This window comes from Cyanistes caeruleus, chromosome 14 (assembly GCF_971803275.1).
Source record: "Cyanistes caeruleus chromosome 14, bCyaCae1.hap1.1, whole genome shotgun sequence".
Lineage (NCBI taxonomy): Eukaryota > Metazoa > Chordata > Aves > Passeriformes > Paridae > Cyanistes > Cyanistes caeruleus.
This window is the reverse complement of record NC_141714.1, coordinates 9,109,308-10,110,522: the sequence shown is the minus strand read 5'-3', so window position 1 is coordinate 10,110,522 and position 1,001,215 is coordinate 9,109,308. Positions and strand designations below refer to the sequence as shown.

At 38.4% G+C, this 1,001,215-nt stretch overlaps 5 protein-coding genes and 7 long non-coding RNA genes across 62 annotated transcripts; 7 read left to right on the top strand and 5 right to left on the bottom strand.

Moving 5' to 3' along the window:
• The first annotated feature begins 144,204 nt into the window (after positions 1 to 144,204).
• Positions 144,205 to 918,489, top strand: GAB3 (GRB2 associated binding protein 3). Of its 9 annotated transcripts, none has more exons than XM_086850701.1 (11): positions 849,991 to 850,070; positions 864,475 to 864,554; positions 900,604 to 900,907; positions 906,975 to 907,188; positions 907,605 to 908,083; positions 910,543 to 910,595; positions 911,704 to 911,959; positions 913,081 to 913,162; positions 914,765 to 914,867; positions 916,122 to 916,235; positions 917,242 to 918,489. In XM_086850701.1, the coding sequence occupies exons 2-11, from the start codon at positions 864,495 to 864,497 to the stop codon at positions 917,356 to 917,358; spliced, it is 1,782 nt and encodes a 593-aa protein (XP_086706827.1). In that variant the 5' UTR covers positions 849,991 to 850,070; positions 864,475 to 864,494; the 3' UTR covers positions 917,359 to 918,489. The 9 variants fall into 9 exon arrangements, with proteins under 9 accessions (XP_086706830.1, XP_086706828.1, XP_086706827.1 ...); XM_086850700.1 differs by lacking the exon at positions 849,991 to 850,070 and adding an exon at positions 852,810 to 853,436; XM_086850704.1 differs by lacking the exons at positions 849,991 to 850,070; positions 864,475 to 864,554 and adding an exon at positions 144,205 to 144,762.
• On the top strand, positions 350,822 to 353,182 carry LOC111928775 (uncharacterized). The gene is made up of 3 exons (XR_015276329.1): positions 350,822 to 350,953; positions 352,674 to 352,741; positions 352,864 to 353,182. It is a non-coding gene; the product is annotated as an uncharacterized LOC111928775 (long non-coding RNA).
• LOC147650549 (uncharacterized) lies at positions 398,545 to 402,783 on the bottom strand. The gene is made up of 2 exons (XR_015276340.1): positions 400,941 to 402,783; positions 398,545 to 400,705 (listed from the first exon to the last, which is right to left on the bottom strand). It is a non-coding gene; the product is annotated as an uncharacterized LOC147650549 (long non-coding RNA).
• Positions 614,466 to 697,875, bottom strand: LOC111928716 (uncharacterized). Of its 5 annotated transcripts, XR_015276469.1 has the most exons (7): positions 697,748 to 697,870; positions 697,419 to 697,500; positions 676,185 to 676,271; positions 648,486 to 648,535; positions 647,152 to 647,205; positions 645,448 to 645,574; positions 614,466 to 614,666 (listed from the first exon to the last, which is right to left on the bottom strand). It is a non-coding gene; the product is annotated as an uncharacterized LOC111928716 (long non-coding RNA). The 5 variants fall into 5 exon arrangements; XR_015276468.1 differs by lacking the exon at positions 614,466 to 614,666 and having other exon boundaries at positions 642,494 to 645,574; XR_002864272.2 differs by lacking the exons at positions 614,466 to 614,666; positions 645,448 to 645,574 and having other exon boundaries at positions 647,139 to 647,205; positions 676,185 to 676,257; positions 697,419 to 697,482; positions 697,748 to 697,875.
• LOC111928717 (uncharacterized) lies at positions 629,873 to 650,582 on the top strand. Of its 2 annotated transcripts, none has more exons than XR_015276472.1 (7): positions 629,873 to 630,559; positions 643,215 to 643,806; positions 644,369 to 644,460; positions 647,276 to 647,385; positions 648,959 to 649,062; positions 650,064 to 650,163; positions 650,417 to 650,582. It is a non-coding gene; the product is annotated as an uncharacterized LOC111928717 (long non-coding RNA). The 2 variants fall into 2 exon arrangements; XR_015276473.1 differs by lacking the exon at positions 629,873 to 630,559 and adding an exon at positions 645,518 to 645,668 and having other exon boundaries at positions 643,728 to 643,806.
• On the bottom strand, positions 766,252 to 779,462 carry LOC111928715 (uncharacterized). 3 transcript variants are annotated; one of them, XR_002864267.2, is made up of 5 exons: positions 779,434 to 779,462; positions 778,838 to 778,988; positions 774,492 to 774,557; positions 767,892 to 767,979; positions 766,252 to 767,595 (listed from the first exon to the last, which is right to left on the bottom strand). It is a non-coding gene; the product is annotated as an uncharacterized LOC111928715 (long non-coding RNA). The 3 variants fall into 3 exon arrangements; XR_002864268.2 differs by lacking the exon at positions 778,838 to 778,988 and having other exon boundaries at positions 779,427 to 779,462; XR_015276471.1 differs by lacking the exon at positions 778,838 to 778,988.
• Positions 804,789 to 843,528, bottom strand: SMARCA1 (SNF2 related chromatin remodeling ATPase 1). 22 transcript variants are annotated; one of them, XM_086850684.1, is made up of 26 exons: positions 840,039 to 840,222; positions 837,616 to 837,706; positions 836,845 to 836,924; positions 836,126 to 836,212; positions 833,310 to 833,476; positions 832,291 to 832,391; positions 832,069 to 832,169; positions 831,605 to 831,784; positions 830,144 to 830,299; positions 829,767 to 829,898; positions 828,237 to 828,305; positions 827,384 to 827,493; positions 826,494 to 826,720; positions 825,841 to 825,962; positions 825,309 to 825,461; positions 823,805 to 823,937; positions 822,723 to 822,871; positions 822,015 to 822,134; positions 819,739 to 819,849; positions 819,439 to 819,552; positions 817,439 to 817,561; positions 815,772 to 815,904; positions 814,867 to 814,985; positions 814,449 to 814,661; positions 809,625 to 809,735; positions 808,506 to 808,981 (listed from the first exon to the last, which is right to left on the bottom strand). In XM_086850684.1, the coding sequence occupies exons 4-26, from the start codon at positions 836,126 to 836,128 to the stop codon at positions 808,910 to 808,912; spliced, it is 2,919 nt and encodes a 972-aa protein (XP_086706810.1). In that variant the 5' UTR covers positions 836,129 to 836,212; positions 836,845 to 836,924; positions 837,616 to 837,706; positions 840,039 to 840,222; the 3' UTR covers positions 808,506 to 808,909. The 22 variants fall into 22 exon arrangements, 21 of the variants coding, with proteins under 21 accessions (XP_086706802.1, XP_086706810.1, XP_086706813.1 ...); XM_086850687.1 differs by having other exon boundaries at positions 837,437 to 837,706; positions 840,039 to 840,201; XM_086850685.1 differs by lacking the exon at positions 840,039 to 840,222 and adding an exon at positions 839,288 to 839,977.
• On the top strand, positions 892,667 to 898,153 carry LOC147650548 (uncharacterized). The gene is made up of 2 exons (XR_015276474.1): positions 892,667 to 895,443; positions 895,488 to 898,153. It is a non-coding gene; the product is annotated as an uncharacterized LOC147650548 (long non-coding RNA).
• Positions 918,490 to 936,339: 17,850 nt separating the features above from the next.
• Positions 936,340 to 937,105, top strand: LOC147650547 (uncharacterized). The gene is made up of 2 exons (XR_015276466.1): positions 936,340 to 936,527; positions 936,605 to 937,105. It is a non-coding gene; the product is annotated as an uncharacterized LOC147650547 (long non-coding RNA).
• A 5,476-nt stretch (positions 937,106 to 942,581) lies between these two features.
• On the top strand, positions 942,582 to 972,461 carry LOC111928683 (phosphatidylinositol-binding clathrin assembly protein-like). Of its 10 annotated transcripts, none has more exons than XM_023926085.2 (22): positions 942,603 to 943,019; positions 951,228 to 951,370; positions 952,559 to 952,634; positions 953,466 to 953,568; positions 953,760 to 953,853; positions 953,958 to 954,069; positions 955,097 to 955,203; positions 955,836 to 955,877; positions 959,384 to 959,469; positions 960,502 to 960,625; positions 961,274 to 961,410; positions 961,704 to 961,807; positions 962,637 to 962,783; positions 963,142 to 963,201; positions 963,301 to 963,411; positions 964,084 to 964,200; positions 964,322 to 964,352; positions 964,840 to 964,960; positions 966,878 to 966,901; positions 967,030 to 967,086; positions 967,414 to 967,521; positions 968,093 to 972,461. In XM_023926085.2, exons 1-22 carry the CDS (start codon positions 942,887 to 942,889, stop codon positions 968,105 to 968,107), a joined length of 2,052 nt encoding a protein of 683 aa, XP_023781853.1. In that variant the 5' UTR covers positions 942,603 to 942,886; the 3' UTR covers positions 968,108 to 972,461. The 10 variants fall into 10 exon arrangements, with proteins under 10 accessions (XP_023781860.1, XP_086706790.1, XP_023781853.1 ...); XM_023926089.2 differs by lacking the exon at positions 942,603 to 943,019 and adding an exon at positions 944,787 to 949,643; XM_023926088.2 differs by lacking the exon at positions 962,637 to 962,783.
• An 871-nt stretch (positions 972,462 to 973,332) lies between these two features.
• On the top strand, positions 973,333 to 982,860 carry VBP1 (VHL binding protein 1). Of its 5 annotated transcripts, none has more exons than XM_023926096.2 (6): positions 973,333 to 973,531; positions 977,517 to 977,641; positions 978,231 to 978,297; positions 978,760 to 978,858; positions 980,581 to 980,719; positions 981,678 to 982,860. In XM_023926096.2, the coding sequence occupies exons 1-6, from the start codon at positions 973,448 to 973,450 to the stop codon at positions 981,746 to 981,748; spliced, it is 585 nt and encodes a 194-aa protein (XP_023781864.2). In that variant the 5' UTR covers positions 973,333 to 973,447; the 3' UTR covers positions 981,749 to 982,860. The 5 variants fall into 5 exon arrangements, with proteins under 5 accessions (XP_023781864.2, XP_086706787.1, XP_086706789.1 ...); XM_086850661.1 differs by having other exon boundaries at positions 973,381 to 973,463; XM_086850663.1 differs by having other exon boundaries at positions 973,391 to 973,531; positions 980,581 to 980,772; positions 980,884 to 982,860.
• Positions 982,861 to 984,034: 1,174 nt separating this feature from the next.
• Positions 984,035 to 991,947, bottom strand: RAB39B (RAB39B, member RAS oncogene family). 2 transcript variants are annotated; one of them, XM_023926097.2, is made up of 2 exons: positions 991,681 to 991,947; positions 984,035 to 987,605 (listed from the first exon to the last, which is right to left on the bottom strand). In XM_023926097.2, the coding sequence occupies exons 1-2, from the start codon at positions 991,893 to 991,895 to the stop codon at positions 987,179 to 987,181; spliced, it is 642 nt and encodes a 213-aa protein (XP_023781865.2). In that variant the 5' UTR covers positions 991,896 to 991,947; the 3' UTR covers positions 984,035 to 987,178. The 2 variants fall into 2 exon arrangements, with proteins under 2 accessions (XP_023781865.2, XP_086706786.1); XM_086850660.1 differs by lacking the exon at positions 991,681 to 991,947 and adding an exon at positions 990,992 to 991,186.
• Positions 991,948 to 1,001,215: the final 9,268 nt, after the last annotated feature.

Here is a 1,001,215-nt window from a genome sequence, read left to right as displayed (position 1 = left end):
TTTTTCCTGAACCTTCCTTGTCCATCACCTTTAGCCTGCCCCTGGTCCCTGTCATTCAATGTAAACCCAACCCTTCGTTCCAGCAGGTTCCCTGCCTTTCATCCCCTACTCAAAGCCCCATTGGCTTTGCGACTGCCGCCCCTCCCAAATGTTACCCCTATTGGCTCCTATTATTGTGAACCCTCCTCCTGACTCCTCCCATACTGTATTCCCATTGGTCCTTGGTTTGTACCTCCCCTCTTTAAATTGGAGCGCACAGAAGTGCTCAGAGTCCTTGGGTCCCTGTGTGCCTTTCTAGCCCTCGTCCTGTCACTGCTCCTTTCCCTCAATAAATCCTGTTCCTGGAAAGCTGCTTGGACTCTGGGTCTCCTCCATCTCCTCACTGAAGCCCACAACGCCAAGATCCGCAGAGCCTTGAGTGGCGGAGAGGCTCTGAAGGTTCGATCTGGGGAAAACAGCTCCCAGACCGTTCCCCACTCCTGGCGCTGCCAGCGGCCAGTGAGCAGAGCTAGCCCAAGTGTGAAGGCGGGCAGCGTCAGTGTTCAAAGTGTAAATTTGAGTAAAAAGTAGAGTAATTACGGTATAGTGAAGTGCTGGGAGATTTGAAGCCTTGAGAGGCAATGAGAAAACTGTTTTCTAGTGAAGCTCACAGAAACAGATGAAGAAGACTTTTTTGCCTTTGAATAACTTATCCTTAAAAATGCTATCTCTAGACTCATGGCCCATACACACTTGACAGTGATGTGAAAATGGGAGGAGTGGGCTCTAATAATAGTAGCTCTGGGCAGCTAACATTAGGGCAATGGAAAACTATAACAAAAATAGTTTTCTTGTGAGAAACTCCATAAATTAACAGGAAGAAACTTCTGTTTCTCTACAAAGACTGGTGAAAAGACTGTAGCAAGAATTGGGACTGTTTTAACCATCAAAGTTCCAAAGTTTTTGTCTCAGTTGTCATGTGAACAAGGGAATAGTGGGAAGATAGGAGATGAAAAGGTTTTTCTGGAAGTTTATTCTGGTGTTCTTATTGTTGTAGTTTGTCAATAAACTTCCTTTTTTTCCCTTTTAAGTTTTATGCCTGTTTTGCTCTTGTTCTAATCCATATCACACAGCAAGAAATAAGTAATTTTCTTAGTTACTGGTTTAAAACCACGACAAGTGGTTTATAAAACAAGATCAATTTTGTATTAAAAGTCCATTTGGACACATTAGCCTATGTTTTTGCTTCACAATGAAGTAAGCAGTTAACACTGAACCTGTCAATAGCATGCATTGAACATTTTTTCCTGACAATTACCTAATTCAGTATCAAGTTCAACTGCGCTTAGCTTGTGTAATGCACCGACCCAGGAGCATCACTTAACACTTAAATATACTGCATTTCATTTTCTACCCCCCGTCTCTCCATTCAATTTATCAGAAATTGTCCTGTAAAGCAACAGCAACCATCTGCCATTTAAGCCATCTTTTTTACTTTAGTACCACCTGAAATATTTATTACCTTATATTTTAAAATTAATCAATAATTAAATTATTGAAGAGAAATGATCCCAACAAAGAAATTAAAAGAATTCTACTCTTCAACAATCCACCAGTATGCACTTCCCATTCCCTGCTACTCCAGTTACTTACCAGTAGTAAAAATCTTAAGCATACAATTCCTATTCAGACATCCAATACAAAAATCTGTTGCATAAAATCTTGGTAAAAAGAAAAAACTATTTTTGACATGGAGGAATAGTAAATGTTGCATTTCCTCTTCTGCCATTTACTTAAAAATATGTTTGACATGACTCACCTTTCAGAAATCCTCACTCATGTCATTTAAGTTACAATTTTCCTTGGTCCTTTTGGCAACCAAAAATTAGAATTCTCTACCAACAGACTGAAAATAATTTGCTTAACAGGACTCTAATTTTCAGCCTTTCATGTATGCTGTCATTTTAAAAACAGTAACTAAATTCACAGCTTTCAGTCTCCTGAAGACTTTTGTATTAAATATGCATTAAAATAACAATGGTATCAACAATTTATTTTCACTGTCCCATACTAAGATATCCATAGTACCTTTTTGTACTTCAAGTAATTTTCACCTAACAAGTGATTTTGCCCTAACACTTGCTTACTAGCACTTCTTCAAATATTTGATGTAATACTTTCTATATTAGCAAGGCTTTAAAAAACATTAAAATCACCCCAAAACCCTCCCTGCAACTTTCCCCATGACATAAGAAAGCAAGGTAAAGACAACATTTATTTAGACAAGTATCATGATTAAAATTTGTGTCAGTCTCTGTAACATGACGTGTTCCTTGCACAGGCTGCACCAGGTTAGAGGAACCCTGGCCATGCCTTCTTCCTGGAAATAAGGGGAAGAACTGAGCATACCCAGAGCAATATTTTTTCAGTATCTGAGTACTCTTCCAGCATCTAAAAAATGCTGCTGAAGGACTTCTGACACATCCAGTTTGCATTTATTTGTGACAGGTTTTAAGCACTTTATCAAATGCTGGCAATAACCTCCTCTCCCTTCCTTGTGTTTAACCCTTGGTTTTATTTACAAAGCTGAATCATGTGCTTCTGTCTTCATTTTACCAGGCTAAATAAGTAGGTCCTATTATATAACACACTTTAATTTCTTCTCATATGATAGATTCACTGTTCGCTTAATCATCATAATTGTACCTCTTTCCATCTGTTCTCATTTAAGTTCATTTTTCTTGAACAAGGATGACCAGATTGTACCTACCTCTCAAAATAAGATTAATGCCTTCAGTGATTCTCATTCTTCATTATTTCGTCAGATCTTAATGCATATTACTTTTTTTAAAGTGTATTGCATGGATTACAGAATAACCTGAGTAATTCACCATAAATAACTGAAGAATTCCCAATATTTTAATATCAAGATATAATCCTAAAAATTGTTACTCGGATTTTGAATGTAAAACAAGATGTCTTTGATAAAATCACAAATCACTGTTATACTTGGCATCAGGTAACACCTGAATTTCAAATCTTACGTGTTACACAATGTTCAGCAAAACTTATTTCAGATTGTTTCATCATCACCATCAAATATTCTCAGCTGGAAGGGACACACAAGCCTCATTGAGTCTACTTTTAAAACCATGAAGTTTGAAACCTATCATAAAAGACAAGGAAAAAATGGCCTTCATATAGCTGAATTTGGGATCATTCTCCCTCTGTCCCCTCCATTCTCATTAATTTTCTCCACTTTTGCTTTGATATCCTGAAGCAATACTCTCAGAAAACTAAAATCAAAGCAATAAGCCTCTGTTATTGCTCCTGCACTCAGAGAAATTTCATTGTCAGACACCAAGTTAAAGGTAGTTAATTATGTTTTTTTCTCTCCCTTATTATGATTTTTTTCAAACTAATTAGTAACAATACCCATACCATCAATGTGGTAGTGAGGAGTCTCATTAGAAAATTGTTGATATTTAAAACATGATATATACATACGAGAAAGAAAAATACTTGTTAAAATCTTTATTTCCTTTGTTAAATGAGCAACTTATTTATTACAGATTTTCAGGAGAAAGTTACTGAATAGCCAAACCCAAATATAAGGCCTTAAAATAGTGAAAGTATAAAAAGAAAATCATAATTATGATAACCAGTTCTATTTTAGAGTGGGGGTAAAAGATCTGTTCTAAGCATCACTAAACACATTATGTTTTTAAAGTAATCAGAAATGAATACACACCATAAAAAATAATTAAATTCTTTATAAGATATTACACCCATAGCTTAAAATCCCAACATTTTTAATTATTTGCCATTTACATTTGTAGTAAGCCAGTATTGGAAGATCACAAACTCATATCAGGCCCTATTTTGTGTGGAAGTGTAGCTCATTATGGTCCCCTCCCTCTGAAGAATTTCCTATTTAGCCTAATATATAGCAAGAAAAAATTAAAATGGTAGGGTTGTTAAAAAACACAAGTATACTGGTCTGTCATACCAGTAAGGTACTCAGCTTGCCCATTTCTGGAATGGAATAATATGAGCAATTAGTACTATTTTTTTATCCCTATTTTTACTGCAATAAAGAACATACTGAGCACACATTACTAAACCTGTAATATTGTTTCATGTTATGAGGAAAATTTATTACAAAATATTAAAGAGCGATTAATCAAAAAATTTCCCTCAGAAAACACTCATAGCATCTGCTCAGCAAAGCCTGGCTCCTGCTTTGGGGCTGCAGGATCTCCTGGCTCTTCTGTAATTTACATAAACACAAAACATAAAACTCTTCCAACTACTTCTCCAAGAAAAATGCTTGAACAGTGGACATGAGTAATCATATAGTAGAAAGGGCTAAAGAAAAAGCCAGTGATACATTCAATCAGGAAGAGAATTTTCGTTCGTTTGTATATAATTTTCACACTTACTGTCATACAACAGAGAAAAATAAAAAGTGATTTTATGCTATCAAAAGGTGACGCCTGACAAAGAACTCAAATGAAATAATTTTCTATAACATTTCATTAATAAATGCAATCCTTGAATTTGAATATGCAACATTGCCCCCTGTCTCTTGATTTTCACATTTGCTAATTTTGACAGTTTTCCATATCCACACAGGTAAACAAGTAGTTCAGAATCTCTAGGTTCCCCATGAGACATTAAAATTCAGCTAAAGAATGCAATAAAAAGTAATCTTACACCTTACAGTAACCTCGTAAAGATTTTATTGCCTTTCCTACCTCTACCCTGCTCCAAATTTCATATTACAGCTCTTTAAGTATAATGTGAATAATTCAACGTAGAATTTCCTAGTATAAAGTGGAAGTCTAGCTATTAGTGAAGAAAACCTGCAGACACACTAGAAGTACCTATTTCTGAAGGTAGAAACAACAACTTTGTGAGGCTTCTCAAGATAAAATTCATTTCACTCACAGGGAATCAGGACCACATTCTCCTCCTTCTGCTGCTACATGGAGCAAACAAGAGAGTTCTGGTATGCAGAACATGGAGCTGCTTCTCCTACAATGAATACAGATAAACATAAATGAACCCAAACTGACTTTGCTCAGGCACTTCTCCTCACTTAATGAAGATGATGTGCAGTCATTCAGCACAGCTGATCTCTCCAGGAAGTCTGGAAGCTCTGCCACAGAATACTTCCCCAAGCACAAAATAATATTGGTGAGCTTGGGATTGACTTCTATCATGTCGTATTTTTTTTTTCCTATGAGTTTGTTAGGTGCATAAACTACAATGGATTTAGATTATTAGGGTAGATGCAGAATAGTAAGAGGCAGGATCTCTCATTTCCAACAAAATTTCCTCTATTTGACTAGACAAAAAAAATTCACTGCAAAAAATCCTAGTGAACGGAACCATTTTAGTTTAATAAACCTATCATACATCAATAGAATTAGCATACACACATCATTCTGTATAAAAATCACTATCAAGTGATGTAATGTGTGACACATTACAGACATCTAAACAGATTTTTTGAGATGAACATCAGTGTGGTTAAGTGACAGTTTAGAGTTTTAGATGTATCTGTACACGCATGAACTACAAGTATAGAACTCCGCACACCACACCCCCTCCTTATTGCAACGCATCTGCAGTGCATATAAACTACCTGTGGGGATTAATGTTATCTCAGACTTTTTCTTGGCTGATGAGTAGAATATGAGAGGGAAGAACTGAAGAGTCTCTGACCTAGACTATGCCACTGGCAGCCAACAGCTCCAAGAGGAGGCTTTTGGCTAGAAGGTAAAATATACACCCCACATAATCCAATCCAAGGTTGGCCAAAACCCCAAGGAATAAATGCTTGCCTCGTATTTCCCTCTATATTCCCCATAACATGATGTAGTGGCTTGACCCTGGCTGGGTGCCAGGTGCCCACTCAATCACTCTATCACTCCCTTAGCAATCACTCTATCACTCCCTTGGAAGTTGAGAGAATAAGATGGAGAATGACCAGAAGGGTGAGATAAGGCAGTTTTATTACAGCAAAAAGGAAGAAACAAGCGGAGAGTTGCACATCTACATGCTAAAGAGGAAGAGGTCAGTCTCTACGTCCCATCAGCGGAAATGTTTGGACGTCTCTTGGGAAGCAGAGCTTCAGCACACAAAACAGTTCCTCCGTATCTTAGGTTGCAATGCAAGATGTAACCAAAGGTATGTGCTCTATTACCATCTGCTAAAATCCAGGTGTGGCAGTGTTCTTTACCTCTTCCACCCATCCTCCCTCCAGAGAGATACCTTCTGTTAATGGCCATTGAGTCTCACTGCACAACTGATAAAATGACATCATCCCATTGGGAGATGCTCCACCCAGGGGGAGGAGCCAAGCATTCCTACCTGGATATAATCTGAGCCTTGGAACACCACAGGCAGCCTTTCTCCACTGGATTCCCAGAGGGAACGGGACCCATCTACATCACCACTGGACCTTCAGAGGAAAACTGCACCCTTCTACAGGATCATTCCTTCAACAGAACCACATCTGTCACTCCAGGAGGACTGCAGCCACCATTTAATCAGAATGCTACCGACACCCTGCCCAACAGTGTGTCAGTTGTATTTTGACTGTCAGTGGGTTGTTTTGGGTTTTTTTACTGCATTTTTGTTTGAATTTTCCTAGTAAAGAAAATTCCTGTTGTTCCTATTCCCTTATCTTTGCCTGAGAGCCTCTTGATTTAAAGATTATAATAATTTGGAGGGGGGAGGGTAAATTTTTCCATTTCAAGAGATGTTTCTGCCTTCCTTACCTTATTTTTCAAACCAAGACACTCCGGAAGACAAACATTGAAAACTCACAAATACCTGCCCTTCCTCCTCTCTCCCTTAGTTTATATATCTGAGCTGGTGTTGTATGGTAAGGAATATCCCTCTGGCTAATTTAGGTCTCCCTTCTCCTTTGTCGGGGGAAGGAATATCAGAAGGACAGCACTGCTCAGCAGTAGCCAAAACTGTTATCAACAGTTTTGATAGGTCTGAACAACAGTTTTGAATAAGTCTTTTATCAACTCCCATCCTGCTACCAATGCAAAGCACACCACTGTAAGTGCTGTGAACTTTACCTCAGTCAGGTCCAATACACATGACCTAAGTAGAAATCTGTCAATATCACAGTATCAGAATCCCAGGTTGAAAGGGACCACAAGGATCATCTGCTCTATCCTTTCTTGGCAAAAGCATGGCCTAGGCATGATGGCCCAGCACCCCATTCAGCTAAATCACAAAAGTGTCCAATAGCAGGGAAAGGCAAGAAAAGAAACGTAATGAAAAGTAAACTATCAGATAACAGAGAGGACTTGTTCCTTAGGTTTATTATTGGACTTTGAGGGGGTTGGGGTGTGGTGTGTTATTAACTCTGATTTCTAGGCTTTGATGTTGCAAAGATGGCTGTTTTCTCAGGATACATAATTATAATAGCACTAAAAAAATAATAAAGAGTGTACTCTATCCTGCCTTAAACATCAGGAGAAAGTCTAGTTTTACAGTGCAGGAGCCTGTAAAGAAATTAGTGTTAAGCTTATTTTTAGTAGCAATATTAGCAGTCTCTGGAAAGTTTTTCTCTGATTTAACAGTTAACCAAACTTCGTAAGTATTCTAAAAATCGAAACCAAAGTTTATTCAATAAACTCTACACAGAAAGAAATTTCCATGAGCTATTGCTAGCATGAATTTAGATTGGCAGCAGAATAAATGCAGTATTTCAGATGCTGACAGGCAGTTCTTTGTACACATGAGGGCAAGAAGTACACTAAACCATATTTCAGGTTTAACTACTAGATTTGAGTGAAAGCCAAGTAGCTGAGGGAATGAATCTGTTACACGTGATTGGGCCCACTGCAGTTCAGGAGAAGTCAATGACGTGCCCCCCTCAGTCTCTCGAGCCTCAACTGTGATGAGCACTGGTAACAGGAAGGTTTGTTTTCTACAGGAAACAGAAATAACATATTGCCCTGACCTTTCATACAAGGTGAGAGAAGCTCACAATAGGTTATTGGTTTAAAGGAATAAAAAAAAAAAAAAAATTGGTTTGTTTTTATGAACTTTTGGATCACTTTAGAAAATGACATGAGAGCATGGCAAGTCAGAGGCTTAAAATGAGACCCTGGAATGTGGACTATGAACTCTCACTAACTCAAAGTACATGGTATGTTTTTTTAAGATCTCATAATTAGGTCTGTGAACTTACATGTGAGCTCCTTCCACTGAGTTATGCCTCCCCAGCCCTGGGCTCTGACATTTCACAATGTGAAATGATGCTTGACAATGTTGCTGTCTTGGCTTGACAGGTGTAATAGCAGAGCTGAGTAAACCATAAACCCATACTGCAGAAGCCTTTCCTGTGCTGTTGCAGTTGGGGGTGCATTATCTACTCCACTAAAGCACAGAATATTTGTACCAACATCAGTGATAATTCACCAGCAACTTTGTTCTTTCCTTCCATGTCAGCAGACACTTCTTGAAAAGTCAGAGTGGCAATCTCAGCTCACTGGTACAATCAGTGTTGTTCCTTGCCATCATATATTTTGTGTTCTTTTCATAGTAGAACTAGAATTTGCACTTAAACAAGTTGATTGTAAAAATTATGTCAGTTTTATTGCAGAATGTCTTTCACATGATTATGAAAGGGTTGAGTCTTCTTTTTTATCCAAAGACCTAACAACTTTGTGAAAATATAAATATATCTAAGGTATTTAATCTCATATTGGTTCACCAAGTAACAAGAAATTAACACTAGTGCATGGACATTAAGCCAAACAAACACTTGTTAGGGTCCAGGTACCCACAGAAAACCATCAGCATGGTCTTGACCTGAACTCAGTCCTGCCAAGTCCCAGCCTAATGCACTGACCACAGTTTCACCTTCTGGACAACAGAATAATGAAAAGGCAGTATAAAAAAAACAACATAAAATGTTATGCAAAATTCTTCCAGGAAAAGCACATTGCATTTTGAAGCAGGAGGTGGTTCACTTCTTTTCTTATAAACTTTGAAATTTTTTTCAGTTATGGATATTATTTTTAAAAATGCACTATTATCATTTAAAGAGCATGTCAGTTTTGCTCACACTTGAATTTGCCACAGAAAAATCACTAGAAAGTGCTAAGAAAGCTTCAAGATTACATTATTTAATTTTCCTGGCTAAAAGGACTTTAGTGCCTCTTGTCCACAGCCTAATGACTTAACCTATGAAGGAGCTGGGGAAGCATCTCCCCTCCCTGCCACACTGTGCAATGTGTTCCCTCGGTGCACTGTTCTCTTGGCACCACGGAATCCTGGCTCTGAGATAGGAATTACCAAACCAACATCACCAAACACACATAGGAGCTTCCTTGCTCAGACTTTCTGAGCAGCTCTCAGGAAAGCACAACCATTTCATCACCGTGTTGCACTAGGGAGCAGCAGCTCAGAGACAAGGAACAGCCAATGACCAACGGAGCTGACTGGCTAGGGCAGCAGAAGTTGCCTGTGACAACATAAAGAAAAGCTTCTGAGCTACATGTTTCATTTTCACCTTTAGCAAATCTCTTCAAAGCATGTGCTGAAGCTTTTCAAGGACTTACTATTTCACCAGGTATGGATGGATTTTCACAGAAATGCAAAAACAAGTATTTCTGACACAAAGAATTCCTTCCTCTTGCCTAATTTGAAGCCTCTACTTTGTAAAATGCAAATCAAAGTGGAATCAGACCTTCCATTTCAAAATCTATTTGAATTTGGCTTGACAGTTTTCTACTCTTTAACAAAATAAAAATGAGCCATTTGAGAGCTCCTGACCTACACGGCAAGTTTGTTTTGGTTATTGCTTTTCTTAAGATAACTGGTTTTTGGTTGTCTTTTTTTCATGCAGCTGTCTGTCAAAATGAAGACATCATTTTACCAGTTTTATTAATGCAAATATTTCTTGGAGGAGAACATGTAGACACAACAAAAAAGAAACCTTTCCACAGCATTTGTTGCAGGGTGCTTTCACAATACATTTTCAAGCAAATTTAGAGCAAAACCTTTAAGAAAAAACATTTCATTTATGGAAAGGCATATTTATGAAAGCACAGATACTCTAAGAAGATTATATCATGTTGCAGTGTGTTTCTTGTTAATGGTATGTTCTGTTATTACCTAAGTTGATGGTTTGGTCCAAATGAGACCCTCCCACCCCACGTTGTCAATCTACCCTGAGTCTCCTGTCAATCTGTCTTAGGCTCACCGCATGCTCGGAATTCCACTTCAGAAATCCCCTAAACTTCCACGCTTGATTAGTCCATGTGACCCAACTTTCCCCCCCTACCTCCCTCATTGGATGATGATTTTGTGAACCCTGCCTTTTAGCCTCCCCAGGATGTCTCTGATTAGCTGATGCTTTGTACCCTCCCTTTGAACTGCCTCCCTATTTCAGCTGTTGCACGCTCACATTTTCTGTCTTTTGCCCCCAGGATTCCCCAGAGCAATAAATCCTCTGTTATCCCATGCAAAAGATCTCCCTCTTGTCCTTATCTCCTCAGAGTGCAGACTGACAGCCAAAAAGCCGTAGAGGGAGTGCTCTAGTCACACCTCGGGTCATCCTGCTCCTGGGGTGTGACCCACTCCTGGAGCAGGCCAAAGTGACAGAGCCAGATAAGTCCTGGCCCATGTGTTAGTATCAAGTGTACATTCATTAAGGATAAAGAAAATCTGCCTATAAATACATCGAGAAATTAATTAAGAAGGCAAGAGAAGGGGGCAGGATTCAATATCTGCTTGCCTTTGAAATCAAATATTTGCCAGAAGTGTGACTGAAATGGAAAAGAGATGTAGGGAAAAAGTATTCCAGAAAAATTAACCAGTATATAGAGAGTAGGTAATAGAATAGATATAGATACTGGAACATCTCCTGGGATGGGACAAAATTTTAACCCAAAAGACACATTTTTTTTATTTGGGATAGAAAATAATAAAATAGTTCTCAGTGGATTTGTTTTGTATCAGTACTAACTCATATGATTTAAAAACACAGCTAAAAAGGAACTGTTATTTGAACAGAACAACGCTGTTTGTTTCCACTTCATACTACAGCATGCTTGCTTTGTAGGGAAAATACTGAAGAGTCCAATTTTCTTCAAGGTTTGGGAATATGATCAAATGATAAGCAAGTATTCTTCCAGCATCCTAGAAGCTTTCAAACTTTACTAGAAGCTTTTCAAACCATTGGACAGCATTTATATTTAATGTACAAAATGGTAAAATGTTGGGGATCAGAGACAAGGAGAGGTTATGTTGTTTGCTAAAGACCCCACAGTATTTTGAAAGTAGCCTAAGGTGAAAATTTTTATTTTCTTGAGCCATGGGTTTGGTGGAGGTTTGTGTGTGTGTGTTTTGTTTAATTATTTTTAAATTATTATTTGTATATTTTAAATTCATTTCATATTTTTATTCTTGGGGTGAGTCCACCAATCTTATCTTGGCCTTTAATGCAAGTTTGGTATAGTAAAAAATGTCTACTAGCCATCAACCTGAGACTGTGGAATCTTACTCCCCTTGTCCTGTATCAACCTCCAGTATAAATCTCATGTATCACCCTTCAGCATAAACCTCATCCTTCTAATTCTTCTCCTGTCTTTTCTTCCAGGATTGATTGAAAATACTGTGTATTCCTTTCCCCATTCTTTCCATAACAAAATATTTATACCTATCTGCACTCTGTTTTCTTCCATCATCATCATCATCATCATCATCATCATCATCATCATCATCATCATCATCATCATCACTGCATCGTTTTATTCTGCTACAGTTAAGTAGTTTTGAGGCTAATCTAGATCTAATCTATTACAGTTGATGGATGTCTTTCCATTAACTTTGATGGAGGGAAAATCAGTCTCCAACCTCTACTCTCTTTAGTTCTTTCGAGAAGGAATTCAATTCTTAACTCTCTATTCCTTATTTTTATAGCTATTACAAATATATGGTGTATTCCCCCCATTTTCTATCCAAATGCTCTCCTAGTTTCTTTCTCCACATTATACATTTTTTCTAATTTATTTTTTAATATTTCCAAATGTGTATTGAAAACACCTAAACATGTGTTCAGCTAAACAATGTTCATGCCACAGCTGTTCATTTCGCTGTAGGCATACATGGACAGAGAAACTTCTCTGCTAGTGCAAGACAACTCTCTTTACTTCTAGGGGATTGCACAGGTACAACCAAGGGCAAAATTTTAGGCTTTAATGAAGCTGGAAGACACAGTAGAGTAGTTTACAGTAAATACAGCATAATAAGATACAACATTGCAGTAGAGCTTCCCTATTTCTCATAGTCTGTTTCCCTAGCAATTAATATCACAGCTGTCAGAAAGAATTGACCTGGGTAAATAATTTCCCCCAATCAATAATCACAGTAGCACGTTTGTGCTGCTTCTCTCTGTCAGTGTATCTTACAGACACAAACTTCTTTTACCAGGTCCTTTAGGGAAAGCCTTAGGAATGTGTCAAAGGCATCAGGGCTCATCTTTCTGATATGCAGCAGTGACTACAGTGCTCTGAATTCTCATCAGTAAAATCACTGCAGTGCCTGTTTAGATCTGGCACTGAAGGTGTTTTCAACACACTAGCAGAGTAAATGAAACTAAAAGCATTAAAACAAAAGAGGATTTTACAATAGAGTCTGACAAAAATTAGAATATATTTTTCAGTTGTAGAGGAGAAATGCTGGCCACTGAGTAAAACTGGATGCAATAAAGTAATACTAAGAATATCCAAAAAAGCACCAAAGTAGGATGGAATGTTTTAGTGTTGTTTTCTTACTGCACTCCTGGCATTTCAGAGAATTTACAAAATAGTTATTCACTATAGTGAACATATCATACATGTCTGTAATGTAATGTAATGTCTGTATGGAGACTGGCATTAAATAGCTAATAGTTCACCCAGAGAGCTGCTGGGTGAGCTGGTGAACAAAATGAAGTGAAGGAGAAAGAAGATAGCCAAGCCTTGCTTCCTTGATCAGCCAGTACTTTTGCAAATACACAACTGAAGAGCCAAGACACAGAAACTTGAGCATCATAAACAATTCCAACTAAGCCACTAGGGAAGGTAGCTAGACCTCTGTAATAGTGCTTAAAGTGATCTGCAGATGGCCCTCTGCAGCTGGGAGTTGCTTTCAGTCTTCAACTAAATATCGTTTCCTTGGAAAATTAGAAGCTATGGAATCATCCGTCTCTTTCTGTTGAACAGGTCTATTTATAATTACAAATTCATGGCCTTTTCTGGATGAAATATTCATGTAAACTCAACTGCCAAACTGCACTTATGGCATAGTAAACTGCAAAACATTATCATATTAAAAGCAATTCAGCAATGTGCTTCATGCCAACATAATAAAAATGTCATTTTAAATATTGTTTAGGAGCACTAGTTTATTTTTCAATGTGTAATCCCAAAATACATTCAGGACACAGTATATCTCGAGAAAATGAAATCAAAGTAGGAGACAAAGTGTTGAACACAAACAGTTTCCAGGTACTGGCAAATTGCTTTATTTAGTGAAGAGTGTCTGTTATTCCCAATGCTTTTCTAAGACATGCTATATATGTTCTACACTTTTGGATATTAAGCAAACTTATAGCTAGTCATTAAAGATATGAAATAAATTAAGATAACTGAAGAATATTTAGATGGCACTTGAAACAAAATGTTTATGGTAATATTTACAAATGCATATGTATGCATACTGACTTCAAAGATTTGTGAAGACCATAGAAATCTTAGATCTGGTGATTAACCAAACTGAGAAATCACTGAGCATTTTTGATTGAAGTAGTAATATGTAAAATTAAAGAAGTCTGTATGTAAAAGAAAAGATAACTCTGTATCTTTGTAAAAAGTCCTTCTGTAGCCCTTTTAGGTACTAGAAGGTGCTCTAAGGTCTCACTGGAGCCTTCTCCTCTCCAGGCTGAACAATTCAAATTCTCTTGGCTTTTTTTCATAGGAAAGGTGACTCAGATGACAAAGCTCAGAAGGAACATCTTATGTATTTTCCTATTCTCGGCTGGACTACTAATAGTTAATGACAATAACTTGAAATCAGCAATTCTGAAAATGAGGATCAAACTGTCAGGGCTCTAACTCATAGGTAAGAAAGAGTTATCCTGTTGTTATGAAAATAGGGGAGTTTTGAACCAAATCAGAATGATTTTTCCTCCCACTAAAATAAATAAAAAACTGAAAAAAAATCCAGATGAAACAAAATATTTCTGACTCTATTAAACAAAAGTAAAACCAATTCAAATAAATGTAAATCACAATTTACAATATGAAAATAAAACTTACTTTACTTACTTTACTTAGTAGCTACTGGATGTGGTCCCAGTCTCTGCTTTATTAAATATTTAAACATTGTGTGCAACATAGAATAGTGGAAACAGTGGAGAATGAAAGCAACTTGATGTGAATCACTGTGTATTCTCAAGAAATAGTCTATATTCAGATGCTCCTATGAGGTTGCTGCTGAGAACTTGAATATTCTTTGGCAAAAAAAGGGAATGGAATCAGCCTTTCACCTCCAGGCTAAGCAAATCCTGAGCTGTGCTGCAAAACATGCTGCTTCTGTCAATACTCCCTGTGTTCACACCACAGAGCCCACCTAAGTAACCCTTTCAGCCACATACACTGTGCTATTTACTTTTCCTTTCTTTGTCGTCCTAATTTTATGTTTCATGTGTCCCAATAAAACCAAATTATTCATTTTTTTGTCACTGAAGCATGAGTGACATCCTTGGAGCTTGCACAGATTCATGCAGATATTAACAGAACTGAAGATAATCTTTGTCTATCTTTATGAATTGTTCTCTTCAACAGAAAGAAAAATCTACTGGATAGTTGAAGAAGGAGGAAAAGAAGAAAAATATCCTCTTTTCTCAGTTACTCTTTTTTTTTTTTTTTCTGATAGAAATGTGAAGTGGTATCTAGAGGGAAATAAACCCAAGAAAGTAGAGGAAACAAAAAAATTATTGACTATGTCCAAGAAGCTTATTACAGGAAGGTGTTCTGCTCATAGATTCCAGCAGTCCTGTACCTATTTTTAAAAATAATTGTCTTTCAAAGCTGGCAAGAGCTCTACTTCCTGCTTTTTTGGTAGTAGGGAAAATCTTTGTTCCCAGGGAAGTCTTTGCTGCCTGGGTGGTGTGAATTGCCTGCAATATGTGCTGCAATGTGTGAGATTTGCAGTGTTCTTATGCTGTTTTTTTATAATTGCTTTTTTCCAAAAGGTTTTATCTGTATGAATTTTGGTTTTAAATGTTTAACTTATTCATCTCTAGTAGATAATTTCTGTATGGGAAGAACTTAAGATGAATGACAGAAAATCTTCATTTTTAATAGTTAGCACACCTTCCTAATTTATGACAAACTAATGACTCCATCTTCTCCTTTCTTCTTAAGAAAAAGATATTAATTGCTGGAGTAAGACTTTGCTACTGAAATTTTACTGAATAAAAAAGTAGTATTTTCTACACTAATATTTTGTAAAGAAACCACTTTATAGTTTCATTACTTTAAATTATTGACTGGCCTTGTAGCATTCAGTACCACACAACTTTCTCTGCAGCAATCACTGTAACTGCTGTAGAGAGGTTCCTTGACAGCAGAAAGGGCTTATCACAGTTCTGAAATAACTCCAAGGGTTATTCACATATTGTGGAGTGCTGCAGAATTTCTTTGAGACAAATGCAATGCCAGATGTAGACACTTCTGTGGGTACTGACTGAATGCCTTTCCAGGTACTCCAACAACATTATGTGCTTAATCAATAGAGAGTTTATATTGGCCATAAAACCACAGAGCATGTTCTAAGTAGAGCCACATGATATGTTTACTACCAAGCCTGAAAACTATATTTATTCTCCGTACTCCATATTATGGAGAGGAGGAATGACTCACAATTACTATTAGACATCTGAACCATTTAATTTTAACTGTGGAATACAGGAACACTAGGTAGCAGTGTCAGTGTATAAAGGAAAGAGGGGGTATAGTCAGGCTGGGTTAATGCATGCTGCAAAGTATATATGTGTGTGTGTATGGGCTTGTCAATATTACTATTCAAAATTTGTTTAAAATTATGAATCCATGGAGATTAAAAATTTTCAGAACATTTTTCGCTCTAAACATAACAGCATTTTGCCTATAAAAATCTCAGACCAGACAAGAGTGATTAAACTATGAGTCAGATGACAAGCAAAGTAACAAAAGTTTGAGATCTCATTGAAATTTATCAATTTTTTTTTTTTCATGTTGTCTAACATATTCACTATCTCTGAACACAGGAACATAGCATTTTCACACCAAGGTCATGGTGTCCAAACCTGATCCCAGAGGCAGATTGCTGCCCACCCTCATGGTGATGGATGTGATGTGTGCTGCTGTCGTGGCTACACCATCACCTTTGCATCCCTTCCTCTGGATGCTCGGCAGCGGAGCTGCTTCTGCTGACAACCACTGATTACAGTACAAATGGTCAGCATCAGACGGTGTTGCCTCCAAGCTGCTCTGATTCAATCCAAACTTTTATATGAAAATTACATGATTCTCGAAGTAAGCAAAAAACTTAGATCCTCATTAACTTGTTAAGGAGAAAAATATGCATTGGCTTTTCTTAGGCCATAATGTGTGAAGCTTTTCACACTTTGAGTTCTGGAAAGGGAACTTTGGAGATGATGGAATTTTACTTGGAAGGGTTTAGAAGAACTCAAGAGGAAATAATGGATGTTATTTTGTGTTTCATATAATTTTGAAGAGTACTCAAGGACCAAAGCCCAAAGAAGTCAACATAGAAATAGTTGTTCACTTCATCAGGTTTTCATCAGGCCTCAATAACTTTCCAATTAATCCAACCCAATAAAACTCCATTATTAAAAGTACAGCCTCTCAAATAAACTGACAAAATTATTTCCTTTTTCCTAATCAGTACTGGTCATTTTGGAAAAGGTGGTAATATTTTCTTTGAGTTTATTAACATTTATATGAATCCAAGGAGCCTAATACACTTTAGAACACTCACTACAGGTTCTTGGCTATTGTGTTAGTAAGAAATGTTAGCCAAGAAACTTGGAAACAAACATACGTGCTTGCTGCAGACATGACCAAAATGAAAAACCTACAACTGTTGAAACTTCTGGATGGCAAATATATAATTTCTATTCTTTTTTCTGAACAAATCCATGTTATTGTGAAAAACAACCACATCTGTCACTAAATTTGGCTTAAAAAGGCAGAAATGCACACAAATCCCCACAGGGTGCCATGCTGCAGTGCCAATGAAGGTAAAGCCAGTGACTATCTCCTTCCAGGGACTTTAACCTAAATGCTATTTCTTTTCCTGATTTCTTGGATCTTCAGTTGAAGATTAGTTTTCTGACTTTACAAAAATAAATAGTGCAGCTCTAGATGCCTATTCTCCAGAGTATTTTGGCAAATAAGCCTTTGAAACTCATCAGGCTCCTGACTTCCCCCCAGAGAGCTCCCATTTACCTGGGGCCTGGCTGCATGATACAGGCTAAGTCTAACATAATGATAAGAATAAATCTAAATAGCACCTTCCAAACAACCAGACCTTTGGGAAATTCACACTTACACTTGTGTGAAAAAGCCAACAGACTCATTTGATAAAATGCTTTACTTATAATATCAGTAAGTTGTTGAGTTCTCTTTCCAGACATGACTCACAAGAGAAAGTCACTTTTCTATGTACAGATTGAATATCACACTCTCCTCTGTTGTTACTGCTTCACTGTAATAGAGTCATAACAGCAAATAACTTGTATCTTTCTGCTCCAAGTTCATGTGTTTCTAATTTTAGGGTTTTGGTTTGGGATTTTTTCTTTTTATTTTTTTTTTCTTTTTCCATAACTGAGAAGAAAATCTGATCCTGGTGATGATGTTGAAGTTGCTATAGTTAGGCCTTATAGGACTTGCATGTCCTCATTATCATCCAGTAAATTTGCTCTCTAAAGTCTTAAAATTTTGCTTCTATACAAGATGATATGAAGAGCTGAAGTAATAAGAACCATAGATACTAAGAGCATATGAAATGATTATGTGTCCCACAAAGACACAACCTGCACAAATCACTAAAATGTCAGAAATAGGCACCCAAAATAAGGAAACATCATGATTCAGATAGGCTACCTTCACAGACCCACTTCAGATCATAGCCTTAATGTAATAAAACCCCACATTATTTCTGAAAAAAAACTATCATTAATCAGTGCACGAGATGAAAATAAATCGCTTGCTGACATTTATTTGATATTATCCGTTTCATCCCCACTGTTTATTGCATGGTAGTATGCCTTGTTTATTGTACACTATTTAAACCCCTGACTGGACAAAATTAATTTCTCCAGAGCCTTTCTTTGAGATTCATCAGTGCAGTATTTAGTTCCTTCACTACACATTCATAACAACTATCTGAGATGAGTGTATATTAATATTTCTGTTCCAGAGATAGCAGATGCAATGCCAAAAATCCAAAATCTAATTTAGTGCTACATATAGCACTAAATGTACTTTATATAACCAAGGCAGAAGAATTTACTCCATTTGCAGCTGTGAAGTCTCAGCATTGGTGTATATTGCATTCCCAAGTCACACGTCCAGGATATTCACTCAGGTAAACCCTTGTCAGGTGTGGCTTTAGAAACCAGCATAGAATTACTGTGTGTCAGGAACATGCAGAAAAACAATTCTCCAGGTCACTAAGCACAAGGACATCTTTTTTCTTCCTGAAACACCCTGCCCCATTCACTCAATCCTATCCAGAAATAAATGAGACAGGATTGAAACATTTTTCTCCCTACAGATGTCGTAAGGCCACTGACTGCTGAAGCACTGGAAAGTTTTGAATGACCATCCTGACGTTCTCCTGTCCTGCTCCTCCCTAAGCATCCCCTGTAGGTAGATACATGTCACAGAGTACTGGGACAGAGCAGCCCTTTCTGCTTTAACCCAGAATGTATTTTCTTTTTTTTACCTTCCAAAAAATTCCTTCTAAATTCTTCTATTACATACCATCCTCTTTAATGCCATATGCTTCCTTACAAGTGTTACATGGGTGTGAGGGCTGTGAACTTCTTTGTGGACCTGTTCTAAAAAAGGATCCAGAACTTCCACAGTAGTTTTCAGATATTTACTGACAACTGAAGAATAGGAGAATTCAGTTATTTCCTCTACTCTGCTTGGGGGCTGTGGAGAATACAGGAGGGAGAGTTTCCCTGCTCATGTGCTCTAACTCTCTGCTGACAAAACCTACACAATCAAAAGTTTCAGATGCAGGAAAAGTCTTGTTTAGCTCCAGGGCTGGATCATACCCACTGTGAATAAAACTTCTACAAAGTTCACTGCACAAATGAAATCTGAGAAAACCAAGCTTGGCAGACAGTTTAAAAGTGGATTTAATTTTCAGAATTTCATATTAAATATTCAAAAATAATACTCTGGACATAACAGCTACTCTTCCTTCTACCTACTTCTAGGAATTTCTGTGGATTGTATTATGAGGTGTCAGATCATCTTTTAGTTGGGCAAACCAATATATTTTCTTCTTGTTTCACTCATCATGTTACAAAAAATATACTAAAGTGGATATTTGAAATCATATTTATCAATATCTAAATGGCTTAATGGAGACTTGAACTAAAAATAATATTTAAGTCCAATTGGAAAACTCAGTTTAAGAAAAAAATTGAAATATCAAAAAAATTGAAAAAGTGACAAAATCTGACCTAGCAAAGGATTGAATATTTCACTGTTCTGATATCCTCCACACAATATTGATGTGAACAATATCATAACATCACAGGAAGATGGATATACATACAAAAGCATGTGAACCTGACTTCCAAAACAGCTGGTAAAAAAACAGAGAGGAAAGAGGAAAGGATAAATTTCAGGTTAATTTGTTATTAAAAAAAACCCAATCTTTTCTTGTCCCCTAAATAAAATTTACATATATATGTAAATATATACTATATAAAAATTTACATATATATGTAAATATATACTATATACTAATATACACACACACACAATATATAATATATATATGCACACAATATATAAAATATATATATACATATATATGTATATATATATACACACATATATATATATGTATAATTGAGTTAATGGAAATGTTTTTTCCTTTTTTTCTTTTAAACAGAGTTTAGAGTTCAGCAAATATTATTCAGGGACAATTTTGGTTTACTTGATGTCAGGCTAAAGGAATGAACTGGCAGATCTCTTGAGACTGCTGCCAGGTCTAATCTCCTGAGATGAGTAGCTAGGGACAGCTGTAACTTGATGCATCTTATCAATCATAAAATAAAATTCTGTGCAGACTGCAGAGCGAGCACTGTTTCTTGGCACAGTCATTCTGGTACTGGTAAGGCATTTAATTGCAATGTGATCCTCATCATTAAAGATGCATGAACTTTTAAAATGAAAGTGCAGGGAAGTCTGGGAATCTCTTACTCCTCAAACCCATTGCTTATAATATTGCTGGTATTCCCACTGCAAGTATCATTATCATGATACAAAGCACTAAGTGTTTGAAAAACTGAGGTTTCAATCAGTCTCCATATGCCCAAATAAAACATAGATGAAAAGCATAAGAAAATATATTCTAAGTCTTGAAACAAGCAGTAAACAACAGATTTTATATAAAGACTGCTGTGCTGGAGAGGAAACTCATCCATTCTTTTTTATAATTCCATGCATTTCCTCACACATTTCACATTTCTTGTTGACACAAAGCATAGTATTGTTTTATCTCCTTGTCTACCCATTCTGTTATGATAGAAAGCCTTCCCTACCTCAGTAATATCAGCTCAATCTATCACTCCAGCCTAATGTTCTCATCAAACCCAGGCAGCCTCGCTGCATTTCTCGTCTACAGTGTGCCACTGATCCACACATAACCCTCCTGCAGGGCTGGGGGTGCTGCAGAGGGGAGCACTGCAGCCCTGCAGTCTGTTCACACAGGAGGGATGCACGCTGTGCAGGTGCCACTCAGGGGACCACTCATCTCACGCTGACCTAAGCTTCTTACTTCCCTCTCACATTCCTTCACTGACTTCCTATAATTGTCTCTACATGTAATCTATTTTTTACTCTGCTTCCATAACCCAATTCATTAAGGAAAGCTCAACTTTAAGTACATATATATCCAGAACCAACAAAAACTATGTGCAAAGTCTGAAAATATACAAGTATATGTTTCAATTTATTTCAATTTATAGCTGTGGTTTACCCCATAAATTCACAATGATAGCAAATACTTACTCATCTATTTCCACTTCTGGGAAACTGAAATGATTTTGCAGGCACACATAGATTACAGAGAAAGAAAATGTGTGTCTAATTAACATCAATGAATAGCTAATTATGAATAATAAACTTTGGGTGAAGAGAATCGGTCTGCAAAAGAGGAGTGGAGGTGCCAATTTGATCACATAAACCCTTGATCAAATATTTCAGGTCAGCTAACACTAACAGGCACAAATTAACTGCAAGGTTTTCTCAGGTCTGTAGATAATTTCTTTCTGACTGGAACATCTCACCCCAGCCCTGCATCTCACAATGGAACCAGACACAGGGGGAAAAAAAAAAAGGTTTGTCATTTAGGAGGAAAGGTTCTGTTTGAATCAAAATATCTATATGACACCCCTCCCCCAAAAACTGGAAAAAACTGAACACACCTGAAGTTTAAAACCTACTATTGTTACAGGTCTTACTATGTTGTGATGAGGTCTCTCCAAATATTGCCTTACATCCAAACTAAAACCTTCTGAAAATATTTGGGGTTTTTTGTTTGTTTGTATTTGGTTTTGCTATTGGTTGTTGTTTGGTTTCTTTTTCATTTCAGTTTCTCTGTATTTCCAGAATACTCCAGGGGTATTCTCCAGATTACCTTTCTTTCATGGTATCTGAAAACTGTTTCTTTCTCTTTAAGGCAGTTGTGAAACAGTGCATTTTAAACCTTATCCAAATTTTTTGCAACATTGAGCAGATGACAAACCAAGTTTCATTTTCAATTTCTCTTTGCCCATTAAGGGATTACTAAGGAAGTAAGCAGCATGTAGCCAAATTTCAGGGGGTGTTTCTAATTAAATTCAATTTTTTACCTGTTTTTATTACTTGTTGGAAATGTCCTGTCTAACATATAGGACTTAAGAATCTCAGACTAGCAGATGAAGAAATTGGTTTACTCAATAACTACACAATCCTTGAGCCAAAATGCTCTTGAATACAATATTTTCTAATAATGTTTACGTGTTACTCCACAATTCCTATACTTTTACTGTCAGATAAATACTTCATGTCTGCAGGTATGTCATCTAGTACACTTACTCGAAACATTAAAATACTATGATTACTTGAAAGATAGAACCCCATTTTTTCATGTGCTAGTATGTGATAAAATTAGATAATGAAATACTGATTATTTATAATGCATCTGGAACATAGACATTTATGGTGTGCAAATGCTGGTGTTAGTTAGAGATATATAACCTCAGGGGTGATGCCTGCAGCAATTCAGGTATTTATATAAAAAATAAACACCAACTTGGCTCTTTCACAAACCCCCACTGGGTGCAACTGAATGGGGGACAGCAGTTTGAAATTGTGATTTCTGTGGCCCACAGATTCCTCTATTCTCCTCATAATTATGTCACATACTGTACAGATAGCTCATATTTTAAATGTTTTATAATGTGTTTATAAATTATTAATACAATTCTTATCTTCTTTGCTGTCCTGTGCTTCTGTATGCACACCTCCACAGAAGAAGAAAAAGAACAATTTAAAATTAAGAGCATCTGTGTTTCTTCTTGAATAATTTTTCCATCTCATTGAGGGTTTCTGTTCTTTAATATCATGTTTTTTTCCAAATCAATATGTATATTTTACCAGGATCAAAATCTGTTGCAATGCTGACTTTTATTGCTAGAATAGATATATTTATTATTCTCAACTGAACAGCAGTATCTGAGGCACCTTCCACCATCAGGAATTACCAGTGGCAAGACAGAGTACAGCATGAGATAAATGTGAACTTCTTATGAACTTACACAATTAAAAAAGGGGGAAAAAATCCAGTCAAAAATTCCAGTTACAAAGTGTAAGAAACTCTCATCTCTATCCTGGCTTTTCTAACACAAATGTTTCTTAGCTCACATGATCCCATTGCCTGAAAGGATTATTTTTCTTTTTTATGAGGATTTGAAAATTTTGTGGCACATATATCTTAATTGTACATAGCAATTTTTAAACCTGCAGCACCTATTAAAAGGTGAATACAGTTGCTTAGAGTTGCTCAGGAGGAGATGAATTGTTCGGTGGCTTGAATTTAAGACTCTTTCAGCTACACAGTGAGAGGAGTTTATCAAGTGGATGTCAATACTTGTGAAGAGAGAAAAATTTTGAAAGTGTAAAATCTATTTTATATACACTGTCAGCTTTTGGTGGTACCCTGTTCCTAGGCCCTCCATACATCCTGCTGCATTTGAGCAATAAATGGAGAGTTAACTACAAAGAGAAACCAGATGGAATTTACAAGCCTAATGTAACCATTTAGAATTTGGCTAAAATACTGAAAGATAACTATGAAGAAAATAAAGCCATCCAATATTAGGAATATTTTTCTCTTTAATTTTTGTCTTTGTATGACTACTTAAGTATTTGGGTAAATACACAAAAGGTGCACAAAAAGTTCATCTATTAATATCAGACCTCTCATGCATTAATCATAGGTATATGTTCAATCCCTTCTAGTTAAATAAGCAACATGACAAGAAGCACCAGAAAAATTCAGTGTCCCAGATGTGCTAGACTGTCTGGTGGCAGTGTATTGCAGAAGCTGCTGTATATACCTCACAGAAATGAAAAATAATAGTTGCAGTGCTCTAAGGCAAGCAGCAATTTCAGAGATCTGTACAAACTTTGCCCTTGTGCTATTGATAGATCCTGTCCATTTTGCTAATTCTTAAACTGTTCTCAAAAGGTTGCAGAAAAGATTTGGCACATGGTCTGGAAGGTGTGTGGACAAAAGGTTACTAAGCAAACATGGCACAGGAGCCAAAATTTGGACATCAAAATCATAAACTATTTCTTGAAAAATATCTATTAATTTAATCCAATTGAATACATCCTTAAGGGCCAGTTTAAACAAAGACTATTTTAGCTGAGAATGTAAAAACGTTGCTGTTCTCCCATGTTCATGTTTTTGTTTAACCTAAAGTAAGGCTTACAGTGCTGCCACTAGAGCATTACTGCTTTTTACATGCAGTATTCAGTGGAAAAGTAAAAAAAATCACCTTTGGCAGCAGCCACTAGCAATCTGTGCTATGTATCATTAAATTGCATAGCCCTCTGACTAGTTTTAAATGGAGACAGACTTAAATAAACTTGCTGCTTGTCCTAGAAATTATTTCACAGCAATTCTTGAGCAAGCACAGAGAACTCAAGCTACAGCCACACAATACATTGAGCAGAGCTTTTGCCTCCCTGAGCAGCAAATGGATATGCAGCCTGTGTCTCTCCAAGGAATTCTCATCTGCAATTTAATACTCTAAGTACCCAGGGAACCTCTATGTTATTAGACAGTAGTTACTACAATGTTTAAATTAATTCATATAGCAGTACAAGTTCCTGTGAGTGTAATTACATGCACGTGGATGGTGTTTGGATGAATGACTCCCATACCTGTCCACACCACTGCTGCAAATATCGAAAAGATTATTAAAAGGCAAACATCTTACCTGCTCCCAACAACACACCACAACAGCATTTTCCCTTCCCTCTCCTCCACTCCAGCTGATGCTCTCAAAGACACATCCTGGTTGTTGCCAGCCACAAACAAGCTCTGAAGGCTCTGCTGGGGTCTTAACAACAAGCCCTAATCCTGCCTGGTATCCTGTGATAAATAAGTTGTTAGAAGCTGCTGGAAGTTGGATCAATGCAAAGAAACATCACCCCAACGAAATATGCACAGAAATTTTGCAAAGCAGGATGATGCTGAGAGAGAAATGGCATTGTTAGAGAGTTAACAGCATCCAAGCAGCTGTGCCTGGTCCTTGGCAATGTCAATAGAGTTACTCCAAACGTTTCAAAGTCTCTTAGCACTGCAAAAATAACTATGAATACTACCATCTAAAAATACTGCAGTAATTCATCCTCATTCCCCCTCCCAACACCCACTCTGGGCTGTTGCACTTACACTCTGTTTGCATTTTACCATTTAGGACACCAGCTGAACATTTGCAATGAGATGTTAATAAGTCTGTGTTCACAGGGTACTCATCTGTCTTGGCATCATCAATTGTATAGCTCAATTACTTAAAAGAATGAAAATTTGCAGCTCCTATTTGGATTATACAGCACACTACAAGTAGGAATCCTACAGATTTGTCTTCCACTGTGCAATCCCTGAATCATATCACAAAGCACAAGTGACACATAGTTATCTTGCAGAATTTCTACTGGATGGCAGTGGACCAAAAAAAAAAAAAAAAAAAAAGTAAAGATTAAGCTAAATATTCAGCTAGAACAACTGTGAAATGCAGGGCTCTGAGTCCATTTGAAATGAGAAAAAGTCATGGTCAAGAGATTGCATAAATCAACTAAAGATAAAATGGTATGGAAAATCACGAAGTCTTTTTTTTTTTTTTCTTTTTTTTTTTTCACTCCTGGCTTCCAAGTTTGGCTAAGAAATAAAATAGCTGAAGAAAAGAAAAAAGTTAAAATGTGAGATAAAACGTTTTTTCATCAAAATATGATTTTTTTTTTTAAGATCTCATGAAGTTTTTTATTAACATGGATTTCGAAATCTATCCACTTTCTGGTCTTTGCTTGATAACTGGAACATTTTAAAGAACTCTGATTTATACTAAAAATATTCTGCACAGCTCTAACCAGAATACTCATGAGTTCTCTTCTGTGACAGCTACTCCCTCTACAGCTTTTGGCAAGTGACTAAGGATGAAACTTCGTCTAGTAAAGTCAGAGGGTATTTCAGTGACGCTTTAAATGAGGCCAACATTTCATAATCCAATCATTCCCATCTACAGTAAGGCAATCAGGCATATCTGAAGAGTAAGAACTTGAAACATCATTTATAATTGACATATAAAATCATACCCTAAAATGCAACATTTTCAGTTCTAAACTGTATTTGCTCTAGTAAATAGATACTTCATGACCATCAGAGATCACCAGTATTGTCTTTCTTAATTACATTTGCAAGCAATTAATGCCATTGCTGCCTTCATGGATTTGAAGTATTCCCTAAATGTTCCTGTACTGAGCAAAAGGGGAATACAGTGATAACGTAATCTAATTGCAAAGTCAAATTGTAAAGATTTTTAATAGAAACAACTCTATAGCACTTTTAATTTTCTGTCTGCTTCATGAGCATTAAATAATTATTTCTCACATTACCCATGTGAGTGGGTTGCAGCTCTCCTGTCTGTAGGCTTGGTAGTGTCTGTTCTCCCTGTACTGTAATGCTGAACATTTTGTGCTTGAGAAGGGTGTTTCAGACACAGCCTGACCACCAGTGCTTCAAAAGAGTTCTGTAGTTGTTGTATGGCATCTTTCTAGCAGCATCCATTGAAATTTGGTACACGGTCTGGCTGCAGTACTGAATCAGATTTCTGTATGCAGAGAAGCTCTGAATGAAGAGCTTTTCAAATCAGCAGATGAAACCCTAGGAAATCATGGGATGCCATCTGCTTTACTGTACATTTTAGCACCTCATATTCTAAATACCTGCTTTCAAATGCATATTTTTGAATATTATCTCTAGGAGCCAAATAATGGTCAAAGTGGAGGCCAGAAGAAGAAAGAAATGTAAGGACATAGGTGAAACAGTTGTAACTATCTAAAGAAGGACAAACCTTCCTGCACCTTATTTCTAGGAATATACAATGTTATTTTGCAGACCAAGTGGGAAAGATAAATCTTTAACCTTTCACAAGCCAGTAACAAGTTTATTAGCAAAAGGAGGTCTGTGAGACTACCCACTTTCACTTGGAGAAAAAAACTTCAACCATATACTGCCATGAGGACTGCAGAATAATTTGCTCTGATGAGGGCAGATGCACAGACTATCACTGCTGCTATGAATCCTAACAGAAATATAGCTCCAGCAATTCTGCTTGTGTTAGAAGGTGAGAGATTCACAGAAAGGATTATCCCCAGGATGTTAGAAATTTTTTTCCACACAACTCAAATTTTCCTGAGAAGATAGGTTTAGAAACTATTTCATTAATTGCTTATAACTTATATTGGTAAAATCCAAATCAAGAGTGGGGAGATGGTTAATGGAATAGGAGAAAGTTTTTAATTCAAGTTAATGGTTTTTTCTTTGAGCTCTAACAATATTTATGTCAAATCTATTTTAAGGTATTAAAATTTTGCTTTTAAAAAATGTTACATATAGTCTAACATTTACTTCAGAGTATTTTGTTTCTGTTCATGAAAGGAAATTTTGTTTATATCACCTGGACAGAAGCCTACTGAGCCTAGGCAGGTGGAACTTTAATTTTTTTTCTGTCTTTTAGATAACCACCACAGTCATCTTTCAATGGAATCTTCCCTATTAGGTTCAGACAAAAATTAATTAATCATGTTTTGAGGGTAAGTAAAAAAATCTCAAAATGAAATAAGATTTACTATGTGTTCTAGTGCTATCAGAGAGAGAGGCTTGGAAAAGGAGTTTGAGAAACATTATTATTAAGAGGTTAATGTGTCTGTCACTCTTAAATCCAATTGCCAGTAGACTCAATGAAATGACAAATTGAACTATAAAGAAACACACAAGAAATCATTCTTTAAGCTAAGTATTGAAGAACCAGTTTTCATTGCTTCCTTCAGTATTTTTGTAGATTTGAATGATTCCAATGCAAACTCTGTATCACCTACAAGAGCTGAACAAAATATGGAATTTCCTTCTCAACTTTTTAATGCTTGTCTGAGACATCTGTCAGAGCCCTGACACTCACCAGCCGTTTTAACTCTGCGCCATATTTTTATTTCTAACTAATCACCATTAAGTATGTAGAAGATTCTTTCTTAATTAAATTATATCAGACTAGGAGGAATGAGAGAGGAAGGAGCATTTAAAATTCCAGAATAAATAATTCTTGGTTTAAAAAAAGTACAAAAATAATTTCTCATTTATGTGAGATAGATGGGGTCTACCTGAATGAAACTTTATACAATGGGAATCTTTTAAGCATATTATATTTTTAGATCTGCTTCCTCTTCCATTTTTCTGATATTATTTTAGAATGTACAGAATATTCAAAAAGGCCAACAGAGCAAAATTAGGCAAAGTAACCTTATTGTTGGAAACTGTTTGACAAAGAGTAATAAAAAACTATTCACACACTTTAATGTATTTGAAATCTTACGAGCTCATTCAGGCCACCTGTATAACACAATCTCTTCCCTCATTTTTGTCCAATTAAAAAAAATAAAAATCTCTTATAAAACAAATTCTTTCTAATCTATCATTCAACTTCTATCACAATTATACTGACCACTGCCCTTCACTTCTCCTTCCACTCTGGGACCTCTCATGTGCTTGAATTCTGTCCATCTCCTGTGCTGTTATTTTCCCTGCTCCCAGTTCTGTTCCTTTTTTTTCTGTGTTTTTCTCCTTACTATTGTTGAGTCCTCTCTGATTCCACAAGGTTTTTCTAATTAACAGGCACGGAATTCCTGTGAGGCTGAATGACAATGCCTGATAGACAGGTAAAATTAAAGAGAGAAAGCCTAATTAGTTTGATTGGGCCTCTGCAGGATTCAAAATGAGAGGTGCTGTTAGGGCATAAGTATCCCTTAGCAGTGCTCCTCATTCCAAAAGTAGGGCAGGCAGGTCAGGTTGTGTCAGCTGTGGCTCAGGGACTGGCAATGTTGGTGCCAGTTTGGCAAACATCCCCTCCAAAGCTACCAGAGCTCTGTGCTGTTCTCAGGCCTCCACAAAGCTGTAGTCTGGGTAATTTATGATTTCCACAAAAAAACCCAAAAAAACAACAATATGAAAACATTCTTGTATTTATTATTATATTGCATGATCACATTCCATATTTATGAATTTTCAATAGGACTGGTACAGTAAACCTGGATTTTCCATGCCAAACCCAAAGTACTAGAAATCACAGTAGAGATGTTAAGAGAGACACAGACATTCATTGTGTGAAGGGCAGTTTCTTGGAATAAACTTAACAAGAACTTCTGCTTGCATGGAAATCTCCTAAATTTGATATAGAAGAGCAATGGAGAGGTCAAGCATGGCTCATTCCTGAAGGAAAGGGAAGACCCAGAGCATATCTAGTGTTACACTCCAAATGAGTTCACCCATGTAAACACTCCTGCTGCTTGCCCTTGCCCCTGACTGCAGGGAGGCCTGATATTAAACTGGACAGCACTGACCTCAGCCAGCCCAGAAGATCCTGGGATGCAGTGAAACACTCCTTACAGCATGTTAAAGGTTAAATTTAATGATTGCAGAGCATATATTGAAGAAAAAAAATCAAACCATTTTTTACCTGCAGCATAATGTTGATCAAGTTGTGATCCTTAATAGTTATTTCCCTCATATTTAGGGGACACAGAGAAACAAGACACACTAAATCCATCATAATCTCAAGAGTCTGAGAAACAAGATGACCATTCCTTGCACCTTCATTTCAAATGCCCCATTAAATGGCTGATCTGGGAGTAAAACTCATAATTTCATAAGGGTAATCAGATATACTTTCTTCTGTTGCAAGCAAATTACCCCCTGGCACAAGAATTTTAAAATCTTTGGCAGCAGATCTCCTGAAAACCATCTGTGTTGGAAATTACTTTTTTGCTTTTGGGTATACTATATTTACATATTTTGTTTTATTTCTCACTGTTTAATCTAGAGAGAAAAAAGACTCTTAGGACTAACTTTGAGACTTCTGAACTGTTTTTAAAAAAAATGCAGGTGTCCAGAAGAAATTGGCCGCATTTATATAGCAACAAGTCAAATTGGAACCAAATTGACTTCTCTTAGTCAAATTTTAAGCACACCTATTTTTTAACATCTTTCTTATACCAAGAGTAAGAATTTGCTACAAATGCAAATTGATGACTACCTTATCAAATGCTTGTAACCTCCCTAAACTTTCCTTCGGTGAAATCTGCCATGCTGGGTCTCCAGCAGTATGGAATTCTCGTTGTTGTCACATATTCTGTTATTTAATACAAATAATTTATGGAATATTTTGACAACCAAAGCTCTGGACTGTTGAGCACAGAATTATCCTTCCCAATGTAAAACTGTGGTGCTCCAAGCCCCTCCTTAGCAACAGCAAGAGATGAGGGTAAATCCTAAGGTACACCTGTTTTAAACTCAGCTGGGTTGAATTAACTTTCTTGGTTTGCTCCTGGTAATATTCCTCTTGCAAAGGTAGAGTTGCAATGAAATAGGAAAAGCCAAGTGATAATTTCACCCACTGAAAAAGTGACTTTTAAGACTATATTTAGTTACGTAGATTTTGGAAAAAAAAAATAAAAATAAGTGCAAATTCTTTGAAGGTAAAAGGGTAGTTTTCTAAATAAATAGCATAAATGCCTAAAGGATTTTCAACTATGAAATGTCTTAGGCCTTCCATACTTCTCAACCAGAAACATGTCAGCATAAAGAAAAACTTCCTCATATTGAGTGGTATGGGCGCAGAAGAGAAATTCTCAGTGTAACACCTTGCCCTCTCTTGTACGAAACAATCACTGCTAAGACCACACCCACTCTGAGAGCTAAAAAAATATTCAAGGTTGTCAAGGCCACAATTAATGAAAAACATGATCTGTTAAAAAACCCCTGGAGCTCAAATGAGCAAAGATGATTTACAGAGGTACAAAACTCTAAAACTGTAAATGGGAAAAGCAAATGCAACATTTCAAAGGACATGTGTTGCAAAAATGACAAACTTCAGGGCATAAACTTGTTTCCAGATGAGGTTTGTAACAAATTATTTTCTGGTGCAAGGTCTGTCCATCTGCTGCCAAAAAAAGGCACTCAGGTAGCTGAATTACCATTCTGCTTGCAAATTTCTCTATTCTGCATTATTTAGGAGGTTATTCCTACATACCCTGCGTGAAGTATCCATCATCAAGGACAGAAGTAAACATTCTTAAAGGACAGATGTTAGAAATTACTCATTATTACAGACATAAAAGGATAGAAGAATACAAACTGTTACAAATAAAAAAATGCCAGAAAAAGAAATTCCAGCTGCAAAATACATAAGCACTGTGAAGTTTGCTATTCCTGTGTGCACTGACTGGCCATGATTCTGCTGCCTAAATGCTACTTATCAGCCAAAAATTTCATGAGCCTCCCCAGGCAGACAGACAGATGTACCTGTTAGGACTCACATGGACAGGAGAGAACATTAATAGTTTTGAAGTACATTTTCCACACAGTGACATTACTCGAGTATGATAAAATTCCATGCTGAAACTTTGATGAAAACACGTGCAAGGCACTGAACCAATTGACCCCGAGGAAGGCAGAGGGCAGTGTCTGCAGATGATAAACAGTCCTGACAAGCTTGACAGCAGGGACACGAGGGTTTGTACCAATACCTCCCTGTGATGGCCAGACTGTAAGATAATACAAATGGCTCTTTTTCTTATCTTTAAACCGTTTTTTGCTCTCATTATTTCCCAGTGGGTAATTAAAGCACTTGGTTTCAGCTCAGGCATTTTCTTCCACAGTCGACTGGGTGGGAGGTAAAGGGGGTGCTGTCACTTGGTGGTGTCAGAGCCAAGAGGAATGTTGGGTGCTGCATGCCAGGACAGACAGATCTGGGCTCTGAACCTCTGCCAGCCACTAACCTGTGCCCTCAGCAGTGTGTCACAGGGCAGAGGTCCATGCTGTGAATATCATCAGATGGTAGAATGAGTTTTTCCTAACAGTTTATCTTGCTATTTTCATTTGTACTGGGTATATTTTAATTTCCCTAATTTTCCAGATTCTGGATGGGGTGCCAGTATTTCAGTCTATTCAGTCTACTTCAGACATATTTCATATGTCAAGTCTCTGGCAGTCCTACTCCAAATTTTAACTCCTGTTATGCCAGCAGTGAGTAGTGGATCAACTAAATGCACATGAGAAAGTGATACTGAACAGCCATTTCCAATCTTCTCCCACAAAACACTGAGCAGGCACGGGGATGAGATAAGTTGCCATTACAAGTCACATTTGTGAAATGTATGGGTGTATCTACAGCACTTTGTCAGAGTCACACTGCAAGGAGTTACTTTAGCCATTCAAGGTGGAACAACCTCCAGAACCATGGAATAAGAAAACTCCAGAGCTATTTGGGCTGGATACCTCAGTAGCACCTAAGGACACAACATAAGCACGCCCAGAGGGGGTCCCCTTGTCAAAGCATAGTACTGGTAGACCAGAAAAGGAAAAACAGGTTTTGTCTGCCTCTGGAAAAAAGCTGGAACCTGATTCAGAGCAGGAAATACTGTTAATCTCTATAATGCAATCAAATTATCTGCTACAAAATAGGACATCAACTTCACTGAGAGCACATGTGCTCAGATTTGGAGAGAGAAGAACAGTTCTCATTAAGGATGGCCAGGCAATGCATTCAGAAGTTTTTCTGGCCAAAGGGATCATTATGATCATCAGCTGGTTTTGAAGAAAACACGCCATAGGATTTTGTTGAGTATTTTCCACATTAGCCCCTGGGACATGAAAGCCAAACATAAAAGAAATAATAGTGATTTAAAAATATCTTTCTACCTATAAAACTGAAAAAAAATCTAAAACAACACATTCAGAACAAATTAATAGGCTTAAAAAAGACTTGATTACATAACCAAAAGCTATAATTCACACAAAGTTGACAAATACAAGTAGTAAATTATACTTGGGGAATCAAACCATATTTTATGACATATAATATAGCATTACTGCATCGTATTGGTATTTTTTAACAAAGTAAGTAGGTTTGACTTCCTGCTTCTTATGGTAAGGGAAGAAGAAAGGAGTATAAAAGCAAAAGTATCTCCATTTGGAGCCAAAATAATGAAATATTCTTTGTAATCTGTTGCCATGCAGGTGTTATGTTATGAATATTAGAAAAGTACAGGCAAATTCCTATTTTCCAAGAGGAATTTCAAAAGATTCAGAACTGGAGACACTTGTTTTATGAATGTGATGTCCAAAATCTAAAGGTTGTTTTATGTAAATCTTAAACAAATATATGTACAAGACAACAAACCAGATGGGTGATGCGAAAGGAAAGCAAATTTCCCTCTAAAAGAATAGCTGGATGTTATGCATATTTTAAATAATCTAGCAATTCATTTGCATTTTCATAGCATTTCTACTCACAGCATAAGCCCCAAAAATAATATGTAAGGAAATTACTCTACCTGCAGTTTTTTATAACATTTGCTTATGGAAAAGATTAGGCTTTTACTAATTCTACAGGAATTTAACAGCCCCACTATCCTACTTCTTTCAAACAGAAGAAATCCATTTGTTTGGTTTTACTGTATTGAGTATTTTTAAAAAGGGACAGTGTACAGTCTGTCAATAATAAAATTAGATAATATTATTGAATTTTAAATTTATGAAAAAGAAACATTGAGGTTTTGGCTAATCTTCAGTGAGAAAGAGATAGGACAGCTTTTGTGAAATAAACCGCTTAATCAGATTAGCTTTAGAGACCTGATTACTGTACTTCACATTCAAACAAATGCCAAAGAATGATTTATTTGATGTAGTAGTTAAGATAAAAATGCAGAATCGTCAGAATATTGAAGTTCTTTGATCTTTTGTAGGTGTTCAATGTACTCCCAATGCTGCTTGATGAGCGACAACAATTCATAATGTTTTAAAAATAAACCTCTATGCACAGGGGGCTTTTTTAGCTTTCAGATTCTGCTTTTATTGTATAACTGGTACTTTGAAGATTTTTTTTCTTCTTATTAAACAACATATTTTATTCTTATCTTTGAATGCAGAATTAGGAGCTAAAATAGGATTGTGAAAGGGGGACAAAGTTGACTCATATCCTTTTTTCAAGAAGATCTTAAGAATATAGTCAGCAAAGTAAGAGAATTTCTCATTTACTTTCCTTTTCAAAGCTCATAAAGAGTGGCAAGAGTCAATTTGGGTTCATTCTTGTAGTATCTAGGTACATTTTTCTGAATGTTGTGTTCAAACAGGCCTGCCTTCAAGTTTCTCTCCTATTTCCTCTCCATTCTGTCAGCATAGACAAAAACTGTGTGAAATAGGAAAGGATATTACAAATTGGGAATAAACCTCCCTGCCATTTGCCACAACTACCCCTGCTTCCTCTAGACATCATCTAAAAACCAGCCAAAATTTTCTATGAAATACAGGTAGTCCAGAATAAAGACTGATAGGAGAATTTACTCTCAGAAAATTTTAACAAAGCAGCAACTTCTTTTTTTTCAACTGGAAGAATTTTTAACTTTCAGCCAGGCTTTTCCTATTGCTTTCTGCTGGTACTGGATTAAGCTGCTCAAGGTTTTTTCTTCAAAATGCAAAACCATGATTCATCCCATTGGCAACTTCTGGTCTGCAGTTGACAAAAGGGTTGGTTATTTCAGGTTTCCCTCACAGCATTTCAGAGACTGGAAACAGGAAACTCCAGTCAGTACAAAACTGGGCTTGGCTAACCAAAGTCTGCATGAGGACAATTCGTATAGAGCAACAAGGCTGGCAAGATAATGGGGGCAAAGCATTCATCCAAGCTAAAATTCCACTTGAAAGCAGCTATTGAGCTTGGTAAGATAATGGAGAGAGATTGTATGTCACAACCTGTTCTTTATTTATTCATGCTTTGAATTTTCCCCCTTAGGAATTTTTGATATGAAACAATTCTGTTGGTGCTGCACTGCTGCAATATAGTCATCAATTGAAATAGAACAGAATGGACTGGGCCATGCACTTTCAACAAAACTAAAGTGAAACAGATTTTAGAATCAAGAAAAGCCTTGAATATCTTTCAGGGAAAGGGAGAGGAATTCCTATTTTCAGAAGACATGATTTTTTGCATTTATTTAATAATGCTGTTCCACCCCACCCCCCAAAAAATCCAACAACTATTATAAAATCTGATCTTTTAGTTATTTCTAGAGAAAAAAACAGTGAAAAAAACCCAAACACCTACACTGTATGATTCCAAATGTTATTCACATGCATGTAATTATAATTCTTTCAACATTTAAGATCACAATACAACCTTGGTATGTAAAAATAACTTGGTGCATCATTATTGTTTTTTGAAATTTCTGGGATGCTAGAACTTAAAATTTTAACATAGTTTCATTACAGGTCTCTAATTGGAATATTTAATCAATAATGACAGTTGCTTTAACTAGTCAATTTCTGCTTGGTAAAGTAAATACTTAGGCAGCAAGAGATCAGGATTGCAGCACACCAGATTGCTAATAGGGGGCAGGGAAGGAAGTGATTCCAAGACTTTTACTGCTTTTAAGTTTTCATGAGTTTATTCTCTTTTTCCACATCCAAGGGAAAAGGTAAGAGATAACTAGGATGGGATTTGCTCAAAAAAGACACCTTGAACAGCAAATAATTCTGCAACCAGTTGTACTAATTAACCTCCCATCTCTCTGCCTAGCACACGCCTCTCAGCTGAGCAGATGTTCTCTTAGCTCCTCTTCTTTCATTTGCCCCTACTGCATTATCCCCCAGGCATTTCTGCCTCTTCCCTGCTCTCCTCCATCAGTCACCACCTTCCCTCTCCACTGTCCCTTCCAGCCAGAGGGAAATCTCATAGTGGTACCTTCATTCAACCCCTCAAATCTGTTCTTCCCAGCTGTAATTTCCTCTCAGAATGAGAACTAACACAGGTGTGAGCACGTCAGAGGACTCTCCTAGTAAACCCAGTCAATATTTTTCTCTGCTCATCTCTTTAGGGTGTGAAGATCTCAGGAGTGTTTCTCTCAAAAATCACAATCCAAATAATCAGAGTCTTTCAATTTATGTTGAAACACCATTTTCATAGACTCCCTCAACCACTCGATGAAAGGATGAATTATTTAATGTTCCTAATGCAGTGTCATGCCATTTTAAGTCAGCATGACTGTTTGCTGCTCAAATAACTTTCATATGTTTCAAAATTTTGGGGGGTTTTGGCCTTCTTAGTATTTATGCCAGAGCACCAAAATAACTCTTGGTTTCAAGCTCATGCTAGGACAAAACCTCAGTCTTTGATAAACTGAAAAAGGGGCATTGGTGGCTATAAAGAATTAGTTGCGTGTTTCTGCTGAAATGTTAGCAACAGAAACTATCTCTCTCCATGATTAAGTGCTCTCACATGACCTTGTAAGCTGATCTTATGAGGGATTTGTGAAAAACTGTGATCTTGAGCATGCCACATGACTGAATTGCTCACAGATCACGTATGATTTACATAACTGAGTGTCTCAGCTCTCACACAGTCAGCACTAGACCTACTTACTAACACATGAAAAATGCATTCTCAGACTTGGCACATGGCTCCTGCAGCTGCCAAATACACCCCCTGTGAGACAGGAGCAGGCTGGAGAGGAGGAGATCATTTCCAACACTGCTAGCGACAGGAAGAAGAATGAGAATACTGTTTATCTTGTTAGAGATTTTCTGATCATATTAGTGATTTCATTATGCTGTTCCTAGAGACCAAACCTTTAAAAATGGCACAGAGCTCAAAAATGCCCTGTGAAAATTGCTGCTATAAATCAGACACACCATATTAACAGCACAGGAATTATACAAAATGGAAATACAAACACTCCTTGCAGTTGTTGTCTGAATGTCCTTTTGCTGATATTCACACAGGTGAATTTGTTTCCATCCCATAATTTATCCCTGGTATAGCCAGATTTCGCCACAGGTTATGGACACATTGGCTTTTGTGCTTTCAGGCAAGGCCTGAAAAGCAAGATGAAAAGCAAAAAGAGTTACTGAAGGGAAGAACTTCAGAGCAGTAAGTGTAGCTCCGTCATAATCAGAAACAGCCCAAATTCTTTTAAATGCACGAAGGGTTTCTAGCTGGATAAAAGAATTAAAAAAGTAAATTTCAAAACTTCGGTGGAATACAAAAATCTATACTGGATGTTATTTTACTCTTTAGACCAAAAAAAATAACTCCTAACCACCAATCCTCACCAGGTGTCATGGTTTGACACTGGCCAAATGGCAAGCATCCATGAAAGTCACTCAGTCACTAGCCCCTGTCACAGATGGGCAGAAGAGAGAAAAAGAGTTAACAAAGGGTTCATGAGTTAAGGAACAGGAGAAAACTCTCCAAAGAGAGTTGGTCAGTTCATCACCCAAGATTTTCTTCCGCTGCTCTGGAGTCCTTCCCCTGTGAGACCTTGGGGTCCCTTTCACTGGAGACAGTTCTCCTTGAACTTCTCCAGTCTGGCTCCAGATCTCATGAGCAGCAGCCCTACTGCACCTGCTGCAACCTGAGTCCCTCCTCGGGCCCACAGCCCTCCCAAAACTACTGCAGCATGGTCCCTCTTTCCACAGGGTGCTGTCCTCCAAGGACAGGCTGCTCCAGCCTGGAAGCAGGGCCCTCTCTCCACTGGGTCTGCCACTGGATCACAGCCTGTCCAGGCATCCACCTGCTCCAGCATGGGCTCCTCTCCCCCGGGCTGGGGGTGGATCTCTGCATTCCCTGGGGATCCCCACGGGCTGGGGGTGGATCTCTGCATTCCCTGGGGATCCCCACGGGCTGGGGGTGGATCTCTGCATTCCCTGGGGATCCCCACGGGCTGGGGGTGGATCTGCATTCCCTGTGGATCCTCACGGGCTGGGGGTGGATCTCTGCATTCCCTGTGGATCCTCACGGGCTGGGGGTGGATCTCTGCGTTCCCTGTGGATCCTCACGGGCTGCAGGGGCACAGCTGCCTCACCAGGGCCTGCAGAGGAATCTCAGCTCTGGGGCCTGCAGCACCTCCTGCCCCTCCTTCTCCACTGACCTTGGTGTCTCCATGTTGTTTCCCTCACATGTTCTCACCTCCTCCTCTGACTAGGAGCAAAACCTCTGACTTTATTTTGATTTTCTTCTTACATCTGTTACCACAGAGGTGTTATCATCTTCTCTAATTGGGCCAGCCTTGGCCAGCAGCATGTCCATCTTCAGAGCCATCAGAGGCTTCCAGCAGTTTCTCACAGAAGCCACCTTTGTGGCCCTCTGCTACCAAAAACCAGGCCTAGCAAAACCAACTCACCAGGTTAAGGTACCTGCAACAAGGTTAGGAGGATGTCAATGATCTGCATGTAGTTCTAAGACTTGCTATTTTTATTTTGCATGTGTCCATAATTAGTTTCTTTATTCAGATTAATTTAACTTCTCCTCTTTCCCCCCTCTTTAAAATAATAAAAAGTCCTTCTCTATCTGTACATAATCTCTCTGCATAGATTCATGTTCCAGATGATCTCATCTCCTTTTTATGAAACACAACAGAAATAAAAAAATAACAAAAAATATCACTTTTTGGAGCCCTCTCAAAACACTTCACATTAAAAGAGTTTCTCTCACAACACTCTCTCACACTAGAACTATTGTGACTTACCCTAATCATTTGTGCAATCATAAATCCAAACTATGTAACATAAATGACTGCAGAAAAATGTACCATTAGTAAACCTACACATATTTTAAGAGATGACCATACATCTAGGAAAGGATATGCTTAAATTCTTTCAAAAAGACTATCACTATCTGTTGTGGAGTAATCCACTATGTGGGGTAGCACTATGAAAAATAAAAGTTGTATGATACAAATGTATTCATATCACTTATGTGTCGTTCATACATAGAAATCTTAAATTTTACATGAAAGGCAAAATAATAAAAAAGTAGTAAGATTTAGAACACAAGTATACAAGATATATATTTAGTATCTACATTGCATACAAATATACAAGAATAAAAGACTTTGGAGGAAGTGTCAGTTTAACTGTTTTCCTTTTGTTTTTAAAGGAAAATTCAAGGGAAATTTTGTCTCAAGACAAAAATTCAGGGACTTAAGTCTACCTTAAGGGACTGTGAACAGAAATTGGATCAGACCCTATGTGAAGTGAAACAGAAACTCTTTGTTGATGTCTTTTAGACTTCAGTGGTTTGGCCCAGTCATATTTTTCAAAGGGAAGAAAAACTGAGCTTATAACATACAGAGTTAAGATATGCTTTTTTCTCAAAAATTTGTGAAGAGGTTCAAAAATATCTTGGACTCAGTATGAGAAAAGGAAATCTCATTCATCAATTCTAACTTACAAACTTTAGGAAGATCCCATTCTGGACTTTGTATTAGCTATCCAAGGAGCATCTAAGCTTCATAAAGGGAGAATAAAGTAATGTATTTTTAGTGATACTGAAAATTCATTTGCAGCACAAAAGGACTAAAGACAGAAATAGACACTTGGCTTAATTTCTCCTGTATTTTGAAAATCTACAAAAAAAAAAAAAGTGGCAGACATGAGTCAGAGTACAAAATCCTCTCATCCTGGACAGTACAGAATTACCACTCTACTGAGATCTTCTGACAGATACTGGGATGCTAATAAAAGGGAATATCTACATCAAGAGGGTAGGGATTAACAACAGCACTGAACATAGGAAAGGAAAATCAAGACTCTCTGATGGTAAGGAACAGCAGTGCACGGAAAACACTAGACGTGTTTTGATAAACAGCACCTGCTCTGTAGTATTCTCTCTTTTAATAAATGGCAGCATTAGTGGGACAGCATTACTCAATTGCAAATCAGTCCCCAGCCTCTTTAGTAAAAATTATGTCAGGTCCCCCAGACTAAAGATTTTGGCATTGCACATTAATAAGATGCATTTAAAGGTGTCTCAGTTAGCATGCCCAGACGTATCAAGGCAAATTTACCACAAAATACATAAAAGTATTTAAAATATTAAAGTAATTTTATAGATCGATCTGTCTTGTTTTGAAAAGAAAGGTGTCAGCAAAGAAAGGCAGGAACTTCCCTTGAAACAGAAAAATGTAACACCCCCATGCCTCTGAATTATTATAATCTTGAAATTAAGGGGCTCTCAGGCAAAGATACGGGAATAGAAACAACAGTTCTTCACTATGAAAATTCAAACAAAAATGCAGTAGTACAAAACAACCCATTGACAGAGTCAAAATACAACTGACACCCTGTTGGTCTGGGAGTTGGTAGCTGTCTGATTAAATGGTGACAGATGTGGTTCTGTTGAAGGAATGATCCTGTAGAAGGGTGCAGTTTTCCTCTGAAGGTCCAGTGGTGGTGTAGATGGGTCCTGTTCCCTCTGGGAATCCAGTGGAGAAAGGCTGCCTGTGGTGTTCCAAGGCTCAGATTATATCCAGGTAGGAATGCTTGGCTCCTCCCCCTGGGTGGAGCATCTCCCAATGGGATGATGTCATTTTATCAGTTGTGCAGTGAGACTCAATGGCCATTAACAGAAGATATCTCTCTGGAGGGAGGATGGGTGGAAGAGGTAAAGAACACGGCCACACCTGGTTTTTAGCAGATGGTAATAGAGCACATACCTTTGGTTACATCCTGCATTGCAACCTAAGACAGAGCTGGCCCAGAATTTCCCATCTCAGTAGTCTTACTGAGTCAGTGTTCCTATTAAAACTTATCTGTACATTTTGTCTTCACTTTTTGCAAACTCTTAAGTGTTGGAAAAGTCAGTTGGCTGAGGACTGTAAGTGTACTGTAACTGTACTTCAAAATACTTTAGAAGCATCTGAGCCAACAACTCTTCTGTTATACTTTATTTCACCCACAGTATCTCCAATAAGGATGAATCCCAGGCTCATTTTCCACTATCTTATTTTGCTTCATCAGTGTCACACTTTCTGCTGCTTTTCTGATGTCTCTCTCTATGATAAGCACTGGTGTAATTTTTCATGTTGTGGCCTCATTTTATTTTTCTGTTGTTCTTTAAAATTATGAATATTAGGGATCCTACCAGGATATTGGTGCTTTGGTCTTAGTTATTGTCTCACAAGCCTGGCATTCTGTCTCTGCTGTGCTGTGCCTTAAACTTCCTGACAGCAACACACCTTTCATGACAATGTTATATCACAACCAGCAAATCCCTGATTCTGTTATGATACACATCACACTTTTCTGCACTTGCAACACAAAAGGTGCCTTAAGAGCTTCCCTTGTCTGAGTAATTAATGTCCCATGATACTACCAAATTATCCAGAAACTCTACTTTGCATCTGAAGCTGCAAATAGAAAAAGCAGATTGTCTGATGTGCTCTTGGTTCAAAAAATTCTAAGATAAATGAAACACCATAGCAACAGAGGTGAAAGAAAAACGAAGAAGTGATGTCACAGATGTTCTGATGTAATGAATGATTGTGATATTTTGGAAATATTATTCATCCTAATATATACCACAAAATAAGTGGTGGCTAAAATAACTGAATGATGATGATGGGCATGCTTATCTGTTACATGGTTTATCTTTTCCCCTCCTGAGGGATTCTACAACTCTGCAAATATACAAGCTCTATGTGAAAATATACAGAGGACTATGTAATCCAATTATTTAATAGACAAAACCCCTCTTACTGAAGTGAACTTTATGAAAACAAAAGAAAAACCTATTGATAGAGGTTTCTGATAGGCTAAGCTATTGAAGACATTCAATAAACATCTCAAAAATAACAGCTATATGATCGCCAGCTTGTGAGAATAATATGTATCCCAGGAGAGCTGTACCACTGGTGATGTAATCCCTTAAAATAAAGATATTTAATTGTACAGAACAGGTAAATAACTATTTTTTAAACAATTAATGTAGGACAAGATCTTGGCAATTTATATCATATAATTTACAGAACAGATTTTTTCCCATCGTACATTTCAGCCCTCAATTGCTCAACATGAAAGTTGTTACCTTCCAGCCCATAAAAATTCAACAGGATTTTTCAGAAAAAAATCCATCCTTGGCACTCTTCAAAAGGATGCTTTTTTTTACAGGCAGAATTACATATTCCCCTTTTTTCAGTTACTAAAGGAGATATCACTATGACTTGTTCTTTTTCATACAGGTGACTTTAGTTGTCAGATGGATCACTGCCCTTATGTTTATAATTTAACTGTGTATATACCCCATTTTGTAGAGAGGATACACAAGAGCCAAATACCTATTTATAAGTATGCAAATATACTTTATAGTGGTGTTATACCAATTTGAAAGATACATATGATCATGAAAGTAACAACAATTACTTGACATACAAGATGAAGTTAAAATAAGGACACCATATGCCAGTGTGATATTCAATACATCAGGCAGTACTGAAACTACCTAAATATCAGAATACAATAATATCTGAGAGTGCAAAATGAGAAACAGAAATGACAACTGCTGAGCTAGAGAATGGGTTTGAAAATCTGGGTTTGTAAATGTATTTGGCCATCAGGTCCCCTTTCACACAAAGCGCACTGGATCTCTCAGCATCACAAATTGCATACTTCCACACAGTGCAAACCTGATTGCCACTCTTTTGGCTATTTAGAGTTCAGAAACCTGTGGGAAATCTTCATTACCACCTTTCAATGACACCTTAGCAATCGGAAGCAGTGGAGAGAGAGCTGAATACTTCAGCTTGAGAAGTAAAGCAGATTTATGTCATGCTATGTTTTTGCACCTTGGCAAAAACAAAAATAGAGTTATGTAGCCAATTGTTAAAAACTCCTTAATTTTATTACAGAGACCTTGCTAATGCAATGATGATGTTACAGGATCCTATGCTGTCTACTTTTTCTCCTTTAGACACTTTGAAAAATAATTTCATTGTGACTATTTCTCTATTTTTCCTTTATTACATGCACAGGAAGCACATAAAATAATCTTGGGAAAAAAAAAGGCTGGTATATTCATTCTTTATATAGTTTTAGGAGGAAAATAGTTAACATTTTATCCTCATGACTTGCAAATGAAAGAAAATAATAATGCCTAGCAAAAGACATTAGAAGAACACATTTACCATGAATCATACTGCCCTTGAAGGTGCAGCTTAAAAAAGCAGAGAAATAGATTTGACACCACTTGGACTTGCAGCTCGGACATGCTGCATTAAACTGTTCAAAATTAATTTAATCTGAGCATGGAGAATAATAGCCTCTCAGTTCAAGGCTTCTGATAGCAGTAATTTGCACTCGAAAGTACTTCCAAAGGGAAAGAATAAATGAAGGGCGACTCTCCAAAACTGAGTGAGCAAATGTATTCACTAAACGAAAGCCTCTTGATCACACTGTGAAAGAGCATTCAGGAGAACGAAACATTCTATATCATTTTGTGGGTTAGGAATTTTTCCTTCAACTGCTCTCTGCTACAATGAGAGCTGCTGTTCTTCCTGGACTGATGATGGGGTAAGGAGCTATTTACTTAGAACTCTTGCATTTTAGATTAAAAGCTGTGAGATCCACTTGCCTTAGAACCAAAGAAGTTAGACCTGTGCAGTGAAAAATCCTCTAGTCACACTTGCAAAGGCAATTGTAGACTAATTGCATACAGAGTATTGGTAACTCCCCTTGCTTTATCAGTGCAGGACTCAGATCTAACTGTAATAAAGTGTTAACACTGCAGCCATTAAAAAGTACCTTACCAACTCAAACCACTTTTATATTTCATGAAAGTCATACACTCTTCACTTACACATTCATAACTTTCAATTTCATTTGCCATACCTGCAGCAAAAATCTTTTGACAGCAGGTTCCTTTCTTGCTGAGCTCCTAGGAGGCCATGTGATCTCACTGAGAGGGTTCTGCGACACAGGGCAGCACATACTGATTTTCTGCTATAGCTTAAAAGATGTAGTTGGTGTTTTACAGCAGCATCAACTCAAAAAACCCACTCAGGTTGCAACACACTGGACACCTAAATGGGGACACCTCACTGCCTTCAAAAATCCCATGTGAGCAGAGAGCCAACACAGAGACTGCTCCATTGCTAGAGTCTGGCCTTCCTTGTGACTTCTGCAGCCCAAAATGAGTGTACTGAAGTATTCTTCAAGAATGAGGCAAAGCCTGACCTGTTTGACCTGTTTGAAGTCTAGGGAAGACTGTTGGGAGAATCACAGGGGTCAAGAGTTATCATCAACTTTGTGAAGGTTAATGCTGCATCCAGAATGGGGTGAAAGAAGAGCAAAGGGACCGGTATTCCTGAAAAGTCTGGATTTGGTAGAAGTAAATAATTTAGAACTCTGGAAGACTTGTTTTAGTTTTAAATGGAAAGGTAAGAGGGTCAGGTTAAAATTGGAAAATAATCTTCACCTTTTCATTCAATATTCTGATTCTTTCTGAATGATGTTTTTACCTTTTCATAATAATAAAAATATTAATATTAATATTAATATTAATGAACAAGAGTACACATGATCTCCTTTATTTGTAAAGTAGACAAGCCAAATATCCCAACCACAGTCAATTAGGAAGTTCTAGTAAAGAAGCTGTGACAGATCTGTGAGCACTTAGGCAGGCCTGGGAACAGGTTGCAGTGAGATAACTCAAAGACCCAAGGCACATACTAAGGTCTGGGGCTGTCTCTTTTAGGGTCTTGGGCAGTCTCTTAAGTTTTACTTTTTTAGTACACTTTTAAAGGAAAAAGCCAAAAATATGTTTGGGGACGTGTACAATTTCCTAATGTGTGTGCACATGCCCCAACACAGACACATCTTTCTTTTAGAAAATCCAGCATTATTAGGAGCTGAATTCTGTGTCAGCACATGGCACACTGTCTGTTTAAATAAATAGTAATTATTAATATACCTTCTAGGCAGAGAAGTATGGAGAATGATTTACACTACAATGCAGTAGTGTACAGAATACAGAATGAAAGCACAATATAGTCAATGAAAAATAAAATTGTAAATCAAAATCAGTTCTTGACTTTACACCTTTTTGATTTAAATCTTTTATCTCATTTTTCCTTCTCTTTTTTGTTTTTTAAAAATTAAAAAAAAATCCACTTTTTTGAATGAACTTATTGGCTGTGAGAAAATCTTAGGAAGAGATACAAAGAAAAAGCTTCATCAGACAGCAGAAGAGTAAATAATGTATTACTATTCAAATTTCATTTCTAATCCTACAGTTGCATTACTCTTGCAAATTTACAACAAAGAAAGCCAAAAGGTCTTTTTGAATTCTCTGGTACTACTTAATTTCTTCTGAATAATTTACCTGCCACTAACAGTTTGTTCTATAATAATTCAAAGAAAACTGGTTATGCCAAAATTTTGAAATAAAAATAGAAAAGTACTTTTAGAATGAATAAAAAAGTTAAAACAAGCTTAAAGCCTTCAGGATATTGTAATACATATACACCTGATATAAACAGCATTGCCAAATACTGGCACTTGAAAGACCAGAACTACTGTAGACATGACACTTCTGGTACCTGTCACCAGATCAAAACTGGAGGATAAACTGTGAATTTACATTGTCTCTATGCAGATTAATCTTTGAAGAAAATGTAGGTTGCAAGTGTTTGAGGTTCATCCTTTTATATCCAACAGCTTTCTTAAAAAACACTTAAAACACTTGATTTTCTTATGTTCTTGACTAAAAAAAAGGGAAGGATATCTCAGCTTGCTCTTTCCAGCACACTGCCATTTAGTTGCTAAGTTAATTTAGCTAATTTCATTTGAAGTACACTGGTATTTAACCCTTGACCTGGCAGATGAATTAGCACAGCAATATTGAGTGACTTAAGGGAAAACGACCCTGCAAGTTAGAAAATAATTGATGTTGGAAAACATAATAAAGTATATTAACCCACATTTTAGTTCCTTAAGCATATTAGCAACAGAGAGTTACAAGATGAGAAAATAATGACTGGTCAACATTTCAGCTCATTTCTGTCTTTCAAAACCCCAGTACAACATCCACTGTTTTTCAAAAGAGTGCTGGTTTTAGCTTCACAGCAGCTGTTATGGGGCTCTGGTTTGGATTTTTCATGAAAACTGTGTTGACAATTCAGAGGTGCTCTGTAACTGCTGAGCAGGGCTCACCCAGATCACCCCACCAGTGAGGAGGCTGGGGGTGAACAAGGAGCTTGAAGGGGACACAGCCAGGACAGCTGACCCCAGCAGACCCAAAGAATATCCCAGACCATATGGCCTCATGCTCAGCAATAAAGCTAGAGGAGAAGGAGGAAGTGGGGGGCATTTGGAATGGTGGTGCTTGTCTTCCCAAGTCACTGTTATGTGGGGTGGAGCCCTGCTGCCCTGAGGATGCAGAACACCTGCCTGCCCTGGGGAAGTGAGGAATGAATTTCTTGGTTTGCTTTGCTTGTGTGACTTTTGCTTTACTTGTTAAACTGTCTTTATATCAACAAATGAGTTTCCTCAGTTTTGCCTTCCAATCCTCTCACTCATCCCACCAGTGGGAAGTGGGAGTGAGGGCTGAGTGGCCAGCTGGGGTTAAACCGTGACAGCCAGGGAGGAGCACCTTGGCTTCAAATCACTTTACAAGACTAAAACCAGATGCCTATCATAAGAATTACTTCATAACAGAACTCAGTTTAGGTCAGGAATATACCTTTCAAGCAAAGAACAATGCAATAATAGCAACCTGTTGTGACGTGCCTTGGGGGAGGCAAAGAGTTACTTTTCAGATAAGCATTGTCCCACCCCAAACCCTTGTGAAGGGCTGCCCAGGAGTTCTGGTTGGGTTTGAGTCCCTGGGGTTTCTCCCTTGCTGTGTTTCTACTGGTCCCTGACCCTGAACTCCACCCTCAAGGGTGGAGACCCTTGGGAGTTCTGTCCCTCAAAAACCCCTGCTCTGACTTTGTTTGGGGCTCTCTGTTCTGGATCTGAGTTTGTTCCCATGCTGAATAAATGGTTTCATAAACAGGAGCCCGTCTCGTTGGTGTTCCATGCTGGTCCCCAGAACCCTGCAGATTCCCTGGACGAGATCCTGAGGTTGCAGACTGCAACAGAAACCTTGGATCTTTAACCAAATTTAGCAACATATCAGGAATAACAAGTGAAAAAATACTATTTTGAAATGAGGAATGAAGTTTTAGAGTTTGGAGTATCTCTAGATGTAAGAAAAAATCAAAGCTCTTGGTTTTATAATATTTTATAATTTACATAGATTTCAAATGTTTACAGTTCTCAGAGATAAAAATAAACAAGACAATTACTAAATGTGACACTTTAATTTTGTTAGGCCATAAAGTTTCATGACCCAAATACATTTGAAAACTAAAAGCTCTATCACCTTTGTCAAGAATTAAATGGTATAAAAGTGTTTTGCCTAACCATTATATCTTTGCTTTAAAAGATAAGTACAGGCAATTAACCTGTTCAATGACTTCTGGCTGCACATCCAAGTAAGGAGCCTCCTCATGGCTCAATATCACTGCATCACCTTTTTAAAAGTAAATTGGACCCACAGTTCAAGCAAAGTTTATGCAATCAGGAGATTAATCATGTTTGTTACTGTAAAATATTAAAGTCTTTCCCTGGGAAAGTGAGATTACATCTAAAACTTTTGTATATTAGTTTTGGAGTCCTCAGCTTTGTTCTAAACCATGGTGCAAGGGCTGTGTAGCTTATCTGAGCCACAGCAGAAGGAGGTGAGCTGAGCTGTAGCCCTTCCTCCCTCTATGCCCCTCTGAAGGCAGAGGCACTTTCCAAGGGCATTGGAGAATGAATTCCTGGCCCTGGGCTCCTGAAAGGCTTCTTGCATGACAGGAAGGGGACAAGTATTTTCATAAAATAAAATTTGAAGCTTCAGTTTTGTAAATCCTTAACAAAATAATTTTCCTAAAATTAAGAAATATTGATTGAATTTCACTATCAGATAGGGAGCTATCAGCCTTGCAGAAAAATTAAGAAAGGCCTAGTTATCATCCCTAGAAGTGTTTGTGTTCTTTTAGTTTCCTTCTTTGTAGAGGGGAAAAGTATTCCTATGGCTGAAAATGTTTATAGACATTTACATTTTAAGGATAACATGGAGAAAATGAAGATACCCACAATAATGATAATTCAGAATAGGAAACCATCTTTGTGAACTACCACTGGTATGGCATCTAAAGCTTTCTGTGTTCACAAGCTCACTAAAAAGTGAATTCATAGAAATTTAGAGTTTATGATTTGTTACAAGGAAGCATCTGTGCAAAATGAATGCATACTGCAGGAACTTTCATAGGAAACTTCCAGTAATATCCCTCTGTTGGGAGAAAATGTTAGATCACAAAGTAACTACTCAACCAAGACCAGGAAGAGCTACTTTAATTTCTGGTGATTCCATCTGATCCACCAAGCACTGAGTATTTCTGTGTAGAGCAGGGATAAGCAGTTTCACTGATGTGCTATCCAAGCCAAGAGATGAGTGTGTAAGAGAGAACAGAGAAACTGAGGTGAGAATGAAAAATTACTTTTGGTATAGCATTATACAGAAATGTGTACAACCTCAAACCACTGAACCCAGTCAGGCTTGTAGTCATGGACACATGTACATATCTAACTATGCCACAATTTTCATTGCTGAAAAAGGATAGATTCATTGGGGTTTTTCCAGCACCTGGAAGTATTTATCCTCTTTGAAACATCAGTTATCACAAATTACAAATATAGAAATAACTGAAAATAGTACAAAGTACTGTTAATAGGCAACAAGCTATTATTCTTCAGCTCACCAAAATGAGTGGTTGGACCAACTATTACAGCATCAGTGCTGTGGACTACTTAAGAAACCAAAATGACAGGTAGGGAAAAAATAACTCATAATATCACAGCAAAAGAATAATGTAACTTTTGCAGAATGTCTCAGTTTAAAGGATAACTGAACAGAACCAAAAACATGAACTATGAAAAATATTCAACAAGCAGATGGTGTGAGAATAATTTGAGAAGCTGATATCCTGTTAAAAACACTGCCTAATGACTGACAGCATTAGGGATTGATGGCATTTGTTATGTAAGTAGCTACACTGTGTGTAGTGCTGAAGACCAGCTGTAATGTGGAATTATAGAAGAGAAGCAAAATGAAAAGAAGCAGAAGCAATTATTGCAAAGACGAATTAGAGCAGAAAAGTGGAAACATGGAACTGAAATGAAAATATGGCAATCAAGCAAAAGTAGTAGGGAAAGTGAAATGAAAATATTTTGTTTCCAAACAATTAATTAGAAAACTAATTTAGGATCTTTATCAACCATATCTGAAGTCTACTGGATATGGATCACAAACTCGTATTGCTATTATTATTGTGTTAGTCACCATCCTTCTATTAACTCAATTACTTTCTATCACACTTTGTTCACACACTTATCTATAATTAAGCACCTCTCTTATGCTTCGTCTTTTTAACAGTCCAAATCACCTTGAAAATGCTGCAGGGTGGAATACTGACATGCCTCTCAGCACAAATATCAGAAACAAGTTAAGAACATCAAATTAACTGTGACTGATTTTAAGAAGACTCCTTCAAGAGCACATCTGCACTTGACATCATTCCAAGCCTGGAATGATGTCAAGTTCTGACGGGGTATTTGTTCCTTTCAGCATATCTGGCAAAACTTGTTCATCTTTCTAGGGGCATGTATGTCACCAGATTGGTGTTAAAACATGAACTGCATTTTAAGAAGCCAAATGTTATCTCTCTAGAGGCCTCTTAGCACTTTTGAAAATACTGATGAACAATCTAGCCATTTCAAGATGCCCTGTCTTGCCCTCTCAAAGTGATTAGCTCCTAGAAAGCTCAGAGTTTCTGAATCTCACAAAATATCTATTCAGAAACTCTCCTGACTGACCAAATATCCATGGATCTTTTGTCAGAATATTCAGAAAGGCTTCTGGACAAAAATCTTTTGCTTTCCAATTTTTTCACCAAGGAAATACACTATAAAATATTGACACAGTAATGATCAGTAATTACTTGCATAAAACAACAGGTTTCACTGGAGCTATCCTGCACCTTTTTGGGTTTATTTTCATCTTGATTTAGCAAACATTTACATAGTAAATATCTCTCATGGACATTCAGATTTATTATTGTTATAACATTTTTCCTTGCAACTATAATAAAGATTGATTTAATCTCTACAGCGTTAGCCTCTTGCCAGCTGAATACTGTCTCGCTCTCATAAATCAGAAACAAAATTCTTTATGGTGATGTTGTTTACCATTCGACTTTCTAAAATACTGAGTTTCATAAAACACAATTTATTCATTTATAGATAATGATCTCTTACACTAAAGAATCAAAGATGATGGAGGAAAGATGATGGGGGAAAGACCACAAAGATTTTCATCGCTCCTTAGCAAGTTAAGATCATCTTTGTCAACTCTTAGGGGTTGAATTTTTTATCTTCTCAGTTGCAGGCGAATGATACATCATTTTTCTCACTTGGGTGAGGTAGTATCAATTTCACCAACACTTGAGCATGCACTCAACATGTGGTGCTAATGACTGCAATCCTTCCACCCTCTCAAAAGCAGGAGAAGCAGCTCCACACCTTGCATGTGGCTGTCACATAGCACAGCTGCCCGGGTGAACTGCAGGCTCCTGTTCTGTCCTCTTTTTCTTTCCTGTCCATCTAAGAGACACACATTGGTCTGCAAAGGTATTTAAGGAGAGAGTAAATTTTTCTGCTTCAAATGTGTTTCTCCCTGCAGGGATCATTAAATGCTTGAATTCATTGCTAAAATGGAAGGATATCAAATTTCCCTTCTGGACTTAGCTCATCATTAAAACACTTTTTAACTGTTTTAATTACTCTTTCCCAGCTGAACTTTAACCACATGATAAAAGCCCTGTCTACTTCAGTCTATTCTACTTTTTCAAGGCTTGGAGAGTAAAGGCCAATCAGTGTATTCTTATTTGACAGAACAGGCTGAACACAGCACATCCTAAGATAAAGCATTAGACATAGTAATGCAGCTGTTTGGCTATAATCCAAATGTTCCCGAACTACCTTTAGAACTTCACTGAAATTCACTGCTAAGAATTAAGTAATTCTACAAAGCTGGCATATGATTTATGGCATATGAATGATATGGCATATGCAAAATACTATCATATGCAGGAATCCACATATGGCAGTATTTTGAGATCACTAGCTGAAAAAAAGATTGGAAGGCACAGGAAAAGAAAAAAAAATGCAAGCAGATTGGCTATTACTGCAGCATATTAATTAGACTATGATGACTTTTCAAACCATTATATGAAAAGCTGATTATGTTGTCATACTGTGTCTTTAATGAAAGACCTAATTGTAAAATTGCCTGTTATTTATTTTTGTTTTTATATAGTTGACATTTTAAAAACACAATGTATAATTATATATCGAGCAAAGGTTTATACCTTAGCAAAAATATAAAGTGAGTGTTGTACTGCTGTCACATTATTTATGGCAGATCTATTCAGTTAAAATAGTTAAATAAAAAATTAAGTAAAATAAGTTAAGAAATTATTTAACAATTTTACAGAGGAATGCATCAGAATATTACAGAGTATTACAAAAAGGCTTTTCCCAGTCTGGAATTCTCCATAGAGGCCCCTCTTTAGTCAGCTGCCTTTTGCTACACACATTGTTTCTATGCTGTTCTTCAAAGACACAATATATTGCATTAAATATTGGCATAATCTATACTGGCATCTATTAATACAACTATCCAACAAAAAGGTTTCCTTCTCAAAGAGTAGAGAGGACAAATCCCTCGTGGGAAATAGTTTCCATGCTTTCTAGAATTGACAGGTCATAAAATTGGCCAAAGTCTTTAAAAATTGACTAAAAATAAAAATTAATTTGGTCCAAGATTAAATCTTGTCAATTTTCCTGATATCCCAATTACCTTAGATTTCAAGTTGGAAGACTTTCTTGTATCCCTATATGATTTTGAAAGATAGAAATTAAAATATTTCTCATCTTGATTTCTTGTATTTCTGAAGCATTTCTAAATCTGTCCTTTCAACAGATCAACAGAAATACCTGTAAAAATATTCCAGATTCAAATATATCCTACCTATGACACAGGGTGTCTACCTGAGGAAGATCAAAAGCTACACAGAGAAAGTGAATCATGAAAGTTTAAAGAATAATTTTTCATTTGCTAGTTTGAGATTATTTTAAGTTTTGGTATGATTCCAATACTTTCAGGATACTTGTCAACAGCACAGATAGACATATGCAAGTTAGATTAGATAACAGGAGATGTGAAGATGCAGCACAAGCAGCCCTGAACACAACAGGAGCCTCAAGTACGAGCTGAAACAGCTTGGGGATGATGTTCATACTGTCACGTTTTCATTGTGACCAAAACAAGATAGATCACAACTTAGTTCTGTAAACTTAGGCATGCAGCAAGCAGAACTTTGAATAGGTATGGGAGCTTAACCATGGTGTTCCAGAATTTTTAGAGTATTTTTCCTATTATATATATTTTGTTATTCCACTAGCAAGTTGGAAGTGTTGCAGTTGGCTAAATCTGACTCATGTGTGGAGTGAGCTTCATGTGATAATGTGGCATTCAAGCCTTTGCTGGCACAGGAGTAGTCTCTGGGTGGGGTGAGGTGAGACACAACTCACAGCTGGATTCTGTGACCAGGGGACCCCCTGCATTAACCCTGTGTGGCACAAGGTGTTCTGTGTGCCCCATGACAAGGCAGTGACAGCTCTGCTGTGCACATCACTGCACTGGTTACACACGGCTGAACTCTAATCCACACCAGAAGAATTTTGCTATTGCAGTGCCTGTGTTTGGCAGGAAGGCTGTGAAGCACTGTAACACTGGTAGGTACACAATGGATACCTTTATTGGTAAACTGAAAGTATTCATCACAAGAAATATATTTTTAATTCTTCTGTTGCAACTGTGACCTGCATACATACACTAATCCAGCTTTAAATAGCTGGATACAGAACAGCAGTGTGGGGATGCCAACATACTGGAGCTGTGGATTTTGCTGCCACATGACATAATTACAAGGGGAAACAATACCTGTTATTATTAATGATGCGTGTAGATGCAGAATTATATTCAGAAATAAACTTAGCTTCTATTCACTACACTCAGCATATTTTACCAGTATAGATCCTGATATTTATGATTAAATGCTGATGTTTAGTATGAAATTTGATGCTTATGCCCAATGAGTAGTACATTTGTTTACAGCCCAAAACCTGGAACAAAACACTTAGATATTTATAATTGTATATTGAAATGATGCCAGCGGTGGGGGATGACCTTGGCTGGATGCCTGGTGCCCACCAAAGCCACTCTGTTGCTCTCCTCCTCAGCTGGAAATTTTAAACATATTACTTATCTTCTCAAAGGAGGCATTTCTCTGATCGGATTCTCTGATCGGTTCTAAATCACTTGTCTGATTGGAAGTTATACCACACCTTTAGTAATTTTTGAAGGCTATCTCAAACTTAATATAAATTGTAATTTTCTTTCAAATCTTTTTTGTACTTTGCACTATTGAGTAAAGAACAACATTGGTAGTTAGATCAAAACTTTGGAAATAGAATAGTTTCAAAAATCAAAATAACCTAATGCAGTTACCAGCTATTGTCTCATCTAAACATTCAGCTGGGTCGACACTGGAGTCAATGACTTTTGGCATTTGAGTAAAGCATGGAACAAAGTGTTATACCATAAGGTGAAGGTATGCCCCTTGGAATGTTATTGTAGTGCTATTCAAATTCTGCCAGTCAGCCACGTTCATTTGTCTCCAGCTGACTTTCCCTCATTCAAACTAGAATTAATGTTTAATTGCCCTGTCATTTTTTCAACAATTTTTTAACCTCAACATTTTATACATGTGCTTTTTGAACTCTAAACAGTTATTTACATAATGTATTTTTTTTTATCATGGTGTATTTATGCCTCTGTTAAATCCGTGGAACTGTACACTGCCTGATCTGGAAAATTCTATGCAAGCACAAGACCTTGCACTGTTCCAGGCAGTAAACAGAATTCATATAGCATAAATATCAGATTACTTCCCATCTAATCATGTTCAGAAATCCCCAAATTCAAAACAATAGCCCACTGATTTTTTTTTTCCTGTCTCTTTGTTGTTTAAAACAAATGGTTAAATTATTTGGTTAAATTATTTTGATGAAGAACTAATTTTTGAACATACACTAATATTATATGGGCTGTTAAAAACATGCCTGCCCAAGGACAGCAGTTTCAGGGACAAAAAAACTGCTTATCCTTCACTCATCTTCTCTGTCAAGGGAAGCTAAAAGTTACACCAGCATTCAGTGTGTCAGCCCTGGGTCTGACCTGCTGTTTTTGTGTGTGGCTATTTCCTTCACAGTTTGGAAATCTGAAAGAATTTGAAAATTGTCAAATACACAGTTTCAGAGGCAGACAGAGGAGGAGGAATAAAATCAGTACATGCTTCAGCTTTACTATAGGAAGCTACTAATGTAATTGCAGTAATTAATCTCCAGAAAAACCTGTCAAATAAATTGATAACAAAATGGTGGAGCAGAAGACCATTGGTTGTGGAATTAATAAAATTATTTACTGTATTCTCTTCTGATAGAAACTAAGCCTTTTTCAAGACTTTATAAAAGAGGAACATTGCACATTAATTTGGACTGCTTAGAGACCGTTTTTGAAAAGATTGGGTTGTTGTTTTTTTTTTAACTATATTCCCTGACACAGTGGAACAACCAGCTGTAAATCTATGCTATCTAGTGTTTTTTCTATGCTTTATATCCCAAAGACCTATACAAAGTTCTTTGGGAAAACAAAGCATGCCCAGACAACATCTCTAAATTCTACCTACTGGCATGCAAGAGTATTTTTAGACACAAAATGAAACACGTTTTTATTCCCAGAAGCATTAGCACCTTCTTGACCATTCTCATTAATTGGGCCCAAACTCTGCAACACAATTTCAGGTATGCACTTTGACTTTTGAACAGGTACATGCTGGTTCCAGCTAAATTGACATAATTATCCCTCAAATTAGTCAATCATTTAGCATTCAGCCTGCCATACTCTATGAAGTTCTGACTATTTATTAAAAAATAAATGTGCATGTGAATATGAAGTATATTAAAAAATTATATATAAATGTAAATCTTGCAAGAATAGCTCCAGGAAAACATAAATCATGAAGACTGATAGAAGACAAAGCAATAGATCACATCTGCAGCAAATGTCACTTGACTTTTTTCCAGCTGGCATTCAACCCATAGGACTCTACTGAAGCAGCTGAGGAGCTGCTCTTTATTTTGTTGATAAGATAATATGTATAATTCTAATACCTTTTTATCTTAATGAAACACTGTCAGACATAAACTTCACAATAGATACATATTTTACAATGAGCACATTAAAAATTTAGATACAATTTATAAGTACTGCAGATTTTAAGGAGAAAGCTCTTTGGCTGTTGAAGTACATTGAGTAAAATAGGATTTTTAATGCAAAACCAAGGATTAGTTAAGAACTCAATGTGCAAAAACCACCTGTTTTCATGTAAGGAAATCTAGAATGTCCCTACTGACTCATTCCTTTTTTGGACAAGATGTATGTCCTCAATGGAAAAGAGGAAAAATGTGTATGGGGTGTTGAAAATTTCAGGACATCCCCCTGTAAGTAAAAACGTTCACATTTAGGGGGAATCATTTAGATACAGCTCATGGTGAAGTACATCCAAAAAGAGATTCACTGAAGAGAGTCTTTACTGTAATTTTGGTCTCCTGTGGCTCTGACTCATGAGGGCAGGTTGTGTTTTAATGGATTGTTGATCCAGGAAACTTCAAACAATTTCTGGCATTTGTATTTCAAGAGGGCTCTCTCAATGCCTGCTTGTGTGGATGGACATTTTCCTTTGCACTCCTGTTGTCTGTCATTTGATGTAGAAATAGACAGAAATATAGGATCTGTAGGAAGTCTGTGAAGCAATGAAAGGACTTAAAATAACCAGTGAAAAAAAAGTTGTAGATACAGCCTCACCTTATTTATTGTTGAACTTCTGCCCACATAATTCTTGCAAGGAGCTGTTTTATTGTAATTCTCTCAGAATCCCTAATTTCTACTTTCACATTTTAACCAATAGTCTAAAATATATCCACTTGGCAAATACTGTGACATGCAGTTCAAGAGACACTTGACTTTTAATCAGATCAGGGATATGTTATTTTGTTTTTAAGTGCCTACCCAATCTGCTACTGAATTTCGTATCCTTTTTATTCATGGTATTTATAAATATTTGTTGAACCCAGATAAACTTATGCCTTCTCTCATCCTCATAAAACACTCCAAGAAAATCCTAGGTTTTAATGATTTCTTGAGAAGAGTAACAAATAGCCTGTGACTAGGCTTCTGTATACAGAAGTTCTTTTTCAAACTGTGCTGACATGAAGTGAATATAAACTAGAAATAACCAATTTTAAGACCTCCACTGAGGTTTGTTCTTTGACAGTTGACAGAAAGACTGAAAAATTAGCATTTTGGTAAAATCTTTATTTGTTTAAGATGCCTCTTAGCCAAAGAGACTGTCTGTACAAAAGGATTAACCTATTGACAATGACTTTTTAAATCTAAACTCATTGAATAACAAGTACTGAATGTGTTTACCTTCCTAATGCACTCACAATTCACAATGAAGCAGGCTTTCTTGAAAAGGTCAAAATGTATGAAGACCTGAATTTCAATAGGAAAATATAAAAAAAATCAGAGCTGAATAGAAACAAATTTATTTTATATAAGAATTGGTCAGATTACGTGTGTTTTGGCTGTTGAAATGAATAAAAATCTAAAAAAGGATTTAAAAATACTGCCTTTGCAGACCTTCTAGGTTTACTTGCTGCACATTCAATTGCCTGTGTCTTAAAGACAGCATCCAATCATTTCTCAATTAATCTACTCTACATGAACTTCTCAAGTTCAACTGATCCTAAATCACTCATATGTTCACCACAGCTGTGTGTCCCCTCTGGACAGACAAGTTTAAAAATGTGAAATGAACAATTAGAACTTATTTCAATTTTCTTCTGAGGAACAGTCTCACTGTGTGAGGCAACTACACTTGAAGGGTCATTTTCTGAGCTGTTTCTGAGCCAAGTTCTCTACAAAACTGTTTTATATATTTTACAGTGTAAATTGAAACAAGTTGATTATTCACCATAAGGCATACTGAAGAGATAATTATTAAGATATATCACTTGTCATACACTGAAACTTTTTTTTTAAGATAAGACTGCAAATGAAGCCCTTTAGATTAGGCAAATGTCAGTATTTTGCAGACATCACAATGTGAGTACTATATATATGAAAGGGAACATTTTTATAGAAAACATAAAAAAATGTGATAGAATCAAAACACAACCTTGTGTCTGTAAGACTAAAATCTCCACCACATTAAAAAAATTCAAGCGTCCATTAAGCATTTTTGGCCACATTTACTATGGTCCTTAAATTATACACTGAGGTCAAAAATTGTGTTTAAAATGTTGGCACGGGACCCACATTCAGGTGCATATATTGGGAAATCATGTTTTAAAGCAATTCTTGAGCACTTAAGTCAATTTGAGGCTCGTGAAAACCTTTCCTCAAATCCTTTAGGCAGCATTTTCTTTTCTCAAAACTGCCAGCCTTTCAATACATACAGAATACATGCATCAGGATATTCAGATCTCGACCTGCACCATCACAGCTGGATTATAAATTCTGAACTCCAAATTAACCCATTCACCATTTTATGGTGGTAACAAATGATGACAATTAGGGATACCGTAAGCATCCAAAAGTGGGAGAGACAGGAGTCCCTAAATTAAGTGGGTTTGAGGGTGAGTCAATCCTGGAAGAACTTAATGATTTGTACTGTTGAAAGAGGCCCCTAGCTGCAGACTAGTTTGTTAATTTGGATGCCCTGATCACAGAATATTGCCAGCATTCCCATTGCATGTGAATATGGGCGGCAATTTTGCTCTCTTGCCTTGGCCAGAAGATTCTACTTACCATAAATGAAGACATGACCTTGGTCACATAATCTTTCTTATTTGTGTGTCAAAGTATAGCAAAAAAAATGTTAAGAGTTTTCAATGGGAATCCCCAAACAGTACAGTCTTGTTTAAGACAGACTAATGCAAGCACAAAGTTTTCACTGTACCTTGGGGATTATTTTTTATCTTGTCTGGTTTTGTTGTGTTTGTTTGTTTGACTGTTGGGGAGGGAGCCTGGAGAGGGAAGTTGTTTATTTGGTTTTATTTTAAAGATTTTATAATTTACTTCTTCCCTGAAGATCTTAAATTAAAGGAATTGAAAAAGCAAACTGCACGCTTCATCCTGCTGGCAATTATTTTGGAGTGTTTTTTGCAGAGTAGGACTTTCTACAGCACAAATAAATCTGGCTTCTGTTTCACACAGAGCTTTCTCCAAGGCACCCGAAACAGACAATGCTCATGACACCAGTCGTCACAGCATCAGTGGAGTTTCACCAACACCCATTACAAGTGGAAGGTAAAATTCAGTGATGCTTTGTCCCACATTCTTATGCATGAGTGACCACAGATGGTCACTGCATGTGCCTGCATTTCTGGTGTAATAGAGTAAACATGATAGAAACACTAATTATTGTGTTACTGAAGGTTCTTAAATTTGACAAAGATAAGTGTTTGAAAAGAAGATGGACACAAAATCATCATTATTGTCTTACTAAATATGTACCATAGTCCCCAAAGATACAAGAATGCTAAAGATAAAAAAGCAGGAATAAAAAGTGGTGAAGATTATCCCACTTATAGGAATACAGTAATGAAATATGATATTGCAGATGACTTCATTAAACTTGAAGCAGTGTTCTGTTGAAATAATAGTTCAATATTTTTAGAGAAGTTAAAATGAAGCATATGTGTCTCTGCATGTAACTACACTTAGAGAAAATACACTAACCTGCTGTAAGTACATAGCTAATCACAAGCTTGTCCTTCAGGATATGAAACATCAAGTAAGTTGGGAAGAAGAGCTCAAATTATAACATTATGTAGAACTGAGTTTTTTTGTTTTGTAGGATACAAATATGGATCTTTATATGCAAAGTGAGTCCTGTGCAGAACAAGCTCTGAAATGTAAACTGCTTGAATAATCAGACTGAAGCAGCCTGATCTTCAGAAATGTGATTTGGAAGACAAAAGCTAGAGATTTAGGAGATGACTATTGCAGTGCTAATATATGTAAGCAGCAGTATATCATTGAGAATATTTCAACCAAAGCATGACTTTCCATTAATAGCAGCTGAGACCAAGAGAAATTTAATATACAGTAATGTCAATAGAAGAAACAGATGTAAAAACCATTCCTAGCCATGAAGCACAGATGACAATGTAATAAAACCATGCAATACATGTTTGAAAGCACTGCATCAATTTCATTTATTATTTGGAGACCCACATCCAATAGAGAAATTCTTAAGACCCATTCAAAGTTCTGTAGGAGGACTATTGTTGTGGAAAACAGTGATGTGCTACCATGCACAGAATCACTTTTTTTTTAAAATCTTCAAAATTTTCCATAATTGTCAGGTATAATATTGATTATATTAGAACTATCAGACGAAATGGAAATATCTATAGTTCTTAAAACTACATACTGACTGACTTCCACCTGATAGTGTAAAGCAGGAAAAAAATCCACAGATTAATTTATTTAGGGACAACACTGCATTTGCACATAATCTTACTGACATCAACAAAGGCCTGTTTATGCTTGAAAGTCTAATTCACTAGAAACTGTGCCTAAAATTCACAACTAAGTTAAAAGTGAAATCTGTCTAAGTTATTGTGTTCTTCTTATATGAAAAATTTCTTTAAAAATAGTCAATGAACAACAGATTTTAAAAAAAATAAAGGTGCAATAATGCAGCTTTGGGGGAAAAAAAAATCTCTTTTTTTTTAAACTGGTATTTAAAAAACACATAATTGAGTCTTCCCATTGCATAAATTCACCATAATGCTGAAACTCCATGACATTTAAAGTCAGTAAACAAACTATGAAAACTAAGCATCTGGATTATAATTTAAATGCTAGAAGTAAGCGAATTTCATTTAGGATAAAACCTTTTGAAATTAAAAAGTATGTTCATGTACATATTTAATTGCCCTCTTGTTATTACAGTGATTGCATATTCAAGATAGCTTAGCATTAATTTGGATACCAGTATTGTTTCTATATTTTGTTGCTACATCAAAATAATACGAAAATATATTTTTTCCTTTAAAACCAGTGTATCAGTTGGGATCAATTAGGAAATCAATATCTTCTCTGCTTGTCAGAGGATACATTTTTCAGTAGTTTTGGGGACAGAGAGTAGGATCAGAATAACATAATGTAATGAAATAAAAAAAGCATTCTGTCTTTAACAAATCTTCCTCTGTTAGGTTTTTGTTTATTGATAATAAACAAGGAGAAATGTGAAGTGAATATGCAGTTTCTGACCATTGGGAGCTGTAAGTGCATGTGCAATAGAGCTGCTGTGAACAGCAGGTCAGTTGTGAAACAGCTGAAAGTGCTCGTTTTCCTTGGCTCTCCTGATATGGTGCAATATAATTTTCCCATGATTTTGCTGTTATGTTGTGGAAAGATCAGTTAAAGTGTTGAAATGGAGCATCAGTACTGAAGTTCATACTAAATATTAACAGTCACATTACAATCAGCTATTCAACAGGTAAGGACATATTGTCTTCTGTCACATGTAACCCTCTGTACTCCTACCTTCATGAAATCTTAGGTGTGATGAGAAAAGAGCAAACAAAAGCATTACAGAATACTTCAGCTGCAAAGATTACAGTTAACTCCTAAAGTCACATGTTTAATCTCTATGCTGAAAACATTCCAACCCCCCTCGCAATAAATTGTGCTGCTTTTTTTTTGTACAAGGAGGGCTTAAGAAGTTAATGTTCTTTGTGTGTGTGTTTCTATAGAAATGCAGTAAATCAAAATAAGAGAGAAGTGTGATTAGGAATACCAGGTTTTAAATTAGGGCATTGGCACAATAGGCACGTCAGAAACTCAGTGTAAGGAAAATAATGAGCTGAAAACACTGGTGTCAACAAACATTATATAGAAATAAGATAGTAAATCGCTGCTGGAGAAGTGCCCTGTGTTAAAGAAGGCTTAGCAAATAAGTTACCTGCATCAAGGATTCAAATTCCGAACTTAGATGGAAAGAAGATTAGTGTTAGACCTATAATAGTGACAACTTGGCCAGGTGCAAAAGACTGTGAAATGCTGAGGCAGATGAAGCTGCATGGACAGAAATCAGAGGAGGACTGGGAGACTTCAGTTATTTTTAGTCAGATGAGGCAAATGTCAAAATGTTCTAACATCAAATTTGTTTTTATAAAGGGCACAGTTTTAGCAGAGAAAAGTATCAGGATTTTCTATGCAAAAGAGTGCACGTGATCTTTGTGGTCCTGTGCCTCTCAGTGTCCCTTTTCCTTTGGCTCTTGACAACTGAGCCTTTCCAGCTCCTGCAACTGAATCCTGCTGCAGAGGAAAGGTGCACTGCACAGACAAAAAATACAATTACAGATGAAAAACTGCTGTAATTGCACCATGACATAGGAAAAGGAGAATGATATCCAAGGAAAGTTTGTCTTGAAAACATGGATATAGCAGCAGTTCTTTGGGTGGGATTTGGAAAGAGTGAGTCACTGAAATTTGGTTTCATGCTGAAATGGAAGCCCTGTGCTGGCTATGTTGGATATTATTGTCACCTCTAGCTCTGAGTTAACATATGGACAGGAGCAAAACAGCATTAAAATTGGCTAGTGAGAAAATACAATCTAAAACTAGTTGATCTTAGTTCCTGAGGATGCTAGGGGTATATATTACTGTAGATGAGGTGCACCTTTAGGCACTCCTTTGAAAATTAGATATACTGTTTTACATTGATGATTTCACTTTAAGTACAAAGAATTTGTTACAAACATGGTATAAATCATAAGCTGGCTTGGTTTATTTTATCCAATTCTTTACACGTATATTAATCACATTGTAAAACTGAGTTGTTTCCTTTCTCAAACCCTAACTAAATCTTATTATGTAAATAAACATCTGCTCCTTAAAACACAGCTAGAAAACATTTACTACAGGATAACAGGATTAAAAAGTATTGCAATATTATTTTGCTTTTGCTTTATGTGCTTCAGAACCGTCAAGGTCTGAAAGGACTGAATTTCACTGTGACTGATGTTGCAACTAATATATTATTTCAGATTGTAGGAACCAGAGAAAGAACCAATGTACAACACATCACAGCTATTTATATGTAGCATGTTTAAGGTAGCTACTCCCTTTAAAAGAATAACCTCCAGAGTGATCTGATTACATAGATTTAAAATATCAAAAACACAAGGACACAAGAAAAAGCACAGCTGAACAAGAGCACTTGACTACAATCCAGCTACCCAAATCAGGTACAGAGAAACACACTGAAGTGCACATCTGCAGGTGAATGTGCTTTGTGCTCACGCCTGTTTATCTTACTGAAGTTGTTTGCCAGTGGAATGAAATGATTCCATTTTATGGTTTTATTTTCTGCTAGGAGTTTGCTAAGATGTGGAGCTGGCATTCATCACTTCAGTAATGTCAAGAAAAGAAAGAGAAAAACAGAGGAAAAATGGAAAATGTCCAAGTATTTCAGACAGGGTTTCTGAAAGATTAATGAAACTCCATGTAAAAAAAAACTTCAAAACTGTAGAAGTGGCCCAAATTAAGTAGGAATACAGTAGCTATAAATATGAAATATTTGACTAATAACTATTTCTTAAATTATATGAATATGGTAAAATGACAGTGGTGTTTGCATCCAGTATAGGGCACAGAAATTTGTACAAGATTCCATTATGGGAAATGGTACTCCAAAGCCAAACCTCTAAACAAGAGTCACAGATAAACTGGAGGAGTTGCATGAGACCTGATAAGAGAAGCAGTCTTTTAGAGATTATGATGACAGATGGAAATATAAAAATTTTAAGAGAGAAAAAAACACAAATTCAGGCAGATTTGGAAGTCCTTAACCATGAGAAAAGTACAAAGTCTTTTAAGTGATACTTCTGTTTGAATGAAGGTGAGTGTAATTCATTGTAAAAAATCTAAAGATATATCTAACAGTTTCATTTCAAAATGTTACAGAAATGGTTTCAAGGCTTCCAAACTCAAGATCAAGAAAGATATTATTACAGTTTGAAGGTTACATGCAACAAGAGAAAACAGTGCTGCCTGTTCTGTTACAACACATTTTCTGATATATTTGGGATAGGAGGGCACATAAAAGAAAAACAGAAACTGCTCACAATTCTTCACATTATCATGCATATGCAGCAAACTAGCTCTTTGGTCTATTCTTTATTTCCCTTTTCCCTGGACAGAATGCAGACCATGCAGCTTTCCAGACACAGCAATCCTGCATGATAGACAGAAAAAACCAGAAGAGATGGGACTTTAATCTAATATGCAAGGGGCTGATTCAACTGAATATGAGGTTTTCTTTATTATATCCAGAAAATGTACATGCTTATTTTGAGGACAGGTCGAAATTGTTTGAATTCCCTCAAGGGAATTTTTTTAATTCTATGTCCAGAAATGAAAATGAAGGTAGACCTTGAAATAATTTTTTCCCTCTGCATTTCAGATGGTAAGAGTAAGCAGTACTAAGGCTGAGTATAGACTTTTATAAAGGGTTGGTCAATGTGGAGCATACCTTTGACAGAGTGGTTATTTCTAATAGGAAACAAAATAACTGAAAAATTCCTATCTTATTTATATATAAAAAGGGCAGATAAATAATCAACTTTTAAAATAATATGTAAAGTTGTTTATCTCTCTAAAACTTAATTTCATTTAAAACCTCTAAACACCTACTGAAAAAGGTAGGGTATTTGTTTATCCAATAGCTGGATTTATAAACTCTGAAAATAGCTCTATTTTTCTTTTTTATCTCTTATGCTATTGACAGTAAGAAACAGAAAGCACTTCATACAGTTTTTCTTACACCAGTTAAGGATATAATTTCTACTTACAGACTCAAGTCTTGCTGTGATAATTTTGCACTTCTTTGTATACCAAAATATTTGAAATTGTCATCACTAAGAATATAGTGTTTTGTAGCAGAAATTCATGGTCTCTTTTGATGTTATTTCATAGCTATTGTCCTTTAATACAGCCTTTACTTCTAAGCTATATAACAAAAACCTAGACCACAACATATTAAATTAACACTATCTACAAGTTGTCTCTAACAGGGACAGAATGGAAAGACATTTATTTTTCTGTGAACATGGAAGCATTGTGGTATTTCATTCCAGGTTCAAGTGACATGAAATGCTATGTTTCACAATTATTACAAGCATTTCTTTGGTGAGAAGTAGATGTACAATGTAGTTGTACATCAATATCATGGTCTAGGATCTTGGTTTTTTCTTACATCTTATTTACTCTCAGCAGGATTTCAGAGAGCAGAGTATAACTGTTTCATGAAAACAGTTTTGGTCTTAGTGGTGTTTTAAAACATAAAATCTACAAAACAAACCCCTCATCACCCCATCTGAGAAGATCCCTCCAAAAAAAACCACATTAGAAGGCAAAAATGGAGGTTTATACCACATTTCTCATTGGCAGCATACAGCTGGCACCACTGAAGGATTTGCAAGTGCAGTCCCAAACACAAAACTGAAAAATCCTCATTTCACACTGTGGAGTTATTATCACTAGCCAGCTATTCCAATGATAGTCACCATACTAAAAGTGAACCATTAAAAGACATTATGCGTTGATACAAATCACAAAACAGAAATTAATTTGAAGAGGATGCTGACAGGAGTTTTTTACGGCTGCATGACACTCAGAACATCATGGCTACTCCATCAAATGAAAGAGCAAACAAGATGCTGTAAGCCATCATTCAATTGCCACTGGAAGCAGTGTCCTGCAGCATGTCCAGTGACATCGGCAGGCTGAGGTGAAGGTCATGGTGTAAACTGGCAATTGTGCCTTGGATACTCTGAACACATGGAACCTACAGATTAAATAGTTTTAGTTCTACTATAGGAAACTGTCTTTTTTGACAAGCTCTTTTTCTTGATTTTTGGTAAAATGTGTCTAAATTGGGATGACTTTTTTCTTTCCAAGTTGTTCTTACACACAGCAGAGCACAGCACACCTCCTGTGCTTGCTTTACACATTGTATAAGCCATTCAAGCATAACCTGAAGGGATTTGCAGCTACTTCACATCCTTTATCTCCATCCACAAACCACTAAGACAACTGTCCAGTCTGAGGGAGAACAGACCACATGAAATGAGGGCAGAATATGTCTCAAGTGATTAGAGAAGAATAAAAAATTCTTGAAGCTTATACAACATAACAACAATGCTCCCTTCTCTCTATTTCCTGTCTTCCGTGCCAGAGCATCAAAATTCCAAACTGAACAAAGATGGTTTTATTTTAAAACTCATGAAAAATTTCTGCTAGCAGCCATGCACTCAAAACCTAAATATTCAAGGGAATAGTTGTTTTCTACCTAATCCTGATCAATATATCCACATGAGCTTGAAATAGTGATTAATGGACAGAGCCTTATTTATTTTATGAAAATAGCAGATTCTTAAGGGACTGTGTAGATCTCCCAAATCTATTACCAGAGCCAATGTTTCAAAGGTCAGAAACCAGCTTGATGGCAGCCACAAAGCCACTCCAGCTTAACAACACTACTGCTCATCCTTGTTCAAAATGCTGGAACCCCAAATGATTTCCTGTGCAGAAATTTAAAGGAAAATATTTTTATGTAGAAAATACAGGAGACAGATGAGTCACAGAGGAACAGATAGAAATGGAAGCTGTGGTAGGATAAAATAATGGCTCCATTAAAAATCGTTTTTGAGGTAGTTTTAATCATGAGAAACCTAAAACAGGTATTAGACTTTTAAGTTAGAAGCAATCAAAATCATGTGAAAGTGCTGTAAATACAAACACAACAGATCAGGTCCAGAATTTCAGAGTAGGATTATACATGCTTCAGTACAAGGACTTTCAGCATTGGGATAGTCTTTTGATTATTTCATATTTCATATTTTGCAATGAAGAGTTCTGCACTAGGTAACATAGATATTAAATTGTTTTCTTCATGTCATTTACTACATTTGCCTTGTTTTCTGTATTTACTGTATTTCAGCAGCTTATAGAAAGGCAGAGCAGTGGAAAATACAACCTAAGATTTTTCAGTCCTTTCCACATTGCTTCCAAATACAATTTAAGCCGAGGATTTCAATCCCTAAGGTGTTAAACATCTGCACTCCTTGGACCTTGGAGACCACATGTTCCCTCATATTTACACAATTCCTTTCACATATCAGACCTTATGCTTAAAGCTGAGATTGCCTAAAGCAGTATATTTTCAGGAAGGGGTTTTTAACTTTGTTATTTACTTTTCTTTCTCCAAAGGTTTGTCAGAAAGTGTCTCTACTTTTTTCACAAACTGCAGATCTGGAGGTACACATGAAAATTAGCAATACATAGCGAGATATTGCTTAAGATGCTACAAAGGTTTGATGCTGTTTGGACCCAACCCATCTATTATACAGGTGTTTTGTGCTAAACTTTGTAAATAGGATACATTTCAAAGCAATGGATTAGTCTAACTTACGTTTTAGGTGAAAAATTTGAAGCCTAAAATGCATTTTTGTTATTTCACGCTTGACATGGAGGATTAACAGGTGAGAGACACTAATTTCTAATTCACTCATTTGCAATACCATAGCAAGGATTCCAGCTACTGAGTTATGTAAGTATCAAGAAACTGAGGTCCTGGCCTCCAGGCAGGAAACCTGTGGACACTTCCCAGTTCACCAAAACCTGGTGTTTTTAAAGAATTATCCTTATGAAGACAAAGCCCTTACTGGTAAGTCCCTTTTACCAATTAAATCAATAGACTCAAAAATACACAAAAGAGATTTTTATAAGAGGTAAATGTGATTTATATTTCACAGCATGAGCAGTTAATCTGAGAAACAATAAAGTGGAACTGGTAGGAATAGGTCATTCATTCACAGCCACAATGTACCAGGCTCAAGAAACTGCAGTAAAATACATTTTCTATGGTTTAAATACAAACAGAGTGAAACAGGCACTTGCAGCCTTTACTTTTTGGTATGGGCTTTTTGTGAACACAGCAGTTATTGTACTGTGCAATACAGTTTGCATCCATATCATCATTAGTTTCCAGGTTTCAAAAGCTTTCATTTAAGCTGTTGAAATAAATATTATCTTAAAGGGCAGGACACCAACACCTTAATTTATAAGACAGAGGATGAAAGGATTATTTGATTTTATGACATGATTTACAGCTAAGTGAGATTCTCCTTACACCAGTGAGAGTACCAAAAATTGAAATAAATGGAACTCTAATTTAAAAGAAAGTTGTGATTTCAAAATTGCCAAATAATTAACATAGTCAGAAAAATGAAATATATATTCATTCTGATTACAGTCTTTTACTTATTATGAAGTACCTAGAAAGATTAAATATAGTAACTTTGAGAAAATATAAACCTGTTTTGACATTCATCTCAACATAAAAGCCTTTATCATGGTGGCAGACAAAACACTCTTTCATTGGACAAGAAATTCCATTACACAGATTTTTTTTATACATGTACTAATTTCTTTAGCACGCAAATATGATGACCTATATGCTTTGGCAGACTATTGTATTATTTATTATTAAATTTGCAAAGGGTATTATTAAAAAAGGAGTTTAAATTCACAGCTTCAGGTAAACAAAATAAACTCAAGATGAAAATTCAGTGAGCCTGTGAATTATGTACAGAGGCTTTCAATGCATTTCTCAGTAATTGTAAAATCTGTGGAAGTGACCATAAATAAGTAACTCCACAGTTCTTCTAATACCTTTTCTACAGTGCACAAATAACTACCTCCCTCCTATCTGTTGAAAGAATTTAGGAATCAGAACAATCTGTAGGAGCAGTAGTGGTAAAACCATAGTTTTAAAGGCTTCCTCATTTCAGGTATCCATTTTTACCTGTTGCAGGACTAATTCATCTGTAGTATACTGATAAAATCTGGGATTCATTCAAACCTTAGTCAAAGGAAAGAAAAAATTAGCAACATTTTCCAGAGTTATCATCATCATATCTTTATATAGGATGGTTTAAACTTCTAAAACTTCTAGCTTTTAGCCCTGTGATACACACTGGTTATATTAAAATTTTGTGATGCTTTCATCCAAAAGTTTTGCACAGGATGAAAACCATCATGCCCAAATTACTCTCTAAAACCTGAAAATTCGCTACACAAGTTATTCTTGTACAAATGCTTCGAATTTCTATCTTCATGAGATTTCACTCAGACCCTGAAAAATTTGTACCATTCACAGATTTCAGCATGTTTTAGACATGATGGCATGGCAGTCTAAGGGTCGGACATTATCTGCTTGCATGGTTTGTCCTGTCCAATCTTCCTTTCCTGCAATATTTACCCTAGGATGACGTTTATCTGTGAAAGTTTTCTGGTCTTTAATGCAAGAATTGCATTAAAAGGGGCAGTGGCTGAGTCATGTTTTGTGATGCCTGCTAATTCATGCTTTACTCTTATTTTTGCTGCTAAATGAGGGACACAGTGAATAGGTGGTGAGTGAGCACAAACAAGTGCTGATCTAAGGGAAGCAATTCTCAATGCCTGCGGCACTGAAGAATTTTCAGGATGCATTGTCCATAGCACAATAACAGAATACTTCATTTTGAAACCATGTGGTAGATGCAATTCCTCAAGAAAAAGATATGGGAGTTAACAGAATAGCTGGAAAGTGACAACACAGTAATGTAAAATCATGGTTATTATATAAACCTACAGATTTTAAGTAATTTTGGCTTGAAATTAAAATAATAGTACTGAGTACTCAAAACCTCAGTAGGGATTGTCTCTCATGTCCATGTTAAAAATAGGAAAGCCAGATTTTTATTCAGCTAAAAGTCAATTTTCACAGTGGCTGCTCATTTAAAACATTCACAATTAAGGAGTATTATCCAACTTTTCTCTTGTTCTTTAAGAAGATTAGATGAATGAAATCTATTTTGTCTGGTCTCTTGTAAAGCTACCACATTTATTCAGAACACACAAGAAGTGAGATTTGCAAACACAGTTCCGTGAAAATACATTGTAAAGTTTTAAGTGCCTTGTTGGAATGCAATTTGTACTCTGAGGAGTCTGGAAACTTCAGCTTTAAGAAAGGAAGAAATATTTCCTGATTTATTTGAGACTTGGAAGTTACTTTCAGAAAAAATCCTAGAACTATTCTTACTGTTGCTTTGCTAGAAAAAAATATTTAAGATAGGACCAGGAGAGCATGAAGCTCTGACTAATCAAGCCAAACAGAGCAAGCTAGAAGCAGAGCCCAGGTCAAAAGCCTAAGAGGAATGGAAGCCATGGCTGAAATGAAGAATGTCCATCAGAAGACTTAGCACTGCTTTTAAGTCCCATGATGGAAAAAGAGAACTCTTATATGGGGTCATGTGGGAGACACTTTAAGGAAAGACTGCATTAAGTCTGGATGTGAACAAATCTGTTTCTCTTTAATGCATCAGGTACAGTAATGGTAGAAATGTTTGCAACCTAAAGTACTTTTAGTCCCTTTCAGAATCTACAATGTGCAATACAGTGGAAAACCAAGTGTGTCTCAGAGTAATCTTGTGTGCCATGCTTTCAGGGTGAGCTTTTAAAAGGGGTATACGTGACTTTTTAAAAATGCATGTACAAAATTGGAAGCAAACCATAGATCAAAGGAATGGAACATATATTGCACCTTTCTTTAGAAACCTTGAAAGGTTTGCAGCCTGGTTTTTCCACAGGTTGTTTATGAGACTAGCAAAGCTGGGGGTTGTTATTGCTAGACTGACAATTCCAGGTCTGGGATCAGAGTTGGCTTTGCTCTGAAATGGCATTTAAACTGAATCTGCAGTGGTTTCTAGCCCATGCAAACACAAACTGAGAATCCCTAAATCTCACAAAATATTACACAGTTTACTTGCATTCTCCACATCCCTGAACAGACTCAAATGTAGTGCCCTTTTCTTATTACTTTAATAACTTGAAGGATGACAAAATATATTTTATTATTTTTCTGTCTTTCTGTGGAAAGACATAATTAAAACCCAGTATTTTAACCTCTGAAAAGTAATTAAACTGATATGCAAAGAATTCTTCAAATTTATCCTAAATTTTAAGCAATATAATGATTATATGATGATTTACTGCTAACATTGATTAGGGACATTTCCAGGTGGTTTAAAAATTGCTTACTCTTTATATATAACAAGGATGTGAGGAAGAAAAGCACCATATCTTGATTTATGTTCATTCTCTAGAAAAGGGCAAAATATGGAGTCCATTAATCTTGTCTTTAAGGTAATTTTAGCAATGATTAACAAGTATAACACTCTATATTTTTATGCCAATAACCTCAATACAGTTAAACTAGTGAAATGACAAATATATGACAAAAGAAAATGACATTTTGAGTAAAAAAATTTATAAAAGTCATGTTTCTTTAAACTGAGATATCTAGGTTTAATTTATGGTACTGAAAGATATGGCACAACAGGTCTAATTAGTCTAGCATGTGTTTCTATTTTCTCTTTCAAACATGAGTGAATGGGAAAATGACTAAAGGTAGAAGTTTTCACCACAAAACTGGATTAAAATTCTGCATTAAAAATATTTTATTCTAGTTTCTATATTTTGCTATACTTTTAAAAAGTCACATCATAAATAATCTTTGGTTTATGCTCATGAGAAGAATATAAATACATTTACCGATCCTTATCTACTAATTTTGTGAAAACTTAATAGAAAAAGAATTGTACACTGCTCTTACACACAATCCAACCAGTGTTGCCATCCCTTCTAAACACGGAGCAAATTCAAAAACCCCTTCTAGAAAATATTGTGTCTAAAAATATATTGCAGTGCTCTTGCCACTAAAACATGTGACAGTCCCTATTAGTGGCAGCATTAGGACAAACATGTTGTTTGCTGACCTGGATAGAATATTTTTGCACAGCTAAAGATTTTGCTGTGGCCACCACTCCTTTCTTGTTAAATTTCTACCCGTGCTTCAGCCAGTATGCATTGCTCTCAATGCATCAATGAACAATATTTGCTGGGAGGAAACCCCTCAATTTGAACACAAAATTCACATTCTAAGACTTTGTAATTAATTTATAAGAATAGAACCCTAATATATGCAAAAAACCTTTCTCACAACTGACATTAAAACTATGAACCTTAGTTGACAGTTCTCAAAAAAGGATTTGCTTCAGTAATTGGCAAAGAAATTCACAGAAATTCACAGAAAATGCAGCTGAAAATAAGGAATTCACTTTTAGAAAATTCTAAATTTATTACAGAACATTCGCAAGCAAGTTACTTGATAAATTATTTACTGTTTTACTGCCAAACATTGAATAAGACTGTATCTATATGTACTGAATAATAAGCTACACGACACTTCTGCCATTATTTAATTGATAAAATGAGCACTCAGGAAATGATCAGTCTTTTTATGTCAAAGTGCTCAGAGTAAGTGATGGCGATGATGACAAAGATGACAGATATTTTTCTCCCTTTTTAGTATTAGTTTGACAATAACAGCATCCCCTAGATTTATGAAATGTGACATCATTAAAATACCAATATTTCATCATAAATACTTCCATTTAGAAGAGATTCAAAAATTGTTTATGTCTTTCCACTGAGGGCCTCAGATATAAATGACACTGAAATTAAATTTATAAATTATATAAATTTCCTAGCAGAGGCAGGTATTCTAACATAAATGGAGCAATGCCCTAAGCATTAAGCTCAAATGCTGCTTAAAAAAAAAATTACTCAACTGCTCAGGGTCCCTGGTATCCTGTATCCATGTTCATGGGCTCAGATCAGCTGTGCTTAGGAATAGTGGAGCTCACAGTCAGAAGATCAAATTTTAGAGCAGTTCATCATTAGATGAACCCTGTTTAGAGCACATGATCACCTTTTAATTAACATTATTTTGCAGCTTGCAAGGGTTTTCTGAGAGAACACTCAAAGATGTAAGACTCTGCTTGGTGTGGATATTTCACCTGCAGCTCTGGAACATTTTCTACTGTGCTAAAAAAATAATAATAATTTTTAAAAACCCCCAAAACAACAACAAAAATCAATCAATCAAACAAACAAACCAGCAAAAAATACCCCGAAACAAAAACAAAAACTATAAAAAAATCACATTTCCCCTGAGGTAGAAAAAACATGACTTTGTCCTCTAGGTGGGCACTCGAGACATGGAAACCAGTCTGTAGTATCCATGGTCCAAGAAATTAATCCTCTATTTTTAAATTGGCTAATCTAGGTTTAAGAACCTCACCACAAACCTTCAGTATTTCCTCTGTGAGTGACCTGAAAGTCCCCATCTTGTTCTGAGCTGGGAAATGAGAGAGGGCCCAGGGTCACAGCTTGCTGTGATATCCACTGCGCACTCCTCTGCCCTAAGCTCTGTGCCACGAGTTACGTGGCCTGATCTGGCCATAAGATGGGCCAAATAATACTTGTTCCTAAGTCAATTATTTGAAAATAGAACTAGTAATGTGAGAGTTTCTGTGATACTGTTGACTTCGTAGAGAATTGAAGTGTTTGTAGCATCTGTAAAACTGATGGATTGTTTCTCATAGAGCCAGCAGTTCTATAGCAAATACAGCTTTTATGGGCAGGAAAGCAGCAAGGTCAAACAGCTGTGAAGGGTACACTGGAAACACAACTGACTTCCTGGGGAATAATCCATGCCATGGAAACTACTGTTTTTTTCTTTGAAATGAGACTATAAGTGAAAATATAAAAAAAAAATCATCTACTCTTTTTTAAGAAACCTAAGACGTACCTAAGTTGAACAGAAAGGCTCACAAAAATATTGCAAGGTTTTTGGTTTGCTTTTAAAGAGGATTCAGCAGAGATAAATTCTTTTCTAATAGGATACCACAATCTAAAATACATGCTCAGGACTTCCCAAATGTACAAAGAATACTCAGAGTATCTGTGTTACCACTGCTAAAGTTCAGAAATTACAAAAACCAAAGAGGAAACTGTGTTTATTTATCTACTCGAGCATGAAATAATTACAATGTAAGAAAAAAGCAACAGTCATTTGAATGTTACTTTTTATTCTCATCTCTCTCTGTTCTCAGTTCATATTTTTGTCATTGAATTGTCAAGGAAAAAGGAAAATAAACTCCCTCAGAGGATATGCTTCTCCATAGTATAGAAAGTATCTAAAGTTATTTAAAGTGAAAGTCTGTTTAAAAATTCACTGGCAAAAAATGCCTGATAAAATATAACTTTTAATTTTGAAACTACATCAAATAACATTCTAGCAGAGCTAAGATGTGAAAAATCACACGAGTTTATGATACAGTCTAGTTTAAGACAATCTTTGGTTCTGATTACAGCTTGTCATCATAGAGGAAACATTGGCTGTAACAGTAAAACGCAGGTCTCTTGTCAAGCTAGGAAAGGTGGCTTGACTTTGGCTTTTGCCCAACCAAACAGTAATAATTGAAGTGCTAGAAAATTGTGTTAAGTAAATATAAAACTAGATAATTATTACAGACCTCTGTTTAACTCCTGGTTTTGTTTGTCTTCCTGTGTGACCTTCAATGAGGCAATTAATCTCTTTCTGTATAAAACTGTAAATAGTTATCTGAGAAGGTCTATGGGATACCAGAAGGCGTATAAACAGCTAGCAGCAAAAAGTGACATAAATTATGCATCTGTTTTGTGAAAAGCTTGCCTCCATTTGAGTAAATAGAGCTTTTTGGTCTGAATTATAGTGTGTGCGCAGTATTTTCTTTATAATGAATTCATTTTATTCACTAAATGCATTACATTACTCAAACACCAGGAAAATGGTGTCAACCATACCTTCCATCATTTATGATGAAATCACAGTCACTCTAATTAAAATCAGAGCTTTAATACTATTCCTAACATCTTTTTAATATGTCTCTTTAAGGTAAAGTGTTACCAGACCTCATACTTTGACCAAAAAATGTGCTAAAATGGAGAGAGTTCTAAGTCTACTTAAACCAAATTTCACATTTATCCTTTTACTTGGATAACCCCACTTCAGGTAGTCTGTACTGGCCTTTTCTCAGTACCACGGTAGGTGTGAGCTCCTCCCACAGCTTCTGCTCCATGAGCACCCAGGACTGCTTGGTGTGGAAGGCAGTAATTAAAAATCTGATTATAAACAAACCATGTAGCAGAAGAGTGGTGCAATGACAGTAAAGTATTTCCTCCTCATTAAAATGGATATAGTTATTTTCAAAATCATTCATGTCTAATAGGTTGCCTTGCTATTTAAAGAATCTTAACTCTGCCATGATGTCATTAAAATAAATTCATAGAACTTCTTTCCTATCTCATTTAGCAACAAGATGCAAATGTAACTAATGTTTCCTTGAAAACTGAGAAAAATATAAGTACAGTACCTAATCAACATCAGTAATGTTATGCTGATAATCACTCACTATTAGTCTGAAATTACTTCAGCAAAATAAACAAGCACCTTTTTCAGTTTGCAATGCAGTTTAAGATAACTTTCAAACTGAGAAACATTTTAGCTAAGAGGTGATGAAAACCAGATTCAGATTTCACCTTCTTCCCACACATACTCCCAGGCCAGATTCTTGCATAAGCTCAGTACAAGAAATTAGTGAAAGCAGCTGCAGTGTGTTAAGTGCCTAAATAAAAAAGTTACGATTAAACACCCCTATATAATCATGGTTTTATATGTATATATATATGATTGATAGTTTCTGAATAAAAAATAGTTGTAGAAAGTTAAGTAAGAGCAGCAGTATTTACAGGAAAAGTTCTATTTTGCTGCAGAATAGGATATCAGCTACTTCAATGAACATCTTACATGCAACAAAAGTCTCCTAGATCAGAGAGAAAAGTTTCCATTGCCTACATTTCTGTTACAGATAACCTAAATGAAACAATTCTTTATCTGTTAAGAAATTCCCTGTTCCAAGTTGAAAGTAATACTACATAGCAATAATCATTAGCATATAAAAATGAGGAAAATAAGAAGTCAGATATATAAAATATTATTTATCTCACTACAAATCTGATACCAAAAGTTAGCAGAACATCCTAATTATCCTTTGACTTTCTCTGAAGCTTTTTTAAATAGAATAAATATTCATACTGATAGTTCTTGATTACGTTTGGCAACAGCCCGGTATGCCCCAAAAATCCCAAAACACCAAAACAACAAATAGAAAGCATGGGAGCATTTTCAGGATGTTCTAATATGGAAGTAAATTATTTACAGAGCCCTGTGCAGACTCACCTTGAATACTTCCAGGGATGGGGCATCCACTACCTCTCTGGGCAACCTGTGCCAGTGTTAATCATTCTTTTATTGTATTTCTTGATGATATGGCAAATATTTAACAACCAGTTTCACTCTAAATCCAATGTAACATAGGGAGGCTGGGTGTCTGTGCTTCCAGACTCCTGTTGCACAGGAGGGCAGGAAAAACTCACAAGGGCCATTTCTGGGTAACTGACTGGGAGCTGCTGTAAGGTTTTTACCAGATTGGGCAGTACAGTTGTTCTTAAGAGAACTAAGATTATATTTCTGGACCAGGAACCTGAAAGGCTTGTCCAACCAACATGATTCATTTCCATTCAGGCAGTTTCACTGGATGAACATCAATATGTTCAACTACCATATATTAACATCAGTCATCAACAGTTTAAAATAATTCAGAAGTTTGGCTCCCTGTTTCTATCAGATACAAGTCTGTCTATAATTACATTTTTCTACAAAGCATAAAACAGCATGCAAAAATAACTCATGGCACTCAAACTCAAACAGTTTTGAGGTAACCCACAAGACCTTTTTTATATGAGATCCTGAAATTAGGTGAGAATTTAGAACTTCCTGCCACTATCAGTCATTTCTGGAAAATCTGGATCGCTAAATCACTTGGTTCAAAAAGAACTTTCTGATGGATATAAAACTCAATGCATTTAAGATTTATTTTTCAATTAAAAAAAAAAAAGCTGTGGTGCATAAACAGAATAATTTAGTACTACTACTACAGTACAACAATTTTTTCTATTAAGATATTATTGAAAATGCATTGCTTGCAATGAAACCCAAACTACTGAGAAACAAATGCTTGAAAGACACAGACAGATAAATGTTTGAGTGTTGTTACTGTTATATCCCCCATGACACTTGAACAGGAAGCTGTTGAAAACTTCACAGCTGCACTTCTTAACTGCCCATAAGCATTCATACTCTTGTTTTGCTACAATTTTCATGCCTCTGATTTCACTCAAGTTCATCCTTCTTTGCACTTGAGTCTTGCAACTGCTGTGCTCCAGATTCAAGTCTCAGTCAAACCATGAATGATCCTAGGGTTTGGTAAGGATTTTAAACTTCAGTGTGCTATAGGAGACATATAATTCAAAAATAATGCACTAGAAGCCGGTTGATTTTATTAAACCATTTTCACTAGACTTGCAAGTTTCCTGACTTTTCAGCTCTAGCCTAGCCAATAAACTTCCTTGTCTGATTTTTACTACTCTGATTAATTCCTCAAAAACAATGAGACTTGTAAATGTGCAAAGGCAATGAATTCTGGTACCCTCATGTTTCTTTGCGACCCATACTTGCTTAGATTACTGAATGTATGTGAAGTAATAAATCTCAAAAAATTGTTTATCAGGAGGTGTAGAGATCAACCTGGATGTTAAGCAAGCATAAATTATCTTGAAATAGAGAATTGCCACTAAACTCCTAGTAATGGATGATCTGCATTTTTTGCTCTGGTATCTTAGAGATTTTACCAATGTTAATGAAATCTAGTTCCTACTCTAAAATTAATCCCTTTTTACCCTATACCTAATGTGAAAAAGCTTTTTATTAATTTGACAATCAATAGGGATTAGGGCTTTTTAGTATCAATTTTGCTATCTTGGTGTACGTCAAATCCAATATAAGTTTATACCAAATCTAACTGAAAATCATTATCCAGTTAAATATCCTTTATTTGTTGCTTTTCCCATGCCCACCAGGAATGCATAGCTGATATCTTCACAATAGATAAGGAACCGAGCTTGGCTTAGGAATGGTACAAATCCAGCTGTTGGACAAAAGAAAAGAGAGAGCAAGAACAGAAGAAAGCAAGGCTGAGGTGAGTGGGAGGAGAAGAGGCAGAGAAAAGGAGAGATATAAAAGGTGGCTAAGGAGGTAGGTCTTCTCACTCATTACAAGCAGGAATATGTCAATACCTGGTGGCTCTCCAGATCTGACACAAATTCCAAAACTGAAAAGCTATTTAGGTTTCCTATTGCCCAGCTCAATGCAATCATGCTGTTATTTTAGGTCGACTGAATTGCACCAGTTCAGTCTGCCTAGAAATCACCATGCTTCTGCAACAGGCAATGTAATGGCTCTTTCAGGAAAGAATTTAGACTGTTTCATCTGTCCAATGCTCCTAAGATGAACACCTTTGAGATAGCATTAAGAATAGTTAGCACAAACATGAAACTCCAGTAAGCGCACAAATGTCTTCACAATTAATACAACACTGCAGTGGTGCACCACAACTCAAAATCACCACATTGCTGCTTCCTCACTTCCAAGGGGTGCCATATTAATTTCTATGGCAAAAGGAATTAATTTACTAAGCAGATGAGAAGAAGTCTGTGCATGTTGTCTACCTGGTCTTTACTAAAGAGTTTTTCTTGTTTCCCAAAGCATTCTCTTGGAGAATGCCTTGGATTGGAATATTCTTCACCACTGGATGGCTGACTAACAACACTCAAAGGAGGCTGGAGCCTGCTGGCTGTTGGTCTTCTCTTTCAGATGATAAATGACAGGATGAAACGGCCTCAAGTTGTGCCAGGAAGGTTTAGATTGGATATCAGTAAAATTGCATTACTGAGAGGGTTGCCAGTGTACTGATACCACAGGCAGAGGCTGCCCAGGCAGTTGTGGAGCCACCATTCCTGGAGGGATTTAAAAGATGTGTGGATTTAGCACTTGGGGCCATGATGGACTTGGTTGTGATGGTTAATGGCTGAACATGATGATTTTAGAGGTTTTTTCATACTAAATGATCTATGACTCTAAGTCTCCAGCTCAGCTGAGTTCTTTGTTGAAAGTTAAGTCTTATCAAACTACTGACAATCTAATGTCAAGTAACTTGATTGTTGCCTATTTTTAACTCTCAGGTCTAGGTTTATCCAGATAAATAAATTCTTCAAACACTGAGAGTTTTTGAAGTCTAGAAAGTAGCCTGTTAGAATCAGTGCTAAGATTTCTATTTTCTTCAGAGTACTTCAGACCAGACCTTTGGTTAACCTGAAACACACCAATACAGAGATGTCAAATTGTATGAAGTCTAGGATTTAAGTGACCCTTGTGAAATCTCTGTTATTTGGCAATCAGATATAATGGGAATATCTATCAATTGCTGAGAATTTCAGTTTGAATCAGGTAGTCTCTGCTCTGTGTTATCATTTAATCTGAATTCCCTTTATCTATTAAATGTCTGCTAGTCTGAAGACTAAAGATTTAGAGTTTTCATTTTATGGAACTGCTATTTTCTAGTCAGGCAAAAAAGTAAATAATTAAGAGATTACATTTATGGGTAACTCAAGCCTTCAAAATGTTTAATTGAGGGGAATAGTGAGAACTTTCTAAGGTATACTGGATGGGAAAAACTCATACTGCCAAACTCATGCTACATCCATCAAAGTAAGAAAGAAGTTAAACAGTTTTGGTGTTTGTCATCACAAGTTATGTAGGTAATACAGATCCAATGTGTTGTATCTTTCGATGGGATGAGGCAAAAAGAAAAAAAGGCTATATATATAAGTATATATATAATGTGCACATACCTGTGTTTTATATATATTATTTTGGGAATAAAGAAATTTGAAAGGAATTTTTCTGAAGTGGTTGGTGTGAAAGCAGCTATAGGATAAATAGGTGAGTACCTATATCATGCATCATTGCCATTTTTATTTCCACTAATGCTAACCATATGGATTTTGTTAGAATGGGAAATTCTAACAAACTAAATATAGAGGCAAACACCCTCATCTAGAGAATGGCCAAGGTGACTTTCTGCATTTAATGATATTTGAATTATGTGACATTTTGGATGCCAGAAAACATATAAATCACAAACCATATATTGTTTTGAAACAAGATAGAGATAGGTAGGAAGTTCATAAACAGAGCACTTTCCCTGTGGCTTTCTGCCATTTCTGTAGTGCTGTTAAGAAGCCTAGGAACACCAAGAAATCATGAAACAACCAGTGTTTAAGGATTTGTCTCTGCTAGCAAAGGTTTTTGAGTACAGCTTCTCAAACAGCTTTAAACACATATCACAACTTAAAAAATCAAAAGCACCAATTCTGGTGGAAGCTTTTTCTCAAGTAATCAATTTAAGAATCTTGAGATAGTCTGAAGAGCTTTCAATACTGACAAAGAACTGTGTAGTGACTGACAAATCCTGCACTGAAAAAATACACCAAAAAATGCAAAGTAGACTCAGTACCTCCATGTACAGGGTCAGGAAGCCTCCCTGCCTTCATTGAGAGGTCTCTGCTGGCAGCTGAGGAAGGCACAAAGAATTATGTACTCACCATATCAGATTTACTTAATTATGGATATACATTAACAGACTACCCATACTTTGGCTAAAAAGTGAAGACTGAATTCACTGGGTGGAGGAGAGGCAGAAAAATCTAATCCAAGTGCCTTTACTTATCAGTTTAATAGAACTGTAACTTTTGAAATAAAAAAACCCCACATTTGCCATAAAAGTAGCTGCTGTGTTATCTTTGTGACAGACCATTTCAGACATACAATGTAATATCTGTGTCCTTATTCCCTGAATTAGGATCATCAATTCCTTAGCTATTGCCTAGAGTTCTTTTGAAAGTAGAAAGCTTTATTTTCCCATTACAATTTTATACCAGTTTTTAGAGGCAGAAAGTACATGTTTTAAATCTGAGGTGTTTTCTGAGATTCCATTTCAGAACTTTGTTTCAAAATGCTGACCAAGTGTCCCATGATAAAGATCACACCTTAAGGTAAATTGGACAGGGGACTCCGAGAAGAGGTTAGTGTTGTGAGGAATGAGTGAATATATCTTCTACTATTAAAAGAAAATTAAATTAAATAGATTAAGTGATGATCATATAGAAGTTTCAGACTTCTTTGACAAAAGATATCTAGCATCCAGTACAGGGTATTAAGAGGGTGCAAATGCTCAGCCAACTTCAAAAGGGTAAACACCACAATGATAAAGAATTTACTTACCATATTCAGGTTTTGACTCAGGAATGTGTATGGCAGAAGCTCATTGCAGTGTGTTTCTTGTTAATGGTATGTTCTGTTATTGCCCAAGTTCATGTTTTGGTCCAAACTATCGCCCTGCCAGACCCTCCCACAGCACGCTGTCAATCTAGCCTGAGTCCCCTGTCAATCCTACCTTATCCCCACCACATGCTTGGAATTCCACTTCGGAAATCCCCCAAATTTTGATGTTCGATTAGTCCATGTGACCCAATTTCCACCTCCCTCACTGGACAATGATTTTGTGAATCCTGCCTTTTACCCTCCCCAGGATGTCTCTGATCAGCTGATGCTTTGTACCCTCCCTTTGAACCGCCTCCCTATTTCAGCTGTTGCACGCTCACATTTTCTGTCTTTTGCCCCCAAGATTCCCCAGAGCAATAAATCCTCTGTTATCCCATGCAAAAGATCTCCCTCTTGTCCTTGTCTCCTCAGAGTACAGACTGACAGCCAAAAAGCCACAGAGCAAGTGCTCTAGTCACACCTCGGGTCATCCTGCTCTGGGGTGTGACCCACTCCTGGAGCAGGCCGAAGTGACAGAGCCAGATAAGCTCCAGCCCATGTGTTAGAAGTGAAGATCAACCAAAGTTTCCAACCAATCTCTTAACCTTCCTTACATATTTGGCTATATTTTAGTGTTTTTTTCTCCTCAGATTCTGCCTTATTTTCTAACTATTTTCACTTTAAGTTTTTTCAGGATGTCCCTGCAGGATGGAGCTGTACCAACCAGAGCTCCCCCACGGACATGCTCAAGGTCTCGTGTTCTGAGGATTGTTTTTACTGTTGCTGTATTTTTGTTTTGTTTCAGTAGCATACTTCTTACCCATCAGATTCTAAAGAATTATCTTTTATGCAGTTAAGATGGCTGTGTCATGTAAACAACCTCAGCCCTAAGTTCATGACAAAGATAAGATTTTTAAAACAAAATACATGGAAAAGTCATAGTGCATTCAGGATCAGATACCAAATTTTCCCCATCTAATCAGTAGCTGCCATAAGATGATATCAAAATATGTGAAGCTGAGGAAAAAATAGAGAGATTTCTAAGAAATCACCGATATTGTTGAAATATTTTCAAATATAGGAGTGGGAAAAAAAACCCCCAACTTCTAGAATTAAAAATGCTTTGCTTTATTTAAAGAAAGAGCTAGAAAATGAAAGAACTTGAGGTTGCATCAAGGTAGTGTGTTCTCTGTAGTTAGAGCAATAAAAAGGAAATGTTCATAATTTTAGTCTGCATAATCATTATAGCTGACCATTCAAGCATAAAAGTGGATTTTCTGCTGGAGCAACAATTTTAGTTTCTGTTTTTCATCATAAAACTAATTAAAAGTAGAGACAGGTTGAATTGTTAAGAAAAAAATTTGGGTGTATTTGAATCCTGGCTTAGCCACTAAGGCAGTATATCACCAAATACTATTCACTTTCCTTGAGTTTAAGTTATGCCTCAGAAAAAGCTCCAAAATTTAGCTGGAATAATTTCAGTATCCCCCAAATTATCCCAAAATATGTTTTTCCCCCATTATGACTTTCTAAAAAATTTCCTTTTTTTCTCTTACAGTTGATGAAAGGCAACATTCCAATGTTGATTTTCCGGGTTGATTCAATTACTGCAAAAACCGTAGAAAGTGTTCAAGACAATTTTATGAAATGCGTACAAACCTCCTCTTAAAAGCTTGCTCTGAAATTCAGCTGTGTCACAGCCCCATTTCAGCACACATAAAACTAATGGGAAAATTGCCTGATATAGAAACACAAGCCTTAACTCTGGGTAGCCAAAATGTTTTAAGATGTAATCCACCAAGCTTTCTACTTATTTACTCAGGCATGTGGGTGTAACTTGAAGTATTTTCAGGAGGAAAAAATAAATGGAAGAGACAGCTGGTACAGCAGATAAGCTATATCAAAATTTAAGAGAAATTTTAACATGAAGTTAATGGATGGCAATTGAGAACAGTTACCAAAGACTTGATAGAATATAGATCTGGAGACCAGGAGATGGGCTAATGGACCATAATTTTGCATTTCACATTTCTAGAACTTCATATCCAAAATGCACAATACACAATAAACATGAAAACACACACATTTAGAATCCTTCATAATTTAGTGACTAGCTGAATGTCCCCAGACAGACAAGCATGAGTGTAAATTTGTCTGTTTAGTACCTGGTGTGCTGGTGTTACCTCCTGACACCTGACCCACACATCAGCCTTGCCTATGTGTTCTGACAGTCCTATCAGCCACAAGTCACAACTACTTGAAAAGATCTTTTGAAGTGGGTTGAAACAGTATTTACCTGAAAACTTGTGCCATTATTTTCAGATTTTATACTGGGATTATGCAAACACCTAATATTCACCTTATGGGAAGCATATTATTTTAATAAACCTTCTTCCTCCTAAATCTTAAAGTTGTCCCTTGGCAAGCCAGGAATTCATACTCCTGTCCAATTTCTAATTTAAAGATGTGTCTCTAAAGTTAACATTCTATTCTGCCTAAAAATATTTGGGTTATTTTTTTTTTGGCTTTTTGAATTTTTTTTTTTTAATTCCAGAGTTGAAAACCATAGGCAATTATTTAGTCATAGTATTCTATGCAAATGTTCCAGAAGCTGGATGTTAATTTGACATTTGTAATATAATATTTCTGGTGCTCAAGTCACACAGTCATTTTATAAAAATCAGACAAATACTGTGTTATCTACTATAGAATTAAAAGTTCAAATACATTTCTCCTAATATACTCCTTCTCCTAATCCTAGGTTGCATCCTAGTAAAGTAATTTAAATTCTGAAGAAATAAGTATCAGAATATAAATCTAAATCTTTATAACTAATTCCATGACTAAAATTGCTCAAAAAGCAGGATTTAATTTTTAATAAACCTGTCTATAGATATATTTCGTTATATATTCAAAACTTCCTGGCATTTTTATAGCTTTATTTGTCATTGCTACAGATTGTTGCTATAGACAATACAAAGAGATGCTTTTTTTCATAGATCATCAAAAGAAGTTATTTAGATTAAGACAACATAGCAACTACAATTGTAGAATCAAACAATATTTTTTTTTCCACAAAGTGTATTGTTTAAGTTATGCCCAGGATCATCTACAAACTTAGAGATGTACATTTTAATAAACAGTTATTGTATGCCAATGAGATTAAGGGAAGGATAAAGCACTAATAAAGCACTAAAAAAACCTGAGAAATAAAAACAAATGTAGAAATAAAACACTACAATTTTGCAGCTTGGAAGAAGAAAAAAAAGATTCAAGAAGTATGGCAAACTGTACATGACTGAGGAGAATCAAATTGATTGCCCTAATTACTTTTATGCAAAATTATCTTTTCAGTACAGAGTATGCCCATTAATTTTTACTAATGAAATTAAGCTTTCTCAATCATCTGTATTTATACATCTGTTATGCTTGGTGCTGATCAATAATGGCCACACAGCAGTGAACATTATTAAAGTCCTTGAATATCTGGCCAGAGCTTTCCTGTAAATCTCCAGTACATTCCCACCAGAAAGACTGTAAATGGAAATATAAACTGAAAGGGAAGAAAAGAAAACGTTATTATTTTGTAACATAACACTAACTCAGGTTTGTTGCACGACATTATCTGCAGTGTTTTTGGAAGGCTAAATAGACAGATAACACTTATAGCTATGCAGTGTCAAATAACTGAACAGAAGCTCAGGCTTTAAACCTCCAGAAGGAACACTCCTGGCTCAGGATGGGATCCTGCAGCATGATTATTCTTTCACCTTGATTAGCACAATAGCATATTTGAGCAGGAGGTGACAGATAGATAAATCCATGGTCTGATTCACTACAGCTAAATTCTCTGCTCTTTCTTAAAGCCAGAGCATCCAGAACATGAAAACTTTTGTGGGAATGGAAATTTAGAGTTTACTCTGAAATTTTGAAGTTCAACTATACAGACCAAAATATGCTAGGAAAATTGTATCTATGGTTTTATTTGTTCAATATCCATATTTTTCATACTCATGTCAGTCATTCCTTTAGGTACATGCACAACAAAGGTCTGTCCTATATCTTGTTAAATAAACAGACATTTGTACCCAGTAATATTTTACATGGCAGGTGAAATTGGAGGCATGTTTAGAACCTCCAGTCATATAGTTTGCCAGTTCAATAAAAAAATAACTTTGTTAACTCAAGTAAGAAAACTAACATATTATTATATTCCTTCTAGCAAAAAGTGAATCCATAGTCATAGAGGAGTGAAAGCTTAGGCCTTGTGTGGACCAGTAAAGACCAGTGCTCACAGACATTACTGGGATTAACCATATTCCATCACTAAAGTAGTGCTGCATGTCAGCTTGTAAGACAAGCACCTCTACTGTGTTTAATTATTAAATTCAAGAGACATTTAAATAATTCCTATATTTAGCTTTTCCATACCATTTTTAGCATTCAGTTGCCAAAAGTTCCTGATCTGTGTTGCTCAATTTTGGCTTCTGCCTAAATATCCCACTGCTCTCCTGGCTGTCAGTAAAGGAGTTTGCTATACTTTCCAGCCTGAACAAATAACAGCCATTGTGTTCAGCAGCTTCACTGAGCTTTCATGACTCAACTCATACTAGTATCTATATATCTATATCTATATCTATATATCTATATCTATCTATCTATCTATCTATCTATCTATCTATCTATCTATCTATCTATCTATCTTTATATCTATATATCTATATCTATATCTATATATCTATGTCTATCTATATCTATATATCTATATCTATATATCTATTAGACATGCATTTATACATATATAGGCACACAGATGCATGAATATACATACACATATGTGTCATCTCTTTTACAGAAAAGGTATAAAATTTCCTATTGGTGGCCAAATCTTCACTGTGCTCAGGTTTTTGAGTACCTAACAATCAACTGCTGTGAAGTTGTTTCTGAGAAAATACTGAGTCTGCCTGGTTCCTCTGTGGCTTCCCAGCTTCAGTAGTGCCAGCCAGCCAGTGCGAAGAGACAGAATGTCTCCAGACAGCCTGTAAATGCCATCTCCATAAAAAGAACTTTGCCAAGTTAAAAAGAGATGAGAGAATCCCATTAGGTTACTAACGACCATTTATTTCCCCTGCTGAGATGCAGGAGCTTCCTCTCAACCTCTTTGCCCAGCATAAGCTTGGACTGAAGTGCTTTGAGCACAGCTGTCTTCACCTCACAGGTACTGGAGAAATTAGTGTACTTGTAACAATCAGGTATGGTTTGCATCTTTTATGTATCAAGTGGTAGTGAAAGATTTGAGACTGAAAGTTATAAAAGTTAAATCAAGCAAGATTATTTCCTATCCATTCTTACCCTGGCAAAAGTTGGAAATCAATTTTCACAGCTTCTAGATTTTTTTTTTTTTCTAAATACTCCTGAGCAGGTATTTTACTAGCTATTGAAAGCAGGATCTGCTGCTTTCCTCTTTTTTTCGGTTTGAGGTTGTTCAGATACCTGTGTTTATCTGGACTGGACCTTCTGCACAGGCCAAGCAGAGCCTTGTCATTAGTTAGGGTAGTCAATAGCTTCATAGGCTATTTCTAATGAAATACTGCAGAGTGGAGCCACAATTCCAAAAGCACTTACCATCAGTTACTGAGATGAAATATGAATGTGTTTCTTTATGATGACATTTAATGACTGTCAAACTTGTGATCTGACAATTGCTGTCTGTTTCCCTTCCTGTCCCTGTTCTGTAAAAAGAAATAGCTGTATAAAAAAAAGGTCATAAATGTGTGGATGACCAATAGATAGTAGGTGATAAGAGAGAAATAAGTATTATTTCACAGTAAAATATGCATTATGCTAGATACAGTGCTCTCCAAGAAGCTGTTAGTGCTCTAATTGAATGCTGAAAATGAAAAATAGACCCTCTATGTCAAATAAGAAGACCTTTCCTTCAGCTCATTGCAAATACCTCTCTCTACAAAGTAAAGCAGGTCCCTCATGAGACAGATGCCCATTAGTATTGCAGGCAAGGCTAACTTATTTCAAAATGTATAAAATACACAGCAGTTGATAAAATACTCTGTCTTCAAGGAGCAAAGTTAAAAGCTTTTGTGCTATAGCAAAGCATTCAGATTTTCAGAAAACAAATGAGTTACAAATGCACCTCTTTGGAAGTTGGAAGTTCAATCCCTCTCATTACAGTTCTTTATTCTTAAAAATAAACCAGAAAACCTTATATACAGCCTGGGAGTGGCAGGGGGAATGCTGCTTTTTGTTAAGTCATGGGAAGTTCCATATATCTACAGTGAGAACTGAATCAGTCCACACAGAAATTATTTGATAATTAAAGTCAAAAAACTGCAGTCACATTGGAGCTACCTCCTTAGCACCTTCTTCTTTATGGAATAAAGTGAGTGGTTCATTCAGCTTTGTTTTCTCACTCCTTCCTCTCTTCCATATAAATAGGGACTGTCCTCCATTCCTTCTCAAGGTCTCGTCTGAGCTGTGTTTAAGTCAACAAGAACATCCACAGTCCTCAGATCACCTTGGATGACCCTGCAAAACTCTGTACAATCATGTCAAACAGAGCAAAGCCCAAAATCATCTGTGTAAAACTGGGGAGCTCAGGAAGAGCCAATCCAGTAAAAGGGGCTTTTGGATTCCAGCACCACAACTCCTTTTACTGAAAATATTTCGGAAGTTAAATTAAAGCTGACAAGCTCCGTGAAAAACAAGCAGCTAAAACTGGCCAATCTACTAAGCTTAAAGTGAAATAGGTGCACTTCTGCTCTTACTGTTCCTCCAGAGATTAAGAAATCTTCTTGAACTATTTATTGTTCGGTATTATAATTTACAATATGAGCTTCACCAACATTCCAAAAGAAGATAAAAAAAAATAAAATAATAATAATAAAAAAATCCCTTCAGTGCCTTTTTAATGAAATAAAACCTTTTCAGAAACACTAAAAACCATAGAAATTAAGTTGCATTGAACTCTCTATCTGCAATGCCTACTGGACAGGAGAAAAATACCCATCTATACAGCCCTCAGTCACAATAAAATTTAACTTTATTTTTTACATCCTCTGCTTCCTCATTCGAAAATATTTTCATACCATTTTGTCAGTGCAATCTCTGCTGTGTTACAGAACCATTATCTGCCACTATCAATGAGACAAACCACTGCTTCTGAGTTGCAAAGTCCAAAAATATTTTACATATAAAATAGAAATACAGCTGAAAAAAACAGGGCTGCATTTAAATATATGTAGCAGGTACAACATCCCAGCTGGAAACTGGATTTGATGGTGAGTACCAGAGATGTTCTATTTCCTGTGGGTATCACAGTGTAATAGAGCAGCAGTTGAAACAACACTTTCAGTAACACATTATGCGAACTTCATTTGTCTATCCAATGAAGAGGAAATCTACTTAAGCCACAGTGCCAAGACATGCTATTTCTTTTGCTTGAAATGCATTTTTCATACTACTAATGGAAAATGTGTTGTAAACAACAGACAATGTATTTGATCTCACAGCACACTTAATTCAGGTAGTAAAGGTTTTAACTGAAGTTTCTGTTGGTTTAGGTATGGAGAAGGTTTTCTCTTCTTCCTCTTCAAACTTCATGGCCACTTCAAAAATGATGTATTCAAGAGATGTTAAAATAACTTACACACATCATAGTTGTCTGTCAGCAGCACTGTCCTGGTTTGGACTAGGCTAGTCCAATTTAATTATTTTATTTAATTATTTAATTAATTTCCCTCCTAGTAGCTGTTTTGTTTGCAGTGTTTCAGATTCAGTATGAGTAAAATGTTGGCACATTGATGTTTTAGCTGTTGCTCTGTAGTGTGCACTCTCAGTCAAGGACTTTTCAGTCTCATGCTCTCAGGGAGTAGATGCACAGGAGACAGGAGAGAACATATCCAGGACAGCTGACCCAAACTGCCCAAAGATACTCCACACCATAGAAGGCCTGCCCAGTTTCTACACTGGGGCAGTTGGACAGGAGGGGCTGATCCCTGCTTGAGGATGGGACAGGCATTGGTCAATGGGTTGTGAGCAACTGTACTGGACATCACTTTTCTTTCTTGGGTTTTATTTCTCTCTCTCTCTTTCCCTTTAAAAAAAATATTACTATAATTTTTATAATTATATTTTATTTCAAGTATTGAACTTGACATATCCTAACACAGGTTTTACTTTTTTCTGATTCTCCTCCCTGCCCCACAGCAGGAGGTTGTGTGAGCAAGCAGCTGAGCAGTGTTTAGTTGCTGGCTGAGGCTAAATGATGAAGAGGCACATAAAGTCAGGTAATTGCATTCCATGTAGCACCACCTGTCAGCAGCACTGGTGGCCAGTAGTAGCAGAGGACTACTTTGTGCATCTCTTCATTTGCACCCTCAAATTTCAGAAGAGGGTGAGAATGTAATTTTCTGAATTCAGCTGGAAAGAAAACTGTTTCCAATTTGTTGTGACCATAACTGTGCTGAAGCAAGCCCTCAGCATTTCTGTGTGCAGTTATGCAGCAGCTGACTGCTGAGTAACAGGGTTCTGGGAAAGATCCAAATCACAGCTGTCCACTGTCAGACTGCACCAGAAGGAAGAGCACAACAGGTGTCCTCACCTTACTGGGACCTCAAAGTTTTTGCTAAATATTATCATGTATAACAGTATTTCTCAAGTTAACAAGAAATGAGATGGTATTTAAAATTCTATCATGAAAGCTCTTGAGTTTTGGTGTCAATATTGCTCCACCCATAAATAACAGAATTGAACTAGACTCTGACCACCTACAACTGCAGGCATGTCCTCTCAAGTGACATAAAATACAGGATGCAAAAAACTGTCTAATTTTGTCCTATATAAATAATTATCAAATTGCATTAATGTAACAGAATATTGAGCAGAATGAGCCATCATTTCCTAATTTGTATTCACTGAATCATGTCAGGTCAGATGCATGTTGTTTGATGCTATATGTCATCAGCAGCTATACTGCTTGATTTTCATGAAAACACAAAGACAGATGAATAATATTTTCATTTTCTGAATTTAGCAATCTATTTCCTATACATTCAAAATCAAAGTAAAAAGCTTATGTAAGACATGTCTTGTATGATATGAAAGAACCAATGACAAATTGAGAGCTGATGGATATTTATAGAGGGTAAAGCATTCTGCAATCTCCTGTGAGGAAAAGGTGTACTATAGTACTATATTTATTTCTCATATTTACTACCTACTCAACAGACTCTTAAAAGACACACAGCTATAAAAGGCCACTCTTCTGCTATGACAGCACTCTCTAGTTTACACTCACTGATGATTTTCCCAGAACAAGAAAACTTTCCTGGTACTATTATAGTAAGAAAATGATGGAAAATAGCATCATATTTTGGTTTTTAGTTTCCTGTTGTTATCAAGCAATATTCACAAATCTTTGTGGCCTTCAAAGTTTACTTATACTTCACATTTCCCTTCTAATCAACAGGTTCAGGTGATCCAAGTGTCAGACATACATTTTCTAAGTGTGAACATTTCAGACATGCTGCCCAGTTCACAGTAAAGTGCTTTCTTTTCAGCACTGCACGGCTGTAGTTTTTGATTGCAAGAAGTGCTATGAAATCAGTTTTTGTGATTTGTGAAGGGCACAGACAATCATACACAACTTTTACGTCATTACCCTGCATAAAAGCATATGTTCACTATAATATTCCAGAGCTGTAGGAAAGGCCAACAAAAAGAAAAGCAATGTTTGATTGTTCACTCACCCCATTTATCCCACATTTATGTGGAATAGATAAAGGAGCTATAAAGAAGCTCCAGCAGCACAACACATTTAACTCTTGCTGCTGAAAGTCTAAAGCACAATAGCAAATATTGGAACAGTCAGAAAAATGTGTTTGTTGCTCCTTTTCCAGTACAGCCTGTATCCCAAAACAATACAAAACACAGAGTGGAAAATATTTAGGCATATTTATTAAGTCTATATGCAGTCTATAATTTTGATGTGTATTCTATTACAGTTAAAAGTCTGGCTTCACTTGGGCAGACAACCACTTCCCTGTGAATCTTTTGACAAGTAACTCCAATATGTTCTTAATAGTTTTGGTCTATTGCAATGGGAAGTGGGATTATTATCATCTGTGCTAATAACTGACTGGAATTCTGCAGACTCCCTAGTTAATTGTATTCTTAACTGTAATTAAATAACATATAAATTGCATTTGGCTTAAGGCAACAGAGAAAAATGAACAGTTACTACATAGGTACGGTATATATTTTCACATCTGTCATACAGATGATCTTCTACTCCATTATGTCATGGTTACCATGGGCAGTGGATATGATTTTTAACAAGTGCATCTTGACATGGGATACACAGATTTTTAACAGGCTAAGAATATATACAGCCATTTTCTAATTGAATACAGTACTTTATCTTTTAGCCAAAACTATTTATTAGCTTTGGCAAGGGGCTTCTTTAAATTATGTCCTCAGTCTATTATTCACTATTTGATACACAAGAGAGGATATGTGTTTTTTTCTTAAACAAAGGAAAACTAGCTAAGAACTAGCTTCTTTGTACCAAATATAGGTGTTAGAAAAATATGTTTATTAAATTAAAAAGCTTGACATTTTTTATTAAAAAGATAATTTGTTAAAAATCCTGCAATCAGTAGATGAATGTAAGTGTCAAGAATTAAAGCTTGGAAAGACAACCAAGAAGCTAAGTCAGATGGATGCAGCTTAAAAAGGTAAATTAAAAATTGCCATGAAATATGCTGACCATATCATGCTCCTACAGTGATAGAAGTTCAGCCAACCAACAGTCTGTGTGTCTTGAGAATGTGGTTTGGATGTCTGAAGATAACATAACCACGTTGCTAAGGTAACAGATGTTGGGTTGTTTGGGTTTTTTCTTGGAAGAATAAACAGGCGTGTAAAACCAGTATAAAATAGACAAGTAATATCTTGATGCCTGAGGGCTTTCCTGCTATATATATGGCACTTTGCAGAGATGCTTGATATTCATTTTCACAGCTGATTACTCATTTCCTCATTTAGAGACTCCACTAGAAAATGTTTGTGTAAAATGGAGAAATAACTAAAGATTCAGAAGAAAGAGCAAACTGGCCTGTGCAGGCAGTGCTGCAGCCCTGCTCGAGTCAACTGCTGAGCTCTTTAGTCCAAGGCATAGCAGAGAGAATGTCAGTGCAAAGCACTTCATACATCAGGGAAATATAAATAATTGCATAAATAAAATAAGTTAGCACTGTGAATACCACAAATAAAACCAACCAACCAAAAAAAACAAAACGATGAACACCAAAAAACCCAAAAGATCCGATTCCATTTAAAAAGTGAATTACACTTTTCCCTTTTGTATTTATTTTCTATTAAGGATATTTTATTTGCATGAATCTTCCTGAAAACTATATTAGAAATTGCATTATAATGGGAAATCTTAGAGCATAGAGAAAAGTTAGTTACTCTCAGCACACAAATTACTAGCCTAATATTTTGTCAATTAAATGAACTAGAGAAGAGATTCAACTATGAACACTTTGCTTTATGTGCTTAAGACAGCTCGGGTCTGGGATCAGATGACATTACACTGCATCAGTGCTGGTGTCCATTGTGAGGTTCTATTCAAAGGCAGAGGCTGAAATATTAGAGGTTTCCATTTTACCTAGAAGCAGGCACTTTTCCACTACAATCTTTTTCCCTTTGCTTCCTATCTCCTATCCAGTGCCTTCCTCTTCCCAAAGAAAGAAGCATTAAATAAGGATTCATGGAAACTTGAAAAACTTACATATTTGAATCAGACATTTATAGGAACATATTCAGCTTTGGTACTGAGGATTTTATTCCCTATAAATCCACTGTTTGCACTTCTGGTAAATTGTCATCTTTCCATCTACTTTAAGGCAATTCAAAGCTGTATTTTTAGGAAGTGAGGTCAAAGACAGAAACACAATTCCAACCTGTCCACATGCATCATTACTGCAAAAAGAAGAGCTGCTTATAGTTTAATGAATAGTGTTCAGTGCTTTTGCAAACTAATGAGCACCACTAAGTCATATTTTAGTACATGATTTGCTGTGGAGCAGTCTCTTTTGGCCATGAGAGTCATTAGTAACATGGTAACAGGAGGTGACAGCGTAAAATGGGGGTGAAGGAGTGAGATACAATGGAAGTGGCAGCATCTCATTGTGCTGGAGTAGAAGCAGAACAGAAGTTGTGTGAAGGGCTGACATGGACATGAAGAACAGATCACTGCATTGATGAGAGGAACTGGGGAATTGGATTGGGAGCTGTAAAGAGGAATGGAGATTAAGAGGAAAGGACAGGTGGAAATAGATGGGCAGAACAAGGATGGAAGATTAGTGAACCGGGAGTTTAATTCCAGGAGAGGGAACAAGCAGTTGACAGCAAAGGGGTGTGAAAGTCCTACGTGCACAAAAGAGAGAGGCTGCTCTCTGAGATGCAAGAAGGGCTGGGATAAGAGATCTTGGGACTTTATTGTGGTAACTCTAAAGCCATTCTAACTGTGACCTGGTTTGGCAGTGGACATTGTGTACAAACCTCCAGGCTTCTCTCATCATCCTCTCACTCAAGTCAAAGGCATTCTTTTTTGCTGACATGCTTTTCAACTGCAATGCACTGGGGCAGAACAGAATGACAGGGAATCACTGTGAAGGAAATTGAAGTTGCAGCCTCATCCAAGCCACTTGTACAATTGCATCATACTAGTTTATGAGCTTTCCATACTCCAAGCCATAAAAAATCATCTGAAATCAAACCCAACCATCTGACATATTAAAATAATGAAGTACATACCTCTGAATACATAAGATGTTTAAAAAGAATCATTTGAGAATGTCATCATACAGCACACGTTAGTCTACAAATTTTGTACCAGGAGCATGGTAGCTTACTCAATCACATGAAAAACCAGACTTAAATTATACATAATTAACCCTCAAAATGTTTGCATGTTCTAAAGATTAGTTTGAGCACTGAAATTTTAAGTTTTGCATTCTGAATAGAATATATTTATTTTCAGTATAACTTCACCTCTTTGTTCAACATCAGCTACTTGAGATCTGTCAGATATACTTGAAGAGTACATGAAATTTTAAAATACAGCATTTGAAGCAGTTGCAGACATTTTGAACAAATACTGTAAAAACAGGTGAAAAAGAGGAAAGCAAAAATCTAATAATATGCCAAGCAACTGATCACCATATGCTACTCACATAAAGAAGTACAGTTATTCTATCACAATTCTGACAATCACTGTTATTATTTTTCATATTCAGTGATCATGTATTCAATAGTTGTACTCAAGAAAACAAACATGGAACAAAATATTACAGTTTATTATAAATAGAAGGTGTGTTGCACATCACTGACTTTGCTCAACAAGCTCTCAAATGCAGTGCCCAGTGTTCAAAGTACAATGTTGCACAATGCTCTTGTGCTCAGATATTAAGAAGTTATTTCATTTAGGTATTTTGAATGCATTTTTACTTGAAAATCATCTGTTTTTCATTTCATATCTCCCAAATAATCCTTCAACCAAAGAGTTCATTTAGCTCATTGACATTTTTGATGCTATCTGAATAGCCTACTGTTTTTGAAAGGGAAAAATATTTTCAGAAGAATGAGCCTAATTAATTATATTGATAGTGACAAATATTTGGTTTAACATCCAAACAACTTGAGCTTTCTGGTTTGCCTGGTGAGAGGATTTTGTTTTTAGAACCTATAATTAAAACCAAACCTTCATGGCCAAGTAGAAGCACCAGTGGAAGATCTTGTCCCTGTACAGTCATACACCAGCTTATTCATAAGCTGAAAATTAACTTCAGGCTTTTTGAGCTAACAGAACTGGTAACTAGCAAGACCAAAACAAAGTTCTGTATATTCACTGTCCTGGTATTTTGGGGATTTTTTGGTTACTACCTCAAACATTTTCATTGCAATTGCCCTTGGTACTGACTTACCAACCAATTTATTTTTTATGATATCAAAATATAATATTTTAATTTAAGGCTAGTGAAGTGCTATAGAAAGAAATATATGCTCATGGAACAAAGATCCTTTCGTTAAAACCATTTCAATGCTCTTTAACAGCTACTGAAAATAAAAACCACTGCAATTAGAACATTGTGGATTCTTTAAGAAGCTTTGGAAGAAAAAAAAGAAAACCCTTCTTTTAGGCTGAGTAGGGTAGTATGCTGCATACCATTCTTAAAATGCTACACAGCAGAGAAATACTTGTCCATGCATTATTTCTAGTGTCATAAATTGACTTGAAAATTATAACTGAACATATCACTAGCTGTTTCTAAGTAATTACTACATTTTCTCCCTCAGGGATAAACTGTAAAATGTAAATTATGTGTATACTTGCATGTTAAAAACTGTACCCAAGCTTCCAAGATGTTACTCATGAATCTTCTTTGTGCTGGCCTGCTCCTCAAAGTCCTTGAAGGACCCATCTGTAAACCAGGATAGGCTAAAACTTGTTGACTTACTTAAATTTAATTTTTAAAAATCTTGTGACTCCAAGATAAATGTCTATCCTGGAGAATTTTCAGTGGGATTTCAAACCAGGTCTCCTGTGTGGGTGAACAGCTGCCAGCTGAGTGACTGGTCAGCCAGGCTTCCGTCTGTCTTAGCCTTTGCATTTGGGCTTTGGCTAAAGATGCTGAGGAAAAGAGATGAGTCTTCTCTTACAAAATGAAGCAGGAAGCAGGCCACCTTGGAACAGTCCCAGTTTTCCAGAAATGCTTGGCTTTAGTTATATGCATCTGATCACAGGAAGTTAAAAACAGTGAAATGACATTTATTTCAGTATTGAAGTTTATGGAAGGGCAGAGGGAGGATGGGGTTGGGGATGGGAAATAAAAGTTTTAAATGTCCCATCGATCAAAATAGCAGGAAGATTCTAAATTTTGAATAACCTTGATACAGATGGAAAGCAACAAAACAGCTCTAGCTGAAGTTTGAGAAGAAGCTTCACATTACCATCACAGAGCTGCCAAGAAGTGACAAACATTTGCTTCATCCTATAAGCTTGTTTAAAAACCAGAAGGAGACAAAATGTAATGTGTCTATCAAGACATGCTGTTCAGAATTCAAGTGGTAACTCATAATCTCAAATATGAAATTTTAAAATGAAAAAACCTGGATATCCATTTCTATTAAACTAGGACAAGATGCAAACTCAATGTGATAGCCCTGTCATCCAGTCTTATACCCAGATCCCAAAACTTGCACAGAGAATGTTGCAATCAGCTTCTGGATGACACAAAATCTCTCAGGCCCTCTCAGGCATAATCCTTTGGTAAAATAGGCTTATTTACCTGTTATAGTATCACCTGTCAACAGAAGTGATGTGATGCCACATCAAGGACAACTCGATTCAGATATATATAACTTGATTCAGATACAGAATTTTAGAGAAAAAAATATATATTTTGTATAAGTAATCTGAATTAGAGATTTCTGACAAGTGCTGTAATTATTTGAAGTACTTATGACAAAATGACATAATTTGTCAATATAGTAAAGATATCTTCAAAGTGAGTAGTCAAAATAATTGTGATTAAACTACTTCTTTGTTACTGTTTTGATGATGATACAGTAAGAATGACAACACAATGCAGTTAGTGACATTTAGAACTCTTGGAAATATTTCAAATGTCTCTGTAGTCATGTATATGGAGAAATAATTTCTGGTTTGATTTTGACACTACAAAGGTGTTTAGTAGTGTTTTCTCCCCTGTCACTGTCCTGTCACTGAGAGTCTCAAGTCTTGCACAAGATGTCCCATTAGTCTAATATTAGTCTAAGTCCTGTGTATTTTCTAGAAGAAATATATAGCTCTTGACATTGTTTTATATCCATCTGGATCCTTTCATAGTGTCTTAAGATGATTAAAAAATAATATTGTCTAATGTGTTTTACATCATCTTTCAACATGATTTCTGACAGTTCACTACATTTACCCATTTATTACATACATGCATGGATTTCAAAGTAGAGAGAAGACCCCTCTATGATCATCCAGTTCATCCTCCTGCAAAACACAGAACCCTATAGTAATTCAGGCTTCCAGATTAAAAAATGTGCTACAAGCACAGCCTATCTTAAAAAAAACCCAAAAACTCCCAACAAAATCTGTTTTCTAATTAATGATTTCAAGAGTCAGCAACTCCATTATATTGCCACATAAAGATCATAGAATGATAGAATAGTTTGGGTTGGAAGTGACCTTAAAATTCATCCAGTTCCAACTTATTTTTGAAAATACTATGTCTGTTAATGGTCTCAGTTAATGACATATCTAATATCATACATATGTGATGAAGAATCCATTTGACCTAATCACTTCCCACTTAAAGGCAAACTTCAGAACTATCATAGTTAACTTTTCACACAGGGATAAATTACATTTGGTTTCACTATGTTGACACTCAAGTTATTTTCAAAATTGTATTTTTCATGAGTACATTATCACCTCTCCCCCCCTTCATTTAAGTATGGCAAAGCTTTTTATTCCTCGAGGCATGACTTTTCATTTTAATAAAGAAAAGAGCTGAATGTTCTATGTGACCAACTTTCAAAATGATATAAATTCTCTACTGAATTAAGACCTTCTTTAGGACATACTGTGTTTTTCATTCAGCCTTTTAGAAGACTTTGTCCTCTGACCAAGCCATAAACACCCTGCTTTTTATTAAAGTAATTTTTCCAGTTCCTCCAGACTCTACTATAAAACAAAAATGACATTTCCACAAGGCTGTAATTTGTTCTCTATTTTGAACACAATCTTTGGTCCATAGTCTTCGTAATGCTTTTAAATAGATATTAATCAAGTTCTAATACATACATTAACTGTCTGCTTGTGGGAAGTGCAAAAGATCGTGGCTGGAACCCCACTGTTGGTTCTGTATCAATCAGTATATCAGTTAAAATAAAAGCTTTAAAAATGAATATATGGACTCACATATTCATGTTCTACATGAACAGTTTCTATCAGACACACTGATCCAAGCACAGCATTGTTTAACAGACCTTTAACATATTCATTTCATCGATCAAGGATCCTTATTGAATCCTCATGGTGCTGACAGAGTCACGAGCCTGTAAAAGAAGTATGACCACCAGAATGCACCCTTGAACTTGGGAGAATAGGACACAGTAGATCATTTTAACAGCTATTTGAGAGTCAGTGTCTTCTGGTATTTTAATAAGGCTGGTTAGTATTATGGTAAAAATAATGTGCTTGAACTTTGGAAAATGCCGTTAAACTTGTATTGCACCTTCAGAATTTTGACCTCCCTACCTAAAATCTATTATATGAGAAGACTGATTCATCTATTGATTAGATTTTATACAGCTATGACAATTCTTTGCAGAGAAGGATGAAAAATATTCATCCCTGGTTTCATGATCTAGCTAAAAAAAAAACAACAAAAAAAAGGCATTCTAGTATCTCTTTACTTTCAAAATACTCAGAGGCTTAAAGACCTGATATTTTTTAATCAGAACACAGGCACTCTTTCAAGCTTTCCAAAAAATCCCTGCTCTCTCTTTCAAATTAATTTTCAAAAAAAAACCCAACAGTTAAACATTTTCAAAGCACTACACAAACAGAACAGACATTACACAGCCAGAACAGATATCAGGGAACAAATTGTGAGCTCTTGCGCTTGTATTCTTAGTTCTCTGACAATGGATCCCACCACCTGTCTTGTGATACCATGCTTAGAAGCTCATGCTGTAGCTACTCTCTAGCTATTCAAGTATGACTGGGTGGCTAGACAGAATCGTGATGAAAATTACTGAATTCTGGTTGACTGAACTGGGATTTTTTTCTTACAAAAAGAGCTGTTGACTTTCACAAGATTTGTAAGAATTTGTACGTCTTTATTTCAATTGAAATTGGACAATGTGTGAGGAAAATAGCACAATTGCACTGTGAAAATGTCACACCAAGTATTAAAAATCTCAGAGAATGAACCACTTCTGTGGTTGAGCTGAGAATCTTTCCCCTAAGATTTTCTGTTTAGAAGGGAGAATAAGAGGCAATGATCAATGTGATCAACATAGGTAACTCAGGGAAGGGTGAGTATGAAAGGTTACCTTAAGACTTCAGAATTGATCAGTACTCAAAAGCAACCAAAACATTGAAACACATTATCATGAAGTGAAAAATCATTTGCATTCTACCAGAGCTCAAATTTCCAAGACATCACAATTTGGAGGCTTCAAGACAGCTGATGCTGCAGGTGACCACAGCTCAGCTGGCATTAATAAGGAAAGGTACCTCTTTTACACACATTGGCTTTTGAAATATAGAACAGTGTTCCAAAAATACACAAAGGCTCTAGAAGTCTTTTTAAAGCACAAAATAATTCCAATAACATAAACCCAGTGTCATCTAATGTGACCCTCTGCAGTTGATTCATGTTATCAATCAGAGCTGCCTCCATGCTGAGGCATGTCTGAGGAAATGCCTAAGCAATAGTACAAAGGAACAGCAAACCAAAAACATACCAGAATGGGAGAGAGGATTAATATTAGATAAGTTTTGGCTAGATACAATAATAAACTTTTTTTCAGAAAGGACAGAAAGAGAAAAAGCGGAAAATATTGAACAATTCAGAAATATGTATGATATCTCAAAGTTCAAGAGTGAGACTCATGTATTTCAAATGCGTTTGCATAAAGATAAAAAGAAAAAACCATTAGCAATGTTGCAGTAGGAACTTCTTATAATCTGCCCAGAAGAAAATAAAAAACACTTTTTTTGGGAAAAAGCCAAACAACAAAAAAAGCACTCAGAAGATGTGTGCAAAGGCTGTGTGCTCCTAAAAGTAAATATCTTTGCTGTGGTGTCTCTTGGAACAGCACATCAGCAGCACACAGAACCATCCACTTCGGTGTCAAACCCAAAGGTTAGAGGTACATGGAGGAAATAATTCTCAGAAAGGCTACAGCACATTTGATTAAAGAGGAGGAACTAATTTCAGGATTTTAACAGACAGTGTGGCTGCTTCAGCATCTTTTTGTGATCTAAAAATCAAAAAAGCATCCTTAGACTGGAATCCCAAATGTCTATTATGATAACTTGCTTAATTGGTTTTATGCCAATATAAACAACAGATACAGAAATAATTCAAAAATTTTTATTTATTTAAGTTGGCAGATCAAACTTTTTAGAATACCCTACTCCTGGAACCTCAGTATCTGAAAACCTACTGAAAAAAGTAAAGGGCTAGAAGAATAGTAAATGGAGTAACCAAAGAATTGATGGACTGCCTTCTTAACTTTGGAATCTATAAAGACTAAAGAATTACATAACGACTGTATGAAATTATTAACCAATATTTTTGAAGGTGTGCATAAACAGGCAATAATCACTTGACAAGAAAAACTGAATTCAATAGCTACCATTTTTATTTCTTGATATTATTAATAACTTTCAATTTCAAACAAGCATTTCTTATAGGAAAAATTATAAATCTGATTAAAAGCAAAGAATATATATTGGTAAGTTTTTCCAATAGCTAACTTACTACCAGTATTTAATGTTATTTTATCTCTGCCCTAAATTTGCTGAACTTGAGCTTTCATTTCTAAGATATTTTCAATATATTTAATCATTTTTTGGTAGATTGAAGGCTCATCTATTAGTAACTTTCTATTACACTGACATTTAGAGAAAAATCTGATCACCATATTGTATTTGACAAATACTTCAAAACTTACATTCTTTAATATTTTCTCCATGAATTACATTTTCTGGTGAATCTTTCTCTAATCATTCATCATTCAATTCACTGAGCTTCTCTATATTTTTTAACATACATCCTCCATTGCAGATATTGGAAACGAACACCGTACATGGGATCAGTATTGACACAGAGTTCAACCAAGAATAAAAACTTATTGGAAGCCAGAACAATATTTTCTTCCATAAAAACCTCACCAGTAACTCCTGATGAAAGGCTAGAATACTAAACTGGGTGAATGGACATAATACAGTCTTTCTCCTACTTGCTGTTAATTCATTACCATCATTTCAAGAACATTGGTTAAGATTACAGCTTATTAATGTCTTTTTAGCTGAGTTTAAATCACAGAGGAAGCAGTTCAGATGAACACCTCAAAGAATATTATTAGGAATGTGTCCAAGAATGGGCCAACATAAGAAGAAAATAACATGAAAAACAGTAATTTGCAAATTTCTTTGAGGAGGGGTTTTAATTATTCTTTTTTAGCTGGGGGGATGAGGAAGATGAGATTTTGAACTTTCAAGTATCCAGTAAATTTTCAGCTTCCTTACAAGCATTTTTGTTTTGTTATTAAAAAATACTTTTACTTAACTTTTTTTTTCTAATTACTATAGGTACTCCACTAATTTTGTCCTTCTGTACACTTTTTAAAACAAAGTGTAGATCTGTTGAAATTCCACATTAAGTTTGCATCAATAAGAATACTAGTGGATAAGCTGAAAGAATTTTTTTTGTTTGAAATGAAATAAATTGGCAGGCTATGTTTTCTGGTTCACTATCCTGGTCAAATAAATAATGTGCATTTGCTGCACCCCCTTTTTTATGCACAGAACTAACCTAGCATGAAGAGCTTTGAAGTCAGTCACTTACAGTACCTGAAAAGGAATGCACTTAAACTTTACTTATTTATTTATTAAACAGATAGGTGCTGGTGTGCAAGCAAAAGAAATTCAAGAATCAGTGAATTAAACTAGCTGGCAAGTACATTTAGAAGATCAAATGCTCACTTTTTGTCCATAGAAAGCACATACACAAACATAGGAGGAATGGAAATATCTCACTGGCCTGTACTGAATTGTCACCATTTTATTGTCATCTTTCAATCTTCCTTAAACTCTTTGGGAATCTGCAAACAACAGCAAACTATATTTTGTTCATGACATTTTAGAAGAAGATTGATGTGTACTCTTCTCCTGTTCTAAATGCAGTGCTGGGATGCCACAACCCTTTGTGGGGCCATGATTTTCAAAAGTAGCATAGAAATTGTGCTGCAATCATTCAAAATTACACTGAGCTTTATAGTCCTCTATTACAGTAATTTTTCAATACTTTCTATCCCTTCTTTTACAGCACAGTTGCACTCAGAAGATCATAACAGGCCTTGGATAATAGAAATAATACCAGTTATTGTAATCCCTCTGACACAAGCTTGCCTAGCCCTAGCCAGAATAGCCTTCCATTAACTTTCCATTATGCTTAGTGTCATTTTGCTATTGCTGTAATATTACTCTCAACACGTCTCACTGCAAAAACAGCCTCTCTACTTTACAGTGAGGTATTAGCTAAACATCAGTGAACATCCTTGTAAACAGACAGGGGACTGTGCAGGGGGCAAACTCAAACACTAATGAACAAGAAAACTCGCAAGTCATGAAACAAAGAATCTCCTGTATAATCCAGCTGACCCCCTGGAATTCTATCACAGTGATGAAGTATCTGGTGAAATTTAAATATTTCCTCACATGCAGACACTGATTGAGATTTGTTTTTATATTAGTTTCCTGGTAACTTATCAAGTAAATTTTATGTGTTTTCAACTATGACAGGTTATAATCTCTAATATTGACTTAGTTGAATGGCCTCATCAATAGAGTGAATTAGTTCATCACTCCATCTGTCACCTCTACCTGCTATGACATAATAAGGCCTTTTTTCCTGGTGATGATTTAATGAGAGAAGCTCAGAAGTGCAGCATATACTTTTGTATCCCAAAATATTTTGGGTTGTAACCCAAAAATTCTCTTGTAACACGAAATATTTTTTTTAAATAAGTGCTGGTTGATTAGTGAGTATGTTTTCTAAATAATGTTTATATGCTCTGTGTTACAACACAATGACAATTAGAAATTAAGGCTAAATCCAGTTTTGAGAAAAATGCTTCTTTAAACAATCTGTAAGGTACTTTGAATGGTTTGTGAGATTATGCTGGTTTTAAAAATAATTTAAAAAAAAAGGATACTGAATAGGAATTAAATAATTTAGCTCCTTAGGTATTTTCATTATTATAAACTGGCAGTTTTCATTAAAATCCAGGTGGATTGGAAAGTAATAGATACAGCTTCTTCTTTTATTAACATTGGATATTATTTTAATATAACTTATTGATATGAAATGGTTGCATTTTTGATGGAAATGTTAATAAACGGTAGACTATGAATGCAAATTTATTTTGTAGCCTGAGAGATCTGTTCAAAAACATTTGTCTAGGACTCATTCAGCTTCATTTTTATACAATTTCCCTCCATGGTCACTGCAAGCTACTAGCACATTATTCAAGCAGATGCCAACATGAGGCAAACATTCATGGGTTCAGTGGCTTAGGGAACAATCACAATTCACACCAGCTGACAAGCAGAAATGGGCCTATATTCATATTAAACCAAAATGTGTATAAATAATTTTTTACAATTAAGGAGAATACAAGTCAAAAATGTTCACTTGATGAAGGAATATCCTATGTATTTATTCAGTCCACCTCACACTCATGAAAGACTAAGTTATCTAATTTAAATGGTACACTTAATACTCAGATTTATGATGGACATGGTACTGTGGATACCACATACTTTGTTCTCATGAGACAGGAGTTTGGGTCAAACCTATGTGCTTCTTATACAACAAGACTGAATATAATAGTCACCACTAGAAATATATAAGAATGAATAATGCATTTTCCTTGGAAGAGACTTCGGGTACAATGAGTTGAGAAATGCTATATATAAAAAAATGTGTTATACTAAATGCATAAATGCAAAGGTACTTCAATCAAATTCTTCCCCCAAGCTTGACTCAGCCAGAGGAAACAGGTATGAGAAAAACAAATACAGATACTATGTATGTTTCAGGTTTAATTTTATTTTTTGTTGCTGTATAGATAAACAACAAATTTAAATTGGAAACTTCTTTTGATAACATAAAAACAACTATTATGATAAATAACCATTCTCTAAATCTTAAGAAAAAAATTTAGCTTGAAACACTTCTGCAGACTTGTAGAATTAGACTTTGAATTTAGATTTTGTCCAGTTGTATTCTTCATGAATGCAAGTTTATATATTTGTATGCAAATCACATAGGTAAACAGCCATTGACTTTTTATACTAATACTACTTATTTGTGCCTACTTGTTGCCCAGAGAGGCTGTAAAATCTCTCTCCTTGGAGACATTTTAAGATCCAGGTGTACATGGTCTGTGTAATCTTCCCTGGTGGCCCTGCCTGAGTAAGGACTTGAGCTTGAGGTCCCTTCCAATCTCATCCAGCCTCTATTAGGTATATGGCAAGATGGCTTCATCTACAAAAATTATAGTTAAGATACCTACTTACATAGACATATGATTTAGATAAATGTGGGCCTTAACAATAAAGCCAGTTGTTTGGTGATCTTCTAATAAAAAATTAAGATGTCCAAACCCCTGAAATACATTGAAAACTTTGCATGCTATTCGAACATTGGTTCCATAAGGATGGATAAAATGTTTCCTGAAGGAAAGATCTCCCAGTTAGGATGACATAGAACTTCCTTACATTACCCACCTACACCACAGGAATTAATTTCACATTTACATGTTCTATTTGTCAAACATTGAAATATATTCTCACCCCACCAAGTTTATTTTAGTCATTACATGATAGCATATAGTCATTTTGGTATGCAGATATGAAAACTAGGAAGTTAAGCTGGAAATAAAATGTTAAAAACCTGGTTCATATCTAAATTTCATCATTTAGTGTGATAATTTACTTCAGTCCATTCACTTGCGTGTGCCTCCCATTCCTCTCCCACTGTAATTATCTTCTCTGTTTGTTGCACACAAGCCATTTCTATTATTAATCCACACTACTTCCGCATGAGATACAGGAAATACAACACCTGTTACTGATCTATATTTCAGTAAATTATTTAATGTTATGCCTCAAGTGAAAATATTAGCAAAATGATACAAGGTAGATCAGGAAATTATTACAAGAACAGAAAAAGCAAGCCACAAAAGAAAAATCCTGAGCTTAGAAAAGGTTAAAAACATTTAGTTCTTTGAGGTTCAGTTTAGACTATTTACGCATGACATATAGAAAACACAACACATGTTATTGACCTATATTTCAGTAAATTATTTAATGTTATGCTGTTTCATGAATGCAGAAAAGCTCAGGATACCTTATCAAGGAACTGCATATCCTGGAAGACTCATGTAACACAAACAGAATGAAGTTCAGTAGTGCAGGAAAGGCAAAGCTAGAAAACTGGAAAATTTAATTAAAATTATCAAAAGCATGTTCCTAGAGTTGAAAGATCAAAAAATGGAAAATATGAAAGAATCAAATGTTTGGCATTGTGGGATTCAGAGTCAGATGACTAAGTGCAGTGCTGGGACACATCAGTCAGTGAGATGACTTAAAGGAGCACCACAGACATACAGAAGTATTAGTGCTACTCAAGCTGTACTCTGTATAATTCATCATATGTATTCAAAGAATAGTACTGCACACTGGAACTAGATTCAGAGATGGGTTTTCTGAATGATCAAGAAAATGTATTCTTAGCAGAGAAAAGATGACCAGCCTCTCACTTTTACCCCAGCAAAACCAAGGTCAAGCATAAAAGGTGGATTCACTTTGAAGACCATCTGAAATCCCAACTAGAAACTCAAAGCACAACTGGGTTTCAGATAAGAAGAGTTCAGGAGACACCTTTTTACAGTTTGATCCTTGTAACAGAAATGTTCTGTCTCCATTTATGGGAGTGAAAAGTAATTGCCTTTGAGGTACACACTTGCAGCATGGAGTATATAACTGTAGAGAGCTTTGTTAGCAGTTTACATCAGCTATGAAATGAAACAATTTCTATAGTGTATCTGTAAACCAGGAACTTAGGAGATTGTATTTTTCTTTACACTTCTTTCTATGTTGTTTTTATGGCACATCAAAGAGCTCTCATTAGAATTACATCGACAAAGAAGCCCATCACCAACTCAGCTTATTACACCCAATTAGAGAACCTGAGCTGCTTTGTTAAGGTATTCATTAACCTTTTCAGAACTTACAATAAGAAATCTAATCAAACAGAGGTGGTAGGGTGCACTCTGAAATGAGAAAAGTTGTCATGTACAGTAAATTTTAATTCACCGACTTTTGCTAAATTAGCTAGTTTTATTAAATTGAATTAGGTGAATTTATTTTAATCAGCACCAGCTGTATGAAATAGGAATTATTCTGCACTGTAAAAATAGTATATGTTGTCTGGAATGATTTTTACAGACTATTTTGACTTGTATTCAAATTAAAAGGGTAGCACTTATTAAATTTATTCTTTTCAATTTTGTGCCAGGTGCATTTGCATTCCTAAAGGAACTGCATAAGCAATTATAAGTAGACCTAATTAAGTTCTTTAGTATTTATTATTCTAGAAGTACATAACATGCTTAAAAATAAGTAGAGTGAAATAGCAGACATTTTATAGAGCAATTTTACCAAAATAATCAGTAGCTATCTCACAGTATTGTCTTAGGAAATAGCCCTGTGAGAGTTCATTGGATATGTGCTGAAGCCAACTGCTGGGGGAGTCTGGAGCACTGTCTGAAGCCTATAAACCAAAAAAAAAAAATCCTCCTGTGAAGGTCAGTCTGCTTAAAAAAATTGACTAAACAGCTCTTGGAAAGGGATAGTTGAATACAAGAGCTAATTCAATCAGTTTCCTGAAAGAAGCAACATCTGGGATCTAGTCCCTTTTCCAATGGAAATGTAAATATTCTGTAGGAAATGAAACAGTTTCAACAGAAAAACTAAGAGGTCTCAATACACTTTATAGACTGATATTTTTGAAATATACTTGGGATAGGATAAATTATTTTGAGCCTTTGTTCTGACAGGTCAAGATCGTTCCTTTGATTTTTTCTCCCTGACATTTGTCCATCTATTATGTTGCACACATGAAATTTTCCTTCCTAAACACACTTCAACTGAAACTGTCTTCAATGATTTATTTTTTAGACATTGTTACAATTTCAGTTATCTCTTTTAGCTCCTCCTTCCAAACCTCAAACATATCTACAGTACATCATTCCTGTACATACAGTACAGCTGAGTCCTCCTGAGTGGGAGGACTCAGCTGGAGGTAGTTTCAGAACAATGTACTTTGGGCTTAATCAGAAAGGAAAGATGCATTATTTCACCCACAATATGATTGTCATTTTCACAGAGATTTTTCTATTCTCTTTCACTTTGTCCTGTTCCTTTTGTAGCTATAGCATTTTTTTGGACAGGTTATTGATTCCAAAAATACAGAATTTAGTTGATGTTTATGCTGAGAATAGTTTCTCAGTGTTGTTGAACCTTGCAAGGTGATACTTAGGAACTTTGTGCGGCTGTGTTCTGTTGTACAGTTTGGAAAATACTGTACAACATTCTGTTGTACAGTACACCATTCACACTGTTTGTACAGCAATACAAAATTCTCTTGTACAAACTATTTGGAAAAAATGGTAGCTGTGCATGAAATACTTAACCAGGTTAAACTTTAAAGCACTGTTAACACTCATCATCTAATCTTGTGCACTGACAAATGACTGTCAAATTTTTGAAGAACTCTGAAATACTGTCATCAAGACTCACCTTAAACATGTAATTTTTTAGATTGCAATATCAATTGGTAAAAATCAGAATTATTGATGTATTTGGCCTATTGTCTAGATATAAGACAGTAAATTGAGGGCTTTATGGAGTATATAACATTAACTTGCCATAAGTTTGGCAAGTTGGTTCCCACCTCTTATATCAATTCCTTATAACCTGTCTCAATGATAATAACCAGTTAATCACCACCAATTATTCAAGGGATTATTTCACATACATAATTACAATTTTTGGTTCACCAATTCCCTGTAAAATATTGACCTATAAAAACTCCTGTTAACCTGACCTTGCTGTAAAATACGTTATTAAATGACCAAAGCTATTAGTGAAGAGAACTAAAGGCCAGAGTTTGAAGGACAGAGACAACTACCTCCACATTTAAGTGCCTCTGGTACTATATGAAAGTGTGTGTGAAGCCAAGGCAAATTAACTGACTGCATCCTGATTCTCAGTTGCTGATGTTGAACTCACAAAGTTCAGCAAAATAGAATGTGTCTTGGATGGAAGAACGCCACACAAGGAGTAGAGCTGTGGGACCATGCAGAGAGAAAGTGACATTGCAGAAAAAACCTGCGTGTGCTGGTGGACAGCTTGAACCAGAGCCAGCAGTGTGCCCTTGAAACAAAATATGGCCATCTGCATCCTGGGAAGAATTAGCAGGAATGCAGCCAGAAGCCTGCCTGAGAGAAATGATCCTTCTCCTCTGTTCAGCACTTGTGAGGCCACATTCCCAGTGCTGTGTCTAATTTTGTGTCTCTGAGTACAAGCTGGGCATAGGTGCATTGGAATGAGGTTCTGCAAAGGGCTGGAAAGGTGGGGGTTGGATGGAGCACAGGGAACTTGAGAAGAGGGTAAGAGCTGTCATGGTTCAGTCTGGAGAAGAGAGACACAGGGGAGACCTTATTGCTGTCTTCACCCACATAGTGGGAGGATGTGGAGATGGAGCCAGATGCTTCCTGGAGAAGATACAGGAGGGACAACAGATAACAAACACATGCTGGAGTGTGTTGCAATCCAGAGCTGCAGAATCATGTCCAGAGAAGCTACAGTTACCAGGAACCAGCATGGGACACCAACAGACGGGCTTCTGCTCAGGCAACCATTTATTCAGCATGGGAACAAACTCAGATCCAGAGACAGAGAGCCCTGAACAGAGGCAGGGTGATGGGTTTTGAGGGACAGAACCAGGGTGGAGTTCAGGGTCAGGCACCACTAGGAACACAGCAAAGGAGAAACCCCAGGGGCTCAAACCCAATCAGAATCCTGGGCTGACACCCCATGAGGGGTCTGGGGTGAGCAATTCTTCTTGGGTTCACAGGGCACATCCCCTAAGGCAGAGTAATGGAATTCACACTTCCCGGGCTTTAAAGCCATGCCTCTCCCTTTAACAATGCATATCTGAAATGAAATCTTTGCCTCCCTGGGCAGGGGGCACCTCACAGGAGTGTAGGGAATTTTGACCAAATATAAGAAAGAAATCTTTTTACAATGAAGGTAGCCAAATATGAACAACAGTCCAGAGTACCTGATGAACCTCTTTCCTTGCAGTTATCCAAAATGTCTGTACAAGATTCTGAGCAAACACAGAGCAACCAACTGTACCCTGTCCTGAGTACCAGTTAGAATCAGAGATAAGAAGGGGCTCTCACAACTAAGTGATTAAAAGTGTCTGTGAATCTTCTGGGGACTCATATAAACTTCAGCACTATTTTATTAATCTGCTGTAAATGTGTAGATCTTCATGCCTTACAGTCTCTTCTTCTGGTAATTCACTAGCATGTAATTCTTGCATTAATAAAATTTTTGCTCACAATAAATTCCAGGAGTGCTACTAAGCTGGTGACATGCATTAATGGTTCTCAAAACTTGGCTCCTAAAATTTAGCAACATTTGGTAATAATAACCTCCAAAACTTAGAGCAGATGCTCACTTCATTTATTTTCAATAATTCAGTTATTATTCCTCTGCTATGAAGAGGATATAAAAAGAGCTATCCTGGCTCAGTGCAGGGCAAGACATAACCTGGGAAAGCCCTCCATGACACATCTACCAGCAAACCCTCCCAATGCATTTCACTACATGCAGTTCTGGTTTTGGTGTTAATTTCTTGTTTATTGGACTTTGCTACAGATTTCAGCATTGTTGGAGATTAGAAAAAGAAATTGAAAGAAAGAGAAATAAGAAGAGAACAAAAAAGAAAATAGCATCTGAAATGCAACCCTAATGCATAACCCCAAAATGAATCAAACCATCATAAAAGACAGTATAATCCCAGGAAACAGTGAGGAAAGAATTGTTTACATTGGTGTGGTTTGTAGTCATTTTGATTTTGCATGTAATTCTGTTACTTCAAATACAGAGCCTCTGGGCATAGAAGAAGCATTCCTCAAAGCACCCTTTTTTCCCCTTGTTCTCCCAACAAACACTTTGGTCTGCACCAACAAAATCTTTTGGCTACATCCTCCACTGAACAAATGTTCTGCAGTGTTCAACACCATCAAAGAGAAAATGAAAGACAAAGGTGCAATCCTTGCCTTTGAATACCTTTGAGCTGCAGCTTTGCTTAGGGAAGTTGTCAAATTTCCTCCATCTCCCAGTGCACTCTGCCAGCTGCTGGCCTATCACCCCCCCACATCCAAAAGCTGCGTTCCCAGTCCCGGGTGTTTTACACTCTCCTCACCATCTCACTCTCTTTATGAAATAAGGAAAGACAGAAAATTTATAGAGAGCTCATGTGTAGAAGGGAGACAGTTCGATGATGCCTTGATTCTTTAAGAGAAGTATTGCAATTTTTTCACTCTAGCAGATGAAAATTTGAAAGAAGAAATATTTCTACACAGATAAAATTGTTTCTTAAATGTTTCATCTTTATTAAAAAATGTGAAATACTGAGAAACCAGACAGATGACATCTCAAGGGATAAGAAATAGTTAGAAAACAACAAGGATTTGGGTTAGGACTTCTTTGTTTGTGGTGGGGGATTTTTTGGGGTTGGTTTTTTTTTTTTGCTTGTTTTTTTAAATTGAATTAGAAAAGCATTATACATTTGGAGAGACTTAAAGATGATTTTTACAACTGAAATGTGACAAGAAGATTATAGTTTACTATTATTCATATAGTTTAGTGGACAAAAACTGGGACATGGACAATTCAAAAGAATGCCCTAGAATATATTATTGAAATTAATATCTGCAACTGTGTTGACTGAATTTGAAGAATGTTAAGAAAATTAGTCCTGCACTCCTGAGGTAATTCAGAATTTAAAACACTGTCAAAGACCATATAATGAGTTAGTTCCATATATCAAATCAATAATAATCTGTTCAGCTCATTTGTACAAGTGTCCTCAGTGTCACAAATGATCTCCCACCAGCAATGTCATGTCCTGTACAGAAAACGTGCTCCTGAAGAACAAGTAGCTTATAAAACAAATGTCCTCTCCCCTCCCACTAAATAAAAAGCTAAATTCTTTGCAGCAAATTATTTGGTTCTGCTTTCATAGTCATACATCTCTGAATACATGTCATAAAATTTAGTTGAGCCAGTATTTTCTCTAGAGGCAGGCTCTGATCAGAGCCAGAACTGCACAGTGAGGGTTTTTCCATTTGTGGCAAGTGACAAAAGTTAAGCTGAAGAGGTACAGAGAGAACACAGGAGGATCATAAATGAGTACAGTACAAGCTTTTAATTTTTTTACCATATTAACTTAAAGCATCTTCAGCTTCAGTGGAAAGCTGGAATTGTGTGTTGTCATGGATGACAGCATGCGTCAAAGATGCTATTTTAGAAGGCTAAGGAAGCCAAGAAGAGCTGAGGAGAGAGATACTCCAGTGCTTAGAAATAAAGCAGAAAGGCCAAGGGTGTAGAACAATTGTATCATTTGCTTGGCATGTTCAGCAGAGGATGGTTTATCAGCAGCAGCAGCAACTGTCTGGTTGGAGAGAGGCTGGGGCTCTCTCCTGGCAAGTGACAGGGCACTGCAGCTGGATGCATGGCTGCAGGAAAAACTTGACTTTCTGGCAATAGACAGCAGGCACCTGCTTAAGGCAATGTGCTTGAGGAGGGGGTTTTAAGCCCCCACTTCCTGACTTCTAGTAAAGACTCCAAACATCTTTCAGGCCCTGCTGGGACTGGAGGATTCATCCTACATGATGGATTATTGCAGCTTGGGGGCTGGGGGTGGAAGAAAAATCCTCAAAGGAACCCTAGAGTATATCACTCCTCACTTAATTTCACTAGTGAATTACTATTTTATGAAGAGGAGAATATAAGCTTATCATAATTTCCTCCTTTCAATTTAACCATCATCTTTTTTACTTGAAAATAAGCTTTTAAGCAGACATTCATGAAGAAAAAAATCCACTAACTAGCTTGATCTACCTGCTTTTCTGAAAGTTGGAAGACTAAGAGCAGAAAAAGAATCCAATAAAATGTAATGATTTACACAACTCTGCTCAGTCTGTGGTTATCAGTCACTCTGAATGCACCTTTTAAGAATGTTCTCAAGCAGAATTTCACAGAACTATAGATATTGTAGTAGATGTAGAGGAGAATAATCATAGTTGTGCTCTGTTCCTATTCTTCCATTTGGAAAATATAGGAAATCTATTATCTAAGGAAATCATTTGTCCAGAGGAATGGACATGGCAGTTACTTTATGCAGCAATACAAATACGAGAAGCTCCTTTAATTCAAAATCCCTGAATAAAAGAAGCACATGTGAGTGAGAAGCACGTGTGAGTGCTGTCACATTACATGCTGTTCTTTGGAAATCAAATAAATTATTTCATCATCATCTGAACTTGTTTCTCATAGTCATGTTCTAGGGAAGGTGAGAAGTCATGTTCTAGGGAAGGTGAGAATTTAGTTATCTGTTAATGGGCTGAATATATTTTGAAAAAAGGAATATTACAGTGATGCTGAATCCGAATGCTGAAATATAGGTAGATAGCAGATGGGGTAGAGTGTTCATAAGTAAATTAAGCTTTATTGCTTTTCCTTTGTCTTTGCTTATAGCATATTTGTGAATTCATAAAAATAATCCTTTGTCTAAATGAACTTTTTAATTAGCTGACATTTAGTGACACAGAGAAATGTGATATCTGTGACAAGACTGGTATCCAATTGTTCATTTAAATCAGCATCTGCATTGTTGCTAGGGAATGTATTCACTTCTTATCTGTTTTTTAACATGTTAAACCATTCCTAATGTTAATATTAAGGGTACCATGTATTTCAGATGACAACAGTTTTATTTACAGCTGAAGTCTTTGTAGATAAACCTTGCAGAAGTCTGTGGTATCTACCCTTAACACTATGATAAGTTATAAAAGGGTGGTCTGAATTTTGGAGTGCCCTGTAGAAATTACTCTCTCTTATTAAATAGTTAATCCAATATAAGTATCTCATAAGAAATGGTCAGATTGCACAGTGAAAGCATTCAAGAATGGCTTAACTACTGCTGCAAGACAGAATTTGGAGAGATTTTTTTTTGTTTCCTTCAGCAAAATGGCTGTTTGCTCTGTGCTGATAACCAGCCTCAGCAGCTTCAGAGCAGAGACTTCACGCATGCTCACATCTTACTAGACTCAGAAAAAGCTGCAGTTGTGCAGTGATTAATTTTTTTTTTTTTTAAATCCAATCATGTATCTAGAGAAAGATATGTGATGTGAACTCCACAAAACACTGAGCATTCGGAACTCCTTTGAAAATGCATAGCAACACTAGAATTTTTAGTCTGGGAAGAAAATTGCCATTCAGGGAAGTTTCCTTTAAAGGCAAAGGCCTAAATGTGATAACGTAAAATAATTTTATTTTTCCTTACTGGGTTTCTTTTCATTATTGTTTTGTTCTCATTTTGTTGTTTTTTTTTTTTTTCAGGATCCATGCAGATTGCTAGCAAAATTCTTCTGTATATGAGTAATAGAAACCAAAACCTGCAGAATAATTTAAAATTGAAGAATCCTCTGTGGAAATAAGTAGTTATCTCAAGAGAATTATTTCATGCAAAGGTAATAAATCTATTCAGTAAGCAAACAGATGAAAAACAATAAATGAGCCATAAGCACAGAAAGCAATAAAAATTTAGCAGAACTGCCATCCAAGGAAGCAAAACAACTAATCACAGTGCATAAGAGAAAAACACTGTCTATTAGGAGAGTTTCAGCTGCTAATGGGTGTGAAGAATGCTTAGGTTTGCTATATATATATGACATTGACATATATATATGTAATTTTCCTGGCAATGCACAGCAAAATAGAACTCTAAAGATTGTATGAAGTTTTCAAATGCTGTTTGAGAGTTCACAGACTGTTCTGTGTGTAATAAATGTATCAAGAATTGAATATTCAACTTCTACATAAAATTGGCATGAGTGGCATGATAATAACAGATGCTGCAACAAGTTAAGGAAATCACATTTGGAGAAGGAAAGAAATGATCAGCAACATGTTCTAGCAGTATCAACAGAAAGGAACAAGTCATAAGTACTAGTGCCATCCATGGTAAAGTAGCAACAAGTAGTAAGTTTGTGCCTTTGATAATGAAACAGCTGCAATTTCACTTTTGCTCCATAAAGATATTTTCATTTTACAATGCAGGCATTATGCAAATACCTGCTGAAATAATTCAGACTGATACGATAGGGCTAAAGATAAGCATTAATCTTGACTGAATTACATGTTGATCATTAATGTAAATCAAGCTGTAATTCTTATTCTTAAAATAGACCTTTAAAGTGCCATCATACATAAAGGTGATTGAGTCTAATGCACTGAGATGATCTAGATTCCTCACCTGCTTTCTGAAAGAGCTGTGAGTTACCTACTAGATGCTTGCAATCTGAATGATGCACTGAAAATCAAGTTAATAATGGCTGTAATAGAAATATTTCTTCAAGCAAATTGCATTAGTGTGAGAATGATAGCTTTTTATTCTTCTGTACAGAAAACTATTACATGGACTGAGATATTTCCTAGGCAAATAAGAAGCACTGTATATTTTTGACAAGAGACCAAAATTTACTTACTGAAAGTAAAACAGTAACATGATGACTTCATGACATGGGTAGCTTTCCTGCTAAAACCTGAACAGCAAGATTTCCTATTTTCTACCAAAAAGCCATAACATATCTCCTCATTTTGCAACATGAAATAGGGCAAGATAGGCACCAAATCACTGAATCTGCTCCTGGCATTCATGTTTAAGAAAACAAATGAATACTTTGATCACATTAGGAAAATACCAAACCATGAACATTTATGAAGGATTAAGAGCTCACCAAGGCATTTAGTTTCCATCTTAAAAAACCCAATAAAACTGAAGGAAACAAGTGTAAGTCTATCAGCAAAACACAATCTAGAAAGAAAATCAGGATGAAAAATTTTGACCTGGAAATAAGGCACATATTTTAAAGTTGATTAATCTTTGGAGTAAAACAACCAAATGATACCATCACCACCCTCCCAACACCACTACATTTTTTTCCTTATTGGTATCTTCAAATCAGAATCAAATGGAGATTGAAGTACATAATATCAGTGTTAACAAAATAAAATACAAGGGTACACATGTAAAATGAAAGGGCCAGTGATATACAGGAGGCTAAATCAGGTTATTTCATGATGCTATTGTGCCTTAAACTGCAAAAGCTTAAAGAAAAACTTAGAGTTTAAAGAAAAATCTTTTTCTGGTCTCACACAATATTATTAACATGTTGCACTATTTCACTTAACAGAATTCAGTTGAGTGATGCTTTCCCTATGACACATACACAGCTTTACAGTCAATGTCTATCATAAGGACAAAGGACAAATACCACATTAAAGACAGAGTTGTTCTGATTCCAGATCTCCCACTGAGCCAGAATCAGAAAGTAAATACACAGGATTGATAGATTTGTGCCTGAAATTAGTATGATGCCAGCTAAAAATCAAGTAAATGCTTAATATTGACTGTCTGTATTCTGCTGTATGTTATGTAAGAATATTTCACGCCTAAATTAAGTAACTGCCAAATCTTTAAATGCTTCTATTTAATTTCAAATTTGGTTTGTGTTTCAAGGCAGCTCTTTTGCTTTATTTGTTTTGGTCTGTGGGTTGGGATTTTTCAGCAGTTATAGTCCAATTTTTTCTCACAAAATCAGAGTCACAGACTGGTTTGGATTTGAAGGGACCTTAAAGATCATCTTTTTCCCACCCCCTGCTATGGACAGGGACACCTTCCACCAGACCAGGTTCCCCCAAGCCCTATGAAGCCTGGCCTTGGACACTTCCAGGGATGGGACAGCCACAGCTTTTCTGGGCACCCTGTGTCTCAGCATCCTCACAGAGATTTTCTTCCTAAAATCTAGTCTAAATGTACTCTCTTTCAGTTTAAAGCCATTACTCCATTGCTGCCATTGATGAAGCATCCTCTCTATTTCATTAAAAATTAAATAAAGACCCAAGGGGTTGAATGAAAATGGATTTTTCATTTTTCTCCCTTTTGCTCTTGAGAATGATTTACGAAGTACAAGTGCATTCATAAAATAGATACTATAGCCTGGAGAAAATAAACTAGATATTATTCAATTGTTAGTGATTCATAATATAAATGGCCACCACCAATTTCACATTGTTAGAATCATTTTTGTCACATAACTCTCTCTCAAACTATGAGCATTTGACCAGCTTTGGGTCAGCTGTCCTGGCCATGCTCCCTCCCATCATCTTGTGCACTTGTTCACAAACAGAGCATGAGACACTGAAAAATCCTTGACTTAGGGGAGCACTACTTATCAACAGCCACAATGTCAGTGTATTACTAACATTATTCCTATATTAAATCCAAAACACAGCACTGTACCAGCTACTAAAAAGAAAAGTAACTGTATCCTTGACATAATTAAAGCAATTTAAAGATATATTGAATGGGGTTTTTGTTGTTGCTGATGTCAAACGTGCAGTAAAATTAACAGTAGTGGGGTTTTTAATGGACTAATAAAACCAGGTGAAAATACAGATTTACTGATTTTAGAAAAATGGTTTGAAACTTAATGAAAGCCTTTGTTTTTGTTTAGGTCTTGACTTGTTCTGTCTTGCCATTTCAGATACAGCTACTGACAGCTGCTACACATGTATTTAAAGTTCAATAAATAGCCACTGGCAGCAGTATTACAAGGAGCTGTATGTAAACATCACCTCTACAACACTGCTTTTTCATTCATCCCTGGCTGCAGAACTAGAGCTACTGCAGCAAAGCTTTCAAAGAGTTCACATTTACTGTAGCTGTGTCAGAAACACAATCACCCTACACCAGCTCTACACGAGCATCTCCAGTGTTTAATTAATGATGAGACAAAGAGTGCATTAGTAATTCCATTTTTAGGAGACAAAGTGATCCAAGCCCCATTATGTAAATATCACCAAGCTCCATGAGCATGTACAAGTAGCATAGAATGGGAAAATTATGACATCCAACACTGTTGCCCTGAGAATCAGGCCTTTTGATGTTGTTTTTTCACAAATTCCAGCCATATAGTTACTTTCCCAGGAAAGTAACTATAAACATAGGTGTTTATACATTCCATTAAAGGATAGGCCTTTTGATGGACGTCTCTCACGGCCAGTGTGGTTGGGAAGGTGTTAACCTGACTATCCAATCCCTGGTCGTGGTCAAAAACCTACAAATACTGAAAGAGCAAATAAACAAGAATTCTTCTTTCACCACACCTCAAACTGCATCCGTGTGAATCATTTTGTGTCAACAGTGACACAACACGACTGCCAAACCTTGCTGAGGTTGGAGTTACTCCAGCTTCATAAGCTTGATGGTTCACTGAGGTAACTCCTCTTAGTACCTCCTGTTCTTGTTTGGTAAGCTCTGGAAACTGGCACATGTGAAGAGCAGGCACTTATTGAAGGTAAGGGTGTGAGGATCCCTGCTTTGTCATTCCAGGTGAGCTGATCAAATGCAGCACAACTAGCTGTCTAGAGAAGTTATGTTCCAGGAGGGAGCAGCAATACCAGCAAGAACCTCTTTCCTCCTATAAACAAGTCCACTGAGAACCAATCAATCCTGCCACCACAGAACCAGTGTGAGCATTGTTCTGCACTAATAGACTGAGAGAAAGTAAATAATGACTTTTTAGTATTCTGAAAGATCTCTCTAAATCACAGAAGGCTCTAATAGTATAGTTACACATTTAAAAGTAATATTCACGTTTCAGTAACATGGAATGCTGGGAATGATTCATAGAGTACGTTTCAAAGCCTTCCCTTTCTCCACCACATCAATAAATAGCAAGGAGCTGTTACAGAAAATGTTTTTTTTCTCTGCAAACATGATAGCTTTTCTTTAGTGCCTCACCAGTTGGCCTTTAAACAATTACTGAAATAGCATTTTTAATCTGAGCACTAAATTCAGCTAAGTATTTTAAGAAAAGCAATGAATTTAGGAAGGATGCAAATCACACATCAGTGTGGTTATATTTCTTCCTCATTAGAAGCCTACAACAACCCCAGGAAAAAGCCAAGTGGCTGCTTGCACATGGATAGAGCAAGGATGCCTCTTCAATATCTGTCTTGTCTAGACCTCTGGAGAGCATCAAAACTGAGCACTAGTTCAGCACAGCTCAACCTGCCGAACTTCTGGGGTGTGCCAGCTGTACAAAAAAGGACACATTTTACAAGAAAGGCAAAACAGATTTAAGTAACAGGAATGTGTTTAAAGTGTTGTGCATATAACAATATAAAACAATTTAATTTTTCTTATAGCCACAAATTTGATAGCATTCCAAGAATTAAAACTGGGCCCAAGAATAAATCTCCAGCAGCACAGGAGGTTGTTTTGAACATGGCATATGACAAAAGGACAAAGCAATACTTGGAAGCTGTCTGAAAACAATTACAACCAAATGTTGTGGATTTGTAAAGCAACAGAGGAGTCCAGTCATTGTCTGCACATGCACACTAAGGTACAAAGCCGGCCAGTTTCAACAGTAGATTCATAGTATTTGCAATGAGCATGACTTGTAATTATTTGGAACAACTGCATCACATATGCCTACTGTCCATGAACATTTTAATTGTATGTAGTTTAATAATGATACCACATGTAAGTGGTATCTAATCAAAATTTTTTTCTCCAAGAGTGATCACATTGTTTTCACATAGTATCAGAAATCATGTCTACAGGTGATTTTCTAAAATAAGCGAAATTCACCATCTCACATGAAACAATGAAGTTTATCAAGACTGGTATATTTAAATTAACAGTGCTAAAATGCATTCCTTTGGGAAAGACTGGGCCATTCCAAGCAGAGATGGTCCTTTTCTTTCATATGCTTGACTTGCCCCTGCAGATTAACTTCCCCAACAGCTCTTCACTCAGAAAATTTGTTCTTTTGGGGGGGCAGCATCTTTGACAAGTATTGCTGAAATGGCACATGAGTGACCTTCTGATATAATACTGTAGTTAAAGTTTTCCAGCTGACAACTAAAACAGGATCCTATACAATAAAACTCCTGCTCTGCAATTCTAGAAAGGTTTAATCGTGGATGAAGAAACAAACTCCTCAGGAAAGAGCTACTTGTTTCAATGAGCAACCACTGCAGTGAAAAACCTAACAGGTTCTGCACCTTAAATCATCTAATTTTAAACCTAGAGCTGTTGGTTACATCTACTTCTTTACAAATCTTATCCAATCCAATTCATCTATTCTTACTTTTATTTAAAACATGCTATTGACAGAGCCTTTATTTAAAGTGTAAGAATAACTGAGTGGAAAAAAAAAGTCACAATGAGAAGGCAATGATCTGGAAGAGACGGTTTTCCTCAGATTTCACAGTTAAAGCATCATGTTCCAACAGGTAGATAAAGAACACAGTAATTTGTAGCCACATCCCAATGCTCCTTTCCTGCTTCCTCTTCTCCTCCCACCAGATTCATATACTACATTACTTTGGTATTAGACCAGGACTCCTTAAAAGCTGTTTTTCAGCCTGGATTATATTGGCAATTAAAGCAATATGCAAGCCAAAGTAGATATAAATGAAAACAAAACACAAGAAAACAAATAAATACCATTAGTTGTATAACTCAAAATATAACTGCAAAATGGCTGCTAATATGATCCACACCTCTTCTATAAGAGAATGCCTCTAATATATCACTGCCTGTTTCACATATGCAAGAAGCCAAAAAAAGCTGTGAGGGATGTGGTGGGATCACTCAATAACTTCATTAACTGTAGAAAGAACACAGAGATAAATTATACAGTGCAGAATATCATGTACCTCGAACAAGCTTCTATTTTTCTTGGAATGTTAATAAAAGCTTTAAGACATATTGAAAAAAATAATAAAGATATTTATCTTGGGATAAGTAGCAATTTTATGCCTAGGCCTTGTGTGTCACCCAGCTGAATATGCAGTGTAGATAACAAACACAGTCAAGAGCAGAGGGCTGCATTTGCTGACATCAAATCTCTAAAGGAAGAAAAATTGATTTTTATTAATAATGTCTTCATTGAAAAACTGAGTCAGGAACTCCTGCAGAGTTTGCAGCCATTCAGACAGACAGTGTGGCATCATCCTGTCCCACATTGGTGTCCTTGTAATAGTCAACAGCTTTGAAACTTGTCTGCAAAGCTTTTTTCCTAGGTTCCCCCAGAATCGAAGTGGGGCTGCCACCACTCTGCTCATCCAGGCTATCACACCACTACCAAGGCATCTCTTGTGGATGGGGCAGGTTTCAGTCCTGTTTTCCAAGCTCCAACCACAGGTGAGGTGCCCCATAGGAAGCAAGGAGGTCCCAGGAGGGACAGAATGCTTTCAGAAGCCTTCCATGGCAAAGGCCCATCAGTTTCTGTATAATAGCCATTTCCTAAATGGCAGTTACACATAATGATCCATGCTGCCCCAAAATGAAATGTATACTCAAACACTTAATTTGATTTTCTTCTTTTCTTTAGATAATGTAAAAACATAGATGTGGGATCCAATGAGCCAGTAGGCCCAAAGATAGGTGCTTCAGAATATTAAGAAACAACACTGTAACACTATCAAGAATGATCATGGCACTAAATCATCAAATTCAAAATATTGTGAACATCATTGTTTGTTACCTTCCAAGCAATAATTCAGAGTGTGTGTGTATGAATCAGGGAATGCTCAGCGTTTATGTGGGGGGGAGAGAAGCACTGAGCAGCAGTGCAATGTGTCCTTCTGCCTCCAGGAGCCCCAGCTGCTCTTTTCACACCTCAGCCACAATATGCAGCAATGAGGTGGGAGAAGGGCAGTGCCAGCAGGGCACAGAGAGCCTGCTGTCCTTGGCAAAAGGGCTGATACCTTGGAACTTGTGGGCTCCTCTGGAAATTAGCTGTCACACTCACAGAAAACTAAGGAAAGATATAATTGCTCATATGATGCTCACCAAAATGCTCCTTGTTAGAATGTGGCTGAGACATATGAATCAAATACAAGGAGAAATATTCCCATTCTGAGTTAGGATGGGTCTAAGAGCTGGACCAGACCCCAGATTTCTGTATTAGGAGATGTAGTATAAAATATTAGAACAAATTTTCTATTATAAAGACAGACATTCATGTCTAGGATAAATAAAATAATCGGAATAATTTGAGAAATTATATTTTTAACACTACTGTTAGGTTTGTAATAATAATTTTAAATTATTTGTAAGTTCCAGTGTTAAGGCATTGGACACAAAATTTGGTGACCAAGGAGGCCCATAATATGTTTTTAAGTACTACAGAAAACATATATGAGACTGAAAATAGTACACTTGATCTCTTTCACAAATAACTTATAATCCAGCAAGTTAGAATAGAGATTTAATAATGGAACACATGAATGTATAGGGTGGATTAGAGATGGCTCTGAGGAATGTTTCAAAGAGTAGGAGGAAAAAATGGTAAAAAGTCAATACAGAAGAATGGAATGGAATGAAAAAAGAGACAAAGCTGAAAGGTGAAAACCTAATTTGGGGAAAATATGCAAAGGGAAAACAGGATAGATTAAATCAGCTAAGAGAAAAAGACCAAGTATATCAGAGTTTGGAAGATGCTTTGGCTGCTGGAATGAAATGCAGTAAAACTGAGCAATGGGGTAAAATCACTTCAAGCAGAAAAAGCTAATAATAAAAGCTAAATATTTGGAGTAGTGGGAATGGAAGATTTCTAATCAGATCTCTACAAAACAATCACCAAGGAAGGAAAAAGACAGAAATTTACTGTATTATAGGATAAAAACCGTAAGGCTCAGGCAAAAAATGGAGAGGATATAAACAAAAAATCCACCAGGTAATATGTGAGATCTCGAAAGGAAAAGTGTAGTCATGAGGAGAAATCAAGAAAAAGGTAATTGAAAAATTCAGAGAAAACATGATGAGAAGCCCAATTTTAAAAACAGAGCTGTGTAGCATATTTAATATTTATTTATTTGGTATTGATTTTAAAGTAACTTGGTTTTAAAACCTGTCAGAACCATTTCCAACTGTTGGAAAACAATCATCATTTGCATGAAAAAACTGATAAATTTTTTTAATATTTCTCACAGATTTTTTTTGCATTAAGAAAGGCATTTCTCACAAATGCCTTTTGCATTAAAATATATCATAAGTACCTACTCAGTGAGGTATTACAGCTCCATTGTCTTTCTATTTGTTCCACACAGAAACTGGACCATTTTTGCACAGAAAACAATACCATGTCAAAAAAGGTTTTAGGTACACACACCCTCCCTCCTCCATTTCATTTGCAACAGTGAGAATTTTTGTGCTATATTCTGCAAATACATGAACTATTGTACAAAATTGATACTTTAGCCTTTTCAGTATTCTCTTCAGGATAGGCAAGTCCAGGGCCTCTGCAGATACATTATTAAATGATTGATTCTGCAAGAGTATTCCTTGGTACTTTTCAACATTTTAATGATACAAAAATAAATTGAGTTTGGAAATTTCCATCATTCTTCTCTCTTTTCTCTCTAAGGGGAACATGTTCCACTTTTTTTTTCTCTCAAAGGAAAAAAAAAAAGCAATCACACTTCAACCATTAATGTTCTCACTGAAATTGCAAAGCATCATACTGAATGTACCAGCATCCCTCTGACAGACATATAAGAGTGCCTATTCACCAGTGTAATGGAAAAAGTTAGTGATTACATATACTGAAGTGATTGAGCCAACAACGACTCTAATGAAAGGAAAAAACCTTGATTAATAAAGTGCCACTAAAAGAACAGATTGTTTTATAAGGAATGAATCACACAGAAGGTAGTAATACAGTGTGTCCTTGCCCATTGGCTGGGAATTGGTAAAAGAAAGAATACAGAGACAAATGCCTGAAGATCAGTAACAGTTTTGCTAGAAGGATTTAAGAATTAATTTCTCCCTTCTCCCAGTGTGCAGATGTATGAGAGTAGGTATTTCAGCACGATATGTTTCTGAGATCTCTTTCATGTTAATTGTGCTGCTGTTTTAATGGTTTGTTCTTTGTCTTAAAGTGGGGACGATGCAGGTAGTCCTACTACAAAGCACTGCTTTGTTTTTTAAGTCAGCACATCATTTCTATAAATCAAATATTCTGCCTTTGCATACTTCTAATCCCTGAAATGTGCACACACATCCCTATTTAAATAATGTTAATTCAGTAACACACAAGGCAGGAAAACCTTTTCATCATTAGATAAGGGGAAGCTCCAAGGGATACAGCTCGTGTTTTAGGGTAACGACTAACATTACAAGCACACAATGCTCAAAAACAAAGAAAACTAACCAGAGTCTAAATAAATCAATTACTATGATTCCATAAACCCTTTGTACATTTATTGAGGTATTTGTTTTTCTAAAAGTGAAAATATATCGATTTAAAGAACAATCATATAACACTGTCATACTTCAGCTGTACTGATTATCTCATGATACCATTGAAAGATTTGTACCAGGTAAAGCCTGAGAACTGCCCAAACAGGAAAATCCCATGCAACTGGTAAAATTCTATACAGCCATCAATAGAAGACTGCTAGGGATCTTTCTGTAAATCAGCTGCCTGATTTACTGACAAAGAGACAAAGAGAACTTGAGAAAGGTTTTCAGTGAAAGAAAAGGAAACAATTTTAAAAGAAAACCCTGAACCCTGAATATTTTTTCCCTCTGCTTTCTGAATAAGAAAAAAATATTTGAGGTAATGTCTGAATAAAAAGTGGTAGTTTTGGAGAAAATAGTAATGAATACTTAATGAAGTGCATAGATCATCTTTGTAAAAAACCATTTTAGATGTCACCAGATCTCACTCCAAAATAATTTTGCTATTTTACCATAAAATTGTGGATCACTACTGATGATACTCCCTATCCAGATTTAACAACTACCCACGTGAGACTGACAGCACACAAACATAAGACACCAGTTTTCTGTGAAAGCAAGAGATAAATACACCTCCTCCCTCACATAACTTCAGAGAGAGCCAGGAACTGCAGCCACTACCAACCGTGGTTCCACCATTCCCAACAGTTTCAAACTGGTAGTGCTAAACATCAAACATAAACCTCATCTATACATTCTTGTGCCAGTCCTTTTCCACCTACCCACTATGGCAGCAGCATAAACCAAAGCAAATGCTGCTGAGATTTAGTTCTTGGACTATATGGGAATTTGTGCTTGAACACTATTTTGTGTAATCAATGCACTGCATCCTTAATCTAAAAATATAATCACAATAGGAGTTTCACAATTCCTTTCTCCTAAAATTTACAAAGCAGATGGCCTGTACACACATACACATGTGTAGTGGTGATAGCCACCAGTAAGTCTGGCTTCACCAGAAGCAGAGTGTAATGGAAAATCACCTATGCTGTTACAGTGTGCAGTTCTAGATATGGACTTAGCCCATTCCATTGCTTCCAATTTTTATCAATTTTTCAATTGTTACAATGCTTATATGAAATCATCACAGCTGGAATGTCATATTTGGTGCATATTTGTTTATAATCTCAGTGAAACAAACAGATCTACCTTCTTAAGAACTATAATCTTAATCTCTTTAGCAATATCACTAATGAGATTTTTTTTTTCCCTGAAAATATAATGATTTATTGTTCTGTTGCAAATTGTTTCAGACACAATGTCACAGTATTGCAGCTTGAGAAACCTGCTTCGTGAAAACAAAACAAAAATCTGAACACAGATAAAAAATAAATATGTTCTTCCTACTGATTGCCACTGCTATAAAACCACCATTTTCAAACCAATATCTACACTCTTCTTGTGGGGACAATACTGATTTATATAGTAAGAGTATATGAAACAGCTGAAATTAGTAATGGAATATTAAAGAATTTGGGAAACACAGCAAACTGTACTTTTGAAATGTGACAGGCTTTGCCTTTGCAGCATGCTTGTATATTCTGGCTCTGAATCAGGAGAACACTTAAGTAAATGTCTCAATAGGATAATTATACCAATAAGTATAAAAGTCATTCCATTGATTTTAGTGGCATGACTCAAACCTAAGTGCCTACATATTTCAATATTTTTCTGCATAGTGACCTTTAGCAATCATCTAAACAGAAAGGTATGCTTCCTTCTGTGTTTGTAGCTATTCCTGACCTCAATCAGAAGCTTTGTATTCCACAGATATCTCCATATTTTATTTTGAAAACAAGATAATAGGCTTCCTTTCACTGTTTAAAACTGAGCTTCTTGCTGCTGCCATAAAATAGATCAGTAGGTTCAATAGAATAGAAAAAGGAATTGGGCATAATCCATAGTGATGACACTGTATTATTAATAAATTACCTACTATGAACTTTCCATTAATTATTAAAGCAAATAAATCCTATTTTAAAGTGTTACAGCTACTTGATAATTTATAAATATGGGATCATTGAATTATATTCAATCTTTCCCCCAGTCTCTGTACTTCTATTTCCAAATGACTTTGGTAATACCCATCCAGTACTATTTGGTATGATTTTCTGTTCATGAACTTGAACTCCACCTGCAGAGCCAAGCCTGCACTGTATCTGACAGCCTGCAGGGACCATGAAAGGACAGTGGCTTATCCAGAATCTGCTCTTTGCCTGAAGTGATTCTTTGCAGCACACTCTCTAAGAGCACATACTCACCACTTCCATACCAACACTTGGAGCAACTCCTGTCCCTTGCTCCAATGGTGAACATGTAATAGTATTTTAAAGAGACTGAGAATGAAAAACAGAAGCAAAGTATGAAGGAGTATGTCAAGTGCTCAAACAGCTTATACTGGCAAGAAACCAGTCTTCTAGAAGTTCATTTTGCTCTCTAGCAGCTGATGACTCCCAGCAGTTCTGCCATCATACTTCTGGAAGAGAATCTCAAAGTGCTCTGAGTATGGAATGCCTGCAAACATGCCCTGCCTAAGGCAAATTTGGGGGTGGCAGAGCAATGAGCAAAGGCATGGCTAAGTGCCCAGCATGCTGATGTCAGAGTGCTGCTGCCTGAACTCTGGTGAGATGCACTGAGACAGGTTTGAAATTTCCATTCCTACTTACACAGCCCGCCCACACATGGCAGAGATCCACTGGACAAGTGTTTTGCTGAAACTGCAAATTTTACACATCCCACTGGTGAAAGGTAAGAGCTGGGTGACTGTAGCATGTCTGTACCTACCCAGTTGAAATAGACTTCCTGACACTGAGGATGTGAGAGAACAATTTCTTCCAAGCAGATTTGTGAAGGAGTCAGGGGGAGTAATGCCCTGAAAAATCTAGATTTTCCCAAGTTGATGTCCCTAAACTTGACAGTATAAGGAGCAAGCCATGCTGATAAAACAGTTTGGATATATTCAGTATTACTATCTCATTATGTTTTTTATGATGAAAATTACATGTAAAATCTTCTTAAATGAAGGAAAATACAGAGACAAGTTGATTACATTGAAATTATCTATTTTTCTAGAAAATACAATACTGATGGCTGTGTTTCAGACAGAAATCAAAATAAATCTGCAGTAATTAAATTAGGAGCTTACACATGCTGTCTTGGTTTGGTTTTGTACAGTTTATTCACACACTTGACACCTTTTTTAAATTTTGGGGTTTTTTTTTCAGCTGGAATTAACACGTAAAACAAAGAACAGTGCCACCAAGATAGTGTTATGTTACCTCTGTTCTGGCCTCCTGCACCTATTCTTTTTTAATCCAAATATTAAGCTACTTGGGTTAAACAAAAAAAATAAATTACTTTGACATAACTACACTTGTAGTTTTAAGATTTGGAAGAATGCCTACCAGGGATTAAGATGAGATCAATCTGCTTACACAAAGTTTTACTTAAGTATCTAGAGATAGAGCTTTAGTATACTAAGCTACTTTAAAGCTATGTAACATTTAAAACCCAAGAAAATATCAAGATAATTTTTCTGGGAATAGAGAAAAAAGGAATTGCAGTAGAGGTTGCTGCTTATAATATTATTTCTGATATTATTAATATTTGTTAGCTGTTAAAAATTATTATTACAATTATTACTATTTTTACTATGTCATTATGTGTAGGCTTAAGTGAAGTTGAACTTGGACAGCAGTATTTAAAAAATCATGCACTACTGAGGAGCAAGAGTGAATGCTGTGCTCGCTCTCACGGCCCCAACTCGAGAGCACAGTGCGTTCATACATGGGCACAAACACCCTTGGAAGTTTGAGAAAAAGATCTGGAAGCTACCATCTTACTGCAAGACTTGGTAGAATTTTACTGGTATAAAAGACCCTTCAGAGCTTTTGTGACTAGCATGATTTGAATTCCTCTCATGCCTTGATATTTGAAGCCTCACTGTTCACTGACAGGCTAAGGAGGGGAATTCAGTGCAGATTTTCTTCTAAACCAAGCACCAAAGTGTTCATCTTCAGCAGCATTCACATACCCTGGGAGCTGCTGTTTGGTGTTCCAGGCCTCCCTTCTGCTGGAAAGCATTAATAGCCACAAGACAAAAAGAACAGGATATGATTACTTTTGTGGAAGTATAAGTGAAATGTGTCAGGCAGAAGATATATATTTAATCACTTACTGCCTTTTTGATGCTAGAAAAATGTACCACAGAAGCTACTGACAATCCTTCTAATGTTAGCAAAAGCACATACTACTATTATTTATAGTATGTAGTGATCAGCTTTATTTACTTAAAAAAATGTTTTATCTATAAAATTATGGCCTACAGGCAGAAAACCAAAAATCTAATAATACTGTAACTAACTCTGGTCTTTGGTCAGCATCAGTCTTTTGAATTATTCATTTTATCTTTCCTTTTTCCGATTCACTGGTTTACAGATGTTGGAAGAATCACAAAACATCTCTGCCACATGTGCTTTTGGAAGAATAGATGCAGACAGATGATTAAGCCAACTTAATACATCAGTGATTTGTAAAATAATACTTTAAAGATTGTAAAATAATTTGAACTGCATAAAAATACATTTATCTTAAAGGACAGAACTCTGGAATATTGCAAGAAACTGTTTCCATGGTGCATTACTGAAAAATTGCATTGCTGGAATTCCACAGCAACTCCATTATTTAAAATTTTATATATTTAATTAAAGGAATAATGAAATTTCACTGCTAGATAATTCAAGTTTTCTCCAATAAGTGCTTCTATTTTGTCCTTAAAAACTGTTTTGATGTTATAATTAGAAACAAGGAGAGTTCATGAGAGTTCACAATTCAAATGGTAGTGTACGTTTACATGTGATTTATAGTACTGGACAGGGTGAAAAATATCACCTTTACATCAGAGATTTCCATTAATATCAAAATGAGGTTTTGTTACCCAAAAGACTAAGGAATAAGGTGTACTATTGTCTGCTTTGGTATCTCTGTAAGTTACACTGACTCTGTAGTCATGTCTTGGAATTACTATGAAGTAAATTGCTAATGGATTGTGAAGGGAAAGCTGGAATGAGGTTCCATTCCGATGAGACAAGTTGATGAGACATGAGCATAATAATTTGGCAAGCACATTCTGACATTGGATAATTCAGTAGTTACTACCCTACATTAAGCCATCATGGTTAGGTGTAGAAAATTAGAATCAAAAGGTTTATATTAACATACAGAATACACTGTAACACTTAAACATGATATTTATGGAATAATGAGGGGCAGAGGAACAAAGAAAAAAATTATAAAATATCTGTCAAAGTCAGAGAAGACTTTACTATTTGATATTTGCATTGATGAATTTCTCCTTAATGCTAATTTGCAGCTGGGTCTAAACTTTCAACTGTGTAAAACTGACTGAACATCAAACACAGTCATTCTAAGAGAGTTTCTATACATTGACAAGGTGAATACTGCTATTAGGAAATGTTTTTAGTGTTTTTGTTTCCTTCTCAATCTTAAGATTCTTTCAGAATTTAGGTCAAGCTATTAAAAAGCTCAAGATAGATGAGAGCTCTGATGGAATAATCAAAAATTATCTTCAAAAAGTGGAGTGCAGAGATTGGAAATTGTGAGCCATGAGTATTTTTTGAAATTAAACTCCATGAATGTCCAAGAGGGTCCACAAAAAAGGGAGGCCAGCAAAGTAATAGCTAGTTTCCACTGTCATAGCATAGCTGTTACCTATTTTTACCTTAGGTTAAATTTTCTAGAACTGAATGCTCACAGAGATTCAGGAGGTTACTGTAATGTGTTATTAATGTTTGTAAATTGCTCTCACAACCTTTAATAAAAGTGAAAAGGACAGTGTTGTTACCAAGTACTTTTCATTGATTGCCTGGAGATTCCCAGCAGTCACTCTCCAATTTCACTATGGCAATATTAATAGAGAATCTCTGATATGAGAACCAGTAGAAATGAATGCTTAAGATCCTCAGAGCAAACCATCCACTGTATGGATGTAATCTTAACCATTTTAAATGCTGCTATATCTAGAACAGAAACTGCAAAGCATGCTTTATCTTTTATGGCATATAAATCCAGATATGTCTTGAAAGTATGAATACCCCAAAGATCCATTACACAAATTGTCCAGGAAACCACATTTCATCTTGAAAGCCTGTAACCCTATCAAGACTTTGCAGTGGCGAGGAGCCACATGTTGACAGATATTTAATGTTCTTAAGAACTTCCCCAATTGGACTAGCTAACAGGAATTTATAAAATCACAGCATAACACATCATTTATGAGGGTGATGTCTAATCACATACCTAGTACACTTAAGAACACAAATAAATCACATTCTTTCATCCACAGCATAAGGTTTGTTACTGTTCAATAAGCACAATAAGCTGATTCACAAACAAAACAGATATTTTTCTGTGTTTACAGTTGAAACTGCAAATATAATAAACCATAAACATGATCCCAGCCAACCACATGTGTGATAATGGGGTTTGATTTTAAACACAGAAATTATAACCTGAAAGAAAATGTTCCTCTTGCTCCACGACTGGTTTTCCCATCAAATACCAGCATCTTCCAGGCAGACAGGATATATGTACCACAAGGAAGTGGGAGATATTCAGATCACACAAGGAGGAAGCCAGCCTGATTCCCTGAGCAGAGTCTGGGAAATTCCCTGCATTCACAATTTTCTCTGTGGACCCTCCCATGTCAGAAAGGTGCAGAGTCTGACTAAAATGCCTCTCCCAAACTTGGCACAATAATTTGTTCTCTTTCTGTTGCAGAATCTTTCAGAGAAGCTCACAAAATGGCCTCCCCTTAGTCAGGGCATTTTCAATATCCTTTTTTTGACTGAAAAACCATGTATTTTCATTAGAATGTTAGGAAATATTTTGTCTCAAAATTCCATCTTCATGTTAATACCAGTCATTGGGCTAAAAAATCCCTTATATCAGTGAATGAATTCAAAATTACTGGGGGATACAGACACTCAGACATCTGAAATATAACACTGTAATCATTTAAGTCTTGATTTCATTTCAAACCACAACAAAACCAACTGTTTTCAGTATCAGTAGGGGTCCCAATTAAACTGCATACATAGTTAGCACATAACTCATTTTAGGCACCATTTCAGTGTAAGATTTTTTTAATGTCATCTGCACTAATCATAAGATAATTATGTTTATAAGAAGCTAATAATTACTAAGATTATCTGTTTTAAGTTGTTAATGTGCCTCACCAACAGGGTTTTGAAGAAGCGGGAAGGTTTGGAAGGTAAAAAAGTTAATTTTTTTAGGCAAGAAAATAAAGAGAATCTTTTAAAAAATAAATGTGAGATGTTTATCTATTGAAAGAAGAGCTTTGAAATGCAATTATGAGGAACTGAAAGAAAGTTCAAGAGCTACAAACAAATCAAGTGTGCTTTTTATTCAAATCCTATTAAGAGTAGTTAAATTAACTTTTTTGAAGATGGACCCTGTTGGTAACTGATTCTATACAAGCACCCCATCTTGCTTCCATAAGAAATGGTAGGGAGTATTTTTATTAAATTATACAAATGTTTGTTGTTTAATCATCTTTTCCAGTCTCAGAGACCAACCAACACAATGATAAATTTATCACACATGAGGCTGTAGATGGGCAACCTAGAAGACAACTGTGCTGTAAGACACAGCAAGACAGTATTCAGAAACCTGAAAGTTATTTGGCAAACCTAAAGGATTTACATTGCAAAGCAAACAATCTACACATGTAAAAGTAATTTCTGATAGAAATCCTAGGAAATACTTCAGGAATGCTTCTTTCAGTGAGCTATTTCCATCATCAGCTCTGGATGTCGAGGTACAACTCTCCTCAGCAATAAATGTGCTTTAAAAATACAGAAACTGAACCCAGTTTTACTTATTGCTGACAAATACCACTGGCAATTTTCTGCCTGGCCTATGCTTTTCCACGGTCTGATGATTAAACATTTTTTCCCAGCTATTTAATAACACCCTGTACACAGATTGAAAAGCAAAACTATAAATAGCATCCTTGAGAGAGACCCAAGAGGACATGTGTGGTTAACATTCCCAAACAAAATACATGATATTTTATGTTGAAAAGGTGAGAGGCCAACAAAGTTTCTAGCCTGCTGGTTTTCATACAAGGACCCTGAGGTGAAAGCATATTTAGGAGCCGCTGAGCCTGTTCTGCACCAGCTAATATTAGTTTGAACTTGACCCTGGGAAGAGATCTGAGAATGTGGAAAAAATGAGTTGACAAAAAAAGAATAAAAGAACTGAGATCCCAATATTGTCTCTTGTGCACGTCAGAAGTGGCTGCAGGGGTGGCCACTGCAGGCTATACTTTTGCAACTCAGGAAAGTCTTATATATTTTGAACCATATCTGCCTTACATCCTTAGCCTGTCAAGGCTAAATCACTTTACTACTCTTCTCTGTCACCTCTAGTTATGCCTGCCTTGCTCTATGTTATTGCAATCCTAAGTGACATAGCAAAAGTCAGTTCCAGGTATTTTTGACAGATCTATTATCAAAGCAAAGGATAGTACAGCTCTAAGTGTTGAAACAGTTTAAGTCTTTTAATACAGTACCCAGTATTGCATTACGCACATTTGAAGAACATAAAATAAGACTGACCTAAAAGTGGATTTTAAATAACTTCAGAAATGTTAATTATATTCAACAGTTCAGTATTAAGATGTCAAACAATCTTACAGAGGACTCATTAGTACAGAGAGGTCACACTTAGCAACTATTCCTTTCAGTCATTTGTATCCTGTGGCTTCATCAACAGTAAATCTCTTAAACACAAACAACAAAACCCATAGGACATACATTATACCCTATGTATGCAAGGACATAGTGGTAATTACAGATTCTTTACAATTAACATGCCTTACATGAACACATTTAGTGCTCAAAAAATAATTTTTTAATGTCATTGATACTTGCTTTTTTTAAAGCGGTTTTCCATTCCTTTGACAGATGTGCTATGCTGCACTTCATTACTTTTTCTCCTTACCTCGTTCTTCTTTTAGATAAGTGATGAGGCTTTCGAGAAAGATTAACTACTGGCAGGCAATGCAATGGCCGAAACAGGGATTTAATTGGAACCTCAAATGCTGTGAAAAGAAGAAAAAAAAAAGAAATTAAACCATTAATAATTTAATTTTACTACCAGAGTGAGTTCATGTATCCTGCTTTTACTACACTTTGATTTCAACAGGTATACAACCTGTTAGTCAAACCATACTGGAAATAAAATCATTAATAAAATCATAAATCAGAAGATTTCAGGGGGAAATGCACAGCTGTTAACAAGTGCTGATGGGTTAATGGTTAATTCTCATCTGGAGAAGTAGTCCACTGATGATTGGTAATGTCAGAATTTACTTAATTTAAGCTTTAAGTTCTTCTGTAATACCTAAGAATCTACTGCATTGTATAGCATTCAAAATACCATTTTCTTATGCTGCTCTTTGCCCCATGAGTGTGTGACAGGGTACAACCATTATGCAGTGATATGACTCAAATGCAACCAAGTCATAATGCTAAACAATTCATGCTTCAAGACAAAAAATACTATAAGAAATTTCATTTCTTTCAAGATTGGAAAGGGCTCTAAACATAAAAACCTCCACAAAAGTAAACCATAAAAACAATTTTTTAGAGAGTCAGAGGTTGTAAGTTGTAGTGTTGGGCAAGCGACAACCAAATAACCAACAAAATAAAGCAACTGAGAGTATGAGAAACTTGCTCATTTCTGCAAATAAGATATTTCTGCGTTAGGGGTTGGGTTTCTTTCTTTTTTGCTTATAGAATTTTTTTCCCATAAGCTGCTAGGAAACAAACTACGGGGTACATATGGGTACTTAAGAAAAACAAAAAAAGTGGCCGAAGTGCATAGAGGAGTGTAACATCTGGTTCCATTTTTTCTCTGGGAGTTTCTCTGGGAGTATCTCTCCCAAGGGGGGAGATACGGCGAGTTTTGGGGACAGCTAAAGGACAAGGTTGAGGGCAGCTGCTCTCTCACTCTAGACATCAGGAGAAGGACGGTCAAGCTGTTGCTTACTGCGGGGAGAATTCAGTCACTGCCAGAGGCCAGTCCTGTACCTCCTGTACTTTCTTCCTTTCTGCGTGTGAGCCTTAGCTCGAAAGGGCAGCTGTTAGGCTGAGACCTTATTAATACCTGCCTCACTAAAAAAGAACCCCATCATCCGCTCGTGTGCCCGGGATCCTGAGCTCGCCTCTCCCCGCTCTGCGCCGCTCCCCTGCCTGCTGGGACATCCTGCAGTTCAGCCATTGCCACAGAGCTTCTGATACATCTCGTCCACCAGCCCAGGTGGTGCTCATTCCTGCTCATTCCTTTTGCTCATTTCTGCTGTTCCAGCTTGGTGCTCCTCAGAGTCCTGTAGGGCATTGGGATCCACTTCCCCAGGGTTTTGTGGAAGCAAATCCTCTCCTCCACCCCTTCCCGTCTCAGCCGAGAAAGCTGTCACGCGGTCCCTGGTTCTGTTTGTTGTTAATGCAGTAATTGTTGTTTGTTTGCTTTATTATACATACCAGTAAAGAACTGTTATTCCTATCCTCATATCTTTGCCTGAGAGGCCCTTAATTTCAAAATTATAATAATTTGGAAGGACAAAAAAATCTCAGGTGCATCACAGAACATCTCTAAAATTTTTGTCAGAGAATTATGCCTTGTATTTCAAAACACCACAAGACCAGACTCTTACACAGTTCATGGCATTAATACAATTATTTCAATGGACCAGGTATAACTTCCCTCATAACCCATCTGAGCAACAGAGATACAATTTTCCAAGCCTTCAAAGCTACACTGGGGAGGAGGCTGTGTTTCATTTTCCTACTTTGCTGTTATTGCCCAACAAGTATATCTAAGCTTAATTTGGGAGTACAATCAGATTTATGTACCATGATCTCAGTCACACTAGGCCACTAGAATTCAGTAAACATTCTGTAGCAGGCAAGGAGTTATCATTAAAAATGTTCAATTACACACATAGTTATTTAATATGGCAAATATATCTTAAGCCTGTACAGAAGCTGGCATTTCAAACTGCTGTAAGACCATATATTTACAAAAGCATGATGATATGAGTATTAAATTTATTTTTTATTGTTTGTTAACTGAGGACTGCAGGATGCTATGTGGGTTTTAAAGACTAAACATGTCTGTGACTATGCCAGCAATATTTTTCATTGAAGTTTCTTTTCTGGGGGAAAAAATTACTGAAATGTCTCTCCAAGCATCACATCAGAAGTATTTTTTAGAATGAAGAGGTAATCTGTAGTCAAGATGCTGATAATATAAATGGTCCATGCTCAGATTATCTTGTACATCATTTTCCTTCCAGAACTGATTAGCTAAAGGCACAACAATGCATATGTGACAGACTGCTTGCAAAGCTGCTGCAGAGGGAAAGCAGAGGCAGATTCTTTGCATGACACAGAGACTGTGTCAACAAAACCTGCAATGACAAGATGAGATCTCTGTGCCTGGTACCCATCTGCCCCATTAGGCTCTCCCAGAAGCTTGGGGTTTGCAGCACAGACGTGCAGAGAGGCTGTGCCAGAACCAGAGCAGAACAGCTGATTAGGTATGGCTTGTACCCACCTCATTCAGGCAAATCTGAGCTCAAGTCATTCAGCTCGGTGTCTGCACCCTGCTCCCCACTGTTTCAAGTGGCTCCTGTGTTAGAAGACCTTTTCTACTGCCCAGGTATGTTCACCTTGCCTCAGCCTGAAAGGTAGCACAGAAAAGACAGATGACATCCCTTTATTAAGTGCAAAGGCTCCTAAATAAAGGCTGGCATGAGCACTGGGAATTTTAACTTACATTGAGCTGGAACCCAAAGTAGAAGCAGGCTATCCTGTCAGCTACAAAGCTGAAGTCCTAACATTCAGCTAAGGACATATGTGTGAATTTCTAATGTACCACAGACAGAAGGCAACAATGCTCAGCACTGGCAATTCAACCTCAGATATTTTTACAGGTTTATGACTGTCTTTTCTCCTGAAATTCAAAAATGAGCTTGAGGGGAAAACAGGCTATTTCTACCTAAAAACAATTCTTCGTTCAAATATCACTCTTTTACTTCTCCATCAATAAATAATTTTAAATACAACTACTGTGCTTCCTTGGTGTTCATTTCAAAAATGTCTTGCAAACTGCAAGCAAGTTTCTCTAAGCAGCACTCCTTCCTTTCAGCACAAAGAAACATTTGAGTCAGTCATTTAATACATAGCCATTCGAAGATATTACTGAAGTTTCACAGGAGGCAATTTTAGAGCCTGGTGTTTTAAATGACACTCAGTCCCCACCTAATATTTATTTACCTGTGAAGCTATAAAATAAAAAATATAAAAATAACAACAATCACAATAGACATCATTACACTTTTGTAGCAAAATGTGCCAGAAACAGGAAAATATCTTATCCCGTGCAGTAGAAGCAGGACAGACCAGCTTTTAGGTCCCCTCTGAAAATATGATAACCCTTGCAACATTCAGATGCTGTGCTGTATATGAAACAAAGGAACATGCCAGTTAGGATCCATGATGTGGGAGTCAGACCGGCTGGGATGGACGGTGACTTGGCCTCGACTGAGTACACAGGTGGCATCAATCTGAGACCATGGGAAACAGGGTACTAAGGAGGGTAACGTCTAGCTAGGTTATGGAGAGGTGCATGGAATCATAGGAAATGTTATGCTAATATGTTCATACCAAATAAGGTGGTGTCTTGGGATTTTGTTAGTGATTGGTTAGTTATGTTTCCATATAAAGTAATGTTTGTAGTTCTTGTTGTTCATTGGTTCCCTGCCCTCAGTTAGCGCTGTATATATTGTCATGTTTTCCCCATTTCAATATCTTTGAAGTTACCCTATAGTGTATGCATTTTATCCCTTTATTTGAACATTATTAAAGTTCTGCTTTCCAGGTTTACTTCATCATTACCACTTCTTCACTGCTGACGTTAGCTGACATTCCTGCAGGTGGCCTATGTCATGAGTCCTTGTTGTCCTGCCATCAAGGATCCATTGCTGCTCCCGGGGATGGACCGGGCAGTGACACCATGAGACTAATAATTGAAAAAAACCCAAGAAAATTGTTCAATAACTTAACTATAAATATACTTATTGATGCTTCAGGCATAGAAAATTCAATAAAGTTGTGAACAAATCTCACAATGCCTTCAAATTAATTTACATTCACAGAAATGTCACAAAGATAATTTTGAGGGCAACTAACTCCATCTAATTAACAAACTGAGTATTTATTTAGAGAGTGACTGCACTGATTGATTTACTGCAAACACATGCTGTACTGCTTTAGCTGTTATATTACAACCACCAAAAATGTGAACCTTTGAATGCATGCCACACCTCACCAAATTGCAATTTACTATTTACTCTGATCTTAGATTTCTTGTAAGTTTACCCTACCATGATGAATATGTGTTTGGAGTGGAACAAGAGAAGAAATGACAGCATCTCCTCCACTGCCTGTGTTTGTGAAAGAAAAAGCATGCAAGAGCTTGACATGTCCTTGGGGTATGATTAAAAGCTCATGAAATGAAATAATTCAAAGATGACAGCTCTGACTTTAGCCACCACTGGGGACAAGAGATCTTTCACTTAATACATGCCAGTCATTCACAAGTATAACTGAAATCATACAGAAGATGCCATTTAATACCCAGTGATTTAGATACAAACCCCAAACCAGAGAGACCCTGTGACATAAAAATGTGACAAAGATTAACTAGAGTTTCATTTTTTGTAATAATATTAGGCCAAAGCTTAAAAATGTACCCATTTCAAATTGATAGCATTGGCTGATAAAGAAAACTGAGATATAAAATAATATAAAAATCAATATAAAACTGCACATAGAATATGATTCTCTATTAAAGAAGAAATCTTCTCCACCCAGGCTGTTTCCTATCCAATGCCTCATCTGGGCCATACTAACTTGGCTCTCTAGCAATGGTCTGAGCTTATTCAAAGCTACTGAGATTCATAACCTGGACTATTTTAGTTTTAATGTAGCACTGCCTTTTAAGTGGATGTATTTCATTAAATATATTCTTTCCTAAGATTCAGTCTGTTCCACTTCTGCAAATTCCCTTTATTTCCTTTTTGACAGTTCTACAGTTAACTGTCTACAGAGATATAAAGCCAGCTGCAGCTCACATTATAATATGTGTGTGTGTGTGTATGTATACACACAGAATTTACATGAGCTTCCATCCAAAATTATCTTCAACAAATTCTTTTTAAAATGTAATGAGATTGACCCAGCATGAAACCGCAGCATTTGAAACATGAAATATCTTGAACAGAAAACTGATGAAGTGATGAAGACCTCAATTTTTAATTCTCAAGTATTTCACGACAAAACTTTCCAAGTGTGAACACTGATCTCATTTCTTTCCTGGTGCAATAGATGGTGTTTAGGAAAGATCACACACACTACAGCCTCATTGGAAACAAATATAAGACTGCTGATAAAGGCTCCCCACCCAACCCTTGAAGGTTGGTAACTAAACAGCTTTGAGGATTGTCACACTCTGGGAACTCACTGCCTTTGTCAGCTCTCTCTCTTCACGAAATGTGTTTCAAAATAGTTTCAAATTTACCAAGGAAAAAAACCAGATAGATGTGAGGCATAAACCTCTATTCCTTAGCAAAAAAGACCAAAAATATGTTGCATCTTACATATTTTCTTACTAAAATTAACAAACTAAAAGACCAGTCAAATCAGAAATCTGCATTTAAACTGTGTATTAGAATCTGTTTACTGGTGTGATGTCCTAATCCACTTGAAGTTAACTAAATTCAGATGTTGACTTCAGCACAGTTAAATATTCAGAGTATAGAATCGCACAGCTTTTACACACAGAGTACCAGTGGGATTCTAAATCATTCCAACACTTGAAAAAATTCCACCTTTTAGAGATACATCCCTGCTCTCAATTGCTGAGAGCCAGAAGGAGACACTCATTTGGAGGAGAGGTGTGATGTTCAGATTATTTCAGTGCTCACTGTTCTTGCAAATGCAGCTCAGTTATCAATTGAGATACCATGAATAGATCACCCTTGCTGCTCTGCAATATTAATTATGTGATAAGGCTTAAATTTGAATCAAAAGTCCAAGATGCTTTACCTTAATATTTTAAAAGCAATCTCTTCACATAGTAAGTTCTATAATTGATATTGTTTATTCTCAGAGTAATATTTACTGTTTTTTTAAGCAAACTTCTGGCTTTCATTTAGCAGCTGCTGGATATTTTTTTTGTTACTATTGTTTATAAAAATACAAAAGAGAACAGATTTTTTCATGCTTCCTTTTATATGTTTGTATCTTTTGAAATTAGTTATAACAGTGCTTTTATAGTAATAATAAGCTCAATTTGTAACAAACTAAACTGATTAATAGATAGTGGTTTTGTCTTTATCAAGCATGCATGTCAGATGAGGCTGCACAGAGTAGTTCAATTTGCATTTTCTAGTGTGGAGAGTGTCATGATTTTGACAAATTTAAATCTGCGTGGCTTCCTAACAGAAGAGAAGGCTTCAAACATGGGCTTTTCTTCAGCTGAAAAAAAGTGTTTAGAGACAAGAAATTTAACACTGATAAAGCAGTTAAACCTCTGAAAGCATTTTCGAACCCAAAAATTCTTGATTTCTTACACTTTCTTCTTACCCTCTCTCTTGAAAGATCTGCCTTAATCTGTTCTGAAATCTGCACAATACTTTAACTCATGTGTCTTCAGACTGTTTAAAGCACATTTTCATTGTTCTTAAGTATCTTTCCTCTTGCAGTGCCACACTTAAGATTTTATATTAATCTTGTGAGTGACACCTAAACCAGGCCCTTGGAACAGATTCAAAATTCAGGATGCTGAACAAACACAGGTTGTGGTTTTTAAACACCAGTCCCTTTTCTACCACTATATTAAAGGCTGACTGAAAGAAAAAAAAGAGCAGCACTTTCTATTTGTGCTCTCTTCCCTCAAAAAGCTTACATCCTTCCACCTTAGAAACATTTTCAATCTTATTACCATCAATAAATAATTTAGTTCAATAATAACCATTTAATTCAAATTTTTCTTAGGCTGCTTCAGAAAAATAAATTTTTAACAAATAAACAAATTTTAATACTATTCCCATTCTCTCTGTTATTTGCTTTTATGACAATCTAAACACATATTTATGCTAGTCCCTATCCCAAAGGTCTCAGCAATACCATGTAATTACTTAAGCTTCTAATTCATTTGTTGTTAATTTTGTTCCTTTGAAATTCCCTCATTAAGTTATTGCAGGGAGCTGTGTTTGCACACCAAAAGAGAAAAAGACAAACTCTTTTTTTGCATTCTTTTATTATCTCTTTTATCTTTAGATAATTAGCATATTAATTACCTAGATATAGTAGTCACAATCTTACAATTAATTGTGGGTACAACAATCTACTGATTTAGTAGATTTGTACTTACATCACAATAACATCTTCACTTGCTCTGATATACTCTGTCAAGTATTTCCAAATTAAAACAACTGGTATTGGTAGATAATGTATTAAATGTATTAATGATAAGTATCCAAGTGAATGTTTGTGGACTTTATCAAAAGCTTTCAGTCCTAACAAATAAATACACAAAGCTTATTAATTACACAAGAGGTGAAATTGCATTCACATAGTATATTAAAATCTTATTCCTTCTCTATTTTTACAATCAAAACTTCTATTTGTTTGATTTAGACCTAACTACTCTTCTTGCCAAAATTTCAGTGGAGATAATCTTCCTTTATATACCAGTAACAGCTCTGAAGGAGAAAAACACCCTGTGAAATGAATGAATGAAACCCCATTCCCTGGTTGGATTCAAAGCGCTGCTGAGGGACACTTTGAGTATTACCAGAAGCTCACAGAATACTTGTGATCACTGCCCACGTCTGGCTTCTCTCCTGCTCATGTTTTTCATGTAACACGTGGTATGGGGGTAATTACACCAAGAAATCTGCCATTCTAAACCCCACCACCCCTTACTCTTATCCCCACCCCAAACTGTGCCTCCCAGAATGGGCTGAGCTGGGAACAGACACTCCCAGTAAGGGTACTTCAGAACAAACTAGGTCAGTAATCAAGTCATAAAGGAACAAATTCTGGTTCACAGTGAAATAAAAATTACTTTGCTCCTGCAGCTTTAGTAGACTACAGTTTGGTCCAGAATAGTCAAAACATGTCAGTCAACAAATTTCTGATGGCAATTTCAGCATAAGTGCCTACACCACCAAGTATGATTCATCTACTGGAGTGATAATATTACATTTTCTGTAGCTGAACATTTTACAATACAAAGAATTAATTTCAATGCAACATTCCAGTAATGCCTCCATAAAACTATGGTAGCTGAGAGCTATGTTTTCACATGAATTGAAAGGGACACAAATATTTATAGCACAAGTCTGAGAGTGTGTATGTATCTGAATAGTCATGCCCTGACTCCAAGAAGTTTATTCTAAGACTGAAGGCTCTATGGGTGACTACACTGGCAAGTTCTCCACTGCAGTTGCTCCTGACAGCTCCAGTGCACAAAAAGCCCTGTCCCTATACAGTGTGGTAAGTGCCAGCCCACTCTGCAGTCCTCCTTTCCTTTCCCTATCCTATAGCTCTCCTCAAGTCCTCAGGTTTAGGGCAAAAATTCAAGGCAATTTAAAAAAAAGAATATTAATTTCAGGCTGACCACTTATCATATTTCTATCGTTGCAACAGCCTATTGATGTTAACAAACATTTATGAAGTCACATATATGAGGCAACAGTATTTCAAGCTTGCTGTGGAATTGTGGGAATGTACAGAATGTACATTATTTTTTTATTTCATAAATCTAGCAGACCTGGACATTTTATATTCAGTTTCATATAGACATTGATGTATCAGATGATTCAGAGTATATATGCTTTGCATTTGTTTGAAATATCTCTGACAAGTAGATATTTTTGAATTAGTGATCTAAAGGGGTTTTTTTTTATGATATAATTATGAGCTGGAGGCTGAATTTTTAGAAGTGAATTTGGTGGTAGATTTGCAATTCAAAGAAGTTACTTAAATTAACAAAAATGCCCTAAAAGAACAGCTGTCTACCTGACCGATCCAAGAAAATGAAAACTGAAAATAAACAGCTGCCCCATGGAAGACTATGTGATAAAACTAATCACCCTTTGCATAATGTATTTATTTTCCCCCGTGCTTATTACAGACCTGGTGAACCTTCAAAGCTATAAATATTTAAATGTTACAGATATCCCAGACATGTGAGTTCAAATGAAAGCAAGATTTCAGTAGCCTGACTGGAGCAAAACCAGATCTCTTAAAGAACACAGTTCTGATTGTTAGATAACACGACAAAACATGTCTTAATTTATTTTTTTTTCAAATGCTTTGTTCTGTTATACCAACAAATTATTTTCGAAAGAACCTTTTTTTCTGAAATCTCAATGTTCTCTATACAATACAAGACTCAGTGTCTGGGCAAAGGATTCATTTCTGTTAATGTCATCACAGCAACATATTAGAGAGAGCAAAAAACTTAGTACATGTCTAAAGTTACTAGGATAAATATCCCTCAGTGCTATATTTTATCATAGATCCTCCAAAATCAAGTCACAGTTATGACATTATTTAGTAGTTGAGATGTTTCAGCCTCATATTTTTCACTTTCAAAAAGCTACATGAAAGTAAAGATCGAAGCAGGCATGCATCAAAATAATTTCAGGGTTCAAAGCAAGGGATTTAGATGCAGGTGTTTTCACAGCACTGAAGACTCAGCGGCCATGGCCCAGAGTAAGACAGTGGAAGGAGTCCTGGTGGTGAAAAACTGGTGTGTGACAAATGAAACAAAATGTTTCAAACATTTCAAATTTTTCAAATCAAATTGATTTCCCTCTTTTCATGTCCATGTACTGAGGGAAGGTGGGATATTCTTTCCTGTTTTGCACTCTAGTCATTCTCAGTGGCTTCTACCATTTACATACTCCTCAGAATACACTGTCTTCTCCCCCATTCCAAACCACAGATCCTACTGGGATAGTCCAAAACTAATGCCAACAAATTTAGTTACAGCAAAGGACATAAAAGATAACATTCAAAGCAAAACCATCTATCCATCATTTGTCATGCCTTGTGGGTATTAATTTACCTTGTGGGTCTGATTTATGGGAAAATCCATAGTATTCTGAAAGCCTCTTTAGGGAAGCATAATTTAGGATACTGCCACCAGCCATGAAGCAGCCAGAAAGCTGTGATGGCTGCAGATTTGATCTCTGCACTGATGTGCCCTCATTGAACCCTTTTAAGTTTTAACTATCACAACAGTCCTAACTATATGCATGGCTTTTTTCTAAAAGCCTTCCAGCTTGCAACCTCCTAGATTCCATCAGCCCTCCTGCCATGCTGCACAATCTGCCAAATGACCACAGTGTTTTGTTCTCAAGAATGGAACAAGTCCCTCTGTCTCCAGGGGCTCAGTCTCAGAATCAGGCCTGATACTGAGACATATGCCCCTAAGTGCAATGCTCAGCCCCTACAGTCAGCCAACATGTGCGTGATTTGTTAGACTGAGCATTTTAATTATATCCAGGAACAGATCTTAATCAGAACTGCCCACAAACAGCTGCAGGATCCATTGGGTAGAAAGGCTGTGATAAGTAAATAGAGAATATTTACTGTACTTCAGTCGCTAAACCAGAAAACTTCTATTTATGCTCATTTATTAGAATGAAGACCTGCCTATTATCAAATCAGCTCACTGCCTCTTTGTGGTGGTTTCAGTTCAAAACTGGGAGGAAATACCAATTTTGTGTTGTGGTTTAGGTTCATCAATTTGAATTTCCTGGCCGATGCACCAAATAATGTGGTAAGTTTAGCACTGGCTAAAATTGCCAGTGCACCTACTAAAAGCATATACTCATTGCCTGCTGTGAGATATGAATTAGGAGGAAGGCAAAGCAGGTTAAAAAAATTATTAAGTTTTAATAATGAAAACTTTATTAACAGAACTAAAAGAATAATAAGAATCAGAATAAAACCTTCAGAACACTTCTCCCCCCCCCCCCCCCCCCCCGCCTTTTCTTTCCCAACTGACAACATCGAGACAAAACCTGGGATTTTCAATCAGCTACCACCTCTACAATAGTCTTTCATCAGTTCTTGTAGGGAGAGGAGTTTCTCTTGCCATGCCATGGAGATTTCTCCATAAGAAACAGTTCTCCTGTGGTTTAATGTCACAGTGAATCAGCCACCTGAGAAAGGAAAATCTGTTTGCAGTGTCAAAGTCCCTCCCATGCCTTGCAGCTTTCCCACAGCTGCTTCCATGGGCCATGTCAACTTATGGGGTACTATTTTAAGGATGAGCTGTTCTAGCATAAAAAACCCAGAAGTTCTTTTATCTCTGGGAACAGAGGCTTTTCTTCTTCTATCCTTGGGGCAAAGTTTCTCATCTCTCTCTGGTCAAGTTTCTCATCAGATTACAGCTTTTCAGCATCCACATGCTCCAGCATGAGTGTTCTTTTCTCATGGGCTGTGGGTGAATGCCCCATGCACTTCATGAATTACAAGGAAAAAGCAGGAAAAAATGAAGTCTGATATATCAAAAATATATTTTCACCGGCGTCTTACAAAGAGAATTTCAGCCCAAGACCAAGGCATCTCCTCAATCCCCTCCTAACTAGAATTAGACTCCTTTACTGACCGCAGTGTCCCATGTTGTTTTGCTTATGTGTCATCACACTTTCCTTTTTCCTGATTTGGGAGAGAACTGGTGTTCATATGTTCATTTGTTCTCAAGCTTTATCAACTGAAACAGTTTTTATAGAGTTTTGCAGCACTGAAAAGCTGATCTCATCCAGGCTGTGCATTGGGGAGATCGCTCTCCATGCCTCACTGCTGCTCACGGGGTCTCTGCCGACACCGTCGTGCCAGCTCGCTCAGCGCTTTTCTTCATGCCGAGCTCCGGAAACAAGAAAAGCTGCTGCTGCCATTTTTGTCCTTCTGTGCGCACCATGGCTGGCTAAAAGCGGCCAAACAAACGAAGTTCATTGCGAGCCACGCTGAGGCAGCAATGGCTGCGCAGCGTTGGTCACGCTGATTTTTCAGCCCCGCAGTCCCGGCCCCGTGGCCACTCCTGGACTGGGCTGGTGGCAGCCACTGCCAGCCCCCGGCCGCTCCTGGCCTCGGGGCCGCTCCCAGCGCCGATGCAGCCCCCGGCTGGCACGGCCCGGCAGTGCTGCAGGAAAAAGGACCGGCGGGCTCTGCCGAGAAGGGGCCCGGCCCCGCAGCGAAGGGGCCCCAGCCGCCCGTCAGGACGGGGCCCGGTGCACTCCCCGCTGAGGGGCTCGGCAGCCCGCCCACAGCCCCTCAGGGAGCAGAAAATCTCGGCCGGGCCCGTGGGGCCGGCCCAGCCCGGCCGCGCAGGGCCGGCCCGACCGGCACCCAGTTACCTCTTCCGAAGGCAAGAGAGATTTCCCGGGCTTGCCTGTCTTTAAAATGTGAATCTCACAGAGGTGGACCCAGCTTCTAAATGGTTCAGTAGGTTGTCAATTTTCAGAGCTGGACAGCTATTTGTTTTTGCTAGGCACAGAGGAAGCTCCTTAGCACCTTCTCTCAGAAAAATCATTCCCATGGGTGGCTTCTTCCCTCCTCAACAAATGTCAATTAATGCAAAACCAGCACACTCTTTCAAATCCAGCCATTAAAAAGCAATTATAGTTGTCACCTGCCCAGGTACACAGATTGAGGAACATGCGAGGAACTGTTTCCCTTCTGATGCTGCCGTGAGGGCTGTACTTTTAGACTAAACCCTACAAAAAGCCAGGAAATTGGGTAGAGATGTTTCAGTCAGTCAGCAAGTCGCAGCATGGAAAGGAGAGCACAAAATATATCGTACAACAGCCTTGCCCTTGAAGGCCCTAACAGACATTTGTGGTTTTTCAAGGCATGTCTTTTCTTCCCTTTACACCTCAAAAACCATGCTGAGAAGATTCGCTCTCAGCAAAGTCAATAGAAGATTTGCACTGATTTTAATGAGACCTGGAGCATGTGGTCTCTCACTGAGGACAGTATCTCTTTCTTTTCTTTTTTAATTTAAAAATTTCCTCACACAGGCTGCCTGAAAGGATGTAAAAAAGATTAACAATAATATTCTGATCTAGTTTAACCTAAAAAAATAAATATTTATCCTAAAATGTCACAGCACACACTCAGATGTTATGAATATTCAGTACAGCCCCCCTCAGCAGACATTCTTTGCAAAACTATTTTTTACTAAAAGATATTTTGATATGACATATAGAAAAGACTTTTAATACAAAGGAGGATTCACTGGAAATACTTTCTAATGAAATTTTTATGCTATGTAAGCTAGCTGCCTGTGATTATCTTTTGTGGTCTGCTACAATACGTTCCATGGTACAGCATGTTAAAAGCAGGACCAATCTGGTCAGTTCTTGAGTCTCTATATATGAATATACTATTACAGAGAATGACCCAAGAATATCTCAAGAGTAAAACACTTGAATACACATGCTCACTGTGCTATCAAATATGTTACACATTCCTTAAAATTAATAATAAAAATGGATCTTAAAAGACCAATTATAAACAAGCACAAGAGAAAAGCATTTTAAATAGCTCATGCTAATTGTGTTTATCTCAGTGTGAAGCCATGTCAAAGAGCCTGAAGCAAATGTATTTTGTTCAAAGTACCACTTGCACAGCAGGCATTAAACATTAGGAAGCAAGATTGTCATTAGTGGGCTACAGCTGAAAAGGCTACTAAAAACTCAGCTAAATTATTAATATTGTATCTTAAAGATATCAGATGGAGAATTAAACTGCTTTTACACAGTACATGATTTTAATGCTAGTTTTCTTCATGTCCCAGTTTATATAATCTTGGGGAGGACCAGAGGGCAGCCACATGCCAAAGCTGGTTTGCATTCCTCAGTCTGGGGAAGCTCTACTGCTCTCCTACGTCTGGGGCTCATATATTTTACTTTCCAAATGGAGCTGACTTTTTTTTTTTGGTATTTTAATTTTCTCAGGTTATTTATAAGATTAATGAATTATATAAAAGATAAGATTTTTTAAAATTTACATCCACTGTGGTGTTTGAGACTCTTAGTATTTCTACAGGTGCAGTTCCAGGCTGCTTCTAAGCCAGTTTAACACTGAGCTGAAAATGAAGGGGACAATTCTGCTCTTTCTTACCAATACACGTCTTCTGGAGAGATGAGTCAGGTGGCTTCTGAGATGAAACTTTATCTTTTTCAGAGTTATTTTTCCATTGGATCAGTCCTACTACCATTATGGAAAAAAGAGAACTATGAAAGACATCAAGGTGTAAGGCAGAAAACATTACTTTAGATGGTGATATGCCACTGAATTACCTTTCTTTAACATGAAATCACAAAGTCTGGTTTAAGGAGAAGGGCTGAAATCTGGAAAATACCACAGACTCCTAAGAAGTGAGTGAAGGGGATATCTCAAGAGAGGAATTGAGCTACATATTATATAGTCTATTCAAAGGTTTTTTTTGCTTTTGCAATTCATTCCTAACTCTCCATGAACAAGCAATACAATGCAACATTTTTTCCTGTTGGTCTTTGAAATCTGACAGAGAATAAGAAGTACAAGATATCCCTTAGCAACACAGCTATGATGAGAAATCGTGTTTCCTTAAAACATGAACAGACTTTCACCTCAGCAGGTTACACTCTCAAGCACCAGCTGCATGGGTCAGCGCACACATTCATCTACCATGCTGAGAAAAGAACTTCTAAAGGTTTGAAGCTGATTTTGTTTACTTCATTTTTTTTCCTTACAGAACTTTACTCTCATTTTACACATTACTTTTAATCACAGAGGCATTCTGATGTCATGATGCAAGCCCAAACACACAATCCTACTCAATTCCTATAGTTGAAAAGAAGATACCAAAGGTTATGTATTCTTAGATCATCAAGGTTCACAAAGCAAAAGCTTTACAAAATAAGTATTTTATTCATAAATATTATATCTGTAAGGCATTTGGTATAAGCTCCTAGTAATTTTTTTGTAAAGCAGTTTGTTTCTAACTTCAGAGAGGATGAGATGAAAAGAAATAGAATGAGGAAACTCATACTGTGCCAGCAGAGCAGAAAAATGCTTTGGTGTCAAACACAACTCATTTGCTTCCAGATTATTTGGAAAACAATAAGAGAGGGAGAGAGCAGCTAGTATGGATGTGTGCCCTCACAGCTGCCAGAGATCAAATGTGCTGCTCAGTGTGCCTTGGGTGAAGGTGCTGTGACAGACCAACATGGTTTTCTGCTAGTGGTCCTGAAGACTAAACCTGACACCAGTGAGATACTCTGGGAGTCCAGCCATCATTTCTCCTCAAGGTGAAGTTCATTGACTTAGTAAAGCCATCTCGGGGAGCAAAAGAATGCATTCATTCCTGAACTTTAGTGTCTTACAGACTGAAATATTGCTCAGGCTGTTGTTTAAACATCAGTAGAAAGGTGCAGTAGGTCAGTAATTCAAGATCTGATTAAATATAGCACACCTCTAAATGTATGCTAAAATTATATTCTAAATTTGCAGCCTATGTTAAAAAATACTTAAAAATACCATACTCTTCCACTCCCTATTCCAGGCAGCTCTTGACCTTGGCCCATGATGGAAACTCAAACAAAGATAACATATGTGCACAACCACAAGCCAGGTAACAGTCTCCTTGCAGCCCTTTCTCTGCTAAATGATGCTTAATGTCTTTCATTTTACTTGCACAATCTTTATGTCCAGGTTCCTGCCTATTCGAGGAATCACATTCTCCATAAAATAAGGTATTAAGAAAAGTATTCAAGCCTAAAAGCCCTTTCCATTTAAGAGACTAATGTCAACTTATTATCCATCATAAAAATCCAGATCACAATATGTTTCTTCTCTCTACTTTGGTGAAAAAATACAAGTTTCTGGTCCTATAAGCAATGCTGATTTCCTCAGAAAATGAGGAACAATGACATTTAGTTAAAAGCGTGGACAGGAGTTAGAGGAGTCAATTGAAAGAATAGAATTGAGCTGTAGGGAATTTTCTTATTTGGTATTTTAGTCCAAAATTGAACTTAAATAAATAACTGAACAGCTTCCCAACTAAGGCAACTTCCAGGAAGTTCTCTGGGAAAGAACTGTCCTGAAAACTGACAGAGCCAAAATTTACACTTGGTTGACTACTCTCTGTAGCAGTGACATGGGGATTGCTCTGGAGAAGGCTCACCAGGCAGATTGCTCCATGGCCAAGGAACCATGTGTCCAGGCTCTCCTACAAATCTACATGGTCAAACCAAAATATTTTGAATTTTAAAAACAGCATTTCCTATCTCTCTCTAGCCAGCAAGTCCTGTTGCTTTGCTTGCTTAGATGGAATTTCATATTTTCAGTCATTGAACAAGATTTTAGATTGTTTGGCTTTTTGTTGGCTTTTTTCAGTTCTTTAGAAAGGTGTGATTGGATTATTTCTGTTTTAAAAATACACATCCAAAGAAATGTATTAATTAAAACATGGGAGAGACAGCAGACTGCGCAAAATGACAGAATTGGGGAATAAAGGAGATAGAGGTGAGTTTTCTTTGCTTAGCTCTTTTTCATAGCTTAACCAGCTCCTAATGTTACTATTAAAATTCTGTCTTCAGACCCAACTCAGACACAGCTACCACATCCTAGTAGTTTTATCCCCATTTCATTAAAAATAAATATTAAATATGTTTTTCATATCCATTTATCTCTCTGCAGTCCTCCTGTTTTATGTATGACTATTAGTATTTTTGACTACAATAAATTCTATGTACTTTAGTTTTTCAGCCTTGAGCAGTTTCTTCAACTGATGACTTTTATAGGGAAGATCCCAAGTGTTGGTATAAAAGCTATACAGTTGACAGATTAAGCCAAAAATAAATAAAACCAGACCATTATTGCAGCAAGGATGCAGCCAGTGTTGTGTGAAATGAGGTGGTCCCTCTGTTCCGAGCTGCTTAGGAAACTGAACACAGTCTTCGCTCTGAGCACAGTCAAGGCCCACTTAGCAACAGTATTTAGAAATACATAAATAAATTCCAAGAAGACCAAGGAGACAGGTTAATTGCCCATTTATTAAGTATTTGGGGTCTATTTTACCTCTAGAATGATGTATGAAAGTACTTGGATTAAAATGGAATGATACTTTCATCAACATTATCTCAAGCAAGTACATATATAGTGCGGTTGAAGATATTTATGATATTTCTTCTCCACTTTTGAGTTCTTTGATACTTAAATTTGACCTTTGTGACCACAGACGATTCAACATGAACAGCAACCTCACCTGCTGAGATAGCTGAGGTCGCCTAGAGTACAATGGCACCAGAGGACAACTGGAAGTTCTTTGGAAGCTGACAAATGACTACATCCCATGGACAACACGTGAGTAAGAGACGAGATTTCATGACAGAGATTCAGCAGTTAGACAATTTATTCTCACTTCATGGAGTACAATTTTCTTTCTTATTGTGCTAAATCAATGGCTCATGTTACAAAGCTTTATGCCATTTGCAGTGTCAGCTGGACTCCCCGCTTGTGTGGGAATCGGTTGCAACGGGATAAAGTTTAAGTCTCTCCTTCAATTAACGGTTAAGCACAAAGAAGAAAATCACTACAGGTATTAGCTCTTTAAATTCTTCTGCTTAGACATTCTCCTACACTAATAAGCCTCTTTCTCGTTTTATTCATGGCTAATATGGAGGTAGGGACTTTGTATGTCACATCTGTCAAACAGTGAGGTTCTGACCTACTTTGCTGCTATAATGAGGACAATATTCCATCTACAGAGTGCTTCAATAAAAGCATTGGTTTAACCAGAGTTTTTTTGAGGCGTTAGTACTGTGTTAAGTGAAAGGAAATATTTTTTTTTTCATACAGAAATTGATGAACATTTTAAAAAAGAAGTTTAAGAAAATATTCTAAAGAGCTGTTGGGAAAGGTAGAATAAATCAGAATCTTTAATAACTTTCCAAAATATTTATTTGCCTAAAACAGGTAGAAAACCCAAAAACCAGACAGACATCCTGGCACTTTTTTTGACAGATTGATAACCTTACAGTTTCCAAAACTTCTGTGTTCAATAACATTTCATTAGTATACTACAGTGTACTTAGTACTATTCATTATTAATACAGATATGTGCCTAGGAGATGTACAGTTTGTAATTATTTTTATTTTCAAAGCATAATAGCTTCACACTGGACTTGTTGCAGCTACAATATTTCATCTCTGAATGTTCCTTCAAACATTCTGAGACTGTGACAGAAATTTGTATTTGAACAGAAAAGCTGTCAAGAATGTGCTGCGGTGCCATCCATCACAGTTTTAATCCTGACCATACTTAGATGTTAGTGGAGCTATCTGTCCAGCACACTAAACAAAAGCTGAAATTATGCCTTCTGTTCTTCCACATCAAAGCTACAAAGTTAGACTGAATTCAATAGGCCTGTATTAAACTCCTATTAGTTCTCAGCTATGCGAAATCCAGCCACAGTGTCAGTGTGGTTTAGACATGCAACCTTGATTTCAGCATCAAAAAATGGAGCCTGTCACTTGTTATAATTTTACAGAAGATTCTATAAATGTAAATCCTTTTTCATCCTGTCATCCTTTTATGTCCTTAATGAGTTTGCTCACTAACAGTGCAGAATCTTAATTTCACATTCAGAAATATTAACAGTTACTATTACTTTAAGCTCCTGAAGTAGCTGCTCAATTAAAATGTAATTTATACATTTACACTTAGTTTTACACAAAGCAATGACATTTAGAGTTTTGATTTTCCTTCTTTTACCTTTTCTTCCATTTGCATTTTATATTCCCCATGAAAAAAAAAGTTGCAGTTAAAAACTGAGCTAAAGATTCTAAAACAAAATCTTTAATCAGGAGCACATTATGTAGTAGAACATGATTCCTTAGCAGTTAAAATCTAACATTTGTAAAAACAAATGGCACACACTTGACAGGCAAATTACACATGGATTACCATTTGTTAAAATTTCATCACAGAAAATAGTTTAACTGTTGTGGATATGAGCCAAGATCATCCTGACAAGTACTTTACATGAAAGATTAGCATATTCTCTTCCAGAGGTTTATGCTTAATTTAGATGCATTGACTTTTTGCCACCATTGCTGACCTTTATGTCTAATCAAAGTCCCTTTGAATCCAAATCCCCGACCTTTTATCTCTCCTGACAACTTTTAATTTGAAGGCTTGTAATAAAGTCTATTAAAATTCAAAATGTATCAGTGTTTAAAGCGTGGTTCACTTGCTGGATTTTCAGATATGGAACTTCAAATGGGCTGATTATAGAGACTCCAAACTTACCATTTTAAGCTTTACACAAGGCTAAAACAGCCTTTTGGAGGGGGATATCAATCTAGATTTTTGGTTATAATGCACAAAGGTGATGTATGTCACAAAACCATAAGTGAGTATCTAAAAGGAGCATTTTTCATAGATATTGGGTAAGTTAGGACTGTTTCTGTGAGAGTCGTGTATCTCTGATTCATTTTATGATGCCAATTCACCCAGGGCAGAGTTTCCATATAAGACAGTATGAATTCAGTGCAATGGCCTCTGCTCAGCTTGCAGCCTGCCAGGCTACATGATGCCAAAGCCAAGCAAGCAGCAGCTCCATAGTTAAATCTCCCTGGAAGGAAAACAAGGTCAATTTTCTGTAACTGTCAGAAGAGTAAGGCAATCATCTTTTCCATCTTAATTAAGGCAATTACTTTAAAAATAGTAAGGTAATGGGAAGCAAAATGTTCCAGAATCACCAAAATACTTGATTAAAGGGCCTTTATCTTTTTTTGAAATAAACCAATAAACAAACAAAACCCTCCACTTGTTCCAGTATGCTGTTCCTTCAGTTGGAATTTTTCTGTTCTCTCATAGTAGCCTATAAGTGTAAATACAAACATTATGTATCCAATTTTTCACAGATACTCTTGTTCCATCAGGCAGGAACTGCCCTATTGAGGAGAAGCTGTAGACTTGAGAAGAAGATTAAAAAGTAGCCTGAAATAAGTTGGTGCTATAAATTTTTTTAAAGAAAGACATATCTGAATCCTACACAGAAATGTGAATATAGGTGAGGTTTATATTTGCAGAAGTACCAATTACAGAACTATGTAAAAAATTCCTTTACACTGCTGAACCCACAAAGAGCACAGGTCAGACCACAAGGGCTCAGAGATTCCCTCCATACACATCTCATGGCAAGATGCAAATTGATTTATTTGTAGTTCCAAAAAAAAAGAATAAACAGAGCTTTTGGGGTGAGTTATGTTAACATGCAGCTGGTTGTAGCCATGTGGGGGTTGGCCTCATCTCCCAAGTAGCAAGTGGTAGAAAAAGAGGAAACAGCCTCAAATTGTGTCAGAGGAGGTTTAGATTGGATATTAGGAAAAAAAAAATCTTTGCTGAAGGTGTTGTCAAGCACTGGCACAGGCTGCCCAGAACAGTGGTGGACTCACCATCCCTGCCTGGAGGGATTTAAAAGATGTGTAGGTGTGTCACCTAAGGACATTTAGCCTTGGCTCTGTCAGAGTTAACAGTAGGCCTTGATCTTAAAGATCTTTTCCAGCCTAAACAATTCTATGGTTCTATTCTTCTTAATGTACACATGATGTAAAACTTTTGAATTTATTACAGCACTGTAGTTCTAAATATAATACTTCTTAACCACAGAACAAAATTGTATTTAAACTGTGGCTTTTTTCCCCCCAATGATACTGTAATTTAATCTTCTACAGCTGTTTTTAGTCTGTTACAAAAAGGCAAAACTTCTCACATCTAATTAACTTACTCTCTATTTCCAGCTCAGCAAATGATGCATCACCCTCATCTTAGCTAAGTTATATGCCAGATGACACAAGGAAATGCTGAAATATAGTGTCTAGGACACCAGTTCCAAGGATGCATTGAAGAACCCAGAAAGGTTATTTTCAAAATTAGCCCAGATATTATACAGGAGAGAAAGGTCTGTATTAATTTGTTATTACTGAAATCACTAGGACATGGCAGGTGCAAGCGTAGCCAGGCTGCAGCAATAGACTTTTATCTTTCTTTTTTCTCCTGTTGTACATTTCACACATTCCTCTTTATAACCTCCTCATTTCCAAAGGCTGGTAATTAAAATAAGTTGAATATCTTCTGCAACTTCAGCTGCTTCCAAAGTTCTATCAGAAATATTCTGGACAGACAGATGTTCCTCATGTCCCAGTGCCATTTTCTGGCACTCCAGTGAAACATGTTCCAAACGTCCTCAATGCCACACCACGTTCAGAAGCAGATGAGCTGTTCCTTCCTGAAACTGCACTGTATCACCCAATGAATTTAAGTACAAATATGTTTATATAAGTCATATACTTGATTTTTGGAAGCAGCTTTGTTTTGGCCTCACTGAGAACTTGCTTATACCCACGATGACACAGTGATTGCCATTAACCAAGAACAAATGCACTTTACCCCACATACTTGACCACCAACATGAAACTGACAATTTCTCTCATCTTGAACCAAGATTTAGATTTTTCTTTTTCCTGCATAAATAAGAAAATAAATAAAGGTGAAATTTAAATTTCAAAGAATTGTTCTTTAACAAAATTGTCAACAAATAGGATTAACCTATACAAAGAACTAAAAAATAAAGAATGCCCTTATAGACTTAGAATCTGTGGTGTCAGAAAATCTCTTAAATCTAACAGTAGTTTATATTATAGGTTTACATTCTGCAGTGACAGAATGTCTCCCAAATCTAACAGTATTTTATATATCTACAGAGATGTAGAATTCCTCAGATGTTATAAAAAGAGAAAAAAGCTCAAACAACAACCAACCCACACAAAAACGTCCACAAACAAACAAAACCACAAAACCAAAAACACCCCAAAAGAAAACCCCCAAAATAATTCTCCAGCTCTGAAGTCTTTTAAAGAGTTTAAGGAGATGTTCAACACAACACCAACTAACATAAGCTAAACATATATGGCTATCAAACACTCATTGTGTTTTACAAATTACTAGGTCCACCTATTTGATCTGAATTTCCCATGATTTTGGAAGCATTTATGCACAACTCTCACTGCATTCTGTAAACAGAAAGAAGAAAAATGGGGCAAGAAGATGAGACAAGTTGGACAACATTATCATTTTAGGAATCCATCATTCCTCTGACACATTTCTCTGCTGTTTTATCACTGGGTTTTTTTGGTCAATATTTGTGCATTAGCATCACTAAGAAAGCCCTACTGCTGATTCTCACTGTGATTTTTAAACAGCCTGCATAATATCTGTTCACAGAGATACATGTGCAGAACATTTCTGCCTGATTTGCCAAATGTTTTTTTATTGGCAAACTTACTGTGTAGAGGAAAAGGAGCACTTCCAACCTGGGCTGCATGAGACAGAAGGGAAAAAATAGCTTTCCTCTCTGTTTTTTTTTTTCGTTTCCATGTATTCTTACATATTTGTCACTTAAGAGACAGTTTATTTTCCAAAGTTAGAAGGCACATGATTGATCATTAAATCTACATACACACAATCAAGTTCTAAGGTTCATCTCTATGAGGAGAATGAAATGTAACCAGTATTGTCTGCTGATTGGCTACACTGTGTGCAAAAAAGGAAAAAAAAAGAATTTTGATCAAGTTGATTTCAAGAATAAACTTTAGACCTTTGAGGGCAGAGGGGTGAAGTGTTAGAAAACAATGAATTTTAAGAGCAACATTTAAAATACAAAGTCTGCAGAACTCAGCTCCAGTTGTTACCACTGAATTTGTTCCCAGAGATCCCTGTTCTTTACACAGTTAAAGTTAGAAAGCAACAAAATTAAACACAGACCATGACTATCTGGGAAACTGTTCTTTCCCTTGTATGCCTTGAGAGCTTTGTGGAAGAGTCTGGGTCATAACCAGTTCTGCTGCAGAACATTCAGCTCCCTTTCATGAGGTTTTCTTTTCCTTACAATCAGCTGCATCATTCCCTTAACACTGTCCATATTCTGTAACCAGAAATCTGGGAATAATAGAGAGGAGATACATCTGCCTGTGGTTCCCATCAGGATACCCAAATTCTACCTCCAAAAGGAAGAGGAGAGATCTCATGCTAGATTATTGTGATTGTTTGATGTGGAAGGTAGTTCAGTTCTCTAAAGGATGCCAGAAATAATTAGTTCATAAATGTACATCAGCTAAATCCTATGATTCTGACAGTATCACCACAAATGTCAACATGCTTCAGAATAAAAAAATTATCTGCAACATGCCGCTATTTGAAGCAAAAATGACATTAATACAATTCCCCATACTTTAAGGAGGTATTGTAATTTCAGCTAATCACATCAAAATGTCAAGGAAAACAAAGGAAATTTAACATTTTAATGCAGGTTTTCTGGAATATCGGGATGATTTCAAAAGCTCAAATGCAGTATCCCTTGGTATATTCAGTATGGTTAAGAACAGAACCATTTTTAGTCAAGTTAGTCTGTTAATTTTCAATTAAAATATCTGATTTATGTATAAGTATTATCATAACATTAACTTTCTTGTAACTTATACCTACATAAATTTAACTACAAAGCCATAAAATATGTTTAATAGTTCAGCAGCAATAAAGTATTTAATGAACCAAATGACACTTTCTAATACCAGTACTCCTGATTTGCATTATATGGGAAAAGCAAACCAACCCAAACCAACCCACCACAACTTGGACACCATTCTCAGTTGAAGTGTTGTTTCTATGCCAGAAGAAGCTGTAGAATTGTTTATATAGTCTACTAGAAAGAAGTTTACTCTTTGGGATGAGGACAGAGACACAACTGCTCCCTTGACTTTCTGGGGGGAGATAGTGAGTACAGACTACAGCTGGGACAAACATTAGAATACTATTCTTTGGGTCTCATCTCTCTAAAACTTTGATCTGAGGCTGAGGTTAATAATTATAAACCAGAGGAGAGAAATATAAGCTACATGATTTCCAAAATTCATGTCTCACTAACAGTGGCCAGTCTACCATGGAGAATACTCATAACTGGGAAGATTTCCCAGGTGCACTGCACCTGAAATAATGTTTCCTAGTTGTGAGCACTCAGATAACATGAAAGTACTACCAGAATAAGAAGTGAAATTCTTCTATTTTTGGCTTAGTTTTCCATTAAAAAAAAACAAAACAAACAAACAAACAAAAAAAAAACCATCAAAGGCACCTAAAGCCAGTCTCTATCTGTCATTTTCACAGGAAAAAACACATAGAAAAGCCCTTGCAATATTGCAATGTACATGGAGGAGGCAAAATGTATTGTATCTGAGATGTTACTGAAATGAAAAAGACAAAACCTGATGAGATTTTCTATATATTGTAAGAAATGTTTATCAGTTTTGGAGATTATTTTAAAGAGAAGAGCTTTTCAGCTTTTCAACTGGTTCGAGGGTTTGCCAACTCAAGAGTCTACACCATCTCATTTTTGAAATAGAACTCAGAAGGACCACTGTGAGTAATGACTGCTAAAAGAGTTAATTGTCCAATTAATCTATAGAGGCCTTTCAGGGGACTAAAAAATAATAATAGCATTCCAAATGGAAACATCTCATTTGATTATCTCTAGTCCATAGGTTTATAAAGGGGAAAATGTCCTAAGTAAATAAGGACCCGGAGCAATGACCTAAAATTCTGAAAATTTTGAAGTTTGTGCTCCCAGAATAATCAAATTTCAGTGGAAACTGAAACTGAAAGATTGGTTTGGCTTCCTTCAGCAAAGTGTTTCTATCAGTCTTTATAGTAAAAACAGCTTTTACTTTTGCCCGACTAAAAAATCCCAACACCTGATTACCTGATTACCTGAGATTTCCTCGTGTTCCTGGTTATGGCAGCTCCATGCAATGGGGCAGGGATGGATTAGTTCAGCATGAGCTAATTCCAGAGTCATAATGGCCAAGAGGCACACTACAGAGATACTCACGGGAATTTACTCGTTCAAGTTGGTCTAAGCTAACAGGTTATTGGCTTTTATTTCATTATAACAGGTTGTTATGCCAGAGGATACCTTTATGGAGAATTCATGTTGATGGTGTTCCCAAGCTGATCATGAGAATCAAATTATTCTCCTTCAGCCTTTACGCTAAATTTGTCACCATCCATTTTTGGCTCACAAACAAATATGAGGCTATTCTGTAGTGCAACATCCAGGAGTAAGAAGAGCTCTCTGCAACTTTTACATGACTCTGGAAATAAGAAAGGAAGTTTTCTCAGAGGATGTAGGTCATAACTATGTCCCCTACCATCTGGTCCTTGAAACCCAGTAAAGGAGGCTGAATATATTGCATTCCAGCACTCTCAATTGACAGACAGTCCCTCAAGGACTGTGACTAACTGGTGAAGTTTCAAACAACCTCCAAACTTTTCTAAAAACCACTAGAGCTACAGAAGTCTTATATTGGCTGGCTCAGTAGGAAACTATAAACTCAGTAAGAAACTGCATGAACTTCCTTCATCTGCTTCCCTTTTAACTGCAGGTAATCTGCCTTTATTTGCGGTCAAAAAGCATTCATACCTGAAAGTTTACTATTTCTTCATGTAATCCTCTTAATCAGTGACAGAGCATTTATATATTTAATTTTAGACTACATTTGATGGTGGTTAATATTTTAATTAGCTATTTACACATGGCAAAAATTACAGAAGCAATTAGGAATATCCAGATTAATTAAAACTATTAGGCAGTATTAAATCTGAGAGAACAGATTTTAATTAAATCTTTCAAGTATTCTTTTATAATCTCCTCTGAGATTTCTCCTTGAGAAATAAGCAATAGGAACACAATCGTATCTGAATCAGATAGCTTTGCACTACCATTACCATAATGTTTTAAAAGTATCAAAAAAAGAAGTTAATGTACTTATTCTTCACTGTTTATTAAAAGTACTATCCATGCAAACTTTTTTTTTCTCTCCATCTATTTGCTTTATCAGTACCAATACAGTGACTGGTAGCAACTGAATTGATTGAAATGCTGTCTTAATCTCATTGTAGCTTATTTATACTCAAAATTATTTGAGAGAAGTACCCTTCAGCCAGTCTGAAAAATTCTGTTTAGGAAGGATCTTTTTATCTAAAACTCAGTGCAATCCAAAAGACAGTAGATACCCTTTGGAGTATCCATATTGCAGTTCAGGGACTCTTGAGGCAAATCATGAATGGGTTACTGTGTGTATGGATTCCCAGCTTCTGCCTGTGGCTGTGACAGTACTGAGACACATGATGAAGTCCCTGTGAGCTTGTGCCTTGCTTCACAGCCCTGTGAAGGCCACAGCCTTCCCCTACACAGAACCATCATTTGGGGGCTGGAAGAAACATGTGAAGCACATGGAAATACTGAGGTGAAATATCAATTTTATGACTAAATACTACATACAGACTGTGTCTCAAAGCATAAAACATGCTTAGTAAATGGACTGTAATATTCAAAATACCAAAGAAATAAAAACCAAATAAACCAAAAAAATCCCAGAACAAGAAAGCAAGACTTGCAGATACCAGAAAACCTGACATCATGGTTGTGAATGGCACCCTCACCAACATAATTCCTCTGTGATTTCCTTGATTAAATTACCAGAAACAAGACAATATTATAAAACAAGTACCACAAGGTCATTTAGGTTAAGAAGTTTAGAATGTTGGAGCATACAGAGATGCAAATGGCACAATTATTTACATTCAGGCTATTGGAAAGATGTGTGCTACTAAATCCAGACTGGAAGAGAGTAGGTTTAGGTTGGATATCAGAAAGAAATTCTTCCCTGTGAGGGTGGTGAGGCACTGGAACAAGTTTTCCAGAGAAGCTGTGGATGCCCCATCCCTGGCAGTGTTCAACACTCTTCCACCCCAAACCATTTTGTGATTACATGATGTATCTTTTTCAAAATATCATGAAGAAAGCTAAAAGGCTCTTAAATTCAGTGTTCTTGCTGTATATATGTAAGCCAGAGTAAGATATTTAAGTTCTTTTACTCACAAATGAATCACCCATGTAGTGTCAGTGCTGTTTGTTCCATTCCCATATGTTCCAATATACTATTTTGTCCTACTTTTGCATGTATACAAAATTAGAATTGCAAGTTGCATCAATTTTCATCTTTAAAACGGTTTTATTTACAACCTCTAAAGTTCCTTGATTATTTCTAGTAACATTTGCATCAATGTTTGCTTAAATTATTCATGACATTTCAGTTATATCATTGGGTGGTTCAAAGTAAAACTCAAAGTAACTTTTCTTTCCTGAGAACAAAGATATACTTTCCTTGCTCTCAAGCAGAAATTCATAAGAAGATGAAAGAAATGCCAAGAATTGTTAATAAACAAACTTGTGGTGTAAATTATAAACAGAAAAATGAAAATATTCCCAGTGGAAATAGAAAACACTGTCTAAAAATGCCTCCAAACACCAATTAAGTATATCCAATTATGATATTATTTGATTTATCTAGGTCAGGACTCAAGAAATTATTGTTGCCTAAGTAGTATCTGAATTACACAACTTCCCTGTGTGGGACAAATGACTGGGGAAAGTTGCTCTGACATCAGGCAGACTCAGGGGAGGACAGAGCCGCCTGGAGACCCTCTGTGTGCTGCAGTCACTGCTGGGGCCACATGAGCCTGTCCCCAACACGAGATCGCCTTGTCCACCTCTGCTCCAGCCTTGGGGGTCAACAAAGCAGGAGATGCAGCAAGTGCAGGAGCTCCTCTCTGTAGAACCTCTATGCATTTTTGCTTTAATTCTTCACCCTTAAACCTTCAGCCTTTAGAAAACATAAAGTGTGTTTAAGAACCCTGTAGATTTCATTCACCCCAATCTTATTTTCATGTCCTAACACTGAAACAAACATTGTATTTATATATCCCAATAGAAGAGTAGGACATTATAAAGCTTCCAACTTAAGGCTTTCAATTTGTGCTCCAAATGTTTCTCTTCTTTCAGCAAATACATATAATGACCTTTTTTAAGATAAGGAGTTATATTTATGAATGAAGTGCAACTTTACAGTAAACAAATTAACTATTTAATTAAATATTATAGAAATGTGATAACATTATTTCATAGTACTGAAATGAATTATTCCTAAAAAAACCAACCCAGCACAGCCAAACCAGTACAAGATAACTAGAGACTTATATTTGATAGTAAATGAGCTTACTCAGAAGGCTTCCTTAAGGGCATGATTAGACATATTTATGTTTTCACAACACATTTATGATTTCACACCAAGTAATGCAAAATTTGAAGTTTGCTATGGCTTTAAATCACAACCAAGTAGAAGTGTCTAAAAGGCTGCCAACATTTACCCCATGACAACACTAGCAGTTGATACTGATATTCCAGTGAATAACAGGTCACAAACACTTATTGAAATCGATGGGCTCTAATATCACCAGGAGAAAAATAGCAAAATGTGGCTAATATGTTTGGTTTGAGCACCCTTCCTTAGTGAATTATTTCACTGATGGGAAATTATTTCACTGGGGAAAAAGGTGGGGAAAATAAAGTTTGGACTTTGAAACACAGAGAGTGAGAGAAGTTTAAAAGTAATATATTGATATTTCTTCCTTAAGATGCTGTTCAAGGATACTGTTCCAATCTTAAGGACCAGTAAATTAAAATTTACTTGAATAAGCAAGCTCTTGTAGACATGTTAAAGACTTACTCACAAGGTGACACATAGCTTCAGAGATGAAAACTGCCAACCCAGTTAAATTTTATTAAGGCAGTCACATCTTTAGATATGATCACAATGCAAGCATTGCCTATCAAAATTAGATAATTTGACCTTCATCAGGGAAAACCCCCTTCATATAGCTAAAAGAAAAAAAAATATTAAGATATCTATACACAGAAGGAAGATATTTCTACTTCATAGTTCAAATCGCATTATTCTTTGTGGTCGTCAAGACCTTGAACCAAATTGTAAAAGGTCAGGAAGGTTTGCTAAAGCAAACAGTGTGAAGGGCAGCACTACCTTGTGATGATTTTCCCATCAGCTGCAAACAATTCAGAACTAAAGTTCAATTTTCACCTCCAAAAAAGTAAAATTCACCCACAATTGCATTTGAGATAACACATTTATTTGATAATTTTAGTTTTTTGTTTGCAAATAGCACTCTATGGCAACCACTGGAGCAGTGCCCAAGAAAGGAACATTTGATTTCTAATCTTTTGTTCCTGAATTCTGGCTTGCTTGAAAAGGACAAAAAGCCTGCAAGAGAAAAGTCTGCAAACAGTTGTCATAATTTCAAAGATTAAACAATATCTTACAGCAAATTCTCATGACAAAGAGCTCCATTAGGTGGAATATTATTCTGGGAACACACAGGGCTGTGAGCTCTGATTCTTGGCGCATGGGTAGACTGAAGGCCTCACAGTCACTCAGGCTGGAGAAGCTTTAGTCACGTATAGTGAACAACTGGTTCTTTCCTTCTCTAATATCTTTGTATTTATCTTCTTTCTGCAGCTCTGAAACGACTATTATAAAGCTGAGGAACCATTTCTTTTGTTGTCAAGATAACTACGGACCAAATCAGCAAAATAAAAGCCTTGTGTTTTCAGACATACCATTTTGACACTGGTTGCACTGTATGCACATATGTATTAGGGTACATCCTTTCATATAGCCAGAAAATAACTCGCTAGGCATTTGATGCAATGTGTACTAATAACATCAATATTTCAGCTATTTTTAAAGATGCTTCCTAGAGAAAAGTAAAGTACTGAGAAGCAGCAGCAGCAGCAGCAAATGACCCTTGCTATGCATGTGCACGCATTTATGTATTGCTAGCTGTCAAGACAAGAAAGCTGATCTCACATCAAAAGGATTCCCAGAGAGTGCTGGGGAGGGGGGAAAAAATCCCAAAAAGAAACCTCTTACTCCTTCACTGCTCCCTTTCTTTACTTACAAACCAATAAACAAAACACCGCAGTGAGTCAGTTAATGGCCACTTATCTGAAACCATGAATAAGAAATTTAAAAAAATCCTTTTGCTTCCCTCTTACCCTCATGATCCATATTCTTGGCTCTGCAAGCTTGGCTCTGCTTCTGATGACAAATGACACAGTTGTAAATAGCAGTCCTTGTTATCAGGACAGATCCATATCACCTCTATTTAATAAAGCAAGAGTTGTAGTTACTGTCTCTCTGATTTGTACATTTCTTCCTCCACAGAGAGCTCTTTGGGGTAATGCTTTCTTTACCTGGAGTCACTCCCGAACAGTCGCCTACCATTTGTTCAGTGCCTGGTTTTGAGCTGCCCCAAGGTGCAGCTAAGAAGTAGGTAGGACTAAGAAGTACCACCAAGCTCCAATAACTCCACTAATTAATTAGGGACTTTGAGGCACAAAAGAGATGCTTTACTTTTAACATTTTTATTGAAACATCTGCCCTCTCAGATACTTGTCTTAGAGGAAAACCTGGGCTAACTGTACCTTTTCAGCTGCCAGAAGTGACATTTCAGCTTCTCTTCTAGTGTATGAGGTGGATTTCTCATTAGGGACTGTTAAGGGTCTGTTCATGTGGCAGGGCTTTGAGAAAATTTTTACTGCCCTTTCTGTGATAAAACACTTGACAGTGCTAGCACACACTGAAATTATAATTCGAATAAGGATGTTTATTGGAATTTCTAAAATCCTTAAAAAATCTTTTGAAATGGCTATGAATATGGTGAAAAAGTGAGATATATGAAGAAAATCAGCTCCCTAGGTTGAGGTAGCCTATGCTATGCACCTTTTTTCTTCAGGTAAATAAATGGCTTTATTGATTTATTGTCATGAAGGCATTGTCTTTAACCACATGAGAGAATACAAAGGGGAAAATTCTACTTTTTCCAGAAAAAAAAATAAAAGGCTAATCCTAAAGTTTCTGAAATAGGCAGAAGACGATTCCAGAAGTCCAAAAGTCCAGAAGACTAAAAGTCCTCTGGAAACCCTTAAATACTCTTTCTCATGCCCTTAACTGCCTCGCACACACTAAAGGAAATGAAGCATATTGCACTAGAGCTAACAGGTGGTGTGTTTTAAATCCTCTGTGCAGACTAAAATGAGAAAGAGAAGTGAAACCTGCACAGTTGTTGCTGCCCTGGTAGTGGAAGTGCAACCACAAAATGCTCTCTGCAGCCCCTCACACATACCCCAAATCCTGATGGACACTGCCTTCACCACCATTGCTGTGGCCCTGCTCCTCAGCCATTAACTCAAAGACTCTTTTTATTTAAAGAACTCCTCTCTTGACCTGGAAAAAGGTTTCTTCCAGACTCGACTCTATCTAGTAGGATACAGCTTAAATGCCAGCAGGGTTTTCCTGCACCTGGAAGGTTCTACCCCAGTGACTTCCTGGCTTCCACCTCTTTCAAGAAGCTTTCCCAAACAGATGACAAGGCACTGATGAATTTGCCCTCTTCTAAATATTCATAATATAAGGAAAATTCTTGGGTACAAATAACTTCTCAAAAATCCATGTCAAAATCTGCACTATAAAACACTGCCTGTAGAAGGGAGCAATCACTCTCCAAAGATTACATTTTCAGAAGTGTTGTTGCCTCTTAACTAAGAAGCATCCATGGCATTTAAATTACTATGTTAAAAGAGTTTGGGCCATACTGAGAGTGTTACTGTACTTCTGTATCTTTGGAAGCAATTAGTAACTTTTCTCATTAATTAATTAATTTTTTAAAATTAATCATAACCATTCTCACATGACAAACACCCTTGGTCCAAAGGTACCTTCCACAATCCACCTTCCTGTCACAAATTTCTGATGTGGAAACTCTGCTTACAAAACAAACATGTTATTTTATTAGAAAAGGAAGAAAGTATGTTAGACTCAGACTGTCTAACAAGTAATGAAAGACATATAGCATTAGTAACTTGGTCCATATTTTGCCACAGTCCTTTTCTTACTAGAATACAATCCAGCAAATGAAAATCTAATAAAAAAAAATCTTTATAAATACTCCTTACAAATAGAGCTTAGACAGCATCCCTATTAACAGCTTGTCTGTTTAATCCCATGAATTTTCTATGCTCACCATTTGATAAAATTTCAAAATATACAATTCAGCTGCAGAAGTGCCTACAAGTGCAGGCTGTAACATCACACTGTCTTCCTTGGGGCTAATCATTTTATAAAGAGTTTAATGAAAAGCACCTATGCAATACGTTGTAGCTGACAGCAGCCCAAAGGAATCTCTAGGTGCAAAAAAATAGCTGCTGAGGGATGTTGAATCTCATCTTTTTCAGGATAGAAAAAGGGTTTATTTCAAAAATACACATATTTTCAAGTAGACATAAACAGCAAAAATTTGTATTGCTATAGGCTTTATTCTGTTTTTATTCTTACAGTCTTGTGAAGTAGCATATACTTTAAAAAGAGTAAGATTATTCATCTTGCAACAGATGCAATTATATTAATTTGTGACACTGTAGCACTCAGAATTCAAAAAAGGCTACTTTGAGTCAATTTGTCTTTGTGAGTGCAGAGCTGAAGACTCCCTTTTTTGGGGGCAGAATCTCAGAGCACATAATTCCTCCCAACCAGATTCACGGAGTGGAACTATACCTTTTTTTTTTTCTTTTTCCCCCACCAGTAAAAGCTATATTGCTCTGTACCATCAGTACATTGGTTTGTCAACCTGAGCAATTCGTTGCTATCATTATATAGCATGTTACAAAAATTTAAGTTATCACAGCAGAAATCCGTGGTTTAATAGTGCAGAGCAAAAAAACTAGCAAGAAGTTCAGCCCTTTCAGAATCCAGGGATATTGACCACAAGAAAAACAAAATTCTGAAACAATCCACTGGTAATACATACATACGTAGAATTTCTGAATAACAAAACCACTAATTCTTAAATGAAAATATAGCTTTTGCTGATGCAATCGCTACAACTATGGGCCATGTGTCTATCTTTGCCAGCATCTTTTCAGGGTGATTTGATAAATATTTAAAATGGTCCATAGGGAAATGTACAGAGTTTATAATTCCTGTCCTAGAAATTTGACCAGCACATTTTCAGGATACTAAATAAATCACTTTACAGACTAACTCAACATTCTATAATGCAAAATGCCTTAGGAAAGTTATTCTTTTCCTGTAGAACTTTTAGGTGAACTAATGTATGTAACCTATCCTGGCCTCCAAGGAAAAAATACATTCATCAGCTGCCTTAATTACCACTACCTAATGTATTATCTGTATGCATAACACCTGTAAACCACAGCTTCTTAATAAAAAACAGAGTTATATTTCAATTTACCCAACCCTCCCAGAAATATATATAAAATTAATAGAATCAGATGGCTAGCTACTTGGGTATTAGCTGAAAGGTATGGGAAATATAACATAAATCTAGAAAACAGTATAAAGTATATAGTATAATTATCTAAAACAGTAAAAATTATAAAGTATATGGTATAATTATCTAAAATAATCATTCTAAGGTCTTTATAACCTGGTTAAAAATGATTCTGTTTTGACATACTGTAATTATACCTGACACAACTAGAGATAACTGTGATCCTAATTTGCATATCTACCTATATTCATAGAATATACACCTGCTTATTATATTTTACTCCAGGCTACACTTTTATCTGCACACTTATGAAATATAAACCCTCAATTATTAGGAAAAAAAAATTCTATAGCATAGTAGCATGTTTAAACAGTAAGGAAAAGTTGTTCCATTCTGCACAAAGAAAATTATCTAAAATTTTGAGAATGCAGCATCTCAACCTGAATTTTAACACTTATGAATGAATGACTTGGAATTAATTTTTGCTGTTTTGTGTCATCAAACCCAATTAAGATACATTAAAAATATTTAATAGTTTACTCCATTAATTTTTCACTTTATAATTCTTTCTGGTCTGAAGATGAGTTTTCAGAGGCACAGGAAATCTTTAAAGAATTCTGACAGACTCAGAGCATTCAAGATAAGCTCCAAATACGAAATATTGTCTCCTTATCTGAATTGGAATCCGCACCCAAACCATTTCAATGAGTCATTATATCTAGTGGCCCTTAGGTTGCTGTGGCTATCAGCAACACAGACTTCATTTGGAGATGGGATAAAGTTCATAATTCAATTACAAGGATGATTGCCTAGTCCACTGAATAAAATGGACAAAAAGGGTAAAATAAACAAAAATCCCAGCATAGTTTAATGAGATTTGTTGACACAAAAAGAAGTAATTTTATTCAATTTTTCCACAAATACCTGCTGAAAATGTAGATATTTATCACTGAAGTCCAAATTTAATTGTAGCACAAATTCAATTTAAACAGAGTGCACTGAGTTACAACTATATTGTATTAACTGAAGACATGATTCATCCATGCTTAATAGTTAACAATAGTATGGGAAGAAGAATCACATTTGAATAATGACCACTATTTGAAGTCCTGAGCATGCTAGGTAGAATTCTGCCATCAAATAGAGCAATATAAAAATTACAAAACGCTTCCTACATTGTTACAAATTAAGGCAATAATTGTTGGTCTATTTTCCGGGAACTATTGATTGCTAGAATTGATGTTGCAATTAATATCTACCAAGATGCACTGAAGTTAATTAATTTAGTTTAAATTAAATCTTCAGAAAGATTATAGCTATTAATTTAACATTAGAACATCAAAGGGTGGGAAATAAACAATAGTAAAACAAGTTTAATTTAGTAATGTAGAAAAAAATTCTAATGACTATGTGAAAACTACTGTGATCTCATGGCAGATATAAACAAAACAGCTTAATTTCCATTAAGCATTTTTCAGATTAAATTCAATTTGTTTGGTAACTGTTTTATGAGATAACCAAACTTCAGTCTGAAGAAGGCAAGTATATATGTCCACAGCAAACAGAATTCTTTGATATTCTGTGTGTTGTGAGTCTAATAACGCACCATGGGCTGTGGCTTACTCCAACATCGTGATAAACAGCTCCAAAGCACATTCAGCACGGTCTTTGCAGAAAAACTTGGCAAAGACAAGGTTAGGCCCAAACCTTCCTGTCAAAGTTTTCTCATCTCATTAGAGTTTTGACAAGTGCATTTGTTTAAATTGCAGTCGATCAGAGAATTTATGTTTTAATAAAACTAAGAGTAGTGAGGAAGTAAGAGATCCTCCCAACAACTTGAGTCTTTTTGCTCCCCTCCGAAAGCTCCTCTGGGTACTCCATGCTGGGTGCTCCTCTTCCCTCTTTCCCACACCGACTTTTCTTGGTGCTGTGCAAGTTTTGGGTGCCTTAGAGATGTAACACCTATTTGCAGCAGGCTGAAGGACCCCAGTTTACTCTGTTTCTTTTATCCTTCTCACAGATCTATCAGAAAACTACTTTTGTAAAACAGAGGCTCTTCAGAGTATACATGTGGTCCTTGACCTGGCAGATACAGATCTCTCTGGCAAAAGGAAAACCCAAACCCTACTGCTTTGGAGGAAAAATTGTTCTCCATGGGTATTAACTCTCAGTCCTAGCTACATCATTGCATGAGGTGAGAGGAGGTACCAGATAGACAAAATTACTTTTGCTTATTAAAAGCATCATCATAAATTATTTACACTCACACAGAACAAAGAGCTACATCACCCTCTGTATTTCAGTTTCTTACACAGCCCCCAATACTACCATTTATTTTACTCTGTTTATACTTAAACTGAAATGGGTCTAAACAAAAGCAATTGCTTTGTTGCAGTCTTGGAAATAAGCCAGATACCTGAACATTCAAAAGGTTTCAGAAAAGCAGTTCCTTCAGGAGATACGTATGAAATTCCTGAAAGTACATACGATTTTTAAAAAGAAAATGCTCTATTATCTCTGTAGTCACAAGGAAACTTACCTTGGAATGGGAAAAGAAAAATAACCAACAAAACCACAGCCAGTTTGACTTTCTGCTTTGATGAAATGTCTTCCAACAATTAAGAATCTTTTTCTACACAAGCTAAAATTTTGGAGTTATATATTCCATCTAAACCAAATCACACAATTACATAAGTACAGAACCATTTAGGTTGAAAAAGACCTCTAAGATGAGTCTAACCAGTAGCCCAGTACTGTCAAGTGCCAAGAATTCCTGCAATCATGACTTCCTTTGACATGGGTTATGGATGCTAACTGTGAAGCAGGGAGCACAGTGTCTGTGGAAAAGCAGGCCACATAGTTTTCTCAGTCTTGCCTGAGAAAGTGACCTGGGAATTCATAAGGAGGAATTAAAACAATCCTCAGAGACAGAAGACAGTCTTGCAGGTGCTGTTTGTCTGTTCCTTGTTTTCTGGCAAGAGAAGGTCGAGGGGTGGTGTACCCCACTGACCAATGATGGTGATGTGTTAGTTTACTAACCAATACGAGGTTTTCCTTTCTGTCCTTTCACGTTTTGGTCTATAAAATAAGATCTGAGGTAATAAACCTTGGAAGAACTCTCCTGTTCAACTCACAAGAGAGTCTGTGTCGTTCTTCTCACCATTCCCAATAGAGTGATAATGAGTAAGCAACTTTTTGGTTTCTTGACTACCAGGGTTGCAAAGTATGCTTTCAGCCTGCTGCAAAACCACTACATGATTCTCTTTTTACTATCACCATGTAAATGAAGATTTGCTTTACTGCAGTTATTTGTACTTTATTATCAAGTGAATGCAGTCTTCAACAAATGTTTACTTTTCCCCAGTCACCAAAAAATGCCCTTTGAGGACAATAGGTAAAACAAACTTGCCAAATAAAAATCAAGAAATGGTTATAGTAGAAAAAAACTGCAATCTCTCCATTGCTGTTTGCAACTGAAAGAGACTGAACACAAGACTTCTTTCTATGACACAGAATAGGTAGATTTATTTGCTAGTAAGTACAAAGCCCCATAAAAGGCTAAATCTTCAAAGAGCATTTTCCTGGTGTCTGCTGCTAAGTAAACATTATGTGTAAATCCCTCCAAGCTTAAATGGCAGGAAGAAAACCTACTGTTATAATTACAAGCCAAAGATATTAAAACAACTACCCACTTCATAAATAAATACAGAGGGAAAACCTCACACTTGTAGTTGGTAGTGGTACAGCTGCTCCCAGGGGTGAGATAATAACTAGGAAGAAACAGAGACTTGCACTCTCAGCAAAACCAGAGAAGTTTATGTATCAAAAATCAGTTCCATAGTCACACATCTTCTTACTAGCAAGCCATGACCAAACAGGTCAACATATTTTGGCATCTTACCATGTCCCTCAGGACCCAGTGACAAGGCATCAGTGGCAACATGACCCCCTCTTTTGTAATGGGGCACTAACTTTGGCACACAGCTAAAATACTGCAAGCATTCCTATGCTAATAGGTGAAGGGAAGATCTAATTTTTATTTGAGGTCATTTCTGCATTGCACCAAGTTCCCTTTAAAAGAAGCTAATTTGAGAATGCTCCTGGAGTACAGGGACTTTGGAAGGTAAAGTGCCAATATAGCCAAGCTCTGTGCTGCAAGGCTTGAAAGGACTGCAAGATGAAAGTGTACTCAAGTAGATATTCGAATGACACAAGTTCTTGGGACCCCTGCTTGCAGTAAAAAGTCAGATGCTAGCTGTCATTCAATTTAGTGTTTTTATGAAGTTCATTTATGAGATATCTACATACAACTACTTAATTCCTATTTGACTTCCAAGTGTCAGAATGCCCTCGGTTGGTATGAGAATGGGAGATGGTCTGTAAATATTTTCACCTATTATTTATAGGTTATAATGACTTTTAATAAATAAAATATCTATCCTTAAAGCAATTTAGTTCACAGGCACTGCTGGACATGTGAGTTCTGATGTGTCCACCTCAAGTAAGTCCAAATCTGACAGCATGTCACGCAATTGTTACACACAATTCTCATAGGACAGACATTGTTACACACAATTTCTCATAAGACAAACAAATCATTTGGAATTCACTTTCAAAGCAAAACTGAAGGAGAAAAATTTCATGAGCTCAAGTCCTGTTACTGTAGCACTGAAACTGAAATTTAATTAATTTTCCAATAACTTGCCAAAAGAGACTTTAACCTCAAAATGTAAAATCCTCATTGAGATGATGTTGCCAATGCCTGAACTGACATGACTTGCCCAGTTTAACTTTCCTGTTATGCTGAAAACATTAAAACACTTTTAATGTGTTTTCCTGTTATTAAAATACTTATTTTAACCAAAGAAAAGACACATTTTTGTCATTGAATTAAGAAGACTTTTTTAAAATCTAAAATGATTACATCATACTGCTTTGTTGATTTATAAAAAAAGCCCTCTCCACTATCTTTCATAATTGCTATTCATCAATACTAAACATACTTATTTGTTCATCTCATTCAAAAATTAATAATAAGTTAGCTTTTGTGCACTTTCTTCATTGCTCCAAGCCCTGTGTTAAATAGTTGTTCAAAACAAATAAAATGATTACCCTTTTCTCTGTCTGCCTCTATTTTCAGCCACAAAAACTCCCCAAACTCCCACTTGTTAATAAACCAAAGTACTCAAACATAAAAAAAGGCAGTCCTCCTTTGCCCTCCAACTCCAACAGACATAGAGGTTTCATTTCACCTTCCTCAGTCACAAAAATACTCCACTACAACCTTTACACCAATCTTTCCTAGCACTGCTTTTTCCATGAGTCCCAACTGCTCCTTTCCATCACCTTCTCCAAACTTGACAGCAATTAGAAACCCAGCTTTATTTAATATTACTGAACAAAGTGTGAATATGCACTACAATTTTGCAAGAGGGGATTTTAAATAAATATTTAACAATATTTAATGTTACTGCAGTCACTTCAGTTGAATTTATGTATTCAAGCTCCTGTGAACCCCTCCTGACAGTCCTACACATTGAGTACTTATTTACTTGTTACCATCTATTCCATGCTCCTTGCAAACGCAGAATCAAAACACCAAGATTCATTATTTCAACATAAACAACAAATGGTTTCATGCTGCTTCCAAAATAAACAAACAATTGAACATACTGAAAAACTGTTTCAGAGATGTTTTAAAAGAGCATCAACACTTGATTTCTCTACTTCAAAGAATGTTGAAAAATTATTTGAATTTAGGTCAACCCCTAGTTTAAAGTATTTAATATAAGAAAAGATGTATTTGTTTAGCACTGTTTGAAACAGAAGTGTTTACAGCTGAGATTGATAAAATCAGAAGATAAAGGTATCTCAAAATGGGAATCATAAAAATCCAGCCGTCTACAAACATATTTGTGCTGACACATCTTTAGCTCCACATGTCCCTACAAAAGAGGACTGAAAAGTAACTTTATGAAACATGCTAATGAATGCTGAAAAACGCAAGTAAGGTTTTAGAATTTGAAACCGAATTTACCTAGACAGCTACAATGAAATATTATTATTTTTTGAAGAGATAACAAACAAAGAAGAACTATGGGACTCCATTTAACACCACTTTAATTTAATATAAAATACTGGTACACTTCATTATTGTTTTCCTGTGATTACAATTCTATTACAATATTTCCAAAGAACAACTGAAGATTAATCATGCTGTTTTGTTATCAGTTAGAACTGGTTTAAGATGATTCCACTAACCACTAAAGGCTCCTTATTTTATTATGAATTCTTTTGAAAACAACATCCCCATAACCATAAAATCTGTTAAGGTATCAGTAAATGTATCTGCTCTGAGAAACAGTGTGCTTTTAAGAGTGTTTATTTCCATTAGTCCATAACAAGTCCATAACAAGTTCACGTAGCTCAGAAGGGCAGCTGGAATCGGCTCTAACTTTGACCTGTAGTGACAATGACAGAACTTGCTGTTTCCACAAACAGGAAATTTCTATTGACCTTAAACAGGGTTTTAGAAGGCTATCCCTTCACCCTTTAAATTGATTAGCACTTCTTTGTAAAACAAATCAATATAACATCCATCTAATCTTAATCCAGCCCTTGCATGTAAAAAAAGTCATGAAGGATTTTTTTTTAATTCTCTATATCTATTCAATTTATGAAATAATGGCCTCTCAAATGACACAATAAACAATGTCCATTTATAGCAATGAAAAGTGTAAACAAATTTTGAAGAATTCACTTAAATTCTAAATAGATACTGAATATTAAAAAGCATTTAACTGGAGCTCAAAGAACTGGATGAATTTTATACTGTTGATCTCAAATTTTTAAATTCAAATTAGTTAATGGAGGTTTGTGAAATTATATAGCTTTCAGATAGATGCCTAATTAAATATCCTAGATCACTAGATTATTCCTGCAAAAAAGAGGATAAAGACTTCAATACAACTTCATGTAGTGGGAGACCATCCTCACTACCATACAATCCTCTGAGGTTTTTTTAGTGGGAAAGAATCATGTAGCAGATTGCTGAATTAATAAGATTTGCTTTATTATGTGCTTGGTAGAAAAAATATATGGGTTAGTTAAGCTTTGCCTAAGATTTTTGTCCCTCTGGCCTCAAATCAAAGCTTTGATTTTATATAACTTTGTGGAAGTTAAATCAATTTTCAATTACAAAAAAAAATAAAAAATAAAAATCAGTTCTGTTCAGAGGATCAGCCCAGGATCCAAGAAACTTTCACATCCTTGTTTTAAATGATACAATTCAGGTGGTATCCTCTACCCATAACTACTGTAATTCAAAATCAGTTTCTCATGTACTGTATGTCCAGGACAGATGGAAAATCTGGTCACAATCTGAAAATACAATTTGAGACACTTGAATGTATTACCCATTTTAAACCAGATTTCTGCACTAACTTTGATTCTTCCTATTAAAAAGAGCTTAATTAGATTAAAAGCCAAACACAGGGAGAGAATGCACTGGAATTTCATCTCAAAGTCACTTACATGAACGTGTGATACTTTTCTTCATATTAAGACAGTACTTTGTATTTATGCTCCTTCAAATGCTCGGCAAGAAAATACTACCCCAAAGCAGGCTGTTGCAACAAATGCCTCCCACACTATCAACAGGAAAGCAGGTTTCAAACACAAGTGCCCTTAAAGATTTTATCCAGCAACACCACTCTGTGACTCCTTTTGTTCAGTACTGTGAATAACAGAAGTTTCAGTGTAACTGCAAATTAGGAATACAACATTTCCAAGCATAGGCAGTATGTGCCTATTTGACTACAATGACCTAACAAATGGAGGCAACCCACTTATTTAACTACTGCCACTGTCTTTTATATTTATTTCAATGAGATAACACTCTAGAGATGTCATGTTTATTCCTGTCAGACACATTTCAAAAGAAAAGATGATCTCAAAAGTGTTGCTTCTTTTGAGATGATATTTTCCCTCATCCAGACAATAAAAATGTAAGTTTAAGGATAGTATTGCATTAAAGGCTTCCTACAGAAGTTAGAAAAGAAAGGGCCCTTTTTCCGAGCCTTTACTGATGCCCACTTTAAAAACATGCAGTGCAAACAAAACAACAAAGCAGAGGATCATTTTATGTTTAGCAGGACTCAAAATGCAATAAAATATTAATTGTGTTTTTATTTTAAAAATTCAAAGGGACACAATGGATGGATATCCTTTGGGCTGCAACAATGTCACAGGAGTCCACAATCTGAGGAAAGAACCAGAATTTCCAGTATAATTTTGGACCTCTTCCATGTCAGCACACAGTGATTAAGTAATAATCTCACTTTCCACTCCTCTATGAGAAAAGTGATTGTTCTTGAAACATCTCTTTGGTCTTAGGAAAACTGGCATAGTAACAATGTAACCCCCCAACTACATAACAAATTTATTAGTTTGGTCAAAAATTCTTGATTGAAAATCCAAATCCCAGTATTTGTCTCTTAAGAAATTCAGTGGAAAGAACTTGTGTTTCCATGATGAAGTTCTACCATTCTTGTTGAAAATATAAAGACAGGCAAACAGATTCAACAACTAAATTAAACATCTACATCAGGTTCTGCAACAATCTCAAAACATGGGTGTTCAGGTCATGAGTTATAATTATATTACATCTTTTTATTATTATATACAGATGCTCCCTCCTCAAAACAAAACAAAACAAAACAAAACAAAACAAAACAAACAAACCAAACCAAACCAAAACAAAACAAAACAACCCCACAGGAGCTTTTATTAATTGCATGGTTTTTCCTCCTATAGCTTTTCCTTGTTCTCCACACCTGATGAAGGCTGAGAGGCCTTTCACCAGCTCAGATAAGCTTCTGATTTGGTACAGACACAAAAAGCAAAATATTCATGATTTTTTCCTCTCTTCTTTTATGCACGCATCAAATAGCTGCAGAGCAAATGGTTTGGCCAAGTAAAAGCCTCATACGCCCCCTTGCTCCCTTAAGAGTTTTCTTCCATATTTACTCTTGACTGACTGGAAATTTCACAAAGTCTTTCTAGAGCTTTGCTACATAATGATTTCTTTTAACACAGTTAAACAAAACTGCTGAAATCTTTATCAAAGTAATTTCTTTCACAAATAAAGAATCATGCATGAGACACATAAATTAGTTAAAAATAGGACATACCTGATCCAGAAAAAACATGCCATGGTCACATAAATACTTATAAGCTCAAGGGGACAGAGACCTACCACTTTCTGTCCTCAGCCAGCAGCATTCATTTAAGCAGCCAATCAAACCCACATCCAGGACCCACTGACCAGATGGAAGCCCCACCATAATATTCCTGTAAACATATTTGATAAGTAGGAATCTTAGAATCCTTTTGTTTTTAGAGTTATGTTAAATGGATTTTGAGCATTATCATAATTGCTTCATGGGTTAGACTGGAAAAGAACAGTATAGCCTGTATATTATATGGCCTTTTGTTCTTAAAAATATCCTTTTTATTCCATACTTAGGTATCAGGGAATGTGCCTAATTAGAGCTAATACTTTCTGGGAAAAAGCAAGGTTATAGATCTCTTAAAATGACCTCAGGATCTCCTTGCAGAGACTTGCATAACAGTAGCCCCAATATAAAAACCTCTAAAGCACTTTGAAATAGAGTCTTTTTAAGAACAAATATATTCAGATATAATTGAAAACTGTAATTGTCTTGGTTCCCCAGTTAAATATTGTATATTCCAGCATCAGTGTTTATATGGCAAATCCTATGTTAAAAATAGAAACTGGTGTAAAGATATGTCTGAAGATGAGCTCCCTTTTCAGGAGAGTCCTGCAAATACACAAAGCATGTTATATGCAAAAGCAGTTTTAGTGGATTCTGGGAAATTATTGATGCCAGTACAAATAATTTACACATTAAATATTTACAGAAAATGAACTTGTAATTGCAAATAAATGCATTTTATATTTTCTATAAGAACGCTTTCTCCACAAATCAGCATAGGTGCCTGAGACTTATCTCTTCAGGAAGTAAAATCCTTTAATAATTTGGTTTTAATTTTCTGAAATTAAAGGAAAAAAATGGCATTTAATACTCCTTATGGTGTTCAAATATGGTAAAACTAGTTCCTGATGAAGAGAAAGCCTTATTGAAAAGTTAGACTTCAGGTAGGTGCCTAAAAGGATACTGCAGTCAGTAGATGAAATCTCCTGCGGGTTTTGCATGTGCATAAATGGGTCACATAATCATCCTGATATTTGAATATTTCCTCCTTTTTAAAAAAAAATCTCATTTCTCATCTGTTTACTGTGATCACAAAGCACAGCAGAAAGCGTGATAATAAGCTATGACTATTGTTACTTATCTATTGTAATTCACAAAACAAGAAATTAGGTAATTATGTTAATGAGATAATATTCAGAGACCAGAATTTAAAGAATTATTATGCAAATCACATCATGAATAGGGAAAGGAAGCACAAGAAAAGTTTTCATACCACAGTCAAACAATTATCCCAGAATTCACACACTCTACTGAACTTTAATTGGGATGAATGGAATTAAATAATGTATTTTCATACTTTTCTAAACACGAAATACAGCATGCTTGATTCTTCCCAGTCTGGGTAAGTCACCATGTAAGCTGGCATGCACAGAGGACATGTAGGCCACCAAGAAATTCATTTCAAGTGAAAAGAAAATAATGGAGTGGCTAAACTATACTCCTTTATGTAAAATCCACCATTTTCTTCAGGTAAAGATTATACAGTGTTGATACTTCACCAGATGATCCCTTCTGGTACCACAATATTCCCTCCCCCCAAATTCTGCAAATCCAAATAAAGTAAAAAGGCTTCCAGGTAATGAACACAATGTCCAAATAATAAAAGGTCAAAGCCAACAGTAGAGGCAAGTATGTTCCAATGATCCTGTGATGGGGGAAGTTTTTAACCCCACTGAGAGAAGATTGGATGCCCACAGCTGAGCCCAGGGCTGAGACAGAGGAATGCCAGGTTTTGTTGCAGTCACTTTGCTGTTTCTCTTTCAGTAAGGTGAGGAGTGTTTAGGTTTGATTTTTATTTTTTCTTTCTTAATTTTTTTTTTCTTATGATCCTTCCCACCCCACACCAGAAAGCTCCCTGTGTAATAGTGTTCTTCTCAGGAAATGAGAGATGAATTGTGAAAATCTCAGATTGAAGTAATATTCAAATACAAATATTTAAATCATTTAAATCTGTGGGATTCTAACACACTGACTTTTGCACAGCTTAAAAACTTCATAATATAGTCTCCAGTAAATTACACCAGTCAGCTAATTACTCCAAAAGATGCTTGAGTTCTAAAAGGAGAATACTGCAGCTAATTGAGAGATTCCTGTAACTTTGTAGGGGACCTGTTGAAAAATACATTTACCTGAAGGGGTTATTCCACAATGAGACCAATGAAGCCATAAGCAGAACTATCCTGTGATCCCCTTAAAAAGGTAAGGTCAACACATTCATTTCTCAGTTCGTTAAATCAGAATCTCAGTAGCATTTTTTAAAAGCTGTGTTGATGAGCTCAGGTTAATTTAAATGACAACGGGAGAAGAGCCAAAGAGAACCAAGGAACAGCCTGACCTTGAATAACTGCTTGGGTCTGTCAGTAATGGGCTGGACTAGCAAAGGAGCAAAAACTACGGGAAACACATAACATCCCCAGTTGTATGTGAGATGGACAATACAAAAACAACTCTTATTGATTATCTCATTACTTTAGCACTTGTCCTCATCCAGCAAAAAGAAAGGTTACCCCTGGGACAGCTCAGTCTTTCATGAAAGGGAAATCAAATAGGATTTACCATTTCTTTAATGTAAGATTGACTCACGTAATGAGGAGGAGGGGACTATGATCCTAGGAAAGCTTTTCTCATTAAACTGTCGATTATATGTTTCTAAAAAAATTGATTAATTGAGGTACATGTTGATGATCCTGTGAATTTTAACAACTTTAAGTCAATTATACCAGCGTTCAGGCACAGAGTTTCAGTATTGATGCTGGGATGTTATCTTTTATATCTCACTGAAATAAAGTCTGGAAAGCTAAAGCCAGAAGGAACAGCTTAAAATGTGAGAATGCAAAGGGCAGAACTCTCCACGTCGCTGTCATGAACCACATTATTGTTTAGAGAATTTTTTGATTATATACTAGAAGTGGAAATCATGAATAAGCATTACTTCTCAAAGCCTAAAATTTACTGTGGCAGAGAAAGCATTTACTCCTGCTTTACCTGTGAATCAGGCTACATAACAGGAAGATAAAATGGACACTGGCAGCAGAGATACTTGAGCTATTTTTATCTTTTCAAACAGGAAATTATGCAGACTACTACTAGGATAAGGAGTCACACATGTCTCCTTAAGTCCCTGTTTGAGAGGAGTACAGCATTCACATGCCCTAGCAAAACCAAAATTGTGGGATACAGGGTAAAAAAAAAAATAGCAAATCAAGAAAGAAAGAAACAGAAAACAAAAACTAAAAGCAAATACCAAACCAAAGAACAACAACAAAAAAAGGACCAAAAACCCTTGAGCATCCTAAATTAGTTTAAAATATCAGAAAGAGTTCAAAAAGTTAGACTGAAATGTTTTATCTGTGAGCCCTTGACTTGTAGTCAGTCATTTTTACATTCTGTGAAAAAAGTGAATTTATTTTGATTATCTTCCTCTACTTGCAGCTTCTACCCTTTGAAACTGGGAAGCTGCAATAACAAAAAGCCAGTGCCCTGTTTGTGCATATGGTGCTCCCAGGGCTGTAGGTAGAGTGAGAGCACTGCTGTATTCCTCATTAGTTTGGGAACCATACAGAAGTTATGATGACTGAGAAAGACATTTATTTTAATGGAGCATATCCTTTTATGCAGCAATTGTATCAAATAATAATGTGAGAAAAGCTTTTGTTGGCTGGTTTTAGTTATTTCTGACCAGGTTAATGCTTAGGATAGATATAATTCTTAGGGAGTGAGCATATAAATTTCCATCTCATTTGAATACTCTACATAAACATGAAAAAGTGATGCTGTGCCCAACTATTTAGGGAAGAAGAGCAATGTGCTGAATAACATATGGAGTTTTTAAAGAGACTGACAATTCTCTGCATTCATTCACTAAGTTTCAGTGAACATTTTCTGCTCCTCCTAAATCTGTCCCAACATTATTTCTTACATCCATACTTACAACAGTACAGTTGATATTTCAGAGGGAAGATTATAATTTATGTCAGAGACAAACCAAGATTTTTTTGCTCTACATGATTTTGTTACATGTGCTTTTTCAATACTGACTCTATTTTACTTTTAGTACTGAGGCATTCAATATTTTCAACCTATAATTAATAGCTCAAATCAAAAGGGGACTAATATTTTACACTGCATTCTGTACAGAAGTATTCGTCCTGTGTTATAGTCCTGGGGTGACTTTATGATGCTTGTATCCCCAGTCACCTGGCTTATGTTACATATTAAGTTCTGCACTTTTAAGACTGGCTCTGAGAGTGAAGCAGGGGAAGAAGAAGCCACAGTTTGTGTTGAGAAAGAGCACTCACTGCCCCGCATCCTGCTCCTGGACTGTGCTGTCTGCAGCACCGACAGACAGTGGGACAGACCTCTCCTTTGCTTTTAGTTAGTTTTTAGCTGGCTGAGGCAGAGAAGTTCCCCAGACTGCTTTTTCCCCTTTTCCTTGGAACTGTTCAAACCTGCTCTGGACTGAAAACACCCAGCCAAACCCCGGGAGCTCAGGCCTGTGGCACACCGGGGCCTGGGCCTCGGCACTTTCCGGCACCAGAGGGACTGATAAGAACCTGAGCGAGCCGAGCTACACCCCATGAAAAGGGCTTTCTGGATTTGCCATTTCATTGAACAGCTAGAGGTTTTATTGTTTAATATTATTCATTTTTTATGCTTGTGAATACTTAGCTTGTTAAAAACCATTTTTTTCCACTTTTCTCCAAGGCAAACCAGTTGCATTTCCCAAACCAGTTAGGGGAGAGACTGCTTGAATTTGCTTTCTGGAGGTACCCTATTCAGAGGGTTTCTCCCAGATTTGCTCTAAACCAGGACAGTTATAATTTTGTAAGGATTGAAGAAAATTGCATCTGTGAATGTGACATGAATGAAATTAATTTATCACCTTCAGATTCAAGATTCACAAGCCCTAGTTTTGTAGAAAAATAAGGGTTTGTTTTGTTTTTTTAATGTTAAGTGATTTGACTCAAAAAAGTGATTTACTTTCCAGTTCATCTGTCTTTAAGATATATTTCAATATTACTCTAGTTCAACAGCAGCCATCAGTCCAGGAGCTGGACTTACCCATAAACTGGTGCATGTGTCCCATCCAAGACCAGCTTCACAAGGTCAGGAGAGACATTAATGACAACCATAATAATAGAAAGAAGTACTCTGTGTTAGCTTGGTGCAGCTCTGCCTCCCTGCTACAACTAAGCCCAGGAAGCACCAGCATTTCTTGACAAGTTTTTTTAAGGCTGTGTTTAATCTTAAGCGATGCCTCTGCAGAGTCATGCTCATCAACTGACACTGAACCCGTTTCCAAGTGCTGGCTTAGTTAAGACCCAAGTTTTATATTTATCTACTCTCAGAATTCTGCAGGGATTCTGTATATTATTAGTGTTTCTTAAATAAACAGGTTTTTGAGAGATACCGCAATGGAAGAAAAAAGTATTATTTTTAGTATTAATTGCATTCCACTATATATTAAAATTATTATTTTAGACACCAATCTCTTTATAATCATTTAATTAAAGACCAATAAAGGATCTATCATATGAACAAATGTCAAGCAGCATTCGCCTTGGTAGTATGGTTGGAGTATTTTGAAGTTTATGACTTAAAATAGTTTCTTTTGAAGTTATTTTTGATGTAGTGTAGGGCCTCAAGTTAGTAATAAGTTAGTAAGCTGAATGAATCATACAGGATCACTAAGAAAATGGTATCAATATTTCCTAGCAAGGTTTTCTATGTATCAGAGTATCAGAACTTAGACATTTTATGAATGTATGACATTATACTAAAAATATCTTAAGCATTTAACACTACAGCTTTTTTGTGAGCGGTTACCATGCTGTTTCATTATCTACAACCCTCCATGTCTCAGTGGAAGGAATATTTCTAATTTATTATAACACAAAAGATAAACTAGCAAATACAATATATTAATCATGGCTAACCCTAAGTCAGTCTTATGACAGTTAAATTGATATTCTTAAGTTATTGCTTATTTTTATGCTCACATTTTTTCCTTTCTCCCCCCAGTGAAATAGTAAATTTTCATTATTTTCTTTTCGATTTAGAGTCATAGAATCATTTACATTGGAAAAGACATGAAAGATCAAGTCCCAGAACTGACCTAACGCTGCCAAGTGCATCCTTAAACCATGTCCCCAAGTGCCCCATCTGTACAACTTTTAAATCCCTCCAGGGTCTGGGGTTCTGCCTCTGCCCTGGGCAGCCTGTGACAGAGTGTGACAAACTTTTGGATGCAGACATTTTTCCTAATATCCAATCTAAACCTCCTCTGGCTCAACTCGAGGTCATTTCCCTTGTCTTATTGCTTGGTTTGGGAGTGAAGCCCGAGCCTTGCCTGTCTACAACCTCCTCTCAGGCATTGTTACATTCTGTGAAAAAATGAATTTATTTTGTCTATCTTCCTCTACTTTGCAGCTTCCACCCTTTGAAATTGGGAAGCTGCAATAACAAAAAGCCAGTGCCCTATTTGTGCATATGGTGTTTCCAGGGCTGTAGGTACAGAGTGATGAGGTCCCCCTTGAGTCTCCTTTTCTCCAGACTAAAAACCCCAGCTGCCTCAGCTGCTCCTCACCAGCCTTGTGCTCCAGACCCTTCCACAGCTCTGTTCCCTTCTCTGGACATACTCCAGCCCCTCAATGTCCTTCCCATCATGAGGGACCCAGAGCTGGACACGAGATTCGAGATGTGGCCTCAGCAGTGCTCAGCACAGGGGGATGGTCACTGCCCTGGTCCTGCTGCCACACCATGGTTGGAACAGGCCAGGTGCCATTGGCCTCTTAGCCACCTGGGCACACCTGGCTCATCTTCAGCCACTGCCTGCCAGCACCCCCAGGTCCTTTCCAGCCCCTCTGCCCCAGCCTGGAGCACTGCAGGGGCTGTTGTGACCCAAGGACAGGACCTAGCACTTGCCCTTGTCAAACCTCATCCACCTCAGGCCACTGATCCAGCCTGTCCAGGTCCCCTTGAAGAACCTTCCTGCCCTCCAGCACATCAACAGGCACACACAACTTGGTGTTGGTTGCTATTAGTTTTTGCTATTGCTATTTACTAATCAAGATCTTTAGATTTGGATCTCTTACAACTGTACAAAACCCCACTCACCAAATCAATTAACACATTCTATTTTTAATAAGTTAGGCCAGTGAGACAAATTCTATCAAGATCTAAATTTTTAAGCCCCTTTTATTAGATTGTTCCACTGTTGACCTTAGGGACTTTAAAACATCAGATTAGAGCTTGTGAATTCCAGACTTCTCTTGATAAAATTGGATTCCTCACAGTTTGACCTGTAGCAATTGTTTTGCTTTGCTTTCTTCCCCAGTGGCAGCAGTTTTCAGAAAAAATGAAATACACAACAGCCAGTGGATGACTGAATGCACCAAACATTGTCACAACAACACTCACGTGGTAGGAAATGGATAAAATGACAGTTAAAAAGGACAAAAAATGATCTAATGTTATTCATTTTCTTCTCCCTTGCCCAATGGATTGTCTGTTGGTTCAACACCTGATGTGAGGCACGTTTTGCTGATAAATCAAAGTGACTTATATTAATCTCCAAAATGAGAGTCGTTCAAATCTTTTTATACACAATAAGGGTGATTTTTTTCCTACAGTGAAGTCTTGGGGACATGTGAAATACATTTCTGAATGTAGGCTGCACAGCAGAGAGCAATTCAGTAAGCGTTAGATTTAGTTCAGCTGTGCAGCCTAGCAAATCTATTGGGGACATAAAACTTGGATACCATGGCATCTCCATTTCCTCTCTGCCCAGGAAACGTGGCTTCTTGCTGCATGCTGAGGCTGCCCCTTTCAGTGATGGCACAGGGAAGTTGTGCATTTTGTCCTATAAAAAAATGCTGTCCTCCCAGCGTTCAGTACCACTAAGAAATTACATTTTAGCTTTTTGTCATAGGCTTAGACTAGAAGAGAATGAGAAAGGTGGTTTAAACTCCCTAAATTTCCCCACTGTTTCACATTTATAATTGCTCACCATAGGTTCTTTTAAATTTTTAAAAATTATTCCCCCAAAAAGGTGCACATTTTTCTCACAGAAATCTTTCTCTCCATATAAATTTAGTTGTTTTCTTTTTTTCTGAATAGCTTTATTAAATCACAGCTGCATTTCCAATATCTGATACCCAGTAGCTTAAAGCTGAACTGATTTAGGATACAAATAAACCACACAATTTTAACATGTGAATAATCAAACCTTAAAACCATTTGCTTACAGGTATGCTGAATCCTCCATCACTTCAAGTCGTCGAATCAGCATTCATTTTCTTCTAAAAATATAAGCTCTAAATCAACCAGGAACCACATTATACCTCAAGAGATAGTTACTGCAGCAGATTCCAGGTATGTTACACAGCAGAACAGACAAAATGACAATTATAAGTCTATTTAACCTTAAAACATTTTAATAAACCCATATAACTATTGGGTAGAAAACCAGAAGTAAATGTAAAACAGTAAAACTTCTGTAAGTGATAGCAGAATAGGGAGGCAGTTTGGACAAAGCTGGTCTCAGACCAACAACTCAGAATTTCCCAAAATTTCTTGAAAATACACTATTTTATACTGGCAAAAGTAAAAGCCTAAAATAGAAAACATCTACACTGGTCTTGAGAGACTGGGGTTGGCATGAGGATTTTCAGCAAAGGCAAACCCCTACCTCACAAATCTGTCCATGTGTATCAGCCAGGTTCATTAGCATCCCATGGAAAGTCACCTAAACCAGGCAATAGCACTGATAAAAATTCTGCACTTTCTTTCTGTGTCTTCAAGTAACATCTTCCCCTCAAAGTGTCTTTTCAAAACAAGGAAAACTAATGACTGAGAAAATGAGCTTTGTTCTTCCATTCTCATACTCAATATGTGCATTTATTTGTTCTTTAATCCACTAACAAACCAGCTCTCCGGCATCCCAGCATCATTTTTTTTCCTCAAGTGATGTTTGTCTGATAAACAAAAAAGTGATTAATAGAGGAAAAAAGCTGAACTGTGTGGAGGCCCAGGGGCCTGTTGCCAGGGTGCCTCGACCCTGGAGGGCAGGACACAAGAGAGGAGAGACACCCCTCTAGATTAGGGTGGGGAACACCTTGTTACCACGGGCTTTTGCAGCCACATGTTCTTGCCTTTTGGGTTCTGGTGTTCTAGTGATTTGTGGGGATTGATATCACCCTTGTTCAGTCCCTGTTTATCATTTATGTACCTTTCCTAGAATGTTCTTCCTTCCCTTAACCCCGATTGGCTCTGTTTTGCCACATTGTTCCACCCCTGTTATCCCCTTGGTTCTCTCAGTCTTTGGTCACTCCCCTGCACCTCTTTCCCTTGTCCCTGTTGGACCTTGATCCTCAGATCTGCCCCTTTTACCCCGTATTTAACCCTCTGCCCTTAGCCTGATTCTGTTCTTGCCCCTGAATTCATTCAAGGCTGTTATCCTTTGACTAAACAATCATCAGATACTCAAAGGAGGACCTGTTCCTTTGCCTTTATCGTCAGTAATTTCTAGTGGTGCTCTCTGGGCCCCAAGAATGCTGGTCACTCTCACAGGTTCGTTGTGGCACACACCATAACAGAACTGCTGAGTCCAGTGTTCTGGAGCATTGTGGTAAAAACACATTGGTAAAACATGTCAGGATAAATACAACTCTGAAAAAAATAATGGACACAAGCAGAAGTCTGGAACCTGAGTACATTCCTCTGATCTTTGCTCTTTCCTTTTAATATATTCTTTTAAAAGAGCTTTTACGAGTCAGTGAAGCCACTGCAAGACACTGATTCTGCTACAGAAACATCAACAGCCAGACCTTGCAGCAGTGGCAGCAGATTAAATAAATTACTGACTACTCTGGAGAACCACAGATATGTTTTCCTATATCTGAAATGAAAACCAAATAAAATGGAACCCAATGCAGGGACAAAACTTAGACTAGGAAACTTAAATTCAGAGTGGATGTCATATTTGTGAAGTTTTCATATTATAACCATCACTCTGGTACCACAGTTCAAGTGAGTGAGCAATATATAGGAACACTTCCATACCATGTCAGAGGGGAAGGTGGGGTTATATTAGGTTGAATATCTCTGAATGTATTATCGCAAGAGTCAAAGATAATGAAAAGCTGTAAGAATATAATTGTTTGCAAGCAGAAGAAATTACATGACACTTAAGAGTGTATCTGGCATCACAGACTGTTCAACATTTTACTTTTAATAAATCAAGGCCACCCCTGATTACCCTGGGCACACACAGATTGGATTTAATACCAAGTTGTGTCTGAGGCCATTCACCGCTTTTAAAACTCTGACTTAGGAAGCCAGAAGGAAACAGTGGAGGGATTTATGAGACACCCTATACTTCAAAATTTCTCATAGAAGAAAAGCTTAGTGCAATAAAAGCATCAAAATAGTTCACAGGAGAGTGAGAAAGTTCTTTAATTAAGATGTGGTACCCTGAAGCTCTCCTGAGTATTTAACACAGAAATTGCTGAGAAAATTGGTTTTATTATTTTTATTAATAAAAATTACATGTAAATCTCTAGCCAAATTCTCAAAGCAGGAAATGTGTCCTGTATTATCAGCACTGCTTTCTGAAGACATCCTAGTGCTAAGAACAGACAGTAAGATAGTGCCAGTTTGGACCCTAACTGAAGTTAAGCTTCTATTGCAAGTGAATGCCAAGGTACAGAACATTTAATCACAACTATTTCTCATAGATCAGTCAATCTAAGTGATTTTCCTCTTGCCTTGCCCTTGCCTGAGCTCAGGCAAGACTATCCTCTTTTCTTACTTGGTGGTGGAAAATTTGGCAACTCTGTTTCTGCCTTTCAGACAACAGGGAACAAGAATAAGTGTGCTGATTTTCACACTTTTGGAATACACAAAGTTTGAAAAATAGGCATGCAAATGACGTGTTGTTTTTTTTTTTGCAGATCAGCTAGATAGCAAACAGAGGCTGTATCTTCTAAAATTAATGCATTTTTTTCCTCTATTGAAATAAAACAACCTTCATTTTCTATTTTTTCAGAACTAGTGTATTCTGCAAGTAGTGTTCAATCCAACAAATCACTTGAACATATGCTTACAGCTAAATTGACTTTCACAAGGCTGCATTTTCTATTAGACCTGTACTGAATACTGATATTGTCACTATATTACTTCACTGGCCCATCTGCACCAGCCAGGCATGTCACAATCATGGTTTATACTTATTTCAACATGTATTAGTAATGCAGCGCATGATACATAGGTTCAGTAAAGAGTGTTATAAAATATCATGCCAGAACACTTGTTTTATTGGAAAAATTTCTGCAGACAGCCATATTAGGACCAACGCAATATCCATTAATTCTTAAGAAATCAAAGGCATACACTTATACTAAGCTATAGAAAAATTCAGGTGACTGAGGACTCCCAGGTGTCAAGTTTCCCATGCAGAAAACTTCATTCTCTAAAGCCTTTGAAGACCTTAAAGGCAAAGTAATTTCTATCAAAAGAGATTAAAAAAAAAGTGACTTGCAAACTGTAAAGAAATGTTTTAAATTTCTCATTGCTAACTCCAAAAATATATTTACTCCTTGCAATAAGGAATAGCTGTGAATAGTGCAAGATCAGGTAAATAGACATTTGACCTGAACAGGAAATTAGCACTGAATTTGATTTTTGCATTGACAAAGTTGAAACTGGTAAAGCTGGGGTTAAAGAAGGAATGCAAACAAAAATGAATTATGTTGCACATAAAAGGTAGTTTCAAAGGGGAAATAAAATATGAGGTATAATTTAATTGGAGTCACTAGACTATTCTTCACATTATGCATAGTGTGCATACAATCACTTGTGCAAGTAGGTAAAATTCAATAAAAATGAATAGAGTTTCCCAACAAATGTAATGCATTTATCTCTTTTACTATGAATCATATACAGAAGTTGCACAGGTCTTCCAAGGACCCCATTTCCAATTACTTTATTCCCAGATAAAGGAATGCATTAAACATTGGTTAGTTCATCCATTCGTTTACAGTGGTCATTCATTATGAAAAAAGGCATAGCAATTGGATTGAGCCAAATCCCATTTCCATTCTTTTCTGCAGAAAAAAACCCTAGTTACTGGTTGTTTCTGTAGTATTTAATTTGCAATAAAGTCAGAGAAAAATCTGGGGGGAAGGGAATATGTGCCTCAACTTCAGCCAGAGATCTTCCACATCTTTATTAACGAAGATAGTCACGCAAGAAAAAAAACAGTAATTTCTTCTTCCATGGATATAATTAATGGTTTAGGATAGGAAAAAATAATCAAAGTACATATATAAGAAACAGATAAACTAAACATATCACCCCTGAATTTCCACTAGCTTTCCTTCTACCCAGCCTCAGCCAAGTCAGTTTTCCAAGGCCTCTAATTCCACATGACTACAGAGAGCTACTGGCAATGGACAATAAACGTTTGCAAGGGGTCATCAAGAAAAGAATAATATGTTAATATATGCCTAAGTAATTTCCCCAAGTGAGCTGGTCACAAGTTATACCTACCTCTAGCCATAGGGAACATACAAATCAGAGACTATCAGACACTGGGGGGAAAAAAAGCCTAATTTAGCAATTGTCAGCCTATACCTCAAATTCTGCATCACTAACAAATGATGAATGCCAATGACACAGGGACTGACTACTATGCAAAGCATTTTTTATAATTTTATTTGGAAGATGAAAGCATTTCCTTTGAGACACTACAGCAGAGGACATGGCAATATATGATGCATGAATCATGCTGTAATTTTAAGGGAAATATCTATGTGCCCTTATACCATAATTTTGTTAGAGAGATTTGTTTTAGAATGTAGGGCTGGAGTGGTCAAAGAAAAACATTACTGGACAATGCTGCCAGCAGACTACAAGTGTGAAGTGTAAATTACATCAGCCCAATTATAAAGCAAACCACTGGATATATTCTGTCACTGATGTGGCACAGATAGAATAGAGAGTTTTCTGGCACTTTGAGGAATATGTTCTGCAGCTTCTCCGCTGTGCACAGAGCACATCAGGGTTGCATCTAATAGGGTCCTGTAGAAAAACCCTCATAATTATTTTCAGATGGAAACCACTTCTTATTTTATGTATAAAATGAAGATCATTTTTCAACTTCTCATTTACAGGACTGATTCAAACCCCCTGTTTCCCAAGCCACAGCATCTACTCTGGTTCAAGGAGAAGTGAATGAAAGGTGGATTAAAACAAACATGGGGCTTCTGATTCAGGAATTGCTATTTTTCAGTGGAGACTAACTACATCTGCATGAATTAGAGTACTAATGAGGTAAACAGCACTGAGACAAACTGAAAAAAGTGTGGTGGTATGATTTCATAATATTATCTAGATGCACTGTAAAGTAAATCAAAGGATCTCATTTATTAATATTTTATTGTTACTTATAAATAGTAAAGAAAACTAGCAAGTTCAGTGGTCAGAGTGGGTGTAATAAAGCAGATTACATAAACCATGTATTACCTCAGAAAAAAAAAAAAGAACAGAATGGAATCCTTAAGTAGTAAAAGACCTACTTTAAAACTGAGCTCGTTTTGAAGGGGAGGGAGGGAGGGAGGGAGGGAGGGAGGGAGGGAGGGAGGGAGGGAGGGAGGGAGGAAGGGAGGAAGGGAGGAAGGGAGGAAGGGAGGAAGGGAGGAAGGAAAGAGGGAAGGAAGGCAATGGGATGCTCCCCGACCAAATTAGGTCCCTACCCACAGCATGACCCTCTGCAACCCATGCTGCCTGAAGAGGCTTGCCTGGTACCTGAGAACAGCATCGTCACACACTTGTGCTTCAGTGTATCTTGCACAAGAAGTTTCAGATTTATTTTTAGCTCCTTTTATTTTTCAGAGAGGAGTTTAACTGTTATTTAATCCATTGTAAAACTACTAACAATCTCTATAAACACAAAAATTTAATATGAGAGTCATCAGGCTTATCTTCTAGCCACTCTTCAGCCACAGCCCAGTTCCCCAACCTTTGGTTTTTGAAGATGGTGACAAATCTTGATATGTCCAACTGTCCTTGAAGTTAGTGAGGCAAGCAAGTGGCCTCATTTTTCAAACCGTCAAATTGCCTTTTTCACCTTTCAGAATCCTCCTGCTATTACCACAGAGCAGATACTGACAGACTCTTTGCTGATGCACAGGAGGCAGCATTTTAGCAAAGCTTTCATATTCCACGTATAGGTTTGTCAGAATCAGAGTGCCAGGAGAGAAAGAATATCTCACAGCAGGAGACGGGGAGGCATTTTGAACCACCACAAAAGACTGCATCAAAGCTTGTCCTTTTCCTAGGCACAAAATTAATGCCATGAAAAGAAGAGGGAAGAAAGAGACCCTCCTTCTCTGAGAGAATCCATTCTAATAGTTATCTCCAGAACTAATAGTTATCTCTAGAAACAATTCACAATATGGTTGCATGCAAACCTTCGGGGAGATAACATTGATCACGGATCTAACAAGATGCTGCTGCAGGAATGTTCATGAGGCATGATGGGAGATGGAAAAGGTGCAGGAATTCTACCCCAAGAAATCACTCACTATTTTGCTGCTGAATTGATGTACTGGGAAGGCCTGAGATTTAGTGTCACTTTTCCATTGCTGCTGGAATGTCCCATCCCTCCTCCTCATCCCAGTTATAATTGAACATAACTTGCCAAACAACAGAGTATGCCAGAACCTGAAACTCTGCCAAGCCTCCAGTGTCTCAGTATGTTGTCAAACAAGCTTTAAAAGTACACCTGACCACTTCTGGATGTTAAAATGATAGTAAAGATGCTTAATTAAGAAGGTATTTCCTGGTAAAAAAGTTTATCATTTATCTTGCATTACTCTAAAATGAAAAAAAAAAAAAAACAAACCCAACCACAAAGAAAAATGGCCCAGAAACCTTACAGTGATTTTGAGATGGAAGTTGATTTCAGAGTCAGGTCTGCTTCTAAGTAATTTCTATGTAAAATTCAATGGCTTTAAGCATTGGGGTTTTTTTCTGGGACATTTGTCTGAGTGTTTTCTTTCACAACAGCTCCTACTCTCTTGCCCTCTTACTTCCAGCTTTAAGTGACATAGTTGAATGCCTTGGCTGTACACTGGAACAATATGAGTCTGACATACTGGAAGAGCTGTCACCATAATACACAGTATTAAACCCCCAAACAAGAAACATTTGTACAGGAGCTTTTAAGCTTTACTTGCACCTGAGTTTAGTGTAAAAGCAGAATACTGACATTAATGAATGACTGTGAAGGCAGAACGTTCCCACAGACTCAACACATGTGGGTCACCACTGAGTTACTATGCCACACGTTTGAAACATCCATTTCATCAGGTAGTATGAAAGCTAAATATCACATAACAAATATTTAAACATCTAGTGGGGGTGAAATGCAGTTTTATATAGTGTTACTGTTAATTAGCAAAATAACTTTCAATCAGGTAGGGATTTCTTGGAATTTTTTTAATAAAACAGAGTATTTCTATTTAAGCATTTATTTTGCAAATATATTGGTTTAAAGGTAAAAAATTTGTTTTAATTTTGAAATATACTTTTGGTATGAATTCCATATAATTAGTCGGAAGTTCTCTTTTTACTTAGAAGTTAACTTTTAACTTTTTTCTTTGTTGAGACATACATCTAGAATAAGAGACTTCCCATGGACAAACACTGGCAGACACCCAGCTGCACTGCAAGTTCCTAATATATATGATCATGCTTTTACCAGGAAATCTGTTACAGTTCTGAGGGTAAGATAAATTTTTGCCTGCATTCAGTACATATTACTTATAATACGATACTTATAGGATCCATTTATGGTTCTAGGCATAGATAAGATTATTTACAAGTTAAGAATAGATCACAAGATAATCTTTCATGCCTAATACAGAAAATGCATAAGACCAAACTAATCCAATATAAATCTGTCAGGGCTTAACCCCAGCTGGCAACTCAGTAGCATGCAGCAGCTCCTCATGTGAATGAGAAGAGTCAGGGAGGAAAATAAAGCGAACACTAAACCTTGGGGGTTGAGATAAGAACAGCTTAATAATTGAAACTAATTACATATAATAATAACAATTATTAGAATGCTACTAATAATCACTACAATAAGAAAAAGTGGAGGAAAGAGAGAAAACCCAAGAAACACAAGTGAAGCACAATACAGTTGCTCACCACCTGCTGACTCATGCCCAGCAGCAATCAGTGGCCTCTGAGCAGCTTCCCCAGTTTATAAACTGGGCAGGCTGTCTGTGGTGTGGAGTATCTTTGATCAGTTCAGGTCAGCTGTGCTGGCCATGCTCCCTCCTGGCCCCTTGTGCACCTACTCCTGGCAGAGCATGAGACTCTTGCAGAAGCAGGGTAGATGCAAGGCTCAGGCACATGTCCACTCTCACAGCAATCCTCTAGGATGGACTAGAAATATATCCCTTTCTTTCTTATTACGTCTTGTAGCCATATAATGCTACTTTTGCTCTAGTGGGCTCTGGAAATAAATGCTGAACAAAGCAGTAACAAATTCATGTCCCAAGATACAAGAAATTCTTTTGTATTTACTGTGTAAAAGACCCCAAACATCCAAACAGTAAGAAATGCCTAGGCAGCAATAATAGTTTTAAAATCAATGAGATAATTCTTTTAGAGAAACAGATGAGTCCTAATTTTAGCTACTCCATTTAATTTTAGCTACATGCTCCCAACTGATAATTTTCTACTGGATAAGCTTTTAGTGACACAGCTTTTGTGAAAAATACAGCTATAACAAAATCCACACCAAAGGCTTCTGACCAAAAGGTTTTTTCCAACACTTTTGTTAAGGTATCTGAAAAATTCTGCCTTAGTTTCTGCATCTATAAAAGTCTCCAATATCCACTCAGTAATACTTTTGATATCCAGGTAGTGGGTTATTGTATTGGCTTCCACTCTAGCATGGCCATGGATTTCAGTTTAAAACTGTGAGAACATAAGCCACCTATTCTCAGGCTTGGCCTGATGTTCAAGGGTCAAAACAGAGCATATAAGCCACAACAAGATCTATTTGCTGCATCTTTTCCAACCAGAAGAAAGCGAGGGAGGACAATGAGAAAAATCCACTATTATTTTAACATTGGCTGGGTTTTTATCCCATACAGGACACAGCAGTAGAGCAAACTCTTTCCCTGAAAAATACAGTTAATTCTGAACGCCAGTTCATATGATCAAGTGTCACATGTCATGCAACTGAAGAAATAATAGATTTAGAAAATAATTTTGTTTTTCTACCGAGAGTAAATGATGAGTCAGCAGGGAGAAAAAAAACCCAAGACCTGACTGTCTCTGACTATTGAGTTCTTGGAGTCCAGTGTCAATTACAAACTTGCCATTCGTGCTTCTATCCAAAGTCTTTCATTTTGTTTTCTTATTAGAAATAATAGCTAAAGAAAGAAGTAGAGCAGGGTATATTTGAGTTGACAACAGATATATTTACAAGAAATGTTAGTAGAGAAAGAATGAGACAAAACAGAATTTGGATTTCACAATCTTGACAGCATGACTTTGAGTTTTCTGCTACAAAGGCATGCAAGATCACACATACACGCTGTTAGAACGAACTCAAGCTTTGCTTATTCAGACATTGTGGAACACAACCTTCTAAGCTACTGTTTAACTTTCAGCTCTGTCCCTACAAGTAAAGATTCAGCCCCTATTACAGGTTAATAAATGTTTTTGTATAAATCATTTTGACATATGGATTGTGAAATATCCTCTTATTATGCCAAAACTAATATCTGTAGTACAATAATAATAACCATAGTCTACCTAAAACTCCTCCATTTAAAGAAGCCAATGCCTTGAAATTAGAATTGCAAAAAGCACTTTTTAAGTAATGGACTGGGCTAACCCACTATAATTTTAGAAGTGTAATCTTCTATAATCTCGTTGCAACACTAATATACAAACTAAATAAATAGTATTAGTCCAGTATGCGTGTCTAAGTTATATACAAATAATTTTCTACGAATCCCCAAAAGTATACACATAGTTCAGGCAAATCAAAAACACTCCTCAAATAAAAGAAAGTGAAATAGGGCTATAGATCAGACCTCCAGGAGTGTTAGACTGATAACAGCTAATTTCTGAAGATACTTTAGAATATTGCAGGAAGAATACTTCTGGAAAATTAATGTCTTCATAAAAATGTGTAGAAGCAATAAACACCTGAGATTAGCAATAGAGCATCTGTTAAGTAACTTATTTTTTATGTTAGTATAAGTCTGACAAAGGGGTTGTGCAGAGCTAGTATGTATGTCACAAGTTACAATACATTTATTTCTCTGTGAAGTACAAAATATTTACTGTACTGTATTTGAAGTACAGTACAGTACTGTACTTCATACAGTACAATACTGAATATTTTGTATTGAAGTACAAAATATTTACTGTACTATAGTATGCTGTTGATATTAAATAATTCTATCAAAGCCAAGACACATGTAAGGTTTTGATGATTTCCTGAGAAAATATCAGCATAAATCTTAGGCTTCTGTATAATTATCTCAAACATCCAATAGACCTCATATGGTTTCTTCAAGCTTTGTTTTTCAGGGAAAAAAAGTGAAATGGTGTTTATTCAGGGAGGAATTACTCAAATATACAGACATTTACACTCGAACTCTTAGCCCCATGAAACCTCATTAACTCTACTTCTACACTAAACAAGAACTGAATATTTTCAAAATTACCTCAACCAAAGCTGATTTTAAGGTACTGATGGCAATGTAAATAGAGGAAAATAGCCTCTTTGCACTAAGTGAGCATGTACATCTGACTTTCTAACTTTACCAGTCAGAGCATAAATCTACTCTTTCATATAAGGATGTGGCAGGACCTATGGATCAACCATCACCTGGACAGAGTTATCTAAAGATACTACAGGAAGAGAGTATTCATGCTCTAATCCCTCAGAATTTTAATAATAATTAAATTGATGCGCTTCCATCTACTTTTCAACAAGTTTACACTACCTTGAATATTTTTCTTTCCTAAGCATAACCAAAATATTATTTTGTGCAGATCTCCGTCCTCCTGTTTGTCTTTGAACACCAACAATGGGTAGTTTGCCTCTCCTACACTGTCAATGCAGCAACTGTTTACTACTACTTAGTGATTAGAACCAAGAAAGTAACATAGTCAGGACTCAAGAAATTTAAAATTGTTTCAGCTGCAGTGTTCTTAAAACAGTCACTTTCTTCTTTAGTGTCATTTTAAAACTGAATATAATAATTTACTTCACAAAATCATCAGTTTAACTTTCATTGTGAAAGCTTAACAGTGAGGAATGTTGAAATTTCTTAGAGTTATAGTCGCTGTGTAATGAAAAGCCCACTACTCCATTTAATTCTTTGCAAATGGTACTCCCATGAAGGTTTCAGAAGCAAATGGATCTTTTCCTTTCTGTCTACTTGTGGCCAGTTGTGCTGATCTAATGGCTACTATCTAATAAATAGCATTCAGCACTCTTTTAGATTTACTACTTTAATACTATTCTAAATTATGCTGTTTTAATAGCTAGGTTAGACTGTTTTATAAACCAACATTTTCAGTTAAAGATTAGACAGACCCAGTCCAATTTAAAATAAATTTTAAAAATATTAAAAATAAGTAGTACAGCCATACCTATCTTATCTACCAAGAGCATTTTTAAGTTTTGGGTCTCGTGCTTTATGCAGATTTTCTCTCATCTTTAACACTAAAATGAGATGTTCTCTCCTAAAACATGAATCAGCATCTTATGGTCTGTCATGGTGAGCTCTAGTTACTTTAGCTCAAAAGTTCTTTTAAGAGCTATAAAAATGATAATCTTCCTAGCACAAAATGGAAAACAATCCTAAAGTAATCATCAATAGCATCATCAAATTCCAGAGTAAAACTTACTCTTTACAAAACTCTGGAGAATGGCTGATCTTTCTAAACTGGTCTCCCCTTTTGACTTCTCTTGTTTGATCTCAGGAAGTATTTGGACAAGCAGTCTTTGCTGTCTAGTGTACAACCAATCCCTCTGATCTTCCTCAAATGAAATAAAAAAAAACTTTGCTAAGAAAGATGCAGCAAAATATTCCATTCTTCAAACATTCACTTATTCCAGCTATGCGCAAGGAGGAATCTCATTTTAATTTGGCCTCCTTCTCTCAAATAAGGACATTTAGTAAGTTGGATAACCTTTTAAGGATTTATTCAGTAATTTGTACTTGAAGAATGGAAGAAAAAAAACTTTGATTGTAGTTCCACTGCACACAATCAGTTTATATCACAGAAATATTTTACTAGCAGTATAATCTATTCATGACTAATGTCAAGTTTTCCTTCTTTCACATGCTCCAAAGCTAAATGAACCACTTTTTTTTTTTTTTTAAATTTTATTTTCTTTTTCTATATAAATGGATTTGAATTTGAAATGTCTTAGATGCATTTTGAATGGCATGATTAAACATGTATTTCTTCAGCACACAGTTTAGATATTTGGATAATGGGACCACAGAAAATAGTGCACTCACTTTTGTCAGATGTATAGGATAAGCACTAGCCCTAAAAACTACCATAATCCTAGCCCTGAACACTACACTAACGCTACCCCTAGCACTACCCTGACCCTACCCCTAACCACACTGCCCTCACCACTACCCTTAAAACTACCCACAACCATTCCACTAACTGCTACCCTACAAAGTAACCTAACTACTACCCAAACCACTATGGTAATCACTATCCTAACCCTAAAATCATCATCAGGGGTAGGTCCAGATCAGAAAGATGTAGGAGCAGCAATGCTGGGGCCTGGCCACAATTGCTTTGGCATGTCTTTTCCAGCCCCAGTGTTCCTGGAGCTGTAGGCTCTGTGACTCGTCCCTACCCTAACCACTGCCCCTGACCACCACAGATGTGTAATGACATGGTTATACATGTATTGCTTCAGCCTACAGTTTAGTCATTCTGAAAATGGGCCCACAGAAAACAGCAGATTCATCTTTGTCAGACATCGAAGATCTTTACCAAGTTGATCAGGCTGTAAGTGGTTGGTAGGAAGACAAGTAATGCAATAAATAAGCACAGGTTTAGGGACTGTTCACAAGGACTAGGACCAATCCCTTCAGCTACCTGACAGCATGAGACAAATTCCACAGATAACTGTTTCAGCATGAACTAGCCTGTTCAACAATAGTAGGAGACAACACGGGAATTTCATTATATGATGCTTACAGTATTCAGTTATAATTCAGATTACAAAAGAAACTAGAGCTCCCAGAGAACCTTGCACCACTACAGTCAATACCACATATAAATACAAAGTTTCTAATATCCAACAAAAGTTTCAATTAATTACAGTCTAGCTATAAAATAGAATAATCAGGAGATGAAAGGGCTGAAGAGACCAGACTTCAAAGAATAAAGTAGGTGGAATTTTGTGACCTATCCTTTTGTTCAAAGCAGATCTCTCTTTCCCCAAACATTTAAGGAGCTTTTGCCCTTTAGCAAGACAGGCACATTATGTACATCTGTCCTGGACTGAGGAGCTTCTACAGAAATAAAGTCTTATAAATAAGAACTCCACCTTCAATACTAACTACTTTGCCTAATGAAAGGGCACAAACCCACTGATTCTGGTTCAATTAAAGTCTCCAGTGCAATCATGCAATGTTAAAGACTCAAAGCAAGCTGCCCTCTGAGCATCTCATTACAGGCCCTGACAAAGGGATGGAGCCCAAACCCCATCAGTATAAAGTTTCTTAATACTCTGGTTACATGATCACACAGATAATCTTCCTAACTTGTAGACTCCCTCCTTCATCTCTTCCCAACACTCCCACAGGCTCTGCTGTGAGTGAAGTGTATGTGGGCAGGTACAAAGAATAAGTAGGTCTACAGAAAGAGAGGCACCCTGGAATCACTTTTGTTCCCACAATAAAGATAGAAGTTTTATGCAACTTGTCCAAGCACATTTTTCATCACAGCCATGTTGAAGAAGGAACACAAATAGCTATGTAGACCAGCTCAAGGAGAAAGTGCCCCATTTGTTTAGGACTCATACAGCAGTTCTGCTGCACATCTCCACTTGCCTACAATGGCTAAGTTTGCAGAGTTGGCTGCCCTGCAAACTCTGTCTTTAGGAAAATAAACAAGAAATTCCATGTGCAGATCCATGAATGTGTTTCAACTCCTAAGGCAGACATAAGGATCCAAAGTGTTGGAGTCTGGAATACAGAGTGTGTGCCCTTTTTTCTGATACTTAGTTATAAGATCTAGAAAAACACTGAATTTCATATAATATGAAATTCATGAGTATGTTTTCATGGTGATACATGAAAACAAATGTTAAAGTTAGATAGTAAAAGCTAAAAGTGTAAGTGCATAGATTAGAAAGTTTTTTTAAATCCCTGGGTGAAAAAGTTAGTTTAGAGAACAGGAGACAAGATGGAGGATTTAGGGTGTTGTGCCTTGTCTCTTCTTCTTTCTTCTTCATGTTCTTCTCCTAGAGGTTTTTGGGCAATAGTAAGTGCTGGTTAGAAAATGCCACAGTGTAGCACAGAGGTGATGGGTCATTGGGTCATTAAGAAAAATAATATACATGTCTATTGTTAATTGAGTAAAAATAGGTATAAAGATAAAAGAACTGCATATTTCAGGGCCATTTTGTGCATGAGACATGAAGTGTGCCACAAGGCCTTGTTTGTACCATCAGAAGAAAGAAATGTACCAGATTGCAAAGATTAACCTTGTGTAGCCAGCCTGGAGAGACCTGTTAAGTTTTGTGATCACCTGTTAATAAACACGAGAAACAAGATTCTAACGAGCTCAGGAGTTTTCATCAAAACTAGAGAACTGAGATAAGCAGGGCTCCCCACGAAGGAGGATCCCAAAAGAATTCAGTCCAAAGGAGGCTGAGAAATCCAAGAATAAAAAGAAAAATATAGAAGAGTTGCAGCAGAAACAGAGAAACAGAAAAAGGATTTTTTAGAGAAAAGTTACACAAAGTAATGAGTTTTCTTTTGGACAGCTTCAAAGAGACCTAGTGGAAATGATTCATATCAAGGACCAGAGTAAAAACAGGTGAAACAAATACAGCACAGCACAGGTAGAGATGAAAACATCGACTGTTTTGATCTAGTGAACTTTCAGATTGCAGTGAGTTACTTTCTCATGTAAGATGTTATCATGTCTTCTTTTAAATGGTTCCAAGCATAGACAATAATAAAAATAGCTGTGAGCTAAGAAGTCAAACACAAAGTTTACTGTGTGTTTATTATAGTTTCCCCTTATGATTTTCCTCCACAATTCTGGGGGAAGGAAAAGCTTTATTTTGAAATATAGCCCAGTATATGCCTTCCAAAAACGGCCTTGAGAAGACAACTAGTCTAAATTTTATTGAAAGGCAAAGTTTTCTGAAGAGAAATATTGGTGGTTTTAGTTTTATTCCTACAGAAGATTCAAGTCTGAATTAGCTCACTAGTCATGTCAAAATTTCCAGGTAATCATATTTAAAGACACAGCCCAGGACTTTATTGAAAAGCTTAATAACATGGATTGCCAAGATGAAATGTGATTGAAGGGAGTAAAATAAAAACAATTAAGCTCTAATTATCAGCAGCCTCCATGAAGGGGCCTGTCAAAAATTTCTAACAGCTATTGGAAAAGAAATAATTTTCACAGATCCAAACCAAAGACCTATTGCACAATATGCCCTCTGTGTCCTTGGGCTGTGCTGATTTGAGGATTCACAGCCACTTGTTGTTCTCCACATGAATTAGAGGATAGGAATGCTACAGACACAGGAAATAGGGCAATGCACTGTTTCCTCCACTGGCCAGAGTTCCAGCAAAATGAGGGATGGCAAAATACCTATTTACACACACAACACCTGGGAGCACTTTGAGGTTTGAACATGGCAGAATTCCCCCAGGTTCTAAGTTTCTGTCATTGTTATTTCAGTTTCTTTCTTGTGTAGTAACTGCAGAGAAGAAAAAAAACAGAAACAGTAAAACCTGATCCCAACCATCCATGCAAAGAAAGATTCGAAACTGGTGTCAAATAAAGGAAAATCTAAACCAAAGAGCACATCCATGAAGAAGAAAAGGTACATTTCCTGGATACACCAGATTCTTCTCTATGCAATGATGAACAGAACAGCACTGGTTGTGTTGTGCTTGTAATACTGTGCTTCAAATACCAAGCAGGTGATGGTAAGAAATGGCTTGGTTATGTTAGTAATTTAATAATGAACTTTGTGGAGAAAAAGAATGACTCTCACTAGATCCTTGGCTTTTCCAGTCTGTTCATAATCTGTGCACCCATTGCCCAAGTCCAACCCCTCGATTCACTTGTTTCATTCTTTCCAAAGTTAACCCATACATAAAACTCTCTGTGCAATATGAAACCATGCAAATGGGGATGTTGCCAACAGAAACTGCAGACAGACCTACAAAACTGTGCTTCATCATCATCTCTGCCATTTTTTCAATCCCAGCTGATAAAATGGTACAACTGATTTAAACCATCATAACAGATAATACATTTCATTTGGTATTAGCAAACAAGAGTCTGGTACACTGGAAAATAAAGTAAGCTTGCTACCTAGAACAGAGGGACTGAAACATAATATTTTTAAAATATCATACTCTCCAGATAAGGAGCATTTAAAATTTAATTTATAGCAATTCTATTTTTCCCATGTCCATATTTAATTTTTTATTTAATTTTTAATAATAGGCTAATTAACCTAGGAATTATTTACTTTCATCTACCCTCTTATTGGCAGTAAAGTGACTGTGACTGGGACAAGGGACCACAATAATACCATAAAGAAAGATGTGAACCTATTTTCAAAGTCTCTTCACAACTGTTTCCTAACATTTTAATTTATTTTCATATTTTGCACATCATGCTTTTATCTTCACCTTCACGGCATCATGTATTTATTACAATTAAGCAATCAGTGTCTTTATTTTCTAATCTACTGGGCTGTAGTGTTTTAGTCTGTATATAAAGTGGAAAGACTATCAAGTTAAAATCTGATTATTAGAGTACATTAGATATTCTGCATAATTATGGGCCCAGTGGAAGGATAAGAAGATAATGCATTACAAACCTCATTTACTAGGGGTTATTTTTTTATTACATAAATGAAGCTTTCCTTATCTTAAATTGCATCTCACTAGAATTCTTGCTGAGCTTAAGAACAGTTGTCCTTTTTTTTTAATGAATGTTGTTGCACTTTGCCATGTGTCAGCAAAAGGGTTCTGAAATGTAAGGACTGTAGGAAAAAAACCAGCAAGACCTTCGCCACTAAGGACCTAATGCTTTATTACTTGTCAAGGAACATAAAAGCAAAATAAATAAATTAAAATGATGCACCACTTTAGTGAGAATGGCAGCCTGTCACATAAATTTAATCCCAAAGATTTAAATTGTGTTCCACAGTAGCATTAGAAAAAGATTGAATCCAATTAAAACCATGCTGGATTTCAAGGACATTGCGATATTCACTCTGCTTCTGTCATGTAAAATAAATTTAGTCCTGATTCAGTGCTGAGTACGAGGAATTAGATTTTGTAATGATCTATTTCCTCAGGTATTTTGCAGTACTACCTTAAAATACTGGAAAACAGTCAAAAAATTTGCTGAGCCAAGAGATATATTTATAAAGAGGCATATTTATAAAGTAAATCTAACCATTAGGCAAATAATTTTCAGACTCAGATTTAAGTTCCCAAATCTACATGCAAAAGTGAGTATTCAAGTTTTCAATAGGTGGGACACAGAAAATAAAGAAATAAATACTGCAGACTATAAACAAAGTATTGCATATTTTGTTAAGAGAAAAGGCAGCTCCACAGTAGAAGGAATTCACGTTGCCCATCTGTCCTGGCTGCTACTCTGAACCACAGCAAAGGTGAGCACGGAAGAGATGTCACCTTGGACCAGCCTGCTGGGCAGGCACAGCAGGAGCCCATCCCAGTGCATGAAATCAGGCAAAACCTGTTGGCTGCAGCATAAAAACAGCAAGGGAGAGAGGGCCTAAACCAGCATCTCTCCATAGCAGGGAGGAAGGGCAGAGCTGGCATGGGAAAATACAAGAAAAGCAAAGGAAATCCCCCAGAGATGCTGGAATGATGCTGTTACACCATCACATCTATAACCTGCCACGAGAAAATGGAGGGGGCACATATCTTGACCTTTATGGAAGTATTGATCTTCATGACTTGCAATGGTAATTATGTCAGGTTGATTTTTTTTACAAACAGGTTATTTCTTACCAAAGTCACTCTTAACAAACACAATTAAAATATATGCACAAATTCAGTTAGGGAAAAATTAACCTAACTATTTGTAGAAACCTCATTATAAGAAAGGTATGAAAATTTTTTTCTCTGCATGTATTTTAAAAATGAAATACATACAGCACAAACTACAACTACTGTTCTTCATTAAGTATATACTTTACCAGACTATTAAGAATTTGCATATAATATCTGGGTATTATTGCACCATAACCCAGTCTTCAACAGCCACAGGGCTTTGCTTCTTTGTTTAAAAAGAATTTAACACATTTGTGCCATCAAAAAAAAATCCATAAATCTGTAGCTTGTGTGTGCCTCTATGCATCTCTTAGAAGCAATGGAATAAATGCACTTTGTTTCCTATACATAGCTGCTATTATAAGTCTGTTTACACAAACTGCAATATCTCCAGCTCTGCTGTATTTTAATTAGGTCACAAGAGGAGAGAAAAAAAATCTACAGACACACTTCTAATCTCAAATAATGCAAGCAACATGTTTTCAATAGAAATTCTCTTTTCAGATGTTATTGCTTTTTTATCTTTAAAATAATTTATTCCTTAAGTTTTGGACAACACACATGGTATACATTCCATACACATGTTCACTTAATGAATTGGTTTGTGTATAGTAACCAATGGTGCCAAAAGTGTTTTAGCACAACGAACAGTGGAATGTCTCAAAGTATAAATTAGGATACAGAATGCATCAAAACAATGTATTTTAATAACAATTTCATTACCAAAAATGAATATTTTTTTCTAAGTTGTGGTAAATTTATTTGTTGCTGAAAAATGGAATTTTAATAGTTGCTTTTCAGTACAAAAGTTATTTGAACAGGCCTGGAGGCAAGTCCTTATATAGCACATCACTGTATTCAAATGCAGCATCATTTCTTAGATTTATTAGCACTACTATGGTCACAAAAATCTATTATAAAAGTGCAACATATCCAGCAACTTTAAAGGGAAAAATATATGTTCTATATCTTCAGTTCAGCATAAAGAAGATTCTAGTTTTTATCAAGACAATCTACTACTGTCTAAGTGAAAAACCTCTTTTTTTCAAGTCAGTGTTTTCCTTTTATCCTCAGTGACCTTTTTAGTAGTCTCAGGTCACAAATGATATGGCCTGGTGACCTAAGATTAGCCATCAGTGAAAAATAGGCTGCATCTCTACTCTGCCTCCAAAGAGCAGAGATTTGACAAGGTAGTGCTTAACAGAATCCCCAGGGTAAATGACATAGTTTTTTGTTCTGTGTGGAGAGGAGGGAAAGTCCACCTTGCAGGGCTTAGACTTGGGTCACCATGTCAGATCCAAACTGCTAAAAGGAAGCGCTTGGCCACGTGGAACATAATTAAAGAACAGAAATTAAGATCAATTGTATCTAAGAAGAATCTATAGAGAGTTTGGCAATTTACATAAAGCTACATAAAGGTATCTGAAATATGCACTTATGCTGAAAGGTTATAAAGGGTATAACACTGTTTCCCTCACACAATCAGGATATACAAAAGACATCAGAAGGCCATCTATACTTATATACCAACATTTTCTCTGTACTTGCCCAAGCAAATTGCAAAGGATGAAGAAAACCCTGCAGTCAATGAACTGGGTGCAACCCAAGGCCAACCAGAGAATAAGAACAAGATGCATCTTCTGCATGTTCTGTTAAGACTTTGCATTTTTCTGCTTTTGAGGAAACATAAGGAGCACTCAGGCATCTCGTTGTGTGACACCGATCCCACATTGTTAATTGTGTGCACTATTTGTTGACAGAAATTTGGCTCTAGGGTGATTGCAATACTACATTTCCTTCTAAGAAGTGCTATAATTTCCTCTCCTGCTGAATATTCCCTCATTTTACTGGACAATTTATGTAAATGAAGGCTTTTAAGTAAAGAAGGTATTGAGAATTAATCCCTGCATTTGCTCCTCTGGTAGTAGTCAGGAAGAAGGTCAAAATGTAGCACCTTATTCATCTATGACGTCCATTAGTTTAATTTCCAGAACATAAATGAAATAGGCTTCTCAATTTCCACAGTGATCAAGACAAGAGTCACGTTCAGAAGACTTTTATCTGTAACACTTTGTTTTCTCATCTGTGACAATAACAGCCTGATAAACTCTTAAATTGCTCTGCACCACTGAAGCCTTATGACAGAAAACACGTTTTCAGAAAAGTACATATTTGAACAACATTAATAGATTTGAAAACAACTTACTTTTCAAAGTACCAAAGACAGCTCACCAATTATCTTGTTGAAAACCAAAGTCTGATGACAATTAAACAAAACACAGATGTACAAAATGACATTCTATTCTCAAAGTCATTCAGCAGCACAGTCAAATTTAGATATTTTCCATAAGGAAACCATACGTGAACTGTGAATGATGTACAGAACTTTGCCATTTACCAGTACAAAATTTCTGAGTGACTTGTACCCTGTGGAGGGTCAAGTTTTAAAATGCAGAGTTACTGAACATGAGGGCAGAATCTATTAACACCACAAACATCAAGAGGCTTTCCAAACTAGATTCAGCAATTGTTCAAAGCTACATTCCACATCACAGTGAAGTGTTCATCAAAGGGAGAATGGAACAGCCTATAAGAAGTGATCACTTCTGGTTATTTATTGTTTGCAATATAACCTTGTGCCATTGCTCTATTTAAATAGCTGCACATTTTGTCTCTGCACACCTCAAAAACAGTTATATGGCATCAGCAGTCATTAACAAAACTGCATTGAATACTGACTAAATTGCAAGCCAGAAACCAATATCCCTCTTCCCTGCCTCCCCAGACCTTAGGGGCAAACTGTAGTGAGAAATGAGGTGCCTCCAGCTGCATGATGAGTGGTGCAGCTCTCACACTCCTGCTAAAATGTGGCTACATGTTTGTATTAGAAGTAGGGAGAGAACAAGTCACTAAAACAATGCTGGAGTACTGTTGAAAGAGAGATACTTTCTTTGCCTGTTTTGTTGCTGCTGGAAAGAGAAAATTATTTCTATTCTAGCAGAAGGAGCATAATATTGTATTTTAGACTTCAGACCTTGCTGAGTTCTCAGTATTACTGAGTAATACTTCTCAGTGTTGCTGAGTTACCAGGTCAGGTCACAATGAAGGCAATAGGACCAGCTTACTAAATCCAAGAATTTGAAAGGTCAAGACTTTAGAACAAGGATCCTTTTGAAATATTTTGAAACATATTGCAGCTTAATTTTTTTTTTTAACATAACCAGGGTGATTAGATTGTCATAACAGTGTTATTTGCTAGGTTTAACATCTAAAAAGATACAGGTATGTTCACAGTAATTCAATAGATAAGGTTCTTAGATAAAAGAGACAACCTGGGTCCTGGGATGAAATGATTGGCTGTGTTGGCAATTACAGCTATATTCCAAATTCTATTGCTCTTGAATCCTTTTCTTTTACAATACACCACTTTATGTCAGGTACCACTTTAGTTTACTCTAATTTTCCTTAAGCCACTTTCCTTTGAAGGTTTAAAATGCTCCTGGCATTGCTCATATTGCTACCCACAGGTGCAATGAACTTGCAAAATACTGCAATTCTCTTACAAATTGTCACATTAGGGCTTAAGACCTGTTCTCATAAATGTGCTGGCTGTTGACTGGTTTTGTTTTTGGACTTTTTCAGTGGTGTTGAGGCAGGGAACATTCAAACCTGTTTTCTTCCAATATGGTTGTGAAAATAAAGCACCATCTTTCCTTCTTAGTTTCTTCCAAATAATCAAGAACCATTTCCTTAGTCCTAGTTTTCACCTCTTGAATTATTTCATAAAAATTAGACAAGAAAATATTTTAATATAAATAGAAAACAAGTCCCACTGAACAATACAAGAGGACTCAGAAAGCTTCTAGGAGCCAAAGTTTATTTGTCTATTGCAATGGCTCATTTGGTAATGAACTGGGAAACTGATAATTCAGCCTAAAGGCAGAATTTTAATAAAGGTATTACAAGTTTATAATTTGCTACTTTTCAGCCGTAAGTAAATAAAATACATTTCCTCCATGAAATATCCTTATCTGTGGAAGCACAGGGAACTAATCCTCTCTTTGATCTCTGACAGATGCCTTTACCAGAAAAAAATCTGAAGTGGGATGCACATGAAAGAAAATTCATGTGGGGAAAAATGTTATAACTACCCAAAAACAAGTGTGCCAGGTACAGAAGTCCATTGTAGAGACATGAAAAATTAAATTAACAATAAGAAATGGATGTAAAGAAATCAGTGTTAGAGACCATAACACAGATGACTCCTTCAAGAAATTATATAGAAAAAATCAAAAAAACCTTTTCTTACTGATAAGAGACTCTCAGTAAGTCCAGAAGACATGTCCAGAGATGAGTGTATCAAATTGTGATCTTCCTCTCCATCAGCAACTAAAAGTTACCCTCATTATTTTTAATAGCCAATCCAAATATCTTTAACTTTGTATGAAACATATTCCAAGATCCAAGGAAGAGGTTTACATGATTCAATAAATATATGAAGAATATGGTGTGAAGTCATATCCAAGAAGAAAGGAAAATATGGACAGGAACTATTTTTCATATATTATACTTCTTTGTTGAAAGTGCAGTCTTGATTGCACCAAGATCTTGAAATAGGCAACTATTAAATATGAATTTGAGTAGTTATTAACATTCAGAACATTATGCTGGAAGTACCCTTGCTTAAATACATACACCAGAATAGGGCATTAAATAGAAAAGAACAGTAGCCCACAAGACATGTACAACTACAATTACAAAATGTATATTTTCTGCCATTAAGAGAAGTCAGATCTGGTATGAATTAAGATGGTTATCACCGATCTGAGACAGCTGAAAAGCTAAAAAAGCACTGCTAAGCAATAAAAGTCCCAATAACAGTGACCAACCAATATTTGCTGCAATTATAAATTAGAAAGCAACTTTGGCTTCAGGTCATTGTAGACCACACTGATTTTTAGCTGCAAATCTCTGTTGGCTCCTAGGAATGGGCTGTGTTAGAGAAAGCTGAGGAGCGGTGCATAAGCATCTACAAGGTCAGCATTCACACACAATGCTGCCACTGTTAAGTGGATTTCTATCCTTGATACATCTTTTGGTACAAGAAAACCCAAACCCAATGCAAAAGAACAAAAGAAAAAACAAAACAACAAAAAAACCCGAAAGAAAACCCCACCCAACTAAAAAAACCTCCAAAACCCCACAAAACAACTAAATACATACTGAAAGAGAACCTTATTCTTCAAGAACACCTTGTTCTGGATTAGGAAAAGATGTTGATAATAATTTAAAAAACAGGCGATGTAGCTCTCATTTTTTTATACATTATTTATAAATAAACAACACTGCAGTGATGCCTCACTTTCATGAGTGTAAGGAAAGATTAACACAGAGTTGGGAGGAGATTTTTTATTCATGCTCTTTTACACAGCACCCAACCAAAAAGCCTCTGGAATTTTCTTGGAACTATTTTTTTTCAAAGTTCTTTTTGATTTTCCCTGGTGATGTGTCTGTGATAAGCTCTCATGTTCAGAGTCTCTCCCCCTTGTAGATCTAGTGAATCACCTTTTTGAGCTTCCTCATATTAAAAAGCATGTCCTCATTTCAGATGGGGAAATATATCTGAGCTTGGGGGTGAAGCAAACATAAGTTCATAAAAGAAGCAGACCTGTCTTTTGCATGAGTTTTCAGAAAAATACAGTGGTTACATTAACTTTATTGTCATTCCAGCAAAATTCCACCATCACAAATGAAATAAAGCATACTTGAATTTTAAGTCCACAGAAATTTCCTGCTGAGCTCAGAGAACAGTACATTAGCATAGTTAGGAAGCAGGTATCAATTCAACCCTCATTGTTATGTTTAATTTGACACCCTATAACTGCCACCAAATATTACACAGCCTTAAATGCATAAACCAATCTAATTCATAGCAAAATTTCATCTATTTCTTAACTACTTTTGAAACATGTATGCATTATATTGTGGATCTGATCCTTTCTAGCTTTGCTCAGCCCAGATACCGCTAGTCGCCCTATCGTGCCTCCTTTTTTCAGCTGAAAATATTTGGGAACAAATTAGTAGATGGTTAAATGAATGACCATTCTGAGGCAGACTAAAGACCATTTAGTCTGGAGTTCCAGATCCCACAACAGACAGAAACTTGTGTCTGAGAAAGAAGTTAGGAGAAAGGCAACTACATAATGACTCTTTTCAGGTACAGCCCCACAGGATCCAATGCACCTCCTAAGCCAGAGGTGGTATTTTGTGTTCCAGGGCAACTACAAGTGCCAGAATTTAGCACACAGCTAAATCCTGCAGATAATAGTCCAAAGTTCAGAAAACTTCAAACTGGTAAAGAAAAACAATGTATGTTAGAGAGCAGAATAAAAAGTAGAAGTTGTATTTAAAAGCAAAAAAAAAAAAAAAAAAAAGAAAAAAATATTCTTTCGTGTAAGTCTTTTAACAAAAATCTTTGGAAAGTCAACTCCAGTTAATTTTTCAGTTTTATTTTTCTGAAAGTGTAAAACCACAGCTCAGTCCTGCTCCCCTGTGTGTGTGTATACTTCCTTAACAGAGAAGGGAGGCTCCCTTAACTCCACAGGCATATGTGTCAGTCATGTATGTATAGAAATATTTATCCCTATCCCTCTTAAAAAATCACAGAAGTGTTTAGCTCTCCACATTTCCTGTACAATAGTACTTTTGTAAAGTGAGATATTTTTTTTTCATTTAACTGTCCATAAGAAAAATCATTCAGCTGTTAAACATTATGCTTTCTATGCTACATTACAGAACTACCATACTATCTACGTTGGTTCAAGGCATTTCTCCTTATCAAACCTTAAAGCCACAGAAGTGCTGTCAGGACCCCATATTTTGCTTCTCTTTAGCTGACACTGTACTTCAGGATTTATATACTTCAAGCTCCCAGATTGCCATCTTCTCAACCATTAATGCTCAAGTCTACCTTTCAGTGTTGCAACTTCTCCTTTATTGCTACTTTTTCTCAAGAATTTGTGAATAATGTCCCATCTTGAATTACATCACTGAAATACAGGGTATTGCACTGATATACAACAGATTATTTTATGCTGTTATGTTTACAACACTTGGGTGAAATCAGGGGGCTGTCAGAAGGTCATCTCCTGGATGTACAGCCAGGGATTGCATCCACAGGTTATTCTGATTTAACAACTACTGGAAATATTTATTTGAGAACTCTTTTAAAGTTCAGTTTGGTGACAAAAAGGAGAAATAAAGGGAACTCAATTTTTAGTTATCATTTGAGCTTTAGCAGCTGATGCCTTACTATCATTATTGTCAACCCAATTTATTGTTTAGTTTTGAGCAGCAGGTGAGTCTGATTAACAGAGTGATCAAAGGAATCACTCCAGGGCAAACCAAAATCCATGAAATCTTAGGATGCTCCTGAGTGGATTATGAAACGGACCATGCCAACACTGAAAAATCTTAAAACACTTCAAAACACTTGCTGGTGACATCATGGTTACTTAAGGACATGACACGGTTATTTAAGGACATAGTATCAGACAGAAAGTACAAATGCACACAGCACTCATCTAGAAGCACTTAGAAAAGAGCAACAGTTGGTGTTAAAGGTAAGAAATAATCTTTGAGAAAGCTGAAGCCATAAAAAAAACCCAGACAGCATCAGAACCAGACAAAATCAAAATCTGGCTGGCTCAATATGGAAGGATAAACAGACTAAAAAAAATGTTTAAAGCTGGTGAGTCTTTGTGTCCAGCTTTGGGTGTAAGAGAAGCCTTTAAAGAAGATAGGGTGATAGAATGGAAAGCTAGAATACATCCAGCAAGTAGCTCTATAAACTCACTTCCGAGTAGTCAGGCATGAGCTCAAGTTGTCAGATACTTTGGCATTGAGAATTGCATGTTTGAACCTCAGCAATTACAGAGTTTATATGCATACTGAAAACTTGTTACCTACCAGCATAACAGCTAAAAATAGATGATTTTTAAATTTCATCTTTAATAAAATTCCATCTTTCCTCCTTTTTTTTTTTCCTTCTTTCTTTCAAAGGAAAACCAGAGAAGCTCAAATATTTTACCTAAGGGTTTTCCCTTCCAAAATACTAGAATGAAAGACATTAGCAGCCAAGAGAACCTGACAATACTGGAACTTTCTGAAACAAGGTTTTGCATATCTCACTTGGCAGCTGGTAACAGAATGTGACAAATGAGAATTCTCACTCCAAGCTGCTGGCTGCCAGTCATGAGTTATCTTATTCCTTGCAGTGAGAGCAGACCACATAAAAACAGGGAAGCAAATAGGCTAGAGATACAGGGAAAATACAACAGAAGGAAAAAAAAGAGGGAAAAAAACCCCCACAACAAAGAAAGCAATCAGATGATGAACACATTTATACTCTTGATGCTTTATTTAGTATCAAGAATTCTTGTGTCACATTATCATAGGCTCTAATGAAGGTTATACAAAATTAAAAACACAGTCCTTGCTATAGGCATGTTTTAATTTGTTCTTGAGTTCATTTGAAGTGTGCCAGCTTTTAATTGTTCTTTTAGAGGAACTCGTGGCTTGCTGAAATTGCTTATTATAATACAAGGCCTTCAGCTAAGCCCAAGTGGCAGCCATCAGACAGTCTGTTTATGATATTACTGACTTCAGAGCATATCCTGACCAAATAAACACTTCTTCTGCAACCATGAACTAAGTTCTCATCAGAGGGGGAATTCAAGGGAGGAACAACATTTCTCTTACTCATGTATTCAACATGCCACATATGCTTCTACTCCAATGTTTTTTGCATTGTAACTTACTGTAATGTTCATTTTTTGTATGTGTGAATGTCATAATCTTTGAGTGAGGCACTTGGGTTTAACTTCAGATGTGACCTCCATTTCTCTCAGTACTTTTGTTCACTGCCTGGAAATAGAGCCCTCTCTTTCACAGCCTTTTATCCATTCATAGACAATTGTTTTGTTCTCAGAATTCACAAATTCATTGTGTGCACACACAAATCCTGCTCCCACCTCATAAACTCTCAACTGGCAACCAGGGCAGAGCCCAGGTGACATGGCAACATTTTCAGGAGATTGTTTCTTCAATGGAAGGCATTGCAACAGCAACTAAAACCAGAGGGAGCTTGTTTGCTAAGCAGACTGGAAAAAGAGAGAGACTGAAGAGTATTTTCTGTATCTTCCTCCAGCACTGCAACACTGCTCATCCTTTCACAGGGTCTGCATTTTCTCCTGCAGCCATGGCACACTGGCTCCAAGCATCTCGAATTACCTATGACTATTTTTTTAATGCTAGAAATAGGCGGATATTTTTATGGCTAGTTGCCCTGAAGTTTGAAGAAGCAACAGATAAAGAACCAGCTAGCACCACCACCTATTGGTGAAAACAGGGAATTTTAAATTATTGATTTGTATTATATTATGTAAATTTGTACTTATTAATACTTCAGCTTTAAAGGCAGATGAAATTTACTGTAAACCCTGGGTGAGGATGTTTAAGAGTAAATAAAGTCCTGAAAATGACAAGTAGCTTGTAAGAAAGTCCTTAAAAAATTTAAGGGAAATAAGTACCAAAGCCTTCTATAATTTTTTCTGCATCAGTAATGAAAACAGAGTGAGATACCACATACACGTGGTTTCTTAAGCTTTTTATTTTCATTGTTTGGATTTATTAAAGTTTAGAAAGACCTAATAAGGGTTACTTACTACCAGAGATGACCACAATTACTATCAGTGAAAGGGATTTATGACTTTTCAGGCATGTCATGACAATATACAGGAACTTCTCAGAATAGCATCAGATTTTAGAGAGCAGAATAAAAGTAGAAAGCATGCAGTATCTTCTTAATATCTTGATGTTGTGAGGATTCTACTAAGATTTACTCCAATATCATTTAGGAAAATAAAATTAATCTTGTGGATGATTACTTTTGCCTTCTTAGATTATGGAACTAGGATAGTCTTACTTACTGAATCTTACTGGGTATTAGTCACTGAAATAAATATTTTTATCGGGATTACAAGAGTATGAGATTTTTTTTTTTTCAGTGACACCATTATCTCCTGCTTATCCCTTTCTCCTTACCTATCACTGTCTTTAAGAGCAGAAACTCTGCAGATTAAGAGACACCCCAGGACTGCATAGATAACTTCAGACAGTACATATCACAGGATAATATGCTATTTAGTTAAACACCAAGTTTTGCTAAATGCTATTTATTGAAAGCAGGGATTTCTCTGGTATTTCCTAACAGCATGAGATAAAAAGCAAAGAACCTTAACATTTTCAAATAGTAATGTGCAAGGCTGATTCTCCTTTGGACTGACATCTGAGATAATATTTGAAGATATTCCTTAATAAGATGGAATAAGCATTCTTGGAAATGGATCTTAGTAGTGCGTGGAATAATAAGACCTGAGATAGCACACTTACCTAGATATGCACTACTTCAGGAGTGTGGTAAATAAAGAGATGCTAATAAATATTGTTTTGAAAGACTAGTTAATTTTCTAGATAATTAATAAATAACTAGTTCTTTTGAAGCACCTGAAGAAAGAAATTTTGACTGATAACCCTCATCTAGGATGCAACTGCTTAGAACAAAAAATGTTGTTGCTCATTAAAGTTTTGCTGATGTCTAGTGAAGACTCCTTGTATGTTTCCCTACATAGGAAATGTCTTAAAAAATTTTGGATAAAGATATGGAGCAAATGGTGGAACTACTCATGTTCATTGACAGTAAAACAAAGGAAGCTTTAAGCTGCATTCCTCAGATAAGCTTTTTCACAAGAGATCAGTTTGCTTTTAGAAGAAAGCTATTTCAAAGAGACAAAACATCAGCTAGAAAAAGTTTCCAGAAGTGATCAAAATTAATGTATGAAAAGCAGGCAAGATCAGAGCCATGATTTAAATGAAGAGAGACATTGCTTACTCATTGAAAGAGCAAGGGACTTAACACTTTCTACTTTCCCCAGAAGATGAAAAGCCGTGTGACTATTCCCATGGTGTTCTTTCCCATCACGTGTCTGCATACAAACTGTACGACACTGAAACAGGTTAAGATCTCAGGGTTGTGTGAGCATATGGCTGAATCTATTAACTGTGGTATTGGTACAGTTTAAAACAGCCATTACAGAAATGTTCAAATTTTCTTGGACATCGTCCATTTAATAACATTCTGAAGATACAAGCACAATCAGATGGTTGTGCTGCACACAGAAACTGATTTCTGATAGCAACTCAGACATCTAACTTGGGAGCTTACATCCACTGGAAGAGAGGCTCTCCCAAGAGGCAGTACAAATGCCTCATTTTAGTGCCCTTCTCCCTCACCTTCCAATGCCATTAAGCCATCATTGCTCCTTGGCCCGTGGAGATAATGGTGAGTTTAAATCATGTGATCTTGCAGGCAAAATAAGGATTGATTCCCCACCCCCATGTCATTTTACACATGCATACAGCAAAATCCATTTGCCGTTTCTTTGTTCAGTCTCATGTCCTGTAAATCCCAATAGGGAAATGAAGAAAATTTAATTCTCTGATGTGGAATCATCCCTGTCAAAACCAACTGCCCCCTCAAATCAGCCCGCTCCTATCTGCATACAGATAATATTTGCAGAAACACAAACCTCAGCATCCATTGCCCACCCCCCTTCACAGACTGCACAAACAGAACCACACAGCTACAGCTCAAGTGCAGGTTTATATATCCTAATCAATCAGGCTGATTTTAATTAATCCTAATTGTCCTATTAAGGTTCCTGGCTAACAACAACACAGCAAAAAGGATTCCCTAAGCAGTGTAATTGACTTAATCAGCTCCTTAATAATTCTTCTTCAGGCCTTTAAAATGAACTAACCTCTGGTTCATTTTAATAAGCATATTGGAGTATAAAGCCAACTGCTTGACTCCAGGAGTCAAATCTCATCTCTGCAATGAAGAGTGTGGCACGCAACAGACATTTTCAGGCCCACAGGTAGAGAAGGATTGCATCAAAAATATGTGACCAGCTATCCTTCAGGCAATGGAGAAAATTTAAGGAGACCTAGCTGCCTTTTCCTACAGAGAAACATGATTTTAATCTTGGACTACAATCACAGCTGTTGATGAGTCTTCAAAGGCTAATTGAAGGTACTGTAGGTATTAATATAGCCATGAATTGAAAACCCTATGAATTAAAAATACCCAAGTTAAACTAAGGTGTGAAAAAATAGTAAGCTACTTTTACAGTATTTTTAGTTATGAACTTCTGCATTATATACATTTAAACTGTACACATTAGTTATATGTTGGAGGCCTACAAGTGCAAGACAAAGTAATGAAAGGTCAATTGCAAAAGCAATTCTTTTGTTCTGGCCTTCTGATTTATAAACATTTTAAACTATTGGAACACAGTAGCATGATATGAAGCAATAAAACAATAATTTGAAGCATTGATTTTGTACAACGTCCTCATGTTAAAGTGTCAGAGCATCTTTATGAAGCCAAGTTCAACCCATTTGAGCTCACATAGTGATACCTTTCCTGCAGGCTGCTCAAAGAGCTCTCTGTAAAGATTTCATTTATGTGAAAGCCAAATGCAATCTGGGAAAGCAGAATTTGGACTTAAAAAAGAAAAAAGCTGAAACACTCTACTTTCAACTCATTTCAGCAGACTGCTGTACTTTCAGCAAACAACCTTCTGCTGATGTTTGTGGGATATGGGGTTATAATTGTTGTTAAAGCTTATGTTCACCAGAAGGCCCTGTGGGGAGGCATAGCTGCAGGCTGGATGGTTGGAAGCTGATTGGGGCATGAGAGATAGTTAATGACACATAGAGAGCAGACTGCAGTTGAACCAGCCTATGGGTCCCCTTCTTCTTAAGAAGGGTTACCTTCTTCCAAGGTTAAGTTTTGGTTTTGTCTGGTTGAGATTAAAGGTATAAAAGAGGGGTGATTTCTAAAATAAAGCGATCTCCTTCAGATGCTTAAGAGGGTCTGTGTCTCTTTGTTCCCCAGTGCTACAGATGTTTAGCTTCTCCTCCTTCTCAGTGAGAGCAAGAGGCTGGAGCTACCTAATGATACAATTCCAAAATGAGACTGGTGGGTGGCTTAGCCAAAATACCCCACCCAGCCACCAGAACCAGAAACACTCTTGCTTGGGGTCTGAGGATGTGTTTCTCAGCAGAACTAATTGCAATAAATAAATGGCAATGTTCCATTCCTAAGAGCCCCTTGCATACATAAGAGGCTTATTCTCCTACTTGGAAATCCATGATTTCAGAAGATTATGCGATTCTGGCCTCTAAATGACATTTTATTCCCCAAAATGAAAGCTAGAGGATGTGTAATGTATTATAAAGGTACTCCAGTCAGTTAAGTTTAATAGAGAGCAGTTTCCTTTAAAATAGTTACAGGCCTCAAGACTGAAAGTACTGTCCATTCAAAAATTAGTTTTCTAACAGTTCTTTTATAAATCAGCTGAAGTATTTTTGTTCAGTGACTTAATGGAGACTTACTATGAGCATTATTTTAAATTAAGTTCTAGTAGATGGCAAGAAACCTCTTCATCTTCATTGTCACACTAAAGGAATATGCAAGATTTAAAAATGCTCTGAGAGCATTTGTCTACCTAGCGCAGGAGTCTGTCTTGGATACAAGGAACAGAAAAAGACAAAGAGGAATTATCCCTGGATTCCAGTCCATAAACTGAGTTTGGTTTTTGAACTTGCTGATGCTGTCTACCTCCACAGGCTCCCAGAATGCCAAATTCCTGGTACCAGAATCAGTAACCCTACCTATCCTTGAAGAAACCTTGTGTCCCCCCCATCTGCTTTATGCTGTTCTCCTACAGGCATCGTTGAGTATCTGGAGTTCTTCTATTACAATTGTTCTGTATTCAGCTTACCAAACCCCTCTGCAGTTTTGTAGACCTCTATTTCTATAGAGCACTCAGCTTTTCCTCCCTCCAAAGTGGAGAGTTTCAGATTTTTTTAGGCTTTCTCTGCAAAGGACCTGACCTGCTGTGTTGTAACCCTGTCCAGGATAACTGGAACAACACTCGAGGTGTCCGTGTAACAAGGCTGTATTTTCTGTTCTGAATAGATGCATCAGCATTCCTGAAACATTTAATTTTCACTAATTTACTTTGACATTGCATTCAAGCTTATGAAAATTCTTGAAAGGTCTTTGTGTTCCTAGTGGAAGTGCCCATGTCATCTTGACCAAGAATATTAAATAAGGACTTCTCACATTCTTTACTCTTTCTCTGTAACTTGAGAGACTTTTTCTCAAACTGTGTACAAAAAATGAACCGAAATAACAACAAAATAACTAAACAACACAAATTGTGAAAATGATTCCTGTTACTGTCTCCTTACACCTCACAACTACATTCTTGACATTTCTATCAAGAAAAGTAAGAGACCTTGATGTTTGTCTATGTACTACTGTTCTGAAGTAGGAATAGCTATTTAAAACAAACCTCCTACAGAAAATAATTGCTTTGCTATGTTCTAAATCATCACAAAGGACCCAGTGACATTCAAATATTATTTCTCCTTCTACTGTATGTTTGAGGAAAACATCTCAGTTAAGCATTTTGAAAGTATTTAATCTTAATCATTCAAACTCACTTTTATAATTATTTCAAACTGCTATGACAGTATGATTAATTCCTCCATGAAAGGCAGGGAGAAAATAACACCATCTTTAGGCTTTGCATACACATACAAATTATTGAACTGCTGATTAACATAAAGATTTTGGATATGTTAATAGCCAATTTGCATATGTATCCCTTCTAATATTTTTAGGAAGTGGAGATATTTCACATTTAATTTGTAACAAGATTATCAAAATAGAATTACAGAATCTGAAGGTGACTGCTTTTTAAATCCTCTATTCTTCAGTTGTGCAGGACTTATTTAATGGAAATAATACATTTCCAGGCTCCAGATGAATTTCAGTGAGCTCACTGTACATTAATAGCCCAAAGATTTTCAACATTAGGTTGCTGTTGAAATGAAACTCCTGTAAGTGTGCTACCATTCTTCCATTCAATAAAGGTCAAGCTGTTAGTTGACTGTCATTAGGCATAGTCTCTTGACTGCTTAAAGGTTATATAAATATTAAAGTTTATAAAGTCAGCCAGGAAACTTTCTTTTCAAATATCTTGCCACATTATTTTTATCTTTTACCAGAAACAATTACATGTCATGTATAATAGGGTGGCATGCTTTTCTTTTGAGACTAACAACTGGTTTTCCATAAATAATGGCTTTGTCTGAAATCACAGTGAGCAAATAAAAGGAGGCAAATCTAAGCTAAAAGTGATGATTCTTATTCTTATTAAAAAAACCCAAAGCACCCTATGACTTTATTTCATTTATCTAGACTCTGAACAGAGTGGCTTTCATTATTAGGTTACAATAGATCAAGATTTATGTCCACACTAACATTGCTCTCATTTCCATTTATATTAAACTGGTATTTGTTTTTTAAAAGAGGCCCATGAATGAACAGAAATTTGCCCAATCTCTGTTTGTTCAGCTTGCAACTTGCACAATAGAAAATTCAATCTTGTTAAGAGGCTTATTCTTCCACTGCTGAAGTTACCTGAATTGTAAGCAAGTTGGAATCTGCATAGGCTATAGGTTTATGTCAAAGGAAAATGACAAATTGGGGAAAGGCAGTTTTGGCTTGCACTAATAAATTTCATATAACTGGCTTGTTTCAAATATCCTTTGCCTATTTTATTTCAGAGGTTGAGAAATGCTTTCATCTGACAATGGCAAATGGGAGGTGCTCTCACAGTACTGCAGGAATAACAATGAAATTGCATTTCTCCCCCACATTCCAACTGCCAATGCAACTTGTCTCCTGAACATCTGTCCTTGTCCACTACTCAGGGAGGTAAGTACGAGCCCACAGTCCTGGTGTGAAACTCTGGCCACAAGCAGTTCTTGAAAAGGTGATGACTGATCTTAATTGTTCACCTGAACTATTTCCAAGCCTAGCTCCTCCTGGCTCTCTATTGTCCTCAGCAGAACAATTATACTGTTTCCAATTCCACAGCTTGCAACTTGACAAAAATAAAGTAGATCTGTCTTATAAGGATATAGAAGGACTTGTTTATGTGAAGTTCCTAAGCATGAACTCACAGTAACATATACCTGAACATTTATGAGGGAAAAATATCTGCTGAAACAAGTTTAGTATCTTGTAAACCACACTGATCTTTCTGAACCAAGATTCCAGTGGGAAAATCACAAGCTTCTGTTTGTTTGTTCTGTTTTCCTCAGTAAAAAGGGGAAAAAAAATCAATAATATTCACTTATTTGAGAGCAAAACACATAGGACTATTCAGGTAATCATTAATCAGAACATGTGCTATTGTTGGATGTGTCAGATGCCATTTTTTCCTTCAATAAATCCTTAAAAATATTTTTAAGGTACTGGTTTCCATTTTCTGTTCTGTGTTGGTTTTTTTTCTCTGAACCCATAGATATTAATTCTATTTCTATTTTTTGTAATCTGTGTCTTATTCATGCAAATAATAAATATCTTCCATTTCTTTGCATTTTGAACTGTATTATAACTGTTTTTACATGGTCCTATTTGCTTCTCTAGCTCCTACATAAGTTCCCTAATAACCCCTAGCACTCCACCCCCCAAAAAAGAAAAAGGAAAAAAAAATTAAATTAAAAAGAAAACTAATTTTTTTTTATTTAGGAAGAAAAGGTATGTATTTCAGAAGTAAAAATAAGAAAAGGCCAAATTGCCAGACAGAGTATAATAGCAAACATTTAGAGAATGTAAACAAGTATTATTTCTGACATAATTTTTTTTTAATAACATGTTTTTAATTGCATTTGCTATTCTCTCACTGAAGGGTGATATATGTGCTATTTGTAACTGTTATTTACATGTTCCCTGACATGTTGAGAACAATCATTTTCTATTGAAATAAGGAGTATTTAAACTGTCCCAGTGAGGCTGAAAATGAGTTATCCTACTTTAATGTGAAAGTAAATACATAAATGCTTTCCTGTGCCCAAGAGCACCATTGAGAATTGGAGTGCTAGGTCATTAATTTCTGTGTATGAAGAGTATTGTAAATGTTTCTCCAGAGGAGTTTTCTAAAGATTCAGGGGTTATTAAGGTAAAAAGTTCACTTTCTCTCCTAGAAAGCTCACACTTTGGAATATCTATGGAAATTATATATGAATAAAGATATGAACACACCTAAAAGTAAAGTCATTGTTTAACCATTAACTGTGTCTTGCAGGCAGCTCAGCAGAACGATTAAGCTTCTCTTGCTATCTCTTGCAAAGATTCCAATACAAATACACAGGAATTACAGATCAGTGCACTATCAAATCCACATTATACATCAGCTCTCTGCAGTTTAACCTGATGCTGAAGAATGGGTGAAATAAAATGCATCCATCTGAGAGCTTGATCTACAAGGAGTTGCAGAGAATGTTTGTGCTCCTCATTTGACATTCACTTCCAAGATGAACATCAATTGCTTCTTCCAGATATTACTTCACAATACAAAATCCAGGAGAAACAACAACGTTTAAGCAAATTCTGCGTGTTCTTCCTCATAGCCATCATCAATGGCTGAAGAATCACACTGGGCTCCTGACAGTGTTGTCCAATGAACAGAAGAGATCCACTGCCAGAAAAGGAATTGTGGTACTTCTGGACTAGGATTTTTCTTAAGTGTTTGAGAACAGGTGGGATAGAGCATCTTTGAGATTAGAGGTAGGAAGGAAAGCACCTTTTAATTAAGAAGGTACCAGTATGGTATAGCTTATTTCAGTTTACAGAAACAGTCTGACCACCATTATTAGGTACAGTAGCTATTGAAAGGCATTCACAATTTCCCATTAAAATCATAAGACATTTTAGGAATTATGGACTACTGGTTTTATAAAGATCCTACTACTGTACATCCAAAGGAAACATTGCTCTTATTTAGATGATAAGACCTCTGGATTTTCCTTGGTTTCAGTAGTAGAATACAGTGTACCATGAGGAAATGTCATTCATATTACTTAACTGGATTTTAGTCAATTTTATTATATTTTACACTGAACCTCAGCTCCCCAAACATATTTTTGTACTTGATACCTATTGGAATCAGCAGCTGCTTCTAATAAACCCCCTCCTTCACAAACCAAATACTTTTAGGTAATAAATCCCCCAAGGCAATATTTAATCATCTTTGCTCCCAGATCAAGCATATAATTGCATGAAGGTAGGTCAAACCTAGCTTTTTGTGCCATTTCCTGTACTAGATATTTATTTAATATTATAATTATGCTATTTAGCATTTACATCTGCATGTTCATTAATTGTTTTAGCAAAACTAGGACTGCACCAAAACCTTGTTGCTCTGTTATGGAAAACTGGCATAATATTTAAGATTCTTCAGGACCTCTAGTAAAGCAATAACCAACCAACCAAAAAGAATGCCAGTCAGATGTAAGATTGCAAACAAAGGCTGCAACAAAAAGCAATTGAATTGTAATCCTTACACATTACTTTCAATATACTGCCAAACATTAGGTTAATTATCAAAGTTATTATGCACCCCACATCTTTCAGAGCTAAAAAAATACTTGAATTTTCATGTGGAAATATCAGCTGCAACGAATATCATCACGGGATATTGAAAAAGAAAATTAATTATTTAAATGCACAAGACCAACATGCTCAGACAACAAAAAAGTTAAGGGAAAAATGCATTATAGCATTTTGATGTTTCATTTTTATACTGTATTTAATGATAAAAATACATTGCAAGATATCAGCTGTGAAGAAATGTTAAAAAGTAATGGCTATTTAATGGGCCTGGATAAGGAAATGGAAGTTTCCTTATGTCCATTTTGAACAGCAGCAAGTCTCTGTGAAACCTTTTCTAAATATGCAAGATCATTGCAAGGAAGAATTTGTTATATAGTACAGAAAATTTGCACCCTGAAGTCATCCTGATGACTAAAGCAAATCAAAATAAAATTAGATGGATAATCCCTTTCAAGTAAAAGACAGTGATCTTTGGAGAAGCCAAATATTTAGATTAGTAATTTACTGCATCAGTGTTGCAGACTGTAACAGGTTGAAGGAGGAAAAGAATGGATTCTAGAAATTTCTATTAAGTTTTCATTGTTTTGGGAGCAATACAAAGACAAACCTTTTTCCAAGCTCAAGCCTTACTTATCTCTATAAACCTGTTTAATTAACCTGGTGTTACATTTCCTGTCACTGGTCTATGCTGGTTTAAGGGGTTTTTTTGTTGTTGTTTGTTTGTTTTTCCTGTTAATGGTGTTTGCAATGACTGATGTGAGATTATTTCAGATAATGAATTAGTGTGCAAGAAAAATGAAACGACACAAAATGTAACTAGGGCTAATCCTGGATCTTTAACCTGCATCTTCAAAAGATGCACAGACATCTCACTTCTGTGTTGAACAAATCAGAACCAAGCATGTTGAGAGCTTACATAATTTCTGAGTCTGGAAGACTTCATTGAATCCTGCTGACATTTTAAAATGTCATCATTTATTTATTAAACAACTTGAAAACAGTTTAATGGTTTAATAAATAGTGCAGACTGACAAGCTTAAGACCTATTATATCCTCCAAAATGAATCCCCTGTGCACTAGAATAAAACCTAAGGGGCAGGTAAAACTCCCAAACTTTACCTAGAACTACACCACAACCTTAAAGAATAAAATCTTTATACAAGCACTCAGATCAATATAGACTGTGGACATTTCCATCTCTCAGAGTAGATGGAATAGCTCAGTATAAATATGTTCTGAAGGCCAAAAGCTCATAGGGGCTTTTTTTCTTCAGAAGACTATCGGGTAGATTGTACATCTAGCATGTATTTGGCATTCCTGATGAGCTCCCATGTGGACAAGCTAGTGCCCAAAAGGAAAGTGTTTATAGGTGATAACGAATCAGCTTCAGATTTTTCCACATAACAAATTATATGTCCCTAGTTAACACATAAATTCGACATTGTTTTTTACTCCTGATTATGGATAAACCCTAATTAAATGCTGCCACTGTAGTTATTTTAGACTATGAAGAGGCTGGCCTACTGAAATGAGTGAAAAAAATTGTGTCAATTCACATTTGTTATCTCTAAGATACTCAGAGTCTATTTCCTCAGTTTGTAGTACAAGGAGTTTTATTCTCAAAGTTGTCAGAGCTACAGATTCTAGTAAAAATATCAAAGTTAATCTCACTGCTTTATTGCTTTTTTTCACTTGTCTGGCATGAAAGTAGAATTGCTTCCTTAACTGGAACATTTACTAGCACAAGTACCCAAAGAGAATCCAGCTCAAATGTACACAATGCTGTTGCCCCTGCTGTGGGATTATCACAATTAAAAGCTAGAAGCTACTTGTTTCTTACTGAAATGCACACTTAAAACTTAACCACACACTGGCAGTAGTACAAATTTCCCAGAATTAAGGGAGACTTCTCTCCTAAGAACAAAGTTATGAACTTTTTCCTACCCTATTTTCAAAACTACAATTTTAATGAAAAAATAGAGTGCTCATTATAGCAATATTCCTGTTGAAAAGAGAACTGCTGCTGTCAGTGATTTATTTTGTGATATAGAATATTAAGAACTTTTATAACTTTTTTAGTGTACTGCAGGTGACATGTGATTGAATATTACTGTAGAATCAAATCTCCTAGAGGGTTTAATCAATACATTTTTATGTTTTCCTATCATATCTACTTTATTTTCGGCAAGCATAGTCTGGTCAAGAAGGGTAGATGGTTTATATTCAAGCAAATATGAAGAACTGGTGAACCAAATTACTCTTTTGCCCTGCTGATATGGAAGAAAAAAAGGACCAAAAAATTCTTATTCTTGTAGCATACACAGAAAAGAAGTCAGGAATGTAAGTGTAAAATCTTTATATAGAACTAGCACTGCATATTTCTATACTACTAGCAAGTAGAAAACAGGTGTAGTCCTTAGTTAGGAGGTTCACATATTGTAGCTTTTCAATTTTTTTCCACCAGATGGCAGGTGAAAGTTTTTGATTCCATATAGAAATATGTTATAGAAAGTTATACTATTTCTACATTTCTAAGTGTTATCTTGAGTTACACTGAATGTTTTGTTTCAGTCAGGGGAAGGTCAGTGTAAGGTTTTGGCACATGGATTAGTGGTAACTTAAATCTCAAAATTGAAACTATATTAACTTAAAGTTTAGATATGCTGCACCATTCAGATTACAATGCCTTGGGACAACACCACATATATACATGATGTATTTCTGTACTCAACATTTTAAATACAGGCAAGAACAACACACAGTAATTTTCTTTCTCCATTATATTTGCTCACTTGTGGACTCAAATCCAGTCTCTCAAGTTCATTCCCCTTCTAACTGTCCTACATCTTTAATATGGCTCTTAATCTTATAAGCAAAGCCATCACAGGAATGTGCCCCCAAAACACCTCTTTCTCTTATTTTAAATGGAATTAGAAATTCAACGGAATTCACAGAATCACTAGGTTGGAAGAGGCCTCCAAGATCATCAAGTCCAACCCATGCCCTAACACCACAGCTAGACCATAGCACCAAGTGCCATATCCAGTCTTTTTTTAAACATATTCAGGGATAGTGACTCTACCACCTTCCCAGGTAGACCATTCCAGAACTTTATTATTCTTTCAGTGAAAAACTTTTTCCTAACATCCAGCCTATATTTCCCTCGGTGCAGCTTGAGACTGTGTCCTCTCATTCTGTCAGTTGCTGTCTGGTGAAAGAAACCAACCCCCACCTGGCTACAACCTTCTTTTTAGGGAGTTGTAGAGAGTGATGAGGTCACCCCTGAGTCTCCTTTTCTCCACACTAAACAACCCCAGCTCCCTCAGCTGTTCTTTACAGGGCTTGTGTTCCAAGCCCCTCACCAAGTGTCTCAACATCCTTCCTAAACTGAGGGGCCAGGACTGGACACAGAACTCAAGATGTGACCTCTCCTGTGCCAAGTGCAGGGGAAGAATGTTCTCCCTGCTCCTGCTGGCCACACCATTCCTGATCCAGGCCAGGATGCCGTTGGCCTTCTTGGCACCAGGGCACAGGGCTGGCTCACGTTCAGATGGATGTCACCAGTGCCCCCAGGTCCCCTTCTGCCTGGAGACTGTCCAGCCACTCTGTCCCCAGCCTGTAGCACTGCAGGGGGTTATTGTAGCCAAAGTGCAGGACTCTGCACTCATCCCATTGGACTCTGCCCATCCATCCAACCTTACTAGCAGGAAAAACCTTCAACCCTGCCTGCTTTCCCTGCCTGCACAAACTGATATGCCACACCCACAGAGCTGGGCCACACCCTCAGAGTTGGGCCACGCCCTCAGAGCTGGGCCACACCCTCAGAGCCGGGCCACACCCACAGAGCTGTGCCACGCCCTCAGAGCCGGGCCACGCCCTCAGAGCCGGGCCACGCCCTCAGAGCCGGGCCACGCCCTGAGAGCCGGGCCACGCCCTCAGAGCCGGGCCACGCCCTCACAGCCAGGCCACACCCTTACAGCCGGGCCACACCCTTACAGCCGGGCCACGCCCTCAGAGCTGGGCCACACCCTCAGAGCCGGGTTACGCCCTCGGAGCCGGGCCACGCCTGACTCACAGTTTCAATAAAACAAACCAGAAAACTAATTATTGCAAAACCTAAGCTCCAGGGGCTAAATCCTGTAAAAATCATTTTTTTCTGTCCACATGAAATGTCTGCCACAGAAGACAAAAAGGATTGAATTTTACTTTCTTCAGAACAGAAGCCTTGTGGCTGGGGTAGGAACAAGGAGATCAAACCAGATTTGGAATCTCCTAGTTACCCCACTTTCCCTTTCCCCACTGTCGTTATCCTTGGGGCAGGAGAGCCAAGCCCATCTTGGGTGAAGCTGCAGGGGCACACAGGATGTTCTCCAGCCACAGAGGAGCACTGTGCCAGCCCAGAGCCAACATTCCTGCAGTGCTCCTGGGGTGGGTGTTGGCTCACCTCACCAGCTGCTTCCCCCAGCAGCTCTGCCTCACTTGTGCCCAGCCAGAAGCAACTCACTTCTAGCGACCAAAGTCAGTCACAGGTGTCCTGGTTTAGCAATCACTGCTAATTGGCCTGCCCATGTTCAAACAGCCTAAAAAAACATGTTATTTATACTGAGCCTTTCCCACAGAAAGAATAAAAATTTGTAACAAAAATGTCAGTATTATACTGAAATAAAGAATATTTCTTGCTATGGTGGGACATCTAAATTATGTTATCTTGGCCATTTTTACTGAATTTTATCTCAATGCTCTACAGCTTTTCAGTATTTGGCCTTTATCTCCTCTAGTCTGCTACTTAAATATTTCAACAAACAGAACCTCCAGAAAAACCCAAGACACAAAATGGAAAGTTACCAGGCTGCTGAACTCTCAACCAAGCTCAGCAAGCTGGATTTATTAGATTTCAGACACAAAACATATCTGGAAATTGAACGGTGATATTTATTAAAATAAAACATATTGTCAAAACAGATTTAAGCCATATCTAATATTGCTTAATTAGAGTAAGCCACAGAGAATATTTTTATCTTGGTGAGAAGATATGGAATTACATTCAGAAATCCCCGAGCAAGAGGATTTAAAAATACATTTTGGGTTTTACACTGTTTTAGAGTGTAAGCTATGTATTTGATAATTTCATAGATATCACGATCCTACCTACAGCTCTCCTCCTACAGCTCATCAAAAGAGTGGCATTAGTATAAAGACTGTGTTTGTCTGGCTAAGGTCACCTAAATATGAACATTTATGATCAAATTTATCTTTGAAGCCACATTTTATCATGATATAGTATTTGCATGAGTTATATAAGGCACATTTACAAATACACTGCAGGCTAAATGCACAACAGGATACTTAAGGAATTCAAGGCAGATAATAATGTTTAAATTTTTTGAATTGTAGAGAAATATCACTGAGCCTCATTTGTTTCTCCTTTTAAAGTAAATCAGCAGAACCTGAGGTATGTTATTTAAAGCTTGTTCTTTCAGCTGGAGGCTAGACTGGATTAATCTGACTGAGGTGCTATACAATAGGCATCTCCTATTAAACAAGGCAACAATAACTGTTTTCATCATCATTACTCCTGTTTAAAAACAAAAACTGTATGTCAGAATCTGTGGGGGGGGGGAGAAGCCCCCAAACCCTCACTAAAAGCATTAAACACAAACAAACAAACTAACTCACATACAACCAACCAAAACTATCACCCCAAATTATCTTTGCTTAAGGGTGCTTGTCTATGTACCCAGGTGGTGGCACAGTGGTGAATGCACATGTAACAGAGTACTTAATTTCTGATGTCAGCAGACAGAGGGACACCAAATTAAGCATAGAACAAATTACTAAAGATTAATTTAACAAATTCATTTCACCCATTGGTGATCAGGTCAAAATAAAACTTCTGTTACCATGGCTTTTATACTCCAGCTGTCCAAAATGTCTTACTGTCCTTCCTCAAAAACACTGATGCAGAGAAACACACAAAACTTTTCCATCTAAACTCACTTCTCACAAATATTCAGCTGTATAACATTGAAGTTCCACACAGTCCTTACTATCAGTGCTTGATGGCTTGGACTCAGGGCATTTGATGGCAATAAGGATGAAGCCTAGTGATGAGTTTGCTCCTCTTACACTATCGGATCTTCTTTAAGGTTAAACATCTCTCATCAAAGTACTCTCAGGGTGCTACAGGACTGAGGAACTCAGTCTCAGCCTGGGAAGAGAAATCTCTTTACCTTTTGTTCCAAGAACAGAGCACATCTATTCATACCAACTTTCACATCAAACATATAAACACAATATTCTCTATCATAATATCAACAAATAAACTCTATCATAGTCATTGTATCTCTCTGAGAAACAAAGACAAAACGAAGTCACTTTGCTTAATCCTCTCCTATCAGGTGTAGGGTTGAGCAGAGTGAAGAAAGAATGTGTACACCACAATACAAACCATCATCAGCACAACAGAACCCCTCATTCACACTTGTTATTTGTAAGGGGAAAAGGTTTTTGAAACAATACCAAATATGCTAAAAAACTTTTTATAATGCCTGCACTCCCCCTTCTTCCCACATGCACAAACTGTCCCACACAATAACATTAACATTTCACACAGCTGTTCTGGAGAGTCTAAGGAGGCCTATTCCATTATCCACTTTGCCAGAAATTGCAAACACCTGCCTGTCTCATATTTGGTCAAGAAGGTGAAAAAATGGATGAAAGGCTGGCAGTGGGATGCAGAACTTAGGTATCCTTAGCACTCAGTTTGATTCAGCACTGATCAAATTATTTAAGTGAATGAGCAGTTCAAACTAAGCAAATGTATCCTGTTTATCTCCTGAAGGAAGAAAGCATGCAAGCAGCTAGAATGGGGAGGGGCAGAGCAGGTGACAGACCAGTGCAGCTTTTCACTGCATCTTGTGAAAAACTTCCATATATTTAGCACTCTGTTAATGCTTATCACAGTGATCTTTCCCTGAAGCCCTGTTTTTCTCCCAAATTTTGTCTAAATTGATCTGACTCTGTATCCAAAAGAATAAATAAGAACAATATTACTGAAGAGCAAACAGGTGTCTGTCCTAAAACACCACCTTTGCATATCTTAGTGGACAGATGAGTAATTCTGTACCTTTTGAGTGCAGGGACTAAACTGTTGCTTTGATAGTTCTCATTCCCAAATTAGAATGATTGAGGAATGCATAACACTGAGCAATAATGTTCTGGCCACAGTGTTGGCCTTAATCCCGCCTGTCTACATGTAGGAAGAAACTCTAAAAAGTCATATAATATCAAAATTAAGTAAATAGAGGAATGATCCCACTTGCTACTCTTTTTATGAAGAAAAAAATTTACAATATAGTCCACCAATTCTTTTAGTGTCTCATTTCACACTCACAAAGTAACCCTAACCTAGTCTGACATACAGTATCAAGACAAACAAACAAAAAGCTCTAGTATGTACTGTTGCAGTCTTTCAATTCTCTGGCTAAATAAAGAACCACCTTGAAATGAGAACCATTTGAATTTTGTTTATTTATTAATTTGTTATTTCATTGGCACCTTCAAATACAAACCTTATCCCTTCTACAAATTGTTTCCCATCTGAGATAAAAACACACTTCAAAAGCTGCCAAATTAGATGTTCCAATCTAAAAATGAAGAAAATGTATCAATAACTGCATTTACTACAACCACACTTAATTCTGACACTGATGAAATAAAGATGAAGGAAGAACTGGCAGAAAGGCACAACTGGTCTTTTGCCAGGCCACATTCCCTGTAAAGTCAAAAGTGAGAGAAAGTGCTCCAGAAGATGGACTACTGCCATGAGATAGAGGCAGCAAGAAGAAATAGGAACTAAGGGGCAAGGAAGGCAGAATGCTGCAGTTTTGAGATTCGAAAAGATTGATTTTGAACCAGAAGAGAACAAGCATTGACATCTGGAGATTTTGACTGGAGCAGAGCAGGTCCCTTGAACTGCTATTTCCGTGCCTTATATCTACAGCTCCATGTCTGCCATTCCTGCAGCTGTGCAGTCCACAGAGTGAACATAACAAACTGCTTTATAACTCAGAGGGGATGAAGGTCCTTCTGCTACTCTTGGCCCCAGAATTTAGTGAAAGCTCTGGCTCAGCTGAACAGGAAGGCATGGATGTAGCCCCTAACAGATCCCACACATGTGGCCATGTGTGTCTGGTACCTGCATCCCTGCTCAGCAGTTATCTGGGGCTGTGCAATGCAGCTGGTTTTTTAACAAGTGTACCATAAATTCATAAATTAAAAAATTCTGGTCCAGCTTCTTTGAGAGAAAGCCACATTCTGAACAAAGGAATGAGTCACATAGCAGCTCTGGTAGAATTAGAGTGAAGGCGATAATGGAAAAAGAATTAAAACCTGTTGTGTTACAATAAAACTGCATGAAGTGTGGAAAGCAGGCCTGTTCAAATCAAAGAGAATATATTTTATTCAAGGAATCGTTCTTAGGGAGTTTTCAAAGGAGTTGAAAGAAAATATCTTTCTATTTCAATTTTAAATAATGCAGTTCAGGAGACAGTAATTTTTTATAAAAAATAATAAAAATTTCCTTTGATAAGAGGAGCATTTAGAAATTAGTTCTTTAAACATGTCCCACTACAGATCAAAGCCAAATCTGATTAAAATATTTTCTGAGTCCAGCAACAATCAGAATACTTTTTATATTGATCAGATGTGGAATTCAATGCATTTAATAATTTCTCCAGAAAAAGCTTTCAGCACACAAGGGACCTGCACAGTTTCTATTTATTATTAGCCAGCTTCACACTCTTCTGTCTTAAAGAGCTAACTACAGCAGATGTAACGCTTGGGTTTGCTCCAGATAAAGGCAAGGGTTTTTTGATGGCAATGAACAAGGATCAAGAAACATAAGAAAATTTACTACAAGTTACATGGTCACACACAGACTGAAGGCCAGGCCTTTTGACATAATATCACCTCTCTGTCAAACCGGACCCCAGCTGATTCTGTGGAAGTGAGCACCAAGCAGCAGATTGCAACCTTAAAATGACACAGTGGGTTCACCATCATGATGAAGAGATTCTGAGAACTTCACCCTGAAATTTCACTTTCAGTAATATGTACCAGCTCTGGTAAGAAAAAGAAACATTTGCTGAGTGGTGAAACATCTGACATTTTTGAGCTAGATATTTCACATCTCTCAGATGTACCTGATGAGACAGAAAGATGTTGGAAAGTACAGGTCATGAAAGGCAGGTGACTCCATCATATAGATCTACAGGAGACACACAACCATATAGAAATCACTAAGTTGGTTTGTTCACTGGTTTGAAATGAAAATTTGCTAGTATAGCAGAGCGAATGCAAGAGTAAACTTCAATTTGGAAACCTGAAAAAAACTGAAAGCTAGGAATTGAGTAGAAAAGTAAATACTGCTGAATAAGTTAAAGACACAAAAGCTACTTTTTCATGTTTATTTTTCATAAACTGTCTAAAGTAGAATACTCTATTATTTGATTCCTATACCTGTCAATCATAATTATTGACACCTTCACCCCCAAAAATTGAAAATATATTCACACAAACTGAAGAAAACATGAAGTGGGAAAGACAAAATATTTCCTCAGTGGCATCTATGGCAACAACATACACAGAATCATAGAATCATAGAATGAAGTAGCTTGGAAATGACCTTTAAGATCATGTAGTCCTACTTATGACCTAACCTAACACATCCTCATCAACTAAACAATGGCACTGAGGGCCACATCCAGTCTTTTTTTAAACACATTCAGGGATGGTGGCTCCACCACCTTCCTGGGCAGATGATTGCATTGCCCAGTGACTCTTTCAGTGAAGAATTTCTTTCTAACATTTAACCTAAACTTCCCTTGGTGCAGCTTGAGATTGTGTCCTCTCATTCTGTCAGTTGTTGCCTGCAAGAAGAGACTGATGCCCATCTAACTACAACCACCTTTCATGTAGTGGTAGAGAGTGATGAGGTCACCCCTGATTCTCCTTTTCTCCAAGCTAAACAACCCCAGCTCCCTCAGCCGTTCTTCTTAGGACTCATGTTCCAAGCCCCTGACCAGCCTCGTTGCCCTCCTCTGGACATATCTAAGCATCTCAACATCCTTCCTAAACTGAGGGGCCAGGACTGGACACAGCACTCAAGATGTGACCTCTCCTGTGCCAAGTGCAGGGGAAGAATGTTCTCCCTGCTCCTGCTGGCCACACCATTCCTGATCCAGGCCAGGATGCCGTTGGCCTTCTTGGCACCAGGGCACAGGGCTGGCTCACGTTCAGATGGATGTCACCAGTGCCCCCAGGTCCCCTTCTGCCTGGAGACTGTCCAGCCACTCTGTCCCCAGCCTGCAGCACTGCAGGGGGTTATTGTAGTCAAAGTGCAGGACTTGGCACTTGGATTTGTTAAACTTTGTGTTGTTTGACTTGGCTCATCTATCCAGCCTGTCCAGGTCCCTTTGCAGAGCCCTCCTACCCTCCAGCAGATTGACACATGCTCCCAGCTTGGTGTCATCTGCAAATTTTCTGATGGTGGACTCAATCTCCTTGTCCATATCATCAGTGAAGATATTGAATGGCACAGACCCCTGAGGGACACCACTGGTGACTGGCCACCAGCTGGATGCAGCACCGTTCACCACCACACTCTGGCCATCCAGCCAGTTCTTAGCCCAGCAAAGAGGGCTCCTGTCCAAGCTGTGGGCTGCCCAGATTTCCAGGAGTGTGCTGTGGGAGACGATGTCAAAGGCCTATCCAGGCTGAAGTCCAGGTAGACAACATCCACAGCCTCTCCTGCATCTACCAGGTGGGTCATCTGGTCATAAAAGGAGATCAGGTTGGTCAAAAATAATCCTCTTCTAAACGTATTCTGTCTGAGTCTGATAGACTGTCCATCCTGTAAGTGCTGTATGATAGCACTCAGGATAATCTTTTCCAGTATCTTGCTGGGTACTGAGGTTAGGCTGACAGGCCTGTAGCTTCCTGGATCCTCCTTCTGGCCATTCCTGTGGATGGGTGTCACATTGGCCAGTTTCTAATCTGGAATTCCTCTGGAATTCCTCTCCCCAGTGAGCCAAGACTGATGGTAAATGACAGAGAGCAGTTTTGCAAGCTCATCCTCCAGTTCCCTCATCACCATCACTGGGATGGATTCTCCGTATAATACAGAACTGTTATGCTGTAACTAACTGTTGCAGTGCATCTGTTTTCCTTGTGTTGTAAATATTATTTTTTGTTGATATGCTCTGTCACCCCTCAGTTCAGTTGGTTTGCCCCAGGTTGTACCCCCTCCCTGTTACTACCCCACCTCATCACCTAGAAAGTTCCCTATCACATTACCCGTCAGTTCCCCCTTGTACTGGCCCCTTGTTCTAGAAAGTGACTTGTCAATCCATCCTTTTGTATACGCCTCTGTTCTGAAATTCCCCTAATTCTTGAAGCCCAATTGGTTTGTTTATTCTGTTCCCCATCCCTTGAGCTTCTCACTGGTTTGTGTATTGTGAGCCCCACTTTAGGGTCCTCCCCAGTCTTCCCCTGATTGGTTAAAATTTTGTACCTTCCCCCTGAACCTCCCCCATATAAAAATCCCCTGCACACTTACGATTTCTGCTCTTTGTCCCCAACCCCTTCAGTGGATAAATGTCCCTGGAACCCATACAAAGAGCCTCCTCCTCCATCCTTGCCTCTACACTCAGTGCTGACAGCTACGTCGTGTCTTAGAGCATTGGATCTGAGCCGCATCTCAGGTCAGCCTGCTCGTGAGTTGTGTCCCGCTCTTGGCGCAGTGCTGTGGTGGTGAGCTAGCCTGACTCCAGCACCATGTCAGCTAACAATCCATAAAAACAAACCTACCATATCTAGCTGATCACTAAACTGAGGTCTACCAACAGTACTGTAAATTTTAATGAACAGAACAACCACATTTGACTGTCTTTCTTGAACAGTTAAGAGCAGAAAAGGAAGAAAACCAAAGTCAGAATGCATTATGTTTATTCTTTCCCAGGCTTTTGGTACAAGCTATTGATCCCAAATTAGAAACTGGACATCTTCTCTACAAATCATAACCAAACTCTAATAATCATAAATCAGAGGGAGGCACTACTTCTTGAGAATCTGCTTCGTGTTAAGAGATTATATTAAAAAAATCATAATCTGTACTCTTCTCTACACAATCAGAGCCAATATTCATTTAGTTCCACCAGGCTGGAACTTAACGTCATATGGACTGAAGCAAAATATATAACCTTAATTTTTATTTGGGAATAGAGGAAAGTACGAAGGAAAATTCATGGGTAATCAGCCAAAAGTGTGACATAAAAAAGAAGAAATGTGAAAAATCCTGTAATTCATCTCATAACAATTGAATGCATTGTTAATCAGTGACTTTTGTTACAGTGACAAAGGAAAATGAGTGCATCCTACCAAACTAAGACATCTATTCAGCCTGCAGACAACTCAGTTCTTAAAAGCTGTCTGAATCTGTGAATTTGATCTCAGTGCTCTTTAGAAAAGTACACAAGCCATTATACCTCACAATCCTGGCAAATTTAGTTCATTTATGTCTATGTTATGAAAAATTATTGCTGTAATGACATCAAAAGAGATCTTTAAATACATACATATCTTTAAAGCATTGGAATGGCTAGCTTCAACTAAAAATTATTTTTTGAGTTACTTGGAATTCTCTGTTTCCTCGCAGGGCATGTTTGTTTTTATTGATTAAAAGATCTCATTTGTGTAGCTGTTTCTTGATGTTTTGTTCTGTTGTTTTAGACAACTACTCTGGAATTCTTCCAATATTGCATTTCTGCTCCTCCTGTATACCGGTCTGTAGAATTTATAAAAAAATGGAGAGATATGAAGATTGTCCTTAGTAAATACAGAAATTGTTGGAATTTCATCTGTTTATACCAGCTCCTAACTTGCTCTACAGTTTTGTGCATTAAAGACTACTCGATGAAGCACCCAGGAAAAGCTAGCTACAAGATCAGCTCCTTGTGACCAGTTTTTAATTTGTTCAACCACTGTTCGTGTGTTATGTGATGATGTCACTATGATTGTTGTAGAAAGGATAAAATCCATATGAAAATGCATTTTCTTACTACTCTCCCATTTTCTCAGAACTTTGTTATCTCGCCTCCTTCAAGTTCTGAGTGTATTATTTAATATGAATGAAGCCGTACTTGGTCCATCACTCATTTGTTGTACAGTAATTAGACCCCAAATGAACACAAATAATTTCCAGGCTGCCAGCCAGATGAAATGTTCATTGCATCTTTTGTTGATATTTGGATTCTTATTTAACTCTTTTCTGTCCAAAAATCAAGAGAGAACATACTGGCAGAGGAAGGGAAAGAAAGAAATCAAGTAATTCAGTGTTACATAGGCCTCATGGTAACTCAAACTTGTACATGAAGAGTTAGTACAGCAATAGAAGAGTTAATACACCATACAAGTGCATTTGCTTCTTCAAAATTTCTCTTTCTTTCTTTTCTTTCTTCATCAGCATATTAATGCTCTTCATCATCATTCTTTGGAAGTGTGACACATACCACATTTCCCATCCTTCTGAGCATATGGTCTGGAACTATTCAATAGCTGCAATATGATGATTCCAGGCTGCTGAGCGCAACTGATTGGCACATTAAACTGCTGGGAGACTCTTATCTGGGGCAGACAGGATTCTTTCCAGTGCAGTCCTGAGGGGCCCTCAGTAATGAAAAATAGTAATTCTAAGTATTTTCCACCTGTTCGTTGCCAGGCGTTTTAAAATGCAGTTTCAATAGTTTTTCATTCCCTGTAACCCTTATTAAAGCAAATCAAGTGTAAGCCAGAAGAACCTGGAGAGTTTCACTAGAGACCCTGCAGTTATCAATTTAAGAACAGTTTTTTCAAAGCTTATTTTCCCTTGCTTTTAACACTGTAAAACAATCTAATATAGAAAAGATGCTAATATAAATAGGTATAAAATTAACTAAGTAAATACAGCATTATGATGTTTGGTTAATTATTAAAAGAAACCTGTTATTTTTAAAATATATTTCCCCTTCATTATTAATGAAGAGTAAAGAAAAACAGAATATCTTTTGCATATAAACAAAGTTAGGGAAATCAAAATCTAATTGAGGGTATAAAGTTTACCAGATCTAAAGAGATTCCTTCATTCTTTTCAGTCTCTTCTTAGCTGTGATTATAGTAATAAGCACTCCTGCTCTCACCTGGAACGACAGTGAATGAAGTATTCAATTCCCATTTCTTCAGCTAAAGGGAAAAAAATCAGCTTCCAGATTCATGACTCTTTACAAAATAAGGGAAGGATTTTCTGAGAGCAGTGATTGCCTGAAGAATCACTGTAGGAATTGGATACTGATACCATGATCTGAAGGCAGAGCTTTTGTGGTTGACATAGTGGCAATTCAAATCGTTTACATGTGCTGCCTTATAACTCAATAAGATAATGCTTCACCTCCTTTCATCTGTAAAACTATAAAAAGCTGATTCTTTTCACCTCAGTGTAAGCTTTATTGTGCTTAGATCCTTAAATAGTGACTCTGTTGTTCCTTTCCAGGAGATCATGGTAAATTCTGAATAGATATGAGGATGTACAGGACTTTGCAGCAAGTATACCTTCTGTAGTAGTGCAGAAAATTAGATAAATGGAGCATCACTAAGAAGTCTAGGAAATATTATCAATTGCTTTATGTTTGTAATGCACACTACTTTCTTATGTTTACAACTTCAGTAACAGTTTTTACTCTGGATGACTCATATCACTACACCCTAAATTACAGTTTCTGTAAGGTTATAAATTTACCACTCTCTGTCAAGGTCTTTCAGCTTAGAAAAATATGGATACAGAAAGGATTTTATTCCATAGGGGTCAGCTACTCACATAACAGACAGCTTTGGAAATTAGAGTTCTTTTGAGATTGTAAAAAGATCGCAGAGAGTGTTCTGTACTTAGGTCCTCTTCACAAGTATTGCTAAAATTTGCAATAAAATCCCATTTTCAGGGATTAAATTTTATCATTTTTGATTTAAAAACTTCTCAGAGGAGAAATAATCGGTAATTTTAAGGCACCTAGAAAGAAATCACACACAAAATTGTTTATTTTCACATAAAGAGCAATATTTAAGTTATATGCTTGTCTTTATGCTTCACATAAAAACTGTGTTAACATTTACATTCTTCATGGACTCACAAATATTTTTCCTTAGTTTCCAATGTTTATGTGTTAAAAGCTGTATTTTCTTCCAGCATCACTGTGGGTGAGGATCTGGCAATGCTGTTAGCACTCACCTTGGTAAAACTAAATTATTTTCAGTGGTGATGCATTAAAGCAGTTGGATGCACTAAAATTTGTACAACTCTCCTGCTGGATATTTTGAAACCCTTTATTTTTATGTTTACCTATAAAAATTTGGAGAACTTTATGAGCGGCTTCTTGCAGAGTAATCTGTTGTGAGGGACAGAGCCATGGATCTCAGAAGGACAACGGCCTAACATGGAATATCTTACATGCACAGTTGTACCAAAGGAAATTTTTTCCCATTTTACTTTTGCTCATGGCTTTTTATTTCTGTACCAGCTTCTCTTCAAGTAAGAAAGAGGCAAGAATGAGTTGCAAGCAGTGCAGTGACTGGAAGAGAGTACAATAAGAATTTGAAGTGGACTGAAAGAAGCTTTCAGATACTGGGAACAATCTGTACTTTTTTGGGGCCCTTGGGGAAGAAACAGCAGTCAGGTAACCCTATCAGGTATTTTCTACTACTGTTAGACATGTAGTACTTCTGTAACTTGGTAGGCAAGTCTTATTTGGCTGTACATAAACTAGAATAACAGCTTATCAAATTTATAACAAGCCACTCATGTTTAGCCAGCTCTTGTGTCCAACTCTGCATTTGGAGAAAATTGTAGTACAGGTCAGAGGGTACTTTAGAATTTCAGAATTTTAGAGTACAAGGGCAGATGTCACATCATCAATATAATGTATTTTTGTCAAACAAAATGTAAATCAGAAGTGGCTAGAGTAATACTAAGTGTTCAAGGCTTAGAATATCTGTGATATATATTTTCCAGGTAGTGTAAGCTAAATGCCTTCTCTCCTGACAGACTCCTGAGGGTTGCTGAATTTTATAAAAAAAATAAATAAAATATGTATTTTACTAAAGTTTTTTTGCTGATAGAGTTGGAAAATTAACATTATTGATTTTAATACATTTAATAAAACACTGCAATCAAAAATCAACAGCTAAACAAACAAAAAATTGCATCTTTTCTTCTTACATGTTGAGAATTATCCTTTCATGAAGTAAAGTTGTATATTATTGTTTTAGTTTAATGAATATCTTTAAGGAAAAAAATATTTAATTACAAGCTAAATTGGAATTTGGGGGACTCTTAAAGAAAAGGAGAGAATAGTGAAAGAAAAAGTCCTCATCTATTTAGGCTTCTTAGATTTCTTCCCATTCAAATCTCAGATTACTCCTTTTCCCACCCTCACTAGCTATCATGTTCCCTGAAAGATTTTAGAAGTATTTTTCCTCCAGTCAAACAGTCTGTCGTTACCACAAAGTAATCCTTACTATAATGGTCTTTAATTGCCTGTAATTATTTTATATCTGAATTACCGTATACTGCAGGACATTCAAAGCCATAACAATAAAATACCTTATTACAGTGGCTTACTAAAGTGCTACTGAGCTTAGACTTCTGGGAATCATTCTAAAGTCCAGCAGTGACTGTAAATCATTCTGATTTCTCTGTGTAAGTCAATGGGGATATCACGTAAGAAACTCAGCTTGTAAACTCTAACATTAAGTCCTACTAGAACCAAAGGCATTAAATTCCTTCATTCATTGTGCTTGGGTTAGGCTAAAGCTCCAAAAGCAAGGCAAACATCAACTATGGCACAAAATCAATGCTTTCTTTCCTCCTAAATATCTAGTATTGGTGACCCATAAGCTCCCTGAAGGGATTTGCCCAGAAAAGTAAGTATTGCTGTACAGTTACTAAAGCCACCTATACACAGGCCATTTCCTGAATTCACCGCTTTAAATCCATACTTTGAATCTGGAAAAGTTTTAGGGTGAGGTTATTTCTTGAAAAGCAAAGATAAAAGGCAGCCTGTCCTCAGCAAGATCTTAGATAGCAAAATGGTCATTAGAAAAGTTTTTTAATGTATTTGCTAAAGGCATGTAAGTATTTTAAAAAATAAGTCAATTATATTAACAGCAGAGGGGGGTTTTAGAAGTATTGAATGCTAGCATCAGTAAAGCCTTTAAACAAATTGACCAATAATATTTTCTAATGGGAGACACAGGACTGCCATCACAGAAATCAGAGAATGTTTCGGAGGGACCTTAAAGATCATCTCGTTTCAATCCCCTTCCATGGGCAGAGACACCTTCCACTAGACCACATCTGCCCCATCCAGACTGGCCCTGAGCACTTCCAGGGATGGGGCAGCCACAGCTTCCCTGGACTACCTGTGTTGCTTTTATTAGTCTGCTGTTCTAGCTCACATCCAGGTCCTCTTGGAGCCAAAATATCAGCTCCTAAAATATGGAGGCAACAGTGTTTCAGCTGTAGATGGATCTGGCTGTCCTGTGCTTATGTGCTTCTCTGCACTCAAAAACATGGGTTGTCTTCAAAGGACACAAGCAATGAACATGAAATGCTGTTACCATGTGTTTATTATGCAGCACACAGAACTTGGTGTTCCTGAGGTCCAGGAGTGCTGAACATCACATGTGTACCACATGTGTGTACCAGAGAAAACTGGAGCCCAGGACTTGGATCACCCTTCTCTGGCAGCAACACAGCAACAGAGATGGGGGAAATAGTTCTGATTTGTGTCACACATCAGCTGCCAGATCACATCTGCTGCCAGTGTACTCTGCTTTGCTAACCCATCCTTAATGCCTTGTGTCAGTGTAGACTTAAGCAGCCCACTCTTGCTGGGGCAGCAGGACAAGGAAACAGGCAGCACCACCACACCACAGACATAAAAACATAAAAGTTCTACCCTCATCACCGTCACTCTTCCCCAGGAATTTGTCCCTTTTTTCATTAACAAGCTTACCAGTTGAAAGACATGTTGCACTTCCAAATAACACCACAGTTTCCTTTAATGTGAAGAAAGTCAAAACCATCTCCCTTAAAGTAACAGACTGAATTAAAACACAGCAAAAGCTAAAGACAGTGTCTTATGGGAACTTCACTGGAAAACAAGACAGACATGGGAATCTCAAGAGAGAGTACTAGACATAATATCATATAACTGTCCAGTGGCTTCAGGTATTCAGATAGTGTTTGTAGTGCCACTACAGAAAATAAATAAAGAAAACAGTCTGATTTCAAAGCATTTTTATGTATCTTGAAGGAATTTACTAAACTTTCACCTTACTCATTCTTTTTTTTTCTGTCATCAGGTACCTCAGGCAAATGTCAAAAAGCTGCAATCCTCTCCATCACAAACTAGTTTTACCATCAAATCTTTTCTATTCAGATGTAATATAGCCATTCTGTCAATATTGTCTCACAGGATGTGCCCTCAGCAAGACCAATCTTTCCATTTTATTGCATTCTATTTTGTCTTTCATAATAGTGTGTATTAAAATCACTTATAGAGAAGACAAGCAAACATAGACTTTGCTCTTTGGAACGCAAAATGTTTGTTAAGTTTGTTGGCATATGCCTACCAAACCAGCACAGCTGAGGCTGATAAATAAGAATTTTATTAGCATTCAAATTATAACTTCTTCATTCCTCTTCATAATGACAGCTTGACTGAGATTGTGTTTGTCCATTTTCAGTGATGAATAACAGTGGCATTTAGTAAAGAAGTGAGAAAACCATGCTTGGTTTTTAATTTACTTTAATGACTTACTTGGCCATGGTTAGTTGAAGAAGAGTCTAGCCAGATGCCTTTATTTCCCCTTCTGCTAGATTATGATCTCTCTGAAAACAATACTTGAAAATAGCTCATCTGAACAAAATTCAAAAAGGGCTACAGAGCAGTTAAAAGACAAAAATAAATTGTGCCAGCATCACTAAGCTAAATTCAGAAGAATGATCTATGCTAAAAAACCTGGTGAAAATTTGTCCTCAATCTTTCTTATAAAAAATGTGATTTTCAAACACAGTCTAACAGGTTTTTCTGTTTCTCTGTCCTGAGGCGTGAGGCACCATGGTGTTAGACACATTTTCAAGAGTATGTTACATTCTGCCTTCACAACCCACAGAAAAGAGAAGGGAATTGTTTTCTGCTGTAGCTCAGGGGCACACCCTGCATACCTGTATAAGGTGTGTGTGAGTCACACACGGGAATGTGACTGCTTGGGGAGCATCAGTTCTGAAATGCAGCTCAAGAAGCACCTTTCTTAAAGTGCTCTGCATATCAACCATCCTGTACCACACCCAGTTTTTGCTAGAGCAGTGCTGGAAGGTGCTAGACCATCCTTGAGGGTTTCCCTAAAACATTCTCTCTCTGTTCTTCATCCCAATGAAGAAATATTTCCACATGTATCATTCTCTCACTTTTCACAGGACACACAATCCTCTAACAGTTATTCCCATATTCTTACTCCATAACTAGAGAATACTGTCAATTAAGAAGACATGAAAAGATGAATTTACAGAAGGATTTGTAACAGTTCTTGGAGTATGTATGCCAAACAGAATAAAAATCAACTCTGCCCAGTTTTGTTGGTCTCTATATGTTTTAGACAAATTGTTAGTTATCATCAAAATCACAAATCAATGGATATTTCAAAACTGTTATTCAATGTCCTCCTCCCTTCTGTGTTTTATTCATTTACATGTACAATATGGATTTTTACTCTCCTCTGTTACATATTCAATATTACATGCCAACATAATTCAAGCTCAATTTCTCAAATGTGATTAACTCATTTAAAGATATTTAACTAGTTTGTCAAATGGCTTAGTTGAGGTGCTGCATTCAAAAATGTGCTGTTTAAAAGAGTACTGAAATGGTGCAAAAAAAGTCAGAGGTGAGGCTAAAAATCTCAGCTGTCTCAAAGAGTTTTTCTCTGTTCATTACACAGAGTAGTAAGTCACTGCATCACACAAAATAAGGTTTATATAAATATTACACTATCCAAAGACCACACTGATAGGCATAAAGTAGTGGCCATCTAATTAATTTTAATAAATAACCCCCTTGTGCAGTTATAGAAAATTCTATCCTAGTGAAAATTCCAAGATTAAATTAAATATTTGCGAGTTCCTGAGCATCTGACAATTTCTTCTTGCTAAAGGAAGCAAACATCTCTGTACTGAGTTACGAAATATTCTCAACTATGATAATTAATTGAAATTAAGAACTCCCATGTGGCATTTGAGTAGAAAGAGGAAACAGGTTTCCTAGTCAATACATTATTTGTTTCACCTTCACATAAAATGAATTAATAACAAAGTAGTTAAGATTGTTTAAAAAGTACCAATTTTACACAATTTTAACTTTTGTAATGTAAGTCAAGATATTCTGTTTTTGAAAATACAAAACCAAGAATTTCTTGTTCTAAGTGTGTATATATATATATATATATATATGTATAATTTTATTTCTTTTCCTGCAAAGTAGCAGAAGTTTCTGCTTGGACAGAATAGTGTCTGTTTTTACACACATTCCTGGCTTAGCAGGAGCTGCTAATGTTACAGTATATCTGGAATGAAAAGTGTTAATGGGCCAAAATTCAGCACAAGTTCTGAGGCCAATTCATTGTGAGGTTTTCAATGTTTGGGAAGTATTACATCTACAAGCAATCATCCTCTATACATACAATACAATCTCATGAAAATATTTCTGGACTGATTTTTTATTATATTTACATAATAAAATAGAATTTTATAATCAGTAAGTTCTGGAGATTTTGAGGGAATGGGTAATCTCAAAATTGCTTCCAAATTTCATCTTACTATTGAACTTCATATGTCCATGTAGGCACCCAGAAACAAAACTGCTTTACAGATCTGTGACATTTGAATAGAATATTTTTTATTTGGCTATTTACTGTGTTCAACTCATCATTTCTTCTTTTTACATCTTTTTGACATATTCACACTTCATTAGCATTTTCTCTCTCTACACAGTTGTGACAGGATCGTCTGAAAATTAATACTCTGAATAGTTTGCTGAATTCTCTTTCCTTCTGTGAGCTACAACTAATTTTGCATGCATTCTGTTAATGCTTCATAATTATCTTATCTCACCAACTGCTGTGCCACAGCAACAATGGCTTACTGGTACTGGTATGGATGAGGCATTTTCCCTCTTCTGAGAGCAGAAGATGTGGAATACTCACTGATCCCAGCAGGCTCCTGGGGATTGCTAGAGACCCCTTGAATATCAGCCCTTATATGACAGAGACTTTTCTACAAACTTAGAAATCTGTAAACAATGAATACATGATGAGGATGTCACAGTGGTAGATAAGAATCATAGTGAAGACATGAAAATAGCAGCTGTCAACTGTTCTCTTTGGTGAGCCTTGCTCTTACAGATTCTTGGTATGAGGGAAGGCGAGAATTTAACAAAGCAGAGCAAGTCCCTTGCTCTCAGATGCATCACCAACACAAGCCAGAATCAGCATTTGGACACAATTCAGCTCCTGTGCCCCTCCTTGGGTGGCCATACTGGGAGTGTTGCCCTGTGGTGGGTGATGGGTGAGGTAAAATCCATTCTGTTCTGCAGTGCCCAGGTTTGGGGATTCCCACAGCAGCTGCTTAGACAGAGCTGAAGTTTTACAAGTGCAGCTGAGCTGTTAAACACAGCTCAACAGTTCTATTAGTACAGATTTTAAGAAAGGCTGTTGCTGAATTTTAAATACAACCTTTCCTTGAAAAATATGAAAAGAAATGTGAAAAGAAAAGAAGTGCTTTCCCTGGTGTGCAAGATGTGGCACATTTATTGCAGGTGCTCTTCTTATAATCCCACCTGGCCCATTCTGATGGAAAATCATTATGGTTTATGGTTTTTTTGGTATTTTTGTCCATGCTTAAAACAAGTAGTGTGGCAGGACTTAATGAAAGACACTGAAATTGTGTGCCTTGGACAGATTCTGAAAGCATCAGTACTTCTTAATAACGAAATAAAATAAATAAATGTATTTGTAATATTAAAAGCTATAAGGATGACTACTTTTAGTGTACATATTTGCAATAATGCCTATATTTGTGTAATTCAAGATGTCATTCAAAGCTGTTCTAAAGTCCTGAGTTTAACATCACTTGGCTTATGAAAAAAATTTCTCAGCAGATAAAAATAATGATTGTTGTATTGATTCCCTAGAGCTATGCTCATTGAAACCAGTCCAGGGATGCAGTTGCACAGTATCACTGTCAGCTCATCTGCGTGGGCCTAAATGTGCAGCAGAGCAAAAATTACAAGTATCTATCTTCCTCTATTTTTACATATTTCCTCTTGCCTTGGAGAACTTTAGAAATAGAAGCCGCAGTTTCACATGTCATATTTTGAAAGGGAACATCAGAGAGAGTGAAGAAAAAGGGTTTTTCTGATCCAGATCCTGACACTTCACCATTACAGAATGTAAAGATGTGCCAGTGTCACTGTGGAGCTGTCTGCACTCATCAGACACACTGCATTGACTTATCCCCTCTTCTGCAGATGCAGTTCACCAAGGGGATTCAAAATGAGGGTGAGAGAAAGGGAGAAAAGAGAGGAGGAACTGAAGCACCACTTCATACCATCTCTGTCAGCAAAATATCCCAATGACTCCAGTATTATTAAAACATGAATGCAGTGCACCCAGCAATGATGCAGGGTTCTAATGCCATCTGATCCAAGATCGAACACTGCCCTTGCAGCATATCCATGCAACTCACACACTGCATCACAAACTGAATGTCAGGTATATAGCATTAAGAAAGAAAAAAGTCACTTGCTGAATACTGCTAAACAGATAGCTTCCTATCTGCTTTCTTCAGGATTCACCCTTCCTCTGATGACTTTTTACAAACTCTTGTTAAAATTTTCCTTTGCTTTTGAGAAAGACAAATTGTATCTGAAGCCACTGATAAATATACATATAAATTATAGTACATAGTCAGAAACACGAGTACACCTTGACATGAATTTATTAGCAATACAGAGCACTCATCACACCACTTACAATTCCATTTTCACCTGCCTAAGGGGATATTGGCATTAATGTTACTTACTGCTTATAAGCACTCCCAGGCTGTAGGTAATCCTTATTATTTTCGTTATTTCAACCCAACATTTTATTATTTCAATCTGATCCTACTTCATATGAAGAGTTTATGAAATCATATAAATTTGGATAGAAGCTGGGTATAACTGAACTAGGACTATTTTATACCCATAATTTTTTAACCATAGTAATTTTTTTAAACCACAATTTTATGCGCTTGCTGATGTGGTTGACCAAACACAAGTAAATAAAACTGGACATTCATAAACTCAAAAATGGCTGTATCTTTCTTTAAAAAAAATCCCCAAGACCCCCACAGCAATTTTCATCTGAATATTGTGGAGTCCTTTCACAAAGGCCTTATCATCCAATTTTCACAACTGGGAGAAGCAGTGATAAAGATAGGTTCATTTACATTCATTTACTTAAGTACATCAAATAGTTGAGACTAAACACTTAGACTTGGTTTTGTTCTTCAAGATCAGAACAACCTTCCCTGTTGTAGAAGTCCTCCATGCACTAGCTTTAGGCACAGAAGATTTCAGATAAGGCATCCTTGAGAAGCAGAAACCTTCTAGCACCATTAAAATCAGTTTTGTCTTTTTTAATCTTCAGTGAGACATCATTCAGCATTCATTTATTCACTTCTGTTTATTAATTTCTTGCCCTGATTATGTTCTGGTTACACTTAAATCCTTATGACTCCCAGTCGTGGAATTGTCTACTTACACCACAGTTTATTGGGTTTCACATTACATATATAATCCAATTACCTCTATCTTTGTTTCCACTGCAGTATGATAATGAATTTCAACACCTGGAAAGCAATATTGATTTATAGTGGAGCTCACTGCAGTTGATGATCCAGTTCAAAACACTGTTGTGGGGTGGGAGAGCCATAACATAATGCAACATTATCTTATTAATGGGAAAGCAAGCAGGTGTGGAAAACTCACTGGCCTTAAAAAGGGATATGTAATGAGTGGCCACCAAGTGTGAAGTCCTAATGCACAGCATCAACTTCACCTATCCCAAAAGATGAAAACCAAACACAAGAAAAGTATCATTAGAAACCAGTGTTTTAAAGCTGAATGATTGATAAGGATAGGTGGATGAATATTAAAGCCTAATTCAACCCGCTTAGAAAGTGATACCTAATAATAGCTAAAGAATACCAATCATTTACATAGGTTTTTAAGTTCAGTTCTCAGTATTAAACTGAGTAATAAAAAAATAACAACAATGTAATAGCAACATGTAATTGCTCCTCTAGCCTTCTGAGAGGAAAAAAATTGGGAATCTTATAATATATAGGGAGTTAAGACACTGCTAACCTTTAAATAGTCATTAAGGAACAGTTAAGTGAAATACTAAGTTTCAAAATGCCTTCCTCTTTAACTTGATTTGCAAAAGATACAGCAGGTGACAAGGAGACTATTAACAATAGTCTCTATTCTTGTGTGTTTTGCATTTCAGTACAAAACAAAAGGGCAGAAAACCCTTAGCAGTGACACATCTGTCCTGGCAGGCTCTCCATGGCATCACAGTCCCATCTGGCCAGAGGAGCCCTGCAGTGTCAGCCAGACTTCAGACTCAGAACCAGCCTCCTCAGTGAGGCAAGAGGCTGAGAGAGAACTAATTGGGTTCACTTTGTGTGCCAGGGATCAGGGGGCTGAGCATGTTCCTTATTTTTTAAAGAGACTGTGAATTCCATCATGAGAATTAAACACATATCTTCTTTACCCTGTCAGACCACCTCTTCTCTTGATTGTAGAGGAGATAATTCAGAAACACTAGTCTGCTACATTCCAGTAAGAATACAGGTTTACCTATGTTCCCTGCCTTAGAAGAAGAGACAGATGAGGTCCCTCATGCAGCATTTCTTCAAATGACACCTTTATCCTAAGCCCTATGAGCACTTCATATCCAGTACTTTCATTTGCCTCTCCACTCTGTTTCCAGATGTGGCTGTTGGGAGTTTACATTTGGAAATAGCAGTGAGTGTACACTGTACTTGTGTGTGTAACAGTCCAAGGTAAGCACAGTGACTTTTCTGGAGTGAGGCAAGGCCTTGGGAAGGATTTGGAGTCTCCACTGAGGGGATGTGCATGGGTACCATTAGGGAGGAGGAATTTCCTTTCCTTCAGAAAAGAAATGCAGAATTTTTTCATCACATAGGGGACTTCACCTATCATGCCTGTGCCAAATAAAGGTTGGAGTTTAATTTTAAAGAGTAAGAAAGACACAAATTCTTCCTGGTGATCATAAGACATTATGGCAGTTTGTACGCAGAGTGTCTTTGCCTTAGTGCATTTTTAGTGAGTTGGAGCCCTTAGTTTCCATCTGTCAGGAATGAGGTGTGTGGATAGGCGCTAGTTTCAGGGGAATTCAGGATTCAGAAGAATTAATCTTAAGAACAGGTGGCATTGTTAGGCTTTGGAGCTGTTTGCTAATTTAAGAGACCCATAACCTACATAGAACTCATTAGATTCCAACAGCGATGCACAGGGTCCTCTGGGCTCATATTTGGGCTTAACCTTTCAAACAGAATAAAGCAAAAAAAAAAACTAAGCTCAGAGCTTGTACTGAAGCTAGAGTTATCTAATACCATCAGCAGTATTTTATAAGGAAAGGGGAGCAACAGTGTTAATGTGCAGTCATAAAACATGATTTCAGTTTGAATGTTTGCCATGTTTGAGTGAAATTTTCACTCTGGCTTCAGCACACAAAAACCAATTTATTCTGTTGTGATGAAACTAATAACATTGCTCTGAGTAAAATGGATTTAGCAAAAAAAGAATTAGTAAGTAGTTTTTGTTCCCAAGTTTTCTCCCTGTATTTAGAAAAATATGTGCATAGCACCAAAAATGTTGTTTGCCTGTTGTCAATAAAATACAGTAACAAGGTAAACATTAAAAAGGATTAATGATCCAAAAGCTTCACGGTTTCACAAGCTAATCATTTGTGACAAGTGTAATGTATTGACCAGTAAAATGCCCCAAGGTTTCATATTCAATCTGAAGTTTAATATATTTAATAACGGCAGTGCAGTTGAACAACAAAGCAGCAGTATTTGCAAATAACAAATTCAATTCAGGGAAAGCCGTGAAGAAGTCTGGGGGAATTTTGCCATACTTGGTGAATAGGCAATGGGTAGAAGTGCAGGGGGAAGGAAAGAATTTAAACTACTTGCACTCCTGATAGGTTTGAATGTGGCTGTTGTAACACAGGAGGCTCAGTGGGAGCCTCTGCTCAGACTGCTGTAGCATTAAGATGCACTAGGTATGAGTGGAAGATGATGTGCAGTCCATTCTAATTCAGCCTCCTCTGGAATGCTACAGGCTGCACTAAAGAAGGACAATAAAAGCAATACAAGCATAGAGAAACTATCACAGAGAGAGAGACTGCAAGCCTTAAACAGTTTGTCTTGGAAAAGAGACAAATAACAAAGGACAAGAAAAGGGCATAATCCGAACTAAAATGACAGGGAAGATAGATCTGATATTACCATTCCACACACATCATAAAGAAAGAGTAAAAGAAAAGCTAATGAAATATGGTGGAATTGAAAACACTGAATAAATGCCTTCACTGTGACAATTACACTGTGAAACTCCCTGCCCCAGGTACTGCAGATGTGCATATAGGAGTCTATACTATGACATTTGGGATTGGACGTTTATACGTGTATAGGAAGGATATCCTGAACTACAATCATAGGAAAGAAAAATAAAAAGAAAATTCTATTTTGTCCTCTAAGTTGATATCCAAGTAGAGCAGTTTAAAATCTCACCTCAGGAAGAAGAAGAGTATGAAACCTATATTTTACATGTATCTCCTTCGCAGTTGCCAGTATCTGCCATAAGTTACTATAGAAGTCAAATTCTGAGTAAGATGGACCACGTTTAGTACAGCAATTCATGTCATGATTAGCTTTCCCAAACAAATTATGATTTTATACATTTTTAAACAGCATTTTGTTCAGTCACTGCTCCAGCAGACACTTTCTGTATCAGAAATTACTCCAGAGAGGAGCCAGAATGTCTGACTCCTCACACACATGGACCTGCCAGACTCAGAAGGCAGAACAGGGAGGCTTCACTGCTTATGGTTTTGCAAATCTGCTTAGGCCAGCACAGCTATGTTTATCCTGGTGTCTATCTGGGCTGTCTAGGAACTGTTTTAACATATACTCTGATCCTTCTGCAAATAGGTACACAGTGTAACATTCACAGGCAGAAGTCTGAAACTAGAAAATTGAAAGATGTCATACTGTGAAGAATTGCACTATAAATAACACATGCCAAATATACATGCCATGTATAAATTACACATGCCAAAACTCAGAATCATGTATGTCAAGTGAGCTTAAAATTACTCATTAAAGCAAACAAAACAATAGGTTCTATGTACTGATTCTGATTGTTTCTCTTGGCTAACAAATTTAAATCAATGAGGCTGAAGGGAGTTTGCTCTTGCTCTTTTGATCCATTATAAAAATAATACAGAAATCCCCATTCTTCTTAAGCAATCTCAAAAACAAGAAGACACAAATTTCCTGTATCTTTTATGTTTCCATGGTTCACTTGTTCACTTGCTGTGATGCAAGATCACTTGATTTTCTTTTTTTCCTTTCTTTTTTAAATACTGTAGTATAAAACAGAGGAAAATGTGGCTGCAAGAAAAAAGTAAGTCTAATAACCCCACTGCTTGAGGCCTAAATTAGCTTCCAAGAGAAAAGGCTTTCACTGGAAACACATAATTTCAAACTCCTTCTTCTTCAATGACTTTGAGAGCACCTCTTTCTCAAAGGGACTGTGGCTAAGATGAGATCTTATCATATAAGATGTATCATTACCTAAATACAGATGTGGATATTCTTGTGTTACCAGCCACAAAAGGCAACAGACCAAGAAAAAAGAAAGGAAAAAAAGAAAGGAAAAAAACCAAACCCAACACCCCCCAAATCCCAAAGCTCCTCAATCTTCTTTGCCAGGTTCAAAGATGACCCAGTCTAACAATGATTTCTGTATTGCTGTTAAGGGAGCAGTGAGATTATGATCTTCCCTTTCACAGCAGCCACAAACCCATCATAAATAGGTTGGTCCACCTTTTCCATTTGCACACAGACCAGCACAATTTCCTGCACTTTCAGGGAATAACTAAGCCCAGCCTATTACTCCTAAGGAACCGTGAATCTGCCTACCCAAATTAAACAAATCTTGCTTTCCTGGTGCAGTATGATTTAGCACTCACCTGGCCATTGCAAGAAGGTTTCATCAGGAAAAAAAACAGCTCTCCAAGAAAACAAATATTTTTGAAATGGTTCCCAGGTCCATGCTGAATTAGGGTTTTCATGTTGGAAAAGCTGAATTCATAATTTTCAGTTATTTCCCTTTATGAAAATGAAAGTGACTACAGAGGTGAATCATCACCCTGCACAGTCAAAACTGAGCTTGGCACCTTGGTCGATTCATCTTAGGTTTATTAGTGCAGCAACTAAACTTTAAACAGTAGCATGTTTGGGATGGATAGTCATCATTATCTATTCAACTGGACAGAAAATAATTTGTTACAGCCACTTGGTTTTATCATTACTTGATATTGAAAACTGACAAGCCTCATAACTCACTTACATTTTGAAATCTCTTAATACTTTGATCCTTCACAAGATTTGTTTTCAGTAAGTAATCTAGGTCTGGCCTGCTAGGCTTATAGTAATTAGTTTCCTAAGTGTATATACTACCTCAATGTGTCTTATGGCAGAAATGAAAATGATGAAAAGGCCTCTCATAGTTCAAACTAATAGTTTCTCCAACCTTTTTGTGAATTCCCCAAGCATATCCTCCTCAGCTGCTACACTTCAAGGCTTTTATCTCAGGTAAATCACATGAAGCTTTCAGACCAGAAAATGTCCTCCTGATTAACCTTTCTTATCATGAGGGCAGCTCTCTAACCTTATTTATTTTTTTCTGCCATCGACTGCCTTCTCTGCATGCTATATTTTGCTCTCCTTCTTTACTGGTGCAGAACTCCTCAAACAGGGAGCCTCTGGTTCACTCTGTCCCTGGGCTCTCTGCTGCCACAATCCTCTGTCTACCCAGGCTCTCCCTGGGAGAAAGACCTTTCCAGCCACCCATTCCTGTCTCCTGTCCCTCTGCTCTCCTGTGATCTGGCCCCATCCAGATTTGATTTCTTCAGTGCACCTGCACCCCTCACTGCTCATTCCTGCCCTGGTGCTGCCTCTCATTTCTCTGCTGGCACAATTCCCCTGTGGAACCAAGAAGGGAGTAAATGTGAGAACTGTTCCAGCAAAAAACTGGAAACTCCTTTACAAGCTGGACCAGTTCCTTGATGTAGCACACCAGTCAATGAACATGAAAGCTGAGAATGGAAGTTGGTGCTGCTTCGAGTGGATGAAATTGCTGATGCCAAATGAGATCCCACAGCCCTGGTGCTTTTCATCTCAGTATTTAAAACAAGGGAGTCCTGGAGACACCTGAAAAACGTGCCTCGATCCCAATTCCTGAAGGAACTAATTTTTAAACAAAGTCCTTTTTCCACTGTAGCCACTTAATTGGGCTTTCAAATTGCCAGACATTCATGTAAAGCCACAGAAGACAAAGTGTTTTCTGAGTGCTGACACAGCCATCTTGCTCCCTGCCCCTTCTAGAGTTGCTAGAATTATTCTAGTTTCCCAAAATTCCATAAACACCTTTCGACCATTCAGAGAAGTGAATAATTATTCATAATTTCACTTAAAATTCATCATATACAGATTAAAATCTAAAGAAATCGTAGAATAGCTTGTCACATCAGAAGTTACATTTTCCTTTCATTTTGCATTCAAGCAGCTGTGACAATCCAAAGTTCACTTGCCAGAAAGATCCCCAAAATGTTGTGATGTGTTCTGTATTGGGTGCTACTTCCCTCTAGTGTGCAGCCCTTGTAAGCCCCAGTGACTCCAAACTTCATAATCCTTAAAATTTACTCCAAAACAAAAGCAGCTGCAAAACTGTTGAGTCTTTAAAGGGCACCACCTTGCAACATCGTCTCATTTCTTTGCAGAGTGCAATCAGAATGTAGCTTAGCATCTTTTCCATCTTCCAAATACATCCGGCATTCCTAAGTATGACAGAGCAGCTGTGAAGCTCAGGCAGAAACTTAAAAACACAAGTTACCTTTATGACACTGCAGAAAAACCTAATGTATCAGCTAATACTTGTATGAGGAGGTGGTCAGGAATAAGTAACTGATTATTCCTTGGATTCACTCATCAGACATTTTTAATAAAGTACTTTGTCAAAGGAAATTTTAAAAGCCTGTCAGAATTTGTTACTCTCACTCAAAAGAGGTGATTGTTTTGAGTGAATTTGCCACCAGCTCATAGTTAATGCAAAAGTCTGTAGTAAACTAACACCATCATTTTGAGCATTATTTGAATCAATCTAACACATTTATCATGCTGACAATTTGACTTTTGCCTATATTGTAGATAACTGACAATAAGCATTAGAGGAAAGATCTGTTTCTTCATTTCAAAGCACAACTGGGTTTCTGCCCTTCCTCTGACTGTTATGGGTATTACAGGGGTACACTTTCAGAAACATTTAAACTGAGCATTTGAGTCCACCAGTGACATGCAGAAAATGAACATTAAACTTTCCTTTTAGAAAATCTCTCAAAATTGTCTGATTTTTTTTTTTTTTCCTCTCCTTTCAAAATCAATCATTAATGCCCTATATGAACCTGCCACTGGCCATAACAGAGGGCAGAGACAGGGAATGTGTAGCCAAAACAAATAGTCCCTCCTTTTCTCCAACTTCAAGTGCTTCTCTAAGCAAAGATGACATTATCTTCAGGTATGTTATCGGCTGCCCATGCTGGATAACTGTCAAGTAGCTAAACAGATATGGATTAATTTCTTCCTTTTCTCAGTCTGCTTTCATGGGCAACTCACACATTCCCTGCAGAGAAGTCCCATGACTTCTCTTTAGCTCCTCTTCAACTAACTTGTCAATCAACCAGCTGCATTTGCCACAGCAGGTCTTGGAGCAGGAGAGGAGCTGTGCAGCTGTACAGTTTTTAGCCTGGAGAGAAGCAAACAATTTTAAGTAAACAAGTTTGATAACAACCATCAACACTGCAGTAATGATACAGATGCAAATAACAAGTAGATAGAAATGAACTGTACATGGATATGCGTGGATTCTTTTACTGTTGATTCATAACTTGAGTTTCCAGGGTCCTTGAGAAATATGGGAACCCCAAAGTATGAGTGTATGTATTAACAAGAATCTATTAAGGCAAGCTGGAATCATTCTGAGAGAACAATAGTGAGATTCTGTGTTCTAAATAAATGTCAATCTGTCTGTGAAGAAAAATATACCTTGATGGTATTTCTGAAAACTGTTGGTACATAAGATGAACAGGTTATCTAAGCAAAAATACATTGATAGATAGGCTGCCTTCACTGAGAAAACCACTTTAGCTTTTACAAGAATCATTTAATTTAACTATGTGGGGAATCATTAAAGCTGATCAAAACTAATGACATGAGCAGAGTCATCTCCATGTTGACTCTAAGAACACATCAAACTCCAATGAGCTGTGCAGGCACTTTTTTTTCTGAAGAGGATGTGCAGAATTGTACTTCTGGAAACCACAGCTGTATTTCTTCTGTGCTACTATTTGTATAAACCTTGCTCAATTATGTCTCCACTAGTCTTTTATGTGGGAATGAATAACTCTATTTTTGGATTCATCACTAGTGCAAACTTCAGTACAACAGAGGGGTAAAGTCACGACCTTTTCAAACCACTTATCTCTACTCACATTTTGGGTGTAGCTAAGCCAGCTCTGCTACCTTATCACATAAAGTTAGCTCCCAGTCCTTTCCATTTTGACCATCTACTCTCACATCTGTACTCAAGCTCATTGTCACCTAACTTTACAGAAGTGGTCCAAGTTAAAAACAAACCCTTAAAAGCAACAGCAGAAATTGAAAGGAAAAAAAAATAAAAGAGGGGGGAATGTACAGTAACATGGCAAGTGTGCAGGGAAAAAGGTGAGAAATTTTTCAGGCCACAATGCCTGGTATAACATGGCCCCAGTCGCCCATAGGATTCTTGGGTATTATAATATAAAAAATTCCAAACAAAAAGCAAATTCGCTGTTTAAATCATCAGGATTTCTTTCCTGTTAGGTTCTTTCTACTTCAGTTGTTTCACCTGCAAGAAACTTGGATGACTGAATCCCTAACTTGTTTTTTAGTAGTATAGCAGAAATACTTAATGTTTGTTGCACATTAAATATTGAAAATATTTATTAATAGAACATAAAACATAATAGAATATAAGCCTTAAGACAATAGACCTGTTTGAATGGGTGCATTAAATTCAGTCTTGGTTTTGAAACAAACAAGAATATATTTTTTCTTTCCTCATTGAAACTCCAAGGTCTTTTGGGGTTATTTCTGGAAATATTTAGTTTAAGAAACTAATAACTCTGTAATGAGAGGAGCTCTTCAAAATCATTATACCTTACTTCACATGCCTATATTTAAAATCCATTATCACAATTGTATTCTCATGTATTCTTTTTGCAGCAGTTTCTAATAAAGAGCCCTGCTCAGACTTGTAGTAGTAATGAACTTATCTACGTCTGTCTGTCTCCTTTTCTATCCATTCAAAGTGTTTCCAGCCTGTGGCTGTGCCTGAGGCAAAGTTATATCATCTTGACACAAAGAAATACCAAGTCTTGCCTTGGAGATTCCCTTGCTTGAAAGGAGCAGTACTGCAAAAATTCCATGGTGCTACAATTAAAAACATATAAACTAGTTATACAGACACCTAAAAGAAAATATCTGTGATGAATTATGAATTATTCTCATCCATATAGCAAATCTTTCCTTGTTTCTCTGCATTTGTATTTTAAATTACTGATTGAAATGATTAATGATTAAAATTAAAATTAATTCCTTGCAGAAAAATCATACCAAGTGTGTCTTAAATGTCCCCATGGACTACTGATCCATGAACCTTGTTATGTATATACTTAACATACATTTGAAAATATATCAATTGAGATGCATATTTTCTGGCCACTGCTTTGGGCAGCTGAATACAATCTCTGTCACTAGAAATGCTAATATCATTTTAATAACACACAAAAAAATGTATTTTAATTAAAGAACACTTTTTTTATTATTTGATCCTTTTTGGGTATGTGTACAAATATGCAATATAATTAGACACATTGTAATTAAAGAAATAATTATCTCTGCAGGCTGGTAGCTTAAACATTTAGGGCAATTTCAAGCTTCTACCACCATGTCGCATCAGCAAATTCCCTCCCTCCTGCAAAGTTTGCTCAACAAAATCATCATCTCTTTAGTAATTTAAAATGGATAAGATATATTAAAAAGAAAATGAAGATTTTATCTTGTTGGGAGAGGAAATAAAATGATTGCTGCATAAATTAAACCAGGGAATCAGTTCTACTTGGACAAATAAGAGCAAACAAGTTGCTTTTTATGGACAGACTTATTTTCTTTAAATTAAACAACAGACTCAACCCACTACAAATAACTGTGGTGTTAATTTCACTACATTAATTTGAACAGAAACTGAAGAAACACTGGTTAACGTTAATCAAGTGCCTTGGAAAAAGACTGTTTTTTGACAGACTTGCATAATGGATGAAGCACAAAATGAGATAATTGGGAGATGTTTGTCCTAGAGGGTGCAAAGTTTATAATTACACTCAAAAAAATTTGTTATATTCTTACATCAAATTCTTTTCATGCTTGATCAGGGTGTCTTCAGAGAAAAACTCTGCAAGGGTGGGGGGTTGGTATAATTGTATCAGATATTTAAAACTATGTTTACTTTATTATGCTAATGAAAGCCTCAGTCAACAGACTTTCAGCTTAGGCAATCTTCAGCAAACTAAATTAGTGAAACAAAACAAGAATGTTTAAAATTTGCCACATACTTACTTTGCTTATAATATATAAAAAATTGGCATAAATTGAGGTGATAATTATTTAAATCGAATTTAGGAAATTCAAAATCCCAATATTTACCTTTCCTTTACAATGAGCCCTACCTTTACTGCCAAAATACATAACAATATGAGCTGTAGAAAACAGCATCACAGAGACAGCATTTTCGCAGGAAATAAATTGCTTGGATTATCTGCTGGATGATACAGTCTATTATCAGAAGCAAGAAAGTAGAAAATTTGGAGATGGTCTAAAGACCTAGGCTTAAAAGAAAAATTTTCCCCAAGAGAGTAAGAGAGTCCTTTTGCTTTCATAAAGAGGTTTTGATCACACCCCTCACCAACAGATTCTGGGGAACAGTGAGGTATTTGCCCCATTTTCACCTTCTCTATTCATAGGAAAAGATCAGTATTAAGAAAACCCTAATATATTATTTCATGTATAAATATAACAAGGATTTAGAACCATTTTCCTAATAAGAAATCAGAATGGATTATTCCTTTCAATTGTAATGTTTTGTTTTCCAATTTCATGTAATAATAAGGTAAGAAAAAATTATACCTAAATCATAATACCAAAAGTCCTAGGGGAACTTTGCATTTCTGACCCAGAGTTCTAGCAATATAAAACTAGAATTAAGGTAGTGAAAAGCAAATGTGTCCAAGTGCAGCACTTGTTCCAACCACACACTAGATTCAGTAATTTAAATTATTTGTCTGAAGCTGCAGAGCAACTTGTTAAATTCTGGAAACAATTTTTAGAAAGAAAATTTTAAAAAGTAAAACAAATGAAGCTGAAGTAAGAGATGGCTAGGTCCAGACCTGAATTGACTTTCAAGGATTCATCAAAGGTTTTGGTTACCATTATAATCATTAAACTGATGTAAATCTGGCCCTTGCTCAGCTAATAGCAAGCAGTTCCTATCATAAGACAAAACTGTAACACCTGAGATATTCAGAAGCCTATGCATTGGGAAGAATTCAAATTTTGCAAAAAGCTTGAAAATGTTCATACCTATGGCATGTTACAAGGAACATAAGCAACATAATAAAATAATCACATTTTACTAATGACTCAGCTGTGAGAAGCAACAGAATTAGCTAATTTGCATCTAACTTTTAATAGCATGGCAAAGCAGGCCTCATCTTCATCTCAGTGCTACGTTTATCAAACTTTTGGATTGCTTTGTCATTTTTTTTCTTAGTTTTCTGCCCATCTACAAAGGTACACATCTGTAGCCATTAACATCTAAATTGCATATCATAGATTTTCTATAAACATAGAGTTTCTGATGAATAAAGGATGACATGCCAATAGGTAACTGTTTTGAAAGCAAGCCAGTCTGTCAGTAAATTATGAGTTTTATTACAATAAAACTCTAACAAATTTGACCCACTTCTCCTTAGCAGAAAGCACAATGGCTGCAGTGATATTCCTCTCCCAGAAGAACACTTATCTATAGGGGGCAAAGATGAAACTCTTGCTGAGATGTGCCACTAATGATAACATTAACTTTACATACTAAAGGGTGTCTGAACATTTCTGAAAATACTCATTTCCACCTTCAACTAAGCTGTCCTGATTAAGTTACTGTACTAATGAATTCTATGAATTTTAACTGTTCTTTATCACAAAACTACACTCTAATTTAAGGATAGAAAAATGTTTTATCTTGAATTTATTTTCATTGGCTTGCAACTTTCCATTTCTTCCAGTAGAATAATCTGTAAATTGAACTTGCTCTTGACCTGCTCTACACTTTGAGCAAATTTAAAAGGAATATTAAAGAAGAGCTACTCTGCTGTTATTGAGCTTGCCAGGCTTAGCTTTTATTTCTGAAGAAATTTATTGTGTTTCTATACACTGTTGGAAACTTAATTATAGAAAGCACAGAGGAAAGTCTGCTCTGCAGTACATGACATAAAGCACTGTAGTGACAGCATTAATTAACGAAGGCAAATATCACATTAGGGTTTCCAATCACTTCACACTTCTTAAAAAAGCAATCATTTGGTGCTCTCAGCCGACATCCCAAACTCACCCTGCTAGAAAGGAAGTTCCTGTAGCTGTGCAGTCAAATGCTCTGCCCAGTGTGAAAGGACACAACCACAGCCCCAGCACAGTCTGAAACCAGTGTCCTGCCCCAGCACCCCTGCACATATATGCTGCTGTAGGACAACATAGAAAACATGATGTACTTCTATCAGCCTTTCTGTGATCTCTGTGCTTTGATCTGGGTATCACTCTGGGACTCTCCAATTTTGGTACATATGAACCTCTCAAAAGAATCTCTGTAAGTCTTGAACAACCAATAAGTTGAAACAAGCCATGCCAACATGTATCCCTGGAATCTCAAAAATCACCCTTTTCTAGCTGAAATACATATTTTTATTTTTTTTTGTACAGAAACTGCATGCATGGGAATGACAATCATCACAAATATGAAAGGTATAATTCTAAGGTGATAGTAAGATACAATTTCTTTTTGAAAGAGTATCTATCATAGAAAAATTTACAGATAAAATGGTACTGTGAATATAACTTGAAAAGAAATTACTAGTTGTGAAAGTCATATAGCTCTTCTTCCTTTATTCAGTCCAGCCTACTTGATTTTCTCCTGTGATGATAATATGTACTTTTAAACAAAATAAATAACACCAAAACAATTCCAGAAGTCTTCTTAAATATCACATATACATTAAAATATTCTTTAATATTCTTTACTTTCCAGAACTATTTTAGACCTCGATTTTTGATTCTAACTTACAGGACAGCCATAAAAGACAGTTATTAAACTCATAAATTTTACTTTATCAAAGTAAATATATAATAATTATTTATTTTGAAGGGAAAAGATCAGATCCACGTAGTGATACCGTAATATCAAATGTGGCTTCTTTCTAAACAATATTGGACAGTTTAAATTGGCAAATATATGCATTCCATGAAATTTAAGACCTTTGCTATTATTTAATATTAGAAGTTGTTTACTAAATTCATGAGACGAGTGAGACGGAGAAAAATCTGCATGCTTGAAGAAGTTAATAAGAAGTAGAACTAAAGCAAAGTTTCTATCTGCAATAGGTTAATGGACTCTTGACCAATGTAAATCAGAGCAAAACGAAATCTGTACACTAAGAGATTCTTTCCTATCTGGTGGTTCTCTTCAAAGCCCTGGCGCTGACTCTACACCTGATGCTGTGTCTGCTTCTCCTGCCAAGTCACACTGCTCCATGCAGCTGCTTGCCAAATCACTTTGGTTTAATAAATAACAGTGCACTTATCGAGGTAAGTCTCCCTGAAATTTAAAACTAAGAGAAAAACAGTCTTAATTCCTGTGACATTTTAAGCCTCATGAAAACCATGGATTCTACTAGGATATTTAGCCTCTTGTGAGCCTTTCAGTAAATCAGGTCCTCCTACATATGTTTCATTTCCTACAGTTTATCTCTTACATTTATTATCCTGTATGTAGTACTGCAGAGAGACCACCCCTTGCTTCTGCTATTATCGTTACCCACAGGTGCAGAAGTGCGGAAGGCAGAAAGATTATTTTCAAATTTATTTCTTGATCTAAATTTTTTGAACTTTAACTCCAAGATTCCAGAAGGCCCTATATCCTAACAGCATCTAGCAGCTCATTTTTTCCTTTCTTTTTTATTCCAATCTTAGAATTTACCTTAGTTCTAAATATTTCATTTTGGTCTCTGCCCCTGAGGTATTATCCCAGATACATACATAAAATGAGAGGATTGATTTGTGGTATTCTATGGCACAGAAAGTATGGGGTGGCTGGACTATGGTGGGATGTGAGAGAGGAAGAGCAGTTTGGGATAAACTTATAACCTTAAGAGTTTTGGCCCAAGGAGCCAAATCCTCTGTAGATTACACTTGTTCAGACTGGTCATAGAACTTGTTTCCTGGTCTGAACTACTCTGGTTTTTGTCCAAGTTTTCCTGCCTCAATTTCTTTGGAATGCTAAAAATGTATCCACACTTGGAGTAGAAAGGTAAAAAAAGAGACCCGAAGAATAATGAAAGTGCTCAGTGGTGTTCCAGAATGAAAGCAGCCCACAATTCCAGAGATTCATCAATGACTTTGGACTTTAGCAACTGTACTTTTCTGTGAAGTCTCCTACAAGCACTGTCTTTTCTGGGTGATCTGAAATCATAGCCTGACATGCAAAGTCTAAATATTAATAGAATTTACATGTCATTGAAATACTTATTGAAATTTTAGAACCCCCTCCTAAAATAACTGAGCCCTTATTTTGGCACAAAAGCCACCACAATTTTAATACTTCATCAGCTGTTTTACATGGGCAATTGTTCTCAGGATGGCATGTCATATTTAGGTTCCATTAAAATATTATATTAAATCTGAACAATATTTGTGAAAAGCCCTTCATGGGTTTATACTCAAAAGAGATTAGTTTGTATCAAAAATTATCTGCAAGCCTTCCATAACATTTTTTCCTGTCTTCAGAAGATTTTATAAGTTAAAATCTAGACCACAGCCCAGACAAGCCGTGTATTACAATGAATAATAAATACATTACATTGGCACTTCTGAACTTTCCTGCAAATTAGCCAAAACAGATCTGCATTTTAGCTAGGTTAAACAAATATAATTAGTTTTTGCTGCATAAAGTTATTGTTTGTTTAAATATTGTAAGCTTTGTACTAAATATAAGACAGAAGTTAATTTGATGTCACAAGTAAATATTTCAAAGTAGTTTCATTCAAGTTACCTAATAGAGCTTTTCTTACTCTTTCCTCATGAAATTTACATTTACATAATTAAAATTCTTTACAATTTCTCCTGTTGTTTCCTACAGATTGGCTAATAGATCTTTCATGAAGATAAAAGACAATAATGAGGGAAAAAAGATCAGGACTTCAGTTAATTTATGAAAGATTTCTTGGTGTGTATGCATTAGATTTTTATGCAGATGTGATAGACCGAAGAGAAAAAGCAAATCATACACCTGAGACTTTTGGCATTTGATCAAATTCTTTCCAAATACCGTGGTAGATGGTTTAACACTGGAATCCTTGGCATTTTTAAGGCCCCCAGTCTATTAAAGCTTTAGTGCTTGACTGATGTAGAAACAGGGTTTGATGCAGCACAGTGTGGGAAAACCCACAGACTACTGTTACTTTCCAGCTGTTGTGCCACCTAACATCAGGCACCCTCACCTTCTCTGTGTGGCTGAATCCATCTGTTCTGTGAAGCAGAGGCACGAGGTGTGCCTGTGTTTCTGAGCTGCAGTGCCTCCACTACAGGCAAATCGCACCATCGGACAGGAGAGAGAATGAAAAAGGAAAAATGTGTCTGAAAGGTCACAAGCAATTCACTTTCACAACTTCTGAGCACTTCTGACATGTTACACAGGGATTTCAGCCATGAATCATGACCAATCCACTTTCAGCAGCAGGAAAATGAAATTTGAGCCATGCTGAATCTTCCACTACTTAATATCTGGGGGTTTTTGACAGCCCATTCCTTTTAGCATTTACTAACTGTGCAGGAGAAAGGATCTTTAACTTGGGACAGTAAACATTTATGTATTGTCACCAAGGATGGGAGAATCACCTGATTTAAATGCCAATTAATATGTACCCTGGCAAGATAATCAGACTAGTGCATGAGTGAAAAGCAGAAGGTAAAAAATTCCATTAGGTTCTTTCCAAATACCTGGTTCTAGATTTGTTTCTATTTGGATCTCTCTAGCTGAAGGGATGTCTCACTGCTGAGGTCTCACAATGCAAACTCTGTCCCAAACTTGGAAAGGACATAAAAATGAAAGGAAAAAGGTAAGACTGAAATAAAGAGCAATCCACCTTCATCAATTCTTCTGCTGGGACATACTGTCTTTTTCACTCTTTCTGAGATCTGAGATCTATTGCACGGGACAATAGGCTGATTTTGAATGAACGCTTCAGAGCTTTCTCTTCCTCAGAGCATTTCCAAGGGATGATGTCATATTTAAGCCTTCTCCCTACAATTTTGCTCCTATTTTTGGTGGAACAGCAATCCCATCTCAAGAGTGCAGAAAGCAGACCTCTTTTCTGATTCCATTATTAAGGTATGGTTTTCTGACCATTGTCATCCATCTTGCACTTCATTTATTTGCTTTAATTGTTTTCAGTACGAAGAGCAAGTTCATATTTATGTTTCTATTGCACTGTAATTTATTGATTAATTATGAATAATGTACTAAAGTGCAGAACACTGACTGGGAAGAGGCATTTATGAAATGTACAGGGAAATTATTGTTTCTTCAGAAGCACACAATGTCCTTATTCAAAGGCCTTGAAGTCAGAGTTTGAGCACTAATTTCTTTAAACAAGATCTGGTGAATCTCAATCCCTCCAAATTAGCAAACACTTAGAAAATGGGCTGGAGCTGACTGTAGCAAGGTGAAAAACAATTACATCTATCTGTCACTACATTATTAACTCATTAATATGAATTTGCACAGTGCTGCTAATACAGGAAGTCAACTGTGTCTCTATTTCAAACAGACCTGTTCCAGCTACACATAGAAGAAGCACTGCAGTTAAAGAGGGTTCTCATGCTTTCAGTTGGCAGTCAGGCATGCAATTAATCAGTTTCTAAATGCTGATGTAAATGCTGGGCTTTGCATGTGCATATTTACCATCTTCAAACACTATTTCAAAATTTAGACCACTCAAGTAAATCGTCTATAATCTGCTTCTTGTCCTTTGCTTTATGTCTCTTTCACAGCAGTTTAAATTTTACATTCTTGTTTGTACTGAATGTTTTGTTTCTTTGCATAAATAAATAAAATGCACAAAAATAACAACAATCTATTTCCATATAATAGCAAACAATTTCAAGGCAAAACAGCAGCTTTCAACTGACATTGGACCTACAATGGTACTTCAGAACTGAGGAAAAAATTCTCTGTTGTGTAGCTAAAAGCACATCTAATAAATGCATTTTTATTTTCCAAAATGATAAATAAAACAATTTTATATCAAACAACAAGCTAAATACACAGAGGCAGCAAGACAAGTTCTGTAGTCCTTCACAAGTGAAGAAATAGTTGTTTCACCAGTAATGATTAAAAGGCATTTTTACTAAACACAGGTGATAGCAACAGTAATTTAACAAAGAACTGGGAGTGCTTCTTCTGGGTGGACATCTATCATTATTTTAATTTTGGGCCTCATCAGCATATTTTCTTGCATTTTGAACTATAGGCAGTATATTACATTTCATCTTGCAAGCTGTTTATTTGACCATGTAAGAAAAAAAATACTGAAACTTTTAATCTATTAAAATCATTTTGTAAATCAGCTAAGCGTTCTTTAAAGGAATGGGAATCAGCCATCCTGGTTCCTCCCTCATTTAACTAATCATCCAAACACTTTCAGTTGCTTTTTTTCTGTTAAACTAAGTCTTCTTAAAAATTGAAATGCTGATTAAATTTGGCAGTCACAAAAAGGGGAGTGCTGTGTTAGAGTAAAGAAAGACACAGATGCTCTCAGGCTCCTGGAGAACTCCATACATGTTGCTGCGCATTGTAGTCACTAAATGGAAGGAAATAAAAGAGTTTCCATGTCTGGATGAGATATTTTACTATTTTCTTAAGAGTTCTGACCAGAAAAAAAACAGCAGCGAGTTACATAAGACTCGAGACTTGCTGAGTTTTGAGAGTATTCAGCACCAGAAATGTGGTCACAACTCATTAGAAGTTAAAATATGCCTTGGCAAGACTACTTTATACTTAATGCAGGGAACAATGAACAGCTGAACCTCAGACAACATTTCTTCTCTAACTAATTTTAATTCATTTTAATAAAGCTCCCTTCACATTTTTTGGAACTAAAAGCCTATCCAGGGATTTTATGCTATTCACACAGGAAATACAATATTCTGCAACATGACCTGTATTCATTTAAGGTACTAGAAAATGTCCTGTATACTTAAATGGTTGAAAATCTAGTCCTTACTGTAGGCCCCAGCACACCTAAGAGTGAGGCAATAAATCACTCCAATCCTGTCCCTTGGTGTTCTTCTCTAGATCACTTCCTTATAGTAATTTTCTTTATCTTTTATCTTATTTTATATCTTATCTTCTTATCTTTTAAAGTTTTTATCTTATCTATTTAATTTTATCTTTGTCTTTCTTTACAAAGTTTCTCCCTCTGCTAGGTGGCAACAATGAGATCTTCTGCCTTGCACAATGGATATACCAAGGACAGTACGTTCTGTATAAAATGCTCCCCCTAAATCTTTTTATGCTACCTCTCACCAGCCAGCTTCCCTCCAGTCATACAGATCCTAGTAAGAGCAAGAAGAAAGCAGCTAACAAATATAATTATCAGTTTAAAAGGGTTGCCTGGAGCTATTTGGCTGCTGAAGTAGTTGCTATTGATTTAACTAGAAACTTCTTAGCCTTGACTCTGTCAGCCCAGTATAGCAGAGTTCAGTCTTTCTCTTCTTTGACCTTCTTGGCCTAATTGCAGGAGAGGTTCAAGGGAACACAGGATATCTGCTCACTGGCAGCCCACTTCCACCCAATCTAAGCAATTCTAATATGGAAATTTTAACTTTTTTTAAACATTTATTATTTACTAATTAGACAACGCCAGTCACACAGAACCACACTCCATTCTCACTGTTCCCTAGCAACACTCAGAAATTGGAGCATGTGCACTGTCTCAAAGCAGCACACTTACAGCATAGCCACATCTGTTAGCAGACCTTTCATTTTTCAGACTTAATCTTTCAGGAGTTTGGGTTTTTTAGAAGCATTTTGAGACCTACATAATATAAAAAATAATACAGAAAACATTTAATTGGCCCTTTCTCTATTACAGCCTTTGCAAGAAAAATGCATTATTTTGACAATAATAGAAATTGTAACTGCTTCACTATTATTAAGAAAGAGTAAATATGCACATGTAATGTTTCCAGCTGGAATTTCACCTCAATCCTCAAAATAGCTCAGCAACTCAGAATAAACTTTGAAGTTCATTTCAGTTGAGAGGCCATGGATAATCACTATGGGACACATACTCAGATGCTTTTCAGGAAAGTTCTCAATCCAACACTCCCAAGTCAGATATTTAATTTTCTAATTGTGTGTATTTGTTTCCCTTGATGAATGTTTAGAAATGATATCACACCAAAGTGACCAATGTCCCAGCCCACCCACATGGCTGGATTCAGGGTGCTTTGGGATGGAGAACTGAGTCCAGCGTCCCAACAGGCTTCTCACAAGTATGTTCTCACAGGTATATTTAGATGACATCAGAGTATCAAATATGAGTGAGCCAATAATATGAGCAGTAAAAACCTGAAATAGCTAAGAATTATTTCAAAGCTCCAGGAAGAAAATACCGAGTGACCTCAGAAATCCTTTTTAATGCCAAATAGAGGCTACAGGAGGAATCTGATCCACAAAACCAATCTGCAAGAGCACCAGCAGTGTAGAGAGAATAGATTTAGATTAGTATAGTTGTGTTTATTGGATTGTTACAGGTCTGTGAGAAACATGACTCATAATCCTGTTACAGAAAGATAATGGTCTTGGAAACGCCTAAAGTACAATTGGAGATGTGTAAAAAGTATTGGTGGTATAAAGCTGATTTGCAGATCTTGATCCTCTACCTGTGGATTGCTCAGAATTTTACAAGAAAAGAAGCTTCTGATTTTTATATAATGTAGTAGCACTACCAGGATTCTGCAACTGAGACAGTATTTAATTGTGTAAAGTTATTTTTTATCTCATTGGCAGTTAGAAAAGGTGTTTTGCCAGTGCCTTCTGTATTTACTTCCACATGAAGGAATTCTTTTTTATCTAACATCATTATGTTTTGGGTTCATGTATATAATTCACTTAAATATCAAACATTCAGCATTTTATATCAACATAAAACCTAAATGTTAATTTCAAATAGTCTTGCTAACATCTTGATGAAAACAAGAAGAATTTCTTGGGAGCACTCTAAGAGAAATCAGCAGTTAGAGGATGATGAGCTGAACTTTTGACAAATTATCTTGATTTCCTAACAGTTTTCAGTAACTCAATCACAATATTCCTTAAGGTAAAATTTTTTTCTTTAATACGCTATTCCTGTATAGTTATACCAATCTTAACAAATAGTAGAAAGACATTTTGAAAGGGCATCTGGATATGGCAGATGAACTGTGTACATTGTGCTGTGTACATGGTGAAGTGGGAAGTTATTCCAAAAACAGCAGTGCCTTAAATGGAGACATTTAGCAAATCAGGTCACAACTTTTCCTTGTAAGGAGACTTAGCCACAGTGTGATAAACCCTGCCTGCATTTTCAGAGCAAAAGAGTTGGGAATCCTTATGAACATCAAAAATAATGTCTGTACTACCTGCAGTTGTAAAACCTAATCCAGATACAGTATGTCAATAGCACCTGGTTATCTGGGTCCGTGGACAGTTTTATAAAGGGGTGGTAATGATTTTATTTCAGGTCTGCAAACATTCTTGCAATCTCAGTTTTATTCATGCTATTGGAAGTATCCACATTTATGCACAAATGCCTTTCTTTCAAAAATGTTACCTTTTAGAAGAGAGTATCCATGGAAGATGGGGCATTTAAGATCCTTGCTGAATCCAATTATACTTTTAAATCCCTTTCTTCTTTCCTAAAATTACAGATATTTAAAACATACATCCAAGGAAACATCTTAGTACAGTGAGAATGAGTTGAGAGTTTTCTCCCTCTTATGCTTGTTACAATCATTATCACAAAAAGAGATTCATGTTGTGCTGTTTATTATTTATGGTTCTCATTATATTCTTTGTCACAAGATCACAAAACCAGAATTTTAATGCCTCATATATTCTGTGGAAGATAATAGTAAAGTGTACTGCTCTGACCTTTTCAGTGTCCTGCAGTTTGATTCATTAGCCATTCCTATTCTTTCCTATTAACAGCATCAGTAACCTGGGAAGAGGTAGCTCAGGCAACCAACCAAAACACAGAATATTGAAAAGGTTAAAATCTAGATTTATAAATCTATTCAGAGTTTACAATCCTTTCCAAACTATGCTTAGTATAAAAATTATATCTCAGTCTTCTGGCAAAGGCTGTCACTGCAATACAAGTAGTGTAAATAAACTACTTACAGTCACTTTTGAGATTGAAAGCCTTTGCTTTTTGAAAAGAGTCAAAGGTGAATGAGCTCAATATATAGTCTATTTGTCACATACCATGTCTATTAATTTATATCCAGGTTATAGGTGCAGTTTGAGGAAATACTGTAACCATTGCATTGTCATGCAGTAATGATAAGTGCCAGAGAAAAGTGCTGCTTGCAGGACACTGTAAGGGAAATATATTGAAAAACAAACTTGTATTTCATTTCACAATAAAGAAGATTTCAAGTAGGAAAGCTGAAACAGCTTATACACAATTATTTCATGATCAGGAAGTATTCTCAAATGATTTCTTAGGCAGTGTTTACTGTGCCATACAACTAGACTCTTGAGTACAATATAAATGCATTCCTGTTATAACAAATATAATGATGCTAATAGCAAATGAAAGCAATATCAGGGTATAGAGGAGAGGTAAGAAATGCATTGTTTCACCATTCCATTTTACTACTGCATGGTCACAATTTAAAAGCAAAATTAGTTCAAATTTGGTTAAAAGTTAAAGAAATGATAAAATGGTAGTAAAGCCATATCCTTTATGTGCCTTTGCTTAGCTTAAAATAAACCACATTAGATGCTGTTGTGCATATAGAAGATTCTACAGCTCAACAATTCCTTAAACTAATAAGGATTTTATAAAAATTTGGTGATGCTAAATCTCCCAAAACAGATGTATTTCTCAACACAATATAGAATTCTGAATGGAAACTATAAATAAACCAATAAAGTAAACAAATTCTGTAAAGTCAGAATTTCTTTGTCTAGCTTCTATGAAAGTCTAGTTTTACTGTGTATCCACAGTATAAATTAAAAGAATTTTAATAAGATAAATTAAAGGAAACACGGGATCATATCATTAACACATTAGCTTTGTTTGAGCAATAGGCCCATGGAGGCTTTACTTTCTACTTCACTTTTCCATAACAGATACTGATGATTTTAGAATCATGCACTTTTTCCTTTTTGGCTATCTGAGAGCTCATTGTTTCCCTTTTTCACATCCTCAGCAATTGTGTAGTTAACAATTTGCAGAGGTGAAGCTAGGAGGGATATACATGTTTTTATTCAATGCAGTCTTCATCAAGCAGCCAATAAATGTGTTTTATTGCTCTTCCCAGAGCAGGCATTATTGCCTCCTCCATGTAAAAATGGCCATATATTTTGAGTCCTTATAGTCACTCAATAGCTAATCAGGAACTCATACCATTATAAATGTGCTAAAGACAATGCATAATGTCACAGCCTGAGTGTTGATTATTCCTTAAAAAGGAACTTCTACTAGTAATAGGTCACTTGTGCAGTATCATGGTTAACTCTAGGCATAAATTATGTTTTAAAGCCAAATATATTTGTATAATAGGAATTCTTTAAAGATCAACAATAGAACATAATATATTTACACAAATCACAGAATAAAAATGTTTTCCAGGTACTAATCTAATTCCCTGCCTTCTCTTGGACCAGTGCATAGACTGTGTAATGTTGCCTCTACACTCAGCACAAGCTCATGTTGGGGTTGCAAAGGTTTCTGCACTAAATTTGTTTTCTTTGTTAATCAGAAACAATGTTTCCACATAATGCATGAAACACCTTATTCTCATGCAGAGTACTGTGAAGATTACAGTAGTTTCCTATCGGCACAAATTGCACTGCATTTGGCTTTGCTGGCTGCAGGAGAATTTGCCATTTATCCCAAGGCAGTGTAGCCCTTTCTTTGTCTCTCCACACCTGGCACTGCCCTCCCTGAGCCGATGCCCCTCGGAGAGCCCTTGGTAAGTACTGCCAGAAGAAGCTGTGCAGCATTTTCCACACTCCAAGCCAGCTCCCTGCAATCATTCCTGAGTAGCTCAGTGACAAGATAGAAATGAAGCCATCTAACTAACAATCCTACCTGAAAACTAACTTAAACACTCTGAACTGTTGATACCCAGTCTCCATAGGGATATTTCCACTCTTCAAGCAAATGTAAGCAAGATATGTGATGAAATTTTCCTGGAGCTTTTTTAATTATAAAGTCAGGATCAGAAATGCGTATGTCCAGACTCCCACATAATTATGATCACTCTTGTATTTTCTATTACTTTCCCTCCTCAGTATTGTAGAGCTCTTTCTCCTATGTTTAGTCAAGAGGTTACATTAAAACAAAATCACATAGAAGAGCCATTGAGATATCCCCAACTGTAAATGTTATTCAGATTTCCTTCTCACCACAACCATCATTTAAGTGGAAAATTAAAACCTTTGCAGATTATACTATTCAGCTTATGTTGTATCTTTGAGAAAAGATAACATTAGCTTTTGAATTATTACAGATGAAAGGTTTGACTATTAACTCTACTATATATTCAAAATATATATGTTCAGAGTAAGGATCAAGTGCAATAGAATTTGTAAATTTCATATTTTATCCTAGAAAGGAAGGGTAGATCTACAGTAAAAAAACAACAGAAGCTGAACTAATTTTCCCCCCAAGGCTTCAATTGTCACTGTGGTATTTCTGCAGCCTCTTTCACATTGCACCTGTCACTAACACAGAAGAAACAGATGTTAGAGATGCAAAATAAAACTCAGAAATATTCACAGCCAGTGTGACATAGAGTGGTATATTTTAAGTATACATTCTGGAGGAAAAATAATCATTATGGTCTTGAAATATTAAAGCCCTAATAATAAAACAATTCACACGTAATTGCAGTATCACACGATGCTACATACTGAATTTGCAGCGAAAGGGCAATTAAGAATGAAGCCCTTTCCTTTTCAGTGAGGTGGTTGGAATCACAAATAGGATAATAATAAACTTTCTGTGAACTAAACAAGTTTATTGGCAGTCGTCCTTCATTTGCCACACTTTGAAAGAGCCTGTGTGGCACACAACTCCTTAAACGCAAATCCATCAAGCACTGCAGCTCTATTCCTGTTTCAAGTGAGACAACTCATTTAACAATTTCTTAGGCAATGTCTCTTGGGTTTAGCTGTAGGCAGGAAATGAAGCATAATTAGCGCTTTTATGTGGCATTAACAAACAATCTTGTTACTTCATTACTTTCTGATATTTGCACCAATCTTCTGAAAGCAGATTAAGACCAACTGCAATTTCCATATGTGAGATTCCGTGATTGTAGAGCTCAAAGAACCTACACTTTAATCAAAACTGATATCTTCCACAATTCTTTTTCCTAAAAACCTTTTTGAAGATTTAGATTTATGTGACTAAAGCGCTTATCTGAAATGTTTATTCACCAGAGTATGACTTTTCAATTCACAAACATGGCCAGGGTCATAATGAAAGGGTCTGTATGTCAGCACGGAGCTAAAGAATTTTTTTAATGGAAAAAAACCCCCCAATAATATTAACTAAATTGCTGAAATGGGAAAAACAAACAAACAAATCCACATACTAACATGGATATTCTGATTTAAAGATAGATCTGACCAGGGAAGTTATAAATCATTCATTGGGGTTTCTCAGCCCTCTACCTATAGGAATACTTCAATCTTTGAGTTTTGTTCATTACTACAGCAATTGGTGCTGTTGGACAATTTAGTTCCTGGTATGTGGCAGTTTCTATCTTAGTATGTGGATTTTGAGGAACAGTTTTCCAAAACACTTGGCATATGTGCCTTTGGGGAGCTAAGTAAAAGCCAGGGGTAATTAGGTTTACTACACATGCTGTAATTGAAAGCATAGCTAATCAAGTGCTTGAACACTCTGCTGTATCATTCCCTACAATATGCAAAAGAGAAGGAATTTTGAAAAGTTCTTCAAGAGTTTAGCTCCACTCTGGTGTTAAATAAAAGCTTTCCTTTATAATAGCTTGTGCTGCAAAACAAGCTCAGAACTTGCATTTAAACTGAAAGTGTCAAAAGTGTATTGAACTCTTTGTTATGCATGTTTTCTTTAGACTGGACATTGGAAGCATTTCTTTCAGAGTAGACTGGTCAAACACTGGAACAAGATTCCTCAAGAAGCAGTTGATGACCCAAGTCTGTCAGACTTGAAGAGGCATTTGGACCATGCTTTGACTTTCTGTCTGCCCTGGCTTGGTCAGGCAGTTGGACTCAGTGGTCACTGTCACCCCTTCAGTGAAATACCTATTCTATTGTCTTCATTTCCTTTGATCATAAATTCAAATTAAACAAGGTATTATTTTGGAATATATTGTATTATCACTGTAGTCACAGAGAAACCAAAATATGTTAATATTTTTATTTTTAGGACTGCCCTTTAGACTCAGGTTTTACACTGAATCAAGGCTTTTATGTTCATGACATTTTATTTATTATGGTTTATATCTCATTATAGGAAAATTACATTTTCAGACCAGAATCTACATCTTCGATGAGTTCCATTTTGTTTTGAGTCACTTTGCCCCCTGCTGTACAGAGAGTTAAATACTACAACAGGGATACAGCCGTGCCAGGCAGATGTTAGAGCAGTCACCTCTGCATTCCATGTAAAGCACCTCTTTTCAGAAGCTGCTTGTTGTGGCTTCACCATCATTATGATTAGTGCTGTCACTGTGCATTCCAGACCTAGTCACAGCCTCTGCTCTGTGATACCTGCTGCCAAAGTAAACAGAAACAGAGACCAGCAGAAGAGGGAAAGGAAACAGCAGGTCACAGCACCTCCATCATCAGTGAATAAGGAAATAAGCCAGTTATGTTTGTATTTAAGTCTCCAGACAAAATGCTGAGGTAGAAAGTGAAGATGCATGAATAATTATCCTAACTGACAGTGGATTTTTTTAAGATCTGAGTAGTACAAGGGGAAAAAGTACTTGTTTTTTTTTTTTTATGTTTAGCAGGTGAAAAAAACAGCCTATACATTATCTAATCATAGTTCAAAATCAGTTTGCCATTTCTGAGTGAGAAATTTTAGGTAGAGTCTGGTAAAATGTGGAAATATTTATGCTTTATCATATAAGATAGAACCAAATATCCAGTGCCACCAATATATGGCATGACCTTTCCATAAGAAAAGTTTTACTAAGAGTCAGGTTGTTTTTATTTGAACAACCTACTTCTGTTGATCCAGATATTTCTTTGTCCAAAGAAAATTTGGTTCACTTTACTTTCATCTTGTCCAAAGTAGAACTGTCTAAATGCTTTCATCTATTCTTAGCAAGTTTTACGGGTGACCAGAGGCAAATTTTATTACTTTATAAGTGATGTTTGTCTCTGAAAACTACTTAAGAAAATCATAGTGTCTGAAAAACCAAACTAGCAGCATGGTTCAGAAATATATACACACATACACACACATATACTTACACACTATAAGAAGAAAGAAAGCCATAACAAAATAAAATTAATAGAAAAAAACGCCCTTAGATCCAGAAACTTAGATGCTTCTAATCTTAGCTAAAACAAGGAGCAAGAAAAACCTGAGATATCACTCTGAACAGATAGGAATCGGGAAGACTTGTGTTTATCAACCAGAGAAAATGAAGGCACAATAATCAAGATGTGATGCCAAGGCCTATATGACAGTTTAGATATTAAATAATTCAGATAGTAAATAATTCAATCACTATTCAATAGATCTGCTGTTTGGTAGACACCCAGAGCTGTATCTTAGCAATCACAACTGCATGCATTTCCTGCACTGTACAGAGCTCCCACCTCATTCTGCTTAGAGTGGGTTCTTTGTAATGGGTGGCACAACACAATACACTGCAGTGAGTTACATTTACAGTATTGGCTTAAAACAGTTAACACTGGCCATCCCAGCTCTCCTACTATGGATTTTAGCCGGATTCTTAATGGCATTTGAACATTTTTATTGTGATAGCATTATGTAATATCATATTAAACATTTACTGCAGGCATTTCCTGGATGTGAGGTGAAATACTTCTAAACATCTCTGAAATACTATAAAAATGAATATATAGAGATTGGATATATCATAAGATTTCTAAATCCAGCTTACATGAAAAATGAATGCAAGTTGTATTGCAGAATATTTTCATCTCTTACTTTCCTTTGAAACACACCACCTCCTTTGAATATCACTTTTTAATCTACATTTTATGTATCAAAGGATATGGCAAAAGGATACCATTGCTTTCACAATGCATGTAATCAATACAAGCAGCAATTTAATTGAATACTTAGGCTACAGTGTCCAGATTTGCAAAATATTTTTTAATTATTTTAATTATTTGGGCAGCATATATTGAATTCTTGACAGTGGGCAACTGGTATCATAATGGGAGGCACTGCTGCTATTCCAGTTCCAGCTCATGGTTAAATTGCTACTCAGGCACTTAGAAGTAAATCTGAGCTCTTGATCCTAACTGCAGACAGTGAACTTTTGAAAATGTGGCATTGTATCAACTTTTAAAGAAGTGGCCTGGCCTCAGTGCCTACTGCACACTATAAGAACAAATAGTAATATAGCACCATTTCCAAGCCAAATGAGTACACAAAACAATCTAAAGCCATGTACTGTCTACCCTTTCTTCTTAAAGTAGTTGAAATGTGCATATTTTTGAGCATGGCATGAGCTATTTAAAACTTATCTCATGCATCATCTTTCTCTTTTCTAATATCAGCAGATGAGCTGATTTTATAATCAGAGGCACTGTCAGCTTGTCACATTCTGCAGTTCAAAATGTCAGATGCACTGTAAACAGGCTCAGAGTAAGCCAGGCACTTTAGAACAGAGGGGCTACATGCTGAGTTTGGATGTAGAGAATAGATGAACCCTCTTTACATTACACAGAATAATACATGAGCCAATACTTGTTACAAGGACAATTTTTCTTTGAGGGATTATGATGAACAGGATAACTGTGGGCAAAGAAGCACCCATCAATGGAGCCATAGCAGTCTCATTCCTTTCTGCTATCAATTATCCTTTTAGAAATATGTGCTGTATCAGGTTAAACATGCTAAAAGCTGCTTGTTTCAATTATTTTTCTACCACTTTTGGGGGTGTTCTCCCTTTCTCTCTTCCTAGCCCCCTAAAGCATTTGACACATGAATGGTAGAGTTGGCTGTGAGCAAATATTTGGAAGAGATTAACATGTATACAACTATGAGTGCGAAAAACAACTATGAAGTCTTGTATGGTTTTGGAGGAATTAGGAAAAAGATAAAACCACATAGTATGTAATTTCTGAAACATAGTAATATCCATTTCTTTTGTTTCTATTCAGTTGAAAACATTAGCTTGCCCTTTGCATTATATATCTACCTAAGAGCTACCTGATATGTGGTGGTAGTATAAAAACCAGCATTTGATTGACAGCTCCATGTGAATAGAATCATATGTTTGAAAAGATCTCTGAAATCAAGTCCAACCATTAATATAACATTGCCAAAATCACCACTAAACCTTAAGCACCACATCTACATGTCCTTTAAATCCCTCCAGGGATGGTGACTTAGCAAAGGAAAACCTTTTTCTAAAGCGAAGATTGAATTAATCAAAGCCTGTTAGAATGAGGATAATTTTTTTCAGGATGTGACTACATTATTATCATAACTGTACTAAGCCCAAAACATTTTAATCATATTTCCTCTGGGACCAAGCAGTGAAATAATAAAAGCCCCACAACTTTCCTTTAAGTATCAGAGAACACATCTAAATTATTCCTTGAGTCTTTATACTGATGTATTGATGAATAAATATGTCCTAGAGAATAAAAGCAGGATACACAAAGACTGGAAAGCAGAGAAGCTGAACTACCACTCCTCAAAGGTGTTTGAGCATCTTTTAATCTACAACAGCAACTCTGAAGAAAGGTGGATGGAGTCCATGAGGGACTTGGGATACCAACCTGACTCCCTCTGAAATGTATCGATCACTTATTAGCTGAAATGGTGGGAAGGCTACAAAGACACACAGACATGCATTAATAGATCAGAAAGACACTTCTCATCTGTGTCACAGAAAGGCTAATTTATACTTCATTCTTAGACAATGTTCTTTAAGGCTTAAGATGCTCAAGTCTGCTCAAAAAACTTACTGTGAGCCATCTCAGGCATCAATTTGTACTGAGATCACTTTTCACAGGGTCATATAAATTTTAAGAAGGAAAATGTTACTGATCACACCTCTGGCAATGAGAGTTTTTTGCCATGTTTTTTCTCAATCCCTGTAACCTTCCTCTAAAAGTATTATCATCAATATCTAACATTTTTATTGTAATGGTCAAAATTAATTTCTGTTAATACCAGCAGTTATCACCAACTAAGGCTGTTAACTGAGTGCTGATCCTCACTCTTGGGCAAGCCCTGAAATATTGTAATCAAATATTTTCTCCTTATGAAGTATTCACAAGAAAGATCATTCTCACTGGTTTTGTGAGTTCCTGATTTAAAAGCAAAGACTTGTCAAGGTTTGGGTCATTAAGTCATTAAGGGAAAGTGGGGAGAAGAAGGACTGTTCAGAGTAACATAATCTGATCAAATATTTCCATTATATATATATATATATTACTATTTGTAATACTCCCATATAATTGGTACTTATACCAGTTTCAAAAAGACTTTTATTCATTTAAATTGTATTTTGTTGTGTTGTTGGAGTCAGAGGCACAGATAATATTCCCTTATCTGTGCTGACAGGCACAGACACTCAAGAGAACACTGAGTTTAATTTAAAACCATGGAGAAAGCTTCTAGAACTAAGTGGAGAAACTGGGAATGTGAGTGTGTAACTTAGAATTATAGAATTATATTAAGTCACTGGGTGAGAATGTTGGAATTTAGGGTTTAAACTATATTAGTGAATAAGAGACAACATGGAAAATTTAGGACAACGGCCCTTTCTCCTTCTCCTTCTCTTCTCCTTCTCCTTCTCCTTCTCCTTCTCCTTCTCCTTCTCCTTCTCCTTCTCCTTCTCCTTCTCCTTCTCCTTCTCCTTCTCCTTCTCCTTCTCCTTCTCCTTCTCCTTCTCCTTCTCCTTCTCCTTCTCCTTTTCTTTCTCCTTTTCAGGTTTTTGGGTAATATTAGGGGATTGGATGGAAGAATTTGCATTGTGGGAAATGGGTGTCTACTTATTGGGCTGTAAGTGAAAATAAGTTACTTGGCATTTCATTATTGGGTGGGTTGACACTTAAAAGACCTTGGAGAGATACTTCTCTCTCCATTTTGCACCTTGTTAGCCATGGGTACATAGCTCCTTGTAGACTGTAAATATGTAATACAGATAAGGAAAAAATAAACAACTGAGCCCAACATGAAAAAGGTTTCTCTCTTGTCAATCTCAGTCCTGGGGAAAAGAACTGAACCACGGTGTCACTCTGACACTTTGTGTCCTTTTGTCAGTTGGTGTCATTGTGATACCTTGTTCATTTCCATTCTGAAAAGAGTAAGCTGCAACTCACATGATTTCTTACAGGCAGTTTATTTAAATATGTTTCCAAAAGTATGATCTCGAATCAGTAAAAACATTTATTTTCAACCTATGCTTCCTAGGTGTGAACCCCTAAATTAATCTCTAAATGACTGTTATCTGCAAGTGTCTTTCCATTTGCTATACATTTACTATGTAGTTACAAATATAGTAGTATTAACTCTGTGAAGAAAATGAAACAGTAGTATAGAAAGATCTCTACATATAATGATCAGATTTTAGGTACTTGATAATTATCTGTAAGTGCAATAATGTCTGCATCTGAGAAAAGTAGTGGCCCTTAGATCACGGATTCTGCACAAGTGCAGATGTGGTAGAAGTGGGATAAAATGAATTCTCTGGTAATTGTTACCTGACAACAAAATACTAATCTTCTTTAGTGGCAATACTCAAAATTTTTACTGATACTATCACTGTATTTTTTTATTCTGTATGAAAATGTTGCAATATCCTATTGGGTTGCCATGATTAATTAATCCATCACCTGGCTAATGAGGAATGGTAGCTGTATGTCACAGAATTTCAAGGATAACTTCAACTTCTCAAGGATCTCAAGCTGAAGCTTTTCTGCTGACAAGCTGTCTAATTGAATTTTAATTAGCTGAAAATTGAGTCTTTTTAAACTTCTTAATTTTCATAAGTAGCTTTCTTTGTGACAACTATTATAGTTACATATAGTTCAAATGGTTCCACATCACATATGTCCTTGAAAACAAGTCTTCCCAAATCTATCACCTTACTTTTGAAAACATATTATCTCTATTGACCACTTAATGCTTGTTCTTGTTGGTTTTGGGTGGTTTTTTTTACTTGATCTACAGCGGGAATCTTGGAAGCACTTCCAAGCATCCATGGCTCTGCTTCTGAAACAATTTTAACTCCACATGGAGTGAATATTGAGACTGCCTTCTAAAGCCTTCTTCCCTCCCTGCTGGTGCTCAGAAAAAAAGAACCTGGGTGCCTGGGAGTCACAGCACAATCCTCAGCTTAAACTAAACAAATGTCAGGATTCCTCTGTGCCTTATGATCCAGGTCATCTATAGGTGCCAGGTGAAGTCTCTGCCTACTGCAATATTTCATGATAGGTAGTTATACTAGTACATCCCAAAATAAAGTCAGCAAAATTAATTGATTCTTTCCATAATGACACTGGAAATACCTGTAGCTAATAGCAGTTGTTAACACTCCAGTTTCCTCTTCAAAATAGAGACTTTTTGTGCATGTCCTCAGTCAGTACTAGCAAGGCTTGTTCTCCCAGACATCTTCTCTGAAGTGCATGCAGTGTATTTGGCACACAGGCACAGCCTGCACTCCAGTCAAACACAAGCTGTGGTGCTGCATCACATCAAATACTCCCCAGGGCTACAGGCTGTACGTGGAGACAAGAAAAAAAGTTTCTTCTACATTTCTGTGTTCATTGGACATGTCTGCAATTGTAGCTAAAACAGTATTGCCACTCAGTATGAGCTAAATAGGAGCAACATTCTTGATGGAGTAATGCATTATTCACAAGGAGAGAAACACTGAGCTGGCTCTGTGCTGCTGAGTTAGTTTGTTCCCTTTCCAAGAACATTGCTTCAGTTTAACATTTCCTTTACTTAAACTTTTATCACCTTGACCTTCTAACTGGCCCTTCTCTGTTTCTTAAAAAGAAAACCAAACCAAACCAAATACCTACCCCCCCCATAATCACAGAAAACAAGCTAAAAGAGGCAGTGTGTGGTAAGAGTGCTGGGCAAGCACATCCTTCTTGGGACAGCAGCATCAGTTGGAGGAGCAATGATCACTGCTGGGAGAGGATCTGAGTCAGTACCAGTTCAAACCAAGGAGAGCTGGGTAAGCACCTGCTTTCAAAAATGCCATCTTGAAACCCTCTGATAGCATGTGCAAACAGCACTGAAAATACTGTTCTGGGGATGAAGGAGAGGGGGATGAAGGACTGAGTTCAAAGCAAAGCTGTTAATTAGCTATGAGATACTGAAAAGCCTAGTCAGCACTAATTCAGAGTAGCATCTCACTGATTTGGGGAATATTCAGAGCTCCTAATTTTAGAAACATGCAGACACTAAGAAACATTTTACTCTTTCTAATGTTTGAACTTCAAATCCTCTAAGATCTGGCTTCTTAATTAGCTAAACAAGGACAGTCATTTTACTAGCACTGACAAATCCAGCAGTGTCAAATTAGTTCTTTCAGTTAAATGTACATCACTCCCCTCAAAGTCAACTAAAATTACTTTTTTATAACCTCATGCTTAACTCTTGAGAGTGTCTTAGAAACCTTTTCCAGATAATTTATTGGGTTTTCCAACCACTTCAAGGCAGGGTTGTCTTTACATTAGCATATAAACAAATACAAAGATATTCAGAGCTGAGAGAAACACAGATTCTGCTCATGCACAGAAAACTCAGGATATTCAGTGTAGTTGCCTTCTTTTCATTATCATCAGTTATGAAAGGTTTAAAACTTTAGCTAAGTTTTATTCATCTGCATAGTCCTCTGGAGCTACCTCATTACTTTGTTTTTAAGTTGGGACTGCTTAGCTACTCAGGTGTTTTCTGGGGTACAGGTTTGACTGGTTGGTTGGGTTTGTTTGATGATCAGCAGATCTCAAACTTGTAATCATTGCAAAGAAGAAGGAAATAATTCTTTTATGAAAAGATCATGCAACTTTAAAGAGAAACTTAACCCCGTAAGTAATTTTTAAAGAGTAACAGCAGATTGTGACAAGACCAAAGATGACAAAAAGTATCTCTCAGGTAATGTATAACCTGATTAAATAAGAACTGTTTGTCTTTAACCACTCCCCAAAGCCCTTTAGGAGCTAAAACAACAGATGTTTGTCACTACAGCCAGTCACATGCTGCAATTTCACTCTTGTGAACATATTTTGGAAACCAGATAATGAGGTGATCTGCAAGGAATATGTTTGGTCCCCTTTGGCTAATATTTCATTACTGATGTCATTTACCCTCTATCATTAGGCAGAAACAACCTGTAATTATTTTATCCTCTAGAAAGAAATTACAAAAAATACATTAAGAATGTTCTCTACAAATGTATCTAAAAAGTCAGATTTGCACAAGAATCTCTAGTTCTTCATAACAACAAAATTGAGAAATCGGACAACCAAAACTCAGTGTTCCCATAAAAATTTGAATTATTTTTCTTTTTATATTTTGCTACATTGTAATGTGATTTCTTTCCAACTTGGTTCTCCCCACTGCACTATGCTTTCTAGAACATCCCTTTTACCAAGTTTACCTATCAATCTCTGTAAAAGTTACACTGATATTTGCAAGATTTTTGCCAGAAGAGTTTGTGACAGATTTAGATTGTTCATTGGAAAATGGAATTTTTCCAAGGATAGAGGCTCCTTTTCCAATTATTTTTAGTCATTACATTAAAAAAAGCAAATTGTTTTATTTTATTGATTGCTGTTATCAGTATTCAAAGAAATTTTAGTTGCACCATTGAAGACAACTGCTATTTTGCATTTACTGGCCCAAACTAGACCCTTTCTCTTCTCCATAAGCCACAAGATTGAAAAATTACCTGAAATTTCTAAGCACTTTTGTCAAAGTGGAGCCCTTAAAGCTTTAGAAAGTATTAGAGACAATCTTTAACACCTATTAGTCAAGGTGAGATCCTGTTAAAAAAAAAAAACAGGATAGCCTTTACCTAAGATAATTATTATTTAATTAGCTAACAGAATTCTAATAACATTTCAGACTGTATGGAAAGATGTTTCTAAAAAACTTCACACAATTTCAGCTTTAATTAGGCTGTTTATTTCTGTACTCATCATGGCAAAAAAGACAAAGAAAAACAAGAACTTAAGAAGGAAGACTAAGTGAATTTGTATTCTGCTGTGCTTTTTTTGCTAATGACTTACTGTGATTTTCTTTAACAGGATATTTTCACATTTACATGTAGTCAGTTAAAAAGAGAATTAAAAGTAGCATTGAACACTACATCTGCCCCTGGCTCATTCTTCCAAATTTTGTGATTTTACAAACTCATTTATTTCCAAACATTTCTCCCTCATTTGCTGCTGTGTGAAACAATCAGACATAAAACAGATGAACTGAAAAAAAAAATAAAAATCAAAAAGTCTTTCATTTATGTTCTAGCTGTCATTTGTAACAATGGTAGGGTAAAGACTTTCTGGAAGGAAGTATAATATTTATGTAAAAGTGTTAACTTTAAATTAGATATCAAATAATTTTCCATAATCCACAATGAGCTTAGAGAACACTCTTGAAAACAGAATAAAAAAAATTAATCTTACTGGGAAAGTAGCTGTGATACTATTGAGTGTGATGAGCTGAGCTGTAGTTTTCACAGAATCACAGAATATTCTGAGCTGGAAGGGTCCCACAAGGATCAATGAGTCCAATTTAAGCAAACAGCCCATACCAGGGTAGAACCCTTTTCTTCAAAGACACTAAGCAAAACCAGATTAGCACTCAGTTGGCTTCACATATATACCATACAGTTTGTGCCTAATGAGGTCAGGCACAATGAGTTTGCAAAGTCTGGGGGTCAAGATGAGAGATGGGTGATGGCAACATCACCACACCCAGAGAGTGTGTGAGCTGCGTGGTGAATCAAACCCTGGGGATCACCAGCCTTTGGAGAGCACAGAATGGCTGAACCAACAGGCAAAACATAAAATCACCACTGGAAAGTTTAGGTCCTATCAGCATTTCCCCTTACTCATGATTTTCCTCAAGATTTTTTTTTTTTTTTAACTGGGCTTTTTGGTTTAATGTCATATAAAATTAATGTTTTAAAAATGGTAGATTAACATAGCCTAAATGTTCCTCTGTTTGCAACCTACTGCTCTACTAGTAACTGATGGTGCATAACACATCACAGGATCAGTTTGTGTGCCTAGAAACAAAACTCCTAAAAGTCACTCTCAGTCACTCTCACATGACACCCAAAGATGTGACTCAGCAACATGACAGTCATGACTCAGCAAGCTCCAATTTGTGACACAGCAATTTGGGACAGTCACAGCTCTGGAAATAACAATATTTTAAGCTATAGTCAGACCCTTAAGATCTGGCCTTAAGATGGACTAAGCAGTCATGAAAGGAAATAAATGGTCACTAATGATCAATTGCTGTTGCAGAGATACTACAGACCTCTAAAATATTTAGGGTCTCCCTTAGTTCCTCTGCACTGCACAGCTCAGTGAGTTTGTCATTGTGTGCTATGCACCAGTAGGGAACATGAACAAATGGCTTCCATGTAATGAAATCTGTTGTTTAAACTAAAGCAAATGACTATGTTATGTGAAATAAATGGGATAGATTAACTGATTGATTTACTGAGGAAATTATGAGATATTAACAGCTTATACTATAAAGACATTTTAACGCAGTTCCTAAGACTGCCAATTAAACATACATTTGCAAAGCAAAAGAAATGGAATAAGAAGCATGTACCTCCTGAAAAATGAAATTTATCAAGCAAAATTGAAATCAATTAACAAACAGTAACACTCTAGGACTTAATAAACTTGTGCTTAGGATGACAGTTTCTATAAAGTTAAATTCCAGCCATGGGCAGACACCCTAAAGTGAATAAGGTTTCACAAGTCACCTAATTTTATCATATCTAAAACTACATCTATACCCTTCCATCAAATACTTTATAAACTGAGCAACAGCTATGAAAGAAGTATGAGAATTTATAATAAATGGCTCATGCCAGGTTAGATTTAAGTACTTCTAAGATGCAAGAATGAAAATAATCTCAATTTAACTTCATTAATTTATGAAGTCCTAAAATATTTCTCTAAAGCCTTCTAAGCTATCATCTTTTAAAACTAAATACAAGAGCTAGAGTTCTTTTTAATTATAAAGTTTTAGTTTGTCCTCTGTCATTATTTACTAGTTTCTATCTTAAAAAGTTTAACAATCATCCAGTCTGCTATCAAATAAAATAAGACCTTTGGATTTATTAATATGAGTAGTAGTTGTAAAATTATTTTTCAGCATGTTTTTCACTTTTTCCTAGTTCATTCCAAACCTTTTAAAATAGTAATATTCCTACTACTCATCTTTATTCCCTTCCACATGCATATGAAGATCATATCTTTGATAATTCATTTCCTTTGAATGTTACTATCATTAAGTGCATAATAAAGTAAATAATAAATGAACTCTTAACTGCAACCACTTTGCATCTTTGCAGTTTTTCTAACGCAGTGTGGATTCCAGTAAATATTTCTTTTATGTTTTTCATATTTTTGGATGAAGTCTAAAGGGAACTCAGTCTTGGTGACACAACTGAGTGAGATTTATGTTGTCATATAAAATTGCCTTCTTGATTTACAGAACATCACTGTATCCTCTCCACAGCAGCTAAGAGATCTTCTTCTTACACAGGGTGGATTGAGTAGGGTGAAACAACAAAACAGAAATTTATACTTTAAGTACTTCATCATAAGAATTTTTGCAAAACAAGGGACAGAGTTGGCAGATGTGGAAAGAGTACAATATTACTGAATCATATAATCATTTAGGTTGGAAAACCCTCTAAGATCAAGTCCAGCTGTTAATCCAGCACTGCCAGGTTCACCGACTAACCTTGTCCCCAAGTGCCACTTCTCCATTTCTTTTGAACACTTACAAGGAAAGTGATTCCAACATTCCCCTGAGCTGAACCAACACCTCACAACCCTTTCTGTGAATTTTTTTTTAAAAATAGCCAACCAAAAATTATGTGGCTATTTGTATTCAAAATTACGGGAATTAAATATCCATTCTTAAAATGTTGGCTAATATCAGATGCCTGACAAATTCCTCACCAGGGGTATACTCAGTGTTGTTATCTGTAGTGACTTACATGAGTTTATCTGAAATAAAATAGTACCAGGTCTACTAATATTTACTAACCTGTCACTTTCAATTTGTAGTTGAGGAAGTAAATAGGAAAGAGGGATGTCTCAGCTCTAGAAAGCTGGGAATCAAGGTACACAAATCTATTTTCAATTGGTTCCAAAGTTTTTAATAATATCTTCTTGGAGGAGATGGCATTTTTACAGCCCAGGTCTAATACTGGCACCAGTGGGCAGCCTCTGCTCAGCTCCAGTCCCAGTTCAACTCTGGGCTGATAAATGTGTCCTTCTGATGTCTGGCTGCCATGAGATTAAAACAACTCTCCTACTATAGCAAGATGTTTACACCCTTTGACAACTTTCCTTTTAGTTACTGAATTTTCAGAATAATTGTGTATATAAACCAAACACTTTGCTTATTTATATTCTCATATTTAATGACATAGTGTTGCAGCAACTTCTCAAATTATGCTGAATGACATTTTAAATTACTATTCCTGCCTATTTCCATTATACATGTACTTGATAGAATAAGGCAAGGTAGTATTTTTTCATATATATTCAGAAATAATTTTTTTTTTAAATGCAAGTGGAAGAAAAAACTGATTTATAAATTGTTCCAAATGCCTTCTTAATTAAATTTTTTACTGCAAATGATGTAATAGTCAAGCCACCACAAGAAGATAGATTATATATATATATATATATTTTATGTCAAAATGTTTGGGATTGCAGCTGTAGTATTTGAAACATTTTATAAATTTTATGTGTATTTCTGAGCATTTTCAGTTCCTCTATAGGGTTTAGAATCTCGTTTTTCTCTTACTACCTCTCCTAGCTCCATATAATTCAGCCCTGATGCAGACCAGCCAACCAGAGGTGGAAGAGTAGGAGCCCTGCATGAGCTACTCATGCTTTGCTTAGGCAAACACCTTGGCTGCCATAAGGGCTGCCCATAACATTTTGATACAAAGACTATAAAAAAACCCCATTGATCAGCTACTAATTGGTGTTTGTAATTACTACATAACGGTCTGAAAAAAATTTAAGATATATTGAAGCTAGTATCATTTTATTATTTTTTAAACATTTGTTTTTGGGGTTTAGTGAAGGTTATAGGAAAAGTCCGAATAACAGGAAAAAATATGTTTTTTAATTCTAGATCTAAACAATCATAAACTAAATGCCAAATAACACATAAATGCTAATTTAAACCTACTTTCATTTCCACGCAGAATGCAGTGTAATGAACAGACTATCCTCCATAGAGCAATATACTCTATCACAAATCTGAGCTGCATTTCCTCTCTTATTTTCAGTCCAAAATATGATTCCAAAATGATATTATTAAGTTAGAACACCTTAGTCCTTTTCAAGCTCAAGGCGCTTAATATGGTGAATTTTAGATTGCTTTTTTATATTCTACCTGTTCCTGCCTCCCTTACTGTACGTTAAGGTATTAAAACTGTCTGCTCCAATTTCCCCTCTGCTCAGGAAGATATGACAGAGAGATGAAAAAGATTACCTTTTGTCTAGAAAAGCTAAACAGACCACAAGAAAAGAAACAGTGGAAGCTAATGGTGCCTTACCAGTTTACATCATGCAACCACTGAAAATACACTAAAATAAGAGTGTGTGACATAGCACAAGTCCTGCCAGGTTTCTTCCAGAAAAACTGCAACTACTGTTCCTCATATTTTGGGCTTCTATGGGAATACCCCAATAGAAAAAAAATGCTATTAAATTAGTCTCATTAATAAAATTAATTGAAAAAAGAAACAAAAAAACCAAAAAAAACCCACCCCCAAAACCAAACAAAAGTAAGGTTATTCAGTATAGTGAGAATACCAATTTTTAAATTTCATTCTACATGAAGTCATTAATCTTGGAGGGAGGGGAAGATGAATATTGTTCCAAAATACCTAAATATAACTAAAATTTAGACTAAATTCATCTCCATTCTCCAAGATTTCAATGCTTAAAATTGAATACTGGCAATACTTTTATGTGTAATTCTTGTTGTCTTGGAAAAATGAGGAAGAATCGGGTTTGGATCTCTATGACTAAAGTACTAGATGGCATATCTCTATTTGTAGGTGGAATTTGAGTTTGCAATTTGTAATCCTGGAGACTGTTGCACCACAAATAATATAATTTTGGGGGAAAAGAAAAAATAAAACAATAAAAACAGTTTTTGCATAATTTTTTTTTGCGTTGGAAGAGACCTTGATGATCAATACACACAAAAAGAGTGTATGTACTCTCCAGACACTTTGGGACAAATGACATTTGCCTCTACAGACCAGGAGTAACCCTACTGCAAGTCTTCAGGCCTTCTGATAACCAGGAAATTGCTAATAGGAAGCCATGAAAGCCAGCCTCTGAAGTATCAGTTTATACATAGCCCAAAGGCAGATTTTGTTCACTCTTATACAACTTCAGAAGAAATACCGAGCCATCAGTAACACCAAATGTAAATTAAATTATTTCAGATCAGAAAAAAAAAGCACTTTTAAAGGCTCATTATGCTGAATGAATTGGCATACCAGCCTGTATCAGCTGGAATGAGTTCCACAAGGAAACAGCCCAAATCCCAGATAACAGAGGGCTGTTCCATCAGATTGGCATCGTGGAGTGAGGCCTTGGGTCACTAAATGCAGCATTAGTCCAACCTCACACACTAATACATTAAACTACATTACCAAACAGCTGCACCAGGGAGAAGGGGCACAGTGGGTTTCTCTTCAAGTTTGAAAGGTAGTTTCATAGTTTTTCCTCAGAACTTTTGCCATTAATGGTTAACTGAGCCTATTCCCCCATGACTCTTCAGTGAAGTCTGGGCCAGGCTCAATGGCAGCTGCTGCCTTGAGGCTGGGGGAATCTCCTGCCGTCTCTGGAGAGCTGGTGACAGCAGCACAGCTGATTTTTTTGTGAGATATTTGCATTCCTTTTATGCTAACAGCTTACTTTTAATGTTATGGAAATCAAACATTGCAAGACAGAGTAATCAAGCCACATCTCCCCAAGTAAGACAGTTAATTACCCTTTTCTACAGAGGTAAAAACACTTGTGCCTCAGATACCTCTGTAAAGCAAGAGAACATAAGCAATAATTTGAAACAAATTACTATTTCAAATATACTTATTTTAGATGTCAACTGGTGGGAAATTTACTATATAATAGGTGGGGTGGGTTTTTGAGACTGAGAAGATTATTACTTAGTGAAACAGTTCTATATTGATAATAAAGGGGGAAAAAGTTTCACTTAGGAAACTTGGAACATTTTCCTACAAGCTCATTTTGACTTCATGTCAGTGGTTATGGCAACATTTTCCAGAATTTTCTCTCACATTAACACAGATCAATCAAGATAATTATTTTTCTGCACTACAAAAGCAAAATAGAAGGAGTTGGTTCCTGGTCTGCATTCCACAAGTTGCTTATCAGGACGACCTGATAGAGAGAATTTCCTTTTAATTAGCAAGTGAGAAATGCTAATATGAATGTGCTGACATAGGATAAAGATCTTCCTATCCCATGCTGCACAATGATATATATATATATATATATATATATATATATATATATATTCAGCCTACTCTGAGAGTCATCTTAAAAGTCGAGTGACTCTAATAAAAGACTAATATGGTAATATGGTCTCCATGTTATACAAAGGACAATATGTAGCAGACGGAGGAGCAAAAATGAGTACAGTAAACAAGGTGATTAAATATACAACTGTTTTTCATTCAGCCTTTTATTCCTGCCTTATAATGCACTCATTCACCCATGCTGTCTTCCTCGCTAAATCACACTTCAGAAAAAATTACAAAAACAGTAAGAAGAATAATCAAGGAATTTAATTTCAGATGTGGTATAAACTCTTGCCATGTAGAGAGACACTGATTAAATCCAATAGAACTTCATTAATTGTTCAGACAGTAGGCTTTTGAACTAGAAAAGAAATTAGATCTCAGTATATTTCACTAATTAAGGTACAACAAAAACCCACAGTTCGTTCCACTGGACATCCAGTTGATGATTTGTTTCATGTTACTTGTGATCACTTGAAGGAGTTACTCTGGATGGAAATCTTTATATATAGGCTATGTAAAAAATTCTCCATCAATAAACCAAACTTGTCTGCTTACAATTCCTCTAACTTCTGCATGAAGACAGAGTACTTTGCTGTGAGTACTCTTGCAGAGAACTGTAATAATGTAGCTCCCCAAATATTTTATCAATACCATGAACTTTGGTTTGAATTTCCAGTGGGAACACACCTACTTTTTAGGATAGCTAATGAATTAAATGCCCCATGAAAAAAGACCCAAGTCATACTCGAATATCAACAGAAGTCAAACAAATTTAGCAGTGTCTTGTTCACCGGATTCTATTAAAACAACCTGAATCAAGGCAGTTGTAATAAGCAGAACTGCATTTTTTTGTTATTTTAGTATTTTGAAAAGGTAAATAGAATGATAGGACTTAAACACAACCTCTGCTTTCATAATGTTTTTCAAAACCCATTTACTAAAATATAATTTTTTACATAGCAAAATTCATAAAATACTCAGATTGTGTAAATGTCAACAATTCATTGCTTCCTATATCCTGCTTTTTAAAGGATTTCACATTCATCCTCTGCTGAGCACTCAACAGACATAACAGAATATTCATGATAAAGCACATATATAGTAAAAGGGGAAAATTCAAATATCTTAGTGTTTGGTAAAAGAAATTTGGTGAAATCTGCAAGGAATGGTATATGGAAACAACTAAACTGTCATGATCATGACCATATGTTAAAAATGTGCAACACATGGAAAGATGAAAAGAGAAAATAAAAACAAAGGCTAAACTTATCTTTCCTGATTCTGAGGAGTGACATGTTATCACTAGCAAAGTAGTCACAGATTTACAACGATGGCAAACAAAAAACTCCTGTGATATCAATAAGAAAATAATAGACCAAAGACAAACAAATTATTATTCCTGTTCTTATATAGCTTGACTATTCCTTTTTAATATCACCTGATGACTTTCTGATTTTTAGGACATGGCATTCCATATTTTGCAGTGAATGCCTAAATTTAGGTGGGCATGTTATGTAGAAAATAATCCAAGGCAACTACAGAAACACATTTGCGTTGCCTTTGCTTAACTTCTTTTGGAAATAAAAGCTCTCCACAGAGTTGTCTGCTAGAGATACTCCTAGGGAAGAGTTTCAGAAAACCTTAAGAAATATCCATTCTTAAGCACATTTTGAAAGATCCCAGCTGATGGTTGCAGGAAATTTCTTGTTAATGGGTCTAATTATGGAGAGCTTATTACCAGGGAAAGCAGATACAGAAATGATAGCTAATAGTGATTTCTTTAACGTGTCTTGAAAGACGTTATCATCTTACACTAATAGACAGCAACTACTATGCAGAAATAAAGGCAAGAATCTAACTCTTACAAGCAACAGAATTTCTGTGCAAATCATAAAGTTTGAGACATGTGAAGTGATTAAAAAAAAATTGTTTGGTATGTGGCAGTGGTGCATGTGTCACATGAGCACTGGTTCAAGTATGCAGAGGAAGGAACAGTAGGACTGGAAAGGGAGAGAACATGATGCCAAGAATACAACTACGATTTTTGCAGTGTATTTTCAGTGTCTCTCTCAACTAGTCTTTTGTCAACCTGTGAAGCAGACGCAGTCTCCAGATGGATCATGCAGCTGTGCATATTTGGCTCAAAGGTGTGTCAGCTCCTATTTGTTCACAAGTCAGCCAGCAGGCTCCTGTCACAGGAGCACAGGGAAGGATCAATACAGATTGATGCTAAAAAGAGCAAGTCAGTTTGGGTGGGCCATGGTGCCCATGAGCAGCCCTTTGTTACTATAGGAGTTATGGTCTGGCTCTGGCCCTTTCTCAGGTTTACCTGGGGTACTGGAATGGCAGAATGATAACCAAAAAAGAATAATCAAAAATAACTCAAATGGATACTTTACTGTTTCAGGATGTGGGAAATGGTATTTCATAATTTCTATAGCACCAAATACTAATAAATGAATATATTTGCATATTTTACATATTTTAGTTTCATATTTCCACAACAAATACTTTAAATTTTTGCTGATTTTACTTTATTAATTCTTTTCTTCTCTGAAATTTCAAAATTCCATCAGGTTTTGATGTAAATTATTTTGGTATAGTTGAGCACTTTACTTTTTTCAGTACATACCAAAATCCATATAATTATTGTGTGTGACCTTACAGAGGCAGGAGACAGTGATTCTCAGTCCCCTCATCCCATTCCAGTAGCTCACTCACACTGCAGTGCTCCAAAATTATAAAATTGAAGATAGTCTCATAATATCATATGGTATCTACTAATGCTCTCTTGAAATTGTGCTGCTCCATAGAGTTCCTTGTCCTCATATGCATAAAGATGACAGCTCTTATTATCTCTCTTGCAATTCTCATTTATTCTATATCTCACTCCTGGGGTGACCAACTGAAAATATCACATTTGATGGTGATTTCATGACTGCAGGATTTTGGGGAAAAATTGAAAATGGAAATCTGCATTTAATCTGCTTGTAAGACTAAATTCACTATATTTTAATTCTTACTGCACAAATATTTTTATCTATATATAAATAAATATGAACTCCCTGTCAGAAAAATATGGTCTGAATGTAGTTGTTCAGCCTAGGACTACTTTTGTAGCTAAAATTATAAAGCAATATTTATTATACAAAATAGATGTATAGATATGAGTGCCCATACATTACTAGATGTACATATGACAACCTGACAGATTATTGCTGGTGTGCCACATCCCCCACAACCCATTCACTTCTCAACTACCCTTTCTCAGTATATTTGTTGATACACATGTTTCATCAAGACTTCTCATTTGTTCTTCAAAACATAATTTCAAAGCTGAAGAAAAAGAAATAAAAAATAATAGCAAAGCTCCAAATGCAGCAATTCAATGCCTAGCAACCTGTGAGAGACTAAGGGAAAAAATCACAAATTATCTGCAAGAGGCAGTTGGAACAAGGGCTTGGGGTAAACAGACACACAAACAACATGTCAGCCATGATAAAGAGTGTAAATTTGAACAGATGTCACTTCCAGAGCAGCAGCAGGCAGATTAAACTGAATTGGTTTTGGATGAATTCCAAGGAAGAGCGAGAGAATTTGACGCTTTTGCCCTGAGCACTTACAGAAATATAGTCTCCAGAACCTCTTTTCTTTAGTAATCATAATTGAAATGGGCTAAAAATAGGAATAGTCTTCAAGAAAGGCAGTTTAAAATAAACTCATTCATTGCACATACATTTTGTTCTGTAAATGTTTCATTCTCAGGTAAAAAGAAGAAAAATCCCTGTCTGCTATGAAAAAAAGTGCTAAACAAGGAGCCTTCAAGTTATGATAGTTTACAGTAGCAGAAATGTCACCAACATGCTACTTATGCTTAATGAATCTAGGCTAATACTCTGAAATGAAACATAATGTTGCAATCTTCAAGTTAAATCACACTCATTAGAAATGTTTGCTGTATTCATTGTTTCTTGAATAATTCCGGTTGCTTGTGCTTTGTGCATGTATGTTTGAAATCACTGCTTGTTCTTACTTGCATATTTCAGTTTATCATATATGATGTACATCACCAGGGACAGCAAGAACACAGAGCTCTGAACACCTAAGTCAAGGAATAATGGAAATATCTATTTGGATTTTCCCTAAAAACATCCTAAACAATCATCCTCTAATTCGGATCATTTACATCATTGTTACACTTTCCAAAGCCCTAAAGATGGACCAATTACATCTCTGTCTGTAGCATATAATATTGTCCATTGGGTTTTGTTTTGCTTGTTTTCCCTGGGACTGCAATGGCTTGGCATTAGATGCCAAACAACGAAACAAAATTTTATTCCAGTGGTCACAATTTTAATAAGGACATCCCCAGAAGAGTTCTCACTTATTCCACTTAGAGGTGTACAGTTCTATGAATTTCAAATCATAACACTAGTAGAAATAAATGCCAATAAATGTCACCTCTACATGTTCCCACACTCTAGAACTGAGAAAATAATATCTAATCCCCATAAATAATTAATTCATCATAATCAGCAGCATTATTATTTTTTACTCTTAGACACAAAAATGAAAAACAACATTTTGAGAAGGGGAAAAATAAAGAAATACATTGCAGAGATACATTATCAAATCACCTGAATTTTCAATTATTATCACTGAAATGGACTCCACTGTGTGACCTTTAGATCCTTGAAAAGACCTGCTTTCAGTATGGACCACACAACAGCACAATTATTTTCATGAAAGCGAAATGAATTACAAGTCATTACTTCTCAAATTAATATCAGCTCTCCTAGTTATAGTAAGCTCCATGTGGAAGAGATAAAAATCACACACTTTGTTTAATATTCACAACAGATGCCATCTCCTCACATTTGAATAGAGTTTTCATATTTGTAAGTCAGTATTTCAAGCTGAGACATTGCAGGTTTTTTAAGTCAATAATACAAGCCTACGAAATTAAAATGCACTACTTGAAGCACAACAAAATCATTGTTTGTTTATCTTTAAGGTGATAATAAAAAAGATTAATGATACTACTGTATAATGAAACAATCTGCCACAAAACAAGCTGCAGAATATAGAATGAAACTCTACCAAAAATACTAAGGAAAGCTTCAGTTTTCTCACAAACACATTAAGAAGTCCCTTTTATTACCAGGTGACATTTTTACATTTAAATGAGAGTTGATTTTCATGTGGTTCTTAAAGGTCAAAGAGTTAATCTACCTCTGTAAGGAGAGCGTATTCTTCTGAAGAGATTTCTAGGGGACATCAAATCAATAAGAGTTAGACTCAAAAAGAATAAAATCTTTCCCTGTTCTCAAGGCAAAAGCTTATAGCAATCCTAAAGAAATAGGATCCAGCTCATGAAAAAATCAGTCATCATGCAGCAATAAAAAGTAGCGACCTTTAGAGTAGAACAGAGATGTAAAAGATTTTTTATATCAATAATTCTGAAGAAAAAATCCTATTCAGAATGGAATCTGGAAATCCATCATACGTGTTCCCTTTGCTTTTGCATTTTTAAGTGGTAAAAACAATAAAAGAGTGAAAAGTTGAGCCTACCACGGTCTTATACACTGGAATATTCAAGAGTGTGTTCTTCAGCTCTCTCTGTTGTGACACAAACACCCTTTGCCTCTGCTGGAGGCAAGAGAAACAAAAAGGGAACCCCAATGAGAAAAGGACAGATCAAGCTGTACACTCTAGTTTTGCTCAGTTTGCTTACCATAGTAAGTCCATTTTTTATCTTTCTGAGGAAACTGACATTTGCCTGCATAATGAGAAGCTGATTGGGAGTGCCTCAAATGAGAGTAAAATACTGAATTCTGGAAAATGATCATTTCAAAAACATTTTGGGTATGAAAGTCAGAAAGGCTACTTGTGAATGTGCTATTTTGGAATGGAATTAAGAAGAACTGGTGTTCTGTTACTGGCTCAGTAAATCCTTGTACAAGTATTTTAGGTGCCAGTTTCCCATTTAGAACATGACAAGAACAATAATACCCTTTTTAGTCTTTTCCACAGACCAGGAACTCTTCAAGACAGTGACTGTGCCAAGATAGGAATTACATATATAAATATATACACATGAGTAGAAAAGAAAACTCATCTTAATATCCTAATCTTACTTAAAAATACCAGGCAACTCTACAGCACAAATGGAAAATTGCAAAAAATAAGCTCATTTTTTGACCTTCATTATAAGTGCAAAACACATCTGTGCTTGAAAGGAAAGGAGGGTTGAGAATTACATAGGAAATATTGAACCTTCCATGAGGACTGCTCCTTAATGTCTTTCTGCAGGTACAAACCAACACTGATTATGATGGCCTTGCTTCTGAAGGAAAATAAAAAAAAATACAGGAAATCAGACTGAAAAAAAAATTCAAAAGCTAGGGAATGGTAAGAGAGAAAGTGAGAATAAAAATTCAGTGAAATCCATAAATACAATATTACATTATACAGGCAGCACTACAGTATAATTATTAATTTGTTGGAAAGCAATTATTCTAGTGATCACAAAACAATACAGCTGCTTGGTCTGTATCACATCTTGAGGAATTCACCTTGACACTGACATTGTAATTTCTATCTGAGTTTTATATTGAACTATGGTACATACATTTTTAATTTTCATTCTGACTTCAACTAATCTAGGATAAATCTCAGTCATTACTTTGCCTAGCTTGCTTTCAAATCCAGGAATAAAAAAATCCATAGCCTATAGGCTGTGATGCTTTTTGTTTATATGACAACTGGTAATTTAATTACCATTTTGTTTGCCAAGTCTCTTCAATGAAATTTAAAATGCAATTATTTGCCACTCAAACACACAGTAATTTGAATGAATTATATTTTGATGTAATTAAGGTAAAACTAATCATTATATATAAAAATTTTATAACAGTTCCTGACAATACATTATTTTTATTATTTATCTTTGGAGTCTCATTTCATTCATCATTCATTTTGAAACTGTTTACAAGGTGAACAGAGACTGGAAGAAAATTGTGTTTTCCTCTTAGGTTGTCCCCATACATACCATTCACTTAAGTAACTACACTACACTTCAATCCTGCTGCAGATTCAGCCCCAAAGCAATTTCCAGGTTTATAGATGTCTGAAACCTGAGGTAAAAAAGGACTGTGAAAGGTGTGAGGTAAAGATGCCCCAGATTCCAGGGGTTTAGAGAGATGGAAATTTTGGGTATGATTTTGTTCACAGTGGATAAGTGAACACATGGTTTCTAAAAGAATTCAGCACAGGAAAACAATTCCATCTTGTAAAAAATATAGTCCTTTATTTCTAAAATTTTCCAGGAAATTATTTTTCTATAACATGGCTTCCTGAAAACCGCATTCTGCGCTCCAAAGTCTAAAAGTTCACACCACACAACAGGTTCTCTTCTCCTAGGTGTAAATCAAGAGAGGTATTTCAACCCTGTCCTTTGATAATTTTAAGACCGGTCCTTTACAAAACTTACAGAGCTAAAATATGTGACTGAAAGCACTCAAGGACATAGAATAAATCAAGCTGACACAAACTTTTCATTTTTTTTACCTTTTAAGCAGTCCACCCCAGGGTGACACTAAGGGTGCAGTTCCACAAGGATGTGAGTAAATCTAAATTTTGGGCTCTCTTCGTGGTCCTGTCCTGTCAATTCCTCATCCTCTCTCAGTTATGTGTTTCTTGCTCAGTAAACTTCATGAACTGATTCACCACTGGATTGCTGAGTTGAAGTTGTTTTTCCCTCCTGCTTACCTGCACTGCAGGTCCTTCTCCATCTCACTGACAATCATGAGACCAGCAGATGAGCCAGCCAGAGGAATGCATTCAGCTAAAATTGCCCTTAAAAATGTCCCAGACTACAGATCAGTTTTTAGCCTGTCTGTCTTGCACAGTGTGGATAATGAAACAAGATCATCAAAAGAGTAACACTTAAATAGAAAAAATCCCATCCCTTTTAAACATTAAAAATGACAAAATAATTAATTATAACAGCATCATCATTATATAAATATATCTCTTTTCAAGCTCACAAAGAATGTCAAAACAAATTTCTCTGTTAACGGCTTCTTTGGTGAATATTCAGACTTGAATATTATGCTTTGTGAGCAATGCAATATAGCCAGTATCAAGTCATTCTTTCTTGTCAGGAAGTTAATAGGTAGAAATAATCCACTGTTCAGTGAAATTTTAGTGATGGAAAAGAGACAGCACAAGGAATAATATGACTCTGACTACCGTATTTTTCCTGATGAAAGCAATAAACTCTACAACATAGAAGTCTATATCCTCTGTAAGAGAAACCTGGGGTAGAATAATACAGGGATAATGACATTTCCTTTTGAATGTACAATGAACAGGCACAGACATTATTGGAAGACAGGACAGAATTAGTATTAGTTATACCATGGCTTCTGTGGTGGATGAAAAAAATGGTAAATTAGATAAACAAGTTGATAAGGAAACTGTTGAACAAATCACAGAACAGTAGAGTTGGAAGGGACCTCTGGAGGTCACTCAGTCCAAGTCCTCTGCCAAGGCAGGGTCACCTGGTGACACAGGAACAAATCCTAGTGGGTTTGGAATCCCTCTGGAGAAGGAGACACCACAACTTCTCTGGGCAGCTATTCCAGTGCTTTGCTACACTCAACATAAAGAAATTCCTCATGTTGAAGTGAACCTTCTTGTGGTTTAGGCAGATGCATGCAGTCCATAAAGTAGAGACACATTGGTAGTGCCTTCCTGCTGACACCAGCTGGCAGAGGACACGTGTGATGGCAAGAACAATCCCTGCAAGAGCTGCCTCCCTCCTGACCTGCCTAAAGCCACCACAGCAGCTGTAAGGCTTGCAGGGTTACTCTCCTAAGGGCTGTCTGGCTGCTGTGGATACATCAGAGCACGTCCTGCCTTACATCCCTCTGTCCCCAGTTCTCCAGGTCATGAAGAGTGTCAGACCATTTAGAGAACAAGCAAGATAAACAATCTGGAACAAGTAACTCTCCATTCTTCTTTGGATATGATATTTGGGGCTCAAATATTGTTTCTTGTTTATATTTACAGAGGCCTTACACAAAAAAGGAAAGAAATAACAACAGATGTTTGAGAATTTGAATACTAACAATAATTTATATAATTATTACAGATGAGACGTGACATGAATTGCACACTACAAAAGAAAGATGAGATCTCAGCTAATAAAGCCTGAAGGTCAGAAGGAAGTTTAAAGTATGTCTATTTCAGAAGAGAGGGGACTAACTTATTAGTGGAATTCCATATACACCTTTGGATTAAAAAGTCTGTACTAATTAGTGAAGGGTATTGATCTTTTCATAATTGCTGAGAAGAGTAAATGTGCCTTAGTAAGACAAAAAGGGAAGTAGATCAATCATATGCACGTGTTTATGGTGCAAATTTAACAATTGAATCTACTGGCTGAGCAAACACTGAACTGGAATAGCCAATGTATACTGAGACTTCTGACTTGTTGGCCAGTGGACAACTGAAAACAAGTTTTAAAAGATCATACTCTCAGAGATAATCTATCAGAGAACAAAGTTTCTGAGACCCAAAAAGCAATGAGCATGACATACTCACACTTGCTGCCAAAATCTGTCCATATTCTAATTTCAAGAGGAAATTGGTGCAGAAAAATCATACAAGTCCTTGTAATGGATGAAGAGCCAATACAGATAAACAATCATATTTGGAGCAATAGATTTCAACAGGAGAATAAAGCTTTGGAAATTAAGATGCCCACATGGCATCAGTGGAATTGCCCAAAAGACTCCAGTCTGAACTTTTGCCATTTTCATAGTTTAAAATAACTCGTGCCATACCCTGTATTTAGCCTTGAAGACAACTTCACCAAGGAGACAGGAAACTGCTTTTTTATTGGAGGAGATAAGGGACATCTAAAACAACAAATCTTGTTCTGACACCCCAAAAGTCTCTTCTGTTTGTTGTACAGAGACATAATTGTTGTCATTTTCATACAAGAAGCAGGGTATAGTTAAAAGTATGTCTTTGCAACACAAAGAGGACACGGAATGAAAATTCTGTTCCTATGCTCCAAAAGAAGTTTTGCAACAGATGAGATTCAGCCATTTACTGAGTAATCCACTATACTTAAAATCACAGAGAAATCTTAAAGCTTTCACTCATGGAACTTTAAAAACATTTTGACAATGTTGGGTTTTTTTCCCAAATGTGCATGTGCATTAAATACATTCCAGCTTTCACTCCTTCGAACACTTCATAGCAGTATTTCTAGTGTGCTCACTTAAGATGTTTCTTCAAGTTTAAAGGTCATCAGAGTTCAAGAAGTATGTTCTATACTTGAAATGTTCACCAGAGTTTTAGAATTATTAATAGATCTCATTATATTTTTCATATATGAGTATATCTCTTAAAGTTTGTGTTCAATTTTAAATAACTAGAATTTTGAAAGGTCAAATAAATAATGAGGTGTCTCATTGCAACAGGAAATATATTCACTATTATGCCACAAGGTTTTTCTATTTAGTTACTTCTGGAAAAGAAATATTTTGCTCTATTGCCTTGTTGCATTAAATTCTCATTATCCTTATCATTACAGAATATAAAGTATAAACCCATGTTAGACAGAAGCATAATAAAATCTGAAGTGATGTTTATTCATGATAACGTCTCAGAAATTAAAATTTGTTTCAATATTTAATATTAGTACTTTACCATCTCCTACAGCATCATATAGTTTCTTTATTGTTGTTGGAGACAACAGTAGAGACTGCAGCCTGAGTTCTCTGCCTAAGATTCTAGAGGACAATGAACTTTTCTGTGTGTGGCTACATTGCTCAGAAATTGATGCTCTCCTCATTTAAAAGGCACTGGTCTCTTTTCCCAGCATCCTCCTCTTCCCCAGCCATTGCATTACACACCCTTGGAGCTCCACTAATGTGACAGGGACAAAACCAACTGAATTAAACAAATCACACTTAGCTTATTGTTTAACTGAGTTAAACAATCACACTGATCCAGACAAGTAGCATAGCATTGTGGAGCCCAATATCCATTGATTCTTTCTTCACTATATTATATATTCTCCTCTCAGCTAACAGCTTTATTATATTTGTTATACACTTCATAAGTGGCTAGTAACTTTACTAACTGGGGGAAAAAACCAAAACTTGTAAGGAATTTCTTATCAGTAGCCTCTTTTTAGGTTTTCATGTTAAGCCACACAACCTAGAAGGTACCTTAACTATTTCTAGGAGCAGAATGTTATCATTGTATAAAGCCTTTTTGTACCAGCTACCTGTCAGAGCACAAACACATTGTGATGTCTAGACATCTGTCTGTCTTTTATTCATTTGCCTCCCTTGAGGAAATCATCCTTTCACAACTACAGCTGCACTTTTCTTGTACAATGAAAGAGTTCAGTCTCCCCTTTCACATGTTTTTGTAGTGTACTCTAGAGCCTTGCCCTAAGATGAATCCCTAAGTACCCCAAAATTGGGATTTTACAAGTAGGTGAAGAAATGCTTGGACACTAAGGTCTAATAATTTAAATCAATCTTGGAGAAGCCAAGGTCCAAAAGGATTTATGTAGGTATAAATTTATGTCTGACTATCCATAGCAGGGACTTAAAACTTTGCTCTTTCTCCCCAGGGTTAGAATCAGCAGGTTGGGTATTCTGGGGGATTGTTCTGTGGACTGCCTTGTGAGCCCCTCTGTTATGTTGGAGAACTAATCTCAACTCAATTTTTAGTGATTTTATATTACAGACTTGAGTTTTTCTGTTCACTGGAAGTTTCAGTTGAAAAAAGAATTTTCCCCAGTCCCATCTAAATACTCTTACCACTGGGATAATTCTGATAATATTCTGAGAATATTTCTTTTTTCTTACATAAAATCCATGGAGAAAAGTGCATAGATTCTCTAGCTTAGTTGCATGTACAACAAATGGTTACACAACACAGTGAACTCAAAATCTGTTTGACCACATTGGTGCAACTCATCCTTTCTCTTTTTTTTTTTCTCCAGGAGCAATTCCCTGATGAATTAAGTCTGCATGTCTTAGAAAATGATCAGTAAAGGACTGAGGATTGCATTTGACTGCAGGATATTACTCAGTAATTCAATACTTATTTCAGAATGTACTGCTCTGAATATTTTTATATTTGTATATACATATACATATAAACATACAGATATACACATATGTATCTATATATCTCTTTACAGGAAAAATATTCCTTGTGATTTTGTAAAAGTCTCCATTGGATGACTACTTTCATTTATGTAGCACCAAAACCAAAATATTAGGGGGGTTCTTAACTGAACATTAGAAGACTTGAGCAGTAGAAACTAGAGTCAAATCCAAGCCTAAACCTTTTTCAAGTTGCTGTGTGTCAGGCAAAGACCTTCAGTTAGAATTTTCAAATCTAGCTTTTAAGAGTGTTTAGATACCATGCACTTGAAAGTCTCATAAGCCAAACATACATTAGTTTTTACAATCTGTAACTTTTTGAGCAGTTTTGTACTCTAGTGCTTTCTGTGTAGCTGTCTAAACAGTTTAACTGTCATGTAGCTTTCTGCTTGCTAAAGATCTCTGTTAAATTTAAAGATGCAGAACATAAATTCAACTCAGCTTTGTTTCCTTTTTCTTTTAATAATTCTGTTCATGAACATCTTTTGTATTTTGTTCCTTTACCATAATTATGTAGAAGACTCTTGACGCAAATTAGATTGTAAGCATCAATAACAGAGTTTTATTAAAAATTACATAGACATGCAAACTGAACATTAATGAACTGATTTCTTCTGATACACAATTTCAACATAAGATTTATTCAGAAATATGCTGATTGGGACAAAAATACTTGTATTGGTGAACAACAGTTTTTCTACTTTGAAACTGTTTTATTTTTGTTTACTCACCTACAATATGCCACAGGTTACACTTTCAACTAATTTAAGATTTTCTATACTCACAAGATTGGCTATTTACAAGTCTTTTCACTTAGCAACTTCTGAGAAGCAACAACACTTATGTGAATGACCCATATGCTGCCACTCACTAATTTATTTAGGAGATAATGTAGAAGGTTGAGCACAAGAGAGATCTGGTAAAAAAACCCCAAACCCTCAATTTTTCTCCATAACTTACTCTAGTGAATTAGGAAGCAGAAAAACATAATCTAGTTATTTAGATGACTGCACAGAAATAAGAAACAATAAAAAAACTTTTGGCACTGTTGTAATTACAAGAAATATCAGTATATTTTAATATTTGGTGTAATTAGATTGAGAAAGAAGAACATTGTAACTGAAGGCTCCATCTCTGCTCTTGTGAGGTTTCCACAGTCCAGTCCAGAAGCACAAGGAAGGCCTCAAGATTCTAATAATGTATAACCCCCATACTGGTATTGGAGCATGTCAACCTGCATTGTGAGGGGCTGGATAATTCTCAGCTAAAATGAGCACCATATTTTGTCTCCAACATAGCATGAAGAAATAAAAAAAAGAGGCACTAGAACATTGATGAGCTGAGATTAGCTGGACTGATGAGGACATTTAGGAGAGGAACAGATTCAGAGGAAGACTCTTTTAGCCAGGGTGCCATATAGACATGCCCATCTTGGCTTCCAGAAATCTTTTGCATTCTTTTTCATTCCTTAGCATCTCCAGACTTTGCTACGCTAAAACTTTGCCTTTGAATCATTCTGCTTTGTTGAGGCCACCCTTCTACATCTAGACAGTATTATAATAATTTCACAACAGCAAAGAGCTGAGCCTTCAATTGGGCTATCACTCACTGACATAAAACATTTAATCACAGAAAAGTTAAAAGAAAATATGCAAAGAGGTTTTGCCTTTCCTCCACTTTCAAGTTTCAAAAAAACACGAGCAAACAGTCTCACACTATGCTCTGTCTAACTAGATCTGTATCTCTGGGAGAAAAAAGTCTGATGCAAAATAGGAAAGACATAAATTGAAATAGATAAATAATGCCCAAGAGAATGCTGATTTTATCCTACAACAAATTAATCAAATATTTTCAAGAAATTCAATCAAAAGAAATGTGTGGTTTAAGGTAATATTCCTTTGACCTTTAAGATTCTGAGATTAACAAATACTTCATTAAAAAGTAGAATTAATACCTGAATGCTTATGAGTTTCTAGGTAATCATGTTTTAAACTTTTAAACTAAGGTAACACAAACCAATGGTGAATGTATATATTTTCTCAACAAAAATTCAAACCACACTCTCTAGGTCAATCTCTTCATACCATCCCTATGTCAGATAAAGCCACAAAAACAACACATTATACTATATAGATAGTGGTGAAATAGGAATCATTAAAAAAATTGAAAAAAACAATAAAAAATAATTTTCACAGTAAGATCTCAGTGACTTTTTTTTTCTCTGCTGTTTTTCCAGTTGAGTTATTTTACCTACTTGACGTCATCATATCAAGAAAATAGATTGGGTATTAGGAAAAAAATGCCTTCACTGAAGGGGTTGTCAAACACTGGCACAGGCTGCCCAGGGCAGTGGTGAAGTCATCCCTGGAGGGTTTTTAAAGATGTGTACACTTCAAAAGATGTGCAACACTTGGAGACATGGTTTAGTGGTGGGCTTAGAAGTACTGGGTTAGCTGTTTCATTTCAAAATCTTAGAGGTCTTTTCCAACCTAAATGATTCTAAGACTCTAAATGCATCCATTCAAGTGCAATCACTGTCACTATTCCAAATCCTTTGTTTCAACCATTACACTCAATCTTACCATAGATTCTAAGGCATTAGATTGTGGGGTAGAGCTATCTGGAGATACCTTGTTCCATGCACACTGAAGTTAACAGTTTAACTGAATTTTCATAGCAAATTCTATGGCATACTACTACACAGTTCCATCAGGGAGCCATAAGGAAATCCTAATGTTTGTGAGTTCTCAAATGTAGTATCTGTTGCTTTACTCTCTTTGTTTTCCAGATTTTTCATAAATAACATCTTCGTTCCATCTTCAGTGTTCCATCTTTAAGGTTCTTTTAAACCTTATTGTGTAAGGTTATTGAAGTGCTGTATTCAATTCACTTTGCCCAAATTTTTACTTCTGGCCTAGAAAATTGAAAGCCGGAGCTCTGACACATCAGTCTCACAATCAGCTAAATTAGGCTACTCCAGTTGGTTTAACTGGCAACTTTCAAGCACGCAAATCAAAGCAGCAAGGTTTTAATGGTTTAAACCCTCCAAAGTGGATCATAATACAAAATGTATTGCTCATCAGCTGGCAGAGAAGGCAAGGAATGCCATATGCTTTCAGTTTCATTTGTGTTGTTTATCTTTAATACTAAACCCTAATGCAATACACTTTCTATTACTCTGCCATGTCAATCTTTTTTATGTGCAAGGGGATCAGGAAAACAAGATGATATTGGTTTCAACAGTCACAAGCCAATACAGACTCTATTAATTCAAGGGTAGCTCAGAGCTATGGAGTAGTAAATTACTACTCCATGAATGAATTAGAAAATAAAGTTAACAACACAGTCAAAACACTTGCTTTGATGGCTAGCTGATGGCTTGGAGTTAATGCTTAGACAAACCTGAAAACAAAACAGCAATGGCTCAAAAATATGAATGAGCAACTTGAGTTTTAAAGCATTGGTGCTAGAGTTAAGTTCTAAACATGCAACTAAAGGCTAATCAGTATGTGAGCAAGGGGGTTTCCTGAAAGACAGCACTGCATTCATAGATTTAGGAGGCCACTTTTTCCACTTACAATGGGGAACAAATGACAGTGCCTCAGTACACGTGACAGTAACTCACCACATTGCAAGGCAAGAAGTCAGTATTTATGAAAGCCAAACTCCATCTGATCCATATCCCTACCAGGTTGCTGGTGTTTCCTTTTATCATGCTCAACACACACCAGACAAACATCCAGGCAGAGACAGGCAGCAATGAGCACCTCTGAAAGCAAGTTTCAAAAGGCAAAAGATTTAATTCCAACCACATTATGGATTCTTAACCCTACTCATCTTTGTAATTGACAAAGGTGAAGACACAAACACAGAGGCAACTTTCTGAGGGTCTCTTTGCCCAGAAATAATCCTTTCAGTTGCCAATTTTTTCCTCTCTGTGAGATGGTGGAGGTTACTTCTTGACGACGAAATGTTTCCATGAATATGTACTCTATGGTCACCTTACAGAAGGTGTTACTTTGCTACTTTGCTCCCTTACTCTTGGTACAGAATTCTAAGTACTAGTCTTGATTCTGCTTGGACTGCAATCTCTTTTAGTCCTCTACCTTTCTCTGGAGCTGAACTACCCATTGTAAACAAGAAAGATGCTGTAATATGACATGATAAGAGCTCAGAAATGGCAGATTGCCAGCTGGCTAATGTCCTGAAAACTCTCCAGGAGAATGACAGAAGGTGGCAAGTAGAATTGCTAAAAACAGTCATGGGGGAAAGATAGAAAATGCAGCTTAAGAGAGATGCTGTAGAAACTAAAGTAGGAAACAATATGAATTAGAAAATTTGATGATCACTGGGGAAATGGACACTTAATACTTCATTCAAACTCCAGACTTAGGTATTCATCTTCAATCAGGAAAACAGTAATTGGCTTAAATGGAAACTTTGGTTTAGCTGGTAAGGAAAGGGGAAGAAACTCTGAATCAGATCAAGTTTTGTGTTTCTGGATGATGGAAAACCTTACAGATATGCAGCTGAAATAGGAAAAAGAGAGAAAAAGTAAAGCAGATTTTGCCAAAGAGGAGCACATTATTTATCTTCTACAGAGAATTGAGTCCCTGAAGTCTTAAAACTCTTTGAACACAGTTTCACTGGGATAAGGCCAGAAAAGCAACATAGAATAAAAGAACACAAACAAACCAAAAACCTCACAAAACAAACAAACAAACAAACAAACAAAATGAACCTGGAAGCCATGTATTTTCTAAACTGTCTGTTTCCCTTTAGAAGAAAACTCTTTTTTTATTTCCCTTTAGAAATAAAAACTCAACCTTTCTTCATGTATTGATCAACTCAACAATTATATTTGTTCAGTACTGCTTAATAGTTTCTAAATAAAACAACAACCATAATCTAAGTTTTCTTCTTGGTTAGGAGACACATGTGCAGACAAAGATGACTTTCAAAGCATTTGCTGCAGGTGTCCTAGAGAAGTTAAAGCTTCCTAGGAAAAGTCTTTGCTTTGATGATTTTAAAAAAAAACTTTGGTCTTACTCTCAGAGCTCATGACACATCATTTTCTGCAGGTTTTACAATATTCTCTACTGCTTAGCTTTAAGACCATTACCTAAGAAAGATTTTGCTCCATATAAATGTGCTAAGACACAGATTAAAGTTTAATTAACCAGATTCATGTTTTTCAGTGACCTCCTTGCAGGAACAGCTTATATCATTGTAGAATTATTATAGAATTTTAAAATTAAATTTCAAATACTACATCAGGAATATCATTCTTTCTAAAAAATTATTTTATTCTTAATCTTAAGGTGACATTAGCCAATCCTACCCAGCTGAGAATCCTTGAAAGCTTCTGACTTGCATTAAAAATTGTTATTAAAATTATCTATATTTGAATTAAGTTCACTTTTTGTGAAAACATTTAACTCTTGGTGTAAAAGCTTTGCAGCTGTAGAATTTATCAAGATCCTTGGAAAATATTTAAAAATTAATTGCCTTCACTTGAAAATGTACTTATGGTCTGAATTTTTATAAGTTCAACTTCTGCCCAGACACATCACAGAAGAGCAGAGGTCTGCAAGGATATCTGGATTCCCTAATGCCTGTCTACTAAAGCAGGACTGTATCCCATCAAGTTCTGAATATTGCAAATGATGGTGATTCCACAACCTTTCTTGTCAATTGTTTCAGTGTCCAACATTCATCACATAAAAAGAAAAAAAAAAAGAAAGAAAGAAAAAGAAAAAGAAAAAGAAAAAGAAAAAGAAAAAGAAAAAGAAAAAGAAAAAGAAAAAGAAAAAGAAAAAGAAAAAGAAAAAGAAAAAGAAAAAGAAAAAGAAAAAGAAAAAGAAAAAGAAAAAGGAAAAGGAAAAGGAAAAGGAAAAGGAAAAGGAAAAGAAAAAGAAAAAGGAAAAGAAAAAGGAAAAGGAAAAGAAAAAGGAAAAGAAAAAGAAAAAGAAAAAGAAAAAGAAAAAGAAAAAGAAAAAGAAAAAGAAAAAGAAAAAGAAAAAGAAAAAGAAAAAGAAAAAAGAAAAAGAAAAAGAAAAAGAAAAAGAAAAAGAAAAAGAAAAAGAAAAAGAAAAAGAAAAAGAAAAAGAAAAAGAAAAAGAAAAAGAAAAAGAAAAAGAAAAAGAAAAAGAAAAAGAAAAAGAAAAAGAAAAAGAAAAAGGAAAAGGAAAAGGAAAAGGAAAAGAAAAAGGAAAAGGAAAAGGAAAAGGAAAAGGAAAAGGAAAAGAAAAAGAGTTGTTGTTTTCCTTTATTTAAATGAAATCTCCCATATTTCAATTTGTGGCAGTTGACTCTTGTCCTGTCACTGATCACCACTGTGAGTATCCTGTCTCCACAGGTTGCTATCTCCCACTTGGGATGTAAACTCATTGGTAAGTTGAGCCCTTTCTACTCCAGGTAAACCAATTCCAGCTCTCAGCCTTTTCTAGTATGTCAGATGCTCCACTCCTTAGTCATCTTTCCTGGCCTTATACTGAACTTGTCCATGTCTCTGTTGAACAGAGAAGCCCAGAACTGGACATTGTGTTCCAATTTTAGTCTTACCAGTGTTTTTCCATAGTACATATATATATGTATTTATAAAGCAGACCAAACTGCACACTGATTTATCCATTTTTCATAGAGGTTCACTAAGCTCTCCTGCATTTATCTAACTCAGTTACAAAAGAGCTTCCTTCTCTACTCTCTCAACTGCTCAGCTCTCTCAACTGCTCAGCTGAGCTGAAAAATGTTGTCTGTTGCTTTTAGATGGCACATTTAGATCTCCATTCCTTCTCTAAGACCCCTCATTTAATATCTTTGAGAAATGAATTGCTATTATGCATGAATTCTGCTTTGCTCATTTCAAGAGTTGTGTTCTCTGACATGAGATTTTTAGCCCTGGATGGGCGCAGATGTCGTCTCTACTGTTCTGGCAAAAAACACAGACACTAACAGGTGCTCCATTTTTTTGGCCTTTAAAACAAAGCCAAAAGGGATCAGCATCTTTGGTTTTTTAAAAGTCCCAAATCTTCTATCTCTTTGGTAATCTGCAGCTCTAGTATGCTCAGAGTCTCAACCCTACCACTCTTCTGAAAAAGAAAAGGAGCTGGATAAAGAAACCTCACATGCTTCCAAGGCTAGTCTGTGCTTTGCACACTCATCCCCACTTCAGGAGCCAGCTGTTCTCCAGTCTGCTCTTTGCTGCCATGCACCTACCAGAGCAGCCACCACCTAACTCTGTCCTCAGTATGGGGGGCCTGTACTTACTGCTCACATCTCTGCAACCAATTACCCCTGAACCGTGCTGGCACCTTGAAATGCAGCGAGTTGCCAGGAGTGGAAACCAATACAATTTCAGAATTCCCTCCTCCAGGGAAGTGAAAGAAAAGAGCCTGGCATTAAAGATCTATAACTCAAGTTTTGATTACATACTGCCATGCATCTGTGTGTAGTGACCTAGATATCACTGTGAGCAAATTCTCAACAGGAAGCTAAAGCAAGTTTGGGAATTTTCTTATGTTATCACAGTACAAGAAGCAAAGATAAAATTATATCTGCTTATTCCTTGGTGCATTTTGCAGTTTCCATAAACCCACAGAAGGTGTTGTATATTACTGTCTCTCTCATGAAAGTTCATTATTAATACTAGTTTTTATTTTTCTGATTTACAGAATGCAGAATTATGTTCACACAAATTAAATGTCAGAGTAAATCCTACCTGGTATTGTCATAATTTTGGAATAATTTCTCAGGATAGTTAAGACTATCCCAACCATCATTATTCTTGGATATGTTCAGACAGAGAATGAATACAGACAACTCTTAGAAATATTAGCACTATTTTTTCCCCAGAAGAACCTTCAGTTTTTGTTGGGTTTTGTTTATTTGGTTGGTTTGGTTTTTAATACTACTCATTACTTTCCTAGGATTCTATTGCTTATTAATCCAGTGGTTTTAAACATAAAATTACTAATCTAGCAAAAACATTTTGTCATCTTTCAAAGGATGATCAAAAGAAGCAAAGCAAAAACACTTTATTAATTAAGAGATGCAATTTTTTTTCTTTGCTAATGCAACCTAATCCTTCTTTCCTAAAAGCTATGGCATCCATGGAACAAACAAACTGAATCCTTAATAAATGAATATAAACATATTAAATCTTTTAATAAAACTTTGTTTTTCAGTCTCAGTGGAATTGGGAGTTTCTATCATCCTTTGATGCTTCTGTCAGTGTCTAGATCATTCCCAGTAGGATCTCTGGGCATTTTACATGCCACACACCAAGAGAAGTGGTCTGTATGTACTTCTATCCATGTTAGATCTCATTAACCAGACAAATGCATCTCTTGAAGTCTGAAGCTTAAAAAATGGGGACGTGAGCTTTCAGAGCAGCCCTGGATCATATGCTTTAGTACTGCACCAAGCTTGCTAACACTATGCTGGAGAGCATTGAGAGGATCCCCCTTTCCCATTAAAGTCACTAAGTACCCCTGCTGAGCAGTTTTCTGGGGACAGAAACTGAAACTCTTTTCCAGGCTTTGCAATTTACAGATTCTGAAACATGAATTTTAGCTGTTGTTTCATGATGTTGCCACCTTCCATCTCTCTCTGTCTCTTCAGAAACTTCAATTTGCTTTACTAGGAGAAAAAACTTGTATTGAAGAGAAAAAAAAAAATATCACTACACCACCATATAAATATATGATGAGCCTGCATCTTGTGTGCTGCATGCATCTCTGGTCCTCCCAGCTCAGCAAATTATAAACAAGAGGGAAAAAACAATATTAAATAATTCTGATGAATGATGCAGAACTGCTTCCCAACAAGAAGCCAATCAAAGACTAGAATTCCTCAGCATAGACAAGAGGTGCACAAGATGTACCTGCTGTATATGCACTCACAACACCCTATTCCCTTTCTAAACCAGGTTTTGTAGCATAGCACAGTTTATCTTTTAGAAAATTTTACCTTAGAAATTCTACAAGAGGTTTCTTTGGGGAAATTGAGTGCCGCAGAAAGTTCTGGAAACATTTTCTAATCAAAAGTAAAACCTTGATGTGTAGTGTTTTAAATTCTGATTATATATATATATAAATATATACCATTTAATGAAAACTTAGTTATGTAAACTTTAAGTTCATCATAGAATCAATCAATTATTACTACAGGTTGCACAAAATCTCTGTTTTTTAACATCTTTCTAATCAGTTCATCTTTCTAATGAAGTCACTTAGGGTTTCTATGTAAAAGTCTTAAATTAAGAAAATCAACCTTTCTACCACTTCAGTGTACCAAGGAATGTTATAGTGAGCTATAAAAACTCACTGAATATTAAGGAATTTTTTTTAAGAATCTACTGTGTTATCTTTTAAAAAGAAAAAAAAAAATACCTTTAGACGAATAACATCTTTAGATTTTATTTTACATTTCTATGAATGTGTATATTAATTTTCTCACAAAGTATTTCTGAAAATTAAATGGTATTTACTGAGAAAGAACTGAGTAGCCTGGAGGTAAAATCATAGGGGGAATTAGTAAAAGTAGTACGTGAAGAGAGCTAGTATTACAGACCTATCATTTCCTCACTAGCTTTTTCCAAGCTCATTAGGAAAAATCAACAAAACACAACTGTCTGTAATAATTTTAATGGACATTGACTAAGTTTAATAGAAATTGGTTTAACTGCTTTGAGATAGGGCTAAGTTATAACATTACTTGTGTCTGTATTTTGGGGGAATAAAGTAGCTTCACAATCTATCTAAATCATTACTATTTCCAGAGGGAAGGGGTTGCTTTTGAGCCCAAATACATTGAAACCAGTGCAGAAAGCTAGCCATTTACTAAATACTGTATTACCAGCTTACAAATACATCTGCTGTCTCAGATAGAACAGGTGGTAATAAACAAACCCATCTGCCATCATACACTGCAGGTAAAATTCGTTTACATTTGAGTCTGGGAATTATTAAAATCAGCAGTTATATTTTCAAAGACCTTTTCTCCCACTTAACACAGTATTTAATTTACAAAATGCAGTCATTCATGAGGCCAAAGGAGTGAACAAAAAAGCTCTTTGGGCTGGAAGGTGCTGACTGGACCCCACAGCCCTTCCAGTGCACAGCAAAGCAGAGCTTGGGCTGCCAGGAGCAGCCTGGTGCCAGCTCCATTTCGTTCTTGAAGTGTCATAGACCCTTGCCATAAGATGAAACCTTTCAGAATTATGACTTGTAATGTCAAAAGTCATTAGACTTTTTGTCTAACTTTTCAAACAAATGCAGATTTCTTTTCCCTGACTCAGTCCCTTTGAGCTACACAGTATCTGAAGACTCTCTACAGATAGTTGCTAATGCTGTATGGAATTAAAAATTCCTGTTCAGTGCATAGAGATGCTATTTTGTGGATTCACTATGGCAATATTTTTTCTAAGATTAGTTTTCATACTACACAAGTCCTTCACATAATTATCATAAAAACATAGGAAAATTCATGCAACTACTTCAGAAAAATTCCTGATGTTTCAAGTGTCTGATATGTATGTAACTTTATATGAAAGCTTTACCAATATAAATATTTAATTTAACCTTATTAAATATTTCCAGCATCCAATTATTTTTTCCTTCATCTCTCAAATAATTTTTTCCTGGAAATCTAATTCTGGACACTAAATAATTTTAAATACAGAGCTAACTTGTACAGAATTCTGCATTCTCCAGTTTCTTTGCTCATCTATCAGATTCAAGCATTCTATCCAATCCTTCAGACATGACTGAGAATATCCAACATGAATATTAAAGAAACTGCAAGATCTGACTGCAGTAGCTCAACAAGAACTATTACTCCATGTTATTAGTAAAGAAACTCTACCTCGAGGACATCGGTCTTCACTCATACAAAAGAACAGACCAGGCATATTAATGATCTCTAGACACCAAGCTTTGAAGGATTGCTAGTTTAAAAATTAAAAAATACTACTAAGTTATTTATCCTGTCCCCTTATTTAAGAAAATATCATAATTCATTTCTAGGCAAAGTTAGCCTTTTCCAAAATATTTTATGTTACTAGCAAATAGTTATTAATTAAGATGACAATTCTATGGTCTTGCTTGTTGTCATTATTATGCCAGGTCCTTTTTTGCCATTTGCAAGCCAGAACTCAAGGAGCTGGTGCTTTCAAATGATATTTAGATGCTCTGTCATCTCTCATCCTAACTACAAGTCCCAATCCCTGACACTGGTGGCATTTCCCTGCAGCTGGCACATTTGCATCTCACAACCCTCTATCAGATATTCCTTCTTCATATTATGCTCTCCCACCACCCCTCCATGGCCCTGGTACTTTACTTTCAAAAGGATTTTTCAAATTATCTTCCTTCTTAGTAACAGTCCCTACCTAAAATTTATACTTCTAGATATCTAAAGAACCATCATCACCTTTAATGTTTCAAATCTAAAAACTCTAGATATTACCTATATATATTCTGTTTAATTTAAATATTCTGTTTATGTAAGTATTCTGTTTAATTTTCTCCTGGTAATTCTGGGTAAAATATTTTAGTTGCTTAAACTCAATAAGCTGCTGACTGTTAGACCTAATCAAGGCCTTCCTATTGTTTTAGCATCTGTTTAGTCTCAGCTGCTATTTTTTCCTAGATTCCTCTCCAATGATTCTTTGTACCGTATCTGTCTCTTCCATAAAATCCAACTCACCGAAGCAGCATACTGAAAGAAGTACTGATATCAACCAAATAAACAAAACATAAAAATATAAAAACTTCCTGCATGATCTAGGGGGTTTTAGGAACACTTCCACTTAGTTGCAATTTAGCTGATACACAAAGCAAATGGAATGAATCTCTAAATACACGAGGACAAGAAAATAAGACAAACAGAATGTGAGGAATTATTACTGTATTCTCAAAAACTAATAGCTTTCATCAGGTTTATTTCAGCCCTCTAGAGAAGCACTGCTATGGATAGTAGATAAAAATGAAGTTGATAAAGGAAATGAATAGAGTCTTTTGGAAATGGGGACAGTCTTTCAGGGCTCTGCATTTTTAACACAGGTAGATTAAAATGACATGCCTGACCTTAAATGTAACACTTCACTTTATAGATTGAGTTATTTGTGTTAGACTTGTCAATCAACTCAGGCATGAATATATTTCAGCAGCTGTGAAATTTGATTAAAACTCACTGAAGTCTTTCTTTTTCCTAAAGTCTGAATATATTTAGATGGCCTGCTATCTGTGAAATTTTGATTTTGCTTGTTAATTGTTCATTATTTTTACTGTTAGGGAAACTATTCTTGCTTTGCTTTCAGCTGAAGAGCAGTTAAAATCAGCCCTTTCATATTAAGACTTCCATACCCTAAGGCAATATTTTAGGTGCCTTTTACAGCAAGAATCCTGACTGCACACACTGCTAAATGTTATGCGTAATAGTAAAAAACATAAAATCTTAAAATACTTGCACTGTAAGAAACTAATTACAGGAAACTAATGTGTTTGAAGTTTAAAAATCCAATTCTGTTTAACTGGACTTCTTCCTCAGCTTAAAAAACAGGGATGTCTAGGAAAAAAATGGGGGACAGATGAAAGCATTTAGTAGACCTTTAACATTCTTGTGGACAAAATAACTCAGTCTATCAGGACAGTTACTCATTATTATTACTTTAATATAGAAAATTAATCACTGCTATGAAAATACTCATTGGGCAACTGCTCTTTAAATATTAGGTAAATTGGCTAAACATCAGACAGGCATGAGTTTTATTCACTTCCCACATCTTAGAAAAATTGTGATATCACTAAGATAATCCTATCTCTTTGCAGCAACAAGAAAGCTGTAGGGCTTTCAGTCCTGATTTTTAGCCCCCCTCCAATCTTCAAAAGGAGATTTCAAAGTTGCAAAAGTGTTTCAAAAAGGAGTTTCACAGGTGCAAATGGCAGTGAAGGTGTTTTATGATGAATTTAGTGTTATGAGTCTGATCTCAGACAGGTCTGTGTTCATATTACTGATGCAGAATTCTTACTATTAAATGACAACACTTGAACTCATTATCTGCATCTCCAAACTAGGAAGACTGGGTTTAAAAGTCTTTTGCTACTTACACCTCTTTAAAGTAATTTCAATACCTGCAATATTCTTTTTATCATAGCCTTCAGGGTACAAAGACAAAAAATATCTAATCCTTCTGTCATCAGAGATTTTTAATAGCAGCATGTAATTATTTTAGTGCATTTATAGAGAGAAATGTTACAGTTGCCTAAAAGAATTATAATATAGGGTGTGTATAGTAGATGATGTGCATGCATCATCTCCACATGTATAACTAAATTAATTTGAAGCTGCATGGCCAGTTTTCCCTCCCTCCTGTAGCCAGCAGTTTGAATTGAACAAAATTATTGAAATAAGAATTTTAATTCCAATGTTCTCACCTAAGTTAGAGATAATTTGATGCTTTTTATGTTTGTCAGTGCAACATGCAACCTCCCATTTTACAGATAAATTTTGTTTCTGCAATGCTCTACCACTTTTGCCTCAGAAACCTAAGGTAATATCTCTGTTTTTTATAATTTTTAAGTTGGCAGAGAATTTTTGGAAATATTATGCATAAATTCTATGTAACCTCCCAGAACTAGTGTTGAAGATAAACTTTCCTCCCCAGGAAACGATCTTCTCTGTGCTTATAAAGAGTAGAAATATTCCCAGAACTCGGTTTGAGAGTTGTATCCTTTCTTCTGTCTTTTCAGAAGATGAGTGTTTTAAAGAACAGTCAGGTGACAATGGACACACAATTAACACCGAGAGTGGTTTCAAGCATCAGCACTTCATTAATCCCCAGTACAACCTTTTGTACCCTTTCCTTATGCCTAACATCTGTGTGCCCTTTCACCCATTTGTGATTTATCAATACACATCAACATTCTGTGCTTCTTTTTCCTTCAGTGCTGGTCACCTGTCCTGCACATCTGCACCACGCTGGGGATGAGGCTCAGCCACAGCCCCATTCCCCATGTCTCATAATGTTTTCTCCTACAGACAGGCATTTGGCCAATAATAAAAAGAGAAGACTTAGATGACTATGCAGTTTTATCAGTGGTAATTCCACCTGTAGGAGGATTTCTGTATAAAATTGTTATAAATAGTTCTGGCCTCTGATTTCAGCATGCTGTGTATCACTGAATATGATGGGTTACACTGTTTTTCCTTCAAGGTTATTTGCAGAACTGTTTCTTCTATACAAGATCTTGTTTTCTATTCCTCAGAGTAGGAACAAATCCCAGTAATGCAGACCAGTTCTTTCCAGGGACCAGGATATTCTGGAAGATCTTTGGGCAACAAGGTTTAAACAATGGGAAAACCTCCATAGTTGTCACAATTCCCACTGACATACTAAATGCAGGCACTCTGAAGCCTAACCTGGCAAAAAAGCCCCAAAAAACCCAACAAAAATCAAACAAAACAAACAAACAAATAAAATCCAACAAAATCAAACAACCCCCTCCTAAAATGCTAAGACATCCCCCCCCCCCAAAAAAAAATCCCAAAAACAAAAAAAAACAAACCCCTGAAAAAACCGAACCATCAAAAAACCAAAACAAACTGAAAATAAAAACCTCAAGAGAAACAAAACTTTACAAGTTTTAAAGTTGGGGATTTATCACTATTACATTTATACCCACAGGCAGGTAACTTCACTTTCAAAGCCTTAGTTGGGGAAATTACAAGCATTCCCAATAATAAACAGGTCAAAATGGAGAGCTTTAAGAGGCTCATTGTTCATACACACTCTTGTGGCATTTGTAAGCTGTGGATAGTTGGGGTTCCCCAAGCATTCACTGTGTTCCTGCTCCAAGTTATTTTTATAAAGCAAAGTCAGACATGCCTTTTATGAACACGGCATTGTTACAGGGATAAAAGCAAATAGTACCACTTTTAATAGAAATATCACCCATTCATTCAGGAATGCATAAGAATAATAGCTAAGCTGTTATAAAGATCATAAGTATATTGTTAATTTGGCAGCTGACAGGGCATTTTAATGCATTCCATGTGTTTTCCCTTCCTTTTAATTGTTTGATGAATGCACAACATAGATTCTACTGCTAAAAGCTGTATTTTCTATTTCCTTTAGATTACCAGAGGCTGAGCAATGTATGAAACATGTTAATATTTCTGTCCCTTACTCATGACTTGATAGAGGAGGATGAATATGTTTTCCTACTTAAATTAGAAAGATGGCCAAGATTGTCAGCAGGAACTTGACTGGTTTGCAAAACAAACGTGCCCAATTTGTGTGTTTATGAGACACACTGTAAAAGCTCTGTGAGATTAAATACCAGTGTGTCATTGGAGAACACAGGCAAAATATAAATATACCATCAATGCAGAGATTAACATTCTTCAGAGAGCACCATCTAATTCAGAAAGGTCTGAATGTTCTTCTCCAAACTGTAGTAACAGTGTCAGTGAAGAATATTACCCCCAGAGAGATTTCTCATGGCAGTTTTAGATTGACTAACATCCTGAAATATTCTTTTCTTTAATCTTTGAGCTGAAGAAATGTAAACCTTTCTTATTCTGGATGTGATAAAAGGCAAGTAGAAGTTATTTTGGATGAGGAAATCTTTGTTCTAAAGGTTGGGAAACAAAATGAAACTGCAATGAAGTTCACTATTTCACATCCACATAGCCACTCTCATTTATTGCAGCACTCTAAGACAGCCATAACAATAACTCAAGCAAGGCTTGTTATGGACAAACCTCCTCTCTTCCCTGTGACCTCTACAGAACCTGCTATAGTCAAGGCTGTCGTGACTTACACATCAGGAAATCTACTTCTGATTGATTCTGATCAGGCACAGGGACAAATGCAGAGGGAATGTGTGTGGTGGTGGGAAGTTACATGGGAATGCACTGTCAGGGAGCACTGATCTAAGGCAACACAGATTGTGTGCCAAGATGCTGAAAGAACATGCTTTATTTGGAGTAGAAATATACAATATTAATAAACATTTTAAGTCCTTTTTCTTCCTAAACCAGCACGCCTTGGCATATAAACACCAGTCCAGGCTTCTTATATTTCTGTTAACTCAGAAGTGATCTATACAAAACAATAAGCCCTTCATAAGCAATTGAGAAAAAGTTTAAGCAAGTCTAAGCTTGTCAAGTGGAAAGTGCTGAAGGAAAAGTACTAGTTACAAATAATTTCTCTTGATTTGCATTTGAAATTCATCTTTAATATGCTGAAATGAATCAGGGCAGAAAGGGTTCATAAAACATGGTGGTGCTAAATGCTCTATATGAAAAGTAAACACCAAGAATTTTCTTTGTGTATCTCAGTGAAACTTCTAATCAATTAGTTGGACTGTACATGCTTGCAGCCAATTTACATGTATTTCTGAATCAAAGAAACTTTTGGAAAATACACCAGAAACACAATTAAAAGTTACAGGAACAAAATAAGTAAATCACAATTAATTACCTTCTTACTCCTGGGCTGCATATCAGTATCTAGAAACAATTGCTTTAGTTCAATTACTGATAGTTTAAGTTCTAAGAATTTTTAATATTATGCTTATAACATTCTTCTTATATTTTATAGCAATAAAACCCAGTTATTTTAAACAATCTGGGGGAAGATTCAAACTAATCATGACTAGCAATGTTTTGGGCTGTGTAGCAATGCAGCTTGGCCATGATGTGCTCCAGCTGAACTGTCTGTAGAGTTTTTTTATCAGACTCTCTGAAATTTCCCAAGGCTGCTGAGACATAAGCTATTCTAAAAATAAAAAAGAAGAGGCTGATAAACAAGAAATCAGGACCACAAGAGCCAGGTGACAGAGGGTGGTTGAACACCTGGACTGTAACCAGGCCTGTGCCCCGAGGGGTGTGTACAGAGTGCACAGGGGCACCAATGAAAAGATGTGTGATTGTGTGAACAGTAGTTTTAGAATGTATAAATAAGTGTATAATGTAAACAATAAAGAGCTTCTGCAAAATCATATTGGTTTGTTGTTCAGAGGCCCTGAGCTCCTGCAGGGCTGATTCTTAGATGAATGAAGACAGAGAAATTGGTGGACTACTTATCCTGGCTCATAAAAAGAGAATTGCTCTATTCCTTTCTCTTCACTGTACACAGAAGTAGAACCATCTCATTATGTGAGGTGTGTGAATCCCACACAGCAGTACAAGAGATTCAGATTGGTTGTGCACATGAAACACATCAGCTGTGATCACTGCTCTGCTACCGTGGTTCTAAATTAGACATTATGCTGTAAAGGTATTGCATTAATAAAGGTACCACTTGCTAGAATGCATGAAATAGAAGTCTTTTTTAATCCCTCAGAGAGGGAAAGGAATACAGGGATTGAATTGAAGCCTTTAGAAAAATTAAAATGTGTTAAGCCACAGACATGAAGTAAGAGTGTAAGTTTTAGTTTTAAGTAAGTAGAGATATATCTTAAGTACCTTAGGAGACTGTGTTAGCTAGTAAAAAGCCCTAAAGCCTAGTTTAAAGTTCAGGAGTGTTACCCTTTACAGAATTTACTTACCTCTAGACATAACAAAAACACCGCTTGCATATCTAGGTAGAACAGATAGGACTATTCACATAAATAGATAAAGCTATACATGTAAATTTTAAGTAAGGACTGACACTACTTTTGTACATTAGAATTAAACTCAAATTGATGTAGACAGAATGTTTTAGAATCATGTTTTTAGCTGATTGGATGATTTATGAATAAAATCCCCCTGTACTGGGGTGACACAACACCACACAAGAAAGAAGGAAAGAAGAAAAAAGGGAGCTGCTGCTGTGGCTGCTGCTGTGGCTGCTCAGAGGAAGCTTCTGCTGCTCAGAACATCAGGACTTTATGCCAGGAAGCTGCTGCTGCTCAAAATATCAGGACTCTATTCCAGAAAGCTTTTAGCATGGACTTTAATACTCTGAACTCTTTGCCTTCGAGACTGATGCATTCATACAATAAACAACTTTACAGCAACCAACAATTGCTCTTGTCTCTTTGAGACCCAAGACCCACAAAAAACTCGACAACCATTAACAGTCAGGCAATGCAAGAATAGTCCAGAATTTCTGTTGTGGAGGATAACAAGCTTAGAAGGAGCATTGATACCCATTTAGGCACTTAGAGGCAGATGGAACTGTCTTGCCATCTCATGAGATATTAGAATATGGACACCCAAAATCCTGTTAACAATATCTGTTAACTTAGTTGCAAAGAATGTGCATCTGTAATAAATTATTTTCTAAATCAAATAGCTTCCAGCACACCTTTTATTACTGTTGATTTGAAAGGCTGACAACTCAGTTTTTTCAACCAAAGCAACAAACAACAAAGTGCCTTCTCACCTGCCAAAGATTTAAAGGTCTCAATAGATCAAACATCTATCCTTTTATTGGGATACAAAGCTTCAACTTGTACATACATGACACCAAATATAATGACAACTACAAACATTTTTTAAAAACTATTATTCAGACTTAAAGGTATTTGGATGCAGTTTGAGTTTTCTTACCAATTCCTCTATTTTCTTTGTGAAACAGGCTCTCTGATGAGTTTAGCAGTTGTTACTAATGATGCACATGTGTGTGAGAAGATAAATGGGCATGGTTAATTATGCAATATCTGGTGAGATTAATGTTGTATATGTATTATCCACATGTATCACTGAGAAAGACAATTTTATACACGAGACCAAGCAAATGATTAAGATGAATTATCAGATCACTGAAGCTCATTTTACCAGTCATTACAATGGGCTCTGTCTGGCAATTTCAGCAATTTAGGTTAACATGTACCTCTTTTCTCAAGCTGTTTTGAGGGGTAATTCAAGAGCAGAAAGGCTCAATCTTTACTGTCAGATAGATGATGTTAGAGGGGAAAGTTATCATTACAAACTATCTCCAGTGTACAGGTTATCCTTCATTTTACAGTGTTTTTTTTAGGGTGAAGCAATTAAATGTCTCCACACTAGAGCAGGTAAGGCTATCACCTTCTGGCTAAATACAGTCACACAGTTAAATTAATCTAGGTATAAAGAATATTCATCAATATCATGAAAAAGAGCTGGCAAACTTGCACTATTAGATTTACTACATCTGCTAGCAGATGCTTACTACTAGTTACTCCAGAAACTTTCATTCTAAATGAATGATTTGATTTTACTGTCACCAACACTGTCAACAAGCCTTACAATTCTCTCCTTTTAAAACAAAGGCTCAAAGGCATGCAGTGGTATTCATGCTGGAAGCTACAAATCCAGGACAGGTGAAATTTTGCCATTGTGCTATTACTTCTGTGCTGTTGGTTATTCAGTGTTGACCTCTATGCTTTCTAGCAGTGATGAAGAAACACATTTTTAATTTATGTTTAAGCAAATCATTACAAATTGACAGTAGCAGTCACATCTGATATATTTTTTAAAATGGACCCAATTGGCTCCTGCACATCTGCCACAAATGCAGCAGGCAAACGTAATGGCATCTTTATTGCCCACAAGACAAAATGTCTGGATTAAGTTTTTATTTCTATATTGAAATTAATCTGCAATCACTGCAGATTGAGTTTACATTAAGAAAAAGATTGAAGAAGTCTGTCTTGCATCTGGAATAGAAGCTTTGTAATGACACTCAACTCTTGTGGGAATTTTTTCTGCAATTTAGCACTATTCCCTGGAAGCTCTGTTTTCTGAACAAATATGTTTAACTCTTTCTGGAGAATTTTTCACATGTTTCTTCCTAGAAATCACTGTCACCTAAGTGCTACTGGAGTATACTGAATGTCCAAAATAAGCCTGGAAATTCAAACTTGATTATATATCATGGGCACAGTAAGAATTCAGCAGTGAGAGGGTGTTAAGGGACTTGCTCATGTATTGCTTGACCTAGATAAAATGGTGACATTCTAAATGCCTGTAACATATTTCTATTTGAAGGACCTTTACAAATTTAAGGAGATGGGAAAAAAAAGAGGTGTTTAAAAGACCAATATATTAAAAATTAGGCTGTTGTAAAAACATTTTTGGAAATGTTAATCCTTTTCATGCAGTAAGTTGTAGCTATACTATAAAATTTGTGGGCTTTACAATATCCCTTGAAGAGTAATATAAGCAGATGGTTGATGTTTTTTACTGGCAATCTCTTCTATTTGCATTTCCAATAAAATAAAAAATGAAACCTTTCCTGGCCTGTGATGTTATGATGATACAGACAACTGAACTGTTCTGTGACATAACCATTTAATAAAGCTTCTTATAAACTGTACTTTTAAAATGTAGATGAACACCTCCATCTACTAATGGAGATTCCATTCATATTTCATGTAACTAAAGCATAAGAGTGAATCATTACTTCTCTCTGATGCATTTTTGTATGGGTGCAAGAGAAAATTAAGAAAAAAATGTCTGGTGAAAGCACAATGAAATTTCATTTTTCTGTGAAATGTGTGGCCAGTGTGGAATTAGACTATGATCAAGCCATGTATTTCTCAGAAACCCTGAAGAGTTTTTCAGCACCTGGAGGTGTTCAGGCCATCACCTTGTCAAGGTCCCAACATGTTCTGGTTAACTAAAATCCCAAAAGATGCCGACACTTCCTGCAGTCCTCTGTTCTGTCCTGATTGCAGTGTTCTCTCTGCTGGTGCTCTGTTCCTCCTTGACAATGGACAGGAATTTCAAACCCCAGGCACCAACAGATGCACCAAGCTGCCGACCACTCTTGAGCCAATTCAACACTCACACACTTAAGCCTAACACCAGTAGCCTTTATGAACATATTTACAGTATGACTCAGCAGCATCACTGAGGTCTCCTGCATGGTGGGGATATTAGTTCACAGTTAGAGATAATCCACTTTGGTAGACAATCTGTCCTATTCTCATTTAAAAGTGATAATTAAATGCCGTTTTTTCTTACTGGCCATGCAGGATGTTGTTATTCCTATGACCCTTTGGATACTGAATTTTTAGTGAAGAATACAACAAGGCAGCTCTCAGGGCTTCACACAGCATGAATTAAGAGGGTTTTGGTATGTCTTTGCTGCTCCAACTGGCTTCTTTTTATCTTAGCTTCTATAATCAGATTTGGGGGCTATTTTCCCATTATCTCACAAAGGTGTTTTAAGGTTTAATAAAATAGAAATTGTTAAATATTTTCAGCCTGTTGAATGAAAAACACTAAAAACCATAAAAACCACAAAAGCTGAGTATTAGCAGCTGAGACTCCCATTCTTAGCACTTGCTATATTGAAGAAAGACCAGCAGTACTCGTGATACGCAATTCTCTTCTCTTGCTGCAAGGATCATAATTGCTCTGCTAGTTTAGCACTTCATGGCTATTTTGAATTCCTCTTCATTTTTATGTACAATGTGAAATTAATAATACTCTAAAATAATCACAGTCTAAAAGATGTAAGCATGTCAAAAAGTTTAGCACTGGTTTAATGTCGTCTACTCTGAGCTAACATGATTCAGAATTATGTAAATTTAGAGACTAGAGAGATAGAGAGATAGACAGCCCTCTAATCCTGCAGTGGGAAAACCAAAACAAAACAGTATTATTGACATTAATGAGATCAGCAGAAAATTCATCTGTTGGTCACGATTTGAACATTTGAAGACCAGACTTGTGACAGTTTAGAGAAAACAATGATTTCCTTTCATTTCCCTCTGACATTTCCTATTGAATTACATACTTTCCTGTGTTGTTTCATGTTGCAAGGAATAGTGGTCACCCAGACAGATAATGTTTCCTTTCCTCTCTAGAGGGGCATAAGATTTACACATCCTATAAAGGATCACATCAGAACATTGAAATGCTTTTAAAATTACATTCTTCACTTTTCTGTAAATGTATTTCTTTGACTGTGTATCCTACAACATAAAGTATATTTATAGAATCCAAAGTGGCATACATTAGGATGTTTTTCAACAAAAAAAATAAAGGATAAAAGCAGAACACTACTTCTTAAGTATTTTGAACTTTCAGGCATCACCAAAAATAGAGACTTTTTTTTTTTCTACTCATTTTTCAAAGTATCAGACTATGCCTTTATTTTTTTCCTGTTTGGCTGATAAAATAAAAATAAAATAAGTGCTGCACCTCATGTATATCCCTGCATATAGTTACAGAACAGCTGTCAAAGGCTCTGTGCACCTCTGAAAAGGTGATGAAGCTCCACTTCTCAAAATGACAGTTTGTTGCCAAAGACACTTCAATGTTTTCTATCTTTTCCTCTGTATGAAAGTCATTGTTGAGATATCAGCTATAAATAGAGTTTTCTTTGTATGCTAGGTGCTTTCCTCTCATCCTTTCTTCCTCCCTCTGACTCTGCCCACTGAATAAGCACTTTGGTGAAGCAATTCAGAAGCTCAGTGAAATCAAACATTCTCCTGTCTCTCCATTTCTTTTAAAAAATAATGAGGGCCAGTTGCAATTTTGTAATGTTTTCATCTACTGTGATAAGCCAGCATTGTTTTTTAAATATTTTCTTGTGTGACAGCTGATTGTCTATATTTGGGATGTTTCAAGCATGAGTTTTAGGCTTATGATTACTTAATTATAATTTTATTCCTCTAGAAGTTAATGCTAAAATTACTTTTTTATTAAAAAACCCCAAAACATTAGGCATTCTGGTAGTGACAAATATCACCCAAATAGGCCAGACCCTGTTTGAATGGTTTTTCAGTCCAAGACTCATAATCTCCCGAGATCCCATTTTACCTTAGTAGTTTTTCATTCCTTCACAAAAAGAAAAAAAATAAAAATTTCATTTGGAAAACAAGATAGTGTCAAGACACGGAGAAAAGAGGTATGTCGTGTCAAAATAGTGCAGGTAAACTAATGGTAGTCTTCCACTCACCCTGAAAACAGCAGAAATCAAACTCAGACATTGCTGCTGCTGCAGAAACCTCCCAGCAAAGAGGATTGAAGACTGAAAATCGCCACTCACACACAGTAATGACCTCTGAAATTTTAAAAGCTTAAACTAAATATTGAAAGGACATCAGTTTAGAATGTTCATGGGTCTGATAATTATATTTAAAGAGCTTCCCTCATAGCAAGACATAAAAGCACACGAAAGCTCTCAATACATTGCTGGCTGCAAAACAACTTTCATTACAATCATTAGTATGTTTCCCACATAATGTGACTTGGAAAACTGATAGACAACCTTAATCGAGTGCACATCTACATCATTGAATATTTAATGCTAAAAACTAGGAGAGGGAAATCTTAGGCAGCAAAACTTGTATAACATTAAACACTGTTAGACAAGACATTTTTCCTCTTTCTGCTGTCACAGATAATAAAAGTCTGCCATGACATCCTGAAGACAAGAGTTTAAGATCAGAGTAAACATCCCCCCTTCACCCCATTCAACAGTCTCCTGTGACCACTCAGTTTGAAAATGTTACATTCTGGTATATTATCTGAGGAACAAAAATACTTTATCTGGGCATACTGCTTTTATTCAACACCCAGAACAATCTATGTCTATTCCTTTAAGCTCCTTTGGATGTGAAAAAATATGGTTACATAAATCTCTGTAATCCTGAGGGGAGGATAGCATATAAAGAGTTTACTGGCATTAGGATTAAGTCTAGTGTATTACAGTGCAATCTTTAATCTCCTAAAATCTACCTCACCATTCCAAGCTGTTCTGTGCGAGTAGATGAAGCTTTGGAAATAGGACACAGCTGGCAAAAGTGATAGATGGAAGGGGAAGGGGAAGGGGAAGGGGAAGGGGAAGGGGAAGGGGAAGGGGAAGGGGAAGGGGAAGGGGAAGGGGAAGGGGAAGGGGAAGGGGAAAGGATTGGTAAAACTGTTAATGGGCTAATTTTACGCAGTGACATGCATAACAGTATTTTTATTAATTAAGAAATTACAGAAGTTGTATGAAGCTCTGAATTTCTGAAGTAAAACAAATTAGGAGAAAAAAAAATCATCCAAGTTTGGAAAAAGGGAATATTCAAACATGGACCAAAACCATCTAAAACCACTTTACAAGATAGAAAAGTCTTGTTTGGTTCTGAGACTCCCTTGTCCAAATGAATAAATTCTTCTCAAGTAACAAAAAAGGATACAACTGCATGCCAAAATGGAATTTTTGCTCTCTTTAGATAAAAGTTTATGGAATGAAAGCAGTGCTGAAGCCATGTATTACTCAAGAGAAAAATGTAGGAATAGGCATATTTCTAAAGAATACTACAGTTCTCTTTGGACTTGTGATTTCCCATGCAAAGGTTCCTGTTGAGGTACCTGTGGCCTCTGCTGAATTTAAAGGTTCAAAAGGCCAAAAGCAGTGCAGCTCAGCAAGTAATGCACAGCTTCAGAGCACTGATCCCCAGCTCTGCAGCCACAGCTGAGGGGTTTTACTGCATAAGTCTCAGTTTCTTTTGACTCTGGTAAATTCAGGAAAGCTTACAACAAAATGTAAACATTTACTTAAGGGCTATTGTACCAATGATAGTTAAATATGTGATTAAATGATAACTGATGATAACTTAGATAGTAAATACAGATTACACACTTGTGCTGTATTTGGAAAAGACAAATTTCCTTGCTCCTCCACTGTGGCTGCAATCCCAAGGCACAGGAGCATCACACAATGAAACAAAAAACAATGAAGCAAATTTTTCCACTTCTGTTCTGAAGTGATACTTAAAATTTAAACCTCAAATCACTGTTTTTGAAAGTTACAAGTGTCAGTGCAACAAATCATTAGACACAAGCACAAACCTCTGTATCTACCTGCCAGCACAGTCTATTTTTTATTTTCCACCCACTTCTTTTTCTTTTAAATGGAGATGCCAACTTTTCTGTATCTCAGATTGTTCAACCTGCCTTGTCTAAGCATTAAATACACTAAAGTTCTGACTAAAGATGAGCAATAATACACAGAAATATGTTTATCTGGTAAATTTATGCAAACAATTCTGCATATAACTAGTATTTATCAGCATTTCAACTGTTAGGTAAGTTAAGTTTTACGTATTTCCAGCACTGAAGAGAAATATGAGCAGGAATTAATCATGGTACTGCAGAATCTAGAAGACAGTACAGTAATAGCATTTTTTTCTTATTTAGTAGTTTGTATTTCCAAAGCACCATACAATCATGAACAAATTAATCTAGGGCTTACACTGAATTTTCCTGATAAGGATATTAAAAGCCTTTAGCAAATGTTTAATTGAAATAATTGCTGCACATTAATTCCAAAAACTTGTTTTAGTATCCTAGAGATTTAGCAAACACCTAATGAGTGAACTCAATATGCCCCAGTGCACAGAATTGTGTGTGTGCTCTTCTTGAGTCTCAACAAGCAAGAAAATGCTTTGAAATGACATCTTATAAGCAAAGGAAGAGCACATTAACAGAAGGAATCTAATGCTACACTGTGTCATGGAGCATGAGCAGAAGCCAGTCTTTAACATTGTTTTTAGCTGACAGTATAGTTGTCCATGGAGAAAAAAAATCACTTTGTCATTTCAGTAATTCTGAATTTGACTCCCAAATCCAAATGTTTTCCCTTTTTAAAGCAGAAGTATGACTGTCACATATTTTCCCCCTCCAAGCCAGTAATTTAATTGCGGTAACTTAGTTAAAACCTGTCAAAAAATGCACTGTGATGAAACCAAGGGGTTTCTTAGGAAATTATTATTATTAGGACAATCAGCAGTAGAGGATCTGGAATATTTTGAGAGGGGAAGAAAAGGGAAGGCTTTTAATAGTTGATAGAGGAGGAGCTAGAAGAGTAGGAGAGTCAATGACCATTTTCATGGAAAGAAGGTGGAAGGGAAGTATATTATATTCTTAGAGGGAGGTTTCCTGCAGTTGCAAGCTTAAAGCTCTTTGGAGATCCACCTGTTAAGCCTACTCATGCAATATTTTGCTGTCTCTAACACATTCTCTGAATTATATTTCTGACAGGGTCTCTTCAGGAAAGCATCTGTGCTTTCACATGAAAGAAAAAATTGACAATTATTTTTCTTATATGTAGATAGCACGCTGAATTTCAATTTAACATCAATTCCTCCTTGAATAAATGTACAGGAACAATAAGTATGCCAAGAAAAAAACTGAAACTGCTTAGACACTAAGTGAAATAAAAATTATTCCTAACAGAACAGCAGAACTTACCCAGCAGATATAAAGTGGATTCATTTCTCTCAATGGATATACAAATGCAAATGTTTGCCTTAGTTCTAAAGACATGAACATTAAGTTACACTGCCTTGTATTATGTTGTTTCTGTGCTAAATATTGTCAGAGAAAGTATTTGTCATCAACTCAAATGAAACTCAAATTTCTTTAAAATATTTAGCATATATAAAATTGACTGATTTCACTAAGCAGAGTTTTAAAATCCATGAGTAATTTTATTTTCAACATCTTCATGAAAGGAGGGAAAGGTAAAAAACTCATATATTCACATTCATAAAACACTACACCACAGGAGAGTTAAAACTGAATAAATTGTGAACAAATGTTGAATTAGGGGGTGGGGTTAAAGCAACTTCACATTAGTGAAATATCCTATGGTGACTTACATCATTGATTCTCTGTCAACATCATGTTAGTTCTTTTTTAAATTAGTTCTGTGGCTTGACCTTGAAAAGATTGTGGTGCAGAGTCCACAGGTTCATTCTAATTGCAGTTTTTCCTGGTGGACTTAACCATGCCAACCTGTCACTCATCAAGACCATTTGTCTGTGAACAGACTTAATTAAACACCTCAAATCCAATTTCTCTGATCCTTTCCACTATTAAAAAACCCACATGTGCTCCATGAGCTATTAAAAGTTTTCTAAAAAATTCTAAAAATTTTTTTAGAGTTTTAAAGGAAAAACTGAAAATCCTCATTGGCATTACTCTCTACTGTTGAAGAAAGGCAGAATTCAAAACCCAAGATTACTAATTAGGATGGGAAAATAAAATATTTCTAGAGACAACAAAGAATTTGCTAACTCCTAAACATACAGTAGAAGATTGAAGAATGATTCAAAGCACCTATGCAACTTTTCACTTTTCTTTTTTTTTACTCATCTCCTTCATATAAGATCTTCAACATGCTGTACAGGCTTGACTTGAATATGAATTTTAATTTATCTTGCTTCAGGTTTAAACAGGTAACTGCATTACTTTCTGTGAAAGAGGTATTTTCAGCTTCGTTTTTTTATGATTTAAATAGCCAGCACACTGGTAGAAACAGTGTAAGTGAAAATACCTCAAATATAAATGTGTAGTTTCATAAAAATTATTGACAAGGTGCTTTTGCTTTCTATTCTTAATAAATTTTCTTAACAAATTTTAACTTTATTTATAAAATTGTTTCCAAATTACATTTAGCCATGTCTCATCTTGTAATTGCATCCCAAAGTATTTTTTTTTAAAAAAATAAGTAATCTCACAGTTTTGTAGAAGATTATTCTGCATTTGATAGGTATTCACTGCACCATCAAGTACAGTCTTTAACGTATATTGCTGAGAGTTATAATTTAAAAGTATTTCTTAAAAATTAATTTATGAATAATTGATATCTCTTACATTGGGAAATATTTAGAAATGCTATCCCTATAACAGCTTTCATGAAAGAAAAATTAGTGGTTATGGCTGATTTTATTGTTGCAAAGTCTTTAATGCCTGGTGAGGTAATTCTCTCTTCTTGCTTTCAATTATGTATTTTCCAGTATTTTATGGCTGCACCAAGAATACTCAGTCTGTGCAGCCATGTTTGAAAAGGAATTCCTACATTACAGATACTTAGCAGGCTGAGTAGTATTTTACCACTCTAATTAAGGTTGCAGTAATATGCACTAAATAAATCCTCAGCACAACCTCTAAATTTGAACTATACTATGAAAATATCTCTGAATTCAAACCATTCCCAAGCACAGAAACTGCTTTTTATTTTATAGCTTTATCAATCTCGAGTTTGGGAATACAAAGTTTGTGTCATAAAGACATTTAGAAAAGAAAGGCACTGAGGTTTCAGTGAGCTTCTAAAGCAGTGTTCAAATATTGCCTCAATGGGTTCTGTCATTAGAATTTAGATCCTTCATGCTAAAAAACCTAGAGGGTTTTTTTCATGTTTGGTGCAACAAATTATGTGAGCTGCCTTCAAATGCAATAGTAATCAATCTAGGAAAGACACATATACCCAAGACAGTGCATGTGTCTAATCTGTGTACTTCCAGTCTTGATAATTCTCTTTTGTTGAGTTTGTATTACCTCCAAGAAATATAAAGTAACATGACAGTGTCAAATAAAGCAAACTAATGTAACATGATTGATCTCTGGTGTCAGGACAGCCAGAGTCATCCCTGTGTCATTCCTAGGACCAGACAAGAGACATTTCCTTTAACACTCAATAACATATTGTATCTCTACAGCTGCTATAATTTTACATCATACAAATGCACACATTAGCTTTTTATAATACTGGTAAATCTTCCTGCATACAAAGGTTTTATGACCCACACATCACTGGAATTGGAAGAAGAAAAAAATGGTTTTTTCTCAATACAAATCTTTTATATAAATGAAAACCACTGCCTGAAAAAAGGGAGCAGAAGTGCTCGAATCAGTACAGATTCAAAGTACTACTGGAGGTGATGGCTCTGCTGCACACATGCAATGCAGCTTATCTGATACTGAGAAAGACTGAACATTCTTATATCAGATATGCTCTCTGGACAGAGAGACACATCCCTGAATTTGAAGGCTAAAAATATCTATGCTGAAAGTGTGAGTCCATTCTCTCTTGTGGTGACTATCACTCTTACTATTCATTTCTCCCATTCTTTAAACTCTATTTTACATCACACTGATGTACATGTGAGCAGCATCACTGATATAAATTGAATTAATCAGTATTCAGCCTGATATGCTTGGTGGTAGTACTTTATTTTTCTGACTGTTCTAGTTTATCACACTTCCACACATCAGTTCTCATTTGGAGGGAAGTGTAATAATGAGCAGAATCTTAAAAATTGTATCTGTTTGGCAAGACTTACAAACCAGATATGTGCTATGACAATGCTCCTGTCTTGCATAATTAAAGAAACAAAAGTACCCTGAGTCAGAGCACCTGTCCTTGTGGCTGCTCTGGTGTCTGTGACAGGTTCAGTGGGTGAAGCTGTCACAGGAGCAGAGAACACTGGCTGCTTTCTGTGGGCCTCTCCCCCAGAATTGTCCCAAAATCCACAACTGTAGGACTGGGGTTATTAGTGGGTACACATTGTCCTAGTGCTTTCAGCACTTTCAGGGATGAAAAAGCCCCATATAATACCAGCCAAACAGCCAGACACTGTATTGGTCTGTTGTTTGTTCTCATTATAACTCCTGCTCTGCCAGTGTTAGCTCTTTACAGACATTCAGAGACATCCTTGCAAAGAGAGGACGCCTCCCCAGCACAGTCCAATGTGATCGGACATGCCCAGACTGCAAGGGGGTCATTCACACCAGGGATGTGGGTGATGAGTTGCCTGTGAGCACTGGGAAAGGCTCAGGTAATTGGCATGTGCTGAACCCCAGTGGTGCCTGGCAGAGCCAGTGGCAGCTGGGTTAGGAAGAGCCAGATAAACTCCACTTTGAGGAGGAGATTTACTAATGTGATCGTTTTTGTTCTCACATGTTGCTGCCAGAGTTGGTGCTCAGCAATTACCTCCTTTACCTTATAATTCCATATCTTTTAAGCTCATCCTGACTCAGAAGATTCATTGCTCCTCTCTCAGACATAGCATTAATAATAAAAACAGCAGTATAATATTTGAAAATATCAAAACAGCAAAGAAAGGAGAGAAAAATCAATTTATAGATAAATGATGATTGATTCAGTAAGTGTGAGGTCCCAAGCTTGCAAAAATAAGTCCCAGTTCAAGATCTTTTGTTTTATAATTGCACTTGGAAACTTCTTATTTAATTTAATTATATAACTTCAGACATAATCACAACTTAAACACCCCAGTTTATAGTTTTCACAGGAGCAATAAGTCCTATATTTAAGCTCTTTTGTCCCCCAGAATAAGGACTGAGAGGTCAAGTTTTCTAAATTTCCTCCTTTCTTTTATGCTACCCCTTAGGAAGAATTAGAATTGGCTTTTTATGTAATGTTAAGAATGATTAGAAATAAACTTTGCACATATATTTGTATATAAAATATTTACTTTCTCTTTAATTTGAATGTTTCTCCTATTAATAATCCATCTTGAAAGACACAAATGTAATCAAAGCAGAAGTCTATTTAGAGTACATTATACTTTGTTTACTAAGATTTTAGGATTCTTTAAATAATGAAAATTTTATGTGGAGAATGCAATAATTTCATATAGTATTTTGAAGCACTTTTATTTCTTTACACAATTCTAAAAAAATAAAATTTATTTTAGGGTTTACTTTTGCTAAAGTAAAATGCTTATGACAGGGATTTCTAGATTAGATAACAGCACAGGGTTGCTTTTGTTACTTTTCCATTCTCTGTAAAAAACAGGAGGTGTTTTTGAAAGTTTGAGAAATTGTAGTATAACACTTAACATGATCAAAGCTGAAAAGTGGCATTACATTTGATTACATAAACCAGTGTTAAAGAAGGTCGAAGGAACCCTGAGCAAAATGTTAAATTTCACGTAGGCTCAAAAAATTCCCATTTCAGTTAGGAATGATGCTCATCTGTTTTATCACTTGTTAAAAGAGTTACACAAACAAAGCACAGCCAGACCTGCTGCATTTCCTTCTGAGCCTTACCAAATTACCAACAGAGATTATTCTCTGTACACATGCAGAGGCAGGCTGCAATTTTTTTTTCTTTCCAAAATACCAGGCTTTTGGTCCTTTATCCTTAAAATAAATATGAGAAGGATCTATCATTTGTTAGGTGTCTTATTGATAAGTCCACTCATTTTTCCAAGGCATAATGACTCACAGTTTCAGAAGTTGGGACTTACTGGAGACATATTTCTAACACTAGAGTGTAAAGTGCAGCAACTTCTACTACTTCACAAGTTACAAGAAAATGTAGTGGCTAATTCTGTTGTTCTACAAAGTACAGTTTTGTCTTAAGAACCCTTTTTAAAAATTGCAAATACCATTTTCTTTGTACATTGAAATGGCAAGTGATTAAACTGCAATTTACAAAATGTCACACCACTCTTAATCCCCTGATCTTCAAAGTATTAGGATTTGATCTGTATTAGAAATAGTACAGGTCAATTTTTCCTTTGGGATGTGGCTACAAACAGTTGTAGATTATGTGCCAAGACAAAAAATGTACATTTTTCTCTGCTTCCAAACAGTGTGAACTGACATAATTTGACTGAATGCTGTGGTGGTACCATCAGTACTGAAATGTTACAAGTGTCAAATGTGTTTGAATTCACAAAATACTCTCATCTACCATTTCTCATTATCCCCAGCAATTCCTGTGAATAGGCTGTTGTTAGAAGGTGCTTACTGAAACAATATCAAGCACAGGCAGCATGTCTCCTGAATAGAAATAACTTTCTTGTAGAGAATGTAAATAACTTTTTTTTTTTTCAAGAGAAACTAAGCAAACTTGCACTTAAATAAGCTGTTGGTCTGCCCACTTTATCAATCAGTGACCTTTCTTTAAAATAGAATCAACAGAACTTCTTTTTCTTATTTTTTTAAACAGTCTTACCCCACAATCCACTAGAACTTTCTGAGAAAAAAAACATTGAATATAAACTAAATAAACTGAGTGAATACAAGGGAGAGATGGTTAACACAACCAGCTCTGATTTCCATAAAGTATTCAACTAGATCCAATCACCAAAGGGTTTTAAATTAAGCTGACACAAGATAAGAGGGAAGGTCCTCACAGGGATAACTAACTGGAAGATCAGGAAGAAAGAGCTGCAATAAATAGTCCATTTTCTCAGTGAAGGGAAGGTACAAGTGGAATCCCACAGGGATCTTTTCTAAGGCTCAGCTGCTCAACACATTCAGGAATGATCAAGAAAAGAAAATGGAAAGGAGATTGAGTTTGCTACTGAAGACAAGTTTTTCAGGGGAAGAAAACCAGTAGTGGACTGAAAAAAAAAAAAGTTGCAGAAAGACTCCATGGCACTGAGTGATTGAGGATAAAATGGCAGATGACATTCAAACCAAACAAATGTAAAGTAATGAACTTGGCATAAAAACAAAAAGTAAAAAACAAAGAAGCCAAACAAAAACAAAACAAAACAACCTCCAAACAAACAAAAAAACCCTAAAAAAATAAAAAACCCCAATTTTAACCTTATATACCCAGGAATTGATTCTGAGATAACTACTGCCAGAGGCAACAGGGATCTTAGGTTAAAATCATAGCCTTATGAACATATCAGTTCAGTGGCTTCAGAATTATAATCACAGGAAAACCTCAGAAAGTGTAATGCTAATGTGTAAAGTTTGCACAGTGTCCACATCATGATTGTTATGTGGTCCTTTCATCTGAGAAAAATCATTTGAGTAGAATTTGAAATAGAATTTGACAAAAATTACTAAAGATAACCAAGTAACTTCCACAGAAAGAAGCTATTTACAGACTAGGACTCCCAAAACTAGAAAAACATCAAACAAGACCCAACTAAAAATCATGACAGGCATGAAAAAGGTGAAGGAAAAATTGGTTAGCTGCCCCTTCCATTGGAATAACAAGAAACCCTGAAATACAAATTCACAGGTGGAGGTTCAAATCAAATCAGGCAGGCACCACTTCACTTAATACAAAGATGAATGGTGGAACTGCCTGACATAAGCCACGTAATGAATGTTATAAACAGGCATGAATTCATGAACTTTGGGAAACAAAAATCTTACAGGCTCTTAAAACTGAAAAGCCTGCCCTGACTCAAGTAGTCCTTTTTCCTCAGATGCCATGAAAGCATCCATCAGGATTACCATAAAGTGTAACCTTCTCACATGCATTAATTTTCACCCATGTCTGAGCTGGGATACAGAAGCAGAGGGGTTTTAGTCTAACCTGTTGTATTTCCATGGGCTCCACACACAGGATGATGAGCCAGAACAGGCAGCCTGTCCCATAAAGCATCGCAGGGCCAGAACCCCACGGATAACAATTTCAAAATCCTCCCTCAGCAGGACGGATTCAGAGTGTGCAATGCTAACCAAACAGTCTGTCTATCTTCAGCAATTCTCTGTAGCTTTGGGTTTTAAAAGACTTTTCTAGAAACAAACATTTTCTTTTTGGAGAAGAGATTTACATTCTGGTGACAAAAAGAATTCCAAATGAGAAGGAAATAATAATATGCATATTAGTAATTTCACCATTATCTGTGGGTTCAAAAGTCCTTTATAAGGGAAAGGAAGATTAATAACCTGCTCTGCAGAGCAGGAATAAATGGCAAGCAAGCTGTACATGAACCCAGACTCAAATGCTGGTTTAGTGTTCTGTAAATTGAGCAATACGGTCTCCTTGGATAGACATGAAAACTTCAGTGAGAGTTAGAACAGAGATTTTATAGTAAAAGGTGTTTTTTCCTCCATTCAAAATGATTTATCCTTCAGTCTTACAGCTAGTCTGAACTGCAAGAAAAGTGTCATAGAACCGTGTTGTAAAAAAAAATACGAAAAAATAGGAATGCTACATCTCAGCTCACCTATGCTACTATCTATAATGAATTCAAGAGTCTTTAGTTACAATTCCTAGCAAATTTGAAGTTCATTTTTACAAAAATGCTGTGGGTTTTTTCTTTGTTCATGAAAGAACAAAGAAAACATTTCTCAAAATGTCGTACTCAAAACATTTATCTATCTTGCAATTCTATGAGGAGAAAATGAAGGTTACAACTTTAAAAAATAAAAACATATTTGAAATTGAAGACTGATCTACATATTCTGTATAAGGCTTTTAAAATCCTACCCCATGAATTTTAGTTTTTGGAGCCCTGTTTTGAACTGCTATCTGTGACCTAGAACTAAAATCTGTAAAATAGTTATCAAAGTGGGGGGGTTTTACGTAATTGGGGATTTTTGTTTGTTTATTTGTTGGTTTGTTTGTTTGGCTTTTGTGGGTTTTTTAATTCAAAACAAAATCACATAATTTCACTTAAAGGGTTTAAGTTTGCTTATCCTAATATTGAGAATTTGGTCATCTATCCAACTGTATCTTAAACAGCCTGTTCTCTTTACTGAAAAAGATTATGCTATGATAAACAGAAATGCATGACAACTTTGATCATCCATCTGTGTGCTGATCAGCTAAGACAACTTCACAGCATAAGCAACTGTTGGTAGTGAGGATCCAAAATTAACAACTGAAGTTGAACATTTTGGGCAATGGGTGAATGTAACTCAGTTAATACTGAGTTATACATTTCTCCTTATCTTCCATTGCAGGAGTAGAAAACTGAAATTTATTTTTTTTTTAATCCACACCCTCTGAAAAATCAGCTGTAGCATTTAAGTGCTATGGTTTTCTAAAAAGTGCCAATAACATTCTTCAACTTTGGTTTAATATAAAACCAATATAAAAGTATCTTTTAAAAAGGGCTAAAAACATTCAGCCGAGTTCAGAATAGGAAAAAATCACCCCTCCACAATCTATGAATTTTAAGTTATTCTGTTCATCATATCATTGAACATTTAGATTCTTGACTTTAGACTTCAGGCAATAGCTATTCAATTGTTTTTAGTAACATTTCTAGCTTGCCTACAGTGATTTTACAACAGCATATTCAATGACTGGTATACTAGAAGTCCTGAATGAAAACATCCCAAATTTTGCATCAAAGTCATGCTAGGGTTAACATAAGAGTAATGGAACATATGAGAAATGAGCTGAAATTCAAATATTTATCAACCAAATGCCTCTGGCAATGAACACCCCAATGCAACAAGCCTGTAGGAACAGTAGGGGAATAGGCAATGACACTGTGATGTTTAAAGGCCAGTATCTTCAAAGCAATAGCAAACAAATAACTGAGAGCTAAGCAGAAACACCTGAGATGCCAAAATGTTTCCTTAACTTTGTAAGCAGCACAAAGTCCCAGGTAATCCCAAGGAGCTCATTACCATGCAGGCTGTGCTTAGATCAGTCAAACCTCCCTAAGCCTTGTTCACTGATCATCTCTGAGCTCTGATGATTCACTTTAAAGATCAAAGTGAGCAGCTGCTTGAAGGAGCTCCAACTAAGTCCATTAACATTCCTCCTCCTGAGAATGTCTTCTTGTACAAAGCTCAAAATGCAGTCAAAACCACGCACTCAGAGAATCAACAGGTTAGAAATAAATGGCAGTGAGAGAACTGTTCTGGGGTTACAAATACAGGTGTGGACGGATACTGCTCTCATATCAGCTCATTTAACACTAGATGACGATTCCAAACAGTTTGAAAACATATGGTTATGTCAGAAATTTGAAGCATAAGAATTTATTGCATTGCTAACAGCAGCTTAAATTTCACATTCAAATCCTCATGATAATTTATTCAGGAATGTACTCTACCTTTCTGGTGTTGTTCTGCTTTCATTGGCATTAATTTGTGCTTCCCCTGATATCTGAAACAAAAAACTGAGTGCAGGTAAAAGATCAGAGAGGACAGAATCAGCATTCCTTTACTGGCATTAACCCTGCCCTCATTTATTTATGGATGGATCTCTGTGGTTTAACAAACACAGGCACTAGCAGGATAATGAGAGGATGCACACTCTGGTATTTACTGTACAAAATTCAAATTGTGAGCTGAAGATGTCATAATTAATTTTGTTGTGGGTTTTTCTAGAGTGCTCATCACTGTGGTATTTAAAATATTCTCCAAAAGGAAAATAATTAAACTCCATAATGCTCCTTAAGGACAATTAGGACTGAAAATCTCAAAGCAGGAGTACCATAGTATGATGCAGCCAAAACAATACATGAAATACAAGTTTCTGATGTTTTGTTGAGTTTTGGGTTTTTTTACCTCTGGATTGTAGAATGGGGACAGAAAATTATTTTTAAGGAGATGGAAGCTTTAGATTCACTTCATGATCTTCTGCCTTTTCATTACACAGTTACTGACAGAAGGAGTGTATTTTTTAAAATTTCCCAGTAAAGTTGGAAATAAAGAATTATTTTGACTGTGGACAAAGTTATTTTTCAAAGTGGAGAGCATGACACTTATTCTAAAAGAATATGATATTAATGAGAGTACTTTGACTTACAAAATTAAAAATCTGTGGGATTTAAATAATGTAGCCAGCTGATATGAGAACATCTGAATTAATATTGGTGATAAATTATTTCACAGTAAAATTATTCATACTTAGCAGGGAATTAAGTTTTCATAATATGATAGTGTTAAAGAAAGCATATCTCTAATCTACGCCTACATATGTTGCACGAAATCACAGAACAGTAATTTCTCGTGGTGTTATCTGGAACATATTCCACACTATACATGGAGTAAAGTCCTGTTGCATATTTAGTACAAATTAGTGACTTCATTAACTTTATATTAAAATCCTATGTCCCTCAATAAGTGAACAATGAAGGAGTTCTAGAAGAGTTTCTCAGTGATAGCATTTTAACAGAACATTAAAGTAAAAGAAGAAAATCTTAGCAATATTAGAACATTTTTTTAAGCTGCTGGCAGATGTTTCTAGAAAACTGGTACAATAAAGTCCAGCATTCAGAAATTGTCAGTAAAAAATAATGCCATTTCTGTCCTGTGTAAGTCTGTACTACCTAATTTAAAAAATCTATTCTGTATACTTGAAATTAATGAACTTGCTCTTTACAAAGTTTTCATTGGATGGATCTATAATGTAAGTTTTCCTAAAGCATGATTTTGCTAAGGAAACAAAGGCACTGAAAGGCAAAATTCACAAAGTACTGAAGACAATGTGTGAGAGTTCTTATGCTTCACAATTCAGGAGATTTTGGCGAATGGCATTTTTGTCCTGAAGAAAAAAGTCGAATTAAATTTGAGATTTGCAATAGGTGTACAATAGAATTTTGATTTTAAGGACTGTTCTTCAGTCCTTGATATAACAATCTAACATGATCCTAATATTGTTATTCTCTTCCTAATAACTAAAGCACTCACTAAAAATGTGAAAGGCATGAACTTTTGCTTAAGGCATCCTTTAGTTAACCATTTTTACTTTACTAGGTAAAAAGAAGATTTATTTGTATTTTATAAATTGCTTTTGAGTGAGCAAAGTCATCATTATGATTATATTTGACCTTCACTGCTAAAACTTCAGGAAAAATAATCACAATTCAGAGAGTTAATTAAAAATACACAATGCTTCAGAAAATTGAAAACTGTTTGAAAACAGAAACTTTTATTGGGTAAGTAAAGCTCCAGGTGCAGATGTTTCTTAGGAAAAAAGTACTTTTTTTGAAATATCTCTGCTGTTATAATGATAGTAATTATTTTTAATCTGCAATTTCCCAAATTTGACAGTCTCTTGAACACTATGGTGTAAACCTACAGGTAAAACTGCATCTGTTGATAAACCAGATTGGCCTGAAGGGTAAGGTGGTATTTTGCAAATCTGATAGGTTTTTCCTGATATTAAAATCAGTGTATGATGCATAAAAGCAGTTTATGTTGCACATAAAGACAGTTTGTGTATGTCCCTCTTGAATCATTACTGCTAGGTCTAACACAGACCCCAAAGCAACACTAAAATAGATGGTTCTATTTCTTTTAACAGATTTAAAATATATTAGTAGAATTACCTATTTTTCTATTTGGGGAGGTTTCTGATTGTTTTATAATGTTGTTACTTTAGCATTCACTGCTTATAATAAAGAGACAGAAGAGCTACAGCCAAAGGGCTTAGTCAGAACTGGGATCTCAATAAGGCTATTCACTAAATAAACCAGAGATGGTGCCTGTCCTGCAAATTGATACCTGCACGTTGTGTGTAGTCTGACAAAGCGTGGTGTGCTCACAGGACTCTAAAGGGGAAGCAAACAACTGAGGGTCAGATCAGAGGGCTGCAACAGTCTGCTCTTTATAGGGAAAAGAAGAATTAAATTCTCAGTAGATAGCACAGCCGTGAGTAGAGAAGTATTTTACCTTTAGACAAATAAGCTGTTCTGAAAAGCCATTTCCCAGCTTATTGCCATAAAGGTCTTCTATTGATCACTGCAAAACAACACTGTGATTGATCCTTCTTGTCTTCACTATTTCTAATATACTCATAAACTGAAAGTCTAGATACCATTTATGAGGAAGATAACAGAACAGCATGCTTGAACATAGGTAACTAAAGATATGAAATTTTATAAAAGAGTCCAACTTCTTCACATCTACTGGTTTTACTGCGAAGGACAAGCAGACTATTTAAACAGCACTGCACATAAAAATGTTGCTTGATAAACCTATCAGTATATACACTTCTCCATTGAATCATGCTGATTTCATACATGTTTTCATCCCAGCCTTAGGAACATAGCAGCTGTCATATTTATCACCCCAGTGTTCATTGTTGCCTTCTGTTATTTCAAATCTTACCTCCTTTTCTATCAGGCTGTGTTCCAGATCCTATATTTATACTTGCCCTTGATCTTCAGTGACAGCTGGGAGGCCTTTACTTGCTCTTTAGAATTCAGCTTTCCTGTTAACACATTCTATGCAAATACACAATCTCTTCTCTAAATAAAATCAGTCTTTTCCTGATGGAGCTTAGCACATTAGCATGTAACTCAACAAAAAGTGGACATTTGGCAAGGAAAGAACAGAAAAGGCCACAGTAAAACTGGCGCTTGCCAAGACAACAGAATAAAGTTTGCATGCAGTGTAGTCAGCACCAAAGCAGCTGCTTTACTCCTTTACACCTTGGGAATTCTGTACTTAGTTCTCTAAAACTGATGTACATACACACTTGTCTGTCTTTCTGCTACTGTGAACAGCTTCATTGAGAAAGATATGAACATCCTGATAGGTCTGCCACATCAAATGCTGCCAGATGATAGGAGAAAGCATCTCCATCAGCAGTGTTAGGCTGATGTCTTTCTCAGAATTTCTACTTTCTTTGATGCTTTGGGCATCAAGGTTAAGAAAATGAATTTTAGATTGAAAAATCATCTTGTTATGTGAAAAGAAGGAATACAAGAAAATAAGAACAAAAATGAGCTAATATTTGTCAACATTACTGATTAAGAGGACACAGAAAATTAAGCAGTGATGCAAGTAGCATTATCTAGAATTGGTTCTGACACAATGACAATGTATTTTTCTTTTTGTTACTGATGCCCCACTCGGGTGTGTGCAGTATACTCATGCATATACCATCTTAAACACACACTTGAAACAGGAAAAGCAACATCTAAACCTACATATCTACTAATCAAATCTACATAGCTACAGCATGACTTTGGTTTCAACCGTAAGGGACAAGGCAGCCAGAGCTTCATATGAATTATGTGAAATTAAATATGCCTTCAGGTACTACCAATTATCCAGTGAATGAGATGTCCTATTATTTCTGTCCCTCTATCAACCCAAAGTCCACCCTTGTAAACACACTTGAAGCAAAGAGAGTGTAGAAAAAGAAGCTAAAGGAGGGCTAAAGGAGGTAAAGATGAACTGTGCAGAGAAAACAAAGCTATCAATATGGAGCAGAAATGTCTGCAATCTAACCATAATTTAACTTTTTTTATTGAATGAAGTACCCCCTGTTAGCTGATGTCTGTTATTGCAACCTTATACTCGAAGTTGCAGAATTGACAGGAATTATGGTCATTCTCAATTCTACACTGAATAAAATTCCTTCACTTCTAAAATTAAATCTAGGGACAAAACCCCACTTTTCTGCAGCACTAGTTTAATTTCATTATATCTTCTTTTATTTTGCTGTCTTTTTTTCCCCAGTAAAATTTTATCTGTTCTATACACTAACTATAAACACTATAAGCAAAGAAATGCTTCTTTGAATGTTCAGCTAAACTCCTGAATCTAATTATCAGTTTGTCTTCACACTGCTTAGCTTAATTTTTAATACATTTCTATATCAGAAGTCAGTTAACAGGAATTCTACAGCCTTGGTAAAAATAAGGAAAAGAACAAAAGAATGCCTGGAAAGTGAATTTTCAGTTAATTATTTTGCTGGTATTATAAACTTCGTTCTGAAAGAAGTGTAGAAAAACTTACTTGTTGACCTATGAGACCAAACCAGATTTCTCACAACATATTTTGAGTAGGTAGTCTTTGCTCACAATGACTTGTATGCATACACATAATCTGCATATTAAATCGTATTCAGAAGTAACTTGGAAAAATGTGAGCTCTGTACAAACGAGTCTACAATGAACAAACTATTGATTGAATTCTTAGTTCTAATAATTCACTGACCTTTTATATTTACATTTTTCCCAGACTTTAATCTGATACAATACCTAAGACCAGGCAATTTACAGCAAAATCTTGCTGCAGTTGCTTCTTTTAAACTCACCTAATTATTAATTTGAAAATTCTTCCCTTTGTGAAGACTCAGTGAAGCCTCTCTCCAATCTCCTGCAAGCACAGCTGAGGACTGTGGCTGCTGTAAAGAAAATGACAGATGAAGACAATTTTATTCAAATCTGAAAAATAAATTGGACTTGCAACAGAGCTGCAAAATATAGCAGATGTGTTCAAAGCAGTCATTTAAAAGAAAATGCAAGTCACTGTTCTAATACAATGACTTCAACATTAGTATTGCATAATCAAAGAATTAATGATATTTGTGACCCTCCAGATTCTGCAGTAGCCTCCACTCCTGGATAGCCCTCCACATTAAAAAATACTTGATTTTACTAACACTGAAATATAGCAAATATTTAGGAATAACACAGAAACAATGTGTAAAAGCAAGACACACTACAAAGAAAAATTCTATAGCAGATTTTTTTTTTAAGAAAATATCAAGAAGAAAAATAATCAGTTCTGTGTTGTACCAGGCTAGATCTGCTGGAACTCTTTGTGACTTGCACCAGTATAGCTGCAACATCAAAGTCCCCTTCTCTGTTTCATGATAACAAGGACTGTGTCTATTAGTTACTAGATTTGGTATTGGGCTTAAGAGACATCAGTTTATACAAATTTTGAAGGTCAAGATATTGTCTGAAAAGAGATTCTCTTCTATTAATGTGTTTATATAACACAGATTAACTAGGATGCAAGATATTGCAAAATGAATAAAGGTAGTTATTAACACATTTTGCTTGTCTGGGAACTGTGAATAAGACTACTTTGCAATTCTCTTCTACACAAAAAAACATAAAGCTTTCTCTTCATTTGCACTATTGCTTTTTTTTTTTTAATTTTTCATATGCATTAGAATATTGTTCATGCTGTGAGAAATAAATATATTCAGAACAGCTGCAAAACATTACACAAAGAATTATTGTCTTAAAGCTGAACTGATTTCAAGCAAATAGAATGTTCATTTTTTGAACAACCAGCATACTTAGGAATAGGGAAAAACCAACCAGATAAGCATTCTGAATGCATTATTTTATTTCAGTTGTCCATTTTGGTGAAAAAATAGAATATGGGTTCATCTACACCAGAAAGCATCCATAGTGATATGTAGGGAAAATGAATTCAATAAACAGAATATGAGAAGTATATATTTCAGTCATCATAACTTATGTGAGCTTATTTGGTAGGCAAAAAATTGTTAAGGCTTTCACTAAGATTTCAAGTTGTAGCATGTATTCTTCTGATAGCAACTGGAAAACATCCAGTTTTGAATTTATGAATAGGCTTTTCCCCTCCTTAATTTCAGTCAGTCCCACAAAGACAAAAGTATTGCTTGCTTGTTTTACCAAGTGATACCTGTCTTCTTGCTATTGAATAATAAAAGAAAATTTTATTCACAGAAATAATGTTTGAGTGACTGCTCCTGCATACACTTTCATAAAGCCATATAAAAAAAGATGAAGGTCTCAAGGATCAAGACCATCCCCTGCTGAGACTGTAGGGAAAACCTTTAGACAATACCAGAGGTTATTAAAAGAAAATAAAAACTGAATGACTACTGCACCACATTTGTTTTTAGTGATCTAAACCTGACTCCTGTTTGAGTAGTTATTGTGGACTTGCTTCCATTAGACATGCTAAAAGGTCCAAAAAACATAGAATTAAAACTGCTTTTGACCCAGCCTAGGAAATCCATCAGCATCACCTCTTACAAAAAGGTGGGACAGAGGCTGCCAAAAAATCATAAAATTATTTTGGTCAGAAGAGGCTTTTAAAGGTCATTTATTCCAACAACCCAGCCATGGGCAAGGACATCTTCAACTGGAACACATTACTCAGGGCCTCCTCCAACCTGGCTTGAATGTTTTAGGGGTAGGAGAAGGGGGGGTGGTGTTAGGCATCTACCACCCATCTGGGAAACCTGTGCCAGGGCTTCACCATCTTCATTGTAATACTTTTATTCCTAATATCCTGTTTAATCTACCCTCTTTTAGTTTAAAATCATTACCTTGTCCTTGCACACTATGTGTATATCTTTATAATAAACTCTATTTGAAAAATGAAGGACCGCAACAAGGTTTCCCCAGGGCCTTCTCTTCTCCAGGCTAAGCAGCCCCAACTCCCTCAACCCTTCCTCACCAGAGCTGCTCCAGCCCTCTGATACTTTTGCCACCCTCCTCTGGACCTGCACCAACATGTTCACATCCTTCCTGTGCTGGGAATCCCAGATCTGGATGCAGCATTACAGGTGGGGTCTCACCAGAGCTGTGCAGAGAGGCAGAATCCTTTCTGTCCCCTGCTGCCCACTGGGCTCTGGATGCAGCAAGGACATATTTGGCTTTCTGCATATGCACTGTGAGCCCATGGCTGCCTTATGTCCAGCCTCGAACCCAGCAGCACCCCACATCCTTCTGGGCAGGGCTGCTCGCCATCTGTTCATCCCCCAGCCTGGACTGACAACGGCAGTAGCCCCACCCCGGCTGCAGCTTCTTCCATTTGGTCTTAATGAGATTCCTATGGGCCACTTCTTGAGCTTGTCTGGGTCCCTCTGGATGGCATCCCATCCTTCAAGTGTGTCAGCTTCACCACGCAGCTGGGTGTTGTCTGCAAACTCCCTGAGGATGTGCTCAGTCCCTGAGTGCAGTGCTCAGTGCACAGTGACTGTAGCACTGATGAAAATATTAAAGGGTCCTGGTGCCAGTGTGGACCCCACAGGGACATCACTTGTTACCAACCTCCATCCAGACATTAAGCAGTGGACCACTGCCCTCTGGATGCAATCTAATCCTTATCCATCCATCAAATCCACATCACTTCAGAGAGATGGATGTTGTGGGGGTCCATGTCAAAGGCCTCAAGGAATTCAGGCAGACACCCACAGCCCTTCCCTTGTCCACTGATATTGTCACTCCATCAGAGAAGGTCACTGGGTGACCTTCCCTTGGTGAATCTGTACTGCTGTTTTCAGTCACCTCCCCATCCTCCCTGAGCCTTAGCAGACATCTGTGGGGGATCTGTTCCCTGATCTTCCAGGGATGGAGGGGAGGCTGACTGGCCAGTATTTCCCAGGGTCTTCCTTTAACTTACCTTTTTAAGAAAAACGTGATAACTTTTTAAGTAACAAGGTTCTCTTCAGAACTTTCATAATTATTGCCTAAACTATTTCCAGAAAATATCCCCAAATGAAAACTAAAAGGATAAATTAACAAATTTGGAACATTGTTTGGTCAAATTCTGTAAGTCTGAAGTGATACATTAGATTATTTGCAATTTTTTTTCTGTTTCAAACCACCAAACAGCTCTATTTAACAGCCATCTCCCAATCAATTTTTTCATTCAGATCTATTTCCAATGCAATTTTCTAGAGGTCAGCTTGGAAATGTATAGAAGATATATCATTTTAACCTGAGCAACAAACTATAAGACATGAAACTGCTGGTGGAGCTAGTAATTTGTCTCTACAATTGACCTTTCAGTGCTCCATCTATTTCATATTTCTATTTAATCACATAGCCAGGTTTATACTCACTCAGCTACTCTATATGCATTTTAAACTTTTGTTCAAATTTTTACCATTGTTCTTTTCAAATCAAGTTTGAAAATATTCTTGAATTTTTCACCCAATTTAAAAATTATACTGACATTCAGAAAAAGTATATTCTTTGCTAAGCTATAATCAGTTATATTAACTATTTATAGTTTTGAAAACAAAATAGATGGAATTAAATTAATTGCTGCTGAGTTGACCCTTACTTCTCCATTAAAAGAATAATGGAATAGTAGTTTTAACACTAACATTTAGGAAGTCATTCAGCATAAAATTTGAAATACTTTTGCTTGCACCTATTATGAAACATTCTCAAAGTTCATATGGGAGGAAACTCAATTCAATGGGCTTAACTCCACCACAAAGATGACCAGCACTATCCACCATCAAAATGCTGTGTTTAAAGAGCTGTGCTCAAAAATAGAAAATTAAAACTTAAATTAGAGAATCTATTTAAAAATACTTATAAATTTGCCAGCATGGATCCTCTTTGATTAGAGTGTAACAATTACATCATTTATACCTCAGTTTCATCACCTGCTCTCAGTCAGGGTCAAATATGTTTTATGAAAGGAGATCAAACTTGCTGACTGTGCAAAGGTGAAAGTAATTCTTAGAGAAGTAATCAAGGACAGCAGCTGTTTGCCTCCAAGTTTTCCTTAGCCTTCTACCAGCATAACCATTTCCCCTGCATAATTTGTACCCTGGTATCAGACTGTATGAAAGTTTGTCCTCTACTTGTCAAGAACATGCTCATTGTATCAATAGCCTATTTTAAAATATGTGCATTTATTAATAAGGTATTTTAAAATAGGAGTATTTATTAACAACTAACTTTTATTATACTAAGGCTGTCTCATACCCAGCAGAGTTTTATGTACAAATTGGAAATGATCTGATACCATGGTTACAACTCCCTGGGTGAACAGGCAGCAGTGCAGGGATCTGCAGTTAATATTCAAATATAATTCTCTCTCAGAGCTCCTGCCCTGCACTGCCATTAGCAAACCCAGTTCCTGATTCCATTCTATCTGTATTGATATGTAAAAGAGACTGTCTCTATGCATTTAAAGGCCAATCACTTTTTTTGTTTTTAAGCTTAATAATGCCTTATTAAAAAAAACAAACAAACAAAAAAAATGTATAATAAATAAATTGAAATTTGTTTTATTTGGTACTACAAGGTGTCTTTCCAGATAAAGAAAACCAAACCAACAAACCAGGATTTTCATTGAAACAAAGTGACCTGAAATCCCAACAGTTGAAAATTTCTTGCAAATTACGAAAAGAATTTATTTTCTATAGGAAATACTTATTTTCACAATAATTTTTTTTTTCCAAGTTAGTTAAAGCATCTTTCAAAACACAACAGAAGGACAATCTGGCTAGCACTTCTAAGGATGATTTTTCATAACACAGATGTAGGTTCACAGCATTGAGAGAAAAAAAATAAATATGAGCCCTATGTCCACAAGTAACTCAAAGGAGGACTTCTCAATAACTTCTGATTGAGAAAATGTCAAGTGCATTCTTAAATACTTCATCCATAGTATAGAAAACTATCCAGACTGAAGTGTAAAAAATTCACCTCTCAACTTCCTAGCTTTAAGCTAGTAAATCTTCCTTTATATCTTTGGTAGTTCACTAGGAAAGGGGTTTTATTTTTACATCAACTTTCATGATTTTCCAATATATACACTAAAGCAGCTTGATTAACATTTTTGAGGCAGGAAATTGAAATTTGAAGTGTTATTGTTCTGGAAATCTTGAGATTTCTTGGAGTAGCACAATATTTCTCCCATCTGTTTTGCTTCCTTTGCTTGTAGCAGGGACCACGTTGCTGTGGCAACTGAGTTCCAGGATGACTCCAGAGCTGTTTGCTGCCACTGTGCAGAAGGAGCACCACCCCCCTTCTTGTCATGATACCACTCAATTCCCCAAACAGAGAAACTTTCAGGTTAACCTGACTGTTTAATCATATACATGGTTTTGATAAAGAACACAAAAGAACAATAACTAAAGTTAAGAAGAAATATGGAAAACAGCCTCCAATTTAGGCTGATTGTTCAACCTGTGCTATGTCAGGAGAAATGTGCACTTTTCTTTCTATTTGCAGGTTTCTCTTTAACAGCTCTCAGAGCCCTTCCTTCATTATTTTACCTTCATTTTATATGTACTGCCCAACAACTTATATTAATATGAAGCTTCAGGAAAAAATCCTCACCTCTGAGAAGTTAATAAGTGTTTTATCACTCTGCTTCTTAAGGTCATGATTTAATGGCTGGAAAAGGGAAGACCAGTCTACAAAATACACAGGTGTCAGCTTTGTAACTAATGTACCCTCTAAGGTAAACAAAATCCTGAAAATAATTACTTACTAGTAATTATAAAAATGTAATTTTTACTACTTTACTAGTAGTAGTAATTATAAAAATTATAAAAAACTAGTTACTTTTAATCTAACATTCCTTTAGCTCAGAAAAGGGCTCATGTTCATTAAAATTGCATTCAGACAACACATCAATTTGGCAGATCTCATTATTTAGATTTTTGCCTTTAAAATCTAATCAGTATCTTCATCCCAAATCATTTTTATGCTCCTTCCTCATTACAAAAACTGCTATTTTCAACTTAATCAGTTTCACTACACAGTTATATTTCATTAAACACTAAAGAGCTGTGAGATTGGGGTAGTCTATTAAAGAAAACATTAAACATAGCGCTCGATTTCTGGGAAATAAAATGCTCTACAGGAGTCCTAATGGAAGAGATTAGTGAAATTTCTAACAGAAATTTAGGAACTATACCTTGCAATATATAATTTGGCTTTAAAAAGCATTGTGTTTGAAAGAATTGTCTGATACAATCAAATGGAATTATGGCCAGCCTATAATTACAGTCACACCTATTTTTCCTGTGTACAAACCTTCTAAATCAAAAGTAACATTCAAATCTGAGGTATATTTTTACACCAAAGGCTGATTATATATCAGCTTTACTGGGATGGGCAAGGTGGGGAAGATGGAGGAGCAAACCAGAAATCCAGAAAAAATTTCAAGCTTTTTTTGGAGCTGACAGCCATGTCAGAGAGCATTGAACAAAACCCCGTTGTTTTCATGGTTGTTAGAAGGTTATGAGTTTGCTGAGGCAAGTTAAAGTTCCCTTGAAAATCCCATGAAACAAATTTTGTGGGACCTTAAAGAAGAGATATGTAAGTGCACTACACAGAAAATATCTGTTACTATCTTTTTGTGCTCCTCTGACTGTATGATACACACCTAAAGATGAACACAGTAATTTTGTTTAACAGCAAAAATATTTATTTTTTTTTGTTCAAATGTCATGCTTCAGTTCAATTCACCTATTTCAAGAGAAATGAAAGCAAACATCAGAGAATATTAATGTAAAAACCCAAATACCATAATGATACTGTAGAGAAGATGCTATTCAAACTGAAGTCTGTCTGAGCAAAGAACGATAATGTGTCCATCAAGCTCAAGGCCAAGATTTTATAATCTTGGCCTTGATAATAGGCCAATAATATCAATAATAAGATGCTAAATGTTCAAGTATAAACTTCTTAAAAAGACTGGTTTTCAAAAAGCACCAAAGGCTAGGTGAAAAAAGCCCAGGTTCTACAAGTTTATTTCAGCCCATATTGCTGTTTTGTATACAGCAGGAGTTCATGGCATTTGCACAGCCCAGGCCAAATCAAAACTATAAATCAGGAATCGACCTGCAAGTTTATATCAGCACAACTGCTAATGTTTCACCTTCAGCAACAATCTTTTATTATCAAGGAAATAATACATATCCCTCAATGTTACTTTAAGGAAAATAGGAAAACACTAGCATTTAAATATTGCTCCCCAAGGGTAAAACAAACTAGGCCATAGCACTGCTTGAATACGTGTGAAAATGTGAACAATATAATATTTAGATATGCAAGGGATACTGCTGATGTGTCTGCAGCTCAGAGAAAATTTACAGCATAAACCTTGCATGAGTCAGTGTGATGGCTGCTGTCAGCTACAAAAATCATCTGCAACTTACACATCTACCACATGCAAAACACTCCTGCAATGATCTCATTAAGGAGGCTGTGCCATATATCAAAATAATGTTATACCTACAGCAGCCTATAGATACTAAAATATGCCTTTCCTGCTAATCTTGTACACAGTGAAAAATGCGACACTTGTGGGTAAACTTGCTCATTAGTTCTGACAGATAACTGAGAATGCATCCTTGATACCACACCTTGAGTATCTGAAAGCCATAGAAACATAAATGTCCTAAATGTTTCTGAAAAAGAAAGAAAGGGAGAGGAACTGAGACAGCAATTATTTGAACTACACAGAATTTTAAATGGGTAATAATTAACTTGGTGGTGAGTAGCTGAGCAACGAAAAATTTCACAAGCTTTTTTGAGCAGTGTCTAAAAATAGGCATGAAACAGAAGAAACACTTTTTAAGCAATTCTGTTTCCTTCTTCCATTTTTTGTTGAAACACCAACTTCTATTTACTATAAAAAGCTGAGGAAGTTCTGTACATACACATGGAAAAATGGCCTTAAGTAGATCAGCACTCATTAAGGTGGGATAAAACTGAAGAGAGGAATTCCTAAAAGTTTTCTCTCAAAAAGACACAATCAATCCCAGAGATATCTTATACGGCTGAGATAATTCATGTCTTAGTACCTTTGTGCAACATGGATATTCCTCTCCATTTGTAGTTAAATTCTATGCACAGCACAGGGCACAGCATCATTTCCAGGAACACCCTTTGAATAGCAACATGTTAGAATGGTCCTTTGAGTACCAGCCAGCTGCAAGAGGAGCTCTGGCAGAACCACCTCTTCATTTCTTAATCAGAAGAGGAAAGCAGCCCCCATCCCTCCGTCCATGGGCATATGTGTCCTGCTGTGATCAGACATAATCAAAGCATTTCCTAGAATGTCTTTGTGTCTAGAATCGATCCTGCTCCTCAGAAACCAAGTGGATTCCTCTCCTCCAATTTTCCTTTGCTGTATAACATCTATACATAATCCACTATGTTCCATATTTTCTAAGCAGCACCCCATTGTTCATTCAAAGGTCAGGCCAACATATACTGAATGCAATTCAGAACAGCAAGCATGAAAACATTTGTCATTAGTCATTATAAACACTAAATATAAACATAAATAGGTGACAGTGGATGCTCACTAGCAATGAGTTGCAGCCAGTACAACAATTTGAAAATTTATATACACAGTCAGTGCTCCAGCCAGCAAATAATGTATGCAATTACTGCTCCTGTTAATGTGCCTGTGTGCCCAATTTTGAGAGCAGCATGCACAGTGCTTTCCCCTTAAGGTGGCTTGAGCAACTGGTCTGTATTTTAATGGAGAGAACCATATGTAATGAAAGCAGAACTTCTGGGAGACAAGCCACAATTTCAACTTGTTCTTGTTGCCAGAGTAATAATTACGATGAAATGAAAAAAAAAAAACCAAAAAAACAAGTACACACCTACTATAAACAGATGGCTAATAAAAATTTGGGGAGTTCTTTCAGAGTAGAAACAGAATACTCTGAAAAGACACCTACATAACAAATGCTTGGACATGTTGTCTCCTTTTATAGGCTACTTAAAGATGTGCCCTCTAGATCAGGAGCTGCACTTTACATGCAGAAGTTTCAGAATATGTTTATACTAAATATTAAGCTTTATAATATAATGTTTCAAATATTCTCATGAAATATGGGTAGTAGGTATTAACTAGTAATGTGACATACTCCAATATGGTCATGAAATTTTGTTACTGATCACAGATTTCTGGTCTACCATCTTTAAATAAAGAATAATCTTGATGAAATTAGGAGTTTACTATATATTGTAAGCATGGTCCACTGAGACTGACTCATGCCTGCAAACATCTGCTCTGTTTTGTACTTCCATTTGAAGACAAGAACAAATATTTCCATTTGCTCAAAAAATGCTGACAGGTGAATCAATGTTTCAGCATTCAAGTAGGTCAGCCCATGTTACATTATTCAGTCTAGCAATGTGACACTTCTTAACAAGAAAATATGGTCTAATACAAATTTGAAGTGATACAAGAAAATATATGTTTTAATTACTTTAATTTGAAATTGTCCCTCCTCCATCTGTAAGACGAATATGAAATATTACAAATTAATTACTTTTTCCTGCCTATCTTCTTCATCCCAGTTGACAGCAGAGCAAAAACAAGAAATAGGTATATCTGTTCCCAGGCAGCACAAGTGACAGCAGATTTAAAGAGACATCATCAGCTTCAAACATTGCCAAGCAGAAGCAAAAACAATAAAAGCTATTTCAGGTACCACAAACTGCCTGACGTCTTCCCTACCAATTTAGGGAGGCAAACCCAAGCCATTTTCTGTTTCTTAGAATGTCTTTTTTACCCTGCTTGTGTTTTAAAAGTTGTGCCCTTAAGGAAAATGCAGTCTCAATGTTCCACATTATCAGTACACTGAAACACTTGTCAGTGGGGAAAGTAAACAAAGCAAAGCTGGCACCTCTCACTTGCCTCATATCGAGTAACTCTATGTAGCACTTTTAGTAACAGGAAGCTGAATATTCTCAGGAAGTGTTTATCAAACAAATAGTTGCCCCTGAATGCAACACAGAGAAATCAAAAGCATATTCCTAAAAAAATCAATAATTTGATTTACACCACAAAATGCCCTTATATCCTGTTTATAGAATATGTTATCCTGTCACAGATTTCTGACACCAAATATCCACCACAGAGTTTCCTACATGAAAAGAAAATATTGTTTTTGCAATTTTTAAGGTTGCAAACACAGACCCTGAGTAGTTCCTTAGACCATGTGCTAAGGAGTACTTTTTCAGAAAGAGAAGACCCAAATCATTTTCCATGAAGAAAAATGAGCGCATTCAGTATATAATTAAAATACAATACTGTAATTTAAAAGCAAACAAAAAACCAATAAAAAACAAAATAAAGCCACACCAAGAACATCTTAGTGTTTTATAATAATCCAGTTAATTATTAATATACCTGAAAATACTTGCAGGTGGAACAGCCCATAATCATAGTTGCAGTGGCTATGATTGAAGAAAAACTTACCCACCTCTTAAAGCAATATTTGTATTAGAAATTGGTATGGATTTATCCAAGAATGGAAAAGAAAATCTAAGTCTTTTATTGTATTATATATTACCTACCCATTAGCAGCATATTCCTGGGTGGAGGTTTTATTTTCCTCTGACCCCTAAGAGATGTGATACAATAGATTCAGCTCATCCCTGCCACACTTCATAAAACCTCTAAAATGAAAAAGGATCAGAATTGACTCGAGAGAAGAAGGAGGGCTGAGACACTGCAGGTAAAACAATGGTCACATAAGCTCACAGTTAACATAAACTGATTTCTTTCTGATTTCAACCAACCTCTCACCCCCAAACTGATTACAATAATAAGGTCATTCCAATCAACACTTCTGTCAAATACTTACCTGTATGAATCACCAAGACCTTTTACCTCTGATCACATTTCAGATGATCATTTATGATCATTCTTTTAAAGTTTCTGATCAACTACATCTTAACAGATTTAGCATATGATCAGGTTTCCCTCACTGTCTTTATTAAGGTGTTGCTCTTACTAATTTTTTTAAGCAGACATTTGTTTCTCTCTTTCCTAGGTCAGTAATCTCAGTAATTTAGAGACTCAAAATGCTGTATATGTCCATCACATTGTCACACAGCACCAAACTGAGAGCATTTAAATACAACCCCAATAGCTCTCACTTTCATCCAGGTGATTCTAGTTATGTTACTCAGACAAATTTATCCAGCACCACCATCCAAAAGCATAGATGAAAGGTTCAGAAGCAATTTTTCCAGGAAGGAATTGACGGTGCCTGCACTGGAAAAGAAAAATAGCATTTGTCTGAGATTTTTCACTTAAGTTTTGTTCATCTTTTCCCCCACACAGTTTCCTTCACTAATGGCAGCAAAATGGATGGCAAAGAAAGAAAGAAAGAAAACATATGATGACACATCAGTTACTAGTTTTAATTTATTTTTTTTTTATGTCTTTAGAACATGAAAAAACCCATTGTTCTTCCTATCGAATTGTGAGTCTCCATAGAAATCACTAAACAGTGAAACCATAGGGTGCTGTGCCTATTCACACTAATTAATTTTCACCTAAAAATATGCAGCACATTAAACATTTCAACTGCTACCCACTCCAGAAAGAATAAACAGCAGAATATATTGGACACACCATGCAACAACATCTGTGCAGAGACTTAAAATTTTGTAGAGGTATCAACAGCAACTCCATACTCACATTCCTCCATTTTCCATATATATTGTATAAAAACTACTTAACTGCTTTTGAGATCAATACTTCCCAAAATATCAAAACAGCACTGCAAATTAAGCAAATTAAGTTGAGGAAGCTGAAACAGATCTAAGTTCAGAGATAGCAAAGTTGTAAAGTGATCATTAAAACACTGGTGACAGAGAAAGCCAGACAGACACATTTGTTTTCCTGCACAGAGCCTTTTTCTTTTTTTCCTATTTTAAAGCGCAAATTATTTGCATTCATTCTCACTTTTGGGGGGAAATACCCAATCAAGTTAAAAGTGGTGTTTTAAATACAGACATTAAAAGATACTTCTGGAGATGGAAGTACAGATTAAGTTCTATATTTTTAAAACAGTTTTGATAGCTAAATTTATGTCCAACCCATTAATTTAAATGTCTGTTATAATTACAGCTTGATGATGTCTCCTGCAGAATTTATGAGTCTAGAATCACATTAATGTTCACAACTTTGATTTTAGTCATGAATGGATCCCAAATCAAAGCTTACAGCCACTTTTTTTTTTTTAAGTATAGACAAGCATTTCTCTCATTGTTACTGATCAGTATTTTTTCCATTTCAATGGAATTGTCAGTTCTCACTTGCTTAGGTGATAGTAATATGTGGTTTTTCACAGGCTCAACATCCTTCAGAGACACTTCACACGGTATGTCTTATCCAGTTGTCACTTTAACCAGCTGGACAATTTTTCAAACAACTTCAAGTTCAGCAAGTCCCTGAAGTGACCTGCACACATCTGAGCCCGCCCCGCTGAAGAGAATGGGAAGGTTGGGACTGACTTCAGTGGACCTCTGAATTCACATGCTGTTCTAGAGGTCAGGAAAGCTAAAGCTGAGATTTGGATCAATAAATTCAAACAAACTTGTGAAATCATCAGGTCCAGTTGAGCACCTGCCTCTAATGATCAGAGGAGTTACCCCTGTCTAACTACACATCAAGTATAAATACAAGCTTTGTTTGCATCTGGGCACTTCAGCTACAGCAGCTAAACTGTGAGAAGAGTAAAATACATTCAAAATGTCATCAGTTAATGCACCAACATGGAAACAAATTATGACATAGACACTACACTGTGCCTTCCAAAGCTAGAATGTCCTTCTTTGTGGCTAGTTGTTTGGACATTCTCAACTTTGAAAGCCAAATGTGAGATATCACAGATCAGCTCACTGAAACCAGAAGCATTGAGGAGGTTACAAGCTGGGAATCCCAAAATAGGAAGCACTCAAAATACCTTTTTGAGATGGACATAACTGTGCTTTAGGTGAAGAATAGAAAGAGAAATTACTATTGCAGAAAGTTACATTAACTCCTTCATAAATGAGGTTCATTCAAGGGGGCCCAAAAAAACTTTACATTTCCTAAGGAAACTAATTTAGCACACTTTTCTTGTTCTGTCCAGAAGGACCTACTTGTTTTGAGTGCCCATCTGCAGACACAATGCCATGGGTTATTATTTCTTTTGTAAAACACCCTTAACTGTGTTTTCCTGAAACCCGTGTCTCTATATTTCTCAGGGTGACACTGTACATTGTGAGAGAAATCATGTCTGATTACATCAGTCAGACTGCATTAAGCTGTGTCAGTAATGACTGCCAAAGTGACTGATATAACTGAATGTGACACACCATCACTCTGTTTCCTCATCTGTGAAATATGAGATGGATTTAGGGGCAAGAGGAAAAAGAAAAATCACCAAAATTTCATAGCAACAGGAAATGAATTTAAAGAAACAGGTTCCTGTGCTTCCTTTGAAAAACAAAATTGATTAAAAATATCTTATTATTTTAGGGACTAAAATAGTGAGGCTTGAGATATCTCTGCAGTCAGCTGTGCATGAGAACATGAAAATTGCAGGATGAAACTTAAAGAGTTTTGCCTGTAAGGAAGTACTGCTTATTTGAAAACCTTCATGGCCACCCCATTGACACTTCTAGAAGTCTCTTATTAATTTCATATACATGAACACAGCACATAAAACAAAGCAGTTTAACTCTTCAAAACTTCTGGAAAACTAAAAATTTGGTGGACTTTAAAGGCTTCTGTTTACTGCTTTATGATGAAGTATTTTAATGCTATTAACATGCCAGTCACTAACAAATTTCTAAGAACTCTTTTTGTGGCCATCTGATCCTTTTGGCACTGGCTCAGGACCATGACAGGCGATTGTCAGGGGATTAGGATCCAAGCATTCCCAGGCTGCAGAGCAGGGGCCAGGAAAGCCTCTGGTTACCAGACCTTTTAAAAGCCTCAGTTTTTCAGTACTAATGTAAGCTCACAAAAAAATTTTAAGCTATCTTCAGCAATGCCAATGTTACAGAAGCCAGCACATTATTTGCCATGGTTACATCCTCCCTAACCCTCAAAAACTAAGCAGTCATAAGAATCCAAAACAAATCAAAGCCTGGAAAGCAGCTAGAACAGTAAGACTTGCATATGGTGCACAGCAGAAAAAATCAGCCTTTCAAAGCAGATCACTTTCAAAAATCCCATGTGAAACTGAGGCACAAAATCACGAGTATTAACGAGCACTTCAGGGACATTTACCCTTTTAACTTCCTACTATATTTTTCTTTTCTCTGCCCAGTTAGGGAATTCTCACAGCCAAATACTCAGGACGGCTGGATGAGCTGACACACTGCTCTTTTCAACAGAGAACACTCAATGCGAATTGGCAGAGACACATCTCAAGCAACAAGATGAATCAGTGGCTCTTCATCTTCTGTCTTTGCCTCTCTGCTGAAATAACATGATGTGTATTCAACTCTTTTGTACCACCAACATCAGGAAATGGAGTCACCAAACATTTTGTATGGGCTGACACCTACTTATCATAAGAACTAAATCATGTCATACTGCTGTTGAAAAATAAATCACACATGATCAACATAATCAGGCATCAGCCAGCATACTTACGCATGTAATAACATGCAATACTTATTGTTTATTATTACATATTGATTTTCTATTTATTTTTTTAAAAGAAATAAGACACAGGACTTCTGAGTGTGATGCTACCCAGTGCATGGGAAACAGAGCACAGCATGGCCAGGTAAATTAACCTCTATTAATTACAAAATCTATTACAAGCAGCAGGAATTGCTTCCCATGCAATTCTGGAAAAATACAGTCTTTTTTTTATTTTTTTCCCTTTTTTTCCAGTTGCCTCAACAGTTCTGAACATCGTGACCTAACAATATAGCAGCAGCCTAGGAGTGGGGTAGAGAAAATATGCCTTGCAGGGGCTGAAGGAAGACAAAGTCACATGTGCAGTAAACACAGTGACACAGAGAAATGCAGGACATGTTCAAGGCACACACAGACAGAGTGATTCGCAGTGCCCAGCCCAACAGCACTCTCTGCTCAGCCCTGGATTCTCAGCTGCAAGCCCATGTAAACCCTGTAAACAAATAAACTCATGGCCTGTGATTTGCTGGGAAGGGGAGCAGACTATTTGAGCTAAAGAGATCTTTGCTCTGTTTACAGCAGAACAGCCAACAAGTCTTTCTGCCCTGTGTACAAATGACTTTGTGCAGGTCCTTAAGCAGCTTTGTGGTTCAGTGGGAATTTGACCATATATAAGCAGAGGATAAAAATAATATTTTGAGTTCATTTGCTGCAGAAATAAAATAGACTGAAATATGTTTTCATATGAGCACAAAAATAAATATCTAGGAAAAAAATAGATTCCTTTATATTAAAGCATCCTACTTTTAAAAAAGTTTTCATATTTACACACAGATAAATACCTCTTCCAGACTGCACACAGGGCATTTAACTACCTTGATCACTCAGAGATTTCACCTCAAAGACTATAAGCAGGACAAGCAGGAGAAAAATAATTGTCCAGGTAATGTTTAGAGTCACACAGGTGCATTTGAAGGTCCATCCCAGTTCTTAAATTCCTTTTCTAAATGCATAAAAGTGTTCTGATAAAAACCAGTCTCAATGTGAAATAGGAAGAGAATGCATTTTTGCTTGATTTGAGCTTTATCTCCAAACATCATCTCTCTCCCCCAACATATTTTGCTTACAAAGAAAAGAGACTATATTTTCCATGATGCTGCCTCACTAAATTGTATGAGTCAAATTAATTTGTGTGTCCATTTTCCACAAGAAGTTTTCTGAAGCCTAGAGCTCTGTACAAGGGAGTATGTATAAATTAATTGTCTTCAGAGAGAAACCAGGCAAATATTGAAACTCAGAGCTCTTTATGCAAAATTCAGCATTAAAGAGCTGAAGAGAATGCAGAGCATAAGCCTACTAGTGGAAATATGATTTCCCACAAATGTCTTTATATCTCATGCAGAAAAGTTGCATTTACATCTCCTCCAACTTACAGTCCATTGAACAGAAATGGAGTTACAAGATATTGCTCACTGGACTTGTGGCAGGGAAGAAATTTTTGATATTTCTAAACTTACCTCACCAAACTTAAATTGCAATTTCTAATTCTAATTCTGCTTTTTAAATTCACAGCCAGTCTTGGAGAGACAGAGATTTTAGGTCTGTTTGAATATCATGTTCCATTGACACTCAAACACCACCTCTAGGCCATAGGAATCCTTGCTGCTTTCAAGAGGATTTTCCTGTCCAGAGCAGTCACAAAGCTGCACAATATATTGCCATATACTAGTGCACACATTAGAAAGCAATAAAGTCACAAATTCAAGAATTTATCAACTTCTTATCCAGTGTAATTCAGGAATGAGCCTATGTTAGCCATGCTATACTTCAAAATACCTCTCCAGAATGTTAAAAGAAAAAAACAAAGCTACAATGAAATCAAAGGCGAAAAAAATAATCTCCTTCAGATAAATGCAATAGAATCTTGTTTTTTTCCATGATCCAGAGAAAACTTAGAGTTGACTTTAGTATCCTTTGCTAACCATAAACCTAATCCAAAAGCATCTCACCTGGTTTTATGCAGAAGCTGCTGTATCAGAAAGCACACATACATCCTGACAAACATAAACCTACAGCCGTGCTTGGAGCACTGATTAGTCATCTCCTTTCTGGTGATGTGTTAGCTGAGCCAGCCATGCTTGGTCCCAGGTACTCCCAGTTTCCAAACACTGAATTAGATTTCAAACACTGCCAGAAGCAGTCAAGGAAAAAATACTGATCAGATGTATCTATGAGATCTATGATTTGTTACAGACCCAGAGTGTTCTTGACCACATGCAGAACACAAAAGAAGCCATCAATTCTGTCCAGACCACATGATGATCTAAAAAGAGTTTTAAACATATTGAACAGTAGACCAGAACTAACTCTCTAGAACTGCACATGCTTAAAAGCCAACTCATTCCTCCTATGAATGTACTGTAAGTGAAATTGTGAAAAGTTAATAACACCTTGTTGTCCAACTGTGAGAAATGAACACTGACACTGCTGAGATGTCTGCCTGGAAGCTCTCTTTTAACCCACATGACAGCAATAGAAAAAATACATTCAAGAGCTTGGCATCTGAGTCTTGCAGCTGTCAGAGCACAGAGTGGCCACAGGTGCTACTCCCAGGCATGAAATTCGCCAGGGAGGGAGAAGGCAAATGAGAGTACAACTGCTACCAGCAAAACAGGGACTAAAGGGCAGACATAAAATCCCCTTCAACTGCCAACACAGTGGTACAGATGCCTTCTGACTATTTACATGGTAACATAGACACAGCAATCAAATTGGTAATCTTAATGTGTGGAATATTTGCCTTTGATGTAGGCAAGCGAGCATTTGCCAGATAGTCTCAAATAATAAGAGGTATGGGGGTGTAAAAATTATAAACAAACAAATAAATAAAGTCAGAGCATTAAATGACTGAGGGGAGAAAACACAGCAGTTTGCCTCTTTCTTCAATGATTGCTCAGTGATGTGGAGATGTACCCATTTCTATTCATTTTTCCTCTTGCTCTGTTTAGGCCTTCTCTTTTCATCCCTGTGGTCAGCTGTCATTTCTCATTATATGAGTCACCCATGCAAGATGCTACTTCTGAGTGTCACCCTTACAACTGTGCTCATGTCCTCCACAGTGCTACATAAATAGCTCCATGAAAACCAGTACTGTGACTCTATGAAATGTCCAAAGATCTCGAGTCAACTTTCTGTAGTTACAAAATTAGGGTAAGGGATCATTTGCAGCATTCATAACAGAAGAAATGTCACTCCCAGTAAATCTGAGTAAAGTCATTCCCTCCCTTTTATTTTCCTCGTTCCAAAATACACCTGTGCATAAGATAGAAAGTTTCAGCAGCAGAACATTGCAAAAGTCAAATCAGACAGACTTGCTATTGCAGCTAAAGGAAGATGAAGGTCTCAGCTATTCTCCTGTAAGCTGCTTACTCACTCCAGGAATGGAATCCACCATTATCTCATCTCGACACATATTTTAATTCCTGCCTTTTAAAAATAGAACTTAACATGACTGAGAGCAATATAAGGCAATATTCCTCATGAAAACACCCTAATAAAAAGCATTACTTCTAGATCATGGAATTTAAATTTTAAAAAGTCCTTTGATTTTCCTATAAAATAGTAAATATGGATTATTATAAGGAATATCAAATATAAATGTTTTGACAGCCATTTCCCTAACTTTCCATTTGTTCCCTTCATTTCTTGATACTTCTCTAATAATCAAGTATATATACAATACTAACAGACTTGATTCCTTAATCCACACAAACTCTGAAGAATTAGCTAAATCCCTTCCTGTTATTTCCTATCCAACTAAAAATAAAAACACACATTTTCCCCAGACAAAACAGCTGGATGTAAATTCTTTCATGTACTCTTTCAAAAGAGAAAGAAATCAGTTCCTGTGTAAGCACAATGATTAGATCAGAGAGTCCATTAGATATATGCATCAGGACACTGTGTCTGCATAGTTTTTAACTATTGCATGGTGGCAGATACATATGAGGCTTTGCAATTGTAAAAGTAAAACATGGATTAATCTCATGCAGAATTTTCTACAGCTACATAAAAGAGACTAATTCCTTTAATAGCCTCTACATTACAACTGGTTTCCATGTCCATTTATTCCAAAGCTTTTCCATTTATCAATCACATTTTGCCACAGGGTCTGTGGCCATGAGTACCTGGCTGATTTACTCAAACTGAAAAGCTGATGCTGATGTTTTGCACACAGTTAATGCCTAACAACGCATTTGATGAGATTTCCCAGGGTGGTTTACTTGATGGGGTGGTTGGAGTGCACAGGGTCCACATTGTCAGAGCTGCTGAGAACACAGCAGTTCAAATACCAGCCCCTGCCTGTGGATCTCACTAGGCATTAAAAAACTCTGTAGCAATTAGTGATTAAGAAAGTTTTCAAGGCACTGCTGGTACTTATGATTCCATAGCTCTACCTCAGTGCATCAGAAACTACAGATGCCTATAGCATGCAAGAGGTTCACAAACACATTTTAAATACAATGGCATTTATGCCTTCAACTCATTTAGGCATTTTGTTATCTAAGCTTTCACCAATTTGCAGCTAAACATGCCTAAATACATTAATAATGAATAGATTTTATCAATTAGCATCATACAACCCAGTTTCACTTTAGGGACAAACTAATTTCATGGTACAACACTACATTTTCATTTGTATACTGGTGTAAGTAAAATTCATCAACTAAAAGACTTCTAAACCATGTAAATCCAGGTAACAATGCACATAGTCTGGAGAGAAAAAAATATCATCACTAGACAAAAGCACATGTTAGCTACCATAGAGTGTCTGGGAGATCATTCAGCTGCTCCCTCTCTTCAGGGACCTGTAGGGGTGCAGGGAGACTTCAGCATGGCACACTGTAGTCAGATGGCAAAAGTTATTCCATGTTATTGTCAGAAACTGAGACCACTGAAATTCTCAAAATAAAGGCTAAAGGCTACTGTAAGGTTTTCTGAATTACAGATTAAATATCAGTTTCCCTTCTGCAAATCAAGAACATTTCCCTGGGTGAAATCAAATTGGTTCAGGGCTGGCCTCATTTGCTAACTCTCAACGCCTGTAGGTTTGATTACAAAACTTTCAATTAACTAATGATACATTCACAGTGGCTCTTTGCTGTTTGCTGTTTGTCATCATCTCTAAGCAATATAATACTTCATTTGGAACAACCTAAGTCTGTAAGGTTTCAATTTCTCCTCATAAGAGACATGGAAAAAAATACTTACATTTGATATGAAATGTTCCACTTGATCAAGTGTAAAATACTAAGGACAGCTTTGAATATAATCATCTGGATAAAAGAAACTATCATACATAATAACATAGAACTGTATTATTTCTGATCATTTGTCCTATTTAAAGGCCTGCTAAACATTCAACAATAATACAAGCATTTTATTTACTATATACAAGGTTTCTAAGCAATCCCTTGACTTCTCTGAAGGGAAACCTTGAAAGAGCTCATAAGCCACAGACTGTGTGCATTCACCTCAGCCATGGGAAATTACCAGGAAACCTATAGCTATTTGCTACCTGTTCCAGACCTTGCAGCATCAATGTCATGACTTGGGCTACAGAATGATTTTGAAGCTACTGAAAGCAAAAAAATATTTCATTTTGTATCTGATTTTCAAAACCATAGAACTTTCTATATGTTAATTATCATCTCAAATCCACCATGGTAATGACCCACAATACACTGAGTATACTGACACACAAAGTGCAAGCACTTTTAAATAAATGTGAACTTCATGGATGTCAATCACTTCACATGCAGTGCAAAATGCAGTGGGAAGACAATGTCTTTTGAGGTGAGACCTAGCAACAAAGATGCATAGGAAAACTAGTTAAAATGATAAGAAATACCTTCCAGTCATGAGAAATTTTATCTAAGCTTTTTCTGGCCCAAAACAGAAGTGTTACACCTGTATTTTTCCCTTATAATCCCTCCTGAACACCATGCTCCTTTCCCTCTCAAGTACTTTGCCTCCTTCCCTGTCCCATCCTCTGTCTTTACTCCCAAGTGTGAGTCCTATATTGCTTCTCAATGCTTACTCAATTTCTTATTTCTTGCTAGCAATCATCTCTACAGAAGCTTCTCCTTCACCAGATGATCTTTCCAATATGTAGTTCTATAAAACTGTGTTTCTCTAGAATGTCCTGGAGGAAAACCTGGCTACATCTTAAATTAAAGACCAAAAAATGGAAAATGTATGTAATCTGCAAATATAATACTATGCCCACTCTATTTCTTATAACATAGTTCCACCAAAGCAAACTCAGAGAATATGAATTAAGTAAAATCATCCTATAAACTAGAGCTTGAAAATGGGAGAAACATCATTGTCTGAATTTACCAGGACAGTGGTTTTTGCTCAGCTCACAAATTCCTACATAAATTCTCACTCTCCCATTTAGGGGTTACACAGGCACAAAGGACAGAGGGTGCTGGACCCTCTGCAGGACCATGGTAACTCCATTATCATGATTAGAGTTTTGCAACACCAAAAACACCTGCATGAAGATCCAAAACCCACAGGACCTAGAAAATGAATGCATACATTTAATCTTAACATAGACATTTGTCTACCTCCTGAAGGTGTATTTGTTTCTTTTTACAGTGGTTTTCAAGGAGAGACTTTATATTTGATAATTTACATGTGGAGAATTCTCTTAGTATCTCCTGTGTGCAAATTTGTTTACCACGAGGAGCTCATTTATTTCAGGGCAGAATTGTCAATATCTTCTAAAAACAAATAGAATTTCTGACTTAAAAAAGAGATTATGTCTCCATCAGATTTATGAGGCTATAGAAAATATTAAACCCATGAGAACTTAACTTCCAGTGGTTCATAAATGTTATTTCCAACTGCTAAGTTAATGTCTTATGGTATCATTATGGGACTTTTTCAATCCCTTTGGAGAATTTCATCTATTCCCACTTCTGGAATAAATAGCCTGAAACGTTGTACTCCCAAACAGTTCTGACTGAAAATCTTATGACACCCTGTTGAGAATCATAGTTAGATTATTATTTCTTGCAAATACAAATATTTGCTTCTCAAAACATCCAAGGAACCTATATTACTGAACAGTTACTTCTTATTCATCTCCCAGCTATCTTATTAAACCTTTCAGAAGTTATTTCAAAGTGATGGAAAACAAAAAGTGAAGTATTACCAGCCATCTTGCTAAGCTTAAACTTTATGAAAAGCACAGGGATGATTGGTTGGCCTTTATTTAGAACACGACTGACAGTTTTTCAGTATTTCACTTGTGTTCCAGTGACTGCAGCCAGTAGTTCCACACAGAGAAGGTGCCCTCCTAGGGCAGTGCCACTTCAGGTTTACACTGGCTTGGTCATGGACAGGACTGAAGCAACCAGAGTGAACAAAAGGACGCCCAGAAAATCCTTGTCAAGAGATGAACAACAAATCAGAACCATTTGTACAGGTGTTAGCTTGCCATTATGTAACTCTTTTGTATTTTAGATTGTGAGATTTAAAATTTAGACAAGGTTTTTTTGTGTCGTATTGCTTTCATCAAAACTATGCTGTCCTTATCCTTTGGCTATTTTTGGGGTGTAAATAAACTGAAGTTAAACACTAGGTCCTTGTTTAAGAAAGTTTTTTCTGTTTTGACATTCAGTCACTCCTGTTAAATGCACATACTGTGTTTCCTCTGACAGCAAATTTCCCCTGCTGGGAAACACAATGACATGCACAGAGCATCACTTTTTCACCCAAATCTAACAAAAGGCTCATCTGGTGTATTAATCTGCACAGTAATGAAATGTATATTGTATATGTGGCAAATTAATTTTTAGTATTGCATATGTGGCAAATTAATTTTTAGTACTATTATATCAATGGGGTTTTGAAGCTGACCTCACATGAAATAAATTTTTCTTCCAGTATCCTATCAACACTTCCAGAGAAAGATGTCTGCAGTTCCATTGCATCTCAGCAAGAAAACTACACATTCAGTTCCAGATGGGACAAAGAGTACAAGCTACCACGAAAATGGTAACTGAAACTAACTTTTTCTTGTAATTGCTGAAGTAAACATCTGTTGAAGATCAAGTACTTTGAAATAAAAGCATAGTGTTATGTTTATAGTGTTACTATTAGCATTGTGTTACTAGAATATCCTTGTTATAATTCAACAGGAATTTAATCTCTGGAAAAATAAAAATATGACCTTGTCAATGTGTTGTCCTTGAATACTTTCGTGCATCATATCCAAGAAAAAAATTTCCATTAAGAAAGAAGAATACATTAGCTTCTCACTAGATAAACTTTCTGACTATTTCAGCTTTCTCCATGACCATTCATAGGTAAATGCTTCTACTTTCTTCTGATAACCTTCTCGTACTCTGCTTTACATGTGTTTTACAAAAGATCTGGATACCACTCTGGTTCAAATTAGACAGAAAACTAATGCATTGGATCCTTCCTTGAATATTTGTTTTTTTAAATTGCACTATGTTAGAACTTTAAATGTAGTCTATATTGTTCAAGAAAAAAAGGTTTTTCCAAAAAACAATTTAGATAAAGAAGCAGACTAGATTAAACAGATAGCAGACAAATAAAATATATGATTTGGTTAGATAATGATAGAAAATTGGTTTCTATCTATTTTATCATGATCTGAATCAATGTTTTGTGCAGAATGCTAAATTAACTGCATGAGATAAATGTTTGTTCTCTCTGACAGAGAAGTGAAAACCAGAAATGTGACACAACAGTGTTCATGTAGAGATTAACAAAATTGCATCGTTGGTCCATGCACTGCTGACAGGAAACTTCATCTCCTTTCATAGCATGAAGTAAATCTGTGAATTCGAAACCACAACATATTCCCCCTAACTGCAATGTCCAGTCCTGCTATGACTGAAGTAATGAGGATTTAGGTCATAGTTTTCAATGAAGATAACTTATATTCACTCACAGTCAATCTGAGTGACAGCAATAACAAGTATTAGATTTTTTTTTGCAATGGGTGGTAAGAAAATATACAAAATCATACACATTCTGACTTTATGGCCCAAAAATATATTATTCAAGAGGTAGGTGGTTGGTTTTTCAAGGTTTTTTGTTTACATTTCCTGTCATAATATATCATCTGCAAGGTTCATTTCTTCTAAAATTGGTCTAGTCATTATTTCTTAGTTAGACCATGACAATCCTCCATTGCAGATGACTTTCAGAGATACAATAATTCCCTCTCTGAAGCTAACAACATTACATGCCACCATTACTTCAGGATGATATAAATCATTATAGTCTTCTTTTTTTTTACCCTTCAAATTTTTGAATATTTACAACTTTTTAATAATTCCTCCCGGCACAGAAAAATTACTGCTTGGAAACAAATTTTCCATATCAGTTTTTAGCACCCCTGTCCATATGCTTGATTCTGTTTTGAAGGTACATAATTGTATTTCTAAATTAACTTTGCATTTTAGCTAATTGATTGTATTCTGCATGCCATCAATGCAGTTTATGAACTGTTTCTATTTCAAAACTTTTTCTGCTCTATGTTTTAAAAGAAGACAAAAACCTTCCTTTCTGTTATACTCCTGAAGTCTTGACATTTGCTTTGTCATCCATCTGTACTCTGAGTAAACACATGGATCATATTTAAGCCCTTTACATAATTTCAGTATTGTGCAAAGATGCTGTATTTTAATTGCCCATACATTCCACCACTTTCAGGTTTGATTTATGTTGTCACTTTAAAAGGTTTTGAGCTTGTAAAACTTGGTGCCAAGCCCTGAAATATGCTGGTAAAAACAAATTATCAACTTCAAGTCAGCAATCAAGTGCAAAATGGTCTCTGATTTGATTGGCAGAGATTGAGATAGATTAAGGGAAAAATAAAATAATATGTACTACTCTGAAAAATAGAAATTATAACTATCAGGGCTGTGAGAACAGAAAAGGTAAATGTGAGAAGCTTAAGCAGGGAAAAAAACCCAACTAAACAACAAAATAAAACTGAAATTCACGTAACTTTGTTTGCTAAAGGTCCAGGCCATGAGAAACACTCTGACTCCAGGTCTATCCTTAATATATTACTTTTATCAAAAGCTCAGTAAGAAACATTTTTAGGATAAACATATCAGCCATCATTCACTTCTGATAATAAAACTGAAAGAAATATTAAAATATCTGGAAAATATATGTGACTGAGCACAAACTCAGAAACTTTCAGGAAAGTGCAGTGAACAGTAAGCTGTCCAGTTATAGAGCTGACTACTGCCACAGCATTTTTCACACAGAACACACGCTCACAAGTACAAAACATTAGGGTTGGATATTATGTTTATCTGTAATGCAGAAATACTTCACTAACACAGAGCACTGGGTTATGTGTACAGAGAAAAAGTTACAAATACACACCTAGTGGAGAGAAAGAAAATAAAATGTTGCCACTGAAGATGAATAGATCACACGGACACAGGTCGAGGTGTGGTGAAAGGAAGAGAGAGTTTATTTTTCCTCCCAGGATTTATAGGCTTCTGACCATGGCCAGGGATTGGATGGTCAGGATAACACTTTCTCACTGCACTGGCCATGAGAGATGCCCATCACAAGACGTGTAACAGAAAGAATGTACACATATCTATGTTTACAGTTACTGTCCTGGGAAAGTCTTTAGAAAACTGTGTTAGCAAGCTCAGAAGCTGAGTTTTCAGGGCGACAATAAAACACTGCAGCATTCCTTGATCCCCACTTGGCAGCACGGGGTCAGAGACTCAAATATTTTATATTGTGAACTGATTACAGCACTTGTGCTTTTAATTTTTTGACATTAAAATTTCATAAGAACTTTAATGTTGACTTTCGACAACCACACAAATCCAATCGGCCACAGTGGCTCTAAAAGCCTTTTAACAAACTATGTAGACATTAAACTAGCCTTGACAAAGGAGCCTTGAGAGACTTCCCAATGTAGAACTGTAGGCTTTAATAGGGTTTGTTGATAATTATTTACAGTATCAGTAATAATAATTATATACAGTACAGATAATTATATACAGTACAGAAATTCCATCAGACTATTGCTTCTTTTTGCTAAACGTTGCTAAACTTCAGTGTTATCAAAAAGCTGTGTGAACAGGGTAAGGTGGGACCCTTTGTGGACAGTTTTGAAGCTTCTTACAATTGCATTAGTTCCTATCACCTCAGTTTCATTTGAAGTTCCACTTGTGTCTTTCAGTATATACAATAAACAAGACAGAAAACAACACAATGCTCTATTCAAACTCCTCAATAACTATGCATAATTAATCTTTTTCAATTTTTTTTTCAATCCATAAACAAAACTTTCATGAGCAAGCAATGACTTTTGAGAGTATTTGTATTGCTTCTTACTTCACAGGTAATAACTTAAGTGAAAAAAGCTTTTAGCTTAACTACTCAAAATTTGTAGTAAGATAATTAATTCTAATTGGAAATTCAGTTCACATGCTATTATTTCTCCTGTAAATAAATTTAATTCTTTAATTCAATGTGCAAACACCCATATTTCCATAGGCAATTTCAGCTTTCTTTAATATTTCCTAAAATTTGCTTCAGTTTTTCTGTCTTTAACTTTTGTACTCACTTTCCACACGTGGTCTTTTGTAGACAGAAAAACTCTCCTTTTTTACTGTTTTGGAATTTAAACAATCTACACAGATTAAAACTGGTGGTAAAAATAGCAATCAATTTCTGTATTTTGCACTTTCATAAATAGATTTCCTAAAAAGATGTCAGAAACCAATTATTATATCTTTCAGGCTTTTTATTTATATGGAGTACTCTAGGCAATCCTCCAGGAAACTAAAAGGGAGGACTGAAAAAGGCAACTGTACTTTAAAGTACCTTTAATACTTAATCGCAAGGAGGCTGACACATTAACAAACAGGTCAAAACTTCTCTGTGTTAACACATGATCTAATAAAAAAAATGGTTGTTTCCAGGATTTAGGCTTCATTAGAATTCATTATGTGGCCCTTGAACTCCACAGTCCCCTTCAGTCAATCTGTGCCACCTTCATCAGCCTGAAAGTTACAACTGTTTACATGAACCCTGCCCACGGTAAAGCACTGCAGGAGAACTGGTTTCACCCTGATAATTCATATGACTAGACAGAATGCAAACTGCTATCTCAACAAAACCTTTCCTTGGCAAGATAAATAATGGAGCAGAAACTAAAAGCACCCCTCTTCATATTTTCCACCACTCTGAAGAAAATTACAATTCATACAGAATTTGTGCATGTAGATATTTTAATATTTCCATATTATATGTATATAGCATATACATATATAAATACATAAATATATAAATAAGACAGTGTACTTTATCTTTCAGGAAAAAAAAACTACAGTATCTCAGGTTTCTCTAAAGGTGACAAAAAGGACACTTCCCCCCCAACCATAACCATTTGCTTCATCCATACACTTCCTTCTTTTTACTAATATATTTGTCGTTATCTGCCCACAGCATAAGAAACGTAATAGCAATATCACAAGTAGAAAAATTATTTGCAAATGGGATTGGAACAGGCAACTCAAAGACAAGTGGAAAGGTGAAGAGTTGAAATATCTGCTGGAGTCTTGTTTGTTTAGATTAGCAGCTGATTACCACTTGCCCATATCAATTGCAATCAACTGTTTTTATATTTATCCTTGGTATTTCCTTCTGAGATATCAATCAAAACATTTCTTTCTGGTTTTCATGTTAACGCACACCTCTAATCTACAATCTGCATTGAAGACTTTCACTTTAAGTGTTTGTAAGCCACTTACACTTAAAAACATATTAATAAAAACAAGAAAGAACTAGACATTTTAGTAAATATGAGTGAAAGTTGATTCTTTCCTCTAGAACTTAACTAATTTGAAGCTGTATGAAGATCAAAATTGCTCCAAACGTTGGAACATTTACTTTTCAGTAAAATGATTAATATTAAAATTCTATTATTCTGTATATTGCTGTATGCTATCAAAAAACCGCTATTATTTCATTTCCTGAAATAATTTTTTAACTCATAAGCTTGAGCTGTACATCCTTCATGCCAAGGTCAAAATGTTCATCTTTATGACCATCCTTTAGAAGTGATAAAAGGCACATTGTGCACTTCTGTACCAGATGTACTATGAAAACTCATTATGGCTAGGTGTACATGTAATAATTCCTCATTATGAATTTGTTCTCTCTAGCTCTAAATCCAGGTATTTGCAGAAAATATGGGTCTTTAGTGGATATTTAGTATAAACAATATAAAGGAATACACACAATGTGGATTCTTTTGCACATTCACTTCACATCTCTGGGCACACAGACATTGCCACTTAATTTGACCAGTTCTTCCAAGAGAGTTGGAACATCCAAAGAATTTACCTTCTGGTGTTGCCAGCAGAGCTCCTAATTTGTATGATATTCAGCTCCCAATAATGTACTGGATTACTATTTTAAATACAAGTATACAGAACTTTCAGACTGATAGAACCTTATAAATTACTTTTGAAAACTTAAAGCCAGGCAAAGACTTTGCATTTAAATTGATTTTTGAAGGGTTTCCGGAAAAGGCCTATTTTCTTGACCATATTTAGTGATATCTAGCAGGATCCCATAAAGCATGGGTAGCCTAGAATAGAATGACAGTCATTTACATACAAATGAGCTCATTAATATTGCATTTTTTACCAGCTGTTGATTCAAAATTTGCAAGATGTTTTATGAATCTACATAAAATATTAAGTGACGGCCATTCTATTATCAGTGTCCCTTATTAATTCTTTGTACTAGTTTTCACCTGCATTTTTGTAACTGTCATTCCATATATTGATTTTAATCAAAGCCATCATATCCCCAAATTTTAACCCATGTTAAAAACTGTTTCCAACTGCAATGCACAGTGAATTGCCTAGTCATGAGTTTAAGCTATGACAAAATGTACGCTCATTTTTAATGGAGCCAATTAAATTTCCTTTCAAGGAAATAAGTATTCTATCCATTGCTTAAAGCAACATCAAATTTGTAGGCAATCTCTGCAGAAACTGCCTTGAATAAACACTCACTTCAAAAGGATTAACATGCATCTTCTCAGGAGCCAGCTCTTAATTAATATTCTGGTTGTCTTGCTCTGAAGCAGCAGGAACTCTTATTCTTCACCTACTGTACAACAGGTAACATGCTACAGTCCCTTCCAGAACCCTCATCTGGCTAACTCCAGGGACACAAATCTTCATACATTCATTAAGGATTGCTTATTTACAGAATGACTTTGACTAGGTTCATGTTATATTTCATGCACACCTTCATACAGTAAGAACATGAAGAGACCCAAGGAACATGTCCTGGATTCAGAAAAGATCTTTTAAGCAGAAGGCTATTGCACACCTTTAGTTCTGGCAGCACTTCCCTCTGCAGATGAGCAACACTAATTTGTATTGCTCATTTAATATGACAAACTTTCATATTATTCTGAAGTAAAAAGATTTTGTCTTAATGCAGATCTCATTACATAAACATAGTGTTGAAAAACATCCCAAAAGAAAAATGGTCCTCCAAAGTAGGTGAGGTCTCACTAGGAGTGTGATGCCTGAAATAGCAAAGAGATGAAGCCATGAATGTAACATGAGGAGAAAATACGTATCCCTTCTCCCAAATTACTGCCCTTAATCAGAACCACACAATGATGACCAGAAGCCCTCCATATCACAGAGTTTCTTACATCCCAGAGGTACCAGATTTTGTTACTTTACCATCTCAGAAAACCCAGCTCCTCCTGCCATACATAGATCTATTCCTCATCTTGCTCATTGCCTCTTCCAATCTTTACAGAAGCCAGAGTTCAGGCTTTCATCACTGTGAGGCACAATTTGTTTAAGCAGCAATTAGGCACCCACAGAATCAAAGATGAACAATGCAGTACAAAGGAAACAAAGAAGCCTTGGAGCATGCCAAAGGACTAAATTTGCAGGCCCAATCACAAAATTCCAGAGGAATTTCAATCAGTAGTTTAGACAGACACCATTCTTGCATGCCAGCTTTTGATTCTCAGACCTGCAGCAGTGCATCATCCTACTCCACTGTCCTTTGGACTATAAACTTCCCATCACAGAGCATGAATTAATAATATCTAAAGTGGTGGATTTTATTTTAAACATTGCAGCACATTACTGTTAACACTATAGCCTCTGCAATTGCAAATTATCTAGTATCGTTCATGAGTTTCCTTCCTGCAGTGTTTTTGGAGGAATCCAGCATTCATGAACAAAGCTTTGCTAATTAGCTCAGAGCCTGCCTGTCTGAAGGGGCCATCAGTAATGAAAAATGAGAAGCAATCAGTGAGAGACTTCAAGACACAAGAAATTGGCAAGAAGAGCACAGCAACCCAAAACATAATTAAATTCTAAATATTGCATCACTTCCAAAATTAAAAATAAATACAGGAACATTCTTCAATAGATATTATAAGCATAATTGGGAGGTATAGAGAGCTGATTAACACATTCCTAAAAACACTTTCATATTTTGAATACATTCTTTGTCTCATGTCCTGGTCTCATATCTAGCTTTAATTTCACACTTTCTATGAGCAGCCAAGCTAGAAAACCATTGAGGGTATCAGAAAAAGTCACATGATATTCCATCTTATGCACTTAAAATAATAGCTTTCTCACACTCTGTAATTGCGAAGATCTTGACATATGCACCAAAATGTATCACCCCAAGGGAGGCTGGTGTAGTGTTATGTGGATTTCAGAGGAGAAGCAAAACACAATTTGCCCCTGCAATGTCACCACCTGAACACAATAAAATCTGTCATCCCCACGTCACACTGCAATACTGATATATCTTCACACCAAAATAAATCCAAACTGTAAGATTAAGAAAGGCATATCCAAAATCACACTGTTGAATATGATTAATAATGATGTATAATGGAACCTGCCCTATTTCAGGTATTAATCAAGGAAATTATTATAAATTTGCATTTCTGCAGAAGAAAAGCATTGAACAGTGATCCAGGCTACCACATGACTCTAAATACCTGCAGTCAGCTGTATCCTGAATTATTTCGAATAAACTGTTAATATTTACACAAAATACAAGGGTTATCCAGACACCTTCTAGATCTAATGTTTTTTTCTGTTTTTTCTGCCATGTTTTTTTCAATGCTAAGTTTCTCAGTAAAATTCAAAAGCCAAACAGAAGTACCTTTGTCAGAAGAGATTTGTTTATTTTATGATCAAGCTATTCCCTTAATAGATAAATATTGTCAGAGGGTCAGCAGTGAAAATTAAAATATTTTCACTACATTTAACTTTCCAAAAAAAATTCTATTTAAGCCAATATTGTTGTCTTTGGTGTGTAAGATAGCTAAGAATTGAACTAGACTTTGAGAGAAGACATTCTTTGACTGTATTTTATACTTCATTACTGTCTATCCTCATTTGATGTAAAGAGGCTGTGTCAAACGAGAAATCCAAAACACTAAGAGAAATTGCTTTAAATTTTAAAGCTCCAAAAAGAAAGAAAACAGATGTTCATTAAAATCTCAGATTTGGATTCTTCAGAGAAGTCACATGCAGATATTAGTTTTATAATATCTGTTCAATATCTGTTAACTGAGTCTTTAAACCCGACAAACTTTGACTATGACTAATTGTCTGTGGAACTGCTGATAATTTTCTAGAAGCTATCAAGGTCTATTGCATAAACTTCTTCATGGTGTTAAAAATCCAGATTATTAGCATAATAGAATATATAATATTTGAAATTGTTTGGGAACAAAGAGAATAGGAAGTATTTAATACACTGCATAATCCTACTTAACACAGAAAATGGCCAATAATATAGAAACTCCTATGAGAATGGGATGACCCTCATCTTCCTCTCCTGATCAAAAATTATATAGAAGCAAGAAAATTCAGAGCAAAATATGTACTATAAAGTTTATGCACAATATTTTTTATATTCCTGTCTGGCTTCTTTCATTTTTTGTCAGAGTCCTTGTGTCAGTTCTGAAGGGCACAAGTATTGGCTTGCCCTTCCTATATTGTTGGCATAAAACAACAATCCCCAGGATATAGGAACCATTTTCAGAAATATCACAAAATAATATTTATGTACATAAATACAAATACAGATGTGTGTCAGGTACAAGCAACTTAGAAAATGGGTCATTAAGTTGGATGGAAGTAACAGAAACAAAAGAGAGAAATAAAGTAGATTCTGCAATCCCATATTATTTGCTTCGCATCATAGTAAAAATATTACAGATCATTTCTGTAACAGTGAAAGACATAAAACCTAGAATATTGAAACCTTTGCAGAGTTCAATGGATTAGTCATGCGAATAACCAGCTAAAATAACAGTAACTTTTAAGATAAGAAAGCCAGTGAGAGAGCATATTCATCTATAAAAACTATTTTTTTCCTTTCTTAGCAGTAATTTTTAAGAAGCATTCAGATTCTATTTCAGTTTTTAAAATTTGGATTCCAACAGAAATACAGTTTTTCTGTTCAAAAATAAGTATAATAATAAAAATATTGAAAATTATATGTTCAATTGAAAGCCATAAAATGTTTTCAAAATATTTTTCTAAATTGCAAGGAAATGTCCAAGTAGGGTCAAGGAACAGCTATATTAAGCAACTATACACAGTCTAATCTTTGTACTATTTGCCTTCATAAAACACTTCACTAGTCAAAATACATATTTTCCAAACACAAAACAACTGTGTAATTGTTGGTGAATGAAAGTGCAACATAATCACCAAACTTCATAGGAAAACTTCATTTTTTCTCATAGATCTGAGTAGGAATGCAAAGAACCAGGAAACTGCCCACAGTATTGGTGTCAGCTGCCAGGCTCTAAGGAATTCCCCCTTTCCAGACTCCACTCATCCTGATTAAGACATTATCCTGACACATCCAAAACAGAGTCACATCTTTCAGCATAAAATGCTTACAAGTGTAAGAAAAAGCTACATCTACTTTTCTCTGAAAGAAAGCTGGGTTTCTCTTAAAGTACATCACAATGACCTTAATGCAAAAAAATTAAAGAAAGTATTTGCCAGTTTTAGCCAAAATTTCCATGATGTGAACCAGAGTGGCTGAGTGGGTTGATTTGTTACTGTATATAGAATACAGGACAACAGGAGCTGTCTTAATCTGAGCTGAATTTCTGGGCACTAACAGCACATATTAACTAACAGCTTGATTTAAAATACAGCAGTCATTTTTCAATGAGATGATACCCATGATAAAAAATAAATAATTAAAATGCAACGAACATAAATCCACATTTTTCATGGCACAGATAGGTATTTTCCTGATGAATTTATGCTGTCCTTTATATATCCAGGTTATTTGACAGACCATCTTAGAATCAACTATGTCAGAGGAAACATGGTTTCCTCATTGGAACAGACCAATGTCCAATTTCATTACAGAAATTCAAGGGTTTCTAAAAGCTCTTTATTGCAATTTTTAAAATCAGAAGCTTTTATTGATGCCCCACAGGGCTCAAAATAACTTTTAATATTTTTATGAAGATATTAGGATATAAACAATTTCTACCTTTAATGAAAAAATACATTGCTCATATTAGTATCGGTAGGACACTTTTAATCTTGTGTTTGGCTTTTTTTTTTTCAAATGAGAAAGAAGATTAATTTTTTATTTATCATCGAAAGAACTTGTACAATTGCAAAGGATACATGTGGGAAATAATGATGGAAACTTTGCTGATGGCAACATTTTTACTAATTGCTTCAACCCACAGGAAGTAGAAAAATATCCAGAAGTTGTTGGCTTTAATCCCCATCTTCTAATAACTTTTTGATAATTAGCTCTTAAGCATCTCCTGATACATTATCTCCTGTAGCTTCATGAATTCAAAAAATAATATATAGATGTTTGGTAATGTTCAGGGCTTGAAATCTTGCATTCAGATTTTTTTTTAATAATTTTAATTTTTTCTTGTAGCTTGCCAAATTTGTCAAAATGACAAAAGTCTCTCAAGTCAAGATAAGAGATTTAAAGGTAGTATTTGCAGTACTTTATTTTTCAGCCATAACCACTCTCGGTCTTTTTGTTCTCAACATTCTAACTAACTAACGTTTCACATTTGATTTATGAAAGCACAAATAGTTAATAAGGAATAGGTCACATTCGATAAGAACTGGAAACACATTGCAGTTTTATCCTGAGGAGTGACAAAGCAGAAAACATTTCCCTTCTCATGCCTCAATGCAAATCTTGATTTCTTCTAAGTGGACCCTGGAGAATCATGACATAGAAGGCAGCTGTAGAATCAAGGAAGTTTTCTTACTTTCTCAGGATTTTTCCTCTCACTTGTATCCCTTACAGATCTATAATACTCAACTTCTCAGGTGTAATCAACATGCCTTGGGAGAAAAAACACTGTTCAAAGAACACAAACTGATTTTTTTGTATAAAATGAGATTGCTACTTTCACGTTGCCCTCAGTTTTCAATATTGGCATTTTGTTCAAGTTTCTTGCCATTTTCATCACTTCATTCATTGAATGAAAAAGATCCCTTTCCCTTTGTTTGAGAATATTACATCCCAGAGAAAGTAAAATAACACTTGAAATTAGAGCTGCTTATACATTCAGACATAAGAGCCCAAACATTTCCTTTAAGGAACCTGATCAAAATAGGCATTCAGTGTTGTAAGATAAAGTGTCATGGACAAGCCTTCATCATTACTTGTATCTCTGAAGCTAAAGTTACATTCATAGAAGGCGTCTGTGATTTGATTTGGTTCAATTGGGAGGTGAAAAACATACACAAACAGAATTTTAGCCCCTCTATATTGATCATGTATAACATAAATAGTTGACCAGAGTGGAAAACCTCCATTAAGGTTTTACTTTTAGGAACTTCAAGGAAAAATAAAATTGCTCAAACAATGAAAAACAAAATATACTCAGAATACTTCCCAGGAGATGATGACTTAGAAGAGCCCAAAGAAGAGTTAGGGAGCAAGATCAGGTGTTGAATAGTCCTATACCCTGACAGGAACCAAGGGATTTTCAGAAAACACCCACAGCTAAATGGAATAGTTAATTTAATTTAAAACATCTTTCACTTAAATTCATATGTTTCCTTCATCTAAGACCCAACCATTGAGATGCAGATGCTGTTCTTGAAATGTCTTCCAAATAACCTGAAATTCAGAGCATTGTTCCATTTGTCTTGTTATTTGACATACTGTATAATCAGAGGTGTGTAAGCCTTTAGTTCCAGAGATAGTAAAACTACCTTTTACAAAATAAAATATATTTTAGGGATCTACTGGGGGAACAATATGCCAAATTTAAAGACCAACATAGTTATTACTAAGCTCAAAAGGCATTTAGTTGAAAAACTTTGCCTGATCAAGTCTGAGCAATAAAATTCCACTTATAGATGAACATTCAACAAGTTATTGAATAAGGAACTCAATGCTGTAAATATGAGCAAACACCACTGCAAAGAAACAGGGAACTTCTCTGCAGCAGTACAAGTAAATTTCTCCCTGCTATTACCAGAGAACAACAATCAGGACAGAATTCTCTTGTCTGCATGAGGAAAAAGCTCTCAGACTCAAATCCATGAGCAGATATGTTTTTAGGAAACTCTTACTAAAAGAAGCATCCCTTTTCTTCAAATACATACAATACTATTTCGAGCAAAAAGCACAAGACTTGTTAGGGACTAATGATTTTTAAAATGTTAATAGCTCAATTAAGTGAGAAGGGAGAACTTGATATAAGGAAAGGGGCCCATATTTTCCAGCTGCATGACTGAGACACCCAGTACAATACACATTAGTCTCCACTCATGCTCAAAGGTTACTGGAACCACTGGGTATAAAACCACTCAGTTACTGGGACACAAAATCTCAGAAGTGTGATTTGTCTCACCAGCTCTGTTAGAAGCTCTGAAGACTCCAAACCATAACAATACATTCGATGACATGAGAAAAAAGATACTCATATCATCTCTTAAAGAACATTTTCGCAATAAACCTAAAAGTTTCTGTGGAAAAAATACCTTTTCATTTAAAGAATCCTCCATCATCAGTGTGGAGTTATAGTTGCCAGGGAAGATCTTTATGCCTTCCAAATAACCAGTTTATTCAAATTCAAGCAGAGTTTAGTGAATTTCTTAATTCTGTCTTGGGTTACTAGCAAAACCTAACACACAGCTAGTGTCACAGAGCTGCTTTTGAAAGGTAGTGTTTGAAACAGTGTATCATCATCCTACTCCACAAATATCATCTAGCATTGGACAAATTTTGAAAGCATATATACGTTTTTTAAAAACTTTCACTTTAAAGCTCATAATTTTTAAGTTCACTTTTGGTTGCACAAAATCAAATTTCAGAGCAACATTCATAGCACCGTAACTGCTGACAATGGAACTGTCCTTGCTGCTGACACCATCCACTGAGCCCAGATTTAAAATAAGGCCTCTGGGACCCTCCATACCACCCCCTTTTGAGCAGATGGAAGCATGAAAATAGGACTTGATCAAACAAAGCAAAATACAAACTTAATTATCTTAAAATGTTTGCCATTGAATTTCAAATAACTCAAAACTGCTGATGGTTTGTCATATTAAAACAGTATTACTATGTAAATGAAACTGACTTTTATATACACAACAGAACTGCCAATTTTTTTTTTATTTAAAGCATAATCTCTCTTGAATAATATATATATATATACTGTGCTCAGGCTAACCTGAATTAAAAGCTAAGCCAAAACCACAATATGATTTTAAGACAAAGAATAAAAAATACATATAAATAAGAATGATCTGTACTTCCTCTCCTTATGCTTCTCTGAAAGTTAAGCAAGTTTACTTCCCAAGCCAAGATGAACACAGCTGGGGTTTCTAAATTGCCATTTTTTAGGTTTCTGATATCTCTTGACAGGCAAGCAAAGAAAGTTATCTAATGCATTTTAGCAATGAATTTGCTTCCCTGCCCAAGAGAAATCTCATTTTAAAGCTCTACAGCTTTCCAAGTTTCTTTTTCTTAGTAAAAGTGTCCTGCATACTGAGGTCATCTAAAAGAGGTGTTTCTGTCTGTGTACTGAAACAAATGACAACTGAAGTACATGCAAGTATGTGTTGAGTACTTCAGATTTTGTACTCTGTAGTAAGCACAACAGGCTGCCAGAGAATCCGGTTGAGAAAATTGGCAAAATACACACTTACATGCATCTCTGTTTTAATAAATTGTAGGTATATGAATATATGAAGTTCATGGAAAAAAGATAAGCCCAAACAAACAAACAATCCTCCACATCCTGCCCAAAAAACCCCAAGCAAACAAACCAGCTCACCCCTGCAGCTGGAGAAAGATTTAACTAAGTCTACAAAAGGCTTGAAAAAGACCCCAAAAACCAAAACAAGCTGATGTGTACAATCCAGCCATGTTGTCTCATCTTAAAAAGAAATAGACATGAGACAGAAAATTACATGTACTTCAGCACATGTAATTCGGTTCTACCTTTAAGTTTCCAATTTTTCTAAATGGACTAATTATCAGGATTTTGAGAGAGAGACAGTACCACTGGGAGATGTTTCAAAGCATGATTTATTATTCTGCTTCTACGGTGTCATGAAGGAGTGAGAGTGTCTTCACCATGTTCACTAGCTGTTCATGGTCAGTGGTCACAAGACCACAAGTTACAAAGTTTTTTAAAAGTTAACTAACAAATAAACTTCTGCCACAAAAGAATGCTTCTACTTTCACACCAATAGTTAATTATTTTTTTTTATATGTCTTTGCCACAGTGTGGACTTCCTTAGCCAATCATACAATGACACACAAAACTATTTGCTACACTTTAAAACTTCTTATTACTTTATAACCACTTCTATATCTTAACTTTAAAACCTTAATACTTTCCACTACCTAGTTTAATGTCCTTTCTATCTAAACTACAAACTCACATTCTTATTCATGGTTTCTAAATCCTTCTGGTTTTAAAGGGGGAAGCCTTTTCCAAGGCCTCAGGCTGAACCCTGTGTTCATTTCTATGCTTGAGCTTGCATACACAAGATTTTGAGAATTTTCTGTGCTTCAAATTCCCACAAATAATGTTTTTGGGTTTTTTTACTAAGAACAGGTGTTCTCAACCCTTCTATTTTGAGGATCTTTAAGAAGGTTTACACAGTTTTATAGTGTTTCTCAAAACAGTCATTCTGGATCAACCATTCCCACTCTTTTCCATTAAATGTTGAAACTTGGAAAGATGTCAGAAATCCTAAATTCTTTGGGTTTTGCTTTTTTCCCTCTTTATTATTCTCAAGAATGCCTTTCCTGAAGCTGTATTTGAGCTGCTGTCACTGTTCTTCATTCCAGGAGCTAAACTGAGCCTAGAAAAGATCCATCAACAGACTGATCTAATAAAAACTGCCAGATCTGACTGACTCCTCTCACTACTGCTGAGCACCTACACTTGGCTACACAGTAACTCTGATTCTGGAAATGTGATGAAAAATTCAAAACTATATAGACTCTATATATACCAAAACCAGATCTGGTAGTCCTGTCTTGCCTGTGGTCCACAATTCTCTTAGGCCTTCGAAGAAGGTTTATTCACTTAAACAAAAAAACTTCATGTGTCAAAACTCCAGGTGTGATTGTAACATCTGTCATGTCACTAATGAGAGCTTTATTAGAGCCACCTTGGACACCTCTGGCTACACAGACCCTCGTGAACCCTGGACCACAACATGCCCTGCACAACAGATTGAGGAGATGGAGGTGACCCACCAGTAACCATACATCATACCTCACAGAGGACACTACAGTTCTGCAAATAGGTGCATGAATACCACAGGCAGAAACAAAATCTGTGTTACCTCAATTCATATCTAATTGCAGACTGATTTGTGGAATGAATTGTGATAAACTTGCAACAAGAGTACTCATTTCACAAGGGGTCACAGAAATTCTGACAATAAAAGAGAACTATTCAGTTTGTGCCTTGCTGAACACCAGCAGCACCCCTCCTCTGTTCAGGTTTCATGGATTTGGGGTGATTTAAGCTGCAAACACCCATCAAAGATCTGGTATGGCAAGGACTTTTACAATGTTTGGTGGGACTTATTTAAATCTCATATGACATTTTTTAAAAAAAAAATTTATAAGGGACATTTCACACTGCATATTTCCCTGTTTGCCCAGAATCAGATTGAAAACAACAACAAATCATTCCAAGGTGTCAAAGAAATCAAAGGCAACATTGAAGAAGACAATTTTTTTTCTATTTTTTAAATGGAGAGTAAATGAGATTGATTTTTGACACCTTATTTTCCCCTTTCCTCTGGATTTGTATACATACCTACAGTGAAAAACATTAATTTATACTCCCAAAAACTTTTGTCAAGTTATTACAATGTATAATTTCAAATTAAAATTAACTTTGAATAGTTAAAAGTATATATATGCTAGTTGTAGTAATTTAATAATTGTTATACTGATCATTTTTACTGCTGCATTTTACACTTTATCTTATTATTTATTGGATGCTATAATGAAATTCCAGTTCCTTATTGAATTAGTTATGAAACAAAGTGGCAAACTATAGAAGTTAGCCATAAAATTAAGGTGACTTAACAAAAAGGCTGCATTTGCATCAAGTTATGGGAAGATGGTTTTGAAGATACTAAAGCAAGACAGTTTACTCGACAAAGAAAAGTTGTTCTTTCCTGCATGACAGAAATTAGGAAAGCATTATAGTAATTTCTTCATCTGAAGTTAAAAAGATTAAGGAAAAATGAAAGAAAAAGTATTTTTTTTCAACGGAATTAATATGGATTAATGCATATTACAAGGCAGTTCTGGAACGAAAATTAACATTAACATTCTAGCAGATTCCCTTGCCATCAGCATTTCTTCAAGTCTTTAATCTCCAAGAGACATTCACAAAATCCACGAGTGATGATGATGTTGAAACCCAAAATACTTAACTCCTGTATGGCCTACAAGTATTAGCACATGCATAACATTTATACAGCTTTCCACTCATGTAAAGGTGTGCAGATTTTTTAGCTTCACATTCCTTTTTTATAATATGCTCCATATCTGTAATACTAACACTTGATTTTTCAAGGCATCTTTCCTGGATATCCTATTACTTGGAAAAACTACTGCTGTAGAGCTCTGAGTCATGATGCTTTTTCTGAGCTTATACACCCTGCACTGGCTCTGTCTCAACTTCAGTGCCCTGGTGTTTCTTCACCAGAGACAGTTCTTGTGCTTTTGCATTAGAACCCAGGATTTCCAGCTTGAGAATGGGGTCACTCTCTGGGCATACATTGGCCTTGGGAAACTCCTGAAAAGTCAGCTGGTGTTCCCTGGGAAGCTCTTTCTGTAATCTACCTAATTAACAAACTAATTTATTCTCTTTAATTAAGACATCAGGAATTTGCTTTTCCTACAACGTATGTTTGTGTGTTCTCTTAGCAAGCTGGGGAACAGACCAAGCACACAGAGCAGGCTCCTTCACTGTAGGAGTGGATTCCCAGAATCCCAGAAGAGCAGCCTATGACAATCAAAGGCTCTCCTGTACAGACAGAGGTGTCACTGGCCAAGCAGGATGGATGTGTTTGGAATATCCTGATGTACTTCTGGCAAAATATAAATCTCATATGCAGGCATATGCACAAAAAAGCCCAAACCAAACCAAACCAAACCAGTTTTGACAGGTATTATCTAAGTTTTGATTAAAAAATTAACCATTTCAACCAATGCCTAGGTGTCTCCACTCTAAAACAATGTTAACTGGTACAAAAAATTCTGTGAAAAGCAACACTGTTTTAGAGAGCATATATATATATATGTGCGTGTGTGTGTGTGTGTGTGTGTACACACACTTCTTATATCAGTGATATTTTATGCTCTCTCCAGCCATCTCTCTTATTCAAACAGATATCCCAGGGTTTTTTTTCAGATGTGAAATAAATTGTTTTTTTTAAATATAAATAATTTTGGGTTTTTTTCTGAATCTAATTTACCTTCTTTCTATATAATGGTAGCATGAGATTCCTTTGGTTGTTAGTATTGTCCTTTATGAAGGTAGAAGAAAAAAATTAATCTGATGCTTCAGAAAGATCATAACCTCCTGACTACAGCAAAATAACCCAATCAAACATGAAGACCAAAGGCTTTTTCTTGCTACTGCAATGACATTATGCAATTTTTCTCTTATGGAAGGAACATAAAGGAAGGAGAAATACAGCACATTCCATGGTGTAAGATAAAATAGGTACTGTCCTTTTCTAAAAAACATTTACCGCTTCCAGTAAGGTGTACACAGAGTGAGGGTAAATCTTAGACATGGATCTTTTTCCCTTTGAAATAATTTTCAGGTATGCTAACTTACAGAGTTCACAAAACCTGTGAGATGAAGGACAGAGGGGTAGCAACACCATGAGCCAATATAACACAAACTGAAATGACAGAGTGACAGTAGTGACTGAGATGACAAATTACATCATCCATATTATTAAGTGCTAGATGACATTCAGTGACTGTCCAGTCCTGGCTACAGTGAAAGACAATACAACATTTTAGAATAGCAGCAGATGACTTTTTAAAGCTTTCCACAACTTCAGCAGTCAGCAGGGAAGGGACAAGGTTACATACACCTGTAAAGAGCTCTTGTGGAGTTCAGCAAGACAGAAATTACTCAGAAAATGTATATGCAGAATTTTTCATCGACCTAGTTAGCTGTGTTTTCGAATACATAAATTCAAAGTTCTCCCATCACATACAAAGAGAGTGAAAAATAAATTATTTCTCACCCTGCAATAGAGGCATGAAAAATTTTTAGGCCTTCCAAATCACTCTTTCAATAGACTTTTTTGCTAATTTCATACATTTACTTTGTGGACCAAATTGCTGAGCTGATCCCACTCTGGCTGCAGACTGTGAATTTCACAGCAAGAACACTCCAATTCCCTTCTGCTCCTTGCTACCTCCCCTGTCTTTGGTCCTTCCTCCAGGGAGCTACAGCATGTATTTCAGCCTCTGTGTTAAAACCCACCAAAATAAAATGTTGGCTCTTCTTCAAAGCAGGTGGCCTTTCCTACCCTGTCAGCTGGGAACAGACCCACACAATCCTTTAAGACATACTCTTGTACAACCTGTATCCCTGTCCCTCTCCACCTGCTGCTCCCATTCTGCTCAAACTGACAACTGCCAGAGCAGCTGGTTCAGTTGCCTGCTTGCTAAGAGCTGAAGAAAATAATGAGATCCTCCAATGTCACCTTCCAGGCTGTTATTTGGAGTAGTTATATCCCACAGTATATTTATTTCCATCAGACAGAATTTTTCATGGGTTTTCCATTTTGGTTCTGCTAGGAACACTTTTCCCAAGCCGGAGTAAAACACTCAGAATCTACCATGTTCAGTGGGTCTGTACACTGAAGTCCAATAAAATAAATGAAGCACTTCCAACAGAATAAAAATATCCTCACAGCTGAATGCATTTTTAAGCCTTTAGAAATACACATTAAAATAGACATATGAAAAGATAGAGGCTTTCTCTCTACAGGCTGTAGGCCAGTGCAGCCAAAACTGGAAATCAGTTTCACATCAGTGAATAATCAATGTTGGACTGCACAGCTACAAACACTTTCCTGCTCCAGGCTACAGCTCAGCTGCTCTTCAGCCAAGCCCCGACTGCCTCCCCAAGCTTGACCACTGGCACTCTCCACCTCTACAGAAAGTGAAATCAAAAGGAAATTCTCTTCTTTACAAGAGGATAACAAAATAAAGATATTTATCCTGAATCTTCTAACCTGTTAGAGCACAATTTAGTTTTCAAGCACTACATATTCATTATTACTCCAGCATGCTTTGCTCACTCTCTTGCATAAAACAACATTAAGTCTGTGTTATCCATATACTGGTAATGAAGGAACATATCCATCATCTTCTAAATCTTTCAATCTCTTTTGTGACATGAAAGCCATAAGAATGTGGTTGTAGGCAGTAAGTATTACTGGAGCAGGGAGGGAGCATATGTGTATATACATAGCTGAAACAAGCAATCCTCCAACCCTGTTTTATAAAAATGCACTCACTGATTTTATGAAATAGACTTAAAATCCCCTGAAAGTTTGGTGTAGAGATGCTCTACAGTCTGAGTATTAACACTAATCTAAATCTAATAATTTCATAAAGCTGCCCATAGTAATTAAATACCAGGTTAAAATGAATATATTATTTATATATTTGTGCATTATTTACATAATACTATTAGCAAGTATGGTGCAATGATATAAAGTATTTAGTTAACCTCAAATATAAATAAATCAGTTCATCATTTCAGGTGTCCGTATTTCCCATCAAGGGAAGCAAAGATAACTTAGAATTGAAGTGCTTTAGCAATTAGTAACCATTATTGAAAATATTATACAGAAATTACTGAAGCCTTTTACATTCCAAATTACTCCAGGATTTTAATACTGTGGAAAATATTCCAAGATCTGGATGTGATCAGATTATATTACTATGCTGAAGCATACAGTGCATTAGTTATTGTAACAGCTTGGTGTCCATATAGAGAAATTATTAATCAAGCGGACCACAGCCAGTTATTGTAACTAAATCAATGAAATGGGAACAAAACCAGCAGCTTACTCTATGCACAGTTTAATATTATATGGAGAGCTTCTAACCAAAAGCCAAAAACTTTTGAGTTAGAACTGACAAAGGAAGTACCAAACATACACCTACTATGTATATATGGACAGCTTAACCACTCCACTTGTTAAAATTTCTTCACCTATTTTTGATCAAAAAGTATAAGACCATATTTAATTTAAAAAATTGATTATTTAAACATAACCACTAAATACTGGGAATCTTAAAATTCATAACACACAATGTGATGATTCATAAATGCACAAAGCAGACAAAACTTGAACCCTTAACAAAGCCAGCCCATGGAATGCTCAGCCACCTGAAAATCACTTTTGTGTAAACAAGTATTTCATCCACTCTGCCTTACAAGTAGATCATGATCATCCTCCCCCCGCTCTGTCTTTCTCAGGACTGCAATGCAGAGGTATTTGTGATCCAGAAGTTCAACTTTGTTCCAGAAAATTTTAGAGATCTGCCCATTTGTCAGCCTCTTACCATGTTTACACCAGTTAACACTCTTTGATTTTCTTCTGCTTGCCAGAGAAGAATGCTAATGACCAGCATTGTGTGTTGATTTGTGTTACAGTTGCATATAAAACCACAGAACAGAGATAGAAGTCTGTGGTCTTTATAAATTTCAGCAGGGCTACTCTAGGTGATTAGGCACCATGATATTAGAACATGACTAGGAAGCCCCCAGAACACAGCAGAAAAAAACCCTAATGCATGCAATGAAGAATTCATGTGTCGCTCTATTGGGAACGGCGAGAAGAACAGCACAGACTCTCTTGTGGAGTCAAACTGGAGAATTTCTCCAAGGTTTATTACCTCAGGGCTTTTTTTATAGACCAATACGTGAAAGTACAGAAAAGAAAACTCTTATTGGTTAGTAAACTAACACATCACCATCATTGGTCAGTGGGGCTCACCACCCCTCAACCTTCTCTTGCCAGAAAACAAGGAACAGACAAACAGCACCTGCAAGGCTGTCTTCTGTCTCTGAGGATTGTTTTAATTCCTCCTTATGAATTCCCAGGCCACTTTCCCAGGCAAGACTGAGAAAGTTATGTGGTCTGCTATTCCACAGGCACAGTGCTGCCTGCTTCACAGTTAGCATCCATATTCATGGGCTAAACAAATTACAGAAATAATCAAAACATATCATGTCTAAGTGCTTAGAATGGTTAGGAAAGCTGCAGAAAAGAGAGGAAAGAGACAGAACAGGCATGGAAACTTTATTTTCCTGTATTTTGGCAAAAGCAATGCAGACAGGAATTTTCTACCTAACTGATGTGTCCAGTGCAGTACTAAATCCAGCCTGTTAGTAACAGAAAATAGCTTTTCATGGTGGTGGGATGAATGTATGATAAGCTGCATGGCATGGCTGCAAATTCAGCATGGCTTAAAAACTGCAAACTAGTTTGAGATGTACAGCACATCTGTCTGGACCCAGCCACAAGCCTCCTGTGAGATACTTGGTGACAGTTAAGGATGAATACAAACCACATAAGGAAGACCGATTCCCTGCAGGAAATGATGAAATACGACTTTTCATTACTCCACTGAACTGTGCAGGAAAAGTATGCAAAGATTGTGCTGGCACTTTATTATAAAAGCTTTCCTTTTAAACACCACTAGTTTTCACTACACCCACAGTGCATAATATCCATTACCATTGAAAATCCTGCAGAAAACAAAAAATATAATGTGTTTCCTTGCTTATTCTACTTCATTCTACTATTGTTTTGGTTCAGGGGAAATTTTAGGAGGAAATTTTTGAAGTGGTCCCTTTTAGAAAGCAAATTTAAGATGCCCTTTTCCTAACATGTTTAGGAGAAAAATATTTTTTGAGAGAAGTGGAAAAAATTGTTTATGTAAAAACAAAGTATTTACAAACATGAAAAAATGAATAATATTAAACAATGAGACCTCTCATTGTTCTGAAGAGAAGGCAAATTCACAAAGTCTTTTTGTAGAGTATAGCTTGATTCGTTCAGTCTTATTAGTCCCTCCTGTGCTGGCAAATGTGTCCTGGACTCTGGTAGGCCATAGGCATGAGCTTTTGGTGGTTTTTTGGAGTTCAGAGTATGCTCAGAGTACGTTTGAATAGTTTCAGGAAAAAAAGAAAAGCTACAGTTCAGGGAATTTTTCTGCTTCAGTTAGCTAAAAAAACTAACTAAAAGCAAAGGAGAGCTTTCTCCTGCTGTCCATGCTGCAGACAACAGCAATGAGAAGGAAGTGTGGTTGCAAGTGTGGTTTCTGAACACAAACTGCGCACTTCTTCTCCCCCACTTTGCTCTCAGAACAAGTCTTAAAGGTTAAAGGTTAAAGTCTTAACTTAATATCTAGTATAAACAAAACAGATGATTTGGGATACAAGCATCAAAAAGTCATAGCACAGTTATCAAGCCATCTACTCTTACTGCTTCCTTTGACTAAGTCTGAAGTTCTATTATTAGGCTGACACCACACTAAAACTTTCATAAAATTTGTTCTCAGTGCTGACTGTAATCAATCACAAAGGCCATTAATTGTAAGCACAAATATTTCTTTAAAGTCACATCCACCTAATTGCAACAGTCAATCATGTATTTGCATGACTTACTGCTGCCACATTATGCTTAACTGGTTTCATAGATAAAACTAGGTGCCAGATTACAATCCAGTAGTTAAACCTTGACAGCAAAAGACTCCCTAACAAACAAGGGAAAAAAATCTGTGAGGGATTATCACTGTGAATGGTCTTTGCTGGAGTTATTCAAAGTACTGTTTCTGACTCTCATATAGGACCTGCTGCAGGTGAAACTCACTGCTTCCAGTCACTGGAGCATTGATTACTTCTGATCTGTCAGAAGCCCTAGGTATTGGGGATTCAGACAGATGAAGGGACAGTGACAGAAGGGGAAATGACACAGAAGCTCACTGCTATGAGTGACAGACCCTTAAGTATGTCCAAATGTTATTCTGACTAAAAACAGGATCCAGGAATGCTCCTACAATCTAAAATTCTAACAGCTGAAAACTTACTATAAGTTTAAGTAGAATAACCAGTTCTTTCCAGTGAAATCAGATTAGATGAGAATTAGTGGAGGGGTAGGAAGAGGTGAGTGACTTTTATCTGGCCCTTTGCACACACCTTTTCTCAGCATGAGTTTGCAGGGTTGAAAAATATCTTTAGCATTTTCTTCAGCTGTATTCCAATGCACATTCTGAACCCTGTGATGAAAAGCAAGCATACATTACAAAAAGATGTTCCTAAAGACTCTTTTATTCTCTTCAATTTTCCTTCCCCACCCCACAATTGCTATCAATTCATTAAATCACATTTGATACCAAGGGAAAACTGCTATGTTTCCTTCTCTGTATTAAAAATCCATACCTAATAAATAAAAAGTATGACTTATAAAGGTCTTTTTTCTAACTGTTGTATTAGTACACTTTATATTCTTTTTATTTGAGTAACTTCATTTAATTCTTATCCTTTTTTTTTGAGCTGACTATCTATTTTATGATAAGCAGTGAGCTATGTTTGTTAGCTTTATTCTACCAAGTGAATCCGAACACTTCTCAAACACACGCTTACAGCACAGACAAGTTTTCTAAAGAAAATAGAAGTTGTTTCATAATATTCCTCATTCCTAATTTCAACTTCGTGACCCAAAACATGGGTTATCATTATTTTTTTCTAGATAATGGGTTTATCCAGGTCCTAACCTGTACAAATATAAATGTAAGACTAATTATTCAGCAAAGTCTTAAATAAGTTAGTGGATAAACCATAAAATGGTTACACCAGGGGTTATAATAATTCTAGTTAATTACAATTCATCATATTTTACTGATATAATATAACTTTACAGTAAATTAATGTGGAGGCCCAAGGGCCAATAACTAAGATCCTCATCCCTTGACCTTGGAGAGGTAGCAACAAGTAATACCCTCTGAGGCTGGGATCAGAGAATGTCTCTCTCCCACTGGTTTTGGAACTATATGATAATGTATTGTTAAGTTTGTTCTCCTATTGATTTATCAAATTGATGTCAACCCAGTTCAGCCCATTTACCTTATACGTACACTCCCTAGAACGTTCTCTCCTCTCCTAATCCCCTTGGTCTTAGTTTGGTGCAGTTCTCTGCCCCTGTTCTCCTATTGGTTGTTCCTATCCCTAACCCTGTCTATGCACCACTTTTACCCATCCCCATTGGGCCCTGATCCTCACATCCATCCCCTCTTGCCCCATATACAATCCTAGACCCTCAGCCTGGTTTTTTTCCCTGGACCCCTTTGAAGACTAAAGCTTTTTGGATTTCCATATAAAGACCCATCCCTTTATTACTTGCCAGCCTTTATTTTAGCAGCATGTTCCGGGCCCCAAAAACACAGGTCGCTTCTCAGGGATTTGTTGTGCACACACCACAAAAAATTAACTTTACTATTTTGTGGAAATGAAGTAGAAGGTATTCCAGTCTCTGTTGCAGCCTTACTTCTCCACTCTCCTTCAGTCTGCTGGCTCAGCTGCTCTTAAGAGACCATCCCCATCAATGACCTGAGTTTGTATACACATGTAAAGGGTGGCTGACGGGTCATTGGTAATAACTTTAAGTGAAATCAGCTGTGGGGTTGGCTCATGGTCACGTTCACCTGAACACCTGGCAGGGCGCCAAGGATGAGCAGCAGAACAAAATTTTTCAACTACAGAGAAGTCAGTTTTCTGATTTTTTTATGAGAGTTTTACAAACTACATCCTCCTCTCACAAAACATACTATGAATGTTCCTTCCTTGCTGGTCTGCTGTTTTGTTTCTTCTGTTGTTTGCTTTTCCCTAGTATCAGTATGGAAAAAAAATAAACAGTGGATGGAAACAGTGAGTTCATTATATTCAGTGCTGGACAACAATACTGAATGTTAAGTGGTATTTTAACAGCAGTATTACTTTGAAAATAAGTTGAATCTTTGTACTGTTCTACCTTTTTCAGATAATGCTGCTGCTGCCCAAAATATAATAAACTGCAGTAATTAAAATTATTGCTCATCTAAATATGATGAAGATAAGAAGAAAAAATAAACCAAACTGGCAAGATGCACAAGTTGCAATTAAGAAAACCCCAGAAACCTATAATGATGTATGGTGAAGTTATTTATGGCTTAGTAATTATCTGATAGCTAGTTTGGTTCAATAAATCAGAAAGGGAAAGAAAACGGAAGAGAAAATATTGCTACATTGTGACTACTTAGACATGCAAAAGAAGGTAGAAACAATGAAAATCCAAATAAAATGAAGATCTATGAAAAGAAAATGGTTCACTACCACTGATCTCATAAACGTGAGAATTGTTTCAGAGGTTTTGTTTATCCTGAAAGCACAAAATCCTGCACTTTCTTCTAGTACATTGTAGAATTAGTTGTACAGTCACAAATCTCTGTACCTGCAGTGGACAGGGAGAGAACAAGAGCAGAAAGATGGACAGTGGTGTGCTTTTCTTAAAAGAAAGAAGGAGATCAAAAATATGAAACCTAAACTAGGGAAGATGCTGGCCAAAAGATAATCTGCAGACCTTTTGGTGAGCAAGAAAGTGAGCCCAGCATCCTGAACTTCAGTTCAGTACCTCTCAGTCACACATCAGAAATGAATAATAAAGTGTTTTCAGCTATTAAATATGAGACATTAAAGAATGGGACCTTTACTTCCATTTTTTAAAATGCCACTTGTAAAATGTGCACATCCAAGCTGAAACAACAACAAATGGAGCTATTATGGAATAGGAACACCATCATTTTTAGAACAGCACACTGCTGTTGTACAAGAGACCTTATCACTCAGTATTTGCTTCAAAAAATCTGCCAGGCTCAGTTTACAGCTCTTGTACGTCGTGCTGCTTGAACCCCAGCCATCACTCAAGCTCTCTGTGTCTCAATTACCCCATCTATAAATTGCACAGTGAATTCAAAGTATGTGGTTTGAAGAAAACACTCCATTGAAAATAAGCATTTTTAACTTCGAAATCCAAGTATGTTCCTTTCTCCATTTACATAAATAAGTAAAAGAAGCTACTTTGTTTTCCATGGAAAGTCTCTGGATGTTGCTTTCAATAGAAAAGTTTAGGCAGTGCAATCACAGGACAGCTATATCTGCTGACAGTGATGGCTGCATCAAGGGCTGAATAAAAGGTCTTTTCTCTTTTCAATATTCTTTGGTTTTCAAAAACTTTTTTCCTCAACTGATAGGAAAATCATTCCCACTCCCTTGGAAAAATCATTACAAGTTAAATGCATTTAGTAATAGCTTGTTGGACACAGCTGAAAGAAAAATTACATATGAGGCTGAGCAAACAATTCTTTTATGAGTAGATACAGCTTTCACTTGATGAGCTATATGCAAAGTAGTCATACGGGAATCCTCGCTATACTATTTTGGGATTAATGCCAACATTTCTCCAACATTTTAAAAATTACATCTGTTTGATATCATTTACAGCCAGTCTCTCTCAGCTGAGAATGATTCATAGCTGAATATGCCATCAGTTATTAGCCAAGTACATGCAGTTCATACTTTCTTGTATATTCTTGTAGTTGTTATTTATTCTTGCTGCACTTAGAGCGCGACCTGCAGACCACACTAATACATAGCTCCTAAATCACAGGCTAATTTTTTCAGAAATGCTGGGCTTTAAAACAGCATGAAAAATCTTCCAACACCAGAGTTTAGTATTACTGTCAGCTTCTTACATGGCCATGCAGTTACTACAGATACACTTTCAACAGCTTAAACAGAGCAATACATAAAGGCTCTCATTTAAAACATCTGTTAAATATAAGCTGCTAAACAGGCATAGGATTCTTCACAGTCTTCAGCCAAGATGCAAGCTCGTGATTAAATACTTTGCTAAAGAATACAACCAGTCTTGTATTATCAGTATTATTATTGTTATGAACTCCTGTATATAAGAATTCCATAGTTATTCCACAGACCTTTGTGTTAAGACAACAGAAACATTTTCTTTAATATATGCTGTTTTCCATTATCACATTATTATGCTGTTTTTCCAGTTATCACAAAGTATTTCTTTATCAATACAAAGCATAATAAATATTTTATCATTATGATTTATTTTGCAGTAGTCACATTTCTCATTTTATTTCTTTAAAATAATATACTTCTCTGTCAATAAATAGGGTGTCATAGTAGTATGTTAGTTGATGAAATCTTCATTTCATAATATATATGCAAACATAAAATGAATAAACCTGACCTACAGTACAAATTCTAATTGAAGACATTTATTAAAAACTGTGTGTTTATACAATCCCTGGAATATTAATTAAAATGAATTAAAATTACTAATATTGAATGTGGTTACTCTTGTTTTTAAATGCTCCTTCACAGGGCTTCTTCTATGAAATGTTTTGTCTAACTCTACAATTTCTCTTTAGCATTATGACTGAGTGGTAGGATTTCCTACCAGAACAACACCTGCCAGAAAATTGTGAAATCAGGTATTAACATACAAAGTTTAGAACACCAACCAAAGTGGTTAATTAAACAATTACTAATTATCAGATTTTTAAGTCCCAAAGCTGACGGATGTCAAATTATCACACAGAATAGATAAGTAAGGATATAAACTTCAGCAATAAAAATAATTTGTTCGCCTCTTTTATTACCTTTGTTACCAAAAGAGCCCAGGTGATTAAACTATTGATAACAAGAGTTTAATTTGGTGAGTTAGCAGTACTGAATAAGGAGTGACAGGTCACTATAAAGGGAATTTAGTTTTGACATATTTGGAATTACACAATAAAACTTGATTCAACCACTGCAACATTATGAATAGTTCAGTCAGCAATATTAAAACAGCTGGACAAGTAATACACATCTATTTGTGATATGTGTGGAATGGATACAATCAAGAGCACTGTTAATTAAAAAAGGACAAAAATCAGAGATGAAAATTCAGTTCACTTTACCGTAACCTTCCATTTGAAGCTGTAAAGATCTGAGACTGCCAGTTTGCCACATAAAATTGAAACTTTATTCCTTCTGCTGCCCATTTCTAGTTTTCTGTGAATGCTGCTAGTTTTCTGGTTAAAGTAACTACAATGGTATCATCTGCTACAGGGGTAAGTATTGATTGACTGATGATTTTTATATATGCATTAATTTATTGCATTGGCATTTTCTTTGCCTGGTTGACAAAGGATATGACTATTACAGGTCCTAAAAGGAAGTTTGGTTTTAACATGTATCCTTTAATTTCATATACATATAGAAATCCAGGTTTTCTGTCAGCTCAGAAAAGGTAATGACCATTTTATCTTCACAACATAATCTGCCTCTCAGCCCTGGTCCTTATTCCTGGACCAGTCTACTGGATGTTGCAGGCATATAACACTATATTTAGTTTTCCTGTCTCTGGAGACCAGAATTCTAACCCAAGAGCCAGTCACATTCTAAATGAAATCAGGAACTTATAATTGAATAAAACCCAAACGACTTACCCTTTTTAACTGAATAAAACTTGTATGACTTAGTGATAAGACTTCATCTTTGGCCCTAACAATACAAAATCCTTCATTCCTAGGCAAGCCTGGAAAACCATACTTAGCCTGAATTTACCATAAACCTTCACGGTTAATAATACTCTCACTCACTGAAAACCAGTAAGCCTGTCTGAGCCCTGAGATTACCTGAGATTTATTCTAAATCTAATCCTAGCCTACTCTGAAAATGCTGATAAACTCTTCTTCCCTGCTGGCATTTCACCCCAGCAAGACTTCTAGAATCTCAAATAAAAATTTTGCATTTTTATAACCAAAGTATATTCAGCAAATACAATACCTTACAGGCAAACACCAGCTCAATAGCTAAATCAGCTCAGGGCACACTACAAAAGAATGAGGATAGATCTGAAGCTGACATCATCAGTTACTCACTCCCCCTTCAAAACTTTCTGGCCAGGCTCTGCAATCCTGGACAATCATATTGGATTCATACCTGAGGCTTTCAGTGGACTTGAATTTAACTCATGGACATCTGGTTCTTTGCTCTCAATCCCAGCTCTAGTTTCACACCAAGGCAATGGATTCCAGCCACAGGCATTATCCCAGAGCTGTGAACATTAAAGGATTAATCAACAAAACTTTTTCTCTGCGATTCAAAACCCTAACCCTAGAGATCCCTTTTGGTCACCACAACTTGTCAAGAAACACCAGAGAGCACAGAGAGAGCAGTTTTGATCTCAGCCCCAAGGTCTGTCACCACTACCTTCGCCTTTTCTATTCCAACACCTAATGTCACTGGAAATACAAAACAAGGCTTTTTTGCATGTCCTGGGGTCTCAAGGATCCATTCATCTCCACTGGAACCAGCTGTAAGCTACACAACAAGCGCTAATCCTAAAATGAGTCTGAAGGATCCTGAGTTTTAGTTGATCTTGGGGATATTTACCCAACCATAAGTTTTCCATTATTATCACTGCTAGATTTTATCTTATTTCTGTCCTAAAATCTAGACCATAACAGGGATTACCTGATCATTCCTTTCAAATGATTCCACAAGGTATTCTTAGGACAACACATTTATCTAGGACTTAGGAAAGAAACACAAGATCTTGATATATTCTTCGATCTTGCAAGGCTGCAGGACTAACATGGAGTGTGGCAGCAGTAAAAAATATGCTATTGTTACTTCTCAGAAGACTGAGAAACACTCACAGCTAGTGTGAAATAGGTTGGAATTCACTAAGGACGACAAAACATTTATTGCCGTCAGAACTAGAATGGATGTTGATGTGGGTGGGGAAGACAGTTAGCACTTACCTTCAAGCAAACATATATCCACTGGACTGTGGCTACATCTAGAATTAGAGGTGATTTGGGAAACAGAGACCGAGAATCTCAATTTACTGCTGGCTTCTACACTTGTAAGCCTTTTGAAATCCAGGAATAATCTTAGCTGCTCAAGCACTGCTTTCTCAAATACCTGTACCTATTTCATCATTAACTTTAGATGTACTCTAAAAATGAATTTTCTGTTTCTTACCCACCCTCATTGTAAGCCTTTTATCCCCACCTAAACCACCTTCACATTAAATCCTACAACATCCAGAAACAAATGTACCCATTGTCACTCTACAGTCTGCAACACTAATCTTTAACACGTCCCTAACTTTAACATTACCATCACACCAAAGTGATTTTGCAATTCCGGAGCTAAGCACAATCCAATTATTCTACTATATTTCAATTCTCTACTATGTTATAGAAAAAAGATTGAGTCTTTCAACCTGTTTCTGATTTTGCTTTTTTATAGAGTTTAGAATGACAGAATGACTTTTTTCTTTTTTTTTGGTGATGTTTTCACATACGTTCATAAATCTTGATAGGTCTGGCTAAAATCAGATTTGCTGCTTGATGTCTGTATTTTGCCACCTGAGCCATTTATACAGGTTAAAAAAGGGGATAGCAAGTAACTCCTAGAAGAAAACAATTCTCTCTGCACTTAAACATCCTGAATGATTTTTTTCACAAGTAGTCTGTTTTCTCTATTTTAAAACCCAATTCTTTATCTGTCTTCATCCTCTGCACTCTGGCTTTAAAAAGTATATGCTATGTATGGAAGCCTGCCATGTGGAACACAGCTTTATCTAAATCCCAATGGTGTGTGTATCATAGTGGCTACTTGAATCTAAGGCCAAATTCCTCTTCCCTTAGTTGCACAGAGCTCTGAACAGGGCAATAAGGAGGAGTGTGAAGCGAACCTGAGTTTCTCTGGAGTTCTGAAAAACAATGGAACAGATTCTGTTACACAAAGGATGTCAAAAGAGAACTGCAGCAAGTGCGCCTAAAACAGAGCATTTTGTGGTGGAAACTACAAACAAGATGCATGACACATCATGTTGGAATGAAAACAATTCTAGGACGATGTAATTAGTGCTGCAAAGTATCTTGGTGCAGAGGAAAGAAGGAAGGAAGTGCTTAGACTTTTCAATGAGAAATGTGCTTCAGAATGAGGCACTGGTGAAGTTCAAACAAGAGGTTTTCCATTGCAGCATAAAATTTTTTGTTTTTTGGAACAGAATTTTCTGACTTCCTAAAGAAATGTTCTAGAATCAGTTGCAGGAAGAACAGTAAGACATTAATGTCTTTGTAGATATATGCTTCAAATATCACAGGGATAGACTCAACAGTATAAATCCTCATGTGAGGCGACAGCGAGAGATTAAACAAAACAATTCTCTGCTGCAATATATGTCAATGCATACTGTGAGACATTTCTCAGATTCATCCTTATTCAAGCTCTTAAATTGGTAACTGAGTGACTTGCCCCTCCATTGTTTCTAAAAAAAGTGCAAAGAGCCATTAACTCCTTAATACAGCAGGCTTTGAAGAGTATCCAGCACAGAGGACTGCAAGTTGCTTCTTGCAGCTGAGCAAGCTACTGTGAAATATTGATTCTAAAGTGATCCCAAAGCTTTCTTTGTGGTAGCATACTTACATGTGCACAGCACCATCCTCATCTTGGAGAATTAACCAAGATTGAATGAATAGGAAAGAGATGCTGATGTCACTCTAAAGCAACCACAGACAGCATTAACTCCAGCCAGCGTAACTGCTCTTATTCTATCTACGAAGGCCAGGTTGGATGCGGCTTTGAACAACCTGGTCTAGTGCACATGGCAGGGGCATTGGAGCAACATGATCTTTAGGACCCTTTCTACCTCAAACCATCCTGTGATTCTGTGACTGGACTGTTTTCAGGCTCCATCACATCCAACATAATGAGGGTCGGGCATCCTTTCCTGAGTGTCTCTTCCATGAAGTCTGACAGCATTAATAATACACTTACACAGCACTGGGATGTGATGATAGAGCAGTGTTTCTCTGGAACTATTCTCAAAAGCAATGCTTTCTACTGTAATACTTTAGCTTGTTCTGCAAAGTTGCCTTCAGGCAAGTCCTGAGGACCACTAGGACATTTGTAGCAGAATACCATAATCATATTTTAAGTGATTTTGATGACAAGAATACATGATTTCAAATGCTAACCATTATTAACATACATTGAATGAGATATTTCAAATGGATGTAATAACAGATTCTGATTCTGATTCTAATTCAAGATTCTGAACCAACAGAGTTTCAGTTCCAGCAAACACAGAACTGTGATGTTTGCAAGCACATTGGTAGACTGTGAAATTTAGCTAAAGGAACAGCTAAATGCCATATGATGCTATTTCTCAATGCCATTCATTCTTTTTTGTCTATGTAAACTTGGTTTCTTTTAGTATTCTTAGAACTCTTCAACTAGCTGATAGCTACTAATGCTTCCCATTGTTTTTTCAAGTCAGCAGCTTACAAGAGAACAGCTATATTTACTTCCTTTTGTTCTTTTTAATTTGTGTTGATTACAAAGTGCCTAACATTTTACTCCAGTATACTTAGTATCCCAATGATGTCAGAAAGTTGCTGTCATTTAAAATCATGTTATATACTGCCTTCTGCCCTAAATCTGCCCTAAAATCTCAGGTGGGACAGTTGTTCCTCTAATGTAAAACTTGCTTTATAAGGGAAAATACTATGAAGTGTGTCCCAACACCACAATGGACAAAAACACCCTCAGGGCACAAGTTTCTGACAAGGAGGATCAGGTGGTATGAAAGGACATTTCCTTTATAGCGGCAACAATTTCTATGTGGGCATTGAGGCTTAGATCTCCTGAGGAACGTGAGTACCATCCTGTAGTGATTCTCAGACACACAAGATGCACACAGATGTACAAATTTTTCATAACAAAAAGATATGCCGAAGTATTCAAATAATCAGGCGGTTTCAATTCACTGTGGATTTTACTAAGCAAAAGACTTAAAATCAGATACACCATTATCAGTACAACTCCCATTAGGATCTGCAAGGCAGAAAGAATGCCAGTGACTGACCTCTACCACAGAATAGTCAGGCTTTGTGTGTCCCCATGGTTATTGACCTTCCTGTTGATGTACACGGGGAGAAATATAAGCTAGAAATATTAATTGACTCCTTTTCTGAAACGTAATCAGGAATTTACATGAAAATCATTGAAAATATCACCTGGGCTTGAAAGGAAACAGAAATGGATAAGGCTTAGGCTCAAATTTTATAAACAAAACTCATGTAGTATCAGTGAAACATTTGAGACAATAACAGAAGACCCTAAGAGTACTCCTTCATATTTAAACAAACTAAATTAATGTTCTTGTTGTTGCTAAAGAAACACATGCACACAAATTTCCTGGGAAAATGTGGACAATGATGGACAGGTAAGAGCCTTCAAACACCTCTCCTCATTCTCCTGTATTCCCATAGAAAGGCTCGCCACAGTCTTAATCCTTGGGCTCTGAAAAATCATGGACACATTCACAGCTTCTGGACAAGACACTGACTCAACCTTTGTTCTTATCAACAACATAAAAAAATAACTGGCACTAAAACTTGCAGAATGACCAGAGTGCAAACCCCAAAACTACCTTCTCTCTAAATGCACCTTACATAAGTGCAAACTGGAATTGAGTCCTTCTTTCAAAAGTATAACCAGTAAGCCTAATTTTACTTTGTGCTTTTGCAAGGCATGAAAAAAGTACACATCCATGTACCACAGGTTTTTTTTAGTATCTCATGTAATTTTGCTCACATGGAACTCTTCATCCCTCTTTCTAATTTTAAATATTTCTCAAAGTTTGGTAGCTCAGAAAAATTCTAATTTTGAAAGTAACATGTGTTGTAAAAGCAAAGAAAGAAAATCCAAACCAGGTGAAGCAGTAATTACTATATACTGGCTGTAGCAGCACTGAAGTCTGCATCTTTTTGCTTTGACTCTGGTCAAATGTATGCAATCAATGTGACTTATTGCAAAAGACTTAGGAGATAATTTTGAAAATATCTCTGAAATGCAAAATTTGAAAGTTAGATGAATTTGAGATGGCCATATTGATTTTTATTTTACACAGAAATATCCTGTTTCAAAGTGGATCTCAAATCTTTTAAAGCAAGATCTAACATTATAAACGTCTTCCAATGCTGTGTTTCCAGCTCTGAGCAGGCATAGTCTTAACCCTTAACCAGTCTGTAGATTGGTGGCTTCTAAAAGTGTGAATGAGTTCCTGAGTTACTAATGCCATGCTCTTTCGGCAGTCTTCTAGACCAGTTCATTAAGGAGCACAGCCTCAAAATTGTTAATACATACTGACATTGCAAAGATTTTCTGTACACTGAAAAATGTACCCTGAGCCCTCAATCTTTCACAGGAACCAAAGACATTCAATTGCAAGCATTTAAATTTTCCAAAATTTACCTAAAGAGCAAAGAACTGTAGCAAGTCATAGATACATTAAACAAATAAATACACAAAAATGCAGTTATCATCAAATGAAAAATGTGAATCTAGGCTTAATTGTATGATAAAATTTATCTGATCTTGTTCCAAATCCTCCATGTCAGGTTGCTGAGTAATCAAGCATACTTTGTTTTTAAATACATTAACAGCAGACAATTTAAGGAAATAATTTCTCAGCCTTCTCTCAGATAAACCTACCTCAGTAGTGATAATGTCAAACAGAACATTTTCTCTCTGGTATTTTCAGAAAAAATTCTGTTGTTTTCCCTTGTGACTATGTGCTAATAAATATGGGAACACTCAAAAGGCAGAGCATGTGGCAAAGCAAGCAGTTTGCATTTGCAGATGAACTCATCAGAGTCTAAACTCTCTAGAGGGTGGACATTTTAACTAATTGTCAATAGTATTATATACATTTATGGTGGTCTAAGCACAACCACACATTCTAATTAGTGTAGTGGAACAGGATAAGTAAAACTGAGGCTGACTGGTGTTTGCAAGGAGAGAAGTTGTATTATGTTGTATTATATTTTCTTCAATAAGTTTAAAGTCCCATTTACAGCGGTTTGTTCCCCCCCTGCTTTGTTGGCTTGACCCAAGTTATCGCTTCCCCTATACTGCCCATCACTGTGACCCAGCTCCGTGTCCCATCAATCATTGTAAACCCTGCCCCTTGTTCCCAAATATTCCATGTTCCCCCTCCCATTAAGTTGTCAATCCTCCCTTGAGTCAAGCCCCTTTCTGGGCCACCCTCTTTGGAATTCCCCTAAACCTCGATGGCCCATGTGATCCATTCTCTGACCCAGGTTTTTCCCAGTGGTTTATGACTTATGTAACCCCGCCTTGTACTCCTCCCCTAGAGCTTCCCTATTGGTTCATGATTTGTACCTGGTCCTCCCCTCTGTATAAATTGCTGTATGTTTGTGTTTATGTATTTTGTCCCTGGACTTTTCAATGAAATAAACCTCCTTGGAAACCGTACAAAAGAGCCTTCTCTGATTCTTACCCTGACCCTAGGCACTGATCCATCACGTGCCGTAGAGAGCGGCCTTGTGGCTTCTGAGCTGAGCAGCCCTGCCCTACCACCACCTGGACTCTTAATAGTCCAAGGGTGGCCACACTCAGCACAGCCCGGAAAGGGGAGCCAGCAAATCACCTCCACTGTGTAAATGTGACAATTCGTAGTATTATGTATATTTATGGTGATCTAAACACAATCATGCATTCTAATTAGTGTAGTGGAATAGGATAAGTAACACTGAGGCCGATAGGTGTTCGCAAGGAGTGAAGTGTTCATATACCATTTACTGTGCCTGGTGATTTTGATAACAATGAGCCTCCTGGTTTCTGTGAGCAAATATTTTTAGCAGATCAGTTCCACCTACCTAACCCTCTCACACACTCATGTTATATTAGAAGATGAACAACTTTTAAAAGAATAGCTGTGATTTTCCATTTCACCTTCAACAATTGTCTGTGTCTTCCAGGAATTTTCCTAACTTGTAGGAGTTACCAGATCACCAATTTCAGCCTATTTTCATAACCTTCAAATTGCATAAATGAAAATCAAAAATTGAGGTTAAGATCAGCAGTATATTAACCATTTGATGATTGAGTTGGCTCAGAGAACAAATTTGATATGTTAGAAACATTTAAAATACCCTGAAGTTACAGAGGTAGAATGAACAAAATTTTTCAAAAGGGTAAATATATCACTAACATATTATTTAAAATTTAATGCATAAATATTAAATTCCTTCTTTTTCAGTAAACAATCAGGCTAGAGTGCAATTATCATTAAAGAGAATTAAATAATAATTACTAGAAATTATTAGAGGTAATTACAAAAGACATTAAATGTAAAGAGAAACTCATCTTCAAAAGAACAATATTTTTCCTGTGCATTTAAACTATGCCTTTATTTCTATTAATGAGATGCATAATGATGACTGGCCATTTGAAAAGCTAGAAGTCTGTAATTGAACAATTATTAGTGTCATGCTGCCTTAGGGCACTATTTGTCAAGAGATTTATATTATGGTAATTATAGCCACTCAGGCTTGAAGTATAGGTAACATCTTCTAATGGAAATAAATTACCCTTTATATTTAATTTTTTTTTTTAATTGTAAGTTTAGGTTCTCTGTTTTATTATTTAGACCTTCCATACTAGGGTCTTTGAGAATACATTCCTTCCCCCCATTATAAGACACTATCAATTTCACTAAGATACAATATTATACAACTTACTATTTTACTTACCTCACCACAGGGGAGAAAAAAAAAAAAAAGACAATTTTTTAAATTCATGTCTGTGGTCTAAAATGTTATATTTAAATTTAGTAATGTACAGAATTGCATCTATAATTCCTACTGAAAGACAAAAGAAGCTTAATGAACACACAAAAATTCTTTAAACCTTTCAATATATTTAATTACAAACTCATTCATTCTTTAATACCTAAATGAATCAACAGAATGTCATGGTAAAACAAGATATCCTTGACCATTCTTTCCTAAATGCTTTTCAAGTCCTCAAGAAATGTAGAGATGATCTCCACCCCCTCATCAAAATGTTGCTTTATTTCTCACAAGTACGAAAAATAAAAGGGAAAAAAAAGAGGGGAAAAAAAGAAAGAAAGGAAAGAAAAGTCTTGCAATTACTTCTGATAATAGACTGTGGGTGGACTCTCACAGCATAATTCATTTTGTGAGGTCCAAATCCTAAAGCAGATTTAAAAGAGCTTTAAAAATACAATGATTTCTAAATGGAGAGTGTTTTTCTGTTTTCTGTTGATTTTTCAACTGCCATTAATTAAGCTCAAGAAACCTGATTGGACTTAGTAGTTTGTTTTTTTTTTGTGGGAGAAACACTTAAGAAGCTTCAAAGCCTGACAGGATGCTGAGCCAGAGCCTGAAGGATACTACAGAGCACCAAAGGCACCATGTATTTTTTCCTCCATCCACCTAATGTGAAGAGTGATTAGTTCTGGAACCACTCATTAAGCCTACATATTGTGTGCTTTAACTATTGCCCATCCCAGAGAAGTGATCTGCACGCTGGCAATATTGCAATAGGTTTTCAGATCAGGAAGTTCCATATGTCTCCTTAAAACCTTTCCAACACAGATATAATCAACTTAGAACTTACAGGGGATGCCAAAACCCATAAATATAGCTTGTCACAATGAGTACAGAGTGATTCCTAGTATAACAAACATTATGTATTTTTCCACAGAGAAAATAACCCCCACAATAGGCCCAGTCATTCTTTGGCAGCAGATGGGACAGGACAACCAGTGCCCTGGCGAGGATTGACATTGATTATTGCAAGCATGAGCCACGCAGAATTAGGAATCAAAATTCATCATTACATCAAGATTACTATGACTGTGTACACTCCATGACATGGTAGGAAAATCAGTAGCCACATATTAACAGGCATGACCACAGGCCCACTTCACACATAAAAAACCCCAAACCTTTTCCAGGAGGGATCTGAAATCTACCACTCATTGATGCTGGCCAACAAAAAGAATCACCTTTGGAAGGCTTACTCCAGTGTGCTTCACTGACACATTGCTACTATCAAAGTCTGAAATGCTCTTCACTGTTATTATTTGTGTTAAATAAAACACAGTGGTAAACACTTCATTCTTCTCACAAATTCTATTTCTGTCAGCTCAACCATTATTACTTTTTTTCTTGTCGGTTTTAGCAAATAGCCTACTAAAAAGCTATCTGCAACTTAATTAAAACACACATTATTAATGTCGTGTATACATGGAAAATCTTTGGCAAAATAAGTAGTCTCTATCTTTTGAAGCAACTGCAATTAAGTCTGTCAATCTGTACTCATTGCTGAATACAAGAAGAAAACAAGACTAAATGAAGCAATTTGATCTGCTTCAACTATCTCTGCATAAACTGCCTTTTCACATAATACTGGATCAAGACAACTACCCATGGATCAATTATAAGAAACTGTCACTCATACAATATAATGTATGATTGAAGGTGCTAGCAAATTTTGTTTAGAGAATAAGTAAAATTCTATTTTATTCATGGAAAATTTACCACTAATTTTAATAAAAAACATAATTTCTTGCTAGTACATAAGAAGTAACCTTAATTTAAGTACAGAATAGGAAATGGCTGCTTAAAATATATGTAGCTAGATGAAAGTATCCCAGATTCCAAGGCTAGTATTTTGAAATATTTGTTGATATTGCAGGTTTCCCTGCTGCCGTCCGTCAGTTTCATGGCTGCTCTCTAGTTTGATCAGCAGGTAGTTCAGCCTTTTTTCCTGGATGCCAAACATCACCACAGTTCTTAAATTACCTTCTGCTTCTGATCTTGCATTAGCTCCAGACATGTTACATAGCTATTAGTTTTTTACTTGACTATACAAAAATTTCTACAATTACTATTTGCATATTATATACATTTAAAGTATCAAGAGTAAGATACAGAATTCTATATCTGGTGAAATGACTTGTGATTCCATTGGCACTCTTGTTTCACATATTTTCAGACTCAAGCCATGCCTGCACTGTGATTGCCATCAGTCCTCTCTGTAATGCACCTGTGGCAATGGCAGGTCTCAGGTTTCACCACAGAGTCTACAGCCAGATGCAAAATGATAATGACATGCCATGTGCTCTCTGTAACAAGAGACATGCAGGAGTTTTGAGGAACTGTGAATGCAATTAAACATGAGAAAACTTTAAAAAGTCATAATACACTTATAATACGTAATACACTTTCACATTAGCAAACATGAGTTTGGAATGAGCAAAACACCCACAAACACCCGCCTTATAAAAAAAACCCAAAGCAGCTTAAAATATGTGTTTTGACTCAATGATTTCTTCAAGAACAAACCCTTGCATCACACTGGATGAAATTCTAGACTAGAGTGCAGTGAAAAACTTCTACTGATTTCAAAAGTCGCAACTTTGTCTCAGAGCCACTCACTTCACCAAGGTCCTTGTCTGCATTCCATAAGCTGTAAAAGGACAAAGGTCTGTTCAGAGGCATGAGGGATACAAGATGAACCTTCCAGAGTGCAAAAATATACAACAGGACATTATTTAGAGCACAAAATGTACAGTAATTAAATTATGTTTTAAATATGTAAATTTAATAGATGTTCAAGCACCATTTAATGATATGAACAATATAATGCCTAATACTGGCAAATAATATCGGGATAGGATTATGGGATTAGAAAAAGCAAGTACCTCAGATGATTCTCAAAGGATAGAATCAATGCTGAATTAGTTTACAGCTGTTATACTGTTCAATGCTCTTTGATAGCATCAACAGGCGAGCAGGACCATTTTACAACAAAAATTAGGTGATCTCTGCAAAAGAAAGGATGATCGCAAAAACAACTTCTACAAGTTTCTGGTTTAAATGCTGAAATGATACTGAATCTCTAAATTTAGACATGGGAACAAGAATCCCTTGAGTAATGTGGTTACCAATGTATTTACAAGGTAAGGGCGTGTATGACCCCATCAATTTGTAACACAAAAAAGAATCTTATACTAATTGCAAATAATCAAGCTTATCAGTGTAAGTGCTAAGATGCTACCAGAGAACAATTTCATGCAGCAAGTAGACAACAAATTTCTTGTTTTTCCTGGCTGAGCATAGGCAAATAGCAACAAAAGAATATTTAGTTAATTATTACAAGTTCTATAAATTTGAGCACTGCAAAATGTAAAAGTTCAGTCCACAAAATACATCCTACTAGAGTCTGTTTTCCACTAACAAAATGTTGGATCAACATTTCACTGAAAATCACTAATGGATTTTTATAGGTGATAAAGGACAAAGAAAAGCATCCCTCTCTACCCTCTGTCAAGAATTCTACTTAACTGTAAGAGTCATTAAAGACACAACCCCCAAATTATTGAAATTGCTTAGGTAAATAAAGTCATCAAAAGAAAGTTAAATATTCGAACACACACTAAAATTATTATGTATGACCAATTCCAACAAGCTGACTCTAATTATTGTAGTATGCACTTAAGAATTCTAAGTAAAATCAGAACTGCTGAGAACAAAAATCTCCTTTGTCTCCAACTGACAAAAGTGCTGCACTCCCCAAACACAGATTCAGTAGTAAAATACAAGTTACAATGTTCAAGTTTCATTTTTCTGGTAAGAAAAAATAGAAAAGCTTTTAAAAGAAATCAAGTATTTCACTGTTTCATTAAATGCTGTCTTCAAAGATATCTTCACAGGAGAGCAAAATCCCAAATTGTTTTCATGCCTTGAAAAGCCTGTATTAAAATTTTTTCACTCTGCCAGAGCAGCAATGAAGAAAATATATATCTTACAGAATATCTGTATGGTCAGACATTCACATTTGCTGATGTATTATTGTCTATGGGAGAAAAGATAGTTTTTCACCTTCTGAAATAGTTTATATCGCCTCCCAATAATGAATGAGTGCAACAAATATTTCTTATAGAATAAAATAAAATCTTAATATTTCCTAGAGGGAACAAAGGAAAATTATAAGTATTACAGTATTTCAGACAAAGGAGTGGTTTGACTGAAGTGACACTTGACACACAAACTGCCTCAACTCTTTGAGCTATGGGTCTACAACTATTTTTGTGCTAAAGTTCCAATTTATAGTAATAGTAATAGTAATAGTTATAGTCCATCATAACACCTAACTATGAAACTACACTAAGACTTTTCAGAAGTGGTAGTCTTATAAGCCAGTGAAAAAATGAAGCAGAGAGATTTTGTAATGCTAAGTACCTAGAACTCAAAAGCAGTCAGACAGATCACTCTTCTCACATACATGCCCAAAAAGTAGTATCTACCTCAGTGTCACTGTAACTGTAATGAAACCAAAAATGCCATGGATTAAAACCCCTCTCTGAAGTAATGAGATCGCCAAAAAGAAAGGAAAAGCAGGTCAGGCATAATGTGCCTTTGTGATTTCTCAGGACAGCTCACTGTGCCAGATGCTGTATAAAGCCCAGGGAGACAATATTCCTGCTAGCTGAATCATCCTTATCCTCATCACTCAGAAGGTACAAGTTGTGTTTTATTTGGTATAACAATGTTTCTTTAGTGACAAGGCACAGAATGGCTGTGAGTTGAATGGGAATTGCAGCAAATCTTTTGATTTAATACTTGGACCATGCTTCACCTTAAATTCACCAGTAATTTTTTACACTCAAGGTTCAAAAATAATTCAATAAGCTTTCACGTATCCTTGAACAAACTACATTTCTTCCTCATCTCAAATTTACCAGTTTGGTTTGGATTCTTCACAAGATACTTTTGTATAATGCGTGATAATTTTATTTGGCCCATGCAAATTTAATGTATTCTCATGTTTATGGAAGCATTTCACATCCCTTTTGCCCAGTAAAAAATTCAACAGGGCTGGTGTAAAATAGGATCAAGCATACTGTGTGCTGATAAAAACTTAATTGTAATATTTTGAAAAATTTGGTATTTACTAAATCAAGAACTTGAAATGCAGTCCTTCCTTCCAAGTAGAAAAGACTGAACAATGTTCTGCATTATCTGAGATATATTTATAAGCCTCCAAAATCATCCAAAATAGGGATAACCTGAAAATCTCGAGGCTCAGGAAAGGATACTCACATTTATAGTGACTGACAAGAGAAGCAAGGGCTATGAAGGGAGGCTTCAGGCTAGAGGAGATTTGCACCAAGAAAAGAAAACTGAACTCTCAGATTAAGTTGATACAATGGATGTCATTAACAAGTGAGATATTTTTCAATCTTTTTCAAAAATAGGTGGTTATTTAGGAAAAGACAGAATTGTCAGTGGAATTCCAAATATTCTAGATAATTTACTATGTAAATTACACTTCTAATTCAGAATAGGCAGGGATACATCTGGGTTGCTTTTCTATTTAACTCTCTGATGTGACTGAACTTTAGATTAAATTTGATGGAATAGATTTCCCATTTATATTAAATGACATCAAAGAGTTTACCTCTGAACTCCAAATTTAGATTTCCTTGGGCTTGAGATTATTTCTGTGTTCCAGTTATTTACCGAGCCTGCTAATGTGAAGATACCCAAACCAACATCATGACTAGCCTACCAATTTCATAATTAAATATAACAGTACTCTGATCCAGAAACAAAACCTCTCATTCATCTTTCACCATTAGTTCAAATAATTTCCTGCCTGTTTTGTCTGCAAGTTATTGTTTTCCACTCCTGAAGCAGGTTCCTTTTCTTGTTACCAGAGGCAAACAATTAGATGTGTGAACAGCAGAACTAATGAAGCCTGGTTTACAAATCTCCATGGGAAGCTTCTGATGCTTAATAAAAGGAAAACTGATTAGCTTTGGGGTTAATAAGTTTGGATATTAATAGGGTCCTTCTCCTCCACTCAGAAACTTGTATTCAGAGCTAACACTTTAATTCTTCCAGGTTTCTGTCAGATATAAAACACTGGCCAATCAAAGAATCAAATACATAGTGTGATTGAAAAGCCTTATTCTGGGGGAAGCACTGACAAAAATAAAAATCTTATTTCCTTTCATAATAATAATAAAAAAAATCAAACTGGATAAATAATTCACAGCCCTTGTCATATATTTTCTCTTCATAAATGAACATACACATGGCCAGTGTCCATGAAGACAGCAGAATTCTGCTTCAGAAGTCCAAACACTGACACCAGTACTTCCTTAGACTTTTCATCCCACAGAAGTCAGCAGAGTGTATGGAAAGAAGGGATGCCAACAAAATGCTTGTGGGAGCATGCAGAGAAATAATCACAGGTGAAATAATTGCCTAAAACCATGCATGGAAAGGATTCACAAATCACTAACAAGGGGACAATGCTGGTGGCAGGAACAGCTGTCTATTTGCACCACGGGCCAAATATGAGCACTCTGCCACTACTGCTGCATTGCTGCTTGCTGTAGTACTTGAGAAAGTTCCAGCCTCTGTGACATTTTAATAACTATTTAGATGATAAAAGCAATCTGAAACATAAAACTACAGAAGTCAGGAGTCTGAATTTCTCAAAAAAAGTGTATGCCAAAATGCACACATTCAAAGCATTTTATACCAGATTAACTTCACATATATTCATTGTAAAAATAATTATAGAAATTCTTGTCTGAAAAACTGTTTTAGGAACAAAATCTTGCACTTTTACAGTGGAATATATATGTATATGTACACTATTATACTTTTCTGTTACGTAGCATAATATACATCAAAAATTATTCAACTGAAATCCTGTAGTTTGGTTGTCAAAATATTTTTTTTTATTTTAATTTGTAATCTGAAACCAATAAGAACTTAAGGATATATATGCAACATATGCATTTTCCAAGTATTTGTTAATGCATTTTTTTCCTGACTATTCTTATCAAAGGTCAATGGTGGAAAAAAACACCCCAAACCACAAAACAATGAAAGACATCACTTCAGCTGATTGTTAGATGGACTAGTCCAGACATCTATTTCCCACAATGGCATTACATTTAGTTGATTCACATTGACTATGCAACCATGACTTCTATAGAGGATGCATGAGCCAGAACTAAGGAATCCAAGGAAACATCAGGTTCTTTTCCACTAATAAATTGCAGCCTGATACGCAATACTTCAAGACTTGATGGTAAATTTTATGCGCAGTAAATGTAACTATTGGATCACTTATGTGATTGATATTGAAAATGCAACCAACTGCACTTGGGAAGAATGTGTTAAGAGTCTCATTCTAAATGGGCTAATGGACCTGTTCTCTGAAAGCTACTCAATAACAGTGTTGAAAAATCACACTCTAAATTTACAGTATTGTTTTCCAGCTGTTGCTGGCAAACAGTTTAGGAAAAGTGTTTTACTTTTTTTAAGTGCATGTTTTCAGGTATGAAAAGCTCTGTTAAAATAAAATGCATTACACTCCTTATAACTCCTCCAAGGGCATAGCTTCTTGTTTTTTTAACCTGTAGAAATGTCATGTTCATAACAGGCATCTTCACATTCCTATTAGAAACAGGAGTTTGATTTGATTCACATGGTGGCAAGTCAGTGCACTCTGCCAGGTAAGAGTACTGGGATGGGTTTTTCTCTGCTCTATCCATTTCTGCTGTCTGGGCTTGTATGATGCTCAGTTACACAAATCAGGAGCTCTGAATCCCATATCAAAATCATTTGTGCAAAGAAATGGGAAATCATTTCTCTGGATTTTGAAAGCTACTTCTAGATGCACAGAGCTGTCAAATGTCTCATCATAATGAATATGATTATGATCTTGCCTCTCTTTTTTCCACCACTTCATGGCAGAATGAAACCGGCTATCACAAATAATGAGAAGACCTCAATATATTGAGCCTGTCATTTACAGGTATACAGATTTATGCAGTAATACCATAAAACTGAAACCCTTATTTCACCCTTGAAATGTGCTTTGATTCATCATACTACATTTCAGAGGGAAGTGAAGCAACTGTTTATTCCAACAGTTGTTCACATTACACCAAAGTGCAGAATACTTAATGTGTATATTAATGCTTATGATTGAGCACCACTTCACTAATAAATAAAGGAGGAGCACAAAATTAAATAAGGAATTCTAAAAAAAACACAACCTTATAATTGCTGTGTCTGTTTTTGAGGGGTAGTGGGGTGGAGTAAGGGTAGAAGGTCATTGGATATATGGTTTAAAAATATAGTCAAACTAAGACTTCTAGAATGAGCAGATACTTTTTAGTTACACCATCAGGTTCAGAAAAAGCAGATAAAGGTTCTAGCAAGTCCTTTTTTAGATCTAGGAGAATCTTCTAGATTTTCTCTCTAGGAGATCTTTTAGATTTAGGAGAAAAATTTGAAAAAAACATTTAGACATTAAGAACAATTATTTAGGATATAATTAGATATGAATTACACTGCTCAGGAGAAGAGGAAAATTTGCTTGGAGAGTCAAAGACTCAGTAAGGAGCTGGGGTGAGAGCGGGTTGCCCTGTCTCAGGGAAAAGTGCTACATGTAATCTGTAACCTGTGGAACTCTAACATTAATGGGAGGCTGAGGGTGGACAAGGACTTGGACGAGGCTGTAAAGGAGAAGAAAAACAGCATCTGCAGTGAGTCCATAGCTTTTGGTATTTACTAAGTTATGAATTTGAGTTTCCAGGCTCATCTTTCAGAAGTATTTTGTAGGTCATTCTTTAATTAAGTCAGAGCAGTAGCTTCCAACTTGAATTTTGCTTTGAAGTTTCCTGCTTCTGTTTCAGACCTCAAGAACTACTTATGTGCCTGAGAGCTTATCTGTTTTTTTATTTCCCAACTATACTTAGTCTAATTAAAGATGTTACCCCACCTGTAAATCTTCTCCTAATTAGCAACTTCATGGATTTGCTGATGGCAAGTGCAAGAGTGGATCACTCCACTGCTATCAAACCAATAGGGAATTAAACTAAGCATGCTGAAATGTTATTTCCTCATTAAGAAAATGCAGAAACACCTTTTCCTCTCTAACAAGACCATTACTGTAAAATTCTGCCCTCCAAGACTGGAGTGTTCTTGTTGAATTCTGAGAGAACACCTATCTCATGCTATAGTGGTTGTTGAATGAAATTGTGGTTAAAAAATTAAGTTTCTCTGGTATGCAGGTGTCACAAAGGAAAAGATGAGATAGAAGCATTGACACCTGTAAAGAGCCAAATCAAAACTAAATTAATTAAACAATAATATGTTGTTAGTGTAATGTAATACAAGATAAAAGGCTAATGTTGGAAGAGACAGAGGGAGAGGAAGGTGTCCATGGTCAGTGCACATTCCCTACAGAAGTTAAATAGGAATGACAAGCAAAGAAAATGTCTTCTGGGTTTAAAAAATTTCCACTGAAGGATCTATGTGCTCTCCCATGTAAAGGCAAAGCCAGAGAACTCAAAAGGCAAACTAAGCAGATGGGATATTGTGAGTGATCCAAGAACTGACTTAATTGTATGGCAAAACATTATGTATGTACAATCAGCTTTAAAGATTTACACACAATGTCAAGAGATAGAGGGGTCTCTGAGCTCATCTGAGAAATTTTGCCATAAAAGAGCACTTTCTTCACCTACCTCCAAAGGAAAAAGGAAGCACACATAAATCTGATCTATTATAGAAGAGCAATTTTATAATTTAATTTTAAATTTCTTAAGCTCTCAAAATTTCAGTGATATAGTGTACAATGCTACTTCATAAAAAGATCAGGAAAAAAATGTAATATGATGGCAATCCTTTTCATGTATTTATCATATAAAACAAATTAAACATCTTTGGAGGCTAAACAAACAAACAAGCATAGCTACCTTTTCCATTTTGGCTTTCTATTGAAAATAAAAAAACAAAACAAAAATAATGAGACTAAAGACAAGATATAAAATACTAGAAGATATTTGGATGAAGACAGGAAAAATGCCAAAATGTGATTTATGTTAGTCTGTTCTCTGGTGCTTCTCTGCCAATTTTCTTTCTTCCTTTGAGGATAAATGTTTAATATTTATATTACAGATCAAGTACAGTTTTAAAAGGAGGTAAATACAGTTCAGTTAAAGGATTCCTCAGATAAAATTCCCAAAACTGAAACATAAATATAGGATTATGGAAACTACTTTAAGATGGGAGAGAGCAGGAACTTGACTTCCCAGTCAGTTTGCTGCAGACACTGACAGGCAGAAGAAAAAGGATTCAGACTGTATCGGTGGATAAGCACTAACAACAACATGGGATAAGTTCCAGCTGCTGCTTGGTCATATAGTGAAATAGGAGGAACCAGATGCAAAATTCCCAACGCCAAAAAAAGCGAAAGCCAGGTTAGTTAGTGATCTGTGCCCTTTTTGAGAGAAGGAGCTGGACCTACACAGACTTAAGAACAGGCAAGTAGATACCCTTCACTTCTGGTACCAGCACTCCATTGTGATCCCCTTCCCTGCTCACAGTCTGGACTTGAAATGATTCTCCCACCTTCCTGACTTGCACACCCACATTTCTACAAGTCATTTGAATTCGACCTGCACCTTAGACGCCTTTTTCTTAGTCTGCATGTCAATTATTTCTTTCTGGAGGAATCAAACTCAAAAAGTGGCTTTACTTGCCTGTTTTACATGGTTAACTTTTACCAGAATTACTAGAACATATCAAATAGCAATTGACAGATGAAAATATAATTTATCACAGATTCTCTCAGGCACATCTGTCCTGATATTTATTTTCCATCAGTGTGGCTCCTAACCTTCCTAGCACAGAAATTTCTGCTCCTTGTTCACAAGAGTCTCTGGTGCATGTTTCTAACAGGTGTCTGTCATCTTCATAAAGCCCCAAGTGAGATGATAATCATCCCCATAGTTTTCAGTTTATTCTAAGAATCTTCCCTTACTTAAAACATTTTCTTTGGCTCACAAAAATCAATCTAACAACAGAGCCCCTCTGTCAGGTATATTCTGATTTCAAATTTCATCCTTCTAAAAAGTTTATAAGCAAAACAGCCAACATTCCTTTTGAAAAGACAGATGTCTTTGATCCACACTTCTCTTCTACAAGACCCTTGTACTATTTAGTAATAAATAAGGAAGTAATTTAGTAATAAATTTAGTAAGTAATTTGGTAATAAATAAGGAAGCAGGTTAGCAAAAAACAAAAAAATAAGAAGTAAGAAAAATACTCATAGTCTCCAGTACAATGGATGTTGTAATCTTTGGATGTTTGTTTATTGAGCCCAGGTTTAGAATCCAAAAACCAAAAATTATATTCTCCTGGGTTATATCTCTAAAACAAGACATGGAAACCCTGTATGCTGGGAATAGTATCCTTGAGCCACACTGAGGTACATGTGCTCACCCATCTCCAGAACAGGCTCCTGCAAGAAAGCAAAGTGACAGCGCTTTTCCTATCATAGCCTCATAAATGAAACACTCACAAAAAGACTTCCATTCAAAGCCTTCCTCATAGTCTTCATTTGAAGGGGACTCAAATCCTTATCTCTTACCTTCCCATGTATCCTAAAGATTAGACATGTAAGATTTTCTGGGACTGCAGGAAACCACACACTGTTTACTTGCAACTTCTATTAAGGCTGTAACACTGAATCCAAAGGAATACCAGACTCACATTGCCAAAAGGGAACAAAGGGAAAGATTATGTAGGAAGAGGCCATTTTATGGTCCTTCTTCTTCTTCTTCATTGAACAACCTTCAATGGTAGCAACCCACTAACTGTATCCTGGGAAAAGAAATTTGAATATGAAACTCCATCACACATTTGTCCCAGATGATGTTTTCAAAAGAATTCAAAAAACTGATTTGTGCATTGTAAAGGGAATTAACCCCTACTACTTTTTTTGCTCTTTTCTTTGGGTTTATTAATCTCTTTTAGAATAATAATAAAAAAAAAGTTTCCAAAGAATCTGAAGTTCTCACATCTATTTCTTCACTCTTAACCATAGGGGTTTTTCTCACTATTACCATGTTGTTTTTTACTAGTCTTATCTGACCATCTCCCTCCTCTAAACAGAGCACACTACAGTCATTTTTATCAAGAAGGAAGTGAAAAACGTCCATATGTGAAAATAAATGCAATGTTAACACTTCTGAGGAATCAAGACTCAGTTACTAGTCACCCGTCCTGCTCTGATAGGTGATGGCTACACATTGCTATTAATGGGTTAAATTAGCAAATGCACTGTCTAGAATTGGGAGAGATCATTACTTCTCAGAAGGAAAACCATGGGTGATGGTGACATTTCTTTTATTTAGCCTGCAGGGACTATTCTATTCTTAAAAGTGATGAAGTTTTCAGAGATGTGCTGGTCTGGGCTGTGAAAGAGTTGCCAGCAGTCAGTATGGGACTGTATTTGTGTTTCAGGCTGGAAATAGTGTTGGTAGGTCAGGGATGTTTTTGTCACCGCTTAGCAGGGCTTACCCAGAGCCAAGGCCTTCTCTGCTCCTCAACCCTCCCCAGATGCGAGGAGGCTGGGGATGCACATGGAGCAGGAAGGGGAAGCAGCCAGGACAGCTGACACCAACTGATGTTAGGGATGGCCCAGACCATATGGTTTCATGCTCAGCATAGAAAGCAGGGGAAGAAGAAAGAAGGTGAGACAATTCAGAGTGATGGTGTTTGTCTTCCTGTTACCATTATGTGCGATGAAGCCCTGTGGTCCTAGGGATGCTGAGCACCTCCCTGCCCTGGGGAAATGAAGAATTAATTTCTTGTTTGAATTTCCTTGTGCACATGGCTTTTGCTTTACTTATTAAAGTGTCTTTATCTTGACCCATGAATTTTCTCACTTTTACTCATTGATTCTCTCCTCCATCCCCCCAAGCAGGATTGAGTCAGTTGATGTGTGGGGCTGAGCTGCTGGCTGGAGTTAACATATGACAGGAGATTTCTCTCTTAAGTTTCCCATTATTTATCAAAGGACTTGTTAGAAATAAAGAGATGTTAGATTTTTTTTTTTTTTTTCAGGGAATTCAGTTTGTCCCATCAAAGGAACCCCTTGTTTCAAGATGCCTTTGTTACTGCCTTTACTGCTTCCTGTTCCTGACATTACTGCATATTCTCTACCAAGGGGTATCAGTATCTGAAGTGAAAACTGGAAAGAAACCTGGCAGACAGACAAAAATCAGAATCATTAAAAAAAAATAATTAACAATTGAGAGGTAGCCATCAAAGGATTCTGTATTTGAAGGTAAAAGGAAATAGCTCCCTCATTCCCTCCCAAATGTCATGGTTTAGGAATGATATTCTCCAATTTAGTAGTCCCCGAAAACCATGCCACTGCTTGCTCCCCCTTCACCACCAAGTGGAAATACAAAAGATGAAGATCACATGTTGAGGATAAGAAAAATCTAGAGGAAACACCAATCAGATAAGAAAACAAATAGTAACAACAACAATACTAATAACACACAGCCTAGCTAAAATTCTACATCTTAAAATCTTTCTTTTCTATTGGAGTCTCTTAGTTCATGTTTATTTTATTTCTGATAAAAAGCACTTCATAAAAGGTCTTCTATAAAATTCTAACTTCATTTTTACTATTCATTCAGTTTGAAATAAGTAACAGCAGACAATTTATAATTTTTCTTGTCAAGGACAAGTACTACTTTTGTTTGCTTTGATATAGCATTAGAAATTCCTAGCCTTGATTCATTGCAAATGCCTGTGTTATATCAGCCATGAACTCTGACAAGGATCTCCACCCTCTGTAGGTGCACCTACACAATTCTGATGCAAACATAAGCTCTTAACCAGGTTTTGTGCCTTTGAAAGCAGAATCATCTCACAGCACAGATGATTTATGTGCTGACTATGAGTCTTGGAACTCTCTGCTATTTTGAGACACCTAAACTGACACAATTACAAGCTTTCACAGACCAGTATATAAACTGTGTTCCTGACTGAATGGTTTCAAATTCAGTCTCTATAGTAACTTGATCGCCAAAATCATGACTTCACTAACTTATTAATCTTCCTCCGGTTTGAACCAACAGCTAGTTATTTTTAGTTCAGAGTGTTACAAATGAGGTTTAGGAGTTTACATCATTACTCCAACTCTTTCATTTATAGAAATAGTCTGTAAATAACAAAACCTCATTTTTAAAGGCTGCTAGAAAGGTAATATACCAATATAATACACAAGTTTTAAAATAAAAGATGAATTAAAAAAAACTCCAAGCAGAAAATACACTGAGATCCCTAAATTCCTCTCATCAATCCAAAATGACATTACAAAGGAATGTTGCATTCATATCTATTTATGCCTTAACTTACTCTTAAATTAAATTAGCACTCTTACCATTTCCACCCTTGGCCTCTTATTTTTGAGATACAAAAGATTTATAAAAGCAAATACGTCACTTGTACTCCATTTCAATGAATTTCACTCAGGCTGCACTAAGTAACGTTCTTATAGTCAACTCTGACACTGTTTTCAGAATCATAAAAATTCAACATCAGAACCAACATACTTCTGTTCAATATTTGCCTTGAGGCTGTATATCATACACAAACAGGGAATGTAATACTTCTGACTGTAACCACTGCTAACTGAATCATGTAATGTGAAAACAAATGCTGCTGTATTTCACAACAAGGTAGAGAAGCTGTCATTTGATAGGCAATTACAACTGTAGTTTTGGTAATAAAAAAACAGACTAAAATATTTATAATATTTTTGTAAAACCGTTTGGAAGATACATTAAAAAGTCATTAACATTTACAAAATACATTCCTGAAAGCTAATACAAGCAGAAATTTATTAGAAAATGTAGCCTCTACTACACATTACTGAGCAGCCTTGAAACTCTTTCCACTGAAACCTAAATCTTACACATGGAATAGCAGCACCTATTTCTCAATCCCCTAATTACAACCTAACAAAATAAACTTGTGAGATGCCAGTATCACTTCCAGTTCCAGTTTGGGAAAACCACATAACTTGTTCTGAGTGGGAAAAAAAGTATTACTCTGGTTGAAACAGTGCAATCACACCATGTAAATAAAATGTGTTAAAACCAGACTCCAACTGGCTGAGGAGCAAAGCTTGTGTATACCACTGAGACTGCATTTTGCAGTGGTGTCATTTCATATCTCAAAAACAGAACCAAAAATCAGCATTGTTTTAATGCAATGAACATTTCTAAAGGAATGTAGTTATTTTCATTAATTCTGACACAATCTTGCTCCTGTCTGGAAAGTTCACTTAGGAGCCCAAGCACACAGATGAATTCAGTCTACCAGCAATAATGCACAGCAGTGTCAGTGTAGCACACCAGGCTCAGATGGTCTGGCCGAGTGCTACCTCGGGATCCTCGGCAAGAGGTCCTCAAGAGGGTGATGAATAAATGAGATGACCATGAGTCAGTGACCCAAAAAACAATACTTTATTACAAAAAAACCAAACACACAAGCTGGACAACAATATGGGGTTCACTAAAAAGGTGAGGGGCAGGGTAGGTTACAAACTTATGTAAGGTATGTTAGGGGTGGAGTCTGAAAGAAAGGGTCCAATAAAAAACAGTGATTATGAATATGTAAAACATTGCACCAATTTCTAATCAATAATAACAGAGAAACTATAGAACTTTCTAGTATTATTAACATGTAACTTTCCCGGGGGTATTGTGGGTGAGCTTCTACTTACTTTTACTTAAGGGACTGGGGCAAAGTCCCTTATCAACTCTTTGCCCTGATGGACTCCAACATCTCAGGCTACAAAAGCAGCATGGCCTATCAAGCTTGGAGATATTTAGGTCTGTTTACAGTAGACTAATATTTTTCAGTTTTCTAAGTATGAAGTCTCAAAAGCTCTTATTTGCTGGGCTTAAAATAAAAATTTGTTTTGTTAGACTTCTTAATTATTTTATTAATTATTCCAAAAGAAACTTTATTCCAGCCACCTTCAGGGGCCTTTTAGCATTCAGAATTCATATGTTGCACTGAAATGATAGGCAAGTCTAACTCTGCCAAACAGTATCTTTAGAAGAACCAAAAAGACCATTAAGCAGACCTTAATCACAACTGCATTCTCTGAAGAAACAGTCCTTTTTAAAGACTCATATCTTGTAACCACTTGAACAGAGGCTATTTTGCTCATGGGAATAAACCCGCAGGATGAAGAGTAGCAGACATGAACACAACGCTCTTGTATGTTCAAGAGTTTGCTGAATCTTGACGTTTTCAGTACTTGAATGTCTCTGATTGCGCCCTGTCTTCCCAATCTGAAATGAAGCCGCCCTCAGACTGTACCTAGTGGGTTTTTTCATGGACACTTAGCAGCTCTGAAGGCTTCCATTTTGGAATAAACCAAGCTCTTTGACTACCTCTGTATAAACATGTCATGCCCATGCTTAGAGTGTCATCCATCAGATCCAGACTGAGTGCAAAGTACTTCTCAACTTCTCTGCAGTCAGTTTCCAGGAACATACATGTGTTGTACAAATTCAGACATGGAAAGATAGCAGCAAATTAAGTGTGCATTCTGGAAGTTGTGTTTTGGGAGAGTTAAAAGATTGTTTTATGTTCTGCTGAGTTTCTTGAAGGGAAGGAATGACAGTGAAAATTCAGCTGGAAGATTGGAAACTCTTGTCATGTTTGTTCATTTTCAAGCAGCAGAAAAAGAATGGACCAATGTACCAAGTCTCCAATGTCTTTCTCTTACCAATGTATTTTCTCAATAAGAGGAATAAAATCTGTGAATTAATCACATTTTCAGTAGGGTCATGGCTCATATGGCTCATTAGCCAATCTGTCTCAACATCTAATATTACAATTGCTCATGTAGGCAACAAGAACGCATAGTTAGAAAAAACATCCAGCACAACTTTAGATTGGCATGTACTCATCACAAAACAGCACAAGAACTTATTTCACCTATTTTGATAATTTGGTCTAGCTCTTTCAACATATTAATTTCTAAATTAATATGTCTAAAGTCTTAAGAGTTAATACAAGAATTCTACTCCTTATCAAGCTCTCATGCAAGTTAGTAGGAGAAAAGGCTAAATATGACTTAACCCGATATTTAGAGTGACTCCAGCAGCTTTCAGATTGTGCCTCATGCATAGCTATGCAAAACTCAGGGTTCTGGAAGATGCTCTGTGTCTCCTTGCTCAAAGGCAACAGGAATTTCTAAGAACTGAACATATTTAAAAGTCTGCATCTACCTTTTTCCCCTATTAGTATTCATTATCAGGCTATTACTAAATGGTACCTAAGTATATAAATAAAACTCTGGTAATGGTTTAGGAATTTAATCCTTCAACCTTTCATCTTTAGCGCTATCCTTTTTCACGTAGGGATCTCTCAGCATGGGAGTTACAGCAGCTGAGGTCCAGGAGGAGGCTTTCCCCTTTAAAATGCAACACTTCACACTGAGAAACAACTTACTGGTTTTGGCTCTATTTTTAAATAAGTGACATTGCAATCTGCTGTACCTTCCAGTCCCATTGGTGTTAATGGGTAAAATTCTAAGGTTATTATTTAGCTCCTGCTGAGATGAATAGACAAAAACTTTGTACTGCTTTCAGTCAAACAGGATTGGGAGTTCAGCTTCACTTCAGGCCTGGCTCATGCAAGTTTTACACTGAAGTCAGTGGGACGTGGTTTGAACAAAGATTAAGGACCTCGAGATCCAGCCTACCATGAGCTGAATCCCTCGGCACTTAACAGGATCAGGCACACACACCTTACTTTATGTGGAAAATTCTGACAGAAAATGAAACCTATTTTTATTTGACTCATTTTTCTGAGATATATGGAAGATACTCACTGTTTCAGAATAATATTAGAAATTACATTATAATCCAGTAAAATATAAAGACATATGGAAAAACTCTGTTCATCCACATATTCATCAAAATAAAACTTATTTGCAACTTGTATGGCTATCGGCTGCAGTAGGCAAATAACTTTCAAGCTCCAGCTATGCCATTATGAGCTCAAAGGCAGTAATATATTTCATCTATTTAATGCAGTGGAGAAAGGCTTGTGTACCTCTTCATTTGTAAATTGAAATGCATTGTGAGGTTACATGAATAATGAATATTAGGAAAAGACACCTGCTGCCAACAGGTCTAAGAAATCCAAACTGTAGCACAAACAGGTTTAAAATTCATTTCAGAGCTTTTCAATTTTTCCCAACATGACAGCTTTGAGAGAAAAGACTACCGAATAAAATGGTCGCTGCTTCCTTTAGAGTTCATTATTTCATTTCCTCTGACATTTGGAAAATTTTCATTCCATTCTGCTCTTTCTCCTGTGTTATTTGTTACACTCTCCTTTTCTTGCCTTTTATGTCAGGAAATAGATGAAATTATTTGTCTCATCACAATAAAAGAATGGCTCATAATGTTTTTCTTTCAGTTTTAGTTCTCTATTACTTAACTGCAGTGCTGGGTTTTTGTATTATGGTTTTCATCTCGGGAATTAATAAATTAAACAGAACAAAAATTTAATTAGACTTGGCAGGTTTGCAATAGCAGTGATTTAGGTGTTTTCTCACATCAAATTGAGATGGAGTGTTTCTGTATCCTAAGGGAGACCAAATGAGATGAATACCTTAAAAGAGATTAAAATTTGTTAGGAAGACAGAAAGAATAGGGAGCCACTTTGGAAAAAGATCTGAGGTGCAGCAGTTTTACATTTTCAAAATCTCTTTGAGAAAGAAGGAGTTATCTAATCAATCCAGAGACCTCTTTCTGAAACTTGGCACACTAAAAGTACTAAAAAATTGCATGCTTTCTGACAATCTGATACCCCTTCTACTAAAATTTTCATTTTTAATTCTAAGTAGGATAAAAAACCCATCAATTTTATTGGTGTTATACGAAAAGTGAATGTTACATGGACTTCAACTGATTTTGCGTGTTCTTAGTTTGCACGTTACACTTCTTTAAACATAACTGGGTCAGGGCAATTCCCAGTTTAGAGTGCTGACACAGGTGATTTTGCACTACAATATCAGGCCTATGACTGACATGTGAGGTATCCAATTTGTTTTGCACTCTTTATTAGGGAGGCAGTTGCCACCTAGAAGTGTTGCGTACCAAGAGTTATTAAACTGCCAGGTGAGCTGGGGCAGTACATCAGCAAGATTTAGCAGAGGACTCCTGTCATGGCTCTGATACATGAGCAGAAAGCATATCTTTATTATAGTTTACATATTCATGTAGCAGTACTGACAGCCTAAAGGAAATCAGACATGCAGGCACGAGACTAAAGGAAAGGAAGAGCACAAAGTGTACTTCGTAGGAACTGTTTATTTTGCCAAACCAATTTTTATCTTATCATGAGGTTTATAAGAGAGATGGGAATGCTTTTTGGCAAGACTTGTTGCAATAGGACAAGGAAAAATGGCTTTTAACTAAAAGAGGGTAGATTTAGACTAGGCAAGAGGAAGAAAGCATGGTGAAACATTGAAAACATTGAAACATTGCCCAGAGAGGTGGTGGATGCCCCTTCCCTGGGAACATTCCAGGCAAATTGGAGGCAGCTCTGAAGATGTCATGTCCCTGCTCATTGCAGGATGATTGGACTAGATGACCTTCAAAAGGGACTGTAAAATGTTCCTTCTAACCCAAACTATCCTATGACTCTATGAGCTGTAAGTTATTCTGTTAATCAAGTAAATTGGAACCAACTCAACATAACACCCAAAAATATTTTTAAAAATGCTATTATTAATCCATCAGAAAAGCATGTCTTCATGTTTTTGTCTGAAAATGAAGTCTACTTAAGTTGGCAGTACCAAGCAAGAGTTGCAGTCAAACTGAAATGTATGTTACTGCTCTGCTCCATCTAATACATCACTAACACCTCAAAAACAAAATTCCACTTGGTTTAAGAATTATTAAAGTAATTCTATTTACTATTCTGAAGGATTTTGCATCTGATGGCAGTATCAGGGAGATGAAAACATATGAAATGATACACTGTATTCAATGGAAAGGTCTGGGGAAAAGAAAGAAAGAAACCACAGGCAAATCAAATATACAAAATTACATCTTGTTGCTAATATTAAAATTATATTATTAAATTATTTAATTTACTATTATTGAAATTAAATTATGCTATTATCAAAATTAAAGAACTATTCTTACCACCTTCTCATTGTAAATTATTTCAGTTTTGAAAACCTTGTCTTACTATGCACAAGCAAGCCTGTGATCATTCCATAGAAATCAGTTCCTCCTGGACTGGCTTGTATTGTTTTATTTTATAAGTTACTAACTAGATAGTAGTTAGTAACTTATAAAATAAATAGTAACTAGAAGAAACACATTTGTTGTGATGGTCACACAAAACCAATCCACTATTAGCCACAGGGGCACAATGATCAAGCAGGATTTATTACTACAATTTACTGTAAGTGGGGGTATAATCATAGTCCTTCCTTCTCCAGCAGGGCTGAGAAAACCATTAGGTGACCAGCTATTACTTTTTCTCTGCTCACTTTCGTGTCTAAACAAACACACAGAACTGTGCTGCTTTTCAGACAGGACTTTTCTGTTCTAGTATATTCAACTCTAAGTGAATGCAGCCACATTGAACCATGCCATTTATTTGGCTTTGGGTCTGGTGTGCTAGATAAAGATCCTGATTTTTCATGGTAAATGTGACCAGTCAATGAGAAAAGTTAAATAAAGGTACCTCTGCTAACAAGCAAAATTGGAATAATACATTACAAAACAGACTCAGCTTTTCAGACCTTTCATTATAAAACCTAAGAGGTCATTTGATTAAAGCTGAAAAGATATGTCTAAACATCCTCTTTTAAAATCCTTACCAAGTTTAATACATTTAATGATGTTATTTATGATTGGCTTATAAAGCCAGATCTAACAGAAGTATTTCAGCACCAAAGCTTCAGATTTCCTTTCTTTTAGGATGAACCCACATCCCTGTTAGGTGCCCAGACATTCTGTACAGCACACAAGACAGCACAGACCCTTAAAAATGGAGACAAAGGTCCAGGCAAGAGAGCTTCCTCTTACCAGAAGTTACTGACTTAACTAAAGACAGGAATAAATATCAAATTTGAATTAGGACATTTTTTGTCTGTTTGGTTATGGCTGCAACAGCTGGAAAATGGTATCCACACTGTCTCTTTTGAAGGGCAACACAGGCCAGGACTATTCTTTTAAAAGATTGCTATTACCATTAAGAATAGATAGGTAATAGAATTTACATGTTTCACATTATTAGATCATTTACCCAGCAAGAACTCTCCATGGGGGGATTTTAAGCAAACAGCATAAGGTAGCATGTTGAGTAGCAATTAAGTGGTGCTATTAAGGTTTATAATTGTGACCTAAAGTTTTCACATAAATTCCATTTTATATCTAGCTTTAAAGGTATCAACTAGGTGAGAAAAAAACATCAAAAAATCTTTTTAAACCCCCCCCATTTTTTCCCAGGCCATTCATAGACAATAACTGAAATCCCTTTGCAATAACTGTCAAAACACTGAACCTAATTTTATTTCTTTGTTAATCAAAATGGTCATTTGAGAAACAGTGATCATCCTGAACACTCTCTAAAGACTACAGAGAAATTATCCTAAATGTAATGAGTGCTGGATAAGGCTATGGAGCATCATCATTTCAATTTATGAAATTGATTATTTCATTTGTTGACCATTTGGACATGTTCTAAAAAAAGAACTCATGATAGATATCCAGAGTTAATTGATGTGTTCATTCAAACTGTAGGCCCATAGGTAAAACTGCATGCCCATAAACTTAAATGAAAGAGCCATACTTAAACCTCTTACTCATTAAAAACATTACAAGTTATTTACTGCAGTGCTGCAAGACTGGAAATCAGTTCCTACATGAACTTTGCACTTTCCATAACATCATTTAGCTCAGATACTTAGACACCATTGACCTCGTGATTTTGCCAATTAATAACTGCTAAAGAGTTTTCCAGGAATAAAAAACCAGAAGAAAACAAAACAATCTTTTCCACTTACCTTAACATTCTATTCTTTGCAATCTCATGCTTCTTATTTCTAAAAAAAAAAACTATGCATTTCTGTCAGTTTTCCTGTAAAATTTACTGGGGTGATCAGGCTACAGTTGAGGCACCTGCAAATCAACACGTGATGCAAAGCTCCATCTTTCTCATTCTGAAAATAGAGGATTAATTTCCATAAAGGTATAATACCTTAGCTCTCATAATATTCTGTATGTTTCTTCTGAAAAGATTTCCCTGTTAATGAAGTGTGAAGAAAATCATGGTCACACTGAAAAAATAGAAAACAATTTCCCCTCTGACAATTCTGGTGCTTGAAATTCACCTAAGATTTTCATACATATATTTTAATGTATTTTTACATAAATATATTTTTTTGATCAGAGAATTTATATCACCAGCAAGTCACAGCCTCTCTCAGACCCCCTCTCAAAGAGAAAGATATTATTGTCTTCACATTAACAAGCAAAAGCAAATGTGCAAACAATGATGCGAAACATTTCTAACATTCTAACATTCCTTTCCTCCTTTGACAGGTCAGGTACCCCCAAGGCCATTGCTATAACCTAACCATCCCCAGGGTTTTCTCCAAATTTATAGTTCTTCCCATAACAACTGAGAGTCTCTCAAGCACCCTCTTCTTTTCACATACTGAAATTATGTTCCATCCACTCCTACAATAAAGAATGTGAAATGATCCTTTGAAATCAACCCTTGGAGTTATGAATACAGTGTCTTCTTTTACCTTAGCTTCAACAGCAGGAAAATCATGCTGATGTCTCATCCTCCAGCTTCTAATACTCAATATAGCATCACTGCTGACCAGCCCTTGCTGTTTGCAATGAATACATTGACCTACTCAGAAAGCAACATGCCACATCATGTGTTTCTAAATGGTGAAATAAAATACAGACTCTTCAAATTCAGAAAGATTTTGAGACTGAATGAGGAGGTGATAGTTTGTTTTTCAAACCAGCAACACTGTATGGCCAGCATACATTCAGGGATGACTAGGCAGCCAGACAAAGAACTTGGAGGTATTCTATGGCAAATAAATGAGCAAATACTCTTGCAGTGATGATTTCAAAAGATGAAAATTTTGGCCATATAAATTCCACAAAAGCTAAGTCTGTTCTATAACATCCCAGTGTTGATGCCTGCATTGCATATTGTAGCTCTACCTGCATTTCTTTCTGGTTAGAAGTGTACGCTCACTCTACCAAGGATAAAGTCTAACTCAAAAGTGGAAATTTCCTGTTAACAAGTGGCAGCACATTGCTTTTGACAAGGGAAAAAGGTGGAATATGATTTATGAAGATCTAATATCATTTGAAACTACTCACATCTATCTCACTTAAAGAAAAGCCCTAAGGAAATTTAGTAAAGAACTATTCAATCTGACATTTGCTGTCCTGAGTATGAAAAAACATTCCTTGTAATAATTGCACTTTATAGCTATATGAGGAGCTGTAATCAAAAATAATCGGAAGAAAAACCCTTTTTGATTAAAAAACCCAACCACACCACACTGAACAGGTTTTGAAATGGAAATGAAATGGCATTTCATCAAAAACATTAACTCTAGAAAAGACACTAATAAAGTATTTTTTATTATTATGCTCTAAATCTGAAAGCATTAAACAAGGGCAACTCACATTCGCAGTGCCTCTTATTATTAACTATACTGCTACTTGTGAAAGATCTCAAAGAACCCTGTTTTCTTCTAAATCCATGTGATCTAAGACTGTCGTGTCTTAGCTTTCAATACAGACAGACCTAAGCCACACAGACAGCAAATCCAAAACTGTTCTCAAGTCTTCTTTTGGTACTTTAATTCAATACATTTTAGCAAAAGGGGCCATGTGTCACACAGGAGTTCAGAGATCTAGATTCTGAGTTCCTAACAAGTCCTTATCATTATGAATGCTGGAAGCTTTTCAGAGACAAGGGCAATACTGTCATATCTGTTGCAAGGGATAAGATCTTCTCTTTGAACCTGTGCCACTTAATTCGATTGATTGTTAACTTTTTTTGAATTCTAGTTTAGATGAGCATTATTCTCAGATGACATTCTCAGAAATGCAAGGTTAGACATATCTGATAAATTAATTCCCTTTGGATGTTACAAATGCTCCTCTTTGCAGGCCTCAGCTCTATTAATTACCAGTGTTTTGCTTTACAATCTGACATTTAAGCTAGAACTTCGTTAGCTTTTTTGTGAGATCAGTGAGCTGGTGTAGAGCTCACTGAATGTGCAGGGTACATACAGAAGAAAAAACACAGCAGACATTCCAAAGACAACCATATTCGAGAACAGGTGGACTGGGACAGAAAATGAGATAGAGAGAATACCAGAACTGCTGTTTAAACCTATTCATAAACCATGAAATTAAAATCTTGGTGAAAGTCTGAAACATAGCACTATAATTCACAGCTACTGTGCTCCTTTAGAGTTTTGTGCAATGTTATTGTGTCTGAACAACTTTTATGTCAGGACACAGCCTATCATTTATACAAAAGTGAAAAAGAGAAGATAAACACAGAAAAGACACTTTTTAAGTATATAAAGGGAAAACATTCATGACTTAGGAGAGAGCAGTTTCTGGTTGGCTGACGAGTGAGAGCCCAGAGAGATCTACTTGCTAGTCGGAATGATAGTGCTGCCTAAAAATCTCACAAGGAAAAGCTCAGTTTTGTTCTTAAACTGGGCTGTGGCAGGAGTTGGGAGTGCCAAACTGGGGTGCAGGAACTGTGCTGCTGTGGGAATTTCCCCTTTAAGAAAAAGAGCTTTTTAAAATTATATTGATGTTTACTTTCGGGACACAATGGGTTTTATACCAATTTTCATTCCTTTAACATTAGCTATTGCTGTCCAGATAAAGCCTGCCTTCAGCCCTACGGCACATTCAGGCACTCTGACTTTCCAAAATTCCTTTCTACTTACTTAACCCTATGTAAGAGACGGTCTGAAGATTCCCTCATCTTTCTCACAACCGTCTCAAGGACAGAGACTGAGACCCTGAATATCACAAGGGACTTGGTTTGGGGGTTTGGGCCTAGCTGAGATGGACGTTTGCTCAGTGATTGTTTGCTGGTGGTTGCACGGTACACTGCTCTCGTTCCTGCTGGTGAGCAGAGGCTTGGTAACCTGCGTAACGGGTTTTCCACGACTCATGGCTCTCATTCCTGCTGGTGAGCAGAGGTTTGTGCCTGGTACCCGGTGAAATGGGTTTTCCACAACACCTTGTCCTTGTTCCTGCTGGTGAGCAAAGACTTGCAAGACATGGATCGCTCTGTACCCTACACCTGCTCCCTGCGCAATGGAATTTCATCACAATGATCATCAATCTCATCTGGTTTTGGCCCTGCGCCCCTCGCTTTGCAAAAGGCTATAAAATTATACCCCAAACTTACCTTCCTTTGAGATCTCCCCAACGGACAGAAGACTCTGCGTCGTTGGACGGCTGAGTGGACTTCGACGTTGGTAGCTATAATCCCCTTACTCTCTTTTCCTTATGCTTTGCTTTCTCTTTTCTTTCCCTCTATCGCATATTAGTGCTGATGAGCACTCAATAAACTGTGTTTTCTTGTTTAAGTCCTTGGTTTGCTGATAATCTTTTGTACTCTAAGACCGGCTAAAAGAACCACATCACGAATCCCACCTTGCGGATCGTTACACCCTAAAACCACCGTTTCTCCAGCAGTTCTTGTTTTGCCTCCCCGCGTCATTTCCCAACGCCCGAACAGCTTCCACAGCTCCTCCCGCAGGCCCCTCCGCGGCCGTTCCCCTCAGGCCCGGCCCTGCTCCGGGCCCTCGGCCTGCTCCGGGCCCGGGTTTCTGCCCGGGCTCCATCCCGGGCCCGTCTGGCCCCTCGTGTGTTTGTGCCTCTCCTCGTAGGCTGAGGAGCCCAGAGCCACCTTCTCTCAGGAAGATGCGTAGAATCAGCGCCCACATAGCAGTGTTCCTGAGGAAAGGGGGACTCCAGCCAGTAGCTTCAAAATCCATAATGTAAGATACTTTAGAAAGGGAAAGGGGGAAAAAAAATATAAAAAGATGAAGAGGCAAAGGGCAGGGAGAGTGCGGGTGTCTTGGCCCTGGGAAGGAACTGCCACCTCAATGAGCTCTAGCCCAGGATGGCCACACACTCATTTTTCAGCGATTCTGTTTTAGACTCCTATTTATGCCGCAGTTGGAGCTGTTCAGGGGGTTTGAGGAGAAAAAATACATATAAAAATACCCCAGATGTTGAAAGAATTATTTGGGGAAATGAATGTTTTTAATTGAGTGGGGTTCTGCAGGCCTGGCAGTCTGTGGAACACCTCCTGCTTCCAGCAGGTGCATGTTACACTCCGGCTCTCCTGGGAGGAAATATCCCACCTGCTTCTCTGAGAAAGTACTGGAGGAGTCAGTATTGACTCTACATTAAATTAAAATGTAATCTTTTCATAAAGCAAAGAGAACACAGAATTTTTAAGGAGATTGGGGAGAGGATAATTTCTACTCTAAGACACTTCTAACTTAGTTTTTCTTTCTAATGGTTGTGGAAAAGTGTGTATACCTACTTCATTTTTATTACAGAACGAGCTGCCCTTAGCTCATCTAGACAGAGGTCTAGATGATATGGGGAAATGCAAATGAAATATATACAGATACATACAGTGGCAATTAGTGCTTTTAACAAATTATAGCCCTTCAGATTCCCTTTTGACACCAGATCTCTTTCAGTCCTCTCCTCACTGTGTCCTGAGCCTTCAGAGAACATGGCACTTTCTCCTTCTGTTCAGAGCCATGAAAGTGAGGATGTTCGGCGTCTTTGGGGATCCACTTGATATTTCACAGAACTGTGTCTAAATCCACTCATGGCTGGTACTGGTGAATTATTCTCTACAATGCAACATGGAAGGATCTTATTGCTGAGCTGTGGTTAGGGGGATGTTACTTCCCCTGTCAATGTGAGTCATTCTCCAAGCCTTTAAGGGCAGGAGAGGAAGTCAGAACAACAAACAAAAATAATTTTGACAACTAATATTTAATCTTTTACCTTTTTCTCCCTGCTTTACACTGCTTTCCTGCTAAAACAGCTGGGATGAAAATGGCTTTCACTGGTCTTGAGGGAAACAGCTTTTTGTTATATTGCCATTATATTTTGTTTTATTTCCATGAACTCTGGAAACCATGGAAGCAGATAAATCCGTTTGTCAAGAAGACATACTCAAGGTTCCAGGGACAAAACTGATCTCTGCCCCATGGGTTAATGGCATTAATAATTGCCATTTTGATAAGTCTAAATATAAAAAGCCTGCTTAAACAAGAGTCAACCCTTCAAAAATGACGATCCATGATAAATTTTCAAGAGCAGTGAAAATTGTCACTCTGCCAACTTGATAAATTGTAGCCGCAACTGGCAGAGCCATTTGCCTTGCAGTAAGCACAAAATGATAGATCTTTGCTGAATACAAACTATATGCTTGCACCTTTCACAGCTGGTTTAGCTTGTAAACGCAGCAAAAAAAAAAGAGGCTTTAATAAAAACTGAAGGTTATGCACAAACTGCTTCTTTCAGTTTTTAAAGCTATTTCTTTCATATTGTTAAGTAGTCTTGACAGAAACCCTCCAGCAGTCTGTGGTATCATGCTCTAAAAACACATGTACAGCCACGCCATGGTGGTCTCTTCACCACTACTGAAATGATTCACCAGTGTAAGTATAATCATTTCAGGGAGAGAAAAATCACATTTAGTAACAACTTAGTATTTACCAGGACACATGCACACCCCTCATATGTAAAGAAGATACGAATCCGTGTACTGAACTGTGTATCTTTATACAAGTAAGTGCAGCATCTACTCCAATTCCATTGTTTAGCTGCTGATCTGTCTCCCTAATGACTTATCTAATCTTCCAGGTTGCAAAACATCTTTTACATGCTCTTAGAAAAAAAAAAATTACTTTATCAAAGATATGTTAAATTCTTCAATAGATTGAATCCCTTCTTGAAAAAAAATAAAAACCCACACTTGCCTGAAGCTACTTTTACATAATATGTACATTATGCAGACACAGTGAAGTCTATGGCTTTATGTTGCTATAAATGGATGCTTTATGCCTTCAAAAGGAGATTTCCATGTACTTGACACAAGCAGTCACTCCTAGTCCTAGCAAAACTTGATATTAAAAATGTACAAATGCAAAGAGGTGATACACTTGAGCTACTTTAGGGTGAGTTTAAGGATACTTAGTTCTCCTGAGCCATAGCAAATTCTGACTAGCACACAGCTTGATGAGCAAGAATTTTACAAAGCTCTTCCAACTTCCTGATAATAATTTGCCTCTAATAGATATTGCAATGGACAAGAGAGGTTTATTTTGAAGTCTTCTTACTTGGTCTGTCCTGACCAGTTCAGAGGGGATTTTTTTCTCTTTAAAAAGCTACCTCCAAGCAGATAGCTATTTTATGTTCTTGTAAAACACAGCTTCAAAGATCAAAAGGCTTCTGGTGTATTTTGACCTGATCACTTCAAAGAAAACTCTTGAAGCTCCACCTCAAGACTCTGGCTGACTTGGTACCACCATCGCATTACTGTGGGAAAATATGCAGACAGATCTTGAAAGCAAAAGGTACAACTGAGTTCATATATTAAACTGCAAATTCCAGATGTACCAACGACCGGTGTCCTTTAATTCTGTAGTTTCTCATTCCCTCAAACTGCATCTTTGCTTAAGTTCATACACAGTTCATACTGGTTGGATCTCCCTTGTTTGCCCCTCTTCCTCACCCCATTTAAAAAGAACCCTACAAATCAACAAGTAACAAAAATGAACAAAGCAACCCTTCAAAACCTGTAGAAAAATCTCAACAAGAGTAGAGATGAAGCATGGGGAAAAACAACCCTCAGAACAAACAGTTAATATCTTTGAAAATAGTAAGCTACAAGTCACATAACTTTGCAAGTGATATTTCCTAGGAAATCTCAGTGATAAGCTCAGTGTTTGCTATGCATGTTAATGTACAGCTACAGGCATGCAGTTTGTCTCACTACAATGATTTGTATGGGACGAGTTTTGCCAAACCTGTCGTATTGTTTAACTTTGTTTATGTAATAAGACATCTTTTTGCCTTGTCTTACAGACAGAGAACTTAAGTAGTTTGTATGATACAGCCCAGAAAATCTGCATCACACTATCAAGCTTTCAGATTGGCTATCATATCTCCTTGCTATCCTGTAGTTGACAAGTAGATAATAGTGCTTAATGAAATTTGGTATTTAAGGAATTCAGTGTACACATTGTATGCAAAAATACACACTATAAAATGAAAGACAGAAAAGGACAGAAGTAATACAGGGTTGCCACTTCCATTCTGGGGATTGCAGTGGACCTGAGTTTGTGCCAGGCAGGCCTTACACCTGAGCTTCTGCTGGGAGGATGAGAACCAGCAGTTGAACTCACCTCTGGAGCTGGTGGAGTGACAGTCCCCTTGCACACCTCTTTTAGCTGACTCTATTTAACTATGCAAACAGTATGTAGATTCAAAGGGAAAGGCAGCCAGCCAATTAAATTACACTCGCAGATTAGTATATTCCTCAGTATTCCAGCCTGTTACCCTGCTGACAAAATGCAACACATCATAAGGGAAAGTACTGTAGTTCATGAGGACATGACTAATTATCCTCTATCAGAGAATGTATAATAATCACTGATTTTGATCCACACAAATGGAAGATCAATTAAATATTAAGCTTAAGAAAACTGATTGTGGGGAAAATTAATTCTATCTGAAAAAGAATATATCTTTTAACATGCATACAAAATATGGCATATAGAAAATAAGACACAGATGATACTGTAGTTAGTGGTCAAGGCGAAAGTATGATAGAGCTGATAGAAGAAGGTGGGAATTTTCAAGGTGGAGAAAGAATACATAGGCTGGGAAGAATGTCAGGAGGTGTGTGACAATATCCTCTAAAGAGTAGCTTAACCTGAGATTTTTAGTACAGTAAAACGGTGATTGCTTTCCAGAGGGACAGTTAAAGGTTATAGTGAATCAGTTACTTGGGTAACATACATAGTTTCTGTGAATAATTTTGTTTATTTGTCTAGGCAAAAATGGATACAAAAAAACACTTTCTAAGAAAAGACAAGACATTTCTATGCCCCACGTTGAAGAGTTTGATGTAGCCGTCCAAAGGACAGTTGTGCAAGGGAAAGACACCTAATTTTAGAAGGGAAGATGTATGATGCTGCTGTCCAAAATAATAGCAGACTATTACTTGACCCAGAAAATCCTTTCACTTTTTACATTTAGAGTGCTTCCATTGAAAGCAGGAAGAATATGCATTCAATGGAGAAAGAGAAAAATAGGGAAAGTGTCTAGATTCTTGACTGAACTGTAAGCATATTGTATGAGGGGGGAAAAAAAAGAAATTTAAAAAAAGAAAAAAGAGAAAGAAAAAAGTAATGAAAGAAAAAACCTTCCTCTTTACTGTGCTACCAGGGTAAAGATAAGGAGCTTTCTTTTCCCATTCTATGAAATTAATTTTATCCCATCTAGCCTAAGTCTTTTCTCTTCCCACCCCCTCAATATTATAACAGGAATTTTTAATCTGAAAAAGTCAGTTAACAGGGTTACCACAAAGAAAATGTCATGAGTTGAGGTCATTTTCCTGAGTAGAGAAAAGCGAGTGAACATGAGCAGTGTGTTTGGTTATGCTTATTTTTTTAACAAACTGGAATACTTGGCTTGGGAGCAGCCCTGAGTGGAGTGCTGAATGCTCTTCAGCTGCAATAACAGATAGATTGATGACAATATCCAGATGACATGCTCCAGACTGTGTGTGCAAGTAACTCTATGTGCAGTGTGACTTCCTAAGCAGGATAAAACAGTTAGGAAGATTCTTTTACAGGTTTAATATAAGAAAGTGGTTGGTTGGTTGGCTGGTTAGTTGGCTGGTTAGTTGGTTGGTTGGTTGGTTGGTTGGTTTACCCCAAAGCAGATAACAGAAACCCAACCAATAGAAGACTTTGGAAATCTCCTTCTAGAAATCAGATAGTAATGCTATTTCAACTGCAAAGAACACAAAGCTAATGTAGTTGTTTTTTTTCCAGTCATGCCCTGATTAAATACCCTCCATGAAGTACACAAGCGCTTCACTGTAGTAGACTAATTCAGACCAATTGTTATATTTACCAAAAATTCTTCTTTTCACATTGTCAGAGCTTATCTTACTTGTATTATTTGATCCAAAAGATGAGTTCCTTTAAATTATAGCTTTCTCAACTGGAAAATGAAACCTGGAAATAAGAATAGGACTGTTCTACAGGAAAAAAAAAATATTTCTGTGTAGTGTCTTAGCAGAAATCAGGGAAAATGCTGCTTTCATGGTATCAGGATTAAAAGTATATGAAAGAACCTAGGAACGATAAATTCCAGAAAAACAAATACACAACAAAACCACTATTTAAAATATTACAACATTCTTCTGTAGTTGTTGGCATTTCCCTTTTTATGTCTTACACAGACAAGCTTAGCCAAGGCTTTTCTTTTATAATTCAAGACGGAATCTCCTAGACAGCAGTATGTATATACTGAAAGAAAATAGTTAAAAGAAATTATGAAATCCAAGAGTCCACTGTCGTTGTTTAACCAGTATTAATGGCCTCCCTTGTTTTCTCATGTACCTTTTCTCTGATTTCATCATTAAATGTAAACAGAAGCAGAGGGGATTTAGTGCTTTCTTCCAGGCCAAAAGTACTAAAATTTCTAATAATAAAGGGATGAAAATACATATTTGTGAGAACTCTTTAATCATACACATCTAGTAATATCCACGTCTTCTGATGAGTTCAGCATTTGCTATCATTAATTTCTATAATTTGAATGCCTCAGAAAAAATTATTTACAATATCAAGTCAAACATCCTGTTTGGCTCTATATATACACCTATGCTGTTAATTTAGACAGTAAGGTTAGTAAAAGTGCTGTCTTCTGTAACCTCAAAATTGTAAGCTTGCTTATGTTGCAAAGGCTGAGTTATTTATTTAATAAAGTCTGAGTTGTTCCATTATTTTGTTTAATGCCACTGCTAGTCTGGCATTCCCACTGTTACTGGGGCTCTCTACTTCTAATCTTTATAAAATAGTGTTGCAACATTTCTTTCATGTTTCTGGCCTTCAGTATCTGCTACCTTATTAAAAGCTGATACTTTTAAGCCAAATATTTCATATCGAGGAGAAAACTAATTTATGTTCTTGGTAGAGCACTCACTCTAGTCCTGATGTTCTTTCCTATTTGGATTGTCTTTAAAGAATAAACCACAGAACATGATGTTCTTACGGTGAAAAACTCTGTGAAACAGCAAAAAAAAATTCCAAGGACCATGTTAAAAACTACTTTTTTCAGAGATCTGCACCAGATTGAATCATTAAGGCTTATGTTGTGCAAGTTTTGACATATTTGTGAAATATTTTTTTATGGACACAAACATCTGTAATTGAAAATACCATATCTATTAGAAATGCCTCTATGTCAATAACTTAGACCTTACAGAGAACTGAAAATTGTAGTGCTGAAGAAGGAAGGAGGCTTTGTATTTGAAATTTGAAAACACTGTTGACTGTGTTATCTAATATTTAAACAAAGATAGTAGGAACTCAAACAGAGAAGTGTAGAAACAATACATTACTGCAGATAATAATCTTTCATTAATGACCATAGCTTACTGAAGATGATCAGGATATGTCATTTAGAGTTCGTAGGTGAGCATGGGGAATTAAAGGAACTGACAGTCAAAAACTTCAATAGAAAGTTTAAGGTGGAAATTCAATGTTAGGCTTTGTAGCCTAAGCACTGGAAGGTCTTCCAGTGACTCACATAAAAAAAGGATATTCTACATTAGATGCACAATACTAATTTCAGTATGGAATTTACTCTTAGACTTTTTACCTTTGTTAACTAATTACCTTTGTTAACTAAAACCAACCAATCAACCCTTCACCCCCCCTCTCCCAAAAAACCCCACCAGCTCATATTTTCACATTTGAAGTTCTGCATGCTACCTACAGTGATGATAACCATATTAATGCCCATGATTTTTTAAAAAAAAGGAAAAAAGAAAAAAGGAAAAGAATGGAAAGAAAAAAAGAAAAAAAGAGACTATAATAATAGAATAAAATAATAAAAAATTCTCTTCATCGGTTGGAGAGGATCTCTTGTGCAGCATCTGACTTGGCTTTAAAATGCTGTCATTTAAAAATGTTAATCATAGTATTTACAAAATTGTAAAAACATTTACTTCCTGACATGCTTTTTCCCTATTAAGAGGATTAGCACACCTTTTTATTGAAAGAATGCTTGCAAATGTTGAATTGCTGGCAAAGAATTACCTCCTCTGCTATTTAAAAATGGCCCTGAAGATTTAGTTTGGGGTATAAAAACACTTAAAGAAGCAAACAAACTCTACAAAAACAGATGACAAAAAAGAAGAGCCTTGGCATCTGCTAGGCTAAACACTTCTGCTGTAGTTATAAAAGTAGCAGGATAATCGACTTCCATGATCACTTAATATTTTGCTTTATCCTGCTGCTCTTATTCCTCCTACCATGTCCTGGGGCTGTATCAACAGGAGGACACAGCCTCATAATTTATCAGTTTTAACATGGGAAAAAAAATAAAATAGGATGTATTCGACCACATAAATAGCCCTGAATATTTGCCTGTTTAATTTCATTTTGAAGTGAGCATATGGTGAAAATGATGTGTGACAGGCAGCTTTTTATACAGTATGTTTTCTGCAGCAATGTATGGAAGCTCACTGGCAGGGGAACAAGCTGTACAATGAGCTTCCTTCCCCACGGTGAGATCCATGGATCTGAACAAACTGACAGCAGCAGCAGAGGGGGCTTGTGCAGGTATGTGCTGTGCTGGGCTGCAGCCATCACACTGATTCAGTGTGTGCCTTCGCTGAGGCCATGTCCTCATCTGATTCAGATTAATTTGGCCTAGTAAATGGTACAACTTGATCATGAAGAATCAAAATAGCTTCAATAGAAAAATGCAAGGATGCAATTTTATTTACATTCTGGAAATTTCAACTCAATAAAACTTGATGAGTGATGCATTTTAAACAGCCTCATTTCACCTTTCTTTGCTTTCTCTTATGCAGCACAGAGGTCTAAAACTGATGAGTTCAAGTCAATCTCATGCTTATGGTGCAGGCTTTGATCTTGTGCACTTAATGCTTATTCTTCAGCCATAAAGAACAGAGGTATCAACTGCTACATATAAAACACTGTAGTTTCTCTTCAACTCAGTCATCTATATATTTTTAAAGCACATAAATAAGGAAATGGGGCAGTGGAGTGACTGCCATTGTCATGAGGAATGAGGTTTTCATTTACACCAGAACACAGACACATTGACTAAAGGAGCAATTATTGCTGATGCTAAGGGAGAAAACTGGCAAATGAACTGCAGCTTCATAATTCAGGGTAAGAAGGCTCTCAGAACAGGGAAAAGGAGAATTTATTAGTACAAAATATATGCAAAAATATAAATTCATACCTATTTCAGGTAAGAAACAATTTCTGTCAATTTGCTCATGGCTTCCTGGTTTGAAAAATAAAGTGTTCCTCCTAGAAAGCAATACTCTTTTTTTGGCAGAAAAGGCATCTTTGAAGTTCAATATTATATCAGTAATAAGACAATGAAGTGACTAGCATGCTACTGTATCTCTGTAAGAAAGTTTAGACTCTACTGCTGGATACAGATTATATAAGATCTCACTTATTTACAAATAAATAAAACACAGGAGGAATGTGAAGGAATAAAACAAGAAAAAAAAAAAACCCAAACAAATCCATAGGCAAAAAATAAATATTATTACACTGGATCCTGTGATCTTGGGTAACCTGATAAGCTATTTGTGGCTTGCTGGGGGTGCTTTCAGGTCTCCCTTCTGAAGGCCACTTGCACACTCTCACCAATTAGTATTGCATTCTGGAGCTCAGCAAGCTGCTAAGTGTCTTTTGAGCTACCATTCTGTAACCTTTCCAAACCTGACCTTTTCATTATCATTTCTCAGCACTCTGTATGTGTGTGAGAGAAAAACAGCCTTTTTAATGTCATGCTTATTTCCGCTGGCTTTTAAACTTCTTGTCAAAACATCCTGATTTATTGTACATTAAGTGAAAAAGAAAGATCTGATCTTTCAAATACATTCAACACAAAGCAAAACATTTCATTCTCTTTTTCAGGAGTATAACACTGCATCATGGTCATCACCACACAGTGCATAAATATTATTGCTAATAGTGGCATACAAGGGCCTCATATTTCAGGTCTAGAAGCAAATGTTGGTTCCTCTCTAAGTGAATTGCAATGAGACCCCTTCTCAAGCTCAGCTGGCTGCAAATTTCCTGTGCCATCATGGGGAATAGTTTGTCACAACAGTTGCTCATATTCTAAGGCATTGCTTCTGATGAGCCTTAAAAAGCTTTTACAGAGTGCATTTGGTTTCTTAAAATGCATCAAAAATACCCTTGTAAAAGTTCCTCTGGAGTTGTAGGACAACTGCATACTGAACAAAAGTTTTATATCCATTTCTATTTCTCAGTTCTATAAGAAGTAGTGCCTATGGCAAAATTCCTAAGACTGAATCAAAAACAGCATCTCCCTCTGCACGATTATGTAAAAAGTTGTGTTGAATGGATCTGGATAAACTGAGACTAGTTGTTGGTTTCTGTCAGTTTTAGACTGCCAAATGATTTGAATTTGTCCATTCCTATTGCTGCAATATTTCTATTGACTGTAATAGTGAAACAGCTATTGGCAGAAATATGAACACTTCAGTGTTAATCCATAACTATCAAAAATACTGCAAAAATCTTTACTATCAAAAATCTTAATAATTTCTCAAAGACAAGGCATTGCACCCCCAGACATTCACACACAAAACTGTAAGCTCCGTTTTCTCTTTTACAATATGTGGAAAACACTTCTATGATGCATTTAAGATTTTGAAAGAGGGTCTATACTACCAAATCATGTACAAAGCAGCACATAAACACTCATAGTAAGTTCTAGTTTTCACACATACAACAGTTCTAGTCCAGTAATCTTTTAAACCCATCCTTTAGATATGATTGAGGTGACCTTTTGTTTTGTGTGCTGAATATTTATGTATCTAGTGTCATATATGTCCTATATACAAAACTCTTTGGTACAACAGAAAGTACCAAAATAAAATGCCCCTTCACAAAACCAAGAACAGAAGTCTTACGTTCTAACTCAGGATATTCTGTGATTCTAATAATTACCCAATAGTACTGTAAATTGAAGAAAAGATAAAAATTACAGTTCCAACTGAAACATCTTGATCTCACCACACACAAATCACTACCCAGACCAAGACCTGGGTACATGTATCAATTCAACACTATACATTTCAGTGACAGACATAACCCCAAGTAAACAGTGTACAAGTGAAGGACTTGGAAGAATGAGCAGGTGAGGAATAATATATAGAAAGATTTTGTGGTTACTTAGCTAGTCCTCAAATGTCTTTGTGTGTACAACACTTCTAAGTACAAAATATTTCTCATTACACAAGATCCTTTTGCTACAAATAAATTTTAATACCTCTTGACTTCTTAAAAGATGTTCAGAAGACAATTAAAAATGGAGTTTCCAGCTTTCCCATCTTGGTGAAGTTACCATCCTTGCATTACACTGAGTTTATAGAGATCGCTTACTTCAAAAGAGGAAGTTGGCATCTCCCACCTCACTTTGAGGTTTTTCCATCTTTTAGGTTCATTTTCTGCATATTTCCTCATAGGCTAGAGCCCACCTAATGGTAATGGTACTCAGTATATCTGATGACAAACTAGTCAAGTTCCCATCATGAAGTTGACCTGTTGCTGATCTGACTTTCCTTTTTCTCTCTTCTGATCCCTCTGCCCTCCCTGGCCTTTTCTCTCAGAAGACCTTATTTCTCACAGATATCTATACAGCACTTTCTTTACTCCTGAGCACTGGGTTCCAGTGCACTCACTCTCTCTCTTATATCTTTGATTTCTAAAACTACTAGACTTCCATGTCAGCTGCCCCTATTGCTTTTTATTTTTTTCACATCCTCTGCTGAAATTGCCTTATTTTTTAGTTTTTTGTTTCCTTCACTTGCCTTTGCCACATGGTGAAGACCACATGTCTACATAGGTCACATTGCTTGTCTAAAGATCTGCCTTTAGGTCCTAGGCATATGTCAAGAAATTTCTAGCTACCCATGAAATCTGGAAATTGTTTCCCACTCTCCTCCCTCAAATTCTCAAAACTCTTCTCTAGTGCCTGCTCTCAGCTATGTCTGGTCCTTGAATCTTGTTTTACAGATTCCACAAATTTTCAAGCAACACATAACAGGTAAACAAATACTGTCAAGCACCTACTTGAGAGTACTTTCGGTTCTTCACCTTCTCCACACAGTTTTGTTTTCATTATTTCCTCTACTATTAAGAGCACCTCTAGTCCTGCATCAAAATTGCCTTCTCAGAGAAAAAGATAAGTTGGCTGCCATCAGCCCTCTCTTGCCTCCTCACTGCAATCCAAGGATAGCCACGCATCCAAGAACAAGTTGACTCTACTACTAAATATGAACATTAGTCTAAAAAATTTTCTCTCCAGAGAAAAGTTAAATGTCAGTGCATGAGCCTCAATAAAATACAAGTAGGTTGAAAAACTGTGATTTGTTCTGTGTTTTCATATGTTTTAGATCAGAGAAGAATGCAGCAATTCTTTATAATTTTGGAGTAATGACTATTCTTGTATATCCACCAGGTAATATTTACAGGCACTTGCAAGACACAACATCTGTAATTTACACATCAGGACAAACAAAGACTGATATTACCAACTCCTATTAGCTCTGCCCTGAGACCAATCAGAGGTAGAAATGGGTTTATTTCCAAGCCATCACCTTTTCTCTAACCTCAAGGCCTCCTTCAATGAGAAAGACTATTCAAAGCTTAAAGACAAGAAGGCACTAATTCAGCAATGCTATTTACAATGGTAATTTCCTTTATGACAGATTTGAAGCTGGACAAAAGGATAATTGCAGAGAATTCTAAAGCAAACAGGAATCTGAAGTGATAGTCACAGATTTCCAAAGCATTTATATTTTTTTTGAAACCAAAGTAAACGTTTTGCTCTCATATTCCATTATAAGCAATTGACTTGGTAGATTTTTTTTGTCTAGAATCATCTCATTTTTTCTGTTCAAGCCTTTACATCTTTCAAATTCCTCACTCTTTTTTCTTGCCCCTCCAGCTCCAGCCAGTAACAAGTTTTCCCACTTTTTCTGCTTAGCAGCCCATGCCATCACTCTGTTGCCATTTAGGTGCCATCTATATATTCAAATATTTGACAGATATTCTTTAATTCAAAGTTTGTTTGCTTTGGTGGCTATTTGGAGCAGAAGAATAAGTAAGATAGCCAATTAGGATTTTAACAGACTCACTGTTCTATTATGCTAAATTTTACGTTTCTCATCTCTGCCTCTTGCCTAAGGCTGTGCAGTTTTAAACCAGATGTACATCAATGCCCTTAAAGCACAAAGGTATTTGCAAATATTAAGCAGCAGGCTAATAAAGTCAATAACCAAGTTGCTTAATACACACCTCAATTCAAGGGCAGCCTGTCTTCTGGGAGATAAGCTACAGATATTTGGTCTTCTGCTCTTTATCATTACCTGTGAGTCCAGGTGCTGATGCTTTTTAGTCTAATTCTGCTTTGGCACCACTAGTTAACTTTATCTTGTGCTTTAGGCTATTAAAGCCTCAGAAGACCATGCTGATTTTATGAGCGGGAATATCTAAATGTGGAGAGCAGGTTGGTTTTATGGAATGTGGGAACTACACAGTTTTAAGGCACTGTGTGACTCCTGATCTACATCTGGGTAAGCACATAGCTACTCCAACTTCTGTGCAAGAGCAAAAGCAAACCCCACAGAAAAATCCTTAGACATGCAGAGTTACAGGCAGTGTTTTTGTGGAATTCATCATTCATGTAAGTATTTCTCCCAAAAATCAATAGAAGATAGAAATATAATAAATAGAAGAGTCTATCCTACCTATATTTAAAAATTATTCTGAAAGATTATTTAAAATCAAGCACTATTTTAGCAATACTTGCTAAAAATAAGCCAGCATAGGCTTAGGTGCATTTCTGCTGAGCTGAAACTCTGCAAATGATAATTTGACAGAAGTCTCCTTCTAACAGTAACTAGCAAAAACTTCATTTTATGATTATTAAAATTTCCCATTTTACCCAGAACTTTCAAATGGAAAAGTTTTTATTCTGGGTGGGAAGACAGTTTATAGATTTCTCCTTGTAGAAACTTTTTTTTTTTTTTCACTACAAAACTAAGTATCTACAACAATATGCACTCTCAGAGGATTTCTACTCCAGTTCTCTGTTTCAGAAACTTCAGATGATGAGATCCAGAGTATGTACACAGCCAGTAATTTTTTGTTGATGGCTCACCAAATTTCAGCAGAAAGGAGTCCAGAAGAGAGAACTGAAGACACAATGTGGTCTTCACCCATGAAGTAGCTTGCAATGGGTTGTTTTTTTAACATATAAGCTACTCAGTGAGTGAGTTCCCCTAGCAGCTGACACCCTTAAAATGAAGCCACTGAAAAATGCAGAGGCCATGGACACTAAATGAAGGAACAGATCACGTGTGTTCACAAATACTACTTAGGACTCACTTTCAAGGAAATGTAAAGGAGGCTCTTGCTGAGATGCTTCATGGCATTGAATTTAGAGATTTAAATAGAGAAAAATAATGGAAAAAGTTTAGATTTCTAACCTTGAGCAAATTCATAGCTATTGTAATGAAACAGTTTATTCAGAAATTCCTTATGACCACACATACCACCATTAAAACTGTCTTAAAGCCCCTGACATTTCCATATAGGCCTGTTTAGTAGATATCATTACCATCCCTTTTATTGATGCACATGAAGAAAATGTTTACATTAAGGAAAAAAAATCACAAATTAAACAAGTGTACATGTGCAAGACTTATTTGAGAACTGTAAATACATTGCATTAATAACAAGTCACCATTAATTTTTTTTATTTATTCTTATTCTTGTAAGAGAAAAGAAAAAAGGAAAAGAAAAGAAAAGAAAAGAAAAGAAGAAAAGAAAAGAAAAGAAAAGAAAAGAAAAGAAAAGAAAAGAAAAGAAAAGAAAAGAAAAGAAAAGAAAAGAAAAGAAAAGAAAAGAAAAGAAAAGAAAAGAAAAGAAAAGAAAAGAAAAGAAAAGAAAAGAAAAGAAAAGAAAAGAAAAGAAAAGAAAAGAAAAGAAAAAAGAAAAGAAAAGAAAAGGAGGCAGATGAAATTTATTTGCAAACTGGAATTAAAACATCTTCCCTCACCTTCCATCACTGTCTTGTTCATATATGGAACTCCTTCTTTGGTATGTGACAAAGACCCCAGAAAAGGGGGAGGAATGCTTTCTGCTGAGGCTTCTGCTGAGCATAACACCCCCAAGTATATTGTTCTGGACTGAGCCTCCTGGAAACTTAACAGTGTTCTTATTAGCAGCATATGTTTTATGCTGACTTCCACACTATCTTAATTAAAGCAAAACTTGTTAAATATGATGAAGAGCTATTCTGCAGCCCTAAACAATTCCTGTTTGTTTGTGTAGCCCCTTTGCCATTTAAAACCTGCTCATTTATGCCTCAGGACAAATAAATATTAGATTATTTATCTCTAAAAAAGAGTATGATTGGTCTCCTAGTTTTGAGGTATATGTGCTGGGTTAAAAAATAATTGGTGGCACCTACTGTGAAAATTACAAATAGCTCTAGGAGATATTACATATTTAAGAGATGTTATTGTATAGATGTACTGTAGAAAAATGTATTTCTGAGTTCATGGGAGGTAAACTCTGGACAGTACAATCAGGATCAACCCAAATACAGTGTGGACTAAGACCATGAGCTATTCACCGAGATCCAAGTGATAAATGTACTTTCTTTGTGGGTGAAAATTACTGTTCTTGCAGTTTTTCCCTGTTGCAAGGCAGTATGAGAAATTCCACATTCAATACTTGTAAGCCAGCCACACTCAGCATCTAAGAAAACCTTCTAATTTCAGTGTTCTGGGCATTAGTGAATGAAATATTATGTACTCCACAAGAAATTTGGGGAAAAAACAACTGTTCAAAAACAGGCACAATTTAAAGTATTACTAAACTGGATGTGGACAACCAGATCTTGATGACAGAGAGACTCAATACAAGAGGTGAACCTCTGTTTGTTCTGCTGATATAATTGAAATAACTTTTCATCAATTCCAAGAAAATAGTTTTGTGTAATCCCAAATGCAATGAGTTGGGGGTTTTTACTCTAAAGAGGTTTTTCTTTAGGAAGTTCTCAGTTTTGTCCTGGCTTCAGCTAAGAGCTGAGGAAAAAAAAAAATGTAAGCTAGCTTTTCTTGCAGTGAGTCATAAAATAGAACTAAGATGGAAGAATTAGTTTCCACCATGCTCTACTTGCTGCCTATGTAGAATTGTTCCCTATGGCACAGTATGTAGTGTTTCACCCAGACTTATTTTAAGTGTTCAGCTCAATTTCAGCCATGAAATGGCAGCTAACGAATAATCTCCTTTGGTTTATTTTTATCACATTCTCAAGTATGCATTAAAATTAGCATAACTGATGGTGTAATTAAAGATGTCGGCACAGCCCTGAATACAGAATTTGCTAGTTTACTTGTACTCCTAGGATTTTTTCCTGAAAGCTTCCTGCCAACATTGTATTGTATTATTTTAAAGATGTTTTTAATTCCAGAATTATTGTTCAGGAGATCACAAGATGTTTTAAAAGCTTTTAGAATTACAATCATATGAAAAATTTCATCCTGTGAAAACCAGGTAAGGACACAATTCCAGCTACTCCCATTCCATCTCTCCATTTCTGTATATAAAAGTTATTCAGTCAGGAAGGTAGAGTTTCCCTATGCTTCTTTTGTAAAAATTGATCTCTATTAACAGAATAGGAGCATAACCACCTCAACAGGCACAGCAATTTCCAATTGCCTATGCAAGCGTCAAAGCTTAAGGCACCTACCATTAAGAAAACATTTCTCTTGAAGCTGCAAAGGAAGAAAGCCACAGGCTCACTACAGCTCTGAACATCATGGCACCCTTACACTTCCTTCTCATGTATGCCCTGGGTCATAAAGATTCCAGGGACCAGCGATGAAATTCAGTTTGAGCTGTTAAAGTGACCAGGGGAATGAAGGATGGAAGAATAGTCCTACATGCCATACCACAGACTTTTTTTTTCTTTCATTTATGTCTTGATGAGCCCCGAGCAGCAATTACCCTGCTTCAAAGATGCAGTAGTTACAATAATCTTCCTCACAGCTTACTGTTTACTATACCAGTGATATAATTAAGGATAGTGCTCATTTCACAGTCAGCTTTTGGATTATGCAGGATTTTTGGTTGAACGTAATCTCATACATGAGGTGTTCTTATGCTCTCATGCATCCAGTAAGAAAAGTTCTTGTGCTGTCCCATTGTACCAGCCAATAACAGATACTTGCTGCCCTCAAAGTAAGGTAGCACATTCATGAAGCAGATCACTAACTCGTATATGAACATTATGAAGAGCTTTTAAACCTATGACAATTAGAGGCTTTTTTTTCCCTGCTAAGGCACTATTTCCTATTGTACCCTTCCCACTGTACCAGAAACTCCCCGCAGCTGTTAGTCCTAGCTCCACCGATCTGCCAGAATTCACAAGGCTCAGGGAATAAGTGGATTCTGGAAAAAAAAGGTTTAGTGGAATACTGCCAAAATGTATTTTCTTGCAGCTATCCTGCTGAATATTATGCAATTCCACAATGAATGGCCTTTCCCAATTTATGAAGGAGCCAGCCAAACTTCACAGTTGTTACTAAGTTCAGCTAGAGAAGTTTTCCCTTTTCTTCAAATTAAGTAGAAAGCAAGTAGTAAAAACATCAGAATAAAGTATAAAACAATCTCGTTTTTCCCTAAATAGCAAACTAAAGGTAGAGCTGGGAATACTTGAGAGCACAAAGCATGTGTCCCCCAGCTTGAAGAGCCATTGGCCATGAAATGAGCTCAGAGCTGTCCCTCATTTGGTGCACAGCAGAGCTCTAGGATCTCATTTGCTTGAAGATAACTGCACTGGGATTTTAATCAAGGGTGACGCACAAGAATGATGCAGTGGCAAATAAGAGATCTGAATATCCATGCAGACATGTATGACAGTTATAATAGCCCTTAATGAGTATTAATGGAATGCTTCCATCTCTTTAAACTCTTTGTTCAATGAAAGACCCCCTTTAAGTCTTAAACTCTTGGCTTGTATGAAGCAGAAAAAGAAGGTTTGTATCTGTGCAGGTGTGCTGGTTTTGTATCAATTTATGTTTAGTGAGGAGGGAAGAAGCCACCCACAGAAATTATTTTTTTTTGAGAAGTTCCTAAGAGCTTCCTCTGTGCCTAGCAAAAACCAATAGCTGGCTAGCTCTGAGAATTGACAACCTATTAAACCATTTAGAAGGTAGGTCTGCCTCTGTGAAATTAACATTTTAAAGACAGGCAAGCCAGGGAAATGGCTCTCTTGGCTTCCAGCTTTGAAGAGGTAGCTGGGTGCCGGTTAGGCCAGCCCTGCTTGCTGTGGCCTAGGCAACCTGGCAGGGCTGGGCCGGACCCCAGTGGTGACCAGGTGGGGCTGCAGGGCCATGGCCAAGGTTGGGCCAGGCCATGGCTGCTAATATCTTGCCAACACTAAGCCCTGGCCCACTGCTGGCCCACACTGAGCCAGGATCCTCCAGGCCCTAGGAGTGGCTCCGGGCCGGGCTCGGAAGCACTGCGGCCCACACGGCCCAGCAGCTGCTGGCTAGGGGCAGGGGAAGCCATCAGCCCACAGCTGATGGGAAGGAAGTTGGGGCCAGAGTTGAGTTGAAGGAAGCAGGGGCCAGAGAGCAGCCATGTGGCCAGAGCAGCTGCCACCGTTCTGGCCAGGTCCCCTGAGATCTTGGCATAGCCCCCAGGGCAACCTGAAATCCATTGCTGTGACTGCTTCAACCATTGCCCAGCAGAAACCATCGTGACCATCTGCAGGCCTGGGCGAGATATTAACTCTTCCACTGCACAGATGAAACTTGCAAAACACTGATCCTTTCTTGAGTGAGAGAACAGGGCAGAGTGAAGACACGCAGAGGACAACATGAAGACACCAAGGTCAGTAAAGAAGTAATCAAGTCCCAGATGGAAGGAGAATGAGGAGATGCTTCAGTATTGGACCGGAAGTTCTTTTGGTAAGGCCATGGAGTTGATCTATGATACATTAGAATATCCCCTTTAATTCATGAGAAAGTATGGGAGGATGGAGTGTTCAAAATGTAGACTTGAGCAGAGGCATCTATAATGAAGCAAAGCAAATCTTAAAGTAGCTGTCATCCCATGAGAAGCTTGAACAGAGAGAGATGAGAGTGATGAAGACCCTTTTCCCCCAGGTAGAGAAGAAGACCTGTTCCTAGAGATGAAGATGATCACAGAGATATGAAGAGAATCTTTTCTTTTGAACAGCTCATCCTTAAAATAGTACCCCATAAGTTGACATGGCCCATTAACTCAGTTGTAAGAAGACCATGAAAATGGGAGGAACTTCACGATTGCAGATGGAAATGAAAAGCCACAGGAGAACTGTTTCTTGTGGAGAAGTCTCCACGGCATGGCGAGAGAAACTCCTCTCCCTACAAGAACTGATGAAAGACTATCATAGAGGTGGTAACTGACTGAAAATCCCAGGTTTTGTTTGTTGTCAGTTGGGAAAGAGAAGAAGTCAGGTCGAGGAAGAAGTGTTCTGAAGGTTTTATTCTGATTCTTACTATTATTTTAGTTCTGTTAGTAAAGTTTTCTTTATCCTTTTAAGTTTGAGCCTGCTTTGCCTTCCTCCTAATTCATATCTCACAGCAGGAAAAGAGTAAATAATTCTAGTAGGTGCACTGGCAATTTTAGCCAGTGCTAAACCCATTACAGCAGGTCTTTCTCAGGCCTGAGTTTATGGCTATACATTCAAGAGTCTTGAAGATTGACTGATGTTTAAACATAATTTGTACAAATAAAAGTGCAGTATTATTTTGTCTTGGTTTCTGATATGTAAACCAAGGAAAAAAAAAATATTTTTGCCTGTTATTTGGCACAATTCCATTATCATTTTCCGTTTAATTCTTTCAAATGTTCCTTTGCTGAATTTCATCTACCTTATAGATCTCCTCTCATTCAGCTTCCTTTTCATTAATCCATTACAAAAGATATTTTGTCTGTCTTATACTTCAAAATACCTTTGTTTCAAAAAAGATAAAAGAGGACAAAAACCATCAGAAGTCTTGGTAAAAAGGCAAACTTTGAAGCTCTGATATAAATACAGCACAATGCTTTCCAACAGTTTTTTATTTAAACTCTCACATTAAAACAGAATAATTACTAGGCCTAGTGGCAATGCAGGAAGATACATGGCTTAAATGTGGCTTCCTTCCCTGTTTCTGTTACTTTAATGACATTTCAGCCATATAATGATTCTGGCAACTGTCTCCTCTAAAGAGCTTTTTTGAAAACAGAACCAGTCCATACAGAACTGGATTGATCAAGCGGTACAAGTTGTATCAAGAAGGACACTTTGGAAAAATACATTTGGGCTGCATTTAAATCAAGTTTAATAAGTACTTCTTAAATGTCTAAGTGGACAAAATTACCCTGAAGTTCTTAAAGATCAGGAAATGTAGTGCAAAAGTACTCCCACTGGCACACCTTTATGTAAGAGCAAAGCCCTTTTGGCAGCCATGCCATCAGCTGACAGAGATATAGTATCTAAATGTAATTTTTTGTCAGTAGTTATTAGGAAAACATGATATCTATCTTAGTAACAAGACTTAAAAACATAGGCCATGGAGGCCATGAGTTTTTAATACAACTCAAAAGTAATTACAAATGTACTTTGGTTATCTTGCATTGCTTTAGAATTAAAGCAGTAATTATTTCACATGTAAGGTGGTATTTTCAGATGAATTACAAACATTCAGGCAGCAAAGTCATTTGGCCAAAAAAAACCAAACTCAACAACAACACGTGGGGTGAATGGGAACACAGACCACAAGGAGACTATGATGTACTAAACTGGGACCTCCACTATACACCATTAACCTCAGTAAACCAAATGACTGCATGCTTAAATTGACTCTGAATCAGGGATACTTAGAGTCTAACAGATTAGGAATTTATAAATTATTGCACACAGATTTCCTCTAAGGATGGTTTTAGCTTTTTCAGAGTTCTAAATAGCTACATCTAATTTCAACAGGCATGGGTACCTATCAGGTTACTTCAGGTTAATTCACTGTATTTTTGACTATCAAGATAAAGAGGTAAAAGTGCTCTTCCATTTTAAAATATCAATTCTACTTATTTCTTACTACTTTTTAAAAACATTAATGTATTTTGAAATAGACATTTTCAAAAATCTGTATTGCTAACATAATCAAATGAGATTTAGGCTTTAAAGTGTGGCAATACCAGGAAGTTTGAGTAGACAAGTGTGGAGGCATATAAATAAGTTTATTCCATGTTAAATGAAAATAGAAAGTGTGAAATGAACTGGATTAGGAGTTAAAGTGAAGTATAACCACTTCATCTACAATTTCTTTGCAGTTATATGTATAGTCAAGATTCTTAATTCATGTGTGCAATTATAGGCAAATACCTAGTGTAAGCCAATATTCTGTGCAATTATATTTCCATCTGCAATTCTGGATGGAAACTAGGAAAAATGCCTGAGAATAATATCTACAAGTTGGAGGTTATGGCACTGAATAACAAGAATGACAAAGTGAAAGCAGAGAAAATCTGATTGACTGACAGTCACTGACAAAACTTTGGAAGAAGAAAGGGATGCATAAGCAAGGAGACAAAAAAAAAGCAGAAGTATTCCTAATCACTTCCACTATGTATAAACTGATTATTGCTTAAAAATAACCAGCACGCTGTCATCTCACACTTCCAAATACAACTCCTCAAAGCAGTTTCTAATGTGTGTTTCTGACAGCCATGAATCAAAGAGATCTGCTATTTGGCATGAAAATCTAGAAACCAAATTGTACACTGCCAGCATAGATGTAGAAAAAGTAGCAGGAGTTTGAAGGCAGTATGTCAAGTTGTCCACATAGTCCTCCTGACTGAATATTTTGTCAAGATGTGAGTCACACAGATAAAAGGAAAACGGTTTAAAGGAATATAGTCCTAGTAAAATACTTCAGTGTAATTACAAATCAGTTATCCATTGCTCTGTGTCACACTTGCAGCTAACTTCCCACATAACATGTAAAAACTCTGGATGACCTAGTGGTCTAGCACACCTTAAATGGACAGATACCTCAACTTATTTTTTAACCTTCATAGTAGGTCAATGCCCTACCCATCAATTTTACTCTTCCTCCCATATAAATGAGGTGATGACCATATTAACTGTTTCCTTCAGCAGCTCAGTTATGGCACGGTGCTCGCTTTGCGGAGCATGTTACAAATACAGTAATGATGGGGCTTGACAAGCTGCTTGACTGCATATTATTTAATGCTCACAAGGCCACTAAGTGTGCAGCGAAATTTGTGCTCATAAAATAAACCAGGCAGCATTGGCAATTGTTTCATTCAGTGGCTGGAATTCCCAAGAGGAGGTTACCTAAATCATCTCAGAGCTGATGGGCCAACAATGTGGGCAGAGCAGAAAAGGACAGAAGCAGAGAGGGCACCTGGGAAAATGCAGGGACTCAGAGCAGCCTTGAGTCAGATGCCTTAGGTAAATTCTGAAATCCAGCCTATTTGAGAGAGGCATTCTGGAGTGCTTCTAAAGTTCTGAGACACTACCAGGAAAAGTCTGAAAAAAACCTCATATGATAAGTTTGAGTATCACAGACTCAGCTCATCACATACAGGAATCAAAATTAGCAATATTCCTTATTCATTCCTGTGCTTCAGTCAACTTTCAAGTCAATTTAGAAGAGCTGAGGTGCATTCATTCTATCTCCATTGCAAAAAAAATATTGAGATTATTGCTTGACACTTGTCATTTTTCCACCACATCACTATAATCAAAATTGTACATACATACAAACCCTGGTCATGTGTCAGTTCAACAGCTTGAGGCTGTTGGTACAGAGGGCTGAAAGGAAATACACTGGTCTTTAACAGTGTCTACGATAGTTTCATAGTGTTGTAAGGAGTAAAACACATTAAATACCTGGCTGAAAAATACAGTCTTTAGTTCCACCATTTGGTTGCTTCACCTTTTGCCTTTCTAGGGAAAGATTTTTTTTTTTCTTTTTTAAACAACAACTTTGATGATCCTGAAATAACAACAGCAACAAAAGAATTTGGGTTGTTTGCCTTAAACTAAGCAACAGATGTGGAATACCCCAGGATTGGTTCCATGCATTGAGAACTGCTGCTTAGAGAAGTCAGAAAGAGCAGAAAATATGGATAACAGAAAAGTGAAGAACTGTTGCTCCCTAGTGCCTAAGGAAAGCAATCCCTTGACTGCCGACCTGAGCAGTATTGCAAAGGAAAAACAATTAGGTGATCCATGTATCTCAAGCATTTAACTGCAAGCAACACAATATGTTTCATGGTATTCTTAACATTTTGTTCCAAGATAAGTATTTCAGAAACACTGACCTATACAAAATAGAAATAGCTTCCTACATTTAATCATGCTTCAACCATCTTACAAATAATTCCTAGATTATAGTAGTAAAGGCAACTGTCAGAAGCTGGATTGCAGTATCTGTGTTGTGTGCTTGCATTACAGTGTTTACAAAGAAAGGATCAAATTTAGGTGATATTGCATTTGAATTTAGTATTTATATTATGAATTACCTTGAAACTTTAATGCATGGACTGCTTTAAATATATTTCCATTCATGTATCAAGGAGTACAAGTGCAGAAAATAGTACATTTATCCATTCTTAAGGCATTAAGAACATAATCGCCTTGTGATTGTAAGCTGTTTTGTTCGATTTTGTTTATTGTTTGATATAGTACTTTGGTTTTGTAAATTGGGGTACAGCATTTGCTGGCAGAAGATGAACCTGACATAATTTTAACTAGGCTTTTATTGCTGTTGTAGTTGCTGCTCTGTTTATTGTCCAAACTATGAAAATTACAATGCAACTTCAACTAAAATTATTCTTTGTTTCTCCAAGCCCCGTAAATGTTACTCTAAAATTATCCTGTTTTAAATGTAGTGCCTCTATAGGGTCCTTTTAAACCATTAGTGAATCAATTAATTTTTCATCAAGCTTTTTGTCATCTTTTTATGCATTTCAAACAAGGCCTTCCGTGCTTGACCACAGTAAACAGGACAGTTACAGTCCCGGTGCTGTGAGAATTTCATACCAAGGCCCAGCCAAAATAGACTGATTCACTTATTTAATACTCCAAGGGTTCCACACAACTCTCTCTCTCTCTTTTTCATGTACAGACCTCCCTCTTCAGTGATTAACTGTGGCCAGCCTTGCCATGCCCACAGGAGTCAGGACATGTCCGGCCTCTCTGACCTCCTTTTGAGGAGAGGGGCAAGTGAAGGGCCCCCCACTCACATAAATTTGAGATCGACAACTTAGAGCAGGGAGCTGAACTGGGAAAAGGTCAGCGTGCTCAGCTTCCAAAAGAAGGGAGGAGAGGGAAAAGCTGTCAGCCCTGCTGAGTATACCACCCCTCTCCAGCCATCCTCTGGAGCCTGCTCAGCACTGGAAACAGACTGGCTCTACAAGTGCACCCCCATATTTACACATCTGCAAGCACTGGCTCCTCTGAGAATTGGAAATTATCTGCCCCACATCAGTACAACTGCACCATGCAGGGTTTTCTCACTCAAACCCTTGTTACTGTGTTGGGTTTGACCTTGGCAGCAGAGTGTCCTGCTACTGACAGCCAGTGCTGGCCTGCTGTATCCCGCAATAATGAGCTCCACCTTAGTGGAGCCTGGATCGATTTCCCTGACAGTTGTCAGCCCTTACTTACTCATTTCACAGCACTACAGTAAGATCAACAGTGCTATAACAGTGCCACCCAGATTATTGAAATATGCACTGTGATATAATAAAGTGACACACTTTGTATTTAAGCCAAAAAAAAAAGAAAAAAACAAGTCCTGATAGTGCAGAAACTGTTTCTTCTCATAAGATTGATGGCAATATCAGGCAGGAAAAGCGTAATTAGTTTTGCTCTGGCTTTATGTGGAAAGCATAGTAGGCTTAAAATATTGTCCATGCTGTTTGTTCAAATGAGTTCAAAAATGGTTCAAATGAGTTCAAAAATGCAAAAGTATGATAATTTACTTATGAAAAAAAAATCAGCAAGATCCTTAGAAATTTTAATTTTTACTTTATTTTCTCTATAGAGCATGCATTTATCACATCTTTGCAATATGGGTGGGTTTGACTCGTTGCTATAATAGACTAATTATGAAAATGAAGGAGCATAGCAATCATGAATACAATAAAAAGCATTTAAAAAATCTCAAACAAAACATACCACTGAAGGGTGGTTTGCCAACTTCAGTACTCCTGTCCTCTCTAATACCATTAGCCACTACTCAATTTATATGTATAAATATCCCGAACTATTTTTATGAAGACAAAAATGAGGATTATTTTCATGTATTTAATTTCAAGACAGTGTAATTGTCCTTATTTATGTCAAACTATTAACAGAATTTCCTAAGCAATGCAATATTTCTGCCCACAGGAAATCTTGCCAAAAAGTGAAAAACAACTGGTGCCACAAATGGCCAAGACAAAAGTTCTTTCACGAAATTACATTTTAATCCTGAAGTACCGCTGAAGAGTGTTTTGTGTCAAATCATTGCCACCTTCAAGTGAACTGAAACTAAACTAAAACTGGAAACAAAATATAGTCAAAACTGGAGAATTAGAAGCAAGGGTATTTATGTTGCCCAAACTCAGGGGTTTATCCTCAGGGAGTAGACATCTCACATAGGAAACAGTGAAAACTGTGAAGGAGAACAAATCAGAGAATGTGGCTTTGAAGTGTGACCAGCACAGAGGATGTACAGAGTTCAGCAGAGACAGGGATGATGGAGCTGTTATCACACCCAAAGTGTCATTTGAGTGGTAGATTCTGACAGGAAAGGGTGACAGCTGCCCAGGAAAGACAAGGGGACTGGAATTAATGAAACACAGATGAGATCAACAGTGGTGTCTTTTGACACACTGGTCTTTTGTAGGTAGAGCATGTAAAGACCTCTCTCAAATGCAGACCTTTCCTGTGCAAATGTGGAGAGATTAACATCTCTAGAACTGCCAAAAGCAGAGTAAAAGAAAATGAAGAGTCATGAAGTTATCACACGGATTCATTAACCAACTGATTGGCGCTCTCCTATTGCTGCTGTCATGAGAAAGGACAGGAAGACAGATTCACATTTATCTTAAACACATAGCAGCAGTTCTCAGGGAAAGTACATAAACTCTTCTCTGAAAGGTGTCTAACACTAACGTATTTTAGATAGCAGGTGCTAATTGTGGAAAGAGCAAATTTTTGGAAGTACGAAATTACTAAGAAAACTTGGCATTTTCCATGGTGTTTGTGTTATTGTCATTCTGACCATAATTACAAGTGCAAGAAGTCCAACCAGTAGAGACCTAGGTATTAACAAACAGGGCCTAGAAAACACAGCAAATACTGGAAAAAAAAAAAAAAAAAAAAAAAAAAAAGGAAGGAAAAAAAAGTGCCCTTTTGCTTTCAATTAAAAAAACCCCCAAAAACAGTAAATGGTGGCAAAGTAATATAAGCCTAGAAGATTAAGGTATGCTTTATCATCTACTTACTGACAAAATCATAATCATTAACCAAAAACTAATTGTACCAACATTTTACAACAGAATTAAGATTGCAAGTCACTAAGATAAACATCAAACAGTAATGAATAATTCCTGAAGCTAAACTTAGTATTCTAAAATAATAGAACATTGGTAGGAAGACACAGCCTTTACAAGCTAATCATTTACACAGTGTTCTGGACAAGCCATCACATATTACAAGTCTTTGCAGAGTATGCTTCAGAAAGGAAGTATTCCTATTTTATTTATTTTCTATATTTTTCCCTTCATAAAGCTTAAGTTCTCTATACAGAATAGCCTTAAAATCTTTCCAGTAGCACAAACCATGACGTTTTACAACTAGCACAAAAATAGGCTTGTTAAAATGCCAACAGAGATACTACAGTTACACTGCTATCTACTGGTAGATTTTTTCACTGTGTGTTGTAGGAATATACACAGGCACATTAAGGGAAGTTGTTATTGATAAGAACCTGTCATTTTTTCCTGCATAGACACTGACATTTAAAAAACTACCAAAATCTGAGTACTATCAGTAATTATACTTTTTATATGGCATGATTATTCAGAGCCTCCAATTAACTTCAGGGTTGCATCTTACTGAATGCTGCATGGAAATACACAAAGAAATGGCTCTTTTCAAATAGCTTAAAATCTAAACAGACAGTTGACACAAGAAGCAGGAAGACAAGATGGGAAGAGTCTACTGTAGACAATTAAATATACAGAGAAACATATGTGAAAATACTAAACACATATGGAGAATGCTTACTAGAGTTAAGCAATGAGGAAAAGGGCTCAATGAGAAACAAAAAGAAATAAAGCTGAGAATTGCTGCTCTCCTCCCTGCCACTACCAACATGCAATTCTGATTAATTTTCTCTCCAAGGTGAGTCAGTATGGCAGGAGCAGATGCTACAAATGCTACTGTAGTAAGAGCACTAACTGGGACAAAGAGGAGTAAACAGTGAGGTTCAGGGAGCAATAGCATTTTCTGCAGCAGGAATTCCCTCTTTCCCGCTTTGGGGCACTGTGCCAGACCTTGGTTTTCATGAGAGCATGAAAGAAACTGCCATAGATAAACTTTGGGGCTACACCTTGCTATTGTCACTCAACTTCAGTACAGCAATAAGAATCACATGGTGGGATTTTTGGCATTGTCTGGTGCAGGGCCAGGAACTGGACTCTATGGTCCTTGTGGGTTCCTTCCAACTCAGAATATTTTATGATTCTCTAATAAGAGCAGAACTGCAAATTATGAATAAATGGTCTAATGTACAATGCTGCTGAACAGAGGTAACAAAGTGTTTGACACTGTCAGTAATAAGCCATGTGCTTTAAGAGGGCCAAGGAAAGTCCTGCTTTGAAAACCCAAATAACACCTGGTTGCTGTCAGAATGTATGTTCTCTCCTTTCCTGTATTCATCTCCTGTCACTCTGAAAACTCAGTTTTTCTGTTTATCTTGTTGACATAGTTTCTAAAAACTTACCCAGGACAGTAGCTGTAAACACAGATATGTATACATTCTTTCTGATACACATCTTTTGATGAACGTCTCACACGACCAGTGTGATTGGAAAGGTGGTAACCTAACTATCCAATCCCTGGTCATTGCTGAGAATCTATAAATACTGAAGTTGTAAAAATAAAACCAGTTTTTTCCCTGTTATACGGGAGCTGTGTCTGAGTCATTGCATGTCCTACAACGACAGTCTCCATTCTGCATTGTGATCTCATCAGTAAGTTCATGTACCTTAACAAAAAATGCAAGAAGCTGGCTCTACCGAATGTATTTTTAATGTGTCTGAAAAGATTCAAAGTAATTTTAAGGTATATTGGCACTTGGCTGAAGTTGGAGTAATCGCTTGCTTTATCTCTTTGCCTGCAGTTCTGTAGCATGACAGTTCAGCACCAGCAGCTCCTGGAGTCTGGTGTGAACACAACACAGATGTTTTCCAGTAGTTAATCTGTGACTGTGACCAGTGTTTCCCAACAGGAGCTCCAGAAAGACTGAAGGTAATGCAAAGTGAGACTGGCACAGATTTATATTTTGCAGTGCTCTCAACAATACTGCCAAACATTATCTTTGGATTTTTTTTCCCATGTTCACAACTGTGGCTTATAAAACTGACAAATTTTAACAAAACTTGTATTCTTCACACCTGAAGCTAAAATAATTACTTCAAAAAGCACAGGTCAAGACCTGTGTACCTCTGAAGTAAGACATTTTATCCTAAATCAATTCAAGTAATACTCCTTGAGATAAATTTATGTGAAAGTTTGTCAGCTGTGTGATCCAAGAACTGAAACTCTTTATGAAGCATAGGCAGAGATTTTGAACAGTGTGAGAAGAAGTGACAGATATGAAGAGACATTTCTATTCCTTCAGTCTTCATGTAATCATACATTTCTCTGATAGTGAATGTGCTAGAAGTACATATCTCCTAATCAACCCATCACAGTGCTTCATTTTTCTACAACATGCAGTCATTCTCTACATTATACTATAAAGAAAATTTGAATTTTCAAGCTACAAGCGAGAATACTTGAATTTGTAGTTTTAAATTAGTATCTTATTCTAATATTTCTCCCAAAACTCAATGTGTCCCTTACTTGCTACCCCTTCTTAAGTATTAAAACTGCCAACAAAATCAAGCCTGTCCTAACAATAACTGTATTTTGAGAGCACACATAGGAATGTAGGTGTTGGTTTTGGATCTCTAACAGCCTTTGATTCTGTGGCAGAGATATATTATTTCACCTTCTGAGGACCATGAATACAGCTACTTTCCACTGAAACAGGAATTGTCTAATCATCACAGGAACTGACTAGCTTAGAAAGTATGCAGAGAACTGTATTTCTCTGACTTTCATTTTGAAAAGAACATATGCAGCCAGCAGAAAAACATAGCATAATGGAAAATTATTTTGTAATAAGACTATTTCTTGTTAAAAGTTACTTCATGATCACCTTCAAATGCACAGTCGAAAAGAAAACATCTTAGCTTCTCATCATTGCCTGCCTAAGTGCTCCCCATTAACTGGATAAAAACAGTAGTTCAGCAACAAATTCAAAAGATAAACAAGTGTTAATATTGAAGGTGAAGAAGATATAATCCAGTGAAAACTCAGGTTAGAGGGAAGAAAAAAAGATTCAGTACATGGGCATGGTGGTTCTAGGAATTCCCTCCCAGCAATTCTACTTTGTGACAATAAAGCTGCAGTTTAAGCCCACAATTACCGTTTGACAGCATTTGAGGGACTTCAGTTATTATGTGCTCTCAGAGCTACTCCAGTACCCTCAGGCATTGTAGAATTTCTCAACTGATTTCACTGTAGAATTTCTACTTCTACACATGCAGGGGGATCAGACAAAATAAGTATTCTACAAGCAAAAGAATTGGGTTTTCCCAAGGTGAGTGAGCTTGCAGGGATGTGGATCCCAATGTGAAAACTTGGGAAGCAATAGGATAATGTTTTAGCAAAACACAAGAGCTCAGTAGAATGAGGAGTTTCTCCTTTAGGGCTCACTATCCTGGCAGCACTCCTGGGCACCTTTTCTCACTCCAGTGGCATAACACTTCTGTAAGAGGGTCTATCAGATGTGAAAGGGTTCTCCCAGGATAGGAGAGATGAGAGATGGTTACTCCCAACCTAGATTACCATTGGATGTGAACTCATCATGGAAAAACTGGAAATGGCTACAAAAAGATCACACCTCTGGGGTGGGGAAAACAGCCAGTGGAGACAAGGCTTCAGGCTGCAGGACCTTCAGGCCAGGTTTAAAGATAGCCTTTAATTGTGAGCCTCCTCCAGTGCAGCAATAGCACTGGATACTTCTCTGGAGCAGGCTGACAGACATTTTCAGCTGTACAAAATTTAGCTCTACTACAAACTTTGCAGTAAAAGTTAAAATTGATGTGACTTTCGCGGCAATTCTTTTCAGCCTAAATAAATAGTTAAAAAGAGCGATTTGCCATGCTTACGTTGGTCTTGCTTTTATTAATATTTCTGCTCCTCTTCCCTGTTTTTCATTGTCAACCTTTCTGTCTTCATGGTTTTCCTTTCTTCATCCTAGTCTCCATTGCTTTTTTCACACACATTTTTCAATCTTGCCCTTTTCTCCAAAATAGCTCTCCATGGCCATACTGATGGACTGCAAAGAAAGCAATTCCTTCTGTTTCATTCCCACTGATTTCCCACACCAGAGAGGAGCTGCTGTTTTTCAAATTCCCAGTTCAGCTCAGCAAGGAGGAAGTGCCTAATGCCAAGAACAGCAAGAAATTAGTGTCAGCTCATTATGAGGGGAGAAAACAAAAAACAAAGAAAAACAACCCACAAAAGAACCCCAAAACACCCAACACCTGAAAAGCTAGAATTTCAGATCAGCAGGATGTGTTAGCATTCAGGAACACACATAATCACGAATGATTATATGAAAATGCTTTATTGAAGAGTTCTGGGTGTCAGGGTTACACATACCCAAATCTGACCCGATTTGGTTTAGAGTTGAACATGTTTTATACTCTATTGTTATACAACTTACATATTAATTATTAAAATTACATTGTTTTTTACCCAAGCATGGATTTCTTGTGATCCCCCTCAACCGCCAACATTGTTCCTCATTTTCTTTAAATAATAATTATATCTAATCACATCTAACAATTGTATCATTTATCATATTTATGTAATAAATCATATGATTACACGGGTGCAGTTTCACCTGATCTTTAGCAAATACAAGGCCTAACATTTCCCAGGGCCTACTTTTCCCAGGGCTTTCCAAGCTTAACTTTCTTTCTAAGTCCCTGAATTTTCTATGATTTTAAAACCTTTTACTGTCAGAGGGGAGAGATGGCAATTTTATGGGAGTTCATTAATACCATTAAGGCAAATTCTCAAGAAAAAACTGTTTGTATGACAGGAGTTCAAGCCTTTCCTTGCTCTATTTGTGATCAACATGGGGTCCAGTTGGATATAAGTTATTGAGATTTGTAAAAATTTGATTAAAAGCAGATTGGAATGCAATATTTTAGCTGAGCAAATATCCAGGAAGGTATTTTCAGGAAGTGTCCTTACAGAGAGAACAGAAAGAGAATATGTTAGTGAGCATAAGCTGCATTTTCAATGCCATTATAAGACTGCAGCTCTTCCCAGTTTGACAGCACCATTCTGGCAGTTTATGACTTAGGCTGATTTCTTCCATCTCCATTACAATCAAAATAAACAGAGGTTGAACCACACATGAACCCAGAAGTACCTGAATTATACAATTTATTTCAATATTATCTTTTCTTTATAAATGCCTAGAGGCCTGGGAAGTGATTGCTCTTGAGCTCCCTTCCTCTTTGACTCCCTTTAGTCACTTGCAGACAGGTTAGATTTTCCCATTTAAAACAAAAGGATCTTAGCTCAAAGGCTGATAGTTTGTGGGATGTTTTGATCACCATTAAAATTGGCTCCAGAATATCACACCTCTGAGAACTTGACACATTTATTTCCAACCTTATTTATTCCAATAAATATATTTATGTATTTTTTCTTAATTTACTGCTTAATTTCTGATAAATTTATCTGCTTGGACTAAGCACAACAAAGTCTCTCAGACTCTTCTTATAAGACTTCCCATTCTCCTGAACATCCTAGTAACCTTTCTTTGCACCTGCTCTAGTTTGAATTCACCTTAATTAAAAGCAGGAAAATAAAACTATTACAAATATCCCACATTATTGTTTCTGTGGGACCTAGTTCAGGTGTTTGTTATTTCCTTTGCTAAGGCAAATATCTCATCTGGCACACCATAAGACTGTATTTGCCCTATTCATTGATGTTTTGCACTGATGACTTGCAGTTATCCTATGACTTTCTCCTCTTCTGTCATTTCCAATTAACAAGCTCCTAGCTTATAACAGAAATGTATTATTTTTGTGCATGATCTTGCACTTTGTCCTATTGAATTTCATTCAGATAGTATTACTGTAGTGCTCAAGGTCATTTTATTCTTACTGTTTGGAATTCTGAACTCCCTCTGTGACAGGACCTACAACCATTTTGGGCTTCAGAAAAATTGTTTTTGCTAATTTATTTTTTCAAGGAAATTACTAAATTTTTAAAACAGGATATACTAGGAGCATTTTTTGAGGGACTGACTTGTAGTCCCACTACCTGACATAATCTCAGTATGTCCCTGGCAGATTACAGTAATGGATATTGTCACAGCAATGACTTTGAAGTACTCGAAGCAAAATTCCAGAATATTTTGGTCTTTCTCTCTGAAAAAAAACCAGAGTTTTCAGAGACATCCAGGCACTCTACTTATCCACGGTATCAGTTGTTTTATACATTTTTCACATATCTATCTCCGTACAGCACATTGTCTAAACCAAAGTCATCGTACTTAAATCTTCACAGCACTGCAGTTGTCACATCTTTACACTAAGCAGAGATGGAGACATCTCTAAACAAACACTGGAGATGTCCCAGGTGACTGCACATATTTACTGGATAGAGAGCAGCTACTTAATTTATCATTAAAAAGTTACTACAAGGAAAACCGTATATACTAAAGGCAAGTCTAACCATTATCAATTTATGGCACTGGAAACTTCCTCAAGTGAGAAAAACATGTATGGTAGCTCCAGGATACTGAAAAATTGAAATATAAACTTGAGTGATGAACAAACCCATGAAAATAAAGTTCTTGGACTATCTCTGATGATCAGTCTACCTGTGCTACAAAGAGATCTATTTTTTAGAGATTTTTCCTTCTGCTTTTTAATTCAAAGGTTTGAATTATGACCTATCTTGAGAATAACTGTTTTCATAGTATTTTACCAGACAGCTTAGAAATACTTACAAAACAATGCAGTTGATACACATTAGGACTTCAGAAACATTAGCCACACCACCAGCAACAGTCAAAGAAAGAATGAAGAGTGGAAAAGGATCCTTTTACTCCTTAACTGGCAGATCAGAAGCACAGAAACTCCATGCCAGTTTCGCCCTTGGGTTTATTTACACAGCAAAACAGTTCTTGAAATTCACAAGTCCATTTCTATCCTGCAGAAAAATATTAGTGAAACAGTCATTCTGCTATTACATGAAATACTGCATGTGGGAAGAGGTATTCTGATGTGCTGCACAGCAAAAATCCAGCACATTGTGAGAATCCTTTCTTCTTTTCTCTTCTGCCTCTCAGCATCCTATTTCTTCTAGAAACACACAGAGGACACACAACATTTTACCACAGACTTGGGCATCACCTTCAGTCTGCCTCCTGACCACATGTAATTGTGGGAGGCCAGAGGACACATTACACTGATCTTCCCCTGTAACCTGCAGTGATCACACTTGCCAGGATACAGGTGTAGCCCATGCAGACCTTTACACCAATCCTTAACACCTCTTTTCCTAAATGTTACAGAACATTTAACAATGTCAGTTTCTCAACATACAGTATTTGCTGGGCTCTATTCTCACATACTGTGCTACTGCTCAAAACGTAAATGCAGCTCCAAAACATTCCAAAATAATTAGGCAAACTTCATGCACTTCAAGAGTGTAATTAATTGATAGCGAAGTGGGAAAATTGGAGGTTTTCCAAGAGCCTTCTGGAGCACTCACCTGAGTCTAATAAGCAAAACCTTTCCAGTGTCACATCAAACTCTAAACACATTCACTCCAAAGACTGTAATGAGGACACAGATTCTGAGAATCTAAATAGTCTTAAAATTAAGCACAGACTTTTTTTATATTTTTTTAATTTTTCCTCTGATTTTCTTATATTTTTCATTACAGAATTGGAAGAATTGCCTTCAGACAATTTTATGAGATGTACAAAAGCTCATTTTTACCACTCTATATACATTTAGATTTTAAATAATTAAGCATTACAGCTCCCTGTCATATTGTCTCACTGAATTTCAGAGAGGAAAGTCACACAGAGAGAAAGATTATTCAAATTTACTACAGAAAGAGAAACAAACTCTCTGAGTGTGTGTTCTATTGTAATTCTCTTCAAAATTGCCGAGAGCCATGGCAGTAAAAAATGTTTGGTGTCTTGGGCTACTCAAGGTAATTCCTGTCAGCTCATTCCCTTGGTTTAAACATGAGTAAACTAAGAAAAACACAGGCATAAGTGACAGGAGCTGTTCTTTACCTCCTCATTCATAAACAAGTGTCCTGATGAAGACAGGTTTTGTCACTAGCCCCATGACTATCCAAGTTCCAGAATTGTATGTGGTGCATATCAGTGCAACATTTAATTAATCTGTCATTCTTCCTGAATTATGCTTAACAAAGAATGTTGATCCTACATGGTAAATTTATATTAATATACCAAAGAACAATAAATTTCAATTATTTGAGTACTTAAAGACCACAATTTATTTGAAAGGGGGTTTTAATTTCCTTGCCTCTGTATGCTGTATAGTGGCTATTCCCTCTGATTTCTAGGTCTACAGATAAAGTATTAATAAGGCAAAATTAGTTTTATTCTATGCAAGCCATTTTTCTGTTGTATTATCCTACACAAGTATTCTTTTATCCTGGCAATATAAAACACTGGCATTCATTTCTGCAGACTTAAATCCATTATACTGTGTGGTGATTTGCTGTTAAATCTGGCAGGTGTTTTGTTGGCAAATGTAAATAGAGGTAGAGCCACTCTGAAACACTGGGGTATGCCTCACATTCAACACAGCACCAATGTCAACAGCTTGATGGATATATTTTATACCAGGAAAACCTATTTCAATTAAATAGCTGTCATTTTAAGAAAGGACATCACAAAATAAACAAGTTGTCTGTAAGAACAACTGTTTTACCTTTACTCCTTCTCTTGAATGATGCCTGTCTTCTCCAAGAGATTTGTACCAGTCTGATTGACACTGAAGTGAAAAGAAAAAAGCAAGAAGGAGACTACACCCAACAGCACGGCTACTTCACAGAAGTGATTTTTTTCTCAGAATTTATGTTGCTTTCTTCTGCTTCTTTAGAGATACCTTCAAATTTCTGCAGATTGTGCTAGGTAGGGTGCTGAACATAGTGATCCTCCTTCTCTCCACCTCCCATACTTTCCACAATATGTTGCTTTACCCAAAGAAGTACTTCAGAGATGCATTTATTGTACCAAACTAACGCACTATAATATAATAAAAATTGTGCTCCCATCTCTCTGCCTCCCTTGCTCTACAATAAATAACCTTAATCCTGACAAATTTTACCAGCCATCAACCCTGACACTGCCAGGTTGCTTAAAATAAATATAAAAACTTGGAACTGTAAAAAGAGTGATTAAGTTTTCATAGACTCATAGAATGGCTTGGGTTGGAAGAGACCTTGAAGATCATGTGGTTCCAACCCCCCTTGCCATGGGCAGGGACACCTTCCACTAGACCAGGCTGCTCAGAGGACCACCCAACCTGGCCTTTAATACTTCCATGGATGGGGGCATCCACAACTACTCTGGGAATTGCCTCACCACACTCACAGTGAAGAATTAGAATTTCTTCCTGACATCTCATCTAAATCTGCCCTATCAATTTAAAGCCATTGCCCCTTCTACTTTCACTCCATGCCTGTAAAATAGTTCTTCTCCAGCCTTCTTTTATCCCCTTTAGTCACTGAAAAGCTACAATGAGATATCCCTGGACTATTCTTTTCTTCAGGCTGAAGAAGTACAATATTCCCACCCTGTGTTCAGAGGTGAGCTCCTCCAGCTTTCTGAGCATCTTTGTAGCTTCCTATGGACCCACTCCAACAGGTCCATGTCCGTCTCAGGTTGTGGGCCTTGGGCTGGTTGCAGGCTCCAGGAAGGGTATCACCAGAGCAGGGGCAATCCCCTCCCTTGACATTCTTTGGATGCAGCTCAGATCACGTGTGGCTTTCTGTGAGCACACATTGCTGGGTCACACTGAGCTGCTCGTCCACCTACAGCCCCAACTCCTTCTCCTCAGGGTTGCTCTCAGTCCATTCTCCAGCCAGGCTGTGTTTGTGCTCAGGCTTCTCTCAAGCCATGTGCAGGAGCCCACACATGGCCTTGCTAGTGAAAGAGGTTGGCACAGACCCAACTCCCCAGCCTGTCCAGGTCCTCAGGGTCCATCCCTTCCTTCTCTAGCACTGACCACGCCACTCTGCTCAGTGTCATTGCCAAACCTGCTGAGGGTACATTGTACAAGTGCTTGTGTAATATTTCCTTTTGGTTTGTAAAAATAGCATAATTTTCTGTCCTAGGTAAGATTCAGACTGAAGAATTATGTAAGCCAGTGTCTGGGTTGGTTTTTTATTCTAAGTCGCTCAGATTACATATTTAACTTTAAGGTTTTTTTTTTTTATTCCTGACAGTATTGTATGTGGGGCTCATTAAATACTGACCTAAATCCATCTCCCTACATTTCATTGCAGCATGGCAGATTTTGTGATGGTTCTAATCAGGCTTAGTAGACCTGCCCACCTCAATTCCATTAAGGAGAAGTCAACATATGCATACTTGCACCCTAAGCTATTGGTGATTCTTGGATCAAGCAAGCAAAGCCCACAGAGATAAAACAGCTGTCCTACTTTATAAAAGATATAATTTTATATCTAACCTGCTTCTTTCCTTTTATTTTTCTGACCCCTGAAAAGTAAAACAATGAAATAGAATACAACATTAAATAAAACCAGAACTTTAAACAAACTTTAAAAAATTCAAAAAAAGCTGAAAAAAGTTTTTCAGCTTCCAGTTTATTTTCTGTATCTCTCACCATTCAATTTTGCTTTAGAATTTTAAATTCTAAATGAGGCTGAGGATATTGAGAAGGCAAAAAACATGACAAGCTATTTTTTTCAATTCTGCTTATTCTACAAATGACCTTTATCAGAACTTCCCTGTGCTAAACACTGCTGCTAGGATTGATTGAATCAGATCAGGGCTGTTATAATTTCATTGAGGAAAAAAAAGTTTTAAGAAATCATATATATATTTTGTTTAAATTATTATTTAAACATAAGTATTGCATTACATGTCTTTTAAAAAGCAGCAATAAAGTTTCAGTTAAAAAATAAGAAAATGTTCACATTCTGTCTGAAGTATAGCCTTATAGGTATGATAAAGACAGCTCCAACATCACAGCCTTTCCACACAGCATCAAAAGGCACTAACAGAGAATAAATTATTTAATGAGTCCCTAGCTGTTAAAAAAGTGTAGGGCAGATAAAAAAGTTATATAACACAGAACCTGCAGTTGGAGTAAATATGTACTTCAGAATTTGTTGTTGCTGTTCCTGTAGTTAACAGTCAGTTTGTTACAACATTAATGGTCCAACGACTCACAAACCAGCAGTTAATTGCTAGTAATGATTGACTTCTTGAGGATTATTGCTTAAATAAATCTGAAAAGTTGTGTGCTGTTAAGTAACTAACTAATTTTTTAAAAGTTGGCAGTGAAGTCCAATGGTTAGTTAGTGTTAATCAGCCTTACCATTAATCCTGATCCCCTGAGTCCAACCATTAACTCTTATCCTTTGCATACGTCAAAAACAAAATATAAAACTCCCTGATTTTCTTCAAATATTCATTTGGAAAAATGTTACCGAATTTCTTGACAGTGGAAAAATAATAATTTAGTATCATAGTCTTGTTCATGCTCACAGTAAATGCCTGAGTGCTGCTGGCATGTCTACTCAGTATAATTGCCACCAGTGAGGTTGTTTGGAAATCCTCATGTATAAATTTGTAGTCATCACACATTACTGGGACTGCATGTTTAGTGTTTCAATTCCAAAAAAACAAGTAAATTATTAAAATTAACTAAACCTAGATCAAAATATAATAGCCACTCTGGGGACTCGAGGAATACAGTAAATGCATATAATAATTATATCAACACGTGGAATGTCATACATTGAATTTGATAGTCCCTTTACTAAAATCAGACTCTCAGGTCACGCCAATTATTTGATACAATAAAATATCAAAGAGCATCAAGAAACATCAATTAGCTGTGGAGAGGGACTTTTCCTTTCATACATCAACAGATAACCTTGCAACAAATCTAAAACTTCATCATTCATTCATCCAAAGGCACTAGGAGTCCAAGTTTTCCATCTTAAAAGAGTAGTTCTGGGAACTACTAGAGAGATTTGGTCAAAGCCACCAATTTAAGGGAATACCCACATATTGCAATATAATGATGCAATGTCAGAGAACTTTCATACCTCTGGATAGTCACATTTGATACCTCTGGAAGTCAGATTTGTCTGGTTTTATATTTTAAAAAAACTACACAGAACCAATCACATGATTTCTGCTGAGAAATCATAAGATTTCTGGGACAGTAAATCAAATCCACTTTTAGATACACAGACATAGATCTGCTGTCAGTGACTCCTGAGCTTCTGAAGGATCTTATTCAAAGTATGGTCTGTGGTTCCCCACATAGACAAGGCCATCCCACATCCCCACTAAGCTCTCTGCAGTAAGGGGAGTCTCTTCCAAGGTGGGGATGAGGCATAAAGTTTTCTGCTATCTGTTTTATAGTTTAAAACATGATTTATAGTCATGAAGAAAACAGTGTTTGTTCAGCAGCTTTTTAGTAAGGTAAACAAGAGGTAATAAACCCAGAGAAATAATTAAAGCCAAGTTCATAAGCTACAAGGTGAACTAGCGTCACAAAAATGCAAGTCTACATAAAGCTCCACTAGTGTGAGTGAGGATAATCTAGAAAAACTCATGCAATATGTTTCCAAATAGGCAGCTGCCAGCGCCTGTATTTATGAGTAAACTGAGGCATAGGAAGGTAGTAACCTGCAAGCAATACCAAGATAAGAAACATATAGAGCCCAATGCACAGTCCTTGTGATCCCTTTCAGAGAAACCTATAAAGTGTGACAACACATTAATAAATAATAAGCCCTTTCAAGCCAAAATTTAAGGCCTGAATCAATTAATAATTTTTCTAAGAATGTTTGAAAATTCTATGTATCCCTACGGTGAGAATTTGGACTGGAGGTTAAAAAAAACCCAAACAAATAAAAACAAACAAAACCCCCACAAATCCCAAACCCACCAACTGTAATTCATTTTAAATATTTCTGAAACCTGAATTTTATGAGTTTCTACTGAAATGCATTGATGTGTTCAACTTACTACCTCCTTTTTCTCTTTAAGGTAATGATTCACTTCAGTTTTACTGAAGAGTGTAAGTATAATATTCATCATCTCAAATTTCATATATCAAGAGAAATTAAAGGAGTCAAGACATCACTTTCTCATTCTAGTTTCCTTCCCATCTAGGTTGCTAATTGAACTGGTACTTCCCAAGTGTGTATTTTCTGAAGAACTGAATTTCTCAGAACGGATGAAACAGAAGGTAAAACTGTTCTCACCAGATCCTCTAACCAGTGCTGGTCACTGACTACATCTCACCTCTATTTCACAGCTGTAATTTTCAAAGCTATTTCTTTTGTACCTCCTTAGCTTTTATTGCTATCAGATACAATTCTCATTTTCTAAGAATTGTTTTTTTCATTATGCTCATCAGGAAAAAAAGGCTGCGGATTTGGACATCCTCAATAGTTTTTCCTACAGATAAGAGTCACAAGATACCTTTAAATAAAATATATGGAGCTATTTCTGCATAGAGCAAATACATACAAGAAAAGGTTGTGTGGGTATTGAGAGAGCTGTGCTACTTTCAGTATTTGGTTTTTATTACAGCAATGGTACCTAAGCTCTGAATGTTTTGAACCCTATTTTCAGGTATTTTTGCAAGCAACAGAATCCTAAGGCATGGTATACTTGCTGACACCACTGCTTGCACTTTAAAAATATGTATAGATATTTACCTTTAAGAATTCCCTCTCTGGGGAATTCTGGTCTGATGTATAGAAGAAAATTTTAAAGATTGCAAAAGTTTGCCTCTGACTCCCTTAGCTACTCAGAAGACAACAACTTAAACTGATTACACAGTAAAACTCTGAGTCTCACAAACATCATGGTGACTTTCACAGGACTGACTCTTAATCTCAGAACTCATGGAAATGCTACACCTGTTTTTAATAAATTTATTAAGTTCCATCCCTGTCACAGTGCACACAGTACAGGTGGAACAGATGTCACCTAACCATTCATTCCTGTGAACACAAATAAAAGTACAAGGAGCAAAACTGCACAATGGGATCACAAACTGCCAATACAGCTTTCACCTCCTCTTCACGCTGCCCTCTGTCCTGTAGCACTAAGGCAGATGAAATGATCATTTGTGACCTCAGGCTCTATCCCACCCCAGCCCTCAGACATCTCAGGAGGTGCCTGCGTTCCCACAGGCTCACAGCAGGCAACCTATAAAGCAAATATCATAACGGCTCACTACAATTATTACATAAATTATTTGTTAGCAGGAATACTAACCTGCTACAAGATATCTGCCTCAGGAAAGTTTAGAAAAGTCTTAATAAAATATGCATAAGTAACTATGAAAATATAGTAGATAACTACCAAAATAACTTTGAATATAGAAAAGCATATCTGCTGACTTTCCAGCACAAAAAGAATTTATGGTAATAAGTTTTGGAAAGTAATACAGCCATGTTGCTAAAAATGCAGAGCAGCTGCTTCAGTTATTATAAAATGGCTAATTTTTACTCATTTGTGACATGGTTTTGTAGATGGGTAACAGCTGCAGTTTCACCCAGCTGCATCCTGATGCTAAATGCACACTTCAAGCCATCAGATAAAAGTATAGGTTGCTTTGCTTTACAGCATTAAGTACCAGTGTCTTTCTAAGAAAAACCCTGAAGGTCATTGGTAATTAAAGCTCCCCAAGGTCTCTTTCACTCAGGGAATGGTGACTGGCAGACACAAGGTCTCCACAAGTCAGACACTATAGAAACATAGCAAGTAGTAACTGAGCTGCATGGATTTAAAAGGATGTTGAAAGGGCTTCCTACCTGGTACAAGTTGCTACTCCCCCTCACAGCCTGGAACCCTAGATGCTGGCTCTTCTCCTTAATTGCTGAGGTAACACGAATTTCTCTAGTAAGAAGTGGGGGAAAAAAAAAAAAAAAGAAAAAGAAAAAAAAAAAGAAAGGTTCTATTGGCTGCTGCTTCCTTCTTAAAAAGGTTACTTCAAATGCCTCTCTCACTCCCTATTTATTTTCTCTCCCTCCCAGAAGAGCAGTTTAGAGGGAGAGTAACGGAGTGTTTATCCTGGCTCTGAGGACGCACGCTTGTGCGATAACTGCCTGCTCCCTGCAGTATAGCCGGCATGATGTGATGTGCATACTAAAGCAGTTTGCATTAGGCAAGGCTTAGCAGAGCCAGCTTCCCAGTCTCCACCTTCTACATCACACAACGAGCTTGCTTCCCTGAAAAGAGTGGGGCTGTAATGACAGAATGATAGGGCTCTGGTTATTTTCTTTGAAGACAGTCTTTAAGGAAAAGGTTATATTTATGTATCACCTCACCTATGAGAGCACAGAAGCAGCTATAAGTGAAAACGCAATACAGTCACACAAACGTGCAAAAATTCCCTGTTGTTTGCTGCTATATGACAGATGATACTAAAAGCAAAAACTAATGAGACATCTCCATTTAGGAAACATTTATCTGCTGCCATCTATCAAACAAGCAAAGGCGTAAATAAATAAATAACGCCCTGAAGAACAGAGAGGCTTAAATGTCTACAGGCTCAAAGATAAATGCATGATATTTATACTCTTTAGTCATGACTGAACAACAGATACATTATGAACACGAATTAGCTCTAAAGTACTACATTTATCATAAATCTGAATAAATATTAGAGAAGGGCTCAAGCTGTAAAGCCCTGATTTGGATTTTGAACACTCCACAGCTCAGGACTGCCTCAGTCTGGGGATTTGGCTCTGGCTTCTCTGTCCATATTAGCTGCTCATGCACACACTTACAGAAGTACACAAAAAAATAAGGCTATACATGATTATATGAAAAATCCCTTTGCCTGCCCAGGTGTAAGAGTGCAGTAGTAGGTGCTACTCTGTTGGCTGCTTATACTTTTTTTATTGTTTTTAAAATCAGGGATTTAGTTCTTAGTTACAAAGCATATTTCCAAAGTCTACATACAGTTGGACTGTTGTGCACCTTTAGAAACTATCTGGGCATTTTTTCTGTATGATACCCTTAGGAGTATCAGGAGTCACCAGGGACATATTTCTTCCTTTGGGCTATACCAGGCCTGACCAACCTAGAGGTAGTGAACTTGGCCTGAATTCCCTGTATATTCAGAGTCATTTTATAGCCATATTTTCTTTGCTCCAAATTCAACTTTTCTACAATTTTTTTTCCCCTCCATGCTCTTTACCTCTATGGAATGTTTATGAAAGTATCTGAGCTTTGGATAGGTGATTTAAGGGAGCCACTTTAGACTTTTCCTTCCATGGACACTTCTGACCTGCCTGGCAGCAGCATCAGGTGGGGAGATTTGGTTGGTTGATTTTGTTTTTATACTGAGCATGAGTGACTAAGACTGTGCTGATGTTCAAGCAGACAGCTGAAAAACATTTTGTGTAATTACAATATTAGCATATTTTCCTCTCTATTAGAAAAATATTGCAGAGCTTTGAAAGACTGTGTTTGCCTTTTTGTGACTTCATCACTCAGGGAACCATAGTCATGTCAACTTGTACATCTAAAGCCTTCCCACTAGATGAGTTCTCACCTTGCAGAAGCTAATGTTACGGTTTCCCATCTGTGGATCTCCACATCTCTGGATATGATTTCATGCTAGTTATTTACTTCTATTCACAAAGTTCTCAGGGGTCTCTATTTTTTATATGATATTCTAATATTCCTTTATACTGACAATGCATCTTACCTTTCCATGCAGCAGACTTTATCAAACAGCATTTATAAAAGGATTTTAAATATATATTGTATTGTTCCCAAGACCAATTCTTGATGAATTTTACTAGTAAATTTCTTCCAGTCTATTACTTCCATATGTAAAGAAAATTTTCTTCAAGCCTGCATAAAGTACTGGGATATGGATGCAAAAAACCCTATTGCAAAACATTTCCGTTCAATACCACAGTGCCATACAGTGTGATAAATCTATAGCTGGGTACCCACATAATTAACTCCTCTTTCATTGTCATGTCTTGACTGAAAGTTCTCAAAAAAGTTCTGGAAACATTACGTTAAAACAAAACTAAACAACAGCCCCACGCTTGAATTAGTGCCACTACTTGAGGACAGACTACAGGCCTGGTTTTTTAGTTCTGTATTAAAAACCTGGGGATTTAGTTAAAGTCTTCATCAGAACATTGGCAGTGATGCTGATGTGTGCAGACACAGGTGCACAATAATACATCTGTATTATTCACAGCAACAAGTACTGAAGCATTACAACCTTATGATGACAAAAGAGTCTTGGAGGGTTTCTTCTCTTCTGCTGTGTGTAGCTTTGATATCTATTAAAAAATTGTGGTTTTTTCTCACTATTAGCTATGAAGCTTGAAATCTCTGTTCCAAGTATAGTCTAAATTGACTCAAATATTGTCACTATGGATATAAATAATATAAGTCAGAAACTGCTGAAATTAATTGCAAGCTTTAACCATTTTCATGCATTTTTGTTAAAGACCCAGCATATCACTTTGAAAATATCCATTAAGACACCTATATCAAACATACACATATATGCACAGACTTGTGTGTATAGACTGTAAATTACCATAAGATTTTTAACAGAGCACTCCACTACCCACATCTAGCTAAAGAAGAGTGGAAAAGAGGGTGTTTATATACATATATAATTGCCAGGGGTTCCTCAAAAGGCTAGCAACAGGAAAAAATTAAAGTGCCTGTAGCCAATTTTAATACAACCTGTTATTCTTCCAATCCTATGACAGACATGAGTTCTGAATGAAATAGAAGTAACATTTGGCTAAAAAATCTTTACATACAGCTCTGCCAACAGATATTACACAGTAACATTGACAATGTCTGATGCTCATTGTGCAAACATTCTCCTTGTGTTTCAAGTTGGAGCCAAAAGATATTTTATGGCCTACATAAAGTTTAGTGGCAACAGCAGAGGCATATTTTTATGGACAGTAGAGTAAAAGTCCTCCTGTTCCTGAAAAGACTATTGGGAAAAGCTGGCAGTCACTGCCTGTTGAGAAGGGCAGATATTGGAATGGAGTATAAAATATATCTGTCACTCACACTTGCAAGGGTGGACACAAACACCAACCACCAAACAATTTTCTAAGCATTAATCACATCTTCCAAGAAAACTTTAGAAGCTTAGTCACAAAATAATCAATTCCCACTGAAATAGAATAGAGGTGGGCTTGGTTGGTTATTTTTTGGGGGTGATTAGGAAAGAAAATGAGAAGGATCCATTATAAAAATCCTGATTCCTTTGAAACACAAAGGTCAGCTGCTCACCCAGACTATCTAAAGATCAAAGCTACACATCTGTATAGGTCAAAAGAAACACAAAGGTTTTTCAAAAGGCACTTTCTGCCTTACTAGGAAAAAGGAAGAAAAAGCACATATTCAAAGTGAAAATAAAGTCTTAAAAAAAAAAAAAATCCAAATTCATAAAAGTTTGAAACAAAAGGTTAGTTCTAAAATAAAAGGAGTATACATAATTCATAGCAACATTAGTGTTACTATCTCACATAGCTAGGCTTTAATCATTGCTTACCAAAACGTGGTATTATGTGTATTTCAAATACTCTTGTGCTTCCTTCCTTCCTTCTTGCAATTGGCAGGCAAGACAGGCAAAAAGAAGATTCAGTGCCTCTTGGTGTTTAATTTTGGGTGTCTTATTTCACAATAGTAACATCACCATTCCATGCTGACAAACTTTATTGCCAATAATTTCAATGCAGGATAACCAGAAAAGCTTGACATGTCAAGACTGAGAACTGGAAGTGAAGAGGGGCACAAAGCTGCTCTCATTCCTCACTTGCTCTCTTGCTAGAAGAGTAAGATGTTTTTAACAAGGACACAGCATTTTGGCCCACTGAGGAAAGTCTGAGACTATTTCTATTTCAAGACAATAACTTCTCTTGACATAAAGATCTCTCTCTCCATCACAAAAGGAAAAAAAAGAAAATGCAAAGCCTTAATAAATACACTAGAGAAGTCTGCTTTGCAATTGACATATGACCAGTCTAAAGACAAAACTCATTGGTATTCGTGAAAAGAAAAAAAAAAAAAAGGAAAAAAATCCTGCTTTTTGGCTCATATACTGAGTTTGCTTTTGCAATAGGCAAATTATTATGCATCTTCATTAAATAGTGTCTGTATTTGAAAGGAATGTTCCTGCTCATTACCTGACAGAGCTTAAGTGTAAAAAGGCTGAAGGCCAAAAAAAGTGGTCCATGTGATTAGCTTTGATTTTCTGTTCTACATAAAGTACATCATTAAAATGAAATTACTATTCAGTGTGACCAATATAATTCAGTCCAACTGTTAGAATTAGTGTTTTCTCAAACTCCATTCTGGCAGAATAATCCAAGCTCCTCCTCAAATTACATATTTGCTCAGGAACAGAGAAGAACAGGGTACCAAACTCCCATCACTTTTGGACACATGCCAGTAGGAGACAGACAGAAAACTCTGAGCAAAGTACCAGCTTCTTTGATCAAAAATATTATATTTAAATTTAATATATTGAAATACTTTCCATTTAAATTTTAATATTCGAATTGAATGTTATAATCTGGGGGGTAAGAATAGTAAAAGAAGTTCTGCAAAATATTTAGGAAAAAAATAAGATCTAAAATATCAGAACATGACAGCAATTTTTTTTTCTTTCCAGGAAAGCTAATCTATATTTAATAACAGAGTACCAGGAGAGGGGCACTCATAACAGGATGAGAAATATTACAGTGTTTCTCTTGTTAAGCATGAAATATAGGCATTAAATCGTTAAAATCTCTGTAGTGCTTAAATATGACAGAGGAAAATTGGTCCCAATGAGATTATATGATCCTATTACAGTCTTTTAGAATTGTGAATGTGGACAGCAAGCTTGGGAACTACACTACTTTTCAGTGAAATTTCAGGGCATAACCACCATTGTAGTGAATCAATTTTGACTTCCAAGAGAGATTTACACAGAGATGCAGAATACAGCACATTAATCCCTTCATGTGTCCCCAGAGGGAAAACATTCTGCTTAATTAACAACTCTTAAAAAAGGAAAGAAATTCAGACACATATTTGTTCTCCAAAACCAAAGTTAACTAAGTTTCTATTTGGATAATAGCAATATTTTTACTGAGGGAGAAATAATAAGATCTCCACACATGTACAACAAGATACAAGACAACATGCAGGTTTTGCAGAGGCCTTGCAGCTTGTCATTCTGTATATGCCTCTGCAGAGTTCTGGGCCTGATGGCACAGATGTGGCCAGAACCCCAGAAATGTTGCTTCAGAGACTGGCTCTTTGAGATTCAAATAGCTGGGAAAAATCTGAAGCAGTTCAGTGCTGCACTGGGATGGATAAGACACAACCAGTCCCTCAATTCCCAAGGCAGGTGTGGTGAAGAAGAATAATGTTTTCAAATATTTCAGAAGCACAAGAGTTTTCTGCGTTGTTTCTTTTAATTATTTGTTTTAATACCTGTTTGCATCCTGCCAATTTAAGTATCTCCCCCATATAAAAAAAGCCACCAAAAATCCACAAAAACCTGTGAATTCTGCAGGTGTTTAACTGCCCTCCATATAAATCAGGGAGGTGTTAGAATGTGTGTAACCTAGGAGGCACACAGACAGCATGCCAGCTTCCCTCTGTGCATCTGTTCAGCCAAAGCAGAGCCAAAAGGTATTAGCAGAATTCTTTGAAGACAGGAACAGCACCAGTCAGGTACCAGAAGCATTGCAAAATGGTCACAAAGCAAACTTCTGTCAAGTGATTAATAGGCAGTGTTTCTAAAATATCAGTTTTAATTACCTGCAGACTGTTTACACATTCCAGAAATGCTATTCAGGCTTATCAACACTTCTGCATTTTATCCAAAATATATCTTAATAGACACAGAATCCTATGATTCTACTTTCTTTTTGAATTTCTTGTCATCAGGCATTGAAAACAAAGCAAATGTCAACAAATACGATTTCCAGTCTAATTTTATAGGCTCTGAGAGCCTTCAGCAGCTTACTGCCTGCTAATTCCTTTAATAACCTTATTTCTCTGTGTCATGTGTTCTAGTTTATGACTTCCTTTTTAAATCTAGTTGTATCACCCCAGAGGAAATAAAGCATCTACTCCTAGCAGTGTGGTGGAAACAGCACAGCTGGAGAAAACCGGTATCTAATCATGAGGCATTATTGTTTTTCCAGCAATGGTACCACCAGAGGCTCTATAGTGCTTTCCTGAAGTATCAGGCTCCTTCTTTTTTTTATGTTAAGTAACTTGACTTTTGCTTCATTTTCCCTATGTGCATCAAAAATGATACTTATTCATTGTATTCTAAATCTAAGACTCTTGGGCTAGCTCTGAAATGTTGGAATTATTTTATTTTATTTTATTTTATTTTATTTTATTTTATTTTATTTTATTTTATTTTATTTTATTTTATTTTATTTTATTTTATTTTATTTTATTTTATTTTATTTTATTTTATTTTATGTTTGAAAGGCAGTAGGCATATTTAACATGCATCACTCCCTGTCCCTTTAGAATCAGTTTGTCAAGGGTATTTTTATTTCTGGGGAAACAGGCTGAAAATTTCAGGTTGGACAACAATGAGTCAGGAAAACCTGAATTTTCATCTTAAATGTAAGCTCAGTTCTGGTGCCCCTTGCCAAAATTGTATCCTGAAAAACCACAGTGGGGCTGGCTCAAGACTGAAGTACAGAGCAAACCCAGGCATCTAACAGGAGCTAATAGTAACAGCTCAGCTGACTGATGTGATAGTAATGTTCAAATACACGTGGCATTGTGCTAAAAAGTCTGGGTAAAGCCAAGGAATGGGATTGTGATACAGCCTAGGAAGCTTCTCAGGTTCCATCATGCAAACATTAATTATTGCTGCCACAAAAATCTTCAATTGCAATATCTTAGGAAGAAAACCAAATATTATTAAAGAATTTAAGACTTGTGAAAGGATGGGGAGGAGGCCCATATGATGTTTTACTCATGTGAATTTGTACTGCATAACTAATGGTGAGCTATTTCCAATCACTTTTCTGCATATTACACTACATATGGTGGTAGGAGGACCCATGATTTAATTTAGCATTGGAGACAACATAGCTTATTTTTATTCAAAGTGCTTATTTTGGATCCTCCTCATGTACTAGGGTACTTTTGTGAGAAAGCCCTGGCTCAATGACCTTTGCAAATATAAGAATTTATAACTTAGATTTTATAGAACTCAGTCAAAAATAGCAATATACCTTCTACATGCAGTAATGTCAAAGCAGGTCATAAAACATTAATAGAAGTGAAATTAAATTAAGACTTAATTCAGTATCTTTTCTGTCCCAAGTATTTTATTCTTATACTAATGGTCAATTAAAAATTTGCCTCCATCTCTTGTTTTTTCACCTTGCTTGCTAATTTAAATATAGAAATGCAGATATAAGATCCAATACAAAATTTTTCAGAGAAACTTTTCAAACTTCAAATTTTTTAAATTAAATTTATTAAAGTAAATATTTGCTCCTTACTCTAAAGGAGGGGTACTTATAGCTTCCCCTCTTGAAAATAGATCAAAAAAGATATTTAGGGATTTAGCCAGTTATTTCTTCTGTAGAAATAGAGAAACTCTGATACTCAGAAGATATATGTCTCCATATATATAGGAATTAGTGAAACAGAAAAGTTTAAGCATATAGGATTTAACATTGTGCGGTTTTTGTACTGTTTTCCTTCGTGATTTGCCTACACAAAAACCCCAGTATCATCAGAGAACTAATATTGTGAGAAAACTCTTTTGATTTTATTGAAAAAAATATTTTAATCAATATAATCCAAATCATCTCCTCTGCTCCTTGTTTCCATTTCAGAACAAAATGAAAACAAATTCTCATGGGTAAAGAATTATTATCTATAGAGGAGAATCAAATGAGATGATTCAACAGGAAGCCAACTGACACTGGCAGACACCAAGCACTCTGTCAGAAACTCAGCATAACTAAAAGTAGTTTAATTTTTTTTTTTTTAAGATGAGCACAAGTTTGTTTGTTTTTTAAACATAATTAAGATTACTCATGGCTCAATAGATGAAGAATAAGTCAATGAAATCACATGAGCTATTAATATTGGGAAAAAATTGGCAAAATTGGTAATCTTTTTGATTAGCAAGATGACTCAGTGTGAGGATAGAACTGGCTGGGGCTGACAATGAACTGGCCTTGGGTATCAAACTAAGGCTGTGGGAAAAATCAGTGCAGTTAGGGTGAGAAGAAAACATGAGGGGAAAATTATGTTAATGTTACTATCCCTTAGAAGGTTACATTTCTAGTTCCCTGTTTAATTGGTTACCCTCAGATTACATACATGGCCATGTTTTGAGTTCTCGCTTTTGATTGGGCCCTGTACCCTATCGAAGTTCTTGTTCACCCCATTTCTGGATTTTCTGAGGTTGTCCCCATACCATGTACTGCTTACATTCCTTTGTTATTTTATGCATTATTAAAGTTCTTTATTTTTGGGCAACTCAATTCAGTTGTACCTGTCCCTATTTATGTTTTCCATGCAACCCCCAGCTGGACCAGTCTCAGTGTCACAGACCCGAACGTGGCAACTCAACTCCTTTTTTTCACCACAGATATCAATATTGTTTTTAGATAAATCGAGAATAAGACCTCAGTGGTGTCTGGAATCTGTCATGTGTACCATCCATTAATGCTATTCAGGTCAGCACTGCCAATGTGAGCTGCTGCAGTCCACAACCTCAGGATCTCGTCCAGGGAAGCTGCGGGGTTTGGGGACCAGCATGGAGCACCGACGAGACGAGCTCCTGTTCATGAAACCATTTATTCAGCATGGGAACAAACTCAGATCCAGAACAGAGAGCCCCAAACAAAGTCAGAGCAGGGGTTTTTGAGGGACAGAACTCTTGAGGGTCTCCACCTTTGAGGGTGGAGTTCAGGGTCAGGGACCAGTAGAAACACAGCAAGGGAGAAACCCCAGGGACTCAAACCCAACCAGAACTCCTGAGCCACCCATCACAAGGGTTTGGGGTGGGGTAACTTCATCCAGGGCTCACACTGCCCATCCCTCAACACAGGGGGTCAGAATTCACACACATGGCTTACAGCCATGCCTCTCCTTTCACTGTGCTTTTCTGAAACTAACTTTGGCCTCCTCAAGGCACCTCACAACACTGAGCACAGCACAGGTTGGATTGGCAACTCGCAGTAGTTCACTCATAAGAGACATCCCATGCCTTAAATACAGTGGCAGAAGTAGGTCAAATTTAGTTACAGCTGACCCCTTCTTTTCCATTCTGTTACACAGTGGCCACTCTCTTAGAGAGAAGGGCAAAGTCACAAAACTGTGCTCTTTTGTGCAGAAAAATACTTTATCACACCCTTCTGTATCATAACTGAAAAAGCGCGCATCACATCATGGGGAATCAAGAATCCTTTTAAATGTTTTCTGCCCCCTGTGCAGATACAAGGGCAGCTGTTTAAAGCACAGCATCTCATGCACAGACCTGAAGCTCAGACCTATGAGGAAAGTTCTCCAGCAGTAATGGGCTCATCTGAACGCCCTGAGTGATAAACAGGAATATGCTATCTCTAGGTACAAGACTTCTTCTCACACTTTATTCTGAACCTAAGAACCACCTGACCCACTGTACTCCAGTCCACCCAGCTCCTGGGCCTTTCTTAACCAAGAACACCTTTAACGAGCCTGTTCATTATCCTGAGGTCAAGCTGGCAGAAAAGCACTGGAGTAACTACCTAGACCCTCACCTCTTTCCAGAGGACATATGCAACCCTGATTCTGAGAGTCAGAATTTGTTTCAGGTGGGAAACATCTTTAAGATCACTGAGTCCAACCATTAAGCCAGCGCTGCAAAGTCCACCATTAAGCCACATATGCACCTCTTTTAAATTCCCTCAGATTTACAGCACTTCACCGAAAAGTGAGTTCCAAAAGAGGAGTTCCAATGTTTGGCAACTCCTTCTGTGAACAAATTTATTTTATTGCAGACACTACTTTCGTGATCTGTTCCAGAATATTTGATTAATTTTGAATGCCTATATATAGTTTAACAGAGTCATCACCATTCCCAGAGAATTTCATATAGTAAATGCATGTTTTAAAAAGTTTGCTTTACTTCATCTGTTTTGGTGGGTTTTCTGTATAGTTTCTAAAACTCTTTAGCAAATGAAGACATTTGCAGTACTGAAACGTAAACACAGATACTTTGATTAAAAAAAATAAAACTCACACCAGCACAGAAGATAAAGGAAATCTGTTATCAGTCATTACATAAAGCTGAATGACCTGGTTAACCTTACCCCAGATTAAGACAGGTGATATATTCTCTTTATCAAAGTTTAAAAAATCAAATAAAAAGAAAAAAACAACTAGAGAGCTCAGCTAACCCAGTGGAAGACATGGGACCACAATGCTGCAGCTTTTATGCTCTGTATCACAAATGACAGTGCTGGGTGATCTTTCAGACACCTTTTCATCCTTGTCTCTGCCTCTGGCTACCTCAGGATATTTTGTGATTTTTCACATAGCAAGCAGTAGTTCATACCTCAGAATCCCAACCAAGTTGTATAAAATGCCCGGAAGGCACCCCTTGGGAGGCAGGAGGAAACATAACAAGCTACACCAGAGAAGTCTGTGTCTGCATGAAAGCAGGCTGGTTGTGCCTGCCAGTGAGGAGAAATCCTAAATGGCTTAGATATAATTTACACTTGCTGTTTCTGTTCCTAATTTTGCCTTTCAGTGAAATGGTGTTTATCCCTTCTTTATTGTTAGCATGCAAATGCTGTCCCCATTTCCTCCACAGCCATGCCATCATTATACAGTAAGATATTGTACATTAATGCTAAATGAAGGCTTATGAACTATTTCAAAATAAACTGATCTGCATCCTCAACCTAGCATGCCACACCACAGGCCTTACTCAAAAGCAGATTAAATCATCACTGATATTTTTCTATTGTGATATAGTGGAGGCTTTTCTCATCTGACTCTGGAATATGTGAAATTCATGCATAGAGAGGGAATTTACAGAAAGCACACATGGATTTTGAAATCTGCCTGATTTTTATGCAAGTTGCATAGAAAAATGCTGCATATCTCTAAGCTGAGAGGCAATCCCAAAGTCAACCTTTTGTCTGCAGCATCAAATTGCCTGCATTATATACTAAGCAATAGCATCTCATGCAAACAAGTATCTACCATTAAAGGAAATTAGTGTGGAAGCCAGATGTGCTTAGCAGACAGACCTGGAACTTTATCTCTTTTCTTGCTAGATATGTGGCAACAAATCTCCCTACTTTTTTTTTTCTTGTATCAACACACACAGAGCAAACACATTATGAAGCATATTCCATTTGGATTCATTTTGATGAACTCTGTGTACCTCAGACCTGAATAACTAAAACATTCCCATCAGACTTTCAAAATTACATCAAGACGAAAAAATGTGAATAAAAAATAAGGTATTTGAAAAATAAAATGTCATTAGGTTTGTTCATTTAAGTGCTTATTTCCTTCCCCATCTAACAACTGCACAGAAAACAGCTCAGAGTTTATCTATGAGACACTGGGAATGCTTTATGAGAGCTGCATTCTTCTTTCTTGAATGCACCTGGTATGAACTTATTTATTTGTACTTGAATAATGTGTAGAGCTACAGACAATATCAGAATTTGGCTGTCCCTGGTGTCAAATAAAACAGTAACAGCAACAACAAAAACAACAGCTTCTTCCCTCAAGAGAGGTCATACAACAGACAACACATGGAGACAGAAAAAACAAAGGGAGCATCAAAACCTCTGAGAACACTCTTCTCAGCAGGGAGGCAATCCTGATACTAAATCACCCACTCCCTCCTTGTCAAATTTTTGCAGCCTCTTGCACAGGAGATCTCAAAGGGGGCTGTGAAGTAGGATGCTTGCAGATGTTTACAAAGAGCTCATCTTACCTGAGCAAAGCAACAGGGGAAAAAATGTGACAGGCTTGTTTAGAAACACACACAGGCAAAAACACAGAATAAACCCTTTTTTTTTTTTTTTTTTTTTTTTTTTTTTTGTGTTCCTGAGTTGGAGTTTGTTCTTAATCAAGAGCAATAACTGCTCTTGGAATTCTCACATGTCAGAATGGAACTTAAAAGTCTTTAATTATATTGACCATTACCAGGATTGCTTTGTTTTTTATAATAAATGCCCTATTTCTCTAGAGGGGCAAAGAGACATGAAGGAAAAGGATTTACCAAGTGGCTTTGTGATGAGCAGCTCTACTAATTCAGGGTAGTGCAAGTCATGTACTCCTGCGCATTCCCCCTGACCCAGATTTAGATGGCAAAATGCATTAGCAAAACTGAAGATTATCCATCAGCTACTACAAACCAAGTATCATAAGAGCTGGATTTGGGTGTGTGTGCCAGAAAAGAGGGGGAAAGTGCCTAGTGAGAACAATCAGTATTACTAAAACTTGTGTGCTTTCCGAGATCCATTCCTTTTATACGACCTAAATGGCCCAAAGGGGCCTTAACCAGCCACAAGTTGTCCATCAAGAACAACCTACAAATGGAAATGGCTGTAACATTTGTGTTGGGCCCTGGTCCTACAAACACCACAAGACAAGCTCCAGGAATTTCCTGAGCTGGAAGAGACCCACGAGGATGATCAAAGTCCAGCTCCTGACCCTGCACAAGACAGCCCCTGTATTCACACCAGTGAGCGCTGTCCAAATGCTTCTTGCGCTCTGCCAGGCTTGGTGTTGTCGCTCTATTGGGAACAGTGAGAAGAACAACACAGACTCTCTTGTGGAGTCAAACTGGAGAATTTCTCTCGGTTTATTACCTCAGGGCTTTTTTATAGACCAATACATGGAAGTACAGAAAGATGAAACTCTTACTTGTTAGTGAACTAACACATCACTATCATTGGTCAGTGGGGTACACCACCCCTCGACCTTCTTTTGCAAGAAAACATGAAACTGACAAACAGCACCTGCAAGGCTGTTTTCTGTCTCTGAGGATTGTTTTAATTCCTCCTTATAATTTCCCAGGCCACTTTCTCAGGCAAGACTGAGAAAGTTATGTGGCCTGCTATTCCACAGGCACTGTGCTGCCTGCTTCAGAATTAGCATCCATATGGTGCTGCAACCATTTCCCTGAGAAGAAGTTACAGTGCTCAGCCACCCTCTGGATGAGGAACCTTTTCCTACCATCTAACCTAAACCTCTTCTGACACACACAAGGATGAGAATTCTCTCCAGCCTTATCTCCCATCTACCTGAGTCATTCTGAAGTACCTTTGAACTTTTCCAGAGGACCCAGCAAGATGACTGTGATGCCATCAAGTCTTTGTACACCCAGGAAAGTCAGGTAGCATCAGCCCAATGATGGCAAGTTGGGCTGAGCCAGCATCACTGGAACCTGAAACTAATTTTCAGTTGTTTCAAGCTGTCTGGAAGCACATCTACATGATCACAGAATCACAGACTGAATGAGGTTGGAAGGATCCAGAGTGGGTTGCCTGGTCTAACCTCCCTGCTCAAGCAGAGTCATCCCAGAACATGTGGCACAGGATTGTGTCCAGACATCTGTTTATTCCTTCCTACCACAATTCTGCAAGAATGCAGCAACAATTTATGATCAACTCTGAAAAACATAGCTAGCAGGTTCCACTGAAATTACTTGGGCTTCCAACTTCATTGTTACATGCTTGAGATGTAGGTAAATGGAGAGAGCACTTTCTTCCCTTCAATTTCAGACTTGTACCATAACAAATCAGTCCACTTTTAATGGAAGGTCACAGGAAAGTACTAAAAAAATAAATATCAAATAACAGAGGTCTCAGTAAATTAAGGAAACAGGAGTAGCACTACATTTGTAGCTGGAGAACTCTATAATCTGGAATAATGAAAAAGCTAGTCAGTGTTTCATTCTTTAATTTCTATAAAAGTCATTTAGAACTGCTTTATAAAAAATCCCAATTTTAACCTTGTGTGAAGATAATGCTGTTCACCTATAGCCAGGATTTATCCTGTCAGCTTTTCCTGTACTATGTGTGTTCTGTGTGTATTACTTCCGCCAACTGCAAATACCTCTTTGTACTTAAGATATGGCTCCTGGCAGTTGTCCAGCTTATTTCTATGTCTATGCTCCATCAAAGCTCAATTACCCTGAAAGCTTCACAAAATGTTACCAGGATCTCCATCACAGTTTCCTAGAGGACATGCAGAAGTAGTGTTTTAAGTAACAGTATCACAGTGAGAAAAAGTACATATAGAGCTGCACATTTTCTAGGGAGAGGGTAAACAAAAAAATATCCAGGTTATAAAAATATATTAAAAGTGGAGTTTTAAGAGCATTTTATAATGTGTGTCATTGTTTTCCTACATCTATTCTCTGAGCTAATTTCTGGAGTACTTACCTTCTTTTGGGTTGCTCACCAGCCACGTTATAGGTACTTTATAGTTCCACAAATCATTTTCTGTCCTATGAATATTTAAGCAGAAAAAGTCTGAATGTGATACTAGTGCCATTTATTTAAAAATATAAAACAAGGTGAAAGGAATCTAAGTACAAAATAGTCCAGTGTAATATTATGGCCCAAATGAAAAGGGCTATACACAGATGGTTTTGCAGGGGGACACCAAACACCTGGTGAAGGTTAGTTTGCACTGCTAACACTGAAGGCACAGAAATTCGTGGGTTTTTGCAAACACATCTGTCCAAAGCACAGTAGTTTTGCAGACATCACAACAAGCCTTCTAACACTCCCATTGGGAGTGCAGGGAGACAACGAAAGGTAGTTCTAAAGCACAGAGGACAGAGGAGACACCACAAACAAGCAGCCAGTCTGAGAACACTGCAGTAAACATGAGAAAATGGAATTGCCAGGGACGCAGCAGCTGGAAATCCCTAAGGTTCTCAAACCACAGCCATGCAGCCAATTACACACCTAGGTTGTAAAATTTAGAGCTGAACATGGGGGTTTTTCTTCAGTTCTATTACAGACAAACTACAAAGGAGGAGCAGCTGTGAGGGAACAGAACAGAGACTATGCAGGAAGAGCAGGAAGGGCTCCACAGGAAGCACTTAATGCTGCTGAGGCTTCATAAATGATAACAAATATTCTCCAATTTTAGATACTGATAGAAACAGCTTCTTAATGACTACACCAGTATGAACAGTATCCCATGTGAATATACATTAAAACATTTTGTATTTTCAATTTTTAGATACTCAGTTATCACTAAGCTAATTATGGAAAAAACTTGTAAAGTTTTATACCAGCTCTATAGATCCTGCATCATCCAAAATTGAGCAAAAATCTGTTTCCAAACAAAAATTTGTGGTAAAAAGTGCTGTCATTGTAACAGTTACTGGCACACCATAAAATCCAACTTATTTTCAATAAAAAATTATATACTTATGTTATACACTATATAAGATCCCATTAAAGTAATTTTAAACTGTGAGCAAATTGACATCCAAGCTGAGGCACTGATCCACAAACCAACAGGATTACTCAGTGGTGTAAAAATTCTTAGAAAATTGCCATATCCAGAGAAAGATAATGTGCCCAGGGCTAACTGCTCATTTCAACTATTCACTTCCATGACTGTGGCAGCTGCAGGGTGGGCTTCTCATCTTGGATGAAGAATCTGCCCCTGAGGGCATATTAAATGATGAAATCTGCCCAGACATATACCTGTCCCTTCATTTCATTCATATTTTGCATTTGTATATTTTCATGATTCAAAGACACTGTAAGTAGCTTCTAGTCAGGATAAGACCCTTTCAGAAATGTATAAGTAATGGCTGAATATATGGGGTTTAAATTTTGTGGGCTGAAATATCTTTTCCTCTTTGAAAACAAATGTGGCTATAAATCCTGCAGAAGCTAATGAAGATTCTCAGCTGAAGATGCCCACAAATCCCAAAGGCTGTGACATCTGCCAGATTATAAAAGAACAGGACATTTTGCAATAATGTGTTTTTAGCACTGGGGGACTGAAATTCATTGTGCACATTTGCTGAACAGAGTGGGGTTTTTTTTTGTTTGTTTGTTTGGGGGGTTATTTGCTATTTTTATATTTTGGTGGATTTTGATTGTAAATAAGCTAAATCCTTTTAAAATGCAGATATGGGAATACAGCTAGACAGCAGGACCTAAAGCTGTGACTAATAATGACCATATTAAGGTCATTATTAGTGTTTATTTGATGCAGTCTCAGAGGAGGTTTCATCAGAGTTTTTAATAAATTGTTAAATAAAGTTTACAGCTTTGGAAAGTTCTTTTCTGACTGAAAAGATACTATTGGCCAGCTCTATTCTCAGAGGCTTTTGGCCTATGATGGCCAGATCCTGTCTCTTCCTTAAAAAAACCCACATAAAACACCTTTTAAATGAGTGGTGAGCTACCACAGCTTCCATTAACCACAACTGCATTTGTGATTTCTCACCATTAAAAAAAACCAGTTGATCAGTTGTTGATGAAGACTTGTTTGTTCTAGTTCATTAGATTTACATGAAGGAGAGTTTTATAAGAAAGTTGATGCAAAGGTAAATGTAACCTCCAGCAGTTTCAATTATCTTCTTTGACTGGCCTTCATTATTTGTACCTTGTCTATTCTTTAACCATATCACAACAACACATTAACTTAAATATCAAATATTCATGCCTGAGAGTACTAAAATTATATTAAAAATACCAAACTATCTGAAGCATACATTACACCTTAGGTCATTCAGAAGTAAGTTTTCATAGTTAGAAAACACAGATGACATTTCATACTCTTCTGAGGTGTGGAGTTGCTTTGTTTTTTAAATCTCTATCATAAACTCAAATAGTGGAATTACCTACCTAGAAACTCACATTTTATCTCAGGGTAAGCTAATTTTGATGTCACTCATAGAAATCAGCCAAATTTCCAAAGAAGGTGTTTTGCTAAAATGCAAATCTTATATAGAGGGGGAAATTAACTGAACAGAAAAACCCCAAACAAACCCAGCAAAAGACCACACAGATAACACCACAGCCATCTGAAAAGAGAAGGAAACAGATTTATCACTAGCAATGGCTGCAACTCTCAGAACCTGAAACTGAGGAGCTGCAATCAGAATCTCACAGAACTTTGAGAATTTTTGTCATGAGATTAGCTGGCACAGGCAGTTTGTGTATTTTAATAGTAACCAAGTCGCCAATGCCAGAAAAAAAATAGACAGGAAAACTCCTGGAAAAAGGTTTCCTCAGAAAATCACCTCAGCAAGGGAAATACAAAGACAGGATTTCCAGCAGGGTTTTAACTACCATTGATTGCACTCTTGAAGTAAAAAGGCAAAAACGTGTAAACAAGGGAACAGTTCAGACTTCTGGAAAGGTCATTAAAATTAAACTGGTTTTCTCCCGAAAGTAGTGCTATTTGAATTACCTTCTCAATTACCTGAGCCTTCCTGGTATGTTTTGAAAATTTGTGTATAGGAAGTCAAGGACAGTCTAATCCTCACAATGCACCAGCACTTAAGTACCCATACATTCTAAGTGGTAAATTAGAGTCAGTTTTTAATCCCCTTCTCTTTCCAATTTGTTTTGGTCAACTATAAGTACTTTTCCACTTGGCTTGGGTATTGAAAGATTTAAATTCAAAAACAGGCCTCTTACAAAATGTTAAGATCGCTCATCTGATCTCTAGGTATAAATATCTAATTAAATCACCCCAGAAAACAAAGTTTTATTCCAGAGCTACTGAAAAGAAACATATACTGTGATTTACAAGTGTGGAAACTTTTATTTTTTCACGTCTTCCTTTTGATGATACACTTTTCTCCATTTGCCTGAAAGTCAAACCACTTAATTGCTTCAAATGATACAAAATTAAACTTAAAAATCAGCAACTTTTATATTATAAAGGCCCCACCTAAAATTAAACTATAGAAAAGTATTAGCAAATACAGAACTCCAGGGCTTTGCATGTCTGTCACAAGACAAAACCAAATGTCTTTGGCATTTCTGAACTATATTTCCATGCTGTTGAAAAGCTTTACTTCTAAACCCTGCTCTTTCCAGCAGTTTTTGTGAATACCAAATTTAATTAAAATGAAAAATTAAATCAATTAAGAGGCAATATTTGATATGTTTGACAACATAAAGCTTACTAACTACAATACAGTGATTTATCTTGGATCATAATGCTTGTCACCAAAACCCATTCACATCACTATCTGGAAGCCAATTCCTCAGGTTGCTGAGAAGGACAATAACCTGGAAATTAAATCGTGATAAGATATTCTAAGCAAATTATTTCATAATAGAATACATTAATCAAAAATATATAATTAACTGTAAGTGCAATAGAACCAATTACTGAAAATTCTAGAGATACAATTATTTTTTAAAGGCAGTAAAAAGTGAAGAGGAAAGCAAATTGAATTTTGCCAGAGGTTATTCTCCATGACAATATGAAAAGCAGTATTTTTCAAATGTGCTGTATCCTGTGTTTTATAAATTAAGGTGGCATATTGCCTTTGCTGAATCTGTGTCAAACTGCTTGAGGTGTGTCAGGTGGGATATACACCTTTGCACCCTGCTCAAAGGCTGTGATCATCTGTCATTCCCTTGAGTGCCATGGGCTTGGTGTTCTTGCCCTTTTTATTAAAATGCAAAAAGAAGACAAGCCATTAGTTGCCTGCTGTGCCAATAAAAGCAAATTTTTGGTGAAAAGCCTATGACATTATTGAGAAAAAAAATCTCAAGTGTTTTTTTTAAATCCCCAGCTAGGCACCATATCTCAATCTGGGACAGTTTCCCCAGTGCATGGAGAGGTTCGTGCATTTCTGTTTGTTTTGATTGGCAATCCGCTTTTTGATTGATCGATTGATTTATTACATACCATAGTCTGCAATCGCTGAGAGGTAATAAAAGGTACTATTCATGAAACTGTCATTCATTATCAGTCTTGTAATCACTTCATTGTAAGTGTGTTCTTAAAAAGAATCAGTATGGATATTGGTGATTTAGGGAAGTATGGGTAGATATCGAATAGTTGGAGCTTTGCTGAAATCTCTCTCCTCAGTCAATTCCTCCTGTATGTACACAGCAATCACATAGAAACCAGAAACTAAAGGAATCAATAAAACTTGAAGCCTTAGGTCATTCCTGGATTCATTCATTACAAAATGAATCTTTTTTTTTCTTTCCACTTCCAACATGTTTTAATAGTAATGAATACTAATGCAATATCACTCCTTGATGGAATTTTTTTTCTTAATGATACAGAGCACTTTAAAGATTTTTTTTTCCCCCTCCACCAAGTGTAATGGTATTTTAATTATGTAGTTCTAAATGCTCAAGAACTTTAATGAGGAATTTGATAGACTAATTGAATGAGATGCAGCCAAATATAAAAATTTTAATGGATGCTCCACATACTTTACGATTCCTGGCAAAGGTGCCTGAAAAACATGTTGACCCATTTACACATCACCATGGGTATTTCACTTCACTGCTTCACTTTCTACATCAGCAATCCATCTGATGGCAAAGCAAAAGAGATATTAAACTGCAGTGGCAATATCACCACCTCCATCTGAGGGTTAATAGTACAGAAACAACAATTCTGCATGTTGGAATCAGAGATTCCACTACTGAACAAGGTAGGTATAAAAAAACCAGAAATGTAGCTAACTTACTTCAACAGCTGAGACCAAATCTTGGGGGGAAAACTGCAAATTTATAACATACAAATAGCTTTCCCCCACTCGCCAAGGGCTCTTACTGTGCATTTATGCAAGTCTGTAAGGACATTTGTTTAAAGTTGTTAATCTAATTTCCAACTGCTTTATAATGTTATAGTAACTTTGCAGAAACTACTGTGATTACAAGAGAAGCTTCTGTGACAGAAAAATCTGGGTGAGAATCCCCCACAATACTCTGAATTGCAATTTTACACCGTAAACCCCTCAGCTTTTAGAGGCCAGCACAACAATAAGTATTTGAAAGCTAGAAGTTCTGTTTTCCTGGTTTTAACCATTTAACTTCAACTGAAGGCAGCAAAAGGACCAGGTCCTTTAAAGTGTTCCTCACATCAGTGGCTTAGCACAATCACCGTCACAGGAATGTCGTGACAGTCTCACCAGGAATTCAACACTATCAGTTTAAGATGGAACTTTGTCTCTTGCTTCTTACTGAGAGTGTTGCCCTGACCACTGCAAAATTAATTTTAAATGACAGTAAAGCCATTCTTACAATTTAATACTCCTTATTATGCATTAGTATAACAATGCACATTATTAAAGACCATTACTTATTAAAGATGAATATTTAACTATCTACTTGCTAAGTTTCCCTTTAATTCTAAATCTTCCAAAACTACATTACACAAGCTGAATATTCTGTTTATTTCTATATATGCATTTATCCTTATGCAAACATTGGTTCACCTCCTTTTGGTTCACCTTCCAAGGACTGGTATTATTGCTTTTAAGTTCATTTCCATTTCAGATTTCTTCCAATACAGCTCCATTAGCTTTAAAAATTGCACTTTAAAGTCTAAAATAATTTAGCCTTTTTGAAAGTAACTCAGCAAAACAGGCCACAGAGCATCATCATGTAAGCCAGCCTGAATTGATAATATGCCAAAGTTTCTGGTTTTGATGGACAACCTGAAAGTTGAGGAGCTTCTCTGTAGGTGCAGTAGCACTCAAGGAGCTCAGCTTTGTGTCCAGGGAAACTCCAGCTTTTCTCCATCCAGGGTTTCTCACTGCTCCCTGTCTCTGTTTCCAGAACACAGTGGGCTGGAGACTTCTGCACCACCATCAGATTTGTCCAATATTAGCCACAATATTCAGCAGCCCTGGGGAGGAATGGCAGCTCTCATGGTGAGAGCAGGATGGGGAAAAAGTCCTACACATTGTAATAAAATAAAAGCATTTCTATATGGTGCACCAAGGTGTTCCACAAACTGCTGTCTACCACCTCTCAGCTTCCAGACACCAGCTCAGCCAGCAGAACAGGTATCTTAAAGGACCTGGTCAGACTTCAGGGCCTTCCAGAATAAGCAACTGACTGAGCACTGATGGATAGCTTGGTTGTCATTAAATCACTAATAAGACTGATCTTTACTTCTCAACACTGTGCTGTGTCAGACAGAACACTGCATCTCCCAGAGCAACCAGAGGCAGCTAAAGATTCAGGAGATCCTATAATGGATGATTATGAAATAATTCATTTTCTGAGGAGGGTTTCTTTCTAATTTGCAGGCTCTGAGAGGATTTGCAATAGTCAGAACTATGCTTGCACAGTGCCCATCATGCATGTGACATTCAATAGCCATGTAAATATCTGGTCGATGAATTCCATTAAGAGCTCACTATTTTGCGGCAATGAGTTCTATAGATTAATTCTGTGTTTGGTAGAAAAGAGATTCAATATATTTGTGACCTAGCAATGTGAATCAAGTTGCTTTTGCTGGCACTAAATTTAAGCTAAATTGTTTGCTTCTTGTTTGCATTGCATCTTGTTAAGCTTCTTGTTTGCATTTTGTTTGCTAAATTATTTGCATCTTCTCTTGTATTTACATTTGTTTTAAACTGTCCAGAAAACCACTAGTAGTATCTAAATAATTGCACTGCAGATGATAATTTGTCCTACACTGCTATACTGTCCTACACTGCTAAGTGAGCGATAAGTATGATATCAACAGCTGAAGAAAAAAAGATATTGAGAAATTATACTTTCAGGCCTTCAATATTCTTACTACATGGTCTGAAGCAGCACTTCATATTTTTAAGGCCATTTGAAGTGTTCTGCAACTGGTAGATAGACTAATAACGGTTTTGCAATGTTAGGAAACATAAATATCCGATGACTCATGCCAAAACATGATGACTGAGTGAAATACTGCAGGATGACAGTTTATTTTTATTATAAAACTCCTGAGGATTCATGGCTTAGAGAGGCAGCAGGATAATTGCAGGTAGAAATATATTGTGTGCTTTTCTCTTCAAATACTTTTCCCACCTCTCAATACAAAACAAAGTGTCAGAAATCCAACATCTCCTGCCCTCCTAGCCTTGGTACACATGTAAACCTGGGAATCATTGACTGAGGTGATGCACAAGTTGTCTCATGGAATCTCTTCTCCACAGGTGTGACCTTTCTTCCATGAACAGCCATTTGTCTTAATAACAAGTTATGACACATCTACAGCGTGACTAACATGCTCCAAAATACAGTGCACACTGCTGTGACTAATCACAATAACAAGGCAGCTTATGCAAATAAGTCAATATTACACCCTAAATAACAGTGTCTACCCAGTTTGCACAGGCACATTAGCTGTAAGAACTGGGAAGGCGCCAATATGTGGCACTTGGTCAACCCATGAGAATTGGAAGCCCAAAATGTTGCTCAGGGCAATGTACACACCTCATTTCTGTTCAAAGATTTATGTCTCATACCATTTCCCCTCTATGCTTCTGAATTCAGATTCTTGCCAAGGAATCTCAGTGTAAAGATCTACAGCAATCTGTGGAAGATCTGTTGAAGAGGTTACATCAAGACTTACAGCTAAATTGCAGGCATAATTCTAAGCCTTTCTGAAAAATGTAGATGGTTGAGGTCAGAACTAAGTTTTGTGTTCACAGAGGGACATGTCACAAACACTTTTGTCAGTGATATTAAGGAACATCTCTTTGAATAATTAATTCAAACAGGAGGGGGGAAAACCTTTGTACTGAAAAATTGTGTCTGGCCAGAAACACATTCTTAAGAAAGGTTGTATAGGATAACCATTGAATTCATTCATTATTAAGAGTTGCTAATTGCATTTCTCATTCTTGTAGTTTTTTTCCTGCAAGAAAAGTATTTCCTGTACAACACTATGAAGAGCCCCAGTACCTTGGTGCTGTATTTTAAGGATCCACAGGGCTGAGACACAGTGGTTCCCACTACATCTGATGAAAGCAGTCCTGCAGATTTACACTGAACTCACACTATTAAGGGAACAGATGTGAAGAATAGGGAGAGGAAATATGCCCAACCATCCTACTCTTCCTGGAATTCCCATTAAACTGAAGAAGTCATGGGGAAGAACACAAAAGGCACATGTGTGTCTTGGCCTGATGAAACCACAGGAATTGAAAAGCAAAGCTGCTGGTTCAGTTCAGCACTTGATGTACATGTAAAAATCAACCTGTGCAATATGCAGTTACATCTACCCTGCTGAGACTCTGAAATAAGTACAAAGAATATATAAAGAAAAAAAAAAAAAGGATCAGATCATTCCATCAGCCACTATGTGGAAAGTTACAATGATGTTCAAGTGTCTATTTTTAACTGAGGTACATTGCTGAGAAATTCCCTAAATTGGGTTAGGTTGTTACTCTAATCCCTGGCCTCTGGCACATTCAGAAACCTCTAGAATCAGTGCTGATATATTTTACTTAAGTGCAAGATACCTGTACACCTACATCAGAAATGGAACAATAATTTTTATTACTGATACTACAAGCAAGACGAAATTCTTACTTCTTCCATGTAGAAGTGCTTTGCATTTTTCCAGTTTTAATTTCTTAATGCATTTCTTCCAGTAAAAATGTACATTTTTTTGCTTTGTGCCTGCAAGTTTCTGCGTGGATGGATATGCATAAATACTTGTAAACATGTATGTGCTCACTAATTAGGCATTTTTGATGATGCCAAACGTTACCAAATAGTTATATTTCTAGGAAGTCAAACTCTGGCAGTTATACTTTGCACTTTTAAAATACTCCAGGCTTCATTCTATGATAATCACAATCCTTGCCATGTCTTATTACACAGAGTGTCATTCCAGACTGTGAAACTGGAGGAATGTGACCCATAAAGTTTATCTAGTGCAGCAGTTTTCTTCCTTGGTGATTTTGCAGTCAACATTGCATTAATCTATGTCTATTTTTGAGAAAGATACAAACAGCTCATTATTGTGGTGAAGAAGAAATAAATGTTAATGAAGCACACAAATCAGTGTATGTTTCTGAAAATGGGATTTTGGGGTAGAAGAGATCAATAGCACAGTGCTGGGCTCTTCACTCATGACCCAAGACTTGGCAAGGCAAAAGGGCCATCTTGTGGACCTATTTCATATTAGAAAGTTAAATAAGTAGAAATTTAGCACAATTTTTTGATTACTCAAGAAGTAAAGAGGAGCATATTTATCAGATAATAAATAAATAATGGTAAATCTATAATAAAGGTATTCTTATACATTTTAACAAAATGCAATGTTTTGGCAGCCTTCTACAAAGAATTAGAACAGGGTTAACCTGATGAAGGTGCAGGATAAGAAAGTGTTCTCACAGTCCAGCTTCAGTGTATTTTCAGATTGATTAGACTGTTTGCTTGATGTTTGCCTCTTACAATTCACTCCAAAATGCCAACAGCCATTTGTGAAATTAAGATTTAACAAAAGGTGGAAAAAAAAAAAAAAAAGTTTACCTCAAGTGTGTTGGATTATAAACACTTGTATTGACTGTCAGTGAGGAAACAAAGAGTCGTCATGGCTTCATCACAATTCAAGATGCCATCTGATTCCAACCGATGAATTGTTATAGCTTTTTCCGTAGATCCAAGCTGACCTTTTTGCATAGTATTTGTACATCAATTGGCTAAGTGCTGAGCAGATTTTTCCACAAAGGTAACAGCAGAAATTGCTAGACAAACTGTTCAAAAAAGTACTTTTTTAATCTCCATAAACAATACAGGATTTCTGAGCATTTGAATTATCTGATGACCACCTCTCAGACTACATCCACTCAATGGATGTGGTGCCACTTGTACTACTCTCTGTATTGCCAGCACTATCCACACAATGTAGCACTTCCACATACCCACGCTTGCTGATTCATAATACAAAAAGCCGATTTATGCATTTTAGGTCCATACCTACAGAGAGGATCTATAATAATCTGTAATCATTTTCCATACCAGGATCATGGTGCAATTATCCTACATCAACATTCCTCCAGAAGTGTGAAGACTGGGGAAATAACCCTTCCTCTGGATGGAAACAAGCACAGCCTGCTGCAAAGGGCTGGAAAGCTGCCCCCAGGTTGCTGCTGTGCCTTTGCACAGGCTGCAGGAGCTACTCTGGCCACTCTTCACGAGTCCAAGCAGCTGCTCCGTGCTCATTAACAGGAGCTCCTGCTACGCAAGGTGAGCACCCTGAGAAACTCTGCACTAAGGACTACTCCAGCCTTAACTACTAAATTCATATAATACAGTGCACAAGCAGTCTGTCTGCTGGGTGATGATGTATAATGTACTTTTCAGTATGGCCAGCAGGTGTTAAACAAATACTCTGCAACTTTCAAGGGTATTTGTTATAGATGCCATTTCTTACTTCACATAAAATATCTCAGAGAATGCCTTCGAGTGAAAGCAAACAAAAAGCTCACTGGTAACAGCACACATCACTGTCTGGCTGTATTGATGCCCTGTATTTTCAATAAGCATCCCTTCTGCAGAATATCCACATAAATATCCTACTTGTCTGTGTCACATTCTATACCACTTCTGCTTAGAAATATGATGGATAAAGCTGTGACATTATCACCTCAAGCTTCCATAAATTACCTCTGCTGCGCCTCACTACTTCATTTTCTTCCTGCAATAAAAAGCAATACTCAAGGAGCCCCCCAACTACTCGACTCTTTCCAATATCCCAATATCTATTGGGATTAAAAAAAAAAACAAACACCCAACCCAAAAAACCAACCAACCAACCCCCTAACCTTGAGAGAGTTCAAAATGCAGTTCCTCAGTGACATAGCCAATATCTGCTTTGCAATGTTCTATATTCCAGCTGCCCCACAGAAACCTGATGTTTCACTGTACATTATATTTGCCCATGCTATGGTATGAGTCACTCCTTTCCTGAAAGTATGAATAAATCTTTGCAGCAATGCACTGTGTCAGAGTGGTGAGAATGTAATAAATTATTATTGTTTGTTAATCAAATTTAATATAATTGTTAAATATAATATGATTGTTAAAGCTGTTTTAAGAGTTAACACTGCAAAAATGCCTAACCACAATGACCTCATATCCAGCTGTGAAGGCAAGAAGCTGAAACTGCAGAGCTGAAGCTGCAAGATGTTATCTGGCTGTACAAAGGGGAAGCAGAACATCTCCTTATTAAGGAGAATTGCCTACCCACGACCACCAAGAAGCAGAGGAAGACCCTGCTCACGACCACGGGGAGGCAGAAGAAGACCCCCTAGCAACAGGAGGTGCAGGTGCTGATGTGATCCAGGAAGACACAGATGCAGGGACTGTACAGAAAAGGGAACCTCCTCAGCCAAGGCGCATGCCGTGTGCGGGACACTTAAGAGAGGAAGTGTCCTCAGGCTCGCCCCCAGCTGGGTTTTTGCTTGCTTTACTGCTTGCTGAATTAATAAAAATTGGATTTTATAAATTATTTAAAATTGTCCCTTTTATTTTGTCACTCCAATTTATAACAGAGAAGCTCCTCTTACATTCTGCTTATTTCAAAAAACAATTAGGGCCCTCAAGGTGAGAATTACATTCTGCTCTCTAAATTTATGCAATTTATCCAAGTTCAGAAATGAGAATTTTATACTTTCCAGTCCCTGCACTGCTATATCCTGGGCATTAGTGAATATCTAATGAAGTAAAAGCATTAGATTCCACAAATAGAGATGTACATACCTAATAAATGGCCCAGCATAATCTAAACAAAACACTGCTAGTTAAACTCTGGTGAAAATTAAAATATTTAGGCATAAGATGCATTTTTAAAACCCTTGAGACCATTATGCTGTATCTTCTATTTCTGTAGAAGTCTCTCATCACTGAGATAGAGGAGTGAGACAACCTAGACTTCAAATATTCCCTATACTTGGAAATAAACAGACCCTGTAAAAATCACATCTTAATAATTGTAACTAAGATCTAGAAAGTCTTCTTAATAAAATAAAATTAAAAATTGAGCTTTCTTAAGCCTGGTTTCTAAGTGATGACTTGTAATGAAAGAACAACAGGAGCAATCAAATTTTACAAGGCTTATTGTGTAACTTCTCAGGTACTTTGCAGAATGCCATCTCTGAGGTTTAATGTGCCTGGTTTAACTGTTTCCGTCTTCCAACCACTTCTATATCAATCCACCAAATGCAACCAAACCTGATATATCAAAACCTGACATAAAAAAGATTTTAATTCCTTAAGAAACAAAATCACCAAAAAAACACCCTACCACAAAAAAAAAGTAAAAAAAAAACCAAAAACAAAACAAAAAAATAAAACCACCCAATCACAACCCACTCCAGCACTTCTTCCCTTTACCATGAAACAGGAGACAACAGAAACAGGGGTGACAGAAATTATTAAGGGGTCACTATGTGACTGGATACACAATGGGAAGGATGAAGTTGTAGAAGTCACAAAATTCACCCAAAGATGAAAGAAAGACTTGTAAGACACACATTTGTAGGAAGATGTTATGTTTCTGGTTAAATAGTCTGTATGTATGTACATGCCCACTGTATGTTGTACAAATTTTAATTTTCAGATTACTTTTGTATTTTAATGCATTTTTCAAGATCTTGAATTTGTGCCATACAGAGTCTATAGCCCCGCCCCACCCCCCCCCCCCTTAATGATGATTTTTCAGTGAGAAGTTTGCCAGACAAAAATTCCTGAGGCTGTTGACAGTTTTGAAATAAATTCAGATGAGCCCATCTTCCCACACTGAAAACTTTGCAATAGTTATGGTTGGAACTAATTCTCTTTTGTGGGATTAAAGCTGAAAGTACAGTTGATGATCTTCAACCAGCATAAATCATTACCTTTATAACACTGGTGAAAAGTTTTAAACTGCCACTAGCTCAGAGATCCTTTCTTCATTTCCATGAAGCTCCATTTTGCCAAAGTAAGGAATTCAGAGGCAAAGGCAACGAACCTTTCACTCTGATCTTCCATCAGATGTGAAATTACTGCTCCTGTTCCAGTTAGGGAAGCACCATAAGGTAGCTTTATAGACAAAGTGTAAGGAGTGTAAGGACTTTCTCACACAATATGAGCACTATCACTCATGAAAAGTCCCAAAATGCCACGTGAAACAATGTGTTTCTATTCGTTCTGTAACAGTTCATTCTGCAGATCGAATACTGTTACTACCGTAGGCAAAACCCTACAGAAATAACTAACTGCAAACAGAGGCTCACATAGGGCATATTTGAAGGTTAAGGTTCCTTAGGATAAATCACAAGGCTTAGGTGAAACTCTGCCAGCCATAACATAGTTTAATCTCCAGATGAGAAAAAGAAAAAAAAAAAAATCTGATTTTTCATATTACCTTCAAACTCTTGACAATTTCTCACCAGTGCTATTTAAGGTGCTTTATACCACTAACTTCTAGTACCACTGAGTGCTAACAATGTCATAAAGCATCAGTTTTATTGTTCAGTGCTGAAAAAACAAGTACTGATGGTATTGATAGGATTAGTTGGTGATATTGCAGCTGTCCTTGAAGAGGTATTTCTTGCAATCAATTTAAATCTCCAATTTTACAGACATACTTCTCTAGGTAGATTTGGGAGTTTATCAGCTAATGGAACAAGTTTACCCACTGTTTCAGTTAAAAGTTACTAAATTGCAAGTATGAGTTAATATTGAATTCAATTTGGATGTACAGAGCCTTAACTGGTTTCCAGCTGGTGGAAACACACTGCAGTGTTCCACTCAGGTTGTCATAAGATATCGGAGAGGGGTTATATTCCACCTTTTTCTTTTTTTTTTTTTCCTAATTCCTGTAGAAGCCTAGAAACCTGTATGTTTAGTCTCTCCCAAAAACACAGTTTTAAGATATTAATGTCTTCCTAGAACATGTAGGAAACTCCACAACATGCTACAGAAGAATACAAAATTTACAGTAACACATAACACCTTCATTTAAAGAGCACTTAAAAGTTGCAGGTTCTTTTTCCATCCATTTAAAACACCAAGTTCACTGCTGCTTCATTCCTGGCATGGAAGCATACTGCCAAAAATACATTTCACATTCTGCTCCCTCCACTTCTAACAAAATCCAATAACATTTTGGCTAAACTGCTGTAAAGATACTAGTGTTTTTACAATACCCTACAATAGAACACAACAGGCACTGTCCTCTGCAGAATCACAGCACCAAATGCTCTTTATGTTGCCCTCGTAAGGTGTAATAGGTTTGGAACCTGCATCTTTTGTCTTCATATTCCATTCCTCTTAGGTATTTCAGATCAGCACTCATTTGCATAAGACAGAGACAAGAGATGCTGCTTTGCTTGTCTGGTTTCAGCTTTCAGCTTTGGACACTGCTTAGTGGTCACACGGGTTGCCCACAGCATTTTAGTGTCTCTCCCATCCCCTGCGGCTCTTAGTGTCTTGCTCTGGATCAATTACTCCAGTCAATAACCATTTTTAGACTGTTTCATTTCTGCATATAATACACCATCCAGTCTCTCAACACATCATTTAAACCTTTTCTGAAGTGACAAATTCAAGAATTGTCTCATTTTCTCTTTTGATCCTCTTTATAAAAGCAGATACACTCAGCAGATACCATAAAGGTAATTTTGCAGACTTTCCACAATCTCAGCAAATGTTTTGTCTGCTGATTTAATACCAGCTGTTAAGCTATACAGCATGTTATAGGCTTTAGTCCTCATTACACTCTGTAAAAGTGTCATCTTTTTCTCCTTACCGATATCATTTGTTATAATACATTGTTCCTATTGCCTGACACAGGCTAGTTCTCTAGTGCTTTACCCCATCCCTGTGAGCTCCTCTATCTTTTATAATTGACAGTATAATATTGGTTTTCACATTTACGTATTAGCTCTTGCATGTTGTTATTGTTGTTACAAATATTTTGATATGGTACAGTATATAATTCCTTTTAAGTGCTTGTTAGTATAATCTAATCTATCAATTTATGTATGCAGCATATAGCTTAAACAAATAGTAGTGTGATAAATACATCATAGGCCTTAGCAGAATATTAAAAGACTATGTAATGTAAAATGCTTTTATGTAAGAAACTCAGAGAATTTGTAATTATGTTGTTTCTCACTTCTTTGGACTGGCCTCTCCAAGTGATAACAGTGACAAAAACCAGAGCACCAGAAAAGAATTTATTAACTCATTATCAGGGAGTGTGAAACAATGGGATGGAACCACGTGAAGAAACAAAATATGTTGACCCAATTTACAAGATGTCATGCAGACAAGTCAGAAGTTAAAAACCAAACAAAGGAGTTCTTGTATCAAAAACTCACAAGAATGTTTGGATAGTGTATAAACTCATGAATATGCATGTACCCCCAGTAATGTAACAGTACATACAGAACACTGTTTTAAGCTAAGGGTGTGTTCTTTGGCCAATCACCAGAAACGCCCCAGCACTGAATATTGTCCCTTTTTGTAATTTATTAAACTTTTAAAAATTTTAAAGGGAAACATTTTATTTTTCACACTATCCTTGCAACACTTCCCATTCTCAAGGTACAAACCCCAGGCTCTCTGTAACCCCTTGCTCCAGCTGCATGCTGGAATCAGGCCTCCACAAGCATCCACAATGCCTTATCTCTCCATGTTAAAAGGAAATCGGAAATTACACAATCTAATTCCCAAACTTGTTGCAGTAATTTCTGAAAAAAACCCCAAAAACAAACAACAAACCAAAAAAAAACACACAACCAAAACGCAGAATGATTAGAAACACAGAGGTGTTCTGTAATCACCTAGTGTCTTCTACCAAGAAACTCAACCTGTTAGAAATTTATAAGTTATTTAAAGGGGTATTAAAAAGAATAGCTTTATCATGTTTGAAAGAATCACTGACCCCTTGGGAATCAAATTCAGTTTTATTCAGTGTCTGTAATTACTCTGGAAAATTTAGGCTTATATTGAACAGTACTGTGTTTGAGACACCAAGCACCAGAAAAGCTATATTTGAAAAAAGGTAACTTGAAAAGTGAGTACTAAAATATCAAAATGATACAAACTATTAGCAATTGTAGATTGTTAGATTGTCTAACAATGTTCATAGAAAATCTGCTGTATTCTCTACTGCCAATTCTGCTTGCTTAGAAATATTTTTACTTCGTTCCCTTAAATAACCAAAGCATGTTAAGTTTTATCAAGTCATAATAAGAGCTTTGAATTTAGATTTTTCCAAAAATTAATAAATATTTTAATTAAACAAACAAACCCACCCAAAAGACTACTGCCTTCAGAGAATCTTAATGGTCAGTTTGATTTGGAAATCAAGACATAGGAATACTTAAAAATCTAAAATTCTGATGCAGTCCTTTGAAAGCATCTCTTTTGAGGGAAACAGATAAGCTTTAGTTTTAAGAAACTTTTTATGTGAGTTTTAAAGGCTTTTTGATTATAAAAGGAAGTAATTAATGATAAATAAACTAGGGGAGGGGGTTAGATTAGTGATATATCTGGGTTTAAGTTGTGGTATTAACTGGGTAAACAAAAAGTCCTGTAAATAACAGACTGTATATTTGAGTCTTCTTAAAATGATAGCTCACTGAAAGCAAAACTGAGATTAAGAGCTATATGTGTCTTCATACCAGAGGATTTTTAGGCTGTAAAAATTTATCTGAGAAAAAATAGGGTGAATGGGCTAAATCTATAAAGTTGTCAGAAGGATTATTAATTCCTTTCTGAGACCAAGAAAGGCCAGAAGACACAGAGAGCATTACCAAGAAAATTGCAAGTATGATGCAACAAACTCATGGAAGGAAACACAAGTCAAAGGGAAGAGGGAAATTTTTCAGATTAGACAGCAGTTTGTATCAGCAGAAATTAAGTATCTTATTGAAGGTCTGGTAGAGGAGCATCAGAGGACAGGGGAGTGCTGCAACAAGATCAGTTAGTAACATGGAGAAAGTATTTCTTCACATTAATGTTCATAGTAACAGCCTTACCCGCCTCAGCCTTCATTCCAGAATAAACTTTAAAAACTATGGTGTTTAACATGCCACACAGCAGGACTCAAGGCTACATAGAACTGGGAGGGCAATACCAGCATTTGAAGCCAGCTACTGCACAACACTACCTTATCTCACTTGGGGGGAGTCAAACCAGAAAAACTTGCCTTTCTACCCTAATAAATCCCTGCTTGAAGATTGTTACCAGAAAGACAGAACTGAGAATACCCTTAGACCATCTGCAAAGTTGGAAATTCTGTAATTGTTTTTTTTTTTCCCAGCAAATAATAGGTGCACTCAGAAAGATAACAAAACAAAAAGATTCTTTAAAGAGAACTCCCAAGTTGTAAAACTTGCAGGCACAAATCTACTGTCTTTGCCTACGTCCAAGGAAAAGGAAAAATATTTGATTTCCTGAGAATTTTTAAAAGGAGGAATACTCTACTGAAAACCCTCTCCAAAGACAGTTTCCTTCAAAGGTGAAGCACCAGAAGCTATACACCACATTTTTACACATACTTGTTCCTGCATTTATTTAGGAAGATGTCTCCATTCTCTATTGCTAACAACTATGATGAGAAAGAAAAAAAAAAAAAGAGAAAAAAGTAAGATGAGACTTTGTTATTACAGTCACAAATCTTCACAGAACCAAAAGAATTATTTTGAACAAGCTACAAATGTCTAAGCAGAGAGAACAGGGAATGAGTTTGAAGTAAGGTCAGAGGAAAGGCAAACAAAGTACAAGGCATCCTTCACGAAGAACTGGGCTGAGGCCAATGTGAGCATTATGACATCTCTGTTATTCTCCAAGATTAAATAAGTGTCCATGACACAACTGGTTCTCAATGGATCAGTCAAGCCACAGCTAATTCAACATCTTCCAAGAAATAAAATTGCTTAGGTATGAACAACAGCAGGAAATTTAATGAATGTTTCATCCTGATACTGTCCAGAATCAAGATGTTCAAACCTTCTTTTAAATCAATTTATCTACAAATATTTCCATGAATTAAAATTTTCTTCTTATAAGTCTTTCTTAAACCTTTATTCAACTTAATTTTGGATAAACATTTGCACGTTCACCAGGAAACACTGTGATTAAGTCGCAATTATCCAGGTAAAAATCAGGAAAGACCATCAAACCACAGGATACAGTTCTAGCCAGGCAGCTACACACAAAGCAGGAAGCATATGACAGTGTTTACAATTTAAAGAGAGCTACAAATACTCTCAGAAATTAAAAAAAACTGTGGGTAAATGGAAAACAGAAAGTACAGAATAATTCTGTTGACTCACGTAAAACCAGAACATTTCATTTATCTTTCAGCTTCATTTCAGCACTGAGAAAACAACATTATACTCTGCAGTGTTTAGGAATCCCTTATGTCCTGCAGATTGCAGTTAAATCTGCACTTTTCTGTGAGGAGCAATGGAGACCTTCATTTTCTCTGTCTTCACCATTTCCTAACACTTTTAATTCACTAGGTTGCAGTGCTATCAAAAAACACTTTAGCTAAATAAGCACATCTTAACATTAATTTATTTTCTGTCATCTGCTGGTTTTGCTTTTGGGCCACTGTGGTTATCTGTAATGACAAACAATAACTGTGACATTTTAAGGCATTGAGGTGAATCTGAAAATGGAAAATTACAGGTGATTACTTGAAAGTTAAGCCTCCAAATCCTATAACTTTATATTTAGGACAGATCATCTTTGATAATGAAATACTGGAAGTAGAAACTTCCATAAAGCAAAAACTGACTTACAGCATTCTCAGTATGAAAACCAGTATTTTGATTCCCAGATGCTAAAATGGAATCTCTGATATTTCAGTCCATTTTGTCTCCTTTCTTCTTCTTAATGCAAAAATATAGTTGAGCTAGTAATCACTGAATGAGACAAGAGCAAATATACTCAAAAAGGGAACAATAGAGAGAAATTATGACATTTATAAAGTGATTGGCTTGGGCAGAAGGGAAGTAAGGAAAGGATATAGAGTGAGATCTATTTCACTTAAGCCTCACAAAGGACCCATAAAGGAAGGAAGGAGCTACAAAGACATGGTTTATTGACTGCTCACCACTGAGACAGAATTTTCCTGTACAAATTCTTTCTTAGAAGGTTAATTAAAAAATGGTTAGGGCCGTGATCCAAAAACCCTTTATTCACCAGCATAATCCTTATTCGCACAAGGGATTCCATTGATTTCAGTGGACAGGGGATTGCTCATGGGGCTTAAGGTTTGCAGAACTAAACCCTGTGGTTCTGAAGCATTAAAATTGGGAATACTTTTAGATATCAATACATCCAGTCCATGCAGAGCAGCACAGCTCAGCCTAAGCACAGGAGCAGTATGGAACTGTGGGTAACTTTTATTATAGAAGACAGAACAAATGGATGGCAGTCATGTTAAAAACCTGCATGTACACATAAACAGAAGAGAAAAATAATTTGATAGTTTAGACTTTGTTTAGTACTTAGAGCATACATGCCAAAGTAACACCCCTTTGTCCAGAACACTGCTTGTGTGTCTGTGCCAAGCTCAGGGCTAAAAGCACAAGACAGGGCTACAGTGGGCACTGCTGCACATTCAACACTGCAGAGGATGTATACTGAAAGCATCAGCTTCCCTTAAACTCAGCACAAATTTCCACATCTCCAGAATCAGCAGCAAGAGCCCCTCTACAAGTACACCTGCTCTTAATCTCACAACTATTACCCCATTTATAGCCCCCTTTTTCCCTCAACCTGCTTCTTTGCCTTGCCTCTCTATAGAGATGCCATCTCTCTGCCATCCCTTTTGAGATGCCAGCTGGAAAATGTACAAAAAACATTTAAGTCATCTTTATTCATCATGTGCCTGCTCCATAAAATGATTCCATACATCATCACTGGGAAGAACAGGAATATTAAAAAATTCTTGGTGTATGTGTGAAATGTAGGATGACACTTCTTAGCATAATTAAAGGATTAACAAAAGCAGGAATGCTGTACTTAAACATTGGCACTTCTAGCAACATGAGAAAAATAGAATTTTTGAGAAATAAGAGTTAAATGAAAACTATTTTTGAGAAGGCCAAGGCCTTATATATAGTAAACCCTTTACAAACATCAGCCTAATCTATGCTACAACCAGAGAAACACTAAGATGCTTTTCTTTAAGAAATTCCACAAAGTTATAGGGACAGGAAACCACAGTATTATCAAAATAAGAATGCACAGATAACTACATACAGAAGACTCCCAAACATAAGGTACTCATTTAATAGGTACAAGAAACAGAGACCAAATTCACTTCCAGGATAACACAGGAATTTCAGAGGCACAGACTACTTCCAATACAAGCATCATTAAAAAAGAACTCAAAAAATATTGTAACATTATTTTTCTTCAAACCTCCACATATTTAATTATAACAACAACAAAAAGAGAAAGAAAAGGATCAATCTGTGCTTCAGGAAAGGTGCTGCAGGCCACAGCTTAGGAAATCTTGTATCTTTTGCAGCCTGCTCTGAGTAACACTTCAAACACAGAAGGGTGATCAATAAATCCTCATGAAAGTTAAGCCAAGAGCACTCAAAGCCTTCCCACCTCTGTAGCTGGCATCACACCCATCCTTTAGTAACAGGACACGCCAACACAACCATAAATTTACTGCAGCACCTATAAAGGCACCTCCCTGTTTCTGATGAGCTAGAACTAAACCACAAACATAAGGAGAAACACAGGTGTTGATCCTTTCCTGATGGCCTGAGCTTTAGGGGATCTGTGGTGTGACCTCCTCAATCAGAGGTTCTAGCTGTTTGCTTGTCCCCCATAGTTTTGTCTATTCACTTCCTGAACCCATCAAGCTTTCAGCATCCACAGTATCTGTTAGCAGTGAGTTCCACATTGTGGAAACAATTACTTCCTCCTGGGTTTCTTCTTTTTTGTTGGATTTTATTTTTGAGCTGCCTACTTGAAAAATTCACAAGTTGCCCCATATCATGAAAACAAGGAGCAAACTCGTAGAGCTACAGCAAAGCCAGAGAAAGGAAAGAAAGGAAAAGACAGTATCAGGAAAGCTACTGCATAGGGAGCACCATGGCACCTCCTGGGGCAAAGAAGCTTCCTCCTAGGAAAGGCATAGGCAGAGAATACAAAATTATAAAAACAGTGCAATGTGAAGAAGGCAATAAAGATCACTTGTTTCTTCTCTTGAAATTACGATCAAACTAAGGAGGCAATTTTACATCCACAAATATTGGCAAGTATATTGCCTTTTATAGCCACAACTGAGGAAAATGTGTGATTGACTACTTAGATTTTATAGCTCTAAAAATAATCAAAGTCTAGGCATATGCTTTATGATTAAAAAAATAAATGGGGGTGAAAATATTTATATATCCAAACAGAATGTTTAGATGCAACAGAAGTGAGTTAGTGAGGTAGGTGTTAATAAGGTCCCAGTTCAGTGGCTGCTCTCACAAGCTGAGGTTCACCCCACGGCAGAAGCAGCAGCTCTGGGCTGGGCTCTGGTGGCAGCAGCAAATTCCCTTCCCCAAGCAGCAACTCCTTCCTTCCCAGAAAACCCAGACAGAGCCAGACTTGCAGCTGCCCCCGCCCCTTTACCTGCCCAGTTCTCGAGGTATCTCTGTCCTTCGGAGAGGAACCCCCAGATGAGAGAAGTGCAATCAGATGCCTCAGCTTGTTCACTTCCTTGTTTTCTTAGGTACCCAGTAGTTAGTGTTTCTTAGCAACTTACAGGAAAAATTCTATAGGTAAAAAAGAACAAAAAAAAAGAACCTAACCCCCAACAGCCAAATATGAGTATTAAAACCATTATCAGGATTTAGAGCAGTGAAATTTTATGGATTGGTGTTACAGAAGAGGCCAGAGCATACAATTAATCTTTTCTGGTTTTAAAATATACAGTCACTTCCATTTTCTGTGAATGTGTTAAAGTAACCTCCATTCCCAGTAAGTAGATTCAACAATGACAAATGTCCATTGGAAAAATGTTGATAGCTACACAGGTGTGAAAATTTTAAAAAAAGCAAAATCTGTTTTCTAGATGGGAACAGAAGGTAGATTCTGTTGGAGATTTGTTTGATAGTTATAAATACCAGATACAAGACAATGTCAGTTAAAGATTACTTGAGCAGATAGATGGTAGACTGAATGCACTGTGTGATGTTGATTGAATGGCCTGAAATTAGTAACTGGAAAACAATTAAAGAAGTGACTACAATCTGCAAATTCCAGGGTTGCCCACTGGCCCAGAAGATGGGATTGGTGCTACATGAGACACATCTTTGAGGGTTTCCCTGATTTTCACACAAGAAAGCTGAAGAAAGACTGTTTTGTGTATTTCTCTGGAAGCATACATGACTGTTTTGATGAAAAATAGTTTTTTGTTTTGTAATAATTTTCATATTGCCAGGATCTCAAACTATTTCTATTTAGAGTATCACCATTTCTGCAAGCACAACGTTAGGCTGTTAGAGCTGAGCTTCCTTAACATTTTGTCAGTAGATCTGAGCGAATGGGCTGCAGAGACAGGGGCTGCTGTCAGGAAAGGGCTCTGGCAGGGCTGTGAGAGCGACAGACATGGTACCAGATCTGTTATCCCTGCTGGAAAGAACACTGATTTACATGTGTGTTCAGAGCCATCTGGATTCATTGCACACATGGGGTAGAGCTGAGTTTCACTGCACAGGTGGCCAGAAGTGATGCACACATAGGAACACTGACCCCAGGTTTCAACCAAAAGAGCTAACAGGAGTCTGTTTTTTCCCTTTTATGTTCCACTCATTGAAACCAGTGTTAAGCAATGCACATTTCATATTGCTAATATGTAATATAGATTGCTAAGTGCTAATCTTCCTCAGCTTCTCTTTTCCTCCCTAAGTCAATGCTGAAAAGAAATAGGTTTGTTTACTAATTAAATGAGACACAAAATATAGATAAAGGGCCAGATGCTCAGCTAGGATAGTAGAGTTAGCTTATCAGAGTTCTCCCTGCATGGTGCTGTGGCTGTTACCTGTACTAATCTCTGTAGTGCTCATTTTCAATGTGCTTAGCACTGGAATCCCAGAGCATCTTGAAATTATTGGAAAGCTTGGTTGATTTTACTTCCTTTCTGGGGCTGGGACCAACTCCTAGATTGTGACAAGCAAAAATGTAAGGGAAGCTAGCACTGTGTTGTGTGGTTCTCTTCATCACAGAACAACTTACAGTTTGGGAAAGACTGACATAGCCAGGGACCACTGCAGAGGATGGAGATGTCCAGTCCCAAAAGATTTACATGACAGCCTTGACACCCATGGGAAACTTCCTTCTGTACAACATTTAGAGGCACAAGGTTCTTAAGCTCTGACACTGTGATTAATAGTGTTTTGCATCAAAATGCTGAACCTAGACAGGCTGAGTGTAAAATGGGTAGTTCACAGTGTAGTTATTGTACTATTTCTGCATTTGTGGTAAAGGAGCAACATTCAGAAGCCAGTGTGTGGGTCATGGCCCTATTTTGAAAGTTAATTCTGAATACTGTTTTTCTCAAAAGACAAATAAACTTATTAAACTCCCTTCCCTTCCCTTCCCTTCCCTTCCCTTCCCTTCCCTTCCCTTCCCTTCCCTTCCCTTCCCTTCCCTTCCCTTCCCTTCCCTTCCCTTCCCTTCCCTTCCCTTCCCTTCCCTTCCCTTCCCTTCCCTTCCCTTCCCTTCCCTTCCCTTCCCTTCCCTTCCCTTCCCTTCCCTTTTGGTTTTCACATGTCTGATTGCCAAGTGAGCCCCTGCTGAGGGCTTCATCACCCTGCACTTGCTCCCTGTTCTCAATCCAGGGATGGGGTTGCTTGTGACATGCCAGGATTTCCTGCCTGTGCACTAGGAAATACTGGAAATGTCTCTGATACCACTATGAGATAGCTTTTGAGAAATGGCGAGTTTTCTAGTTGGTACTGCTGAAACATCTCAAACCTCTTGCAATTCTTAGAGTGCAGCTTCAGCATCAACTCATTCTGAAATGGTTCCCATTAACCACTTGCCTCAGCTCCTGCCCTCAGTGCATTCCCTGCCTGCTCTCTACGCTGCTTCACAGCATTCCCATCCAGAGCACCTTTCAGGAGATGCACTTTGGGGACTGCTAAAGCCCTACTGCCTGTTATAGCTCCAGTTGAGAGCAGCAATAAATGTAAGGAAGGGAGAGAGGTGCACTGAGCATTCAGGCAGCTCCTGTTCTCTGCAGTTGCCTGTGGAGACACAGTGTGAGGAGGGAAGCTCGGCTCAGCGCTTCATCATGCTCAGGAAACAGCCCAAAAACACTCACCTTCTTGGACTGGTACAGCAAGGAGAACAGTGTGAAAGCACTGAAATACAGAAAAAAAAACAAAAAAAAACCCCAACAATTATCCAAGTATTTTGAATCTGAACACAAATTGACAATCCCAGTTTGAGTTAACTTTCAGAAATGTTTCTCCTTCTGATGTAGGCAGTTAATTAATTAATGACACCCTGTGGTGTTTGATGCCAAGGTTCCTTCCCCAGCAGCAGTGGAATTGATGTGCTCACCTGTCCCTCGCCCGCTCCTGGCCACTGGCCTGGCTCAGTGCTGCCAAAAGTGTGTCTTCACAGAAATATCCCAGTACTTCTTTGTCTGCTTCCCAAATATGTTCTGGAAAATGTTCTTATTAGAGGTAGTGTTTACAGAAGATCTAATAAAAGCAACTTAGACAAGGAACACAAACATTGCCAGTAACTTTGTGGGCTTTCAAAGCAGCAACAGGGAAGTACATAATGAGAAGTGACTACAAAGTTATAGCAGGAGCTGGGGTTTAAGCCATCCTCTGTCCCCCAAAGGCCTCTGAAATGGTTTCACTGGGATGAGTTTTTTTCAAACTTCTCAGATGCTTCAATTATATGAATTAGAAACATGCTGTATTTCCTGGAATGTCTTGAAGGCTTGCCAACTTATTAGCTCTCCTTTCGAGGAAACTCCACTGAAAGCAAAGCAAATTAATGCAGCTGAAAACCTCTTCTTTTCTGGAAAGTGGATGGTTTTCCAGACAATACAGCCATACCCTGGGCAGCAGGGATGTCCTGCAGTGCCATGGCTCTAGGGGTGCTCCCCAGATCCCAGGCAGATTCTTCCTTTCTCCAGCCCACAGCTGAGTCCCATGAGGTACCTTGCTGGTTGTGACCTTATTTTGTAAATTCAACTTCTCAGCTGCACCTTGGGCCTCCATGATCAGACTGCTGAAGGTGGCCATTCCCAGAACCATAGAGCAGGTAGGCATAGTGGGGGGGACAGGAAGTATTTAGACCATCACAGAGTGGTTTGAGCTGGAAGGGACCTTGAAGATCACCTAGTTCCAACTCCCTGCCATGCACAGGGATAATGCCCACCAGATCAGGTTGCTCCAAGCACCAATGAACCTAGCCTTGAACACTTCCAGAGACAGAGTATCCACAGTTTCCCTGAGCAACCTGTTCCAGTGCCTCACCACCCTCACAGTGAAGTGGTACTCCCCCTCATCTAATCTAAACCTAGCCTCTTTCAGTTTAAAGCCATTCCTCTTTGTCCTATCATTCCATGCCCTTATCAGAAGTTCCTTTCCAGCTCTCTTGTAGCACCTTTAGGTACTGGAAGGTACCATAAGGTCTTCCTGAAGCCTTCCTCAGGCTGAACAACCACAACTTCCTCAACCTCTGTTCACAGGAGGAGTGCTCCAGCCCCTCCAGCATGTTGAGCACATGCTCTGGAAAGATCTATGAATTCTACCTGAATTGTTGAGGGGGAAGAAGTGTGTCTGTGTGGGCTCTGTGCAGGGGTCCCTCTGAGAAGAGCTGAAGGATAGTGTCACTACCAATCCCCTCAGAGAGGCTGGTGGCACCCACAGGTCCCAGGAAGGTGACTTCACTCAGTATACCTTGATAAACCTTGTCCCGTCTTTTCACTGACAATTTAAAGCTGTTACATTATTCACTTCTTATCTAACAGAAGTGACATTTAATTCCAATGAGAGCTACACGCATGTATACCTATAGACTTTGTCCTTATATTTTCTTAATGCCAAAAGGGCTCCTCTTTTTTTGATAACAATATTGTATCTTTGAGGTGTGTTTCTTGTCACGTCATATTGTGATGAATCACACAGTGCCATGCCAGTCACCACAGAGAATCAGATATAAAACAAATTATTCTCCTGTAGGGGTTTAGGTTCACCAATTTGAGTTTCCCAGCCAATGCACCAAATAATGTTGTGGGTTTAGTGCTGGCTAAAATTACTAGTGCCCCTACTAGAATTATTTATTCATTTCCTGCTGTGAGATATGAATTAGGAGGAAGGCAAAGCAGGCTCAAAAGGTATAAAGGAAACTTTATTAACAGAACTAAAAGAATAGTAAGAATCAGTATAAAACCTTCATAAAATTTCTCCTCCTCTTCCCACAACCTCTTTTCTTTCCCAACTGACAACATCGAGACAAAACCTGGGATTTTCAATCAGCTACCACCTCTACAATAGTCTTTCATCAGTTCTTGTAGGGAGAGGAGTTTCTCTCGCCATGCCATGGAGACTTCTCCATAAGAAAAAGTTCTCCTGTGGTTTAATGTCACAGTGAATCAGCCACCTGAGAAAGGAAAATCTGTTTGCAGTGTCAAAGTCCCTCCCATGCCTTGCAGCTTTCCCAAAGCTGCTTCCATGGGCCATGTCAACTTATGGGGTACTATTTTAAGGATGAGCTGTTCTGGCATAAAAAAAAAAAAAAAAAAAAAAAGAAGTTCTTTTTATGTCTGAGAACAGAGGCTTTTCTTCTTCTATCCTTGGGGCAAAGTTTCTCATCTCTCTCTGGTCAAGTTTCTCATTAGATTACAGCTTTTCAGCATCCACATGCTCCAGCATGAGTGCTCTTTTCTCATGGGCTACAGGTGACTGCTGCATCCCCCCATGCACTTCATGAATTACAGGGGGGAAAAAAGTCTGATATATCAAACATGTATCTTCACCACAGCCTTACAAAGAGAATTTCAGCTCAAGAGCAAGGCTTCTCCTCAAAACCTTCCCAACTAGAATTTGACTCCTTCTTTACTGACCGCAGTGTCCCATGTTGTTTTTCCTTATGTGTCTTCACCTTTCCTTTTCCTGATTCGGGAGAGAATTCGTAGGTTCATTTGTTCTCAAGCTTTATCAACTGAAACAGTTTTTATAGAGTTTTGCAGCACTGAAAAGCTGATCTCATCCAGGCTGTGCATTGGGGAGATCGCTCTCCATGCCTCACTGCTGCTCACGGGGTCTCTGCCGACACCGTCGTGCCAGCTGGCTCAGCGCTTTTCTTCATGCCGAGCTCCGGAAACAAGAAAAGCTGCTGCTGCCATTTTTGTCCTTCTGTGCGCACCATGGCTGGCTAAAAGCGGCCAAACAAACAAAGTTCATTGCGAGCCACGCTGAGGCAGCAATGGCTGCGCAGCGTTGGTCACGCTGATTTTTCAGCCCCGCAGTCCCGGCCCCGTGGCCACTCCTGGACTGGGCTGGTGGCAGCCACTGCCAGCCCCCGGCCGCTCCTGGCCTCGGGGCCGCTCCCAGCGCCGATGCAGCCCCCGGCTGGCACGGCCCGGCAGTGCTGCAGGAAAAAGGACCGGCGGGCTCTGCCGAGAAGGGGCCCGGCCCCGCAGCGAAGGGGCCCCAGCCGCCCGTCAGGACGGGGCCCGGTGCACTCCCCGCTGAGGGGCTCGGCAGCCCGCCCACAGCCCCTCAGGGAGCAGAAAATCTCGGCCGGGCCCGTGGGGCCGGCCCAGCCCGGCCGCGCAGGGCCGGCCCGACCGGCACCCGGTTACCTCTTCCGAAGGCAAGAGAGATTTCCCGGGCTTGCCTGTCTTTAAAATGTGAATCTCACGGATGTGGACCCAGCTTTTAAATGGTTCAGTAGGTTGTCAATTTTTAGAGCTGGACAGCTATTGGTTTTTGCTAGGCACAGAGGAAGATCTTAGCTGCTTCTCTCTGAGAAATCATTCCCGTGTGTGGCTTTTTCCCTCCCCACTAAATGTCAATTTATGCAAAAGCAGCACAGCTCCAAAAAGGAACAAAACATTTATAAAACTAACCATTGGATGCTCCTTGTCTCAACTTTGCTAATATTGAGGTGCTGTTTCCCATCCAATACAGACAATGCAGTCTGCAGGCTTTACAACACAAATCACCTCCACGGAGTGACTTGCAAGTTTCAGATCTTTCCAATTTGAGTTTTTGAGACTTGCACTTCAAAGCCATAAGGGAAAATATATTGTATTATATTACCAATATGTGTAGCAGGCTGGAAAAGCTTCTCCTTAGGGATCTGAAAGCCATTATAATAAATTTGTGCTTCATAATAAAAAAATGTGTATTTTTAGAATACATCAAAACCCGAAGCACTTTTCTCTTTAGAGCTGGTTAGATGAGTGAGGGTTTCAGGTGTCTGAATCCAATGGCTTGAAAGCTCAACCATAAATCACAGAGATAAGACAAAAAGCACCCTGCTGTCCTCCAATTCCTGATGTGTAATCAGCTGCTTGGGAAAGTTAAATGGCATCTTAAAAGACAAAGAATCAAGTACTGGTTATGTTCTTAAATCTTAGTATGAAAAGGCAGATACCCAATCTACCTATTGCTTTCACAGAAATATCTTGGGCATATGTGAACAGGCAGGACTTGATGCAGGTCCTGTGTGACAGAGCTTGTGCATCTGGTCCTGCATTATTTCTGCAACATGCAGCTGCAAGAGACACGTGCAGACATAGCAAAGGAAACAAGACACCTGCCCTTGTACCGGGCAAAGTTGCACTGTGGATCTTGACACCTTGTGTTTAAATAATGGATAAAAGTGGTTGCTTTGTTACATGTAGATGCTGAAACTCCATCTCGACATACTGTTCCATGCATTGCTAAAGGAAAGTTGAACTCTGGACGTATCAAGGCTCAACATTTTTTAGAGTCTTCCGGTGCTGCTGCAGCATCTCCATTGTTCTCGCCCTCACAGTTCTGCTCTCGCTTGTCATCTCCCCTCTCTTTTGATCCTGTCCCTTCCTTTGCCTTTATCTTTCCTCTTTGTGCCCCTCCTACTCTTTTCACTGCTATCTTAAATTATTTCTCCTGCTAAATCTTCCTTCTATCATCAGGGGGTTCTTTCTTTCTCTAGAAATGCTTGATTCTACTAAGTGCAGACAAGGCTCCCCGTTGTCTCAGGACAAGAGGGGCTGAAGGACGCTGTGTTAGGCTGCAGAGGAAAACTGCCACGAGTGGAATGTGCTCCAGGAGCAGCAGAACGAACAAAAAGTCTGAGAAATTAATAACATATATGTATGCCAAGTTGGGTACTTGTTTGCTCCTGGAGAGGCCTTAAAACTTCTTAATTGCATTGCCTTGCCTGGGGTTTTGTGCTGTCACAGCTGTGGTAACTAGAAAAAAAAAAAAAACAACAATAAAAATAGGCAGGCAACTTCATGATGCTCAGCCCAAGAAACACAGAATGCAAGAGGAAATTTGGGAGAGATGATGCTGCTGAGCCTTTCAGGTGATTCTTTTCTGCAGACAAATGTAATAGCCTGTAAGGTGGATGGGAGGTGACAGCTACCAGTACTGACCTCTCCCACAGGGGGACTGTGGGGAGACTGCTGTTCCTCTGTGGTGAGCTGTGCAATGTCCCAGTTTCAAACAAAAATGCCAATATTTTAATATTTCTTTCTTACATAAGAAATAAAAACTTAATCCGTCTATCTACATTTTCTTCTGGGTTTCCAGACAATATTAAGTTTGGAAATTCTGAAATTATTTATGTTCTTCTATCACCAGCCAGCCACTGATACTTTTCAGTGCCAGAGAGGAGCGGCTGTGGGGGAATTCCTTCACCCTGCTGCAGTCCTAGAGTCCACTGTGCAGGTTAGAAATGAGTCTGTGCTGCTGGAAGTCAGTCCACATAATTTTAAAAGCTGATGTTAACATTTTTTCCATTGAAGAGGAAAAAGTAATAAAGTATTCCTTTCAATCTGAATTCCCATGTAGATACAAATAAATGCACAACTGAAAAAAAAACAAAAATGCTTTAGCTGTATGAAATGGGAAATATTTCAATTGTACTCAAATTTCCTCATTGGAAAAAAGAGGAAACAGCAACAACAACAACAAAAATAAACAAGAAAATCTGGGAATGTACTTTTCAACTACATATCCCTAATGGAAGAAAATTCTTGCCCACCTCTGAGTTACTTTTCAAATTGAACCACTACTGGGCCAAAGTCCACAACCTTGAAATGAATTCTCACACATGGAAAGGTGAATCAAAATTTTTCCACTCTTTCTCCTCTGAATAAAATATACATTCTTTAAAGTGCATTTTTTCTAGAAGCTGAAAAACAAGAACATCTAAAAAACAAAGTAAAACATTTCATCCGTCACTTCCATCATTAGAATAAGAAAAAGCTGCACAATTTTGATGTTAATGTTGTTCAGTGAGCTACCACACGTTATCCAACAAATCTCTTAAGTGCAGTAGAGAAACCATAGAGAATGAGTTAAAAGAAAGAAAACTTAGCATATAAGTTTTTTTCACTCTACTTTGGTTATTTCTGTTTAGCAAAAATTCTGTGGTAACAGCTCAGGATTACAGCACATTGCTTCATCACCACCACAAAGGGCTTGTCAGCCTCAAGTGTTTTACTCCAAGGTAACTGATGGCTAAAGGACTCAAGTTATGTAATGGATTTGCAGACAGCATTGCAAGTAGATGCTTTGCTTTGTTCCACCTAATGATGTTTTGTACAGCCTGTCTTAATTAGGACAGATGGAGAGCTTTCTGCATCAGTGCTACCCACTTGAACAGGGTATAACAATGCACAAGACAGGCAGAGATAAGGATTAGTACATTTGCCTTTGTGTAAAAAGAGAAAGAGAACAGAGATTTGACATCTGAAATTTATAGAATTTTCATTAAGCTTTCTATCCAAGTTGCCCATCTTGACTTGGTCAACCTAAAGATTCCTTTCTTTTTTTTCTTTTTTCTTTTTTTCTTTTTTTTTTTTTTTTTTTTCTTTTCCAAGAAGGACAGAGCAGTAGCCTATTTTACTCAGCTAAGTAACATACTACATTTCCAGCCTCTTGGCTGTGACAGTATTTTGTCTTATACTAATCAGACAGTGTTAGCAAAATTGTTGGAAGTGAAGAGGGGGAGAGAAGGATGAAGGCAAGGTCATCTTTCTTCCCATCATCTTCCCATGGATAAAAAAGCCAAAGACTTTTCCTCTTGTTTTTCCCACTCACTTCCAGAAATCTTAGGTCCTGTGTCTGCAAAACAAAAAAAAATGTGCAGCAAATCAAGGGAGTGCCATATAACACTGGGACTGATTCTCACATAGAAAAAACTCCCTTTCCATCACTTTTGAGGATATGTTTTCTACACTGCAAAAACACTTCATGCTAACCTTTCTGTGAATCAGTGTCAGGACTGTGGTGTTTAATTGATTATGATGCTGGGGGGTCTGAAAGGAAAATGGTTATACTATAAAAAAAGCGCATCTCCTTCAACGTGTTAAAATCTAATGAGATTTTCCACTTGTTTGTGCAAAACTGGCTCAGGGCATCTTTTGTAGAGTCCTCCCCACACTGAGGAGCTGAAGAAGAAAAACAATTAAAGCTGCTTAGTTATTGTTTCTTGCTTTGAAGGTCAAGCCCCATTATTAGATTTTTCTGATGCTCTGTATGGCTATAGGATGTGGTTTTTTCTCATGTAGAGGTTCTGAAGCAGCTGGTAGGATTCTGACTAGGTAACTGTAAACAGCTACACTGCCACTGACAATTCCTTACTCAGTACATGACTATCTTTTGTGCAGCAGTCACATCAGGTTCCTGTGTTCCTCCAATTTTACTAAAGAAATTAATCTTCTTAAAAGCAAACTCCCATCCCCCCACCCCAATAAACCCTTCCTCTCATCCCCTCTCAGATAATTTCTTGTTTACCAAGTAAAACAGGAGCTTCAGCCTGGGTTTTCATGCCACCACTGGTAACAGGAGAAAAAGCCTAAAATGAGAAAGGAAATGTGATTAAAATGGAGACAAAATAAGTAGGGATGGGGGGAAATGAACTGGCAGACTATAGAATAAATTGTGGCAATGCTGACCAGAAGGTAAAATCTGTTCCCTCCAGTAATCTTCATTTAAAAATTTCACTCTCCTGATTAAAACTTTGTAAATAGTAATTATTATCACAAAGATATTCATAAACAGATGTTTTTAAAAATGCAAATTAGTCCACAATTCAGAAAATATGCAGTTTGTGTGCCACAGGGAATTTAATCTTTGAAAGTAGAAAAATGCATCAGGCCCTATTTCCAGCAGAACACCATAATTCAGGTCTGGAAGCAGTGCTTTTTTTCCCCTCTACTTGTTAAATATGGTAATGAGTGAAAAACCCATTATTTACTCAAGACTACTGCTTTCATATTGCATTTGTATTCATAAAAATACTATAGAATATATCTAATTCCAAGCAGCTTTATTAGTTTAGCATAAAACTGAGTCATACTTATATAAACAGAAGTAAAAATAATTTCCATTAAGATATGTAAGTATCTACAGATAATTCCAAAGGTACATACTATTTTTTCTGTTTTTCCCTGGAAAGGGAACATTTGTTCAAATCAAATGCATTTCTGGTAAGATCAGCTTTCCTGATTTGTTTGTGAAATACAACATGGATTATTGTTTATGTAAGGGTAATTGGCTGTGGAGTCTCTTCTATTTCATATCATGATACCACTAGAAATTATGAAATACTATGGATTCTAAAATGAGTATGGTCACTTAATTTTAATTTAATTTAAAACAAAGCAATTACTGTTTTATTACCAGGTATTCTGAATCAATATATTGTCTTGCAACTTGCAGTCACATCCAGAATAAATCTATAATATTACAAGTAATCAGAAGTGAACAGCAACAGAGCAGAACAGATATTCAACAGGATTCCTTGGATACAGTTTGTACAAGTTATACAATCAGATTGGCTAGCAGTGAAAATAGAGGCCAGCTATTGGTCTTCCAGTTGCCTCAAAATATCCAACTTGCCCAGGGATATACAGAATTGATGGAGTTTCTGGAAGCAGTAGATTATAATTCTTACCTTATTTTCAACAGCTAGAGTTGGTCCCTTTGACATCAAAGGAACTAACAAACCACAAAGTGTGCACTGGATTTGACCCAAGAGACACACATGCACTTTTATATATGAGGTAAAATTTTATTTGTGGTGGTAAGCCTCCTGGCTTTCTTACTGGTTTGGATTTTTCTGCCTGTATCTTTCTTTTCAGCAATTCTTTGAATAAACACTATATGGTTCTCATTTCTTCCCGACTGGAAAAACAGTCTGCTTCTCAAAAGGAAAAAATAACAAATTCACAGAGGTTTAGTAATAAGTAAAATATACAACATAAATAATGAGTAAGCAAAAAAAAAAAAAGTGATCACTGCTACAAGTGTCAAAACCAGAAAAGTAGATGAGAGCTGCTTTTTTTGCACTGAAATTTCCACAATGCTATATTTGCTCCTTTAATTGAAGTTTTATACATTAGCATTTATACAGATGATTTTTATAATGCTTAATATTAATAAAGGATTACACAACTTAAAGCCCCAAATTATAATAACTACAAAATTAAACCTCCTCAACCTCTCTGAACAGCAAGAAACTGCCATGTCCTCTGTGAAACCTGAAGGAGGGGATACCAGGATGTGTAGGGATGCTTCTCTTTATTCAAAATGACAGCATGCTTAGATTAGGTATTACAAATAAATTCTTCCCCATGAGGGTGCCAAGGTACTAGCACAGGTTTCCCAGAGAAGCTGTGGCTGCCCCATGCCTGGAAGTGTTCAAGGCCAGGTTGGATGCAGCTTGGAGCAGCCTGGGATAGTGGAAGGTGTCCCTGCCCACGGCAGGTGGTAGAACAGGATGAGATTTAAAGCCCCTTCAAACCCAAATAATTCTGCAATATGATTCTAGGACAAAAAGAAATTTCTTCAAGTTGGACCAGGGGAGGTTTAGATTAGATATCAGGAAAAGCTTCTTCATCAAAAGGGTTGTCAAGTATTGAACAGGTTGCCCAGGCCAGTGGTGCAGTCACCCTCCCCAGAGAGATTTAGATGTGTAGATGCAGCATTTGGGGACATGTTTTAGTCATGGGTTTGGCAGTGCTGGGTTAACACTTGGACTCTATTATCTTATAAGTCTTTTCCAACAGAAATTCTATAATTTCACACACACACTCCCAGCCCATGAGTAGCACTGCAAGAGGTGTTTTACAGCTTGTCCTATTCACTAGAGAAGGGTTTACATTTCAGCCCTAAGCAAACAGACTGCTTTATGCTACTTAAACCTGTACAGGGCCAGCCCAGTAACAAGTTGCACCACACAATTCTCTAGGGATTAACCCTATGTGGTATTTCAGATATTTTCAATTATTAATGTAATATAACTATAGTTATGGGCCTATAATATAGGCCTATATTTCTTCATACAGAACAATGTTCCACTTCCCACCTTACACTGAAATTTCTCCTTGTCTGTCATAACACTGAGGATTAAACAGATGATCTCAATTTTGTGACAGTGGGAGACATGGAGAGCAGTCCCAGTGAGCACAGGACTAAATTACCCTGCCAAAGCACAAAATTATAGCTTCTAAGATGAATTAGATAATACTAAAGTGAATTTGGTCTGAATTTGGTTCCCCTACTCCTCCTGCAAGTAGACAGTGAGTTCCAGCAAGGCAAAAGTCTGTGTCTTACAAGGAACAGCTTGCCTGAGCTTACCTCCACAATTTCCTGTCAGCTAGAAAAGATCCCCTCTGACACTGAGGAGTTAATTTATCCAGAACGCAAAGTGCAATCTGAATTTATTCATGATCATCTCAACAATAGTCACACCCATATTCCAAGTACCCATCTGCCATCTCTCTCCATCCCTGATGAGGATTCACCTTCCTTCCACACTCATGTCACCCGTCCCCAGACAATCCACTTCTGGGGTGTAAGGAACCAATTTATTCGTCTCAGCCCTGGTTGTCAGAGGCCTGTGGGGGAGGGGTTGCACATGTGCCATGTCCAGGAGGCACCTGGGAGAAGATGAAGGAAAGCCTTGTCTCTGGAGGGACTGCTTGGAATGAGTTCACATCTCGGATGGGACAGGCAGTCAGCAGGGCACACCAGGGACTGTGCCCCAGAGACACTCTGCAATCAGATGGCAAAAGGTCTCTACCAATGGACGGCAGTGGGACATTGGACTGGGGCAATGGTGTCCTGTCAGCAAGCAGGCTTTGGGAGGAGCCAGGAGCATAAAAAGTAATTGCATCAAAAGCCTCGGGGGCTTTTCGAAACTTTTTTGAGTTTTGTTGGGTTGGGGCTGTGCCTTTGATTTTGTGGCTTTGGTGATTTGAGGGCTCTTTGAGACTTGCTTGTTGAAACTTGCTTTTCAACAAGGGGCTTGAGGGGCTTTTTGAGCCTTACACTTTTGCCCTGGCCCCAGCCTGCATTTTGTCTCCCCTGCCTTCGCTGGCTCTTGCTCGCCTTTGTGTCGGCCTGCCTCCCTGTGTCCCTGACCAGCACCCTGCCTGTTTCTTCTCTGTGCCCCTGCCTGAGCCACCTGTGTCCAGCCCTGGCTGCCTCCCAGCCTGCCCACCACCGTGATCCTCCCCAGGACCCTGTCCAGGCTCCCGGCCCTCCTGCCCGAACAACCTCACCTCATGTCCAGCCCGCCAGGCTCTGGCCCTGGCAGGCAGCACACACAGCCCTGCCTTCGGACGCGGACAGCGCTCCCTTACCTCCGCTGGGAGCGCCCTGTTTGGGGTAACTCCTTTTTAATTTGTTTTTTTCTTTTTCTTTATTGATAAACTGTTCTCAGATGCAGCGTTTATTTCATTTGACTTTATTTCGTTCCTGACCAATTATTTTTAAAAGACTCCTCCCAGTTCTCCATAGTGGAATGCAAAATGGGGTTAACGTGTGGAGAGGGTTTGCCACTAGCGCAAGGAAAGTTGGCTTTCCTTCTTTAAACCAAGCTCCTAGGAACAGGTGGCAGCCTTTTCTATGTATGTTTATACCTTACATTTAGATCCATCATTGCATGTCATTTACTGATGCTGTGTAAAATCACAAAGCCAGTACCTTGAAGATGAAAAAGCACAGATACAGCAAATCCCTCCAGCACTCAGCTCCTTGAAAATAAACTTCTCATACGGGCTGTTAGTTTCATCCCGAAGTTTGTCACTGCAGCTGTTGGAAGACTTGACTTTCCAAACACTGTTTGGATAGCACTTGTTCTATACAGCATCTCAAGACAAAAGATTTTTGTGGACGCCCAAGTTGTCAGTAAGTACTAAATAAGTCTGTGGGTGTTTTAAATGTGTGATATTGTGCTCAGGTCCATCTCTCTTTCCAGAATTCCTGATCAAGGGGAATAAAGCAATTCTGTCTCATCTGAATTCTACGAGGACATTGGAAAACTCTGGGCCACTAAGAAAAAACTACATCCTTGTGATGGTAGCCTCATGTTAATGCAGTCACAGATTAACTCACCTCCTGAATATAGCAGGGAGTAAAAACTGAGCTAAAAAACTGCATTTCTAGGAAGATTCAAATGCTAGTGCATGAATATCAGTAGCGCTTGTGTCCACAGGGATTTTATAGAGTGGTTTTGAAAAAATCTGCATCAGAAAATACCACATTCTTCAATGAGCACAGGAAGTCTGCAAAGCTTTTTGTGTAAAAGGCAAGGTCAAAACTCATTAGAGCTCACATCAGGCATTTGATGGGCTTTAGAAGTTGCCTTACTGTCTTGAAGTGAAAAATAACTGGTAGGAATTGGTTTATATTTTTAAATGTCCTGGATTCTCCTTCTCTAGCAAGGAAGCAAAATTGCTCCATGCCAGACACTTATTCCCCTGATAATTCTTCCCCTATTGTTTTAAAATTATGAATTTTGACAAGGGCAGTAAAGATTGCCATTAAACTCTGCTTGAGAGCTGCAACGGAGCACAGGGAAGAAAGTAAAAATAGTGAGGACCTGGGCCATATTTTCCTCCACTTTACAGAGCAAAAGAAGAAATTAGTGGCAGGAACATTCAGGCCTTTTCCATCTCAAGGTCAGGGTTTACACTGTGACCCGGGGGACCTGCATTTTTGAGTGGCCCTGGTCACTGAACCAAGTTTCACAAGGAAAGATCCCTGTTCATGGCTTTCTTTGGAAGCAAGAACAAAACAGGGACTCCTCCAGACTGCTCCTTTGATTACAGAGAAATCATAGATTTGCTCCCAAATAATGTGACTTGCAAATACTAAAATATTCTTTTGAAAAGAGTAAAATATTCTGAGATTAAGCCTGTGATCTAAAATTCTCAATGTACACAGGCCCAGATTAAATTTTCCATTTTAATTTCAAGAGCTGTCAGCAAAACTACAATACCAGAAAAATATGCTTGATACAAGAAAGAAGAAAACAAATAAAAAATTATTAATAAAAGAAAACCAAAACATTAATAAAACATTTCCAATATGTCTTTACTTTTATCTGATTTAGCACATCACTGAAAATCCTAAAACCCTTGAATTTTAATTTGGAAGTTTGACTGATTTTTTTCTGTATTCAGCAGTGTCAGTACACAAACTGTGTTTGTGTACTTTGTTAAATTCATGTAAAACTTTAAATTTGTTTCAAAGGAACTCTGAATGTGATCTAAATAATTGAGCAAGAGAATCTTGTTAAATATTTAGAAAACATATATTGGCATTTTTATATTTTACAGTACCAACCTATTAAAATTTATGGTAAGGAAGATTCTATTAAGCTTCTGAGACACTAAGTACTAAATAATCCCTGAAGAGAGGAGGGAATGTAAGTATTTCCTTGTTACTGACTGTTCACAGAGTTTTCAAGCAAACAACACTACAATCCAATCTGCATTTAAAACAGTTGACACTATGGTTGGGTGCAATGAAAATAATATTATCTAAAAAATTACTCATCTACCAAGACCTCTGGGGTCTGCAAATACAAAGACTCTGCACGTATACAGTGGTAAGTTATACCACATAAGTGTTTCCATCTTGGACTCATCCACTGCAGCTTCAGGCAGTGCTTTGCCTGAAGTCCTATGCTGCATGGGTACGAGGGGAGGAAAAAATAAAGGATAGCTGAAAACCCAGTGGCAGGCCTATGCCACAGAAGTAGTGGTAAAGAAAGAGGAAATATCTGAAGACACTCATGGTGTGGAACATCTCACATTTACACAACAGAGAGCACTCATGGATTATTTAAATGGCTCTTGGATCACACCATTAATATTTTGAGACTCAGAATGGAGAAGCCAAACAGGACTTCATCAGCAAGTCAAGCTGAGGTCTTCTGAGTTTGACTCCAAAAATATGAGGTGATAATCAGCAGACTCCTTGATTGACAGTGTTTGCACCAAACAATCTTTCATGGTAATGTCACGAACCTCTGCTCAGCTACTGCGGCATCTAGACAACGTACACATAAGTGAATCTATACATGCATAGACATGGTGAGCAAAGTGAGGTTTTCTCCTACATGACTATATGTACTTTTTAATAGCTTGAAACAGACAACTGAGAATAGAAATTTAGTTGCTTTTACAAATTATTTATAATAAAAGAACATGAGATTAGGAAAAGAAGAGCATGTTGTACCACATTAAAGGAAAGCAAATGTTGCATATACCATATTCCTGGTCAGAAGAGAAAAAAAAAGTTACTTCTGGGCTGTGCAGATTAACTGTGTCAGCACAGCACATACTCATCCCGAGTTTTCTGTATTGATTTTAGAGACAGAATCTGTCAGACATCTAATACAAAGCTACTCAAGGCAAGAGCAAGGTGAACGATCACTACCTCTACAACTCTGCCATCAAAAGCAGTCAAAGCCTTGGAATTCTGAAATTATTTTTTAAATGGCTTCCTTGACAATTTTCTGTTTGACTAGCAATAGCACTGACACATTTTTTTAGTTACTTTTCTGATTTGTTTACTAAAAAATGCTGCAGCAGAGATGCTGCTTCAGGATGAAAACAATCTCAAGATGCCTGGAAAATGTTTTGCAACACTGACAAGTGATACCAAATAAGACGTTGTGTCAAACAGCATTAAACAGCTTTGGGAGGGTCACTCCTTGACTTTAGGTTTTTGACATTGTCTCAGTGCTCATTTACACTCTGCTGTCATTAGAACGCTATAAAAAGTCTTTGTAACTAAAGGTATTTTATTTCATTATTTTGTATTCTGCAGCTATTCCACAAAAGCTGCTGGGACCACAATTCCTGTATAGCATCCAGCTAGATTCCAGATGTCACAAGGTTATTTATAATTTTATATAACAGTCAATTCAATGATGAAGTGAGAAGAAATGACTCAGATTCACTGACTTTTACTGACCAGAATATGCATTCCACATTTGTATTTGGTGAATCTTGACTTCTAGTCCCCCTTTGAATTTGCCTGAAGTTTGTTAAATTAAATACAAAATTAGGAAACAAAATCTAGTCCCAAATTTTTATTAATTTATAACACATTAACTGTCATTATCCATAAATCAAACAACACCCTTTATGTTCTCAAATTAGAACTTGTGCAAGCATTTTCTACACAGCAGTGACACTAATTTCACATTGGCATATCTGTGTTCCTTAGTATTCTGTCTGATGTACTCAGAATGCTCTTCCTAGAAACATGCAAGAGAAAAAAAAACCCTAAATATCAAGTATAACATGACATGTGCAAAACAGGAGGAAAAGTCTTACTACATGACCAGGAAAACTTGGGGTTTTTTTTTCCATTAGTTCAAGGTATCAGTTATCTGAAAAGTCACGGACTTCATTCATTCTACCACTAATTCAATCGTTAGATATCTTTAACTTAAATATTAAAACTTCCAGTATGATTAAAAATGTTTTTATTGGAACTTCAGAAGAAAAATCTTTAAAATCAGGTTGTGTCCTATTTTGCTACAGAGTAAGAAAAAGTCTTCTTTAGGTATATCTCGACTTCTATGTCTTCATGCCTGCAGCCTAGGTTAAGGATGGGCTTGTTCTTTAAGCCATGATGGAGCTCAGGGTTTGGGGCAACCTCATGGTGGCAGACTTTGGGCAGACTGCTCTAAGACAAAGCTGTGTTCATGTGGCAGCACAGACTGGGCAATAATACCCTGCACCCCACCCCAGACTGGGGCCCCTTATGGTCACCTGTGCTCATGACTGATAGATACTTATAAGAAAATGCAATTAAATCTGAATACAACTGTATTAATTACTTCTACATAAAACATGGAGGCTTTGTACACCCACTTAGCTCTTCAGCTAAAAGTGGAAGTTAATAATGGCCATAAGAAACAGCATTATACGCAACTTTCCTCCAAAGCTCTGAGAAGATATTTTCTCTTCTATACTCTTTAAATATAGATGAGTGGTTTTTCAAAAATGGTAGAATTATTCAGTTCTTTGTTATTGATAAAATACTCAAAAAGGTCACAGATGCAGCACTTTATAGATGATATATATTCCCAACAGGAAAATACACTGAAAAAAAGCTACTCTGACCTTTTATCCATTGCAAAATGACTTCCCAGGCAGTAACAGCCCCATTTTGTTTGGCTGGTTTTTTTGTTTGTTCTCCCATAAACTTCAAAGATGTATTTTATAAGTCATTCCAGGAAAAAAAAAATAAAACAACTCAGCAGCATTGCTAGTAAAATTCAGAAAGATATTACAGATAATTGCAGAAAAGAAAGCAAAGCACTGTGCATGGAGAGAATCAGTGAAATCAAGATGTCTTTCACAAAATTATTGCTGTATTATTTGTACCCCTTATGTTCGTCCCTCCTTTGCTGTGTAGTCAAACCATACCTATTCAAACTATTTCTATATATTTACATTAATATATTTATCACATCATATGCCTGCACCCCAACCATACAGGTGCAGCTATCTATTATTTGCACAGAAACAGAAGAAATGTAATATTAAGACAAAATCTTATAATTTGTAAGCCAGACTCAGAACCCGTAAGACATTTAAAGCATATTTTCTCTGGCTTGAGTGTGACAGTGGGTGAAGGCATTGCACACAAGTGCTGACAGTGCTGGTTTATTATACCACACTGTCAGGAGTGCTACATGCTCAGTACATTTTACAATAAAAACTTGGAGGTACTGAGGAGCCCCTTAAAATGTTAATGATGCCATCTTTTGTACTAGACAAGTAAGCTTCAATCCAACTCCGCATGCTCTAAGATGAGGAAAATACTGTTAGCATTAGTCAAGAAACTTACAAAATTAGTTAAAATAGTTTTCCCTTGGGAAGCAAGCCTAAGGGAAGCTATGCTCCAGCATATGTGGACACTCCAAGTATGAAAGCTACAAATGTCATTACAGAATACCACATCTAAAGCCCAGGAGGGGTTACTGCTCTACAAGAACAGAAACCCAGAGCAGATAATTTCACTCTGACCTTCAGTGGCTACAAGCAGAGCTTACAGCATACACTCCTGGGTGCGGGGAGTTGGTGTGGAAGGAAAAGATCTCAATCAGCTCACAAGTTCATGGTCCATTTCCATTGACAGGACAATCTTCTGTCAAGTGCTTGCTAATTACTACCAGGAGTCAAGGGGCAGGCCATGGTTTGCCATGAAAGGATAATCCTAGCACCTTGACTGAGTGTTAGGCAAAACCCAAAATCTTCTTCACACACCAAGAGAGCACAGTGTGGGTACAATCCAGTTTCCAGCACTTTCTGGCATGGAATGACAGCTCAGTTCCAGTTTCTCCCTTTGCTTCCTGCACAACACGGGATGGGGGTGGATGGTGTTTTTCATACCAGTTTGGGCCCTAAGGGAGTCTGTGGCATCACAGCTTATAAACACCAAGTTGAACACAAGACAGCAATTTCCCCAGAGGCCTTAGAGAATGAGACAGGCTTTGGATGCAGTGATTTTTGCTTACTTCATTACAATGGAAACATCTTTTAATACATATCCTTTGGGTCCTATATCCCTGTAACAGCTTTATCTCTTAAACAGAATTAAGTGCTCAGTCTTACCAAGCAATCACATACAAATTAAGAAGACCTAATAATCATTATTTTTGACTGACTGGCAAGGGTGATATGGCTGATCTATTCATTATTAGTTACAGCTTAGATAGGTCTTCACCAGAAATACTGGTTCCACAGAGTCTGTTGTGATATAAATACATTTTTAAATTAACTCAGGATCTCATACTAAGTCTTTTACTCACATATACCAATCAAATCACCTGAATGTCTTTGCTGACTGGAAGTGCCCTATGCACTTTAGCAAAGGCTACATATATAAGTGAGAGAGTACAGATCTAGACTTCCTTTCTCATGTTTTATTTACACAGACTTGTGATTATTTGATATTAAATGTATTGTTAGCACATTTTTTTATAGCTGTTAAATTTATAAATTATTTGTATAAAGGATGTTATAGCATCCTCTTCTGGATGGAGCTCATGGAACAACATCCAAGAGCTTCTGGACTTCTGGGATTGCTGTCAATGAAATCTAGGGTTTATTTGGGTTATCCATGAGTGAATTCCCTCCTTGTCAATGAGCAGATTCACCTAGAAGACATTTGTGCATTCTTCAAGCTTCACTTTTAATTCTCCACTTGAAGGGCAGCAGTGCAAGGCATCCACAAGAAAAAAAATACAGAAACAAATCAACCAAACAACCAACCAAAAATCCCAAAAACAAAACAATAAACAAACAAAAAAAATCCTGCAAACGGCAAAAATAAGGAAGAGACTGAAAAAAAAATTGAATCTTAGAGAAATCTAAGCCTCCTGACCCACTGGATTGAGGAATAGAAATAAGCAAACCAGCTGGCTGTAGCAGAAAAGTTTCTTTAATTTGTAATCTAATCTCACCCCAAGCAGCTATAAAATGATTTTTTAGTGAGACTGTGGGGTAATGTATATTGACATAACCCTAAAAAAAAGCTGAGAACCCATCAAAGGCTCTAAATATCAGTATATCAATACAAGGCATTTGTTAATGAGACCAGGGCTTGCACACAGTTTGAGAAGGAGCTGATGGAGAGTTTCCCAGTCCCAAAACACCTTGCCAACGTGCAAAGCAGAGCCATGCAGTGCTGTAGCCTGGCTTACAGCACTAACACTGGCAGAGCAAGTCTGCCATCCACCCGTGCCATGCCCTGTGCCAAGGCTGGGAGTACAGGAGCTCTGGGCAGGTTTCTGCCAGGCTCTTGCACATCACTGCACTTGACATGCTCAGCTCTCTTGCTGCACTAGCACTTCTTGCCTCTTGAGGTTATCCAAGGCTGGGAATCCCCCTCTTGTTTGCAAAATCTTCTAGCGAGAAAATGGTCAAACAAAGAGGAACAGGTTTGGATCCTAGAAACCCAAAACTATTGTGGAGCAGTTTACTTGGCATACATGTGAAAGCATCCTGCCTTACTTATGGTCTGAGAGGAAGGTACTGAAACCATTTTTGTACCTCTTCATGGCATGTGTATTGATTATGATGGAAGAGAACACATTTTCACAGATGCTCAAAACCTTGAGAAAATTCAGCCCAGAGCTACACTTTCTGTTTTTGGGCATAGAATGTGGGGAGGATCATGGCAGCAGGAGGGACAGAGCATCAGGGTCTGCAGGCACACCACTATCTCAGAGGGAGCAGGGGCAGGGAAGTTTGAGATCTCCTCTATGACAATAGAGAACAATGCTGATATTGCTCTGTTTAAGTTATTGTCAGATCTGTTGAGCAATAAGTCACTATTTAACATTTCCCTCACCTTCAGAGTCCCTGTAGCAGCCAGTGCCCAGACTCCTCCTTCAGGCACAGGCAGGAAGGTGGACTGTGTGGAACAGCCAAACCCACATCAATCCATATCGATGTTGATAGTTTCAATAATAGATTATAGCCGAATATAGATATTAGCCATTATATGCCAAATAAAGCATGGCAAGTTGTCAAGAAATCTTGGAGTTTGCACAGCTGCAGTTTTACCTGATTCACTTCTCTGCATATCAGATTTTTGGATCAAGACTCATAATGTTTGACAATGCTATCTCCATGGCCCTCTGAGCACTTGACTGCACCCAACACTGAAATAATGTAAAGCAAAGCTACCACTTTTTACAAAGAATCAAGGTTAGTAAACTTGCAGAAAGACTTTGGTGAGTTGAAGGCACTTGAGCTGAAAAAATAAAAAGGGAGGCGAATGTTCTCGTGCTACTCTGCAAATTACTGAAGAGGTTCATTTGATAGTGTTACCTGCAGACAATGAGCTAATGCCAACAGCAACCAGTCTGAATGTAAATACTCTTTGTCCTCCCACCATCACTGAGGAGCCAAACATTTGGAATCCTTAGCCAGGGGAGCAGTTATTGTAGGTACAATCATAAATTATAATTGGAAGCTACAATACAGTCATCTTAGATGAGGAATCAGTACTTTTGAAAACAGGAAGGAGAGGGGATACATCTGTCTCTGTACACTTCATTGAAGTATGATTCAAAGTGCAATGTTGGTGGTTTAACATAAATGCAACACATTTTTATAATCCTTATCAAACATTCACTGACTAGATCAGCATAAAGCACAGCTTATTAAAATGGATAAGAGGGGATTATATGATTCCCATTGTGAAGGAAAAAAAAAGTATTTAAATTACAGAGGTTCTTTAATCTGTTGCTCAGAAGGTACCATGCACGTTGCTGATGGAACAATGTGTGTGCATCCAACTTTTAATCACACAGGTCCTGACAAAGATAATAGTGAAATGATTCCTTCCAGTGCACAGGATAAGCTGTTAACAATATAATCCTGATTGCATGTCAAACTTTGATGATTTTGGTTTGGTTACTGAATAAGTATTTAATTACACTTTGCAAGTTATAACAACAAGGATGAGATTTCAGAGTCTAAACCTTCATTCTAAAGTCTTGTATATCTATTTTGGGCATAAATAGTGTTTTCTAACAAAATTTTATATTATTTCTGAGATTTAGCGAGCAAATCAAACAAAATTTGAGCATCACAAGTAAAGACCATATTTTTCAGCAAAACCATATCCCAAATAAAAACATCTCTGATAAAAGAAATAGAATATTCAACAAGACCTCAATTTTTTTAAAAAAAAATTCAGATCACAGTTGATAATATTGACTTCATTTAGTGAGACTATTATAACTTTAAAAATTGTCAAAGTTTAGATTTCTTCAGCTGTGCCATTTTTAAAGTAACATCTAGAAAAAAGCTAAAAGAAAGGGGAAGGGACATGTCTCTTGTTGAAAAATATTGAGGAACCTGTGTCACCGGATTTCTCAACAAACTAAGCAGCGACGACATCTTGAGACAATCACATAGGACATGAGACAGTACCTATGGCTTTAAAGAAGCTCAGAAGTTGAATAGATTCCCATATTAGAGTTTCTTCAGGCTTTGTTTTCAATAAAAGTTTATTTTGTCACAGGTTAACTCAGGCTATGAGCTGACAGACACCTGAGATATATGCAAGATGAGGACATACCAAAAAACCTCAAAGTTTATTTATTTGTTTCTGCAAAAGAAGTCACAGATTAAAAAAAAGTCCTTAACATTTGTAGCCTAGATGACTGTGACATCCTAATCATCTATCAATGACAAGCATATTTCTCAAATCTCATCTACTGAATAAGAACAGTAACTGTACTGATGTGGTGAATTAGCATTCTGTATGAATTCACTGACATATGGTTACAATGTTTTGCAATCAAATCAGAAGCTTCTTTACAATATATGGTTTAATTCAGAGAAGAAAAGGTTGGAGGACTTTACAACTCTCATAGTTTTTTCAGGTCAGTGATAAGTTCTCGTCTAACTTGGAAGCAACCTTCTAAGATTTGTATTCTGATTTGTATTTTCCAAATTATACCTAGGGGAAGTGGTTTTGCTAAAATTGCAAGTGGATTCAGAAAGAAGCTGGGGACACCACAGTAAAGAAAATCTAAGAACATGAGAATGTTCCTGCATAAAGGGAGTTTTACTAGTTGTACATACATATTTGTACTTTCACATTGGTTCTGAAAATAGGCCGATGCCTTCAGCAGTTATACTTGCACTTAAATACCCTTTGATCACTCAGAATTTGTCTTGTGGCTGGGAGCAAATTAGAAGAGAGTGCTTTCAATTTACATCATTCAGGCAGGAATTAAAAAATAAATACTGTAATAATGAATCCTAATAAAATTATACCTTCCTTAAAATGAGGTCATAGCAACATGTTATCATCAGATGGATTCAATTTTGTATTAAACCTAGGAAAACAGAAGAGCTCAGCACAAAAAATTATTCCTTTCCAAGAGCCATTGGTGTTGATAGAAGTTTATATGCTGTTGGCAGAATCCGTTCAGTAGTGTTCTGCTCAAGCCCAAGGGCAGAACAAACATGAGTAAATCATTAGTGAAACCAACTGCTCCACCTGCCACAAGTCTATGCAAACAGATAAGGAAACTGGGTTAGCAGCTGGAAAGTTCCATCAGAAATATTAACACCTGGAGTGCAGTCACTGGCAGGGCCAACTCTTCTGACCAGAGGGATGTGCAGTGGTCCTGATGTACTTCTGACCCTTCAGCATTGTAGAAATGCAGTAACATCCAAATAAAAATTCAGATGTTACTCGTGGTCTTTTTAAACACACTGCAACTTGAACTTTAATAGTTGTTTCTTTTGCATTAAAGGTAATTAAGTACATTTTAGCTCTTCCATCAAGAAAAAGGAAAATACACTGTCATGGCTGAAATTACCTCAGGTTGGAGAACCAAGTGTAACAACTACTTTTCATGGTATCTACAGCAGCTCACCACCCACGTCTTTGGAAGCTATGGCTTTTATTTTGCACACTGCTCAGCAGAAGCCACTAGTTTAATTTTTGCCCTGTTTCTTGCATGAGGAGAGCCAATATGAGTAATGCTGAGCTAGTCAAGCCTGGTGTCACTTACATCAATTCTGCCTTTTTGTTAATCTTTGAACAGTTAATTCTTCAGGTGAAACAGCAAATGGTGTTTTTTACTTACATTGATAAAATAAATTATCATAAGGCTATTTTATTCTTAAATATTGATTTTAGAAAGGGAATGCATTATTTCCTTGATAAACAGGCTAGAACATCAATCATGTAATTTACTCTGACATTGAATGAGATACAATGTCAAAAATTGGAGTTTCTGAAGGTGGCAACTTGTTGATTAAGGCAAACAATACATCACAGTTTATGCACACAGCAGTGGACACCCTACCTCAAATCACTGCTGTTTTCATAGTGAGCCAAATGTGATGGCCAGTGACCAAAGCAGTGTAAGAGGTCTTGAGCTGGATTATGTTAGTGAACCAAAATTATTATTTAATGCTAACAAAAGCCATGGTGGGAGTTATAAGTCCTTGCTACTTTAAGTGGAAAACACTTATCATGGTAAATCTAAAAAAAAAATTTAAATGTTTCAAAACATATTTTAATAATTATTTTGAGCAAAAATGAAGATCTGAAATAGAAAGCAACACAAACCTAAGTTGGCAACAACTCATATTCATTTGAAGGACAAGAACACCTTCTTCAACCAGGTCCTTTGTAACCTTGCTATAATTTTGGGTTTGTATGTTTTATTCATTTCAAGAGGTGATGTTAGCCACATAATTATTGTTGTAGTTCATTCCCTGTGTTGCTATGGATTAAACAGTAACTTATCTGTAGTAATTATGCAATAGGCTGTAACTAACTGAAATATGAATACTGCCAATTTGTCCCACTGTGTTTCAGATCTGCTACATAATTGTTAATGTTCACAACAGTGCAGTAATTGAATTACAGACGATTAACCACATGATTATTATGATCATAAATGCTATCAAAGGGAAGACTGTGAAATAAGACTCCAAACTCTGAAGTTATGAAGTTCATACCAGCTGTATCTGTCCCATTCTTACAGACTTATTTAATCAATATGATAGCCATTACTACTCTCACCTGTAAAATTTCAGCACACACAACCAGCCTTATCTTATGATATAGCTTCATGATTCCAAGATTTGATTTTGATGCAACCCACATAAGTCTTTCATGTTGCTAAATTAGCCAAGTTTCCAATCATGAAAAATCTTAATATATTTATTTGAATGAGCCTACCTTTGAGAAGCATTGAGCAGATACCTATCTGCTCCAGGTTATCAAACTAGGCTCCTGGTGGAATTCACTTGACATAACTTCAGCTTTAGATTGGATACCCAGTCTAAAGTAAACATACAGTTTCAACATACACAGGGGAAAAAAAAGAATTTCAGGGAAGAATTCTTCACAAAGGAATGTGTTAAAAACATGCAAGTGGATGTTCTTGAGAAATATTTCTGTGAGGAGCTTTGGTTAAAACCCCATTTTTCTGGTCAGTCACAGTATGCAACAGTCTCAGCATAATTTGGTCTCATAGCATAGGTGAACAAAGGTCATCTTCTATAGTTTCTTACATGTACTGCAATTGAAATACAAAATCACTGATCCAAAGAATCTGCCCATTTTGACTCTGAAAGCATCCTAGTCGAACCTAAATGCTCATTTTATGTCACTGTTTAATTGGGAAGACTCTATCCCTGAATTTTACATCTTAAATGGGATATTATCCTCAATAGTCATTTATTGCATTTTTTTTTAAAGATGAACTAAATGCCTTGTATCAGAAGAACATGACTGAGACTATAATTGAAATAATTACTTTTAAAAAAACTTCCATTGTTATTTCTCAAGGTTACTTAAATTGTCAGAAAGACAGGTAATATAGACCTGCATGAGCAAAGAGAAATCAGTATGGAAACAGCCAATGTGAACTCTTCACCCACTGGGGCTTCCTACATCTGGCACCTCTAGGTTGTTCTTCCACCACTACACAGCTTTCATGAGTTCTTTTAATGTGTGAAGCTGCAGATTATTTGTAGTGAATAAAGCCCTAATGGATTATTCATTGTTAATTAAATAACCTGATTCTGTCCACTGAATCTAATGCATTATAGTATTTAATGTTTGTTTGGTAAACTGCTTTGCTAAATGCTCCTTTGACTTTTATTGGTAATAAGCATTAAGCATTTATGGCCTGTGAAAGCAGTTTCACATTCTAGCTTATGCTGTTACTATTTACAGTTTGTTAATGAAATACCATTAACTTGCTCCAAACTGCAACTTGTTTTTGTTCTACTTCTTAACTTTTATTATATAGCATACAGAATAAGTCAATGGAAATCACATGAACTATAAGAAACAATGGTACTTTTTACAAAAAAAAACACTTTACATTGTCAAACCAAACATGTTCTTAACTATATAAAGCTCCAACTAGGTTGTTCTTTTGTCCTTTTTATTCCTGTTTTTCCTGTGTGCACACATACATTTATTTGGATGTACCATTCCCAGTCTCTGTTCTCGCAAAGGGAGGACGTAAGTTCCATGAGTTCCCAGGAAAAGTGCATTTAAGACACATCTGTGGAAAGTCTCTTTTAGTCCAAAATTAAACCTTTATTGTGCATGACAGTGTCTTCACACAACTGTAGCTATCTGATCTTAGGAGGTAATATGTGCCTGCTTAAAAATAAAAACCTTTTTTCCTCCACAAAAATAGACACATGCTTCTCTTGCTGTCCACTAACACAACACAGCTCCAAGAGCTCTTGAAATTTAAGAGCAGCAGCCTGTGTGTGCAAGTGATTTGTGTTGCTACACTGAAAAAGCAATGCATTTTATCTGCCTGGGTTATAAAATACAGGGTTCTGCCAATTTAACAGTCTCCTGTCTGTCGTGTGTAGTGGCAAACAACTTGAGCCCAACTCTCTATATAGAGGAGGCATGTGCAGTATTTTTGAGAGAAGACAAACAAACATTGTGCTTTCAAGTATAGTTCCTTTGCTTTTGCATTTTCCAGATTCTTTTCTTTGACTGTTAGATGTGCCCAACATGCATACCTATTGAATATATTGTGTAATCATCCCATATGTTTGTCTGCTTGGTCTGTGTCCACAGAGGGGAACACACTGCCCAGCATTTACATTCTTTTTGCAACACAAACTTGAAAAGCTGGAAAAATGGTTTGGTCTTTCTGATACATTTAATTCCTGTAAAGAAACCATTACTGTGACAGTGCAATCTTCTCTAATGGGAGTAGCTGAATGATTCATTATTCTCCTAAGGAAATGTCTAATTTTGTTAAAAAAAATCATGAAATAAATGAGATGGCAAGAATTCCAGCTGTTGTCTGCTTAAGAACAACACCACATCTATCAATAAGTGAACACTATAGAGTTTCAAAAGAGGTGACATTCAAAGGAGGTAGGCTGAGGGGAGACCTTGCTCTCTACAATTTCCTGAAAAGAGGCTGTACACAGGTCAGCTGCTTCTCCCAGCTAGTAAGAAACAGGACAAGAGGAAATGGCCCCACCTTGCACCAGGGAGGTTTAGAATGGATATTAGGAAGTGGACATTAGGTTTCTTCACCAAAAGAGTTGCCAAGCTCTGGAACAGGCTGCCCAAGGCAGTCACCACACCTCTGGAGGGATTTAGAGTTGTGTAGATATGACACTTGGGTTTAGTGGTGCACTTGGAAGTGCTGGGTTAACAGAACTTATTATCCTAAAGGGCTTTTTCAGCCTAAATAGTTCTATGATTCCATGAGGGCAATACTCAGACAAGGAGGTGCCTGTGGGGCACAGGCAGGGCTCAGAAGGGTTCTAGTCTCAAACCAACTGCTGATTCCCACAGAGACTGAGTGCAAGGGTCAGTGCTCAGCCAGGCCACCACATGCACAAGGAAACAGAAACCACCAAGGAGCCACAGACCAGGATTTCGGAGGGAGGGATGTCCTTAGGCTGCCTTTTGGGTGGCTTCACTGGCACTTTAAGGTCTCCAAACTTGCATCGTTGCCTTTAGGTACTGATCAAGGGCAAGCAGTACAACCTTCCCCTTGGCTGATTTACTGAACTGTGATTTTTTTTTTGCTTGCAGTTCTTTTTATTTAATATTGATTATTGTAGAGTGCTGTAAGGTAACAACATGAAAGTGTTATTAACTTACTGGTAGGGTACATTTTATCTTTGAAAAAAAAAAGAAATGTTTGTTTGTGAAGGTTTTAATCTTCATGAATAGCTCCATGATGAATAGGTGTAACATTGAGAAATTCTGATTTTTCTACTCAAGTCATACAATCATAGGAGATAAAAAGAAACAGTCTCACACCTTCTATTCTACCCATCTACCTCCCCAAAATCCAGGTAGGAGTAAGCTAAGAGGTGTCTAAAAGAAGCTAATCTATTCTTAACCTTGCCTCCTAAGTGACAGCAAAATTAAATTGAAGCAATCATGAATCATAGGAGGATCAGAGCTGAGTAACTAATTGGCCTATTTTCTATACTGTCAGAATCCTCTCGAGCAATTTTCCTCAATTATAACTGCAAATCAGCATGTTATTTCCTCCTCACAAACTACCCATTGCTGAGGGACTAACTTGGTGTCCCAGGATATTTCCTGATCTATTGATGGTGACGAATTCCCACTGTTAAATAATTCCATAAAGTTCAGTCCCATGTTGAAGGGTAAAAAGAGAAAAAAAACCAACCTTTCACCTATAAAAAGAGAATAAGCCTTATTATTAATAGCAGGCTTTCCCAATAAAAAAAGGGGCACCACCTTTGAGCAAACCTAGGGACAGCCTCAACAGAAGATTCTCAACACATGCTCTTTGGTATGCTCTTCAATATGAAGGTTATAATACTAAAAATCTGCCAAATGTAGCGTTCTTTGGAAAAAAGGACAGCAGCTATTCACTGCTATTGTTCAGGGAGATGAATGATATGATTAAACTTGCATTCAGTGACACCAACCACGAGAGGCTGGTGGCTTCTCTGGCTACCTGCTCATCAGGTATGATGCACATTCCACCTGTTATTTGTATTATTCAAGATGCATTATTATGTCTATTATTTAGTTAATATCAATTTGCCTTTGTAATAGAAAATATAGCAAATATATAATGAAAACACAAAACCTCATCTATTATAAAGCAAAAATCACACCTCAAAGAGATCCCTTTGGAAAAATAAAGGTGATAAAACAATTAACTCTTCTAAAATATACTATCTGAATTTCCTCATTTACAGACTGTAAAAAGATACAGATTAACAAAACTGATCTGGAATAAAATGGAGAATAAAAAGGTTAAAAAGATCAACTTTCTTATTAATTTCAGAGCAGGGGTACTTCACTGGATGACAAAGCATTATCACTCCCAGGTGACAGGTCCAGATTCACCCTGACCTGGCAGGACAGTGAGGAAAACCTACACATAACAGCCTTAGGGCTTTTGTTTGTTTGCTTGTTTTTAAAATCTTTCCTGCTACTAGCAGCTTGCCTGCCCAAGGGCTAAGCTGGATTTGCTTTCAGAGTGATTCCTTCTGGCTTATTATTAATGACAGACTCATTTTCCCCAGTGACATCAGTGCTAGTGCCACAGAGGTCTTTACTCATCTTTCACATACACTTGACATGAGAGAAGAATTGTTATAAGTAGTACTCAGGCATCTTTCTTTGTTGCTTGAGCTGAGAAAGAGATTTTGGATTCAGCATCAGTAGTACAGCTTCAAACCCTGTCCTTTATCACATAAAATAATGGCTTAGTATTGAAAATACTTTCATCTCAAGGAGTCAAGAGCTTAAAAAAAAAAAACCTACAAAAAACATAAATTGTGTGTCTGTGTGTGTGTATATGTGTAAATTATCTTACCTTCTTTTCTACATCATGAAGAGCTTAACTTTTCAGTGCTCTCAGTGTTGAAATGTTACAATTTTTTTCTAGTAGGGTTTTTTTATTATTGTTGTTTTGGTTTTTTGGCTTGTTGGTTGATTTTTGGGATTTCTTTTAAATAGGCAGCTATCTATATATTAAAAGGAAATAGATTACTGGAACATCACAGAGATACTGGAATGTATTTAAGTTTTCTTAGTTCTCAATAGCTGCATTTATCCTGTCACACTTAGAGCAACACTGCAGATGAAGCTCCATCATTGCTGTTGGGGAATAGCTGAATGACCATCAGCATCTCCAAGAAGGTCTTATGCACTTTGCTGAAGGTAGTGCTACACTACAACCTTTTCTAAAGACTGGGCTATTACCTCATATCCTGTTTTAATTTGGTCTAGTGAGATTCTGGGAGTTTCTATAGTATTACAATAGTAATACTTACTACTTACATTAGTACTTTATAGTGTAGAGCAGCAAAGAGACTACCCTCTTCAGATCAGCTGGAACTGTGCCCCAAAATTTTCAATTGATTTCTAAAAACCACAGAAATATTCACCAAATTTCTCAGTGGTGCGTTGCACTTCTCTAATACAGCACCTATGATGTCTGAGGAGGAGTTCCTTTGAAGGTGTTGAAATGGTCATGCTTAAATAAATAACAAAATAACACCAGATGGCCTTGATTCAGTAATTTCTCGAGAGTAAAAGCTGTGCTATACTCATAAACTGTGGTCAAGAAACACTTTTTATCCTGTCTAGGTAAGAAACAGAAGAGTGTTTATCTCAGGTCAACAGGGAAAACATCTGAAGACAAAGAGAGAAATTATGTTAGGAATACTTCAAACATGTATAATCTGCAAATGTTTTTATGTCCTTCAATTTTACTGTGTTTTGGCAATGTGCCATTGCAGTTCCACAGCAGCTTTTATTCAGCTGTGGACCACAGGGCACAGCATCTCCTGTTCTCTTTGCCTGTAGGGAATTTCAGATAAGCATGAAAAAAAGAAAGCAAGCATAACATTATTGACCTCAGTGATGTTTTGATGTTTTGCCGGTAGAATAGAGTATCATTTAGCTTAAAGCAAGTGAATGTGAAATCTAATCAAGAGAACCCCAATGAGAGCCCAGGATTTACAGTTCTCTAACAAAGATGAGCTGACAGAAGGTTAAATGATGTCATTTTTAAAGTACTAAAGCATTGTCTGATGGGGGGAATTTCAGCACTGGTAAGAAGAGGCCTTGAACTCAATCACAGTGGTAGGAGGCATGATGGAGATTTCAGATCTAAAACTGAAAAATTTTAAAATTGCTCCCAAGAGAGTAAGAGCACACAGAGCACCAGTACCGTGGCAGAACACCATATCTAGGTTCACATACTTTGCCAAGAACCAAGGCTGCTCAGTTCATGCACTATTTACTGGACTCTGATAACCCCCATCAGAACCTATTAGTCTGATTGATCTGTATTGTACCTTCACACAAACTGTCAAAACAGAAAAAACCTACAAAGGGACCAATATTTAAGGAGAACATGACTGTCACTTCATTTTGAAAAGTAAAACAGAAAGTAGCATTAAACTTCAGGCTGACAGAGAGCAGGTCTAAACTAGATAGTAGGAAGAATTCTTCCCTGTGAGGGTGGTGGAGCCCTGACACAGATTGCCCAGAGAAGCTGTGTATACCTCATCCCTGGAAGGGCCAGAATGGATGGGCCCTTGAGCAATCAGCCCCAGTGGAAGGTGTCTCTGCCCATGGCAGGGGGTTGCAGCTGATGGTCTTTAAGGTCCCTTCCACCCTAAACCATTCTGCAATTCTACAATTTGCTGGAGGAGGCAGTTGAACTGTAAATTCACAATTCAGTGTGTAGGATTATGCAAATCAGGACACGTGCTGCTGGGATGTCAGTCTGTACTGCAGAAGTCAGAAATCAGAGCTAGCTTCAAATGATATTTAAGCTCTCTCAAACTGTACTACTGAATCATGTATATTCATTTTATTTATTTTTCTGTTCATTTTTTAAATGTGCTTATCAATCAATCAATTGCCACACCTATTTGTCATAAATTCCAATATTGCTGTCCCACACATTAGCTCTTTGATGATAACCAAAGCAAAACTGATTCCAGCTTGCTGCTCCAGGACAAGGATCTGGAGACAGCCCTTGCAGCCCCTCCACTCCTGCCACACACATGGTGCACAACATGACAACACAGATGACAAGCACATGAAACTAGATGATAATGGGCTTCCAATCTCTGTTCTTCACATCTTCTCCCAATGGCTGGTTCTAAACAGATCTGGCAATAGATTTTTTATTTTTTTTTCTGCAATGTAGCCAGTTCAGGCTCTGGCTTTACATGTTGAAGCTTACTGGTTTAATTCACACCCATGAAAACAGCTGTAAAATTTGGAATTGTTAAAGAAGATTAATTTGAATTTTTAAAGATGCTCTAGAGTAGAATTCACATGAGGAAACAATGCCTGGTAATTCTTCCTTCTCAGCACTGCGTGTCATATAATCCCGTCTCCCACCATACCATCAGTGCTATGCTGAGCAAAGCAAACTGCAGCTCAAGCCTTTTGTACTGCAAACCATTGCAGTCACACTAAACTTCATCACAAATGGTCACACTGATTCATTAAAAGCTGTTACTGTGCTGAAGGTTAGAAATATTTGTGTGGCTCACCTTCTCTGGGGGTAAAAGCCTCCATCTCACCAGAACATAAATCATTAAAAAGCTTCTTAAAAAGAAAACCTCTCCTCAAAGGGTTTGAATCTGATTTTTTGCTCAATTTTTTCCCAATGTGGAATCACATTCATTAGCAATGTGTCTTCTAATGTTCCCCCCTCCATAAAGCGCAGACCATGCATGTGCTGGCACCAGGCCAACACCACGCTGGAAGAACATCATATGGCAGAGGAACTCCCACATGGACATCAATAGCTACCCCCAAGCTCAGAGAATAGGGTGAGAGAACTGAGAAAGTTGACAAAGGCATTTTTTTCCTGTTTACTAGAAAAAAAAGCTACAAGGTTAACTACAGGAGAGTTCAAGAAGTGTTTGGACAATGCTCTCAGGTACCTGGAGTGATTTTTGGGCAGTGCAATGCCCAGAGTTGGACTCAGTGATCCTTGTAGATTCATTCCAGCTCAGATTATTCAGTGATTTTTATTTTTTTTTCCATGTTAGTATTTTTTATTTTGATAACAACCTGCTCTGATTTTTTGTATGATATTGTTCTCTTTGGTTTCCACTGTGTTATATGCATGTGAATGCAATGACTCACACACACCAGGAAACACTTCCCTGAGATCATCACCAACTAAAATACAATACAGCCTTTCAGTGCATATGTTAGCATTTAAAAAAAACCTTACTTTGCTCTTTGTTTTTCTTGTATTAGTGGTATCTGCTAGATCTTACCTCAGGTAGAATGTTTACATTTTAGATCCACTAAGGTGTTAATACAACAGAATGAGTGCTAGATGACACTTCCCTTCTCTCTTGCATGCAGTTACCATCAGCTTAAGTGCACAAAGAAAGCCAAAACACTGCCACATTTTTTTTAGAGAAGCTACAACTTACACCAATGTATTGAACAAATCCAAGAAACTAATCAGTGTTTTCCCTGCTTGAAACAAAAAAAAGTTTCATAGCCCTGGGTATAGGGTTTTTTATGCTAACATATGCCTTTGACCACCTTGAGCAGTCTTACCTGAGGCTTACATGACAAGAACCCTCCCCCAAAACAGCCCTTGCCTTTGGCTCCTGCTTTATTACCTCAGTGGGACAGCCCCACTTGTGCTGCTTCATCTCAGAGGATTCCGAGCATCCCCCCCCCAAAATATCCTTTTATATATGGAGTCATGTCAAGTATATACTACCTGTGTGCATAACACCAGCTGTAGACAACAGCAATTCAATAAAATAAAAAATCTATAAATGGCATCACCTTGCATTAAACTTTTGACTTGAGGTGAACATGGAGAAGACTTGACATTCACAGTTACTCAGGTCAGACATTTAACTCTGTGTGGTCCAGGTCCATCTCTCCCCAAGGAAAGGCTGTTCTCTCCTAATGAATGCATATGCTCACTTTACATTTTCCCAAAGCCAAAAGAGGTTCAGATTGAGTTTGGCTAATATCCAAAAACACGAGGTGACTGTGAATACACTAATCAAATATGTAAAGAAAGGAACAGAGTATTATCTCTTAGGAGAGTTTAATTATGGTTTATACCCTGATTTTATGCCAATGTTGTTTCATAGGTATTAACAATGTTATTTCTAATCACTCCTAATATGACAGAAAAGATAATTAGATTAAGTATAGCCAAAGCCTTTGACTTTTTTGTGCACCCAAATCATAGCACCAGAATGCAGAATGCTAACAAAAATCATGTACTTCCTCAAATAATCCTTTTGAGTTCAGAAATAAATATGGGCAAGTAAATTTCAGAATTAAGACCCAAATTTCAGAATAGGCAAGCCAGATTAAAGAAAGTAGGACAAAAATGCAACTCCTCACAGCAAGCAAGATAAAGAAAAAAAAACAACTCAGAAATTTTTCCCTGTAAGGGTCAGTAAAGTAGGATTAGGGATTTTTTTTATCTATTTTAGGTTTATTATTTTTTATTTTATTTATTTTTATTTATTATATTTATTTATTTATTTATTTTATTTTTTTATTATTTTAGGTTTAAAAATTATATTCAGAGGTTCACAGATGACTTCTGAAAAACAAACAAGATGCCTAAGTGACCTATGGTCAGTTTATTAAAAAAACCCCAAAATATCAGTTTTAACACCATTACCTATGTATGTAAATCAGTTCAATCTGAGCATACTTTGGATTAAATATAGGTTGTTTGTGTTTTTTTAGCCAGACCACTGTCTTATTCAACACATTTCTTAACCACATAACTGGAAAACCCAAAGTTATAAAGTGAACAGAACTTTAGTTCTTTAAGACCTGAATAGCAGATGGACTCATTAAACTACTTTGAAATGTTAACTTTTGCATCTCCCTGAGTTCAAGATGGGCTGTGCACATGTCCTGGAGATTTCTGCTGGGGAGAAGCTCTGCTCCCCCTGAATGTGTTGGAATCATACAACATATGCAGAAGTATTTAAAACAAAAGAATGTATTACATTAGAGGCTTGTCAGAAGCAAAACCCAGATTCTCCAGGTGCCAACCAGTCAAAGGTCTGACAGAGACCTAAACCTCAGTTTGGATTCCACCACCTGTTAATCTCCCTGCAAGACTGCTTGGAGCCTCACTTCATCTTCCATACTCCAATATGTTTGATTTTATTAGATGTTCTCATTGATTCCAGTTATTGATTTTTATAGCTACACTCTAAGTGAATCGGCATTTTTCTACTGAAGGTAAGACAAATTACAAAGGGAACCCACAATGGGTGACATAAAACAACCACAGTGATCTCCAAGGAGATATTAATTGTCAAGTTGTAGTAACAGAGTAACCAAAGAAAAATAATACAACAGAACTGAAGGCAGTAAGGGTGCTTCACATTATAGATTGAAACCCAAGGACCCCAGATTGATAAGAGTGGACTTGAAAACCAGTGAAGTTGTTAAGTTATTAGAATAGCAGACTGGTAATGTGTGTGCAACTGGTTGTACTAACAGTCAAGTTCTATAGTTCTCAGGCTTTACAATCACAGATGGGAACAAGGAGCAGAAGCAACAGCATGGATGTAAGGGGCTCAATCTACAGAAACCTCTGCCAGCTCTTCATGCTGCTCTGAAGACCTGAGACAATTATTTCCTCTGAAGCAAGATGGAATTAGCAAAATTATTTATTTTCCCAGAAGACCACCCAGTACTCTAGGAGGTGTGGTAAAACAACCTTTCCACATCAAAATAGATGCCATGATACAGCATACAATCCTAAGGAATGAAAAAGAAATAAAATTTAAAACATCTTGGTTAAGTGATAGTTCAACATGAGTAATCCAAAAGCAGGGAAAAAAATAAGTATTAATAGCAGATAATTTGTAATGCAATATAAGCATTATTATACATGGCATTGGAGGCATTAGCATTTCACTAACAAGTGGAGAAACATTTCTTTGTGAACCACCAACTGTTTCACTATTTCTGGCTAAATAGACCTTTAGATCCCATCTGAACAGTGCCTATACTTGAACTTCCAGAAGTCATCTCTGTTTCTTAAGCAGCAAAAAATATACTTATTATTAATTCAGAAGGGGAAAAAGTTTAAAATAAATAATATTTTTTTATTTATTGAATCAGGTAAACTGGGAAATCACAACATTTGTGTTGAAGTGGAGTAAAGGTTATGAATGAGACAAGATTCTAATGCAGAACCTTCTCATTATGCCAAGAATTAATGAGCCAGAGGTAACATACTCATGGGCATCCAGAGGGGAAAAGATGACCACATTTCCCCCGGGAGAGGTGCAGTCCACACCCCATGTGTGTCTCTCCCAGCAGAGAGAGAACAGTGTTATTCACATGGAGAGGGTTTAAGAGCTGCAGCCCTTCTTGGGCAGGAGGTTGCCATGGTCCTGAGCTGAAGTTGCCCCAGTGTGAGCCCTCTGGCACAATCCCTCAGCCATTCCAGCCAGGAGAGCACTGGCTGTGACAGCTCTGCCATCCCAGGGCCGTGGCCACCTCCCAGTAGCAGCGGCGGTGCCTGATGGCAGCAACACAGCAAAGCATGACTGATTTAAGGGGATGCATGAAACACAATGGGCTTCCATTACAACCTATCATCCTTTTTATGCCTTTCCTACAAGAGAACCTATTGGAGAATCCCCACCACTATAATCACAAATAAAGCCACAAATATGAAAACAAATAGAAGGTAAAGCACTGCATACTGTTGTTCCAGGGCACCATACAAATTCAAACCATAATGTAACAAGAGGAGGTAAGAGGGGAGGGAACTAGTCTACTACAGTGCTCCTCTGTACTGCTGTTCCCGTTAGTATCAGCAGCTATTCCTCTCGGTTGTGACTCGAGGGGATAATTAAACTATTGCTGCTCCCATTTTCCCCGCAGAGCAGCCCTGGCCTCCTCCTGCTGGAGCAGCACCAGAGCCCCTTGGGAGAGCTGCATAATGCCGCAGTCTTGCCGTGTGACAGAGAGCACTCAAATATTTCCTGAAGTCAGTAGCATCTCCTGCCTTCTTCTATTACAGTTTTCAAACATCAAAGCTGCCCTTATTTTAGCATTTACTCAGGAACCATTGAGGCTTCAGTGAAACTGGGAAGATTAATTAAGTGATAGCAAGTTTGAACATGGGAGATGAATGATTTAAAGTTCTCAAGGTAACAGTAGGTACTATCTTTTCAGCAAATGGTGCCTACTTATATTGATGAATTTCTTGCTCAGTGGTCTATAATGTCACTTCAAGATGAGAAGCTGGAGTGCTGTAAAGAGAAATTCTCTAAAAACTACTCTGCTGACATTGTAACACCACTTAAGTACAAAGTCAGATAATGCAGTATCACTCAAATACTGACAGACTGATAATATTTTTAAGCTATTGAAATGAAAGAAAGACTTCTGATTTATTTGTATTGCTGTAAAAGTTATCAGAACAGTTTAAAAAAAAAAGCTAGCAGTTCAAATTATTATGCTCAAGTGATATTTTCTATCTCTTTTCATTTCCAAGCTGATCTGCACTTCTAAAAACTGCACGACTGTTAGAAATGTGCCTCCATCTGCTAAATTCTAAACATGTGGATAGAAAGGAAGGGGTGTACAGACACTAGCAGCACAAGCTTTTCCATCCACAGCCCAGATCAGGACGATGAACTGAGAGGCAGCAGCATAGCAGTGTCTCCACAAGGTTATTTGCTCTGTGCTGTGCTCAGGGGCCTGGTCCTAGGGAACACATGGTTCTGGCAAGAGCTGCCTGGCAGAGAGAGCACACAGGAAAAGTGACAGCATTTTGTATTGGAGCAGTGGCCTGGCAAGCTGAAAAGAGGGAACAGGTACAGCATCCCATTAGTAATAGTTGCTGGTACTATCCACTACTTTTGAATTTCTTAATTTATTAAAAGTGATGTAAAATTTAAGTATTTCCAGTTTATCTAATCTTTAATCCAGCAAAGGCTAACAAGGCCACACTGGAGCCACATATACATATTCACCAGAGTCGTCTGAGGAGGGACAAAAGTAAACAACTGCTCTTACTTTCAGGCACTCCTGCTTTTTCTTTTTAAATCTCTTGCTCCACTGTTTATCATAGGAAAATCACAGGTCAAACATCCCTAACTAAACACAAACAACCCTCTGCTGTGCAGTATAATGAACCTCAGCTAGGCAGCAGTCATCAATGAAACAGTCAATAGCACACGTCTGAAGAAAGCACAGAGGTTATAATATCATCTGAATGCCAAATACCAAAGTAACATTAATTCCTAGAAGATATCTGCGATACCTCTCAGTATTACCTTTTACCCAGAAGTATCCAAAGAATTAATTATAAAGTTGATTTTGAATAGTGCTTTAAACTGGAAATTACTCTAGAATTTAAATTAAGCAGTAGATTGAAATGACTAAAGGTTATTAAGCAATGATTAAATAAAAGAGCTGCAGTTACTGTCTATAAAAAGGCTTGTGCTGCTTATCACCATGTCCTGAGACAGGTGACTGATGCTGAGATGCTGAGTGTGTGCTAATTCCTGAAACATCTTTAGCAGTGGAGTGACATTCATAGCCTCTCAAAATAACATCTCAGGTTATTTAAATTGGCACTATTTCCAGAGACAGGACTCTATGACACAACTCAAGAACTCACTCAGACATCAGCCAGTTTGCTGCTCACACAGCTGCAAGCAACCATTGTTGCTTGTTTATATTCCCATAATGCTGCGGAACAGGAAAAAGGGGAAAGAAAGCTAGCACAGAAAAGCTGTGGCAGCAGGAATGAAGTTCAGTCCAGTGAGGTGACTTGAACCAAACTTTATATTTGGCTTTCATGTAAAAAACTCATGATTCGCTTCCTGTTTGTTTGGTGATGTCATGGAGCAAAATTATTCCTGCACAAGGAAAGGGCGACTAGCAGCTATGTCTTTACCACACACTTTCCTGTGCACTGCAACCTCTGGAACAAAACTTGAGAAAAACTGCTTGAAATTCATGCCTCCCAGAATCCTATCTATTGAATGTCTCTTGCCTTGCAGGAAGCTGGAACAATAGGTGAATCAAAGGCAGTAGAAAAATCACCCTGTCGGGGGCAAAGAATAGGAGCTGAGAGGCAAGCACCAGAAATAACCCAAAGATTTATATTATTTCTGTAAAAAGAAAAATTTGAAAGTTTTGCTGAGGGGAGAAAAAGAGGGAATGTGGAAAGAAATCCCAGACAAGAACACTTGGTTATTCTGAAACATCACTAAGGAATTTCAACTCTAAATATGTGCTCTATCAGCTAAGCTAAATTATATGGCTTAAACATGTTGGATATTATGGTCAAAATAAACTACTGATTTACTAAAAAACTATAAATCACAATGTGTTTAACCAAAACAATTTCAATTAACTTGATCGTTTCAATTTTTGCTTGTTTTAGCACATAACATCCATCCATCAATAGAGCCCACCATACCATGATGCCCTCAGCAAAAGCATTCTCCAATGATTCCAGCTGCAGAAGGAATTTGTTCATTTACTTTACAGGGCAGTGCTCAGGTCCCACAGACCTGCCTTCCACCCTTCAATCCTGTGCACCCTTCAATCCTGTACAATCTGTCATCAGAATGCAGAGTGGGGGGAAGGGGAAAGAGCATTTTCTGTCTGTTTTTTTCCTACTCAAATTATACATAGAAACCTTATCAACAAGCTGGTTCTGTCACTCAGGTACAATCTGTGATGGTGATCTCTATTGTATTAAAAAGAAGGCTAATAGCATTAGAAGTGGCCATGTCAAGAACTGGAGTGCTAAGAAATATCAGAGGCTGGTACTGTTAGCTTAGCCCAGCCCTCCTGGGACATGATTTAAGTGTGCTTAGTTTATCATTTACTGTTCCAGAAAATCTATTTTCCCTAGTTAGACCATGAAATAATGTGGGATCAGCAAAATAACCCACCAAAATAACTAGTGTTATGTGGACTGAGGTGGCTTTGTTGTTTGTTTTTAGTCCTTTTCAGAAAGACACCAAACAAACAAGTATCATGTGGACTGAGGGTTTTTTTCAGAAACCAAATCCAGAGAGGTTTCTGGGGGAGCACAAAGGGACACTTTTGATAGACGTGACATTTAGCTGCTAGATTCCAGTTTCTCTTCCAAACTACACGGGAAATCATTTTCAGATATGGTCTTATTTAACACAGACCAAGCTGGAGTATCTCCTGGATTCAGTCTTAGTGATGATCAGGGTATTTTAATTAAATACTGGTAGAATGGGACATGCAAGTACAGCAAGTACCCAGCCAAGACAACATTAAGCAGAATGATTTATATCCATCAAATCTATTGAGGACTGGAAACAGGACTTTTAAGTGAAAAGTGTTAGACCCCTCAACTGTGGTCACATTACCTGTGACCTGTTTCCCTCTCTCCTCTAGCATCTGTAGCCACTTCCTCTACACTCTAGAGAGGCTGAGGAGTGAGTGTTGATTTTCTCCTGGCTGTGCTATCCCCGTGTCACTGGACAGAGCTGTGTGCCCATGCTTGAGGCCAGTCTATGCTCGCAGCACCGCTGACTCCAAGCACTCTGCAAGGGCCAAGGCTCCCTGTGTGCCTGAGGACTGAACACACAGCAGGCACAGCCACAATGAGGGTGTTTTGATGCACCACATGCCACTCAATCAAAGCACTGGTATTAAGAAGCATAATTAGCAATTTATATCACATAGTGGCAATGATGTTTTTAGTGCATTGAACATAAGTAGTTGGAATATCAGTAGGAACTGCTGCACAGAGCTGTGTGTTTCATGTAAGCAAAAATTACATCTAAATGAACAAATACCAAAAACAGAGATGGATATTGCCTCCAGATGAGCAGATACTCATATCTGATAATGGCATTGCTGGGAGAAACACACAGTTAAGAGACAACATAAAGCAGGAGAGCTGCACTTGTAGTTATAGGGTGACAAGGCTATAACACCACAATGTTTACACTACATATAAATCAGCTTCTCAGATGGCCTTTACTTGTAAAAGTGTCAGTCACACCACCCTCCTCAAAGTACCAGAGTTTTTCAGAATCATTTCTCTGTGGATTTGGACACTCCTGTTGCTACCTAAAGAGCTTCTCAGTCAAACAGAAAGCAAAAGGCACTTGGAAAGTTTGCTGGATCCCAAAGGGAAAAACTTACAGAAGCAAACTACATGTTTGTGTTTTCCTGTAATCAACTGGTTCGTTCTCCCTGAACAGGAAACTTTTGGAAAAAATTTATGCAAAACTGCAGGTCAAAATATTTTTTACATTTACAAATAGGACTCTATTTGTAAAAATGTGCATGTTTGGGCTTAGCAGGAATCTCCAAGTCATTTTCATATTTATTTAAAGCATTACAGTACAAATATCCTTAAAGTAGACACCCAAAGCAGACAGTATTTTCCAAGTTCGATTGTACTATGTGGAGTTTATTCCTGTTTCAGATTAACCCTATTTCCATTACTAGTTTTTCCACAGTGTTCTGATAATTTAATTTATATTTTTAATATTCATTCAATTCTCCAGTCTGCAGAGTACTTGATGTTAATAATGAATCCTATCCTGAGGATTACTTGTGAAAACAAAAGACACCATGAGATAACCCTGACAAGTAACAGCATCTCCTGTGACTCAGAGAGCTGAATTAATTTGTCCACGTTGACAAAGGGAGTTCATTAGAAAAGCTCTACTGAATCATTATGGGGAAATCTAAGAGGTTGCTGCCCTTGTCTGTTCAACTGACTCCACCCTATAATTGATGGCAACATGAGTTAATACACCCTACACGAGCCATTCCCTCTTGCTAAACTGCAGGATTAGGTAAGGAGCAGAGGATGTGGCCTCCCTATTCACCCTCAGGTTAACGGGCAGAGCTCACCTGCCACAATGGTTTGCACTGCCAGGAGTTGTCCTTTTCCTGGCTCCTAACACCCTGTTCAGTTCACCCCATCTCTTGAATATAGTCTTATTTTTATCATATTATAAATACTAATAGACAACTCAGAATGTAACATTTTCCATTATTCTAGATAGTCATTGGTTGCATTATGATATATACATGGAGAATCTAGGATATAATGCGCAAAGCAACTAAAGCAATCAAGAAGAAATCTTTGCACACCCTTAAATACCCTGAGTGTCCTCAGGATAGTCAGAAGGGTAAAATGACAGACTGCAGATGAGGTCCCAGCCTTGCATAGGGTACACATCCATTCATAAGAAAAAGTCCAATAACCCCTATGCCAAAACAAAGCAGAAACTTAGTAATGTTCCCCATATTTAGTTTTCTAATCACAAGTTAAGCAAATGCACTGTTAAGCAAAGATTTAGGAAGAGAAGATAAAAACCTGTCACAGTCTGGTAGCAACACATTTTACTCAGGGTGAAAAGTAGCTTCCCATTATGATATCATCATTAATACTGTTATTTATAATTTATCATCACAAGGAAAACTTAACTAACTTTTATGTTAGTCTGAAGTCAAAGGGCACTCCCCCATCCAATGAGAGATATTTCAAGAGCAAAAGATACAGTAGATACACATCTTAAAATAAAGTTCAATTAGCTTAAAGAAACAGAGACAAACCCATCCCTCTGCAATTTTCTCAGTATTAGGTGGGATAAGAGAACTATTATGGCAGCTGCAGTTGTCTCTTCCCCAGGTTTTAAATTCCCATTTTATAGAGGGAGCAAAACCCATCACAACCCATTCACCAGATTAGCTCTGACCAGGTTTGAAGCAACTCACACCATACAACTGACCCACCCAGATCCAGCTCCCTGCCCACCTTGACTGTGCCCACTGCACCCAGAGCAGATGCCTGGCACCTCTTCAGTTCCCTACAGCTGGAGCAACTCCATGCACTGATTATTCAACTACACAACAAAAGAAACCACCTCCTCTCCTCTCATTCTGTTTTAAAGCACAGCAATGGGTTGCCTCTTGGGTCAGCACCACCAGCCACTGCCTGACTGAGAAGAGATGCTGAAGAGTGCTGATCTAAGACTCTGAGCAGGAAAACACGGACACAGGGCAGCATCCTTCCATTTTACTCTGGATATCAGTTTTTCCTCACTCATTCTTTGTAACTGTGGTTGATGCTCCCCAAAGAGCTCACTTGTGAGATCCTCTGTACATGGTCAAGATGTTGTCTCCACAAGGCTTTCCTTGACCAAGCTCCCACCTTTAGCAGTACACGCACTTTGTATCAGCCAGCTCAGCTGCACTAAACAAACCACCTTTACAAGCTGCCTTCACGCCTCAGCTGGATCATTTGTATTTATGCCTTGCACATAATACTCATCTCATTACCTGCCTGCTCCCACCCTATCTGGAGCTGACCACTACAATTCCAGTTTGATAAAATCACATTTTGGGGGAACATGGGTCTAATTATTCTGTTTCTTATTTTCTTTATGCATAAAGAAAAAAAAGCCTAAAATTATGCTTTACCCAGAAAAAAAACCCAAAACACAATGTAACATTTATAGAGGGAATGAATGTGAAAGAAGTTCTTTGAGCCAGTGGCAATAAAGGAAACTCCAACAAAGCATCCAAGTCTTCAGGGTTTGGAGACTTTGAAAGATCATTAAAGATGCAGCAGTATGGAAAGCCCACCAAAATAAAAAGAAATCTTTCCACTTAGTAGAGCAGCCTTGAATGAGGCCTCTGGAAATTAGGCTCACACACACAGCTGAACAGACCATCATGTGCACTATATCCTACAAAGTACTCTGAGTAATCTCTATTAATACTCCTTTCATAACAAGCTGACAGCAAAGGTGCTGACATTATTTGCTGAGTTGTTCTTTTTTCCTAAAATCAATCCATAACAGTGACCACAATAAGCAAGTTAGGCTGTTTTATAAAATTCATACTTAAAATAGCCATGAATCTTCTTAATGTGTCATTTGACATTTGTTACTACTTGGCTGTGGACTGGCTTTGAATATTTTATGAAATATTTATGGCAGAAGGGAATATGGGATTCATAGGAGCAAGACATATACAATACGTAGAACATCAGTGACAATTACCACAAGGGTGAAATTAGTATAATCAGCCATCACTTTCTTATGAGAAAATGCAGACTTAATTGGTGGCAGGTGGATATTTCTTCCATTTTAAGACTGCAATTTTATAGGACTGATTTGCATAGTTTTCTTAACTTTGCAGGATTAAATAAAATTCTGCTTAAATGTGAACTTTGGCTAATTAACCATAATAAACAGAGAAATGTCCTGTTGTCTTTTAAGAAATATTTTGCAAATTCCCTTTTTGTCCCTAATAACTCATCGAAAGGAGAGAATAGTAATTATGTGCATCAAATCTGGCTAATGTGCAAAAAGATTGTGAGCAGGTGAAAGTGAAATTTATGAAAAAAAGACATTTCTGTTGTGTTTGTTGGAAAGTGGATTGAATTCAAAATCTTTAATTAAAAATGATAGTAAAAGTTCTATGATTAAAAAAATACTCTCCAGTGATAATGGCAGATCCCATTTTAGGAAAAGAAACATTGACTCACTGCAGTGTCTCCAAAGCAAGGTGTATTTGGACTTCTCAAAGGATATCCTGCATTGGCTGTTAATGTGTAAAATCTCACCGTGTCCCAACAGAATACCATAAAATACCCTGTGCTGTGGGGGCACATTGCCCAGGGCCAGAAGCTCTGTGGGCCAAACTCAGGCAGCTTCCATTGGAAGAAATATTTAAGCAGTTGCATGGTGAAAAGATTTCTCAGACTGGATGGAAATTTCACCTACTTTTATTTGTGCAGGACTTGAAACAACATACACAATTCGAGGAGATTTTGCTTCTAGATTTATATCCACTGCTAGAGCAGAGGCAGGGAAAATAAGTCAAAACCTGCTGCTGTGTGTTGCTGCATCATCTACTGAATTCATATATTTAATGTAAAGCTGGAGTTTGCCTTGCATAGCAAATCTGCAACAAGACTTTCAAGGAATAGCAGGGGCTCTCGGGCCACTAAACACCTTCCTTTCAGAGAAGTTTGGATTGGACTCCCTCAAATTACTCACATTTTCAGCTTGTGCCTCTTAACTGGGCTTAAAAAAGCAACACAGTAAGAAGAAAACTAGTCTATAATTGCCTTACCCTAATTAATGTATCACCTAATTAATAAATGAAAATAAAAGGAGTGCTGTTAGTTTAACCTGGGATTAGTACTCCCATGCAGGTTTACACCGTTGCTTTCCTTGCTATACACTTTTCCCCACAGGAAGATTAGCATCTTTAGGGTCATATTTATTTATGTGTGTGTATTTATATGTATCAAATATTTATTCCATTTCTAAACCATGAGTGTCAAAGCCATTTAATACCAATTTTCTCTTGCCCACTAAAACAGTGTTTCTCATGCAAATACTTGTACCACAGTGATTGTGTTCTCTTGAAATCTCTAGGGGTTAGGTACTTTAACACCTCCTGGGATTATGGCATAAAAACAGCAATGTATTCTGCATAACAACCCATCTTAATGCATTTTGTTGCTTTTATCTAGGAGCAGACCAAAAGAGCTCTTTTTCAGGAAAATACATACATATATATATATATATATATATATATATATATATATTTAAGCAGATATTGCAATTTCTTTGGAGGCTCGAAGTTCTTTTCCAAGTGCATAAATACAATTTCCATTAGCATTTAAAGGAACATGAAATGAGATCTCTGAGCCTGTTTCAATGGATGTTTTGAATATCCTGGCTGCAAAAATGTTAATGTTTTTATGTATTACCTCCATCTGCTTCAATCCTGTGAAACTTGGGTGTGCTATTTATAAATATGAATATGTTTGAGTTAGTATATGTTTTGCCTGTTGTGAAGGCACTGTTCATTTTCTTGCAGAAAGGACATCTGTCACTGATTTCATTAACAAAGGGTAGTTTTTACATTCTTTTTGAATTATAATATTGATTTTTTTTTTCCCCAGCACTGCTGTTTTTCATAGTGTATTATTAAACCACTCAGCAAATTTAAACCCTTGAGAATGGGATTGGTAGTGGAAGTGCTGGCACACCCTGAGCTACATTATCATGAGCCCTGATGCTGTGCTAAATGGATTGAGCCACACTTCTACCCCCCACCTCAGGACTGAAGTCCCAGACACCTTGAAATACTATTCCAGCAACACAGTTATGTGGTGATACACTGCTTGGATCCAAAATAAATTCTATGAAATTCAAAGAAGCTCTGAGAATGGATAACCACAGCTGAGATGCTGGAAATGTCTCACAGATCAATCATCCCAGGTGTGAACAGAATTTCCAGGTTTTCTACATATTTTATTTTCATGGGTTTCTTTGAAGTGGAAATCTCTTTTTATTTGTAACATCCTTGCCCTTGAGTCTTTCTTCTTTTCTATCATTCCCATAATCCCTTTATTCCATTCTATTTTCCAGCCATACCTCCCGACACGCATTTCAAAGGCCTATTGTGCTCAGGCCCATCTGGATGCACTGTTATATTTGGAGTTTTGTCTCCACTTACCTCCCACAGGAAGTGGAGAAGTTACAGTTCCTCTGGATCCTGCTTACCCAGCCCTTGGGACAGAAATACACTGGTGGAAGTGGAAATTACAGTGGGTTTTGAGCTGCTCTCAGGCCATGCCCACACCTGTCCTGCAGTAGCCCAAACTTCATATCTCCCACACAAGTGTTTGCCTGAGCACGTACAGCAAATTTACTGATCACTGCAAAGTCACACATAAACTCAACATAATAGTGTGCCTATTCCTTTTGGAAAAATACCATATTTCTACAAACCCCATGACAGTGTAATAGTCTAGTATTTCCAGTGTAATTATATTCCTTTAATAGTCACTATACCAGGATGCCTTTTTTATGGAAGATATATAGACAACATCATACACACTTTCCGAGGCCTTTTCTGAAGTACAAAGAAAAGCTTGAGGGCTTGGAGGCATTCTGGCTTCACTAACATTCATATATCAGAACAAACAAATGTAGAATTTTGGATTATAGCCAACTGAAATATCACATCAGCCTGTGGTTTCCTTTTGAATGATTAAATATTGTACCAAAGTAATTTTAGTGCTACTATTCATGGGGAAAAGATGATGAGAAAAAGCAGAGAAAAATATATGTATTAGTTGGCTATGCAGCAGATTGCAACGAAGGCACCCCTGTTTTCAGTGCATTCCTTTCCCTGCTCCAAGGAACTCCTAAAATCCTGGTGAGAGGACAGGCAGAGTGCCTATTCCTGTGGTCACAGGGCAGGGAAAATGTATTCCAGGGCCATGATGGGGACTGGCATCTGATGGGGCCTCTCCTGCTTCGTGCTGGACTCATGTACAAGCCACTCCTCTGGTTTTGCTGTTTGAGCAGCCCTACACCTGCACTTGGATCAAGGCAGGCTGGGTTATCTTGAGCGCAAAATACCAGGTGGAACAGTGTGTGGCTTTTCCCAAAGGCTGGCTAGAAAAGCCCCATCTCAACTGCTCGCCTTCAAAAGTCTGTTCTGGAAGCAAGGGGGTTAAAAGTAGAACCATTTGCAGCTCTATTTTGCTTTTGAAATGCTAGATTTCTGAGATACTCATTAAAAGATGATTTCAGACAGTGTCCTTGAGACAGTTAATGAGATATGCTAATTTAAAATAAATAGGTCTGGTATGAATTCTTGATAAGAAAACATCTGCTTGGATCTATTGCTCACTTTCAAGGGAGGTAACTGGGTCTGAAGACAGCAAGATACAAAAAGGAATATGTAGCCATCTTGAAGGCAACAGTTTAAAAAGAACTGGTTGTTTTTCAGGTTAGCCCTGGAAGGCATTAATTTTTTCTGTCTGAATTCTTTTGTATATAGGGACTAAGAAAGGTAGGCCCAGGGGCCAAGAAGGCACTAAATTAATTACGGGGAGCCTACTTGGCCATCTAAGCCACCAGGCGAAAAGCAGTTCTAAGGCACTCCATGGTCCCCAAACAGCTATGTTGTATTTGGCAAAGAGAATGGATTTTTCCTGAAAGTCACCAAAGGAACTGACACAAAATATCCCCCCTCAATAACTGTAGAGCATGTCACCCTGACTGCAACCTGTGTGGCAGTCCATGTGTTCCTCTGGGTGAGCCAGCATCAAGGGCATTTTACCTCCCTGACCATGGCAGTGAAGCAGAATGATGTTACAGATGGACATGTAGGTATGGTAGCTTGACATTTAGGGAAAGAAGTAAGAACCACCCACAGAAGTGATTTCTTTGAGAGAAGCTGCTGGGAGCTTCCTTTGTGCCTGAGACAGGCCAATAGCTGTCTAGTTCTGAGAACTGACAAAATTTTGCACCATTGAAAATTAGATCCACCTCTGTGAATACCACCTTTTTAAAAAACCAATCCCGGGAACTTCTCTCTCTTTAGTTTCCAGCCTCGGAAGGGAATGGAGCTCTGGTGAGTCCAGCCCTGCTCCCCCTTGACCTGTCCAGCCTGGGGGGAGGCCGGGCTGAGCCCCAGAGGCTCCCGGCAGGGATGGAGGCTGCGGGCTCCCCTAGGCCGGACCAGGCCGGGCTGTGCTGCAGCACTGGCCCCCCCCGGGAAGCCCCCTGGGTCCCGTTCCAGCAGAGTGGCCGGGACCCTTTCCCAGGGGGGCCGAGCCCTTTCCAGGGAGCCGTCTGAGCCCTTTCCAGTGGCACCGCTGGGCCAGGCCTGTCCCCGGTTTGGCTGAAATTCTGCTGCCGCCGAGTTTGGCCAGAAACTGCCAGGCAGGGGCAGGGGGAGCCACTGGCTCGCAGCAGCTGCCTCTGAGTGCTGGCTTGGCTGCTGATATCCCAGTGCCACCAAAAAATCATCCAGCACAAACAGCTCCGGCTGCTGCCCCGGCAGAGAGCACATAACCATCCACAGGCATGGGCAAGATTTAATGCTTTCACTACACAGATGAGACCTACAGACCTTGTTCCTCTCTCCAGGGAAAGAAAAGGACAGAGTGGTACGTAGTAAGACAACATGAAAACATCAAGGTCAGTAAAAGAAGGAGTCAAGCTTCAGATGGAAGGAGAATGAAGAGATGCTGAATGGGGCTGAAATATTCTTTTGGTAGGGTCATTGAGATGGACAATGATATACTGAAATACGTGAGGCAGTTTAGCTCCCTGGCTTGCTTATTGGCTTGCAGTTAATAATAAAGCTTATGTACTTACATGGGGTTTGACCTTCACAGTCATATAATGGTGCAGTGTACATGCTACACAAAATTTTCTAGAAATTTCGAAGGTTCAATATTCAAAGATTACTTTGAATTACAAAGATACTGAACTTTTAAAAATTTCTGATCCAGATGTTTTTATTTTTAATTTAAGTCAATGCACCATACCTGTTACAGGGTATTACTGAACACTCTCAGGCAGTGTCAAAATCTATTAGGTATTCAATCCCTTGCACTCAAATAATATGAAATTAGGACTTTAATTGCCTTCTACCACACCATTCTTTTCTAGTTGCACCTGTGCAGCCAGGCTGTCTCTGTGACTGAGGGAATGAGGAGATACCATCTGAGAAGTACTATTTACACTCACTATCCTAACTTGGACTGAGGTTGTTCTCTGTAGTAATCTGACAACAAAATATGGCTAAAAGATCCTATTGCATTGTAACATTTCCTCACCTCTGTGTGCATCAGCTTTAGGGTTGTGTCAAAAAGTCAATAAGCTGCACTTGAAGGTCTGAGTTCAGCTTTTAGATTTTCCTTCTCTAAAATACTGATGCCTCAAAAAATGGATCTGAGAGGGTATTTGGAAAATATGACAGTACCTCCCTGTCACCCTGAAAACTCTGCTTTTTCGAGCTTGTTGACATAGTTTCTAAAGACTTTCCCAGGACAGTAACTGTAAACATAGATATGTGTACATTCTTTCTGATACATGTCTTTTGATGGACATCTCTCATGGCCAGTGTGGTTGGGAAGGTGTTATCCTGGCTATCCAATCCCTGGCCATGGTCAGAAACCTATAAATTCTGGGAGAAGAAATAAAGTTCTCTCTTCCTTTCACCACACCTCAAGCTGCGTCTGTGTGAGTCATTTTGTGTCCAGCTGCAACACCTGCCTATGTGCAAGTGCCTGAGTGCCAGCTTTCATAAGTGATCATACCACACTTACACAGATTTCTATTCCTTAATTTCAGGTCTAATAATAGATTCCTAATTCCTGTTTCTATCTGGTAAAATCTAACTACTCAAGATGGTAAACTAGATAATATGACATAAAATGTCTGTTCTTAGCCCCTCATTATTGTAACAATCAATTACATGAATTTTTTTTCTCTAAAACATTTTGTCAAGGTAATTTTTTGGCAAAAATATTATTATTATATAATCATAATAACATCATTTGGTACAATTATTGTCAGACACATCATCTTTCCTTGTCATACCTTTACTCTCCTGTTCCTGAGTTGCTTTGTTTAGTTTTGTGTACATCTGCAGTCAGCATCATGCTGAGTCACTTAATAAATGAATCAGAGATATTATTATAGCCCACAATTTTATGTTTGGGCTGGGAGCTTACAGCTCCCAGTATCCTAAGCTTTAAATCACTCTACTCATGTCTTTAACATGGAGTTTGATCCCTGAGGTTATTTGTGACAATAAACACAGAATTTTATAACAAATAGTATGCACTAATGATGCTTGGCTAGTTGTAATTATGAAAGATGATTGCCTCCTCAGTTAGTGCCACTGCTGCAGAAGGTTACTGGAATTCATTAATAAATGATCTATACCGATACAGCAAGTTCTGTTACCCTGAATATTTTGTTCCAAAAGGTGTGAATGCCAGTACTCCATATATGAAATGCAAGGAGAAATGGTCCAAAATATTCTATACAATTAGTGTTTATCAGAACTGTAATGCTGATTCCAAACTCTTGTTTGGAATAAATATGCATAATGTAAAATGGGAATATCTGACTATGTTACATTTGTCTAGAAGAAGGTTTGAAATCAGGTCCAGATTTCATCTTAACTGGTGTTAACCAAGCTTTCATTAAGCCATCTCCTTTTTATTTAAAAAACACAGCCATATCTCTAGCTGATACAAATCAAGACCACTTCCAAAGCTTCATTATATATGTAATTTACAGAGGTACAGACTCCATTCTCAAGTCATCTAAGTTTGAACCTTGGTACCTAAAGGACAACAGAAGTCAATTTATATTATGTTTGCTGAGTAATTCATGAGAGAAGGAAAATCTAGGCTGCATTGTCCTTCACACTGGGTAAATTGCTTTCTATGCCTTTAATAAGGTGGGCTAATGGTCAGTCATTAACATGCTTATATATTTAGCAAATAGTCTATTATATAATCTCAAGATTAATTTTGAGGAATATTCTTGTTACAATTCCCTTTGCTACATCTTAATTCAAAGGTTCCGCTTGCACTTTCAGCTGGACTGCACAAGTTCTAATGAAGCACAGACAGAATCCTTGCTTTTCTGCTACTTGTACCTCACTTAATCTCCTTTATGGACATGCCACTCACTCCTGTAAAACATCTTAATGGAGTGTCTGTGCCATGCTGGGAGCCAGCTGGGGGCTCTTCCTGCAGCACGGTGAGGATAAAGGTGAGCACTGCCTGACTGGCAGCCCTCACCGGGCTTGCACCGCCCTGCTCTGGTGACTTCGATTTTGATTGCAATGGTTAGTAAATATTAATAGCATTACTTGTGTTGCCCAGAAGGTGCAGTGGAGATTAGAACTCCATCGCTCATTCTGCTGCACAGACACAAGAGACAGAGCTTCCCTAGAAGGGGTCAGAGAGTGGAGGGGAAATGTGGCAGATGGGAAGAGTGCCTGGCACATGAGGGACCAGGGACCCTGAGCTGTATTGCATCCTCTTCTCATCGTCCATTCACTCAGCCGCTTTCTGGACAGACAGGGTTTCACCAACCAATCCCAGCTGCTCCACGCCTGAATGTGCTGAATTCTGGAGTCAAGCCAGACCTCCCCACATTATTTTTGGGTGATGGCTCCACAATCACTAAGCCTTGCAAATACCTGCAGTACACGGACATTTGGCAAATCCTGCTAGTGCCTGTAATGTCATAATAAACTGACATATTTATGTACATTTTATGTCCTTTTGTGATGCATCTTGGGGATATGATTTTTCATTGTTGTCATAATCAGTCAGTCAGAGAACTGGTACCTTTCCACAGACAGAAATAATGCATTGACACTGCCTGACTGCAATATATTAAAATTTAAATCACCCTCTGGCCTGCTGTAGGAATCATATTAACTGGTCCTAAACACACAAAAAAAGGCAGTACAATAAAATTCAGAGAATGATAAATTACTGATGTTCTTTCATATTTCATAAAAGATTTTAAAATAGCCTGAAGTTTACTTACTAAATGTTTATAGATGCTAAGATAACTTTTTTTGAAAATCAGAATAATATTCAAAGTTAAGAAGACATTTCTCTGACATTTGACATCTTCACAGCCTGGATAAAAAACAGTTTGCAGTAACTATGAATTGCCTTTCAATTTGAGGACATGAACAGCATAATTGAGAAAGTGTGTTACAAGGCAACAAGCCAGAGTCACAAGTAGTAACTTCAGTTCCCTGTGGCAAGCCCACCATGATCTAAGGATCAAACTGTAGCACCTTGATTTCAGTAATTAAGTGTACAATGGCAGCAAAGACTATTTTTGTTCCCGTACTGAGCTCCTGCAATAGAAAGCTGCATGAGCATTTGGACTGAGATATACGTGTGAATTAATTTGTATATTGGTCCAAGAGACATTTTGCAGATTTCTGTTCCTTTTCTAGATACTTTTCTATCTGAAAAATTGTGCACTTTTCAGTATATGTTATTCTAGTCCAATTGCCTGGGTCTTTTCCATTCTGATAATTTCAATACCTGTGTATATAACATGAAACCAGACCCCCATTGTTAACATATCTCTTTAAGTAGAGAAAATGGGGAATTTATGGTGGTTTTATTACAGCTTATCTTCATGAAGCTATGTTTGGGGTCAGGGTTTTTGCTATAGAGAGTCAAATAAAATGCATTTGAATGCTCACATGAAAGAGCAGATTCTACTTCCCAGTTCTACCTTTCACGTGTGTCTGTCTTTCCCTCTCCCACCATGCCCAATATAGTGTCTCTGCCCTATTAAAAAATAACTCAAACCTGAGTTTGGCTGATGCTTTTTAGAAATGTTTTTAAAAATAATCAATGCTGGCTTTAGTTTTGGAAAATTATCAATCTCTTGTGAGATTTCCCAGGTTGTGGGACAACCCACACTAAAACTCTCCTACTACATGGAAGGAAAGACTGTCAGAACAGGTAATGTCCATTACATGTAAGTCTTTTGTTTCCTTCTCTGAATTCTACTAAATTGTTTTTGATAGGAAATCACAAGAGGACCTCATAACAAGGTCCAAAGACCATCTGCTTTTGCAATGGGCAGGGTGGCACAACACGTCAGATTTTTTTCTCTCCAGCTCAGCTAACATTCCTCCTTAGTCATATTGATGCTCTTTCATAAGCACAGTTCATTTTCAAAGTATTTGCTGCAAATGCATCTTAGACATTTGCTTGCTATACTGAGCTGCTTTATTAAAACCAAACTCAGCAAAACACTTTATTAAGTGCAAAATCATTAAGAGACTCCCTGGAGTTTCATGATGCATATCCACCTCTCACACGTGGTTATCCATCTCGGGTTAAGGGAAAATTGCAAAAAGCTGGCAGGACACCATCTGTGTTGGTATCAGTACTACAGTTTTTGAGTTTTGAGTTACAGTTTTGAGCTAACAAGCTACAATACTGCACCATGAAAAAAAGTAAAGGATCATGGCTTGAACCCTGACAGATGGAATATGGAGACAGCTCAGGAGAGCTTGCCAAAAAATTGTATATGTGCATGCGTGTGCACAAACCCCTTATAAAATTAAGCAATCTCTTGAAATTCCTCCACTTCAAGAAGCTTCAAATCAAGCATACTTTCACGTGCCAACACCAAGAGAAAGTTATTATTATTTATATTCATATACACGTAAGTTTCACCCAGATGGTTTTACAGACATCACTGTTTCCTGCAATCTAATGCATTTTTCTGCTTGTGAATTACAAAGAGATAATCCTGGTTATGACAATTATATTCACACTTGTAAGTGCCTGATAAGGGCATAGGTAAATGCGTTAAAGCCAACACATTAGCCTCAAACTATCCACTTTTACTAATTATCTGTTCTTTGTAGTTGGTCACCTAGTCACAGGACATTATTTTAAATGTGTGAATAAAACTTTCTAGAATGGCAAAGTATGGAACAAAAAGCATGTCATTCTCTCACAAATACATATTAATTTCTGAAAGACTAGGAAACTGATTACACAAATGTTAATGGATAGGGAATCATTCCTTCCATAACTGACACAAAGCTAAGCCTCAATTGGCACTCATCTGCATAACTGCAGTGTCTCATAGGAAGATATAGCAGTTTACACAAGCTAAGAGGATCTGAACTTTTGCTTCTTGTGTCTCTGCTGTATTCTCCTATTGTCATGGCCTTTTTACCTTGCATAAATGTGTGTTAATTAGCTTTAATTAGGATAATTGCACCATAGCTATTCTACTCACACTTTCAACGGTATTAAAGACATTCAGCCCCTTTAGATTTTTGCTAATGATGCTGGTTCACTTAGCACAGTAATATTGCCAGATCTGATATCAAAATCTTTTTTTTGGAAAGAATTAAGGATTTGGTCATGTCCTAAAGCTGAATAAAGGTCAAAATCTCATTTTTTTAACTAAAACTGAGATATAGCTAGGGATATACCTATTAAAATCATGAAACAAGGCACATGAATGTGCATTAGAACAGGTAACAGAAGAAAATGACAATGCAGTTGCGAGACTTTTCCCAGTGGATTATGTCTTAAATAACACCAGTAATGATGTTATCTAATTTCATTTGGTCATGTGCACATCAACTACTTTTAACAAAGATTTACACAGTAGAGGTATGGAGTAGAATAGTTCAGTTGGAAGGGTCCTACAAAAACAATCTACCCATACTGCCAATTTCCAGATTATAAAATAAATCCTTGGCTGCCCAAATATTTGCGTTAAATAGTCTGGGTGGGAAAAACAGTGCTAAGCCATCTTTTGACTCTGCTCACTGTGGCTGTTGGAAATCAATTTGGGTTTTATTATAGAGAGTCATCTCAGATCTGATCAAATTTGTGTTTGCTTCAGAAAATAATTTCATAGCTTTGGGTTTTTGCTGCAGTTGGTGCCCCAACAACTGAAGTAAATAGAAGAGTATTTAGAGGTAGCTGTGTTGCCTAAAGATTACCTGTAAGAAAGAAATCCCTGGATGTTGGGTTAGAGCTGTTTGGGAGCTGTAGAAATGAGGTTTAGCAGGAACCATTCACCCTTAGTCAGTAATAATACACAAATGTCCTAATGACTTTTGATTATAATATTAAGCAGTGCAGTGATCCTGTGCTACAAAGGGGTCCTGCACTGCCCTGCTCAGTGCTTACTCAGTTTATATCCGCTTTCATGTGCTCAGGTTTGGATTCACCAGTCCCACGGATGTTTCTGCAGAACACCACTTCAGCAAAACCAGCCCTGAATTCATCACTGCAACAACACAATGTAGCTTGGCAAAACTGTATTATCGTATTGCATTCTTGTGCTGTAGTTAAGGCCTGACAGCAATTTCATTATTGAGTCCTATCTTTAGATGTTTGTAACTTTTAAAAAAAATAAAAGCATAAAAAAATGTGAAATGCATTTACAGTAATCATTAAGTGAACACTTAATCTGAACAGTATTTTTTTTTAGTGGGAAACTTAATGATACACATTCTATGTGTGTATGAATGATACACATTCTATGTGTGTATGAAAGATATACATTCTATGTGTGTACGACTGTACAAGTAGTTCCTTCATCTACATAAAAAATCTGCTGACTTGTGTTTCCTTATTTTTTTCTGTGATTTACCGTTATTTTCAAATGGATTTTAATTTGCAATTTATTGCAAAACTTTCATTGCAACACAGTAGGAGTAATGTGGAATAATGTTATACATGGGTTCCACAAAGCTGAACATTCACAGGGTGCAGCAGTCACTAATACGGGTGATATTGAGCTGATGATTATTGATGAAGGCGTTCCCCTTGACTTCATGGGTGTAGTAATATACCATGACAACTTTAAGCATCATGAAGAAAAGTTTTCTTGTGTCAAAAAAATAAGCAGGATTTTATTCCTCTCCATAAAAACCACAATGTAAATCCTGAATAATCCTTGGACGAGCTCTGAATATTTTAGTATCTAAATTGATTAAGAGGTACATTGTCTATTTGCTTTCTATACAAAATGATTTTACGATCTATTTTGTATTATATGACAAATTCTGTCATGAACTGCATCTCTGGAAATCCAAACTAGTTTAAAAGATCATAGTGGACTGCTGCAAACTCACCCTTGGTGTAACAGAGCTAATGAATTGGCCTCTCCACCATGAAGGTGAAAAAGCATTTTTCATGTGATGGCTGAGATTACAAAACTAAAGGCAATTCACAACTTGTACAACAAGACACAATTCATCTATATATTGTTTTTGGAACAAAGGCTTGCTTTTAAAGGTGGCAATTACAAGTAATTGCATCTCTAATAGTGATATGTAGCTCAATTATCAAGGCCTTCCTATAGAAGTGAGAACAGAAGTACATGGAATTGCCTACTTTTTATTTATTTGCTAACATTTTTGTTAATTTATTTATCCTGAGCCTTCTACACCTGCTTAAGCTGACTTCATAATGACCTGTTCTAATGCAACACTGATGGGAATGTTTATTAATGGCTACTTAATTGCAGAATGCCCCAAAGAGCATTACAAATGTAAGAAACTGGAATAATTAGATTAAATGTTAAACACTGAATTTATGCTTGATAATATTCAAATATGCAAAATCTGCTCAAAACCAGATGCTCTTCATACAGCAAGTTCAGCACATTTTTAGGCAAGTATTTGCTATGGAAGCAGCGTCTAGGTCGCCTCCTCACAGGAGTTCCATTAGCTGGCACAGCTTTAGCTACAGTCTCCTCCCAGGTCTCTGTAAGAGTCAGTGGCAAGAGAAGACTTTTCATCAATAAACACTGATGCAGGCCAGCAGCAGAAAACGTGCAGCAGCATCAGTTTGTACTAAAGCATCAATTTTGATAAGTTACTGGCCTGTTGCTCCAATATATCGCTCTAATATATTTTTCAATATAAATTTGAAAAGCTTCTTGTACTTTACACTGTTTCTACTATTACCCTACAAACAAGGGTATTCTGCATTCCTCAGATCTTTGTAACCATCTTTACCAAGGAAAGCTTTGCACAGTTTCAGTGCCTGGCTTTCTTAGAGCTGCTCCTCTCTACTAAAAGGTATATCCTCTGTCAGGTGAGAGAGACAATACTGGCTTGGCAGCAGAAAAATTGATGTTTGAAACAAGTTTATAATTTAGATTTCTCCATTGCTCTCAAACTCCCATTAAACACTTGATGCTTTATGATGCTGGGAGACCTTTATCATTTTCCATAGGCACAGTGAAGTTGTGGGGAAAATATTGGGCACCTGCTCCCAAAACAAACAAGCTGTGTATGTTATGGGGACATAGGTGATGAGCTATGACTCCTTACCCAGAGGTGGCTAATGGGGACCAGTCATGCCAGTGTCCCCACAATGGAGCTGTGTCCCAGCCTGGATCCTGGAGGGTCTGAACCCTGTGCCAGGGTTTAGGAGGCCCAGTCCAGCTGATGTTCACAGCACCCTTCCTTCTGGGGCAAAACCACTAAAACAGTTATGTAATTTTGAAAATATGTTTCAGGAAACTGCTAAATTCAATTGCCTAGATTGGAAAAATTTCCTTTTTTGGACAGTTGCATATGGAGACAACTTCCATATTACTGTCACAGAAAGAGCCTGTGTGAATGCCACAGCACAGTAACAGGAAAATAGTTCTGGCAAGTGGGGCTGTCCTGTCATTTTGTGGAGGATGAAGAGATCTTCGTTCTCGTCATATATTTTTTCTTGGGAAAGGATGAGCCTGCACACACTGTGTTGGCAGCCCTGTAGATTTTCAGCACTTTTTTTACCTACATAACTAATGCAGACTCTAATTTGGTGTTCTCAGATTTTCATCAAAGCAGCAAGAGCCTTACACTACAGAGCAGCATGGAGCAGCCAGGCAAGTATCATCCTAACAGCAAAAGTACAACTTCTTTGTCTGTGCCAGAGAAACTCTGTTTCCCACACCTTATAAATGATTCTTTTGCTTTAATTGTGCCCAGAGGTGGAATCAGTTTTAATACAACACAATAAAAATCTATCCTCACTCTGAAAATTACTTTCCTATGTATATATTTAAACAAGTTACATCATACGTATATATATATAAAAGGATTTTATAGACAGATTCTCTGTCAGACCTATATGTTGTATCCACATCACCCTATTTACTGGCATGAATTAAGTCCTCTTTATATTATTTTTTTTTATTTTCTATGAGCTCATTAACCCTGTGGCAATCAGTTCTGAAATTTAATTACCTCTTGGGAAGAACAGCTCCTCCTGGTAAAAACAATTGGCTAACATTTTCATGGGGAAATTTTTGTCTCCAAGAAGAGATTTTCTAAAATCTCTGCTTTATAGAAAAAGTTGATGATTCACAATTCACTTCCTCAACCTGCTGATAATTTTGTAGGCTCCTGGGAGATCCTTACTGCAGTCATCAGCTTTCCAACACAGCAAGCTCCAGTCCACTTAGTACTTGCTACAAAAATATGCCATTTCATTTTTATGGTCATTCTTATGATCTGCCTGCTATCTTGTCTAGGTCTCCTGCAGCCTTATGAAAATAGAATAAGAGTAATTCTGTACAGTATACATATTTACTACTGATAGATACAGCAGTATAATGAAACATTCTGGTTTGTTCTCATCTCTAAAACAGTAGTCAAATTGTTTTACATTAAGAAACAATGACTGTGATTCCATAGAGTTCCCCTGTTTTTTGGTGTTTAGCCCCTTGGTAGCTATAAGTTTGATTGTGAAATTCACCATCTAAGGAAGAGACCCTGATGGCAATGTCAGAATAATTTTTGTTGCTGTTGTGCAGTGGAAGAAAACTCCGTAGCTCTGAACCTATGTCCTACTACTGGGCCAGTGTGGAAAAATCTCCTCATAAAAAACACTCTTCAGGGACCATAAGGAAAGCTCTGGTTTTGCCAAGAAATGCCTGCAGGGTTGCTGCTTGTGCTGCTTGTGGCAAGATAACGTGCATCAGTTTTCAGTACTGTCAGCAGGGCGTTTTTCATTGCCATATAATCTATGCATAAATCAAATGATCCATAAATTTGTCCATGGCTTGAACAAGAAGTGACTCTAAGCATGGGAGCAGACCTATTAACAAGCAGAGATGCTGCACAAGTAGCATGACTATGTGGGGTCACTGCCAGCAATCACCTGGGCTTAGCACTGACCTGGCCTGACTCTGGGCTTGCTGGAGCTGTCTGCTGGACGGAATGTACAGACACAGATATACACTCTCAGGCATGAATATATAGGTAGAGACATATTAATAATAATTTTAAAATAACCTTCTAAAGGATCAGGATTAGCACCTCACAGGTGATGAAGAACTCATTATCAGGATCACAGCCCTTAGAGCACTCCATCACCTCTCTGGCACACAGCCAGAAATATGTATCTTGCTGCCTGGGTAAGGTTCTGCAGAATATTAATGACTTTCATAGTGCACACTCTCCTGGATTCATAACTTCCCCAGAAGTGGGCAGACACAGGTATTTCTCCTTTGGTCTTTCACAATATCCAACAATATCCTGCCCTCCAAAATGCAGAGGTGTTGCTTTCAGCAAGGCAGGCCAAAGGCAGAACTGCTACAGCCCTACAGTTCCACAGAAAAACTGGTCTCAGGAAGCAGATTTGGGAATAGAAGCACTTCGTTATTTCAGCTAGATATAGGTGGAGCTGAAGATGGAACCCTGGGTCACCCAGTGAAAACAGATGGATGTGGCTGGGACACACACACTGTGTATCCCTGCATGTCCCAGCCCAGCTCTGCCTGCTGGCACAGGGACTGCCATGGACAAGTGGCTGAACCAATAGCAACAGTGAGGAAAAGCCTGAAAAATGTTTTGTGTCTTGTTCCACTGGGTGAATGAAATGCAGAATAAATACAGCATTCCTTTTCTTTTGCAGCAGACAAGTGTCCACAGAAGACACGAAGGTAAGAACAGTGGTCTCCTAGGAGGAGCCACCACAAGGATGATGGCAACCTGCATCCCTGAAGAGACCAGGGATGGGTCCTGGGTGGTGCCTGTGGGTACCTTGTACCCACCTGGGTGTGCAGTCAGAGCATAGTCCCCCCAGCTCCTTAGAAGTAATAAATGAAGGCAAAAAATACATATGTACAAATCAGTTTATTCATATATTATTCATTCATTCATGTATAAAACAGTATAGTATGTTAATTCAGGTCCACAATGTCAAGGCAACACTACCCACTTCCATTTCTGAAGCAAAAATAACACATGATACATTTAACTTACACTTTTAATGACAGAGCTGTATGTATTTCAGATATGTTTTTAAACCTCCAGAAAATATGCATCACACTTCTTTGTCATGCTTGGGCCTAATGTGCTTTGAATAAGAGGAGAAAATAAGCCTGACAACTAATATATTTATTGTAATAGACAGTAAATATTAAATACAAGTATTTATATGAGACATAAAACCTGTCGTGTGTATAACAGGAGAAGGGAAGGGTATATATGAGTCAGGAATCTGTTAACCCCATGGCAAATGTAGCTGTATTCTGCTGTTCCTAGGAGTAGTGGTAGCAACAAATGAGCCAAAGTTCTTTGCTGAAGTTTCATATGTAGTTAATAATATCACAGGTTTTGAAAAGGAGTCTTTTTCCCAGTATGAAAGGAAATTATTTCCCTTGTGCTCTATCACAGTGTCTCCTTGATGCATCATTTTGCATTTACTTCTTCCCTCCCACACTTCGGGGTAACCAAGCAAAGGTGGGTTTGGCAGATTTTCACACTGCTTCACAAGTGGCAGATAATCATGATTAAATTCCTCACTCTCCCAGCTCTACTCTTTTTTTTAAACATAGTTTGTCTAATCATAATTGGATCATCTGAAAATGGGAGCGCTGTTCCTCCTCTCATTTCTAGTAACCAGAATCACTCTCTCTTTTTTTCTCCCCAGAGATAATCCTCTGGAGATGGAAAAGGTTTTCTGTTGAGGTTTTCACTTCCATGTAAGCTTTGAACAATGACTGCTGAGCTAGATTTGACAGGTGTTAAAATACCTTGGAGCCAGCTGAACATTCATATTGATTAACTAATACATGGGCAGAGGTTTTTAGAACTGATTGCTTTACACTGTTTCAGAAGGAAGTGGAAAAAATATGCTACATTATCACTATCTTTCTCATCCATTTTCATGTACTATATTCCATGTTCATCCAGTTTAACTGCTAAGCTGTCAAAAACCAGAAAATAGTGAAGAATGTAGTTATGTGCTTATTCAGAAGATTTTGTTTACTGCAGCTGTTTGTTCATGACATAATAAGGCAGAAATATACAGCTTATGGAAAAGTTAATAAATTTCTGAGACAGTCCTAAATGATTGATGAATATTTTTCTACCAGTCTATCTGGTAGAAAAGCCTATTCAAAATAAAGAATCTTCAAATTTGCAATTATCAGTGTCCCTTTGCTTCATCACTACAGCTAACTAGTAATAATAAATACCAACCAAAAAGATTTATCTTGTAATCCAAATACCTGATTTTATACTTGTGTTTTATACCTCCCTTGTGACACAGAGAAAATGTTCAGCGTAGAAAAGATGCAAGATGAGCCCCCTTTAGGAGACAAAGCTGTAATAAATTTATCACAAACGCTTTAACAATGAGTTGCATTCACAGCTGACAATAAGATAGTAGGGCTTGATCCTCCTACTGAAGGGTGCATCATGGTTTAAGAAGACAAAACTTAACAGCACTGAAGTAAATTCTTGTTTTGATCACAAAAAGTGAATATTAAATATTTTATTGTCGAAATACCCCACAGCTAAGCTTCTCAGTTTAGATTCAGACAGAGAGATAAAAATTTGAGATATTTAGATCTATTTTTCCCAAACAGCAACACATTTCTCTAAAGCTAAAATCCTAGAATTTCCAGGCTGTTCACATGCATAACAGTACCAAAGCCACCTCCTTCAGAAAATGCTGCATACACATCTCTAAGAAAATATAAATCATCTGCTCTCATATGTCAGCACTTGCCACTTATTTAACAGCCAACTCCCACTTGAATTGCTAATAAAAAATGTACAGGTATTGCATGGTAAAGAAATAGTGTTACCACCAGGCAAAGCAGGTGTTGATTTTTTTCCTTCACTTTTGGCATTCTGCATGCCTGTGTGTGCCCAGCAGACAGGCCAATAAAAAGACTGATTTTACCTGCACTACATGCCCAGCATGGTATTCACAGGATGGAGGCACATCCTCCTTTTCTCAGGAAGAACTGACCTTTACCCTGCTGCATGAAACCCCCTTCTGGGAAGCAGAGGTTTCCTTCCATGCAGAGGTGGAAGAGACACTGAACTTTTTCTGACTTCAGGCCTGTGTGTTCCTGACTCCTTTTTCAACTCACTGACAGGACGTTTTGTGGAAGAACTCTTTTCTTAGAGTCATGACCACTAAATCCAAACTTTTTTCTATTTTTCTTTAATGCTAATAATGAGTTCCTATTATGCTTTAAGTACCTCTTCTAACTCAAAAGTTTACACTGTCAAGTCATGTGTGCAATGAACTGAACAGTTCTTAAAGAGCATTAGTTAATTTTTCACTCAGGAACAATAAAATATAAGAATAGGTTTCTTTAAACCCAAGAGTGTGACTTCAGATCCCCTTTTTACTTAAATTTCATTATTTGGTTTATCTTTTCTATTTTTTGATTATTTTTTCAGAGTTGATTGAAACAAAACACAATTGGGCCCTTACACAAACCTGTTTTCTCTGTAAATGAATGCATGGGTATGTGAGAGTTACCATAAAGTCATTGTAAAAAAAGCATTAACTGTTTTCTTCCTTCTTTTTTTTTTAATAGATTTTATGGATTAAATAATTAAATTATGAGCTATCCACTCTTTATGACTGCACACAAATAATGAACTTTCAAGACATAAGGGATGCATAAGTAAGAACTCCAGCCTAGACCGCTACTGCACTTATTTATGAAAGTGAGGAGGACAGTTCTGGTCCTATTTACATTAATTTAAATATTGAGAAATATCAATTAATTCAGTTCTATGTCTCTAGATTTACATTGCCATAGCAGATTGATTTTCCCTTTTTAGTAAAGGGGCTAACACTGAACATAACATGAAATTATTACCTGAGCTTCAGAGTTCTATTAAACAGAAACTTATACCAAAGCCTTAAAAAAATAAGATAAAAAGATAATTCAGTAAGTGTTTGCACCATACTAAATATTATTTTATTCACATGTATTTTTAAAACCATCTTTCTCTTTGGAATACAAAGATTTTTCGTAGTTCTGATAGATAATAAAGTCATGTCAAGGAAAAAAGATGAGACAGTGCCAAAAGCTCTATGTTTTTAGTTTTTAAATATTCAGTACTTTTAATTTTCCAGATAAACATTAAATGGATGCACTACTTTTCAGAGAACCTTCATTTATTTTACATTAGTTGAATTACAATGCCCTTAGCCCAAAATGTGTGGTAATTCTGTTACGACTAAGCTTTACTGCATTACCCCATAGGTCTTTTGTCAAGTTTGAGGAGCCATTTCCACAATTTCATCTAGAATTTTCAAAAACAGAAAATAAATATATTTTCCACTTTCAAAAAAACAATACAAGTCGAGGGGGAAAAAAGTAACTAAGAAAGATAAACCTACTGAGGATGTAGCAGGGAAGTGGTAGAATCACTATTCCTGGAAGTGTTCTAAAAGCATATGGATGTGGCACTTGGGGATATGGTTTAGTGGTGAGCACAGTAGTGCTGGGTTAATGGTTGGACTCAATTACCTCAGAAGTCTTCTCCAGCCTTAACAGTTCCATGATTCTGTGATCCCTGTTTAGCCTCCATCTGCAGATAATTAGTCATGCAGTGTGTCCCTCTGCACAGAGCACCGAGAACAGCAAGATCCTTGCAATCTGGAGCATCCCCAGCAGCCAGAAGGAGGGTAGGGGATGGTAACATATTTCAGGCACTCATATCTTCCAGAACCTTCTCTTTTCCTGACTCACCTTTTAAGAAGTGTTTTAGCCAACTACCCTGTCAGAATTAGCAGGACAACACTGCTTGTGCTCCAAACCAGGCTCCAGCCAACTCTTTGACACTGGACTGGACCTCTTGCTCGCTGCACATTTCAGCACTCCCTCACCCATGGCTTGAAAGCGCAAACCAGAGCCCACAAGAACATTTTCACTGAAGTCCTGTAATGGGACTAAGAGATATTAAAGTAGACCAGTATTTCACACCTTACTGAGCTGATAACCTACTATTGAAATATCTTTATCTTAATAACAAGCAATTAGATTGGTGAAGTTCATTTCTCGCTTTTAAAAAATGTTCTCTCCTCAAACTGCTTGCCTGAGATGGCCTACATTTGCACATTGCATTATTAGCAAAATGACTGTGATAATTTCAATTTAACAAATGGAAATGCACAAACACCTGCCTTTGTACTAATGAGCTTGGCCTTTGGAACTCGTGGTGAATGGCTGCAGCTTATTAGACATGCCCAGGAAAACAGTGGCTGCAGATTCCATTTGCAGGTTTGTAATTCCCTGAAGTTATCTCATTTTCCCAATTGGGTCCAATTACAATAGTCATGATAAATAACCTTCCATTATTGGTACATTTAATTCTCTAGAAAAGTAACTGGGAAATGGGTCTGGGGTACTTACATGAATAGGAAAGAGTGTGTTGTGCATCTTGGGGTTTGGGGATGTACAGGAGAGAGAAAGAGTTTTATAAAGTCTCTGTATATTAAAATTAATTTTTTTCTTAATAAGAAAGCCTGGAAATGTTTATCTTTTTCTTTTTCTTTTTTCTCATGCATCTCTGTCCCCGGACAGCTTTCCCTTCAGTCATATCATCATAAACCTTTGCCTTGTAGATGGCAACTCCTTGCTTTACAACACTTCAAATCAAGATTGCCTGACCTGAAGGAGAAGAAAAACCTTGATTTTTTTTTTTTTCTTTTCTACAACATATTCTTTATTTTAGTCCCCCTATATAAAATTTTATATTTTTTAAAGAAAAATATCCTATTTCATTCTTTTATACTTTATCCTAAGGATTCAGCCTGTTTATCTCAGGCTAAACTGACAAATCACTTGCATTGGAAAGGAGCTGTCCTAGGCCCCTGGCTATGATTCACCAGCAGGTGCTGGCATCTCATAACCCAGCATTATCAGAAAGCCAGTTTTCACTAGACTGCCTTGGTATTTCAGCACTGGTGGGAAAAAAAGGTTATTTCCCACAGACAGGGCTTCCTGCTCCCTGCACTATTTTGTCGATGTCCATTTTGTATTTCTATACATTCCCCCTGAGCATTGAACTGGAAAATAAAACTGTAGCTATTATTCCTCTCTATAAAAATAAAAATCTCGCATGCTGAGCACTCATCTGGCCTTCACAACACTCCTTTATTTTTTCCACATTGTGTGACTGGATGCAAGAAAATAGCTCAATTATCTAATGGATATGGGCACTAATGAGGCCCAGGTCACTCTGAGCTAATTAGAAGCAGCCCAGTTTTTAAATGATTGCATTTCTGTGCCCCCCATTTTGCCCATTCTGGTATTTAAATTCTTCCTTATTGTTACTCATGGCTGACTTCCCCACTAATGAATCTGATTTCTCCAGTCAGATGTTTATGAAAATATCATGCCACTCCATGCAAGATGCAGTCACTGAAATGACCTTCCTTCAGAGCAAAATTGTTCTGTCTCAGGGATTCACAAACAGAAAGACTAGTTGTGATATCAGTTGTAAGACTCCAAATTGTCCTGGTCACACAGAGCTCCTAGGATAATTGTTGCTATATCCTGTTTGATTTTTCTTCTAACTCTTGGAGCAATGCAATTAGTGGCAATATGAACATTAATTGACCTAACCACTGAATCAGAAAGGCAACCCCTGGAGAAGGACTGTGAGACTGACAACCCTGGAGGGAAAACCCTGACATTTCTAGTTAGTGTTTCCACAGTCAGGTAAACAAATAGAAATTGGACCATGTCACCACGTGTAGATATCCCATTAACAAGCCCAGGGGAAATATTTTCTGGGAGCATCAGCAAGTGTGTTTTATGTGGCAAGCAAGCTGCCATTCTGAGGAACTGGTGGTTTTCATGCACAGTCAGGAAGCTCCCTTGCTTATGCATTGCCAGGCCATGTCCCATTCCCAGCTGTGCTTTAATACCTTCAGAAACACACGTGGCAGCTATTCTGCTCCAGAGAAAAATGCTGTTTCAGAGCTCAGTCCAACACACTGACATCTACCTGCTCAGCTTTAACCCACTGAATGTGGAAAGAAAACTCCCTATTTTCACATAAACCCTATTAAAATATCCCAGGATTACATCACTATATCATATAATTATAGAATGCTTTGGGTTGGAAGGGACTTTGAAGATTATCTAGTTCCAATGCCCTTGCAATGGGCAAGGACACCTTCCACAAGACTGTGGCTTCCTAGCTGGCAACATCAGCTATTTCAAGTATTAATGTTCCACAAAGTATAGTTAATTATCATGTTGCAAGATTTTTAGGGAGTTCAATCCTTTTAGGTCTCATTTGTGGTTTTGTTCAGACCTCTCCAGACAGTTTCAGTTCCCTAAGCAGCCTGTCCAGAACAGCAGCTCCTGTGACAGTCCTTGTTTATCTTATCTCCAGCTCTCAGCCTGAGAACCTCCTGTCACCAAGTCCTGCACTAGTCCTGGACTGAACAAATGACAGATGTGAAAATGTCCTGCCAGGGAGGACATCTGTGCTCTCCCACATCTTAACTTCATTGATGAGGCTTGGTCAGCTTTACTTGTCACTACTTACAAAATCTTTTAAGCATTTGAAACCACTTGCATTACCACACTGACAATGCAGGGAATTTTTGTGGTCTAATCCTCTGTCTTGAAATTAGGAAATTTAGAGCACTGGCCATTCCGGCCACTACCATCCAGATGGCTTATGAGGGATTTGGAAGTGCAAGGTTCAAACCAACTCATCTGTGCCATCCTTTGCATCCATGGCAGGTGGCAGAGGACTGGGACAATCTGCTATGGGCCCCCTGTGCAGCCCCAGGGCTTCCTGCTTAATCTGTCTGGAGGGCTCTGTGGGGCTTCTACAAGGCCCTGCTGGCTGCTAGACCCTCTCCATTGTGCCAGGGGGGCTGGCAAGTCCTTCCCACTGCCACCTGCCTCATGCAGAGTCCTTCTCATGCTGCTGACAGGGCCCAGAGGAAGGGGCAGCCTGAAGGCAGCCAGGGTTTTTGTCCCCCTCACCAGTGACAGGAGGCAAAGGGGCTCAGGGAGCTCTGCCAGGCAGACCAGACCTCTCTACCTTCACACTGTGGAGGAGCATCACAGTAGATGCTCTTCCCTCACCACCTTTGCCATTGCCCTGCCCTTTCCATGCCTGAAATACATCTCCTGACTGTAACAGTCTTTTCCATTAGATATTCACACCATCAGCTTTAGGCACCTACTTTAGCTGGCTAATTTAAGAGCTTGGGTCCATCTCACTGGGTACTAACAACAAGTTGTAATTAAATGATATTTTCTATGCTATATTAAACTCTTTCAGTCAAAACATATCTCATTGAAAAATTGGGAAACAAGTCCCCAGGGCTATCATTATCCATCTGCTTTCCTAGCAACTTCAGGCAACTGCAAATTTTAAAATAAATTTATACAGGATGCCTCCTTCTCTCATGTTGTTCATGATATGGACCTATCTTTCATAGTTGCCTTCTTGGAGAACACAAGTACCAGAGATATTTTGCAGCAAAGTGTCCCCAGCCAGCCATGAAAACAGCAATCTCCCACATTCCCAGGTGGCCTTTGACTATTTACAACCTAACACTGAGCTGCTCCTCAGCATCTCACAGATGCATATAGGAAGGAAGATGGTTACATCCACTTTGAGCAGGCAGATGAGAGAATAGTTGACAGCTGATGTTCAATTGAAATAAACAGAAACAAATCAGTTTGGAAAGTCTGAGAGACCAAAGTGGGAAGGTTCAGCTTTGGAGAAGGAAGTAGGAAGGTGAGGGGTTTTCTAGCACCTATCTAGAAATCTAGACAGATTTTCACATGATCATGGCATCCTCCTTTTAATTGCAAGCAGTGCAGAATTTGATTTGGAACAGCTAGTATACTCACACAGGAATGCATGAAATATGCACAATACTGCTTAGGAAAAAGCTGAAATGCTGGGGAGGGAGCAAGTTAACAGATTTTAGGCAGTTTAGGAGCAGATTAAATCATCCAAACAGTCATAGTGCCTCTCTGCATTGCATACATAGGCAATCCCCCCCATAGCAGCCCCCCTGGCTAGCTGGGAAGAAGAAATATTCCCTCACAGGAGCAGCCCAAAGCTCATCAATAAAAAGAAACCACCACCCTGGGAGCAGTGCAGGAGGTTTTCAGGGGCAAACTTAAAGGACTGAAGGAACCAGAAGTGGGTCACTGACATCTGAGCACAAAACTGCTAAGCCTGAAAATTCTTCCATTTGTTCAGTGCAAAGCACAGCGGAGTCCAGATGTTTAAATTCAATTCTTTAGACAATGAAGATGACAGCAGCTACAATCCTGCAAAGTTTCTTTCATCTTTCAACATGATACATAGATATGTTTTAAAAAAACTCTAAAAAAGGAACTGTGCCTCATTCCTATTATGCTTTATTGTTACACATACTCACTCACCTCCCAGCAGCAGCTGCCTCTTAGAGCTGCATTGAAGCAGCCTTTCCATGGTACAGCTTAGGGCAGTGCGTGATCATTAATCTTTTGTTTCAGTTACTTAGTCCTTAGTCCAAATTTAAGCCAATAGAATGTTTGTTTCATGCAGGTGTATCAAAATTAAGATTTGAACAGCACCCACTTGACATTATTAAACTACAAGTTTTGCCATTTAGCTCCAAGCACAACTGTGAATATAAGTTATAAATAGACACTTAAATGTTCCTATCAACTGATGTTAATCAAAAATCATGAAGGCTAAGTTTTACCTTTGGGTTCAGAAGGGAAAAGCCTTCCAGTTATTTGAAAGATAATTCCATTGCCATGTATCTTCCCTGCCTCTTTGCTGTATGCCTCTCCAAGGGATGTGCAGTGACATCAGAACATGCATAAACTACCAAACTTTCCTTGCATAACTTTCTGGCCTTAATTGCAGCCTATAAAGAGTTGGAGCTGCTGCCACCTATAGACAAGCATCTAACACAAACATGGATTTGCTACTGGAAAATGGAAGTGAGAACTGACACAAAGTTGTTAATATATTCCTGTAAGTGTATTTCACAAATGTGGTTCACCCCACCATTATTAGTGCCAAGCTTTGTGCTAATGAGCCACATTAAATGTTTATGGCACAAGCCAGAATCCACAGAAAACATCCAGCACCTCTTGTACCACTTGTACTGGTCCCTCTGTTGTCAGAGCTAATGGAGAATAAACCCCAAATTTCAGTAATATATTAGTTACTATATTCAGCATGTTTAACCCATTAAAAAAATGAATTACTATGTTTTAGCTCTACCAAATAACCAAGTATGGATTAACCTTTGATTTAGATTTTAACATGCCTGAATCTTGTTGTCTAAGGACTTAGCAGGACAGCACAACATTTTTTGATTGACCCACAGTAACTGTGCATAGATTATTTAAAAGTACATTACAACCTCTCAGAGAAAAAAAAGGCAAGTAGTGTTTTAAAATAATGCAACAATCCTGTCCTTTTTTCCTTGCATATTATACCTGTGTAATCTAAACAAGTGCAGAATGAAGCCATTTACAAGATGAAATAAACACAATTCTCAATACTATGACAGCACTAGAATAAATTTCACTGTAATTTCCACTGCTCTTGTTTCTGTAATGCAAAAAAAAAGTAATGAATGAGTATCTATTTCATATAAATCATTATAGGACCATCTGGAATCCCTAAATCTAACAGTTTTAAGAAGAACTTTTCAAAATTTTATTTTCCTTTTCACTACATATAAGGTCAAAATTCTCAATGATTAATTATTTTGTTTCTGTACAGATCAGTATCTAATAATAATCCTGACATCTGAGTATCTAATTGCCCTTCCAGGTTGTTGGGTTCAGGGGCCACTGTAACATCTGTAAAAAATAAAATCTGAGATAGCTCAAGGAGGGCATCCAAAATCCCAAATTCACAAGCCCAAATTCAGCCATTCACCAAGAAGGTCCTCCTCCCTCTTAGCCATTGAACTCAGAACTGGCAGGGAGTGTGACATGTTTTCTGAGACAGAGATATACCTCACACAGCTGAGTTAGTTTCTCAGATCAGCAGAAAAGCGTAGATTTTTAAAAATAACAGCAATAACTGTGAGAGATGAAAAGATACCTTTAAACACACTGTAGATTTCTTTGTTGCAAATTTAGAAGCTCAGGAAATCACAGTCTCCCAAGTTCTTTGAAGAACACTGAAAAGGAAAGGAAACCAGGAACTGTTTCATCTTCCAATCCTTCTGAAATGGAGATGTGCTTGGCTATGAATAGCTCCACTTTCCCTCTATTGCTGGAAACATTCCCAGCCTGTGACTTATTCTGAAAGAGCAAGGCGGGACCATCCTGACAATGTTCTAAAGACCTTATTTTGTCTGTACTTGAAACAATAAGAACACAGTTGGTCAGTTTGTGTGAAGAAACTAAAGGAGTTGGAAACAAGGTAAAAACAGTTCCTCAGAGAGTACATGGCATGGAGTAAAATATTTATAAACCAAAAGGCAAGGTGAAAGGAGTCCCCCTGTCTCAGAAGTGCTATTCTATTCCTTCTCCAGGCAAAATATATAAAAATACATACAGGAAATATATATATGAAAATACAGGCTTTCTGCCTCTCCTACTCTTCCCCTGTGAGGGTCTGCTCCTCTCTGGGGCACCTCTGTCCCACTAAAACACTGGCACCCCAGGCACTGTGACAACTGGCCACACCTGGCCATACCAAAGCCACCTCCCACACCGTGGCCATGCTCATCCCAAACCCTCAATCCCAAACTTTGCAGTGCAATTCCGTGCAAACTTCTTTATTTTGTGAAATTACAGAAGTATATTAAAAATTAAACTTCAGTAAATGCATAAAATTGTTCATCAGAGAACCCTAAATTGTTCCACTAGCTGGAACTTTTTAGTAAGCATGCATTCTAGTTTCTTTTGGGTTAAATCATGCCTTTTCCTATGTTATGACAGAGACAATTCCTTTATCAATACACTGAGCATACATACAAGTCTGAGTCATCAACAGCAACACATGTTCAGTTTGTACAAACGCAATTTGTATTAAAAGCAAAGTTCAGATATTTCCCAGCACCTCTGCTTTAATGCAACACCAGGACATATTCTTCAGAATTTTTTTTTCCATTTTAGAGACATAATTGCCCACCTCATCCATCTAGTATTTTATTAAGTGTCACTTATGTTTTCAAGTTCCTCCTTACTTCAGTTGACAACAGTTGAAATCCATTTTTCTGGGACTCCACAATACTAATAAAATATAGCATATTTGTTACCAGAACACATCTGGCATCTTCTAGCGTATTTTTAACAGTCTTCTTGCTGAAATCAAATAAAAATTGGCTTGAAAAACCTTTTTAATGTCTGTTACATTGTGTTCAGGTTTCCTGCTCTAACATATCTAGGAAGTTTCGGTGGGCTTTGAACAGCTGAAGTTTTGAACATCCATCAGCTCAAAACTCTTGATGATCTGTTTGATACAATCATTGTTGTGTTCACCATGGGAGCAAAAGGAAGAATATGTAGCTGAGCCTTCTATTTATGAAGGCAGTAGGGCAGAAATTTTCCATATGTGGGGTTCAATTCTTCCTTCAGTCTAGCGTCCTGTTGATTTGAAAAGCAGCTTCTGTTCTTTTGAAAGCAGAAAATGAAGATGTAATTGTGGAATATAGTATTTAACTGTAAAGCCACTAGCACTAGACAAACACAGTGAAAACAAATCTAGAAAATAATTAAATGAACAAGTGTGTTTTTTTAAAAACAATGAAAGTTTTTTCTTTTACAGAATAATTTTTATACTATTTAATTCATAATAATAGATAACTGTTCTGATAATAGTGGGATTATGAACAGTTTGTTTGATTTGTTTGATTATGTGCAGAATTGTAACTAGAACCAGCAAGTGGTTTTAACGTTGTGTGTTGGTTAGGATTAATTAGAATGAATTTTCTATTCCAGGGAATGGTATCTTGCCTGCTCCAGGCCTATTGTCTGGAAACAGGAACAGGCCCACAAAAAAATCAGTTCTTGCCCAGGAGAAAAGAGGCATGTCCCTAGGAAGAAAATGGAGAGAGCGATACATTGATGGAAGTCCCTCTTAAAGTAATACTGGAGCACAGGGAGGAGCAAAGATCATGACAAAGAAGAGATAACAAAGAGGGAATAATTTCCTGAGGATAAGAGACCTGTTTAGATTAGACAAAGAACAATATTTGCAGTTAGAAAGCCTATCAACTTCAAAGAATAAAACACATTAAATGCAGGCTTTAATTATATATAGAATTCTCAAATAAAGCAGTTGCAGCTAAAGTGCATGAAACAGAAGTACACAACAAACTCTTCCTCAACTTCTGCTATAACTGGGACACATGCTGTTTTTAAAAGCACTAAACATCCCTACATTTCACTGCACTAATGATACCTTTGCAGGAAAAGCAGGATAAAATAGCTGCCATCCAGCAAGTACAGTGGGTCCTTCTGTCATAGGGTTAAAGCATATTGGCAAAATGAGAGTGGTTAGAAGAGATTCAGGTTGATGTACAACAATGTGAATTCCATTTTATTAATCCCAGAGCTCAATCTTTGGAGCTGCTGTCACAAAGGGAGAAAAATGCAGTAAGAAAACTGAACGGGACTAGGCACCTGTGATTACATGAGAAAATAAAACAGGTTCCCCTTGTACGATTTATCAGCACAGCTACTGAGTAGCCATTCCTAGCAACTTTAACACAAACTGCTTAATACTAGATGTTTTTCTCAAATGTCCAGTGGCTGAAGGCAGGTACCTGTGGGAGAATCACAGGGTTCAACACAGGAAAGAACAAAATGCACTTCTGTGCTTTGGGATTGCATAAAACTGTGGAAAATACAGTTCATCTAGCCTTGGGAATGTTACAGTTGTTGAAAAATGTCACCTGATTCTTGCAAACTTGGCTCTGCATGATGTTCCCAAAACCATGAGTACAACGTGCTATTTTTTTCTTCATGGGCGAGATGAGACTTGTTCAAACTGTGCCTAAAATTTCACACATAGATAATGAAACAATCAAATCATGGCCTCTGAAATATCCTTGTAAATGGTTTTTTTTTGTTGTTTTCTTGGTTGTTTTTTTCCTCCAACTATATTTCCATGCTAATTCATAGCAGTGAGGAGCACATTGAATCAGAGCCACTGACATCGCTGAGCTCCCAGTTTGACAAGCCAGAGTAAATGTTTCAGTGGCTTAGCCCTTAAATTTTTTCCATTTTCTTAGAATGTAATTGCATCTAATTGTACATTTTGAGCAAATACACATAATCACATCATTATGACATGCAATTACCTTATTGTGTTGTATAATTAAGTAAATCACACAATAAAATTGTGCAGAACTTTAATAAAATTTTCCAAAAAGAAGTTAATCTTCCCTGCAATTGACAGAAGAAGCCATTTTCACTAATTATAATCAATTTAGCATTTTCTACCAGAATTAGTGGGCACTCTGCAGGCATGTGCAGAATATGCACATTCAAGCAAAGTGCTGGGTGATGACATTTGTAGCTTTTCACGTGTGTTTGCTATGCAGAAAGACAAACAACCTTATGTAGAATTTAATGACCGGTTGCTTCAGGATGTGCAATATCAGGAGAATTCATGTATATATTAAACACATTCTGTTGATAACCTTTAAAATTCACCATAATATTTGATTTTATCAGTATGGTTCAAAATACATTATTACCTGTTAATGTCCATACATGTGCTTCATTACATAACATAGCTTAGGAGCTGTCCTTTGATGGAAGCAGACTTCCCCCCGGCAAGGGAATTTATTTGTTATCATAGCTGATTTTTGTTATTGTCACAGGAAAAGTTTATGTATTACCCAATTATATACATATTTTATACACACCCAAAAAGTGGGTTAGGAACTTAATATTGGCAAATAGAAAAATACACAAGTCCCTTTAACATCACATAGTCAAGCAACACGGGCCTAAAGAAGAAAAAGTGACTGGTGAGATTTAAAACAGATTCTTGACACACATAGAAATATTTTCCCAAGTTTTTTGGTTGCATTTTTCTTCCCTGGCATAAAACACAGTCACACCCAGTATGCCAGATTAGGGCCTGTCTGTAGACATCTCTATGAGACATTTACCCATCTCCCTTAGAAACTGCTCTGTGCCATCAAGGCAAAAGTAAAGCAGTACTGGTTCCTAAAAAGGGTTTTCTACACAAATATAGAAAAGAGTAAATGTATAGAGTAAAAAGTATAGAAAAGAGTAAAAAGTATCATGAGTAAAGACCACATAAATACACCTTTTAGTCATAACTTTCCAGCTTGGCCTGTTGATATTCACAGTGATTTTATGAACAGCTGATTTATATCCAGGAGCTGGAAGCTTTATGTTCTATACTCTCTATACTTTTTGTGTTTCCCAAAGGCAACAAAACCTCAAACTGCCCAGAAATAAACTGATTCCACATGCTTAGGAACTACTTCCTCCAAACAACACTAGCAAATATTTTGAGAAGTAAGGTCAACATAGACTGAGAATTGAGGAAGTGCTTTCGAAGATGCAGTAAACAGAGGAGTGATACACATAGAACGTTCAACAGAGCAAAAATGTGACAAAGAACATTTGACAAATACAAAGCACTTTTCAAGGCATAAAAACAGATTTTGTTTCTTCCTACATTCAAAAATAAACTGCAACTAAAGGATAGCACCAATTAAGAAAAATAATTTGACACTGCAAATTTAATTTAAGAGAAGAATGGGTATTTTTCATACACACTTTGCAGCTATCTGAACAAAATTTACACCCTCGCTAAAAGGTATGAAATTTAAGTTGTTGGCAAAACTGTCTGGAAGCAGAATGAAGAAAGAAAGAAATTAATCTGGGATGACAGTAAGGATGTTACAATCAACTAGAACAGAGGCCGAAACTTGAATTCACTTTTGCAGTTTCCAGCGTTATCAGGACTTGACACCTCTATCACACCAGTATTCCAGGAAGAAAAAACTTCAAACACTTCCACCCACACCATCAAACTTCTATCACACCACACACAACTTCCTATCCACAACAACTCTTGTGAAATGTCTTTTTCTTTTCTTCTTAATGGTATTAGCTTCAACTAGATTGCACTTGGGGGAAGAAAACCCAGCACATAGGTCATCTGATAAACAGAGATATGGCCACATATCAATGGGGTGCTATACAAATAGTTTTTTCCATCATTTTCTAATAGACTCAGGCCATTAGAAAAATTACAAAAACAGTCACAGAAAGAATTTGGCAAGAATAATTCATATATTTACCCCTCTTACAGAAAAAAAAGGGGGAGAATAGAGCGGGAAAATTTACATATTCTGCGGGGACATTGACACTGTAACTGGGCTTCAGGAGAGAAACACTTAAAGCTTTCAAAAGAAGCAATCAAATGACATTTTCTAGACATTGGTCTAACTGGTCTTTTGTTTAATAGAAACACTTTCAAAGATGGAAATTAATCCAGATTTGTTGGTCTAATAAAGAACTGAATCTAGCTCACTGATTTAAAGCACTAGATTTACTGCTATGTTCTGGCCATGTGAAGAGCTGTAAATTGGATTTAGGGAACAGGAGCAAGTCAATAAATGCCAGAAAGCAGACAAGATACCAGTAAATCCACATCAAAATCACTGCAAAATATCTTAACCAAAAGGTACTGACCCTGATTTTCCACTCATGCAATTTTTTTCAATATTTATACCTGCCTAGATGTAAAGAGCATAAGTCAACGAGTTCCACTTAAAATGAGATTTTCAGGCAGGTAGGTAGGTCTACACCAATTGAGAAGCCTGTCCCCACTCATCTCTCTCCTCTGAGAGAAGAGGATAAATTTTCTTCTTTCTCAGTAGAGAAAACCACAGAATCATTCAGGTTGAAAAGACCTCTGAGCTCATCGAGGTCAACTGTAAACCCAGCACTGACAAATTCAGCATTGAAACCTGGCCCCAGTGGCTGCATCTACCCATCTTGTAGGTACCTGCAGAGCTGGTAGCTCCACCACTGCCCTGGCCTCCTTGTATATTTATTTCAATTCATCCTTGCCAAGAGATCTGTTAATAAAAATTCTCTGTGGATAGTGTTGCCAGATTGTTTTCTTACCTTCTTCCACAAAGAACCAGACATAGCTGAGATCTCTCCTGTATCAGTTTAACAGAAGTGTATTTTAGGCTATCCATAATAAGGAACTTGCATTATTTTTTCTGAGGATTTCTAAACACAATTAATCTGGGTTTAGATAGTTCTATAAACCTCTGGATTTGGGCAACACGAGAATTACCAGATTCAGACAAAAATAATCCATAGTTTTTTGCCCTGAGGTCATATAATCCTCCTGAGTGCTTAGGATCCTGCTCTGAACATTCATTTCTCTCTCTCTCTCTTTACCTGAGGCCACTTGCTTTAGCCTTGGCCTTTCTCACAATTAAAAGAGCTGTGTTAAGTTAAAAGTACTAGTAAAGAAAGTACAGAATTTTTTATTCTCCCTGAATTTTTGCGTACTCTCCTCCAAGTTTTCTTAATCATCAAAACTGTTCCACTGCAAGCAGGTGTGGCTTAACACTGGGTGTTTATGCTGCCTACAAAGGACCTTTCCAGTTTCATGGAATAAACAGGAATTATTAGCTCCATATAATTAGAGTCTCCAAGCCATCAAAAGAGACTCATAAAAAAGCACATTTCCTACTGAATAAAACACAAATATATTTTGTAAATCCTAAAATTAAGTTCAGAAAGTGTTATGTATTGGTTCTTCTGCTTCATTCACACACACAGTGGCATGTATTTACTACAAATGGTACATATTCCCTCAAGCCTCACCACAGATTAAACACACAGCTATTAAACATAAAAATAAGATGAAAGCGATAGACCTCAAACCCTGATTCTAGAGCAGACCTCCAAAACAACCCCCAGTTTCCATTGAATATGCCACACCCCTCTCAGTAAGGAGAACATGCTTTTGATAACTGTATTAGAAACATAGTAGATCACAGTGAAAATTAGGGATTAGGCTGAGGCCAAAAATAAGAAGTGTTTAAAGGCGAATTAAGCATTTAATGCAGCTCATACTTGAAAACTAAAAATAACCATTAGTATCCTCATTTTCTCTCCCATTTTGTGTGAGGTGTGTCCAGTGCAGTGTAAGGTGGCAGCTGCAGAAGGGATCAGTGTAGCCAGGATGGGGAATTAGAACACCCGTCACATCCTACATCATCACAGTTAAGTGAAAAATTCATAATAACTGTATTCTTAAAAATGTATTAGATATCCAGGACATAGAAGAAAATTATACCATGCACTAATTAACAGATAGTTTACAAATCCCAAACTCCTATTCTCTCCAGTGACCATCTTGGCAAATACAGATACCAGCACAGACTTCATTTTCTATGTTTTTATCCATTATCTAACTTTGCCTTTCATGGGTTCATTAAAATAGTGTTTTATAATAGTGTCAAATTGGTAGAAAACCTGAGGTGTAGCAGTTTGGCAATGATATAGCTGTCATGATGGTTCTACTTTTTGCTTGTACCTACTCAGGCATCATTAGAATCAAATATCTACCTCTCAGCATTTCTCTTGGGTTCATCCAACTCTGAAAGCTCTCAGGCCATTAAAGCATATCAATTAGTAATGATTTTTTTCCAGCCCCAGCAGCCAATGAAGCATACATTAAAGGTGATACTTGCAGTCCAAAATTTAATGTGGACATTTGAGAATATCTACTTTGATGAACAGATTATCAGAGAAACTCATCTGCTTAAAGTTTCAGATCACAGTTATTGAAAATATTTTATTTGCTGACCAAATGCCTGATAAACATTCCTGGACTCATTAAATAATATTAATTGCACAAAGGTTTGGAAAACACAAGAATCATTAAAGGATAAATTAGGTTGTGCAATGGCCCAGAAGAGCTAATGTTATAATTTTCCAGGCTGCTTTTACAACCCAACCTTCTGAGTAGGACTATTTTTAACTGAGTCATCATGTCCTAAGGAAAGCTACTTTCATTTTTTTAGTATATCTATCCAATTGAGTAGATGTCACAGAGGCAGGTCATTACAAGCACTGGAGTTAGAGGGCTGTCACATTCCTCATGGCTAGGTTAGGTCCCTTCAGTCAGGACTGTTTGGGAAAGCAATCCTTTCCATGCTCACAGGCACTTCCCAGCCTGAGAGGTCACTTACCTCTTGTTTCCAATGCAACTCAAGTCAGTTACTAAAAGATCAGACTGCAAAGCAAATGTAATTAATTAATCCAAAACTTCTGGACAATTCACTTTTACCATTTTACCTACATTTAGTTATTTTTAAACACAGAAATAAGCTGCACCTAATAGAAAACATCACAAACTAGCAAAACACTAGGAGCACAACAAAATCACATTTAATTCTGGTAGCCAGCACCATGAGACTTACTATGGAGATAGAGATGCAATTGAATTTGTCACTGCTTTGAGTGGCAGAGGCTCTCTCTCCTCATTAAGCTACATGACCTGGAATGATTTTTGAAATACAAACATAAGATTCATTTCCAAGTTTATATCATACTGTTATGCCTGTAAAATTGTTTCCACTTGAATATACTTGACATTAGTCATAAATCTCTGATCAAACAAAGGTTAAGAAGGACAAAAATGCCATATACAACATTCATTCTTATCCTCAGCTGCCAAGTCTTCTGTCAGTATAGTTGACCTGATCACCACTTGAAACATTCATGTATTGTTTTAATTATCTTTATAATCACCCAACAAATTTGACACCAGGTTTTTCAGCAGGAGTTTGCAGATTCCTACTCAGCTAGTTAGTGAGTCTTAAGGTCTGGTCTGGACACAGAATACATACCTGGTATGACTCTTTCAAATTAGATCTAATTTCTTTTTCATGTTCTTTTTCCTTTAAATCTAAAGAGTAGCTCTGTTGTGACCACACATCCTTTTATACCTCAAGTTTCTATACTGATGGAGATAATTTTTCTTTCCATGTGGAAACCCCCTCAAGCAGAAAAGATCACCATGAAAGAAGCATTTCAGTAGGTGGCACATGCTCGCTTCCCACCAGCTCTTTCCTACTGCTCAGCCACCATGGGCAGTCCTTCAGCCTGGGCATGTCTGGCCAGCAGTGCCTGGCACATCATTAGCATCTCTTCCCCTGCCTATTTAAACTCAGTGAGTATGTGCATACTGGGCAGTACTTCCATAAGATGTTAAATGAAAGCATATGTGGAAAACATATTTACAGGTTGAATTTTATGACAAGGATTTTTGAAACTGTAACAAATCTATCATATAAAACTTGAACAAACACTTTTATACTTCACTGGAGTATTTCCAATCACGGAAAAAATATTTCCAAAACAGAAAAAGAAATATACTTCAAAGTGTCAAATAATCTATATAGCCTTATCTGCACACATATGCATGCAAGAAATATCTACCTCCCAGGCAACAGTCTACACATCCCCATTCCCTTTCACAGCTATCAGACAAGTTTGACCTTTGATTCAGACCTAAAATCTCCCAACTCATTCACTCTATCTTAAGAACAGTTTCTTCAGGGAAGGAGATGATAATGTATCTGCAAAGGCTGACTCTTTGTGCAGTTGGAGGGGGGAAGTGCCAGCATAACAAATTGTGCCTGTTCAAACCCATCAATTCAAAACAAGCATCTGGAAAACTTGACAAGAATACTCAAATGACCCTTGTGTTCTGACAGCTGGAAAAGAGAAAGTGCTCTCCCCAAGGGGAAGATGTGTGCTCAAACTTTTTGCCTGGATAGAGAAACACATAAAACTGTTTGAAATATTTTTCCTCAAAGCTCATTAAATAAAACTTTCAGTGCAAAGTATGACTCATGTAGGCAACTATGTCAGCACTCACAAATCTGTGTACAACAGCACCAGAAGCAGGTCATGGCAATGGGCACGTTACAAATTCCCTTGCCTCATGAACCCCCATTGCTGTAACAGATCATTTCCTCCCTGTCACAGCAACCTCAGTCTCCCTCAAACCCTGGAACATCACAACTGCCACCTTGATGGGGAGAGCTTCTGCCTGCTCCACTTGGAGAGGCCACTGAGGATGGTTCCATGAGGAACAGACTGCAATTCAGTTCTCTCCACTCCTGCCAAGAGAAACACCTTGATTAGGGTGTGCCATTGTAGACATCATTTCAATTTGATTTTATCTTAGGATTTCTGCTTTGGTCAAGATTTGCACTTAGGGGAAAAAAAAAAAAATCCAACAAAAATTCACCTTGCATCATCAATGAATTATCTTCATTCTGAGTTTCCAGACTTTGGGCTCTGCAGATGAATCATCTACCTAGAGCATCAAAGTATCTTAAAACTCTTCAGAATGCAACAAACAACTTCTGGAACTTTACAGTCCCAAATTAATCTGGTTTTTTACTGCTGCCCCACAGATTTCCTTTTACTGCTGTGGACATAGTCTGGTCCACAAGCCTGGTTATGCACTGTACATCTAGGATATGTGAAATAGTCCAGTTTACCTACACCCTGAAATGCTCTGCAAGAGGCAAACAAAAGAAAATTGAGCAGCCAGATCCATGCTCCCACAGTGCTTGGGGGTGTTATTCTTCAGACTTGTTTCAGGGAAGAGCATTTTGAAGTTTTCTTCTTACTGTAAGATACTTAAATAATAGTCTGGTCTAAATCTATTCTTTTAGATTCAACATAACAATTGCCCCAAGTTTCCTGATTGAAACAAAAAATGGCAAAAAGAAAGGAAGACCCTTCAGAAGGCACAGTTCTATCTGGACATTTAAGCTCTCCAACAGATAGCAGCTCAAATTATGCCTAAAATGGATGTAGACAAAAATTCTGTATTTACCAAAAAAAGTCTTGGGAAATGTTTACTAATGTATAGTCTTGTATCTTGGAAAAACAAAGTCATAAACCTTATTACTTTGTAATTGCTTGTTCAGGAGAAATGGCAGAAATTCCTTAACTTACTTGAATTTTATTAAGCAAAAAAAGACCTGGTCTTGGATTTAAGCTAGTTTTGATTAAAAGTGGCTGTTTGGAGGAACTCAGTAACATATTCACTATTCAAACCAATAAAGAATTGACACTTATATAGCAGCAAATACTGGACCTTATTTTCTTGCATCACAAAAAAAATTAAACAAGTTATACAAATAAATGGGTCACAACAGGATTTGCAATAAATACTATACACAATATCAGCCATTTGTACAGAACACAGCTGACACACACACAGAGTTTTCTGGTTTATGCCTTCTACAATTCTAAATTGATTTACAGCCCCATGTGAGACTCATAAAAAAGCCTGAGGCAACTCTATCCTGCTCACAGACTATTTGCAACACTGAATTTCTCAATTTTCCCATTTAAAAACATTTTCCCTTTTCCTTCCTTTCAATAACAGATCTCTGGAGGAAGTAGGGTGAGAGAGATGAGAAAAGAGATAGTTAATGGTTAGATAACTTGAGACACAAATAAGTACATCACCTTCTCCTACTCCTGATTCTAGAAATGCTCTGTTCTTTGGCTTGAGGGAGTCACTGTTTTCTGCTCACCTGCCCTGGTAAATACAATTCTATATAAATTCTATATAAATTCTAATAAATCTATAAGCAGCATCAGCATCCTGACCATGTGTGATTATGCAAACACTACTTCTAATGTGACTTCAATTAGAAGAAAGACATATTTTATTAAGGCAAAATATGTAAAACCAGGAATTTTATATGAATACACATAGGAAAGGCCTTAAAGCTGAAGCATAGTTGGTCCATAAAGGAGTTTGCTTATTAATTTCCCCTCCCCCCAGCATAACACCCTGACATTACTGGATAACTATCCATCCTCCAGTTCTGAAATTAGGTATGGAGAAATGAAACAGGGGGTCCCAAGGTGATCCAGGAAAATGGAGACAGAACAAGAACCAGAATTTGCTATTTTGATGGTTAACACAATTGTCTTTCCAATAACACAGACTGCTCCTCTTCATTACTGTTTTTATCATACTTCTCTAATGAGAAAATGGCTACGGAGAAGATTTCCTGTCAGGCAATAGACATCTAGTGAGCAGATACCAAAGTTAACAATCATTTGTTCTGTTTGAGTGCAGTGCACTTTACTGGGGTTACAGAGGAAAAGCTCGGAGCTGACTTCAGCCCTGCATGGACCTGCCTTTTCTGCTGTCATTCACTAATTTAGGACTTCATGAAGAAATGGCTGTGAATCTCTGCTTCTCCACAGCACTTTTAGCCTAGTTAAGGTGCACCAGTAAACCTGCCCTGGACATCCTGAATCTCAGCAGCTGAGAGTGGCCAACAGAGCCCAGCTGCTGAGAAAGGCATCATTTAGGAATTGGGGGCTGCAGCAACCTGTGTGGGGCACACCCCATCTGTACCATCCCATGCAATCCTTAAGTACCCCAGCAGCAGCTGTTAACCTTCCCCCTACATGAGGCCACTTGAATTCTCTCTCAGATTATATTCATAGTCCCTATGCCACTGCTGCTCTTTCATTAAAACCTTTCTGATTTTCTACAACCCTTCAGTACGGTATGAAGAAGTAACAAATCACATGTGACTGACAATTTTTCTTTTACAGTCAGCCATGTGAGAAACATGTTGATGGTTAAGATGAAGAGCCTTTCTTTCCATGAGTCATAAATTTTGAATTAAAAACTGCAATATTTCAGGACTGTGGGTTTGGGGAACAAAATTGCAGTTAATCATAAAATCACAGAATAATTTATGTTGGAAGAAAAACCCATGGAGGTTGTCTCATTGTCTCTAAGCAAATCAACTTTTACCTGGACCTTGCCAAGCCTTACTCAGAGCCTTGTCACACAGCTTTGCCAAGCAGCTGATCTGTTTTGTATATTTTCCCCTTTGAAATTACTTTTTCTATGGAATATGTACAATAACAAATTGAAAAGATGACATATAAATGCTACTTAGAAGGCTCAAGACTAAAACAATGTCTAATTTAAGAATATTGTCAACTTCACAAGTTTGTGGGGTGTTTTAAATCAAACCCAACAAAGCGGGCAACTCTTCCACAAGCTTCAGTATTTAGTTTACTAGAAAATATTCTGAGTTAGAGATAAAATAAAATTTTATCTTATGAGAAGAAAATATCACCCTTGAAGCTGAAGTTATGTTGGGAATCAACTGTAATAGTGCATTCAAGATATAAATTTTTCTTACTAAACAGATCTATGTTAGTATTGACTTACCAACAGACATCAGACTAGACATTATTGGCCTTCAGTACATAACAAGGGTCTTCCTTGACAACGAAAATCTTTTTCTCTCTCTAAAACAGCTTATTTTGAGGTGGAAAACCACCCCTCTGAGTGGCAGCAATTGAAAAGCTCTACCAGCACATTCACATGTGCAGACTAGTCCATCATGGGAAGGGGAGCTCCAGGAGGAGCCGTGGGCTGGGTGCTGTGGCTCAGGGCCTCGGGATTCCACAGCAGCCAGGTGCCCCTCCCCAGTACAGCTCTTCCTCTTCCCCGGGCTGCCACCATCCAGGAGACATCCCAAACCTAAAGCTGCTCCCAGGGCTCTCAGTAATGGTTGTTACAAACATAAAAGTGGTTTCTTTTTAACACATTTCTCTTATATAACCATCTCCAATTATTTTTGTTGCAGTCACCACAAAAGTTGTTCTTGTTTATCTGCCAATTAGACCGAGATGGAGCTGTGTGTAGTGCAGGCCTGTCCATACATTTAAAAGATAACCACTGAAGGGTAATTATAAAATATCACATCATGAGGGCAGACACTGCTGCCCTGACCCAGTGTTGCACATATGGGAGCTCTTTGGGAGCAGGACTTGTTTACGTGGAGTGAGCCAGTGGTAAAGGTGAAGCACAGGAGGCAGCAACAGAGCCTCATGTCTCTGCACATCCCTCCTTCCTCCAAACGACACCAGACTGGATACTAGAAAAAATTTATTCACCCAAAGGGTTATCAAGCACTGGAACGGGCTGCCCAGTGAAGTGATGTAGTCACCATCCCTGGAGTATTTAAAAATACGTGTAGAGGCAGCCCTTGGAGACACAATTTAGTTTCCTTGGCAGTGCTGGGTTAGTGGTTAGACTTTATCACATCTCACTGGAGCTTATCTGGCTCTGTCACTTCGGCCTGCGACAGGAGTGGGTCACACCCCAGGGGCAGGATGACCCGAGGTGTGACTAGAGCACTTGCTCAACGGCTTTTTGGCTGTCAGTCTGTGCTCTGAGGAGACAAGGATGAGAGGGAGATCTTTTGCATGGGATAATAGAGGATTTATTGCTCTGGGGAATCTTGGGGGCAAAAGACAGAAAATGTGAGCGTGCAACAGCTGAAATAGGGAGGCAGCTCAAAGGGAGGGTACAAAGCATCAGCTAATCAGAGATATCCTGGGGAGGGTAAAAGGCAGGGTTCACAAAATCATCATCCAATGAGGGAGGTAGGGGGGGAAAGTTGGGTCACATGGACTAATCAAGCATCGAAGTTTAGGGGATTTCTGAAGTGGAATTCCAAGCATGCGGTGGGCCTAAGACAGATTGACAGGAGACTCAGGGTAGATTGACAACGTGGGGTGGGAGGGTCTCATTTGGACTAAACCATCAACTTAGGTAATAACAGAACATACCATTAACAAGAAACACACTGCAACAAGACTTTATCTGAAAAGTCTTTCCAACCTAAACAATTCTATATCTGTATCACTTTAGAGGTGTCAGGATTTCTGGAAAAACACAATTTTTATAGGAGTCCAACTGAAAATTGAGCATCTCTGAAACTATCTCTTCACCTCTCTGTGCCTCAGCTTCTCATTTGCAGACCTGTGATACTCCTATTTCTCTTCTCTGCCTGGTAAATGTAGATTTAAAGTTCTTCAGGCAAGAATTATCTCTAATGATGTGAGTGTACAATGCCTGAAGCTGGGTGTCCCAGTATAGACTGTGACCTCCAAGAATTCATGGTCTACAAGAAAATATGGGGGGAGGGGGGAGAAGATGAAAGAGAAAAGTATTTTAGAATATAAGACAGAAGTTAAACACAGCTAATTACCCAGAGATTCCCATCAGGCTCACGGACTCCCACCATGGACATACTCAGTGGTTGCTCTTTATTTCTGAGCTTTACTTTAATCCTTCCTCATTTCTTTTCTTTAATTTTCAGTCAGTTCAGGATCCTAATGTTTTTGCCAACTTATTTTTAATGGGATTGTTAGCATCCAGGAATCCTTGTCAAATAATCATTATACAACTACTTTCAGGGACCCCTGTGGCTGCTTCCACTTGCGGTGCATTCCCCCTCACCCCTCTCTCCTTACATTAGCAGGGGAGAGAGTTTTCATACTGGGAAAGCGTCAAATTAAAAATCTGGCTGTTTGACCCTATCCTGCATGTTCATCCAAAAGCATAGCTGCTCTGACTGCCTGATGGTCCTTTTACATTATTATATTTTCTTTGGCAATTCACATTTACACATTAGCCAACAAAAAGACATTTGTAAAATTTTTTCTTGAGTAACAAATTGAAGTCTGTCAGCTACAGGAAAACCATAAACCTGCTGCTCTTTCTCACTCAAATGGAAAAAAGGTTGCTTTTAAATGAGACTTTCAGCCATTTCTATCTAAGAACATCTCACTGATTGCTCACCACCCACAGATCAGCCCTTTCAATGACTATTGCTTTTCAGAAATGCTGAACAATGTATGTTGCTGAATCTTAGTGCTTTGCCTGTCTCTGCTAGAGGCTGCATTATCTACCTATTTTGATACTTTCTGCTGCAAAGCTTACATTGTGGTAGATTTACTTTTCAACTAGTTTCCCTGTATTCTTTTCTAGTTTCATATATAAAAGGAAATCATCATTGCCACTTACAAAATCTTTATGGCCAGAAATTTTAGGGTCCCCAAAACCTTTAAAATTGAGGTGTAATAGTAGAGAGTTGGACCAAAGTTTTAGAAGAGCTTATCTCCCACAGCTCCCCACTGGAAGCTGGTAGAGACATTCAGAAAGCTTGTGGGATGTTTTCCTCTCAGTGGCCAGACCCAGGGTTACTGTCAGCACTAAACTCTGCAGGAGAGAGAGATTATGGCAAATCAGTCACATGCAGTGCCCTTTGACATCAGCACTTCCTGACACAGGGCAACTTCTCTTTCCTCTCTTGTGCACCAGAAACAGCATCTCTGTGGTGCTGTGGGCTCTGGCTCACCAGGCAGTGCTGCTCCCTGGAGCACTCATCACTCATCCAGGTCCTTTAACCTTTTGAAACTGTGCAAGATTTGTTGCCCTGGTTTTGAAAGGATTTCAAAGAAGATTCACCTGATTCATGTAAAAAACATTTTATCTCAAAAAGTTTCAAGAGGAAGTTCAAGAACTTGAGAATGCAGAGCCAAAATGTATCCTTCCAGGACTTACCCTTCCTGCTAGCCTATTCCCATTGGAGAAAGCAGTCGGAGTTTCCAGAGCCATGACTTGGAACATAGTTCACCTTTTCCAAGTTTATTCTTGGTACAGGACAGGCTTGTTAGACTCCTGACATTTCATAAATCAACTGAAAAAGATGATGGTGTAGAACTGCTTTTTTTTTTTTTTTTTTTAGGTCTATATTTTTTTGGGGTGGGGGGAAGAGAACACAGAATAAGCATGATACTTCATACATTTCATCTGATGTTTTTACAAGGACTCAGGAACAATCTGCCTGAGAGTAATTCAGCTGGCAGACATCCATTTTTGGCACTGTACTGCTTGGATATTTCTGACAGAGTCAAATATTGATGAGATCAACAAAACTAACTGGCTGAAGACAGTTGTCGTTCTCAAGGAGGATAAATCCAGCATGGAAAGGGTCAACAGACATGCCTAAGGGAGGAGTTTTGTTGCTGTTCTCCTAATGGCCCTACCCAGGCAGAATTAAAATCAGTCTGAAACTGCTCTGCCATTAAAGGAGCTGAATCATCTTGGGAGGAGCTCAAACTGGGGATGCAACAAAGTCACAAAAACACCTTTGTGAGCCTGTTTCTCCTTAGCAGGTCACATTGCTGCATGGGTGAATGGAATAATTTATATTCATTCCAGGTCCCACTCAATTAGAGATGGACCTTGATTTTGGTTTTTAGCATTCAAAACTCTGAGAAATCTTGATCTATCCTAGCTTGTTACATTAAGGAGAGTCAGCTTCCAATCTCTAGCCCCCAGCAGTGCACTCTGCATTACACCTGTCCTGAATTCTGTGCCTTAGCAGCCCAGCAGAGGTGCAAATAATTGTGCTCGAAGTGGAATGTAAATAGACATTGATACCTTTCAAGGGATAGCTGCAGGTAATGACAGCACAGCAAATTGCACAGAACCGTATTCTTGAAAAAATTCACCCCTTTTTGGGTTGGCAAGTCATTCATGAACCAATTTTGATTACTATGTATTTATTTCTTGTCCATACATATTTCCCAGTTAGTTTCCATGAATTATTGTCAACATGTTGGCTACAACCAATTGATAGTTATGAATATTTGCTATTCATTATCAATGCAGTAAGACAGGTCACCAGGGGTCTATGTTATTGTTTCTGCGTTTGCTTTGGACAACTGTTTTAAAGAGGAGAGTAATGAATCCTGATATGAATAATGTAAAGAATAAAGAATCCAAGTGACAATTATCAAGTGAAAAAAACACTTCTGTCAAAATTCTTAGCTCAGAGATGGAAGGAGTCCGAGAATTAAGAATTCATAATTAGTATAGCCTCACAAATCATAACAAACAAAATAATTTTTGTCTATACAAGTATTCTCAAGCCAGTGTCTTTAACTATTGTTTAAAAAGCTACAGTGCCAGACATCATCCAGCATTCTTTTAAATGTAGCAGCTATTGTTTCAAACGCTAAAAATATTTATGTAGAAAGCAGAATTTGGTAATAGTTCTGAGCACGTAGAAATACACTAATGAGCTTTTGCAGAAGCAGCTCCTCTTGACTGGTTATTGCTACAGCTTCACAAGAGGATTTCCATCCTGCATAATTTAACAACAATGCTCTTAAACCTTGTGAAGTAAGCAAGTTTAAAGTTTTTTATACATATTCTCTATCTTCACACTGTTCGGAATTAAACCATTACAAGAAAACTATCTGTTAGGAGTAATTTCACTTGCACAGGCTATGGTACAGATCTCAAAACTATGCCAAGTTGTTTTCTGAACTGATCCCTCTTTGTGTAACCATTCCACCCCATTGATCCCTTAAAAATGAATGATGGAAAAGCATGAGTTTAGTGAGGAACTCCATATTAAATATCAAGACTGCAAATTAAACACTCAAAAGCTGAAAATGCCACTGATCTCCCTATTGATTTCTCACTAAAATCCTCCTGTCCAATCTGTCTGCACTCAGTTTTGCCAAACAAAAAACTGAAAATTGGAATAGGATGCATCTGGTGGCAATTCTGATCCCATTTATTATTACTGGCACCACTGGATATTTTTTATCAAAAAATCAAGTACTAGCTAGCATGTGCAACAATAGGAAATCTGCATTGTAAAGGGAGTGTCAGCCTTGGTGTTCCCTTGGCCAGGACACAGCACCCTGAGCCTTTCAACCAAAACACAACCATGAAATTCAATGCTCCAGAAAAACCCAGTTTCTCTGAATGGCCAAATGAATGTGAAAGCAGCACTTTAAGAACATCTACAGTGGATAACAAAAACCATTTAAGCTCAGTTACATCATCTTTGTTACCCAAATTTTGGGCTAAAGGCAAGATTTAGCCCCAGACAACTCTGCAGTACATGGGCTGTTCTGCTAAATGGGAACTAGAGAAAATGCTATTATATGGTTAATCATACAAAGAACATCAACTCATCATAGAACACAGAAATCTAAAAATTTAATGCTATTTATGAATAAAGCTTTTGTGGGAACTGTCAATGAAAAAAGAGCAACATTAGGAATTAGGTACAATTACAAGAATTTCCAAATTAAACATGCTACAGTCCAACAAGCCAAACAAGGACTACAGGAGTTCACTTGCTGACATGTAACTGGGATTTGCCCTAATGTTATGACAAGTGTCACATAACTCAAGAGAAAATGAGAAATTCTGAGCAGTCATCAGAGTGGGAAACCTGACAAATAGGGCCCAATGCCACACGCTGAGGAAAACCAAAACTGAACATCTGTTCATTAAGTGATCTCTGTCCATATTGTGCACTGAATGGAGCTGGGGCCCAATGTCAAAATAGAATATGCTTATTTAACTAAAATCTCATCATCAGAGACACAACATTGCATAAGCCCCCCCTGATTCTCTCTGTTTAAAAATTCATGGCCTTGTCTTTGGAAACTAGCAAAATTCTTTTGTTATAGTTCTGTGTATAATGATTATACACAAAGCTTTGTGATGGGGTAGAAAGCCTGTGCTAAAAAAGCAGCAAAAAAAAAAAAAAGAATTTTCACAAAGTTTGAATGTCATAGACTTCACCAGAGGGAAGCTTAACTTCACATCTTTCTGGGAAACCATTCCTATGTCACTGGTTTAATCTAAAATGTAAGATTAGGTAATGAAAGAGTAAAGAAGAGCTTTAATGTTTAGATTTTACCTCTGGTTGCTACAAGCACTGTAAATTGGCTCTTCAATAGAAAAATGAAAAGACAGACAATGGATGAATTCCTGAACCAGATGGTTAAATTCAAAGAAGGCCATGTAAGTGTACTTTGGCCTGTCAAAGTGAGCCATGTGAGGTAGATGGGCTATAGAAATATGGGACTCACCATACATTAGCAATCACAGACACACTCTAATCAGGACAGCACTTTAAACTTGTACCTCAAAGGCAACAAAAAGTGTTGGCTGTGTTTGATTGGAGTGAATGTTCATTGATTTCACAGTGTCCTAAAACTTCATTCAAGGTTCTTCTGGAAAGGATAAAATAAAGTGGCATGTGGTAATTGCCTTGACATCTTTCAGGAAAAATCAATAATGAATATGAGTGAAGGTTCAGAAAAGAAAGAGATCTACTGCTGGGCTAACCTAGAGGGTTTAAATTAAACTAACTAGATTTGATAAACAGTGAAGTCTCTCTCATCCATGTATTGTAGGTGAACTTAGTTATATTGCTTCTGAGAGTGAAGTGCTAATTTCATCCTGGCAGCATCCCCAGGCAGGACACAGCTGACACTGCATGGTTTCTCTGGGCACTCAGCTCTGCAGGGTCCTGGGATCCAGACCCATGCCACTCCTGCCCTCCCAAGCCCTGTGTCTCTTCCTCTGCAGTGATGGGCAGCCATGATCAATTATGTGCTGAACAGACACCCCAACCAACCAAGCAGGCTGAAAATTGCCTGTGAGAGCAAAGAAATGGTGAGCCAGGAGAGACAAAGGTGGTGGGGAGTGGGGAAAGAAGGAAAGGATATTTCTGCTGCCAAAGGCATGGGCAGGCTGAGATCTCTCTGATGAACTGTCACTTTTCTTGCAGATGCTGCTGTTCCTGGTCTTCAGGTCATGGATGCACTTTTGAAAGCATTTACCTCTAAACTGGACATGCAAAATAGTCAGATGTGTGGCTTGTATTTTAAATTACCCTGAGAAAGAGTAAAATCCTCTTGTGGCAAAATTTCATTACAGAGCTTCACTCTTTGCTATACTGAAATTTCATAAAAGAACTACTCTTCTACAGCATGATACTCAGGATTACAGGGAGGAAAAAAATAGAAATATGGTTACCCAAGATGGTCTACACATCCTCGACATTTGCATTGAAAGGAAATACTGCTAGAGATTCTCTTCTCCTTCATTTTTTACTGAGCAAATTTTTCTCTGCTTCTGTGCACAGGCATAACTGTTATACACTAAAGAAAAGGTTGTTTGTGGGAGCCCCTAATTAATGGTGAATAACACTGGTTACCAACAAAACAAGTTCATTTTCCCAGAGTTCAGATACTGGCAGCAAGCTTTCCCTGGGAGTGTACAAAGCTAATGAAAAGTCTGTTCATTTTGCAGCTCAGATACAGACAATATTTATTCCTCTAGTTTTCCAAAATGAACATATAGTCATCAGATGTAATTGTTTACCAAATTTGATACTTTTATATAGTGTCGTTCTGGAGCCTGAATAAGCACAAATAAGGCAGAAATGTAACACAGAGAGGAGGAAAGAAATTGCTCACAGAATCCAAGCAAACCTTCATTGTACTTCGTGTTCTTTCTAAAACATTGCAGTCTGGGTCTGCTCTTTGTACTTTATTAGCACCATCTAAGGGAAGAAAATGGAAAGCACCTAAGGCAGGACAGAATTAGTAAACGGTGAAATCTTTTCACTGTAGTGAAAATCTATGTCAGAATGTTTCAAATCAAGAGACACAAAAATCATATTTTAGTTCTCAAATTACCTACCAAAAAAATACTGATTAAATTTATCAGTGAAAAAAAAATCAGAACATTAGAACGTAACTCTTGGTTTTCAAATTTGAGCTAATATTCATATACAGAAACAAGAAATAGTGAGGGGTTTTCCCTCCATTAATAGTTCCACATTAATGGAAGAGGTGTAGGATGTGGTGACCCACAGAAGAATGAAATAATTCATTTGGGTAATAAAAGATTGCAATATTTTTTTCAGAAATAAATTAATACGCACTTTGTGGGGAGGCAGGAAGTGGGAGCTGTTAACACCTATCCAAAATTAAAACAAAAGGCTTGGGTTCACAGTCATGGCAATTTGGTGTGACAAAAAGTCACCTAATAAATCAACCTGGAAAGCCAATACAGCTCAGCAATTAGCTGTAGGTGTAGAAATTACCATTTTCCCACCCAGTGGGGTGATCAGTGTTGATTTTCAGCTCTCTAGCTCAGTACCTGCGTTAGGATTTTTGCACTTAACTAGCTGAGAGTTCTCCAGCTTCTGACTGGGACAGGCTGGACAGCTGCTGGGAGGTGCCAGGGCTCTGAGGAGTCCTGCCTGGGCCAGTGCCACAAGGAAAACCTTTCTCCTCCTTGGCTGGTCCTGCTGAGACCCCTGCATTTATGAAGCGTAGAGAGAGAAAACATACTTGGGAAAGACTTTTTGTCTTTGGGAAATAAAGCAAAGACTGACTTCTGAAACCTGGTGTCTTATTCTAGCTTTATGTTTGCTACAGCAAGCACCTTGTCCTACCTTCTTGCTTCAGTTCAACTCTATTGAGCTGATTAACTTTGTGTTTTCATCATAAATATTCACTATACATTAAACTCAATTTGTGCCTTTATGTTGTCTTATCCTCTTGTCATTTGACTTCTGTTTGTGAGTTCTAAAGTCTTTATTTCTCCTGTTTTAAATTAAAAAACTATTTTATGTTAAGCAATTAGAAATTATTATAAAGATTCTTCCTTCATAAAACAGCTTTCTCACTGAATATGGAAACAATTTATCAGCATGTGAATCATGCTTGCATCTGTTCCATTTGCAAAATAAAGGGACAACCAGAGTGAAATAACTAGAACATAAAGAAAAAACCTATAAATAATAGGTTCTTCAATGTAACAAAAAATTACATACAGCACCAAAAAGAGAGAAATTTAGGTTAGAGAAAAAAGACACAAATCTTACAAAGAGGACAAACAATTACTGGAGTCCTTTGCCACATTTTATACAGGGACCTCTATCATGGTCATTTTTAAAGTAGGATATGACATCTTTCCAGAAGCTCTACTGTGCTTCAATTAAGAAATAATTAATCCAAGTCTCCTCTACCATGTTATAAAGGAGGTCAGATTAAAAGATCACAATAATAAAAAAAAAAGTCAAATCACTCTGCACTATGAATAATTTGTCTGATATCTTTTTTCTTGTTCAACCATTAACATTTGCACATGTTAACTACTTGTCCTGTATAATGCAGTAAATAGTGCTTATTGAGCAAAAACCTTACAATAAGATTATCTATTACTTACACAGTAATTTCCTCTTTTCTCAAAGAAAACTTTGAGAATTAATCTCCATTTCTAGTGCTTCAAAATTTTAAATGCAAAATTTGCTTCATGTACTTACTGCAAAATATTATTTTCAACTTAGATATTGTAACAAGGATTCCTTTCCTCTGGTTTGTGCACAGAATACATATAAAAAACAGAGATGTGAATGCAGTCTGACTTTGCTTAAAAATCTAAACTTTTGTCACAGGTTTTACAGAAACAGGCTCAGTTCAATTTATTGGTTAATTCAGTACCCTTAGAACGTAAAGGAAATGGATGCAGGAGCTTTCACAGCTAGTCAGAGAAGAAAGACATTTTCTCAGATCTATCTAAACAACTTATTCAATTTTGTGCTGCAAGTCAACCTATTAATTTACTTGCTTTCATTTTAGCTGTCCTTATAAACAGATGTCAATTGCAGTCAGCAAGTAGAACAAAATAAAACAAAACTTAAATGGAAAAAGGCAAAAGAAAACAAACACAAGAAGATAGCAGCTAGTTCTACATGACAATTCAAGTATCCTCAGAAACAATTTTTATCTGCCACAGGAACAACAGGGCCTGCCTTTCCTCTTGCAGAAACACACATGCAGGGTTTATAAGAGTTTATAAGGAGAAGGAGCATGATGACAAAGCAAAACAGTTTGGTGGTATGAAGGTTAAGTAACTGTTTATCAGCCTTTGAATATTCTGTGGCTTTAGCTCATACCTACCTACACAGAGTGGAAAACATGATGACAAAGCCATCCCCCAGCTGCTGAGGCTGCATGGGGAGCACATGAAGAGAACACACACACACTGAGCCAGGTGTGCAGGAGATGCCATTATCAGAATCAGAACTTGCTTTGGTTTCCCAGCACAGTGGGAATACATGACTTGCTCTTTCTATGCATTAAACCTGTTTGATGTCCACCTCAAAGAGCATGGCTGCTTCTATTCCCTTTCCCTGCAGTGCCACTGGAAAGAACCCATTACTTGGGTCGAATATTTTCTGAAGGTAAGACAAGAGTTTTTGTCACATTTTTTGGCTGAATAACTTTTACTGAAATCTCTTTATAACAGCAAGATTTCAGTGAAATTTAGTTTGAGTTGATATTCAAACCAGTATTTTTCCTCCTTTCCCCAAACAAAGGAGGGGACAGAAGTCTTCCTGTTGTCCCAGAGCTGAGGAAAACCTGTGGGCTATACCTTCACAGCACATACAACATAGAAATATAAAGATAAACATGCTAAACATGCATGTGACTGCCACCCTTTCTCAACTGTCATCATGGTAACCTCTGCCAGCACTGCAGAGCCAGTGCTGGGCTGAGGCACAGGGCCCCCAGTGGCCTGTTTGCCATGGCAGAAAAGACAGTGTCTCTCCTAGAAAAACACTGCTGGTTCATTGTCCTCTACTCATGGGAATGGAAGGTACTAAGGCATATATAGGAGCCAACACAGTGAAACAGGAAAACACGTATGAGGAAGCTTAAACAATACAGCAGTGGAGGAAACAGTAAAGATTTTCTCCCTTCTGTATCCATGCAGGATCTTAGTTCATTATTAAAGCATGCACCTGCTCAGTATGCTGTGTGCTACACAACATATATGTTGTTCTTTTATCTACAAAAGGCGTACATTTTATTTCCTTTGGGGAACAGCTTTTCTTTAAACCCCTACCTGCAAATTACTAAGAACATTGCTAGTGCTTTAAAAACAACAAATTGTTGTAATAACATTAAATTGTATTTGTGACTACACTGAAGATAGATCAACCCAAAGTTCATGCCACAGCAAAGATTTCATTTCCACTGAAAAAAGTAGTAAGATGCTCCTCTAAAATAGACTCCAATGTGCTTTTCTAAACTATTTTATATCTTTGGAAATCATGTATGTCATTCAAGAACTGCATTCTTGCATTCAAGAACTGCAAATCCTCAGGATGCTCCAACAGCACATTAGCTTTATTACTTTAGATTGGCTTTTCATATAGTACTCACAGTGCATTTGAGTTAACAACTTAGCAACCCACATATTGAAACACATCATTTCTTGAATTCCCAGACTTACAGAACTGTGTTCTCCTGTACACTGACAAGGCTCCAGTGAAGTTATTGCATCTTTAACAACTTGTGCCAAAATATAAGGATTATTGTGAATTCATGACCCCATCAAAGTCAGTGAAAATTTCCACTGGTTTCAATAGAGGCAAGTTTTTGCCATTGATTTTTAGAACTCATCCCTTTCTCTTTGCATCATCTTTTTGCATAACCAGAGAATCAGCTTCATCCAGCTAATTTCACACATCCAAGTGACGCTCTATATATACAATTAAAAGAATGAAAGGCGTTGCCTTAAGACAATCCAAGAACTGCAGCAGCTCAGCCATACTTAGGAAATCTTTCCCTCTCTCTGTAAGCAGTGAGTGCTGCTAACTGAAGAGACTTGAGTGTGGAGGAAGGTGAACATTAGAAAGAGTGTATAAAGGCAAAAATTCTGGTGGGATGATGACTCAAAATAAGTGGTCCAGTCTCTGCAAGCAAAGCTGAAGACAGAAATGCACAAAAATTGAAAGTTTAGAGATGAAGATTTGGCGTGAAGCACTTCCTTTAACCATCCTGCTGGTCCCTTGCACAGCAGTGCTGGTAGATTCCTGGAGCTGGGCTGCAGAAGGGACATCCTTGCATTTCCCAGGAGAAAGAGCCTCATTCAGCAACATTTATTTGAGAGTACAATATTACTAATTCCATTACTTAACTGCATTTACCACTAGAAAAGTTTTTTCTGAGGTCTAATCTAAGTGTCTCTGGCTGCAGGCATACATGTAAACTCAGTCTATTATGTCTTTTCACAGTCCAGTGAACATAGAGTATTTTTCTCTTTGTAGAATCTTTCTATATATTCAAAGATGTTGCAAAACCTCAGTTTCCTTTCCCCTAAAGTAGACTACACTAGTTCTTCCAGTATTTAACATCTTGTAAGCAAGAAAACAACCTCAGCAAAGAAAACCCCTTGGCATTCTCCCTGGTTGAGGTCTATTACTTTTCTTAGAAAACTGGTAACAGTAGCATAGAAGATGGAATGAACAAATTCTATGCCGTAAACACAGTCCTTGGATTGTCCCACAGTTACTTTGGCATGGTAAGGTAATGTTAACCTGTGTTTAGTTTATGATTGAAAGCCTGCAGGCTCAACTAATAATGAGTACCTAATTATTCCTTATTTAAATACTGCACTTTGGGATTTTATTCATTCAAAATGTACATTTGCATGAATATTTGCATAAGTGTAAGACCTGACCTTATTGAGTGCCAGAATTCCCAAAATTATCAAGAATTTTGATCATTTTCTGCAAAGCCACTTCAATCCCTTCTGGATCTCACAACCTAAAAAATCTATAAAATAAACTCAATTCCAGCAGACAATGATGAAAATATAGAAGTGTACAAGACCAACCAACCAGAGTTGACTTAATTTATGTCTCTGACATGACTTGGTTATTGACATCCATGACTTCAGTGCTGTTTTCAACCAGCTGGGGATACACACCACAACAATTTTGTCTGGAAAACACTCCCTGTTTCAGGAATGGTGTACTGAGGTGTGCTGCTTACCTCCCATCTGACAACTGAGGGCATTAATTTATCATGACAAACAACCTTGTACTTACTTAAGTTTGCCTCTCTCTTCCTGCACTCTCTTTATGCAAATTTAGCCCAGCTGAGTATCAAATCCTCCTGTCCTGAGGTCATCTTTAGATTTTTTTCTTTAAAAAAGCTTTCACATTTATAGCACAAAATGCAGTGATTCTGACTCTCTACCAGGCAACAGCATTTTTACATGATCCTTTAATAGGACCTGCAAAAGCAGCCCAGCTTGACTGATTTCAGGGGATCCACTGCCTTTCAGATTAAGATACAAACACAAACTTGGAGGGAGAATCACCTCTGTGTGGGGAGGCTTTATAGAAAAATCCATGGAAAGGGAAGGAGAAATCACTCACCTCACCCCATTCCTCCCTCCACAAGGCAAGAACTTAGATGAGGAAGGAGCCTAAAAAGAGCAGCACAGAGCAGGGCTTTTTCCACTCTCTAAAGAAGTCCTTTTCTCTCTGTACTCTCAGTACAGAGCAGTTTTTCTCTCAGTTCCAGCATCAGAACCTTGTGTACCATGTCAACTTTTCCCCATTTATTTAGGCTGCAGTCATTGTCTCAGGCATTCTCCTTTTCCCATACTTGTTGACAGAGAAGGACAAGGAGCTTCCAAACAGCACATCTTGCCCTATTCTCCAACACAGTTCAGTGTCATATTTGCCCTTTGAAGCCACTCCTTTTGAATTTTCCTGTGATGGTATGTAACCTCAAAATGCTTTGAACAGACTTTGATGCAGATGAAAACTGCATTCTCAAACCAAATTATTTCCTTTTTAAATATTATTTATTTATTTATTATTCAGTCTCTCCTGATGAACTTTTGCCATTGAGGAATCTGTGCTTAGCAGTGGTACCCCGTTACAGTGCTGGAAGCCTTGGTGGTAGCAGTAGTTTACCTCTGCATATTCTATGCATTTCTGTTTCATAACTCTTCTTTCCTATTTGTGGGTCAAATCCTGACTGTCCAGAGACTTCAAATCATATTCTTGCCTTGCATCTTGTTACTCCAATTCTCAGTAGATAGAAGTCATTGTTGCTGCATAGATTTTAGTAGTTTTATTTTCTACAGTTTTGTTCATCTAAGACAAGAATAGAGAGAGCGTAGAATAGAGAGAGTGTTTTAATGGTCCAGAATGGAATCCTGGGTTCCTAAAATCTGTAGCCAAAATCCAGCCAAAAGTACATCTTAAAATATGCTGAAAAAACCTCATTAAAGAATCAAGAAAGGTTCTTCCAAAGCACTTCTCCCTCAAAATACATGTTTGACCCAGGGCAGTCTGAACTCTCACTGAACTCTCACTGTGCATTACACCCACTCCTTGAGAGCTGCTTCTCTCTCTCCTACACATGGCTTTCTGATCTGGCTGGTAAGGAAGGAGGCAACCCCTACTCAATCCAGCCTGTTTCAGCAGGTGGCTTCTTTACTACAGCCATCTGTGTTCTGTGCTGCAGCCAGACAGTCTTTTTCTTCATTGATGTATTTCTATAACTCCTGTTTTGTGCTCACATCCTCAGAAATCAGCTGTAACTGTACACTAGTGGACATGGAGCACAGGCACAGATTTCAGGTTCCTGCTTGGCTCAGTCCAGGTGCTCCTTGTGGACACTCGTGCACCAGCCTAGCAGGAGACTGATCTATAACCTACACACAAGATCCCTGCATCCTCCAAACCTGCTGAATGGGAGTTTATTTCAGTTAAGCATGCAGAGAGCCTGAGGCCACCCTTGTACACAGCAGAGGGAAAACAGGAGCTGGAAGCTGCACACATAAAATAGTGGGATCTTTATAACAGTATTGGATTACATACTATAACAAGCAGGGAAGAAAAAGGTACTGAGATGGAAGAGGACACTAGCAGAGCATATCAAAGGAAGAGAAAATCCATTCTTCATATGCAACTTTCCTGAACTAATCAGCATTTTCCTCTTAATTTGTATTAATTGTGCAAGAATCTATTTTTTCTGATCTGATACAAATTACTAAAGAATAAGCAGCTTGGGTTCTACTACACGTACTGATAAATAGTTGCTTCGCTCTTTAACAGTCTGCACTTTGAAAATTATTGAAGTCTTCCAGCCTTGAAAGGTGTATCTTCATTTCTGATACTTCCACACAGTGATTTGTGCCTCATCTTCAGAGGTGTTACAAGGCTGGTCCAAGCAGGACGGCAGGTGGATCTGCACCAGACTCCAGTCTGCACCTGAGCTCATGCCTTGCTGTATTGAGATACTCGTGAGTGCCGACACAGCGTTTCCCAAACTAAAAGAGACTCAAGAGGCTCCTAAAGGCCAGAAGGAGAGCTAGAGAAAAGTTTGAGGAAGTTTTTCTTTCAGAAACATATGCAGGTTCTGCAGGGAGAGAGGCAGCTGCTGAGTTCACTTACAAGGTGAACACTAATCAAATTTTCCAAAATCTCTGTGTTCCTTTTCTGCAAGGATGAATAGTTCATGCAGTACAGATAGGTACTCCTGAAGCTCTTTTACAGGAGCAATTTTAATCCTGCTGATATCTGGCTGGTCTGATTCATCTTCTCACAAATGTATTGATGTGTTTCTGTTCTGATCACATAGAGCCAAAATAAGACAGTTTGTGCATTTGGTCCAGGTTTGTAATGAGATGTGAGGTAAAACTTTCCCAGCTGCCTCAGTGCTGGCAACTCATAGCATAGAACACACTCCTGCCCCTTCCCCAGAGGGCCTCTTCCCAGCTCTAGGCCCTGGGAATTCAAAACAGTATCAGCTGTGCTGCATGGCAGAATCTCCAGTGGCTGTGCATAGGCAGGTCGTGATCTGTCTGATTTTCATGATCTGCCAGATGAAAGTGGCTGAAGTCTTGAGGAATTTCAGATTTCTTTCCTGTATCTTCTCATTTGTTTTCTCAAGGTCTTTGCCTCATTTGCCTAATTGATAGGCAAATATTCAACAGCTTTTAAAATCTTTTTATAGTATAGATTTTCTACCTAATTTTCCCATAACCTTACAATAAAGACAAAGGTAATAAAATAAACTACTTTTTTATCCCTCCCACTGAGTTGCTGGGTTTCTTTCTTCATTAACACCTTTCATCATTAACACCGTATACTAGACCCTTGATTTGCAGCCTCACTAAACTTGGAGAATTTTTTTCTGTAATAAACTTACAAAGTTTGTTTTAAAGATGAAACACAGGCATTTAACTGTCAAAAAACAAACTTCAAGCTGGCAGCTTTCTGTATTTCTGCCATTAAAGATAGCATACCTGGTCCTGTGGGTTTCTTTTCACTCAAGGAAATCTCTGAAGTTTGAATGGGAATTTTGAGTAAGCAAGGATCCATGGTGAAATATGCCTTCAAAGCCCTGCTATCCTGTCCAAGGGCACAATAAATTGCTCTCACATTGGGAGTCTAACGAAGATAAAGGGAAAGAAATCCTCCCCTCAGTCTGGCATCCCAATGCTGTGAATGAGTTGTAAGGATTACAGAAGCAGCCAAAGCACCGATATACCCTCTAAAGGAGGTTGTTTCAGTGGCAGCAAAGCTGAAACAGAATTAAATACTGCCAAACCCCCCATTTTTTATGTACACAGCTAAATATTAACTTAGTGTCAAGTCAGCTAGTTACAATCTATTGTAGCTCACTCACTCCAGAGATATCCCAATGACAATACTCTACTGATGACCCTGAGTGATTAGAGGGCACATCCAGCATAGTATAGTCTTAATTCCAGTCAGTTCTTGCAAAACTCCTCATTTTTAGACTTTTACACTTCTGAATACACTTTGGTCACCAAACAAGTCAGAACTTCTTATGAAGATGTCATTTTTCAGGTTGAAAGCTATGCCAGCTATACTGTTAATTATTTTCATTCTAAAAGTGAACATGACCCGTGTTTATTCAGTTATGGGACTCCTATTTCCTTTCCTGAACATCTCTCCCATTCCCATAGTCACTGCAGGCATGACCTGTTGTTGCTGTGCTCCAGGGTAAACCACCATTCATTTAAAACTAATGAGCAATCTACACAATCAGCAACCCAGAACTGGTGAACTTAAAACTGGACCTTAAATTTCTAGTGCTGATAATCTTCTTTGAACTGAATCAGCACTGAAATTTTGCTGTCCACTTACAGTTCTCCAAATGACTTTTTGTCATCAGATGACAGAGTCAACAAATATCCTGTTTAGTATGGAGCCAATTGCTGCAATCACCATGTATTCCCCCTTCTCTTCTGTCTCTATATGTTATCTTACAGTGTGACATTTTGCTATTAACAATGGGCCATGGAATGAAAAAGAAATTAAGAGAAGAAAGCATCAATATAAATAATCTGTAGAGAAAATGGAGACAGAGAAAGAAATAAATAAGTTATGAAGATGTCCTAGAAGCCTGTTTTACAGAGAGCATACAGATATTATACTATAATACACCTGAAGATAACCAAATTTAAAATCTTCCCCCGTTGGGTTGCTGAGGAGTTAAACATCCTTAAGCTTCAGGGTTCATGTAAGCCTAGTTATAGACTCCGACCCAAGTATTATTTGAAAAAAATAATAAGAAAACAAAGAGAGAAACAGCAGAAAAAAAGACAATATTTGGCATGAGTATTATGTAAAAGTCAAAGTTATAGTCATGGCAAATCTGCCATCAGGTTGCTGGGGAACACAATAGAAGGGCTATCCAGCTAGAGAACTTAAGTAATATCTAATAAGAGAAACAGGGCAGGTAGCGATGATGAAGCGTTGGTTTTGTTCCACATTAAATTTGACAATGGATAACATTCAGAATGAGGGAACAGCTCAATTAAACCAGGAACAAAGAGAATCACTCCAGAAATGTCAAGTCATATGTCAATCTATAGGTATAGTATCTACCAGATACTAACAAAGAAATACCCAAATTTCCACATAGTCTGGATGCATTTCTACCACACAAGTAAGGTATGATGTCCACATTGCTGATGCCAAGACCTATGCTAAAGCTCTTATTACTGTTTCCATCAACTAATGATCTATATTTTACAATAGTCTATTCAAAATGCTATGGAAAAAAACATCTCCTACTGATTTTACAATGCTTGTCAGCCTTTAACTCCTTGTTCCTGCTGTCTCCTGAATCTTAACCAGTCCATTTCCCACCCACCAAGTGTTTCTGCATCTTTCTGTTGACTCCCAGTCTCTTGTCTCTAATCTGTTGTTCCCTTCTCTCCCCATCTTCTCTAGCTCCACAATCCAAGTCATCACCCATCCCCAATCTTTTGTCAGCCACCCTTCCACAACACCTTCTTACATCAGACACAGCAAGCCTAATTTTGTGTTCAGAAAATAATTGGAATAATGAGCAAAGCCCTCTAATCCTTAGTGGATTTTCTCAACTAGAAAAACAACACAAAATTTCCTATTTCTCTTCTTATAAGTCTTGAAAACAAAACTTTACCACTAGACATGGAAATGAGGAAGAAATCTAGTGTCCTTGACTGTGTTTGTTGTTTTTCCAACATCTTTGGATTACACAGACTGGATACATTTCAAGAAAATACTAGTGCCTTATTAAGTAGTATATGGTTAGTGCAAAACATGTAAAAGTGAATTAGTATTTAAAATTATAGTAGCAGTTACACACATTTAGAGAATTGGTTCTTGCAATCATGAATGAAATATGGCAGCCATGTGCTTTATGCCAGCAAGAGCACTCAAGGAAAACATACTCATATTGTATGATACTACTGGAAGAAGGCATCTAATGATTATTAAAACACTTAGGAGACCCAGAGCTTAAGGCTGAGGTGATCCATCAGAATCATGCTACCTCTGAAACTATGGCAACACACACTGACCCCCTTCAGATTTCCTGTTTCCAAATCCACACAAAACTCAGTAAAGAAAAATCTCTGGACCAAGGGAGTATAACAAACATATTTCCACCTGTGTGGATGCAGTGGCAAAATAACAGGATAAAAAAATTATATCAGTCTTACATTGTAAACTTTCCTTTTGCTTTGCCTGCATAGAAGGCTAGTCTTGGTATCTGGATGAGAACTTTATACACACAGCAGCACCAGTACAGCAATACAGAAAATTAAAAAGTTTGTGCCACCACCTTTTACAACATAGGGACATAGGATAGAGACACTTATGTAGATACCTTCAGAACAAAATTCTTTGCAGACAAAAATAATTACTTTCCTATTAACAACATGTACTTAAAGATAAGAGTAAGCAATTCAAATTAAAGTATCTGCCATACCATCATGAGAGCAGCCTTGACTTTGCAAACACCTCCTTCCCATTTTGGTTGGCTGGGCAAGAGGAGCCCAAGTTGTCCCACATCCCTTGGCAGAAACATCTCATACATTCTGAGACAGTGCAGGTGACCAGAGAATGAAGCAAAAGCAATGTCCTGCCATCCTCACCCCAAATGAATCCAAACAACCAGACCTCATTTGCTTTGGTCCCTGAGAACACACACTCCCACATACAACAAACTGTACCATTTCCCAAACATATCTCAAAATTTATCTTCATTCTAATCTAAATACTCAGAAAAATATCACCTTGGTGCACCACAAAGGTAGCCAAAGAGGAAACCAAAGTTGTCTTTTTTTCCAGTTAAAGCCTATATAAGAAAAATAAAACAGATTTTAAGAATATCACTGAGTTTCCCCCTCCTTCCAAATACTGTTTTCCACCTTTAAATCACTGAGTGCCATCTGGATGAGCACCTTATCACTAACAGGGGGAATTCAGTGTTTGTATTTATATTTGCATTTATATGGCATTCTCATACACTGTATCTCAAACCACTGACAGAGCAATGAATCACAGACTGGTGAGTGGTGACGCATCACGGCAGCATCATCACACAAACGGTACAGCTGGAAATGCTTTGGGTGCTAATTAATCTTGGCTGCTAGTAATTCAGAGAGAGGAGAGCCGGGCCTGACAGATTTGGCTCTGCCTTACAGTTTGGGGGAGAGCTCAGAGAGACAGCATTTTAAAAATTGCTTTAGGAATGCCTGACATAGCATTTCATTGAGGGGATGGGACCAGCACAGTGCTCTCAAAAGACATCATGTGTCATAGATGCTTGACTAAAATACTGTGGGCTTCAAATAATTTCTTCTCTTATTTGAAAACATAAACAGACTACATCTGAGATATTTGGGAACCTAGAAGATCATTTAGTATGAGTGAATTCATAAAAATCACTGAGAGTATTCAGGAGAAAAACAAACAAATAAACAAACAAACCCACCAAAAAAAACAAACAAACCCACCAAAAAACCAAAACACCAGAACTACTCAGCTTTCAAATGATGTCAAAAAAAAAACAAAAAAGAAAAAAAAAAAAAAAGTAAAATTCAGAGAGTCTGCTCAAAGTCTGACTCAGGCTACTTGCAAAACCTGGATACAGTTTGGAGAAACCAAGGGATCATCCCTTCTTAATTTGCAACTCAAAGCCACAGATGGTACAGATTTGAGACTACTTTTAAGAGCAGTAAGACCTGTCCTACTATAGGGATCAACCCAGGGATTCTGCAGCTAATAATGCAGCCACGCAAGACATGCACATCTGCCTGCTTCCCACAGAAACTGAGACACTTCCAGGTTCACTAAAGCCATCCTGCGCTGCTAGCAGGAAAGAATTGCTGTATTGATGAGGAAGTCAGGATTCCTGCAGGACAACCCCTTTCATGTGATGGAAAGGAATGGGAGTGTCTCCAAACAGCCTCTCTCTGTACCTCATGCAAGAGGCTGCCACATCAGAGCCCCACATAATTCATGTTTCTCATTTCTCATCAGCCCTCTCATTTGGTCCCACTCACACCAGCAACCTCAGTTGTAGTGCTGAGGCTGCAGACTGCTCTGATTAATTGTTCTCATTACAAGCTCATTTTTTAAATTTCCCTTAATTTTAATGCAGAACTTTTCTCTGGAACCTGACTTGTAATAAGCAAAAAGCAGTAATAAGTTTGAAAACAGGTCCCAGTGGCTGGCAAGATGTGACGGCTTCACCAAAGAGAGAAAAATGAGCAGGCAGCCCCTCAGAAGAGTGGAGCTAATGATGAGCAATCACAAGCCAAGTGACCTACAGACATACATAACAGGAGCTAGCACTCAGGAGAGGAACAGCAAGAAGCAGCATTGCAGAAAGTGCCCATGGGAAGTGCCCTACAACACCTGGATAAGCCCTGCCATGCATGCTTCTGGAGAGGCCAGAGCAACGACAGGGGCTTCACTCCAAATGACAGGAGAGGCACATTTCTTTATTAAAATGGCACATTTACAGTAGGGATTTTTTTTCAGATAAGTGAAAAGTACATAGAATTCCAAGCAGTCCTCAGAGATGTCAGGAAAATTAATCCACAAACACTAGAGGTTTACGTCCAAAAAGGAGACAGAGGAGTCCTTTTACTTTATTCAAATAAAGAGAGAGGCCATGGGGCATCACTGCAAATAATTGCAAAACCAAAATGACCTAGGAACAAGAAATTAAGTCAATGATAACTAAAGTTTGTAAAGACAATTGTTAAAAATTAAAAGAGGAGGGATTGAGAGGAATGTTAGGTTTGTCTTTACAAACAAGCTGTGGGTCTGCTGATAAGATGCAACTATCATTGAGAGAAAACAGAAACAATAGGATGAATTCCACTGAAAGATGAAAGAGACAGTGGGGAAACACCATAAAATTCCACAAGAGTTAAGAATGAAGAGGGGGATTATGCATTAGGGGGGAATCTTAGGTATTGGGCATTCCAGGAAGTCTGTACCTCTCAAGTACCTCAGCCTATGGGGAAAGAGAGAAGGGACAAGCGGCCGGGAATTAGGATAAAAAGGAGGCTGCGCCCTCAAAAAATTTGAGAGACCCCAGGGGAATGCCCCATGGCCTCTCCCTTTATTCAAATAAAGTAAAGGGATGCCTCTGTCTCCTTTTTGGACATAGGCCTCTGGTGTTTGTGGATTAATTTTCCTGACAGACATAAATCAGAGGAGTTGCTGTGGACTTACTATAAGCATAGTAAAATAGCAAATGTCACTCCCTCTTCGCTTTAACACTGACAACATTCCCTTTGAAACAGAATTATTGTGAATGTAAACTTGAGAAATGAGGGGGACAGAAATGTTTTTTTTTTCCTAAACAGATTAAATCTTGAAGTACTGAATACAGCACTCCCAAGCATTCAAATGCACTGCCGGTAAAAGGGTGCATGATTGTTCTTTATGGACTAGTTTCCGTAAGTTCAATATTCAAAAAATTAATATTCTTCTACAACAGGCTTGAATGCTTAGACTTCTGTCACAACAATTCAGCTGTTCTGTGGTGAAAACAATAATTTAACTTACCTTGCCCTAGCTGATTGTGGAGTCATCATCCTGTGAGTGAATTCAAAGTTGCAGTGTCACAAATCAAAGGTTCTTAACAACCACTCTTTACTACAGAAAAGAGAATAAAGTCTGCTTTATTGAATAATACAGTGTTTGTTACTGAATACTACTTGCTGTTTGAATAATACTAACAGGATGAGGACTGTAGAAGCAAGGTACTGCTGTAAATCTTCAAGTACAAGGAGGCATGATCAGGAAGAAACTTCCATTTTCTCCAAATAATGTTTCTATTCTGTCACTGGCAGACACAATTCAAGGCAGCAATCGTGAGCTATAGGCATAGTACAGCTCCTCCAGCTATGAAAATGGAGTTAGGAAAAAGAAAAAAAAAGAGATGCAAAAACACAGGTTTTGCATCTAGTTCTCCTTCTGGTGTTATTCCTGTTGTAACAAAAAAAAGAAATTATAGTTTGCAACACAGGCCACGTGTAAAGTTATGCTAATTTAAAATACAGGAGCAACTACTATGAGGTAATTTTGCAGTTATTAAGTACTTACTGAACTCTAACTTCAAAACCAAATTTTTTGCAATGCATAAAGGATAGAGTATTACTGTACTTAGTGAAATGGATAATTAGCTGAATGCTCAGTAGACAGCAAGTTTGCCCTTGACTTTCCTTGCCACTGTTTGTCTTGCTTAGCTGCCATTTATGGATGCTTGACTAATAACCAGTTCAGCACTGTGTTTACTCCTTGACAGCTCAGGTTGCCTGACATTTCTCAGTTGCTCTGCACATGTATGCTGCTGAAAAACAAACAGATGTACCAATTCTAGTTCTTTGCAATCATTCCCCAGTCCTTATTTTTACCAATTAAAATTACTTCTTTAAGATTTACAGCCCCAAAATCCCATGCTCCCTGACACCTCAGTCTGTGGTTCAGTTCAGAGAGAGGCAATTTCTCCAGAAAGCCCAGTCTGAACCAATCAAATACATCTTGTTAAAGTCCAGCTAATCACAACCCTGTGCTTAATCACTTGAGCTTTTTCGGATAATTCCAGACAGCATTACATTTGAGGATTCTTGAAAAGCTCAGTATAACCCAGTATTCAAATAACCCAGATCACAGCTTGTTCATCAACCTGATACTGCTTTTTACAAATATTCATAAAGAATGGTGTCATAATTTGATATACAAAGTTTCTGAGAACTTGCTTATATTCTGCAAGTTGCCTGGATAGAGATCAATGTTCTGAGGACACTGAAAATGCCTCTGGGTTTCTGATGTTAATTTTTGCACATGTCATTTTAAAATAGCATTCCCTAACTCTTTAACTGTTATACATCCATGTATAAGATCAATTTCTACTTTGAGAAGGTTCTCAATTTGTGAAGCTTCTTGATGAACTAGCTAAAATTATGGATCTAACTATTTATTTTGTTTGGACAGGATCTAAGAGTTAAGTATTGTCCGTTGTTGCAGCTATTTTCAGAACAGAAGGTAGACTGAACACTGAGCTAAACAAAGCTTAGTTTACTATCACACTTTCTTTTACAAATATCAATCCATCTAAGCTTCCACTGTGCCACTTCATTCGAAGTCACCTTGGCCCTAATGTTATATTATAGCTGCAGTGCTAATTATTGCTCCTTTTCCTTGTGTTTCAGAGTTATGAATGAGTGGAGACATTTTCCATTAAAAATTTAAACCAGCTAGAATGTCATGACTGTGAGATGAAAGTAAGGTTGCTCAGAAAGTACTGGAGTAGATGAGAGAATTCTTCTCGAAGGAATGCCATGCCCTGTGGAGAGGGGTGAGCAGTGTCATGCCACAGCACTCCTTTATTTACAAGGCATGCGGCCACTCGTGAAGGAACGTAAATGGAGACTCTGCAGCCTCTCAGCAGGAGTCTCTCCAAGCCACCAGGGTGTTTTGCAGCCCCAAGGGTGGTATAAATGCCATCTCCCCAAGTTCAGCAGAAACCCAGGGTGGCCAGACTGCCCTGTGCTGGTCAGGGCTAGCAGCTGCTTCTATCCCCAGCTGCCCCAGTTTTCCCTTTACGGGAATACTGTAAATCCCCACACATTTCAGGAAATGAGAGTGGGTTTGCTGGCTTTAGTGATTAGTAGCACTTTAACTCCTGCTTTCCAGTAGTCCTGCTAACCAGACAGCAAAATACATTATAGGAAAGCTCCCAGATGCTCTCATTACAACCTTCCTATGATCTTAACATTATTTAATAGAGAAAATAATTTTTTAAAAATACATCTATTTTCAGTTTATTCTAACCTTCAAAGCTTGCTTGCCTTCAAAGAGAATTTCCACTTCTCCTGAGGATTATTTCTAAAATCAAGAATCATGAAATAATACTGAACCAGTTCATTTGCAAAGAAAATCATTAAAGTCACACAAGGTATAAGAAGAGGAAGATGACTAATCTGACCTTTTAATTAAATGATGAACACTAGTCAGCAACAACACGGTGAAATGACAAAGGAATAGCGACCTTTTTTATGTCTTTACTAAGAATGGAAACAGAGCACCATCAGCATTTAAATCTTTTCAAATAGTAAGTTATAGAACCACTGACCTCAGAAATAATTCATAATTACAACCTTCCAAGTTGAGTATATATATGGAATACATACTCTGCTCAGTGCATGGAAAAAGAGCTATTCTCAAGAATGACCAAGGGGAAAAAGGTCAGCCTGTCATATTTTACTAGTATTTGTCTTAAAGTCTACAAAATTTATTCCTCTGAAATGGATGGACTCTGCTTCAGTGACTCTGTCAAAGCCATTATAAAAGTAAGTTACCAAAGTGTTAAGATATAAACTGGACTTCAGTGAAGCCGCAAATGCTTAACACTAAAAGTGAAACAGTGCAGGGCTTTCTTTCCTAGCTATAATTCCACTCTTAGAAAAATAAAGTTAGAAATAAAAATAGGGGAGGGGCATGTCTGCACATAAAATGAGAGCTGGTTAAAACCAAGAAAGTAATTTTTCTTTTGTAAAGAGTTCTCTAACTTTCTATATTTTGAATTATAGCTTTCAAATTGAATTAATCCCAGCTTGAACAATAAGTTAAGGTCTCCATACTATCTGAACACGAGGAATTTACAAGTTATGAGTATTTACAGCCTGAATGAAGATAAAATAAAATAAAATAAAATTGAAACAGAGGTTGTGAGATTTTTTTTTCCTGGCTTTGTGGGTTATTCCTTAAATAAACTATATAGGCTTCAGGCACAAAATGACACTTGGGTGTCTGTGGTAGCTACATAGCAAATATCTCTGAAATGTATACTACTATTAAATATATACTCTGCTTGTGCAATTTGCTTGTAAACCAAGTAGGAGGCAGGAGTATACCACATGGTGAGCTGCATTTTTATTCAGATCCTCTGATCCAGTCATATTCTTCCCAAGCAGCACATCTAATCTGTTATCCAGAATTTGTTTTACGCTGCTTCCCATGACTGAATAAGGCTGAGACTGTAAATTCTGGCAGTATTTTTGGACACACACAGTTCTAACAGAAGCCAAAACTGCACTTCTATTGCCTTTGCTAACACCTGGCCCTTCAGCAAAGATCAAGGGCAGCATCAGTTCAGTACCAAGACACCTTCTCCCAAGAGGCTTTGCTCTACATTCCAGAGAAGGGAACTCAATGATGTTGAAACTTTTCCATCACCTCTTATTAATGACCAAATCATTAAAATGTATGGCCTTGCTATGGATCACCTGGAGCCTCTTTAGCCCATTATCGTGTCCCAGCTTTTAGCTGTATGTTGTTTGGACTCCTACGTTTATTTTGAACACCTGTTTTCCATTTTTTATCACATGACAGTGAGACATATCTACCTTCTCAAGGCTGAATACCAGTAACACAACTACAGAAAGTATGCACATGTATATTTTTATAACATTTCATAGGCTACATTTCATGGTTTGCTTCCTTATCCATTTTTCTGTTGACACAGAAGTAACTTCTGCTTCATCAGAATAATTTCAAATATAGAAAAATATATACAGGAAAAAGGATTTATTTTTTTTTTAAACCATATTCTTTGAAGGCATCAGCACATAGTTAGTTGTATGTCTTCACAAAATCCATCTCACAAGAGTGAAATGAGCTGTACAGACTTTCCATATAAATAGAAGTAAGTAAAAGCTCTACTTAAAGAGCTCTGCCACATATGACTTTCAGTCTTATTTCCACTTCCACCTTACACTGATAAAGCATTTTCAACTAGTACAACAACCAATTAATTGAAATTTTGTAATTTTTTAGTTATTTTCTGCTAGGACAAAACAAGGTCAAAAATATAAACAGTGTAGCTAAAAATGCAAAAAGCCTAAGGGAGTCTCTGAAGTCAGAGATTGCAGCATCAGACACATAATAGAGCTCTGTTTAAGTGAGCTCATGTGCAGACATTTTGTTTCTCAACTGTTTAACTGTCAGGACAGTTAAAAAGAAAGAGACTATAGTCATTTGCTATCTTAAGATTATTTCCAATATGCTGATTTGTGTATTTGATCAGGATGACAGCTTCTTGCCAGTGCTGACAAGTTATTGGCATTTGTGGATTTTTTTGACCTCTGCAACAATTATGCAAGAAGAAGAAAAAAATAAACTTACCTCTTTATTTCTAACTTATCAGGGTTTCGTTATCTAACCTGAAGTGAAAGAAGTTCTATGCACTTTCCCACATTTGTTTCTCATCTTTGCAAATCCCAGTGGCTCCACTGTCTCAAATGTGAGATAATATGTAGATCAATGAGGGCGGATGTAAAACTCTTGCTAAGCCATGTTTTCCCAGCTGGGGGTAAATTCACTTGCCTGTATGAAAAAATTTCCTAATTAGAAATGTCAAGTCTCTGTTAAAAGCTTCCAGAAATTGATGCTGAGCTCTACAAAAAGTTAACTATTCCATAGCTGTCTTACCTTACTCATCAGGAGAAACTTTCCCATATTATTCATAATTAGGGCTATAGTAGCAGCAGAATTTCAGAGTTTTACTGGGCAAGGGTTTCTGCCTATCAGCCGTGACAGCCCTGGGAATGTGCCCCAGGAGGACCAGCACCCTGGCACTGGGCACTGCCCAGGCTCTGGGCATCCATGGAGGGCAATTGCTTAGCTCCCAGAGACTCTCCACAGCCCAAATCCAGCTTGATCAGAGCAATTAGGAAAACCTTTGATTACCAGTCCACTGACACAAACTGCAACATTGCTCAGCTAAGAGAATAGCAGAGGAGTCCAAACTGTATAATTCCCAGGTTACAGAAATTAGAAAAATCTGGAGCTCTTTCAGTGCTTAAATTTTACATCCTTACCATTGGTAATGGATCTATTGAAATTCTGGTTTCAGTGTGAGACTAATAAAGGTAACATAACATATTCAAAACTTATATCCTATCCTCCACTTGTTATGGACTTTTCATCACCATAATATAGTTATACTCTGGATGGGTTTTTGCAATGTTACTGTATTTCCTGTCTCTCACTATAATTGGAAGACAGTTTAGAATAAAGGCACAGTTACAACTAACAGCAATTTTCCTATGTTAAAACTCTATTATTTGGTAGAATTGCAGAATGTCAATGTTGTTGAAGGTGGGAAATGGCTCTAAATATTTGCACAGAAGTACCTGACTCTGCATCCCATCTGATCACACTTATTTATGCACAAACCATTAAAAAGTTCACTGAAGCAGAGGTGATACCAAAGACTTGAGTAAGCATGGTGTAATGCCAGAATCATGGCCATAGCATTCATTTTACCCTTATTCCTAACTAAGGAGGTTTTTTCATGATAAAAGGTGATGTGCAGTACCTGTAAAAGAAAATCCCTTTAAATAAGTACAGATAAATTCAAGAGACAATAGCTAGAGGACACAAAATGATTCACACGAACACGCTCAGTATCAGAACAGAAAAAGGTACCTTTGTTCTCTGACTCCAGTATTTATATATTTTTGACAATGACCAGAGATTGGATAATTAAGTTACTACCTTCCCAAGGACACCGGTCATGAGAAACATCCATCTAAAGAAGTTTCTTAGAAGGAACATAGCAAACAACTTACATTTACAGAACTTTCATGGGAAAGTAACTAAAGCTATGAAAACATTATCAGAAGACTTAATTTTCAGGGCGACATAGCCATATTTTGTCGTCAACAAAAAAGTAAATTTGGATCTGTGTTCTCAATTAAGCTGAAAAATAAACAGGATGAAGAAAAAAAGAGTACCACAGACTACCACAGTGTTCAGTCAGATAACAGACTGCAAACCAGAGAGTGGAACCTTCCAATATAAGCTATATTAAGAGTTCATCTTAAACATTTGGTCTAAATGTAACAAAATACTCTGAATCTTGGACAGATTGAGCTCTTTGCAATAAACATTCAGGGGAAAAGAAAGCTCAGAACCCAACCATAGCTGGCCCCTGTCCATACTACTGCCAGCCACACTTCTAACACTCAAGAAACCCAGCAAGAAGCTTTATTTCTACCTGTCTATCCAAAGAGAAGTCTACTCAAACAAATACCGCCAGAAGTCACCTGCACCTTTTTTGTACATCTGAGCTTGCGATGTCAGTAATTGTCCTCCCTGCTTAGGCTGATAGCTATGAAATAACCTGTGTTTCACTGCCACTTGCAGAGTTACAGTTATTGCCACGATTACTGGTGAATAAGTACAGAGCTTCAGTGCCATTCTTGCCTTACGAGCAATCAAACAGCTCTACTGCATTCATCATACAATGACTAGAAATATTAAATTTGTGACTGTACTTTCTGTCCCCATAAGAAATAAAAATTATGGAGGAGAAGGAAAACAAGTAAATCAGTGTGGGTTTTTCCACCCACATGGATTTATTTATTTATTTAAATTTATTAACTGGCTAAAATGTAATGTCTCTACCACATTGTGAAATAGCTTTCAAATAATGAGAAAACATGAAAGCGGATGCAACAAATACGTGTTTCCCAGGAAGACAGCAGTTTCATTACTGGAAGAAAAACTAAACACATCTTGGAAAGGGAAATACATTTGAACTATAAAAACAGGGGTCTGAAGGATTGTTCAAAGTCTCACCATTTGATTCTAGCGCTCATACATATCAAATATCCTTTTTTTTCCTGTTTTGTTTGACTTGTACATAATGGCTATTTAGGGGGTTTCAAAGACAAGTAATAGAATAATTGAAGAAGAAACTAAAATGGGTTATATCATCTGTGAAGCTTCCATTTAAGAAAAGGCTACTGAAACCTGGTTAACATGCTCTTAAAAAACAAAAGTTAGGTGGCCTCCAGAGACCGTAATTAGGATTAAGGAAAACCCTTCTTCTCTCATCATTCTACAAGCAGATTATGGTTACAGCAGAAAAATAAAAAAGCGTGCGTATTCCCTCACAGAGTACAAAATGAACATGTGGCACTCACAGAGCAGGGCACAGTTACTCCTGGGAAAGGCAGCAGGACATCAGCATTACCCACAGCAACACTGGTGAGGAGGAGCAGGTATTCACTGGTGGTTCTGGTGACACCAGAGGAGCTGGAAGAGGGAATCCCCCAAAGAATGCTGTATAACAATCTCTGAAGCACCAGTATCAGATGTCTGCCAAAGCTGCATATTGATGGTGCTGTTTGTGTCATTTCTGGTTATTAGATTACTGCATGTCTGAGGTTTTTTTCCTTTAAATAGGAGCTTCCCCCAATCCCTAACCACAAATAAATGAGAACAGAAAATGCTCTGTGCTGAGAAGTAAAGAGCTGTTAAGTTCAGGAATGGATCCATTAGTTTAATCCATTAGTATTAGGAATAAAATACTGCAGAATAAGACACAATAACATTTTCATCCTTTTCTTTGCAGGGGTTGGAGTGCCAGCAACACTTGTCTCCTGCCCAGCACATGGCCTCGGCACATCCAGCTGTCTGGAGCAGCACTGGGCAGGAAGCTCAGCAGATGTTCAGCCTTCTTGGGCACTTGGAATTCAAAACACTTGTCATCTCCAGCAGAATGAAATCAGCAGGTTGTACATCGGTGCTGGAAACAATACATTGTGTTGACCAATGTATTGATCAATGTATTGACCAGTGGCTGAAAGATCTACCAGGGCTCCCATGCTGCAGAAGGCATCATGGATTTAAGCATTGCTATCACTCAGCCAACAAAAGACTAATAAAAAGATAACTCTCTCCATCTCAAACAAAAATTCTCTCACATCCCTGCAGATTGCTGTTAAACTAAAGCATGACCTATTGAAGTGAGTCATTGTGACAAACAAGAGAAAATGCTACATTGTCAAAAAGTAACTCTGAAACTCAGGACAAATTTGAAATTTGTGAAACTAACTCTCATTTCTCACTGACTGCACTTTTCCTAGATTTTAATTAGATATCTATCATTCTCCTAATCATTAATGTAATTACAGGGAGTTATGAGATGCTAAAAGTGGTTCTTTGTTATTTGAAGTTAAAAGAAAAAAAAGACAATGAGTTTTTTAGAAACCTGTAGCTCTTGTACTGACAGCAACCACTTGCTCTCTTTAGACCATAGAAAGTTCTGACAAACTTGGCTGTGACCAAGTTGCATCTGTACAAATCAGGATTTGGGCAGGCATTTTGCTATTGCAAGAATTAATCCTTCACAGTGAACTCTTCCCCCAAAACAGACACCCCCACAATTTACCTGCAGGTACACACTGCAGTTACTTTCCAGCACTAAAATGCTGATGGTCACATGAACAGTGTATGGGAAAAAATAGAAGATAATTCTGACCACAATCATATTTGTTAAACACTGCTGAGTTCAGAAGAGGTGCACATACGATTTTGTGCTCTCTGCTAAAATGCCTCATTTAGAATGGATTTAATAATAAATAGAAAACAAACTTTTTGATAGGGATATGTCTACTCATCTCATCTTGCACATGACAGACTGGATGAAAAATAAGCCTCAGTCACAGCATACAGACACATTTGCTGTAGACATCCTTTACATGACCTAAAGCCATCCTCTGGAAATAAACCATACCAGCAGCTTTGCAGCAACAGAAGTATAAAATGAGTATTTTCGTTAACGGCTTTAAATAAGGGGTGTTTATGAATATAGTCTGTCCTTCTACTATCACACAGACAGAGAATATGTTGTAAAAGAGCACCACAGGCCCTTTAAACTGCACAGGGAATTTTACACTGTAAGGAAAAAAAAAAAAAAAGGGAAAAAAAAAAGCTAGTCATTCCAGCAGCATGGAAATGGCACAGTTCTTTTGATTTTAACATAATTGTTGTGCTATTAAATTATTAAATAGAATAACAGCCCTAAGTTAAATTGTGAAGGTAATTTGAAGGGTCCACATATTTTGCCTTTCTTCTGGGAAAAAAATAAAAATTTTGAAGCCTTCTGCCTGACTATTCCTAGAAACTGAAAATATAGTCACAAGGGAGTCAAAACATTCAGGGTCATTACTTCATTAACTTTGATTTGTTTCTAGCTAATGGAACTTAAAAAAATTTTGACTATTTACCATGGTATTCTATACCAGACATTCACTCTCAAAATCAGTGTGTCACCAGGCAGAGTTACGCTATTTTCTTTCTCCCCTTTTCCCACAGTACTCAGAGACTGTTTTTCCTCTTTCATCAGAACTGCAGAGATTCAGTCTGGTGACCTAAAAACCTAAGTAAGACTAATAAGAAAATTAAAGTTTTCCAGAACAATGACTAAGTTACTCTAAAATATTAATTCCTCCAACAGGAAGCTTATTCCAACACAAGACATTGAGTTTGAGTCAACACTGAAGAAACCCAGTGCAGTATCTCTCTCCAGGCTAATATCCACCCTGCTTCAGTGAATTACCATTACCACACATTATTTGTTGCATTGAGAAGCCTTATTTACTAAATGGCCCAGAGCTGCTGCAACTCTTAGAAAAGGGACCACTCACACAAGCAGACCTTCTGACTGGGGGTTAAGATTATCCTCCTATTATGAAAATGCAAAAAATCTGAATATAGTTTTCCTAATAAACAGAGACTAAAAAAATAGGAAAATACCATAGATTATCAAGAGTGAGGCACTAATGTGAAGGTTATTATAGCTTCAATGCAGTATGAATATTAATTCTGGAAATAACACACTTCATTCTAGTCCATGCTGGGAAAAATGAGGAGCTTTCATGGTCCAGAGACATTTCTTTGTGTCCTTAAAACCATCTGAGCTTTGGGGATACACACAGAAGACTTGAGCTCAATACTGAATATTGTCTAGGTCAACTGTACAAGTCCAATATTGCTCCTGAAAATAAAAAATAACCAATGTCTTTTTTAAAGCAGTCTATGTTTCTATTCTTTTCATTCCCTTTCCTAAGGGAGCATGATTAAACAGATACTAATCCAATAAAATTCAAATTTAAAATGCAGTTAAAAATTATTTAACATAGATTTCATAATACTTATTTTGATATAATTAGAAAGTATTAGAAAATAAATATTATCCATATTTATGCTTTAACCAGAGTTTAGTCACTCATGCTTCCTCTAAATAAATGCATATTCTGGCTGTAGCTTTCTATATTCTTACCTTTGTCTGGCACTGTGCTGTGGAGCAAATAGATTGAGAGATGCAGTTATACTCATAACCTTTAGTTTAGTTCTTATCAAAAGGAAAATAGTTACTGTTGCTATGCTTGTTTGGTCAATCTGTCACCCCATATCAGCATTATTAGTATTCACACCTGATAAAAAGATACCTTCAGAAAAGAAGAGGGGAGGGTGGGAAGTAAAGCAAAATGTTCTGTAGGAGGCAACCCGATTCTCATCTAATCTCTTTAAAAAAATCTGCTGTGCTAATGCTATCCTGTGTGCCTATCATGGAAATCATATGAGACTTCAAATAAGTAGAAAATAATGAAAAATAGAAATCTGTGCAGTTTTTCTGATTATAGTGATGTTTAGATTTTTAGTTGTAAACCACCCGTAAGGTATTTTCAAGGTCAGGAAAATTTTAAAAGTTTAAAAAAACAGGGATGATTTTGAGTATATCTAAGCTGAATTAAATCTCTGAACTATTGCTCTACAACCTGAAACCAATCCCATATGAGACTATTATTTCTCAGTATCTTGTTAGTCCTACTTTGCACATGACCTTGTGAACTACTAATCTTCCTGAATGACTACACTCAGCTCTAAAGGCACACCAACAACTTCAGCAATTAGACTTGAAAATTTAAATTAAATTTTGTTTCAGACACAGCTGTACAAGGCAGGTGTTTCAAAGTATTCCTGCAAGGTAAACTTTTAGAAAGTTTAACAGTTTAAAGAGTGAAATATGTGAGCCTGAGCAAAATTAAACAGCCACTACAACAAACCTGAGCTCACACAAATATGAAGTATATTTATTCCCAGGTTTCCTAGTAGTGGAGATGCCACTCCCTCCTCAGTGAGGGACAGAGGGGATTACATACGTCTCCCATTAAGCACAAACACATTACAGACCACTAATGCATACTGACAAGATGCTTTCTGTTGCTCTTCTTTCCTTCCTTATCCATTTTTCACACATCTATTCAGAGCCAAACATTGGTTATTCCTCTCTTCTCTGAGGAACATCAAGCACAGCCCTGGGACCTGTCCTTCCCACAAACCCATTCTGGTGCTCACCATCTCTCCACAATCTCATCTACCCTTGTCTTTACTCTTATGATCCAAGATCTTGAAAAAATTTCAGCAGACCTGGTCTGGTCCTGATTGCTAGGAAACTCCAGAACCTCCCAGATGTTCTCCCCATGGTGCTAATTGCAGTGATTCACTGTGGATGTTTACCCTGCAGCTGTTGCCTATCACTGCAAAGGCTGCTTGCTAAAGCAGACACGTGCTGTGCTGGTAAATAAGACAAGAAGCTTTATTGCTTATTGTAAAAGCCCATATGAGAAACTAGCACACTCTTCTTTGGCACCAGTCTTGCTTAACACCCCACTAAACCCTGGTCACAGGGAACCAGGAGTGCAGAGACACTGTTCTGTGAACACTGCTCTGTTCAGCAGCTTCTCAGTATTCATCACAGCCCAGAGCCCTCCTCTGCACCCACAAGTCAGGTATTGGTGCACTCTGCTCATCCAGCTACATCCACAGCAAGGCACAGGTGGTTGCTAAAGGAGTCTATTTTTCAAAATATTCATTTGTTCTGCTGTCTTCAGGAAATAGTATGTCTGTTCCTGCCCTTGCAGATGTAATGGAACCAGTATTTTATCTATTGGCTCCAATGTGAAGGAGTGAGAAATGTTGTTTTATTGCATCCTAAGGATAAGGCACAAAAACTGTGCATGCAAACCACTGATTTGTGCCTATTGTTGCAGATAAACAAGTAAACATGTAAATAAAAGTAGGCTTACATAAAACTGGTGACAATGTGAGTTCTTTCTGGTGTTTTAAAACAGACCTCTTTTGTTTTACATAACCAAAATTAGTAGTGCCTTTCAACAGTTTCCTAAAAATTTGGCCCAAAATGGTGGCTTAGGCTCAGTTGTTTCCAACATCAGAAGTGACAGCCTATTACTTTTCCTCTGCACACTCCTGCAATCCAGCTATCCAGCTCACAGGTAGATATGGGTTAATATATATCCCAGCAGCAATGAAACACAAAAGTAAGGTGGCAATTAAAAACACGGATGTTGAAAGCTACAGGGTGTCATCTTGTCCTGGCGATGCACACATGCTGCTCAAATCTTCAAACATTTTGGTAGTATTTTTTGGTTCCATCCTAAGGCTCAGATTTTAACTTGGACAAGTCTCTTGGTTACTACAGCACATAAGTTGTCATTTGCATGTTTTGGAAATGTAAAAGAAAAAAAGTATGCTGGCAGTTAAAGATGTTTACAGTATTTGCAGAAGTGAGGGCTAGGCCATAATGGGTTCTCTGGAAGCAATCACAGCGCAGTATATTTAAGTGTAAAGAGAATAATCACTTATATCAGCAGGGCAGACAAGACTACCATTTGCTGACATCAATTCATTTATTGAGTTAGTGTTCCTGAAGTCAGGATACTAATTTATTTTTTACAACAATTAGATCCCACTGGGAGAGAAGAAGAGAGAGGTGTGAGACTGACCACCTCTTTGATAAGCAGTGCTCAAGTTTGCAAAAACATTCTTCTCTCTGTCACACAGTCAATGCCTCTTAACAATGCAGGAAAATCAAATCCAGAAGAAGAAATGCATCTGAGACATGGAAGGAAGAAAATCAAAGCAAACACCTATTTATGATGCTGTTGTAGATGTCACTCAGATACATCCATCAAGTAGGTTACATATAAGATTTTTTTCTCTCTTTTTTCTCTCTCTCTTTAATAAAACTTGAGGCTCTTGAAAGCTCTAACCAAATCTCAAAACAATTTCCAGCTTTAAAAGAACTGTGTATTTTGAAATACAACATAATCAAACCCAAGTATGTGTTTGCTCCATTTAAACTACCCCTTTACCTGAACTTCCTATTAGCCATGCCAAATTAAGTTCTGTAAGTCTCCCTCCAAGCTTTTGCAACTTTCTAGAAAAATAAATAGGTTTATATGTCTGGAGTGAGTCAGGTGGGGAGGAGAGGAAGTGCCTGAGCACACTGGTGTCCTTTATGTGCTCTGAAATGAAAGCAATTATAGCAAATTTTCTAAACTGGGAGCCAGTGAGGAATACTGTGCAGCAGTAGGAGGGACATAAATTAGGAAAAGACAACACTGTAAGAAATCGAAATATAAGAAAAATTATCCTTGTGGGACATTATATATTCAAACAAGGATGAGAAATGGCAAAAACTAAGTCAGCATTAGCATGTCAAGCTATTAAAGTTGCTTTATGTATGGAATGAAGAACAGAGACTGGCATGAAGTTGGAGGGGAAAGAAGCTGAAACACAAGGGTAATTGTAGGTCAGGAAATACAGGGATGAGCTTTGAGCTATCTGGACACTGCTCTACCATCTGTGGGTATAGCTACTGAAGAATGAAACACTTTAATAAAAAGTAATTGGAGAACAGGACAAATAGTCACCCTTGAACTTACTCAGTATCTTCTTCCAACTCTGTCTGAACACATTGATTTTTTGAGAGGTATTTACTTCAATAAACAGGGGAAAGGCTACATGACTATAAGTTCAATTTTTTGTCAAGCCAGAGAATGAGTGCCATGGTTGTTTCAGGACTCTACAAATGTCTCTGTTCTCCCCATCTTGCTTTACTGTGGTTTTCACTACTCAGCTACGGAGAGTATGTGCACTGAACTGCAGAACCAGGGCCTGTGAGGCACTTTGTGGCCCTGTGCACAGCAGCCAGGTGAGGTACTCTGCAGGAAGTAACAGCAACAGAGATCCTTGAGAGAATTTTGGCAAGATTTTTTCCAAAAATATAACAGCTTGTTCAATTCAACAACAGATGCTTTATATGTTACCCCTACAGCAAAGAAGTCATTGAACAGCCAGCCATAATCCTAAGGCTGTCAACTGGTGGTTGTAACAATGAGTTTTGTATTTCCCTCCCACACCATCACTTATCATTACTACCCACAGTCTTACTTCAAGCCAATTTTTACCAGGAAATGGCCAGCCCATTCCACACAGTGTTAAAACACCATCATTTTCACACAGGTTGAAAAATTAAACCAAACTTGGCTGCAAGGGAAGACCTCACAGCCTTTGCAGCCTCACTCCCTTTGCACCAGTGTGAGCTCCCACACCCTCCATCTGCCTGTGACTCATCCACACAGAGCACCTCAGGAACTGGGAGCAAAGGGCTGAGGGCTTCAGCAAAACACAACAGCAAGCCATGGATTGCAATGAATCGTTCAGCTTGGAAAAGCTTCCCCTGAGTCACGCACAACATTTCACAGCGAAGTCCTGTAGCAATGCAGCTGAACAGCTTGGGCCATGATGTGCTCCAGCCAAACTGTATTCAGAGTTTATTATCAGACCCTCTGGAATATCTCAAGACTGCTGAGACATAAGCTATTCTAAAAATAAGAAGAGGCTGAAAAACAAGAGATCAGGACCACAAGAGCCAGGTGACAGAGGGTGGTTGAACACCTGGACTGTAACCAGTCCTGTGCCCCGAGGGGTGTGTACAGAGTGCACAGGGGCACCAATGAAAAGATGTGTGATTGTGTGAACAGTAGTTTTAGAATGTATAAATAAGTGTATAATGTAAACAATAAAGAGCTTCTGCAAAATCATATTGGTTTGTTGTTCAGAGGTCCTGAGCTCCCACAAAGTCCTGCTCAGCTTGGCCTGGCAGGGGCTCAGTGGTGTCTGAGGAACAGATGCCAAACAAGCCCAAAAGGAGAGGAATCCACCCACCAACTACAGTGACCTTAAGAATTAACAAACAGACCATAAAAGGTGTCATAGACATATGCATTTCCAAATTTTGAAGATATGCATATTTTGCCTTTTGTTTTACTCTTGATGCAGAAGACAGAATAACAGCAATGTAAACAGTAACACAGTCCTTGTTTTTCAGTATTTGGCTCGTAATATTTAAAAAGGCAATTTTTTGCTAGGCGATTTCTACAGGCAGTAGGTTCGAAGGGTGAAAATTGAAAATCTAAAGGCCATAGCAGAACTAAAGAGCTGTTACCTGAGAGGGAATTAATCCATGGGCCAATTTATAAAGAGATAGTGATACTGTAAACACAGAGTATTTAAAGGAATAGCAATGTTTTCGTAAAGAATGTTTCTTCCATTGAACCACACTTAGTGTGGCTTTAAGAACCCCAGATTTGCTAAGACAACCCTAGATGAAACCCTCAGAGGAATATCTAACTCTCTTACTGATCAGCAAAATCAAACCTAATCATAAAGAGGAACTACCACTTTACTCTTCAGGTTTTATAGCACAAGTCCCAAAAATGGGAGGTGACAGAATTTTGGATGACATGCAAACCCTTTTATCCAGAGCAACATTTCTGTATAAACTTCTTATCTGTCAGGACTAGCTCCTCTTCAATTTTATTAAATCAGAATAGTAAGGGCCAGGAGAGACTTTGAATAAATTTTTAAGACTGCTTCTGGTCAACATGCAAAGCTGATTTCAAGGAGTTATTCTGCCCAACCCTGCACAGTAGGATGAGGCAGATATGTCTACAGATGGGGGGAGGGAAAAAAAGTAGAAGGATTCCTCTCACTCAGTCTTCCCCTTCTCTCACACTTGAAAAAAAAAAAAAAAAAAAAAATCTGCCAGCCAGACTTAAAATCTTGTAAGTACAACTTGTGCACAGAAATATCAAGTCTTCCCTAGACCTGGGCCTCTGCTTCCCTCCTGGTTTCTCAGCCTCGGTGATGTGCAGCTGCATCTGTCATGAGGCATTACTTTATGTCAGCGATTTAATGCAATAAGAGATACAACAGGTTCTGGCACGCAAGAAAACCACAAATCAGTCTAGAGAATTTGAAGAGACAGTTGTCTGGAGGAACACAGGTGCACAAGCTGGGATTTAACAAAAGTTATTTGAAATGCAGGAAGTAAACAATTAAAAAGGACATTTTACCCTAAGTAAATTTTAGAAAATAGGTTTTCTATCCAAATGTTTTGCTACAGCTGCAAGTCTCAGATTCAAAAACTGACAAATAGGATTTCTTTCAAACTCCAACACGAAGTGAATGGGAGAGAGTGAAAGACAGAATTTCATATCCATTAGGATCCCAGTACTCCATTTTAATCAGGAATCAGTTGCAGACTAAGAAATTGTCTGGTCTGTACATCTCATTGAGTATTTTGCAAAAAATTCAACTAGTTTATGTGTTTGGAGTTGCATCCTAACACAGGAATTAACAGTTAACGAAGCCTTTAGTGAGACTGCAAACCTTTCATCACAGAGATTGTCTCACCATTATAGAATCACAATAAAGGGACAGTCTCTTATCAGTGTCTTCACTGTTCTCTCCTGTGGGTACAAAAGGTTCTTGGGGCAGCAGGACAGGAGTTAAATGATTCCATATACCCTATAACCAAGGTTAAGATAGGTTTTCACCACAAGATCACACACCTGTTTTACTTCACTGTCTATTGCCATCTATTTCATTGCCTCTTGCAATAAAATAGTGCTTAAAAACAAACAGGAGATTACAGAATCACAGAATGTTTGGGGTTGGAAGGGACCTCAGGAGTTCCCCTAATCCAACCCCCTGCTGCAGCAGGTTCACAAAGAGCTGACTGCACAGAATCATGTTGTCCAGATGGGTTTTGGATATCTCCAGAGGAGATCTCAACCTCGGTTTCAGTGCCCGGTCACCCTCACAACTAAAGAACTTTTTCCACCTATTCAGAGGGTGGAACTTTGTGTTTCAGTTTGTGCCCACTGTCCCTTGTCCTGTGCTGGGCACCACCAAAAAGAGTGTGGTTCCATCTCCCTGAAACCCACCCTTACCACATTTGTGCGCCCTGATGAGGTCCCCTATCAGTCTTCTCATCTCCAGCCAAATAGGCCTGTCTCCCTCAACCTTTGATTGTATGACAGACGCTCCATCCCTCACCATCTTCACAGCCCTCCACTCAGCCCTGTCCAGTAAATCCTTGATTTTTGACTGTCAACCCACAGGACACGGACTGAGAACACCTCCCACCCTTCCTCACTGAAGTTTCATACAGCCTCCCATCTAAATCCATGATACATTCCTCACCAGTCTCACTCAGGGCTTCCCAGACTGAAACTCAGGCTGTAAGATCCTTCAAAAGCAAGAGTGACAGAAGCAGCCTCAGGTTACAGTTAAGGAGAGGAGGGAGCATAATCATCTTTTATGCTGGGGGCAGCCTCAGAGAGGCTCCCTTCCATCTGCACACCTCCCATTGATACCTATGAGAGCTAAGCATCAGGAGTAGGAAAATACAGAAAAGTCAATGCTAAAGAAAAAAGTTTAAAATACTGGGATTTTTACACTAAAAAAAATCAAAAACAAAATAATAATAATAAAAAAAAAGAGAAACAAACAAGAGCTGGCATTAAAAAGTTGGTGTTGACTTCACCCAAACACCCCAGATGATTTTAGTGTATGATTTTTTATCTCAGTGCAGCCTGGCTCACTGATGCTTTGCCAGTACTAGAGATAATCTTTTGAAATCAAATTATATGTGTGCAACATGAATTATGCTTTTGGCTTACACTGCAGTAAAACTGCACATTTTGCATATTTTTAAAGGAGGGGAAGAGGGAAAGAAAAAAATAGAGAATTATATGTCAAAACCAACTTATCAGAGATGGAGATAGCTCAAGATTCAAGCGACATCTTAACTCACAGGAAGGATATGTAGCATCAGATACAAAAATGACATGTAGATTTTCCCTGAAAAGTTATTACTGGCATGAAACTATTGTAATATTTTCCACAGGAACGTAATGTTGCTTGGGAATAGCCAACCATTACAGCATACTTAGAGCTAATGCTGGCAATCACCATCTTCTTCCAGTGACACATGGCTCAAATGTCATCCCTGTGTTTCCCCTATATCTAAAACAGCCCAGGAAACACAAGGGTGTTGAAGGGGCAAGTTGGGCCCTGTTGTCAAGGATGACTGAAATATGTTATTTATGTGTAAGACTGGGAAAGAGTGATCATCCAAATTTGAAACAAAACACCAGTTTTGTTTATTTCTCCCTAGAAAGCATCTGATGCGGTATCTGAGAAATATCTCAGCAGTACTAAAGCCTTAGTCACTGTTTCTGAAGCTTTCTGGACATAAAAAATTACTAGGACATATAATAAGGAATCCACTGGCCTAAGAAGGATTTGTTTTTCTACTCACTGGCACACCAATTTAACTAAGACACCAAACCAATTAATAAGCCCTACTAATAAGACCCACTATCTAATAGCATATGCAGTGAAAGCAATTTCTGCCTGTGACTATTTATGAGAGTAGTTACTCACTTGGTAACCATTTACATAGTAACAGCACTAAAAAATGCTATTGAGGACAAAGAGGATGGGAAATTAAGTGCTGTGTCTTTTACACTGCATAATTTTTAAAACTATATTTCTAGTGAGAATAAAAAGAAAGGGGGAAATTCCACTAAATAAGGGCATAAAATATGCTTGCCTGTGCCCCTCAAGTCAGCCATTCCCACGCATACTTCCCAGCACCTTGTTGGCCCCAGCAGCCCTTAATAGATCAAAAAGACATCAGGGCTGTAGCAGTAACTGTCACTGCTAAAACTAAGGTCACATTTAAGCCAGTCAAGTATTCTCCCTGTACTCAACAAATCCATGCAAATTAAAAAGAGTTAATTAGCAGGTGCCCCCTTTAAGCAAGAGAGCCAAGAGCACCAATGCCAGCTTCACCCATGTGGGACACTCGCTGTGGCCACAAGGCAAGTGAAGATCACTGCCAGACATATCTCAAATCACCCATGAGATACCTTTTTGCAAACATCCCTGGAGGAAAGGATCATTACTCGGGAAACATTCTCTCCCAAGTGGTAGACGTAACTTCATTTATCAGCTTCTCTTAATTGCTTTCCCCAACCCTCTCGTTCCACAAAGGCAAGCAAAAGGAAGTTTTCTGGGAAGAGACCAACCACCATGAGGAAACAGATTCAATTAGGACACTTATTTTCTGCTTTTATTTACAGCAATTTCTGGTTTCATAGTCTCACTGAATCTTATCTCAGGGCAGTATATATTTCCATATCAAGAGGAAACTTCTGTACAATGCTCCCAAATTTGCTCCCGGTTGTTTTAAGGAGAGAGATGGCTGTGCATAAATACGCAAGAGGAAGTATTACACATGGGTAATGTGATGCTTGGCTCTCACAATTAGGGGATAAATATTGTGTGCACGTTAAGAGAAGCTTTATTGATGTACAGTTGCTACTGTGATTTGTTGTTTAGATGTCCCCTGCTCTCCCCACAGGCCCCTCTCCCCGCTCTGTACCGTGCACAGGCCTTTGTGACCGGGGGAGGAGCGCTGCTGGGGAGGCGGGGCATGGCAGCACCTCACCTCCAATCAAGTTGCAAGAAAGTGGTGTCCACCAATGGACAGTGAAGAAGAGTTGACTGACAGCCTTGGGGAGGGGCCTGAGGCAGCACCAGGGTGTAGCAGGTGGAGCAGCCATTTTGTGAATTCATGGCTGCCAGTGACGAACTCTGGAGTTGCTGTCCTTTTTCCTTATTCAGTCCTTTGTTATATTTGTTAAGGTTTAATAAACCTTTGGAATTTTAAAAAGTGAGGGGTCGTTTCTCACAGGAAGTATCAGAAACAAAATCTTATGAGTGAGATGTGAAAAGATTTCCCCAGCATTGTAACTGTAGCATACCTGAAGCACACACTGTTTGTTCTAGGCTAGAAAGTAATAGAAAGGCTTCCAAATAATGAAAAAGTAATCTTCCCAGAAGTTTCTGGGCTCCTCAATGAATTTCATCAAAATGTCATGCAAAATAAAAACACTGCCATATATTTGCAGTAGAAGTTCCTGAATAAGCCAGTGGTAAAGCGAAGGGTGTATAACCGACTCTACCTATGGTGTACCAATCAAAGAAGCAACTCAGCTGTAAAATTTGAATTCAACTGTTTTTCCAGATCTCTATCTGGCACTGATTCAATCCAGACAATTAGATACTTATTTCAGATGGCTGCAAAAACACTTCTCCCTGTCAGCTCTGACCATCTCTCTGCAGCTTTGCTGAAGAATGCTGGTGAAGAATTTCAGCAAATTTCATCTGCAATAAAATACCGAAGCTGCACATGAAGTTTGGTGAGTTTATTATTGCTGCTGTCTTTCCTAGGGGGGAGAGAAATTAAAGACAAGCCAGAAAAAAAATGTAGAGGCTAATCATATATTTGGTCAAGTGTCTATTAAGAGCAAATATGAAAAAAAGTTAGCATCCCAGAGTGATACTAGAATTGCACATCAGTAAATGGTGTAAGAATAACACAAAATTAAAACTAAAATTATTAGAATTTCCAATGGGTAAGGTTTTAATTTTGTATTTTCTTTTTAGCCCAGAAAATCATTTCAGCTGTCTTGCAAAAATTTGCAATGAAAAAACAGGTTTGTTTGCAGTCTGCAACAACGAGCTGGAGTGAAAGACAAAACTCCAACTGGGCATGTGATAGAGTAAAAAACACTTCTAATAACAAGGAAAAAGAAATAATACAATTCTAAAAAAAATTTTTATCATTTTTCTTTCTGCTCATAAAGAAATTAATTGCTACAGAAATGCACACAACCAGGCAGAAAGTTCCTGGGTGATACTATTTTTTTTTTCTCATAAAAGAAGGAAAAAGATTGTTGTCAATGGCCAGGTTTTTTGAATCACCTGCAGTGGTCAATCCCACTGATGAAATAGTCAGGCAATGTAATTTTCAAAGCTGATGAAAAAAGAAGCCAAGCAAAGAGACAAGCAGCCAGCTACAAAACACCCTTAGACAATAGAATATCCTTAAAGAGACTCACTAATGGGTCTCAAACTAATTTGTGCCATTATTCACTATTTTAATCATCAAGGACAGCTTGATCTCTAAATTCCATTTAAAAAAAAAAAAGCCAGTTTTAATTAGTATGGTTTCCCAGCAATCCCTTGTACCTATTGCTGTGACTTCAACTAAAAAAAGTCAGAAAAATAACAAATCTATAGCTCAAATAAAAATATGTTTTGCGAAAAACATAATTTTTCTCAGTTCTGTTGTTACTGTTTCTGTTATTTTTTTCATTAGACACTCCTCCACCACTTATCCCCCTCAGGCAAAGATTACATGATTGATTCTGAGCTTGCAGCACCTGCTGCAATCAGAAAAGTGCCCTTCCTGAAAAAGCTCCAGCAGAATGCAAGGAGCAGCAGCAACCAGGAGGAGGCTGAAAGAATTCTTTATCCCTATCTATAGCACAGGCCTTTGTGCTAGTTGAACCTCATGTGCTTCTTGTTAGTCCACTTTCCCACCCTGTCCAAGTCCAGGTCCTCCTGCAGGACTATCTCTTCCAAATATCAGCTTCACTACTCAGTTTGGCATCATCAGCAAATTCACTTTATGCCATACACTTTATGTATATATTACTATATACAGAATACACTTTATGCCATATTCCAGATTATTTATGATGACAATAAATAGTATCAGGCCCAATATCAATCCCCACTGGATTATACGTGCTGTAAAATCTTCAGTCTGCAAGGAATACATGTAACAGGAAGTCACCCAGAGTCACAAAGCCCAAAATTGATCAGAAGTAGAAATCTCAGGTCAGCACCTTAAGGGACTGTTGAAATCAGGAATGCTTCATCTACTTACTCCATCAGAAGGTTTGTGGCAGAAATACTTCAGTATTTATAAAAAAAATATTTCTGTTGAGTTTCTAATCTGCATTTCAGTCATCCCAAAGCAGACAAATGTGTCATTTTAAAATATAACATCATAAAACTCAATGACTGCACTATTTCTCCTCTTGTCAACATACCAATTTTCCAACATAGTACTATTTGCTTGAACTATTCCCAATACATACCAGTGCAAGAAAGAGGGGAAAATACCTGAAATTATTTAGTCAGAAATGAAAAATTTGAGATATGAAGCTTCCAAAAAACCTATTTACACCTAGAGCATAGAAAAATGTGTATGTTGATGCATTTCATTAAGACAATTACTAGAAATCTGATGTGATCTGTGTTCCTGTCAGTTCACCTCAGCACATCCTGCAGGCAGAGGGAAAGCTGGAATGTGAGACAAAGTATTATGAAATTAGTACAGTTGGGTTTTTCCTCCCCCTAACATTCAGAAGAATTTTTTTTCCTGAAAGGGATCAATTCTCTAATAAGACTGAATTATGCACATCTCATTTACTGGAAGAAAACTGGAGAAGAGTGGTTTACAGGAAGGGAAAATACAAGAAACACTAAATTGGATCTTGAATAGCTGTTGTAACTAAGGAGACTTCATTTGGTTTTTACATTTTTTCACTTGTCTCTTGGAAAGTATGTTACACAGAAGGGACTGCTGATGAATTTTGGACAGTGTGCCTGGTTTCTGGTTTTTTTTTAAGGCATCTTGTAACAGTCTCCAAACTTTATATCATAATTGCATGATGCTCAAATATTCCTCATGTGAGGACTCGTGAGAAATTAGGCTTATTTCATGTATGATCTGAAACATTTTCTGGCTGTCAATACATAACTCCTCAGCAAAGGGGATTTTGTCAGCAGAGCTGCTGAGAATAAAATGGTAGGATGTCTCACCAAAATGTATAAACTCTGTAATTCCCATTATGGAGGTGAAGTCAGTCTGTCATGGGGCCATTTAAAGTATTTGTGTGGGATTCTGTAAACGAGCCTCAGCATCCATTTATAAGGCATTTAAGACTCTGTTGGAGCTGATCAAACTGTGAGTGAAATTTTTGATCTAATATAAAAAATTCTATCTTTTGGAAAACCTAAAACAAAATAAAAACCCAGACTAAGATCATTCCGTTCTTTTCCACAGGGACTGGAATGCAAACAAGAGTTACTGTCACTGGCCAGGGAACAACCAAACACTGTTAAATGGGATCAGCAACCATAGATCCTGCTTCCCATGATTTGTAACAAAGGAAGTGCTGGCCTTTCAAGGTTCAAGTTCCCAATGATCTTTCCTGAGAGGGCCTCTGTGTTTCTACCCAAGGCAGAATGGGGGTCTATCAATTATGAATGTGCTGATAAGCTCTGGAAGGGATGAAACCAGCTGAGATACAAGCAGTCATTTGGAGACAGCAATGAACTCAGAAAAAGCCTGCAGCAATTTGTTTCATATCATACACTGACAGAATTTTGAGTTTAATAATTCTAACAGAATTACGGCTCACAGAGATGCTAAGTTATGAACAGATAACCCATCCTCCACACCATCTCCAGGTGCAAGATGTTACCCCAACCCACCCTGGGGTGATATCAGTGATGTATTTTTCCTAGAGCAATGCTTTTAGTGCTCTCCTTTTGCTTTACACTCAAAACAAGGTAGAAACCTGCACACAAGCAGCTGCTCTGAGTTCTCACAAATTCACACCCTGCCTCCTTCTGCTCTAATATAATTGTTTGCCCACGTACCTGAAAGTAACACAGACATATGTCAGATTTTACTAACAGGATCGTGGCAGGTGTCTCTCTAATTTGGAATTATGGTAGTGAATTCTTCATCTGCATTTTGATAATCATATTTGCAAAGTGGTAACATTTGCAAGGCTCAAAGACAAGTACAGGCACACCTTCCTTAGGGACTCTCTGTGTTGGGCAGCTGCTGCACTCTGTGCCTTCCCTCTGCCTTTTTCTATACATACACTGTTGACATACACCTTACAAAAAGAGGCTAAGGAATTTTTAAGTGCAAAGTTAAAGTGGTTTTTGCCATACAGACATAGCATTAGTGCTATGCAGAGGCCAGGACCTGGCACAGAAAACATTTTGAAATATCTGTGATTTGTTTATTTCTCTTTCCCAAACCTGAGAAAGCTTTTGTTTTTGGTATGTTTCTGAAAGGTTTTTTGTCTGCGAAAGCAAGGCTCTTTAAAGTGTCTGGTAAAATGCTTCAGGGTAGAATGCATGAAGGGCATGCATTAACATACATTGATTACTTGTATTTTTAAATGTAAATGTTGTCTGCTCAGCATCTGATGGAATTATACCAGTACAGTCAGTGTCATTGACATTCAGCTCCCCGTTCTGAAGCTTGACAATACCTCTGATTCTGCAGTTTTTATTGGATAATTTTCATCATGGTAACAGAAAACTACTCCAAAACACAATAGCTTCTGGTAGTCAGACTTGGGAATTTCAGATCTAATTTCCCAAGGTGTTAGTCTTTGACAGAGGGTTCTGGGGTTCCCTGGCAGTGCTGGCAGAGCACTGATAGCCTGTGACTTATTTTGTGTGTATCTGCAGCTCCATTTTTTCCTGAAAGTGGCAATTCAGATTTAGCTCAGCAGCACTCCTACCATCAGTGAGTCCTTCTCTCTTCTGAGTATAGTAGGCCATAACATGTCTAAAGAAAACATCTTTAATGAACTCTTGGTCTTAGATATATTGCAGGCAGGGAATCCCACTCTTTGCAAACATATATCCAGTGCCCAAACCATCATCAGTTTTCTTGCCAGGCAGGACAGGGATAGTTTCATATTACCTGGCTTCTGGAGTCCTCTTGTGCAAACTTCTGTCCTGTGACAAGAACACAGAGCCTGGCTGCAGTGGCCTCCACACACTTGGGCAGCCACACACCTCATCCTCACCTCTGAGCCCTTGTCACAGACCCTGAAGCAGGGATCCCCTGTCTGAAGTCCAAGGCAGAAAGACTTTATGCTATAGCTCTAACTTAATTAATGCAATGGTACCTAACTCTGCAAATACAAAAATCCAGAAGGGAACAGGAACAAATTCTACCTGACTCTAAATTCCTCAATTTTAAGAACAAGTGGCTGCTGGTAGAACTTTGAATCACATTAACAGAGCCACTTTGCCTTCCACTGTTAATTTCTAGCCTGTTCTCTTGATTACACAGGGACATTAATACATTAATACATTATCTTCCACTGTTCCACAGTTTTAGAGTGTCCCAGACTCATTAGTAATGACCAGGCAGACAACAGCTCCACATCTCACTCAGCAACAGCCACATATTCAGGCACTGTTGCTAAATCTGTACATTTTCCCTCAGTCTGGTAACAAAATGCCCTTTTCATGACCCCAGGTAATGCACAAACACCACTCTTTGACAGTCAATAATCCACTGCTCTTTTGGCATTCTTTTGAATCCATATAGTTAATTAAGGTATGAATGTCTATCCAAAAATCTATACTGATTAAGCCTGGATTGCAGAGTTCTTTCCCTGCTCATTCTGAATAACCGTGCAAATTATGAATATCCAGACAAAGAAAGCAGCTCCAGTTTCTGTGTATTTATTTGACTTGAGATCTGCCATCAAAGAAAAGAGTGTCATTACTTGAGCACCAAGCCTTAAGTGATAGATTCCAAGTGCATCATTTTTAGAGTCATTAGAGGTTATCAGGCCTATATGGTTGCTAAGATACTATGAATCTTGAAGGAAAATATAAGATAATGGTAGGCAGTCACTGTGATGTTTATCAGCATATGTTCTCTGCATCTTACTTAATAGCATCATGATTAGGATCATTTTCAAGTGTTCCTGTCTATTTTCTAGCTAGGTGCAAGAATGCAACTGCATGAAGTCAGCAAATATTGTTTATAATTCATGTTTTGCCATGAGTAAATGAATTTGTGGAAGTCAAAATTTGTAATTGCCACTGCAGAATTTATTAACAAGTAAGAGAGTGTGTGTACAGGTTTCTTTCCTGGCTATTAAATAGTATCTTTAGACTTGGAATTAAATCATCCTTCATTGATTTAAAGTATATTTTGTGATAACAGAGACTGTGCTTTCAAAGAGTTTTTAAATTAAATTTGTAGCTGAGGTAATTGCTGTTGCAAAATTATGCAACTAAAGTAAAGCGTTATGCAGGAATTTTCTTGATATTATAATTTAACTGCCTCTTTTCTAAATCGTGAAAGTGTGAGATGCCAGATTAGGGCAAAGCATTAGGTTATTACTGCATTATTTCATGGTCTATCTCTGGAAGTATCTGGTGATAAGTAAAGGGATGAATCTGCAGTGATATGAGAGTGCTCGCACTATAACCCCCAAAGTCCTCCCTGGGTTCACTCTTTCACTGCTCCAAAATGGTGAAGTCCAAGATGGGAAAATTGCCCATTCTCCCTGACTTGCTACCATAACAAAGAATGTAATTCCTACACCAATGGACAGAGATAGCCAAATAAGCTCTTATTATATAATGGAAAAAATGGTGGTTGTTGTTAGTATTAAATAGTAAGGGACTGGAACAAGTTGCTCAGAGAAGCTGTGGATGCCAATCCCTGGAAGCATTCATGGTCAGGTTGGATGGGGCCCTGATGTAGTGGGTGGTATCCCTGCCCATGGCAGGAGTAGAACTGGATGGTCCCTAAGGTGCCTTTCAATCCAAACCATTCTAGGATTCTGTGATTCTTATCTGTCATGCACTAAACCCACAAACCAGTGGACAGGTGCCCGTGGCATTTGAAGGAAAGCACACAAAGCAAGTAAGACAAAAGTTCAACAGGCTCTCTTATCCAAGCTTTCAAATAAAGCATCTTCCCATTCCACACTACAGAGGCATTTTAGTATGATTTGCCAACTACCTTTCCCAACACAAAACAAAATACATTTCAGGTGAGAAAAGCTGCTGGAATACACAGCAGAAGACACCAAGCAGCCAAGATCAGAGTGATATTATGCTACAAGAATTAACCTGCATCTTCTAAAAGATTTCAACTGGATCTCATACAAAACAAGACTAGTGACACCTTTCTGGAACCATCCCCTCCCATGTTAGTGAAATTTTGTTCTATGAGCCTGCAGTTCTGACTCAAAGCAAGGTTTCCCTGTCCTTGACAAGAACTGCAGACTGCTTTTTAATTCTTTCAAGAGCACTGGAGATTTAGACATTCATTTAAAACTCAGAGTTTGTTCAAAGAGCCTAAGACCCACTCACAAGAACAAAAAGAGGCCGTAATATTTTTAATTTTCCTGGCATCCACAAAGATGAATACACACTGACATTTGAGTACTGTAACTTTAAGTAAATGAGCCATAAAGAGTATCTGTCAGCTAAAAGGCACCCAAGGGCTTGCTTTGCAATGTTTCTTTTTAAAAGAATGTTTGTTTTAACATTATTGTTGCAACCAGCCAAAGAAAACTGTAAAGCCATCATAAAAAATACAAGTAGATAGCCAGTTGTTAAGAGTTGGTTTAGGAACAATCATAGGAGTGATAGACTGTGTGACCCAGGAGAGGTTCCTTCCAACCCTAATGATTCTCAGAATTGATTTTCTTTTGCAACTCACTTTCAGTTAGTCGTTTTGAAAAAAAAAAATAAAAAAGGTTTAGATCAATGCTGCCTTCAATGACACAGCCATTCCAGCTCCTGCAGCATTTTCTCACCATGACAATCTCTTTATCCTCTTGTTTGTATGAAGACAGTTCTCTACTCCACTGTTCCTGGCTGTACATAAAATAAGGGGATGGGCTCATAGTTTGCTGACTACAGGGTTGAATATGACATTAATACCAATCAGTTATCAGATAAAACTCTGACTGCACTTCTCAGTGAGTGAGTATACAGTTGTTCTGCTCACAGTTTGGGAGAACTAATCTTTTAATTCATTATCACAGTTGCTAAATAGAACCTCTTCTAGCTAGAAACTAGAATAGAAATACAAATATAAGAAACGTTTATTTCCAGAAGGATCCGTTCTGTAAGTTTTATATTGCAGAACACCAACACAATTTCATATAAGCTGGTATTTGCACCAGATTCTTAAGGACAAATATCCAGCACTTCCTCACTTTCAGTTAGCAGTCTAAAAGGAGGACAGCATTTTACCCCTACTTCTTTCCCTTTTCAGTCCACTGGCACAATAAATAGTCTGTGCCTAAACAAGAAAGAAAACTCTCTGTAGATCAGGGGAAATAACGCCCAATTAATTAAGTGAACTCTAGGGGTATCTCAGTATTCTGAGTCACATTTTGCAATGACATGTAAAGACCAGATCTAACTCCTCAGCACTGACATCTGGGATGACCACAATGAACAGAGAATAGTTTATGGGCATACCAAAATCTCTCTTTTGATGGAGCTGCCTATAAATGATTGCAGAATAAGAGGCCCAGATATTTCTCAAAGAGCTAAGTTGGTTGGAGGCATAAATAAATATGCTTAAAACAATAACTAAAAAATTAAACACCAATAGTTTTAGTGCACTGCACAGTGACATTCTCCAAAGCACCTCTCTTAATCAAGCACAATAAAGCTTCCTTTTGTCTCTTTCCATGAAAAGGACTTGTACCATGGAAAAGGAAAAGTAGAAAGGTATGACACCAAAATGGCTCAATAAAGCTCCAATATTGAAACACATCATTTCCAAGATTTGTGACCCACTATGCTATTTCTCATTATGTAGGAGGGCTTCAGGGTGCCTGGAGCAGTGGTAATGGAAGAGGTAGAGGGACATGAGTTAACCCAAGCATTTTGACGTCCTTCCATGGACTGTCACTGACATGGGTCACAGTCTGATCTGGAGGGCAGGCAGTTTGCTGCTAAAGCTGCATGTAAGACACAAAAGCAGCACTTCAAAGGTGCACACAAATAAGACCTCGTGTGGAAGCAGAAACCATTACAGAATGACAGCCCAGATGCACCCACATCACTGTATTCATCCCTAGGAGTGCTGTCCCTGTACTTCATTTACCTCAGATGCTTTGTAACTCATTGCAGGCAAGACTTAGATTTTGAAAATCTGAGCAGCTGGAGGCAGTCCTCTCCTGGCAAGCCCTGTGGAAATCTCCCTCAGGCAAAGTTTGTAGCAGTCAGTAGCCTCTAGTATTTGTCATGTATTTTATTTTTGCATTTCTCACTTTGAAAGATCTCCATGCCCATGGGAAGACAGAAGCAAGCCATGCAGACAAGAGCTGGCATGTCTGTACAGGAACAAAGCTGACTGTGTTTTTTAACTGGTTTATAGAACTTTGACTTTTCATATGCCACAACATGTCCCTAGCTCAGGACAAACTCAACAGAACTCGTCAAGTGTGACCTGACCTCTGCAGACCCCCCCATCCTGTACTGCTCAAACAGCCCTTAAGCAGCTGCAGCCCTAGACACATCCTTTGCATCATTGCTCTGCTGTGCTCTGCTGTGCTAGCCCCCAAATGGGGGCTGTTACCATGAATGAGCACAAGAAAGGCTCCCCAGACTTAGCTGGTCTAACTGGCCTGTCTCCGTAGGGTGGCTCATGAATTCAGCATCAGCACACACTGTCTCTGACACAATTTCATTCACCTTGCACCAATGCAATCCAATCAATTTATAATGCAGAACTAAAACTTGCACTATTTTGCTTTTGGCATGTGTTCTTTCCATTCTGCCTTTCCAGCTTGTCATCACCAACTATTTCAGCAGTGCAATGTTACTTCCTTATTGTAGGAGATTTACATGATTCATAGAACCATAGAAAGGGGATGGAATGGACCTTGAAGTTCATCTAGTCCCAACCCCCTTGCCATGGGCAGGGACACTTCCCACTAGACCAGGTTCCTCAAGGCTTTTTCCAATCTGACTTTGAACTCTGCCAGAGTTGGGACATCCACAACAACACCCATGGCTTCAAGCACTGTCCCATAAAAGTCCCTGCCTTGTGCAGTTTTTACACTGCATTGCCTTTCTCATCCCACAGATCTTCTGTACCTTTTTGCCTTTGTTTTTTTCCTTTGCTTCTACTTCTCTCTAAAGTATCCCTCTCTCCTTCTTCCCACACTTCTTCCACTCTCCCATAACTTCTGCCACGTCTTGGATTTCCATAAACTCATCATGTGGAAATGTATGCAATACAATTCAGAGAGGTCACCTACACTGTTCTTGATTTATTTTATCCAAGTCATCCTATTCCTTATTGCATCTGGTGTTTTCCAGAAAGGCAATTTCTAGATGACACACCATGGAATCGGCACACATCCAAAAAGTATTGCTGCTTCACATAACACAGTATTTGGCATGGTCTCATGTTGCCCTGAAAAACAGCTTTTATTGTGGGCAAAAGATCAAAGCAAAAAGAAATTTAAAAAAAACAATGCAAAGTCAATCTGGTCAAAACTTAAGACTTTCAATTGGCCTGAAATATTGACACTGTAGAATTTGTTTAGCTCATACTCAGGGTAAATTGGCATTTTTCCTTCTACAAGGAACCTTTAATAGAAATTCTCTTGCTTTGGAAACATTATGTTTCCAAAATTCATTCTGATACCAGAGGCAGCTGACTGAAATTTGCGTTATTTTTCAGTCTCAGAGCTCTTACAAACACTTTTCCTGTACACGGACACAGAAACAAGGAGAGTCCCAACTTTTTCAGTTTAGCTGTTCTGGCTTTCTGAACCCCAGATTTTTAGAACTGATGAAACTATCATGGCTGAAATATAGTTTGGGACTCCTAGATTCCCTGAAATGTGCTCACCTTGAAGAACTGGTATTTCAAGTCAATGAACCATAAAATACCAGCCAACAGCAGCTCACAGCCCCAGGAGTTCACAGCTGATCACAGGGAGCCAGATATCACTTTTGCCTTTCACTGTGAATCCTCCTAACTGTACCCCACAGGTTCCCATCCACCTCACCCCTGCCCAAATAAACCTGCCTTCTTGCAAATACTCCATTCAAAGAAAATTTCAATAGCAGGACATTATCTGGAGATTATAGCATTTTGGAAAGATAAAATTTCATGGGTGCATAAGTAATATTTTTTTTAACTATGATTACATCTCCAGGAAGAAAAGTTAGGAAAGGGCCATGGAAATCAACATAGCTGACTGTGCACAGTGCCCTAAATAATTAATCTATTCAAAACTCCAATGAAAGAGAAGGAACAGATTCTTGGAACTTGCCTAACTCCATTCAGTGTGCTTGTCTAATAAATGCTGGTCCCTGGGACATCCAAAAATGAACAGCAAATGAGAACTCCAGAATTCACCATTTCTAGTTTGGGGTTCAAAATGCAGTTTCTAAAACAGCTAACCTCAGAAAAAAGAAAATTCTGTCCTTGAAAGGTTTTTTACTGTTCTTGACCATAGCTGATTGGTATATCATTTGCACCTCGCACTCAAAATCAATGTCACAAGACAGAAGAGTTATATTCTGATGTTTCATGTGTACCAGCTTGCAAAATATAGAAGAGGAGGAACTGCAATTTTACCCTTTCACTTTCAGTATCTGACTGATGGCCATTTTACAAAATTATGTTACTATTTTCCTGGTTTACAAAATCAGTGACCCATAAGAAATAGCTTTGAAATCATAAGCTACTGAATGCATAGACTAGTGTCATCTCATTCACTAAACATGTTATCAATAGAGGTATTCATGTTCTGTTCCATTTTGTCTTTTTTTTTTTTAATTGTAGTCTTTGAATATTAAAAAAAAAGCCCTGCTAAGTAGGTCTTTTCTTATGTGATAGAAGATAAGAAAGAGTATAACCCAGTCAACTGCAGTCCACAGCTGAAATATCACATACATTGTCAGTTTAATAATGTTCATAACTCAGATAAAATTTCATTAGCAAAAACTTACAGCAAAAGTCAATGAGGCTAAATTCTTTGTACTCATTTCTCTTCATCGAAACACACAATTGTATAATCTGATCTGTTTTAGTTACCTTTTCTATACACCTGAAAGTTCCAATAAAACTGCACAAAACTGAGTTTCAAATAAGCATCTTAACAGAGTCTGGTGCAGAACAGAGGTAGAAGCACTGAGAATATTTTGAAACAATACTTTGATTTCAAGATTTTCATATCACCAGAGACCAAGAAGCTGGTAATTAAGAATTGGCAATCTGCTGAGAAAACATTTTCTCTAGATTACCGTTAAATTGAAAAGAGAAGTACAAATTTATATTTGAACTAATAAATTAATCAATCATCTAACTGCACAATACTCTTTTTATAATTTATAATTTTATCATTTATAGCAAGTGCAATCTAGTAAAATGGCTTAAATGATAAGAGATTGTTCTCCTTAAAAGGAAGTCCTATAACAGACACACAAACAAACAGCAAATTAAAAAGCCATAACAGCAGTACTTCTATTGGCTTTTATTCATTATCATTTCACATCGATTACCATCATGCATTTTTAATTATGAGGACAAAGATCTGACCAAAGCATTTTAGTATCTCTGTTTGTGTAGGCTTTTAACAATGCATCATGCAGTGCTTGTCATATGGTCTGAAAAATTATCAAATAAGTAAGAGCTGCCTTCAGCAAACACCATCTTTCTCGTTGACAGAAATACTCAGCACCTGTTGCAGTTTTTTCAAAAGGAGTCTCTCCAGCTCAGTTACACGGTCCTCCAAAATATCTGCTTGCTATAATAGTGAGAAATGTGGCTTTCGTTCCTACTACTTCTTCGTGCTTGTCATTTTCACTGGTTGAAATTCAGATTAATATTGCTAATAACAGACTCTACCTGCAAGGTCTTTTTTCGTTATTTTGTTTAAAAAGACTCTTAATTGGTTCAATTATGAATTATGGTTTCAACACAAAGTAATTTAAGTGAATAGGCTTACCTTGCCTTGCATAGATTAAGTCTTCTGCTAGCAAGGGAGTAAAATCAGACTTTTTCTCATCAAATTCAATTTAAACTTATACACAGGTGTATATCACAGCATATATATATATATATAAATATATATATATTCCTAGAAACTCAGCAAGATTTACAGTCCTTGCAAAGGAACAATAAAAACTGCCTTCACTTCTATTTTCTCCTTTTACCTTCATATATTTCAGGAGAGGTCTGGAAGTAGATTAATTAAAGGAACAAAACAAATGATCCACGTCCTTGTCATCAGTCACATAATTGGTCCATCAGCACTGCAAAAACTTGTAAGGTCTCATGCTCTCTTCTGCTGATTTTTTCTACTTAAATGTAATGTAGAAACTTTACACCTGGCCCCTGATGAAGGTCCAGATTTCTGGGATTGCAGTAAGCATGGCAGAGAAGAAACAATTTGATTTTACAGAAAATGGAGGGAAACAAACAAAAGGAATAGAAAACCCAGGCCATCTATGTCCCTGCAGACACCTTTACATGTGGAACCACAACAAAAGGAAGTTATTAGTGCTCTACACATCACAGGACTGTTTGGCACAAGAGTCCCACCTCATCTTTGCCACACTGGGAGAAGTTGAAGAAAAAATGAAATGTCAACATGCAGAAATCTGAGAGCTGCAGTATGGAAATGGGGAAAGAAGAGCAAAAGGAGGCTGTGTTCCCCTGCTCCCACGGCTAAATATATGATGGGAAATTTCAAAATGTCCCCTAGAGATGTACAAAACACTCACTGGTGGTGAGAGACTTCTCCAAGGCCAAGCTGTTCAGGTATAAGCAGTTCATTATATGGGTAGAGGGAGGAAGAGACCCGTTTATGCTGCCAGCCACCGCGTACACGTTGTCAGGGAGCGAGAGAGGGTGGTCCAGGGAGAGAGACAGTTTAAGAGCCAGGGGAGAGAGCTTAAGAGAGCAGGGAGAACAAGAGAGTGAAGTTCTTGTTACAATACATTATATCCTTTTCTACAGTGAATGTTCTAATTCCCAGTAACCAATCACTACGAGACACACCCACTAAAAAATTTACATATAGCCGATTAGAACTACTATATTACCATACAGTGCTACATTTTAAATTCTAAAAGCTTTACAAATTCTTCTCTTGCTGCTTGACCTTTTGATTCTCTGTCTGCAGAAGGACATTGTTTCATCAACAGGGATTCTCCTTCAGCTGGCTAGGCTGTTTTCTTTGGTTGTATTGTAACTAGCACTCAGTATCCCATATACTCAAAGCTAGCTTTCATTCCTATTTCGATTCTAGGTTTCACATTTTCAGAATCTTTTGCTAAACAATCATATTCATAAGGTTTCTCTGTTTCATCCTCCCCAACAGTCCCCAAAATAAGAAGGGAAAATGGGAAAATGAGGATGCAAGGCCCATGTGTGCTTCTTGCAGCCAGCTGAGCCAGCAGAATTAAAAGTGAGGTAAGCTACTAGTTTCGTACTTTTTTAGGCTTAAACACTTCAGAGCAGGGTTTCTTCTTTTCTTTGTTCAGCACAATGAGGGCAAATGTCTTAGTGCTTGTGTGATGTAGAGAGCAGAGGCAGTACCTTAAGAACTGCACGTAAGGCAAACAAAGTGGCTGAATGCATTGGGAGAAAAATTCTGTTGTCGATATATTCTTTTCCTTCTCAGTGTTTAATGTTTACTGTTCAGAGTATTTAAGGTTTGAGGTTTGCATTGACCTTTTTAGGACAAATGACAGGCTCAAAGCTAAACACACGTTTAGATGTTTTGGCATAGCAGAGAAATTAAGCCCAGCACAGCAGAGGATTAAATCTACACTATAGCCACTGCAGCCTTCACATTGCTTTATTGCTAATTTTTGCACATATGTCTGTGATCGGTTACAAGGCTCTGACATATGGTGCGTGCACCTGCTAAGTCAGCCAGGGCTATTGCCTCAAACAACACGGACACTTGTGGCAGGATCTGCAAGAATATAAATAAGGGATTATAATGTCCCTCATGCTGTAGTGCTTTGCATTCCCCAAACAGCACTGTGGCAATGCAGTAATCTCAGATAAACAGTCTAAAATGTTCTGTAAGCATGCTACAGAATAGATTCATCACTCTCCCATAGTTAAGCAAATTTATTACTAATTATGCAAGATTTAAATTGATAAAGTGTGTTTTCAGGGTTTGGTATTCATTTGCATGATTTGGTGTGGAATATGAGCAGAACACTTATCTACCACAGTCACGTTTTTATCTGTAAAATTACATTAATTGCCCAAGAAATTGGCAACCACATTTGTGTGAGGGAGCCATAACGTTCAACCAGTCTTTGTCACAGAGCTGGGCAATAGCATTCACACGTTCCTCCAGCACCAGCCTCCCTGACTTGTTCCCTCTGCATCTCCCAGGGATGTTCCCCCACTGCCCAATTAATGCCCTGTTAAACTGCTCACCTGCAGAGCCTTTTATTCCCAGGCCTCTGAGCGAAGCTTTAATCCCTCTGCTACACATCCCTTCCTGCAGGGCTGCCGTGGTTCTTGATGCGTTTTCAAGTTCACTCCGAGTACTGAACAGCCTCTCCTGCCGGTTTTCCAGCGCTTAAAGAGGTTATTCCTTACCAGATCCTTTAGGACCTACCTGTACACCAGATTCTTCAGACCGCAGCTGTAGTCAGGTTTTTAAAGCAACTGTTTGCACACATTACAGAGAGCTATGTTTATTCTGCTGTGTTTCACCACATTTGTTTTGGCATCAGCCTCTTCTGACAGATTGGAAATAGCACAACAGCAGCTCTGCAACTGCCCATACGATGACTTTTTCTGTAAAGGGGCTTTTCAGGACAAAGAATATCAAGTTCAAATATCAGAGCTTTCATGGCATTTAATACCACATATCTAGATCTGGTCCTCAAAAGTAGATTCTGGACTGTATCTGCAACATGGACTTTTGCCAGAGTTCACCTTCTCCTATTCCACTTATTATGAAAAAAAATTGCAAATCATGTATTTGTCTCAAAAATATCAGGAAAACATCTTTAAAGATTTGAACACAATTAAATATAAACCTCAAAATTTCATTTTCTATTTGGATTTGAATACCATTATCTTTTCTCTGTGTACCCAGGTAATTTTATATTCTAGGATGCAATACCATATCCTCAGGCACAAGAATAAAAATTGAATTTTTTCATTTTATCCAGTTCTTAATATTTTTGTACGGGTATTGAATGTGTGGCTAACATCACTGTAGTAGAGGCAATTAGCAAAGTATGACTTTTTTTTCCCCCTTTTAAATATCCCTCTGTACACTCTGGCAGTCTTTTTACATCTTTTTTCACACTCCTCAATTAAATTATTCCCCATGCTTACACCTGAGTACACAGATTATATAGTTCAAGTGACATATTTCAAATTCAGTCTTTTGAATCTTTCCTATTCCTAGTCCTGCTAGCAATTTTCACCTATGGAAGACTCTCCAGAACACATTACCATTAAAATCTGCCAGAGACTCTATGCAATATTAGTCAAGGCATCTTTAATAATGCAAGAAAGGTCAGCAGCTCACAGAATATCAAGCTATGTATCAAAGAATTATGAATCTTTTTCTCTGTGCAGATTTCATAGGTATTCTTTGGGGCTTTTCCCTGATTCATTTTATGCCAACAACAGAGGATTTGTTTCATTTTCATCATATACCAGAAAAAAAAGAAAATAAGAGGAAGAAAAAAAACTTTCTTATCAAATGAGAGTAAGAGTGTCAGTATATAAATCACTTCTTATATGTCAGTACATAACTAGGGATCAGGTATGTAACACACTTTCTACGTGAGAAGTAGCTGATTCCTACTAATTCAATTAGAAATTGCATTGTAACTCCATGTGCAAAAGTGACAGCCAGAACTTATGGCTGCACAGGCCATGTCCTCTCCAAGCCATCGAACACAAGGAGCTAAATTCCATATTTTGTTCCTTCAATGCCACTAGAGTTAATGTTGCTTTACAACTAACAGGTTTTTCCTGGAACAGCTCAGGATGTGATCACATAGCAGAGCCCTGACCTCTTGACTACATAATGCTTTTGTGATCAATAGCACTGAAATTAATGTGTTTATCATATCAGAGCATTTTAAAAATTTCATACATACAGTCACTAATTACCTCCAGTGCCCATGATACAGCATTTTGAAGTGCTGGTCCAGTGCTTTCAAAATTCTGCACAGGAAAAAGTTGAATTAGGCAGTCTGAAAAATCAAACCAAACTAATTTCTTCTGTTCTCCCCAGGTCATTAATCTTCATGGGACAAATTACCACCGGCAGCTCAACAGAGTGGCACTGATGGACTGGGGAGACAACAAAGCCACCCTGGCATAACTGAGAGGAGCATTTTCCTTGTATCCTCTGCAACTTCTTCCTTGAATTTCCCCATATTTCCTTTTTCTTTTTTTTTTCTTTTTTTTGTGCAATTTATTAGAATTTATTATTTTTAATTAATGTATATTTAGCATGATTTATTCAAACTCACATTGAGCCATCCACTGCTGAACAACATGACCACTGTGACTGCAAATTGACAAAGCAGTTTTGACAGGGTATCTTTTCTGCACACAGTTCTGCAAGAATAGCAGAACTATTCTGATAAAAGAGGAGCAGAAGAAGTCTTACAATATTTAGAAATTACACAGGGTCCTGGTATAGCAATAGAGGCAAAATATTAAAATAAAAAACTGTCAGCTGAATTCAGGGGGGGATTGTCATGATGAAAATGTGAGCTCTCGAGGAATGCAACAGCAATGCAGGAAGATGAGTTCCAACTTAAAAAAAAAACAGATTTTAAAAGATTTTAAAATCAAATTATAAACAGAATACTAAAACATCTATTTCATTTTCCCAGACAGAAATTATGCTCTTTTCGGTATGGTGTGATATATGCACAAATTAACTCCAGGTCACATTTGCTTTTGTCTTTAAGCTTAAGGGGATGAAATACTCCAGCCTTTTCTTTAACCTATAGCATAACAGTAAAAGGCACTGATGAGGTCACAAGAGTACATAATAAGTGATCAGTAAAGAAAATGGTGGCATACATTGCTTTTCCCTTGCTGCACTTAGTTCTCTGGAAAATGATCAACAGTAGCTTGCAGCTAAATCATACCCTATTTTTCTGTTATCAAATGGGGTTAAAAAGTCATGTAAATAAATATACATGAACTAAACAGAAACAGCTGGAAAGTTCCCAGAAGGGACCTCTAACAACCTCCAAGATGGATGGACCATGGTAGATCAAGGGATCATCATTAAGATTAAAGGCTTACACCAAACCTGCTGTGAAATTCAAACTGCTGAATTTAAACTTTGATGGCACAAACTAGAAAGTACTAAATGGTGGTATTTATTAATTCTTAAAAAGCCAGATGATGAGAGGGTTGTTACATTATCTGCATTCCAAATGTGCATGGTGCAATTTGTTGAGATTAAAAAAATCTGTAGATACCTCCTGTGAAAGTCAAACATTTCAGGCAAACTCATTCTTGTATTGGTTTCCTGGAGAAAAAAAAAAATATCAGCATCATTAGTGCTTTTGGGGTTTCTTTTAAGGGCTTCAGACCAACTTCATTTTAGAAAAACACACCATAGAAGTGACTGGAGCTAAATCTTAAGTCTTGGAGGAAGGAGCTTTTTTACCTTGGTTGACCTGTGCTATTCCAAATCTATTTGATGGCATTATGCTCCTGTGCCTAACAAATAACTAAGATGACAGCTGTCTGAGACTGAAAGCATTACTCAGTGTCTCACCATCCTTGTGGGATACCTTCTCCCTGAATTGTTTTTCTAAACTAAGTTAGAGAAATGTTCTACAAGTCCCCTGCAAAGGAGAGGTTTGGCGTCTCTGCTGCAGGGAGATGTTCTCACTGTTTACACTGCACGCTGAGTCTCTGCACAGATGCCACTCTCTAACTCACTCAGCACTTCTCAGCTAAGATCTGTTACCAGCCACAAGGTCCAAATGTTTGAAATCTCAACAATCTCTCTGGAGTGAATGAACAAAAGAAAGCTCCCTTCTTTTTAGAGTAAGTTTTGTATCTCCAAAGAAGACAGTGTGACAGTAATTAGTTATACTTGTTAAGAGATTTACACAGGAAATGCTCCCTCCACAGACAAGCCGTGTGGAATTTATGTATATTTGGAAAAATATTTAGACTTCTGTCATGGCTTTGCCATCTGTATTCCTTGGCAATCATACTCCTTGGGCAAAGAGCTATGCTGACAATGTAAATTAGGTCAGAGTGACATTGGTCCTCTGTGTATGCTGGAAAATATTCAAAACTGCAAAAGAATAGGTGCATCCTGTAATGTGGGAGGAATTCCTCATTACTTGAGACTGTATTTTCAAATTATAACTGTGCCCTGATCCTTTCAGTCAGCACAGAGCCACATTCCACAGCTAGCAATCTAGTATCTGGCACTTGGGCTGGCTTAGTCAGACCTTTGTCAACTGGAAAAGTGGTGGATTTCACTTCAAGCATTAAAAAATATTTCACATGGCAAAACTCAACTGTTGAAACAGTACAAACAATTTCCTCTCTAGAAAAATGATTACAAAGAGTGACGAGACCCATTGTGCGAGAAGACGCTTTCTGCTTCAGCCAGTTCCCACACTGAAGCCCAGTGACAATATTTTGGGAGCTAATCAAATAGGCTTATTTTTAAACACTTGACCCAAAGAGTTTACATTCTCTTCTAACACTGGATGGCATATTTCAATCGGATTTAAAGCTACCATATCAACAGATCCCTCTGAATATCCTGATACCTACGTGCCAAAAACCTGGGACCTGCAGGAGAATCTGTCTTGAAAAAAGTATTGGCTGAAGGAGGGATCTGTTTATAAATCAGGTCGTGGGGGTTCAAGCTTTTAGCAAAGGGGAAAGTTTAGTAAAAGATAGTATGGGGAAAGTAGAACTAGTTATGAAGATGATTTTCTTTAGTTATGCAGTTTTTAAAAGTGCATCCATTTCTGCTCCATCTTACTTTAATTTCACAACACTTACAAGCATGGCACATTTTATAGGAGCTTGGAAGAAGCTTCCCTGCACAGATCCCTCCATTCTGCCTATCTGGAATATGTTCTTGGAAGATAAACTGATACAAACAGACAGCAAAGCACCTTTGTGAGTTGATTTGTGAAAATTGTTTCTGTGAGTAAACAAATGTATTTCCTTACTCTTGACAGACAGCCTCATTAAATTTTCATAAAAGATCTGCATTATTAAAATTCCTATTCTCTTCTGAAGACTGAAGGTATAGGAGTCTCAGGTGACAGTATAGTACCTATTCAATGAAATTTTTTATAAAGATGCTATTTTTAAAAAGAACACTTAGCAATGGAGCAAGTGACCTGTTTTGTTTTGGTTTTTTTTGCAGGAAGAAGCCCACTCTTACTAACAGGAAAGATAAAAACAACCACTTGACTTTAAGTGGAAAAGAGCCTTAGTTACACTAGGAGCCCACCCTGTCTTTCTGGATTATCTTGCTTAAAGAAGTATTTTCAGAAAACAAGAATAAAGTGTTTCAAGGAGTGTTTTTACAAGTGTTGACTTATTTTATAACCATCAAAGTGTAGTGTGTGGAAATAAAAAGATAAGAAACAAAATGTGCAAAAAATCTTCATAACCAGGTATTTGTACTGCTCTTTTCACTCTGACTCCTGCCTATAAAACATGTATCTGCTATTATCCTCCTGCCAGATGAAGAGGCAAGGTTGTTAAAAGTGGTCTGCCAAGAAACTTTTAACTTCTGAGCACATCATCACAGCAGACATAAGATTTTTCCCTGATGAGTGCAAATTACTGTAGGACTGGTGGATCTCCGGCACACAAAGAGCAATACACTCTACCCTGCATAGAAGAGTGATTTTCACTTTGCATGATAACAAGCCTTTTGTATTTTTTAAGTCACTAACAAAGTACCTCTGCAGGAGGCCGCTGTGTTAGTCTTCATTAAAGGATCCAGATCGATAGATTAAGCAAAAAAAAAAAAAAAAAAAAAGGTAGCAATTCTGCCTTAGCCTGAAGCTCTTTCTTTGCACTCTTGAGCTTTATGGGAATCACTGGAACCAAAAGAAAAGTTGCCACTGCATCAAACAATGAGATTTAGAAAAAAAAAAAAAAAAAAAACTTAATTTCAGAAGTCAGTGCTCAAGTAGAAATAAGGCAGAGAGGTAAGTCTAGAGATGGATTTGCTGCTAAGTAAAATAGAAGAAAATTTGGAAACACCTGGAAGCCATTCAGGAGATGTGACATTGCAGATACAGTGGCAGCAGGTACCAAGGTGCACCTCTCCTTGGCAGGCTCTGCTCCCTTAACAGCTCCCTAGCAGATCATGGCAACCGGTTTCCTCCTAACCTGTACAAAAATGACCCATTTTATTCAACCATCTCCAACAGACACAAACTTATCATGTTTCTGGCTCACCTTTGCTTAGCTCAAAGAAAATACTTGGTGAAACTTGGAACTGGGTGTAACTCACCAAGCCTGCACTGTTTAAAATTAGTTCGTTGTGGATAAGACACTGTGCTAAATATTAAGGAAACATTGGGAATCCCAATTCAGATAAGCAGGCTTTTGTTACTCTTTCAGAAGCAGCTTTAGTAAGAACTTCAAGTAATTTAATAAAACTTCATCTCTATTAAAGGATGTGAGAAAGAGCCCAACTACAGGAGAGAGTACTGGGAAAGAAGGATACCTGAGGGAAAAGGAAAATATTTCTATCAATTAAGAACTGGGACTGTCGGTAAGAACTGTAGAGCACAGAAGCTTGGCACAGTAAAATCAGAGAATGTTTCTGCTTTCAAAATGGGAAGTTATTACAGTCTGCAGTCAGAAAGGAGATGAAAGCTGCACCAATGAACTGAAGCACCAAACTCGCACTTGAGAAACCATAAACTAAATGCCTATTAAAAAGCCAGAAATCAGACAGAGAAACATGCAAGGGACAAGGTTAACTATCATCAAAGAGAAGAATTGAAAGAAGGTCGATAACAGCTTGGACAGGAAAGGAAGATGAATAGAAAATTGTTCTGGACCACCTCAAACCCCTGCTCAGCAGAAGGGTATTGATAGGATTTGACGTGACCAAGGAAAACATGAAAGATGTGTCCTTTCTCTCACAAAGTGAACTGAAGAAAAAAAAAACATAAAAACAACAAGACAGAAAAGAAAGAAAAGCCAAAGTCAGAGAAACCTCCTTGCAAGTTCCTGAGATTTGCTTAGGACGAAGGACAGACTTTCAATCGGACACTAAAATCACCTTTTTAAACCACCATTTCAGAAAAGTGCTTTGCATATTTACATAATATGGGTCATTGTATAATGACAGGGCTTTCTGTGTATTTCACCCTTTTGTGTATTTTAATCATATTGAATCACTTTTTACTATTGACAGAGACATAACTCATTTGAAACTCTTTGAAAAATCTCCAGCTGGTTATCCTGCTTGCCCAGACAAGAACCAGAACAGCAGACATCTCAAACACTGCAATAATCTCATCAAGAAAACCAAAGCAAAATCTGTACTATAAAAATGTTTATGAAAAGAAAATGGGAGGAAACTGCTCTGGTGAGATAGGAAATAAATCTGGACAATCTCAGAGAAGAATTTCTTCTGGCATAGGATACTCAGAGATTTTGGTAAGTCCTTTTGTCCCCTTATGCTTCAAGTTCCTTACCCATCTAAGAAAAAAACAAAGTTATCATGGCTTTGAGGTTTTTGCTTAGGTGTAAACAGTTTGGAGCTCTGATTTTCTGGTGACCATGGCCATTACTGCAATGAGTCTCTGCTTCTCAGCATCACTTTAATGCAAAGAAATTTTAACTGGTACTCTCAGTGGGAGTAAATGACTTTTCAACAAGTGACAGGAATTTGTTGGGGTGAGTTGTATTATAGTCATTCCAGACACTGGAAATTAATGAGGAGAAATATTTGGGAGGGGAAGTAAAACTGCTTCTGGCCTCCAGAGGCCTGAGTGGGATTGGGTGTGTGGGTCGGTCCAAAGCCACTGGTCGTAGAAGCTACAAGCAGAGCCACACGGCAGGCAGACAGGACAGGGAAAGAGCATTCACAGGGCAAGGAGAAGTGGAGCAACCACACTGAGCTCAGCAAGTCTTTCAGATCTGCCAGGGAGATCAAACAAATGGAAGGGACAGATCTACAAAGCCTTCCATATCCTTTCTTTCAGATCTCATAACTCTTTGCTTCTACTGCACAACACTGACTTGCTCACTGAGAAACATCTTCAGCAAACACCAGCAGTGACCAGCACAGAGACATTCAAATTGTGACTGCCACCAAAAGGCTCAGTCCTACTTTAAAACCCCTTGGGAAAGCCACATGAATAATGAAGTGTAAAAAAACCCAGACAGACAAATTTCTTGCAGATCAGTGTGCTAAACAGGACAGAACTGGTGGGCAAAATGGGCTGTTGCAAGAAGCAGCTTGCTCAGCCTGTGTTCCATCTGTTATCTGCAGACAACACAGTTACATTCTGTAATTTTTCCATATAACATCTCAAACTCTGTGTATTTAAAGACGAAGCTTAATCAAGATCAAGAACAGTGGTATTCAGCTGTCGTGGTGATAAAAGCTTGAAAGATTGTCTAGATGAGCTCTTGATTCATGCAAGCATAAGTAAAGCAGAAGCCAGCAGGTGAGAAAATGGCCCCAACTGAGCAAACTGAGCTCCTTCCAGGGTTACAAGTATTTAAGAGTGTTTTGTTAAAGATTTTGGGGAGGACTGAAGTGTAGGACCTGTGACAAAATTCCATTTTCTCTAGATTTCCTAACAGGGATGATAAGTTCTATATAAGCTACAGCACGTGTAAAGGACTTAATTTTTTTAAAACTTGTTCTCCATTGCAGGTGTAATTGTGATGAATTGTCAATCAAGATAAATACAACCCGTTGATGAATTTAAGAACGTAAAATTAGAGGCTGGTAGCAAGACAACAATGGTCGGAAAACACCATGAGCAAATGATGGATGAGACCAGGAAAACAAATGGCCGGATTGTCAAACACACAAACGAACAGCACACGGGAAATTGATGGCAGCTGTTCCAGCCAAAGCATGGACCTAACATGCTGCCTTAAAGCATCATTAACTTTAGTATAAAAGCTATGTGCTACACAGACTTTATTAGGTAGAATCACAGATGTTTAAGAACTTGAAGTATTTTCTTGACACATGTTCACACACAGGTGCTGGGGGGGGGGGGCGGTGGGATGTGCTCATGTGTACACCAGAGTGACCCAACGTGTTTGACATGCAGGAAGCATCTGGGGAACTCAGGTAAATGGCCTGCCTTGCCAAAAATGAAAATTCTGTCCAGTCAGGTAAAAATAAAACACATTTACACAAGTGGAAAGACCAGTGAAGTGCCCATAATGGAAACAGTGTCTCCTAGAGAGTAGTAAGGCAGGCAGGAGAAGCAGTAGTGTGGCTCATGTTTGTAGCATAACATTAGTCAGTGATCCAGTTTGCCACTGGCATCTGTCACACACAGTCTGCTCTGGGTGCACCAGGTCGGTCCCTGTCTGCAGCACAAGGTGTGCATGTGCAGGTGAAACACTATTCCACAGTGGTTCCCACACAGCTGCACTACTGTTCAGGCACTCAGCATTCAAGAGAGAAGAAACGCTGCTTCACTACACATCTAGGAATTTTCCCTTTAGCTTAGCATTCATTCTACTTGAGTTCAGTCTAAAATAAACAGCTGATTAATCCAGAGAAAGCAAAACCAAGCTTGATCTGTGAAGACAAACCTTTCCATAGCAAAGATGTGAGCTGAACAGAAAAGCTGGAGAAGAAATGGTGTCCTGCTTGCTCTGTCAGTAATTTCTTTGGCTATTTTTGATAATATCCTAGAAGCTTTTAAAGGACATTTAACAAAAAGGTCACTTGAAGTGTTTGCAAAGATTACGGGGGATCAAGATCCATTCACTATGCACAGCCTGCTACATGCTCAATTCACTGTCATGGAGGAAGAAAACAGCAGAATTAATCCTCACAGAGGAAATTAGGATGATATTGTGCTGGGTCACGTTCCTGGATTATAAAATTTCCACCAGTCAATCCTGAATTATTGCTCTGCAAATACTCAACATAATTTGATAGATACTCTGAAAAAAAATACAATAAGAAATTACTTTCCTTGTGATTCAGAGTGAACATTCCATAAAAAGAAGAGGCATTTAGCATGATACCACTGAATGCCCAGACCTTTATTAATGAAGGTTATATTTCAAAGTAGGTCACTATCATTCTGTTGCTATTAGCCCACCTAACAAGCATATTTTTTGTGCAGTTAGCATGAATTATTCTAGCCAGGGGGGAACATGGGCTAGGTTAGACACATTTATCTGTATCTTCAAGGTAGAGCAAGATGCGAATCAAGGTGCCAAAAGCAATCTTTTCCTTAGATATTTTCCTCTAGACCTGTATTATGCCATGGAACAGTCTGCCTCAGTCAGGTGCTTTTCTACAACTTTCACCCTGAAAAACATGTTCTTCCTTAACTACGTCTCACAAATTCTTGAGAACACATGCAGAACTGACATAGGTGTAATAGTTACACAGCTCAAACAGAACGTCAAAGCACACAGAGATTAAAGGTAGAATTTGATTCTCAGCTTTCAAGGTGACTTTGGCTCCTAATACAGGATTTTCTAAGTCACCCACACAGATAAGGGCATCTGCACTTCATGCTCTTCATGGGAATCTAACTCACTAGACACTTTCAAATTCCCCCACATGGCTCTTAAAAGCCATAATTCTGAAGGTCAACAGAAAAGAAGCATTTCCAAAATGACCTGTTTGGAGTGTGGGAAACAGGCAAATTCTCCGAGTCCTTTTACCACATCAGCAACTGGAGTTTAGTGGAAATCCTCTCACTCATCTGGCAGAAGCATAGGGAGCCTGGCACACTTGATGGGATGCTTCAAACCAAAATACAGGCATTAAACCCATGGGAATCACACACATGAAAAGTGTGCAGTGGAGCAGGGAGATACTGCCCAGTTTATGGAGAGAAGCCAGAACGCCACTCCTGTGTAACTTTTTCATATCCTTTCTAGCCTAGTCGTTTGTAGTGAGTAATTCAGCCCTTCCTGGCATTTCATAATTACAGTTAAGAACATTTTGTCATGTCCAAAAGTCCAGGATACTCTTGTCATGCAGGAAGGGGAATGACCCAAGGAGCCTGAAAGAAGCTGAGAAAAACTAACAGTGTCAGGACCAGCTGTAACACTTCTCATCCCAATTATTCTGAATTTTTTTGGACATACCTTATTAATAAATAAAAACTTAATGGACTCTTTTGCTCAGCTACCAGGTGACTTGGCTATTCAACAACACAGAATTGGGAAAGATCACTTAGCCTGTTATAAAAAAAAAGGGACAAGCAAATAAAGGCAGGGAAACAAAATCCTCCCAAAGGTGACAGAGTCTGGGTATGCCACTCACAGTGAGTCTGTGAACCACCCTAGCCTGAAGGCAAGAAATAGTGTGAAGCATAAAACACTCTAATCTCTGATTCTGGACAGTCACTCAAACTTATGCCCCTTTTCAAAAACTGTTTACATTATTAATGTAGCCAAGAATGAATGGACTCATTGTGCAAGATACTGCAAACAAAAGCAAAAAATGGTATTTGCCCCAGGGAGGTTAGGTTGTATTTGGAGAAGGCAGATGGCAAATGCAGAAACAGAGGCACACAGGCAGCCAGTGTGTGGAGCCAGTGTCATGGAGCAGCTCTGCAGCTCGGAAGTCAAACCTCTCGAATATCTGCCTGATGACCAGTGCTTTGGAATTCATCACTTCCTCAAGTCCTTGTCCTGCCTGCAAAGTGACATGCAAATGCCTATAAGACAGCACAGAGTATAATTTCCCTTGCTTAAATCTGCAGAATTTCATGTGTTCTAAAAATTAATCTAATTCAACCAAACATTCCTTCTCTAAGTAGAACACACACAGATGTAGAATGCTCGTGTGCCTAAATTCTTTCACTTAAACCCAACATAAAACTCAAGCAAAAAAACCAGAGAAAACATATCCTACTTCAAAACATATTAATTAGTCACACTCATTGAACTCTACATTTTCCTGCAGTACAAAGCAGTACTTATCTTTATGGTTCAGACTGCAAACTTCTCACTTCTCAAGATGCTCATGAAAGAAATGTAACTGCTTTGGGTGGGGTTGTTGGCATCAGCAGGAGCTCAGCAGCAGAAATGGTTCACTTCCCTTTGGGAAGGACTCTGTTCTATTACCCAGGTTTCTCTTGGTCACTTGCACAGTCACAATGCACTTATCATGTCCAGGCACAACACCATCAGTTCCAAAACAAATAATTCACTGCAGAAAATTGTCCAGTTTGGTTCATAGCTCCCAGTGGAGCACAAGCACTGCTATCAGTTGGGTGCCTCTTTGCTCAAGTCTCCAGCCTGAGGACTGTGAAAGAGTTAAATGTTGATTTTAGAATCTCAGTGATCTTCCCACCAGAGAATGATATTTCAGCATACCATTACAGCAAATTTTCCTAATGCCTGCCTATGGGGATATCTGTATAATGGCAGCATCTGACTCTTATCATAATTTGATTCAAACTCATATTGCTTTTACATTTTATTTCTCTTTGTCATTCTGGCTTGTAACAGACAACAGCAGGCTGAAATTTTACCTAAATGAGAGAATTTTTGCTCAGTGAAAGAACATTACTTTGTGCCATTTGCTTAATAGTTCACATTACTGTGTAAGGAGTGTTGCATTCTTAGGCCAACTTCCTGGCAAGCAGTGTGTTAAAAGTTTCAAGGGCAACACGGCAATAGCTTCTGCATGGAAAAACCTTACTTTCTGGGCAAAATTATTGTTTTTCAGATAAACCAGAAGTCAAGAAAAATCTCAGCTGTGTTTATGCACAGGCAGAAATAAATTAATATGTACAAGCTATACTCTTGCCACAATGTGTCCATGTTTTCTGAATGAAAACAACCTTTATTTAACACTGTTCATTCTGCAAGTAGTACAGAAATTTAAGAGATGGACTTTGCCATTCTTTTGCTGTTTTCTGCGATAGCTTTCAATATTTGTTACCCAGTTATTTTTTAAAAAAAGGAACAGAAGGAAACTACTGAACCCAGGAGCTGAGCCTAAAGTGGATCAATGTGGTGACAAGTGAGAGTTATCTACTTACTGGAGTGTGATCCAAACCAAAGGGAGCTGGCTGAAGCAGGTGAGCCTGGCCCTTCCTGCTTCCTAGTTGGAAAGAGAGCTGCAGGGAAAAGGAAAGCTACACTGAGGGCCAAGGCTGATGGCACAGCTCTGAGTGCCTTTGCTGTGACAGGAGGAAGGGCCAGGAAAGCCCAAGGGACAGAGTGTGTAGCAGAGTGTGTATTTAAGCACAGTATGATAAAACACTGCAGAATTTCCCATGTTTCCAGGACTCCACTGCAGTACATGTGGTATACTGTAGAACACCAGCAATGCCAAGAACTAAGCTGTAGACAGTGGGTATTTGTGCTTCCTTGGATCCTACCACATTTGGAGATTACTTAGACTCAAATCATACCGATAATCTGCAAAAATAAATCAAGTTGCCATGTTTATAAAACCTTGTGGGACACCAGAAGATACTTTACATAGCAGGAAAGATATCATGCCAGTCCAAATGCATTAAATTGTAATTTAAACTTAGAAGGAAAGGAGAATCCGGCCTGACTTATATCAGGTTCCTAACTCCTTCCTCACAGCCCAAGAGTCATACACAGCTGTGACAAAAGAAAAAAAATAGATGTATTCTCAAGGTAGGGGAAGTGGCTTTGATCAAGCTGGAAAAAAAAAATCAGATTCAGATGAAAAGACACAATATAAAGGCAACACCCATAAAAAGGAGTATGAGCTGCATCACCAAGAACAGAAAGCTATTTCAGACAGATTAGATTTTATGTCCCATGTTCCACATACTACATCTCATTCCAAAAGTAAGACAATAAATCTGCAATAACTATGGAGTGATTTTCCCCAGACCATAGTATATTGTGAGCTTAAGCCAACTACTAATACGCCTCAACACTGATCCTAAAACAATGTTAGCACTAGTTATTTATCTCTAGATATGACTATTGTTCACATACAATGTCCAGACCCTTTGACTCTTGCTAAATGCCAGTCAAAAGTCCGGGGAAACTCTAAGTAAGAGAACATATCTTAAGTAACTATTTTTTCACCACACAAATATACTTCAAAACAACTTATTTATGCCCAAAACAATCTTCATCTAATTTAATCTGTCCTTCATTTGTAAATGTCATGGCTTCCAGTCATTTGTCATCTTCCCTGTGAGGGTGGGCAGGCCCTGGCACAGGGTGCCCAGAGAAGCTGTGGATGGCCCATCCCTGCAAGTGTCCAAGGCCAGGTTGGATGGGGCTTGGAGCAACCTGGGATAGTGGAAGATGTCCCAGCCCATGGCAGGGGCTTTTAACAATATCATCTTCAAAGTCTCCTCTAACCCAAACCACTCTGTGGTTCTATTCTATTTTATTATCATTTTCTGAATTTTTTTTCATCCTATTGTTTGCTACTTCCCATTTGAGAATAATACAGTTTGTATTTCAACAAGCTGGAACAGGCATCAAGCAGAAGCATCCACCCTTATTCAACCAAGAATTCAAACTCATGAATATGTTATCCACCATTAAGTTTATATTTACAATCTTGGAATTGGGCGTTTCCTCTGAACTGCTGTGCTCTCTTGTGTGAATAAGGGAATATCGTGCAAAGCATTTCATGCAGCAAGGAAACCTCACTGCTCCATGCCCAGGATCCAAGGGCACTGCAAGCAACAGCTGGAAGGACCTGCACTGTGCCGAGCTCCAGTGCCTGTGTGGGTACCTGAACACAAAGCTAGTGTTAAGGTTTTCAGACTCATCACTGACAGGAGATGTGGCCAGAGGCCATCTTTTCATCCTGTAGAACATTCTGCATTTAAGCAGTGAAACACACTGATTAGGAGCTACTACACAGAAGTTATATGTGCCAATGCTGCGAAGTATTTTAGCAAAAAAAGCCAAACTAGAGTCTGGATTTCAAAGTAGGAAAAAATACTAGAATGAGAAAGGACTAAAAACAAACTGGAATTTAAAATACACAACTAGATGTATTGAAAAAAAAAAAAATTATTCTTTTTTCTCAAGTTCCATCTTCCTTCCTCCTAACAGCTGGTCTTATTTTTCCCCTGAAGAGGCTCAAAGCACACATTTAATGGAATTTGATAAATATCTTAAATATCATGAGAAAGATGTTATATATTGCCAACCTGATTAGGATTTAGGAGTGATTAGGAGTTGATATTGATCTAGAAAGTCAGATCTTACTTTTAGATTACTACAAAATATTTCAGTGGCTTATGTTGAAATTATTTCAGAAATTGTTTTTGTTAATACACATCCATCCATACTTCTAAGCAGGTGATAGAAGTTTGATCTGCAGCTTTAAAATTCTGAGACTCTTAGTTGCTAGGAAACCAACAAATCTTATTCCTGTGTCTCTTATAACACAAAAATATAACTATATACCGGTTCTCTCAGAAAAATTCATGCTATGTATTTTTCAACTTCACTTTTTGTCAGTGATTTGAAGCTTTATTTTCTTTCATTTAGGCCTAAAAGAAGGCACATCACTTATAAAGAGATTGGTAAATATGTTAACAGAAAAAGAGATGGAATATTCTTTTATTGTAATTTTTCATGTATCTCATTTCTGGAATAAGGAATGTCTGAGCAGCAAGTTACAAGGGCTTGAAATTCACTTCTAATATGGATTCATAAATTTATCTTTAATATTTCATTACCCTGAATGTTGATAATTTCTGGTTCAGAAGATGGTTTTGTAGACAATCAATCTAGTGTCTTTATGAAAAACATTATTCCTAAAACATATGTAAAAGGCCTGTGCTTTCATTACAGCACAACCAGTTAACCATCTATCTATGTAGGCCCATCTGACCTTGCAATCACTGTCTTATATATATGATGCATTGCAACAGAATTATTAATTCTACTTCCTTACACTTTTATTCTTTGGCTTGGCAGGTCTACTAATGGAAAAATAACACATTTTCCATTAATAACAATTATCAGTGACATGATAGGAAACTGAATATTATGTTATTCAAAAAGTAGTATTTTGTTTGTGGGCAGAGATAAATAGAAATCCCTTAAATTATAGGAAAGTATCTTCTCAATTTCATCAGAGAAAAATTACTATATGTAAGAAGCAGAGACAATGTACCCTTTTTATAGGAGGAAGAAAAACTTAACAACATCTAAAATAAAATTGATATCTTTTCCAAAAGTTATTTCATATTTTCTCAACATATGTGAATAAAAAGCAAATGCAGTGATGAAAAAAGTTAGGACAGCCAGTTTGTTCCCTTCTTCAAGTGATGTCAAAATTCCAGAGGTCACCATTTTGCATTTGCTTTTCTTGGGACAAGGCAGCTGCCAGCTGAACATCCTTCCCAACCTTGGTGACAGTAGTCAGGTGCCAACACCCAGGCACCCTGCTTGTCCTCACTACAGCCTCCCCCGTTTCCAGCACCCCACAGGGGGGAAACAACCCTTCTTATGAAAAAACGAGAAACCTCAACTTGCACAAACTATTTTTCTTCCCCAGTTTTGGAGCCTGGAAACTGCAGCCTCTGTTCCTGCTGCCAGAGGTGATGTGGCAGAGCCAGAAGGAAAGCTCTCAAACCCTGATGTGCCATATAACAGCTTCTGCAATTACTCAGACTTGTTTTTCTCTCTGCTTTTAAGAAAATAAATATGAAATGGCATCCAATAAACTGCATTTAAAAGTTTAGATTGCAAATCACACACTTCAGCTTAAGAAACAGCAGATTTATGCTGCTGCACAGTCTTTATTCTGCCCTTTCAGGATTATGACATGTTTTTCAATTTCCATGATCCAACCTTCTCTTCCAAACACTTTAGGCTTTGAGTAAAATAAGAGCTCAGTGTTGGGAGATAAGTGTGGGAAGAAATCCAGCCTGCATAGAATTAAGGCTGTATAAAGAATTACAAATTCAGATTTTCTCAGTTCTCCAATTCTTGACCTTGCAAATATAGTGCCAGATTTTTAATGTATAGCTGTTGTGAATACATCTGTGTATACCCTGTTGGTATTATATACATATCTCAAATACACAGACAAATCCATTTTCTCTGTTGAAAATGTTTCTATTAGGGAATAATTTTGAAAATCCTTCACTCATATAAGTAATCCTAACAGAAGGATCCCCTGCAAAGACATAACTTTGCCCTGTGCACCTTTGAACAGAAAACCTCTGTCCCTAATGAAGCATCAGTTACTCCCAGAACATCTTTCCTTCACACCCTGCAGTTTACCCCTCATGGTTCTTATGTACCCCACCCCACCAAAGAAGACTCTGGAGAGAGGAGCAGAGCAGAACTTCTCATAAAATGGAGATGGAAAAGATTAAGATTGTTTACATTAAGGAAAAATTACTAAGGTAGGACCTGATGAAAAGAACAGTAAAACAGATATTGAACTGGAGGCTGGCAATCTTCCTAAGATGAGGAAAAAAAAGCTTTCTTCTCCCTTAAAAATAAATTCTAACTCTCAGAGACACCCCCAGCATTGCAAGCAGCACATTCTCCAGTACATGCCTTGCTACCCTGTGAAGTGCACAGGGAACTGCATCAGTATTGGGATTTTCTATTCCAGCACTAATATATGAAAGAATAGTAAGATAAACAACTTCCTCCCCAAAACACAATAGACTATTACAGCATGTATTCACCTTCTTTTCCCTTATTCCATGAGCTCTAGGTCTCCATCACTCTCATCTGGGTGTGCAATATACAGAAATCCACATCTGAATCAGAAATAGGATGAAGAAAAATGTCCAGAGGACTGAGGGCTCAGCCTGGGTCACTGCATTGAAAATAACCTGCCCAAAATGCCAGTGTGACCAGGGCTCAGCAGGAGTCAAACTCCTGTCACTGCTCTCTGCTACAACCCTGCCAGACACCATCAAGCCTCAGTTTGCAAGCCTTTGATTACCTATGCTTATCAATTGACATCACTTTTAAAAGCCTTTTAATGCACAGTTGAAACAAGAAGCTTGCAATAAATACATAGAGGCAGTACTGCTTAATCAAAAGTTAAAAGGAGGAATCAGATTATACAATTAAGCATTTATTTGTAAAATTATTGCTTTGACTAAAATACAGTGAAGGAATAAAACAGAATTAAACTCCAAGCACGTACCATTCAGCCACCTCCATTTTCTAATCATCTGATGTTGCTATTTATCAATGAATTTAATAAAAATTAACTTGAAGAATAGACATGTATCTTTCCAAACCAAAGTAGACAGAGTGATCTAAATCAAAAATGCAACAAAGCACTTGTGGAGGGTGGGAAGAAGCAGAGCAAGATCTGCAGATCACACCAGTGCAAGAGACAGAAGATTTTTTGGTCCAAGCTAAAATAACTATACCCTCATTGCAAATGAATTTTGCAGGTTTATTCCAGCTAAAGGTCTTTCCCAAATGCAAAAAAAAAAAAAATAATAATTTTAAAGAGTATGTATCAATATCAGTGCTTTTGTACATTGTCCTTATTAAGGAGAAAGCCTCTGCAGCTTTTCCCTTCCTTGGCACTCTCACACTTATTAATAAATTTTGATCTTTTGAAGTAATGAGTACTTCCAGCATTACCATTTTTGAGAGGGAAAACAGGAAGGGAAGAGAAAAACAAGCAGATGATTAAAGTAAGAAGATCTTAAAACTAGACCTCCAAGTCTAAAAGATAGTTTAATCTCCTTTTAAAATAATAGCTCCTTTGGCACTCTTTGGGGATATACAGGACAGGAGAATTAATTTGGAAGCTCTCTTGTATATGTGATATGCAAACAAAAAAGATTTATACATACCTTATACAGAAGTACTAGAGTTTATCCACTTTGAAATAATGCTTTCATCCCTCCCAATATTTTAATTTTTACTGATAGTTATTTTATTCGCAATACAGTGTTTAGTTAATTAAGCAATATAGAGAAAAATCAGCTGAAGCTTAAAGGTTTATTGTAACGGCAACAATATATAGTTCACCACACAGAGAATAACTGCTACAAGGTCAAAATTAAAGATTACATTACCTTTTTCATATTGCATAAAATAGATCATTTTGGAATATATTTTGCATTTTATACCTGTAGCCATAAAGAAAAGGGTAGCTCTAACAAATGGCTCTAAAGAACATGTTTCATATCCCTAGTGCTGTCAATAGCAACAAACAATCTTCTCTCAATAAATGTATCTTTTATAAGACTGCTTCCTTTTACAATTTCTAGCATAGAAACTGCAAGAAAGGAACACACAAGATTAGATGAGTGCAACTTGACCTAATATTGAAAAACAGATTACTGCTCTCCTATATTACAGAGGTTATAAAACCATTTATTTCTGTGTAGAACAGCTCACAAATACCAATTTCTTGCAGTAGAAACTGGGAAAACAATAAGGCATCATCCCCTTTAGTCTGAAATTACACAGGTTCCTTTTTTTCTCTCTCAAAATGCAAAGGTGACTTACAATCTACTGTGCCTCAGCAATAAATTGACAAAAAAAATAAGAGGTGGATTGCTACCTGTAGACACATATGTTGTTCTATCATAATTAATAATTATAGTTTTATTACAGTCCATGTAGCAGCTAATCAATAGGCTTTGATACTTGCACAGTCAACAACAGTTCCTGTGTGCTTGCATAATGTTCTCTATAAAACTTGCTGCTCCAGATAATGCATTTACCACCAATGGCCCAAAGTCAGCAGAGAAAACTGCATTTACAGTCCATACATCACTCTTCACATTTGTTCAGATTCAGGCTGAATGCTCCAGAACACAGGGGAGAATGACAAAAGGCAAGTGTGAAAAACAAAAAGCAGGGTGAATAGCCTTACTGGATATTTGGAGATGAGAATCACAATTTTACTACTCCTGAACCATAATTTTCTGAGCTAGCTTCAAAGAGCTATTCCATACTACCTCAAAAGAAAAAATCCAGAAAATAATCCTACTTCTCTCATAAGGACATAGGACTTGGAGATACAACCCAAAGGCACCAGAAGAGAGAAACAAGCTTCCCAAGAGCCTTAGCTACTGCAGGATCATAAGACCTATTTTTTCCTGCTCTAGTTTTCAGGACATATTTCATTCATTAGCCAATCCCCATTTATCTCAGTAACAAATCACTGAGTGGGTTTCTTCAGAAGACATTGTTGCTGAAGTTTCCCCAATTACAAAAAATGCTTGACTGGATTTTTTATCTTCTTCAAATCTGGGATATCTCAAATGTATTGAGAAATTGTAGGTGACCATGGCCTTTCATTTGCAAGAGCAACTTTAGTTTTGAAATCACAAAGAATGAATCCTATAAACTTTACAGGACATTCTAAAATCAAAGCTTTCCATGTAAGTGTCTACACCAACAGCTTCAGTATCTTGAGTCTTCCTGTTCCTTTGCTTTCATCTTCTTTCTCCAGAAAATTAAACTTTCTCCAGGTGTTGCTGAACTAATTATTATCAGAAAGGCAGTTAGCTACAAGACAAAATGCAGTGTATAGTGTAATATATGTGTTTAAATGCAGAATCCCCATTGTTTTGCAGCTGCTGTCTTGAGACTTACACTTTTCTAGTATGATGGGGGCTACAAAAATAAAGTAGTAGTGATTTATCCTCAAGGTTGGAAAACAGATGCATTAGAAATTATGTTCTGGTTGGTTACGAGGAATATCTTTTGTCTTATGGTTTGCATCTTAGGAAAAATGACTTTCACAAAGCTTTTTAAACTGTTCAAGGACTATAAAAGGAAATTTCCAATCCTTCCTGCTTGCTGATTTACAGTGGATCATCACGCACACTGTCACACTACTGACTATAAATCACCCATGTTAAGTCAGGAAGAAATGTATAGTCAGTGGCAGAAAAAGCAAATACTACACTTTAAGTTGCCTTGGTATTGACTTCGGTTTTACTGGAACCCCGACTGTGTCAGTCTGGGAGTTACTTTTACCTTGTTAGTGTGACTATTGCAATACAGGATTGGTGCTATTTAATTTAGAACAGCCACCTTAACATTTGCCCAGCAGGTGCTGTGCATAACACACTGCACTGCAAAACAGGGAAAACAACCATACTTGATCCTTTCCAGAATAAGCAGAATCTGAAAAAAGTCAGCTCAAGAATCTGTCCTGTGGCATGTAACAAGGTGCCTCCAGGACTGCTCTCATTTTTGGTATCGCACACAATGCCCAAGTTTCCAGTGGGGCATTCTGGAGTGTGTTCAGATCCACACAAACTGGCAGATGCTATGTAGGTACCAGTTCTATCCCTGGATCCTGAACATGTCAAACATGCCCTCCCTATCATCTTTGCTAAGTGATGTGTCACATACACACAAAGCCTCAGGCTACAGGCATGACAGGGATGATATATCAGAGTTGTACAGACCCATGGATAGCCTAATGTCCAACAAGATTACTTTTCCTTTCTGAAGTCGAAGATTCTCAGGGGAGGAAAAAATGCAACACTTGCTAAAGTGAGAGAAAAAGTTTCTTTTCGACAACACTGGAACATGGAAATCAGGTACTGGAGCAGCATCAAGAAGAAATAGTACATTTTATTATATTTTTTAATTTACACTTACTATTTAATCCATTTAATGGGATTTCATCCTGTGATTCCTACATCTCTGGAGGAGGTCAGAGTAGATGATCACAGTAATGTCTTTTGGCCTGCAAATCTAGGAAACCACTGGGCCATTATAACCTCTCAAAAATATGCAATTAAGAAGTACTTTTAACACCAGCAGCTGCTGAGATTCAAAAAGCCTCTCTGGCTTATCTGGCCTAGGAAACTAGAGGAGCGGGAAAAAAAAAATCAAACTGTTAAAACTTCCATAGTTTCCCAAGACTTCTAACAATACTTCATATATGAGATGACAAAATGGTACTGACCAATGTCCCCTATATACCTACCATCATCAATCTTTAAAAAAAACCCAAACGCTGGATTCAGTTTGAGCTGAAAGGCTTGTCTAAAAACCTTTTTTGAAGAATTTTTATGAATGCTAGAAGCAGAAATTGGGTTGCATCCATTTGTGGTGGTGGGAGGTATAAAATGGGATTTATCAGGGCCTGCTGCAATTGCCGTATGCCTGAGAGGCTCAGATGTGTCATTTCACATGCTTGGTGAAATACAGGAGATGGAGCACGGGTAGCAGTGAACTATATCTGGACTCAGAGAAGAAGAGGGCTGCATGCCCTGAGAACAAGAACAGGAATGAGTTTATTCTTCTTAAAGAAGTTAAGGAAAAGGCACACCTGGTCTATTTTGGCCCATTACTTGGTTGAAGCAGGATTTTACCAGTTTCAGAAGACAGAAATGAAGGCAGATGCTGAATTAGAGACAGAGGCTGGTTGACATTTCTAGTTCAGACCCATAAAAAATCTCTGCAGACACTTGGATCTGAAAGTTATGACCACCTTATCAAAAACCCAAAACTGGATTGATCATAGAGCTACTCTCTGATTTCCACTCTTCTGAGTTTCTCCTGAAGAAAACCTTATGTTTCACTACCACAAGTATTTTCTGATGGAGTGAGGAAACAACTTTCTAAAAGACCAGTAAGTCCAATAAGCAAGGTGGTTACAAAACTTCAATCACTTACATTTTCAAAGAACATTATGGGAGTTAATGTCATTGAAGAACACTCAGTTACTCAAGCCCAAGCCAACAGAGCACTTTTCCATCCCAGAAACCCCACACAGCAATTCAGCAGCCTCCAAGCATTTGGTGATGACATCAAAGCAAGTTGTTTGTAGAAGCTGGATAACACTGTCATTATGGTGCTGCATTTTTCTTCAGTATAGAAATATTTCTCTGTGCTAAAAGGGAATCACTGCTGCTGCCTGAAGAGTTTATTTTCCACCAGTTTCTACAGGTAACAGAGCACTCCAGTATCATCCTCACACTCTGACAGTAACAGCTGCCTCTTCCTGACCCTGCAGAGCACCAAGGTTAGATAATAATGACTTGGCTTACTTTGCAGGTGAGATTTTTTTTCATATACTATACACAACCTTTAACATGTTGTACAAGGTCAAAGAAGAGACTTCTCAGAGCAGGGAAGTCTGCAAGTAGCTCACAGCCCTTAAAAGTGGGGAGAGAGCTGTGTCCCAGAGAGCAGGGCAGGGTCAGCATGGCTCTAAGAGGAATTACTGGTAGTTTTGCTACTGAATTCAGTGAGAAGTGGAAGGCAAAAGCATAACAGACACAGTTCTCTAAAAGAGAAGGAGCTGCAGAAATGCAGGACAAAAAGAAAAAAAAAAAGACTACTAGAGAACTCTGGAGGTGAAAAGTACTTAGGAGAAAGGCCATAAATGCAGGTTTTCAGGGGAAATGAAAGAGTCCGAAGGAAATGGAAGAACTGTCTGGAAAAAAAACAGATTTAACTTCTTAGCAATTACTTCTTATTCCTAATGGGAAAAAAAAAAATGGAGCAAAACCACCTGCACAAAAGCAAATACCAACTGATAAAGGAGTTATGCTTTAATAAAAATGTAGTGGTCAATTTCTAGTTCTGCAAAACGAAACTGGAACTGAATACACACAGCTACTTTTCTTTGTGTTCTTACATTTCAAAATTGAGCATGCAAAAGGCCATCTCACCAGCACCAGTATTTACCACCAGTGTATTTCTAAAGTCCAGGCACCAGCACGCTCTATTACAGTTTGTTTTTACAAATGACAGTTTCACAAATCTCTTTGCTCTTTAGAGGAGCTGAATCAAGCTTAGAAAGCACCACAGATTAAATAGCTTTATCTAAATCCATCACAAACTTGTAGAATGGTTTGTGTTGGAAGGAATCTGAAAAACCATCTCGTTACAAGCCCTTGCCATGGGCAGGGACAACTTTCACTAGGTGATGTTGCTCAGAGCCCCATCCAGCCTGGTCTGTGATAGATGTTCAGTGTCGGCTTAAGAACACACACACACACTATTTAAAGGCAAGGAAAAAGGCCTCACTAGAGGCAGCATTACCAAAAGGAAAGAACCTGCACTATTTACCATATGTTAAGATCAGTAATACATTAAAAGCCATCAAGAAAAAACTGAATGCAGCCCACATTGTTTTCAATGTGTTTCTTATCATCTTCCCTTTTTTACTGTCTTGGTTTGTGTAAATGATGGACCAGCTACAGAGTGAAAATGATTTTTTGGGAGATAGGGATATCAAAACCATTTTATGCTGTTGATTCTAAGCATGTAAGGGATGGTGTTATGCAGGAAATTTCTGCAATGTTGAATTTCATTGCAGTCCATTTGCTATGAAGTGATGTAACCAAATAAAGTAGAAGAGTTTGTTACAAGTCCTTTCATAAGAACTACTAATTAGAACTACCATTCACTCAATTACACATAGTAGAGTTTAGGTTTAGTCTTAGACACTTGCATCTGAGATAATTCACCATCTGGGGGCAGAAATTTTCCCTCCCATCTCCAGTCTCAGAGCCAGTTTTTATACCATTTAAACAATGTCTGTAAAAGATAAATGAAACTCATCCCTTGAAAAAAAAGCTAAACTCCTCTACAAAACGGGATTACTTGCTTCTCATAGACTGCTTCTCTCGCACTGGATGTGAACTGAAAAGGAAGAAACAACTTTCTTTGGAACTCTATTTTTCCAGGAATCTCCTCCTTCTGTGGAGGGTTCCCTTAATGCTTTATGAGGCATTACATAACAGAGATTAATTAGCAGTGTGGCAACAGCACTGGTCTTATATTTCCAGTATCCCAGAGAACAACAAACACAGGTTTTATGAGACAATTGAAATGGTAATCATATTGTAGTTCAGGATTACTGGTGACTCCAGCCTCAGGATTGCCAATGAGAAATCTAAATTTAACTATAGCAATAATGCCAGGCACTTAATCAAATTACTACTTTTGAAAATTATTTTTTTAAACCTTTGCTTCCCTCAATTATGGTGGGATATTACTTGGAAAATTGTAGATATCATATGTTTCAGGTTTTAAAAATAACTTTAGCCTTCATTTTAACAGGCTGGATCCAATTCTAACTTGCTGTTGTAGATCTTCTCTTTTAATACACCATTAAAAATGATTGCATAATCAGGCCACTTAGTTATGATATGACCATTTGTTTATATGGCATGTTTTAATGAATCATTAATATATTCTGTGGGCACTTTAAGTAATCTGCCCTTTACTTTGGTATTTCACAATACACCCCAGGCTTAATGGCCCATTAAAAGATGCCCTGTTGAATCTTGTGGCTTAATTGATGCACTTTTGCTGTTTTGATGTTATTTTCAGGAAATTTGTTTTTGTTTTCAGTAAGGAAGGACAGCACTAAATTGGAAATGAGCTCAAAAGGCCATCTATTAAATGGAAATGTGGGTGTTTTCTTTATCATTTTTTCTAATCCTCCCAGTGTTCAAGATTATGCACATTTAGATTTAAATTGCGAGATTGGTTGATCACAGCAGGAAACAGAGTAAGCACATTACTTCTGTTTTGACAGAACAATATAAGATTTTTATACATTTCATTAAACAGAACTACTTAAAGAAAAAAAAAGTCTCACTGTGTAGCACCATCTTTTACTCATGAACATCCTGTTGAAAATCCAATTAGTATTTTCAGAAGGTAAAAAGTCCTGCAGTTAAACTCCATTGTCACAGGCAGACATCATAAATATGAAATGAAGTTCCAATATTTAATTTTTTTCCATGATCAACCTTTGCAGTGCCAAAAATTTGTCATAAATTATACTTTAAATTAGGATTTTTTTTCCTGTCTGTTTCTAATTCATGCAGAGAAAATGGAAGTACATAAATAAGTTTAATAAGAACTCTGAAAGAATTAGCCAATCTACAAGGAGGAGCTGATCAGGAAAAATACTGATGAGTGGACTCTTCCTTCATAGCAATGTTTCATTCTTAGTGATTCCAATAATACATTGTGAGACTTTTGTCTTTTTCATAGGGAGCAGATAACTGGAAGCATAGCAACTTCTGTTAATTTTAGCATTTTAACTGATCAGTATTCAAATACTAATGCCAAATAGATAGGTGGCTCCTTGACACTAGAAGTTGAAGGTAAAAACAATTATTTCTCTGCAAAATTGTGTAAGGAACTTGTACTATTCATCTGAATGTTATGCACAACAAGAACAAATGCGCTGACTGGTTACATGACATTATCTCAGTCATGAATGATAAAACATCAAAGCAAGTACAAGAAATCTGGAAGTAGTCAGTTTTATACCTATTGTGTACAGACACAGTGAAGTTCTGGTAACTCCAGTATGGCTGGATTGTTCCCAAAATCCTGCTGCTGTTGTTTTGCCATACATTAAGGTAATGCTGTTTATTATCACTCACATTTAAGAAAAAGCAGTCAATGTGCTTCAAGAAATGTTTGGTTCAACACAGAACTTCCTCCCTAGAGAGAAGTGTCTCATATGGACGTACAGCAAGCAGGCAGTGTGGGTGCCACGGGATATTAATTCTGCCTAATGCAGGGTAAAGGCCCTTAAAATTACTTATTAAAATATTATGCAGATTGCTAAGGCATAGGCAAAGAAAGATAACACAGACAATAGCAGAATCTTGAAACACAGTGACATAAGGGCACAAACACCAAGTTCTATTTGTTTTCATCCCCATTTTTTTTCTCATTCATTCCCACTGAGAAACCATTAAAAATTAAACTACAATCTAGTGATTCAGGCATTTAGTCTGAGCTGATCTTAGGCTTAGGCTTAATTCCCTACATTGATCTAACTGCCTCTTGCCTGAGCAAGTCATACATTCACACTGTTCCTTGTTCTCCATGCCCTAAAATTGGTTATTCCCGTTTCTCCCTCAGAGGTGTCAAATGCTCCAGTACTACAGGTACATGGACCAGAACTGTAGTACCCAGCAGCATTTACTATGGCAGGCAGTCTTTGCTCATTATGTGCTTTCACCTTCTAATGCTTTCAAAGGTGATACCTTTTCTGACAGGAATCTAGCACAGTCTAAGCATAAACTAGGAAACTATTAATAAACCTCAGCCAAATTATGTGCAGCTGACTGTGAGATGGGACAAACTACTGCCAGTAAGACAGTACAAAACTAATAAAGGCAATTTGTCATTAAATAACATCACATAGCTAAGATAATATGCTATGAAATCTGCATTCACTGCAGGAAAAAAAAACAACCCAAAAAACAACCTACAAGAGTAATTCTCTTGGCAATGAATCCCACCAAAACACACATGTATCACAGAATCCCATCTAATACATACATAGTCCAAGGTAACAAGTAATGCAGCACAGCAGAGGGGATTGCTAAAGCAAACATCTGGTTTTGATGGACAATATCCTGCTGTGTGTATTCAGGGATAAAGGGGGGAGGCAGCTTGGACTGCCTACTCTGATCCAGTGCACAAAGTATGTGCAGCACCTAGCTCCAGCAGCACATCTCCCAGTCCACTTGTATCACAGGATTATGTCGTTGGTTTGCTCTCCAAGGCTGTTCTGTGAAGCAAATGAAAGAAACTGGGGATTGTTGGGAGACTCATTTCAGAAGCCAGCTCCAAATCTGAACTGCAACTTTAATGCAAATCCATTTTTGTAACACATGGAAATGCTTTCGCTGAGGCATAAGCCAGTCTGGGAACTTCAGTGTACCTAGTGGCATCTTAGAATTATCCCAGCATGTTGTAAGGCAACATGAATGGCTTCCAAGCAATGTAATAGTATGTTACAGTTTGAATGCTAAGAGCAGAATTGCAGGTGAGCTCTAACATGAAAAGTTAAAAGCCCCACACATTCCAGTGGCCCATTAACAGAGAACTGAATTAACAGCACCACATGGTCTTATCTTTCCAGTATCCCAGAGAACAAAGAATATGGGGTTTGTAGGAAACTAAAATGATAATCAAATGATAGTTCAGGATCAATGGTGATGCCAGCCTTAGGTAGCTTAATAGCAGGCTTTATATTAGTTCTAGCAAAAAAGAAAGCAAAGAATAAAGTAGGGCTGGAGTGCAGCCAGCATCAATGACCAGAATTTGGTTTTCTAACACCTGGGGTTCTGAAAGTTAAAAAAGCCCAGGCTCATTGGCATTCAGGCCATCCATCAAGCCAGAAATTGTCTTACTGAAGTCAGCTGTGAGAAAAATACGAACTTATGTCATAACAAAGTTCATTAACAACCTTTCAGCCTCTCCCTCATCTACCCTATGTTACCACAAGCAGCCACAGCTGGATTGTTGCTGTTCATGCCCTACACAGCAGCCCCTTCCCTCAGTTCACCAGGAGACTGTGCCTGCTGCAATCCATCCTGGCACCTGCACTGGCATTCTAACTCTCAGTCCCTGCTGAATGCCATGGCTGATAATCAGCTCCTGCACCGGTGTGGGCTTGGATCCATCTCATACAGCCTAGGAGAGTGCTTCCAGTGGAAGCAATAGGAATTTTTCATCCCACAAGCCAGCACCACAGAGAAACAGCATGAATTTTACCAAGTGGGTGTATAGTATGCACTTCTAAGAATTCACACTGTATTAAAAACAAACAAAAAAAAGACCCCACTTTGTTAAGAGCTCCAGCACAGCTTAGCAGCTGTGAAGTGCACACAGAACACTAAATTGAAGGCACTAGACTAAAAATATTTTGGTTTCCTCTGCCCTCCTGTTTCTCATTAATATGCTTTAAAACAAAGAAAGAATGTCTATGACACAAAATTAGATATACAAAGCCAAAGAGAAAATGACATACAAACTGGGTTCAGAAATTATATTCAACAGCTAGATGAAAACTTGATACAGTGAGAAAAATATACTGCCACGTGAACCACCTTCTCTCCTCAAGGATAAAACAGGACTTCAAAATTGCTTCTACAGCCAGCATCTATATTCACTAAGGCAGCAACAGACCGGCTAACTACCTTTTGCAACTGTAAAAGCACAAAGGTATCCACAGCCGCTCCATAGTCATAATTCTCCGAATCATGTGAGCCACATGAAACCACCCTGCCACGAATGATCTGGACTGTGGCATATTTTCCAGCTCAATTTTTCCACCAGTGAAACCCAGCTGCCTCTTCCTCCTTCTCCTATGAGAGAGGAACTGTCAACTTTCAGCCCAGGCCTGATTTAAAAACATAAATTCAATTTATATTTTTATCCTATCAACACACAAAAGTATCTCTCTGCTCCAATATATCCTGTCTGAATTAAAATCTTTTCAGAGAAATCTACTCATTAGTTTTAGCTTAACATAGCAATACAGCTCAAATCCTTTTTCCTCTTTTCTCAGTCATTGCCAACAGTACAGTACCACTTGTTGCAATCCATAATCAGGGATAACCTCTATTTCCCATCCTTTTCTCTGTCCCCAAATCCAGCTTATGTGTAAATCCTGCAGGTGCTCTCTACATGACAAATTCAGATATGGCTTTTCTTATCAGATCACACTGGAAAAAACTCTTTCTGGGCTCCAAACACCTCTTCTCTTCATTAAAACAACATGGAGTATTTTTCCTGGGCTTTGAAAAATGCAATTCTGTCCCTGCTCACATCCATTTGCAATATTTTTGAAAAAATTTTACTACTCTGTCACTTTGACCACATCAGCTGTCCTCTCTGTCATCTTTGGCATAATTTTGTCCTCCTTTTATGTTCCATCAAACAAAAAGCATCTTCATTTTCTAAGCTTTCCCTTTCTAAGCTGTCCCAGCCTTGTCATCTCTCATTCTGCACTGAGAAACAGGCTGTCACTTATCCTCAGGCAGTGACTTCCACCTCCAGCATCCACTCCCTACAAAAATACAAAAGCAGCTTCATCTTCTCTACCACAGTGTCCTTCATTGTAGGAAACAACATACTTTGAACATCTCCAAAGTTACTTACAGTCCCTCAACTCTGCACAAAGATTTCCTTCCTGATACACCTAGGGAGTGGCCAGCCTTGGAGAGCTGTATACCAGGAACTAGCATGCCATCTACTGCCACCACTCTGCTTCTTTCCCATGCCTTTAGCAACCACTTTTGTCTCATCTGTCTGTTCAGCGTTAGTGCAGAGCAGAGCGTATTTCTTTCCTGCATACTCCATGCCTAGGCTTCTAGACACTGTTTGCAAATGCAAATAACAATAAACAAAACTGCTGCCTCTTCCCTGCACTTGGCTGTGCTGCTGCTCATGGAACAGCTTGATGTGAAGCCACAGTCCAGCTCTGCTTCTCCTCAGAGCATGGTGTGGACACCTGAGAGTGCCACATGCTTTCCAGTGCACTCCAGGCTCTTGGTGAGTGCTAAGGGTTCAAAGGACTTTCAGATCATCAAGTATTTACAGGGAAAAGCTTTTATATAGGAGAAATATGAAACACCACAGGTCTTGGTCTTCTTTTAAGAAACACATATGCCACAAGCTTTCATTTTGTGTCATAGGAGTTTTGCTTCTAAAGATCAGAAATCTGCCAAAAGGCACTTCTTTGCCCAAGCAATAATTTCCAGGGCAACAGACTTTCTTTTGAAGTTGAAGGTCTTTATGTCTTGGAGAATCAGTTCTGCAGAGGTCTCAATTTCCCATCCTTAGCAAGCGATAGATGCTCAGGTAACTTGTTATATGTACTCAATACCAATAAGATGGAATTTGATTGAAAAACTAGATAAAGCTATAGTAATGCTAATCTAGGCTGACAATTCAGTCTGAAAATAAAACTTTAAGAACCAAAAAGTGGGTCTTGCATCTTGAAACGAAGATTAATACACATGCCTGGGGACTGAAAAAAACACCAGTGTACTGGCACACCAAGAGCAGAGGGAAAAAAAGAGTTTGGATAACCTAGAAAAGGCGGAGAGAGAGAGAGAAAGGAAAATGCCATTAGAGAAGTGCAAGAAAGTTACAGATATTGAAAAGAAAAATTCATGGAGTACTTCCATTTTTCTTTCCTAAGAGAATACGAACCAGAATCTTGGTTCATAAATCTGTGTTAAAATTGCTTGACCTAATATACTGAGCTTTGATCTACTCACATCAACTTCCATCTTCAACTAATCATTGTGCTCCAGACTGGGTGGCAGCAGGACAGGTGTATCTTTCCAAAACCTATTGGACAGTAACTAATTTTAAAGATTGGTTTGCAGTTAGTAATGACATGGTTCTTGTATATGCTCTGTATAAATCAGTACAGTCTCGCATGCTACACTGAACAAATCAATAAATCACTTACCAGTAACACTTGCAGACCCTTTATTATCAACTGTCCTTTGAAACACTTCTTGCCCCTTTCACATAATATTTCCTACCTTCAGTTATTACTAGAAAGGTATTTTATCATTTGTCTGTCTTATTGGAGACATTTTACGCTTAACTGCTTAGTTGCTCAAAGATTCAGTAGACTCACAGAAGTTTTCCTTCTCCTCAGTACCCTTAAAAATTCTAGTAAAATCTAAACAAAGACATATAGAAGTGTAACCCCATACCTAGATGAAGTCTAAGACCAGCAACAAAACACTATGGCATTTGTCCATTAAATCAAAAATACTAAATCTTCTAATTTTCAATGGAATTCACTTATAACTGTTTATGACCAAAGAACATGTGGAGAATTATTCATCTTACTCATCTGGTGAATAATTTTGAAAAACAAAGGATTTATTAATGGTGAATTGGTGAAAAAGGGGATTTGATCAAGTAAATTATCGATTACAAATTTTGTTTTAATTAGTAAATCACCTACAGGGGAATTTATGTACATTAGAAAGCAAAAGGATTCAGAGATAGTCATGTAATTGTCTTCACAAACAAAAAAACAAAGCCCTTCAAGAAAGAGGGTAAACACATTTAGATACCTGAATAGCATAGAAATGAGTTACGTTACTTAAATAGCCCATCAAATAAAGTTTTAGAAAACACCTTTATACTGCAACAACCAGCTCCTAATGTCTGCTGGGGAATGAGAAGAGGGAATTGGGGAAATTAGTTTTCTTTGGATAGTCTCCTTTATTAATTTTTCCATATACTCAGTTCCACATTGTGCTTCTGTTCAGCGCACACCTGGGTTCCCAAAGAGCAAGTGTAGCTCAGAACAGCTGGGACACCAGAATCAGAGCTGTCCAGGGCACTCACCTGGGCCTGCTTGACACAAATAATTTTAGCAGATATTTTAGCAGAAAACAGAGAAATATCAAAACACAATAAGCAATATAATAAAAGCATATTCTTCAGATCTGCACGTAATTCTAGTCAGATACCTAACATTCCAACCATCTGTCTCAAAGGACAGTGTGTTTGAAGAGCAACATTAATGGATCTTTCCAGTCTGCTCTTTCCATGCAGCCAATAAAGAGCATCACATGGACCTGTGCGCTCCAAATTTCACACGTCATTAGCAGAGGGAAGGGATTTCCATCACACTCAGCACCAAGGACTGGATGATAGATTTTGTTAAAACACTTTAAACCTTTAGCAGAAGGTAGAGCAGCAAATCTGAGCTGAACCTTCTTCCAAGAGAAAACATGTGTACATGTTGCAGGCATGAGAGACTGACTTTCCACAGACCTTCTTTGGTCCTTGTACTAGTTAGGAATTTGGGACAAAGATGCAAAATTCTAAATATTCATATATTTGACATAATGTTTCAGAAAAAGCAATAGCCTTCATCTCCAAACAAAAATATATTAACATCCTTAAATTCTGTATTAATGTAGTTTTATGAATACAGTTAAAAGTTTCAGCCTTTCTGGGTGGCAAAACTTAAAACACTTGGATAAATGCTCAAAGGTTTGCCAGGAATAATCTCTTCCCCAACACTTTTGTAAGCTGTCACACCAAACTTCTCTTCTGGCAAGGTAATCAATAACTTTGTAATAAGAAAGCTTTACAGAAGCTATAGAAATCTGCTTATGTAAAGGTGCACATATTTCTTATGTGGCATTGGATGAACTATAGTGTGCTGGGATGTGAAAAAAGAATTCATGTCAAAGAAGATGTAAGAAATAATGGTAACTAGGCCTTGTCATTTCATCTGAAGAGAGCTGTGCATGTGTAATAGGTATAAAATGCATAAAGTTTTACAACATGTTGCCTGTTCAGAATCTCTAACATTTATAGTATATTTCCATTATTATTTGCTGTAAATTGCCTATGTCTTTTACACTAAACGTAAGTGCTTCCAGCTAGATAGCTAAAAGGTTTGATTGCACTTGTAGTTGACAGTATCAAAGAGAAAAAGTCTAAAACTTTGAGCTTAAAGCAGAAAAGAAAGATGTAACTTTGCAAAGATGATCACTAGTGAACGAACCTTGATCTACTTTCTGTGCCCTTAATGCTTTGCCCGAATTTTGTGGATTATTTCTCTACATTATTTTTGGAAACTTTGTCCCCCCTCACTCACTGAAGAGCTGGAACAGTCACCAGCAGTTTTTAATTTGATTCAGTTTGTCAGAAGGAACAACTGTAGCCTTCCAGAATCAATGCCCACATAGAGCACAAAGAGCTTCACTGACTTTTGTTTTATTGGCAGGCAGGGGACAGGCACCTGGCCATACGTCCAGGTTCTTGGTACTGGGTGAGCAAAAGTCTAGAGACCAGCCTAGTCCTGCATTGCTGAGGAGCCCTTTTTGAAATGTGTAAAGACAGAAAGTGGAGCAACTGGAGACATCAGCTCTTGCTTGGTTCATCTTCTCCATGTCACATGCAGTCTGCAAAGGGTACACAAATGGACCAACCAGCTATGTGGGACAAGCCCTGTAAACAAGGCAAGTGATCCCATCTACACTGTTAAAACATAAAAGGTATGTATAAAAGCTGAACATCCACTCTTCACTCCTGCTCCCCTAGCTAAGCTGGGGACTGCTGGTGCACACTGTGCCCTCCTTCACCACTCCATTCAATCACCTGAAAGCAGGAGGAAGAGCAAAATGCTGCCAAGGGAAGATAAATAATTGATGTTTACATAATGAACATATAGCAGCACTCATGTCAACAAGGAGCAACTAAAGCAAGAGTTCAACAGCAAATTTGCTTTTGTAATCTCCTCTTATCTTTTATTCTCCCTGTCATGGAGTTACTTTACCTTTAAGGGAGTTGGAGTTGCTGGGAACTGCCTGGAGTCTTTTCTCCTGACCAATTATCGGTCATTGCTGGGAATTGACAGCAGTTTAGGCCATTGAAAAGTGGGATCAACTTGTGAACCCTACCTTAAAGTGTAAAAGCAGAGCTCTCTGGGCTCTCTTTGTTTCTTGGCTGTGAAGGGTGGTGGAGCTCCAGGCCTCCCGTCCCTGCCCAGGCCATGCGGCCGGGGGGTGGGGACAGGGCCGGGCCTGCTGTGGCTCCCGGCCGGGAGATGGGGGGGCCTGGGGAAGGTTTTCCTCAGGCTCGGGCCGGGCCGAGCCGATCTCTGGCTCGGCTGCAGGTTTTACTGTAATTAAATTCACTAGAAACTGCCCAGTGAAGAAGGAGAGAGGCTCAGGACCTGCAGCAAGCAGAGACAGCCACACTCTCCAGAGCAGCTATGAAGAACTTTCCATCGCAGACGGCTCCAGCTCCTGTTCAGCAGAGATCACCAAACCACCTACAAAAGCCTGGGCAAGATTTTAACTCTTTCATTACCCAGATGAGACTTGCGGATTAATCTTTTTATCTAGAGAGAGAGAGAGAGATCAACATGAAAAGAGACTTTATAAACTACCAGTAACAGGAAAGAAAAGAAGCTTCAGGAAAGGTAGAGAATTAAGAAGATGCTTTAATTAAGCTGAAATATTTTTCTGTTAAAACTATGGAGATGGACATGGAGTTCTTCCTGAAAAGAACTCCTTTAATTCATGATACAGTATCTAGAGAGGAATAAAGTGTTCAAAGTGTAAATTTGAGTAAAAAGTAGAGAAATTATGGTATAGTGAAGTGCTGGGAGATTTGAAGCCTTGGGAGGCAATGAGAAAACTGTTTTCTAGTGAAGCTCACAGAAACAGATGAAGAAGACTTTTTTTGCCTTTGAATAACTTATCCTTAAAAATGTTATCTCTAGACTCATGGCCCATACACACTTCAGAGTGATGTGAAAATAGGAGGAGTGAACTCTAATAATAGCAGCTCTGAGCAGCTAACATTAGGGCAATAGAAAACTATAACAAAAATAGTTTTCTTGTGAGAAACTCCATAAATTAACAGGAAGAAACTTCTGTTTCTCTATAAAGACTGGTGAAAAGACTGTAGCAAGAATTGGGACTGTTTTAACCATCAAAGTTCCAAAGTTTTTGTCTCTGTTGTCATGTGAACAAGGGAATAGTGAGTAGATAGGGGATAAAAAGGTTTTTTCTGGAAGTTTATTCTAGTGTTCTTATTATTGTAGTTTGTCAATAAACTTTCTTTTTTTTCCTTTTAAGTTTTATGCCTGTTTTGCTCTTGTTCTAATCCATCTCTCACAGCAAGAAATAAGTAATTTTCTTAGTTATTGGTTTAAAACCATGACACTCCCTCATAGGCATGACCCAGTTTATAATGACTCCATGGGCTGGAGTGAGTTAAAGAGATCTGCCACAGAGCTGCCTGGGAAGTCTGATGTACAAGTCTGATGAAGTTAGGTAGTTTTGTGTACTGTAATGTAAGAAAAAGTCTTTCATGAGAGGAAATCGAATAAATCTTATCAAAATGCACCACAGCCAGGTTTATGGGACAGTTATCCCAGAAAATTGGCATACTAGCCTTACCAGGCTTCCTCTGTCATGACACATCATTGCTGACCTCAATTCAGCAAACAACTAAAGATCTCCCAAGTACTGGAAATAATACAGAGACATGCAAAGAATGCTATACTCCCAAAGCAGTTTGCAGATCTCTGCAATCTAGAGAAAATGTCTGGCTTATGGAGACCAAGGGAGACAATCATATTTTCCAGTTACTGCCAGAAGAAGAACAGAGAAGTAGATTCCTCCACATATGATCCAAACCACCTGTTCTGAAAACACTACTCGTCTTTAAAAGTACAGTTCAGAGGTAATCCCAAACTTTTTTCTTTCCTCTACTGAGTAACGTTTTTCTTTCCTCTACTAAGTAGGCTAGAAGCTAGTGAAATACTTTTTTTTCAGTTGCATGACCCAAGAGATCCTGCTCCAAGCAGAAGGTTAGAATCTCTGACCTGCAGAAGCCCCATTAGTTAGTAATGAAATAAATACTGTATAAAATATGTGAAAGAAAAATATGTTCCTGTCTTGGCTGATTGACTGACAATTAAAAGAAGGGCCTGTAATTGACTTACATTGGATTACACTCTGCAAAGACAAAGCCTTGATAACAGGTGAAAAGAAGTGGTTTATTCAGCTGTCTACAAGCTTCCAGAATAAAACTCCTTCATATTTTATGTGGGAGAACAGTGGAACCATGCTGCGTGTCTGCAGCAATTCAGTGTTCAGTGTCTGGAAAACTTCTAAGCTACATATAAAGGATAAAATGTGAATTACATGAATTCAGAGTCTAAGAGATGAGAGCAATTTATTGCCAAATAATCTGTTCTTGCTCAGAAGAACTGATATTTGGAGCAGTGAGGGGAGCCTTTGGTTTATACGTCCCACAGCAGCTCAATCCAAGCTGAGCACTGAGGAAGTAGCACAACTTCCTCGCACAAAGGGGCTCATGGGCTCCCAGTATTCCTTGTGTTCAGCTGCAAGGAAAGACTCTGTGGTGCCAATTCCCACAGCTCCTGGTCCTAATCCCAGTGACCCTAAACCATGTGCTGACACCCCTAACTCCCTGCTGAGTGGCACAGGGGTCCACGGGACCTTGATGTTAGTCTGAGGGGCAGTCCTACATCCTGACCTTTACATTCACAGGTAAATAGATTTTTCTAATTAACAAGAAACTGCCATCTATGTGCCTTTGCCCACTATAGGCACTGTCTAGCAAGTGTCCTGCCATAAAAATGTATTAATTTGGCACCAGCAATTCTATTTCTAGCAGTGTCTGAATTGTACTCCATGCAACATCCCAAACAGGAAGCACTGAACCAGAATAAGCAAACACTAATATGACGACAAACTCCGCTAACCTATCACTGTGTACACACATGCTCTTTGACACCAGATTTGAATGTCAGGTGTGTGGTGACAGCAGACGCAGCCTTGAAATAGCATTAAAAATATGCAAGATCTTGCAGTGAGGCAGAAAGAGTGTGTGCTCACATGTACAGCTGCCACCTTTGTCAGTTTTATTCCTAGATGAGTAATGCAAACAATGCAGTCACAAAATATTCTTTTGGTAACTCTTTGAGTATTCACAGTGTGCTCATGTGATCTAGAAAAAATTTAGACTGAGCGAAAACTAGGGGCTGCTTTTCTGATTCTGATACTGAATTGTCTTTCTCTCTGCTACCCCCTCCATGAATACACAGTGAGTCAATCTGGTATGTCTTGTTGGTTGAATAAGCTCTTTGATTTTTGAATTATTTTGAGATTAACTGAATTTGAAATGTGTGCTGCATGCAATGTCTTGCTGACACAAAAAGATGAGCTTTTCTATTGACAGAGAAATGTTGCAAAGCCACGTTTTTCATTACTTGTCTCTGCTGCTGAACTTGTGTTCCTGTCAGACTGCCAAGACAGCAGGGGCCACCAGGCTGAAAAGTTCAATTTCCAATATTCTTTCCTGACCTCCCTGAACTTCAGAAAGTAAAAAAGCAGTCTTTTCCATCATGATAAAAAAAACCCCAATGTCTTGTAAATAGTAAAATATAGTGGGCATTAAGTGAGCTGAAAGCTGTATAATGCCAAGAGTGCATCACACTCAACCTGAAAAACATGTTTTGGTCAGTATGATCTCTTATAGGACAACAAAAATTTACTATAGTTTCTACAAGTTCCTCTCTTGGTGCTCTAAGGCGCTGTCCATCAGGAGCCCTGAAGAGCTAGCTGGCCACCTAAGAATTTTCAAGATTGTAAAATGACATAAGGATAAGACAGAAGCACTTATTTCCAATATTAATTTCCATGCAAATTGCTATTAGTGTTGTAATTGCCACTGAAAAAACTACATGCCAAGACTAAGAAATTGCCAGAATGGATGCAGGAAAAGACAGAAGGAAGAGTCACATCAGATAGACACAATCTCCAAGAGGCTTTGCCCTTGGGAAGAAAAGGAGGAGAAGAGCACTGGAGCAGGTGTTTTTCTGCAACACCCTAAACACACCTTGGGAACATTTCTAACAGCATTCCTCTTTCCTGTCTCAAAATCATGCCGATTTTTCTCTACTGTTCTGACGAGCAGCTGCTAAGGGAATCTGCTGCCCACAGTCACTGCTAGTGAACCTCAGGCCTGTGACTGCCACCTTTGACCCTGCCACCAAACCAAGTCATAGGAAGGGACTTCAGTCTGTGTCCCAGCAGAATTCAGGTAGAGAATCCAGAGGGCCCCAAAAGTGACCTGACAAGCACCAGCAAGTGCATTTGCTATTCAGCCTGAGCTGCAGGAGCTCCAAGATCTGCTGAAAGGGAGACCATGACTCAGAGACTATGGGCTGCAATACCAGGGTGTGACGTAAAGCTGCAGAAAGCTTGGGAGTGTTACATTCCTTGTGAAGTGTAAATTCATGGAAATTTGCTGTTAGTCCACAGATGTAGGAATCAGAGGAAAAACAGCTTTTTACTCTCCTCTGTTTATTATTGCCTTACATTCCTTTTGTCTGGCCAAAAGTATTTTGTGCATAGAAAATGCATTTGCACTTTTCCTACTGCTTTTGCAGCACTTTACACCATCTCTCTTTCTTAAGCCTTTGTTTTCCTTCTGATCTCAGAAACTCCTCTCACGTTTCTTCTCTGCTACCCACTCTCTTTCAATTTCTCATTTCCCTCTCCCTCCTTCATCCCCCAGTTCTTCCTTCTAGCTCAAATTCCTGGTACTCAGGTTGAAAGTACCTCAAGCTATCAAGATTAATTTTCCTTTCCTATTTAGACCTGATCAGCAGGTATGCCAGGAGCTTTTGAAAGGCAGAAAAAGAGCTCTTGTCCCATAGAGAATTGCCCTGTCCATTTCCAGAAAAACCTATGGTGATACAGTAAAAGCAACATTACTAATATCACATTTCACTACCTTCTCTGATGACTGGTTTAATTGAAAAAAATTATGAATCCCACATGTGCCACACTAACAGAAAGCAATAAAATGCAATAGTTATGAATAAATTATCTTATTAAATCAGACAGTAATGTTATTCTATCTGAGGACTCTTCATCTCATATTATAATCAATATGATTATGAGTGTAAAGAAAAGGCTCTTGCCATTACTATAACTAGGTCCCATAGATTTGAAGAAGTAATGAAAGATTTTCTGTAGAAAGTAAAATTTGGAAGAGTTATAACAGATTTTGAAACCGTCTACTTGGCTTTTGAGGTAGAAAGTTTTGGATATCAAGCCAGATTTTGGCATCATTGACACAAGTATCAAGCTGCTGTAATTATATAGATGTCAGTATGGTTATCCAAGATTGATACCAGTATGACTGACTGGGAGCAAGATCTCAATCTTTTAAAAGCTTTTGTTTTTAAAGGCTGAAAGAACTTAATAAAACACTCAGACATTTCCGTAGTTCTGCTTCTGTGGGTTGTAATTTTCTAGAGGTGTAGCACACAAGCTTGATTAAAAGATAATGATCCAAGATTTATGTCTCTTTCTGGAACAGTAATCTTACTCATTAAAGGTAAAAATTATCCCCAAGAAACATACACTTTGTGCTGCAGTTTCACTTCTATATTCAGGGGCCAAGATATTCAGGTTTGACCAAGATTTTAAAAATTAAATTATTCTGACAATTCAATTTTGTGCCTATCTCCTCAAGATTTAACCTGGTTTTTCAACAGATGCACCCATTTAAAGGCGTTTTATACAGCTTACTTAAAGCCACAATAGTGTTATTCATGTAAGAGGTAAATATATTTATTAAAATTGAGTGATCTATACAAATTACTTCCACCAAGACACAAAATATTAAACCTGTATGTAATACTACTGCTCTTCTTCAAAAAGAGAATAAAGTAATTTTAGGACAAAATAATTCTTTTTGAAGTAATTTTCTACTTATTTTTTTTAATGGAGGAGGAGGAAGGAAAGTTCAGTCACTGATCAAAGTAAGTATTTCTTCACATGGTCCCAGTACAGCCATATATCTAATCAGGAAGGAAGCATCTATTTCAATTTTAAAATACTCCGTAACCATAAATGAGCAAGTACTTAATAGAGACAGCACAAAATTCTGTGGCATGGAAGCAGGGAATGACCTTGTACACACTTCCTTGGGCTGATGCTGTCAACATTTCTGAACAGGACACTTGGAACAGCCATTTCCCAAAACAAACAGCACAATTCAGTGTTGCCCTGAAAACTCAGCTTCTGAGCTTGCTAACATAGTTTTCTAAGGACTTTCCCAGGACAGTAACTGTAAACATAGATATGTGTACATTCTTTCTGACACACATCTTGTGATGGGCATCTCTCATGGCCAGTGCAGTGAGAAAGTGTTATCCTGACCATCCAATCCCTGGCCGTGGTCAGAAGCCTATAAATCCTGGGAGGGAAAATAAACTCTCTCTTCCTTTCACCACACCTCGAGCTGTGTCCGTGTGATCTATTCATCTTCAGCGGCAACAATTCAGGGCTTGCTGCTGATGTGAAGACTAAGAAGGACTAGGAGGGAAGGGAAAAAGAAGGGGTACTTTTTAAAGGGAAAGTTATTGAACCCCAGAAGGGATTTAATCATCCAAGTTTCATTTGTGCTAGAGGAATATGCAAAATTGTCATGGCTACCATGGAGCATAAGAAAAAGTTTCACTTAATCATAATATAAGCCAAACACAAGTATTGCAAGGCAGCCATTTAAAGTGGGAAACAAGCAGCTGCCACTACATGTGCAGTAATAGCAGATAAAGAGCTCAAGGAAATGTGTCAAGGTACTAACACTGCAGCCTCAACTAGAAACCAAGGATCCTTACTCTTGGAAAGCTTCCACTCCACCTGGTGTGCAAATACTTGCTCTACTCCCCTTGCTCTCTCCTCCTTTTTTCAGTTTGAAAACAGCCTTATAAGCACAACTCTACATTTAACATTTTTGCCTTGTTTTCATTCTCCTCTTTGAAATAAGGACCATTTTAGATAACGAGATTCATGAATGTTCCCTACTATAAATTCAGCACAAGTGTTTTGACCCCAGACCGCACCTATGATGCAGCTAGACACAGACTTAATAACAGCAGAGCTCTCAAAAATTTTCCCAGCAACTTTGAAAATCCTGAAAAAGTCCCTGACCTCATGCTCCATTACTTTCAAGTAAAAACCTCAGCCAAAGTTCTCTGACATCTCTTGGAGTTTGCAATTCTTTCAAATAACCTTTTACTATGTTCTGTGTGAACCTACCCAGATTTACAGCTTTAGAATTAAATCACTCAAACCTCAATAGGCTCAGTGTAAAAATGAGGTGAAACCACAATGGTTTTGAGTTCTACTTGCAATTTCAGGCTTGCTTTGAACTCAATGCACAAAGCAAAATGCACTTTAAGCCCAAGCAAGCAGTCTTTTGAAATCCTGCTCTCTTGGAGGCACGGTAGACAAGCCACCTCTGCATATTACTTGGAGATTTCTTCTGTGGTAAAGGGTCAAAAGGAGGGAAAACACATTCCTGCCCTTCTGAATAATACTTTCCATGTCCCAGTTTCAAATATGTATCCATATCCTTTTGATAGTTTTCTCAGACAAGCTCAAAGTTTTAAGTTTCAGAAAATTTCACTTTCTACAGCCTGATGTCAAAAACAACTTGCTGTGAAAGCAGCACTCATTTCCTCCACCCTTGATATCTGTTTCCTCCTTTTTTAACAGCCTATAATATATCATAAATCCAAGGAACAGCCTGCTAACATCATTCACATTTCCATTAAACACTCCAGCATTTGAAGATTCAATACAGCTCTCAGCAGATGCCTACCAGTAGGGTTTAACCTATGGGTTCCAACACTTCTTTATTCTTGCAGACACAGACAAAACAGAAACCTTTATGCTGATTCTTTCCCACTTCCACTAAAACTCCAAATTTAGAATGTATTGATCTGATCTGTCATTGGTGACTTACTGACCTTGATATTTTACCCTAACCAAATCCCTGTCTCCCTGCCCCTCTCTCTCTCAAAAAATATAATGGGGAACCCAGATGAAAATTAAGGGAAATAGTAGGATATTTTCTTCTGTCTTTCTAGACTGTAATACGCTTTGCCATTATTTTCAGATTTTTGTACCCTAAGGTATTCTCCAGATTAGCTCACAGTGCAGAATGCACAGACCAAATGTTAAAACAAAAGGTACTAATAAATGTAGCTTGTGATTGCAAAGGATACCATAAAACCATCCAACTCCTCCAGTAAGCCAGTTAAGATGCCTTTGTTTTTCACACACACAAAAACCAGCAATCAGCATTGGCAAAAACGTTCCAATCTTCAGTGAGACTCAGTTGATGTATATGCAAGAACTGGGCATTTAATGATTAATTTCAGAACAAGTATGATAACCTTCATGTACCAAATTTGGGTTCTTCAAACTAACTAAATCCCTTTCTTAAAATATTGGCAACATTTTTGAGACTTCTATGTAAGAGTGTCCAGTTTGTGAGTCTGGACGGTTGTAGCCATTTTGCTTTAACTACAAATTAGAAATGCAACCTGAGAACTGAAAATGAAGTGGTACTTTCTACCCTATTTCACAAAAACCACTATTAACGAATATTTAGTCAATAATAAAGAATTAGTACTTAACTCATGGTTTCATTTGTACATGAAGCAGAACAGAATTCACCTCCCTCTCCCAAAGCTATACTGAGTTTGCAGTGTTCATGTTACCCAAGTGCACAGTAATTTATTATCAAAGTATAGATATTACTTGAAAAGAAATATAAAGAAAATAAATAAAAAGTAATACAAAGCCTGATCTACTTCCCTTAAATCAGTTACATGACTCCCACTGACATCAATAGCTCAAAATGGGGATCACAGAGGAAAGGTATCTTTTAAAAGTCACACTTTGGGCATAAAGAACTGAACAGCTTAAAACAGACTCCATGCAAAATTAAACTCTATCCAGTCACTATTTTTAGACTCTATAAATTGCTTTGAAGCAAATTAACTAAGATGATTCAATAATTCAGCATCACACTAGGTCAAAAACAAATTTCTAGTCATAAATGGAAGTGCACAGAACATTATCATGCGTCTGCCAGGAGTATTTTCTTCTTCCAATAGAGCCACACTTTCTCCAGGCATTCTAATTGTTTCATTTTGGCAAAGATACATCTTTCAAATTAACATTTACTAACCCTTGCCTCCTCCAACACCTTTGTAATTCTCATCATCACCTTCCAAATAATACAAATTAAAAAGGGGGTGGGGGGAAATGGAAAAAGCAAACTTTTTTCATCCAACATCTGTCCCAAGATATGTACTGGCTGGAGGGGATAAACTATGTGTTTACCCTGTTTGCAATTTCTCACCAGCAGTCTCTTCAACTGGGGGACTTTTCTTGCAGCCATGCAGGTTGTGTATTCTGGGGTCTTTCTGCAAACACAATTGCATCCAAAATCCCTTTTCTATTCAAGGCATGTTTTTGTGGTCCCCCCAGGTCAGAGATAAACCTTGTCAGTCTGAAGGTATGCAGCTAATGGTCTGAAGTTTGCTCAGCCATTTCCATCCAAACAACCATAATTATTTCCTGAAATAGATACAGTGTAACAGCTACATGATCACTAACATTTCTGATGTGGAGGACTTAGATCTGTTCAGCAGCAGGAAGTCAAAGCCTAAGAGGGGAAAAGAGTCTACTGTTCTGCTGGTGAAGTACATGCTCCCATTAGTAGTCTTGTCTTCTGGTTTTTAGTGTCAGATAAGAGGTGTTTACAGACAGAGGAAGCACTTGGTTTCAATTTCCAGGACACTTTATAGACCATACAATATAGATGCTGACACTGGTCACAAGACCTAATCAGAATCCAAGAGCATTTTGCTTACTGAGATGGTTACTTAACCCAGTACTAGTGCATCATCTGATAACAAAAAAAGAAATCTTGGTTCTGCTTCTCCTGCATTGGAGCTCTGCTGTACCAGGGAGACAAGACTGATATAGTACCTGGTGAGCCTGCTAATACACCTGATGCAGAGGCCACTGTGTGGGAATGCAGATTTCATATACTTTTGACATTTGAAAGTTTGAGAATTTGAGCAAGCTTTGGGAGCTTTTGGCTCTGAGTGAAGCCTGTCCTAGACAAAATATAAAGCTTAGAGATGTTTTACTCTAGTCAGAGAAGCATAAAGTTTAGAAAGTTCACTAGGCATTAATGATGATAAGTAGTCCAACATGGTTTTTTATATTTTCAAGATTTTAAATGAAAGAAAAGCAAAGTGCTATGCAAATGGGGGTGGAAAGATCAGGCAAAGGGTGGAAGAAGGCGCTCTCATTACAGTACTACCACAGGTGTACAACAGCAGCTGCTAATAGGAACTGTCAGGGTATAGAAACTGTAGGTGAACAGCATCAAAGCTGAGGAGGAAGAACAGAGAATCAGGTAAGCACAGGTAAATAGTGGTACAAAAGTGCCATCTATACTTATAACCAAGAACAGCACTTAAGGTTAACAAATGCATTAACATTCTCAGGTGATAAGCTCATAAACTCATAGAATTAGAGCATTTTAACATGTCTTGAGTAGCCCGTTAAAGGAAGACAGGTTGTGCTCCATAAATTACATCAAATACATTACATGATCACATTTATTTTTATCTGAGCCTACACCTCTTGAATATTTTATCATCTAAAAAAGAAATTATATAGACATGCCCTGCAAACCCATCAATTCGTCAAGTTTAGATTTTGAAATACATATAAAATTTACATCCGCTGAGCATATTTTTATACCCACATAAAATTTATTCTGGCAGTGTTTTGCCAATATGTCATCCATAAAGTTTTGTTTAGACTATATATATATATGTATATATATGTATATGTTTGTTTGTTTTTTTATATAGGGGCTAATGTTGCTCCTCTGTTGAAGAGGTTTGCATCTTAGTCATATCAGTTATGGTCTAAGCATCACTCTGCTCATATTTGAGATACAACATCTTCCATCTAAAGACAAAGAGTAAACCACAAGATCACTAAACTGGATTTCAATTCTTTCAGCAAATTCAACTGCAGCTGAGCTCTGCACAGTCCTCACTCTGTGGAGGCAAGTCTCAGGGTCTGCATGGCTCACAGGGGACACCAATCACAGGGAACATGGCCACCTGCCCACCTGCCTTCTCCATCTCCCAACACAGGCACAACAAAGACTGGACAAAGATTTGACTGGCCAGATTGTTACCTCTTACAAAACGGATGACAGCCAAAGTCTCCAGCAGCCTCAGCATTAAAGCTATGCCTCCTTCTTGAGGCAGGTTTAAAACTGTGTGACTCCAGACTCTGCACCTTCATGGCAGAAGTTGCCTCTAGAGAAAGATGCAATCTGCCCTCTTGGCTGCTTGGCACTACAGATTCCCCATCCCACCACCTCCCTGCAAACCTGTCAGGAGGATTCTGCAATGCTGTGAGAAAGCAGAAAACTGCCTGGCATATTGACTGAATGCTGTGTCTGCACGCAGAGGAACTGTCACAAAAGCTACTGACATCTTTTCGTGTATCCCTGTAGACACAGCCTCAAACCTCTCACCGGGCATAAAGCAAAGCATCCTCCCAAAAAAAATAAAAATCCACAAACATGCCAACATGTAATAGCCAGTAGATAAAAGATAACAGAGGCAGATGCTCCTGATGATAATTTGGGGGGGAGGGCGGGGTGTGGAAAGGCTTTAAGTAAACTTAAACTAAAGACTGCCTACTTGAAAGTAAGGTACAATTACTCTGATTTTTATAGTCATAGAAAATAATAACACAGATGTCCACTTTCTTATTAAAGTAAGTACCTCTCACATCCTGCTTGGTTCCTTTCATGCCCTCACAGGTTCCATTTGATTAGTGAGAAATACCTCATAAAAAACAATTTCAAAGTCTGTACAGTGCCACACTCATTCTTCCAAATGCTGCTTCTAATGGGTTTGGCACACTCAAGGGTGTCCTAAGTTTTGTATTAAATAACCGTAGAAAGTCACTGTGATACTGCTTCAATGATGAACTAACACAGATCTGATAATATGATCCAGGAAAAAAAGCTTTTATGCTTCCTCTGGGCCATGGCTCTATGCTCTGCTTGCCTTTGCTGTTGTGTGCTTTGTACTCCTCTCTGCTTACTACTACCAAGATAGCAATTTCACAGAATCTACGTGGTAGGTAACTTGGCAACCCTACCAGCCAGTAAAAACTATCTTCATTTTACAATTTGCCTCAAGCTGGACAGATGCATATGAATTTAGGACTAGTTTCAGAGCTGTGTCCATGTGTCTCCATTGATTGTACACATAGAGAGTCAAGTATCAGCTTCCATAGAGGCCACCTAATTCCCATTGCATTGCAGGAACTTATTGCCATCCTTCAAGCACTTAAATCAATTTAATCTCCTCCTCTTGTAGTTAAGATGACACCTGACACATAAGAAAGGAAAACTGTCTTTGCCCACAGGATAAGCTAATACATGAACTAATATATGGAAAAAGATATTTAAGAGCGAGAATATAAAATCCTTCCCTCTTCAATTCTCTGTAACTGGTCGTGATGTCATATTTATCTTTAGCAGAAGTAAAAGCAGGATTGTTCAGTTTTGGTGTTCAGATTTTTATCTGCATGGTGAGTAGTGTATGGCACAGTCTCACCCCTTCTGTGTTATATGAGGTTCATGCACAGAAACAAGGAGAGCTCAGATCCCCAGGCCCTGCAGAGCCCCACACACTCCCTCTGTTCTCATCCCTCTTGTCAAGAGTCTCAGCAGTTTGAGCCAAGCCTGAGCCCAGAGCTGCAAGGCAGTCCTTTCAAACTCTGACTCAGTGTGCAGACTGAAAGTTGTCTCATTAATCTGTTAGTAACTGAAAAAGGCACAGCCAGATTAAGAGTGTGTGCTTTCATTAATGTAAATCACACAAATAAGTTCCTGTTCTCTCCATTCCTGTATATTTTCTGCACTGAACAGTGCCTTTCATTTCCATATCTCATCCATAAACATTTTCTGATCTGGCTTTTAGAACTGCAGTACAGTTTCACCTGGGCAGTTTTTATGCTCCTTCATATGTGTGGTCTGTAAAAGAGTATATATGTATTAGGCAATTAAATGTTAAATTGCAATCAGATTTGTGTACATAAAGTGACAAAATAGTTTGAAGCCTAATTTTAACTGGTCTCTAAGGATGTACTATGAATCCAAACTTTAATTCTTGAAAACAGGACTTCTAGCCTCAAGTTAGACATATTTAATAGACTTAGAATTATTAATTAATAATTAATTAATAAGTCTTCAATAAGACTTAATTCTGCCCCCATTCTGTCCCCTCCCCTGTGCACTCTCTGATCCCACAGAGGTTGTGTTTGTGAAGCTGAATTAACAGGAATCAATTCACTGTTTTTTCACCTTCCCCTCCAAGACTCACTATTTTTCTGCAAGTTAGTTCAAGGTATCAGACTGACTCCTGGAAGAGCAAGAAAATACACAGAGAAGAGTAAGATAACTAATAATTGCAGTAATTTACGTTCATTGTCAAAGTGAATAATGAGAGATCAAGGACAAAACTACTTTAAATTAGAACAAAACCAGGCCCAGCATAGGGCTTTCAAGCATAGATCCACTGTTCTAACAGCAACCTGAGAGACAAGAACACCTGAAGCTCATTTCTACAAACACTGCTTTGACTGCGTGTTTCTATGGCCTCTTCCCAGCATGAAGTTCACCTGCTTTCCTGGTATAACTTTTGAGGCTGTTACAGAGGCTCCAGTGTATAAATAATAATTAACTTCTGAAAGCAGAGGCTTACAAATGGTATTATTTGATTTGCAATACATTTCACTCAATTTTTATTCTGCGCAGAGAATTCTTAAGGAGAATGCTGACAAACAAGCAGCATAAGGTCTATGTATTATCAAAATTTAAAACACATGCTGCACACACAGAATGTCAAAAGAATATGTTAATCAAGTGCAAGCAAGCCAGCTTGATCAGCTCTTCTCTGTGATGGTACAAAGCTGGGGAAGTTGCCAATAGAAGAGTTACTCTGGCTCCCTGTAACCACAGAGGATTTATCCAAACACATTAAAAAAAGCATATACATGTACTCTTCAAACTCACACACTTCTCATATTCTGGTGAATCCATGCTGGTTATTCAGAAAACAATGTAAAACTTTAATTCTGTTTCACTGTAGGGCATTCAAACTGTAACCCCCAAGCCATGAGAGAGCAAGGAGGAAACAAACTGACGATAAGCTATAGCTCCATGCAGAGCTTACCAAAACATATCCAGAGCAGTCTTTAAAATACCCTTCATTAAGGATAGTTCATATCTTATTCCTCTCCTCTCTTGCTTTGGCAGGAAACAATAGGAATTAAAACACGTATTAGTTTATAAGGACTAGATTCTTAATTTAAATAATTTGAACGAGTTTCTTTCACTTGCAGCAACTGAAAGTGTAGAGTTTTGTTTCCTATTTGAATTCAGTTTCTCTCATTCAAGCAAGAAGCAGATCCTAAGTTTGCATTTCCTTTGCCACATTTCTAATATTTGGGTCATCTGCAGTTAAAGGTGTTTGATCACTGATGAGCAATTTCACTTTATAAAGTGAAAACACAAAACCTTTCCTAGGTTTCAAATGCTTAACTCTTTGAAAAACCCCAAAAGCTGACTATAAATAATATTCATAGTTACCCCTGGTTTCAGTTCACAATCATTCATTTGTTTGGTCTAGGGTTGTTTTTTCATTTGTTCACTGTTTCACTGAACAAAGGAATCTCAGATTAATAGAGTCTTAGACCCGAATGAGAATTTGTGGATGCCATTACTGTACAGCAGCAGAGATGTATGTCACAAGTGTGATTCCCATTGATAGCACTTTACAGCACAAAGTTACAGACACAGTGGCACATAAAGTGCACCCAGCACAGACAGACACCTGTCAGAGGCAATTCCCTCTACTGCACGTTCATTCTGGGAGTAAATGAAAATGGATGGGATGGCATTTTTATACAAATACCATGGGGAAACCTTGTTCTGCTGAAGCTAGGCATGTTCTGTGCCATCTAACAGCAGAATTCATTTAAATTTATAAATTCACTGCAAAGCTAATATGTTCGGGTTGGAGGGTGGGGGGAAATTGTGGGGGGTTTTTTGTTTGGTTTTGTGAGTTTTTCCCTCCAAAGGGTGAATAATGAGCAGTAACATAGCAGGCAGGTCACTGCCTTTTCACATTCATTTGTATCATATTTATAATGTGCCTCTTAGAGCAGCATTTGCTCCTTTTAATCAAGTTCTCCTATTGTAAGTGTTCATTTCTATGGGCATAATTTAATTTTTGCTAAAATTCTTTTTTTTCCCCATTGGAATGATTTTCTGTGCAGAAACTGGTTTTGCTGACAGTTACTCTTTTCACAGGAGTTCCTTTAAGTTGACTCTAGTGAGTTACTGCTTATCCCCCTGACCTGTGGCACGGATTGGGAAAAGCTGCACAAAGAAGCACAGAGAATACTAAAATGATGTGATCAGCCAGTTTTACTGCATAAATCCATTTCAGACCTCAAATGTCTCACTCTGTTAATATAAACTGTGCACAAAGGGAGGCATAAAAACTTCTTCAGCAATTCAGACCTTAAATGTTACTAGTACAGGGAATTTCAACTGGCAAATTTCCAAGCAGGAAAACCACTGCAAAGAGAGACTCTTATAAGGGGACTGGTGCTTTGAGCATTACCATTGCATTTCTTTAAACAGTGCTGCTTTCACTAGCACTGTAATTGCTTCTTCTATTTGAATAACTGCCAGAAAGTTCTCTATACCAATAAACTCCACTGTCAATGGCAGATTTATATTACTCTTGATAACAGCTTTAAAAAAAACCCACAATTTATTCATAAAAAAATTTCAATCAATACATCCAGAATTTATATTCAGAAGGCATCCTTGCTTTTAAACAAATAATTTCATCATAACCTACTTCTCAGTAAAACGACAATAAGTTTTCACATTATATTACAGGAGCAATGGCTATTCAGTTCTAAATAATGGCTCCTTTGCTAGACAAGTCAATGGAAATTGATTTGTTTCAGCCTCCTGTGCTTATACACACAAAGCCTGTGTACAACAACCCTATTGACTCCAGCAAACAGTATTCAACCTTGCGTCCTCAAGGACTCATGGCAAAATTTTAAGTCATTCCCCATCCTGTATTGTACTCTTTATGGAACAAGACTTCATTTAAATGTCAGTCTCCAGCAATAATGCTATAAAGAAAAAATTGGTCACAGAATTGAAAATCTACTTTGCATTGAAACATACAGCACAGAGTTGGATATAAGAATGAAGAAAATTAAGCTGCATTGAACTTCAAAATTAAAAGCATTGACTATACATACAGTAAAAGGAAACAGACTCCAGCACCCTGTCTGCATGAGAGAGTTTTGGCACACAAGCCATCCTATGGGCAAGCCAGGCTGCCTGCCATAAACCTCTGATCTGCACACAAAGCGCTCTGCATGGCACACAGGCCTTTTCCAGTCTTGTGTATACTGGACCTTTTCTCTCTTTTATAAACAAGAGCATTTAAAAACAATTAAAATGAAGATTAGGGATATTAGCACGGTAGGAGCATCAGAGACAAGAGACCATATGGCCCATCAAAATCTGTGTTTATAAGCATTGGAAATACAAATCAAGCATATTCCCATCCTTTTAATCTATTTTTTCCTATTTAAATCTGATTATCAACTTTACCCCTCCATATCCAAAAGTAAATGCCACATCTTACATTTCAAACACATCCATAAACAATGACAATTGTGAAAAGCCCATAACTGAATGTCTTCAAGGCTGATGCCTGACCTCAAGTTCTGAGCTAGTCACCATCTCACATAATGTATTGGTTCCTACTTTTTCCATTTGCTTTTGACTTTTTATATAACATTTAAGAGAGCACCTTTGGCATCTGAGAGATTGCACAACACGACAGCAGCTTTCTTCATGCACATCATGGCAATATTTTCACTTACATTTCACACAAGGCAAAGAATGTTGTGACTGTTCCCCAGCAATTACTCTGAAGTATTAAGATGAAAAGTTATTTATGTGATAAAAACCTCTGAAGTGAGCACTTGAATATGTTTTATGTTGGCTAACCTTCACCAAAAGGGATAACCAGGTTATTTTTGTGTTCTTTCTCCTATTATACCAGTGTGAATAGCACATAGTTCACTGAGCTAAGTGATCAAACTAAAATCTGAAGCTTGGCAGAAATCAGTCCAGTTCTATTCCTTAGGCTTGTTTGCTGGATTTTATTTTATAAACAGGAAAGGATTTGCCATGCATGGGTGGTACAGAGCACACCATGGCATTGGTGAGGTCTTCCTAAGACTTTGTCACACTTAAGAATGAGTAACAGTAGAAAACAAAAATGAAAAGCTGATGAAAACACTTTGCTTTATTTGAAAAGATGTTCAAAGTGTTTAAATGAAATCTCATTAGCACAGTTTATCTACATTCCTTATAATGAAAGAATTGAATTTGAATTTCTATACACAAATTTGAATGTTGGTTTTAGGATTGGGGTTTCTTCTGTCCACTAAGTATCATTTGAGGTGTTTTCTCCTCAAACAAAAAATTCTTATATCATCATATCAGATATATTAACATTTTGCCTCACTATTTATCCTGTTTACTGCTGTGTTTTAAAACTCATTTTTTCACCCACATTACAGAAGCATCTATTTGCTTCTCTCAAAGATAGCCTTAGAACTATTTAAAATTACTCTTTCCCTTTTCTGATCTAACCTTGCCATTCCTGTCAGTCACTTCTTGATTTCTTCATTAAGACAAGAAATATTCTCTTTTGAGTGATCACCTGAAATAATATGCTCATCAACTGAAAACACAGTATGAAAAAAAAATATCTGACTATAAATCACCAATACCACAAAAACCTTTCATATACCAGAAATGCTATTTCCAGCACTGAGTGAGAGGATTTAAAGACACCCATCTACAGTTTGGGGGGTTATGTTCAACAAGGAAAGAGTAGGATTTAACAGCAAAATTTGATTATAAAGGAAAAAAAGAAAGAATTTGTTTACCTGACTAAGAACAGATCTGCCATCAGTATATCATTGGGACACACATCAGAAAAGAAGCAACATCCTATACAGTAGACATGAACTGAGAAGCAAAAGCATTCTTGTTAAAAGTTGACATGGTGCCGGAGTCCCAGGCTAGCCCGCTGCCAGCACGGCACCACGCCAAGAGCGGGATGACCTGCAGTGCAGCTCAGAGCTATCGCCCTATGGCATGTTATAGCAGTCAGCGCTGAGTGTGGAGGCAAGGATTGAGGAGGAGGCTCTTGGTATGGATTCCAGGAACAGGTTTATCACCTGAAGGGGTCAGGCACAAAGAGCAGAAATCGTACCTGTGCAGGGGATTATATACAGGGGTGGTTCAGGGAGCGGTTACAAATTCTTGACCAATAGGGAAAACTCAGGGGAGGGATTCACAGAGTTCCAACAAATGTGGAAACACAAGGAGGGGACACAAACTGACGATCAGGTGAACAATCCACTGGGATGTCATAGTTTAGGGGCATTCCAAAGGGGAGATCCAAGCCGGGGTTTGGTACAAGGGAGGACTGATGGGAACTCATTGGAACAGGGACAGGGATTGATTGACACTCAAGAGGCAAGGCATAATACAGGATTGACACCCCAGGGGGAGGGACAGGATATTCTGGGTGGGGAGGCAGGGGTGTAACAGGGGAGGTACCAGTCACCTGCCAATTGAATTAGGGAAAACCAACTGAGCTCAGGGGTGACAGAGCATAGCAACAGAACATAATATTTACAACACAAAAACACGGATGCACTGCAACAAAAAGTTAGTAGAAGATTCTGCATCACCAGAGAAACAAGGGAGCAGTAAGGATACAAAAAAATATTTTCTAATTATTTCCTTTTAAAACTGAGGCTTGATCATCTTAAGAAAATATACACCCTTGTAATAGCAGGGGATTTGACATGGACATGGTGATCAAGAAATCCTTACCCAGTGTTAATATGATGGCAATATGTTCAGTACAAACATGAGGCTTGTGTAGCCCAACTAGATTATCCTGTTTGGTGTGGAGTATTTACAAAAAAAAACAGTTCAAGAAAAATAAAAGCTGTATATTTGTAAGGATGAAAGCCTTCTGCTCAGGAGGAAATAACTACTGACTACTTTCAGAAGAAAATGAGAGAGAGCAAAAGAGAGAGAGTTGTTATTGCCAGTGTGCTGGATGAGTTTCTGAGCACTCCAGCTCTGACACAGCTGGTGGCAGCCAGTTCTGAGGGGCAGGTGTAGGACATGGTTTGCTCTACCACAAAAAGGGCTACATTTGAGAGGGATCCCCAACAAGAACATGACACTTCTGAAAACAGAAACTGTCTCCCAAAGGTTCTGACTAAGCTGTGACAGGTTTCATGCTAGTCCTTCAGCACTGCTCTTTCACCAGTGCAGCTAAGAAAAACTTAGGACAAGCAAAAAAGTCAGAAACATGGCTCAAAAGTCCTTGATTCAGTACACCTCTTGTAGGAAAGCCCTGGATAAAGTGAATTCTATCTGTATTCAAAAGAAAAACCAAAAAATGAAAAATTCTCAGCTGCGCTACTTCACAAAGTATCCTGAAAAATGACTGAAGGCTAAGAGCAAATAATCTTGATCTCACTCAACTCAAATAATCAAACTCCCATTAACTTCCAGTAGACAAGACTCAACCTAAGAATCTTAGGAAGAGATAGTGAAGGAGAAACAGCAAAACATGGGCATAGCAGAAACACAAAAGCTAGGTCCTAAGGCCCTAACATGGTATCACTGTCCTACATAGAACTTCAGGAAATCTGTAAATAACTATATAGTTATATAGTAAATAACCATAACTATCACAACTTCCTTCATCTATCTTTCTGGTGCTTGGATTGGGATTTTTTTTACCATTAGGAGTTCAGAGAAATAAAATTCTGTCTACAACAGCTGTGAAAGAAGTGGCATTCAATCCTGAATCTTGTATCTGCAACCCATCTCCTTGTGGACCAACAAAACTATTTCACAGAATCATTTGCCATTGTCTATCATTTTTAAGAGTTCAGTACCTGAAAGCTGCAGCAGAGATTTTCCCTAGTGTCTCAACATTTAGCATTTCATGAAATCAACTTAAATTTATAAAATAAATATTCAGTCCTTGAGTTGGCAAGAGAAAGATTGAGACAACTGTAACTGTAAAAGGACCTCAATGTAGAAAATAAGTGTGAATAAACTCACTTAAAAGACATAGGAAAGTGTATGTTTGATTATGCAGAGCAGACTCAAATCTTAGCTTGGGTAGCACTGTGCCAAACTGGAGTGGAGCATGGGGGGTACAGCAAGAAATAAATCACACTCACATGTATGAAACCAGGCAGAGCAGGTGAACAGAAATTTGTTAATTAACAGCATGAATATTAACAAGATCAATGGTGAAATCTAAAACTGCAACTGACAGTAATAAGTGGGAAAAATAATAATATTCAAATGCACCTAAGCTTAATTTTCTTTCCTTCTTTTCTGTAGTGAAAGATAACAAACCTTTAAATTAATTTTAATCAAGTGTCACAAACTGAGCAATGTGTGAGCCTTAAGAAGAGGCAGGCAGCTTCTTCATAGCAGCTGCTCTGGGCCATTATGCTTGCTTATTATTTAAAACCCAATGTTAGAATTCAGGGCACAGCACAGTTTATCAGTCCAAGGTAAGCAACAGGAGACACCCCTTGATCCTAGGACATGATGAACAAACAGTGAAAATGTTACTTCCCTCATTCCCTGGGTATTTTGGCAGTGTGACATGAAAAGGTGCCTTGCCATTTCATCCTGATAACACACTGGCCTCCAGAGGGGAATATCTGGATGCTAATATTCAAATACTCGTGAGGAACATAACATTTATATTGGATGGTCAGGACCAAAACACTGCCAATTTACACTTTGTAGAGTTCTCAACAAAAAATGCAACCCACTGCTCTAAAAACATGAACCCTACATGCCCAATGAATTCATGGAACATTCCACCAGCATTTTCATTTCACATCTCACGTTTCTGGTGTTGATAAATGAAATACAAACAGCACTAGCAATAAAGGACTTAACAACCCAGTCACCAAAAAACAACCCCAAAAAATAAAAAAAAACCAGCCTTTTCTTTTCCTCCGCTTTGTCACTGTTTTGCAATTTAACATTTACCATGAATTAATTACTGGAAGTCTCCATTAAGACTCTTAACATTTAGAGTGAAAGGTCAGCATAAACTTAGGGTCACTGTTTACGGTGCTCCCTGAGCAAGCAGTCTTACTGCTTGTAAGTAAGCATGAATGTTAAAAGGTACAAGGCAAGTATAACAAGGAAATGAAATACAGAACTCTAAAAATATCCTCCTGATCTATGCATGTAGTGTAGTGTCTGACAAATTCAATTAAATATGTCATACATCATTCGCACAATGTTACTGATAGAGACATAACAGTATTGAATTTTAATTATTCAGCTGGTATTGATCCCACAATAATCTGGTGAAAATCATTCCAGGTTGTCAGTACCCCTAGGAGACAACAGCTATTATCTAATTATAAATCACACTGTGTCATTTGACAAAAGGTTACAGCTTTCTTTTTACACATTTTTGCAGCCAGATTCTCATGTATAAATCAGAGTGACATGATCGTCTGCAAATGCTAATTATTTTCTTCCCATTGAGCATCTATTCCATTACCATGATGGACTCATAAAAGCAAGCTCTTCGTGCATGTAGCAAATTCCCACAACAATGATAAAGGAATTGGGATTTCAGATTTTTATTCCATACTGACCTTGAGCAAGCAATTGTAACGCTCGCAAGGCTTGCATTTCCTCCAAGGAGAAGAGTGGGACAATATTTGCAGTGCCCACTCTTGTTAAACACTTTCAGACCCTCAGAAGAAAGCTGCTGAGCAGCAGGAAACTTTCCTTTTCAGCTTACATGGAGACAAGGAGGCTGGCTAATAATCCCACAGTGTTCTCATCCAGAAATCTAGATTTCCCTCTGCACTGCACTGCCATCATCAGGGAACTGGGTGGCTGACGCTATCCATCTGTTTTCTTTCCCCGCTTCAGATGCTCACCTTTTATCAAAACTGGGGCCCAGAGGAGGTGGGGCACATTCCCAAATCATGGAGTCAGTCCTAGCAAACAGCTTTTTCCTCTGATGGCAGTTGGCTTTTGGCTCAAGCACCCTCCACTGACCAACAGCAGTGGCACAACCACACAGAAAGCCCTGCTCTGTTGAGAGCCAAGGCAGCCAGTGCAGCTCCCCAGGGAAGGCAGGCAGAGGGAATCTTTATGGGAAATTCAATAGCCTCTGAGAGATGCTATCCCCACAGGGTACGTAATGTATAAGGAAAGAAGGTGATAAAAGTGCCTGATCATTGCTCCCTAAAATACAATGACTTAAACAACTGAGCTGACGGTCTGTAATAAACACACTGTTCAGTGCCATTCTGGGACTCCCTTTTTTTCTCACACATGCCTTGAACTTTATGATACAGAAATAAGGATAAAATAAATGATCAGTGACAAATGGCCTAAACCGAGAACATGAAATCTGAAAGGGGAGGTTAAATATTTGGAAAACTGTAAATGTCTTCTTTTAGATTTGAATTTTATCTGATTTGAAAATGTCACTATTGAGTCATGGACAATTTGGAGACTAAAGAAAAATCAGGTTCAAATGAGAAGCATACACATGAAAGCCATCACTTGGCACTCATTGCAGTCTGCAAGCCCTGGGTGGGCTTTGGGACTCACTTTATTCTGTAAGACATTTTCACTCTTGCACCCAAGACCTGCAATATTGTGACATTTTCTGCAGTTCATGGATTTCAGAGACTCTGCAGGGAGAGTAACTACAGTCCTTCATTGCCTTGCAAACCCCTGAAATGAAGGATCTCTCAGAAAAGGAAAGACACATTATTAGCAACAGCTAGATCAGTACCTAGCCTGTCCACTTTTGCAGGAGTGAGAGACTGCCAGGACATGCATGTTATTACCAGAGACTTTTAACAATACAATAGATTTCAGGTACTTGGTGGCTTAAGTTCTAGTTTGAAAGAAGAATTGCCATGGAATAACCCCAAGACTTCCTTTCATTTCATTTCACAGAAAGCAAAAAATATTAGGTAGCATTAAAAGCTCCTCTAGCTAACCTTTGCAAACTCTCTCTTAGTACATATAGGTGAAGTCAGGACTGTGTTCACTCCCAATTACTTATTCACTCTTCATTTTCATTCTTTTAATTACCCCAAAACTCTCCCACATAAAGAAATTCAACAAGACACTGCCAAAAAGAGAAAATCCCCAGCATTTAGAAAAATCCCCTTAAGCTGCCACACAATTCCTAGTCACTTTCCATTCTCGAGTCAAGTTCACCTCGGCTATCTAAAATAAAAAGCTACCTTGCTTCTTTTTAAACAGTTTTTTTTATTACTCCATTCTGTCATTGTATGTCCTTTCTATTTTCAGGCCCTGCTTTATAAGACATAAGTTTGTGACCGCTCCTTTTTCATAATTAACCTCACATATACATAACTACCTGTGTTGTTTTTTTTTTACTCTGAACATAACTTCTCATTTTGCTTCATCTCTAGAGTATTCCATGTTGTGCCCAAAACTTCATGAACAAATAAATGGACTGGGAAGCACAGAGTCTCAGCAGGGTGTACAGCCTTGCGTAGATACTCTATGAGCATGAATAACACAAAGCCAAGGGGAACCTCCCAAAGAGGCCTAAAGGAAAACAATGCCAAGAAATGCCAGGCTCACCATACACAATTTCTTGCTTTTCTGGCTGCAGAATCTTTGTCTTGCACACCACAGCTGAGTTCTAAAATTCCAAGCCCACCTAGAACTCTAGATCAGACTTGCACCCCTGTCACCACTGACTCACAGGTCACAGGTGGTGAGGCAGAAAAGCATCATTTCCTTCCCAGCATGGCAGCCCAGAGACCTAAGGAAAAGACACACATTGTCACAACTTGCCACCCAAAACTGAGGTGATGCCTAGCAACACGGGAAAAATTATGTGAACAAAACACAGGAGAAAACCTACCTATTAATTTTGAGGCAAACACGAAGTTGCAAAGAAACCCTTATTTTAAACAATCCAAGGGGTTTTGAGAAATTGAGGATCCATGTGGTTTGAAAAAGCTACATACTACAAGGCTTGAATTATCCTAGACAAATGAGACTACATGTCACAGGCAGTGCAAAACCCACTGACTGGGTAATGGCAGCTCACAGGTGTACAGAAAATCTGCATCTGATCAAAGGTAAAAATAAAGGCAAATTTAGAGCAGAACTGTGAGGGTTTTGGGAGTACTTTCACATGGATGCCATCCATCAAATCCCCTACTATGCATGAACATGATATCAGACTCAGGCAAAATGTAACATTTTTTCACCATTGAGCCACTTGGCTTTGTTTGGCATGTGATTGTGTGTGATTTCTTTCCCCCCCTTGAAATTTCAGCTGCTATTCAGTCATACATCTTTCAGACCCTTTAATTATAACACCATATTCCATAAAGTGAAGTATCAACATTTTAGAGATTAACAGCACAAATAATACATGTTTTCAAATGGCATATGATGTTTGGTGAATAAAAAATGAGAAACTATCAGTGTTTTTGGGTCCTACTGTAGAATAGTAACTGGTGCATTTACTCTAAAAATGTTGCTGCTACATCTCGGTGCATTTTTATACTCATTTGTATTCCTAGAATACGTGATATGATCACTTCAAAACTGTGAAGAGCTCAGGAGAAGTTGAGTGAAACATTAGGTGCGACAAACGAGAAAAAACTCATCCCGGCCTTCAGCTGCAGTACTCAAACTGTTCATAAAAAGCTTTGCATCCTTTTTTTTTTTTCATATGTATATATACTTTTCTCCTGAGGACTTCAACATTAATGAAAAAAAGCCTAACTGAAAAAATTAATTTGTTTCAACAAAACAATCAAAACCATTCCAAAAATGGAAGTAACCAGAAAGATACTTTCCACTGAAATAAAACACTGATACAAAAGATGTAGCAGAGCTTGCAAACTATAGCAGCATATTTGTAAACCAAACACAAATCTGAATTCTTGTCAAATCTCATATTTGCTGGTAGAATGGACAAGCTTTTTCATCTGATACCTGTACTATCAATTGATCTGCTTTAGAGCGGTGCATATTGAACAAATAATAAGATCCGAAAAAAACACAGAGCCCCTCTAACAAACCAAGTGGATTTCTGATGTCCTTGTTGATACTTTCATAAGAATTATGAGAAGTAATGAAGACTCACAATCAGAGACAAAGACAAAAGATGTGGTTGGAAGGTAATAGTTGCCCCTCCTCCCTTCCTGCTGGACATACAGGAAACATTAACTAGCCAGACATGTGAACCCATCACATTTCTATCACTGAATTAAAAAGTCGTTTTCTTCTGAGAAACATCCCAGTGAATTTATTGCTCTGTACCAGATGCTGGCCAGCTCTCCTGCACTGCCACAGCCACACAGCCAAAGCTTCAGGAAGAAGATCCAGTAGAATCAGGAATACAATGCAAGGTGTAGAAGGGATGATCAGGGCATAACTCCAAGCCCTTGATGTATCTTGTTGGATATTCCACTGCTTTTAACAAAAGTAAAAGCAGTACTGGATGAACAATTTGTCCCAATTCACTCTAGGGCCATGGAAAGGTGGAGAGCATTTGTGCCACTGATGACACAGGCACATCATCCATGATGCATCACTTCTCAATTTGCTTCAGAAAAAAAAGATGTTCTCATGATTAAGTCATGCCTAGTGTTATTAGCAAAAGATGCCTAAAGAGCTTACAGGTGCAGAAGCATACTCTGGGCAGAATGCATTATTGGCTTCAGTGTCTCAGAGAAAGAGCCCACCAAATCAAACAAAGCTGATTTCAGAAAGGTAAACACTTAATGTTTAATGATTACAGAGCATGTTATAAGACACCACCAGTTTTACTCAGGATGGGCCTTAAGCAACAGCTTTATGAATTTTCATAGAGCAAACCAGATCCTATCAATGCAGTAAGCAAATTCTGATGGCAAAACTCACCAAGCATAAAATTGCTTTCAGCTCTATTTTCTGGAGGCAGAGTGGACTAACCTGTGTTGGAATCCAGATTCTTCCTACACCCTCTGACAAGTTTCTTAAGGCTCACACAATGACACCTGCTTCTCTCTCTGAACTATGCTGTAATTTCCATTCTACATCTAGAGCTGGATTTGGTGGTTTCAAGATCAAGTCCAAAAAAAGGGACACTAAAATTAAAAATTCTCCACAGGTGAAATGCAAGGGTTGCTGCCTGAATTACAGCAAACCACCATTCTTCAGCTTCTTGTACTGGTTCAACTAAAGGAAAGCTTTATTCGAAGGTTGCTGGCTGAAACATCTGTAAGAGTTCATAATTCCTTTATATTTTAGTCCACACCACCTGCCATAAGACTCATACTGATAAATAACATCAGACAGAAAATGGAAATACAACAAAGGAGGCAGACAAGATTGTTGTTCTAAATTCCTGTGGAGAACTGGTTGTGAGCTTAGACTGACCTTCAGTCAGTCTGACCTGATATTTCCTAATCAAAATTATAGTATGAATGACAGGGCTGATTTTCACTCTGCTGATAACTGTAGCTGTTGCTGGGAGATTCTCCAGGACTGTCCTGTGTGCCAGATACACTGGATCTGCTGCACCTGAGCATCCCTTCTGAATGCCTCAACTGGATTTTCAGACCTTTGAGTCTTTTTTACTATTAAAACCATGTGAGACCACACACATTATTCAGTAGGTGAATATGATCTTGTTTACTGTCTTCTGCTCCAAGAGTCTTCCACCACAGGACAGAATAAAAAACACACAAAAAGCAACAACAGGATGTCCAGGATGGACAAGGACAGCACAGCCTTGATTGTGCTCAAATGAAGCTTTATGATACAGGACAGGAAATGGAAAGGCTCCATTTCAAGCATAATGAAAAGCTGCATAAATTGGCTGTTTGCCATAAAATTACTCATTTCTGTCTCTGTAACTATTTATCAACTATTTATCTATAAATAATATCAATGCCATTTATGGGGTTATTTTTCTACTTAACCCATTCACCTACCCCAGCTGACCTGCGCAGAAACTTCTGCAGTGACCCCAGCTTCTTTGCCTTTTCTTCTCAGCCCCCATCAAACTGCAATACAGGAAAATAACTGTTACTCAACTTACAGGTGCAGCCAGAGATCCAGTTACTCTGAGGTCTTCCATGATAGCTTTGCTCAATCTATTTCACTCCAGGTGTGAAGAAGAATAGTTTGCATTCCCTTTCTTTTTCTTTTTCTATATTGAAGGAAATGAAGGCACATCCATTCCAATTATTAGTACTATCTAAAACTTTTCCAATAACAAGGCATATGGGCAGCTAAACACGCACAAACGAATCAACTTTTACTGCTGCCTGATATAAAGTGTCACACTTATCGTGTTCCCTGATCAGCCGAGCTTATTAGTTCACTGCATATGACAGTCACAAATTTGCATCTATTATACACTGTCTGGAGATTTAAAAGCTTCCTGTTATGCAGAGATTATCCATCAATGGAGGCAATTCATGAAGGAGATAAAAGAATATATTAGTTCAGTGCTAGCTTTGCTAGGAAGGCCTTGTTGGATTTATCATCTTAATCTGTTACATTGACTGAAACCATTGCAGCTGTCTTTATCCAGCTGTCTCAGAAGTGATTGGCAATGTATTAATAATAATTTTACTAAACATTCTTCTGAATCCTTAAGAGCATAGGTTAAATGTAGCTTCTTTTTCTTTGCTTTAACAGTTTTTTAGTATGTGCTAGTAAAATAAAAAAGGTACCTGAGCAGGTGTGAAGTAACTTTGGGTGGTGCAGTGCCTGGAAATCAAATAAACTGCTTCATCCTGCCCATTAGGGAGGGAGGGAGCAAAGGTGGCAGTACAGGGCAGTCTCTGGCCTTTCTGCAGATCATGGGAAGCCAAGACACTTTACCTTGCTTATTGACCTTTTGAAGAGAAAAATTAGGTCTTAATTCTTTATTTACACCTCAGAGAAATGGAAAAAAGGTGAAAAATTGTTTTAGTAGGCTTGGCTAGAACTTCTTGGTCTCCATCTCCTCCCCCTGAAACAAGAGCCTACATCACATCTCTGTTCTTCCACTGCAGTTAGTGGCTCCCACTGCCTACAGTTTTGGTGAAGCAAGCTGTCCTCTCAAGTACGAATTTTTACATCTTAATGCACAGACATGAAGTCTGTCCCCAGAAATAAATTACAGATATTCTTTATCTAGAGGAAGCAACAACTGGAAACTGCAGCAAAATATTTTGTCTTGCAAGCATCAGGACTAACCCACAAGGGGTTCTATACTATTATTTTATTTTCTTGACAGTCTCCTCCTCATTATTACCTTCAGCCAGGAGAGTGAGGGGAGGGTAGAGAAGAAAAAGGCTGATACTTATTCCAGCCATGAATCAGCAAACAGAAGATAGTACATGTGCATTCAGGCTGGCATCTTCCCTAAAGAGAATAATTGCGACAAGCTTGCTTGGCTTTCTGCCACTTCTTAGTCCTGCATAAGAGTCTCTGCATGGCATTTCCGTTTGCCATCCTGCCCCTCCAAACCAGTGTCGATAGTTAGTGTCATTGTGCTCTCTAACAAGCTGGAAAGAGAGAATTAGCAGGCCTTTAATTTCTAGTCAGGTCAGCTAATCCTCAAAGCCGTCAGGCAAATTGCAGAGATAATGTCACACAGAAGTCACATCAGGCAGAGGGGTGAGTCCAGCAGCAGCAGCTGCACAAATCCGGAGTGTGAGGCAGGAGCGGGGAAAGGGAGAGCTGGATTAACAAAGCTGGTGGGTGTATAAGCAACCCTTCCTTAGGTCTATAGCAATGAAAGGCACAGCTGAAGAATTAAACTCATTCTCTTGATCTGCTCAGAAAGAATTGGACTACAGACGAAAAGCTTAAAAAATTAGATGGTAACTGACAATGCAATTCGCAGTTGTATGTGCAAGGACTATAAAATCACTGTTACATTTCTACATTTCCTTTTCATAATTCAAAGCAGTTATGCCCAATCTGATCAACGTTTGAATAAAATAACATATAGATTGCAAAGATCAACATGCTTAAGGTGATGTCTTTCATAATATGTTAGAGCATCTAGTGACATTTATTCAGGCCCTTGTAACATTGGTGCTGCTGCTGAATAAACACCTGCTTGGGCTAACCACTGCAACTCCCTTGCTTGTTCCAATTTCACAAATACTCATCATCACTGAACTAAATCAAATCCTGTAGCAATCACAGAGCACTTCTCTATGGCAGCCAGTAAGGGGCAAGATTTATGGCAAAAGCATTGAAATACATGGTTGTATAATTCGTGTTTTATTGTATATGTTGTAGCCGTAGAACCAGCTAGGCGACCTGGTTCGGGAACAACACGGCGCCTACCTCGAGCCTGCTCGGACCACTGCTCTCAGACACCAATGTGGTGGATGGCAAATGGCCTTTATTAAGGGGTGATACAGCTTTTTGTATTTTCCAGCTCGGCGCGTCATTTCCGCCTGCGTATGTCATTGCCATCTGCAGCTGGCACCATAACTATAACTGGCATAACCATAATCATGAACAGGGGGGTGGGAGGAAGGACCCTGCCTCCTCCTACGGCGTGCCATCTTCCAATCGGTCACTCCAACTTTTTGCCCTCCCCCAACAATATGTATATAAGCAGTAAGGAAAAATAAAAACTGGTTACAAGTATCAAACACACGTGCATAGCAAGAAGTTGCAACACAACAGCCAGGAGCCAGAGGAGCAAAGTAATTTGCAAAACAGAATGGCACCAAAGAGAACAAGACCCACCCAAAGAAGATTAGCGTATTGACACTTGGTGATTTTCACCTGACACAGAACTGATCTGATTCTCCAGACTATGCATTTCAATAACCAGTTCCTGTAAAGCCACTCAAACCTTTCCTACCTTCTCAGAAATCAAGTTAACAAACCTACAGTAAATACGAATATGCAACAAACCCTAAGAAAAAGAACTGTACAGCCTTAGGCTGCAGAAACTGCATAAAAACCCACTCCTCCAAAGAACAAAGTGAACTTGGGGGAATCAGTGCAACAGAAGCTGATTCAGAGTTCACCCAGTGTCGACCCCGGGCTTGACACTGACAGTGATTGTAATTGTTGCCATAACTAAATTTTGCAAATTTTTTAATAAAATTATTATTGATAAATTTGGCTCTATTTCATTTATAACAGCGTGGATTCTCCATAATGGATTTTTGATAAGCAGTAACAAAAAGTAAAACAGCAGAAACATCTATTTAAGTCTCAGTGACTTGAGTCTCCAAGACTGTGTCAAGTGAAAGAAACTGAGAAAGCAGCAGCAACTTTGTTGTGCTAAGCAGTGCTTTCATGCTTTTCAAGACATCCTTTTGCCAGCTATGTCTGTCATTCATAAACGCAGAGCCATGCAACTGGTGGAGAAAATGTTACCTGCATTGCACAGATATAGCTGAGTGGCCCAGCAAATAGTGCAACAAAAGGTCACTACTGCTTATAATCCTGGTGCAACAACTGGGCTGTGCAGCTCAAGCTTGAGCACAACCAACCTTGAGCACAAGGGACTTAAGAGTCACAAAAAATTACTGTAATTTTTCTGGTAAATATCTTCAAAAACCCACAAACCAAGCAGGATGAACAAGGCCTGCTATATACTACCATTTTTAATGAAAACTATAAGAGATGCTTGTCATAGCAGAGCTGGACTGTAGCTGGGCAATTAAATTTGGCCATAAATAAAAAACCCAATTTGGATCTCCTAGTTTGATAAGTAAGTCCCTGGGTGAGTAATGATAGGATAGATTTGAACTCCAACAGGGCACACAGCCAATCCCATCCAGTCCTGAATGCAAACATATTACAGCTCAGGGAGTTGGGTGGTGCTGAAGCCCTGACCAACCAGTTGTCCAGGCACAGGAATTTTGAACCCCCTATAAAAGTGTGTTCTGAACAGAAAACCAGGCTGTTTGTCTCATCATCTCAGTGACTCAGGTTGTGAGTCTGTCTCCAGCCCAGACCACACTTAACCAGGTGTGGTGTGAAGAAATTAATTCTCTCTAATTTAGTGACTGGGAAGCTGAAACCAAAAAAAACCAAAAAGACAACTACTTTGTGGCTTCCACCCAGGTCCAAACAGCAGCCAGTGGCATGGTGTCTAACACCTCTGCTCCACCAGTTTATTCCTCACATTGCACTGCCCCTTGAGACTAAGCAACTAAGTATTTATAAGAACAGAAGTATTAAGGAGAACATTAAAGCAAGGGAAAAAAAGAAAAGTAAATAAATGAAATCTTTTGCAAATTAGAAACAAACCACCCTTGCTGTTAAATAGTCTGTAACCAAGGGTACTGTGCCATTCTCTCAGGTCTTTTTCACCCAAACTATTTATTTCCAGAGGCTATACAGGTTTACAGATTTAATTCAGTCTGTGGAGGTAACAAAAGATAAGCCATTCATTGGGACCATTTTCTTTCTCTGTTCATGAGACTTGATTCACGTTCTGCCCTGGAGAGGAGGCACACCAATTTCTATTGATAGCAAAAATACAGAGAGATGCAAGTTCCAATTTAATTGTGACTATTTAAATCACTGCAAAATAAACTGTTTTCCCAAGGGCTTCATGAAAGAAAATGGAAGTTAAAGCTATTTTTTATTCAAGTAAACAAACTGGAAGAGTAGACAATCTTGTTAATGAAACACACTGAAAATAGCTGGAAGAATAATGCCAAGAGTTACAAACAAGACATGCTGTAGAATGTGGAGCAGCAGCTGATTACCCGTCTTTATTTTCTAATGGTAATTTGTGATTTCTTAAAGGAGATGCACATGGCATTTCTTCAAACTAAGCACAGGCTCTGTTTGCTAAAGACATGGGGCATCCTTCTTATCTCAGATGTGTTGCAGCACCAGAACGTGCCCTTTCTTAAGGCTGTGTTCTCAAATCACTACTGCATTTCAACACCACTAGGCTCATTCTCTGAAGTCTTTTAGAACATCACAGAAAGGAGTATTTGTTAACATTTCAGCCATTACCTTTTAATAAAAAGGAATGCATAATACCAAGAGTATATTTGCCAAGGAAGCTGACTGATATATTTGAATATTTGCACAGCTTTTGCAGCAAATCTCCTTTACTGTTTCTTCTGCATTTTCAGATCAGAGGGAAAAACCCCAAGTATTTCAGTGGCATGCAAATGGAGTAAATAATATTAGCACCAAGGAAGTGGGGAGGAAGAAAAAAGCCTACAAACATATGCAGGAAGAACAGAAGTGAACTTTCTAACTAAGAGAATTTCATGCAATCATGGACCTTATTGCAACAGAGTTGGAACAAAGCAACACAATATAAGAAGTTGTCATGCAACTAAATTAAACATCAGCAAAAAAGTAATGGCATAACACACCTCCCTGGTGAAGAGTGAGCAGAACACTCAGATTTACAGAATGAGGTGCACTTGAATCCATGTCTGCACGAGTCATCTTACTGCTCACATTACCAATTATCTCAAGCAATACATTTTTTCTACCCCAAAATGAGCTTTTGCATTTATGTTGGAAATGTCACTGTGCATCCTAATAACTACATCAAACAGAAGCAGCACATGTATACCTGTGGCTCACTATTCCTCCCAGGGCACATTTCTTTGTTCAACACAGGCATTAAGCCGCCTCACTGAGGTCCTCCAGAATGATTGAACTACTGCTATCCAAATTCAAATGGCATGGAGCTTTGCATCAGAGCAAAAGTCACATAAATGGAAAGAATTTCAGCTTGGAAAAAATCCCAGAGAAAATTAAATTTGGAGTTAAGCTGGGTCTAAACAAACCAAGGAATGAAACATGTTCAAGTCTCAAATTTCTTTCTCCCCATGCCCCACTAGGCATGCATACCCCTCACCTCACCCAAATATTTGTGACAAGGAAGAGCATGAAGGCTGAAAAGCTTTAAGTATCTCTTCTTCCCAGATTGCAATTGTTTTTTCATTTGGAAGTGTCAAATCACCCATTTCCAACTAATTTCAGGAAAAGCCACAGAAACAGAATCAGAGGGAAACTGCTTTGTACTGCCTTGCTCCCAGAAAGAAGCAATCAGCCCTCCTGGGCAAGCCTGGCTGGGAAAGAGCTGAAATTACATTATTGGGCTGTCACCTCCTCCAGACCCTTTCCTAGGAAGCACAAGCATGCAGCTCTGCTTGTGACACTGTTCTTGCCATCTCCATGCAGGAATGACAGAGACAAGTAAAGGTTCTTAGGGATACAGAATGCTTTCTCTTGTATTCCTGCACTTAGATCCAAACCTTGATCCCCAAAGTTTCATGCAGATAAGCACAGAAGTCAGCAGTTCAAATCATTTTCATAGGTAGACATCAGAACAGAAGTGAAAATACCAAAGTCATGGCAGAATAGAGCTGAAAGATGGGAGACAGAAGAACTGCATGCCTTGGAGCATTCAGATATAGACATACCAGAATTTTACATATTGTCAGGTATTTGAGGAAGCAAAACATGTCAAAGCACATAATATCACATTCTATCTAGCAGAATACTTTTTTCTACTGGCAGAAATATGCATTTTCCAACTCCTTGAATTGTATGTGCAGCAGCTGATTAAATGTCTAACTAAACTTTTACTTCAGGCAGATGAAAAATGCTCTAAAATTCATCCATCAAAGACATGCAGTGAAGGACAGCAAGTGCAGTAAGGGGTATCTACATTTGCACCCAGCAGTGTCTCACCTGATGGGAAAAGGCATTGCAGGTTTTTTAACAGTGACAGCATTTGGGCATCAGGTAGGGACCTGGTTCTCCAGCAATGGGACCCCAGGTCCATTGGTACCCAGGCTTCTGGGCAAGACACACACACCTCAAGTACTGCTGGGGCACCATTTTTTCAGTCTCCAGACAATTCCTCAGTTTTACCTGGTAACACAGTGCAGCTGAAGGCCTGCAGGTACTGCAAGAATAAAGTCTGTGACATATTGTGGAAGAGACCATGACAGATAAGAAACCATTACCCTTCTTAAAGGCAGGGCTTAAAAAAATCAAGTCCCTCTTGAAGCACTTTCTCCACTAGGTAGACCCTCCTACCTTCAGGGTTCTAGCAAAACTTTTCACAAGAAACAAAGCACCACAATGCAGATGTGGAAAACAAATGGATCTGCCATTTAACTTACCTTGTTAGTGACCCAGGAAGCTCATTACAAATTCTGAAGGCTTTCCTTTTGTCTCCAAGCAGATGCCTTACAAACACAGCCACAAGTAAACTTGCAGATAAAATCAGGTACTGCAACCACATGCCTGAGGTTTTGGTGCCAGATTTAAGATCCTGCACTTTTTTCCACATTGCTTGTGCAATACTCAGAAAAAAAGACCAGACCAGCATGGATTTTGTCACAGAAAGTTTTCATTCACCATGAACTGGTCATGCTCCAAGAGCTCATAAGAAGTCACAAATAGAAGGACACCTAACTTGGTGACACATTTCACACAGAAGCAAGCTGGATACACCATCTCAGTTCTGTGCTGAGCCACAGCAGAAGTCTTTATGCTGGAAAACAAAATAAAGACATGAGTCAATCAACCATAAACTTCAACCATCTTCAGGGTTAAGTGACATCTAAGCAGACTATCAGGATCATAAGCTTGGATGGGTCACCCAACTCCTCACTAAACACCTATTCTCAACTTGGGCTCTGGTCTCAATTCTCTGTCTGTGAAAGATGGTGTACAGAATTTGCTGTGGGAATGAGGGTAAAATATTGAAAGAACATCAGTCATAAGTACCTGTGAAATCCTGAACAATAATTTGAAAATTAGTGCAGGAAAAGGTTGAGTTAGCTTAGATATAGAGCATCCTGCTGGTAAAAATTATTTGTTTTACAGTACTAAAATCTCTCTGTGCAGCAGCATATGAATTTTAAGACTAATTATTTTTAATGACTGTTGGCTTCCAGATGTAATACAACTATTACTACTCTGATTACCCATTATTACTGTAACAGTATTCAAAAATCCAGCATTCAAAAGCCACAAAACACTTATCAAGCAAACATTCTTTTCTCCCTGGGCAGTGGCTTTCATTATTTTGCCCTTCATGAAATCACTTACTGCCACAACCTCATTCTTCACAGGTATCTTCTGCAGAAAGGAAAAACAAACAAACAAACAAACAAACACCTAATCAGGATTAAAATTTCTTGTTCTGAGTTTCAACCATAAGGATCACTCTGTTACTGCCCATATCAACTTGCCCTACCTGGCCTTCCAGGCTGTGCTCCTGGCATTATTCTGCCTATGCCATACCTGAGTCAACAGAAGGGAAAGTAAAGCAGGCTCTGAGGCACTGATGGAAGAGAAACCTCCTGCCAATGGAGCAAAAGCTGCTGCTGGAAACGATCTCAGTGAGCAGCTTGTGAGCTGTGCACAGCAGAGGCATAGGTGCTCTCCATCAACAGCAGGACACAAGGCAGCATGAGATGCTCTGCTAGGACTGGGGCACTTAAATCCTGTTTTTATCATAGGATTAGATACTGCAACCACTGTGGGCCAGCTGCTTTTTATCAAGAAAAAAAGAGGCAGCACAGCACTCCTCTAGGAATACACTTAGCATGACAAACTCATTTATTCCCAGCAGTTGTTTACCACTCTGTACCTTTCCTACAGCAAGTGAGAAAACAGGCAGGATTTGAATGTGCAAATGGCTTAAGTGTTATAGTGGAAAAGGGGGCTGGGGTCTGGATTCACTCCCCAGATATACTGCAAGGATTTTCATTTCTTGCCTACACCTCTGCAGTAAGAGATACCAATGTACAGTGTGATACTCTGCTAATGCCAGGGTTAATTTAAACCTCATATGTGTGAGACTTCAGAGTGGGAAGAGCTACTGAGCATCGTTGTCCAATGTTATCAATTTCATTGCTTTTCACCAAGGAAGCTTCCAGTCATCCTCCTTCCTGGTCCAACCAACCTACTGGAGCCGGTGCTCAGCACTGCTGAAGTCCCCAGAGCTATGAGCACACAGTCAGGGTTATGGCATGATAGGAGCCAGACTAAAAGCACCAGTGTCCCTTGGCCAGGTCTTGCCTCTTAACTCTCTGCAAGGCTTTCCCATCAACACTCACCTATTCTGAGGAAAGGAAATCTGGCCACAAGAAGAAAAAAATAATAAAACAACTCAAAACTAGGTGGCTCAGCCACGTCAATTGTTGGCTCCAAGACTGTCACTGGATGCAATCCTGAAAGGCAGATAGGGTGAAACAGTCCCTGTCCCCAGGCACAGGGGACAGATAAATCACACACCTGAAATGGAAGTAGCAGAAACCCACTGGTAAAAAATAGTATTTATATTTAAGAACAGGAATTGGTGAATTTATTTTCATTCATTTAAACCCAGCAAAATTGGTGGTCCTGATTTTCAACACTGTGTGTCCGTGAGGCCCTTCTATCTCCCTACCTTTGGCTGGAAATCCAAGTCCATGTTCAGTCTGCTGAGACTGCAGCAGCCCTGAGGCAGTGGGTGCTTGATACACCCAGAGCTCCCAAGTCCCTTCTTGACAACTTAGGCACGACTTCATTTTTTCATTTCTTTTGTACAATGAGTTAATGTAAATCTGCAATTTAGCTTCTAAATCAAGTGCCTGTCTAGTGTCAGCCTGGAACAAGGAGCACCATTAGTCAAGGTGTGACTGGAATGTGCTCTGATCTGCTGGCCTTGCCTCTGACCCAGCAAAGCACATTCCAGTATTTCCTGCCACTGCAGCCCCACAGCTGTGTGGGAACCCTCACCATAGAGTGTATTGACTATAATTTTGAGTAAATTTGGGTTGGTTATGCAGAATGTCTGTATTTACAAGAAGAGAAACTGCTCAGGAAGCTGATCAGCCCCCATGAGAGCAGCTCAGCTGGGGCCAATGCTCTGGAGGGAGCCCACAAATAGGGACACAATTCTCAGACTGCAGCCTGAGAAATGGCCTGACACTTGTTCCTCCAATGGCTACAGAGCCCCTTGAGTGCATTTTCATCTCAAGGAATCATCTTCTCCCCTGACACACCCTTTGAGCAGTACCTGAAACCTCAGGGAGGAAAAAAGGATAACAGCTTCTGGGAAGTGCAGAGAAGTAATAAATTATAGTTGTACATATTTGATATGCATACATATATGCATATGGATAGATTTGTCATACACCTTTGAGTTGTTTTGAGACTATTCCCCTTAAAAATAACTCTACAAGGCACAGGAGTTTCACCAGTCTCCTTGCAAGAAATCACATGCTTTGGATATAGAGAAGGTGAATTTATAGAGTTGTTTTTATTTTCACCAAGTTTTTTCCATGTTTCATAAAGCAGAACATGGTGTAATTTATTGCTTGTCTGGCATCTTTCACACCAAAAAGATTACAAAAATGTTTCACTGCCAATTACAGTTAACCAGCCTCACTGAAAGGCAGCAGAGCTAACACTGAATTCACACAAACTCAAGTTCATGGACAGATGAAAGATCTCAAAGCTCAATTACTTTTCATGGACAAAATCCTAAACATCTTTCTCTTAACCATATCCTTCTCAGGAGGAAGGATCTGAAAGCTGAAAAGTTCAGCAAAGATGGCTTGAAAGGAAATCTCTGAGGCAGGTTGGCTCTACAAATACATGCAACAGAGCATTCCCAGGCATATCATGCAGGCAGGGAGGGAAAAAAATTCGAAATAATAAATTAAAAAAAAAAACAAAATAAAGCTCTCCTCAATATGGCAATGATGGAACAGAACACTGAGAATGTTAGAATCATAGGATAAGAAAGACTGGCTAGGGCAACACAGCAGGGAAATTTTTAAATGAGCAGGATCATTTTTACTTGACTTCGAAAAGAGAAGGTATTACTATTCTCAGCCTGGTGTGGAGATATTATTATTGCTTAACTTTTACATTAATCCTAAAAGCTAGTATTTGGACATTAAGAATATATTTCAGAAATGTATCAGTATGTCTATAGTGTGGCTGGCAGGGACTTGCAGCTTCTCTATTCCAAGCTTCAGGAAATAATGTCCTAGGTGACATATCTCTGTGGAAGCACAGAACATCCATCAGATTAAGGCAACTCACAATGGTCGTGTGCTGACTTCAAAATCCATGAGGTATTGATGGCACTGAGACCTTTTTCCCCTAAATAAAGGGTTATTCTTCTTCTTTAAGAAGATGGTTGAAGCCAGAAAATATATAATGTTTTGAAGTCTCAGCTTTAATTAGAGAGCTAAAGAAGCATATCTTCTATTGTTAAAAGGACAGACTGTATTGAATGTGTGACAATGAACCTGCTTCCAGGACAACCACCAGAGATGTTCCTGCAAGGAACTGTGGAGAAGGATGATAAAGAGCTCACTCTTTACAAACATTGCCATCTTTGAACTTTTGTCACTCATCTCCTACTGATTTTAGTAGTAAGCAGAAAACTTTTAAATGCAAATATTATTTCACATCGAGTTTTATCAAAGACAACATCCAATGTTAAATCCATAGTTAGTCAACACTTAAATACTTTAAATACTGAGGAAAGGATGTTCATGTAGAAACTTATGGGGCTATTATCTGAGAAGTAAAATATTACAACACATGAATGATAACAGGTCTTTGAGACAGGGCTGGTTTAGATCTCACAAGGACTACTCCTAAGAGTTAAAGCAGATACTTCTTTATTTAATAGAGTCCCCTGCAAAAATATGCCAGTCAAATACTGTGGCTTGCATTGAGAGATGCCCTTGTCTAGCATTATCAGAGAACAGAGTAAACAGCACAATTCAGTCTTCTTCCTTGGCTCACAGCAAACAGCAAGCAAACCCTAAAACAAGAGCAAACAATCCCAGCAAGCTGAGTAATTAGGTTTGCTCTGTAACACCTGCACATAAATAAAGACAGAGTGCAAGCTTCTATTTCTCTCTCCAGAAAAAAGACAACACAAGATCTGGCAAAGTCCATCCCTCGCGTCCTGATACGCAAGGATGAAATGACCCACACTGCAAGGAAATGTAAACAAGCAAAAAGAGATGTCAGAATTCTTAAATTTAATACAGCAGCCTAAGTTTTCTTGACTACAGATTTCAGACTAGATTTTCAATGGCTGATGTCTAAAAGAACAAATAACAATTTTGTCAATGCAATATCAAAGACTGTATCTGAAAAATAATGCAAAGAGGGTTTGGCTAAGGAAAAGCTTGAAAATGCAACCCCTGGGGGATCTGCTTTTTCATGAAATTTTAAAGATGTGCATAAAAATGCAGTTTAGGTTGTGTGCTTAAAAGAGTCAAGCTAGAGTAAAAAAAGCTTTCTTTGTACCCATTTGTTACTTGAAAAAATGAGCACTGGCAATCTAAATACTTAAAAATAAGACTAACCCAAACCTGGGCAAAATTCCTTATCTTTTCCCTCTTCCAAGGTGTTTGTGTGTTCTTCATCCCAACAGTCAACCTACATTAACTGAAGGTGCCCTGAATTTCAGAAAAATGTTATTTTCCTTGAGTGAAATACAGAATTGTACTTAAGGATTGAAGTCTTCAGAGCTGGGCACTTCAGGGCCAGCAGTCTTGGATGCACTGTTTCAGGCTGGAATTTGCTGCTGGAGAATGCAAGCTGGAGTTTGTAACAGCTGCTGGGACAATCTCTGGGCAGAGCTGGGTGTCCCAAGGTGCTACTGGGAGCCGACTGCAAACCAGTGTTACTCTTCCCAAAGGTGTCATTTCTTACTGTGCCAGAATTTCCCACCCCTGTCATCTCAGCAGTTTCCGTTCCCTGCAGGAACTGTTGTACTTTGGTAGTCCTTGGACCCAGAGTGATGGGTTGAGCAGAGGCTATCTCCAGCAGAGTAAAACTGGTGCCTAAACTGAATCCCAGTGACAAAACCACCATGAATCACTCTGCCTTGTGGACAAATAGCATCACTGTCTCAGTCCCAGCATCCTCAGTATTGCTTAATTCTCAAAATTTCACTATAATTCACATTATTCCATCTAATCTTGTAATTATTTATCACCAAAAAAACAAACAAACAAAAAAACCCCACAACAGTGAAGCTCCTCATATAAAACCAGAATATTTCAGTTATTCCCCTTTGCCAGTTAGTGCATCACATGCAGCCTTGCTTTGATTTCCCTGCCTCAAGGGTCATTCAATTTGCTGCAATGCTACACAAAAAATAAATCAGTAACTTTACAGAGCAACAAAAGGAGGAAATTTAATGAGTCAAAGACAATATTGCATTACCAAAACAAAAATTAAAGTAACTAAATTGTTCATTTAAAATAAGATTTGAAAGCTTTACAGAGCCCAAGAATACAAGACCTACATTAAATACAACAATTCTAACCACAGAAATACAAATGTTATTGGTAGAAAACATAACAAAGCTTTTTGAGAGAACACCACTGAATGAAAGCAAGAGAAGCAAAAACTGGATGAAAGGAAGAAAGGATGAGACAGATGAAAGAAAAGATGAGAGCTGGGTAGGAAAACAGGAAGGTCATTCCCTTATCTAGACTTGCTAACTTCAGTGTTTAGAAACAAAGGCAGCGACTGCCTTTTCTTCGAAAAATTGTCTCCAAGGACTCTGTAAGCCCATTTGGTGACACTTTTTAAAATAGTTTGAAGAAAAAGAAAGCTACATTCTTTAATGGCACTCAGCAGTAGTTCTGCAGCTAGGGATTTCTGTTCATACAATGGTGTAAAGTTTTTTCTGCTCTAGTTATTTCATTACAGCCACAGGATTTATTACATGGTAATTCCCTGAGCTCTTATAAATCTATTTGGGGATAAAAGGGGAGTTGTCTTACGATTCCAGTCTGGCAACAAATTTTCCATCTAAAATTTAATCTATTGTATATCACTTTTGTATAATCAGATCATTAAAATGCATTGCTAATATGTAAATCTGAGCTAACCTCATTACCATAATTATGCTCCATAATTATTGAATAAACAAGCATTTTAGAGTTTCTGAAGTCTGCTGAGAATGCTTTTCTAGTTTGGGAGTGGCTTTAATTATGTGCTTCCTAATCATTATTATAAACCTTTGTGGCAATCCTGCTATGTGATTGTTTTAAATGCTTCTCCTAATCTGACTGTCAAGGACCAAAGGTTCTTGTGTTGTGAGCACATCAGACAGATCCCTTAGTCACATCCTGACTGCTGGGCTCCACATGAATTAGCAGTATTATTTAATTTATACACAGGGCTTTGCTCACAAGCCTTCATGCATTTTCAGGAATTATAAGGCAATGAGTCAAATTTTGCTTTTCCCTCTGGAAGGAGAATTAGTAAGTGAACATCTTTGCATGTGACAAATTTATTTTAATGTAAAGTGTTCTGAAAAAACATGCTCAGCATAGGTTTTACACCTGCACTGTACAGATGTCCAATGAAACAGCTTTCAAATGTGCTGCCTACTGGGTATTTATTCTATTTTTATTTCCACACATTTTTTAGTGCTTTGGTGGGTTTTTTTTACAATATGTAAATGTTATACAATAAATGAGGCATAGGGTAAACATCAGATCCCCAGCCAATACAAGCAACTCCACTGAAGCTAATAAACTTTTGTCAATATATGGAAGATTCAGCCCATTACTTTTGGAAGCCACCATAAGCAGAACCCTGCTGACTTCTACAAGTCAGTTTCATCTTTAATGAGCAGCACATCATTCTAGGACTACCACTGCCAGAACATGATGCCACATCTTGATCTGAACAGAAAATAGATAATTATTGTCTTTGCAGGCCCCCAGAAAAAGAGATCCACAATCTGTGACAGATCTGACTTAGAACAAATGACTCATAAATTATCAATAAGGTCTTGGAAACATTTGAGTGTCCTTAACCCAGAGTGACATAAACAAAAACAACTATGATATTGACCTTTACTCCTTTTATAAGAGATTTTTGTGTAGACCTGATTGAAGTTTGTCCAACCATAGAAAGGTCAATAAGAGCAACTCATACAAATTTTCAGAGTGAAAATTTTTAAAAAAAATGTGTTTGATATATTCATTAGAAAAAACAAGTATAAAAAGTGTAGTAGGAGTACTAACAAACCTGCTAGAACAGAACAAACAACTGACTAACACCACCACTATAGTTCTCCACAGCTCAACAGAAAATATAAATCACATACAGTGGAAAAGGTCTTTCTATCCAAAAAAAGACCCTGTAACAAACAATCAAAAAATCTCAACCAAACAGGCCAAGAATCAGATTACTTTAGTGCTTTTTAGAGTACCAGGGCTCAACTGATTTTCTAATAGCAAACAGGAGAAAGAGACTGGAAATGCCCCACCCCTCAGAGGGTAGCTCTCTTTCTCCAGTTCTTTGTAATAACGTCTTTCAACAGCCTATCTACGTATTCTGTCTCTCAGGTGTGCCTCCCCAGAAAGTGAACTAGAAAGGAAGCTCAAATTAGATTCAGGCAGTGATGAACATTACCATTTTGGTGAGCTGAAGCTTGTCAAGCTCTCTTATCCTTTATGTGAACATCGCATTACCGGACCACAGGACAAAGATTTGATGTGAAATTACACTTCACTGTGCATTTATAGAGCAGACAGACTGTTTTATCTTAGATGGGGGAAGAAAGATCAGACCTTTATAGAAAAGAAAAAAGGATTATTCTCATTCACTGAGAATAACATCACCCTGTAGGCAAAGACCAGCACTTTTTTCTTCTATGTATGGATTTTGTGCCCTTCTGCACAACCTTTTTTTTAAGAGCATTGGAAAGAAAAGTGACAGCAGTAAATATCAGTGAAATAAATCATTCACTTTTAAGGAATTCAAGATATAGAACAAAAGGAAATTTAAGTGATACAAGAAATATATTCACAGAAATGTGTTAACCTGGAAATTAACCATCCTGGTTAGGAAAAAAGTCTCAAGCTAAATTTAAATACCATTTAAATTTAAATCCTGACTCCATCCTTTCCTTACACAAGAATTTCCAGTGCAAGGAAGGTGGTAGGAGAAAAGATTAGATCAGTGTTTTGTTCAGTAGAAAATCTCAGCAAAATGCAGGGCTTAGAGCCCTCACCAAGAGTGACACTGGCTAGTAACAATAAAGCTTTTCATTTCTGTAGTGCTTTTCAGCAGAGAATCTGGAATTACTTTCAAGTACCCATTTATTAAACTTCACTGTTGAAATTATATGTGTATGCACATTTTCTGGATTTAAAAAAAAAGGCACATAAAGATCTGGTACTAGATTCCTGGGTGGGTGGATAGGTGAAAGGCAAAAGAGCATAGTAGTTTCATGTTTTTCTGGCAAGAATGCTCTTTCTCCTATTCCTTTTTTCTGCAAACAGAATCTTAGCTCTCCACCTCCATTGTACCATGGCTTAAACAGTCTGGATTGGCACACTTTTTTTTTTAGTGAGGTGCCAATTTGGTTTTATTGTTCTGCAGGTAAGCCAAATTCACATCTGCCACCTCACACAGCCTGGGAACCTCAGAAGAGCACAGGATGCATTTCACAGTGAGACAGATTTCTAAAAGAAACAGAAAGCCCCATGACTCTTGAGATCCACTTGCTATCATTGTTCAGTCAGAGACTGGCAGTGATTTGTGGGGCAAGGAAGAGTAGAGAGAATGAGCAGGATTTACCCTCTGCTGGAAGCAGGGACCCAGATCCCTGCGAAACTGCCTCTTTGTAATGAGAAGCTTTTCTGGAACTGGAGTACTGAATATAAAAGAATAAAATAAGCCTTAACCCTATGTTATTTAGATGTTCATTTTAGCTGGAGTCATTGCAGACCCAGTTCCAATCCCTTCACATGATGAGGGAAGCAGCAAAGAGCAGCTCAGTGACAGCAGCCAGTGACCAGCAGAGGAAGGGAACCTCCTACAACTTCAACACAGAACATACAAGGATCCTCAGAAAAAGCACAAGGAACAAACCATCATTGCCTCAATGCATCATCTTAGCCACTAGATCAGTGTGGTTTAGGGTGAAATTTCACAGAAAATGTAAATTAGGGAGGTGGCAGGAATAGCTCCAGCAAGGAGCTAGTGGTCTGTGTGCTTATCACCTGCCTGGGTGTAGATGGAGGCAGAGGAGTGGGCCCAGCTGAAGAGCTTTCTCACATTGGAACACCAACTTGTTTGCTCCTCCTCTGCTCAGGGAGCTTATAGGATCTTGCTTATCTCTGGAATACCACCCTGTGTCACCATGGAGCCTGTGTGTATGACAGCTTTTGTCACAGATAACATATAGGCATGCAGGCAAACACTATCATCCCTTACATTTCATTTACTTAAAAGAAAATCAGGGCTGATTCATCAATAAAACAGATGCTTTCTTGAATTGCAAATCTTGGTATCACTAGGTGCAGACACACCCAGTCACTGAAACAAGATGGGCCATTCTTTCACCTTTCTTAGCCAATCTCTACTGCCAGAAGATGAAAAAGAGAGGTATCTGCATGAGCAAGGGCACTGTACAGGGCATAAAGCCATCAAAGCACCTCCCATCATCTGTCTCCTACAGTCTTCATTCACAACCAGCAGGACAGGGAAGACAGCAAAGAAACTTCATAATACTAACTCATAAGCTTCCTAACAACCCTTCTTTGACTTCAAGCAGCAGATTTCACAAACTCAATATATGCCATGAATCACTGGGATGAGAATCATGAGCTAGCCTTACCTTTTCTTCTGCCTTCATCTCAGGATGAAATGTGCTCTTTATATGGGATGTTTATTGACCTGACTCTAGGATGACACACACACAGGGACCTTCCCACTGACCTGGAGATTATTGCAAGATCATGTTCAGAGCACCAAATTCAAATCCTCTGTTTCACAGGCAATTTTTTTCAGCTGAGATCTCTCTTTTTTGGGAGCAAAAAATAAAAATTAAGGGACTGAAATAACCCTTCTGTCCCAGATGAAACCTTCTGTTTCATTTCTGAAATAACCTTCTGTCCCCACCTTCTTCCTTTGTGTATCTTCCAAGTTCGAAAGAGCTGTTATTTTACACTGCACATTTGTGACACTTGACTTCAAAAAAATTAACTACCAACCTCTTTTCCTGAAGCAGCACTAAAACAGTTCAGTACACTAAGCTAGTTTATGGTCTTTCATCATCAAGGACTGGTTCTTCTGCACACACACAGGGACAGAATCCATTTATTTTTTATGTATATTCTTTTATTTATCTCACTCCTACCAGCTGTATGATAATTTATTCTCTGTCACTCTTCTTAACTCATGAGTTCATTTAAAGTGCGATAGCAGAGAAAATACATTAACGGTTTCAGAGAATAAAACCTTTCTGAAAATGGAATCCAGCACTTTACTTTTTCAAATACAGAGTTTAAGCATTTGCACTTGGCTTAATTAATTAAATCCATACAGGATTGCTTAAATCATACAGGAGGGCACAATATATATGCTGATAGCTAATTATCATTAATTTAGGCAGGACAAAGCCAGAAAACACTCTAAGTATGAAAGATGTGTAGGGACTGGCTAAGGAATGAGCAAGAATCCCATAGTGACAGTAGCTTTGAGGTGTCTGGGATGTGGGTTCTCAAGCTAAGACTCCCCTGTAGCCAGAAGGAATGGACCCCCTCTTCCTTCCATTTACCCCTGCACACACATCACACGTGGTTCATTTAGTTCATTCATCTAGTTGAAGATTGAACCAGTTTGGGAAATGTTGGCTGAGCAGCGCTGGAAACAGTTGGAAGCCAGAGGAGGACTGGGGCCAGTTTGGGAAGAACCTGAGCAGCTCACATAACCACACTGTTAGAAAACATCAGATTGTTTTAAATAATAAGTTTCTAGGATCTCAGAAAAAAAAAAAAAACACCAAAACAAACTGGGAGCCTTTTTGCCATGCCTTTCCACTATGTGAGAGCAACAACCTCTTCTGTCTTTTTTCTCGGGAAGTGAGTTTGCAAAGGAACGATCCCCTTTAGCCCGTGAGGGATGCTGGCAGCGCCTTGTCCCCAGCAGCAGTTCCACAGCCCTGGCACTCTGAGGAGGATCAGCTGCTCCTGCCTCGGGAGATTAAAAACCCTGGGCTAACAGAGCGAAGGGCTGAGGTTTAGTTTGGGGTTTTTTTAATGAACAAATTTTTCTACTCCCCATTCTCCTTTTTCCTTGGCCTCTTCTGTGTAATTAAGAGCAGTTAGAAGAGAATTAGCCAGGACAAAGCCACCAGTTTCTTGGGTAAAACAGCCACTGGGCAGAATCACGTCCAGATCCTGGCGTGGAACGTCAGCTGTTCTCTGTGAATGGCCTTTCAGAAGAGGCAGCTCCGAGAAGAGCAGCGCAGAGATGGAGCAGTGCTCCTGGCAGCAGTCAGGGCTGGAGGGACCAGCTGATGGCAAACGCTGCCAAACTGAGAACACATCAGGTTTCCCCCAGAGACAAGGGCCCGGCTGCAAGGCAGCCTTCAGGACATGCAAATCAGCAAAGGAAAACAGCAACCTGGAGAAGTTAGGAAAAGACATACACCCACAATCCATTGTAACAATCATTATTATTGATTTTGCTGCTGCATTTAAGGGAGGCGTCTATTACAGGAAACAATGCTTAATGAAATTAGAAAGAAACGCATATGCTTTCCCATAAACATGCCAAAGACAATTGCCCATCACCATTCATTCATTACAACTCCCTGGGTTCAACCACAACCTGGAAATAACATTTCAATATTGTTGCTGCCCTTAAGCAAACATACATAAAATAAAATTTTAAAAAACTAAAAATTTTGAAAATCGTCCTTATTCCACTCCTGCTTAAAACAGAACAATTTTCACCAGGAGCACTGAATAGAAACATTCTCTTTCCATCAAGAAGAATTACTTGCACAGCTATATGCACTAGTCAATACCCCAGTGGAAAAATAGGAGCCCCACAATGTATAAAATATTATTTCAGTCTTTATGTTCACTTGTCATGGCCCTGCTCATAGACTTAATTTTTTAAAGCACTTCAAAATCAAATCCTTCTCAGTTTTTAAAATCATGGAACTACTAGTCAGTATCTTGTAGCTAGAAGTTTCTCCATGTATTTTAAAAAAGAGATGCAAATCAGAGAATTGAGTATACAGGGTATTTTTTTTGATCTGGAAAATAAATTTATATTATTTCCCTCATATTTCAAAAGTGTCTGAAAAAAGCATCTTGAAAACTTGAATTTTTGTTCTCTTGTTTTCAAATTAACATGAAACATGGGCACAAGTTGCTTCTTTCCAGGTAATATCAGTAGAACTCATTACTGGACTATGGACAGGATTTCTGAGCCTGAGAGAAGTTTTGGCCTGTCAGGGGCTCATCTGTTCCCAGGGAAAGGTTCCTGGGAACAGCTTTCTCTCCAGGATTTTATTGTAAAGAGATAATATTTCTCAAAACAATACTGAAGAGATGTCCTTGGTGTGTTTTCTCTGGTCCCACCAATGGGACCAAAGGGGGTGTTTCTTCTACCAATCAGGGTAACCTGGTTGGAAAAACTATATAAGGTTTTAGAAAACCTTGCAATAAAGGCTCTTCAGCCACACGGAAAACTAGTTGCCATGGTGTTCTGACTTGGACCTGTGCCCAATACTTCATGTCCTCAAGCAACACTGGACTCTTAAACCCGAAAGTTATCTGCCACAACCTCGACTCAGAAAGATGGTAAAGTGTACAACTTGAACTCTTTCACAAAGGCTTTTAGCAACAATACTCTCAAAGTTACTGCACCCTTTGTCCAAAACAGGGTTTTTTACTTCAGCCATTACACAGTTAAACAACATAGCTTCCCAGAGAAACACAAGTGAGCTTTTCCTGATTAGCTCTGTGTACCACGTAGAAGATCAAAATGTAAAACCATGTTATTTGATTTACTCTGAAATCAGGCTCTTGGGGCTTTTCAGGTTAAGGAGGTAATTTCTGTTTGCATGTAAAAGAAAATTGCTGCAGTTTAGTGTAATTCTTATTCTCCAAAATACAAAGTCACAAACATAGAGCTGGTACTATCATGAAAATCAGGCTGTAGTGCAGATCTATCAAGCACTACATTATACTCCATTTTAAGTAGCATTATGGCAAATCTCAAAGGAATTTTATAAAACATAATATGATTTTTAAAAAGAATTTTTTAGAGAAAGAGTATGTTTATATCAAATAGCACTATACTGTTTAAAAGTTACAAAGAGATCCCACAATCTATTCAATTCTACCAGTTCTCAGAACCACTTCCATAAAACCATTTTTGGATCCAGAGTCAGTCAAAAACTCTCAAGCACCAGGTTTAAACATATGACATGTATCACCCCAGTTTCCCAGAGCACTTCAGCCTGTGATAATTTAAGCATATTTAAGCCTCACTCAGGCTAATGCCAGTAAGAACTGTGAGGTCTTAGCAATGGATCCTACTTTCCTTTCAAAGCACTTTGACTATATTTCTGCTGACACAGCAATGCAGTCCCACTGCTCTTTCTCAAAAGACAGTGAAAAGCCTCAAAGGAGTTGGGTGGAAGACACTGGCACAGAGGTTGCTGTAGGTCCCAGTTCAGGCCTTGGCTAGAACTGCCAGAGAGGGTGGCTTTGTGCCAGGCTGGAGAAGAAATGGCTGTTCCCTGCTGCTGTCCAGCACTGTCTGAACCTCAGCTGCTGCATGAGTCATTTCCCCATCAAGATTCCCATATATAGTGCATCTCTCTGCATAGAAATTAAATGAGCCACAGCAATAGAAATTAATCAGAATTTAGGAGCAAATAATATAGCTTCTAACATTCAGAAGCTTTAATATTTTGGATTTTACTTCATCCCTGCACAAAAGCACTCTCTGTCTTGAATATCCTCATAGTGCAGAACTCTTTGTTTAAGCTGCCCCCAAAATCAGCAAGCAATCCAGGTTTCAGTTTCACCTGGTTTATAGCCCAGTGGTTGATCACAACTAAGCCTGCAAAAGTGGGCTGCTCCATACATGCCATTTCATAATTTAGGAAGTGGGAAGGTGGGAAGTGGAGCTATATACATCTATATTCCATCTCTGCACTGAAGCAGAGCAAGCTCAAAACGAGAATATCAGAAGACCCTATGCAAAATTCCCTTAATGTGTGCACTTCCACAAGCTTTAAATCATGACAGTCATGATGACATCTATGCCAATGAACATGCAGGGCTTTGTCATGCTGCTGACTTCCTTCTCTCCGCAGGTCTACTTATTTGTGTGCTTCTGTGAAGAACTCCAGCATTTGCTCCTGGATAGCAGGACACAGAGTGAAGAAAGCCGTTAGCAAATCAATCCTAAAGTGATTTATTTCCAAGTGGCAGATACCAAGCAGGCAGCTTATATTTATCATTTGGACAGGGCCTTAATAAAGATAGATTTGAAGTATAAGTCTTTCTAAGAAACAGCTTCAGCTGCCAAAGCTCCCCTCACTGTTTAATTAGACTCATATGCTCCAGCTGGGGTTTAATATTCATGATGTTTGCTTTCACTTATGAATATTACAACTAGTTCTCTAAAACTACAAGCTGTCCAGGTCAAATAGAATAAAACCCTCTTGAGATATCTATTGATTATCAGTGTTGGAAAAAAACTTACAAATCAAAATATTCTCCCTGAGATAGTAACCAACATATTTATTACCTCAATAAAGATATTTTAAAATATCTTGTTAAAATAACATGAGCAATACTGAATCCTGTAGAAGATTTAGAATAAATGACCGATCTAGGACAGTAAGAGCATTGCTTTAAAATAATTTCTTCTCCTCTTTAGAAACTGAACGCCGTAAAATTTGGGGGGGGGCAACCGGACAAGAAAGAAGCAGCATAGTTTCTTTTTGTCCATAAAAATACACTAAGCCTCCTTTTATCTATGCCTAGATAGCCATCCATCATATAAATCATCTATTATTTACTGCAGTTTGCAATATATTCTGTGCTGCGTGATACAGTTTCCCAGTTTCTTTGAGACTAACCTAGAGCCAACCCCATCTTCTCACACAGATGATATTTCTTTCAAGTCTGTGGGAGGACACAGGTTGCAGAAATGAGGTTGAGCTACTCAGAGAGGTTTGGAGACACATTGCATCAAAATGAATGAAAAGTAAACTTCCTGCATGCCTTGAAAATCTCATTTGCTCCTCTGAACTTAATTCAGCTACACAAATTCTCTCTATTCAGGGGCTCAGTAATAGTTTACTTATTCCCTTATGCAGAACTACCACAGCATAGTGTGCTCTGTAGCTATGTCTAGTTGCTTTATGAAATATAACCATAACAAAACTGAGGCTAATATTAAAAAAAAAAAAATCAACTATAAATAACTCTATACTACCAACTGACTGTTCAGAGCTCCTGTCCAACATATGTAATGTGAACCAGGCACTTTGCTCAAGCACTCTGCCATCAGCCAGGAATAACCTTTCAGAAGTCAAGGGAACCATGTGTAATGAACCCACTTCAAGTGCTAAGACAAACACTTCAAAAAAGACTAGGAGGGAATGTCTGATCTGTGATTTCTCAGACACACAAACCCACTATTCCACTAAAGTCAAAAATCTGCCTCAATATCTCTTCTCTCCTCTCAGCAAGGTAAGGTTAGAAGAGCCTCTCTAGGGATACAGCCTGCCAAAGCAAGGAGGCCAGTCCACTGGAAAGGTCACAAGGGCCACCCAGAAATGTCCTTTGCCCCAAGAGCCTTAAACACCTTTTAACACCCTGTGTTTCAAACCAGTGTTATGCAAATGAACAGCCCTTCTTCAAGGTGACTGTCTGGGGACCATCCAGCCCTGAGAAATACACGTTTTCCTAAACCTTTTAACGCATCTCTAAGTACGGCAAGCGTTAATGGCTCTGATCCATACTGTGTTGTAGCACATCTCTTCCCCTAACAGAGAGGTCAGAAGAGACCAAGGAAACCTCAGAGGAAAGCGTAAGGCTAAAACACACATCGTAACCCTCTCTTTGGAAAGGAGAGGCAAAGGAAAACACAAAGGATGAACTTCCCTGTAAGTTAAGAAAGAGAATCAAACAGTTCTCCATATTTCATATTGTCACAAAGCCCACACAGATGCACAAAAACACACTAAAATAAATTTGTAGATGACCTAGCCGGTGCTCTTACCTGTGTGTTGCTCAATAGTTTCCCTAAGGTTTCACAGCAGAAAAGGCTGCTGAAGTACAAAAGGACCTGCCTGAAGTTAGGGTGGAATTTGGCTAAAGACTTCCTCCTGATTCTCTATGTGAGGAATACAGCTGAAAGACTCTAACAAGATGGGTTATTTGTAATTTTGGATGATCAGATGCCACCTGATAGCTTTTTAGCTTTCCTTGATGGGTCTTTGTTAGACAAGTATGGGCAAACATAGGTTTGCTAACTTAAGCTAAACACCTCAGGTAGAAGATTAGTGAAAAAGAACTTTTACAAAATACTTTTTATTTTTCTTCTATTTTATAAAAAATAAATATATATTATTGGGGCAGCAGTGAAACTCTGTAGCATTTATCTCAATTTGGTAATTTTAGAAATTACCTTGCCCTCACTAGGAAGCGAGCGTGGAGTATCAGGGGTGAGAGATCAAGAACTGCAGTGCTTTATACAGATGCCAGCTTTAGCTAGGCATTGCAGAACAGTTCTCCATTACTAAGTCCGTATCTTGAAAATGGTAATGACCACCTGGCATACTCCATCAACACTTAGAAAATCGACAAAATGGGGCTGCACTTTACATTTAGACAGCACATCAGGAAGAGAGGGAACCATGTGCTAATGTAGGCAGACACATGGAAAAAGAAAGACATTAAGTAGTTTAGAGGGTATTATATAATAATTGTTGGCAAGTGTTGGCTTTTTAAGAGCAATGGCTTTAGAAATTGGGCAGCAACCCATCAGCCTGCAGGTGTTGAACAGAGAATAAATTGCTTATCTGTCCCTGCTGCTCAGTCTCAGGAGAGATGGTGCATTGTGTCATTCAACTTGCTGATCTCTTCAGACAGGCTTCTCCAATGACAGAATTTTAGTGTCAAAAGTGTTAGTTTACTAATAAGGAAACATGGCTCCTCTGAATTGATATTTCTATATGCTGAGCACATAGGAATACCCTTGGGATGTCTCAAGGAGAACCAGTTTCTAATTAATTCATCCACACATCTCCTTTTTTGGCTACATCTGTATACATCAGTACTGACATCAAATTCTCTGTTAACTTTATCAGAAGTATTTCCTTTCCCCAAATTTCCCAGGGGCTGTATCAATACCTCTGTCCCTAAATAAAAGTGGCAGGCGGATGTAAAGTGAGTATCAACTGACTCCCCTATTTGGCATATCTCCAGTGCAGCCAACAGTTCAAAGCGGTTATTAAAAAGTCAGAGATCATTCCAGTTGACAAGGCACCAACTCCAAGTGACACTCATCCAAAAGTGCTAATGGAAATGGAGACAGAAATTGGAAAATCTGTAGGAGACATTTTGACAAGCTCAGCTGAGTAAAGATCCCTGAAGGCAGACAAAGAACTAACATAAACCAGTGTTTTAAAATACCTAAAAACCAACAGGGAAACATACAGATACAGGCATTGACAGACCAGTTTTCAAGAGCATTTTGAAAATTATTTTCATGGTTCTGGACTATGAAAAGGGAAATATCTTCAATTTGATACCTGATACAAGCAGGTGGTGTGTTTTCAAGAAAAGGCAAGTTTTCCTTCCTTTACCGCCTCTATTCTCTATGCCTTTGCATGCCTTTGCCTTCCTAGTGGAAAAAAACCAAACACAACCCTGTTAAAGCAATCACATTTAATGAAAAGGGGCTGAAAAGGAATTCTGACAGCATCAGATGTCAAGAGTTGATGCCATTCCTTATATATTATTGTATTCAGAAAATCCTACAAAGTCTCAGCCAGAGAAAATTCCCTGACTTAAAATCAATACCCAAGTAAAGTCCTTTATCCTGCCAGTAATTGCTGTTTGCATGCAAAGCTGCTGCATACACCTTCACTGGGAGAAAAACTAATAAGAGTTTCCTTAGATCAGCAGAAAAACAGAACTCGGATGTCTGGTCTTAGCACTTCTGTGCCGGGGTGGATTGGAAGGAGGTGGTAATGGCCATATCTCATGAAACTCAGGTGAAACAGCTCTCAGTTTCTTCAGTGAGTGCAAATCTCCAGATTGCAACTGCCTGCATAAATTGTGTCAACCCACTGACCTGCAATTCCTGATGCGCTTCCCAGTATAAGTCATTCCTGGAAGGGGATGCCCAGCTGGCTTGCAGGGAGGGGGACACAGAATGAATAGACATGGACTGTCTGAGCTCTCAGCAGTAGGGGTCAGAATGGAAAATATCACAAATACTTATTTAAAGACAAATTCTTCTGACAAAACCTAAGCAGGTTGAAACAAAGATGTGAAAATTTTACTGCTTCTCTGACCCTTCCAGACTGCATGAATTTGGTAAAGTGGATTGGGAATGTATTTTACTCAATGATATATCACTGAGGTGATGTTGGTTTGAGGGTAGCAGTCTTTTCTGAAATCTGCAAAAATATCCCAGTTTCCAGTTCTTGGCTCTTGTATGTCTCAGCCTTTTCCTGTTAACATGCCTGTCTCATGCACTGAGCCCTGTGGCACACCTGTGGTGGTACACATGTGCACAGCACCCCCTGCAATAGACTAAACCCCATGTGCTAAAAACACTGTTTCAAAGCAGCATCCTGGTGATTCGCTGAAAACATCTGTTGCAAAGCTGCTACACGGTACTGTAGTTCTCTTTTTCCTCTGGCTCCCCCAGCAGAGAGCTTGTTGGTGGGGCACAAACCTGCTGAACTAGGCAAGTGGAATCCTGACAGAGGAGAGCAGCCATACACCTCACCAGTGGTGCAGCAAGATATGGGAAAGATGTGTTTTCAGCCCTACACTGAGTCCTTTGCATCCATCTTTCCTATTAGTTGCTTTGAAATGGAGAAACAGGAAAAGAAGTTGCCTAAAGAAGGTCAAGGGACATTTCTTCTGTGTTTGTTCTAGTAAAGTGACCAAATAATCGTTTGCCTGCATTTTCCAGGCAGATTCAGACTTTATCACTTGTGATTAGACAGAAGGTGAGCCATGTCATCCTGAAAGGATCCTGGCATGGAAAGGCCATTGCTCATCAAGGTCAACATGTGCAGAAGATCAACTGACTTTTCATCCACCTTACAGCTACATTCCTTTTTTGCAGGAACACCTGACATTAATTCCTCCCCCAACTCTACCATGGTCTTCCTTTGAAAATGACTGATTTTAGTTTAAAGGAGAGTACAAATAAAAAGCACTGAATTCTACACATCACATGTATTCCAAAACTTCATAGGATGTGTGCTCTCTGTGTTGAAATTGCAATCTATCCTTTATAACATTTTCACCTTACCAGGGAGTAGCTGGTATTTGATCACCTCTGTTTGAAAGATTTTACCTTTTGTTCTCTGGAGTTGCAGGGCTATTTTAAGCTGTATTTTCTAGCCAGCCTTTCCATAAATTCCTCAGAAACAGGTAATTTCCACCAGCACCTTTAATGCCAGCACTGTCTATTCCCCTCCTGAAATGCAGGGGAAGGGAATTTAGAAGCAAGTGAAAGTACCTGGATGAATGAAGAAAGAGCATATCCCAGTGTCAAAACCTGAATTAATTGGTGTGCCTGCATGCATGTTGTTTTATTACAGTCCTGACTATTAAAAACGGGCCAGTTTATCACCATGGAGGAATGAGACTTTGAGAATCTCATGATCTCTCAGTGAATCAAAATCACTCAATCCCTTATGCTAAATAATTGTGCTGATGTGCTCTGGAAATGCGAAGACAGTCTCTGCTCCTCACTCAGCCTGTTTGTCACCTTAAGTGGGCTGGTATGAAAAGTACGTCTAATTGAAAAGGCAATGAAGCAATGTCCAAGAAAAAGCCAGGGTGACACGGGAAAGAAATTAGGTCTGTGGTCATCTGCACTCCTACACTGACCACTGGCATTCAAGTTTGAGGCATATTGGGTGTATTTGGGGCTTCCTCCACTCTGTGGTAGAACTCAGCTGCATTCTGTGGCTTTAAGGTCTGATGCTTAAGTAGGCAACTTTTCTGTGCGTGGCACTTCAGCCACCAGAACACTCAAATTTATATTAAGGAATGTGAGACAACAAAGATGTCTCACATCTTTGTTGAATAGGAGGATGTCCTGGTTTGAAAGACAGGTATCTGGCAACGAAGGTGGGAACCTCCCTTGGAATGGAAAATATGACCCTTCTCTCGAGATTATCATAGCTTTGAAATTACAGGGCTTTCAGGAAAAGATATGGGGAAAGGAACAACACCTCTTTACTAGTATGTATATGTAAAACAAGGCAAACAAACAACCGTACCAGCAGCACCATGGGACAGAACACAAACCCAGTGACTTCAGCCTTCTCTCAGCTACGGCACCTTGCCCTTCGGTGCATGTCACAGCTGCAGCTGGTCTGAAGCTGCACAGATAAATTTAGCCATAACAGAAACCCAATTAGGCTAGCCTAGTTAATTATAGAAGTAAACAAGTCCCTGGGTGAGACAATGATAGGTTGAATTCAAACAGGGAATTCCTGCCAATCCCATTCAATCCTGGATGCAGACATCTGGTTGGCCAGTGAGCTGGGCAGTGTTAAAACCTCAACCAATCAGGTGTTCAAGTGTGGGAATTTTGAACCCCCGATAAAAGGGGGCCACCATTAATAAACTGTAATAAACTGGCTGTGCTGCCTGACCTTTGGTGTGCTCCGTTGGGTGCTCGTCTCCAAACTGCGACCCAAGGTAATAGGTGCAGTTCCGCTCCCAGCCGGCGGGGGCGCTGCCGGCTCCGGACAGGGCACGGGTGCTGATTCCCGCGCCTGCAGGGGGAGCTCTGGCGCAAGCTCGGCTGCGTCTCCCTCACGCGGTAATGGCAGGCCCAGCCAGCAGGAGAGAGAGAGAAAAGTGGCTTCCTTTGCAAACCCCAGGCTCAGCCACTCCTAGTGGCCCTTGGGATGGTGAAATGAGCTGCAGCAGGAACCTCGGAGTGGAGCTGGGACAGCAGAGGCAAGCAGACTCCTGGGGGTGGTGAATCGAGAGGTAGCACTAAGCCCCAAGCGGTGGCTAAGCAGAAGCAGTGGGAATCCAGTGAATACAGGGTGTCAGGTTAAAGCATAGCAAGAAAGCCCAGAGAAGCAGCAGAAAACAGCTGGGCAGGCAAGCAGCCAGGAGACATGCCCTCCAGGAAGGGATTGGGGGTCTTGGCCCCATTCCCAGTGAGGCTGGATGTTGGAAAGGTCCAATTCCTTCCAGCAGAAGCTCACATTAAGGAAAAAGCAGTCCAGGACATAACTCAGCAGTGGCAGCAAATTCTCCCCAGCAGCCCAACCAGCTCCCTTCCAATCCAAGAGCAAGAGAGTGAGGAGCTGAGCCAGGCCCCTCACTCCCCTGGCCAAAATCTCATGGTATCTCTGCTCTTTCCAGCAGAAAGCCCCGCCAGCTTAGAGGCTGCAGCCAGCTTCACCCTTTCCCCCTATCTTCTTCTGCATCTTTTATCTGTCTTAAGCATCGTTGTTATCATCTCCTAGGCAACAAATGGGAGAAAATTCCCTTAGAGAAAGAAAAAAAAATCCATCCTAACCTCCAACAGAGAAGAAAAATCTGTGCCTGTTGTCTACCCAGCACCAGAGTAGAGATTTCTTAGAGGAAAGGCGAACATGGTCTGTACCTTTGTCTGGTGAGGTGTTTTCTACCACCCCAGAACTCTGTCCTACCCTTGATCTCTTCATCAGAGTCATTTACCCATGAGTGGCAGCCTCATTTCTGCCTCAGTACCAATTTTATCTGTTCCTCACATCTTGCCAGCTTGTACCATCTCCTCTCAGACCTCCCTCTCCTGAAGTAACAGCAATGCAATGCCTGCCCCAGGAGAACATGGCAAGAGCCATGGCCACTACATGCCCCAGTGTGTCCTTGGCAGGAGAGAGACCACAGGGTGGGAGGGCAGGCAGGCAGAGAAGGGGACATGGAGCCAGGAAACTCTTGGCTGGTGAGCTGCCTGTGTGCTAAATCCTGCTTCACAAATTCTCATGCTTATGTGGATCTTTCTTTCTTTCTCTCTTTCTCTCTTTCTCTCTTTCTCTCTTTCTCTCTTGAAATTCCTGTGGCTTGGGGGGAAAAGCATTAATGGCAGATGTTTAATTATATAATATTGCAAAGAAGCAGAAGTCCTGCCATGCTCTGAACTGCATTTACCTGTGTTGACCCCACTCCAGTAAGGCAGCAGAGCTCAGCAGAGTCCAGTGGACATCACCAAGGCTGTTTCAAGCTGATGTACTCAGATGAGGTCAGAACACAATAGTCATGAGGGCCACAGACTCTGCTTAGAACATATTTCCTTCTATGTGCCAGTCAGATCAATATTCATAACTATGTGTTTAAAAATGCTGCTTTAAAACTGTGTTATGGATTTCAGGGACCTGTAAGGCCTTTGTAAAGAAGAAAAACCCCCATGGCCTCCCCAGAAATAATCTTTATCAAAGTAATGTAAGGGCAGGCACATACATCAACAAATCTATCTGGCAACTACTTCTGCATCGTGCACTGTATTCAGAAAACTCTGAGGACTGCGAGTAGCAACAACACTGAATAACAACTATCAACAGGAGCTCCACAGCAACTGCTCCCAGCGATTGTTAGGAAGCAGGAAAGCAGCAGATGAGCAACACCCCACAAAAAAGCCTGGGGTAATGCTGTCCAAAGGGAGCAGTGTTCCATCATGTTCTTGCAGCACAGGTTTGAACTTTCCTTTACTGCAGTGGCACAACACCACTATGAAGTGGTGCTTCACTTAATTAAGTCAAAACTGAGACTACAATGCATATTAATGAGCACCCTAATGAGCATTAATTTTTGATGTTTCTCGTTAACAAGGATTATAAACTATGACAAATTTCTGTTTGCCTGAATGCCAAAATTTGGATGAGCAGAGGTTTAGAATTGTAAATCTGCATACTTTCCCAGGGCATTAGAGCACCAGATACCAGGCTCTGAAAGCTTGCATGTCAAAGAAGAAATATAAATGTCACAACAGACGATCATCCACTGCCCTTCTACACGTGTCAGGGGAAAAGCACTCACATCTTTCAAGGAGAGGTAATTCAGATTCAAAGAATAATAAAGGAAGTACCCAACTCTCAACTGGTAAAAATAAATTATTCTTCTCTCATTGAAAGCAATGAAAACACTTTAATATTGAGAGCTGTGTATGAGCAGAAGTGAACTCACCCTTCTGAGCTGTGTTTGTGCAAACACTTAGACTTTGTGCAGGTCTAGTAAACATGCAGGTTTGTATCTGTTGTCATGACATTGGCATGAATAAACTAAGCAGTTTTAAAAGATTAACATATCTCAAAAAAAGCCTGGCTCATGCAACACAGTTACAAGAAATTCTAGACCATAAAAAACCCATATGGATATTCCATGCAGGTATTTTCAGGGTTGTCCAGTGCAAGCTGGACTTGGCAATTCTTGTAGGTCCCTTCCAGCTAAGGACATGCTATGATTCCATGATTCTGTTCCTGTGCTAATTTTCACAAGGGCTTCCTCAGGCTTCAGCTGGCTGACTCAAGCAATGAGCCGTGGGGCTCCATCACTGAAACACACTCTTGATGTGTCTAAGACACTGTTGCGTTTTGTTCACTTGAAGATAATCAAAGAAATTTATTTTAGTTTTAACTTCCTACCTTATTTTTGTTCTAGTTCTATCACAATCTAGCACCACTTTGAAGATGGATGTGCACATAACAGCATAACATACCAGGTGAGTCTCACAACACACCAGCTGCAGCACATCTGCATTTCTTGCTCCTCACTGGTTCAGATGGAACAAACTGGTGGTGTAAGAGTTCTATTCTTAAAAAAAAGACATTAAGACAATGGCAAACGAGGAGGAGGAAAGCTACAAAGTCAGGGGAGCCTGCTCTGCTGCAGTTTCACCAAAATTCTCCACTGCTACACTCCACCTTACCCTTTAACCATCCTACAAGTTTGTGATCCAGACTAATATTCATGTCATGATTCTTCTGACTAAAACTGGTGCTTCATAAAAAGTGACTTTTCAAAGTTACTTCTATTTCTGAATATCTAAAATGAAAAACTTTGTGAAGTTTGAGGTTTTCCCCCCCTTTTTTTCTCAGTATTTTCATCTAAGCCTCACTAAAATCTGTAGTGACATTTTGCTTGGTTATAATCTGATGTTAGAAAGGAAATGCACCTTGTTTAATAAATTTTGAAAACTATGCTTTTTTCCTAAAGAAAAATTCAGTAGTGTTGATATCTGCCATGCACCCCCACCCACCTAAACAAACCAAAACAACATATAACTTTCAAAAAACGGCTGTCCATGAGCAAGCAACTGAGGGAGGTATCTGGCAGCCACACAAGGTCACCCAATTCACCATAACACATATGGCAAAACCCTGTGATCACTGATCTTCCATGCTGCACCTCCTGCTGACACCCCACAAAAGCCTTTGCCTGTCTGGTTACTTGATTTAATTAATTTTACCCTGGATGTACTTGAATAGATTCACTCTCCTCACTGCTGTTGGTAATTTAGAAAATGGATTTTAACAAACCCCACTACTCTCCTCTCTCTATACATCAGCCAGTCCTGAGTTGCCATCTGATTTTCTCTGTGACTGCTGACACTTTTAGACAGCAGAAATATTTCTGACATGCTAAACCAACCTCCATGCTGAAAATCTCACAGTCCTGTCTCCCCACCTGGGAATGTGGAAATAATGTTGGCTCTTTCCAGTGATCCATGACAAATTTTCATTTCTATTTTCAGTTCACTTTCTATTGGTGTGCCTTTGATTTGAGTTTTGATGTTGTTTCCAATAATCAAAATAACAAATACAGCTTTTTACTCACATCTTTCAAAACTATAATTAAATTATGACAGTTTCAAAATCCCAACAGGACAATTCAGAAAGACTTTCCATTAATATTTACAGAGTAGGGTATCAGTAAAAAGAAAAATGAATTAACTTAAAACAGTTGTTGAGGTCAGGAAAGTAATTGTAATTGAAATATATCCTCATCCTTATTCTTCTGTCTAAGTGAGTGATAACTGATAGCAGGATTTTCTAACTATCCCCCATTAAGTATTATGGAGGGGTTAATTATTTTTTTCTTTGGAGCTGTGGAAAAAATTGGTCTAACTAGATTAAATGGCAAATCAACAAACACTGAGCTAGAAGTAACCAGTTGTTCCAGGTGAATAATGATGCTTTTGCAGTCACTTACTCCTGGGATGTCAGAAAAAGCTAACACAGTTGTTATCAACCTAAGCATCTGGGGTAGCAATGGGGGCTACTCCTCTCAGTAATCTCCCTCATGCACTTCTGAAAAGGATGGAAAAGGAGATTAGTAATTACAAAAATCATCTTTTGGAGAATATTTTTCCAACTGACCTGGAAATACATTTTTTATGAAACAACCAAAAATGGTATTTTCCCAGTTTTAGTGTTTTAGACAATGACTTGATAGAATTATGGAGAGCTCTTGTAAAAGACACCAACTGCTGCTCAAAAAGGCCCCTCATTTTCACGTTGGTGAAATCAGAATTGGTTTATCCTGCAACAGATAGCTATTTTATCTTATCAAGGTGTGATTCCCTAATTATAAAAGGTATGAGAGTGTGTGTGTGTGTGTTTGTGTGTGTGTGTGTGTGTGTGTGTGTGTGTGTGTGTGTGTATTTTTACGGAAGGGGGAAGGAATGTTCTCCACCAGGAAAAATCTCCCTTCAGGATTTCAGGAAATTGGCCAAACCACCATGACATTATCAAAACACCACTTTTGCTTACTGCTTGGAAGTGCCACTACACCTAAGTTCAAAAGAAAACCAAAACCAAAACAAAACAAGAACAAACAAACCCCCCCCAAAAAAGTAATGTTTTATCTTGATTAACAGACTTTTACTGCTCAGGATAGCTCAGATGACCTTCACCTCTGTCAACACATACTGGAATCCAGCTCTGAACATGCTGGAATTCATTAGTTCACAGATATCAGGAACCAGGGGCAACTTGGAAAAAAAAACCCAAGACAAACAAAACAACAAAACCCCATAACTGCACTTTTCACAGGCTCACACCCACAAACACAGACATGAAAGCAGACCAGCTGCCAGACCAGGTGTCTGCTTCCCACTGTTGCCTTCCATGAAAGCAAAATTGTGAAAGTATCAGGAGAGACAATATCTTCTGTCACTCCATACTTCAAAATCAATCACTGTGCTGCAGTGAGAAAGGGATGAGCTGACCCCCTGGGTACCCACGAGGCCTCTTCCTGGGGGAGAGCTGTGCATTGTGACACTGGAAAAGGTAAGCTGAGCTGCAGAGAAGCACAAGGAAATGACAGAAATCCCCCACTGCCTGAGACAGGAAGGCAGCCTGCTCCCCTCTGCCGGCAGCTCTGCAGGGGTTGGCAGCAAGAGGACATCTGCAGTAGTATTGTAAGCCTGAGGCAGAAGATACCCTGCTGTCCCTTCTCTCAGCGCAGGCCCTTTCCCCTCTTCCTCCTTCGCCAGGTCCAGCACAGCTCAGTGATAAAGAGCAATTTAGTTTTATATATAAACTGTGTTGACACTGTGTGGATCAAACTGGCTTTTCTTAGCTAGCAATGATGGATTCAGTGGTGCATTCCTGATATCCAAGCATATTCCCACTGGAATCTGCCACCAGACTGTCAGGGCAAGGAGAATGGGATCAGCATCAAAAGCTATTGTCTTTCTCACCTCACCCCATTTAAATACATGTTTACAGGCAGATGTTGCTCTTTCTGTAGTCACTGAGAGGACACATATAAACTTTAATGAATATTGCCACAGCCCAGGTCAATAGATAAATGACTGGTATTTAACATAGACCTTAGAGTAATTTCTAAAAGGAGAAACACACATTTTATACCTCCTATTCATGAGCAAAAGCTATAGTGAAATTTAACTTGACATTGGCTGGGATTTGTGAGTTAAAGGGATAAACTCCATTAATTTTCTGCTGATAAAATGTTATTTCAACTCATTCTATTGTCTACTTTTCCCTTGCCAAGATCTCAAATTCTTTTTTTCTGTTACCACTCCTATCTGTGCTAAAGGCTACATAAAACCAAAGCTAGGCAGTGGAATATTTCCTTTATTGCTTGTTGATAAACTGGCAGTCTGCAGGGATTGCTCCATACAGCCTGCTCCATACAATAGCCCCACAGGTTGCTGCTGATGTGCTACCATGACTTTGCACAACAGAATTTTGAGAAATGCCCCCAAACCTGCATCTCTTCCAGTTTCCAAACAGTGAGATTACCCTAGTGTAAAGAAACACCACCAGTCATTTGTGTAAATGTGTGTTATTAGGACTAGAAAGTTTATTCTAAGATAAAAAATAACAAAATTCACAATAACAAAAATTACAATATTCTGCTTTAACATTTGTGACCAAACTACTACATGACATCATGGGCTACTACATGAGATTACTGTGAATCAACCCAAAACTGATTTATCTGGTTTCCTTTGCCAAGCTGAATGACAAGTTGAAAACTGAAGCAACCAATTATGTTTTGAAAATAGTTGTGTCAGGAAAATTAATCCACAAACACCAGACATTTATGCCCAAAAACAAGACAGAGGAGACCTTTTACTTTATTCAAATAAAGGGAGAGGCCATGGGCATTCCCCTGGGGTCTCTCAAATTTTCAGAGGGCGCAGCCTCCTTTTTATCCTAATTTCAAGGCCGCTTGTCCCTTCTCTCTTTCCCCATAGGCTGAGGTACTTGAGAAGTACAGACTTCCTGGAACGCCTGATACCTGAGATCCTGCCCCAATGCATAACCCCCCTCTTCATTCTTAAATCTTGTGGAATTTTATGGTGTTAGTTCAGTGTCTCTTTCATCCTTCAGTGGAATCCATCCCATTGTTTCTGTTATATCTCAGTGATAGTTTCATCTTATCAGCAGACCCACAGCTTGTTTGTAAAGACAAACCTGTCATTTCTCTCAGTTGCCTCAAATAGTTGCCTTTGTGAAATAGTTCCTCAGTCCATGATGTAGAAAATAATTAAGAAAGATTGGCACTCCTCCATCTTGGAGGTGCAAACAAAACCACCTCTCTTACAAAAATCTCAAAAAAAAAGTAATATAAATTCAGGACTCTGCTAGTAGAAGAAATGCAGTTTGCACCTCTACGGCTTGAGGTTACATAGAAAATATTAGTTAAGAGTGAGATACTAATGTAAGGAAAAGAGGATAAAACAGCCAAGGTGAAGAAAAGTAAACAAAGATTTGCAGGAATAGCTCTGCATGCTTTTTCCTTTAAGCCTACTAGTAAGTGTGCTAATGAAAAATCATTAGCTGGTGATATCAGGTTACAAGACCTGATCAATACTCAAAGAAGGAACACTCAAGTAGCACACAAGAACTACAAGATGAAAGCTGAACACCAGGCATTTAAGAACTACAACAGTTTTGCTGAGAAGTGGAAACTGTGGAGAGAATTGAGAAAGACTTGGGTGTGTGGCTACAGATGTGGCAACACACAGTGCTGATGTACATCAACCACCCAGCTTCAGCAGGGACACACAGGTACCAGTGTAACTCTCCAAGCACTGAAGGAAATTCAAGGCTGGCACCAGTGATGATTATTGTCATTACATTTGTCATTAAAGAAAATCTCAAAGATAAATGTTATTTCTGCCCTCAAATGGATGGGTCTGTATTGACCTAAAACAGGCTGAAAACAAAAACTTGGTGGGGGGGAAATTATCTAAGAAAAATATTCCTCGAATAATGGAAACAGCAGAAAAGGAAGTAGCTTGAGTTTGATATATTGGTGAATGGCAATATTTTGTATGATGTGAATGGAGTTACATTTCCCTGCATTGGCAGGACAGTGCTCTGAGAAGTGCTGCCCAGCCCAATGCTCTTGTGCTCCACTTGGCAGGAGTCACCTTGAGCTGGATGATTCTGCACGATTAAGGCCTAAGGGAATTCATTATATTTAATATTAAAGACTTTACTTTGACACAATTTCAATTGACTACAACAAATCAAAGCAAACTCTGCAATAAATGTCTTCATAATGCCTTGTGCTATAGTTGTACTTTGAAAGACCAAAATCAATAAAAGCAAAATGGTGACATATGTTTGTATTATTTGGAAAGCTAAATGCATGCAAGGGATCTGTCACTGCAGAATTAATAGAGTACAAGATGTTCTGTTTGTTTGGCATCTGAGTGTCTGTGTCATAATAAGAATTTTGAAATAGCTGGGGATTTCTGCTAGTGCATTTCCAGGTTTATGCTGAATTTCATATTAACAATAAATCATCCTGTATGTATAGTTCTCTTTTTCAATTTACTGCAATATAACTTCATCAATCCACACAGGGAATAGGGCCATATGCATAATGAGTAGAAATCTGATAATAAAATATTAAGACATCAAAACAAAAACATTTGAAATATTTATACCAAGGCTCTAAAATACCCCTCATTGCTATTCAGTCTACATTTGGTGTGCGCATATCTCCTACTTTTGAGTGGAGTGACAGCAACAGAGTGCCAAGTAGCCTATCCTAGTGACTGCAAAATAATCTACTGGAAATTAGGGAATCCATTTACCAATTATGTAAATGAAAGCAAGATGCATGCTGTTGTGAGGTGAAAGACATTATTTTTACTCTAGTTGGCAAAATTACCTTTGACCAAGTAATTATTTACTACCTTAGCTCCTTTTCTACTCACTGCATACTTCACAAAGTGGATGTGAATGTATTTGTCAAGACTGATCCTTGGCCTTCTGTGTCTGTGCTAATGAGGCAGAGAAGAATTCCTGACCCAGCAAGGTCCCTGTGGTGCAGGACACATCATGGACCATGTGCTTAAGCATTCCCTTGACTTCCAGCACCACTTTCCAGCAGACATTGCAGCATATGCTTAGATTGGAGCCCATGCTGACACAGGCATGGCAGCAATAGGAATTCTGCACATACCCACATACTTCCCTGATATCAGGGCACATACCCTTCCCCTTGCTTTTTTGGTATCTCCTGCAGATTCAGATACTGAAACTCCTGGAATTAATCAGTCTTGGATTCAATTGGATTCAATTTACAAATACATCTATATTTGAAACACACAGGCAAGACTTTTTCAAGATCAAATGCTTTTGGTATTCCACAAAATACAGCTCTCCCATCCCATGTGTCATGCAAATAGCCTCACGAATTGAGTAATTCTCCTCAGCTAACCAGGATCATTTACTTAACTGATGTGAACAGACAAAGAAAAATACACCAATTGCTCATAGTGTGCAAAATTTATGGTTTGTAGCTAACATAATGTGTTTAACAATTTAATCCAAGTTTCAATCTAGGACAAAACAAATATGTTCCCATAGTCCCAAGCAATATTGTAGCAGTTGCCTGCAGTAAGTGATTTAGTTTTAATTAATCATTTAATACACTGCACACATACAGGTTTATCTTTTTAAATAAAAATATTCAAAACTTCCAGAGTCATTAACAATTTAATAAGCTGTTTAAAAAGAGAAGTCTTTGAAAAGCTTGTTCTGTGCCTGTGTCTTCTAAGCAATCATGCAATGATTTATCGGTTTCACAAATTGCTTGTCAGCTGGACCAAAAAGACAAGTTCTGCAATTATCTCCATTCTGAAAAGGGTCTATATAATCTTCACATGAATAGGTACAAGAAGTATATGGAATCAGGTTAAGTTAATTTGCCTTACCTATGTCATTAAGAGTTGCAGAGAACCCAAGAAAAAAATGTTCTATTGCCAGGTGACAGAGCTGCAATATCTACATTTTATTTGCAAGAACATAAACAGACAACAGCAATAATGACCAAGTGGAGCATACTGGATTTGATGGCATAAAGTGAACTGTGTCACACCACTCATGCAACTTTATGTTGCCAAAAGGTCGTCATATATCTTCACCTGCAGCTGGAGGTTATTTACCTGGACATCTACCAGTCTTATCTCCAACTTAGGCTCAGTTTTTGCCAGAGGAGGGTGAGTTAGTAATGAGGATGACCATTTCAGCTTTCCCCTATTGAGCTAGAGTTGAGTTGGCATGGCAGAAATTTTCTGTATAAGAGAAACACCAGATGTGCAGCTCAGGGATCCACTTGCTTGTCTGGGTATTAAGCAAAGAACAGAGGCAGGGAAGATACTCTCCAAGCCTTGCCTAAATTCAGTCACAATTTGTCCCATCATATGATGTTCATGGTAATGCACCTAATGGCAGTCCATTAAATGACCTATCACATACAAATGAGACAGAATCCCCCAGGGACCTGCAGCAGAAGCTCCTGAGTGTCAGCTTTCTCCTCACTACCTTCCCAGAGTAACCTAAAGCCATGTGACCATCTGTAGCCTACAGTAAAATCTCCTACCAAAAGTAACAGCTGTTTGAATGACTATAGTGACTAAAGGCACCAGTTGTCATAATTTGACTCTTGTCTCTACTTGGTGTCAGGGCAGAGTCACTGTGTAAAACTGAACCAGCTGCAGTCTGGAAATGCTGAGCTTGGGAGAAGTACTGCACTGGAAATTTGACCAACACCAGGACCAGCCCCATCTGCCTTTAGAATCTGAGTAAAACTATCCAAGAAATTTGCCCTGTAGTACTCCCTTGCTTCAACAGATAACCTTTTGATACCTTCCTATTATTGCCACATCCTATTTAGTCAATAGAGGAGAAGTTTTACTGCATTTGAAAGTCTGATACCAGTCTCTAAGTGCTTCTTATTAAGACAGTTAATAAGTTTACTGTTATTCACTGTTTACAAGTTGACAGTTTACAAGTTTACTGGTTTACACTGAGAAATGCATTCCGCTTCTACTGTATTTTTAATTATTTAATTAACATTGTTAAGGAGAAACAGAACTACTCTAAAATTCTGCCCCATTGATTTCAATATCCAATTCTTGCTATGGTACATGAAACATCATGTAGAAATTTCTGGATCAAGTATAGTGATTAATCTCATCCAAGTTCATGGACTTCAATATACTGCACTCACAACTTAAAATCCAGTCCAAGTTCTATTTTCTGCAATATCTTATAGATCTTTGTTTTGTAAGCAAAAGGTTTAACCATTTTTTAACTATGGAGGTAATAATGGTGCTTGTCAAGACTTGCTGGTTTCTAAATACCCACAGTGGCACCTCACCTTTCTGAATGATTACACCTCATTCCCAAATCATTATACCACATTCCCAGTCACACTGCTTTGTTTTATGTTACTGAAGTATAAGAATGCAACACAATTCACATGTCACAGAAAAGAAACTGGAAAACAACTTTGGTTTTGAAAATGCAGGTTAAGGAAGAATCTGCACATATCTCCAAGCCTGTACCTTTCAAAGTGTGCTGTTTGGGATGGGTTTCTAAAATGGTTTTGACAGTTTCTCAATATCTCCAACCAAGCATTGTGAATTATTTTGTTCATTTTACATCCAAGGCCCAGTAGCTTTTCAAGCATTAAAAGCATATACTGCTGCATATAAACTTGAAATAACAGAGCTTTGAACTGCTCATTGCCTGCGATTGAAATTGCAGAACTGCTATAGAATTGAAAGGCTTTAGAGATCAAAAATGTTCAATCTTAAGTAGAACAGCCACCCAAAACAATGTGACACTTGTTAACATTGTCAGTGAAACAAGGGAAAGAGCAGTAATTCTTGTAATGCAGATATAGCAGATAATGTGTTTTATTGTGTTACTAACAGTGAACAGGGTGGCAGCAGAACTTGTAAAACTGACATGGCAAGCAAAGAGTTGGGAAGGAAAACCCTGGCTAGATGGCAACAAGAGGACTTCCACCAGCACAAGAAGCAAAATGCATCAACAGACATGTAAGAAACACTACTGGAGCCACAGAAACATTTTAAGCCTATGCTCTCTAAGTTTTTTGACCCGGAAAAAATGGCACACTGAATTAATACAAGGCTAATACTTTTAATTATATGATTCTATCATGTAATTTGACATGTAGAATCATATAAATATATTTTCTCTAACTTACATCCTACAGATCTCAACAGCATATTCTAGACTCAGAAGCAAATTATTGCAATGTTAGTAGGTGAACTGCAGAGACCAGGTGAAGTATCTACAGCAAATGAAGTGGAATAAACTGCCTGTCATTAGGGGCTCCAGCATTTATTCACTAGGATCAATTTGATTCAAAGATTGCCTTCATGAAACTGAAGTCTTACTTAGGTTGTAAGAAATTACATCTGTGTTTCAGATACTTTGGGAAGATCTCTGAAGACAATGTGGTGCTTAACAGAGTTGTTTGTTCTTAGTTACCTCATATATATTTGTTCTGGTTTTATTGTAACTAATTCAGTGTTATGAACCTTTTTATTTTTCACTACACAGTGTGCCAATCTCTCATTAATACAATGAGATATGTGTAAGCTTCAAAAGCCACGCAGCATTTGGCAGGTTTAGGATATCTTGACAAAAGGAGCATTGAAATAGATGTTCAAAAAATACCTGTAGCATTTAGCACTGCAGTGGCATGTTCTGTGTTATTTGCATGCCTTGTTGAATCTTAATCAAAAAATTCATTGAATATGATTCCCTACAGCGGAGAATGAATATGCACCTTACTTGTATACATCATAATTTTGAGGCCAGCTGAGGATTTATGTTTTCTGAAGAAGCAAGGGAGGTAACTCCAGCTGGGTTAGAAAGGTAAAGCTAAACCAAGAGAGACAGAAGCAAAGTACTGCATTACTAAGGCAGTGACATCAAGTGAACAGATTGAAATGGGTTAGAAAAATAAATGGAAGTCTGAAAGTGCAGTGTGGAGCTATGGATCCAAGCTCTTATATAAGAGTTATATCATACAAAGGAAATAAAACATCATTTGACTTACATTCCTCATAATGCCATCCATTCCAGTGGTGTTGCCAGACAAGCTAGAACAGATTTAGCCCCATGCAAGTTGTCTCCGAAGCACTAGTACATAAATTATGATATTCTGTCCTCTTTTGAACACTCAAGTGGCACTGAAGTAGATATTTGTGCCTCACTCTTCCACCAATATGCAGAAATGGGAATCCTCAGGCACCCAATTTTACAAATTAAGCAAACATTATTCTGTAACAAATGACTACACACTTAGAAATTATTTTAAAGCAATCTAAAAAACAGCCTACAGGGGATCTACAGATTTATTGCAAAACAAAAACAACATTAAACCACAAAACATAGAGAAAAATATAACATCATTTCCCATATGTTCAATGTGGGAAATGGATATACAGCCCTCTACATAGCAATTGTAATAAAGAAAAGTCATCTGGGTCAAATGGCATATTTCTATTTACTATTAGCATTATTTAAACTACACTTAAGGTGTACAGAGTGCTCTAAAAACAAATAAAAAAATGACAGAGCCCTTCCCTGAAAATCATACAACATGCAGCAGGTAACTCAAAGCATAATAACTTTAAAGTTTTTGCAGTGATGAAAAATGTCACAATATAAACAGGTTTCAAAGTTTTTGGCTGTGAAGTGAAAGGCTAATTTAAGGGGTTTTTTTCTTTTTATTGCAGAAAAAGCAGCAGTCTGCATTCAGATGGGCTCCTCCACTAACACAGCTGAAGCAACAAACAGGGCTATCTCTAATACTACCAAGCAAACATAAAACAACAAGGAGCCCCATAAAACAAGAGAAAGCTCAGATCCCATTTGTTGGGTGCCAGCAGTGCATTATATATATTTCAGAGGAGCTCATACAGAATGAGGCAGAGTTTCAAGGCAAGGAAAGGCAAGCTTCAGATGATCCCCTGTAGTTAAACTAACATGGAGTATTTTATTAACCACATGTCTGCATTTGCTACAGGAAGTGGCAAATCCTGTCTGGGTTGTTCTCAGGGTGTTGGCTGGCAGAAGAGACCTATGTCCACTGTCTTTGGCTCTGGGCTTGGGACAGAGTAACCACACTCCTGCTTCCAGGGAGTTTGTAAACAAATTTTGAGCCTGCTCCTCATCAAAAGCTCAGAGGGACCCCAAGGGGAGTGTCTCTGGGGCACCCCCTAAGGAGCCTGAAGGGAATGGACAGGGCACAGAGCTTCTTCAACACAGAAGAACCAGATGACAGCAGGTTTTGGGGGCTGGAGGCCTCCACAAGTGTCTTGTACAAGCTAGGTAAGTATATGCAAGTACACTTAACTGCTCAAGTATCAGGTCAGACTTTGCTGAGTGAGTCTGACACAATGAAGCCAGTCTTTTTATCTGTGTACCTTCTTCCAAAATACATAAAAACTAATTTTGACACCTCAGAGCATAGCAAGATACAAAGGAATTCCAGAAAGGATGGAAATGTTACAATTTTACTATATAGTATACCTTTTTAGATCTGTGTAACATAGATATAAGTAGCACAAAGGAGCACAGATATGTACAAATACATAAAACCAAAAATTACACACTTAAGCATTCCTCTTCTATTTTTTCATATCTCCTTCATGTTAAAACACAATGCACAAAGAAATAATTTTTATTTACAGAAGTGCCATACATAAAAAATAATTAAAACATTAGATCTTTCCAAATAGATGTGATGTAATAAATTAAACTCAGCATTTAGTGAAAGGAAAAAAAAAATCCATCAGACTAATGTTACTGATATGGAGAAGACCAGCTTCCAGGTCTTCTAACTGAGTTTTATGGTACCATCATACTTCTATCCACCTCAAGCTACCCTCTCCCCAACAGCCTGTATTAATTTGTCCACACCAATGGAAACATCACCTCCAGCCATGCTCATGGGTGCTGATTTCATTTCTCTCAATAATTTCTTTAATGTTGTGTGCATGTACAATACCTAGTATTTCAGCTTAGATTTACACAACAACTCTGCTATTTCCTACATGCAAGTGCATTTCTCCAAATTGGATTTCTGAATATAATGCAAGAACATTTTGCTTACAAAAAAACTTAGTTTATTAGCAACATAAAATTGTCTGTTGTTTATGCCCCACTTGTAAATACTGGGCCACATTAACATAAACTTGCCAAATGGAGGGTGGGGGGGATAATGGGCTACTTTCCTTGCAATCCTTCAGCAGGAGACCAGAAGAATAAATAATATCAAGCATGGTGGGAAGAGTTACTATTCATTCTTGTAATTCATCCCTGGCTATGAAGAGGAGACACATGGCCTGGAGGATACGAGCATGCCCAGCCATGGCCAGATCTCCTTATTTACTGCCCTGAGCCTCAGCTGTGTTTGCCAGCTTGACTTTACAGGGGAATGTGTTGGCTCATCTTGTGAAAATATATTGTTAGGCTGTATATTTTAAAAGCTGTCTACACTCCTTGTAAGATTCAAGACCTAATCAATCCTTTATGTTATAACCAGGTGTAAGTCATAAAGGGGTTGTTATTACAAAATTTTATGGAGTGAGGCATTTAGGTACTCATATGGCAGAGAGGTTACAACATCCACTACCTCTTCATGTTTTTAGATACTGATGTCAAGATTTCTATCTACTGGTCAGTTTTAAGTATTTTCCATTACTCTGAAGTCACTAGTTTAAAATTTCAGAGTTGTCTCTGCTGCTGGTTCATAAGAGCAAAATTCTTCAGCCACAGAGAGAGGTGAGTAAGACTCTCCAGGGTGTTTCAGCTTGGAGGCCAAAGCTCGCTGCTGGCATGTCACAGCACTGAATTTAAGTTTGCACCTCTGGGTTTAAAACACGAATTGATTCCCTCATAACAGGATTTTATATGCACATTGTGGATGTGCCTATGGTGTTCAAGCCGTTCTCACAAAAATTTCCTGCAATAGTCTTTGCTCCCCCCTCCAAATTCCAGCAAGCCCTTAAGTACCTTAAGTCCTGCACACCAAGCCCCACCTTTAGTAGCATGTCACTCTGCTATTTTTGTCCTAGGTGATTCTGACTCCTCCATAATTTGTCAGAGTAGTTGTAACTCAAAGGATCCAGTTCCCACCCACACAAATTGAAAACAAAATAAGGGCAAGACAAGATACCAGGTATCCACAGTGCTATTACTATTATCTTGATAAAATAGCAGGGACACACATTCTGCCTGTCACAATTAAGGTGATAAATGCCTGTTTCTTTGAGGCTTGTTTGGAAGTCAATTATGCAGATTATTTCTAGAATACAGACAGATGGTGTTTTCCCCCATATGAGACAATCAAGTTGAACTTTGATATGTGCATAAAAATACTGTAATTTGTCAAGTTCCAATGGGGCCATTTTATCACAGATAACCAAAAGACTATATGGATTTTTGTATTTGCCTCTTTTCGATTAACACAGCCTATGTTTCTTTTTTATTCCATTTTTTTTTTTAATGAAAGCTTTTCTGTGTTTCATTTTGAAGCCAAATATTGATCTTTCAGTTTAGTCTTCAGGTTTTGATTAACGCAGAAGGTTGTCAGGTGAATTTTGTTTGTTTTCTTGTTATTCTTTTTTTATTATTCACTTGCTGCAATAAATCTTGCTTTTATTGTCCAACCACTGAAAAGAAAAAAATAGATTGATTTGAGTCCCTAAATAATTTACAATGCAAAGCTTTTTGAAAAGACTGATGCAATCTTGACCTTCATTTTTGCCCCTTCTCTTGTTGACAATATAACATTTTTGATTGACTTGACAGGAAAGAAAGGAAGAACATTGATTTTGACATATTAATCATGATTTAATTCAACTAAAGCTTTAGAAAATGAGTGTTTAGTAAGATGTTTTTAACAATAGAAAAATGAGTTGTTGTATGAGAAATATTATAAATATTTTCTTTGTCATTTTAATTCTCTATCAGGCTAAATTTCATGCTCCTGTTTAAAAACTGAGTTATATTTATTTTTTACAAACTAATCTGATGGCCTGAATACCTCTCCATCTACTCCATAAGAGGTTTGCTATGAAATGAAAACAAGTGGAAAAGCTCTGACAAATGTAGGAAAGGATGGTCTGAAACAGACTGGGAGACAAAGATCCTATTTCTTGTAGAGATTTTTTTATATCATTGTGGGCAAATGACTTGTGCTCCCAGGGAAACACAGCCAAGGCTGTGCAGCCAAATCACCAGCTCCAATCCACCAGTTCAGTCCAAACCAGGGATGCCTTAAGCCTGCTTCTAAAGGGAAATAAGACCTCATCCAGGCTATACATATTAACTAACATGCAAGTTCAGAACATATGTAGTCAATAACAGATGCTGTCGCTACCTCTCTGAGGCTGTTATTAGACGAGATAAGGTAAATAACATCTGCTTAATTGAGGAATGTTTTGAGGTCTCTTGATGGAAACACAAGGTATTATTCTGAGAATTTTTTAGATACTTGGCAACACTACCTAGAGTATAGAGTACAAATACCTGGTAAAAATATCATATAGGTTTAGATGAAGACAGGCATTAAGCCAACAGGTTTTTAGGTGGAACATTGTACCTACTTCAGCTGTCAGAGGCATGAGGCAGATTATCAAGGTTCACAAGGAGACATGGATATCAGAGCCACTAAAACCCACAACATTTCTGCAAAACACATAAACAGGCACTTCAAACACCTGCTGTCCTCAATCTACGAAAGTACCTGAATATTTTAAAAGTTTCCATTCAGCCTAAAAGAGCAATTTCAACAACTTCAGCTTTGCCTCACCAGAAAATTGCTCTCAAGATATTATTGTTTCCAGCTCTGACCCCATCTACCTTCCAAACAGCTAAATGCTTCACAGTAATCTACCAGCCATGCTGGGCTGGGCACTTACCAGTGAACCTGTCAATATTTCTAGTGATGGTTTAATGTCTCTGGATATGTGCTACCTTCATTAAAGACCATGCAGTTCATAAGATCCTCCAGATTTTCATTGGCCTCAGATTTTCACTAAGAAAGAAACCTGGATCTATATAAATAAAATGTTATGTGAAAGTAATAAATGTTTAGGTTTTCTCTTGCAAAGGTACTACCTCATTTTAACTCCAATAGAATATAATGCCAGTAAGTACTCAGGGGTCTGGTAATGCATTGTTACACCTGCCAAATCTGCAGGTGTGCAAGCTCCATATGCTAAAGAGTATAATGGTGTTCTCTTAGAATACAAATTAAGTTAGGCCATTATCTCAGTAAAGCTCTGATCCATCAATATGACTATTCAGATAGCAAATATCACCATAAAAGTAGTAAAAGCTGAAGACATGCCCAACTGTTCTGGACTGGAGCCTAAAGTAGATTTCTAAATAGAATAACATATGCCTTGAATGTTTAGCTCCCCCTGAAGTCAACACTATCCTTATGAACCACTTTGTTTAAGACTCTGCATTTTTTAAAATGAAATCATAATTTTAACACAATACAATCTCTCTTCTAATCATTAACAATTTATAATAAAAAAAGCCCTAAAAATTAGAAAGCCTTGTGCCTTTCAATCACGAGCTCCCATTATCTCCATTCTATACAGATGTTACTGAGACTAATAATTTTCCCTGTATGAATAATATGTGTACATGGTAAGCACAAATGTATTCTAGGACTGCTTATCTCCATGATGTTTGATGCTCACAAAAAACTTGTACAAGTGGTAAGGTCTCTGCAAAAGTAAAGAAGGCTAAATAACAGGTTATATTAAATTTTGACAGTTTACATGCAGAAAGAAGCCTGAAAAACATTAACTGTATGTCTATAAAAAGAAATACACCTAATTTTATTGAAACTCTCTTCATAGCAAATAATTGCAAATAAGACATCCCAGTGAACTTAACTTCTCCAGAGAAAATAAAAAGATCATCTTTACAATTGACTGTTTCTACTTTCTTTTGCATGCCTCTTTAGCTGGAGTAGAATCTCATTTATGAGTGTTGGCTCAAACATCACAAATTCAGATATGGTATCTTGAATTCAAAACTTTCAATTCCTTTTTTTCTCTGTTTCATCTGCAAGGTAGCGTTCACCACTGTCCTAAGATAAAAACAGACCTCTATCTAACCAGTTCTTCCTTCAGGCTGTTAGTGCCCTGCAGGCCAGTGATCTAACTGGGAGCATTCAAACACAGGCACAACTGCTTTCTCTGCATTAATGTGGCAAGAAACAATATTAAAAAAACCCCAAACATTTGTTGATGGGAATGAGGAGGGTGAGAAGGACTAGTAAGTTCAATATGGCAAAGGCCAGTGCAGTAGCAACATGGCACAGCCTCTGCTTGAGACTCCTGTTCTCTATCCTACTCCATCCTACACCCCTTCTGAATGGTGATCAGACATTGAGCCACAATCCCTCCATGCATGAAAAACATTCAACTCCTAGCTAGAAAAGTCCATTGCAGTTCTTCAGTGTTTCAAGGAGAGAAAGCACAGAACATGAAAGAATGAATATGTGCTAACAGAGAAATCTACAAAGTGACAAATGTAACTTTTTATTGGCTTGTAAAAATAAAAGCACACTGTAGATGGAAGAAGATCCTAGTGATGTGCATTTTCAATAAACCAAATTCATTATCATCAAGTGAAAGAATAAAAAAATGGATTAATTTTGCACATCCTTAAAACAACTTGTTCAGTTTGCAACTGTGTGTAAGTTTATAAGGACAAATCAAACCTTTGAAACTAATGATTTAATCTTTAAGGGTGTCCTTGAAAGACTGCAGCCATATTTGAATTACAGGATACAAAAAAAAGAGAAAAAAAAAAAAAGCCCTGTAAATAACAAAAACTCAGGTTGAATGTCAGAAATGGAAAGCATACATGCAACTGCTGCAAAATAAATTACTATAGTCAAATCTGCTCCTTAGAGAGCTCCTCAAGAGCTCATATGGCAGTCTTTTAAAGGTCAACACTGAAGGCAGTCACATTAGAAATGAAGTTGAAGAATATGAAAGCCAGAGTTCAAATGATTTCATTTAAGGGTCCTTATTAGAAAGATAATCTCTTTAACAACATATCATTACTATGTAAAGTGTTTTTAAAATACCTGGATTACAAAGGATTATATTTAAAACCAATTCATTCTATAACTTCCCAAACAACACATAAAAATGGTAAAGAAGTTATAAAGATATTAATTTTACTGGCAATTTTGTAACACTACTTGAGAGAGAGAGCAAACAGCCCTAACTCCTAAAATTACATTGAAATTACAGACCATTTTATCACATGAAAATTACCAAGTCATGGTAATTTCTCTGCTAATTTTAAATAAAGCTTCTTGGACTGTCTCACACACTGTCCTTCCCACTCTTTTTGCTATTAAAAACAACCTGTGAAGTTTTCCCCCTGTCACTGTATTGGGAACAGCAAGAAGAACGACATAGACTCTCTTGGGAATCGAACAGGAGAATTTCTCCCTTTATCTTAAGGTTTATTACCTCTGATCTTCTTTTATAGACCGAAACGTGAAAGGACAGAAAGGTAAAACTCTTACTGGTTAGTGAACTAACACAACACCATCATTGGTCAGTGGGGTACACCACCCCTCGACCTTCTCTTGCCAGAAAACAAGGAACAGACAAACAGCACCTGCAAGGCTGTCTTCTGTGTCTGAGGATTGTTTTAATTCCTCCTTATGAATTCCCAGGTCACTTTCTCAGGTGAGACTAAGAAAGTTATGTGGCCTGCTTTTCCACAGGCACTGTGCTGCCTGCTTCATAGCTAGCATCCATAACCCCCAAGTGAATTTTTCCAAATGACTGTAGTTCCAGTGTTAGAGTCATGCCTTGCATAACAGAAAGTTTACATGAAAAGTCAAGGTTTTGATGAATGTCACGCCTGAAAGCCAATTAAGTGGGCTGAAAGGAAGACACAATTTCCCATTGTCTAATAGCCTCACAGCACCTTCAAGGTAATAAATTTGTCACATTGAATTATTAATGTGGAACAAATATTTGACTTGAAGCCTTGAATAGAAAGGCTTAGTTCATTATCAGTTGGCATTGTTCCTTCCAAATAAAAGAGGGGCACTGTGGGAGTTAAAGAAAGTTGTCAGAGAAAGCTTTCCCTCACATCACTGTCTCACACACTGAATGCAACTTTTACATCCTGTAAACAAATGTTCCAGTGAGGGGGAAAAATTATGGTGCATTTCATTCCTAATTCTCTTTGGTCTTTTTAGCCTGACAAATAGACTTCCATCTGGATTCCCCAAAACACACGCTTTGATTGTATGACTTCAGACACAGAGGTTGGAAAATTTTTAGAATTGACTACATAAAAGTACAAGGAGTACAATAAAGCAGAGGCCAGTTTTAGGTTTATGTGGGTCTTAAAGGCTTTCTGTCTTATCTCCTCTGCAAAGCACTGTTCACACACCTTCTGAAGCTGGGGAGACTGGTAGATTAGTATACATATCCTTAATTCATGGTTTCTAAAGCAATGACCACGCACTTGAAAAGCATCCATTTCAGCAGATGATCTTTCTAATGGAGAAGGACTCTCTGCTACACATCCTCTGCACCATGACAGAAGTCACAGAAAAAAACTGAATTCAGGTCCTTGGTGTGGTGTTAAATCAAATTATGACATTGAGTTCATTTGGGCATATCTTGGCATTCTCAACAGGCCAGACTGGCCATGCAGTGTCTGGGACCCTGCCCTCCCAGACCACGGCTGGCTGTCAGCTGCTGGAAGGATACATGCCTGCTACAGAGCTTGCAGTGGAGCAGCTTTGGGCATTAACACTTCTGTGGGGGAGACTTGGCTGCAGTCATGTGTAAACACCAAACCTTGTTCTCCTTGGGCAAAAGCTAAAGTGCTGTTAAGACTCTTTTGAAATGCAACATTTGCCAGAGCCGTTTGCTGAGCTAAAGCGGTGCTTGAAAGGCCTATTCCAAATACTAGTTTGAGCCCCTAGCAAGAAATCTCTCAGACATAGCATTTCTGGCACTCTATCAGGACTCTGTGGAGATGAGGATGCCTTGGGGCTTCAACAGCTTTCATTTTGCAATGAAATTGACTTGATGTCTTTCACGTATGTACCAGTAAGACCTATAGTGGAAGCCTTAGAAGTTAATGAGTAAGACAGGGAGATTTAGAGATTTGGGCATATAATGTGCTCTTACTTGCACTACTCCATAAGATCTATTAGGCATACTACAGTAAACCAAATAAATCACAGGTCACAAAACACACCAATAAATCCTACTCATATTAAATTGCAAAGTAATTAAAACTGGTATGATATTTACATTACAAATTCACTAATAACATCAGAAAAACTTCTGATTACAAGTGCATCCAAAGCAACCTCTGTAGTGTTTCTTCAACTACTTCTAACTAACATGATGTCCTTCTTTTTCCAGACATCCAAAGGTTTTTAGATACCTAAGTGTGCCACAGACTTTTCCTAAGGCTTCATAAAAGTTCCTTTCTTGGTTAGATCCCTAATACCACTGAAATAAACTTACTCTGAAAGTAAATTCTATACGAACACATCAAAATGGGCAACTTCAACTAACTAAGTTTTTGTAGAACACTGAATAATACTATTTAAACTGCTTAATGAGAGCTCGAGTTTTTATGCTCCAGTCCCACCTCCACCCAGGGTCAAGTCAACAACAAACAACAACTATAACAACAAAATAATAGCATTAACAACAAAAGCAAAATCAACCAGGTGCCCTTAGTGCTCCAGTACAAGTATTGTTGAAGGGCCTGAGTGGAGCCTGACCTCTTATTTCCACTGTGCCTTGCAAATAGAGAATCTCAACCCCCAAAAGCTCCCAGGCCAGAATCTTTCAGTAGTGCTGAAACAAGAAGCAAAACAAAATAATTCACTCTTATGAAATCTGACAACAGTGAAACAGTCATTATTATCCCTGACTTACAGGGCAAGTCAAGCCCTTAGTCATCCTGGTCTTAATATACTGCTGAAGATAGTGAACAGTTTTCACCATTTTTCAGAATAAAGCATCTACCACAGATCATACTCTGAAATTAAACTCAAGCTTTCATTACCCATATGGTGGATTTTATTATTCCTTTTTTTGTTTGTTTTGGTCACCCTGGCAGTAGTTACATGTCCTCCTCAGGATGTGGCAGTTAGACATCTTGTGCTAGACACTTACATTGCTCAGTCCTGGGCATCCACTCCATGCAGTGACTCCCAGTACATCACAAAGCCACTAAAAACAGCAGACAAAACCTCCTGGCAACCTATGAAAAATGCCCTATTTTGAAACAATTTTGCCTCTGCTTGATGTATGTTCTGTTTTTCCTTTCCCTTGTTCTTCATTACTAAAAACATTTGCATGAAAAACAGCATCTTTCTTTTTCAAAAAGTTCAGTTGTTCCTGCTGCTGCTATTTTTTTTCCCTGCACTTAAACTTGTAATCTGCTCTGTGTAGCTACAGTGGAATGCTGTGAAAATGACTGTGGTATCATCAAAAACAATAAAATGTAGATGCTGATGACTTCCCAGGAGGAAGGCTGAGAGCTAATGCTGCCCTCAGCACAGAAACCAAATCAGCAGATAGGTATTAAAATTTTGCCACCTTCAGTAGCAGTTCTCTGACTGTTGGCCCTCACAGCTGTAAGTGGGGCTGGAATTTCTGCAAGGATGCAGCACATCCATCTCCATGCTGTTGCACACAACCTGGAGCCAGATAACCTCTACCTCTTCCCTACTGCTTCACTCCCAAGGACAGCACAGACCACAAAAGTCTCTGGAGATGCCCCCCTGAAGTCATACATAAGCAGGAATCATCACAGGTGAGTGAGACAACCCTTGAAACACCTTCTGCTCAAATCCACTCAGCAGGCTACAGCAGCAAGCATTTTCCTAATGTACTACTTTCACTCTGCAGAGGTTACTGACACTCAACTCTCACCCCTTTCCTCTCTGTGTCACAGGCCACCTGATACCAAAGACCTTTCTCCCATGCTGACCCTTGCACTCTGAAGGGACCCCCTGGAAAACCATCCCAGAGCCCCCCTTGCTCTTCACAATCCATTTTTTTAATTCCTCAGGGGCAACAAAGAGCCTTACGACAAGCAAGTCACTTCTGGCTGATCTCAGCCTGTGCTTTCCCTGTGCTGTCAGGACTGCATCCATCAGTTGGTTCATGCTCCAGGCTGTGTCTTCTCTTGGGCAAATCCCATCACTTTGTCCACTGGGATTCTGGTGTATAGATAACGCTCTGGTTTGCTCTGGCATGAAAAACAGTGCATGTACATAATAAGCAAGGATGTAATATGCACAGGTATATGCTCATTTCACCCATTTCCTACTGTTTTTTGCTGGTCTTTAATCCATAAATATCAAACCAAACAATGAAATTATGTTTATGCTAAAATAAGATCTACTGGACTCTATCCAGTCATTTTTCCTAGTTTAAAACTAATATACAAAAATGTTTCTAGTTTAGAGCTGGAATATTCAACTTCCCAGGGAGAATATTTCTGCAAGCATGTGGCCAAGGAAATTTATCCCAGCAGAGAGGGTGGAAGAACCATCTACCTGTGGGAAAAATTAGCCCAGAGCAATGTAAGTGGTGCACAGACTTTGTGCTGGGCTCTGTGGTAGCCAGACCAGGTCCGTCTGACCCGGAGCCACGACCTTCCCGGAGGAAGAGTTGTCCTGTAAGAAACAGCCTTGGGGGGGCCCCTGGCAATCCCTGGTCACTGGATAACTTCAGCAAGGGGCAGCCTGCAGCTCCAAGTGATTTCAGCTCAGTGATTTCAGCTCTGCTTGCTAGGTTATCCCAGGCCACCTCAGAGATAGAGAGACAGGAGCGTCATGCGGCGATTCCACAGAGGTAGCCCTTATTGTCCAGCAGTTCTGCAAAGGGTAGACAGGGACAGTGGCTCCCTGCTGAACTGGGCAGAAGCTGGGGTTTTTATGGGGAAAAGCCAGGGTGGTACCAGGGGGGAAAACCTATGGTGGGATAGCTCACCATGAGAAGAGAGGATGGTCCCATCTAAGGGGTATCTCTCCAGGAGAGGGTTGAGATTAGCTTATCACAACTCCCTCAGAGCTCATTCCTCCAAGGGAAAGACTTGGCAGGTTCACCTGCCTCCACAGCCCTCCACAGGGCCTGAATTTCTCCCTCCATTCCCACACAAAGATACAAAGCAGGTTGTTATCAAAGGGCCAGATACCAGATCATCACTGCAGCCATCAAATTGCTACTTTCTACTTTCTTTTTCCAGGTTGGAATTACTCAGATTACATTATGGCTCCAGAAGAAAGAGAGGGGGGAGAGAAGTCAACAAGAACTACTACATACTGTAAATCCTCAAAAGATGCCTTCATCAGCCACACTGTGCCTTTTCCTTTCTTAGGAGGAGTCAGCTGCTGACTGCTATGCTTTCTGTCCCTCCTACCTTCTTATCAGGATTACTATAATCGTTTGATTATTCCTTTCTACACAATGGACAAAAACATCTATCACTTTAACTGAATGTTTTAGGAAGTAAAGTATCAAAAGGTGGCTATCTGCATGAAATACTTATTATTCACAATGCTTTTAAACAGAATCTGTTTTCCCTAAGTGCCTGAACATTAGTTGAGAGCTCTATTATCTTCTAGAGATCACTGATTTTATTTTCTAAGCACATGGTGGGCTGTATTCATCCAAGCACCTCTGCAAAATAGAAGAGATCCATACACAATGAACCAAATTTACAGAGCAAGTGTAGTCTCCTCAAATCCAGTAATAGATGAACATAGAGGTACAGGGTAGAAAAGAGCAGCAGCTGAAAGCCAGCCACCAGAAAAAGGTCAAATACTGAAAATGCGGAGGGAAGAAATGGCAGAAAGTCACAGGTCCACAGAACTCTGTGGAAAGTAATACACAAAACTCTCCTTGTTTTAACAAAACCAGCTTGGATGGTAGGGGATGAAACTCCAACTCTGACCATGCCTTCCCACTAGTTTTCCTCTCCCTGGTTAATAGTGCAATAAACACAAAGGCAGAAAAGATACTTTTAGGAAAATCAATGTTTTTAAGATAAAACATCAGTGTAATTCAAACAGCCCAAGTCAACTGTCCATAGTAAATTAAGTTGAAAATTTTAACAAACTGTCATGTATACTGGTGATGTCTAATAAATTAAATTACAACAGTAATACATCCCTCACAAAAGTATTATTGATAGTGACAGGAAGATACTGAATTTAAGTTATTAATTTTTATCAATTAAACAGCATTTCTTCATCAAGAATAGGGCAAAACATCTGACAAACATTTAAGATTCATATTTTAGCTCCTAAAATAAATAGCTGTCAATCCACCCATGCTGGGCTTTTGCATATTACCCTGCTGTGGATCAAGTCAGCACTAAAGCTTCATGCATGGAGAGCCATCTACCCACATTTCTTGTAGTGAACACCGAGCTGCAGAACACTCTTTCCCTTCCAGAAGTCGCTCTAAAAGCTGTTTCTGTGAAAATGTGCACACTCTTGTGTCCCTGTGAGCAGCTGCCTTACTCACCTGCATTTCAGAGTAGACATCCCAGGCAGGTGGGACACCAGCCACAAAATGTCATCCCTACTGTGAATTCCCTCTGCTCAGGACCAGTCAGGAGACTTCAGCTGAAGCCTGGACCTTCAAGTCATTCAATACAGCCAGTCTGAACTTCATTCCTTGCCAGCAGCAGCGATATCCCAAACAAAGTGAAAGGAGTAATTGATTTCTGACCTTAAAGACTGAACCAAGTGACACCAAGAATACTGATCCTAAGCAGCTCTAACATGTGTACTCCAAGAAGAAAAATAATCAGAGAACAAACAATTAGATTGCCTTCAATAACCAATGTCACTTCTTCCCCTCAAACTATTACCTGTGAAAAGTCCTGGGGATTGTTATTTAAGTTCCTAGTTCCTTGCCCAAATTCTGTCCTTTGAGGTTTTCACTCTGATGGCACTGAACATCACACATATAACAGGAAAATAAGTCTACACCAGCAAAGTAGGTGGAAGCAAAAGAAAAAAAAAAATTTAAATTCTGAGCCCTAAACCAAGCAACAGCCTCTTATAGAAAGGCCTCTTGCATCCAGACACATGCATTTGATAGATTTAGAGACTTCTGGCCATGGGAACTTTGACACACCCATAAAATCCCAAGCCATCTCCTACTATAAGTAAGAGAATGTCAGGCTGAGAGTTCGGATATTTTTGTGCTGAAAATATTTTTACTTATCTGCACAGTCTTAAGGGCTGAAGGAAAATAAACATGACTGTACATCTGGGTGATCTTCATGCACAGAGTGGCAGAGCTGATGTATAGTCTTCAGCTTCCTGTAGCAACTCACTCTCACATCAAAGCACAGGGAATAAACACAATTTTCTACATGAATATACAGAGTAACCCATACAGGGACTGTGCACATCATTAACGTGTAAATGAATAAATGTGAAGTAAACCTTTCATCACCATAATGCTATTTTGATGTATTTTTAGGAGAATTTGAAGTTCCCTTTCCTTTATTGATATCCAAATGTACTGATACAATGATACAGTGCTACACTTTCATCTGAATACTCTTACTTGTCTATATATGACTAGTTTTCTCTTCAGAACATTAAATTTGATTCCTCATAGTTTGAGCACTGTTATCAATATAAGATAACTAACATTGTTACTACCATAAGTTTACCATAAGACTATCAAAAGATTATCCAGCCATTAAAATAAAATTATATTGTTATTCCAGACTGGCAAAATTTGTGTGCCAGTGCAAAGGAAGAGTTTGCTTGAGTTTGGATCTCAAGCCACGATCAGCACTGGCTGTTTCATAAGCCCGCACAGCAGACTGCACATGGTGGAGCCCAAAGGCATGGGCAGTTCATTAACTGGTCTCAGGACACACAGCCCAACATGGCCAAAACAAGCCTGGGAGACTGGTTTTACCATTAGCCAGGGGCTCTTCCTATGTTTAATGCTGATGTTTGAATTTTAATTTCAAAGGAGGTATTCACTCCTGCTCTGAATTTTCCAGAGGGAATGGAAATGTAGTGCCACAGCTCTGTGTCAATGAAACATTCCATTGGAGAATTAATACAGGAGTAGCACAATTTATTCTTTTCCCTAGTCTACAAAAGAGAAATAAAGAGAGAAGTAATAAAATTATACTAAAGAAAATTTCTACACAGTTAACAAGCAAATTTATTTAGATAACAGGCCAATTTTTATAGTGTTTTGGGTATTTTCAGAAAAAAAATTCTTTCTGTCTCCAACTGACATTTTTATTTATTTTACATGAAGAAAAATTCTTTCTTGTCTTTTGGTACAAGAAAGTTCAGCTTACTCCCTGAATTCTTGTTGTCTACTTGAAATGAAAAGGAATTTGCTTTATATATTTGACCTTTGATAAATTACTATACAGTAAATCCTTTTCATTTTCCTCTCCCTGCTGATCTGTATTTGGTCCAGTGTAAATATAGCACATTTCAGCAGCTCTGAGAAACTTCAACAAGGGACCATGGAAAATTAGTTTGTTCCTACCATTACTATGCCCTTGTTTAAAAGCCCTGTGTGATCCATCAGAAAAAAATACATCAAATAAAGAACCTCAATGTTTAAATGATTCACAGCCACTCTACCAAAAAGCAGTGAATCCAAGATGTTTCAATGTCTCTTAACAACTTAACATCTAATTTAAATGCCTACTTCTTAAATGTCCTAGTTTTAACACATTTCAGCTACTCAACAGAAATATCCTGAATCATTAAATGAAGTGGAACTTCTCAATCCTAATTCCTTACTCACATTTTCCAACTCATCCCCTTCATACCAAATATACAGTGGAAACCTATAGGAGAGGTTTTGGGTCAATCCCCAAAGGTCTACAACGCTGAAATAAAAACTGTACAAGAATTCTTGGTACCTATTTAAACCCAGAGGCTAGAATCTCTGTTTTGTGGGGAGCACTGAATGAAATCTGAGTCCCACTGATTTCCAGTCATGGCAGACTCCCATTAGAGAGACTTTCCCATTAGTGAGAACTCACCAGACACACCTGAGTTACACCATCGTGTTGGCCATGGCACAAAAGAGAATGGACAGACCGTCTAGCTCTCCGAAAGTGTTTCTTACACATTCTAACCAATTATGAATGTCAACATAACTCATATTAACATAGTAACTCCCATGTTCCAATGCAAACAAACATTAACTCTCCCTAACCTGAATATCCCTGAACTTAGGGTGTTGTTTTCCATGGTCTCAAGTTGATCCTGGCTATGGCTGGCCCACTGGCCAGACCAGGGCATCACAGTCTAGTGGCCTGCTAGAAGTGTTATTAAAAGTCTAAGGGAATCCTTTATTCATCAACTTACAGTCTTAAACAGATTTCTGCGAATAATCTGATATATTAATAAATAATTTTTAAAGAGGCTATAATTCATCAAAATTAAGAGGGCTAAAGTCACAGACTATTAGCACTGATATAAGGTCTGGTAGCACTTGAGGACACTAAACAAGTAAATTAGTCACTTTAAAAAAAGAAGAAATCACTGTCAGAGAACCATAGAATTGTTTAGGTTGGAATAGACCTCTAAGATTGTTGAGTCCAGCTGTTATATCAGCACTGCCAAACCGGTCAATAAACCATGTCCCCAAGTACTGCATCTACACATCTTTTAAATCCCTCCAGGGCCGGTGACTCCATCACTGCCCTGCAAAGCCTGCTCAATGCTTGACAACCCTTGCAGTGAAGAAATTTATTGTAATATCCAATCTGAACCTCCCCTGACACATTTCTTCGCTATCTGGGGGAAGCCACCCATTGTAGCCACCTGGCTACAATCTCCTGTCAGGCAGCTGTAGAGAGCAATGAGGTCTCTCTTGAGTCTCCTTTTCTCCAGACTAAAAAACCCCAGCTGCCTCAGCTGCTCCTCACCAGCCTTGTGCTCCAGACCCTTCCACAGCTCTGTTCCCTTCTCTGGACATACTCCAGCCCCTCAATGTCCTTCCCATCATGAGGGACCCAGAGCTGGACACGAGATTCGAGATGTGGCCTCAGCAGTGCTCAGCACAGGGGGATGGTCACTGCCCTGGTCCTGCTGCCACACCATGGTTGGAACAGGCCAGGTGCCATTGGCCTCTTAGCCACCTGGGCACACCTGGCTCATCTTCAGCCACTGCCTGCCAGCACCCCCAGGTCCTTTCCAGCCCCTCTGCCCCAGCCTGGAGCACTGCAGGGGCTGTTGTGACCCAAGGACAGGACCTAGCACTTGCCCTTGTCAAACCTCATCCACCTCAGGCCACTGATCCAGCCTGTCCAGGTCCCCTTGAAGAACCTTCCTGCCCTCCAGCACATCAACAGGCACACACAACTTGGTGTTATCTGCAAACTGACTGAGAGTGGCCTCAATCCCCACATCCAGATCACCAGTCAAGATATTAAACAGAACTGGCCCCAGTACTGAGTCCTGGAGAAGATCTCATCACCAACTGCCAACTGGATTTAATTCCATTCACCATCACTCTCTGGGATTGGCCTTCCAGACAGTTTTTCACCCAGCAGCAACTGTTAAACAGATGACGTGGCAAAAGAATTCATGTTGATAACACTTCCATTTTCCATTATTTTGATGTCCAGATCAAATCAAACCCATAAGTGGGAGTACTGACATGATTAAAACAGCCATGAAAAGATTAAGGGCTGCTTAATTGTCTTACAATTCAACACAAGATTTAAGGGGAAAGTGTTACATATGAAAGATGGAAATTAGAAGATAGAAGTAAGGGTTAAACTGAGGTTTTAATCTATGTATCAGGCCCTGAAGACAAGGACTTGGTACAAACATGAATGAGACACAGAAGCTTTCTGAGAAGACAAGATCCATAAGGACACTCCATAACCACCATCCTATTAACATTTATCTTTTTCATCTGGTTCTATATCTGCAATATTAAAGAGACAATTATTTATCTATCTTTCCAATGCATTATTACCAAACTACCAAATGCAAATGCAAACCAGCACACAACCATCAGGCAGGAGATGGCAAGAAACACCTCCAAAATACAAGCAACAGGCAAAATAAAAGCAGAGATTTTAGCACTTTTAATTTATAGACTAGTAGGGAATGATCTCATACGTGTCTGATGGTAGATGAAATAGCTGCTCCAGTTCATTGGTGTAAGTGTCAGCACTGAACCCAAGCAAAGCAGAAAATGACACCTTTCAGCCAAACATAATGGGTTGAAAAAAGAATTGCAATCAGGTGTACAATGGAAATGTTGAGGTTCTTAGAAAAAATTACTTATTGTGACAACAAAATAAGTGCTATATGAATGAATAAGTCACCAAAGTTGTCACTGCTTAGAAGTTAATTTAAAAATACAGAGCTTTGCAGTTGTTTGGAAGTATGTAATGGAATTTTTTTAATACACGTGACAGCCAGTATTTTGTGTACACTCAGAGAAATTTCACATTTGTTTCTGACTCATTATCCTAAATAAATCAAAAATAGCATGCTGTTTATTTATATAATAAGAAAGAGTGTGCATATAAAATAAAAGACCAGATTGCAATTCAACAAATCGGCCACTGTTTTCTCACTCCCAATTTGAGTAAAAGTTTTCTTCTGAATTATGTCAAATCACAATGAAGCAGTAAAATCACGGACAAAGGACTCTCTACCTGTTTAAAGTTAGGGAGGGTATGCTTTTATTACAGCCGGGCAGCACACAAAGTCATGTCTCAAAGACGTGCGCACCCCACCACTGCCCATCACTCTCTATTTATTCCTTAAAGTATTACATATGCATAGAATATGCATATCAGCATACCTAATATGCACACAGCACACCTAATACATATTCATTGCCTGACTCCACCCACTTGCATCATATGGTAATGAGCTCCACACCCCTCTGGGCATGCTCAGTTCTTCTTTTGAAATGGGTCTGGGGTCCTTCTTAATGAAATCTGCCTCTTCCTGAGGCTTGAACTTTTCAACTGTGTTCTGTTGGCAGTTCTCCTAGTCCTCTTGGACATAGTTCAGATTCCTTGCCTGGAGGTGTAGACACAATTCTTTCCTTTCCACAACAGTCCATCTTTCTTGTCTCCTACACACACAACTTAAGACAAATAAAAGATACATGATCCTATTCTTAACTAAGTATTAAGACAAGTGGAATGATATATATATCCTTGGGCTATTCATTTCATCTTGGCAATTGTTGACTACAAGCAGGAGCTATATAGACTTGCTTCTGACCACACTTAGTAATCATTAATAATCTACATTGCTCCTTAAATTCTTTGTATTTCCTTTACCTTAAATTTTCTCATAAACTGTTCTTATTCCAGTCAAAATCATAATTTCCTAATTTTCTTAACTTATTAACATGATGATGTTAAATCATTAACATACCTGAAAATTAAATGCTTTTTCTCCTCTGAAGAAGATCTTGGCACAGAGAAGTTTCTTCAAATAAGGAGGGACACGACAAGCAATAAAACTAGAACACATGAAATTAGTCATGTAAAACCCCTCATCCTTATCACAGAACCAACTAGAACATAATCATTCCTGACCCAGCTTTGCCAAAATTTTTCCCAAAAAATCCTTCAGCCATGTAGACTTCTTGTCTATCTTTACCAATGATGTGCCAACAACTTAACCACAGGTTGCCCAATTCAAACACTTGGAAGTCTGTGTCATGCTTTAAGATGACTTTCCTTGAATTCTTATACTTTCCAACTCAGTTTTTGAACCTTGAAAGTTTGTATCTCCCAGCCTTTCTGAAATATAATTTCATTTTTTCTTTCAGAAATTGATAGCTTTTCATAAACATTTGAGTTCAGACACTGAATCTTGGGAAGCAAACATATATACTTCTTCCAAGTGTTGACAGTATTCATTTAATTTCTTGCAACCAGGGTGAAGAGAATAGTAGTCCACTGTCCTTTAACCTTCCAGGGCTCAAAAACTCCCAGAAATGCTGCCCTTTAAACAGCATTCATCTGTGCTTTGCTGGAGGCCAAGGAAATCTGCCTCTGAGTTCCCTGCAGCTCCCATCCCCTGCCCACCATGGTCCCCAGCTCTTGTTATCATTATCCTCTTGGCTCCAAGGGACCACACTGTAGTTGTTCTGCTCTTCTCTCTCCCTCCTGTCCTGTCACTTCCTCTAGGCACCTTGATCCAGAAAGTATTTGTCTGGTCCTTTGCTCCATCTGCTGCTCAAACATTAAATGTGAAAGAAGGCAGAGCCTCTAGACTATTGCAGAAATGCTGTTTAGGGTGTGATGTTACTGCAAGTCACTTGCAGTATCAATTTGAAATAAAAGCAAGATGCTTTGCAGGGGGTTGCAGGTACTGGAGGTTTAGCTTCACTTATATTTTGACAAAGAAAATAAAATTTAAAAAAATAAATAAAAAAATAAAATAAAATTTCCTTTACCACCTCACAGTTTTCCAGAAATTCTTTAATTCTGTACTGGACTACATGTTATAGATTCATATTTATGGAGATACTTTTTCCTCTAATTAGGACATATTTATTCTCTTCATTGATTCAAGAAATGAAATGGGAGGAAAACAGTACAGAAAAGATTTGCCAAAAGGAAAAAAAAATTGCCTTTTCAGAATACAACCACAGCACCCACTGATTACTGGACTTTTGGCTCAAGGTTGTGTGTGCAAGACAATTTTATTTTTCCTAAGAAAATCTTAGGCATATTGCTTTGGTATTTAGAGAAAGAGGGAGCTCTGTGCATTTTTCACTTTTTTTTTTAACACGGTCCTGTAACACAGATGAATTTTAACACTGTTGGGCACATTAATTTTGCTGGGTTTGGACACTTCTTCTGTACAAAAGGCAGTAAAAATTTAGTCACAGCCTCATTCATCACTGGCCTGATCCAACTTACACTGAAACGTCTGGACACATCTCCACAAAACTCCACGTGTGCACCCAACAATTCTCCTCTGACCAGGCTAAAAATAACACAGGTCTTGTATGAAGCTAGATATAAATGGATAGTAGAGAATAAATCACTGTAATAAAATAATATCAAGAGAAGAAAATGGGGATTCAAGTCAAGCTCTAGATTTATAAACTATAAAGGTAAAAGATCTAGCAGCTGCAAAGAAACAAATGGGTATGATTGACTGTTTTGTTCTGTTTGCAGATAAGCTTTGCAATTGCAGCCCCAGTTTATAATCATGCAGGAATCCTTAGCTGTAAGCACAAAAAGAACAATAAAACAGCAAAACTCCAAAGTTACAATGTACAATGGAAGACAGAAGTTGATGCAGCATAACTTTCCTTCCTCCTTCCTTTGACAGTACTGTCAAAGTGGCATAATTACTTAGAAAATTAAGAATATGTCACTAAAATTATGTCAGAATAAAAAAGAAGGGTTAAACAGTATGTTTGCTACCCGTCTCACTACTAATTGCTGATTTTGATAGCTTTGCACTCCTTAGCCAGCAACACACAGGAAGGGGAGGGGGAAAAATGTTTTATTCAGTGCTCAATAAATGCACTGCAGCTTTGTACTAACATGGCACTCAGGACGAAGGCTCTTCACTGTGCCACCAAGTAGCTGAACTTCTAGTCCTGACTTGTCTTAAAAAAAAAAAAGCAAGATGCCCCTTCTCCCAGTCAAATGATACATTAGCTGCTGTCACTGCTGTCAAGTCTGAGTTATAATGATAGCATTACTGCTCGTACAGCCTGCAGGCAAACCAAACAGCATCAGAGAGGGAGGCTGCCAGGAAGGTGCACTCACCACCTCATCTGCCTAGTGAGATGAATAATGTTTTTTGCAAGAGATATTTCCCAAAGAGAAGCGATCCTTGCAAACTGCCCTGAGAAACACCCGTGCCTTTCTGACCAGCCTCCTTTTCATTCTGCAGATACAATAAATCAACCTTCACATCCAACAGTATTTTTCCTTATCAAGCTGAGGCTCTTTCTGTCATACTCAGCATCTAGCAGACCATCTGTGTTTGGACACAGGTTTTGTGCAAGGTTTCTGACTTCCCCACACTGCAATCCAGCTCTGATCATATGGCTGAAATGTGTGAGCTGCAATGTAGAAATTAGCACATGGCAGTGACCTTTCAACACACATAAAAGCAGCATTATGGCTGATACGATTATTGTCCTGCCATACATCTATCCTTGTGAATAGTTTCATTTAAAGAAAAAACATTTTGAATTTTCCCCTGCTTCTCAACACTTGAAATTTTCCCCAGAATTTCCAGTTTTGCCAGATTCTAACAGAATTCCCGTTAATAGGCTTCAATTCCTCTCCCCACTGACAGGCAATGCACTCACATTGTTTGTTTGCTGACAAACTGGAGCTTACCCTGGGGTTTCTGTGCCCCCAGCAAACAGCTGTCCAGGTTCTGTCCCACCACCCACAGGCCAGTGGGTATGGAACAGGCAGGGACCAACCTCACATCTCAACATCACACTGAGATGCTGCTGCTGCAGCAACAGCTCCTCAGAGCATATGTCCCACCAAAGCTCCTTAGGGAGAAATAAGCAAGGAGTGCTGGGGAAGGATCTTGTCATCATTAATAACATTAGACCCTTTTCTGCCTTGTTTTCTTATGTTAAAATTTTCAGAAGAACATGGAAGAGCCACACTTGACAGGTCCTTGAGTACCTTTGACACACTGATCAAACTTGGCACCTACTACTTTATGTCTAGAGTAAATTATCTTTGGAGCTCATGTACACATCATGTATTAGCATATATAGCTTTTCTTATATCTATTTGAGATGTATTATTCTATTTAACTGCATATGGATACACAGCTATCTATTCCTTGGTCTATTCTGATATCCAGAGGTATTCTCAGGCAAATTCCCACTACGGCTGGCCTCAAGGATCATACTTTCTGACCTGTACAGATAACAGCAGTTATTCTGAACTGAACAGCTCATCAGTCTATCAAAGAAGTAGGTGAGTCCTGCTAGCCAGCTACACAGACTGACTATTTTCCCTTTTCCCTTCTGACAGATAAATTTAACATGGAAATTTTCCTTTCAATTCATTAACAGTTTATCCACACACTACAGCAAGCTGTTATATTTGGATACCTTTCTCTCATAAGCCTTGGGCTGACTCCTCTCTCTTAAAAATAGTTTCCCAGTGGATACCAGCATGGTTATGGTGGTGTACAATCTCCTCCCAAACACAGCTCCTCGTGTTTATCCCCAGTTCACATCTCCAGTGCAGCATGAGAAGTACCAGGTTCCTGAAAGACCATGGAAGATTCCTACCTTTGAGCTTTTTACTCCAGATTCCCCATGAGCCACATTAACTTCCTGGCAGTTTGAAATTACACCTGTCTGGCCCCACAATCTCATTGAATGCAGCAGTGTGGTGACTGAAGCATGCACAGCCCTAGCTGCAAACACCTGGCTGGGAACCTGTCTGCACCAGCCTGCAGCAGGTCTCTGATGGAGCACATGAAAGGATTTATTCAACAAAAACACTGACAGCAAATCCTGCCCTATGTGTGTTAGCAATTCTAGCAGGTGCCACAGGTAGCACCAGGTATAAACTTCTTTCCCTCTCTAGGATGCCTCTGTTCACCCTGAAAAGCTGCTGTGCATCCCACTGCACACCATAAACAGATTTTCTATCTATTGTGCAGAACATAAATGAGAAGCTTTGTTGTCAATCTCCCATTATTTTTGTTACAGATGTAAGGAAAGGTGGTCTGGTTTATTTAATGAGCACATCCAGCAGTGTCAAAAGGCACCAGCCCTGCACCCTCTCTCTCCACAACAGCAAGGCAGGTGCAGCACTGGAGAAGGTGCCTGCTCCCACAGACACTGGAAGAGCTCTAACTACTGATTTTCTGGTGCATTCAGTGGCCTGACCTAGACAGAGTTTCACTAAGTTACTCCGAGATGTGCCTTTCCTGAGCTTTGTCACTAGAGCTATCAAAACCTGCTGCACAGTATTTTCCCTTGATACAATTATTTGCCCACAGGGAATTTGTCTGAAATTTTCTCCCAGACCCAAAACAGCATCTAGCACAGTAGCTAGATTTAGTCCAAAATCCAAGAACTTCCTATGGCATAACTTGGAGGCTGGCAACCCTTGCTGTCTCCCATACCCTCCTCCTCCAGCTGTCTCACCCTTGCTTGTTCTTTAACTACCAAAAATCCCTGATTTCTGATACTAGCTATCTGAAGTCTCACATATAGAGGAATCATCTCCCCATCTTGCTTGTATTATGAAACAAATTAGAGATGTTGAAGTGAAGTGTGTTAATCCTGTAATTACCATGGTTATAATGAGGCAGTTTAATGATCTTGCTAATTGTCTGTTCAGCAAGACTGGATTGGAAAACATTCCTTACCCCATCTACCCTTTTAATTCTGCTTAGATCAGATGTTTCCTGTAAGTGAAGTGTTGTAGCTATGTGTATTACTACCCCATCACCAAATAAATGTTTAAAAATTGCTGCAGGTCTAACCAAAGGCCAAGTATTATATTGTAAGCAACATCTATGTGGCCACAGTCAGTAGCTATTCAGCTATATAATAATTCAGACAAGATTGCCAGGGGAAGCAGAGAGAAACAAAACCTCTTGTGAGGACAAAAATTTTGCTTATGGATTGCCAGTTAAAGGTCTTAAAATTATCAGCTGAAATAAGCTGCCTGGAAGTTGTTTCTGCCTAATCAACTGCTTTCCTGTTTATTCTGCTGAAACAACCTACTCTCAGCCTGTGGCTGAATACAGGTGCTGTCCCAGAAACCACCTGTAATGCCCCAGGAAACTTCATTCTCCAACTCTTGCACACCTTGGGAGCAACTCAGGACTCCCTACATGGGTCATCAGAGATTCATTAAAAACAATCTTTATAAAAGAAAACGATCAAGAAGGAGTACACAAGTAAGTATGTTTACTACTACAAAAAAAGCAAGTGTTCACTACTGCAAAAAAACACATGCATCCAGCACATCAGCTTCTCTGCAGGAGCTGTCATGCATATGCTAATCCTGCATATCCTGGAGTGTCACACGATATTAGGAATGGCGAGAAGTACGACATTGGCTCTCTTAGCTGTGTTGTCCAAGGGAGCAAAGTTTATTGCTCTTGATCTTCTTTTATAGACAGGTTTGAGAAAGTCTGAGAGGTAAAACTCTCATTGGTCATTAAAGTAACACATCACCACCATTGGTTAAGTGGAACACCACCCCTTGACTGTTTTCCTAAACACCACCTGCAAAGATTGTTGTCCTTTACCAAGGACTGTTTGGATTCTTTCTTACACTTTCTCAGGCCAGAGTGAGAAGCCTGTGTGACTTAATTTCACACAGGCTCTGTTCCCTGCTTGCTTTTTGCATTTAGCATCCACACTGCAGTAAACTGCAAGTAATTCCAAGCAATGAAGCAGTAATTTACCCCATGTTTACTGTAAGCAGCTTATGTAGCCATGCTTTCCCTGCCATGGCTGGTTCAAAACCCTACATCTTATCCTCCCAGCTCTCTCAGCTGTAAAAAGGTGAACTAAGTGTTCCTGTAATAGGTAAAATTTACCAAGCATCTCAATGTATAATTCCCATTTTGAGGCTGACACCTGTATTTCCCCAGCAAATGATTGCAGAATTGAAAAAGAATGAAGAGCCTGTCCATTTAGCCAAACATACACCTCTGAGCTACAGAGGTAGCTGGAGAACTTCTGCCAAGCACCAACCAACCAGGATCTCTCAGAGAGATCCCTACCTCACCTGCTGCTACAAAACAAATGTGATTTGTCATCAAGCCTGGTAAATAACAGTGCTGTGAGCAGCCACCCAAAACCCAGAGGTCAGATTTAAACTGGTATTAAACCAGCAAAACTCCACCAGTCAGAAAATGCAGTGATTTACAAGCAGTTGGGGACCTAACCTCTGCACCCAGCAAGCTTTGCACCACACTGCAAAGGCAAGCATCCCAGCACACATAGGCCAAGCTGCCCAGCACAGCAGAGAACAGACAAAAAACAGGAGTTACCTCTTACTGTAGCCAGATCTTAATGCTCAGTAACCACCAGATATTGTTTCTAGTACATTTGACACGCTGGAGAAATAACAAATTTTAATTAATAATTGCAATTAAAAGCAGTGGTGCTGGGGAAGATGAAACAGGGAAACCTTATGAATATGACTGTTTACCAAAAGATTCTGAAAATATGAAACCTAGAATCAAGACAGAAATTAAAACTAGCTTTGAGCTACAGGAAACTGAGTGCTAGTTATTATATAACCAAAGAACAATAGCCTAGCCAGCTGAAGGAGAATCCCTGGTGATTGAACAATACCCTTCTGCTGATAGAGAATCCAAAGGTCAATCAGCAAGAGAAGAATTTGAAAGGTAGCTTTTAGAGTTTAAAATGTAACACTGTATGGTAATGTAGTAGTTTTTATAGGCTATATGTAAATACTATAGAATATGTGTCTGTTGGGAGTTGGGTGTCTTTTTATTTTTCTTCTAGTTTGCCTGTGGAATTTTTACCCATTAATTTCGGCGACAACCTAACCGTGGGTGCTTGGTGGATGCTTGAAAGAAAACAGAGTTCGGCTGGGCCCAGGGTGGGGGAAAGGGGCAGGAAAAGGGGAGGGTGGGGACAGTTTGGCGGTTTTTTCTTCAGCTTCGGAGAAGGACACTTTGGGCGCAGAGCTGTTGCAGTGGGGAGAAGGGAATCTCGCCATCACCCAGACGGAGCTGCTGCTGCTTCTCCTTCTCCCCTCTTTGTTGGTGGCCTCGCACCCCCTGTCCTGCCGGGACGTGTGGCAGTGCCAGGCACCGCCACGGAGCTGCTGATCCACCTCAGCCACCGGCCCAGGATCTCAGCTCATCCCTGCTGATCCACCTCAGCCACCGGCCCAGGATCTCAGCTCATCCCTGCTGTTCCAGCTGAGTGTTCCTCAGAGCCCTGCAGGAGCACCGGCACTGACTGCCCGAGGGGTTTGTGAAGCAAAGCCTCTCCTCCATCCCTTCCCATCTCAGCCGAGAAAGCTGCCACGGGGTCCCTGGTTCTGTTTTGTTGTTAATGCTGTAGTTGTTGTTTGTTTGCCTTGCTATAAATACTAGTAAAGAACTGTTATTCCTATCCTCAGATCTCTGCCTGAAAGCCCCTTGATTTCAGAATTATAATAATTTGGAGGGAGGGAGTCTACATTCTTCCATTCCAAAAGAGGCTCCTGCCCTCCCTAGCAGACACCTGTCTTCTAAACCCAAGACAGTGTCAGGTTGGTTACTGGGAATTAGAATATTCACTATAGAAAAATATATAATGTATTGTAACAAGAACTTCACTCTCTTACCTTCTCTTAACTTCTGCACCTCTCTTAACCTCTTACTCTGTATCACTTCTCTTCCCCTCACTTCTCTTCCCCTCTCCTTCTCTTATTCTCTCCTACCTTCTTTCCTCATGCTCCCCAACTCCTCTCTCCACTCTCTCTCTCCCTCCCTGACCACGTTTATGCTGTGGCTGGCAGGGTAAACAGAGCCCTTCCTCCCTCTACCTAAATAATAAACTGTTTATACCTGAACAGCCTGACCCTGGAGAAGTCTCTCACTGTGAACATGTTCTGTATATCTATACAGTGGTTAGCATGTCAATTATTTATGAATACAGAAGTGACACATGGGATCAACCCAAAGATTTAACTAACCCACTGTCCCGTTTCCAACAATTGTCAGCAGCAAATGCCTAGAAATACATTTGCAAGGAAAAGGTAGGCATCAAGCAAAGCTTTCCCTGAACATTCTTTCAACCTCCAATGACTCACAGCTGAGAAATTTCCTAAGCCAAAGACTCCTGCCAGGGCTGTGCATCTGAACAGCTGGCACCCAGCAGCACCCACAAACTCCTTTTGCTCTGCAGAACATCTCTACCTGTGCCTCAAAGGCCAAGTCCCAGAGAGTAAAGGCAAGATTTCCATGTAGCACTATTTCTTTACTTAATAGAGACAAAATTCTCTTAGCATCACTGCATGAGCTCAAGGTATCATAGGACTAGAGCACTCCTTTAGCCAAGTGCTGAGTGTTACTTTGCTGAGAAAAGGGTTCACAAGTGAGACAACAGCAGATAATGCATCTACTATAGTCTAATGATTTCCCTTAGCTTTAAAAAATATTGTCACTGTAGCATTTGGCCACGATAACCGAAGGATGCAATCATAATGTCTGTAGATAAGCATTAGATTTCATTAAAACCAACCAGCAGAGATTAAAAATGAAGACAAGCTTATCAAGACACAAGTCCTCAGTTCAATCAGCTCTCCTATTAAACTGTATCATCTCTCCCCAGAGACCTGCCTTGACTGAGCAGTGCTCGGTGCAGGAACAGCAGGGATCAGTTCGGTTTAGCGCCACTGCCCCTGCTCCCCACTCCGCAGTAGACACAGAAAGGATTGGCCTCTCATGCCAAGCAAGACCTGGAAATTAAAGTTCATTTACCAGAAACGGGAAAAATATTCCCTTGGTGGAAAAAGGAGGGGTCAAGTTACAGTGGAATCTACTAAATGAGTCTGTTTCACACCACTCTTCAGAAAATAGAGTGGAAACAGCAGTGATGACATTAGGTGGAATCACCAGTGAGATGAAAATCGAGCACCAGGGCGATGGGTTAAAAAACCAAGGGGATATGGCTGAACTCATTTCCCTCAGACCTACAACAGGAATTTTTATTCTGTGCTTGACATTCCTGATAGCACAGACACAGCCATCCACAGGGGATCAAACTGCAGGGTGCTCAAGTCAAAGAAAAGTTATTCAGTAACTTCAGACTGGTTTTTATGTAAGCTCCAAAAGCCCTTCCAGCTCAGCTGGAGAATAGCTGTGTGCAAGTCAGCTGTTGCACCTGGAGAAGGTAGTCTAGTGTGAAATTTTAAATAAAATAAATGTTTTTCAGACACATGTTACAGCAAGGAAACCACTGGAGATGATGGAGAGCCTTGCTTGGTTTTTGGGCTTTTGGACATCTTTTGAAATAGTTTTGCAATAACACCACTTCAAAACAAGCTGCCATGCCTCTGCATGTAGTGGCAGAGTCTATATTATATTTTAAATAAAACACTCATTTCTTTCTCATTGTGCCTTCAAAATTATTAACTTCTTGATTACAAACACATTTCTCAGAAAACCTCAGATTAAGATGTATGGTGTTTGCAGCCAGGATTGTTATCAGCTTTGTATGATCCTCAGAAACATAGCCACACTACAAATGAATTTGCATATCAGAGATATTTGTGGCCAAATATAGTAAAACTGCTCATTATTCCTGAGCTGTAACATGGCTCAAAAACATTCCTCTATCCATTTACCTCTGTCCATTAACATTCCTCTATTTATTGGTCCATCTCCAATATGAACAACTGGTGAAAAGTTTGGGGTAAAAACTCTGCAAATATGGATTTAAGTCAGAACCAATATTCCAAAATTCCAAGATTGTTCCTCTGTCTATTCCATCTACTCCACAGCTCTCCACAATAAATCACTTGGGGTCCCCATATACTGTAGCACATCAGATTTCAACAGCATAGATCAGAATACACAGCTGTGTTTATGCAAAAGAGAAACTAATAAATAAAAAATTATGAGTGAAAATTGAATCTGCTAGATGAATGTTCAGCAATAGATTAACATATGCTGCATTTGCAAAAATAAATAATACTTTAACTCCAGCTTATATTATATATTAAGATCACAAAGTTTTCTTCAATGTTCTGCATGTCTTGATATATTGTAAGCAACTATATTTCATCAGTTGCATATAACCATATCTCTCTAATAACTTTCAAACTCCTGGACTCCTGTCATTTGGACTTATATTTGAAGAGACACTTGAGACCTATAAAAGAAGGGAAAAAAACCAAAACTGAATACTAAAAGCAATGTGCTTTCACCGCTTTTGTCAGTGAAAACTTTCTTTTGAGTTGTATAATTGAAAAGCAATGCAGTAGCACAAAATATTACATGAGACAAGGAACATTTTAGTGACAGCCTCGCAGCCCACAAACCAAAACATAATGCATTGTTTATCACAGATAATTGCAAGCTTTCCATCCCATTTTAATATTTTTGTTAGCTTTTAAACAAACTCTCTGTCCCAATTTTAGAGACAGGAATAAGAAAAAACATTTGCATTCTCTTCTGAAGAATATTCATTATTCAGGGTAACAGAGAGAGTAAACTGGATCTTCTGCAGAATATACTACCCTACTCATAGCAGCTACCCTTTGCATGATAAGATACAAGCCAAAATGTATGTATGAACCATCATCCATGTATGAAAATGTATGAACCATCACAATACATATTCTTTATTTAACTTTTAGGAAGCTGTAACGAACCTGTAAATTTCTATGTTTTGATCCCTTGGCTTTGAATTAATTTTCTGCCTTATTTTAATATTTTCTAAAAAAAAAAAATTCCACTACAGTAATTTTTTTTTTTTTCATGCAGATGAGGATGCCAGGAAGTAATTCAGTAGCAGATTTATCCCTGAGAACAGGAACACATTTAAAAAGTCATATATCCATTTTTAATCATTTTTACAGTCTAAGAGGGAGCATTTTCTAGTGAGATATTTTTCCTCCTGCCTGTTCTGAAGAGCAGCCACAGTGTATGTAACATCTGAGGTGCTGAAAAATCCTTGAGAAGGTCAAAAATGTAATTCTGACACCAGTTTTAATTTAGCAGAGTTCAGCCAAAGTCATTCAAGGGAGAAAAAACCAAAGCAACTTAGTGGTCAATAGGTAAAGAGAACTTTTGCCCATCCCTATGTTACCAGTTTCATGGACATCAATGCTGACAACTATTCTCATTTTCCTTACACATCTATCCATAGCCTGAGTACTTGCACATATGACTGGTATAACTCATCTTATGCAGAACTCCTAATGTTCACCCACTACTGCTGAATTAAAGCTCACTGCCTACCACTCACTGGTATCAGCTTCTCTCCTTAGGTGATCCAGTTTTAACTCAATATCCATATTTAACAAAAACCCAGCTCCCCTCCAACGAGATACCACTGTGCTGTGTTAGTCATATGCTTCAAAGACAACGACCAACTAACACAGGAAAACCTGTGCAAAGTCAGCTCAGTTTGCTGATACCACTCAGGTGTTGCTCATAGCAGGCATCTCTAACAAGATTTGTAGTGCAGTTTTTAGAAGAACACTTGGTTAAATTAGTATCTGCAAACTACAGTGCCACACATGCATAATGCACTTTGGCAGCTCTGAAGATTTAGTGAGGCTGTACAGAGAAGCATACACAGTGATAAATGAAAAATACAGGTTTTCAAAATACAGACTTTATGTCTCAAGACACCTGTTACTTGCTTGGAGAATGAATGGAAAACTACCAGAAATCAGAATAGGTGTTCTCATTAGGCTGTTCATAATTTACCACTCTATTCCGCACTGTCAGCCAACCAGACCTCTCTGGTGTGGCCAAAACTATTGCTGTCCAAAATTCAGTCAGTGGGAAAAAGCCAAGAAGACAGCAAAACCTGGAACCAACCTTAACTTGGTGAAGGTAGGGATGTTTGAAGGACAGCTCAGAAGGTGATAAAGGAAGTGTCTCAGTCACTGATGTGATAAGGATAGTGCAATGTCTAAATAAGTAAATTGTAATGCAGTCTTGGTCTCTAAAAAGTTGCAGAAGTAGGAAAATTGAACTCACACCCTTGAGCTTCAAAGGCATGAAACACCTGCTGCTGAAATGGAGAAAGGACAATCCTGCAGTGTAGCAATGTATCTGAACAACTTAGACCATAATGTGCTCCAGCCAAACTGTCTATAGAATTTCTTATCAGACCCTCTGGAATTTGTCAAGGTTGCTGAGACATAAATTGCTCTAAAATAAGAAAGAAGAGGCTGAGAAACAGAAAAACAAGACTGCAAAAACCACATAACAGAAGGCTGTTGAACACCTGAACTGTGACGAATCACATATCCTGAGAAGTGCGTGCTGAACGCATGGACAGAATAGAGGCACCTATCAAGTAATATGTGATCAATGTGTGCAGTAGTTTTAGAATCTATAAATATGTGTATAATGTAAACAATAAACAGCTTCTGTGTAATCAAATCAGTTCATTGTTCAGAGGTCCTGAGCTCCCACACTGCAGTTCTTAGTAATACTTGATGTAGCAAATTTTTCAAAAAGAGAGAAAAGCAAAGAAAATGCAATGCAATACAGGAACACAATAGGGTTTGAAGGCACAGATTAATAGATTTCAATATTAATAAAGTTAAGGTAGAGCTTGTTATTAGACACTATTGCCTTCAAGTTGCTTCTGTTCATATATTTATTAATTTAGGTAATTTTACACAATTTCTGTACAAAAAAAAAAAAAAAAAAAGAGAAATTGATTTTAGATTTCTGAACTATGCTCTGTCCTACTTCACTATTTCCACAGAGCTCCAGAGTGAAGCTATCTGCTGAAAAAGCCAAGTAGGCATTTTGCCAATGAAGACCAATAAAAATGCACAGAAAATCTGCCTTGGTAACTAATAATCATTATGTGCTTCTAAGTTGCATCCTGCTGCTGAGGAGCCCCAGGAAACAGCCTTGCTATCAGTGGCACCACAACACAGACCCCTGTCCATAGCCCTTTTCCTAAGGCTCCCTCTCTGCATCACACAGGTGATGTCCCCTCACACCAACTCTCTCATCCAGCTGACAATTCCCAAAAGAGGAGCGTTTGAATAATTAACCAGCCCTCTGCACAGCTGAAATAGCAGTAAGTCAATATCAGGGTCATAAACAACTGTTCCAAGTTCTTTTTTGTGATAAATTGTTTGCAAACATTTCTCCTGGCTCTAGCAGTATGAGGTTGGAAGTCATGAGTGAGCAGACCAATTCCTATTGCAGCTGGATAAACCCTCCTTCCCAATCTGTACAAGATATATGTGGAGAAATAGTGTTGATCAAGGTGGAATAATATTTAGAGCAGAATGTCAGGTTCAGCCACAAATAGATTTGCTTGTGGAAGCAGCTGCTACACCCATTAGAATCTTTTAATAAACTGCTATGAAGATTGACACCTTGGAAGTAATTAACTATTTAGTATTTTTAGGTAATTATTGCAGCAATAACATAAGATGTGCTCATCTTCAGAATGAGGAATTATCTGCAGCTCCTGTTGCTCTGCTCCTTTTAATAATTCATAGTAGTTTGACACCAATGATTATTACTCCAGCTTTCCAACTTTCCAAACAAACTAATTGGAGCAAAAGGAACTGTTTACAGTCCAGTAGAAATCCCACCAGTTTAACACAAGCTGTATATGGGACTTTTAAGAGAAAGGAGCACACAGAAGGCATGATGCCAATGCACTGATGAACAGCAAAAAAATTCACATGTGAAGCAAATACCTCTAAGTCAAGATCCTGTGTAGAAGGACAGAAAAAAAATAGCACAGCAACAAAAGTAGCCATGAGAAAATGATGTCTCATTAACAGGCATGCTGTCATGCTTGTTAGGACACTCACACAATGACTCTGATGAGAATGGGATCTTTTCATACAATCAGTGCTCATGGACCACCCACCCAAACCAAGCTCCGCACCTTCTCTCTTCCACTGACACCTGAACTCAGACTCCTTCCCCAAGCCCTTTGAAGGGCACAAGTTCCTTCTGGATGTCCAGTCATCTGCATTTGCCAAGTGAGATGTCAGAAACTCTCCTGGACACACAGCTGTTCCATGTTCACACATACAGCACATCCTCACAACTGTGCACAGAGCCAGACTCAGGCTCATGCTGCTTCCAAGCATCATTTTATCTGGTAATTGCAAAAAATACAAACCCAAAACTTCCCATGGACACACTTGTCATTTTTGCTATGAACTTCCCAGGTAAACCTCAACAGGTTTCCTGTGAGGTAATATTGATAGAATCTCAACATGCAGATGGGTTTTCTCAGTGCAGGAAAATTTAACTGTTGTCCCTCCCCACAGAAGAAGTTTGCCTGTCCTGAAGGTCATTCGAAGAGCAGGAAGAACAGGCCAGATTTCAGTGCTGCCCCCTTACTCCACAGTGTCACCACTCCAGAATTTAGCGTCCAGAATTCAGCAATGTCCTTGATCCACCTGGTGCCAGAGGACTGGCATGACAATCCTTCAGGCCCTGACAGGTTGAGAGCAGTTGCACTCCAAGAAACTGCTCTGCCACCCTAGAAGAAATTTTGAGAACCAAAAAGTAAATAAAAATAAATACACATCAGTTAGATAAGAAGGCCAAACCCTAGGAAATGTTACTGAGTTAAAAAAAAAAGACAGAACCAATAAAGGTTAAAACAAAAATAGTCTTATCAATAAAAAATGCTTCAGTAGTTTTAAAACTCCCTAAGAGTGGCATTCACCTTATTACTTTCAGTAAATCTGGAGGTCTGTTTTGTATTTTAACTTAAATGTCAAGTTATAAATGCACTCTGAACTGAAAATACATTTTTAAAAAAACTTTTCAAAGTGGGATATTCACTAAAACTAACCATTTTCCCATAAACAGGTTTGGCTTTGACAGAAAAATGTCAGCATAAAACATACCCACAACTCCATTCTGAACCGTGTGGCCCCTAATGAGAGGATATTCCTAATCTGGCCATCTAAAAACATCTCTCAGTGCCCTACCAACCAGGCATTCCCAGACAACTTTTTTTCCACAGCCTGGTCACACCTGGTGTTGCTTCATTGGAATTTTTAGCTGCTGCCTCACTCTGCTCTCCTAACAGAAGTGCTCATCAGGAAAGCTTGGAGTACTTCTCTGCAAAGATGGGGATATTGTTGCTTGAGATGGATATATATATAGTTAGATAAACCTCCACTTTGTCTTCATTTGCTGCCATCACAGCAAAGACAGAAATATCTGGCCCATACACAGCCTCTGCCCAACCCCATTAACATTTGGTTAAAAGAACCGCCAAAGGAGAGATTAACAGCTCCTCATTTATTTTAAAATGCTTCCTGGGTTTTTTTTATGAAATGCACCATCTGTGCTTCCACCACGATGTGTTAATGAAACCTGGCTCTTGGTTCTTTTAGGGCACAAAAGTGATTTTAAATGCACTGGTAGGCAGGAACCTGAACCCAGAAGTTGCAGCTGTGACTGTTGAGTAGCATGTGGTAATGGCACATCCACCTTTCCACCAGGAGAAGCTCCACAGCTGCCAGGAGCTGTCTGAAGAAGGTTGTGAAAAACACACCAGCAACATCCAGCCTCTTTCACAATTCAGACATGAGGCCAAGGAGATTTTAGCATCCATAAATTTCAAGTAATGATCAGATTCAAACAGATAGAATTGAGACACACTCTCACAGATGGTTTTTATGTTTGCTTTTGTTGTGGTTTAGCCAGTAGACTTTGGGATAACTGTGTCTTCAGGATCCCAAGGCTCTAATAAATTTGCATTTCTCATCAGCTCTATTTTTATTTGCATTGCTACAGGATGTACCTTGGCATCTGTAAAACAAGACAGAAAGGCTTACAAAGTGGATCAAAGTGTAAATAAGAGCACAAGCTGACTCTTCAGATAAATATACAAAACCTGCAACTAAACTGTGTTTTGAAGAGGAATTTTAAATTTTATTAAATCTGTTTGCTGCTCTCTGACTATGTACTCAAGACAGACACTCAAGACTTTTATCCTGCTTAAGCAAGCCGTAAAGGTAGCTAAATTCCATGCAAATTCTCTCAGACCAAAGCAATTGTTTCCACAGCAGATAACTCAGATTATGCTAATGTCAGGAAAATCAATCCACAAACACTAGAGGTTTATGTCCAAAAAGGAGACAGAGGAGTCCTTTTACTTTATTCAAACAAAGGGAGAGGCTATGGGGCATTCCCCTGGGGTCTCTCAAAATTTTGGAGGGCACAGCCTCCTTTTTATCCTAATTCCCGGCCGCTTGTCCCTTCTCTCTTTCCCCATAGGCTGAGGTACTTGAGAGGTACAGACTTCCTGGAACGCCTGATACCTGGGATACCTTCCCCCCCCACGCATATTCCCTTCTTAATTCTTAACTCTTGTGGAATTCATGGTGTTCTATCAGTGCCTCTTTCATCTTTCACTGGAATCTGTCCCATTGTTTCCGTTGTCTCTCAATGATAGTTGTATCTTACCAGCAGACCCACAGCTTGTTTGTAAAGACAAACTCATCATTCCTCTCACTAACAAAGCAATGGATTAACTTTTTTCTCTCGGATGGTAATACTATTAAAAACATAAAGCCAAGTGACACTGTCCTGGCTAGAAAAAGTTTTGTCCATCAGTTTTGTGCAAAGATTACTCTTATTAAACAATAGTATCTTCATCTGCTCAGAAATTACCATCATCTGGGGGAGACAGAGAAGGAAGGAAAGGAGGAGGAGGAGTAAATGAAGAGTGAGACAGAGGGTGCCAACCCCTGCCTTTAAAGACATTGTTCTATTTGGTAATAGTGACATATCTGTGTTTCTAAAGAGATGAAAATCTGAGCCTACTATCAACAGTCTGCCTTTTCCTGAGGAACAACACCATGGATTTCAATATCTTTTTACTACATGGTGAAGTAGTACCAGTTATAATGGGAGAAAAATAAATCATGTTTCATGTCCAGACCAAAAATTAGGTAAACTCTGGAAAAGCAACAGTAAACCCTGAAAACACAAAGTTTTATTCCACATTAAATATGAAACAAGCCTACTAAAAACAGGGAAGTTAAAAAAAAAATTGAATTAATGCCTGAAGAGACCTTGGCCATATGTGGTGCCATATTCAGAAATTTCTTTCTAGGTTGCTGTACCACTCTTCCATTTGTTAAATTATTTTTATGTTAGTGAGAATGATTAGGTTTCTTGTTTCTTGTGCAGTTATTAGGACTCAAAAGGCACCTTTATTTACCTTTTTTATCATATACAGTAGCATTCAGCTGAAGTGTAGAGGTAAACAATTTTAAATAGCAATATTCTTGCTAAAATGCAGTCATCTTGACCACAGGAGCTTTGGAAAAATACAGATTTAAACTGTTCACATTACTGTTTTACCTGCATTTCAGTCTGAATTACTAACTCATCATCAAGCTTAGCAATAAAGAAACATGGAGGGAAGATATTAACTATTTATGCCTATAATACCTTACATTGAAATATTAATTGTAAAACAAAAGCACAGCTGTTCCAGCTACCAGGAGCAGTAAAGGCAATACTTAAAGCCAACTAACAGTACCATAGCCAATTTAGTGTGCTAGAAGAATTGTTAGCTCAATTTAAATTTGTCAAGGGAAACACTTTGAAAATATATATTCAAAATATTTGTCAGTCGCTTTGCAATCAGCACCTGCTGGAACTGTTAAATTGCTTGCAGGTTACAGAATAAACATAAACTAGGGAAATATCTCGGTACCCTGGCTCCCCAGGTTATGCTGAATTTCTGTCACAGAATTTCCTGCAGCTTTGCACACTCACACCAGGACTGACATGTTAGTCCAAGACTCCAGAGCCTGGCCTGGCCATAATGGTTACAGCAAAGCTGGTGCCGCTTCATACCACTCATGCTATTTTCTTAAAAGGTCATCTGTTCAATCAGATCATATCTTTTACAGTAAGCTGCAATTATTTTTTACAAGAAATAAAAGCTTACTGCAATCTGAAAGAAATAAAAGCTGGTCTTTGCTGAAAGAGCTTACTATAAAAGGCAGCCTGTGTGGGTAAAGAGGGGAGAAATGCCAACTAAAATGGGCTAAAGAGAAAAATCAAAGAGTAGTTGGGATAAATGAAGAGAAACCTCTTCATTTTCACAGAGATTAAATTATTAATTATCCTGGAGAAAGCCCTATATTTAAGTCATACACGTTCAGTGCCTTTACAAGTGCCACCATCAGTGCTGCCTTATAGCGCAGCACAGACAGAACTGCTACATGACAGCAGATTTTAAATACTGCTGCTCCTCAAAGGCAATGATATGAGGTCAAGAACATAATACCCATAGCAGAGAAATCTAATTCCAAAGCTGGGAAAGTCTCTTCCCACCCCCAAATGGCTTTAGGTATTGAAATGAATCCTGTATTACAGCTAAGCTTTGGTAAAAGCAGAAATTCTGACAGATTTATTACTACCATATCAAGTGACTTCATGGTTTCAAAAAATACATATATTCTTCTAAAATCCATTTATCTAGGCAGAATTTAATAGTTGCAGGAAATATGCTCATTTAATTGAAATTTGGTCCTTGCAAGTTACTCTAGGGCTCTCTCCGTCTGCAGCATCCCACCAAGGCGTTCGTCTCTTTATTCCTGCAGTCTGTCTTCCACATTCAGAGGCCCACTTAAAATCATGCTAAGGCACTTTCCTTTATGCCTTTGCATTCTCAGAGAAAATTGATTTTTAACTTGGGTCAACTTCAATTTTAACTTTATTTTTTAGGAAATGTTTTTTAATCTGCAGCAGCTCAGCATTTATATACCTCATTTTACAGTGCTGCTCTGGAAGAAATGAAGAAAGTGTCCAGGGCCTCATCACCCCAAAGCAGTGCACTATGCTCCTCAACCATGCTTTTGAGGCTCTGATGGAAACAGGAAAAATAGGCTGCAATTCTGGCTCAAGCCCTCCCCAGCCTCCAGCATGAGGTAGAATCACTGCTGGGTGATGCTGGATGTCAGGACATGCTCTGCAGCATGCATATGTTCATGGGCCCAATTGACCACTACTACCTCAAAGCATTTCATTTCTACAAACTTGCTGATCAATGAAAAAAACTAAAAGCCCTTCCAAGAGCTAAGGACAGCCCGGGAGAAGAGTAAGCAGAAATTATCACTCATCTAAAAGCTTTCAGTTGCATTAGTACACATCTGGGATAACCTGTTTGATTCAGGGCACCTTAAAACAAGTTGACAGGATGCCATGGGAGCCCTAGGTGAGTCTGCAGTCCCTGAGGCAGCTTTGCATGATCCCCCTCCAGCCCCAGGCAAGGTGACACTGGGGCTCTGATAGCACTCACAGACAGTGTAGAGAGAAAAGAAGTATCTGGCAGAAGGAAAACCAGAAAGAGATTGGATTTAAATTATAAACTAGGAAGATATTCTGGACTGTGGGGGAGGTGAGGCCCTGGCACAGATTGTCCAGAGAAGTTGTGGCCACCCCTCCCCTGGCAGTGTTCAAGGCCATGCTGGATGGGGCTTTGAGCAGCCTGGTCTAGTGGAAGATGTCCCTGCCCATGGCAGGGGGTGGGGATAGGGGATCTTCAAGGTCCCTTCCGACCCAAACCATTCTATGATTCTGTGATAGTAAGAGACCAGTGTTCCATATAATTGAGACTATAAACATAAAACAAATCTTTAACTAAATGCATACTAGAAAAGAAACTCCTAACCAATTCATGGATGTAGGCTACACACTGAGCTTCTAAAAGTTAGCGAAGAAGCATTTCAAATACACATTCTACTGGATTTGGTTCCCATAATAAATTCTTAATGTAGGAGAGCTGGTGTTTCATATTTCCTATAGTCCACTTCCAATCACAATGCCAACTGCACTTATCTGAAGGACATTATTTTAATGAAGTCTTTAGTGCTCTTAAAAATTAATATGTCAGAGCAGTTAAAGTCTAGTGACTGTAACCAAACCAAATAATGTATAATGGAGAAATGCTGTGAGAAAAAAAATACAGCCTGAAATCAAGGTTAAAGTAGTTAACCTTAGGAAAAAGAGGGAAAAGGAAAGCCAACACCAATTATACATCCCCTTGACACACCATAAAGAATACCATTACATTGTCATCATCCTACTGCATACAGATGTGAATTGAGATTATTAACCATCACTGTACTGTACACTGAAGGCATGACGAAATTTATCTTCACTTGAGGAGATAAAAATTATATTCTTGTGGTCTAGAAACAATTGATCTAAATGAAGCCCCTTTAGCAGCACAGTATCAGAGCTTCTCAAAGCGCCATGACTAGAAAAGTCCTTTTTGTTGTAAAGAGTTTCATGCAAGACAAAGACATTGCAAAAATATGATGCAATATTCACTCTTCCAGTTCTTTAAGCCAAGTTATACAGAAATTGCTATTTAATTCCATTAGTTCAGGAAAATACTTCCCTCATTTTTGCATAAAGCCATGACAGACTATTGCCAGCAGCTCCTTAAATTAGAACAGCTCCAACTCAGGACTTCCTGTCCTTAAATAATTCAGCTTTTCCCACAGGTGAAAGTGAACCATGAGCTATCTAAAATGCCAACAACATACAAGAATACATAGTGCACCTGTTGATGTGCTACTACTTCATCATTTTTCTTACCATGACATGTTCTTCAGTGAATGCCATTATTCCAATAAGCATGGACAGAAGTATAGCTGGTCCCCTGTGAAATGACAGGAAGTGTTCACATACAGATCTGAGGCTCCTTCCTTCAACATTCCAGCAAATGTGCCACACACAAATTCAGTGGCCTTTGGGTGATAGAAGGACTCCTAGCTAAGCATACAGGAAGTTTAAACACATGAAGAGTTAATCCTCTGTCCAAATTTCCTGATATCCAACACCCCCCACCTCACTTTTAACAAATGGACAGTATTTTTCTCTCCTGCAGAGAAAGACCACATCCACTGGAACTCAGCAATCTAACACCACAGCCATTCACTTAAACTACTACATAGGGGTTTTCTTCATTATTAGTTGTAAACATTTCCAGACAAGAAAAGCACAATCACATTTGCAGAACCCACCACAGATATTTATGTGTTCTTCTTGGCCCATGGAATTTATCAACCGGTTTGATAAACTCTCTTCCCCTTTTAATACAGCTTAGCAGTCTCCAAAGTGTACCTCCAAACTAGATTAATGTACCTCCAGAACTTTATAAGGTAAAGAAATGTAATTTAATTTGTGATTACATAAACCAGTCACGGAAGCCTCCCAAGAAGCCTGAGTTTTCATTTCTTTCATAGTAGACATCTAATTGTATGATAATTACTTACAGCTTGCAGCTCAGCTTCTACTTTTATGAAATATAAATTGCTCTTCACTCAAAAGTGCGAGATGAGCATTTAAAAGGCTCAATTAAGCAGGTTTTAAGATTTTTTGATGACTTTCTTCAAGCTGTGGAATGGAAAGCAGATGTACCTGTAAACTGTAACTGTACATGTAAACTGAAACTTGCTTCACAGAAGAACAAAGTAGAATTGCTAATGTAATAGCAGCATGGATGAGCTTTTACAAGAAAAAGATGCTAACTTTTAACAAACACATTTTTTTAAATAAAAAACAAAATATTTCTGTCAAGCTGTGCGATAAAAGGGACCAGAAAGGAATAAGCAGTATTTCCAGATCTCAGACATGAACAACAAGGCTCTTTATTCTAAATTTCCAAAGCTTGGAAACCTGAGACTGTGTCAGACTCACACCATCATTAAAGCAGCCCAATCAAAAACCCACCAACACATTTGTGGCTTCCTAAAAGCCTAGAAAACAGGAATTTTCTAGCAGAGATAGGTAGACAAGAAAAATAATGTCACATGACTTTATGTATTGTAATTCTGTGACTGTTTTGACCTTGCTTTTGCTTTTAGACAATTAGGAGATGGCAGTGGTGGTACTTCTGCCCTCTCATACCTACACAGTGCTACAAGATTAGACCTAGGAACAAATGTGTGAGGAGACAAAATCACCAAAGGCTGAGGTCCTGGCTGCTGCAAAACATATGTGCAGGTGTTACTGATATCTGGTGGCCACACAAATATCTCACAGTGGTGGTAGAAAGATGCTGTTTGCCTCAGAACCTGAAGGAAACATGACCCAGGCAGGCAGCATGTTCTTCTGCCACAGGGTTGTGGCTCCTTCATCCCAGGCAGAAGGGGTGAGCTCAGAAACGTGCTGAGACACAACAGGTAAGTTTTTTCTGATTTTATATTAGCGGTTGGGTATGTCCATACTATTAATTATATCTGGATTCATTAAACATGAATATATAAAATGAGACAATAAAACTAATACACAACCTGCCTGTACATTCTGCTTGGCAGCTGTTTTCTGTCTCCCTCCAAGTCAGTACCTCAGAAGAGAAATTCTCGCTGAAGCAGAGGAACACAAAACTTGCCTAGACCAGTGCACTGCTAAGGAAACTAAGCAGATCTAAAAAATAGATTGAAAGGCTCATTTAAACTGCATTAAGTCTTTGTATGGACACTCCCACTCAGAATTAAAATGTAACCCTGATTAAAGTTAGCCTTATTAATTCCCAAGAGAAAACAAATCTTACAATTTTCTGTAAGTTAAATTCTGAAGTAACAAGTCTACTGAGAATTTGATCATTTGCTTTAAAAGTTACTTTGGAATTATTTTCCTAAGGGCTCCCATCTAGAGCAGCATTTGCAGGCTGCAGTGTGTTTTCAGACACTTAACAGATACTGCAGCACTGAGCACTTACATCACCCCAGAGCTACCTCTCTGCAGCTAGTGAATTCAGTTTACTGTTTGTCCTTCTTCTGGAGATGACATACCCCAAAGGGACACTTCTAATTGTGCCCATGGGCAAGCAGTTCCCAGACACTGGTCTTTACACAGAGGTTATGAACAGTGCTCCTAACACATGGCTGGCTACAGTTAGGATCCAGGGGAAAATAAAGAGCCAACACCCTACAACAAGTTGTGCTTTGGCTGGAATGGGCAGAAAAGTTCATCTTTATTTTATGTAGTTTACAAAAGGGCAGAAAATGCCATGCCATTTCGTTCTGAACAGCTTCTTCCATTATCTACTGCAGCAAATAGCATTTAGCAGATAAATAACAGCAAAGGAAGGAAATTAAGAAGTATAGAGGGGCAAAAGAAGTTGCATATCCAGCTGAGACGTGGAGGGAATTGAGAGATGGTGAAAGGCTGCTTTGTGTAGGACTGAACATATCTTCTGTACCCTTACTCACACCAACATAGTCTGCTGGGGTTAGGCTCTCAAATACCCTCATATTGATCAGTAATGTCTGAAGCTGTGGAAATCAGCTTAATGCTGAAACAAAAGCTACCTGGAAGCACATAAAAAATTGAAAAGCATTTTTTGAGTACAAGTGCTAAAGGAAGGTGTGCCTGTGGGCTGCAGAGCAGAGAAGGGTCTGTCCCAAAGGGGAAAGGCTGCTTAGCGCTACTGTGAGACTTGACACACTTTTGGCCACACACTTTGCCTTGAAAGGGGACAGTATTTTTTACAGCTACTTTTCTGAAACTTATCTCATATCCAGAAATGGGAGGGAGACATCACTGTCTTCTCTACCCTGGCCTCTCTATACTACACCTATTTCCATACATCAGCAGGATCATTCAGTGAAATGTATTGAAAGCAGTGATGAGGTAAGGAGAATACCTGATCACACAGTCCCGTAAAAATAAAAGGTTTCTCTTTTAAGTTCCATTAAATCTGGCTGAAATTTTGCACCTGCAACAACTGCACAATTAAGACTGCAAGAGATAAAGGTGTAATTTAAACCGATAATTAAAACCAAACTTCTAAAAAGCAATCTTTAACTCTTTCCAATCTTTTCTTTTAACATTTTATCAGTTTAAGGAACTTTTAAAGCCCACAGCAAGTTATAACACCACACTCTTCTCAGAAAGTGAAGTAGCAGGGCCTCAGACAACATCTGCCATCAGGCAGGCACACTTTGTGCTCCAATGAAGAATGTCCCATTTTTCATAGTTGGATACTGCTGGGGAACCTCATTATAAACCAAATTACTACCTGCATCAGGTTTACACTAATGTATTGACATCTACAGCACTTGTTAAATGAACCATAAATCCAATACAATAAAGTCATTTTCAACTGAATCAAATCAGGTTTCAGTCAAAAGAATTACAATTGTCATATACTTAAAGCTTGGCACTTTCCTGGTGTCTCCAGCTAGATCATTTCACACAGAGAGAAAATTGTGAACCTATGAAACAGCACAAACTAAATTGGACACACTGCAAGCATACTGAACACAGGATGAGGAGTCTGAGGATGATAATTGACTCTAATTGACTGCTTGGTAAAGCTACCCAGGCATCCACAGGCACATTCCTTACTAATCTGTTTTCAACAGATGCTATTTTCTTCTCCTTAGTTAATTTATACTTTCTTATTATAAACCACATTGTTTGCATTTCAGAGACTCTTAAAATTAAATCTTTACCTCCTAGTCCCCCTCTGAAGTAGTGGCTTTGTGGGACTATGGTCCCTGCTGCAGTACATAAGGACCAGGCAGCAGTGCTGTGCACAGCCCTCCTCAAAGTTCTTTCTCAACAGGAAGAAAAATGCCTTTCAGGCCTTGGGAAGCAAATTCAAACTCATGTGCTCTCTCCTCCCCTCACTGCCACCACTGGTCTTCTTTTAATACTGATCTAAAAATCTTTGACCCACATGCAAGTGAGGACAGCACTAACCCCTAATCTCCTTTTTCACTCAGGATTGATGATTTCCCAGTAAATGCAGGTCTGTCATCCAGTGCCTAACCATGTACAAAGGGGATCTCAGAAGAGAGGAAAAAGCCTATTTCCCCTGGTCTTGCTCCTCCAGCCTACCTTTTCAGCTTGTTTAAACTAAGATATTTGAAAGGCCTAATTCAAATTCAGTACAGCTATGAATTTGAACTAGCAGATTTGTGCAGCTAGATTTTCTTCCAGCCTCACACAGACACTTTCCTTAAGTGGCCTTAGTTCTGCTTAATTCATTTCCCAGAAATAGAAAACACAAAATGCAAATTAAAAAGGAAATATAAATGAGCCAGCTTCTCTATCAGCATAAATTGAACCTGGTACCAGTGAATTTCTCTGACACTTAGTGTCTGAGGAACCAGCTTCTTATCAAGAGTTTATGTAGATTAAATTCATTTATTAGGCTACACTATAAACCATCTCTTTTGGCTTCTTACTATATAAACCCCAGGCAGACTATGTGTGCCTGGGGTTTAGAGAAAGAAAGAAGATGGCACCAGTACTATGGTGTGTGGCCTAGAACTTCTGCCAGGTGAAATTCTGTAGTTAATACAGCTCAAGGAGAAAACAGGAACTTCCAGGTCACCAGGTGTGGGCCTTGTGACAAGTGTCCTGCAAAACATTGAGTAAGGAGGCATCTAGCAGACTTCAAGGAATTTTTTGCACCCACTGACATGCTGAGCTAGGCAGGCAGCAAGACAGGTTGTGCCCAAGCAAGCTCTACACCAGTACAGAGAAAGGAATATAAGTACAAGAAAATAATAGATTTCTAGAATGCCACTGTTGACCTTAAGGATTAAGGTCAACCTTAAGGAGGACTTTAAGTCCTCCTCCTCCTCCCCTTTTCTTGGAGCAGCGCTGTCTCCATCATCTGCTTCAGCAATAAAGAGACATCCCTTGGAAGAAGTAGCAGCCACAGAACAGAGCAAAAGGCCACATTAAATTTATGAAGCCTGGAAATAATTCTGCTGATCAGTCAGAAATAATTGGTGACCTTCTAATATGAGAAGAAACCTCAGTAGAAGGGGTGGAAACTACTTGCTTCCATTCATGCACAGAGCTGGATTGTTTGGAAAGCTGAAGCTGTCCAGTTGAATGGTACTCACTCCTTTGGTCACTTTCCATCCCCATTTACTATTTTCACAGTGCCTGTGGTGTTTTCAGCCTGTTTCTGGAGGACTCTAGCAAAAAGTCAGCCTGCCAGTGTATTCAAGGACACTTCTACAACACACTGATACTCACCTGACATATTTATAGGCTGGTGGTCAAAGTGAGGATCAGCCACACAGTGCATCTCATTCCCATATTGTTGCTGAAATGCTGGATCTGACCCTGAAGCAGGGCTCTTGAACCTCCCAAGTCAGCCAGATGGCAGGGAGTCAGCCTGTCCCCTGAACCCAGAACATGGGCAGGTCTTGGACCAGGACAAGCTGGCACAGCTCAGCAAACAGCATTGGGCCATTTGCTCGGTGTGTTTGCTATCAAGTGAAAGGTCAGCAACTCATTGTGGAAAAACATAGAAAATGCTGGTAAATTGATGTGAAAACATAGCCTCAAGCAGAGTGAAGATGGTTAGAGTGAAGATCACCCTTATCTTGGAACAGATTTGTTTTGATTGCTTCTTCCTTCCAATTCTCAAATTATTTTTTGTCTCACTCAGTTTTCCAGTATACTGTTAGTTTCTTACTCCCCTGTGAACAAACATCTTGCACACAAGTTTATATAGGTGCAACTCCTTTCCATTGCTTCTCTGGACTGCTCAGTTTGCATCAGTGTCCATCAGTAGATGGATGAGGATGTCATGCTGCTGGCATCAGTTCACTTCAGCCACTTCTGCAGTGAGCTGGGAAGGCTGCACCCTCCTCACCACATCAGTCAGTCCAATGTCAACTCTCCTACACTTTAACCGCAGTCATTTTATCCCCCTCCACCCTGCAAAATAAAAGAGTAGGTATGAATTTAGTAGCTGTAAGGTTGCATTGCATCCTACAGAGCCAGCTGCCATGGGGAACCTTCACAGGATGCTCATCAGACAATAGAAACATTGGTGGGGTAACCAGCACAGTGGCTGATGCGAGAGTTATGAACTGGAGATCTCTGTTGCTAAATACATGAGAAAGAATAAAGTCTGTGATTTCACTGTAGCTGACTCTAACACACTCCCTCTCTTTGACCAACATGTTCTCCAGGGGATTAGGGAGCCACATGACTGCACTGGGCTTCCCTTTACTGAAGGGCAAGCAGGGAACAGAGTCAAAGAAAAGCCTGGTCCATTAGAAAAGAGGTTCAAAATACATACCAACGAAAGGGCAATACCAAGAAATTGAGGTTAGTTCAGAGCCAGTTACAAAAGCTCAAAACAAAGAGTGGCTACATGAGCCTTTAAAAACCAGTAGCAGATCCAGATATAAAAGCCAATCTTAAGGTGAGTTGTAAAGGAGACACATGAAATCCCCAACATAGGAACCAGTCAAAAAGTTCATTTTGCTGTAGAGCTCTCCAAATACCACAAACAAGCATGCTAATGCTGAGTGAGTCAAGATAATTTTCTTGTAGTCTGTACCCAACCATAGTGCAAACCAGCTAGAACCAGTGCATCAAGTCACATAATCAGCATAGAAGGATCAAAACACCTTCCTCAAACATCTTTGATGAAGGCTTCGGACTCCTGCTATGCTTAAATTTATTATTTTTGATGACAGTATTTTGCTTTCATTCAAACTAATTATGCCCAAATCAATGGTAAGGATAGATTTGGCATCAATTATTCCTGTAGATACTCTCAAATCTTCCTTTTGCACAGAGATAATTTTCTTGGCTACCTCCTGCCAGAGCATTGACACCTGAGTATTTCACTAATTATTTTTACACACATCACTGGCATTTGGTATAAACTACAGGGATATCAACAGCTTCCCCCTCCTGTGTTGTCCAGAGACATCAGAAGAAGGTCTTGCTGAGCAGTGAGCCATTGTGAAATAGTCTGCTCAGAAACTGCACTGAAACCGAGCTGCGTTCACAGAATCTTCCTCAGTCACAGAACCCGTAACAGACAAGGCGTCCATTTGTGGAGTTTTATCAGTACATGATGAGATTAACTGATGTGCTAGACTAGTGTCTCTTCATTTAAATTACTGGAGAGTTAAGAGTTCAAAAAAGCTGAAAAATGTTGGGGTTTTTTGCACAAAATAAAGACTTATGCACTTTTGCAGCTGCCTCTCTAGTTGCTCACTTCTCCCAACTATTTCCTGGTCTGAAAGGGATTACTCAATTTTGAAAGAGATGGAAAGCCCACAGTGATTGGGATGACAGATGGATCCACCTGTTGGCATAAAATCATGTTTTCTGTCTATCCCACTTCCAGATAAGAAAAAAAAAAAAAAAAAAAATAGTTGCCTGTTGGAAGTGAAAGATTCTACATTATTATTTACATTATTATGTTGTCCATCTTTTCCCTTATATAAAAATTACCTAGGTTAAAAGTAGTCAATTGACTTTCACAGTAAAAACCATAACCAAATGGATGCAAACATTTTTTTCTGACCTTCTGACTCAGAATGTAAATATCATCTCAAATAGCCCCTCTACATTTGTTTACTTCTGAGACAAGTAGGATTAGTCTCAGTGACAGATTAATTTGCTTTTTAATACAGAAAAAGTGCTCTGTGGGATAAACAAACTCTGCTGGCTCCAGATGATTGCAGGAGAGAATTTCACCTCCAGGTCACTGGTTCAGGTTCCATTTAGAGGTACGGACAGAAGATTTTTTTAATATCTAATGTTCAATGGTCCATGTGAAATGAGTTTTGTAGTTGTGCCTTTACTTCAAGTTAACACTACTGACTGTTTTAGTGGTAAGGCAAAGGACTGGGCTAGTGCAGTGAGCAGCTAACCCTCCTGCATCCTGAGTTTCCTTTCCATAAAGTCTGTTATTCACCTGACTGTAATGCAGTTGTTCAGTAACAAAACAACGGATTTCTTGACATTGGGGCTTATTAGCCCACTGTTTGTCACCAGAATTAAAACTGTTCCAAGTGAATGCTGAAGGAGCATTTATAACCCAAAAGAACCAGCTAAAACTCAGGTCTGATTCAGAGATGAATAGGCTGCTCTCCTTTAAAAGTTTCTCCTTTTCTTCCTATTTGCATATATGTGGCTTTCTCTAAAAGAAATATATACAGTCCTAAAGCCTAGGAGACTGCTGTTTTGGAGCATCTCCAGAAGCACCAGATGAAACACACTGCACCTGGAAAGGTCTGCTGTGGGCAGATGGAAATAAGCAATAAGCCATTTTCCTTTATGTAATCCCACACTGCCAGTAACACTGCCCAGAGGCCTCATTCCCTACCTCATGTGCATATTGAGTAACTTTACTCCTGTGACGTAACACACTTAATGCATTTTAAAAACCAAAAGGTTACTCTGGATTTCCCAAACTGAAACACTGTTTTAAAGGCCAGAACTTGAGACACTTCCTTTAAGGGAGAAGACTACTGCTCTCAGGAAGGCTGCTCTGTCGAGGACCTTAGCAGAGCCAAAGCAGCAATAAAAGCAGACAGTGACTGCAGATGGTCACTGAGAGCAGCTGCACTGAACACAGTGCTCTGCAGGAAGGGGAGACACTGGAGGGAATGCAGAAAGGCTACTGCATCCTCCCAGCCTCAGGGCCTCCTAAACTCATGCTGCAGACACCAGTGTGATCCCCAAAAGAACCAAGAGCTGCACTGGGGCTGTTCTGGTCACCTTCTCCCACAAAGTGCATCCTTTCAGAATAGCTCTACACATACCTTTTCTCCCAGTCTATGCACATGAGATAGGAGAGGGTAAGAAAAAGGCAACCTTGAACTTTCCCTGCAATGAGTAGAGGAAGCATAAAATTAACTGTGTTTTCCAAATCTTGCTATGATGCTGTATAAAAAAAAACAGGTTCTTGCATCGGCTACCCACCCACAACAATTTATAGCACTTGATTTGGGGGCATTAACCTCTGCACACAAAATGTGTCAGCTCTTATTACTCATTGTAAACTTGTCATCAGCATGGAAATCTGCTCTGCAAGGCTACTGAGGCTGGTCCTGAAATTGTAAACAGCCCATTAAATAGGAGTAATAAATACTCCAAAGTGCTGTAGATCTTGGTCAGTTAAAAAGTACTAGACAGATTTTAAACCACAAAAAAATGCTTGGCTCCATCTAAATCCCCTTCTTGCAATCCAACCCAATGCTGCACTGCAAGAAATTGAGGGGGAAAAAGCAAGCACGTAAAACCTACACAAAGACAGAAAATACAGGAGCACTTTCATAGCTGCTGTCTGCTGGAGCAAACACCAACACCAGCATGGAAAACACTCTGCTGAAAGAGAGGGATGAAACACAGGCAGGGGATGCCTATGAGCACACATCCTTGTTTATATCAAAGGTGCATCTGATCCATCTGAGCCATCTCAGGCAAGAGAAACAAGAAAAGGCTGCACTGGTGGTAACTGGTGATTTTGCACTGGAACACAGAACTGTGGAGGAGGCAGAAACAAGATGTGGTGTCTAGTTTATAGAAATATTTTTGCTAAGACAAAAACATCTAAAGCAGCTGGTTCTGTGTAACTTGGTCCCTGGACCAGTGCAGACACTGGGATGGGATGGGGACCTGGGTCTTACCACCACAGAGGAAACACCTGAACTCATTTTTGCTGGGCTGGAACTCAGCTGATCCTCACAATAATTTAAACTGCTCTCAAGGATAGAAGCTACATGTTTCTGTCTTTACTGAAGACCAGAAAACTTCATTTACTCCCCTGATTGCATTAACCAATATGAAACAAAGTAATTTTTAATAATGTGTGCCATGGCAGAGAAAAATGTATACAATCACAGAGCTGGTATAATAGGATTTAATTCTGCTTCAGATGTGCTAGTTTTAATAAAAAAGGATTGAGCAAATCTAAAATAAATTACACTGAAAGGTCAGGCTTATTGCTTGTACAGTTATGTTAACTCTTCCACAGACATTTTTACAGACTGTATTTATGAGACCTTTTGATTTTCAGAAGAGGTATAAAGTACATCTGCAATTTTCTCATTATTTGCAGCAATGTTTCTTCTACAAGTGTCATTTCTTGGTACTTCAATATAGATTTATTTAACAGACATCTATAAAAAATTATGAGTTATTTATCAGGTGGTTTTGTTAAATTAGTGAAACTGTAATTCCCAACTGAAACTTAAACCCAACTAGAAAAAAATTTGTTAAGGGAATGATGATTTCCAATTGTGTGCAAATGACACTCATGATTTTTTTATGCACTAATCATTCCACCAGCATGTCATTTATTCAATAGAAAGCAAATCAATTACTAATTTTTATATATAGCTACAGCCCTGATACTGTGAACTACTCAGAACAGCCATGAATTTGGAAGAACTGTAGACACTGAATCTTATTACAAGGCTCTTATTAATATTACAGCAGCACCTCAAGACCCTATCCAAGATCATAGCCCTCATCACTTAGTGCTACCATAACCCAGAGATAAATATCCATCCTCCCTGTAAAGGAAATACACAGCATAAACAGACCTTAGCAGAGGAAACAACAGAGTTTGCAAAGAAAGGAGCTTGCTGCAGTCTCAGGAGACACAGAAGAGCACGGCAATGTCCCAGTTCAGAGTCCCAGGCTGCTGCTCTCCTTCATTGTCTGACACAAATCCTGCAGGCACAACCTGGGACTCAAACAAGCTGCAGTTACATTTCATTCTTACTCAATTCCTTGCCATTGCCATGGCTGCACAAGTCCATTGGGTATGAGCACAGATGTTCTCTTGCTGCTTCTTGGTGGTTTTACCCAACTCAGGTGAACATGAGACCTCACAATTGGAAAGAAGTGCCACTCCTACATCATTCTTGATATTATATCTAGACACCAGAAGCTCAATTCTCTACAGCCGCACCAGAGAAATACTGCTGAATTTGACCAAAGAAACTATTGGAAAGAACAGAAAATTCAAACCAGTCCTGGTATCTGTGTCCACAGTTCCAGGCAACCTAGGCTCTAGTCCACCAGCAGTGAGCAGAGACAAAGTGGGCTGGACTGTGTCACCACATTTAAAAGTAAAATCATGGGTTCACTGTGAAGTTCTACTCAACACTCACACCAGCAAAGAGTCTCTCCAGCGGGATAATAAAGACCTGGCACAGCAGCCAAAGACTTTCCCAGGGGAATCTTGGGTTAAGAGTCACTTCAATTCCAAAACACTGTTTTTTATGTCTGATACCGCTCTGACAAGATATGTGTATCTATTTCCACCTATATAATAGAAACTACAGTGTTTGCATGTGCCCTGCTACATACAATCTGCAGTTACTGATGCTGTGATTGATATAAATCCTCTCATGTCCCACAGGAATGTGGTCTCCATCTGACAAAACTATCTATTTTGTCTTTTTAATTGGTTTCCTGCCAGCTGAGGTCTTCATCCATTTGATCAAGTGAACTATGTCCTCAACCAACTCTTCCTGATATTTTTCCTCTCTTTTTTTAAAAGCAACATCCCAAGACCATGAAAGCAGTAAAAAAATTGCATTTTCTCAACTTTTATGACTATTGCTAATTCCCAATGAGAAAAATATTTTTATAGCAACTCTTAAACAAAGCCCTCAAAGCCCTTTAAATTAAAAATAATTTATTAATGCAGAGAAATTGGCACCGCTGCTGATCCCAGGTTGTAAGCAACTTTGTTTAACCAAGAGCAACTCAGAAAACTGAGGTACATAATCCACTACCAGAGTCTGAGCAAGGCTGTGTTGCTCATCCTGCTGCACTAATTACACAGGAGCTTTCTCTCAGCTCTCCCGCACATGTGGGTGGGCTCGGAGTGACAGCCTTCCCACATTGCTTCATCTGGCCCACACCAGAACATCTAGTTCTGAGCAAGGAATCGTACATCCACTCCAAACTCCAGGAACAAGTTAGAGTGCAATCAGTAGTTTCATTCCAATCCAGAAGATAAGGGTGATTTGTGTGGGGTGTATCAATAGGGTTAGCAGCTCCATATTACTTTTAGTTTCCTCCAGTGAGAAAGAGTTTCTGCCCACCTCCAGATACACTGAACACTACAAGAGCCTTCTGTGCAGAGACATTGATTTCTGAAGGGTGATGGGTTTGCCTGTGTACAATATGGATGGGCATTGGGACCTGGGATCAGACAGCCAACCAATCCTTGCACCCCAGGCTTCTAAACAAACTTTTAAACCAGGATGCCTCACACCAGCATTTTAAGAAAATCCTACAGCACCCAAGAAATAAATAGACTGGCATTACTCTTATGTTTCTGATTCTGCCTCAGGTTCACTACAAAGTAACTTGTAGCTCAATAAACTTTGACATGTTTTCATGTTATAAAAACAAAGAGAAAACCTTATTTATTCACTTTTTACCTCATACATCCCAAATCAATAATTGCATCTATTGATTGATGACAAATTTAAAACTTTAATTTACATTGAGTACCATAACCTAGTAAGACAGCAACAACTGAATTTGTTGAAATTGATTTTCATTTCCAATAGAAAATCTTCAGGCCCATAGCATAATAAGATGCAGTACATGGAGCAGTTAATTACCAGTGAGTATCACAAAATCTAAAATTAAATTTCTTTTTGAACATTGAAAGAAAATACTGAGTCTCTAGGGCTGACACTTAAGAAAAAGAAACTTCTTGTACCTCTTCCACATGTTCAATCACATAACATTAATCAATCCTTTGTAATGTAAGTAAGTAAAATTATTTCAGAGATATGTATGTATAGAAGCCACAAATTAATGCTGACACGTTTTTAAAGGGTATGGTTTTTGGTTTGTTTTTTTTCATTACAGTAACATAATTCTAATACCAAGTCCCTCAAGAGAAGTCCTGCTTTTTGTGGTGCAGACATGCCTGCCTTCAAGCAGACACTGAATGTGCTCTAATACAAAGCCAAAACAGACCTTGCAGGCTCTGAGTGTCTCATCGAGTGCCACATTAGCTGTATCTCAGTTTAAACTTTGGTAAGACACCTTTTAAGTTGAGCATAATGCAACTTCTGGATGGGAAGGCCTCCTCAAATCACCTCTTACATGGCAACTAGCCAGCCAGCCAGGCAGTTTGCATGTATGTTTGGAACTGAATGGCAACTCTGAGGAGACAGCTGGACTACAGCCCAGTCAACACAAAAATGAAGCAATTGCACAGAGCACCTTAATACTGCCATATCACTGGTCTTGTTCACAGTGAATGGAGCTTCTCCATCTTCACATTTCCTCCTTTCAGATCCAACACCACCACCTGGGGTCTGAACATGTCTGAACAACATGGGAGCACTGCAGGCAGGAAAAGCCAGAATGGAGCACAACCCAACCAACAGTGCTGTCACAAGCTGCACTCCACACGAGGCACGTGGACAGTTCCCGTGCCTTCGTAATCCACTCACTCAGGCAGCAAGTTACAGTGGCTTTACTTTCAATTTCTACTTACTAGCAATAGAAAGAAATATATTTATCCATCAATCTCCAATTAATTATACACAGATTTTTACAGCCCAGCTCTCATCTCTGCTCTAGCACAGGCAATTTTTTCCAGGATTCAGCGTTTTTGCTCCCCATTTCAAATGTTGGATGGGGAGCCTGCTGTGGGAGCAGGGCTTGCACAGGGACTGGGCACTGTGCCAAGACACCCCATCTGTTAATTTGGACAGCTTTCCAAGAAGCCTCCACACGAAAATATCCAAGATGCCAACTGACACAGCAGGATTTGAAATAAGGCCTAGAAGCAAAGGCTTAGTCACAGCTAAAAGAGCATCACATACATGTGCATCCTCCTGGTCCTGACTTCACCTCTCTTCCATCCCAACACCAGTCATGATTTAAAGCAGGTTGTAATAACAACTGGCAACTTCTTGCCCCTCCCGCCTCTGTTTTCCAGCCTCATGATCACTGTTCAGCAGCACAGTTTAGCATCAAACTCCAGGATGGTCCAATTGATGTGTCCAGAGGTCAGGCAGACTCCACAGCACAGCAATTAAGTGCCTGGGTTTGCAGCCTCCAGCCAGGGCATAGTAACCGAGGGCAGCCTTACATGGACCGTGGAGCAGAAGGGAACATCAGACAAGCCACAGCTCCCTTTGTGTCAGGGCAGAGGACACTGAATGGAAGTAACCATCCATATTAGTAATCCTACAAGGGCACTCAAAGCTTCCAAGCCAATAAATGGTCTTATTCAGCTCAAGGACCAGGCACTAGTGTCACCTCCCTACAGAGAGGGACAGACAACTTTTCCTGCCACCCAGAGCAGAAATCAGGCAGGCACAAAGCCACAGCAGGTTGAGGTTTTTTGAGAAGAACTGACTGAAGGCAAAGGGAGGTGGTGCAGACTAGGCAGGGAACACACAAATGATTGTACGAACACCTAGGCTAAAAGGGCCCTGTAGCATCAGGGCTCCTGAAGTGAACATCATCCCACACCTCCACTCAGGTTACACACCCAGCTAAAACACCCTTTCTAAGTAAATTTAAAAAAAAAGAAAAAAAAAATCCTGACCAACAGCCCTCCATGAACAAAGATATGAAAATCTAGGCATCTAGAAAATAGTAATTTTAAGAAAATGCAAGTACTACAGTTGTAAGGAAACAGAAGTAACAAAAACACTCAATGTAAACTCATCTCTCAAGTAATATCCACCTGTTAAGCTAAAAAAAAAGAAAACACATAACAAATGCCATTTACCAAACTGATGGATAGTATTTAATATTTTGTGGCCTTCAGCAGTGTCTACCTAATTAAGAAATGAGAAGATAAATGAAGATGACTTTTCAGTCTGTCCTCTTACAGCACGGAACTGCTAAGAAGCTGTCTACAGCCTGACCTTCCCCACAACAGAGCACATGAGAACAATCATCCTGTGTCAACACCAAACTCCACAGCCACTGAGTAGTTCTGCAGACAGCATCACTGTTGCTCTCCAGAAGTTTTGTTGCATGAACAGAGTATCTCCTCCAGGAAGGTTGGCAGGTACTGCTTCCAAGAAAATCCTGAAAACAGTACTTTGTGCTGGTAAACCCCTGAAAATATGCAAGTAGAAACTAGCTGTGTGATCCTGCTCAGTCTACCAGGAAGCAAAGCTATATGGAAGACCTATAGCTTTTGTAGTGAACCCAAAATTTTTTTTGTTTGGCCTCAGTTTGGCTGCTACTGAGGACCAGGTAAGCTGGAAGCACATATCCTTTCCCAGCTCATTCATCCTGGTCTAGGTGTCTCACCTGAAAAAGTGTGAGGTCTATCAAAAGTTTACTCTGGAGCAGACATAATTTCTACCAGCCAACACCAGAGAAACTGGTCCTCCAGTCTATCCTTTTATTTTAAGTTATCTTGAGGAAAAAAAACATTCATTTTAGAGCATGCACCTCACCAAACACAGTATCTAGCAATGCTACTGGTGATCAACAACAACAAAATTCATGGTTCCCATTATTTTATCAACTGGACTTAAGCTCCAAAGTATTTCATTTCAGGAAGACACCAGAGGTAAGAAATAAAAGGGAACCAGCAATACACTTTAATATAGGATCAACAAACATTGTGTAACACTGTACTAAGAGACAACACAGGCAAGGCTGTCACAAAAACATAGGTACTATGTTTCAGATCACAAGAAACTATCATTTGAAAGCAGATGTGGAACAGCCACATCTCCCCTTACATTCAGCCACAATGGCACAAGAGCAACAAAACCAAATCAAACTATCTTGTAAGTATCCAAGTAACATACCCCTGTTGTATGGTACATACCCTCTGGTATGTACCAGAATAACCAGAAGACATCGGGTTCATATTGACTTTTATTTTCATATATGTACAACTTAAGAAACAAATCCTAGACTGAAAAATTTTAGAAGTTATCTTGAACAACACAACTGAACACGACACCGACATACCTTTGAGGCAGCAAATATTACTCCTATTAAGGCTCTCATGAAAGCAAATATTACTCCTATTAAGGCTCTCATGAAAGGATGGATACCATGCAAATGCAATTCAAGAGTACATTACATTTCAAAATATGCAAACTAAGTTCAACTTTAAATCTTTCAGAAAAAGAACATAACAAACATTAGAACTATGAGCCACGAACACATTTACATACATGCTTGAAATTAAGCGTGTGGACCAGATAGTTAATTAAAATGTAACAAATGTCAACCTCTCTTCAGTCAGATCAGAACTACAGTTGGTAATCAATCCCTTCCAGCATCACAGGTGCCAATGTGTGCATCAACCTCATCATTTTGTATTCACATAAACTAATATTGACTGCAAAATTCCCCCTTTTTTCAACCTGTAACACTTTAGCATTAATTTCTCCTCAGTGAATGTACTTAATCCCCCTACTGAACGTGGGCAGGAGGCATGGTACAGAGAATGCCTGTAACACAGCAGGAACTGCAGGCACTGCACAACATTATTTCCATTGATGCCAAGCTAATTTTTGTATATATATTTGTAGTTTTGTAGCTATATGAAGGATATATATAAGCAAAAATTAGCTTGGCATCACCATCAGACACTCAGAGAGATGCTGATTAATTTCTGCATACTGTACTCCTTGCTCATCATCTCAAAGAGTGATAGCTGCTTTTTCCTTAACCCCTTACCAGCATCAGCACTAAATCAAACAAGCAAAGCTCATCTACTAGAAAAAAATTATTAATTAATATTTTAGTATAGTAATACCACTTGTGCAAACCAACATCTAAAGATGGTCTAATATTACCAGCAAGAAGAAAGTTAATTTCTTCTGTGTCATTGTAACAAAGTGAAATTACATACAATGAAGGTGGTTAGCAGCATTACTTTTTTGGTGTCATCACTAACATAACTCAAAAATAAAAGAACTAGTAAGTTGGAAATGATGAAAATGTGAAAAGGTAACTACCACAATTGCTGTGACCTCTCCCAGGACGTTACGTGCAACTGCCTGGTGAGTCAAAGGTGCTAGGTGACTCTTCAAGCCTGATGTTTACACAATCAAATTTAACTTGTCCACTGAAAAGAAACTAAATTAATTTTCAAAATGTTTTCTCTTGCAGCATTTTTGGCAACCCCAAAATAGCCTAAAGGCCCAAATTTTTCCTAAGTTTTCTATCGCATAACATTCAGTGCTTACAAATTTCTTATGAACAGTATTCCTTGCCTAAGAAATTAGCGGTTAAAAATAGGAAGATTCTTTCATTTCTGTCACCTAATTTTGAGTCACAGCAGCATATAATTTAAGATACTGCTAGGCACACACTGTGTTGATATCTGCAGCTGAAAGAATGAAAAAGGGAAAAGAAAGATCCATTTTCCTTTAATCCTGTCCAGCAGCTGTTGGCAATTTTCTTTAGCTATCACATGATGGATAGGAAGGTTCAATCCCCTAGGAACTGGTTTATAGTGTTCAAATGCTCTCAAGGACTCTTGTTCAACAGCACATTCAGTTTAACTAGGGACTACAGACTGCAAGAGGTAACAGATAGTTCCTGGGAGAATCTATCATTCTTCAGAGAAGCTGTCTGATCAAGAGATAAGATCTGAAAGAACAATTGCATTATCTTTAGCTACATGGTTTGTGTATCATGCCATTGAGATGAATGAACAGTAACTCAAGTGGTAACTCAAACCAAGAAATCTGCATAAAAGAACATGTTGAGATATTACCATTTTAAGACTTTCCATACACTTTGCAACACAGAAAAACTGGATGCACAAAACCATGCAAGTCAAACAAAGCTAATCTACAATAAACAAAACCAGAAAACACTTATTTCAAGACTTAAAACATTAAAATATTCATCCAATGCTAAATAGGAGCAATAGAATAAGCTCTAGACCTAGCCACGTAATTCCATAAACATTTCAACTGGCTCTTTCAGCCTTTACTTCTCATCTCTTTTAACGTGTTTTTATCATTTCAGGCCATAAACTTAGTGAGTGGCTGATGAGCCAAAATGCAAATGAAAATAAGGCATCTTGCTCTCTCTATTAATAGCAATGCTCCAGGGATTTGTGGTTATATGTGCATGTAGCTGCATAGCCTTTTTCCACAATTACATGGGATGTCCTCCTCCCAAGAATAAAGCAGGATGGTTAGCTGCTCCAGTACCAGAACTACATTCTGAGGAGACATGCTTCTTTCCTGAGCACACCAATCCCACCTGGGTTGCAGAATCATTTAAAAGCATGCTCTGACTCCTAAGACCAATCTCCTGCCTGGAATCTGTGCCCTGTCATTATCAGATGCACCTCTCTACTCATCAGATGAACAGACAAATATCAAGTCTTAAAAATATAAGCCCAGTGAAATAATTAATGTGGTCCCTGGCCAAAAGTTACACTCCAAAATACATAACCTAATCTTTTGAATTATCTTTTGAAATGCTCAACCAATCATCACACCTATTTTGCCCCAAACCTTTAACAGACACTACAAAAAAAGCCAGAAATTCCACATCAAACTTAAGAGATACTAATCCCAAAAACTTCAAAGATATAACAATATATTTAAAATTACATAGAAGAATATGGGCAAAGCTCAAGAACTTTATTTTATAAAGTCCTATATTTTACAAACACAGAAGAAGTTAGCCAATGCAAAGCACAAAAGAGTTAAGAGGTTTCTTGATTTCAAAACGCCTCAAGCCACTGAAGGAAGCAAACTGCACTAGAAGAAGTTGACAAGTAGTCTTCAAGGAAAGTACCATGTAAAGCACACTGCATTAATCTAGACCTGACATTATGAGGGTATGTTTCACTATAGCAAGGTCTGTACTAAACACCAGATCAGAGACAGAACATTAAAGTAAAACATCAGATGTCACAGCCACTGTTCTACTGATCCAGGAAAGGCAGAGACTCCGAAATGAGCAGGAACTGTGAACCTGCTTAATAAAGGCCATTCTTGCAAAGTCAAAAATCATACATCCAACACTTTCATCCCTTCATTAAAATAGAAATACTAAAAAGGAGCACTCCATAACATATCCCCATTGCTTCTGACTGACACGATGAATTAAAGGTAAAAAAAGAACTTTAGCAGAGATAATTAGAGCAACAAAGATCTTTCAACACAAGGCAGCAGAGCTGAGAAACCTACCAACCAGAAAGTGAATTATTTTGTTTGCTACTTAAACAACCAGAAGCTGTGAACTACTTCCTTTTATGAGTCATAGAAAAGCTTTCATCTGGAGGCCATTCTGAGAAAAACCTCACCCTGTGTTTAAGCATGTAGACCAGCAGAAATCATTGATTAAGAAAAACAAGAAGTGTGTATTTGCTGGGCTTCCTTCTGAAAATTTCAGAGAAAACGTCCATTTAATGCAGAGAGCAAACAAGGTTGTCAGTCTAGGTTTTGCTCTGTCATGCTCCTGGTCCTGTCTACGTACTCCTCTGAAAAAAATCTGATTGATGATGAAGGCACAATTATACAGACTTTAACATTCTCTCTAAACATAGCTATGCAAAAAAGGGAATGAGGGTAGGGAAAACAAAGGTGAAGTATATTTCTCTTCAATTAATTAAGTCCATTTATTTTCCAACAACGATATAAATTTAAAATATGAAACAACAACAATACAGCTATAGAATCTAGGTTTTCTTTCAAAGCAGCAGCTTATAAAACATATAAAAGCTAAAACCTCAGCACAAGCTTCAGAAAACCAAGAACTGAGTGAATTTTGCCAAAGACATGAAACTCACAAAATACAGTACACAAAAATACTGGAATGCATAAGATATAAAGTTACACATTTTAGGTAAAGAAAGGCATTGTAAAGGATACAAAATTTGCAAAATTAAAGCATGGGACTTGGGGAAGAGTACCATGAATACAAAGAAGTTGGCAATTAATATACATAGATGGAGTGAAGAACGTGGCAGTTTAATATTTAGCATTCAGTTTCCAGGTTCATGACTTCACTTTCTTAGCATCTTTTTTTCCAGAGTTTTCAGCAGCCAAATCTGCTTTTCTCTTCTGTGACTAAAGAGAAAAAACAAGTATAAATTTAACAAGATGGTAGCATTATAAAAACAAAAAAATTAAATACATAACTGACTTCAAAAGGGAATGTGTAACACCAATGCATTCTAGATTTCAGTTCATCTTTGTAGGATATAATGGAAAGGCAAATATTAATCCCTGATGTAGACACTTAATTCTCCTACCCTTTTTATATTCTTAAAATTTTACACTGTCTCAGTGGTGCAGGCATCACACATACCATGAATTGGATGAAAAGATCAGAACGTTGACTTATACAGAATTCTGTTCTAAAGATGACAACCCTTCAAAATAAAGCAGCACTTTAATTTCTCCTTCCAGCAACTACTATGCAGGGGAGGAAAAAATATCTGAGAAGAAACTGAAGCAACATGCGATCTACGTAAGTAGGAAGAAAGTAGGCAGTGCGACGCTCTAAAAAGTCTTTCTCTGCTACTTAAACAAAAGATTTCTGAAAAAAAACAAAACAAAAAAAAAAGCGCCCCCAAGTACTAAACATTGGGAATACCTACCTAAGCAAATCTAGGAGAGCTGTGAATAGACAAATATTTCAGTTTAATCTAAATAAATATATAATTGAATTCTACCCCATTGGAAGTAAAATAAGTGCTGCTAAACATACTGCTGTAACTTTCGCTCCTCTTTTCTTCTTTTCAGCTCTTTCTTTTTCCTCAATTTCCATATTTTCTTTTTCTATTAATGATATGAGAGTATTGCAGCGTCTCTGAAACTCCTAAGGAAAGAGAACACATCAAACTTTTAAGTAAATTATACAGCTTTTCTTGCTTCTTGTATGTTCAAAATTCTTTAATTTCAAAGCACTTACATTTTCCTTAAATATTCAATAATACTAATCATTAGCTCAGTTACTATTATCCGTCTTTCTCTCAGTGTAACCTATAGAAACAGAAAAGGATTTTTTCTCCTCCTGACAAGGAGTTTTCAGGATTCTGTCTTACAGACTGACATCCCAAAGACTGATGTGATCTTTCATCTTCGTTAATGAAGCAAATTACAGCCTGCCAGCATAGTATGCAAGATTTTAAGAAAGAGGACTTCAAGTATATCTTTAAAGAGAGAAAAGGAAGCAAAGCTATCTTAAGCAATACTTTTCTGTGGCATACAGACTACAGTGGGGTTTTTTTTTGGTGAAAAGACACAGTAGAGCTGCAAATTGGCCAAAAATCTATTCAGTCTTAAATTGTGAACTCACTGTTGTATTTTTATAGAACTTGAGATAGTAGGCCCTAAATGCTTTTAACATCAAGACTTGCAAGACATCTGAAAGCCATCAGGACTAAATGCCATAATGTTGCTTACAAATTAAAAAGTATATCCAATACAACTCAAAATATCTGTATTGCAATTACTAATGGTTGGCTTGCTTAACAGAACTCACTTGATTTGTGTAATTTCTTGTACACTATTTAAAAGAAAAAGATGTCTTACAAAATACCTAACAGTCCCTATTTTTATTATTATTCTGTATATTCTATGTACTATCGAGAATATAATTCCATGGGCTTTTCTTCCCAAATCAGGAAGCTCTCTTCTGATGAAAACAAAGCACAAAAAATATGTCTCATCTCTGCTAAACTAAGTGAAGCCATTTTTGAAGCATAGACTATCCTAGAATTACCTAGAAGCATGTATCTTAACCTGCAATGGGTCCATTTGCAATGAAGTGAACAAGTGACCTTTTCTCCCAGAAATTAATCTCTTATTTTCTTGGCATAGCTAAGCTGGATATTGCCTCAGCCATCACAGTCCATCATGGTGATGGCTAAGATGCAGCCTCTGAGCTTTCCTGATCCTGAACCTTCCCGAACAGGCAAGCATGTGACTCATCTTTGAGATGCTCTAACCCTCAAGCTTAACCGCATTCTTTAAGTTTTATGGTTTCCACAGACTCCTCTACAAAGGTTGCTCCATGGCCTTGGCCATAAACTGTGTAGTTCAGAATGGACACAGAGAATCCTACCACCTTTTTATCAGACACACACAAAAAATCCTCAGCACATTTTTCTTTACAACTCCCTTCCAGAAATGTTCCAGTGTCATGCTTCTAGCTTCACCAACAGAGTACTGTAATAAATTGCTTTTATCACATCCCTGTAGCAATAACCCCCCACACTCCAGTGAAGGTTAAACCATGAATTAGGGTGCCATGCTTGTGCCCTGGTATGTGACAGTCCTTCTGGAGCTAAAATACTCTGACTTAAATTAATAAACTCCCTCAAATTGCACCCAAACAACAAATTTCATATAAAAAAGCAACAACTCTGAACTCGAGTTCAAGCCATCCCAATATATACCACAACCCAAACACAGAATAAGAGAGCCTTTATCCCAAAAACCTACACTCTACAGATGAACAGATATGAAAAAAGACCAAAATAGAATGAGGACTGTCAATATGCCAGAAGTATTTTACATCATTTAAATTTGTGTATATTGCACTCAGATTTAGGAACGGAGGTAAAAAGTGATGACAAGCTCCTTCATCTTTATCATCATCATCATCATCAAGGATGATAATCATGGATTTTTTTTTCTAGCATATGAGAAATGGGATTGAGTTAAACTCAAAACAAGCAACTAATCAGACTAAGAAATAACCTTGATCCACTTGCCTAAGGCCCTCAGAAAGATCCTTCTCTTTCCTGGGGACAAATGCTTAAATGCTTAAATGTATGCATAAATACATACATTTATAAAGTGTTCAGGTTCACGGTTAGACTTTCCAGATGGACTACTGCTCCAAAGCATCTGTTGTGGATAGAAGATAGACTCACGAACAAGATTCTTTGGAGAATCACAAAATCAGCTGACAGTAACACAGGTTGCTTGTACATCTACCATGAAAAATAATCTGAGTGACAAATCCTGCACTAAAGCTACTGAAATTTCAATATGGACTGCTGCATTCCATTTTAGTACTATGAAAATACACTTATTTAAAAATGCCTTGCACTTTTAGAGATGAGTTTTTACTCTGTGTGGCCTGATACTTTTTTTTTTTGGATGGAAAGAGAGTATCTGTACTTTGTTCACCTCCTCACAGCTGTAAAGACCTGGATTGCAATAAATAAAATGGGAGCACTGAACCATTGCTTTCCACATGGCTGGAGGCAGAGATGCTGACTTGGGAGCAAAGGCAGCCCTCAACTCTGTCCAGAGGCCTGGGTATTTCTGTATTTACTAAGGAGTCATTTGTCTTATGCCAGGGAGTGTTTGCAGAAAGCTAAAAGAGAATATGCATAATTTATGACTTCAGAGAACAGATACATGCCTCACTACTGCCATGATATTTTGCATTCTTCCTGCATGGACGGAAATTAAAAAACAAAACAAAATAAACAAACAAAAAAAACCCAACCTGTGCTTAATTTAAAAAGAAAAAAAAAATTACAATATTAGGCACTCATGGTATCTTTAAGAACTTACATTTGGGGTAAACCATTTGATTATAAAATAATTAAGTGAAGCAGAATTTGTTAATTGAAGAGAAATCTCTGGGAGAACAAACAATAGTAATAAGATAGAAGATAAATTAGAAATTTTTATGGAATTCAAGAGACATCTAGTGGTTAGAACACAAAGCTTTCTCAAAGAGCCTGCTAAGCCATTTTCAGAATTTGCTGCCCTTTTTATCTTGTTTCATATGAGTAAATGATCACGTGTGAATTTCAGTATTTTAGGAAGCCTTCTCCACTTTCACTAAACTTATTTACTCCTCTATAAATATTTGTATTTATACTTTATTATTTTTAGCATGTGATTTTCCAGCACATTTTACAAAAAAATAATCACCGAACTAGTGCAAAATGGACCCACAGAAATTAACACCTCCACAAATGTCAGGACATTAGAATATATCAACTATATTACTAAGCCATACAGAGCATGATAATTTAGAACATTTCAGAAAATTAAATGCACATTGAAAGTGAAAGATTGTTTTAAGTTTGCATTTCTGTAATATTCTTTTTCAATCACGTAGTAGCAGAAAAACTAAAATTATTAATGGATAGAATTTTAAAAGAAAACGTAAGCCAAAAGATTCACTATATTCCCAGTGTCTCAGTTTCAGCATTAAGACACCACAGAACATATTTCTACACTTGAGCAAATGATTTCTATCCCATTTAAAAAAAAAAAAGTACACTGAACATAAGGATGCGCAAGACTTAAATTGAATATTTAACTCTACCCTGGACAACTATATATCAACTAATATTAGACACTATGCTATGTTTTTAATTTCTAGTACACATTTCTATGATTTATTTAAATGGATTCCTGCAAAAGCAACTTAAAATAAACTTCTTAATATACTAAGTATTGCAGGCTTCTCTCTTTATGGACGTCATTTTAAAATCCAGTATTTCTTCAAACAGACATTTTAGAAAGAAACACTTGTAATTCTTTTTAATTAAGGGCTAACTGCTACACTATTCAGAAATGCTTCAATTGCTGAAATACCAAGTAAAAAGTGTATTGCATAATCATAAGCAGTACTGGGAAAAGCAAATATACCCACCTGTTCAAATACACATTTTAAATATTTTATCTTATGATTTATTTATTCTTAGTACAGTATCCAGAACTCTGAAAAACATTCTTTCAGATAAATCCTGAAGTCGGGAAATGAAGACAAACAACAAGTAGAAAGAACTGAGCAAAAATTCAGGATAGATACAACAGCTTTTTAACACTGAAAGAGTGCCGTTTTCTGATGATGGTACCTACATACCTTAATATTTGCAACCACTAAAGCTGTGGTTATCAATTCCTGCTTAATGACTGAATTAAAAATGAATGGCTATGCTCTAAAATTCCAGTACTAGTCTACTTGCTATTAACCTTGTGTTATATTCTCTAAATACAAACAAAATTTTCAGTAAGGTATCCCTGAAGAAATTTAAGCACTTGCATGGGCTAGTCCACATTCCCAAAGTGCATTTTAAACCTAGTTCTTCAATGATTAATTTCTATGTGAATCACTAACTTTCCTCATGCTGTCAGAAATTAAATACTGTATAAAAAATCCTGCTTCCTTCTCCAAGTATATTATTCAGATGTTTTCAGTCTTTAATATTAATCTAACAACTCTAAAGAAGTTGTATTTTAAGAAACATTGTTTGGTAAAACACTCAGTTTGCAATAAAAGTAACAAGGATATTTTTAAGTTTAGTCTACCTCTGCATTAATCCCTCTGGGTTACATAGGGCTTCAGTTTGACAGTTTTTCTAATCTGTGTTTCAGTTGTATTGTGTTTTTTCTGTACTAAGGCAAAAGTTTACTTTAAAAAAAATAGAAACAAAAATAAAACCCAAAGTTATTCTTTCAGCATTTGTTTCCTAAACAAATTGTATGTGCCAGTGCTTAAAAAAAATAACAAGATACCTCATGTCATGCCCTAGTCCCTGTAAGTGATACCTACCATCGCAGTTCTGGATTTGATAAACCAGTCGAACCTGAACTGAGGAGCATTGCGCACACACTGCCTCAGCTCTTCGTACACATTTTCCTTGTCAAAGCCCATCTTGTGTAACATACAGATCAAAAATCTGTCTTCCTCTTCTGTGTAGTTTTTCCCTTTGTTTGTTCCATACTGAATACGCAGCTGATGAAAAGGTGCTTTGTACCTTGCAATCTGAACACAAAACAAAAGGACTAATAAACGTATGTTTATTATCAATGTTAACAATCAAGGAATTGTTACATGATACTGTGGATCACTGCTAGATGGAATACTACCTATGCTGCATAAAAAGACAGAACTCTCATCCCCAATTTTTCCTTTTCTGAAGGAACTGTTTGAAGTCAGCTGCAGAAAACAATAAAACTGGAATAATTACTTTGGCATCAAGGGCTTTCTTGATACTGATCCTCCGCTGAATTCTTGCCTCTCCTCGTTCAATTTGTGCCATAATCCTCTCAATGTCCTGTAGTTCATTACAACGTTCCCAGAAAACAGCTGAAAACACAGAACAATACTGCTGAATATAATCTTTTCCTCTGCACTTAAAACTTTACTGTTAAGATACTCTGGCAAAAAAAAAAAAAAAAAATTATCTTGTACTTCTATTAAATATTAAACAGTAAGCTAATGCTCTCCAGCTTACTAGGCTAACCAAAAAATAAGCTTGCATTGATTCTTTATTCAGTGTCTTTAAAAGTTAGCTGTAAGTAAAGGCTTAGTAAAAATTCTAACAAAATTTACATGCAACATATTTAATCGTAAAATCAATTCAACACTTTGAAGGGAACTCTTGCAGAGCTCTTCCTTTTTAACTACAGGAAGAATATTGCAAAGTTGATTTTATGAAGGCGTTTAATAAAATTACACCCAAGGCTGAAAGAGGAAGAAACCTCAAAAGCACTCTGTAAATACAAAAGACAAAGATACAGTGTACTAGGTAAAACAGCAGAGATACAGCATAAAGAATCACGTTGGCAGTATATGGCAAATTCACAATTTCACAAGTCCCTGTTGTCAGTGATTATTAACTATGTCGAATTCTAAATCTTGACTAAGGAGGGCTGGAGGCAGCTGTAGGTGTTAGTTATATGCTGCAAAATAAACCTTTTTAATAGAATTTAGTCTTCTGAAAGAAAAAACAAAACCTTGTTGCACACTTTATGAAAAAGAAATACTTAAATGCATCCAAAATCTCTATCTTGTAATTTTAAAAGAACATGTAGCAAAAATCACAGTAATACTCTGGTATTAGGAAATAAATACATTCAAAATAGCACAAACCTGAGTACTCAATGACTTCCTCTGGTGACTTTCCTTCCACCTCACGGGCAATATTGTCTATATCATCACGACCATATTTCTCATTAGCTTTAATAAACTGGTTAAAATCTCTTTTATTCCAGTTTGTAAAACCCTGTAAGCAGCAAGAGATTAAGAAGGCATTATCAGGTCGAAGGTAAGCATTTTCCAAAATTTTGATTTATGTATGTACCATTTGCTCCTCTGCAACATCACATAATTACAGCGGCTAATGGTCTTTCAGGTCTTTCCATAAACTTGCATTATCCAGGGCTTATTACTGAATCATTAAAAATCTAAGGAGTTCTCTTTGGACATGACTCCATGTGCATTAGTAAAAGCTTTTTATCCTTTCTTTTTGAAGTTTTTGTGATACTTCTCCAAAGAAACACACTCAGTGACAGTCACCCTCCTGCAGATACAAGAACCACACTTCAGAGGAGTACAAGGTGCGTCAATGCAAGTGTTATCGCAAGTTCTTAGAGCAGGGCAAGTATCTAAAAGTAAGAGCTCCTACTTCAGACATTTACAAACCTGGAACCAGACAAACAGCTGGATGAAAGCATAAGTATGACAAGAAGAGATCTCTAGTCCAAAAAGATGCAATCAAGTGGAAAAAACTCTAAAGCGCTGTCAAACAGAGAATTTGTTATGTACCAAAGAAATCAATCCAAAACTGAACAAGCAAGATGCAATGCACAAAAACATTATCCAAGAAAGAGACATTACAATTTAAAGACAGGGAAAGCAGAAAATGCCAAGAACAAACAAGACAATCACATGCCTGGGCAATACTTTGTAGTGTATTGAGTTTCTTTCATCACAGAAATGTATTTACAAGGAACTTTGTTAGTTCTCCAGCTGAATAAGCTCACTCCACAATTAGCATGCTCTGAGTGAGTCTAACATACTCAGTACAACTATTTATTTTTAATCATTAACAGTAGTACTGATAAGCATATCAGCCCCAGCTTAAATATCTCCTCTGCTATACATAGGTGAAATTAATAGTGAAATTGTGACCTTGCAGTTTTCTTCTAAGGTACACTATCCCCAATTCTTTTACAGAATTTTTTCTGAATCAAAAAATCCTGTTACTTTGAGACACACCTTTCTTTTTAACAATCAGCTTTTAACAAGCTCTCTCAGCAAGATAATTAGACAAAAGGTCAAAAAACTAGTCAGTAACAGAAATTCAGTCCCAATATAAAAAGAGCATGTCTAACAATTCAACTGTGACAAAATTAATGGATGTGACATGCCTTAGACACCTGCATAAATACCATGTACGTTGACACAGGCTTGTCCTGATGCAAACCCTTTTTTATTTAAAAAAAACATAAAAGCTTTATGCATTTAGAAGAAATCCACTGATTGGATTTCTGCATGTATTGCTGGGTAGTACATCTATTACACAAGCTGTTGCCTCAAATTTTCAAGGACTTTCAAGGAAACGAACAGTAGATGACTAAGATACAAATTTGTTCAAGAACAGGAAAGGTCCTTCAAAGCAAAACCAATCAAAATCATTACATGTTGTGTGCTCTGTTCTTTAACATCAGCCTAGCTTTACTGTTTGTATTTACCATTACTTATATTCCATACTAGCAAAAACATATGATGAAATACTTCAGCTGATTTTATTTTACCTGTGTTAGAAGCTTTTCTTTCTCTTCACTTTCCTCAGTATTCAGAGGCATAGACTCATCTATCTTCTTTTGTTCCTCCTTTTGTATCTGAGCTGCATTTGGAAGGTCAGGATTCCTGGGGATCTAAAATCAGGGGTATCAAAAAGCAGTAATGCAGCAATGTTATTTCAAAGACTGCATTTTAAAAGCACTAATCTGTACAATGTAGATTCTTATTGCTTAAACTCCTCCTCCCAAAAATAGGACTGGATTTAAGTTCCAAGTTCGTTATGCCCTGAACCCACCACTCCTGCAGACAATGACCTCAACATGTTGTGAGAGGCAGAGCTGTTACAGATCACTGATTTCAGTGATACTTTTCACTAGCAAAGGACCTGCCTTCCTACATCCACTGGATTAGAATGTTTTATAACTACAGTGAAACACTAAGTTCTGCCAGTTTTACTATAAAGCCATGCACACTGCCCAAGTAAGGACCAGACACACAACCTGATGTAAACAAGAACAAAATTTTATCTGTCCCTCTCCACACTGACCAATTTAGTATTTATGACCTTTAAACTCCAAATCTGCTGCACACAATAGCAAACAAGTCAGAAACCAGTATCCAGTAAAGGTTTAGTAGACCTTGCTTATTCCTGTAGCAAAAGGCAGTGGAAGACAAGAATTGTTAAGCTGGTTTTAATATATAAGAAATCTTCTTGACTTTACCAGTTTAAATGAAGACTGACACATAAAGCTTGGTCTCTGCCTATTGATTACCTTCTGATATTGTTTATGGCAGTTTTCCATTTTAATAATAAACTCTCTTAGATTAGAAGTTTTACTTCAATTTCAAAGCTAAACAAACTTAATTATATTTATCACTTTTACCACCAGTTAACAGTCATAGTAACCTTTTAAGATAAGTGTTCATGTTCAACCTTTCCAGGCTGACAGGTTTCTGTAACAGGTCTGAAACACTTCTTTTTACATGCATATTGTGAACATTAGCAATTCTATCATCCTTCTTCATTGGAGCATTAATTGAACAGATTCTTTCCCTAAACTAATTGCATATTTATCTTAATTCTGTCCTGAAATCCCCATGAAATTATTTTGACTGCAAACAAGACTGTAAAAAACCTGCTTTTTCTTAGAAATACATTTTGCTAATAATAATTCGACTCTCTGGCAGCACCAATTTTCTATCTATTGCTTTGTATGACAGTTTTATATTCTCCAACACATTTTACAGGTGATTTCTTTTTCTTGCTGCAACCTGTCATGAAACCTGAGGCTTTTTAAAGCAAGTTACAGACATGTCTCACTGGAAGTGGAGAATCCATCTGGTTTACTCAATCAATACTGGTCCAAGTAAGGATAACCAAGATTAAAACAGAATCTGTTGACTGCTTGTCCAGTAATGTCAGCAGAGAAAAGGGAAGAATTCAGCTATGGCACAGTAGGAAGAAAAAATAAAGGAGAAGAGAGAAGTCTGTTGTCTTTTTTTTTGTAGTAGTAATACATTCAGACTTCTCCACACCTTTAAACCTTTTACATCCCACCTAAATCCAAGGAAAACTGATGTCATTTTACTTACTTTCATATCAACACAAAGTCACTATTATTTAAGTTATTTTCTAAATAAGACATATGAAAGTTTTTACAAAAAAAATCATATTCTGGAAAGGTGATCTTATATTAACCAAATCTTCCTCACCTTAGACCCCATGTCAAAACCTTTGATTTTGAGTATATGAAGCATCAGAACTGTCTTTCCTTTTTCTACTCTGTTTTATTGTTACCACCAGAAAACACAAAGCTACACAGATATGGATTTTTTACTGAAGGAAAGAATGACAGATTATTTTTTCTGCTCCTCAGTGGAACAGAAACAGAAGAATAGATGCTTTAAGCTATTTCTTTCACAGTAACTTAACAAGTCAAGGCTGCAATGAATTTACAAAAAGGAATACAAATACATTTCATTGATTTGAAAAGGAAAAAAAATGCATTACCTTATATCCTATAGTTTTACGGTAATACAGAATTTCTTTTTCCAGGAGTTCAAATAACCGTGGTGGGAAAAACTGAAAATCCTGAATATTTGGTTGTTTTGGAGGTCGTGGAGCCTTCAGAAATAAACAGATACAGTAACATTATAGAAGCTTAATTTTTCTGCAAGTAAACTACCATAATTCAGCAGCAGTGGCAATGTATGACTTTGTAAATATACAGGGGTAGAGCAGGGGATGCAGCATGGGAGAAGAGGAACAAAAGAATAACATAAAACCCTTCCATACTTGCCAACTTCTTACCTTTGGGACTTTTGGTTCACTGACACGTAGGGCTTCTCTGAAATAAGCATCCACTGCATAATTGGCTTTACGTTCTCTTTTTGGAGGCTCAATCCATTCCATCATGCTCAGCTACACACAGAACAGAATAAAATGCTACTTAAGTAACCATCTGAAGTCACAAGAATAATGACAAATATGGTACTGCCAAAAAGGAAATATTTTTGCACAGCAAATCTAATGATTGTGCTCAATAATTTGGATACTACAATAGAGCTAAAAAAAATAAGCTAGAAATTATAGTTGATTATAACAAGTATTTAAGCACTTAAAAGATAATACACAAGTAAGGCAGTGCAGTGGAAAGAATAGATTATTTTACAGTATTCTAAGTATTTCAGACACCCAAGTAGGGCTATGATTCCATCTACCAAAACACAATGGAAGGGCTGCATACTTAGACTCGGAATTCTCTGATCTCTTGTGATGTGAATAAATTGTTTCTCCTCTAAATATCACAAAGAATAACCTCTATAAAGGCTACAACACAGAGAAAAATCCATTAGCAAACAATTAATCTTAACTAAATCCTTAAAGTTATGTCATATTATGCAGTATTTAACTCACTTCTTGCAACGAAATTATCAAAACAAAGAATTTAATGTGTATACCCACACACTGTACCATATTCTCATGAAACAATTTATTTTTCTAAATGTTTCTTCCAAATCAATAAAAAACATGAGTTAGAAGGGCAAGAATTCACATATCTGATTGCAGGTAAAACCTTAAGGATACCCTTGCTATACATCTTGTATAAAACAGAGACACAGAGGTAACATTGTGGGACTGAGTAATACCTCTTTGTATGGATGACCTTTCTATTATTAGGTAAAATCAATGTACCAACTAAAACCTTGTTGGGTGTTAGGTTCCTTTCCTTTGTTCCTTTTTACTTAGAGATTTTTTTTCCCCATAAATTGCTAGGAAACATTAACAATTGGGTACTTAATAAAAAAAGAAGTGGCCAAGCTCAAGAGAGGAAGGCATCTGGTTGCACTTCTCTTATCTGGGGATTTCCCTCCAAGGGGCAGAGATACCTAAAGAATTGGGCTGGTAAAAGATGAGGCTAGGGCAGGTGCAGGCTCTCTCTCTCTCAGCTTCGGAGGAGGGTGGTCGCTGCTTGGGGAAGGGAATTTGCTGCTGCCACCAGAGCCCAGCCCAGAGCTGCTGCTTCTGCCATTGGTGAACCTCAGCTTATGAGAGCAGCCACTGAACTGGGACCTTATTAACACCTACCTCACTAAAACAGGGGCCTATCCCCATCCACTCGGGTGCCCGGGATCCTGAGCTCACCTCTCTCTGCCCTGCTGGGAGCGGAGCTGCCGCTGTCCCATCCCCACTGCTCCATAGGCACTGCTCTGGGCTTTCGCTACATTGTAGCCCCACACCCCCTGCCTGCCGATACACCTTGCTGCTCCTAAGACTCCTGCAAGGACACCAGACCGGCTGCCCCACGGGCCTGTGCAGCAAAGCCTCTCCGCCATCCCTTCCCCTCAGGGCCGAGCCGCCATTCCCGCGCGCCCCCCGAGCCCGCGCCACAGCGCCCCCTGCAGGCGCGGGGGCAGCCCCGCCCCCGCCCCGCCCGCCGGGAGCAGCAGCGCCCCTGCCGGCCGTGCCCGGAACTGCAGCGAGGGCAGAGCGCCTGCGGCCGGAAGGGTCCCTGGCTCCTGCTCCTGCTCGCTGCTCCTGCCAGAGGGGTTTGTTTGCCTTATTATACATACCTGTGAAAAACTGCTGTTCCCATTCTATATCTTCACCTGAGAGCCCCTTAATTTCAAATTAAAATAATTTGGCAGGAAGGGGTTTACATTTTCCATTCCAAGGAAGGCTCCTGCCTTCCTTAGAAGACACCTGTCTTTTCAAACCAAGACAAACCTTCACTGCAAAAACAGACTCAAGTCCAAGATCCACATAAAAAAATCATTATCAGGCCCTCAGATATGTGACAGCAAAATAATACTGACTGCAGCAGGATAGTAACATGCAACACAGTGGTTTTGGTGCAGAAAGGATAACATCTGAGCAATATTATCAGATTTTACCATGAAAAAAACAGTGGGGCTGAAAGTAATCTAACAAAAATTCAGAATATTAATGCTCGGGCAGAGCGAAGTGAATTTTTGAGCAGTTCTTTACTTCTCTAGAACCTAGAAACTTTCACAGTTATAACATTCATAGTGTGGCTTTTATGCTTGCACCTCAAAACTGAAGTCTTACATGATACAAAAAATTACCTTTTGTTTTTCTCTGTAATCTTCACCTTCAAAGTTGTATAAGCTCATCTCTGTGTCCATAGTGAAATTTCGTAGGGAGCTCTCTCCCATTTTCTGCAATCGTTCATTCATTTCAGCTGTCTAAAAAGAGAAGAAGATACTTTTAAGTTCACTCCAGCTATTTTATCCTCTCTGAAAAAATCAGCTTTCATCATTACTACAACATTCTCAACATCTTTTTTGGATTTTAACTTTCACTTACATTTTCTTCTAAAAAGAGATACCCATTGTCCTTTTCAATTTAGAGCAATCTGACTTCAAGACTCTCCATTAAGCTAAATTTATTATGCTGGGATGTAGTCCTACAACTGTAGAATTTAACTTTAAAATTTAAATTAAATTTATGCCCATCTCCTTGGAGCTGAAATGGCTGTTCGTTTTTTCATAGAACTATCTATTACCTAATGAAGTTCCATAAAAACTTTATGTCTATCAGAATTGTTTGCATTAAATTTACATTTTTCTAGAAAAATGTAAATACAAAATAAGCAGTGGTTAAGATATGGTCAGCATAAATCTTGAAAATAATTACAATCACTAATTCTACTTCTTCAAAACTTTTATAATATTTTAAATCGGCACAAATAGTAAATAATATATTTACATAATCAGATCTCATTCTATTTTGTGCGTATGTGCTTTGAATTCCATATTAAACAGTTCTCTAACCTTCTTTTCACCTCTTTCTAAAATAGTGGTTATATCTTCTTCTGTCAGCTCACTATCTTTGGAAGCAAAAACATGCGTGGCTCCGTGCCGTATCATCTGCAGCATTTCATCTTTCGCCAGTTTGTTGGACTGTTGGTCTATGAGCCTTCCTACAATCACAAGGAATGTGTTGAAAGTTAAAATATGGGAGTTCTAGTAGGACCATGCAAGCAGTGGATTTTTTTACTTCCCTGACAGAACAAGAAAGGTAAAACAGAACAACCATACAGAAGAAATACATTTCACTCGAGATGAAAAAAAATGCAAGTCAGGAACTTTGGGGAAAATTAAAAAAACTTTGATTCAAGCCATAATAAAAAATGTTTCACATTCAGATAATCCAAATTTTACATTTAAGATCTTATTCTTACAAAGTTAGCTGAACTTTTATGATCACAATCTTATCTCAAGAAAAAAAATTAAAAGTATTATATAATAACCACAAAGTGTTTGATATTTTCAACATTCACATCACTGATTTCAACCCAATTTTCTAATTATTTTTCCCAAAATTTGAATTTCTGTCCCAAAATTTCACTTATCCTATCTCTTCTCATGCTATCAAAATTTTGACCATCATCCTTTCAGTAGCCCACTCTTTTAATAAATACAAACAACTTATCTTGAGTACCTTACTTTTGACAAACTATTCTAAACCAAAATACACAAAGGTGTTTTATTATTTAGTTAACCCATATGTGGTAAGAAGTATATGTATATCATTATTTCAACTGCCATGGAACATACCTGATTTTGCTTTTTTTCTTTTTTAACATCTCATAAAACTAAGTAACATCTATTCAGCTATAGTTAGTTTCCTCATGTAGACTCACTATAAATCTATGTCTACATTACTTAGCAAAACAGAATTTAAAAGTAATTCAGCTGAACAAGTGAATATCTTTCACATTAGGTTGATTTAGTACACTGCTATTATACATAAGGCCTGCTTTCTCTAACACTGTACATTTGTACAGTTATTAAACCATACTTTAAGGGACTGAACAATTCTGTTGCAGACAAACATATATACCAGTTGATACCTTGTTGTATAACTATAGAGTCCAGTCTCAGTTTTATTTCAGCTCTTTCTACAATCCTCTCTTCAACAGTATTATCAGTGATAAGTCGGAACACCCGTACTGGTTTCTTTTGACCAATACGATGCGCACGATCCTAACAAACATAAATCAATGAGTGTTCAGCAACAAGAACTCACAAGCAATAGACAGTTAGCTTGCAGAAATAGCAGCCTCAAACTAGCATTGTACTTCTTGGTCCCTTGCCTATTCAAGAGCACAGATCACTGTAAAACCAGTATTCTAATATTTACTTATACCTGGCTAATACACTTTTGAATCATTCCATAGCAATAAATGCATCTCCCTCATTATATATGAAGATAACTGAATGTCTGTCCAGACTTCAGCTGGGAAGTGGACATACAACAGTATATACATGCATACACTTGTATTGCTTTCAAATGAATTATCTCACTTGACACAGGTATGGATATTCTGCATCCCTGACTTGAGCAAATTAATTCCATGTGCAGGGCTCCTGCAGCCACAGCTCCAACACTGCGCCTGTCCCAAGCCAGCAAACAAGGTTCAGGACTCACACACTATACTCATTTGTAACAAAACTTGCATTTATCCTCTCTGGAAAACCTGTCCTTTTAAATAAAAAAAAAGTTAAACAGCTATCCTTCAAGCTGTGGGTACCAGCATTTTCTGTCTTTAAATGTGAATTGTTAAATCTTTTAGTCTCCTGCATAGTATTCATTTCTTTTGGAAAACCCTACTGAAATTCACAAATTACACTTACAGTCTCCAGAAAGTTGGTCAACTATTGGCAGCCAACATGCATATCTAAAAGATCAGCTATTCATATTACATAGTTGATGCGTTGAAGTGCATTAAAAGAAAATAAAAAATTACAAACCACTGAACAAATACCCACCCTCCTAATCATGCAAGAAAGATCGCATGAGTTTTATTGCGCATGAAAAAAATTACAGACTTTTTTTTTTACATTTAGCAGTCAGAAAGAGAAGATTTTAGGAAGTTTTAACCCAAAGGTAACTCCCCCCCACCCCAGCATCACCACCAAATACCTTTATGTTTATGCAGAAACAAAAAGTAAAAACATTTACTTCCCAAATGAGAGAAATACAAGGCTGCATGCTTTTAATTATATGTTATTATTTTGGAAACAATCCTCTACTATTCATTTACTGAATGAATTTCTCTTCTGAAAAGACAGAATTACAAATAATTCTCTACTTCTTGTAACAATATTGATATAGTATTTTGATAGAAGTAATCTCTCATTATGAAAATAATTAAGACAAGTATTTACAGAAAAAAATCTACAATTTCCTCCACAAATTCTGTTCATACCCTTTTATTCAATTCCTTTGTTTCTTGGTATTGTCTTGTGTATACAAAAACTAAAGAAAAATAACAAAAATGCAAGCTCTGAAAAGTTACACAAAATAGAACATTGACAACTTAAACAAAATTGTGTATTAGGGAGTTAACTCACCATGGCTTGCAGATCTACTTGAGGGTTCCAATCTGAATCATAAAGAATAACAACATCAGCAGTTGCCAAATTAATTCCAAGACCTCCAGCTCTGGTACTCAGCATGAAAATGAATTTACTGCTGTTGGGAGCGTTAAATGTGTCAATTGCTTCCTGAAAGAAAAAAAAAAAGGTGTCACTAAAGAATCAGATCTTTCAAAGAAGTTTACAGTATGTTGGCGGTTTTCCAATTACATTTCTTTTAAACAATTTCCATATTAAAAAAAAAAAATAAAAAATCAAAGAAACTGTATGTTTGGACAGGTGAGAAATTCTGCACTGACTCCACAATGTACTGTATTTTTCACTTAGCTGAGGATCAAATGAAACATACTGTGGACTTTAGTTAGGAAAAACATACCCTTAGCAGCTTTTTAAAAACCGTAGCATTTCTGCTTTACTTTAAACAATGACGTGGCTACATACACATATGCAAATAACAACTTATTAACCTAAACCAAAGGCTTTTCTTGTTTGCATTCAAATTTCCCACCTCTCTTTCCTCATGTGGTGTCTGCCCATCAAGTCTGCAGTACTCATAACCACGCCACATGCAATAGTCTTCCAAAATATCCAGCAACCGAGTCATCTGACTGAACAGCAGAACTCTGGAACCTGACAGAACACAGAAGGTTTTGACATTCATTTTATGTTTTCACATTGACCTTATTACAGAGCTACTACAGAGCATGACTGAGAATTTGTGTGAAATATTCTGTACTATGTCTAACTTAAATAAGTCTTTTTTCTGAAGTTACTTTTCTGGTAGTGATTTAACCACTCAAGAATATTATTTGATAAATTATATAGGAGAAATATATAACCAAGGAAACAGAACACTTCAAGCCATTGTAAGGAAATTTGGTGACAACTGATGTGCATAGATGAAATAATTCTATCATCAGAAATTTTCTTACAGAAAGGAGAAGGGAGGCTCGACTCTTCCTTTCCTTCTACTTATCATTTCTGTAAGATTTCTCTCCCTCGTGTGTTAAGATCTACAGAAAATTAATTTTCAACAAAATCCTCACAGAAAGTGATGAATATAATATTCGCTACAGGAAAAGCTAAACCTGTGCTATTTTTGAAAGACACTTGAACTTACACAGAGCATTCAGATCACTGCTGTCCATAAACAGTACTTACCCTGTTCTCTGAGTTTTGCCAGCAGTTTATCCAGGACTAACATTTTACCACTATTGGTGATGAGATGAGTGTCAGTGGTGTAAGGCGGGCCTGGCTCAGCACCATCAAACAGGTAAGGATGGTTACAGCACTTCCGCAGCTGCATCAGAATATTCAGCAGACGCATCTTATCCATTTTGCCAGCTGAATTCAGGATATCAATATCTTTCATCAGGATCCTGGTATACCTGAGGTTTTAAGGGCAGTTTTGAACTACTTTACAGTTTTTATTTGAATGAATGAATGAAACCCTGCAATATCCCAATTCTTATTTCTGAATGTGAGAGGTGGCTTTGTTTATATAACAATGAGCTATATTATGAAACTTGGCAAAAACATCTCACTGATAGTAAGGACTTCTAAATTTACACCTAAATACAAAAGGGGAATCTCTCTGCAAGCGACAATGATCTGTCATACACTGGATTATTTTACACTTTCATTTTAGCAGTACAAAGTGGATTAAAAGTATCACTTATTTGACAGAAACTGCTACATTGACCTGGCTCTTTGTCTCACACCTCTTCTGGGTATGTAGCTGCTGAAGGTTTTAATTTAATTTCAGGTAAGATTTTTTCATGCATACATACTTGGATCAAAGGAGGAAGCTTACAAGGCATTTGTTCTTTCAAATAAGCTAAAGGGAGGAAAAAAGTGTCTGCTTTCTTCCTCTCAGCTCTTTTCATTACCCTTCCCAAAACCTGTGCATTTCTTACAAAATGCCTAGGACAGCTGTAACTAAGTTTTTCTATCTGACTGTTTCAACATATAACTGTAAGGAAAAAAAGTATCAATGTGAAGAGCTATAGTGTTTAACAGAAAAGAATCTTACCTTAACGTAAATAACTCACCATTCTCTCTGCATTTTGCTGAGCCCAAGATAAATTTTTACTTCCTTCTTTGGAGGCAAACTCTTTTCTACTTCACCTTTTATGCGACGTAAGAGAAATGGCTTCAACACCTACACAAATTAGAATGTTTTACATAGATAAATGTATAAAATTGACTGCCACAAATACAAAATTAACAGATTCAATTATCTGATATTTATTCAGAACTAATCAGTATCTATTGCTGTCATGGTGACTCCATGAGAAAAATTCTGCTAAATTCTGCAAAACAAAGTTGTCCAGCAATGACTAAAATCACATATAAATATGTGTCTCCCTATATAAGGGTTGCCATAATTATCCCAGTTGTTATCTTAAGCAGGGGCCAAACCCATAAGTTCATAAAACTTAATCCTCTTTAAAATAAACCGTGTTTCATTTCCACTAGCAGGGACAAAACACACCAACATTTCAAGTATAACAATGCACATTGTACGTATGTATGTTTCCTACTGCAAAAAAGTCTTCTCTCGTGCACAATAAAAAAAAGGTAGAGGCATGCCTTTATTCAGACTAGCATGACGTGTATCACTATACTATTCACAATAATAAATGGTTTGAAAAAGATCACAAAATTATTTCTTTTCATATTTTATATTCAGATTTGCCTGCTTCAAACAGTAACACACAAAAGGTAGTACTTATGATAGGAAGCTCCAATGCTTAATTCATGGACATCCTGCTAGGCATTCCTGTAGCTAAATACCTCCATGTTCATCTTTTCCACTTTGAGATGAAGGGGAAAATAATCTGGTTTTCTTTTTCACAGTGTGCATGCTAATGATGACATGTGATAACAACTTTAATTACTTACAGCATGAAGTCTCTCTACAAGTTTCTGATCACCAAGACAATTTTTAGTGTCAAACCATGAGTCAAAATCCTGTGGTGAGAAACAGCACAATTGGTTTGAACAGTTTTATCATCTGTACTTTCAACAGATACATATTGACTCTGTTTCATTCCAGCTGAGAGTGGCGTAAAGCTTGAGACAAATTACTTCTGTGAAAGAACAATCAGTCTGCAAGTCTGTGCCATCTCCCTGGTATGTTGTAACATTCGAGCCAAGTGCATCACTCTGTAGACTAAATATTAATATACTCTGCTTAACATACATCAGCTTTCCATGCTCTCACTGCAATGTCCAAGAGCTTCCCATCAGTGCTTATGTGACTGTTGAGGGTTGGGTGTCCTTCCTTTTGTTCCTTCCCACCTATGGAATTTTTTGCCCATTAGTTGCAGGAAAAGCTGATGGCTCATACTTGTTGGGTACTTGAGAAACACAGAGTTTGGCTAGACCCAGGGGGGAAGGGGGCAGGGGAAAGGGGCAGATGAGGGCTGGCTGGCTTCTTAGGTCTGGTGAACAGGACGCTCTCTCTCAGAACTGTTGCCATTTGGAGAAGGGAATTCGCCATCACCCAGACGGAGCTGCTTCTCCTTCTTCTTTGTGGACCTCGCACCCCCTGTCCTGCCCAGATGTGTGGCAGTGCCAGGCACCGCCACGGAGCTGCTGATCCACCTCAGCCACCGGCCCAGGATCTCAGCTCATCCCTGCTGTTCCAGCTGAGTGTTCCTCAGAGCCCTGCAGGAGCACCGGCACTGACTGCCCGAGGGGTTTGTGAAGCAAAGCCTCTCCTCCATCCCTGTCTCAGAAAGCTGTCACAGGGTTCCTGGTTCTGTTTTGTTAATGCTGTAGTTATTGTTATTTGTTTGCCTTGTTATACATACTAGCAAAGAACTGTTATTCCTATCCCCAGATCTCTGCCTGAGAGCTCCTTAATTTCAAAATTATAGTAATTTGGAGGGAGGGGATCTACATTTTCATTCCAAGGGAGGCTCCTGCCCTCCCTACCAGACACCTGTCTTCAAAACGGAGACAGTGATGATGGGACAAGAAGTTAAAAAAAATCAACCTGAATCCTTAAGAAAATTAAATTGACAGTAGAGCAAAAATAACATAAGCAAGTAATACAAGCACAAAGATTAACATGACATTAACAGTAAAAGTGAAGGAAGATTACTCAAGTTTTGAATTTTTAAAAAATAGCTTATGCCTATTTGGATGTTTCATATTCTTGATACTTCATTACAAATTTTGCATAATTCTTGAACTATTTAAAGTATAACATTTGCTATTAATGGTCTGAGGCCTCATCCACACCAGCAGAATGCACTGTTTTAACTAGGTAGAGTAAAAGAAGTAGTCTACAGTAAGCCACAGAGCTTTCCCTGAACCTGGGTTGTGCACAACGTCCATCTCCTACTAGGCTGGTCATTCTTCTCTTCTACTGACAGCAGCCTGGGAATCAATATAACAATACTGTACTTCCAAACATCAACTCACATCTGCAGAATTGAAGACATCAGGTAAAAGGAAATTGAGTAATGCCCACAGCTCATGGAGGTTATTCTGTAAAGGAGTTCCTGTAAGCAGCAATCGATTTGTTGTCTTGAATTCACGTACAATCTCCGACAGCTGGAAACACAACATAGTTATTAACACCATCTACACTAAAGCACAGTGAATCAGTTTTTGAAACCTAAAACAATGTAAATTAAACTTATAGATAGTGAGATACTATAAAATTTGTATTTACCACCCAGTAGCTCATTGTTTCTATTTTAAAAAAACACCACACCTAACACTTAAAATCTGCTCAAAGCAGATGCAATCTTTTTCTATCAAACTTACTTCAAAGTATCAAACAATTTCAAATTTACCTTAGACTTCTCATTCTTTATTCTGTGGGCTTCATCAATTACCAGGTACCTCCAGTTAAATTTCTTGAAAACTGATTTCTCTTTAATTATCATTTCATATGATGTAACACAAACATCCCATTCACCAGGCATCATAACGTCACGGATAAATGCAGCCTGAAGCAGAAGAACTTGATTAATAAACATTTATAAATATGAACAATTTTTATGGCATCAGGGGAAGCTGTCTCCACCACCATCACTGATGCACTAAACTAGCATACACAAGACTCTGAAACAGCTCAGTAACTGAAAGTTACTGTAATAAAAACTTTCAATCCTTTGTACTTTAAGCACAGAAAAAGCTGGAGTTAAGCAAAACACAAATTAGTTGCTACTCAGAATTACCTATTTGCTCTTCAACATCATTTCTCTGTAATTCAAGCAGAGTACATACAACCAAAAGGGGGAAAAAAACCCTTCAAAATTAACTTGCCCAAAGACACAATCCACAAAAGTGTATGAAAACAACAACACATCCCACTCCCAACTATCTTCTCTCTTCCCCAAATACCTTCCTCTTCTGTCCCATCTGTTTTGCAAGGCACACATTAAGGCATATAAATCCTTTCACATGAAACATCATCCCATGTGAAAGCCACACAGACAGGTCTCCTGTGGCGCACCTGAGGCCATTTCCTCTTGTCCTATCGCTTACAAAAACAAGTTCCCTCAGCCACTCTTCCTAAGCTCTGTTCCCTTCTCTGAACACACTCCTGCACCTTAATGTCACCAGTGCCCAGTACAGGGGGACAGTCACTATCCTGGTCCTGCTAGCCACACCATGGCAGGTACAAGCCAGGATGCCACTAGCCTTCCTGGCCACACTGCCAGCTCCTATTCCCTTTCTAGAACCTTTCTAGCCTCAAGCAATAACAGGCAGCCATACAATCCATATGAGCAGACACAGAATTCACAGAAACATCCAGCTTGTTCATCCCCTTCAGGCAGAAAAACATTCTATATCTATTTTAAGGCCTCCACAATGAAATATGAAAAGCTGCACAACAATCCTAGTTACAAGGCCAGGCAGGCTTAAAAATACAAGAGTGGGAAAAGTCACCTGAAAAAAGGAGAAGAAAAAGGTAACAAAGTGAGTCCAATAAAGAAAAATGAGTATGCAATGTCACATTACAAATATGGAACAGAGATAAAAAATAGGTGCAAAAATCAAAGAGAAAGACAACAGAAAAACAGACAACGCAAAAAGCTGCACTACGATCCCAGTCTATTATTACATCTACTGATTTTCAGTTTTTCCTCATAGTCATAAGCAGAACATTTTGCATTTTCAATATTAATGTAGTTGAAGATTACTAAAGTACACTCTAATTAAGGAAATAGCTTAGGGAGAATTTCAGGTACCCAACTGATATTTTTTTGCCAAATAATGCATACATTTCTGAAATGCAAAACACTTACTCTGGCATCTTTATCTCCAATAAGGCAAACAGCACGTAAGGATGGAACCCAGCGCTTGAATTCATTCATCCAGTTATGCAAAGTTGATTTTGGAACCAGGACCATATGTGGCCCAGGAATGTTTCGGTAATGCTTCAGATAGCCTAATAAAGCTATTGTTTGCAGAGTCTTACCAAGCCCCTGCATTGACAAAGACGGGAGAGAAAGAAGCTTACTGAATTGAAATACCATAAAGAAATACTTTCAAACCATTTTCTTATATAATTTTGCCATTTGCTTAAAGCAAACTACACTACGAAGAAGTTCTACTGCAATAGAACCTCTTTCATTACAACTTCAGATTTGAAAAATCAGACTGCGGTAGAATGAAGTATACTACGGCACCTACTTGAAATACTAAAAGCACTTCAATGTTGTATTTTGCTCAATAATTACCACAAAAAATCCAAAATATTACTGCTTACCATTTCATCTGCCAGAATACCATTAACTCCATTTTCATACAGTGAGATCATCCAGTTCAAACCTCTAACCTGATAATCTCTTAGTGTTCCTCCTTTCACATCTGTAAATGTAAGATTCTTCTAAGTAGAAAAATACTAATTATAAGTAGAAAATTTTAATTGCAATCTGCTCAGATCTTAATTACATCGAATCAATCACAGAACTCCTGACGCCATACTTACATGAAGGAGACTCCTCAAACCGAATACACACATTGGACGTTTTCCGACTCTCAGACAAGAGCTCTTCATCCTCCTCCTGCTCTGTGCGCCTGTGGCGGTACCTAAAGAAAGAATCCAACACTGATGTGTGAACAAAATCACTTCAAAACACTGCTACAAACTCTAAAGACAAATTACAACAGAAGCAATCACTGACCCAGAGTGTAAAAGTTCTGGTGTCCTGACCAAACTCTCATCCTGTTAATATGTTATTCCTTAGGAGTCATTCCAGCTTTAATTAGAAAGACTGATATGAAGCTCTCTCTTTCAGAGCCACAACTATAATCTGACAATATCATGAGTTCTCCGAGGCACTTTTTAATGAGCAACACAGAAATACAAGACACATCAGTGCTAGCCACAGACTCAATTATTTGATAATTACAAAGTTCAGAAAAATCACACATTCAAATTTTCAAAAAGTTAAAATTTCTAAAATAGAATCTCATTTTGCAAACATTCAAAGAAAATTGTTGTTTGTTATTTCAGGACCTCTCAGAGGCACTACAGGCAGTCTCTGCTGTAATACTAACACAGACCAATGGAGAGAGACAGTTGGTGCTGAGGATCCAACATCCCCACTACATCAACACTGCCTTTTCATAACCTGGTCTAGCCCCACCCTGGTCCACTACCAGCTGGGTCACATCAGGTGGACTTCTGGAGTTCCCCTCCAGCATCGTGCAAAAGAAATTAAATTTTTGTGCTCCAAAGTCACCCCACAATACAGACCAAAGCATTTTCACGTGGCAAGAATCAGGCAACTTTCTTTAAAAGTGCATTTCTGATCCAAAGTCACATTTATGTTGATGGAGCAGATGATGCTTTCAAACCAACCAGCTTTTAAAGAAATTGATACACCACTAATTGTCAGGAAATTGTCTGGATTTACCAAAAGTACAATTGCTATGTACAATCTCTAGATTATGTTAAGAAGTCTAAGTTGCTTGAACATGTGAGAAGTCAGAAATAAAACATACTCCCCAGCCGAAATCAAACTCTGTTTTTCATCTTTCTTCATCCGTGGGCGTCCCAGCTTGACTTTCAGTGGAGATGTTGGCGATTTTTGTGCTGCAGGTTGAATAAAATGTGCAAAAAGCTCTGTCTGCTTCAGGAGGAATTCAAACCTTTTTGCTCGATCTGCTTTCTAGTTTCCAAAGTGGAGAATAAAAAAATAAAGAAAAATAGATAACTTTTCTTCATAAAAACATCTTTTTGTTAAGAAATTTTGTTAAGAATTTAGACACTCATGAGAACAACTTCTATGATGAAAGACTGACAAGACCATCTGTTAAACAACTCTGAGGGCCACAAGCATTGTGAAACAGCTGGAACTGCTTCACTGCACACCAGCAGTGGAGAAGGGATGATTTAATCTTTGTCTACAAAAGATAGAAGACAAAACTAAAATAATGACTTACAGAAAGGGATGAAATCCTAACCTTGCTCATCAGTGGCAGAATTTTCATCAGCTTGAAGGCTATTAGGATTTGATCAAAGACAACAGTGTAGTAGCTCTGTTTTTAGAACTATTTCTGAAGTATTTCACCCAAATTTGTGAATTCTGCTGTCAGATTTCAAATTTCAAGCATTTCAGTTTTGCCATTTCAATGGGACATGTGCACTTCACTATGTCACACAGCAAAATGTGGCCTTCCTTATATTTAGAAGATAACGTGTTACATCATTTTTAAGAAAAATATGATAAAATGTAAATTCTATCTGAGAGAATGCAATTGTTATCAGTTTCTCTATGAGAAATCTAAGCATCATGTAACACCGTAGCACGTAAGGCAATTCCCATTTTGATCTCATATCGGGATGTAGACAACAGAAGTGAAATGTGGGAACTGACAATGGTCAAATAAGAGATTTTTAGGCTTCAGGCATTAGCTTGAGCCTATGTGAAACTAGTTCTCACTCTGGCATGAGAAATCATAAGGAGGAATCCAAACAGTCCTTAAAGAAGTAAAACAGCCTTCGCAGGCGTTGTCTAGATCCTTGATGTTTACTTGCAAGAAACAGTCAAGGGGTAGTGTTCCCAATTGTCCAATGATGGTCATGTGTTGATTTAATGACCAATGAGAGTTTTACCTTTCAGACCTTCTCAGAACTGTCTATAAAAGAAGATCTGAAAGAATAAAACTTGCTCTCTTTTGCAACCAAGCTAAGAGTCTGTGTTATGCTTCTGCCGTTCCTAATACAGTGTGACAGTGAAACTGTACTTCTGCATTGTAATCTTCCAAAAAAATACTCGATCCACAGAAAGCCGTTCTGCGGGTCACTTAAAACAAGCACATCTCCCACAACAGCAGAATCGCCAACCAAAGGGCAGCAAGAATGATCCTGACGTGCAATGCAAGATCTCGCCACATGAGGGTACTGCGTTTCTTTAACAGCGCACGACTTGGCAGCAAAGGAACATCTTTGCTACGATCTCCTGGGAAAAAAAAATTAACTGCTTTTTCCTCCCTTGCACTATTACTGGAAAATTTCTGTAAATAACTTGACAACCGAACAAAATGTAAATATCAAGTGAAACGTTTATGAAAATAAGTTCTAGAAGGGGGAAGTAGAGACAGGGTGTTTATGATCATCAGTATAAACACAAATCCATTTAGACAATTCATAGTTAACAAATAATACACAATTGTTTTGGAAAAATATTCTTTGATAAGAACCTATATTGAATGACACAATATAATTTTCTGCCTGCAATATTATCGGCTTAGTATAAGCAGTATGTTTTGCTAAAACAGTAAAGGTCTAGCTCACAACTGCAAAACTGGTAAGAGGTAGCTTTTTGATATCTAATCCCTTTGCCTCTTAGGACAAGTGAACTAACACTGTAATTTAGGAAAGCTGGAAAGTCACCAGGTATTACTGTGAAACAAGTCTAGCTGTTTACTCAACACAGATTCACTGTGTCTCTTCCCTTTGGCTAGAAATCAGGTATTCATACATGTAGGTATCAATTTTCCTATGTCTAACAGTTGTACTCTTCCCTGACTTCTGTGATATCCAGACCTTTCAGACTCCACTGTAATTACTAGGCATCCATTTAACATTAAATCTTTTAAAAACAATACAAGATAGAGGTACCACCTTAAGCCAAGAACTTTCTACAAATGTCATTCAAGAAGTCTTAAAATGTCCTCCAGGTTTTTACCTCTTTGTAACACAGAAGTTACCCTGTTACATCTCCTCTCCAGCACTACAAGATCTCAACACTGGTGTCATGGAGAGATCCTCTTTTGCATTGTTATGGCACACACATTATCGGGCATTTCAATATTTAAAACCTTAATGTTTTTACATGAGAGAAACTGGCAGCTTCAGTATTTCAGTTCAGTAAGAAGTAGCTTAAGGATGCCTCTGAAATGACCCAAGGAGTCAAATAAAACTGGCAGAGACAGATTCAAAACAAAATGGGGAGAGCTCTAAATATAAAATGCCATTGAATAGTAACTCCTTACCACAGATGGGTGTGGATAACTGAAGAAGAAACCACAAAACAAAAAATCCACTGACAACTACTGAGTATAAAAATCACAGGCTACAACTCCAAAATTCATGCAAAAAATACTTAGAAGACTGGGAGAGTATTTAACAGAACTACCACTACCTGACCTGTTAGTCACTGTGAGAGACACAACATCTAGACATCTAAATGAATCTTCATCCATTTTTCTTTTCTGACACATCCAGTCTGCAAGAACTCATAACTGTGCTGATCCTGTTCCGACAACCAAGTGCCGTAAGGAGCTGCAGTACGTTTTGTCATGAAAGTACTCACCATCTTCTCTTCATATTCTGGGTCAACTTCTTTTTCAGGTCTAGCTGCCTTTGGAGGAAGTTTAAGGTGAAACGGGGGATCATTTTTCTGTAATTCAAAAGTTAAACATTTTATAAATACCATTTTATTTACTCTTTTAGCAAAAAGTATCAAATTGAAAAAAACTAATAACTGCAAGACAAGTATGCTACTTTAAAAAAATTATTATTGCAAAATTAAATGAGTGCACTAATCATATAATTTCACCCAAAGCAAAACCTCACGTCCACAATGAAAATAAAGGTCCTCCTATTTAACTCTACAAGTAGGATCCAAATTGAAAGAAATTACTGAAAAAACACAAAGTTTAATCTTTCACAAAGATCTTGCTGTAAATGCATAATTAAGTTTAATATCTTGAAAATACATTTTAAAAAATTTAAAATTTTTGGTTTTCAAATGTCAGATTCTTAACTGTAAGTTCCTGGCATTTGCATTTTGGTTAGGTTTTGTCTGCTTCCATTCCTAGATGAACAGCCACAAGTTCAACTGGAAACACAGCTTAACTACACTTACCCATAAACCTAGGAAGATACACAATCAACCAATTCAATCCATGGAGCAACAACTCCATGGTACACTCTCAGACAAGTGAAGAACCACCTTATTTACAATATATGAAAGAAATCTAAGTAATTTTAACTAAAATGGCTGACTTTTGTAGTTTATGCGATTCATACCTGTCTTCAATTGTGAAGCTCAAAGCAGGTTTTCCACAACTGTATTGGCAAAATGATGAAATGGAAGACTTTTCTCTGCCCTAATTTAGGAAAATTTTCCTAATTGGTCTTTGAAATATGCCAATAAAAATAAACCTATTTTGAGATGCATTAAATTACACAAATGTTTCTGAAAAGCTCTGAATAAACTGAAAGGAGCTGCCAGAGTGCATGTCTGCATAAAATTTAGCACTGCAGAGTATTAATCTGCTTTAAGTGCTTTGAGTATCAGACTACTATTAAATACATTAAATTAAAATAATAATTACTCTAAACTATTCAGGGTCCAGTAGCAAAGCCAGGCCAAAATGGTACCAAATTTTTAAAAATCTGTTAAGCAACATTAAATTTAAATTTCAGAACTATTACTGATAAATATACATGCCAGCTTTTTCTTTAAATACAATCATGCAAATGGGAGCAGTATTTTCTGAAGTTAGAGATTATTGTTTCAAGTTTTGCCCAAAGCCATAATTCTCTGCAGAAATGTACATACTAAGTGTATAATGAAGCTGCTTGACAGCTTAATGATTTTATAAATGCTCCAGCTCACCTTTGCAAGGCCAAATGTTGCAAATAGGTAGGATTAGAAATATTCTATTCACTTAAATGTTCTTCAGTCATAAAAAAGCAAGGTTACTCCAACATGCCAAAGAGCAGGTCATACAGATGTGTTTATTCACACCTCCATTATATTACTATACAACATACATTCCAAAAAGAGAGACTGACATTGCTATTATCAGGTCCAGTCCTTCAATTGAAGTGTTAAATTATTCCTTAAATGAAAACAAACTGACATCAGGCATCGCCCTTACTTGCCCTAAAAATGAATTTAGATAGGTATGTGTTACTGGAAAAAAGCTGTACGTCTGCCCCAGGTAAGTATAAAGTTTCTTCAAGCAGAACAACTCAGTATTATGAGAATCCCTTAAAACTCAAAGCTTTCCAAGCAAATTGCAATGCAATATTATCTAAGTCCCAAGGCAGATAGCTGCAATGACAGTTATGTTGTTACTCAGATTATCCCAGAAGGATAAAACTTATGGTGGCATACAAACAAATTTATTCTGAAATAAGTGTTTCTAAATAACACACTCTGAGTGAGTTAAATTAGTAAATGAGCTGACATATTACTGCAGCCACAGTATATAAAATCACCCTGTACATTTTACCCTTCAAGAAAAAGCACACTGTCCCTGTTCCCCCCAAACACTACTTACTGCAGTGTTCCTGTTGAATATTGATGGCTCAAAGTATCGGAAATAATAAGCAGGAGATTATCAAAAGCCAGTGAAAGAGACAAGATACATGCATCCCTGTGCCCCTTCTCTTCCTCACAACTCAAAATGGGGAGAATATGCTGCAGGTTCACTATAATACAGCACTGTGCTGGTGGTGCCAGACAGGCAGGGGACAGGCATCATATCCAAACTTGCTTCTGCATAATGCTCTGAATTACAAAAATCTATGCCTTGACAATTACTAGATTTTGATATGAATAAGAATATTTCCCCTTACAACTGGACCATGTGCCTTTATACAATACAGAAACTTAAAATATTTAATGAAGTCTGAGAGTTTTTCCCTAGAAACTTTACACAACATATCTTCATCACTTAGAGGGCTGACTTGTCAGGAACCAGGACAGCAGAAGTCTCAGTGCAATTCAGCACCACAAAACTACTTTCATTTTTAACTCAGGAAACTCTATAAATTTGTCTCTACTCTAGAAACTACTTCCATTATAGATTAGACAGTCCCCTGAAAACTGCTGTCATTTAAACACCTTACAACATCCATGCAGCACTTTCAAAAGACCCTGAGTATTCCAAGAATACAAAATACTCCCCTTAAAATCTCTAATAACTACCCTAAACAGAGTTCTTAAATTCAGGCTGAGAGATTTCTATCCAGAAAGTTTAACAGACTCAAAGTGAGGAGGCCCCATGAACACCTAAATAAACAACTGGGAACAAGAACTACTGCTGCTTTAGTTGACTTTACTCTTACAATTTGTGCTACTGAAAACTCTGAACAGATGCACTAAGAATAATTAGAATTCCTTCCATTTTTAACTCACATATACAAGGTGGAAATACATTTCCAAATAGCCAGCAATACAGTTTTGGTAATACAACAAAGACTATTTCTAAAGTAAAACGTTGAGAAGGGAGCAGAGCACAACAGGTTGCATGACAGCCACGTTATGCAGACGCTGTACTGTACAGCTGACTTGCATAAAATTTTGCAGAACAAGTATATATATATATATTTATATATAATAGAGAAATGGCCCTTAAACATTTTCCCTTAAGCAACCAAGTAAAGTTCAGGATTACACAGAACTGTGTCCCATAACTGTTTGCATACAGAATAAAATAAAGCTTCAAACATTCCTTACAGGCAAAATGGACTATCAGTAACTGAGATAAAAAATCGTAATGTATTGTTATCAGTAGTTGCACAATTTTCTCCAGTATCACATATTAAACGACGGTCCTCATTCCTGCTAAGTTTTTTTCTAAGATTCATTCTTCGGGTTAAATCTTGTTCTGTTTCCAAGGATACCTAAATACGTCACTTTCTACATATCTTGTGTCTTTCTTCCAAAAAACTAAAGAGAGGCGGCTGGCAGCCATACGTGTTCTCTTGAGGGGTATATTCTGCATCAGGGTACAATTCGAGCTGGGCAGGCGGCAGAGGGAGGCCCTGACCTCAGTCAGCCGCGAACTCTCCGGGCCGTCCCCGCGACACTCCCACCCCAAGCCCTCGGAGCTCCCGGGTCCGGGACAGCTTTGGCCAGGGCACGGAAAAACAAACAACAGGGCGGGGGGCTAAGGAAGACGGGCCCTGCAAGAGCACCCAGGCCGCGAGGTCTGCACGGGCTCAACAGTCCCAGCCCCGTGCCCGCGGCCGAGCCGGGGACATCGCAGGGCCGCGCGGACGATAGCCACTGCCAGGGCGATGCCGAAGGGCAGGCACGGGGACAGGGGTGTGTTCGGGTGGGGCTGGCCCGCAGGGCCCTCGCGGGCCGCGGCGGAGGAACCTGGGAGGCCTCAGGGCCGGGCGACGCAGGCCGAGCAGCGGCTGCAGAAGGGGGCGACCAGGCCAGGCTCCACCACCCGCAGGGGCCCCCCGGAGCGGAGCGGTACCTCCTCAGCACCGGGATCCTGCGCGGCGGCCGTGGCGGAGGATGTGGAGGCTCGGGGCTCCTCGCCAGGGCCGGAGCCCGGGTCCATGTTGAGCTCGGTGGGTGCCGGAGGCACGGGGGAGCGGGGCGGCCCCCTCGCGCCGCGCGGTCCCGCCCCTCCTCCCGGTCCTCGCCGCGCGACTCTCGCGATACCTCCGCGGGCCTGGTCGCGCTCGCGCTTCCCGCGCCGCCCGAGGGGGATGGTGCCGGCCCGGGTAGCGCGTCCCGCTCGGTCCGGGCCCGACGCGGGGATCGGCGGCTCTGCTGCTCCCCTCTTCCCGAGCGACACCGCAGTTCTCAAGAGAGAGCGCGGCCAAGGCCGCTGCATAATACCACAGACTGGTTTGGGGTCCGCCCTCCTGCCATGGGCTTTGACACTTAACACTGTCCCGAGTTGCTCCAAGCTCCATCCAGCTTAGCCTTTAACACTTACCGGGATCCAAGGGCAGCCACAACTTCTCTGGGAAACCTCTGCCCGTGCCTCACCACCCTCACATTAAAGAATTTCTTACAAATAATTAATCCAAATCTCAGTTTAAAACCGTTCCCCCTTGTTCTGTCTGCCCATGTAAAATGTTTCTCTCCCTCCTTCATGAGCCCCCTTTAAGAACTGAAAGGCTATATCTCCCTAGAGCCTCCTTTTCAGGCTGAGCAGCCCCATCTCAGCCTTTCCCCACAGCAGAGGTGCTCCAGCCTCCAAACGACCTCCATGGCCTCCTCTGGAATCACTCCAACGTGTCCATGTCATGCTGGGGACCACAGGGCTGGGTGAGAGTCTCAAAAGAGCAGGGCAGAGGGGCAGGATCCCATCCCTCAATATGCTGCCCTCAGTGCTTTGGATTCAGCCCAGCAGTTCCAAACCCTGTTCCAAAGGGCAAGTGTGTTTTCCTAAACTGCCTCAGGTGGTACCAGAGAGAAAATCATCTGTAAGCATCTGCAGGGTTAAGAGGTACTAGTGGAGTTCACAAAGCAAAAATAGCTTACAGGATTCTTCTTTTTTTCCTGAGCAATTTTAAATTCAGCAGTGTTTGGACATTTCTTTTGAAAATTGCAATTGGCAATAATGAAGCCACTCAGTTTAGTTCCTGGCAATATACATATTTCCATGCAAGTCCACGTAAGTCCATGCAAGACATTCAGATTTTCAGCTGCTGAACTGTAACATTGTTCATATTGCTAAAGAATCACAAAACAGTCCTTGAGCTGGTAGACTTGAAAAATATAGCTCCAAATCAGCCGTTTTACCTGGGGGTTACTTACAAAGGCAGTATCGTGAGCATTTTGTCCACTGGCAGCAATGAAACCTTAGCCCAGTGGGGAGAATGAGCAAAAAACACTACTTCACTCCAGTAAAAAGCTCAGTAGCTATTATCAAAATCTTTTTGCATAGCTCAACAACTAAGCTGAGCAAGTGGGTTATTGCAGATCTCATATGCTGCATATAGAAAAATTTCTGAGACTTCTTTTCCATCTATACATTGGTTCCAGTGAAGTGCCAGTAACATATGTCTGAACTGTTTCCATGACTGCCTGATTACTCTGAAATTCAGTATCTAGATTATGGCCTATCATAGCAGATTTAAGCCCCATACTCCCCTTTTTCATTTTTTGAAACAGCTGCAAAGCAGTAACAGTGCTGTTCCAAATTATTTAGCATCTTCTGTGTATGCTACATAATCTGCAAAAAAGCAAGGCCCACAGCGTCTGCAGTAGCCCTTCCACATGGCTTATTTTTAAAAGCTTTGGGAAGTACTTTTTTCATAGAGCAATCAAGAAGAGTGATGTGACTGGTTTTGAAAGAGTACTCTAAATAGCTTTTCATAGCAGTGCTCTGTAGAAAACAAAGCTTACCGTTAGCTACGAGAAAGTCTCTAAGGTGGAAAAATTCCAGTTAAGATGTGGTTCTTAACCTTTGGAGAAAATAATGCACTAATCACTTTTAATATCTGACTTTCCTTCTCCGCTTCCAAATGCTTGAAGCTTCTGTTTATTCAAAACACTCTCAAGCGTTTGTCACAGTTTGTTTTTTCCTTGAAATTCACAGAAACGTTGCATGCTGTACAAAACAATCAAGCTGATGCTTTCATAAAAGATCTCCTTTGGCTATTTTTTGCTTGTGTGCTTCTCATTTGCTTTACAGAGGTGTTCTTAGCTGCTTCTGTTAGGCTATGATGTGTACTCCTTGTTTGCAGTGGCTGAAAAAAACAGTCACACAACAGTACTATCATGTGATAATCCAAGTATTTTTAAAAAGTAGGAAGTGCTTTTTTGTACTTTGTATACTAGATTTTGTAGTCATATTTGAGAAATTCTGCTGAATATATCCAACTGGGTTGTTTTTTTTCATGTGTTGGGAGGCAGGGGTCTAGTTGTCCTGTTCATGTTGTAGATTTAGCTATTAGCTCCTTGTTTTCCCAGGCTCATTACTCCATATTTTAGAGTCTGCCAGATACAATCAGCAGGGTTGAATATGTGGTGTCCTTCGCAACAGTTTAGCAGGCCTTCTCTGCCCAACTAAGGAAGATGCCACTTAACATACTGTATGATGAGAATTATGTTTTCTTGTCAGATTTAAAAAGATAAAATGCAGGCTCACTGTTACCCACCTTTAAACATTGCTGGAATATGTAAAAAGCTGATAAGATACAGATCCAGTGACATTTTTATATATTATCCATGTAATTCTGTAAGATTTTAAAATTTTGGACAGTGATTACTCAACCTTTTTCCAAACAGGAGACTAATTGTAGCAGTTTTCATTTCTCTAGCACAGTTTGGGTTTGGGTATCTTCTTAAATAAATCTTAGTATTCTGCAGAATTACTTTCCAGGCCAAGTTGCTATACAGGCCCCTTTGTGTGAGTTGATATGTGCTGGACCTGTAAGGCTGCTGAGTTCACAAGAACAAATAAACTCAATACACCAAGAATCTGCCATATCCCTGCAAGGCCACTGGTAGCAAGAGGTTTGTAACTCAGACCACAGCTGAAGAGCAGTGGCCATTGCTGCTAACTAGAAATGAAGTGAGAGGATTATGTAGGCACCTGCTGAAAAAAGAGGAGCCTTCAAAGACCTTCTGAGCCCCTTAGAAAGCAGGTGGGGTTGGCCTCCTAACAGTCACACCATCCAAGTACCTCAGTGTCGGTGAAATGGAACCGTGTGAAGGCACCGTGGGGATGGTGATCTCCCGTTAGCACTAAAACCTTGATTCTGTAGAAAACAACAGCTTAAATAATATAATGTGTCTTAGATATCGGTTGTGATGTGTATCTTTGCTGGTTTGAAAATCCGAATTCCAAGTGGCAGTGCTGTTGTCGCGTGCCACCAGGTGGCAACAGCGACCTGTACTTCGCCACGGGAGTCCTGATAACTATTCCGGCAGCTTGAGAACTATTTGATTTGAATGCTGCTCAGTCTTGAAACTAATTTGATCAAGAATAGGAAAAAAAAATTAAAAAATATTTTGTAAACTATCTTTTACGTGTTGTTCTTTAATTACCCCTATAACTGTATCACTTACATATAGCACCTTCCCTTAGAATGGCAAAAGGGTTTTGTTAAAGAAGGGCTTTGGGAAGGTTGTATCCTGTTTCTCTGGGATCTGTTCACTCCTGCATGCACATTCAGGAGGCTCTCCACTGAATGCCACAGTCCAAAATCCACTTCTAGGACAATAGTCATTTCTAGCTTAATCATACCACCAATGAACTTAAACCACAACTGTGCAATACATGTTAACTGTGGGCAATAAACAGCTTTATAATTCAGAAAGCAGCAGGACCTGGAATTAACACAACCATCTCTGAGGTATTTGCAAGATGACTTGAATAGTTGCCACCTTTATCTCCATGCCTGCATCAGCATCTCAATGTGATCAACCACAGTAACCACACGTTACCCTGACTGCAGCAGTGTTACCATCTTGATTAAAATGTTTATATTAAGTCCTTCTATTTTAATATTGCTGTTAGTAACAGGTTATTTCTTTACCAGTAACCTTGGATATGTCCAGTAGCACAGTTCTATCCATTCTTGCACTTACCTGTGCAGCCCTGTTCCGTTCAGCTTCTTAATTAACAGATTCCCCTCCAAGCTTACCGACTTCAGGGTTCCAGATTATTTTCTTTTTCACAGGATTCAAAACAAGCCTAGGACTCCCCCTCTAGACCTTACAATAAAGAAGATACTGCTCAAATATGGTTTTGGTTTATGTGCCACTCATTTGTAAGCCAGGTTTTGCTGAAGGTGACTTTTCTGAGGATGTCCATGGCTGCAGGGCTTTGCAGAGGCCAACCAGATGACAGCACTTCAGTTCATGGCTATAAACAAATGCTTCCTGATTCTGCATCAGTAACTGGCAACAACATGCCCTAATAGACTTGAATATTCTTATAGAAAAGACGATTTTTTTGTTGTTGTGGCTTGGGTGTTTTGTGAGGGTTTTTTCTTTGCTTGTTTTGTTGGGGTTTTTTTATTGTTTGTTGGTTGGGTATTTTTTGTTATGCAGGCTTCATATCAACTCATCAGTTTTCTGTATCAAGTTTTCATTTCACCCGACAAAGAGTCTCTGGTGTTGCCAATAGGGTTTGCAAATGCAAGACCACATTCAGCATTGGGAACTGTAACAAAATAGCTAATGTGTCCTTTGTATCTGGTTCAAAGAGTTGATAGCTGTACAAATACTCTTTGTTTTTACAACTTTATCCAAATATTGCATTTTTAATCCAGCTTTAGTAGCCAGGGCTTTATTATGGTTGTGGTACTGGAAAGTCTTCTCAAGTCTTCTAATATCCCTGTATTTCCAAACCATGCAGGTTTTTTGCTGGGTTTTTTTTGTTGTTGTTGTTGTTTTTTTTACTGTGTGTTTATTTTCACACTGGGAGAGCCAGGAATTCTCACAGTTTGTGTTCCTTACCCCTTGCACTGTTACTAGTGTTTCTGCAGGTGAGCAATGGGTTAGTTCAAGATTCTAAAAAAGAAAATTGATCATAATGAAGAGAATTACTTTTTTTCCTAAGAACAGTGCAACAAAACAACTCAAACTCCTACACACACAGGGGCCAGTACCAATACAGAAGCAAAACAGATCAACAGCAAGACGCAGAGTGGGGTTGCAGCCACACTAATTTGTTTCAGTTTAAGTTACCATAACCAGGCTTTAATAAATAGTTTTACAACTGTGTATTCTGTCCGGAATGTCAGATTTTGCCCACCTACAAACAATGATGTCATCTAGCAATCTAACAATGATTGGTGATTCCTTTGGAGGTCATAAAATATTTCCTGCTGTAATAAGCTACTACTTTGCCAAAATATGAGCATTGTATCAAGAAGACAGTTCCCAACCTGAAAAGCACTTTAAAAGAGATTTTAGATCAAAGCACAAGCTGTCAAAAGTTTCCTCCAACTGAAACAAAGCTGAAACATATTTTGCTACTCCCTGCAGTGGCATCTTTTTCTCCCCTAACCTATGCAGTCATTTTACAATATTGAAAACATATAAACAAACTGTTCTTAACAGAGTATCATAAATTTTGGAATATCTGTGAGAATCCAGTAAGCAGGCTGGTGCAGTACAGCCTTTAATTCTCTTAAAGGATGGTTGAAATTCTTTCTTCACAAAGAATTCTCTTACTTCTTTGCCCAAAACAAATTTTCTCTCTCTTAACCAAAAGCGTGTGGGTTTGATTTCACACTGATCACAGATTATTTGTAAACATAACAGTTCTTGTTTAAAGGTTTTAGCATGCACAGGATTTCCTTTAAATTCAGGAAATGCACAAAAGAATGCAAAGTACTTCCTGACTTAGCCTTGCAAACATGGCAGATGCATTCTGTATGCCAAAAGCCATCACTTCAGTTACCACAGGCTTTACTCTGCTGTGAAAATACTTTTAATCTTGTCCTTTATATCTGTTTTTACTTGTAAACATCTACACACTGTGAAAAACTACTAGACTGAAGCTATAATGTTTTCCAGAGTACTATCCATTTCTGCTGAGGGATCTGTTAGACAAAAGTAGTTTATCCTAGTCCACATAGGATATGTGTCTACTTTTCCCCTTGCTGTTCTTTTTTTTTTTTTGCTATTTTGCTTCTCTGAATGCCTGGGCCTTCTTTCTTCCTCATCCCGTACTGATTCTTCCTTTTTTGTAAGTGTCAAACATACAGCTGTCATCAAAACAATGCCTCCTTTCCTGCATTAACATTCTTCACACAGAGCAACCTTTTACACAGTTCAGAAATCTGGTCTGTTTGCTGTATTTTTGTGTATTGCTTTATGCTCTATTTGCTATATTTTGCTCTATTCCATCATAATTAAACATAGTTAATTGCTTAGAGTGGGAAGGTCTCTCACTCACAGTTCTGCCATCAGCAGGAAAATTTGTCCCAAGTGTAACAGGCAGGGTTCCTATTTATTCTCAGGCATTTTTGGGCAATCTAGAGAACAGAGGCAGGGAGTATCCTCTGTTAATTTTCCTAGGTTCATTTTCTCATCACTCCAGAGTGTTCTCTGGTCTCAGCAGGACTATTTGGGGAAGCTGAGATCCATCCTGCACTTCATGGTGAGTCTGCCACATTTATGAGTCTGAAAATAGCTAGATAGATATTTTTTCATCTAAACATAAAACTAAAGACTTCTTTTTCCATCTCTTTCTTCAGACCTACCTGAGACCCTTCTTTAAGCTTCACATCTAAACTTCAGGCTGCTCCAGATAGTCTGGAGTAAACTGGTTTCAGCAAATCCTCACTTTCAAGATATTGAAATTCAAATAATGATTTGTTATTTCTGATCTGGAAGAGGCATATCATAATCTTGATGTCAAATAGATTAATTTGGATTCCTTTAATAAAGAAAAGAAGGTAAACGCCTTCTAATCGCCATATAAAGTATATATGTACATATATAGTATAAAGCTCACATGTCAGCTGAGTAGTGATGTGTATGAAAAATGTAGTAGATTTTTCTTAACTCATAAAAGTAACTAGGACAATCAAAACAGAAATTTTGGATCTTTAAAAAAGCCTTTGTATCTGCTCACTCAACTGCAAGGATTATTTGCTGACCTTGAGGGGCCAGTAATATTGTTACCCCATGAGGAAATCCTCACAAAATGTTTGCTGCTGATTCACATGTAGAAAGGAACAGCCATGACTTGCTTAATCACCTGTGTGGACATCATAAAATTGTTAATCAGTCTGCAAACAGAAGTTGAAAATTAGAAAATCCACAATTTTTACTGCATGCTTTTGTGGATGACAGAAAAGAGAGAAACCTTTCCATCTGGCAAAAGAGTCAGGGTAGAGGTTTAAACCAAAGGGAGCCTGTTTTTTGCAACTCCCACTTCAGAAAAAGACAGTTTTACATTTGCAAATAAATGCACTGTTCAGCAGAACACTAGTCTTCCACCAGTTACTTTCCTAAACAGGAGACTTTCCTATGAGATGCTGGATGTCTGCTCTTTTTGGCAGAGAAGGTTAGTGCCAGAGGGCGTTGGTCTGTTTTCTGAAACAGATTGACAGAGCTTTCCCTATGTGTCATGAAAGCTTTTGGTAAAATTAGATTCTGCCCTGTCCACAACAATAAAGGCCGTACCCACATGCAGCTTACATAGTTCATACACTTCCTGGAGCAAAACCGCACCAACGTTTGTCTGGAGGTTTTTTTGTTTTCACAATGGCTCCAAAATCAGGTGTCTGCTCATGTGTTGTCACTGCCACCAAGGGCCCAGGGTGACAGAGCATAAACCAGGCAGAATATATTCATCAATCAAACAGCACATTGCAGACAGGTCAGCATCACCCTGGGCCTGTGGTCAAGTTCAAATTTTGATAGATAATTGTTTAAACAACAGCAACAAATCATGTCTCTCTGAGGATCTGTGTGCATTCCTCCATTAGACCTGATTTGTATGGTGAGGACAGGCTGTTGAAAGGAAGAGCAGGGGCTGAATTATCCTATGACTTTGCTAAATTTGTCCTTGTGAATGGAGAGAGAGAGAATGAAATACTTGTCTGCAGGGGGGAGCAGAGTGGTAACTGTCAGGAACAGCTGGAATATATATACTGTGTCATGTCTTTCTGTGGCACTGGGCTTTTCTGCTTGCTGAGAGGATGCTGCAGAGGCATGTTAGCATTCTGCTGAGTAAGTGTGGTGCAAGTTCCATATGTAGACAGGGATCAGTTGCTATATCAGTTGAGATAACTTTGGCACCTCTTTCTACTTTTATACCTATAAATTTGTGAATGAAATAAATCCTTCTGTTTTTTTCCCATCCTGATTATCCATTTGTGCACAAGGAAATAAGAACTTTCACTACTCTCAATATTCTTAATACCACCACCAGTTTCTGTGCAACATGGAAATTGATAAGCTTAAATAGAAGACTTCATTTCTATCAGGGGTCTGTCAAGTCCCATCAATGCAAGTAGCCATTTTGTTCTCTTCTGCTTTATTAGTAGCCAACTGTTGTTTTGCTCTGAAAAATCTATAGCTTAAGTTGAAAAATGAAAGGAGTATAGCAGTATTTCCATGACAAGCAGAGAATTCTCTTAGGGATCTGGCTGATGTGAACTGCACACACATCCAGGGTCAAATTGATCATGGTAGCTCTGATTTTTGCTAGTGGCGCGTTGGAGGTTAGTCTGGTGAGGGCAGTGTTGGTTTCTGTGGCAAAATTTTGACAGAGGGGCTGCAGGGGTGGCATCTGTGAGAAGCTGTCAGATGCTTCCTCCAACAGAGCCAAGACCAGCTGGCTCCAAGACAGACATGCCACTGGCCAAGGCCGAGCTAATCCATGACAGTGGTAGTGCCTCTAGGATAATGTACTTGGGAAGGGAGACAAAAACCTATTCAGCAGTAGAAGAAAGGATTGAGAACTTTCCATTCTGTTTCCAGCATCAGTTCACCCTCTACATATGTCTTCAACTGTGTAGAGTTTAATTTTTAAAACAAAGACCATGTCATTCACCATCATGATGATAGATTTAAGAAAATCGTTTTATGATTTAAATGTGGCTGAATAATTTGTGCATGGATCAGAACAAAAGTGAAATCCCACTTCTCCCATCAGGATGAGATACCATTCATTTTTGAACCTGTTATTGTCAAACACATGCATGAGTGATATATTATCGGCACAATGAAATTTGTCAGTGTGAGAAAATAACTATTTGCTCTTTTAATGTTTGGAGCACAAATATCAAGAAGGCACAGCAGCTTTCATAACAAACATGTTAACCCCCACATGCTCTGCTTAGTTATGGCTTCCTGTATTTCTCCTCAGGCTACTGGCACCGTAAGTAAGCTGGAGCAGATTTTATTTATTCTGAATGTGCTGAGTGCAAATGTCTGGGCAGGTGCTTTGCAGGCAGCTGAGCCTTTTGAGCAGTTTCAGAGGACGGGGTCTGTCTGACAGAGGAGTGGCACATCGAGCAGGGAACAGAATCACTGCACCCCTCCCTGTCACCATGACTACCACTCAGCAGGCGGATTTTGGGCAGAAGTGCCAATTTAAGAAACTGCTGATTTCTTCTTATTGCCCCTGCATCACCCCCTCCCTTGATAAGGTACATACTATTGCAGGCCACAGCATTTATCAGATCAGGAAACTAGTCCTGATACAACAGGAAAATAATCTCTCTATTTTTTTGACTCATTCTTTTCCAGACAGTCAGGTTTGTGATTCAGTTCCTCATGTAGACACACATCATGTCTGCATGGCGAAGGAGATGGAAGAAGTGCAAGGACAAGAATGGGGACAGCTGGTGATTTAAGCAGCATTATCACTGGCCACAGGAAAGACAGAGCCAGAGCTCTCCTTTAGGCTGTGGTCTGCTATACAATGTTTAAATTCATTGGGTAACCTGTTAGAACCTTAGATACAATGAATTTTATGTTTTCTTTGCTGACAGGCACAGACCTACAAGAGAACACTGTGTTTGACCTGAGGTTATAGAAAAAGCTTCTAAAATTGATAAACAGAACTAAAACTGTAAGTGTGTAGTTTAAATAGAAGTTTTAACACTTACTGGAAAATTTAAACTTTAAGGTTTTGAGAATATAGTCACATATATGCAACAAAATGTAAGTTTTAAAGCATTAACTTGCCGTGTTCTTTTACTTTCTTCTTCATGTATTTTAGTAATATTGTGTGATTAGATAGAAAAATCCACAGTGTGGGAACATGAGTGTTTAGTTATTACGTTATACTTAAAAATAAGTTAGTTGGCATTTTATAATTTGGTAGTTAACACTTAAAAGGCTTTAAAGAAAAATACTTAAGGCTTTATTTTCTAGACTCTTAGCTTAGTGTGTAAATGAACTGTCTGTAAGAATGTAATATAAATAAAAAAATAATCAACTAAGTCCAAACACAAAAACTGTCTCTCTCATGCTCATTAATCCCAACCTTAAAAAAAAAAACCCTCAAAACATTTTACAGTAGCCCAGGCTCCTTTTTCCCCTGTCCTTTCCCCCTCCCCATTCCCTCTGCTGTCTTTCTACAAGTGGTTATGCAACTGCACAAGGGAAGCCATCTGTCTGAAGGATGATCCAGTAAAAAATGGATATTGTTAGGACAGTGCAGGGATAACAAATGAAGTGTATCCCAACACATTTTATTTTGACATTTGGACATTTTAAGGCTTTTTGTTTAAGGCAACTGTATCTGTCAGGGTGACACAGGCAAGTCACATAGGGAAGAAAAGTAAGTTCCTTCCCTTAATACATTCCATGGCTGGGCATATATCTCTCCAAGAAGAAGTGTTACAAAGCCTTGTTCACAAACCTGCTATTAAACACGTGAAGTTCTTAAAACATCACTGTGGATAATGGATAAATGGAGCTGAGTGAAGGTGGTAGTAGAATAGAACGTTGGGAATTAAATAATACTGCAAGACTGTATGAGACCCACTTTCAAATAAAAACATATCTAAAAACGTCAGAGCACATTTGAAATATGTTCATAGTTTATTCATGATGGTTTTCATTTATTGTACAATTCTTTTGAGACCAGTGATAGTGTGAAGCACTAGCAACAGGAATCTATGAGTTTGTACAGATTTATTTATATTTTTATATGAATTTACATAGGGCCTACATTTATACAGTTATGCCATTTACAGTACATGCTATATTAGTTATAATAAATACATGTTTCAATTACATTTTTGCTTAAAAACTTGAAAAACACTATCACATTTCTAGTTTGTGAGAATCCAGAAATGACACTGCCCGCCCTGCCAAAGAGCCCCTGCAGAGACCTGAAAAATTCTGTGAATACATTGAACTCTCTCATGGGTCTGCTAGTGCTGATCACACCTTGCAGAGCCAGACTGCACAGCAAGTGCCGTGCCTGGCCAGGGGCACGTGAGATTCCTCTGAAATAACAGACTTGTGAAATCAGTGAAGAACCACTGTGTCCAATTTAAGTAAGTCAGAGTTTAAAAGTCTTCTGAAAAATGAACACAGACTGCCCTGTCCTTGAAAAGGCAAGAGTTTCCCACTCTGGCAAGAGGCACAAACTACAAGTATATCAGCAATATTAGGCACTCTGTGGGTGTATTTTTTAGTTGTGACAGTGGAGTGGCAGCCCCCTTGTTGTCACTTTCTGAAAAAGTATGTTTCTAAAATATCTGTGATGATGTAAGCAGAAAAATCAAATTTATTCCTATTAAATTCATACAGGAGGCTAAATGCTACTGAAAAAATTGCAAAATCCACTGACTAATCCATTTTGTTAGATGTTAGAAACTGTAGTGGAGGTTTCAGTGGGGACTGACCCCACCGGCGCTGGTTTTGCCTCCCGCTCCGGCCAGAGCCCTTCTCGTGCCAAGCGCTTCACGGGGACCTCCGCGGTCAGCGCTGCCTCCGGCGCTCACACGGCTCACCCGGGGCTCGCCCGCCGCCTCCGCCGGGCAGGGACAGCGGCACCCCCGGGGTGCAGGGCCGGGCTCTGCGGAGCGATGTGCGGCCGTGCGCGGGAGCCGCCCGCTGCCGGGGGTGTCATTGCCGGGGGTGTCACTGCCGGGGGTGTCATTGCCGGGGGTGTCACTGCCGGGGCTGTCATTGCCGGGGGTGTCATTGCCGGGGGTGTCACTGCCGGGGGTGTCATTGCCGGGGCTGTCATTGCCAGGGCTGTCATTGCCGGGGGTGTCTCTGCCGGGGGTGTCATTGCCGGGGGTGTCATTGCCGGGGGTGTCATTGCCGGGGGTGTCATTGCCGGGGGTGTCGCTGCCGGGGGTGTCGCTGCCGGGGGTGTCATTGCCGGGGGTGTCATTGCCGGGGGTGTCGCTGCCGGGGGTGTCATTGCCGGGGGTGTCATTGCCGGGGGTGTCATTGCCGGGGGTGTCGCTGCCAGGGGTGTCGCTGCCGGGGGTGTCGCTGCCGGGGGTGTCACTGCCGGGGGTGTCATTGCCGGGGGTGTCGCTGCCGGGGGTGTCGCTGCCAGGGGTGTCGCTGCCGGGGGTGTCGCTGCCGGGGGTGTCATTGCCGGGGGTGTCGCTGCCGGGGGTGTCGCTGCCGGGGGTGTCGCTGCCGGGGGTGTCACTGCCGGGGGTGTCGCTGCCGGGGGTGTCGCTGCCGGGGGTGTCATTGCCGGGGGTGTCGCTGCCGGGGGTGTCGCTGCCGGGGGTGTCGCTGCCGGGGGTGTCATTGCCGGGGGTGTCGCTGCCGGGGGTGTCGCTGCCGGGGGTGTCGCTGCCGGCGGCGGCGAGCCCCGGCAGCCCATCACGTGCTCGGGGTGTTGCATTGTGCTGGCGGCGGAGGGAGGGCTGGCCGTGTCAGTGATCAATGTCATGACTTCTTCCGCGGGCTGGAGCCGCAGCAGAGCGCAGCTGAAGGAAGCCGATTGCTGCGGGTGCCAACTGGCTGGGAACAAAACACCAGCCTCGCACACACCGGCGTACACACGGGCGGACACGGCCCGCAACACGCACAGCCAGGCACACGCGTCCCAGCACACGCACACACGCACAGCCAGGCACACGCACACGCGTCCCAGCACACAGCAGCGCACACACCCGCACGGACGGACACACACCCGCGCGGACGGACACACACCCGCACGGACGGACACACACCCGCACACACCCGCACGGACGGACACACACCCGCACACACCCGCACGGACGGACACACAGCCGCACGGACGGACACACACCCGCACGGACGGACACACAGCCGCACGGACGGACACACAGCCGCACACACCCGCACGTAACAAGCACACACGCACAGGCAGCCCGCACCCTGGCTCCCGCTCCGCCACCCCGCGCCCGGGGGGAAGATGAGCTCGGGGGACGTGGTTTGCACCGGATGGCTTATCAAATCACCCCCCGAGAAGAAACTCAAGAGATACGTAAGTGCAGACGCTTTGCTGGTATCTTTTTCTCGGTAAAGGTATTTTGGCGTGCGCTCGCTGTCTTACTCTTCCTTTGAGATCTCTCGCCCGCTTCGGCTTCGCCTTGGACCAAAACAAAAAGACTTCCAAGTCCATGCGCTTATGGAGTATTTTAGTTTCCAACGACATTCTTGTGTCCTCTGGAATTAACCTTTCTCGGCTTGTAAGATTATAGTACTTCAGCTGTTATGCAACACATTTTAGGTTAAAAACCACATTTCGGTTTCGGTTAACGTTGCCGTAGCTAACAGAATTGTTGTAATAGAATTGCAGATGTCACTTTTCCAGGGACGGACAAGACCATCCTAAAAAGAAAGGGGGGGGGCGGGGAACCCAAATAGACAAAATTCTAAAAATTTAAATTCTGAGGCTTGGCTTTGTTAAGATGCTCTGTAATTTCTATGACAATTGCTACAGGCAACATATAAAATAGTTTTATTTACCAATGCCAGATGCAGTTGTTAGCAGAAAGCTTCAGAAAGCTTTTTGGTCTGTGATAAAGAGGTGGTAGAAGATGCTATGCTGTAAAGTTCCTGATAGCTGAAAGGTGAAGGGGGCTGGGGAGAAGAAGTGAGCCCTGCATGGAGATCTGCAACTGCACTGTGGGCCCCTTGTTTCACTCTCTATCGGCTTGCCTGTTTGTCTGAATTAAGCGGGAAAAAAAAAAAAAAAGGATGTGTGTTGCAAACATAGGAAACTGTATCATTGCAGGGGTGCAAGGAAAGCACTCCGTGCAGGAATAAATAACCCGTAAGCATTTGCTTGGGACAGCATTAAAAACGTAAGCTCCTCGTGGGCCATTTTGCATACTCATTTGTGATGGCTCATCAGGCATGTTGTTGTGTTCTGCTGTGACACTTTTGGAATTGGTATTGGCCGTTTGAGTCATGGCCTTCTAACCTGACTTCCCCTAGAGCTCTGCACCATACTCGAAGGTTGCCACTGGCCGTGTTTCTAGCGCTCCAAGCCATATACACAGCTTACATCATTTGTCATATTCACTTCTGTTTATCAGCATTTTCTCTGGAGTGCTGATGTTAGCTTTTCCTCATAATATGAGGCATAACTGTCTTGTGGAAGAATATGGTGGATATAATTTGGTAGTGTACTTTTTCTTTGGCTAAAAACTAGCAGAAGAAATAATTTACTGATGATGGAATTATTTTTAATTTATTCTAATCTAGAGTTTCTTCCTGTAGACCACAGTATTGCAGTGAAGTGGCTGAATATTTGGTTTATTCAGTTAGCATTTTCCAGTTCTAAAATAACCACTATGATGTGTCTCACGGGAGCTGCAAATAAATTACGGGCATCTCATTTTTGCTATATTTTGTAACGAGTGTACTAATAGGCACTGTATGGCAGGCACAGTGTAAGAGCCTCTGATTCACCCAGCTGGTATCATTAGTAACTCTGTCAGTGAAGCTACTTTTGATGACTCAATATTCATAAAAGGGCAAAGTAGAGAAAACAGAATGTGATAAAGCTGGGATCTGAAAGCCCCCATTATACAGTCAAGATAATAGTCACAACAGGGGCTCTGATCAGCTCACAAGGCTGCTTGCAGACTGCTCGGCTCAGATTTTGCGCTACAAAAGCAGGGGAAATTTGGTCTATGTTATTCTCCAAATATCAACCACTAGATTAGCCAGATCTCTCCAGATTAAGTTTTGTTTTCTGGTTAGGAGGATAAGGTAGTCCTTTGTCCTTAATAAAGCAGAAAGAAATCTGCTGCAAGTACAGCAATGCTTAATGTCTTTTCTCATATGACTGGTTACACAGTGGTTGCTACAAACCAAATGGAAATTGTCTCTCACCTGCTGTAAACTAATTTTCCCCTATTTTTCGTAGAGTTTCACCAGCATGGCAGCTCGTGCATCTTGCACTGGGGTAGCAGATAGCTCAGGCTGAACCACAGTGATGCTTAAAAACAACAGAGCTTTAAAACAATGAGTGTTTAACTGACTTCAGTAGGTGTCAAGTGTCAACCGCTTACAGGAGAATAGTGTTGGCTCTGATTCTGAACTGACAACATACATAAATCCCCGAGTTCAACACCACCCTTTGTTTTCAACTGGAAAAGCTATGGTCTAAGCCGATGCTTCCAAGGAGCTTCAAGTGCCAGCTTGGCCTGCTGCTCATTGGACCTCTTGTGCACTGCCCAGCCCCATTTGCTCTCATGGGGTTGTCTTCCAGTTTACATTTTCCTGAGTTTAGCATCCGGCCTTTGTAAGGTCTGACCTGAGGGTCCCGTGTTTTACACACAGATAAATTCTTAATCCTTCATCTATTACATATGTCACTAAGAAAATCCATTAAATTTCAGTGGAATATGTGGTTAAAAGATCAGACAAAGCAGTGAATTCAGGTTGTGAGACTGGGAACTGCAGTAGTCCTGATGAAGCCACTGGGAATATTTGCAGTGTTTATAAAATTTAAAAAATTAATCTTTCCAAGACTAGAGCCTGAAGACCAAAGTATACCTTCATTAATATTTGTTCTCTGATGTAAGCTATTAGGTTTTCTATGCATAAGCAAGTCAGAATTTGCCTCTAGGTAAGCAGAACATTATTTTCAAAACTTTAAAAGTGAAAAGCAAGTGTAAAGAGTCGATATTTTTCCTGTAATGTCTTACAAAGCCAATGCTCTTAGTAGCACTATTCTTAGAAGTGTCTTATCATTCCCTAACAAAGGCTGCTATCTTGCATGTGCAGGAAACGAACATGAGATTAATTACCCATCTGTTAACTTTCTGAAAAAACAGAGAATTTAGTGCTAAACACAAAGAATTCATTAGAAAGCACAGGAGCTTTGCTACAGCAGGCAAATACTCTAATAGTGATTTAACAGCATCGACAATGCTTTTCTCTCTATCTGATACTTGAACCATGAAACCACCATGTCAGCCTATCTATAGAGGCAGTTGTGCAAGGAGTCTCCCAGGAGAGTATCTGGTGTGTGTTGCAGTTCTTTGTCCTCTAAGTGTGACCCAAAAGCTGTGCTGCTTTCATTTCCCCACTTGGCTTCAGCTTTTCTCATCAGCCAGGTCTGCATGGGCCTGAGGGGTGCCAGGGAACAGCCAAAGCTGGGGAGAAGCTAGGTATGGGGCAGGAGACAGAGAGGAAGAAGCTGCTAACAAAAACTAAATAGTGGTGGTGATGGAGGTAAAGTCCATCCTGCTCTAGAACAAAAATATTAAGTATCAGTCATAGCTTGACATTCAGCCCCTCAGGAGGAAAATGCACTGAAGATTTTTTGCTGGTGATGTTAGCAGATCAGTGAATACCAGCCTCTGTAGGAAATCAGATGAATTGGGGGAATATGCTTCAAATCTGATGGGTTTCACAGTTCCTTATATTGATGCTGAGTACATCCATCCCAATTCTGTAATGTCAGCATTGAGTAGCTGTCTCCTTGATACTTTTCATGTGGAAGTATATCTGATCACTGACTGTTATCATTTGCTATTTATTTATTGGAGGAGGTGGAAGAAAGGAATGGTTTCATGGCCTTGAAAACAAAGGACTTAACACAGCCAGTGCAAAAAATCATGATGAAAGGAAAAACAACATAGAAGAAGGCCCAGAGAAAGTCTAATGAAATACGAGACCAGTACTATTGAGAGGACACATTGTTCATGTGCTGACAAGAAGGAGATTTTTAACACACAGCTAATTGTTTGTCCCATTGTTTGTCACACCAGTGTGGAACAGCAGTGGTAGCTCCAATGTTTACTGGCTGTTAGTGTTAAGTGGTTTGCAGTAGTAAAGGGCCATATACAGATACTTGCCTGTTGTGAGTCACTGCAGTTCCATTTAAGTCAACACTGTGCAGCTGTACCCCAGCTGAAGAGCTATTTTTAATCTTCAGTACTATAAAATTGATGAGGGAAGACCACTTGCTCAAAAAAGGGCAAGTTTCCCACTTTACTTGAGTGACTCATTTCTTCAAACATTGTTAAAAATCAAAATTCCTTGTCAGCATCTCTGGAACTAGAGTCCCAAATGGACCCCATATTAGAAAATGTAGCCTTGTTCTTCCTATCCCACTTCTTGGACTGTCTGGTCTGAAAAGACAGAGAGAGGTATAAATTAATGTACCCTATGGCAAAAGCTGGTGGAGCAGTGTTGGTTGCTGCTGTGTCTGTGTGTGGGGCAGTAAGTGCTGCCAGAAGGACACAGCAGAGCCCAGCCCAACATCTCTGACCGTTAGGGGATCTGCCAGGACCCAACCGCAGCACACCAAGGCTGGGGGTTTAGAAGATAAGAGAATCTAGGCTACTTCTCCATTTTTAGCTGAAGTTCTGGCATTCATCAGGAGAACAAACAGGAAGTTACTAAGAAGAAAAAGTAAAGTAGAATTATGGAAGAGTTTGCTGAAGTAATAGGAACAGGAGTTGCAGAGCACTGCAAAGGGCAGGTGGGATGGAGAGCATCTGCTCTCTGATCCAGCGTTGGGCTGCTCTCACCAGAGGACACCACCACCCTCCCCTGAAAGAAACCCCCAAGTGCTTTGTAAGGTTAAGTACTCCTGCTGGTTTGGGGTTTGGGGGAAGTTTCTGAAAAATACTATCAAGAAGAAACCGAAATTTAATTTTTATCATTAAGTCTTTTATTTCCAAATGCTTCTTACAAAGCCTCACCTTTTGAGTCCTGTCCCTTTTGAGCAGAGAATTCTGACCACCTTTCATACTTTCCTAGAATAAATATCTCAAGCTCCCTGAGTTTATTTAACCAATTTGTGCAGGTTTTGTAACTGTGGTTCATAGGCTGGCTGGAAATAGGAGTCACATGGGGTGGAGAAAGTTGTCAGAGCCTTTTAGCTCATTCCAATTGCAAGGTTTGTGCCTGTTTTTTTCTGTTGTTTCTTCATTTTAAAATTCAGTGTATGTTATATCGATCTGGTTTGTATATTAAAAAATGACTGAATTTTGAGAAAATAAAGGGTTTCAAACAGAAGCTCCTGTGTGACAGTACATGTTCCCTTCTCTATGAAATCCTGTACAAATTGATCTCACTAGTAAAATAATAGCAGACTATGTTAGGGAGGAGTTTTCATCACTGGAATTAAACATTTGTAATTAACTATGTGCAAATCAGACCTTATTTTGGTAGGTTAAATGTTGTTTATTCTAGACTATTTTCATCCATTTTAACAATGTTTTAATAGTTTAATTGCAATGTTTAATGAGATAGGTTGACTTCTAAGAAAGAAATAATTTCTAAAAAATACTGCTGTTCTTGGCAACCTGTGTATCAGAATAATTTCTCTTGAACTATTTATTTGGGTGGAGTCGTAATAGTCCTGAAGCCCCAGGTTAATCTTTGACTGTGTATTTGCAGTGCACAGGAATGGCCAGCTATTGGTTTCTGTTCAAAACTGAAACACACAAGTTATCAAGTCTTTGAACTCAAAAATAGATCCTTAAAAAACATGCTAGTTTGAAAAAGAGAAGGAAATGTTAACTCAAGCGGTAATTAAATGAGTGATGTGGTCAAACATGGCTCAGAAGAAAATGCATTTCAAGTCATACTTCAGTGAAGTCTTTGTTGTAACATGGAATCTATGGAAATATGGATAAACACATTACTCCTAACAATGATGCATTAAAATTCTATGAATATTTGTTATAAAAATTTGACAGGTTTTTAGGGAAAGGAACAAGTTTATTCCTAAAATGTTACTTGTTAGAAAAACAGTCATTTTATTTGTTTTTTTTTGTTTGATTGATTTTTATTTGATTTCGAAATTAATTAGTAATGTGATAAGACAATGAAAAAATGCTGGTTTTGAAATAAAATTTGCATGTCAAAACATTATATCCATTCAAAGAAAATACATTTTTTTTCTCTCTCATTTAATTGTTAAATAAAATGAAATACTTTAACTTCTAAATTTTTTTCTGGTTTACAATAATATCCTTGACTTGTTTCAGTTTGTGTTGCATCAGGAAAATAAGCAAACAAACAAGCCAACATACACATAGCCATGCAAAACTCAGTTTTAAAATCTGCTGCAGCTTAGTATTCAAAATAAACCAAAACTGATGCCTAGTCTTTGTGCCAGAAAAATACTCCCTTTCTGAGGCTAATTCATTCATAGCTTTGTAATTGTTAGAATGAGAAAAGAGATTTCTTAGAGATTTTGTTATTCCCTTCCCTCCTGATGCCAAAAACCCCACCTGACCCCTGCAGTCAAAACAGCATTGTAGCTTTCCACAAAAGCCATGAACAGTTTCACATTTCAGTTATCCAGGATCCCTTTTCATAGAGCATTTTACAGAAAGGCAGTACAATGTCGTTATTAGTATGAATTTGAAATTACTTAAATGAAAGTGTTAATTTAAACAACTTAGATTGTCATATGAAAGCTTTTGGCTCATTTTCGACAATTTTTTTTTAAAAGACAATATTTTATGTGAGGCCTGTTAGTGATAAATATTCATCCTGACTCTCAAGTCTTGAGACCATGGGTTATGTATTCATATTTCTGTTGGACAGAATAATGGCCATAAGGGGACCCTTTCTAACTTTGCAACTGTTGTAATGTCAGCAGAGCATGTAGTTTGTGAACAATCTGTTTTTACATACCAGACTTGCAAACTGTTTGTAGAAGTTCAAGGATTTTGCAGTTGTGGAGTCATTTTTTCAAGCTGAGATAAACTAGTCATGTCAAGGAGAAGCCAATAGTTCAGAACAAGCATGAAGTATGTTTTACTCGCATACTTTACAAACTGAGCAGTAAATCCATGAACTTTGTCTTTGATTGCAGAGTCCTGGGTTTCTAAGCACTGGGAAAGCCGGCTTTGTGTGCCTGCTGTAAAGCTGCTCTTCCAGGGGCTGTTGCCGGTTCTACACAAAAGCCCCCGGCATTCAGAGGTGATTGAGCTGATCAGATCACTGTGGGAGGAGAAGAAACATCTGAAGAGATGCCAGCTGAGTTTACAGTAGCAGTGGAGAAACAGTTTCAGAAGTGATACACTTCTTCACAAAGTGTTCACTGCTGTTCCAGCTATATCATCTGTATTGTTTACTAATATTTATAGTGGAAGCTTTGCAAGCTTAAGAAGTTTTGCTTTTAATAAGTTCAACATTTTGAACCCATCCAAATAAAATAATTGCATTTTCACTGAGGCCTTAGGTTTAAAAATAAGAGGCAATCTAGTAGCTCAGAGAATTAGGTTCTTTATTATTTTCAAGTGCTTTGTTCCCACTGAAAAAAGGTTTGCAACATATTTTCACTGGGCCCTGACTCCAGGGCTACTTTTACAGGTTTTCACTGGTTAACTTTCCCAGTAAAACAGTGAGGTTTGGACTGTCAACTGAAAATAGGATTGTTACTCCCATTACTCCTGTTACTGTTTCACTTCATACTTTTTCAAATATTTCTTTTTGATAGATAACTATCACATCAGCCTTGAGCTATAGATTATAAAATAATGGTGAACTAATTTTGATAAGTGATACAAAACCACCAGATAAACCCCATCATTATTTCAGAATACTCCCCAAACTCATGCTTTCATCTGCTCTGAGCCTGATAAATAGTCAAGCTGAAACATCATAAAGGTTAGGGGACAATCAAATCAGCATAGGAAGAACAGACTTCATGGTGGTGACACTGATTCCCCTGTGCATCCCTCTCCTTTGGGTTTGCAGAATGGAAGATTAATAATTCTGGTATTTAAAGAAAAAAAAACCAAAAAACCAGCATTTATTGAAGTGTTACTAGACTGCAATGCTTCAACAATTTTAATATGTTCATATGTTCTTTTTTTACTTTCTTTTTTTTTTTTTTTTCAAATTCACAACTGAAACTACTGTTGCTATGTTACTATAATGGTGTGTAGGCTGCTAAGTAAATAGAAGGAGTTTAGTCCATGCCAGAAATAGAAAGCCGGGTCAAAACTGACATTTGGGACATGTTGATAAAAAAGAAAAAAAGAAAAAAAATATTAAATCTGTAATTATTTATTTACTTCCTATTATTTTCTTCAATCTCCTTATCCCTAGACTACTTAGAAGGAAATTGCAACAGAATTTCTGAGCATGTCAGAGTATAAAAAAATGACACCTTGGGATTTCTAAGCCTTTTGGCTTTGTTCTTTGCAAGATCAAATTTGCATAGTAAAACACTGGCACCTCACACTCCTGTGAATTGAGCAGTTACTTGGAGGTATCAAAAGACACCAGGACTGCTGAAAATTCACTGTCAGAGGGAATAAGCTTTGAGGAAAAAAACAAACTCAGGAAATTTGAGTCCATTGTCCTTTTTGGGGTAGACTGGCAGGTTCTCAAAGACTAGATGTACAAAAATGTGCTCAGGCTCTTTGTGAGTAGCCCCAGGTACCTGCCTGCAGTTTCAGCTACCTGAACATCTTTGTGAGCCTGGCTTGTTATCCTCCACAAGAGCAGGGTCATTTCATCCTCCTCTGCTGCCTTTATGTGCTCCTGATGTACCTTGGCATCAGGAGCTCTAGTTCAAGCTCCAAGGGGTGATTCAGTAAATGGGGGGCACTGCAAACCACTTAGGTGAACAGTATAGCCCAGCCCTCCCTCCACCCATGTGAACTGAGGCAGAAGCACCCCTATCCCAGGAATGAGCCCAGCAGCCTCCTTACTTGCAGAGGGAGGCCTCTGATTTTATTTCCAAGATATGTCTGATGCTGGAAGCTCAGGGCTGTGTTCCTTGAGCACCAAATCCTTCACCCTTCCCAGCACCGCTGTGAGCAGGCACAGTGCCCTAATGGGCCCTGCCTTGCCCTTGGCACTGCTGCTCCTGGGAGCATCTCTGAGCCCACAGCAGAGCAGAGCAGCTGGACGCTGCCAGACCTTTCCCTGGCAGGAGGTGGGACATGGAATGGCACTGAGCAGTGAGTTAATTTAGCAGATTTATAATTAATGTGGAAGATCTTCTCTTTAAATATGTATGTTTACTTATAAACAAATTATTCATGTGACACAATATGAGGCCTCTAATTTCTTTGTGTGTTAGGGAATTTCAATAAGATACTTTCCTAATTTTCTGCCCCAAGCCAACCCCTAGTGCCTTAGACCTTGGGGTGTGTCTGACTTTCTGTGTCAGAAAACAAACAAGTAGTTTAGGTTCCATCAGGATTGTTTATTTACTTTCATCACAAGTTTGCTGCTACAATTGGTTATTTTCTTCCATAGCCGGTATTCAGCCTCACACTGAAGGAGAGGGTGTTAGAGGCTTTCTTATCCCCTGTGCAGTTCAAGCCCTCATTTGGACCATTAGATCCTTTATCCTTGCCAGAGACTGCATTTTTCTCAAACTCTAAAGTGCAATTACTATGATTTATCTCTCTTCAGAGTGAATAAGATTTTACCAGGCATTTTCTCCACAGAAGTCTGCAGCTGGGAGAAGAGTGTTCTACAGCCTGTCCTTTCCAGGCCTGTACTGCATATGCTCATCAAACTGCCCAGTGTTAACCAGCAACCAGCAGCATTGCTAAGTGGAATGAAGGATGAATTATGCCTTCTGCAGTTCTGTTATGTTGTCCTCCTAAGGGACCTTTTTGCCTTTCATTATATTTCCAGGTCCTTGAAATGATCTTCTAAAACTTATAAGTAAACTTGTTTTTCTGGTTGATAGATTAAAGCAGTTTATGCATTAGAGTAGTCCATATGGGCTGTAGGGATGTTTGCCTATGCTCTTGGCTGGGGCAAACAGCTTGATCATTAAAGTGGATGAAATTGTGCCAAGGCAGAACCTGGCAGACATGGGCAGCTTTCAGATAAGCTGTAGTTAGCTGGATGAAGATTAAGCATATTTACATTGCTGCTCTCAGTCACTACAAACTCCCCTCACTGTGGCACTTATACTTTGTCGTGGGGTCAGAGATGCTGTAGTGAAATTTGCCACTGGAGAATGGGCAACGTAAGTTTGGGAGGTGAAGAGTCGAGGGGAGCTTGTGTGAAGCTGTAGCCGTGCAGTCCTTTCCAGAACACAGTGATGGAGAAGGGTAGTCATAGAGATGCACCCCAGTGATAGGTCTAAGGAATGATTTGCCTGTAGTTTAGCAACCTTGGTTATGTGAAGACATCAGCAGTAATGGTTCTTAATTCTGTTGTGCTCACTGTGCACCCACAGATAGGTTTCAGTTTGACTTATTCTTTGAGTTTACTGGATTTGGAAATGGAGCTGGGATCTCTGTATGAGCATATTGTTGTTAATTTTAGTAATGATTTTATTCATGCATATGAATAAAATATTAAGAACAAAGCACTCAGATGTAAGACCTTACACTATTAATGGGCATAAAGCCTAAGATCAGTTTGTTGTAGGGCAGCTGGTCACTTCTGACTTCCAGCTGGGGTTGCTGCAGTCGGAGTATCTATTTTGAGTGGAAACATGGTTGGGCAGAATCACTCTAGATTTAGTTCATAGTGCACAATGTTCAATGGCTCCTTCCTGGGATAACAAGAAAATGCACATGAGCCTGCACGCTAACAGCAGCAAAATATGGTATTACATCACAACTGAGTCTATACTATCTAGCATGAAACTTCTTCTTTTCAGAGTCAAATACACGCATAAAGAATATAAAGGCCAAGTAAGCACAGGCTTTAATAAGCTGCTGGAATCAGGCAGGTGCACAGTTGGACTGGAGGGTTAGATCTGAAGCTTTCATTTGCCTTTATGAGTTTGCACAAATCTGCTTGGAATACCTCTTTGTCCTCTTTGAAAATGTTTCATGTACAAAGTACTAAGACTCATCAGAAAAAGACCCTTGAAATAGAAATGTCACCTCATGTTCTTTAGCAAAACAGGAGCTTAGAGAGAAACCAGAAGCTAAAAACTGTAGTCGCAAATTCTAACCCATTATGATCATATTTACGGTCATTTAAATGATCTGAATTGTTTTCCTACACATTTCTTTCTAGTAACAACAGTACCTTGTGACTGGTGATGTCTTGTTGCCTTTAAACACTGAACTTGAACGTCAAGTTGAGCTCGAGGCCTTTCTCTTTAGGTTTTCTATGAATTGGCTGAATGCAGATCAAGCACAGAGCCATGGTCCTCAGCAACAAGAGAGTGGGAAGAGAAAAGCAGGTAGGAGGATTTTGCATCCCAGTGGAAACCCCCAGATCTGCCATTATTATCAGTGCTCCTGGTAGCTCCAGTGACACTGGGAGAGATGGTATGTGGTATGGGAACTGCAGCATTTACCAGATTTTGATTGGAAACTGGAGGCAATGAATGGATATGAATATGCACAGTTTCAGTTCATTTTGTATAACAACTCACTCACAAAAATTTCCACAAAAAGATATTTCAGCCAGATAGAATTACAGTGAGAAATAAAAGCAGAGTTGTAGAAAAATTGGTAATTTCTTAAAAAGAGTAAACTGTCACTGAAATGTCTCACTTTCTATTTGAGAGATTAAATCTATGTGTGATGCAGCCATTTTTGCTTTGCCTGGCATAAAATTTGCATGACTCATGGCCAGTGGTATGCTGGGGACCTAGAAATACAGAATGCAAAAGCAGATGATGGCTCCTGGCTGGGGGATTCCTGCACCATCTCTGAAATGATGACCCTGTTTGATGGGGCAGCAGGTAGAGAGCAGGCAAGTGCATGTAATTCTTCTCCCCAGGTGAGGGTAGTGATCTGAGGGGTGAGAGACAATGTGAAGGCTGCCAAACACCTCCCATCCTACCAGTCATGGATCATGTAACGGATCAAGCAGGACAAGGTTTGCATTGAAGAGGGTGTATGATCTGAAATGCTGCACATAGGAAAGAGGAGTCGCAGTCCTAATTTGAGCACCAGGCAGCTCAGCAGATGGCGCAGCAGATGAGTTGCTATGCATCATGGCATGTGTGAGAACACAGAATCACAGAATGGCTTGAGTTGGAAGGCACCTTAAAGATCATCTCATTCCAGCCCCCTGCCAGGATGCCACCCACTAGATCAGTTTGGTCAGGGCCACATCCACCCTGGCCTTGAACATTTCCAGAGAAGAGGAGCCACTGCTCTCTGGGCAACCTTTTCCAATGCTTCACCACCCTCTGAGTAAAGAACTTCTTGCTAACATCTAATCCTAACATGAGAGTGGTTGTGAGGCATGAGCAGGCACAGAGCCCTGTCCTGTGCGTGGCACAGGATACCATCAGCTGCCATATTCCTTATGCCAGCTGTACTCTCCACCCCCCATCAGGGTGCTTCCCTGGCTTGCACATGAAGCTTTCCGCAACAGTATTTAATTTTGCTGTTCTCCATTACAGTCATTTCCTCCACCATGCTTTGCCCTTCCTCTTCGAGCAGAGCAGAGCCCATCTCCAGCAGTGGAGGTCCTTGCCAGTCACAGTGACATCCAAGTCACATCACTGACTTCTGTCTGAGGCAGCAGCTCTCTGAGCTGGCACCTCATGGGGAGAAAACCTAGTGCTTTGGGCCACAGAACAGCCTTGTTGGCATGTTTTGGGGTTATTTCCTATAATTCCAGTTCTTCCTGCAGTGAAGTCTAGTGAACAGAGATATTTCATGTGCATCCTATGTGACTTGCTCCTTTCCTAACAACTTCAACTCTTTGGGAGTTCTGGGCAGGGGGGGGAGGGGGAAATTCAGAAGATCTTAAAAAATCTCAAAAATCTCTTTGTTTAGGAGCTGGACGCTTTGCAACTGACTTTCTTCAGAGGATCTGTTTTGCTGCTTGCTGGAGTCCTTAGGGCTCCATTTGCAAATCACCTAAGCACTTATGGCTAGATCCAGGAAAAAGCATCTTTTCCCCTAATAGCTTAGAGTTGCCATTGACACCTCACAATCACATTGTGATGCCACTCAGCATACCAGGGCTAGAAGCTTCTTTTTTTTCCAGGCTGTTAATTCAGAGCAATATATTCCTGTGGGAAATTCCAATAATTCATGTTTAGTGATACAGCAAAAATCTGCTTCACCTACCAGTTTGTGTGTAACACTGGTAAAATGATTGTCACTGACTTGTTTCAAGAAGCTCCATTTCCAATGTAATCTGCAGGGAACCCACATAGATGTATCATGATGCATGAATTCAAATCACTATAATTAGGCTGATAAACGGTCTTCTCAGATATACTTGGGGTGAGTGACATCTTTTTCCTTTAACTGTTTCTGGAGCAACATAAACCAAACTGGGAACAATATCAGTGTTCCCATGGCATACTCATGCCATCAGATACATGGCAGGTCAGCTATTCAATAAAAATGCAGACAGCATTTGCCTTTGATTCAAGCAGCAGCAACACAAGCAGTGGTAATCCCTGCTTTCCCACACACTATCCTGTCAGATTCCTTTTGCTATCTCCAAGCCTTAAGAGTATAGTCCAGGTTTTGTGTGCCCTTTGCCCTTGTTGTATTTACTCAAATTGCTAACAATGAAATTCTTTAATCCCTCCTGTTTTTATTTTGGCCCCTTGGAGCCTGCACTAAGACTTCCCAATTTATTAATCTCATCCAAGGGTAGTGTTGATCCATCATTGGGACAGTAATTTTGTGAATCTCCAGTGAAAATTCTTTGAACCAGGTGGTGGACTAGGTTGCATGGTTGAGGATATTTCACTAGAGGACCTGTAGAGACTGTTTAGCAAGGAGAACATTCTGATTTTCCATAATTGAATTCTGTATATACAGAAGCCAACCAACAACAAAAAATCCAGGTCTCTATTCACTGCTCGCACAATCAAACTCTCTGAAGTATCTCTCAGCATAAAAAGTATGAGATAAAATGGAAATTTTTAAGCTAGTAAAGGGAAAAATTAAACGTCATGATCGTCTGTTTTATTGTTAAGAAGCAGAAGGATGTTAAAACCTATGCCATGCTGGCTCTTTGTTTTTTCAACAAAAATATTTTTGGGGCCATTATACATGCTTACAGTAAAACAGTTAAGAAAAAGTGAAATCCACCATGAGTTTTGCATTACTTTTTTGTTCATAACATGCTTTTGCAATAAAGCAATCAGAATGCAATAATAAAAAATGTTTCTTCCATGCTTGAATATTGGTGGCTGTCTAGAAAATTGTGTGTTCCTTATATTCTCTCAGGTCCAGTCCAGAGCTGCCTGACTTGTTCAGTGGCTTTCTTCAAATAGGAATGATGAAAGCAGGCCTGGTACGTTTCTGCTAAAGACATTGGAGGAGCCTCCAGAGCAACAAAGGGAAATGCCCAAGTGCAGGAAAAAATCTTATCTTTTTGTGGAAAGATCTTGTAGGAAGCACAAACTGCTTGTGGCAAGGGCTCTGCCAGTGCAGATAACCTTTCTGCCTGTAGCAACTTTCTTGAAAACCTTTGTCTAAAACCAGTTATCACTCTGCTGGTGCAGGGTGTTGCCTCTTCTGTTTCCAGTAATAACTCTGATCTGTGGCTGGGGTCTGTTCTGGGAACAGGCTACAGGCAGTCTCGTTAGTCAGCAAACACCAGAGCCCCAGGGCAGGGACCCCACATAAGGGAACAGGGAAACAGGGACATATTCAATGCCTGTTGATAATCCAGCTGTTAAAAATAAAAGTTGACTTGACGAACTTCTAACCAAACACCTGTTATGTCAGAAGGGAACTCTGACATGATGATAGTAATGCTCAGCTTCTAAGGTCAGGGTATAACTGGTAAATGCTGGGGGGATCTCAGCTGAGTGGAAAGAAGAGTTGAGGTAGTTATCTAAATACATGAGGCCTTGGCAAATTTGGTCCCTATTCTTTTGAAATCCATGTCTCATCATGTTATACATTTGACTTACTATTATTACTGTATTTGCTCAGCTTTTTGGTGAAAATACCATTAATTACTAATTTAGTTCAGTGGAATGTGTCTAACAGTGTACGTGTAGTGCATTTAGTGATTTCAATCCTGAGCCTGAATTGCTCTTTCCTGTATATAATGCTGGTGGGAAAAATTCTTTGTTTCACAGTGTCAAGCCCTTATTTAATCGAGAACCAAGCCAGAAGCAGAGAATTCTGGAGAAGATTGTTATGCATCGGAAGTCACTGGTAGTAAATCTCTCTGGCAACAGTGTCTGGCTGCAGTTGGGGGACTTTCCTTCCAGTTATTCCCTCCCATGGCTGTAAATGCAGAGCTGGTATTTTTGCCTGTGCAAAGGCAAGGCAGAGTCACCAAATCTACGCTAAGGTACAATCCATGCTCAACTGTGTCTGGTACTGGGAACTCAGAAGCTATCAGGACAGAGGTAGCAGCTTTATGGTGTGGGAATGCAAGACACACACATGCAAAAAAAACCCCAAAAGAGTCTTACACTCTTACACACGTGCAGCACAAGACTTGAATGTCTCTTCAGAAGCCTTTGGCTCTCTTGCTTTTGTCTCTATCCAGCCAGCTCCACCTCTCCCACTTTCCTCCTTTGGACCCTCAGCATCCATGCAAATGCTTCCTTGGCCCCCTCAGGTGGCTGTGGCCCATGCTAGCCCACATAAAAGTGAAGTAGTCACAGGCTTAGGAAATGGCAAACAAGCAAAAAGATCTCTCCCTGCTGCTTCTGTCCCTTGAATGCCAGCTTCTTTAATCAGGGGCTAAGAGAGTCTTGGAACACAGTCATATTCCTGTGATTAGGGCTGTGGTCCTGGGCTCTAGAAGAGCTGAGCTGTCTCTCTCAAAAGGTTTTCTGACACACAGAGCACGTGACATCTGTCACATAATGCTGTGAGAAAACAGTGGTTCTACCTCAGAGTTGAAGCAATGTGTGAAATTAATCATAGGTATATGTCACAGGTTCTGATTTAAATGCAGATTAGAAAGCATGCAAGCAATAGTCTGTCTCTAGAGACATTGTTTCTTTGCAGAAAAAAGAATGAAAGTGAAAATATCCTGAAAAACAATGAAGAGTGCTCCAGCCTGCAAAAATACCAATTTTTCATACTGGACACAATAATTGGTACAGGGAAGTGGCACAGGATGATTCATTCATTTTCAGTTTTAGTTGTACATTATGGGTCTGATTTTGCACATGATTTTGTACCCAAGAAAAGCTTTAGTTTTCCTTTTAATTGTCAAATAGGAACAAACACAAAATCAACCATGGAGAACGAGCCTTGGATTAAACAAACACAAAGTCCTAATCTTGTTGGATTCAAGACCATTGGATTATTCTGCCTAATTTTCATAAAAAATGAAATAAACTATTGTGGACAGGAGACTGAGGTTACAGGATTAATATTAACATTCAAGGAGATATACAGAAATATCCTATGTAATATTTAAAATTTTTATTTTGGATTTATTGAGAGATGACTAGTCAAATTCCTAGATAGGTTTAAAATTCCATTTTCATTTTTTTCAAGAAATCATTGTTTAAATTAAATATATTTTAATCTCATGACAGTAGCAATGCAATAATATTACAAAGCACCATCATTCTCAATTTAAGTAATAAGGAAGTCACAGAATAAAATATGGATGGACCATATGTGTGATGGGTTTAAAAAATAAATTCAAACAGTCAGTAAGACTAGAAGCTCAAAGTGCCAAATTATTGTTGCCAGAAGTATTTTTTTTTATCTACGGATCATGATTTCCAAGAAACAAGTGAAAAATGTAAACACTTCCAAGCATTTGTCCCTTTAGGCACAGGGTGTATTAAAAAACAACATCAAAAAATACTTCAGGGACTGAAAAGAAATGCTGGCCAGGGCATTTTAGACAGAAACCAATAATGTCCAACCTGGTGAACAAGCAAGAAGAAAAACTTGCAAATTACTTTATTACCTGATTCATGGAAGTCCTCCATTCAGCTGAGTTCTAAAATAAAGTTCCCTTTAAGTTTAAGGAAACTAATTGGAAACCCTCTTCTGTACCAGAATTCAAAGCAGGAGATGGTTGTGTTAATAACTGGTAAGCAAATAGTCTCAGAGGAAAAAAACACAGAGCTGGAAATCATGCTCTGCTAAGTTGGGTCAGATTCCGTGCTTTAATTACATTGCATGAATAAATTATTGGAAAACAGTTCAAACTTTTTTTCAGAATTGAAAAGGATAATGCAAATTCTTACTTTTGCAAAGCAGGATGAAGTGTTCAAAAGAGGGTTGCATCATGACTCTGCTGCATTATTGGTTTAGAGATGTCCTTTTGAGTAATACAGGTACAAACATCCCATTGCTCCCAGGCTAGATTGTATAAGTTACTTAAGCATCTAAGTTAATTTTGTTTCCTATATGGGTTCTTTGATGGTGGTTTGATCCACAATAAAAAGGTAGTAGGAGTATCAAAGATAGTCTGAGTATGCATGCTGAGAGGGTGAAAGAAAATCAGCATCACACAGTCTTTCATTAAATAATAAATGAACATTAAATAATGGCACTAGCACTGTTTCATCTGAAACAAGAAGCACATTGGAATTCCATACAAGTCAGTACAGTTGATTTTTCTTGAAAATCTCCTGGAACCCAGCTGAGCAAAGACTGTAAGTTTTGGAGCTCCCTGGCAAAAGTAATACTTTGTATTTCTCCTCAAGTCTTCATCTGTCCAACTTCTGCTCTGATTGCACACAAAAATAGCTATGGCAGCACCACAGGGATGGCCAAAGTCAGAGCAAAATTCTTTGGGTTGTACTTAGCACAGATCATACCCATCAGAAACCACCAATTTCAGACAGTGTTGAGTGTGAAATCAGAAAGTGGCCACTGTCTAAAATTTTTCTGTGACAATCTTTGAAATTTCCCAAGAAAATATGCTTTGCTGTGCAAGAAGTAGTGTCATCAAAGTCTTCCTTGCCTTTTTTGGAAGCTTTTTCAGTATTCCTCTATATCTTAGTCTACCCATCAGCTTTCTGGGGTTAGATTGCTTTTCAACAAATTCCCTGGTTTGAGACATCACATTGTATTGCTTATCTTTACTATGCACAGGACGCATGGCTTTGTGTCTGATTATTCTTGTAACCTGCTGAAGCCAGAAAAGAAATTTTTCTCCTTGTTTCTCTAAGGCCAGGATGTCTTTCTTAATTTTCCTGTGTGATACTGTTTTCTCTCTCTGTGGCCTTCCCTCTAAATCAGCGTCTTTATGAATGGAAGAGGCACTTCCCTTGGCATATGCCTGGGATTCAGCAATGACTTTTAACACAAACATCAAGACAGCATCACAATATGATTCTTCCTGGACATCATAAAGTAATAAAAAAATGTATTTTCTGCTGAGAAAAGGCTTTTCTATCTTGCAGAAGGACTAAATCAATCATCAAGTACTCACAAGTTCACATTTTTGTCTTTTGTCATGTCTCTCCACCTTCTAAAACCACCAGCTCTGGGCCAGTGCCCTCTGAATGGACATAGCTGTACTTCAGTCACTCTTAACTCTGTGGATGTATCTCTGTAATGTTAGGATTGAGAATCCACTCATGTCTGGCTTGTTTAGCATCACTGTTAGTGTAACACAGATCTTTGTCCTGACCAGGAGGTATTTTACCTCCCAGCTGGCTTCATTTAAATCTAGCAATTAGTTTTAACTGTTAGTTACCACATCAGCAGCAACCTGGTGGGGCTACTGCCTGCAGCACACACTGTAGGTGTTGCTTGTTGCACTGGACCCTCACAAGGAACATTTACAATCTCCTTTGCTGAAAAACATGGTAACAAAGAGTCATAAGTGAAGGAGAAGAGTAGGAGTAATTCCGCATTCAGTTCTAAATTTGTGTCAAGTGTGGGATGAGGTTTAAAATAAGCAAAGATAATTGTCGGGGTTCTGTTGTTTCTTTCCACCTCTTACTGAAGTAATTTTTGATCATAATCCTTGCTTCTTTAAAAACGTAAAATCAAGTGATGGATCTTTGCTGAAGTGTTTCATTAGTTACAATTAAACTTGAAAGTTAGAAGGAGGTGTTACTTGTTCTTGCATTTATTTCTACGTTATTTTTTCATGTCTGACTAGAAAAGGGTAACATGTAAATGTCTCTTAGTGGTTTAAACAAATAAGCATGAAGTCTAAAAAAAAGGAAAGCAGTTCCTTCTTTCTGTGTACAACCACTGCTTTCAGAAGTTTCTTTTATATCTGCTGCCTGTGAGTATGACTCCATTTTTACTCAACAATATTCTTCATCGTTGGGCTAGGAGGGATTGGGGGAAGGGATTTTACTAGCTTGGTTTTCTCTCCAAGAAACTATTGGAGGGAACTCCAGCAGTATTCCTCCCCTGGAAATCAGCAAGGACATGGGGAATGGCACAAGGGCAAACCTTGTCTTTTCCTATAGAATTCAAGATTTGTTATTCATAATGTCAGTTAATCCACAGTAGAAAGCTGTAAAGGTTCCACGGCTCCCATCCCTGAATGCTCCTGACAGCACCCATGGTTTTGCAATGTCATTTCTATGTCCTGTTCCCTGTACTGTTGCTGTGAACAGCACCCAGGCAACAAGGGCAATACCTTAAAAGAAAATCTCTCATTCAGGGCCACTCTTTTGGGGTATCATATGCAAGAATTAGCTCAGTCTACACAGAACAGAATTTCTCTCCTCTGTGCGACTCTGGCTTCATGTGTGTAGACAGTATTTTGCATTAGTGTTTTAATGAAAGCCAGAAGAAAAAACAAAAATGTAACTATATTTTTCCTTTTCCTCTTTAGTGTATTAGGGGTTTTTTTCAACCTTGAGATTTTGGATTTAATTTAGGTCTTTTTCAGTTACGATGAGGCACACGGCTTTAGAGAACTGGGAGCTGTCTGCAATATAGCTTGGCTGCCCCTGTTACACATTTTATTGCATCTTGTTCTGCTGGAAGGTTTGATGCTTCCAGACTGATGGTTTCTTTCTCGTGGTTTACTAGTGAATCATAAAGGTCTTGCTCCATTGTATTCTGATCTTTTTTTTTTTATTATTGATAATACACACCTCATGGCCCTCTAATTTGGCAAAATTGATTTTATAGAAAACGAATAGAAGCACAACTGAAGTATCGATGACTATTATCTATCTTTAAAATATATATTATCTGCTATAATACATTTGCTCATTATTTGTGATTGATCTGGTTTGTCAAATTGCACTTTAGCTTTTGGGTTATGTACTTGAAAAGTATTAAGCTACTGAGCCATCTGTCTTTACAATATCTTAAATAATCAAAATAGACAGTAAATTTTGACTTCTTTTAGAGAGGGAGAGGATTTGAAGAACCCATTGTGGGTTCACAATGCAGCCTTGCATAAGCAAATGTACTTTGGTTAAAAATAAAATGTGACATTTTTGAGATGCAAGGTAATTAATTTGACTACATTATGGCTTCTTCTAGAAGGCTCTACACCTTCCAGCATGAAGCTGCTAATTACTGACACAGCTGAGAGTAAACTGTTGCACTGAAAGTGACCACTGTTGCAGGAATAGGAAGAAATAAAAGTATAAAGGAGGTCTAGAGCTTGAACAGTCTTTCTCCTAACTTCAGAGCTCTGACCTTCAGAGCTCTCTGAAACATATGGATTATGACTATCCAGAAGAAAGATCATTCATACAGTCCATCAACTTCCAGTGGATTTACAAAGTGTGTCTGATGAAGTTCTGTTTGGGGGCTGCCTGTTGCTCAGGGTAGCTGTGCAGCACCCACCTCTCTGCATCTCCCATGGAGGGGGTGAGCAGTCACAGCATCTGTCCTGAGCTTGCCTGGCTGAGCATCCCTGAGGTGGCTAGGAAATTAACTGCCTTGTTGTCCAGCTTAAATTCCTTTTCATAACTGTAAGTAAAAAATAAGTGTGTGATTCAGAGTTTGGCTTCAGCTGACCCATGGGTCGAGTTGCTGTTGTTTGTTTTTGTAATTACTATAGTTACCCTGGAAGCACTCTAAGCATTTAGGTATTTTGACTGCTGAATGCCAGAAATAACTAGCTGGAATAAAAGTGTTAATAGTCTGATGGCTGTGTGTGAGTCACAGCCACAGTGGCCTTTAGACAAAAGAGAGATTGCTCTGAGTGCAGCAGTAGAGAAAGCCCTTCCTCTCTGCAGCCTTATACACTCATTGCAGGTCAAATTTAAACTTCCTTACTTAGACCACAAACAGCTCTTCCATCTACACAGTTTGAGCTCCCATAGGACAAGATCCCTTATCACAAAATCATAGAATCATTTAGGTTGGATAAAAACCTTCAAAATCATGTAGTCCAACCAATTAACCTAGCACTGCCAAACCACTAAACCATGTCTCCAAGAACCACATTTACATGTCTTTCAAATACCTCCAGGCATGGTGACTCCACCATTTCCAAATACTTAAGGGATCATTGCATGGCTAGTAGAAGTAAACCCTGCCTCACTCTCTCTGCTGTACCAGGGGAAGACTTCTGTCCATGCAGCCCCCAGACAGAGAAAGGTTAATTGTGCTGCTGGTTTTGCTTGGCCCATTTGCAAATCAAAATTATTTTATGTCAAACATTCAATACCCAAGAAGATTTCCGTGTCCCTCTCATGTACATGTTCCTGTATGGTGCTTGCTTGCCTCTTGATGCGTGGCTTTTGCTTTAGAAGAGGAAGTGTCCCTTCAGTTTCATACCATACAAAATGTGTGTATGTTAAATACATACTGTGAAATACCATTTTTCTGAAAGAAAATCTTCCCTCCTCTGAAGTGAGAAGATGCTTAAATAGGAGCACTTCACTTAGTTGGAGTTAAGATTCTGCTTTAATCATGCCAGGAGTTGCTCATTTTTTGGGCAGTGAAAATGGCAGGAAAAATATGGACATTGGCAAAAAAAATAAGCAGGCTCAGTTCCTTAAGTTTTAGTTTAAATGAGGTCAAAGACTATTCCTGAGCTTGCCGTGAAGCATATGCTTAAGCACTTTCTGGAACTGGAACCTAAACTTGAAGGGCAAATTATTTGGTCACAAATGATTGGACTTTTTATTGGTACCCTCAGGAAACAGCCTTTGACAGGAGAGATTCTGTCAGTCTGAATTTCAGAAGTCATCTTTTGGATGTGAGAGATAGGGACTCTTCTAACTGCTAAGCTGCTGGAGTCTCAGGATCTATGTTGAGTGTTTGTTTGCTCTGTACTCAAACAACCTTTATCTCACATCACTTTTTATGGGATTCAGTTAGCAAAACCAGCGACTGTGAACTTCACGCTTCTGCTTACAGCTCCTGCTACCATCCCTGCTCTGCAGGCAGAGCAGATTGTGTGGAATTTGGTTGTCAGGTGACAATACAGCAGCACAGCTTCCTGCTCTTGGAACTGGGTCAGACAATGAAAGCAAGGGGTTGGTGAAGTGTTAGAAGACATTTACCTTCAAAAATGGGGCAGGAAGTTCTTGGCTCTGTAGCCAATATGCTTTTTGCAAAGAATTCCAGAAACTTCATGAGAATGTACACAGACATTCAGGATGATGTAACATCTTTGCTGATGTGAAATTTGTTTGTTACTGTGAGAGAGCCTCTCGATGTAGAAGAACCACACAGGGCCGTGGTGTGGGATACTTACCTGGGTTTGTGCTGCAGTGCACAGTATCAGGATTGCTGTCAGTGGCCCAAGAGCAGCGGATGGAAAAACACTGGGATGCTTTGTGATGGGTTGTGAAACTGTAAGGAAAAATATGTGCAGTCTGAACAAGTCTGAGTAACAGGCATTCTCTTCTGGGTTTTGTTTTCCTGGCGTAGTAGAGAAAAGCCTAACCTTACAGCGAGCTGAGCTGCAGTGTTTTACACCTTTTTGTGGTGTTGTTTATTTGAGGGATTTTTTGTTGTTTACATTATGGTAAGACTGCTCTCACACCTACACACCATTAGGTTATGCCTGGAAGACACCGTCAGTGCTGACCTACTTCACATGTGCTCATCAAAGTGTGAACAACTGTATATATGACCTGGTCTTTTTAATGATAAAGTGGTATCATGTATATTTGCATGTTTGTTCTTAGATGAAACTAGCTGTGTCTGAATTGTGGCTGTAGCCATCAGCTCAGTGTCTGTAAACACTAAGAGCCCAGGGAAAACCCATGTGCATGAGAAGCTCCAAAGACTCTATTAATGTGCATTATTCTCAGAGTTCTTGTGAAAACATGTAGTACCTTGTGAAAACACTGCTGTACCACAAGTAAAATAACTGAGTTCAATTGTTGGAAGTAAGGTTTGGTGAGAAAGATTAATTACTTAGCCCTCAGATACTTTTTAATCTGTGGGTTAACAAATTAAAAATGTGACATGCCACCACTGTGTTTCTGACATATATGACTGAGGGTAGAAAAAGAGCATTGCATGCAACACCATTGATCACAGGCTGCAAATTTTGTTCAGTGGGAGCACTAGTAGTTTTATTTTTAATTTCAACAGCTCCCCCTCATAATAATTCTCAAGTCTAGTCCAGTCAATCTGAGGAAATTTCCCTATAAAGAGCATTAATTCACATAGAGTAGTGTTAGCACAGTTTTTTATAATAACTTAGATGAAAAGGTATAAATCTTTGAATTAAACTGTAATTCCTTAGTCTCAGTTTTTTGCCACAGGTGCTTTTCCATTTATTTCCTTGAAATACACTTTCATTAGCTGATATGCAATGATGTACCATGAAGTGGAGTTTTTAGGATAAATGTAGTGCTTATTTCTGCCATATTTTGTCTCCATCCATAAATGTGAAAGCATTGGTGTAGCCTAATATACAAATATTCATGTTCTTTATATTACAATTTTTATGTTAAAGAGGTATTGCTGTGAAAAGCTTGTTTCCCCCAGCAAGGATTATTTTATGTGTTTTGAAACAAGTTGCATTTGAATAGAATTGGAAAGATACATGAAAAGCATTTAAACACTTTTTAAAATTATTTAAAATTAATGAATTATATTAAATTATCTACAAATAAACTAGGTGGGTTTTCTTCGTTAATTTTTCACTGTTTGAGTGGAAGATTTTTTAAAATAAAAACTTACTCAAAAGTCCAGTTTGTTTGACATTTCCTATTTAGAAAGCAGTAAGTGAAATATATGTTGGAGCCAGAACTTGATGCAAATGGATAAACAGTGCAGTCCAGCAGTGCTTCCTTCTACTGCCTAAGAGACCTACCTGCACTGAGGCTCAAAGGCTCAAGTGTTACCCTCTTACTGTATATACATTATAAATCATATTTGCTGATACATATCACTAACACCCTGAATTTCCCTGAAGCTGAAAACCTCTGAATGGTGTCTTTGCACAGAAGTGTTAAGTATGTTGAACTTGTGTGTTAGGACTTGCAACAGAAGTGAGACTTGGCTTTGGGACAGCTCTGCTTTCACTGGGCAGAAGATCCAAATTTTTATTTCTTACCCACTATGAAACACACTCATGCTCCGGAAGAGCACAGATCCAGCCACCAGCTGCAGAGGTGGGGAGAGTTCTTTCCCCTGTCCTGCCCATGCAGTGCCAGGTAGGGAGGGCTGACACATCCAGCAAGTGCCTGCAGAGAACCAGTCCAGGAGGAGAGGGGGCTTATAGTTGGGCTGGGCTGGATACAGCCTGAGTATTCCTTGGTATATGCCAGGGGATCTCCAGCTGACACTGCTGTTGGCCAGAAGAGTACAAAATTACCATTTTCAGTCAAGGATCCTGTCCACCAGGTGCTCTATATTCAGTTGTTCAAAGCAATATCAGTAAAGGGCCAAGATCATTCCTACTCCAAACTTCAAGAGAGTCAGAGGCATCCAGGCTGTGAGTGAGTCACGCAGGAATACACTAGCACACTTCTTGTACATAGTGATTTTGAGTAATAATGAGTAAAATACAAGAAACAACTAAAAGCTTGCTTAGAAAAGGCTTTGTTTGAAGTACATTTCCTTAATTCTTTGGGACATCCCAATAGATCTATTGAATGTTGTGCTGAAAACCTCTAATCTGTCAATGTCACCTGTAAAGGCTGCTAGAAGTCACTTTAAGATGAAACAAAAGAGATGCAGAAGGGCATCAAAAAATGCAGGAAAAGAGAGCAGCCCTCACCTCAGCCTTGGTGCCTGAGCCGTGTTACTGCCTGTTCTGGCAGCAGAGATAGAGGAATGGTGGAGGAGGAGGGGGAGGCTTGCACAACTATTGCTTGCTCTCATCAACCCAAAGGGTCAGTTTTCAGACCATTACTTACTTTCCCACATATGCAGACACACATATGTCACTGATCCAGAGAGGATGTATAAGTTACCGTCTGAAGAATAACTATTAAAACACAGACACCATTTGCTTTAGTGTTGTTTGTGGCTCTCTAGTAATGGCTAATGCCCTAACCCAGAAACAGCCTTGGCCCAGTTGTCCTACTGGGGACAGTGTATAGTGCTCTCAGCTTATTTTTCTCTAAGGCACAGCTATGTCTTTGGGCTCCTTTAAATCTGTCTTCAGTTCAGCCTGTCAGACAGCTATCTAGCAAGCCAGACTAGCCCTCTCCAGCACAATCACAGGAAGTTATTCCAAGCCTCAGACAAATCCCGTTTCTATCTCTAGAATAGTAAAAGGTCAAAAAACACGAGGCTGTAGCTCTGCCAGCAGCACCAGCCCCAGCCGTCCCAGCCACAGCAGGGCTGGGCAGAGGGGATGGGAGTCCAGCGGCTACCTCCCAGCACAGCTCTGCCCTCCTGCCAGGACCAGTGGCTCGTGCCCATATGCCTCCAGGAGGTGTGTGGGGCCCCCAAAGGGCTTCACAGGCTGTGTCATTCCACAAGCAACCCCAGGAGAGGGAAGAAAGAATGCATAAGGTCTAGGTTACCAAAGCAGACTTTCCCTGAGAGTCAGTGGAGCCCTCTGGTCCCGCCTACCATATTACTGTTGGCATCCAGCCACATTCCCGTCCTCTCCCAGCAGTAGGCAGCTTAATTAGCACAAGTCCTGATTAGCTCTTGCCCTCTGCTTGCAGTGTACCAGCAAAACAGGAGGTTTCTAGGGCTCTCTGCAATTCTTTAGTAGCAGCCAGGGGTGCCAGCTCTCTGGCTGCCGTGGCCAGCTATGCCCATCACATCATGCTTTGGATACTGTGCCATTGCATTGGCAGCTCCTGCAATGGAAGCAGGGATGTTAGGCATTATCTCTCATCATTCCTCACTATTCTCATAGGATTTCAGTTACTGTCTCCTCCCTCCTGTTGCTTTGCTGGCTTTTCTGCTTGGCTTTAGCAAAGGAGATACCTCATAACAATGCATACAATGGCCAGCCAATGATTCAGAATGTGATGGGGCTACTCCAGCCCTAGTGAAAACTAGGTCTAATTTTGAGAAGCCCTTGCTGGAGGAGCTGTACCTTCCTCATGCTGGGACCAGGGGTTTGCTCTCAGCCTTCTGTAGGTTGTGCTGTGTGTGAGCTGCTGGGGATGAAGCTGCTTCTTTGTGATGTGCTCCCCACAGAGCTGCAGTGCCCAGTCCTTTCTCTGCATGGTCCCCACAGTTATATTTTAATTTGTCCTTCCTTCAGCTTTCCTGCTCCTCCCATTCCTCTCTTTCCAGTTTTCTTGCCCATTTGGGACTCCCCTACTCTCCCTTTTTAGCTCTTACTTTAACTCTGCCTTTGAAAACACTTATTCTGTAGTCTTGCTTTGTTCCTAGAACATAAACACCCTTTAAATGACCTCTCTAAACAAAGCCTGCATCTCTTCTTCCATCACTACCTACAAGCACCAACAGGCCTGTTGATACCCATATGCTGTCATTCCTAGAATAACATCAGGCAAGGACCTAAATGGCAGAGCCAGAGAGCAAAACATTTCTTGCTAAAACAGAGGTGGATTTGAGACCTGTTATGGAAAGAATAATCTGCATGGCTCTCAAGCAGCACATTTCAACTGAAGGTAGCCACAGGGAAAGTCTGCTTTGTTTTTCTCTAATAGGCTGAGCACTTTAGCTTTGGTGCAGAGCCAAGGATGTTGCATATGGTTTCTTTGTTGTGAATGTGTCTGTCTCCACACCCTCCCTAAGTTAAACGCTCTGAGCAGGGCTTTCTTAGCCAATGTGAAAGCACTGACTGTCCAGGATTTGCACTCTTTGAAACAAGCTGAAAGCACATCATTTGGCAAAAACCTTCAGTTATTTAACCCATCTGTGGCTGGGGCATCACTGGTGAGAGGAAGAGGAGAACTCAACAGTGACTGGGGAAGGAGTGCAGTGTCCTCAACATGGGAGAGCCCTGTGGATCAACTCTGCTTCCACATGAAGCTAATCAGGAAATGGTCATATCTGTGGAGAGTTCTGAATTCTTATATGTCTGCATTTTGGTTGGAGCAGATCTTAGTGTGTAACACTGTCTTGGCATTTCTGCTGCTGGTTTCCCTGTCTTCATTAATCTTTCCTATAGGATTAGAAGCAATAAAACCCACTTCAAAACTGAAAATTATTTCAAAGTTCAGCAGAGGAACTCCAAGACAGCTGGAATTTCACTTCAACTCCTGCTTTGCAATTCAAGTTGACAGCATTCAAACAGTTCAAGTATTAGCATCAGCCACACTTACATTTGCTTCCTTCAGAAGTATATGCAAGCACTGCAAACTATGCAGATGACTGTACACTATTGGCTTTGAAGATTTCTAGGATTTGGATTGGCTGAGGTATGGTTTTAAAGCCAATTGACCAACTCTTCCCATCAGAGGAAAACAGAACACCTTGGTCATTACCAAGGTCACATGGTGGCCTTTCATCCCAACATAGCAGCATGGCCTCACCAGCTGGTTGGGATTGCATCATACTAGGCAGCTCTCACTGCAGCCTCACTAGGGCTGGAGCCAGATGTGATTCAGGTGCCCCAGATTTGCTTCAGGTGCTCCCCAGACATCAGGACACAGAGGGAGCAATCATATAGATATTTCCCTCAGGACAGAAGGTGTGTTGTGACCATGCACAAAGATGGTGGCACTGACCTGCAATGACCGGCTGGGAGGGGCTGGAAGAGCACAGGTCACACTAAGGTGAGGCAGGGGAATAGGCAGGAAAGGGGATGGCCAAGGAGCTTGTGCAGCTCTTCATATTCCCCATTTGCTTGCAGCCTTGGCATAGGAGAGGGTGGCTGAGTGGAGGTATGATAGACTCTTAGAGCCACATGTTCATGGGACACAGCAGCCTGGGTGTGAAGGATCTCTCATTCTTTAGCCACAGACACCAGGAGGGCACAAGAAGGCACCTCTCCCTGAAGCACATCCCTTCATCTGTCTCTTTTTCCCCAGTGCCAGGAGCAGAGGCAGTGGCACATCATCACACAGAAGCAGTCCAGTCTCAATGCCTTCTCCTCTTTCCTAGTCCTTTCTCTGGCTCCTTCCAGGAATCTCTGAGAGAAGGCAGCCAGCAGCATGCAGAGAGCAAATGATGCAGTCACAGTCTGCATCCACATCCTTACTGCTCCCTGGTGACCTCATTTTCTGGGTGTAGCTCAGAGTGTGTAAACCACACAAAAAAAAAAAGAGGGATAGGGAAGGGAGAAGACATAGAGAAGTTGCAGAAAAGCAGAAATAAATACTGTAGTTTAGAAAATGCCAATGGAAAAACCCCACTGGCTCATTGTCCTCACTTTTGTAACAGTAACATTGATCCTATTTCACCATCCCACAAGCACATACTCTTCTAACAGCTTTACTGTTTGAAAAAGACATAGATCCAGATGGGCTGCACAACACCACTGCCTTCAACCATGTTTACCAGTTTAAATTACTAAGAATCTGGATGTTGGTGTTTCATAGATTTGTGTGCTGAGAGGTTGAAAAATGATAGAAAGGGAGCTATTACCCTTCTCCCACATTGCTGATATTTAAGACATTGCTGAGCACATTAATTGTATGTTGTTCCCAGTATATCAAGCTGAACTTTAATTTCTGAAATCTGTCTTTAGTCCCAAATTGTTCCACTGTTCGTGGAGTTTGGCAGTGAGTTTTACTTCTGCTCTACTTGCAAAAAATATCTGCATTACCATTCCCTGTCAACTGGCTGAACATAATCCCAAAGAGAAGGGAACTGCTCAGGAAAGCTGGCCTGTCCTCTTGCAAGCTGCATCTTCATCAGCTTGTAGCAATTAACCCTTCTGTGTGTGAAATTTATGGGGTTCTGCAGAAATGAGCACTTTTATTTTTCACTCTTTCTCTCCTTTCTGTTTGGGGAGGCCCCGTTGCTCTCCCTGGCATCAGCAGCCCTCCCAGGATTTCACGTGGAAGCTAGCCTTTCACAGCACAGGGAGCACCACGGCCAGCTGGTAAGGAGCAGCCTGACTCCTGCCCTTCCCTTTCCCCATGGCTGGAGTGGGGAAGTTCAGGTACTCACAGAGGATAAAGCAGGCAGTGGGGAGGTAGAGGAAGGTACACAGCCAGGCAGGGCAAACCTTACATTACACCTTACCCTTTTAGTGCCACAATGAATTTGGACCTTCTACACCACAGAGGCAGCAGAACACTACCCAGTACTGGGTTAGGCACATTCCTGAGTGGCACCAATCTGCTGCCCACAGGCCAGCAGTAGGAAACTGGTTTGGGGCATCCTGAAGTTACTGCTTGGATGTGCACTGTGTGATCTAAAATTCTCAATATCCAGGCAAAGCTGGGTTTGGCAAGTCTGGAGCGTTTCCTATGAAATAAATCATGGTCCATAGTTGTTTTAATGCTGCTGTGATCTGAGTGCAAGCCTGTAAATATGCTGGGATACCAGAATTTGGAGTGTTAAAGTGTGCAGCTTGCCAGAAGTAATTGTTTTCCTTCTGCAGCCCATTATATATTCAGATGTTGAGGAAATGATTTAATGTTTCTGAACATGTTGTGATTTCATCATTTGGTTCAGCAAGGGAAGTTTGAAAAGTCATGGAAATGAAAATAAACTTTACATATGCTCTTAGGACCTTATTTACCATGCTGAGTTTTTCCAATAGCAGTGCTATACAGTATATGCCAGCCCTGGCCATATTCATGCATCTACATCCAGGCAAAAGAAGCAGTAATAACAGGGGGCTGAAAAAGCTTAACCTACATGTGATTTGCAATAGGACTGCAAAAGACTTGTCTCAGGAGGTAAGAAGAAAAAGGGCTGATGATGAGGATGCTTCTTCATGAGGGGAAAAAGAGATGCAGACACTGATCTCCTGTCTGGTGACCAGTAGGAGGACCAAAGAACAATATGAAGCTATGTTAGGGTAGTTTTAGGTTGGATATCAGGAAAAGCTTCTTTACCCAGAGGGTGGCTGGGCACTGTAACATGCTCTCTAGGGAGGTAGTCACAGCACTAAGCCTGATAGAGTTTGGACAGTGCTCTCAGGCACACGGTGTGACTCTTGGGGATGGTGCTGTGCAGGGCCAGGAGCTGGACTCGATAATCCTTGTAGGTCCCCTCCAATGCAGGGTATTCCCTGACTGTATGAGCAGCACAGCTCAGGAGCCAGGCGCAGTCCCAAGTCTCTGCCAGAGTCACGGGTTTGTGCTCTGCTGCTCATTCCCAGCTCCACTGGTGCATTCTGCTCCATGGGCCAGCATGAAGTAGGCAGAGCACTGAGAAAAAAAGTTCAGGTCTGGAGAATTTCACAGGCAGCACTGTCTTCCCAGAGTGGAGTGGAGGAACATGCAGTTATCTCCTAAGCATGGGAAGTTTACACAAGCAATGCTTGGATACTTGAGCTGACTTTAACCAGCTGACTTTGTGAAACACAACTAAAATGTAAAGGAAAACGGAGCTCACAGGGTGCTATTTCTACAAAAGCTTCATCCTGAAACCCTTTTTCCCTGGATGACACACAGGACCCAGTAGCAACAGAAAAAATACTGACAACTCAGAGAGAATTCTTAAGCAAGAAAAGGAAAACCTGGCACAAGGAGCATTCTTTATATGTTTCCTAACATTTATATATTTTAAAATAAAAAATGATAAGCAGTGGATGCTGTATATTATGAACCATGTGAGTGATGACCACTTTTACACAAACTAAGGAGAACAAAAAATAAGTCTAAAAATATTTAAAAACTAGATCTGCCTCCTGTAAAGTGTAAAGCAGAGACCAATTTAAGACAGCTTTTAAAGAAGTAAACCCAGGTGTGGATATGTAACATTGCCTAGAGAATAATTAAAGTTTAAGCATCACAATTTAGTTAATGAGAAGACAGGTGAAAACTTCAGAACTGCAATGAAATGATAAATTCCATAGCATTGCTGGTTTTCTAATAATGTACTTTGAAATTAACAAATGGATGTAAAACCAGCTATTGAGCACTTTCAGCCACCTTCAGTTGAGGTTGTTGAAGTTCAATTCAACTCGCTTTAAAGGAAGCAAGGGCCACCTAAACATATGCCTTTAAAAAAACAGTACTTGCATATATGCAATGTAGAGATTTCATCCAGCACATTCCACCGTCTGTTTTGGTTTGTGCCTTGCCCACATACTTGATGTACTCTTAAATACAATTATAATATTTACTAAATAGGTCTGACAAATAACTCTTAGATTATAATCTGGTTTGTTTTCTGTAAATATTCACTGAGGAAATCTGGCCAGTGGTGAATGGCTTTGGCTGAGCATCTGAATCACACAGCATTGCTTCCAGTTGGAGGCTGCAGAGACTTGATTGCTCGAACTGCATTTCTGGGACAAATACAGACCTTTCCAAACTTCACTTTATTTCAAACCATAATTTGTTTGTTTTCTGGTTGCATTCCAACAGTGCACCAGACACCCTCTGCTCCCACAGCAGCCCACTGGCTGGGTGGTACCTGGCTTGTGATTCTGCCCATGTTACTGTAAGAGCTGGGTATTTCTGCTGCACAGTGCCTGCCTTCACCAGGTATGGCCAGAGTATGACCTATGGGGGCAGACTGCCTTCCCCCTAACAGAGGCTTTTACCATGCCTGAAGTTCACCAGCTGATATTTGCTCTTTGGCTGTAGAAAAATAAATTGAAGGCAGCCTGTGTGCAACCCACAAAACCCAGGCTAGACCCATGAAGAGAGAGTTCATCTTCTGATGTGGTTGGTAGAAATGCTCCTCATACGTTCAGAGGCAGATTTCCTTTATTCACATAATTTCTTCATATCATGTTTCCATTTTTGGGAATTTGAATTTTTCCAAGCTTCCTGTCAAGAGGAGGACCTGGCCCCCTAAGAGCAAATGGGAGCTTTGCCATTTACATCAGCGGAGTTTAAATGCCACTACAAAGGCTGTGTGCTTCCCACAGGACTGATTTCAAGCCAATACATAGATCCCAGAGGAGATCTCTGAGTCTGTATACCTTGGAGCATGCAATTAAATCAGTGCCCCCCTCCACATGCCTAAAACCAGAGCTCATCTGGATACTATATAGCTGCTGTTGTGACATTGCACTTATTACTATTTTTCTTTCTATCTTTGTCCATATGTGCAGAAAGGTTGATTCTTACTTTCAACAAAAGTGACCTGTTCTCTGTGGCAAGTCCTCCCACACATGTGCGCCTCCTCCCTGTTTTTCTGCCTGCCTCCCGCACACTTCCTTTCTCCAGGCAATTTTAGGAGTGAAATGAAGTGCAAAGGTCAAAGTCTTTACATCGTGTAGCTGTGAAGTCAATAAGGATGTAAAATAGAAACACCCAGATTTGGCCCGAAGGGGATGTGGAGGATACAGCTCCCTATTCCATGTGTGCCCAGATCAGCTGAGCAGCACACTGAACATGGGGGCATTTCCTGAACCTCATTGTTATGATCAGGCAAAAGTGCTACAGCCTAAACTTCTGCAGCTTTTATTCTGCTCCTACTGGCTACTCTGCTTTTCTTCATTAGGTCTGACAGTGTGTTAAACACTTTTCAAAAAAAAAAAAAAATGGTGTTGTGGTCCCCTACTAAAAGAGTCACTTTGCCCAATTTCCTGTTTATGCTGGAGCTGCAGCATCATGTGAGCACAGACAGTTGTAGATAGCTGGCGACTGTTGCTGACCTCACACCACATGTTCCGTTAACAAGGTGAAACAGCAAAATTTGCTCTGTTTGTAAAGAATACTGAGAAAACTGCCAGTTCCAAGTAAAACAGAGAGGGACTCCAGATAGCCTGAGGCAGGGCACAATCTCCAGGCACTTTTTTCTAGTCTTTAACTACTTTGCATATCTGTATTCATATTATGTTTGCAAGGGACAAGAAAGGGGATTAGCCCCTACTCCTTTCCTTGTTGAAGCAAGTTTGGAGTCCTTCCATAAAAGCTATTAGTTTAGCAAATTTGCTCAAAATTTGTCCAAACTTCAGTCCCTTTGGTATATACATTTTCCTGTACTTGTTTCCAAAAGTGACTGAAGACTGCTGTGACTTAGCTAGAATCAGTTATTCAGCAGATGCTTGTATCTGGCATTTTTATTTCAGAGCTATTGTTTCTTAACCTGGGAGCAACCCATTTTTCATGAAGATCTCAAAAATCCATGCAGAGTCTTCCAAAAATCTTTTAAGAATGTGCTTTTGGATTAAAGCCATTCTAAGAAACCAAAATATACCTCTATTCAAGATTATATCTTGTTACTAAAGTTAGTATTAAAGAATTTATTGTGAACAAGTCAGGGGGATCTTAAGAGTTTCCAGACCATTTTTCATTTTTTATGTAAAAGTAGGAATTCCTACCAGGAAACTTAAAGCTTCAACAGAATTCTTTCCATTTACAGAAAACAAACTTAATGGCTAAATCCAGGAAGACCTGTGTCAGTGTATTAAGTTTTTCCTTTCTCTCTGTTTTCAACTTGTTTCTGTAAAAAGCCCAGTCCTGCATCCTGAGAAATCCAAATTTTGTTTTTTAACTGACCAGAGGAGTGGTGCCAAGCCAGACCAGCAGCTCTCTGCCCACCAACCTCTGCCACCTTATGCAGCTAAAAAAGGGTTTCAGATGCAAAAGTGACACTACAGATTGGCTGAAACTAGACACACAGATGGAAGTACATCCCTGTGGGTGTGAGGAAAAGCAGCCTGATTATCAGGAACACGATATAACTTCAGTGGCAGGTGTATCCTGCGACAGGTGAACAAATCACAACTTATGGAGGCTGTAACCATTATGTACTATCATGTGCTTTAGGATTCAAATGTGAAAAAAAGCACTCCATAAATTTAAACTGCATTAAATGCTACATATAAATATGCTGTGAGGGAATATGGAACTAAAACTTGTCTAGTGGGTGAGATTGTAAACATCCTCATGTAAAGAGTCTTGCCTGCAAGTGTTCACTGCCAGGGAGCTTAAATACTTGCAAAATTGTAGCAGTAGTCAGAAGGTGTCCTATGAGGGGCAGCCTACAGGAATTACTGTTTCACAGTGCCTGCACTTGGGAAGGAAAATTGTCCCAGTGGAGAGGAGGGCTCTGGGTGGGAGGAGGCCCTTGAATTGCAACAATCACTGCCGCCCTGTCTTCTGCTGCTGGGAACTCTGCTCTGAGCTATAACCTATTTTACGTCCCCACTAGAAGTGAAAAAGGAAGACAAAATGAAACAGATGGTATGAGGATGCTCATGAGGGTGCTTATGATGTGAGTCAAGTCCAACCCTGGTGCCTCAGCACTTTGGTACCCCCTGCCTGGTGGCACAGGATGCAGTATGCAGGGATACAGGTGGGACAGGGTCCATCTGCCTGCCCAGGCAAGGTCAGCTAGCGAAAATCAGCTTACCTCCACCCAGGGCTTTTGTTCACCCATTTCAGCATCCTCTCTGATGAGAGCTGGTGGTCCACTAGAAGTGCTGGCAGCCCAGACAGAAGGTGGCCATCCTGGGGCCAAGGCTGTTCCCAGACATGTGCAGATACCACACCACAGCTGGCTTTCTTTTCCTTTGCCTGATTTTACATCAGTTCTCCAGATCACTTTGGGCACAGCTTTACAGTGATGCTGAGTCACAAAAATTCCAGTTGTTTCCTGAAAGTGAGTGAGATCATCTTTACCATCTTGTTAGCCCAATGAACCACATCCAAGTGCAGCTAAAGAGTTACTTCATTTTTTTATTAATATGAACTGTGTCTTTTCCTGGCACTTCAGGTGCTGTCAGGTTCATTAGCTGGCCCTGGTCCCTTGGTGCTCCTGACAAACACCCCTCGGCCACAACCTCTCCCTGGGAGGTGCAGCCCTCAGGCCACAGCTGGACTCCTGCCCTGGGGTGGCAGTCAGCACTAATTTCATATTGATCGATCCTTATACTTTCTGTAAATGAGCTCAAAGAAGCCTGCACATATTTGCAGGGCAGCTGTTCACAAGGAAAGCTCCAAGCTTTCAACACCACTGCTGTCAAAATAGGAGGAGGAATAGAGGTGTGATCCCCTGGGCTGGCAGTGGGAAGGGCAGCTTATTGACTTCATGCCTGCTGCAAGCTGTCACTGTTAAAGAAATACATTGAAAATTATTGCCATCCTGCCACTGCTTCTCGAGTATTTTGCTGCTGTGTGTTTCACAGGCAAGGCTTTATCAGCCTTGTCCATAGGCTCAGGACAGTGGTGAGCAGGTGAGGTCTGTCAAGTGTTGGAGTGACAGTGAGGTCCTGCCTGCCCAACAGACCTCAGAACAGGACACTATGAAGCCATCTGACTTATTGCAGCCCCCTGGGTGAGGTGGAACTATAATGGTTTTCTGCTGTGACAGTGTTTGTTGTAGCTGAGATCAGTCAGTGACCTTTTCCCCACAGCAAGATCTTGTGGGATAAGATACTCCATCAGCATCTTCCCCTGCAAGCTCCAGGGACCCATCTGGGCAGCATGACCACAGCACCCACATTTTTCCTCAGTGGGAGAGCCCCTTGACACCCACCTACCAGGAGCCATGGGGAAAGCAAGGAGGGCACAGCACTGCTAGTCCCCTTCAGCCCACGGAGTCCTCTGAGCAATTCCTACATGCATGAGGGGCAAAGGGATGCTGTGCCACTTTGCCAGTGTCCTCAGGGGAAACATCTTATCAAAATGACCGTGAGGAGCACAGTTCATTATTGCTCTTACGCTACAGGGAACATCAATGAAATTATATTGCTTCCTCCAAATATCTGGCTCCTTTTTCCATCTGCAAAATGAAGGTGTTTCATTATTGATTTTACCTTTAGAATTTGTTTTCTTATTTTCTGCAAACATTTTAAGAGCTTAACATTTTTGGGTCTCTATGACTTTTACCCTCCATGCCTGAACAAACCCATTAGAGTAACAAAGAATCTTCCTGTATATTAAATAGCAGTGACTCACTCAGGTGCTGATGTTTGTTTATGTAAAGCACCATAAATATTATGGATTAGGATGTAGAGCAGGCAATGGGAATGTGTGTAGGTTAGCAGGCAACATATGACTGGGGGATTTTTTTCTACTTTTTAAAAATGCGTATAATTTTTTCTTCGCAAACCACAGATTTCTTCATGTAAAGAAACAAAGGACACCTCTCTGCTTCTACAGGATGTTCTCTATGGTGCTTTATTACAAAGCTCTCATTGCACTTAAAGTGCAGGAAATTTTCTGACTGGTGTTTTTAGTCAATTAACATAGCTGTATCACCTTGAAAGGAAGAAGGTATTCCCCCTTGCACTACGCACCCATCACATCTCCTCCAAGGGCTCATGCTGACTTTCTTGAAACAAGGTTCTTTGAGAGTCATTCCGAAACTACTACAGTCAGAACATAGCAGATGGAGATCCATTGGTAGCCTGTCCTGAGCTCATTGTGTGATAGCCCTTTACACAGGATGAGCCAGACCATTTGTGCCAGTCTGTGTAGAAAGTTGTTTTGTACAGAAACATTGATTAGCTCAGAGCTTTTTCCCACCAGAGCTGAGCTCTAGCCTTGAGAAAGCAGAGGTGCAGTGGGCATGAACAGGCAGGGCAAGGGAGGGTGAATTCCTTTCCAGCACAACTGAAAATGCCCCTGAACTTCCAGACACCCAAACAAAGGGAGAAAAATTACTGCAAAAAATACCTTATTCTAATCTCTAGATTAAATATAATTACATGGCTGTGGAGGCAGAGGAAGGGCCTAAGGGAGGAGTATCCCTCTCTGAAATTGAGTATTTATTGATTTTTCTGCCCCAGTCATAAACCATGACCAAGTTTCAGCCTCTCATTGCTGAAGACATTTGTGAAAGCTGAGTGGAAAATAAGGGAGACAAAATCCAAGAGAAGCATTAAATCAGAAAGTGATGGGCAGTGAGCTCATCTGCTTCCAGAGTGCTCCACGGGGACAAACTGGAAGGAACAAGCAGGCAGCCTCATCAGGGAGAGATTAATTATGCAGGGCTGATAGTTGTTGCAGACCAACAGCCACAACTGAAACAGCAAAACCATAACTCCAACTAGGGGGCAAGTCGAGTGGTTTAAGAGGTCTTTTTCATCAGATTTCTGTGAGTGAGTAAATCAAGTGTTATAACTGAGCACTGCAGGCTGCCAAGGTGTGACCCGTTCTGCAAGAGTCTTGCAGTCTGAGGAGCATGTGCTGCATGCTACTGGCCTTTTGCTCTGGAAAGAGTGGCACAAAGAGCTCCCAACGATGTCCTCTTTGAACATGAGGATGTTTGCTGGGAGCTGGTTCTGACTCCTTGCCAGTGCACAGGTTCCTCTTGCAGGGACCACGCTCTGCAGCCCAAACACCTTCCACTCTTGCAGGCAGGGAACATCTGTTAACATACATGGTCTTCATGGGCTTAGATTCAGCTGCTTAGAAACCTGACTGCATATGAATTTTAACTTCCTCTTTTGGGCTTTTAATAGGAAATGCTATAAAGCTCCACTTAACTTCTTTTTTCCACGGGAATATGTTTAAAAACTATTATTTAAAACAAACAAGCTGTGAAAACTTGTCTCAAGTGCTGGGACTTCCATGGGACTATCATCCTGCAGTTCTACTAGTTGTCTTGCCCCAAGGGTGGTGACTTAAGTTGCAGGCCCACAGTGAGTAGCAGGAGGAGCACTGTGCACTGAAGCTCTCAGCCCTCATTCAGCTGTGAGAGAGAAGTCATGCCACACCCTTGTCTGGTGGGATCGGCTTTCCCCTCTCCGAAGGATTTTGTGGGATGAGAGCAATCCCAAATAGACAAGCCTTTTGCAGTCATCCCTATCAGTGAGCTCTCAAACTCTTTGTGTGCCAGAGCCCCTGCAGCAGTCCTGGGGACCAGCACATGTCCTGTGCCAGAAGCACAACTGCAAGGCCACCAGGCAGGCAAAGAACCAGCACACAGCCACCCTTCTTTCTGCTCCTCCCTGCCATCCTCTTTGCCTCATTCTGTAAAATGAAGATTATCCTCCTGGAGTAATAAGCATTAATACAGCTGGTCAAGAATTTCAGGTTTGTTGGTTGTTCTGTGTTTTGTTGTTGAAACCAGAAGAAAATCAAAACCCACAGGACAAATTACATTTCAGGCCAATTTCCCTCACTGAGCTTTGTATGTCCTCTAATAAATTATTTAGATCTCAAATACTGGATATATACAAACAAATGAGAACATGGTCCTTAGGCAGAAGGTAAGTGATGAAGGTCCTTAGCTTAACCTTTTCAGCTTTCGTTCTGCCTGGTTCACTAGCCATTTTTCAGCTCAGAATAGGTTTGTTCGTGGCTTGTTTTGTCTGACAGTGCTGAGGTAGATCAAATGCTCACCTGTAAGAGCAGCTGTCTAAACCTCACACCACTCATTCAGCAGAAGCAGAGACATCAGATTGTGGAAGCACCAATCTCTTTCCTTCAAAAACCCTACTGAAATGGAAACAAAGCTGGTCTTCTTTCTTTCAGATGTGACTCTGGAATTCCCAGTCAAAAAATTCAGGAGCAAGATGAAAAAACTGATAGCTTCTGTTACACAAAGGGATGTGCTGGCAGCCAGCCAATGCTACTGCAAATTCTTTCTTTCTTTTGGCATCGAACTGTTTCACTTATGAAGGGCAGATGAAAATTGTTCCAGACTGCTGTTGGCTCTTGTCTGATGGCAGTTGTGTTTCTCTGATACAGCTTTCTCTCTAGCACCCACAAAGCTTTGGAGGACTGTAAACTTCTAATCATTCTATCACTCTTTCATCAAGAAAATAATAATTTCAGGAGGCCCCAAAATAAATGTAATAGTTTGGATGTAATAGTCTGAATGCATAGAACCTTTTCATAGTGTGATTGAGGAGCCTAAGCTGAATGCCAGGAATCAGTATCTATTGGAAGTATATACTTAATCTCAGCCATGGGAGCACAATCTTTCACCCTTAAATTGATCCACATTCTCCTGTAAATTTGGCAGCATGTGCAGCTCTAGACTAAATATTGTCAGATATTATTGGCTCTGACCAGCTGACATAAATCCCTCCTTACCACAGCCCAGCCACTCTGGCTCTGCTGCCCTCTTGGGTGTCCCTCCTCGCCTCAAGCCACTGCAGGGGCTCACAGGGGCTCTCCTGGCCTGGTACCAACACCTTCAGCAGACACGGGGACAGTCTTATAACAGAGAAAGGTGGAGACAGCCTTGTAACTGGTGAATGGTAAAAAGGAAACTACCGAGGATGTAAAACCCACCATGCTCTGCTGTGTGGCTGGGGTGGGCACTGGAGAGAGGCACAAGTGCCTGCCCTGTGGAAGGGAACTTTGAGGGGCCAAGCACCCTCTGCTCCAGGGTGTATGAGCTGCTGAGGCCGAGAGATAAAAGCTGCTTCTGATGACTTGTCTGGCCAGGGCTTGTCACTGCTGGACTCCCAGTGACCCCAGTGTGCCGCATCCCCTCACCCTGGGAAAAAAAGGGGTAGAGCAGATTGCAGGCAAATGCCAGGAAAATGAGGAAAGGATATTTGGCTCAGCGATAAGAACATCCTGCTGAAAGGTGTACCAGAACCAAAATCCTTGCTTTGCCTATGCCACAGAACAGGGCAAGTCCTGTGTATTTGCAATAGCAAACCTGCTCCTGTCCACTTGCAATCCACAGGCATGTAGCAGGTGGCTCAAAAACCCTGTGCACTGTCACACAGCATTGTAGGATAAGCAAAACGGTTTTGGAGCCAACATTTTGTGGGTAAAGGCACATATCGGGGAAAGTTTCAGAATGGAAATTAGTCTGGGGAGACAATGATTGGACTGGATATGTCAAATGTGAGAGGATGTGCATAAAATGGTCCTTAACCCCACCCACGCAGGTGTCATGTTAGCAGCTGATGCCACTTCTTCATTAAAAGATGGAGGACAGAAAAGAAGCCCAGAGAGCTGAGATGCATGCAGATGCAGTTTGATGGTACAATGAAGCTGATGTTAAGAGCAAGCACCCAGGGAGGAGGTGGTCCCATCTCCTCCCATCATTCTATGTCCTCCCTGGTGCTGGCCTGCCTGTGTCCAGCCAAGGCTGGGTGCTGGCAGCACTCCCCATTTGCCAGTGTTGGATGAGGTGCTGTCTGCTGGTTTTGCTCCCTCAGACAACTCTTTGTTGTCAGGCATAGAACATCCCTGGCACAAGGCAGCAGGTGAGCTCGCCAGGTGGTTCCAGCAGATTCCCTGTCATCCCATGCCACTGCTACTCTGCCATGGCATCTGATTTCAAGAGGGCTTGAGTGCTTAAATGTCTGTGAAGATCTGAGTGTGCTAAAGTTGATCTACCTGCACTGCTAGCACAGGCTGCTGTCCCTTGGTGCCTCTCCTTCACCTGTACTCCAGGCTCAACAGTGGGTTAGCAGCACAGGCAGGTATTTGCCTTGGTACCTGCAGCTCCACGAAGTTGAGAGTACATTAATGTTTGGGGCACTCCCTGGTGGCAGCCAAGGGCTGTTGACTTGTTTGAGCTTGTGATATCACCAAAGGGCAGCTCCTCTGTCTCACTCGACCCATGCCCCCACCACTTCCTGTAGCCCCTGTGTAACCCCCACAAAAAAAAAATCTACTTGTTTTTCATCTGGCCAGGGGCTGGCTGTCTGCATGGGCCCCACCACGAGCCTGGGGAAGGTGCTGAGGGCCACCTTGCAGGAGATGGAGTGGGGGGCCCACCCTTCCCAAGGGCAGTGCAGATTTGGGCAGCTATCTAGCACTGCTTCCCCTCAGCCCTGTTCTCACAGCTGCTCAGCTATGACAGCCAGTGTTTTCTCTCAAAGACTCAGCCCTACTCTCCTCTCCCTTCATGAGCCACTCTGTCTGGACACCTCTCCATCTCCAGCCTTGCAGCACCAGCCCAATGATAAACCTCACCAAATCGTGTATCCACAGGGAAACAGGTTAGCAGGCAGCTTCTCAGAAAGAGACCCAAATCAACAGAGCCACAGCCCCTCATACACACCACACCCAGCCTTTGCCTCCTAATGGAAGCACCAGGGGCTTTTCCACAAAACACAACAGTTTTCTCTTTTTTCTCTCACCAATTGCCTGGGTTGTGCTAAACACAACATACATACTTCTTTAGAATAATAAAAAACAAAATTCTTGTAAATTAAATCAGGTACTGAACCATCCTGCCTTGGTGTGTTGTAGTAACCACCAGCAGGTAGCCCTGACCTTCCGCTTTCCCCAGCTACCAGCTAGGATGCTAGGCAGACACATGCTCCCCGTTTCCCCCATCCCCTCCCTCCTCAGCTTGCTCAGATGCAGGTGATTTCTATCTAATTTCCATCAGCAAGAGCCAGGTGTATTTAAGCTGCAGGGCTGGCAGCTTTGGGAGGGAAAATAGGGGGTGGTTTGGTGATAAAGCTGATGGGTTAGGATTTTTACTTTACTGCCTTAGCAGCCTGCTTCTCTGGGATGTAAAGGAGAAGCTCTTGTTTCCCTTACACCTTCTGAAGCATTTATCTTTGGTAGTTTAGGGCTGAGAGTGTGTTAGGAGGTGGGACCTGTCTTGGTTTTGGAAGACAGGTGTCTGCTAGGGAGGGCAGGAGCCTCCCTTGGAATGAAAATGTAGACCCCCTCCCTCTGAATTATAATAATTCTGAAATCAAGGGACTTTCAGGCAGAGATTTGGGGATAGGAATAACAGTTCTTTACTAGTATTTATAACAAGGCAAACAAACAACAATTACTACAGCATTAACAACAAAACAGAACCAGGGACCCCGTGACAGCTTTCTCGGCTGAGATGGGAAGGGATGGAGGAGAGGCTTTGCTTCACAAACCCCTCGGGCAGTCAGTGCCGGTGCTCCTGCAGGGCTCTGAGGAACACTCAGCTGGAACAGCAGGGATGAGCTGAGATCCTGGGCCGGTGGCTGAGGTGGAACAGCAGGGATGAGCTGAGATCCTGGGCCGGTGGCTGAGGTGGATCAGCAGCTCCGTGGCGGTGCCTGGCACTGCCACACGTCCCGGCAGGACAGGGGGTGCGAGGCCACCAACAAAGAGGGGAGAAGGAGAAGCAGCAGCAGCTCCGTCTGGGTGATGGCGAGATTCCCTTCTCCCCACTGCAACAGCTCTGGCCCCAAAGTGTCCTTCTCTGAAGCTGAAGAAGCTCACCAAACTGTCCCCACCCTCCCCTTTTCTTGCCCCTTTCCCTCCCTGGGCCCGGCTCTTTGTTTTCTCTCAAGTACCCACCAAGTACCAGCAGTTAGGTTTTCCCCGCAACTAATGGATAAAAATTCCAGAGGTTACTAAAAGAAGGACACCTAACCCCCAACAGGACCTTTCTGTCCTGATCCATCTGTGGGGGGTGCACTGAGCCTGTGCAAGACTTGCATTACATGTGACAGATTTGGGCTCTTTTTGGTACTGTACATGAGGTACCTGCTGGCCCATGTTCCAGTGTTGTATCTGGCTATTCTAGAAAGTTCCTTCTCTATTTCTGTTTCCTGTGTATGTTTTTCCCTTTCCCTGGCTTCCACAAAATTATGCTTGTCTAAGATGTGTCAGTAATCTCTTATCTCCACCTACTTCCAACAGAGAACAAATCACTTCCAAACATTAATAGGTCAGTGGGGGCAAGACTTAATTTTCTTTGTGCAATACACTTTGCACCTCATCTCTGCTTCCTGTTTATTCCTGATGTGATGCCCCAGTCTGTAAGCTGTACACAGACTTGCTCAGCCTTGCAAGAGCTTTTTCCATGATATTTCGTTCTCTGTATCTGGAGAATCATTTGCTTTCAAAATAGACTGAGGTACCACCAGGCTGAACTGACTTACTTCTTAGATAAATTTTTGGGTGAATATTGACAAATTGTGAAAAGCTGGCTGCACTTCAAAAAAACCAAAAAAATATTTGGAGTACAGAAACAAAATGCTTTTTCCTGACATAATGATTGTTGATATTATTTTGTTGGTCATTTTTACTATCACCATGCTTATGGGAACTCAGCATCAGCAAAATCTGTAGTGCCTAGATTATTTTAAACTGTGCCAGTTAGGACTCTAGCATATTACTGAAAGCAGCCTGAACTCAGTAATTTTGTCTCAAAATGGAATGCTTGCCTGACTTTAAACTGACAGATATACTCTTTGCAAAATAAGTGTTATTTTTAACTCAAAACATGAGCTAATGCCCAGATTTACATCATTGTGACAAAGTCCTTTTGCATAGAGTTCTTTTTCATGTAGGGAGGTTGTGGTAGTGGCTGTTCAGATGTTTCTTTCAATGAACTTTTAACTCAAATGAAGACAGGTAAAGCAGACAGTGTCTGTGCAGTTGTTGGAGGTCCCTGGGTAGTGTGTGAGCCCCTGCACTGTGGGAATCCCAAACACAGAAAGTTCTCAAAATCTTGTAAATGCAAGCTTAGACATAGACATGAACACAGGATTTGATTTAAGACCTTGGAAAAGGCTTCTGGATTTAAAATCATAAGTAAGAATGTGAGTTTAAATAGAAATATATTAAGTTAGGTTACAGTTAAGTTCTATTAAGTAAGTTTAAGATACATTAGTAGTTAAAAAGATAAGTTTTAAAGTGTAGCAAATGCTTTTGTGTGTCATTATATGACTGGTTAAGAATGTCTGCACTGTGACAGAGACATATAAAACAAAATAGTTATTGGTGTGAAAGTAAAAACCTTTTGTGGCATTAGTTTACTGGCTAATTAACCTTTAAAAGACCTTGTGACCTGTAGTCTTGTGACCATTGACCATGAACATCCGGTGAATAAGGTGAGACGTACTCTTCCACGAGACTGTAGAAGAATAAATTATGCTTTAAAACATCTTTAAGTGGTCCCATCTCTCTCGCAAAATCCCAATACTGCACCTTTCCCAGGTTTCCATCAGAGCTGAGGCAGCTGCAGCCTTAGCTTTGGCTGCTCCCTGGCCTGGCTGGTTTGGGCATGAGATATCCAACAGTTTTTATGGAGTCTGGCAAGGGCAAAAGTCCTAATGTTTTATTTTGGATTTTTTCTGTGGGACAGTGTGGTGGTGTAGCCTGTGTGTTGGCTAAAATTGCTAGTGCACCTACTAGAATTATTTACTCATTTCCTGCTGTGAGATGTGAATTAGGAGGAAGGCAAAGCAGGCTCAAAACTTAAAAGGTACAAAGAAAACTTTATTAACAGAACTAAAAGAATAAGAATCAGAATAAAACCTTCATAAAATTTCTCCTCCTCTTCCCACAACCTCTTTTCTTTCCCAACTGACAACATCGAGACAAAACCTGGGATTTTCAATCAGCTACCACCTCTACAATAGTCTTTCATCTGTTCTTGTAGGGAGAGGAGTTTCTCTTGCCATGCCATGGAGACTTCTCCACAAGAAACAGTTCTCCTGTGGCTTAATGTCACAGTGAATCAGCCACCTGAGAAAGGAAAATCTGTTTGCAGTGTCAAAGTCCCTCCCATGCCTTGCAGCTTTCCCAAAGCTGCTTCCATGGGCCATGTCAACTTATGGGGTACTATTTTAAGGATGAGCTGCTCTGGCATAAAAAACCCAGAAGTTCTCTTCTTTTATCTCTGGGACAGAGGCTTTTCTTCTTCTATCCCTGGAGGAAAGTTTCTCATCTCTCTCTGGTCAAGTTTCTCATTAGATTACAGCTTTTCAGCATCCACATGCTCCAGCATGAGTGTTCTTTTCTCATGGGCTACAGGTGACTGCTGCATCCCCCCATGCACTTCATGAATTACAGGGGGGAAAAAAGTCTGATATATCAAACATGTATCTTCACCATAGCCTTACAAAGAGAATTTCAGCTCAAGAGCAAGGCTTCTCCTCAAAACCTTCCCAACTAGAATTTGACTCCTTCTTTACTGACCGCAGTGTCCCATATTGTTTTTCCTTATGTGTCTTCACCTTTCCTTTTCCTGATTCGAGAGAGAATTCGTAGGTGCATTTGTGCTCAAGCTTTATCAACTGAAACAGTTTTTATAGAGTTTTGCAGCACTGAAAAGCTGATCTCATCCAGGCTGTGCATTGGGGAGATCGCTCTCCATGCCTCACTGCTGCTCACGGGGTCTCTGCCGACACCGTCGTGCCAGCTCGCTCAGCGCTTTTCTTCATGCCGAGCTCCGGAAACAAGAAAAGCTGCTGCTGCCATTTTTGTCCTTCTGTGCGCACCATGGATGCCTAAAAGCGGCCAAACAAACGAAGTTCATTGCGAGCCACGCTGAGGCAGCAATGGCTGCGCAGCGTTGGTCACGCTGATTTTTCAGCCCCGCAGTCCCGGCCCCGTGGCCACTCCTGGACTGGGCTGGTGGCAGCCACTGCCAGCCCCCGGCCGCTCCTGGCCTCGGGGCCGCTCCCAGCGCCGATGCAGCCCCCGGCTGGCACGGCCCGGCAGTGCTGCAGGAAAAAGGACCGGCGGGCTCTGCCGAGAAGGGGCCCGGCCCCGCAGCGAAGGGGCCCCGGCCGCCCGTCAGGACGGGGCCCGGTGCACTCCCCGCTGAGGGGCTCGGCAGCCCGCCCACAGCCCCTCAGGGAGCAGAAAATCTCGGCCGGGCCCGTGGGGCCGGCCCAGCCCGGCCGTGCAGGGCCGGCCCGACCGGCACCCGGTTACCTCTTCCGAAGGCAAGAGAGATTTCCCGGGCTTGCCTGTCTTTAAAATGTGAATCTCACAGAGGTGGACCCAGCTTTTAAATGGTTCAGTAGGTTGTCAATTTTCAGAGCTGGACAGCTATTGGTTTTTGCTAGGCACAGAGGAAGATCTTAGCTGCTTCTCTCTGAGAAATCATTCCCGTGTGTGGCTTTTTCCCTCCCCACCAAATGTCAATTTATGCAAAACCGGCACAGAGAGAAATCAGGATTGATTTTTTCTGGCCCTCAGAGTAGGTGTTGGTGACAGCTATAATCAACACAGAGGTGCTTATACTGTTGATGAACAAAAACAGCTGTTAAAAAAAATAAAAAATATGGAAAGTATATTGTGCCTAGAAACAGGCATGTAGCTTTATAGACTGATGCTGCATCTGATGCCACCAGGACTTACATGAAGCCTGTATGTGACCCATACCTTCAGTCACAAGGGTCAGAAAACATCAGTGCTTGCCAGGTTTGCTTTAGGTTGACAGTGCCTGTGTAAATATTAATTTAATAATTAATTTAATAATTGTTCTTTTGTAAGATGCTGAAGCTTTCTGTTTAATTTTTAGTATTACAACTCCCTTAGGGTTTGTTCTAAGGTTTCAGAAGTAATTGGCAGCTCATTAATAGCTTTGCAATAGCACTGGAAACCATAGGAGGGAAGCTGCACAGGGTATCTGGAGCCCTGGGCTTTGCTGGACAAAAAGGCACTTGTTTCCAGGCATGTGCAGTTCTCGGTATTTCAGTTGACAAAGAAAAATATGTTCTCTCTTCTATGGATGAGGTGGTAATGTATTGCATAATTTTGATTGCATCATGTTGTCAGGGAGAGGGAAAAGGAAAATGTTCATCTTGGCCTCCCAAGGACAACCCTCTGCCTGTTTTCCAATCTCCAATGTGAGCTGATAGGAAGTGCATCAAATAAAAATCACAATTTGGCCAGCTTATCAGAACAACTATAAAACCTGAAAGAAAATAAGCATGGAGCACAAGTCCTGTGAGGAGCAGCTAAAGGAACTCAGGTTGTTTAGCCTGGAGAAGAGAGGCCTGAGGGAGGACCTTATTACTCTAGAGATACCTGAAAGAACATTGTGGCCAGGTGGGGGTCAGGCTCTTCTCCCAGGTAATGAGAAACAGGACAAGAGGAAATGGCTTCAGGTTGTTTCAGGGGAGGTTTCGTTTGGACATTAGGAAAAATTTCTTCACTGAAAGGGTGGTTAAGCATTGGAACAGGCTGCCCAGAGAATTGGTGGAGTCACCATCCCTGGAATTCTTGAAAAAACGTACAGATGAGGTGTTTAGGGACATGGTTTAGTGATGGGTTGGCAGTGCTGGGTTGATGACTGGATTCAATGAGCTGAGGGGTCTTTTCAAATCCTGATGATTCTGTGTGTGGGCTGGTTGCTGTGATAGGTGTTTGGCACTAAAGTCCCTGTTTGTGCCCCTTGCAGGCCTGGCGGAAGCGCTGGTTCGTGCTGCGCAGGGGCCGTATGAGTGGGAACCCCGATGTGCTGGAATACTACAGGAACAACCACTCCAAAAAGCCCATCCGCATCATAGACCTCAATGAATGCGAAGTGCTGAAGCACTCAGGGCCCAAATTCATCAAGAAGGAATTTCAGAACAACTTTGTCTTCATTGTGAGAACCACCTACCGCACCTTCTACCTGGTAGCCAAGACTGAGGAGGAGATGCAGATCTGGGTGCACAATATCAGCCAAATCTGTAACTTTGGACATCTAGAAGATGGCACAGGTAGGATCATGCTCATCTTGGAGGCTGGAAGAATGCCCAAGGATGGCAGGAGGCATGGACCTTGCTGTCAGGCTGGGCTGGGCAGGTGGAAGAGGACTGTGGCTCCTATAGCTCCATACAGCACTGAGATACTGCTAAACCTTGATCTGAAAGTTCTCAGTTCACTGCTGCTGGGTGGAAATACTCACTGACTGCTTGGTCTCACTTTGATGAAGCAGTTCCTGCTAGAGCAAACGGCAGGTCCTTAATAAGAAAAGGTGCTGTTTATGTGAAAAGTTGACTGCTATCTTCTGGGGCCATTTATTTCATTATCATTCTGTGTTTATTTAGTTTGGCTTAATGTAAGACACCTGTTCCAGGAAAGCATCCTGCATAACTCCCATTTTCTCAGGTTTTGCTGGATGTGTAATGTGCACAGACATGGGTGTATATGCATGTACATAAATCAATGACAGAGATACTAAGCTGCCTTAGCCTATTAATAAAAGAAAATAAAGAAAAGGTAGCAAATAGGAGTGTTAGAAGTGTGTGTATAGACTTAAGAGATGGTCCTGCCAGTGAAGCATAAAGGCAGCTCTTTTGCCAGGCCCTGCACCTGTATATATATTGAGCGGAGTGAATTTCTTGAAAAGCTGCCAAGAATTAACCACTCCAAGATGGATGTAGCCAGTAATTAAAGTGGGGACCTGTACCATCATTAGCTTACCTTTTAAATGAGACAACTGGGCTCAAATAACGGTAATCTGTCTTTCCCTTGACAATTCTAAGGGGCAGATTCAGCAGCAATTGGAGAGCTTCAGAGGAAGTGAGACAGAATTAAGCCTTTCAATGTGATAAAAGGCAGTGCAAAAGTAGAAAAGGGGGACACGAACCCTAGGGCAGTAATGTGTTTGGGGGCACCATAGTGTGGCCAGGCAGTTTATCCTTCCGTGGTCTTTGTGCTGCTCCACTCAGAGCGCTGCTGGTGTCTGAAAGTGCTACATGGCCACACCATTAACAAGCAACTTGATAGGAAGCAAAAAGCTATGAGGAAGGTTTTATTTTAATCTATCATGGCTCCTGGCATTGCTTAGCTGCCTTTTGAGTAGTGTCTTCTGAGGGAAATGGGAGTGGCAAGAACACTGCAGTGGTCCTGTTACAAGTGTGATGTCTATTCTTTTCCCATTCACTTCAGAAACCATCATGAAGACTTGCTGACAGATTATGTGTCAGTACAAGCTGCCTGTGAATACAAATTTCAAAGTAGGGCTGGTAGGGATTGGAGTCTACTGCCCTTTGGAGCTTGGATGGAATTAGGGATATTCAGTAACCACCTTCCTACTGTTCTGCTCTTGCTGAATCTGAATTGTTTTTGGATTATTATTTCTGGTGCAGGATTAATTTAGGTATAGTTTTACCAATTACTCTGAAATTAAGAAAATCCTTTCTATGCAAAAGAGAAAAATAATTTTTGTCTCTCAAATGTGTAGGCAGCCTTCTCCTGGGTCTCTGTAAGGATGTTCATGGGGGATGTGATCTGTGGCAGAGGAGCTAAGACAGTGGCTGTCCCAGATAGATGTATTTATACTGGGAAATGCCTGCACTGTTTTGCTGGTGCAGTGCACTATTGCTTGGAAGACTTGCATGTAGACAATACTTGGAGAATTACATGTTGGTATTTCTCTCCCAGAAAAGATTGTCAGTATGGGCACTGATAGATGGGAAATGACAGTTCTTGCAGCAGCAGTTGGGAAAGCTGGCATTCTGCTTTCCAAGGCAGATATTACCCCCCAAGAAGTTCAGTAGTGCCAAGCATTTGCATTGGTTCAGTACAAAGTCGGAACCTGAACTTGCAGTCCTCATCAAGGATGGTGTGAGCTAAGCCTCCAGACATGCACTTAACTGTGTCTCTAATGACAAATAGCTCCTAAGAGCTTCTATTTATCCTGCAGCTCCTGCCAGTGAGCTCAGGTCTGGGGTGTATCCAGGTCAGACTGCCAAACACATCCAGATCCTCTGATTTAAATCTGCATGGTTCCACAAGTTGCACATCACATTATAAACAGTTGCTTATTGCTTCAGCTTTTCAGGAGCTCCTAAATTCTCCAAGAGCCTGTAGTTTTAAACAAATTACCCTTAAAAATTAACATTAGAAGATAAAAGCCCTATTAAATGCCACATGCTTTTTTTAACATGTTTTAAAACTAACTAACTACTGTTTTAAAAAAAAATGCTAGTCCCTGCTATGAGTCACATAACTCTTAATTTGTGCATCACTGAAAATCTGCTGTGACTGAGGCCAAAACACAATCTGCTGCTTTCTCTGCTTAGTGCCCAAAGTGTAGCCAGTTTTATGCAGTGACTCAGCTTTAAGCGCTGTCCTGTTGTTCCCAGTTAGTCCCTTCCAGCAGCAAAGAAGCTGGATGGACAGTCAGACCAGAGGTGTTGGCAGACAGATATGGAGCAAAGTTACGAAGGCCGTGGCTCCTGTGAGCACGGTTGTGTAGTCAACAAGAGGGGACAGCTGAGAGGCAGAGATGACATGGCAGCTCCAGGCAGATGTCAGGAAGGACCTGGGAGGGCAGCTGTCAGGAAGGACTTGCCAGCAGCACTCACACACTGCTGCCACAAGAAAGTGCCTCTGGCTGTGCTGGAAATGACAGAGGAGATGGCTGGGGAGTCAGCTGGAAGAGAGAGGAAGAGACCTTGCTCCTGGTTTTCCTACCCTATCTGGCCAAAATCCTGCTTCCATCTTTGGTGAAATCTCCCAATAGAGCCATCATTCCCCAGGCCCATGGGACCCATGGCCATGAAGGGGATTGAGAGGGTGCTTGGCCCAAGTGTCCGGGGCAGGGGAGAGGATGAAATGAAGTTGGATGTTGGACAACAGGGGCACAGTTTATCCCATGTTCAAGCTGAAGCTGTGACTAACTGACACAATCCAGTGTAACAGCTTTTCACTGGACAAGCTAGTGGAAGGTTGTTTAACCAGCTTCATTAGGAAGCCTTACTGTTATTTCTACCTCCTTGGTATGTCAGTGCAGCCTTGGGGGTGGTTGATGTGAGAAGAACACCCCTATTCCACCATGTCCCACCATGCACTGCTGTTGCACCATAACAATTCTTGGGGAGGGGGCTGGGGTCTGTATCAGAAGGGGAAAAGGCACCCTCTGTTTTTCCAAGCAGTGGCCCTTCATTGATTAGAGAAGTCACTGTGGAAGATGCTTTTCAGCCTCTGTGGTGACTTTCTCCACAATTGCAGGGCAGAAATGTTTTGTGTCAGTACCCACTAAAGCTATTATTTTGGCAACTGAAGCCTCCTGTTGTCTCTCTGGCAAAGGGGATGGCAGGCACCAAACCTATTCTCTACTGTCTCACTGTTGAAAGTAGTCATGCATAATTTATTCCGCACAGCTGCTGTTGTGGTAGTTTTAATGCACACGATTTGGTTACCCCTGGCAGGGACAGGAACAGACTGTAAGGAGCTGGCTGCAGGACCCTCAGCCCCTGAAGGTCAGAAAAGGGCAGGTCTGTGCTGTCCCCATCCCTTCCTCCTGCTCACAACCATTGCCATGTGGTCTGCAGCTCACAGCCTTTCCGGATGGAATAATCCATGGCTAAACCCTGTAACAGATGGAGTTCAGGCCTATTCGTTCTCTGTATTAGTAACCCAGAATGCCATTAATTTATTTCTTATGCACTGTGGCAGTTGTAGTTGTTGGTTTGTTGGGGTTTTTTTAATGTAGTCAGATGGTGAAGTGAACATGCTTTACTGAGATCCCTAGGGAGTTAGCCCAGTGTATATTTGATCATTGTCAGCTTGCAAGACAGTTCTGAGAGTTCAAGATTTAAAAGCAGAGTTACTGTCTGAGCCAGCATGCTGACCAAAAGTTATTTTTCAGATGGGAAGGCTGCAGCCCTTAACTTTGTTTTGCAAATGTGAAACCCTATAAAAGCCATTCCTTTGAGAGATGATCACTAATGAAACCATGCTGCTATAAGCACCTGCTCAAAATTAAAGCAAATCCATTGCCTACACTTAAATTTAAGCATGTTCATACATTTTCTGCTGACCTAAGGCCCACTGCTGCCCAGACTTCTGAAGCTAATTGGAGGAAGCAGAGGGAGTCAGTATTGGTAGATGGGAAGGAAAGAGGCAGCTCCCTCCCAAGTTGAAAGGGATGAGATGTAGGATAGTGCAGGGAGGGAAGATCAGCTGTTTTATTCTTCTGCTATCAGAAGGATGAGGGGTGAAGCCTGCTATGGCTGGCTTAGGACCCTAGATCAATAGGATCATAGACTATCCTCAGCTGGAAGAGACCTGCAAGGATCATCAAGCCAAACTTCTGGCCCTGTACAGGATGACCCCAAGAATTGCACCATGTGCCTGAGAGGGTTTAGTTTGTGTTTAGTGATGTTGCTGTCTAACCACAAGTCTTGGTGGCCCTCTCCATACCTCCTGGTCTGCTTGTACGCATACCCAGCACCTCCCAGGATTGAGAAGTGACTACAGCAACCTGGTACAGTGCCAAAGCTTGTGGCTCTGTTGAGGTTGGGACTAGATTGGACCTGCTGGAGGGTCTCAGGACCATATCACACAGTGCAGGATCTGGGCCACAGGATGCATCAGGGGCATCATCAGGGGCTGGTATGCAGCATTTCCATCAAGTTCTGGATATCAGCATTAGAGAAATCTATCATCTTGCTGCACTTGGAAGGCATGTTAATTCTCAGTGTGGTTTTATCAGCAGTCACTGGTTTCTTGTGTTTGTTTTTGCTGAGGGGTTTTTCATTTTGGAAAAGGGTTTTGCAGCTTTGACTCAGGCAGTGTCTGAGCCAGAGAGATGGGTATCCCCTGCCTAGCCCTGCAGGTGTCAGGGACCCAGTGGGCACTGCCCCATCCCCACACAGCTCTGGTGAAGGAACTGCCATGCAGCAATCTGAAACTTCATTAGAAAAATCTTATTCCCTAACTGAGGACTTGTGCTCTTGGTGCCGCTGTTTGAGCTTGCTGCCAGGAGCAGATGCTTTTGGGGAGCTGCTCTGCAAAAACACCCTTCCCACTCCACAGCTGACATTGTGGGAGGTCTGGCTTGCACTTGATTTTTTCTTTGATTTTTTTTTTTTTTTAAATTTAAATGTCCCCAAAGCTTTGTTTAGCTTGAGTCTGTGTGGCTCAGTCATCACTTCTTCTTCCCTTCTGCCCAGCTCTCTATCAGGGACAGAGGTTGGGAGAGGAACAGAGAACCAGACTTCTCTGCTGCCAGGCAGTGCTCAGGCCAGATGGATCTGACTGTCTCAGGCAAATGTTGCCACTGAAGGATGGCCTTGGGGGTGTGAGCAGGCAGCCAGCTCTGGGCCAGCCCCACTGCCTGCAGCCCTGACCCCTTCCTGTCCCACTGCCATCCCACTCTGTGCTGGGGACATTGGAGTGTTATGCCCAGAGAAAGTGTCACTGGGCTCAAGCTCCCTGTGCCTTGTGACCTCCAGAAAAGTAGTGTCACTTTTCTCAGCAGAGCCAAGAAGCCTCCAGCTGGGCAAACAGCCGCAGCACTGCTCTTGTGGCTTGGTGTCTAGCTGAGAGAGGCATAAAAAGCTTGCAGACAAATTCAGAGCTTGTCTGGCTACTCCACAAGCTAGAAAGCTCAGTTTTGTCTACTGAGATTTAGAAAGTGGCAAGAAATAATCTCTTTCCTTGTCACCATTAATTTGAAGTGTTGGAGATGAATAATTAATTATTTGCATAAGATACTAAAAAAATACTTGATAAAACAGGTTGCTGTGCCTCAGCTCTTTGTTCAGCTGAGTCTGTTCTTCATTGCTGGCTGCAGGAGGGATGCCTCAGCCCTGTAGGAGAGGGGCACCCCAGAGCAAGGGGTCTGCACTTCCTGCAGCCTGGAGAACTTAGCCTGGGCAGGGGGAGCAAAATCAGGCTCCACTCTACCCAGAACCAGTGTTTGCCTTGACTCACTGCTGCTCTGGCATAAAACATCCCTGGTGCAAAAGCAAGGTGGTGACATCCAGGACAGTCAGAGGGCCAGGGCGAGTCAGAGCCATCCCTCATCCAGGCCATCCATTGCCATTGCAGGTTCTGTGGAGAGCCTATCTCACACGACCTCGTCCCCACAGCCCTCACCGGCCGCCTCCACCCACGCCTCCCGCATCGCCGACCCCTCCTTCTCAGTTGACCGCACTGCTGCTGATGCTGCTGCTGAGGAGACCCCCAGTGAGTCCGAGTCAGTCTTCCTCCCTGACTACCTCTTCCTGTCCAACTGTGAGTCGGGCAAGCTCAGCCACAACAGGTGAGTCTGGGGTCTGCCAGATATGTCAGGCTGGAGCCCCCCTCTGCCTGTCTAGGCATGAAACTGGGGCACAGAGCCCCAGGGAGTCCTGCCACGCAGGGCTGGCTCCCAAACACAACAGGGGACCACCAGCTTAATCCAATTTACAGGGTGCTTTTCATAGCACAGATTAGTGCTTGGCCATCATATGTTGGTCCTGTCCCTTTCCAAGATGGGTGTCTGAGGATCTCACACACAGCCCCCCTCCAGACACCTGCTGTCGTCCAAGATGCTCCACAAAATGTCCCAGCCTCCAGTCCAGCTCAGAGGGAAGGGACAGACCTTGTCCCAAACTGTGTGGCTGGGATTTTTGTTTGCTGCGTTCTTATAGCCAGGAGAAAAGGAAAGCTTAGGTCCTGATCTTTGTCTCCTTGCAGGTGTGACAGCTGGTCAAACTCAGACAGATCTTTGGAGCAAACATCATCAGACGATGTTTTTGTTGACTCCTTGCAACCACCGCCCTCCTTGTACCTTGTACAGCCAACCAGTGCTGGCACTGTGCACCAGGTCGGAGCCCCAGTAGCAAATTCCAGCATCGTGTCCAGGAACACAGATATTAGTGGGTCATCCAGTGACTTTTCCTCCTCTTCTCCACTGCTGGGGAAGCAACTGACACCAACGTTTCAGATTGACAAGAGCCAAAATGCGCTGCCCTATGGTGTAACCCAGCTGGATGTGCTGTCCAACACGCCCCCACCGCGGCCGCCCAAGCCAACCCACTTCTCAGACAGGAGAGGAGGTGAGGTGGGCAGCGGAGCCCTCCAGAACGGGCACACAGGGATCTGCCAGGCTCAGGTCACTCTGGTGCCCAGAAGGATCTCCTTGTCCAGCTTGGACAACATGAGGAGCTGGAAAGGTGAGTGCACTTCCAAGAGCCTGCAAAGCAGCATCAGTGTGAGGGATGGAGCTTTCCACATGCACAGAGTGCCACTCTGTCCTCCCCTCTGTGAAATCTTACACCACCCAATGTAACTTTCAAATGAATTAGTAAGCAGGATTCAGGCCTGTCCCTTAGGGTTCAGCTCCTTCTCTGTAGAAGCCTCTCAGTATGTGTACAGATGGGCAGCAATTTGGCTTTGATCCCTTCAGGGTGCCTCATGCCTTGCTAATTTTTCCCCTCCATCCTCAGAAGAGAAAGCAGTAGAAAAACCAAAATGAGAAGTCAGCCACTGAATTGGGCAATGACAATCTCTGTTTATACAGGTGGAAGTGTGGGCTTGCATGTGGGCAATGGCTCTGGACCTATGCTGCTTTGCTATATCTGGTCCATTCTATGAGAGCTGCATGTCTTTTCACAGCCTAGAGTAAAGACCAGGAAGTCAGGGAGACTCTGGGGATGCGATATAATCCTGGTTGACCCAGAGACTCTGTGTGTCCTTGAACAAATCCCACTCTGTCCTTGCACTTTTGTCAGGGCAGTCTGAAAACCTACTGCTACAGAGCAAGGCAAGGCTGCGAAGCAAACTCTAATCTGAGCTGAGCTGGCTTTTCCACTTGCTCCTGAAACACCATCATCACAAACAAGAGCAACAGTCAAAACCCAGAACATCATGGTGTCAAAAACCAGCACTTGAAGTATGAGAATGTTTTATTACATGAATCCACAGAACAGTGGGAGGTAGATGGAATACCTGGGTGGAAATCACCAAGTATATTGCATTGACATGAAAACCTTCATTTTTGATGAGGAAAAAATGTAGGTTTTAAAGGGCAGTCATCCTTTAGACTCCTGCAGTTTGAATGACCAGACAATGTGTGGGACTGTTTGACCTTGCTCTTAAAGCTCAGAAGCTAGAGCAAGGAGATCTCTGCTCAGCCTGTTTATCAGTATACAGACAACTCTTAGAAGGTTTCTGGAGAAACACCCATCAGTGGAATTGCTATTAATTATCTGCTACATTTGGTTGCTCCCTGAGAGGTGCTGCTCCAACGCAGCTGGTTCGTGATCCTCCAACCCAATTTACAGCAAAATGTCTCTAAGAGGATTAAGTGGCCAAATGTCATGTTGTGCTGCTGTGCTGCAGGGTTATCTCTGCCTGATGGGGGCAGCAATGAATTAGTAAGTGCTGCCACATTTACTTACCCTAAGTGTAGCTAAAACTACTTGAAGGGTTAAACTCTGAATTAAAATATGTTTAACAAGAAAGATCAGAAAAATAAACAGGGAGAAAGCAGCAGTTACTCACCAACTCCCTCAGTGAATGCATCCAAGTTATTAACTTAATTTTTGCCCTTACGAACCTGCAAAAGGTGCACAGATGTAATTAGCCCAGGACAAAAGCAGCATGAGCTGGTGGAAGCACCATGAAGGAGGATAAGGACCTGCAAAGCACCAGATGCATCCTGGCATCTGCCACAGCTTTGTGCCTCAGCATCTTTTTTCCATAATAAATAAATGTAGCTGTCCCAGGACAGTGACTGCGTATATCTGAATATGTATCTGCATTAACAGAATTGCTTTGTTCTTGTTTAGCCTTTTTTGATGGTACCCTCAAAAATGCCCCCAGTTGCAGTACTGACATCTCCACCATAAGAGTGGGAAATGGATTAACATGGTTGCAGGCATGCTACCATGTTAAGGCATTCCCATAGAAAATCCATTTTCTGCACAGAAAATCCCTTTTCAGAAAAGGATGATGCTTGTAAGCATCTCCCACAGCTGATCTTCTATGTACTGAACGCTGGATTTTTTGGCTTGGAAAATAAAATTGAGCTATACCAAGACAAAGGCATACCTGCCCAAGGAGGCATAGAGACTGCCTCTGGCTGTTCATTCCTTATCACCTTGAGCCACTTGCACCACATCAGCACTTCTGGATAACAAAGCAAAGAATTTTTCTCCTACCATTAAGTTCCCACACACACCACTTTCGCTCTAGTCCTGTCCTGACTGGCACCTTAAAAGACTCCTAAATAGATTTCCAATAAATATTATTATTTATAATAGCCCCTTTTCATACAATTTCCCCAATCTGACAGATGCGAAAACAGAAAACTACTAGAGCAGGAGCTGCATTTAAATTCTTGCTTGCTTGCTCCCACACTGGTCTTTTCCCCCAAGTGCTTGTATTACAGGAAGAATATGTAACAGCTGGATTATACATGAACAGGTTCCTTGGTTTCACAACACTTAAAAAATACGTAATCACTCTTAAAGCACTGCTGAGTTAGATCTGGTCCTAAGTGTCACTGTATTTCCTCAATGGAATCTTTATAAAACTCTATTTTAGAGCCATATGTTTTACTCCAGAGTTATCTCTGTAAGGTTGCACTGCCTCATCCCATTTTTAATCACTTTTTTTTTCCTTGTGGCAGATATGGAAGGCAGTTCCCTAAGAAGTCGAGAGAAGAGGCTTAGCTTGAATTTGGTAAGTACCCTGTTTGCACAAATTTAAAACACTGGCACATAAACTTCAGAGTGAATCATTTCACATCCTGATATTCAATCATTCCTCTCCTCTGTTCAGCAGAAGAATTTAAAAAATGGGGAAAAGTGCCTGGCTTTGGGGAACTTCTGTGCTGGCTGCTTTGTCACCTTAGGCAGCCTTTGAGAGAAGAGAGAGGGAGAGGCCACAATACTGAGTACCCTGTTTTTAGAGCAGATGAAGCTGGGTCTATTATGAAAAAGGTTACCAGTAGCCTCAAGAATTAAACTGTTGACCAAGAGCATCAGAGCAAATTACTTAATCCTTGAAAAAGGGGTCTAAAGATGCCTATCACTTCATGGTCCTGAGAGATATCTCTTCTTTAGGACATTGGAAAATGTCTGCTCTCAAAGTGCTTGTGATTGAAGGCTTTATCAGTCCACAGCCTCCTGCCTCGGCCTTTGACAGACACAGTTCTAAGAAGCACCATCTCACATCACATAGCCAGTCTTCTGCCTGGTGCTGGATGCTGTCTTCTGTGGGAGATCCTTTGCAATTTATATTTTTCTCCTTTTTGAAAGCTTGCAAGGATTGTGATCACTCCCTCTCACCACTCAGCCAGCAATAACCTGCATGAAGTGATTTTCTAATGGTAATTCTCAGTGACCAGAAGTGAGTGTAGGTATGTGTCTGCTATCTCAGTTTCCACATATGCCAAAGTCTAGTTCACCAGGTGTTCTCCTTTCAGGCTTTTTTTTGTATTCGGGATCTTCCCTCATTTTATAGGTCAGAATTACTGCTGTGAGAGGCAAGTGCAGCCTCACTGAAGTTGGAGGATTTAACAAATAGTTACCAATCAGTTTGGTTCTAGTTTCCAGCAGTGACTTGTGAAGCTCAGAGTGGACTGCTCCAGAGCTGGAGTGTTCATCTGAATTCATGTGTTTGTCTCTTGTCACTCTATCTTGTGCCTCTCTGAAAGGCCCCATCAGAACAATCCTGGCCTGGGCTCAGCTGAGGTGTGTTCGCAGCTCACAGCAGCTCCTGGCTTGGAGGGGGCTGGCTGTGTATTAATCGAGCTGTTTCTCTTTCTGCTCCTACTTGGCTTGTACAGCCGTGCCGGTTCTCCCCACTGTACTCGACGGCTGCGGACAGCACGGAGGACAGCTACATGCCCATGCGCCCCAGCACCTCTCCCTCCGCGCCCAGCTCCGACTGTTCCCCTGATGGCTACATCCCCATGAGCCCTGGCTCAGCCACCTTCACCTTCCCTGTTGTCAGCACTGAAAAACTCACCAGCCCATTGCCTGAGCTTCCCTCCAACATGGAGCCCCCTCCAGTGAACCGAGACCTCAAGCCTCGTAGGAAGTGTAAGCCCAGACCTAAGTGCAAAACCTGGGGGTCCTGATGGTGGGGACATGGGTAACCTCCTTTGATAGTGTCCTTGGCATGTCTTAAAGCAATTCCCCCTCTAGAGGATGGGTTGAAATGCTTACAGCATTATAACCTAGGATGTGCTTGCAGGGCAGTTTGTGAGTGGAGGAAGAGCTTCCACAGCTGCTTTTGCAGTCAAAGACCAGGTGGCTGCATAAGCACAATGCCTGGCTTTTCACTGTGACTGCAAAGAGCCAAAGGGACATAGCATGGGAGAGACAGCAGACTAAATCTTGCCACTCTGAAGTACATGTACTCCTGTCTCACCAGCTCTCTGACCTGCCAGGAATGGGACATTCAAACACTCAAGTACTTAAACTTGATGTGTTGGCTGTAGGTTAAGCCTCTGTTGGATAGACACAACTGTCTTAGTTTAATTAGGAATTTTCTGCAGATGCTTTTGCTGATGGTAAATTTCCACTCCTGGTTTTCATGGCATCTCAAAAATCTGGGTTGCACTTCTAGAGAATATACTGGGAGCAAAATTCAGCTTTGAAGTGGAGAAATTTCCTAAACCTAGACTATAATAAAGCTCTTAGGGTTGCAGAGCCACAGGGTTACTCAGAAATTTGTTTTACAGTGCTACTGTAAAATGGGGACAGACATTTAGACCATTGCCATGAAGAAAAGCAAACTCATATCCTTTCTTAAAGGGTTTTGAGAATGGTGGGCGCATGTACATTGAGTGGTGACAGGAATGATCCTGATCCCCATGTATAGGATGTTTTTGTTTAGAACAGAATCCAAAACCTGTTATAACCTGTAGGCTGAATCAGCCTCTCCAAGGCAGCATATGCAGAGCATGTTCGGGGCAAACGTATGTATCTTGTGCCGCATTTGGTCTCTTTATGCCTACTGTATTTATTCTGTTATTTTAGGATGACTGGGGGACTTTGCTTTCCAGCACTGACCAAAGAGGTCATTTGTTACTGATTTCTGTCTTGGTTATGTTCTGTGAAATACTCTGTTAGTTTCCTTCTGTTAATACAAAACTGCATTTTTCTAAACAGTCTGTACTTTTCATTGAAAACATAGTTCCTTTTGTGTTTACTTACAGCACGACCACCTCCTCTGGACTTGAGGAATCTCTCCACAATTCGGGAGCATGCTGCCGTGACCAGGATGTGGACTGTGCCTTAGTAAGTCAACAAGAAACCTGTCATTCCAATCTTTTGAGCATTAGTGTGGAATAGAGTTAAAAATAACTTATCCCATCCCACAAGAAAAATTCCCAGCAAAGTCTACAACAAAAGTTCCCCAAGGTTCCTTTCAGCATCGCCCAGGCTTTTGCTGTCTCTAAAAAGCAGGGCTCCCTTTCCTGGCAGCTCCAGTGAATTCAGCATCATGATTTGAGGGTTCCTTTTAAACAGCCTGGAGCTGGTCTGCACTCTGGTGTGGCTGCTATGATGACTAAAAGCTTGGCATGCCTAAGCTATGATAGAGCCATTTTTGGGCCTGAAAATTAATATAGCAAAGGAAAAGCAGATCAGATAAAGATACTAAAGTCTGAATTGTATACTGGGTATAGAATTCTGCACTGCCACACAGCAATCCAGACTTGAACTTTTGGCATGACCTTTTGTAACTAGAAATTAGTTGTTGGTAAAACAAATGCCTTTGATCCTGAAGCCCAGGAGTATAAACAGACAATACTGTTGGGCTCCAGGGGCAGCAGAAGACTCATCTTCAGGAAACTTGTTAGCATGGGAGCACTTCAGCCTGCTGGCTGGGGCAGTCTTGGCACAAAAAAAAAATGCAGCTGTGTTGAAGTGTGCATGCTAAAACCAGAAATTCCCATCAAAGTCCTCTGCACACCCTGGGCACTCCAGAAAATGTGGGGTTTTGCTGGCATGAGTGCCAGAGAGGGCATTTCCACTCCCCCATTTCAGGCTGTCATGTGAAGGGCAAAAGGGACACAAGATGAGCCATTTCTCTATTGCAGAGCCCTATCTAACATCCAGTTCAAGGCTGGTTAAGCCCCTTGGCACTGCCTGTTAGGGAAAGCCAATACCCTAGTTCCCAAGCATCCCTGCCAGAACATTTAGGTTAATCAGTGCTGACACAGTGCAGAGTTTTGAAGGATAACAAGCTTAGGGTGAGTTTGCATGTTTTACACTAACAAAAAGAAGTTATGCCCAAAACTAATATAGCAAAAGGAATTATGCTTTTCGTGCTGCACAGAGAGGCCATCTAATTTCCTATTAACCAAGCTCATTGTGCTTGCCTGCGGTAATTTATTCACCATGCACCTCTGAGAGTTGTGTTCATGGGATAGATTTCCTTGTGCAAGGGCTGAGTTACTGCCATCTCCACAGCATGGGTGGCAAGTGTTAACCCTGTATACAAAGCCAGACCAAGTTCCTTTGCATGTACCTCCAGCAGCTGATTAATTCACCAGTGTCCAAAATGTGGATACCTGCACAGCCTAGTAACTGCCCCCATTATTACCCAAATGAATGATAATTCTGTGCCCCTAGGTAGAATTGCTTCAATGTTTTATGTTTTCTATCATACCAGATAGCAAACTTTCATAAATACCAGAGGAAAAAAAATCAACAAAATCAGTCAGCGATATAGCACACTATTTCTAGAATTAAGGAGTTCTAGCTTTGGACAGCCTTTCCATAAAGGCCACAGCCTTAGTGTGAGTTTATTCACCATATGGACTGTTTCAGGCTTTGGCTTCAGTTCAGTGCATCTGTAAGATGCTTCATTAACCTCTCCTGTGTTTTTCTTCATAGCAATCGAATGAGCTTTATCTCACCAGAAAGAGACGGTATTAATTCAGCAAGAATATTTGCCAATTCAGTTTCCGGAGAAGAGGAAGAAAGTTACATTCATATGGTAATGTCATTTTCACACAGCCATCCTTTGCTTTATTCTGCTCTGTCACACTGATGGAGAATGCAGAAGTTTGTTTTCTAAGAAAAAACATTGAGGAGATTTGTCCTTTGCCTTCTGGTTTGTTTGCTTATTTTTTCAAATGATGAAACGGTTTTAAACCAAAGACACTGGGACCAATTTACAGAGAGATAAGGGAAGTCCTTTTCCTGCTTTGCAGAACTCAGCTGTTTGCTCACGAATGTTGCTGAGCAGTTCCAAGAGATCACAGGGATCAGCCATATTTACATGTGAACTCAATAAGACAAAGGAAAATTAAATCTTTTCACCTTTTAAAATTGTGCCTTGCAAAATCTCCTAGGAAATAACAGAAAGCCTTTAGTGCAGTTCCTAAAGAAACACACCAAATATTGTGCAGAAACAGAACTCCCATTAAAGTCTCATTGCTTCTGCTTTGGCTGGTGGCATTAGCCCCACTTCCCATCCCATGAAAGAAGAACATCTGGCTTTGTGGCTTCCTATTTTTCATTTATTCTTTAGCCATATCTTGCACAAGACCAGAATCTTGTTTTACTTTGAATTTTAGGTGGAAATGGATCTCAAATCCATTCAGTCTGACTACAGATCTACTCCATAGCCAAAGCCCAAGACTAATAGCTATAAAAACATATTGCAAAACTGACCACAGCCTCCATGAACCATAGTTTCAAATTTTAACCCACATCTCTGCCAGACTGAAATCTGCTCAAGAGGGCAGTTCCAGTTGTAACCATTCCCCATTTGATTTTTCTAGTCTAGGAAAACCTGTCATATGTTTGTGGTTATCTGCTATTTTATGAGAATAATTTATGAGAATAAGTTTCTACATTTGAACTGAATTTTCACAATTTCTTCAAATTCATTGAATGATGATGTTTAAGTGGGCACCACTGCAAATCTGAGCATTCCAAGGGCTTGGATTGAGAAGCTGGGTAGAAGTCCTTCTTGATAAAATTTAGTGTAAATCAGCCTGTTTCATTTGTTTTGCCAGAATTATCAGAAGAAAAAGGGTCTCACGGTTTCTTTATGCCATCCCACAATTATCAGTGTTATGCTGTGATTAGTAACCAAATGCCCCCTTGGCACAGAAAATTATGGGGGCCCTTTCTGTTCTCATGCACATTTTCCCAGGCGAATCTCCCAACTCACAGTTGTGATCCTGTTTCCTTCTAGGATCATGTTTTTAGAGCATTAAAAATTTTTCTTCTTTCCTGACAGGAACACAGACAGGCCACATCTCCATACAGTGGTGCTTTTCCATGGACAAGGAAATCTAACCTTGATTACTTAGCACTGGATTTTAACTCTGCTTCTCCATCCCCTGTGCAGAAGGTACGAGTCATCTGAAAACCCTGCAGCCTCTTGACTTTTTGTCTGCTGGGAGGAAATTAAGATCGAGGGTCACATTCTGCTAGGTACCTTAAGTGCCATGATGAAGCCAGTAGTGTTTCCAGTTAGCTTTATTTGTGTCAGGCTCAAGATTAATTTGATAAAAGCATGATGAGGGTGCTGACAAGGTATCTTTAGTGTGACTTATAGGGACGCTGCTAACACAAGCTTGGTACAGGGTATGAGACTGTTCTGGGAAGTGCAGCCATGAGGGCTTGTGGGCAAGTGGATTGATTATTACAGGATCTCTGCATGCTCCTTCATTTTCATCAAGTCTCCACAAAGCCTCTCCTGATAGTTTTCCCCAAACTCTCTTTGCATAACAAGTTTGCAGCCCATGAGAAATTCATGGCATAAAACTGTACCATCTCTTATAATCTGGCAAAATGTGCATTTTTATTCTTGCATCACCAAAACAATTTCCATTTCCTTTGCAATGCTGAGAAAATACACTCCTTTTTCCAAAGAACTTCTAACCTGCCCAAGTGGTGTGTGTACCACTGCAAAGCAATGAACTGTAGTCAGTTTGGATCATTTTATGTCCTGTGCATAATTTTCCCCATCAGCCAATATTCTCAGATACAAAAGACTCAAGACTCTTAAGCTTCCTTATTTAAACTCTCCCTGTATCTAAAATCAGTTAGGTTATCCTTGCAGCAGGATCACTCAGATGAGGAGAGAATGATTATCTGCATGGAAATAGCCAGTACAGCATGTTTCCCTTGCTTCCTGTGCTGGGCTGAGTGACAGCATGATGGATAATTATAGCTAAAGCAGGCTGTAAAGCAATGCTTTTATCAGCCGATGTCACTGTGAGATTCAAGGTGAAGTGAAGCAATTAAGGAATGAGGGAAAGGGAACGCAGAAAATCAAGCTAAGTTTCATTAGCACACCTTTCTTCTTTCAACCTGAAAATTAAAACATTGTTTTTTTCCTCTCTGTACCATAGAAACCTTTTCTGTCTGAGGAACAGAGAGTGGACTATGTCCAGGTAGATGAACAGAAGACTCAAGCTTTACAGAACACTAAGCAGGAATGGACAGATGAAAGACAATCAAAAGTGTGAAGGAAGAAGATTTGCGACCTGGAGGGGTTTTTTTTTTTGCACTGGAGCCACAATGTTAATGGAGCAGCTAGGACAGTAGAGCTCAAAGATGCTTAAAATCTGTTGAGGCATTTTTACTGGAAACCTTTGATTTCAGCTGGAAAAAGTAAGTTGTGTGAGTGAGTGGTTCACTGATGTCTAAAGTAATGCGTAAGCCTTTTTACTACCCTTACCAGTATGGTACATGGTACAATTTTCTGGCATGATTCTGCAACGAGTCATATACTTAACGTTCACAAATTCACTACAAGTTGTATTAATCTAGTTTGTCCTGCCTTCTCCTTCTGTCGCTTAATTCCTATTAATTCCTCAAACTATTTTTTGATACCCCTACAAATGCTGCAGGTGCTCAGAGTGCTTTTATGGCAGCAAGCATCTGACAGGTCTTGGTGACTAATCAACTAAGGGCTAAAATAATGAAACAATAAAAAAAACCTTTTTTGAATATATAGTGCTTAAGCAAAGAGAAGTTTGAAAAATATTTTTCCCCTGGGTTTAAAAGGTCTGGCTGTGAGCTGATGCAGTCAGAACTCAAAAAAGGACTACACACCCATGCAACTGGAATGCATGGTCTTTGACCATCTGGGTGACAGTCATTGTATTAAGCTTCTTCCCTCCATTGTGGCTCATACTTGTCACTTTTCTGTCTGATTCCTACTGATATTTTCTCCCCTGTCTTGGAAAGTGTCTTTGGCACAGCCCAGCTGCTCTTCTAGTAGGAGGCTGTAGCCACACAGCTCTTGGATGGCCAAAAAATAGAAAGGGAAGCTGTGAGCCTGCTTCTGCAAGCCTTGAGAGAACTGGCAGAGGATCAAGACTACTTTCATCTGAACAGCAGAAGAAATGCCATTGGAATTGCTGGTAGCAGTCATCAGTCTGATTGTTTCACTAGACCCACCCCAAAATAAAAAAGAGCATTAGGAAGTTTCAGTGTGCTCTGCAAGAGGCCAAGAGCCTGCCAAATCAGGACAACAATGCACTCATGCAGCATGAGGACATCTGGGCTCAGGAAGCCTATCTACCTTGGGACTTGTTATCGGCATTATCTCAGGATGACATATCTGTATAGTTTATAAAATATTTAACTTCAAATGCTTGGCTGTGGTCTTTATTTTACAGTGGCACATGGCCACTTGATTCATGGAAGTAGGCAGTGACACAGAGTGACCCACACTGGGTTTGGTCTCACAGGCTTTGCTCCTGTACACGAGTCCCAGTAGCCATAAGAGGTCTGATCCTGTCAACATGGATAGACAGACAGGACCCTTACAAAAGATTTCTTCTCTGACAATGCCAATTTGCTGGCCTCCCCTTATGTGCCTGTTGTTAACACGTTGCATTGCTGTAACCAGACATCCTAAAAATTCTGAACTACCAAACAGAGGTCATAGAAATGTCATTGCAGAAACCACTGTCATTTGAAGGCTCCTACTCAACTTCTTCCCTACACCCCATCTGCTCCAATCATTCAGGCACTCTGGGAGGCTGAGTCGCTCGTCCTGTGGGAGAAGCAGCGTAGCTAACAGAAAGTTTTCCTCCTACCTCAAGTGAGCTGAAGGGCTTGCAAGTCTCACTGCTTCTTTAGCCCAGCCCCTGGGGATCTATGGTGACCAGGATCTCACTAGGTTACCCTGCAAGAACAAGGTTCACCAGCACCTTCACTGACTGGGGCAAACTGGGCACCCAGGCCTGTGGGCATGAAGTGTCCTGGACTAGAGCTGCTTGGAATACTGGGGTTGGTCCTGCAGATAGCTGACCTGCTGTTCCATCCTACTTTGCTCCTCCCCTTACTCACCAAAGCTCTCAAATGAAAGTCGATGTTCATAAAAACTTTGAGAATAATTCCAACTTTTCCTTACATATCTTGTCTGTCTGGTGCAAAATTCAGTTTGTCAAAACCCAGTTGATTTGTCCTCTGATTTAGCAGAGCTGTGAGCACCCATGCCCTGGGAGTGATATTGTGTCAGGGGTAGGGTGTTTGGGGAGAGGCAGTGGATATCTACACCTACACAGAGGTGTCAGAGAGAGGGAAGCATGGAAGGACCATGGATACTTTGCCTTTCTGCTCCAAAGAATTGTCTTCCTTTCAAAGTGTGCAAATAGCACGTGTTGCTGAAAGCTCTTGATATGTGCTGATGTACTGAAAGGGTTAAGAGACCAGCTAAAATATGTCTTAAATTGCGGACAGACAACCTCCACAAAGGGTGAGCAAAGTTATGTTCTGCTACTGCAGATCCTGGATTGTGGAGAGATGGCAGGCAGGAAAGCCTCTGATGCGGATCAGAATCACATACAGATCAGCTCATGTTTGGAGTGTTTCCTTTCATTCTGTCAGACAATCATCTGAAGTGGAAAAACACCAAGTTATTGGAGACTGATTCTGTCGTTATTCTAGTTTATTGTAAGAATATTTGTACTTCAACAAACCTGGCTAACAGATCATTCAGAAGTTTAGAGAAGAAAAAGCTGTATGTGGATTTTTACTCCCCTAGAAGGACATTAACTTATAGCTTGACAGGGACTGTCCTTAGATCAGAATGGCCCCTTTCAACTTCCTGTGTCCCCTGCTTGCTCTCACAACACTCTTATCTTGATCAAATGCTGCTCACTGGTTTCTAACTTTCACTTTTAACTTGAAGCCAAATTTTGGGGGTTTATTCCTATTTTTTATGTAACATCTGATTTTATTGGCTGCTCCAGGGCACATGACATACATTCTTGTGCAAGTACAACACATGAAACAGGAGCAAATAAAAAAAAATGGGGAAAACTATTTAAAAGCAGAGCAGTCCTTCTCAAAGGCTTTTATTTATTTTGTTTTGGTCAAATTCCACAATACTTAAAAGAGGGTAAAGAGGAGGAAGATGGTGGGAGGATGGCAAAGGCCAAATCTGTTTCGGCCACCTCACCACTAAGGATTTGGGTGTGAAGGGAGCTACAGCAGCCACAACTGACAAACCTGTGGACCAGTACCCATAGAGCCAGCTGGTGGGACTGGAGGAGTGTTACAGAGCAAAAAGGAGTTACTGTTTAGTTAAGTCTGATCTTAAATCTTAATCCCTTGGCCAAGGAAGAAAGAAAACCTGAAAACTGAGTCAGCTTTTGACAGTGTCTGAAAATATAGCCCAGGCCAGAGCCCTTGATTAGTACTGGCTCTGGGGCCAGCCAGGCACATTCCTGATGGTGTCCTCTTTTTACCGTGGGTCTGTTATTTGCATGTATTTTTTTCAAAAGTGTAGTGAGAGCTGATGCAGAGAGAGACTCTGCACATAGAGTGGCCAGTGGCCCCTTAGCTCCTGTGCTGAGGGAATTCTGTCGCCCTAAAAACTCAGCTTCTGAGCTTGCTAACATAGTTTTCTAAGGACTTTCCCAGGACAGGAACTGCAAACATCGATATGTGTACATTCTTTCTGTTACACGTCTTGTGATGGGCATCTCTCATGGCCAGTGCAGTGAGAAAGTGTTATCCTGACCATCCAATCCCTGGCTGTGGTCAGAAGCCTATATATCCTGGGAGGGAAAATAAACTCTGCTCTTTGTTCACCACACCTCAACCTGTGTCCGCGTGATCTATTGATCTTCAGCGGTAACAGAATTGGAATTGCCCAGCCCAGGTATTGTAATGCCTTCTCTAGCACTCTCATTTAAAATGGGGAGAGTGCTAAATGAGAAGAACAGTTTTCGTTTAATTGGAAATGCCACCTTGTGGAGTTGCTGGATGCAGCTTGGTTGCAGGATGACATGGAAAACAACCAAGCTCAATGGTTTGAGTCCTGTGGTTATTGTTGGGGCCATCAGCTGATTTCTCCACACTGATGTGTTTAATATGGCCTTACTCATCTCCTTCAGTGACTGCACATTTGATCAAGGCAGAGCGGTCCACAACTCATTTGCTTTTTGGACTATACTACATTTTACATTTATAATTCCTTTATGATAGTAGGCAGCATTAATTTACTTACTGGCAGAAATGAGCACTTAACCTGAGGAGTGCCAGCAGCCATGTAACTGGAGTAAGGCATTTTCAGCTAGCTCACTTTGCCAGTGATAGCACCTGCTTTCTTCATTGTCACTAACTACACATCGTCCTAGATGTAGATTTTGGAGTTGCATTCACTTGCAGTGATTCAGAGGTTTAATAATTCAGACCATCAGATGCTGTGATGACAACAAAACACAGGGCAATGCCTTCCCTTTGTCCCCGTTCTGCAAAACTTGCTCAGGTTTTTTTTTAAAAAAAAGCCACCAAAATAGCAGACATATGCCATGTCAAAGCCAGGATTTTTTTTTTTTTTATTTTCAAATAAAAATAAACTTTTTCTCATGCAAATGAAGCATTATACATTTTTTTGTATTTGTAAATCTGTGGGGAAGCATTAAACAGTCATCTCTGTTACAAAGGGACATGTCATTGCTAGAGGGAAGGGGCTCACCTTCCTAATGTTTCATTGTAATGTTTGGTGTATATATTTGCACATTAAGCTGTATCTTTTTCTAATAAATTAATATAAAAGATAGCTGTGATCTTTAATCATTTTCATAAGTAAAGGTGCTCATAGGATAAGCTCCCATATTTTTCATTTAATCCTTTTTCCATTTTTTAATTCTCTTACTAGGCAGTGACTTGTTAATTTAAAATATTTGGATGCAAATTCAAACAAATTTGCAAACAAATGCCATATACCTGCGTATCAGGGAGATTATTTGCAGAATAACAAAGAACTATGAAGCTGTGACTTTGACTCATGCCTATATCCTCCTGGGACAGGGTGAGCTGCAGTCCCACAGTCCCAGCCCCAACTCTTGCTGCCACAGCCAAGGGGCAGAGGAAGCGGCCACAACTCTTGACCGACCATGTAGACCACAAGTACAAATTTATTCAGCAGATGCTCCAAGGTTGGATACAAAGACTAGTTGTTATGTAACCTTGTCTTTTAATTGCTCTGTGCTGAGGAGTGTAGTTGCTGGTAATATAATTTCCACATCCAGCAAGCTAGGGACATGGGATCCTTTCAATGGGCACATGGACGATGAAACAAGGCAGTCCATGGAAACAGAGCTGAGCAAGCCTTGCTGCTAACAAGCCAGGTAGTTTGGAAATAGTTTATTTATTGCTTCAGCCTAGTGCCACTTTTGGATCTGCATGCTTTGTAATCCTGGCTGGCGGTCCACCGTGGTGGATTGAGGGTGGTGTAGTGCTTAGAGAGCCGCGGACAGAAACTTGGCTGCACAACTCAAGATACACAGACACTTGCAACTGAGATAAGCCTTCGCCTGCAGTCTTGATAGAAGGGAACTCCATGATATTTTGTGTTTGGTCTTCAAGAGAGGGCAGGTCAGACAAATAAAGGTCAGATAAAGACTGACTGCCAGTTCACAGCTCTTCTGTGTCCTCTGTCCAGCAGAGATGGCAACCAACAGCCCTTTCATCAGAGAGCACTTGCCAGAAAAGAGACCTCCCTCAATTACACCTCCTCTGAGAGCTTCAGAGGGAAACAACTACATCAAAGCCACCATCAGCCACCACCATGAAGTGAGCCAGGAAGCTCTCAGACTTCTCACACCTCTCTGCAAAGTACTTTAGTGATTGGATAATAACAACAACAACAACAACAATAATAATAATAATAACAACAACAATAATAATGGGGAAAAAACTGACAGCAAAGTGCCTGGATATGTGAGCTTGGCTCTATAGAGGCTGGCTCCTCTTGTTACATCTGCAATTTCAAACCACATCAGATACTACCCTGAAGCAAAAAGCCACAGTGCAGACAGCCAGGTAGCAAAACCAGGTTATCTTCATGGGGTATGAAAAACAAACCTCTCCAAAAAGTCAGAAATTCCCTATCATAGAATTATAGAATATATCTTGAGTTGGAAGAGACCCGCAACAAGCACTGAAATCCAGCTCCAGATCCTGCACAGCACAGCCCCAAGGATCACATCATGTGCCTGAGAACATTGTCCAAACTGTTCTTGAGCTCTGGTAGGCTGAGTACTGTGACCACTTCCTTATATAGGCTGTTCCAGTGTTCACCCTTGTGGGGAGGAAACTTTCTAATATTCAATCTTTCAGCCCAGTGCTTTTTTGTCTCTTCAATTCTTTTGGTTAAAGTGCAGTTGCTTTGGTATTTTTTAGCCAGAGCTGCTCAGTAGAGCATCTGCCTTAGAAACAGGCATTCCTTCATGGTTCTTGGGCTCTATGTCAACTCAAAGCCACCGTGGTGATATCTCATTTCTCTCCAGATCTCCAAGAATTTTGGCAACAAAATCATATTTTACTTCCAGTTGTTCATGTGGGCTTTGCAGGGCAGTGACTGCCCCCAGGCCAGTGGCAGTAACAGAAACAACACTGAATTTGTGAGGTCTTAGTCCTGTACCTTTTCTAGCAACATATGCAGGCTTCACACTGTGTTTTGATAGATCTTAAAAGATGCATTTCTCCATCAAACAGCATCTAAAACTCCTCTTCCAGTTGTTTAGGGCAGAGAGTGCAGAGGGATTCAGCTATCAGGTTATACATATTTATGTGAGTACACTGTGAGCCAGGGGTACCACATCCAGTGCAAACAAAGGATGCACTGGCAGAGACTCAGCCCATTCCCAGCTAGGGAGCTGATCCCAGGCCCTGTTGTAATGAAGGAGCAAGTAGGGAGCAACCCAACCTTTCATTCACTGTCCTGTTTTGCTCTACTTTGATTTTCCTTTCACATCCAATTTTAGCATAAGCTCATTGTTAAACAGCCCCAGCATCCTGCTCTGACAGCTTTTGGATCTTGGCATTGGCATATCCAGTGCTCCATAAGAGCCTGAAAAGCCCTTGCTCTCTGCTGGGCTCACACTGAGGGCTTTAAAGCTTTGAGCAATTTGAGGGGGTGTTTTCATTGCATGTGTTTGTGGTGCTTGTTGCAGTTCAGTTGCTCCTTCATTCAGAAATGCTCCACTCTTTGTCCAGGAGCTCAGCTTCTCGGAATTGCATCTGACTATGCTGCTATCTTCAGATGGCTGGGTTTGCTACTGCTGCTGCCATTTCTTAGCATCCTTCCCCACATGAGCAGCATGGGGGAGGTCTGCTCTGTATTTTCCCCCAGAAAGGAAAAACCACAGATCCCTCCCATGAAGCAGCCATTCTGCCACCTACTCCAGGAGACTATCACTCTCCCAGCATCTTGGTTTTCTCTGGGAAGGCACAGAGTCTTTTGCAGAGTTACACAACAATGAAAAGGACGAGACATCAAATAGAGGCAGCACTGGCAGGTGTCTGCAAACACTTGAGGAGGTGCCAGAAGGCAAATAGAGCTTTTTCCTTTACATTTCCAGATCAAAATTCAGGACAAGCTTCAAGGGCAACCTTTTATACAGCCTGAAAGTGAGAATTCCTCTACAGAAGGACATGGAGGATTGAGCAATACAGGGATTCATAAAATCCCTAAGGTCTCCATAACTCTTCCATGTCTCTGTTCAGCATTAATGCAGCTTCCAGAAAGCAGTCAAGTTTAGTAGGCAAAGGAAGACAAAGTTTCCAGAAGGAGTCCTAGCAGGGCTTGGGTGTCCCCACCAACAGTGGCATCCAGCTGTGATTCCTGTCTACAGCCCCAATTTGAGACACTGAGCTGTTCCCCTTCAAACCTGAACTGCCTTAGCTCATGCCTGACCAGGGACTGGTTATCCCAACACGGCTGTGCCCAGGTGCAGGAGGGCTACAGGGGCAGACCAACCCTCTCCTGCCTCCTGCTGCTGCTGTTTCTCCTGTCAAGTAGCATCACATCCACAGGGTTGTGCCCAGGTCCCTTGGGGCCCCAAAAATCCAGAGGCTGAGAGATTTGCCCTTGGCCCTAGGAGCAGGTGACTCAGTCATATTTTAGGGTATGCTCATTCAGATTATGAACTATTTTAAAACTCTGAGCAAGCCCAATGTACTGACACTGGCAAATGAAGTTCCCCCAAAATGGTAAGCGCTTCCCAGAAGAAAATGTATTTGGCTTTTGTGTATATTTCATCCATGAAGATGAGACAGGCAGCAGGACAGCAAAGCAGGCTGTTTGCAGTTCAAAATAAGCAATGGCTTTTAAAACATCTTTTTAAAATTAAAAAATAGAAGATTCATCAATTCTTTCATTTAACTTCCTCCACAGTTAGTCAGAACTCATCAGGAAATGACACCAAAGGAAATCCATCCTGTTCTGCCTGATCAGCACAAGGAATGTGCTCACACAGAGGACAGTGGTGGGGAGGCTCTGCCTCCTCCCAGGCAAAGCTGAGCAATACACCAGAGACAGCTCAAGAGCGAACTTGCATGACATGTAAAGACAAAATGACAGGAAGTAAAAATAAAGATGGACTTCCACAATCAGGACACCTGATATTCTGGAATAACTCCAGAAATTACAGTAATTCTTTTTTCCATGTTTATATATAGGGGGGAAAAAAAGCACACTTTACCATCCATAAACCTCCTCAGACTTTTCTCTAAACAGCTCTGACTGCTAATGATACCCAAGGTTCAATGAATAGATTAATTTCTACTGCAGACCTGCCTATCTCTCTGTTCTCCTCTCACCAGTGACCACACCATTAATCCTTCCACAATCCACAGCTGGACTGGACTGGCTCAAAGAATGCTTGAATGTACTTTTTTACCTTCAGCCTCTGTGGATCAAGTTGAAAGAAAGGGTGTTTTGGTGTCATTCCATGAGCTATGGTTACTTGTAAATTTGTGGCTGCAAAAACAAAGATGTGAAGCGAAAGCACCACCCTTTTCTTTTGGCAATGTAACCTTAATCCTCCTAAAGAGCTCTTGCTAACTCTGCTGACCACAGTTTACTGGAAGAAACAGAGGGAGGAGCACATAAAGTAGCTGGTCTGTACTGGGAGGAAGTGATAAACAGATGTGCAAGAGCTGGGGGCAAAGAGAAGAGCAGCTGCCTTCATGAGGTTTATTTCCATCCTGCAGATGGGACGCTGTGTAGAAAAGGTTGAGTAGATGAAAAACCCCAAAGCTCTTTTATACAGGCTAGCAAAAAGTCTGTATCTTTTCTAGAAAGAGCTCACAGAATCACAAAATATCCTGAGTTGGAAGGGCCCACAAGGATCATTGAGTCCATCTCCTGTCCCTGCACAGGCCCATCCCCAAGAGTCACACCATGTTCCTGAGAGCATTGTCCGTGTTCCTGTTAGGAACTGTACCTGCACTACATTATTCTCTATCAGTGATCTGGCTGTTCAACCACTCTTTAGCTCTCTCACTAGTGCCAGGCCTACCTTCATGGCCTCTTTGGTGTCACAGAGAGCAGAGTCTGACCCACGCTGGCAGGTCCCCAGGCTGCTCCAAAACAGATATGGAAAATATTCTCTACAGACAGAAAACCAGGTGTGTCCCAGCCTGTATCTAAAGTGTACATTCAGAAAGGAAAAACAGTTCTGAAATGCATCTTGTGTTTATCAGAATTGTTTTTGCAATGGGTGCCTTTGATCTGCTTCTCAGGGAAGCAGCAGGTTCAAGGAGCTCTGTAGCATGAGGAAACCCTCAAGGTCCTTCTGCCAGGGAAAATCTCAGCATGGAGCCCATGCCTGGCTGTGGGAACAGCTCTGTGTCCCCACCAGCCTCCAGCACAGGGAATTGGCTTTGTTGGTATAGAAGCCCTGTGCAAGCCCCTTTTGCTGTGTGGATCTAGAGGAAAACACACCCAGCCACTTGTACCCTGGGGAAAAGTCTCCATCTTGTAACTGGAAGAGGGAAACCTGCAGCCTCAGGAGGAGGCAGAAAAAATCATATTACACCAGAAGCCTTGCCTACAAGTACTATACCTTAGCAGCTGGTGGGATGTGGTTTCTCAACAACCTTTTAACTCTGAATGGTCCAAAAATACTTAAAAATCAGATTTTTCTGATAACTCTGACACTTGCACTGCAGCTAAGCAGAGTCCTCTTGGAAAGAATGTTTTAGGAAAATGTTGGCACAAAGTCTTCCTGGTGCTGCATAGCAGCAGTCAGTGTGAGATGGAATCAGTAACTCCAGCTTAGGGTTGAGCAACCTGTTTGTAAAATTGTGATCTGGCCACTTCCCCGGGGAGGTGCTTGCTTCCACACCCCACTGACTCATCAGTACAAAGGGCTAAGGGCAGGACAGGCAGAAGAAACCCAGTGAGGAAAGCTGCAAAGCACGGGGTGAGACAGTGCTGAGCAAAATGCAAACCCTACCCTGCTAATGCCTACCTGCTGCTTCCACTGGGAAATTAAAGCCCAGAAACCCCCAGTGCATTCAATCCCACTTTGGTGGGAGGTTGGCAATAGCTTTAGGGTGGGCACAAAGTGTCTACAGATGTCTGTGGCTAAGTGGATAGGACCTCAGGGAAACACAATTTCCGCATTCCAAAACATCACCTTTGATTTTGGCTTGGAAACTGTGCAAATATATGTCCTTCAAAGGGTCTAGAGATAAGGATTATCTGCTGTTCATATCATGCGTGGCCTGGCGGCTGTGACTGCAAACAGCAGAGGGGAGGAAAAATGGAAACCACTTTGGGGAAAGAAAGCACTTGGTGCTGGCAAAGACTTTCAGTAGTTGTGGAATATACTTTGTGCTGTAATTGCTTTTTATAATAACCAGCCACGGTGATGACCTCCCTTACTTTCTGCTTAAGCAATAGCCATCGGTGGTTGTGATAGTTTTGGACTCTGGGAAGACAGATAATGTCAATAGCTAAGGGCCTTTGAGCATGTCTTGCTCAACAGCTGACCATGTACCAACCAAAATACATCTGGTATGTAAATATGACCATAAGTCAGTCATCTTACTCCACAAATAGTAGGCAGCCCAACGCCTGTTGAGTTCTCCTGCATCATAGCAGGCTGCAGGACTACAGCTGCCCTTGAGTAGGAATACCTATTCTTCAAGGCTGAGGGAATTCTTGTTATACCAAATGAAGTGAGCTAGGAATTAGTGTGCTGAAACTTTGAAAAAGCTAAGGAGCTAAGTGATACAAAGAATTGGTTGGGCATATACAGTCCTTCAGACATAAACCATTGACCAAGTCTGTGTCTATGTCTGGATACAGCTGCATACAGACTCCCATGAGAAGGGGGTTTAGTATGTAAGGGGCCCTTCTTGAATCTTGTGTCTCAACAGGAGGGTCTCCCTGGTTGACCTGTCCTCTCTGTGTCACAGTATTGTCACAGTACAGCTGGCCTGGACTGGACAAAGTAAATCTGACCATAACACAAATCCAATTCAACTGGCCTGCTTCATGTCTGACTGTCTCTGGATAAGTTATAGGGGACCCTTGGCCAGCCCCATCCAAACTGAGAAGAAAGCACACCACTGGCCAGGAATCTGGGCAGGGAGAGACATCTCAGCCAACGGCTGTATAGCCTGGGAGATGTCAATTTGGTATTTAAGTGAGTTCTGAATAATAAATGAGGCTGTTTGTCTCATGAGCACCTGGAGCATGAGTTGTGGATTTTCATCTCCCCGCTCATGACCAGCACAATGCATTTCTGCAGTAAGTCATCAAGCACACCTTGCCATATTGCTCCTCCTTTCTTACAGGTGAAGTGTGTCACTCCATCCATGACACAAACCTCACGAAGCATCTCAGGGCAAGGCCAGAGAGGAGAGAGAGAGACAGTGGATTTCTTTTGGCTAGTATCTCTCTCTTGTCTTTGCAGCCAACACCTGGGGGTGCAGGTAAGCCCAAATCCAACCTCTGCTGCTATCAAGGCAGAGAAGAGGAACAGCTTCCACAACTACCATAAATGCTGATCTTCCATCTTGTGAAACCCTTCAGGGGGAAGTGGTCGATCTCAAGCTGTTGTTTGGAGTAATTTTCATGGAATTCTCCAAATAGATATTACACCTCAGTGCTGAAGATGGCATTTCTTAGGAAAATAAACAAAATGCTGTGACCACAGACCACATTTTGTTGATGATGGTACTAAAATGGATGAAGTTCAGCTGTATTCCTTACTCCCTTCACACCCACATGTGCCCACAGCAGACAGAAACAAGTCCCGCAGTAACTGTTAGAGCCTTGGGCAGAGCTGAGGAGAAATCCAGGACTCAAGTCCTCAAGTTAAAGCAATTTACCTGGATTACTTCCCATAAAAGGGCATTTTTCATCAACTGCTTGGTAACAAAATCAGTCAAAATGCTGTTTTGGTTGATGCTAAATTGACTGTAGAATCATTGCTGCAGTTGCCTGTTCCCACCCTTTCCTGGTTTAGAATACAGGTGTCTGCTAGGGAGGGCAGGAGTTTCCCCTTGGAATGAAAAATGTAAAACCCCTCCCTCCAAATTACTACAGTTTTGAAATCAAGGGGCTTTCAGGCAAAGATCTGGGGATAGGAATAACAGTTCTTTGCTAGTATTTATAACAAGGCAAACAAACAACAATAACTACAGCATTAACAAAACAGAACCAGGGACCCCGTGACTGCGTTCTTTGGCCGTCAGTGCCGGTGCTCCTGCAGGGCTCTGAGGAACACTCAGCTGGAACAGCAGGGATGAGCTGAGATCCTGGGCCGGTGGCTGAGGTGGATCAGCAGCTCCACGGTGGTGCCTGGCACTGCCACACGTCCCGGCAGGACAGGGGGTGCGAGGCCCGGAGGAGGAGGAGGAGGAGGAGGAGGCAGGCTCCACCCTCCCTCCCTTTTACCTGCTCCCCTTCCCCTCTGGGCTCAGCCAAACTTTGTGTTTCTCAAGCACCCAATATGTACCCATAGTCAGGTTTCTCCCAAATAATGGGTAAAAATTCTATAGGTGAGAAGGAACAAAAGGAAGGACACTTAATCCCCAGCACAGCCCCACAGTGTCCACTGCCAAAGTCCAATGTCCAGTCGGCTTCTACCAAGGCCGGGCAACCCGACTCTTGGATTTATCAAAGCCAGAATTTCTGGTATGGCTTGTTGTTTGTGGCACCAAGTTAGATACACAGGACAGAGCTCAAGGACACCTGTCAGGCAGGGCTCACCTCCTCCTCCCCATGCCTCATGCTGCCAGACACCCTCCTTACATACTTCTTTTTCACAGCCCATCTGAAAGACTCTCAGCCCTGAGGGGCTGCCAGTGAAATAGTACATACTGAAACTGAAAAGCAAGCAGACCTCTATCAATAAAATATTTCAATCTCTATAATGTGTATGTATATATATCTTGAGGACGAACACACACACACACACACACACACACACACATATATATATTTATATTATATATATATATATATATTCTCAAGATGACATCTGTCTCTTACACTGGTACACAGAGGCATGTGGGGGCCATCCTGGAGCTAAAATGCTCCTGTGGGAAGACCAGAGTTTCCACTTCTGTGTCTGCCTGGCTGCCCAGTGCCTGCTCTGCTATGCCTGTGCACACCAAAACCTTGGAGGCTTTGTACTTGTACTTTGTACTTTTGTACTGACTGGGAAAGGGACAGGAAAATGCCTGTTTTCCCTGTCACCTCCTCCCATGCAGAGCTGCCCAGGGGCAGTGTGACCACCCCCAGCAGCTTGTGCTGTGACAGGTATGAAGCAAAACACTAGCCATGGTGACTTCAGTTTTCAACTGCATTTATTTCTATGAGAAATGTGCTCTCTCATGCTCTCAGTACCTTGCAGGTCTGAGCCACAGTTGTGGCTCCTGGGGTCAGGTTTTCAAGGGTCAGTTAAGACATATAAGGTGCAACCATGTGTAACAATTTTGCTCCTGTTCCCTGATCAGGTCAGTGATGGATGACTACAGCCAGGTTCATTCATACCAGTTCCCATGTTGTCCGTGGGATTCATTGCAATATTGGCCCTGGGTTTGCTAGAAGTGGCCACTACTGCAGAACTTGGATGGGACTGGTGACACCAACTCTGTAGCTCCTCGACACCACCAGTGCCAGTGCTGCCGTCACTGTTCTGGCACACAGCAAGACAGAGTTGTGAGCACTGCATGAGCTGGAAATAGCTTGGTAGAAATACCTCCCATGCAATGTCTTGGGTACCTTGTCCCAGGGAGATAACCAGCATTATCTGGCTGTGCCCAGGCACAGGGATGCTCTGAGCTTGGGTGCACCAGCCACGGGATGGGAACCTGCTAACATGAAGAGTCTTTAAGGTGGAAGGGCCCCAAGCTGCACCACAGTTGTCCACTCCATGACAGTTTTGCATGCCAGAATCTTTGCAGTCCCTATCCTTGTAATTTTTGCCATGTTTTACTTTCTTATGCAGGCAGAAAACCGTCCACATTAATGTAGCTGTGTTTACCCTCTGGTATGGGCACTTCTGTGGTTGCTGAGTGGTTCCCCAGATACCCCTTGGCAGATGGTGTTCCTGGGCCTAGGCTCTGAGATATCCATTGTCCCAGGAACACAGCACCCATCACAGCTAATCCTGGTCTGATGTTGGCCCATTGCCCCCCACTCCAAACCCACAACCTCCAGGGGTGGGTGGCACCCTGGTGAAGATATCTCAACTGATGGTGTTTGCAATGAACAACCTCTTTGGCTGCCTGGCAGCCTCTGCAACCCACACAGCCCCATGCCTGTCGCCCTGAAAACTCAGCTTCTGAGCTTGCTAACATAGTTTTCTAAGGACTTTCCCAGGACAGTAACTGTAAACATAGGTATGTGTACATTCTTTCTGTTACACGTCTTGTGATGGGCATCTCTCATGGCCAGTGCAGTGAGAAAGTATTATCCTGACCATCCAATCCCTGGCCGTGGTAAGAAGCCTGTAAATCCTGGGAGGGAAAATAAACTCTCTCTTCCTTTCACCACACCTCGAGCTGTGTCCATGTGATCTATTCATCTTCAGCAGCAACACATGCCCTTCTCAGTTGCTGCCTGAAGGAGAAAGTGATGTCATTTCCTTCATAAGCTCAATTCACAAGTAGCCCTGCTGTGGCCATACTGCCACTATCAGTTCCTGAGTGGGGTCTTGCTCCTCCCCCCACTGCAGGGACACTCTGGCTTTCCTGGGGATTAAAGAGGGGACACAGAAACGACTATCACCTTCTCTGGTGCATCTGCTGGGTGCAGAAAAAGACTCTTTTCATGACACTGCAAGAGCCCAGTGCCTATGACTGTGCCCTGTAACACCAACCCCACCACTGTGTGAGGAATGGAAGGCTCATCCATCACTAAGATGATGTGTGTACTTGCATACTAAACCCCACACTTGCATTCATCAGAGAAGAAAGCTGTCAGAAGTGGGGATTTGTGAGAGGTTGCCAGTACTCCCTTTCCATTTTTGCTGATTCATTTTAAACACAGAAGGGGAATTTTTATAAAAAAACAGGAGGTGGTTGTGCTGAGATGTTTAAAGGTATAGGGATGATGAAACCCAGTGGAAGAGGGGATACTGTTGAATAGGCATGGGTGTAGTTGGAGAACAAAGCAAATGGTTTTTCAGCAAATAAATATTTCTCACTGACTGCATACTCTTTAAGCCTGGCCTGCACAACCTTAACACTTAAAAAAAACAATAGGAGCCAAAGCAAATTATAATGATTTACAGACAAAGCTGATTGTAATGCAAAGGCAAATTCATAGCTGTGAAAACAATAACAGGCAGCTAATAAACATTTAAATTTTAGCTGATCACAAAGAAAGATTAAATAAACCCATGTTTGCTGAGAGTAAAACATGTGCACGATTATGCTGATAACATGACTGTGTTCCACACTTTGGAAATGCACATGCAATTTGGCCACAGGGCTTTCAGCAGCAGCCAGAGCATCCTGTGCCAGCTGCCTATGGAGCACAGGACATGGAGCACAGGACACTGTCCTGTGCTCAGCATTCTTGTGCCCTGAAACATGTCTAGCCTTTGACATTTTTTTCCCTCCCACGCAATGAGGTGGATAACAAAACTTCACCTCCCTAGCAATGCTACTTAGTGAAACCATCTATCTTACAACTGATACTTGGTACACCCATTCTCACCTCTGGGATGACAGCTTGTGTAAAAAGAAGGGAAGAGTACAGAAAGGAACATGGCACTGTCTGCTTGGCTGACTTTCTAAAAGTACCATGCTCATCTCTCTCATCTGCACACTCACCACAGCAGCTTCTCCTGACCCTGCCAGGATGGTGGGATCTGATTTTCAACATTTTCCTGTAGGATCACATTCCATCCATCCCCTTCCCATTAATTCTTGAGCCCACTGCTCACCTTATTTTCAAAGAAGTAAATGTCTTGCTTGCAATTTTTGTAAAAGCATGTAATCAGGCTGAAAAAAAAAAAAAAAAAAGGCAAGAGAATGAATTAAACCCTGGGAAAAAAAACTTCAATTGGAGTTGGTGACTATTAGACACCAGAAAATCCACTTTTCACATAAAGTTTCTCTCTCATGTGGATTCACTGGTGTTTAATAAAGCATGAACTTCCATTTGAGTTTCTCCTGTAGTTAGAACATTCGCTGTGTATGGCTTCTCTGATGTCAACAGAGTTGTGCTGCAGCCATGGAGAACTCAGTCTGCCAGCCCCCAGACATAAACCCATAGAAAATTTTCCATCAGTTTCTGTATTAGTTCTGTGACACATGGGGATGATTGTTAGATGTAACATTTCCCACAAAAACAAGCAAAAGGACAAGTGGCAAGGTCAGGTTGTGTATGGTAGGAGCCACCCTGTTGACAGTACCTGCTGCAGTGCCAGCTCAGGCTCCTTCCTCCACTGTGACCAGCCTCTCGTCTGTCTCTAGAGGCTCCCAGTTACCTCTGTGAACACCCCAGCTTTGGTTAAATTCTTAGTGCTTGTGCTAAATGCTAAATTCAAGTATCTCTATTAGGTTTATTTTAGCTTGAATAAAAATAATTAGTCCCACATTAAAAAAAAAATCCATGTCTTGGACAATTTTGAAACCACTGTGTTTCGATGGCATTGACTTGATGCTCATTCTATCAGCAAAGTATTGCAAACAAGCATTTCAGTTTCCACATATGTGTAACTCTACTGTTTGCATCTAATTCTTTTTCTCCCTTTCAGGATCAGCTTTTTAGAGGCTTGTGAGCATTTAGTAACACAGCAATATGCCTCGATGGCACCGCATAAGTGCCTAAGCTCATTTGTCCTTTCTCTGGTTTGTTTGGGGTTTTTTTGCAACTCTAGATGAAAGGTATGTGCTGGCTTGCCCTTATCTTCCATTTCACTGACACACTTAAGGAACTGAAATGGAAGATTTTCCTTTATAAAGATTTTCCTATCTGCAGTTTTGTCCCTATTTATTCCTGCTTAGCCAATTGTCTCATTTTTACTGTCATTTTTTGTTCCCATTTATTTATTTGGTATGAAACTAGTGCCTGATGGGGTGTAATTTCCATGAGTGCTTTAAATTTATTTTAATACAAGATTGATTTCCATTGGCAGTGTTATATATTTTGGAGGCTGTGCTGCTAGCTCCTTCCTCTGTTGCAATGGCACAGGCCCATCAGCCTCCCCTCCCCACTCTCTTCCCCAAATTCTTTTCCTCCAAGCTAGGTATGCTCCTTTTCCTTGCCAGGGACAGAAATATTGTGAATCTGCTTTGTCCACAATTTGTATAATTTTATTAGGCTGATGATTTTAGCTTTCTTGCTTCTGCAGGTTTTATTTGGTCTATAGTTAAAATGAGAGTAAGGACAGGGAATGGCTCTGCTGGTCCTGACCAAGGGTTCTCCAAGCCACAATCTCTGATGTATCCAAAATGGCTCCAGCAACTGCATCATGCCTTGTCACCCTGAGTCACCTCTCACAGACAGGCACCTGGGATGAATGCCAGGGTGAATGAAACAATGGATGAATACATTAGTCATCTCTCAACCCAAACCCTCCGAAATGCTTGGACCATGGCTAGCCATGCCATTTCCTCAGGTGACAATTATACTTCCTTAAGTGTCTGCTAACACCAGCAATGACTCTCTGTATCAGAACTGCTCAGTGTACACACACACACACATATATGGCTCTGGAAAATAAACAAGGCTTGTCCTGGGACAGTCCCAAAGCCAAAACTGAGCCCTCTCCCCCTAAACCAAGACTAATCTTCCAAGCCTAAGCCTCGATCCCGAATTTGTATGAGATACTGTACTCAGTTCCTGCTTTTCAAAACACTTCTCATAAACCTACTCAGGAAGTAACAGACCAAACCAGGACAGGCTGGAGTAATTATATTTCACCAGTTGCATCATATTGTAGTATGCATTTTGTTTTCCCTTTTGAAAAAACATTGAGTTGTAATGTTAAACAGAGAAGTCATGCGAAGGAGACTCCCATGGTCAGCTGCTTAGTAGATGGAACCAGAAGGAGCTTCTTCACCAAGTAAAAACTCTTTCACAGGGAAATACTTCAGAAATAAATCAGAAATCCTCTCAAATATGTTGCTATTGACAGCTGTACACCTGCAAAGAACACGAGGAGCCTAAGGGCAGGAACAGCAAACAGCTGCTGCAATGGGAGCCACAGGAGTTCTACCTTTCTGCCTCCCAGCACTTTTTGCATGTGGCATAACTTCAGATTAGTTTTTCCTTCCCTTTCCTCTTTCTTTTCTCTCTTCTCTATACAAAGTCAGCAATTTCAAAGTTCAAACTTCACCAGCCGTCAAGTTTGAGAGGCAGAAGTTGGAGATGGCTGGGAAGAGGAGAGACAGCTCCCAGGGCCAAGTCCTGCCCTGCCCCAGGTCACTCCTCCTCAGCAGGGGCTGAATGGGAGGGACAGAGGAAGTGTGACCTTCTTCCCTCATGTGACAGGAGATGCAAAACTCAGTGTGTGGCTTTTAGCACTCCTACAGTGTTGAGCATAAATTTCATATCTGCAGGGCACATGGAAAATGGCTTAAAGGTGCAGGGATTGTGTACAATTTTTGCACCTTGTAGGCTCCAAAAGCAGTCCTGAGACAAACCTAGTCACTTTTCAGGGTCTCTTGAGGTGGGGTCCTGGAGGAAGGGGCTCATGATCTGATCTTCTCATATTTTTCAGTTATGCAAGGTTGGAATGAATCCAGACATAGAGAGTTCCAGGTCTGGAGCTCAATTTCTTACCAACATTTTACAACCCAGAGTGAGAGAGAAACAAAGATCTTTAAAGGAGACTGGCAGAATACGGTACTCATAAATCCAAGCTGGACAAAAGTGTGTGGAGTTTTTTCCTGTCATGTCTCTGTTCAGGTAAGAATTGGTTAACACTGAAACTCCTTCTGGTATTAGGCTTTTTAGATTATGCTGATGCCTTGTTTCTCTCCCAGGAACCTCCTCATCCAATTTCAACCACACCTGACAGCAGTAATCACCCCCAAAGCACTCTGCTTTGGCAAAATTCATGGAAAACTGAGAGTCAAAAAGAAAGAACTCTTGGTGCCCCTGCATGGCAAAAGGATGGGGCAAGAATTCACTCATTGGTCATGACTGGAGTGCTGGATCAGAAAATCAGCCTGAAGCCCCCATCTCAGCCCCCAGAAATCCTATCTCTACTGCCACCATGGTTTGTTTCCTTCCCTTGCAGGCAGCCTGAAGTCCAGGTCTTCCTCAGACACTTCAGTGGCCTGAACTGTGAGAGAAGCAGCCTTGTTTACAGCTCACTCTTCCATGTAGATGTCTTACTGGCCACCAGGAAAAATGCTAATGACAACATTTTAACTCTCCTGGATTTAAACTGAGATTGAATAGACCTGAACAAAATTAGTTTTATAATTTCAGATCACAATCACAGTATTAAAAAATAAAAATAAAAATTTTCATCTCAACTGTATCACCAGAACAGCCTCCAGTAAGGTAGGTTCTGCTGTATTTTGGATTCAGCGCTACTGAGCAGATGGTATTTATTGACAAACCTGCTGCTAAATTGCTTGCATTCCCGAGGCTGTAGGTACAGTCAGCCTGTAGCACATTCACTAGTCATTGCTAAAATACTAATTTCCCTGGAAAACTATCTGTGTCATTGTCTTGGTTTGAAAAGACAGGAAGGCAGAAACCTCCCTTGAAATGGAAAAATGTAAACTACCCCACCTCAAATTATTATAATCTTGAAATCAAGGGGGTCTCCGGCAAAGATATGGGAATAGGGATATCAGTTCTTTACTAGGAAAATGAAAATAAAAATGCAGTATTACAAAAGAGAAAACCAACAAAACAACCCACTGACAGAGTCAGAATACAAGCTGACACCCTGTTAGTCAGGGTGTTGGTAGCAGTCCTATTAATGGTGGCTGCAGTCCTCCTGGAGTGACAGACCTGGTTCTGTTGAAGTAACAATCCTGTAGAAGGGCAGAGTTTGCCTCTGAAGGTCCGGTGGTGTGGATGGATCCGGTCTCTCTCCTCTGGGAATTCACTGGAGAAGAGCTGCTGTGGTGTTCCAAGTCTCCAAAGATATACAGGTTTAGATGCTTGGCTCTTCCCCCTGGGTGCAGCATCTCACAGTGGGATGATGTAATTTCATCAGTCATGCAGTGAGACTCAATGGCCCATTAAGAGAAGATATCCCCCTGGAGGAAGGATGGGCTGTGGAAGAATACTCTCACACCTGGTTTTAACAGCTGGCCCATTAACAGAAGATAATCCTCAGTTATGAGGGATGGGTCATGGAAGAGATAAAGAAAATTGCCCCACCTGGTTTCAACAGATAGTAATAGAACACATACTTTTGGTTACATCTTGCATTGCAACCCAAAAGAATTATTCCATCATGGCAGAAGACCAGAACCATCCATTCCCTCCACTGCCACTATCCCCAAGCACTATCTATATGTATCCAAGCCTGGACATTTCCTGTTGGAAGCCTTCATTACCTGCCCTATAGTAAAGAGAGGGCAGCAAAATTAATGAGATGTAAATTTTACATATAATTTCCACTTTTCATTTTTACTAGTGAACTAAACATAGGTGCAGGAGAGTGGCCAAGAGCAAGGCTTTTTGCATTAGCCTGGGCAGACACCAGGGCCCAAAGGGCAGTTTCTTCCTCCAAGTAACATGGGACAAGACAAGAAGACACAGCTTCAAGTTATGCCTGGAAAGGTTTAGGTTTGATATTAGGAAAAATTCCTTCAGCAAAAGAGTTATCAAGCATTGGAACAGGTTTCCCAGGGCAGTGGTGGAGGTACCATTCCTGGAGATATTTAAAAGCTGTGTAGATGTGGTACTTGGAGACATGGTTTAGTGGTGGCTGCAGCAATACTGGATTAATGGCTGGACTCAATGATCTTAAAGGTCATTTCTAACCTAAATGATTCTGTGGTTCTACCTGCAGCCATCCAGGGGCTGCACAGGGCCTGAACCCAGAGTAAGTCAATGCACTGACTGAAGAGGGACATTTGAACTCAGATTGGGCCTGACCATTGCATCGAGTAAAGACAGAGCCATGGCTATGGGAAACACTTAACTCAGGCACTTTTTCGTGGAATTTAGGCTTTCTGAAACCGAACAAAATAATCAAGTCCCTCTTGGGGAGGAGGTAGTACAGAATAGCTGCTGTGCTTCAGCTCACACCCTCCTTTATTGCAAAAAAGCTTCCCTGTTTAGACAGGCCCAAGGAGATGTAGGCATTTGTAATGTGTATTTAATCTTTCCATCTCTTCTTTTCTTACTGTTTGTATGTTCCCTTAGGCTTTGGAGATTCAATATCACTTTTTTTCCCAGAAACTACAAGCCTTAAAACAAAAACAAGGCAGCTGGAAATTGCCTACTGCCAGTCAGACTAAAGAGGTTGTAAGTTTTCCCAGCACAGGAAATGTTCAATAAATTAATATTAGTGACCATGTATAAGGGCATTTATGGCCTTAGGGCTATAGAAATCCTTCATTCACAACATTACACACCCCAGTTCATAGGACTACTAATATTTGTTCAGTGTTATTGTGCTTTTCAATGGTATCAAAACAGACATCTCTGCTGCTGACCCTGCTCACCTTTGCTGTTCTCTTTAAACTTTATTGGGTCTGGTTGGAATGGAGCTGATCTTCCCCATAGCAGCCCTCATAGGGCTGTGCTGTGTACTGGTATTCCGTTTTAATTTTTTCCCCATCCCTCCAGCTGAGGAGGGGGATTGATACAGCAGCTTGGTGGGCATCTGGTGTCCAGGCAATATAACTCACCACAGCCCATTTTGATGCCTAGCATGGGGCCAAGACATGGGTAGATTTGTATGAATCATGCTATAGTTACAGCAGATAATATATTACATGCTTCTGTGTGGGTCACAGAGTCTGTTGGCTGCTTCCCTATTTTGCTAAGCTTAGGAACAAGCTCCACACAGCTGCACAGGTATCCTGGAATAGATCATGGACTGGCCAGAAGGCAGAGAATTTGAAGCATTGCCTGAGGAACCAGATTGTGCCCAAGAGGCACCACCATGTAATGAGTTATCAGAAGATGGAAGACATACTTAACCTACTGATGGAACCTGTCATGTTTAGGAAACCTTTGGAAGTGGAAAACTGCTGTGTGGAATCCCACACAATAACTCACTGAAGCCATTGAAAAAGGAGGTAAGTCAAGTCAATTTGCAGAATTGAAAGCCATCCAATTGAGCCCTTGAGACTGCTGAATGAGAAATTGGCCATACTCTGTCTCTACACTGACTCTTGGATGGTGGGTCATGCCCTGTGGGGGAGACTACAGCAGTGGAAGAAGACAATGGATAGCACAGGGTTAAACCCATCTGGTCTGCTGCATTGTGGCAGGATACAGCTATATGGCTGGAAAACATCACTCTGGAAATACGTCATGTGCATGATCACACACCCAAAAGCCACATCTCTGAAAAACATGGAAACTATGAAGAAGTGGACAAAACTCAAAATTAAAGTAGGTCAGGCAGACATAGACTAGGAGCATAAGCATGAGCTATTTATAGCTCACAGGGCCCATGAAACATTTAGGGAGAGACTGAACATACAGATGGGCTCATGATCGAGGAGGGGACCTGACCATGGAGACCATCACACTGGTCATTCATGGATGGGAAATGTGCTGCAATCAAGCAAGTTAAACCCCCCTGCAAGAGAGGGTGGTGGCTGGGTTATGATATGGGGAGTCCTGACAACGGACTATTCTGGACACAGCCACAAAGATGCCAAGGTGAGTACTCATTACAGTGGGAGCAACTACCAGGAATGAACTGGGGTGAAAAAGAGTGAATTTCACAAGGAATTGAGTGATTGCAATGATGACAGAAACTAAGCTAGTGTTGGTGCCCAAGAACTTAACATGCTTGTTAACATAACTCTCCTGTCCTGAGCATCCATCTAGAAAGATGGGCTCAAACTAGAGCATGTTCTTATGAACATCTGGAGGAGTAGAGGAAACCCACAGAATGGGAGTGTCTGTTAAAGGACAGAGGATAGTAGTTAATGAGAATGTATAAACCTGTGTGCTGGGTATAAAGATGGTTTAAATATGAAGCATATGTTGGTAAGAAGATATTTTAGTAGTCCTTGTTCCCTGCGGTTATCTCACAGTCAATTAGGACTATGCTGAAGCACTTAAGAAATGCCCTCTATATTGTACAAATATTATGAAAAGACAAAAGTTTTATGTAGTAGTGAAATACACAGTACTGTGAATGCAAGTGTTTCCTTCTTTATTACTTTTATATGTGTATTGCAACACCAGACAGTTGGTGTGGCAGTCTACCCACATATTTATGGAGTATTTCACTTTATGGATAATGTGAGCAATACAATTTCAATCAGCACCCTAAAATATGAGTTGACTGACTGACAGAAGCTGCTAGATTTTTGTTTATAATACTCATATTCAACTACCTCCTTTTTACTCTCCTTATTTTTGTATTTTTACTTCAAAGTAAAAATAACTATTGCTGTGTTCTATCTTCTGTTTCACACTTATATTAGTGTACTATAAATGCAGAAGTTAAAAAAATACTTCTTTGTGGAATGGCCTGGGAAGTGTGTTTGTTCTGGCTGAGTAATAGTGATGCTGCATTTTTTTGTCACAGTACCGGGTCTGGCTGGGATGGATTTCCCCCATGGCAGCCCTTACACGGTTGTGCTGGGTATCAGTAGATGGAAAGGTTTTGAGAACCCACCAGTGGTTTGACTACACGTGAGGAATGCTCTACAGCATCCAGGCTGCGGCTCAATCTCTTCTCCCAAGCAACAAGTGATAAGACAAGAGCAATTAGCCTCCAGTTGTGCCAGGGGAGGTTTAGAGTGGATATTCTGAAAAATTTCTTCACCTATAGGGTTGTCAAGCCCAGGAACAGTCTCTGAAGAACGTGGTGGAGTCACCAACCCTGGAGGGATTTAAAAAGACATGTAAATGTGGCACCACTGGTGACAGCTTTTAGTGTTGGGCTTGGCAATGACTGGTTAGGGGTTGGACTCGATGAGCTCAGAGGTCTTTTCCAACCTAAATGCTTCTCCAGTCCCTTGAAACAGGCTCAGCATGGGAGACTTGGCTCTTTTTTAAAATTATTTTTCAGATGCTATTTCTGAATGTAAAGTCCGCCAGAGAAGTAATCACCACAAAAACTAGTGTAACTGCGTTAATCAGAAGGTGCCCCATGGCAGGTAGGTGGAACTAGACTATCCTTGAGGTCCCTTGCAACCTAAATCGTTGTGATCTGTGATGACAATCTCATCTGGATCCTTCCCCTCGCCCAGCAGCACGGCCCTCGCTCCGGCCCGGTGCTTCTCCCGCCGGCTAACTCGCCGGGACAGCTCGGCAGGTTTTATTTTTCACTCACACCCACCCACGAAACAAAGAGCCGGCGGGCAATTCCCTGAAAGGAGGTTGTCGCCAGCTGGGGAGTGGGCTCTTCTCGCAGGCAGATAGCGACAGAACGAGAGATCACAGTCTCGAGCTGAACCAGGGCAGATTGAGGTTGGACATTAGGAGGAACTTCTTCAGAGAAAAGACATTGGAATGAGCTGCCCAGGGAGGTGGTGGAGTCACCGACCCTGGGGGTGTTTAAGAAAAGACTCAGTGCCGTGGTATGGTTGACATGGTGATGTTCGATCAATGATCACTGAGGTCTTTTCTATCCAAGTGGATTGTGTGATTCTGCGGTGCTGGGGCAGCGAGTCACGGAGCGCCTCGGCACTGCGGGGGATAGGTCCCCACCGCCCGCGGACACCTGAGGCACGGCGTGGGGAGCGGCCTCGGCTTATGCTCCGCTCCCGCTCCCGTTCCGCTCCCGCTCGCCATCCCCTCCCGGCCCTGATCCAGCCGGGCCCCGGCCCCGCTCGGCAGCGGCGGGGCGGGAGCGGGGCGGGCACGCGGTCACCTGACGCCGCGGCCGCCGCCATTTTGTCTGCGAGCGTAATGTGAAAGGGAAGGAAAGCCGGGGCGCACCCGCGGGCGGAGGCGGTAACGCTGAGCGGGGCTGGGAGCTGAGCGATCACCGCTGCCGCTCCGCGGAGCAGTGGGAAGAGTCCCCGTAGCGGCGGCCGAGAGGAGCCGCTGAGGCGGAGCCCGGCGGGCGCTCCCGCCGGAGGGAGCCGCCGGCGCCCTTCCTCCGGGAGGCTGCGCTCGCCCCCGGCCGCGGAGGAGCCGCCGCCAGGGCCGCGGCGATGATGTCGGGGCAGTCGATCACCGACCGCATCACGGCGGCACAGCACAGTGTGACCGGATCGGCCGTCGCCAAGGCTGTGTGCAAGGCGACGACCCACGAGGTGATGGGCCCCAAGAAGAAGCACCTGGACTGTGAGTAGGACCTGGCGGCGCCGCCGGCTGGGCCGGGAGTTGGAGCTCCGAGCTCGGGGTAGCCCGTCAGCAGGGCCCTCCGGCCATGGGCGGGGGTGAGAGGGGAGAGCCGGCCGCTTGCACCTGGTGGGGGGTGTCGTGTAAATCTGGTTGGACCTGACTGGTCTGATCTCCAGAACTTCTTTTCCACGTGGAGTGAGCGAGGTTTGTAACACTGTCCCGCCCGGGAAGCAAAAATATTCCAGCCTCATGAGCTGTTCCCGGTGAGAGCTGCTTAGTTATTGTGCTCTGATTACAGTGGTGCTTATTAATCCGGCACCTGGGGAAAAGGTGTTTACAGTTGCAAGCCAGAAATTAATTTTTTAGGCCCCCTTTCGTCCTTCCGTGCATCCCGTGGACTACAACCATTTAAATATTTTGAACATTTCCCGAAATATTGTAGTTTTCTGTCTTACGGCTCGCGAACCGAGGTAAAAGATTAAAAGGGAGGTAACGGGAAAGGTGTAGGTTGATCAGTGCGTTTCTTCTGGATGAGAGTATTTTGCCGCTAATACGTTTAAACTTAATATGTTAAAACCTCTTTCTCTATACCAAAAGATGCAGGGAGTTACCTGAAAACTACAGAAGTATTAGTGGTGTTGCTTCGCTTCAGGCTTTAGAGTAGCAATTGGAGTTCCTGTCTGCTCGAAAGTGTATAAACCTTTTACGTTCTGTAGCATAAACGCTCTCCACCTTGCTAAAGCGAAAAAAGTGTGTGTGTGTTTCCATTAAAGAGAGGAAAAAAGGCTTGAAGCCTTTGGCTGGTTTCTTCAAAGTCAGGCTGGTAGTTTTGCAGGATTCGTACAAGTTCATGGTGCTAAAGGGGCTGCTGGTTCAGGCTCTCGGCAGAAGCATTCTGTTTGAAGATAGTTGGGATGTGTGACCCTGTGACACTGGTCTGCTCATAGTAGCTTGTGTGAGAGCTTTCAGTATGGATCAAACAGTTAAAACCAGATAAATATATATTTCATTTGTTACTGATCTGAATGGGTGACATCCAGCTACAGTGGTGAACATTGCAGCTATTGTGTTGAAATTAAAAACCTTAAAACTGGGTAACTGGCAATTTTTTTAAAGATACCTTTTTAAAGTTACCTTTTTTCTCTCGTCTCTTGTTCTGCCTGTGGTACAAGTTAAATGAGGTAACCTTTGAGTCCAGAAATGGCAACAGGAAGCCAGAAAGTGGTGACAGTTTGCTCAATAGTTTGAAAGCTTCTGAATCCTAAAAGAGGTATAATGTGTTGTTTAAAAATACTATTGAAATACTCTTATCTACTCTAAGTCACCCTTACAAAATAAGAGAATGGAAGCATGGAACAATTTTTAACTTGAGAATACCATAAACTGAGATTGCCTTTTGACTAACAAGTTCCTTTTGATCCCAGGCTGTTTAGAGCTGTCAGTCAGTCTCCTGAAGGTCTCCCGTCCTAGATGAGTTCTGTATTCTGTGTAATTAATTTGCTCAGACTTTGGCCCAAGACAAAAATCTTGTTGTTGTCACTTGGTATCTGAAGTAGAGGAATGCTTTGGTGGGGTAGGGAAAAAAAAAGACGGGTAATATGGTACCTTAAATATGTCTGTAAGGAGTTAAAAAATCCCAATGAACATTCACCTGTCTTCATTGAATATACCCAGGCACTGCTTTTCGAACATCTGCAACCCTTTGAGTAGCACTTCTTATTTTTCTGCTTGTAGACAAGACTTACTTGTATTAAATGTGAGCAGGTAGATAGGAAATACTGTAATCTCTGGGGAAAAAAAAATCGCACAGTATGTTTTTTTCAAGATACACGGCAACTACTTCCCAATTTAAATACAAGATGAAGGAAAACATAGCTTGGATTTAATGTAAAACTCTAGTAGTTGTACTCTGGTCACTATGTGTGTGTGTGTCATTCAAAATGCTATGCCGTCTGGTATTACTTGTAATTGCTGCTCAGGAAAAAGCTTAACCAGGAACAATTTTTTGAGAGTTGCTGCAGTTGTATTAGGGATTGTGGAGGAGTATGAGTTTATGCCCTCTGTTCACACTAGTTCTTAAAATCCCCTTGTTGCCAAGTTTCCTCAGCAAGAAAAACTGTGGTATTACAGTATAGGTCTTTACAGAAAGGTGTTACCTATGCAGTGCCTGAACTAGTATTTAAGTGTCTTGCGGTTTGTCTGACTACTAACTGCTGAGTAGCATAGTCATATTTTACTTTAAAGAGTGAAAAAACACCCACAAAAAATCCAAAAAACCCCAGAAAACCCAAGCAATGTCAATGGGCATACTTGGGGATTTACCTTTTAAAGTAGGTCATGGTGTCCTAAATAAGTCAGCAGATCTATGTCTGTAGTATTTTGTAATATTTTTGTGTAACATAAAATGTTATATAGAGGCTGATCATTCCCCTTCATGGAGCATCTGAAGGTATTGACTCTTCTTTCCTTGTCGCTCCCTCAGCCTTTAGAGTCTGATTTGCAGCCGAGTGGGGCTGTTACGCTTTTGGAGGCAAACCTGCTCTTGTCTAACTGCTGAAAAGTCACAAGAAAAAAGAAGAAATTAAAGCTGTAGCCAAGCTGGTAACTGGCAGAGTAGACTTGTGTGTAGACCAAAACTTGGAGAAAACAACCTCCTAAATTAATTGCAGCTTAAACTTTTAAATTAAAACAGTAATGAAAAAACAGTTTCTGTTTAACTTGTATACAGCCAATTGAAGAAGCACAGGGAAGGGGGAAGGTAGTTAGTGTTGCTAATCAAAACTTTAAGCTCCTATATGTATACAAGCTTTGGAAATCTAAGAAGTGGTAATTCTGGCACTGTAATTCTGGTACTGCCCGTTATTTCTTTTGGCAACCAGAGCTTTTGATTGTCAAGTGAATGCTGATGCAGTGTGGTTCTTGCAGAGATGTCTAAGTTGTGATACAAGACAAAGGTGTTTTCTTGAACTCTTTACGCAGACCAGTGGCTGTCATTCATTTGAAGTTCTTTAGCAATTTGTGAAGTTTTTCAATACAACAATTGAGGAAATTTAACTTGAACCAAAAAAATAGTTAATATTGTTTGGATCTATAAATGGGGGTTGTATATAGCTTTTTAAGAAAAACATTATATGCTGTCTGTCCTGTATTCTTGTTTAGTGGGGGAATGGGACAGAATAGCTGAATTGCTTTGCTTGTGGAAAGGTAACTCAAAATTCAGATTTAGCTGTTATTCTGTAGCTGCAGAGTGTATTATGAACATGGTCATAACATGTTTGTAACAGTTGAGTACTGTCTTTTAAGTCTTCCAGCAAAAATTGTTACATTCCTTGGCTACATTGAGGAAGTTGTCTGAAGTGGCTCTGGTGTTTTACATTTCTGTAATGTGTCATCTATGATGCAACTTTATAGAAGAAAATGTATTTTTGGTGAGACTGCTGGGACTGAGGGAAATGGTCTTAATTCTTACATCTGTCTTAGAGCAGTTTCAGTCCTGTGACAAAATGGAAGAAATACATGAATATTAAACCACTGTGGTTGCCTTTATCTTATGCATTTACAGCTCCCTTGAGAGATACTTGACTCAAGAAAATTACGACTTTTCCTATTACTTAAAAGTTGAAAAGTATGTCAGTTTTTGTCAGTGCCTAGTTCAGAATTTTCCAAAAACCTGATATATGTTTATTTTATTTTGGTTTTAATATCTGGATTATTTAATATCTGGACAGAGCATGCTGTGCTCTGAAGAGCTGTATAGCTTCACAGATGATGTGGTAGTATTTCAGATGAGTTGTGGAAAATAAATATTCAGTACTTTTCTAGGCAGTAAGATTTCCACAGCTCTTCTAGGGTGCTTGAAAGCCCGTATGGTACTCTTCTGATTTAAAGATGTTAGATTTATTTATTTATTATTTATATTTATTTTTTTCTTCTCTTTTGTGTGATGTTAACATGTTTCTAAATTTCAGTCTAGAAATAGCACCACAGTTTCACTTGCAGGTGAAATGATTCCTCTGGATAACTGGCAAAATGCTTTGAGTTGTTAAGTGTTTATATAAGTACTGCAATAAGAAAAGGAGCATCATTCACCCTGTCCATTTCATTCCAGGTTTTGCTGTCAACATCCATATTACTGTTGTCCAGGTGTCAGTCTCCTAGGTCCATGTGTTCCTTTATACTTCCAGATGTATGGGGATGATAGCCTTTTCCTTCTGTGCCACCAGCTGTAATAGATCCCTATGGTTGTCTCTATATAGGTGCCCTGTTGCCGACTTAGAAGAATCAAATTAGAGAAATGGCACTTGCATTTCTTTTTATGTATCTCAATTGTAGAATTAAAATGTAATGCCAGCTTTATTGCTAGTTGAATTTTTATTTTTTTTTTAATTACCCCAAGTAGCCTTATTGAAGCATTGAAGTAGCCTTATTTTTAAACTTGGTGTTTCGCAACATGCTCTTAAGAAAGTCCAGTTTTGGCCTATAAAGTGCACTGACATTTTTTTGCTTAGTTTAGTATTTTAGAGACATTTTGTTTGTCTAAGCATGTGTTCTTTGATATTGTTAACTGTGACTTATGTGCTTGGGTGTTGAAGGAGATTTTGGAATCAGAGACCACGCTGTGCTGAGTACCCCCGTAAAAACTGTCTTCAGGGTAGCCAGTGAGTGTTGTCTTCAGCATGTGTGTCGAGTGCATGGGGCTGGCAGCTCACTTAGGCCCTTGAACCTCAGCCACAGCTTGAATTAGACTCCTAGTGGCCCTGCCTATGTGAATTATTATATTTTGGTTGCCTTTTGAAATGGACAGACACACATCTTACACAGAAGTTCCCAAGAAGAAGCACTTCAGAATGAAACAATAACGAAGAGCTTCTCAAATACAGCAGAGCTCTGTCAGCTCCACTCTGTTGCTGACACTTGACAGAAGATACTTGCATGGCTTCTTGTGGCAGTAAACCTTTATTCTGGATGAGCCAAAACTTGTTTTATGGATGTGTGGCTTAAGGAGCACTGCATGCACGTGCTAAAAGTAGAATTACTGTTACATTTTGCCTGAGCAGCACTGTAAGAACACTCAGTAGCAGTCACAGATATTAGAATGTGCAAAGGATCTCCCAGTGTTAGCATCATCTTGGGGTCTGCTGGGAGACCTTAGCTTCAGGGAAGGTGGCAGGACAGGACAGAAGTCTCTGGGGAGCACTGGCAAAATAGGAATGAAAATAGCTTGGCTAGCTTGACTGGAGAGCAGCAAGATTTTGGTTTTTAACTTGGATCTTCCTTCCTAGTTTCAACTGTTACTTAATAAGCACATTTAATATTAAAAATTTGACTTGTTTACTGGGTATATGAAGCAAAAGGACTTTGTGCTGAATTCATATTTTCGATAGGCTGTGTGGTCTTTGACCTCAACAGATCAATGGAATTTCTTTAACTGTTACCTAGCTTCATAGATATTGCTCTAGAAAGTGTTTGTGAGATTTTTGTTGGTTGCTTAATTTTTATAAACTGAGAGTAGGACTTGTAATAGTCATGTAAATTTCTGTGTGGGATACAGACACATCAGCTGCTGCTCTTGGATACTGTTCAGTGTTTTCCATGTATTTCTATACTTGATTATAAACTGATTTAATTTAGGAAGACTTAGTTGCCTTAGTGTGTTTTGAGAGCACTACTTAGACATGTCTCAACAAAATCCTCATTCAATTGATGAGGCTGTTGAATTAGGGTTTATTATTTACCTATGAATAAATTCTGGGATTGGTTCATTATATGGGGCAATAATTGCCTATAGACTGTTTGGACTTCTAGGTTAAAATACTTCTCAATTTGACAGATCATCTGATGATCATGAGTAGGGAGAATGTCTTTGTTTAGAATACAGGTGTCTGCTAGGGAGGGCAGGAGCCTCCCTTGGAATGAAAAATGTAAACCCCCTCCCTCCAAATTACTACAATTTTGAAATCAAGGGGCTTTCAGGCAAAGATCTGGGGATAGGAATAACAGTTCTTTACTAGTATTTATAACAAGGCAAACAAACAACAATAACTACAGCATTAACAACAAAACAGAACCAGAGTGCCCGTGACAGCTTTCTCGGCTGAGATGGGAAGGGATGGAGGAGAGGCTTTGCTTCACAAACCCCTCGGGCAGTCAGTGCCGGTGCTCCTGCAGGGCTCTGAGGAACACTCAGCTGGAACAGCAGGGATGAGCTGAGATCCTGGGCCGGTGGCTGAGGTGGATCAGCAGCTCCGTGGCAGTGCCTGGCAGGCATGTCCCAGCATGGCAGCGGTGTGAGGCCCACCAGCGAAGAAGAAGCAGCTCTGTCTGGGTGATGACGAATTTCTTTCTTCAAGCAACAACTGCTTTGAGCATCTGTTCTGCTTTGAAGCCGAAGAAATCAGCCAGCCCCCAGCTGCACCTGCCTTCCCTTTTACCTGCCCCCTTCCTCTCTGTGCCCAGCCAAAGCTCCCTTTCTTCTCAAGCACCCAACAAGCACCAGCAATAGGGTGTGCCCCCAGCTAATGGGCAAAAAATTCCGGTAGATGAGACGAAACAAAAGGAAGGATACTCAACCCCCAACAGAGCAGTAACTAACAAATTACTTGGGTTTTGAGAAAGTTCACATTTGTAAGTATTGAACTATTTGAATACTACTCAGCAATAAGGTTTTGACGTATAGCTTGCTTAAAGCTTCTTTCTTCTGGTGTGCTTCTTTTTGTGCAGTTATTTCAGCATTTTTGTGTGTTGCTAATAACTAAAAACGGTTGCTAAGTGAAAGTTTTCATCCCAGCTTCCATGTTTTGTACATACTTGGAAACCTCTGAATGAAATTAGTAACTTATTATAGCTTGCATTTTATAGCTTTTTACCTTGATAAGATGCAAAAAATCTTTACTCTGTTAAAATTACTCTGATTTTTAAATTATTTTAAACAAAGGACTTCTTAATAAATCAATCTTTAGTTAAGGTCTGTCTGTAATACACTGTGTGCACTAGAAAGATATCAATTTTAAGTGTAATGAATGTTTCTATGAAATATTTTGTCCTAAACTATCAATGTGTGAACTCTAAGTTGACATTTAAAGTGCTTATGATGATGCAGTCTGTCCTTTCCATGCTGCTGCTAAGGCAGTGGTGCCAGAACTCAGTTGCTTCCTGGCTTTCCCAGGTACCTGCCCTTCTTCAGATCCTTATCCAGACAAGCTGCAAAACAGCAATGGGTTGAGCTACCAACGGGCTGCTCACAGGCTCAGCTTAAATGAGAGGCTACAAAGGAAGCTTTTCAAACCAGATGTTTGTTTTACTAGCCTTGCCCAGTCCTTAGGGTGTACTTTGATCACACCTGAGCCAAATTTAGCACAGAGAGAGACTAAATGCCTGACATGCGTGTCTTGAGGGGTTTAGAGTAGTCCTGGATTCAATTCTCTGCTCTTTTCTCAGCAAGTACCTTCTTCAGCCTTCTCAGGCAAGTGTTCTTCCCATGTGTCTGCTGGAGGCTGTTCTGATTCTGTACTAAATGTCAGGCAGAGTCTTGAACCTCTCTGTCTCTGACCTCCCAAGTTAATGTTCTCCTATTGAGTTTATTGTCTGTCTAAAACACAAAAAACTTTTTTCATATGAAAGTCTGAGATCTACCATGATCCATCATAAAACACTCGGTCGGCTTGTTGACCAGGTGTTTTTAAGTTAAGTGGAAGGATGGATAGATGCAAATTCATGCTCTTAATTCTTACAGAAAAGAGGTGTATTTTACAGATTTGTAGCATCTCATTTGCCATTGTGTGAGTACTCAGGCCTAGGTTGGATGGCAGGTTTGTGCTGCCTGTTGATCTCATGAGGTTGGGATGTCTCAGCTTTTCCTTGCTCCTCAGATTTTCATTTTTTTTGTTAGATTGGGTGGCCTCAGGCGTTGAACATCCAGAAGGTTGCTCACACTGGCTTTCAGAGACTAGTTTGGGCTTCATTTTAATAGAACAGGTTGATGAGATACTCTATAAAATTATTGAAATGCCTTTGAAGTTCGTACTTGGAGTGTTTCAGTAAAATAGTGAATCTGAGGAAGGAGAGTAAAGGAGCTCAATTGTTTCTTAAACAAAAATAACTGAAGTTAATGCTTCCAGTATGAACTCAGTGTAAAAACCTCAAAATAATACGTTGATCCTCTGAGCATGAAACTCATTGAAATGCTTTTTTTTTTTCCCTTTAATTTAGATCTAATACAGTGCACAAATGAAATGAATGTGAATATTCCACAGTTGGCAGATACACTCTTTGAGAGAACTGCAAACAGTAGCTGGGTTGTAGTGTTCAAAGCTCTAATTACAACACACCACCTCATGATGTATGGAAATGAGGTAAGATATGATTTGCTCTGTTAAAGCCTACTTGTCAGCTTTTAAAAAATTGTCTCAATCTGTAAAGCATTAGATACGTGCTTCAGTTTTTCAAAGATTTTGTTTTTCGTCTGCTGATGGCTATAAAGTATTTGTCCAGACATAAAGAAATATTCCTTCATTATTTCAATACCAAAACATACCAGCATTTCCAATTTACTTGCAGGTATCTGTGTTGGTCTGTGAGGGAATAGTGAATGGCCTTTCTATATTAAAGGCTTGAAAAACTTCTGATGAGTTTTACTTCATTAGGGTAGTGCTTATCAGTAGCAGCACAGCAGAAGAGTCTTGTTAGCACTCTGTAAATGTGTAGCCAACCTAATAATAGATAAGAAAGAATAGTTGCTGGAGGGGAGAGGACTATGGTGTCTAGAATATTTCATCTTGCAAGACATCACCTAATGGGCTGAGTCTTCATATGCTGTTGCTGATAATATTCCTCTGAAACACTGTCCTACTGCATTTAATTCACTTAAATGATTGCATCTCAATTTATTAAAAGCTTCCTAGTCAATAACTTGGAGTTAGAAATTTAACCTCTCTTGCACAAGCCTTATATTAAAAGCTCAGCTTTGGTGAGGTAACAGTCCTGAACCTGTGTGTGGTCATTGACGTAAGAAATGATTGTCGACCACTGGTAACTTTGAAGTGACGATTCTCAAAAGTGCTTTCCAGCCATTAAACTGCTGTGAAAGCTTGGTGTTCCCCCTCTCTGCCAAGCTCTGTGAATTTCATTGAACTGATCTGTAAAACATAGTGTGCTCTTCACACTACAGCGGTTGAGCTACATCAAGCTTCCAGAGCTTGGATAATGCAAGTAGTATTTTTTTGTGTTTTCCAGCTTGTCTGTTCTAAAGTACAAAGTTTACTAGGCAGCATCCTCTAGGGTTATTTTTATTTTATTCATGAGCAGTGATGTTTCTTTCTTTAGTTTAAATTTATATTTTGCCAAATCGAGTTTTGGACTTCAGAAGCTTTGATAATTTGTTAATTTTCAGGTTTTCCTCTAAATTTTTCCCTTTTAACTAATTTCTGTTGTAGATAGAGGTTACCAGAAACAATTACAAGGTAAGTGTAGATTGCTTGTAATATGCTTCTGTGTTTTATCTCTCACAGTAATTACATTCTCAACTTTTTCTTCACCAACAGCGCTTTATCCAATATCTTGCATCCAGGAACACTTTGTTCAACTTAAATAACTACCTGGACAAAAGTGCCATGCAGGGTAAGGATCTTTCACTGAAGGAAATAACTAATTTTTTTTTTTCTGTGATGGTGCATGTGTTTGTTGTACACTAGGGGCTAAATGACATTTAAATGGAAGAGTGTTTTGATTTTTATTGCATGAAACATCAAAGAATGTCCAGCCAACAATGTAGACACAGATAAAGTGAGATTCTGGGTTACCTAGGTGAGTGCTAGAAATCTGTCTGTAATGTATGTAGCATTGCACACACAACTGTAAATTTTACAAAGTGAGCTCTTGTTGCTTATTAAAGTAAACCTAATGAATTATCAGCACAATAATAATTTTTGTTGTTGCATTTTAAAGCCTTAGGAGTAAATATTTACTGTTAAGGTGCCTGGAATAGTAACTAGGATGTGCTGTATAAATAGGGAGAACTTCTTCAAATCTGTGGTAAGTCCTTTAATTACTTGCTAGTGGCAGAACACATTTTTAGGTTTTTATGTGGTGTTTGAGGGATGGGCAGATAAGTTACCAAACTCTGCAGCGTTTTACGAGGACTACATTTTTATTCTAATTTCAAGAACATCTTAACAAGAACTGCTTGGTGCTTGCCTAATGTTTTATGCTCAGTTCTTGTCTAATATTTTAATGTCTTTAGGTGTTTATTCTCATAATTGCAACAAATGCTTTCGTAATTGTAGCAACTTGGGAAGAAACTAACGTCACATCTCAAGATTCTGGAAGGGGAAGGACTGGAAGGACATTTTATGCAAGCTGATGTAAAATAGACTAGTAGGAGAGTTCATGAAAAGAACTGAAAAACTGTACCCCTTCAAAATGTCTAACTTGCAAATGCTTAACTTTTAGGCTATGATATGTCTACCTTCATTAGGCGATACAGCAGATACTTGAATGAAAAAGCACTTTCATATAGACTTGTAGCAGTTGACTTCACCAAAATGAAAAGAGGGTAAGACTACTACTGCTAATTCTGTTTGAACCTTTTTGTTTCAGGGGGCAGGACAAGGAGGAACACAGTTGTTCTTAAGCTTGTCATAGAATGGTGTTCTTTTGGCCCTTTGAAGCAATATTGTATTGTTGAAACAATATAATGGTGCTGAGATCTCTGTGTATTGTAAATATGTGTCTTTTATTCTGTAGGATAGATGGAGTGATGAGAACTATGAATCCTGAAAAGCTTCTGAAAACCCTTCCAATCATACAGAACCAGCTTGATGCACTCCTTGATTTTGATGTAAGTACTTTATGCTCAGTGTTAAGTATCACACCCTCATTTTGAAGTGAGAGTTTCATTATTTTGTTAAATACTAATTTATTTTCTCATTGCTTTCTACACAGGCAAATCCAAATGAACTAACAAATGGTGTAATAAATGCTGCCTTTATGCTCCTCTTTAAAGATTCCATTAGACTTTTTGCAGCATACAATGAGGGGATTATTAACCTTTTAGGTATGTGAGATTTTTTTTAGCTTTTGAATTTTGTGAAAGATATCGGGAAAACTAAAGAACATAGACAATTTCTGACTGCAGTTTCTTAATAAATTGTCTCTTTTGCTGTTAAATAAAGTCTGTCTTAGTTTTAGTGACCAGGAGCATAGGCTTACACATCCACTTCTACCTGGAAGAATACATGTTGAAGCAGAAAGTGAAATGAGAGGGTGATTGGTGAGACTGAAACAAAAATACTATGAAAGTGCAATGGATAACCTTTGCAATTTGACTGTAAATGTTTGGTGAGATATGTAGTGTTTTGAGTATTTAATATACTCACAGTATGGCTGAAATCTGTTTTCCTGTACTTCCTTTAAAACTTGACTGGTCGCCTTTTGACTGGTACATGAATCTGCCTGTGCTGATGAGATGAAATGTAGGTGGTTTTTTTTTTTAAGGGTGATAAGCTTTTAGGAAAGCCTTTTCATTACTATTTAAGCAAATTTATGAATGAAACCTTCAGTTTGTTCTGTAAATCCATTAGTTTTTACTCAGTGCCATATTTGTAAGTATATAGGGTAAAACCATAAAAAGTGAAGAATGTAATTGATGCTCCTTTTGGTAGGTCAGTTCAGTATATGTAGCCACTTCAGTATCAAAATGTATTGATACAGGGTCTAAAAAAGTAAATAAATACCAGGAATATTTTCAAATGATAAAATAATTTGTCTCATTGCCAGATAATAAGCTGACTTTTTGAAAATATTCATCATAATACCTAATTTAACAATTTGCACTGATTCACATCCATGTTTCATTAATTATTGCAATATAGTCTAGTACATTGAAACAGAAAAATCCGTGGTTTTGTATTCACTGACCTATTATAAACCGTATTCCTGGAAGCTTGAAAATGTGAATAGCTTTGAGTTTCTGCTGTCGGTTCTTACTGAAGGTTGTGTTAAATTAACTTCTATAATACTGTGTCAGCTTTTTGGTGGGGGAGGAGGGTATTATCTTACAAGAGTTTCATTTGTATCCTCAGAAAGATATTTTGATATGAAGAAGAACCAGTGCAAAGAAGGCTTGGATATTTACAAAAAATTTCTAGCCAGAATGACCAAATTGTCAGAGTTCCTCAAAGTAGCAGAGGTAAATTTATCTATGTGTATGGAAAGGTTATAGTTTAGCCATCTGTATTGGTACAGTATCAATATTCATAAAAACACCTTTAAACAGATTGTTTGCTTAACTTCATTATACGAGGAACTATTCTAGAGATTAGGTATTTTAAAGATTGTATACGCTTGTTAAAACGAAGTGGGATTCTTTGGTATCCTTTTTATTAGCCAGACCACATAGTAAATTTTCTGAAGTATCATTATAAATCTTATGAATGCTCCAGAATGTATAAACTGATTATTAAAGTCTATTTAAAGATCATTATAGGGCTCTCCTTTGCTGCAAGTGCTTAAAAGTTGAGAAGTAGTTTCAGTAAGCAATGTGATTTCTAATGCTTCTAGCATTAGGTGTTTTTAATATTTCTAGCAGGCTTTTCTGCATGAAAGTTAGCCTGGATGAAAAACTAAGTTTGTCTTGAGATGCAGTTTAATTAATTTGTGATTTCTAAGGTGTGTTCCTAGTGAAACTTGTACCAGTCCAGAAAATTGTCAACATATTTTTAATGTGCTAGCTCCTATATAACATTCAGACACTGCTGTTTATTTACATTGCCACTGCATGTAGTAATGTGCTTTTTTTCCATTCTTTTTTTGTAAACCCAGCAAGTTGGAATTGATCAGGGTGACATTCCAGATCTTACTCAGGTAAGTGTACATTGCATATTGATTAACTCAATTATTTTGTTGTTTGTGTTTTTAAAGGTTGGTATGTATTATAGTAATCATTCTTCTTGAGACTGTATTCTCTTCCGTGTATTTATATGTGGGATATATATATATGTATATAGTAGCTCCTCACGTGGATTAAATGTATTCAATACTTACACTTTGAAATTCTTAATGAGATTCTTTGACTATTTAAATCAATAAAACCCACAGAAAATAATATTTTTCAAGAACTTCTGGTTTTTATCACAGAGGATTCCTTGGCAGCTAAGACAGAATTATCTTGCCATACCTAGAGGAAAACCTTCTATTTCACTCTAACTTAATGTCTTCTAACACATTTAAAGATGATAGTGAGCTGGTTCAGTTCAATTTTTTTCTGTCCCCTTGAGTCTGAAGAATAAATTTGATGTTTCTATATAAACTCTTAATGCTGGCTTTGATTTTACTCAGTAATATGAGGGACACGTGCAATGCAGGCTGTGTGCTGGAAAACTCAGTCTGGAAGGTGGAATGCAGGGAAACACCTTCCAGTGAGGATGAACTGAGGTGTAGAAGGAAGGTGAGGAAATGGTTTGACATGGTGAAGAGGAAACACTGATAATCCACAGAGGTCAATAAGGCTATTCTTTGTGAGTCTCTCCAGCTTATAGGGATGTTTTATTTCTCACCTAGGGCCAACCCAGCAGAGCAAGAGTGTTTTGTCATTACTTCGGTAGCACAGAGTAACCTGCAGGGTGCAATAAACAGCCTGAGGAGACTAAGGCACAAACTGCAGTCCCTTAGAGCTTAAGTACTGGAGCTGTTGGAGTGCAGTCAGTGAGAAACTAAAAGTCTAATGTGTAATGTTTGAACAATCACATCTAATCCTACACTAGCTTCTTGAAACTAAATTTCATGGGTTAAGCATGAAAAATATATCTAGTGTGCAGATTTGCCTAACCTTATTCAGTGTCTTTTTAATACGGAAATCAAACCTAAGCCACAAACTTCCATTGTCAGTGCTGTTCATTACTGCCTACAGTATGATTTCCATCCGAAATCATGCATGCTTCAAAGCACAAATATCTAATGCTTGCTCCTAGCATTTAATATTAATCACTTTAAAACTTGCCTATTTGGTATAGAAGAAATATGACTGAAACTATCAGGGTAAGAGCAGGTAATGATTGAAAACAGTAGTTTGAAGTTTTCTGTTGGTGTTTGGTCTTAGTGTCATACTTTGTCTTTTGATTAGTACTGCAATATTCAGCTGGTTTGTATTATGCTAATCACAATGTACTCAAGTCTGAAGTTATTTATACCTCACTGGGTCAGTATGCCCTTGTTCACTTAATTGGGTCATTATAAGGTTCTTGAAAGCAAGTCGGTGCTTTTTATTTACTGGGAATAGGGGTATTTAACTTCATTTTGCTGCTTTTTTCATTTGAAACTTTAAGTGAGAAAATACTTAGTATCTACTGTGCCCACAACATTTATTTTAAATAGCTTAGCTGTTTTGTTGTAAGTGCACTTATATGAGAAAAGCAATTCCAAGCTGGTGGTAGACCTCAACATCCTGTGCACTTTGGCAATTTCACAGCCACTGCAAAACATTCCACTTAGAAAGTTTTGTGGCATTTAACATGAGTTGAATAATTGTACATGCATTTAGTGCCACTTCAAAAGTATTTGTTGGAATTTCTTAATACTGCCACTTTTGCCTGTTTCTGTGAAGAAAATATTTTCCTTTGTAGGTGCCCTGTTTCACACTGATGTTGCTTTCTGTTAATATCTGTTCCTGTATTTCATGAATGTAACTGGCTTATTTCCCTCTGTATGGATGTTAGTCTGTCGTGTTTTGGGGGGTGGGACATGGAGGTGAATCATGAAATTCAAACTTTCTCAAGCCATTGGCTGGGTTAGCCCAGGTATAATTTCTGACATAAAACTACCCTGTTCACTCCAAGTCTGATGCTTTGTTGGATATCTGGAGTAGTAAGAAAGTTCAAAGGAAGTTACTGGATTGTTTGTGTTTTAGTTCTTTAGTTCTTTTGGTTGAGGGGGTTGTTCAGAGGGTTTTAGAAAAAGTAAGTACAGAATATGCATTTCCATACAAATAAGTTTGAGTGGCTTCAGGAGGAAAAAAAGATGAGGAAAAGTTTTTTGGGATTAGGGCACAGACAGTCTCCTGTTACTAAGGTTATCTAAGTAGCTGTGCCATGCAATGCCTTCTGCAAGCTATTGTGCCTCCTGAAAGATAAAGTGTGGGGAGGTTTAGTTTCATTGGGGATTTTTTGTTTTAGTTTTTTTACTTGTTGTTTTTGGTTGGTTGGTTTGGGGTTTTTTATCTCTGATACTTTTCCAAAAAGGTATTTCAAAATGTCCCCATGGGATTTAGCTGTCTGGGTCAAACACTGAATTTATTCATGATCTATTGTTAGACCTGTTAAATGCTGAGGTAACTGCACTGTCTCAGCTTACCTCACGCTACTTAAGAAATATAAGATCAGGTCTTCATTTTAAGACAAGCAACTTTATTAGGATTATTCTGATTTTTTTTTGTTTTGTTTTGGTTTTTTTTCTTTTGATTCATCTAGCTTGAATTTGTCTTAAATGAAAGTGGGAAGCTAGAATTGAGCTCTGTATTTCAAAGGGGAGCTTGCCTGCCAAAGCCTTGTGTGAATAATATTTTCCTCTTTCCAGGAAATGCCTTGTTCTAGCTTTTGGTACAGAAGGGCTAGCAAGGGCAAGTTTGTTTTTCCTCCAAATAATGCCTGTTATATCTGTGCCTACCTCCTGAAAGTTGGCGAGTGGTAAGAGAGGCTTAATGTCTCTGAAACTCTGCCAGGTAAGGAGGACTGACCTGGCAAATAGATTTAAATTTTAGAGGTACATTCCCTTCATCTAAATCTGCAGTCACGTTTATTTCACTTAGAGTAATTGAGTTGGTGTATTGTACAGTTACATGTTGAATAGCTACTCAGTCTGCAATAGTGTCCTTGGGATCAGATTGTGTTTGATTTCCTGTTTTATCAAAGCTAACATTCTGCTGTTGTCAGGTGTTTCCACTGCAGGCCTTTGACTGTAAATAACTGAATGGAGAGTTACTGGGTTTTTGTTGTTACTTGGGAAATTAGATCAAAAATGCCAGATGTTTGTTTGGGGACTTCTGTGAGTTTAAGAGAGTAGTGCTTCATCAGCTCTGGTTATTCTGTTAATTCTAACATAGCAAATACTGTTGCCAAAACCAGAAATCTAACTTGCATGCACAGAAGCAGAGCCACTCTGGGAAATCTTTCCTTCCTGCCTCTGTGGTCCCACTCTTTATAAGGAACCACCACTGAGTAGATGGAATTTAGGTGTGTAGAATGGCAGCAAAATTCAAAGACATAATTACTGATGTGTGAGATTTTGTTTGTTTTTAGCTGGTGAGAAAACTAATCTGTGTACTAAACAATGATGTGTTTTTAGAAGCAGTGTTTTATAAGTACTTTTAATTGTAGGCACCCAGCAGCTTGCTTGAGGCACTGGAACAGCATTTGGCTTCTGTGGAGGGAAAGAAAACAAAGGAAGTCTCTGCTGCCAGCAGGTGAGCACCCAGTGAATTACAACAATGCCTGTACTTAAGATTTGTCATTGTCATTCTAGTAGTTTTCAGGATTCAGTCATGATTTTTATTCACTTCCGAATATATCTTCTTAGAAATAAAAATGAAACACCTGGTAGCTTTGCCACATTTGAAATGCAGGTATGTCTCCCTGTGTCTCAGACAGACTTCTGATTATGCTGTAATAAACCATTGAGCTGAGACCTTGTATATTATTCTTTTTAGCTTTTACTTTTTTAAAGTCCTTTGACTTGTAACGTTTATAAGGTGTTGGGTAAGAAGAGTATCAAAATCCAAAGATAGGATGGTATTTATCTGAATTGTTATTATTTATATATTCATGGTCTACCTCTCAGACCATGAATTTATCTTAACCTTCTTGTAAAAGTTCTTCAGCCCCTCCTCAGAACAGCCAAATTAGCTTAGATATGTTGTGCTGGAAGAAATTGTGTTATTTTTTCTGTCAAGTGCAGTATCAGTATGTATGAAAGTACTTCTAACTGAATAATGAGAGATCTCTTTTGGCATAGACATTCTCCCACAGAAACTTGGTAAATACTGATAAATGTATCAGGCTGAGCTATGTTCCTATTTTGCTGTCTTTTTCCTCAGCTTATGTTTTTCAAGAATCTGAGGATTCACTGCCACAATATTCTGTTCTTATGTATAATACTGTGCTTTCTTTGCTGTTAAGTAGTGTACAAACAAGCTTTCTGTGCCTCTCCCGTTCGATAACTTTCCAGTCTAGTCTAGATAACTTTAAAGAGGAAAGACAACTGCTGTATTCCACATTTTCCAGTTCCTATTCAAGGGAGTCACTCTGTGTACTCGTGCCTTTTTGTCATCAAACTGTTTTTGGGGTGTCTGCTCTTACCAGAGAATAAGGGAAGAGGTGACTGGGGAGGAGGATGACACACAACTAGATAAGGCACTTAATGATTAAACTGTAAGTGATGTATACTTGACTGTGGGTTTTTTAATTTATTTTTTTTTTGTAATTATTGCTCTTTTTAGAGCCAGTGCCCTATCTACTGCTGTTTCCACACTTGCCAATACAGGAATGTCATTCAGCCGCATGGATGAGAAAGAAAAGCAGCAGGCATTGGAGGAAGAACAAGTTAGACTGCAGGCACTGAAGGTAGGATGTTTTTAACAAGTTTTGTATTCCAATATTTTTTGTAACTGGATAAAATAGCATATGTGAGGAAGCTTGCAAGGTCACTCAGTGTTTCATGTGAGGAGTGTGAGCTGTGTAAAACATATACCCGTACTTTGACCAGTGCTGTAAAAATGCAGTGGACATATCTAGAAGTAGTGAGGGATGTCAACCTGAAATGAATTTAAACAAGGGTGTTATGTTGCTATCTTATTATTTGGTATGTTGTCACACTGATTTCTGAATGTGTGAATTGAACCATGAAGAGCCTCATAAAGCAGGGAGATGGGTCTTCCTGAACAAAGGTCCATTGAGCTGTTTCTCTGAGTGACTGTGGAGGGAGCCTGGAATGTGTAGCTTGACTAGAAGTGATTAACTTCTAGGCAGATATGGATTAAAAAATAATTATTTAAAACATCAAGTCTCACCTTGATTTTTACATGCATTGTTAAAACAAATACTCTTATTTCTAACTTGAATTATTCTTCTGTTTCTAGGACTTTATAGAAAAAGTGTTTTATTTATTAAGACTGTAATTAAGATTTTCTTCCTGGAAAATGTCTCCAGGACTGAAATATTAATAAATTAATAAGACTAATTAAAGTGACAATTGTCTCTCTCATCTTTCAGGAACAGCGATTAAGAGAAATCTCTGTAGTATCAAATTCCACTTGCACATCAGCATCCCCAAGCACTTTATCAGGAAAAAGTGTGAATGCCACTGTAGCTGTTGACCTCTTTGCTGCACCAGCACCCACAACAAATAGGTGAGAGATATTTTGGCTTCTGAAAGAAACAGAAATTACTGCACTGAACTGTAGCTCTACAGTCAACTGCCAAACTGTGATCATAGTTACCTCTCAGGTACCTTTTGCTCAAGTTTTCTTGGTGTACCCACAGGAATTTTGCCAGTAAGTGCTTAATTCTCAGTTTATTGTATCCGTGTTGTTGGGATGCTAGCAAATTAGAGACAATGAGATTGTGTTATTGCTTTTATGAATACTTGTACCAATGTCTGTTACATATCTTCACATTTCTCTCTCTCTCATTTCTTATTCAGCATGCCCAACCTTTCTAGTGATCTTTTTGATCTTCAGCCTGCATTTGTTCCAACTGTGCAAAGTACTCCAGCTATATCAACATCAGCGAGCAGTGCTTGGGGAGGTGAGCTCATACCTTGATTTGACTGTCTAAATGATAAGGGAATTCTTAGAATACAAGTTGCATACTTAATTGAATCTGCATATTAAACCTTACCTATTTTGCATCCAAGCATTCATAACAAAATATGAAGAAAATAATCTGAAATTTCTGACAAACTTTCTTGAACATCTAGCATTAGTGTCCATAGAACAAACGAGTGGAACTGTTCAATAAAGGGGACAGAAAGAAGAAATGTAACTAAAGATCAAAGCTGAAAAATACTGGAAAATAAAACCTAAGCAGGTATAACTAAGAAGATCCTGGACTAGGATTTCCATTTAATTAAGCAATATTTAATATACTTGTCATTTAAGAGGTGTTGGTAACTTCAGAGTTCTTGTAAAAAAGCTGTGGACCCCAGTTTCTTCACCCATCCTTCCGAAGAATGGTCAGGTTAGATGTCAAAGAAATGGCTTAAATGCCTAAAGAAGGCAATGTTAACACCATGGTAAATGTTTGTGTTTTACTAGGTGAAACTGATACTCTTACATGCTATTTAAAATGTAGATTATTGAAGCCAAAAATGTAGTGTCTAACTTCTTTGATACCAATGTCAATATTAGAATTATTTTTCCTAAATAGAAACTAAACATTTGTATCTAAAATTTGTATCTATATAATATCCCTCTGAAATTTGCATCTAACTTTGATCATTAGGTAGAATATTTACAGTTTGACTTTGTCTAGAGTATTCTTTGTCTAGAATATTCTCATATTCAATCATTTCAGTCTGTTTTTCTTTTCCATTATTTGTACCCTGTATTCTTTCCTTCACTTCTGCATCTGAAAGGTCCTTTCTCGTCTTCAAATGGTTGTGTTGGTTCTCCACCTCATCTGGACATCTTTGACATGAAGCCAGTTGAAGAAGCTGTAAAATCTGCCACCCCTTTCATCAATTCTTCTTTTTCCTCCAAACAAACAGTGGAACTATTTAGTGGTAAAAAAACTCAACAAATCCCATGTCATTTATTTGCAACTGGAGATGATAATGCTAATAATGTGGGCCATGTAATCTTTTGTGGTTGAAAGAAACTATTCTTTTGTTCTGCTTGCCCAGTCTAGACATCCTAAGACTTGCAGCTGAAATCTGCTGATTTCTTTCAAACTGCAGCCTCCTTTCTCTTTTGTAATGGGGAATGCAGGAGTGACTTGGCTTCTCAAATCTGTAAAATAAAAAAAAACCCAACTTTTTATAATAGTAAATTTTTCTGAGTTTTAACTGCAGACTTAATTTTTAGGTTCCCTCTTCATGTTTATCTTTAAAACTGATCTTATTTTTGTCTCTCTTTGCAAAGATGACTTTAGTGGTCATAAGCCAACATATGCTTCTGTGTATCATCCTTTGACTGTTGATGGTAATTTGATTTTTTTGTTGTTTTTTAAAACTTTCTGGTTTCACTGGAATGAGTGATACTACTTCATGGGTGTATTTCATTCGTCAACTTTTTTTTCAGGTTTTCCTCTTCATTCAGCTTCTCCAAGTACTGCCTCTTCAGCAATTAATGTGGACTTTGATGCTGTTTTCGGAGGAAAATCTGCAGCACCAGAGTACAGGACTGCAAGTGGTAAAAACTGCCTTATGACTAATTTATACCCTATAAGCAAAAATTGCTTAACAATTTAGCATAATTGCTATTGCAGTTGGAAATTTAATAACTTAATATAAGCTGATTATGGACTGATAAGAAGCAATCAGTTTAGTTGTTAGCTGTTAATTACTGTAAAATTAGCTTTGGCTGATTTCATTCTCTATGTAATAACTGTTTCCTTTCTCTCTGGGGGAGCAAACTTTGAACATGGCCCACTGGATGTCTCCTAATGGGTAAGCTCATGTTGATTTGTCTTCTGTGCTTTCACTTGATACATGGTGATGACTTCCCTCTGACTCCATTCACAGGCACAGCACTTGCAGAAGTGCAGAACTGGTTGTGTTTCTTTAAGAATACTTGAGTCAGAGACTTTTTCTTTTGTATAGCAAGATATTGTTGATATACAGTTAAAAAATCTTTTAGATTAGTAGGTACAATGCAGTATTCCATAAAAAATAAGAAGGCAAACTATGCTGCTATCAAAATCTTAACTACTTCCATCATGTTGAACCTTCACATATAAATACTCAAATTAGTGTTCTGTAAAGAAAATACCTCCCTGGCCTATGGATGTTGTTTATTAAATGCAATGTAACCATGTTGTTAACAGCTGCCTTTATTTTCTTTGTTTAGGTTTTAATTTTCTAGATGATGTAATGCAACCTACGGTACCACCACAAAGTCAAAGAGCTGCTGTAGCCAGCCAGCAAAGTGGAAAAATTTTGGCAAATGACCTCGATTCTTCACTTGCTAATCTAGTGGGAAGTAAGTGTGAAGCTTTTAAAATTCATTTTCCCATTTATTACTGAAAGCACAGCAAGTTTTTTTTCCCTCCCAAATTAAAATGCTGAAGGATTTTGTCTGTTTCTTTCTTCTTCCCCCACAGATCTTAGCTTTGGAGGAACTCCATCCAAAAAGTAAGTGCATATATGTACTTAGAATATTTTCACATGACTGTTTGATAGTCTCTGAAACTAACATGGCAAAGATCTAATCACTTGAAACAATTTAAAGTAACTGAAAAGGGCATTGGAACAGTGTGTTAGTGGTCAGTCACCATCACATGGCCAACCTTAACTTTTAAAGTAGCTCACTTTAGTTTTGTAATTGCTATATTTTTATTGAAGTATTTTTATTAAACACTATAAAAGTCACATCAAACTCCAGTTAATCATTATAATGCTTATATAATCATTATATGCACAGTGCAGTACTGATAGTTCACTTTCAACAGAATTTCACACATACTGGAGAAGAGATACATTAGTAGTTACTGAAATTCTGAGTGTTTCTTCATAGATTTCAGCTGTGTGCATGCATTAAGGCATGTTTGGGTTTCCTGTTACGTTTTTTCACTCTAGCTGTTGCCTCTCCATGAAAACTAACACCATGGTTTTGTTTTAGATCAGATATGCAGTGGTCTCAGCCTACAGAGAAGAAACTTACTGGTGGAACAAACTGGCAAGCAAAAACAAGCACATCAACCACATGGAACCCAACTCCCTTACCCACTATTCCACACATGGTAATTTCTGTGCTGTGAAATCACACTTCATTCTAGCAAATGCTGCTTCCCTGCTTACGTTAATTTATAAAGAACAGCAGAGGCATTTGATACAAGACTGGGGGTCACAGGGAATGCTTACAGGATCATTGGATTTTGGTGAATGAGGTAGAGATTTTAGCATCCTTTATTCTTTATTCCTTTATCCTTGCTGAAATACTTGTCAATTAAGGACTTATGTCTCAAGTGAAAGCATGATTACCTGTTTCATTTCATAAATTCTTTTGGGATTGAAACAAATGATCCCAGTCCAGAAAATTTCTGATGTGCATGTTTGCAATGTTCCCACTCTCTCCCAAACGCATGTGCTCACAAAAATTCACTTTCAAGAATCCAGAGAATGTGTTTTAAGGGCAAAACTGCTGTTCCTTCCAGTCTTTGCTCCTTTTTCAATTGTATCATGAAACACTGCTGCAACCCCTGCAACGCGCCTTAATAATGAGGTCAAGCAGCACTTCAGACTTTTGATAATGCTCAACTGCAAATTCCTCTTTTGAACACAGTACAAAATGTTAAGTGTATCTTTTATAGTTACTTAAAGGAAGAATTTTCATTTCTAGGGGGGATAATTGTAGGAAACTGACTTTTCTATGCTTTTAAAAGAGGTTTTTCAAGTGTGTTGTATTGATAGTATATTCAATAGAAATATGAATCGCTTCTAAAATATAGCTGCCTTAGAGGGAAGTAGGTGTTCATCTCAGTTATGTAGACAACTAGGATAATTACCACATTTGCTGTGAAGTTTGGACTGTTTCTGACTTAATTTTGCAATAAGCATAGTTTTGCCTTTAATGCCTCTTTTCCTTGTCTTACATGGCTATGCTCATTTAGGATTAGAGAAGTTGAATACAGTATTAAATCCAGTATTGGATTCAAAAATGAGACTAAAAACTTTGATGAGCAGGCACAGTTATATTGCACTTTTATATGAGATTTTTGAGACCATACAATCTCTTTACCCCCTCTAGGTGCTCTGGAATGTGTTGTTGGAGTGCTAATGCATTTTTATTTCTGGAACAGAGAGGGTACCTTAGTAACCATTGATCACCATGGATTTAAAGTTATGTTTTTATTTTACGTGTTCATCAGGTCTATGCATTTGACTGTTTAATGCCAAGTGTCTGGTCATGCGTTTTCCTGAAACTCCACAACAATTACTGATGTGAAGATACTGCTCAGATATAAGCCTCTTTAAAATCTGTGCCCCAGAACTGCAATGGTCTCAGTGTTCTGGATGTCCTCTGGCACTAAGAACTCCAGTTCATGTACCACTGCATCCTATCCCACAGCCAAGTGTTTCATCTAAGCACTTGGGTTTCAGTGTAATTACCACTGCTTAACAAAGCATGGCCTTATGAAGCACATGCATTGCCATGCCTGTGAATGTAACCTGATATAAGGCTTAAAATGCTCTTCATTTTCCTTTTTTTCATATTGTGATACATGCTGACATCAGATGTTAATATGTGGGCAACATCGACCTGACTAAACATCTCCTGCTATTCACTTAAGCCGAATGGTCACTGGCTTTCTTGACTTTCTTTTTTCTATGCCCTCATCTAATAATGGGAGCAAGAAGGAACATTGCATGCCATGCCCTCTAAAAGCTTCTCGCACACATGCTTGCGCAAGCAATATGCTCAAATCTGGCTAGGTGTAGTAAAATCTCTAATTTTGCTGTAAGTTGTACTAGTGGTCACTGTCTAAGCATAGTAACTGATGTTATTGTCCTTGCACTTTATTTTCCTCAGCCTTCGATTGTTTTAATAAACGAGCATAGTTAAAAAGTGTTATGGTACTGGACTCCATCCCTTAGTTAGAATTTCCAGCATTAATAAGTATTAAATAATTTTCTATCTTATCCTTTTGCTATGCCAGAATGGAGTAGACTATCCTGGATATGTAAGTCAATTTCTTATTGAAATTGGTTATTTTTAGTACTGAAAAATACATGTTTTTCAAAGTCATATATATGTTACTATATATATATGCACAAGTTTCTCTAACATTCAAAATCTTTTTGATTAAAGGTACCTGCTCCTATCACATACCCATTGACCACACCTCAAGTGCCTGTATATGGGATGGTAAGAAGCATGATTGGTTTTGTATTCCTAAAAACTGAGTTGTCTCTATCTGTGGGTTGCATGTCATGAATTACGATGTTCAAACCATCCTGCAAATTAAATGTATTGGTAATAGTGTGTGAAATCTGGTATCTTTCCCACACTGCATTGAAAGACACGACTCTGAAATTGATATAACAGCAGTTTTTAAAATCTTTTACTTTTTTCTCTGTGTTTATATATTTCCTTTCTACTATACTTAAAATGCAAAAATATGTATCTTTACTTATGTGAATGTAGTTTGAATTTTATATATTTGTTTTTGTGGGGTTTTTGTTTTTGGCACAGGTACCTCCTCAGGTTGGAGCTGCTCCTTTGATGGCACCCCCTTCAATGATGTACACACAGCCTGGTCTAAGGCCAACAAATCCTTTTGCACCTGTTTCTGAAACTCAGGTGAACGGTGCTCTTTAATCTTGTAGACATTGAAACTTCAGCCTTGGCAAACACAACCAAATGCTTCATGAAAGGCTGCTGATGTATTTCTGCATGTGAAAGTGAGGGGTTCCTCAGTCAAGGGCAGTTCCTCACCTGGTGGTGAGGAGGCAGATTCAGATGATGGAATTGCCGGAAGCAAGGAAGAAAGTAAAAATCAGATTTTTTCCTCTCACTGTTTCAATATTAAGTAAACAGGAGTGGTGAAGGTATGTAGGTTTAGTCTTGCTATGACATTAGCTGGACACTTGCATTTCTAGTCATGCTGACCAGACCAGTGTTGGAAGTCTCTTGAAGGATCAGGTGATGTGGGAGTGAAAAAGGCATGGACAAGAGATTATTCACACTGGAGAAACTGTACTCCTGTCATCCAGATACATAGGTCTTAATATTCTTTGGGGCTATTTTAAAGTGCCAAAGCCTGTAGACTTAACTTACAAGTAACAAGACAGCCAAACAGATTCTTTATTCTAAAACACTGGGAAACCATTTGTTATGTAAGTGGCATTAATACATCATCTTTGTTTCACAGATACAGTTTATGTAGAGTCACCAAAGCAACAAGATGCGAGAACAACCAAATACTGGTAAAAAAATTAAAAGACTGAATTTCAATCTTTCCATGATGTATTCCTGAACAGGGCAACTGTTTATTCCCTGTATAATACTATATTGTTTTGAACTGCAATGCTCTAGAGATTCTTGTTTATAACAGTCACTGCAGTGTGAAGTCATGTTTGTTTCCTGATTTACGTTTTTTTTTTAAACTGCTCAGCAGAAAACTATTTTTATTGAGGTTGACTCAGAAGGTGCAAGCTGGATTATCATGTTCAAAATCACATAGAAGGTTACCTGATTGCTCTACAACCGTAATCATCAGTGGATTACCTTAGGAATTGGCTGAGAATGTTAAAGCTATTTATTTTATTCGTAAATTCTGTGGCTGTTGTAACCAAGACACAACATGAAATCAAGTTGAGCAATAAAACTTTTATGTGCTCTGATAAATGCTCTGATAGAGCAACGCTTGCATTATCATAATGCCATCATTGTGTGGAATCAGACAGCTTTTTCACACTTACAATAATTTGCAAACTTTATAATGTAAGTTTGAAATGCTGTGAATTAATAAGACACATATTGCATACAGTTAAAAATAATAAATTGCTCCATTGGTATGTCAGTATTACAGGGCTAAGTAAAAAGAGTTAGCAACTGCAAGGCTGCAAGTCTATGATGGAGTAGGGGAAATGAGTATGTTCCAGAACAGCTTACACAGCCTTCAACAGGTGCCAGGAGCTGCACTTCCACGGGTACCTTCTCTGCAGGTGACACCTCCCACCATGGGCTCAGGGAAGAGCAGCCTTGGGAGCCAGTGTTTGTCAGTGCCCCAACTACAGCACATGGGAGCAGTCAGAGAGTCTTGTTGGTAACTGCAGCAGAGAAAGGAAGGGAGCCAATTCTTCTTTCTGAAGTCCATTAGGTCAAAAGACTCAAATCTTGCAGTCATGCTGATACTTGTGAACTGGCAATGATTTTGAAATTATCTAGCTGTAGAAAATAGCTTGTGCTTCTTTTCTGAAATAAGAACCTAGTTGTAAACCATATAAAAATAATTATTTTTAAATGTGTAAATAAGTGTAAACTTTTAGATAGTTGTTTCTTTGATGCTGCAGTAATCTTTTCCTCCTGTAGTGATTTCAAGGTAAAAATGCTACATTAAGAAATCTGGACTCTTTTTGAGAGGAAAATCTTTAAAATCAACTAATTTATGAGTTCACAATGGGTCAGATGTGTACAGACTTCTGGAACATATTTTGTACTTAAGAATCTTCCTCCAGAACTGAAATGGGCTATGGAAATGCCTTATCTTATATTTTTCACTGTCTGATAAAAAATGATAGCATTAAAAAAACCCAGTAGATACAATTAAGTAGATAGAAGCAGGAACAACCTTTCCTCCAGAAGTTTTGTGGCAAAATGCAATGAAAAGCTCTTCTGTAAAATTACTTCTAATAATGATTAATATTAAAGCTGAATTTTCTGTTGTTACAATAGACCTCCAGCATAGTATGTCCTTTATCCTTTGGAGAGTCTGTAATTGTAGAAATCACTGCAATCACAAATTGTATCTCTCACTCTCACTATAAATGCAGATAGGCCTGAGAACCTTGTCAAACTCTCCTGTAGAGAACTTCTAAATTAAGCACATTCCTCAGAGTGAGAACAACCTTTCTATTTTTCTAAATGCTTAATTCTGTCCAAAGAGTGCAAAAGTAGTATTTCTTAACCCTATGGTAAATATTTTGCCCAATGAATCAATACAAAAGAAACAAAATAAAACTCTTCCCCCAACCCTTGGAATTTTTAACTGCTAATTTCCTGGAAAATGCAACCTTGCAGAAATTTAAAACTCAGTGTTCCTTGATGTATATTGATTTTGAAAGAATTTGGACTAGTATATGGTAGTTTAATGTTCAAGTTTGAATTACAAAGGGCTTCAAGCTTTAATCCACCTTTATTGGATTGAACAATTGTACAATTTTAAGCCAATGAGTTCTTCAGTGCCTGTAGTTGCCCTCCACATGATGAGGGAATAGATGCCATTTAGAATGGGTAGTTGTGTTGAGGAAACTGTTTATTTAAGAAATAGTGAATTCCATAGATTAATTCAGCAATCAAAAGTCTTGTGTTCAAATTAGATCAGTCTATGTATTTATAAATGTCTGGACATAAATGGCAGAAGTGAGAGTGTTACAAGCAGGCAGTTCCTAGCACTGTAAGCTGTAAGGTCTCTTTCTTACACTGAGTTGTATAAGTAATAGCACATTATTTTAATAAAATATGCAAATAAACGCCTGGCAAGCAGTATATCTTTGTTATAACTTTATTTCAGAGCATTCTAAATATCTGGAATATACCTGGCTCAAAAATGGATTTAGTGCTGGATAATAGCTTGTACTATTTCTTATTTGCTCTGGATCTTTTAATGATTCTTTTGGTCTGCTTTCTTGTAGCAAAGCTGTCTGATACAAATTTATTAGTATTAAAAAAGGAGAAACAGCCACAAAGTGTGTTTTAAAAACTTTATAATCTACCTTCTTTTGATGCTTTGAAACACAGCATTCAAGTTGATCCTTGTGAAGCTAAGATTGCTGTGATCTTTCTCTCTGCACGTGAGCGTGCAGACCTGGGTTTTGCCCGCCTCTTCATTGTGCGTGTATTGGAACATATGAAATGGCAGGGTATGTGTTTAAATAACCTACATGAGAAGTGAAAAACAAGGACTTAGGATGCTGCCAAGGCTTTTATGGTTATTCTCAAAAAAAATTGCCCCACTTTGAATACCAAGGTTGTTTTTGAGGGTGACTGTACCAGCCTGCAGAAGCTGTGAACAGTAGTTGTGATGAGTGAAGAGAGCTGTATATAAATGTGACTTTCCTTCCAACTTGGATCAGAATCATATTCTGAATACTTCAGGAAGCTGATAACTAAGATGTCTCTCCATGTTTGTCTGAATGAGGAGGAAGACTTTGATGTGTGCTGTACACTTCACATTATTGTACTTTAGTGGGTCACTTGAGCCTCACTGTTTGGACTTGGTGCTGCTACAGGCAGCCTATCATGGAGTACGCCATAGGATGACTTCTGAGGGACTTTGGAAAGGTGGATTGTGTGAGGCCTCTTGGACTTGAACGTGTACCTCTAAGTAACTGGGGTTTTCTTACGTTCTCTAGATAATAGTTTGACTTTGCCTCCAAGAAGTTACTGGTTTTTTTAATATAAATTTTGGAAATACGTACTAGAAAAAAGCTCTGATCTGTGCACATAGTGGAATATTTGTAGGTAAAATAACAAATGGACTTTGTGTAAGAAAAAACAAAACCAACAGCAAAAACCACACACACACAAAAGTAACAACAACAAAACTTCTGACAAGATTGAATACAGGGTGTATCTATCCCCAGCTGGATTTTTTGATGTGTGACAGGGACAGGGGGGGTTCAATTAGAATAATAGGCACTGTGGATCGGTGCTTAATTTGTACATAAAACGGAAAACTTAGTTTGGGGTAGTTTGTATTGTAAGGATAACATCTAAAGGCACTGTATCACTCATTTATTTCCATTGAAAAGATTATATTTTTGAGCAATGGAAACTGTACATTTTATCATTTATACATTACTGATAGCTAGGAATATAGAAAACCTGTTGCTATGACTGAAGATGTCATAGATCTGTACATTGCTGCATCACTACTTTATTCAGATTCTCATAATCATTTATTTAAAGAGATTGTAGTAACTGATTAAAGGTTACTACATTTATGTTACATAAATTCCTGTTACAACAGGAATTGTAACATGAAATCTTTCAGTAAATATCAGATGTGTATCCTTGTGATTAAGCTTAATCCTTTACCAAATGTTTGGCTGGAATTTCATCTTGGAACAATGACAAAATAGGTGCTGGAACAGATTTCCCTCACCCCAACCTCCACATTATTTATTTAATAGGTCTTGTATGTTATGTTTTTCCCCATGACAGGTTTGTGCCTTTTATTGGATATTTATTTAAAAGGAGCTATGATAATTTAGGTTGCTTTTTTCAGATGTATTCTTGTACAGCTGTTCCTTTATGTGAGTTCCCTCATTTTAAAAGAATACAGAATGTGTGAAAAATATACTAGCCACAAACTGGAAAAAAATCTAAGGATTTATGTTCTATGAATAATTTTTTTTAAATATAAGCCTAAGCACAAGACTGGCTATGTTGATATTTTAATTGTGGAACTTCACAGTTTGTTAATATGCAGATTGTTCATTTTTTAAAAAAAACTGCTCATATCCACATATTTGATGAAACAAGTTTTGGAAAAAAATAAACTTTGGAATATGCAAGGATTGTGTGTGTGTGTGATCATTTTTTGTGTGCTCAGGCTCAAGGCTTTCTATAATGCTGATAAGCCATGGCTGAATTGGAGTGCCTTAATTGGCTTGTTCCTCCTGTGTGGTTTACACTGGAGAAAAGAAGGCTCCAGGGAGACTGTGAGTTTTGGTTGAGTTTGCCTGGAGCTGGATTCATTCCCTAGCCATCAACATTCCATCAGAATGTGGAGGGCCTGGAACACAGGCTAGGGAAGTGTGGCTGCAGCAGTGCTCCTTTTTTCTAAATTAGAGAATTCTATTTTTAATAGTTGTATTTTCGTTTCTTTAGCTTTCAGAGCTCTGTTTGCAGTTGTGAGCTTAGACTACTTAATAGTTCATTCATGTTCTGTCACACTTCCATCTCAGTGCTGAAGCGCCGGGCAGCAGCAGCAGCAAATCAGCTGCGAGGTTCAGGTGCTCGGCCTGCACTGTCGCAGCAGCATCGCTCTGTCCCTCCTCGGAGAGGCAGTAATTCAGGGAACTGACTGCAAGGGCACTGGGAGAGCAGCGGTGAGAAGCTTATGCGTGTGAATACAGGGCAAGCATTATTGGTGATGCTTTAGAAGTTTTATTGTAAATTGTTAAAGGTATTGCTCCTGTTTGCTCTGTTTGGTTTGTCATCTATGCTGTGGGAAAGGCAGAGCAGCTGCGTTTAGAAACGAGCGCTTCCTCCGCAGAGAGAAGCAGAGGGTGGGATAAGCGACATGTCCTTCCCGGGACAGGGCAAGCAAGGCACTCGCAGTTCCTGCTACCCGGGCAGCCCCTGCTGCCGCAGCCTTTCACTTCTGCTGGAGCCTTCTCCTTCCTGCCCCGCCTTCCTCATCCTCATGGCCCAATGGGCGGTGCCCGGGGCTGCCACCGCCCCGCCCGCCCCCGCCTCGCGCCCAGCTCGTCGCCGACGTGATGACGCATGATCTCGGCGTCCTGGCGTACGCCGCGCATGCACTGTCCGTTCCCAAATGGCGGCGGCCGGAGGTAACGAGGCGGCGGCAGCGGCGGGCGGGAGGCGCGGCCCGCTCGGCATCCCTGAGGCGGCGTTCGTGGTGAGCGGGCCTACCGAGTGGGGCCAGCGGGCGGGGCTGTGTAACCCCGAGGTGGTAGTCCTGGAGAGTAGGTCCGGGGAGTGGGGCTGGGCATCGCTGAGGCGGCGTTCATGGGGAGTGAGGGCTGTGCTCTGCCAGCAGGGCCCGGCCCCCTTAAGGCGGCACCTCGGTGGCGTTCAGGGGGCGCAGATGGTGGAGGCCCTTCGCAGCCTCAGTCCTGGGCATTTTCTCGGGTGAGTTACACTCTTGCGATCCCGACCTGGGTCTTTACCTTACAAGAAGCTCAGCTCCCCGCGTTAGGCAGTATCGTGTTATTGCACTGCCAGATTCAGGGCAGTGAGCAGCGTGTTGTGAGAGCCTTTCTGGCACACATTGCATGGGGCACAGCCTTGGCTTCTGCTCCACGGATAACGTGCCGTGCTCCAAGCACCTTTCCATTCATCTTCCTCTCAATCAAGTTCTACAGTGCTGAGAAGATTCACCCTTCAGAAGCACCCATGTGTTCTTGAAAACCAGCAAATGTGTATCTTCTGGAAAACAGGCCGAACTTGTTTATCCAGCTTCAAAATTATTTTTTGATTTTGATTATTCTGTTGAGTGGTTGAAAAGCGGGAATCAGTGACTTTTGCAGTGACATAATCTTACAGTCATCTGTTGTTCACTTTCAGCTGTGAGCTCACTCTTGGTCCATGGTCTTGATTGCTGTTTTATTAACTATGATAAATAACTATTGATCAGAGTGGCTGTGGCTGTACCTGGTTGCCTTGGTGGTCTTAGGAAGTGTTGGAAGCCTGCCCCATCTGATACAACTACTTTTATAGAAATAAATTGGTTTGACTTGCATTGTGGTTTTTCTGGATATAATGCTTGTATTGCTGATGTGTCTTATCTGGGTATAGGGCCTGACTAGACAGGTAGAGTGCATTTGCTTTCAGTGATCCAGTTTCTCCTTTTCCTTTGAGTTTTTTTAACAATAATTAGGATCTGGCAAGTCCTTACTGGGGTGGAAAATCATTGCTGCTTCCAGCTAACTTCCTTCAATGCCTCATGGGAGACCAGCATAGATGAAAGGGAAGGCTCACAGCTGCCCTGTGAGACCTCACTGATCCTGACAGGAGAACTTGTGGTCTATGCTGACTCTGCATTACAGGTGGCCACCCTGGCAGGAAGCAGGCTATAAACGGCCTCAGCAAACACTTTAAGGCCATCTGTCAGATCCCTCATTCCATGCTGGTGGCTGCCTTTCTAGCTGTTGTATTTGGTTCCATGTAGTTTCCTTTCAGTACCTGTGTCTGAAGTATCTTGCATGCTGTACCACATGGCTCTGAGAGTTCTGGGGCTGTGCCTTAGTCCCGTGCTTCTCTTCAGTTCTTCATAACCTTATGGATCTTCATAACCTCTGAATCTAAACATCTTGGAAGCTTCCTAATTCTCAGTTTTGGGAGGTGCTCAGATCAAATTACAGTTGTGTGTCTGCAGAAGAGATCCTTGCTGGTGATCATAGACTACTTGGATGTAGATTTTAAGATAGACTTTCTTTTATTCAAAATAAGCCTGCACTGAAAAATTGTAATGGTATTCTGCTCTGCAGAGTGAAAATACTACTGTCTTGAGGGTAGGCTTTTCTAGAGCTTTTTTATTTCAGAAAATAGGTTTCTATTTCAAAAACATTTAAAGACTTGCTGACCTCTTGCTTTGCATTTCCCCCCCCCACCACATGCTGCATGGGCATCCTTACTGTGAATCTTGTCTTCAGAGATGTTTTCTGTAAGTGTCTTGGTTCATTAGAGGCTCTTCACACAATTTATGGCTCATGTCTTCTCTGAGGAAGTTGTTCTATGAACTCTTGCTCCTCTCCAGGTTTCAGGTGATGTTAAGCACTCAGAGCAAGTAATGTTAAGTAATGTTAAGGGGTTTTACTGGACTACAAACTCTCCAAACAGAACTTTCTGCTGTGGTGGTTTTGAGCTGTTGTTCAGATGTTTCCAAATAAAATGCCTTCTTCAGCAGGTGTGAGGATGCAGGTCTACAGATTCATATCTCTTGTCATGTTCTCTGCATATGCCCCCAGGTGATGAAGCTCTCTGCAGAGTGAGTGCCTGCAGCTCTTTATTTGGGTCATCACTCAGAAAAGAACCATAGGGACACATAGGAATGCACTATCCTGCTGCATTTCATGGCTTCTACAGAACATTATTGTGGCTTGGCTTGAAGTTTCAAAAATGGTGCTTTGCCAGTGAATTTTATTCCTAAAAAGATAGAGATGAGTTGTGGTGTGTCCTTGCAGAACCTGAAAGGGTTCTAAGAATTTGCAGTGGAGGTGCTGTGGAATACACCACAAAGTGGGCATCTTAATGGCTTTGACAGCCAGCTGTGCCTCAGAACTGGTTCTGGTCAAGCTTAAAGAAGTGACTGTACTTCAGCCTTGCAGATGGGAAGGTGGGACAAGAGCCTGACCAGCAGACTTGGAAGCCCCAGCTGGGAAACCTTGGGAGTAAATCTTAGCTCGCCTTGAACTGGGACATTATGTAGTGGAAGGAGGTCACCAGTATACAGGGGGCCTGGATTTACTTCTGGATTCACTTCTCAGCATCTTTGTTTCAGGAGAATGTGGATTATGTCCTGTCCATGTGCACAGACAGATGGGAGCTGAGGCAGAGCTGGGTGCCAGGCAGGGTGTGCGGGGAGCTGCTGCCCACCTGCTTTTGCTTTCTGCCTCAGGTGGTTTAAGCAAGCAGAGCTTCCACAAGAGGGAGTTTCATTTTGCAGTATCCTCAGGCCTTATTTCTACAACACTTTCCCAAACCCAATCCTTGTTTTCTTTACTGAAGGCTTCTCTAGGAGCTTAATCCAGAGGCAGGAATGCTTCCCAGACTGTGAGGTAGCTCGAGGCATTTTTCAGGCAGTCAGGTGTGGTCTCTTGAGTTTGGATCTACCACCTGGACAGTACTGCCTGCTGCAGGTTGTGGAGCTCATGTTCTGCTACAGATTTCCTTAATGATAAGGAAGGCAGGGACTTCTTACCAGATTCAGTAACTTCCTAGTAAGTTTCTTTAGCCAAAAGAGTTAAGTCATCATAATGAGGGGGAGCAGATCAATGTCTGATATCACTTCAATAACATATCTCACCTTTTTCTGGTGAGAAACTTCTGGAATTGAGACACCAAGTTCAAAAGGAGGAGCTGAAGAAGCCTGTGGTAGGGCTTCCATCAGGTTTCACTGAGCTGTGTAGACAAGGGCAGAATTACCTCAGTGGGGGAGTGGGGTCATCTGAAATGGTGGAGAGGCCAGAAACGTGTGGTTTGTCCCTGGCCTGATGTACCTTTCAGAAGCTGGGGACATTGTCCCCCAGCAGATGAACTGCTTCCTGAGATTCTGAAGGAGGCACATGCCAAGGGTGGTAGCTTTGCTGGCTTAGGCCTTTCTCCTCTGGCAGTTTTTCCTGCCAGTCCTGTGGCTCTCAGTTGATGGTAGGACTGGCTGGAGTTGTTCTCTTCCATAGTGCCTGTCTGAGCAGATACCCTTTTTTTTTCCCCCTTTCCGTCTTTCTCTGCCACAACATGCTTGATCAGGCTGACTAATTTCCTTCATCATTTTTTTTCCAAAATAGTTCATAATCTGGTTAGCCACAGAGAAAGCATCCCTGCTTTAGAGGTAGGAAACCCAGGTTTAGCGGTGCTCCATGGATAACCCACCTCTGTAAGATGTCAGCCAGGACTGGAAGCGCCACTAACCATGTACCCATAAATATGGTTATGAAATAATCCTTGCACTTATCCCTTAGTTCCCTACTAAAAAAGCAGGGAGGGAGAAATGAAGAGATGTCTAAGAAAAGAAACAAAATGTTCTCCAGTTCAGAAAAAAAAAAAATTCTTTACATTTCAAAACCACTCTAGATGTAGCTGCAGTAAGATGATAGCATGTCTTATGTCTAGGATTTCCATAAAACTCTTCTAACACTAAGGGTTTTTTTCTCCCCGTAAAGGAAGATGTAGATTCTTTTATGAAACAACCTGGAAATGAGACAGCAGATGTAGTTCTTAAGAAGCTGGATGAGCAGTATCAGAAGTATAAATTTCTGGAACTTAATCTTGCTCAAAAGAAAAGGAGGTAAGTTTTAATTTTTGCAGAATTGGGAAATGTTTAGCACAGTTCTGGGTTTTTTTTGATATTAAGTCTAATGGCCAGGAAGGCCATGGGGATCCCAGTGCCTCTGCCAGGGCTGTTGAGGAGAGTGAGGCCCTCAGCTCTGGAGAGCTTTTGCTTGAGCAGTGCAGGGTATTGTGGCTCTCATTGTCAGAATAGTCCAGAACCTCAGAAGAAGCACACTTGTTTTGTTTTACCTGCAGTAGTTTTGACTTATATTTCTGCTGAGGTTTCCCTGACCTCTGGGAGATTACAAATATGCAAAGTGTACCATTTTAGTAAAAGGGGGTCTGTTATTGTGTGTTGCTCTGATGTGAAAGCTGAGTGGATTGGTGTGCTTCCAAAGCCAGCGAGCCTTGGTGTTGTGAGGGGCAGGTGAAGCTGGAGCTGAGCTGCCTTTACATGCCACGTCTTTCAAACCTGCGTATGTAAGCTGGAAAAAGCTGTTAACAAGTTTTAAAATGGAGGGTGGATTGTATAATAAAACTGATCGCATTTTTTGGAAACTTTGTGTCTCTGTAAAATAATAAATATGACTGTTGTTAATTCACAGGCTAAAAAGTCAGATTCCTGAAATTAAACAGACATTAGAAATTTTAAAACACATGCAGAAGAAAAAGGTAAATTATTTTGAATATCTAATGAGTATGAGAAAAGCTAACTACCTTTCCACCCTAACAGAACACATTGCAAGAAATATTTTGGAGAGCACACTTAATATGCCTTTATAAATAACAGAATTGTTTTTAAAGGTATGTAGTACTTTTTGAAAGCTAGTTTTAAAAAAAGCTAATGTTTGTAATGCAAACCTCATTTTTAATAGTGTATAGATTGCAGCTAAGCTTTGACTTCATCTCCATTCTTTATAGATATTTCTGTATTGTTTTTAAATATATAATTTAAAAATGCATTATTCTTGGAGATCCAATTTTAAAGTTGAATTAAAGTTGCAAAGAATTCCATGCAAGTTAATGCTGTGTCAATGGTAGAAAGCAGAAAAGTGTGCTCTTTATTCTAAGTTTTATGTCTTTAACATGTTTCCAATGAAAATAGCAATTGTAAGTTTTATCATTTGTCTTAAGGATTCCACACATCCAATGGAAACCAGATTTTTATTGGCAGATAATCTCTACTGCAAAGCTTCAGTTCCTCCTACAGATAAAGTTTGTTTGTGGTTGGGGGTAAGTAAAATGGAACTTTCTCTGAAACTGTTTCAATAACCTACAAAAGGCTTGTGAAAGAGAGTTTTGGTTGCTGTCTCCCCTGGTTGTAGCAGGCATGATTATTGATGGGTACATGGTGGTGCTGCGCCCTAGCAGCAGACCACATCTAACCAGGCAACTTCAGTGTGTTAGTGATTTCTTGTTCCATTTTTTTTTTTTTGATTCCTGAACAGTAAGACTTCAGAAAATTGTCTTTTTGCTGGATTGTTCTTTCCAAAAACCTTGTTTGTGTTTCTCTTACCATTTCTGTCACTTTTTGGTTCAGATTAACATCCATCCTTGCCTGGCATAAGAATGTGCCTAGCAAAATAACTTAGTTTAGCAAGTAGCTTCCCATCTTCTCTATGTTATTTGTATTCAGCATCTTGCTTTCCCTTTTCATGCACCTCCTTAGGGAAAGGTGGGATATCTGATGTTCACAGGTATCTGCCAGCATTTAGAGTGGACTTCGCACTAAAGCCTGGTGGGATCAGCATTCACAGCCCAGATTCCCAAGTATTTAAGCAATATGAGGTTGGAATATTTTGTTTTTAGAGGCTTTATTTTATGTGGAGATTAACCTGCTGAAGCTTATTTTGAGACTTTCAAATCATGGATGTTCCTAAATCCCAGTGTTGACTGCCAAACAAAACATCTTGGTTAGGACAGAAACACTGTTGACACATGAACCATCCAAACTTATTGGACAGTTGCTCCCAACCTTTCCCACTTCAATCATAAAAATTCTGATACCTGTTGCTATTAGGAGACTGTCTTTGGAATTCATAAACACTGACTTTAATGGAGCATCCCAGGTTTGTTTTCTGACAGAACATCAGAGAAGGTTCATCTTATTGACGGTTCGCACTGAAAAGCTATAATGAAACGCCATGCACAATTAATTTTATTTAGGTGTTCTTGGCCTTCTGCCTTTCTTTTGCTTGTTGCCTACAGTCTGTGTTGGGCTGTGCATGTCACTGTTACTGGAGACTCTGCCCTCCTCTTGCTTTAAAGAACAGCTTATCCAACTCTGGCAGCTCAGTGTAGCCTTCCATGGGATTCTGTCAGTCACAGGCTATGGCTCTATTCAGGGCATAGTTCTTGAATAGGACAAAGCTTCATTGATGCATTTTCACCTGATACTGCTTTTTTATCTTGTCCTGTGGTAGCTTCTTACTGAAACAACCATGTGTGGATTAAAAACCACCACCACAGCATCAGAGAGGACTTTTACACCTGTTGTATCTTTAATACCTGTAATAGCTTTTGTTACTGACAGTGCCAGCTGTTTGTTAGTGTTTCACACAGAGCCTGAGGTTTATCTTGAATCCAATAAAAACTGTTTCTAGAATTGTGTGGCTCCTGAAAGGTGCTGCTAAGAAATGTGAGGTCTCTCACTTTCCAAATACAGTGAGGATGAGATACTAATACCTGAATCTGATCCACTGGGGAAGAAATCCCTCCTTGCTTAGCTATAGGAAGAGAACTTCTTGAAGTCACTAGGGAGATTTATTACTCAGTTACTGAAGGTGTGGAGGCCTCAAGTGGATTCAGACATTGTCTGTCCTGCATCTTGTCTTTGCCTGTCAGGACAGTCTGTTGCTAACGTGATTAGTTACAAACAACAGCCTAAAATATGCTTGGTGTGGCTTAGCCGTTACAATGCAAGAGTAAGAGCTTTTATCAATCTTCCTTTTCTAGGCCAATGTGATGCTTGAATATGATATTGATGAAGCTCAGGCTCTGTTAGAGAAGAATTTGTCAACAGCCACGAAAAATCTCGATCTTCTAGAGGAAGACCTGGATTTTCTCAGAGATCAGTTCACCACTACAGAAGTCAGTATCCTTTTCATTAATGTGAGGGAGGAGATGTATGTGAAAGCCAACATCCAGGTAACAATCAACTTTCTGATGTGTTTATAACTTAGACTGGCTACCCTCAAAATTCTGTAGCACCTGTGAACTTTACTGTCCTAGCAATGAAATGGACTGTTGTATTTACAGGGCTGAGTTGGAAGTTGGTGTATGAGAGGTAACAAAACTTGTATTTGTGTCCTCATGAAATCTACAGCAGTGGTTGCAACCCAGACTGACTCTGGAGTGAGTTGAAGTGTGGATTGATGCCCAAGTGACCACCTTAAAGCAGTGACCCTTTCTCTAGAGTATATGAATATTGTACTTTGTTGCCCGTCACACCCTTTGCAGCTGCCTCCAAGCAGCAGAAGAAGCAGAAGTAGCCCTGCTGCAGCAAGCCTGGGAGTGGGTTGGGGTGTGCTCAATGTTTTTTAAATGTCTTTGTACTGTCATGAGCCATCTCCTGGGGGGGGTGTTATTTTTTACACTTTCTAGTTAAAATCTATTTTAATGAGTGTAGCAATTAACTGAAGCATTAGATTTAGTTTAATGAAGGCACAACTGCTTGTTCTTTCAAGTTGACACTTGAGCTTAGTGCTGCAGGAGTTTGGGATGCCTGAAAGAGGCAAAAACAACTGATGTGGGCAGCTTGACTGAAATCAGCAGAGTTAGGCAAAATAAAAATTGTTTCTCTGCAATACCTTTTTGGTATTTTTAAGTAACCTATTTGGTTTTTTAATTATATAAATACTGAAGTTACCAACAGTTACAGCGTTCCTGAGAGCTGAAGCTTTGCACCAAGTCAGCCCTTTCATGAAATGGTTCCTATACTGACTGTTCTAAGCGGCCAACTCTGTAACCTGCTTTTTCTCCTTTTTTAAAAATCCTTTTTTTTTTTCTCTTTTCTGATAGCCTGAGCCATTTCCTTAATTCCACACCTTCAGATATGGCTAGAGTTTATAACTGGGATGTAAAGAGAAGAAACAAGCAAGACCCTTCCAAAAACAAAGCATAGGTTTTTCCAATTTTAAATGTGGTTTCAATTTCCAATTATTTTTTATTTAAGCACCCCCAAACTTCATTCAGGACTGAGTTACTTTCAGCATTTCAGTAACTGGTAAAATATATAAAAACTAATGGTGAGCACCATTTTATTTATCTGTAAACTCAAAATTTGGTTTCATGCATGCTTCATGAAATGAATTATTTGAAAAGGCACCACACAGTCCAACAAAGGATGTAGTATTTTGATCAGTCCATCATAAATAAATTTCTGCCTGAAAGCCTGTCTGAGAAGCTGAAGGAGATGTATGAAATGGAGCCATGTTCACAGGCTAAGGCAATGCAGGGTTTTTCTTCTTCATCTTTATACTGAAGCTGATGAAGTTAACTTTGACTTGGGCTGGGAAGATGTCCAGCTGTAGTGTTCCAGGAAACAACAAAATTAGAGTGGAATCTTGGTGTTTGTTTTAGTCAGTTAATGGCAGCACCGGTGTGTAGGCATTCTTGGATGTCTGTTTTGGATAAACTTGTAGTAACTCTGGGCTACCTAACTCTGTTACTGAGCTCTCAACACTTTAAATGCAGCAGTTAGTGATTTGTCCTCAGAGAGCACAGTGGGCAAGGAGTGAGCAGCACAGGGGATATCAAGCCTGCAGGTCTCACCCCTTCTTTTTCATAAGTGTGTACATGTTGGTTGTTTAGGCAAATGTGTTGAACAAGGACCCAAGAGCCCACAGCTTGCGAGAGCCTCCCATTGCCACCCCCTTGGCCAAGATGTCCAATTCAAATGTCTGAACACAGCCTCCCAGGTGGTAAAATCTGTGTTAGGTCAGGATGGTTGACTGGAACATGACCTCTGATGGTACAGTTGGAGTGTTTTTTTAGTCCTTACAAAGCCTTGCGAGATTGTTGCCTCTTACCTTTGCAGTTTCTTTCTAAAATGAAATGCTCAGTGGTGATGTCAGTGGCTAATAATCACATTCTGTGACTGAGAGTACAGGTTTCACTGCAAAATAAATGCAAATGTTAACTGTTCAATCTTCATGTAAGAAACAATATACCTGTAAATTTTTTGTACTTTTATTTCATGATATTAAAATAGTAAAACTAAACAGTTGTGGCAAACAGCTGGTTTTGTGCATCTTTCTTTGTGTGAAAGTCATGAATGTGATGTGTGACCTTCTGTAATGTTTCCCTCCCTTAACTAGGCTTGTTAGGGGTGAAAAATTCAATTCCATGGAAGCAGCAGACATGAAAAGTATGGCTGATGGATCCTGGCATAAATGAAAGGGGGAATGAGTCAGCACATCTGAATTGGTGACTGAAAGCAAGTGATTTACCAGCACTGTGCCTGTCAGAAAGTGAGCTGCAGGGAAGGGCAGAGAGAAGGTAAACCCTTAGCACTGATCGTCAGTAACTGCCTGGGCTCATCCCTTCCCCACAGCAATACTGTTTGTTTCAGTGTCTGTGGCTGCAGCAGAGGAACATGGAGCTCTACTGTATTCTCAAACAGGTATCTGCTACAGCAGCAGAATGTGGCACTGGTCAGGCTGTAGGCTGCTGCTTTCCATTTTCTTTTTCTAGCATCAGCAACGATGGAAAGACAGCTGCAAACAGAGCCTGATTTCTCTTACAGTTTTTTCTTCGGTTTGGATTAATGCAATCCTAACAGGCTGCGCTCCCACGCCCCCACCCCAGGCTGGTCCTAAGGCAGCAATTGCCTGCCTTTGTTGTGCAAAATGAAACGACCAGTTAAGCATTTTTGCACAGCAGAAGCAGAGCCAAACAAAATCAACACTATGCCACTGCCAGGAACCTGCTGCTGCATGTTAGAGGGGACAGGGTGACAGCCTTGGAGTTGAAATGGCTCCTGTGTCTGGTTCCTGGGGGATGGGAGATGGCTGTGGCCATCATTACTCAGGATTTGGTGTTTATGTGTTTGATCTGAGGTAAATAAAAACCCCCAAAAGTGAGCTCATTGACTAACCCTTGCCTAGGACTGCTCTGCCCTTTGTTGTTGTAGCTGCCATACCACCAGACCTGCAGAGGCCTCCAGGAGGGGCCAAGGCTGCAGTGGCTGCAACTGCTGGAAGCAGGGGGTGGTTTTGTCTCAGAGCAGTTTGTCTGTTTTTTCTCAGCAAGGCAGAGGACAGGTGCAAAGTGAGGCAGGCCCTACAGGGAAGAGTGTCCAGGGGCTGTGAGGCAGTGCCTGGGAATGGTGGATCCGCAGAGATAGGGAGCAGGGAAACACACTAAGAGAGAATGGGTAGGAGGAAAGGGGAAAAAAAACCCACCAAAGTTTCTTTACAAGTTTTGAATTTCACATTATCACGTAGTAACCATTTTGCTAAATACAAGCATATTTTCAGTCACATACAGGCAGCTAAATACAGCATTATTTTCACATTTCATTACAGTGCATAACAAAGCAAGGACAGTGTAAAGTATGCTTTTATTCTGGAGGTTCTGAGCAAGTTCAGTCTAACATGCAGATTGTTTTTAACATGTGGTAGAGACCACAGAAAGTTAGCTTTTGCTTTTTTTTTCTCTTTTTGTCCTAGAGTATAAGAGCTCCTGACCTTTAGCCTATGAAAGGTATCACCTGATTTCTCAAAGTCCCTCTAAGTCAAAGCATTAAAACCAGTTGTTAGAAAAGAATTCTTAGCTTATCCAATAAGTATTTAATCTTAGAAAAATCATTCCAAATTTTGTACAGATGAATCTACATTTCCTGTATTTTAATAAGCTGTCTAGAAAATGCAAGGAATTAGAAAAAGATGTAGATAATGATTTCTCTATCATTTAATATAACAATTTATTAACTCTAAGTAGTTAAGACTGTGTACATTTTCTTCTGTAATGTTCTTCAGAATTACAACAGTTCTGTATTTAAATTGAAGATTCACTCTGAAGGCCTGAATGCACTTACTGGCTTAGGCTTTCTGGAATTTCTCCCTGGGAGCAGTAAAGGGGAATGTCCAAAACACATTAAATAAAATATTGTCTGTCTCATGAAGTGATCTTTCCTCTCTGGCCAGGCTTTCGCACAGGGGAATTATAGAATGTGACTATTGCTAAGATGTCTGATCCAACTCCTCATGGCCCATCATGTCACACTCTGGCTCTGCCCTTGGGGCTGCTGCTATCCTCAGACAGACACCCCCAGACACACCTAGTGTCCAGCTGGCCCCTGAAAAGCTGAAGTAGCTTGCTTGGTGGACTTTCCATTCAGGGAACAGAAACTGACCCTTTGGTACTGTCTGTCCCTGCCTTTGTGAAATGCAACTGACTGAGCTGGTCAGAGCAAATCCCACACTCTGCCCTGACATCTGCCCAGTTCCTGGGGTGCTCCCTGCATCCACCTTTGCTCAGCCAAAAACAGATTTTGTAAAGGGCACTCTTTTTTCTTTTTCTTTTTTTTTAAATTTATTTATTTATTTTACTTTCAGGGCCCTCAACTCAACCCCAAGTGCCTGGCATTCACTGGCCTTTAGCATGAGGTGTTGGATACATTCAAGCCTATTTAAGCTCACCAAGAAGCACCAGGTCACTGCCACCCCCCTTGGTGGCATTTGCTCCCTATGCCCTCCCAGCAGGTACAGCGCTGCTGCTCCCCTGCCAACATCAAGAAGTGAAATTGTTCCTAGAACACCAAGAAACAAAAGTGTTCAGGGTTTGGGGTTGTTAGGTTAGGTTTGCTGGAGGTTTGGGGTTTTTTTACAGTTTCAATATGGCAACCACAGGTTTTCTCTTAAAACAGACCTACCCATGTGCTGCTGCAAACTGCAAACAGGTTCAGAAGGTGAAACAGTCTGAACTCAATAGCATCAAGATCTGTATTTCTGTAGATGGGACAGATTAAAAAGCTGGAACAATTTTATTTTTCTCTACTCACAGGTCTAAAATAAACACTAGATGCTTCCTGTGGCTTTTACCTAAACCGTCCCTTCTTCCTACTGCAGTTTGGTGTATAAAGCTTTCAAACACAAGTAAAAAAGTCACTATCATTTTGTTTGTTCACTTTCAATAGGCTGAACTTCCCTAATTTGCTACAGGAGCACAGTCACCCCACTGCACTTCAAAAGCTTGGGTTAAAATTTGGCAGAAGCAAAGCTTTTAAGTGGTGAATGGCATTCCCAGAAAACATCCACCTACATACAGTTCTTGTGACATGGCTGTCTGAGATGGCAAATCTGAGATGGATCCTCTTTTGTCAAACTAAAACATGGAGGAAAACAAATTTTACTCTTGAGTGTGTCTTGAAGCTTTCCACCCGCTCAGACACTCCTGCTGTGTGTTCTACCTTCCCAATGCCAGTTCTCTTCCACAGAGGCCAAGACAGAAAACGACACTTTAACAGCAGAAAGTACTGATGGAAGCTGTTGCTTTCTATGCTATTTAACTTCTTTAAGAGCAAATCTCAACTTTTAGGATGTCTGATGCACCTGAGTTAACCTTTTCAAGTTTTTATTTCGTTTGGTTTCTTTTTTCTCTTCCTCCTTCCCATTCCTCCTTGTGACCTGGCTGGTAATGTCAGCACAGTGCTGTTACTGAAACAGAAATGGTGTGTCCCACTTGGCTGCAACACCCCAGTGTTAAGACATAACACCTGAGGACATGGTTCTCTCTTTATGCTCTTCATCACTTAATTCTACTGAAAAGCCCTGGACTTAGGGTACTTCCAGGGTACTCACCCAGGCAGTAAATGAGTAAAAATTGCATTGAATAATCCCTACTACAGCAAGAGCTGCCACTCAGAGTCTTGGTTCAGCACAGCAAGAAAAACACTGTTAAGGGATGAATAATTTAAATTTTAATTACCAGTTAAATAACTACTGTTTTCCTCTTTAAATCCCACAAAATATTCTTTGCTATCGAACTACATTCAAGAACATAAGAAAGAAAACTCGGAAGTGTGCATACCATGTCGGTAAACTTCTCTTGTGAAACTGACCTTATGAGGAAATGGTATCTATGCTGCCTTTAGACTGTCCTGGAAAGAAATAGCTGACACAAACCAAGATGTCCTCCTGTTTTCTCTGTCTGCCTGTTTTTCATACAACTGAGTATCCATTTTGTGGCTCCAAAAGCCAGCAGGGAGCTATGGGTTTACTTAAAAGAGAACATGTACAGTAGCCTGGCATGTACCAGCCCATTCAGCTGTGTATACTCTTTTCTGTGTTGTACAGCCCCTCATTTCTGCTTCTCATCTCCTTACAACATCCACATGCACCCTCACTCACTCTCCTTCGGGTTTGTATCCCCCAGTTCTGAAAGGTTATTTGGAAAAGAATATCTCTTTCCAGGGTCTGTCCTGGTGTCCAAAACAATGTGGAAGGCTGTTCACAAGGGGAGTGTTGCTCTCCCTTCTGTCACACTGAGTTCACTTAGTAAAGTATGTTTGGTTAGTAGAGTTCATCACCACTCGCCTCTCTAGAGAAGCTCAGCACAAGCACCGTCTATCTGATTTCACCACTTCTTCTGAAGAGTGCACTACGTTTGGGACAAACCCACTCTTTACCCCTTCCCATCCCTCCTGGATTGAAATGTCCCCCCTTTTCACCAGCTCATATATATCACGAGTCAGATCAGTGAAGGCCTTCTCCACATTAATGGCATCCCGAGCCGAGGTCTCAATGTACTTCATACCATAGGCAGCAGCCAGTTTCTCCGCCTCGTGCCTGGTCACTTGCCGCTGTGTGTCAAGGTCACACTTGTGACCTACCAGAACAAAGACGATCTGGTATGGCTGGACGTGAACCTTTGTCTCCTCCAGCCACTCGTGGACGTTCTGGAAAGACCTGCGGTTTGTAATGTCAAAGAGGAGTAGTCCTCCAACCGAGTTCCTGTAGTAGGCTCTGGTGATGGACCTGCAAGCCAAGAAGCCACAACAGTATTAAATTACAGCTGTGTGAATATATATCCTTTAAGAAAGCAGCATTACCACAACACTGTCTACCTTGCAGAATATAGGGCAAGAGAAGGCCATTCAGGCAATGTCTTAGGACTTCTAGCTTGTGCTCTGTAGAGCTTGTAATTTAAAAGGAAAATTTATTTTGGCTTAAAGATTTTACACTTAAGTAACCGTCCCACTGATTTATTATGGCTCTCTTCAAAATTCCCACCACCACTTTTTTCTCTCATGGATTTCTGTATGCTCCTGGTTGTTGAGTCCCACCCCCCACCATGTCAGTTCTCTGGACACCTCATCTAACCCACTGGTTTAGAAGCACTGTGGCAAATCAAAGGATTCAATTTAAACCAAACACCTGCTCTCTGAAAGCCACATAAAAACAGAAGGTCAAAGATCTGGAAGGCTGATCATGGGCTTGTAGCTCCCCTCCATATACCCAGGGCCCTGGGACAGGGACATCCACCCATCCCTACAGCTTCTTCCACTGCAGAATTGGATTACGGTGACATTACAGTGACAGGACACTGTCAGTGGCACTGACAGGAGCAGCCCATCTGACCTCCCAAGAAACAGCAAAATTACACTAGTTTCCAAGAAGAATTGGCACTGGTCATGTTCCTGCCAAATACTGACAACATTAGATAGTCCCCAAAAAGACCCCAGAACTGCAGGCTGTGTACATCTCCCAAAGCTCTTCCAAGCTAGGCCAGCCCAAGGCAGCCAAAAGCAACACAGGAAATAAGCAAACACAGGGACAATGCAGCAAAGCTGAGACCATGAGGATAAGCTGAGAACTACAGTTCAGTAACTACTACACAAGGGAAAACCAAGAAGCTGATGAACAGTGGTATTTCTGCAAGTCATGGATTTGCTCTAAGTCCAGAAGCAATGGTCGATTTCAGTCCCTGGAGGAATTCACACTTAGGCCTGAACTTTCCTTGCTGGAGTAATATAAGCACTGCTGCATTTTTAGCTTAGGACGAGTCTTTTTTTTTTGCCTATGCAAGTCTGTTGTTAGGTGCCATTTGGTCCTGTAATGTGTGGATCTGTCAAAATTGCCCCAAGAAAGGATGAACTAGAGTTTTCAAGAATTGTTTTATCAACAAACATACAGTGATGGGTGAAAATTCACAGAAAAAAACTGATGAAAGCCAGAAGCAGGGGAGAAAACATAGTTGGCTGTGTTTGGATAATTTCTCCTCTCCAACTGTTTGGCTTATGGACAATAGTCACTGCACCGTTGGCACAGAGGGAATTAGATCTGCCTTTTGCTATCTGGCCAGCTGCAAATAGATACTGGCACTTTGAATTCACCCCCACATTGACACACCACATTTCTGTTTCTCCTTTGTGTTCCATGCCATCAGCCCTGGCTCCCCCTGCCAGCAACAAAAATGCCTCAGGTACTTCTAAAAGACATGATGGGATCTAAGCTGAATGCTGCTTCAAGGTAAAATTAGGTGAAGGTCTCAGTGCTTCTTCTTAAAGCCTTTTCCACAACTGTTTTCCTCACTGATCTGCAGGAGACAAAGCATATTGCCTTTATGCTGCACATCCCTCCCCAATTCCCTTCTGAGATTTCTACCTTCCCTCCTCTTACCACAACCACACACTGATGCAGAGCAGTACACAGACTTGCACCTACTTTTATGTTACTTATGTTAAACCAAGTTTTAACATACAGGCAACATCTCTGTCTGGGAACTCTGTCCCCTGCTCTGTACCCATGGTGGGGACTCCTGCACCCAAGGTCCATTCCTGTTCGTGTATTTCCCTCTCAGCCAAGGGAGAGCTGCTGGCTGGAAGGAAACAGCTTTTCTGTAGGTGGTGGTTCCAGGGAGCAAGGGCTGCACAGGCTTTTGCTAGCATTACACAACATCATGTTTCAGACAAGGAAATAGCATTACTTGAGCAATGAGAGATGGGCAAGACCTGCTGGATCTGGGAAGAATTGGACCCTGTTCTACAGCTCCAAAGCTGCCTCAACACTGTCCCAGGCAGCATGTTTTTGGGCCTGGTCTGGCAAAATAGAGTGGCACATGCTTAACTGTAATTTAAACCTTGACTGCACAGAAATTGCTACTAATTTATGGAGAGTGAAAGAGCTCACAACAGGGGTTCAGGAAGAGCAAAATTGTAACACATCTGCTGCTCTGAGAATGCCAAGGTGTTTTCAAAATAACTACAGTGGTTTTGCCCCCATGGGGAAGCTGTTAAACTATATAAAGCAGACTGGAAATGCTCAAATCTGAAAAAGGGGAGCTCATTCTTACAGATTTCCCTCTTAAGAAATTCCCTGTGCTTGATAAATGACAAAAAAAGTTTCAGGTTTCTGGAGAGCACCTGCTCCGTTGTGCTTCTTGCCTATGACAAGTCCAAGGGGCTTTGGCTTATTCCAGTAACAGCTAATTCTTGTCTCTGGCCAAGAAACCTACTTTGTAGGAGGAGCCCAAGAGTTTTCTTCATCGGGCACAATTTGTCACAAGGCTAAGAGTGATTTGAAAGGGATAAACACAAATCAGATTTTACTTTTTTTTTTCTCCCCCCCCCATCCATTTCAGAGTGCACAATAAAGGCCCCTGGGTTTGCTCCAGCTTTTTACATTGGGAATTCAAGTCTGCGCTTTGGGAAGGGCATTTCAAAGTTGCAAAATGGGATTTTTTTTAATGTCACTGACCATTCCTGCCCCTTGCACTCTTCCTGCCTTCACAGGCTGCTGCCCACTGCAGCAGTGCAGCTGCCCTTGCACTGAAGGTCACCTGCTCATCATGCTGACAACCTGAGTGCTGGGCCAGGTCAGCCCCCAGCACCAAGGGCAAGCAGCCTCCAGGGCCCCAGACTTCCTAATGTGTGAAAGAAACTGAAGCCATCTGACAGCCTCTTGCTCTTCACAGCAATGGCAGGAACAGGGGATGGCACTCAGGTGTGTTTTCTGTAGACCTCAGCCAGAGATCCAAAGCTGAAAGCTGATGCAACTGCAAGCTAACTGCTCCTCACACAGCAGAATAAAGCACCAGCTCCTTGCCTGCAAGGCTTCAAGGTAGCACAGGAAAAAGCTGTCAGTGGATAAGGACCAACTACTATACGTCCTGGGCCAGATGCCAGTGTCACAGATGCGAGGGAAGGTGGTGAGGGGTGGGGGTAGGGGAGTTTCATCTACTGAATGAAACCAAAACATTCCTCAGGCAAGTCATTACAGCACAGAAGTAGAAGCTCTATGATGCTGCAGAGATGTGGAACACAGGAAGCAATCCCAGAGGGAGCAGGATGGAAGAGTGGATAACAGCTAAAGACGTGAAAAATACAAGCAAACAGGAGGCCAGGAGCTGCGGGTACACTCACATGCCTTCAAAATACATGCTGTCAGAGCAGCAGGTCTGAGCCCCTCTTTGGCTGGGACGAAGCCTGCTCCAACCAGGGCTGCTGTTTTTCCCATACAGTCCTGTGGGAAACTTGGCGGGGTCCCACATGCTGCTTTTATTTTATTTCGTCGAGACTTGGTTAACTGTTACTTAAGCTCCCAAATTGTCTCTGCCACGCAGCGCTCGGCACGGCACTCTCCAGAAAGCACCTGTCACCCCTGTACAACCACAGATAAGGGTTTGTCCCGACCTTTCTCTGTCCTACAGAGAGCTCTGCTGCGACAGCAGAGCACCAAAACACATATTCCACTGTATTTCGCGAGCCTCAGCTTAAGTGTTCGGCTGTGAAACATCCTAGTCACTGCCTCCGCAGCGGGGGGAAGCAAGAGGATGCACGGCCACCTCCAGGCTGGTAAAACGCGGAGCCAGCGCCTCGTACCCCTCCCCAGCGGCAGCGGGGCCGCTCCCCGACATCCACACCTGCACATCTGCACAACTGCATGCGGCCATTAGAGGTGGACACGGATCTCAGGCATGGGGATGCGGGTGGCACAGAAGGTGCCAATTTGATTCTTCTTTGTCTGATTTCCACAAGCCTCACTAGGCTGCGGGCCCCCCGCCCAAGCCGGGCCAGGCCCGCAGCCCCCGGCCCCGCCCCGCGGGTCTCACCGGAACCGCTCCTGCCCGGCCGTGTCCCAGATCTGCAGCTTGATCCTCTTGCCAGGCTCGATCTCCACCAGCCTGGAGAAGAAATCCACGCCCACGGTGGGGTCGGAGATCTGGGCGAACCGACCCTCGGTGAAGCGGCGGATAAGGCAGGACTTGCCCACGGTGGAGTCGCCGATGACGATCAGGCGGAACTGGTACAGCCAGATCGCCTCCATCCTGCTGTCGCCGGCCCCTCAGCGCCCGCCCGCCGCCGCGCCGCCCATGCCCGGCCCGCGGGCCCGGGGGCGGCCCCGGCCGCGCCGCTCAGGCAGGGCCCATGGCGGGCGGCGCTGGCCCTGCGCGCCTGCCCTGCCCCGTCACCACCGGCGCATCCCGCCGAACTCCCGCCGCCTCAGCGCTGCGCCCAACGCAGAGCCGGGGGGGCGGCGGCGCGGCCGCGGCGCCGCCGAACCGGCGCTGGAAACCGGTCGCGAGTCGCTCCCCCCCTGCCACAGAGCCCGCGCTCGCCCAGCCCCTCCCCGCCGGAGCCGGAGCCGGAGCCGGGGTGCGGGGTGCGGAATGCAGGCGCGGCCGGCGCGGGTGCCGGTGATGCAATGGCGGCCGCGAGGTACCGCACTGCCGGGAGGAGCCGCCAGCCCCGGAACGCGGCGGTGCGGGAGCCGGGCGGGGCGGGACCGTGCGGGGCGGGACCGTGCGGGGCGACGGGAGCGGCCGGGGGGCCCAGGCCGAGGGCACCGGAGGCCGGAGGGATCCCCGGGACCGAAGGGGTTCCCAGCGGCCGAGGGGAGCTCTGCTGAGCCCATGGCTGTGTAGAGCTCACCTTCCTCAGCGCTTCAGCAAGAGAAAAGGGGGGTCGAGCAGGGTGCACAACATCTTTCTGTGTTTTAAACCCGACACTCATTTCTGGAGAGATTCAGGCTCCTCACTGCTGCACTGGGGGCTTCGTTCCCATTGAAATCTATCGGAGGAGCCAAGTGCTCCTGGCACTTCTGGAGAACTTCTGCACTGCCCCAGGGTCACCTGCACCGCACCAGCCTGTCTGGAAAGAGAAGGCGTCTTACGAAACCGAGCAAATACACATGCTCACACACATATATGTGTTTGCATATATATACATATATACATACATATATATATGCATGTATATATAAAATGTATGTGTATATGATATGTGTACGGTCTCAAAAATTAGTAATTACAGACATTAAGTACCCAGCAACTTAAACACCACAAGTCTTAAATCCATTTTCCCTCACTTTGCTCAAGTGGCTTCTGGCTCCGCAGGGTGTTCAGGAGCCTGAGTGGCCGTGAACCTCCAACAGTGCAAGCACAAACCCCTTGAACTGCCGGTCCTAGTTTTGCCCAGCCTATCCCAAAAAGGGAATGTCACTGCCACAGCACCACACAGCCACTCTCCCCTGGCTCCGTGGGATATGGCCAATTTTGAGCACCTACTTTTAAAACTCTTGCCAGGGCAGAATTTTGATCTCTGGAAGGGAAAATGTATATTATTAAAACGGCAAGTAAAATGTCTGTATTCAGTCAGACACTGAAAGGAGGAATATTGACACTTTTAAAAACATTTATGAGTATGTTGGTGGTTTTTTTTAAAAAATAAAGATGGTTTCATTAAAAGCTCCTCCTTCATGAGCACTATTGAAATAAATGTATTGAGAGTGGCTGTTATATTCATATATTCCCAGGTCCTCAGAAAAAGGGTATTTATACAGGCATGTGGTTTATGATGCAGGACTATGTAAATTGGACTAGGACATTAGTCTCGAGGACATTTCAAGTCTTGAGAAACAAATGGCAAAGGAACTTTTCCACTATTCTTTGAAATAAATTGATTAAAAAAAACAACCCCAAAAGATCCTACTTTAACGTACCTCAGGACAAGAAAGAAGATTGATGAAGCAATCTACACAGCAACAGCAACAGTGCAACAGAAAAATATTAAACCTATAAATTCAAGTTAGTGGTACATTAACCAGTGACTCATTGCCAGCGAGGCTTTTTGGGGATCTGGTGCACTTTACTGAACGATTTCTGAGTACTCCAGGCCCATTAGTTGAAGCCCACAAACAATTGTGGTTTCTCTTCACTGTTTTTCTCTCCTCCCCATGTGCTTGCACATACAGTTGCCCCATTCCCTTTCTACTACAGGTCTTACCTGCTCAAGCAGACACAGGGCACTCAGTAACATTAGTTACTGTGAGTCACCCACCAGCAGCATCTCCAGGAGCAGCTCAAGGCCCACTGACAGTGGGCATTTCCTGGCATGACCAAGGAGCAGCCAGGGCACCTTGACTTCAGGGCTGTGCAGAGCTGAGGAGACCAGCAAGGTGCCCAGCAGATCCTCTTGTAGCTAGAAGAATTCCTGAAGCATCAGGCACCTGTCTTCCCCAGCAAATCAACTTGCAGGACCCCATGATGCAGATCTTATGTTCATCTTCTCTGAATGCATGCATAAAGATGAACACCCGCTGCATGACTAGGCAGCCACAGTATTAATTAGCAACTAGTGAGAAGGTAGGAGCAAATGACATCCTGGGAGAGCCTTTGTTCTGGTACCATTTTAGAAAAAGGGAAATCTGGTGTCTGAGAGACAGTAACCCAGATTTGATGCAAAATGAGGTTTGTTGGCTGAGGACAGGATGGCAGGTGCTGGTGAGACACCATGAGAGTATGTGCACTGATAGCAGCACTGGGAGCAGCCCCCGTGAGCTGATGGCAGCTCCAGACTGGGGAGAACTCTTCAGCACTCCTTCCTATGGCCCTGGGGGCGATTCCAGAGAAGCCTGTTTCCCCTCAGAGCTGGTAGTCCTGGGGAGAGCAGCCTGAGCACATGGGTGACAGCCCTGCCCAAGGGCTTTGTACACATCTTGCACTAGGTGACAAACATCTACACATCAGCCACTCGAGCAATTAGTAAATTTCCTTTAAGGCATAAAAGCTGAGAAAATGAGGCAAAGGCTGGAGAATGACTCCATTGCTACCCTGTGCTCTCTGTAGCTTCTATCCCAGAGGGGTTATATTCTCTCCCTTTTAGTGAGAGATGATGAAGCCCTAGCAGATACTTGGGCTTTTTGCAAGCCCTGTTCCTCAGGATGGTGGGTGGTGATTGAGGTGCATGCTCCAAGTGGCAGGAACTCCCCCTTAGGCCTGGCCCCAGCCCCAGCAGTCCTTATGTCTGGGGAGGGATGGTCTGGAGGCAGGCAACTCCTCTTGGGCAGGAATGCTGCTGTAAGAAATAAAACAGAGAAGGTACTGAGCCATGGTCAGGGATGTCTCAGAGCCAGACACTCTCCTGGAGCTTAGCACTACAATTCACAAAAGTACTTCACAGAATCATGGAATAGTTTGTGTTGGAAGGGACATTAAAGCTCATCCAGTTCCAAACCCCTGCCATGTGCAGAGCCACTTTCCACTAGACTAGGTTGCTCAAAGGCCCATCCAACCTGGCCTTGGTTGGATTCCCTCTAAATAGATAATATTCCCTCTAAATAGTTTGGTGTTCCATTGTAGCTTAGCTTTTCTCTCAAACCAGTGCCCTTTACAACCCACAGCTGGAGGCTGAAGCCATCTCCAGCACCAAAGCTGCACTACAATGAACAGAGTGCATCTGCACTGCACAAACCATGCAGTTTTAATGCCCTTTCAGTTTCCAAGGATACAAAAAACAATCAATCAGCCACAATCCCTTGCCGTGGGTCTGGCTGCACAGGAGGTCTGTGAAGCAGCCTGTGTCTGTGCCCCAGCCTGGGCCAGTGCAGTGATCACAACACACTGGTGAACTGGAGCACCCACATCCACATGCTGTCATCCCTGGTCCTTGCAGGTATTATATTTTAGCCACATGCACAATGGAGATGCTCACTGTTGCAGAGATAAACTGCACCCAAGCAGAGCCCTGAGTCCCTCCACAACCAAACAGGCCAGACACCAGTCACTGAAAACAGTCATGGGCCACACACCAGGATGATGGGAGTGCTGAGAACAGGGCTGAGAACCACAAACAATTTATTAACTAGTTCTATAAAACATTGCTGTTAAATGAGGCCTATCCCAGTGTGACACGGAGACAGATTACACTGTTGACAGGGATGCGATTGCACCCGTGATCTATGGCTGACTCTTTTGCTGTAAAACCCAGGACAGAGGGAAGGCATTAGGGTGAGTTAGTGTTTATTATTTATATGATGTCCACAGTTAGTCAGGGTGATGCATAAAGTAAGGGCACCACACAGTGCTGTGGAACTGACAGCCCAGTTGACAGCAGGCACTGGGAGCAAAATTTAGGACTTTGTGATGTAGTGACATCCCTACAGCCTCCAACAGCAGTAGCAGGAGGAGAGAGCAGGCAGGGCTGAGTGCGAGGAGGCACATGGTGTAGCTTCTATCCCACCTTGGCTTTTGGCTGAGCTAAAGTGACTTTTGGAGAGGTGGAGCTCTCTGGCAGATTGGCAGCCTCTGTCCCCAGGAAATTTGTCTATTCTCTCTCACCAAATACTCTCTTGTCAGCAAAATGCCTCTAGTGCACAAGGGGGTGAGCACCGTCCACCAAGGCAGTTCCAGGCATGCTGGCTGGGGCTCCAGGCGTGGCATCCTGCAGAGCCACCACTGGTTCCCCAATGTCACACTGGAATCAAAATAAGAGCAGTACAACAGACACAGGCTTGATAAAGAGCCCTGCCTGAGTGATGTTGGCTGTTCCATTAATGGGCCCCCATCATTATAGGAACCCATTACCTAAATGGCTCTCTTACACTAGGTGCCCAGGCTCCTTCTGTACCCAGCTGAAAAAGGCAGTAACTGATATCTTGAGAGTAATCAGTTACTCTCAAGTAATCAGTAATCTTGAGAGCTATTTATCCCACTCAGCTTGATGGGAAGAACTGTCCTCCACTACCACTTCTCCTTCCCTTAGCTGCAGAGAGACAAAGGGCCCCGCGCAGAGTAGCTGCCCAACTTCAGACAGCTTCAATTGCCCCATCCCCTGAGCAGGAGGCTCTGCCTCCTCACAAAGAGCTTAACAATGGCACAGAGACAGGGCTGCAAAGCCAGCCAGGATCCATGACAGTGGGAAAATGTGAGAGAGACTAATGCAGAGAAACTTCAGAAATAACCAGAGAAACCCTCCTGAGTCAGAAGCCGTGCTCCAGGGCAGTGTTAGCATTTGCTTTGCAGCCAGAATGGACAGGGAAGATTAAACTCTCATACAGTGTGACCCACTTTGGTGGATGTGTACAGAGGATGAGGATGTCCCCACATCCCTGCAAGTAGCAGAGCCACCCTCTGGTGCCACTCAGCACTCATGACACAGCCTCTAGCCCCAACAGCAGGCACACACAAACAAGAGAGCTGGGCTTTTTGAAGAGACATAGAACATTTGCAAAACGTTTCTCTGTGACAATAAATTAAACAGCAGCTCCTTACCATGCAGAGGGCTCACTCCGGATGCAGCTCCTGGTGTCTTATTTCAGATTACCATCACATTAAAATGGTCATGCACAGGCTGATCAAAAAGGGGGCCTCCCATCAAGAGATCATTATATCCGTCTGAGTCTGCCTGAATCCTAGCACAGATCCTCCATGGGGAATATCATGTCCTTGTAGCTGTTCTTCCCAGGAAGGGAACAGGATCTGCTAAGAGCAAATAGAAGCCATTAGAATCAGGATAAATTAATAATGGTGAGTGGGAAAGAGAGAGGAGGGAAAGGAAAGAGGTTATTGTGATTTTTCTTGCTATAAAGTGGGTGTCTGAGCTACTTATATTGCCAGAAAACAGCTCCCTAGCTTCCCCTCTGAGTCCAGAGTTCAGACTGCTTGCTTACGAGAGCTACTTTGGGTTGTTAACAACTACTATAATGGTATTATGGGTTGTTAGATGCATGAAATCTGATTTCTGTTCCTGCTGGTAGCATCTCAAGTTTATCAGCTGCACAGGCTAGTCTGTAGAGAAAAGGTAAAACACACTTGCAGTCACTCTGCCCATCACCTTTTCATCACAAGCTGCCATGCCTGTTGAGGATTAGCTGTGGGGGTCTTTGAGGTGCTGCAGGGGGTAGGACTTGTGGGTCTGTGGTGTTGTATAGTTTCAATTTTGTAATATACAAGATGCCAAGTAATTCACTCAACAGCAGTAATGGAAAAAAAGGAAAACTGACCCACAGAAATGCCTTCATGTACAGGATTCCCTCCTTTCTAAAGCAGGACTCGTTTAGCTAGTTTGGGTCCACAACAGAGGCTGAACAGCCCAGAGACAAGTTCAACCATAATATGATTTTACAAGATTTTAAAAAGCAAATATCTGCCTGCTTACACAAGCACATATTTCATGTCACTTACAGGGCACCAACTGTACATCAGCCCCTTTCCAGGTGGAATACTTACTGGAGCCCTCAACTATGAATCTGAGACCAGCAAACCTGGCAAGCTCAGCCCCTGCTCCTGTTTGTGTTTTTCCACTTCTTCTAGGATGCTGCTGCCTCCTAACAGCTACACCCTTCATTCAGTACCTGAGATAAGCATTTAAGATGAGTGAATGGGAAATTAATGCAAACCAAAAAGGAGCTCCATTTGGGGCTGCCAGGCTCCTGCAGGGCTCCTGAAGGAGACCTATCTAGCTCTCCATCATTCCCATCTTTCTCTCAGATCTCACATAAACCATTTACAGTAATTTCTCCATGGGTCTTCTGGAGACTGATGTTCAGTTTTTGCATCTTCAACCAAGCAACCAAGCAACCAGCCTGTTCAGAAGTGTGCGTGAAAATGGCAAACACCCGAAAAGTGTGGGAATGGTCACTCTGGAGTTGCCCACTGTTGCTCAAACCTCATTGCTCCAAATCAGCCATCTCCTGCTCAGGACAGGCCAGGAGCTGTCTCTCCAAAACACTCTGAGTCTCCTGTGACCTGACAAACTTCACCCTGGAAGAGCTGCTCCTCCTGGCACTACCAGGAACCTCCCAAAAATGCATCCTCTGGGAAGCAACAGTGGATCCTGGCTGACCTCATGGGAAGGGATTTCTGTTTCAACGGCTCTCCAGTGGTCAGTGGATCTTGTGCAGCAGTGATGCTGTTGGGAGCTCAAGGAACATGTACCTTACACATCTGTGCCCTGATTTTGCATGGGCCTTCACAATGAGCTTCCCAATTTCTGCTGACATCATCTGTGACAGCACTCAGAAACATCCCCTCTAACACCTGAGGGGTGCAAAGTAAGCAGGTGGAAAAGAAAAAGGACTGAGTCATGAAAAATCTTCAAGTACAAACCAGACAACTAAAACAAATAATCAAACCTGGTGCTGAATATACTCATGCTTAGTTATCAGGATCAGAAATGCATTTATTCAGCCTTTGATACAACAGTCTATTTGATACATTTTTGACTTAACAAGCCTGCTAAAATGCAGCATTTTTTAATTTCAATACATCACGTTATTATGAGGGTTTATTTAGCCAGCATATTTTTTTCTCCAAATCTCTACAGTACTTCAATTTTTTTCCCTGTCTTGGTGAAGGATAAAGCTAGGCAAATATTTACTAATGGATAATTAATTCAGCCACTTCTATCTCTGCTGAAACATTCATTCAAGATTCAATAATTCTTTCTTTCTACTCTTTAGTTAGCTTCTAAACTATTTTCAACAGTTTCTGTTGCAAGTACTACCTTTAATATGAATAATTTTGAATGGCCATAGGCCACACATTTTATTTGCCTGATGAAGCAGAAATGCTTTCTAGAATTTTGCTTTTTCTCCTTTTTTTTTTTTTTTCAATCCTGAAAGATTTCCAAGAAAAAGTTATATAAATCAGACATAACCTGGAAGAAAGTACATTGACTCACAAATGCAGAAGTCTCATGGAAAGCAGCTGCCAGCTCTAGTGTAGGTGATGAAGTTTGTGTTTGATATTAAAAGGATGATGCCTGAGGGTTCCAGGCTGTCAGCCAGCTTTCCCTTGGCCCAGTAAGTCCCTGGGGTCACTCCTGTGTCCGGCAGGAGCCCAGGGGTCACAGTCAGCTCCCACTGCAGCACTGGCACCGGTACCTTTGTGTGCAGGGAATCAAGACACACAAACCACATTCACTGGCAGCACAAAGTCTCACCTTTTCATGTAGCTTTGCTTGACCCATTCTACAAAGAACTAGTAAATACAGTCAGAAAACTTTCCATTTGTTTTTTCTTTTTTTTTTTCACCAGTTACAACCCCACTCCTGTTGCCATCAGCACACACTCACAGGCCAGAGTCTCTGTTAGGTTCAGCATTCACAGATAACAAATGTCAGCATCATAAACTACATGCAAAACAGGCCATTAACCTTATACCCACAAGATACTCTGCTTCTGCACAGGACACTGGCAAGAAATGTATCTTAAATCATTTTATGATAAAGTGCTTTCTGTGCAGTAAGTGAAACACAGAGCATAGCAAATTTTACTGCTGTGGGTGCAGAGGAGCTCACCGAGCCCGAGATCCTGGCTCTCCCTTGGAGAAAAGATACTTCTCTGTAAGAGAGAGAAAATGCATCGCTCCCAGGGGTCTTTGAGTTAGTTATGTTAAACTGTTGTGCCCCATTGGTGCTCCCCCCTGCCTGTCACCCCGATACAGGTATCTCAGGCTCCCCCTGCCCTCTCCTCCCCTATAAATACCCCGGCTTTCCCCTGTTTGGTGGATTCGCTGTTGCCGGCTCCCTTCGCCGAAGCTCTGCCTGAATAAAGGTTTGTGCTTGGTGGAACGCTGGAGCAGCTTTCTCGTCCCTTCTCCCCGTGTGGCCTGCCTGCCGCTGAGCCCAGCTGGAATCACTCGCCTGCCCAAAGCCGCACACTCGCTCTTCGGCCCAGCCTTTCTCAGGGCTGCCTCTGGAGAAGCCACGGCGCTCTGGGCTTTCTGTCACAATGTGTGGGGTTTGGCAGAGTAATCTCTTACTTTGATAAACTATTAAATGCCAAAGAAAGCTTCTTAAGTTAATCAGGGCTTAATTTAAATAAACAAGCCAGCAAAAAATTAACAGATGATCCTCAATGGAATCTGAATACAAAAACAGTCTCACAATGTCTCATGCCAAGTTCATAAAAGGAACTCTGCTGGGATGACTGGCCCACTGACCCCCTTTTTCTCCCCTTACTGGCACCACCAATGAAAAAGATGTTAATTTTTTTGAAACACCAACACAACCATTTCCAGCTCCATCGATGCAAACAGCACTTTTGGCAACATTGCCATGCACTAATGATGCATGAGGAGAAGGAGGTGGGTTAATTCTGCTTTCATGATCGAGAGAAATCAGCTGAATCCACCAGGAAGAGACCTGGACCTGAGACAGAGCCCCTGGCATTACCAAACACTTTCCCAGCCACAGCAGAAAGTCTGCCTGCAGGAATATCCTTATCCCTGTGGACAGGGAAGCACCCAGGAGGAAAGCAGCAGTTCCGTGGGTAACTTCACTGCAACAAGGCAGCACCCACCCCTGCGACCAGGGCTCCTCGCAGTAGGTAAGTTATACATATGTATAAATATTCACATGTTCGGC

Bases quoted from the DNA above. Each gene is read 5' to 3' on its own strand.
- VBP1 (XM_023926094.2), top strand. From the start codon at position 973,642: ATGGGGAGTGAGGGCTGTGCTCTGCCAGCAGGGCCCGGCCCCCTTAAG. The intron at 977,642-978,230 runs GTAAGTTTTAAT...GTTAATTCACAG, and splicing joins CTTGCTCAAAAGAAAAGGAG to GCTAAAAAGTCAGATTCCTG. The intron at 980,720-981,677 runs GTATCCTTTTCA...CCACACCTTCAG, and splicing joins GTTCACCACTACAGAAGTCA to ATATGGCTAGAGTTTATAAC.
- RAB39B (XM_023926097.2), bottom strand. From the start codon at position 991,895: ATGGAGGCGATCTGGCTGTACCAGTTCCGCCTGATCGTCATCGGCGAC. The intron at 987,606-991,680 runs GTGAGACCCGCG...CTTGGCTTGCAG, and splicing joins GCCGGGCAGGAGCGGTTCCG to GTCCATCACCAGAGCCTACT.
- LOC111928683 (XM_023926085.2), top strand. From the start codon at position 942,887: ATGATGTCGGGGCAGTCGATCACCGACCGCATCACGGCGGCACAGCAC. The intron at 954,070-955,096 runs GTATGTGAGATT...TTGTATCCTCAG, and splicing joins GGGGATTATTAACCTTTTAG to AAAGATATTTTGATATGAAG. The intron at 963,412-964,083 runs GTAAAAACTGCC...TTAATTTTCTAG, and splicing joins AGAGTACAGGACTGCAAGTG to ATGATGTAATGCAACCTACG.
- SMARCA1 (XM_086850676.1), bottom strand. From the start codon at position 840,404: ATGCAGCGGCCTTGGCCGCGCTCTCTCTTGAGAACTGCGGTGTCGCTC. The intron at 836,213-840,038 runs GTACCGCTCCGC...TTTGAATTACAG, and splicing joins AGGATCCCGGTGCTGAGGAG to AAAAATGATCCCCCGTTTCA. The intron at 814,986-815,771 runs GTTTGTGCTATT...CTGTGTTTTCAG, and splicing joins GGAAGTCATTGAGTACTCAG to CTGTTTTCTGGGAACGTTGT.
- GAB3 (XM_086850699.1), top strand. From the start codon at position 853,365: ATGAGCTCGGGGGACGTGGTTTGCACCGGATGGCTTATCAAATCACCC. The intron at 900,908-906,974 runs GTAGGATCATGC...TTGCCATTGCAG, and splicing joins ACATCTAGAAGATGGCACAG to GTTCTGTGGAGAGCCTATCT. The intron at 908,084-910,542 runs GTGAGTGCACTT...TCCTTGTGGCAG, and splicing joins CAACATGAGGAGCTGGAAAG to ATATGGAAGGCAGTTCCCTA.